The sequence below is a fragment of the Saccopteryx leptura genome, chromosome 6, assembly GCF_036850995.1.
Source record: "Saccopteryx leptura isolate mSacLep1 chromosome 6, mSacLep1_pri_phased_curated, whole genome shotgun sequence".
In the NCBI taxonomy this organism is placed as follows: domain Eukaryota; kingdom Metazoa; phylum Chordata; class Mammalia; order Chiroptera; family Emballonuridae; genus Saccopteryx; species Saccopteryx leptura.
Genome location: NC_089508.1, coordinates 135,253,276 through 136,406,708, shown reverse-complemented (window position 1 = coordinate 136,406,708; position 1,153,433 = coordinate 135,253,276). Strand labels below are relative to the sequence as shown.

Here is a 1,153,433-nt window from a genome sequence, read left to right as displayed (position 1 = left end):
ACAACCACTATGGAAGAAAGTATGGTGGTTCCTCAAAAAACTGCAAATAGAACTACCTTATGACCCAGCAATCCCTCTACTAGGTATATACCCCAAAACCTCAGAATCATTGATATGTAAAGACACATGTAGCCCCATGTTCATAGCAGCATTGTTCATAGTGGCCAAGACATGGAAACAACCAAAAAGCCCTTCAATAGAGGATTGGATAAAGAAGATGTGGCACATATACACTATGGAATACTACTCAGCCATAAGAAATGATGACATTAGATCATTTATAGCAAAATGGTGGGATCTTGATAACATTATACGGAGTGAAATAAGTAAATCAGAAAAAAACAAGAACTACATGATTCCATACATTGGTGGAACATAAAAACGAGACTAAGAGACATGGACAAGAGTGTGGTGGTTACCAGGGGTGGGGGGAGGGAGGACGCAGGAGGGAGGGAGGGAGAGATTTAGGGGGAGGGGGAGGGGCACAGAGAAAACTAGATAGAGGGTGACGGAGGACAATCTGACTCTGGGCGAGGGGTATGCAACATAATTTAATGACAAGATAACCTAGACATGTTTTTCTTTGAATATATGTACCCTGAATTATTAATGTCATCCCATTAACATTAATAAAAATTTATTAAAAAAAAAAGAGAAAATGAACAAAATATTTCTATGTGTCCAAATTCTCAGTTCTATAACTTTTCTCTTTGACCCTTGAAGTGTCCAAATGCTGTCATGCTATTTTTTTTAGTAAACCCTAAGCTCAAGAAGGATTTAAAATCAGTTGATATTATTAACAGAAGAATTTCACTTTTAATAGAGTTCTGCAGCTTATGCTCCAGGAATAAAACTTGCAGGGACCTTTAATCTGAAAGCTATGGCTCAGTGTTAGAGTTTTCTGAAAAGGAGTTATGAGGTAGAAAAGGGGGGAGAAGACTACTTTATAACACCAGTCCTCTGTTGGGCAACCAAGTCTTTCATGATTAAACTAGCACTTATTTTATTTTTTAAAGTCTTCTTTATTCATGCTATCCTCAGTATTCTTATAATTTAAATTTTTTTCTTTGAAAAGTTTTGTTGTGATAGGAAAATTAAAACTTTATTTCAAAACATAGTTTCTTAAAATTTGTTCTCTTAGAAACCAAGTGGTTTATGTGGTTTACATTTTCATCACTGTCTGAAAGATATTTTCCAAAGGAGAGAGCCACACATGCCCAGTGGTACACTATTGGCTTGGCAGCTTGTGAAAGCATTTTTTTTTTGGTGACTTTGCTCATCTAATACTTAGTGAACCTCAAAGACACAATATAATTACTCACAGGACTCCGCTTGTGGATTTTTTTAAGTAATGATGATGGTTAAATAACTGCAGATTTTTAATTTTTTGTTACTAAATACTCTTGACTTGGCTCCTTAAAGTTACCATTCTTTTTATTACTGTACTTGCACAAATAGAAAAGTAACAATGAAACTTCTAAAGATAAATAAATGTATATATTCAGATTATTGAAGAACATCATTGCTAGGCAGACATGACCTAAATATTTTTATACATATTTTATTCATGCTAGGAAAAAATATATTAGAAGGAAAGCAGGATGATCATCTGTTCACATGGGTTGGTTGGGGGTGTTGCAGAATGATGGACACCCCTGGAAGAAGGAAAAACAAAAGAAGAGAAACACTGAGATTGTGAGTCAGTCACAATGAAGTAATTTTAGACAAGTTATTTAACTCCACTGAGTATTTTCTCAGCCGTAAAGATAAGGAGTTGAACAGCAATATAATACTCCACTTAAAGCACTTGCTTCCACAAAACCCTGTGGACCAGCCACAGGAAGTAGAAAACAGTAAGAAACTCTTGGAATTTCTATGCCAAAGTCTCAATAGTATCTAGCCTGCAGCTGAGGCTTCTAGATAAGATAATTTCAATAACTGGGCCATTGACTTTTTTTTTCCTTTTTTTATTTGTTAGGGCCCCAGGTGAGAACAGTATAGGCTTTCCTTATATTTAAACCTAAACAAATTAGGCTTCTTTCACAAACTAATCAGTAAACACCATCATTTAAGGTTAGATTTATTTTGCAATAAAGTTTTGGATTCAGAAAGGAGACACATATAATTGCCACAATATGTAAATTCATTTTACTACTTGGGTGAGAATTTAAAATCAAGCCTAGTAGGCCTCTTAGCATAAAACTAACATATATTAGGATTTTACATCATCAAATCCAAATGTTCACTTGTGTCTTTAACAAACAGACTAGGTGGCACCAAGTCCTTTGTGAAAAAAGATATTTAGGTATCCCAGAAAACAAGTACTAACAAATTTATAAATTATAATTCACTGACACACTAATATTTGTACTGAACCCAAGACCTTGCTTAGGGTTATCAGCATATAAAAAAAAGCAATTTAAATGGGAGTATATCAAACTAAAAATCTGCACAGCAAAAGAAACCAACAACAAAACAAAAAGGCAGACAACCAAATGGGAGATGATATTTATAAACAACTCTAATAAAAGGCTAATGTCCAAAATATGTAAAGAACTCACAAAGCTTAGCAACAAACAAGCAAACAATCTAATTAAAAAATAATGACAGGACCTGAACAGACACTTCTCCCAAGGGAATATATGAATGGCCAATAGATATATGAAAAGATGCTCAACTTCACTAGCTATTAAAGAAATGCAAATCAAAACTACAATGAAAATGCAAATCAAAACTCAAAACTGTTAAATTGGCTATTATCAACAAGACAGAAAATAAGTGTTGGAGAGGTTGGAGAGAAAAAAGAACCCTCATTCACTGCTGTTTGGAATGTAAACCAATATAGCCATTATGGAAGTAAATATGGTGGTTCCTCCAAAACCTTAGAATAGAAATACCATATGACCCAGTAATCCCTCTACAAGATATCTACCCCAAAAAACTAAAAAATATTGGTACATAAAGACACATGCAGCTCCATGTTTATTGCAGTACTATTCACAGTAGCCAAGAAATGAAAACAAACAAAGTATCCCTTGATAGAGGTTTGGATGAAGAAGATGTGGTACCTATATGCAATGGAATACTACTCAGTCATAAGAAATGATAGGAGATGACGTCAGAGTAATGGCGGGGTAGAAAGCGATACCGATAAATCTCCCCCAAAACTCAACAAGATCTTCAACCAGAAACAGAAAAACCTATCCTTGGAGCCTCCAGATGTTTCGCAATACACCCGAAGGTATAATTGAGTGAAAAATTGGCTAAATATATAACCAAACCCCAAAGGAAATAGGGAGGAAGAAATGCTCCACCTTCCTCACTAACCTAAACAGGGCGGCTTTCACTGGAAACTGAGAATATAGAAACTAAGGCGGGCAAAGGGGGTGAATAGATCCAGGCCATGGCACAAACAGCCGAACCAGGTTGTGGCATGGAGATCCAAGCCGAGGAAAAACTGTTCCTGTGGCAACCCGGGCAATACAGCTAACACTCGCGCCAAACCCAGACAAAGAAAGACAAGCGGGGCAGCCATTTTACCCGATCTCCTGGTCGGCGCGCGCAGATAGTGGGCGAGAGATTCCTTCCAAAGCCCCAGGAGTGTGTGCCCGTGTTGTCCCACAGAGAGGCAGAATCAGAGGCATTTGTGTGGGCTGAAAGTGCAATCTCCGGGCTACCCCAGCACCCTGGGGGAGCCGCGCACGGGGAGGGAGCGAGAACTAATTCCAACGCTGGAACTTTTCCGTGTGGGAGGGGGTTTCACTCAGAGGGTGGGGCCGCTGGTCTGTTATCCTGGTCTGCGCATGCAGATAGTGAGTGAGAGATTCCTCCGAGTGCCTCGGCAGTGCCCGCCCGTGTTACCCCACAGAGGGGCAGAGTCAGGGGCCTTTGTGTGGGCCAAAAGCAGACTCTCAGGCCGCCCCAAAAGCGGAATCTCGGGCCGCCCTGAGGGAGCCGCACACGTGAAGGGAGCAAGAACTAATTCCAATGCTGGAACTTGTCCATGTGGGAGGGGTTTCACACAGAGGTTGAGGTGGCTGGACTGATATCCTGGTCAGCTCGCATGGAGAGTGGGCAAGAGACTCCTCCCAGCACCTCAGGAGTGGGAGCCCGTGTTATCCCACAGAGAGGTAGAGTCAGGGGCCTTTGTTTGGGCTGAAAGCGGAATCTCAGGATGCCCCAGCACCTTGAAAAAGCTGCACATGGGGACAGGAAGGAGCGAGAGGCAATTCCAACGTTGGAACTTTTCAGTGCAGGCAGGGGTTTCACTCAGAGGGCGGGACTTCTGGCCTGACATCCTGGTCAGCATGCGCAGATAGTGAGCGAGAGTTTCCTCCAAGTGCCCCAAAAGTGGGTGCCCACCCATGTTACCGGACAGAGTGGCAGAGCCAGAGGTCTTTGAATGGGCAGAAGCCCCGGCTGATTATGCTAGCAGCTCTGACTGGCTGAGCCTTATCCAGAGCCCTGTGCTGAGTGGGAATAGAGTGGGGAGTTGCCAGCTCTTTGAGCCTCTTACTATCCAGGCAGAGGCAGCAACAACACCATAGCTGGATTATCAGGCTACCAATTGAGGAAGGAAAGACTAGGAGAGAGGCTCCAGGAACACGGACTCTCTCACTGTCAGAGCCTACAAATGCTGATGAGCCTCGACTGCCAACGTGACTAAAGCACAATACATGACATCGCCATAGAGACTTATCAACTGCAAACCTCTACCTGAGCGTGCCAAAGGGGCAGAACCCGGGGTACAAAGTTACTGACCAGGAAGAGGGAGAGAAAAGAAAAAGCAAGAAGATAACTTCTCAAAATCAAGAATAATCTGCAGACTTTATAACCTATCCCATTTTATTATTATATTTGTTTGTTTGTTTCTCTTATCTTCATTCTTGATACTTTTTTTTTCCTCCACCAATTTGGTCGTTTAACTCTCTATCAGTCTTACTCTCTCCTCTCCTTGAACTACACTACCCATAAGTGTTACATCTCCCATTATCTTTTCTTTCCTCTTCCTTTATCTCTATGAGGGTTACACTCCAAAACCCTTAACTCTCTCTCTCTCTCTCTCTCTCTCTCTCTCTCCACTTTTTTCTTTATTCTTCTTTTAGTGGTTCCCTCTTTTTTTCTCTCTCTCTCTCTTTCTTTTCTCCCTCTATATTAGTTTCTTCCTTTCTCCTTTACGTCTCCTCTCATTCAAACCTCAATAACAAACAAATTATCTTATCTGGGACTCAAACTTATGTTTGTGGCATTTTGGGGGGTTTTTACTTCATCTTTTTAACTCACTAGCAGTGCTCCCATCCCTGGCTCTCCATTTTATCAAGCTCTTGTTCCACTAAATACAATAGTAATTTTTTAATTTGTCCACCCATTTTCCTGTTTCCCTCTTATTCCCCTCATCATAACTCTAAGTCAACCAACACCTAAATGCAAATCATTTTATTCTTGATCCAAATTTTTTCCTTATTTGCTTTTTGTGGGTCCATACACCCCCTTCTTTTTTATTTTATTTTTTCCCCTTTATTACTTTTCCCCAATTCAGGCCCTCCATTACAGGCACTGTTTGTTCTATTTAATACAATATAATTCACAGTTCACCACAAAATTTTCTCAAGAAAGAAGGGAGAGGAACAGAGAGAAAAAAAGGAGGAGTGAAATAATTTCCTTTTTTTTATTTTTATTTTATTTTTTTATTTCATTAATTTTTTTTTAAAAAACACAACTTTTTTCGATGTTTTATTTTTTTAACTTTTTATCTTTATTAAATCTCATTAATACTATCAACAAAACCACCTTCAGATGCCATTAAGGAAGAGAAAATCGAATATCATGGATACAAAAGAAAAAGAGGTAACACAGATAGATGAGGAAAAATCTATGGCAAAAAAATTTAATATATTGGAAACCTTGGAGCTAAATGACAGAGAATTCAAGATAGAAATCCTAAAAATACTCAGAGATATACAAGAAAACACAGAAAGGCAATTTAGGGAGCTCAGAAAACAACTCAAAGAACACAAAGAATATATTTTCAAGGAAATTGAAACTATAAAAACAAATCAAACAGAGATGAAAAACTGAATTCATGAGATGAAAAATGAGGTAACAAGATTAGCTAATAGAACAGGCCAGATGGAAGAGACAATTAGTGAAATAGAAGACAAGCAACTTGAGGCACAACAGAGAGAAGAAGAGAGAGACTCAAAAATTAAAAAAAATGAGATAGCCCTACAAGAATTATCTGACTCCATCAGAAAGAATAACATAAGAATAATAGGTATATCAGAGGGAGAATAGAGAGAAAATGGAGTGGAGAACATACTCAAACAAATAATAGATGAGAACTTCCCAAGCCTGTGGAAAGAACTAAAGCCTCAAATTCATGAAGCAAACAGAACTCCGAGTTTTCTAAACCCCAACAAACCTACTCCAAGGCACATCATAATGAAATGGGCACAAACCAACAGCAAAGAAAAAATTCTGAAGGCAACCAGGGAAAAGAAGAATACAACATATAAAGGAAGGCCCATTAGATTATCATCAGATTTCTCAGCAGAAACTCTACAAGCTAGAAGAGAGTGGACCCCAATATTTAAAGTCCTGAAAGAGAGGAACTTTCAGCCACGAATACTATACCGATCAAAGCTATCCTTGAAATATGAAGGAGAAATAAAAACATTCACAGATACAGAAAAGATGAGGGAATTTATCATCAGAAAACCTTCACTCCAGGAATTACTAAAGGGGGTTCTCCAATCAGATACAAAGAACAAAAAAAAATAAAGCCACAAGTAAAACCTCCAAAAAGAACACAATAAAACCAAATTTAAACTGTGACAACAACAAAAAGAAAGGGGGGGAGAGGATGGAGATTTCCAGTAGCAAAGGACGATGGAGTGCAAAAGTACTCACAAAATAGTGCGCTACAATAAACAGGGTAGGAACCCTTTTCATTACTTAAATGTAACCACCGTTGAAAAAACCACCACAGAAGAACATGAGATAAAAAAGATAGCAACAGAGGAAAGATGTATGGAATAAAACCAAATAAAAACAAAAGATCGAAAAACAAAAGAGAAGGATCAAGCAAGACACAAAACTGACAGAAAGCAATCTATAAAATGGCAATAGGGAACTCACAAGTGTCAAAAATTACACTAAATGTAAACAGATTAAACTCACCAATAAAAAGACACAGAGTAGAAGAATGGATTAAAAAAGAAAATCCAACTGTATGCTGCCTACAGGAAACTCATCTAAGTAACAAGGATAAAAACAAATTCAAAGTGAAAGGCTGGAAAACAATTCTCCAAGCAAATAACATCCAAAAAAAAGCAGGCTTAGCAATACTCATATCGGATAATGCTGACTACAACACAACAAAAGTACTAAGAGACAAAAATGGCCATTTCATAATGGCTAAGGAGACACTGAATCAAGAAGACATAACAATTCTTAATATATATGCACCAAACCAAGGAGCACCAAAAAATATAAGACAGCTACTTATTAACCTTAAAACAAAAACTGACAAAAATACAATCATACTTGGAGACCTCAATACACCGCTGACAGCTCTAGATCGGTCATCCAAACAGAGAATCAACAAAGATATAGTGGCCTTAAACAAAACACTAGAGCACCTGGATATGATAGACATCTACAGGACATTTCATCACAAAGTGACTGAGTATACATTTTTCTCCAGTATACATGGATCATTCTCAAGAATTGACCATATGTTGGGCCACAAAAACAACATCAGCAAATTCAGAAAAATCGAAGTTGTACCAAGCATATTTTCTGATCATAAAGCCTTGAAACTAGAATTCAACTGCAAAAAAGAGGAAAGAAATCGCACAAAAATGTGGAAACTAAACAACATACTTTTAAAAAATGAATGGGTCAAAGAAGAAATAAGTGCAGAGATCAAAAAATATATACAGACAAATGAAAATGACAATACGACATATCAGAATCTATGTGATGCAGCAAAAGCATGGATAAGAGGGAAGTTCATATCACTTCAGGCATATATGAACAAAGAAGAGAGAGCCCAAGTGAACCACTTAACTTCCCACCTTAAGAAAGTAGTAAAAGAAGAACAAAGACAGCCCAAAACCAGCTGAAGAAAGGAGATAATAAAAATCAGAGCAGAAATAAATGAAATAGAGAAGAGAAAAACTATAGAAAAAATTAATAGAACAAGGAGCTGGTTCTTTGAAAAGATCAACAAAATTGACAAACCCTTGGCAAGACTTACCATGGAAAAACGAGAAAGAACTCATATAAACAGAATCCAAAATGAAAGAGGAGAAATCACCACGGACACCGTAGATATACAAAGAATTATTGCAGAATACTATGAAAAACTTTAAGCCACTAAATTCACAAACCTAGAATAAATGGATAAATTCCTAGAACAATACAACCTTCCTAGACTGAGTGAAGAAGAAGCAGAAAGCCTAAACAGACCTATTAGTAGAGAAGAAATAGAAAAAACCATTAAAAACCTCCCCAAAAATAAAAGTCCAGGCCCTGACGGCTATACCATCGTATTTTATCAAACATTCAAAAAGATTTGGATCCTATTCTACTGAAAGTCTTCCAAAAAATTGAAGAAGAAGCAATACTTCCAAACACATATTATGAGGCCAACATAACCCTCATACCAAAACCTGGCAAAAATGGCACAAAAAAGGAAAACTACAGACCAATATCTCTATTGAATACAGATGCTAAAATACTAAACAAAATACTAGCAAATCGAATATAACAACATATTAAAAAAATAATACTTCATGATCAAGTGGGATTCATCCCAGAATCTCAAGGATGGTTCAACATACGTAAAACGGTTAATGTAATACACCATATCAACAAAACAAAGAACAAAAACCACATGATCTTATCAATAGATGCAGAAAAGACTTTTGATAAAATAAACACAATTTTATGTTTAAGACTCTCAACAAAAGGGGTATAGAAGGAAAATATCTCAACATGATAAAGGCCATATATGATAAACCATCAGCTAACATCATATTAAATGGCACTAAACTGAAGGCTTTCCCCCTTAAATCAGGAACAAGACAATGTTGCCCACTCTCTCCACTCTTATTTAATGTGGTACTAGAGGTTCTTGCCAGAGCAATCAGACAAGACAAAGAAATAAAAGGCATCCATATTGGAAAAGAAGAAGTAAAGGTATCACTTTTTGCAGATGATATGATCCTATACATTGAAAACCCCAAAGGATCCACAAAAAGACTACTAGATACAATAAGCCAATACAGTAAGGTTGCAGGATACAAAATTAACATACAGAAGTCAATAGCCTTTCTATATGCCAACAATGAAACTACTGAGAACGATCTCAAAAGAATAATCCCCTTCACAATTGCAACAAAAAAAAATAAAATACTTAGGAATAAATATAACAAAGAATGTAAAGGACTTATATAATGAAAACTATAAACCATTGTTAAGAGAAATCAAAAAAGATATAATGAGATGGAAGAATATTTCTTGTTCTTGGTTAGGAAGAATAAATATAATCAAGATGGCCATATTACCCAAAGCAATATACAAATTTAATGCAATTCCCATCAAAATTCCAATGACATTTTTTAAAGAAATAGAGCAAAAAATCATCAGATTTATCTGGAAGCATATAAAACCCCGAATAGCCAAAGCAATCCTAAAGAAAAAGAATGAAGCTCGGCGCATTACAATACTTGACTTCAAACTCTATTATATGGCCACGACAATCAAAACAGCATGGTATTGGCAGAAAAATAGACACTCAGACCAATGGAACAGAATAGAAAGTCCAGAAATAAAACCACATATATATAGTCAAATAATTTTTGATAAAGGGGCCAAGAACACCCAATGGAGAAAAGAAAGCCTCTTCAATAAATGGTGCTGGGAAAACTGGAAAGCCACATGCAAAAGAATGAAACTGGACTACAGTTTGTCCCCCTGTACGAAAATTAACTCAAAATAGATCAAAGATCTAAACATAAGACCTGTAACAATAAAGTACATAGAAGAAGACATAGGTACTAAACTCATGGACCTGGGTTTTAAAGAGCATTTTATGAATTTGACTCCACAGGCAAGAGAAGTGAAGGCAAAAATTAATGAGTGGGACTACATCAGACTAAGAAGTTTTTGCTCAGCAAGAGAAACTGATAACAAGATAAACAGACAGCCAACTAATTGGGAAATGATATTTTCAAACAACAGCTCAGATAAGGGCCTAATATCCAAAATATACAAAGAACTCATAAAACTCAACAACAAACAAACAAACAATCCAATAAAAAAATGGGAAGAGGACATGAACAGACACTTTTCCCAGGAAGAAGTACAAATGGCCAACAGATATATGAAAAGATGCTCATCTTCTTTAGTTATTAGAGAAATGCAAATCAAAACTGCAATGAGATACCACCACACACCTGTTAGATTAGCTATTATTAACAAGATAGGTAATAGCAAATGTTGGAGAGGCTGTGGAGAAAAAGAAACCCTCATCCACTGTTGGTGGGAATGTAAAGTAGTACAACCATTATGGAAGAAAGTATGGTGGTTCCTCAAAAAACTGAAAATAGAACTACCTTATGATCCAGCAATCCCTCTACTGGGTATATACCCCAAAAGCTCAGAAGCATTGATACGTAAAGACACATGCAGCCCCATGTTCATTGCAGCATTGTTCACAGTGGCCAGGACATGGAAACAACCAAAAAGCCCATCAATAGATGACTGGATAAAGAAGATGTGGCACATATACACTATGGAATACTACTCAGCCATAAGAAATGATGACATCGGATCATTTACAACAAAATGGTGGATCTTGATAACATTATACAAAGTGAAATAAGTAAATCAGAATAAAACAGGAACTGCATTATTCCATACATAGGTGGGACATAAAAGTGAAACTAAGAGACATTGATAAGAGTGTGGTGGTTACAGGGGGAGGGGGGAAAGGGAGAGGAAAAGGGGGAGGGGGAGGGGCACAAAGAATACTAGATAGAAGATGATAGAGGACAATCTGACTTTGGGTGATGGGTATGCAACTTAATTGAAAGACAAGATAACTTGGACTTGTTATCTTTGAATATATGTATCCTGATTTATTGATGTTGCCCCATTAAAAAAATAAAATTTAAAAAGAAAAGAAAAGAAATGATGACATAGTGCCATTTATAACAACATGGATAGACCTTGAAAACATTATATTGAGTGAAATAAGTAAATCGAAAAAAGTTAAGAACTATATGATTTTACACACAGGTCGGATATAAAACTGAGGCTCATGGACATAGATTAAAATGAAGTGGTTACTACCAGAAGGGTGTTGTGGTGGAGGGGAGTAAAGAGGAACAAGTATGTCATGACAGAGAGTGATTTGACTTTGGGTGATGGGCACACAACACAATCAACAGGTCAAATGTTATAAAGATATTTACCTGAAACCTATGTATTCTTATTGATCAATGTCACCATATTAAATTTAATTTTCTAAATAAAAAAAGAAAGTATTGTGCTTCCCAAAAATGAACAACAGTAAACCTAGATGTATCTATGGATTACAGAATAGTAACAGCCACATTAGGATTTGGAGCTAGGAAAAGAATCATTTGCTTTGATGGTGAAGCATAAAGTATCAAAGTAACCATAGAGTTTGTTATGCTTAAATAGAGATTGAATTAGTAGTTCCAGGGTCAACCTCAATCCCACCATCTTCATTCACTGAAGCCTAGGTTTCTATACATGGTATATATGTATGATGAGTGTCTTTTCTAAGAATACGCAGGGAGAGGGCTGCACATAGGTGCCAGAGAGACAGGTGGAGAGACTCAGATAATGTAAGGTGGCACAATATCTCACTCTACTTTGAACTATTTTGAACACCTTGAAAAGGTGGATACCAGCCGTTTTCTTCAGAAATTTTACAAATGTCTGAGCATAAGTACAGACATTTTCTTCCACACCATCTCACTCTGCCTTGCAAAACTGGCACCCCTGAGGATTGTGGAGAAACAGTGACAAGCCTGCATGTCAATAGAAAGTAGGTGATCTGGTAGGACCAGGGAGATCATATTCTCATTAAGATACAATCAATCTTGCCTTTAATACGTGCTTCCCTCTATTAATTTTAGGACAGCAAATCCTACAAAGCCATCTGAACTTTCTAGAGAAATGTAAGTACATTTATTTCTGAACCTGGATGACACTCTCTCTGAAAATCCAAAAAATAACTGGTGAAGATTTTGAGGAGAGACAGAGAGACCTTGCACTATGAAGAAGGGCCTAATAATTCATAAAATTCAGGCCCTGGTTGGTTGGCTCAGCAGTAGAGCATTGGCCTGGCATGTGGATATCCCAGGTTTGATTCCCAGTCATAGTACACAGAAGAAACAACCATCTGCTTCTTTCCCCCAGCCTCTCCCCCATCTCTCTTCCTCTCTTGAGCCATGGCTCTATTGACTCAGAAAGTTGCCCCAAGGAGCCTCTGCCTCAGGTACTAAAAATAGCTCAGTTGCTGAGCAACAGTCATAGAAGGGCAGAGCACCCACCTTTAGGAGCTTGTGAGGTGGGCACATGTGGGAGTTTGTCTCTCTGTCTCTCCTCCTCTCACTTAAAAAAAAGAAAAAGAAAATTCAAGTATCAGTGTTAATAATGAACTATTATATTTTTTATAATGTTTCCATTGATTTGAGAGAGAGAAAGAGAGAGGGAAAGGAGAGAGAGAGAAGCATCAACTCATTCCACTTAATTGTTCCATTTAGTTATGCATTTATTGATTGTTCTCCTATGTGTTCTGACTGGGAATGGAATCCGTGACCTTGGTGCACCAGGAAGACAACTATCCACTGAGTCACCCAGTCAAGTTCCATGATGAACTCTTAAATATCACAGGGAGATGAGTCTCAGGTTGAGATTTACATTTATTTTCTCTCCACCTCTTCTCTTCTGCTGCTCCTTTCCTTCTATTACAATTAACCTCTTGCAACATACTCTCTCTTTAGCCTGGATCTTTGTATTTCTATGACCTATGGTTTTCAGCAAGACTGGCTACCCTGGCCATATCCAAACTCCTGCAACTCACTTTCCTTTCATGGCTGAGAGCCATAGTATCTGTTTTCTTACTCTCCTACAGTAAATTTCCTGACTCCTACCCAAATTCTCCAGCTCTTTCTCTGAACAACACCTAAAGGTAGGTGTTCCACAAAATCATGTGCAGCTTTCTAATTGGATTTTTAGCAAAAACTCTGTTTATGTAAGATAGCATGACTCTGTAGACTTGTAGAGGAATGTCCTACTTGGTTAAAACTTAAGAAGATCCTGCAGCCATTCACTATCATTATATTTTCTTCTAAATCATTTTATTGCATTTAATTTTTTAAATGTTATTTCAGCTGTGGGAGTCAGAAATAATTTAATATATATGAAATTTGTTCTTTGTCCAGAAGCTGCCTAGAATTAGGTTAGTCATTTGTGCTTATGATGTCATAATTTGTTACCATGGTAACAAATTCACAGTCACATATGCCTCATTATTATTTCATTAGAGTGATGACATATTTATAGTATTCAGAAACAGAATATCACCCTTTTAAATAATGTACTCTTATGTAGCACACAAATATCCCTCAGCCTTACTGTAGGGTTTGCATCATTTCCTATATATACTGCACACTGTTAGCTTGTTTCTTACAGAGAAAAGAAAGAAAGATTATTTAAAAGAAGTAGGCAAGCTGCTTTTGCTTGCGGAGTAGCCACTCTGTCTAACTGATTTACTAATAAATTCTCTCTCACTTTAAACTCTAAAATAAAGGAATGAAAGAAAATATAGACAATGCAAATGTGTTAAATCAACTGGATCCAAGGAAGAAACATTTACAATAAGAAATTCAAAATGTTATTAAGTTACTACAAAAAGTTAAGCTATTCAAAGTTTCCTACATAGCAGATTATACAATATGTTTATTGAAAATATTAACTCAAAAGTTGAGAGATAAGGAAATAATATTTTAAATACTCTAGAATGACCTTCCCTTATATTATAGCATTATTACTTACGCAACTATAAAAAAAATTACTTAGAATGTTGTCACACTAATGACTTAAAATAAGTATAAATTTTTATTTCATTGAGGATTTGAAAATGAATAAACAACATCAGGTTACACGTTTCATATCCTTCCATGAATATGACTCTTTATTCTTGCTGTCACCATCCCCCTACCTTTATGATTCCTATTCAGAAGCAAAACATTTCTTTGTTTCAGGGTTACTATCTCAGGAGCTAAAATAATTTTATCAGTAAGACTCTCTGGTGATCAAGCCAACTGGGGACTACTGTTAATCAGCCTTTGACATGGTGGTTTGAATAACCCTTCTCATGATGCTCCATGATTTCATCTTAATGTTTTCCTTTTGAACTCATCATGACTCATAAGTGTGTTTTTGTACCTTTGGATCTCTGAAGTTATCCTACTATTAACTTTATTGGAAAGGTGTTTTTCACTCCCCTAGTGTAATCACAACTGTGGCCACTGGACTCCTTAGGTAGTAAAAACCTTTTTAATAACTGAGAGGGATAATGAATGATATAAAAAAAACTCTGATAAATTTATAGTGGTTAATAGGATGTTACTGAAAAGAAGCATAAACTTGCATAACTTCAACTTGTTAAAAATGTTTTGCTTCAAAGCCTCCTTGGAAGAGGAGAAAAATAGAACATGGCTGAGGAAGTGGGGCCCCATGAGGATCTTTGCATAGAATCTAAGGAGCTTCCTGGAAGGAAACTGACAATAGAAAAAGAGAGGGAATGGATGAGAGCAATGTCTCACCATAAGTGAGGAGGGATGATTAAATAAGTAGGTGTTGGGCACACAAGTACACTATAACCCAGTACCTAAGCACTCATTCCTGGGCCCTTCAGGATGGGCCTCTGAGTGAAAACAAAAAGAAATGTGTCACCTGAATGTCTAAAAGACTTTGGAAATCTCAGGAAAGCTCACTTTGTAATGTTGTAGCACAAAGTTCAGAGAGACAAATTCAGCCACTGTAGGCTTATTGTTTGCTTTAGAGATTTTGGCAGCCTCTCTAAGCAAGGAGACAGATATTAGTGCTCTGGAGAACCAAGCATTAGTCACCTGAAACTTAGACATTCACAAGTATCACCAAGAGGTATGGCACCTTTATCAAGCATCTAAAGTCTAGCATTCCTAATGGACATTGTCTGCATCACATTAATAACAGGCCATAAGACATCTCAGCAAAGCAGGAAGAAAATGATGGCTTCAATGGGACAGCTAACAGGATGCATTTGTAGGTACATCAAAGATATTCTCAAAACTGTAAAGAATAAAGGGATAAGGTCTTACAGGGGCATGTTCAAGTCCTACAGTAGCAGATATAGGTGAGAGCCACTGAAATATACTATTCTGTGCTATTATATGACTTCTATTTGACCTAAAGAGTTTTATCTCTTAGAAAAGTAGCTGATCATTTTATTGGAGACACACAGTTGACTCAGTACCCAGATTATCATGAATTAAAAAATTATATGTTTAGAATTTCTCTCCTTGTTATCCCTCAAATCACAGAGTCCATAATAAAATGAACAAATCAACTCACAGTGACATTATTAGCTTCAAGAATAAAAACAGGGTTAATCTATGTATTTTTACTTTTATTAAAGGTAATTTTTTTTTTACTTCATGAACTGATTAATTTTTTAAAGTACGAAGAGGGATCAATTTTCTCAAGTAGGGAAGATTGTGTACCCAAAGGAGACGGTCAAAAGACCCACCAAAGTTTTGAAAAGTCTATTTTGTTACAAAAGTGATGTAGATACTTGGATTCTTCATGAATCTTTTTTTTTAAATATACCTCTCTAGAAAAAAGCCCTGCACAAGTGATCAGAACGTCTTAATTATAGCCCAAGATTTGCCTTCTACTTTGTGACCTTTAAGTAAGTCACCTAAATTTTCTGCCTTTAATACCACTGTGTTTAAAATTACATTAATAACATTTATTTTACCTCCTTCAGAGATGTACTGATAGTAATGATTTATGAGAAAATGCTTTGTAAACTGTAAAGCATGTAGCAAAGATAAGATATTGCGATTATAATTTTTGGTTTTCATTCCTCTCCCTTTTGCTGTACCCTTAATATGGTCTTCATAGGAAGGATTGTTTTTTTGAGGCATGTGTGATGATGCAATCTAGATGTTTAGAGACTTTAAATGGAATTAATTAATATGTGACCACATAAACAAATAATGCAACAGTGACTTCACCCTTTCTGTACAGTCTCCTTTTCTGGCATAATTAAGAAGTTAAGATGAAGAAAAGGACAATCACTTCCTGATTAATTTTATCTGTGTTGCTCTTTTTAAAACTCCTACTCCTTTTTATCAACTCCAGTTTTTTTCCTTCCTCTGCACTTGCAGGCCTCTTTTCCATTCAGCATATCTTTTCTATGACTTTCAAGGCAGCCTAGTGGTGAAGAAGAAATGTACAGTTTGGTGTCAGAAAGACCTTGAGCTTAAACTCTGCCTCTACTACTTACTAGATATGTAACCAAGCAAAAATTATTCACTCTTCCTTAGCCTTGATTCCTCCTCTATAAACTAGTGATAATAATACCCATGATATAAAATCAACTGTCATATACAGTTGACCCTTGAAAAATACAGGTTTTAACTGCAAATCCACTCATATATTTTTTCTTTTCTAAATTAAATAATTTAAATTACAATTGACATACAATATTATATTACTTTCAGGTGCACCGCATAGTGGTTAGACATTATATAACTAATGAAGTGATTCCCCTGAATACCCCCATGATATAAGTTGAATACCCTCGTGATACTGTCCATAGTTATTATAATTTTTTTGACTATATTCTGTATGTTGTACTTTACATCCAGGGGACTATTTGGTAACTACCAATTTGTATTTTTTAATCCCTTCAAGATTTTTGTGCAATCCCGATATCCTTCCCACCTAACAACCCTGTTTTTTCTCTGTATCTATGACTTTGTGGCTGTTTTCTTTGTTATTTATATTGTTTTTCAGATTCCATGTATAAGTGAAACCATATGACATTTGTGTTTCTCTCTCTGATGTATTTCACTTAGCATAATAAACTCTAGAACCTTGTATGTTGTTGCAAATGATAAAATTGCATTTTGTTAATGCCTGAGTAATAGTCCATTTTATATGTATATATGACTTCCTTATTAAATCATCTATTGATGGACACTTAAGCTATTATAGATAATGATTCAATGAACATAAAGATTCACATATCTTTTTGAAAAATAGTGGTTTAGATTTCTTCAGATAAATTTTCAGAAGTAGGATTGCTTAGTCATATGGTAGCTGTATTTTTAATTTTTTGAGGAATCCTAATACTGTTTTCCAAAGTGAAGGCACCAATTTGCAATTCCATCTTTAGTGCACAAGAGTCTGCTTTTCTACACACCAAGACCTTCCAACTTGTGTAAGGTAATATATCTCATTGTGGTTTGAATTTGCATTTCTCTAATAACTAGTGACATTAAGCTTCTGTTTATATATCTGTTGGCCATCACTATGTACTCTTTGGAGAAATGTCTATTCATGTTCTCTGTCCGTTTTTTTAATCAAATTGTCCTTTTTGGTGTTGAGTTGTATAAGTATTTATATATTATAAATATTAATCCCTCATTATGCATCATTTGTGAATATATTCTAGTCAGAATGTTATCTTTTAATTTGGCTGAAGGTTTCCTTTGCTGTGCAAAAAAAAAAAAAAATCAGTTTTATTAGTGGCATTGGTTTACTATTTTTTCTGTTCCCATTGCCCAAGGTGGGATTTCCAAAAATATATTATTACACTAATATTAGAAAGTTTACTGCCTTTGTTTTTTTCCATGAATTTTATGATTTCAAATTTATGGTTAAGTCTTAAATCTATTTTTAGTGTGTTCTTGTGTATGGTGTAAGAAAATGGTCTAGTACAGACATGGCCAACAGTTTTTGCCCCCAGGCCAGATTAGAAAGAAAACTTTTTTCACAGGCTGGACGAAATATTAAAATTAAAAAATGTTAAATACAAAAATAATTCATTTAAGTAAACAAAATTTTATTAAGTAACTTGTTTATGAATAAATGTGAGTGAAAAACATTTTTAATATACAATATTATTTTAATAAAAATATAATTGCATACTGTATAAATATCCAAACTGTATCACATCAATTGAAACAATATTTAATTAATAGAAAGAGCTTGAAGGGGTTATATCGCAAATAAAACAATTATTTCGTTTTACAAACAGCCTGGACATGTTTTCAGTTATCAACTGCAGCTATTGTCTATGCTACAATGCCACTTGATTTAGCACACTTGACCACAAAAATAATGAATTGTTTGACCTTGGGTGCACACTGGCAAACTCCACCTAAAAGAATGTGGGTTTCACATCGCCGCTAGTGTCAAACAGTTCATATCGAGTACAGATGAGTACAAAAGTTGTAAATCTTTATAATGGAATTTTTTAAAAAATAAAGAAGTATCGCAAATCCATTCAACGAATTATTGGAAGTTAACCCTAGATTAGTCACATGTGGAACTCTTTTTCGCATCTCACTATCTTCTTAAATATCTCAATTTCCAATAATCAAAGATGCTTCCCCTTCTGAGGAGCTGAGATTTTAAAGTAGTGGAGAATATTAAAAATTTAATTGCGGGCTGCATAAACTCTTTATGCGGGCCGGATTCGGCCCGTGGGCCATATGTTGACTATGCATGGTCTAGTAGATTCACTTTTTTCATGTATCTGTCTAGTTTTTCTAACACCATTTATTGAAAAGACTGTTTTAACCCCATTGTATATTTTAGCCCCCTTTTCCATAGACTGATTGAATTCATAGGTGTAAGTTTATTTTTTGGTTCTTCATTCTGTTCCACAGACCTGTGTGTCTGTGTTTATTCTAGTACCATGCTGTTTTGACAACTATAATCTTGTAGTATAGTTTGATATCATGAAGCATGATACTTCCAAATTTGTTTTTATTTCTGAAGATTTATTTAGCTATATGAGGTCTTTTGTTGTCACATATAGAGTATAATTTGTTTGATCTCTTTGAAAATTTTATTGCTATTTGATAGAGATTGGATTAAATTACAGATTACTAGGGGTAATATGGACATTTTAATGTTGTTAATTCTTCCTATCCATAAACTTTTTATTTATTTGTTTTATTTTTAATTTCTTTTTAATGTTCTATAATATTCTGAGTAAAGGTCTTTTACCTCCCTGATTAAATTTATTCCTAGATATTTTTTAATGCAATTGTAAGTGAATAAATAATTTTTAAGTTTCTTTTCTCATAGTTTTGTTATTGGTATATAAAAATGTAACTGAGCCTAACCAGGTGGTGGTGCACTGGATAGAGCATTGGACTGAATACAGAGGACATAGGTTCAAAACCTCAAGGTCGCTGGCTTGAGCATAGGTTCATCTGGTTTGAGCACAGTTCACCAGCTTAAACTCAAGGTCACTGGCTTGAGCAAGGGGTCACTCAGTCTGCTGTAGCCGCCTGGTCAAGGCACATATGAGAAAGCAATCAATGAACAACTAAGGTGACACATGGAGAATTGATGCTTTTCATCTTTCTCCCTCCCTGTCTGTCTGTCCCTATCTGTTCCTCTCTATATATATCTCTCTGCCTGTGTCACCAAAAAAAAAATGCAACTGATTTCTGAATATTAATTTTGTAATTTGTTGCTTTACTGAATTTATTTATCAGTTCTAGAAGTTTTTTGATAGAATCAAGGGTATTCTGCAAGCAATATCATGTCATCAGCCAATAATGACAGTTTTACTTCTTCCTTTCTAGTTTGGGTGCCTTTTATTTTATTTTCTTGCATAATTTTTATGGCTGGGACAAACAATAGTATGTTAAATAGAGGAGGTGAAAGTAGACACCCTTATCATGTTTCTGATTGGAAGGACAATGTTTTTAGCTTTTCACCATTGTTTACGTTAGCTGTGAACTTGCAATCTATGGCCTTTTTTATGGTGATATATATTTCCTCCATTCCCACTTTGCTAAGGGTGTTTTTTTTATCATAAATGAATGCCAGATTTCATCAGATGCTTTTTTTTTGTCATCAATAATTTTCATCCTTTATTTTCTTTATTTTGTGTATGATATTAATTTGCAGATATTAAACCCACTTTGCATCCCTGGAATAAATAACACTGATCAAGGTATATGGTCTTTCTAATATATGACTGAATTCACTGTGCTAATATTTTGTTAGAACTTTTAAATAAATGTTTATCAGAGTCATTGGCCTATATTTTATTTTGTAATATCTTTGACCAGTTTTAAAATCAGAGTAATACAAGCTTCTTAAAATAAGCTTGGACATTTTTACTAGTCTTAAGTTTTTTAAAATAGTTTGAGAAAAATAGATGATAATTCTTCTTTAAATGTTTGGTATAATTTACCTGGGAAGCCATCTGGTCTAGAACTTGTGTTTGGTGAGAAATATTTTTATAATAAATTATCTTTATTTAGAAAATTAGGTGACATTGATCAACAAGAAGACATAGATTTCCGGTAAACATTGCCACAGCATTTGAACAGTCAATTATGTTGTATAACCATCACTCTAAGTCAAACCATTTCCGTCACCTGATATCTGTCATTCTTTACTCTCTTCCCCTAACTCCCTCCTTTCACCCCTTCTTACTACTTCTAGTAACCACTGCACTCTTAACTATGTCCATAAATCTTAATCTTGTATCCCACCTATGTGTGAAATCATATAGTTTTAATTTTTTCTGATATACATATTTCACTCAGTATAATGTTCTCAAAATCAATACACATTGTTGTAAATGATACTATGCCATCATTTCTTATGGCTGAGTAGTATTCCATTGTTCTATGTACAACATCTTCTTTATCCAACCCTCTATCAAAGGACAGTTTGGTGTTTCCATGTCTTGGCTACTGTGAACAATGCTGCAATGAACATGGGGATTCATGTGTCTCTATGTACTAAATTTTTTAGTTTGAGGGGTAAATACTTAGTAGAGAGATTACTGGGTCAAATGGAAGATTTACTCTTCATTTTTTGATGAAACACCATACATTCTTCTATACTGACTGTACCAGTTTACATTTCTACAAACAGTGAATAAGGGTTCCTTTTTCTCCTCAGCCTCTCCAACACTTGTTATTCCCTGTCTTGTTACATAATTGCCAATCTCAAAAGTGTGGGGTGGTATCTCATTATACTTTTGATTTGCATTTCTTGAATAGCTAATGAAGATGAGCAACTTTTTATATATCTGTTGGCCATTTGTATGTCTTCTTGGAAGAAATGTCTGCTCATGTCATCTCCCAATTTTTTAATTGAATTGCTTGCTTACTTGTTACTGAGCTTTGTGAGTTCTTTATGTATCAGGGTTCGGGAAACTTTTTGGCTGAGAGAGCCATGAACGCCACATATTTTAAAATGTAATTCTGTGAGAGCCATACAATGACCCATGTATGTTATGCATTATCCAATAAAAATTTGGTGTTGTCCCAGAGGACAGCTGTGATTGGCTCCAGCCACCCGCAACCATGAACATGAGTGGTAGGAAATAAATGGATTGTAATACATGAGAATGTTTTCTATTTTTAACGTTATTATTTTTTTATTAAAGATTTGTCTGCGAGCCAGATGCAGCCATCAAAAGAGCCACATCTAGCTCGCAAGCCATAGGTTCCCAACCCCTGTTATATATTTTGGATATTAACCTCTTATCTGTGCTATTGTTTGCAAATATCATCTCCCATTTATTTGGCTGCCTATTAATTTTGTTGTAAGTTTCTTTTGCTGTGCAGAAGTTATTAGTTTGATATAGTCCAATTTATTTATTTTTAGCTTTACTTACCTTGCCTTTAGGGTCAAATTCATAAATTATTCTCTATGGCCAAGGTCCATAATTTTAGAACCTATGTTTTTTTCTATGTAATTTATTGTTTTAGATCATATATTTTGGTCTTTAATCTATTTTGAATTAATTTTTGTACAGGGGGACAAACTGTAGTCAAGTTTCAATCTTTTGCATGTGGCTTTCCAATTTTCTTAGCACCATTGATTGAAGAGGCATTTTTTCTCCATTTTGTGTTTTTGGCTCCATTGTTGAAGATAATTTGTTCATATATAAGTGGGGGTTTTTTGGCCTCTCAATTTTGTTCCATTGGTCTTTAAGTCTGTTTTTCTGCTAATACCATGCTGTTCTGATTATCATGGCTCCATAGTATAATTTGAAGTCTGGTAGTGTGATACCTCCAGGTTTATTCATTTTCTTTAGGATTGCTTTGGCTATTTGGGGCTTTTTATGGTTCCATACCAACCTGGTAAATTTTTGTTCCATTATTTTAAAAAATGACTTTAAAATATTGATGGAGATTGGGATATAGGCTATTTTAGCTATGTTGATTCTTTCAATCCATGAACAAAGAATATTTTTTCAGTTTATTGAGTTTTGTTTCATTTCTTTTAATATTTTTTATTTTTCAGTATATAGATCCTTCACATCCCTTGTTAAGTTGATTCCTAGGTAATTAATTTTTTTCTTACAACTTTAAAAGGAATTGTTTTTTCTTAGTTAATTTTCTGAAGTTTCATTGTTGGCATATAGAAAAGCAGAAGAGTTTTGTATATTGATTTTGTATTCTGCCACTTCATGGTAGTGGTTTATAAGACATTTTTGGTGAAGTCTTTGGGGTTTTCTCTATACAAGATCATGTCATCTGCAAAAAGTGATAACTTTACTTCTACTTTCACAATATGAATGCTTTTTATTTCTTTCTCTTACATGATCTTTCTGTCTAAAACTTCCAGAACTATGTTGAATAAGAGTGGAGAGAGTGGGCAGCCTTGTCTCATTCCTGATTTTAGGGGAAAAGTTTTTTTCCACCATTAAATATGAAATTAGCTGATAGTATGTCATATTATGGCCTTTATTATGTTGATATACTTTCCTTCTTTTTAGATTTTAATGAGTGTTTAAACATAAAGGAATATTGTATCTTATCAAATGCCTTTTCTGCATCTATTGATAGGATCATATGGGTTGTGTTTTTGTATGTTAATGTGGTGTGTTACATTGATCAATTTCCACATATTGAACCATCTTTGTGCTCAAAGAATAAATCCCATTTGATCATGATATCTTATTTTTTAATGTGCTGTTGTATTTGATTTGCTAGTATTTTGTTTAGGAGTTTTGCATCTGTATTCATTAGCGATATTGTTCGGTATTTTGTATGTGTGTGTGATTTGGTATTATTAGGATATATTCCTAAAACTGGGATAGCTGGATCAAAAGGCAGTTCTATTTTTAAGTTTTTGAGGAAACCCCATACAGTTCTTCACAGTGGCTGCACAAGTCTGCATTCCCACCAACAGTGCAGGAGGGTTCCCTTTTCTCCACATCTTTGCCAGCACTTACTGTGTATTGTTTTGTTAATGTGTGCCATTCTGACAGGTGTGAGGTGATATCTCAATGTGGTTTTAATTTTCATTTCTCTGATGATTAGTGATGTTGAACATTTTTTTATATGCCTATTGGCCATTTATATGTCCTCATTGGAGAAGTGTCTGTTCAATTCTTTTGCCTATTTTTTAATTGGATTGTTTACCTTCCTGATGTTGAGTTTTAGATGTTCTTTACAAATTTTTGTTATTAATGCCTATTAGATGTATTGGTGAATATGTTCTCCCATTGTGTGTGTTGTCTTTTTATTTTCTTTATGGTGTCTCTTGCTATACAAAAGCTTTTTAGTTTGATATAGTTCCATTTATTTATTTTGTCCTTTATTTCACTTGCCCATGGAGATATACTGACAAAAATGTTGCTACGAGAGATATCGAAGAGTTTCCTGTCTATGTTTTCTTCTTAGATGTTTATGGTTTCATGACTTACATTTAAGTCTTTTATCCACTTTGAGTTTATTTTTGTGAATGGTGCAACTTGGTGGTCTAGTTTCATTTTTTTTTGCATGACCTGTCCAATTTTCCCAACACCATTTATTAAAGAAACTGTCTTTACTCCACTGTATGCTCTTACCTCCTTTGTCAAATGTAAATTGACCATAAATGTGTGAGTTTATTTTGGGTTCTTTGTTCTGTCTCATTGATCTGTATCCTGTTCTTATGCCATTACCAAGTGTTTTGAGTACAATGACCTTGTAGTACAATGACTTGATATCAGAAAGTGTGATACCTCCCACCTAATTCTTCATTTTCAAGATTGCTAAAGCTATTTGTTTTTTTATTTTTTTGGATCCATATAAAATTTTGGAATATTTGTTTTAATACCTTTGAAGTATGCCATTGGTATTTTAATAGAAAGTGCATTGAATTTATAGATTGCTTTGGGTAATATAGACATTTTACTGATGTTTACTCTTCCAATCCATGAACACGGTTTATGCTTCCATTTGTTTGTATCTTCCTTGATTTGTTTTATCAATGTTTTATAATTTTTTGAGTACAAGTCTTTTAACACTTTTGTTATATTTACTCCTAGGTACTTTATTTTTGTTGTTGTTGTTGTTGCAATAGTGAAGGAAATTGTTTCCTTAATTTCTGTGTCAGATGGTTTATTGTTGATGTATAAAAATGCCACTGATTTTTGAATATTAATTTTATATCCTGCCACCCTGCCTAATTTATTTTTAAGGATAAGTAGTATTGTGACTGAGACTTTAGGGTTTTCATGTCATCAGCAAATAATGATAGTTTTACTTTTAAAAGTTGGATGCCTTTTAATTCTTCTTGTCTGATTTCTGTGTCTAAGACTTCCAGAACTATGTTGAATAAGAGTTAAGAAAAGGGACACCCCTGTCTTGTTCCTGATCTTAAGAATATTGCTTTTAATTTTGCACATTGAGTATGATGTTGGCCGTAGATTTGTCATAAATGGCCTTTATCATGTTGAGGTATGTTCCCTGTATTCCCACTTTGCTGAGAGTTTTGATCATAAATGGGTGCTGGATTTTATCATATGCTTTTTCTGCATATATTGATATAAACATGTGATTTTTTATCCTCTTTGTTTACGTGATGAATCACATTGATTGATTTGTGAATATTGTACCAGTCTTGCCTCCCCAGAATAAATCCCACTTTATCATAATGTATGATCTTTTTCAGGTATTACTGGATTCAGTATGCTAATATTTTGTTGAGAATTTTAGCATCTAAGTTTATCAGGGATATTGGCCTATACTTATCTTTCTTTGTAGTGTCTGTGCCTGGTTTTGAATGAGGATTATGCTTGCCTCATGAAGGGAGATAGGAAGTCTTCCCTCCTCTTGAATTTTTTTGAAATAACTTGAGAAATATAGGTGTTAGTTCTTTTTTGAATATCTGGTAAAATTTGCCTGTGAGGCCATCTGGCCCAGGACTTTAATTTGCTGGGAGCTTTTTTTATAATTGTTTCAAATTCATTGTTGTAATTGATATGTTTAGGTTTTCTGATTTTTTCAGAATGAGTTTTACAAGATTATATGTTTTTAGGAATTTGTCCATTTCACCTAAGTTGTCCAATGTTTTGACATACGGATCTTCATTGTATTTTCTTACAGTCTTTTGTATTTCTGCAGTGTCAGTTTTCCTTCTCCACTTTTATTTCTAATTCTATTTATTTGAGTCCTCTCTCTTTTTTTCTTGATGAGTCTGGTTAAAGGTTCATCAATCTTGTTCACCTTTTCAAAGAACCAGCTCTTGGTTTCACTAATCTTCTATATTGTTTTTTTAACCTCTATATCATTTATTTTTTGCTCTGATCTTTATTATTTCCTTTTGTTTACTTTCTCTGGGCTGTGTTTATTGTTCTTTTTCTGTCTTTTATATGCATGGTTAAGTTATTTATTTCATCTCTTTCTTGCTTCTTAAGATCTGCTTGTAATGCTATAAACTTCCCTCTAAGAACTGCTTTAGCTGTGTCCCATCAAATTTGAGTAATTGTATGTTCATTTTTATTTGTTTCAAGAAAATTTTTTATTTCTTCCTTCATCTCGTTTTTAACCCATTTACTAATAACATGATATTTAGCCTCTAAGTTTTTGAATGTTTTTTAGTTTTTCTATAGTAGTTGATTTCTAGTTGCATGCCATTGTAATCAGAGAAGATGCTTGATATGATTTCAATCTTCTTAAATTTATTGAGACTTGTTTTGTGTTTTAACAGGTTCTATCCTAAAGAATGTACCATGAGCCCTTGAAAAGAATGCATATTTTGCTGCTCTGATGTGAAATGCTCTGAAGATATCACTTAAATTCAGTTTATCTAGAGTGCCATTTAAAGTAAAAAAGGCATCCTTGAGATCTAGGACCATGAAGTGAGTGGTGTCTGATGGATTGTGTGACAGTAATGTGTAAGGATTAGAAACTACTGGATGAAGGGGAACTATTGTATCACTCATTAGGCATAAGTCTTGTATAAGGTGATAAGCTCCTGAAAGTTTTTGAACAGGAAGGATGGGGGTATTGCGGGGAAAGTCCATGGAGATGAGTAAGCCTTGGTTTAAAAGGCGAGTAAGAGAGAGGGAAGATGGCAGCAGAGTATGCAGACACACAGACTCCCAGTTCTCACCATAAAACTAAAATACAAATCAATTTAGAAATAATCAGGATGAAAAACCAACTCTGGACTACAAGAACAGCTCTCAAAAACCAAGGAGAAAAGAAGAAGGCACAACAAAACTGTTAGAGAGTGCCTGAATCTCCCCTGCTAACAGAAATGAAGGGGGGGTGAGGCTGAGAGCACAGAGGGGCTCTCACTCCAGGGAAAAGAGCAGAAAAAACTGTTTACAGCCATTTGCCTGGTGACCAGGGAGCAAGGTGTGTTGAAAGGACGAGCTTGTATTGCAAGACGAAAAGGGAGAGAGAGGGACTGATGGTGAGGGGCAGAGGAATGCAGAGGATGACCTAAAAAGCTGACTCATTCAGTGCTGGAGGCAACCATAGCTGGGGAAGGGACTGATCCTTCCACATAAAACAAGATAAAAGTGCTTGGGGATCACAGATCTCTAGACATCTCTCCAGCTACAATAAGTGCAACAAGACACAGCTGAAAACAAGAAGTGAGGAGGAGGGGCAGTAACTCAGGTCTCCATGGAGATCTGAGATACACCTTCGACTACCAAAGCTGAGAAAACACCCTGCCCCCAAAGAGATTACCTGGTAGAAGCAGCCTACAGAGTCTCAAGTTACACACAGCTCATTCCTGGATACAGTTTCAAGGAAGCCCCCTGCTGAGATCAGTAAAAAAGACTATCACCTGTTAAAAAAACAAAAAAATCAAGACTTCAAAGCGGCCCAAATCCAAAAGTGGATTAAAAATAATAGATGATGCCAGTGCAAGAAGTCCTAGAAATAACACAATTGAAAACCGGAGGCAGACAACACCAAGCCTAGACCCAACCACTTCTACAAACAAAACACAGACATAATGATAAGACAAAGATGTGCAATCCAAATGAAACCACAACAGAAACCTTCAGGAGATAAACTGAGTGATATGGAAATAACCAAACTTCCGGTAGCAAAGTTAAAATAATGATTGTAAAAATGCTTATGGATCTTAAAACAACAATGGATGGTCATTATGAACACCTAAATAAAGAAACAGCAAGTATAAAAAAGAATATTGAAATATTAAAAAAGAATCAGTTGGAGATGACACAACAATATCAGACATGAAGACAAAAATGAAAGGAATTAAAAACAGGATAGATAGAGTTGAGGATTGAATCAGCAAGTTGGAGGACAACTTGAATGAAGACAAAAAAGCTGAAAAGAAAAAAGAAAAGAGATTCAAAAAGTCTGAGGAAACTCTTAGCTCTGTGACAACATGAAGAGAAATAACACCCGTATCATAGGGTTTCCTGAAGAAGAAGAGAAAGAAGAAGGGATAGAGACTTTGTTCAATCATATCATAGCTAAAAACTTCCCTAAATTAATGCAGGAGAAACTCTCACAAGTTCAAGAAGCACAGAGAAATCCATTAAAGAGAAACCCAAAGAAACCTACACCAAGATACATCATAAGAGAAAATATTAAAAACTGCAAGAGAAAAAAAAAGCTATCAGCTACAAAGGAGCCCCCAAAAGGATGACATCCTACTTCTCAACAGAAACACTTGAGGCCAGAAGGGAATGGCAAAAAATATTCAAAGTAAAGCAAAACAAGAAACTACAACCAAGACTACTTTATCCAGAAAGGCTATCAATTAAAGTTGAAGGAGAAATAAAAAGCTTTCCAGAAAAAAAAACTTAAGGAATTCATTACAACCAAACCAATGCCTCAGGAAATGTTAAGGGGCCTGTTTTAAACAGATCAAAGTGGGAAAGGAATATACCAAAAGATAAATACAGCTTTAAAGAATAAAATGGCAATAAACAACTACATATCAATAATAAACTTAAATGTAAATGCATGAAATGATCCAATCAAAAGACAGGGTAGCTGCATAGAAAAGAAAATAGGACCTGTACATATGCTGTCTACAAGAGACACACCATAAAATGAAAGATGCACATAGATTGAAGGTAAAAGAATGGAAAAAAAATTTCAAGCAAATGGAAATGAAAAAAAAGCTGAAGTAGCAATACTTATATCAGACAAAATGGACTTTAAAGAAAAGAATATAGTAAGAGATAAAGAAGGCCACTGCATAATGATAAAGGGAGTAATTCAGCAAGGAGATATAACAATTATAACTATGTACCTAATATAGGAGCACCTAAATATATAAAGCAGACTTTGATGGATATAAAGAGTGAGATCAACAGCAATACTATAATAGTAGGGGATTTCAATACCCCACTAACATCACTAGATAGATCCTCAAGAAAGAAAATTAACAAAGAAACAGCAGACTTAAAAGACACACTAGATCAACTTGATTTAATATATATCTTCAGAACCTTTCACCCTAAAGCAGCAGAATATGCATTCTTTTCAAGTTCTCATGGTACATTCTCTATGATAGACCACATGTTAGGGCACAAAAGTGGTCTCAACAAATTTAAGAAGATTGAAATCATATCAAGCACTTTCTCTGATCACAATGGCATGAAACTAGAAATGAACCAAAGCAGAAAAACTCAAAAATTCTCAAACACATGGAAACTAAATAGCAGGTTCTTAAATAATGAATGGATTAAGAATGAGATAAAAGAAGAAATAACAAAATTTCTAGAAACAAAGGATAATGAGCATACAACAACTCAAAATTTATGGGACACAGCAAAAGAAATACTGAGAGGGAAGTTCATAGCACTACAGGCACATTTCAAGAAAACAAAAAAAAGCTCAAATAAACAACATAACCCTGCATCTAAAAGAAGTAGAAAAAGAACAGCAAGTAAAGCCTAAATGTAGTAGAAGAAAAGAAATAATAAAGATCAGAGCAGAAATAAATGACATAGAGGCTAAAGAAACAATACAGAGGATCAATAAAACTAGGAGCTGGTTCTTTGAAAAGGTAAAAAAAAAATCAATGAACCTTTAATTAGACTCACCAAGAAAAAAAGAGAGAGGACTCAAATAAATAAAATTAGAAATGATAGTGGAGAAATAACAACTGACACAACAGAAATACAAAATATTGTAAGAAAATACTTTGAAGAACTGTATGCTAAAAAGCTAGAAAACCTAGATGAAATGAACAAATTCCTTGAAACATACAATCTTCCAAAAATCAATCTGGAAGAATCAGAAAACCTAAACAGACTGATTACACCAAATGAGATCGAAACAGTTATCAAAAAACTTTCAACAAAGAAAAGTCCAGGGCCAAATGGCTTCACAAGTGAATTCTACCAAATATTCAAAGACGAACTAACTCCTATCCTCCTCAAGCTATTTCAAAAAACTCAAGAGGAAGGAAGACTTTCAAGCTCCTTTTATGAGGCTAGCATAATTCTGATTTCAAAACCAGGCAAAGACAACACAAAAAAAAAATTATAGGTTAATATCCCTGAAGAATATAGATGCTAAAATCCTCAACAAAATATTATCATACTGGATCCAATAATATATGGAAAAAATCATACACCATGATCAAGTGGGATATATTCTGAGGAAGTAAGGCTAGTACAATGTTCGCAAATCAATCAATGTGATTTATCACATAAACAAAAGGAAGGAGAAAAACCACATGATAATTTCAATAGATGCAGAAAAAGCATTAGATATAATCCGGCACCCATTCATGATCAAAACTCTCAGCAAAGTGGGAATACAGGGAACATACCTCAACATGATAAAGGCCATCTATGACAAACCCACAGCCAACATCATACTCAATGTGAAAAAAATAAAAGAAATTCTTTTTAGATCAGGAACAAGGCAGGGGTGCCCCCTTTCACCATTCTTATTCAACATAGTCCTGGAAGTCCTAGCCACAGCAATCAGACAAGAAGACGAAATAAAAGGCATTCAAGTTGGAAAAGAAGAAGTAAAGCTATCATTATTTGCAGATGATATGATATTGTATTTAGAAAACCATAAAGTCACAGTCAAAAAAATACTGGACTTGATAAATGAATTCAGCAAAGTGGCAGGATATAAAATCAATACTCAGAAATCAGAGCCATTTTTATATGCCAAAAATGAACAGTCAGAAAGAGAAATTAATGAAACAATCTCCTTTATTATTACAACCAAAGAAATAAAGTAAATAGGAGTAAATTTAACCAAGGAGACTAAAGACTTGTATTCAGAAAATTATAAAACATTGATAAAAGACATCAAGAAAGATACAAACAAGTGGAAGCATATACCATGCTCATGGTTAGGAAGAGTAAACATCATGAAAATTTCTATATTACCCAAAGCAATCTATAAATTCAATGCAATACCAATGACACTTCAAAGATAGAGATCACATATTTCAAAAATTTATATGGAAACAAAAAAGAACACAAATAGCCTCAGCAATCTTAAAAAAAAGAATAAAGTGGGAGGTATCACACTTCCTGATATCAAGTTATATTACACGGCCATTGTATTCAGAACAGCCTGGTACTGGCATAAGAACAGGCATATAGATCAATGGAACAGAACAGAGAACCCAGAAATAAACCCACAGCTCTATCAACAACTAATATTTGACAAAGGAGGTAAGGAAATACAATGGAGTAAAGACAGCCTCTTTCATAAATGGTGTTGAAAAAATTGGACAGCTACCTGCAAAAAAATAAAACTAGACCACCAGCTTACACCATTCACAAAAATTAACTCAAAATTGATAAAAGACTTAAATGTAAGTCGTGGAACCATAAGCATCTTAGAAGAGAACATAGGCAGTAAGCTCTCCAACTTCACTCGCAGTGATATATTTGCTGATTTATCTCCAAGGGGAAGTGAAATAAAAGACAAGATAAACAAATGTGACTATATCAAACTAAAATGACTTTGCACAGCCAAAGACAATAAGAACAGAATAAAAAGACAAACTACACAATGGGAGAACATATTTGATAGTAAGTCTGATAAGGGGTTAATAACCAAAATTTATAAAGAACTTGTAAATCTCAACACCAGGAAGACAAACAATCCAATCAAAAATGGGAAAAAGAAGTGAATAGACACTTCTCCAAAGAGGATATACAGATAGCCAACAGGCATATGAAAAAATGCTCAACATCACTAATCATTAGAGAAATGCAAACTAAAACCACAATGAGATATAACCTCACACCAGTCAGAATGGCACTCATCAACAAAACAACACAGAATAAGTGCTGGCAAGGATGTGGAGAAAAGGGAGCCCTCCTGCACTGCTGGTGGGAATGCAGACTGGTGCAGACTCTGTGGAAAAACATAACGGACATTCCTCAAAAAATTGAAAATCGAACTGCCGAGAGATGATGTCAGAGTAATGGCGCGGTAGGAAGCTATACCGATAAATCTCCCCCAAAACTCAACAAGATCTTCAACCAGAAACAGAAAAATCTATTCTTGGAGCTCCAGATGTTCTGCAATACACCCAAAGGTATGGTCGAGCGAAAAATTGGCTAAATATATAATCAAACCCCAAAGGAAATAGGGAGTAAGAAAGCTCTGCCTTCTTCACTAACCTAAATAAGGCTGCTTTCACTGGGAACTGAGAGTATAGAAACTGAGGCGGGCAAAGGGGGTGAATAGATCCAGTCCATGGCACAAATGGCCGAACCAGGCTTTGGCACGAAGATCCAAGCTGAGGAAAAACTATGCCTGTGGAAACCAGGGCAATACAAGCTAACACTCACGCCAAACCCAGATAAAGAAAGACAAGCGGGGCAACCATTCACCCTGATCTGGTCAGCGCATGCAGATAGTGGGCGAGAGATTCCTTCGAAAGCCCCGGAAGTGGGCACCCATGTTATCCCACAGAGAGGCAGAGTCAGAGGCCTTTGTGTGGCCTGAAAGCGGAATCTCCAGGCTGCCCAGTGCCCTGAAAAAGCCGCGCATGGGGAGGGAGCGAGAGTCAATTCCAATGCTAGAACTTTTCCATGCGGGCGGAGGTTTCACTCAAAGTGTGAGGCAAAAAAAAAAAAAAAAAGAGTATGAGACAGCCGGCCTGATATCCTGGTCAGCACGACAGAGAGTGGGTAAGAGATTCCTCTGAGCGCCTCGGCAGTGGGCACCTGTGTTACCCCACAGAAAGGCACAGTCAGAGACCTTTGTGTGGGCCAAAAGTGGAATCTCCAGGCTGCCCCAATGCCCTAAAAAAGCTGTGCATGAGGAGGGAGCGAGAGCCAATTCCAATGCTGGAACTTTTCCGTGCGGGAGGGGCTTTCACTCAGAGGGTGAGACTGCCAGCCTGACATCCTAGTCTGCGCATGCAGATAGTGAGCAAGAGATTCCTCTAAGCGCCCAGGGAGTGGGCACCTGCCTGCCCTCCCATGTTACTGCACAGAGTGGCAGAGCCAGAGGTCTTTGAGTGGGGGGAAGCCCCACCTGATTATGCTAGCAGCTCTGACTGATTGAGCCTTTCCCAGAGCCCTGTGCTGAGTGGGAATAGAGTGGGGAGTTGCCAGCACTTTAAGCCTCTTACTATCCAGGCAGAGGCAGCAACAACCCCATAGCTGGATTATCAAGCTACTAATTGAGGAAGGAAAGACTAGGAGAGAGGCTCCAGGACACGGACTCTCTCATTGTTGGAGCCTGCAAATGCTAATAAACCTTGACTACCAATGAGACTGAAGCCAAATATATGACATCTCCATAGATAATTATCAACTGCAAATCTCTACCTAAGCGTAACAAAGGGGCAGAGCCTGGAGTACAGAGTCACTAACCAGGAAGAGGGAGAGGAAAGAAAAAGGAAGAAGATAACCTCTCAAAATCAAGAAAAATTCACAGACTTTATAATTTTTTCCACTTTTTTTTGTTTCCTTCATCTTCTTGTCTTTATTACCTTTTTCTTTCACCTTGGTCCTTTTATTCTCTGCCCATATTATTCTTTCCTCTTCTTAAACTACACTACCCATAAGTGTTACATTTCCATTTCCTTTCTGTTCTTCTTGCTTTCTCTCTATGAGGCTTACACTCCAAAACCCTTAACTCTCTCTCTCTCTCTCTCTCTTTTTTCTTTCTCTTATTTCTCCTTTTCTTTTTTCCCATTTGTTTCTCCCTCTCTATTAGTTTCTTCATTTCCCCTTTAATTTTTCTCTCATTCAATCCTCACTCATAAACAAATTATTTTATTTGAGACTCAAATTTTTTCTTTCTGGCATTTTGGGTGCATTTTACTTGGCTTTTTAACTCATTATCATTCTCCCCAACCCTGGCTCTCCATTCTCTATAGTTTCTGCTTCACTTAATACAATAATACTTTTTTTCTTTTTCCAGTTTTCCTCTTATCCCTCTCATTATATCTCTCAGTCAACCATCACTTATAGGCAAATCATTTTATTCTTAACACAAATTATTTCCTTTATTGCATTTTGTGGGTCCCTACCTACATTATGGCCTTTATCACTTCTCCCCAACTCAGGACCTCCCTTATACATAGTTTTTGTTCCATTTAGCACAATATAATTCACAGTTTATCACGATATATTCTCAATGAGGAGGGGAGAAGAGAAAAAAAATTTAAAATTCTCCTTTTTTTTCTTTCTACTTTTTTACATTTTGTTCTTTATTAATTATCATTAGTGTTAAAACAAAACCATCCTCAGATGCCATTAATAAAAAGGAAATCAAATATCATGGATACAAAAGACAGAGAGGTAGCACAGATAAAAGAGAAAAAATCTATGGAGAAAAATTTAATATATTGGAAACATTGAAGCTAAATGACAGAGAATTTAAAATAAAAATCCTAAAAATACCCAGAGATATACAAAAAACACAGAAAGGCAATTTAGGGAGCTCAGAAAACAACTCAATGAACACAAAGAATATATTACCAAAAAATTGAAACTATAAAAACAAATCAAACAGGGATGAAAAACACAATTCATGAACTGAAAAACGAAGTAACAAGCTTAGCTAATAGAACAGGCCAGATAGAAGGTAGGATTAGTGACATAGAAAACAAGCAACTTGAGGCACAACAGAGAGAAGAAGAAAGAGACTCAAAAATTAAGAAATATGAGAAAGCCCAACATGAATTGTTTGACTCTATCAAAAAGACTAACATAAGAATAATAGGTATATCAGAGGGAGAAGAGATATAAAATGAAATGGAAAACATATTCAAACAAATAATAGATGAGAACTTCCCAAGCCAATGACAATACAACATATCAGAATCTATGGGATGCAGGAAAAGCAGTAATAAGAGGGAAGTTCATATCACTTCACGCATATATGAACAAACAAGAGAGAGAAGAAGTGAAACACTTAACTTCACACCTTAACAAACTGGAAAAAGAAGAAAAAAGACAACCCAAAACCAGCTGAAGAAAGGACATAATAAAAATCAGAGCAGAAATAAATGAAATAGAAAACAGAAAAACTGTAGAAAAAATTAATAGAACAAGGAGCTGGTTCTTTGAAAAGATCAACAAAATTGACAAACCCTTGGCAAGACTTACCAAGGAAAAAAGAGAAAGAACTCATATAAACAAAATCCAAAATGGAAGAGGAGATATCACCATGGACATCATAGATATACAAAGAATTATTGTAGAATACTATGAAAAACTTTATGCCACTAAATTCAACAACCTAGAAGAAATGGATAAATTCCGAGAATAATACAACCTTCCTAGACTGAGTCAAGAAAAAGCAGAAAGCTTAAACAGACCTATTAGTGGAGAAAAAATAGAAAAAACCATTAAAAATCTCCCCAAAAATAAAAGTCCAAGCCCAGAAGGCTATACCAGCAAATTCTATCAAACATTCAAAGAAGACTTGGTTCCTATTCTACTCAAAGTCTTCCAAAAAATTGAAGAAGAAGCAATACCTCCAAACACATTTTATAAGGCCAACATAACACTCATACCAAAACCAGGCAAGGATGGCACAAAAAAAAAAAAAAACTACAGGGCAATATCTCTAATGAATACAGATGCTAAAATACTAAACAAAATACTAGCAAATCAAATACAACAACATATTAAAAAAATAATACATCATGATCAAAAGGGATTCATCCCAAAATTTCAAGGATGGTTCAACATACGTAAAACGGTTAACATAATACACCATATCAACAAAACAAAGAACAAAAACCACATGATCTTATCAATAGATGCAGAAAAGGCGTTTGATAAAATACAACACAATTTTATGTTTAAGACTCTCAACAAAATGGGTATAGAAGAAAAATATCTCAACATGATAAAGGCCATATATGATAAAGCATCAGCTAACCTCATATTAAATGGCACAAAACTGAAGGCGTACCCCCTTAAATCAGGAACAAGACAATGTTGCCCACTCTCTCCACTCTTATTTAATGTGGTACTAGAGGTTCTAGCCAGAGCAATCAGACAAGACAAAGAAATAAAAGGCATCCATATCAGAAAAGAAGAAGTAAAGGTATCACTTTTTGCAGATGATATGATCCTATACATCGAAAACCCCAAAGAATCCACAAAAAGACTACTAGAAACAATAAGCCAATACAGTAAGGTCGCAGGATACAAAATTAACGTACAAAAGTCAATAGCCTTTCTATATGCCAACAATGAAACATTTGAGAACAAACACAAAAGAATAATCCCCTTCACAATTGCAGCAAAAAAAATAAAATACCTAGGAATAAACATAACAAAGAATGTAAAGGACTTATATAATGAAAACTATAAACCAAACCATTGTTAAGGGAATTCAAAAAAGATATAATGAGATGGAAGAATATTCCTTGTTCTTAGGTTAGGAAGAATAAATATAATCAAGATGGCCATACTATCTGAAGCAATATACAAATTTATTGCAATTCCCATCAAAATTCCAATGACATTTTTTAAAGAAATGGAGCAAAAAATTATCAGATTTATATGGAACTATATAAAAACCCGAATAGCCAAAGCAAACCTAAAGAAAAAGAATGAAGCTGGGGGCATTACAATACCTGACTTCAAACTATATTATAGGGCCACGACAATCAAAACAGCATGGTATTGGCAGAAAAATAGACACTCAGACCAATGGAACAGAATAGAAAACCTAGAAATAAAACCACATATATATAGTCAAATAATTTTTATAAAGGGGCCAACAACACACAATGGAGAAAAGAAAGCCTTTTCAACAAATGGTGCTCGGATAACTGGAAAGCCACATGCAAAAGAATGAAACTGGACTACAGTTTGTCCCCATTTACTAAAATTAACTCAAAATGGATAAAAGATCTAAACATAAGACCTGAAACAGTAAGTACATAGAAGAAGACATAGGTACTAAACTCATGGACCTGGGTTTTAAGGAGCATTTTATGAATTTGACTCCACAGGCAAGAGATGTGAAGGCAAAAATAAAGGAATGGGACTACATCAGACTAAGAAGTTTTTGCTCAGCAAGAGAAACTGATAACAAAATAAACAGACAGCCAACTAAATGGAAAATGATATTTTCAAACAACAGCTCAGATAAGGGCCTATTATCCAAAATTTACAAAGAACTCATAAAACTCAACAAGAAATAAACAGACAATCCAATAAAAAATTTGGAAGAGGACATGAACAGACACTTCTCCCAGGAAGAAATACAAATAGCCAACAGATATATGAAAAGATGCTCATATTCTTTAGTTACTAGAGAAATGCAAATCAAAAGTGCAATGAGATACCACCTCACACCGGTTAGATTCAGTATTATTAGCAAGACAGGTAATAGCAAATGTTGGAGAGGCTGTGGAGAAAAAGGAACCATCATTCACTGTTGCTAGGAATGTAAAGTAGTACAACCATTTTGGAAGAAAGTATGGTGGTTCCTCAAAAAACTGAAAATAGAACTACTAAGGTTCTAGACCCAGCAATCCCTCTACTGGGTATATACCCCCAAAACTCAGAAACATTGATACGTAAAGACACATGCAGCCCCATGTTCATTGCAGCATTGTTCACAGTGGCCAGGACATGGAAACAACCAAAAATCCCATCAATAGATGACTGGATAAAGAAGATGTAGCACATATACACTATGGAATACTACTCAGCCATAAGAAATGACATCGGATCATTTACAGCAAAATGGTGGGATCTTGATAACATTACACGAAGTGAAATAAGTAAATCAGAAAAAACCAGGAACTGCATTATTCCATACGTAGGTGGGACATGAAATTGAGACTAAGAGACGTTGATAAGAGTGTGGTGGTTATGGGGGGAGGGGGAAAAGGGAGAGGGAAAGGGGAGGGGGAGGGGTACAAAGAAAACTAGATAGAAGGTGACAGAGGACAATCTGACTTTGGGTGATGGGTATGCAACATAATTGAACAACAAGATAACCTGGACATGTTTCCTTTGAATATATGTATCCTGATTTATTGATGTCACCCGATTAAAAAAATAAAATTATAAAAAAAAAAGAAAATTGAACTGCCTTTTGACCCAGCTATTTCACTTTTAATAATATACCCCAAGGACACCATAGAACTGCTCCAAAAGGAGAAATGCACCCCCATGTTTGTGGCAGCATTATTTACAATGGTGAAGATCTGAAAAAAACCCAAGTGTCCATCAGAGGACGAGTGGATTAAAAAGCTTTGGTACATATATACTATGGAATACTACTCAGCCACAAGAAATGATGACATCAGATCATTTACAATAATATGGATGGACCTTGATAACATTATACTGAGTGAAATAAGTAAATCAGAAAAAGCTAAGACTATATGAATCCATATATAGATGGGACATAAAAATGAGACTCAGAGACACAAACAAGAATGTGATTGTAACAGGGGTGGGAGGATGGGGCAGGGAAGGAGAGAGAGGCAGTGGGGGGAGGGGAGGAGCACAAAGAAAGCCAGATAGAAGGTGGTGGAAGACAATTTGACTTTGGGTGAGGGGTATAAAGCATAATCAAAAGTCAAAATAATCTGGAGATGGTTTCTCTCAACATATGTACCCTGATTTATCAATGTCACTGCATTAAATTTAATTATAAAACAGAGGTGAGTAATTATTGGTTTAAGGCCCTGGCAGTGACTTGCTGAAATACAGAATTGAGGCCTAGTTGAAAATTGGGAGGGATTCTTTAAGCAGATATGTACAGGCATTGCTACCACAGGAGTAGAAGTGTTCCAGACCTGAGGGTTGACAACATCTGGTTGAATAGGGGGTGTGATTGGGTTAGGGTGATCTGTGGTAGTGGGAGAGCCTTCTGTCAGGCATGCTAGAGTAGGTGGGAGGATGCTGTCAGCTGGATAGTGGCTCCGAGACTGTGTAGAATATCTCGACCCAGAAGGGGTACAGGGCATGATGGCATGACTAAGAATGAGTGTGAAAGGGGGATTACATCCAAACTGCATGTCAGAGGTGGTGTGCGAAGAGGAGAAGTAGGGGTCCCATTCACTCCCATAACCAAGGCCTGTGATGGAACTAGAAGTCCAGAGTATGAAGGCAAAACAGAAAACGTAGCCCCAGTGTCCACAATAAATAATATGGACTTACCTGCTACCTGTAGCATCACCCTTGGCTCAGAGAGAGTAATGGGGTTCTCCGAGCCTGGGCCGCATCAGTGGTCTGCAAGGCCTAAGAATTCAAAGGATGGCCCCACCTGGCTAGTTTGGCCTCCCATCTGAGCAGCCTATCCTCCACGTAGAGACATCGAGGATGAACCTGCTGCCAAAGGGGGACAATCGCTCCAGCAGTGACTGGTCTGCTAGCACTTAGGGCAGGGTTTAGTGGGCGGCCTTGGGCAGGGGCACTGCCAGGACCGATGACCCTTTTTGCCACACTTAAAGCAAGCTCCTGGTGGGGATCCTCTTGGTGGCCCGGACTTAGGTCGAGCACCTTCTGTGCCTTGCCCTTGATGCTCTGCCGGCCTTAGAGCTGCCACAAGGGCCTGGGTTTAAAGTGATACCTTCTGCTGCATGTGGGCCCGGCATTCAGCCTTGGCCTGTTCCTACTAGTTGGGACCATTAGAAACTTTAAATGCCATGGTCACAGGTCCTGGATAGGGGTTAGGGGGTTGAGAATAAGAGGAGGAGGGGCTCGTGGGGAGCCCGGCACCCAGATCTGGCAGGAAATGCTGGAGCTACAGGCAGGACAGGACCAGAACTTCCTGCAAGAAAATTGGGGACCTGCAAACTGGTGTAAGAGCCAATAGTAGGTGGAGAAAGGCCTGACAGAGGAGGGGTTTAAGAACACAGTGGAGAAGGGAAAGGCCCCTGACCAGCAGGGGAGGAGAAAGAGAGATGGTAGTGGTGAATAAGAAACAGGATTTTGCAAAGGGAGGGGAGAGAGCTCTCAGAGAGAAGAGACCTGAGCGCAAAAGAGGTCCACAGAGGAACAAGAGAGGTCCCAAGAGAGGGGTGCCCCCGGGGGTCAGACAGGAGAGAGAGAGAGTTCGGAGTCCACAGAGAAGAAAATATCAGGAGTGGAGGTTTTAGGTGAGGTTTCTCTGGCCAGAAAAAAGGCCTGCATGGTGGAACAGGCGGCACAGAGATTAAGGACGGGTGCGCGAATAATTGGAAGCCATGTATGGAAGAAATCTCCAATCAGTTTCCAGCTTTTTTGGTGATAGTTAAATTGGTGAGGGTGTTAAAACTGAAAGTCCCTTCAGGAGGCTAATTCAGTGGGTTCTGTGGCCTGGCCACAGCAGAGAAGAAGAACAGTTTCTTCTTCTTTAGGGAAGGAGATACCTGTGCCTCCACAGCTGCCCTCAGTCCTCGGAGTGGTCAGATTTGAGTGTCAGTGTCCTAAAACTCAAGCTTTGGCCATGGATGGAAAAGGTAAAGGGGATATGCTTGGGACGTCTCCACAAGCACAAGTACTTGGAACGGAAAGACTTCCCTGATGTAGCTATGGTTTCAGACAGGGATTCTCGGTGGAACGAACTGAAGGGAAGGCTGGAGGCAGGGGACTTACCACACCATGTGCCAAAGTGGGTGGAAGGTTGGAGGTCTTGGTTCTTTCTCAGAGGGGACGGGGAGAGGAGCGGTCCTTGTGGATTTTTAACTCCTCCTGGGTTTTTGGCACCAAAATGTAAAATATTTTTCCCTGCCAAGAAGGAAGGAAGGGCCAGAGCCACAAAGTATGGAATAGTAAAAGGCTTTATTGAGTACAGAGCACATCCCACCCAGTGAGGTTCCCTGCCCTGAGGAAAGATGGAGGCCAGGGAAGTCACACATGGAGAGACCGCATGGGCAAATTTAAACAATCTAGAAAAATTGGATAAATTCCTAAAAAAATACAACATTTCTAGACTGAGTCATGAAGAAACAGAAAGCCTAAACAGACCAATTAGCAGTGAGGAAATAAAAAAAAACTATTAAAAACCTCCCTAAAAATAAAAGTCAAGGCCCAGATGGTTATACTAGTGAATTCTATCAAACATTCAAAGAAAACTTGGTTTCTATTCTACTGAAAGTCTTCCAAAAAAAATTAAAGAAGAAGCAATACTTCCAAACACATTTTATGAGGCCAACATAACCCTCATACCAAAACCTGGCAAGAACGGCACAAAATTACAGACCAATATATCTAATGAATACAGATGCTAAAATACTAAACAAAATACTAGCAAATCAAATACAACAACATACTTTAAAAAATGATACATCATGATCAATTGGGATTCATCCCATAATCTCAAGGATGGTTCAACATACATAAAACAGATAAGGTAATACACCATATCAACAAAATAAAGAACAAAAATCACATGATCCTATCAATAGATGTAGAAAAGGTATTCAATAAAATACAACACAATTTTATGTTGAGGATACTCAACAAAATTGGTATAGAAGAAAAATATCTCAACATGATAAAGGCCATATATATAAACCACCAGCTAACACCATATTAAATAGCATAATAGTGAGGACTTTTCCCCTTAAATCAGAAACAAGACAGGATTGTTTACTCTCTCCACTCTCATTTAACATGGTGCTAAAAGTTCTAGCCAGAGCAATAAGACAAGATAAAGAAATAAAAGGCATCCATACCAGAAAAGAAGTAAAGGTATCACTTTTTGCAGATCATATGATCCTATACATCGAAAACCCCAAAGACTCCACAAAAAGATTACTAGAAACAAGAAACTAATACAGTAAGGTCGCAGGATACAAAATTAATATACAAAAGTCCATTGCCTTCCTATACGCCAACAATGAAACATTAGAAAATGAACTCAAAAAAAGAATCACCTTCACGATTGCAACAAAAAATAAAATAAAATACCTAGGAATAAACATAACAAAGTGTAAAGGACCTATATAACGAAAACTACAAAGCATTGTTAGGGGAAATCAAATAAGATACAATGAAATGAAAAAATACTCCTTGTTCTTGGATAGGAAGAATAAACAATCAAAATGGCCATATTACCCAAAGCAATATACAAATTTAATGCAATTCCCATCAAAATTCCAATGACAGGTTTTAAAGAAATGGAACAAAAAATCATCAGATTTATATGGAAGCATATAAAACCCCGAATAGCCAAAGCAATCCTAAGGAAAAAGAATGAAGCTGGGGGCATTACAATACCTGACTTTAAACTATATTATAGGGCCATGACAATCAAAACAACATGGTATTGGCAGAAAAATAGACACTCAGACCAATGGAACAGAATAGAAAGTCCAGAAATAAAACCACATATATATGGTCAAATAATTTTTGATAAAGAAGCCAACAACACACAATGGAGAAAAGAAAGCCTCTTCAACAAATGGTGCTGGGAAAACTGGAAAGCCACATGCAAAAGAATGAAACTCTACTACAGCTTGTCCCCCTGTACTAAAATTAATTCAAAATGGATCAAAGATGTAAATATAAGACCTGAAACAATAAAGTACATAGAAGAAGACATAGGTACTAAACTCATGGACCTTGGTTGTAAAGAGCATTTTATAAATTTGACTCCAAAGGCAAGAGAAGTGAAGGCAAACATAAATGAATGGGACTACATCAGACTAAGAAGTTTTTTCTCAGCAAGAGAAACTGACAACAAAATAAACAGACAGCCAACTAAATGGAAAACGATATTTTTAAACAATAGCTCAAACAAGGGCCTAATATCCAAAATATACAAAGAACTCATAAAACTCAACAACAAACAAACAAACAATCCAATAAAAAAAATGGGAAGAGAACATGAACAGACACTTCTTCCAGGAAGAAATACAAATGGCCAACAAATATGAAAAGATATATGAAAAGATGCTCATCTTCATTAGTTATTAGAGAAATGCAAATCAAAACTACAATGAGATACCACCTCTCCCTGTTAGATTAGCTATTACTAACAAAACAGGTAATAGCAAGTGTTGTAGAGGCTGTGGAGAAAAAGGAACCTTCATTCACTGATGGTGGGAATGTAAAGAAGTATAACCATTATGAAAGAAAGTATGGTGGTTCCTCAAAAAACTGAAAATAGAACTACCTTATGACCCAGCAATCCCTCTACTGGGTATATACTTCCAAAACTCAGAGACATTGATATGTAAAGACACATGTAACCCCATGTTCATTGCAGTATTGTTCACAGTGGCCAAGACATGGAAACAACCAAAAAGCCCTTCAATAAATTACTGGATAAAAAAGATGTGGCAAATATATACTATAGAGTACTACTCAGCCATAAGAAATGATGACATTGGATCTTTTACAACAGAATGGTTGTATCTTGATAACATTAAATGGAGTGAAATAAGTAAATCAGAAAAAACTAAGAACTGCATGATTCCAAACATAGGTGGGACATGAAAATGAGACTAAGAGAGATGGAAAAAGTGTGGTGGTTACCAGGAAGAAGAGGGAGGGAGAGGGGATAGGGGATGGGAAGAGGCACATAAAAAAACAAATAGAAGGTGATGGAGGACAATCTGACTTTGGGTAATGGGTATGCAACATAATTGAATGACAAGATAACCTGGACATGTTTTCTTTGAATATATGTACCCTGATTTATTGATGTCACTCCATTAAAATTCATAAAAATTTATATATAAAAAACTGAAGGGTGCACTAAAAGGAATCAACAGCAGGCTGGATGAAGCAGAGGATTAAATCAGAGATTTAGAAGACAAGATAAACAAAACACAGTAGTAGAGCAGCAAAACAAAAAGTGGCATACAAATACTGAGGAAACTCTAAGAGATATCAGTGACAACATGAAGAGAAACAAAATTTGCTTCATAAAGATTCCTGAATGAGAAAAGAATGAACAAAGGACAGAGAACATTTTTTAAAAAAATATAGCTAAATATTTCCCTGAATTGATAAAGGAAAAAGTCAAACAAGTTCAAGGAGCACAGAGTCCCATTAAAAAGAAACAAAGCCCTGGCCGGTTGGCTCAGTGGTAGAACATCGGTCTGGCGTGCAGAAGTCCCAGGTTCGATTCCCGGCCAGGGCACACAGGAGAAGCACCCATCTGCTTCTCCACCCCTCTCCCTCTCCTTCTTCTCTGTCTCTCTCTTCCCCTCCTGCAGCTGAGGATCCATTGGAGCAAAGATGGCCCGGGCACTGGGGATGGTTCCTTGGCCTCTGCCCCAGGTGCTAGAGTGGCTCTGGTTGCAACAGAGCGACGCCCTGGAGGGGCAGAGCATTGCCCCCTGGTGGGCAGAGCTTCGCCCCTGGTGGGCGTGCCAGGTGGATCCCAGTCGGGCGCATGCGGGAGTCTGTCTGACTGTCTCTCCCCGTTTCCAGCTTCAGAAAAATACAAAAAAAAAAAAAAAGAAACTTAAGGAAGGCTATACCAAGACACATCATAATTAAAATGCCAGAGTTAAGACACAAAGGAAGAATACTAAAAGATGCAAGAGAAAAGGTAGTTAATTACCTACAAAGGAGCCCCTATAAAGATGACATTCGACTTCTCAACAGAAACACTTGAGGCTAGAAGGTATTGGCAAAGAATATTCAAAGTGATGCAAAACAAGAATGTACAACAAGAATTTTTTATTTAACAAGGCTATTATTTAAAATTTAAGGAGAAATAAAATTCTTCCCAGAGAAAAAGAATAAATCAAGGAATTCATTACAACCAAGCAAGTAGTGCAAGAAATGTTAAAAGGTGTGGTATAAAAAGAGCAAAAAAAAAGAAAGAGAAAATAAGAAAAAAGAGAAATGCAAAATTAAAGAATAAAATGACAATAAATATGCACATGTAAAAATAACCTTAAATGAAAATGGATTAAATGATCCAATCAAAAGACATAAGCTAGCTGCATGGATAAGTAAACAAGACTCCTATATATGCTGTCTACAAGAGACCCTTCCTCAGAAAAAAAGATACACATAGACTGCATGTGAAGGAATGAAAAACAGTATTTCACAGAAATGGAAATTAAAAAAAAGCTGGTTTACCAATACTTATATTTGACAAAATAGCCTTTAAAACAAAGGCTACAGTAAGGAATAAAGAAGATCACAACACAATAATAAAGGGAGCAATCCAACAGGAGAATATGACCATTGTAAACATTTATGCACATAATATAGGAGCACCTAAATATATAAAGCAGATTTTGATGGATATAAAGGGTGAGATTTACAGAAATACTATAATAGTAGGGGATTTTAATACCCCACTAACATCAATCAATTAATCCTCCAGACAGAAAATTAACAAAGAAACAGCAGCCTTAAACAACATAATAGATCAATTGAATTTAATTGATATCTTCAGAATCTTTTACCCCAAAGCAGCAGAATATACAGTCTTTTCAAGTGCTCATGTTATATTCCTTAGGATAGACCACATGTTAGGACACAAAACAAGTTTCAATAAATAAGAAGATTGAAATCATATCAAGCATCTTCTCTAATCACAATAAAACTAGAAATCAACTACAATAAAAAAACTAAAAAGCATTCAAACACTTGGAGGTTATATATTATGTTATTAAATAACAAATGGGTTAACAAGGAGATCAAGGAAGAAATAAAAAATTTTCTTGAAACAAATGGAAATGAATATACAACAATGCAAATTTGGTGAGACACAGCAAAAGCAGTCCTGAGAGGAAAGTTCATAGCATTACAGGTATACCTTAAGAAGGAAGATAAAGCTCAAATTAACAACTTAACTCTGTATTTAATAGAACTAGAAAAAGAGCAACTGATAAAGCTCAGAGGAAGTAGAAGGAAGGAAATAATAAAAATGAGAGTGGAAATAAATGACATAGAGTCTATAAAAACAATGCAAAAAATAAATAAAACCAAGAGCTGGCTTTTTGAAAAGGTCAACAAGACTGATGACCTTTAACCAGACGCATCAAAAAAGAAAAAAAAAAGAGAACCCAAATAAATTAAAGTAGAAATGAAGGTGGAGAAGTATCAATTGAAATCGCAGAAATAGAAAAGATTGTAAAAAAAAATACTATGAAGATCTCTATGCCAAAAAATTGGACAACCTAGATGAAATGGATAAATTCCTAGAAAAATGCAATCTTCAAAAACTCAATCTAGATGAATCAGAATACCTAAACAGACTGATTACAACAAATAAAATTAAAACTTATCAAAAATCTTTCAGCAAACAAAAGTCCTGGACCAGATGGTCTCAAAAGTAAATATTACCAAATAATCAAAGATGAACTAACACTTATCCTTCTCAAGCTATTTCAAAAAATTCAAGAGGGTGGAAGATTTCCAAGCTCTTTTTACAAGGCAAGCATAATCCTCATTCCAAAACTAGGTAAACACACCAAAGAAAAAAAAAGCATAGGCCAATATCCTTGATAAACTTAGATGCTAAAATTCTCAACAAAATATTAGTAAACTGGATCCAGTAATACATGAAAAAATTATACATCATAATCAAGTGGGAATTATTCCAGTGAGACAAGGCTGGTACAATATTTGCAAAACATCAATCTTATGTCTCACATAAACAAAAGAAAAAATAAAAATCTCATGACTATATCAATAAATGCAAAAAAAAATTTGGTAAAATCCAGCACCCATCTATGATCAAAACTCTCAGCAAAATGGGAATACAGGGAACCTACCCTAACATAATAAACGCCATCTATGACAAAACTGCAGCCAACATCATATTCAATGGGCAAAAATTAAAAGCAACCCTTTAAGATCAGAAACAAGGCAGAGATAACCCCCTTTCACCACTCTTATTCAACATAGTTCTGGAAGTCCTAGACACAGCAATCAGACAGAAAGAAGAAATATAAGGCATCCAAATTGGAAACAAAGAAGTAAAACTATCATGATGTGCTTTTGACATAATACTGTACATAGAAATCCCAAAAGTCTCAGTCAAAAAACTAGTAGACCTGATAAATAAATTCAACAAGGTGAAGGATATAAAATTAATAATAAGAAACCAGTGACATGTTTATGCATTAACAATTAGTCTGAAAAAGAAATTAAAGAGACAATCCTTTTTACTATTTCAACAGAAAAAACAAAGTACCTAGGAGTAAATATAACCAAAAAGGTAAAAGACTTGTACTTGGAAAATTATAAAACATTGAAAAAAAATCAAAAAAGATGCAAGCATGTGGAAGCATAAACCGTGTTTATGAATAGGAATAATAAACATCATTAAAATGTCTATATTAACTAAAACAATCTATAAATTCAAAGCAATTCCCATTAAAATACCAATGGCATACTTCAAAGATACTGAAAAAATATTCCAAAAATGTATATAAAACCAAAAAAGAAAACGAATAGCCTCAGCAATCTTGAAAATGAAGAATAAAGTGGGAGGTATCACATTTTCTAATATCAAGTTATACTACAAGGCCATAGTAATCAAAAACAATTTGTTACTGGCATAAGAACAAGCATAATGATCAAAGGAACAGGATAAAGAACCCAGAAATAAATTCATGCTTTTATGGTCAATTGATATTTGACAAAGGAGGTAAGAGCATGCAATGGAGTAAAGACAATCTCTTAATAAATGGTGTTGGGAAAATTGGACAGGTACATGCAAAAAAATGAAACTAGACCACCATCTTACACCACTCACGAAAATGAAGTCAAAGTAGATAGAAGCCTTAATTGTAACTCGAGAAACCATAAACATCTTGGAAGAAAACCTAGGCAGTAAACTTTTCAATATCTTTCATAGCCAAATTTTTGCTGATTTATCTCCACAGGCAAGTGAAATAAAGAATAAGATGAACAAATGAGATTATATCAAACTAAAGAGCTTTTGCACAGCAAAAAACACCATGAACAAAATAAAAAGACAACACACACAAGGGAAGAACATACTCGCAAATACTATACTTGGAAAATCTAATAAGGTGTTAAAACCCAAAATTTGTAAAGAACTTCTAAAACTCAACAGCAGGAAGGTAAACAATCCAATTTTTAAAATGTGCAAAAAAACTGAACAGACACTTCTCCAAAAAGGACATAGAAATGGCCAATTGGTATATGAAAAAATACTCAAAGTCACTAATCATCAGAGAAATGCAAATTAAAACCACAATGAGATACCACCTAACACCTGTCAGAATGACGCTCATCAACAAAACAACACAGTAAGTGCTGGCAGGGGTGTGGAAAAAAGGGAACTCTTCTGCACTGCTGATGGGAATGCAGACTCGTGCAGCCACTGTGGAGAACAGTATAAAGTTTTGTCAAAAAATTAAAAATGAAACTGCCTTTTGACCCAGCTATTCCATTTTTAGGATTGTATATTAAGAATATCAAAGCACTGATCCAAAATAAGATATGCACCCCCATGTCTATTGCAGCATTGTTTATAATAGCCAAGGTCTGGAAATAGCCCAAGTGTCTATCATTGGATGAGTGGATTAAAAAGCCATGGTACATATACAGAATAGAATACTATGTAGCTATGAAAGAGAAGGCAATTTTAACTTTTGGGATGGCATGGATGGACCTGGAGACTATTATGCTAAGTGAAATTAGCCAGGCAGAGAAAGACAAATATCATGTAATCTCACCTATATGTGGAATCTAATGAACAAGGTGAACTGAGGAATGGAATAGGGGCAGAGGGAGGGTCACAGGGAGCAGAGGGACAGCTGTCAAAGTGAAGGGGGATAAAAGGATGTGATCCGAGAAGGGAAAGGGATTAGTGAAATTATATATATATATATATATATATATATATATATGATATAGATAGATATAGATATAGATATAGATATGGATATAGATATAGATATAGATACAGATATAACACAGAGTTACAGATTATATACAGGAAATTTCAGAGAGAAGGGAGGAGGAGAGGGCAATGGGTGACAAGGGAGTGGGGGTGAGTGAGTTATGTTGAGTGGAATACTTGAATCCATGTAAACACAATAAATTAAAATTAATAAAAATTTTAAAAAATAAAGCCACAATGTTTTTGGTGAAACAGTAAAAAGAAATCAATATGACAAGTAAAGAAGAAATACCATGGGAAAAAAAATCAAAGGCAAAGAAAGAATTAAAAACAAAACACTCACAAAATAATAAAATGAAAATATAAAAATTAAGAAAAAATTAAAAATGAAAAAGAATAAAAAGAAAAAAGAGTGAAAAGAAAATAAATTTTGGTTTTGCGATTTTTTTTAATAGGTTTCACTGTGTTTCAACTTTTAGCTTTTTGAAGTTGCTGGACTGTCCACTGAGCTGTCAGTGATTTAGGCGGGCCACAGGTGCATTGGTGGGTCGGGTGTGTGTGAGGGACTTACGATTTAAGCTTCACCACTTCAGCTTTCTGGCTGGCTTTATGGCTCTAACAATGGTTATTTCTGTCTTCCAGGCACTCTTCCCCACATCTCACCACACCTGGGGATCGGATGTGGAGCACCTCTTGTCTTCAGGGGAAAGAGCAACACTGGACAGCTAGCTGTGAGGTTTGTCTCTGCCACTTTCTGTACAGCAAGGTGAGGGAGGTGGGATCTGGGAGGCTAGGGGCCACACTTTAGCTTTTTCTGTCTGCTGAGTGTGGGCTGCAGGCAGACCATGGGAACACTGGCCATGAGCCCACACTCTGGCCTCTTTGGTTTATCTTCCCTTCTGCTCCTCTGTCTCATCACTCTTCCCAGCACAAGGAGAACCAGTCCCTCTGAGTTTTATGTCTGTACCCCTTAGACAAAATCCAGAGAACCTGAGCTTCCCTCCTTATATTCCAGCAGAGAAAAAAATCTAGTCACTTCTGGTTTGTTTCCTCTTTTTTCCAAAGCTCACCTTCAATGCATTTTATCTTTCACCCCCTTTTCACCCTGTCCTACCTTTAGTCCATTTGGTGTATGTGATTTTCCAGGTGCGCCTCTGAGCCCAGCTGGGGTTTCTTCACTATGTTATATTTGTTCAATTTGTTGAAATTTCAAAGGGAGAGATTAGGAGTATCTCTCACATTGCCATTACTCTGATATCATCCCACATATTTTGTTAAGTTTATTCTTAGAAAATTTATTTTTTTTGTCATTCCAATTGTAAAAGAAATTGGGGGTTTTTTTTAGTTTATTTTCTGAAGTTTTATCATTGGCATATAAGAAAGCAATGACTTTTGTATATTAATTTTGTATCTTGTAACTTTACTGTATTGGTTTATTGTTTCTAATAGTTTTTCAGTGGAGTCTTTGGGGCTTTCTCTATACAGGAATATGTCATCTGCAAAAAGTGATACCTTTACTTCTTCTTTCCCAATATGAATGCCTTTTATTTATTTTTCTTGTCTGACTGTTCTGGCTAAATCTTACAGAACTATGTTGAATAAGAGTGGAGAGAGTAGGCATCCTTGTCTTGTTTCTAATTTTAAAGGACATATATCATTTTTTTCCATTTAGTATATTAGCTAATGGTTTGTGATATATGGCCTTCATTATGTTGAGGTACTTTCCTTCATACTCATTTTATTGAGTGTTTTAAACATGTATGTTATAGCTCTAAAATGTCTTTCCTGTTTCCATTGATAGGATCATATGATTTGTGTTCTTTGTTTAGTTGATGTGATGTATTACATTGATCGATTTACATATTTTGAAACACTTTGAGGCTGATTTCATAGAAATGGCAGTATGAGAGAGACTTCTGATCTCTCCTCTTAAAATTTCAACAAATTGAACAACTATACTGTAGCAAATGAACCCCAGCTGATCTTGCAGCCATACCTAAAACATCTATGCAATAAATGGACTGACGGCAGGATAAGTTGAAATGGGAGGTGGAAGATAAAATGTTTTCACAGTGGAATCTGGACAGAGGAGAAAGTGGAGAACTGAATTTTTCTCTCTCCTTGCTGGATCAATGAGGAAGTTTTGTTTTGAGCCAGGAGAAGTGGAGAGACTGAAGGTCAGGGAGGAAGGAGCTGAACTAAGTTAAACACAAACAGACACAGGGTTCCAAAGGACTGCCAATATTGCTTGGCTTGCAATCAGTCAGCACAGGGACTGAGAACAGCCTGCATCACTCGCTTTATGGGTGTGTGCTGGACCCAAAGTGCTTGGTGAGGTGCATGTTCCATCAGGGCACACAGAACCCATAATGCTAGGCTCACGCAGTTAGACACACACTCTATCAGTGAGTGCTCTACCCATGGAGATCTACCCACATGGTGCTGCACCCACTAGACCCACAGCACTCAAGCACACATCACAGCCAGCTCTCTACAAGTAGCCCATGCTCTGTTAAGTGTCAGGGAAAACCAAAATGTGTCTCTAAGACTCCCAGATCCCACTTCCCTCCCCATGCAGTACAAAGAGGGGTAGTGGCAGGCACCCCACAATCTACCTACTGGGGCCACTCTCTTCCTTAAGAGGTGAAAGTGCTCCATCTCTGTTCCCTGGTCTGCTAATACATGGGGAAGGACAGCCAGTGGTCTGAAACAGCCACTGCTAAAGCCATAAAGCCAGCCACAAAGTCATAATACTGAAACTGTAAAGCCCTCACAACATGCCCCACCCTCCAACATGACTGTGTTCCTGCCTCCATCATGATGACAGTGGAGGTATGCCCAAAAATTTTACACAGCCAAAACTTGTAGTACAGTGAAAAAAATAGTTTCTTGTTAGGGTTCGTAACAATATCACTCTCAAATGCCATCAAGAAAGAAGAAATTATACATCATGGATACACAAGACAGAGATATAGTTCAGATAGATGATGAAAAATCTCCAGAAAAAATTTTCAATTATATGGAAACCTTGGAGCTAAATGACAGACAATTCAAAATTGAAGTTCTAAAAACACTCAATGAGTGCAAGAAAACACTGATAGGCAACTTAATTAGCTTAAAAAACAAATTAATGAACAAAATGAGAACCTCACCAAGGAGATTAAAACTTTAAAAAAAGAACCAAATAAGAATGAAAAACTTAATACATGAACTGAAAAATGAGGTAGCAAGCATACCTAATAGAACAGGACAAGTAGAGGAGAGAATCAGTTACATAGGAGACAGACAACTAGAAATATATACTACAGAGAGAAGAAGAGAGATTCATAAATTTAAAAAAGTGAGAGAGCTTTACAAGAACTGTCTGACTCCATCAGAAAGAGCAATATAAGAATAATAAAGACAGCAGAAGAAGAAGAGAGAAAAAAGGAAATAGAAAATCTATTCAAACAAATAATTGATAAAAAAATTTGCAAGCCCATGAAAAGAGTTAGAGCCTCAAATCCAAGAAGAAAACAGAACAGTGAGTTACTTCAACTGAAACAGACCTGTTCCAAGGCATATCATAATGAAATTGTCACAAATCAATGACAAAGAAAGAATCCTAAAGGTAGCTAGGTAAAAGAAGAATATAATATATAAAGAAAGGTCCATTAGGTTATCATCAGATTTCTCAGAAGAAACCTCACAAGCCAGAAGAGAGTGGACCCAAACATTCAAAGTACTGAAAGAGAAAAATTACCAGCCAAGAATATCCATCAAAGCTGTCCATCAAATATGAATGAGAAATAAAAACTTTTTCAGACATAGAGAACCTGAGGAAATTTATCAACAGAAAACCCCCACTGTAGAAAATATTCAAGGGGGTTATTCAACCAGATACAAAGAACAAAACAAACCAAAACTACAAGTAAAAGCTCCAACAAGACCACTATAAAAACAAGGATAACCTGTGACAAAGATAACATAAAAGGGAAGAGGATAAATATCAGCAGTAGCAAAGGAGGATGTATTGCAGAAGCACACACATGATATTAGAATGCTTGTAAATATGACAATTTTTTTTAATAACCAAAGGTAACCACCCATGTAAATGCCACTTCTGAAACACATAGCTCAACAAAAGAAGAAACAGAGGAAAAAGTATGTAATGCCACCAAACAAAAACAATGGACAGAAAAACAGAAGAAAAGAACCAAACAAGACAGAGCTATCAAAAACCAAAACATAATATGGCTCTAGGAAATCCTCAAGTGTCAATAATTACCCTAAAATTAAATAGATTAAACTCATACATAAAGAAGCACAGAGTAACAGATTGAATCAATAAGAAAAACCCAACCATGTGCTACTTTCAAGAGACACATCTAGCCTGACCTGTGGTGGCGCAGTGGATAAAGCGTCGACCTGGAACACTGAGGTTGCCGGTTCGAAACCCTGGGTTGCCCAGTCAAGGCACATAGGGGGAGTTGATGCTTCCTGCTCCATCCTCCTCCCCTTTCTCTAAAATGAATAAATAAAACCTAAAAAAAAAGAGTTGCAAGGACAAAAGTATACTCAAATTAAAAGGTTGAAAAACAATTTTCCAAGCAAATAATACCCAAAGAAAAGGAGGTGTCACCATACTCATAACTGACAATGCGGACTTCAATGCAACAAAGATAACCAGAGACAAAAATGGTCATTTCATATTGATAGCAGGGACATTGTATCAAGAAGACATAACACTTCTTAATATATATGCACCAAACCAGGGAGCACCAAAATATATAAAACATCTATTAACTGATCTAAAAATAGAAGCAGACATAAACACGATTGTACTTAGAGATTTCAACACATCATTGATGGCTCTAGATAGATCATCCAAACAGAAAATCAATAAAGAAATACAAGCCTTAAATGACACACTGGACCAAAAGAACATAATAGACATTTATAGAATATTTCATCCGAAAATGTCAGATTATAGATTTTTCTCTGGTGCTCATGGAATATTCTCAAGGATCGACCATACATTGGGCCACAAAACTAATATCAACAAATTCAGAAAAATTAATATTATATCAAGCATATTTTCTGATCATAAGGCTTTAAAATTAAAATTCAACTGTCAAAAAACTACTGGACCTGATAAATGAATTCAGCAAGGTGGCAGAATATAAAATTAATACTCAGAAATCAGAGGCATTTTTATACACCAACAATGAAAATCAGAAAGAGAAATTAAGGAAACAATTCCCTTCACTATTGCAACCAAAAAAATAAAGTACCTAGGAGAACATTTAACCAAGGAGACTAAAGACTTGTACTCGAAAAATTATAAAACACTGATAAAAGAAATCAAGGAAGTTACAAACAAGTGGAAGCATATACCATGCTCATGGTTAGGAAGAATAAACATCATTAAAATGTCTATATTACCCAAAGTAATTTATAAATTCAATGCAGTACCAATTAAAATACCAGTGACATACTTTAAAGATATAGATCACATATTTCAAAAATTTATATGGAACCAAAAGAGAACACGAATAGCCTCAGCAATCTTAAAAAAGAAGAATAAAGGAGGAGGTATCACACTTCCTGATATCAAGCTATACTACAAGGCCATTGTACTCAAAACAGCCTGGTACTGGCATAAGAACAGGCACATAGATCAATGGAACAGAACAGAGAACCCAGAAATAAACCCACAGCTCTATGGACAACTGATATTTGACAAAGGAGGTAAGGAAATACAATGGAGTAAAGACAGCCTCTTCAACAAATGGTGTTGGGAAAATTGGACAACAACTTGCAAAAAAATGAAACTAGATTACCAACTCACATCATTCACAAAAATAAACTCAAAATGGATAAAAGACTTAAATGTAAGGCGTGAAACCATAAGCATCTTAGAAGAAAAGATAGGTAGTAAGCTCTCTGACATCTCTCGCAGCAATATATTTGCTGATTTATCTCCATGGGCAAGTGAAATAAAAGACAGGATAAACAAATGGGACTATATCAAATTAAAAAGCTTTTGCATGGCCAAAGACAATAAGAACAAAATAAAAAGACAAACTACACAATGGGAGAACATATTTGACAACACATCTGATAAGGAGTTAATAACCAAAATTTATAAAGAACTTGTAAATCTCAACACCAGAAAGACAAACAATCCAATCAAAAAATGGGAAAAAGAAATGAATAGACACTTCTCCAAAGAGGATATACAGATGGCCAATAGGTATATGAAAAAATGCTCAACATCATTAATCATTAGAGAAATGCAAATTAAAACCACAATGAGATATCACCTCACACCAGTTAGAATGGCGCTCATCAACAAAACAACACAGAATAAGTGCTGGCGAGGATGTGGAGAAAAGGGAACCCTCCTGCATTGCTGGTGGGAATGCAGACTGGTGCAGCCTCTGTGGAAAACAGTATGGAGATTCCTCAAAAAATTGAAAATCGAACTGCCTTTTGACCCAGCCATCCCACTTTTAGGAATATACCCCAAGGACACCATAGAAGGATTCCAGAAGGAGAAATGCACCCCCATGTTTATAGCAGCATTGTTTACAATAGTGAAGATCTGGAAACAGCCCAAGTGTCCATCAGAAGACGAGTGGATTAAAAAGCTTTGGTACATATATATTATGGAATACTACTCAGCCATAAGAAATGATGACGTCGGATCATTTACAATAACATGGATGGACCTTGATAACATTATACGGAGTGAAATAAGTAAATTAGAAAAAACTAAGAACTATATGAACCAATGCATAGATGGGACATAAAAATGAGACTTAGAGACATGGACGGGAATGTGATGGTAACAGGGTGTGGGGTGGAGGGGTGGGGAAGGGGTGAGGAGGGAGAGCGAGGGAGTGATGGGAGGGGAGGGGCACAGAGAGAACCAGATTGAGGGTGACAGAGGATGATTTGACTTTGAGTGAGGGGTATGCAGCATAATCAAGGGTCGAAGTAATCTGGAGATGTTTTCTCGGAACATATGTACCCTGATTTATCAATGTCACTGCATTAAAATTAATAAAAATAAGATTAAAAAAAAAGAAGTAAAGAAACCCACAAAAATGTGAAAATTAAACAACATACTTCTAAAAAATGGGTCAAAAAAGAAATAAAAGCAGAGATCGAAAGAGACATACATACAAATGAAAATGAAAATACAACATAGCAAAATTTCTGGTATGCAGCAAAAGCAATAATAAGAGGGAAGTTTATATTGTTATAGGCTTATATCAAGAAACAAGAGAGATACCAAGTAAACAACCTAACATCACACCTTAAGGAACTAGAAAAAGAAGAATAAAGGCAACCCAAAGTCAATAGAAGACAGAAAATAGTAAAAATTAGAGAACTAAATGAAATAGAAAACAAAAAACTATAAGAAAAATTAATACAACAAAGAGGTGGTTCTTTGAAAAGATCAATAAAATTGACAAACTTCTGACTAGACTCACTAAGGAAAAAAGAGAAAGGACTCATATAAACAATTTCGAGAATGAAATAAAAGAAAATACCACAGATATCAAAGATATACAAATGATCATAATAGAATCACATGAAAGATTATATGCCACCAAATTCAACAACCTAGAAGAAATGGATAAATTTCTAAAACTATACAATTTTTCTTCTAGACTAAATCACAAAGAAGTGGAAAACCTAAACAGACCCATAAGCTTGGAGGAAATAGAAACAACTATGAAAAACCTCCCCCCAAATAAAAGTCCAGAACCAAATGGCTACACTAGTGAATTCAACCATTTAAAGAAGACTTGCTACCTATCCTTCTCAAAGTCTTTCAAGAAATAGAAAAGAAACATTTCCCTCTAACACATTTTATGAGGCTGACATACCCTCATACCAGAACCTGCAGGAAAGAAAAAAAAAAGAGGAAAACTAAAGACCAATATCACTAATGAATACAAATGCAAAAATCTTAAACAAAATACAGGGGGTCCTTAGGTTACAGTGGTGTCGACATACAAAGTTTCATGTTTATGATGGTGACTTCCATTAAAACTTTAAAAAATTGGGATGTGCGTGTTTCAGCTCATGGTGTAAGCATCGTACTTACAGACTACATGGTCAAACTAGTTTGGTTGTGCACAGCAAAAGAATATGCAGTACAATACAGTATATTTATGTCCTTTTATTTTTCCTGTGGCTTAGTTGTGTTTTTATGTTCTAAATTATGATTTTACCACTGTGTTAGGATAGGTAAGTGACTTAGGCGAGGGTGTGTTCTGACTTACACCAAAGTTAGGGTTATGTCACTATTATAGAGATGGAACTGTGTTGTAACCCAAGGGCCCCCTCTACTAGCAATCCAATACAACAATACATTAAAAATATTACATCACAATCAAGTGGGATTAATCCCGAAGCACAAGGATGGTTCAAGATATGTAAATCGATCAATGTAATTCACCACATCAACAAAACAAAAATCATATGATTGATGATATTAATAGATGCAGAAAATACATTTGATGTGAACCTTCCTGGCCTTGACCTCCTGCATTGCACCTGTTGTTTTGTCAAGACAGCAGGAATATAAATATACAGCTTCTGGTTCAAATACAGTCAGATTGACCCCACGGTAAGCCTTCCAGGATATTCTTTTGAGTTTATCGGGGCGACATTAGTTAACAAAATTATACAGGTTTCAGGTGTACAATTCTATAACACATCATTTATACATCACACTGTGTGTTCACCATCCCAAGTTAAGTCTCTGGCCATCACCATTTATCCCCCTATATCCTTCTCTACCTCTGTTTACCCCCTACTAATTCTTAGCAAAATAATTTCTTACCTAATTAGCTGGCACACATAAAATTTAAAGCTTTAATTAGAGCTTGAACCCTGCCAGTAGGAAATTTGAGCAATTTGGTCCAAATATGGAAAATCTGATTTCATTTGCAAGAGTTGGGACACCTACAAGAAATAGAAAGAAAGGGAGAAATTTAAGTCAAATGAGAAGTCTGTGTGCCTGCTTCTATTACATCATTCATTAAAGAGGGCTTAATACAGACTTGACAAGTCAACTTTGCTGTGTGACAGAATTAAAGAAGTAATAAGACAGAGAATTAATTGGTACACATGAGCTTGGCCACAGCTTTAAGTGTTGATAGAAGACTTAAAAAATATCAAGGTAGAATCAAATGATTAGTCACATGGCTAAGACACAGACTCACTGAAGTGATTAACAGAGCTGTTGCCTATGTCCAGGACTTTTTGGAATGAAAGAGCTCTGAGCTATTTATGAATAAGAATTATGGGTAGGACATAAAACTATACACTTCAGGCACTAGAGTTCAGATATTTAGCCAAAGAAATTCCATTTGCCTATAATCCTGCCAGTTTCTAACTGTATGACCATGGACAAGTTAACTTACCTAGTGCCAGTTTCATATGGTTATCTGAGGCTCCCCTGAGGCAGTGAATAAAAAAATTTTTTCTTTCTTTTTTTTACTAAGCACATTATTATTTTTATTAAAATTATGCATGCTTGTTACATACTTGTCAAGCAATATAGAAAACTTTAAAAATAAAGCAACAAATCACCCAAAGTCTTATCATAAAAAAATAACCTGTGTTAAAATTGGTGAACATTCCATGCCTATATTAACAGCTTTTTTTTTTTACTAATTTGAGTTATTGATTCTTATATTAGTTGCCTAAAGAAAAACAAAATGCATTTGCGTTAATATAAATTGCCTGTCTCTACTAAACAATTTCCCAAAAGTATTAATAGATCACTATCTTATATTCAGTAGACAGGCCAAAATTCAACACTATAACCAGTACAACATTTTTTCAGGGGTCCACAGAAGTACTTCCACAAATACTTGATTCTAATTTTACTTTTAACAATTTTTTTCAATTATTTTTTAAAACTATCATTTAGAAAACTCAATTTGAAGATTAGCCTACTTGTTACAATGTATGTAAGTTAACTCAATTTCCTAAGACTAGAAAGTGAAGTTACTTCTGCCATCACTGTTTAATTGAATAAAGAACATCCTTAGACTAAAGAAGAATGGTTAAAAAGTAGTACAATTGCTATTATTACTTTGTGTGGATCCAAATTTTCTCAACATTTTATAACCACTTCAAAAATGTGAATGTTAAGGTACTTTATGACAGCAACTTGAAATTATAATATCCAAATATTAACTTTTTGTTCATTGTTACCCTTGAGTTAATGTAACAATATGGAAAATTTGTCATTGCACTGAGTTATGCTAATCAAAAAAATTTTGTGAACATTCACTCAAGAATAAATATATAAATAGATAGATGGAAGAATGATGGCCAGAACATAGCTTATTTTTGTATGTAATATTCCAATTTGTTTCTTTAAATTTAACAGAAAATTAAAACTAAAATGACACTACATGAACTGCAGATAAATTTTTTAAAAGATTTTTGATTGATTTTAGAAAAATAGAGGAAGGGAGAGAGAGAGAAAAAAAAACCTCACCAATTTCTTGTTTTATTTGTTTGTGCATTCATTGGTTGATTCTTGTATGTCCCCTGACTGAGGATCAAACTCACAACATTGTCATGTCGGGATGATGCTTAAACCAACTGACTAACCAGCCAGGGCAGAACCTCAGATAAGTTTTTTAAAAGAAAATGTGTAAAATTAATCTGTACATTTGAAAGAATTATATTGTACTTGATGTCCATGTGATATTACCCAAATTTAGAAATTAACAACTCTCTGCTTCTTCCCAGATCATACATACCTTGTCTGCATTACTTTTTAAGTAATCATTTTGTTTTAGTTAGTATAAATGATTACCTCCTTTTTTTTAGTTTTACTGTATATTGAATTATCTCTAAACAATACTTGTTTAGGTTTGCCTGATTTGAGTATTATGTACAAAAGTCATACCATATGCATTAGTTTGTGGCTTGTTTTATTACTCAGTATTATATTTCTAAGATCATATATGTGTAAATGAATAGTTATAGTACATTCATTTTGGGTGTTGCCAGTATATAGTTTCATTATAAGAAAATACTACAATTGATTAATCCAGTCCATTGATTATGATTATTTGGGTTTTAAACTTTTGCCTAATAAAAATCATGCTTCCATAAACACTTTGAGCATCCTCTATTGTATGCGTTAAAGAGTGTTTCTTGAATGTATATGTCAAGGTAGAATTGTTGGGTTGTTTACTGTACAAACATTCTATTTTTCTAAGTAATACCAAACTCTTGCAATATTACAAATAATAAACCAATATTCACTCTTACTGCAATGGGTAAGGCTTTTAATTGCTTCCTAACCTCACCAGCACTTGATATTATCAATATTTATTTATTATTTATTTATTTAAATATTTGGGGGTGACATTGGTTAATAGAATTATATAAGTTTCAAGTGTACATTTCTATGACACATAATCTGTGCATTGCATAGTGTTCCCGCTGCCCAAAGTCAAACCATTTTTCATCACCATACATTTGATCCCTTTTCCCTACCACACCCCATCTCCTCCCTCTGGCAACCACTGCACTATTGTCTGTGTCTATGAGTTTCAGATTTCTATCCCATATATGAGTGAACTCATATACCTCTTAGCTTTTTCTAACTAACTTATTTCACTTAACAAAATATTTTTAAGATCCATAGATGTTATCGCAAATGGCAGTATTTTATCTTTTCTTAACGAATGACTAATATTCCATAGTATATATGTGCCACATCTTCTTTTTTCAGTCCTCTATCAAAGAACACTTTGGTTACCTCCGTATCTTGGCCACTGTAAATAAAGCTGCAATAACATAAGAGTGCATATATTTTTTTCCCAAATTCTATATTGGAAAATTCTACAATGTAGAATTCCAAATTCTACATTGAGTAATAAGAGTACATAGGTTTTAGATGAACATTTCTACAGCATTTAAACTTTTGATTGTGCTGTGTGGCCAAAACCCAAAGTCAAATATTTTCTGACACCATACACTTGTCTCTCTTTACTCTCTTCCTCCCAAACACCTTCCCCTGGTAAACACTTTAATTTTATCTGTGTCAATGAGTCTAAGTTTATATCCCACCTCTGTGGGATATATATTTGTCCCCCTTTACTCCCCTCCACCCAAACCTTTTCCCCTCATAAACAATTAAAATTTATCTATGTTTATGACTCTCAGTTTTATATCCCACTTAAGTGTAATATCATACAGTTCTTAGCTTTTTCTGATTTATGTATTTCATTAGTATAATGTTCTCAAGGTCCATCCATGTTGTCATAAATGGCAATATATCATCATTGCTTATGGTTGAGTAGTAGCTCATTTATATATGTACCACATCTTCTTTATCCAATTCTCTAATGAGGGACACTTTGGTTGTTTCTGTGTCTTGGCCACAATGAACAATGCTGCAATGAACACAAGAGTGCATGTGTCTTTGCATACCAATGTTTACAAATTCTTTGAGTAGATACCCAGTAGATCTATTCATAATTTTTTTTGAGGAACCAGCTTACTGTCTTCCAATAATGGCTGTACCAGTTTATATTCCTATGAGCAGTGAATAAAAGTTTCTTTTTCTCCACAGTCTCTCCAAAACTTGTTATTACCAGTCTTGTTGACCAGAGCCAGACTAACAGATGTGAAGTGGTCTCACATTGTAGTTTTGATTTACATTTCTCAAATAGCTAGTGAAGATGAACATCTTTTCATATATCGGTTAGCCATTTGTATGTCTTCTAGAAAGAAGTGCCTGTTCAGATCCTCTCCCCAGTTTTTAATTGGATTGTTTGCTTGTTTGTTGCTGGGCTTTGTGAGTTCTTTATATATATTGGATATTAATCTGTTATCAGAGCTTTTGTTTGTAAATATCATACTCCATTTGGTAGACTGCCTGTTTGTTTTGTTGTTGGTTTCTTTTGCTGTGTAAAGCTTTTAACTTAATATAGTTATATTCATTTATTTTGCATTTGAGAACAAATTTATAAATTGTTCTTTACGATCAAGGTCAATAAATTTAGTAACAATGTTTTCTTCAATGTAATTTATTGTTTCAAATTTTAGCTTTAGCATTTTGATCCATTTTGCATTAATTTTTGTGTATGTGAACACACTGTGTCAACCTTTGTTTTTTGTTGTTGTTGTTGTTGTTTTTGCAAGTGGCTTTTAAATTTCCTCAGTGCCATTTATTAAAGAGACTTCCTTTTCCCCATTGTGTGTTTTTTGCTCCTTTGTCAAAGATTATTTGTCCATATATATGTGGTTTCATTTCCGGGCTCTCAATTCTGTTCCATTGGTCTGTATACCTATTTTTCTTTCAATAACATGCTGTTTTGATTATCATGGCTCTATAGAATGATTTAAAGTCAAGAAGTGTGATACTTCCTGTTCCATAGTTTTTTCTCAGGATCGCTTTGACTATTTGGGGTCTTTCATTATTCCATGCAAATCTGGTGATTTTTTGTTTTCTTTCTTCTCTTTAAAATGACATTGGGACTTTGATGGGGATTGCATTAAAAGTGTATAATACTTTGGATAATATTTCAATTTTAATTATGTTGTTTCTCTCAATCCATGAACATGAAGTATTATTTTTATTTTATTGCATCTCTTTTTTAAATAAATTTTTATTAATGTTAATGGCGTGACATCAATAAATCAGGGTACATATATTCAAAAAATACATGTCCAAGTTATCTTGTCATTCAATTATGTTGCATACCCATCGCCCAGAGTCAGATTGTTCTCCGTCATCCTCTATCTAGTTTTCTTTCTGCCCCTCCGCCTCCCCTTTCCACTCTCCCTCCTTCCCTTCTACATCCACCCTCCTCCCACCCCCGGTAACCACCACACTCTTGACCATATCTCTAGGTTTTGTTTTTATGTCCCACCAATGTATGGAATCATGTAGTTCTTGGTTTTTCTGATTTACTTATTTCACTGCATATAATGTTATCAAGATCCCATCATTTTGTTGTAAATGATCCAATGTCATCATTTCTTATGGCTGAGTAGTATTCCATAGTGTATATGAGCCACATCTTCTTTATCCAGTCTTCTATTGAAGGGCTTTTTGTTGTTTTCATGTCTTGGCCACTGTGAACAATGTTGCAATGAACATGGGGCTTAATGTGTCTTTACGTATCAATGCTTCTGAGCTTTTGGGGGTATATACCCAGTAGAGGGATTGCTGGGTCATAAGGTAGTTCTATTTTCAGTTTTTTGAGGAGCCACCATACTTTCTTCCATAGTGGTTGTACTACTTTACATTCCCACCAATAGTGAATGAGAGTTCCTTTTTCTCCACAGCCTCTCCAACATTTGCTATTTATTACCTGTGTTGTTGATAATAGCTAATCTATCAGGTGTGAGGTGGTATTTCACTGTAATTTTGATTTGCATTTCTCTAATAACTAATGAAGATGAGCATCTTTTCATATATCTGTTGGCCATTTGTATTTCTTCCTGGGAGAAGTGTCTGTTCATGTCTTCTTCCCATTTTTTATTGGATTGTTTGTTTGTTGTTGAGTTTTATGAGTTCTTTGTAAATTTTGATTATTAGGCCCTTATCTGAGCTATTGTTTGAAAATATCATTTCCCATTTAGTAGGCTGTCTGTTTATTTTGTTGTCAGTTTCTCTTGCTGAGCAAAAACTTTTTAGTCTGATACTCCAATTAATTTTCTTTGCCTTCACTTCTCCTGTCTTTGGAGTCAAATTCATAAAATGTTCTTTAAAACCCAGGTCCATGAGTTTAGTACCTATGTCTTCTTCTATTTACTTTATTGTTTCAGGTCTTATATTTAGGTCTTTGATCCATTTTAAATTAATTTTAATACAAGGGGACAAGCTGTAGTCGAGTTTCATTCTTTTGCATGTGGCTTTCCAGTTTTCCCAGCACCATTTGTTGAAGAGGCTTTTTTTTCTCCATTGTGTGTTGTTGGCCCCTTTATCAAAAATTATTTGACAATATATATGTGGTTTTATTTCTGGGCTTTCTATTCTGATCCATTGGTCTGAGTGTCTATTTTTCTGCCAATACTATGCTGTTTTGATTGTCAAGGCCCTATAATATAGTTTGAAGTTAGGTATTGTAATACCCCAGCTTCATTCTTTTTCCTTAGTATTGCTTTGGTTATTCAAGGTTTTATATACTTCCATATAAATCTGATGATTTTTTTGTTCCATTTCTTTAAAAAATGTCATTGGAATTTTGATGGGAATTGTATTAAATTTATAAATTGCTTTGGGTAATATGGCCATTTTGATTAAATTGATTCTTTCTATCCAAGAACAAGAAATATTTTTCCATCTCATTGTGTCTTTTTTTATTTCTCTTAACAATGCTTTGTAATTTTCATTATAGAGGTCCTTTACATTCTTTGTTATGTTTATTCCTAGGTATTTTTTTTTTTTTGCAATCATGAAGGGGATTATTTTTTTTAGTTCGTTTTCTAATATTTCATTTTTGGCATATAGAAAGGCTATGGACTTGTGTATGTTAATTTTGTATCCTGCGACCTTACAGTATTGGTTTATTATTTCTAGTAATCTTTTTGTGGAGTCCTTTGGATTTTTGATGTACAGAATCATATCATCTGCAAAAAGTGATACCTTTACTTCTTCTTTTCCGATATGGATGCCTTTTATTTCTTTCTCTTGTCTGATTGCTCTGGCCAGAACTTCTAGCACCACATTAAATAAGAGTGGAGAAAGTGGACAACCCTGTGTTGTTTCTGATTTAAGGTGGAAAGTCCTCAGTTTTATGCCATTTAATATGATGTTGGCTGATGGTTTATCACATATGGCCTTTATCATGTTGAGATATTTTTGTTCTATACCCATTTTGTTGAGTGTCTTAAACATAAAGTTGTGTTGTATTTTATTGAATGCCTTTTATGCATCTGTTGATAAGATCATGTGATTTTTGTTCTTTGTTTTGTTGATATGGTGTATTATGTTAATCGTTTTACATATGTTGAACCATCCTTGAGATTCTGGGATGAATCCCACTTGATCATGATGTATTATTATTTTTAATATGTTGTTGTATTCCATTTGCCAGTATTTTGTTTAATATTTTAGCATCTGTATTCATTAGAGATATTGGTCTGTAGATTTTTGTTGTTGTTGTTGTTGTTTTGTGCCGTCCTTGCCAGGTTTTGGTATGAGGGTTATGTGGGCCTCATAAAATGTGTTTGGAAGTATTGCTTCTTCTTCGGTTTTTTGGAAGACTTTCAATAGAATAGGAACAAAGTCTTCTTTGAATGTTTGAGAGAATTCACTAGTATAACCATCTGGGCCTGGACTTTTATTTTTGGGGACATTGTTAATAGTTTTTTCTATTTTCTCCCTGCTAATTGGTCTGTTTAGGCTTTCTGCTACTTCTTGACTCAGTCTAGGAAGGTTGTGTTGTTCTAGGAATTTATCCATTTCTTCTAGATTGTTGAATTTGGTGGCATATAGTTTTTCATAGTATTCTACAATAATTCTTTGTATATCTATGATGTCTGTGGTGATTTCTCCTCTTTCATTTTGGATTTTATTTATATGAGTCCTTTCTTTTTTACTTGGTGAGTCTTGCCAAGGGTTTGTCAATTTTGTTGATCTTTTCAAAGAAACAAATCCTTGTTTTATTAATTTTTTCTATACTTTTTCTGTTCTCTATTTCATTTATTTCTTTTTTTTAATTTTTTTTAAAAATTTATTCATTTTAGAGAGGAGAGAGAGAGCGAGAGAGAGAGAGAGAGGGAGAGAGAGGAGAGAAAGACAGGGAGAGAGAAGGGGGGAGGAGTTGGAAGCATCAACTCCCATATGTGCCTTGACCAGGCAAGCCCAGGGTTTCGAACCGGCGACCTCAGCATTTCCAGGTGTACGATTTATCCACTGCGCCACTACAGGTCAGGCTTATTTCATTTATTTCTGCTCTGATTTTTATTATGTCCTTTCTTCGGCTGGTTTTGGATTGTCCTTGTTCTTCTTTTTCTAGTTCCTTAAAGTGTGAAGTTAAGTGGTTCACTTGTTCTCTCTCTTGTTTGTTCATATACGCCTAAAGTGATATGAACTTCCCTCTTATTACTGCTTTTTCTGCATTCCAGAAATTCTGATGTGTCGTATTGTCATTTTCATTTGTTTGTATATATTTTTTGATCTCTGCACTTATTTCTTCTTTGACCCATTCATTTTTTAAAAGTATGTTGGTTTCGTTTCCAAATTTTTGTGGGTTTTTTCTCTATTTTTTGCAGTTGAATTCTAGTTTCAAGGCTTTATGATCAGAAAATATCCTTGGTACAATTTCAATTTCTCTGAATTTGCTGATGTTTTCTTTGTGGCCCAACATATGGTCAATTCTTGAGAATGTTCCATGAACACTAGAGAAAAATGTATATATACTCTGTTGCTTTGGGATGAAGTTTCCTGTAGATGTCTATCATATCCAGTAGCTCTAATGTTTCATTTAAGTCCAATATATTTTTATTGATTCTCTGTTTGGATGACCAATCTAGAGCCGTCAGCATTGTATTGAGGTCTCTAAGTATGATTGTATTTTTGTCAGTTTTTGTTTTTAGGTCAATAAGTAGCTGTCTTTTATATTTTGGTGCTCCTTGGTTTGGTGCATATATATTAAGGACTGTTATGTCTTCTTGATTCAGTGTCCCCTTAATCAATATAAAATGACCATTTTTTGTCTCTGATTACTTTTTCTATCTTGCAGTCAGCATTATTATATATGAGTATTGATAAACCTGCTTTTTTTTGGATATTATTTGCTTGGAGTATTGTTTTCCAACCTTTCACTTTGAATTTGTTTTTATCCTTGTTGCTTAGATGTGTTTCTTGTAGGCAGCATATAGTTGGATTTTCTTTTTTTTTTGTCCATTATTCTACTCTGTGTCTTTTATTAGTAAGTTTAATCCATTTAGATTTAGTGTAATGATTGACACTTGTGGGTTCCCTATTGCCATTTTATAAATTGCTTTCTGTTATTTTTGTATCTTGTTTGATTCTTCTCTTTTGTTTTTCTATCATTTGTTTTTGTTTGTTTGTATTCCATACTTCTTTCTTCTGTTGCTACCTTTTTAAAGTATTGTGCTTCTGTGGTGGTTTTTTCAAGTGTGGTTACCATTAAGTATTGAAAAGGGTACCTACCATATTCATTGTAGTATCCTATCTTATGAGTGTTTCTTCGCTCCATAGTCCTTTGCTACTGTTAATCTCCATCCTCTTCCCCCCTCCCTTTTTTTTTAGCTTTTGTTCTGAGAGTTTAAATTTGGTTTTATTCTGTTCTGGGTGGAGCTGTTACTTGTGGTTATGTTTTGTTTTGCTCTTTGAATCTGGTAGGAAAACCCCCTTTAGTATTTCCTGAAATGGGGGCTTTCTGATGATAAATTCCCTCAACTTTTCCTTATTTGTGAATATTTTTATTTCTCCTTCATATTTGAAGTATAGCTTTGATGAGTATAGTATTCTTGGCTGAAAGTTTCTCTCATTCAGAGCTTTAAATATTGGGGTCCACTCTCTTCTAGCTTGTAGAGGTTTGCTGAGAAATCTAATGACAATCTAATAGGCATTCATTTATATGTTGTATTCTTCTTTTCCCTGGCTGCCTTGAGAATTTTTTCTTTGTCATTGGTTTGTGCCAATTTCATTATGATGTGCCTTGGAGTAGTTTTGTTGTGGTTAAGAAAACTCGGTGTTCTTTTTCCATCTTGAATTTGAGGCTTTAGTTCTTTCCACAGGCTTGAGAAGTTCTCGTCTATTATTTGTTTGAGTATATTCTCCATTCCATTATCTCTCTCTTCTCCCTCTGATATACCTATTATTCTTATGTTATTCTTTTTGATGGAGTCAGACAATTCCTATAGGACTTTCTCATTTTTTTTTATTTTTGAGTATATTTCTTTTTCTCTCTGTTGTGCCTCAAGTTGCTTCTCTTGTATTTCACTAATCCTACCTTCTATCTGGCCTGTTCTATTAGCTAAGCTTGTTACCTCGTTTTTCAGCTTGTGTTTTGAGTTTTTCATTTCTGTTTGATTTGTTTTTATAGTTTCAATTTTTTGGTAATATATTCTTTGTGTTCATTGAGTTGTTTTCTGAGCTCCCTAAATTGCCTTTCTGTGTTTTCTTGTTTATCTCTGAGTATTTTTAGGATTTCTATTTTAAATTCTCTGTCATTTAGCTCCAAGGTTTTCAATATATTAAATTTTTTCTCCATAGATTTTTTTCCACATCTATCTGTGTTACTTCTCTATCTTTGTATCCATAATATTTGATTTCCTTTTTTTTTTTTTTTTTTTGTATTTCTCTGAAACTAGACAGTCAGACAGACTCCCACATGCGCCCAACTGGGATCCACCCGGCACGCCCACCAGGGGGCAATGATCTGCCCACCAGGGGGTGATGCTCTGCCCCTCCAGGCGTCGCTCTGTCATGACCAGAGCCACTCTAGCGCCTGGGGCAGAGGCCAAGGAGCCATCCCCAGTGCCCAGGTCATCTTTGCTCCAATGGAGCCTTGGCTGCGGGAGGGGAAGAGAGAGACAGAGAGGAAGGATAGGGGGAGGGGTGGAGAAGCAGATGGGCGCTTCTCCTGTGTGTCCTAGCCAGGAATCAAACCCGGGACTTCTGCACGCCAGGCCGACACTCTACCACTGAGCCAACCGGCCAGGGCCAATTTCCTTTTTCTTAATGGCATCTGAGAGTGGTCTTGTTGATAACACTAATGAGACTTAATAAAAAAGAAAAAGTAAAAAAAATTGGAAAAAAAACACACAAAAAATAATAATTTATTATTCCCTCCCTCTTTTCTTTCTTCTCTTCCCCTCCTCTCCCCTCCTCCTTAGGAAAATATCATGATGACCTGTGAATTATATTATGCTAATATAATTATATTATGCTAATAGGAACAAAAACTGCCTATAACGGAGGCCCTGAGTTGGGGGGAAGTGTTCAAGGGGCATAAAAGGAAGTAGGGACCTACAAAATGCAAAAAAGGAAAAAATCTTGGTTAAGTATAAAATGATTTGCTTGTAAATGATGGTAAGAGGTATAATGAGAAGGATAAGAGGGAAACAGAAAAAGGAAAAAAAATTTATTGTATTAAGTGGAGCAAAGACTAAATAGAATGGAGATCCTGTGTTGGGAGGAATGCTAATGAGTTAAAAAGCAACATAAAAAGCACCCAAAATGCCACAAAAAAAATTTGAGTCCGAAATTAAATAATTTGTTCGTGATTGAGGATTGAATGAGAGGAAAAGTAAAAGGAGAAAAGAAGAAACTAATAGAAAGGGAGAAATAAGAAAAAGAAAAAGAAAGGAAGAAAAAAAGAAAAGAAAAAAAACAAAAAGAGAGAGACAGAGTTACGGGTTTTGGAGTGTAACCCTCATGGAGAGTAAGGAAGAAAAAAAGAAATAAAATGTAACACTTATGGGTAGTGTAGTTCAAGAAAAGGGAAGAATAAGATGGGCAGAGAATAAAAGGACCAAGATGGAGGAAATAGAAATAATAATAATAAAGGCAAGAAGATGAAAGAAACAAAAAAAATAGTGGAACAAGTTATAATGACTGTGAATTTTTCTTGATTTTGAGAGGTTATCTTCTTCCTTTTTCTTTCCTCTCCCTCTTCCTGGTCGGTGACTCTGTACCGTAGGCTCTGCCCCTGTGGCACGCTTAGGTAGGGATTTGCAGTTGATGATACTCTATGGCAATGTCATATATTTGGCCTCAGTCTTGTTGGTAGTCAAGGCTTGTTAGCATTTGCAGGCTCCGACAATGAGAGAGTCCATTTTCCCAGAGCCTCTCTTCTAGTCTCTCCTTCCTGAATTAGCAGCCTGGTGATCCAGCTATGAGGCTGATGCTGCCTCTGCCTGGGGAGTAAGAGGCTCAAAGAGCTGGCAAATCCCCACTCTGTCCCCACTCAACACAGGGCTCTGGCAAAGGCTCTGGCAGTCAGAGCCGCCAGCGTAATCAGGCAGGGCTGGGAGCCAATTGCTCTCAAGGTGACTTTCTATGATCCTCCAGGCCTGTTCAGCATGCCTAGCACTCTGTGGGACCACTCTCCCCAGGCTTTCTGCGCTTTGTAACCGGTTTTGGCTGGGAAGAAGATGCCCTAGTCCAGGGGTCCCCAAACTATGGCCCATGGGCCGCATGCGGCCCCCTGAGGCCATTTATCCGGCCCCCACCGCACTTCCAGAAGGGGCATCTCTTTCATTGGTGGTCAGTGTACCGTATGTGGCGGCGCCGCAAAGCATGGCATCGCTCACATACAGTACTACTTCCGGTCATGCGGAACAGATGCATTACGGCTCCAGAAGCATGTCATATCACTTGTTACGGCTAGCAGTGACAAATATGGAACTAGACATTGACCATCTCATTAGCCAAAAGCAGGCCTAAAGTTCCCATTGAAATACTGGTCAGTTTGTTGATTTAAATTTATTTGTTCTTTATTTTAAATATTGTATTTGTTCCCGTTTTGTTTTTTTTTACTTTAAAATAAGATATATGCAGTGTGCATAGGATTTTTCATAGTTTTTTTTATAGTCCGGCCCTCCAACAGTCTGAGGGACAGTGAACTGGCCCCCTGTGTAAAAAGTTGGGGGATCCCTTCCCTAGTCACTTCCTGCAGTATAGGTCTTAACATCTGCCAAGTCCCTCTTGTTAGCGTATATCCCTGAGTATGAAAGCTCTATCAATCAGAAGTTTCCCCTATCCCTTTAGCAAGAGGCACTAAAGAATATCACGCCTCTTGTCTTGGATCACTGAACTGAGAGAGATCTTGTCAATTAGAGCCATGTAGGTCAGTTGGGAGGTGAGCAGACTGTGGGTTAAGCTAATTTCAGCAATTGGATCCACAGATGTGCTCCAGGACGGACTGCAAGCTGCCCGCCTGCCCCTTCCCTAATGCTTTATTGTTGGCTTGAATGGCTGGGTGAGGTGCCCCGCCCATGGAGGGAAACTCTGGGCATAGCGATGTTCGCTTTGGCGCACTCCCCGAGTGCTGCTGGTGGTTGGGGTGCTCTGGGCGCACGGGCAAATGGGGTCCTCTCGGCGTGCAGGCAGCTGGGTCACTTGCAGTGCACCAGCGGCTGGGTCACTCACAGCGCACCCACGGCTGGGACGCCCGCGGCATGTGGCACACTGTTTCTCACCACGCGCTGGCGGTTGCTTGTGGCGCACGGGCTGTTGCTCATGGTGGGCAGGTGGGCGGTTTCTCACGTGGGCTGACTCACCACAGGCACACTCCCTCCTCGGCTTGAACGAAAGTCCATGCCGCAGTTAGCTTCCTCCACACCCTCAGCTCCCTCCCAACTCTCCGTTCCAAGTGAAAGCAGCCCCTTTGCCTTCAGTGTGTGGTACTCCCGGATGCTCCAAGGATAGATTTTTCTGTCTGTGGTTGATGAATTTGTTGAAATTTTGGGGAGATCTGTCAGATGCACTGCTCACAGCGCCATTTCTGTGACATCACTCTATTGCATCTCTTTTAACTTCTTTCAATAATGCTTTGTAGTTTTCAGTATATAGATCCTCACATCATTTAAGTTTATTCCTAAGTATTTTATTATTTTTGTTGTTGCGATTGTAAAAAGAAATATTTTTTCAGTTTCTTTTCTGAAGTTTCAATGTTGGCATATAGGGAAGCAGTAGAATTTTTTATAAGTATCAAATCTTTCTTGAATGTTTGAAAGAATTTATTAATGAAGCCACCTGGTTCTGCTTTTATTTTCTGGAAGGTGCTTGATGGTTGTTCATATTTCCTCACTGCTTATCAGTCTATTTAAGTTTTTCAATTGTTCATGATTCAGTCTAGGAAGACTATATATTTATTGGTTAGAAAGTTACTCATTTCTTCTAGGTTATTGAATATGGTGGCATATAGTCTTTTATAATATTCTAGTATATTCTTTTGTATATCTGTGATGTTTATAGTAAATTTTTATTTATTTCTAATTTTTATATGACTCTTTAATTTTCTAAGTTTGTCAAATGAGAGTTTGGCAATTCTATTAATCTTTTTAGCCCTGGCTGGAGAGCACTGTTGGTTGGAGTATACTCCCGAAGCACAGAGGTTGCTGGTTGAATCTCCTGTCAGGGCACAAACAGGAACATATTGATTCACCTCCCTGCCATTTTTCTTGATAAAATAAATAAATAAATAATTTTAATCTTTTTAAAGAACCAGGTCTTTGTTGTATTAATTTTTTGTATAGTTTTTTTGTTTTCTCGTTCAGTTCTGCTCTAATTTTTTTATTATTTTCTCTGCTGACTTTGGGTTACTTTTGTTCTTTTTCTAGATTTTTTTAATATAATGTTTGGTTGTTTACTTTGAATTTCTCTTGTTTCTTGAGATAGATCTGTAATAATATAAACTTCTCTCTTATTACTGCTTTTGCTGCCTCCCATAAGTTTTAATATGTCTTGTTATTTTAATTTTTTAATATATCTTTTGATATCAGCTTTTATTTCTTTTTTGTCCTAGTCATATTTAGTACTATGTTGTTTAATTTCCATAGTTGTGGGTTTCTTTGTTTTTTTGGCAGTTGATTTCTTTTTTTTAATTTTTATTTACACAATTAAATTTAACAGGGTGATATTGATCAACCAGAGTACATAGATTTTGGGTAACCATCTCCACATCATTTCAACAATAATGTTGTACACCCATGACCCAAAGTCAGATCATCCTCCATCACCTTATATTTGTTCCTCTTTATGTATCTCCTATTTACCCACCCCCTCCTTTTCCTCTTTTCTCCTCCCCCTGGTAACCACTGCACTCCCATTTATGTCCATGAGTCTTAATTTTGTGTCCAACCTATATGTGGAATCACACAGTTTTTAGCTTTTTCTGATTTACATATTTCACTCAGTATAATGTTCTCAAGGTCCATCTATGTTGTTGTAAATGGCAGTATTTCTTTTTTTTTTTTTTTTTTTTTTTTTGTATTTTTCTGAAGCTGGAAACGGGGAGAGACAGTCAGACAAACTCCCGCATGCGCCCGACCGGGATCCACCCGGCACGCCCACCAGGGGCAATGCTCTGCCCACCAGGGCGCGATGCTCTGCCCCTTTGGGATGTCACTGCCACAACCAGAGCCAATCTAGCACCTGAGGCAGAGGCCAAGGAGCCATCCCCAGCGCCCGGGCCATCTTTGCTCCAATGGAGCCTTGGCTGCGGGAGGGGAAGAGAGAGACAGAGAGGAAGGAGGGGGTGGGGATGGAGAAGCAGATGGGCGCTTCTCCTATGTGCCCTGGCCGGGAATCGAACCTGAGTCCCCCGCACGCCAGGCTGACGCTCTACTGCTGAGCCAACCAGCCAGGGCCATAAATGGCAGTATTTCATCATTTCTTATGTCTGAGTAGTATTTCATTGTATATATGTACCACTTCTTTATCCAGTCCTCTATTGAGGGACTCTTTGGTTGTTTCCATGTCTTGGTGACTGTGAATAGTGCTGTGATGCACATGGGTATGCATGTGTGTTTGCATACTACTATTTTTTAATTCTTTAGGTAGATACCCAGTAGAGGGATTGCGGGGTCATATGATAGTTCTATTCTTAATATTGTGAGGAACCACCATACTGTCTTTCATAATGACTGTACCAGTTTGCACTATCACCAACAGTGAATAAGGGTTCCTTTTTCTCCCCAGCCTCTCCAACACTTGTTATTATCTGCCTTGTTGATAACAGCTAATCTAACAAGTGTGAGGTGGTATCTCATTGCAGTTTAGACTTGCATTTCTCTAATAGCTACTAAAGATGAGCATTTTTTCATATGTCTGTTGGCCATTTGTATTTCTTCTTGGGGAAGTGTCTGTTCATGTCTTCTCCACATTTTTTATTGGATAGTGTGCTTCATTGTTGCTGAGTTTTGTGATTTCTTTATATATTTTGGATATTAGACCCTTATCTGAGCTGTTTGAAAATATCATCTCCCATTTATTTGGCTGTCTGTTTTGTTGTCAGTTTCTTTTTCTGTGCAGAAGCTTTTTAGTTTGATATACTCCCATACATTTATCTTTACCTTTGCTTCCTTTGTCTTTGGGGTCATATTCACAAATTGTTTTTTATGGTCAAGGTCCATGAGTTTGGTACCTATGTTTTCTTCTATGTAATTTATTGTTTCAGATCTTATATTTAAGTCTTTGATTCATTTTGAATTAATTTTTGTGCAAGGGGACAAACTGTAGTCAACTTTCATTCTTTTGCATGTGGCTTTCCAACTATCCCAGTACCATTTATTGAAGAGGCTTTCTTTGCTTTATTATGTGGTTTTTGGCTTCTTTATCAAAGATGATTTGCCCAAATATATGTGGTTTTATTTCTTGGCTCTTGATTCTGTTCCATTGGTTTGTGTGTCTATTTTTTTGCCAATACCACACTGTTTTGAATATCGTAGCTCTGTAGTATAATTTGAAGTCAGGTATTGTAATGCCTCCAGCTTCATTTTATTTCCTCAGGATTACTTTGGTTATTTGGATTTTTTTGTTTCCCTACAAACCTGATGATTTTTTGTTTCATTTTTTTAATGACATTAAAATTTTGATGACAATTGCATTTAATTTGTATAATATATTGCTTTGGGTAATATGGCCATTTTAAATATATTTACTCTTCCTATCCAAGAACATGGAATATTTTTCCATTTCATGTGTCTTTTAAATTTTCTTTAACAATGTTTGTAGTTTTCAGGATATAGGTCTTTTACATTTTTTGTTATATTTATTCTTAAATATTTTTTGTTGTTGCTGCAACTGTAAAAGGAATTCTTTTTCTGAGTTCATTTTTCAAAGTTTCACTGTTGGTGTATGTGAAAGTAGTAGATTTCTGTATATCAGTTTTGTATCTTGTCACCTTACTGTATTAGTTTGTTGTTTCTAATAGTCTTTCTGTGGAGTCTTTGTGGTTTTCTATATACAGAATCATGTCATTTGCAAAAAATGAAACTGTTACTTCTTTCTTCCCGGGATGAATGCCTTTTATTTCTTTCTCTTGTCAGATTGCTCTGGCTAGAACTTTAAGCACTATGTTAAATAGGAATTGAGAGAGTGGGCAGCCTGGTCTTGTTCTTGATTTTTGAGGAAAGGTTTCCAGATTTTTACCATTTAGTATGATGTTAGCTGATGGTTTGTTATATATGGCCTTTATTATGTTGAGGTATTTTTTCTTCTATACCCATTTTTGCATCTATTCATAGGATCATATGACTTTTGTTCCTTGTTTTGTTGATGTGGTATATATTGTTAATTGTTTTATGTATGTTGAACCATCCTTGTGCTTCTGGGATGAATCCCACTTGATTGTGATATATTATTTTTAATGTGTTGTTTTTTTTCAACTTTCTAGTATTTTGTTTAGGATTTTTGCATCATTGTTTATTAGAAATATTGACATATAGTTTTCTTTCTTTTGTATTGTTCCTGCCAGCTTTTGGTATGAGGGTTTTGTTGGCCTCACAAAATGTGTTTGGAAGTATTGCTTCTTCTTCAATTTTTTGGAAGACTTTGTGAAACATAGAAACCAAATCTTCTTTGAATGTTTGGTAGAATTCACTAGTATAGCTGTCTGACCCCAGACTTTTATTTTGGGAGAGGTTTTTGATGATTGTTTCTATTTTCTCCCTATTTATGGGTCTATTTAGTCTTTCCATTTCTTCTTAATTCAGTTTAGGAAGATTGTATAGTTTTAAAAATTTATCCATGTCTTCTAGATTGTTAAATTTGTTGGCATATAGTTTTTCATAGTATTTTACAATGAACCTTTGTATATCTATGATATCTGTGGTAATTTCTCCTTTTACTTTGGATTGTGTCTATATGAGTCTTTTCTCTTTTTTTCTTTTCTTGCAAGGGTTTTGTCAATTTTGTTGATCTTTTCAAAGAACCAGCTCTTTGTTGTATTAATTTTCCTATAGTTTTTCTGTTCTCTATTTCAATTATTTCTGCTCTTATTTTTGTTATTTTCTTTCTTCTGCTGGTGTTGGATTGCCTTTGTTCATCTTTTTCTAGTTTCTTAAAATGTGATGTTAAGTTGTTTACTTGGGCTATCTCTTGTTTTTATGATATAAGCCTGTAATGATATAAACTTTCTTTTTATTACTACTTTTGCTGCATCCCAGAGATTCTGATATGTTATTTTTTTATTTTCATTGGTCTGTATATATCTTTTGATTTCTGTTCTTTTTCTTATTTGACACTATTCTTTTTTAGAAGTATTTTGTTTAATTTTCACGTTTCTGTGGGTTTGCACTCTCAGTTACTTGATGTGTACATTTTCTCTCACATGGCAGTTTGCTTCATGGAAGCCAAGAAGACAATAGATAGAGTATATATACCAGCAAAACAGAAGTCACAAAGAAGTAATATCCTGTAATTTTTGCCATATTCTAGCAAGTGAAAAGGTCCATGACAAACTCAAAATGAGGGAATTACACAAGGTCTTAAATATCAGGATGCAGAGATTATTGGGAACCATGTTAGAAACTTTTATTTCAGGATAGGAATCTGTATTACTCTATTGTCAGTTTATTTATGTTAAGGTCCATTAATACAGGGCCCTTAAGGAAGTAAGGAGTCAGAAAAAAAGAACTTTGTACCTTCTATTACACACTATTCCTATTAATGTCACTGTAGCAATAGCTCTTCATCTTGAAAGTAGCAGTTATCACAAGTAGCATTTAGTTTCAATCTCCAGAATTTTTTCACACTTCTAGAATCAGTCTTATCATACAACTCAGTGGTACCAACATCAGTATGACAACAACTTTTCATTAGAAGCTGGAAATCTAACTTCATAAGTCTCCTCATACAAGCACCAGACTAGGAGCACTCCTCCACAGAGGTCTAGATTCCATATCCACCAGATCTTTTTCCCAGCTTCTAGATTCTGGTCACTACACTGTTTCCTTTAGATCTTGCTGCCCCACAGTGTTTTATGCAGTTATCACCTTTACATTAGCTTAGAATTCCCCTTTTCACTTCTCAGGTTACCATCTTTATTAACTAGTTTCTTACATTAAATAATTTCTGTTAAAACAACTAGTGTGATTTCTGACTTATATACCATCTTCATCTAGTTTGAGGAATTTAAAACAAAACCAAAAGAACCCCTTTTAAAGACTCACAGCTTAGGAAAGAAATAACATATATAAATAATCACCTATAATACATACAGAAATTGATTGGGGGCATAAAAATGCTATAAATAGTTTTAGGAGTTTAAAGGAGAAAAGTGATATTGGCTATGAGAATCAGATAGTACTCATAGAGAAGGGAAGTTATTAAGTAGTTTTTAATGTGTTGGACATTAAAAAGAACTATATCTGGGAGAATAGCACAAATAATAATAATAACACAAAGAAAACATAACAGGAATTAAAGTTTGAAAGTTAAGTATAGAAAAAAAGCCAGAGTGTGGTCTCCACAATAGAATTGTTCTGTAGTATTTACTGTGAGTCAATATTGCAAGATACAAAAGTAGTTTTAAATTATTCTATAACAAAATTTAAAATGAGGGAGAAGAAACTACTATAGACATCATAGATATACAAAGTATCATACTATGTAAAATACTATGAAAGGTTATATGCCATGATATTTAGCAATCCAGAAGAAATGGATAAATTACTAGAACTATACAATCTTTCTAGACTGCATCACAAATAAGTGGAAAACACAAATAGACCCATAAGAAGGGAAGAAATAGAAACAATTATCAACCCCCACCTCACCCCCAAAAATGTCCAGGACAAAATGGCTACATTAATGAATTCTACAAAACATTCAAAGATTTGGTACTAATCCTTCTCAAAATCTTCCAAAAAATCAAAGAAGAAACAATAATCCCTAACAAATTTTGTGAGGCCAACATAACCCTGATACTAAACCTGGCAAGGACAACACAAAAAGGAAAATACACACCAATTATCTCTAATAAATATAGATACAAAAATCCTAAACACAATACTAGCAATTTCAATACAACAATACATTTAAAAAATAATACATCATGATCAACTGGGATTTATTGCAGAAGCACAAGGATGGCTCAACATATGTAAATCAATCAACATAATACACATCAAGAAAACAAAAAACAAAAATTATATACTACCAATACATGCAGAAAAGGCATTAAATAAGATACAATATTCATTTATGTTTAAAACACTCAATAAAGTGGGTATAGATATAGAAGGAAAGTACTTCAACATAATAAAGGTCATATATGACAAACCATCAGCCAGTACCATATTAAAGGGTGAAAAACTGAAGAATTTTTCTCTGAAATCAGAAATGAGATAAGGATGCCTACTCTCTCTACTCTTTTTTAATTATTATTGATTTTTAGAAAGGGAAGAGAGAGAAAGAGAGAGGAGAAGCAAGAAGCATCAACTCTTCATAGTAGTTGTTTCCTGTATGTGCCTTGATCAGGCAAGCCCAGGGTTTCAAAATGGCAACCTCAGCATTCCAGGTCTATATTTTAACCACTGTACCATCACAGGTCAGGTTCCACTCTTATTCACCATAGTTTAGCAACTTTAGACAGAACAATCAGGCAAGAGAAAGAAATAAAAGGTATCCATATTGGGAAAGAAGACTAAAGGTATCACTTTTTGCAGATGACAAGATCCTGTATATAGAAAGCTCCAAAGGCTGCACCAGAAAACTATTAAAAACAATAAATCAATACAGTAAAGTTACAGGACACAAAATTAATATACAAATAACTACAGCTTTCTTACATGCCAACACTGAAACTTTAGAAACTGAACCTATAAGAGAAAATTCCTATTATAATTGCACCAACAAAAAAAATCTTAGTAATATACTAAATAAAGGATGTGGAAGACATGTATATTGAAAACTACAAAGCATTATTGAAAGAAATTGAAAAGAACAATAAAATAAAATATATTCCATATTTTGGATTGTAAGAATCAAAATAGTTAAAATGACTACATTACCCAAAGTAATATTCCAACTTAATGCAATCCCCATTAAAATTCCAATGTCATTCTTTAAAGAAATAGAAGAAAAATCACCAGGTTTGTATGAAACCTTAAACAACTCTGAACAGCCAAAGCAATCCTGAGTAAAAAGAATGAAACCAAAAGTATCACAGCACCTGACTTCAAATTATACTACAAAGCCACAATAATCAAAACAGCATGATATTGGCAGAAAAACATAGAGACCAATGGAATAAAATCAAGAGCCCAGAAATAAAACCACATATAAAAAAGACAAATAATCTTCAACAAAGGAGCCAAAAACACACAATGGAGAAAAGAAAGCCTCTTCAACAAATGGTGCTGGGAAAATTGGAAAGCCACAAGAAAAAGAATGAAATTACTACAGTTTTCCCCCCTGCACAAAAATTATTTCAAAATGGATCAAAGACCTAAATATAAGACCTGAAACAATAAATTACATAGAAGAAAACATAGGTACTAAACTCATGGACTTTGGCTGTAAAGCACTTTTTATGAATTTGAACCCAAAGGCAAGGGAAATAAAAGTAACAATAAATTAATGGGACTATATCAAACTAAAAAGCTTCTGCACAGCTAAAAAACAACACACAAAAAAAACCCTGAGAACAAAACAAAGAGGCAGCCAACCAAATGGAAGATGATAGTTGCAAATAACAGCTCAGATAAGGGGTTAATATCCAAAATATATAAATAATTCACAAAGTTCAGCAACAAACAAGCAAACAATCTAATTAAAAAATGTGGAGAGGGCCTGAACAGGCACTTCTCCCAAGAAGAAATACAAATGGCCAACAGACATATGAAAAAATGCTCATCTTCATTAGCTACTTGGGAAATGCAAATCAATATACAATGAGATACCACCTCACACTTGTTAGATTGGCTATTATCAACAAGATAAGTAATAACAAGTGTTGAAGGGGCTGGGAAGAAAAAGAAACCCTCATTCACTGTTGGTGACAATGCAAACTGGTACAGTCATTATGAAAGACAGTATGGTGGTTCCTCAAATATTAAGAATAGACCTATCATATGACCCCACAATCCCTCTACTGGGTATCTACCCAAAGAATTAAAAAATATTAGTATGCAAACACACATGCATACCCATGTGCATCACAGCACTATTCACAGTCACCAAGACATGGAAACAACCAAAGAGTCCCTCAATAGAGGACTGGATAAAGAAGTGGTACATATATACAATGAAATACTACTCAGACATAAGAAATGATGAAATACTGCCATTTACAACAACATAGATGGACCTTGAGAACATTATACTGAGTGAAATATGTAATTCAGAAAAAGCTATGAACTATATGATTTTATACATAGGTGGGATATAAAACTGAGACTCATGGACATAGATAAAGGTAAAGTGGTTAACAGAAAGAGGATGTGGGGGAGGGGCTAAGGGAAGAGAATTAAAGAGGGACAAATATACAGTGACAGAAAATAATTTAACTTTAGGTGATGGGTATACAACATAATCAACACTTTAAATATTATGAAAATGTTTACTTGAAACTTCTGTACTCTTATCATGAATATCACCTGTTAAATTTTATTTTCTAAATAAAACTTTAAAAAAGAAGAAAATGAATATCTTGCAAAATATTCTGAGACTTTTGATTTCACCTCTTCCCCTGCCCAGCCCACATCTGAATTTATTTTATGCTAGTCTGGAGAGTTCCTGGGGAGCTAACAGCTTCCCACCTTTCTACTGAGGACTTTCTCTTACTTAGGAAGCTCAAGCTCATCCCACAGTGCTGAAAATTTAACAAATTCAGGTAGAAAAATAACCTAGCTCCCACCTTTAGTGGGTCAATTTTAATATGTGTTCCACAGAGTTCAACAGAGACCTCAGGGTGCTCACCACACTATTCTGACCATTACACCATTTATTGACTTGTTTTTTTAATCCCTATTTCACTTTATCCATTTCATTGTTTACAATTACTAGGATCATTTCTCAATTAAATTACCTGAATTCTCTGTCCCCTCCTTCAAAAAAAATGTACCTATCTCAGGAACTTGGAAGAAGTGAAAGGATGGACTTCAAAGTAGAAATCATCCATGTTGGCCCTACCCTGTCTACAAAGATCAAATCTAATGATAAATGTACAATGAGAAATTTTATGGTGGGTAAGAAATAGAGAAAGTTTGTAACTTGAATTCTATTATTTCTGTAAATTAGGAGACGAGTCATCAGTCAATATCTATAGCAGACATGATTAGAAATGGAGCTCTGAGGACAGCGGTAAGGTTAGAAATGCAGTTGTCAGAACTCAGAACTGCAGATCGTATAGATGCACACAAGAATGACTAGAAAGTACAGAGACCCCTGCAGGACTGAAAAGTGTGATGACATGGTGACATCGATCCCAACGGTTTGTTTTAAGATGCTCAGACACAAAGCCTAGAATATTAAAGTTTGTATTTATTCAAATGGCACAGAAGTACACTGTTGTATTAATTAGTATTTTCCATAAAAACAGAACCAGTAGTGGGGGTATTAAGTGTGTGTGTGGGGGAATATTTTAAGAAGTTAATTTACATGATTTTTGGATCCAGCAAGTCCAAATTTTGCAGAAAAATCTATCAGTCTACAGACATAAGGAAGAGCTGATGTTGCAGGTCAAGTCTGGGGGTAGTCTAGAGGCAGAATTTCCTCTTTCTTGAGAGAGCTCAGTCTTTTTCTTTAGAGCCTTAAACTCATTAGTGAGACTTATCCACACTATGGGAGTAATCCATTTTGCTCAAAATCTACTGGTTTAAATATTAATTTCATCTAAATAATATCTTCACTGCAACACCCAGACTGGTGTTTGACCAAGTATCTGGGTACTGTAGACTAATTAGTTTAAGTTGACAATAAAATTAACCATCACACTGGTAGTAAGAGGATGATTTAAATGACAGAAAGCATCTACACTGATTATAGGTTAAGTGCAACAGAAAAAGCCTGACACCGTGAGGAAAAATAAATAATGAAGAGTTCAAGCAGTTTCTCAGAATTGTCTGAGAATCATCCATTGCACCAGAATCATCAAGAATATTTATGAAATGGCTGATTTCTAGGCACTGCCAACATACCTAGAAAATGAGTCTATGAGAGAAGGCTTTATGGACCTGAATTCTTACATGCTCTTTAGGTAATTGTTATGTTTATTAAAGTTTAAGAACCACAGAATTAAAGAGGAATTGCTAATAAAATTAATAGATAAGCATGGTGCAAATTAGGAGCAAGAGGAGTTTGAAAATGAGATGCTGTGTCTAAAGTGTACCATATTAATAATAAAGGTTTATATGCTGTCTAGTCCCATGTTTACGGGTGGCTGAAATGAAGGCAAAACTCACTGCAGCTCCCTTTGTCAAAGAAGTCTAAGAATTTGTTCTAAGGTGTGGCAGAGGGCACCAGAGAGTTTGAAAAGAAGGAGTTAGAGAAAGGATTGGAAAAGAGGGCCTGAAGCACTGTGTGTGTCTCCATGACATTGAGTCAGCTCCAAATTCTCATAACCCTATGAATGAGTGATGTACAATATGACCTGTTCTCAACAGCCCTACTCAGCTTCTGCAGACTCATGCCTTTTGCATTTTCTATGGAGTTAACACATTTAATATTTGGCCTTCGCTTTATATAATGGCTTCCATTCTGAAGCATTAGTAGAAGCTAACTGGCCCTCGGTGTTTGTGAGCAAAGGTCAAATAGTACAGAATTTAAGGTCTGCAGGATTAAGTGGAGTTGTGGTTCAAAATGGAATTGGAATTAAGACAATTCGGTGCCCTTATAAGGCCTCAGATTGTTTTATTAAACAATGGTTATAGAAGATTAGCCTTTGCCGAGTTTCCAATGGAATAAACTGTTTTGGTCCTTGGGGAAAACCTTGTCACAGATATCCAAGTGAAGATGATGCTTATTTCCCAGGACTTTGTAGAGGGCATATCACAAGCTGGATCTTGGAAGAAGGATGAGAAGAGAATTTCATGTGGATGAGCAAAAGCATGAAGAAACAGAAAAAAGTAAATTTAGACCATGACAAATTATTGATAAGATATCATGCCATGCTTTTCCCTTGTGAATCCCTCATTTATTTCTAAGATCACTGATGTTGCTCATCCTGGGTGGATGATTTTCTCAGAACTGTCTGTGCACACAAAAATTTTCAAGCTGTTTTTGGTACTCTAAAAGAGACTAGAATAAAGACCCCCTTTACTTTGCTAGTTTCATTACCAAATACTGATGGTCCTTGAGAGTCTGAACATGACTCACAGGAATCCTGTTACCAAGGGCATGGCCACATTCCCAGAAGTAATTCCTAACTAAAATCTTGACTGTTTCTCAAAGCATGAAAATGGTGTGAGCTAATTTGAACCTGGCTGAAGGGAATTATGTGGAGGATAATTTTGAAAACGTTTCTCTTTTTATCTGCTCTACAGACACTGATGCCAATGTCATCAAATGTGGAAAAAAAAGATAAATTTATTTGGGAATTATTAATATTTATATCCATTTAACAAAAAATAAGGTGGAAAGTACATTCTTTCAAAATTTGGTATAAAATATTTAAATATAAATAATTTTTTTTTAATTGTAGTAAATTTATCTTAATTTATTAAATAATCATTTGTGTTTTTCTGTGAGAGAAAATATAAAGCACTAAATTTTTTGTCATTATATATCATCTTTTAACTAGGTTCCTTTAGGCCTCAAAAAAATCTATAGAAATTTTCCTGTACTGTGAAAACTGTGTTATAGATACCTATTCAATATGGCTAAGTAACTCAGAAATGTGTTTGTGTGTGTGTGTGTGTGCACGCACACGTGTGTATGTGTACATATGAGCACTTTAGCAAATAGAGAAAATACATTTGAACAGTGTTTATCATACTTCCACTGAAAAATTTTTTTTCTGGGGAACTAAATTAGATAATGAGATAGAAATGTCATAATGCATTTGTGGCACCCAGATGGATTCTAGCTCTTAATAAGAGCTGATTATGCTGACAACAGTGATTTATGTATCTTCTGGGGTTTGTTAAATCATATCAAACATAGGAAAGTAAGGTAATAAATTAAAAATGTGTGAGTAAATGTAAGTAAAATCAGGTAAAATTTTGAGACAACCATCTACATAATTTTTTGTAACTTACTGTTGGAAACAGTAAAACCCTCATTATTTGTAAATGATATGATTCTTTATATAGAAAACCCTAAAAACTCTACCAAAAACTATTAGAGCTAATAAATAAATTTGGTCAAGTTTCAGCATACAGAGTCAATATACAGAAATCTGTTGCATTTTTATATAAAATTAACAAATGATAAGCAAAAATTAAGAAAATAATTCCATTTACAATTGCATCACTAAACATAAAATAACTAGGGATAAATTTAACTACAAATAAGTATAATCAAAAATGTGAAAGATATCTCTGAAAACTATAAGAAATTGAAGAAAAAATGAAAGGAAATACAAATAAATGGAAGAATATATCCTGCTCATGGATTAGAAGGATTAATATTGCTACTCAAAACAATATACAGATTCAATGAAATCTTTATTAAAATACCAATGAAATTCTTCCCAATATTAGAACAACTAATTTATATGGAACCACAAAATATTCTGAATAACCAGAGAAATCTTATGAAAGAACAAAATGGAAGACATTACACTCCCTGAGTGTATCAAACTACTGCAAAGCTACAATAATAAAAACAGTATGATGATGGCATTAAAACAAATATATAGATAAATGGAATAGAATAGAGAGCCTAGAAATTTATTCTTGTTTATATGATCAATTAATTAATCTTAAAAAGGAAGTAAGAATGGGGTAAAGTAATAATAAGTTAAAGACAGTCTCTTCAATAAGTAATGTTTTGAAAACTGAACAGATATGTACAAACAAATGAAATCGGACCAGTTTCTTACACATAAACAAAAATTTCTCAAAATGGATTAAAGATTTAAGTCTAACACCTGAAACCATAAAACTCCTGGAAGAAAATATATTATTTACTTCACTTTTAGCAATCTTCAGGCAACATCAGACTAAAAAATTTTGCATAACCAAGAATACCATCAACAAAATAAAAATACAACCTACTGAATGGGAGTACATATTTGCTTTTGCAAATGATACATTCTACAAGTAGTTAATATAAAAACTATATAAGAAACTCAAAAATTATATATTTTGAAATCCCTCAACAACCCAATTTAAAAATGTATAGAGGACCTCAGTGGATATTTCTCTAAAGAAAACATACAGCCTGATCACTGGTGGTGCAGTACATAGAGCATCAACTTGAAATGCTGAGGATCCAACTTCAGAACCCTGAGGTCACCAGCTTGAGCATGGGTTTGCTGGCTTGAGTGTGGGGTTATAGACATAATCCAATGGTCACTGGTTTGAGCCCAAGATCACTGGCTTTAATAAGAGGTCACTGATTCAGTTGGAGCCCCCCGGTCCAAGCATATATAAGAAGCAATCAGTGAACAACTAAGGTAACACAACTATGAGCTGATGCTTCTCATCTCTCTCCCTTCATGTCTGTGTTTCTGTCTCTCTCATTAAAAAAAAGGGGGGAGAGGGGGCAAGATGACGATGGAGTAGGCAGACATACCAACTTCCAACTCCAGACCCAAAGTGGATTACAACTTAATTTTAAGAACAATCATCTGGAAAAACCAACTTTGGACTAAACTAAGAGGACTCTTTAACCAAGGATCACTAAAGAAGCCACACTGAGACTAGTAGAAAAAGCAGAGAGGGCTGCCCAGCTCCCAGGGGGTGAATGGCAGCCCAGAGTGACTTGCGTGGTGAGAAGTGAGTTTAGCAGAGAGGGGAGAGTCCTGGGCCCCAAGAACAAAGCCTCAGCCTGCAGCCTCAGAGCCTAGAAGAGACATACAGACAGTATTTAGTTGCAAAACAAGACAGGATACTGTTTGCAAGAAAGAGACAGATTTCTCACACCCAGGATTTGACTTAAAGGCTCCATGCAGAAAACCTCTTTCACAACCACTCACCTAGGGCTCCAGGGGATGGGGAGAGATGAGATGACTGGAGTAGCAGAAAGAGAGTGTAATCTAGGAGGCACAGGGAGAAACACTTTGAGGGACAGTCACCCTAGCCCCTGGGCTGAATCATTCCCCAAATCTAAAGTGAATATTTTTACTAGAACCAGCAATACCAGTAAAGGGAAGCAGGTCACCAACCAAACAGAGGATCTCTTGCTGCAGTCAGAGCAAAGAATCGCTTAGAAGCTGGAAGCCATCAGGGATACAGTATTAAGTGCTAAGATCTGAGCTGCATTGCCCCCCACACACTGCTGAGTTATTGGTGAAAGGTGGGTGGCAGCAGGACATGGGAGTATGGTCCCATCGGCGGGGGGCAGAATCCGGGGATGGCTGCAGCTGCAGCCCAGGCATGAGTGCAGTCCTGACCACAGAAGTGGAAGGTGACTAAGGCACAGCGTGAGCATAGTCCCACCCAGCAGGGGTGAAGGAAAAAGGCAGCCATGGAAGCAGAAGGGGTACAGGATAGCAGTTCAACCCGTGGCTGCATGCCAAGCATGTGAGAGCACTCCCACCAGCAGTCTGGCCCACAGGGGCAAGGCAAAAGCTGGTTCCCAGCTGAGACTTGTGGCTAGGTGCAGGAGCACAGCTCCACCCTCAGGACTGAGGCTTGCGGACCCAGTGTATGAGTGTGTTCCTGCCCATGGGGGCAGGGTGAAGGCCTGGCCAGCCAAGGTTTGCACCCCTGGAAGCAAGAGAACAGTACGACCCCTGGTGGTGAGATGGAGGCAGGAAACTGACAAGGGTTGGCAGCCCAAACATGTGAATGCAGTCACACCCGTGGGGGTAAGGCAAAAGGCCAGGGCCAGACAGGGCTTGCAGCACAGGCACATGAGCTCAGTGTCGCCCTAAGGAACAGGGCAAAGGCTGGGCTGGCCATGGCTTGTAGTCAGGACACAAGAACACAGTCCTGCCTGCAGAGGTGAGGCTGAAGCCAAAGTGACCAATTCAGTGGGCTGCCAATGGCAACGCCCATGCCCAAACGCTCAAGAAACAGGCAAAAGAGGTGGTGGGCCTACAGATATTTCACAGCTAAAGAACACAGAGGCCACACCCATCGAACTCCTGTGGCCAACCCCATCTTATACACAGACAACATGTAAAGGCAGAGAAACACGACCCAAATGAATCAACAGAAGAAATCCCCAGACAAAGATTTACATGAAACAGAAATAACCAAATAACCAGATGCAGAGTTTAAAATAATGATTGTTAGTATGCTCAAAGATCTTAGAGCAACAATGAATGGAAATAATGAGCACCTAAATAAAGAGATACCAAGTATAAAAAAAGGACATTGAAATAATGAAAAAGAATCAGCCAGAAATGACAAATACAATATCAGAAATGAAGACCACACTGGAAGGAATGAAAAGCAGAATGATTGAAGCTCAGGATTGAATCAGCAAGTTAATTGACAAAATAAACAAAAGCATGGAAGCAGAGCAGCAAAAAAGAAAAGAGGCTCAAAAAGTCTGAGAAAACTCTAAGAGGGCTCTGTGACAACATGAAGAAAAATAACATCTGCATCATAGGGGTTCCTGAAGAAAAAGAGAAAAAACAAGGAACAGAGAATCTGATTGAAGAAATCATAGCTGAAAACTTCCCTAAACTGATGAAGAAAAAAATTCAAGTAGGACCTGAAAATGGCAGTGGAGTAGGCAGACACACAGACACCCAGCTCACACCTCCGAACTGGATTATAAACTAATTTATGAACAATCAGCGTGAAAAACCAAATCTGGACTACAAGAATAGCTTTGAAAAACCAAGGAGCAAAGAAGAAGCCACAACAAACCTGGTAGGGAGCGCCTGAATCTCCCCTGCTTACAGGAACCGGGGGGGGGAGGTAAGGCTGGGCTCTCACTCCAAGGAAAAGAGCCGTAAATACTGCTCACAGCCACTTGCCTGGCAACCAGGGAGCGAGGTGTGTTGAAAGGGCCCACTTGTCTTCCAAAAAGAAAGGAGAAAGAGAGAGATGAATGATGAGGGGGAGAGGAATATAGGTGATGACATAAAAAGCTAACTCATTCAGTGCTGGAGGCGGCCATAACTGGGGAAGGGGCTGATCCTTCCACAAAGCAAAATGAAAAGTACTTCCAGGTCACAGAGATACAGACATCTCTCCAGCTCCAATTAGCGCATCAAAACACAGCTGAAAACAAGAAGTGGGGAGGAGAGGCACTGACTCAGGTCTCCATGGAGATCTGAGATACACCTCCCCCTACTGAAGCTGAGAAAGCAACCCGCCCCCAGAGAGACTAACTGGCAGAAGGGGACTACAGAGCCTCAGGTCACACCCACCACATTCCTGCATACCATTTCAAATAAGCCCCCTGATGAGATCAGCAAACAAGACAATCACCTGTTAAGAAAACAAACAAATCAAGACTTCAAAGCGGTCAAAACCCTAAAGTGGATTACAAATAATAGCTGATGCCAACCCAAGAAGACTTAGAAACAACACAAGCAAAAACTAGAGGCAGACAACACCAAGCCTAGACTCAACCACTTCTACAAAGAAAACACCCAGACACCCAAGCATAATGAAAAGACAAAGAAGTGCAATCCAAATGAAACCACAAGAGAGACCTTCAGGTGATGAACTGAGTGATATGAAAATAACCAAACTTCCGAATGCGGAGTTTAAAATAATGATTGTAAGGATGCTTAGGGATCTTAGAACAAAAATGGATGGTCATCACGAACACCTAAATAAAGAAATAGCAAGGCCTGACCTGTGGTGGCGCAGTGGATAAAGCGTCGACCTGGAAATGCTGAGGTTGCCGGTTCGAAACCCTGGGCTTGCCTGGTCAAGGCACATATGGGAGTTGATGCTTCCAGCTCCTCCCCCCTTCTCTCTCTCTGTCTCTCTCTCCTTGCTCTCTCTCTTTCTCTCTCCCTCTCTCTCTCCTCTCTAAAAAATAATGAATAAATTAAAAAAATTAAAAAAGAAAAGAATGTTAAAAAAAATAAAGAACTGCTGCTTGTTTAAAAAAAAAGAAATAGCAAGTATAAAAATGATATTAAAATATTAAAAAAGAATCAGTCAGAGATGACAAATACAATATCAGAAATGAAGACCACAATGGAAGGAATTAAAAACAGGATGGATAGAGCAGAGGATCGAATCAGCGAGTTGGAGGACAACTGGAATGAAGGCATGAAAGCAGAAAAGAAAAAAGAAAAGAGACTCAAATAGTCTGAGGAAACTCTTAAAGATCTCTGTGACAACATAAAGAGAACTAACATCTGCATCATAGGGGTTCCTGAAGAAGAAGAGAAAGAACAAGGGATAGAGGCTTTATTCAATCATATTATAGCTGAAAACTTCCCTAAATTAATGCAGGAGAAATTTTTTTAAATAATTTTATTGTTTTTAATGGGGTGACATCAATAAATCAGGATACATATATTCAAAGATAACAAGTCCAGGTTATCTTGTCATTCAATTAATGCAGGAGAAATTTTCAGAAATTCAAGAAGCACAGAGAACTCCACTAAAAAGAAACCCAAAGAAACCTACACCAAGACACATCATAATTAAAATACCAAAGCTAAGTGATAAAAAGAAAATATTAAAAGCTGTAAGAGAAAAAAAGGCAATCACCTACAAAGGAGCCCCCATAAGGATGACATCAGACTTCTCAAGAGAAAAACTTGAAGCCAGAAGAAAATGGCAAGAAATATTCAAAGTAATGCACAACACGAACCTACAACCAAGACTACTTTATCCAGCAAGGTGATCATTTAAAATTGAAGGAGAAATAAAAAGTTTTCCAGACAAAAAAAAACCCAAGGAATTCATTACAACCAAACCAATGCTGCAGGAAATGTTAAGGGGCATGGTGTAAACAGATCAAAGTGGGAAAAGAATATAGCAAAAGAGGAACCCAGCTTTAAAGAATAAAATGGCAATAACAATTACATGTAATAATAACCTTAAAAGTAAATGAATGAAATGATCCAATCAATGATATAGGGTAGCTGCATGGATAATAAAACAGGACCCTTACATATGCTGTCTACAAGAGACACACCTTAAAACAAAAGATACATATATGTTGAAGGTAAAAGGATGAAAAAAAACATTTCATGCAAATGGAAATGAAAAAAAAGCTGGGGCACCCATAATTATATCAGACAAAATGGACTTTAAAACAAAGAATATAATAAGAGATAAATAAAGCCACTACATAATTATAAAGGGAGCAATCCAACAGGAAGATATAACCATTATAAATATCTACGCACCTAATACAGGAGCACCTAAATATATAAAGCAGACTTTGATGGAGATAAAGAGCGAGATCAGCCCTGGCCGGTTGGCTCAGTGGTAGAGTGTCGGCCTGGTGTGCAGAAGTCCCAGGTTTAATTCCCGGCCAGGGCACACAGAAGAAGCACCCATCTGCTTCGCCACCCCTCCCCCTCTCCTTCTGCCTGTCTCTCTCTTCCCCTCCTGCAGCGAGGCTCCATTGGAGCAAAGATGGCCCAGGTGCTGGGGATGGCTCCTTGGCTTCTGCCCCAGGCACTGGAGTGGCTCTGGTCGCAACAAAGCAATGCCCCAGAGGAGCAGAGCGTCGCCCCCTGGTGGGCGTGCCATATCGATCCTGGTCGGGCACATGCAGGAGTCTGTCTGACTGTGTCTCCCTGTTTCCAGCTTCAGAAAAATACAAAAAAAAAAAAAAAAACAGCGAGATCAACAGCAACACTTTAATAGTAGGGAATTTTAATACCCCATTAACATCACTACTATATATTATGGAATACTACTCAGCCATAAGAAACGATGACCTCGGATCATTTACAATAACATGGATGGACCTTGATAACATTATACGGAGTGAAATAAGTAAATCAGAAAAAAAACTAAGATAAATTCATACATAGAAGGGACATAAAAATGAGACTCAGAGACATGAACAAGAATGTGATGGCAACAGGGGCGGGGGGTTGGGGGAGGGGGGATGGGGTGAAGAAGGAGAGAGGGGTTGGGGGAGGGGAGGGGCACAAAGAAAACCAGATAGAAGGTGACAGAAGACAATTTAACATTGGGGGAGGGGTATACAGCACAATCAAATGTCAAAATAATCTAGAGATATTTTCTCTCAACATATGTACCCTGATTTATCAATGTCACTGCATTAAATTTAATAAAAAATAATACAAAAAAAAAAAAGAATGGAATACCATTCTTGGCAGTTCAGTTCAGATAAAATCAGGATACAAAAAGCAAAAACCATTTCATATCATTCTAGAGTATAAAGAAGATCAAAGAGGGTGGTCTGCATAATAAAATGATGACCTTAAACACTAAAACCAAAGAACTGGCTAGGTGATATCAGGACATTTAAGAGCTATATTATTAATGAGTAAGCCTATGCACAGATTAACATCTCTGTAAGCATATTGCACAGAGTAGGAAAGACGAGCAATAGTGAATGCAGATGGGTACACCACACGATCAACAGTTCAAATGCTGTAGAGATGTTCACCCGAAGCCTATGTATTCTTACTGATCTATGTCACCCCATTAAATTTAATTCCTAAATAAAAGATATTTTTAAAATAAAAAATATTGCACAAAACTGAAGGCTTTCCTTCTTAAATCAGGAACAAGACAGGGTTGTCCACTCTCTCCGCTCTTACTTAATGTGGTACTTGAGGTTCTAGCCAGAGCAATCACACAACAGAAAGACATAAAAGACATCCATATCAGAAAAGAAGAACTAAAGGTATCACTTTTTGCAGATGATATGATCCTATACATTGAAAACCCCAAAGAATCCACAAAAAGATTACTAGAAACAATAAGCCAATACAGTAAGGTCGCAGGATACAAAATTAACATACAGAAGTCAATAGCCTTTCTATATGCCAACAATGAAACATTTCAGAACGAAGTCAAAAGAATAATCCCCTTCATGATTGCAAAAAAAAATAAAATAAAATACCTAGGAATAAACATAACAAAGAATGTAAAGGACTTATACAATGAAAACTATAAACCATTGTTAAGGGAAATCAAAAAAGATATTATGAGATGGAAGAATATTCCTTGTTCTTGGTTAGGAAGAATAAATATAATCAAGATGGCCATATTACCCAAAGCAATATACAAATTTAATGCAATTCCCATCAAAATTCCAATGACATTTTTTAAAGAAATGGAGCAAATAATCATCAGATTTATATGGAACTATAAAAAAACCCAAATAGCCAAAGCAATCCTAAAAAAAAAGAATGAAGCTGGGGGCATTACAATAACTGACTTCAAACTATATTACAGGGGCACGACAATCAAAACAGCATGGTATTGGCAAAAAAATAGACACTCAGACCAATGGAACAGAATAGAAAGTCCAGAAATAAAACCACATATATATAGTCAAATAATTTTTGATAAAGGGGCCAACAACACACAATGGAGAAAAGAAAGCCTCTTCAACAAATGGTGCTGGGAAAACTAAAAAGCCACATGCAAAAGAATGAAACTGGACTACAGTTTGTCCCGCTGTACTAAAATTAACTCAAAATGGATCAAAGATCTAAACATAAGAAATGAAACAATAAAGTACATAGAAGAAGACATAGGTACTCAACTCATGGACCTAGGCTTTAAAGAGCATTTTATGAAAAATTAATGAATGGGACTACATCAGACTAAGAAGTGTTTGCTCAGCAAGAGAAACTGATAACAAGATAAACAGACAGCCAACTAAATGGGAAATGATATTTTTAAACACCTGCTCAGATAAGGGCCTAATATTCAAAATATACAAAGAACTCCTAAAACTCAACAACAAAGAAACAAACAATCCAATAAAAAAATGGGAAAAAAATATGAACAGACACTTCTCCCAAGAAAAAATACAAATGGCCAACAGATATATGAAATGATGCTCATCTTCTTTAGTTATTAAAGAAATGCAAATCAAAACTGCAATGAGATACCACCTCACACCTGTTAGATTAGCAATTATTAACAAGACGGGTAATAGAAAATGTTGGAGAGGCTGTGGAGAAAAAGGAACCCTCATACACTGTTGGTGGGAATTTAAATTAGTACAACCATTATGGAAGAAAGTATGGTGGTTCCTCAAAAAACTGAAAAGAGAACTACCTTATGACCCAGCAATCCCTCTATTGGGTATATACCCCAAAAACTCAGAATCATTGATACGTAAAGACACATGCAGCCCCATGTTCATTGCAACATTGTTCACAGTGGCCAGGACATGGATACAACCAAAAAGCCCGTCAATAGATGACTGGATAAAGAAGATGTGGCACATATACACTATGGAATACTACTCAGCCATAAGAAATGATGACATCGGATCATTTACAGCAAAATGGTGGGATCTTGATAACATTATATGGAGTGAAATAAGTAAATCATAAAAAAACAGGAACTGCATTATTCCATACATAGATGGGACATAAAAGTGAGACCAAGAGACATTGATAAGATTGTGGTGGTTATGAGGGAGAGATAAGGGTGGAGGGGGAGTGGCACAAAGAGAACTAGATAGAAGGTGACAGGACAATCTGACTTTGGGTGATGGGTATGCAACATAATTGAACGACAAGATAAACTGGACATGTTATCTTTGAATACATGTATACTGATTTACTGATGTCACACCATTAAAAAAAATAAATAAAATTTAATAAAAATAAAAAAAAACCATACATTGAGAATCTTAGGCTTTTGCCATAAGATTTATTCAGGGTTGAAATAGAAGGTGTTCACAGTTATTCAGTTTCTCATTTCTGTCTGTACTGCCTATGACTACTTTAGCCTTCTAGCAAATTTAGCTAAATGGGATGCTGAAGCTTATTACTGAAGCAGGATTCCCAAGTTTCATTATATATAATGTTTAACTCCCTTTGCTCTTTTTCCTCGATGAATATATAGCTACCTGCCTATGTTAACACTTTTATTTTATCTCTTTAGATTAGACTGGAGGAAGATGTCAAATGTATTTACTTTATCTTAGTTACAAATTCTGTGCTTCAGATTACTCTAAAATATTTTCTGACTAATAAAAGAATGGTTATTTGTTAAAAAAAAAAAAGAAAGTAATGCAAACCAAGAGCCTACAACCAAGACTTCTCTACACAGCAAAACTATCATTTAAAATTGAAGGAGAAATAAAAAGCATCCCAGGTAAAAAAAAAGTTTTAAGGAATTTATTACAACCAAACCAATGTTACAAGAAATGTTAAGGGGCCTGCTCTAAACAGAACAAAGGGGGGGGGGGATCTAGTAAAAGGAGAGTGTATATGTAAAGAATAAAATGGCAATAAACAACTACATATCAATAATAACCTTAAATGTAAATGGATTAAATGCTCCAATCAAAAGGCATAGTGTAGCTGCACGAATAAGAAAACAGAATCTGTACATATGCTGTCTACAAGAGACCAACCTCAGAACAAAAGATGCACATAGACTGAAAGTGAAGGCATAGATAAAATTATTTTATGCAAATGGAAATTTAAAAAAAGCTAGGGTAGCAATACTTATATCAGACAAAATAGACTTTAAAACAAAGGCTATAGTAAGGAAAAAAGGTCACTAAATAATGATAAAGGGAACAATTCAATCGGAAGATATAACCATTATAAATATTTATGCACCTAATATAGGAGCACCTAAATATATAAAGCAGACTTTGATGGACATAAAGGACAAGATCAACATCAATACTATAATAGTAGGGGATTTCAATACCTCACTAACATCACTGGATAGATCCTCAAGAAAGAAAATGAACAAAGAAACAGCAGAATTAAAAACACACTAGATCAACTGGATTTAATAGATTTCTTCAGAACCTTTCACCCTAAAGCAGCAGAATATTCATTCATTTCAAGTGCTCATGGTACATTCTCTAGAATAGACCACATGCTAGGACACAAAATGAGTCCCAACAAATTTAAGAAGATAGAAATCATATCAAGCATCTTCTTAGATCAAAATGGCATGAAACTAAAAATCATCTACAATAGAAAAACTGAAAAACACTCAAGCCATTGGAAACTAAACAGCATGTTATTAAATAATGAATGGGTTAACAATGAGATCAAGGCAGTAATAAAAAATTTCCTTGAAACAAATGAAAATGAACATATATAATTCAAAATCTATGGGACACAGCAAAAGGAGTCCTGAGAGAGAAGTTTATAGCACTACAGGCATACCTTAAGAGCTAGACAAAGGTAAAATAAACAATTTAACTCTGCATCTAAAAGAACTAGAAAAAGAACAGCAAATTAAACCCAGAGGTAGTAGAAGAAAAAAATAATTAAGATCAGAGTGGAAATAAATTATATAGAGGCTAAAAAAAAAAAATACAGAGAATCAGTAAAACCAAGATCTGGTTCTTTGAAAAGGTAAACAAGATAGAAGAATCTTAAACCAGACTCATAAAGAAAAAAAGAGAGAGAGAGAAGATGGCAGCGGAGTAGGCGGATGCACAGACGCCCAGCTCTCAACACCAAACTGGAATACAAATCAATTTAGAAAAAATCAGCATGAAAAACCAACACTGAACTGCAAGAACAGCTCTCAAAAACCAAGGAGCAAAGAGGAAGCCACAATAATCCTGGTAAGGAGTGCCTGAATCTCCTCTGCTTACAGGAACAGAAGGAGGGGGGTGAGGCTGAGAGCCCAGAGAGGATTTCACAGAGGAAAAAGAGCAGAAACTACTGCTCACAGCCACTTACCTGGTGACCAGGGAGCAAGGTGGGTTGAAAAGACCAGCTTATCTCCCAAGTGGAAAAGACAGGGAGAGGGACAGACTGTGAGGGGCTAAGGTATGCAAGAAACGAAATAAAAAAGCTGACTCATTCATGCTGGAGGCGGCCATAGCTGGGGGAGGGACTGAACCTTTCACAAAACAGAGCTGAAGTGCTTCCGGATCAGAGATCTCCGGACATCTATCCAGCTCCAATCAGCACAACAAGACACAGCTGAAAACAAGAAGTGGGGAGGAGGGGCAGTAACTCAGGTCTCCATGGAGATCTGAGATACACCTCCCCCTACTGAAGCTGAGAAAAAACCCTGCCCCCAGTGAGATTAGTTGGTGGAAGAGACCTTCATCGTCTCAGGTTACACCCACAGCATTCCTGGATACAGTTTCAAGGAAGCCCCCTGCTGAAATCAGTTAACAAGACTATCACCTGTTAAGAAAACAAACAAATCAAGACTTCAAAGCTGCCCAAATCCGAAAGTGGATTACAAATAATAGCTGATACCAACCCACGAAGACCTAAAAATAACACAACTGAAAACTGGAGGCAGACAACACCAAGCCTAGCCTCAACCAACTCTACAAATAAAAAAAAAAAAAAAAAAAAAAAAAAAAAGAAGATGAGAAGACAAAGGAGTGCAATCCAAATGAAACCACAAGAGACACCTTCGAGAGATGAACTGAGTGATATGGAAATAATCAAACTTCCAGATGCGGAGTTCAAAATAATGATTGTAAGGATGCTTAGGGATCTTAGAACAACAATGGAGGGACAGTTTGAAAACCTAAATAAAGAAATAGCAAGTATAAAAAAGAATCAGTTGGAGACGACAAATACAATATCAGAAATAAAGACCACAATGGAAGGAATTAAAAACAGGATAGATAGAGCAGAGGATCGAATCAGCGAGTTAGAAGACAACTGGAATGAAGGCATGAAAGCAGAGAAGAAAAGAGAAAAAAGACTCAAAAAGTGAGAAACTCTTAGAGAGCTCTGTGACAACATGAAGAGAAATAACATCCGCATCATAGGGGTTCCTGAAGAAGAAGAAAAAGAACAAGGGATAGAGACTTTGTTCAATCATATCATAGCTGAAAACTTCCCTAAATTAATGCAAGAGAAACTCTCACAAATCCAAGAAGCACAGAGGACTCCATTAAAGAGAAACCCAAAGAAACCTACACCAAGACACATCATAATTAAAATACCAAAGCTAAGCGATAAAGAGAAAATATTAAAAGCTGCAAGAGAAAAAAAAGTTATCACCTACAAAGGAGCCCCCATAAGGATGACATCTGACTTCTCAACAGAAACACTTGAGGCCAGAAGGGAATGGCAAGAAATATTCAAAGTAATGCAGAACAAGAACCTACAACCAAGACTACTTTATCCAGCAAGGCTATCGTTTAAAATTGAAGGAGAAATAAAAAGCTTCCCAGACAAAAAACAACTCAAGGAATTCATTACAACCAAACCAATGCTGCAGGAAATATTAAGGGGCCTGGTGTAAACAGATAAAGTGGGAAAAGAATACAGAAAAAAAAAAGAAAAGGAATACACCTTTAAAGAAGAAAATGACAATAAACAACAACATATCAATAATAACCTTAAATGTAAATGGATTAAATGATCCAATCAAAAGACATAGGGTAGCTGCATGGATAAGAAAACAGGACCCATACATATGTTGTCTACAAGAGACACACCTTAGAACAAAAGACACACACAGATTGAAGGTAAAAGGATGGAAAAAAACGTTTCATGCAAACGGAAATGAAAGAAAAGCTGGGGTAGCAATACTTATATCAGACAAATTGGACTTTAAAACAAAGGATATAGTAAGAGATAAAGAAGGCCACTACATAATGATAAAGGGAGTAATCCAACAGGAAGATATAACTATTATAAATATCTATGCACCTAATATAGGAGCACCCAAATATATAAAACAGACTTTGATGGATTTAAAGGGCGAGATCAACAGCAATACTATAATAGTACGGGATTTCAATACCCCACTAACATCACTAGATAGATCCTCAAGAAAGAAAATTAACAAAGAAACAGCAGACTTATTGGAAATACTAGATCAACTCGATTTAATAGATATCTTCAGAACCTTTCACCCTAAAGCAGCAGAATATACATTCTTTTCAAGTGCTCATGGTACATTCTCTAGGATAGACCACATGTTAGGGCACAAAAGGGCTCTCAACAAATTTAAGAAGACTGAAATCATATCAAGCACTTTCTCCGATCACAACGGCATAAAACTAGAAATGAATCACAGCCGAAAAGCTCAAAAATTCTCAAACACATGGAAACTAAATAGCAGGGTGTTAAATAATGAATGGATTAAGAATGAGATCAAAGAAGAAATAAAGAAATTCCTAGAAACGAATGACAATGAGCATACAACAACTCAAAATTTATGGGACACAGCGAAAGCAGTGCTGAGAGGGAAGTTCATAGCACTACAGGCACACTTTCAGAAGCTAGAAAAAGCTCAAATAAACAACTTAACCCTGCATCTAAAAGAACTAGAAAAAGAACAGCAAGTAAAGCCCAAATGTAGTAGAAGGAAGGAAATAATAAAGATCAGAGCAGAAATAAATGACATAGAGGCTAAAGAAACAATACAGAGGATCAATGAAACTAGGAGCTGGTTCTTTGAAAAGGTAAATAAGATTGATGAACCTTTAAGTAGACTCACCAAGAAAAAGAGAGAGAGGACTCAAATAAATAAAATTAGAAATGAGAGAGGAGAAATAACAACTGAAACAACAGAAATACAAAATATTGTAAGAAAATACTATGAAGAACTGTATGCCAAAAAACTAGACAACCTAGATGAAATGGACAAATTCCTTGAAACATACAATCTTCCAAAAATCAATCTGGAAGAATCAGAAAACTTAAACAGACCGATTACACCAAAGGAGATCGAAACAGTTATCAAAAAACTCCCAACAAAGAAAAGTCCGGGGCCCGATGGCTTCACAACGGAATTCTACCAAATATTCAAAGAAGAACTAACTCCTATCCTTCTCAAACTATTTCAAAAAATTCAAGAGGAAAGAAGACTTCCATGCTCCTTTTATGAGGCGAGCATAATTCTGATTCCAAAACCAGGCAAAGACAACACAAAGAAAGAAAATTATAGGCCAATATCTCTGATGAATATATATGCTAAAATCCTCAACAAAATATTAGCAAACCGGATCCAACAATATATGGAAAAAATCATACACCATGATCAAGTGGGATTTACTCTGGGGAGGCAAGGCTGGTACAATATTCGTAAATCAATCAATGTGATTCATCACATAAACAAAAAGAAGGAGAAAAACCATATGATAATTTCAATAGATGCAGAAAAAGCATTTGATAAAATCCAGCACCCATTCATGATCAAAACTCTCAGCAAAGTGGGAATACAGGGAACATACCTCAAGATAAAGGCCATCTAAGACAATCCACAGCCAACATCATACTCAATGGGAAAAAATTAAAAGCAATACCCTTAAGATCAGGAACAAGGCAGGGGTGCCCCCTTTCACCACTCTTATTTAACATAGTCCTGGAAGTCCTAGCCACAGCAATCAGACAAGAAGAAGAAATAAAAGGCATTCAAGTTGGAAAAGAAGAAGTAAAACTATCATTATTTGCAGATGATATGATATTGTATATAGAAAACCCTAAAGTCTCAGTCAAAAAACTACTGGACCTGATAAATAAATTCAGCAAAGTGGCAGGATATAAAATCAATACTCAGAAATCAGAAGCATTTTTATACACCAACAATGAACAGTCAGAAAGAGAAATTAAGGAAACAATCCCCTTCACAATTACAACCAAAAAAATAAAGTACCTAGGAGTAAACTTAACCAAGGAGACTAAAGACTTGTACTCGGAAAATTACAAAACATTGATAAAAGAAATCAAGGAAGATACAAACAAGTGGAAGCATATACCGTGCTCATGGTTAGGAAGAATAAACATCATTAAAATGTCTATATTACCCAAAGCAATTTATAAATTCAATGCAATACCAATTAAAATACCAATGACATACTTCAAAGATATAGAACACATATTCCAAAAATTTATATGGAACCAAAAAAGGACACGAATAGCCTCAGCAATCTTAAAAAAGAAGAATAAAGTGGGAGGTATCACACTTCCTGATATCAAGTTATACTACAAGGCCATTGTACTCAAAACAGCCTGGTACTGGCATAAGAACAGGCATATAGATCAATGGAACAGAACAGAGAACCCAGAAATAAACCCACAGTTCTATGGACAACTGATATTTGACAAAGGAGGTAAGGAAATACAATGGAGTAAAGACAGCCTCTTTAACAAATGGTGTTGGGAAAATTGGACAGCTACCTGCAAAAAAATGAAACTAGATCACCAGCTTACACCACTCACAAAAATAAACTCAAAATGGATAAAAGACTTGAATGTAGGCCGTGAAACCATAAGCATCTTAGAAGAAAACATAGGCAGTAAGCTCTCCGACATCTCTCGGAGCAATATATTTGCTGATTTATCTCCACGGGGAAGTGAAATAAAAGACAGGATAAACAAATGGGACTATATCAAACTAAAAAGCTTTTGCACAGCTAAAGACAACAAGAACAGAATAAAAAGACAAACTACACAATGGGAGAACATATTTGACAATACGTCTGATAAGGGGTTAATAACCAAAATTTATAAAGAACTTGTAAAACTCAACACCAGGAAGACAAACAACCCAATCCAAAAATGGGCAAAAGAGATGAATAGACACTTCTCCAAAGAGGACATACAGATGGCCAATAGGCATATGAAAAAATGCTCAACATCACTAATCATTAGAGAAATGCAAATTAAAACCACAATGAGATATCACCTTACACCAGTCAGAATGGCGCTTATCAACAAAACAACACAGAATAAGTGCTGGCGAGGATGTGGAGAAAAGGGAACCCTCCTGCACTGCTGGTGGGAATGCAGACTGGTGCAGCCACTGTGGAAAACAGTATGGAGATTCCTCAAAAAACTGAAAAGCGAACTGCCTTTTGACCCAGCTATCCCACTTTTAGGAATGTACCCCAAGGACACCATAGAACGGCTCGAAAAGGAGAAATGCACCCGCATGTTTGTGGCAGCATTGTTCACAATAGTGAAGATCTGGAAACAGCCCAAGTGTCCGTCAGAGGACGAGTGGATTAAAAAACTTTGGTACATATATACTATGGAATACTACTCAGCCATAAGAAATGATGACATCGGATCATTTACAATAACTTGGATGGACCTTGATAACATTATACGGAGTGAAATAAGTAAATCAGAAAAAAAACTGAGATGAATCCATACATAGAAGGGACATAAAAATGAGACTCAGAGACATGAACAAGAATGTGATGGCAACAGGGGCGGGGGGTTGGGGGGGGGGATGGGGTGAAGAAGGAGAGAGGGGTTAGGGGAGGGGAGGGGCACAAAGAAAACCAGATAGAAGGTGACAGAAGACAATTTAACTTTGCGGGAGGGGTATACAGCACAATCAAATGTCAACATAATCTAGAGATATTTTCTCTCAACATATGTACCCTGATTTATCAATGTCACTGCATTAAATTTAATAAAAAAATAAAAAATAAAAAAAATAAAAAAAAAGAGAGAGGACTCACATAAATAAAATTAGAAATTAGAGAAGAGAAATAGCTGACACAGCAGAAATACAAAAGATTGTAAGAAAATACTATGAAGAACAGTATGCCATAAAATTAAACAACCTAAGCAAAATGGACAAATTTTTAAAAACATATAATCTTTAAAAAATTATTATAGAAGAATTAGAAAACCTAAACAGACTGATTTCATCAAATGAGATTAAAACAGTTATCAAAAAACTCCCATCAAACAAAAGTCCTGGGCCAGATGGCTTTACAGGTGATTTTTACCAGATATTTAAAGAAGAACTAACTCTCATTCTTCTCAAGCTATTTCAAAAATTTCAAGAGGAGGAAAGACTTCCAAACTCCTTTTATGAGGAGAGCATAATACTGATTCCAAAACCAGGCAAAGACACTACAAAGAAAGAAAACTATAGACCAATATCTCTGATGAATTTAGATGCTAAAATTCTTTTAAAATATTAGCAAACCAGATCCAGCAATACATGATAAAAATCATACATTATGATCAGGTGGGATTTATTCTAGGGAGGCAAGGCTGGTATAATATTCGCAAATCAATCAATGTGATTCAACACATAAACAAAAGAAAGAATAATAATCACATGATACTATCAATAGATGCAGAAAAAGCATTTGATAAAAACCAGCACATATTTGTGATCAAAACTCTTTGTAAAGTGGGATACAGGGATTACACCTCAACATGATAAAGTCCATCTATGACAAACCCAAAACAAACATCATAATCGATGGGCAAAAATTAAAAGAAATCGGCCCTGGCCGGTTGGCTCAGTGGTAGAGCATCGGCCTGGCGTGCAAAAGTCCCGGGTTCGATTCCTGGCCAGGGCACACAGGAGAGGCTCCCATCTGCTTCTCAACCCCTCCCCCTTTCCTTCCTCTCTGTCTTTCTCTTCCCCTCCCACAGCCGAGGCTCCATTGGAGCAAAGATGGCCCGGGCGCTGGGGATGGCTCCTTGGCCTCTGCCCTAGGCGCTGGAGTGGCTCTGGTCGCGACAGAGCGACGCCCCGGAGGAGCAGAGCATCGCCCCCTGGTGGGCAGAGCATCACCCCTGGTGGGTGTGCGGGGTGGATCCTGGTCGGGCGCATGTGGGAGTCTGTCTGACTGTCTCTCCCCGTTTCCAGCTTCAGAAAAATACAAAAAAAATTTAAAAGAAATCCCCTAAAGATCAGGAACAAGCCAAGGGTACCCCCTTTAATCACTCATTTTGAACATAGTTCTGGAAATCCTAGGCACAGAAATGAGACAAGAAAAGAGATAAAAGGCATCCAAATTGGAAAAGAAGAAGTAAAACTATCAATATTTGCTGATGATATGATATCGTACATAGAAAACCCTAAAGTCTCAGTCAAAAAGCTTCTGGACCTGATAAATGAATTCAATAAGGTGGCAGGATATAAAATGAATATTCTGAAATCAGTGTCATTTTTATACACCAACAATGAACTGTGTGAAAGAGAAATTAAAAAAACAATCCCCTTCACTATTGCAACAAAATAAATAAAGTAACTAGAAGTAAATTTAACCAAAGAGGTTAAAGACTTGTACTCAGAAAATTATAAAACGTTGATAAAGGAAATCAAGAAAGATACAAACAAGTGGAAGCATTTACCATGTTCATGAATAGAAAGAATAAACATCATTAAAATGTCTATATTACACAAAGCAATCTATAAATTCAATGCACTTTCTATTAAAATGCCAATGACATACTTCAAAGATATAGAACAAATATTCCAAAAATTTATATGGAACTAAGAAAGAATACGAATAGCCTCAGCAATCCCGAAAAAGAAGAATAAAGTAGGGTGTATTACACTTCCTGATATCATTATACTACAAGGCCATTGTACTCAAAACAGCTTGGTGCTGGCATAAAAACAGGCATACAGATCAATGGAACAGAACAGAGAACCCAGAAATAAACCCACACCTATATGGACAATTGATATTAAAAAAAAAGGTAAGAGCATACAATGAAGTAAAGACAGTCTCTTTAACAAATGGTGTTGGGAAAATTGGACAGGTACTTGCAAAAAATGAAACTGGTTCACCAACTTACACCATTTACAAAAGTAAACTTAAAATGGATAAAAGACTTAAATGTAAGTCATGAAACCATAAAAATCTTGGAAGAAAACATAGGCAGTAAACTCTCCGATATCTTTCGCAGCAATATTTTTGCTGATTATCTCCATGGGCTAGTGAAATAAAAACAGAATCAACAAATAAGACTATATAAAACTAAAAAGCTTTTGCACAGCAAAAGACACTATTAACAAAATAAAAAGACAACCCACACAATGCGAGAATATATTTGCCAATACATCTGATAAGAGGTTAATAACCAAAATTTATAAAGAACTTGTAAAACTCAACACCAGGAAGATAAATAATCCAATCAAAAATGAGCAAAAGAAATGAATAGACACTACTCCAAAGAGGTCATACAGATGGCCAATAGGCTTATGGAAAAATGGTCAACATCACTAGTCATTAGAGAAATGCAAATTAAAACCACAATGAGATACTACTTCACACCTGTCAGAATGACGCTTATTAACAAAACAACACATAATAAGTACTGGAGAGGGTCCAGAGAAAAAGAACCCTCCTGCACTGCTAGTGAGAATGCAGACTGGTGCAGCTACTCTAAAAAACAGTATGGACAGTCCTCAAAAAATTAAAAATGGAACTGCCCTTTGACTCAGCTATCCCACTTTTAGGAATATATCCTATGAATACCAAATCACTGATTCAAAAGAAAAAATGCACCCCCATGTTTATTGCAGCATTGTTTACAGTAGCCAAGATCTGGAAACAGCCCAAGTGTCCATCAGTGGATGAGTAGATTAAAAAGCAGTGGTCCATATATGCAATGGAATGCTACATGGCCTTGAGGAAGAAGGAAATCTTACCTTTTATGACAACATGGATAGACCTGGAAACTATCATGCTAAGTGAAATAAGCCAGGCAGAGAAAGAAATATATTATATGACCTCACTCATTTGAGGAATCCAATGAACAATATGAACTGAGCAATGGAACAGAGGCAGAGACAGGATCAAAGGGGCCAGAGGGAAAGTGGTCAGAGGGAAAGTAGAAGAAAAGATGGAATCAGATAAGGGAAAGAGATTAATAAAATTATATATACATAACACAGCATTTTAGAGAGCAGGACAGCAAATCCTGGAGAGAAGGGGTAGGCATTGGGGGGAGGGGAAGTGGGGCTGCCGAAGGGAATAAGGAGGTGGGGGGAGATATATTCAGTGGGACACTTGAATCTATGTAAACACAAATTAAAACCATAAATAAAATATAAAAATAAATTAAAAATAAAAAAAGGAGAGGAAAAGAACATACACATGGCCAACAGATACTGAAAAGATACTCAACATCACTAATCATCAGGGAAAAATTAAAATTATGAGATATAACCACACACCAGTCAGAATGGCTATCATCAATAAATTAACAAACTACAAGTGATGGTAATGATATGAAGAAAAGGGAATCTTATACACACTATTGGTGGAATGGTAAATTAGGGCAGCCACTGTGGAAAGCAGAATGTAGATTCCTCAAAACATTAAAAATAGAGCTGCCATACAAAACAGCAGTTCCACTTCTGGGTATTTACCTGAAGAATGCAAAAATACTAATTTAAGAAGATATAAGCTTCCCTCTGCACTTTGCAGCATTACTAGTAATAGCCAAAATATGTAAGAAACCTAGATGTTCATCAAGAGATAAATGAATAAAGATATATATATAATTTATTTATAAATCTGCATATATATAAATAAAATATATATATATACACACTATATATCAAAAAGATATATATACATATCTATCTTTGAATATCATTTAGCAGTAAAATACATAAAAATTTTCAATTTGTGACAATATGGATGGATCTAGAGGGCCTTATGCTAAGTTAAGTTAGTCAGACAGAGAAAGGCAAAGGTCATATGATTTTTCTTACATGTAGAATCTGAACACTGTTAGAACTTTCCCTTAAAATATCATTGCTATTTGCAAAAGGTTATTTTAATCCATAGAAAATATGATGGTAATAACTTTAAAGTTGAAGATGTCACTTAAGGAGCTATTCATAGAATATAAAAATCAAAACACTGATTCAGTAGAAAATATTATTTGAGTTGTTTTACTACCTGTAAAAATAGAGCCAATGATTTATCTCTATATATATACACTAGTTCTTATTGGGATCAACACTTGTATTTTTAAGGCAAGAGAATATATCTAAGAGTGGTTGAAAGAAAACAAACTTTCTCAATCTCAAATGTTATCCAGAAAATACTAATCACAAAGCACAATCATGTATTTACTAAAACAAATAATGAATTTCTAAAGATTGTAGAGTGGGTAAATACTAAGATTGTCTCCACACATGATTATATCTAAACTGAAGTTATATATATAAATGCACTTCAAGATTTGTAGGAGGGATGGTGATGTTGAATGAGTGGGTCCTACACAGACAATGGGGTGATTAAGAAACAGAATTAAACCCTTAAAGTTCCACCAAAAGAACTACTAAGACTGATAAATAAATTTAATAAAGTAGCAGAATACAAAATAGAAATTTAGAAATCATTTCCTTTTTAAACACTAAAAATAAACTACAAGACAAAAAACTAAACAAAAAATAAAAATCAAACAAAAAAATATCCCAGTTACAGTTACAGAAAAATAAAAAATAAAATACTTAGGAATGAATTTAACCAAAGATATAAAAGACCTATACTTGGAAAATTATAAGACACTGAAGAAAGAACCTGAAGAATATACAAATAGGTGGAAGAATATACTATGTTCATGAACAGAAATAATTAATATCATTAAAATGTCCACACTACCCAAAGTAATGTATAGAGTCAATAAAATTTCTATCAATATACCAATGGTGTGGTATATTGTGCTTCAGCCTGGCATGTGGAAGTTCCGGGTTCAATTCCCAGCCAGGGCACACAGAAGAAGCACTCATCTGCTTCTCCACCCTTCCCTCTTCTCTCTCATTCTCTCTTCTCCTCCCACAGCCAAGGCTCCATTGCAGCAAGTTGGTGCTGACAATGGCTCCATGGCCTCTGCCTCAGGTGCTAAAATGGCTTCAGTTGCAATGAAGCAATGCCCCAGATGGGCAGAGCATTGCCCACCAGTGGGCATGCCAAGTGGATTCCAGTCAGGCGCATGTTGGAGTCTGTCTCTCTGTATCCCCACTTATCACTTCAGAAAAAAAAATACCAATGTTGTATTTCACAGAACTAGGACAAATATTCCAAAAATTTATATAGAACTACAAAAAATCCCAAGTAGTCTTAGCAACCTTGAGAAAGAAGAGCAAAGTGGGAGGTATCATGCTACTTGATACCAAAGTACACTATAATGCTGTAGTAATTAAAATAGCATGGTACTGACATAAAAACAGATATATAGGTAAATGAAACAAATTAGAGAGCCCAGAAATAAACCCACACCTTTGTAGTCAATTAATATCTGACAAAGGAAGCAAAAATATACAGTGGGGTAAAATAGTCTATTTAATAACTGGTGTTAGAAAAATTGGACAGATATATACAAAAAGAACACTAAACCACCTTCTTACAACATACACAAGAATAAACTCAGAAAAGATTAATGATTTAAATGTAATACTCAAAGTTATTAAAATTTTAGAAGAAAACATAGGCAGTAATATCTCAGACATTTCTCAAGCAATATTTTTTCTAATATACCTTCTAGGTCAAAAGAAAACCAAGTGGGAATAATAAAACTAAAAAGTTCTTGCACAGCAAAGGAAACTGTCAACAAAATGAAAAGACAATTCACTAAACAGAAGAACAAATTTAGCAATTACCTATCTGACAAGAAGTTAATATACAAAATTTTATAAAGAACTTATAAAACTCTATGCCAAATAAACAAACAATACAAAATCTTTTGCTTTTAAATTTGGCAAAGAACTGAGTCTGTCTGACTGCCTCCCCATTTCCAACTTCAGAAAAATACAAAAAAAAAAATAGGCAAAGAACCTAAATAGACACTTCTCCAAAAAGGACATACAGATGGCCAATAGACACATGAACAGATATTCAATGCCACTAAATTTCTAAAAAATGCAAATTAAAATGCCAGTGAGCCTATCCCCTCACACCTGTCAGAACAGTTACCATCAATAAATCAACAAATAACATGTGTTAGTGATAATATATACAAAAGACAATCTTTGTACACTGTTGGTGGAAATGCAGGTTGGCACAGCCATTGTAAAACACACTATAGAGATTGCTCAGAAACATAAAAATGGAACTGTCTGATTACTCAGCAATTTCACTTCTGGATTTATGTCTGAAGAAACCCAAAACACTAATTTGAAAGAAATAAATGAAGGCCAAAATTACCCTCATACCAAAACCTGACAAGGACACACAGAAAAATAAAACTAAAGACCAATAATCACTAATGAATACAGATGCAAAAATCCAAAACAAAATACTATCAAATCAAATACAATACATTGCAAAAATAATACAACATGATCAAGTGGGATTCATTCCAGAAGCACAAGGATGGTTCAACATATGTAAATCAGTCAACATAATATACTACATCACAAAACAAAGGACAAAAATCATACAATTGTATTAATAGATGCAAAAAAGGCATTCAATAAGATACAACATCTATTTATGGTTAAAACACTCAAAAAATAGGTATAAAAGGAAAGTAACTCATCATATTAAACTCATACATGAAAGACCGTCAGCCAAGATCATACTAAATGGTGAAAAACTAAAAATTTTTCTCTAACATTAGAAATGAGAAAAATCTTTCCACACTCTCCACTTTTATTCAACATAGTTCTGGAACTTTAGACAGAGCAATGAGGCAAGAGAAATAAATAAAAGGCATCCATATGAGAAAAGAAGTAAAAGCATCACTTTTTGATGATGGCATGATCTTATATGTATATATGGGAAACCACAAGACTCCATCAAAACCCATTGGAAGCAATAAAACAATGTAGTAAAGTCGCAGGATACAAAGTCAATATACAAATATCTACTGCTTTCTTTCTTTTTTTTAGAAATTTTAATTTAACAGGGTGACATTGATCAATGTAAGCCATGAAACCATAAGCATCTTAGAAGAAAATATAGGCAGTAAGCTCTCCAACATCTCTCGCAGCAATATATTTCCCAATTTATCTCCATGGGCAAGGGAAATAAAAGACAGGATAAACAAATGGGATTATATCAAACTAAAAAGCTTCTGCACAGCTAAAGACAATAAGAACAGAATAAAAAGACAAACTACATGATGGGAGAATATATTTGACAATACGTCTGATAAGGGGTTAATAATCAAAATTTTAAAAAACTTGTAAAACTCAATACCAGGAAGACAGACAATCCAATAAAAAAATGGGCGAAAGAAATGAATAGACACTTCTCCAAAGAGGACATACAGATGGCCAATAGGCATATTAAAAAAATGCTCAACCTCACTAATCATTAGAGAAATGCAAATTAAAACCACAATGAGATATCATCTCACACCAGTCAGAATGGCGCTCATCAACAAAACAACACAGAATAAGTGCTGACGAGGATGTGAAGAAAAGGGAACCCTCCTGCACTGCTGGTGGGAATGCAGACTGGTGCAGCCACTGTGGAAAACAGTATGGAGATTCCTTAAGAAATTAAAAATCAAACTGCCTTTTGACCCAGCTATCCCACTTTTAGGAATATACCCCAAGAACACCATAGCACTGTTTGAAAAAAAGAAATGCACCCCTATGTTTATGGCAGCATTGTTCACAATAGCAAAGATCTGGAAACAGCCCAAGTGTCCATCAGTGACGAGTGGATTAAAAAGCTTTGGCACATATATGCTATGGAATACTACTCAGCCATATGAAATGATGACATCGGATCATTTACAACAACATGGATGAACCTTGATAACATCATACTGAGCAAATAAGTAAATCAGAAAAAACTAAGAACTATATGATTCCATACATAGGTGGGATATAAAAATGAGACTCAGAGACATGGACAAGAGTGTGGGGGTTACGGTGGGGGGGAGGAGAGAGAGGGGTTTGGGGGAGGGGAGGGGCACAAAGAAAACCAGTTAGAAGGTGACGAAAGAAAATTGGACTTTGGGTGATGGGAATGCAGCATAATCAAATGTCAAAATAACCTAGAGATGTTTTCTCTGAACATATGTACCCTGATTTATCAATATCACCCCATTAAAATTAATTTAAAAAAATCAAAACAAACAAAAAGAGTACATAGGTTTCAGGTAAACATTTCTACAACATTTGAACTGTTGATTATGTGGTATAGCCATCATTCAAAGTCAAATCATTTCCCATCACCTTATATTTGTCCCTTTTTACACTCTTTCCCCACTGTACCCCCACATCCACATGTCCCCTCCCCCTGGTAATCACTTCACTTTTATCTATATCCACAAGTCTCAGTTTTATATCCCAACTATGTGTGAAATCATACAGTTCTTAGCTTTCTCTGATATACTTATTTCACTCAGTATAATGTTCTCAAGGACCATCCTTGTTGTCATAAATGGTCCTATGTCATTGTTTCTCATGGCTGAGTAGTATTCCATTTTATATATGTACCACAACTTCTTTATCGAATCCTCTACCGAGGGACACTTTGGTTGTTTCCATGTCTTGGCCACAATTTCTTAAATGCCAACAATAAAACTTTAAAAAATGAACACATAAAATAAAATTCCTATTGAAATTGCACCAACAAAAAAATTCCTATGAATAAACTTAAGAAAGGATTCAAAGGACCTATATACTGAAAACTACAAAAAATTATTGAAAGAAATTGAGAAAGACATAATTAAATTAAAAAATATTCCATGTTCATAAATTGAAATAATTAACATAGTTAAAATGGCCACGTTACCCAAAATAATATCCCAATTTAATGCAATCCCCATTAAAATTCCAATATCTTTTTTAAACAAATAGAACAAAAAAAATACCAGGCTTGTATAGAACCATAAAAATACCCAAAACAATCCTAAGGAAAAATAAATGAAGCTGGGGTATCACACTACCTGACTTCGAGTTATTCTACAAAGCTCCAATAATAAAAATAGCATTGTACTGGCAGAAAACCAGACATACCGACCAATATAACAAAATCAAGAGCTCAGAAATGAAACCACATATATATGAACAAATAATCTTTGACAAATGAACCAAAAACTCACAATAAAGAAAAGAAAACCTCTTCAATAAATGGCACTGGGAAAATTGGAAAGCCACATGCAAAAAAAAATGAAACTTGATTACAGTTTGTCCCCCTGCACAAAAATTAATTCAAAATGAATCAAAGACCTAAATATAAGATCTGAAACAATAAATTACATAGAAGAAAGCATAGATACTAAAGTCATGGACCTTGACCATAGAGAACAATTTATGAATTTGACCCCAAATACAAAGACAGTAAAGGCAGCAATAAATGAACTGGATTATATCAAACTAAAAAGGTTCTACACAGAAAAAGAAACCAACAACAAATAAAGAGGCAGCCAACCAAATGGAAGATGATATTTATAAACAACAGCTCTGATAAAGGTTTAATAACCAAAATATATATTAAAAAAACTTGCAAAGCTCAGCAACAAACAAGCAAACAATTCAATTAAAAATGAGGAAAAGATATGAACAGACACTTCTCCCAGGAAGACATAGAAATGGCTAACAGATATATGAAAAGATGTTCATCTTCACTAGCCTTACACATGTTAGATTGGCTATTATCAACAAGACAGGTAATAACAAGTGTTGGAGAGGCTGTGGAGAAAAAGAAATCCTCATTCACTGCTGGTGGAATATAAACTGGTTCAACCATTATGGAAGATGGTATGGTAGTCTCTCAAAAACTTAAGAATAACACATGCAGCCCCATGTTCCTCATAGCATTATTCACAGTGGCCAAGACATGGAAATGACAAAAGTGTCCTTCAATAGAGGATTGGCTAAAGAAGATATGGTATATATATACAATGGAATACTACTCAGTCATAAGAAATGATAACATAGTGACATTTACAATAACATGGTTGGACCTTGAGAACATTATACTGAGTGAACATTATACTTTATGTAAATCATAAAAAGCTAAAAATTATATGATTTCACTCATAGCTGGGATATAAAACTGAGACTATGGACATAGATTAAAGTGAAATGGTTATCTAGGGGAGTGGGATGTGGGGGAGGGATGAAGGGAGTAAAGAGGGACAAATATACAGTGATGGAAAATTATTTGACTTTGGGTGATGGGTATACAACATAATCAACTGTTTAAATGCTGTAGAAATGTTTACCTAAAACTTATATACTCTTATTGATCAATGTCACCCTTTTAAATGCAATTTTTAAAAATTTTTTAAAAGCAGTGGTACATCTACACAGTGGAAAACTACTCAGCCAGAAAAAAGAAGAAAATCTTACCTTTTGTGATAACATAGATGAACTTGGAAAGTATTATGCTAAATGAAATAAGCAATTCAGAGAGAGGCAAAATGGCCTGACCTGTGGTGGCGCAGTGGATAAAGCATCAACCTGGAAATGCTGAGGTCGCCAGTTCAAAACCCTGGGCTTGCCTGGTCAAGGCACATATGGGAGTTGATGCTTCCAGCTCCTCCCCCCTTCTCTCTCTCTTTCTCTTCTCTCTCTCTCCCCCTCTGTTTCTCCCTCTCCTCTCTAAAATGAATAAATAAAATAAAAAAGAGAAAGGCAAAATGCATATGATTTCATTTGAATATAGAATCTAAAGAAAAATATAAACAAACAAACAAAACAGAAACAGACTCATAGATACAGAGAACAGACTGATGGTGGCCAGAGGAGAGAGGGCTATTGAGACTGGTGTAAAAGTTGAAAGGATTAGATAGTATACATTGGTAGTTACAAAATAGGGGATGTGAAGTACATCAAACCATATATAGTCAATAATATTTTAATAACTATTTATGGTGCCAGGTGGGTACTGGAAATATAAGAGAAACACTTTTATTGTATATGTTTGTCTAACCACTATGCTATACACCTGAAACTAATACAAATAATATTGAACGTAAACTATAATTGGAAAAAATTTAAGGAAAAGAACCTATCTGAGTTTTGAGATAGGATGGCCTACAGGTTTAGCATAATTATTCACAAATAAGCAGTCATAAATTTACAACCACTAGGCTTGTATCAGTCCTTAATAGTTTACGATTACAGGTTGAATAGATCTGAATATTTGTAATAGATGTTTAGCTTTCTAAGGTACCCACCAATAAGGATCATTAGGAGTATTTCTTAATTCATGAGTTACAAATATATTCAATTAAATATCCTTTCACAGGTGTTTATTTGAAATATAAAAATCGATGTTCAATAAAAAGCAGATACCTCACCAAATATACATAGTGACTTAATAGCAAAGTGGTAATATTTTATAGACAATGTGCACAGCTCTTATTTGGGGAATCACAACAACGTGGCCTCCTCTCTACACTCCTCTTCAGGAGTCTTGTAATAAAGGAAACAATATATTCTAATACCTTTCTAGAAAAACATTCTACCTCCATAAAATAATGGCTACCAGTAAGTGCTTTGTGTGCAGTCAGGCACTCCTCATACTGCATCTCATCTTCACAGGGTTACTGTAAAGTAGCTTTTATTCTTATTTTAGAGGAATGAATTAGGGTCCATAAAGATTACATGACTTGCCCAAGACCACATAAACCAGAAAACAGAGAATTGAGATTGTTCCTGAAGATGATTCTAAATTGCTATCATTCTTGTGAAGTTCTCTCCTTTGTGACTGGGCAAAGGTGAAAAGGACTTTTCCCCTTCTGAGATGATCTTTCTCTTTATTTTCCGCTAACTCCTGTTCTCACCTATGTGGCAAAAAAAGGCTAAGTTGAAGTGAGTGAAAGTAGGAGTTGGGAGAATCAGATGAATAGAGAGAATTTCCTCAGTCTCAGGGTTTATGTAACTCATTGGGGTGTTCATGGACTTTCCCTAAACTGACCAGCTATCTTGAAGCATTCATCAGTAGTATGCAAAAAGTTCATACACTCTGGGCCTTCCAGTCTTATTTGAAGCTCCTTTTGAGCACTATCCAGTTGAATGACAGTTTAGGGTGTATGTTGTTGCCACTACATATCTCCTGTGCAATATTCTGAAATGCCAGAATTTTTTAGGAATAATCTCATTAATTGCAAAGCCCACTGAATTTTCTCTTTCTGTTCTTATTTGGAAGTTATTATGCTCATACCTCTTCTTCTCCACTGGAATGATAAATTCATAAGAGGTCAGATTATGGGCTCTGAGTTCATGCTGGATTCTCTGAATGGTATCTGACGTACACGTACTTCACTACCTATTTTTTATTTAATTAATAGATAAATCAATTTATCCTGGTGATCCTCCATAGAAAGCTGCTATATTTCATAAGAGTTTAATCATTTGAGATAGGCCCCTGGCAAGAAACAGCCCAGTTGTCTATTTTTCATTCAGGACATGTGATCCTTGTGCATTAGCAGGAAACTGCTCAGTACAGTCACTTAGAGCTCCAGGCTGAGGAATATCTGCCATCCCTTCCCCAGAGCTTCCATTTGGAGGGTCTGAAACCCATAACAAACATTCTGGCCTCAAAACAAAATACATCATACTCACAGGTCTCTGGCCTGAACTAATCACATGGCCCCATTCAAATCAAGGGGCCAGAACATAAAAACTTCCTATGAGCCTGCAAGGCAGAGAGTTGGAAATTTTTTATGAATCCCATGCTGTTGTACCACTGAAAATAAATAAAACAGACATTGAAATGTAGTGTGTAGATGCAGAACACTACATCCATAGAAAGGGAATGAGGCAAACATATAAGAAGATCAAACTGAATATATTCACCCCAACATTCTTTGTGCACTGTGCAAAGACAATTCTTTTGCTATGGCTATATCCCTACTATATAGCACAGTATCCAATACTCAGGAAGAACTCAAAAATTATTTGTTGATTGAATGAATATATCAAACAAGTGAAGCAGATGGAGTAGTCAGTTTGGCCATAGCTTCTTCTAATTGGAATGGTGGTGTTTCACAGAGAAATGCAGGATTCATATAAAAGCCATATCCGAGAGCTCAGTTTTCTTTTCCTTGGAATCAAAAATGTGACTCATCAGAGTCACACAGACAGGACTGCAGAAATCTAATATAATAGCCTACAATCTCAAGTGCAAAGACTGCAGCCAAGTGACAACCACCCTCCCATCCTGGAAGCTGTTCTCTTTCTTCATATGGAGTCTTGGACCAGGAGCCCTCTCTCCCAATCTCTTTCTAATTTTGAGATTCTGGGATTCCCTGATCCTGGATTTGGATTTAGCTCTAAATTGTATTACACATTGCTGAGGTCATTGTTTATTTTTACACAGGGTTGTAGAGCCTCTTTTTATAAATGAAACAACAAAGAACAAGAAAGTTCATTGAGAATCGAATATCACATATGGTTTTATAACAAGGTTAGGAGAGTGAAGCAGGATTGAGAAAATTAACCTGAAGTCAATGCACAGGAAAGTTGTAAGCATTCTCCCTCAGTGGTAAACTACCATGTGAAAGGTGCTCAGGAGAAACATCACATATATGCCTTAGATGTGGAATCACACACACCATTTGATACACAAAGCTAGGCTCAAATTTCAAGTTCTGCTAAGCTGCCTGAAAACTCCTTCTAAAAGGAGTTTTAAAAAGAGAGAGAATATGAATCTATGTTGCAAATTTGGAAGCAGTTCCAATCTGGATAGAAAGCTCCCTCTGCTGGCCCCAAGCTCTTTTTACTCAGTTTTAGAAGGGTACAGAGTACTCTATCTGGCAGGTCCAAGTGCATGGGATCATGAGGTTGGCAATTATGTCATGGATTAGCAACACCTGGAATGATGGGTAATGGTTCAGAAAGAAAAGCCAAGGAAAAAGAAACAAGTGACCTTTGGTCAGGGGAAAATGTTACTGATGTAGCCTGAGCTGCTTCTTAAAAACATACAAAATAAAAAGACATAATACGATATTTTCACAGATTTAACAATCAAACCATCTTTTACTCTCCTACAACACACTCCAACAGAAATGTTTGGAGCACATATTATGCTTGTAAATAATTTTCTTTGGAAGTTATAATAAAATAGAAATCAAAACCAAAATTTTTTTCGGGAGCAACAGCTCCAGGTGGGCAGAGCATTGCCCTCAGTGGGCTTGCGGGGTAGATCCTGGTAAAGGCACATGTGGAAGTCTGTCTCTGCCTCCCCTATTTACACTGGAGAAAGGAAAAAAATAAGAAAATTAAAGTTAACAGGGTGAAATTGATCAACAAGTGTACATAGATTTCAGGTAAACATCACTATATCATTTGAATAGTCGATTATGTTGTATACCCATCACCCAAAGTCAAATCATTTTTCATTACCTTATATTTATCCCTCTTTAGACACTTCTCCCAATACCCTTCCCCTCTCCTCCCCCAAATCTCCCTTCCCCTGGTAACCACTGCACTCCTTCTCAATTTTCTTTCATAATGCTTTGTATTTTCAGTATAAAGGTCCTTCACATCCTTTGTTAACTTTATTCCTATGTATTTTTTGTTGTTGCAATTGTAAAAAAAATTGTTTTTTCCAATTTATTTCTGAAGTTTCATTGTTGGCATATAGGAAAGCTGTAGACTTTTTAAAAATTTATTTATATTTTATTCAGACTATTAAATTTAACAGGGTGACGTTGATCAATAAGAGTTCATATGCTTCAGGTGAATACTTCTATAGCATTTGAACTGTTGATTATGTTGTATCCCTCCCCCACAACCCTATCACACTGGTAACCACTTCTTTTTTAAATCTTTTTTTAATTTATTAATTTTTAGAAGGGAGAGAGAGAGAGAGAGAGAGAGAAAAGGGGAGGAGTAGAAAGCATCAACTCCCATATGTGCCTTAACCAGGTAGGCCCAGGGTTTCAAACTGACCACTTCATATTTATCTATGTCTATGAGCCTCAGTTTTATATCTCACTTATGTGTGGAATCATGTAGTCCTTTGCTTTTTATGATTTACTTATTTCACTCAGGAGAATGTTCTCAAGGTCTTCAGTGCTGTTGTAAATGCATTAGATTATTGTTTCTTATGGCAGAGTAGTATTTCATTGTATATATGTACCACATCTTCTTTAGTCAATCCTCCATTGAGGGACACTTCAATTGTTTTCATGTCTTGGCCACTGTGAATAATGCTGCGATGAATGTGGGGGTGCATGTGTTTACGTATCAATGTTTTCAAGTTTTGGAGGTAGAGATCCAATAGAGGGATTGCTGGGTCATATGGTAGTTCTAGTCTTAAGGATTTTTGTTTTGTTTTGTTTTTTCTATTCTTAAGTTTTTGAGAGACTACTATACCATCTTCCATAATAGCTGAACCAGTCTTTCATTGTGCTAACATTTTCTGTAGTGGCTTTTTTTCTATATTTTATTTAGTTGGTTCACAAAACTAAACTCAACCAATTTAGGAAGATTAAAATTATACCAAGCATATCATCTGATCGTAAGTCTTAGAAATTAGAATCCAACTATGAAAAGAAAGTTAAGAAACCCAGAACAATGAGGAAATTAAACAATATACTTCTAAAAAATAACTGGGTCAAAGAAGAAATAAAAGCAGAGATCAAAAGAAATGTACAGACAAATGAGACTGACAACACTACATATCAAAACTTCTGGGATGCAGTGAAAGCAGTAATAAGAGCAAAGTTTATATTACAGGCTTATATTAGTAAACAAGAGAGGTTCCAGGTAAACAACCTAACATCACATCTGAAAGACCTACAAAAAAAAGAATAAAGGCAACCCAAAGTCAGCAGAAGAAAAGAAATAGTAAAAATTGGTTATGATCCTCTTAATACTTTTAAGCTTAATATGTCTTTTTTAGGTCAAAAGGTGTTAATCAACTAAAGTTTATTTACCTCATTCTCCAAAATTTAGGGTTATCTTCTTAACAGTTAAAAGTTCTTAATAGCTAAAGTTACAGGTAAGAAGTTGACTAAACTCTGTCAGTGACACCAAGGGTCATTTTCAACCATATTTACAGAATATAACAGAGACTTAACAGCATACTGAAAAGTTTGGTATCACAGAAAGCCCATGTCTCTTGGGTTCAAATTACATCTCTAGAACCTGAGAAAGAAAATACTTACAAGATGAGCCTTGCAGCCATTTCTACACAGAGGACTCTCATGCAAACTGCACTACAGCACCCCCACCCTGAACTACCTGCATACACTGAGTTTTTGCCATTTTAGCCAGCCCTTTTAAAGGAGTTCCTAGGATCCTATTTTAACTAATAAGACTGAGGCTTTCCCATCCAATCAAAACTGTGTGTCTTCAATAACCAATCCAAGCAGCTCATTCCTAAGCAATCAGGACAGTGCCTTTTGGATAATTCCAACTTAAAGGATGTGGAGTCCTCATTTACATAAGGACAGGCCAATCAAAGTCCAGGGGTGGGGACTTCTGGTTTTATAAGCCAGCTCCCCATTGGCTCCAAAAACACACTTTTTTCCCACTGAAGACTATATATATCCCTGGCTGAGCTGGAAGACCAAAGATATCAGAGCAGACCAGAGCAGAGCAGAACAGAGTAACACAAGACCACCTGGCCCCAGGGATATTATACAGGCCTGCTGTATGACAATTGAGCTATTTTACACTAAAGTTTCCTTTTTCACTGTACTCCAAATTGGAGATTCCAGTTGGTGTTGAATTGGTGCCAACAACCATCAGTTGACATATCTAACTAAATTCCTCTCAGTGAATGAATATCTGTTACATTCATTTATGTTGATAAGTAGACCAGCTATGTCACTTAGCTGGATATTGCATTCCTTTCCTTCATACAATATTTAAATGTTTTTTCACGAGTTCTAACAGAGTCTTGCATTTTTTTAAATATTCTCCTTGTTAAGACCATATAACTTGTATAAATAATAAGATGTCTCATTAAATCCTAGTTATAACATAGTTATTTTTAAAAGACTGGCAAACAGATTTTCGTGAGTTGGAATTCTAGGCCTGCTATTTCCTAGTTGGATGACATTGAGCAGGACACTTAAGGTCTCAGGGCACAGTTTTCTCATATGTAAAAGCTATTATTTGGAGATTGTTGTGAGGTTTAAATAACTTAATGCAGATAAAAGCCTTTAAAATAGTCCCTGGCACATAGGAAGCATTTTATAAGCATTAGCAACAATTGTTCATCTTTCATGAGAGCCTAGCTTGGCAGTTTCTTCTATTGATGAAAGGTCTATTTTGTTATCGTAAACAACAAGCCATAAGATGGACCTGGTGAAAAATGTTTAGTGTAAGCCTTGTACATCTCTCTAGTGATCCTAATCTTACTGAACCATTGCTAGTTTTGTAGAGAGATCCCAATGCCTATTCCCTGATTTTGTTAGTATTGAGAATCAGCAATAAAAATTGTTGCTTTCTTCTTTGCTCCAACTAAAGGTTCTTTCTCTTTGTTCTCTAAGCTGTGCACAGTCTAGACCAGAGTGATGATTCTCAGTCAGGCCAATTCCTCTTCCCTCAAGGAACAGCTCTCATTGTCTGGAGATATTTTGACTGTCAGGAACCAGTGTCTGGCTAAGCAAGGGTGTAGGGAACACCTGAAATATTACTGCCATCTAGTGAGTAGAGGCCAGGTGTACTCTTCCCTATCTTATAAGACAACTCTCCACAACAATGAGTTATCCAATCCAAAATGTCAATAGTGCCAAAATTGACAAACCCCAGAACCATGCAATGTTCTCAATATCTGCACATTAAGTGGTTCTTTAGATCTGTGAGTTGTTTGCATTTACTCCACATGGTGAAGAGATAACAAGTATAAAAGGGGAGCTTGGAGAAAAACATGAAAGCCCCATAGGCTTGACCTGTGGTGGTGCAGTGAATAAAGCCTTGACCTGGAATGCTGAGGTCACCATTTCAAAATCCTGAGCTTGCCTGGTCAAGGCACAAATGGGAAGCAACTACTATGAGTTGATGCTTCTTGGTCCCCCCACCCTGTTTCTCTCTATCTCTCTTTCTCTCTTCTGTAAAAATCAATCAATAAATAAAATAATTTTTAAATGAGAGTATTATAAGGAGCAAAAAATTTTCCTGGGGTTGGTCAGTCATATCTATTTATTTAATTTGAGCAAATATTTCTAATTTTATTCTCTGGATGGGAAAAACGTGATCCTAATTTGTTCTAAGAGAGGGAAAATGTAGAAATTTTGTCTCTCTTACTAATCTGTTGAAAGTTTCCCTACTCATTACTCAAAATATGGTCCAAAATTCAACAGCATTAGAACCACCTCAACGTTTGTTAGAAATGCAGATACCCCCATCCCACCTCAAAACTTTGGAATCAGCCTGACCAGGTGGTAGTGCAGTGGATAGAGTGATGGACGGAGGACCCAGGTATGAAACCCCAAGGTCGCCGGCTTCAGTTTGAACATCTGGTTGAAACAAGGCTCACCAGATTGAGCCTAAGGTTGCTGGCTTGAGCAAGGGGTTACCTGGTCTGCTGTAACCCTACAGTGAAGGCACATATGAGAAAGCAATCAATGAACAACTAAGGTGCCACAATGAAGAATTGATGCTTCTCATCTCTCTCCTTTACTGTTTGTCTGTTCTTATCTGTTCCACTCTCTCTGTGTGTGTCTCTATCACACACACAAAAATAAATAAATAAATAAATAAACAAATAAAATTTTCTAAAAAATCTTTTGAATCAAAATATGCGTTTTACCAAGATTTCCACTGGTGTCCACATTGCACATGCAATTTATGGGCCACACCAACAGTGTACAGTTGGAGAGACAACTTTTAATTGGCAAGTATCTAGATATTGAATTGCATAGTTTCAGTTTTTAGCACTCTAGAGAGTAAAAGGCAAAATTTTAAAATCAGACAAATATGTAACTTCAAACCCAGTTTGTTTTTCTCTCTGATTACTACTGATCAGTGGCCCAGACAAATCAATTTCTTTCTTTCTCCCCTTATTAAGTATTTAATTATCTGCAAATAAATCCCTGAAAAGATGCCACTTAAAAAGACCCTATGGGCTCCTCTGAAGATGGCAGCAGAGTAGGCGGATGCACAGACACCCAGCTCTCACCACCAAACTGGAATACAAATCAATTTAGAAAAAATCAGCATGAAAAACCAACTCTGGATTAAAAGAACAGCTCTGAAAAACCAAGGAGGAAAGAAGAAGCCACAACAAACCTGGTAGGGAGTGCCTGAATCTCCCCTGCTTACAGGAACGGAGGGGGGGTGAGGCTGAGAGCCAAGAGGGGATCTCATGCCAAGGTTAAAAGCAGAAAATACTGCTCACAGCCACTTGCCTGGCAACCAGGGACAAAGTGTGTTGAAAAGACCAGCTTATCTCCCAAGTGGAAAGGAGAGAGAGAGGGACAGACTGTGAGGGGCTAAGAAATGCAGGAGATGACCTAAAAAAAAGCTGACTCATTCATGCTGGAGGCAGCCATAACTGGGGGAGGGACTGATCCTTCCCCACAAAACAGTACTGAATTGTTTCCAGATCAGAGATCTCCAGACATCTCTCCAGCTCCAATCAGTGCGACAAGACACAGCTGAAAACAAGAAGTGGGGAGGAGGGGCAGTAATGCAGGTCTCCATGGAGATCTGAGATACACCTCCCCCTACTGAAGCTGAGAAAACACCCTGCCCTCAGAGAGATTAGTTGGTGGAAGAGGCCTTCAGAGACTCAGTTACACCCATCCCATTCCTGGATACAGTTTCAAGGAAGCCCCCTGCTGAGATCAGTAAACAAGACTATCACCTGTTAAGAAAACAAACAATCAAGACTTCAAAGCTGCCCAAATCCGACACTGGATTACAAATAATAGCTGATACCAACCCAAGAAGAACTAGAAATAACACAACTGAAAACTGGAGGCAGACAACACCAAGCCTAGACTCAACCAGCTCTATAAGCAAAACACCCAAACACACAGACATAATGAGAAGACAGAGAAGTGCAATCCAAATGAAACCACAAGAGACACCTTCAGGAGATGAATTGAATGATATGGAAATAATCAAACTTCCAGATGCGGAATTCAAAATAATGATTGTAAGGATGCTTAGGGATCTTAGAACAACAATGGATGGTTATTACAAACACCTAAAAAAAGAAATAACAAGTATAAAAAAGAATCAGTCGGAGATGACAAATACAATATCAGAAATAAAGACCACAATGGAAGGAATTAAAAACAGGATAGATACAGCTGAGGATTTAATCAGCGAGTTGGAGGACAACTGGAATGAAGGCATGAAAGCAAAGAAGAAAATAGAAAAGAGACTCAAAAAGTCTGAGGAAACTCTTAGAGAGCTCTGTGACAACATGAAGAAAAATAACATCTGCATCATAGGGGTTCCTGAAAAAGAAGAAAAAGAACAAGGGATACAAACTTTGTTCAATCATAGCTGAAAACTTCCCTAAACTGATGCAGGAGAAACTTTCAAAAGTTCACAAAGCACAGAGGACTCCATTAAAGAGAAACCCAAAGAAACCTACACCAAGACACATCATAATTAAAATACCAAAGCTAAGCAATAAAGAGAAAATATTAAACGCTGCAAGAGAAAAAAAAGCTATCACCTACAAAGGAGCCCCCATTAGGATGATATCCGACTTCTCAACAGAAACACTAAAGGCCAGAAGGGAATGGCAAGAAATATTCAAAGTAATGCAGAACAAGAACCTACAACCGCCCTGGCCGGTTGGCTCAGCGGTAGAGCGTCGGCCTAGCGTGCGGAGGACCCGGGTTCGATTCCCGGCCAGGGCACATAGGAGAAGCGCCCATTTGCTTCTCCACCCCTCCGCCGCACTTTCCTCTCTGTCTCTCTCTTCCCCTCCCGCAGCCAAGGCTCCACTGGAGCAAAGATGGCCCGGGTGCTGGGGATGGCTCTGTGGCCTCTGCCTCAGGTGCTAGAGTGGCTCTGGTCGCAATATGGCGACGCCCAGGATGGGCAGAGCATCGGCCCCCTGGGGGGCAGAGCATCGCCCCATGGTGGGCGTGCCGGGTGGATCCCGGTCGGGCGCATGCGGGAGTCTGTCTGACTGTCTCTCCCTGTTTCCAGCTTCAGAAAAATGAAAAAAAAAAAAAAAAAAAGAACCTACAACCAAGACTACTTTATCCAGCAAGGCTATCATTTAAAATCAAAGAAGAAATAAAAAGATTCCAGAAAAAAAACAACTCAAGAAATTTATTCCAACTAAAAGAATGCTGCAGGAAATGTTAAGGGGCTTGTTGTAAACAGATCAAAGTGGGAAGAGAATATAGCAAAAAAGGAATACAGCTTTAAAGAATAAAATGGCAATAAACAACTACATATCAATAATAACTTTAAATGTAAATGGATTAACTGATCCAATCAAAAGACATCGGGTAGCTGCGTGGATAAGAAAACAGGACCCATACATATGCTGTCTACAAGAGACACACCTTAGAACAAAACATACACATAGATTGAAGGAAAAAGGGTGGAAAAAAACATTTCATGTAAATGGAAATAAAAAAAAAAAGCTGGGGTAGCAATACTTATATCAGACAAATTGGACTTTAAAACAAAGGATATAATAAGAGATAAAGAAGGCCACTACATAATGATAAAGGGAGTAATCCAACAGGAAGATATAACTGTTATAAATATCTATGCATCTAATATAGGAACACCCAAATATATGAAGCAGACTTTGATGAATTTAAAGGGCGAGATCAACAGCAATACTAAAATAATAAAAAATTTCAATACCCCACTAACATCACTAGATAGATCCTCAAGAAAGAAAATTAACAAAGAAACAGAAGATTTATTGGACACACTAGATCAACTGGATTTAATAGATATCTTCAGAACCTTTCACCCTAAAGAAGCATAATATACATTCTTTTCAAGTGCTCATGGTACATTCTCTAGGATAGACCACATGTTAGGGCACAAAAGTGATCTCAACCAATTTAAGAAGACTGAAATCAAATCAAGCAATTTCTCCAATCACAACGGCATGAAACTAGAAATGAACCACAACAAAAAAGCTCAAAAATTCTCAAACACATGGAAACTAAATAGCAGGTTGTTAAAGAACGAATGGATTAAGAATAAGATCAAAGAAGAAATAAAAAAAATCCTAGAAACAAATGACAATGAGCATACAACAACTCAAAATTTATGGGACACAGCAAAAGCAGTACTGAGAGGGAACTTCATAGCACTACAGGCACACTTTCAGAAGCTAAAAAAAGCTCAAATAAACAACTTAACCCTGCATCTAAAAGAACTTGAAAAAGAACAGAAGTAAAGCCTAAATATAGTAGAAGGAAGGAAATAATAAAGATCAGAGCAGAAATAAATGGCATAGAGGCTAAAAAAACAATACAGAGGATCAATGAAACTAGGAGCTGGTTCTTTGAAAAGGTAAACAAGATTGATGAACCTTTAACTAGACTCACCAAGAGAAAAAGAGAGAGGACTCAAATAAATAAAATTAGAAATGAGAGTGGAGAAATAACAACTGACACAACAGAAATACAAAATATTGTAAGAAAACACTATGAAGAACTGTATGCCAATAAACTAGACAACCTAGATAAATGTTGAAACATACAATCTTTCAAAAATCAATCTGGAAGAATCAGAAAACCTAAACAGACTGATTACACCAAATGAGATCAAAACAGTTATCAAAAAACTCCCAACAAAAAAAGTCTGGGGCCTGATGGCTTCACAACTGAATTCTACCAAATATTCAAAGAAGAACTAACTCCTATCCTTCTCAAACTATTTCAAAAAATTCAAGAGGAAAGAAGACTTCCATGCTCCTTTTATGAGGCGAGCAATTCTAATTCAAAAACCAGGCACAGACAACACAAAGAAAGAAAATTATAGGTCAATATCTCTGATAAATATAGATGCTAAAATGCTCAACAAAATATTAGCAAACCGGATCCAACAATATATGGAAAAAATCATACACCATGATCAAGTGGTATTTATTCTGGGGAGGCAAAGCTGATACAATATTCACAAATCAATCAATGTGATTCATCACATAAACAAAAGGAAGGAGAAAAACCACATGATAATTTCAATAGATGCAGAAAAAGCATTTGATAAAATCCAGCACCCATTCATGATCAAAACTCTCAGCAAAGTGGGAATACAGGGAACATACCTCAAGATAAAGGCCATCTAAGACAATCCACAGCCAACATCATACTCAATGGGCAAAAATTAAAAGCAATACCCTTAAGATCAGGAACAAGGCAGGGGTGCCCCCTTCACCACTCTTATTTAACATAGTCCTGGAAGTCCTAGTCACAGCAAAAAGACAAGAAGAAGAAATAAAAGGCATTCAAGTTGGAAAAGAAGAAGTAAAACTATCATTATTTTCAGATGATATGATATTGTATATAGAAAACCCTAAAGTCTCAGTCAAAAAACTACTGGACCTGATAAATGAATTCGGCAAAGTGGCAGGATATAAAATCAATACTCAGAAATCAGACGGATTTTATATGCCAACAATGAACAGAGAAATTAAGGAAACAATCCCCTTCACTATTACAACCAAAAAAATAAAGTACCTAGGAGTAAACTTAACCAAGGAGACTAAAGACTTGTACTCCGAAAATTACAAAGCACTGCTAAAAGAAATCAAGGAAGATACAAACATGTGGAAGCATATACCGTGCTCATGGTTATGAAGAATAAACATCACTAAAATAAATGTCTATATTACCCAAAGCAATCTATAAATTCAATGCAATACCAATTAAAATACCAATGACATACTTCAAAAATATAGATCGCATATTCCAAAAATTTATATGGAACCAAAAAAGAACACGAATAGCCTCAGCAATCTTAAAAAAGAAGAATAAAGTGGGAGGTATCACACTTCCTGATATCAAGTTGTACTACAAGACCATTGTACTCAAGACAGCCTGGTACTGGCATAAGAACAGGCATATAGATCAATGGAACAGAACAGAGAACCCAGAAATAAACCCACAGTTCTATGGACAACTGATATTTGACAAAGGAGGTAAGGAAATACAATGGAGTAAAGACAGCCTCTTTAACAAATGGTGTTGGGAAAATTAGACAGCTACCTGCAAAAAAAATGAAACTAGATCACCAGCTTATACCACTCACAAAAATAAACTCAAAATGGATAATGTAGGCCATGAAACCATAAGCATCTTAGAAGAAAACATAGCAAGTAAGCTCTCCGACATCTCTTGGAGCAATATATTTGCTGATTTATCTCCACGGGGATGTGAAATAAAAGACAGGATAAACAAATGGAACTATATCAAACTAAAAAGCTTTTGCACAGCTAAAGACAATAAGAACAGAATAAAAAGGCAAAGTACACAATGGGAGAACATATTTGACAACATGTCTGATAAGGAGTTAATAACCAAAATTTATAAAGAACTTGTAAATCTCAACACCAGGAAGACAAACAATCCAATCCAAAAATGGAAAAAAAGAAATGAATAGACATTTCTCCAAAGGGGACATACAGATGGCCAATAGGCATATGAAAAAATGCTTAACATCACTAATCATTAGAGAAATGCAAATTAAAACCACAATGAGATATCACTTCACTCCTGCCAGAATGGCGCTCATCAACAGAACATCACAGAATAAGTGTTGGCGAGGATGTGGATAAAAGGAAACCCTCCTGCACTGCTGGTGGGAATGCATACAGGTGCAGCCTCTGTGGAAAACAGTATGGAGATTCCTCAAAAAACTGAATATTGAACTGCCTGTTGACCCAGCTATTTTACTCTTAGGAATATACCCCAAGAACACCATAGAACGGCTTCAAAAGGAGAAATGCACCCCCATGTTTGTGGTAGCATTGTTCACAATAGCGAAGATCTGGAAACAGCCTAAGGGTCCATCAGAGGACTAGTGGATTAAAAAGCTTTGGTACATGTATACTATGGAATACTACTCAGCCATAAGAAATAACATCGGATCATTTACAATAACATGGATGGACCTTGATAACATTATACAGAGTGAAATAAGTAAATCAGAAAAAACTAAGAACTATATAAATCCATACATAGATGGGACATAAAATGAGACTCAGAAACATGAACAAGAATGTGATGGCAACGTGGGTGGGGTGTTGGGGTAGGGGGGATGAGGTGAGGAAGGAGAGAGGGGGTGGGGGAAGTGAGGGGCACAAAGAAAACCAGATAGAATGTGGCAGAAGACAATTTGATTTTGGGGGAGGGGTATACAGCACAATCAAATGTCAAAATAATCTGGAGATGTTTTCTCTCAACATATGTACCCTGATTTATCAATGTCACTGCATTAAATTAAAAAAGAAAGACCCTATGGTCCTTTGAGGCAAAACATGAGGCACTACACCCTTTATTGTTTTTATTGTTTTGCTTTGTAAGATAGATGTTTAGATACCAATGTTAGGCATACTGTTTATTAATATAAAAAGTTGTCCTATTAGAGAAAAGTTACATCTGAATGGCAGAATTATCCCCAGTAACACACACACACACACACACACACACACACACACACACTTCACTACTCCTTGCCCACCTCCCCAAAGGAACTTTGTGGATGATTCCTGGCAGCCCTCATGGCACTTGGCTCCTTCCAAGATTACACACAGACTGTGGTTCTCTACATATCACTAAATTCTTTAATGAGGATTCCACAGAGACATCTGCCAAGGGGCTAAAACCACCCAGAGGCAAATAGGTGGTTTGCAAACTCTGTTTCACAGAGTCCTGGAGTTTCATAGAGCAGTCTCATAGGTTGAGAACGTTGAACAGTGGGGCTTTTGGGATCTTCCACTCTCACTCCAACTAGAGCACTTGCATTTGTATATGTATTAGAGATTGAAGTGTATAAAATTTCATTGGAAAAAATGCATACTGCTGTTTATATAAAAAATGTGAAGGACAAAAACAAATAAATAAAATTAAAAATTTGAAGAACAATGAAGAAGATGATTTCTAAGATCTAGCAAGAAGCATCATTCAATAACCTAAAGAAACATGAGTAACAAAACATGAAAAAATGCTTAACCTCAAGAATGATTAAACACAATTACATTTTCTATTATATTATTATAAAAAATTTTAAATTAAACTCATTTCATCAGTGTGTAATGAAACAGATATTCATTCCTATAAGGTAATAATAAATTTCTGACTAATTGACCATTATGTGTTGCAACCCATAAAAATATTTATATCTTTTAATACAGAAATTCCACATCAATAACTTTTTGGCAGACTTAACAAAGAAATAATTTAAAATGCATTTAAAAATATACACACTAACATTAATTATAGTGCTTATAAAAATGTATTATTTATATCAGAAAAATGGGAAACAACTTAACTGTCCAAAATAGTGTAGCTATTTTTTAAAAGATTATTACTAGGTAACAACATAATAATGCTAACACATCATGTTAGGTTAAGAAAACTGCAACACAGAAAATATGTAAACTATACATTCTAAAATATTTTTATGAAAAAAATAGTAAACTGCACACGGTAGTTATGTAAGTCATTATATAATTTATCTATTTTCTTGTCAATATTTTATAAATTTTTGACAATTTGAATATGTTGTTTTTAAAATAAAAGCTCAGCTCTCTGAAGGAATCTTAACAGATTTTAAGGACTATTATTAAAAATCTATCTTTAAGCACATTGAACTTTTAAGAGAATAGTGCTACATAAACATGCTGTCTTTCCGGGTAGGGGCTTGCATTTTTTAATAAATTTTTATTAATGTTAATGGGGTGACATCAATAAATCAGGGTACATATATTCAAAGAAAACATGTCCAGGCTATCTTGTCATTCAATTATGTTGCATACCCATCACCCAAAGTCAGTTTGTCCTCTGTCAACTTCTAATTTTCTTTGTGACCCTCCCCCTCCCCCTTCCCCTCTCCCTCCTTCCCTCCTGCGACCCCCCTTCCCCCCACCCCCGGTAACCACCATACTCTTCTCCATGTCTCTTACTCTCATTTTTATGTCCCACCAATGTATGGAATCATGTAGTTCTTGTTTTTTTCTGATTTACTTATTTCACTCCATATAATGTTATCAAGATCCCATCATTTTGTTGTAAATGATCCAGTGTCATCACTTCTTATGGCTGAGTAATATTCCATAGTGTATATGTGCAACATCTTCTTTAGCCAGTCTTCTATTGAAGGGCTTTTTGGTGTTTCCATGTCTTGGCCACTGTGAACATTGCTGCAATGAACATGGGGCTACATGTGTCTTTACATATCAATGTTTCTGAGCTTTGGGGGTATATACTCAGTAGGGATTGCTGGGTCATAAGGTAGTTCTATTTTCAGTTTTGTGAGGAACCACCATACTTTCTTCCATAATGGTTGTACTACTTTACAGTCCCACCAACAGTGAATGAGGGTTCCTTTTTCTCCACAACCTCTTCAGCATTTGCTATTACCTGTCTTGCTGATAATAGCTAATCTAACAGGTGTGAGGTGGTATCTCATTGTAGTTTTGATTTGCATTTCTCTAATAACTAATGAAGAAGAGCATCTTTTCATATATCTGTTGGCCATTTGTATTTCTTCCTGGGAGAAGTGTCTGTTTATGTCCTCTTCCCATTTTTTTATTGGATTGTTTGTTTGTTTGCTGTTGAGTTTTATGAGTTCTTTGTATATTTTGGATATTAGGCCCTCATCTGAGCTGTTGTTTGAAAATATCATTTCACATTTAGTAGGCTGTCTGTTTATTTTGTTGTCAGTTTCTCTTGCTGAGCAAAAACTTTTTGTCTGATGTAGTCCCATTCATTTATCTTTGCCTACACTTCTCGTGCCTTTAGAGTCAAATTCATAAAATGCTCTTGAAAACCTAGGTCCATGAGTTTAGTGCCTATGTCTTCTTCTATGTACTTTATTGTTTCAGGTCTTATATTTTTGTCTTTGATCCATTTTGAATTAATTTTAGTACAAGGAGACAAGCTGTAGTCGAATTTTATTCTTTTGCATGTGGCTTTCCAGTTTTCCCAGCAATATTTGTTGAAGAGGCTTTCTTTTCTCCATTGTGTGTTGTTGGCCCCTTTATCAAAAATTATTTGACAATATATATGTGGTTTTATTTCTGGACTGTATATGCTATTTCATTGGTCTGAGTGTCTATTTTTCTGCCAATACCATGCTGTTTTGATTGTCGTAGCCCAACAATATAGTGTGAGGTCAGGTATTGTAATGCCCCCAGCTTCATTCTTTTTCCTTAGGATTGCTTTGACTATTTGGAATTTTTCATAGTTCCATATAAATCTGATGATTTTTGTTCCATTTCTTTAAAGAATGTCATCGGAATTTTGATGGGAATTGCATTAAATTTATACATTGCTTTGGGTAATATGGCCATTTTGATTATATTTATTCTTCCTATCCACGAACAAGGAATATTTTTCCATCTCATTGTATCTTTTTTGATTTCCCTTAACAATGTTTTGTAGTTTTCATTATATAGGTCCTTTACATTCTTGTTATGTTTATTCCTAAGTATTTTTTGTTGTTGTTGCAATCGTGAAGGGGATTATTTTTTTGAGTTTGTTTTCTAATATTTTATTTTTGGCATATAGAAAGGCTATGGACTTGTGTATGTTAACTTTGTATCCTGCAACCTTACTGTATTGGTTTATTGTTCCTAGTAATCTTTTTGTGGAGTCTTTAGGGTTTTTGATATATAGGATCATATCACCTGCAAAATGTGATACCTTTAATTCTTCTTTTCCGATATGGATGCCTTTTATTTCTTTCTCTTGTCTGATTTCTCTGGCCAGAACTCCTAGCACCATGTTAAATAAGAGTGGAGAGAATGGACAACCCTGTATTCTTTCTGATTTAAGGTGGAAAGTCCTCAATTTTATGCCATTTAATATGATGTTGGCTTTATAATATGATGGTTTATCATATATGGCCTTTATCATGTTGAGATATTTTCATTCTATACCCATTTTGTTGAGTGTCTTAAACATAAAGTTGTGTTGTAGTTTATCAAATGCCTTTTCTGCATCTATTGATAAGATCATGTGGTTTTTGTTCTTTGCTTTGTTGATATGGTGTATTACATTAACCGTTTTACGTACGTTGAACCATCCTTGAGATTCTGGGATGAATCTCACTTGATCATGATGTATTATTTTTTTTATATGTTGTTGTATTCGATTTGCCAGTATTTTGTTTAGTACTTTAGCATCTGTATCATTAGAGATATTGGTCTGTAGTTTTCTTTTTTTGTGCCGTCTGTGCCAGGTTTCGGTATGAGGGTTATGTTAACCTCATAAAATGTGTTTGGAAGTATTGCTTCTTCTTCAATTTTTTGGATGACTTTCAGTAGAATAGAAACCAAGTCATCTTTGAGTGTTTGATAGAATTCACTAGCGTAACCGTCTGGGCATGGATTTTTATTTTGGGGGAGGTTTTTAATAGTTTTTTCTATTTCCTCCCTGCTAATTGGTCTGTTTAGGCTTTCTGCTTCTTCATGACTCAGTTTAGGAAGGTTGTATTGTTCTAGAAATTTATCCATTTCTTCTAAATTGTTGGATTTGGTGGCATATAGTTTTTTGTAGTATTCTACAATAACTCTTTGTATATCTATGATGTCTGTGGTGATTTCTCCTCTTTCATTTTGGATTTTGTTTATATGAGTCCTTTCTCTTTTTTCCTTGGTGTGTCTTGGCAAGGGTTTGTCAATTTTGTTGATCTTTTCAAAGAACCAACTGCTTGTTTTATTAATTTTTTCTATAGTTTTTCTCTTCTCTATTTCATTTATTTCTGCTCTGATTTTTATTATCTCCTTTCTTCAGCTGGTTTTGGGTTGTCTTTGTTCTTCTTTTTCTAGTTCCTTAAGGTGTGAAGTTAAGTGGTTTCCTTGGACTCTCTCTTGTTTGTTCATATAGGTCTGAAGTGATATGAACTTTTCTCTTATTACTGCTTTTCCTGCATCCCATAGATTCTGATATGTCATATTGTCATTTTCATTTGTCTGTATATATCTTTTGATCTCTGCGCTTATTTCTTCTTTGACCCATTCATTTTTTTAAAGTATTTTGTTTAGTTTCTACATTTTTGTGGGGTTATTTCCCCCTTTTTTGCAGTTGAATTCTAGTTTCAAGGCTTTATGATCAGAAAATATGCTTGGTACTACTTTGATTTTTCTTAATTTGCTGATGTTATATTTGTGGCCCAACATATGGTCAATTCTTGAAAATTATCCATGTACACTGGAGAAAAATGTATACTATGTCACTTTGGGATGAAATGTCTTGTAGAAATCTATCATATCCAGGTGTTCTAGTGTTTTGTTTAAGGTCAATATATCTTTATTGATTCTCTGTTTGAATGACTGATCTAGAGCCATCCATAGTGTATTGAGGTCTCCAAGTATGATTGTATTTTTGTCAGTTTTTGTTTATAGGTCAATAAGTAACTGCCTTATATATTTTGGTGCTCCTTGGTTTGGTGCATATATATTAATTGTTATGTCTTCTTGATTCAACTTCTCATTAATCATTATGAAATGACCATTTTTGTCTCTGAGTACTTTTGCTGTGTTGTAGTCAGTATTATCAGATATGAGTATTGCTACACCTGCTTTTTTTGGATGTTATTTGCTTGGAGTATTGTTTTCCAGCCTTTCACTTTGAATTTGTTTTTATCCTTGTTGCTTAGATGTGTTTCTTATAGGAAGCATACAGTTTGATTTTCTTTTTTAATCCATTCTGCTACTCTGTGTCTTTTTATTGGTAAGTTTAATCCATTTACATTTAGTGTAATTATTGACACTTGTGGGTTCCCTATTGCCATTTTATACATTGCTTTCTGTCAGTTTTGTATTTTGTTTGATTCTTCTCTTTTGTTTTTCTATCCTTTGTTTTTGTTTGATTGAATTGATACATCTTTCCTCTGTTGCTATCTTTTTTAAATCATGTGCTTCTGTGGTGGTTTTTTCAAGGGTGGTTACATTAAGTAATGAAAAAGGTTTCTACCCTGTTCATTGTAGTGCACTATGTTGTGAGTACTTTTGCACTCCATTGTCCTTTGCTACTGTTAATCTCTGTCCTCTCCCCCCCCCCTTTTTTTTGTTGTCACAGTTTAAATTTGGTTTTATTGTGTTTTTCACGGAGATTTACTTGTGGTTTTGTTTTGTTTTGTTCTTTGAATCTGGTTGGAAAACCCCCTTTAGTATTTCCTGGAGTGGGGCTTTTCTGATGATAAATTCCCTCATTTTTCTGTATTTGTGAATGTTTTTATTACTCCTTTGTACTTGAAGGATAGCTTTGATGGGTATAGTATTCTTGGCTGAAAGTTCCTCTCTTTCAGGGCTTTAAATATTGGGGTCAACTCTCTTCTAGCTTGTAGAGTTTCTGCTGAAAAATCTGATGATAATTTAATAGACCTTCCTTTATATGTTGTATTCTTCTTTCCCCTGGCTGCCTTGAGAATTTTTTCTTTGTCGCTGGTTTGTGCCATTTTCATTATGATGTGCCTTGGAGTAGGTTTGTTGTGGTTAAGAAAACTCAGTGTTCTGTTTGCTTCTTGAATTTGAGACTTTAGTTCTTTCCACAGGTTTGGGAAGTTCTCATTTATTATTTGTTTGAATATGTTCTCTATTCCATTTTCTCTCTCTTCTTCCTCTGATACACCTATTATTCTTATGTTATTCTTTTTGATGGAATCAGACAATTCCTGTAAGGCTTTCTCATTTTTTTTTTATTTTTGAGTCTCTCTCTTCTTCTCTCTGTTTGCCTGAAGTTGCTTGTCTTCTATGTCACTATTCCTACCTTCTATATGACCTGTTCTATTAGCTAAGCTTGTTGCCTCATTTTTCAGTTCATTAATTGAGTTTTTCATCTCTGTTTGATTTGTCTTTATAGTTTCAATTTTCTTGGTAATATATTCTTTGTGTTCATTGAGTTGTTTTCTGAGCTCCCTAAATTGCCTTTCTGTTTTCTTGTATATCTCTGAATATTTTTAGGATTTCTATTTTAAATTCTCTGTCATTTAGCTCCAAGGTTTCCAGTATATTAAATTTTTCCTCTATAGATTTTTCCACATCTATCTGTGTTACTCCTCTATCTTTTGTATCCATGATATTCGATTTCCTTTTTTTAATGCCATCTGAGGGTGGTCTTGTTGATAGCACTATGAGAATTAATAAAGAATAAAAAGTAAAAAAAATGAAAAAATTTTGGAAAAAATACCACAAAAAAAAACCCAAGAACAATTTATTATTTCCTTCCCCTTTTTTTAATTCTCTTTCCCTCCTATCTTCTCCTCCTTAGGAAAATATCATGATGCACTGTGAATTATATTATGCTAAATGGAACAAAAACTGCATATAACGGAGGGCCTGAGTTGGGGGGAAGTGTTCAAGGGGCATAAAAGGAAGTAGGGACCCACAAAATGCAAAAAAGGAAAAAATGTGGGTCAAGTATAAAATGATTTGCTTGTAAGTGATGGTCAACTAAGAGATATAATGAAAGGGGTAAGAGGGAAACAGGAAAAAAGAAAAAAAACAAAACAAAAAAACTATTGTATTAAGTGAAGCAAAGACTGAATAGAATGGAGATCCCAGGTTGGGAGGAATACTACTGAGTTAAAAAGTGAAGTAAAAAGCACCCAAAATGCCACAAAAAAAACCTTGAGTCCCAAATTAAATAATTCGTTCGTGATTGAGGATTGAATGAGTGGAAAAGTAAAAGGAGAAAAGAAGAAACTAATAGAACGGGAGAAATAAGAAAAAGTGGAAGATGAAAGGAAGAAAAAACAAAAAAGAAAACAAAAAGAGAGAGAGAGAGAGTTAAGGGTTTTGGAGTATAACCCTCATGGAGAGTAAGAAAGAAGAAAAGAAATAAAATATAACACTTATGGGTAGTGTAGTTCAAGAAAAGGAAAAAGTAAAACAGGCAGAGAATAAAAGGACCAAGGTGGAGGAAATAGAAATAATAATAATAAAGGCAAGAAGATGAAAGAAACAAAAAAATAGTGGAACAAATTATAAAGTCTGGATTTTTCTTGACTTTGAGAAGTTAACTTCTTCTTCCTTTTTCTTTCCTCCTCCTCTCCTGGTCAGTGACTCTGTACCCCAGGCTCTGCCCCTAAGGATTTGTAGTTGATGAGACTCTATGGCAATGTCATATATTTGGCTTCGGTCTAGTTGGTAGTCAAGGCTTTTTAGCATTTGCAGGCTCTGACAATGAGAGAGTCTGTTTTCTCAGAGCCTCTCTCCTAATCTCTTATTCCTGAATTAGCAGCTTGATGATCCAGCTATGAGGTTGCCACTGCCTCTGTCTTGGGAGTAAGAGGCTCAGAGACCTGGCAAATCCCCACTCTATCCCCACTCAATGCAGGGCTCTGGGTAAGGCTCTGGCAGTCAGAGCTGCCAGTGTAGTCAGGCAGGGCTGGGAGCCAATTGCTCTCAAGGTGACTTTCTATGAGCCTCCAGGCCTGTTCAGCATGCCTAGCACTCTGTGGGACCACTCTCCCCAGGCTTTCTGCACTTTGTAACCTGTTTTGGCTGGGAAGAAGATATCCCAGTTGCTACCTGCAGTACAGGAGGTCTTAACATTTGCCAAGTCCCTCTTTTTAGCATATATCACTGAGTATGAAAGCTCTGCCAATCAGAAGTTGCCCCCACCCCTTTAGCAAGAGGCACTAAAAAATATCATGCCTCTTATCTTGGATCGCTGAACTGAGAGAGATCTTGTCAATTAGAGCCGCATAGGTCAGTTGGGTTATGCTAATTTCAGTGATTGGATCCACCGAATTACTCCAGAAAGGACTGCAAGCTGCCCGCGCGCCCCTCCCCAGACGCTTGATTGTTAGTTTGAATGGCTGGGTGAGGTGCCCCACCCACCAAGAGAAGCTAGGGCATAGGAAAGTTCACTTTGGCGCACTCCCCGTGGGCCACTGGCAGCTGCTGCTTGTGGCGCAGGTGGTTGCTTGCACGTGAGTGGTTGCTCACAGCTCACGGGCAGCGTGGCGCGAGAGGGCGGTTGCTCGCGTGGGCTGAGTTACCACAGGCACACTCTTTCCTCGGCTTGAACGAACATCCATGCCACAGCCTAGCTTCCTCCACACCCTTAGCTTCCCCCGACACTCAGTTCCAAGTGAAAGCAGCCTTTGCTCAGGTTAGTGAGGAAGGCAGAGTGTTTCTTTGTCTGACTTATTTCCTTCAGGGTTGATTATATATTTAGTCAATTTTTCACTCGATCCTACCTTCGCCTTCAGTGTGTGAAACTTTCATATGCTCCAAGGATAGATTTTTCTGTCTCCCGTTGATGAACTTGTTGAAATTTTGGGGAGATTTGTCAGTCACGCTCCTCATGGCGCCATTTCTCTGACGTCACTTGGGGCTTGCATTTTTAATAACTTGTCATTCCAGCTGTGTTGGACGTGGGTCCACAGCATTTTATAACAATGTTTTTTATCTAGGGAAGAAGACCCACATCTAACTTTGTGCTTTCTCACCCATCTGAATTTTCTCCTGCCTAATTCATTCTAGTCTTTACTATAGCTCAGTTTGGTTTCTTCTATTTTTTCAAGGGTTGGGGCTGTTGGTCAGCTGCTCTTTCATATAGTAATAATGTAATACAGTCCATTGAACATATTTCAGATAAAAGTGATAGCTCTTTTTCTGAGATGATTCAAGACCAGAACATGGATCATAGTGTTCCCACTCAGTAAAGTGAAAGTGTACTTTCAGAGCTTAATATATTACTGTATGTGATACAGTTTTCCATTTTAGTGAAATATCTGCAGCTTATATTTCCCATCAGTGACTGGAGGTGTTTTCTCCAGGTGTTTCCTGTTGTACCATCTCTTATCAATATGGACTCTTTTGGGAATTGCAGGTTATTTAAGTAGTTTTTACAGAAGTAGCTTAAGACATGAGTTTCAGAGTTCTCTTCCCTAGGCGTTGATGTTGAAGGCACCCTCTGTAGGCTGGAAGAGAATGATGGCATTGGGGGAGAGTTTAGCTCTCTTAAGCTTTGAAATTCTTCTTATTCTTCCCATGTCCCAAATCATTTCATTTTAATGTAAATGATATGCCTTCACACTGGATTGTAAAAGGCATATGACTTTATTTTTGTGATGTATTGTTTTCTGCAGTATAAAGGGAAATAACTGTTAAAAAAAACTATCTTTAAGCTTTTATATAACAGTCACTGCCCTAGGCATTTGATATTAAAAAAAGTAGTCCTTGCCTTCTGTTCACTAAACAAAGAATACAGTGTGATGAGGTACATGTGCATAGATATGGATACACAGTACTGTGGGGGCTCATCTGACTATATAGTGAGCCTAAGAATGTATTAAGTGCATATTGATATGACACATAATAATATTTTTATCTGCATTTTTTTTCCTTTGCAATCTTTTTTTTCTTAAAAGGCATGAGTGCTGGTTACAAGCTTAATTTCATATAGAGATATTTACATGGGTTATGGTCCCAGCCCTTCTCTGGGATTTTTATGTGTGTGAAAGATGGGATTAAATAACAGGACTTTGGAAAGTAAAGAATCACCCTCACTGGGCCCTGGCTGGTTGGCTCAGCAGTAGAGTGTCAGCCTGGTGTGTGGAAGTCCCAGATTTGATTCCCAGCCAGGGCGCACAGGAGAAGCAACCATCTGCTTCTCCACCCTTCCCCCTCTCCTTCCTCTCTGTCTCTCTCTTCCCCTCCTGCATCCAAGGCTCCACTGGAGCAAAGTTGGCCTGGGTGCTGAGGACATCTCCATGGCCTCTGCCTCAGGTGCTAGAATGGCTCTGGTTGCAACAGAGCAACAGCCCAAATAGGCCAAGCATCGCCCCTGGTGAAATGCTGGGTGGATCCCCATTGGGTGCATGAGAGAGTCTGTCTCTCTGTCTCCCTGCTTCTCACTTCAGAGAAATACCAAAAAAAAAAAAAAAAAAGAATCACCCTCACTGGACCATATTAGAGAAGTGAATCACCTATTTGAGACTCTAGAAAACCTAGTAGTCTCTGGCACCCTTCTATCTTAACATGACTTTTTAGTTTAATGCTTATAAAATGGACTTTTTCTGATTTTTCACACTGAAGATTCATCATATGGGTGCCACTAATTTGTTGGGTGATGAAGTGGGTAGGTACTTACCTTAACAAATTTATCTAAAGACAGAAAATATTTCAGACTTTAAAGGATTACACCAGATCAGTGAACAGTTTACCTACTTCCTTATCTGTACTTATTCTTCATTGTTTGTTTGCTTGTTTGTTTGTTTTCACAGCAACACAATGCATGATTTAATTAGGAATACAATATCTAATTCTTATCTAGGGTGAATATAAACATTCCAAATTTAATATTTTACAGTATGAAGGAGTAGTCTACATTAACAGCTTATGCTGATATTTAATGTGTATCTGGTACTGTGTTAGGCTCTTTACAGATTAAATTTATTAAGCTAGAAAAGATCATTTATTTTGATCCTCACAAAAATGTATGAGGTAGATGTTTTTTATTCCATTTTACAGATTAAGAAACTGAGGCTTAAAGAGCTTTAATAACTTGGCCATGACACAGCACTAGTAAGCGGCTGACCATGACCTGGATTTAGGTGTTAGCCTGATGTTCCTGTTCTTCCCATCATGTCAAGCTACCATCTATAGTCTAACTGGTCTTCTCTTAAGCTTCAGGAAGGAACAAATGCACCCAGTGTCTTGGGAAGAGCTGACCAGTAGCAGGCCACAGTTCCTGCTGACTGCACTGTCTCAGCCACACTGGCTGGCTCTACAAAGAGAAAAATGTAAGGACAGCATAGGGCACATTGTCACTTGCCATAATCAGCAGATTTACAAGTAGATTCATGGTGCTTCGTCCCCTTTTCCTCATGACTCTCAGAAATGAAAAATAGATTCTCTTTATAAAATGTCTGGCATACACAGCTTGTGGTCTTTAAATATTATTTCTCCCAAAGGAACCAGAAGTCTATACGAGCCTGTGGCATCTTGCCTTGTCAAACAGCAACAAAGCTCTTGGTGACTACCTGGACCATAACAAAAAGATCCAGCAGTTGACCTGAATAAACCCCACTTAGCAAAGATAACACAATAATTACAATGGGCTGAATCACATTAAATATGGTTAAATCTATGAATCTGTAATACAACAAGAACAAAAAACCTTATTGTTCAACTTTGGTGGACACTAAGTAATCAACACATTGTTGAGAAAATTGGTAAATAAAGAGAAATTCTCTTTACTTCAGGATAAATTCAACCATTTATCCTGTCTTTCTATATGATCTGAACTTAAGTTATCAATGTATTTGATGAAGAGTAAATTATTTTTATAAAAGAATTCCAGCTAATAAATAGAAAAAAATTAGAGTAGCCCCCGGTTGTATAGCTTGGTTCGTTGGAACGTCATCCTGAAGTGCAGAGATTGCCAGTTTAATCTCCAGCGAGGGCATATGCAAAAGCAGATCGATGTTCCCATCCTTCTTTCTCCCTCTCTGCCTTATTGTCTCTCTGAAATCAATTCAATAAATGTTTTTAAAAAGAGAGAGAAAAAAAAGAATTAGAGTAAAATTAGAGTACCACTATTTTGCACCTGCTCATTATTAATGAATCTAGCCAGTGATCCTAATGACTAATAACATGATAAAAAGAGAAATAATATAGGTTAGATAGATGGGTAGATAGATAAACAAACAGAAGATAGATGATATAGCCATATTGATGGATGACTAGATCATCTAGATATGTGGATGGATGTATAGATAGATAGATAGATGATAGATAGATAGATAGATAGATAGATAGATAGATAGATAGATAGATAGATAGATGATAAATAGATAATCTGCATCTAACCAGTGATATAACTCTAAACTCTCAATTTATATATTATAGGGCATAAGAAATCATGTAGCCTGACCAGGCGGTGGCGCAGTGGATAGAGCATCGGACTGGGATGCGGAAGAACCCAGGTTCAAGACCCTGAGGTCGCCAGCTTGAGCGTGAGCTCATCTGGCTTGAGCAAAAAGCTCATCAGCTTGGACCCAAGGTCGCTGGCTCAAGTAAGGGGTTACTTGGTCTGCTGAATGCCCGCAGTCAAGGCACATATGAGAAAGAAATCAATGAACAACTAAGGTGTTGCAACAAAAAACTGATGATTGATGCTTCTCATCTCTCTCCATTTCTGTCTGTCTATCCCTCTCTCTGACTCTCTCTCTGTCCCTGTAAAAAAAAAAAAAAGAAAGAAAGAAAAAAGAAACCATGTAAAACACCACCTCCGGAAGTCAATAGCCAATTCAAAACTGTTGAAAATCCTATAGGACAAAAGACTCAGTTGATTCCACAACATATGAATACATAAAAAGTACATATAGATGGCAAGAAAAATAGCAATATATCACAATATTAATATCAATTTATCACTAAATATATTTTGTGATCAAAACAAACAAAAAGTTTAAAAACAATCAGGAAACTGTGAAAACTGAATATTTGATGATGTTAATAAATGAATGTTAATTACTTGGATGAGATAATACTATTATGATTATCTTACCTTTTAGAAGTATTCAGATGAAATGAGATTTGGTTCAAATAATAATAAAGAGAGTATAGCCTGACCAGGCAGGGGCGTAGTGGATAGAGCATTGGACTGGGATGTGGAGGACCCAGGTTTGAGACCCCAAGGTTGCCAGCTTGAGTGCGGGCTCATCTGGTTTGAGCAAAGCTCACCAGCTTGGACCCAAGGTTGCTGGCTTGAGCAAAGGATTACTCAGTCTGCTGAAGGCCCACAGTCAAGGCACATATGAGAAAGCAATCAATGAATAACTAAGGTGTCGCAACGAAAAACTGATGATTGATGCTTCTCATCTCTCTCCATTTCTGTCTGTCCCTATCTATCCCTCTCTCTGACTCTCTCTCTCTGTTTCTGTAGAAAAAAAAAGAGAGAGTATAACTGAAACAAGGTTGCCCAGGTATTGATCATTACAATTGTGTATGATATATCTAAATAAGTAATGATACATCAGGTTCACTGTACAATTTTCTCTATATTAAGTTAGAGGTAGAGAGGCAGAGAGACCAATTCCCGCATGTGCCCTGACCAGGACGGACACGGCAAGCTCCCAGGGGGTAATGCTTTGCCTTTCTGAGGCTGCTGCTCTACTGCTTAAACTGAGCCATTTTAGCCCCTAAAGTGAGGCCATGGAGCCCATCCTCAGGGCCTGGAGCCAACTCACTTGAACCACTTGAGCCTTTGCTACAGGAGGGGAAGAGAGAAAGAAGGAGGAGAGAGGAGGGGTAAAAAAGCAGATGGTTGCCTCTCCTGTGTGCCCTAACCAGGAATTGAACCCAGGACTTCTGCATGCCGGGTGATGCTCTACTGGCCCAGACCAATTTTCTCTATATGATTGAAATTTTCAAAAATAAAAAAGTTTTAAGAGTGTTTAAAGACTCCTAAAAAATAGCATATTTTCCCCTTCAAAACCTGGGGACAAACTACATTTACTGATTCTATAAAATAGAACGTGCAGTTTGTGTATGTTCTGTCATACACAACTGGCCCAGACCAATTTTCTCTATATGCTTGAAATTTTCAAAAATAAAAAAGTTTTAAGAGTGTTTAAGGATTCCTATAAAATAGCATATTTTCCCCTTCAAAACCTGGGGACAAACTACATTTACTGATTTTATAAAATAGAACGTGCAGTTTGTGTATGTTCTGTCTTCAGCAGCAAATATAACTTGTTACAGACAAGCCAATTCCACAAGATAATCTTGCAATGTCTGCATAGTTCCTATGATTTTAAATTGACACTAAGTTTTACTAACCAGAGTCACCTCAGATGACCAGAATTGTTGCTCCTGTGGGAAGGGGATCTGTCCATTTGGTCAAAATGCGGTCCTGGTCCAAAGCAGGTGCTGTTAATAAAAGGTTATTAGACTGTGTAGAAAAGGCTTAAAGCACCCCCATGTGGTCAATATAGGTTAAAACAAGTTGTATCATGGGGTGGGGGGTGTTTGTTTTGTTTAGTTTTGTTTTGGTCAATGCAACAAAGCTGTTGCCCTTATCCCTCTGCCCAAAAGTGGCAGATGTAGCTGGAAATCTTGTAAGAGTGCTCACTTTACCCTGGTACACTCTTAAACATTAATCCACATCTTCCATCCTAATAGTAATAAAAAAATAATGAAATATATTCAGTAACATTATTTATGAAAGCTCTGGATGTTTTATATGTATGTATTTATGGTCTTATATCTCAGCTTTTGAAAATGTCTTAGGTGATTTCCATTAAACTCTTTGGCATGTAAAAACATTCTGCTTTATAGTACATTATTAATGAGTCTAAATAGAGAGAAAGTAATCATAGAAAATAAAAAATATAAAGAATCTGACAATCTCTGAGAGCATACTCTATCCATAAATAAATGTGGCAGCCTCAGGTAGCAGAAAGAGCACAAGATTGGGAATTAGAAGAAAAAGAGAGACTGATCATTCTGACTCATCTCTACAGGGCAAATATTTCTGTCTTTCTAGCTCAGAGAGGATGTAAATCTCCAGGAACAGATAAGATAGCAGAGCTGGCATTCAAGCCTTGGTTTACCTCACCCCAAGTATATTCTTCCCACAACACTAAATTGCCCAGGAAGTTCTCTTTCTCCACAGGCATTAGGCAGGTCATGACCACTCTCAGTCTCTATTCTTTTTTTCTTGCAAAATGAGAGCACTGAGCTAGATGATCATTCTGTTCAAAAGCTAAACCTTTATTACTTCTCTAATATTTGTAGTATCCAGAAAGCTGAAATGTGCTCAGAGCCGAAGCTTAAGAAAATTTGTTCTGTGGCCATTTCATTCTTTTGCAACAAATACTAGGGCAAAACTTGGACACATACCAAAAAGTGAATATTGGTACCTTTATAATCCTCAGAATCCAGAAAAGCCACTTCCCAGGATGTATCCCAAGAAACTCCCATAGGGAGCTCTTAAGCACATCAGGATTTTGATCCAGAGAAATCATACACATGCCAGAAGCACAGTGGAGCCTGCAGGATATACACAGACCACTAGAGTGATGTAGGGAGGATATGCTTCTTAGCAATGATGAGCTGCAAAAGTAATATTTTTAAACATCTGCATAAAAAAGTCCAAAGTTTATAATTCTATTGTTTTTTTTCTTCCCACCCTGCATTATTGATTTCCAAACTATACAGTACATCAAAAATCATCTAATCAGTTAATAAGGGAAAAGTGAGGATGGGGAAAAAAGAAGAAAAAATATTTTTTTTCTGTGGCAGAGACAGAGAGAGTCAGAGAGAGGGACAGATAGGGAAAGACAGACAGGAAAGGAGAGAGATGAGAATCATCAATTCTTTGTTGCGGCACCTTAGTTATTCATTGATTTCTTTCTCATATGTACCTTGACCGGGGGGCTACAGCAGACTGACTGACCCCTTGCTCAAGCCAGTGACCTTGGGCTAAAGCTGGTGAGCTTTGCTCAAACCAGATGAGCTCGTGCTCAAGCTGGCGACCTCAGGGTCTTGGACTTGGGTCCTCCACATCCCAGTCCAATGCTCTATCCACTGCGCCACCGCCTGGTCAGGCAGAAGAAAATTAATTAATTAAAATAAGAAAAGGTCCCACATGCACCAAGAATGAGACTGCACTGAGGAATTTGATTAATACAAGTATCTGTATGTGCTGTTTAAAAAAAGAAGAGATAGGTAAGGGTATTGGATCTAAACAGTTGAAATTCAGCTCTGTGAGATGTGACTTCACTTAATCTCTTCTTTTTTCTCCACCAAGAATGGGGAAATAAACTCTGGGCATTGTGTTGTGGCTATTCAGTGAGGCAGCCTTTGAAAAGGTATGGCATATGGCAGAACCAGTAATAGTTCTCTTCTCTCCTCATGCTCCTGGTTCCTGAATCCCTGCGTGGCCCTACCCAGGAAAACTGGGGGAAATCACCTTTCTGGCGTGGTCTATGGCCAGGGAGTGGGTGGAACTCCATACATACACATGACATGTGCTGCCACTGAAATGGAGCGGCCTCTGCAGGACGCCCCTCTGCTCCAAGCCTTTTTATTGCACTTGAGTAATAAATGTCAGGAAAGATTCTTTATGGGTTCAATTCAACCTGCATCAAAATCATCTGAAGTAGTTTTATAAATACCAATTCCTGGGTGTGGATCTCAGGAATAAACCAATTCTCCAGGTCATGACCTATTCTCCAGGTCATTGATGTATTTATAGTTTAAGAAGTAATGTTATAGGGTGAGAAAAAAGGAAAACAGACTAGAACTGCAAACTTTGGAGTTTTTTTATGCAAATGTTTAAAAGTATTAATTTTGCAGTTCATTAAGAAAAAAATATAAAACACAGACATAAGGGGATGAGAACAAAAGAAACTTTATTTGGGGAAGTGAGCACAGGTGCATATGGAGATGATGTTTTGTTGAGTTGTACACTCAAAACCTGTGTGATTTTGTGAGTCATCCCAATAAATTCAATTAAAAAAAATCTGTCCAAATAAAAATGCCATATTAAAAGTAACAGTGGTCTACAATCCCTTATCTGATAATTCTGAGACCCACAGAGCCCTTAAAGACAAAAATACTCTCATGTACACTGAACTGGGGAGAAACTAGTTATGTTCTTTACATTCCCCACTAAATGTGACTATATGTTTCACTGTTGAAATACTAAGTTTTTTAAAAGAGTGCTGCCCCAGATTCCATTAGGGGGTAGATAATATGTGCTATAATGTGTTTTCCTAAAATCCAAAATACATTTTACTGCAAAAATTTGAGGAGTGGGGTGTGGTCCTCTTCTAGGAAAAGAATAAGCAGATTAGTAAATAATTTCTTGTTGACTGTCAGCTATTCTTGAATAACCCTGAGTCCCCACACTCCTTTGGAAGGATCTATGGAAACATTCACCTGGAGTTGTGCCTTGAGGAGCCTCTGAAGCCCAGCCAGCTAATGATGTGTCAATTCTCCCATTTGATTTGAACACCTGTTACTGATACCTGTTTTCTCACTTTTTTCTGCTGAATCTCCAGAGAGAACATAACCTACTAGAGCTTTTCCCATATTTTCCAGAGCTTATCATCTTTCCTCAGCAGAAAGCTATTTCTACAAAGCAAAAAGAAGAGCCACCCACATCCCCTCCAGTCTGGCCTTGTCAGACCCACAGAGCAGCAGTGTCATGTGAGGAAAAGAGCTCCAGGTGAATCTGTGGACCTGCAGTTGCCCAGTGCTCCCTCTCTGTCCTTACAGAAGATACATCCTGCAAGCGTCAGTTTTCAGTTGGCACATTAGGATGACACTTGATCTACTGAGCTACCTGGCTAGGGTTGCCTGCCTCTTTGAATCATTTTTTTGTTTGTTTGTTTTTTCTTTTTTCAGTACATGGAGAATGTCAAATATCCCATCACCTTATATTATTTATCACATTATTTTACCATTATCTTAAGTTCTTATGAACCATTGTGTTGCTGACTCATTGGTGGCAGAGAGTTTTTTTTATATATTTTGATAGCTCTGTAATAATGCTCCTTATCATCTGTACCCAGTGTTGATAAATAGGAGCCAGCTCCTGATCTGAGAATTATATAGTGAAATTAATACAGATCTGGTCAAACATGTCATCTTCCCTTTTAAAAGGTGCAACACCTCCTAAGCAGGAATAAACGCCAAAACAGAAAAGAAAGGCTATGACAACTAAAGGAATAAAATGTAGAAAAGCAAACCAAAGTGTTAGGATGTCTCCTGTGACTTTGTGACGTTCAGGGAGTGGTATGAGCTGTTACAAGTGTCCAGCTTTTAATTTTAGTGAGCTTTTCTTTTTTTAAAAAAAAATTTATGGCCCTGGCTGGTTGGCTCAGTGGTAGAGCGTCAACCTGGCGTGCGGAAGTCCCGGGTTCGATTCCCGGCCAGGGCACACAGGAGAAGCGCCCATCTGCTTCTCCACCCCTCCCCCTCTCCTTCCTCTCTGTCTCTCTCTTCCCCTCCCACAGCGAAGGCTCCATTGGAGCAAAAGATGGCCCCGGGCGCTGGGGATGGCTCCTTGGCCTCTGCCCCAGGCGCTAGAGTGGCTCTGGTCACGACAGAGCGATGCCCCGGATGGGCAGAGCATTGCCCCCTGGTGGGCGTGCCGGGTGGATCTCGGTCGGGCACATGCGGGAGTCTGTCTGACTGCCTCCCCGTTTCCAGCTTCAGAAAAAAAATACAAAAAAAAAAATTATTCTTTTTTTTTTTTACAGAGACAGAGGGAGCGAGTCAGAGAGAGGGACAAATAGGGGCAGACAGGAATTGATGAAAACATCAATTCTTTGTTGTGGTACCCTAGTTGTTCATTGATTGCTTTCACATATGTGCCTTAACCAGGGGGCAATAGCAGAGCAAGTGAACCCTTGCTCAAGCCAGTAACCTTGGGCTCAAGCCAGCAGCCATGGACTTCAAGCCAGCGACTCTGCACTCAAACTGGTGAGCCTGTGCTCAAACCAGCAACCTCAGAGTTTTGAATCTGGGTGCTCTGCGTCCCAGTCTGACGCTCTATCCATTGCGTCACCATCTAGTTAGGCTAGTGAGTTTTTCTATTTCTAGAAGACCTGTTTACCTGTCTTATCTGTTAAATGTGGAAAGGGAAATGCCATTTTCCATTCTGATTTCCATGATGGCAGGTTGGGGATTCTTTTCCTCACAGTATACTTGTCTCTTCTCCCCTTCTGGGAATATATTCATTTATTTAATTCCTAAATTCCACTGCTTGGTATGCTGGGCTCATCTCTCCCTTCTCTTCTTAAGCACAAGCTTTCCACCAGAAGACCCCAGTTCAGGTATTCCCTGCAGGAGACTAGTTATCAGATGTCACATGTCCAGTACTACTCATGACTCATGGTTACCATTAGCTTAATTTTGGGGTTCAGCCCACTTGCTACAGATATAAACCACACCTCCCTTTTACCTATATGCAATGCTTTGTTGCAGATGGTATTTTAGCATCCACCTGTTTTTTTTTATTGATTGATTGATTTTTAGAGAGAGAAGCCTGAACACATTGTTCCACTTAGTTGTTCCATTTAGTTGTGCACTCATTGATTGCTTCTTCTTTGTGCTCTGACCAGGGATTGAACCTGAGATGTTGGCACATTAGGATGACACTTGATCTACTGAGCTACCTGGCCAGGGTTACCTGCCTCTTTGAATCTTTTGTTTGTTTGTTTTTTCTTTTTTCAGTACATGGAGAATGTCAAATATCCCACCACCTTATATTATTTATCACATTATTTTACCATTATCTTAAGTTCTTATGAACCATTGTGTTGCTGACTCATTGGTGGCAGAAAGTTTTTTTATATATTTTGATAGTGTCTTGCTGAAATCTCATTCAAGCAAAGTTGTTTTCCACTGGACTTTGTGAGGTTTGAAAATGAAGTGTGCCCAAGTCCAGAACACACCGGGTATGTTTTGGTCAGGTGTCTGAGGAATACTACTTTCCAGGAACCAATTTTTATAGTGATTTCATATCTCTGGGTCTTCCCCAGGATGCCATTAATAGCATTTGGATTTTAAACCTATGTAGAGCACAGGCTGGACTTTTTCTGACTTATTTTCTCTGTCAGAGAGACTAAAATTTTCTTGCTGTCTCTCAGGACAATGTTTACAAGATTCCCTTTCATGGGTGCAGTATTTTAATCAGGGGTCTTAGAATGACCTCTTCGATACCACCTCACACCTGTTAGATTAGCTATTATTAACAAGACAGGTAATAGCAAATATTGGAGAGGCTGTGGAGAAAAAGGAACCCTCATTCACTGTTGGTGGGAATGTAAAGTAGTGCAACCATTATGGAAGAAAGTATGGTGGTTCCTCAAAAAACTGAAAAGAGAACTACCTTATGACCCAGTAATCCCTCTACTAGGTATATACCCAAAAAACTCAGAAACATTGACACGTAAAGACACATACAGCCCCATGTTCACTGCAGCATTGTTCACAGTGGCCAGGATATGGAAACCACCAAAAAGCCCTTCAATAGATGACTGGATAAAGAAGATGTGGCACATATACACTATGGAATACTACTCAGCCATAAGAAATGATGACATCGGATCATTTACAGCAAAATGGTGGGATCTTGATAACATTATACGAAGTGAAATAAGTAAATCAGAAAAAAATAGGAACTGCATTATTCCATACGTAGGTGGGATATAAAAGCGAGACTAAGAGACATTGATAAGAGTGTGGTGGTTAAGGGGGGTGGGGGGAGAGGGAGAGGGAAAGGGGGAGGGGGAGGGGCACAAAGAAAACTAGATAGAAGGTGACAGAGGACAATCTGACTTTGGGTGATGGGTATGCAACATAATTGAATGACAAGATAACCTGAACATGTTTTCTTTGAATATATGTACTCTGATTTATTGATGTCACCCCATTAAAAAAATAAAATTAAAAAAAAAAAAAAAAAAAAGAATGACCTCGTCACTTCAAGTAGTACTCAAGCCTCCAGTTTTATCCCAGAACAAAGTTTTATTCCCCGCTCTCAAGCTCCTAATGTTAAAGCTGGGGACTCATCTCTGTGTTTTATCCTCTTAGAAATTAAAGGATACTAGAGAATGAGGTGTTCTCTGCCTGGAATCCATTTTATCTAGAAAGCTTGTGTTTATATTCTTAAACTGAAAAATCTTTAAAGGTTTTATTTATTGATTTTAGAGAGACAAGAGAGAGAGAAAGGGGGAGGAGAAACAGGAAGCATCAACAGACAATAGCAGCTTCTCTTATATGCCTTGAACAGGCCAGCCTGGGGTTATGAACCAGAAACCCCAGCATTCCAGGTTTATACTTTATCTACTGCGCCATCAGAGGTCAGGCTAAACTAAAATGTTGAGACAGCTTTCTTTTTTAGACTATTTGGTTACATTTTGTATGTTATGTTTATATTTACTAAAATAAATTTGAAAACATTTCCAATACAGTAATGATCTGAGACGACCAGCCTATTATGGGAATTAAGATATAGGCCATGGGTTCCAGCCCTTTACCTAGGGGTAGAGCCTATATTCAGAGAGGAGCAGGCCGAAGTTCTTTTGGGGGCAGGAGAGGGGGATTAAAAGGACCACTACATCTTACCATGGAAAATAATATTTTATAAATAATAATAGAAGAATGAACTATGTTTTGCAAACTCACAATTGTAAATCTACTTTTGCCCCAGTCTTTCCACCCTCGCCCCATATGGTGTGCTCCATATTATTTCTTTTTAGAGCAAGGAGATTATTTGATGTTTAAAAGTAAAATAACAGCGTATCTAATGAAGTTAACTGGACCTGGAAATTTCTTGAAGATTATTAACTACTGTACTTGAATAATTTTTCAATGACTATCACTTATTTACGGTTTTCTATTTCTTCTCCAATTCTAACATGTATTTCCTAAGAAAATGATCTGCATTTTATTGACTGCTAAATTTATCAAAATTGTATATAGCTATAGCATATATCCTTATAATTAATCTTCTCTGAATGTGTTTGTCTCATTTTTACTCTAATAGCTCTTATTTTATGCTTTCTAGTTTTTATAATTACTTGAGAATATTGATTTGCCTTTTTCTATGTGGATGGCATTTATTCTCCATCCTTGCCCCTTATTTGAAAGTGATTCAGCTTGGTTTAATTTATGCTCAGTTACATATCCTCTTTGATACCCAAAGTTATATTGCTTAAAATTTTAATGGCAAACATTAAGAAGGTGTTGACTCTCTTCTAAATAACATGCTTTACTTTCACCCACCACTTCCAATTCCTGGTCATCATTTTTTTGGACATTAGTTTTGCTATATAACTATGTTGCTTCGATTTGATAGTTTTTAACTGGTCTTAACTGAATATTCTCTTTTCTGATTTTTAAAGTTACTTCCCTCATTTTTTACTTTTTTTATTATGATCTTTTTGATCAGCTGTAGTGGTCTTTGGAGTGTGAGTGGTCATTTCTAGAGAAGGCACTATTTCTTTACATCCCAGGATCCCGTACACCCTACTTATGCACATATATTTGCTTTGCATTGTTAGAAATTAGTCACTATTTGGAAAAAGGTAACAGGTGTTGGGGGACCACACCTGCAGCTGTGTTAGAATGCAATTTCTTCACAGTGCTATAGCTGTGCATATCCTAGTTGGCAAAGATTCCAAATTCTTATGTATCAATTCATAGTCGCCAGACATCTCCCCTTTCCTACTACTCTTTAAAAGCTCAGCCCTTCATTCCGTTCAGCACATGACACACAAACCTGTACACTGGATGAACAAATTAGTATCATGTCAATTCTGTCTGGAACAAATCCAATTTATACCCATTAGTTTACATTGCATCGTCACTGCTCTAGCCAGGGCCATTATAATCCCACCTTTCCTTCTTTTAATTCTTCTCTTTCACACTACAGCCCTTTGTTTTCCTAAGAGATATGATCATGGCCCACCCTTTCAGAAAAATTGCTAAGAAGTCTCTAAGGCCACTCCTCAGAGAACTAGTTTTCTAGTTTCATCTCTTATAAGCTGTTCAAATTAGCCTGGACTTTGAGCAAGCCCTCCTGATCCCTCCTGTACCTTTCCAATCCCATTCATCCCCTGTACACATCTTATGAAGTCTCACACTAAGAACCCTCAAATGTCACTTTCTCTCTGACTTCCTGACTCCATAGCAAGAATTACTTCCTTAGTGTTCCCACAGTATTTTTAAGTTCTTTTAGAGATTTTAATCAATTATACTTGTTTACTTGCATTTCAGACTAGGAATTCCTAACAGCAAAGATCAATTGTCTTTCATACCAAACTATTATAATAATGCTCAGTACTTATACAGCAATAAGTTAATGGTGCTTTAATAGGTAATCCAAAAAGTTCAGTTTTCAACACCAATTTTAGTTGCAATGCAAATTACACATACCTCTCTATACTAAATTGGAACCCCACAGCCTTTTCCTCAGAAATGAGTTAAGTAACAGAATCTCTCCTAAGAGAAACACCCCATCTACTTAATTTTGCATTTCATTTCAATGTTCATGGACCCCAATCATCAAATTCCACTCTCTATTAAATATTGTGACTGGAAATTGAGTTTCCCTTCTCACAAAATAGGAGTTGGCACAGTAGAAAAAGTGCAGGCTGTCAGAACATAAAATTATCTAATATTGGCTGCTATACTTAGTTTAAGCCTTAAGGCTCAATATTCCCATTTTAAAACGTAAATACATATCTTCTACTTTGCTAATTTGATTGCTTTGTTAGAAATTAATAAAGGACCTACCTAGCACAATATGGACATAAAATCTCCATTTTAATTACATGTTATTCAACAGGTATAAAATCTCCCTGCCACTATCTCACAAGAGTGAGATAATAGTTATCATTTGTCACTTGCAAAACAGGAAACCCAGGGTTCAAATTCAAATATTTGCAATGGGGTGGGGGCTGTACTTAAAAGTAAGATCTGAATTCTTTTTAAATGTTTTATATAATTCTTTTTCAATTACTTTATTATTTTACTTTAAATGTCTGAGGTTTATAGTACTGTGATTGTTGGCTATCTGTCTTTCCACAAAGGTGTATCAACGGATCCACAGGATTTGCAAGATCAGTGGTAATGCAGTGGATAAAGCGTGGAACTGGAATGCTGAGGTTGCTGGTTTGATACCCTGGGTTTGCCTGGTCAGGACACATATGGGAGTTGATGCTTCCTGCTCCTCTCTCTCTCTCTCCTCTGTCTAAAATGAATAAATAAAATCTTTAAAAAATAATAAAAATAAACAGAATATATTTTTTTTTCTTTTTTTTTTTTTCATTTTTCTGAAGCTGGAAACAGGGAGAGACAGTCAGACAGACTCCCGCATGCGCCCGACCAGGATCCACCCGGCACGCCCACCAGGGGCGACGCTCTGCCCACCAGGGGGCGATGCTCTGCCCATCCTGGGCGTCGCCATGTTGCGACCAGAGCCACTCTAGTGCCTGAGGCAGAGGCACAGAGCCATCCCCAGCGCCCGGGCCATCTTTGCTCCAATGGAGCCTTGGCTGCGGGAGGGGAAGAGAGAGACAGAGAGGAAAGCGCGGCGGAGGGGTGGAGAAGCAAATGGGCGCTTCCCCTGTGTGCCCTGGCTGGGAATCGAACCCGGGTCCTCCGCACGCTAGGCCGACACTCTACCGCTGAACCAACCGGCCAGGGCCAACAGAATATATTTTAAAGAAAAAAAATTTACTTTTATATTGATGTATTTTTTGTAAACATACCCAGACTGCTCCTGACATGTTCCATTAATGACCATAACTTTAGAATCTAACATCAATTATACACTATTACCTCCCAGCCCCAACTCATTATCAATCGATAAACCAATATAATAAAAAACAAGCTTCGGTGTTCTCCAGATGTTTAATGCAAGATGCACTGTAGCCATATTCCATGAATTCTGTACTGGTAAAGGGAGGTGTGTACAACCCTACTGCATCAAATAAAAGCGCTGTGATACAGATAAAAAGCCTTACACAGCTATACTTCTGTTCTTAATTACTATCATGTAGACACTTTGATAAATAGGGTTGTTTCTTGTGCTTTTTCTACTTTAAGAAGTTATTACTTTATAGATAAGAAACAAATCAACTCTACCAGTTTGAATTCTGAGTTATACTACAGACCTTTTTTTCTCCCCAATTAAGATGGCAAGACCCAACCTTTGGTATAATAACATTTCCATGGAAATATTTAAAGGATATTATCAGTGTTCAGTGTCAGTTGTGTAGTCTTTTGGTAAAGGGGTGGCTAAAGCCTCTTTGCTCTCAGTGAGTGCTCTGGGCTGATGAATAAACACACTAAATTTAACACCCTGGTTGTTGGCAGCTCTGACAAAACCACTATTGGCAGTCATTGTGATGGCTTTTAGGGTGTCCCCTGTCCCAAAAATTGTTAATGAACGACTATTGATTTTTGAACTGGACACTAGTCCCAAAGAACGCTCAGAAGGCTGGTCCAGCACCACATTAATTCGCTTAATTAGCATAGTGGCCCTCTCTCTCTCCCCAGGTCCTCCTAAAGTATCTAAAATAGACTGAAAATCTTTGACAGCTGATTCACAAGCAAATAGCTCCTTGTCCTTCATAAATGCTTCAAGCTGTGGTAGAACCTGCTCTTTTCTCTCTTGCTCTGCTTGTTCTGTGAGCACTTTTTCCTTAAAGATAAAGTGGCAACCTCCATAGCTGAGGGCAGATACATATGTGATCAAAGTAGTAATGTCCAGATTTACTCTTTTGCACATATCAATCTTAATCTCTGTTGGAAACGCAACAGTTGCTAGTATATTTTCTCGGTCCACTCTGGTCACCTGGAAAAGTTCAGGGCCCTCTTCATCTGATTCGCTCTCACTGGGCTGGAGCTCGTCAGGGTGACCTAACAGAGAATTAACTGCTACTATGTCTCCTCTCACAGATATGCCCATTTCTTTCAGCTTCTCTGCCATGGGGCTGGAGACACTGTTGTAAAATGCAAAGATGATGTGAGGGTTGCTATACTGCACTGGCTGCTGGTGACTGGCCTGAAGGAAGTCTTCAGCTTGCTCAATGATGCTTTTGTCACCAAACTGGCCCCTGCCTAGCCAAATATTATGCAGAGCTTCAGCTTTCCGGCCAATGGCTTTCACCCAAGTATGACCACAATTTGCAACAACATCCACCACAAGAGTCTGCTTTTCTCCCAAGTTATCTGTGTAACCAAAACCATGGAGAACACTAATGACTTCTTCCAGGTTTTCTGCTGACTCCACTACAGCTCTGAGGTGTGTTAAATTGGTGCTCTGTAAATGGGACTCCTTAACAGCTACCTTCCCAGCTTCCACTTTCTGCAAAAATTTTAATTCAGCCTTCAATTTGCTACACAGCTTTGCATCGCCTTCAATGCCACCTTTTCTTGATCTAGAAAGTGATTCTGCTCTCTTAACCAGTTCCTTGGCCATGACGATTCGTTCACAGAGCATGGCGTGTGCAGACATGGTGACAGCATTCTTTCTTTTCTATGAAAAAAGAAAACAAGACAAATGACAAATTCAAAGTCCTCAACAATTATGCTCTTCAATTCTTCACTGAAAATTACAAAACTTCAATTAAGCAACAAGGCTTATGGAGGCTGAGTCTAGGAACCTGGGATCCTGCACGTCTGTTTCTGAGTGACTCCCTCCTCTGACGGTTAAGGAAAGAATGACAGCTGTACTTCTGAACACCTCCTTAGGTGTGCTGGATTCTTACAAACGTTAGGCCTTCATTTCTTCAGCTCGAAGGTCATGGGGTCCACAATATGCCGCAGGTCATATTTAAATGCAGGGGTCAAGCAATATGCTATGTAAGGAATTCCCTATCTTCCCTTACTCTGGCTGTAGAGAAATTTTAATATAAGCTCGAAGTGTCAAGATAAAATGATTAAAATATGTCCAAAGCAAGATTCTCTCACCTAAAATGACCACACTAAGGCTTTCCAACCTTCTTCTCCTTCATAAGTGGGTCCCCTTTAATCGGTGATTATCCAAGGTCGCACAGCATCCGCGCCAGAGTCCAGACGGCCTCAGGTCCGCAGGAGACCGCAGCTGGCACGCTATCAAGGCCGCAGGGCAGCCCGCGGGCCCTACGCGCGGACGTCGGCTCGCGCGCTCCACCTATGCGCCGCGGCCTGCCGGCAGGCTCCGAACAACCAGCCCGGGGCCAGCGGGCGCCGCGTCGCGGAAGGACACCCGGCTCCCTCCACCTGATCTCTCCTGGCTCCTCACTTGCAGCGCCTAGGACCGCGAGCGGCGGGCACGTGCGTGCGCCAAACGGGGACCAGCCGATAGCGTCCACTTCACGCTGACCGCTGCCTGAGCTCCGCCCGCGCGCGCCACCTCCGGCACCTCCCACGTCACGTGGCCCTGAGTCCGGAGACGCAGAACGCGATCCCAGGGGTCAGTGCGGCGTGCGGGGCGTGGCGGGGCTGGCGCGAAGGCCATATCCGATGCCTAGCCGTAGGAGAGGAGCCTGCTGTGGGGGGCCGACAGCCCTATCTCCAATGTCCCCGGCAGGGACCCCACGCCCTAACGTAATCATGGCTCGCCCTTGCCTGGGTGGAAATCGGTGCATAATGCATTTTAGTGGAGAAACTCTCCCAGTGGAGCCTAAACTTCCTTACTTCAGCCAATTACACCATGTTGCTGTCAAACTCAAACCCCCAGTGACAGGTAATGGTTCTCTTAGAAAAAATTGTCAGAGGTTACACAAATCCAGGTAAGCGCTGGAGCTGAGATTTCTAACACCAGTCTAAAGCACTTTCCATTGCACCATCCTGGGGTCTCCATAGAAATGGGATATAGAGATGAGTTGCCTTCCTCGAGATAACAAATGATCAGGTAGTCTGTACTAGAAAATTTAGATTAACCTAGTAAAATGCCCAGTCACCCAGAAAGCTTAAGGCTTTATTAAAGTAAGGCTAATTTAGAAGGGTGTGTGTGTGTGTGTGTGTGTGTTTTAGAGAGGAAGGGTGAGAAACGTCAATTTGTTATTCCAGTTATTTACGCATTTCATCATTAGCTGATTATTGTTTGCGCCCTGACCTGGGGCTGAACCGCAAACGTGGCTATTTTGGAGGCTCTAACCAAATAAGCTATCCAACCAGGGAAAAGTAAGGCTAATTTTAAAAATGAGAACTTTAAGTTAAAAGTAATCCTATGTACGCCTTTCATAAACCTTACTACAGAGTCAAGAAATGAAAAAGAAATAAACCCACAAAAAAACAAGATTTCACCTGAAACTTCAGGAAGACAATAAGCAATATTCAGTGTTTCTATATAACAGGCAATAATTCTAAGTGCTTTTCACGTATAAATTTATTCAACTTCTTAACAGTGTTAATGGGAGACATTTTACAGTTAAACCCACCACAGAGAGGTTATTGAACCTAGGCAGCCTCTATTCAGATGGAGGAATTAGGAGTACAGAAAACCATCCTCAACAAGTGATTTGCAAAGCAGAACCCCAGAAAGGCTTCAGAACCAGACAGAAGCCTGGAGGCAGAAGGGAGTGTTGAAGCACGGTTGAAAATGGGCATTACTTAAGTCTGTATAAGGGAAAAACACCCAAGCCCTCTCATTCAGTGCAGCTAATCAGAGATTGTAGTATATGACGATGAAGATAGGGAACCAGAGGGGTTCTAGACAGATTATGAAAAAAATGAAAGCTTTCCTATTGAGTGGTGAAATGAGTAGTCCCCTCTCTGCCTCTACCAGAATGCTGGCACTCCTTTCCCATCCTCCCCACCACCCTCTTTCAAAAACTTTTCTGTGGAGAAACTGAGCAAATGAAAGACCATGGAAAAATGTTTATAGATGCAGACATTCACCATTCCCCAATAAGTACCTGTATATAGATTTGGGACTCACGCACAAACAGCACTTCCACCAAACATTTTTGTTTAGAATTTGAAGGAAACAATGAAGAACAAAATAAAAGGAACTTCAGCCATGAATCAAGACTTTTTTTTTTAGGTGAGAGGAGAGCTAGTGAGATGTATTCCCACATGCACCCTGACCAGGATCCACCCCATCTGGGGCCAATGCTCGAATCAAACAAGCTGTATTTAGTGTCTGAGGCAGATGCATTCCAACAAAGCTATTCTCAGAGCTCATGGCCACCCTTGAACCAATGGGCCATTGACTGTGGGAGGTGAAGAGGGAGAGAAGGAGGACAGAGGCAGATGGTCACTTCTCCTGTGTGCCCTGACCAAAAATCAAACCTGGACCTCCATATGCCAGGGCAAATGCCCTATACACTGAGCAAGCCAGCCAGGGCAAATTAGAATTTTAAAGCAAGGAAGCTACAAACTTGTAAGTTCTTAGGCAATTCATTAAATATCCCAAGTTTTTGTTTCTTTATGAAGGCTCAGAGAAATTGCCTCTAATGGCAAGACATCTGGTAAAGAAATGAGGTTAAGAACTGAGACTTTGCGATTTTGGTCCATGAACATAATTGAACATTAGATGAAAACTCTTTTGATCACCCTTATTACCTAATCAGTACCCAAACAGCACTAGATAACTGTAAAGATCAATATTAGTCTTCCTTATTACACCTTTCCTTGTGATTTAAAAAAATATATATTTTTATTCATTTTAGAGAGAGAGAGAGAGAGAGAGAAGGGGGAGGAGCAGGAGCATCAATTCCCATATGTGCCTTGATCAGGCAAGCCCAGGGCTTTGAACCAGCGACCTCAGTGTTCCAGGTGGATGCTTGATCTACTGCACCACCACAGGTCAGGCTTCCTTGTGACTTTTTTTAATGTCTCATTGCTAATTGTTTTTGCAAACTTAAATTCATGGTTCAGTAAGGAACTGGAAAAACTAGTGAGCAAGTCAAGTGCAGACAAAAACTCAAGACAAAAACTGAACCCAAAATAAAGATGGGCTATGAACATTACTTAAGCACTATGATATTTAAGTAAAAGAAGTTGGAATCTACAGCTAGAAATGCCAAGTTTTGGGACAATTAGAGATACATGGAATGGGTTCCAAAATCAAGGAACTTGGACAGAGAAAGTCAAGTACCATATGGTTTCACTCATATGTGGACTCTAATGAACAAAATTAACAGCAGACTCATACAATGCAGAGCAGGCTGACAACTGTCCGGGGCTGCGTGTGGCGGAGAGGTAGAAGGATTAGAGGAAGAGACAAAAACAAACAACAAACTCATGGACATGGACAACTGTGTGGTGATTGCAAGAAGGGGTGGAGAGCAGGGTGTAGGGGTGACAAATACTTAACTTGGGGGGGTAAAAACACAATATGGTGTATGTACAGAGGTGTGTAGTAGAATTGGGCACCTAAAACCTGTTAATCAGTATCACCAAAAGAAATTTCAATTAAAAAAAAAGCTGACACAAAGAGTGGGATTATTTTTGAGGTCAATGAAAAAAATAAACTGAGAACAAGGGAGAAATGTTCTAAGCAGCTTCAGGTGAACGGGGCTTCATATTTAATGAGGCAACAGGCAGAGATTCGACTCAACACAAATCTACTTCACCTAATTTTTCCTTTTTATTCTACAAGCTTCCAATTAAAAACTCCGTGTGGTTCCTTTTGTCCTAAATATAAATACCTTTACTTTTCACTTCTTTAATTTGTAGGACTCTGGCAATTCTGATTTTTGAATATTGGACATTAGAGAGCAAATTCAAAGGCAGCTAAAACTTACAAGTTAAACTATTAACCTTGCCAGGCCTTTCCCTTGCATTATCAATTTTAGTTTCACAAAACCCTCTGAGATAATTACCTTGTAGAGTCACTTAGCCAGTGAGAGGTGAGATCTGAGTGAAAACCATTCCTTTTCATCACTTCTTTCCTTCTAGTGTGTTGGATTCACAACATAACCAAAAGCCCGTAAGGAAAGATTAGATGAGACCTTCAAGACAATCATCTTGAAGAGGTCAAGTTGGCACATACCATAATAATGCTTCTGCTATATATGATAGGGGTACTATAGTCATGATGGCTAGAACTAAAAATCCTGACAAATGCTCTAAGACTTATCCTCCCTAAAGTTGGCTAACTTTTAATCAAAATCTTCTGAGCTACATTTAAATCAGAGAAATGCCTACTAGCTTTGTTGGTAAGAATGACACTCATAAACTCTCCGTATGTTCTGTGAACCAGACTAATGATGTGACTTCTCTTATACTAAGATGCCTTAAAAAAGACAAAAAGGCTCCACTGTGCCTTCACATATAATGAAAAGAGTTCAGATACTCTAAATTTGCTTAAGTGTAATAAACCTTAATTAGCAGTAAAAATTCTGATTACTTTGAGAGTACATTTAATGAAGAAGTCTTATACCATAGTATTGACACTTAAGTATTAGTACAGCTAGTGCTCAACTTACGACCACGATTGGTTCTGACAGACCAGTCCTAACACAATTTGGTCGTAAGTTGAGTAGGCTATATGTACAGTACTGTGAAATGATGTTATAAAAATCTTTTAAGTCATATTTTATCATAATTTTCTTTCATTATTGTTATATATCATAATTTTCTTTGTTCATTTTATGCCATTTGTATCATCTCTACACCATTTTGTTTTTTATTTTTACACTCGTCAGGTTTAAGTAAAACACTGCATTACCAGTACAACTGGTTTATTATTTGCAAAGACAATTTCCTCTTGGTAGACATCTTGGGAGGGGTTTGATGAAAAATATCCAAGACACAAAACAAAAATTGCTGTACCGAGTCTGGGATAACAGTTGAAATGGTGCACATGGAGATGGTAGTGCTGCCGGAAGCTGGTCCGCACTGTCGTAAGCCCAGCTGGGCAATGCTTGCGCTGCCAGACGCAGAGCAGTTGTGGCTAGCGACTGTGGTCGTAAAGTCGAATGGTCCTAAGTTGCGTAGGTCTTAATTTGATCAATATTTGTATTTTATTTCCAGCACTCAATATTTGTATTTTATTTCATCCTTAAATTAAAGTCTAGGAGAACTAAGGCGCTCTTTTAAAATACACTTACCTACTTGTGATGGAGAAACAAACAGGAACCACACATAGCTTCTTACTTACATTATTTCCTAAAGGAGACTATTTGGCTTAGCACTCCTCAAAGTTCCAGTGCTATCTCACAGAACATCCTAGGGTTTCACTGATCCATATCAAATGGTTCCTAAGAAACATCAATGCTTCCTACCTCGTCTTATGAATCCATGAAAGTCTGCAGAATCTCTTGGCTCTAAAAGTAGTGTTTACCTAAATCAGCATTTTTCGTTATTGACGCATAGACAACATCTGGTAAGTAGAAGGGTAGTAAGATTTGAGTTAACCTAAATGGAAAAAAAGGGTGATTTCACCACTGTGTTGTACAATGTAGTTTCTAGAAATCAACTGTGATAAAAAGCAAGAAATAAACTATTTAACATTTTTACTAACTCCTAAAAAAGCTAAAAGTTGGATTTAACAGTTTATTATGGATTTTAAGTATCATTTTAAAAACATCGGTCCATTAAATCATGTAGAAATAAGTATGCAAAATGTTTGCAAAATAAAACATTCATGAAACATGTTAAGTATAGAGATTATATGAAATTCCAGATCTTTCAGTCTTCATTATTATGCTATGGCAGCCAAGTAATCCTTAACTTCAGTTGGGGTAAGCCTCCTAAATCCAGCTTCATTGCAGATTCCAACTTCTATGTTATCCTCTGTCATTTGCCCTTCAAAGCTTTCCTATTTATGAAGGAGGAAAAAATGGTCAATTTTCCAAACAATTAATTATAAAATCATTGTAAATCCAACTGTTAGATCGTGAACTAACCTTTAGGGTTAATATGGCTGTATGAATGGCATCTTCAAGTTCTAGATCTTCATTATATCTAAAGAATTAAAAAAAAAAACACAATAATTTGCCTGACCAGATGGTGATGCAGTATATAGAGCATCAGCCTGGGATGCTGAGGATCCACATTTGAAAGCCCAAGGTTACCAGTTTGAGTAACCAGTTTGAGTGTGAGCTCACCAGCTTGAGCATGGGATCATAGACATAACCCCATGGTCGCTGGCTTGAGCCCAAAGGTCATTGGCTTGAAGCCCAAGGTCACTCATTGGCTTGAGCAAAGGGTTACTGGCTCAGCTGGAGCCCCCCTAGTCAAAGCACATATGAGAAAGCAAACAAAGAACAGTTAAGTTGCCACAATTATGAGTTGATACTTCTCATCTCTCTCCCTTCCTGTCTGTCCATCTGTCTCTATCTAAAAAATAATAATATAATAATTTGTGGACCTATTTATATTATTTATAATTATTTAAACACAATGATAGCAATAGCTTAAGACTTTAAAAAATTTAAAACACTTAAAATAATACTAAGTTACAAATTCTTTTAGTCACTTCATTGAGATAGCTATCCACAAATAAAACTGACAATATGCCTGACCTGTGGTGGCGCAGTGGATAAAGCGTCGACCTGGAAATGCTGAGGTCGCCAGTTCGAAACCCTGGGCTTGCCTGGTCAAGGCACATATGGGAGTTGATGCTTCCTGCTCCTCCCCCCCTTCTCTCTCTGTCTCTCTCTCTTCTCTCTCCCTCTGTCTCTCTCTCTCCCTCTCTCTCCTCTCTAGAAATGAATAAAATAAATAAATAAATAAAAACAAACAAACAAAAAAAACTGACAACAATTTAAGGTGCATTCCCAAAAACATGCAGAGTGTAACTCCAACATGAGTTCATTTTAGGAAACTTCTTTAAGTATAAATAGCTCAATATAATCAGAATGTGGTGACAAATTATAATACTTTTTCAAAAATAACAGAAAACAGACTTTTGCTAATCTTATGTTTGTACTTGTAAATTCTAACTTCACATGAAATGTTTTAAAGTCATTAATAGCCCTGGCCGGTTGGCTCAGCGGTAGAGCGTCAGCCTGGCGTGCGGGGGACCCGGGTTCGATTCCCGGCCAGGGCACATAGGAGAAGCGCCCATTTGCTTCTCCACCCCTCTCCCCTCCTTCCTCTCTGTCTCTCTCTTCCCCTCCCGCAGCCAAGGCTGCATTGGAGCAAAGATGGCCCGGGCGCTGGGGATGGCTCCTTGGCCTCTGCCCCAGGCGCTAGAGTGGCTCTGGTCACGGCAGAGCGACCCCCCGGAGGGGCAGAGCATCGCCCCCTGGTGGGCAGAGAATCGCCCCTAGTGGGAGTGCCGGGTGGATCCCGGTTGGGCACATGCGGGAGTCTGTCTGACTGTCTCTCCCCGTTTCCAGCTTCAGAAAAATACAAAAAAAAATAAATAAATTTAAAAAAAAATAAAGTCATTAATAATGAGTAAAAGGAAAAGGGAAGTGCTTTAAGATCCTAAAATTGTTTATTAATTAATACCAAGTCTAAGACTGTTAGCAATATAAACATTTATACATATAATATTATGTAGAAATGTACCCAGAAAGTTCACCTGTTAAAGTGCATACAAATGTTTCCCATTCAAAATGTAGGACATTTTTTGGTGGACTATAATAATGCTGCATCTAGAATACAGCTGGAAATAACTGAAAGCAATTCACTGCACTAGGGCAGTTGACAGCAGATTTTTATATAATACTCCATTTTTTATCAAGCATGTATATCATATATTTACCATAAATACCAGGTATTTGGCTTCACAATTTCTATTTTTGTCATAATATAAAATGTTACCACTTATATTATTTAAAAATTTTCTTCCCAAAAGTTTTCTCCAAATCCAATTGTCTTTTCTTTTTGATAAAAAGAGGTCTTAAGAAATTAGCAATATTACCACTTAATATATTAAAGAATAGGGAGCCAGAATGGAGAGTGGGTTTTTTTTTTAATCTCTTTGGATTCATGATACTATCTAAAGAGAGCTGAAAACCATAAAGTTTGTTAACAAATCCAGTTAGGGTGAGCCTACCTTTTCTCAAGGAAAGTTTTCCCATTCACATAGTTCTTCCCCATTGCTGTGGCTTTCCAGGCAAAGTAAGCTCCCTAATCAGGAAGGCAAGAAGAAAACTCATATTTTAGATCATTAATCTAATTATATTGCCCTGCCATTTTTTTTTTTAAATTCAGAGAGAAAGAGAGAGAGAAAGAAAGAGACACATACACAGAAAGGGAAAGGGGGGAGAGAAAGATAAGAAAAAAACATCATCTCATAGTTGCTTCACTTTGGTTGTTCACTGACTGCTTCTCATACGTGCCTTGATTGTGAGGGGGCTCAAGCTGGCAACTCCACACTCAAGCCAAGCCCACGCTCAAACTGGAAATCTCGAGGTTTGAAACCAGGGACCTCTGTGTTCTGTGCTGATGCCCTATCCACTGCCACCACTGGTCAAGCATCCGTGCCATTTATTTTTTAGCTGTATAATTTGTCTCTAACTTCTAAAGTCACAAAGTAGGTTATTCTTTTAAAGAAAATTACAGGGATAAATAACAAAAAGGCATGAAGAAACTTTTAAAAGTTATGGAGTTCAGTATCTTGATTGTGGCAATGGTTTTCTCAGGTTATTTACATACCTCAAAACTTATTAAATTGTACCTTTAAAAGTGTGAAATTTATTATACACAATTTATGTAAAAAAAGCCAACTAAAAGGAACTGAGGTTAACTTAAAGCAAACAAGTGAGAATAATATTTTAGCTTACTCGGATTGAAGGGCTCTACAAAAACAGTCATATATATCTGAAAAATGGTGCTCAATTCTCATCACTGGTGAATAAATTAATTAAATAAAAGCAGCAGCAATATCATAACTTCACTTGTTGAAAAAATAGTACACATACAGCCTGACTGGTGGTGGGTCAGTGGGCAGAGCATCAGCCTGGGATGCTGAAGTCCCAGGTTTGAAACCCTGCAGTCTCCAGCTTAAGTATGGGCTCATGACTTGAGAGCAGGCTCACCAGCTTGAGCACGGGGGGTCACCAACTTGAGCACAGAATCAGACATGATCTCATGGTCGCTGGCTTGAACAAGAGGTCACTGGCTCAGCTTGAGCCCCAGTCAAGGTACGTATCAGAAGCAATCAACGAACAGCTACAATGCTGCAACCACACACTGATGTTTCTCTTCTCTCTCTCTCTTCCTGTCCCTCTCTAGAAAACAAAAATTATATGCATACATACACACAAATACCAAACGTATTTTAAAAGAAAACAACTGCCCTTTAGATAAAAGGAAAAAAGTCAAAAAGATGAAATCTGGATTCTAGTGATGATGATGACTTCTGTACCCACTGGGAAGGAAGGTAAGAGGGCGTATCATCTAGACTCAGAAATGTGTTAACAAAGTTCTCAAGATACTTAAGTTTTCTGATTAAATTAACAACCAACTGAAATATTTTTCTTTGCCTTTTCAAATTACAAGGATAGATCATAAGACCTGGGTTAAGTGACCCTGTAAATATCTAATGATCCATATAAGATGAAAGATCAGTTCCTAATCATGATTTTTGTCTTCCAGTTCTCCTCACAACAAATGAGACAGATGCAGAGTTGCAGTATCCTTTATGAATATCTTTTAACTTGGAGACCAATCCTCTCCTTTACAGTAAACAAGTCATCCATTTTACAAAACAAGACAGTATATCAATGTTTACACAGGGTTAGACATACTCAAGTCAGCCCCAAGATTAAACAGCAAAGATTAAAACACTATCCTCTAGAACAGCGGTTCTCAACCTGTGGGTCGTGACCCTGGTGGGGGTCGAACGACCAAAACACAGGGGTCGCCTAAAGCCATAGGAAAATACATATTTATTATACAATACAGAACCGCTGCTCTAGAACCATAAACAGTAACAGAATTCCACAAATTTAAAAAGATCTGATAACTATTTCAACAAATCATTCAATTATGTGAAGTTAATAAGATGGAAGAAAAAAACAAGCAGAACTGATGTAGCTTTCTTACTGAAAAGACTGAATCACCACCACTTCAAATATGCAAATAAATACGCAGTACTTTGTGCTGTCTAAAGCCCCAGATGAAAAGACAAAATATTGTTAATTTAAAATTCTCTATGGTCATTTATTTTCATTAGATATTAAAGGGGCACTTTAATATATCTCAAATATATCTGATGATACTTACTGATGGATCTGACTGAAATAAATATGGCCGTCCCTCATTCCAACCGCAAATTAGTAAGGAAACTCCAAATGGACGAACACCACTGAAGAAAAATAAAAATTACTTGGAATCTTCACATTGTTAAAGTCAATCTAAGTAAGATTTTATTAATATTCTCAAGTAAAGCAAATTATCAGGTAAACCAAATTAGACTTGTAAGTCCCTTAAAAAGTACTTAATATCTTTCTGAACCAATCAATTCAAAATGAATTCTCTTTGTGGTACCAATGAATAGTTAAATCATTCTGGTAACTAGAGTGACACAAATACTGAGTTTAACTTTATATGGAATAACATTCAGTGTCCTAATAAAATACAACCTTCAACAAATGCAGCTTTTCCACTGGCATTACAAATCAGGAACTACCTTTACCCTACCTCATCCATGTTCACACCCAAACTCAAGATTAAAATGAATATGAGATGATAATTTCTGATCGGGAAGATAAACTTGGAAATAATAGGGCTGTCCGCCTATAAAGAAGCGTTTTAGTAATTGGCAAAAGAACTTTATTTAGAAGCTGCTTCCTGCTGCTTTCTCCTATTGTATGGACAAGAAAATATTCAAATTTTTTCTTTAAGAAAATATTCTAGACCTGACCAGGCAGTGGTGCAGTGGACAGAGCGTCAGACTAAGAAGCGGAAGACCCAGGTTCGAGACCCCGAGGTCACCAGTTTGAGCACGGGCTCATCTGGCTTAAGCAAAGCTCACCAGCTTGGACCCAAGGTCACTGGCTTGAGCAAGGGGTTACTCGGTCTGCTGTAGCCCCACGGTCAAGGCACATATGAGAAAGCAATCAATGAACAACTAAGGTGTCGCAACGAAAACCTGATGATTGATGCTTCTCATCTCTCTCTGTTCCTGGCTGTCTGTCCCTATCTATCCCTCTCTCTGATTCTCTGTCTCTGAAAAAAAAAGAAAATATTCTAGCTCCAGTTGAGAAATTATCACAGTGATTTTCTCTACTTGTTAAGCAAATACAAGATCAGTAAGTTCTCTTTTTACTTTTCTAAAATGATTTTTTTCTAATTCATGACACAGTTCAAGTAATAAAATCAACTTACCCTGACTGGGTATATTCTTGCATCACAGAAGCTACTCTCTGTACAAGCTGAGCTGTGGGAATGGGTTCTTGGTAAACAAGGTAATACTGCTGAGCTAGTTTTCGAGCTCTGTGCACAAGCACTCTAACAAACAAGGAAGAAATATGGCTTAATTACAATTAAGATATTGTACTACTCATTCTCCTTCTAAAAGTATATACATACAACACAAGTTTTACATATATCTTGTTAATAGTAGCTGTCTCCTGGAAAGCCAGTCTTGCCCTTATATGATTACAGTTAATTTATAAGAAAATATCACAGAGAAAATGAGCCATAGAAGATAAAGAAAAGGCAAACTGAAAAAATAAAAAAACAAACTAGGGGTACCAGTCAGCTTAATAATAACAGATTTAGTGCTCACAATGTGAGCTTCATTTCTCTCCATGGTTTCAAGACTGTGCTCCTAACCCTAAGGGCAGTCACTCTATTGTTTTATATCTCCATTCAGCACACACATACACCTGCACATGTGAATATACATACACAAAATCAGGCAAATTTTTCTCACTCTGCCTCAATCTTTTCCACAGACTGCACTTCAAAGAGTGCCTCTGAGAAATTAAGGGACCCTCCCCAAAAAAGGGGGGAGGGGACAGCAAAAAAAGACATAACTTTAAAAATATAAAATTTATCTAAAGAATATATACTATATAATAATCAAACATATAGCAAGATAAATAGGATGTACCTTTACCTGCTCATATACTGCTGATATGAACCAAGTACATTACCCCTATACAATATTAACATCCTGGTCCCTCTTAGTTCATTCTGTCAGTGGTAGCACACTGAGGCATCCCTTCAATTCAATAGCAATAGGAACCACTGTTGTGAAGCCACATCATATTCCAGTTACACTGTTGCTTTAAATTTATTCAAGTCAAATTCTGACTCTACCTATCTTGTTCCCACACAGAATTAAGAATGAAGTCATACTCCTTTTATTGTTAAATGCCATACATAGAAAGCTGTTAATCTCTTTCAACTTGCTGGTGCCCTAATGTTATAGGATTACTTCCTCTCCTCCTATAAAAGGAATGAACAGAAGATCCTGAATGGCCATCATACTCAGTTACTTTCAGTGGCCTTTGAGAATTTTGTCCTTTTACTAAAACAGAAACACAACGAAGTTAACTCTGCATGGTGATGCTTTCTTTTTCTGCTGACTTTTCAAAATATAGTTGATTACACTTTTTTTTTTAACTTGTATTGCTTTTATTATTTTTAAAATGCATTAGAAAAGAGCAAAGCCCTTGAAGACCAACCCTTGGATGGTAGAAAAGGGTTTGTGATCAGAAGGGAGACACTACTAAATATAGGTAAGAGAAATAGGTACTATATGTATCTTCTCTTTCACAAACCAACTTGCATTGAGCATCCTCCTTAAAGTAACCCTCAGCCTGGTGAGTGATGCTGCTGTTGTTACACACACACACACACACACACACACACACACACACGAATTGGTGAGAAAGCAGCACCTGTAGTCTGGGCCCATGCCACTGTACACCATGCCTATGTGTTTGGTGATCGGCTCCACTTTGTGTACACTTCGCTCATCATACAGAATGGATTTCTGTTTCTTCTCTGTTGCTAATACCACACCATTTGCAGCTTAAAACAAAAAATAAATGTTTCATTAAAAGACTGCTTCAACAGTTTTTGAATATAGCTACACTTCATCCATGTCCTTACTTTTAAAACTCTTCTTCTGGATTTCTATATCAAAATGACCTAAGAAACAACATTAAAATAATTTTTCCCTCAATGGTTATCTATATACACTAAGAAATTACTACAGCTAACAATATTACACAACTTTTCTTAAAGTACTCCAGGACACCTAAGAGTCCGTTATGTTTTAAAATAATGAGATTTTTACCTACTTGGCCTACTGTTCTTATAATATGAAATTTAAAATTAATGACTTTTTTTAGAAGGTATCTTTAAGTGTTTTAAGTAACCTTTTCTAAATTAAAGAACAGATAAAAAGTGCCAGAGAATAGTGATATATAATCAATAAAAAGAAAAAGAATATTCAGTTATCTGAATAGGAAAAACTATAGATTATCACAACTAAAAGATAATGGTGCTATATTTATTTTGAAAAAAATTATAATCACTATCATAGACTTATTACTTTCTTTAAACCAGAATACTGTAAATTAACAAAATGTACTATTTAAAGTTACGCCGTCCCAGATACTTATTTATAAATGAATTACTAATTAATTCCATAAGATAGGATAACTATTAACAGACATCTGAAATGAATGAAGTATTTAATTACCTTTAATTCCCACTGAAGGGGCTCCTCCAGCTACAGCAGCCAAAGCATATTCAATCTGGACTAGTTTACCAGATGGGCTTAAAATAAAGAAAGGTACTTGTTACAATTCAGACATTCTCAAAGGGCAGATATATAGGTCAAATATATTCATCAAAACCCAAGAAATAACAAGACTTCACTAATTTCTTTCTTCTGATTGTTTTTTCTTGTCTACCACTAAAAGGAGTATCATTACTGTTGCCTTTCACCACTTAACTCAATCTTACGATTTTGGGCAAGTTATTAAACTTCTCTAGTCTCAGTTTACTCATCTGTAAAATGGGGATAATAGTACTATAATAGTTATGTTCAAAGGTTGTGAAGATTAAATGAAGGATTCCAAGATGACAATGGAGTAGGCAGACATTCCAATTGCCACCTCCCAAACTGAATTACCACTTAAAAACCAACTTTAGACTAAAGGAAGAGGAGTCTATAACCAAGGATCACAGAAGAAGCCACACCAAGACCTGTAGGAAGGGCGGAGATGCGGAAAGGGCTGCCTCAGTCCCGGGAGTGAGCAGCGGCTGAGGGTCCAGAGGGAGTCTCACTGTGGGGAGGGTCACTCTGAGAGGTGTCGGTCCTCAGTCCAAGGCCTGGAGCCCCAGCCTGGAGCTCCAGGGACTACAAGAGGTGCCCATAAAACATTTCGAGGTGAAAAGAGCTGGGTTTCTGTCTGTGAGAAAGAGACGGAGATCTTGGAGACACAGGATCTGTCTTAAAGGGCCCACACAGAAAATCGAGTTCACAGCCACTTACCCAGGGCTCTGGTGGAGGGAGAGCTGAGAGGACTAGAGTTGCATGAGGAGAGTGTAAAGTTGGAGGCCCAGGGAGAGATACTGTAGGGGACAGCCACCAGAACCCCTGTGCTGAGTCATTCTCCAATACTGCAGTCATCAAATTTCTTCAGTGGAGCAGTCACCTCTGAGCGGCATCAGCCTGGGGAAAAGCAACTGCTCCACCCTCAGGAGTCTCTCCTACCCCAGTCAGGGTGATGGGTCATTCTGAGAGTCCAGGAAGCAGGGAGCATGTCACTGACTCAGTTTACTGGTGTTGAGGCCTAAGCTTTCCCACATGTACTCCCAACTCTAAGACTGGTACTTCCACCTCACAGGAGACTGAATGGAAACTGTCTGGACTGCAAGCAGACCACCTCTCTGGGTCTCAGAGGCCATGCCCTACTGAGGTCTGTGAAAAAAGTCTGGACAGACTGATACCTGGAGCTGAAAAGCAGAGCCACACCCACCACCCTTTCTAATCCCTGAATTACCACAGGTTCTAGACTACCAGAGGTTTCTTTCAGTGGCAAAGCCCAAAAAGCAGCCAGCACAGAGGCTGCAGGAAGCAGGACTCAGGGAACCTTGGCTTTTTAAGCGGACCTTTCCCCAGGCCCAGAGTGAGTAAAAACCAGGCTAGGTGTGCAACTTGGTATTTCCATGTGCACCTGAGCCCAGCAGAGGCAGCACCAAACTGTGAATTGCTTGTAGCTCCAAGAAGGTTGTTGAGGGCCAGTTACAGCAGGCAGTGTCTCCCATTGGTCTGTGCTGGGTTCCTGCCATGGAGGCCCAGGGCTGGCGCATCCAGTGGCTAGGTGCAGAAAGCATCAGTTCAGGACCTAACAACCCTAGCTAGAGTGGTATCCTAAATCAGGGCTCCTCGCACCTGGCCCAGCTGAAGCAAGTTCCGCTCTCTGTGATCAGCACCAGCACAGTGGCTCATTTGCACTGGAGAGTGTGGAGCTTCACAGTCAGCCAGCCTAGATGCTGGATATCCTTCCCTGGTGGGCTAGACTCCACAGGGGGAAAGGAGAGAGGCTTGGAACATGGACATTTAACGTGTGGGTCCCTGTGAGTCTATTGTGGGATCTGGTTGAAAGGCTTAGCCACCTTTGGGTGGGAGGCACAGTCAGCCCCAGGAGAGGACTCTCTCAGTCTTCCTCCCTGAGACCAGGGCCTCATCAACTGTAAGAACTTCTACAGAGGGGACTGTCGGCCACAATTGGTCTGAACTGGCTGCTCACCTTATCAGGGAGAAATAAAATTTGAGTATCCAGTAGTGGCTGAGGGACTGAGCTCTGGAATAGGGCCTACCTTCCCTATACTGAACTCCTGACCGAGAGACCCCTGAGGTGGGGGTCCCACTAACGTTGTATTCCAAACCTTAGCTGCCCTAACCCACCAAGCATGCAACCTGTAGAGGGGTTGGGTAAGGTCAACCTAAGCCCACACTAGTCTTTCTACAGAAGACTCTGTGGGAAGACCAGGCAGCTATAAGAGGAGGAGCAGCTAAAAAGTGGAGACAAATCTTACGGAGCTTGGGACTTTTATGGAGCTGCTGACTTCTCTAAGCAGGAGGAAGCCAATCCTTACACATAGGTTGGCACCTCTTACACTACCCAGGCACAGAAAACACAGACACAAACAGCGAAAAGTGCAGTAGCTTCAGACAGGTTTCGTACAGCAGGTGACAAAGAGCTGATGTCAACCCAAGATCTAGAGTCAACACAACTGGTAGTGGGTGGCAGACAGCACCAACTCTAGACTCAGCTAGCTACATAAGCAGCATGACCAAAGGAGGAGTCTAGCAGGCAACAGACACTGTGGAGAATAAATACCCCCAACAGGACAGACATTGCACAGTGTGTGTAATACACACGATCAAGGTTAATCCTTAGAGCCAGCCAGCCTGAAGGGATAAACATACCCACAAAACGACCAACTGCATTTAATACTCAAATACTTCAAGACGGAAAATAGTGCCCTCAAATAGCATTCCGAGAACAAGGAAAACAGGTGGCCTGGAGGTCAGTACCACCAAGTCCATCTTCCTCATAAAGACACCACAAAAAGTTCAAAGTCAGACAGCACTACTTAATACACAGACAAAATAGGCAGACCAAGACAAGCGACCCAAATGAATCAATAACAGAAATCCCCAGAAAAAGAACTGAATGAGATGGAACTAACTACCAGATGCAGAGTTTAAAATAATGATTTTTAGGATGCTCAAAGATCTTAGATCAACAATGGACCAACATAATGAGCACCTACATAAACAGATAGCAAGCATCAAAATGGACACTAAAATCATAAAAAGAACCAGTCAGAAATGACAAATACAGTTTTAGAAATGAAGACTGCACTAGAAAGAATCAACAACAGGCTGGATGAAGCAGAGGATAGAATCAGTAATTTAGAGAAGATAAATGAAAGCACAGAAGCAGACAGCAAAAAGAAAAGAGGCTCAAAAAGACAGAGGAAAGTCTAAGAGACTTCTGTGACATCATCAAGAGAAACAACATCAGCATCATAGGGGTTCCTGAAGGAGAAGAGAATGAACAAGGGGAGGGAACATGTTTGAAGAAATCACAGCTTCCCTAAAATGATGAAGGAAAAAGTAACACAAGTTCAAGAAGCACAGAGAATCCCATTAAAGAGGAACCCAAGGAGGCCCACACCAAGATACATCATAATTAAAATGCCAAAGTTAAGAGACAAAGAATACTAAAAGCTGCAAGAGAAAAGCAGTTAATTACCTATAGAGGAACCCCCATAAGGATGACATTCGACTTCTCAACAGAAACACTTGAAGCCAGAAAGGATTAGCAAGAAATAGTCAAAGTGATGATAAACCAGAACCTACAACCAAGACTTGTTATATCCAGCAAGGCTATTGTTTAAAATTGAAGGAGAAATAAAGTTTCCCAGACAGAAAAAAACCTCAAGGAATTCATTACAACCAAACCAGTACTGCAAGAAATGTTAAGGGGCCTGCTCTAAAAAAAGCAAAGGAAAAATAAAATCTACAAAAAGAGGATTAGCCCTGGCCAGTTGGCTCAGCGGTAGAGCTTCGGCCCAGCGTGTGGAAGTCCCAGGTTCGATTCCCAGCCAGGGCAAACAGAAGAACCCAGCTACTTCTACACCCTTTACCCTCTCCTTTCTCTGTCTCTCTCTCTTCTCCTCCTAAAGCCAAGACTCCATTGGAGCAAAGTTGGCCCGGGCACTGAGGATGGCTCCGTGGCCTTCACCTCAGGCGCTAGTATGTCTCAGGTTGCATCAGAGGAACGGCCGGATGGGCAGAGCATCTACCCCTGGTGGGCATTCCATGTGGATCCTGGATGGGCGCATGCGGGAGTCTGTTTGCCTCCCTGCTTCTCACTTCAGAAAGATACAAAAAAAAAAAAGTATTATTGATTTAAAGAATAAAATGGGAATAAATACATATCAATAATAACCTTAAATGTAAATGGATTAAATGCTCCAATCAAAAGACAGGGTAGCTGCGTGGATAAGAAAACAGGACCCATACATATGCTGTCTATAAGAGACTCAGCTCAGAACAAAAGATACACACAGATTGAAAGTGAAGAAATGGAAAAGTATTTCATGCAAATAGAAATGAAAAAAAAGCTGGGGTACTCATACTTATATTTGACAAAATAAATTTTAAAACAAAGGCTATATACAGTAAGGGTTAAAGAAGGTCACTAAATAATGATAAAGGGAGCAATCCAAGAGAAGGATATAACCATTGTAAATATGTACGATCCTAATACAGGAGCACCTAAATATATAAAGTGGATTTTCATGGACATAAAGGGAGAGATCGACAGCTATACTATAATAGTAGGGAATTTTAATACCCCACTAACATCAATGGACTGATTCTCCAGACACCGAATTAACAAAGAAACAGCAGCCTTAAAAGACACACTAAATCAACTGGATTTCGTTGATCCCCAAAGCAGCAGAATATACACTCTTTTCAAGTCTTTATGATACATTCTCTAGGATAGACCACATGTTAGGACACAAAACGAGTCTCAATAAATTTAAGAAAATTGAAATCCTATCAAGCATCATCTCTGATCACAATGGCATGAAACTAGAAATCAACTACAATAGAAAAACTGAAAAACATTCAAACGCTTAGAAGCTAAATAGCATGTTACTAAATAACAAATGGGTTAACAATGAGATCAAGGAAGAAATAAAAAATTTCCTTGAAACAAATGAAAATGAATATACAACACAAAATTTATGGGACACAACAAAAGCAGTCCTGAGAGGGCAGTTCATAGCATTACAGGCATATCTAAAAAAGCAACAAAAAGCTCAAATAAATAACCCTGCATCGGAAAGAAGTAGAAAAGAAGAATAAAGCCTCGAGGAAGTAGAAGGAAGGAAATAATAACGACCGGACCAGAGTGGAAATAAATGACATAGAGGCTAAAAAAAAAAATACAAAAAAATCAATGAAACCAAGAGCTGGGTCTTTGAAAAGGTAAAGACGAACCTTTAACCAGACTCATCAAGAAAAAAAGAGAGAGGATTCAAATAAGAAAAATTAGAAACAAAAATAGGGAAGTAACAATGGACACCACAGAAATACAAAGGATTTTAAGAAAATGTTATGAAGATATGCCAAAAAATAGGACAACCTAGGTGAAATGGATAAATTCTTAGAAACATACTCTTCCAAATCTCAATCTGGAACAATTAGAAAACCTAAACAGACAGATTACAACAAATGAAATTCAAACAATTATCAAAAAACTCCCAACAAACAAAAGTTCTGAACTGGATGGCTTCACAGGTGAATTTTGGCAAATATTCAAAGAACCTATCCTTCTCAAGCTATTTCAAAAAATTCAAGTGGAGGGAAGATTTCCAAGCTCCTTTTATGAGGCAGTCACTATCCTCATTCCAGGTAAAGACACTACAAAGAAAGAAAACTATAGACCAATATCTCTGATGAACATAGATGCTAAAATTCTCAACAAAATATTAGCAAACATCCAGCAATACATTTAAAAAGTTATATATCATAATCAAGTGGGATTTATTCTGGGGAGGCAATGCTAGTACAGTACTTACAAATCAATCAATGCGATTCATCACATAAACAAAAGGAAGGATAAAAATCACATGATAGTATCAATAAATATAGAAAAAGAATTTGATAAAATCCAGCACTGATTTATGATCAAAACTTTCAGCAAAGTGGGAATATGATAAACGTCATCTATGACAAACCCACAGCCAACATCATACTCAATGGGCAAAAATGAAAAGCAATCCCTTTAAGATCAGGAACAAGCAGGGGTGCCCCCTTTCACCACTCTTATTCAACATAGTTCTGGAAGTAGACACAGGAATCAGACAAGAAGAAATAATGGGCATCCAAATTGGAAAAGAAGTAGTAAAACTATAATTCGTTGCTGATGACATGATACTATACATAGAAAACCCTAAAATTTCAGTCAAAAAACTACTAGACCTGATAAATGAATTCAGTAAGGTGGCAGGATATAAAATTAATATTCAGAAATCAGTGACATTTTTATACACCAACAATACAATGTTTGAAAGAGAAATTAAGAAAACAATCCCCTTCATTATTGCAACAATATAAAAATAAAGTACCTAGGAGCAAATTTTACCAAGGAGGTAAAAGACTTTTACTCAGATTATTATAACACATTGAAAAAAGAAATCAAGGGGCCCTGGCTGGTTAGCTCAGTGGCAGAGCGTCGGCCTGGCGTGCGGGAGTCCAGGGTTCGATTCCCAGCCAGGGCACACAGGAGAAGCGCCCATCTGCTTCTCCACCCCTCCCCCTCTCCTTCCTCTCTGTTTCTCTCTTCCCCTCCTGCAGCCAAGGCTCCATTGGAGCAAAGTTTGCCCGGGCACTGAGGATGGCTATGTTGCCTCTGCCTCAGGCGCTAGAATGGCTCTGATTGCAGCAGAGTGACACCCCAGATGAGCAGAGCATCGCCCCCTGGTGGGCATGCCAGGTGGATCCCCGTCGGGCGCATGTGGGAGTCTGTCTGACTGCCTCCCCGTTTCCAACTTCAGAAAAATTTAAAAAAATTAATAAAAATTAAAAAAATAAATAAAAAATGAAAAAAGAAATCAAGGAAGATACAAACAACTGGAAGCATGTATCATGTTCGTGGATAGGAAGAATAAGCATCATTAAAATGTCTATATTACCCAAAGCAATCTACAGATTCAATGCAATTCCTATTTAAAATACCAATGACATACTTCAAAGATAAGATCAAATATTCCAAAAATTTATATGGAACCAAAAAAGAACACAAATAGCCTCAGCAATCTTGAAAAGGAAGAATAAAGTGGAGGTATCACACTTCCTGATATCAAATTTTAGTACAAGGCCATAGTAATCAAAACAGCCTGCTACTGGCATAAGAACAGGAATATAGATCAACGGAACAGAACAGAGAACCCAGAAATAAACCCACGCCTGTATGGACAATGGATATTTGACAAAGGAGGTAAGAGCATACATTGGAGTAAAGACAGCCTCTTTAATAAATGGTGTTGGGAAAATTGGACAGGTACATGCAAAAAAATGAAACTAGACCACCAACCTACATCATTCACAAATATAAACTCAAAATGGATAAAAGATTTAAAGTTGTCACAAAACCATATTTATCTTTGAAGAAAACATAGGGAGTAATCTCTCCACTATCTCTCGTAGCAATATTTTTGCTGATTTATCTCCACAGACAAGAGAAATAAAGAACAGGATGAACAAATGGGACTATATCAAACTAAAAAGCTTTTGCACAGCAAAAGACATCATGAACAAAATAAAAAGCCAACCCACACAACGGGAGACTATATCTACCAATACATCTGATAAGGGGTTAATAACCAAAATTTATAAAGAACTTCTAAAACTCAATACCAGAAGGTATATAACCCAATTAAAAAATGGGCCAAAGAACTGAACAGACACTTCTCCAAAGAGGAGATACAGATTGCCGACAGGCATATGAAAAAATGCTCAAAGTCACTGGTCATCAGAGAAATGCAAATTATAACCACAACAAGATACCACCTCACACCTGCCAGAATGGTTCTCATTAACAAATCAACACACAGGTGCTGGCCAGGGTGTGGGGAAAAGGGAACCCTCCTGCACTGCTGGTGGAAATGCAGACTTGTGCAGCCACTGTGAAAAACAGTATGGAGTTTCCTCAAAAAATTAAAAATCGAACTGCCTTTTGACCCAACTATCCCAGTTTTAGGAATATATCCTAAGAATACCAAATCACTGATTCAAAAGAAGATATGCACCCCTGTGTTTACCGCAGCACTGTTTACAATAGCCAAGATATGGAAACAGCCCAAGCAGTGGACAAGTAGAGTAAAAAGCAGTGGTACAGATACACAATGGAATACTACACGGCCATGAATAAGAAGGAAATCTTACCTTTTGCGATGGCATGGATGGACCTGGAGATTATTATGCTAAATTAAGTAAACCAGGCAGAGAAAGACAAATATCATATGATCTCACTTATATGTGGAATCTAATCAACAAAGTGAACTAACAGAATAGAGGCAGAGGCAGGGTCACAGGGACCAGAGGGACAGCTGTCAGAGGGAAGGGTGATGAGAAGATGGGATCAGAGAAGGTGAAGGGATTAGTGAAATTATATATACATAACACATAGATACAGATAACAGGACAGTAAATCCCAGAGGGAAGGGAGGAGGGTATTAGGGGGAGGGGGGCACAGGGGGTATAATGGGGGACATGGAGGTGGGGGCTGAGGGAGTTATATAAAGTGGGACACTTGAATCCATATTAACAGAAAAATTAAAGTTAAAATTAAAAAAAAAAAAGATTGAATGAGGTGATTCCTTTTGTTCAAGCACAAAATTAGCAGTAAATAAACACCAAAATACAAATGCTATTAAGAACATGAATGTATGTTACATATCAAACAACAGCATCTATTTCATGTGGGTGGAGTTATATATATTCGTTCTAGAAATTAGAATGGCTTAAGACATGAGACCTATGTATCAGTCACAATCAAGTATGTTCTATATAGTATGAAACTATTTCTGTAAGTCATGATGAGATGGTTATATGTCACACATCTGGTTCCATGGGTCTGGAAGCCAAATACTATCCCCCAAATAGCTTTTTAGGTTATACTTCAGTTGAATCTAGTTGTTGAATTAGAATAGGTGTGGCCAACAGTTTTTGCCCCCAGGCCAGATTAGAAAGAAAACTTTTTTTCATGGCCCAGACAAAATATTAAAATTAAAAAATGTTAAAAACAAAAACGATTTAAGTAAACAAAATTTTATCATGTAATTTGTTTATCAATAAATATAAGTAATTTAGTACAACAAATTAACAAAAAAACTAATGTGACATGTTGAAGCACTCTGCATTGCCTATTATTTTTTTAATATCTGGCTAATACTTGTAGTAGCTATTCTTAACACAGCCTCCAAATGTAAATCATTCAATCTTGATCTTGTACTTTTATTGAGATTCAGATTAAAGAAAAAATTTGTTCACAAATATAAATTGAGCTGAAGATTACTAAATATTCCTTGGCAAGTTTTTGTAAATTTTCATATTTTCCATTATTCAACTGCTTATAAAAACTACACAGACGAGTACAAAAGTTGTAAATCTTTATAATGGAATTTTTTTAAAAAATAAGGAAGTATCGCAAATCCATTCGACCAATTATTGGAAGTTAACTCTAGATTAGTGACATGCAGAATTCTTTTCCGCGTATCACTATCTTCTCAAATATCTTGATTTCCAATAATCAAAGATGCTTCTGCTTCTGAGTAGCTGAGATTTTAACTTTCATTGTTGTATAAAGGTTAGATATCGTAGTTTAGGTATAATGATTTAAAAGTACCACATTTCATTTCCACAGTGCATTGTGTGGAGAATATTAAAAATTTAATCGCGAGCCACATAAACTCATTCCATGGGCTGGATCCGGCCCGCAGGCTGTATGTTGGCCATGCCTGAGTTAGAATCATTATATATGTCATAGACCAACCATCTTATTTTATAAAGTCCTCAAGTGAAAATAATTATTTAGAAGTGACAAAGCTAGGTACATAGCTCTAGTTTACTACTGGAAAGATAATCTTGAGTTTCAAAAAGTAACATCTCTTTTATCTTCATAAAATTATGGATACTCTGTCATTCAAATCTCAGATCATACTATCTCACCTTGCTCCAGACACACAGACTACAGTTAGATTTCAAAAACCCCTTTGACAAGCTAGTCCGTTTGGAATGAATGCATTTCACCATTATCTGGTTAGCTCTTTCCTGGTCATCCTTAACCCTTAATAAAAATGTCATGTCTTGGGGAAGCTGCCCTGACAACCCCCAACTAGGTTGCATCACATACTCTCATTTCTAAGGTGTCATATACTTCCCCTTTGAGTAAGAGTCATCATATTTGAATTTTTTTTATATTTGTCTTCAACAAAGTGTAAACTCTGTTCAGTCAGTATTCCAACACATAACTTATTACCAGGAGTCCATAATCATTTGGCTGACGAAGACACATCTAGACCTACCTAAGAAATATGCCTAGAGGCAGTAATTTAAAGATTCTTAAATGACAAAAATTAGCTGACTTGAGCAAAATAACATCAACAGGTATTTAAATGAAAAAATTACACTGTGCGTTTTCCTTTAAAGGTCACTATTTCAATTATCATATCATGTCATTCTCGGTCCATCCCATCCAGCTTTCAATTGTTCAATACCTACCTAGTTCAAATACCTCTAAGGAACATTTGAAAGGCTTAGGTAAACTTCAAGTTACCTTTTCTCTGTTCACCTGTATACACATTTATAACTGCCTTTCTATATGAAAATTCACTAATTTGTGAGCTCACTGACCAATCTCTGTATTCAATTATGCCCCTAAACCCACTCCAAAGCACCAACATAACTGAAATAGCCTTCTAAATAGTTTTCCTCCCTTCCATCTTTATTTCCATCCCCCCATCTAGAATTACCTTTGAACCATTTAAGTTAAATTCTGTAACTTCATGTTTTACTTAAAATAAACTTAACTCTAGCCCTACAAGATTGGACCTGACCCACGCTAACTCCTTCCTCACTATAATCTAGCTGTTAGAGTCTAGCACACAGGCCTTATATCAATTCCTAAGAGTTCAACCTCTTTCCCAACTTTAGACTTTTCATACATGCCCTTCTCTCTGTTTGCAACTCTCCCTACCCCTAAATTTTCAAACATTTGGCTCCTTTTCATCCTCCAATCTGAAAAATTACTGTGAAGCACTGGCCCTTCCTGACTTTGACTACCCAGTCTAAAGTTATGTTCCTTCCTTACTCTTTTTTGTAAAAATTTCCAAGTAAGGAAAAAACATTTTTCAGAATGCAATTATAGGTACTAATTTGTTTCCTCATTTACTGTCAATATCCTCAATTGCATGCAATACACAAGAATACCTTTTTATCCTAGTTGTCAGTTCCACAATTAATAATTTTTCATTACAACTGGCTAGAAACAAATGTATTTTTTTTAAATATAATAGAGTTTAACCATCATATGAAAAAAACAAATTTATTTTCTTTTTTCTTTTTTTTATTTATTGATTTTAAGAGAGGGAGAGACAGGAACACTGCTCTATTCCTGCATGTGCACTGACTAGGGATGTAATCAGTAACCTCTGTGCTTTGAGACGATGTTCTAACCAACTGAACAATCAGGCCTAGGTGAAAAACAAGTTATTTTAAAACTAAAGTTTATTATTAAAAAATTCAGTTCATGGCCCTGGCCGGTTGGCTCAGTGGTAGAGCATCGGCCTGGCGTGCAGAAGTCCTGGGTTCGATTCCCGGCCAGGGCACACAGGAGAAGCGCCCATCTGCTTCTCCACCCCTCCCCCTCTTCTTCCTCTCTCTCTCTCTCTCTCTCTCTCTCTTCCCCTCCCACAGCCAAGGCTCCATTGGAGCAAAGTTGGCCCAGGCGCTGAGGATGGCTCTATGGCCTCTGCCTCAGGTGCTAGAATGGTTCTGGTTGCAACAGAGCAACACCCCAGATGTCAGAACATCGCCTCCTGGTGGGCATGCCAGGTGGATCCCCGTAGGGCGCATGCGGGAGTCTGTCTGACTGCCTCCCTGTTTCCAACTTCAGAAAAATACAAAAAAAAAAAATTTCAGTTCATAATGATATATGGTTTTATGTTTCAGCTCCACTAGGATTACAATTTCTTAAAAATAAAGGACCAGGTCTCCTTTATTCACAAATAAAAACAGTTGACTACTCGACAAATATTCTTTCTTTGTATATTAGACCCTTTATTACAGAACTAATTTCATTCAAAGGTTTAAAAATAAAGGCCTTCATTTATTGAAAACTGTCAAGAGCAAAGAAGGTACTTTAGTAGTTTAAGAAAACATTTGATGGTAATAAACTATATTAATTTTGTCATCATATAGAACCGAGTTTGAATGTTAACTCAAGTTATTTAATTTGTGCCAGCTGTGTGGTTAGCCCATCTTTTTTTTTTTTTTTTGTATTAGCTCATCTTTTAAGATGTTGAGATAATGTTTGCCACACATGGCACTGGAAAGACATGCACCCACGCAGGAAGTACTCAACAAACTATCCCGCTTACCTTCGGCCCTTACATAGGAATAGATTTTAATTAAATGGAGCCTTACTGATCGGTACAAAATGGTCAACTGAACTCCTCCCTGTCGGTCTATTAAAAATCTTCGGTGAAGGCCTGACCAGTCGTGGCGCAGTGGATAAAGCGTCGACCTGGAAATGCTGAGGTAGCCGGTTCGAAACCCTGGGCTTGCCTGGTCAAGGCACATATGGGAGTTGATGCTTCCAGCTCCTCCCCCCTTCTCTCTCTCTGTTTCTCTCTCCCTCTCTCTCTCCTCTCTAAAAAATGAATAAATAAAATGTTTAAAAAAATCTTCGGTGATGGTTTTCATACATTGGAAACGTCTGTTCATGTCAATTGTTTTAAAAACAACTATACAAGCCCTGGCCGGTTACTTATTACTTTAAACCGTTGTTCTGAAATACAATATAAAAGTCTACAATCTTTTTTAAAAGGAGACATATCGCCCTCCAAAACACACAAAAAATTCCCGCAAATGTAGCCTAGTAGTTTGGGGTCCACAAACACTTAAGTTTAGCGTTTTCATTTTTAGTCCCTAAGCTCCTAATGGGGGAATAGAAGAAACCGAAAGCAGGAGATTTCGAAAGACACCAGTACCGACCGGAGACTGACTCGGACCGAACTGTGAAGCTGCGTTTTCCTGAGACCAGACCAGCAGTCCGGGCTGCACAAGTGCCGCGTCAGGCCTCCGTGGGCCGGGAAGGAAATCCTGAGCTGAGGACTCCGGACAGAACTCAGCCAAAGCTGCCTTTCTCTAGCCTACAGAGCGAAAGCCACTCCCTGGCAAAGAGCCGCAACTACCCACAGACGCAAGGTCGCCTGGTCCCCCGACCTGCGCTCCCGCGGCCTCCTGGTACCGCTGCTCCCCGGACGCCAGCGGGCCCAACAAATGACTTTGCAAATTCGCGTTCCCACCCCAATCCCTACTGGGCGCTCCGAAAGCACGAAGCAAAAAAAAAACAAGCCGTAAAAAACCCGGTCGGCGAAGATCCTGCAACCTCAGCTACGCGGAGAAGAGCCATACCTGAATGTAGTCAACGAAAAGCTGTACCCGCGCTCCGCCATCTTTATCAAAGGACTTCCACACACCTGCGCACTGCGAACGGCTTCTTTTCACTTTCCTCCGGCGCCTTCCTTTCTCTCCGCGATTGGAGGAGAGTCAGAGCGCTCCCGAGGCATGCTGGGCGTTGTAGTTCCAGAAGCCGGGTTTGCCCGATTCTGTGCAGTGCGCCTGCTCAGGGTGGGGCGGGCTCAGCAGCCCAGCGGGAGAGTTCTGAGGGCTGGGAAGATGGCGGCGGCCATATTGGTGCTGGTGGTTCCTCCGTGGTCAGCAGCCCGGGTGCTCCTGCGGAACATTTGGGAACCACTGCTGAGGCAAGTTCAGAAGGACAGGCGTGGCTTTTCCGATGCTTCGTGGGGTACGTATAAAAGGCCGCCGGAGAGCAGCGGTGGATGAGGGAGCGCGGACAGCCTGGTGGGTACGGTTAGTACCCGTGTCCTCCTGATCGCTGATCCACGACAGGGGACGTTGTCAGGGGTACTTAGGAACAAGATACAGCTGTTCTCTCTGCTACCTCTCCGCAAATGAAAAAACGCCCCGTTACTTTCCTACACAGTGTTAGCGAAGCGCCTTAGCTCATAAGCAAGGGCCTCCACTCTGGATCCTCCGAGCCTCCTGTGAAGCCCTCGCAGCTCCTAAGCAGCTCTTGTGGTGTTTGAGCCTCTGCAGTTGAATTTGAACCCTGTGTTTTCCCCTGTCCCGGTACAGCCCGGGCTCTATATGGACCAGGGATCCCCCATTCGACTTCCCGGCACAGTGGGACACTCCTGCCTATCAGCAGGGCTGGCAGCCTCTTCCAGGCTACTCTTGAGGTGGCTGTGAGGATGCTGCTTATCAGTGCCAACACCAACTGCCACCGGAGGAAAGACACAACCAACACACAAGTTATTTGCAAGAATCACACAGGCAGTTATTACTCACATTTCCTTTCCATATGCCTAGGTACAGCTTAAGGGTGCCTGTCGGCATGCTGCTCTCCGCTGTTCTTGGTCAGAGCCGGGTGGAGACAGGGAAGACAGCCAGCATTCAAGTTGAAGTCTCCCTGACTACTGCAGCAGAGTGCCCTCAGCTGAGGACCTTTTCTGGTCTAGCCTTCTAACAGGCGTCAATCTACAAGATTATCACCTCAAACCACTTCTAGGGGAGTTCCTGTCAGAAAGCCCTCTTTATGTTAATCTACCAAAATGTCACAACAAGTTACTTTTAAGGTGTTCCTAAGGAAGCTTCTTGTTTATGTTAACCTATAGAGTTATGACATCAAGCCACTTTTTATCTATATATAACTTCACACACACTAACTGGGCCCTGCTCGAAAATCAGAGTCTGCCTATCATATCTGTACACATTAGATGAATTCCTATCCAGATAGCATAGCCTTGTTTATTTTCCTTAATTGCTTTTAATATTATATCCTAATTTATTTCTGTATATCTTCCTTTTTTTTCTATATTTCTTTTAATTTATTAATTTTACTGTGGTGACATTGATAAATTAGGGTACCTACGTTCAGAGAAAGCATCTCCAGATTATTCTGACATTTGATTATGTTGCATAACCCTCACCCAAAGTCAAATTGTCTTTCTTTACCTTCTATCTAGTTTTCTCTGTGCCCCTCCCCTTCCCCACCCCCTTTCTCTCCTTCCTCCCCTCCCTACTCCCCCCACCCATTACCATCATATTTTTGTCCATGTCTCTGAGTCTCATTTTTATGTCCGATCTATGTATGGATTCATATAGTTCTTAGTTTTTCCTGATTTACTTATTTCACTCAGTATAATGTTATCAAGGTCTATCCATGTTGTAAATGATCCAATGTCATTATTTCTTATGGCTGAGTAGTATTCCATAGTATATATGTACCAAAGCTTTTTAATCCACTCGTCCACTGACAGACACTTGGGCTCTTTCCAGATCTTCACTATTGTGAACAATGCTGTCATAAACATGGGGGTGCGTTTTTCCTTTTGGAACAGTTCTATGGTGTTCTTAGGGTATATGCCTAAAAGTGGGATAGCTGGGTCAAAAGGCAGTTCGATTTTTAATTTTTTGAGGAATCTCCATACTGTTTTCCACAGCAGCTGCACCAGTCTGCATTCCCACCAGCATTGCAGGAGGGTTCCCTTTTCTCCACATCCTCGCCAGCACTTATTCTGTGTTGTTTTGTTGATAAGCGCCATTCTGACTGGTGTGAGGTGATATCTCATTGTGGTTTTAATTTGCATTTCTCTAATGATTAGTGATGTTGAGCATTTTTTCATATGCCTATTGGCCATCTGTATGTCCTCTTTGGAGAAGTGTCTATTCATTACTTTTGCCCATATTTTGATTGGGTTGTTTGTCTTCCTGGTGTTGAGTTTTACAAGTTCTTTATGAATTTTTGTTATTAACCCCTTATCAGTCATATTGTTGAATATGTTCTCCCATTGTGTAGTTTGTCTTTTTATTCTGTTCTTATTGTCTTTAGCTGTGCAAAAGCATTTTAGTTTTATATAGTCCCATTTGTTCATCCTGTCTTTTATTTCACTTGCCTGTAGAGATAAATCAGCAAATATATTGCTGCAAGTGATGTAGGAGAGTTTACCACCTATGTTTTCTTCTAAGATGCTTATGGTTTCACGGCTTATATTTAAGTCTTTTATCCATTTTGAGTTTATTTTACTGAATGGTGTGAGTTGGTGGTCTAGTTTCATTTTTTTGCAGGTAGCTGTCCCATTTTCCAAACACCATTTATTAAAGAGGCTGTCTTTACTCCATTGTATGCTCTTACCTCCTTTGTCAAATATCAGTTGTCCATAGAGCTGTGGGTTTATTTCTGGGTTCTCTGTTCTGTTCCATTGATCTATATGCCTGTTCTTATGCCAGTACCAGGCTGTTTTGAGTACAATGGCCTTGTAGTTTAACTTGGTATCGGGAAGTGTGATACCTCCACTTTATTCTTCCTTTTCAAGATTTCTGAGGCTAGTCGTGTTCTTTTCTGGTTCCATATAAAATTTTGGAATATGTGTTCTATATCTTTGAAGTATGTCATTAGTATTTTAATTGGTATTAAGTTGAATTTATAAATTGCCTTGGGTAATATAGACATTTTAATGATGTTTATTCTTCCTAACCATGAGCACGATATATGCTTCCACTTGTTTGTATCTTCCTTGATTTCTTTCATCAATGTTTTATAATTTTCCGAGTACATATCTTTAATCTCCTTCGTTAAATTTACTCCTAGGTACTTTATTATTTTGGTTGTAATAGTGAAGGGGATTGTTTCCTTAATTTCTCTTTCTGACTTTCATTGTTGGTGTATAAAAATTCCTGTGATTTCTGAGTATTAATTTTATATCCTGCCACTTTGCTGAATTCATTTATCAGGTCCAGTAGTTTTTTGACTGAGACTTTAGGGTTTTCTATATACAATATCATATCATCTGCAAATAATGATAGTTTTACTTCTTCTTTTCCAACTTGAATGCTGTTTATTTCTTCTTCTTGTCTGATTGCTGTGGCTAGGACGTCCAGGACTATGTTGAATAAGAGTGGTGAAAGGGGGCACCCCTGTCTTATTCCTGATCTTAAGGGGGTTGCTTTTAATTTTTGCCCATTGAGTATGATGTTGGCTGTGGGTTTGTCATAGATGGCCTTTATCATGTTGAGGTATGTTCCCTGTATTCCCACTTTGCTGAGAGTTTTGATCATGAATGGGTGCTGGATTTTATCAAATGCTTTTTCTGCATCTATTGAAATTATCATGTGGTTTTTCTCCTTCCTTTTGTTTATGTGATGAATCACATTGATTGATTTGCGAATATTGTACCATCCTTGCCTCCCCAGAATAAATACCACTTGATCATGGTGTATGGTTTTTTCCATATATTGTTGGATCCGGTTTGCTAATATTTTGTTGAGGATTTTAGTATCTATATTCATCAGGGATATTGGCCTATAATTATCTTTCTTTGTGTTGTCTTTGCCTGGTTTTGGAATTAGAATTATGCTCGCCTCACAAAAGGAGCTTGGAAGTCTTCCTTCCTCTTGAATTTTTTGAAATAGCTTGAGAAGGATAGGAGTTAGTTCTTCTTTGAATATTTGGTAGAATTCACTTGTGAAGCTATCAGGCCCAGGACTTTTTTTTGTTGGGAGTTTTTTGATAACTGTTTCGATGTCATTTGTTGTAATCGGTCTGTTTAGCTTTTCTGATTCTTCTAGGTTGATATTTGGAAGATTGTATGTTTCAAGGAATTTGTCCATTTCATCTAGGTTGTCTAGTTTATTGGCATACAGTTCTTCATAGTATTTTCTTACAATATTTTGTATTTCTGTTGTGTCAGTTGTTATTTCTCCACTCTAATTTTATTTATTTGAGTCCTCTCTTTTTTTCTTGGTGAGTCTAGTTAAAGGTTCAGCGATCTAGTTTACCTTTCAAAGCACCAGCTCCTGGTTTCATTGATCCTCTCTACTGTTTCTTTAGCCTCTATGTCATTTATTTCTGCTCTGGTCTTTATCATTTCCTTCCTTCTACTACATTTGGGCTTTACTTGCTGTTCTTTTTCTAGTTCTTTAAGTGCAGGGTTAAGTTGTATATTTGAGCTTGTTCTAGCTTCTTAAAGTGTGCCTGTAGTGCTATGAACTTTCCTCTCAGTACTGCTTTCACTGTGTCCCATAAATTTTGAGTTGTTGTATGCTCATTACCGTTCGTTTCTAGGAATTTTTTTATTTTTATTTTTTTATCTCATTGTTAATCCATTCATTATTTAACAACCTGCTATTTAGTTTCCATGTGTTTGAGGATTTTTGAGTTTTTCTGTTGTGATTGATTTCTAGTTTCATACCATTGTGATCAGAAAAAGTGCTAGATATGATTTCAATCTTCTTAAATTTGTTCAGACCACTTTTGTGCCCTAACATGTGGTCTATCCTACAGAATGTACCATGAGCACTTGAAAAGAATATATATTCTGCTGCTTTAAGGTGAAAGGTTCTGAAGATATCTATTAAATCAAGTTGATCTAGTATGTCCTTTAAGTCTGCTGTTTTCTTGTTAATTTTATCTCTTGAGGATCTATCTAGTGATGTTAGTGGGGTATTGAAATCCCCTACTATTATAGTATTGCTGTTGATCTCGCTCTTTATATCCGTCAAAGTCTGCTTTATATATTTAGAAGCTTCTATATATTAGGTGCATAAATATTCATGATGGTTATATCTTTCTGTTGGATTTTTCTCTTTATCATTATGTAGTGGCCTTCTTTATCTCTTACTATAGCCTTTGTTTTAAAGTACATTTTGTCTGATATAAGTATTGCTACCCCAGCTTTTTTTCATTTCTATTTGCTTGAGATATTGTTTTTCATCCTTTTACCTTCAATCTATGTGCATATTTTGTTTTAAGGTGTGTCTATTGTAGACAGCATATGTATGGGTCCTGTTTTCTTATTCATGCAGCTACCCTATGTCTTTTGATTGGATCATTTAATCCATTTACATTTAAAGTTATTATTGATATGTAGTTGTGTATTGCCATTTTATTCTTTAAAGCTGTATTCCTCTTTTGCTATATTCTTTTCCCACTTTGATCTGTTTACAACAAGCCCCTTAACATTTCCTGCAGCATTGGTTTGGTTGTAATGAATTCTTTGAGGTTTTCTTTTTGTCTGGGAAGCTTTTTATTTCTCCTTCAATTTTAAATAATAGCCTTGCTGGATAAAGTAGTCTTGGTTGTAGGTTCTTGTTCTGCATTACTTTGAATATTTTTTGCCATTCCTTCTGGACTCAAGTGTTTCTGTTTAGAAGTCGGATGTCATCCTTATGGGGACTCCTTTGTAGGTGATAACCTTTTTTTTCTAGCAGCTTTTAATATTTTCTCTTCATCACTTAGCTTTGGTATTTCAATTATGATGTGTCTTGGTGTAAATTTCTTTGGGTTTCTCTTTAATGGAGTTCTCTGTGCTTGTTGAACTTGTGAGAGATTTTCCTGCATTAGTTTATTGAAATTTTCAGCTATGATATGATTGAACAAGTCTCTATCCCTTGTTCTTTCTCTTCTTCTTCAGGAACCCCTATTATGCGGATATTATTTCTCTTCATGTTGTCAGAGCTTTCTAAAGAGTTTCCTCAGACTTTTTGAGTCTCTCTTCTTTTTTCTGCTCTGCTTCCATGCCTTCATTCAACTTGTCCTGCAACTCGCTGATTCAATCCTCAGCTTTGTCCAATCTGTTTTTAATTCCTTACATTGTGATCTTCATTTCTGATACTGTATTTGTGATCTCCATCTGATTCTTTTTTAGTATTTCAGTGTCCTTTTTTATACTTGCTATTTCTTTCTTTAGGTGTTCATAATGACCATCCATTGTTGTTCTAAGATCCCTAAGCATCCTTACAATCATTATTTTAAACTCTGCATCTGGAATTTTGGTTATTTCCATATCCCTCAGCTCATTTCCTGGATGTTTCTCTTGTGGTTTCATTTGGATTGCACTTCTCTGTCTTCTCATTATGTCTGTGTGTTTGAGTGTATTGTTTGTAGAGCTGGTTGAGTCTAGGCTTGGTGGTGTTTGCCTCCAGTTTTCAATTGTGTTATTTCTGGGTCTTCTTGGGTTGGCACCAGCTGTTATTTGTCTTTTTCTATATTTCTATATAATTTAATTACTATAACATTATATTCCTGTAACACCCCTGACACAAATTTGAATTGGAAGTGTCTTAGGTATTAAAATAGTCATTGCTTTGGTATTTACATTCTACTCCATTTCTATGGTGTACCACACCTGATAATGCAGAGGCAGTCTGCCTGAGGGGCCGCCTGTGCATGCGTGGGGCCCTCCACCTTTCCACCCAGCAAACGGGCTGGGGAAGCCCAGGGTAACCCTGCCAGAGCCTGTGCCCTTGCCTAGGCTGTGCTTAGAAATACTTTTAGATATATTGCAAAGGAATACCAGTTGTTAAGTATTCCACAAGTTTGTGTATTCTTGAGCATTCCTAAAATCAAAGAAAGAGAAAGTATTGCACGTCTGAGGAATAGGAAGTAAAGGAATCTATTTGATTTTTAAACAATTTAGAAAAACAGAAGTGAAATGTTGATGGTCACATAAATTAATACATTACAAAGACTGGCAGGCCAGTTATTTTCCTTAGAGAACAGACAGGAATCAAGATGAAATATTATGAACTAAGTTACTTAGGTAGGGCCTGCAAGTTTATATGACAAAGGAACTAACTCAATTTGAATGTAATTAAAAAGGGTCAATAAGCACTTACTTCAGTGTAGGTAAAAGTGCATTTTGAGGCTCTTAGGCTTAGATTTACTTTTTTTATTTTTTTTTATTTTTCTTAAGTGAGAAGCTGGGAGGCAGAGAGACAGACTCCCGCATGGACCCAACCAGGATCCACCCAGCATGCCCACCAGGGGGCAATGTTCTGCCCATCTGGGCCATTGCTCCATTGTAACCCAAGCCATTCTAGTGCCTGAGGCAGAGGCCACAGAGCCATCCTCAGCACCCAGGCCAACCTTGCTCCAATGGAGCCTTGGCTGTGGGAGAGGAAGAGAGAGACAGAGAGGAAGGAGAGGGGGAGGGGTGGAGAAGCAGATGGGTGCTTCTCCTTTGTGCCCTGGCTGGGAATCTTACCCAGGACATCCACATGCTAGGCCGATGCTCTACCACTGAGACAGCCAGCCAGGGCTAGATTTACTTTTAATTAGGTATATTGCCCACCAGTTGGGCAATAAATAAAAATTAAAAAACAGTTTGCTGTTTAAAAACTATTCTTTTTCATTTTGCAAGAACTAGTTCAAAGTATGCACACTGAAAACCTAGACAGATGAAAATGCTGAGTTTGAAACTTTTTTGGGGTTGGGGAAGGGAGATACAGCCTTTAAACTTCATGACAGTAGGTCTTTTCAGTTCTGTTTTGCACATGGACAATTGAGTGGTTTTCTATTTTTCTTTTTCATTTAAATTAGGTTCCTCTCAGACTTATTCATGTTTACCACTAAACCCCAGACTTCTGTTTTCCATAAAGTGAATACTTCTGATAGAATTTTACTGATTCTTTCAGCAAGTGTCTCTAAGAAAAAATTCTATTTGTGTTCTATAAAATTGCTTTATGTATGAGCTTTAGTATAATTTAATAGCTGATGGTTTCTGTTACATATCTAGTGAATATAATATTCCAAATTATCTATAAATATGTCTGCTTTCTTATCATCATTGATTATTGAGGAGAATGATATCTGTAAGTAATTAAGAAGATGAAACTGATTAAATCTCCATGTTTTATTTTGTAGGACCAGCATTGTCAGTTCCAGGTCCAGGTATATTTACAGAATTAGGAAATGATACTAATGAAAGTAATGGGATTTCTGGACTTTTTGATAGTATCTTTTGGATGGCAGCTCCCAAAAACAGACGCAGCATTGAAGTTAACCGGTGCAGGAGAAGAAATCCTCAGAAGCTTATTAAAGTTAAGGTAATATATTGATTTTTGTGCGTATGCTTTTTCTCATGTCTACCACTGCTTATCCTCCTACTATAATCATATAACCTGTGGGTAAATCATTCTCATATAAATTATTTATATGTCTACTTTCTTCTGGCCTAAATAAAATACAGTATTCTCAGTATGTATGTCTACTGTCCTGAAGCCTAAATAGTAGGAACACAGTCAAGGAGAGAGTTTGAACTCTGTACAGAGGACTGGGTTGTAAAGAGCCTAAATAACTTTTTAATTGTAAACTGTACCAATCCTGAGCTATGTGGTTTTGAACCATATATGGGTAAACATCTTAACTGTGGCCAGACCTAAAATTAAAGTAAAAGAAGTGGATAAACTGGATCTTGAGTTTTATTGGCCTTTACATATTTATTATGTTCTTCACTGTGTCTAGTAAAATACTGTGAAATAAAAATCCTTAGATTAGTAAAAAAAATACCTAACATCTACTAAATGCCTATGACGTATCTAAGATGTGAATTACCAGTAGCTCATTAAAATCTAACAACAGCTCTCCAAAGTAAATATTGCTCTGATCATATTTTTAATTAATTTTTACTTTTTATTTTTATTTATTTATTTATTTTTTTTAATTATAATTTTATTTTTTTAATTGGGTGACATCAATAAATCCGGATACATATATTCAAAGATAACAAGTCCAGGTTATCTTGTCATTCAATTATGTTGCATACCCATCACCCAAAGTCAGATTGTCCTCTGTCACCTTCTATCTAGTTTTCTTTGTGCCCCTCCCCCTCCCCCTTTCCCTTTCCCTTCCCCCCTCCCCCCGTAACCACCACATTCTTATCAATGTCTCTTAGTCTCACGTTTATGTCCCACCTACATATGGAATAATGCAGTTCCTGGTTTTTTCTGATTTACTATTTCACTTCGTATAATGTTATCAAGATCCCACCATTTTGCTGTAAATGATCCGATGTCATCATTTCTTATGGCTGAGTAGTATTCCATAGTGTATATATGCCACATCTTCTTTATCCAGTCATCTATTGATGGGCTTTATGGTTGTTTCCATGTCCTGGCCACTGTGAAAAATGCTGCAATGAACATGGGGCTGCATGTGTCTTTGCGTATCAATATTTCTGAGTTTTTGGGTATATACCCAGTAGAGGGATTGCTGGGTCATAAGGTAGTTCTATTTTCAGTTTTTTGAGGAACCACCATACTTTCTTCCATAATGGTTGTACTACTTTACATTCACACCACCAGTGGATGAGGGTTCCTGTTTCTCCACAGCCTCTCCAACATTTGCTATTACCTGTCTTGCTAATAATAGCTAATCTAACAGGTGTGAGGTGGTATCTCATTGCAGTTTTGATTTGCATTTCTCTAATAACTAAAGAAGATGAGCATTTTTTCATATATCTGTTGGCCATTTGTATTTCTTCCTGGGAGAAGTGTCTGTTCATGTCCTCTTCCCATTTTTTTATTGGATTGTTTGTTTGTTTGTTGTTGAGTTTTATGAGTTCTTTGTATATTTTGGATATTAGGCCCTTATCTGAGCTGCTGTTTGAAAATATCATTTCCCATTTAGTTGGCTGTCTGTTTATTTTGTTATCAGTTTTTCTTGCTTAGCAAAAACTTCTTAGTCTGATGTAGTCCCATTCATTAATTTTTGCCTTCACTTCTCTTGCCTGTGGAGTCAAATTCATAAAATGCTCTTTAAAACCCAGGTCCATGAGTTGAGTACCTATGTCTTCTTCTATGCACTTAATTGTTACAGGTCTTATGTTTAGTTCTTTGATCCATTTTGAGTTAATTTTAATACAGGGGGACAAACTGTAGTCCAGTTTCATTCTTTTGCATGTGGCTTTCCAGTTTTCCCAGCACCATTTATTGAAGTGGCTTTCTTTTCTCCATTGTGTGTTGTTGGCCCCATTATTAAAAATTATTTGACTATATATATGTGGTTTTATCTCTGGGCTTTCTATTCTATTCCATTGGTCTGAGTATCTATTTTTCTGCCAATACCATGCTGTTTTGACTGTTGTGGCCCTATAATATAGTTTGAAGTCAGGTATTGTAATGCCCCCAGCTTCATTCTTTTTCTTTAGGATTGCTTTGGCTATTCGGGGTTTTTTATACTTCCATATAAATCTGATGATTTTTTGCTCTATTTCTTTAAAAAATGTCATTGGAAGTTTGATGGGAATTGCATTAAATTTGTATATTGCTTTGGGTAATATGGCCATCTTGATTATATTTATTCTTCCTAACCAAGAACAAGGAATATTCTTCCATCTCATTATATCTTTTTCGATTTCCCTTAACAATGGTTTATAGTTTTCATTATATAAGTCCTTTACATTCTTTGTTATGTTTATTCCTAGGTATTTTATTTTTTTTGTTGCAATCATGAGGGGGATTATTCTTTTGAGTTCGTTCTCAAATGTTTCATTGTTGGCATATAGAAAGGCTATTGACTTCTGTATGTTAATTTTGTATCCTGCGACCTTACTGTATTGGCTTATTGTTTCTAGTAGTTTTTTGTGGATTCTTTGGGGTTTTCGATGTATAGGATCATGTCATCTGCAAAGAGTGATACCTTTACATCTTCTTTTCTGATATGGATGCCTTTTATTTCTTTGACCTGTCTGATTGCTATGGCTAGAACCTCTAGTACCACATTAAATAAGAGTGGAGAGAGTGGACAACCCTGTCTTGTTCTTGATTTAAGGGGGAAAGCCTTCAGTTTTGTGCCATTTAATATGATGTTAGCTGATGGTTTATCATATATGGCCTTTATCATGTTGAGATATTTTTCTTCTATACCCATTTTGTTGAGAGTCTTAAACATAAAATTGTGTTGTATTTTATCGAAAGCCTTTTCTTCGTCTCTTGATAAGATCATGTGGTTTTTGTTCTTTGTTTTGTTGATATGGTGTATTACGTTAACCGTTTTATGTATGTTGAACCATCCTTGAGATTTTGGGATGAATCCCACTTGATCATGATGTATTATTTTTTATGTTGTTGTATTCGATTTGCTAGTATTTTGTTTAGTATTTTAGCATCTGTATTCATTAGAGATATTGGTCTGTAGTTTTTGTTTTTTGTGCCATCCTTGCCTGGTTTTGGTAAGAGGGTTATATTGGCCTCATAAAATGTGTTTGGTAGTATTGCTTCTTCTTCAATTTTTTGGAAGACTTTCAGTAGAATAGGAACCAAGTCTTCTTTGAATGTTTGATAAAATTCGCTGGTATAGCCGTCTGGGCCTGGACTTTTATTTTTGGGGAGGTTTTTAATATTTTTTTCTATTTCTTCTCTACTAATAGGTCTGTTTAGGCTTTCTGCTTCTTCTTGACTCAGTCTAGGAAGGTTGTATTGTTCTAGGAATTTATCCATTTCTTCTAGGTTGTTGAATTTAGTGGCATAAAGTTTTTCATAGTATTCTACAATAATTCTTTGTATATCTACGGTGTCTGTGGTGATTTCTCCTCTTTCATTTTGGATTTTGTTTATATGAGTTCTTTCTCTTTTTTACTTGGTAAGTCTTGCCAAGGGTTTGTCAATTTTGTTGATCTTTTCAAAGAACCAGCTCCTTGTTCTATTAATTTTTTCTATAGTTTCTCTATAGCTTTTCTATAGGTTCTCTATTTCATTTATTTCTGCTCTGATTTTTATTATCTCCTTTCTACGGCTGGTTTTGGGTTGTCTTTGTTCTTCTTTTTCTAGTTCCTTAAGGTGGGAAGTTAAGTGGTTCACTTGGGCTCTCTCTTGTTTGATCATATATGCCTGAAGTGGTATGAACTTCCCTCTTATCACTGCTTTTGCTGCATCCCATAGATTCTGATATGTCGTATTGTCATTTTCATTAGTCTGTATATATCTTTTGATCTCTGCACTTATTTCTTCTTTGACCCATTCATTTTTTAAAAGTATGTTGTTTAGTTTCCACATTTTTGTGGGATTTTTTTTCTCTTTTTTCTAGTTTCAAGGCTTTATGATCTTAAAATATGCTTGGTACAACTTCGATTTTTCTGAATTTGCTGATGTTGTTTTTGTGGCCCAATATATGGTCAATTCTTGAGAATGATCCATGTATACTGGAGAAAAATGTATACTCAGTCACTTTGGGATGAAATGTCCTGTAGATGTCTATCATATCCAGGTGCTCTAGTGTTTTGTTTAAGGCCACTATATCGTTGTTGATTCTCTGTTTGGATGACCGATCTAGAGCTGTAAGCGGTGTATTGAGGTCTCCAAGTATGATTGTATTTTTGTCAGTTTTTGTTTTAAGGTCAATAAGTAGCTGTCTTATATATTTTGGTGCTCCTTGGTTTGGTGCATATATATTAAGAATTGTTATGTCTTCTTGATTCAGTGTCCCCTTAGCCATTATGAAATGGCCATTTTTGTCTCTGAGTACTTTTGCTGTCTTGAAGTCAGCATTATCAGATATGAGTATTGTTACACCTGCTTTTTTTTGGATGTTATTTGCTTGGAGTATTGTTTTCCAGCCTTTCACTTTGAATTTGTTTTTATCCTTGTTACTTAGATGAGTTTCTTGTAGGCAGCATACAGTTGGATTTTTTTTTATCCATGCTGCTACTCTGTGCCTTTTTATTGGTGAGTTTAATCCGTTTACATTTAGTATAATTATTGACACTTGTGAGTTCCCTATTGCCATTTTATGTATTGCTTTCTGTTAGTTTTGTGTCTTGTTTGATCCTTCTATTTCATCTTTCTATCTTTTGTTTTTATTTGGTTGTATTCCATATATCTTTCCTCTGTTGGTATCTTTTTTAAATCATGTGCTTCTGTGGTGGTTTTTTCAATGGTGGTTACCTTTAAGTAATGTAAAGGGTTCCTTCCCTGTTCATTGTAGTGCACTATTTTGTGAGTACTTTTGCACTCCATTGTCCTTTGCTACTGTTAATCTCCATTCTCTCCTCCCCCTTTCTTTTTTTTGTTGTCACAGTTTAAATTTGGTTTTATTGTGTTCTTCTTGGAGCTTTTACTTGTGGCTTTGTTTTTTTTTTGTTCTTTGTATCTGATTGGAGAACCCCCTTTAGTAATTCCTGGAGTGGGGGTTTTCTGATGATAAATTCCCTCATCTTTTCTGTATCTGTGAATGTTTTTATTTCTCCTTCATATTTGAAGGATAGCTTTGATGGGTATAGTATTCGTGGCTGAAAGTTCCTCTCTTTCAGGACTTTAAATATTGGGGTCCACTCTCTTCTAGCTTGTAGAGTTTCTATTGAGAAATCGGATGATAATCTAATGGGCCTTCCTTTATATGTTGTAGTCTTCTTTTCCCTGGCTGCCTTGAGAATTTTTTCTTTGCTGTTGGTTTGTGCCAATTTCATTATGATATGCCTTGGAGTAGGTTTGTTGGGGTTGAGAAAACTCTGAGTTCTGTTTGCTTCCTGAATTTGAAGCTTTAGTTCTTTCCACAGGCTTGGGAAGTTCTCATCTATTATTTGTTTGAGTATGTTCTCCATTCCATTTTCTCTCTCTTCTGCCTCTGATATACCTATTATTCTTATGTTATTCTTTTTGATGGAGTCAGATAATTCCTGTAGGGCTATCTCATTTTTTTTTAATTTTTGAGTCTCTTTCTTCTCTCTGTTGTGCCTTAAGTTTCTTGTCTTCTATTTCACTAATCCTCTCTTCTATCTGGCCTGTTCTATTAGCTAGGTTTGTTACCTCATTTTTCAGCTCGTGAATTGAGTTTTTCATCTCTGTTTGATTTGTTTTTATAGTTTCAATTTCCTTGGAAATATATTCTTTGTGTTTGTTGTGTTGTTTTCTGAGCTCCCTAAATTGCCTTTCTGTGCTTTCTTGTATATCTCTGAGTATTTTTAGGATTTCTATTTTAAATTCTCTGTCATTTAACTCCAAGGTTTCCAATATATTAAATTTTCTCTCCATAGATTTTTCCTTATCTATCTGTGTTACCTCTCTTTCTTTTGTATCCATGATATTCGATTTTCTCTTCCTTAATAGCATCTGAGGTTGGTTTTGTTGATAGTTTTAATGAGATTTAATAAAGAATAAAAAGTTAAAAAAATAAAAATAAAAAATCAAAGAGTTCCTTTTAAAAATATAATTAAATAAAGAAAAATAAAATAAAATAAAAAATTAAAAAAAAAGGAAAGTATTCTCTCCCTCCTTTTTTCCTCTCCTCTCCTCTACCCTCTTTGTTCAGAAAATCTTGTGTTGAACTGTGAGTTATATTGTACTAAATAGAACAAACAATGCCTGTAATGGAGGGCCTGAATTGGGGAGAAGTAATAAAGGGGCAAAAAAAAACCCCAAAAAACAAACAAACAAAAAAAAACAGAAAAAAAAGGTGGTATGAACCCACAAAAAGCAAATAAGGAAAAAATTTGGGTCAAGAATAAAATGATTTGCTTTTAGGTGTTGGTTGATTAAGAGTTATGATGAGAGGAATAAGAGGGAAACAGGAAAATGGGGGGACAAATTAAAAAATTACTATTGTATTTAGTGGAACAAGGACTAGATAAAATGGAGAGCCAGGGATGGGAGCACTGCTAGTAAGTTAAAAAGGTGAAGTAAAAACCCCCCAAAATCCACAAACATAAGTTTGAGTCCCAGATAAGATAATTTGTTCGTTATTGAGGTTTGAAGGAGAAGAGACGTAAAGGAGAAAGGAAGAAACTAATATACAGGGAGAAAAGAAAGAGAGAGAGAGAAGAAAAAAAGAGGGTACCACAAAAGGAAGAAAAAAGAAAAAGGGGAGAGAGAGGGAGAGAGTTAAGGGTTTTGGAGTGCAACCCTCATAGAGAGAAAGGAAGAGGAAAGAAAAGATAATGGGAGATGTAACACTTATGGGTAGGGTAGTTCAAGGAGAGGAGAGAGTAAGACCGGCAGAGAGTTAATCGGCCAAATTGGAGGAGGAAAAAAAGAAAAAAAAAATCAAGAATGAAGATAAGAGAAAGAAACGAACAAATATAATAAAATGGGATAGGTTATAAAGTCTGTGGATTATTCTTGATTTTGAGAGGTTATCTTCTTGCTTTTTCTTTTCTCTCCCTCTTTCTTGTCGGTGACTCTGTACCCAGGTTCTGCCCCTTTGGCACGCTCAGGTAGAGGTTTACAGTTGATAAGTCTCTATGGTGATGTCATGTATTGTGCTTCAGTCCCGTTGGCAGTCGAGGCTCATTAGCATTTATAGGCTCCGACAGTGAGAGAGTCCATGTTCCTGGAGCCTCTCTCCTAGTCTTTCCTTCCTCAATTGGTAGCCTGATAATCCAGCTATGGGGTTGCTGCTGCCTCTGCCTGGATAGTTAGAGGCTCAAAGAGCTGGCCCCTTCCCACTCTCTTCCTACTCAGCACAGGGCTCTGGGTAAGGCTCAGTCAGTCGGAGCTGCTAGCATAATCAGGCACGCTTCCGCCCACTCAAAGACCTCTGGCTCTGCCACTCTGTCTGGTAACACGGGTGGGCACCCTCTCCTGGGGCGCTTGGAGGAAACTCTTGCTCACTATCTGCACGCGCAGACCAGGATATCAGGCTGGAAGTCTCACCCTCTGAGTGAAACCCCTCCCGCAGGGAAAAGTTGCAGCGTTGGAATTGGCTCTCGCTCCCTCCCAGTGCGCGGCTCCCTCAGGGCGCTGGGGCGGCTCGAGATTCCGCTTTTAGCCCACACAAAGGCCCCTGACTCTGCCCATCTGTGGGATAACACGGGCGCGCACTGCCGAGGCACTCGGAGGAATCTCTCGCTCACTATCTTTGCGCAGACCAGGATATCAGTCCGGCCGCCTCACCCTCACGGAAAAGTTCCAGCGTTGGAATTGGCTCTCACTCCCTCCCCGTCCGTGGCTCCCTCAGGGCGCTGGGGCGGCCCGGAAATTCCGCTTTCGGCCCACACAAAGGCCCCTGACTCTGCCTCTCTGTGGGATAACACGAGCGCCCACTCCCGGGGCTTTGGAAGGAATCTCTCACCCACTATCTGCGCACGCCGACCAGGAGATCGGGGAAAATGGCTGCCCCACTTGTCTTTCTTTGTCTGGGTGTGGCACGAGTCTTAGCTTGTATTGCCCGGGTTGCCACAGGATCAGTTTTTCCTTGGCTTGGATCTCCGTGCTACAGCCTGGTTCGGCCATTTGTGCCGCAGCCTGGATCTATTCACCCTCTTTACCTGTCTCAGTTTCTATATTCTCAGTTCCCAGTGAAAGCCGCCCTGTTAAGGTTAGTGAGGAAAGCGGAGCATTTCTTACTCCCTATTTCCTTCAGGGTTTGATTATATATTTAGCCAATTTTTCGCTCGACCATACCTTCGGGTGTATTGCAAAACATCTGGAGGCTCTAAGGATAGATTTTTCTGTTTCTGGTTGAAGATCTTGTTGAGTTTTGGGGGAGATTTATCAGTATCGCTTCCTACCGCACCATTACGCTCACGTCATCCACTGCTCTGATCATTTTTAATATGAAGAAATGGAATCAAAAAGAATTTATTTTTGTTCACAAACTGTTAAGTAGTGGAACCAGGATTTGAGCTCTGACAGTATAATTCTTGAGTTCAAACTCTTCTCTTGAAACATTTTTTTGTGTTCCTATCCTCAAACAATTCCAGGTCTTCACTCTCTTCATTGGATACGTGGATATATTCTTTATTAATCTAGTAAACAAGAAGTATTGTGTTTATTACCTTTGACTTGTTAATTTATGGCTTTAATGCCATGTTTGAATTATTGGCATTACACAGCAACAGCACAGTACAGATGAAACTCCAGAACAGAGGACTTACTATAAAGCTTCCATGTTCGTGATTAATCCAAACCCTTAGAACTCAAGCCAAGAAGTATTACTGAGTCAAAGTTGGAACTAGACATAAAATCTGGAACTGAAAAATACTTTATTAATTAACACAACAATAATTAATACAATTGGATGAGAGAATTTAAGATTTAAGGAATGAGATCTTGCATCAATCTATTAAGTGATTTCCCTGTCTGTGTTTATTCTGAGAGAGAATAGCTCTTACACTGTGCATTCCTTTTCTTCATTGAATCATTTTCTGCTACATATAGTATATTATCCTGGGTGCTTTTTTTAATTATTAAATTTATTGGGGTGAAATTTGTTACTGAGTTTCAACTGTACAATTCTATAATACATTATCTATATATTGCACTGTGTTTTCCAGTCCTACAATTCTATAATACCTATTGTGTGTATTGCACTGTATTTTCGCCGTCCAAAATCAAGTCTCTTTCCATCACCCTGAATTTGGCTTCCTTTACCTTCCTCTACTTTTCCCACCCTGCTTCCACTCTGCTAACCACCATACTCTCATCTGTGTCTATGAATTGTTTGTTGCTTCCTGTTTTATAACCCACAGATGAGTGACATCACATGGTTCTTTTGTGGCTGACTTATTCACTTTTTATAATATTCTCAAGATTCAAATGGCAGTGTTTAATCTTTTCTTATGGCTTAGTTTTCCAATGTGAATATGTGTACTACATCTTCTTTATCCAGTCATCATCTATCAAAGGATACTTTGGTTGTTTCCATGTTTTGACCACTGTGAGTAATGCTGCAATAAACACAGGGGTACATACACATCTTTACTCATAAATAGTTTTCATATGGTAGCTCAAGTCGTAATTTTTGAGGAATCTGTTTTACACAGTGTCTATATCAGTTTACACTCCCACCAGCAGTGAATGAAAGTTCCTTTTTCTCCTCATCCTCTCCAACACTTGTTATTACCTGTCTAGTTAATAATAGCCAATCTAACAGGTGTGAGGTGGTATCTCATTGTGCTATAATTGGAAGTCAGGGAAGGTGATGTGTTGGCTTTGTTCTTTTTCTCTCAGGATTGCTTTGGCTATTTGGGGGTCTTTCATGATTCCCTACAAATCCCATGGGTTTTTTGTTTTGTTTCTTTTAAAAATGCCATTGGGATGTTGATGAGAATTGCTTGAGATCTGTATATTGCTTTAGGTGATATGGCCATTTTAACTGTTGATTCTTCCAATCGATGAACATTTCTTTGCATCTTCTTCAGTTTCTTTCAGTAGTATCTTATAGTTTTCAGTGTACAGGTCCTTTACTTCCTTTATTAAATTTATTTCTAGGTGTTTTTTATTGTTGCAATTACAACTGTAATTTTTGTTTAAATTTCTTTTTGTCTGAGATTTCATTGTTAGCAAATAGGATTTTTGTATATTTTATATCTTATAACTTTACTGTATTTGTTTATTGTTTCTAATTGGTTTTTCTTTGAAGTCTTTATGATTTTCTATATAAAGAACATGTCATCTGCAAAATGTGACAATTTTACTTATTCATTTCCAATTTGGGTGCCTTTTATTTTTTTCTTTTGCCTGATAGCTCTGGCTAGGACTTCCAGTACTGTATTGCATAAGAATGGTGAGAAGGGACATTCTTGTTTTATATATACACAGTAGTACTTTTTCTTCTGATTGTATTTTATCTTCATTCACCTGTGCAAGTTCACCTCTTACCCTTTTCTGTTTTTGATGTCACAAGTTATCCTTTTTTATACTTTAAGTCAATTTTCAAATCACAGTAGCTATTGTTCTCTTAATTTTTTAAGTGATTTTACCTCCTTAAACCTTTATATTATATTCAAGTATATTATACCCTGTTTTGAATGAAGGTTGCATTTCCTGCTTCTGTTTGTCAGTCATCTTACTCAAAGTTTTATATCCTTTTGTCTTTTTGTTTAAGATGGAATTTCCCCCTTCAATGTTTCCTCTAACGCAGGTCTTTTGGTAAATTCCTTCAGCTTCTATATGTCTGAAAAAGCCTTTATTTTATTTCTCCGTATTATTCTTGGCTGGTGATATCTTTCTCAATTTGAATATTTGATTTACTTTCTCCTAGTCCATAGAATTTCTGCTGAAAAATCCCACAATAAACACTGAGGAACAATTTTTTTTTTCATTTTCTGTTGCATGAGGTTCTGGAGCTGTTTCTATATATTTCTGCATCACTGATTCCAAATCTGAAATCTGTTTTTTGGTGCATGCTCTAGTTTTTACACAATTTTAATTTCTTTTTATCACAGTTAATGGCATGCAATGGTTTTTAAATTGGAGTTAAAGGGCAAGGACTCTTGAATTGAACATAACCACAAGGCAATTAATGTTTTACAAACATCACTGTTACATAATTGTTTTTAAATGTAAAAAATTATTATCTGATAAAAAAACATCCTCTTATTTTGTTTTAAGATTGAATCATGGCTTCTTTGAGTAGGCGTAAATGTAAGAATAGTCCTGACACCTTCTGTTATATATGTGGCTGTTACACACTTTAACGTCAAAGGCGCAGTATTTCATCCTTTGTGACACATGCATATATTGCCTATTTTCAAGTTCCCCTTGGCGATCAAGACAAGAATTGGGCTCCTCATATTGTGAGGAAATGCTTCGTGACTGGACAAAAGGAAAACGCAAAGGAATGCCTTTTGGTATTCCCATGGTTTGGTGTGAACCTAAGGACCACAACAGTGACTGTTATTTCTGTCTGATCCATACAAAGGGCATCAGAAAGAAAAAACAGCATATGATCGCACATCCTAATATTCCTTCAGCAATACGACGTATCCCACACTCTGAGACACTCCCGGTTCCAGTTTTCAATGGTTTTATTTCTTCTAAGGACAAAGAAAGTGAATATGGTGATCAAGTGTATTTTGATAAGATGCATGAGGAAATGGTTGTAGAATCTGAAGGGTCTTCTGATGCCAAGCAGTCATTAACCCCTCAGCAGTTTAGCCTACCCGAATTGAATGACTTAGTAAGAATGACATAAAAATTGTCCTCGACTTTCTGAAGTATGAGGAGCATAACTGGATCATTTGTGTGAATCTTAAAATGGTAAATTTCCTGCTAGGACAACAGAGAGGTTTCACAAAGTATCCTTGCTTTCTGAGTTTGTGGGACAGCCGAGCTTAGGAGAAACACTGGACACAGAAGGAGTGGCCAAAACGTGAAGCTCTGGAAGTAGGGATGCAAAATATTGTGAATGAACCTGTAGTTAATTGAGACAAGCTCATTCTTCCCCCACTTCATATCAAAGTTGGCTTAATGAAGCAGTTTGTTCAGGCTTTGAATAGAGAAAGTGAATGCTTTCAGCATATTATTTCTGCTTTTCCTGCCTTGTCTTTCGAGATGATAAAAGCAGGTGTATTTGATGGACCTCAAATTTGAACCCTCATACGTGACAAAGAATTTGCCAGGAAAATAAATAAGGAGGAGAAAGCAGCATGGCAGTGTTTTGTGGCAGTTACAAAGAACTTCCTTGGCAACAAAAAAGCAGAAAACTATGAACTTCTGGTTCAAAGGATGCTGTTGGCTTTCTGCAACATTGGATGTAACATGAGCATTAAGATTTACTTCCTGAACAGTTACCTTGATAAGTTTCCCGAAAATCTTATAGCTGTTAGTGATGAGCAGACTACTGCTGGAGCATCAAATGAAATTGACCTCAACAAGTACACAAATGCAACAGCTACAAACACAAAATTTTGCCTGAATAGAATTTAAATAAGTTTTGCACAAATTTTATGATTAAAATAAGTGTTTTAATATTTTATATTTTGAAATTGTAGACAAATTCTGATGCAATGATATCTTTTAGTGTATTAGTGTATTTACTGCATTATATAATTATTATATTTTCACAAAGATGATGCCCAAGAAGACATTCTACTACATTATGTAAAACTAAATGTTGAAAATTTTACAATAAGATGAAAACCTAAAATCTTTAATTGCAAAAAAACTGTAACTTACAGAGAACAACTAATGTCAGATTTTAGATCAGCACACTCGAATTAGGTAAGAACAAGTGTTTTTGTGGATGCAGCAAAAATTTTGTTCCCCAGTGTATTATTTCCTTTATAGGTTACAGTTGTCTTTTCTCTGGTTGCCTTCACAATTCCTTTTTTTTGTTGTTATTAATTTTTTTTCTTCTTTTTCCAAGTGAGGAGGGAAGATATACAGACTCCCACATGTGCCCCGACTGGGATCTACTCAGCAACCCCCATCTGGGGCTGATGCTTTGCTCATCAGGGGCCATGCTTGTTACCAAGCTATCTTTAGCATCTGATGCAGAGGCTCCACGAAGCCATCCTTAGTGCCCAGGGCCAATGTGCTCAAATAAATCGACCTATGGCTACGGGAGGGAAAGGCCAGGTGGGAGGCAGTGAGAGGGGTGGGGAAGCAGATGGTTGCTTCTCCTGTGTGCCCTGACCAGGAATCAAACCCAGGACATTCACATGCTGGGCTGACACAGCCAACTGGCCAGGGTTGTTATTAATTTTTGACAGTTTTAATACAAATGTGCCTTGGAGAAGCCCTTTCTGGATTTTGATAATTAGGTGTTCTGTTATCCAGTTCTTTCATAGGTTTGGAAAGCCTCATAGATTATTTGTTTGAGTACACTTTTTATTCCTCTCTCTCTCTCTCTCTCTCTCTCCCTCTCTCTCTTTCTTCTTCTTCTTCTTCTTCTTCTTCTTCTTCTTCTTCTTCTTCTTCTTCTTCTTCTTCTTCTTCTGGTATACCTATTATTCTTATATTGCTCTTTCAGATGAAATCATAGATATCGTAGAGTACTTTCACTTTCTTACTCTCAAGTCTCTTCTATCGGAGTCACTTCTAGATTTCTATCTTCAGTATCACTAATTCTTTCCTCTACCTAGTTAGCTCAATTTCCCTGGCTTGCTAAGTTTATTTTTCTTTTTCTTTTTCTGTGACAGAGACAGAGAGAGGGACAGACAGACAGGAAGGGAGAGAGATGAGAAACATCAGTTCATCACTGCGGCACCTTAGATGTTCATTGATTGCTTTCTCATATGTGCCTTGACTGAAGGGTTAGGGGGAGCACAATAGACCAAGCAACCCATTGCTCAAGCCAGGGACCTTGGGCTCAACTGGTGAGCCTTGCTGAAACCAGATGAGCCCGCACTCAAGCTGGAAACCTCAGGGTTTTGAACCTGGGTCTTCCGTGTCCCAGTCCAACGTTCTATCCAATGCTCCACCACCTGGTCAAGCACTGGTTTATTTTTCATCTCATTTATTAAGTTATTCAGCTCCAGAATTTCTGTTTGGTTCTTTTTTTATAGTTTCAAATCTCTTTGGTTAAGTACTCCTTTTGTTCATTTTCTGGAGCTTTTTTATTTCCTTTTGAGGTACCTTGTTACCTTGGTTATTCATTGCATTTGATGGATTGTTTCTCTGCCTAGGCATTTGTGGGAATGACATCTGCATTTAAAATATATATATTTGATACTTCACTGTTTAGTGGGTTGATAAGTAGACATCTTTCTTTTGTTTTCCAGTAGGTGTTGCTGAAGCATAAGCTGTAGGTGCAGAGCTGCCTCCCCTTCCCCTTTTGGAGCTCACAGTAGCCCCAGCAAACACTGTATCAGGGAAAGTGTCAGTGACAGCACTCTCTCTACATAGCATCAAGGACTGGAAGGGCAGTACTGCAACTTATCCCAGTGACAGGGGCTTATGGGATCTCTGTGTCATGGTATTGTCTTCGATGTGAGATATAACCTGTATTTTCTAGGGAGATGGGCATCCCTTAATTTTAGCACCACCCACATGGGGGATTGTATTAGGCAATGTGTCTCTGGGTCTGTGAGATCCCAGCACTGCCTTAGATGCTCCTAGCAGTTTTGTACTATCTGAGCTATTCCGGGTGCATCCACCAGGCTTTGCTGCAATGGGTGGGGTTGGGTGGGTGAGAGGAGGTCTGTTCTTGGGTTAGTAGCCTTGCTCTCTTCCCAGTAATGGTGGCTGCCACCCTCAGCTGCCATATCTCTGCCTGTCACTGGGTTAAGCCCCAGTATGCTCCTGCATTTAAAGAAATGCATCTGACCCTCCAGTCCTCTGCTACAGAATCTACTGCTGTCACTGTGAGCTTTGGGAGAGTGAGGGGAGGCAGCTATGCATCTGTGTCTGTTTTCTACCTGGTAACAGTGACTGCTAGACTAGAGCTGCCACACTTTTAGGTTCCTTCTCTGCCCCGTCACTGGCTTTAGGTATAGTGTGTGCTGGTCTCTCAGGAGGAATATTGATTCTGCCCTTCTGTTCCTTAGGACTGCAGAGTGTGTGTGCTGTAACCCAACACTTCCCTTGCTACTGAATCTTTTGGTGCTAGTGAGCTCTGGGCTGCATCTTTGATACCCATGTCTGGCCTTCCTCCTTCCATCCTCCCTTCCTCTCCTGAAATACACCTACCTCCAGATATTTCAATGCATGGGTCTTTCAGATGTGATATAACTGTCCAACTTGTAACTTCAAGGGGAGAGACCTGGGGAGGTCTTCATGCCCCCATGCTTTTGATGTCACTTCTATTTTTCTTTATATTCAAACCATAAGAAACTTATTTTTTTTTTAAGTGAGAGGAGGGGAGATAGGGAGACAGGCTCCCACATGTGCTCCGACCGGGATCTGCCCGGCAACCCCCATCTGCAGCCAGTGCTTGAATTGGCCAAGCTATCCTCAGCACCTGGGGCAATGCTCGAACCAATCAAGCCACTGACTGTGAGAGAAAAAGGAGAGAAGAAGAGGAGGAGATTATGGTTGCTTCTAATGTGTGCTCTGATAGGCTACCGCACCAGATATGTTTGCATGCCAGGCCAACACTCTATCCACTGAGCCAGCCAGCCTGAGCCTCTTTATATTTTAAACCTACTTTTACACACATCAAAAAGACTTCTTTAAAGGTTGTAATTGTCTTATTAAAGTTGTATAGACATGTATACAAATTCATTAAAATACCCTCAAATTTATAACAAAACAGAAGTTTTATATTTAATAATCAATGTTCATTTATTTACAAAGTTATACTATCTACCAATTATATATACTTCATATAGGAATTTGAGTTCCACTGTGATAAATCAGGGAAAGCCAACTTGTAATATGTTTATCATTTTGTTTTTTTTAAGATAGATTGAAAGGAAAAGTGAATTCCTTTTTATTAGTATCTTAGTATTTGAAGATGGGGGAATAGAGTACCATTTTACATAAAATGACTGCTTTGTAGATTGTAAGTCAATGGAACTGAGTTCTAGTCCCAATTTTTCTACTAACTTAACTCCCTGCTGTTTGCCCTCAGTTTTCCTACTAATATGAGGTTGAACTAGATGGTGTATGACCTCACATGCAGCATGAGTACTTTCAGAAAATTCACATATAAGCATCACTGATTTCAGTAATTCTTTGTTCAGTATTTTGACTCTTGTTAAAATGTTTTTTATTGGTTTTTTGTTTTGTATTGTTTTTAATAGAGTAACATAGACGTTTGTCCTGAATGTGGTCACCTGAAACAGAAACATGTCCTTTGTGGCTATTGTTATGAAAAGGTGTGTAAAGAGACTGCAGAAATCAGAAGACAGATAGGAAAACAAGAAGGAGGCCCTTTTAAGGCTCCTACCACTGAGACCACAGTGCTGTACACAGGAGAGACACCATCTGAACAAGACCAGGAGGACAAGAGGATCATCGAACGAGACAGGAAGCGACCATCCTGGTTCACCCGGAATTGACACCCAGTATGTTTCAAGATGTTAACATAACACATTTCTCCAGGAGAAGAGGAAAACTCTTTGTTTTTAATGTTTTGTGCCTGTTTCAAAATCATTAATAAAGCTTAAAACAGCCTTTATAAGCAGTTAGTTTTGTGTGGATGACTTTAAGACTATATCAGGAATAAAGCCTGAAAATGTTTATGAAGAGGCTCAGTGGATTTATGTCTGTTTCTATAACAGGTTTTAAGTAAACATTAAAATTCATACCAGGTGTTATGTGTTTGGTTTTTTTGTTTGTTTGTTTGGCAGTGGTTTTTCGTACACTTGAAAACTTACACAAATACTTTTGTTTAAGTATCACCTGGAAGTAGGTTATTTTCATTCTGGATATTGTTTTTTACAATGGTCATTCTGGCAGTAAAGAAAGCTTTGTTCTATTTGGGGTTTTTTTGTTTTCTTTTTGAAAATTAAAATTGCCTTTGGTAGACTTTATATGGAATGTATTGTGTTAAATAGATAAAAATTAAACCAGAAGGACATTTAGAATTTATTAACTAGCTCATAAGATTTGGAATTTACTGTTGTGGGAGAGAGACATTTAAATGGAGATATCAGTCATATGTAAGGTCAAATAATTTTTGACAAAGGAGCCAAAAACAAACAAATTAGCTTAATATAGTCCCATTCATTTATTGTTTCCTTTACTTCCTTTGCTTTTGGGGTCAAATTCATAAAATGTTCTCTATGGCCAAGTTCTGTAAGTTTAGTACCTATTTTTTCTTCTATATAGTTTATTATTTCAGAAGCCTGTTCAATAAATGGTGCTGGGGGCCCTGGCCGGTTGGCTCAGCAGTAGAGCATCAGCCTGGCATGTAGAAATCCCAGGTTCAATTCCTAGCCAGGGCACACAGGAGAAGCACCCATCTACTTCTCCACTATTCCCCTTCTCCTTCCTCTCCTTCTCTTCCCCTCCCACAGCCAAGACTCCATTGGAGCAAAGTTGGCCCAGGCACCGAGTATGGCTCCATGGCCTCTGCCTCAGGCGCTAGAATGGCTCCAGCTGCAATAGAGCAATGCCCCAGATGGGCTGAGCATCACCCCCTGGTAGGCATGTTGGGTGGATCCTGTTGGGCGCATGAAGGAGTCTGTCTGTCTGCTTCTCCACTTCTAACTTCAGAAAAATACAAAAAGAAAAAAAAATGGTGCTGGGAAAATCAGAAAGCTACATGCAAAAGAATGAACTTTGACTACAGTTTGTCCCCATGCACAAAACTTAATTCAAAACGGATCAAAGACCTAAATATAAGATCTGAACCAATAAACTAGAAGAAAAAATAGGTACCAAACTTACGGATCTTGGCCGTAGAGAACATTTTATGGATTTGACCCCAAAGGCAAGGGAAGTAAAGGAAAAGATGAATGGGACTACATTAAACTAAAAACCTTCTGCACAACAGAACAGAAAGGCAGCCAACCAAATGGGAGTTGAGGTTCATAAACAACAGCTCTAACAAGGGGTTATTAGTACAGGGGGACCTCGGGTTATGACAGTTTTGACATAATGATGTTTCCAGTTTATGAAGCTCACTCCCATTAAAATCAAATTGAGACATGAGTGTTTTGGCTTATGCCGTTAGCATCATACTTACATACTACGTCGTATTTACAGACTAGCCTGGAACAATTCTTTAATAAGGTAGAGAGGCCTGCAACAGATCCTGTTCCCTTCACATCAGCTGCTTCTCGAGATGAAACACCTGTAGTAAAGGTAGAATCATCTCCAGCATCTCCTGCATGTTCCTTAGGCAATCCTGATTCACCTGACCCTGTATCTCCAGCACATTCTTCAGGTTCTTCCTCTCCAGTTTTCTTCTCCCAGTAGATAATTCCCACCTAGCAATGCCCTTTCCAATGTGCAAGTCAACCACAGGAAGAAAGGTAAGAGATTTTAGATTTTTTTTTACACTCATTTCTTGTCATTTTTTTTTTACTACAGTATAGTGTACAGTACAGTATATTTATGTCATTTTCCTTTTTTTGTGGCTTAGTTGTGTTTTTATGTTCCAGATTATGATTTTACAACTGTGTTAGTATAAGTAAGTGACTTAGGTTAGGGTGTGTTTTGACTTACACCAAAAATTTGGGTTACGTCACTGTTGTAGGAATGGAACTGTCATAACCTGTTGACCCCCTGTCTCTAAAATATATAAAGAACTAACTCATCAAGCTCAACAAAGAATCCAGTTAAAAAATAGGGAGAGAATTGAGGATGATGTCAGAATGATGGTGGCATGAGAGATACCTCTGATCTCTCCCCTTGAATAGCTTTAATGCAGCGAAGCAATCCAAGTTGGGCTCGCAGGCTTGCCTGAAAAATCCAGGCACCAAATTGACCAAAGGTGAGAAAAGTGTGTGTGTGTGGGGGGGGGGGTGCAATATAAGACATTCACGGTATGTTTTGGAGAGGAGAATGGCTCAGATTGAGTCTTGTCTTCAGGGGCTCTGGAGAAGGCAGAAGTCCAGAGTGACTGGGTCTCCTGCCTGGAGGAGCGATGAGATTGAGGGGCAGAGGGGGAGATAGTAACCAAAGGAGTGGCAGAATGAGAGGTCATGGCCAGTTTCCTGTGGTCTTCTGGCAGCCGGCACTTAGCACAGAGACAGAGAAAGCCAAAGTGCAACCCCCCCAGCTTCCTAGAACCTCCCTCCCTCACCTCGTAGCTTTGGAGATTGGCAGAGACAGACCACACAGTTAACTCTTCAGAGCCACTCTCTCCCCTGAAGAACAGTGGTGCTCTGTGTCTGGTCCTCTGGTCTGTTGAGACATGGGGAGGAGCACATGGAGGCCTCAGATTATCATTGCTAAAGCTGTAAAGTCCTCAACACACCCCACTCACCAACAGGACTGCAGCCCCACCTCCATAATTGTGACATCAACATCTGAGCAGAAGTGAGCTCAGGAATTTCACAGAGTGAAAACTTGTGATACAGTGCCACTGACTGGAAGAAAACAGAAAAACCATCCAAAACATCTTTTTTTTCTTCCTTTGAATTTCATTTTATTTAATTTTTTTACTCTAATACTTATTTTTTGTGGGTGATTAGTTTTTTTATTGTTTTTTGGTTTTTGCTCTTTTTTGTGGTTTTTCTTTTTTACTGTCAGTATTCTTAAATTTTTTATATTTTTCACATTTATGTTTCTTTTTTGTTGTTGATTTTTGTTAGGGTTAACAATTCCATTCTCAAATGCCATAAAAAAAATAAATAACATGGCTACAAAAGGAAGAGACATATTTCAGAAAGAAAATGAAAAATCTCCAGAGTATAAAGATCTGCAGTAGCAAAGAAAGATAAAAGGCAGAAACACTCATAAGACAAAGAACTGTATATATAAGTAAATAATTCTCTTAATAACTTAATGGTAACCACCCATGAGAAAACCAATACTGAAACACAGAACTTATAAAAATAAGAAACGGGAAAGAATTATGGAATATCACCAAATAAAAACACTGACAGAAATACAAAAGAGAAGAAACAAGTCACAGAGCTACCAGAAAACAAAATATAATATGGCTATAAAAAATTCTAAAGTGTCAATAATTACCTAAATGTAAATGGACTGAACTCACCAATAAAGAGCAGATTGGATTAAAAAGCAAAACATAATCATGTGCTGCCCTCAAGAGACATCTCTAAGCTTCAAGGACAAAAGTAGTCTGAAAGTAAAAGGTTGGAGAATGATTCTCCAAGCAAATAATCCCAAAGAAAAGCAGGTGTAGTCATACTAATATCTGACAATACTGACTTCAAGGCAACAAAGGTAACAAGAGACAAAGATGGACACTGTATCAAGAAAACATAACACTTCTTAATATTTATGCACCGAATCAGGGAGCATCATAATATATAAGATATTCACTGACCTAAAAATAGAAACAAAAAAAAAACATAGTCAAACTTGGAGATCTCACATGATTGATGGCTTTAAATTGATCATGTATATAAAATCAATAAAGAAATAGTGGCCTAAAACAACACACTAGACCAAATGAACATAATAGACATTTACAGGACATTTCATCCCAGAATACCAGATTATATATTCTTTTCCAGTGTGTAAGGAACATTCTCAAAGATAGAATATAGGTTGGGCCACAAAACTAATATTAACAAATTCAGGAAGACTGAAATTTCTAGCCATAAGGCTTTGAAATTAGAATGCAAATACAAAAAAGAAGTTTAAAAATGACTACAAATGTGGAAATTAAACAACATATTTCTAAAAAATTACTGTATCAGTTAAGAAATAAAACCAGAGATCAAAAGATATATATAGGCAAACAAGAATGACAACATGACATACCAAAATTTCTAGGATGAAGCAAAAGCAGTAATAAGAGGGAAGTTTATGTCATTACAAGCTTATATCAGGAAACAAGAGAGATCCAAAGTAAACAACTTAAAACCACATCTTAAAGAACTAAAAAAAGAAGAACAAAGGCAACACAAAGTCAGAAGAAAGGAAATAGTAAAAATTAGAGCAGAACTAAATGAAATAAAGAACAAACAACTATAGAAAAAAATAATACAACAAAGATCAGTTTTTTGAAAAGATTGATAAAATGATAAACTCCTGGCTAGACTCACTAAGGGAAAAAGGGAAATGACTCATATGAACAAAATCTGAAATTTGAGAGGAGAAATTACCACAGACATCATAGATATTCAAAGGATCATATTAAATTACAATGAAAGATTATATGCCACCGAATTTAACAATCTAGAAGAAATGGTAAGTTTCTAGAACTACACAATCTTCCTAGACTGGGTCACGAAGAACTGGGAAACCTGTTCAAGGCCCATACAAAAAGTGAGTTGATGCCTCCCACTCATTCACCACCTTTCTCTGTCTCTCCTCTTTCTAAAATCAATATATAAAATATTTTTTAAAATAATAAATAGAAAACCTAAATAGACTCACAAGCAGAGAGGAAATAGAAACAACAATCACAAACCTCCTCAAAAATAAAAGCCCAGGACGAGATGGCTATGCTAGTGAATTCTACCAAACATTCAAGAAGATTTGGTACCTGTCTTTCTCAGAGTCTTTCAAAAAATAGAAGAAGAATTACTTCCTAACATATTTTATGAGGCCAACATAACCTTGATACCAAAACCTGTCAAGTACAACATAAAAAAAGAAAAGTATGGACCAATATCTCTAAGGAATACAGATGCAAAAATCCTAAACAAAATACTAGCAAATTGAATACAATAACACATTTAAAAAATAATACATTGCCCTGGCCAGATAGCTTGGTTGGTTAGTGCATCATCCTGAAGTGCAGAGGTTGCTGGTTTGATCCTCCCTTGGTCAGGGCATATACAGGAACAGATTGATTATCCTCTCTCTCTCTCTCTCTCTCTCTCTCTCTCTCTCTCTCTCTCTTTCTCTCCCCCCTTCCTCTGTCTCTAAAATCAATAAAATAAACATTAAAAAAATAAAAAAGATAATACATCATGATCAAGTGGGATTTATTACAGGAACAGAAGATTGTTCAACATATATAAATTGGTCAATGTAATACACATTAACAAAGAACAAAATAAATATGATCCTAACACTAGATACAAAAAAGGTATTCGATAAAATAATAATATGGGAATAAAAGGAAATTCCCTCAACATAATAAAGGCCATATATGACAAACCATCAGCTAATACCATACAAAACAGTGAAAAAATGAAGGCTTTTCCTCTAAAATCAGGAATGAGACAAGGATGTCCACTCTCTCCACTCTTATTCAACATAGTTCTGGAAGTTTTAGCCAGAGCAATCAGGCAAGGAAAAGAAATAAAAGGCATCCATTGCAGGAATGAATAAGTAAAGGTATCACTTTTTGTAGATGACATGATCTTGTATATAGAAAACCCCAAAGACTCCACCAAAAAACTAATTAGAAATAATAAATTGATACAGTAAAGTCACAGGATACAAAGTCAATATACAAAACTCTATTGCTTTCATATTTGCCTACAATGAAATTTCAGAAAATGAATTGAAAACAACAATTCTTTTTACAACTGCAACAAGAACAAAATACCTAGGAATAAACAACACAGGCTGCAAAGGACCTATATACTGATAACTACAAAACATTATTGAAGAAATTGAAAAAGACACAATGAAATGGAAATATATTCCATGTTTATGCATTGGAAGAATCAACATAGTTAAAATGGCCATATTACTCAAAGCAATATACAAATTTAATGCAATCTTCATAAAAATCCCAATGTCATTTTTTAAAGAAATAGAACACACACTAGCTGGCTGGCTTACTAAATAGAGCATCCGCATGGTATATGGACGACCTGGGTATGAATCCAGGTCAGGACACACAAGAGAAGCAACCATCTGCTTCTCTCCCCTCCCACTCTCCCCTTTCTCTCCCTTTGCACCTCTTACAGCCATTGATTGGCTAAACTGGTTTCAGCATCAACCCAGGCATCTGAGAATAGCTAGGTTTATCCAAACACAGTAGCCTCAGGTGATGAAAATTGCTTAGTTGATTCAAGCATGGGCCCCAGACGGGGGTTGGTGGGTGGATCCCGGTCAGAGGCATGCAGGAGTCTGTCTCACTATTGCCCCAACTCTCGCTGAAGAAAAAAAAAAAAGGAAGGAAGGAAGGAAGGAAGGAAGGAAGGAAGGAAGGAAGGAAGGAAGGAAGGAAGGAAGGAAGGAAGGAAGGAAGGAAGGAAGGAAGGAAGGAAGGAAGAAGGAAGGAAGAAGGGAGGGAGGGAGGGAGGGAGGGAGGGAGGAAGGAAGGAAGGAAGGAAACAAATTTCACCAGGATTGTATGGAAGAATAAAATAACCTTGAATAGCCAAAGCAATCCTGAGAAAAAAAGATAAAGCCGGAGGTATGACATTACCTGACTTTAAATTATACTACAGAAGTACAATAATCGAAACAGCATTGTATTAGCACAAAAACAGACATCAGACCAACGGAACAGAATCAAGAGCCCAGAAATAAAACCACATATATATGGACAAATAATCTTCAACAAAGGAGCCAAAAACACACAATGGGGAAAAGAAATCTTCAATAAATGATGCTGGAAAAATAGGAAAGCCAATTTGCAAAAGAATAAAACTTGACTACTGTTTGTCCCTATACACAAAAATGAAAATTAGTTCAAAATGGAACAAAGACTTAAATATAAGATCTAAAACAAGAAATTGCATAGAAAAAAACATAGAAAACTAAACTTATGGGCCTGGTCATAGAAAATAATTTATGAATTTGACCCCAAAGGCTACAGAAGTAAGAGCAACAATAAATGAATGGGACTACCCTGACCAGGTGGTGGCACAGTGCATAGAGCATCAGACTGGGACACAGAGAACCCAGGTTTGAAACCCCGAGCCAGCTTGAGCACAGGCTCAACCCACTTGAGCACAGACTCACCAGCTGGAGCGCAGGGTCTCTGGCTTGAGCATGGGATCATAGACATGACCCCATGGTCGCTGGCTCTAGTCCAAAGGTCACTGGCTTGAAGTCCAAGGTTGCTGACTTGAGCCCAACATCACTGGCTTGAGCAAGGGGTCACTCACTCTGCTGTAGCCTCCCAGCCAAGGCACATATGAGAAAGCGATCAATGAACAACTAAGGAGTTGCAACAAAGAATTGATGCTTCTCATTTCTCTCCTTTCCTATCTGTCTGTCCCTGTCTGTCCATCTCTCTGTCACAAGGAAAAAAATATGAATGGGACTCTATCAAACTAAGCTTCTGCACAGCAAAAGAAACCAACAACAACAGAAAAAGGCAGCCTACCAAATGGGAGATAATATTTATAAACATCAGCTCCAATATGGGGTTAATATCCAAAGTATATAAAGAACTCACACAACTCAGCATCAAATAAGCAAACAATCCAATTTAAAAAATGGGAAACAGGCTCTGGCCAGTTGGCTCAGTGGTAGAGCGTCGGCCTGGTGTGTAGGAGTCCCGGGTTCGATTCCCGGCCAGGGCACACAGGAGAAGCGCCCATCTGCCTCTCCACCCCTCCCCTTCTCCTTCCTCTCTGTCTCTCTCTTCCCCTCCCACAGCCAAGGCTCCATTGGAGCAAAGTTGGCCCAGGCGCTGAGGATGGCTCTATGGCCTCTGCCTCAGGTGCTAGAGTGGCTCTGGTTGCAACAGAGCGACACCCCAGATGGGCAGAGCATCACCTCCTGGTGGGCATGCCGGGTGGATCCCAGTCGGGCGCGTGCGGGAGTCTGTCTGACTGCCTCCCTGTTTCCAACTTCAGAAAAATACAAAACAAAACAAAAAAATAATAATAATAAAAAATGGGAAACAGACCTGAACTTTTCCCAAAAAGACATACAAATGGCTAACAGATATATGAAAAAAATATGCTTATAATATGCTTATAATTTATGCATAAATGCAAATCAAAACTGCAATGAGATATCACCTTATACCTGTTAGATTGGCTGTTATCAACAAGACAGGTAATAACAAGTGTTGCAGAGGTGTAGAGAAAAACGAACCCTCACTCACTGCTGGTGGGAATGTAAACCAATACAGCCATTATAGAAGAAAGTATGATGGTTCCTCAAAAAATTAAAAATAGAACTACCAGATGACCCAGCAATCCTTCTACTGAGTATCTACCCCAAAACTCGAAAACATTGGTACATAAAGACACATGCACCCCCATGTTCATTGCAGCATTATTCACAGTAGTCAAGACATAGAAACAACCAAAGTGTCCTTTAGTAGAGGATTGGATAAAGAAGATGTGGTGTCGGAAGCTGATCAACAACTGCTGGTTGACACAGTCACAGCAAAGAAAATCAACAATTGCTGGTTGACACAGTCACGGCAAAAGAAGAGGCACAATGATACTTCCCTCTTTAACTTCTTGAATTAATTTGGTTTTTTATCCCCCCCCCTTTTTCTATGGGGTGTGTGTGTGCTATCATTTATGGCACAGGGAGAATAGCATTGTACTTTCCCTGCAGATTTGCAGTAATTTCTCTGGAAGTGAGACAGAGGGTGTGAATTCCACAGAAAAGCTATAAACACCTTTGCCTAGGCCCATAGACCTAGGAGGCTGGCTATGATATCCCCCGAAAGGGGCTAGATCTATAGAAAAACTCCCTCCTGAAATCCTATTAGAAAAATATAGATTGTAACATGTAAATGGGTAGGATTCAGAGACTAACACAAAAGCACCTTTCAGTCTTTACCCAATCCATTACTTAGCCCCCCCTAGTTCATTACTCATTATAAAAGATAGAAAAACTTTCCATTACTCTCACATAGCCTTTCACATACCTAGCCTTCAGGTGTTGGAACATTCTGGAAGTAATAGTTGGGATTACTAATAGATGAAAAATAGTAGACAAACAAAGTTTTTACTAGACAATAAGTTGCTAAGTAAGATAGAATCAACAGGGTCTTTTTAGAAGCTTGCACCAATATTGTTGTTACTGCTGCTCAAGTTATTGTATAACTGTGCTTAATAGCTTATCACCGGATTCATAGTTTAAAGAAATATACTAACCTTTTCCTGGAATATTTACCCAAATTAAAGCAAAAAACAACTGTTAATCAATGTATTCCGCATACCATGTGATTGTAATTTCAATGTATTCCACATACCATGTAATTATAACTTAGTGTATAAAAATAAAGCTATATTAGCCAATAACAGAGATACCTGACAGATGAGCTAAAAAAGACGGCCAACGCCGTCTCTTCCTGTGGGACCCCTGGATTCCCCCCGGGGCGAGACCCCAGCAAGGTGGTACATATATAAACTGGAATACTACTCAGCCATAAGAAAGAACATACCGCCATTTACGACAACACGGATGGACCTTGAGAACATTATACTTACTGAGAGAAATAAATAAATCTGAAAAAGCTAAGAACCATATGATTTCACACATCACTGGGATATAAAAACGAGATTCATGGACATAGATAAAAGTGAAATGGTTACCATAAGCAGAGGGCTATGGGAGAAGGGAGTAAAGAGGGACAAATATACAGTGATGGAAAATGATTCGACTTTGGGTGATGAGCACACAATTACAACAGTTCAAATGCTATACAGATGTTTACCTGAAATCCATGTGTTCTTTTTGGCCAATGTTACTCTATTAGATTTAATTTCTTTATAAAAAAGGAGATGTGAGTGAATTCAATAGTACACCAAAAATTTGCTAAGGATGTTGCCTTAACATTTTCCTTTTAGTGTGACGATTTTATGCTTTATCATTTTTATCTCCTTGTAACAATGGCCTTTTTAACTTAAAGCAAATCATTTAATAATTTCTCTCTGCCTCATCTATGTTTACCCTCAGTTTAATGTTTGCTATTTTGGTTCTTGCTTCATTCAAAAATAAATAAAAATAGATAGCTTATTAAAACACAGAGCTAAGTAAGTAAGGGATTATGGTTAAATGGAAAATCAGTAGACAAGATAAAACCCAGGAATATATTTAGAACAGAATGCATGCCACATAGCCTGAATAAGTATTAGAATTAGGCAGCAACTTCAACACTGAACTTTCTTTTCCTTGGGAAAGAACTTACATGGCTACATCTCTACAAGGTAAGACAAAATCCAGAGTGCACCACTATCTTGGTACTAAGGCCAGATAGACATTTCTCCAAGGAGACTTTATAATGAGGATTCTCTAAAGGAGTAATCCATGTTATTCCTAGAAGTAAAATGACCAGTTTCATGAGGATTAGCAAGACCAATAATATGTTGAAATGTGATTCAGTAAAAATAAATCCTTAAAACTATCTGAGTATTGGGATCTCAGTAAATAGTTCTTTGAAGACTTGGCTTTATCTGAGCATAGAATTGAGTTTCTAGAGGAATTAGTTATCTGAATACTCTTATTAAGGGCACTTCTCTGAAGATAATTATTTCTTAGTCTCGGACAAAACTTAAAAATGCTGTGTGGCCTGACCAGGCGGTGGCGCAGTGTATAGAGTGTTGGACTGGGATGCGGAAGGACCTAGGTTTGAGACCCCGAGTTCGCCAGCTTGAGCGTGGGCTCATCTGGCTTGAGCAAAAAGCTCACCAGCTTGGACCCAAGGTCGCTGGCTTGAGCAAGAGATTACTTAGTCTGCTGAAGGCCCACGGTCAAGGCACATATGAGAAAGCAAGCAATGAACAACTAAGGTGCCTCAATGAAAAACTGATGATTGATGCTTGTCATCTCTCTCCATTCCTGTCTGTCTGTCCCTGTCTATCCCTCTCTCTGACTATCTCTGTGTCTCTAAAAAAAATGCTGTGTGATGCTTAAGGGAGGTATACTGTATAGTTGAGGTAGAAATGATTCAAGAAAGCTCATGGCTAACCAGGTATGTATCTGAATCTATTCCACTGCCTAATCAGCATCTTATTTGACAGTCTAACCAGATTGCAAAGTGTACTACATTTGTCACCTTGTGGACAGGATCACTTTTTTGTTTGCTATTCATGGAAAGATAAATGCTATAAAATGCATTCCCAAATTAGTAAAGCCAGATGCTTAGTTCATGTCAGTAAACCATATTATAAAGGAGAATACTTAGTACCCTTAGCATTTCTTTTGAAGAGGTTGTCCCCTCAAAGTTATCTCTATAATATACTTTATCATTTCCTACCTCCACTTTTTACTATCAGGAAAAAAAACATCAAGTGTGAATTAAGTCATTTATGCAACTGATTCATAACACATTCTGAACCTCAAAAATGAACTTAACTTCTACAACATTAAGATGTTGAGACATTCACTAGGCACTTTTGGAGAGAAGGATTTCTATCTTTCCTTTACCCAGTTCCTGGCAAATCACCAAGTTCTGAAAAGCTGAAATGTCTGCATATTCTATATTCCTGCCCGTGTCCCTATCCTGACCCTAATCATCTCTCTTCTGAGCTGTTAGTGTACTTTGCAATTATTTCCAGTCTCATATTTCCCATTTTCTTTAATAGTTTTATATTACAAAAGTAACACATAGTTACTAAATCAATACAAAGTGTATCAGCAAAAAGTTAAGAATCATTTCTTTACCACCACACCTACCACACTCCATGGTGTATATGCTTCTAAATGCCACACTACTCACCATTGTTTCTATCATATCACTCCCCTTATCAAAACTAAGTTCCCATTTAAACTCTTCCTTGTATCCTCATGATCTGTTTAAGTCTTAATGCTCATATTCTACCACAGTATATGCACACCCCACCTTCAAGATGCTGAAATCATAACCAAATGTAGCAGAGTTTGTTGAGCACCTCAGGTGCATCACTCCTCTTCCACTGTCTTCACTTGACTACACTGTTTTTCCCTACCTCACTGAGTCTCAGACTAGCTTACTGTGTTTCTTTCTCTTCCCCCAACCTCTTAACTTTAAAATGCCTAAGTCGGCCCTGGCTGATTGGCTCAGTGGTAGAATGTCAGCTCAGTGTGTGAAAGTCCTGGGTTTGATTCCTGGTCAGGGCAAACAGGAGGAGCACCCATCTGCTTCTCCACCCTTCCGCCTCTCCTTCCTCTCTATCTCTCTTTTCCCCTCCTGCAGCCAAAGCAGTGGGGGCACTGAGTATGGCTCCATGGCCTCCACCTCAGGTGTTAGAATGGCTCTGGCCACAATGCAGCAATGCCGCAGATGGGCAGAGCATCGTCTCCTGGTGGGCATGCTGGGTGGATCCCAGTCGGCACATGTGGGAGCCTGACTGCCTCCCTGCTTCTAACTTCAGAAAAATAGAAAAAAAATACTAAAAAAAGTGCCTAAATCTCCATCCTTGGTGATCCTTTCTAGTCTTAGGGCTTCAACTAGTAGCTACAGGTTGAGGCCTTCCAATTTGGTATTTCTGTCATGGGACTCTCCCCTGAACTCCAGAGACATACTCAACTGCCTATGTGGTATTTCCAGTCAAATATCTAACAGATAACTCATTAAACTCATTATCTCCAACGAAGAATGTCTTCTCTCCCAGTCCTACTATTTCCCACTCCCCGGTCTTCTCCATTTCAGTTGATGGAAATTCCATTCTCATTGCTCAGTCCTAAAATCTACTTTGAACAAACCCACAAATCCCACTGGTTCTGCACTTAAAGCATACTCAGAATCTGAGCCCTCATCACCACTTGCACAAGTGCCACCCCAGCAGAGCCCCATCATCTTGTCTAGACTATCAAAATACTTCACTAACTGGTCTACCTGCTGCTGACATAGTCCCTTAGAGCTTATTCCCAGGGCAGTAGCCAGAATTCTTTTAAAGCAGGTCGTCGTGTCTCTCCTGTCTTCAAATTCTTTTTCCAAAACACTAACTAAAATAAAATATGCAGATATACATTTGCAGCTTTTTGCTTTATACAATATATATTTCTTGTGCCCAAGTTTTTCTTATTTAATTATTTACTTACTTATTTATTTAGTGAAAGGAAGGGAGGAAGAGACAGATTTCTTTTTTTTTTCTTTTTTTGTGACAGAGAGAGGAACAGATGGGGACAGACAGACAGGAAGGGAGAGAGATGAGAAGCATTAATCAATAGTTTTTCATTGTAGCACCTTAGTTGTTCATTGATTGCTTTCTCGTATGTGCCTTGACCTGGGCATAGTGGTGGCTACAGCAGACTGAGTGACCCCTTGCTCAAGCCAGCAACCTTGGGCTCAAGCTGGTGAGCCTCACTCAAACCAGATGAGCCAGCACTCAAGCCAGCTACCTTGGGGTTTCGAACCTGGGGTCTCTGCATCCCAGTCCGTTGCTCTGTCCAATGCACCACTGCCTGGTCAGGTGCAGAAACATATTTCTGCATGCTCCAGGTCTGGGATCCACTCTGCCAGCCCACTAGGGGGCGATTCACTGCCCATCTGGGGCATTGCTTCCTTGTTCAGCAAGGAAGCTCTTCTCAGCACCTGAGGCAGAGGCCATGGAATCAGTCTGAGTGGGAGGGGGAGGGGTGGAGAAGCAGATGATCTTTTCTCCTGTGTGCTCTGACCGGGTATGAAACACACGACATCCACACGCCAGGCAGATGCTCTACCACTGGAGCAAACTGGCCAGGGTTGTGCCCAAGTTTTGGTAAATCAAAAATATTTTATCCCTGGCCGCTTGGCTCAGTGGTAGAGCGTCGTCCTGGCTTGCAGCAGTCCCAGGTTCGATTCCCGGCCAGGGCACACAGGAGAAGTGCCCATCTGCTTCTCCACCCCTCCCCCTCTCCTTCCTCTCTGTCTCTCTCTTCCCCTCTCTCAGCCAAGGCTCCATTGGAGCAAAGTTGGCCCGGGCACTGAGGATGGCTCTGTGGCCTCTGCCTCAGGCGCTAGAGTGGCTCTGGTTGCAGTGGAGTGATGCCCCAGATGGGCAGAGCATCACCCCCTGGTGGGCGTGCTGGGTGGATCCCAGTCGGGCGCATGCAGGAGTCTGTCTGACTGCCTCCCCGTTTCCAACTTCAGAAAAATACAAAAAAAAAAAAAATTTTAGGTATACTATGAGTGATCCTCATTTTAAAACTATGATAAAATCTTTTAAAAATATGAATAACTTTTTCATAATTTCTGATATGACTTTTAAATTCAAGATTTTTTCTTTACAGGACTACAAAAAGTAAGGGCCCTTCAAACATTTCTGGTATTTTTACCCTTACCTTAGAGAACTGGTTCCTATTCCCAGCTGCCACCCTCCCCTATGTGGTAATGTTACAGGGGCAGGATTTCTAAATTTGTACTAAGGAATTCTGATTATGACTAGAGTTTCTTTTCCATACACACGCACGCGCACACACATGCACACATATGCTCTGCCTTTAGCAAGCAGTGCTATTCAGCAGCCTGTGCTGACTGGTGCATAACGTTTTACCCTGGGCCTGTGGCACAAATCCAGCACGGACTCCCCAGTTTCTACAGCAGAGGGCGACGGCGAGCAGCGCTGGGTACTCAAAGGCCTCTCCAGCTCCGCGTCCTGGCTGTTTTTCACCTGGTTGGAAACCCAGCTTGATAGTTCCAGCCTTGAAACCAGACCCCGGCAGGGACGAGCTGCTGGGGGTACCCAGCCGCTGACCTGCCCCAACTCTTTCCTGGGAAATAACACCCGATAGGATGGGCCAATGCTGGGAGCGGTTGGTCCAGTCCTGCCCAACCTCCGCCTTGGGAGAGCAGCCCCAACGCCCAGAGAGAGGGCTATCTACAGTGCTGGGGGCTGGGGTTCCCCTCTGCTGCAGCTTCAGCCCATGCAATCCCGATCCACTGCCCCAAGGCTCATCCACTCCCTCCTTTCCCCACCCCACGCCTTCCTGTTATACATTGCTGGCTTAATTATATCCTGTCAGAGAATTTCTTGCAAGATAAAAGCTCAGAATGCTACTGCTTTGTAGTGATTTCTCCAATATTCTCTAATATTAACATTTCAGTGGCCTAAACAAAAGGTGTTGATTTTTTTCATTGACATTGCTCTAATCCAGTGGTAGTCAACCTGGTCCCTACCACACAGTAGTGGGCGTTCCAGCTTTCCTGGTGGGCAGTAGCAGAGTGTTAGGCAGATAAAATATCAATATATTATGCCCACTTTGTTAAAGATGGCGCTGCCCACGTGGATGCCCGTCGCCCAGGTGATATTAATGTGTGTTGGGGGCGGGCTGTGGGCAGGCAGAATCTTTGTAGCCTGGGGCTTGGTTTTAGGACTAAGCCTTTCCCACCCTTTTTTAGGTAGGGTGGTGTACTCTCATGAGGAATCTCATTATGCCTCAGATGAGTGACTTTGTATCAGAGACTTCCTTATTTATATATTGGATTAAAGGTTTTGATTTCTACACTATAAAATGAGGGCAGACCAGGACCTTGCTCTCTGGTTCCTGAGATTAGCATTAGAGAGGAGAGCAGAGAAAGGCCACATGGAGGAGGCCAGGAGAAGCAGCCAAAATGGTGCAGTGCTGAGTGAGAAGCCAGTATGTGCAGAGTTTGTGCAGGGAGAAGGAGATGAGAAACAGAGGTGAATAAGTCTGGTGAGCTAGAAACCTTTGATTCTAGGAAACTCAGATAAGTCAGTAGCTTTGTGAACACTGAATGAGTGAGTTTTGGAACCCAGTGTGTGTTTTTACTTGCCCACCACATGCAAGCTAGCATTAAAGGTAATGGCCCACCAATTTTTGGCTCCATTGTTTCATTACCATCTGTCTGAATCTAATGTGAACCTGTGTGGGCCAGGTGGCTGTGATAGTGGCTGTGGCTACTGGCTTTACACGGAGCAACCAAAGTATAAATAAAAAGATAGATTTAACTATAGTAAGTTGTTTTATAAAGATTTATTCTGCCAAACTTAGCAAAAACCTGACATAAAGTACTTGGTAAGTAATTATTATTATATGCTTTAATTTGCTGTAACTCTCCTTTATAAATTTTATAAAGTAAAGTTACTTCCCTACTTTATAAATCACCATTACTGTGGAACTGGTGGGCGGTTAGAAAATTTTACTACTAACAGAGATACAAAAGTGGGTGGTAAGTATAAAAAGGTTGACTACTCCTGCTCTAATCCATAGTCCTCAATCAGGGGGATTCCCAGCTGGTCCTCAGGGAACAGAAAATGTCTTAAGACATTTTTGATTGTTACAATTGCAGCGGAGGGGGAGGTGTTAGTGAAGACAACCATGTTGTTAAACATTCCCCATCAGACTCTACAACACTAATTTTAGTTTGAATAAAATATGTGACATGAAAATATTTTAATTTTCTAGAAGCCTCACTTCCATCTTATCTTTCCATTATTTTAAACTGTCAGAATGTTTTAGGTATAAGGCTCTGGGTTTAAGTTTCTTATTGATCTCCAGACCAATAAATCCAAATAATATCAGAAATTTCCACTATGATGTTACATCACAACTTAACAACTCTTCCAAATCTTTCCTCATAAATGTTTTGCTTCTCTGGTAGCCTAGCTTGGTGTTGGGCAGATAAGTTTGTAAACTAAAATTTTTATGCTCACTTTATTAAAGATGGTGTTGCCCATGTGAATGTCCATTGCCTAGGTGATAATATTAATTACCTTCCTGCTTGGGAAGGGGCTTGGTTATGCTAATGTGTGCTGGGGGAGAGATTGTCCCACCAAAAAGCTTTAAAAGGAGGAGCTAGGAGGCTGTTTTGGAGAGGAGGAGACCACATTGTTTAAGGGAGAGAGGCCACGTGATTGCAGAGGAGGCAGAGAGCAAAATGGCAGGATGCTGAAGGAGAAGCCAGTTTGTGCAGATAGAAGGAGATCAGGAACAGAGGTGAATAAGGCTGGTGGGGCCTTTGATTCTAGGAAAAAACTGGAAAGAATGGATTTTGGTGCCTCTGTGTTTGTTTTTACTCATTGGCCAGTATGAGTCTAAAATAAAGGAAAATGGCACACCATTTCTTGGCTCCACTGATTCATTACCATCTGTCTGAATTAAATGGGAACCTGCATGAACCAGGCAACTGTGATGATGACTGTGGCTACTGGCTTTACACGTGGTTTATTTATTCATTCAACAGATATGTCTAATACACATCATCCAACAATAGCCCACCTACACATCAATAACTGACATCTCAGGATTAGTATGTGGAAAACAGAACTCTTGATCACCAATCTAGCCAAACCTGTACCTGACCCAAACTTAGCTACCTTGATAACAATCATCACCTCCTATGCAGTTGCTCCTGCAATACCCAAGTTCTTAATTCCTCTCTTTCCTTCTCATCCCTCATGAACAACTTCTCTTGACTTGACCAACATATCTGAATCCTGAGTAGAAATTAGTTTGGAGCCATAGGCAAGGATACTGCAAGAAGACTGCATCTGGAAGGGGCAAGAATGGATCTAGGGAGATGGGCTAAGGGTCTCTGGCAGTAATCAGACCTAAAATCATATAGTGTAGGCCAGGATGCTGGCAGTGGATATAGAAAGAAATAGAGAAACTTAAAGTATCTTTCAGGAGCAGAATAGATAGGATTTAGTGATTAAAATCAAGGATGAGTCTCAGTTTCTAGCTTGAGCAACATGGGTATGATTAGGAAGCATGTATGAGGTGAGGGCAGGTTATGGAGTTAACACAAGATACCCATTTTTTCCCTTTTATTGAGAAAATTAAACTTAATGGGATGAGATTGATCAATAAGCGTAAGTAGGTTTCAGGTATACATCTCTATAGCATTTGAACTGTTGATTGTGTTGTGTGCCTCTAGGGTCAGTAGCCTTAGCTTTTGTGGCCATGCATATGCAGGTTCTCCTTGAATTCAAGCAGAAACAGTAAAGAAACAGTAACGGTGGAGCCAAAAAATGGTGGGCCATTCCTTTATTGAAGTCTCGTACCGGCCAACGAGCAAACACACTTCTCTCTTCATTCAGAGCTCACAAAGCCCAACACATTATCCGGTTCCAAAACCAGGAGAATCTCCTCCAGTTTCTCCTATAATCAAAGGCCTCGCCAGTCTCAGTGGAGCTCACAAAAGCCCCTCACCTTCTGTTTCCCTGCCAACATGGCTTTTTCCTCAGCACCCTGCATCCTCTCTGCTCTCACTCTGCAAACATGGTTTCTCTCCACCTCTTCTCCTTCTGCTCTCTTCTTTTCAAAATGTCTGGCTCAAAAACCTTTCTCCTAGCAAACATTAGCAAAACAATGGCCTGTCCCAAGCAGGAGTACAATCTGCAATTTGCAGTCAACTGCCCTGCTCTGAAGGCAGGTACACACGTGGCTGCCCAGTGCCAATTTTTAACAATAAAAGTGAACAAACTCAAAAAACACAAATTTTACAACCTCATTTGCCCAACAGTACCCATCACCCAAAGTCAAGTCATTCTTCCTCAGGGATTACTTGTCCCACTTTACCCCCTCACCCATGCCCCCAGCCCAAAAATTTCCTCTGGTAACCACTTCACTTTTATCTGTGTCCATGAGTCTCAGTGTAAGATCCCACCTATGTGTAAAAACATATGGTTCTTAGCTTTCTTCTGATTTATTTATTTCACTCATTATAATGTTCTCAAGGTCCACCCATGTTGTAAATGGCAATATGTAATCATTTTTTTATTTCTGAGTAGTATTCCATGCTATATATATATACGACTTCTTTATCCAATTCTCTATTGAAGGACACTTTGTTGTTTCCATATGTAAGGCCAGGCGCTGCCATTGTGGCCATTCACATGCAGATTCCCATTGGATTCAGGCAGACAGTAAAGAAATGGCCGAGTCAGAGGATGGTGGGCCATTCTGTTTATTGGTGTCTCACCAAGACAGGCAAGCCACAAAAAAAGCCAAGGGAAAAGTAAAAAACCTGCTGTTGGTCAAATAAGTTTTTGAATATGATATATATGTTTGCTCACTTATAGTTTGCATTGAGTATGGGAGACAGGCTGTAAACAGGCAGGGTGGCTATAGGCTAAGGCTTAGTTTTAAGACTAAGCTTTTTCCCATACCCTTGACTGTTGCATGATTGGGGTGGTGCACTCTCAGGAGGAATCTCATTATGCCTCAGATAAGTGACTTTGTATCAGAGACTTCCTTATTTGTATATTGGATTAAAGGTTTTGATTTCTACAATATAAAGTGGTGCAGACCAGGACCTTGTGCTCTCTCGGTTCCTGAAATTAGCATTAGAGAGGAGAGAGCAGAGAAAGGCCACGTGGAGGAGGCCAGAAGAAGCAGCCAAGATGGCGGAGTGTTGAGTGAGAAGCCAGTTTGTGCAGAGTTTGTGCAGGAAGAAGGAAGGAGATGGGGAACAGAGGTGAATAAGGCTGGTGAGCTAGTAACCTTTGATTCTAGGAAACTCGGATAAGTCAGTGCTTTGTGAGCACTGAATGTGAGTGGGTTTTGGAGCCCAGTGTGTGTTTTTACTTGCCCGCCGGGTGCAAGCTAGGATTAAAGATGATTGCCCACTAGTTTTTGGCTCCATTGTTTCTTTAACGACTGTCCAAATCTAATGCGAACCTGCATGGGCCAGGTGGCTGTGATGATGGCCTTGGCCACTGGCTTTACAGTGGCCTTTACACCTGCTTTTCCCATGGAGAGCCAGGGATCAGTGAGGAGAGAAAAAAAAAATCTTGCTGTACCTTTCTGTGGTGGGGGCATAACCTTTCTTCCAGTAAACATTAGCAATACAATGGCCCCTCCCAATCATGAAGGCAACCCACAAACTCACAGACCACTATACAGGTACCTGGCATTGCCCAGCCCCCAATGCAAACTACAAGCGAGCAAACATATACATCATATTTACAGATTTATTTGACCAACAGCAAGTTTTTTTCCACATGACACTTGTTGTTCCCAGCAGGCTGGAGTACTACAATTATAGAATATTTTTTCATTTCATTGTGTCTTTTTCAATTTCTTTTAATAATACTTTGGAGTTTTCAGTATATAAGTTTTTCACATTTTTGTTTAGTTTATTCCTAAGTATTTAATTGTTGTTGTTGTGTGATAAGGTGCCAAGGAACTGTAAAACTTAGCATTAGCTATACCATTTTAAAGAGGTATACCATTTTAAAGTCAGGCCTCTTACCCCCTCCTTTCTGTGGAGAAAGGAAAGAGAAGAATGTAGGAGTTTCCTGACTTACAAGGGCAACTGGATCATCTAGTCATGGTTAGATAATTCCTAAAATTCTCTGAAAGGGTGCCTGGGGCCACTTGCCACACAGAGCAAAGAAGATAGAACTTATCTGAAAACCTTAGGAAACAATGCTTATGTTCCTTAATCAAGAATTCCTATACTCGGACTCACCCTAATGTCATGAGAGTAACATATACCTCTAGACAAAGGGATCACAAGCCCCTTCTTACCCACTCCAACCAGTACTTGATTTTGTATAAAAGCAGACTCAGAACTGTATTAAGCCCTACATGTTTTGGGATTGTGCCCCATGTAGCTAGCCACTAATTAGTAAACTCTTCAAAAATTAATCTGGACTTGATGTCTTAGTGGAACTCGTTAGTTACATTACAAGAGTTGCAATTGTAAAAAGAATTGCTTTTTTGAGTTCATTTTCTGAAGTTTCATCATTGGCATATAGGAGAGCAGTATACTTTTGCATATTGATTTGTATCCTGCAACCTTACTGTTTTGGTTTATTGTTTCTAATATTGCAGGAATCAAAGGAGGACAAAAATGTCCAGACAACTTGATGAAAGAAGTAGGATTTACTTAGCTAGCAGAGCTGTATGACCCCAACAGAGTCAATAAAGCACATGCTCCCTGAAGTTAGATTTTTTTACATCTTACATACCTTTTACAGAATACAGGTTTTCATGCAAGGGTCTTGTGATCCCTTTATCTAGAGATATATGTCACTCACATGACTCTAGGATGGGAGAGTGAGGTCAGAGAATAAACCTTGGAATTTGTAAATTAAGGCCCCTTAAAAACTTTTAAGAAAAGAGGAGAGGAAGGGGTTTTCAGAGAAGTTCTATCTTCCTGTGAAGCCAGTAGCCACGGCCACCATCACAGCTGCCTGGCCCATGCAGGTTTGCATTGGATTCAAACAGATGGTAATGAAACAACAGAGCCACAAACTAGTGGGCCATCATCTTTAATCCTAGCTTGCACCTGGTGGGCAATTAAAAACACACTGGGCTCCAAAACCCACTCTTTCAGTGCTCACAAAGCTACTGACTTATCCGAGTTTCCTAGAATCAAAGGTTTCTAGCTCACCAGCTTTATTTACCTCTGTTCCCCATCTCCTTCCTTCTTCCTGCACAAACTCTGCACAAACTGGCTTCTCACTCAACACTCCGTCATCTTGGCTGCTTCTTCTGGCCTCCTCCATGTGGCCTTTCTCTGCTCTCTCCTCTCTGCTCTCCTCTCTAATGCTAATTTCAGGAACTGAGAGAGCACAAGGTCCTGGTCTGTGCCACTTTATAGTGTAGAAATCAAAACCTTTAATCCAATATACAAATAAGGAAGTCTCTAATACAAAGTCACTTATCTGGGGCATGATGGGATTGCACCACCCCACATCAAAAAGGGTGGGAAAGGCTTAGTCCTAAAACCAAGTCCCAAGCTACAAGGATCCTTCCTGCCCACAGCCAGCCCCCAACACACATTAATATTACCTGGGTGACAGGCTTCCTTATGGGCAGTGCCATCTTTAACAAAGTGAGCATAATATATTTTATCTGCACAACACTTCCTTTCTCTGTGTAGCAAGTGGCCTAAGCACCCTTTCAGGGAACTATAGGAAATAGTTAATCCATAATTGGTTAACTCAGCTACCCCTGCTGGCTCCTTTCCCTTGCATTCTTCTTCTTTCTTCCTCCTGAGTGGAGGAGAGGTGGGGGGGGGAGTCTGACTTCTCCTTCCTTACTAACAGTTTTTTGGTAGAGTCTATGGGGTTTTCTATATCATGTCATCTGCAAAACATGATACCTTTACTTCTTCTTTCCCAATATAGATGCCTTTTATTTCATTCTCTTGCCTGATTGCTCAGGCTAAAACTTTCAGAAGTATGTTAAATAAGAGTGGAAAGAGTGGGCAACCTTGTCTTGTTCCTGATTTTAGAGGAAAATCCTTCATTTTTTCACCATTTTGTATGATATTAGCTGATGGTTTATTATATATAGCCCTTATTATGTTGAGGTACTTTACTTCTATTCCAATTTTATTGAGTGTTTTAAACATAAAAGAATATTGTATCTTACTGAATGCCTTTTCTGCACCTATTGATAGGATTTTATGATTTTTGTTCTTTGTTTTGTTGATGTGGTGTATTACAATGATTCATTTTCATATGTAAAACCATCCTTGTGTTCCTAGAATGAATCCCACTTGATCAGGATGTGTTAATTTTTTAAATGTATTGTTTTATTCGATATGCTAGTATTTTGTTTTAGGAATTTTACATCTTTATTCATTTGAGATATTGGTCTGTAGTTTTATTTTTTGCGTGTTATCCTTGCCAGGTTTTGGTAAAAGGGTTATGTTGGTCTTATAAAATGTGTTAAGAAGTAAAGCTTCTTCTTTTATTTTTTGGAAGACTTTGAAAAAAATAGGTTCTCTGTCTTTGAATGTTTAGTAGAATTCACTAGTGTAGCTGTAGCTGGAATTACAGCTGATGGAGGATAGACATCCAGACAACTAATGAAGGAAGAAGAATTTATTATTAATAGCCAGCAGAGCATGTGATATAGTAGCACCAAAGCACAAGTTCCCCGAAGTTAGATTTCTTACATTTTGTATAACTTTACAGCTTTAGCTTTAAAGGTAAAGTGCCTGATTTCTTTTACTTGTTTGCTTACAGGCCTAAATGACTTTTGTGTCTCTGAGAGGAGGAGTTATGAAAGGTTTGAACTGTCTGTCCTTGACTATTTACATATCTCATTTTTCTTGCTGGTGCTGCAAGTTCATTCCAGGGGGCTGATAAAGGGCTTCACAGCTAGGGTTTGTTACTTTTAAATCTTTCTCAGCCAGTGCTTCAAGTCCTTCCTCCCTCATAGCCATCTGGTCCTGGACTTTTATTTTTGGGGAGGTTTGTCATAGTTGTTTCTATTTCCTCCCTGTTTATGGGTCTATTTAAATTTTCCACATCTTCTTCACCCAGTCTAGGAAGATTTTATAGTTTTAGGAATGTGTATCCATTTCTTCTTAGTTGTTAAATTTAGTGGCATATAATTCTTCATAGTATTCTAGTATGAGCCTTTGAATATCTCTGATATCTGTGGTAATTTCTTGTCTTAAATTTTAGATTTTGTTTATAGGAGTCATTTTTCATTTTCCCTTAGTGATTCTAGCCAGAGGTTTCTCAATTTTATTGATCTTTTGAAAGAACTTGCTCTTTGTTATATTAATTTTTTTTCTATAAATTTTTTGTTCTCTATTTCATTTAGTTCTCTAATTTTTACTATTTTCTTTCTTCTGATGACTTTGGGTTGCCTTTGTTTTTTCTCTTGTTCTTTTAGATGTGATGTTAGGTTGTTTACTTGGGATCTCTCTAGTTTTTTTTTATATAAATATAAATTTCTCCCTAATTACTGCTTTTGCTGCATCCCAGAAATGTTGATGTTGTGTTGTCATTATTAGTCTTTATATATCATTTGATCTCTCATTTTATTAACCATTTGACCCAGTCATTTTTTAGTAGTACCTTGTTTAATATTCACATTATTTTCAGTTTTATTTGTTTCCTTTTTTCAGTTGAATTCTAATTTCAAAGCCTTTTGTTCAGAAAATATGTGTGATACAATTTCAATCTTTCTGAATTTGTTGATGTTATTTTTCTGGCCTAACATATGGTCTACCCTTGAGAATATGCCATGCATGCCAGAAGAGAATGTATAATCTGTGTTCTGGGATGAAATATTCTGTAAATGTCCGTTATGTTCATTTGGTCTAGTGTGTCATCTAAGGCCGATATTTCTTTATTGATATTTTTTAGGATAATCCAACTAAAGCCATCAATGGTGTGTTGACTTCTTCAATCTTAATTGTGTTTTTATTTTTTCTATTTTTAGATCAGTTAGTAGAAGTCTTACATATTATGGTGCTATATCTTCTGAATATAATGTCTCCTTTATCATTATGAAATGTCCATCTTTGTCTCTTATTATTTTTGTTGTCTTAAATTTTTTTTAAGTGAGAGGAGGTGTGATACTGAGACTGATTCCTGCATGCTCTCCAGGATCCATTTGGCAACCCCTGTCTGGGGCTGATGCTTTAATCAACCATACTATTTTTAGCACCTGAGACCCATACTCTAACCAACTAAGCTAACCTCATTGCCTGGGGCTGATGCACAAACCAATTGAGCCACTGGCTGTGAGAGGGGAAGATGATTAGAAAAAGGAGAGGGAAGGGAAGAGAAGCAGATAATGGCTTCTCATGTGTGCCCTGACCAGGGATCAAACTTGCCTTGTCCATACTTCAGGTTGACACTCTATTCACTGAGCCAGCTGGCCAGGACCCAACGTTTGTTGCCTTGAAATCAACATTTTCTGATATTAGTAGTATAAATACACCTGCTTTTCTTTGGGTATTATTTGTTTGGAAAATCATTCCTCAATCTTTCACTTTGAATCTGCTTTTGTCCTTGCAGCTTAAATATGTCTTTTAAAGGCAGTATAAGGTTAGACTTTGCTTTTTAACCCAATCTGCTACTCTGTGCCTCTTAATTGGTGAGTTCAGTCCATTTATGTTTAGGGTAATATTGACACTTTAGGATTTCATATAGCCATTTTATGTTTTGTTTTCTGATACCTCTGTGTCTCCTGTGGTTCTTTTCTTTTCTATTTCTGTCAGTTGTTGATGTTTGGTGGTATTCCATACTTCTTTCCCCTATTTCTTCTTTTTCCTGTGTGGTTTCTATTAAGTTAAGAGAAAAATTTTCATATGTACAAGATTCGTTTGCTTCTGCACTCCATTTTTCTTTGCTATTGCATGTCTTTATCCTCTCCCCTTTTATATTATTGTTGTCATAGCTTTTTCTTGTTTTTATTGTGACCTTGTTGGAGCTTTTAATTGTAGTTTTTGTTAGTTTTGTTCTTTGTATCTGGTCAAATAACCCCCTTGAGTATTTCCTGCAGTGGGGGTTTTCTGGTGGTAAATTCCCTCAAATTTAGTATGTCTGCAAAAGTTCTTATTTCTCCTTCAAAGTTGAAGAATAACTTTGATGGATAGAGTATTCTTGGCTAGTAATTCTTCTCTTTCAGTACTTTGAATGTTTGGGTCCTCTGTCTTCTGGCTTGTAGAGTTTCTGCTGAAATGTCTGATGATAACCTAATGTGCCTTTCTTTATGATATGTTCTTCATTTCCCTAACTGCCTTGAGGATTCTTTCTTTGTCATTGATTTTTGACATTTTTATTATTATGTGCCTTGGCGTAGTTCTCTTTGGGTTGAGGTAGCTTGGCATTGTTTGCTTCTTAAATTTGAGGATCTAATTCTTTTCATAGACTTGGGAAGTTCTTATCAACTATTTGTTTAATAGACTGTCCATTCCTTTGTTTTTCTCTTCTTCTAATATACTTATTATTTTTTTGTTGCTCTTTCTGATGGAGCCAGACAATTCTTGTAGTGCTCTATCATTATTTTTAAATTCACGAGTCTCTCTCTTCTTCTCTCTGTAGCATCTCTAGTTGCCTGTCTTTGATGTCACTGATTCTCTCCTCTATCTGGCCTGTTCTATTAGCTAAACTTACTACCTTATTTTTCAATTCTAGTTTTGAGTTCTTCATTTCTGTTTGGTTCTTTTTAAAAGTTTCAATCTTCTTGGTGAAGTACTTATTTTGTTCATTAATTTGTTTTCTTTTTTTGAGCTCATTAAATTGCCTATCAGTGTTTTCTCACATCACATTGTGTATTTTCAGAACTTCAATTTTGAATTCTCTATCATTTAACTCCAAGGTTTCCATATGATTGAAATTGCTTTCTGGAGATTTAAAATATTTTTCTTGAGCTATGTGTTTGTCTTGTGTGGCCATGATATTGAACTTCTTCTTCCTTGATGGCATTTGAGAGTGGTATTGTTTAAAACTCTAACAAAAAAAAAAAACTAATGAAAAAATAAAATAAAATATTTAAAAATTACAAGTAAAAAACTACAAAAGCAACCCCCCCAAAAATCAAAACAAAGAAAGCCCTTATAAAAATATGAATAAAAATATAAAAATTAAAGAAAATAAAATTTGAAAGAGAAAAAAGAAATAAGCAAAAAAATTATTTCAGTTTTGAGAGGGTATTTTTGCTTTCTTCCTGTAGGTGATGCTGTATTGCAGGTTTTAACTCTGATACATTCCTAGGCTGTCCTCTGCTGAGACATTGCTGTTGCAGTGATGTAGGTGGTACTGTAGTCACATTGGTGGGTGGGACATGTTGTGTGGGCTCTATGGCTTTATGGCTTTAGCAACAATGATCTCAGGCTTTTGGGTGCCCCTCCCCACATCTTAACAGTCCAGGGGGCCAGTCATGGAGCACTTCTGTCCTTTAAGGGAGAGAGTGACTCTGGAGAGTTAGCTGTGGTGTCTGTCTCTGCCACTCTCTATCCTGTAAGGTGAGGGAATGGTGATCTGGAAGGTTGGGGGATCACACTTTGGTTTTCTCTGTCTCTGTGCTGAGTGCAGGCTATAGGCAGATAGCAGGGACACTGGCCATGACCCCTCATGTCTCTGTCTCTTTGGTTTAGTATCTCCTCTTCTGCTTCTCAATCTCACTGCTCCTCCAGGATTCTCCCTTCTCTGGAGCCCCTTCAGACCAAAACCCAGATATTACAAATTTCCTTCCTCTCTGGCTCCCCAGCAGAAAAATAGAAACCCAGTGACTCCAGCCTTTTCCCTTCTCCAGAGACCCTATAGGCAAAAACCCAAAGTCTAGGTCTCTTCTTCTTCAGAGCTTACCATAAGTGTGTTTTATATTTTGCTCCCCTTCTCAAACTTTCCCACCTTTAGTCCATTCATTGCAAAAGTCTTTCAAGTAAGCTCGTGATCTCAGCTAGGGTTGTTTTGCTGTGCTATAGCTGTTCAATTTGTTGAAATTTCAAGGGGAGAGGTCAGGAGTATCTCTCATATTCCTGTTACTTTGACATCATCTCATTTGTATACTTGAACCATGACTTTAAACATAAGTCACTAGCTTGAGTCCATAGTCTTCACCATTATATTCTACTCCTTTTAAATTAAGGCTTTGCATGTCTTCAGAAAGGGAACATAGTGATATTTGTTTCTATTTATTTTTGTTTTTTTATAGCTGTGTTTTGATGCCTAAATCAGGTGTTGTTTAGCAAAAAAGAAATCTCTGGATTGTGATAAATTGTTGATAAACATTTATAATTCATAACGATCTACCACATTTTTCTTTTACTTGTGCTTTTTTATGTGTTTTTGATAAAAGTGGGTGAAGTTAAAATAGACAGATGCTATTTTAACCTGATAGTTCTGTTATAAACTTTTCTTAATAATCTAGAATAGTTATAATTTTCAGTTACTTTGTAAATTTTGCTTTGCTATATATTTAAATGACAATTTTTTATGTTTACTTCCTAGGTTTAAAAATATTTATGGTAATATATTACTTACAGAATTAATTCTAAAATATGGAGGAGGTTATGTTTGGTTCATCATAATCTGTTTCAAAGCTTTCCTTCTAGGTATCCATGATGCTCTTCTTTTTTTGCTCTAGTGAAATTGAACTCTTTATATTTCCCAAGTAAATTCTATTCATTCAGTCTTTCTGCCCTTTCACATATGCTCTTTTTTCTTCTTAAGATGTGTTCTCTCTTTAACCACTCAACAGACTCTTGTTCTTCCTTTAAAGCCCTATTAGTGGAGGCCTCTTTAGCTTCCCCAGCCATAATTAGTACACTTTGTTTTGTCACACTGACAACACACCTTTATCTTAACACTTACATCATATTGTACTTACATATTTTACTTGACCACAGTTTATATACATTTTAGTATTATTTTTTGTGTGTATTTTTCCAAAGTGAGAAGCGGGGAGGGAGACAGACAGACTCCCGCATGTGCCAACCAGGATCCACCCAGTATGCCTACCAGGGGGTGATGCTCGGCCCCTCTGGGCTGTTGTTTCATTGCAACCTGAGCCATTCCTGCACCTGAGGCTGAAGCCATGGAGCCATCCTCAGCACCTAGGCCAACTTTGCTCTAATGGAGCCTTGGCTGCAGGAGGGGAAGAGAGAGATAGAGAAAAGAGAGGGGGAATGGTGGAGAAGCAGATGGGCACTTCTCCTGTGTGTCCTGGCTGGGAATCAAACTCAGAACTTCCACACACCAGGCCATCATTCTACCGCTAAGCCAACCAGCCAGAGCTTATTTTTTAGTAGTATTAATTTTTACACTGAATCTCAAAAAAATAAAGTATTGAATTTATTAATAAAATTAAAGTATACACAAGAAATAGAAGAGATAGTGAGATAATATAAAAAGAAAACAAAATAAACAGGTTGAAGTGGAAACAATAAAACTATTAACAGACAACATAAATGTCTACATTGAAATTTTAAAAATCCGAGAGATGACGTCAGAGTAATGGCGGAGTAGGAAGCGATACTGATAAATCTCCCCCAAAACTCAACAAGATCTTCAACCAGAAACAGAAAAACCTATCCTTGGAGCCTCCAGATGTTTCGCAATACACCCGAAGGTATGGACAAGCAAAAAATTGGCTAAATATATAACCAAACCCCGAAGGAAATAGGGAGTAAGAAATGCCCCGCCTTCCTCACTAACCTAAACAGGGCGGCTTTTTCTGGGATCCGTGAATATAGAAACTGAGGCGGGCAAAGGGGGTGAATAGATCCAGGCCGCGGCACAAACGGCCAAACCAGGCTGTGGCACGGAGATCCAAGCCGAGGAAAAACTGATCCTGTGGCAACCCGGGCAATACAAGCTAACACTCGTGCCAAACCCAAACAAAGAAAGACAAGCGGGGCAGCCATTTTACCCCATCTCCTGGTCGGTGCGCGCGCAGATAGTGGGCGAGAGATTTCTTCCTAAGCCCCGGGAGTGGGTGCCCGTGTTACCCCACAGAGAGGCAGAGTCAGAGGCCTTTCTGTGGGCTGAGGGTGGAATCTCTGGGCAGCCCCAGCGCCCTGGGAAGGCCACGCACAGGAGGGAGCGAGAACTAATTCCAACGGTGGAACTTTTCCGTGCTGGTAGGGGATATACTCAGAGGGAAATGCGGCTGCCCTCATATCCTGGTCTGTGCGCGCAGATAGTGAGCAAGAGTTTCCTCCAAGCGCCCCAGGAGAGGGTGCCCACCTGTGTTACCGGACAGAGTGGCAGAGCCAGAGGTCTTTGAGTGGGCGGAAGCCCCGCCTGATTATGCTAGCAGCTCTGACTGACTGAGCCTTACCCAGAGCCCTGTGCTGAGTGGAAATAGAGTGGGGAGTTGCCAGCTCTTTGAGCCTCTTACTATCCAGGCAGAGGCAGCAGCAAACCCATAGCTGGATTATCAGGCTACTAATTGAGGAAGGAAAGACTAGCAGAAAGGCTCCAAGAACACGGACTCTCTCACTGTCGGAGCCTATAAATGCTAATGAGCCTTGACTGCCAACGAGACTAAAGTACAATACATGACATCGCCATAGAGACTTATCAACTGCAAACCTCTACCTGAGAATGCCAAAGGGGCAGACCCGGGGTACAGAGTCACCGACCAGGAAGAGGGAGAGAAAAGAAAAAGCAAGAAGATAACCTCTCAAAATCAAGAATAATCTGCAGGCTTTATAACCTTTTTCATTTTATTATATTTGTTCATTTGTTTCTCTTATCTTCTTTCTTGATATTTTTTTTCCTCCTCCAATTTGGCCGAATAACTCTCTGCCGGTCTTACTCTCTGCTCTCCTTGAACTACACTACCCATAAGTGTTACATCTCCCATTATCTTTTCTCTCTTCTTCCTTTCTCTCTATGAGGGTTGCACTCCAAAACCCTTAACTTTCTATCTCTCTCTCTCTCCTCTTTTTTCTTTTTTCATCTTTTAGTGGTTCCCTCTTTTTTTATCTCTCTTTCTTTTCTCCCTCTATATTAGTTTTCTTCCTTTCTCCTTTACATCTCCTCTCATTCAAACCTTAATAACAAACAAATTATCTTATCTTGGACTCAAACTTATGTTTGTGGCATTTTGGGGGGGGTTTACTTCACCTTTTTAACTCACTAGCAGTGCTCCCATCCCTGGCTCTCCATTTTATCTAGTTCTTGTTCCACTAAATACAATAGTAATTTTTTAATCTGTCCCCCCATTTTTCTGTTTTCCTCTTATTCCTCTCATCATAACTCTTAGTCAACCAACACCTAAAAGCAAATCATTTTATTCTTGACCCAAATTTTTTCCTTATTTACTTTTTGTGGGTCCATACCCCCTTCTTTTTTCTTTTTATTGCCCCTTTATTACTTTTCCCCAATTCAGGCCCTCCATTACAGGCATTGTTTGTTATAATTCACAGTTCACCACAAGATTTTCTCAAGAAAGAGGGGAGATGAGAGGAGAGGAAAAAAGGAGGGGGAGAATAATTTCCTTTTTTTAAAATTTTTATTTTATTTTATTTTACTTTATTTAATTATTAATTTAAAAAAAACAACTCTTTTCGATTTTTTATTTTTTTAACTTTTTATTCTTTATTAAATCTCATTAATACTATCAAAAAAACCACCCTCAGATGCCATTAAGGAAGAGAAAATCGAATATCATGGATACAAAAGAAAGAGAGGTAACAGAGCTAGATGAGGAAAGAATCTATGGAGAAAAAACTTAATATATTGGAAACCTTGGAGCTAAATGACAGAGAATTTAAAATAGAAATCCTAAAAATACTCAGAGATATACAAGAAAACACAGAAAGGCAATTTAGGGAGCTCAGAAAACAACTCAATGAACACAAAGAATATATATCCAAGAAAATTGAAACTATAAAAACAAATCAAACAGAGATGAAAAACTCAATTCACGAGCTGAAAAACGAAGTAAAAAGCTTAGCTAATAGAACAGGTCAGATAGAAGAGAGGATTAGTGAAATAGAAGACAAGCAACTTGAGGCACAACAGAGAGAAGAAGAAAGAGACTCAAAAATTTAAAAAAATGTGATAGCCCTACAAGAATTATCTGACTCCATCAGAAAGAATAACATAAGAATAATAGGTATATCAGAGGGAGAATAGAGAGAAAATGGAGTGGAGAACATACTCAAACAAATAATAGATGAGAACTTCCCAAGCCTGTGGAAAGAACTAAAGCCCCAAATTCATGAAGCAAACAGAACTCCGAGTTTTCTTAACCCCAACAAACCTACGCCAAGGCATATCATAATGAAATTGACACAAACCAACAGCAAAGAAAAAATTCTCAAGGCAGCCAGGGAAAAGAAGAATACAACATATAAAGGAAGGCCCATTAGATTATCATCAGATTTCTCAGCAGAAACTCTACAAGCTAGAAGAGAGTGGACCCCAATATTTAAAGTCCTGAAAGAGAGGAACTTTCAGCCACGAATACTATACTGATCAAAGCTATCCTTGAAATATGAAGGAGAAATAAAAACATTCACAGATACAGAAAAGATGAGGGAATTTATCATCAGAAAACCCCCACTCCAGGAATTTCTAAAGGGGGTTCTCCAATCAGATACAAAGAACAAAAAAAAACAGAGCCACAAGTAAAAGCTCCAAGAAGAACACAATAAAACCAAATTTAAACTGTGACAACAACAAAAAGAAGGGGGGGGGGAGAAGATGGAGATTAACAGTTGCAAAGGACGATGGAGTGCAAAAGTACTCACAAAATAGTTCGCTACAATGAACAGGGTAGGGACTCTTTTCATTACTCAAAGGTAATCACCATTGAAAAAACCACCACAGAAGCACATGAGATAAAAAAGATAGCAACAGAGGAAAGATGTATGGAATACAACCAAATAAAAACAAAAGATAGAAAAATGAAAGAGAAGGATCAAACAAGACACAAAACTAACAGAAAGCAATCCATAAAATGGCAATAGGGAACTCACAAGTGTCAATAATTACACTAAATGTAAACGGATTGAACTCACCAATAAAAAGGCACAGAGTAGCAGAATGAATTAAAAAAGAAAATCCAACTGTATGCTGCCTACAGGAAACTCATCTAAGTAACAAGGATAAAAACAAATTCAAAGTGAAAGGCTGGAAAACAATACTCCAAGCAAATAACCAAAAAAAAAAGCAGATGTAGCAATACTCATATCGGATAATGCTGACTACAAGACAGAAAAAGTACTCAGAGACAAAAATGGCCATTTCATAATGGCTAAGGGGACACTGAATCAAGAAGACATAACAATTCTTAATATATATGCACCAAACCAAGGAGCACCAAAATATATAAGACAGCTACTTATTGATCTTAAAACAAAAACTGACAAAAATACAATCATATTTGGAGACCTCAATACACCGCTGACGGCTCTAGATCGGTCATCCAAACAGAGAATCAACAAAGACATAGTGGCCTTAAACAAAACACTAGAGCACCTGGATATGATAGACATCTACAGGACATTTCATCCCAAAGTGACTGAGTATACATTTTTCTCCAGTGTACATGGATCATTCTCAAGAATTGACCATATGTTGGGCCACAAAAACAACATCAGCAAATTCAGAAAAATTGAAGTTGTACCAAGCATATTTTCTGATCATAAAGCCTTGAAACTCGAATTCAACTTCAAAAAAGAGGAAAAAAAATCCCACAAAAATGTGGAAACTAAACAACATACTTTTAAAAAATGAATGGGTCAAAGAAGAAATAAGTGCAGAGATCAAAAGATATATATAGACTAATGAAAATGACAATACGACATATCAGAATCTATGGGATGCAGCAAAAGCAGTGATAAGAAGGAAGTTCATATCACTTCAGGCATATATGAACAAACAAAAGAGAGTCCAAGTGAACCACTTAACTTCCCACCTTAAGGAACTAGAAAAAGAAGAACAAAGACAACCCAAAACCAGCTGAAGAAAGGAGATAATAAAAATCAGAGTAAAAATAAATGAATTAGAGAACAGAAAAACTATAGAAAAAATTAATAGAACAAGGAGCTGGTTCTTTGAAAAGATCAACAAAATTGACAAACCCTTGGCAAGACTTACCAAGGAAAAAGGAGAAAGAACTCATATAAACATAATCCAAAATGAAAGAGGAGAAATCACCGCGGATATCGTAGATATACAAAGAATTATTGTAGAATACTATGAAAAACTTTATGCCACTAAATTCAACAACCTAGAAGAAATGGATAAATTCCTAGAACAATACAACCTTCCTAGACTGAGTCAAGAAGAAGCAGAGAGCCTCAACAGACCAATTAGTAGGTAAGAAATAGAATAAACTATTAAAAACATCCCCAAAAATAAAAATCCAGGCCCAGATGGTTACACTAGTAAATTCTCTGAAACATTCAAAGATGACTTGGTTCCTATTCTACTCAAATTCTTCCAAAAAAATTGAAGAAGAAGCAATACTTCTACACACATTTTATAAGGCCAACATGACCCTCATACCAAAACTGGACAAAGACACCACAAAAAAAGAATACTACAGACTAATATCTCTAATGAATACAGATGCTAAAATACTAAACAAAATACTAGCAAATCGAATACAACAACATATTAAAAAAATAATACATCATGATCAAGTGGGATTCATCCCAGAATCTCAAGGATGGTTCAACATACGTAAAACGGTTAACGTAATACACCATATCAACAAAACAAAGAACAAAAACCACATGATCTTATCAATAGACCAATAGACGCAGAAAAGGCTTTTGATAAAATACAACACAATTTTATGTTTAAGACTCTCAACAAAATGGGTATAGAAGGAAAATATCTCAACATGATAAAGGCCATATATGATAAACCATCAGCTAACATCATATTAAATGGCACTAAACTGAAGGCTTTCCCCCTTAAATCAGGAACAAGACAGGGTTGTCCACTCTCTCCACTCTTATTTAATGTGGTACTAGAGGTTCTAGCCAGAGCAATCAGACAAGACAAAAAAATAAAAGGCATCCATATCAGAAAAGAAGAAGTAAAGGTATCACTTTTTGCAGATGATATGATTCTATACATCGAAAACCCCAAAGAATCCACAAAAAGACTACTAGAAACAATAAGCCAATACAGTGAGGTCGCAGGATACAAAATTAACATACAGAAGTCAATAGCCTTTCTATATGCCAACAATGAAACAATTGAGAAGGAACTCAAAAAAATAATCCCCTTCACGATTGCAACAAAAAAAATAAAATACTTAGGAATAAACATAACAAAGAATGTAAAGGACTTATATAATGAAAAGTATAAACCATTGTTAAGGGAAATCGAAAAAGATATAATGAGATGGTAGAATATACCTTGTTCTTGGCTAGGAAGAATAAATATAATCAAGATGGCTATATTACCCAAAGCAATATACAAATTTAATGCAATTCCCATCAAAATTCCAATGACATTTTTTAAAGAAATAGAGCAAAAAATCCTCAGATTTATATGGAAGTATAAAAAACCCCGAATAGCCAAAGCAATACTAAAGAAAAAGAATGATGCTGGGGGCATTACAATAACTGATTTTAAACTCTATTATAGGGCCACGACAATCAAAACAGCATGGTATTGGCAGAAAAATAGACACTCAGACCAATGGAACAGAATAGAAAGTCTAGAAATAAAACCACATATATATAGTCAAATAATTTTTGATAGAGGGGCCAACAACACACAATGGAGAAAAGAAAGCCTCTTCAATAAATGGTGCTGGGAAAACTGGAAAGCCACATGCAAAAGAATGAAACTGGACTACAGTTTGTCCCCCTGTACAAAAATTAACTCAAAATGGATCAAAGATCTAAACATAAGACCTGAAACAATTAAGTACATAGAAGAAGACATAGGTACTCAACTCATGGACCTGGGTTTTAAAGAGCATTTTATGAATTTGACTCCACAGGCAAGAGAAGTGAAGGCAAAAATTAATGAATGGGACTACATCAGACTAAGAAGTTTTTGCTCAGCAAGAGAAACTGATAACAAAATAAACAGAAAGCCAACTAAATGGGAAATGATATTTTCAAACAGCAGCTCAGATAAGGGGCTAATATCCAAAATATACAAAGAACTTATAAAACTCAACAACAAACAAACAAACAATACAATAAAAAAATGGGAAGAGGATATGAATAGACACTTCTCCCAGGAAGAAATATAAATGGCCAACAGATATATGAAAAGATACTCATCTTCTTTAGCTATTAGAGAAATGCAAATGAAAACTGCAATGAGATACCACCTCACACCTGTTCGATTAGCTATTATTAGCAAGACAGGTAATAGCAAATGTTGTAGAGGCTGTAGAGAAAAAGGAACCCTCATCCACTGTTGGTGGGAATGTAAAGTAGTACAACCATTATGGAAGAAAGTATGGTGGTTCCTCAAAAAACTGAAAATAGAACTACCTTATGACCCAGCAATCCCTCTACTGGGTATATACCCCAAAAACTCAGAAACATTGATACGTCAAGACACATGCAGCCGCATGTTTATTGCAGCATTGTTCACAGTGGCCAGGACATGGAAACAACCAAAAAGCCCATCAATAGATGACTGGATAAAGAAGATGTGGCACATATACACTATGGAATACTACTCAGCCATAAGAAATGATGACATCGGATCATTTACAGCAAAATGGTGGGATCTTGATAACATGATACGAAGTGAAATAAGTAAATCAGAAAAAACCAGGAACTGCATTATTCCATACGTAGGTGGGACATAAAAGTGAAACTAAGAGACATTGATACGAGTGTGGTGGTTACGGGGGGGGGGGGGGGATAGGGGGAATGGGAGAGGGAAAGGGGGAGGGGGAGGGGCACAAAGAAAACAAGACAGAAGGTGACAGAGGACAATCTGACTTTGGGTGATGGGTATGCAACATAATTGAACGACAAGATAACCTGGACTTGTTATCTTTGAATATATATATCCTGATTTATTGATGTCACCCCATTAAAAAAAATAAAATTATTATAAAAAAAATCCACATAAACCTTCTAGAACTAATAAATAAGTTTCAATTATTTCTCCATTGTAGCAGTGACCAAGTTTGTATTAATCATGAGGTTTTTTTAGATTTTCTGTATTTCCTGTTTTGACATCTTAGGAACATTGCTGTCTGGAAAGAGACAGTTCCTCTCAGGGCTAAGCTAATTCTTAAAAATAGCAACAACTTTCTTATGAGCACATTTTTCATACACAAACCAATTGATCCTGAGTCCATATCTCCAACCACTTTTTTTTTATATAACTCTCACACACCAATTCAATATTAGTCCTTTAAGTCACCCAAGTATCAAGTATTGAACAACTCTAGACTCTCCGTATAGCCCAGAAATCACTGAAATTATTCAAACTATCTAATTCTAAATTTATTTTCACTTACATGTCCTCCCCTCATTCGATCTTGCGAAAAACAAAATAGAGGCTTTGGGTCATGTTATTCTCCCTTTGCCCCTACTGCCTCCTGACCAACCCAGGTGCTTCTTGATGTAACTCTGTGTGAAAGGTCATGTTTTCTGTTTCTAGGGATTTCTGAGTTAATTACTAAATGGCAATTATTTCTGTCATATATCTGCATGCCTATAACTGATGAAATGAATATCAGCTCTGGCCAGTTGGCTCAGCAGTAGAGCAGCCCAGTGTGTGGAAGTCCAGGTTCGATTCCTGGCCAGGGCACACAGGAGAAGCATCCATCTACTTCTCAACCCTTTCCTCTCTCTCTTTTTGTCTCTCTCTTCCCCTCCTGCAGCCAAGGCTCCATTGGAGAAAAGCTGGCCTAGGTGCTGAGGATGGCTCCGTGGTCTCTGCCTCAGGCACTAGAATGGCTCCAGTTGCAGCAGAGCAATGCCCCAGATGGGCAGAGCATTGACCCCTGGTGGGCATGCCTGGTGGATTCCAATTAGGCACATATGGGAGTCTGCCTCTTCTTGCTTCTCACTTCAGAAAAACACACAATAAATAAATAAATAAATAAATAAATAAATAAATAAATAAATAATTATCAGATACATTTTAACACAAAGTAAAATTCAAAATTAAAATAAATAATATGGCCTGACTGAGCGGTGGCGCAGTGGATAGAGCGTCGAACTGAGATGCAGAAGACCCAGGTTTGAGACCTCGAGGTCACCAGCTTGAGCGCGGGCTCATCTGTTTTGAGCAAAGCTCACCAGTTTGGACCCAAGGTCGCTGGCTCGAGCAAGGGGTTACTCGGTCTGCTGAAGGCCCACGGTCAAGGCACATATGAGAAAGCAATCAATGAACAACTAAGGTGTCGCAATGAAAACCTGATGATTGATACTTCTCATCTCTCTTTGTTCCTGCCTGTCTGTTCTTATCTATCCCTCTCTCTGACTCTCTGTCTCTGTAAAAAATATATATATATATATGTATAGCATCTGTATGTTAACAACCTCTAATACTCATGGAATAAATAAAAGAAAACCTAAATAAATGCAAATATATAATAAGTTTTTGAACTAGAGCACTTTAAGGAATAGGGAGATTATTAAAATGTCAGTTCTTCTATAATTGATCTATAAACTTAGCACAATGCAATGAAATCCTACCAGGAATTTATTGTAGATATCAATAAACTAATTTTAAATTTATGCAGAAAGGCAATGATATGAAAATAGCAAAAATAATTTTGAAAATGCACAAGATGAAGAACTCTACTTGATTTTCAGACTTAATATAAATATATGTAATTAAAATAATGTAATATTGACAAAAGGATAGACAAATAAATTATTGGCACAAAATAGGGAACTCAGAAAGAGACCCATATGGACAACTTATTTCTGAAAAACTGAAAAGGGAATTCAATTGTCTTCTCTATATATAGTGTTAGAATAATTGAACATTCATATGCAAAAACAAACAAAATATACTAACTCACACCTAAAAAATAGTAATTCCAAATGAACCGGAGACTTTAGGAAGAAATGTAAAAATATAAAATTTTTAAAAAAGCCAAATTCTTTGTAATCTTGGGAATACAAAAAAAAAAAAAAAAAGATAAAAATCCCTTGCCTTTACATCTTCTAAGCTTTCCACTTCTGGAAAGTTCTGGTTGTGAGAGAGAAACCAATGACAAGTTGCTGGTCAGTGAAATAAAATACACTAAGAAGCAGCCCATCTTAGTGGGAAGAGACAGGAGATGTGGTTTTGGGAGGTCTGTGCTCTGGTCTTAAATAGGAGTCTGGAGTAGGGGCCAGCCCTTTGCTTAATCTAAAGGAGCACTGTCTTTGGGGTATGAGAAGAGGACTTTTCAGGGTGCAAAATATGTAGGGAATGCTGGGCAGAAGAGTGGGAAGAAGTAAATGAGCATTGTGAAGAATGCCATCAGGTCAGCAAATCACATGGACCATACTCAAAACGACGCATCTTATGTGACCACATACAGGCCAAGTACAGACCAAGTGCACTCAGATATACATATATGGAATAGCTAGGAAGCAACAGTGACCAGCCTTACAGTTCTGTTTGCAGTTCAATTGGCTATACAAGGAGGGTCTAATCTTTGCTTACTTCCCATTCTAGCATTCACATGCTGTGTGCAGTTTCATATAAAACACTGTTTGAAAGTTAGGCTGGGCAATGGGCCGGAGCTGGTGCTGGGTGTTGGAAGGATAGGGCCGGCGGTGACAAGAATCTCTCTCTCATTCACACTCTTTCTTTCTCTCTCTGTTGTATGTATGTAGATACGTAGATATAAATATGTATACACACACACACACACATACACACATATATAATGGAGGGGCAGGGGAGGGGTAGTGGTGCGAGCTAAGGCTGTAGGGCGGGGCAGAGCTCAGGAGAAAGAGCCTGGCTAGTGGTTGGTTCTGGAGTCTTTTACCCACAGAGGAGCAGGCGAGGAGGGAGGGGAATGCGCGCAGGAGTATAAAGCGATGAAGTGTGTTGCATTACCGTGCATCAGACACGGCTTTTGGAGCCAGCATCCACCGCGCTTCTGACCCAGCCAGCCCTCTGTGCACACAGTCCTGGGGCCGCGCGCACCTCCGCCATAGCGTTGGCCGCCGTCCGCTCAGAGCACCGGAGCGCCGGTGCGCGGCGAAAGCACCCTGCAGAGCACGTGTGTCCCCTGGCTCTAACCTGCGCGCTGGAGGGAGTATGATTTGCGCCCAGGCCGGGGCTGCCAAGGTAAGCGGGCTTTTCCCAAGGACTCTGCTGGCCTGCCCTTCCCCCGCCCTTCTCTGTGCGACATCCCCGCGGCTCGGGAGGCCCCGGCTGCGCCTTTCTTCCCTGGAATCAGGGATCCACCCTCCTCCCTACCCTCGCGCTTCTCCTGGGAGGTTCAGTTGTCACCCTGGGGCGCGACGTCACCAGGGCCCGGCAGGCATTCCCGGGTTTCGACCCTGCACAGGTCCGGCAGGCATTCAAATTCTCCTGTGGGGCACTGAGAGAGACAAAGAAGCCCCCAAGCGGATTCCAGAGTCCCCGCCCCCAGCGCCCTCACTGTGAGGAAGATGCATGGGGAGGGCTGAGAGACCTACTGTAATCCCCCTTCCCGGCCCACACTGACCCCTGTGTACCAAAGCTCTGAGTCTGGGTTGCACCTTTGGCTCCCTTATAGATAAATGGGACCCCACGGCTAACTGAGGGAGCTCCCACAGCCCACAGTGGCTCGCAGATGCTCGATGAGGGAGTATGTGGCACACCCGGCTCTTGCTCCTTTAAGGTGGCGGCCGGCGCGGAGATGCGGTGTGGGCGCTCCTCCAGTGCCACCTGGTACCCGGCCAGGCGCCCCGCTCAGCTGCTATTTCCGACTGAATTTTAGCGGAACCAGCGGGTCTTGTCACCTGCGGTATTGCGACCTGCACGCAGGCGGCGAGGAACCACTGGGGAAAACGCGCCTGGTCCATTTTTGGCAGAAGGTGCTCTTCCTTTCATCCCTGCGTCCCAGTCTGTGATAATGCTGCAAAAACCTGGGGGCTCTAAAAATGTGGTTCCGTCGTCCCACCTCCTCCAGTGCCTCTGATTGCACCACGGTTTTAATATCCGGGCCTCTTGGTCCTTTTGCGGGATGTGGTGAGTGGTCTGTCTGTCGGTTTTGCACACAGAGGCTAAACACCATAACTTCCTTGCTGAATTTCAGTGCGTGGTGGTGGTGGTGTTGGGGGGTGGAGGGTGGGTGGAGAGCTGGCAGAGACTCAGGCTGCGGAGATGGCGGGCTGCCTGGGGTTCCAGGCACAGCATGCTCCAGTCTGCATTCAGCTAACACCAGATAGCATGTGGTGATTTTCCCCAGTTGCTGAAATATTATTTGACGTTGCTGTAGGCTTTGTTGTTGTTTTTGTGCTTACTTTTCTTGGGATCTGCAGTGGTGCAGTTCTCACCTTATTTTTATTTTTTCTCTTTGAAAAGATAACAAGGGTGGCCAGCAGAAATAGATACAGAAAGATAAACATATTTCAGAGACTAAAGGAGGCATATTTTCTCTTTCCCTCGGATTTAAGTGAGATTTAGGAGGGTAGATGCCATATCCCGAAAGGCTAGCCTTTTAATACCCCAACAGTGTCATTATGCAAGACAGCACAGAGCAGGTAGCCAGGTCTGGTTTTTCATCTGTGGACTCACTCTGGCTTTGGCTATTACAGTAATTCATTCCAGGTCGGAGATTTATTTCGAAAATGTGTGTTGCTCACTAACAAGGGATTAGTGTCCACCTGCCTACCCTGGTATGATGTATGTGTCTGATTGGTAGAGAAATAGAGTGTGGTAGGATTTCCTGATGCCCCTTCTTTCTGTTTGCTCCCTCCTCTGGAATGTGGGGTTGGACAACGAAGCACTATTTTAATTCCTAGACATACAAGACTTCAGAGTATTTAATTTAATAAAGCATGTTCTGACTAATTGTGTAATCCCAGTCTAATGCATTTGGCAGCTTTGTGAAATGACAGTTCAGTTTTTTGACTGGGGTAGTTATTTCATGAAAGCAGATTGCTTATGTTTGTTCAGATTGTGTACATGATTGGCTTGGTAGGGAGATCCCATCCTGAGCTGGAAGAATCTATACACACATCAGTATAGAGGGACTGCAGCTGCTGTGGTCTGTTTGTGCAGCATCGTTCAATCTCTTTTATACCTCTGGCTTTTAAAGATGGATATTTTAAAAGATTACTTTAACCTTTACCTTCTCTGATGTTTGCATGTTAACATAGTTAACATAATTATGGCTGTTAACATAGGAAACGCTGAAAGACAAGATGTGATCATGAGAAGATGAACCACCTCAGTCCATTCCTTGTCTGTAAAAAGAGTAAGCTGGATGAGTTGGTTTCTGTGGTTCCTTCCAGTTCCAAACTTGTGTGATAATGGTAGAAGAGTAGAAAAGTTACCCAGTTTAGCAAAGCAACAGATTATAGCCCAAACTATATAAGGAAAACAGGGATCAATTCTACAATTTATGGCTTAATTTTATACCTGCAATTCTTTAAATCCAAGTATATGCATTTTTCTCATATATTAAATTAGCCAACAATTCAAACAGGTCTTTTTAAAAAATCCACTATAGCAAAGGATTTTGTGGGGGTTGGGGAGAGAGAAGAATGTGAAAGTAATAGGATAACAGGTTTTCTCATTATTTGTGGATTAATTATCTATTCCAGCCTTGTCTTTTGCAGATAATCAAGACTGTAGTTTATTTCCAATGATTTTTTTAAATTTTATTTTATTTTATTGTGACAGAGATAGAGTCAGACAGAGGAACAGCTAGGGAAAGACAGACAGGAAGGGAGAGAGATGAGAAGCATCAATTCTTTGTTGCAGCACCTTAGTAGTTCTTTGATTGCTTTCTCATATGTGCCTTGACAGGGTATTGGGGCTACAGCAGAGCAAGTGACCCCTTGCTCAAGCCAGCGACCTTGGGCTCAAGCCAGCGACCATGGGCTTCAAGCCAGTGACCTTTCAGCTCAAGCTAGCGACCATAGGGTCACGTCTATGATCCCATGCTCAAGCCAGTGACCCTGTGCTCAAGCTGGTGAGCCCGTGCTCAAGCCAGATGAGCCTGTACTCAGGCTGCCAACCTCAGGGTTTTGAACCTGGGTTCTCCTCATTCCAGTCCCACTGCTCTATCCACTGTGCCACCGCTTGGTCAAGCTGTTTTGTTTTATTTTGAATGAAAGACTTTAAGTAGTTGGGTTTTTTTCCTACAAAACAGCTGGCAGTAACATCTGACTAATAGAATTTCCCTCATAAAACTTGTTAGCACCGTTGCTTATAAAAAATGAGGCAACAACTATTCTAAGTAGTAAGCAAAGTGTTTTCATATGCTTATATCAATTTGTACAATACACACAATTTTCCACAGTAGTGTGCTAGTTTTTTTTTTTTAAGTTACACTCAAAATAACATCCTGAAATAATAGTACCTGTTGGTATAATGAATCATTCCCTCTCTTATTTTCCCACAAACCTTTTGTTCATATCACTAGGTAGCACTTGTTATATTGCAGTTACATGAGTTGTGAATGGGCCACAGCCTCCTTTTTCACTCATGGTGTGAGTATCTTGAGAACAAGGACATTGTTAAATTTATCTCCCATTTCTCTAGCACCTTGAACTTGCCCAGTGCATGGTCTGTTGTTCTCAGGAATGTTGCCTGAGTGGCTTTCAGGTCATAAAAATACCATCTAACTGTTTAAGCAGGAAGCAGGTGGGACTTCTTCCCTTTATGAGTCAGATGAGTAAATTAAAGAGATGTGTGAGATGCTGAGGAGTACCTGCAAGCTAGGACTCAAATCCAGGTCTTTCACTACAATACCTCAGAGAGAGGGTGCATGGCACCCACAGTTGAAAATGAGGTAGACTGCCTGACCAGGTGGTGGCGCAGTGGATAGAGCGTCGGACTGGGATGCGGAAGGACCCAGGTTCGAGACCCCGAGGTCGCCAGCTTGAGCAAAGAGCTCACCAGCTTGGACCCAAGGTCGCTGGCTCCAGCAGGGGGTTACTCGGTCTGCTGAAGGCCCACGGTCAAGGCACATATGAGAAATCAATCAATGAACAACTAAGAAGTCACAACGCGCAACGAGAAACTGATGATTGATGCTTCTCATCTCTCTCCGTTCCTGTCTGTCTGTCCCTGTCTATCTCTGCCTCTGTAAAAAAAAAAAAGAAAAAAGAAAATGAGGTAGACTGCAAGTTCAAATGCTGCATGTTTTGGTCCTTTGTTTTTTACTTGAATGCCTTATATTGTCTATTCTGACAAAACTGATCTTATAACTGCTCTGTTCTGTCTTGCTGTAGCCTTAGAAGGAAACTTGTTTTGCCTAACCACTCTGTCTTTTAACCTGCACTTAAGTAGAAAGAGTAAGTGCCCTTCTGCTCTCCCATTCCCAAGTGCTTCTGAAACAACCCAGCAGTTTCATGGAAGACAGCCATCATTCTTGGCCAATTCACCCCGATGGAGTCACATAGCAGTCAAATTTCTGTGCTAACAGGCATGACTGCTTCTCTTTTATCACCTTCCTCTTTTTCATCTTAAAAAAAAAAAAAAGGACAGGTGACTGTATAGAAACCAGGAGTTCAGTACCAATATGTCCTTTCTGTAATGCAGCCGTGTATATGTTTGATGTTCATGGCCTTCCAGAGAAAACAGTGTGAAAGGTACAGTGTGGCTTTTTTTTTTTTTTTTTTTTTTTTTTTAGGAGAGAGAGAGAGACAGATACAGGCAGACAGGAAGGGAGAGAGATGAAAAACACCAACTCATAATTACGTCACTTTAGTTGTTCATTGATTGCTTCTCATAGATGCTTTGACCAGGCGATTCCAGCTGAGCCAGTGACCCCTTGCTCAAGCCAGTGACTTTGGGCTTCAAGCCAGTGACCTTTGGGCTCAAGCCAGCGACCATGGGATAATGTCTATGATCCTATGCTTAAATGGGTGACCTTGGGGTGTCGAACCTGAGTCCTCAGAGTCCCAGGTTGTTGGTCTATCTACTGTGTTGCCATTGGTCAGGCTCCAGTGTGGCTTTTTTCAAGCGATTTTCTCCTCTTTGAAAATTAAGTTTCATCTTCTTTAAAAGTAGGGAATTGAACCAGGTAATCCCAAGAGTCACTTCTTACCACCATAATTCCATGATTATTTTTGTTGGTTTATCCAGTGGTAGTCAACCTGGTCCCTACTGTCCACTAGTCAGCGTTCCAGCTTTCATGGTGGGTGGTAGTGGAGCAACCAAAGTATAAATAAAGATAGATTTAACTGTAGTAAGTTGTTTTATAAAGATTTATTCTGCCAAACTTAGCAAAAATCCGACATAAAGTACTTGGTAAGTAATTTTTATTATATGCTTTAACTTGCTGTAACTCTGCTTTATAAGTTTTATAAAGTAAAGTTACTTCCCTACTTTATAAATCACCATTACTGTGGAACTGGTGGGTGGTTAGAAAATTTTACTACTAACAGAGATACAAAAGTGGGTGATAGGTATAAAAAGGTTGACTACCCCTGGTTTATTCAGTTGAGTCAATTAGAGGGCAAAAAGTATTAGTGATAATTTAACTTGACTATATATATAGTAGAACTCTGTGTCAGCCCCTGGGTTATCTAATAATCACTTTGAGTTCTCTATTATTGATATTCTTTATAAATATAGTACTTTTTTTAATTTGTAAAAGTAGATTTACACTATTAAGGAAAAGGTTTGTGGCATTTTCTGTTCCAAGAAACATACAATCTCCAACTCCTACATAAAATGTTTAGAACTTTAGGGTTTGATGATCAAGGTTCCAATATTTATAATAAAGCACTTTTATTCTCACCACAAGTGCGTTTCACAACAGAATACTTGCAGTTAAAGCGTTCACTGAGATTCATCAGCTGTATTTGTTTCCATTTCTTTCTTCCTCATTTTGTTTTTTCCCCTTCTTGTTTGACTCCATCGACCTCCTGTCACGTTCATAAAATATGCCACTAGTGTCACTGCCCACCACCCCCACTGTACCCCTTTAAATGCAGGAGTCAGAGCCTCATAACATTTCTCCTTGTCTCAACCTTTTTTACTTCTTCATGACTACTACTTTTTACCTTTAAATGTGAGGATTAGAGGCAGGATGGTCCATCTGATGATTTTATTTGTAGTAGACATGTATTTCTCATGGACTTCCTGACCACCACGTATTTATGTCTTAAAGTCTCTTTAAATACTTTAGGAAACAAAGTGGTATTTAAGTGATTTATATGTCCCATACTATAATGTTTGAATGTGTGGATATTGACAAGTGGTTGTCATGTTCTATGACATGGTCCCTGTAAGGAAAATAAGTGGTAGGTTAAGGATGTCACTGTTTATTGGCAAGATATCACAAAGGTCACTAAGCTCCCAGGCTACTGGAAAAAAATCTGGATTTCCATAGCAACAAGTCATGTGTGCTGTTTACATTATTAATTCATAAGCTATTTTTTTCTGATTTATTGACCCAAAGCTTTATGCACAGAGAGGACTAAAAAATAAGGTACAGACAGGCTTTTCTGGTGTTATCAGGCATCTGTGTCATTGCAATATTTTGAGGAGAATTCAGTGGATGGAACTTAAAGCCAATTTTGGAGTAAGGGGAGGTGAGGAGAGCTGGAAAAAGAAGCCATCTATGCCTGTAACAGAGATGCTATCATGGAGAGTTTATTTGGTGTCCCTTTTATATATTCATTGGAACAGATTTTCCTTTTTCACACTTTTAAGATCTATTTGTATTGCACAGCTGTAAGGAAAATGTGTGTATGAAAGAGAAAAAGAGACCAAAATTCACATCTATAGCCAGAAATTGTAAATTAATCACATTGCCCTTAAACTGACACCCATTTAACCTACACAAATATTCCCTGCTTTTGCTCTCAGGATGTAAGTCACAGCAGTTTGAAAAACAGAAATCTCAGATTTTGTGCAGAAATCTCAGAGTAATGTGCAGAAACAGTCTTGTACACTACTAAAATTCAGGTTTTCAGGTTAAGAAGGTAAAAAAAAAAGATGGGGAGACTAGAATTAAGCACAGTACACCTTGCTCATCTGCAGTCAGTCTGGGTGCTAATGGAACCCATCAGCCACTCATCATCTTCCTTCCTATAATATACTGACTACATGAAAAAAAAACTATAGGACACATCAATAGATATTTATCATTCAAAGGATTTCTCTTTTTCTTTACTATTAGTCATAATTCTTTTTACTATCAAAACTTAAAACTACTTAATAAGTTTCTTCCCTGTTTTTTGAGCACAAGTTATTTTTGTAGAAAATAAACCTTTTGAAGTTAAGAAAAAAAATAGAGTTTTGCCTGCTGTTGTCCCTTTCTCTGTCTCCTCAGTGTTGCCTCTGTTTATGATGGGGCACAGGGCATGTATGTAAGCGGGACTGTAGGCACACAAGTGCACTGTAATATGACCACTTCACATATCTCTGACCCCATCCCCTTACAGCATTGATGTTGTTTCTTATTATGAAACACACATCTAAAAGTTGTTTACATGGATTTTCTCTCTTCTCCATCTCGGTCTGTAAAGACACATTTTGTAATGTTTGATTTAGACCAACAATATATTGAGATCTGGTGTCTGACTGGGAGCTGTGGCTTGCTGTCCAGCATTATGAGAGTATTATATCATATATCCAAATCCCAGGAAAAGATCAAAATTCAAAGTATGGTTTCTACTGAATGTTTATCACTTTTGCACCATCGTAAAGCTGAAAACTTGTTAGTTGAACCATCTTAAATCGAAGATTGTCCGTATTTACAACTTTGCATTTTGTAGCTCAGTTAATCTATAAAGTAGATAGATGAGCACATGAAGAGCTTCAGTCATTAGAAGTGTTCAAAGACATGCTAAGGGTTGGGTTATTTATCCTCAAGTATCTGACAAGGCACAGTTCCATAGCTACACATGCTCAGTGAAACCTATCCTATTTCTTAAAAGGAACCCTCCTGCTCCCCTATTCATCAAGCCCTTGGTTTGCCAACTGTGAAATCCAAAGGGTTCTCCCCTTTAGTTCTTAACCAATTTCAAACCAGTTCCATCACTAGAGCTCAGTTTTAGAAGCAGGAAGGCCTTAGGTAAACTTTCCAGCACTGAGTGGAAAAATTTGTCAAAATAATATAACATTGTTTAAACCTTTTGTTATTTTTAAGTAATATTTTTCTCTCTGTATATAGAGATCTATATTATAGAAAATTTAGAAGACCTCAAGTGTTATTTTCATCACTTTACGGATACGCACATATAACATGCATATCCTTTAACCATTTGTAACTCATTTTTCTCCCTATTTACTGTGATAACATCTCCAAATAATTACGGATTATTTTGAAACCATTTTGTTGGTTTTTAAATGCAGATACATGCAGTTTAACCAAACTCCTTGTTGGGCATTTATAGTCTTACCAATTTTTACTGTTTTATTAATGATGAAATAATCTTTTTTCCAGATAAATTTTTGTGCTCATCTGTTATGACATATGTGACCTTTTGTTCTGGCCTTTTTCACTTGGCATAATGATTTTGAGTTTCATCTATGTTATAGCATGTATCATTACTTCATTTATTTTTATGGTTGAGTGATACTTTATTGTCTCTGTCGAAATTAATGTATCCATTTATCTGTTGGTAAGTATTTAGACTGTTTCCACCACCATTGTAAATAACGCTGCTATGAGCATGTATTTATTTGTTTATACTTCTTTGGAAGTATAAATCTAGGAATGGAATTACTGAGTCCTATGGTAATTCTATGTTTGAGTTTTTGAGACAATATATAGCATTTCTTAAAATAGAATTTTAATTTTACAACAGTATCAAATTTACAGAAATATTAAGAAGGTATTACAGAGAAGTTCCATATATCTCACACCCAGTTTCCTCTTCTATCAACATCTAAAATTATTACACTTGTTAAAATTAATGATCTAATATTTATACATTAGTATTAATTAAAGTCCATATTTTCAGATTTAATTTTTATCAGCTACCTGTTTTCTACTCAAGGATTTTATCCAAAATACCAAATTAAATTTAGTTATTGTGTCTTAGATTCCTCTTGGCTGTGAGTTTCTCAGACTTTCTTTGCTTTGATGACTTTTTTCTAATGATTAGCCTGGGGTTATGTGTTTTTAGGAGGGAGACTACAGAGGTAAAGCACCATTTTCTTCACATCAAAACAAAGGTACATACATGCTATCAGTGTGCCTTGTCACTGTTACTGTTGACCTTGATAATCTGGCTGAGATGGTGATTGTCAGGTTTCTCCACTGTGAAAAGTTTTTCCCCTTTCCGTATAACTCTCTTCAGGAGTAAGTCACTATGTACAACTTACATTTAAGGAATGAGGACTATGTCTTACATTCCTGAGGGCAGAGTACTTACAAAAATTATTTAGAATTTTTCTCCTCAGGAGGTTTGTCTCTTCTCCACTTATTATTTTATTCAATAATTTATTTGTCTGTATGGACTCAGAAGTCCATACTTAAGTTAGAATCCAACACTTCATTATTTTGTTTCTCAAATTATTCCAGCTTTGACCACAGCTGACTCCTGTGTCCTTTTGACATAACCCACATTGTTCAGATTGTTTGTTTTGCTGAGAAATTCTTTACTTCCTGGCACTACAAAAGGCACCCACGCTCACCTACATATGTTCTAGTCCTGTGGAAGAATCAATAATTTCTCCAGGCAACTCTGGTTTCTTTAATTGGAGTATAGAATTAAATACTAAAATCTGGCTCCTAGATCTTATGGCATTTTTGATGTTGAAAAACCTGTGCAAATAAATTTTAGTTATTAAAATGATCAATATTGGGGTGACATCAGAGAAATGGTGCTGTGAGGGGTGCTCCCGATATCTCCCCTTGAAATTTCAACAAATTTAACAACTAACGACAGAGAAAAAAATCTCAGGAGCACCTGAAATATACACACATTAGACAAAGGTATGATTGGGTGAAAAGGTGGCTGAATATATAATCCACTCTGAAGGAAATAAGACGGAGAATGGGGTATTTCGCTTTCCTCACTGATCTGAGGAAGGGATGCTTTCATCTGGAGACAAGAGAACTGGACGGTCTGGGAAAGAGGGAAGGATCAGGACTGGGGTAGATGATCAAGCAGAGAGAGCGCACTGGCTTGGCCTGAGATCATGGACGTGGGGTGAGCACGGGAGGCAGGCTCCGACAAAGGTTACCATTGCAGGGTGCCCGCAGGAGCCAGCACTGGCGCCAGCAGCTTTGTGCGCTCCTGAATCTGTGGTCACGGGTGGTATATGAGTGGCTCTACCAGGCACCACTGACATGGGTGTGCGTGCTCATGGGCTGGAGGGCTTAGCCTGAGATTATCAGCGATAGACATCTGCATGGGCTGTTGCCAGCGTCTTTGTACTTTTCCAGCTCCATGATCACCAGCACGGGATGTGCGCAAAGGTCAGGATCCCTAGGCCTGGGACTGCCCGGGCATGGCACCTCTGCAGGGCTGATACAGGCTTCAAAGTGCATTCCTGTATTCCCGGTTCTGACCGAGATCACAGGTGCTGTGCGCCTAAGTGGGCAAATGCAGACCTCCGTGTGCACTGCTGAAGTTGTGTGGTCTGGGCATGCATGCGGCTTGCTGCAGGCTACCAAACAGTGCATAAGGGAGAAGCCTGTGGAAATTAGACCCTCAGAGTGCTGAGGCATATAGACATGCCTGGGCGTCCCTAGAAAGGCACTTGATCTGCAGTCGACTCCCAGCCTGCGACATGCTGAGACATGCTAGTCCTGTCCGCTCGCCCTTAGAAAGGTGCTAGATCTGCAATTGGCTTCCAGTCCTGCCTGCTTTTGCTGGTGACTCTGGTTGGCACAGACTTACCCAGAACTGTGCTTTGAACAGTACTGGAGGAAGGACCTGGCTGCTCTTAGAGTCTCTTGCTCTGCAAACAGTGGCTGGGGCAAACCTCATAGATAAGTCCCCAGGCTGCTACCTCAGGTAGGAGAGATGTGGGGAGAGGCACCTGGAAAACTGAGACTCCCATTGTCAGAGTCACCAAGCCCTAACAAGCCCTGCCTACCAACGAGACTGAGGCCTAGCCTATGTCATTACCACAGTGACACAACAGCAAACCTCTGCTCAAGAGCCCCACAAGGGCAAAAACCTGAAGTATAGCACTACCTGCTGAAAAAAAGGAGAAAGCTACCTCTCAAAACCAGAAAAAAATTACATTTTTATAACTTTTTTTTTTTTTTACATTTTGGGTCATTTTATCTTCTTTCCTTTTTATTCTTTCTTTTTCCTTTTGAACTTCATTATCCATAGTTGTTACATTTTTCATTCTTATTTTTTATGAGGGTTTCATTTAAAAAACTATTACTTTATTTCTCTTTTTTTCTTTTTCTTTTTTCTCTCATTTGATTGTCATTAATCGACAAATTATTATATTTTGGATTGATATTTTTCTTTGTAGCATTTTGCGTGTTTTTGACTTAGTTTTTTATCTCTTTTGTCATCTTTCCTCAGTTCCTGCACCTTGACCTAGGTAGTTTTTCTTACACTTATCATTGTAGAATATTCATTTTTCACTGTATCTTTTCAATTTTTATTTTTTTAATTTATCTCTTATTAGTGTTATTAACAATACCACTCTCAAATGCCATTAAGGAAAAAGAAATCAAATATGGATAAAAAAGACAGATATAGTTCAAATAGATGATGAAAAATCTCTTGCCTGACCTGTGGTGGCACAGTGGATAAAGCGTTGACCTGGAATGCTGAGGTCGCCGGTTCAAAAGCCTGGGATTACCTGGTCAAGGCACATATGGGAGTTGATGCTTCCTGCTCCTCCCCTCTTCTCTCTCTTTTTCTCTCTCTCTCTCTCCTCCTTCTCGCCTCTCTAAAATGAATAAATAAAGTCTTAAAAAAATCTCTAGAAAAAATTTTAATTGATTGGAAACCTTGGATTTAAATGACAGAGAATTAAAAATTGAAGTCCAAAAAAAAAATTCAGGGAAATACAAGAAAGCACGGAAAGGTAATAGAGAGAACTCAAGAAACAATTTAATTAACAAAAAGAATACTTCACCAAGGAAATTGAAACTACAACATGGAAACAAACAGAGATGAAAAACTCAATTCATGAACTGAAAAACGAGGTAACAAGCTTAGCTAATAGAACAGGCCAGATAGAGGAAATAATTAGTGACAGGAGACAGGCAACTAGAGGTACTACAGAGAGAAGAGGAGAGAGACTCACAAATTTTTAAAAAATAAGAAAGACCTGCAGGAATTTTCTGACTCCATCAGAAAAAGCAACATAAGAATAATGAAGGAGAAGAAAGAGAACATGGGATGGAGAACATTTTCAAACAAATAATTGATGAGAACTTCCCAAGCCTGTGGAAAGAATTAGAGCCTCGAATCCAAGAAGTAAATAGAACACCAAGTTACCTTAACCCAAATAGACCTACTCCAAGGTACATCATAATAAAATTATCACAAACCAATGACAAAGAAAAAATCCTCAAAGCAGCTAGGGAAAAGAATAATACAACATCAAAACAAAGGCCTATTAGGCTATCATCAGACTTCTCAGCAGAACTTCTACAAGCCAGAAGATAGTGGACCCCAATATTTAAAGTACTGAAAGAGAGGAACTTCCAGCCAAGAATACTATATACATCAGGCATCCCCAAACTACAGCCCGCAGGCTGCATGTGGCCCCTGAGACCATTTATCCGGCCCCTGCTGCACTTCCAGAAGGGTCACCTCTTTCATTGGTGGTCAGTGAGACGAACACTGTATGTGGTGGCCCTCCAACAGTCTGAGGGACAGTGAATTGGCCCCCTGTGTAAAAAGTTTGGGGACCCCTGACAAAGCTATCCTTCAAATATGTAGGAGAAATAAAAACATTCACAGATATAGAAAAGATGAGGGAATTTATCACCAGAAAACCTCCACTTCAGGAAATAGTAAAGGGGGTTATCGACCAGATACAAAGAACAAAACAAAACAAAATCACAAGGAAAAGCTCCAACAAGATCACAATAAAAACAAGATTAATCTGTGACAACAAAAACAAAAAAGGGAAGAGGACAAAGATTAACAGTAGCCAAGGAGGATGGGGTGCAGAAGCACTCATAAGATAATGTACTACAATGAATATGATATATATCCTTTTTATTACCTAATAGTAACCACCCCTGAAAAAACAACTACAGAAACACATGGCAAAAAAAAAAAAAAAAAAAAAGAAACAGAGGAAAGAAGTATGGAATACAAACAAACAAACACAAATGACAGAAAAACAACAGAGAAGAACCAAACAAGATAGTGAGCTATCAGAAAGCAATATATAAAATGGCAATAGGAAACCAACAAATGTCAATAATTACACTAAATGTAAATGGATTGAACTCACCAATAAAAAGACACAGAGTAGCAGATTGGATCAAAAAAGAAAATCCAAATGTATGCTGCTTTCAAGAAACACATCTAAGATACAAGGATAAAAACAAATTGAAAGTGAAAGTTTGGAAAACAAATCACCAAGGAAATAACATCCAAAGAAAAGCAGGTGTAGTCATACTCATGTCTAAGAGTGCTGACTACAAGACAGCAAAGGTAATCAGAGATAAAGATGGTCATTTCATAATGATAAAGGGGAGATTGAATCAAGAATACATAACACTTCTTAATATATATGCACCAAACAAAGAAGCACCAATGTATATAAGACATCTACTAACTGATCTAAAACTAAAAACCAACAAAAATACAATCATATTTGGAGACCTCAATACACCGCTGATGGCACTAGATCATTCATCCAAACAGAAAATCAATAAAGAAATATAAGCAATAAACAGAACAATAGAATAATTGGATATGAGAGATATGTATAAGATATTTCATCCCAAAACACCAGAGTATACATTTTTCTTCAGTGTACGTGGGACATTCTCAAGAATTGACCATATGTTGCACCAGAAAACTAACATCAACAAATTCCGAAAGATTGAAATTATACAAAGCATATTCTCTGACCACAAAGCTTTGAAACTAGAATTTAACTGCAGAAAAGAAGTAAATAAACCCACATAAAATGTGAAATCAAACAATATACTTCTAAAAAATGAGTTGGTCAAAGAAGAAATAAAAGCAGAGTTCAAAAAATATATACAGACAAATGAAAATGACAATACGACATCAGAATCTCTTGGATGCAGCAAAAGCAGTAATAGGAGGGAATTCATATCAGTACAGGCTTATATGAATAAACAAGAGAGAGCCCAAGTAAAGAACTTAACATCAGATCTTAAGGAACTAGAAAAAGAAGAACAAAGGCAACCCAAAACCAGCCAAAGAAAGGAATAATAAAAATCAGAGCAGAAATAAATGAAATAGAGAACACAAAAACTATAGAAAAAAATCAATAAAAGAAGGAGCTGGTTCTTTGAAAAGATCAACAAAATAGACAAACCTTTGGCAAGGCTCACTAAGGAAAAAAGAGAAAGGACTCATAAACAAAATCCAAAGTGAAAAAGTAGAAATCACCACAGATATAGTACATATACAAAGAATTATTGTAGAATACTATAAAAACTATATGCCACCAAATTTAACAATCTATAATAAATGAATAATTTCCTAGTACAATACAAGCTTCCTAGACTGAGTCACGAAAATGTAGATAGCCTAAACAGACCCATAAGCAGGTAGGAAATAGAAACAACTATGAAAAACCTCCAAAAAAATAAAAGTCCAGGGCCAGATGGCCATACTAGTGAATTCTATCAAACATTCAAAGAAGATTTGGTTTCTATTCTACTCAAAATCTTACAAAAAATTGAAGGACAAGCAATACTTCCAAACATATTTTATGAGGCCAGTATAACTCTCATACCAAAACCTGGCAAGGACAACACAAAAAAAGAAAACTATAGTCCAATATCACTAATGAATACAGAGGCTAAAATCCTAAATGAAATACTAGCAAATTGAATACAACAACACATTAAAAAAAATAATTCATCATGATCACGTGGGATTTATCCTGGAATCACAGGGATGGTTCAATATACATAAAACAGTTAACATAATGCACCATATCAACAAAACAAATAACAAAAACCATATGATCCTATCAATAGATGCAGAAAAGTCATTCAATAAAACACAACAACATTTTATGTTAAAACACTTAACAAAATGGGTCTAGAAGGAAAATATCTTAATATAATAAAGGCCATTTATGACAAACCATCAGCTAACATCATATTAAATGGCAAAAAGTCAAAGACTTTTTCTCTAAAATCAGAAAGAAGACAAACTGCCCACTGTCTCCACTCTTACTCAATATAATGCTGAAAGTTCTAGCCAGAGCAATCAGAAGAGAAAGAAATAAAAAGCTCCCCGATGACGTCAGAGTAATGGCGGGATAGGAAGCGATACCGATAAATCTCCCCCAAAACTCAACAAGATCTTCAACCAGAAACAGAAAAACCTATACTTGGAGCTTCCAGATGCTTCGCAATACACCCAAAGGTATGATTGAGTGAAAAATTGGCTAAATATATAACCAAACCCCGAAGGAAATAGGGAGTAAGAAATGCTCCGCCTTCCTCACTAACCTAAACAGGGCGGCTTTCTCTGGTAACTGTGAATATAGAAACTGAGGCGGGCAAAGGGGGTGAATACATCCAGGCCGCGACACAAACGGCCGAACCAGGCTGTGGCACGGAGATCCAAGCCAAGGAAAATCTGATCCTGTGGCAACCCGGGCAATACAAGCTAACACTCGCGCCAAACCCAAACAAAGAAAGACAAGCGGCGCGGACATTTTACCCGGTCTCCTGGTTGGTGCGCAGTTAGTGGGCGAGAGATTTCTTCCTAAGCCCCGGAAGTGGGTGCCCGTGTTGCCCCACGGAGAGGCAGGGTCAGAGGCCTTTCTGTGGGCCGAGGGCAGAGTTTCTGGGCAGCCCCAGAGCCCTGGGAAAGCCACGCACGGGAGGGAGTGAGAACTAATTCCAACGGTGGAGATTTTCCATACTGGAGGGTGTTTCACTCAGAGGGAAATACGGCCGGCCTCATATCCTGGTTTGCGCGCGCAGATAAGGAGTGAGCGATTCCTCCGAGTGCCTCTGCAGTGTGCACCCGTGTTATCGCACAGAGGGGCAGAGTCAGGGGCCTTTGTGTGGGCCAAAGCGGAATCTCGGGCCGCCCCAGCGCCTTGCAAAAGCCGCGCACGGGAACGGAGCGAGACTCAATTCCAATGCTGCAACTTTTCCCTGCGGTTGGGGGTTTCACTCAGAGCGTGAGACTGCTGGCCGGATATCTTGGTCTGCGCGTGCAGCCAGTGAGTGAGAGTTTCCTCCAAGCGCCCTGGAAGTGGGCGCCCGCTTGTGTTACCGGACAGAGTGGCAGAGCCAGAGGTCTTTGAATGGCCGGAAAGCCCGCCTGATTATGCTCGCAGCTCTGACTGACTGAGGCTTACCCAGAGACCTGTGCTGAGTGGAAATAGAGTGGGGAGTTGCCAGCTCTTTGAGCCTCTTACTATCCAGGCAGAGGCAGCAGCAACCCATAGCTGGATTATCAGGCTACTAATTGAGGAAGGAAAGACTAGGAGAAAGGCTCCAGGAACACGGACTCTCTCACTGTCGGAGCCTATAAATGCTAATAGCCTCGACTGCCAACGAGACTAAAGCACAATACATGACATTGCCATAGAGACTTATCAACTGCAAACCTCCACCTGAGCGTGGCAAAGGGGCAAAACCCGGGGTACAGAGTCACCGACCAGGAAGAGGGAGAGAAAAGAAAAAGCAAGAAGATAACCTCTCAAAATCAAGAATAATCTGCAGACTTTATAACCTATCCCATTTTATTATATTTGTTCGTTTGTTTCTCTTATCTTCATTCTTGATACTTTTTTTTTCCTCCTCCAATTTGGCCGATTAACTCTCTACCGGTCTTACTCTCTCCTCTCCTTGAACTACACTACCCATAAGTGTTACATCTCCCATTATCTTTTCTCTTCTCTTCCTTTCTCTCTATGAGGGTTGCACTCCAAAAGCCTTAACTCTCTCTCTCTCCTTTCTTTTTTCTTCTTTTAGTGGTTCCCTCTCTTTTTTTCTCTCTCTCTCTTTCTTTTCTCCCTCTATATTAGTTTCTTCCTTTCTCCTTTACATCTCCTCTCATTCAAACCTCAATAACAAACAAATTATCTTATCTGGGACTCAAACTTATGTTTGTGGCATTTTGAGGGGTTTTTATTTCACCTTTTTAACTCACTAGCAGTGCTCCCATCCCTGGCTCTCCATATTATCTAGTTCTTGTTCCACTAAATACAATAGTAATTTTTTAATTTGTCTCCCCATTTTTCCGTTTTCCTCTTAATCCTCTCATCATAACTCTTAGATAACCAACACCTAAAAGCAAATCATTTTATTCTTGACCCAAATTTTTTCCTTATTTGCTTTTTGTGGGTCCATACGCTCTTTTTTTTTTCTTTTTTCTTTCTTTTTTTTTTTTTTTTTTGCCCCTTTATTACTTTTCCCCAATTCAGGCCCTCCATCACAGGCATTGTTTCTTATAATTCACAGTCCACCACAAGATTTTATCAAGAATGAGGGGAGAGGAGAGGAGAGGAAAAAAGGAGGGGGGGGAATAATTTCCTTTTTTTTTTTTTTTTTTAAATTTTTATTTTATTTTATTTTTCTTTATTTCATTATTAATTTTTTTTTAAAAAAACAACTCTTTTCAATTTTTTTTTATTATTTTTTAAACTTTTTATTCTTTATTAAATCTCATTAATACTATCTACAAAACCACCCTCAGATGCCATTAAGGAAGAGAAAATCGAATATCATGGATACAAAAGAAAGAGAGGTAACACAGCTAGATGAGGAAAAATCTATGGAGAAAAAATTTAATATATTGGAAACCTTGGAGCTAAATGACAGAGAATTCAAGATAGAAATCCTAAAAATCCTCCGAGATATACAAGAAAACACAGAAAGGCAATTTAGGGAGCTCAGAAAACAACTCAATGAACACAAAGAATATATGTCCAAGCAAATTGAAACTATAAAAACAAATCAAACAGAGATGAAAAACTCAATTCACGAGCTGAAAAACGAAGTAACAAGCTTAACTAATAGAACAGGTCAGATAGAAGAGAGGATTAGTGAAATAGAAGACAAGCAACTTGAGGCACAACAGAGAGAAGAAGAAAGAGACTCAAAAATTAAAAAAAAAAATGAGATAGCCCTACAAGAATTATCTGACTCCATCAAAAAGAATAACATAAGAATAATAGGTTTATCAGAGGGAGAAGAGAGAGAAAATGGAATGGAGAACATACTCAAAAAAATAATAGATGAGAACTTCCCAAGCCTGTGGAAAGAACTAAAGCCTCAAGTTCAAGAAGCAAACAGAACTCCAAGTTTTCTTAACCCCAACAAACCTACTCCAAGGCATATCATAATGAAATTGACACAAACCAACAGCAAAGAAAAAATTCTCAAGGCAGCCAGGGAAAAGAAGAATACAACATATAAAGTAAGGCCCATTAGATTATCATCAGATTTCTCAGCAGAAACTCTACAAGCTAGAAGAGAGTGGACCCCAATATTTAAAGTCCTGAAAGAGAGGAACTGTCAGCCATGAATACTATACCCATCAAAGCTATCCTTCAAATATGAAGGAGAAATAAAAACATTCACAGATACAGAAAAGATGAGGGAATTTATCATCAGAAAACCCCCACTCCAGGAATTACTAAAGGGGGTTCTCCAATCAGATACAAAGAACAAAAAAAACAGAGCCACAAGTAAAAGCTCCAAGAAGAACACAATAAAACCAAATTTAAACTGTGACAACAACAAAAAGAAGGGGGGGGGGGAGAAGATGGAGATTAACAGTTGCAAAGGACGATGGAGTGCAAAAGTACTCACAAAATAGTTCGCTACAATGAACAGGGTAGGGACCCTTTTCATTATTCAAAGGTAACCACCATTGAAAAAACCACCACAGAAGCACATGAGATAAAAAAGATAGCAACAGTGGAAAGATGTATGGAATAAAACCAAATAAAAAAAAAAGTTAGAAAAACAAAAGAGAAGGATCAAACAAGACACAAAACTAACAGAAAGCAAGATATAAAATGGCAATAGGGAACTCACAAGTATCAATAATTACACTAAATGTAAACGGATTAAACTCACCAATAAAAAGGCACAGAGTAGCAGAATGGATTAAAAAAGAAAATCCAACTGTATGCTGCCTACAGGAAACTCATCTAAGTAACAAGGATAAAAACAAATTCAAAGTGAAAGGCTGGAAAACAATACTCCAAGCAAATAACATCCAAAAAAAAGCAGGTGTAGCAATACTCATATCGGATAATGCTGACTACAAGACAGGAAAAGTACTCAGAGACAAAAATGGCCATTTCATAATGGCTAAGGGGACACTGAATCAAGAAGACATAACAATTCTTAATATATATGCACCAAACTAAGGATCACCAAAATATATAAAACAGCTACTTATTGATCTTAAAACAAAAACTGACAAAAATACAATCATACTTGGAGACCTCAATACACCGCTGACGGCTCTAGATCGGTCATCCAAACAGAGAATCAACAAAGACATAGTGGCCTTAAACAAAACACTAGAGCACCTGGATATGATAGACATCTACAGGACATTTCATCCCAAAGTGACTGAGTATACATTTTTCTCCAGTGTACATGGATCATTCTCAAGAATTGACCATATGTTGGGCCACAAAAACAACATCAGCAAATTCAGAAAAATTGAAGTTGTACCAAGCATATTTTCTGATCATAAAGCCTTGAAACTAGAATTCAACTGCAAAAAAGAGGGAAAAATCCCACAAAAATGTGGAAACTAAACAACATACTTTTAAAAAATGAATGGGTCAAAGAAGAAATAAGTGCAGAGATCAAAAGATATATACAGACTAATGAAAATGACAATACGACATATCAGAATCTATGGGATGCAGCAAAAGCAGTGATAAGAGAGAAGTTCTTATCACTTCAGGCATATATGAAGAAACAAGAGAGAGCCCAAGTGAACCACTTAACTTCCCACCTTAAGGAACTAGAAAAAGAAGAACAAAGACAACCCAAAACCAGCCGAAGAAAGGAGATAATAAAAATCAGAGCAGAAATAAATGAAATAGAGAACCTATAGAAAAGCTATAGAGAAACTATAGAAAAAATTAATAGAACAAGGAGCTGGTTCTTTGAAAAGATCAACAAAATTGACAAACCCTTGGCAAGACTTACCAAGGAAAAAAGAGAAAGAACTCATATAAACAAAATCCAAAATGAAAGAGGAGAAATCACCACGGACACCGTAGATATACAAAGAAATATTGTAGAATACTATGAAAAACTTTTTGCCACTAAATTCAACAACCTAGAAGAAATGGATAAATTCCTAGAAAAATACAACCTTCCTAGACTGAGTCAAGAAGAAGCAGAAAGCCTAAACAGACCTATCAGTAGAGAAGAAATAGAAAAAACCATTAAAAACCTCCCCAAAAATAAAAGTCCAGGCCCTGACGGCTATACCAGTGAATTTTATCAAACATTCAAAGAAGACTTGGTTCCTATTCTACTCAAAGTCTTCCAAAAAATTGAAGAAGAAGCAATACTTCCAAACACATTTTACGAAGCCAACATAACCCTCATACCAAAACCAGACAAGGATGGCACAAAAAAAGAAAACTACAGACCAATATCTCTAATGAATACAGATGCTAAAATACTAAACAAAATACTAGCAAATCAAATACAACAACATATTAAAAAAATAATACATCATGATCAAGTGGGATTCATCCCAGAATCTCAAGGATGGTTCAACATACGTAAAACGGTTAATGTAATACACCATATCAACAAAACAAAGAACAAAAACCACATGATCTTATCAATAGACGCAGAAAAGGCTTTCGATAAAATACAACACAATTTTATGTTTAAGACTCTCAACAAAATGGGTATAGAAGGAAAATATCTCAACATGATAAAGGCCATATATGATAAACCATCAGCTAACATCATATTAAATGGCACTAAACTGAAGGCTTTCCCCCTTAAATCAGGAACAAGACAGGGTTGTCCACTCTCTCCACTCTTATTTAATGTGGTACTAGAGGTTCTAGCCAGAGCAATCAGACAAGACAAAGAAATAAAAGGCATCCATATCGGAAAAGAAGAAGTAAAGGTATCACTTTTTGCAGATGATATGATACTATACATCGAAAACCCCAAAGAATCCAGAAAAAAACTACTAGAAACAATAAGCCAATACAGTGAGGTCGCAGGATACAAAATTAACATACAGAAGTCAATAGCCTTTCTATATGCTAACAATGAAACAACTGAGAAGGAACTCAAAAGAATAATCCCCTTCACGATTGCAACAAAAAAAATAAAATACTTAGGAATAAACATAACAAAGAATGTAAAGGACTTATATAATGAAAACTATAAACCATTGTTAAGGGAAATCGAAAAAGATATAATGAGATGGAAGAATATACCTTGTTCTTGGCTAGGAAGAATAAATATAATCAAGATGGCTATATTACCCAAAGCAATATACAAATTTAATGCAATTCCCATCAAACTTCCAATGACATTTTTTAAAGAAATAGAGCAAAAAATCATCAGATTTATATGGAACTATAAAAAACCCCAAATAGCCAAAGCAATCCTAAAGAAAAAGAATGAAGCTGGGGGCATTACAATACCTGACTTCAAACTCTATTATAGGGCCACGACAATCAAAACAGCATGGTATTGGCAGAAAAATAGACACTCAGACCAATGGAACAGAATAGAAAGTCCAGAAATAATACCACATATATATAGTCAAATAATTTTTGATAAAGGGGCCAACAACACACAATGGAGAAAAGAAAGCCTCTTCAATAAATGGTGCTGGGAAAACTGGAAAGCCACATGCAAAAGAATGAAACTGGACTACAGTCTCTCCCCCTGTACAAAAATTAACTCAAAATGGATCAAAGATCTAAACATAAGACCTGAAACAATTAAGTACATAGAAGAAGACATAGGTACTCAACTCAGGGACCTGGGTTTTAAAGAGCATTTTATGAATTTGACTCCAATGGCAAGAGAAGTGAAGGCAAAAATTAATGAATGGGACTACATCAGACTAAGAAGTTTTTGCTCAGCAAGAGAAACTGATAACAAAATAAACAGAAAGCCAACTAAATGGGAAATGATTTTTTCAAACGACAGCTCAGATAAGGGCCTAATATCCAAAATATACAAAGAACTCATAAAACTCAACAACAAACAAACAAACAATCCAATAAAAAAATGGGAAGAGGATATGAATAGACACTTCTCCCAGGAAGAAATACAAATGGCCAACAGATATATGAAAAGATGCTCATCTTCTTTAGCTATTAGAGAAATGCAAATCAAAACGGCAATGAGATACCACCTCACACCTGTTCGATTAGCTGTTATTAGCAAGTCAGGTAACAGCAAATGTTGGAGAGGCTGTGGAGAAAAAGGAACCCTCATACACTGTTGGTGGGAATGTAAAGTAGTACAACCATTATGGAAGAAAGTATGGTGGTTCCTCAAAAAACTGAAAATAGAACTACCTTATGACCCAGCAATCCCTCTACTGGGTATATATCCCAAAAACTCAGAAACATTGATACGTAAAGACACATGCAGCCCCATGTTTATTGCAGCATTGTTTACAGTGGCCAGGACATGGAAACAACCAAAAAGCCCATCAGTAGATGACTGGATAAAGAAGATGTGGCACATATACACTATGGAATACTACTCAGCCATAAGAAATGATGACATCGGAACATTTACAGCAAAATGGTGGGATCTTGATAACATGATACGAAGCGAAATAAGTAAATCAGAAAAAAAGAGGAACTGTATTATTCCATACGTAGGTGGGACATAATAGTGAAACTAAGAGACATTTATAAGAGTGTGGTGGTTACGGGGGGGAGGGGGAATAGGAGAGGGATAGGGGGTGGGGAGGGGCACAAAGAAAACAAAATAGAAGGTGACAGAGGACAATCTGACTTTGGGTGGTGGGTATGCAACATAATTGAATGACAAGATAACCTGGACTTGTTATCTTTGAATATATGTATCCTGATTTATTGATGTCACCCCATTAAAAAAATAAAATTATATATAAAAAAAAAAAGAAAGAAATAAAAAGCATTCATATTGGTAAAGAAGAAATAAAGGTTTCACTTTTTGCAGATGATATGATCCTGTACATTGAAAACCCCAAAGACTCCACAAAAAGACTATTAGAAATAATAAATCAATAAAGTAAGATCACATGATACAAAATTAATACAATATACAGAAGTCAATTGCCTTCCTATATGCAACAATGAGTCATAAGAAAACAAACTCAAAAAAATAATTTCTTTATGGCTGCAACAACAACCACAACAAAATACCTAGGAATAAACATAGCAAATAATGTAAAGAACCTATATAATGAAAACTACAAAGCATTGTTAAGAGAAATTGAAAAAGATACAATGAAATGGAAAAATATTTCTTGTTCTTGAATAGGAAAAATAAATATAGTTAAAATGACCTTATTACCCAAAGCAATATACAAATTTAATGCAATTCCCATCAAAATTCTAATATCATTTTTTAAAGAAATGGAACAAAAAATTATCAGGTTTATATGGAATGATAAAAAACCCTGAATAGCCAAAGTAATTATAAGGAAAAAGAAGGAAGCTGGAGGCATTACAATACCTGACTTCAAATTATATTATAGAGCAGGGGTCGAGAACCTTTTTGGCTGAGAGAACCATGAATGCCACATATTTTAAAATGTAATTCCGTGAGAGCCATACAATATGTTGAACACTAAATACAAGTAAATGTGTGCATTTTATGTAAGACCAACACTTTTAAAGTACAAAAAGTCTCTGAATTCTTTTTAATAACATTGTTATGCTGGTGCTAACCAATGATGAATAAAGTACTTCTTACCATTAATGCAACTTCTGGTGCTGATGGCTTTGTAGTCTGGTTGATATGTGGTGAGGTTAAGATTCATGCATGTGTTGAGACTTCCATCCACTAAGCGTGATCGTAGGTTGTTCTTAAAGTACTTTAGATGTGAGAAAGACTTGCTCACATGCATGCGTAGAGCCAAACATTGTCAGTACAGCAATACTGACATGCTGCAGTGTGTGGTATGTGACAGGAAGCACGTTCCAAGTTTTGACAATCAGCTGGTCCATGGGTTGAAGTTTTTTTATTTCTCCCCACTTGGGTTTGCTCGCCAACTCTGCTTGCTGTCGTGCAAGTTTTTCCAAATCGTCATTCAGTGACTTGAACTTATTCACCCACATGTCTGAGGCCTTCAGGTCGGCAGCTTGTAGCTTAAAATCTCTGATGGAGTTACCAGGGATGTAACTCAGGTCGGCACTGTGCACTGCACACTCGTGTGGATGGGTGATGAACTTAAAAGAGACGAGTGCGCTCACGAAATTCTCCAAAGAGTGCTTTGAATGACTGCAGGAGATTAAATGTGAAGCCCACTGGCTGCTGGAGATTAAGATATTGAGCAGGGTCACTTGCTGTGCATGCATCTTTAAGCTCTCCCAGTTTTTCAAAGTATAGTAAATGACCTGTTTCATTGTTGGCAATGAAGAGTTCCATCTTGTTTTCAAATGCAAAACAAACACTGCTTGTTGAAGGGATAAGACTGTATTTCCAACGCCTTGCATTTTCACATTGAACAGGTTCAGATGTTTAGTCATATCCACGAGATAGAACTTCAGGAGCCACTCAGTGTTAGGTAACTCAGGATGCTCGACGTTTTTCATTTCAAGAATAGTCCGAATTTCACTCTGACAAGCTGCAAAATGTCTGAGCACCTTTCTTTTGACAACCAACACACATTGCTGTGCAGAAGCAGACCAGAATAATTATTTTCAATTTTATCCAGCAGCGTTTTAAACTGGCAATCATTTAAAGCAAGGGTCCCCAAACTTTTTACACAGGGGGCCAGTTCACTGTTCCTCAGACCGTTGGAGGGCCAGACTATAAAAAAAACTATGAACAAATCCCTATGTACACTGCAAATCTTATTTTAAAGTAAAAAAACAAAATGGAAACAAATACAATATTTAAAATAAAGAACAAGTAAATTTAAATCAACAAACTGACCAGTATTTCAATGGGAACTATGGGTCTGCTTTTGGCTAATGAGATGGTGGTGCCCCTCCCAGACTGTGCAGCGGGGGCCTGATAAATGGCCTCAGGGGGCCTCATGCAGCCCGCGAGCCATAGTTTGGGGACCCCTGATTTAAAGCTTGGGAAACAATAAAGTTGACCACTCGAATGATCAGCGATATCACCTCACCAAGCTGCTCACCACACATCTGAGCACAAAGCGCCTTCTGATGTAGAATGCATTGAAAACTTAGGATGAGTCTCTTCATGTTCATGAAGAAGTGCTAACAAATCCTCTGTTTTTCCCCATCATGCACGGAGCACCATCAGTACACACCGAAATAAGTTTATCCATCGGTAGATTTTTTCTTTAGCGAACTCAGTGAAAGACTTGCATAAATCCTCCCCTCTTGTCTCTTTCATAGGCAAAACAGCAAGACTTTCCTCACATAGTGTGGTGTGTCACTGACAGCATACCTTGCAATCATGCTGAACTGGGATAAATGGCTTATGTCTGTTGACTCATCCAAAGCGAGAAAAAAGAATGGTGCTGCATTTATGTCCTTCACTTGTGTTGCCTCAATTTGATTTGCCATCATGATGACATGATTGTGAACAGTTCTTGCCGACAAGTCATGTCTTTTATTTGTTTGATTATCTTGTCTTTATCTGAAAAGTCGTCAAAAAGTTCATTGGCAACATCAAACATGAATGTTTTGGCATACTCACCATCTCTGAATGGCTTTCCATTTCTCACAATTGCTAAAGCACCAGGAAAGCTAGCCAAATTCCAGTCACCTTGTTGGGTCTAAACATGGAGTTGCTGCTGACTAGCTTGCACTCTGCACAGTAGCTCTTGACATGCTTTCTTTCTGCTGTTTCCTGCTGGATATTTTGATGCAAATGTAGTATGGCAGAAGTCCTGCTTTATAGTTGACTGTTTCATTGATGCAATTTTATTATTGCATATTAGACACACTGCAGAACCTGCTCTCTCCACAAAGGTGTATTCCTCTGTCCATTTCTGCTTAAATGTATGATACTCCTCATCTTTTTTTCTGTTAGCCATCATCTTCGTCAAAAGGGTTTCTGCAATTAGCTAGCTGACTACTTGATTAAATGGAGGGAAGTTTACTTCCTGACCTCACAATGACCCATGTACATTACACATTATCCAATAAAAATTTGGTGTTGTCCCAGAGGACAGCTGTGATTGGCTCCAGCCACCCACAACCATGAACCTGAGCAGTAGGAAATGAATGGATTGTAATACATGAGAATGTTTTCTATTTTTAACATTATTTTTTTCATTAAAGATTTGTCTGCAAGCCCGATGCAGCCATCAAAGAGCCACATCTGACATGTGAACCATAGGTTCACGACCCCTGTTATAGAGCCACGATAATCAAACCAGCATAGTATTGGCAGAAAAATAGACACTCAGACCAATGGAACAGAATAGATTGCCCAGAAATAAAACCACATATATATGGTCAAAAATTTTTTGATAAAGGAGCCAAAAACATACAATGGAGAAGAGAAATCCTCTTCAATAAATAAATAGTGCTGGGAAAAGTGGATAACCATGCGCAAAAGAATGAAACTTGACTAAAATTTGTCCCCTTGTACTAAAATTAATTCAAAATAGATCAGAGACCTAAATATAAGATCTGAAACAAACAATAAATTGCATAGAAGAAAACATAGGTACTAAACTCATGGTTTTTGGCCATAAAGAACATTTTATGAATTTGATTCTAAAGGCATGGGCAGTGAAGGCAAAGATAAATGAATGGGACTACATCAGACTAAGAAGCTTTTCCATAGCAAGAGAAACTGACAACAAAACAAACAGACAGCCAACTAAATGGGAGATGATATTTTCAAATAACAGCTCAGATAAGGGCCTAATATCCAAAATATATCACAAAACTCAACAACAAACAAGCGAACAATCTAATAAAAAAATGGGAAGAGGATATGAACAGATACTTCTCCCAGGAAGAAATACAAATGGCCAATAGATATATGAAAATATGCTCATTTTCACTAGTTATTGGAGAAATGCAAATCAAAACTACAATGAGATACCACCTTACACCTGTTAGATTAGCTATTATCAACAAGATAGGTAATTACAAGTGTTGGAGAGGCTGTGGAGAAAAAAGAACCCTCAATCACTGTTGGTGGGAATGTAAAGTAGTACAACAATTATTGAAGAAAGTATGGTGGTTCCTCAAAAAATTAAGAATAGAACTACCACATGACCAGCAATCCTTTTTTTGGGTATATACACCCAATAAACGCAAAAACATTGGTATTTAAAGACACATGCACCTCCATGTTCATCACAGCATTGTTCACAATGGCCAAGAATGAAAACATCCAAAAAGACTTCAATAGAAGATTGCATAAAGAAGAAGTGATACATATATACAATGGAATACTACTCAGCTATAAGAAATGATGACATAGTGCCAATTACGACAGCATAGATAGACCTTGATAACATACTGAGTGAAATAATTAAATCAAAATAAACTAAGAACTGTATGATTCTCTACCTAGGTGGGACACAAAAATGAGACTCATGGACATGGACAAGAGTTTGTTGGTTACCAGGAGGAGGAGAACGGAGGAGAAGGTTGGGGTAGGAGAGAGGGGAGGGGCATAAAGAAAACCAAATAAAAGATGAGGGAGGACAATTTGCCTTTGGGTTATGTGTACACAACATAATCAAATGTCAAAATGATCTTGAGATGTATTCTCTGAATCTGTAATCGATCAATGTCACCCTGTTAAAATTAATTATCTAAAGAAAATAAAAAAGATTATCAATATTTTACTTAATGTTTTCTTACTTTGCAAGAAGGGTAACATTAAACTGACCTTCCCTTTCTGAGAGTAGATGGGTAAATGACATGAATTTAGACATGAATAATATAGACATATTTCTTTTAAAATTACTTTAGGCTTTGTTTTTAACATTTAAATCTTTAATTATATGTGCCATATTTTTGGTGGATTGTATAAAGTAGGTATTTTACATTTTTCAAAATAAATTACTAGTTTTCATAATAGAACTTATTTTATACTTTAAATAGCTTTTTCTCAGCCTTTAAATCTTAAGATATGGATTGATTAAATTATAAGTTAAACTCTGTGAACTCAAGCTAGTGTATACAGCCATTTTAATACAGTTGAGAAAGTGTGTTGTTGTTAAAATCAGAATTTTTTTGTCTTCTTTTCTCTTAAAGCTTAATGAACAGTTTGTACATGCAATGGTGTATGTCTTCTTGCTGTGGAAGTCTAGCTTCCTGCTGCAGCCATTGAGAGCTCTATCAGTTGACTCCTGTGGAATTCTCTCAATTGAAAATTTTCTCTGCTCTAGTTTATTGTTGCAAGCAATAAATTCAAACTCTTCCTTGCCCAAGTACTATGTATGGGGTGTGGTTGTGAGAAATAGAGCACACAAAACATTTGCTAAAAGATCTTTGGTCTATCCAACAATCTGTATATTCTGTATTTTATCTCCAGGGCAGAACAGAGCAAAAGAAAGCAGATGTGGACTTGGGTTTTCCAGTTTTGCTTCTTTGTAGACTTGTTCTTGTCACAGGATTTTGTCCTGCCCTTGCACTGTGGGTTTCTGTAGAACTCGCCACACTGAAAACCCATTTAAATTTGTCATTTGGGGCTTTACGATGGAAGATGTGGTCTTCTTCATCACTTGTATCTCCTTTATGCTGGCCTTAGGAAGAATTCTTAACAGACTTGCATACCAGCAGAAACTTTCCCAGGATAGTTGGTGGTAGTTTTTATTTTATGATTACTGTTTCCTTTATTGTATGATATTTTCCTCTATGGTTTGGTTGATTTTCTATAGTATTGGATTTAAGGTTTCTGTACCTGAGCACTATTGACATTCTGGGCCAGATAATCCTTTCTTGTAGGGATTTGCCCTATGCCTTTTAGGATATTTTGCAGCCATCCCTGGCCTTTTACTGCTAGTTGAAGCCCAGCAATAGAAACTTGACCCATGCTCAGTTGTAACAGCAAAAATTCCTCCAGATCTCTCCAGAATGGCCTCTGGAGAGCAAAATTACCTCTTGGTTGAGAGTCATTAGATTATTTATATATTAATGTCATCACTAAAATCTTTTTGGCTATAAAGCAATGTATAAAATTTAAATTAATAATAAATAATTAACAATAAGAATTAACTGGTAAAAAAATGAGTTGAATATTTATATATGAATCTAGAAGTTATAGCCTTGATAAGTTGCCTAAGCTTCATTGCAATAGTTCTGAACCCCTGCAAATAAATATAGTTGGTTGTTCTAGATAGACAGATTTTAGCCATGATGGTATGCTTTTAATGAAAGAAGCTTCTGGCCTGACTTCTGGTGGTGCAGTGGATAAAGCGTTGACCTGGAAATGCTGAGGTTGCCAGTTCGAAACCCTGGGCTTGCCTGGTCAAGGCACATATGGGAGTTGATGCTTCTTGCTCCTCCCCCTTCTCTCTCTGTTTCTCTCTCTCTCTCTCCTTTTTAAAATGAATAAATAAAATTAAAAAAATTAAAAAGAAAGAAAGAAGCTTCTGAAGCAGAGAAACAGAGAGTGTATAATGGACCACAGTTTTGGGGCACACCACTCTACTTGTTTAGAGTCAGGGAAGGCAAGTGGGGTGAATTGGCAGCTAGTGGTAGCAGGCCTCCAGGATGCACACAGGCAGGGCTCCCCCACTGCCTTGCTGCCTCATAGGATATGTACATAATTGAGAACATGTGGACATGGGAAAATGAAGACAGAGAATGTAAGTCATAGAGATTATCAAATTGGGACCTACGATCTGGGTTATTTGGCACTTTCAGGGGCCTTATTGCTTCTAAAGACTATTTTAAGGCTGCTTTATGTTCTAGTACAATTGTATATTTCTTAAGAAACTTACCTCCAGCCAGCAGTGAGTAATGCAAATTTGTACTTTTAAAATTATTTTGTGAAAGCCATTCAAGTTATCTATCATTTAAGGAAATCTTTATTAAGCTTTCAAAGCCAGCACTAAAGAATATTGGGTAGTACCCAGGCAAACATTTTAATAGGCCTGTTATAATTTCTGGAATAGTAATACAGATTTAATCATGCAAGAATGTGTGCTTTTTTTTTTTTAAACAACACCTCAGGCTAAGAGCTCTTTCATTGGAGCAAATAATTGAGCTCTACACTATTTCTACCTGTTGAGATATCCACATAGAGTGCATTTTACTTTGAAGAAACATGATTTCATTTGGCTTTTAGGGCACATTCCTTTGCAATAGAAGCACAATGTAGTTTTTCTTTTGTTATTGTGATTGAGCTGAAATTAAGGTACAGAAATACTTTTAATAAGCAGAGTTTTAAAACTCAGTTCCACTTTCTTTATGACTTGGATGTCCAGAACTTGCTGTTGCCTATTTGTGGACATTTTTGCATCAAAGGTAAGCAAAGATTTGTTCAGAAAATAATGTTTCTTTAATTTAGAATCAGGTTGTGTTTTTGCTGTCAGAAAATGAATGTTGGCCCTCTATCTCCAGACTCCTGGGCTCTGCACTAATGGCTCTTGAGGAAGCTATATCAGGGTATGGATATCAGGAGAGTTTGGATTTAGAAGGGACCAGCCACTGACCCCACTATTGCCAAAATGGTATTTTGGTTAATTGTATAATCTTGTTTAGTTTTCAGTATTACCTACTTGACAGTAAGCATTGTTTTGTTAAACTCTTTATCTTTACAACTAGCACTGTACCTGATGCATTGTACCAGGTTCTGATGCACAATAATACATATTAAGGTTCATTAGTATTTAATTATGTGGACAGTATGTAAAAGTTACCTCCAAAAGGCATAACAATTATATTCATAATGATTATTCCCAATTCTTGAGAACCTATTTTGTATCATGTGGCAGTTTGGGCTCTCCTGGAAATGAACTCGGAGATGGAGCTGGGTGTTTGGAGTGTTTTGCAGGGAATGCCTCTGAAACTAAAATGGTCATCAGGGTTGTTCTGTGTGTGGCCAGAATGGTTGGGATTTCATATATCTCTGGTTTTGGGTGTGTGTGGGGCAGCTGTGTTAGGCTTGCTTTTAGGTTTACTGGCTGTAAGTACTTTACTTGATTAGTGCATGAGTTCATGGCAGAGGCACGTGTGCATAGCCTATATACCACTATGGGTGCTTTCCCTGAGCAGCGACTCTCCCAGATCACTCTCCTGCCACTGTGAGGTGCGGTTTTCCTTGCTTCCTTGTCCTTACTGCAAATAGCAGATTTTTCTTTGTTTATTAGCTCTTTCTCTTTTGTTGTTTATTTGCTCACCTGTCCTTGCGAGCCTCCAATAAACGGGTATGGCCTGACACTCTTGGGCTCTGCAGTTCCTCTACCATTGCCTGAATCCAAAGTGAACCCGCCTGGCCTCAGGTACTGGCATTACAGTATGGGTCACCCTTGGAAGGGCGTGACCTTGGGTGAGGCAGCTTTCTGCCACTGAGGTTGACCTTGAAGGGGATGAAGGAACAGCTGAAGACATATGTCAACAGCATTCCCAACAGCTGAGCTGCATCTGCATTTACATCTCTGTGTCCATCACATGCCAGCTTACTCTACCAGGTTCTGTTCATATATTATCTCTTGTCTTCACAATTATCTTTAAAGTTAGTCAATATTTCTTTTAAAGTAAAGAAGCACAAGTGCAGTCAGAGAGGTTAAGTAGTTTGCCTAAGGAAAAAAATATATACACCAGATAAACAATGTTAAATATTAAAATTCAGCTCTGAATTCAAAGCCTGTATACTTTATACTTCTTTTGGGAGTCAATCAACCAAATAAGAAGAGGAACATGTATTGGGATTCAGGGGAAGGAGTGTTGACTGTCTCTGCCATTAACACCAATTGTGACCTCAGTTGTCAATTTCATTAATAAATGTGGAGCTAAAATGAGCTTTGAAGCACACAGATCACTCAGGAATCTTGTTAAAACACAGATTCCCATCCAGAGGTCCCTGGTGCATCCTCTGATTCTGCCTTACTAACAAGCTCTCAGGTGATAGCCCCACTGCTGGCACCTGAGCTCTCTGAAGACCTTAAAATTTCCTGAAACTCTGACATTCAGTGGGGCTCAAACGTGTCGGACAACTCTTATCTTTTTTTTTTTTTACAGATGTATTCCAGTTGGTAAATATAGAAGAAATAGAAAATCACCATTAGAACACCCCAGTAATAATTGTTTCAAGTAAGATCTGTGGATGTATGCTAAAATTTGCATAGCATCAAAGCATCTCCCCCCAAGTATTTACTGATTACAGAGGGAAAATAATAAGTTTACAGCTGATACCACCTTATCCAAATGATCAAAATTGATATTACCAGTAATAAGACAAATTGACATCATGAACCTCCCCATAGGATACACTGAGAAGGGCACATCACTACTATGTACACTTGTGTAAAACACATAACCTGGATCTAATTGTGATAGTTTGATAGTTGACTATAGGGCAGCTGTGTTAGACTTGCTCATGGGGTTACTGGCTGCAAGCATTTTGCCTGATTGGTACGTGAGTGTGTGTGGCTGTGCCACGTGTGTATGGCCTGTATAAGGCTATGGGTACTTGAGAGAGAGAGAGAGAGAAAGAGAGAAAAGGGGAGAGAAGAGGAGAGAAGAAGAGAGAAGGGGAAATAGGGGGGATTGTTTTATATATACTACTCATAAAAATTAGGGGATATTTCAAAATGAATATGAAGCTATAAAATAACTCCTAATTTTTGTGAGCAGTATATAAAATTATTTTTAAAGGATTTACCTATTTGTAAATTGGGCAGGTGGATTGCCTGCCCACCACTGTGAGGTGCCATTTTGCTGTTTGTTTGCCTGAGAAGCGATTTCTCCTGCCTGTGTGCTGGTCTGCCCTTGTGAGACTTTATTAAATGAAATGGCCCAACACTCTGTGGTTCACAGTTTCTCTATGGTGTTCTAGAATCTAATGTGGACCTGCCTGGCCTTAGCCACCAGCATTACATTAACCAGAACTCCAAGCATCAAAGTTATGAAGGACAAGGAAAGACTAAGGAATTGTCGCAGATTGGAGGAGACTGAGGAGAAATGACAAAAACAATAAGGGGAATGTTAGGAACAGTAAAAGGAGAGTAAAATGTCCAAATAAAGTCTCTAATTTATAGTATTGCACAAATACTTAGTTTTGATAAATGCATTGTAACAATGCAAGATGTTAACATTAAGGATGCTTGGTGGAAGATAAATCGGAACTCTGTCCTATTTTTGAGATTTTTTTGTGTCTAAATTATTTAAAAATAAAAAGTTAAAATGTAAACAAATCAATAGGTAAATCCTTTAAAACTTTGAAAAATAATTTTATATACTGCTCACAAAAATTAGGAGTTATTTTATAGCTTCATATTCATTTTGAAATATCCTCTAATTTTTATGAGTAGTATATATAAAAGCACTCATACAGTATAGTTGTTTAGATATATGTATCTTATCACTTGAATTAATGATTTTTCTCTTAATTTCCTATTTATAACTCTTCTTTCCTACCCTACCCCAAAAAGCTAGAACTCAAACATTTTGAAATCATTATGGTTAGTTCTAGATATCTTGGTAGCATTGTTAACTCGAGTTTTATATTAAAAAATAATGATAAACCAGGCACTGTGCTAAATGCTTTAAATGCCTGATTTCATTATTCTGCCTAAAAACCCTATTATTATTGCTAGTCAGGGAACCTACCTCTCAGTGGTGGGAGAGCAATCTGGGAGAACTGCCATTGAAAGAAAGCACCCATAGCTTTTCATAGTGACACACACAATGCTTTCTGCCCTGTGCTCATGCACTAATTGTGCAAAATGCTTACAGCCGGGAAACCAGTGAGCAAACCTAACACAGCTGTTCCTCACATGTTCCCTTTGCATTTGCCTACTGGTATTTGTTTATCTGATACTTTTTTGAGATTACATTTCTTAGTGCTATTTTCTCATTATTCTGTTTAATGGCATTCTTATCCATTACATTTTAGACTTGGCTTGAAAATGGGAAGAGCTGATGGAGGAAGGTAGGCTAGATATTGTCATATTTGTTGAGGGCCAACATGGGCTGTAGAGAATAGCAGAGTTAGCACACATTTTTATTTTGGCTTCATCCTGGTTCATTCTGCTCAGCAAGGCAGTCCTATTTAAAATCAATCTTTTCACCCCAGATACTCCCTACCTCCTTTTCTGCTTCACATTTTATTCCATTGCATTTGTCATTACCTGATGTGGGGCAGCTGTGTTAGGCTTGCTCACGGGGTTACCAGGTGTAAGCACTTTTTTGCCTGATTAGTGCATGAGCACGTGGCAGCACCACATGTGTATGGCCTATGTAAGGCTATGGGTGCTTGTGCTTGGGGGTATTACAGATGGCGAATTGCCTGCTTGCTACTGCACTTGGAGGGGCCATTCTGCTATTTGTTTGCCTGAGAAACCATTTCCCCTGCCTGTGTGCTTGTCTGCCATTGTGAGACTCTATTAAACGGAATGATCTAACCCTTTCTGGCTCTACAGCTTTTCTGCCGTCTGCTCGAATCCAATGTGAACCTGCCTGGCTCTCGGCCACTGACATTACACCTGAGATACTGTATATTTTCTTATTTATTTGTTGTCTGTGTCCTCCACGAAATGGAAGCTGCATTAGTATTTCATTTATTTCCTTCTCTGTATTTTCAGGATCTAAAATAGTCTTTGGCACATATTAGGTGGGCTTATAATATCTGACTAAGCAAATGAAACCCTGGACCTCTCCTTCCCTCCTGCAGGTACCATGCATTCTTCACACACACACACACACACACACACACACACACGCACACACACATGCACACACACACACAACCCTCTACCTTCATAAGGCTGAGACTTAATTAGTTTTCAGGACTCAACTAACTAATGGGTCACCCTTCCAGAAAACTCTCTGTGTTAATCTTCACTTTCAGCTAGCTTCCCTGCCTCAAAGACCCTGGGACAAGTGGGAGCAATGCTGTAGCATTCTGCTCCCTCTGCCTCACCCTGTGTGACCGGCTCGATCTGCATTTTTTGTACATTACAGTGCTTGGCTTATAGCACAGGCGTGGTTACTATCTGTTAAATGAATTAATGCAAGAATTCTGTAAAGTTCTTAAATCAGAACCAGCTTTCAGGTAATGCAGGAATTTGAGGTAGTAAACTCCCCATTCCTGGAAGTATGTATTGTATTAAAGTAGAGATTTAAGAATGGCTGTCTGTGGGTGTTGTGAAGGTGATTATACTGCTTCCATTATCTTGAAAGGTGAACTTCTGAGGTCCCTGTGTCACTAAGAGTCAGGGAATCTGTTTATTCCTGGCTAATTATGTTTTAAATTATTTTCTTTCATATTTCCCTTTGCTCTAACTCCTTTTGCTCATTTCTGACAGTGTTTGTTTGTCTTGTTACTTGTGCGAATTTGTGCCCTCTAAATTATGACAGCAGCTGCCATCCATCCTCTGTTACTGTCTTTGTAAATGCCTGTGCTTTTCATCTGCTTGCTTCTTCCACAGCCCACTTGTTTTTATTGAATATGCAAATATAATGGAAGCATCTGTCGCTCCCTGATCTCTCCTTTTTCATGAATGATGGAAGGAGCAAAAATGATTTCACATTATTAAACACCATAAACAAATAGATGTTCATTTCAGTAAACATTGAGATTTTTAGATTACTGGGACATTTACATACCTGACTACTGAGTCACTTTTTGCTACTCTTTGTTTTGTTATACAAAACAAATTTAAATTTATAAAGGAATTAAAAAATAAATGCAAGATCTTTTTTGAAAACATATTTATCAGTTTATTAGTTTCCTGGGGCTGCAGTAACAAATTACCATGAACTTGGTGACTTAAAATGACAGAAACTTATTCTCTCACAGTTTTGGAGACCAGAAATCCAAATCAAGGTGTTACAGGGCTGTGCTCCCACTTTGAGGAGGATCGGTTCCTTGCCTCTTAGTTTCAGGTGGCTCTAGGCATTCTGTCCAGTGGCAGTATCAATACAACCTCTGTCTCTGTGGTCATATTGCCTCCTGCTCTTCTCTCTCTGTTTCTCCTCTCTGTATTTCTTATAAGCACACTTGTCAGTGGATTTAGGGATTACCTGGATTGTTGGGCAGCAAATGAGTTGTAAAATTTGTATTTTTTTGATTGCTCACTTTTATTGTTAAAAAATGGTGCTGGGCAGCCATGTGAATGCTTGCCCTCAAAGCAGGAAAGTTGATTGCAGATTGCAGATTGCAATCCTGCTTGGGAGGGGTCTTTGTTTTGCTAATGTTTGCTGGAGAAGGGTCTTTGGGAGTCCAACCAGTTTTGCAGGAAGAGCAGAGAGAATACTGAGATCTAAAGAAGAAGCCAGTTTTGCAGAGAGAAAGAAGGTGTGCAGATGGGGAACCAGAGCTGAGGGGCTTTGGGAGCTCTACTGAGGCTTATTCAGGCCTTTGATTCTAGGAGGAACTGGAGAAGATTCTCCTGGTTGTGGAACTGGATAATGTGTCAGGGCTTTGGGAGTCCTGAATGGAAGGGAAGTGATTTCCTGCCTGTTTGCTCATCGGCTGTTCCAAAACTTCAATAAAGGAATGGCCCACCATATTTTGGCTCCACTGATTCTTTACCATCTGCCCGAATCCAATGTGAACCTCCATGGCCACAACAGTGGAAGCCACAGGCTTTACATGGATAATCCAGGATGATCTTCTTATTACAAGACATTTGACTTAATTTTATATGTGCACCCTTTTTCCAAATAAGGTAACATTTACTATCCTCATGGATTCATGCTACTAATGGCAGTAAGCCAGGAGATCCTGTAGTGAGAATAGGAAACTGAATAAGATCTTACTTCGCAATCCTGGGATACCACTTAATACTGAGTGATTGTTCCTTATAAACAAAGATCCCATATTACTGTAAATAATATAATAATAATAGCAGCCATAATTTATGGAACACTTATTATGTGCACTTTTCTAGATAACTTTACAAGTATCTCCTTAGCTAATTCTCTCAAGAAGGATATAAGAGACTACTATTGTTTTATAGATGAAGAAAGGGAGTCTTAGAGAAGTTAAGGAACTTGTCTAACATCACAGGAATAGTAGGTGGAAGAGTCACTTGCATCTATTAGACTCCAAGGTCTGTATTGGTAACCATGATTGTTAAATGCATGAACAGATTCAGCATCCCTTGTGACCAGTAGGCAAAGGGAATGGTGTTGACTAGAGCACAATGGCAGACATGTAGAGAACAGTCTCAAAGCTTTCTTCTGTGTCTTATCTCTGAGACAGTTAAAAAAAATTTTTTTAAAGGTTGTTTCCAGAACTTTCTCTTTTTTGCCAAGCAATTGGAGAAAAGAATGCAGATTCCATGAAATTTGTCATCAATTTTGGGTAGCAAATACATTTAATCTTGGGGAAGACTGTAAACCATAAACCATGTATGAAAAGGAGACCATAGTTGATTGTCTCCCATACTGCCCTCATGTTTGTGCGTACACCCCCCCCCCTCAAATGGGCACTGACAGGAGTGATACTTGCCCCCTGCCTTCCTTATTCTGTTCATAGGGAGGGGTTATGAAGAGTGGGGAGATGGAGGCAGGTTCAGCTTCTGTCTTCCTTCTAGGCTACTGTGACCAAGTTCCTAACTACCATATGAAGGTCTAAGCTATTTACCAGTCACACAGGGAGCTTGCCCTGGGTCACCCACTTGACTCTTGTACTTCCACATGCTTCCAGTTTTTGTTTGTTTGTTTTCCCACTAACCAGAACCCAGAATCTCTGGGATACAGTTGCCAAACTGTATACCTCCAATGGAATTCTCTCTGAAAACTTCTGGTTTGAGTCTTACTAACCTTCCTCTTTTCTGTCTGCTACATCCATCTTGAGAAATAGTAAAGAGGTTTAAATTTGGTGAAAGAATTTGAACAAGAAGAGAGTTGAAGATAATGCAAGTGAAGCAAACCCTTGACTACGACTGTGGAGAAGGGAACCACTGTCCTACTTTTTGAAGAGCAAGTGACGTAATTTGGCTAGAATTTGAGTCTAAGAGAAGAAAGCAGAGGAAAGAAAGCTGGGTCTTGGTGGCAGGCTGAGGGTTCATTTGTGCTCTAAAGCCTGAGAAGCATTGGCAGACTTCATGGAGGGAGAAGAGACAGTGAAGACAGTGAAGGGAGTGGCTGTGACCCATCAGCAATGGAGGACATGGGACTGAAAAGGAGGCCAAGGACCAGGCTGGGGAGTGATGAGTAGTCAGAGTGAGCCTGAGATAGAGTAGCCGGGAAAGCAGGAGAAAGAAGGGGTGCTCCACTGCTACTCATGATTTATTGTTTGTTTTTTATTTTTGGTTTTGAAATTTTAATAATTATTTATTTATGCATTTTTTTACTCATTTATACATTCAACAAATATATTGACTTCCTACTATGTACTAGACACTGTCACTAAATGTTTATTAAGTAAATAACTCTTGAATTATTACAAATTAGCTTTTGGTTATTGAATACTTATTATAAGTCAGACACAGTGTTAAACATAAATAATGATGTTACCTTTAAAAGAAGAAACTGAAGTAAAGATAGCTCAATATGCCAATGTCATCGAGCTAGTAAATGGCAGAGCAAGGATTTGATCTTGAGCAGTTTGACATCCTGTCAGACTTGGTTATTTACTTAAATGACTATTATTTCACACATAAATTTTATAAATTTCTCTCTTTGGGCTACTTTTGCTGCATCCTATAAATTTGGAGTGATTGTGTTCTCATTTCCATTTGTTTCAGGTATCTTTTGATATCTTCCTTGATCTCGCTGAATGCATTGTTCAGTAGCATTATTTAACCTCCATGTGTTTGAGTGTTTTTCAGTTTTCTCCTTGTGAGTGATTTCTAGTTTCATACCATTATGGTCAGAGAAGATGCTTGATATGATTTTTGTCTTCTTAAATGTATTGACATTTGTTTTGTGTCCTAACATGGGGTCTGTCTTGGAAAATGTTCTATGTGCACGTGGAATGAAGTTATATTCTGATGTTTTAGGGTGAAATGCTCTGAAAACATCAATTAAATGCATTTGGTCTACTGTGTCATTTAAAGCTACTGTTTCTTTATTGACTTCCTGTCTAGAAGATCTATCCATTGATGTAATTGGGATGTCAAAGTTCCCTACTATTACTATATTACTGTTGATCTCTTCCTTTATGTCCAGCAAGATTTGTTTTATATATAATATTTAGGTGGTTCTATGTTGGATGCATAAATGTTTACAAGGGTTATAGCCTCTTGTTGGATAGCTTCTTTTATCATTATATAGTGTCCTTCTTTGTCTCTTATGATAGTCTTTGCTTTATTTATTTTATTTTTTTATTTAGACAATTAATTTTAACAGGGTGACATTGAATAATTAGGGTACATAGATTCAGAGAAAATATCTCCAGGTCCTTTTGACATTTGATTATGTTGTATACTCATCACCCAAAGTCAAATTGTCTTCTATCACCTTCTATTTGATTTTCTTTGTGTACTTCCCCTCCCCCACCCCTTCCTCTCCTCCTTTCCCCTCCCCCTGGTAACCACCACACTCTTTTCCATGTCCATGAGTCTCATTTTTGTATCCCACCTATGTATGGAATCATACAGTTCTTAGTTTTTTCTGATTTACTTATTTCACTCCATATAATGTTATCAAGGTCCATCCATGTTGTTGGAAATAATACTATGTCATCATTTCTTATGGCTGAGTAATATTCCATAGTATGTATGTACCACATCTTCTTTATCCAATCATCTACTGAAGTTCTTTTTGGTTGTTTCCATGTCTTGGCCACTGTGAAAAATGCTGCAATGAACATGGGGCTGCATGTGTCTTTACGTACCAATGTTTTTGAGTTTTGGGGATATATACCCAGTAGAAGGATTGCTGGGTCATATGATAGTTCTATTCTTAATTTTTTGAGGAACTACCATACTTTCTTCCATGATGGTTGTACTACTTTACGTTCCCACCAACAGTGAATGAGAGTTTCTTTTTCACCACAGCCTCTCCAACACTTGCTATTACCTGTCTTGTTAATAATAGCTAATCTGACAGGTGTGAGGTGATATCTCATTGTAGTTTTGATTTGCATTTCTCTAATAGCTAATGAAGATGAGCATCTTTTCATGTATATGTTGGCTATTTGTATTTCTTCCTGGGAGAAGTGTCTGTTCATGTCCTCTTCCCATTTTTTAATTGGATTGTTTGCTTGTTTGTTGTTGAGCTTTATAAGTTCTTTGTATATTTTGGATATTAGGCCCTTAGCTGTTGTTTGAAGATATCATCTTCCATTTAGTTGGCTGTCTGTTTGTTTTGTTGTCAGTTTCTCTTGCTGTGCAAAAGCTTCTTAGTCTGATGTAGTTCCATTCATTTATCTTTGCCTTCACTTCCCTTGTCTTTGAAGTCAAATTCACAATCGGCTCTTTATGGCCAAGGACCATGAGTTTAGTACCTATGTTTTCTTTTCTTTTCTTTTTTTCTTTTCTTTTTTTTTTTACAGAGACAGAGAGAGAGTCAGAGAGAGGGGTAGACAGGGACAGACAGACAGGAACGGAGAGAGATGAGAAGCATCAATCATTAGTTTTTCATTGTGCATTGCGACAACCTAGTTGTTCATTCACTGCTTTCTTATATGTGCCTTGACCGCAGGCCTTCAGCAGACCGAGTAACCCCTTGCTCGAGCCAGTGACCTTGGATCCAAGCTGGTGAGCTTTTGCTCAAACCAGGTGAGCCCACGCTCAAGCTAGTGACCTCGGGGTCTCGAACCTGGGTCCTCGGCATCCCAGTCTGACGTTCTATCCACTGCACCACCACCTGGTCAGGCCTATGTTTTCTATGTAATTTATTGTTTCGGGTTTTATATTTATGTCTTTGATCCATATTGAATTCATTTTAGTGCAAGGGGACAAACTGTAGTCGAGTTTCATTCTTTTGCATGTGGCTTTCCAGTTTTCCCAGCACCATTTGTTGAAGAGGCTTTCTTTTCTCAATTATGTGTTGTTGGCCCCTTTATCAAAGATTATTTGACCATATATATGTGGCTTTATTTCTGGGCTTTTATTCTGTTCCATTGGTCTGAGTGTCTGTTTTTCTGTCAATAGCATGCTGTTTTGATTGTCATGGCTCTATAATATAATTTGAAGTCAGGAATTGTAATGTCCCCAGCTTCCTTTTTTTTCCTTAGGATTACTTTGGCTATTCAGGGTTTTTTATAATTCCATATAAACCTAATAATTTTTTGTTCCATTTTTTTTAAAATATGACATTGGAATTTTGATGTGAATTGCATTAAATTTGTTTATCATTTTGAGTAATATGGTCATTTTGACAATATTTATTCTTCCTATTCAAGAACAAGGAATATTTTTCCATTTTATTGCATCTTTTTCGATTTCCCTTAACAATGCTTTGTAGTTTTCATTATATAGGTCCTTTATATTCCTTGTTATGTTTATTTATCGGTATCTTTTTTTTGTTGTTGTTGCAACAATGAAGAGGATTATTGCTTTAGTTTGTTTTCTGACGTTTAATTGTTGGCATATAGAAAGGCAATAGAATTCTGTATATTAATTTTGTATCCTGCGACCTTACTCTATTGGTTTATTGTTTCTAATAGTCTTTTTGTGGAGTCTTTGGGGTTTTTGATGTATAGGATCATATCATCTGCAAAAAGTGAAACCTTTATTTCTTCTTTCCCAATATGAATGCCTTTTATTTTTTTCTCTTGTCTGATTGCTCTGGCTAGAACTTCCACACTATGTTGAATAAGAGTGGAGAGAGTCGACACTTGTCTTGTTCCTGATTTTAGAGGAGAAGTCCTCAGTTTTATGCCATTAAATATGATGTTAGCTGATGGCTTGTCATGAATGGTCATTATTATGTTGAGATATTTTTTTCTATACCCATTTTGTTGAGTGTTTTAAACATAAATGACATTGTATTTTATCAAATGCCTTTTCTGCATCTATTGATAGGATCATATGGTTTTGTTCTTTGTTTTGGTGATATGGTGTATTACGTTAACTCAGGGGTGGGGAACATTTTTGGCTGAGTGAGCCATGAATGCCACATATTTTAAAATGTAATTCCGTGAGAGCCATACAATATGTTTAACACTAAATATGAGTAAATGTGTGCATTTTATGTAAGACCAACACTTTTAAAGTACAATAAGTCTCTGAATTTTTTTTAATAATGATTATGCTGTTGCTAACCTATGATGAATAAAGTACTTCTTACCATTAATACGACTTCTGGTGCTGCATGGTTTTGCTGATGGCTTTGTAGTCTGATTGATACATGGTGAGGTTTAGCTTCATGCAGGTGTTGAGACTTCCATTCATTAAATGTGATCATAGGTTGGTCTTAACATTCTTTAGATGTGAGAAAGACTGCTCACATGCATACATAGAGTCAAAGATTGTCAGTACAGCAATACTCACACTCAGCAGTGTGTGGTATGTGATGGGAAGTGCGTTCCAAGTTTTGACAATCAGCTAGTCCATGGGTTGAAGTTTTTTCATTTCTCCCCACTTCTGTTTGTTCTCCAACTCTGCTTGCTGTTGTACAAGTTTTTCCAAATCTTCATTCAGTGACTTGAACTTATTCACCCACATGTCTGAGGCCTTCAGGTCAGCAGCTTGTAGCTCAAAATCTCTGACGGAGACACTGGGGGTGTAACTCAGGTCGGCGCTGTCCACAGCACACTCGTGTGGATGGGTGATAAACTTAAAAAGATGAGTGCACTCACGAAATTCTCCAAAGCATGCTGTGAATGACTGCAGGATATTAGATGTGAAACCCACTAACTTCTGGAGATCAAGATGTTGAGCAGGATCGCTTCCTGTGCATGCATCTTTAAACTCTCCCAGTTTTTCAAAGTGTAGTAAACGACCTGTTTCATTGTCGGCAACGAGGAGTTCCAGCTTGTTTTCAAATGCAAAACAAACACTGCTTGTTGAAGGGATAAAACTGTATTTCCAATGCCTTGCATTTTTACATTGAGCTGGTTCAGATGTTCAGTCATGTCCACGAGGTAGTAGAACTTCAGGAGCCAATCAGTGTTAGCTAATTCAGGATGCTTGAGGTTTTTCATTTCAAGAAAAGTCCAGATTTTGCTCATACAAGCCGTGAAATGGCTGAACACCTTTCCTCTTGACAACCAACACACATTGCTGTGCAGAAGCAGACCAGGATAATTATTGACAACTTCATCCAGCAATGTTTAAAACTAGCAATCATTTAAAACTTGGGCAACAATAAAGTTGACCACCCAAATGACCAGCGACATCACCTCACTAAGCTGCTTGCCACACATCTGAGCACAAAGCACCTCCTGATGTAGGATGCAGTGAAAACTTAGAATGGGTCTCTTTTCATGTTCCTGAAGAAGCACTACAAATCCTCTGTTTTTCCCCACCATGCATGGAGCACCATCTGTACACACCGAAATAAGTTTATCTATTGGTAAATTTTTTTCTTTAGCAAACTCAGTGAAAGACTTGAATAAATCCTCCCCTCTTGTTGTCTCTTTCATAGGCAAAACAGCAAGACTTTCCTCACATAGTATGTCACTGACAGCATACCTTGCAATCATGCTGAACTGAGATAAATGGCTTACATCTGTTGACTCATCCAAAGCGCAAGAAAAGAATGGTGCTGCATTTATGTCCTTCACTTGTGTTGCCTCAATTTGATTTGCCATCATGATGGTACGATTGTGAACAGTTCTTGCTGACAGAGTCGTCTTTTATTTGTTTGATTATCTTGTCTTTATCTGAAAAGTCATTAAAAAGTTCATTGGCAACATGAAGCATGAATGTTTTGGCACACTCCCCATCTGTCAATGAGTTTCTGTTTCTCACAATTGCTAAAGCACCAGCAAAGCTACCCAAATTCTAGTCACCTTGTTGGGTCCAAACACGGAGTTGCTACTGACTAGCTTGCACTCTGCACAGTAGCTCTTGACATGCTTTCTTCCTGCTGTCCCCCGCTGGATATTTTGATGCAAATGTAGTATGGTGTGTGTCGAAGTACCACTTTATAGTTGACTGTCTCATCGATGCAATTTTATCATTGCATATTAGACACACTGCAGAACCTGCTCTCTCCACAAAGGTGAATTCCTCTGTCCATTCCCGGTGAAAAGTACGATACTCCTCATCTTTTTTTTTTTTGTTAGTCATCTTCTTCGTCAAAAGGGTTTCTGCTATTAGCTAGCTGACTACTTGATTAAAAGGAGGGAATTTTACTTTCTGACTACACAATGACCCGTGTACATTACACATTATCTAATAAAAATTTGGTGTTGTCCCAGAGGACAGCTGTGATTGGCTCCAGCCACCCGCAACCATGAACATAAGTGGTAAGAAATGAATGGCTTGTAATACTTGAGAATGTTTTCTATTTTTAACGTTATTATTTTTTTTTTGTTAAAGCATTGTCTGTGAACCAGATGCAGCTATCAAAAGAGCCACATCTGGCTCTCGAGCCATAAGTTCCCGACCCCTGTGTTAACTGTTTTATGTATGGTGAACCATCCTTGTGATTATGGAATGAATCCCACTTGTTCATGATGAATTATTTGTTTAATGTGTTGTATTCAATTTGCTGGTATTTTGTTTAGTATTTTAGCATCTATTTATTAGATATATTGATCTGTAGTTTTCTTTCTTTGTGTTGTCATTGCCAAGTTTTGGTATGTTATGTTGACCTCATAAAATATGTTTGGAAATATTGCTTCTCCTTCAATTTTTTGTAAGACTTCTAGTAGAATAAAAATCAAGTCTTCTTTGAATGTTTGATAGAATTGACTAGTATAGCCATCTGGCCTGGACTTTTATTTTTTTGAGCGGTTTTTGATAGTTGTTTCTATTTCCTCCCTGCTTATGGGTCTGTTTAGGCTTTCTACTTCTTCGTGACTCAGTCTAGGAAGCTTGTATTGTTCTAGAAAATTATTCATTTATTATAGATTGTTTAATTTGGTGGCATATCGTTTTTCATAGTATTCTACAATAATTCTTTGTATATCTATGATATGTATGGTGATTTCTCCTCTTTCATTTTGGAATTTGTTTGTGAGTCCTTTCTCTTTTTTCTTTAGTGAATCTTGTGAAGGGTTTGTCAATTTTGTTGATCTTTTCAGAAAACCAACTCCTTGTTTTATTGATTTTTTTCTACAGTTTTTCTGTTCTCTATTTCATTTATTTCTGCTCCGTTTTTTATTATATTCTTTCTTCTGCTGATTTTGGGTTGTCTTTGTTCTTCTTTTTCTAGTTCCTTAAGATGTGAACTTAAGTTGTTTACTTGGGCTCTCTTTTGTTTGTTGATATAAGCCTGTAGTGATATAAATTTCCCTCTTATTATTGCCTTTGCTGCCTCCCAGAGATTCTGATATGTCATATTGTCATTTTTGTTTGTCTGTATGTATCTTCTGATATCTACTTTTATTTCTTCTTTGACCAACTCATTTTTTAGGAGTTGGGTTTGTTTACTTCTTTTTTGCAGTTGAGTTCTAGTTTCAAAGCTTTATGGTCAGAAAATATGCTTGGTATATTTTCAGCTTTTTTGAATTTGTTAATGTTAGTTTTTTTGCCCAACATACGGTCAGTTCTTGAGAATGTTCCATGTACACTGGAGAAAAATGTATACTCTGGCATTTTGGGATAAAATGTCTTGTAGATGACTATCATATCCAATTGTTCTAGTGTTTCATTTAAGACCTATATTTCTTTATTGATTTTCTGTTTGGATGAACAATCTAGAGCCATCAGCAGTGTATTGAGGTCTCCAAGTATGGTTGTTGTTTTTTTGTCGGTTTTTATTTTTAGGTCAGTTAGTAGATGTCATATATTTTAGTATTCCTTGGTTTGGTGCATATATATTAAGAAGTGTTATGTCTTCTTGATTCTATGTCCCCTTTATCATTATGAAATGATGATCATTGTCTCTGATTACCTTTGCTGTCTTGTAGTCAGCGTTGTTAGATATGAGTATGGCTATACCTGCTTTTCTTTGGATTATATTTGCTTGGAGAATCGTTTTCAAACTTTTCACTTTGAATTTGTTTTTGTCCTTGTAGCTTAGATGTGTTTATTGAAGGCAGCATACAGTTGGATTTTCTTTTTTAATTGATTTTGCTACTCTGTGTGTTTTTATTGGTGAGTGTAATCCATTTACATTTAGTGTAACTATTGACATTTGTGGGTTTCCTATTGCCATTTTATATATTGCTTTCTGATAGCTCTGTCTCTTGTTTGGTTCTCCTTTTTTGTTTTTCTATCATTTGTTTTTGTTTGGTTGTATTCCATACTTATTTCCTCTGTTTCTTATTTTATTAAGACATTTGTTTCTGTGGTGATTTTTTGGGGGGTTGGTTACCATTGAGTAATATAATGGATACATATCATGTTTATTGCAGTACATTATCTCATGAGTGCTTCTGCACTCCATCCTCCTTTGCTACTAGTAGTCTTTGTCCTCTTCTTTTTTTGTTGTTTTTGTCTTCACTGATTAATCTTGTGATCTTGATAAAGCTTTTACTTGTAGTTTTGTTTTGTTTTGTACTTTGTATCTGGTCTGATAACCCCCTTTAGTATTTCCTGAAGTGGGGGTATTCTGGTGATATATTCCCTCATCTTTTTCATATCTGTGAGTGTTTTTATTTCTCCTTTGTCTTTGAAGGATAGCTATGATGGATATAGTATTCTTGGCTTGAAGTTTCTCTCTTTTAGAACTTTAAATATAGGGGTCCTCTCTCTTCTGGGTTGTAGAGTTTCTACTGAGAAATTTGATAACCTAATTGGCCTTCTTTTATATGTTGTATTCTTTTTTTCCTAGTGCCTTGAGTATTTTTTCTTTTTTGTTGGTTTGTGATAATTTCATTATGATGTTCCTTGGAGTAGGTTTGTTTGGGTTAAGATAACTCGGTGTTCTGTTTGCTTCTCAAATTCGAGGCTCTAATTTTTTCCACAGGCTTGGAAAGTTCTTGTCTATTATTTGTTTGAATATGTTCTCCATTTCATGTTCTCTTTCTTCTCATTCTGATATACCCATTATTTTTATGTTGCTCTTTCTGATGGAGTCAGACAATTCCTGTAGGGCTTTTTCATTTTTTAAAAATCATGAGTCTCTCTCCTCTTCTCTCTATAGTGTCTCTATTTGCCTGTGTTCTGTGTCACTAATTCTTTTCTCTATATGGCCTGTTCTACTAGCTAAACTTGTTACCTTGTTTTTCAGTTCATGAGTTAAGTTTTTTATCTCTGTTTGATTCAGTTTCATAGTTTTAATTTCCTGATGATGTGTTCTTTTTGTTCATTGAATTGTTTTTTGAGCTCTCTAAATTGCCTTTCTGTGCTTTCTTGTATTTCCCTGAGTGTTTTTAGGACTTCAATTTTTAATTCTCTGTCATTTAACCCCAAGGTTTCAACCCATTGAAATTTTTTAAATAGATTTTTTCTCATCTATCTGAGCTACATCTTTGTGTTTTTTATCCATTATATTTGATTTATTTTCTTAATAGTTTTTGAGAGTGGTATTGTTAATAACATTAATAAGAGATGATAAAAAATGAAAAAATGAAAATTCTATTGTGCTAAGTGGAACAAAAACTACATTGAATGGAGAGCCAGAGTGAGGGGAAATGAGAAAGATAAAAAACAAAGTAAACAATACACAAAATGCCCCAATGAAGAAATTTCAATATGGAATAAAATAATTTGTTTGTATATGATGATCTAATGAGAGAAAAAGTGAAAGAGAAAAGAAGAAAAAAGAATAAAAAAAGAGTTAAAATTTTTGTAATGTAACCCTCAAAAAAAAACAAGAATGGAAAATTTAACACCTATGAGTAATGAAGTTCAGAATGAAAAGGAACGAATAGATAAATAAATAAATAAATATATATATATTTCTAGTTTTTAAAAACTCATGTATCACAGTTGGAGATTGTCAAAACACATTGTTATCCACTTATGATGAATTTCTAGTTTTGGTGTACTATGTATGACATTCATAGGAAAGTGAGTTTTTGAGAGAGGGTGGAAATGAGATAGAATAAATAAAGCACCTTCTGACATTCAACCTTTTTTCACTCATCATGGGTTATTAATAACTCAATAAATTATCTATAAAGGTGTAAGGCATTTCTTTATTCTGTGAAGTTTAAGTTATTTGAGAACATTATGGTGTTTTTATTTTTGATCTTTATGCATTTAAAAAAGACATTGATGTCCTATATAGAGTTATTTGCATTTCTTTGTGGCTTTTATCTTTAGACAGGCATTGTGAATCCAGCGTAATCATATAACTTTTATCAGTAATGGTTCCCTTACCAACCAATTATGCCAGCAGTTTTTAAAACATGCTATGAGCCTAATGTTAAGGCAAATAAAGTTGAGAGGCTGTGTTTATCAATTAATCATGCCAGAGGTAAGAAACCATGCCATATGCCACTAGCATATGTTAAGATTGTAGGTCCCTAGAAGATACCTCCTTTTTAACTCCTTGCCCATTTAATTAATTCAATTTTCTAACCAGTGCTTATGAGCACACACATGATTCAAACAATGTTTGAGTTACTGGGTCACAATGATGAATGGGACATTTCAGAGGCCTTACAGTCTGATGAAGGAGATTTACAAGGAATCAAATAATATTAATATGGTAAGTGTTAAGCTAGAAGTTGCCCCAGGATATAACAGTATCTAGTTCTAGAAAAAACACCTAACCAAACCTCAAGACAAAGATAGATGAGAGAAGGCTGCCTGGAAGACTTGAGTCCTGAGCCAAATCTTTTATTATTATTCATCTTTTCAGAAAGGGTGGGGGTTAGTGACATTTAAAAAAGAAGCTTTTATTTTCCCAAAAAAGGCTAGTAACTGTTCATTTCACTATATATATTATATATGTGTAGATATATGCAAACATATACATATATGTATTTACACACATATATTATGTATAATGTATGTATATATACACAATTATATATAATTATACATATATACACACAAATATATACACATATAATTTCAGATTATATTTTATAGATTATTTTGGATGACTAGTTTCTTGAGACAAAGTATAGTAAGAACCTTCGTTCATTAGGGAGTAGTAAGGAATTAAAGGAAATGACCACTGCAATCATTTTGTTCAAGTGAAGAGTTTCATTTGAATTCTTCAATTTAGAGAAGAGTAATATTTACCAGATGCAAGGCTAGGTGGTGGGGCCAGGAGCAGTGGCAGAGGCACAGGGCATGGCTGGCCACAGTTGATGATAGAAGCCCCTGGAGAGCTCAGTAGTAGCCCAATAAAAAGGGTGCTATATGCCAAGCTCAAGTGATTTGCAACATAGCCCAGAGGTTATGAGCATCCACCAAAGGATACTATGCAGACAAGAATTATGATTGCAGTAGGTATTTCAGAAAGATTGTGTGAGTTACATTCTGATAAAACAATGGATTTTCTAGGGCTGTTACAACAAAATTTCTGGTGGCTTAACAAGCATTTATTCTCTCATGTTTCTAGAGGCCAGAGTCTCATATCAAGGTGTAGTTAAGGATATATTTCCTCTGAAGTCTCTAGGGGAAATACTTTCCTATAATATTTTTAGCTCTTCATAGCTCTAGGTGTTCTTTGGTTTGTGAGCATCACTACAATCTTTACTTCTTTCTTTCTGTCTTCATATGGCCTTCTCACTTATGTCTCTGTATCTTCTTCTCTTTCATAAAGACACAAGTGATTGTAGTTAGAGCCTACCCTAAATCCAGAATGATTTCATCTTGAGATTCTTAGTCAATTCATCTGAAAGACCTTATTTACAAATAAGGTCATATTCTGAGGTTCTAGGTAGATAGAAAGTTTGGAAGTACACTAGTCAACATACTACAGATGGGGACAGGTTGCAAGAGGTTCAGATAATTAGATTCTAGAAGAACGTGGAAGATATTATATTGAGGTACCTACAAAGAAAAAGCATGAGTGAATGAGGAAAAGCTTAGGTGGTAGGGAAGTTTTAAGGAAATGTGTGTTTAAGGAGAATGAGAGAAAAAAGGGTAAAAAAAGATGAGTTGTGAAGTAAAAACTGAATCATCACAAAATTCACTTTCTGCACATCTAGGGTATTCTATCATTTAAGTCCTATCTGAAATGCAACTTTCTCTTCTGTAATAATGGATAATAACATTTTCCCCCTTAGTTTATGGCTAACACTGTCCTAAGAGTATTACTAGCATTATCTCATTTAATTATTTTTATATTTAATTTATTGGGTGAGATTGGTTAATACCACTATATAGGTTTCAAGTATATATTTCCATGATGCATGATCTATACATTGCATTGTGTTCCTACAACCAAAAATCAAATTCTTAAACAATTTTTAGAACCAAGTATTATTTGATCAGCTCCACTTAATCCCATTTTAAAGAAAAAATCAACAACTGAGTCTTGGAGATGTTAAGTGACTTGCTAGTATAGAAACCTTGGAGCTAGGATTTGAACCAGACAACCACATTCCAAAGTTAGCACACATGCCTCTAACAACTCCACCCCTACCAATGAAGTTATTCATACTTTCTTCGATCTCTCATACTATATGATCTCTACTTCTCTTTTGGCCTTTGTCAACTTCTAATTTATTTATTTATTTTCTTTAGTGAGAGACACACAGAGGGAGACAGATAGACAGGTACAGACAGACAGGAAGGGAGAGAGATGAGAAGCATCAACTCATAGTTGTGGCACCTTAGTTGTTCATTGATTGCTTCTCATATGTGTCTTGACTGGGGGCTCCAGCTGAGCCAGTAACACCTTGGTCTAGGCAGTGACTTTGGCCTTTAAGCCAGCAACATTTAGGTTTCAAACCAGCAACCTTTGGGCTCAAACCAGTGACAATGGGGTCATGTCTATGATCCTATGCTCAAGCCAGTGACCCTGTGCTCAAGCTGGTGAGCCCACACTCAAGCTGGCAATCTCATGGTTTTTAACCTGGGTTCTCAGCATCCCAAAATGATGTTGGTTCTATCCACTGCACCACTACCTGATCAGGCCTAACTAGTTTATTTTTATGAATAGATTTATATATAAGTCTTGAGGGAAGGATATGTACCTGTTTCACTTTTGCGTGGTGTTCCCCAGTATCTTGCCCCTTGCATTTTACGTTCATGTTCATGAGTGTTTATTGAATAAAGAAATATTATTAATTCAAACCACAATTATATGTTCAATCTGAGAGATAGACAAAGTAGCATACAATTCACTGGGGAACAATATTTTTTTTACTTCCTGTTGCATGAGGTTTTAGAACTCCTTCTCTATATTTTTGCATCACTGATTCCAAATCTGAAATCCATTTTTTGGTGCAGGCTCTAGTTTTTATGCAATTTTAACTGCTTTTTGTTACAGTTAATGGAATGTGTTGGTTTTTAAATTGGAGTTAAAGGGCAACGACTCTTGGATTGAACATAACCACAGGGCAATTAATGTTTTACAAACATCACTTTTACATAATTGTAGTTGTTTTCAAATATAAAAAATTATTATCTGGTAAAAACACCTTCTTATTTTGTTTTAAGATTGAATCATGGCTTTTTTCAAGTAGGCATAAATGTAAGAATAGTCCTGACACCTTCTGTTATATATGTGGCTATTACACACTTCAACATCAAAGGCGCAATATTTCATCATTTGTGACACGTGCATATATTGCCTATTTTCAAGTTCCCCTTGGCGATCAAAACAAGAATTGGGCTCCTCATATTGTGTGTCATAATTGTGAGGAAATGCTTTTTGACTGGACAAAAGAAAAATGCAAAGGAATGCCTTTTGGTATTCCTATGGTTTGGTGTGAACCTAAGGACCACAGCAGTGACTGTTATTTCTGTCTGATCCATACAAAGGGCATTAGCAAGAAAAAATGATAAATAATCGCATATCGTAATATTCCTTCAGCAATACGACTTATCCCACACTGAGACATTCTCGGTTTCAGTTTTCAATGGTTTTATATCTTCTAAGGATGAAGAAAGTGAACATGGTGATCAAGTACATTTTGATAAAATGCATGAGGAAATGATTGTAGAATCTGAAGGGTCTTCTGATGCTAAGCAGTCATTAACCCCTCAGCAGTTTAACCTACCCGAATTGAATGACTTAGTAAGAATGACATAAAAATTGTCCTTGATTTCTGAAGTATGAAGAGCATAACTGGATCATTTGTGTGAATCTTAAAATGGTAAATTTCCTACTAGGACAACAGAGAGGTTTCACAAAGTATCCTTGCTTTCTGTGTTTGTGGGACAGCCAAGCATAGGAGAAACACTGGACACAGAAGGAGTGGCCGAAATGTGAAGCTCTGGAAGTAAGGATGTAAAATATTGTGAATGAACCTGTATGTAGTTAATCAAGACAAGATCATTCTTCCCCCACTTCACATCAAAGTTGGCTTAATGAAGCAGTTTGTTCAGGCTTTGAATAGAGAAAGTGAATGCTTTCAACATATTATTTCTACTTTTCCTGCCTTGTCTTTCAAGAAGATAAAAGCAGGTGTATTCGATGGACCTCAAATTTAAACCATTCATGACAAAGAATTTGCCAGGAAGATGAATAAGGAGAAGAAAGCAGCATGGCAGTCTTTTGTGCCAAGGAAGTTCTTTGTAACTTGGCAACAAAAAAGCAGAAAACTATGAACTTCTGGTTCAAAAAATGCTGCTGGCTTTCCACAAGATTGGATGTAACATGAGCATTAAGATTCACTTCCTGAACAGTCACCTTGATAAGTTTTCTGAAAATCTTGGAGCTGTTAGTGATGAGCAGACTATTGCTGGAGCATCAAATGAGATTGTCCTCAACAAATACACAAATGCAAGAGCTACAAATGCAAATTTTTGCCTGAATAGAATTTAAATAAGTTTTGCTCAAATTTTATGATTAAAATAAGTGTTTTAATATGTTCTATTTTGAAATTGTAGACAAATTCAGATGCAATCATATCTTTTACTATATTAGTATATTTACTGCATTATATAAATTATTATATTTTATAAAGAAGATGCCCAAGAAGACATTCTATTTCATTATGTTAAACTATATGTTGAAAATTTTACAACATGATGAAAACCTAAAATCTTGAATTGCAAAAAAAAACTGTAGCTTATAGAGAAAAACTAATGTCAGACTTAAGATCAGCACACTCGAATTAGGTAAGAACAAGTGTTTTTGTGGATGCAACAAAAATTTTGTTCCCCAAATTATTAAACAGTATGTGTGTGCCAAGATAGGGTGAGCTAAAGGATCTTGGAATGTGCTTAAAAGGGGCACTTAGCTCAGACAGGGAACGGGGGATGGAATGTGGGATTTAAGGATAGGTTCAGAGCAGGTCAGGTTTCTAGGTCTGTGGCCTGAGCTGTGCCTGAGAAGTAATAGGTGTGGTCAGGGAAGGTTCCAGGCAGAGAAATCAGGGTTTGTTTGGAGTCCTGCATGTGATTCTCCCACTGGAAAAGGGGGAGAGAGAAGAGTGGTGATCAAAGACAAGTTTGGGCTAGTAGGCAGCAGCAAAGCCATCAGAACCTTTCTGTTGTTCTGAGTAGTTTGACCTTTATTCAGAGGCAAGAACTTAAAGATTTTAAAGTTAAAGAGTCAAACTCAAATTTTGGAGAGAGCCTTTAGGCACAATGTGAAAGATGGGCGATGGAATGAAGACAGGAAGGTAAGCTGAGAGGCAGCTGTGTATCTGAGAATGTGAGCAATGGGAAGAAAGTTGGCAGCTAAGGTGGAGTGGGAGTGAGAAGTGGTGGTCATCAGAACATTAGATCAAAAGAACTTGGTGGTATATGTCGGAATGAGGGAAAAGAAAAGTCAAGGATGACTTCCAAGAATTGCTTTGGGAAACTGAAGGGGTACGCATATCTGAAGGGTATCTGTGTTTTAGATCCTGCATCCTAGGCTCCATGTATTAAGGGAACTATTCAAATACTAGGTGAACTTGGTTCTGAAAATCTGAATTTTAGAGTTGGAGGGAGCTTTGGAAATTATCCAGTTGAGAAGATTTTCTTAAATGAAACAACAAAAGTAATAACATTAAGGGAAACACTTGGTAAGTTTTAATTATCAGTATTGAAACCTTCTGTTTGAAAGAGTTAACATGAAAATAAAATAAAAATGAAAAGGTAGGGTTGGAAGAAACTACTGGTGACATAGATGCATGAAATTGTCAAAGCATTTATTTACTAATCAATAGGGGTAAAGAACATATTCATATATGGACACAAATGAACAAAGGAAATGAACAGGCAATTCTCAGAGGAAATAAAACTAGTTAATATATATATAAAAAGATACTTAGTTTCACCTGTAATTAGCAAAATGCAAGTTAAACAACAGGGGTATTAGTTTATTTCCAACAGATTGGTGAAATAAATAGCTTAGGGAATGCAGGAGCCATTCCTCTCAATTTCCCATAATATGACTGGCACTTCCCCTCCTTGGAGAATCAGTAGAACCACAATCCTGGCTGCGAGGCCTTATCCACTTGACTCCTACTGGTTTCACCCTGCTGAGGTTGGGAAAATATCTGGACAGACTGAGATCAGTGATTCTGAGGTGGGGGCCACACCTACCACCTTCACTGAAGTCTGACTGACCCCTCCCCATCAGGGAAGATCTAATAGCCCCATCATCCTGACTCACCTGAGGCTGTAATGCTGGTGGTTCACATTGGTTCAGGCAGATGGTAGAGGAGCCAGAGAGCATAGGGTCATTCCCATTTATTAGAGTCTCACAGTGGTGGGTGAGCACATAGGCAGGGGAAAACCACTTCTCCCAGCCATGAGTGAGCAAAGAGCAAAATCACCACTCAGGTTGGTAGAGAAGCAAACAGGAAAATGGTCCTTCACAGTGTCAAGCAAGCAATCTGCAAAACTGCACTGAGTGAAAGCACCCTTAGCCTTATATAGGCTATGCATTTCTGGCTCTGCCACATGCTTATTATGCACTAATCATGCAAAGTACAAGTGAGCAAGCCTAACGCAGTTGTTTTCCCAAAAGAGGCTCTTTCAGTGACTGAGCCAAACAGGCAGCCAGCAGGCAGAGGCAGATTTCTCTGTGCCTTGGGACTTTTGCTGGCCTGCGCCTGGCCCAGGTGCTGGTAAAAGCAGGCATTGGTATGTAGCTTGGTCCTTTTCACACACACCAAGCCAAGCAGAGGCTGCCACAAACTATGGAATGCTTGTAGCTCCAACAGGTGGCTGAGGGCCAGTCACAGGCAGCATCTTACATTGTCCTGCACCAGGTTCCCTCCCAAGAGTCCCAGATTCAACACAACCAGTGGCCAGCTTCAGACAATATCACATCAGGATTCAATTAACTTCACAAGCAGCATATCCAAAGGGAGATCATGTCAGGCACCAAACCCAATTGAGGCAGATTCTCCTTCCTGTGGTCAGCACTCGCACAGCAGCTTGCATGATTTAATCAATGTAGAGTCTCACAGAAAGCCAGCCTGAGGGTTGATCCCATGCACAACAGGCCAATAGCAATTGAGACTCAATTACAGCAGGAGGGCCCACATAACCCACACAAGGGACATTCCAAGAGCACCCAGCTCAGGTGCTCTACTAGAACGCACCACTGGAGCCAACAGAACACCTACTAGATAAGGCAACCCTATTGGAAACATGGCAGCTATATCTGAGAAAAAGAAACAAACACAAAGAGGCAGCTGAAATGGGGAGAAAAAGAAACAAGCTCCAGATGACAGGACCGGAGAAACCTCCAGAAAAAAAGCTAACTAAAATGGAGATAAACAATTTACCAGATACAGAGTTTAAAGTAATGGTTATATGGATTATCAAGGAACAAAGTGAGAACTTCAACAAAAAGATACCAAGCAATAAAAAAAATAGAAAACATAAAAAGGAGCCAGTCAGAAATGAAGAATACAATATCTGACATCAAGAATACACTGAAAGCGCCTAGGCTGTGGTAGCACAGTGGATAGAGCATTGACCTGGAATGCTGAGGTTGCTAGTTCTAATCTCTGGGCTTGCCTGATGAAGGCACATATGGGAAGCGACTATGAATTGATGCTTCCTGTTCCTGCCCTTCTCTTTCTCTCTCTAAAATGAATAAATAGAATCTTAAAAAAAATAAAAAGAATACGCTGGAAGGAATAAACACAGGCTGGATGAAGCAAAGGACTAAATCAGCGATTTGGAAGGTAAAGTTAAAAAAAAATCCAATGAAAGCAACAAAAATAAAAAGGAATTTAAAAAATCAGGAGAGTTTAAGGCAGTGGTCGGCAAACTCATTATTCAACAGAGCCAAATGTCAACAGTACAGCAATTGAAATTTCTTTTGAGAGCCAAATTTTTTTAAACTTAAACTATATAGGTAGATACATTGTTATTAACTTAATTAGGGTACTCCTAAACTGGCCAAAGAGCTGCACTCAAGGGGCCATAGAGCCACATGTGGCTTGCAAGCTGCGGTTTGGAGACCACTGGTTTAAAGAACCTCTAGAACAACATGAAGCATAACAATATCTGTATCATAGGGGTATCAGAAGAGAGAGAGAGAGCAAGGGATGGAGATCCCATTTGAAGAAATAATGGCCAAAATTTTTTCTAACCCAGTTAAGGAAAAAGACACTCAAGTTCAGAAAGTACAAAAAGCCTCAAACAAGATAAACTCAAAGAGGCCCACACTGGCCCTGGCTGGTTGGCTCAGCAGTAGATTGTTGGCCCAGCGTATGGAAGTCCTGAGTTCAATTGCTGGTCAAGGCACACAGGAGAAACGCCCATCTGCTTCTCCACCCCTCCCCCTCTTTTTCCTCTCTATCTCTCTCTTCCCCTCCTGCAGCCAAGGCTCCATTGGAGCAAAGTTGGCCCAGGCATTGAGGATGGCTTCATGGACTCTGCCTCAGGCACTAGAATGGCTCTGGCCACAACAGAGCAATGCCCCAGATAGGCAGAGCATTGCTCCCTGGTGGGCATGCCATGTGGATCTTGGTTGGGCGCATGCGGGAGTCTGACTGCCTCCCTGCTTCTAACTTCAGAAAAATACGAATAAAAAAAAGAGACACATTATAATTAAAATGGCAAAGGTTAAAGAAAAAGAGAGATTCAAAAACAATTTCCCCTTCATTGATTGATAGAGAGAGAGAGAGAGAGAAGCATGAACTGGTTGTTTCGTTTAGTTTTGTACTTAGTGATAGTTTCTTGTACATGTCCTGAACAAGGATCAAACCTGTGACTTTGGTGCACTAAGACAATGCTCTATCTATTAAGCCACTCAGCCAGGACTCACAGAATCTTAAGAACATCAAGAATAGTTAGTTACCTACAAAGAAGCTCCCATAAGACTATCAGTTAATTTCTCAACAGAAATATTTTAGGACAGACTGGGTTGGCATGAAATATTCAAAATGATGAAAAGCAAGGACCTACAACCAAGACTATTTTACCCAACAGGGCTGTAATTTAAAAGTGAAAGAAAAATAAAGAGCTTCCCAGACAAGAAAAATCTAAAGGAGTTTGTTTCCACCAAACCAACATTACAAAAATGTTACAGGGCTTTCCTTAAGAAGAAGAAGAAGAAAAAAGAAGAAACAAAAATAGAGGAACACAGTTAAAAGAAAAAAATAGTAATAAATAGGTAAAATTTATAAAAACTTATAAAACTCAACACCAAAGAAAAAAGAAAAAAACATAAAAGGGCAAAGGACCTGAGTAGACACTTTTCTTTTTAAGTGAGAGGAGGGGAGATAAAGAAACAGACTCTTGAATGCATCCTGACTGGTATCCACCTGGCAACCCTCATCTGGGGCCAGTGCTTAAATGAACCGAGCTATCCTCAGCACCTGAAGCCACTGCTTGGAGCAGTGGAGCCACTGGCAGAGAGAGGAGAAGAGAGAGAGAAGGTGTAGTGGGAGTGGAAGAGAAACAGATGGTCACTTCTCTTGTGTGCCCTGACCAGGGATCTAACCCAGGACATCTGCCCACTAGGCTGAGGCTCTATCCACTGAGCCAATAGGCCAGGGCCAACAATTTTCTGAAGAGGATATGCAGATGGCCAATAGACATATCAAAAGATGCTCAACATTACTAATCATCAGATTAGTTCAAAGTAATACCACAATGAAGTATTACCTCACACATGTCTGAATGGCTATCAGCAATAAATAAAAAAACAAGTGTTGGAAAGGATGTGGAGAAAGGAGAACTCTGGAATTATCTCAAAAAATTAAAAAATGGAACTGCCCTTTTTTTTCTTAAGTGAGAAGCAGGGAGGCAGAGTGACATACTCCCACATGCGCTCTGACCAGGATACACCCACAGGCAAGCCCCTTATGGGAAGATGCTCTGCCCATCTGGAGCCATTGCTCCTTTGCTCAGTAACAGTTATTTTAGTGCCTGAGGCGAGGCCATGGAGCCATCCTCAACACGCAGGCCCAACTTGCTGCAACTGAGCCATAGCTGCAGACAGAAAGAGAGAGCTAGAGAGAGAAGGGAAAGGGGAGGGGTAGAGAAGCAGATGGTCCCTTCTCCTTTGTTGCCCTGCCTGGGAATTGAACCTAGGACATCCACATGCTGGGATGATGCTCTATCACTGAGCCAACTGGCCAGGGCTGGAACTGCCTTTTGACTCAGAGATTGCACTTATGGGAATATATCTTTAAAAGTCTGAAACACTAATTCCAAATAATATATGCATTACTTGTTTATAGCAGCATTATTTACAATAGCCAAGACCTAAGAACAGCCCAAATTCTCATTAGTAGATAAGTGGATAAAAAAGCTGTGGTACATTTACACAATAGAATATTACAAGGCCATAAGAAGGAAATCTTACCTTTTGTGAAATCATGGATGGACCTGGTGATTTTATTATGCTAAGTGAAAGAAGCCAGTCAGAGAAAGACCATATGATTTTGCTCATATGTAGAATCTATTGAACAAAATGAACTAACAAGTAAAATAGAGGAAGAGTCATATGTAGGGAGCAGACTGAAAGCTAATGAAGAGGGGAAGGGATAGAGCATAAAAGGGCAAAAAACCCTCATGGACATGGACAACAGTATAAAGATTGCTGAGGAGTGGAGAGGAGGTGGGGGTGGTGGTATAGGGGTGATCAAAAACTTGAGTTCGGGGGAGCTGAACACATAATGGGTGTACAGAGATGTGTTGTAGAATTGGGTATCTGACACTTTTATGATTATTTTAACTTGTGTCACCCTAATAAATTATATTAAAAAATAAATATAAAAAGTTTAGACATCATGTTTTTAGTAAACTTAGTGCTAGCCATGCTCCATGGATAGGATGCTTATAAATTCCATGAAAATAACCTAGTGAGAAATGACAGTCTCATAAAAAATAGTTAAATGCAATGTATATATTATAACAGATTTGTGAGGGAACAGTGGAAGGAAAAAGGAGGGAGTTTCAGCTCATATCCTGGAAAAGTTTACAACCTGTAATTTTGAAGAATTTCCTGTGAATGAATGAATAATTTCAAGCTTAAAGTATTTAATGTAGAATGTAGAATCTTCCTCAAGAAGGGCATTTTTATGCCTTCTCCCTGTTGTCCATTTCATAGCAGAAAATCTTTTCCAGTAAGATGGGACCTGTCCTGTAAAATAATAAAAATAAAATGCTTTTATTTTATCTGATAGCTTTTGAGATTAATGTTATTGTGTGCTGTGAGCTCTAAGTTCTGATGAGTTGAATATTTCAGCAGATGCATAATGTTTACAGTCACTGTAAAAATGTCTTTTATATAAAAAATATTTTGTCATCTTAGTATTTTTACCATTTACCTTTAGATACTTCTAGATGTTTTTTATACATCCTTTCATATATGCCTGTATTTGACATCAAATACATACATACCTACAAACAGGGTCAAATTATACTTATGTACTAATTAAACTATTGTTATATGCACTCTAACATAATGTGTTATTTAATGTTCAATGACATTTTTATAAAAATGCTGAAGGTTTGAGGAAAATAATTAAAAGAGACATGAGAGACTTACAGCTCAGTCTTCCTACCCTATTTCATTGTCCCAGAACTCAAAATTCTCTTAAATGGCACAGATCCATGTAGGAAACCAGTGTGACAGTTGGAATTCTGCCCTCATTATAAGGGTCTTAAAGACACATAGTGTTGGGAAACACTCTTATTTCCTCAGTCCCATTATAAGCAATCCTTGGAATGTGCATGAAGAGTCTGTGCAGAAAGCAATGTATGTAGTGAAAGGGATGTTTTTTAAACTCAGGATAGAATGGATGAATAACTGGACAGACACAAACAGCTACACCATTTTACCTCTACCTGGATTGTTTTGTTTGCTCTTGTCAAATTCCTAAATATGCCTTTAAGCACTCACTGTTTTGGGGTTCCTAATCCAGTAGTTTCCAAATGGTATTCACAGAAATTTCAAGTTTTGGAGATAGAAAACTAAAGACCTCCCACACATTACAACTACAGGTGCTCTGATTCTCTATTTCAAATATTTTGGTGTAGTGTAAAATTTACCCTGAAACTATAGTTTTCTGGGGGAAAATAAACAAAGACAACAAACCCCAGCTTTCAGATGTGAATGATCATCATGAGAATGTTCCTGCCATACCTTGGCTACCTGGGAACAATTCTCAAGGCTGAGAAGACAGGGAGTAGAGTCATCTTATCTAGTGAAAGAACAGTAAATCTTGAGATTCAAGGAGAGTACACTAACATTCTCACTCCCAGGGGACACGGTACTCTGAATAGAAGCAGGAGAAAGTTAGGTTCTTAGATTACTTAAGTATAATCTCCTCTGATCCTTTAAGCAAAGGAGGACTAAAAGACAGATCTTTTACCCCTAGATCTTCCAGATTACTATTTGGGAAGCTGGAGTTTGAGAATTTGCATTTTATTTTATTTATTTTTATCTTTTATTTTTATTTATTTATTTTAGGTGAGAGGAAGGGAGATAGAGAGACAGTCTCCTGCATGCACCCCAACTGGGATCCACCCTGCAACCCCATCTTGGGCTGATGCTTTATTACTGAGCTATTTTTAGCACCTGAGGCTGTTGCGCACAGACCAACCAAGCAATCCTCAGCACTCAGGGCCGCACTTGAACCAGTTGAGCCACTGGCTTGCTATGGGAGGGGAAAAGGGAAAGAAGGAGGAGAGAAAGGGGAAAGAAGCAGATGGTAGCTTCTCTCATGTGCCCTGACCAGGAATCAAACTGGAATATCTATACACTGTCCAATGTTTTATCCACTGAACCAATGACCAGGGCTGAGAATTTGCATTTTAAATAAGCTCATCTGGCTGCTCTTTTACATGCATTAAAGTTTTAGAATCACTTCTCTAGAGTTTCAAGGTCAGAAGATTCCTGAGATTGTATAGAAATATTTTTGTGATTTACTTATGAACGTTTTTCCATGTCCAAATATTTGGAATAACACTGGAAAATAGAGCACTTGAGCCTTAAAGGAAATAATATTTGTCTTTTTATAGAATTAGGATTGACTGGCTTAGCTTCTGTGGGAACCAGTGCTCAGAGAGGAATAATTGGTACCTGAGTCCCTTAATATGGTTATGCTTATACATTAAAATAAAAGGCCAGCATTTACTTGGAGGAATTTTATATATGCTTTTTCTTCCTGGGTAAATAAATGCTTAACTTTTTTCTTTTCAATTATGGTTTACATTAAAATATTACTCTACATTAGTTTTAGGTGTATAGCATAGTGTTACATAATTATATACTTTACAAAGTTGTCCCACCAATATTTCAAGTACCAACCTGGACCTATACATAGTTATTACAATCTTATTGACTATATTCCCTATACCATAATTTATATCTCTGGCTGCTCTGTAACCACCAATTTGTACTTTTTATTTTTCTGAGAAGCATCAACTCATAGTTGCTTTACTTTTGTTGTTCATTTATTGCTTTTCATATTTGTCTTGACTGGGGGCTCAAGCTGAGCAAGGGACCCTTTGCTTAAGCCAGGAACCTTAGGTTTCAAGGCAGTGACCTTTGGGTTTAAGCCAGTGACCCTGGGATCATATTGATGATACAGCACTCAAGCCAGAGACTCTGCTCTCAAGCTGACGAGGCCATGCTCGAGCTGGAAATCTTGGTGTTTTGACCTGGGGATCTCAGTGTTCCATGTCTATGCTCTACCAACTGCACCACCATCAGTCAGGCCCAATTTGTACTTCTTAATTCCTTCACTTTTTTTCACCCAGTTCCCTAATCCTCATTCCCCCCTGGCAGTCTGTCCTTTGTATCTATGAGTCTATATGTGTTTTGTTTATTTTTGTTTTGTTTTGGTTTGGTTGAGAAATCAAAATTATCCAAATATAAGGATTATAATTTCACTTTCAAGAACAGATGAATACAAAAAAGAGTATTTTTAAACATTTTATTTAGAGAATTAAATTTAATGAGGTGACATTGATCAATAAGAGTATATAGATTTCAGAGACCTGAAGATGGCAGCAGAGTAGGCAGACACACAGATTCCCAGCTCACACCACCGAACTGTATTATAAACTAATTTATGAACAATCAGTGTGAAAAACCAAATCTGGACTACAAGAACAGCTCTCAAAAAACAAAGATCAAAGAAGAAGCCACAACAAACCTGGTAGGAAGCACCTGAATCTCCCCTGCTTACAGAAACAGAGGGAGGGGGGTGAGGCTGGGCTCTCACTCCAAGGAAAATAGCAGTAAATACTGCTCACAGCCACTTGCCTGGTGACCAGGGAATGAGGTGTGTTAAAAAGACCCGCTTGCCTTCCAAAAAGAAAGGAGAGAGAGAGAGACAGATGGTGAGGGGGAGAGGAATGCAGGTGATGACCTGAAAATCTGACTCAGTGCTGGAGGTGTCCATAAATGGGGGAGGGGCTGATCCTTCCACAAAGCAAAATACAAAAGTACTTCCAGGTCACAGAGATACAGACATCTTTCCAGCTCCAATCAATGCAACAAGACACAGCTGAAAACAAGAACTGGGGATGAGCAGTAACTCAGGTCTCCATGGGGATCTGAGATACACCTCCCCCTACTGAAGCTGAAAAAGCAAACCGCCCCCAGAGAGATTAACTAGAAGAAGAGGACTTCAGAGCCTCAGGTAACACCCACCGCATTCCTGCATACAGTTTCAAATAAGCTCCCTGCTGAGATCAGCAAACAAGACAATCACCTGTTAAGAAAACAAACAAATCAAGACTTCAAAGTGGACCAAATCCGAAAGTGAATTACAAAAAATAGCTGATGCCAACCCAAGAAGACCTAGAAACAACACAAGTGAAAACTGGAGGAAGACAACACCAAGCCTAGACTCAACCAGCTCTACAAACAAAACACCCAAACACACAGACATAATGAGAAGACAAAGCAGTGCAATCCAAATGAAACCACAAGAGAAACCTTCAGAAGATGAACTGAGTGATATGGAAATAATCAAACTTCCAGATGCGGAGTTCAAAATAATGATTGTAAGGATGCTTAGGGATCGTAGAACAAAAATGGATGGTCATCACGAACACCTAAATAAAGAAATAGCAAGTATAAAAAAATATTGAAATATTAAAAAAGAATCAGTTGGAGATGACAAGTACAATATCAGAAATGAAGATCACAATGGAAGGAATTAAAAACAGGATGCATAGAGCTTAGGATTGAATCAGCGAGTTGGAGGACAATTGGAATGAAGGCATGAAAGCAGAGAAGAAAAAAGAAAAGAGACTCAAAAAGTCTGAGGAAACTCTTAGAGAGCTCTGTGACAACATAAAGACAAATAACAGCCACATTATAGGGGTTCCTGAAGAAGAAGAGAAAGAACAAGGGATAGAGACTTTGTTCAATCATATCATAGCTAAAACTTCCCTAAATTAATGCAGGAGAAATTCTCACAAGTTCAAAAAGCACAGAGAACTCCACTAAAGAGAAACCCAAAGAAACCTACATCAAGACACATCATAATTAAAATACCAAAGCTAAGTGATAAAGGGAAAATATTAAAAGCTGCTAGAGAAAAAAAGGCTATCACCTACATAGATTTTTTTTCTCATCTATCTGTGTTACCTCTCTGTCTTTTGTATCCATGATATTTGGTTTCCTTTTCCTTAATGGCATCTGAGGGTGGTTTTGTTGATAGTATTAATGAGAATTAATAAAGAATAAAAAGTTAAAAAAATAAAAAAGAATAAAAAGAATTATTATCCCCTCCTTTTTTTCCATCTCCTCTCCTCTCCCCTCATTTTTGAGAAAATCATGGGGTGAACTGTGAATTATATTGTGCTAAATAAAACAAAAACTACCTATAATGGAGGGCCTGAGTTGGGGAGAAGTCATAAAGGGGCAAAAAAGAAGGTATGGATCCACAAAATGCAAAAAAGGAAAAAAAACTTGGGTCAAGAATAAAATGATTTACTTTTAGGCGATGGTTGACTAAGAAATATGATGAGAGGAATAAGAGGGAAACAGGAAAAAGGGGAAAAAATTAAAAATTTATTATTATATTTAGTGGAGCAAGAACTAGATAAAATGGAGAGCCAGGATTGGGAGCACTGCTAGTGAGTTAAAAAAGCGAGATAAAAAACAACAACAACAACCCAAAGCGCCACAAAGAAAAATTTGAGGCCCAGATAAAATAATTTGTTCGTGATTGAGGATTGAATGAGAGGAAAAGTAAAGGAGAAAAGAAGAAACTAATATAGAGGGAGAAAAAAAGAGAAAGAGGAAAACACAAAAAGAAGAAAAATGAATAAAAGGAGAGAGAGAGAGAGTTAAAGGTTTTGGAGTGCAACCCTCATAGAGAGAAAGAAAGAAGAAAGAAAAGATAATGGGAGATATAACACTTATGGGTAGTGTAGTTCAAGGAGAGGAGAGAGTAAGACTGGCAGAGAATTAAACGACCAAATTGGAAGAGGAAGAAAATAATCAAGACAAGAAGATAAGAGAAACGAACAAATATAATAAAATGGGATAGGTTATAAAGTCTGTGGATTATTCTTGATTTTGAGAGGTTATCTTCTTGATTTTTCTTTTCTCTCCTTCTTCCTGGTCGGTGACTCTGTACCCTGGGTTCTGCCCCTGTGGCACACTTAGGTAGAGATTTGCAGTTGATAAGTCTCTATGGCAATGTCATATATTGGGCTTCATTCTCGTTGGCAGTTGAGGTCATTAGCATTTGCAGGCTCCGCCAATGAGAGAGTCCATGTTACCGTAGCCTCTCTCCTAGTCTTTCCTTCCTGAATTAGTAGCTTGATGATCCAGTTATGGGATTTCTGCTGCCTCTGCCTGGAGAATAAGAGGTTCAAAGAGCTGGCAAATCCCCACTCTATTCCCACTCAGTGCAGGGCTCTGGGTAAGGCTCAATCAGTCAGAGCCCCTAGCATAATCAGGGGTGGGGGGTTTGGCCCAAAAAAAGACCTCTGACTCTGCCCCTCTGTCTGAGAACAGGGGCACCCACTCCTGGGAGAATCTCTCACCCATTATCTGCACTAGCTGACCAGGAGATCAGGCCAGCAGCCTCTCACTCCAAATGAGGCACCCCACCTGCATGGAAAAGTACGAGCGTAGGAAATTTTGCTCCCACTCACTCCCCGCATGCTACTTTTCAAAGCGCAGGGGTGAACTCAAGACTCTGGTTTTGGCCCACAGAAAGGCCTCTGACTCTGCCCTGCTGTCCGGTAACACGGGTGCCCACTCCTGGAGCTCTAGGAGGAATCTCTCACCCACTATCTGTGCGTGACAACCAGGAGATTGGGTCCCAAGTGCCTTTCTTTGTCTGGATTTGGTGCAAGCATTAGCTTGTGTTGACTGGGTTGCCACAAGGACAGTTTTTCCTCATTTAGATGTTCATGCCACAACCTGGTTCAGGCGTTTGTGCCACAGTCTGGTTCTATTCGCACACTATGCCTGCCTTAGTTCCTATACTCTCAGTTCCCAGTAAAAGCAGCCCTTTTTTAGGTTATAAGGAAGGCAGAGTGTTTCTTCCTCCTTATTTCCTTTGGGGTTGATTATATATTTAGTCAATTTTTCGCTCGATCATACCTTCGTGTTTAGTGTGGAACTTCTGGAGGCTCCATGGATAGATTTTTCTGTCTTTAGTTGAAGATCTTGTTGAATTTTGGGGGAGATTTAACAGTATCACTCCTTATGGGTGCCATTTCTCTGATGTCCAGCTATCACCTACAAAGGAGCCCCCATAAGAATGACATCACACTTCTCAACAGAAACACTTGAGGGCAGAAGGGAATGGCAAGAAATATTCAAAGTAATGCAGAACAAGATCCTACAACCAAGATTACTTTATCCAGCAAGGCTATCATTCAAAATTGAAGGAGAAATAAAAAGTGTCCCAGACAAAAAAAAACCACAAAAAACCGTCAAGTAATTCATTACAACCAAACCAATGCTGCAGGAAATGTTAAGGGGCATGGTGTAAACAGATCAAAGTGGGAAAAGAATATAGCAAAAGAGGAATACAGCTTTAAAGAATAAAATAGCAATAAACAACTACATATCAATAATAACTTTAAATGTAAATGGATTAAATGATGTAATCAAAAGACATAGGGTAACTGCATGGATAAGAAAACAGGACCCATACATATACTGTCTACAAGAGACACACCTTAAAACAAAAGATGCCCATAGGTTGAAGATAAAAGGATGGAAAAAAATTTTATACAAATAGAAATGAAAAAAAGCTGGGGTAGCAATACTTATATCAGACAAAATGGACTTTAAAACAAAGAATATAGTAAGAGATAAAGAAGGCCACTACATAATGATAAAGGGATCAATCCAACAGGAAGATATAACTATTATAAATAACTACACACCTAATATAGAAGCTTCTAAATATATAAAGCAGACTTTGATGAATATAAAGAGCGAGATCAACAGCAATACTATAATAGTAGGGGATTTTAATACCCAACTAACATCACTAGATAGATCCTCAAGAAAGAAAATTAAAGAAACAGCAGACTTAAAGGACACACTAGATCAACTCGATACAATAGATGTCTTCAGAAACTTTCACCCTAAAGCAGCATAATATACATTCTTTTCAAGTGCTCATGGTACATTCTCTAGGATAGACCACATGTTAGGGCACAAAAGTGGTCTCAACAAATTTAAGAAGATTGAAATCATATCAAGCACTTTCTCTGATGACAAAGGCATGAAACTAGAAATCAACCACAACAAAAAGCTAAAAAATTCTCAAACACATGGAAACTAAATAACAGGTTTTTAAATAACAAATGGATTAACAATGAAATCAAAGAAGAAATAAAAAAATTCCTAGAAACTAATAATAATGAGCATACAACAACTCAAAATTTATGGGACACAGCAAAAGCAGTGTTCATAGCACTACAGGCACACTTTAAGAAGCTAGAAAAAGCTCAAATAAACAACTTAACCCTGCATCTAAAAGAACTAGAAAAAAAAACAGCAAGTAAAGCCCAAATGTAGTAGAAGGAAGGAAATGATAAAGATGAGAGCAGAAATAAATGACATAGAGACTAAAGAAACAATACAGAGGATCAATGAAACTAGGAGCTGGTTCTTTGGAAAGGTAAACAAGATTGATGAACCTTTAGCTAGAATCACCAAGAAAAAGAGAGAGAGGACTCAAATAAATAAAATTAGAAATGAGAGTGGAGAAATAACAACTGACACAAGAGAAATACAAATATTGTAAGAAAATACTATGAAGAACTGTATGCCAAAAAACTAGACAATGTAAATGAAATGGACAAATCCCTTGAAATATACAATCTTCCAAAAATCAATCTGGAAGAATGAGAAAACCTAAACAGACCGATTACACCAAATGAGATCAAAACAGTTATCAAAAAACTCTCAACAAAGAAAAGTACTGGGCCAGATAGCTTTAAAAGTGAATTCTCCCAAATATTCAAAGAAGAACTACCTCCTATCCTTCTCAAGCTATTTCATAAAATTCAAGAGGAAGGAAGACTTTCAAGCTCCTTTTATGTGGTGAGTATAATTCTGATTCCAAAACCAGGCACAGACAACACAAAGAAAGAAAATTATAGGCCAATATCCCTGATGAATATAGATGCTAAAATCCTCAACAAAAAATTAGCAAACATACACTATGATCAATTGGGATTTATTCTGGGGAGGCAAGGCTGGTACGGTATTCGCAAATCAATCAATATGATTCATCACATAAACAAAAGGAAGGAGAAAAACCACATGATAATTTCAATAGATGCAGAAAAAGTATTTGATAAAATCCAGCACATATTCATGATCAAAACTCTCAACAAAGTGGGAATACAGGGAACATACCTCAACATGATAAAAGCCATCTATGACAAACCCACAGCCAACATCATACTCAATGGGCAAAAATTTAAAACAACCCCCTTAAGATCAGGAATAAGGCAAGGGTGCCCCCTTTCACCACTCTTATTCAACATAGTTCTGGAAGTCCTAGCCACAGCAATCAGACAAGAAAAAGAAATAAAATGCATTCAAATTGGAAAAGAAGAAGTAAAGCTATCATTATTTGCAGATGATATGATATTTTACATAGAAAATCCTAAAGTCTCAGTCATAAAACTACTGGACCTGATAAATGAATTCAGCAAAGTGGCAGGATATAAAATTAATACTCAGATATCAGAGGCATTTTTATACACCAACAATGAACAGTCAGAAAGAGAAATTAAGGAAACAATCCGCTTTACAATTGCAACCAAAATAATAAAGTACCTAGGAGTACATTTAACCAAGGAGACTAAATTCTTGTACTTGAAAAATTATAAAACATTGATAAAAGAAATCAAGAAAGGTACAAACAAGTGGAAGCATATACCATGCTCATGGTTAGGAAGAATAAACATCATTAAAATGTCTATATTACCCAAAGCAATTTATAATAAATTGAATGCAATACCAATTAAAATACCAATTACATACTTTAAAGATATAGATCACATATTCCAAAAATTTATATGGAACCAAAAGAGAACACGAATAGCCTCAGCAATCTTAAAAAAGAAGAATAAAGTGGGAGGTATAACACTTCCTGATATCAAGCTATACTACAAGGCTATTGTACTCAAAACAGCCTGGTACTGGCATAAGAACAGGCAGATAGATCAATGGAACAGAACGGAGGACCCAGAAATAAACCCACAGCTCTATGGACAACTGATATTTGACAAAGGAGGTAAGGGCATACAATGGAGTAAAGACAGCCTCTTCAACAAATGGTGTTGGGAAAAATGGACAGCAACCTGCAAAAAAAATGAAACTAGACCACTAACTTACACCATTCACAAAAATAAACTCAAAATGAATAAAAGAATTAAATGTAAGGTATGAAACCATAAGCATCTTTGAAGAAAACATAGGTAGTAAGCTCTCCGACATCTCTCACAGCGATATATTTGATGATGTATCTCCATGGGCAAGGGAAATAAAAGCCAGGATAAAGAAATGGGACTATATCAAACTAAAAAGCATTTGCACAGCCAAAGACAATAAGAAGAGAATAAAAAGACAAACTACACAATGGGAGAACATATTTGACAATACATTTGATAAGGAGCTAATTACGAAAATTTATAAAGAACTTGTAAATCTCAACACCAGAAAGACAAACAATCCAATCAAAAATTGGGAAAAAGAAATGAATAGACACTTCTCCAAAGAGGACATACAGATGGCCAATAGGCATATGAAAAAATGCTCAACATCACTAATTATTAGAAAGATGCAAATTAAAACCATAATGAGATATCACCTCACACCAATCAGAATGGCGCTCATCAACAAAACAACACAGAATAAGTGCTGGTGAGGATGTGGAAAAAGGGGAACCCTCCTACGCTACTGGTGGGAATACAGACTGGTGCAGCCTCTGTGGAAAACAGTATGGAGATTCCTCAAAAAATTGAAAATCGAACTGCCTTTTGACCCAGCCATCCCACTTTTAGGAATATACCCCAAGGACACCATAGAATGGTTTCAGAAGGAGAAATGCACCCCCATGTTTATAGCTGCATTGTTCACAATAGCGAAGATCTGGAAACAACCCAATTGTTCATGAGAGGACAATTGCATTAAAAAACTTTGGTACATATATACTATGGAATACTACTCAGCCACAAGAAATGATGACATCGGATCATTTACAATAACATGGATGGACCTTGATAACATTATATGGAGTGAAAAAATAAGTAAATCAGAAAAAACTAAGAACTATATGAACCCATGCATAGATGGGACATAAAAATGAAACTCAGAGACATGGACAAGAATGTGATGGTAACAGGGGGTGGGGTGGAGGGGTGGGGAGGGGGTGAGAAAAAGAGGAAGGGGTTAGGGGGAGGGGAGGGGCACAAAGAGAACCAGATAGAAGGTGGCAGAAGACATTTTGACTTTGGGTGAGGGGTATGCAGCATAATCAAAGGTCAAAATAATCTGGAGATGTTTTCTCGGAACATATGTACCCTGATTTATCAATGTCACTGCATTAAAATTAATAAAAATAAAAAATAATAATAAAGTAAAATAAAAAAATAAATTATTGCGGAAAAAAAAAGAGTACATAGATTTCAGGTAAACCTCTCCATAGCATTTGAACTGTTGATTGTGATGTGTGCTCATCACCCAAAGTCTAATCATTTTTTGTCACTGTATATTTGTCTCTCTTTACTCCCCTCGCCCACAACTTTCTTCTCCTGGTTACCATTTCACCTTCATCTCTGTCCATTTGTCTCAATTTTGTATCCCACCTATATATGAAATAATATAGTTGTTAGCCTTTTGTGATTTGCTTATTTCACTCAGCATAATGTTCTCAAAGTCCATTCATGTTTTAGTAAATGGCTATATGTCATCATTTCTTTTTTTTTTTTTTTTTTTTTTTTTTGTATTTTTCTGAAGCTGGAAACGGGGAAAGACAGACAGACTCCCGCATGCACCCGACCGGGATCCACCCGGCACGCCCACCAGGGGTGACGCTCTGCCCACCAGGGGGCGATGCTTTGCCCCTCTGGGGCGTCGCTCTGCTGCGACCAGAGCCACTCTAGCGCCTGGGGCAGAGGCCAAGGAGCCATCCCCAGCGCCCGGGCCATCTTTGCTCCAATGGAGCCTCGGCTGTGGGTGGGGAAGAGAGAGACAGAGAGGAAGGAGGGGGGGGTGGAGAAGCAAATGGGCGCTTCTCCTATGTGCCCTGGCCGGGAATCGAACCCAGGTCCCCCGCACGCCAGGCTGACGCTCTACCGCTGAGCCAATCGGCAATTTTTTTTTTATGTCATCATTTCTTATGGCTCACTAGAATTCCATTGTATATGTGTATCATGTCTTTATCCAATCGTCTATTGAGGGACACTTTTGTTTCCATGTCTTGGCCGCTGTGTATAATGCTGCAATAAATATGATGGTGCATGTGTCTTTATCTATCAATGTTTTTGAGTTTTTTTGGTAGATACCCAGATTTCTGAGTTATATGGTAATTCTATTCTTAATTTTTTGAATAACCACCATACTTTCGTCTATAATGGATGTATAATTTGCACTCTCACCAGCAGTGAATGAGAGTTCCTGTTTCTCCACGGCCTCTCCAACACTTGTTATTACCTCTCTTTTTGATAACAGCCATTTAAACAAGTTTCAAGGTGGTTTAGCATTGTAGTCTTGATTTGCATTTCTCTAATAGCTAGTGATGATGAGCATCTCTTCATATATCTGTTGACCATTTGTATGTGTTCTTGGGAGAGGTGTCTGTTCAGATCCTTTCCCAATTATTTTTGGATTGTTTGCTTGTTTGTTGCTGAGCTTTGTGAGTTCTTTATATATTGTAGATATTAACCCCTTACTGGAGCTATTGTTTGAAAATATCTCCCATTTTGTTGGCTGCCTTTTTGTTTTGTTATCGGTTTCTTTTGCTGTGCAGAAGCTTTTTAGTTTGATATAGTCCAATTTGTTTATTTTTGCCTTTACTTCCCTGCCTTTGGGGTCAATTTATAAATAGTTCTCTATGGCTATGGAAAGCCACATGCAAAAATAATAAAATTTGGCCACAGTTTGTCCCCCTGCACAAAAATAAATTCAAAATGGGTCAAAGACAAAAATATAAAATCTGAAACAAATTACAAAGAAGAAAGCATAGGTACTAAACTTATGGACCTTGACTGTAAAAATCAGTTTTTAAAGTCTCATTTAAACATATGTAATTGAGCTTATTTTGTCCTTCATAGCAGGTCTGGTGTTCTTATATAGGCAAGAATGCACTTGCAGGTTATTCCTTTTCCCATTTATCCAATCAGTCAGTCAGTTAGTCAGTAATACTTATCATATAGCAGGCACTGGGCTAGGGTCTTTGCATATGAGAAACAGGAGAGTATCACATTTTCTTGAGGGCTTGGGGACACTGAAATGAAAATTGTATGTCTTCAAATGTCTCTTCAACTTGGCATTTCTCATTGGAACTCAACAGATTCTAAATGTTAACCATCTATACTGAGGACAACTTAAAATAATTGATAGTCAAGCCCTGGTCTGTTGCCTCAGCAGTAGGGCATTAGCCTGGCATGTGGAAGTCCTGGGTTTGATTCCAGGCCAGGGCACACAGGAGAAATGCCCACCTGTTTCTCCACCCTTCCCCCTCCCCTTTCTCTCTCTCTCTCTCTCTTCCCCTCCCACAGCCAAGGCTCCATTGGAGCAAAGTTGGTCCGAGCACTGAGGATGGCTCCATGGCCTCTACCTCAGATGCCAGAATGGCTCCAATTGCTGTAGAGCAATGCCCCAGTGGGGTCGAGCATTGCCTCTTGGTGGGCATGCCAGGTGGATCCTGGTTGGGCACATGTGGGGGTCTGTCTGCCTCCCCCTTGCTTCTTACTTCGGAAAAAATACAAAAAAAATTATAAAATAATTGATAGTCAAGATTGCAGTCTTTTTTGATGGGTAATTGTGCTAGCTTACTGGTTTTTAGAGGATATCAAGTACATCCACTTATAGTAAATATATTTCTTTTTAAATATTACAAATCTGCTTTGAGGGCCATCAACTCTGGGATTTATTTTATGTAGTGCTCATACACAGGCAAGTAGGGCCTGCAAGGATCTAGCTGTCCTGAAGGTGGCACCTTATCTAGAATTCCTTCAAACTGCTCTTTAGTAGTAAGGAGCTGACTCCAAACCAGAATGTCTGGCTTTCTTTAGGAGTGGGGTTTTAAGTGACTTTTTATCACATTGTCTGTATGGCCTAGCCCTTTCAACAGCAAATGTAAATTGTCTTTGTAATTACAAAGAAAAAAGTTTTAGAAATCTGTCATATATATATATATATATATATATATAATATATACAAATAATCATCTCTTCTACAAAAATTCTTCATTTCTCAAATGCAGAAAAAAGAATAGGAAAAAAACAAAACCTCCAAAATTTTAGCTTTTGATAAATTGTCATGTGGTCTGAGGGCCAATATTACACTTTCTGTGTTATTTTTTATTTATTTATTTATTTATACCTTGATTCAGATTATTAAAAAGAGGATCAACACTGACACTGAAATAAAATCTTATCTGGTTTACTTGATTTTTCATAATGGTAACATACCTAAGTGATCTTTAACTTGACTCATAAGATGACCCCAACAGAGGGTCAGTTTACAGGGCTCTAGAGCAGATACCAAGAGTTTGGAGAGCTGTCTCTGGGACCCAGAGGAGCAACCTTATCAAAAGCTGTGCCTTGCCTTGCTGCTCCTGCTCTCCTGTCATTTCTACTGTGAGCCCTGCTACAGGGGTCTTCAGAGACATCCTTCCCAATAGACTTTTCTGTTACCCTGTGCAGTGGGCTGCAAGTGTGTTCCTCAAGGGTCATGGTGTCTTGAGTGAAATACAAAAAGTGAATACAGCTACATGTAAATCACTTGTCATTTGTAAGAATTGTCTAATCTCTAGTTATTTACAAGATACAAGTTTGTTGATCCCTAATATTGTTAAGTGTCATTTCTTGTTGGGAGTTCCTCTACTTGAAATCTCTGCACTCATTCACTGAGATCTGGCGGGATCCTCTATTTACAGTAAGGTGTAAAGTGAAATACAGCAGTATTCTCAGTGCTAAGTGTTAAATAAATAATATCTACTGTAATTTGAAGGTTCTTATTTTTTTTCTGTGTGCTTACCCTCTTAATGTGTGTCTGTATGTTTAACTAACTGGATCAACATTTGATTTAGGACAGGTGCAGCAAAAGTTATTTTATACCTTCTAAAGTCTGGACTGTGAATTCCTCAAGCACTCAAGTAGTCCCTGGTCATTCAATTATTTATTCATCCAATTCTCATACTCTGTAGTGAGAACGGTCATGTACCAGGCTCTCATTACTGAGCGTAACAAACTAGCCACCAGAGAACAATGGGTGATATTCCAAGACAGAAATCAAATTACATGAATGGTTATTTCTCTTTTAAAATTTTATTTAGAAAAATTAACTTTAATAGGGTGAAATTGATCAATAAGAGTACATAGGTTTCAGGTGAACATTTCTATAGCATTTGAATTGTTGACTATATTCTGTAGCCATCACCCAAAGTCAAATCATTTTCCATCATCGTATATTTAAACCTCTTTACATCCTCCCCCCCAGCCCCTCCCCTCCCCCCCATACTTCTTCCCTCTCCCCATGTTCCCTGCTCCCTGGTAACCACTTCACTACTTTACTTTTACCTATGTCCATAAGTCTCAGTTTTATATCCCACCTATGTGTGAAATTATACAGTTCTTAGCATTTTCTGATTTACTTATTTCACTCAGTATAATGTTCTAAAGGTCCATTCATATTGTGTAAATATCACTGTCATCATTTCTTATGACTAACTAATATTCCATTGTATGTATATACCATATCATCTATCTAATCCTCTATTGAAGGACACTTTGGTTGTTTCCATGGCCTTGGCCACTGTGAATAATGCTGTGATGAACATGGAGGTGCATGTGTCTTTACATACCAATGTTTTTGAGTTTTGGGGGTAGATACCCAGCGGTTCTCAACCTGTGGGTCGCAACCCCAGCGGCATTGCCTAAAGCCATTGGAAAATACATAATGCATATCAGGTATTTACATTCCGAATCATAACTGTAGCAAAATTACAGTTATGAAGTAGCCACCAAAATTATTTTTTGGTTTGGGATCACCGCAACATGAGGAACTGTATTGCGGGGTCATGGCATTAGAAAGGTTGAGAACCACTTCAGTAGAGGGATTGCTGGGTCATATGGTAGTTCCATTCTTAATTTTTTGAGGAACCATCATACTTTCTTCCATAATTGTACTAATTTGCATTTTCACCAACAATGAATGCACCTTTTCTCCACAACACTTGTTAGTACCTGTCTTGTTGATAATAGCCAATGTAACAGGTGTGAGGTGGTATCTCATTGTAGTTTTGATTTGCATTTCTCAAATAGCTAGTAAAGATGAGCATTTTTTTATGTATCTGTTGGCCATTTGTATTTCCTCTTGGGAAAAGTATCTGTTCAGGTCCTCTCCCCATTTTATAATTGGATTGTTTCCTTGTTTGGTGCTGATTTTTGTGAGTTCTTAATATATTTTGAATATTAACCACTTATCAGAGCTGTTGTTTGCAAATGTCTTCTCCTATTTAGTTGGCTTCTTATTTGTTTTGTTGTCATTTTCTTTTCCTGTCCAGAAACTTTTTAGTTTGGTATAGTCCCATTCATTTCTTTTTTACCTTTACTTCCCTTGCCTTTGGGGTCAAATTCTTAAATTATTCTCTACAGCCAAGATCCATGAGTTTAGTACCTATGTTTCCTTTTATGTAATTTATTGTTTCAGGTCTTATATTTAGGGCTTTGATCTATTTTAAATTAATTTTTGTACACAGGGACAAACTGTAGTCAAGTTTCATTCTTTTGCACATGGTTTTTCAATTTTCCCAGAACCATTTAGTGAAGAGGCTTTCTTTTATCCATTGTGTGCTTTTGGCTCCTTTGTCAAAGATGATTTGTGCATATATATTTGGTTTTATTTCTGGATTCTCAAGTCTGTACCATTGGTGTGTATGTCTGTCTTTTTGTGAATACCATTATGTTCTGATTATTGTAACTCTATAGGATATTTTGAAGTCAGGTAGTGTGATACCTCTGGCTTCATTCTTTTTCCTCAGGTTTGCTTTGGATATTTGGGGTTTATTTATGGTTTCATAAAAACCTGGTAATTTTTTGTTCTATTTCTTTAAAAAATAACATTGGGATTTTGATAAGGATTGCATTATATTTATATATTGTTTTGGGTAATATGGTCATTTTAACTATGCTGATTCTTTCAATACATGAACATGGGGTATTTTTCCATTTCATTGTGTCTTTTTAAATCTTTTTTAAATAATGTTTTGTAGTTTTTAGTTTATAGGTCCTTCACATCATTTGTTAAGTTTATTCCTAGGTGTTTTGTTTGTTTGTTTGTTTGTTTGTGTTTTTGCAGTTGTAAAAGAAATTTTTTTTTTAATTTATTTTCTGAAGTTTCATCATTGGCATATAAAAAAGCAGTAGACACTTGTATATTGATTTTCTATTCTTCGACTTTACTGTGTTGGTTTATTGGTTCTAATAATTCTTTCTGGAGTCTTAGGGATTTTCTATATACAGGATCATGTCATCTGCAAAATATGATACCTTTACCACTTCTTTCCTGATATGAATGCCTTTTATTTCTTTCTCTTTCCTGGTCACTCTGGCTAAAACTTCCAGCACTATGTAGAATAAGAGTGGATAGAGGTTGGCAGCCTTGTCTTGTTTTTAATTTTAGCAGAAAAGCTTTAATCTCTTTTACTATTTAGTATATTAGCTGATACTTTGTAATATATGGCCTTTATTATGTTGAGGTACTTTTTCTTCTATTCCAATTTTATTGAGTGTTTTAAACAGAAAAGGATGTTGTATCTTATCCAATGCCTTTTCTGCGTCTATTGATAGGATCTTATGATTTTGGTTCTTTGTTTTACTGATGTGGTATATAACGTTGATTGATTTCTGTATGTTGACCCATCCTTGTGCTTCTGGAATGAATCCCATTTGATCGTGATGTATTATTTTTTTAATGTGTTCTTATATCCGATTTGCTAGTATTTTGTTTAAGATTTTTGCATCTGTATTCATTATAGATATTGATCTGTACTTTTCTTTTTTTGTCCTTGCCTTTTTTGGGATGAGGGTTATGGTGGCCTAATAAAATGTTTTAGAGAGTATTGCTCTTCTATTTTTTGGAAGATTTTGAGAAGGATAGGTACCAAATATTCTTTCAAAGTTTTGTAGAATTCATTAGTGTAGCCATCTGGTTCTGGTCTTCTGTTTTCGATAGTTGTTTCTATTTTCTTGGTGCTAATAGGTCTACTTAGGTTTTCTACTTCTCTGTGACTCAGTCTAAGAAGATTGTATAGCTGTAGAAATTTATTCATTTCCTTTAGGTTGTTGAATTTGGTGGCATGTAGTCAGTGTTTCATAATATTCTACTATGATCATTTTTATATCTATGATGTCTGTGGTAATTTCTCCTCTTTCATTTTGTATTTTGTTTATATGAGTCCTTCCCCTATTTTCCTTAGTGAGTCTAGCCACTGGTTTATCAATTTTATTGATCTTTTCAAAGAAGCAGCTCTTTGTTATATTCCTTTTTTCTATAATTTTTTTCTTCTCTATTTCATTTAGTTTTGCTCTAATTTTTACTATTTCCTTTATTTTGCTGACTTTGGTTGCCTTTATTCTTCTTTTTCTAGTTCCTTAAGGTGTGATGTTAGGTTATTTACTTGGGGTTTTTCTTATTTATTTATATAAACCTGCAGTAATATAAACTTCCCTCTTATTACTGTTTCCACTGTATCTCCGAAATTTTTTTAAATTTTTATTGATTTTAATTTAAAGTGTGTATACATAGATCCAAGTGTCCCACCAAATATATCTTCCCCTTTGTGTTCCCTTGAAATCCTCCTTGCCCCTGTCCCCACAATGCCTTCCCCCCTTCCCTCCAGGATTTGCTTTCCTGCTTTCTATAATGTTGTGTTATATATATATATATATATATAATTTCATATATATATAATTTCAATAATCTCTTTTCCTTCTCTGATCCCATCCTCTAAACCCCTTTCCCTCTGGTCCCTTTGATTCTGCCTCTGCCTCTATTCCACTCCTCAGTTCACATTGTTTATTAGATTCCTCAAATGAGTGAGGTCATATGATATTTTTCTTTCTCTGCCTGGCTTATTTCACATAACATAATAGTTTCCAGATCTATCCATGTTGTTGCAAAAGGTAAGATTTTCTTTTTCAGGGCTGCGTAGTATTCCATTGTGCATATGTACCACAGCTTTTTAAACCACCTGTCCACTGATGGACAGTGGGGCTGTTTCCAGATCTTGGCTACTGTAAACAATGGTGCAATAAAAATGGGGGTGCACTTCTTCTTTTGAATCAGTGGTTTTGTATTCTTAGAGTAGGTAGAGCACAGAGCTTTTACCTAGCGGCTGTGGCTGATGCAATGCTGTGAGACTACTCCAGCTCCTGGAACCCTCCTGGGCACACCCAGTAAGGAAGCTCACCTGCTGCGTGGAAATGACTCAGCGCCAGCTGGGCAGCCCTCTGACCTTTTTCAGCCATTCGTCCTATCATAACATCCTACTGGCTGAACCCATCTATATAAGCTTGCTTACTTCTGAATAAAGTGGATCTGCATCACTGAACCTGGTCTTCGGAGTCAGGTCTTTGTGGCTCCGTCATTCTCACCCCCGGCAGGACTTGTCCACACTTAGGATATATTCCTAAAAATGGGAGAGCTGGGTCAAAAGGCATTCCATTTGTAATTTTTTGAGGAATCTCCATACTGTTTTCTACAGTGGCTGCACTAGTCTGCATTCCCACTAGCAATGCAGGAGTGTTCCTTTTTTTCCATATCCTTGCCAGCACTGATTATGTATTGTTTTGTTAATGAGCACCATTCCAACTAGGATGAGGTGATATCTCATTGTGGTTTTAATTGGCATTTCATTAATGATTAGTGACATTGAACATTTTTTCACCGGACTATTGACCATCTGTATGTCCTCTTTGGAGAAGCATCTATTCATTTCTCTTACCCGTTTTTTAATTGGATTGTTTATCTTCCTGGTGTTGAGTTTTAAAATTTCTTTACAAATTTTGATTATTAACCCCTTATCAGATGTATTGTCGAATATGTTTTCCCATTGTGTGGTTTGTCTTTTTATTTTATTCATGTTGTCTTTAGCTGTGCAACCGTTTTTTAGTATTATATAGTCCCATTTGTTCATCCTGTCCTTTATTTCCCTTGCCCATGGAGATAGATCAGCAAATATATTGCTGCAAGAGATGTTGGAATATTTACTGCTTATGTTTTCTTCCAAGAAGCTTACGGTTTCACAGTTTTTATTTAAGTCCTTGCTGTTTTGCCTATGAAAGAGACAACAAGAGGGGAGGATTTATTCAAGTCTTTCACTGAGTTTGCTAAAGAAAAAAATCTACCAATGGATAAACTTATTTCGGTGTGTACTGATGGTGCTCCATGCATGGTGGGGAAAAACAGGATTTGTAGTGCTTCCTCGTGAATATGAAAAGAGACCCATCCTAAGTTTTCACTGCATCCTACCTCAGAAGGCACTTTCTGCTCAGATGTGTGGCAAGCAGCTTGTTGAAGTGATGTCGCTGGTCATTTGGGTGGTCAACTTTATTGTTGCCCAAGCTTTAAATGATTGCCAGTTTAAAACACTGCTGGATGTTTTAGTTGTGAATAGTTATCCTGGTCTGCTTCTGCAAAACAATGTGCATTGGTTGTTAAGAGGGAAGGTGCTCAGCCATTTCGCGGCTTGTCTGAGTGAAATTCGGACTATTCTTGAAACGAAAAACGTCAAGCATCTTGAGCTAACACTGATTGGCTCCTGAAGTTCTACTATCTCATGAACATGACTGAACATCTGAACCAGCTCAATGTGAAAATGCAAGGCATTGGAAATACAGTCTTATTCGTTCAACAAGCAATGTTTGCATTTGAAAACAAGCTAGAACTCTTCTTTGCCGACATTGAAACAGGTCATTTACTACACTTTGAAAAACTGGGAGAGTTTAAAGATGCATGCACAGCAAGTGACCCTGCTCAACATCTTGATCTCCAGCAGCTAGCAGGCTTCACAACTAATCTCCTGCAGTCATTCAAAGTGCGCTCTGGAGAATTTTGTGAGTGCACTCGTCTTTTTAAGTTCATCACCCATCCACACAAGTGTGCAGTGGACAGTGCCGACCTGAGTTACATCCCTGGTGTCTCTGTCAGAGATTTTGGCTAGAAGCTGATGATTTGAAGCCTCAGACATGGGGTGAATAAGTTTAAGTCACTGAATGAATATTTGGAAAGACTTGCATGACAGCAAGCAGAGTTGGAAAACAAACACAAGTGGGGAGAAATGAAAAAACTTCAACCTGTGGACCAGCTGATTGTCAAAACTTGGAACGCGTTTCCTGTCACATACCACACACTGCAGTGTGTGAGTATTGCTGTACTGACAATGTTTGGCTCTACGTATGCATGTGAGCAGTCTTTCTCACAACTAAAGAACGTTAATACCAACCTACGATCACATTTAATGGATGGAAGTCTCAATGCCTGCATGAAGCTTAACCTCATCACGTATCAAACAGAGTATAAAGCAGCGGTTCTCAACCTGTGGGTCGCGACCCCGGCGGGGGTCGAATGACCAAAACACAGGGGTTGCCTAAAGCCATCGGAAATACATATTTTATTTAAAAATGAATTGTATAATAAATATGTATTTTCTGATGGCTTTAGGTGACCCCTGTATTTTGGTCGTTCGACCCCCGCTGGGGTCGCGACCCAAAGGTTGATAACCCCTACTATAAAGCCATCAGCAAAACCATGCAGCACCAGAAAGTTGCATTAATAATAAGAAGTACTTTATTTAACATTGGTTAGCAACAGCATAACAACATTATTAAAAAGAATTCAGAGACTTATTGTACTTTAAAAGTGTTAGTCTTAGGCCCTGGCTGGTTGGCTCAGTAGTAGAGCGTCGGCCTGGCCTGCAGAAGTCCCGGGTTTGATTCCTGGCCAGGGCACATAGGAGAAGCACCCATCTGCTTCTCCACCCCACCCCCTCTCCTTCCTCTCTGTCTCTCTCTTCCCCTCCCGCAGCCAAGGCTCCACTGGAGCAAAGATGGCCCAGGTGCTGGGGATGGCTCCTCAGCCTCTGCCCAGGCGCTAGAGTGGCTCTGGTCACAACAGAGTGATGCCCCAGAGGGGCAGAGCATCACCCCCCTGGTGGGCAGAGCGTCGCCACTGGTGGGCGTGCCAGGCGGATCCCTGTCAGGCGCATGCGGGAGTCTGTCTGACTGTCTCTCCCCATTTCCGGCTTCAGAAAAATACAGAAAAAAAAGTTTTAGTCTTACATAAAATGCACACATTTACTTGTATTTAGTGTTAAACATATTGTATGGCTCTCATGGAATTACATTTTAAAATATGTGGCGTTCATGGCTCTCTCAGCCAAAAAGGTTCCCGACCCCTGTTCTAAACTCTGCATCCGGTATCTTGGTTACTTCCCTCTCATTCATTTCTTCTTTTTTTTTTTTTCTAAATAATTTTATTTTTTTAATGGGGCAACATCAATAAATCAGGATACATATATTCAAAGATAACAAGTCCAGGTTTTCTTGTAGTTCAATTATGTTGCATACCCATCACCGAAAGTCAGATTGTCCTCTGTCACCTTCTATCTAGTTTTCTTTGTGCCCTTCCCCCTCCCCCTTTCCCTCTCCCTTTCCCCCCTCCCCCCGTAACCACCACACTCTTATCAATGTCTCTTAGTTTCACTTTTATGTCCCACCTATGTATGGAATAATGCAGTTCCTGGTTTTTTCTGATTTACTTCTTTCACTTCGTATCATGTTATCAAGATCTCAACATTTTGCTGTAAATGACCCGATGTCATCATTTCTTATGGCTGAGTAGTATTCCATAGTGTATATGTGCCACATCTTCTTTATCCAGTCATCTATTGACGGGCTTTTTGGTTGTTTCCATGTCCTGGCCACTGTGAACAATGCTGCAATGAACATGGGGCTGCATGTGTCTTTACGCATCAATGTTTCTGAGTTTTTGGGGTATATACCCAGTAGAGGGATTGCTGGGTCATAAGGTAGTTCTATTTTCAGTTTTTTGAGGAACCACCATACTTTCTTCCATAATGGTTGTACTACTTTACATTCCCACCAACAGTGTATGAGGGTTCCTTTTTCTCCACAGCCTCTCCAACATTCGCTATTGCCTGTCTTGCTAATAATAGCTAATCGAACAGGTGTGAGGTGGTATCTCATTGCAGTTTTGATTTGCATTTCTCTAATAACTAAAGAAGATGAGCATATTTTCATATATCTGTTGGCCATTTGTATTTCTTCCTGGGAGAAGTGTCTGTTCATGTCCTCTTCCCATTTTTTATTAGATTGTTTGTTTGTTTGTTGTTGAGTTTTATGAGTTCTTTGTATATTTTGGATATTAGGCCCTTATCTGAGCTGTTGTTTGAAAATATCATTTCCCATTTAGTTGGCTTTCTGTTTATTTTGTTATCAGTTTCTCTTGCCGAGCAAAAACTTCTTAGTCTGATGTAGTCCCATTCATTAATTTTGCCTTCACTTCTCTTGCCTTTGGAGTCAAATTCATAAAATGCTCTTTAAAACCCAGGTCCATGAGTTGAGTACCTATGTCTTCTTCTATGTACTTAATTGTTTCAGGTCTTATGTTTAGATCTTTGATCCATTTTGAGTTAATTTTAGTACAGGGGGACAAACTATATTCCAGTTTCATTGTTTTGCATGTGGCTTTCCAGTTTTCCCTTCACCATTTATTGAAGAGGCTTTCTTTTCTCCATTGTGTGTTTTGGCCCCTTTATCAAAAATTATTTGATTATATATATGTGGTTTTATTTCTGGACTTTCTATTCTGTTCCATTGGTCTGAGTGTCTATTTTTCTACCAATACCATGCTGGTTTGATTGTCATGGCCGTATAATAGAGTTTGAAGTCAGGTATTGTAATGCCCCCAGCTTCATTCTTTTTCTTTATGATTGCTTTGGCTATTCAGGGATTTTTATAGTTCCATATAAATCTGATGAGTTTTTGCTCTATTTCTTTAAAAAATGTCAGTGGAATTTTGATGGGAATTGCATTAAATTTGTATATTGCTTTGGGTAATATGGCCATCTTGATTATATTTATTCTTCCTAACCAAGAACAAGGAATATTCTTCCATCTCATTATATCTTTTTTAATTTCCCTTAACATTGGTTTATAGTTTTCATTATATAAGTCCTTTACATTCTTTGTTATGTTTATTCCTAAGTATTTTTGTTGTTTTTGTTGAAATCGTGAAGGAGATTATTCTTTTGAGTTCATTCTCAATTGTTTTATTGTTGGCATATAGAAAGGCTATTGACTTCTGTATGTTAATTTTGTATCCTGCGACCTTACTGTATTGGCTAATTGTTTCTAGTAGTTTTTTGTGGATTCTTTGGGGTTTTCGATGTATAGGATCATATCATCTGCAAAAAGTTTTTACTTTACTTCTTCTTTTCTGATATGAATGCCTTTTATTTCTTTGTCTTGTCTGATTACTCTGGCTAGAACATCTAGTACCACATTAAATAAGAGTGGAGAGAGTGGACAACCCTGTCTTGTTCCTGATTTAAGAGGGAAAGCCTTCAGTTCAGTGCCATTTAATATGATGTTCGCTGACGGTTTATCATATATGGCCTTTATCATGTTGAGATATTTTCCTTCTATACCCATTTTGTTGAGAGTCTTAAACATAAAGTTGGTTGTATTTTATCGAAAGCCTTTTCTGCATCTATTGATAAGATCATGTGGTTTTTGTTCTTTGTTTTGTTGATAATGGTGTATTACGTTAACCGTTTTATGTACGTTGAACCATCCTTGAAATTCTGGCATGAATCCCACTTGATCTTGATGTATTATTTTTTTAATATGTTGTTGTATTCGATTTGCTAGTATTTTGGTTAGTATTTTAGCATCTGTATTCATTAGAGATATTGGTCTGTAGTTTTATTTTTTTGTGCTATCCTTGCCTGGTTTTGGTATGAGGGTTATGTTGGCCTCATAAAATGTGTTTGGAAGTATTGATTCTTCTTCAATTTTTTGGAATACTTTGAGTAGAATAGAAACCAAATCTTCTTTGAATGTTTGATAAAATTCGCTGGTATAGCCGTCAGGGCCTGGACTTATATTTTGGGGGAGGTTTTTTTTTATTTCTTCTCTACTAATAGGTCTGTTTAGGCTTTCTGCTTCTTCTTGACTCAGTCTAGGAAGGTTATATTGTTCTAGGAATTTATCCATTTCTTCTAGGTTGTTGAATTTAGTGGCATAAAGTTTTTCATAGTATTCTACAATAATTTTTTGTATATTTACGGTGTCCGTGGTGATTTCTCCTCTTTCATTTTGGATTTTATTTATATGAGTTCTTTCTCTTTTTTCCTTGGTAAGTCTTGCCAAGGGTTTGTCAATTTTGTTGATCTTTTCAAAGAACCAGCTCCTTGTTCTATCAATTTTTTCTATAGTTTTTCTGTTCTCTATTTCATTTATTTCTGCTCTGATTTTTATTATTTCTTCAGCTGGTTTTGGGTTGTCTTTGTTCTTCTTTTTCTACTTCCTTAAGGTGTGAAGTTAAGTGGTTCACTTGGGCTCTCTCTTGTTTGTTCATATATGCCTGAAGTGATATGAACTTCCCTCTTATCACTGCTTTTGCTGCATCCCATAGATTCTGATATGTCATATTGTCATTTTCATTAGTCTGTATATATCTTTTGATCTCTGCACTTATTTCTTCTTTGACCCATTCATTTTTTAAAAGTATTTTGTTTAGTTTCCACATTTTTGTTGGATTTTTTTCCTCTTTTTTCCAGTTGAATTCTAGTTTCAAGGCTTTATGATCTGAAAATATGCTTGGTACAACTTCGATTTTTCTGAATTTGCTGATGTTGTTTTTGTGGCCCAACATATGGTCAATTCTTGAGAATGATCCATGTACACTGAAGAAAAATGTATACTCAGTCACTTTGGGATGAAATGTCCTGTAAATGTCTATCATATCCAGGTGCTCTAGTGTTTTGTTTAAGGCCACTATATCTTTGTTGATTCTCTGTTTGGATGACCGATCTAGAGCCATCAGCGATGTATTGAGGTCTCCAAGTATGATTGTATTTTTGTCAGTTTTTGTTTTAAGGTGAATAAGTAGCTGTCTTATATATTTTGGTGCTCCTTGGTTTGGTGCATATATATTAAGAATTGTTATGTCTTCTTGATTCAGTGTCCCCTTAGCCATTATGAAATGGCCATTTTTGTCTCTGGGTATTTTTGCTGTCTTGTAGTCAGCATTATCAGATTTGAGTATTGTTACGCCTGCTTTTTTTTGGATGTTATTTACTTGGAGTACTGTTTTCCAGCCTTTCACTTTGAATTTGTTTTTATCCTTGTTACTTAGATGAGTTTCCTGTAGGCAGCATACAGTTGGATTTTCTTTTTTAATCCATGCTGCTATTCTGTGCCTTTTTGTTGGTGAGTTTAATCCGTTTACATTTAGTGTAATTATTGACACTTGTGAGTTCCCTATTGCCATTTGATGTATTGCTTTCTGTTAGTTTTGTGTCTTGTTTGATTTTTCTCTTTTGTTTTTCTATCTTTTGTTTTTATTTGGTTGTATTCCATACATCTTTCCTCTGTTGCTATCTTTTTTATCTCATGTGCTTCTGTGGTGGTTTTTTCAATGGTGGTTACCTTTAAGTAATGAAAAGAGTTTCTACCCTGTTCCTTGTAGCGCACTGTTTTGTTAGTACTTTTGCACTCCATCGTCCTTAACTACTGTTAATCTCCATCCTCTCCCCCCCCCTTTCTTTTTGTTGTTGTCACAGTTTAAATTTGGTTTTATTGTGTTCTTCTTGGAGCTTTTACTTGTGGCTTTGTTTTTTTCATTCATTTCTTTACTGGGGATTTCTCTTGTTGATTCCTTTGGATTGAATTTATCTGTCTTCCCATTTTGACTCTGTATAGACTACTTCTTTGAATGTGCTGTTTGTATAGTTAGCTGATTATGAGGTTGGTGTTTTCTGCCTCCAGCTTTCAATTCTCTTGTTTCTCTATCTTCTTGGGTTAACCTCAGCTGTTGTTTGTAATCCACTGTGGGCTGTTGGTCTGCTACTACTTCTCTGTTTGCTATTTGTGTCAGCATTTTTTATGTCTTAGCTGGGTCAGGTGTGTGGGGTCCTTCCTTGAGATACCTCTAACTAGGCTTTTCAAGGTCCTGAGCTGATGCTTTTTGTATCTGGGCACTGGATTTTCTAGCCCTGGACCTTCCTTGCTGTAATCTAGCTCAGAGCAATGGGGGTCACTGCTTATGACTGGACCTTAGTAACCTTCTTGGAGCTACAGGTGATCCAAAGTTGTGGCTGCCTCTGCTGGGCTCAGATGCCATTGTAAATATCAGGTGCACTCCTAGGCTGGCTTTTATCTATCTTGGCCAGTGTGTGTGGCCTCTCTATTCTCAAGGTGTGGCCTGTCTACTGACCTGCTGTTGCCACTGCCCACTTGGGCACTTGGGCAGTGACACTCCTGGGCATGGGCTTGTGGGCTGGAGCTCGGGCTACCCCACAGGTACAAGGGTCACCTCACAGGGCTCCATCCCCCATAGGCACACAGGCTCCCATTGGTATGCATGAGGCCTCACCAGGCTTTGCTCCCTGTGGCTCTTGGGACAGCTCCCCGGGTTCTGCTTTCTGCTACCGCCACTTCGTGAGCCCCTGAGCTCCATCCTCCACTGCCACCATGTGAGCACCAGGCTCTGCCTCCTTCTAGCATAGCACAGGTTGCCTTGCCATGTTCTGCCCCCCACCACCGTGCAGATTTAGTGCTGCGGCCACTGCTACAGCCATGCCCTCCCACCGTTTGGAGGGTACTCAGCAGTTTGGAGCAGGGGGTTGTAGCCCAGACCTCAGTACTTAAAACCTGTGTCCCTGATGCTCCTGCTTCTAAGTGACTCTTTGTACTGACTGGAGCAGGAGAGCCTCTGGTGGGCAGGGTAATTGCTTCTCTTTGCTGGAGTTGGTTCTCTCAGGAAAAAAAGCCACTGTAGCTTTGGCGAGTGACTCAGTACAGGGATCAAGGTGACTGTTTCCCACAGTCACTCCCTGTGCCCCTGAGACTACACTCTCCTCTTGCAACTCCAGTCCTCTTGACACTCCTCTCTCTCGGAGCCCTTGATATGTTGCTGTAAATTAGGTTTTCTGCATGGCCCCTTTAAGATGGAGCATGAGTCTGAGAATTCTGTGTCCCTCTCACAAACAGTAACCCAGCTCTTGTTTCAGCAAAATACTGTCTGTATGCTTCCTCTAGTCTCTGGGGCTCCAGGCTGGGGCTCTGGTTCTGGTGCTGTGGACCCACAACTTTCTGGACAGCCCACCATGCTGTGAGAGACCCTCTGGACCACCTCTTGCTCCTGGGAGTGGGGCAGAAATTTCTGCATCTCTGTGCTTCCTACCAGTCTCAGTTTGGTTTCTTTGGTGATGCTTGGTTATAGATTTCTCCTAGTTTAGTCCAAAATTGGTTTTTCAAGATGATTGTTCCTAAATTAAGTTTTAATCCACTTTGGTTCTGGGAGGTGGGAGTTGTAATGTCCGCCTACTTTGTCACCATTTTCTCTCTTCTATCCTAGAAATTTTGATGTGTCATGTTGTCATTTTCATTTAACTGTATATATCTTTTTATCTCTACTCTTATTTCTTCTTTGATCCAGTCATCTTCTTACAAGTGTGTTAATTTTCACATTTTTATAGGTTTCTTTACTTCCTTTTTACAGTTGAAATCTGATTTCAAAGCCTTTTGGTCAGAAAATATGCTTTATATAATATTAATGTTCCTGAATTTGTTGATGTTAGTTTTGTGGCCTAACATATGATCTATCCTTGAGAATGTTCCATGCACACTGGAGAAGAATGTGTAATCTGAGATTTTGGGATGAAGTGTCCTATAAATGTCTATTATGTCCATTTAGTCCAGAGTGTCATTTAAAGCTGATATTTTCTTATTGATTTTCTGTCTGGATGGTCTATCTAAAATATGGGTATGGCTACACCTGCTTTTCTTTGAATATTATTTGCTTGGATAATTATTTTCCAACCTTTCACTTTGAATCTACTTTTGTCCTTGCAGCTTTGATGTGTCTCTTGAAGACAGCATATGATTGAGTTTTGCTCTTTGATCCAATCTGCTACTCTGTGCCTCTTTATTGGTAAGTTTATTTCATTTACATTTATGGTAATTATTGACACGTGTATTTTGTATAACCATATTATATTTTGTTTTCTTGTAGCTCTGTGTCTTATTTGGATCTTTTTATTTTGGTTTCTGACAGCTTTTTGTTTGGTGGTATTTTATACTTCTTTTCCTGTTTCTTCTTTTTTTCAGCTGTGTGTTTCAGTGGTGCCTTTTTCATGGGTGGTTACCATTAGGTTATTAAGAGAAAAATGTTCATATGTATAACAGTCTTTTGTCTTATGGGCACTTCTGTGCTCTGTGCTCCTTTACTACAGCAGATCTTTATTCTCTTCCCTTTTGTTATTGTTGTCACAGATTATCCTTGTTTTTATTGTTATGTCATTGGAGTTTTTACTTGTAATTTTGATTTGTTTTGTTCTTAGTGTCTGATCGAATAACTTCTTGAATGTTTCCTATAGTGGGGGGTTTTCTGATTATAAATTCCCTCAGCTTCTGTATCTCTGTATTATGATGTTTCTTGTAGTAGGTCTGTTTGGGTTGTGGTATCTTGGCATTCTGTTAGCTTCTTGAATTCAAAGCTTTTACTCTTTCCATAGGCTTGGGCAATTCTCATCAATTATTTGTTTTAATAGACTGTCCATTCCCTTTTCCCTCTCTTCTTCTTCTAATATACTTATTATTCTTATATTGCTCTTTTTGATGGAGTGTAACAATTCTTGTTGAGCCCTCTCATTTTTTTAAAATGTGTGAATCCCTCTCTTCTCTTTCTACCATCTCTAGTTGCTTGTCTTTGATGTCACTGATTCTTTCCTCTATCTGGCTTGTTCTATTAGCTAAACTTTCTACCTCAGTCTTCAGTTCATGTATTGAGTTCTTCATCTCTGTATTTAAAGTTTTAATCTCCTTGGTGAAGTAGTCATTTTGTTCATTAATTTGTTTTCTAAGCTCATTAAGTTGTTTATTGGTGTCTTCTCACATCTTAGTGAGTATTTTCAGAACTTCAATTTTGAATTCTCTATCATTTAACTCCTAGATTTTCATGTGATTGAGACTTTTTTCTGGAGGTTTTTCATTTTCTTTCTGAATTATGTCTGTCTTGTGAAGCCATGGTATTTGAGTTCTTCCTTGATGGCATTTGAGAGCAGTATTAAGAACCTTAAAAAGATAGAACTAAAACAATGAAAAATTAAAAAACATACAATAAAATTATAAAAATTAGGCAAAGTTAGAGTAAGTAAAGAAGAAAATCACAGGGAAAAAAATCAAAAGCAAACAAAAAAATCAAATACAAAATACTCATAAAAATAAGAATAAAAAACATGAAAATTAAAAAAATAAAATTCCAAAAAAGAAAAGAAAAAAGAATTAGAATATCAAAAGAAAAAATGGGGGAGGAAAATAAATTTTGGTTGTGTGAGTTTTCTTCCGGTAGATTTCACTGTATTACAACTGTTAGCTCTGGGAAGTTTCTAGATTGTCTGCTGAGATGTTGTCTGCAATGATATAAGTGGGACTGTAATTGTGTTGTTGGTGGAGTGTGTTGTGAGGGCTTTATGGCTTTATCAGTGGCAATCTCAGGCTTCCAGGTGCTAATTCCCACATCTCAACAGATCTGTGGACCAGACATAGAGCACCTCTGTTCTTCAGGGGAGAGAGTGGCTCTGGAGAGCTAGCTGTGGGGGTCTGTCTCTGCCACTCTTAGTACCACAAGATGAGGGAGGTAGGATCTGGGAGGCTGGAGTCACACTTTAGCTTTCTCTGTCTCTGCTGAGTTCAGGCTGTAGTCAGACTGCAGAAACACTGGCTGTGACAGCACACTTTGACTGCTTTGGTTTATCTCCTCCTCTGCCCCTCTGTCACCTGCCTCTGGCAGAAGAAAATTCAGTCACTCTGTATTTCCATCTTTGTACCCCTGAAGCAAAATCCAGACAGCCTAAACTTTACTCCTTCCTGTAGTCCAGCAGAGAAAAATGAAAGACCTAATCCCTCCAGGTTTGTCTCTTCTCATCTCCAAAGCCCACTGCAAATGTGTTTTATATTTTACCCCCCCTTTTCACCCTGTCCTACCTTTAATCCATTCAGTATGTGGATCTTTCAGGTGTGCCTGTGAGCCCAGCTGGGGTTCCTTTGCTGCATTATTGTTGTTCAATTTGTTGAAATTTCAAGGGGAGAAATTAGGAGTATCTCTCATGCTGCCATTACTCTGATGCTATCACGTTAATGGTTCTTTAGAATTATTTTCAAAACTGTAAAAAATAAGTGCAGGACACTTTCAGAGGTGTCTCTCTTGGGTAGAAGACACATGGGTACTGAAGACTGATGTTTGTGGAAAAGAAAGTGCTGAGGAAAGCATCTTTTAGAAGGAACAGCATACTGAAGTATGTAAGGAAAGGAGAAGTGAAGTTCTCTGAAGACTGCAAAACTCCTGTCTCCAGCTTGTTATTGGTGGAGTGAAGTGAGACAGGCAATGGGGCCAAGAAGGAGGCAGACCCAGAACAGTTTTTACATGATTGTGTAAAATAAGTTTCAAACTTGTATTGTGAACTTTAAAGAATGTGAGAAGCCATTAAAGCAATAAAGTGCTACAGTGAGATGTTTTCTCTATAAAAAGTATTCTGTCTATTGTAGAGAATTAGTCAAGACAAAAGTAAGTCAAGGAGACTTCTTAGGGTCAATTGAGATTGAGTAGAAGAAAGGAGCTTGTGCCATGCTGGAGGAAGTAAATATGATGAGAAGCAGATGGATTTTAGAACTGTCAAGAGATTTGGGCAAATAAACTGAATGCTTGGTTGGCTGAAGAATATGCACTGGGAGAGAGAAAAGAGTTGAGGTGGACTCCCAAGTTCCTGACAGGGAGACCAGGTAGGTGAAAGAACCATTACTTAGTCTGGCTTTCTGGGGAGAGAACCAGGTTTAAAGTTAAGTATCTTGAGATCCTGTTATACTGTGTTTGAGGTCCCAGTGAGTGTTATGTTTGGACATCCTATGAGGGCTTTAAGCTGTCACAGAAATTTTGGAATTATCATGTTCAGATAGTAATTGTGGTGTTGGGCAGGAATATGGGCCCCTAGTGAGAACATTGGATGGTCTGAGGACCTCCAACCTGGAAAAACTTGCATATGGGCAGAGCTGAGAAGCTGGAGGACTTCTGGGAGGCCAGTGGTCATGATAAGAAAAGGGGCCTTAAGGAGGTAACAGCAGGCAGTTTCTTCCCCACTAAGAAGCCAAAGAGCATCCAACATGAGGTTGGGCATAGAGCAAGATCATAGTACTCGAAAGCAAATCCCCCCCTATCTCTCTCTACTATTCAGATTTGCTAAAACCAGGGATGAGACCATAATCTGTGCACCCAGAATGCAAATTTGAAACTCATTTCTTACAAGAATTTGTCAACAAAATTTCAGGTTTTACTGGGATTTTGGAAACCTGACATTATATACCACTTTATTCTGGAATAAGACCACATTGATTACTTTTATAACACTTTAATTTCAGAGGAAGACAAGGTTATAAAATTAGAATAAACATTCATGAACTAAAGTGATACCTAGATTAAGAAGACTGGTAAAATGCCTTCAGCAATTTTCCTGTGTCTGGTATCTTTTTGCCAATACTTAATTTTTGACATGGTTTCTTTGTATTGAAGTGCTGATGGTATGAACAGTGATTGTAATTTGGGGTAATACTCTGCTACTCTGCATGTAAGAGGAGGGTGCTCCGTCTTGAGTCTTTCACTTCTGTGTATGTGCTTGAGTGGGAAAGACACTAAGATGAATCAGTAATATTTTTAATGGTTTAATTATAGATCCAGATCCTTTGTGTTTGAGGAGATCTTATGAAGGGAGCATATCTCAGGATGCATTTTATTTTCTCAGAGGGTGGGTTGGGGTGAGAGAGAACTTTACCTCTCTAAAGAAAAGGAATAAAATAATTTAGATCCATGTTTCTTACTCCTTTAAGTTAAAATTTTAAATAGAAATAAAATGATTCATGATACAAAATAATGTTATTAGCTACATTTTGCCATTTTATCAAGATGCATATGATCCTTATGTAAGTTTTCTTTTTACATGTTGGTTGCCCAAGACAGGTATCTTGATGGGGGGCAGGACACCAAAGTTTTTCATGTGGGTAAACTTGCTGATTTCATTTGCTTGGGATACACCCTGAGTTAACCTCATTGGACTTTCCCCAGGAATCGATGCACGCACACGTGGTGGGTCATTATGCTGCTGCACCTGTGTAGTGTGAAGGTCAGTGTGTTTTTCTGATTATAAGAACCCATCCATGTCATTCCATTATAAACCTACTCCACTCATAATGGAATGTGCCTCAGTCCAGAGCTTATTGCAGTTGCCCAGCCCAGAAATTCTCTCAAGTGCTATCCTGATATTCGAGATACATCACCTGCCCCTCCTTATCACCTTCATCCACTCCAAATTCAATTGTGCTCCATTTTAAGATTTTTTTTTTTGCATGCCAGCTACTTTTATGTCATGTGAACATACAGGTGTGATAAGTGTATTTATTTATACCTGGAAAATAATACTCTATGATGGTCCTTACAAAATGCCAGCCATGAATTTTGATGAGTTGTGGTTAACTACCTTACACTATTTATTGGCACACAGAAATAAACCTGGAGACCATAGCAGTAATTTCTCCTGTTGACTAAGCCAGGTAGGCCACAGGGGAAGTTGTCAATTCATTAGAGGGATCTCTTGCTGGTGGCTTTTCCAGGAAGGGCTTTCCCAACTTCCTTCAGACATCCCTTCAAGTCCACTCCTTCCCATACTTCAGAAGTTTTACAACTTGTGGTGACAACCCCACAGCTTTTGGACACTGTAAATCATGATTCCTGCTGGATGATTCTCCTATGTAAGTTCCTCTCTACGTACCACATTCTGAAGTCATAAATATAACCATTGTTCCTACCTTAACCATGAGGGGACTGGGTCATAGAGGGGTAAGTCTCTGCTCCAAAGTGTCTGGTGTACAAGTTAGGAGCAGGGATTCAAATGAGGATGCCTGTCTGAGCTGGAATCTTTATCCACTGGATCCTAGTGCTGCCCTGGGAACATGCACTCAAAAAATTCTGAAATGAGGCTTTTGTTTAAAAAATATATAAATGTTCACATCCACGTAGCACTGTGCAGATTTATTAAGCATATCCACATGCATATTCAGTTAATCCTGAAGTAAGGAGAAAGAAGATGTTTAGTGAGGGTCTTGACATTCATCAGAAGGGTGAGCAACCCTCAAGCTCAGGTCTTCTCTTCCAGCACAGGGCACTGCTTACACTCCACCCAGATGAGAGCTTTCTTAATTGGTTAAGTTCAGAATTACTTTGAGAATGAGCATGTTATGTGTTTTACTCAGGAAGCATTAAAATAGTACTTAGTTGCTGCCAAATGTCCGGGGACAATCACAGTAACTAGTAACTTTAAATGACCTTTTTCTTATAAGGTATCCCAATTTGCTGTGCTGTCAGCTGAGGCTTGATTTCTCTAAGTTTACATGACTGCTCTTCTCCCTAGTGTTCTCCATCTGGGAAAGGCTTGACTTTTCCTAACATAACATTTCTTCCAACATACAGAACTCTGATCTGTTTATATTCCCTGGGGACTTCTGAATTTTCTCTTGGCTTTGAAGATACAGTGAGAAGTCTTTAAAACAACCAAGTAGTACCTTTTGGGCACATTTGACATTCCAGGAGAATGCTTCTTCTCTCCTCTCTCTAGGACTGATATCCTTGGTAAGGTTGAGCTTCCCTGTTCCAGAGATTCTCAGTTCATGTGTGTTTTCAGATATAAGTCTTATCTCAAATAAGACTCCTTGACTCTAACAGCAAACCTAAATGTGCAGACAGATCACTTGAAGAAGTTTATTCAGTAATCCAGGAAATGCAATGGCCAAATATTCTCCCTGGATATTTGTGTGAGTGAGTTTTTCCTGATTAATGGGAGAGAGAAGACAGAGATCACAACTAATGCTCCCAAAGGACTTAGTTTGTGAAATAGGAGCATAACCAGAACTTCTTGCACAGCGATGACACTGGAAACCTGAAGGGACAGACATAGCTTACTTATTCCCAGTATCCATGGACAGTCAATACAAAATTTCTTGACACAAACTATACAATAAAGAAAATCTTAAACCCCTATAACTTTTTTTTTTTGCTTAAATCTTCAAAATTAAAATTGATCTTGTTTCCCTTCACCTTTCTATAATACTTTCTAAGAAAATTTACAATGCTCTGAAATAAATCTGCAACATTACTAGCTGTTCTTATGAGAATATTTGAAGAGGAATTAGGAATAATTTATTTGCCCATTTAGTGTAGAATACCTTTCAACTTCTGGAATGATTCTTATTTGTAGGATGCCGAGATGAGGGGAAGTTTCATACTAAACCAGTAATACATCTCAAACCACAAAGTATAGCTTTACATGTGAAGCCTGGGCATTCACATATTGAAAATGTCTCTGGGATGATTCCTCCCTGTGTGTGTGTGTGTGTGTGTGTGTGTGTGTGTGTGTGTGTGTGTGACAGAGACAGAGAGACAGAGAGAGGGACTTATAGTGACAGACATACAGGAAGAGAGAGAGAGAGAGATGAGAAGCATCAATTCTTTTTCTTTATTTAAATTTTTTTTTCTGAAGTGAGAAGCAGGGAGACAGAGACGGACTCCTGCATGTGCCCGACTGGGATTCACATGGCATGCCCACTAGGAGGTGATGCTCTGCCCATCTTGGGCATTGCTCCATTGCAACTGGAGCCATTCTAGCACCTGAGGTGGAGGCCATAGAGCCATCCTCAGCACCTGGGAAAACTTTGCTCCAAATGGAGCCTTGGATGTGGGAGAAGAAGAAAGATAAAAAGGAAAGATAGAAAGCAGATGGGTGCTTCTCCTGTATGCCCTGGCCGGGAATCAAACCTGGGACTTCTACACGTCAGGCCAATGCTCTACCACTCAGCCATCTGACCAGGGCCAAAGCATTAATTCTTCATTGCAGTTCCTTAGTTCATTGATTGCTTTCTCATATGTGCCTTGACCAGGGGGCCACAGCAGAATGAGTGACCCCTTACTAAAGCCAGTGACCTTGGGTTCAAGCTGGTGAGCTGTGCTCAAACCAGAGGAGCCTGCACTCAAGCCAGTGTCCTCAGGGTTTTGAACCTGAGTCCTCTGCGTCCCATTCCAATGCTCTCTCCACTATGCCACTGCCTGATCAGGCAACTGGGATGATTCTTATGTGCACCCCTGGTTGAGAAACACTGGCTGAAACTGATGGGAATTATACCTCTATGTGTCTGTGAATAAGAGAATGGAAAGAAAATCTATATTCTAGATCTTTCCGATGCAAAGATGAGAATTTTTGTGCTCAAAGACAAGTTTCCAGAATACTGAAAAAGATCCCTTTTTTTTGAAAAACAAACATTAGGACTTCTGTGTTGCAATGATAAACATTTCTGTGTCTGTTAGGCTTGGATGATGGCTAGACAAGGGACAAGTGATGCTTGCAATAGAAAAATTGAGCAAGTAGAATTCTGCCAGGAGCTTCAGCCCAGCAGAGTTTCTTCCAGTACAATATTCCTTCAAGACCAAATCTGCTTATTTAGAGACAGTGTGTCAGGTAGGAGCAGCTATGTCCACCTACCTCAAGACACTCTAAATGTGACCACATCTTAACCAACATCTAAGCAGTTCATCTCCATGTCTGCCACACTCTTCAAATAATTTAGCAAATCAGTTCCTTTGAGTTTTTCAGAATTTGATCAAAAGCATCTGGAGTCAGGAGACAGAACTAAGGTGTGGTCCTCTGCCAGAATTGACTGCCTTATGTGGATGGAGGGAAGGGAATGGAATGTTTTTTTAAGAAATAGGGAGAAGACCATAGCTCATTAGATTTCACCCACCACATCCTCCCCAGACTATCCCTTTCCCCATAATGCAATAGCCAAAGCACCTGTTATTTTGTTCCAATTACCATTTATTTCTTTTTATGTGGTTTTTCAGACTACCATGGTATTTATTACCTGACAGGAGTATGAACACTTCAATTGCAAGAGGCACTGTCTTCTGAACTAGACCTGATGTTCCATGCAGTACATGCCATGGGATTATTGGCCCTCTTCCCAAGATTATCTGCATTCAATAGTGCAGACTGTCAGGCCACATGAGAAATGCTAAATCAATATCTGCATTTTAATAAGATTCCCAGGAAATTCATAAAAACGTTTAACTAGAAAAAGCACTAGCTTATACTACTGTCCAATCTACACAGGTTTCTACCACTGGTCCTGGACCTACACCTTTACATATCATCTCAGCTTTTTGTGCAAAACTCCCTTAACAATGAATAGACATCCTCTGACCATTGGTTATGAGTTCCTACAGTCAAACACAAACCCATCAATTTTGTGATCTTAATCTTAGTAGTTACTTTATTCAGCAAGAGATAAATGCTATGATATCATTAGCAGTTAGCCACAATTGGGAATTAAGTCATTTATCATAAACATCTAAATTATCATTAAGGGAAAAGCTTGCAGTATAGTTTAACAGTGCATGTAGAATGTGGAAAAACCAATTAAAGTCACTGAAAAAAGTTATAAAATTAACAGATTGTTTTTGACAATAAGAGAGGACAGAGAAGTGGTTAAGAGCTAATATCGAAGTCCAATGCCCAAATTAGGTTAGGGTCCAACTTTGGGCCCAGATATGTGACCTTGGGGAACTTACTTAGCCCAGTCATTTTCAAGTTGTTTACTTAATAGAATCATCTGTGAAGCTTTGAAATAAAAATTTATATTCCTGGGATCCATCATTAGAGACCCAGTTTTAGTAGCTTTTTGATGAAACCCAAGCATCTGCATTAAAAATGCATACATATACATATATTATATATACACACACATGTATATATTTATATACATATATATACATATACATATATATCTACATATATCAATATATGTACATATATATATTCAGGTCATTTTGATACACAGTTGGGTAACCACTGGCAACCATGTTGGAGCTGTGAACTCTCCTTTTTACAAATGAGGATAATAACAGCAAGCACTTGGGTTTTGAGAGAATTTAATGGCATCATGGAGGGAAAGATCATATCACATGCCTGACTCATAGTAGTGGCTCATCATCAGTAGTGATGATGAAGATGATAATAATGAAGATGATTGTGGTAGTAGTGATAATTATGTGGCACTATTTATATACCAATTGGAGATACATGAATCTTTGCAGCCTTGTTTCTGAAATACGAGCTTTACTTTGTATGTGTGTGGGTCTATAAAGAAGTTCCCTAATATAAATTATCAGAATAAATATAATTATTATATTATGGCTTCTGTTAGCTTTGCACCAGTCATAAATCTACCCTTTTAATAATGTTCTTTTACGTTTCTTCAGTATTTTCACTTTTCCAAGTGCTTTAACATACATCATCTCCCTCGACGTTCACTTCAAACTTAGATGCACAGAGCTATCGTGTGAACTTAACCTCCTTTGATAACTGAGGAAACATAGAAGCAAGGAGCTAGCTTAAATTTGCTCACTGAAAAACCTGGAATGACATTCAAGTTTTTGCGTCTGTATAAAAAGACTCTTGTCTTTATACCAAAAGCTCATTTATTAAAGGGAATTTTCCTGACAAATAATTTTTTTGTGTGTGACAGAGACAGAGAAAGAGAGAGACAGAGAGAGGGACAGACATACAGGAAGGGAGAGGGATGAGAATCATCAGTTCTTTGGTGCAGCACCTTAGTTGTTCATTGTTTGCTTTTTCGTATGTGCCTTGACTGGGGGACTACAGCAGAGCAAGTGACCCCTTGCTCAAGCCAGCAACCTTGGGCTTTAAGCCAGTGAATTTTGGGCTCAAGCCAGCAACCATGGGGTCATGTCTGTGATCCCAGGCTCAGCCCGTGACCCTGTGCTCAAGCCGGATGAGCGCGCACTTATAACCCAGTGGTCTCGGTCTTTCAAACCTGAGTCCTCAGTGTTCCAGTCTGATGCTCTATTCACTGCACCACTGCCTGGTCAGGCCAGACAAATCTTTTTTTTTGTATTTATGTATTTATTTTTTATATATTTATTTTAGAGAGAAAGAGGAAGAGAGGGAGAGAGAAAAAAACATCAATTTGTTGTTCCACTCATTTATGCATTCACTGGTAGATTCTTGTATGTGCCCTGACCAGGATTAAACTCGCAATCTTGACATATCAGGACAACACTCTAACCAACTGAGCTACCTGGCCAGGATCAGAAAAATATTTTTGGTTGACTAACAATAAAATGCCACAGGTTATACTGGGGAACAAAATTTTTGTTGCATTCACAAAAACACTTGTTCTTACCTAATTCGAGTTTGCTGATCTTAAGTCTGACATTAGTTTTTCTCTATAAGCTACAGGTTTTATTGCAATTCAAGATTTTAGGTTTTCATTTTATTGTAAAATTTTCAACATTTAGTTTAACATAATGAAGTAGAATGTCTTCTTGGGCATCTTTGTGAAAATATAATAATTTATATAATGTAGTAAATACACTAATATACTAAAAAATAAGATTGCTTCAGAATTTGTCTACAATTTCAAAATAGAACATATTAAAACACTTATTTTAATCATAAAATTTGCACAAAACTTATTTAAATTCTATTCAGGCAAAAATTTGCATTTGTAGCTCTTGCGTTTGTGTACTTGTTGAGGACAATCTCGTTTGGTGCTCCAGCAGAAGTCTGCTCATCACTAACAGCTCCAAGATTTTTGGGAAACTTATCAAGGTGACTGTTCATGAAGTGAATCTTAACACTTATGTTACATCCAATGTTATGGAAGGCCAACAGCATCCTTTGAACCAGAAGTTCATAGTTTTCTGCTTTTTTGTTGCCAAGGAAGTTCTTTGTAACTGCCACAAAACACTGCCATGCTGCTTTCTCCTCCTTATTCATCTTCCTGGCAAATTCTTTGTCACGTATGAGGGTTCAAATCTGAGGTCCATTGAATACACCTGCTTTTATCTTCTTGAAAGACAAGGCAGGAAAAGCAGAAACAATATGTTGAAAGCATTCATTTTCTCTATTCAAAGCCTGAACAAACTGCTTCATTAAGCCAACTTTGATGTGAAGTGGGGGAAGAATGATCCTGTCTCAATTAACTACAGGTTCATTCACAATATTTTGCATTCCTACTTCCAGAGCTTCACGTTTCAGCCACTCCTGCCATGTCCAGTGTTTCTCCCAAGCTCAGGTGTCCCACAAACACAGAAAGCAGGGATGCTTTGTGAAACCTCTTTGTTGTTGTAGCAGGAAATTTACCATTTTAAGATTCACATAAATGATACAGTTATGCTCCTCATACTTCAGAAAGTCAAGGACAATTTTTATGTCATTTAATTTGGGTAGGCTAAACTGTCATTTAATTTGGGTAGGCTAAACTGCTGAGGGGTTAATAACTGCTTGGCATCAGAAGAAGACCCTTCAGATTCTACAACCATTTTCTCATGCATCTTATCAAAATACACTTGATCACCATGTTCACTTTCTTCATCCTTGGAAGAAATAAAACCATTGAAAACTGGATCCAGGAGTATCTCAGAGTGTGGGATAGGTCATATTGCTGAAGGAATATTGGGATATGCGATAATATGCCATTTTTTCTTTTTGATGCCCTTTGTATTGATCAGACAGAAATAACAGTCACTGCTTTTGCATTTTCTTTTTGTCCAGTCACAATGCATTTCCTCACAATTATGACACACAATATGAGGAGCCCAATTCTTGTCTTGATCGCCAAGGGGAACTTGAAAATAGTTAATATATGCACATGTCACAAATGATGAAATATTGTACCTTTGATGTTGAAGTGTTTAACAGCCACATATATAACAGAAGGTTTTAGGACTATTCTTACATTTACGCCTACTTGAAGAAGCCATGATTCAATCTTAAAACAAAATAAGAGGGGTTTTTTTATCAGATAATAATTTTTTACATTTAAAAACAACTATAATTATGTAAAAGTGATGTTTGTAAAACACTAATTGCCTTGTGGTTATGTTCAATCCAAGAGTCATTGCCCTTTAACTCCAATTTAAAAACCAATGTGTGCCATTAACTGTAACAAAAAGCAGTTAAAATTGCATAAAAACTAGAGCCTGCACCAAAAAATGGATTTCATTTTTGGAATCAGTGATGCAAACATATATAGAAACAGTTCTAAAACCTCATGCAACAGAAAATGAAAAAAAAAATTGTTCCCCAGTGTTATATTAACAATTGTCTGGGACATATCTCTGTTTCCTGCATAAGGCTCCACTGTAATCTTATCTTCACATCTTTTTCAGTCTGAAGAGGTCAAACACAGAAGATAGTTCTTTTTTTTTAATAGACCCCTTTATGTCACTAGAAGGAGGGCCATTTAATTACTTTTTCTAGGATCACTTCATCATTCTCCACCAGGCTGCCCAATAGCTTCTCTGTACACTTAGCCTAGTAATCCACTCCTTTTTTCTTTATTGAATTTATGTATGAAGTACACTTAGATGTCCAGAAGGAGAAGCACCATGTTTTAATCAATGTAATAAATTAAAAATTAGAAACTCAGCTCTATATTATTTAAGAATTAGAACATCTAAAAGCTCAATAGTGTCCTCAGTGTGATCTAAGTTGCTCACGCATTTAGCTCTAAGCAAAATAGTTTGAAATAAAAACAATTGAGAAGTCAAGTACTATTTCACATGCTGTATTACCTGATTTTGAGAACTCTAGGCACCACTGCATACAGATTAATTCAATAAATATATTACCTAAAATTTATTATTCATTCATACATATTTATGGAGTGGCTAAAATTGGTCAGATGCTATGCTAAGTAAAGAGGATAAAATGGTGGGCAAAGACAGACCTGAATTTCCAGGCTTACAATCTAGTGAAGGAGAAAATCACTCAAGTCAGAGCTGATATGGGTATTTTGAAGGAACACATTTATGAACACACTTAAAGAGTAAACTTTACCTGGAGTAGGATTTAAGAAGTGTTCTTAAGGAAGACACACTTACTTGAGAACTGAAATATGAACTGTAGTTAATTAAGAGAGGAAGATTTCTCTTCTTTATAAAAATTGTCATCTGCTTTCAAGAATCTGACATTATTTCATATGAACAAGTATAAAAAATAAAATAATCCAATACTTGTTTCTTTTAGAACCATCTCATTACCTTTCTAGCCATCTCCCATTATTAGTTAAGTAAATTTTGACTCTTTTCCTTGGGCAATTGCTTTTCAAGCTATTGCACACTCTAGGTCTCTAATAGCCATCATAAATATTTTGAGAGTATTTAAAGAAAAGAATAATAAATGGCTATTTGCTTTATTATATTACCCAAAATGGTAAATGTGAACAGTTGGTATAGTGTTCATAAAGCTATGTGTGGTATTAGAGGTCTACTACTCATTGTAAAAAGAAAAAATACTGTTTGAATCAAGTAAAAATATAGTAGAGTAAAAGATAAGCATCAATGTTATTTGTCCTGACTAAGAATACCACAGTGGGTGACGTCAGAGGAATGGTGCTGTGAAGAGCGCTACCAATAAATCTTCTCAAAATTTCAACAAGTTCTTCAACCAGTGACAGAAAAATCTATCCTTGGAGCATCTGGAAGTCCCACACACTGAAAACGAAGGTATGATCAAGCGAAAAATTGACTAAATATATAATCAAACCTGAAGGAAATAAGACAGAGAAAGGAACACTCCACCTTCCTCACTAACCTGAGCAAGGGCTGCTTTCACTTGGAACTGTGAGAGAGTGGGGTCTGAGGGTATGGAGGGAGCCAGGCTATGGCACAGAGATCCAAGCTGAAGAAAGAGTGTGCCTGTGGCAACTCAGCCCACACGAGCTAACGCCTGCGCCTACCCCGGCAAAGACGAGCGAGCAGCAGCCGCCATTAGCCCCAATATCCTGGTTGGTGAGCTTGGATAGTGTGCGAGAGGTTCTGCCTAGTGCCCCGGAAGTGGGCGCCCGTGTTCCCGGACAGAGGGCCAGGGTCAGAAGCCTTTGTGTTGGCTGTGACCAGAGTCTCGGTGTGGTCCCTGCAACCTGAACAGGGGCACGCAAGGAGTGCATGAAAGCAAACTTCCTTATGCCCAAAATTCTCCCGGCAGGCAGGGCGCCTCACCCAGCCATTCAAGCTAACATCCTCAGGAAGAAAAAAAACAAAAGCATTAGGGGGAGGGGCATGCAAGCAGCTTGCAGTATGTCTCTGGAGCAGATCTGCAGATCCAATCACTGAAATTAGCTTAACCCACAGTCTGCTCACCTCCTAACTGACCTATGCAGCTCTGACAAGATCTCTCTCTCAGTTCAGGAATCTAAGACAAGAGGCGTGATACTTTTTAGTGCTTCTTGCTATGCACGTAGTGGTGGGGGCAACTTCTGATTGCTTTCATACTCAGGGTTATATGTTAAAAAGAGGTACTTGGCAGCTTTTAAGACCTCCTGTTCTGCAGGCAGCAACTAAGGCATCTTATTCCCAGCCAAAACAGGTTACAAAGTGCAGAAAGCCTGGGGAGAGTGGTCCCACAGACTGCTAGGCGTGCTGAACAGGCTTTGAGGCTCATAGAAAGGCACCTTGAGAGCAATTGGCTCCCAGCTCCACCTGATTATGCTGGTGGCTCTGACTGACAGAGCTTTACCCAGAGCCCTGCACTGAGTGGGGATAGAGTGGGGATTTGCCAGCTCTTTGAGTCTCTTACTCTTTAGGCAGAGGTAGCGGCAATCTCATAGATTGATCATCAGGCTGCTAATTCAGGAAGGAAACACTAGGAGAGAGGCTTCGGGAAAATGGACTCTCTCATTGTCGGAGCCTTCAAATGCTAACAAGCCTCACTACCAACAAGACTGAAGCCTAATATATGACATAGAGACTTATCAACTGCAAATCTCTACCTAAGCATGCCACAGGGGCAAAACCTGTGGTACAGAGTCACTGACCAGGAAGAGGGAAAAAAAAAAGAAGAAGATAACCTCTTAAAATCAAGAAAAATCCACAGACTTTAAAACATTTTCCATTTTTTTTTAGTTTCTTTCATCTTCTTGTCTTTATTATTATTTTTTCTCCCACCTTGGACCTTTCATTCTCTGCCCACCTTTTTCTTTCCTCTTCTTGAACTACACTACCCATAAGTGTTACATTTCCCATTTTCTTTCTTCTTACTTTCTCTCTATGAGGGTTTATTCCAAAACCCTTAACTCTCTCCTCTTTTTTTGTTTTTTTTTTCTTTTCCTTTTTTCCTTTTTTCTCCCACTCTATTAGTTTTTTATTTTCTCCTTTACTTTTCTCTCATTCAATCCTCAAGCATGAACAAATTATTTTATTTCGGACTCAAATTTTTTTCTTTGTGGCATCTTTGGTGCTTTTTACTTCACTTTTTTAACTCATTAGCATTCCCCCAACCCCAGCTCTTTATTCTATCTAGTTTTTGCTTTACTTAATACAATAATAATTTTTTCCACTTTTCCTGTTTCCCTCTTATCCCTCTCATTATATCTCTTAGTCGACCATCACATGCAATCATTTTATTTTTTTTTTAAAGATTTTTATTTATTCATTATAGAGAGGGGAGGGGGGAGGAGCAGGAAGCATCAACTCCTGTATGTGCCTTGACGAGGCAAGCCCAGGGTTTTGAACCGGCAACCTCAGCGTTTCCAGGTTGACGCTTTATCCACTGCACCACCACAGGTCAGGCAATCATTTTATTCTTGACACAATTGTTTTTTCTTTTTTGCATTTTGTGGGTCTCTACCTCCTTTTTTGCCCCTTTATCAGTTCTCCCCAACTCAGGCCATCTGTTATAGGTAGTTTTTGTTCCATTTACCACAATATAATTCACAATTTATCATGATATTTTCTCAAGGTAGAGGGGAGAGGAGAAGAAAAAAAAGGAGGGAGAAATAATAATTTTTTTCTTTTTTTACTTTATTCTTTATTAATTTTCATTAGTGCTATCAACAAAACCACTCTCAGATGCCATTAAGAAAAAGGAAATTAAATATCATAGATAAAAAGACAGAGATGTAGCACAGATAGATGAGGAAAATTATGAAGAAAAAATTTAATATATTTGAAAACTTGGAGCTAAATGGCAGAGAATTTAAAATAGAAATTCTAAAAATACTCAGAGATATACAAGAAAACACAGAAAGGCAATTTAGGGAGCTCAGAAAACAACTCAACAAACACAAAGAATATATTACCAAGGAAATTGAAACTAAAAACAAATCAAAAAGAAATGAAAAACTCAATTCATGAACTGAAAAATGAGGTAACAAGCATAGTTAATAGAACAGGCTATATAGAGAAGAGAATTAGTGACATAGAAGCCAAGCAACTTGAGGCACAACAGAGAGAAGAAGAGAGAGATTTAAAAATTAAAAATAATGAGAAAGCCCTACAGGAATTGTCTATCTTCATCAAAAAGACTAACATAAGAATAATAGGTATATCAGAGGGAGAAGAGAGAGAAAATGAAATAGAGAACATATTCAAACAAATAATAGACAAGAACTTCCCAAGCCTGTGGAAAGAACTAAAGCCTCAAATTTAAGTAGCAAACAGAACACCAAGTTTTTTTGTATTTTTCTGAAGCTGGAAACGGGGAGAGACAGTCAGACAGACTGCCGCATGCGCCCGACCGAGATCCACCTGGCACGCCCACCAGGGGGCGACACTCTGCCCAGCAGGGGGCGATGCTCTGCCCCTCCGGGGCATCGCTCTGTTGCGACCAGAGCCACTCTAGCACCTGGGGCAGAGGCCAAGGAGCCATCCCCAGCGCCCGGGCCATCTTTGCTCCAATGGAGCCTCACTGCGGGAGGGGAAGAGAGAGACAGAGAGGAAGGAGAGGGGGAGGGGTGGAGAAGCAGATGGCACTTCTCCTGTGTGCCCTGGCCGGGAATCGAACCCAGGAATTCTGCATGCCAGGCTGACGCTCTACCACTGAGCCAACTGGCCAGGGCCAACACCAAGTTTTCTTAACCCCAACAAACCTACTCCATTACATCATAATGAAATTGGCACAAACCAATGACAAAGAAAAATTCTCAAGGCAGCCAGGGAAAAGAAGAATACAACATATAAAGGAAGGCCTATTAGATAATCATCGGATTTCTCAGCAGAAACTCTACAAGCTAGAAGAGAGTAACCCCAATAATTAAAGCCCTGAAAGAGAGGAACTCCCAGCTGACAATAATATACCCATCAAAACTATCCTTCAAATATGAAGGAGAAATAAAAAAATTCAGAGATACAGAAAAGATGAGGGAATTTATCATCAGAAAACCCCCACTCCAGGAAATACTAAAGGGGGTTTCCCAGCCAGATACAAAGAACAAAACAAAACAAAACCACAAGTAAAACTCAACCAAGAACACAATAAAACCAAATTTAAACTGTGACAACAAAAACAAAAAAATGAAGGAGGAGAGGACGAAGATTAACAGTAGCATAGGACGATGTAGTGCAGAAGCACTCATAAGATAGTGTACTACAAGAATATGGTAGGTACCCTTTTAATTACTTAATGGTACCACCCTTAATAAAACCACCACAGAAGTACATGACTTAAAAAAGGTAGCAACAGAGGAAAGAAGTATGGAATACAAACAAACAAAAATAAAGGATAGAAAAACACAAGAGAAGAATCAAACAATATATAAAACTAACAGAAAGCAATGTATAAAATGGCAATAGGGAACCCACAAGTGTCAATAATTACACTAAATATAAATGGATTAAACTCACCAATAAAAAGACAAAGTAGCAGAATGGATTAAAAAAGAAAATCCAACTGTATGTTGCCTACAAGAAACACATCTAAGCAACAAGAATAAAAACAAATTCAAAGTGAAAGGCTGGAAAACAATACACCAAGCAAATAACATCCAAAAAAAAGCAGGGGTAGCAATAGTCATATCTAATAATGCTAATTACAAGATAGCAAAACTCCTCAGAGACAAAAATGGTGATTTCATAATGATTAAGGGGACACTGAGTCAAGAAGACATAACAATTTTTAATATATATGCAGCAAACAAAGGAGCACCAATATATAAGACAGCTACTTATTGACCTAAAACCAAAACTGACAAAAATACAATCATACTTGGAGACCTCAATACACTGCTGATCGCTCTAGATCATTCATCCAAACAAAAAATCAATAAAGATATATTGGCCTTAAATGAAACACTATAGCACCTAGATATGATAGACATCTGCAGGACATTTCACCCCAAAGTGACAGAGTATACATTTTTCTCTAGTGTATATGGAACATTCTCAAGAATTGAACATATGTTGGGCCACAAAAATAACATCAGCAAATTCAGAAAAATCAAAATAGTACCAAAAATATATTCTGATCATAAAGCCTTGAAACTAGAATTCAACTGCAAAAGAGGGGAATAAAACCCACAAAAATGTGGAAATTAAACATACTTTTAAAAAATGAATAGGTCAAAGAAGAAATAAGCACAGAGATCAAAAGATATATACAGACAAATGAAAATGACAATATGACATATCAGAATCTCTGGGACGCAGCAAAAGCAGTAATAGGAGGGAAGTTTATATCACTTCAGGCATATATGAACAAAGAAGAGAGAACCCAAGCAAACCACTTAACTTCACACCTGAAGGAACCAAAAAAAAGAAGAACAAAGACAACACAAAACCAGCCGAAGAAATAATAAAAATCAGAGCAGAAATAAATGAAATAGAGAATAGAAAATGTATACAAAAAATTAATAAAACAAGGAGCTGGTTCTTTGAAAAGATCAACAAAATTGACAAACCATTGGCAAGACTTACCAAGGAACAAAAAGAAAACACTCATATAAACAAAATCCAAAATGAATGAGGAGAAATCACCACAGACATTATAGACATACAAGGAATTATTGTAGAATACTACAAAAAACTATATGCCACCAAATTCAACAATCTAGAAGAAATGGATAAATTCATAGAACAATACAACTTTCCTAGACTGAGTCATGAAGAAGCAGAAAGCCTAAACACACCAATTAGCAGGGAGGAAATAGAAAAGACTATTAAAAACCTCCGCAAAAATAAAAGTCCAGGTCCAGATGGTTATAGTAGTGAATTCTATCAAACATTCAAAGAAGACTTGGTTCCTAATCTACTCAAAGTCTTCCAAAAATGGAAGAAGAAACAATACTTCCAAACTCATTTTATGAGGCCAACATAACCCTCATACTGAAACCAGGCAAAGACGGCACAGAAAAAGAAAACTACAGACCAATATCTCTAATGAATACAGATGCTAAAATACTAAACAAAATACTGACAAATCGAATACAACAACATATTAAAAAAATAATACATCATGATCAAGTGGGATTCATCCCAGAATCTCAAGGATGGTTCAACATACGTAAAAGGGTTAATATAATACACCATATCAACAAAACAAAGAACAAAAACCACATGATCTTTTTAATAGATGCAGAAAAGGCATTCGATAAAATACAATACAACTATGTTTAACACACTCAACAAAATGGGTGTAGAAGGAAAATATCTCAACATGATAAAGGCCATATATGATAAACCATTAGCCAACATCATATTAAGTGGCATATTAAACTGAGGACTGTCCTCCTTAAATCAGGAACAAGACAGGGTTGTCCACTCTCTCCACTCTTATTTAATGTAGTGCTAGAAGTTCTAGCCAGAGCAATTAGACAAGCTAAAGAAATAAAAGGCATCCATATCGGAAAAGAAGAAATAAAGGTATCACTTTTGACAGATGATATGATCCTATACATCGAAAACCCCAAAGACTCCATAAAAAGATTTCTAGAAACAATAAACCAATACAGTAAGGTTGCAGGATACAAAATTAATATACAAAAGTCCATAGCCTTTCTATATGCCAACAATGAAACATTAGAAAACAAAGTCAAAAAAATAATCCCCTTCATGATTGCAACAAAAAAAATAAAATACCTAGGAATGAACATAAGAAAGAATGTAAAGAACCTATATAATGAAACCTACAAAGCATTGTTAAAGGAAATCAAAATAGATACAATGAGATGAAAAAATATTCCTTGTTCTTGGATAGGAAGAATAAATATAATCAAAATGGCCATATTTCCCAAAGCAATATACAAATTTAATGTAATTCCCATCAAAATTCCAATAACATTTTTTAAAGAAATGAAATAAAAAATCCTCAGATTTATATGGAACTATAAAATACCGCGAATAGCCAAAGCAATCCTAAGAAAAAAGAATTAAGCTTGGAGCGTTACAAAATCTGACTTCAAACTATATTAAACAGCCATGACAATCAAAACAGCATGGTATTGCCAGAAAAATAGACACTCAGACCAATGGAACAGAATAGAAAGTCCAGAAATAAAACCACGTATATATGGCCAAATAATTTTTGATAAAGGGGCCAACAATATACAATGGAGAACAGAAAGCCTCTTCAACAAATGGTGCTGGGAAAACTGGAAAGCCACATGCAAAAGAATGAAACTCGACTACATTTTGTCCCCTTGTACTAAAATTAACTCAAAATGGATCAAAGACCTAAATATAAGACCTGAAACAATAAAGTACATAGAAGAAGACATAGGTACTAACCTCATGGACCTGAATTTTAAAGCACATTTTATGAATTTGACTCTAAAGGCAAGAGAAGTGAAGGCAAAGATAAATGAATGGGACTACATCAGACTAAGAAGTTTTTGCTCAGCAAGAGAAACTGACAACAAAATCAACAAACAGCCAACTAAGTGGGAAATGATATTTTCAAACACCAGCTCAGATAAGGGCCTAATATCCAAAATATACAAAGAACTTATAAAACTGAACAACAAACAAGCAAACAATCCAATTAAAAAATGGGAAGAGGACATGAACAGTCACTTCTCCCAGGAAGAAATACAAATGGCCAACAGATATATGAAAAGATGCTCATCTTCATTAGTTATTAGAGAAATGCAAATCAAAACTACAATGAGATACCACCTCAAACCTGTTAGATTAGCTCTTATCAACAAGACAGGTAATAGCAAATGTTGGAGAGGCTGTGGAGAAAAAGGAACCCTCATTCACTGTTGGTGGCACTGTAAAGTAATACAACCGTTATGGAAGAAAGTATGGTGGTTCCTCACAAAACTGAAAATAGAACTACCTTATGACACAGCAATCCTTCTACTGGGTATATACCCCAAAACTCAGAAATATTGATATATAAAGATACATGTAGCCCCATGTTCATTGCAGCAGTTTTTACAGTGGCCAAGATATGGAAACAACCAAAAAGCCCTTCAATAAATGACTGGATAAAGAAGATGTGGTACATATACACTATGGAATACTTTTCAGCCATAAGAAATGATGACATCGGATCATTTACAACAAAATGGTTTGATCTTGATAACGTTATATGAAGTGAAATAAGTAAATCAGAAAAAACCAAGAAGTGCATGATTTTATACATAGATGGGACATAAAAACGAGACTAAGAGACATGGACATGAGTTGGTCATTACGGGAGGGGGGAGGAGAGGGTGGGAGAGTGGAAGGGGGTGGTGGAAGGGCACAGAGAAAACTAGATAGAGGTTGACAGAGGACAATCAGACTTTGCGTGATAGGTATGCAACATAATTGAATGACAAGATAACCTGGACATGTTTTCTTTGAATTTATGTACCCTGATTTATTTATGTCACCTCATTAAAATTAATAAAAATTTATAAAAAAAAATAATACCGCAGTGAAATACTAGAATAATTAATAATGCATTAGCCCAACGTGTACCAAACAAGTGATTGGTTAAGTAACACTGCTTCACTAAAAGTAGTATTTCCTACAGCAGGGCCTTACCTTCTTTATCTCCCTTCTCTGCATACAGCTTCCCTCTCTCCCCCCAGAAAAAAAGGAAATAAATGGATTATTTTTTCACATAATGGAGACAGACTCAGATGTCATAGTACTTTTCCATATTCTCTATTAGTTAGCAGTTGTAACAGCGGAAGTAAGCTATGAAAATATAAAATTTCGTTTGCTTCTCTAGTCTTCAATCCTGTAATGAGGTGGCATTAGGAGGAAACTATTAAAATAATAGCTTTTTAGTTAAAAATGCTATTTCTTCTTTTGTTTCCTCTGAATAACTACTATAAATAGAGCAAAGATACTGTGTAAATATATGTCACCAGCCTGGAAGGTAAATAAAACCATTATCCTTATTAATATGTATGTCTACCTTCTCCCAATTGCCCTGTCTCCAGGTCCTCCTGCCATATATTCACATCCATAGATTTTCTTTTATGTGACAGAGACAGAGAGACAGAGAGAGGGATAGAGAGACAGGAAGGGAGAGAAATGAGAAGCATCAATTCTTCATTGTGGCTCCTTAGTTGTTCATTGATTGCTTCTCATATGTGCCTTGACTGGGGTGGGGGGGCTACAGTGGACCGAGTGACCTTTTACTCAAGCCAGTGACCTTGGGCTCAAGCTGGTGAACCTTGCTTAAACCAGATGAACCCGCACTCAAGCTGATGACCTCAGGATTTCCAACCTGGTTCCTCTGCATCCCAGTCCGACACTCTATCCACTGTGCCACCATGGGGTCTGGCAGACTCTTACATATATAATTTGACCTTCATAAGACGGAGTCACCTCACAGTTTATGTTTGTTGAGAAGAACAGGTTAAACATGTATATGTAAAAGTTATCCTTAAAAAACTAGATATCAAAATGACAAGAATGTTATTGATGGTCGGTAGGATTTTGAATTATATTTTCTCATATTTATTTTCTGATACTACTTACCTATGTAATAAAAATAAAAGAATACAATTTAAATTATATATTCTAAAAAGGGAAAAGTTGCTTATTTTCTCAGAGAGGAAGTAATAATTTTACCACAGCATGCAAAAAATCATAGAGACTTCTGCCTCATGAAAGAGACATATAGGTGAGCATTTCCATTAGCTAACTAGTAAACACAAAGAATTATAGAAAATTCAAAATATTCTTGTCAGGAATAACACTTTAGAGCAAATTATTTAATTATTAAAATATTTTGACCTTTTACCAGTAATGGGAGAAATATTTGAGAAGTGAGAAGAAGAAAGGGAGAGAGGTTAGGAGGGAGAGAAAATGGAAGGCTAAAGATGTAGAGGGAAAGAAGCTCTATGATCTATTTTATTCTTTCTAGCATTATATATTTTTAAATTTAAGCTCATATATCTCCATAGCTTACCTATTCTTTTTATTATTTACCACCATTCACAAAGCATAAAGTGGTATTAAAATGCATAAATCTCAAAATTTTGCTCTTTACTTTCTTTAAGTAAGGCATCTGTTTTCAGTAAGAGGTAATTACTATTGTTAAGAAATAAATGCATCTACAGTTAGCTTTTCATTTATAAAATATATGAAGATAATTACTTTAAATGACTTGGACTATTAAAATTTCCCTCCTTTTATTTTTGCATTTACTATGAAAACTTGAGCATGTGAAAACAAAAATATATTGCTCATATAGTGAAAAATTGATTTAAAATAGTGGGCAGGATGTAGTTCAAGATACAGTAGGTCAAATATCCTGATAACAAACAAACAAACAAAATCTCAGTGGCTTAAACAAATGATTATGTTTTGTTCACTGTACTACCAGTTTACAGTACTTACTTTGTTCATTATTATACATCTATGTCCTGGGTAGCAAACAGATACTATCACTGGTGTTGCTAGTTGCCATGTCAGAAGGAGAGAGATTTCTGAAAGGTTTTGCAGAGCTATTTGGACATCTCAACATAGACATGACACACATAACTTCTTGGCCATTATTGGTACCATGGTCCTCTTAACCACAAAGGGACCATGAAATGTTATCTGACCATATAGCTTGACAGTTCAGAGTGGACATGTTTGAAGAATGGCACAACTTTTATCACTGAGAGAAAGCATGCAAAATAGAAACCCTAATATCAGATAACAAGTATATGTTGAAATGTATATAATTCTTAATAGTCTATTTTAATTTATAAAGTGGCAATTTAATAGAGCTCATATGTACAGGATTAAAACACCTTGCCTTTTTCTGACACTAAATATATGCTTTTGCCATACCAGTTCTCCAATTCTTGGATAGCACCTGAGTGTCCAGAAATTTAATTCAATTCTGACACTAACTATAGGAGTTAGTGTAGACCCTATGACATAAGGAGTCAATTCTACTAACACTACTCCCACTTTAGGTCCCACCTGCAACTGGGATGCTCAGGATACTCTTCTGAAGTCCAACTATAAATTATGCCCAGCCAAGTAGCATAAGTTTGGGGGTTCCCATGACTCTTTCCCCTAGAGTTTGGTAGAAAAATCTATAAAACTAAGAAAAACACTATACTTAACCATTACAGTTTATTGTAAAGTTTACAAGTGAATCACCAGAGATACACAGGGTGATGTTCTGAAAGGTCCAAAGCACTGGTGCCTCTGAATGGATATGGGGTACCCTACCCTCCTGGTATGTGGATTGTATTCACCACCTTAGAGGCTCCCACAACCCAGCCCTGTAGGGGTTTTTATGGAGGCTTCATTATGTTGGCATAATCATAGGAAATTGGATATTTAATTCAATTCCAGCCCCTCTCACCTCACTGTGATCTGAAAATTCTAATCCTTTAATCACATGTTTAGTTCTTCTGGTGATAAGCCTCAGTACTGCAGATAGCTAAGGGTCCACCAGGAGTCACCTCATTAGCATTAATTCAGGTGTGGTTGAAAGAGGATTATTATGGATATCAAAAGACACTTCTATTAGAAAATTCCAAGAATTTTAGTGGCTTTGGGCTAGGAACTGAGAAAAAAATACCAAATTTATATATTTTTATTAAACCACACACTTCTTCAAGAATAAACATAAGGAAATATCTCCTAAGAATAAAATATTATTAAAGTGAACCAAACTATGCAATTCATCTATATTGAATTTAAGAGATATCATAAAAGTAAATGATTTAAGAGATCAGGTTTCTGAGACCAAATCCCCAATACTGGGTAAAGCAGTCCCCATAACTCCTACTTATGAAAGCCAGAGGTGTTTATATCCAAGAAAGTTAGGGGGCTATTGGGGACTGAGGAAAATATCCTAAGGGGCTCACACACAGACTCACTGTAACCTCTAGTGCAAGAGAAACAAATTGAAAAATGTCAGGGACATACAAGAGAAAATAAAATTGACTAACTTTATTGCCAGTAGAAATGGGCTTCTTCCTCAGAGTAACAAGAAAAGCATTTTGGGGACTCACGCTTGGGAGGATGTAGTGTAGTGGTAAGATTTATTAGAAGAAAAATAAGGGGCTAACCCAGGTTACCAATGTCTCTTCTCCATTTGTCCCACTGTGAAAGAGGCTCAACCATGCTCATTAAGCACAGAAGAAAAGCCAGGGTCCAAAAATTCTGTGCCATTAGTTCAGTACATGTCAAAGCTTAATCCAGTTCAATCTCTGTTCCCTCCAGCTACCTTAGTCTCTCTCTGGTTGTGCTCTGTTTCACACTGTGTTGCTCTACCCATGCTCATGTTTGAAACTGTGCTTGGAGTGTGCGTGGCTGCTAGGCCTCCATGGTTGGTGTGGAGACAGAATGCATGAATAAATGGGTGAATGAGTATGTGTGTGTGGTGTGTGTGGGAGAGAGAGAGACGGACAGACAGAGAAAGAAAGACAAAGAGAGAGAGAGAGCACTTCTCTTTTTTAGGTTCTGATTATATGTATTATCTCAGGCTTGGGAAGGACCAGTTGCTCTTTCAAACTAACCATCAGTTTCCCAGTTCTTCTCAGGTTTGTGCTGGACCCACCTCCTGACCCATTCATTTCCTAGATATTCTTGAGTTCTGTGTCTCTTTCAGTGTAGATCAGAAGGAGGTGCTAGGAAGATCAGGAATTTTTTCTAAATGACATCCTATCTTCTCTCTCCTCACTCACAGCCCCCTGCTCATTTTTCTGGCCATACAAACTGCCCAGATTTCTACAACTTCATTCTTGAGCACCTCCAAGCATAAACCTCCCAAGTGACCCAGAGCTGTATCAGGAAATTTCAGACTTGACTAAAGAGGTCAAAGGTGCATACTCAACAAAGCATGGTCAGGACACCCCTATTAAGTAAGAAGAGGGAACAACATCTGAGGGACAAGGGCCCCTATGGGGGGGCACCAGAGGAGGAATGGAGAGTGAAGATTGTTCTTGTAAACCTATTGTTGGATCATTTTCATAAGTAATACGGCTTTATGTGTTCCTAAAATTATGTGTTTGTCATTTGACAAGTTGCCTTTTAAATTGTGACTTCCTATGGCTTGATTTGCTTATTAAAATTTTTTCCACCTAATGTTACCTTTCAACTGGCAATGTGTGGGATTCTATTTCATTTTCAAAAAAAAGGAGCCCACACAATTTAGTTTATGTAATTTTGCATTATTTTTCTGCACAATGGGCAATGCACACAAAAGCTTCCAACATAGCTTTGAAGCTAAAAACATAATTTTGAGGCACAAGTTTCAGGGATATGTATCCAGGAGCTAAAGAGTAGAATAGAGATGATGATGGTATTACAGCTGCCTCTACTTTCCTCCCCTGAAGTGCTCGGCCATCTGACAGGGTCAGGGCTACCTCAGCCCCATATGCCCACCTCTGACCCATAACCTTCCTCACACACAGCCATTTCTGAGCAGATGAATGAATATAGAAGCAAGACTCATATCTCAAGAAGTAGAACAGAAGAGACCCAGGGGTAGTATTTTATCTTGTTCTCACTCGCCCTTAACACAGTCATTCAGAAAGCAGTAATTTGGGGGATTTGGGCATGGTGAAGTGTTCCTAAGCTCCAGGAACAGAGCAGATGCACACAACCCATACCACCCACACATTCATTTATTCATCATTCATTCAACAAAACACTTACTGAGCATCTACTACATTCTGGCCAGGTATTACTTTATTTGGAAGTGTAGACCTCACAGAGCTAGACAACGGTGCTCTGTTGGTGCCTGTCTCATAGTTGAGGGACACAGATAAAAAGAAAATTAACAAGTCAGACAGTTGCAGATACACTGTGTCAGTCAGATTCTGATTTATCTAGATCAAGGCCAGAGAGGGAGATAAAAATTGAGAACAGACACTGAGTTGAGAGCAGTAGGTTTGTGACATAAGGGACTTTTGAAACTGATCAAGGGCAACATAGCTAAACACAGTCATTCAGCCCCTAATAAACTGTCTTTAGATTCTGACCTTGGCCATTGTCCAAGACTTGCACAAGCAATCTGACACTATGTCTATGATTTAAAAAAAAGTCTTTTAAGAGATTGTTCTGTACATCATGTGATGTTTCCTGTATAAAGTCTAAAATGAAACATTTTATTAAGAACTTTGAGGGAGAAAAATATTCCAGTATTCTGATCATGTGTACCTCACTTTCTTTTATTTTCTTGGCTGCCAAGAAGCTTGGAGAATTATCTGAAGCTTAGTGCTACAACTGTATGTGCCCCTGTTATGATTTGGAAAGAGTGCTTAAGAGTAATAATAGTGCCCACTTATAATCACACTGATAGCCTCAGATTCCCATTTCCTGCTGCAAGACATGTGACCTTGGCAATGTTCTTTAACTTTCTGTGCTGGGTTTCTCACCAACCCAAGAATAGTGATACTTGCTAGGGTTTAAATAAAATAATGTACCAAATCCCCTGGATAGAGTAAATGTTTACAGTTATTATTATTCTGTTTCTCATTACTACTTCATGTTTTCTGTCTGGTTTATAATATCCTTGATGTTTCTTTTGTTGTAAAATTGCTCAAATCCATTCTAGAAAAAGATAAGTTATATACAATTAAAAAAAATGTTTTATTATCCCATTAATGGCATAACCAGAGCTGAATGTAGGATAAGAAACTTCAGTCACCTATGTGTTCAAAACAAAGTCTGTTTATGAACTCAAAAACGACTGTGCTCCTTCTTCCAGCTAAATATATTACACCAGTTTCTGGACCCTCATCATGTATGCTTTAACAAAGTCTCCTTTAGGGTTTGTGTTTTTCAATGTTTTTGATTTCTTAATGTAGAGGCAATCTCTTAAGACTCACTCTCACTATTACAGATATGCCTTTGTTTGCTTTTTTTTTATTTCTGAGATGTTACTCACAATTTTATATTTTAAAAAAGAAAAGCTATTAATGCATTTGCCAGTCAAAAATTTATACAGCAGAATCATTTATCTCTTTGTTTCTTCAAAAAAAAAGTCATGCATAATAATATATTCCTTCCTTAGAAGTGATATTTTACTTTTAAGATTTTATTTCCTGACAGGTTTTGTTTTGTTAAGATACTATGCTAAATAAGAGTATCTTAAAACATATTATACACACAAGACCTATATCAAGATTTTAAAAAATCCAAGAGCATATCACTTAGTTCTAAACATTTTAACAATTATGAGTTAAAGTTAAGTTGTAAAGAAAAACAAGAAAACAAAACATCATTGTTGGAGCCTCAGCTATAGATAAAAAACACACAGAAATGGAATCTTACTCCCTAGAAAGAGACACAATGTGATCAGGTTTTCAGTGGTTACTCACTGGATCCTCTTTTCCACAGGTCAGTTAAAATCTAAGCTTAACATAGCTCTAACTACGGACCCTTGATTATAACCAATTATTGGAAAACTACAATGTTACTTAAACTGTTACTAATATTCTCAGAGTTGTTTTTTTGTTTTGTTTTGTTTTTTTTAGTAGTATCATATTGGCTATCACCAAAGAAGAGATGATAAAAGGCATTTGAATTATTTGGTGGGATGGAGAAAAAGCTGGGAACAATTTAGTGATACTGGTTAACTTGCTTCTTAAAGAGAGAATGGGGGAGCCACTCCTCCCTTTGGGGGAGAGGAAGGAGTAGGGTGTGGTTTCTGTGAAAAGAGATTTGTTTTAAAGATTAGGAAGAATTAAGAGGTTTTAAAACACTAGACTCATTGTCTAAAAAGAAAGTGGTCTTTTATCCAGGCCTATTTAAAAGCAGGACAGATCCATGGAGTGGTGAACACTCCATGTATTATAGAATTGTACACCCAAAGCCTATATAATGTATTATAGAATTGTACACCCAAAGTCTATATAATGTTATTAACCAATGTCACCCCAATAAGTTCAATAAATAAAAACATAAGTAACAACAGGACAGATCCTCATCTGTCTCCCATGGCTTAGATGTGAAGGGATAGTGATTAAATTGCTTCCTCCAGTGGATGAATATATAGTGTAAACTGGAACACTTGTGAATGCCTGGAGGAGACATGGCCACAAAAAACTTGCACATGAAGGATCAACAACCCACTTGCTGTGTTCAGGAAGCAGCTTTTGTTAGTTTTTTAAAATAACACCCATTTAGGATATGATGGATATTGTTTTGTGTTAGACTTTTTCCTACATAACTTTGTGTCTCTATTTGTTCTTTTCTCTCTTCACCATTTACTACTATCTTATCATGTCATTCTTTATCTACTTTACTTTATCTATCACTTTATCTACTTTAATAGCTACTTTAAACCATTTATGGAAAAAGAAGAGACTCTGTTGAATTGAATAAAATAAATTCTATTAATAAAAATTTTGAAGGTGTTGCCCTCACCAAATAGCTCAGTTGGTTGGGGCATTGTCCCAGGGCACAAAGGTTGCTTTGTCCCCGATCAGGGCACACAGAGGAACAGATTGGTGTTTCTCTCTCTCTCTCCCTCTCCCTTCCTCTCTCACTAAAATCAATAAATAAAACAAAAATTTTTTGAAGGCCTTTTTAATTGTAGAAGTCATGGCAGGCCCACGGAGATATAAAGAGCCGAGAACAGTGGCCTCCAGGTCTTCACAGTGCAGGGGCGAGCATGGACAAGTCAATGAGCAATAATAATAAAAGTCCTTTCAGGAAAATGGGATTCCTGTGGGATAAGAGGGCAGAAAAGCCCACTTTCTTGGGAATGGAAAGGATGCAAGGAGAGGTCACAACAAAGTTGCTGGCAGAACATAATCTTGAAATACAAATACTGCCAGCAATATGAAAAGAGAGGATATGCAGCAAATATGGAGTGGCGGCTGGGGAAACATCATCTTCAAGGAACAACTTTTGAGGCTTCCCTTCTTATTCTAGGCAAGTGGTATTATTCCAATCTAGTAAATTACTGACAAATGTCTTTTGACTAATGTTTTCTTCTAAGCGTTTGCTCTCATATGGTTAGTGATCACTGTTGTAATTTGACAGTTTCAGGAGAATTCAATGATTTCCATAGAATTCTGGTAAAAAAAAAATACTACAGCAGAAGTATCTTCAATAAAAGAATGATACTCTAATCTTTTTTGAGACCCTGACTGACACTACATGAATGAAAATTAGTCTCTCATTCTTCTCAACATCAGTGCAAAACTGTCCACTCAACCACAAACTTTACAAATAAAGAGAGCCCCTTGAAAAAAGTAAAGGCATATAGGGCAACCTTACAAATACACAACACTGTTTAACCTTTGCAATTTTGATTTTGTAAGTAAACATGGAAAGCCGTGACTAAGAACAATCTGTAAGTTCACTTCAGAGTGAACTTAAGTTTGAGGGCTTCTGGTAAGGGGATCCTTAGCTAGTGAGTAAGTCTAGCCTACTGCCTGGGACCTACTTTGCAATGAGGTTTCCTTACTAAAGCAATACTAGTAGTATTTTAGTAATATATTTTTATTCATTGAGCACTCACTATGATAAGATCTTGACTTACCTTATCTCATTAAATTCTCACAATAACTCATTTAGAGATCAGAAAACTGAGGTCTCGAAGATTACTGGTAAGTAAATTGTGTAGGGAGTCACAGTTTGGAAGCTGGTTTGTGCTGCACCAATTTGAATATGTTTAGGTCTCTCTCATTCAGCAATTTTCAACTTTTTTCATCTCATGGCACCCATAAACTAATTACTAAAATTCTGTGGCACAACAACAAAAAAATACTTTTTGCTGATCTGACAAAAAATATGTACAGTTTTGATTCATTCACACCAGATGGCTATTGCATTGACAGTTGTCATTTTTTTATTTGACAATTTAAGAGAAAAAAGGATAGTACTCCTGACTAAATAGTCAGGCATTGCATGTTTTAAAATTCTTGCAACACACTGGTTGAAACACTGGTCTAATTCATAATTATATACTGGACTATGTCAATTAATTCCAATTAGCTTTTAATCTCTATAATAATATTGTAATATGTTATTAGTCCTCATAAACTATGTGCAAACTGAAGAAACAGGCTTCAGTAGCAGCTTTTTTGTTTGTTTTCTGGAAATTTGACAAAGGGTCTGCACAAAATACCTTTGAAGATGGTCATCTTACTGAGATCCTTCCTGAATGTTCCAGAAAATTCCGGGTGATTGTGAGGTGGGTGGTCTGTTAATATTTCCTGAGCTCAACACTTTGTGTTCCTGAGAGGATGACTGGTTTCCAGGCAACACCATGGTCCATCTGTTTTTATAATGTTGCAGTGACAAGCATTTTTTATAAAATTTAAGACATATTGTGGGGAAGCAGCTGCGTTAAACTTGCTTGTTGGTTTACTGGCTGCAAGCAGTTTGCCTGATTGGTACGTGAGCATTGGTAGTGCCATGTGTATATGGCCTATGTAGGACTAAGGGTGCTTGTGCTCAAGGGGATTGCAGATGGCAGACTGCCTTCCTGCCACTGTGAGGGGCCATTTTGCTTTGCCTGAGAAGTGGTTTTCCCCTACCTGTGTGCTCCTCTGCCATTGCGAGACTCCATTAAACAGAATGGCCCAACGCTTTCTGGCTCCACAGTTTCTCTATTGTCTGCCCGAATCCAATGTGTACCTGCCTGGCCTTGGCCACTGGTATTACATCTGGCATAGTTGGCAGGATTCCAAGCAGGTTGGCATGGAGCCACCAACACCCTTGAAGGGTGCAGTAGAGGACTGGCTGTTCTTGGAGAGTCCTTTGTTGGGGGCTATGGGCTCAGTGTTTTTTACAATCCTACGAGAAGAAACCAAGAGCTCTGTGCAAGAAGGTGCATGAGGTTGAGAGCTCCAGGATGAGCTGCAGACTGAGTGGCAATGATAGTGAGACTGTGAGCAAGTGCTAGAGAAGGAGGCTGACCAAGTTCAAGAGCTGCAATGTGAGATGTAGGCTGAATACCAACAGCACTTGGAACTGGAATGATCTCTGGAGAAGAAATTATGGGCCTGTAAGCTCCAGTTTGCCCTGGAAGTGGAACATTGGTAATGATAGCTGTTGAAGAAACAACTGCAAGTTCAAGAGCTGGAGTTTCAGCTTCAGGCTGAGAGCTGGCAGCCACAGAAGTCAAAGTAGGCATGGAAGCAGCATTCGTGCCAGCAGAGTGGTTCTGAGTCAGTGGGAGCAGCCATTTCCAACTCCTCCTCTTCTGAGGTGGAGGCTCAGGCTGAAACTGCCACCTGCAGACTCAGAGCCCAGCCAGTGGTCGCCCAGATGGTAAAAACCCAGCAGCCAAGAGCACCCCAGGGGCAGGCACAACCCCCTTCACAAGTAGTGGAGTATTCTGTGGTCTGGCCTTGTACCTAAGCAGAGCTGATAGAATTAGGGGTGAAATTCAGGCAGAAACCCACTGAGCACCTGGCAGCTTGGTTGCTGTGGTTGCAGGACATAGGGGGATGGATAACATCATGCTCTCCAGAACAAAGATGGACCATAAGGCTGTGTGACCTGCTGCCTGTGCTGTCTCCCTGACTAACAAGAGAAATGGGCTTGTAAAGTTTACCTGAATACAGATGTGGGTAGATTTGACTGTGGCCAGGGAAGATAGGGAGAAATTATATGGCAAACCTAATAAAGTCTTGTTGGAGCTTTGGCTGCAGCTTGAGTAAGAACAGAGGTTCCAGCTGCTGAAAATGTGGGAGAAGTGGGTGGCCCTAGCATCTGCCAGGAAAATGGTTGGCATTCAGTTTGCAGGATCCCCAAGATCCATTGTACCAGTTTGAATAGGGGGAAGGATGAGGGACCGGTCAAACAGGAATAGGTGGGGGCCAGAGGCTCCATTTGAAATTGGCAATCTGCTGGTCTCCTTCTAATGTGCAGCGTGTTGGCATTAAAAGGTAATAGGTGCTTTTTTGCAGCAGTGGCAGCAGTAAGAACCATCAAGGTAGCACAGGCTTCAAATGTGTTGACCCCACCAGGCCCTGTGAGCTTACTAAGGAGTTTGGATAAGGCTTGTGGCAATGGACAGCACACTTATGGAAGGTGCTGAGGTCCATTAATAAAGAGCTATATGACTAGTTGCCTGTGATGGACTTTTACCAGAGGGGTCACCAGCTCCCTCGATACATGGACACATTGTTTGTGGACAGTACTATGAGAGACCCTGATGGGGTGGGGGCAGCACCTGTGGAGGCCTTTCTGCATCAGGAAGTTGCTCTCACACAGTTGCAGAGCTTCAATGGACACATTTCTGGACTATTCAGGTCCTCTCACCTACTGTGGGTTGGGGAATTAGAAATGGGCCTCCAGTTAACTCCCTGGGCAGAGTGCTCAAGAAGGCATTGTGAAGGGCACCTTTCTAATTGTCATATATATGTAATGTACTTATTGTGAGGCAAGCAACGCTAAAGGGGTAGAATGTGGGGAAACAGTTATGTTAGGCTAGCTCAAGGGTTTACCAGCTGCAAGCACTTTGCATGATTACCGAGTGAGCATGTGGCAGCGCCACGTGTATATAGCCTATGTAAGGCTATGGGTGCTTGTGCTCAGAGGGATTGCAGATGGCAGACTGCCTGCCCACCACTGAGGAACCATTTTGCTCTGCCTGAGAAGTAGTTTCCCCTGCCTGTGTGCTCGTCTGCAATTGAGAGACTCTATTAAACAGAATGGCCCAAAGATTTCTGTCTCCGTAGTTTCTCTACCTTCTGCCCAAATCCAATGTGGCCCTGCCTGGCCTCAGCCATAAGCATTACACATATGGTACCAAGAAAGTAATGAGATGCTTTCTGAAGTCTGACTTTTCTGCCTATAGTAATCTCATGGTTACCACTGGTAAGGCCAGAGGATTTCCTAACAAAAGACTCAAATAATGAACAAAAAAGCAGGCTACCTGGCCATTAAGGACCAAGATTCAGAATGAAGACACTGGGCTTTTTCAGGTTAAATAACTTTTTACAAGTGCCCTGGTCCTGGAAGATGGAAAAAGCAAAGGCTTAAATTTCTGCTAAACAGATTTATATAATCTAAAGAATAGACTGTGCTAGGGTCTGGTCCTCATGGCAGGTAAAACAAAAAGTCATTAACTTTCATTTGATTGATGTGAATAAGTTACAGTTCCTGTGATCTGAACTGCATGATGCAACACAGTTTTAGACCTTAATCCTCTCTTCTTGAAAACAAAAGTATTATTAGTTGTAGAATACTGTGCAGGAACCCCCAATATGTGTATCTAAATCCAAATTTTAGCATACTTTGTTATAATCTGAATCACTCAAACAAGAAAAAATGACCAGCAGGTATGGCTGCCCATCACCATGAAAACCTATTAACACATGTGCTGATGAGAAGGAAAGTTTATTCACGTCCCAGCCATCTAAGAAGATAGGGGGATTCCTGTACTTAAAAACCTATTTTCCTCCCTTAGTGCAGGGAGAGGTTTTTATAGGAGAGAGAAGAAAGAGAAAATGAACAAAATAGAACAAAGGAATCAAAATAAGGGGTTTAGAGTTTGTTGCTGAGGGGGGAAGGACTAGTACAAGCTAGCTCAGAGTGTTCAGATAACAGATTGAGGGTCAGCCTATCTCTCACAGCTGGGACATCTGAAGGTTGGACTCCATTTTGTTGTTTGTTACAAGAACTTTTAGCAAGTAACATAAATTAGGGATTTGATTCATGTAAGAAGTGTCCACAGATCCTCACAGTCAAGTTATCCTCTTGACTTTGAGCAAGAATCAGAACTGCATGCATAAATGTGGTAGAAGTGAGGAGAAAAGGATTAAAGTATAGCTCCTGCTTATGTTTATTCTTGCTCAGATGTTAATGCTTGATGTGCATCAGCCAGAGAGAAATGGGAATTTTAACTGTAACAAGAACTTGGCCAGAGGTAAAAACACAAGATTGATTATATACTTTTTATTGGTTACAAAATACATGACTGTGATCACTAAACTGGTGATATTAAATCATGGTTATAAGAGCAATACCTAGATTTAACATTTTACAAAAATTATTTTATAAGATTACTTTGTTAGTATTTTCTTATTTAGCTCTGTTTTATCGCTAGTTCAACTATGATCAGTAAATCAGTATAGCGTTTTTATTCCTAATTACAAACCTTGATTATTCCTAAAGAATGAGTCCAGTGTAAAAATTTTATATGATGCTCTTTCCCCATGTTTTAAAAACTATATGTATTCAAAACAATCAATATATTGCTCTGCATCAGCTCAGTTTATTTTTTAGGTACTCAATGTTGTAAACAGTAAAAACAAACATGCATTTTTAATCCTCATCAGAAGCACTGTTTTTGACAATAACTTTGGCTCTGAGGGAGACACAGTCTTCTGAGATTGGATTTTATTGAAAATAATGGTGCTTGAATGCTGGGGTCCAGCCCCGGGGGGAAATCCAGGGTCCCACAGGAAGAGACGGCGTCGGCACGAATCGAGTGAGAGAGCCGAATTCTTTTCTTTCTCTTTATTCTCTCGTTAGCATTTACTGCCAGGCATTTCTGCCAAATGCTGGTCTAGCTTTCTTTTTATGCACACACACTAAGTTACAATCACATGGTATTCAGAATACATTGATTAATCATTGTTTTTGTTTCACTATGGTTACATTTTCTAGGTAACAGTTAATTCATTTCTATAAACTATAAATCAGGTGGTAAGTCATTCAAAGTACAATTATACAATAACTTGAACAGCAATAACAATATTGATACAAACTTCCAAAAGGTCAGTACTAATTAATAACTCTACCTTGTCTAGGATTCTATTGTCTAGTCAAATTTTATTTATTTACTATATTCATACACTAATTAAGTTCTAACTTTACTTTTCTCAGAGTGTTCCACCACCTGCAGGTCAGGTATGCAAGAAGAATGGAAAGTTTCTTTACTCTACCACATGAAAAGGCTAGGGAGGAAGAGTGATGAATTAAGTGAAGGCTGAAAGGTGCTCTGTGTATAGTTACTGTTTCCTACCTATTCATAAGTCACAATCTATTCTTTCTAACATGATTAATAAGAAGAAATTCTCCTACAAACTTAACCCTTTATGAGGGATATCATAGCCAGCCTCTTATGTCTATGAGCCCAGTTCAAGGGGCTTATAGGCTTTTCTGTGGAACTCACACCCTCTGTCTCATTTCCAAAGAAATTACTACGAATCTACAGGGAAAGCACGATACTATTATCCCTGTGATATAAATGATAGCACACACCCAGAAAAGGGGGGATATAAGGCCAGATTAATTCAAAAAGGTCAAAGGGGGAAGTATCGTTGTGCCTTTCCTTTGCGGTGACTTTGTCAACCCGCAGCCATTGGCAGCCATTGGTCTTCACTGCGGTGACTTTGTCAACCAGCAGCCGTTGGTTTTCTCTGCTGTGACTTTGTCAATCAGCAGTTTTTGATCTTCTACTGCTGTGACCTTGTCAGCCAGCAGTTGTGGGTCTTCTTTTGCTGTGACCTTGTCAGCCAGCAGTTGTGGGTCTTCTCCTGCTGTGACCTTGTCAGCCAGCAGTTGTAGATCGGCTCCAGACACTTGAAGATTACTAGGATACTTGAGATATTTAATGGAAGTTCAGATGGCCTGGAAACATTCTGTATAAATGGAGGAAGGATGGCCATCACACCCAGCAGAGACCATCTCTGATTCTAGGCTGTGTGTAGAATCTTGAATGCTGCAGGCATCACTAAAATGTTTAGTGATAATAATCATAGTTTACCCCAAAGAAGAATAAAATTAGGTCCAATTGAATTGATGCTGAAAAACTTAAGAGATGGCACTTTGGGGCAGTCACACCTTTAGGACCGTTCTGCACAGATGCAAGTTTTCTAATTACAGGCAGGCTAGAGGGAGCTGGGAGAAGTAAATTTTAACACAATTGAAAATGCATGCCATTTGATAAGCTCATATTTTCATTCTTGCCCTCTCTCTGTGAACCCAGAACCAGAGCATTTGTTTTGGGGATTTTGCTCTTGTGTTTCAAATATTTCCAGGGGGTTATTCAACACAGTTTCTTTCTCCCAATACATTCTTCATTTTCTGTGAAGACAATAACCTTGTGTCTTGCATCTTCTGCCACTGCTGATTGTCTGTTTGCCCCCACAGAATCTGTACCAGAACAGGTTTTTAGGCCTGGCAACCATGGCATCTCCATCTAGAAACAATCAGACTCGGCGCCGCTGCAAGGAGCTGCTCCGCCACAGCTACAACCCCAGCCAGTTCCACAGCATGGCCATCAGGACTGGCCCCTTTGGCCCTGTCACGATCCCCCGCTCCACCAGTGACACCGATCTGGTTACCTCTGACAGTCGCTCCACGCTCATGGTCAGCAGCTCCTACTACTCCATAGGGCACTCCCAGGACCTGGTGATCCACTGGGACATAAAGGAGGAAGTGGATGCTGGAGACTGGATAGGCATGTATCTCATTGGTGAGTATAATGGCACTTAGGCAGACTGGCTAACAGCGTACTTACTGTAGCTAAAAGGGTCTTAAGAATGTGGTTCGACATTCAACAAATATATTATTCATAATTTACTCTCGCATATGCTTTAATATTTCAATAAACTAATAATTTAAATAAAATGCACAATTTGCAATCAAATGTGTTATCACCAAATACTAACACACTGAAGACTGACTACATGCTAGCTTCATATGCCACCTCTATTCCATAAAAGAAAATCATGAGAGAGTAACAGGAAGTGTTGTTGACAAGCATTGCTACCATTTGCTCTTCTACATGAAGTTAATTTCACTTTTATTTTCAATGTAAACATAGGCCTCTTTCACATGGTCTTCCAACATTCTTTCTGGTTTGAATTACTGCTTTTACCTTAGACAGTGAAGAGTATGGCCTAAAGAACAGTGTGATGACTAAAAGGAAAATGACTACACAAGTTGAAAAAAGGAAATCTTGCAAATTTGAAATACTAATATACAGTTACATGAAAAATATGTCTTATCTATTTTACATGATAGAATAGGTATGGTGAAAATTGATGCATTTACACTACAAATCAACAAGTGAAGGGGAACCACTAGAGTCAGGTATCAAGTTCAATAGAGGCCAGGCCTTCTTCATTCAGTTTCTGCAATGAAAATTTACACATTTGGACACATAATGCCAGATTTAACATCATTAACATCATGAAATATTACAGCAACTAAAAATTGTTGTGAGTATTTTGTAAACTGGACTGTTTTTGTTATACAAATACAGGGAATCTTATCTGAATAGCTTCCAGGGAAATATTTTTGGCTCTGTTGAAAGTTTTTCAACCAGTTCTGTTACTGTATTTACAATATACATAATATTATAAAGATTTAGAAACATAATTTTTGAGGTTTTTACATAAATTGTGGTTACTAGCTAAACAGAACTTCTAAGTAGGTACATTTTAATTTGCTTTAAAATAGTTTTTGAATAAAAGTATTTGGATACCATTGATCTAGAACAGGACTTATAAAATATTAGCTCACCGAGGATATTTTGCTTAGCTCGTTTTAAAAAATTTGATTAGTGATTAACACTTAAACATGCTGAGATTTCATGTTGAAATCCAAAGTCTAACCTTCCTTTACAAAAACCCTCAATTTAGCAGACTAAGCCTGTGGTTTCATGTGGCTCTAGTCAGCTGGACTTAAGCATTAGCTTCCCCCTTTAGACTCGACTGCATTCTTTAATTTTGTCATAATCCCCTTTATACCCACCATTACTTTTATTATGAATCTTACTTGTTTCACACCTTGGGCAATTAGGTTTTTGGCCTGAGATCTAGTTTTAAATAAACTCTTTGTAGCTGTATCTTCCTGCAATGGGGGATGTCAATGCCATTCACTCCTGATGTCAGGGAATAGCTAGAAGAGAATCAAAGGGAGCAGGGGAGGTGGGCACCTGATAGACATTCACCCATAAAGAGTAAAAGGGTGAATTTGGAGATCAGCCCTATATCTGAGCTTAGAGTGTAGACTTGGGGTACTTGGCACCCTGAGAGTAGATAAAGTCACTTGTGGATTATATGTAGAAAGAGAATACAAGAAAGTCCTTATCAAAGAGAAAGGAAAAGGAGTAAATCAGAAGGAGAGAGGTTGAGGGTGTTGGAAAAGTGGGACAAAAACTAGGAGCCTACATCATAGAAGAAGAGAGAAGAAGGAAGGGTGGCTTACAAATATTAACCTATGATGAAACTGCATAAATGAATAAGATCTGGTATTAACACAATGCTTTGACTGAGATACAAATAAACACAGCTCATCACCTGAGAATATTAAAATCTGATATTTTGTTCTCATAAAAGCTGCACATAGATAACTATGAAGTTATTTGATGCAAATGACATTTTTGGTGGCGTAAGATTTTAAAAATCATTTTTCAATTCACAATTATCTGTGATTCTTAAAAGTTCATAAATTGTAGGTTGTTAGTAACTCATCTGCTAGATTCTACATTGCAATATTAAAATAATATTTAATATATAAAAATCCTTTAGAATGATCAATTTATAAAAACAGCCATTCCTTTCCTTCTGCTAAGGCCTTATTAAAATAACTTAAGCAGGGGGGATCCAAGATGGTGATGGAATAATTGGTTATTACAGTCACCTTGTCCCAGAACCAAACTGGAATTACAACTAAAACATAGAGTATGCAGCCTGAATAACCAACTGAAGGTTAGCTGAAAAAAAGTCTTATAAACAAGTATTTGCATCAGTCTGTAGGAAGGGTGGAAATGCAATAGGGGCTGGCCCTGCCTTCATGAAAAGTGGCTAAAGTTCCAGAAGGATCTCTCAGCTGAGCAGGGTTCCCCATGGGAAGTGTGGGATCTAAACCCTAAGCCAGTCTCCCCAGCCCCAAACACCAAAACTGAAAGAGGCACCACAGAATATCTGGCTGTGAAAATCAGCAAGGATTCTGTCTGCCAGGTAGAGGCAGGAGTCTGCTAGAGACACAGGTGCCCTCTTAAAAGGCTAATACACAAAATCTCATTCACAGTCACTCACCCTGTACTCCAGCAAAGGGAAGGTGAAGCAGACTAGAGTCATGTGAGGCTAGACTGGGATTTGTGGCTCTGGGTAGTGACCTGAGGAGAAAACCCCCAAGATCCCTGTGCTGAGTCATTCTCCCAAACAACCAACCTCATCTTTCTTGAGTGGAGCACTCCACTCCGTGTAGCATCAGCCTGGGGAAATGCCGTAACCCCACCCTCTGGACTCCTTGCCCACCCTGAAAAGCTCATGCTCTGAGCTCTGAAAAATCAACTGCTAGAACCAAAGTATAGATAAAGGTCTGGGCAGACTCAGGGAATGTCAGTGACTTAATTGTGTGGCTTTGGGGTGGGGGCAATTCTCTTCACTTTCTTGTGAACTTGACTGATGCCTCCCTCTGAAGAGAGATCCACTAGCCCCACTCTCTGGATTCCTGGCAACCCCACTATCCTGACTCCTGGTGGCTCTGCCCTTCCAAGCCCTGGAAAGAAACTAGGACAGACTGAGTTGTGTGTATCTTGGTTGGGGATCACTTCCACAAACTTCCCTCAAGCCATTGTCACTTATCCCTCATGGAAGATTCACTAGCCTCATTCTCCTGACTCCTGGCAGTCTCGCCCTGCTGAAGTTGGGCTCTTGTAAGAATCTGGGACAGCCAAGTTGTGTGACTCTAGGAAAATCTCTATTTCCCATGCATGTGGAATGATATGTGGCCCTCCCTTGACACAGCCTATTCTTGGGATGTGTGGACCTGATAAACAGTGCTGAAAGTTCCTGACAATCTGCCTGTGTGAGCACCCAGTGGGTGGCACCTAGACTTGGAATACCCAAGAATATTTGCTCAGTGGCTTCAGACCCAACAAGGATTCTGAGTCTATACCTGTGTCAGTCTAGTGTATACCACTTGCCTTTATCTAGTGACTCACTGGAAACACACCTCATGCAACTGAAGTACTGCCAGAAAAGTTTTCAGTGACTGAACCTTATAGGCAACTGGCAGGTAGAGTGAGGCAGGTGGAGGTGGATCGCTGGGAACTTTGAACCTTTTGCTGACCTGCCTCCCAGCCCAGTGCTCATAAAAACCAGCCTTGGTGTACAACTTGATCTATTTCATTCACACCCGGGCATAGCAGAGGCAGACACAAACTGTGGATCACTTTGTAACTCCAAACAGGCTGCCAAGAGCAGCACCTAACATTAACCTGGATTAGAATCCCTCTCAAGAGACCCCAAAACCAACACACCCAGTGGCTATCTTGAGAGAGCATCAGAGCATGATTCACGAAGCTTCACAACTGGCGTATCCAAAGGGGGACTCAGCAAGCGCCAGACTCTGCTGAGGCAAAATCTGCTTCATGTGGTCAGCACCTGCACAGCAGCTCATGAACTATGGTTGGGGTTGATCCTCATAGTCAGCCAGTCTAAGGATAGACCCTATATATGAATAGACTAATAGCAGTCAAGACTCAATTATAACAGGAGGGGCCACATAACCCACCAAAAGGAGATTCCTAGAGCACCCAGATTAAGTGGTCAAAGGGATTTTGCCACTGGGTCTTATAGTACAACTACTATGTAATATGGCCATCCTTCTAAGACTGGGAGTCATAGCAGATCTATATAATACATAGAAACAAAAATACAAAGGCAGCATATATATGTGTGTGTGTGTGTGTGTGTGTATACATTGTGTGTGTGTGTGTATATATATATATATATATATATATATATATAGAGAGAGAGAGAGAGAGAGAGAGAGAGAATATCATGCTCCAAATAAAAGAACAGAAGAAGCCCTGGCCAGTTGGCTCAGTGGTAGAGCATTAGCCTGGTGTGCAGGAGTCCCGGGTTTGATTCCCAGCCAGGGCACACAGGAGAAGCCCCCATCTGCTTCTCCACCCCTCCCCCCTCCTTCCTCTCTGTGTCTTTCTTCCCCTACTGCAGCCAAGGCTCCATTGGAGCAAAGTTGGCCCAGGCACTGAGGATGGCTCCATGGCCTCTGCTTCAAGCACTAGAATGGCCCTGGTTGCAATAGAGCAATGCCCCAGATGGGCAGAGCATCGCCCCCTGGTGGGCATGCTGGGTGGATATTGGTCGGGTGCATGCAGGAGTCTGTCTGACTGCCTCCCCATTTCCAACTTCAGAAAAATACAAAAAAAAAACCCAAAAAACAAAAAACAAAAAAAACAGAAGACACTCCAGAAAATGAGCTAAATTAAATTGAGACAAGCAACTTATCAAATATAGAGTTCAAAGAATGCTTATTAAGGATGCTTAAAGATGCTTAAGGAAATTAGTAGGGACTACAAGAGCATGAAAAGGACATAGAATCCATAAAAAAGAACCAGTTATAAATGAAGAATACATTATATGAAATGAAGAATACACTTGAAGGAATAAACAATAGTTTGGATAAAGCAGAGGACTGAATTAGCAATTTGGAAGACAAGCTAAGAGTAAACACCCAATCAGAACAGCAAAAAGAAAAAAATAATTAAAAATAAAGATATTTAAAGACTTTTGGGACAACATGAAGTGTAACGACACCCTCATCATAGTAGTTCCAGAAGAAGAAGAGAAAACAATGGATTAAGAAACTATTTTAAGAAATAATGATTTAAAATTTCCTAACTTGGTAAAGGAAAAAGACTCACAAGTCCAGGAAGTGCAGAAAGTCCCAAATAAGATGAATCCAAAAAGGGCCACACCAAGACAAATCATAATTAAAATGGCAAAAGTTAGACACAATGAGAGAATCTTAAAAACATCAAGAGAAAGTCAGTTGGTTACCTAAAAAGGAACTCTCCTGATTCTTCTATATTGATTTTTGAAAGATTATATGTTTCAAGGAATTTGTCCATTTCACCTAGGTTGTCTAATTTTATGGCATACAGTTCACTTCTTCATAGTATTTTCTTACAATCTTTTGTATTTCTGATGTGTCAGTTGTTACTTTTCTTCTCTCATTTCTAATTTTATGTATTTGAGTTCTCTTTTTTTCCTGGTGAGTCTTGTTAAAAGTTCATCAATCTTGTTTACCTTTTCAAAGAACCAGCTTTTGGTTTCATTGATCATCTGTATTGGGGTTTTCTTTGTTTGTTTGTTTCGTTTTTTTAGCCTCTATGTCATTTATTCCCACTCTGATCTTTATTATTTCCTTCTTTCTACTTCCTCTGGGTTTTACTTGCTGTTCTTTTTCTAGTTCTTTTAGATGCAGGGTTAAATTGTTTATTTGAGCTTTTTCCAGCTTTTTAAGGTATGCCTGTAGTGCTATGAACTTGCCTCTCAAAACTGCTTTTGGTGTGTCCCATAAATTTTGAGTTGCTTTATGTTCATTTTCATTTGTTTCAAGAAAATTTTTTATTTCTCCCTTGATCTCATTGTTAACCCATTCATTATTTAATAATATGCTATTTAGTTTCCAAGTGTTTGAGTGTTTTTTAGTTTTTCAATTGTAGTTAATTTCTAGTTTCATGCCATTGTGATCCAAGAAGATGCTTGATATGATTTCAATCTTCTTCAATTTGTTGAGACTTGTTTTGTGTCCTAGCATGTGGTCTATCCTAGAGAATGTACCATGAGCACTTGAAAAGAATGTATATTCTGCTGCTTTGGGGTGAAAGGTTCTGAAGATATCAATTAAATCCACTTGATCTAGTGTGTCATTTAAGCTCTCTTTTTTTTTGTTAATTTTCTGTCCAGAGGATCTATCAATTGATGTTAGTGGGGTATTAAAATCCCCTACTCTTATAGTATTGCTGTTGATCTTGCCCTTTATGTCCATCAAAATATTCCTTATATATTTAAGTGCTCCTACATTAGATGCATTATTATTTACAATGGTTATACTTCCTGTTGGAACTCTCCCTTTATTATTATGTAATGACCTTGTTTATCTCTTACTATAGTCTTTGTTTTCAAGTCTATGTATCACATATAAGTATTGCTACCCCAGCTTTTTTTCATTTTTCTTTTGTATGAAATACTTTTTTCCATCCCTTCACTTTTAGTCTATGTGCATCTTTTTTTCTGAAGTGGGTCTTTTGTAGACAGCATATGTAAAGGTCCTGTTTGCTCATCCATGCAGCTACCTTATGTCTTTTGATTGAAGCATTTAATCCATTTACATTTAAGGTTATTATTGACATGCACTTACTTTTTGCCATTTGATTCTTTAAATCTACATTTCTCTTTTTCTTGATTTCTTTTTTTTTCTTTGCCCTTTTTATAGCAGACCCCTTAACATTTCTTGCAGTACTGGTTTGGTTGTAATGAGTTTCTTCAGTTTTGTTTTTTCTTTTGTTTTTTTTGTTTTTGTTTGGGAAGCTTTTTACTTCTTCTTCATTGTTGTTGAATACTAATTTCAAAACATTATGGTCAGCCAAGATGTGTGCTATAATTTCAGTTTTTTTTGAATGTTAAGTTTAGTTTTGTGGCCCAATATATGGTCTAGCTTTGAGACTGTTCCATGCACACTGGAAAAAAATGTAAAATCTGATGTTCTGGGATAAAATGTTTTGTAAATGTCTATTATCTTTATTTAGTTTAGTGTGTCTTTTAAATCTGACATTTCTTTTTTGATTTTCTGTTTAGATGATCTATCTAAACTGTCAATGTGTATTGAGATCTCCAAATAATATTGTGTCATTATATTTCTCTTTTTTGTTGTTCTGTTATTAGATCTCATATATTTTATCCTTGATTCATTGTATATATATTTAAAAAAATAAAGTCTTCTTGATATAGTGTTCCTTTCACTTTTATGAAATATCTGTATTTGTTTCTTGTTATCATTGTTGCCTTGAAGTCAGTATTGTCAGATATAAGTATGGCTAGAACTACTTTTATTTGGGTATTATTTGCATAAAGAATCATTTTCCAATCTTTTACTTGAGCCTACTTTTGTCCCTGCAGCTTATATATGTCTCCTGAAGGCAGCACATAGTTGGGTTATGTTTATTGGTTCAATCTGCTACTCTATGCCTCTTTATTGTTGAGTTCAGTGCATTTACATTTAAGGTAATTGTTGAAACATGAAGATAATCTATAGTCATTTTATGTTTTGTTTTCTCATAGCTCTGCATCTACTTTGGTTATTTTTTGTGTGTGTTTCTGTTACTTGTTATTTTTTATTATATTCCATGCTTTATTCTTTTTTTCTTTTTCTTTTAGAGAGATTGAGATAGATAGAAAGAGAGAAAGAAAAGGACAGACAGGGACAAACAGGCAAGAAGGAAGAGAGATGAGAAGCATCAATTCAAATTGCAGTACCTCAGTTGGTCATTGATTGCTTCCTCTTATGTGCCTTGACCAGTGTCCCCTTGCTCATGCAAGTGAGCTTGGGTTTTAGCCAGCAAGCTTCGGGTTCAAGCGAATGTCATTGGGGTTATGTCTATGATCCCATGCTCAAGCTGGCAACTGCGCTCGAGCCAGAGACCCTGCACTCAAGCTGGTGAGCCTGCGCTCAAGCCTGATGAGCTCACAATCAAACTGGCTCAGTTGAGTATGATGTTAGCTGTGGGTTTATTATATACAGCCTTGATTAGGTTCACGTATGTTTCCTCTATTCCCACTTTGCTGAGAGTTTTTAACATAACTGGGTGCTGAATTTTGTAAAGTGTTTTTTTTGTATTTATAGATATGATCATATGATTATTATGCTTGGTTTTGTTTATGTTTGCAATATTAATTGATTTGCAAATATTGCACCAACCTTGCATGTCAAGAATAAATCTCACTTGATCATGGTGTATGATCTTTTTCATGGGCTTCTGTTTTCTAATATTTTGTTGAATATTTTTACATCTATGTTCATTAGGGATATAGGTGTATAATTTCTTTCTTGGTAGTACCTTTATCTGGCTTTGGAGTTAATATTAGAATGGTCTTTTAAAATTTTTTTCTTATAAATTTTTAAAATTTTTTCTTATAAAATTAGCTTGGGGGGTTTCCTCCTTTTAAAATTTTTGAAATAGAGAAAAATAAATATTTATTCTTTATAAAGTTGGTAAAATTCACCTGTGAAACTATTTGGTCCAGGACTTTTGTTTACTAGGACCTTTTGGATTACTGCTTCAGTATCATTTGTTGTAAACTGTATGCTCAGATTTTCTGTTTCTTTTTAATTAATTTTGAAAAATTATGTAGTTTTAGTAATTGATTCATTTTGTCCATATTGTCCATTTGGGGGTCGAGAGTTATTCATAATATTATCTTAAATTCCTTTTATGTGATGGCGGTTGCTTCTCCTTTTTTATTTCTGATTTTATTTTGTTCCTTTTATTATGATGTGCCTCATTAAAGATTTTTCAATCTTGTTTATCTTTTCAAAATCCAGCTCTTGGTTCTATTGATTATTTATATTTTTAGACTCTATTTTACTTATTTTTGTTCTGATCTTTATTATTTTCTTCATTCTATTCACTTTCAGTTTTGTTTTCTGTCCTTTTTGTTAGTGTTGTTTCTTTAAGTGTAAAGTTATATTGCTTATTTTGTTTTTTATGCTAGATCTGTATTGCTATGAATTTCCTTCTTAGAACTACTATACTGTTTCCCATAGATTTTGGGGTATTTTTTTAATTTCCTTTTTTTTTTGTCTAACTTTGATCTCTTTTATAATCTTATTGTTAACTCATTTTTGTTTAGTAACATGTTATTTAACTTCTATGTGTTTGTACGTATTTCAGGTTTTTAAAATTGATTTCTAGTTTTATAGTATTGCGGTTAGAGAAGATGCTTGAAATGATTTCAATCTCCTTAAAATTATTGAGACATGATTTGTTTTCTAACATGTGATCTATTTTAGCAAATGCTCTATTAAATGAAGAAGAATGTGTATTCTGTTTCTCCAGAGTGAAATGCTCTGGAAATATCAATTAAATCTACTTGATCTACTGTATCATTTGAGGCGGCTATTTCCTTGTTGGTTTTTGTCTGGAAGATCTATCTATTGATGTTAATGGGGTGTCAAAAACCCTTATTATGACTGTATTACTGTTGATTTATCTTTTTATATCTTTTAAGATTACTTTATATATTTAAGCGCTGCTTGTTGGGTGTATAGATATTGACAAGGGTATATCCTCTTGTTAGACTGATTCAGTTATCATGTTGTGATGCTCTTTGTCTCTTACTATAGCCTTCGTCTCTATAACTATTGCTAGCTTAGCTTTTTAAAAATTTTCTGTTTGCATGAGATACCTTTTTCCATCCCTTGAGTTTCAGTTTTTGTTTTCTGCTATTGTTCTGATATGGTTCTCTTGTAGACAGCCTATATATGAGTCTTGTTTCCTATCCATTTAGCCACCCTGTGTCTTTTGATTGAAGCATTTAATCCATTTATTTAAAGTGATTATTTATAGGTACATGTTTGTGGCATTTTAATATTTATAACTAGTACCCTTTTTTATTTCTTAAAGAAGTCCCTTTAACATTTCTTATAATACTGGTGTGGTTGTAACAAATTCTTTTAGTTTTCCTTGTATGGGAAGCTCCTTAAATTATAAATGAGAGTCTTGCTAGGTAGAAAAGTCTTGGTTTTAGGTCCTTGTCTTTCATCACTTTGAGTATTTCATGCCACTCCCTTTAGCTCAAAAAGTTTCTGTTGAGAAATAAGTTGACAGTTTCATAGAAATTCCTTGTATTTAACTATGTTTCTCTTGCTGCTTTTAAGATTCTTTATCTTTTATCTTTGACAATTATAACATGTCTTGGGTGGGTCTATTTGGGTTCATACTGATTGGCATTCTTTGCAGTTCTTGAATATGGGTATTCTTTTCTTCACCAGGCTAGGGAATTTTTCAACCATTATTTTTTCAAATATGTTTTTGATACTTTATTTTTCTCTTCTCCTTGTGGTATTACTATAATGTAGATATTGTTTTGCTTAATATCACTCTAGATGTTCCTTAGATTATCCTCATTTTGTACAAAGTTTATTTATTTATTGCTGCTCTGATTGTTTGTTTTCTGCTGCCTTGTATGCCAAATCACTTATTTAGTACTCTGCATGATCTAGCTTACTGTTAATTCCTTCTAACATATTCTTCATTTCATATATTGTATTCTTTATTTTTACTTTTTTATAGTTTCTGTGTTTTTTGGTATGCTTGCTATCTCTTTGTTAAATTTTTCACAGAGTTCCTGGAATATCCTTTTAACTATTGCTTTAAGTTTGATATCCGGTACCTTTGTTGCCTACAATTATTTAGTTCTTTTTCTAGAGATATCTTCTGTTCTTTCATTTGAGACTTGTTTCTTTGTCTTCATATTTTAGCTGCCTCTCTGTGTTTGTTTCTGTATATTATATAGATCTGTTGTGCCTTCTACTCTTGGTTTGGTGGACTTATGTAGTAGCTGTCTCTTGGGGCTCAAGGCATTATATCCCTGGTCACCTGAGTGAAGTGCTCCAGGATGTACCTTGTGTGGGTTACATGAGTCCTCCTGTTGTAATTGAATATGATTTCTTTTGGCTCATTTGTGGTTGATTTTGTTTTTCTGGTTGGCTATGACAATGCCTGCAAGGCTGACCCCACAAAGTTGAATTTTCTCAAACAAGTTGATAGTTCCTGGGGTCTACTGAGATTTCCCTTTGGCTGTGTCTCTTCTGCAGCTAATTGAGTCATGCATTGATGTTGCCTGAAGCTGGCTACTGGGTGTGTCAATTCTATAGACACTTTCAAGAAACTCCTCTGCAGGTCAGTGTCAGTCACAGTATGTAACTGGGCCTAGGTTATCTGTTTGGGACTACAAAGCAATAAACCATGTGTGGATATCTCTTCTGTGCAAAGATGCGCATGGGCATGAACACCACCAGCTCCATCATTAGGGCAGATGAGCAAAAGACCAATGTTTCCCTGAAATTCATCTTTGCCTTCTTTTTTTGTTTCACATTAAGAGGTTCTGGTTTTATGGGAGTTTTGTAAGTTAGGTTCTCAGTGAGTCACCAGGAAAATGCTAGTGGTGTTTAACAGATTGATGCAGAAAAAAATTTGCCAGCAGTACTGGTTCAGCTATAGTATCAGGGTACACCAAGGTCAGCAACTACCCTCTGGGTGTCCACAGACTTTTGTGCTCAGGCATAGTCTCAGGGAATTATCAGAATGAGGTCAGAAGAGTTCACTATGTCCAAAGAGGCTAAGATTTGGCCATTTGATGGGAAGATTCTGTACAGAAACTAAGATATAATTCAAACATGCCAGAGAACAATAATCCTTGTCCAAAAGGCATACAACTCATTTTCTTTCCAGAGTTTGCCCTGATATCCTGGGGAGTCTTTTGAACCACTGGTCCAAGATAACCACAGCCTGCTGACAGTATAAAAGAGTACAAGCTGAACAGGATAGTGTCACCAGGATTTAGGAGGGTAAAGTTAGTGGTTGTCCTATTGTAAGGCTATTGGATTTCCCACTGAGAGATGGGATGCTGCTACTCTGACCCATGGAGCACAACTCCTTAAGTTTGTAGGGGGCAAGGTACAACTATTTTTGTGTTTAGGGTACACAAAGCTCATTTTCTGGCCCACAGGGGATCACTGCTCTGGTGCACTAGGAATGTTGGGAATGGGGTGTTACTGCTGTAGCATACTATAGGGGGAAGGGGAAATGGTGTACACCCCAGAGCCACACAACCTAGCCTCTGACTTCTCTTAGTTCCCTCTCAGATCTCCTTAAGAAAGTCTATACTACAGGCTCAGGCAGCAGACTTTTCTGCAGGGTGTTAGCTTAGCAAGACAAGGTGACAGGGAGTCAAGAGAGTGGGAACATGTATTCCTCCCAAGCCAATGCAGTATAAAGAGGAGTGTTTAGCCCAGAAAAAAATGTTACCTGTGGTCAGTGGAGGCAAGGGACACAGCACAGACATCTTCATAATAGTCCCTTCAACTCTCTTTCTGTAGCCATACAACCCAATCTGTACTCACATGATTTCAGTGGGCTCTTATCTTTCCTCCCTGTGCCAATGCTCAGGGTGAGTGGGTATGAACAAGACTGCACTAACACTTGAAGAAGGCACCTGAGTTTCTAGCACACACACTTTCCTCCTAGCAGAGAGAATGACCTCTGATTTTTACAGGTAGATGTTATATGGGTGCCTCTTCCAAGATCTTTTGCTTCAGACTGAAGAGTATGGCATGGGGCTAAGACCATACATACTTAAGTGGTTAAGACCCTTGATGCTGAGTATTTCTCTGAGTTCTCAGCCACACATGTGGGTGAAGGTTAATAACTTTTTATGTTTCCATCATTTCTACAAGTTTTAAGGTGGCTTCTGTAAATTCTTTCTTATAGAACTACTCTTTAGCTAATCTTCAGTTGGTAATCCAGGTTTATGTTTTATAATTTGTTTATAATTCCAGATTGGACCAGGGAGGAGGTGAGTATAAATTCCACCTATTTTGTGGTCATCTTTTTCCACTTAGGAGGAAGATTTTCCAACAAAGATTTCATACATGTAAGAGTTTTCATAAGTAAAATAAACTGCCATAAAAGCAACTGTAGCTCTGTTTTGGAGTTAAGAACCAGCTAGATGATCATTTTCTTAGTGTTGCTGAGTGGAAAGAGACTCCTGCATTAAACAAGGGTAAGTCCAGAGTGTACCGGTGGCTACTGATTCTCTGTGAGCCCTCTGATTCTGATTCCAGATGATTTTTCCTCCATTGATCTGGAGATGGTATTAATATTTTTTGCTCTCTTTTCTCCCTATATATGCTATTGGCTGATATGTTTCTCTGCTCTATTTTCTTTCTTTCTTGGGAATATAGATGAGGTCTTGTCAGAAAACTTTCTGGACTATAAGAATCGTGGAGTCAATGGTTCTCATCGAGGCCAGATCATCTGGAAGATTTATGCCAGTTCTTACTTTGTGGAACGTGAGTACTGTTCTCATTCCTGTTCTTTAAGATGAAGCAGAATTCAACTGCTTTATTCTTTGTGCTGTTGTATTGCCTCCACTTAGAAGGTCGCCACATAGAGGAGAGATATAGATTTGACAAGATACTGAAAAATAGTGAGTAGTGTATGACAGTTGTATAACAACCATCCAAAACAGTCTAGAGAGCCACTTCTTTAATTTCAAATAAATGTTTTGTTTATGTTCATTCATCAGCCTCTGGACTCAGAACATTATGGCTCACATCTCTTAATATTCACTCCATCTCTCCTCCAGGTGTTTGCCAACCCTGTGATAGTTGTTCCTTCTATATTTTCTCATCCAGTTTTGGCTTTGCTTGACCCAGCCCTTCAAGAATCTTCCTAATGGATCCAGCATGTTGGGAATATTTTAACCTATTCCTAAGGATTCAGATGATACATTATTATAGCCCACTTGTTTCTTTGAATCCTGATCTAGTGACATTTCTGAATGTATAAACATATCATCATGTATCTTCTTATTTTCTAAAGTTTTCTGCTATCATTGGAAACAAACCATTTTCACGTTTATGAAAGGATGTTTTTCATAGGTCTCCATACTGATACATTTCCCATTGCATGAGAGACTATATTTACTGGCCTTGTGTTTGCCAAATAAAGTAATGAGTTTTCTTTAGTCCACAACTCCTCTCACATTTGGGTAATGAGAATGCTAAATGAACAAAACCCTTCATTAATTATCTAGGTCATACCTGGTATTCATTCTCTATAATATTTCTGAAGGAAATAAAATAGTTTATCATTCCAACTTTGTAGTTCTCAGAAGAAATGATACATGGCCAGGAACTTAAAGTTTCTCGTTACCATTTGACTTATGGATAAAGAAAAACTACATCTTTTAGCATGCTTTGCTCCAATTTATATTCACTCTTATTTTCACTTGTGTACTCAACAAATATTTTGTATGACCTGTTATACTTCAAAGACCAGAAATTTGATGATGAAAGGTTTATTGTCTGCCCTATATAAGCTTATGGTGTCTCTATTCTTAAAAATGACACATTTCTCCTTCCTCCATTTTGCATTGACATATACAGAAAGGGGTAAATAGTCAAGAGATTTGATACTATTGGATGTAGAGAGAATATGATTTTATGGGATTTGGTTGCTGGCCCTTGGCTTTGAGTTAGGTATAATGAAATACCCAATAAGAAGTTTCCTTTTGTTAATACTTATATCCCTGACTAGCTTTTATTCTCCATAATTCATCCTGCACACTGCAACCCAAAAAAATTGCCTTAAACTAATTCTTCTACCACTTACCCAAATGTCTCATCACTCCACTTTTTTACTGCACCAGCTGATATCTGTCTAATAGCCAAAGTCCAAGAAAACACAACTTCATTTCCCAACTCTATATTTCTGTTCTCCCCAGCATGCCCTTTTGTTTGAATCATGCCAATATTTTCCCCCATGCCACAAATAGCATCATTGATCATAAAGAACATGGGTGGGCTTGATTTGTTGAAAAAACCTAATAAGATTTTTCAAATACCATTAAGAACAAAAAATGTAAAAACTTTATTAGCCATAAATGTTAAACATAATAGTTGACTGTATGCCCCACTCTACACTTGAAGTTTAGTGGGAAAGTCCTTTCTTACTACATACCTATATTTTTTGGGAGGGTAGGGTTAATGAGTTGAGAAATAGATAAAATTTAAGGTCAGAATATAGCATCAGTAAAAAATAGTGCATCATAAGTAAAAGTCTTAAGTTTTTATATTTTTAGAGTGAAGAAAATATGCATTAAGGATTATATTAAAGCTCATAACTGTTTCTTCATTCTGCATGTACTAATGTGTAAAAAGGAAATTTGTGTGTAAATTTATTTATCAATAGTGTCATTTCTTGCAAGGCTGTATTTCAAAATTTCTGTGACATAAAACATTTCCTGTATGTTCATTTCAAATAACAAATTATTTAATAATATTGTTTTACAAGCAGTATAAAAACACATCTTAAACATTAGAAAGAGTTAAAAAACCTGTATAAAATATAAAAAATATTGTCATAATTGAGTGAATGTATACAAATTTGATTAAGTAGCAATGTCTTGTAATAATTAAATGGCTTGAAAATTCATATTCAAAATAACTAAAACTTCAGCACATTAAGAAACTTTAAAAACAGAGGGAAGAACTCATTGCATGAATTGAAAACTAAAGTAGCAAGTTTAGCTAATAGAACAGATTGAGGAAAGAATTAGTGACATCAAAGACAAGAAACTGCAGATGCTACAGAGAGAAGAGGAGAAAGATTCATGAATTAAAAAAACAGAGCTCTATAAGAATTGTCTGACTCCATCAAAAAGAGCAATATAAAAATAATGGGTATACAGGAAGAAGAAGATAGAAGGGCATGAGAGTCTATTAAAACAAATAATAATAATTAATAATTAATAATAATTAATAAATAATAAGAAAAGCATTAGAGCCTCAAATCCGAGAAGCAAACAGAACGCCAAGTTACTGAAACCCAAACAGATGTACTAAAAGGCATATCATAATAAAATTGTCAAAAACAATGACAAAGAAAGAATCCTCAAGGCAGTTAGGAAAATAAAGAATGTAAATATAAAGGAAAGCTCATTAGGTTATCGTCAGTCTTCTCAGAAGAAACTCTACAAGCAGGAAGAAAGTGCATCCAAACATTCAAAAAAATGAAAAAGAGGAACAGCCAAGAATATATTATACACTCATCTCAGTTGTCTTTGAAATATGAAGGAGAAATAAAGACTTTTACAGTTATACAGAAACTGAGGGAATTTACCACAAGAAAACTCCTACTGCAAGAAATACTCAAGAGGGTTATTTGACCTGACACAAAGAACAAAACAAATAAAACCAAAAGTAAAAACTCCAACAAGGTCACAGTAAATACAAAGATTAAAATAAAAAAGATAATTTGTGATGACAATAACATAAAAGAGGAGAAAATAAAGATCTGCAAAAGCAAAGGGGGATGGAATATAGAACTCACAAGACAAAGGACACTTGTACACATGAAAAATGTTCTCTTAATAACCTAATGGTAAACACCAGGGGAAAAACAACTACCAAAATATATAGCTTAAAAAAGAAGAAACAAAGGAAAGAAGTATAAAATATTACCACACAAAAACAACTGACAGAAACTAAAAAGAAAAGAAGCAAACAAGACACAAAGCTACCAGGAAACAAAACATAAAATACCCACAGGAAATACTCAAGTGGCAATAATTTTTCTAAATCTAAAGGGACTGAACTCACCAATAAAGAGGCACAGAGTAACAGATTGGATGAAAAAGCAACACCCAACCATATGCTGCCTTCAAGAGACACATCTAAGCTGCAAGGACAAATGCAGATTCAAAGTGAAAGGTTGGAAAACAATTCTCCAAGTAAATAATGTCCAAAGAAAGGCAGGTATAACTATACTCAGACAATGTCAACTTGAAGAAAACAAAAGTCACCAGAGACAAAGATGGAAATATAGTAGTACCTTGCGATACAAACAGACCAACATATGATTTTTTTTTTTAAGATACAGGGTGCGACTCGGTCTGTATTTTTGTTCGAGATCCGAGCAAAATTCTGAGATATGAGTTGTGATTCGGGAAGCTGCTGCTAGTTGGTGTGTTGGTACACAAGTCTAGTATCAGCAGTTTGATATACAAGTTGACTGACTTACGAGCTTGGTTACAGAACAAATTAAATTCATATCTCAAGGTACCACTGTAATTGTAATGATAAAGGGGACATGTTATCAAAAGAAGAAACACTTCTAAATATGAATGCACTAAACCAGGGAACACCAAAATATATAAGATATCTACTAACTAATCTAAAAAAAAACAGACAAAAGCAATCATACTTGGAGTACTTAACACACCATTGACAGTTTAGATAGATCATTCAAACAGAAAAATCAATAAAAAAATATTGGCCTTAAACGACCCAATGGACCAAGTTGACATAATAGATATTTACAGGACATTTCATCTCAAAACATCAGATTATACATTCCTGTCCAGAGTGTATTGGACATTTTCAAGGATAGAGCAGATATTGGGCCAAAAAGCAAATATCAACAAATTCAGGAAGATTAAAATTATACCAAACATATTTTCTGATTATACGGTTTTGAAATTAGAATTCAACTGTAAAAATGAAGTAAGGAAACCGACAAATATATGGAAATTAAACAATATACTTCTAAAAAGTGACTGAGTCAAAGAAGAACCAAAAGCAGAGATCAAAAGATAAATATAGATAAATGAAAATGACAACATGACATATCAACATTTCTGGGATACAGGAAAAGCAGTAATAAGAGGAAGGTTTATATCATTACAAGTATATATCAAGAAACAAGGGATAGCCCAAATATACAACTTAATATCACTCCTTAAGAAACTAGAAAAGAAAGAACAAAGTCAACCCAAAGTCAGAAGAAGAAAGAAAATAGTACAAAAAAAAATTAGAGGAAAAAAAAATGAAATAGAGAACAAAAAAACCTATAGAAAAAATTAATATAACAAAGAGCTGATTCTTTGAAAAGATCAACAAAAATGACAAACCACTAGCTAGAGTTACTAAGGAAAAAAGAGAAAAGACTCATGAACAAAATTCAAAATGAAAGAGGAGAAATTACTGCAGACATCATAAACATTCAAAATATCATAGTAGAATATTATACAAGATTATATGCCACCAAATTTAAAAACCTAGAGTAAATGGATAAATATGTAGAACTGTACAATCTTCCTAGACTGAACTGCAAAGAAATGGAAAACCTGTATAGACTCATAAGCAGGAAGTAAATAGAAACAACTATCAAAAACCTCCCCAAAATAAAAGTCCAGGACCAGTGCCACACTACTGAAATCTACCAAATGTTCAAAAAAGATTTGGTACCTACCAGTATCTTTCTCAAAATCTTCAAAAAAAAAATAGAAGAAGAAGCAATCTTTTTGAACACATTTTATGAGGCCAGCATAACCCTCATACCAAAACCTGGAAAGGAGAACACAAAAAAGATAACTACAGACAAATATCTCTAATGAATGTAGACACAAAAATCCTAAACAAAATACTATCAAATTGAATACAACAGTATATTGCAAAAATAATACATCATGATCAAGTGGGATTCATTTCAGGAGCAAACAGATCATACAACACACATAAATCGATCAATATACTAAACCACATCAACAAAACAAAGAACAAAAATTATATGATTTAATCAATGGATGCAGAAAAGGCATTATATAAGATACCACACTTCTTAATTTTTAGAACACTCAATAAAATCAGAACATAAGGAAAGTACTTCAACATAATAAAGTCCATGTATGGTAAACCATTAGCTAATATCATACTACATGGTGAAAGAATGAAGGCTTTTCCTCTAACATCAGTAATGAGACAAGGCTGCCCACTCTCTTTGCACTTGTTCAACACATTTCTGAAAGTTTTATTCAGAGAAGTCAGGCAAGAGAAAGAAATAAAAGGTATAAATACTGGAAAAGATGAAGCAAAGGTATCACTTTTTGCAGATGACATGATTTTGTATATAGAAAGCCCTAAAGACTCCACTAATAAACAATCAGAAACAATAAACCAATATAGTAAACTCACAGGATACAAAATCAATATACAAAAGTTTATTGCTTTCTTATACGCCAACAATGAAACTTTAGAAAATGAACTTTAAAAAAAGACTATTTCTTTCATAATTGCAACAAAGAGAATAAAATACCTCAGTACAAACTTAACAAAGGATGTGAAGGACCTATACACTAAAAACTGAAAAACATTACTAAAATAAACTCTTTGATATATTAATTATTTTCTATGGCTTTTTGTTCTTTATTTCATTTTTTCTGCTCTGATTTTTACTACTTTCTATCTTCTGCTGACTTTGGGTTGTTTTTGTTCTTCTTTTTCTACTTTCTTAAGGTGTAATGTTAAATTGTATATTTGGGCCATGATACTGAAAGTAATATAAAAATTTAATGAAATCACCATCAAAACCCAAAGTCACTTTAAAAAAAAATAGAACAAAAAGATTTACCAGGTTAGTATAGAACCATAAAAATCACAAATAGTCAGAGCTATTCTGAGAAAAAAGAATGGAGCCAGAGATGTCACACTACATGACTTCAACATATACTGTATAACCATGATAATTAAAACAATATGATTTTGGCAGAAAAACAGACATACAACCAATGAAACAGAATCAAACATGCAGAAAGAAAACTACATATATACGGACAAATAATCTTTGACAAGGGAACCAGAAGTACACAAGAGAAAAGAAAGCCTCTTTAATGAATGTTTCTAGGGAAATTGGAAAACCCTCATGCAGAAGAATCAATCTTGACTACAGTTTTTACTCCTGCACAAAAATTAATTCAAAATGGATCAAAGACCTAAATATAAGATCTGAAACATGCCTGACCAGGTGGCTTGGATAGAGCATCGGACTGGGATGCCGAGGACCCAGGTTTGAGACCCTGAGGTCGTCAGCTTGAACACGGGTTCATCTGGTTTGAGCAAAAGCTCACCAGTTTGGACCCAAAGTCGCTGGCTCAAGCAAGGGGTTACTCAGTCTGCTGAAGGCCCATGGTCAAGGCACATATGAGAAAGCAATCAATGAACAACTAATGTGTTGCAATGCGCAACAAAAAACTAATGATTGATGCTTCTCATCTCTCTGTTCCTGTTTGTCTGTCCCTGTCTATCCCTCTCTCTGACTCTCTCTGTCTCTGTAAAAAAAAAAAAGATCTGAAACAATAAATTATTGATACATAGAAAAAAACATAGGTACTAAATTCATGGAACTTGGCCGTAGAGAATGATTTATGTATTTGACCCCAAAGGCAAAGGAAGTAAAGTAAAAAAAAGATGAATGGGATTATATCAAACTAAAAAGCTTATGCACAGCAAAATAAACCTGACAACAAAACAAATAGGTAGCCAAATAAGTGGGACATGATATTTTTAAGCAACAGCTTTGATAAGTGGTTAATATAAAAGATTTACATACAAAGAACTCACAAACATAAGCAACAAAGAATCAAAGAACCCATTAAAAAAAAAGAGAGGACCTGAATAGACAATTCTTCCAATAGGCCATACAAATGACCAACAGACATATGAAAATATGCTCACCTTCACTATCTATTCAAGAAATGCAAATCAATATTACAATGAGATACCACCTCAAACTTGTTACATTGGCTATTATCAACAAGACAGGTAATAAGTGTTGGAGGGGCTGTGGAGATAAGGGAACATTTGTTCACTGCTGGTAGGAATACGAGCTAGACAACCATTAAGGAAGAAAGTATGGTGATTCCTCAAAAAATTAAGAAAAGAATTGCCACATGACCCAGCAATTTCTCTATTGGGTATCTATTCAAGAAACTCAAAAACATTGGTATGTAAAGACACATGCACCTTTGTACATTGATTTTGTATCCTGTGACTTTACTGGTTTGGTTTATTGTTTGTAACAGTTTTTGGGTGGAGTCTTTGATGTTTTCTATATACAGGATCATGTCATTTGCAAAAAGTGATACCTTCTCCTTTTCCGATATGGATGCCTTTTATTTCTTTCTCTTGCCAAATACTTTGGCTAAAACTTTCAGTAATATGTTGAATAGGAGTGGAGCCTGACCAGTTGGTGGTGCAGTGGATAGAGTGTCAGCCTGGGACTTAGAAGACTCAGATTTGAAACCCCAAGTTTGCTCATTTGAGTGCTGGCTCATCCAGATTGAGTGTGGGCTGACCAGCTTGAGCTGGCTGGGGGTCACTGGCTCGAGTGTGGGATCATAGACATGACCCCATTATTGCTGGCTTGAGCCCAAAGTCACTTGGCTTAAATCCCAAGGTCTCTGGCTTGAGCAAGGGGTCACTCATTCTGTTGTAACCCCCCCTGCCCCCATTAAGGCACATATGAGAAAGCAATCAAGGACCAACTAAGGTGCGACAAGAAAGAATTGATGCTTCTCATCTCCTTTCTTGTCTGTCCCTGTATGTTCCTTTCTCTGTCTCTCTCTCTCTGTATTGTGAAAACAAAAAGAGAGAGTGGAGAGAGAGGTTGCCTAATCTTGTTTCTGATTTTAGAGGGAAAGCCTTAATTTTTCCACCATTTAGTATGATATTAGCTGATGTTTTGTCATATATGGCCTTTATTATTTTGAGGTACTTTTCTTCTTTTTTAATTTTATTGAGTCTTTTAAACATAAAGGGATGTTATATCTTATCGAGTGCCTTTTCTGCACTATCTATTAATAGGATCATATGATTTTTCTCTTTGTTCTGTCGATGTGGTATATTATGTTGATCAATTTTCTTACATTGAACTGTCGGGAGCCGATCCACTAGTGCTGGCTAACAAGGTCACAGCAGAAGAAGATCCACAACTGCTGGTTGACAAAGTCACAGCAGAAGAAGACCAATGGCTGCTGGTTAATAAAGTCACCGCAGTGAAGACTAACAGCTGCGGGTTGACAAAGTCACCGCAAAGGAAAGGCACAATGATACTTCCCCCTTTTGACCTTTTTGAATTAATCTGGCCTTATATCCCCCCTTTTCTGGGTGTGTGCTATCATTTATGGCACAGGGATAATAGTACCGTGCTTTCCCTGTAGATTCATAGTAATTTCTTTGGAAATGAGACAGAGGGTGTGAATTCCACAGAAAAGCCTGTAAGCCCCTTGAACTGGGCTCATAGACATAAGAGGCTGGCTATGATATCCCTCGTAAAGGGTTAAGTTTGTAGGAGAATTTCTTCTTATTAATCATGTTAGAAAGAATAGATTGTGACTTATGAATAGGTAGGAAACAGTAACTATACACAGAGCACATTTCAGCCTTCACTTAATTCATCACTTTTCCTCCCTAGCCTTCTCATGTGGTAGAGTAAAGAAACTTTCCATTCTTCTTGCATACCTGACCTGCAGGTGGTGGAACACTCTGAGAAAAGTAAAGTTAGAACTTAATTAGTGTATGAATATAGTAATAAATAAAATTTGACTAGACAATAGTATCCTAGGCAAGGTAGAGTTATTAATCAGTACTGACCTTTTGGAAGTTTGTATCAATATTGTTATTGCTGTTCAAGTTATTGTATAATTGTACTTTGAATGACTTACAGTTTATAGAAATGAATTAACTGTTACCTAGAAAATGTAACCATAGTGAAACAAAAACAATGATTAATCAATGTATTCTGAATACCATGTGATTGTAACTTAGTGTGTGTGCATAAAAGGAAAGCTAGACCAGCAATTGAGAGAGATGCCTGGCAGTAAATGCTAACTGGAGAATAAAGAGAAAGAAAAGAATTCGGCTCTCTCACTCGATTCGTGCCGACACCGTCTCTTCCTGTGGGACCCCTGGATCCTTTCCCCCAGGGCTGGACCCCGGCATTGAACCATCCTTGTGCTCCTGAAATGAATCCCACTTGATTGTGATGTATTACAATAATACCTCAATTTTTTATGACTTCGGTTATTGTCAGTTTTGGTTTTCGTCAATTTTTTTCACAAATAATTTGTCTCAGTTTTTGTTGGTTGCCTCAGATTTCGTCAGCGTGCCTGCGTGGCCTTGCTGCTAATTTTGCAAAAACAAAAGACAACCCATGCACTCTCGTGATCAGTGTGCCATTGTTTCTCATTGTGTGAGCATCACCCTATGTGTCCAGCCAAACAATTCCATTGCTTTCCAGTGTTTTTGTGCTTCTTTTATTGATTGCAAGACCTAATACTACAATTACATGTAGGTGATTACTGCGTTTACAGTATCTGGTGTGACGTGTTTTTTGGAATGTATTTTGGAGTGTCTAGAATGAGTTAATTGGATTTATATTGATTCAAATGAAAATAATTGCCTCAGTTTTTGTTTGATTGTTTTTGGATGGATTATGGATAAAAACCAAGATATCACTGTATTTTTTTTTAACATTTTGTTGTATTCAACTTGCTAGTACTTTGTTTAGGACTTTTGCATCTGTATTCATTAAAGATAATGGTCTGTAGTTTTCTTTTTTTGTGTTGTCCTTGCCAGGTTTTGGTATGAGGGTTATGTTGACTTAATAAAATGTGTTTTGACATATTGCTTCTTCTTTAATTTTTTTGGAAGACTTTGAGAAGGATAGGAATCAAATCTTCTTTGAATGTTTGGTAGAATTCACTAGTATAGCCATTTGGACCCAGAATTTTATTTTTGGGGTCGTTTCTGATAGTTGTTTTTATTTTATGGGTCTATTTAGACTTTCTATTTCTTTGTGATTCAGTCTAGGAAGATTGTATTGTTCTAGGAACTTATACACTTTTTCTAGATTGTTGAATTTGGTGGCATATAGTTTTTCATAATATTCTACAATTATCCTTTGTATATCTATGATATCTGTGGTAATTTCTCCTCTTTCTTTTTGGATTTTGTTTATATGAATATTTTCTCTATTTTCCTTAGTGAGTTTTGCCAGGGGTTTGTCATTTTTTTGTTTTTGTCAAAGAACCGGCTCTTTATTGTATTACTTTTTTTTTATAGTTTTTCTGTTCTATATTTAATTTATTTCTGCTCTAATTTTTATTATTTCCTTTCTTCTGCTGGTTCTGTGTTGCATTTGTTTTTCTTTTTCAGTTTCTTAAGTGTGATGTTAGATTGTTTACTTGGGCTCTCTCTTGTTTTTTTTATATAAGCCTGTAATGATATGAACTTCCCTCTTATGACTGCTCTCACTGCATCCCAGAGATTCTGCTATGTTGTGTTGTCATTTTTGTTTGTATATATTTTTTATCTCTGCCCTTAATTTTTTCATGCAGCCATTTTTTTAGAAGTATTTTGTTTAATTTCCACATTTTTGTGGGTTTGTTTACTTTTTTTTGCAGTTAAATTCTAGTTTCAAAGCCTTATGGTCAGAGAATAGGCTTGGTATAATTTTAATCTTTCTGAATTTGTTGATGTTAGTTTTGTGGCCCAACATATAGTCTATCTTTGAGAATATTCTATGCAAACTGGAGAAGAATGTATAATCTGATACTTTGGGATGAAATGTCCTATAAATGTCTATTATGTCCATTTAGTCCAGAATGTCATTTAGGGCCAATATTTCTTTATTGATTCTCTGTTTGAATGAATGATCTAAAGCCATCAATGGTGTACTGAGTTCTCCAAGTGTGATTGTATTTTTGTCTGTTTGTATTTTTAGATCAGTTAGTAGATGTCTTATTTATTTTTGTGCTTACTTATTTTGTGCATATATATTAAGAAGTGATATGTCTTCTTGATACAATGTCCCCTTTATCATTATGAAATGATAAATTGTCTGTGGTTACCTTTGTTGTCTTGTAGTCAGAATTGTCAGATATGAGTATGGCTACACCTCCTTTTCTTTGGATATTATTTGTTTGTAATATTGTTTTCTAACCTTTCACTTAGAATCTGCTGTTGTCCTTGTTACTTAGATGTGTTTCTTGAAAGCAGCATATGGTTGGATTTTGCTTCTTGATCCATACTGCTACTCTGTGCCTGTTTATTGGTGAGTTTAATCCATTTACATTTAGTATAATTATTGATATTTGAGCAATTTCTAATGCCATTTTATATACTGCTTTTGGATAGCTCTCTGTCTTGTTTGGTTGTTCTCTTTATTGTTTCTGTCAGTTGTTTTTGTTTGGTAATATTCCATAAATCTTTCCCTTGTTTTTTTTTTTTAAGCTGTGCATTTCAGTAGTGGCTTTTTATGTGCAGTTATTTTTAGGTTTATGAAAGAAATGTTTATATGGACAAGAGTTCTTTGTCTTATGAGTGCTTATGCACTTCATCCTTTTTTGCTGTTGCATACATTTATCTTCTCTCCTTTTATGTTATTTTTGTCAGAGATTATCTTTGTTTTTATTATTACCTTGTTGAAGTTTTTACTTGTAGTTTTAATTTGTTTTGCTCTTTTTGTGTAGTCTAATAACCCCCTTGAGTGGGTGTTTTCAGGTGATAAATTTTCTCAACTCTTCTATGTTTGTATAAGTTTTTATTTCTCCTTCATTATTAAGGAATAACTTTGATGAATATAGTGTTCTTGTATGGTAATTCCACTTTTTCAGTACTTTAAATGTTTGAGTCCACTGTCTTCTAGCTTCTAGAATTTCTGCTGAAAAGTCTGGCAATAACTGAATGTACTTTTCTTTATATGTTATTATTTTCTTTTTCCTAGCTGTCTTGAGGATTTTTCTGTGTCATTGATTTTTGACAATTTTCTTACAGTGTGCTTTAGAGTTGGTCTGTTTGAGTTGCAGTAACTCAGCATTCTATTTGTTTCTTGGATTTGATGCTCTAAATCTTTCCATAGGCTTGGGAAATTCTTATAAATTATTTATTTAAATAGGCTCTCCATTCCCTCTTCCATGTCTTCTTCTTCTGATACACACATTATTCATAATTTTCTCTTTCTGATAAAGTAAAACAATTCTTTTTGAGTTCTCTCAATTTTCTTAATTTGTGAGTCTCCTCCTCTCTTTTTAAAATCTCTAGTTGACTGTCTCAATGTCACTGATTCTTTTCTCTTTCTGGCTTGCTTTATTAGCCAAACTTGCTATCTCAGTCTTCAATTCATTTATTTGTTCTTCATCTCTGTTTTTAAAGTTTTAATCTACTTGGTGAGGTATTCATTTTGTTCATTAATTTGTTTTTTTAGCTTATTAAGGTTCTTATTGATGTCTTCTTGCATCTCATTGAGTATTTTCGGGACTTCAATTTTGAATTCTCTATTATTTAACTCCAAGTCTTCCATGTGATTGAGATTTTATTTCTGGAGATTTTTCTTCTGGAGATTTTTTATTTATTTTCTGAACTATGTCTCTGTCTTGTGTAGCCATGATATTTGATTTTTTCTTCCTTGATAACATTTGAGAGTGGTATTTTTAAGAACTCTAACAAATAAACTACTAAAAAGTAAAATACTAAAGTTTTTTAAATGCTATAAAAATTAAAAGAAATTATAACAAGAAGAAAAACCACAGGAGTAAAGATTCAAAACAAAGAAACAAAAACATCAATAACAAAATATCATGGAAAATAAGAATAAAAATATAAAATTTTAAAAAGATAAAATTCAAAAGAAAAAAAGAACAAGAAAAGAAGGGATAAAGGGAAAAAAGAAAAATAAATTTCAATTTTGAAAGGTTTCTTCCAGTAGGTGTTGCTATCATACAACTTTTAACTCTGTGAAGTTCCTGGGTTGTACACTGCTGAGATTTTGCTGTCTCAATGTTGTAGACAGGGCCACAGTCACGTTGGTCAGTGGGGTGTGTTGTGAGGGCTTTACTTTACAGCTTCAGCTTTCCAGATTTAAGGCTGTAGCAATGGCAATCTCAGGCCTCCTGATACTCATTTTCACATCTCAACAGACCTGGGGACCAGACTTGGAGCACCTCTTTCCTACAGGGGAGAGAGTAGCTCTGGTGTTTATCTCTTCCACTTTTTGTACCGGAGGTGAGGGAGGCAGAATCTTTGAGGCTGGGGATAATATTTTAGTTTTCTCTGTTTCTGCTGAGTGCAGGCTGCAGACAGATAGTAAGAACAATGGTCCTGACCTCGAGCTCTGGGCCCTTTGGTTTATCTACCACTCTGCCCCTCTATCTCACTGCTCCTTTTGGCAGGAGACCCAATCAATTTGAGTTTTCCTCTCCAAACCCCTCAGACAAAATTTAAACAGCCTGAACTTCCCTCCTCACCATAGAGAAACAAACAACAACCCTGTCACAGTGGGTCTGACTCCTCAGAGCTGACCATAAGTGCATTTTAATTTCTACCTCTCCTTTTGAACCTGTCCTGCCTTTGGTCCATTTGGTGTGTGTGAATCTTTCATGTGCATCTGTGAGCCCAGCTGGGTTTCCTTCACTGTGCTTAGTTGTTCGATTTGTTGAAATTTCAAGGAAAAAGTATCCTTGAAATGTAATGGTGGTGTGGAGTATCTTCCACACCACCATTACTCTGATGTCATCTGACAATGACTATTGTTTAACATGTGCATTCAGGCTTAGCTGGTGAATCTTAAGTCTTTAGAAAGAGAGAAAGAGTTATTATAGTTCTTGTATATTGTTTGCTTCTATCATAAATCCTCCAAAATTGAGGTTTGAAACCTCAATTGCCCAGAATCAAGGGCAAGAAGTAGTAATTCTGCAGGAAAGACATTTTTGTCTTGATCTCTGGCACAATTCTGCTATGAAGCTCCTAGTTTATTTAAGCTCCCCATTGGAAGAAAAATAGAGTAGTGTGCCTGGAACAACCACTCACTGTAGCCAAAATAGTTTCTACTAATGCGGCCTTCTTCTCCATCTTCTCTGTGTCATGGTATGTTGTTTGTATGGTTATGATTGCTGCTTTTGCTCAGTTGTCCCGGCATATACTAGAAATATAGTTTTTTTTAAATTTTTCTGCCTTGCCTTTTTTCCTGCTCCCTGCTCTGTACCACCCGTCACCAGGTCCTGACTGATTTTTAGATCAGTTCCTCACATTCAGCCACTTCTGCATCTCTGCCCTCGCTTTCAGAGTCAGAGTCTGACTACTGCCTGTTCTGAATTTATAACTCCTTCCATTTATCAGGAAGACCTCTCTCAAGCATCATTTTAACACATCATTTCCAAATTCTTCCCATTATTGCATCTAAAACAAAAAGTGACCCTGAGTACACATAACAGAGAATCTAAGCACTTAGTCCTGTTGTAAGTTTTTAAGAACCCACTTTGAGCTTGGTGAGGTGACTTTACATGAGCAGGGTGTGTCAGGATTTACTTCCCTATTACACACTTTGGCAGATGATTTCCAAATAAAAAAACGTGTAGGTTTGCAGTCTTCTGCCATGTAACTCTTTAGACTCTTGAGACTCTTTATCTATAAAATGATGTTTACATGTGCTCCCCAAAAGATGGCCCTTCAGAAAAACTGATGAAGTGCCAGCCATGTATCTGGTACTGACAGGTCTGTAGTATAAGTAGAAGGCTTTGAATAAGGGGTTGAGGCACTACTCCAAAAGAGTAACAGTGTGAATGGACATTCTGCTTTGCAATTCTACTCTGGGAATGGACACAAATGTGAACTGAATGGCTTTTTTTAATCTTGAGAGTTTTTTGTGGAAAATACTTTGCAGCCAAAATTGAAGACAGAGAGACACAGAAGAGAAAGCTGGGTTCTTAGCAAACTATTTGACTTCCATCATTAGCATTCTGACACATGCTTTTTCTTCTCTCTAGTAATGCAGTAGGAGTGAGGGAAAGCTTTAGGAGCTAGAAGGCTATTCAAAGCTCTGGTTAGTTGAAAAGATCTAGTCAGGTCAATGATCCATATGGTTTAGATCAGCGGTCCCCAACCCCTGGGCCATGGACCAATACCTGGGCCATTTGATACTGGTCCGCAGAGAAAGAATAAATAACTTACATTATTTCTGTTTTATTTATATTTAAGTCTGAACAATGTTTTATTTTTAAAAAATGACCAGATTTCCTGTTGCATTCGTCTAAGACTCACTCTTGATGCTTGTCTCAGTCACGTGATACAATTATCCGTCCCACCCTAAAGGCCGGTCCGTGAAAATATTTTCTGACATTAAACTGGTCCATGGCCCTAAAAAGGTTGGGGACCACTGGTTTATATGACACCATGTTATAGCCATTTATATCAATGTGGGCATGTTTTCACCAGGACTGTTATGTTTTTGTAAGCAGTATGGCTAACAACTTCACTGTCAGTTGCCATTTTTGATCACTATTTTGTTATATGCAAGGAAGTTTTTCTATTTGTACAGTTAACATTGAGTCACAGACTCTAGACCTCAAGAAGTCTAAACTCTACTTGGGGTGATTAAAAATAAACATGTGACACAAACCTACAGCAATCATACTGATTTATAAATTTTACATTAGAAACAATTTCTAATATAACAATTTTACATTAGAACAAATGTTATATAAATATTTGCTAAAACAAATGACATTTATATTACTAGGTTATCTTATTTTTATTATATAATCCCATGGAATGATGACTACCATCATTGCTCATACAGTTTAATACTATCCTAATGGGAAATTATGGTAAAAACTGCATTTTACAACAATCACAAAATAATATCAATAATGTAGTAACAAAGAAGGATGAGGTGCAGAAGCACTCAGAAGACAAAAACTTTTGTATATATAAATTTTTTTCCTTAATAATGTAATGGCAATAACCCATGGAAAAAATATTGAAACACTAGCTTAATAAAATAGAAAATAGGGGAAAGAAGTATGAAATACAAGCAAACAAAAGCAACTGACAGAAACACAAAAGATAAAAACCAAAGGAGACACTGACTTCACAGAAAACAAAACATAAAATAGCTAGAGGGAATTTTCAAGTGTCAATAATCACCATAAAGGTAAATGGACTGAATTCACTTATAGAGGTAAATAGTAACAGATTGTATCAAAATGCAAAACCTAACCATGTGCTGCCTTCAAGAGACACATCTAAGCTGCAAAGACAAAAGTAGACTCAAAGTGTAAAGGTTGGAAAATGATTCTCCAAGCAAATAATATCCAAAGAAAACTAGATATAGCCATACTCATATATGACAATGCTGACTTCAAGACAACAAACGTAACAAGAGACAAAGATGGATATTTTATAATGTAAATGGGATACTATATTAAGAAGAAATCACAATTCTTAATATAAATGTACTGAATGAGGGAGAACCAAAATATATAAGACATCTACTAACCGATCTAAAGATAGAAACATAATTATATTGGAGATCTCAGCTCACCATTTACAGCTTTAGAAAGATCATCCAATCAAAAAATCAATAAGAAAATATTGGCCTTAAATGACATACTAGTCCAAAGAGACATAATGAATATTTACAGAACATTTCATTCCAGAGCATCAGATTATACATTTTTTCCCAATGTGCATGAAAAATTTTCAACTATAAATTATATGTTTGGCCACAAAACTAACCTCAACAAATTCAAAATGATTGAAATTATACCAAGCATATTCTCTGATCATGAGGCTTTCAAATTCAAATTCAATACAAAAAGGAAATAAACTGACAAAATGTGGAAATTAAACAATATACTTCTAAGAAATGACTGGATCAAAGAAGAAATAAAAGCAGAGATCAAAAAATATATAGAGACAAATAAAAATGACATGACATCAAAATTTCTGGGAAGCAGCAAAAGCAGTAGTAAGAGGGAAGTTTATATCATTGTTCTTTTTCCAATTCTTTAAGATGTGATGTTATGTTATTGATCTCTCTTGTTCCTTGATATAAACCTTTAATGATATAAAATTTCCTCTTATTTCTGCTTTCACTGCATCCCAGAATTATTGATATATCTTATTGTCATCCTCATTTGTATATAATGTTTCATCTCTGCTTTTATTTCTTTTTTGACCCAGTCATTTTTTAGAAGTATGTTGCTTAATTTTCACATTTTTGTGGGTTTCATTACTTTTTTTCTGCAGTTGAATTTTAATTTCAAATCCATATTGTCAGAGAATATGCTTGGTATAATTTTAATATTTCTGAATTTGTTTATGTTAGTTTTGTGGCCTAACATATGGTCTATCCTTGAGACTATTCCATGCCCTCTGAGAAAGAATGTATAATCTGATGTTATGGGAAGGAATGTCCTGTAAATGTCTATTATGTCCTTTTGTTAAAGCCAATATTTCTTTATTGATTTTGTTTAAATGATTGATCTAAAGCCATTAATGGTGTGTTGATATCTCTAAGTATGATTATGTTTTTGTCTGTTTCTATTTTTAGGTCATTTAGTAGATGTCTTATATATTTTGATGCTCTCTGATTCTGTGCATATATATTAAGAAGTGTTATGTCTTCTTGATACAATGCCCCTTCACCATTATGAAGTGTCCATCTTTGTCTCTTGTTACCTTTGTTGTCTTGAAGTCAGGATTTTCAGATATTAGTATGGTTACAATTGCTTTTCTTTGGGTATCACTTTGGCTCTACTTTGTCCTTATAGTTTAGGTATGTCTCTTTGAGGCAGCATATGGTTGGGTTTTGCTCTTAGATCTAGTCTTCTATTCTGTGCCTCTTCATTGGTGAGTTAAGTCCATTTACATAATAGGGTAATTGTTGATGCTTTGGAATTCCTATAGTCATTTTATGTTTTGTGTTCTGGTAGCTCTGTGTGTTGTTTGGTTCTTCTCTTGTGTTTCTGTCAGTTGTTTTTGTTTATTGATATTTCATACTTCTTTCCCCTGTTTCTTATTTGTTTAAGATGTGTTTCAATATTTGTTTCTTTGTGGATTGTTACCATTAGGTTATGAAGTAAAAATTTTCATATGTATAAGAATCCTTTGTCTTATGAATGCTTTTGCCCTCTATCCTCCTTTGTTACTGCAGTTCTTTTTCCTCTCCCCTTTTATGTTATTGGCACAGATTATCCATGTTTTTATTGTAACCTTGCTGGAACTTTCACTGATAGTTTTGATTTGTTTTTTTTTCCTTGTATCTCATAAAATAACCCCCTTGAGTATTTCCTGCAATAGGGATTTTCTGGCGATAAATTCCCTTAGCTCTGTATGTCTGTAAAAGTTTTTTATTTCTCCTTCATATTTGAAAGATAATTTTGATAAATATAGTGTTCTTGGCTGGTAATTCTTCTCCTTCAGTATTTTGAATGTTTGGTTCCACTCTCTTCTGGCTTACAGAATTTCTGCTGAGAAGTCAGATGATAACCTATGAGGCTTCCTTTATGTGTTCTGTTTTTTCCCCTAGCTGCTTTGAGGGTTCTTTCTTTGTCATTAATTTTAGGCAATTTTATTACAATGTGCCTTGGAGAAGGTCTCTTTGGTTTGAGGTAACTTGGTATTCTGTTTGCTTCTTGGATTAGAGGATATAACTCTTTTCATATGCTTGAGAAGTTCTCATCAATTATTTGTTTGAATAGACTCTCCATTTTCTTCTCCCTCTTTTCTTCTTCTGATATATCTATTATTTTTTTATTAATTTTAATTTATTGTGTTCACACAGATTCAAGTGTCCCAGTCAATATAACACCCTCAACCCCCAACAACATGCCCCACATTACACTCCTCCCCCTAACTCCCTACTATCTTTTCTTCTGTAATTTGTTGCCCTGTTATCTATATCTATGTATTATGTATTTATAATTTCACTAATCCCTTCACCTTCTCTGATCCCATTCCCTCATCTCCCTTCTCTCTGACAGCTGTCACTGCTCCCTGTGACCCTGCCTCTGCCTCTATTTTGTTCCTCAATCACTTTATTAATTAGATTACACATATAAGTTAGATCATATGATATTTTTCTTTCTCTACCTTGATTATTTCACTTGGCATAATAATCTCCAAATCCATTTATGCCAAAGGGAAAGGTAAGATTTTCTTCTTTTTCATGGCTGATGGCTGCATAGCATTTCATTTTATATATGTACCAGAGCTTTTTAATCCACTCATCCACTGATGGACACTTGGGCTGTTTCCAGATCTTGGCTATTGTAAACAATGTTTCAATAAACATGGGGGTACATATCATCTTTTGAATCAGTGATTTAATATTCTTAGGATATATTTCTAAAAGTGAGATAGCTGGTGATACACCCATTATTCTTATATTGCTCTTTCTGATTGAGTCAAACAAGTCTTGTAGAGCCCTATAATTTTTTTAAATTTGTGAGCCTCTCTTTCTCTCTGTAGCATCTCTAGTTGCATGTACTTGATGTCATTTATTCTCTCTTTTATCTGGCCTGTTCTATTAGATAAACTTACTTTCTCATTTTAATTCATGAATTGAGTTTTTTATTTCTGTGTTTCAAAGTTCCAATCTCTTTGGTGATGTACTCATTTTGTTCATTAATTTGTTTTTTGAACTCATTAAATTGCCTATCAGTGTTTTCTCACATCTCAATAGGTATTTTCAGAACTTCAATTTTGAATTTTCCATTGTTTAACTCCTAGTTCTCCATATGATTGAGATTGCTTCTGGAGATTTTTCATTTTCTTTTTGAACCATGTTTCTTTCTTGTGTAGCATGGTATTTGTTTTAATCTGCCTTGTTGGCATTTGAGAGTGGTATTGCTAAGAACTCTAACAAAAAACACCTAACAAAAATGAAAAATAAAAATGGAAAAGTAAAATGAAAGATATAAATTTTTTAAATAAAAAGAAGTTAAAAAAACCCCTACAGATAATAAAGAGCAAAAAGAAAAAAAAAAACAGCCACAAAAAATAAGAATTAAAATTATAAAAATTAAAATGAAATTTAGACCCTGGCTGGTTGGCTCAGTGGTAAAGCATCAACCTGGTATGTGAAAGTTCTGGGTTTGATTCCTGGCCAGGACACACAAGAGAAGCACCCATCTGCTTCTCCACCCTTCCCCCTCTCCTTTTTCTCGATTTCTCTCTTCCCCTTCTGCAGCCAAGGCTCCATTGGAGCACAGCTGGCCCAGGCACTGAGGATGGCTCCATGGCCTCCACCTCAGTTGCTAGAATGGTTCCAGTTGCAGTGGAGCAATGCCCCAGATTGGTAGAGCATCATCCCCTAGTGGGTTTTCCAGGTAGATCCTGGTTGGGTACATGCAGGAGTCTGTCTCTCTGCCTCTCTCCTTCTCACTTCTGAAAAATACAGAAAATAAAATAAAATAAAATAAAATTCAAAAGAATAATACAAAGGATTTCAGTTTCAAGAGTTTTTTTGGTGTTCTTCCAGTAAGTGGCACTGAATTTCAAGTTTTAACTCTGAAGTTCTTGAGTTGATCTTTGCTGGGATATTGCTGTTGTAATGATGTAGGTGGTGCTGCAGTTGAGATGGTGGGTTGGGTGTGTTTTGAGGGCTTTAAGGCTTTAGTAATGGCCATCCCAGGCTCCTGGACATTCCTCTCAACATCTTAACAGACAAAGGGACCATAAACAGAGCATCTCTGTTTTTAAGGGGAGATGGTGGTTCTGGAGAGTTAGCTATGGGGTTTGTTTCTGCCTCTTTCTGTATCCCGTGAGGTGAGGGAGGCTGGTTCTGGGAGGCTGAGGGGCCACATTTGTCTCTGTGCTGAGTGTGAGCTGTGGGCAACTGTGGGAACACTGGCTATGATCCCTAATTCTGCTGCTGGTTTGAGTTATCCCCTCAATCTCACTTCTCCTCCAGGTAGAAAGAAACCCAGTCATTCCAGTCTTCTCCCCTCTTTGTAGCCCCAGCTGACAAAAACCCAGACAGTCTTGTTTTGGTCTTCCCTCTGCTCTGGAGCCCCATCATATGAAAACCCAGATAGTCTGGACTTGTCTCCTCTCTGTAACCTACCACAAGTATATCTTCTCTTCCACCACCCCCACAACTCCTTCCACCTTTAGTCATTTAGTGTGCAGATCTTTCAGGCCAGCCTTGAGCCTAGCTGGAGTGGCTTTTCTGCATTATAGCTATTCAATTTGTTGAAATTTCATGGGGAGATTTCATGGAGAGTGGTCAGGTGTATCTCTTGCTGCCATTAGTCTGATGTCATCCTGAGAGTTTATTATTGATGTGTACAAGCATATAGAAAATATGCCTCCCATCTATGTTTTTATATAACTTCTTAATGTCTTACCCAAATTACCAAGTTTTCAATCACTATGAATTATGTAACAGGAAATTATGTAAGAAATAAATTGGTAGTAGGCACAAACTACCTAAAAATTTTAAAACTAAGGGCTTAAAATAATAACCTCTTGGAATAACCTATAATACAGGAGTCTAAATAGTAGATTTAACTTGGGTAAAAGATGCTAAGGTGAAAACAACTTTTATGACACATTTTTATAAAGAAGTCAGTCCTGTCCATTAAGCCACCCATTGACAATTATTGTCAGCTGGGACCTGCCTGGCTTATTGGAGAGTCAACCAAAGTCATTGGCATAAATTCAAAACCAACCTCAATCCCCACTATGAGATGCAGTGAAAAAGGAAACTTTATTCAATGCAACAGCTAAATTGTGTCACAGCATAGCTGTGTAACAGCTCAATTGTGATACAGCTCAGCTGTGAATACAACATGGCTGTGGAACAGCTTGATTGTGATATACAGCATGGCTGTGGAAACAGCACTGCTGTTAGGAGGCCCTGAGTGAATGATCCCTGGAGCCAGGCGCCTATCCAGCAGGCTAAGCTCTGCTCTGCCCTATGCTGATTCAGTCTGCTCTGCTTTCTACCAGTCTGCTTTGTCCTGCACTGGTCTGCTCCATTCTGCTCCAGCAAGATATCTTTGGTGTTTTAGCTCCAGCCAGGCAAACTCTGTCTTCAGTCTTCAATGAAAAGGGAAAGTACACTTTCGAAGTAAGAGAGAAGCTGACTTATTATTGATTCATTTGATTTATTGAATTTTTGAGAGTAGGGACACAGTAAAAGGGGCAGGTGGAAGAGAGGGAAGCATCAATACATCATAGTTGCTTCTTATATATATATCTTGACTGGTAAACTTTTGGGTTTCAAACTGGTGACCTAAGCATTCTAGGTCAATCCTTTATCCACTGCACCACCACAGGTCAGGTTTTATTATTATATTTATTGAAGCTGACTTATTTAAACAAATCCTTGCCCCTGCAAATGAGGACTCTGAATCCTCACTGTTTGTGCCAAAAGGCATTCTCCTGATTGGTCAGAACCAAGCTGCTCTGATTGGTTGGTAAAGAAGTTGATAGAGCTATAGCTATGCAGCTCTGACTGAAGGGAGAAAGTCTCAGTCTCATTGGTTGAAATAGGATTCCAGAGACTCCTTTACAAAGGCTGCTTCAGATGGCAGAAACATAGAGCAGGAAGGCAGTTTACTGCAGGAAGTAGGTGGCTTAGTGCAGGTTTAGGCTGAGCTGCAGTTTTCTTGATTAAAAGGTCCCTGTTTAAAATTACTGCTAGCCTGTATTTTTTAGATTTGAACCCAGTCAGCCACTGGGTGCCCTTCTTAGTATATGTGTGCTTTCTCAGGGTCCACCAGAGAAATGACGTTGCAGTTGCTGAGGGTGTTAGCTTTGGCCCTGGCTATTTTTTGCTGAGTTATACCTTAATTCTTAGTCCAATTTTATTTTTGTCTTTCAGGTGAAACTAAGATCTGCTTCAAATACTACCATGGAGTGAGTGGAGCCCTGCGAGCTACTACCCCAAGTGTCACAGTAAAAAATTCAGCAGCTCCTGTAAGATTTTTCCTTCTGCTTTGGTCAGACCTAACTCTGTGCTTCTTTATTTTCCATTTGTTGTTATTTTTGTATATGTGTATGTGCATACAAATAGGAAGAAATGTTGATGGATTATGGATAGGTAGGCAGACAAGCATCTTAAAATAATAAAGAAGGAGATCTGAAAACAACCTTATTAAAAAGCATACCACTTTTTATTAGGGAAATGTTAAGCTTCAATAGAAAGCCTGATGTTTCTAACAAACTCATGCTTAATAACAGTGAATAATAAATCCTTTGGAACACATTTTTTAATTTTTTGGTTTTAAATATTTACATTTATATGTTTTAATTTATTTTTAGCTTATAATTAAGTGACTGATTTTAGTCATAGCATTTTAAAATGTAAGACCTTGCCCCGGTCAGATAGGTCAGTTGGTTAAAGCATCATCCTGATATGCAAAAGTCACTGTTTTAATCCCTAGTCAAAGCACATACAGGAGCAGATCAATGTTTCTGTCTGTCTCTCTCTCCTTTTCTTTCTCTCTAAAATCAATAAACAAATTTAAAAAAATAAAATGGAAGGCCCAGAGAAGACTAAAATCTTGATTTTTTTTTTATATAAATGAGTAAACTGCTCAAATAGCTTGACTAATGTACTTATGGCCACACAGTTAGCTAGTTGCAGATCATGGTTTTAAATAATCTTTTGATTCTTATTCTGTGATTTTTCTCAAAGTCTATACTTTTTTACCTTAGTTCTCAACACATCTGTTAGGCTAACTCAGTGGTTATCAAAGTGTGTGCCAGGATGCACTGGTGTGCCCTAGAAGATTTCCAGGTATGCCCTATGGTATTCCAGAGAAATATGTGCCTGTTGGGGACCAATAAACCAACAGGGTTTTGGGAGTTTAGATTTTTGGGAGACAGAGGTGTGGGGAATTGGCTGTAAGCTGACAGTTTGCCCAATTCTCCACTTCACTTGCCTGATTAGGTTGCAAAAGGCTGTTAAGCTGTGGTGCTGGATTGTTTACACTACCCCCGCCATGTTCCCCAGAAAGACTGGAGGCAAGTTTCTTCTATCCTTTGGTGTAAAGTTAAGATGATATATATGCTGAGGGTTTTGGATTGACAATTAAACATAAGGAATTGTCTCTTGAAGCCTTTTGGATTTCTATAAAAGAAGGATATGTGGCAATATAAAAAAAAGCTTTGAACATTTTACTATAATTTTCAACACCTTATTTATGTGAATTAGGATTTTCTACCCTCAACACAAGAGTAAAAAGAGAGGAATTCTTCAATGTATTGACAAGGAAATGAGAGTTTGCCTTTCAAATATATGCCCAAACATTGAAGAAATTGCTAGGACATCAGGCTCATATTTCTCATAAACACAAAAATGAAAAAACTTAAACATTTGTGCCAGGATCTGCCAAATTTACTAAATCTTATTAAGAATATATCTATATATATATAAAGATAACTTTTTTGTCATTTTTTATTTTTTAACCCTTTTTTTATTAATTCTAAAAAGCATAACTCAAAAAATGTAACATAGAAATGTTTTTTAATGTCAGAATAAATTTTAATTCTGTTGTATTTATTTTGTTTAATTACCATAATAGCACGCTCGACTTTATATTTTTTCTTTAATATTTGACTTATTATAGCATATTTCTCAGAAATTTGTATATAGTGTGCCTACAATTATTTGTATGATTTTAAATGTGCCCCAACTTCAAAAAGTTTGAGAACCATTGGGCTAACTGAAAACTACTTACAAATGGCATTTCTATGCCTTTTGTATAAATTAAAAAATACTGAGCCCTGGCCGGTTGGCTCAGCGGTAGAGCGTCAGCCTGGCGTGCGGGGGACCCGGGTTTGATTCCCGGCCAGGGCACATAGGAGAAGCGCCCATTTGCTTCTCCACCCCCCCCCCCCCGTCTCCTTCCTCTCTGTCTCTCTCTTCCCCTCCTGCAGCCAAGGCTCCATTGGAGCAAAGATGGCCCGGGCGCTGGGGATGGCTCCTTGGCCTCTGCCCCAGGCGCTAGAGTGGCTCTGGTCGCAGCAGAGCGACGCCCCGGAGGGGCAGAGCATCGCCCCCTGGTGGGCAGAGCGTCGCCCCTGGTGGGCGTGCCGGTTGGATCCCGGTCGGGCACATGCGGGAGTCTGTCTGACTGTCTCTCCCTGTTTCCAGCTTCAGAAAAAATACAAAAAAAAAAAAATACTGAATGGGGGGACCAAACAAAAACCAGTGAGAACTTTATCATGCTAGTGTATATTAAACAAATGTTTCTTCCTATTGGAGAGGGAGAAATTACTTGAAATAAAATATTAGTGATTCAGAAAGTACTTTGGCTATATAAGGCTATGGGCGCTTTCCCTCAGTGTGGATTGCTTGCCCACCACTGCAATGGACCATTTTCCTGTTCACTTGCCTGCTACCAGGAGAAAAAGTTTTCCCCTGCCTGTTTGCTCCCTTGCCGTTGGGGAAATCCAATAAACAGGAATAGCCTAAAATTTTCTGGCTTTGTAGTTCCTCTACCATCTGCCTAAATCCAATTGTACCTGCCTGGCCTCAGCCATCAGCATTATATCTGGCACTGTGAGCAGGATTTGGAACAGATCAGTATGGAGCAGCTAATATCCTTGAAGGTTGATATAGAGGAGTGGCAGTTGTTCTCCAGCATATGGTTTCCTGAGGTTATTCTGTTGTGGGCAGTGGGCCAAGTGTTTTTTATAGGCCTGCAAGAAGAAACTGAAAGCTTTGTGTGAGAAGCTGCATGAGGTCAAAAGCTCCAGGATGAGCTGAAGACTGAATGCCAACAATGTCATGAGCTGTAATGGTCACTGGAGAAAAAGTTGCAAACTCAAGACTTCCAGTTCAGGCTAGAGGCTGAGAACCAACTATGGCTTGAGCTGGTACAATGGTGGAGAAAGAATTGGGGGTTCAGAAGTTGCAGTTTACCCTAGAAGCTAAATGCTGATAGCAGCAGTTGTAAGAGAAACAACTATGAGTTCAAGAGCTCCAGCTTCAGCTTCAGGCCAAGACCTGGCAGCTGCAAGAGCTGAAACGGTCACCGAATGAGTTGCATTTGTGCTGGTGGAGTGGCTCTGAGTTGGTGGTAGCAGGCATTAGAGGCAGTCTAGTCAACTGAGCCTTGCATCTTCATACTACTAAAACATAAGTTCCCTTACGGAGGTGAAAAGTCTTGATCTTTTTTCTTTTTTTAACTTTTTGATGAGTTTCATTTAAGTGGTATGCAATGATGGTATGAATTTACACTTAATAACTTTTCAAAAAGTAGATTTGAAGAGAAAGTGAGAATGAGAGTAAGAGAGATGTACGTGAATTAACCTTAACACCTTTATTTCAACCCCAATAGTTTTCTCAATACTCCACCAAATCTTCTACACATCACCAACAGTTCTGGCTTTGAGTCTATGAAATCATTTACTAAGTAGGCTTTGTTGTGGTAACATATATTTTGCAAAACAAACATTGAACTGTAGGGTCACATTTGAGAGTGAGATACTAGGATCCTAGAGTCCAATGATTTGAATAACAACCAGGCATCGGGTAAGCCTTAGAGCAAATAGAATGTGCAGACCTGAGAAGATGAGTAATTCAATAATGAGCCTTCACCATCTCAGGGCAGAACAATCTTGGCTGAATCTTTACATTATTTTCAGAGTCAATAAATGGTAGAACATTTGTCTGTGAGTGCAGCAGATTTTCTAACCTCAAACATGTCTGGAATTCATCTTAAACAAGATGTCAGAATGCAAAACTTTTTATAGCCAGGCAAACATCTTTACTTCCTGGAAAATGTTTGTCCAGGTACAGTTGCCTCCACTTTTATACCATTAGCCTGATGCGAAAATGACTTTGTAAACATTGATAACAAAAATCCACAAAATTGTAGAACTTTTTAGAACTTCAACCCTCTGAGTTTAGTAGCTTCTGAAAAATGTACATTATACATTTGTGCCAGACCTATTTGAATTCAACAAAAATGAGAACATTTTTTAAAATTTTATTTAGAAAATTAACTTTAACATGGTGACATTGATCAATAAGTGGACATAGCTTTCAGGGAAACATTTCTATAGCAACTGAACTGTTATTATATTGTATACCCATCACCCAAAGTCAAATCATTTTCTCTTACAATGTATTTGTTTCTCTTTACACCCTTTCCCCAACCTCCTCCCTTTCTCTCACACCCTACCCCCTCTCCCTATGTGCGCTTTCCCCTGATAACCACTTCATTTTTACCTATGTTCGTCAGTCTCAGTTTAATATCCCACCTATGTCTGAAATCATATACTTCTTAGCTTTTTCTGATTTACTTACTTTACTTAGTAGAATATTCCCAAGGTCTATCCATGTTGCCCTAAATGGCACTATGTCATCATTTTTTTATGGCTGAGTAGTAGTCCACTGTATATATGTACCACTTCTTCTTTATCCAATCCTCTATTGAGGGACACTTTGGGTGTTTCCATGTCTTGGACACTGTGAATAATGCTGTGATGAACATGGGGTGCATGTATCTTCATGTACCAATGTTTGCAAGTTCTTTGCGGTATATTCCCAGTACAGGGATTTCTGGGTCACATGGTAATTCTATTCTTAATTTTTTGAGGAACCACCATACTTTTTTGCATAATGGTTTTACTAATTTGCATTTCCTCCAGCAATGAATGAGGGTTCCTTTTTTTCCACAGCCTCTCCAACACTTGTTGTATAAGTACCGCGCGCTAACCGATTGCGCCACTGGAGCTCCTCTCCAACACTTGTTATTACCTGTCTTGTTGATAATAGCCAATGTAACAGGTGTGAGTTGTTATCTTATTGGAGCCTTGATTTACGTAAGCTTGGTACCTATGTTTTCTTCTATGTAATTTATAGTTTCAGGTCTTATATTTAGGACTTCGATCCATTTTGATTTGATTTTTGTGCAGGGGGACAAACTGCAGTCAAGTTTTATTCTTTTATATGTGGTTTTCTAATTTTCCAAGTGCCATTTATTGAAGAGGCATTCTTTTCTCCATATTGTGTTTTTTAGCTCCTTTGTCAAAGACGATTTGTCTATATATGTAGTTTTATTTCTGGCCTCTCAGTTCTGTCCAATTGGTCTATTTGTCTGTTTTCCTACCAATACCATGCTTTTTTAATTTTTATTAATTTTAATTTATTAACATGAATTTTAGTGTCCCACTCAATAATATGCCCTCACCACCACACCTATGTCCCCCATTACACCTTCTTTGCCTCCCTCCCCCTAACTCCCTTTCCCCTTACCTCTGAGATTTGCTGCCTTGTTATTGTATGTCTGTGTTATATATATATATAGCATCTGAACTGATGATTATATATATAATTGAAATTATATTTATATATAATTTCACTAATCACTTTACCTTTTCTGATCCTATCAGCACATCCCCCTTCCTTCTGTCAGCTGTCCTTTGCTCCCTGTCACCCTGCCTTTTCCTCTATTCCATTCCTCAGTTCACTTTGTTCATTAGATTCCACATATAAGTGAGATCATATGATATTTGTCTTTCTCTACCTGGCTTATTTCATTTAGCATAATAATCTCCAGCTCTATCCATGCTGTCACAAAAGGTAAGATTTCTTTCTTTTTAACAGCCATGTAATATTCTATTGTGTATATGTACTACAGCTTTTTAATCCACTCGTCCACTGACAAACACTTTGGCTGTTTCCAGATCTTGGCTAATGTAAAAAATGCTGCAATACACATGGGGTTGCATGTCTTCTTTTGAATCAGTGATTTAGTATTCTTAGGATGTATTCCTAAAAGTGGGATAGCTGGATCAAAGGGCAATTTTATTTTTAATTTTTTGAGGAAACCCCATACAGTTCTTCACAGTGGCTGCACAAGTCTGCATTCCCACCAGAATTGCAAGTGGGTTCACTTTTTTCCACACCCTCACCAGCACTTAATGAGTGTAGTTTTGTTAATGAGTGCAATTCTGACAGGTGTGAGGTAGTATCTCATTATGGTTTCAATTTATATTTCTCTGATGATTAGTAACATTGAACATTTTTTCATATGCCTATTGGCTATCTCTAAGTCCTCTTGGGAGAACTGTCTATTCATTTCCTTGCTCAGTTTTTTTTTTTTTTTTTTTTGTATTTTTCTGAAGCTGGAAGCAGGGAGAGACAGTCAGACAGACTCCCGCATGCGTCTGACCGGGATCCACCCGGCACGCCCACCAGGGGCAACGCTCTGCCCACCAGGGGGCAATGCTCTGCCCCTCCGGGGCATCGCTCTGCCGTGACCAGAGCCACTCTAGCACCTGGGGCAGAGGCCAAGGAGCCATCCCCAGCGCCCGGGCCATCTTTGCTCCAATGGAGCCTCGGCTGCGGGAGGGGAAGAGAGAGACAGAGAGGAAGGAGGGGGGGTGGAGAAGCAAATGGGCGCTTCTCCTATGTGCCCTGGCTGGGAATCAAACCCGGGTCCCCCGCACGCCAGGCCGACGCTCTACCGCTGAGCCAACTGGCCAGGGCCTGCTCAGTTTTTAATTGAATTGTTTACCTTCCTGGTGTTGAGTTTTAGAAGTCTTTATAAATTTTGGTTATTAACCCCTTATCAGACGTATTGGCAAATATGTTCTCCCATTGTGTGGGCTGTTTTTTTATTTTGTTAATGGTGTCTTTTACTGTGTAAAACCTTTTTAGTTTGATATGGTTCAGTTTGTTTATTTTCTTTATTTCATTTGCCTGTGGAAATATATCTGCAAAAATATTGCTATGAGAAATATTAGAGAGTTTACTGCCTATGTTTTCTTCTAAGATATTTATGTTTTTGCAACTTACATTTAAGTCTTTTATCCACTTTGAGTTTACTTATGTGAATGGTGTAAGTTGGTGGTCTAGTTTCATACTTGTACATGTACCTGTCCAATTTTCCCAGCACCGTTTATTAAATAGACTGTCTTTACTCCACTGTATACTCTTACATCCTTTGTCAAATATCAACAGAACATTAAGCTGTGGGTTTATTTCTGGGTTCTCTATTCTCTCCCATTGATCTGTATGCCTGTTCTTATGCCAGTACCAAGCTGTTTTGATTACTGTGGCCTTGTCATATAATTTGATATCAGGAAGTGTGATACCTTCCAATTTATTCTTCATTTTTAAGGTTGCTGAGGTTATTCATGTTTTTTATTTTTATTTTTTGGTACATTAATTTTTTTGGAATATTTCTTCTGGATCTTTGAGGTATGCCATTGATATTTTTTTTCTTGTCCATGTTCCTGAGTCTCATTTTTATGTCCCACCTATGTATGAAATCATATAGTTCTTATTTTTTCTGATTTACTTATTTCACTCAATATAATGTTATCAAGGTCCATCCATGTTGTAAATGATCCAATATCATCATTTCTTATGCCATTGGTATTTTGATAGGAATTGCATTGAATTTATAGATTGCTTTCTGTAGTATAGACATTTCAATGATGTTTATTCTTTCTATCCATGAACATAGTATATGCTTCCACTTGTTTGTATCTTCCTTGATTTATTTTTTGAATGTCTTATAATTTTCTGAGTAAAAGTCTTTTACTTCCTTGGTTAAATTTATTCCCAGGTATTTTATTTTATTTTCCTGTTGTTGCAATAGTGAAGGGGATTGTTTTCTTAATTTTTCTTTCAGACAGTTTTTTGTTGGTGTATAAAAACGCCACTGATTACTTTTTTGTGACAGTGATAGGAGAGTCAGATAGAGTAACTAATAGGGACAGACAGACAGAAAGGGAGAGATATGAGAAGCATCAATTCTTTGTTGTACCAATTAGTTGCTCTTTGATTGCTTTCTCATATGTGCCTTGACCAAAGGGCTATAGCAGACAGAGTGACCAGTGACCTTGGGCTCATGCTGGTGAGCCTTGCTCAAACCAGATGAGCTTGTGCTCAAGCTGTCAACTTCAGGATTTTGAAACTCGGTCCTCCATGTCCCAATCTATCACTCTAACCACTGTGCCACTGCCTGGTAAGGTGCCACTGCTTTCTGAATATTAATTTTATATTTGGCCACTTTGCCAATTTTATTTATTGGGTCTAGTAGCATTTTTGATTGAGACTTTAGAGTTTTCTATGTACAATATCATATCATCACCAAATAATGATAGTTTTACTTCTTTTTTTCCAATTTGGATGCCTTTATTTTTTCTTCTTGTCTGACTGCTGTGGCTAAGACTTTCAGAAATACATTGAATAACAGTGATGAAAGGGAGCACCCCTGCCTTGTTCCTGATCTGAAAAAGATTGCTTTTAATTTTTGCCCATTGAGTATGATGTTGGCTGTTGGTTTGTCATAGATGGCCTTTATTATGTTGAGGAATGTTTCCTTTATTCCCATTTTGCTAAGAGTTTTGATCATAAATGGATGCTGGATTTTATCAAATGCTTTTTCTGCATCTATTGATATAATTTTGTGATTTCTATCCTTCATTTTGTTTATTTGATGAATCATATTGATTGATTTGTGAATATTGTTACAGTTTTGCCTCCCTGGAATAAATCCCATTTGATCATAATGTATGATCTTTCTAATGTATTGCTGGATCTGGTTTGCTAAAATTTTTTTTTTTTTCCTGAAGCTGGAAACGGGGAGGCAGTCAGACAGACTCCCGCATGCACCCGACCGGGATCCACCCGGCATGCCCACCAGGGGGCGATGCTCTGCCCATCCGGGGCATTGCTCTGTCATGACCAGAGCCATTCTAGCGCCTGAGGCAGAGGTCATGGAGCCACCCTCAGCGCCCGGGCCATCTTTTGCTCCAATGGAGACTTGGCTGCGGGAGGGAATGAGAGAAACAGAGAGGAAGGAGAGGGGGAGGGGTGGAGAAGCAGATGGGCGCCTCTCCTGTGTGCCCTGGCTGGGAATCAAACCTGGGACTTCCGCACGCCAGGCCGACACTCTACCACCGAGCCAACTGGCCAGGGCCTGGTTTGCTAATATTATGTTGAGAATTTTAGCATCTATGTTTATCAGGAATATTGGCCTGTAGTTTTCTTTCTTTCTTGTATTTTTACCTGCTATTGGAATGAGGATAATGCTTGCCTTATAAAAGGAGCTTGGAAGTCTTCCCTCCTCCTGAATTTTTTTGAAATAGCTTGAGAAGGATTGGTGTTAGATCTTCTTTGAATATTTGGTAAAATTCACCTATGAAGCCATTTGGTCCAGGACTGCTGGGAATTTTTTGATAACTGTTTCAATTTCATTTGCTATAATCGGTCTGTTTAGGTTTTCTGATTTTTCCAGATTGAGTTTTGGAAAATAGTATGTTTCTAGAAATTTATTTATTTCACCTAGGTTGTTCAATTTTTTGGCATATAGATCTTCATAGTATTTTCTTACAGTCTTTTGTATCTCTGTAGTGTAAGTTGTTACTTCTCCACTTTCATTTCTAATTTTACTTACCTGAGTCCTCTCTTTTTTCTTGATGAGTCTGGTTAAAGCTTTGTCAATCTTGTTTACCTTTTCAGATAACCAGCTCTTGGTTTCATTCATATTTTGTTTTGTTTTGTTTTGGTTCATTTAGCATTTATGTCATTTATTTCCACTCTAATCTTCATTATTTTCTTCCTTCTACTTCCTCTGAGCTTTGTCATTCTTTTTCTAGTTCTTTTAGATGCAGGGTTAAGTTGTGTATTTTAGCTTTTTCTTGCTTTTTAAGATAGCCTGTCATGTTATGAAGTTCCCTCTCAGGACTGCTTTTGCTGTATACCATAAATTTTGAGTCATTGTATGTTTATTTTTATTTGTTTATGAAAATTTTTTATGATATTTTTTTTCTTGATCTAATTGTTAATCTATTCATTATTTAATTGCATGCTGTTTAGCCTCCAAGTGTTTGAATGTTTTTCAGTTTTTCTATTGTGGTTGATTTTTAGTTTCATGTCATTTTCATCAGAGATGATGCTTGATATGGTTTCAATCTTCTTAAATTTGTTGAGACTTGTTCTGTGTCCTAACATGTGGTCTATCCTAGAAATTGTACCAGGAGCACTTGAAAAGAATGCATATTCCTCTACTTTGAGGTGAAAGTTTCTGAAGATCACTTAAATCCAGTTGATGTGGTGTGTCATTCAAGGCTGCAGTTTCTTTGTTAACTGTCTCTCTGGAGGACTTGTCCACTGATGTTAGTGGGGTATTAAAATCTCCTACTATTATATTATAAGATTGCTGTCAATCTCACCTTTATGTTCATCAAAATCTGCTTTGGGTATTTAGGTGTTCCTGCGTTAGGCGCATAAATATTTACAATGGTTATATCCTCCACTTGGATTGGTTTTTTTTTTATCATTGTATAGTGACCCTTTTTATCTCTTACTGTAGTTTTTGTTTTAAAGGCTCTTTTGTCAGTTATAAGTTTTGCTACTCCAGCTTTTTTTTCTTTTCCATTTGCACGAAATTCTTTTTCCCTATTCTTTCACTTTCAGTCTTTGTGTGTCTTTTGTTCTGATGTTGGTCTCTTGTAGAAAGCATATATACAGGTCCTGTATTTTTGTCCATGCAGCTACAGTATGTCTTTTGATTGCAACATTTAATTTATTTACATTTAAGGTTATTATTAATATATACTTATTTATTACCATTTTATTCTTTAAATCTACAATCTTCTTTCTCTTGATTTTTTTCTATTTTGCCCTTTTCTAACAGGCCTCTTAACATTTTTTTGCAGTACTGGTTTGGTTGTAATGAATTTTTTTAGTCTTTTTTTCTGAGAATCTTTTTATTTCTCCTTCTATTTTAAATGATAACCTTACTGGATAAAGTAGTCTTGCTTGTTGGTTTTTGTTTTGCATCACTTTGAATATTTGCCAATGCCCTCTGTCCTCAAATGTTTCTGTTGAGAAGTCAGATGTCATCCTTATGAGGGCTTTTCTGTAGATAATTAACTGCTTCTCGCAGCTTTTAGGATTCTTTCTTTGTCTCTTCATTTTGACACTTTAATTATGATGTGTCTTGCTGTAGGTCTTCTTGAGTTCCTCTTTAATGGGATTCTCTGTACTTCTTGAAGTTGACTTTTTCCTTCATCAATTTAGGAAAATTTTCAGCTATGATTTTTTAAACAGGTTCTCTATCCCTTGTTTGTTCTTTTCTCCTTCAGGAACCCCTATGATGTGGAATTTGTTTTCTTCATGTTGTCACAGGGTCTCTTAGACCTTCCTCAGTCTATTTGTGCCTCTTTTTGCTTTGCTGCTCTGCTTCAATGCTTATATTTGTCTTGATTTTTACATCACTGATTCGATTCTCTGCTTTATTTAGCCTGCTGTCACTTTTTCTAGTGCAGACTTTATTTCTGATATTGTATTTGTCATTTCTGACTTTTTCTTTTTTATGATGACAATGTTCTTTTTGATGCTTGCTGTTTCTTTATTTAGGAATTTATTATGACCATCCAATGTTCTCTAAGTTTTTGAGCATTCTAAACATCATTATTTTAAACTCTACTTCTGATCATTTGATTACTTAAATTTTATTTAGTTCTTTTTCTGGGGATTTCTCTTGTTGATGCATTTGGGTCACATTTCTCTGTCTACCCATTTTTTCTGTTAGGTAGCGCTGTCTGACTGAAATTTTTGTGGTGTCTTTATGAGGAAGATTTGCTCAGTTGTACTGACCTCCAGGCCATGTTATTTTTTTTGCTCTTGAAATGCATCTTGAGGGTACTATTTTTCCTCTTGTTGTATGTGAGTATTAAATACAGTTGGCTCTTTCATGGGTATTGTTATTGCTTCAGGTTGGATGGCTCTAAGGGTCAGCCTTAATCATATGTATTATATCCTGTTCAATGTCTTTCCTGTTGGGCGTATTTCTTTTTTAGTGTCTGATGCCTGCTACAATCCTCCTTTGAGTGTGCTGCTTGTGTAGCTAGCTGAGTCTAGGGTTGGTGCTGTTTGCCAACCACTCCCAGTTGTGTTGGTTTTAGATCTTCTTGGGTTCACATCAGACATTGTTTGTAACTGTGGGCTATGTGTCTGCAGCTACTGCTCTTTTTGCTTTTTGTGCCTGTGCTTTCAGTTCCTGGGTAGTGTAGGATGGGCCAACCTGTATTTAAAGATCAGCTTCATCCTGCTTAGGGATGACAGCTGCTCCATAAGAGCTTCAAGCTTTATAAGATTTACTTCCACTTTTCAGCAGCTCCACTTTCTTTTGCAGGTGAGTGGTCTTCTCATACAGTCTTCTGTGGAAAGACTGTAATGTGGGCTCTGACTGGCCTCACCCAACCAAGCACTCTACAGGTTGTAAACTTATTGGGATATGGAAGCTGAAGTTGGGAATACATCTTTAGTGTGACCCCTTACTTCAGGGTTCTGTTGATCAGGAGCGCTCAGTATGAGGAATGTGACCTCTACTCCAGAACCTAATTCCTCAGCCACCACTGGATACTCAAATTTTACTTTTCCCCAACAAGATGAGCAGCAGGTTCAAATTGAGTGGGTCCAATTAGTCCCCTTTGTGGAAGTTCTTACAGTTGGTGACACCCTGGACTCAAGGAGGAAGACTGAGAGATTCTTCTCCTGGGGCTGACTGTGCCCCACTAGAGAGTGGCTAAGCACTTCAGCCAGATCCAACAATAGGGTCACAGGAACCCACACTTTAAATGTTTATGCTGCAAGCATCCCTTCCCCCTGTGCAATGTAGCCCAGTGGGACAGAATATCCAGCACTCAGGGCAGCTGACTGAAGCTTCACCCTATTTAATGCACATGAGCCACTGTGCAGGTGCTGATCACAGAAAGCAGAACTTGCCTCAGGTGGGCCAGGTGTGAGGAGCCCTTCCTTAGGATACCACTCTAGCCTGTATTGTTAGGTCCTGAACCAATGCTCTCAGCAGCTGGCAACTGGATAAGCCAACCCTGGGCCTCTCTGGCACAGATCAGTGGGAGACACTGGCCATGATTTGCCCTCAGGCACATTGTTGGCGCCACAAGCAATCTAGAGTTTGTCGCTGTCTCTGCTGGAACCAGGAGCACACGTAAATACTAAGCTGAACACCAAGGCTGGCTTTTACTCCCTCTGGGCTTGGGGGAAGGTTTGCTTAAAAGGCAAAAGTTCATTGATTCCTGCCTTTTGCAGCCTCTGTAAGCCGGCTGCTTGTTGTTATCAGCCACTGAAAAAAAACTTTGGTAGAGTCTAGAGCCTACAGCAATTCAGGGATTAGGAAGGGTGGCAGGTGTGTATGCGCAGCTCAGCCCCAGGTATCATTCAATTCAGAATTTTTACAGACCTCAGTAAGGTGTGGGCCCAGAAGTGCAGTGAGTGTGGCCTCTGAGACCCAGAGGTGTGGTCTGACCACAGTCCAGAGATTTTCCACTTAGTTTACTGTGAGGCAAAATCACCAGTCTTAGACTAGGAAGCATGTGCAGGAAAGTTCCAACCTCAATACCAGAAAACTGAGTTAATGACATACCCCTCTGCTTCCTGGCTTCTCAGAGTGACCCAGTCCCCATGATTGGGGCTGGAGAGACTACCGAGGTTGGAGCAGTTGCTTTCTCCCAAGCTGATGCTGCTCAGAGGGAACTGCTGCATCCAAGAAAGATGGTGACTGCTGTATTGAAGAATGACTCAGCACAGGGGTTCTGATGGCTGTTCCCCACAGTATCTCTTTCTGGGCTTCCAACTTTACACTCTTCTCATGCAACTTTAGTCCTCTCACCTCTCCCTCCACCAGAGCCCTGGCTGTGAACAAGATTTTCTTCACTGGCCCTTTAAGATGGAGCTTACATCTCCAAGAGCTTTGTCTCTTTCTCACAGACAGAAACTCTGGCTCTTTTCACCATCAAATGCTGGGTGGGTACCTATTCTAGGCTATGGGTCTTTAGGCTGGGGCTGACAACCCATACCTCTCAGGACAACCCTCCCTGCAGTGAAAGTCCCTCTGGACCTTCAGTGTTCATTGACTCCTGGGAGCGAGGCAGCCCTTTCCACATCGCTACCCTTTCTAACAATCTTGGTGTGGTGGCTTCTGTGATCTTTGGTTTTAGACTCCATTTAGTCCAAAGTTGGTTTTTCAAGATGATTGTTGTTAAACTAAGTTGTAATCCAATTTGGTCCTGGGAGGTGGCATTTAGAATGTCTGTCTACTCTACTGCCATCTTGGAATCCCATGCTTTTTTGGTTATTGTGGATCTTCAGTATAATTTGAAGTCAGGTAGTGTGATAACTCTGGCTTCATTCTTTTTCCTCAGGATTGCTATAACTCTTGAGGGTTTTTTGTTGTTGTTTCATACAAACCTGGCAATTTTTTGTTCTATTTCTTTAAAAGCCTACATTGGGATTTTGGTGGGATTGCATTTGTATATTGATTTGGGTGATATGGCCATTTTAACTATGTTGATTCTTCCAGTCCATGAACGTGCAATATTTTTGCATTTCATTGTTTTTTTGAATTTTTTTTAAATAATGTTTTGTAGTGTTCAGTATATAGGTCTTTCAAATCCTTTGTTAAATTTATTTCTAGATCTTTCTTTCCTTCCTTCCTTCCTTCCTTCCTCTTTCTTTCTTTCTTTCTTTCTTTCTTTCATTTTTACCATTTTAAAATGAATTTTTAAAATTCATTTTCCCAAGTTTAATTGTTGGCATATAGAAAAGCAGTAAACATTTGTATATTGATTTTTTATTTTGTAACTTTACTGTATTGGTTTATTATTTCTAATAGTTTTTCTGTAGTTTTAGGGGTTTTCTATATAAAGGATCATGTCTTCTGCAAAATGTAATACTTTACTTCCTCTTTCCTGATATGAATGCCTTTTATTTCTTTCTTCTTCCTCTCTGGCTAAAACTTCTAGCACTATGTTAAACAAGAGTGCTGAGAGTGGGCAGCCTGTCTTTTTCCTGTTGTTAGAGGAAAAATCATCTCTCTCAGCATTTAGTATGATATTAGCTGATGGTTTGTCATATATGGCCTTTTTATGATGAGGTGTTTTCCTTCTATTCTGATTTTATTGAGTATTTTAAACAGAAAGGGATATTGTATCTGATCCAATACCTTTTCTGCATCTATTGATTAAAATCATATGATTTTTGCACTTTGTTTTATTGATGTAGTATATTATGTTGATTGATTTCCATATGTTGAACCATTCTTGTGCTCCTGGAAAGAATCCCACTTGATTGTGATGTATTATTTTTTTAATATGTTATTATATTCAATTTGCTAGTATTTTGTTTAGGATTTTTGCATCTGTATTTATTAAAGATATTGGTCTGTAGTGTGTGTGTGTGTGTGTGTGTGTGTGTGTGTGTGGTGTCTTTGCTAGGTTTTGGTATGAAGGTTATGTTGACCTCATCAAATATATTGGGGAGTATCACTTCTTATTCTATTTTTTTGGAAGACTTTGAGAAGGTTAGGTACCAAATCTTTGAATGTTTGGTAGAATGTACTAGTGTAACTATCCTGTCCTGGAATTGTTTTGTGGAGGTTTTTGAAAGTTGTTTTTATTTCATCTCTGCCTACAGATCTATTTAAGTTCTCCACTTCTTCATGGCTCAGTCTAGGAAAAATGTTTATTTCTAGGAATTTATCCAATTTATCTAGGTTGTTGAATTTGGTGCTGTATAATCTTCTATAATAGTCTACCAAGATCTTTTGTATATCTATGATGTCTCTGGTAATTTTTCTTTCATTTTGTATTTTGTTTATATGAGTCTTTTCTCTTTTTTCCTTACTGAATCTAATCAGTAGTTTGTCAACTTTATTGATCTTTTTAAAGAACCACCTCTTTATTGTATTAATTTTTTCTATAGGTTTTTGTGCTCTATTTCATTTAGTTCTTTAACTTTTACTATTTCTTCTTTTTTGCTGACTTTGGGTTACCTCTGTTCTTCTTTTTCTAGTTCCTTAAGGTGTGATGTTAGGTTCTTTATTTGGGATTTCTCTTGTTTATTAATATATGTCTTTAATGATATAAACTTTCCTCTTATTATGGCTTTTGCTACATCTCAGAAATTTTGATATGTCATATTGTCATTTGTCTATATATAACTTTTTTTAAGGGAGAGAGAGAGATAGATAGAGACAGACAGACAGGAACAGAGAGAGATGAGAAGCATCAATCATCAGTTTTTTGTTGCGACACCTTAGTTGTTCATTGATTGCTTTCTCATATGTGCCTTGACCACGGGCCTTCAACAGACTGAGTAACCCCTTGCTCAAGCCAGCAACCTTGGGTCCAAGCTGGTGAGCTTTGCTCAAACCAGATGAACCCACGCTCAAGCTGGCGACCTCAGGGTCTCGAACCTGGGTCCTCCACATCCCGGTCCAATGTTCTATCCACTGCGCCCACTACCTGGTCAGGCTATATATATCTTTTTATCTCATCTCTACTTGTATAGCTTCTTTAATGCAGTCATTTTTTAGAAGTATATAGTTTAATTTTTATACTTTTGTGGATTCTTTACTTCCTTTTTACAGTTGAGTTTTAATTTCAAAGCCTTATATTCAGAAAATATGCTTGGTATAATTTCAGTCTTCCAGAATTTGCTGATGTTAGTTTTTTGGACCAAAATGTGGTTTATCTTTGAAAATGTTCCATGCACACTGGAGAAGAATTTATAATCTGATATTTTGGGATGAAATATATTATAAGTGTCTATAAGTCCATTTGGTCCATGGTGTCATTTAAGGCCTATATTTCTTTATTGATTTTCTGTTTGGATTATCTATCTAAAGGCATCAATAGTGCCTTGAAATCTCCAAGTATGATTATGGTTTTGTCTGCTTCTGTTTTCAGATCAGTTAGTAGATGTCTTATATATTTTAATGCTACCTGGTTTAGTGCATATATATTAGGAAGTATTATGTATTCTTGATACAATGTTCCTTCTATCATTATAAAATGTCTATCTTTGTCTCTGGTTCCCTTTTTGGCTTAAAGTCAGCATTGTCAGATTGAGTATGGCTACACCTGTTTTCTTTGAGTATTATTTCCTTAGAGAATTATTTTCCAATCTTTCACTTTAAATCTAATTTTGGCCTTGTGGCTTAGACATGTTTCTCAAAGACAGCATATGGTTGGGTTTTGCTTTTTTTTTTTATCTAATCTGCTACTCTGGGCCTCTTTATTGGTGAGTTTAGTCCATTCACTTTTAGGGCAATTATTGACACTTGAGAATTTCCTAGAGCCATTTTTTGTTTTGTTTTCTGGTAGTTCTGTCTTATTTGGTTCTTCTCTTTTTTTGTTTGTTTCTGTCAGTTGTTTTTGTTTGGTAGTATTTCATACTTCTTTCACCTGTTTCTTTTTTTTAAGCTGTGTATTTCTGTAGTGGCCTTTTCATGGGTGGTTATCATTAGGTTTAGAAAAAATTGTTCATATGTACAAGAGTTTTTTGTCATATGAGTACTTCTGCACGCTACCCTCCTTTGCTACAGATCTTGATCCTCTCCCCTTTTATGTTATTGTCACAGATTATCCTTGGTTTCATCATGACCTTGTTGGAACTTTTACTTGTAGTTTTTGTTTTGTTCTTTGTGTCTGCTCAAAAAAACCCTTTAAATTCCTGCAGTGTGGGTTTTCTGGTGATCAATTCTCTCAGTTTCTGTATGTCTGCAAAACTTTTTGTTTCTTCTTCATATTTTAAGGATAACTTTGATAGATATAGTATTCTTGGCTGGTAATTTCTCTGTTGTAGTACTTTGAATGTTTGGTTTCACTCTCTTCTGGTATATAGAGTTTCTTTTGAGAAGTCTATGATAACATAATGAGTTTTTCTTTATATGTTATGGTCTTTTTTTCCTTAGCTGCCTTGAGGATTCTTTCTTTTCTATTGATTTTTGACTGTTTTATTATGATGTGCCTTGGTGTAGATCCGTTTGGGTTGTGGTACTTGGCATTCTGTTTACTTTTTGGATTTGAGGTTCTAACTCTTGCCATAGATTTTAGAAATTCTCATTAATTATTTGTTTGAATAGGCTCTCCATTCCTTTCTCCCTGTCTTCCTCTTTTGATGTACCCATTATTCTTGTGTAGTTCTTTCTGATGTAGTTAGAAAATTCTTGTAGAGCTCTCAGGTTTCTTAATTCATGATTCTCTTTCCTTTTCTCTCTGTTTCATCTTTAGTTGCCTTTCTTCAATGTCACTGATTCTGTATTCTATCTGACTTGTTCTATTAGTTATACTTGCTATACCTCTGTCTTCAATTCATGTATTAAATTCTTAATCTCTGTTTTAAAAGTTTCAATCTACTTTTTTTTTCTTTCTTTCCTTTTTTTTTTTTTTTTTTTTGTATTTTTCCGAAGCTGGAAATGGGGAGGCAGTCAGACAGACTCCTGCATGCTCCCGACCGGGATCCACCCGGCATGCCCACCAGGGGGCAATGCTCTGCCCATCCAGGGTGTCACTCTGCCACAATCAGAGCCATTCTAGCGCCTGAGGCAAAGGCCACAGAGCCATCCTCAGTGCCCAGGCAAACTTTGCTCCAGTGGAGCCTTGGCTGTGGGAGGGAAAGAGAGAGACAGAAAGGAAGGAGAGGGGGAGGGGTGGAGAAGCAGATGGGCACTTCTCCTGTGTGCCCTGGCTGGAAATCAAACCCAGGACTCCTGCACACCAGGCCAATGCTCCACCACTGAGCCAACCAGCCAGGGCCGAGTTTCAATGTTCTAGATGAGGTATTCATTTTGTTCATTAACTTGTTTTCTGAGCTTATTAAGTTGCCTGTTGGTGTCTTATTGCATCTCATTGGGTATTTTTAGAACTTCAATTTTGAATTTTTTATCATTTAACTACAAGATTTTCATGTGATTGAGATGTTTTTTGGAAAATTTTCATATTCTTTCTGAACTATGTCTCTGTCTTGTGTATCCATGGTATTTGATTTCTTCTTCCTTGATGTCATTTGAGAGTGGTATTGAAAGAAATACCTAAAAAATTGAAAAATTATAAAAGTACAATAAGAAAAATTTTTTTAATTATGACAAGCAAAGATGAAAAACCACAGGAATATGATCAATCATAAACAAAATGATAAAAAAACAAAATATTTACAGAAAAATTATAATGAAAATATAAAAATTTTAAAAATGAAATTCAAAAAGAAAAAGAAAAAATAATTAGAAGATAAAAATGGAAAAAGGAAAAAGGGGCAAAAATAATTTTGATTTTGAGAGGTTTCTTCCAGTAGATGTTGCTGTATTACAACTTTTAGCTCTGTAAAGTTCCTGAGCTATTTGATGAGATGTTGATGTCACAATGATGTAGATGGGTCACAGTCACATTCATGGGTGGGGCATGTTGTAAAGGTCTTACAGTTTCAGCTTTACAGCTCTAACACTGATGAACTCAGTCTTTTGAGTGCTCCTTCCCAGGTCTCAACAGACCTAGGGACTGGACATGGAGCACCTCTGTTTTACAGGGAAGAGAGTGGCTCTGGTGAACTAGGTGTGGGTTTTGTCTCTGCCACTCTCCACACCACAAGGTGAGGGAGAAGGAATCTGTGAGGCTGGGAGCTGCACTTTAGCTTTCTCTGTCTCTGCTAAGTGCATGTTGGAGGCAAAATGTGGGAACACTGGCCATGACCCTGTGCTCTGGCCACTTTGGTTTATCTGTCCATCTGTCTCACTGCTTTTCTGAGAAGAAGGAGATCCAGTCACTCTGGGTTTCCTTTTCTGTACCCCTCAAGCAAAATTCAGCAAGCCTGAGCTTCCCCCTTTCCCTTAGTTCAGCAAAGGAAAAAAACCTGGTCACTCTAGGTTTGTCTCCTTTCCCCTCCAAAGCCCACTGTGATTGTGTTTTATCTTCAACCTCCCTTTTCACCCCATGTCACCTTTAGTCCACTTGGTGTGTGGATCTTTCAGGTGCATCTGCAAGCCCTGGTGGTGTGCCTTTGCTACATTATAGTTGTTCAATTTTTTGAAATTTCAAGGGGAGGGATCAGAAGTATCTTTTCATGGCACCATTTCTCTGACCAGAGAACTTTTTAAAACAATTGACTAGCAAGCAGAAGAATATTTAAGTAAAAAACCAAAATATATATGCTTTAAATAGGAAGGAACAATTGCATTATTCTTTATCATTGCATTAATTAAGCAAATTTTAACTTAGCATTAAATGTGCAATTTAATTCTACACTTTTAAAATATTAATTGAAATGTACACATTTTAGAGCTATAATTCTACTATACTTATTAAAAGTATAGTAATATTTGTTGTGCCCTCAAAAAAATTTAAATTCTGAGAAGGAACAAGATATATGTTTATATTTTTAAACTTTAATTAGAAGAAGTCATTCTACTTAAACAGATGCAGCATTGTCAGGTGTTGTGATTAGCCTGGCAAAGGTGACTGTGGTCTTTACCTAGGCATAGGTTTAAAAAAGAAAAAAGGTCTACAGCATTAAAGAAGTCTGAGCCCGGATTATGCTTGTGCATATTGGCCACTGATAGATTAGAAGAGTGGTTCCTCCTGAGTATGCTGTCTCTAACCTGTGTGCTGATCTCTGTTGCTTTGTGTCACTCCAGCAAAGGGAGGGACAGACTAAGAAGGAGCAGGCTCTCCAATGTGAATAGGGCTAACGCTTGAGACCAAACAGCCTTCCAATTCCTCATTCCTGATACTGTCTTCCTCTGATTATTATCAAATGAGATTCTTAGAAATACAGACACATAAAATTCTTTCACAATCTCTTACTCTGTTCCATATGTTGAGTCCCTCTACTGAGCAGCCCAACACCCTGAGATGCACCTGTCACTTGCCCTAAAATTAGACATACCAAGGAGTTTTTTTGCACAAGCTATGGCCAAGTACAGAGCCCTCCAGAGCTATCTGCTTCAGATGCAGATATTCTAAAGATCTCTTTGTCCTCTCCTTGGTTTGTAGTTGTGGGCTCTAGTAATGCCATCATTCCTTTCAGTCTTTTATAAGGCATTTGAAGGTAGCATTCACTCACAACCTTATAACATCAAGGATACTGAGAGGCAGGGTAAAGTGAGAGAACAAGCCCACACAATTTACAAACAAAGAAACTTGAGCAACAAGTTATCAAGTTTTTCGTTTTTCTTTCATAAGTACATATTATATATATATATATATATATATATTTTACAGAGACAAAGAGAGAGAGACAGAGAGAGGGATAGACAGGGACAAACAGACAGGAACAGAGAGAGATGAGGAGCATCAATCATCAGTTTTTCATTGCGACACCTTAGTTGTTCATTGATTGCTTTCTCATATGTGCCTTGACCGCAGGCCTTCAGCAGACCGAATAAACCCTTGCTCCAGCCAGTGACCTTGGGTCCAAGCTGGTGAGTTTTGCTCAAACCAGACGAGCCTGCACTCAAGCTGGTGACCTCAGGGTCTCGAACCTGGGTCCTCCACATCCCAGTCCAACACTCTATCCACTGCGCCACTGCCTGGTCAGGCCAGATTATCTTTTAAAAGTAGACTCTGGGTGGATTTGCTTAATACTCAGATTTTTAAAATTATTTTTTGCAAATATTTAATGGATCTAAAGGTAACTCTGCTCTTCAATAAATACTCAGAATTATTCTTGAGTAAAACTTACCTAGAAGAGAATGAAAACAAGGACTCTAGCTGTTTTGATTTACCCATTAACCCAATATATATCAGTAAGATATATATTGAACAATGATTTAAAGCATTTTAGCAACATGGCTTTCAAGTTGCTTTAGATTACCCATGTAGTAATTGTGTTCTGAAATTTTACAGGAAGGGCATTAAATAAAAGAAACTTCAGAGTTTCTTCTTAATGCCATGCTCAGATTCCTTCCTAATAAACAAAGGCAGATCAGAAGAAATGAAGATATAGCAGTTTAATACTATACTTTGTTGAATTAAAACATTATAATTACAGCAGTAAACATCTGTTTAATATCATTCTACTCCCTTAAGACCTGATTTAATAAACACATTTTTGTGTGCAAATTTGAATGTAAAAAGGCATTGTTTACATAATGTAGTTACAAAGGGCCTGTAATATTGCATTAATTGTGTTTGTTGATTTTTATTTCTCTTAAAAGTATGCCTCGTCTCTACGAGCAGTTCCCACTTTATTAATGGGAAATGACATTAGGTTGGTAGAAGCTTGTTTTAATCAGTAATAACCTAATAAAATCACAGGCTGCTAAGTAGAGTGTAGCTAGAGAAATAACTATGATAAGGTATGTTTGTGTTGGAGTATATCAGTTTCAATGCTTGTTTTACTTGTTTTCCATTTTCCTCCTTTTTACAGATTTTTAAAAGTATTGGCTCTTATGAGACTGTCCAGGGACAAGGAAGTCGGAGGCTGATCAGCTTTTCTCTCTCAGGTATGTTTTGCTTACTTGAAGGCCTTGTAGAGAGAACAAGAATGTCGACCATCAAGGGACTTGCTTCAATTTAACTCTTACCTAAAAGTTACTCAACCACTCTGTGCCTCAATTTTCCATCTGTAAAATTTAAAAATTTCCACTTTATTCTCTTTGACCTCATAAGGATATTAGAGGATTTAATAAGTAATAGATGCAAAAGCACTTTGAGATGATAAGAGAAGCTACTATTCTTCTTTTCTTCCATTGCCAAGTAGCAGTAATTGAAGGTTTTTATAAGTGAACGGTAAGGGAAAGCCTGAGGAGAGAAGCAGATAGTAGACATGTTGTCTAAATAAAATCTCAGTTAAGCCCAATCAAGTTGCTCACAAAGTCCATCCAAAAAAAAAAAACAGTGTAAACAATATAAAATCTGTAATTTATCTAATAGTATTTAGTTAGTAAATAAGAGTAATTTAATTTTTTAGTTTTAATTATATACCATAACTCAGTAATATATTTACAATGGGGAAACTGGGTAAAAGGTATTTTGCTGTTTTTGCAACTCTTCTGTTAAACTACAGTAATTTCAATATTAAAAGTATAAAGAGAAACTGAGTTGTCTGGGTAGAATGGTCTACAGAGCTCTGAGTCTCACACACTCAATTCCATTTTAAGTGGGTTTTGAGGGTATGCAATGGCATGAAACTCCAAGATGCTGGTGAATACAGTTTGACAAACTGTTGCCATAGCCTGTTGTCAAACCAACACATGTTGCAGACCATGAATGTCAGAGATCTAAGATCATAATGATTCACTGTCCTTGGGAGATGGACGATCAACTGGGAATTTTTATATTTAAGTGAACCCAGTAAAGGAAATGTGTATTTAAAGATTTATTGATAAGCAATTATAAAAAGTTACAGGATACAAGGATAATATACAAAAAATCAATCATTTTTCTATATACTAGCAACAAACAAAGTAGAACTTGAAATTGAAAATACAATATCATATACATTAGCACCTCCAAATGAAATACTTAGGTATACATCTAAAAATATGTGCAAGATCTATATAAGGAAAACTATAAAACTCTGATGCGTAAAATCAAAAAACTAAGTAAATTGAGAGATATTTTCATGTTTATGGATAAGAATCCACAGTACTATAAAGATATCAGTTATAGTACATAGGGTTAGAATTAGTGTAAAATTAATGTCAAAACCATAGCAAATCATTTTTAGATATTGAAAAACTGGTTCTAAAATTTATATGAAAAGGCAAAAGATCCAAAATACCCAGCAGAATATTGAAACAGATCTAAGATGAAAGACTTACAGTACCCAACTTCAAAAGTTACTATAAAGTTAGGATTCAAGACAGTGTGGTGTTGGTGAAAGAAAAAATATAGAGAACCCAGAAACAGACACCCCCTAAAGTCAATTGATTTTTGACAAAGGAGCAAAAGCAATACAATGGAACAAAAATAGTCTCTTCAACAAATGGTGCTGGAACAACTGGACATCCACATGAAAAAAAAATGAATATAGAAACCGACCTTACCTTTCACACACATACAAATAATTTACTTAAAATGGATTGTAATTAATTGAAAAATGCAAAACTATAAAACTCCTAGAAGATAACATAGAAGAAAATCTAGATGACTTTGCGTATAGCGATACCTTTTTAGATACAACATGGGAAATATAATACATGAAAAAAATGTCAGCTTCATTAAATTTTTTAACTTCTGCTCTGCAAAATACAATGTTAAGAAAATGAGAAAACATACCACAGTCTAGGATAAGATATTTACAAAAGACACATTTGATAAAAGAGGGAGGGACCTTCAGTCACAGAGAAGAAGGTGCATTCACCACAGCTAGCAACTCCCCTGGAAAACCCCCACAGCTCCTCCTTCTAAAGACCTTCATAGCAGAGTGAGAATCAAAATAAAACCCAGCTCGGGCCCTAGTCACTGGGTTGAAGGCATCCCCTCCCCAGAAAGGAGCCTGGTGAGACCATTCTGCCCCAAAAATGCACCAGGAAATGGTTCCAGAAGCGCTGCAACCTCAACAGGCCAAGTGGGGTAATAAATCCAGAGATGGGAAAGATTAGTACCCATCTGCTAACTGGTAAGATTACTGGTACACCAGCATCAGGTGGGCCGGGTGGGTGAAAGTCTTTGATGTGCTTATGATAGAGTTAAAGGCCAACTCCAGAAAAGGAAAGTCTCTCAAGAAGAAAAGCCCAGGGCACAAGGAGTTAGCTTCAGAGCACTCCTCCCAGGAGCCCAGGTTGTGGCCTCAGAGGCCGCTTCCTCTACTGTGCCTCATCTGCTGTGCCAAGCAGACCTACTTATACTGTGTGCTGCCCATGTCCCAAGCCTCCTAAGAGTGAATGGAATGATGAAGACTACTCTGTTAGTGAGAGACCTAGACCTGTATCCCTTCCCTGTGCGAGGGTGGAGCCCAGGCCTTCAATGAAGAGAATGAGGAGGAGGGGACATCTGAAAACCTTCACTTCCCCCGTGACTGCCATTATACAACATCACCTCCAAGCCACGGGCATTCTGCACTTTTGGAAGACAGCTGGTGAGTCCAAAGTGCTATGTGTTTAGCTTCAGGCTAAACCAGTTCTTCTCAACACTGAGCTCCATGTTAGAAAGGCATTTCAGCTCACACTTGTGGAAGAAGTTGCCACTGGCAGCTGAGCTTTCATTCCACCTTGTTACCTCCTACCTATCTTCTCCCCTGAGTCCATCCTCTTTGGGCAGCTGTGCCCATCTTCCATTCCAAACCCCAGACCTGTGCCCCACCCCTTTGTATAAGATTGCAGGCATCACCTACAAAGGGAAGCTTTTTGGATTAGCCCTGCCAAATTCCAGATACCCTGCCCCACTGGGCTCAGTCTCACAGGGGAAAGGAAGAGAGGCTCAGAGCTTAGACATTCAAAGTGTGAGTTCCTTAGAGCCTATTGTAGGGTACCAGATGAAGGGCTTAACCCTCTTTTGTGGAATGGACCACAAACAGCACCAGTGAGAGACTGTATCAATTTTTCTCCCTGAGACCAGTGGTTCCTCAGCTGAAAGAACTCTGCAGAGGGGACTGCCAGTCCCACCCACCCTGAATCAGATACTCACCCCCTTTGGGGGGGGCATAATACAATTGGAGTATCCAGCAATGGCTTTTGGATTAAGCTATGGAGTAGGAACCACTTTCTCTGCATTGAGGGTCTGACCAAGAGATTTCCCCAAATGAGGGTTCCATTAACATAGTCTTCCTCACCTCAGCTACCCTGCCCTACGAAGCTCACAACCAAAGAAGGCTCTGTGGAATAAGACCAGTCTGACCCACCTGACAGTCTGTCTGCAGAAGGTTCAATGATAAGATGAGGCAACCTCAAGGGGAGGTGAAGCAACTGACAGGTGCAAGCAGATCTTAAGGAGCTTAGGCCTTTTTAAAGAGCTGCCCTCAAGTATAAGCAAGAGAAAGTTCATTCTTATACACAGGTTAACACCACCCACATGTACCCAGGCATAGTAGATACAGCCACAAACAGTGATCAGAACATTAGCACCAGGAAAGAAGCCCATGGCTGGATACAAAAAAGGTCGGACATCAACCCGTTCCAAAACCCTGCCCAAGAGGACCCAGAAGCAACACAAATAGTAGTGGGTTTTAAACCACACAAACCTTAAACCCACTAGCCACACAAGTGGCACACACAAATGGGAATGAAGCAGACACCAGAACCTCTTTGGAATAACTCTGCCCAAAGGAACAGTCACTGCACAACACCTCATACACAGTAATAAAGATTGACCCTTAGAGCCAGAAAGCTTGAAAGGAAACTTCACCCACAAAAGGCCCAACAACATTAAAGACTCATACACAATAGGAGAGTGCATATAACGCACAATATAAATTCCTAGAGCAAGAAACTCAGGTGGCCTGGAGGTTTGTAACACTGAGCCCAACAAAACACCTTCCTCATAAAGATATCACAAGTTGGGAGTCAGAACAGAACTACTTACTACACAGACAAAATAGTCAGAAAAAATATATGCTCCAAATCAAACAACAAGATAAATCCCCAGAAAAAAAAATGTAAATGAAATAGAAGCAAAGAAAAAACCAGATGCAAAGTTTAAAACTATGGTTATAAGGAACCTCAAGGATCTTAAGGTAAGAATGGATAATCTCAGTGAGAATTTAAACAAAGAGATAGTAAGTATTAAAAAGGACAGAGAGAGTGATGTCAGAGAAATGGCGCCGTAAGAAGCGATACTGATAAATCTCCCCAAAAATTCAACAAGATCTTCAACCACAGACAGAAAAATCTACCTTTGGAGCCTCCAGAAGTTCCACACTAAATGTGAAGGAAGAGGCAGCAACAACCCCATAGCAGGATCATCAGGCTGCTAATTCAGGAAGGAAAGACTTGGAGAGAGGCTCCAGGAAAACAGACTCTCATTGTCGGAGCCTGCAAATGCTAATGAGCCTCGACTGCCTAGAAGACTGAAGCCCAATATATGACATCGCTATAGAGACTTATCACCTGCAAACCTCTACCTAAGCATACCACAGAGGCAGAACCCAGGGTACAGAGTCAACAACCAGGAAGAGGAAGAGAAAAGAAAAAGCAAGAAGATAACCTCTCAAAATCAAGAATAATCCATAGATTTTATAACCTATCCCACTTTATTATATTTGTTCATTTGTTTCTCTTATCTTCTTGTCTTGATTATTGTCTTCCTCTTCCAATTTGGTCATTTAATTCTCTGCCGGTCTTACTCTCTCCTCTCCTTGAACTACATTACCCATAAGTGTTACATCTCCCATTATCTTTCCTTTCTTCTTCCTTTCTCTCTAGGAAGGTTGCACTCCAAAACCCTTAACTCTCTCTCTCTCTCTCTCTCTCCCTCTCTTTCTCTCTCTCCTTTTGTTCTTTTTTCTTTTCCTTCTTTTTGTGTTTTTCTCTTTCTTTTTTTTCTTCCTTTATATTAAAACGTTTATTCTTTTCTCCTTTACTGTTCCTCTCATTCAATCCTCAATCACAAACAAATTATTTTATTTGGGACTCAAATTTTTCTTTGTGGAACTTAGGGGTTTTTTATTTCACTTTTTTAACTCACTAGCAGTGCTCCCAACCCTGCTCTCCATTTTATCTAATTTTTGCTCCACTAAATACAATAGTAATTTTTAAATTTTTCCCCTTTTTCCTGTTTCCCTCGTATTCTTCTCATTTTATCTCTTAATCAACCATCACCTAAAAGCAAATCATTTTATTCTTGACCCAAATTTTTTTCTTTTTTGCATTTCTCAGGTCCATACCCCCTTTTTTTGCCCTTTATCACTTCTCCCCAACTCAGGACCTCCATTATAGGTAGTTTTTGTTCTATTTAGCACAATATAATTCACAGTTCACCACAAGATTTTCTCAAAAAGAAGGGGAGAGGAGAAAAGAGGGGAAAAAAGGGGGGGGGGGGAATATTTTATTTTTAATTTTTATTTTTTTTAACTTTTTATTCTTTATTAATTCTCATTAGTACTATCAACAAAACCACTCTCAGATGCCATTAGGGAAAAGGAAATCTAATATCATGGATACAAAAGACAGAGAGGTAGCACAGATAGATGAGGAAAAATGTATGGAGAAAAAATTTAATATATTGGAAACCTCGGATCTAAATGACAGAGAATTTAAAAGAAATCCTAAAAATACTCAGAGATATACAAGAAAACACAGAAAGGCAATTTAGAGAGCTCAGAAAACAACTCACTGAACACAAAGTATAAATTATCAAGGAAATTGAAACTATAAAAACAAATCAAAAAGAAATGAAAAAATCAATTCACGAGCTGAAAAATGAGGTAACAAGCTTAGCTAATAGAACAGGCCAGATAGAAGGTAGGATTAGTGAAATAGAAGACAAGCAACTTGAGGCACAACAGAGACAAGAAGAAAGAGACTCAAAAATTAAAAAAAAATGAGAAAGTGCTACAGGAATTATCTGACTCCATCAAAGAGAATAACATAAGAATAATAGGTATATCAGAGGAAGAAGAGAGAGAAAATGGAATGGAGAACATATTCAAACAAATAATAGAGGAGAACTTCCCAAGTCTGTGGAAAGAAATAAAGCCTCAAATTCAAGAAGCACACATAACACCGAGTTTTCTTAACCACAACAAAACTACTCCAAGACACATCATAATGAAATTGTCACAAACCAATGACAAAGAAAAAATTCGTAAGGCAGCCAGGGAAAAGAAGAATACAACATATAAAGGGAGGCCCATCAGATTATCATCATATTTCTCAACAGAAACTCTACAAGCAAAAGAGAGTGGACTCCAATATTTAATGTCCTGAAAGAGAGGAACTTTCAGCCAAGAATACTATACCCATCAAAGCTATTCTTCAAATACGAAGGAGAAATAAAAACATTCACAGATACAGAAAACATGAGGGAATTTATTATCAGAAAACCCTCACTCTAGGAATTACTAAAGGGGGTTTTCCAACCAGATACAAAGAACAAAACAAAACAAAACCACAAGTAAAAGCTCCACCAAGAACAAAATACAACCAAATTTAGACGGTGACAACAAAAGTAAAAAAAAGGAGAGAGGATGGAGATTAACAGTAGCAAAGGATGATGAAGTGCAGAATCACTCATAAGATAGGGTACTACAATGAATATGGTATGTACCCTTTTCATTACTTAATGGTAACCACCCTTAAAAAAACCACCACAAAAGCACATGATTTAAAAAAGATAGCAACAGAGAAAAGATGTATGAAATACAAACAAAAACAAAGGATAGAAAAACAGAAGAGAAACATTAAACAAGACTAGTTAAAAATTAAACTAACAGAAAGCAATGTATAAAATGGCGATAGGGAACACAAAAGTGTCAATAATTACACTAAATAAAAATAGATTAAACTCACCAATAAAAAGGCACAGAGTAGCAGAATGCATTAAAAAAGAAAATCCAACTGTATGCTGAAATAACATCCAAAAAAAAGCAGGCGTAGTGATACTCATATCTGATAATGCTGACTATAAGACAGCAAAAGTATTCAGAGACAAATATTGTCATTTCATAATGATTAAGGGGACGCTGAATCAAGAAGACATAACAATTCTTAATATATATGCACCAAACCAAGGAGCACCAAAATATATAAGACAGCTACTTATTGACCTTAAAACAAAAACTGACAAAATTACAATCATACTTGGAGATCTCAATACACTGCTGACAGCTATAGATCGGCATCCGAACAGAGAATCAATAAAAATGTATTGGCCTTAAACAAAACAATAGAGCACCTGGATATGATAGACATCTATAGGACATTTCATCCCAAATTGACAGAGAATACATTTTTCTCCAGTGTACATGGATAGTTCTCAAGAATTGACCATATATTGGGCCACAAAAATAAAATCAGCAAATTCAGAGAAATCGAAGTTGTACCAAGCATATTTTCTGATCATAAAGCCTTGAAACTAGAATTCAACTGCTAAAAAGAGAAAAAAAAACACCACAAAATGTGAAAACTAAACAACATACTTTTAAAAAATGAATGTGTTAAAGAAGAAATAAGCACAGAGATAAAAAATATATACAGACAAATGAAAATGACAATATGACATATCAGAATCTATGGGATGCAGCAAAAGCAGTGATAAGAGGGAAGTTCATATCACTTCAGGCATATATGAACAAACCCGAGAGAGCTCAAGTGAACCACTTAACTTCACACCTTAAGGAACTGGAAAAAGAAAAACAAAAACAACCCAAAACCAGCCGAAGAAAGGAGATAATAAAAATCAGAGCACAAATAAATGAAATAGAGAACAGAAAAACTATAGAAAAAATTAATAAAAGAAAAAGCTGGTTCTTTGAAAAGATCTACAAAATTGACCAACCTTTGGCAAGACTTATGAAGGAAAAAAGAGAAAGAACTCATATAAACATAATCCAAAATGAAAGAGGAGAAATCACCGAGGACATCGTAGATATACAAAGAATTATTGTAGAATACTATGAAAAACTTTATGCCACTAAATTCAACAACCTAGAAGAAATGGATAAATTCCTAGAACAATACAACCTTCCTAGACTGAGTCAAGAAGAAGCAGAGAGCCTCAACAGAACAATTAGTAGGTAAGAAATAGAATAAACTATTAAAAACATCCCCAAAAATAAAAATCCAGGCCCAGACGGTTACACTAGTAAATTCTCTCAAACATTCAAAGATGACTTGGTTCCTATTCTACTCAAAGTCTTCCAAAAAAATTGAAGAAGAAGCAATACTTCCACACACATTTTATAAGGCCAACATGACCCTCATACCAAAACTGGACAAAGACACCACAAAAAAAGAATACTACAGACCAATATCTCTAATGAATACAGATGCTAAAATACTAAACAAAATACTAGCAAATCAAATACAACAACATATTAAAAAAATAATACATAATGATCAAGGGGGATTCATCCCAGAGTCTCAAGGATGGTTCAACATACGTAAAACGGTTAATGTAATACACCATATCAACAAAACAAAGAACAAAAACCACATGATCTTATCAATAGATGCAGAAAAGGCATTTGATAAAATACAACACATCTTTATGTTTAAGATACTCAACAAAATGGGTATAGAATGAAAATATTTCAAGATGATAAAGGCCATATATGATAAACCATCAGCCAACATCATATTAAATGGCATAAAACTGAGGACTTTCCACCTTAAATCAGAAACAAGACAGGGTTATCCATTCTCTCCACTATTATTTAACGTGATGCTAGAAGTTCTGGCCAGAGAAATCAGACAAGAGAAAGAAATAAAAGGGATCCTAGAAGTTCTGGCCAGAGAAATCAGACAAGAGAAAGAAATAAAAGGGATCCATATCTGAAAAGAAGAAGTAAAGGTATCACTTTTTGCAGATGATATGATCCTATACATTGAAAACCCCAAAGAGTCTACAAAAAGACTTCTAGAAACAATAAGCCAATACAGTAAGGTCACAGGATACAAAATTAACATACAGAAGTCAATAGCCTTTCTATATGCCAACAATGAAATATTTGAGAACAAACTCAAAAAAATAATCCCCTTCATGATTACAAAAAAAAAAAAAATACCTAGGAATGAACATAAGAAAGAATGTAAAGGACCTTTATAATAAACACTACAAAACATTGTTAAGGGAAATCAAAAAAGATATAATGAGATGGAAGAATATTCCTTGTTCTTGAATAAGAAGAATAAATATAATCAAAATGGCCACATTACCCAAAGCAATATATGAATTTAATACAATTCCCATCAAAATTCCAATGACAATTTTTAAATAAATGTAACAAAAACCATCAGATATATATGGAACTATAAAAAACCGTGAATAGCCAAAGCAATCCTAAGGAAAAGAATGAAGCTGGGGGCATTACAATACCTGACTTCAAACTATATTATAGAGAGCCATGACAATCAAAACAGCATGGTATTGGCAGAAAAATAGAAACTCAGAACAATGGAACAGAATAGAAAGTCCAGAAATAAAAGCACATATATATGGTCAAATAATTTTTGATAAGGGGGCCAACAACACACAATCGAGAAAAGAAAGACTCTTCAACAAATGGTGCTGGGAAAACTGGAAAGCCATATGCAAAAGAATGAAACTTGACTACAGTTTGTCCCCTTGTACAAATATTAATTCAAAATGGATCAAAGACCTAAATATAAGACCTTAAACAATAAAGTACATAGAAGAAGACATAGGTTCTAAACTCATGGACCTGGGTTTTAAAGAGCATTTTATGAATTTGACTCCAAAGGCAAGGGAAGTGAAGGCAGAAATAAATGAATGGAACTACATCAGAATAAGAAGTTTTTGCTCAGCAAGAGAAACTGACAAAATAAACAGACAGCCAACTAAATGGTAAATGATATTTTCAAAAAACAGCTCAAATAAGGGTCTAATATACAAAGAACTCATAAAACTCAATAACAAACAAACAAACAATCCAATAAAGTAATGGGACGAGGACATGAACAGGCACTTCTCCTAGGAAGAAATACAAATGGCCAATAGATATATGAAAACAGGTCATGTTTATTAGTTATTAGAGAAATGCAAATCAAAACTGCAGTGAGATACCAGCTCACGCCTGTTAGATTAGATATTATCAACAAGACAGGTAATAGCAAATGTTGGAGAGGCTGTGGAGAAAAAGGAACCCTAATTCACTGTTGGTGGGAATGTAAAATAGTGCAACCATTATGGAAAGGGTATGGTGATTCCTCAAAAAACTGAAAATAGAACTACCTTATGACCCAGCAATCCCTCTACTGGGTATATACCCCCAAAACTCAGACACATTGATACATAAAGATGCATGCAGCCCCATTTTCATTGCAGCGTTGTTCACAGTGGCCAAGACATGGAAACAACCAAAAATCCCTTCAATATAGACTGAATAAAGATGTGGCACATATACACTATGGAATACTACTCAGCCATAAGAAATGATGAATCGGGTCATTTACAACAAAATAGTTGTATCTTGATAACATTATACGGAGTAAAATAAGTAAATCATAAAAATCCAAGAACTGCATTATTCCATACATAGGTGGGACATAAAAATGAGACTAAGAGACATTGACAAGAGTATGTTGTTTATGGAGGTGGGAGGGAGAGGGAAAGGGGGAGGGGGAGGGGCTCAAAGAAAACTAGATAGAAGGTGACAGAGGACAATTTGACTTTGGGTGATGGGTATGCAACATAACTGATTGACAAGATAACTTGTACATGTTTTCTTTGAACATATGTAACCTGATTTATTGATGTTACCCTAGTAAAATTAATAAAAATAAATAAATAAAAATATAAACTTTTAAAAAAGAAAATATCTAGGCCAAAATTTGCTATTGATATATGTATATTTTATGACATATATTATTAAAAAAAACTAGTAGAAAAAAATAAAAAATAAAAAAATTAAAAGGAAAGAGATACCATAATAAAAAAAAATTGAGAAATGATGAGTGCAATATCATAAATAAAGACTGCACAAGAAGAAACCAATAGCAGGTTAGATGAAGTACAGAATCAAATCACTGATTTTGAAGACAAGATAATAGTAAGCATACAAAAAGAGCAGCAAAAAAAAAGAGTCTTAAGTGCGCAGAGTAAGGTCTAAGACAACTCTGGGACAACATCAAGCAAAACAATGTCTGTACTATACAGGTTCCTGAAGGAGAAAAAAGCAAGTAAAGGATAGAGAAACTGTTTGAAGAAATTGTAACTGAAAACTTCCATAACCTGTTGAAGGAAAAAGTCACACAAGTTCAGGAAGTACAGAGTCCCAATCAAGATGAACCCGAAGAGATCCCACACCAAGACATTAATTAAAATGCCAAAGATTAACGACAAAAAAAAGAATCCTAAAAGCTGCAATGAAAAAGCAATTAATTATCTACAAAGGAACCCCCGAATAGCTGCCATGTGATTTATCAACAGCAGGACTTCAGGCTAGAAAGAATTTTCAGGAAATATTCAAAGTAATAAGAAATAAATAAAAGGACTGTAACCAAAACTACTCTATCGAGCAAAACTCTGCATACCTAGGAACCTTTGGTCCAGGAGCCAGATGGGCAGGTGAAGTGGTGTATGGAAACTGCACAATGGGGAGGTGACTCTTGCCTCTCCTGTAAGCATAAAATTTGAAGGAGAAATTAAGAACTTCTGTAAAAGAAAAAAAAAGGTTATTAGAGTTAATTATCACCAAGGTAGTATTGCAAGAAATGTTAAAGGCCCTACTATAAGAGAAAAGAAATTGAGAGAAAGAGGACTATAAATTTATAGAATAAAATGGCAATAAATAAGTACATGTCAATAAAAATCTTAAATATCAATGGATTACATGTTCCAATCAGAAGACATAGGGTAGCTGAATGAATACTAAAACATGACCCATATATATGCTGTCTACAAGGGACCCACCTCAGAACAGAAGATACACATATACTGATAGTAAAAGTATGGGAAAAATGTTTCCTAAAATGGAATGAAAAAAATATATAAAAAGCTGTGGTAGCAATACTTATACATGGCAAAAAAATCTGTAAATCAAAAGCCATAAGGCCCTGGCCAGTTGGCTCAGTGGTAGAGTGTTGGTCTGGTATGTGGATGTCCTAGGTTTGATTCCTGGACACAGGAGAAGAGTTCATCTGTTTTTCCACCCCCCTACACTTCTCTTTCTTTTTCTCTCTCTTTTCCTTCCATAGCCATGGCTCAGTTGGTTCTAGCACATTAGCCCCAAGTGCTGAGGATGTCTCCATGGATCCTCCAACTCAGGCACTAAAAAATAGCTTGGTTCTAAGCATGGCCCCAGATGGGCAGAGTATTAGCCCCAGACAGGGGTTGTCAGGTGGATCCTGGTCAGGGCACATGCAGGAGTCTGACTGTCTCTTTTCTCCCCTCCTCTCACTTGGAAAAGAAGAAAAATATAAAAATAAAATAAAAGCTATAGTAAGAGACAAAGAAGGTCACTACATGATAAAGGGAACAATCTATCAGGAACATATAACCATTGTAAACATTTATACAACTAATATAGGATCACCTAAATACATATATAAAACAGGTTATTTTGTAAGATTTTATTTATTGATTTTACAGAAAGAGGAGGGAGGGGTCCTCAAAAAGTATCAACTCATAGTTACTTCACTTTATTTGTTCACTGATTGCTTGTTATATGTGCCTTGACCAGGCAAGCCCATGGTTTCAAACTGGCAACTTCAGCATTCCAAATCAACACAGGCCAGGCTAAAGCAGATTTTAATGGACATAAAGGGAGAGATTGACAGCAATACAGTCATAGTAGGAGAGTTTTATACCACATTGATGTCATTGGATAGGTCCTCCAGACAGAAAATGTATAAGGAAATAATGACCTTAAATGACACACTAGAATTGCAGAATTTAACTGATATCTTTAGAGCATTTTACCCCAAAGCAGCAGAATATACATTAATTTCAAGTGCACAGGGTACATTTTCTAGGATAGACCACATGTTAGAACACAAAACAAGTCTCAATAAATTTAAGAAGATTGAAATCAAGGATCTTCTCTGATCACAATGGTATGAAACTAAAAATCAACTACAATTAAAAAAGAACCTGAAAAACATTCCAATACTTGGAAGCTAAACAGCATGTTATTAAATAACAAATGAGTTAACAATGAAATCAAGAAAGAAATAAAAATTTTTCTTGAAACAAATAATAATGAACACACACAATCAGAAATCTATGGGACATGGAGAAAACAATCCTGAGAGGCAACTTCATAATGTTATAGGCATACCTCAATAATCAAGAAAAATCTCAAATAAGCAATTTATGCCTTCACCTAAAAGAATTAGAAAAAGAAAACAAAGTCCAGAGGAAACAGAAAGAAGAAAATAAAAATCAGAGAAGAAAGAAATGACATAGAGGCTAAAAAAAAAAAATACAAAGGTCAATGAAATCAAGAGCTGGTTCTTTGGAAAAATAAATAAGATTGATGAACTTTTAACCAGATTCATCAAGAAAAAAAGAGAGAGGAGCCAAATAAATGAAATTAGAAATGAAATAGAAGTAGCAACTGACATCTCAGAAGTACACGAGATTATAAGAAAATACCATTAAAAAGTATGTCAACTAATTTGACAACCTAGGCAAAAATGGATAAGTTCCTAGAAACATGAAGTTTTCCCAAACTAAATTTGTAATAATCAGTAAACCTGAATAGACTGCTTACAACTAATAAAATTGAAGGAGTAATCAGAAAAACTTCTAGCAAATGAAAGTCCTGAACCAGATGGTAATGTTGTAAAGTACCCGATCCACAATTCTGCAGGTTTTTGTAGAGGCACATAATCCAAATAAGTTTTTGAAAAGTTTTATTAAAGGAGAAAATTTATTAAATATGCCAGCTGCATATATTTTACACAGGGTCAGTCCCAAATCATGTGTGTCATTAATATTCTAGGGGTTGATTATATACCATTAATTATACATGGGAGGGGAAATAATCTGACATCACGGTATAAGCCTATACCTTTGGTTTTCTCCTATACAGGTTTGGGGAAAGGATGAAGGGGACACAATTCATTAGCAAGTTTATAACATCTGTCTATAGGGTTCATAAAAAGACGCTTCTATACATTAAAAGTTACAAGGCAACACAATGGTAAAAATGTCACTTTACATACTAAAAGACATTCCTGTAATTTCTAGTGTTCATTTGCTATTCCTTTGTCCAGAGATACATACATTATCTACATGCTTTCAAGAGGGGAGAGGTAGTTTCCATGGGGACAAATGATTGTAAATGGTCCATTAGTGTAAGAAAAGGTTTAATTTAATCTTTCTCTCCCTACACCTGGCTAGCTATTCACCCATTTTCCCATAGGTATGGGGGAAGGTCAGAGAATTCAAGTCTCCTTTCTCTTCCTGCATTTACACACAATGCCATTGGCCATCTTGGTTTTATGCTAATCTCAAGTCCAGAGATCATTTACAAAATTCCTCTGTACACCTAGCTCAAACTAACAAAATGTTCTTTAAGCTTCCTAAAATATTAATATTAATTCTGTAGCCTTTGGTACCTTACAACAGTTTCAAGGGCAATTTTACCAGATATTCAAAGAAGAACTTATAACTGTGCTCAAACAATTTTTAAAAATTGAAGAGGATGGACAACTTCCAAGCTCATTTTACAGTGCAAATAGTATCCTTATTTCAAAACCAGGTAAGAAGAAAGGAAGGAAAGAAAGAAGGAAGGAAGGAAGGAAGGAAGGAAGGAAGGAAGGAAGGAAGGAAGGAAGGAAGGAAGGAAAAAAAGAAAGAAAAGTAAAGAAAAGAAAAAGCAAATGGAAGGCCAAAATTTCTGATGAAATTAAATATTAAAATTCTCAACAAAATATTAGAAAACTAGATCCAAAAATATATAAAAAGATCATATACCATGATAAAATGGGATTTATTCCAGGGAGGCAAGGCTCATACAATATTTGCAAATCAATAAATGTGATAAATCACTTAAACAAAATGAAGAATAAAAACTCCATGATCATATCACTAGATGCAGAAAAAGCATTTGATAAAATCTAGCACCAATTTATAACAAAAACTCTCAGCACATCCCTAACAGCAATATTTTTTGCTGATATATCTCCTCAAGAAAGTGAAACAAAGGAAAAAAATAAACAAATGGGGCTATATCAAACTAAAGGCTTTTGCACAGTAAAAGAAACCATGAACAAAATGAAAGAACAGCTCACTGTATGGGAGAACATATTCATGGATACATTCAATAAGGGGTTAATAACCAGATTTATTAAAAACTATAAAACTCAATAGCAAGAAGAAAAACAACCTAATTTTAAAAATGGGTGAAGGACCTTAATAGATACTTCTCCAAATAGGACATAGATGGCTAATTAGCATATGAAAATATGCTCAGTGTCACTAATCATCAGAGAAATACAAATTAAAATCCTAAACTAACCCCTCACCCCTGTCAGGATGGCTGTCATCAACAAATCAACATACAACAAGTGCTTGTGAGAGTGTGGAGACAAGGGAACCCTCCTGCACGGCTGGTGGGAATGCAGACTTGTGCAGCCACTGTGAAAAAGAGTATATGGCATTTCCTCAAAAAATTAAAAATGAATCTACCTTTAGACTCAGCTATTCTACTCTAGGAATATAGCCTAAGAATCCTAAAAGAAGATATGCACCTCTATGTTCATTGCAGCATTGTTTGCAATAGCCAAGATTGGAAACAGCCCAAGTGTCCATTGGTGGATGAATAGATAAAAAAGCGGTGGATCCTGTGGTGGCGCAGTGGATAAAGCGTCGACCTGGAAATGCTGAGGTCACCGGTTCGAAACCCTGGGCTTGCCTGGTCAAGGCACATATGGGAGTTGATGCTTCCAGCTCTTCCCCCCCTTCTCTCTCTCTGTCTCTCATCTCTCTTTCTCTCTGTCTCTCCCTCTCCTCTCTAAAATGAATAAATAAATAAATAAAATAAAAAATAAAAAAAAACGGTGGTATATTTACACAATGGAATACTACATGGCTATAAAAAGGAAAGAAACCTTACCCTTAGTGACTGCAAGGATGGACCTGGAAATTATTATGCCAAGTGAAATAAGCCAGTCAGAGAAAGACAAATACCACATGAACCTCACTTATACGCGAAATCTAATAAACACAATGGACTGAAGAACAAAATAAAAACAGAGACAGGGTCATGGGAAACAGATGGACAACTGTCAGAAGAAAGGGGGAAGAAGGGATGGGATCAGAGTAGGTCAAAAGAATAGTCAATACACACACACACACACACACACACATAACAAATAGATACAGACAACAGAGTGGCAGTAGCCAGAGGGAAAAGGGCAAGCAAAGGTAGAGTGAGGAGGATGAAAGGGGATAATGTGGGTGGAAAGAGACTTTGCTTGGGGGGTGGCACATGATGTGGTGTGTCGATGGTATTATATTGAGTTGTACATTTGAAATCTGTATGGTTTGGCAAACAATGTCAATCCAATAAATTTAAAAAAAATTTTAAGATCATTAGCAAGAAACAGCTTGCTTCCTGCAATGGAGCCAACAGCACTTCTTCCCGTCTAGATCCAGGCCTCAAGCTGCTGCTACTTTTTATAAGTTTATATTATTTTTAAGGAAAATAAACTCTTTAAAATACCAAAAAAAAGGAGATGACGTCAGAGTAATGGTGGGGTAGGAAGCGATACCGATAAATATCCCCCAAAACTCAACAAGATCTTCAACCAGAAACAGAAAAACCTATACTTGGAGCTTACAGATGCTTCGCAATACACCCAAAGGTATGATTGAGTGAAAAATTGGCTAAATATATAACCAAACCCCGAAGGAAATAGGGAGTAAGAAATGCTCCGCCTTCCTCACTAACCTAAACAGGGCGGCTTTCTCTGGTAACTGTGAATATAGAAACTGAGGTGGGCAAAGGGGGTGAATATATCCAGGCCACGACACAAACGGCCGAACCAGGCTGTGGCACGGAGATCCAAGCCAAGGAAAATCTGATCCTGTGGCAACCCGGGCAATACAAGCTAACACTCGCGCCAAACCCAAACAAAGAAAGACAAGCGGCGCGGACATTTTACCCGGTCTCCTGGTTGGTGCGCAGTTAGTGGGCGAGAGATTCCTTCCTAAGCCCCGGAAGTGGGTGCCCATGTTGCCCCACAGAGAGGCAGGGTCAGAGGCCTTTCTGTGGGCCGAGGGCAGAGTCTCTGGGCAGCCCCAGCGCACTGGGAAAGCCACGCACGGGAGGGAGTGAGAACTAATTCCAACGGTGGAGATTTTCCGTACTGGAGGGTGTTTCACTCAGAGGGAAACACGGCCGGCCTCATATCCTGGTTTGCGCGTGCAGATAAGGAGTGAGCGATTCCTCCGAGTGCCTCGGCAGTGCGCGCCCGTGTTATCGCACAGAGGGGCAGAGTCAGGGGCCTTTGTGTGGGCCAAAGCGGAATCTCGGGCCGCCCCAGCGCCTTGCAAAAGCCGCGCACGGGGACGGAGCGAGACTCAATTCCAACGCTGCAACTTTTCCCTGCGGTTGGGGGTTTCATTCAGAGCGTGAGACTGCTGGCCGGATATCCTGGTCTGCGCGCGCAGCCAGTGAGTGAGAGTTTCCTCCAAGCGCCCCGGAAGTGGGCACCCGTTTGTGTTACCGGACAGAGTGGCAGAGCCAGAGGTCTTTGAATGGCCGGAAAGCCCGCCTGATTATGCTAGCAGCTCTGACTGACTGAGCCTTACCCAGAGACCTGTGCTGAGTGGAAATAGAGTGGGGAGTTGCCAGCTCTTTGAGCCTCTTACTATCCAGGCAGAGGCAGCAGCAACCCCATAGCTGGATTATCAGGCTACTAATTGAGGAAGGAAAGACTAGGAGAAAGGCTCTAGGAACACGGACTCTCTCACTGTCGGAGCCTATAAATGCTAATAGCCTAGACTGCCAACGAGACTAAAGCACAATACATGACATTGCCATAAAGACTTATCAACTGCAAACCTCCACCTGAGCGTGGCAAAGGGGCAAAACCCGGGGTACAGAGTCACCGACCAGGAAGAGGGAGAGAAAAGAAAAAGCAAGAAGATAACCTCTCAAAATCAAGAATAATCTGCAGACTTTATAACCTATCCCATTTTATTATATTTGTTTGTTTGTTTCTCTTATCTTCATTCTTGATACTTTTTTTTTCCTCCTCCAATTTGGCCGATTAACTCTCTACCGGTCTTACTCTCTCCTCTCCTTGAACTACACTACCCATAAGTGTTACATCTCCCATTATCTTTTCTCTCCTCTTCCTTTCTCTCTATGAGGGTTGCACTCCAAAACCTTTAACTCTCTCTCTCTCTCTCCTTTCTTTTTTCTTCTTTTAGTGGTTCCCTCTTTTTTTTCTCTCTCTCTCTCTTTCTTTTCTCCCTCTATATTAGTTTCTTCCTTTCTCCTTTACATCTCCTCTCACTCAAACCTCAATAACAAACAAATTATCTTATCTGGGACTCAAACTTATGTTTGTGGCATTCTGGGGGGTTTTTACTTCACCTTTTTAACTCACTAGCAGTGCTCCCATCCCTGGCTCTCCATATTATCTAGTTCTTGTTCCACTAAATACAATATTAATTTTTTAATTTGTCCCCCCATTTTTCCGTTTTCCTCTTAATCCTCTCATCATAACTCTTAGACAACCAACACCTAAAAGCAAATCATTTTATTCTTGACCCAAATTTTTTCCTTATTTGCTTTTTGTGGGTCCATACGCTCTTTTTTTTTTTCTTCTTTTTTCTTTTTCTTTTTTTTTTTTTTTTTTTTTTTTTGTTTGCCCCTTTATTACTTTTCCCCAATTCAGGCCCTCCATCACAGGCATTGTTTGTTATAATTCACAGTCCACCACAAGATTTTATCAAGAAAGAGGGGAGAGGAGAGGAGAGGAAAAAAGGAGGGGGGGAATAATTTCCTTTTTTTTTTTTAATTTTTATTTTATTTTATTTTTCTTTATTTCATTATTAATTTTTTTTTAAAAAAAAACTTTTTTCGATTTTTTTTTTATTATTTTTTTAAACTTTTTATTCTTTATTAAATCTCATTAATACTATCAACAAAACCACCCTCAGATGCCATTAAGGAAGAGAAAATCGAATATCATGGATACAAAAGAAAGAGAGGTAACACAGCTAGATGAGGAAAAATCTATGGAGAAAAAATTTAATATATTGGAAACCTTGGAGATAAATGACAGAGAATTCAAGATAGAAATCCTAAAAATCCTCCGAGATATACAAGAAAACACAGAAAGGCAATTTAGGGAGCTCAGAAAACAACTCAATGAACACAAAGAATATATGTCCAAGGAAATTGAAACTATAAAAACAAATCAAACAGAGATGAAAAACTCAATTCACGAGCTGAAAAACAAAGTAACAAGCTTAGCTAATAGAACAGGTCAGATAGAAGAGAGGATTAGTGAAATAGAAGACAAGCAACTTGAGGCACAACAGAGAGAAGAAGAAAGAGACTCAAAAATTTAAAAAAATGAGATAGCCCTACAAGAATTATCTGACTCCATCAAAAAGAATAACATAAGAATAATAGGTATATCAGAGGGAGAAGAGAGAGAAAATGGAATGGAGAACATACTCAAACAAATAATAGATGAGAACTTCCCAAGCCTGTGGAAAGAACTAAAGCCTCAAGTTCAAGAAGCAAACAGAACTCCAAGTTTTCTTAACCCCAACAAACCTACTCCAAGGCATATCATAATGAAATTGACACAAACCAACAGCAAAGAAAAAATTCTCAAGGCAGCCAGGGAAAAGAAGAATACAACATATAAAGGAAGGCCCATTAGATTATCATCAGATTTCTCAGCAGAAACTCTACAAGCTAGAAGAGAATGGACCCCAATATTTAAAGTCCTGAAAGAGAGGAACTTTCAGCCACGAATACTATACCCATCAAAGCTATCCTTCAAATATGAAGGAGAAATAAAAACATTCACAGATACAGAAAAGATGAGGGAATTTATCATCAGAAAACCCCCACTCCAGGAATTACTAAAGGGGGTTCTCCAATCAGATACAAAGACCAAAAAAAAACAGAGCCACAAGTAAAAGCTCCAAGAAGAACACAATAAAACCAAATTTAAACTGTGACAACAACAAAAAGAAAGAGGGGGAGAAGATGGAGATTAACAGTAGCAAAGGACGATGGAGTGCAAAAGTACTCACAAAATAGTTCACTACAATGAACAGGGTAGGGACCCTTTTCATTATTCAAAGGTAACCACCATTGAAAAAACCACCACAGAAGCACATGAGATAAAAAAGATAGCAACAGTGGAAAGATGTATGGAATACAACCAAATAAAAACAAAAGATAGAAAAACAAAAGAGAAGGATCAAACAAGACACAAAACTAACAGAAAGCAAGATATAAAATGGCAATAGGGAACCCACAAGTATCAATAATTACACTAAATGTAAACGGATTAAACTCACCAATAAAAAGGCACAGAGTAGCAGAATGGATTAAAAAAGAAAATCCAACTGTATGCTGCCTACAAGAAACTCATCTAAGTAACAAGGATAAAAACAAATTCAAAGTGAAAGGCTGGAAAACAATACTCCAAGCAAATAACATCCAAAAAAAAGCAGGTGTAGCAATACTCATATCGGATAATGCTGACTACAAGACAGGAAAAGTACTCAGAGACAAAAATGGCCATTTCATAATGGCTAAGGGGACACTGAATCAAGAAGACATAACAATTCTTAATATATATGCACCAAACCAAGGAGCACCAAAATATATAAGACAGCTACTTATTGATCTTAAAACAAAAACTGACAAAAACACAATCATACTTGGAGACCTCAATACACCGCTGACGGCTCTAGATCGGTCATCCAAACAGAGAATCAACAAAGACATAGTGGCCTTAAACAAAACACTAGAGCACCTGGATATGATAGACATCTACAGGACATTTCATCCCAAAGTGACTGAGTATACATTTTTCTCCAGTGTACATGGATCATTCTCAAGAATTTACCATATGTTGGGCCACAAAAACAACATCAGCAAATTCAGAAAAATTGAAGTTGTACCAAGCATATTTTCTGATCATAAAGCCTTGAAACTAGAATTCAACTGCAAAAAAGAGGAAAAAAATCCCACAAAAATGTGGAAACTAAACAACATACTTTTAAAAAATGAATGGGTCAAAGAAGAAATAAGTGCAGAGATCAAAAGATATATACAGACTAATGAAAATGACAATATGACATATCAGAATCTATGGGATGCAGCTAAAGCAGTGATAAGAGGGAAGTTCATATCACTTCAGGCATATATGAACAAACAAGAGAGAGCCCAAGTGAACCACTTAACTTCCCACCTTAAGGAACTAGAAAAAGAAGAACAAAGACAACCCAAAACCAGCCGAAGAAAGGAGATAATAAAAATCAGAGCAGAAATAAATGAATTAGAGAACAGAAAAACTATAGAAAAAATTAATAGAACAAGGAGCTGGTTCTTTGAAAAGATCAACAAAATTGACAAACCCTTGGCAAGACTTACCAAGGAAAAAAGAGAAAGAACTCATATAAACAAAATCCAAAATGAAAGAGGAGAAATCACCACGGACACCGTAGATATACAAAGAATTATTGTAGAATACTATGAAAAACTTTATGCCACTAAATTCAACAACCTAGAAGAAATGGATAAATTCCTAGAAAAATACAACCTTCCTAGACTGAGTCAAGAAGAAGCAGAAAGCCTAAACAGACCTATCAGTAGAGAAGAAATAGAAAAAACCATTAAAAACCTCCCCAAAAATAAAAGTCCAGGCCCTGACGGCTATATCAGCGAATTTTATCAAACATTCAAAGAAGACTTGGTTCCTATTCTACTCAAAGTCTTCCAAAAAATTGAAGAAGAAGCAATACTTCCAAACACATTTTACGAAGCCAACATAACCCTCATACCAAAACCAGGCAAGGATGGCACAAAAAAAGAAAACTACAGACCAATATCTCTAATGAATACAGATGCTAAAATACTAAACAAAATACTAGCAAATCGAATACAACAACATATTAAAAAAATAATACATCATGATCAAGTGGGATTCATCCCAGAATCTCAAGGATGGTTCAACATACGTAAAACGGTTAATGTAATACACCATATCAACAAAACAAAGAACAAAAACCACATGATCTTATCAATAGACGCAGAAAAGGCTTTCGATAAAATAAAACCCAATTTTATGTTTAAGACTCTCAACAAAATGGGTATAGAAGGAAAATATCTCAACATGATAAAGGCCATATATGATAAACCATCAGCTAACATCATATTAAATGGCACTAAACTGAAGGCTTTCCCCCTTAAATCAGGAACAAGACAGGGTTGTCCACTCTCTCCACTCTTATTTAATGTGGTACTAGAGGTTCTAGCCAGAGCAATCAGACAAGACAAAGAAATAAAAGGCATCCATATCGGAAAAGAAGAAGTAAAGGTATCACTTTTTGCAGATGATATGATACTATACATCGAAAACCCCAAAGAATCTACAAAAAGACTACTAGAAACAATAAGCCAATACAGTAAGGTCGCAGGATACAAAATTAACATACAGAAGTCAATAGCCTTTCTATATGCCAACAATGAAACAACTGAGAAGGAACTCAAAAGAACAATCCCCTTCACGATTGCAGCAAAAAAAATAAAATACTTAGGAATAAACATAACAAAGAATGTAAAGGACTTATATAATGAAAACTATAAACCATTGTTAAGGGAAATCGAAAAAGATATAATGAGATGGAAGAATATACCTTGTTCTTGGCTAGGAAGAATAAATATAATCAAGATGGCTATATTACCCAAAGCAATATACAAATTTAATGCAATTCCCATCAAACTTCCAATGACATTTTTTAAAGAAATAGAGCAAAAAATCATCAAATTTATATGGAACTATAAAAAACCCCGAATAGCCAAAGCAATCCTAAAGAAAAAGAATGAAGCTGGGGGCATTTCAATACCTGACTTCAAACTCTATTATAGGGCCACGACAATCAAAACAGCATGGTATTGGCAGAAAAATAGACACTCAGACCAATGTAACAGAATAGAAAGTCCAGAAATAAAACCACATATATATAGTCAAATAATTTTTGATAAAGGGGCCAACAACACACAATGGAGAAAAGAAAGCCTCTTCAATAAATGGTGCTGGGAAAACTGGAAAGCCACATGCAAAAGAATGAAACTGGACTACAGTCTCTCCCCCTGTACAAAAATTAACTCAAAATGGATCAAAGATCTAAACATAAGACCTGAAACAATTAAGTGCATAGAAGAAGACATAGGTACTAAAGTCATGGACCTGGGTTTTAAAGAGCATTTTATGAATTTGACTCCACAGGCAAGAGAAGTGAAGGCAAAAATTAATGAATGGGACTACATCAGACTAAGAAGTTTTTGCTCAGCAAGAGAAACTGATAACAAAATAAACAGAAAGCCAAACTAAATGGGAAATGATATTTTCAAACAACAGCTCAGATAAGGGCCTAATATCCAAAATATACAAAGAACTCATAAAACTCAACAACAAACAAACAACCAATCCAATAAAAAAATGGGAAGAAGACATGAACAGACACTTCTCCCAGGAAGAAATACAAATGGCCAACAGATATATGAAAAGATGCTCATCTTCTTTAGCTATTAGAGAAATGCAAATCAAAACGGCAATGAGATACCACCTCACACCTGTTAGATTAGCTATTATTAGCAAGACAGGTAATAGCAAATGTTGGAGAGGCTGTGGAGAAAAAGGAACCCTCATCCACTGTTGGTGGGAATGTAAAGTAGTACAACCATTATGGAAGAAAGTATGGTGGTTCCTCAAAAAACTGAAAGTAGAACTACCTTATGACCCAGCAATCCCTCTACTGGGTATATACCCCAAAAACTCAGAAACATTGATACGTAAAGACACATGCAGCCCCATGTTTATTGCAGCATTGTTCACAGTGGCCAGGACATGGAAACAACCAAAAAGCCAATCAATAGATGACTGGATAAAGAAGATGTGGCACATATACACTATGGAATACTACTCAGCCATAAGAAATGATGACATCGGAACATTTACAGCAAAATGGTGGGATCTTGATAACATGATACGAAGCGAAATAAGTAAATCAGAAAAAAACAGGAACTGTATTATTCCATACGTAGGTGGGACATAATAGTGAAACTAAGAGACATTTATAAGAGTGTGGTGGTTACGGGGGGGGGGAGGGGGGTATGGGAGAGGGATAGGGGGTGGGGAGGGGCACAAAGAAAACAAGATAGAAGGTGACAGAGGACAATCTGACTTTGGGTGGTGGGTATGCAACATAATTGAACGACAAGATAACCTGGACTTGTTATCTTTGAATATATGTATCCTGATTTATTGATGTCACCCCATTAAAAAAATAAAATTATATATAAAAAAAAAACAAAAAACCAAAAAAACAGTTATCCAAAATATACAAAGAACTCTTAAACTCAACAATACAAGAATAAACAATCCATTTGAAAATGGGCCAAACACCTTAGAAGACACTTCACCACGGAAAATGTACAGATGTCAAAAAATTATATGAAGACTCTTCATATTATATTTCATCAGGAAAGTTTAAATTAAAACAACAAAGAGATAACACTACATGTCTTGTAAAATGGCCAAACTTCAGAAAATTGAAAATATCAAATGTTGGTGAATGTAGAAAAATAGGAGCTCTCATTCTTTGCTGGTGGGAATGTAAAATAAGAAAGACACTCTGGAAGACATTATAGTTTCTTTAAAACTAAACATACTCTGCTCTGGTGATCACGTTCTTTGGATTTTACTCAAACAGATTGAAAACTTAAGTCCATACAAAGCCTACACATAGATGTTTATAGGAGCTCTATTCATAATTGCTAAAACTGGGAAGCAATCAAGATGTTCTTCAGGAGGTAAATAAACTGTTGTACATTCAGATAATGAAATACTCTCAGTGCTAAAACAAAATAAGTGATAAAGACATGAAATGCTTATAAGTACAAAGAAAAAGCCAACCTGAAAAAAAACCCACCAATCATGTATACTATATGTTTCCACCTATATCACATTCTGGAAACAGTAAAACTATAGAGACAGTCAAAAGATCAGTCATTGCTAGGGGTTGAGAAAGAGAGATGAATGTACAGAGCACAGAGGATTTTTAGGATAGTGAAAATACTCTGTATGGTATTCTAATGATGGATAGATGTCATAATATTTATGAAAACTACCAGAATGTAAAACACCAAGAGTGAACCCTAATGTAAACTATGAACTTTGGGAACAGACATAAAGTATTTGTCATTTATCTGTGGTTATAATGTGTCAATTGTAATAAATACTACTTGGATGGGGAATGTTGGTAATGGAGGAAGCTATGCATATGAGAGTCAGAAAACACAGAAAATCTCTGTAGTTTCTGTCAGCTTTACTGTGAATCTAAAACTGCTCTAAAGAAAGGCATTTTACACACACACACACACACACACACACACACACACAAAACAAAAAAACCATTGACAACGTTAGTATGTGTCTGTCTAGGTTGAAAAAATGAATAGGAAAGAAACTCAATGCTTTTATACACTGAAGCAAAAAGCTAACTTCTGACTTGCTATTCTTATATTCCTGTGGAAATGCTGAGCAGTAACAATTATTTTTACAAACCTTCAGAAACAGAAGAAACCAGGAAAATGTCTCAACTACCTCTTATAAATTAAGAGGAATTTTTACTTGGTGAAAATCCTAAAGCCTAAGAGTGATGCTAAGCAGGGAGCATGACACTGGGGAAGGAGATTAAATCTCTATTAATTTGTTCCCATTTTGGCTCTGCCATGCAGACCTAGGCTCCTAAACCCACAAGTGGAAGCAAAACTACCACCCCAAACTTAGTTTAAAAAGCTACTTTATAAAGTGATAAGGATTGGTTCATTTCCTGTAGCCCCCCAATAATATATAATTTTTGTTATACTTATTTCAAGGCAGCTTTGCTACCTATTAAATGTAACTGGAGATATAAAGTTAGCAGCTAAAGAAGTAAGTCTGGAATTGTCATAGAAATATAATATGCATTAGTTAAATTTGTATATGTGCTAATTAACATTCTTCTCCTCCTCCTCTTCCTCCTCCTCCTCCTCCTTCTTTTTCTTCATTTTCTTCTCCTTCTCTTTCCTTCTCCTTTTCCTTCTTCCTTCCCCTTCTCCTTCTCCTTCTTCTTTTTTTTCTTCAAGTGAGAGAAGGGCAGATAGTGAGACAGACTCCCACATATCCCCCTCAACTAGGATTCACCCAGCAATCCCCATCTGGGGCCAATGCTCTGCCTATCTGAAACAGAGGCTCTATGAAGCCATCTTTAGCACTTGAACAATGTGCTCAAACCAATCGAGCCATGGCTGTGTGATGTGAAGAGAGAGTGAGAAAGAGAGTGAGAGAAGGGGGAGGGGTAGAGTAGCAGATGGTTGATTCTGTGTGCCCTGACCAGGAATCAAACCTGGGACATCCATATGCCAGGCTGATGCTCTACCACTAAACCAACTGACCAGGGCCTTAATTCACTATGTCTATCTAGGAACAAAAGTAAATACAATTTAAGGTATCATAATGATTCCCATGCTTCAAAGAAAGGCAAGATAAAAGATCAACAAATCTATAATCAAGCAGACCCACAATATATCATATAAATAAGTTGACTAGATGCTGGTCATCTCCAAGTGTAAAAGCAGAGGTGAGGAATTCAACAGTAGCCAGCTGGTGACCAAACTAAAGCTAGACAAATACCAGGACTATATAAGCTATTCATGGATAAATAGCAGACTTCTAAATTTTTTTATTAATTTTAATTTATTGGATTTACAAGGATTCAAGTGTCCCACTGACTATAACACCCTCACCTCCCACCCCATGTCCCTATTTATACCCTCCTTTTTCCCCCTAACTCTGTCTCCCCTTCCTTCTGGGATTTGCTGTCCTGTTCCCTGTATCTCTGTGCTATGTATATATAATTTCACTAATCCCTAATTGAAGACATGTTGACTTGAAGAATGTGTAGAGAAAAGATTTTACCTCATAAAAAAGTTGAAAGACATAACTCAAAAGAAAAAGAATTAGTTTATTGACAGATATCTACTGAGGTAAAATAAAACATTAATCAATCCTCTGCTTGTACTCTCTATAAAATACAGGAAATTTGGGGACACTTTAAATAAGTTTAAGATGAAAAAAATGATAAGGGAATTTTTTGAAGGTGGAAAAATAAAAACTTAGAAAGCCAAATGTATTGTTTTTACTATTGCTGCTTTAACAAATTAACACAAACTTAGTGACTTAACACAAATATATTTGTGTAGTTCTGGAAGTCAAAAGTCCAAAGTAAATCTTTTTTTCTTAATTGATTTTAATTTATTGTGTTAACATAGATTCTAGTGTCACCCCGAATGCATCCTCCCCTCCCCCGAATACCCCTCAAAATCTCTTCTGCCTCCCTCCAAAGAGTGCCCTCACCCCTTCCTTCAGGATTATCCCATCCTATCATCCCCTTTCCCTCTGTCCTTTTTTCATCTGGTCCTTTTGATCTCTCCTCTTTTTCAATTTCATTCCTCAATTCACATTGTTCATTGGATTTCTCAAATTAGTGAGGTCATATGATATTTTTCTTTCTCTGCCAGGCTTATTTCACTAAACATAATAGTTTCCAGGCCCATACATGTTGTCGCAAAAGTTAAGATTTCCTTCTTTTTCATGGCCCCATGGTATTCCTTTGTATGTATGTACCATAGCTTTTTAATCCACTCATCCACTGACGGACACTTGGACTGTTTCCAGATCTTCACTATTGTGAACAATGCTGCCATAAACATGGCAGTGCATTTCTTCTTCTGAATCAGTGATATGGTATTCTTAGGATATATTCCTAAAAGTGAAATGGCTGTGTCAAAAGGCAGTTCCATTTTTAATTTTTTGAGAATCTCTACATTATTTTCCATAGTGGCTGCACCAGTCTGCATTCCCACCAGCAGTGCAGGAGGAATCCCTTTTCTCCACATCCTTGCTAGCACATATTATGTGTTGTTTTGTTAATGAGTGCCATTATGACTGGTATAAGGTGATATCTCATTGTGGTTTTAATTTGCATTTCTCTAGTGATTAGTGATGTTGAACATTTTTTCATCTGTCGGCCATCAGTATGTCCTCCTTGAAGAAGCATTTGTTCATTTCTTTTGCCCATTTTTGATTGGAATGTTTATCTTCCTCATGTTGTGTTTTACAAGTTCTTTATAAATTTTGGTTGTTAATCCCTTATCAGACATATTGTTGAATATGTTCTCCCATTGTGTGATTTGTCTTTTTATTTGTTCATATTGTCTTAAGCTGTGCAAAAGCTATTTAGTTTGATATAGTCCCATTTGTCTACACTGTCTTATTTCCCTTGTCCGTGGAGATAAATCAGCAAATATATTGCAAGAGATGTCAGAGGGCTTACAGCCTATGTTTTCTTCTAAGATGCTTATGGTTTCACAACTTACATTTAAGTATTTTATCCATTTTGAGTTTATTTTTGTGAATGGTGTACGTTGGTGGTCTAGTTTCATTTTTTTGCAGAGAGCTATCCAATTTTCCCAACACCACTTGTTAAAAAGGCTGTCTTTACTCTGTTGTATGCTCTTACTTCTTTTGTCAAATATCAAATGTCCATAAAGGCGTGGGTTTTTTTGTGGGTTCTCTGTTCTGTTCCATTGACCTATATGCCTGTTCTTATGCCAGAACCAAGCTGTTTTGAGTACAATGGCCTTGTAGTATAACTTGATATCAGGAAGTGTGATACCACATATTTTATCCTTCTTTTTCAAGATTGCTGAGGCTATTCATGTTCTTTTTTGATTCCATATGAATTTTTGGAATATTTGTTCTATATCTTTGAAGTATGTCATTGGTATTTTAATAGGAATTGCATTGAATTTATAAATTGCTTTGGATAATATAGACATTTTAATGATGTTTATTCTTCCTAACCATGAACACGGTATATGCTTCCACTTGTTTGTATCTTTCTTGATTTCTTTTACCAATATTTTATAATTTTCTGATTATAGGTCTTTAATCTCCTTGGTTAAATTTACTCCTAGGTACTTTTGTTGTTGTTCTTGCAATAGTGAAGGGGATTGTTTTCTTAATTTCTCTTTCTGACAGCTCATTGTTGGTGCATCAAAATGACTCTGATTTATAAAAAAAAATGACTCTGATTTATGAGTCAGATATAATATTAATTTTATATTCTGTCACCTTCCTGAATTCATTTATCAGGTCCAGTAGTTTTTTGACTGAGCCTTTAGGGTTTTCTATATACAGTATCATATTATCTACAAATAATGATAGTTTTACTTCTTTTCCAATTTGGATGCCTTTTATTTCTTCTTCTTGTCTTATTGCTGTGGCTAAGTCTTCCAGAACAATGCTAAATAAGAGTGGTGAAAGGGGGCACCCCTGCCTTCTTCCTGATCTTAAGGGGACTGTTTTTAATTTTTGCGCATTCAGTAGGATGTTGGCTGTGAATTTGTCATTGATGATCTTAATCACGTTGAAGTATGTTCCCTGTATTCCCATTTTGGTGAGAGTTTTGATCATAAATGTGTGCTGAATTTTATCAAATGCTTTTTGTGAATCTATTGATATTATCATGTGGTTTCTCTCCTTCCTTTTGTTTATGTGATGAATCATATTGATTGATTTGCAAATGTTGTACCAGTGTTGCCTCCCCAGAATAAGTCCCACTTGATCATGATGTATAATTTTTTTTCATGTATTGCTGGATCTGGTTTGCTAATATTTTGTTGAGGATTTTAGTATCTAAATTCATCTGGGATATTGGCCTGTAATTTTGTTTCTTTGTGTTGTCTTTGCCTGGTTTTGGAATCAGAATTATGCTCACCTCATAAAAGGAGCTTGGAAGTGTTTTCTCTTTCTCAATTTTTTGAAATAGTTTGAGAAGGATAGGAGTTAGTTCTTCTTTGAATATTTGGTAGAATTCACCTGTGAAGCCATCTGACCCAGGACTTTTTTTTGTTAGGAGTGTTTTGATAACTCTTTCAATCTCATTTGTTGTAATCAGTCCATTTAGGTTTTCTGATTCTTCCAGATTGAGTTTTGAAAGATTATATGTTTCAAGAAATTTGTCATTTCACCGAGGTTGTCTAATTTTTTGGTGTAAAGTTCTTCATAGCATTTTTTTTACAATTCTTTCTATTTCCATTGTGTCAGTTGTTATTTCTCCACTCTCATTTCTAATTTTATTTATTTGAGTCCTCTTTTTTTTTTTTTTTTTTTGGTGAGTGTGGTTTAAGGTCCATCAATCTTGTTTACCTTTTCAACAAACCAGCTCTTGGTTTCATTGATCCTCTGTATTGTTTTTTTAGCCTCTATGTCATTTATTTCCAATCTGATCTTTATTATTTCCTTCCTTCTACTTTTACTGGCCTTTACTTGCTGTTCTTTTTCTAGTTCTTTTAGATGCAAGATTAAAGTGTTTATTTGAGCTTTTTCTAGCTTCTTCAGGTATGCTCATAATGCTATGAACTTCTCTCTTAGGACTGCTTTTGATGTGTCCAATAAATTTTGAGTTGTTATATATTCATTTTGATTTGTTTCAAGGAAATTTTTTATTTCTTCCTTGATCTCATTGCTAACACATTTGTTATTTAATAACAAGCTATTTAGTTTCCAAGTGTTTGAGTATTTTCCAAGTGTTTGAGTATTTTCTGTTGTGGTTGATTTCTAGTTTCATTGTGATTCATTCATTTCTAGCCCTTGTGATCAGAGAAGATGCTTGATATGATTTCAATGTTCTTAAATTTGTTGAGACACCTTTTTGAGCCCTAACATGTGGTCTGTCTCAGAGAATGTACCATTAGCACTTGAAAAGAAGGTATGTTCTGCTGCTTTAGGGTGAAAGGGTTCTGAAGATATCTATTAAATCCAGTTGATCTAGTGTGTCTTTTAAGTCTGCTTTTTCTTTGTTAATTTTCTTTCTTGAGGATCTATCTAGTGATGTTAGTGGGGTATTGAAATCCCCTACAATACTATAGTATTGCTGTTGATCTCGCCCTTTATATCCATCAAAGTCTGCTTTATATATTTAGGTGCTTATATATTAGGTGCATAGATATTTATAATGCTTATATCTTTTTGTTGGATTGTTCCCTTTATCATTATGTATGGCCTTCTTTATCCCTTAATATAGCATTTGGTTTAAAGTTTATTATGTCAGATATAAGTATTGCTACCCCAGCATTTTTTTCATTTCCATTTGCATGAAATATTTGTTTCTATCCTTTTACATTTAGTCTATGTGTATCTTTGGTTTTGAGGAGTGTCTCCTGTAGACAGTATATGTATGAGTCCTGTTTTCTTATCCACGCAGCTACCCTATATCTTTTGATTGGATCATTTAATCCATTTACATTTAAGGTTATTATTGATATGTAGTTGTTTATTGCCATTTTATTCTTTATAGCTACATTCGTCTTTTACTATATTCTTTTCCCCCTTTGTTCTGTTTACAAAAGGCCCCTTAACATTTCCTGTAGCATTGGTTTGGTTCTAATGAATTCCTTGAGTTTTGGGGGGGTTTTTGTCTAGTAGCTTTTTATTTCTCCTTCACTTTTAAACAATAGCCTTGCTTGATAAAGAAGTCTTGGTTGTAGGCTCTTGTTCTGCATTACTGTGAATATTTCTTGCCATTTTCTTCTGGCCTCAAGTGTTTCTTTTGACAAGTCGGATGTCAAAGGATATCCCCCTTATGGGGGGCTCCTTTGTAGGTGATTGACATTCTTTCCCATGCAGCTTTTTGTATTTTTTCTTTATATCTTAGCTTTGGTATTTTAATTATGATGTGTCTTGGTGTAGATTTCTTTGGGTTTCTCTTTAATGGAATTTTCTGTGCTTCTTGAACTTGTTTGACCTTTTTGCACCAATTTAGGGAAGTTTTCAGCTGTGATTTCTTCAAACAGGCTCTCTAACCCTTGTTCTTTCTCCTCTTCTTCAGGAACCCCTATGATGCAGATGTTGTTTCTCTTTAGATTGTCACAAAGCTCTCTTAGAGTTCCCTCAGACTTTTTGAGCCTCTTTTCTTTTTGCTGTTCTGCTTCCTTGCTTTTGTTTATCTTGTTTTCTATATCACTGATTTAATCCTCATCTTCATCCATCCTGCTTTTAATTGCTTCTAGTGTAGTCTTCATTTCTGATATTGTATTTGTCAATTCTGACTGGTTCTTTGTGAGTTCATTGTCCATTTTGATGTTTGTTATATCTTTATATAGGTGCTTATTATGTCCATCCATTGTTGCTCTAAGATCTTTGAGCATTCTAATCATCATTATTTTATACTCTGCATCTTGTAGTTTGGTTATTCCATCTTACTCAGTTATTTTTCTGTGGGTTTCTTTTGTTAATTCATTTGGATTGTATTTGTCTGTCTTCTCATTTTGTCTGTGTATTCACTCCTCATTTGGGTGTGTTGTTTGTGACAGTAGCTAAGTCTAGGGTTGGTAATGTCTGCCTCCAACTTTCAGTTGTGTTATTTCTAGGTCTTCTTGGGTTGGCATCAGCTATTGTTTGAAATCCACTGTGGGCTACTTATCCGCTATCACTGTTCTTTTTGCTGTTTGTGTCGGCATTCTATGTCTTAGCTGGGTGAGTTGGGAGGAGACTTTTCTTAAGCTTCCACACTAACAAGGGTTGTTAGGTCATGAACTGGTGTTTTCCTTATCTGGCCGCTAAATGTGCCTGCCCTGTACCTCCCTGTCTAGGGCCTTGCACAGATCTGTGGATGTCACTGCCTTTGGCTGTCTCTAATCAACCTTTTTGGAGCTACAGGCAATTCAAATCTTGTAGAGCCTTTGCTGGACCAGGTGCCATTGTAAATATTAGCTACAGTCTTAGGCTTGCTTTTATCTACTCTTGGCCTGAGGGAAGTTCCTTTAAAAGTTCAAGGTCCCCTGAGAACCTCTTTTTGTTGGCTCTTATTGCTGGCTACTTGAGCTCAGTACTGTAATTCAGTGATTAGGTACTGTAAAGCCAGTAGCCAGGGCCACCATCACAGCTGCTGGCCCACGCAGGTTCGCATTGGATTCGGACAGATGGTAATGAAACAATGGAGCCAAAAATTGGTGGGCTACTACCTTTAATCCTAGCTTGCACCTGGCGGGCAAGTAAAAACACACACTGGGCTCCAAAACCCACTCATTCAGTGCTCACAAAGCTACTGACTTATCCGAGTTTCCTAGAATCAAAAGTTTCCAGCTCTCTAGCCTCATTCTCCTTTGTTGCCCATCTCCTTCTCTCTACAAAAACTCTGCACTAACTGGCTTCTCTTTCAGCACTCCACCATCTTGACTGCCTCTCCTCTCCTCCACATGGCCTTACTCTGCTCTCCTCTGTGCTCTGCTCTCTAATGCTAATCTCAGGAACTGAGATAGCGCAAGCTCCCAGTCTTCCCCCATTTTTTAGTGTAGAAATCAAAACCTTTAATCCAATATTCAAATAAGAAAGTCTCTGATACAAAGTCACTTATCTGAGGCATAATGGCATTCCTCATGAGAGTACACCACCCTACATCAAAAAGGGTGGGAAAGGCTTAGTTCTCAAACCAAAACCCTGGCTAAAAGGATCCTTCCTGCCCACAGCCCACTCCCAACACACATTAATATCACCTGGGCAATGGGCATCCACGTGGGCAGTGCAATCATTAAAAAAGTGAGCATAATATATTTTATCTGCCCAACAGATACGATACTAGATGTGGCCTTCTCCTTAGCCTCAGGTTTCATTCTATCCATACTTTTTATTTATTTATTTTGTTTTTTTCTTTTTTTTCAGCACTCAGTAGGGTCTAGTCACAGCGGTCCAGTACTTGTGGCCCCTGTGCTCCCATTGTATGGTCTGTCCACTGCAGCAGCCCCAGCCTACACTGCCCCTGGAGGGCTTGCATGTGCCCATGTGCACCTATTTGGATTGCTTCCAGGGCTGCGCCAGGCTCCACTGATGCTGAGCACTGGCCTGAGCCACCCTCATGTTTGTGCAGGGGTTTGAGCCTCCACAGTGTCCACTGCAGCTTCTGCCCCCACATGTGGGCCTGTGCATGCCCACTCGGACCGCTCCAGGGCTGCCTCAGCTTTTATTGGTCTGAGGTCTGGTTCATGCCCAGGAGGATTTGTGGTGTTATCTCAGACCTCCTCAGCATCCGCTGCAGCTCCCACCTTCATGGTGAAACCCGCACGTGCCTGCTCGAACAACCCTTGAGATCACCCAGCTTCCACTGCCACTCAGGGTGCGCCTACACCACGGGAAGGTTTGCATACGGGCCAGACCTCTGCAACAGCCACTGCAACTTTGGCACTCACTGGTGGGCTTGTGCCTCCACCCACAGTGCTAGCAGGACTGTGTGAGCCTGAACTTCTGCAATGGCAGCCCCAGTTCCGCCTCTGCGGGCCAGCCTGTGTGCACTGTCTCAGACCACCCTGACCTCCACAGCCATGTCCTGGCTTCTGCAGCCCCACCCTGCCAACTCAGGCCTGCCTCAGCCCTCCCCCCAGCACTCAGCAGCCTGGGGGGTGATGTATCTTAGACCTCTGCATTTCCTATTTGTGTCCCTAACATGGTGCCTGCCTCTAAGCGCCTCTTTGTTCTAATGGGCAGGTGAGCCTCCTGTGGATGCGGTAATTTCTTCCCTGTGCTGGTGATGCTGTTCCCAGGAAAAATGTTCACTTTAGATTTGGGGAGTGACTCATTCCAGGGGTTAGCGTGCCCATCCCTCAAAATGTCTCCCCCTGTGCCTCTGAGAACACCTTCTCCCCTGGCAACTTTAGTCCTCCCAGCGCTCCCTGATCCTGGAACTTCGGGAAAGTGGCTGTGAGTGAGGCTCTCTTTGCAATCCCTTTAATACGGAGCCTGAGTTTAAGAGTTATGCCTCCTTCTCTCAAACAGTATCTAGGCCCTTTTCTCAGCCAAATATAGCCCTTAAGCCCCTTCCAGGCTCCAGGGCTTTAGGCTTGTATTCCAGTTTTGGGGCTGAGGACCCACAACTTGCTGGGCAACCCTTCCCATTGCAAGAGTCCCTCCTGGCCACCACTGGCTCACAGGAACAGGGCAGTACTTTCCACATCCCTGCCTTTCCTACCAGTCTCAGTGGGTTCTTTTTTGGTCCTTGGCTGTAGAATCCTCTTAGTTTAGTCCAAAGTTGGTCTTTCACAATGAGTGTTCTCAGAATTAATTTGAAATCCACATTGATTCTGGGAAGTAGAATTTGGAGCATCTGCCTACTTTGTGGCCAACTTGTCTCTCCACAAAGTAAATATTAAAGGACTAAAATCTTGTTGGATGGACTGGTTTCTTCATGGTGTCTGTAGAGATGATTCCATTCTTGTCTCTTTTAGGTTTTACAGTGTGCCTTCATTTTTGCCTAGTGGCTGCTTCACCTCAATCTCTCTAGTTGCATCAGTTTCTCCTCACTTTACCCCTCCTGATCCATTTTGTATGTGATACATTAATTATTACATTGGGCCTGTCCAGATAATACAGAATAACCTCTTTATCTCAATCAAGATCCTTAATTTAATAATTTCTGTGAAGTCCCCTTTACCATGTAAGATGCCATATACACAGGTTCCAGGGATTAGATTCTGGTCATTGTTAGGGGGAGATATTTTTCTATCATATTCAAGAAGAAATTTATAATAATCTAAAAGGCACAATTATAGAATTAAAAGTGAGTTTTAGAAAGCAGTAAAGAACACCATCACCACTACAGAATTAAAACCAGTGATCTGGTAGACTGACTTGAGAGTGCTTCCCAGAACACACAGATGAAGGGCAAACAAAGGCTGGAGGAAACAGGATGGATGACACATACAGGTTAAGAAAACTTGCATTTTTTTTATTTTTTTGAAGCTAGAAACTGGGAGAGACAGTCAGATAGACTCCCGCATGTTCCCAACCGGGATCCACCCGGCACGCCCACCAGAGGGCGACGCCCTGGCCACCAGGGTGTGATGCTCTACTCCTCCAGGGCGTCGCTCTGCCACAACCAGAGCCACTCTAGCGCCTGGGGCAGAGGCCAAGGAGCCATTCCCAGCGCCCGGGCCATCTTTGCTCCAATGGAGCCTCGGCTGCGGGAGGGGAAGAGAGAGACAGAGAGGAAGGAGAGGGGGAGGGGTGGAGAAGCAGGTGGGTGCTTCTCCTTGTGTGCCCTGGCCGGGAATCGAATCCAGGACTTCTGCACACCAGGCCGACGCTCTACCACTGAGCCAACCGGCCAGGGCTGAAAACTTGCATTTTTTGATGAAGAGGTCAAAACAAGTTGAATGGAAACAATAAGAGGAAAAAAATTTTTGAGCAAAAGATAATTTTGAATCTTCAATTTAGAATATCAGGTGCTAAGGACAAAAAAATATGTATAATTTTATTTAGAGAATGGTCTCAACTATGCAAAGAAAAATATTGCAGGGTAATAAGGAAAAACTCTGGTAATATTTGCAACTTTAACCTTAAAATTTTGTGTTTTTCTTCTGTACTTAAAAATGTTATTATAACATGCATTATGTTTTTATAAGAACAAAAAACTAATACAGGCAAAAATGGAATAAAATATTTTCTCATTAATTTATCATTTACTTTTGAAAAATCGTAAAACTTATGTATACTTATAGACAGCCATTCAAATAATTTTATCATTGAAGAACTTTGTGACCTGAAATAGTTAAATTTATTTCAAGTTGCAAAGTTCAATAGTGAGTGTTCCAGAATTAAATGTAGTTCTCCTGTTTCCCAGCTCACTGCACTTTTAATTACACTCCCTGATGAGGCAGTTTTAAAATATTTTTACTTCATGAAACATATTTTAGTAAGAGACAAATTGAATTTAACTGTGTAAGTCTTTAAAAAGTATAAAAGATTACTGAAAGACATGAAAAAAGACCTGAAATAAATGAAGAAACATAAGTTCCTGAATGAGAAGTAGTATAAAGGTACCAATTATCTCAAAATTAGTCTATAAGTTCAATGCAATTCCAATCAAAATACCCATTATTTGGAGAGATTATTAAATTGATAAAATTAATCTGGAAAAATAAGTGTGTGAGTAGTAAACCAAAATATTTCCTTTCTGAAAAATCAAGAATAGTGAAGAGTGATGAAATTTATCAGGTATAGTGACATCAAAGAAATGGCGCCGTGAAAAGCGCGACTGACAAATCTCCCCAAAATTTCAACAAGTTCATCAACCAGAGACAGAAAAATATATCCTTGGAGCATCCGGGAGTTCCACACACTGAAAGTGAAGGCACAGGCAGCGGCTGCAGCAGCCTCATAGCTGGATCATCAGGCTGCTAATTCAGGAAGGAGAGACTAAAAGAGAGTCTCCGGGAAAATGGACTCTCTCATTGTTGGAGCCTGCAAACACTAACAAGCCTTGACTACCAACAAGACTGAAGATTAATATATGACATCACCATAGAGTCTCATCAAATGCAAATCTCTACCTAAGTGTGCCACAGGGGCAGAGCCTGGGGTACAGAGTCACCGACCAGGAAGAGGGAGAGGAAAGAAAAAGGAAGAAGTTAACCTCTCAAAATCAAGAAAAATCCACAGACTTTATAACTTGTTCCACTATTTTTTGTTTCTTTCATCTTCTTGCCTTTATTATTATTATTTCTATTTCCTCCACCATGGTCCTTTTATTCCCTGCCCATCTTATTCTTTCCTCTTCTTGAACTACACTACCCATAAGTGTTACATTTTATTTCTTTTCTTCTTCCTTACTATCCATGAGGTTTACACTCCAAAACCCTTAACTCTTTCTCTCTCTCTTTTTGTTTTTTTCCTTCTTTTCCTTTTCCCCTTTTTCTTATTTCTCCTGTTCTATTAATTTCTTCTTTTCTCCTTTTACTTTTCCTCTCATTCAATCCTCAATCATGAACAAATTATTTAATTTGGGACTCAAGTTTTTTTTTTTGTGGCATTTTGGGTGCTTTTTACTTTACTTTTTAACTCATTAGCATTTCTCCCAACCCAGGATCTCCACTCTATTTAGTTTTTGTTACACTTAATAAAATAGTTTTTTTTTCCTTTTTCCTGTTTCCCTCTTATCCCTCTCATTATATCTCTTAGTCGACCATCACTTACAAGCAAATCATTTTATACTTAACCCAAATTTTTTTCTTTTTTGCATATTGTGGGTCCCTAACTTCATTTTTTGCCCCTTGAACACTTTCTCCCAAATTAGACCCTCCATTATAGGCAGGTTTTGTTCCATTTAGCATAATATAATTCACAATTTATTACAATATTTTCCTAAGGAGAAGAAGAGAGCAGGGTAAGAGAAGTAAAAAAAAGGGAGAAAGGAATAATAAATTATTATTCGTTTTTTTTCCAAATTTTTTCATCTTTTTTACTTTTTTTTTTACTTTTTATTCTTTATTAATTCTCATTAGTGCTATCAACAAGACCACCCTCAGATGCCATTAAGAAAAAGGAAATCAAATGTCATGGATAAAAAAGATAGAGAAGTAGCACAGATAGATGTGGAAAACTATGGAGAAAAAATTTAATATATTGGAAACCTTCGAGCTAAATGACAGAGAATTTAAAATAGAAATCCTAAAATACTCAGAGATATACAAGAAAACACAGAAAGGCAACTTAGGGAGCTCAGAAAACAACTCAACGAACACAAAGAATATATTACCAAGGAAATTGAAACTATAAAAACAAATGAAACAGAGGTGAAAACTCAATTCATGAACTGAAAAACAAGGTAACAAGCTTAGCTAATAGAACAGGACAGATAAAAGGTAGGATTAGTGACATAGAAGACAAGCAACTTGAAGCTCAACAAAAAGAAGAAAAGAGACTCAAAAATTTAAAAAAAATGAGAAAGCCCTACAGGAATTGTCTGACGACATCAAAAGGAATAACAAGAATAATAGGAATATCAGAGGAAGAAGAGAGAGAAAATGGAATGGATAATATATTCAAACAAATAATAGACAAGAACTTTCCAAGCCTTTGGAAAAACCTAAGCCTCAAATTCAAGAAGCAAACAGAACACCGAGTTTTCTTAACCACAACAAATCTACTCCAAGGCACATCATAATGAAAATGGAACAAACCAACGACAAAGAAAAAATTCTCAAGGTAGCCAGGGAAAAGAAGAATACAATATATAAAGGAAGGCCAATTAGATTATCATCAGATTTCTCAGCAAAAACTCTACAAGCAAGAAGAGAGTGGACCTCAATATTTAAAGCCCTGAAAGAGAGGAACTTTAAGCCAAGAATACTATACCCATTAAAGCTATTCTTCAAATATGAAGGAGAAATAAAAATATTCACAAATACAGAAAAGATGAGGGAATTTATCATCAGAAAACCCCCACTTCAGGAAATACTAAAGGGGCTTTTCCAACCAGATTCAAAGAACATAACAAAACAAAACCACAAGTAAAAGCTCCACCAAGAACACAATAAAACCAAATTTAAACTGTGACAACAAAAGTAAAAGAAAGGTGAGAGGATGGAAATTAACGGTAACAAAGGATGAATAAGTGCAGAAACACTCATAAGATAGGACTACAATGAATATCGTAGGTACCCTTTTCATTACTTAATGATAATCACCCTTGAAAAAACCACTACAGAAGCACATGATTTAAAAAAGTAGCAACAGAGGAAAGAAGTATGGAATACAAACAAACATAAACAAATGATAGAAAAACAAAAGAGAAGACACAAACAAGATACAAAACTAACAGAAAGCAATTTATAAAATGGCAATAGGGAACCCACAAGTGTCAATAATTACACTAAATGTAAATGGATTAAACTTACCAATAAAAAGACACAGAGTAGCAGAATGGATTAAAAAAAAATCCAACTGTATGCTGCCTACAAGAAACACATCTAAGCAACAAGGATAAAAACAAATTCAAAGTGAAAGGCTGGAAAACTATAGTCCAAGCAAATAACATAAAAAAAAGGAGGTGTAGCAATACTCATATCTCATAATGCTGACTACAAGTCAGAAAAAGTACTCAGAGACAAAAATGGTCATTTTATAATGATTAAGGGGACTCTGAATCAAGAAGACATAACAATCCTTAATATATATGCACCAAACCATGGAGCACCAAAATATATAAGACAGCTACTTATTGACCTAAAAACAAAACCTGACAAAAATACAATCATACTTGGAGACCTCAATATACTGCTGACGGCTCTAGATCAGTCATCCAAACAGAGAACCAATAAATATATATTGGGCTTAAACAAAACACTAGAGCACCTGGATATGATAGACATCTACAGGACACTTCATCCCAAAGCGACAGAGTAAACATTTTTCTCGAGTTTACATGGAACATTCTCAAGAATTGACCATGTGTTGGGCCATAAAAATAACATCAGAAAATTCAGAAAAATTAAAATTGTATCAAGCATATTTTCTGATCCTAAAGCGTTGAAACTAGAACTCAACTGCAAAAAAGTGGGGAAAAAACCCACAAAAATATGGAAATTAAACAACATACTTTTAAAAAATGAGTGGGTCAAAGAAGAAATAAGCGCAGAAATCAAAAGATATATACAGCCAACTTGGACTTGGTGTACATGTTAAGGACGCTACTCTTTTACGGATTCTTGCTGTATTGGCCAAGAGTTTGCTTAAAGGCTTTAATCAGTGTAAAAAAAAATTTGAAGACTGAATAAAGAAGATGTGGCACATACACACGATGGTATACTATTCAGCCATAAGAAATGATGACATCGGATCACTTACAACAAAATGGTGGGATCTTCATAACATTTTACGGATTGAAATAAGTAAATCAGAAAAAAACAAGAACTGCAGGATTCCATACATTGGTGGGACATAAAAAGGAGACTAAGAAACATGCAGAAGAGTGTGGTGGTTATGGGGGGTGGGGGGAGGGAAGGAGAGAGAGGGGAATAGGGTGAGGGATAGGAACAAAGAAAACTAGATTGAAGGTAATGGAGGACAATCTGATTTTGGGTCAAATGTATGCAACAGAATTGAATGACAAGATAACATGAACATGTTTTCTTTGAATATGTGTACCCTGATTTATTTATTTATTTATTTGTATTTTTCTGAAGCTGGAAACGGGGATAGACAGTCATACAAACTCCTTCATGCGCCCGACTGGGATCCACCTGGCACGCCCACCAGGGGGCGATGTTCTGCCCCTCCGGGGCGTCGCTCTGTCGCAACCAGAGCCACTCTAGAACCTGGGGCAGAGGCCAAGGAGCCATCCCCATCACCCAGGCCATCTTTGCTCCAATGAAGCCTCGCTGCGGGAGAGGAAGAGAGAGACAGAGAGGAAGGAGGGGGGGGGGGTGGAGAAGTAGATGGGCACTTCTCCTGTGTGCCTCAGCCGGTAATCGAACCCGGGACTTCTGCACGCCAGGCCGACACTCTACCACTGAGCCAACCGGCCAGGGCCTGTACCCTGATTTATTAATGTCACCCCATTACAATAAAAATTTATATATAAAATAAAATAAAAGATATATACAGACGAATGAAAATGACAATATGACATTTCAGAATATCTGGGATGCAGCAAAAGCGTAATAAGAGGAAAGTTCATACAACTTCAGGCCTATATGAACAAACAAGAGAGAGCTCAAGTGAACCACTTAACTTCACAACTTAAGGAACTAGAAATAGAATAACAAAGACAACCCAAAACAAGCCGAAGAAAGGAGATAAAAATGAGAGCAGAAATAAATAATATAGAGAACAGAAAAACTATAGAAAAAAATTAATAAAACAAGGAGTTGGATCTTTGAAAAGATGAATAAAATTGACAAACCCTTGGCAAGACTCACCAAGTAAAAAAGAGAAAGGAATCATATAAAAAAAAATCCAAAATGAAAGAGGAGAAATCACCACAGACATCATAGATATGCAAAGAATTATTGTAGAATACTATGAAAAATTATATCCTACCAAATTCAACAATCTAGAAGAAATGGATAAATTCCTAGAACAATACAACTTTCCTAGACTGAGTCATGAAGAAGCAGAAAGCCTAAACATACCAATTAGCAGGGAGGAAATAGAAAAAACTATTAAAAATCTCCCCAAAGGAACCCGGGTTTGATTCCCGGCCAGGGCACATAGTAGAGGTGCCCATCTGCTTCTCCACCCCTCCCCCTCTCCTTCCTCTCTGTCTCTCTCTTCCCCTCCCGCAGTGAGGCTCCATTGGAGCAAAGATGGCCCGGGCGCTGGGGATGGCTCCTTGGCCTCTGCCCCAGGTGCTAGAGTGGCTCTGGTCGCGGCAGAGCGACGCCCCGGAGGGGCAGAGCACCCCCAACTGGTAGGCAGAGCGTCGCCCCTGGTGGGCGTGCTGGGTGGATCCCGGTCGGGTGCATGTGGGAGTCTGTCTAGCTGTCTCTCCCCATTTCCAGCTTCAGAAAAAAAAATGCAAAAAAAAAAAAAAAAAACTCCCCAAAAATAAAAGTCCAGGCCCAGACGGTTATACTAGTGAATTCTCTCAAACATTCAAAGACGACTTGGTTCCTATTCTACTTAAAGTCTTCCAAAAATTGAAGAAGAAGCAATACTTCCAAACACATTTTATGAGGCCAACATAACCCTCATACCGAAACCTGGCACGGACAGCATAAAAAAAGAAAACTACAGACCAATATCTCTAATGAATACAGATGCTAAAATACTAAACAAAATACTGGCAAATTGAATACAACAAAATATTAAAAAAATACTACACCATGATCAAGTGAGATTCATCCCAGAATCTCAAGAATGGTTCAACATATGTAAAATGGTTAACGTAATACACCATATCAACAAATCAAAGAACAAAAACCGCATGATCTTATGAATAGATGCAGAAAAGGCATTTGATAAAATACAAGACAACTTTATGTTTAAGACACTCAACAAAATGGATATAGAAGGAAAATATCTCAACATGATAAAGGCCATATATGATAAACCATCAGCCAACATCATATGAAATGGCATAAAACTGAGGACTTTCTACCTTACATCAGGAACAAGACAGGTTGTCCACTCTCTCCATTCTCATTTAACATGGTGCTAGAAGTTCTGGCCAGATCAATCAGACAAGAGAAAGAAATAAAAGGCATCCATATCAGAAAAGAAGAAGTAAAGGTATCACTTTTTGCAGATGATATGTTCCTGTACATCGAAAACTCCAAAGACTCCACAAAATATTACTAGAAACAATAAACCAATACAGTAAGGTCACAGGATACAAAATTAACATACAAAAGTCCATAGCCTTTCTATATGCCAACAATGAAATATTAGAAAATGAACTAAAAAAAATAATCCTCTTCACGATTGCAACAAAAAAAATAAAATATCTGAAATAAATATAACAAAGAATGTAAAGTACCTATATAACAAAAACTACAAAGCATTGTTAAAGGAAATCAAAAAAGATACAATGAGATGGAAAAATATTCCTTGTTCTTGGATAGGAAGAATAAATATAATCAAAATTGCCATATTACCCAAAGCAATTTATAAATTTAATGGAATTCCAATGACATTTTTTAAAGAAATTGAACAAAAAATCATCTGATTTATATGGAAGTATAAAAAAACCTCGAATAGCCAAAGCAATCCTAAGGAAAAAGAATGAAGCTGAGGGCATTACAATAACTGACTTCAAACTATATTATAGGGCCACGACAATCAAAACAGCATGGTATTGGCAGAAAAATAGACACTCAGACCAATGGAACAGAATCGAAAGTCCAGAAATAAAACCACATATATATGGCCAAATAATTTTTGATAAAGGGGCCAACAACACACAATGGAGAAAAGAAAGCTTCTTCAACAAATGGTGCTGAGAAAACTGAAAAGCCACATGCAAAAGAATGAAACTCGACTACATCTTGTTCCTTTGTAAAAATTAATTCAAAATGGATCAAAGACCTAAATATAAGATCTGAAACAATAAAGTACATAGAAGAAGACATAGGTACTAAACTCATGGACCTGGGTTTTAAAGAGCATTTTATGAATTTGACCCCAAAGGCAAGAGAAGTGAAGGCAAGATAAATTAATGGGACTACATCAGACTAAAAAGTTTTTGCTCAGCAAGAGAAACTGACAACAAAATAAACAGACAGCCACCTAAATGGGAAATATTTTTAAACAATAGTCAGATAAGGGCCTAATATCCAAAATATACAAAAAACTCATAAAACTTAACAACAAACAAACAATCTAATAAAAAAATTAGAAGAGGACATGAACAGACACTTCTCCCAGGAAAAAATACAAATGGCCAACAGATATATGAAAATATGCTCATCCTCATTAGTTAACAGAAAAATGCAAATGAAGTCTGCAATGAGATACCACCTCACACCTGTTAGATTAGCTATTATCAACAAGACAGGTAATAGCAAATGCTGGAGAGGCTGTGGAGAAAAAGGAACCCTCATTCACTGTTGGTGGGAATGTAAAGTAGTACAACCATTATGGAAGAAAGTATGGTGGTTCCTCATAAAACTGAAAATAGAACTACCTTATGACCTAGCAATCCCTGCACTGGGTATATATCCCCAAAACTCAGAAACATTGATACGTAAAGACACATGCAGCCCCATGTTCATTGCAGCATTGTTCCCAGTTGCCAAGATATGGAAACAACAAAAAAGCCCTTCAATAGAAGACTGGATAAAGAAGATGTGGCACATATACACTATGAAATACTACTCAGCCATAAGAAATGATGACATCGGATCATTTACAACAAAATGGTGGGATCTTGATAACATTATACGGAGTAAAATAAATAAATCAGAAAAAAACAAGAACTACATGATTCCATACATTCATGGGACATAGAATGAGACCAAGAGACTTGGACAAGTGTGTGGTGGTTACGCGGGATGGGGGTGAGGGGGGGCATGTGAGGGAAGGATGGAGAGGGGAAGGGGGAGGGGAGGGGCACAAAGAAAACTAGATAGAGGGTGAAGGAGGACAGTCTTACTTTGGATGATGGGTATGCAACATAATTGAATGACAAGATAACCTGGACATGTTTCCTTTGAATATATGTACCCTGATTTATTGAGGTCAACCCATTAGCATTAATAAAAATTTATTTATAAAAAAAAATTTATCAGGTATCAAACATATGGTACAGACATATTAATGCAGATATAGAAAAGTTGTTTAATGAAACAGAACCGGTTACATAATAAAGGCCATATGTGACAAACACTCATCTAATATACTCAGCAGTAAAAAACTGGTTTTTCATGTAAGGTCAATAACAAGACAAGAATATCCACTCTCACCACTGTTATTCAACATAGTACTGAAAGTTCTAGCCAGAACAATCAAGCAAGAGATAGAAATAAAAGGCATCCAAATTTGGAATAGATAGTAAAATTGTCACTTTTTGAAGATGAAATGATTCTTTATATACAAAATCCTAAAGACTTTACCAAAATTTAAAAAAACTATTAAAACCAATAAATAATATAATAAAGTGGCATGATACAAAATTGATGTACAAAATTCAATTGCATTCTTATATACTAACAATGAAATTTCAGACAAAGAATAAAAAGATGATTTCTTTTGCAATGGCAACAAAAATAGGGTAAAATACCTAAAAATAAACTTTAAAAATGTGAAGGTCCTATTCATTGAAAAATGGAAGACAAAATTAAGAGAGTTTGATAAAAGCAACTTAGAAATATAAAGCTATTTCTTGTTCAAGATTGGAAGCATCAACATAGTTAAAATAACCATATTACCCAAAGTATTACACAGATTTAACACAATCTTCATCAAAATCCACCTGGCACTTCTAAAAGAAACAGAATTCTTCTCTTTGTTTATATTGTTTTTTATTCCCCTTTCCAGAGGTAATATAGCACTTAAGATTTTTCTTTTAATTTAAACAATTAAAATAAACGGGGTGACATTAATCAATGAGAGTACATAGGTTTCAGTTAAACATTTCTATAGCATTTGACCTGTTTATTGTGTTGTGTACCCATCACATAAAGTCAATTCACTCTCCATCACTGCATATGTGTTCCTTTTTATGCTCCTCCACCAAACCCCTTCTTCACAACCCCTTTCTCTGGTAACCACTTCACTTTTATCTATCTTCATGAATGTCTGATTTTTTTTGATTAATTTTAATAGGGTGACATTGATAAAATTGTCTTCTGTCACCTTCTAACTGGTTTTCTTTGTGCCTCTACCCTCCCCCAACACCCTCCCTCTCCTCCGCCTCACCCTGTAACCCCAACAGTGTTGTCCATGTCTCTGAGTCTCATTTTTGTGTCCCACCTATGTATGAAGTCATACAGTTCTTAATTTTTTCTGATTTATTTATTTTGCTCAGTATAATGTTATCAAGGTCCATCCACGTTGTTGTAAAAGATTCGATGTCATCATTTCTTATGGCTGTGTAGTATTCCATAGTATATATATACCAAAGCTTTTTAATCCACTCGTCCTCTGACAAACACTTGGGCTCTTTCCAGATCTTTGCTATTGTGAACAATGCTGCCGTAAACATGGGGGTACATTTCTTCTTTTCAAACAGTGCTATGGTGTTCTTGGGGTATATTCCTAACAGTGGTATAGCTGGGTCAAAAGGCAGTTTGATTTTTAATTTTTTGAGGAATCTCCATACTGTTTTCCACAGTAGCTGCACCAGTCTGCATTCCCACCAGCAGTGCAGGAGGGTTCCCTTTTCTCCACATCCTCGCCAGCACTTATTCTGTGTTGTTTTGTTGATGAGCGCCATTCTGAATGGTGTCAGGTGATATCTCATTGTGGTTTTAATTTGCATTTCTCTAATGATTAGTGATGTTGAGCATTTTTTCATATGCCTATTGGCCATCTGTATGTTCTCTTTGGAGAAGTGTCTATTCATTTCTTTTGCACATTTTTGGATTGGATTGTTTGTCTTCCTGGTATTAAGTTTTACAAGTTCTTTATAAATTTTTGTTATCAACCCCTTATCAGACGCATTGTCAAATTTATTCTCCAATTGTGTAGTTTGTCTTTTTATTCTGTTTTTATTGTCTTTAGCTGTGCAGAAGCTTTTTAGTTTGATAAAGTCCCATTTGTTTATCCTGTCTTTTGTTTCACTTGCCTTTGGAGACAAATCGGCAAATATATTGCTGCAACAGATGTTAGAGAGCTTACTGCCTATGTTTTCTTCTAAAATGCTGATGGTTTTATGGTTTACATTCAAGTCTTTTATCCATTTTGAGTTTATTTTTGTGAATGCTGTAAGTTGGTGGTCTAGTTTCATTTTTTTAGAGGTAGCTGTCCAATTTTCCCAACACCATTTGTTGAAGAGGCTGTCTTTACTCCAATGTATGCTCTTACCTCCTTTGTTAAATATCAGTTGTCCATAAAAGTGTAGGTTTATTTCTGGGTTCTCAGTTCTGTTCCATTGATCTATATGCCTGTTCTTATGCCAGTACCAGGCTGTTTTCAGTACAATGGCCTTTTAATATAACTTGATATCTGGAAGTGTGATACCTCCTGCTTTATTCTTCCTTTTCAAGATTGCTGAGGCTATTCGTGTTCTCTTTTGTTTCCATATAAATTTTTGAAATATGTGTTCTATATCTTTAAAGTAAGTCATTTGTATTTTAATCGGTATTGCATTGAATTAATAAAATGTTTTGGGTAATATAGACATTTTAATGATGTTTATTCTTCCTAATCATGAGCAAGGTTTATGCCTCCACTTGTTTGTATCTTCCCTGATTTCTTTTATCAATGTTTTATAATTTTCCGAGTACAAGTCTTTAATCTCCCTGGTTAAATTTATTTGTAGGTACTTTATTTTTTTGGTTGCAATGGTAAAGGGGATTGCTTCCTTAATTTCTCTTTCTGACAGTTCATTGTTAGTGTATAAAAATGTCTCTGATTTCTGAGTATTGATTTTATATCCTGCCACCTTGCTGAATTTATTTATCAGGTCTAGTAGTTTTTTTTACTGTGACTTTAGGATTTTCTATATACAATATCATATCATCTGCAAATAATGATAGTTTTATTTCTTCTTTTCCAATTTGGATGCCTTTTATTTCTTTTTCTTGTCTGATTGCTGTGGCTAGTACTTCCAGAACTATGTTGAATAACAGTGGTAAAGGGGGGCACCCTTGCCTTGTTTCTGATCTTAAGAGGATTGCTTTTAATTTTTGCCCATTGAGTATGATGTTGGCTGTGGGTTTCTCATAGACGGCTTTTATCATGATGAGGTATGTTCCCTGTATTCCCACTTTGCTGAGAGTTTTGATCATGAATTGGTGCTGGATTTTCTCAAAAGCTTTTTCTGCATCTATTAAAATTATCATGTTGTTTTTCTTCTTCTTTTTGTTTATGTGATGAATTACATTGATTGATTTGCAAATATTGTACCAGCCTTGCCTCCCAAGAATAAATCTCACTTCATCATGGTGTATGATTTTTTTTATATATATTGCTGGATCCAGTTTGCTAATATTTTGTTGAGGATTTTTGCATCTAAATTCATCAGGGATATTGGCCTATAATTTTTTGTGTGTGTGTTGTCTTTGTCTGGTTTTGGAATCAGAATTATGCTCGCCTCATAAAAGGAGCTTGGAAGTCTTCCTTTCTCTTGAATTTTTTGAAATAACTTGAGAAGGATAGGAGTTAGTTGTTCTTTGAATATTTGGTAGAATTCAATTGTGAAGCCATCAGGCCCAGGACTTTTCATTTTTGGGGAGTTTTTTGATAACTGTTTCAATCTCATTTGTTGTAATTGATCTGTTTAGGTTTTCTGATTCTTCCAGATTAATTTTTGGAAGATTATATGTTTCAAGGAATTTGTCCATTTTATCTAGGTTGTCTAGTTTTTTGGCCTACAGTTCTTCATATTATTTTCTTACAATATTTTGTATTTCTGTTGTGTCAGTTGTTATTTCTCTACTCTTGTTTCTAATTTTATTTATTTGAGTCCTCTCTCTTTTTTTCTTGGTGAGTCTTGTTAAAGGTTCATCGATCTTGTTTACTCTTTCAAAAAAACAGCTCCTGGTTTCAATGATCCTCTTATTGTTTCTTTAGCCTCTATGTCATTTATTTCTGCTCTGATCTTTATTATTTCCTTCCTTCTACTAGCTCTGGGCTTTACTTGCTAATCTTTTTCTAGTTCTTTTAGATGTAGGGTCAAGTTGTTTATTTGAGCTTTTTTTAGCTTCTTGAGGTATGTCTGTAATGCTATAAACTTTCCTCTCAGGACTGCTTTTGCTGTGTTCCATAAATTTTGAGTTGATGTGTGCTCATTATCGTTTGTTTCTAGGAATTTTTAATTTCTTCTTTGATCTCATTGTTTACCTATTTGTTATTTAATAACATGCTATTTAGTTTCCAAGTGTTTGAGTATTTTTCACTTTTTTTGTTGTGGTTGATTTCTAGTTTCAGGACATTGTGATCAGAGAAAGTGCTCGATATTATTTCAATCTTCTTAAGTTTGTTAAGACTGCTTTTGTGCCCTAACATGAGGTCTATTCTAGAGAATGTACCATGAGCACTTGAAAAGAATGTATATTCTGCTGTTTTAGGATGAAAGGTTCTGAAGATATCTATTAAGTCGAGTTGATCTAGTATGTCCTTCAAGTCTGCTGTTTCTTTGTTAATTTACTTTCTTGAGGATCTATCTAGTGATGTTAATGGGGTATTGCAATCCCCTACTATTACAGTATTGCTGTTGATCTCACTCTTTAAATCCATCAATGTCTGCTTTATATATTTAGGTGCTCCTATATTAGATGCATAGATATTTATAATGGTTATATCTTTTTTTTGGCTTGCTTCCTTTATCATTATGCAGTCTATAGTCTTTGTTTTAAAGTCCATTTTGTCTGATATAAGTATTGCTACCCCAGCTTTTTTTTTCATTTCCATTTTCATGAAATATTTTTTCCATCCTTTTATCTTCCGTCTGTGTGCATCTTTTGATTTAAGGTGTGTGTCTTTTAGACAGTCTATGTATGGGTCCTGTTTTTTATCCATGAAGCTACCCTATGTCTTTTGATTGGGTCATTTAATCCATTTACATTTAAGGTTATTATTGATATGTAATTGTTTATTGCCATTTTATTCTTTAAAACTGTATTCCTCTTTTGGTATATTCTTTTTCTCCTTTGATCTGTTTACAACAGGTCCCTTAGCATTTCTTGCAAACTTGGTTTGGTTGTAGCAAATTCCTTGGGTTTTTTTTTTGTAAAACTTTTTATTTCTCCTTCAATTTTAAATGATAGCCTTGCTGGATAAAGTACTCTTGGTTGTAGGCTCTTGTTCTGCTTTACTTTGAATATTTCTTGCCATTCCCTTCTGGCCTCAAGTGTTTCTGTTGAGAAGTCAGAAGTCATCCTTATCGGGGCTCCTTTGTAGGTGATAGTCTTTTTATCTCTAGCAGCTTTGAATATTTTCTCTTTATCACTTAGCTTTGGTATTTTAATTATGATGTGTCTTGGTGTTGATTTCTTTGGGTTTCTCCTTAATGGAGTTGTCTGTGCTTCCTGAACATGTGAGATGTTTTCCTTCCTTAATTGAGGGAAGTTTTCAGCTATGATATGCTTGAACAAAATCTCTATCCCTTGTTCTTTCTCTTCTTCTTCAGAAATCCTTATGATGCAGATGTTATTTCTCTTCATGTTGTCGCAGAGCTCTCTTAGAGTTTCCTCAGACTTTTTGAGTCTCTTTTCTTTTTTCTGCTCTGCTTCCATGCCTTTATTTATCATGTCCTCTAACTCGCTGATTCGATTCTCCACTTCATCCATCCTGCTTTTAATTCCTTCTATTGTTTTTTTTTATTTCAGATACTGTATTTGTCATTTCTGACTGATTCCTTTTTATTATTTCAATGTCCTTTTTTATATTTGCTATCTCTTTATTTAGGTGTTCATAATGACCATCTATTGTTGTTCTAATATCTTTGAGCATCTTAACAATTGTTATTTTAAACTCTGCATCTGGTAATTTGGTTATATCTGATTCATTTAGGTCCTTTTCTGGGAATTTCTCTTAGTTTATTTTTGTTGCATTTCCTTGCCTTTGCATTTTCTCTGTGTAAAGGAAGATTATGGTCACTGGAGTCCACTGGATTTGGCCTCTGTTTTCTAGGTATGGTCTGTCTGCAGGCACACCACCCCCTCTTCTGTTGCTGCCTGGGGTTTTTGGGTTTGGGTGTTGCCGGTGCCTGCCCACTGGGGCTGCTCCTGTGGTTTCCACCTCTCCTTCATCAGAGTGGCTGTGAACACATGCTCAGGTGCACAAGCCTTTGTGTCCTTGGCCTTTGCCCTAACCCCGTGGGTGGTGTTATGCTCGGCCCTGAGGGCAGTGGCGATCACCTTTGCTCAACTGTGGGTCTCTGTCTGTTTCTGGGCTTTTTCCCTGCCCTTGCAGGAGGAGCCCACTCGTGGAACAGCTGCTAGCCTTGGCTCTACCAGCCAGGCAGGACTGCATGCCCACACTCAGCTCAGTAGCAGAACTCTGCCTGTTCTGGGCTTTTGTCTCCACCCTCGTGGGAGGAGCTGGCTCCCAAGTCAGGTCACAAGCCTCAGTTCCATGGGCAAGGCAAGGCTGTGCTCCTGCACCCTTGCTGAAGGGCTGGCCTCCACCCCTTCCTGTGTTCCCACCCTTCTCCCTCAGGCTGGATTACAGGCTGCCGGCAGCTGGTCTTGACCGCTTCTGCATGCCTACTCCTCCCCAGCTGGGAAAAACTGAGCTCACATGTGAGCCCAGTGGCAGCCAGTCGGCTTCCGCCCCTGCTGACAGAACTGCACCTCTGAATCCCGCCGCCACCCATCCTCTGGTGAGCCCTCAGCTGTGTGGGGTGCGGACGCTGCAGTTCAGACTCTAACACTCACTAATGTAGACCTGAAAGCTCCCTCCTTTTAAGCAACTCTGCTCTGAGTGCTGCCAGGGAGCTTGTTTGGCTGCTCTCCCGCTTCCTTTTGCTGGTATTGCTGTATCCAGGGAAAATATTCACTTCAGATTTGGGGAGTGACTTGTCCCAAGGATTAGGGTGCCTGTCTCCCAAAATGTTTCTCCCTGTGCCTCCTAGATTACACTCTCTTCCTGCTACTCTGGTACTCTCCTCTCTCCCCATTCCCTGGAGCCCCGGGTGAGTGGTTGTGAAAGAGGTTTTCTGCGCAGTCCCTTTAAGAAGAATCCTGGGTCTGAGAAATCAGACTCTTTCTCACAAACAGTATCCTGACTTGTTTCCAGCTACATACTGTCCTTATACCTTTTCTAGGCTCTTGGGCTGCAGGCTGGGGCTTTGTTCCTGGGACTCAGGACCCTCCCCTCTCTGCTAAACTCACTTCCTGCCATGTGAGTCTCTCCCAGCTGCCATCGGTCCAGGAGCTGGGCAGCCCTCTCCGCATTTCCACTTTTCCTACCAGTCCTACCAGTCTCGGTGTGGCTTCTTCAGTGTTCCTTGGTTGAAGAGTCCTCTTAGTTTAGTCCAAAGTTGGTTTTTCCAGATGATAGTTCTTTTTTAATTTTTTTTTATTCATTTTTTTTTTAGAGAGGAGAGAGAGAGAGAAGGGGGGAGGAGATGGAAGCATCAACTCCCATATGTGCCTTGACCAGGCAAGCCCAGGGTTTTGAACTGGCGACCTCAGCATTTCCAGGTCCATGCTTTATCCATTGCGCCACCACAGGTCAGGCCTTTTTTATTTTTATTTTTTTTAATTTTTTAATTTTTTTTTTTTTTTTAGTTCTTAAAATTATTTTGTAATCCACTTTGGTTCTGGGAGGTGGATGTTGGTACGTCCGCCTACTCCAGCGCCATCTTATCTTCTTCCGAATGTCAGATTTTTATTTTATCTATTGCAATATATGTAAAATAATATAGTTTTTAGCTTTTTTGATTTACTTGTTTCACTTCGTGTAATGTTCTCGAAGTCCATCCATGTTGTCATAAATGGCAATATGTTTTCATTTTGTATGACTGAGTAGTATTTTATTGTATATATGTACCACATCTTTTTATCCAGTCATCTATCAAGAGGCATTTTGGTTGTTTCCATAACTTGGCCACTATGAGTAATGCTGTGATGAACACAGGGGTGCATGCAACTTTGCATACCAGTGTTTTTGAGTGTTGGGGGTAGACAGCCAGTGGAAGGATTGCTGGGTCAGGTGGTAGCTCTATTCTTAGATTTTTGCAAAACCAACATACTTTCTTCCATTATGGGTATACCAGCTTTCATTCCCACCAGCAATGAATGAGGGTTCTTTTTCCTCCAGCCTCTCCAACCCTTGTTATTACCTGCCTTGTTGATAATAGCCAATCTAACAAGTGTGAGGTAGCATCTCATTTTAGTTTTAATATGAGCATTTTTTCCCTATACCTGTTGCACATTGGTATGTCTTCTTTGGAGAATTGTGTGTTCAGGTCCTCTCCCCATTTTTTAATTAAATTGTTTGCTTATTTTTTGCTAAGCTTTGTGAGTTCTTTATATATTTTGGATATTAACTCCTTATTGGAGTTGTTATTTGCAAATATCATCTCCCATTTTTCTGGCTGCCTTTTTGTTTTATTAGTTTCTTTTGCTATGCAGAAGTTTTTTAGTTTGATAGAGTCCCATTCCTTTATTGTTGCCTTTACTTCCCTTGCCTTTAGGATCAAATTCATAAATGGTTCTCTACAGCCAAGATCCATGAGTTTAATACCTATGTTACCTTCTATGTAAATTATTGTCTCAGATCTTATAGTTAGGTCTTTGTTCTCCTCTGAACTAATTTATGTGTAGGATTCATATTGTAGTAAAGTTTTATTCTTTTGCATATGGCTATCCAACTTTCAAACACCATTTATTGAAGAGGCTTTCTTTTCTCCATTGTGTGTTTTCAGCTCCTTTATTGAAGATGATTTGTTCATAATATGTGGTTTTATTTTTGGGCTCTCAATTCTGTTCCATTGGTCTGTATGTCTATTTTTCTGCTCATACCGTGCTTTCTTGATTATTGTAGCTCTATAGTACACTTTGAAGTCAGGTAGTGTGATCCTTCTGGCTTCATTCTTTTTTCTCAGGATTGCTTTGGCTTTTGGGGTTTTTTTATGATTTCATATGAACTGGTGGTTTTTTGTTCCATTACTTTAAAGAATGACATTGCAATTTTAAAGGAGATTGCATTAAATTTGTATATTCCTTTGGGTAATATGGCCGCTTTACGTTAAATCTCACATAAACATGTAATATTATCCAATTCATTGTGTCTTTTTCAATTTCTTTTAGTAATGCTTTTTAGTTTTTAATATATAGGTCCTTCACATCCTTTGTTAAATTTATACCTAGGTATTTTCTTCTTTTTGTTGCAATTATGAAAGGAATTGTTTTTGTTTTTGTTTTTTAGTTTATTTTCTGAAGTTTTATTGTTGGCAGATAGGACTATTGTATATTGATTTTAAATCCTGAGACTGAATGTATTGGTTTGTAGTTTTTAATAGTTTTTCAGTAAACTCTTTGGGGTTTCCTATGTCATCTGCAAAAAGTGATACTTTGCTTTCTTCTTTCCCAATATGGACGCCTTTTATTTCTTTGTCTTGTCTGATCACTCTGGCTAAAACTTTCAGAACTATGTTGAATAATAGCAGAGATAATGGGTAGCTGTGTTTTGTTCCTCATTTTAGAGGAATTCCTTCATTTTTTCACCTTTTAGTATGATATTAGCTGATGGTTTTTCATATAAGGTCTTTAGTATGTTGAGGTACTTTCCTTCTATACCCATTTTATTGAGTGTTTTAAACATAAAGGGATGGTGTATCTTCACAAAAGCCTTTTCTGCATCTATTGATAGGATCATATAATTTTTCCTAGTTTTGTTGGCATGATGTATTACATTAATCTATTTATATATGTTGATACTTGTGCTCCTGGAATAAATCCCACTTGATTGTGATGTATCATTTTTTATGTTATTGATGTATTCAATTTGCTAGTATTTTGCTTGGGACTTTTTGCATTATTAGTTGGTCTGTAGTTTTCTTTTTTTGTGTTGTCTTACCAGATTTTCATGAATATTATGTTGCCTCAGAAAATGTATTAGGGAGTAATGCTTTTTCTATTTTCTGAAAGTCTGTGAGAAGGATAGCTACCAAGTCTTCTCTGAATGTTTGATAGAATTCACTATATGTGTAGCATTTTATTTACTAGCCCTCACCTTTTATTTTGGGGGAGATTTTTTATACTTGTTTCTATTTCCTTCCTGCTTATGGGTCTATTTAGGTTTTTCACTTCTTCATGCTTCAGTCTAGAAAGTATAGTTCTTGGAACTTATCCATTTCATCTAGATTGGTGAATTTGGTGGCATATAATCTTTCATAGTATTCTAGTATGATCCTTAGTATATCATAATATCTGTGGTATATCTTTTCTTTTATTTTAGATTTTGATTATATGAGGCATTTCTCTTTTTTACTCGGATAGTAGACAGGGATTTGTCAATTTTATTTATCTTTTCAAAGAACCAGCTCTTTGTTGCATTAATTTTTTTCTATAGTGTTTTTGGTTCTTTATTTTATTTAATTTTCTAATTTTTACTATTTCTTTTGCTGACTTTGGGTTGCCTTTGTTCTTCTTTCTCCAGTTATTTAAGAGTAATGTTAGGTTGTGTACTTGAGATCTGTCTTATTTGTTGATATAAGCCTGTGATTAATATAAACATCCCTCATAGCTGCTTTTGCTGCATCTTCAAAATTTTGCTGTGTCATGTTGTCATTCTCATTTTTTCTGTATATATTAAATATCTTTTGATCTCTGGTTTTATTTCTTCTTCAATCCACTCCTTTTTTAAAAGTGTGTTTTTTAATTTCCACATTTTTGTGGGGTTTTTTCCTTTTTTTAGTTAAATTCTAATTTCAAAGCATTATGTTCAGAAAACATGCTTCATATAATGTCAGTCTTCCTGAATTTTTTATGTTAATTTTGTGGCCCAACAAAGGGTCTATCCTTGAAAAATGTCCATGCACACTGAAATAGAATGTATATTCTGATGTTCTGGGACAAAATGTTCTGTAAATGTTTATTATGTGTATTTTTTCTAGTGTGTCATTTAAGGCCAATATTTCTTTATTAATTTTTTTGGTTTGATGATCTATCAATGGTGTGTTGAGTTCTCCAGGTATGATTATGTTTTTCTCTGCTTCTGTTTTAAGGTCAGTTAGTAGATGTCTTATATATTTTTGTACTCTCTGGTTTGGTGCATATATATTAAGAAATGTTATATCTTTTTTATTATTATTTTTAAGTGAAAAGCAGGAAGGCAGGGAGACAGACTCCCACATATGCCCTGACCAAGATCTATCTGGCAAGCCCCCTAACTGGTGATGTTCTGCCCATGTGGGGCATTGCTCCATTGCTTAGCAACTGACCCATTCTAGTGCCTGATGTAAGTCCACAGAGCCATCCTCAACACCCAGGACCAACTTGCTTGAACCATTCACACCATGGCTATTGGAAGAGAATAGAGATAGAGAGTGAAAAGAGAGGGAGAGGGGTGGAGAAGCAACTGGTCACTTCTCCTGTGTGCCCTGACAGGGAATCAAACATAGGACTGCTGCATGCCAGGCTGACACTTCACCACTAAGCCAACTGACCAGAGCCTGTATCTTCTTGATATAATGCCCCTTCTATGATTATGAAATGTCCATCTTTGTCTTTTGTAACCTATGTTGTCTTGAAGTCAGCATTGTCAAATATTAGTATGGTTATGCCTGCTTTTCTTTGGGTTTTCTTTACTTGGAGAACCATTTTACAACTTTTCACTCTTGAGTCTATTTTTATCCTTGTAGCTTAGATCTGTCTCTTGAAGTTAGCATATGTTTGGGTTTGCTTTTTGATCTAATCTACTACTCTGTGCTTCTTTATTAGTGAGATCAGTTCATTTACATTTAGGTTAATTATTTGTGCTTGAGGATTTCCTATCGTCATTTTATGTTTTGTTTTCTGGTAACACTCTGTCTCATTTGGTTCTTCTCTTTTGTGTTTCTGTGAGTTGTTTGTGTGTGGTGGTATTCTGTACTTTTTTCTCCTATTTCTTCTTTTTTTAAGATATGTGTTTTAGTACTAGTTTTTTCATGGGTGGTTACTATTAAGTTATTAAGAGAAATATTTTGAACTATATGAATTCTTTGTCTTATGAGTGCTTCTGCTCTCCATCCTCTTCTGCTCCTGCTGATCTTTATCCTCTTCCTTTTTATGTTCTTGTTGTCACAGGTTATTCTTGTTTTTATTGTAACCCCGTTGGAGCTTCTACTTGTAGTTTTGATTTATTTTGTTCTTTGTATCTGGTCAAATAATCATATTGAGTATTTTATGCAGTAGGCATTTTTTGCAATGAATTTCCTCAGCTTTTGTATGTCTAAAAATATGGAATGTTTCATGAATTTTTGTGTCATCCTTGCACTGGAGCTATGCTAATATTCTCTTTATCATTCTAATTTCAGTATATGTGCTGCTGTAGTTAGCACAAAGTTAGTTTTCAAACAACTTAGAATTTATTTTTGTTTGTGGTGTAAGAAGGTGGTCTAATTTTATTTTTTACATCTATCTGTACAATTTCCCCAACACCATTTATTGAATGAACTGTGTTTACTCCATTTTATGTTCTTGCCTTCTTTATTAAATATTTATTGTAAAGGTCTGAGTTTATCTGAGCTCTATATTCTGTTCCATTGAAATATGTCTGTTTTGGAGATGACGTCAGAGTAATCGTGGGGTAGGAAGCGATACCGATAAATCTCCCCCAAAACTCAACAAGATCTTCAACCAGAAACAGATAAACCTATCCTTGGAGCCTCCAGATGTGTCGCAATACACCCAAAGGTATGATCAAGTGAAAAATTGGCTAAATATATAACCAAACCCCGAAGGAAACAGGGAGTAAGAAATGCTCTGCATTCCTCACTAACCTAAACAGGGCGGCTTTCACTGGAAACTGAGAATATAGAAACTAAGGCAGGCAAAGGGGGTGAATAGATCCAGGCCACGGCACAAACGGCCGAACCAGGCTGTGGCATGGAGATCCAACCTGAGGAAAAATTGTTCCTGTGACAACCCGGGCAATACAGCTAACACTCGCACCAAACCCAGACAAAGAAAGACAAGCGGGGCAGCCATTTTCCCCGATCTCCTGGTCGTCGCGCACAGATAGTGGGCGAGAGATTCCCTCCAAAGCCCCGGGAGTGTGCACCCGTGTTGTACCACAGAGGGGCAGAGTTAGGGACCTTTGTGTGGGCCTAAAGCGGAATCTCAGGCCACCCCAGCGCCTTGAAAAAGCCGCACACGGGGACGAAGCAAGAGCCAATTCCAACGCTGGAATTTTTCAGTGCGGGCGGGGGGTTTCACTCAGAGGGCGAGACTTTGGTCTGACATCCTGGTCTGCGCGCGCAAATAGTGAGCGAGAGATTCCTCTGAGTGCCTCGGCAGTGCCTGCCCGTGTTATCCCACAGAGGTACAGAGTCAGGGGCCTTTGTGTGGGCCTAAAGCGGAATCTCAGGCTACCCCAGCGCCTTGAAAAAGCCGCACACGGGGACGGAGCGAGAGCCAATTCCAACGCTGGAACTTTTCAGTGCGGGCGGGGGGTTTCACTAAGAGGGTGAGACTTCCGGTCTGACATCCTGGTCTGCGCGCGCAGAGAGTGAACGAGAGTTTCCTCCAAGCACCCCGGGAGTGGGTGCCCACCTGTGTTACCAGACAGAGTGCCAGAGCCAGATGTCTTTGAGTGGGTGGAAGCCCCAGCTAATTATGCTAGCAGCTCTGATTGACTGAGCATTACCCAGAGCCCTGTGCTGAGTGGGAATAGAGTGGGGAGTGGCCAGCTCTTTGAGCCTCTTACTATCCAGGCAGAGGCAGCAGCAACCCCATAGCTGGATTATCAGGCTACTAACTGAGGAAGGAAAGACTAGGAGAGAGGCTTCAGGAACACGGACTCTCTCACTGTCAGAGCCTATAAATGCTAATGAGCCTCAACTGACAACGCGATTAAAGCACAATACATGACATCGCCATAGAGACTTATCAACTGCAAACCTCTACCTGAGCGTGCCAAAGGGGCAGAACCTGGGGTACAGAGTCACTGACCAGGAAGAGGGAGAGAAAAAAAAAGCAAGAAGATAACCTCTCAAAATCAAGAATAATCCGCAGACTTTATAACCTATCCCATTTTATTATATTTGTTCGTTTGTTTCTCTTATCTTCATCCTTGACTTTTTTTTTTCCTCTTCCAATTTGGTCATTTAACTCTCTACCGGTCTTATTCTCTCCTCTACTTGAACTACACTACCCATAAGTGTTACATCTCCCATTATCTTTTCTTTCCTCTTCCTTTCTCTCTATGAGGGTTGCACTCCAAAACCCTTAACTCTCTCCCTCTCTCTCTCCTCTTTTTTCTTTTTTCTTCTTTTAGTGGTTCCCTCTTTTTTTTCTCTCTCTCTCTCTTTCTTTTCTCCCTCTATATTAATTTTTTCCTTTCTCCTTTATGTCTCCTCTCATTCAAATCTCAATAACAAACAAATTATCTTATCTGGGACTCAAACTTATGTTTGTGGCATTTTGGGGGTTTTTACTTCACCTTTTTAACTCACTAGCAGTGCTCCCATCCCTGGATCTCCATTTTATCAAGCTCTTGTTCCACGAAATACAATAGTAATTTTTTAATTTGTCCCCAGATTTTCCTGTTTCCCACTTATTCCTCTCATCATAACTCTTAGTCAACCAACACCTGAACGCAAATCATTTTATTCTTGATCCAAATTTTTTTATTATTTGTTTTTTGTGGGTCCATACCACCCCTTTTTTATTTTTATTTTATTTTATTTTTTATTTTTATTTTATTTTATTTTACTTTATTTTGCCCCTTTATTACTTTTCCCCAATTCAGGCCCTCCATTACAGGCATTGTTTGTTCTATTAAATGCAATATAATTCATAGTTCACCACAAGATTTTCTCAAGAAGAAGGGAGAGGAGAGGAGAGGAAAAAAGGAGGGGTGGAATAATTTCCGTTTTATAAAAATTTTTTTAAAAATTTTTTATTATTTTATTTTTCTTTATTTCATTATTAATTTTTTAAAAAACAACTTTTTTCGTTTTTTTATTTTTTGAACTTTTAATTCTTTATTAAATCTCATTAATACTATCAACAAAACCACCCTCAGATGCCATTAAGGAAGAGAAAATCGAATATCATAGATACAAAATAAAGAGAGGTAACACAGATAGATGAGGAAAGATCTATGGAGAAAAAATTTAATATATTGGACTTTGGAGCTAAATGACAGAGAATTCAAGATAGAAATCCTAAAAATACTCAGAGATATACAAGAAAACACAGAAAGGGAATTTAGGGAGCTCAGAAAACAACTCAATGAAGAAAAAGAACATATTTCCAAGGAAATTGAAACTATGAAAACAAATCAAACAGAGATGAAAAACTCAATTCACGAGCTGAAAAACAAGGTAACAAGCTTAGCTAATAGAACAGGCCAGATAGAAGAGAGGATTAGTGAAATAGAAGACAAACAACTTGAGGCACAACAGAGAGAAGAAGAAAGAGACTCAAAAATTTAAAAAAATGAGATAGCCCTACAAGAATTATCTGACTCCATCAGAAAGATAACATAAGAATAATAGATATATCAGAGGGAGAAGAGAGAGAAAATGGAATGGAGAACATACTCAAACAAATAATAGATGAGAACTTCCCAAGCCTGTGGAAAGAATTAAAGCCTCAAATTCATGAAGCAAACAGAACTCGGAGTTTTCTTAACCCCATCAAACCTACTGCAAGGCACATCATAATGAAATTGGCACAAACCAATGGCAAAAAAAAATTCTCAAGGCAGCCAGGGAAAAGAAGAATACAACATATAAAGGAAGGCCCATTAGATTATCATCAGATTTCTCAGCAGAAACTCTACAAGCTAGAAGAGAGTGGACCCCAATATTTAAAGTCCTGAAAGAGAGGAACGTTCCGCCACGAATACTATACCCATCAAAGCTATCTTTCAAATATGAAGGAGAAATAAAAACATTCACAGATACAGAAAAGATGAGGGAATTTATCATCAGAAAAACCCCACTCCAGGAATTACTAAAGGGGGTTCTCCAATCAGATACAAAGAACAAAAAAAAAAAAAAAAACAACTAAGCCACAAGTAAAAGCTCCAAGAACAACACAATAAAACCAAATTTAAACTGTAACAACAACAAAAAGGCAAGGAGGAGAGGATGGACATTAACAGTAGCAAAGGACGATGGAGTGCAAAAGTACTCACAAAATAGTGCGCTACAATGAACAGGGTAGGAACCCTTTTCATTACTTAAAGGTAACCACCATTGAAAAAACCACCACTGAAGCACATGAGATAAAAAAGATAGCAACAGAGGAAAGATGTATGGAATACAAACAAATAAAAACAAATTATAGAAAAATGAAAGAGAAGGATCAAACAAGACACAAAACTAACAGAAAGCAATCTATAAAATGGCAATAGGGAACTCAAAAGTGTCAATAATTACACTAAAAGTAAACGGATTAAACTCACCAATAAAAAGACACAGAGTAGCAGAATGGATTAAAAAGAAAATCCAACTGTATGCTGCCTACAGGAAACTCAACTAAGTAACAAGGATAAAAACAAATTCAAAGTGAAAGGCTGGAAAACAATACTCCAAGCAAATAACTTCCAAAAGAAAGCAGGCGTAGCAATACTCATATCTGATAATGCTGACTACAAGACAGCAAATGTACTCAGAGACAAAATTGGCCATTTCATAATGGCTAAGGGGACACTGAATCAAGAAGACATAACAATTCTTAATATATATGCACCAAACCAAGGAGCACCAAAATATATAAGACAGGTACTTACTGACCTTAAAACAAAAACTGACAAAAATACAATCATACTTGGAGACCTCAATAAACCACTGACGGCTCTAGATCGGTCATCCAAATAGAGAATCAACAAAGATATATTGGCCTTAAGCAAAACACTAGAGCACCTGGATATGATAGACAACTACAGGACATTTCATCCCAAAGTGACTGAGTATACATTTTTCTCCAGTACACATGGATCATTCTCAAGAATTGACCATATGTTGGGCCACAAAAACAACATCAGCAAATTCAGAAAAATTGAAGTTGTACCAAGCATATTTTCTGATCATAAGCCTTGAAACTAGAATTCAACTGCAAAAAAGAGGAAAAAAAATCCCACAAAAAAGGGAAACTAAACAACATAGTTTTAAAAAATGAATGGGTCAAAGTAGAAATAAGTGCAGAGATCAAAAGATATATACAGACTAATGAAAATGACAATACGACATATCAGAATCTATGGGATGCAGCAAAAGCAGTGATAAGAGGGAAGTTCATATCACTTCAGGCATATATGAACAAACAAGAGAGAGCCCAAGTGAACCACTTAACTTCACACCTTAAGGAACTAGAAAAAGAAGAACAAAGACAACCCAAAACCAGCCGAAGAAAGGAGATAATAAAAATCAAAGCAGAAATAAATGAAATAGAGAACAGTAAAAGTATAGAAAAAATTAATAGAACAAAGAGCTGGTTCTTTGAAAAGATCAACAAAATTGTCAAACCCTTGGCAAGACTTAGCAAGGAAAAAAGAGAAAGAACTCATATAAACAAAATCCAAAATGAAAGAGGAGAAATCACCACAGACACCGTAGATATACAAAGAATTATTGTAGAATACTATGAAAACTATATGCTACTAAATTCAACAATCTGGAAGAAATGGATAAATTTCTAGAACAATACAACCTTCCTAAACTGAGTCAAGAAGAAGTAGAAAGCCTAAACAGACTTATTAGTAGAGAAGAAATAGAAAAAAACATTAAAAACCTCCCCCCAAAAAAAGTCCAGGCCCAGACGGCTATACCACCGAATTTCATCAAACATTCAAAGAAGACTTGGTTCCTATTTTCCTCAAAGTCTTCCAAAAAAATTGAGGAAGAAGCAATACTTCCAAACACATTTTATGAGGCCAACATAACCCTCATACCAAAACCACGCAAGGATGGCACAAAAAGGAAAACTACAGACCAATATCTCTAATGAATACAGATGCTAAAATACTAAACAAAATACTAGCAAATCGAATACAACAACATATTAAAAAAATAATACATCATGATCAAGTGGGATTCATCCCAGAATCTCAAGGATGGTTCAACATATGTAAAATGGTTAACATAATACACCATATCAACAAAAGAAAGAACAAAAACCACATGATCTTATCAATAGACGCAGAAAAGGCTTTCGATAAAATACAGCACAATTTTATGTTTAAGACTCTCAACAAAATGGGTATAGAAGGAAAATATCTCAACATGATAAAAGCCATATATGATACACCATCAGCTAACATCATATTAAATGGCACTAAACTGAAGGCTTTCCCCCTTAAATCAGGAACAAGACAGGGTTGTCCACTCTCTCCACTCTTATTTAATGTGGTACTAGAGGTTCTAGCCAGAGCAATCAGACAAGACAAAGAAATAAAAGGCATCCATATCGGAAAAGAAGAAGTAAAGGTATCACTTTTTGCAGATGATATGATCCTATACATCGAAAACCCCAAAAAATCCACAAAAAGACTACTAGAAACAATAAACCAATACAGTAAGGTCGCAGGATACAAAATTAACATACAGAAGTCAATAGCCTTTCTATATGCCAACAATGAAACAACTAGAACAAACTCAAAAGAATAATCCCCTTCACAATTGCAAAAAAAAAATAAAATACTTAGGAATAAACATAACAAAGAATGTAAAGGACTTATATAATGAAAACTATAAACCATTGTAAAGAGAAATCGAAAAAGATATAATGAGATGGAAGAATATTCCTTGTTCTTGGTTAGGAAGAATAAATATAATCAAGATGGCCATATTACCCAAAGCAATATACAAATTTAATGCAATTTCCATCAAAATTCCAATGACATTTTTTAAAGAAATGGAGCAAAAAATCATCAGATTTATATGGAACTATAAAAAACCTCGAATAGCCAAAGCAATCCTAAAGAAAAAGAATGAAGCTGGGGGCATTACAATACCTGACTTCAAACTATATTATAGGGCCACGACAATCAAAACAGCATGGTATTGGCAGAAAAGTAGACACTCAGACCAATGGAACAGAATCGAAAGTCCAGAAATAAAACCACATATATATAGTCAAATAATTTTTGATAAAGGGGCCAAGAACATACAATGGAGAAAAGAAAGCCTCTTCAATAAATGTTGCTGGGAAAACTATAAAGCCACATTGAAAAAAATGAAACTAGACTACAGTTTGTCCCCCTGTACTAAAATTAACTCAAAATGGATCAAAGATCTAAACGTAAGACCTGAAACTATTAAGTACATAGAAGAAGACATAGGTACTAAACTCATGGACCTGGGTTTTAAAGAGCATTTTATGAATTTGACTCCACAGGCAAGAGAAGTGAAGGCAAAAATTAATGAATGGGACTACATCAGACTAAGAAGTCTTTGCTCAGCAAGAGAAACTGATAACAAAATAATTAGAAAGCCAACTAAATGGGAAATGATATTTTCAAACAATAGCTCAGATAAGGGCCTAATATCCAAAATATACAAAGAACTTATAAAACTCAACAACAAACAAACAAACAATCCAATAAAAAAATGGGAAGAGGACATGAACAGACACTTCTCCCAGGAGGAAGTACAAATGGCCAACAGCTATATGAAAAGATGCTCATCTTCTTTAGTTATTAGAGTAATGCAAATCAAAACTGCAATGAGATACCACCTCACACCTGTTAGATTAGTTATTATTAACAAGACAGGTAATAGCAAATGTTGGAGAGGCTGTGGAGAAAAAGGAACCCTCATTCACTGTTGGTGGGAATGTAAAGTAGTACAACCATTATGGAAGAAAGTATGGTGGTTCCTCAAAAAACTGAAAATAGAACTACCTTATGACCCAGCAATCCCCCTACTGGGTATATACCCCAAAAACTCAGAAACATTGATACATAAAGACAAATGCAGCCCCATGTTCATTGCAGCATTGTTCACAGTGGCCAGGACATGGAAACAACCAAAAACCCCGTCAATAGATGACTGGATAAAGAAGATGTGGCACATATACACTATGAAATACTTCTCAGCCATAAGAAATGATGACATCGGATCATTTACAGCAAAATGGTGGGATCTTGATAACATGATACGAAGTGATATAAGTAAATCAGAAAAAAACAGGAACTGCATTTTTCCATATGTAAGTGGGACATAAAAGTGAAACTAAGAGATATTGATAAGAGTGTGGTGGTTACGGGTGGAGGGGGGAAAGGGAGAGGGAAAGGGGGAGGGGGAGGGGCACAAAGAAAACTAGATAGAAGGTGACAGAGGACAATCTGACTTTGGGTGATGGGTATGCAACATAATTGAACGACAAGATAACCTGGACTTGTTATCTTTGAATATATGTATCCTGATTTATTGATGTCGTCCCATTAAAAAAATAAAATTAAAAAAAAAAAAGAAATATGTCTGTTTTTATCCCAGTATATTGTTTTGATGGCTATGGCCTTGTAATATAGTATTGATTGATATCAGATTGTTTGATTTCTTTAAACTTATTCTTCTTTGTCAAGATCACTGTTGATATTTTGGGTATTTGTCGTTCCATATAAATTTTTGAATTATTTCTAGTTCTGTGAAATATGCCATTGGTATCTCGATCAAACTTGCATTGAATCTATAGTTTGGTTGGGTAGTATGGACATTTTAATTATGTTAATTTTTCCTATTCATAAACACAGTATATATTTTCACTTATTTGTACCTTCAGTATCTTTCTTCAGTGTCTTATAATTTTCTGACTACAGGTCTTTTATATCCTTGGTTAAATTTATTCCTATGTATTTTATTCTTTTTGAAGCAATTTTGGATAAGATTGTTTTCTTAGTTTCTCCTTCTGACAGTTCATTTCTGGTGCATAAAATTGTAACTGCTTTCTAAATATTTATGTTATATCCTGCTATTTTACTGAATTCATATATCAGTTTCAGTTGTTCTGGTGGAATCTTTCGGGTTCTCTATAAACAATATCATGTCATCTGTATATAAGGACAGTTTCACTTCTTTCCAATTTGGATACCTTTTATTTATTCTTCTTTTCTGATTGCTGTAACTAGGACTTTTAGTAGTATATTGAATAGAAATGGTGAAATCTGACATTCTAGTCTTATTTTCAATCTTAAAGGAAATACTTATAGTTTTTGCCCATTGAGTATGATATTGGTTGTGGGCTTGTCATATATGGCCTTTATTACATTGAGGTATGTTTTCTCTGTTCCCACTTTGTGGAGAATTTTTATCATACATGGGTGCTGGATTTTATTAACACTTTTTCTGCATCTATTGATATGATCGTGTAGTTTTTATCTTTCATTTGTTTATGTGGTATACCACATTAATTGACTTGCAGGTAGTGTACCAACCTTATATACCTGGATAAATCTCATTTGATCATGATGTTTAATGTTTTAAGGTATTTCTGTATTCTGTTTGCTAATATTTTGTTGAGGATATTAGCATATAAATTCATTAGGGATATTGGCCTATAATTTTCTTTCTTTGTACTGTATTTATCTGAGAGGGGATAGGTATTGGGGGCTGCATAAAAAAGTGAAGAAATTAAGCAAAGCAAAAAAATATAGACATAGACAACAAGAGAGATTGCGGGAAGAAGAGAAACTAAAGGGAGGTGGAGGAAGATAGAGGAGCAATAAATAGATGGTGATGGAGGGAGATTTGACTTGGGGTGGTGAACAAACAATGCAATATACAGGTGATATATTATATAATTGTACACCTAAAACTTGTATTAATTTATAAACCAATGTCACCCAATAAATTCAATTTATAAAAATACATAGACCAACAACAAAAACTATTTGGATTTGTATGGAGCTACAGTAGACCCTGATAGTCAAAGCAATTCTGAGGAGGGGAAAAAAAGCTGGAGAGATCACACTCCCTGATTTTAAGTTATACTACAAAGTGACAGTAATAAAAAAAGCATGCTTTTGGAAGAAAAACAGACACATAGACCAATGAAGCAAAATTAGAAGCTTAGAAATAAATTCACACATATATGGGCAAATAATTTCAACAAAAAAACCAAAAACATACATTGGAGAAAGAATAAATGGTGCTGGAAAAATTAAAAAGCCACATACTAAAGAATAAAGCTAGACTGATTTTCTTCCCCATATATAAAATTTAACTCAAAATGGATTAAAGACATAATTGTAAGACCTGAAACAATAAATTTCATAGAATAAAACATAGGTACTAAAATTATGGACCTTGTTCTTAGAGACAGTTTTATGAATTTGACCCCAAAGGCAAGAAAAGTAAAAGCAAAAATAAATGAATGGGACTATATCAAATTAAAAAGCCTCTGCACAACAAAAGAAACTGACAACAAAACAAAAAGGCAGCCAACAAAATAGAAGATATTTCTAAACAACAGCACTGACAAGTGCTTAATATCCAAAATATATTTAAAAAAACTCATAAAACTGAACACCACAGAAATAATCCAATTAAAAAATGAGCAGAGAACCTGAACAAATTCTTCTCCCCAAAAGACATACAAATGACCAAGAGATATATAAAAAGATGATCAATTTCACTAACTCTAAGGGAAATGCAAATCAAAACTACAATGAGATGCTACCTCATACTTGTTAGAATGGGTATTATCAACAATACAATTAATATAAAGTGTTAGAGAGGTTGTGGGAAAAAAAGGAATCTTCATTCACTGCTGGTGAAATGTAAGCTAGTACAACCACAATGGAAAACAGTATGAAAGTTCCTCAAAAAACTAAGAGTAGAGTTACCATATGACCCAGCAACCCCTCTTCTGGGTATCTACTTGAAATTTTTGAAAACATTTATGACAGAGATATATACACCCTTATGTTTATTGCAACATTATTCATGTTGGCCAAGACATGGAAACAACTGAATTGTCCCTCAATAGATGATTGGATAAAGAAGATGTGGTACAATGGAATACTACTCAGCCATAATAAAAGATGTAATACTACTATTTACAACAACATGGATGGATCTTGGGAATATCATGCTAAGCAAAATATCAGACAGAAAAACCCAAGAACCATATGATTTCACTCAAAAGTGTGATGTAAAACCAAAAGCAATAAATGAACAAATAAGACAAACAAACAAATACTCATATACACAGACAACAGTATGGTGGTTACCAAAGGGAAAGGGGGAGGGGTAGAAAGATAGTGAAGGGTAGTGGGGGGTCAAATATATGGTGAGAGGTGGTCTGACTTTGTATAGTAGGCACAAAATGCAATATACATATCATGTATTATAGAATCCTACACGTGAAACAATATAATTTTTTTTTATAATAATTTTATTTTTTTAATGGGGTGACATCAATAAATCAGGATACATATATTCAAAGATAACAAGTCCAGGTTATCTTGTCGTTCAATTATGTTGCATACCCACCACCCAAAGTCAGATTGTCCTCTGTCACCTTCTATCTTGTTTTCTTTGTTCCCCTCCCCACCCCCTTTCCCTCTCCCATTCCCCCCTCCCCCCCCATAACCACCACACTCTTATCAATGTCTCTTAGTTTCACTATTATGTCCCACCTACGTATGGAATAATACAGTTCCTGGTTTTTTCTGATTTACTTATTTCACTTCGTATCATGTTATCAAGATCCCACCATTTTGCTGTAAATGTTCCGATGTCATCATTTCTTATGGCTGAGTAGTATTCCATAGTGTATATGTGCCACATCTTCTTTATCCAGTCATCTATTGATGGGCTTTTTGGTTGTTTCCATGTCCTGGCCACTGTGAACAATGCTGCAATAAACATGGGGCTGCATGTGTCTTTACGTATCAATGTTTCTGAGTTTTGGGGGTATATACCCAATAGAGGGATTGCTGGGTCATAAGGTAGTTCTATTTTCAGTTTTTTGAGGAACCACCATACTTTCTTCCATAATGGTTGTACTACTTTACATTCCCACCAACAGTGTATGAGGGTTCCTTTTTCTCCACAGCCTCTCCAACATTTGCTATTACCTGTCTTGCTAATAACAGCTAATCGAACGGGTGTGAGGTGGTATCTCATTGCCATTTTGATTTGCATTTCTCTAATAGCTAAAGAAGATGAGCATCTTTTCATATATCTGTTGGCCATTTGTATTTCTTCCTGGGAGAAGTGTCTATTCATATCCTCTTCCCATTTTTTTATTGGATTGTTTGTTTGTTTGTTGTTGAGTTTTATGAGTTCTTTGTATATTTTGGATATTAGGCCCTTATCTGAGCTGTTGTTTGAAAATATCATTTCCCATTTAGTTGGCTTTCTGTTTATTTTGTTATCAGTTTCTCTTGCTGACCAAAAACTTCTTAGTCTGATGTAGTCCCATTCATTAATTTTTGCCTTCACTAAACAATATAATTTTATTACCCAATGTCACCCCAATAAATTTAATTTTTAAAAAGGGAAGAAAAAAATTTTGGGGGCCCTGGCCGATTGTCTCAGTAGTAGAGTGTCGGCCCGGCTTGTGGAAGTCCCAGGTTTGTTCTGGGTCAGGGCACACAGGAGAAGCAACCATTTGCTTCTCCACCCCACCCCCTTCTCTCTCTCTCTCTCTTCCTCCTCTCCTGCAGCCCTGGCTCAATTGAAGTGAGTTGGCCCTGGGTATTGAGGATGACTCCATGGCCTTGCTTTAGGTTCCCAGTTGCTGAGCAATGGAGCAGCAGCCTCAGATGGGCACAGCATTGCCCTGTAGGAAGCTTGCTGGGTGGATCCTGGTTGAGGCACATGTGGGAGTCTGTCTCTGCCTCCCCACCTCTCACTTAATAATAAAAATATTTTTTAAGCTTATTCAGGGAGAAATAAAATAATGAAGGTAAAAAATTCAGTGATCATTAAACAAAAGCCATATATACTTCAGAATTTAACCTATGCTAAAATTGGCATTTTTATTTAATGGGCATATAACATATTGGTTAACTGCACAGACTTGGGAATCAAAGAGACAGGTTCCAATTTCATTTCTGATATTGGCCAGGTCTTACAACCTTATCAAGTCACTTAACTCATAAGCCTCAATTTTCTCTTCCTCAAATTAGTAATATAATACCTGCCTTATATTACTTATAATTACTTATAGAGTTTATGGTTAAAATTAAATGAGATAATGTATTGTAATGTCATAGAATAGGTCCCAGAATTTAGTGACTATTCAATACATGGTAGGCAGTAGTGGTGGACCTGATAGAGGTGATGGTAGTTATATTATTTATGATGAATAGATCTGTATGTCTGTCACATTTTGGGACAGGGGTCGCAACACCCCCCAAGATTTGATGATTTAATGATTTGATGATATCATCATTTATTGCATTGATTTATTTCATTGAAAGGATACAAAGCAAAATAACCAAAGAGAAACAGTGCCTGTGGTGAAATCTGGAGGAAATCAGTGTCAAGTTTCCATGTATTCTCTCCCAGTGCAGTGACACAAAATGCACTTAATTTCCCCAGCAACAAGTTGTGGCAATACATATAAAATGTTGTTCACCAGATAATCTTATTACAGACTCAGTGCCAAGGTTTTTATTGGGGTCTGGTCACATAGGCACCTCTGCTTAACACATACCAAAATTCTAGCCTTCCAGAAGGAAAAGAGGTGTTTAGCATTAACCATATATTTCACACACACTGTTTAGGCACAATGAGGCGCTCTTATCAGTTCTGAGGTTTGAGAGCCCTCCAGAGATCCAAATTCCCAAATACTAGCTAAGAGCCAAACTTCTAAATAGGCCTTTCTAAAGAAAAAAGTCCCAGGCTGCTATGTTCTCTTTTCTGCACATATTTCTTTGGTTTCATTTTGCAAATTTCTGTGATGATTTTTGTACTCTCCTTTTTTCACCTCACGATAATCTATGAAAGATTATGAAATATATGAAAGATTATTTTTATTATGAAAATAACTGTGAATCAACTCAAAATAACTAAGTGAATTTATATGAAACATCTGTACTTTTTCATCAATAACAAAGGTTTGGGGGAAGGGAGTAAAAAGAGACAGCTATACAGTGACAGAAAATTATTTGACTTTAGGTGATAGGTATACAACATAATCAACATTCAAATGCTATAAAAATGTTTATCTAAAATCTATGTATTCTTATTAATCAATGTCACCCTCTTAAATTTCATTTTCTAAAAAAAATTTTAAAAAATTACTCAAACTCCTCACAACTTACACTATAATTGGAAATAAATCCAATGTGTACCTTTACCTCAGTTTCTTTCATTTATTTATTTATGGATAGGAATCATTTTGAGGTGAAGATACTTCAATAATAGAAATTTTTATGTTTTTGATATTATAAATATATTTCCAATAAATATAAAATGATTTTAAATTATTACAGAATAATTATAATTACAAACCATTATTACAAATGATTTTGTTCTCTGCCTCCCTCTCTCTCTGTCTCTAGCATGAAATTGTAAAGATCAGACAATTTCTTTAAATGGAACAGTTCAGTTTTCAAAGCCTTGTCTTCCCTGTCAGCATGGTTATTCAAAACTCTCTTTACTGATATGCACTTGCTTCCATAGAGGCCGTGGTTTCTGTTTTTCATTCTTCCACTATCTGTGCTTTGTGCTCTTTTAGCCCTCTTCTTTTTCTTTATTTTTTCTCGTTCTCTATTATTTAATGAAGACCATATTGAAGACCATATTTATTGTTTGATTACAACCTTGTTTTTTTATATCTCCGCTTAGCAGAATTTTCACCTATACCCATCATATTTTCAGAGTTGCTCAGTGTCCACCCAAGATGGACTTCAGACCCTCATCCAACCCCATTATCTTAGCCTGTCCAAAGACTACTTAAGTCCAGCCCAGTAAGTGCCAATGGTCCTGTCTTTAAAAAGCATAGTGAGGCCCTGGCTGGTTGGCTCAGTGGTAGAGCGTCGGCCTGGTGTGCAGAAGTCCCGGGTTTGATTCCCAGCCAGGGCACACAGGAGAAGCGCCCATCTGCTTCTCCACCCCTCCCCCTCTCCTTCCTCTCTGTCTCTCTCTTCCCCTCCCACAGCAGAGGCTCCATTGGAGCAAAGATGGCCTGGGCGCTGGGGATGGCTCCTTGGCCTCTGCCCCAGGCGCTAGAGTGGCTCTGGTCGCAACAGAGTGACGCCCTGGAGGGGCAGAGCATCGCCCCCTGGTGGGCAGAGCGTCGCCCCTGGTGAGCGTGCCGGGTGGATCCCGGTCGGGCGCATGCGGGAGTTTGTCTGACTGTCTCTCCCCGTTTCCAGCTTCAAAAAAAAAAAAGAAAGAAAAAAAGAAAAGCATAGTGACCACAATACCAGTTATATTATATAGATTTATTATAAGAATTTCTCACCAAAGTTATTTAATACATGCCAGTAAATGTTTCACATACTGGGTTCTTTAGACATATCAGCCCATATTTGTAGTGAGGTGGGAATAGTCTAAAGAATAAAGGATTTTTTAATATTTTAGGTAGATACTTCTCCTTATAAAAGGCCTGATATGATCTTCAACCTTACTAAAGCACAATATTATTTATTTTATAGATTTCCAGGCCATGGGGTTGAAGAAAGGGATGTTTTTCAACCCAGATCCTTACTTGAAGATTTCCATTCAGCCTGGGAAGCACAGCATCTTCCCTGCCCTCCCTCATCATGGACAGGAGAGAAGATCTAAGATCATAGACAACACCGTGAACCCCATCTGGCAGGCTGAGGTGAGTGCCATGGGCCCTGGAAAGCAGCCTAAGTGACCAAATGAAATGAATGAACATGAAACATCTCCTTTTCTGTTTCCTCCTTTCTCAGAGTCCCAAACTCTGCTGCTAAATTTATGGCTCTCTTGGTCTTTAAAGAGAGCCATATTCTCTATGGGTGGCAACCTTTAGGCTTCTTGATATAGTCCTTCAAGGCAGTACCAGGAAACTATTCATTGCAGCTACACTCAATAGCTGAATAGTATTCTCTTAATTTTATTCTAAACCTGCATCTGAAAGCAGAACAGCTTCTCCCTCTGCCTTTGTGTAGGAGAAAGAAGTGTTTTGAAAATTCTCACACTCATTATGCATGTGGTCCGTAAGCAAGTATGCCAAATTTTAAATGTGTCTCTCTGAACTACTGCCAGAGATGCTAAACCTGCCAGGTTCTTAGACAAGTAAATCAATAAGCCTAGAATAACCCTGTCATCACATATTATTTGACTTAAATAGACAGGAAGCTTAATTGTTCATTCCATCTTCCTGGTTTTGCACAGTACTAGGCAACTTGCTAGAGTATTGAATACAGTGATACCTCGGTTCTCGAACATAATTCTTTCCGGGAGAACGGTCGAGAACCAAATTGTTCGAGAACCGAAACAATGAAACCCATAGGAAATAATGGAAACTGGATTAATTTGTTCCAAGCCCCAAAAATATGCCTATTTACTGGTGCTTTCTCACAAATAACGACTTCATTGATGCTGTCACCTGCTAACTCTTTTTCTTTAATGAAAATAAGAAGCAGCTTCTCCATTTCCTCCATTATCTGAGGCCTTTGCTTTGTTAACAATGTAACACCTTTGGCAACATTGGCAGCCTTTATAACAGCTTTATTCTTAAGGAAAGTTGAGATAGTAGATCTTGGCATGCCATACTCAGCAGACAGATCTGAAACACGTGTGCCCTGTTCATATTTGGCAATGATTTCTTTTTTCAGCTCAATCGTTGTTCTCACAGCTTTCCGCTTACCTTTGTCTGCATTACCACTTCTGGCTTCCTTTGGACCCATGTCTAAGGGTTAAATTCAGTGTACAAAGCGTGCACAAAGCGTGAGTCTCTCCACAAAGCATGAGTCTCACCACAAAGCGTGAGTCTCACCACAAAGCGTGACTCTCACCACAAAGCATGACTCTCTCCACAAAAACGTGATTCTCTCTCTCCACAAAGCGTGACAAAGCGTGACTCACACTGATGACGCAGGCAAGGCGCGCTCGGCCGAATGAACGCCTTTCGGCTCAACTCGGCTAATCTCGGACGTTCGAGTTCCAAATATTTGTTCGGATTCCAAGACAAAATTTTCTCGAATTTCCTGGTCGAATACCGATTTGGTCGAAAGTCAAGGCGTTCGAGAACCGAGGTATCACTGTAGTTTGCTTTATCAAATGAAGACCCTTCTCCACTCCTAAATGTGTCTCCTCCACAACCAAGAGCTAGAATGCTTCTCAAGGAAGCCACATGTCAGTCTCAGCCTCACAGTGAATAAGTCCTGTTCTTGAAAACTAGCAGAAAGTTGTCATAACATATTTGGCTGCTTAGTTGATTTGCTTTAGCTTGAATATATAACCTGCAAACTGTGAGGGTCAGGGAGAAGGGAGGCTTAGGATATGAGCATGGTAACAGTCTAATGTAGTAAACATGCTGCTTTGTAGTCATGCAAACCTTGGCTCAGATCCCAGATTGGCCAATTACTAGTTGAGTAACTTTGAGAAGTCAGATGTCTTGAATCTGAGCCTCAGGTTTTCTTGATTAGGCTGTTACTGATGGAAACGTACTACTTCTACTGAAGACATTTGCTTTGGATAGGATTCCTCCCTTTCTTCTTCAAAGCATATTATCTGATATAGAACCTTCAAGCATCCTTAATTAAATATTTGGAATCAACAGTTTTTTATTGTCTCAAATTATACTCTACTTCCTAGGTTTTATTAACCCTGACCCAGAAGAAGCAATATTAGAGCTTTTAAGTGTATATAAGGGAAATGCAGTTATACTTAAATTTCCTACTATAGCCAAACAACACTGCCTGCTGCAACAAAGGTCAAAATTATGACAGGTGCTGGTGCAAAAGGTGAGGTTTATTTAGGTGCTTAACCTGGGAGAATGGTGAACTCCTGTCTCAAAAACCATTCATTGCCTTCCACTTTAAAGCCCATGGTTCTTATAAGGATCAGGAGGGGAGGGTTGTGGGGTTTTTTTCATATCCCATTATCTTGCTATGTTTGGGAGGCCTGGGGCACTATCTATTCGTCTTTCTAGCTTTTGGAGGTTTGGACCTTTTCCATTCATGTTTCTAGCTTTTGGAACATTTATTGTCAGGATATCCCCCTGCAGTCATCTTGGTCAATGGGGGAAACTTCCTTGTCTGTCTTGGTTACCAATGGATTCTAAAGCACAGATAATACCATTAGCATGAAATAGTAAATCATAAATTATTTGTACCTTCAGTCCTGGCTATTCTCACCAATTATTTCTGTACTACTCACTGCATAATTGAGGATAATACAAGATGGCACCGGAATTTATAGTACATGAAATAAAAAGGCTTGTCTCTTATGAAGAATTATTTAGAGCAACTTGTTCTAAGGTAGTTAGTCAAAAAGTTATTTTGTCTCAGAAAACAATTGTAAAATTCTGTACCATCAGAATGTTTTTTACCTCCTCTATTCTATCCAGATTGCTATGGTTAAAGTTGGTGTTCTAAATAAGTTTCATCACATGACTCCCTGATCTGGTTCAGATTTCTCAAGTTAAACAGAGAGAACTGGCTAAGCTATGATTTTAACCAAGGTTTGTGTGATTACAAAGCTATTATTTCAGCTACTAAATTATAGTACAGTGCCCAGTGTCCAAATGTGGAAGTTGTGACTCCTGTGCAGAGTGCTCAGTGATTTCTGTGACCTGGCATTGCTCTCCACTTGTGTCAGTTGGGGACGCATTTGGCTCTGCCATAGAGGAATTCTGGCCAACTGTGATGTTTCTCACAAACAAGAAATTCAGAAGGGGTTGGGTCAAGCAATGGAGCTGCTGAGTGCAGCCACCAAGGACCCATGCTCTCTGAGTCTTCCTAATACACAGTAACAGATGGCTGTCATCTTTCTGCCATAATGCCTCAAACCTAAGTTCCAGGCATTAAGAAAACAAAATCTGAGATGACATCAGAGTAATGGCGGGGTAGGAAGCGATACCGATAAATCTCCCCCAAAACTCAACAAGATCTTCAACCAGAAACAGAAAAACCTATACTTGGAGCTTCCAGATGCTTCGCAATACACCCAAAGGTATGATTGAGTGAAAAATTGGCTAAATATATAACCAAACCCCGAAGGAAATAGGGAGTAAGAAATGCTCCGCCTTCCTCACTAACCTAAACAGGGCGGCTTTCTCTGGTAACTGTGAATATAGAAACTGAGGCGGGCAAAGGGGGTGAATACAAACGGCCGAACCAGGCTGTGGCACGGAGATCCAAGCCGAGGAAAATCTGATCCTGTGGCAACCCGGGCAATACAAGCTAACACTCGCGCCAAACCCAAAGAAAGAAAGACAAGCGGCATGGCCATTTTACCCGGTCTCCTGGTTGGTGCGCAGTTAGTGGGCGAGAGATTTCTTCCTAGGCCCCGGGAGTCAGTGCCCGTGTTGCCCCACGGAGAGGCAGGGTCAGAGGCCTTTCAGTGGGCCGAGGGCAGAGTCTCTGGGCAGCCCCAGTGCCCTGGGAAAGCCACGCACGGGAGGGAGTGAGAACTAATTCCAATGGTGGAGATTTTCCTTGCCGAGGGTGTTTCACTCAGAGGGAAAGCGGCCGGCCTCATATCCTGGTTTGCGCGCGCAATAAGGAGTGAGCGATTCCTCCGAGTGCCTCGGCAGTGCGCGCCCGTGTTATCGCACAGAGGAGCAGAGTCAGGGGCCTTTGTGTGGGCCAAAGCGGAATCTCGGGCCGCCCCAGCGCCTTGCAAAAGCCGCGCACGGGGACAGAGCGAGACTCAATTCCAACGCTGCAACTTTTCCCTGCGGTCGGGGGGTTTCACTCAGAGCGTGAGACTGCTGGCCGGATATCCTGGTCTGCGCGCGCAGCCAGTGAGTGAGAGTTTCCTCCAAGCGCCCCGGAAGTGGGCACCCGCTTGTGTTACCGGACAGAGTGACAGAGCCAGAGGTCTGTGAGTGGGTGGAAAGCCCGCCTGATTATGCTAGCAGCTCTGACTGACTGAGCCTTACCCAGAGCCCTGTGCTGAGTGGAAATAGAGTGGGGAGTTGCCAGCTCTTTGAGCCTCTTACTATCCAGGCAGAGGCAGCAGCAACCCCATAGCTGGATTATCAGGCTACTAATTGAGGAAGGAAAGACTAGGAGAAAGGCTCCAGGAACACGGACTCTCTCACTGTCGGAGCCTATAAATGCTAATAGCCTCGACTGCCAACGAGACTAAAGCACAATACATGACATTGCCATAGAGACTTATCAACTGCAAACCTCCACCTGAGCGTGGCAAAGGGGCAAAACCCGGGGTACAGAGTCACTGACCAGGAAGAGGGAGAGAAAAGAAAAAGCAAGAAGATAACCTCTCAAAATCAAGAATAATCTGCAGACTTTATAACCTATCCCATTTTATTATATTTGTTCGTTTGTTTCTCTTATCTTCATTCTTGATACTTTTTTTATTTCCTCCTCCAATTTGGCCGATTAACTCTCTACCGGTCTTACTCTCTCCTCTCCTTGAACTACACTACCCATAAGTGTTACATCTCCCATTATCTTTTCTCTTCTCTTCCTTTCTCTCTATGAGGGTTGCACTCCAAAACCCTTAACTCTCTCTCTCTCTCTCTCTCCTTTCTTTTTTCTTCTTTTAGTGGTTCCCTCTTTTTTTCTCTCTCTCTCTTTCTTTTCTCCCTCTATATTAGTTTCTTCCTTTTTCCTTTACATCTCCTCTCATTCAAAACTCAATAACAAACAAATTATCTTATCTGGGACTCAAACTTATGTTTGTGGCATTTTGGGGGGTTTTTACTTCACCTTTTTAACTCACTAGCAGTGCTCCCATCCCTGGCTCTCCATATTATCTACTTCTTGTTCCACTAAATACAATAGTAATTTTTTAATTTGTCCCCCCATTTTTCCGTTTTCCTCTTAATCCTCTCATCATAACTCTTAGACAACCAACACCTAAAAGCAAATCATTTTATTCTTGACCCAAATTTTTTCCTTATTTGCTTTTTGTGGGTCCATACGCTCTTTTTTTCTTTTTTCTTTCTTTTTTTTTTTTTTTTTGCCCCTTTATTACTTTTCCCCAATTCAGGCCCTCCATCACAGGCATTGTTTGTTATAATTCACAGTCCACCACAAGATTTTATCAAGAAAGAGGGGAGAGGAGAGGAGAGGAAAAAAGGAGGGGGGGAATAATTTTCTTTTCTTTTTTTTTTTTTTTTAAATTTTTATTTTATTTTATTTTTCTTTATTTCATTATTAATTTTTTTTTTAAAAAAACAACTCTTTTCGATTTTTTTTTATTATTTTTTTAAACTTTTTATTCTTTATTAAATCTCATTAATACTATCAACAAAACCACCCTCAGATGCCATTAAGGAAGAGAAAATCGAATATCATGGATACAAAAGAAAGAGAGGTAACACAGCTAGATGAGGAAAAATCTATGGAGAAAAAATTTAATATATTGGAAACCTTGGAGCTAAATGACAGAGAATTCAAGATAGAAATCCTAAAAATCCTCCGAGATATACAAGAAAACACAGAAAGGCAATTTAGGGAGCTCAGAAAACAACTCAATGAACACAAAGAATATATGTCCAAGGAAAATGAAACTATAAAAACAAATCAAACAGAGATGAAAAACTCAATTCACGAGCTGAAAAACGAAGTAACAAGCTTAGCTAATAGAACAGGTCAGATAGAAGAGAGGATTAGTGAAATAGAAGACAAGCAACTTGAGGCACAACAGAGAGAAGAAGAAAGAGACTCAAAAATTAAAAAAAATGAGATAGCCCTACAAGAATTATCTGACTCCATCAAAAAGAATAACATAAGAATAATAGGTATATCAGAGGGAGAAGAGAGAGAAAATGGAATGGAGAACATACTCAAACAAATAATAGATGAGAACTTCCCAAGCCTGTGGAAAGAACTAAAGCCTCAAGTTCAAGAAGCAAACAGAACTCCAAGTTTTCTTAACCCCAACAAACCTACTCCAAGGCATATCATAATGAAATTGACACAAACCAACAGCAAAGAAAAAATTCTCAAGGCAGCCAGGGAAAAGAAGAATACAACATATAAAGGAAGGCCCATTAGATTATCATCAGATTTCTCAGCAGAAACTCTACAAGCTAGAAGAGAGTGGACCCCAATATTTAAAGTCCTGAAAGAGAGGAACTTTCAGCCATGAATACTATACCCATCAAAGCTATCCTTCAAATATGAAGGAGAAATAAAAACATTCACAGATACAGAAAAGATGAGGGAATTTATCATCAGAAAACCCCCACTCCAGGAATTATTAAAGGGGGTTCTCCAATCAGATACAAAGAACAAAAACAAACAGAGCCACAAGTAAAAGCTCCAAGAAGAACACAATAAAACCAAATTAAAACTGTGACAACAACAAAAAGAAAGAGGGGGAGAAGATGGAGATTAACAGTAGCAAAGGACGATGGAGTGCAAAAGTACTCACAAAATAGTTTGCTACAATGAACAGGGTAGGGACCCTTTTCATTACTCAAAGGTAACCACCATTGAAAAAACCACCACAGAAGCACATGAGATAAAAAAGATAGCAACAGAGGAAAGATGTATGGAATACAACCAAATAAAAACAAAAGATAGAAAAACAAAAGAGAAGGATCAAACAAGACACAAAACTAACAGAAAGCAAGATATAAAACGGCAATAGGGAACTCACAAGTATCAATAATTACACTAAATGTAAACGGATTAAACTCACCAATAAAAAGGCACAGAGTAGCAGAATGGATTAAAAAAGAAAATCCAACTGTATGCTGCCTACAGGAAACTCATCTAAGTAACAAGGATAAAAACAAATTCAAAGTGAAAGGCTGGAAAACAATACTCCAAGCAAATAACATCTAAAAAAAAGCAGGTGTAGCAATACTCATATCGGATAATGCTGACTACAAGACAGGAAAAGTACTCAGAGACAAAAATGGCCATTTCATAATGGCTAAGGGGACACTGAATCAAGAAGACATAACAATTCTTAATATATATGCACCAAACCAAGGAGCACCAAAATATATAAGACAGCTACTTATTGATCTTAAAACAAAAACTGACAAAAACACAATCATACTTGGAGACCTCAATACACCGCTGACGGCTCTAGATCGGTCATCCAAACAGAGAATCAACAAAGACATAGTGGCCTTAAACAAAACACTAGAGCACCTGGATATGATAGACATCTACAGGACATTTCATCCCAAAGTGACTGAGTATACATTTTTCTCCAGTGTACATGGATCATTCTCAAGAATTTACCATATGTTGGGCCACAAAAACAACATCAGCAAATTCAGAAAAATTGAAGTTGTACCAAGCATATTTTCTGATCATAAAGCCTTGAAACTAGAATTCAACTGCAAAAAAGAGGAAAAAAATCCCACAAAAATGTGGAAACTAAACAACATACTTTTAAAAAATGAATGGGTCAAAGAAGAAATAAGTGCAGAGATCAAAAGATATATACAGACTAATGAAAATGACAATACGACATATCAGAATCTATGGGATGCAGCAAAAGCAGTGATAAGAGGGAAGTTCATATCACTTCAGGCATATATGAACAAACAAGAGAGAGCCCAAGTGAACCACTTAACTTCCCATCTTAAGGAACTAGAAAAAGAAGAACAAAGACAACCCAAAACCAGCCGAAGAAAGGAGATAATAAAAATCAGAGCAGAAATAAATGAATTAGAGAACAGAAAAACTATAGAAAAAATTAATAGAACAAGGAGCTGGTTCTTTGAAAAGATCAACAAAATTGACAAACCCTTGGCAAGACATACCAAGGAAAAAAGAGAAAGAACTCATATAAACAAAATCCAAAATGAAAGAGGAGAAATCACCACGGACACCGTAGATATACAAAGAATTATTGTAGAATACTATGAAAAACTTTATGCTACTAAATTCAACAACCTAGAAGAAATGGATAAATTCCTAGAAAAATACAACCTTCCTAAACTGAGTCAAGAAGAAGCAGAAAGCCTAAACAGACCTATCAGTAGAGAAGAAATAGAAAAAAACATTAAAAACCTCCCCAAAAATAAAAGTCCAGGCCCTGATGGCTATACCAGCGAATTTTATCAAACATTCAAAGAAGACTTGGTTCCTATTCTACTCAAAGTCTTCCAAAAAATTGAAGAAGAAGCAATACTTCCAAACACATTTTACGAAGCCAACATAACCCTCATACCAAAACCAGGCAAGGATGGCACAAAAAAAGAAAACTACAGACCAATATCTCTAATGAATACAGATGCTAAAATACTAAACAAAATACTAGCAAATCGAATACAACAACATATTAAAAAAATAATACATCATGATCAAGTGGGATTCATCCCAGAATCTCAAGGATGGTTCAACATACGTAAAACGGTTAATGTAATACACCATATCAACAAAACAAAGAACAAAAACCACATGATCTTATCAATAGACGCAGAAAAGGCTTTCGATAAAATACAACACAATTTTATGTTTAAGACTCTCAACAAAATGGGTATAGAAGGAAAATATCTCAACATGATAAAGGCCATATATGATAAACCATCAGCTAACATCATATTAAATGGCACTAAACTGAAGGCTTTCCCCCTTAAATCAGGAACAAGACAGAGTTGTCCACTCTCTCCACTCTTATTTAATGTGGTACTAGAGGTTCTAGCCAGAGCAATCAGACAAGACAAAGAAATAAAAGGCATCCATATCGGAAAAGAAGAAGTAAAGGTATCACTTTTTGCAGATGATATGATACTATACATCGAAACCCCAAAGAATCCACAAAAAGACTACTAGAAACAATAAGCCAATACAGTAAGGTCGCAGGATACAAAATTAACATACAGAAGTCAATAGCCTTTCTATATGCCAACAATGAAACAACTGAGAAGGAACTCAAAAGAATAATCCCCTTCACGATTGCAACAAAAAAAATAAAATACTTAGGAATAAACATAACAAAGAATGTAAAGGACTTATATAATGAAAACTATAAACCATTGTTAAGGGAAATCGAAAAAGATATAATTAGATGGAAGAATATACCTTGTTCTTGGCTAGGAAGAATAAATATAATCAAGATGGCTATATTACCCAAAGCAATATACAAATTTAATGCAATTTCCATCAAACTTCCAATGACATTTTTTAAAGAAATAGAGCTAAAAATCATCAGATTTATATGGAACTATAAAAAACCCCGAATAGCCAAAGCAATCCTAAAGAAAAAGAATGAAGCTGGGGGCATTTCAATACCTGACTTCAAACTCTATTATAGGGCCACGACAATCAAAACAGCATGGTATTGGCAGAAAAATAGACACTCAGACCAATGTAACAGAATAGAAAGTCCAGAAATAAAACCACATATATATAGTCAAATAATTTTTGATAAAGGGGCCAACAACACACAATGGAGAAAAGAAAGCCTCTTCAATAAATGGTGCTGGGAACACTGGAAAGCCACATGCAAAAGAATGAAACTGGACTACAGTCTCTCCCCCTGTACAAAAATTAACTCAAAATGGATCAAAGATCTAAACATAAGACCTGAAACAATTAAGTACATAGAAGAAGACATAGGTACTCAACTCAGGGACCTGGGTTTTAAAGAGCATTTTATGAATTTGACTCCACAGGCAAGAGAAGTGAAGGCAAAAATTAATGAATGGGACTACATCAGACTAAGAAGTTTTTGCTCAGCAAGAGAAACTGATAACAAAATAAACAGAAAGCCAACTAAATGGGAAATGATATTTTCAAACAGCAGCTCAGATAAGGGCCTAATATCCAAAATATACAAAGAACTCATAAAACTCAACAACAAACAAACAAACAATCCAATAAAAAAATGGGAAGAGGATATGAATAGACACTTCTCCCAGGAAGAAATACAAATGGCCAATAGATATATGAAAAGATGCTCATCTTCTTTAGCTATTAGAGAAATGCAAATCAAAACGGCAATGAGATACCACCTCACACCTGTTCGATTAGCTGTTATTAGCAAGTCAGGTAACAGCAAATGTTGGAGAGGCTGTGGAGAAAAAGGAACCCTCATACACTGTTGGTGGGAATGTAAAGTAGTACAACCATTATGGAAGAAAGTATGGTGGTTCCTCAAAAAACTGAAAATAGAACTACCTTATGACCCAGCAATCCCTCTACTGGATATATATCCCAAAAACTCAGAAACATTGATACGTAAAGACACATGCAGCCCCATGTTTATTGCAGCATTGTTCACAGTGGCCAGGACATGGAAACAACCAAGAAGCCCATCAATAGATGACTGGATAAAGAAGATGTGGCACATATACACTATGGAATACTACTCAGCCATAAGAAATGATGACATTGGAACATTTACAACAAAATGGTGGGATCTTGATAACATGATACGAAGCGAAATAAGTAAATCAGAAAAAACCAGGAACTGTATTATTCCATACGTAGGTGGGACATAATAGTGAAACTAAGAGACATTGATAAGAGTGTGGTGGTTACGGGGGGGAGGGGGGGAATGGGAGAGGGAAAGGGGGTGGGGAGGGGCACAAAGAAAACAAGATAGAAGGTGACAGAGGACAATCTGACTTTGGGTGGTGGGTATGCAACATAATTGAACGACAAGATAACCTGGACTTGTTATCTTTGAATATATGTATCCTGATTTATTGATGTCACCCCATTAAAAAAATAAAATTATATAAAAAAAAAAAAAAGAAAAAGAAATCTAAAAAAGCCTTCTGCCTGTAAGGCTTTGCATTTTTATTCTATAAAAGCCTTTCCTAGCAAAAGTCCTGTTACCTCTCATAGGACCTCACCTGGATGGGAAAGCCTAGTGTTCCACTTCCCTAACTCTGGTAAGGAGGGCAGGGAAGAAGGTGGTTGGATATGGACACTGAGTAAACCAGGTCACAGTGTCTGTAATTTACTTCAGCTTCCCAACCTAGATCCTTCCACCCAAGATTCTATGCTTAAGGCCACTCTGGTAGCTGCTGTCCCCCAGTACTCCTCGTGCTTTCACACAGCTGAATAAATTGTGTCTTTGTTTATATCTGCTAACATTTACATCCCCTGCTAATCCAACTAACAACTCCCACTCATACATCAAGCCTCAGCGAGAATAATCCCTCCCATGTATAATAAAACACTCCTTGGCACTCTCCACCCCAGGCCTCGAAGAAAAGTATTTCTTCCTTGGTGCTCCTTGAACAGACCTCCACCATAGAGTTACCAAGTTGTATTTTATTTACACATCTGTCTTTCCCATGAAGCTTTGAGCTCCTCAAGGAAATGAGTCACACCTAATTTATCTTGTTACCTGCAATTCCTGGAATCTGCTAATAACATGTTAAGTGGGCTTATACAGGGCTTACTGTGTCAAGCAGTGTATTAAATACTTTATATAATTAATTCCTTTGGCCTTGGCTGGTTGGCTCAGTAGTAGAGCATCAACCCAGCATGTGGATGTTTCGGATTTGATTCCCTGTCAGGGTTTATAGAAGAAGCGAAGATCTGCTTCTCCACCTCTCCCCCTCCTTTCTCTATCTCTCTCTCTCTCTCTCTCTCTCTCTCTCTCTCTCTCTCTCCTCCTCCCACAACCATGGCTCAATTGTTCAAGCAACTTGGCCCCAGGCACTGAGGATGGCTCCATGGCCTCACCTCAGGTGCTAAAATAGCTCAGTTGCCAAGCAATGGTGCAACCACCCCAGATGGGCAGAGCATCTCCTGGTAGAAGGGTTGCCAGGTGGATTCTGGTCAGAGTGCATGTGGGAGTATTTCTGCTCCCTGCCTCTCATTTAATAAATAATAATAATAATAATAATAATAATAATAATAATAATAATAAATTTATTTAATCATCTTAGGAAACCTTCTATTATTATCCCCATTTATAGATGAGGAAACTCAAGGCACTGAGAAGTTCAGTGAATTTCCAAAGATCATACAGCTAGTAAATGGCAGAGCCAAAATTCAAAGTAGGTATTAGCCTTCTTAGCCTGATATTGATCAGTTTTGTTTGTCATTGATTATGAACAAATTCTAGAGAGAATATCCATAGATTGTATGAGGTGTTCAAAGAGATCATTATTCATCTACCCCTTTGATAGGAAAAAAGTTAAATCTATACCATTGAGTGATAAGGCCAATCAAAGAGCTTAAACATTTGTTTGTTTTTTTGGTTTGTTTGTTGTGTTTTTTTTACAGCTAATCATATGCACCTATGTAGGATAAGTTTAAAGGAGAGTTGAAAAAAATTTAAATTTTATTTAGAATATTAAATTTAAGTGGGTTACATTGATCTATAAGAGTACATAAGTCTCAGGTGAACATTTCTATAGCTTTTGAACTGTTGATTATATTGTGTACTCATTACCCAAAATTAAATTATTTTCCATCATGGTATATTTGTCCCTTTTTACTTCCCTCCAACAATGCCCTCTCCCACATCCCCCTCCCCCTTGTAACCATTTCACCTTTATCTATATCCATGAGTCTCAGTTTTATATCCCACCTATGTGTGAAATTATATAATTCATAACTTTTTCTTATCTTCTTATTTCATTCAGTGTAATGTTCTCAAAGTCCATCCATGTTGTTGTAAATGAAAATATGTCATCATTTCTTATGGCTGAGTAGCATTCCAATGTATATATATACCATATCGTCTTTATCCAGTCCTCTACTGAAGGATACTTTGGTTGTTTCCATGTCTTTGTCACTGTGAATAATGCCACAATTGAACATGGGAATTCATGTGTCTTTCATACCAATGTTTTTTAATTATAGGTGTAGATATCCAGTACAGGGATTTCTGGGTCATATAGTAGCTCTATTCTTAGTTTTTTGAGGTACCACCATACTTTCTTCCATAATGGTTGTACTAATTTGCATTCCAACCAGCAGTGAATGAGAGTTCCTTTTCCTGCACAGCATCTTCAACACTTGTTATTACCTGTCTTGTTTATTATAGCCAATTTAACAGGTGTTAGATGGTATCTCATTGTAACTTTTTTTATATAAATAAATTTTCATTAATGTTAATGGGGTGACATCAATAAATCAGGGTACATATATTCAAAGAAAACATGTCCAGGTTATCTTGTCATTCAATTATGTTACATACCCATCACCCAAAGTCAGATTGTCCTCCGTCACCCTCTATCTAGTTTTCTTTGTGCCGCTACCTCTCCCCCTCCCCCTTTCCCTCTACATCCAGCCCTGCACACACACACCCCACCCCAGGTAACCACCACAATCTTGTCCATGTCTCTTAGTCTCATTTTTATGTCCAAACAATGTATGGAATCATGTAGTTTTTGTTTTTTCTGATTTACTTATTTCATCAGTATAATGTTATCTAGATCCCACCATTTTGCTGTAAATGATCCTATGTCATCATTTCTTATGTCTGAGTAGTATTCCATAATGTATATGTGCCACATCTTCTTTATCCAGTCTTCTATTAAAGGGCTTTTTGGTTGTTTCCATGTCTTGGCCAATGTGAACAATGCTGCAATGAACATGAAACTGCATGTGTCTTTACGTATCAGTTTCTGAATTTTGGGGGTATATATCCAGTAGAGAAATTGCTGGGTCATAAGTTAGTTCTATTTTGAGTTTTTTGAGGAACCACCATACTTTCTTCCATAGTGGTTGTACCACCAACAGTGAATGAGGGTTCCTTTTTCTCCACAGCCTCTCCAACATTTGCTATTACCTGTCTTGCTAATAATAGCTAATCTATCAGGTGTGAGGTGGTATCTCATTGCAGTTTTGATTTGCATTTCTCTAATAACTAATGAAGATGAGCATCTTTTCATATATCTGTTGGCCATTTGTATTTCTTCCTGGGAGAAGTGTCTGTTCATGTCCTCTTCCCATTTTTTTTATTGGATTGTTTGTTTGTTTGTTGTTGAGTTTTATGAGTTCTTTATATATTTTAAATATTAGGCCCTTATCTGAGCTGCTGTTTGAAAATATCATTTCCAATTTAGTTGGCTGTCTGTTTATTTTGTTGTCAGTTTCTCTTGCTGAGCAAAAACTTCTTAGTCTGATGTAGTCCCATTCATTAATTTTTGCCTTCACTTCTCTTGCCTTTGGAGTCAAATTCATAAAATGCTCTTTAAAACCCAGGTCCATGAGTTTAGTACCTATGTCTTCTTCTATGTACTTTATTGTTTCAGGTCTCATATTTAGGTCTTTGATCAATTTTGAATTAATTTTTGTACAAGGGGACAAGCTGTAGTCGAGTTTCATTCTTCTGCATGTGGCTTTCCAGTTTTTGCAGCACCATTTGTTGAAGAGGCTTTCTTTTCTCCATTCTGTGTTGTTGGCCCCTTTATCAAAAATTATTTGACCATATATATGTGGTTTTATTTCTGGAATTTCTATTTTGTTCCATTGGTCTGAGTGTCTATTTTTCTGCTAATACAATGCTGTTTTAATTGTCGTGGCCCTATAATATAATTTGAAGTCAGGTATTGTAATGCGCCCAGCTTCATTCTTTTTCCTTAGGATTGCTTTGGCTATTCAAGGTTTTTTATAGTTCCATGTAAATCTGATGATTTTTTGTTCCTCCATTTCTTTAAAAAATATCATCAGAATTGCATTAAATTTAAAAATTGCTTTGGGCCCTGGCCGGTTGGCTCAGCGGTAGAGCGTCGGCCTGGCGTGCGGGGGACCCGGGTTCGATTCCCGGCCAGGGCACATAGGAGAAGCGCCCATTTGCTTCTCCACCCCCACTCCTTCCTCTCTGTCTCTCTCTTCCTCTCCCACAGCCAAGGCTCCATTGGAGCAAAGATGGCCCGGACGCTAGGGATGACTTCTTGGCCTCTGCCCCAGGCGCTAGAGTGGCTCTGGCCATGGCAGAGCAATGCCCCAGAGGGGCAGAGCATCACCCCCTGGTGGGCAGAGCGTCGCCCCTGGTGGGCGTGCCGGGTGGATCCCGGTTGGGCACATGCGGGAGTCTGTCTGACTGTCTCTCCCCGTTTCTAGCTTCAGAAAAATACAAAAAAAAAAAATTGCTTTGGGTAATATGGCTATTTTGATTACATTTATTCTTCCTATCCAGGAACAAAGAATATTTTTCCAACTCATTGTATCTTTTTTGATTTCCCTTAACAATGCTTTATAGTTTTTGTTATATAGGTCCTTTACATTCTTTGTTATGTTTATTCCTAGGTATTTTTTGTTGTTGCAATCATGAAGGGGGTTATTTTTTTGAATTCATTTTCTAATATTTTGTTGATGGCATATAGAAAGACTATGGACTTTTGTATGTTATTTTTGTATCCTGAGACCTTACTGTATTGGTTTATTGTTTCTAGTAATTTTTTTGTGGAGTTTTTGGGGTTTTCAATGTATAGGATCATATCATCTGCAAAAAGTGATACCTTTACTTCTTCTTTTCTGATATGGATGTCTTTTATTTCTTTCTCTTGTCTGATTGCTCTGGCCAGAACTTCTGGCACCATGTTAAATGAGAATGGAGAGAGTGGACAACCCTGTCTTGTTTCTAATTTAACGTGAAAAGTCCTCAGTTTTATGCCATTTAGTATAATGTTGGCTGATGGTTTATCATATATGGCCTTTATCATGTTGAAATATTTTCGTTCTATACCCATTTTGTTGAGTGTCTTAAACATAAAGTTGTGTTGTATTTTATCAAATGCCTTTTCTGCATCTATTGATAAGATCATGTGGTTTTTGTTCTTTGTTTTTGTTGATATGGTGTATTACGTTAACTGTTTTAAATATGTTGAACCAACCTTGAGATTCTGGGATGAATCCCACTTGATCATGATGTATTATTTTTCTAATATGTTGTTATATTTGATTTGCCAGTATTTTGTTTAGTATTTTAGCATCTGTACTCATTAGAGATATTGGTCTGTAGTTTTCTTTTTCTGTGCCGTTCTTGCCTGGTTAAAATGTGTGTGGAAGTGTTGCTTCTTCAATTTTTTGGAAGACTTTAGTAGAATAGGAACCAAGTCTTCTTTGAATGTTTGAGAGAATTCACTAGTATAACCATCTGGGCCCGGACTTTTATTTTTTGGTATGTTTTTAATAGTTTTTTCTATTTCCTCCCTGCTAATTGGTCTGTTTAGACTTTCTGATTCTTCAACACTCACTCTAGGAAGGTTGTATTGTTCTAGGAATTTATCCATTTCTTCTAGATTGTTGAATTTGGTGGCATATAGTTTTTTGTAGTATTCTACAATAATTCTGTGTATATCTATGATGTCTGTGGTGATTTCTCCTCTTTCATTTTGGATTTTGTTTATAATAGTCTTTTCTCTTTTTTTCCTTGGTAAGTCTTGCCAAGGGTTTGTCAATTTTATTGATCTTTTCAAAGAACCAGCTCCTTGTTCTATTAATTTTTTCTGTAGTTTTTCTGTTCTCTATTTCATTTATTTTTTCTATGATTTTTATTATTTCCTTTCTTCGGCTGGTTTTGGGTTGTCTTTGTTCTTCTTTTTCTAGTTCCTTAAGGTTTGAAGTTAAGTGGTTCAATTGGGCTCTCTCTTGTTTGTTCATATATGCCTGAAGTGATATGAACTTCCCTCTTATTATTGCTTTTGCTGCATCCCAGAGATTCTGATATGTTGCATTATCTTTTTCATTTGTCTGTATATATGTTTTGATCTCTGCACTTATTTCTTCGTTGACACATTCATTTTTTTTAAAGTATGTTGTTTAATTTCCACATTTTTGTGGGGTTTTTTCCTCTTTTTTGCAGTTGAATTCTAGTTTCAAGGCTTTATGATCAGAAAATATACTTGGTGGATTTCAATTTATCTGAATTTGCTGATGTTATTTTTGTGGCCCAACATATGGTCAATTCTTTAGAATGTTCCATGTACACTAGAAAAAAATGTATATTCTGTCAATTTGGGATGAAATGTCTTGTAGATGTCTATCATATCCAGGTGCTCTAGTGTTTTGTTTAAGCCCAATATATCTTTATAGATTCTCTGTTTGGATGACTGACCTAGAGCTGTCAGCAGTATATTAAGGTCTCCAAGTATAATTGTGTTTTGGTCAGTTTTTGTTTTTAGGTCAATAAGTAGCTGTCTTATATATTTTGATGCTCCTTGGTTTTGCGCATATATATTAAGGATTATTATGTCTTCTTGATTCAGTGTCCCCTTAATCATTATGAAATGACCATTTTTGTCTCTGAGTACTTTTTCTTTTTCTTTTTTTTTTTTTGTAAATAATTTTATTTTTTTTAATGGGGCAACATCAACAAATCAGGATACATATATTCAAAGATAACAAGTCCAGGTTGTCTTGTCGTTCAATTATGTTGCATACCCATCACCCAAAGTCAGATTGTCCTCTGTCACCTTCTATCTAGTTTTCTTTGTGCACCTCCCCCTCCCCCTTTCCTGCTCCCTTTCCCCCCTCCACCCGTAACCACCACACTCTTATCAATGTCTCTTAGTTTCACTTTTATGTCCCACCTACGTATGGAATAATGCAGTTCCTGGTTTTTTCTGATTTACTTATTTCACTTCATATCATGTTATCAAGATCCCACCATTTTGCTATAAATGATCCGATGTCATAAATTCTTATGGCTGAGAAGTATTTCATAGTGTATATGTGCCACATCTTCTTTATCCAGTCATCTATTGACGGGGTTTTTGGTTGTTTCCATGTCCTGGCCACTGTGAACAATGCTGCAATGAACATGGGGCTGCATGTGTCTTTACGTATCAATGTTTCTGAGTTTGGGGGGTATATAACCAGTAGGGGGATTGCTGGGTCATAAGGTAGTTCTACTTTCAGTTTTTTGAGGAACCACCATACTTTCTTCCATAATGGTTGTACTACTTTACATTCCCACCAACAGTGAATGAGGGTTCCTTTTTCTCCACAGCATCTCCAACATTTGCAATTACCTGTCTTGTTAATAATAACTAATCTAACAGGTGTGAGGTGGTATCTCATTGCAGTTTTGATTTGCATTACTCTAATAACTAATGAAGATGAGCATTTTTTCACATATCTGTTGGCCATTTGTATTTCTTCCTGGGAGAAGTGTCTGTTCATGTCCTCTTCCCATTTTTTTATTGGGTTGTTTGTTTGTTTGTTGTTGAGTTTTATGAGTTCTTTGTATATTTTGGATATTAGGCCCTTATCTGAGCTGCTGTTTGAAAATATCATTTCCCATTTAGTTTGGCTTTCTGTTTATTTTGTTATCAGTTTATCTTGCTGAGCAAAAACTTCTTAGTCTGATGTAGTCCCATTCATTAATTTTTGCCTTCACTTCTCTTGCCTTTGGAGTCAAATTCATAAATGCTCTTTAAAACCCAGGTCCATGAGTTTAGTACCTATGTCTTCTTCTATGTACTTAATAGTTTCAGGTCTTACCTTTAGATCTTTGATCCATTTTGAGTTAATTTTAGTACAGGGGGACAAACTGTAGTCTAGTTTCATTTTTTTCCATGTGGCTTTCCAGTTTTCCCAGCAACATTTATTGAAGAGGCTTTCTTTTCTCCATTGTATGTTCTTGGCCCCATTATCAAAAATTATTTGACTATATATATGTGGTTTTATTTCTGGACTTTCGATTCTGTTCCATCGGTCTGAGTGTCTACTTTTCTGCCAATACCATGCTGTTTTGATTGTCGTGGCCCTATAATATAGTTTGAAGTCAGGTATTGTAATGCCCCCAGCTTCATTCTTTTTCTTTAGGATTGCTTTGGCTATTCGACGTTTTTTATAGTTCCATATAAATCTGATGATTTTTTGCTCCATTTCTTTAAAAAATGTCATTGGAATTTTGATGGAAATTGCATTAAATTTGTATATTGCTTTGGGTAATATGGCCATCTTGATTATAATTATTATTCCTAACCAAGAACAAGGTATATTCTTCCATCTCATTATATCTTTTTCGATTTCCCTTAACAGTGGTTTATAGTTTTCACTATATAAGTCCTTTACATTCTTTGTTATGTTTATTCCTAAGTATTTTTGTTGTTGTTGTTGCAATCGTGAAGGGGATTATTCTTTTGAGTTCCTTCTCAGTTGTTTCATTGTTGGCATATAGAAAGGCTATTGACTTCTGTATGTTAATTTTGTATCCTGCAATCTTACTGTGTTGGCTTATTGTTTCTAGTAGTCTTTTTATGGATTCTTTGGGGTTTCGATGTATAAGATCATATCATCTACAAAAAGTGATACCTTTACTTCTTCTTTTCTGATATGGATGCCTTTTATTTCTTTGTCTTGTCTGATTGCTCTGGCTAGAACCTCTAGTACCACATTAAATAAGAGTGGAGAGAGTGGACAACCCTGTCTTTTTCCTGATTTAAGGGGGAAAGCCTTCAGTTTAGTGCCATTTAAAATGATGTTAGGTGATGGTTTATCATATATGGCCTTTATCATGTTGAGAAATTTTCCTTCTATACCCATTTTGTTGAGAGTCTTAAACATAAAATTGTGTTGTATTTTATCGAAAGCCTTTTTTGCATCTATTGATAAGATCATGTGGTTTTTGTTCTTTGTTTTGTTGATATGGTGTATTACATTAACCGTTTTACGTATGTTGAACCATCCTTGAGATTCTGGGATGAATCCCACTTGATCATGATGTATTATTTTTTTAATATGTTGTCGTATTCGATTTGCTAGTATTTTGTTTAGTATTTTAGCATCTGTATTCATTAGAGATATTGGTCTGTAGTTTTCTTTTTTTGTGCCATCCTTGCCTGATTTTGGTATGAGGGTTATGTTGGCCTCATAAAATATGTTTGGAAGTATTGCTTCTTCTTCAATTTTTAGAAAGACTTTCAGTAGAATAGGAACCAAGTCTTCTTTGAATGTTTGGTAAAATTCACTGGTATAGCTGTCAGGGCCTGGACTTTTATTTTTGGGGAGGTTTTTAATGGTTTTTCTATTTCTTCTTTACTAATAGGTCTGTTTAGGCTTTCTGCTTCTTCTTGACTCAGTCTAGGAAGGTTGTATTGTTCTAGGAATTTATCCATTTCTTCTAGGTTGTTGAATTTAGTGGCATAAAATGTTGCATAGTATTCTACAATAATTCTTTGTATATCTATGATGTCCGCGGTGATTCCTCCTCTTTCATTTTGGATTATGTTTATATGAGTTCTTTCTCTTTTTTCCTTGGTAAGTCTTGCCAAGGGTTTGTCAATTTTGTTGATCTTTTCAAAGAACCAGCTCCTTGTTCTATTAATTTTTTCTATAGTTTTTCTGTTCTCTATTTCATTTATTTCTGCTCTGATTTTTATTATCTCCTTTTTTCGGCTGGTTTAGGGTTGTCTTTTTCTAGTTTCTTAAGATGTGAAGTTAAATAGTTCACTTGCGTTCTTTCTTGTTTGTTCATATATGCCTGAAGTGATATGAACTTCCCTCTTATTACTGCTTTTGCTGCATCCCATAGATTCTGATATGTCGTATTGTCATTTTCACTAGTCTGTATATATCTTTTGATCTCTGCACTTATTTCTTCTTTGACCCATTCATTTTTTAAAACTATGTTGTTTAGTTTCCCTTTTTTGTGGGATTTTTTCCCTCTTTTTTGCAGTTCAATTCTATGTTCAAGGCTTTATGATCAGAAAATATGCTTGGTACAACTTCAATTTTTCTGAATTTGCTGATGTTGTTTTTGTGGCCCAACATATGGTCAATTCTTGAGAATGATCCATGTACGCTGGAGAAAAATGTATACTCAGTCACTTTGGGATGAAATGTCTTGTAGATGTCTATCATATCCAGGTGCTCTAGTGTTTTGCTTAAGGCCAATATATCTTTGTTGATTCTCTGTTTGGATGACCGATCTAGAGCCGTCAGCGGTGTATTGAGGTCCCAAGTATGATTGTATTTTTGTCAGTTTTTGTTTTAAGGTCAATAAGTAGCTGTCTTATGTTTTTGGTGCTCCTTGGTTTGGTGCATATATATTAAGAATTGTTATGTCTTCTTGATTCAGTGTCCCCTTAGCCATTATGAAATGGCCATTTTTGTCTCTGAGTACTTTTGCTGTCTTGAAGTCAGCATTATCAGATATGAGTATTGCTATGCCTGCTTTTTTTGGATGTTATTTGCTTGGAGTATTTTTTTCCAGCCATCCACTTTGAATTTGTTTTTATCCTTGTTACTTAGATGAGTTTCCTGTAGGCAGCATACAGTTGGATTTTCTTTTTTTAATCCATTCTGCTACTCTGTGCCTTTTTATTGGTCAGTTTAATCCATTTATGTTTAGTGTAAGTATTGACACTTGTGAGTTCCCTATTGCCATTTTATAGATTGCTTTCTGTTAGTTTTGTGTCTTGTTTGATCCTTCTCTTTTGTTTTTATTTGGTTGTATTCCATACATCTTTCCTCTGTTGCTATCTTTTTTATCTCATGTGCTTCTATGGTGGTTTTTTCAATGGTGGTTACCTTTAAGTAAAGAAAAGGGTTCCTATGCTGTTCATTGTAGCGCACTATTTTGTGAGTACTTTTGCACTCCATCGTCTTTTGCTACTGTTAATCTTCATCCTCTCTCCCCTTTTCTTTTTGTTGTTGTCACAGTTTAAATTTGGTTTTATTGTGTTCTTGGAGCTTTTACTTGTGGCTTTGTTTTTTGTTTTTTTTTTGTTTTTTTTTTTGTTCTTTGTATCTGACTGGAGAACCCCCTTTAGTAATTCCTGGAGTGGGGTTTTACTGATGATAAATTCCCTCATGTTTTCTGTATCTGTGAATGTTTTTATTTCTCCTTCATATTTGAAGGATAGCTTTGATGGGTATAGTAATCGTGGTTGAAAGTTTCTCTCTTTCAGGACTTTAAATATTAGGTCCACTCTCTCCTAGCTTTTAGAGTTTCTCCTGAGAAATCTGATGATAATCTAATGGGCCTTCCTTTATATGTTGTATTCTTCTTTTCCCTTGCTGCCTTGAGAATTTTTTCTTTGCTGTTGGTTTGTGCCAATTTCACTATGATGTGACTTGGAGTAGGTTCGTTGGGGTTAAGAAAACTCGGAGTTCTGTTTGCTTCTTGAATTTGAGGCTTTAGTTCATTCCACAGGCTTGGGAAGTTCTCATCTATTATTTGTTTGAGTATGTTTTCCATTCCATTTTCTCTCTCTTCTCTCTCTGATATACCTATTATACTTATGTTATTCTTTTTGATGGAGTAGATAATTCTTGTCAGGCTATCTCATTTTTTTTTTAATTTTGAGTCTCTTTCTTCTTCTCTCTGTTGTGCCTCAAGTTGCTTGTCTTCTATTTCACTAATCCTCTCTTCTATCTGGCCTATTCTATTAGCTAAGCTTTTTACCTCGTTTTTCAGCTCGTGAATTGAGTTTTTCATCTGTTTGATTTGTTTTTATAGTTTCAATTTCCTTGGAAATATATTCTTTGTGTTCATTGAGTTGTTTTCTGAGCTACCTAAATTGCCTTTCTGTGTTTTCTTGTATATCCATCAGTATTTTTAGAATTTCTATCTTAAATTCCCTGTCATTTTGCTCCAAGGTTTCCAACATATTAAATTTTTTCTCCGTAGATTTTTCTAATGTAGCTGTGTTACCTCTCTTTCTTTTGTATCTATGATATTCGATTTTCTCTTCCTTAATGGCATCTGAGGGTGATTTTGTTGATAGTATTAATGAGGTTTAATAAAGAATAAAGTTAAAAAAATTGAAAAGAGTTGTTTTTTTTTAATTTAATAATGAAATAAAGAAAAATTAAAAAAAATTTAAAAAAAGGAAATTATTCCCCCCCCCTTTTTTCCTCTCTTCTCCTCTCCCCTCTTTGTTGAGAAAATCTTGTGGTTGACTGTGAATTATATTGTACTAAATAGAACAAATAATGCCTGTAATGGAGGGCCTGAATTGGGGAGAAGTAATAAAGGGGCAAAAAAAAGGAAAAAAAGGGGTATGGACCCACAAAAAGAAAATAAGAAAAAAATTTGGATCAAGAATAAAATGATTTGCTTTTAGGTTTTGGTTTACTAAGAGTTATGATGAGAGGAATAAGAGGCAAACAGGAAAATGGGGGGACAAATTAAAAAATTACTATTGTATTTAGTGAAACAAGAACTAGATAAAATGGAGAGCCAGGGATGGGAGCACTGCTAGTGAGTTAAAAAGGTGATGTAAAAAAAACCCAAATGCCACAAACATAAGTTTGAGTCCCAGATAAGATAATTTGTTCGTTATTGAGATTTGAATGAGAGGAGACGTAAAGGAGAAAGGAAGAAACTAATATAGAGGAAGAAAAGAAAGAGAAAGAGAGAGACAAAAGAAGGAACCACTAAAAGAAGAAAAAAGAAAAAAGAGAGAGAGAGAGAGAGTTAAGGATTTTGGAGTGCAACCCTCATAGAGAGAAAGGAAGGGGAAAGAAAAGATAATGGGAGATGTAACACTTATGGGTAGTGTAGTTCAAGTAGAGGAGAGATTAAGACTGGAAGAGAGTTAAATGACCAAATTGGAGGAGGAAAAAAACATATCAAGAATGAAGATAAGAGAAACAAACGAACAAATATAATAAAATGGGATAGTTTATAAAGTCTGCAGATTATTCTTGATTTTGAGAGGTTATCTTCTTGCTTTTTTTTTTCTCTCCCTCTTCCTTGTTGGTGACTCTGTACCCCGGGTTCTGCCCCTTTGGCATGCTCAGGTAGAGGTTTGCAGTTGATAAGTCTCTATGGCGATGTCATGTATTGTGCTTCAGTCTCGTTGTCAGTTGAGGCTCAGTAGCATTTATAGGCTCCGCCAGTAAGAGAGTCCATATTCCTTGAGCCTTTCTCCTACTCTTTCCTTTCTCAGTTAGTAGCCTGATAATCCAGGTATGGGGTTGCTGCTGCCTCTGCCTGGATAGTAAGAGGCTCAAAGAGCTGGCAACTGCCCACTCTATTCCCACTCAGCACAGGGCTCTGGGTAAGGCTCAGTCAGTCAGAGCTGCTAGCATAGTCAGGTGGGGCTTCCGCCCACTCAAAGACCTCTGGCTCTGCCACTGTCCGGTAACACGGGCGGGTGGCCACTCCCGGGGTGCCTGGAGGAAACTCTCACTCACTATCTGTGCGCACAGACCAGTATATCAGGCCAGCTGCCTCACCCTCTGAGTGAAACCCCCACCTGCATGGAAAAGTTCCAGCGTTGGAATTGACTCTCGCTCCCTCCCCGTGCATGGCTTTTTCAGGGCGCTGGGGCAGCCCGGAGATTCCGCTTTTGGCCCACACAAAGGCCTCTTACTCTGCCTCTCTGTGGGATAACATGGGCACCCACTCCCGGGGCTTTGGAAGGAATCTCTCGCCCACTATCTGCGCACGCCGACCAGGAGATCGGGGAAAATGGCTGCCCCACTTGTCTTTCTTTGTCTGGGTTTGGTGCGAGTCTTAGCTTGTATTGCCTGGGTTGCCACAGGAACAGTTTTTCCTTGGCTTGGCTCTCCGTGCCACAGCCTGGTTCAGCCATTTGTGTCACGGCCTGGATCTATTCACCCCTTTTTACCGCCTTAGTTTCTATATTCTCAGTTCCCAGTGAAAGCCGCACTGTTTAGGTTAGTGAGGAAGGCAGAGCATTTCTTACTCCCTATTTCCTTCGGGATTTGATTATATATTTAGCCAATTCTTCACTCTACCTTACCTTCGGGTGTATTGCGAAACATCTGGAGGCTCCAAGGATAGGTTTTTCTGCTTCTGGTTGAAGATCTTGTTGAATTTTGGGGGAGATTTATCGGTATCTCTTCCTACCGCGCCATTACTCTGATGTCATCTTCCTCTGAGTACTTTTTCTGTCTTGTATTCAGCATTATGAAATATGAGTATTGCTACACCTCCTTTTTTTTATGTTATTTGCTTGGAGTATTGTTTTCCAGCCTTTCACTTTGAATTTGTTTTTATCCTTGTTGCTTAGATGTGTTTCTTGTAGGCAGCATACAGTTGGATTTTCTTTTTTAATCCATTCTGCTACTCTGTGTCTTTTTATTGGTGATTTGAATCCATTTACATTTAGTGTAATTATTGACACTTGTGGGTTCCCTATTGCCATTTTATAAATTGCTTTCTGTTAGTTTTGTATCTTGTTTGATTCTTCTCTTTTGTTTTTCTATCCTTTGTTTTTGTTTGTTTGTATTCCATACTTCTTTCCTCTTGTGCTACCTTTTTTAAGTCATGTGCTTCTGTGGTGGTTTTTTCAGGGTAGATTACCATTAAGTAATGAAAAGAGTACCTACCATATTCATTGTAGTAACCTATCTTATGAGTGTTTCTGTACTTCATCGTCCTTTGCTACTGTTAATCTGTGTCCTCTCCCCTTTTTTTTAGTTTCGTTGTCACAGTTTAAATTTGGTTTTATTGTGTTCTTGATGGAGCTTTTACTTGTGGTTTTGTTTTGTTATGTTCTTTGAATCTGGTTCGAAAACCCCCTTTAGTATTTCCTGAAGTGGGGGTTTTCTGATGATAAATTCCCTCATATTTTCTATATTTGTGAATTTTTATTTCTCCTTCGTATTTGAAGGATAACTTTGATGGGTATAGTATTCTTGGCTGAAAGTTCCTCTCTTTCAAGGCTTTACATATTGGGGTCCACTCTCTTCTGGCTTGTAGAGTTTCTGCTGAGAAATCTGATGATAATCTAATAGACCTTCTTTTATATATTGTATTCTTCTTTTCCCTGGCTGCCTTGAGAATTTTTTCTTTGTTGTTGGTTTGTGCCATTTTCATTATGATGTGCCTTGGAGTAGTTTTGTTGTGGTTAAGAAAACTCGGTGTTCTGTTTGCTTCTTGAATTTGAGGCTTTAGTTCTTTCCACAGGCTTGGGAAGTTCTCATTTATTATTTGTTTGAACATATTCTCCATTCCATTTTCTCTCCCTTCTCCCTCTGATATACCTATTATTCTTATGTTATTCTTTTTGATGGAGTCAGACATTCCTGTAGGGCTTTCTCATTTTTTTTTTAATTTTTGAGTCTCTCTCTTCTTCGCTTTATTGCGCCTCAAGTTGCTAGTCTTCTATGTCACTAATCTTACCTTCTATCTGGCCTGTTCTATTAACTAAGCTTGTTACCTCATTTTTCAGTTCATGAATTGAGTTTTTCACCTCTGTTTGATTCGTTTTTATAGTTTCAATTTCCTTGGTAATATATTCTTTGTGTTCATTGAGTTGTTTTCTGACCTCCCTAAATTGCCTTTCTGTGTTTTCTTGTATATCTCTTGAGTATTTTTAGGATTTCTATTTTAAATTCTCTGTCATTTAGCTCCAAGGTTTCCAATATATTAAATTTTTTTCTCCATAGATTTTTCACATCTATCTGCTACTTCTCTATCTTTTGTATCCATGATATTTGATTTCCTTTTTCTTAATGGCATCTGAGGGTGGTCTTGTTGATAGAACTTCGCCATCCTTGTGTGGAACTCCCAGACACTCCAAGGATAGATTTTTCTGTCTCTGGTTGATGAACTTGTTGAAATTTTGGGAATTTTGTTGGTCGCGCTCCTCACCGCGCCATTTCTCTGACGTCACTCTCATTATAATTTTGATTTGCATTTCTCCCAAGCTAGTGAGAATGAATATTTTTCCACATATCTGTTGGCCATTTGTATGTCCTTTGGGACATAAAAGATCCTCTCCCCATTTTTTAATTGAATTGTTTGCTTGTTTGTTGCTGAGCTTTGTGAAATATTTATATATATATTGTATATTAACCTTTAACTGAGCTGTTTACAAGAATCATCTCCCATTTAGTTGACTGCCTTATTTTTTTGTTATCAGTTTCTTTTGCTGTGCAGAAGGTTTTTAGTTTGATATAGTTCATTCATTTATTTTTGCCTTTACTTCCTTTGCCTTTGGAGTCAAATTCATAAATTGTTCTCCACAGCCAAAGTCAATGAGTTTAGTGCCTGTGTTTTCTTCTGTGTAACTTATTTTTTCAGATCTAATGTTTAGGTCTTTGATATATCTTGAATTGATTTTTGTGAAGGGGTACAGACTGTAGTCAAGTTTCATTATTTTGCGTGTGGTTTTCCAATTTTCCCAAGCACCATTTATTGAAGAGTCTTTTTTTACCCCATTGTGGGTTTTTGGCTCCTTTGTCGAAGATTATTTGTCTGTATATATGTGGTTTTACTTCTGGGTTCTTGATTCTGTTCCATTTGTCTATATGTCTGTTTTTCTGCCAATAACATGTTGTTTTGATTACTGTGGCTCTATAGTATAATTTGAACTTAGGTACTGTGATACCGCAAATTTCATTCTTTTTTTCAAGACTGCTTTGGCTATTTGGGGTATTTTATGGTTTTATAAAAACCTGGTAATTTTCTGTTGTTTTTTTTTAAATGACATTGAAATTTTTGGGCATTGCATTAAATTTTTATATTGCATCTGGTAATATGACCATTTTAACTATGCTGATTCATCCAATCCCTGATAATGGAATATTTTTCCATTTTATTGTGTCTTTTACAATTTCTTTCAAAAATATTATGTAGTTTTCAGTATATAGATCCTTCACACCTTTGTTAAGTTTATTTCCAGGTCCCTTATTTATTTATTATTTATTTATTTATTTTTGCTATTGTAAAAGGAATTGTTTTTTGTGTTTACTTTGTGAAATTTTATTGTTAACATATACAAAAACAGTAGACTTTTGTATATTGGTTTTGTATCCTGTGACTTTACTGTATTGGTTTATTATTTTGTAATTGTTTTTGGTGCAGTCTTTGGTGTTTTCTATATACAGGATCATGTCATCTGTAAAAAGTGATACATTATTTTTTTCTTTACCAATATGGATGCCTTTTGTTTCTTTCTCTTGCCTGATAACTCTGGCTAAATATTCCAGAGCTATGTTAGATAAGAGTGAAGAGAGTGGACAGCCTTGTCTTGTTCCCAATTTTAGAAGAAAAACCTTCATTTTTTTTACCATTTAGTATATAAAATGTGTTAGGGAGTTTTGCTTTTTTTTTTTTTTTTTGAAAGACTGAGAATGATGAGGACTAAATCTGATTCTTTCCTCTATCTAGCTTGTTCTATTAGTTGAACTTGCTACCTCTGTAGCAATTTATGTATTGAGTTCTTAATCTCTGTTTTTAAGTTTCAATCTCCTTGGTGAGGTATTCATTTTGTTCATTAATTTGTTTTCTGAACTCATTAAGTTGCCTATAGTTGTCTTCTTGCATCTCATTGAGTATTTTTAGAACTTCAGTTTTGAATTCTCTATCATTTAATTTCAAAGCTTCCATGTGATTGAGATTTTCTTCTGGAGATTTTTCATTTTCTTTCTAAGATGCATCTTTGTTTTGTGTAGCCATGGTATTTGATTTTTTCTTTTTTCATGGCATTTGAGAGTGGTATTGTTAAGAACCCTTACAAAAAATATATAAAAATTGAAAAAATTTAAAAATACAATAAAAATATAAAAGTTAAAAATATATAAAAGTTATGACAAGTAAAGTAGAATAACCACAGGAAAATGATCAAAAGCAACCCAAAAACCCAAGAATGAAACACTGACAAAAAAATAATAAAAAATATAAAAATTTAAAATAGAAAATTCATAATTGTAAAAGAGGAAAAAAGGAATAAGAAGAAAAAAAGGAAAAATAAATTGTGGTTTTGAGAAGTTTCTTCCAATAGATGTCTCTGTATTACAACTTTTAGCTCTGTGAAGTTCCTAGTCTGTCTGCTGAGATGTTGCTGTAGCAATGATGTAGGTGGCGCCATAGTCCCATTGGTAGGTGGGGCCTGTTGTGAGGGCTTTACAGCTTTGGTTTTACTGCTTCAGCTTTCAGGTTTATGGTTCTAACAATGGCTATCTCAGGCTTCCCCTGCATTCTTTCTCATGTCTCAACAGACCTGGGGACCTCTGTTTTTCAAGGGAGCAAGTGGCCCTGGAAAGCTAGCTATGGTTTGTCTCTGCCATTCTCAGTTCCAGGAGATAAGGAAGGCAGGATCTGGAAGGCAGGGGGTCGCCTTTTAGCTCTCTCTGTCTCCACCAAGTGCTGGCTGCAGGAAGATTGTAGAAACACTAGCTGTGACCCTGCACTCTGGCCACTTTGTTTTATCTCTCCTTCTGCCCCATGTCACACCTCTCCTCCTGGCAGAAGAAGACACAGTCACTCCAAGTTTCCCTCTCAGTACCATTCAAACAAAATCCTGACAGTCCGAGTTTCCCTCCCTCCATAGTCCAGCAGAGAAAAAAAAAAAAAACTCAGTCCCTCCAGTTTTGTCTCCTCTCCTCTCCAAAGCTCACCACAATTGCATTTTATCTTCTGCTCCCCCTTTTACCCTGTCCCACCTTTAGTTCATTTGGTGTATGAATTTTTCAGGCATGCCTGCAGGCCCAGCTGGGACTCCTTCACTGCATTATACTTATTCAATCTGTTAAAATTTCAAGAGGAGAGATTAGGAGTATCTTTTATGCCACCATTACTCTGACATCATCTCCTTCAATTTCTTTCAATAAATCTTTGTAGTCTTCAATATATAGCTTCTTCACACCCTTTGTTAAGTTTATTTCTAGGTATTTTATATTTTTATTTTAATTGTAAATGAATTTGCTTTTTTGAGTTTATTTTTTCAACTTTCATTGTTGGTGTATACAAAAGCTGCCAGGGGTCCCCAATCTTTTTACACAGGGGGCCAGTTCACTGTCCCTCAGATTGTTGGAGAGCCATCACATACAGTGCTCCTCTCACTGACCACCAATGAAAGAGGTGCCCCTTCTGGAAGTGCAGCGAGGGTCCAGATAAATGGCCTCAGGGGGCTGCAAGCAGCCCAAGGGCTGTAGTTTGGGGACACCTGTTGTACATTGATTTTGTATTTGGTGACCTTATTGGTTTTTTGTTTTTAAACATTTTTGGTGGAGTCTTTAGGCTTTTCTATATATAAAATCATATCATTTTATACCTTTACTCTTTCTTTCCTTATATAGATGCCTTTTATTTTTTCTCTTGTCTGATCACTCTAGCTAAAACTTCCAGAGCTATGTTGAATAAGAGTGGGAAGAGTAAGCAGCCTTGTCTTGTTCCACATTTTAGAGGAAAAGCCTTCATTTTTCACCATTTTGTATGCTATTGGTTGATGGCTTGTCATATATGGCCATTATTATATTGAGGCACTTTCTTTCTATTCTGATCTTATTGAGTGCTTTCAACAAAAATGGATGTTTCATCTTATTAAATGCCTTTTTAATCTATTAATAGGATTATTTAATTTTTGTTCTTTGTTTTCTTGATGTGGTTGGTGTATTACATTGATCAATTTCCATATGTTGTACCATCATTGTACTTCTGGAATGAATTCCATTCGATCATGATGTACTATTTTTTTCATGTATTTCATTCAGTTTGCTAATATTTTGTTTGTTTGTTTTTTACAGATACAGAGAGAGAGTCAGAGAGAGGGATAGACAGGAACAGACAGGAATGGAGAGATGAGAAGCATGAATCATTACTTTTCTGTTGCGCATTGCGACACATTAGTTGTTTATTGATTGCATTCTTATCTGTGCCTTGACTGCAGGCCTTCAGCAGACTGAGTAACCCCTTACTCGAGCCAGCGACCTTGGGTCCAAGCTAGTGAGCTTTTGCTCAAACCAGATGAGCCCACACTCAGGCTGGCAACCTCAGAGTCTCGAACCTAGGTCCTCAGAATCCCAGTCCAACACTCTATCCACTGCACCACTGCCTGGTCAAGCAATTTGCTAATATTTTGATTAGGATTTTTTCCTCTGTATTCATTGGAGATATTGGTCTGTAGTTTTCTTTTTGTGTGTGTGTTGTCCTTGGTTTTTGATATCGTGGTTATGTTGGCCTCCTAAAATGTGTTAGAGCAGGGTTCGGGAACCTATGGCTTGCTAGCCAGATGTGGCTCTTTTGATGGCTACATTAGGCTCCAGACAAATCTTTATAAAAAAAAATAAGGTTAAAAATATAAAACATTCTCATGTATTACAATCCATTCATTTCCTACCACTCATGTTCATGGTTGTGGGTGGCTGGAGCCAATCACAGCTGTCCTCTGGGACAACACCAAATTTTTATTGGATAATGCGTAACATACACAGGTCATTGTGAGGTCAGGAAGTAAACTTTCCTCCTTTTAATAAAGTAGTCAGCTAGATAATTGCTGAAACCCTTTTATAAAGAAGTTGGCTAAAAGAAAAAAAGACGAGGAGTACCATAATTTTCAGCAGTAATGAACGGAGGAATTCGCCTTTGTGGAGAGAGCAGGTTCTGCAGTGTGTCTAATATGCAATGATAAAATTGCATCGATGAAATGGTCAAATATAAAGCAGCACTTCAACACACGCCATACTCTATTTGCATTGAAATATCCAGCGGGGGACCGCAGGAAGAAAGCATGTCAAGAGCTACTATGCAGAGTGCAAGCTAGTCAACAGCAACTCCATGTTGGCCAGCTTTGCTGGTGCTTTAGCAATTGTGAGAAACAGCAAGCCATTCAGAGATGGAGAGTATGCCAAAACATTCATGCTTGATGTTGCCAATGAACTTTTTGATGACTTTTCTGATAAAGACAAGATAATCAAATGAATAAAAGACATGCCTCTGTCGGCAAGAACTGCTCACGATCATACCATCATGATGGCAAATCAAATTGAGGCAACACAAGTAAAGGACATAAATGCAGCACCATTCTTTTCTTTTGCTTTGGATGAGTCAACAGACGTAAGCCGTTTATCCCAGTTCAGCGTGATTGCAAGGTATGCTCTCAGTGAACATACCTTTTTACATGTGGTATGAGAAAAGTCTTGCTGTTTTGCCTATGAAAGAGACAACAAGAGGGGAGGATTTATTCAAGTCTTTCACTAAGTTTGCTAAAGAAAAAAATCTACCAATGGATAAACTTATTTTGGTGTGTACTGATGGTGCTCCATGCATGGTGGGGAAAAACAGAGGATTCATAGCGCTTCTTTGTGAATATGAAAAGAGACCCATCCTAAGTTTTCACTGCATCCTACATCAGGAGGTGCTTTGTGCTCAGATGTGTGATGAGCAGCTTGGTGAGGTGATGTCACTGGTCATTTGGTGGTCAACTTTATTGTTGCCTGAGCTTTAAATGATCGCCAGTTTAAAACACTGCTGGATGAAGTTGGGAATAATTATCCTGCTCTGCTTCTGCACAGCAGTGTGCATTGGTTGTCTAGAGGAAATGTACTCAGCCATTTCGCCACCTGTCTGAGCGAAATCCAGACTTTTCTTAAAATGAAAAACATCAAGCATCCTAAGTTAGCTAACACTGAGTGGCTCCTGAAGTTCTACTATCTCGTGGACATGACTGAACATCTGAACCAGCTCAATGTGAATATGCAAGATGTTGGAAATACAGTCTTATCCCTTCAACAAGCAGTGTTTGTATTTGAAAATAATCTGGAACTCTTCATCCCCAACATTGAAACAGGTTATTTACTACACTTTGAAAAACTGGGAGAGTTTAAAGATGCATGCACAGCAAGTGACCCTGCTCAACATCTTGATCTCCAGCCCTAGCAGGCTTCACAGGAGTGCAGTCAATCAAAGCATGCTTTGGAGAATTTTGTGAGTGCACTCGTCTTTTTAGTTCATCACCTATTCACACAAGTGTGCAGTGGAAAGTGCCGACCTGAGTTACATCCCTGGTGTCTCTGTCAGAGATTTTGATCTACAAGCTGCTGACCTGAAGGCCTTAGACATGTGGGTTAATAAGTTCATGTCACTGAATGAAAATTTGGAAAGATTTGCATGACAGCAAGCAGAGTTGGCGAGCAAACACAAGTGGGGAGAAATGAAAAAACTTCAACCTGCGGACCAGCTGATTGTCAAAACTTGGAACACACTTCCCGTCATATACCACATACTGCAGCATGTGAGTATTGCTGTACTGACAATGTTTGGTTCTACGTATGCATGTGAGCAGTCTTTCTCACATCTAAAGAATGTTAAGACCAACCTACAATCATGTTTAATGGATGGAAGTCTCAACACCTGCATGAAGCTTAACCTCACCATGTATCAACCAGACTACAAAGCCATCAGCAAAACCATGCAGCACCAGAAGTCGCATTAATGATAAGAAGTACTTTCTTTATTCATCATTGGTTACCAACAGCGTAACAACATTATTAAAAAGAATTCAGAGACTGATGGTACTTTAGAAGTGTTGGTCTTATATAAAATGCACACATTTACTTGTATTTAGTGTTAAACAAATTGTATGGCTCTCACAGAATTACATTTTAAAATATGTGGCATTCATGGCTCTCTCAGCCAAAAAGGTTCCCGACCCCTGTGTTAGAGAGTATTGCTTCTTCTATTTTTTGAAAGACTTTGAGAAGTATATCTACCCCAAACTTCTTTTGAATCTTTGGTAGAGTTCACTACTGTTGCCATCTGGTCCTGAATTTTTATTTTAGGGGAGGTTTTTAATAGTTGTTTTTATTTCCTCCCTGCTATGGGTCTATTTATGTGTTCTACTTTTTCATTACTTCATCTATGAAGATTGTATAGCTTTCTACATTGTTAAATTTTGTAGCTTATAATTTTTCATAATATTCTATTATTATCTTTTCTTTATCTAAGATGTCTGGCATAATCTTTTCTTTCCTTTTGGATTTTGTTGATGTGAATCATTTCTCTATTTTTCTTAGTGAGTCTTAGCCAGGGTTTATCAATATTATTGATCATTTCAAAGAACCAGCTTTTTTTTTGTATTAATTGTTTTTATAGTTATGTGTTCTTTATTTCACTTAGTTCTGCTTTGCTTTTACTGTTTCCTGTCTTCTGATGACTTTGAGATGCCTTAGTTCTTCTTTTCTAGTTCCTTAAGACATGATGTTAAATTGTTAACTTGAGATATTTCTTGTTTGTTGACATAAGCCTGTAATGATATAACCATCTCTCTATTACTGCTTTTACTACATCCCTGAGGTTTTGATATGTCATGTTATAATTCTCATTTGTCTGTATATATCTTTTGATCTCTGCTTTTTTTTCTTCTTTGACCCTGTCATTTTTCAGAAGTATGTTTTTTAATTTCCACATTTTTTTAGGATTCTTTAATTCCTTTTTGAGGTTGAATTTTAATTTTCAAATCTTATGACCAGAGAATATGCTGGGTATAGTTTCAATCTTCTGGAATTTGTTGAGGTTAGTTCTATGGTTCAACATATATTCTATTCTCAAGATTGTTCCATTCACACTGGAAAAAAACTGTATAATCTGAAGTTCAGAGATAAAATGTCCTGTAAATGTTTATTATGTCCACTTGGTCTAGTGTGTCCTTTAAGGCTAATATTTTTTTATTGACTTTCTGTTTGAATGATTTATCTTAAGCCTTCAATGATGTGTTGAGATCTCCAAGCATGATTATGGGTGGTTTTTCTGTTCTATTTTTAGAACAGTTAGTAGAAGTCTTATACATTTTGGTGTCCCTTTTACCATTATGAAATGTTCATTTTTGTCTATTGTTTCTTTTGTTGTCTTAATCAGATCTTTCAGATATTATTAGGCTACACCTGCTTTTCTTTGGGAATTATTAACTTGGAGAACCATTTTCCAACCTTTCACTTTGTGTCTAATTTTGTCCTTGCACCTTAGCTATGTCTCTTGAAGGCAACATTCAGTTGCGTTTTACCTTTTTATCCAATCTGCTACTATTTCTCTTTATTAATGAGTTTTGTCCATTTACATTTAGGATAATTATTGATGCCTGAGCATTTTCTATCGCCATTTTATGTTTTGTTTTCTGGTAGCTCTGTGTGGCCTTTGGTTCTTCTCTTTTGTGTTTCTGTCATTTTGTTGTTGTTTGGTGATATTCCATACTTCATTCCCTGTTTCTTCTTTTTTTAAGCTATGTGTTTCGGTACTTGCATTTTTGTGCATGGTTACCATTAGGTTATTAAGTGAAAAAAATTATATATACAAGATTCCTTCTTCTCATGATGCTTTTGCTCTCCATTTTCCTTTGATACTGCAGATCTTTATTCTTTCCCCTTTTATGTTATTGTTGACACACACTATTCTTGTTTGGATTGTAAGCTTGTTGGAGCTTTTCTTTGTAGTATTGTCTTTTTTTGTTCTTTGTATTTGGCAGAATAAACCTCTTGAGTATTTTCTTCAGTGTGAGTTTTCTGGTGAAAAATTCTCTCTACTTCTCTATGTCTGCAAAAGTTTTTTTTGGTTTTTTTAAATTTTTTTTATTATTAAATTTAATGCAGTGACATTGATAAATCATGGTACATATGTTGAGAGAAAACATCTCCAGATTATTTTGACATTTGATTGTGCTGTATACCCCTCCCCCATAGTCAAATTGTCTTCTGTCAACTTCTATCTGGTTTTCTTTGTGCCCCTCCCCTCCCCCACCTCCTCTCTCCTTCCTCGCCCCATCCCCCTTCCCCCCACCCCCATTGCCATCACATTCTTGTTGATGACTCTGAGTCTCATTTTTATGTCCCATCTATGTATGGATTCATATAGTTCTTAGTTTTTTTTCCTGATTTACTTATTTCACTCCGTATAATGTTATCAAGGTCCATCCATGTTATTGTAAATGATACGATGTCATCATTTCTTATGGCTGAGTAGCTGGCAAGGATGTGGAGAAAAGAGAACACTCCTGCACTGCTGATGGGAATGCAGACTGGTGCAGCCACTGTGGAAAACAGTATGGAGATTCCTCAAAAAACTGAAAATTGAACTGCCTTTTGACCCAGCTATCCCACTTTTAGGAATATACCCCAAGAACACCATAGAACGGCTCCAAAAGGAAAAATGCACCCCCATGTTTTGGCAGCATTGTTCACAATAGCGAAGATCTGGAAACAGCCCAAGTGTCCATCAGAGGACGAGTGGATTAAAAAGCTTTGGTACATATATACTATGGAATACTACTCAGCCATAAGAAATGTCTCCAAAAGTTTTTATTTCTCCTTCATAGTTGAAGGATAGGTTTGATAGATACAGTATTCATGCTAGTATTTTCTCTCTTACAGTACTTTGAATGTTTGGGTCCACTCTCTTCTGGTTTGTAGAGTTTCTGTTGAGAAGTCCAATGATAAACTAACAAACTTTTCTTTATATGTTATGTTCTTCTTTTCCCTAGCTACCTTAAGGATTCTTTCATTGTCATTGATTTCTAACAATTTTATTATGATGTGCCTTGGGGACTGTCTATTTGGGTTGAGGTAACTTGGCATTCTGTTTGCTTCCTAGATTTAGGGATCTAACTTTTTCCCTAAGTTTGGGAAATTCTCATCAATTATTTGATTGAATAGGTGATCTATTTCCTTATATCCCCTGCTTCTAATATACCCATTATTCTTATATAGCTTTTTGTGATAGAGTCAGACAATTCTTATAGAGCTTTTTGTTTTTATTTGTGAGTTTCTTTCCTCTTCTCTCTATAGAATCTCTAGTTGCTTGCCATTGAAGTAACTGATTCTCTCTTCTATCTGGCCTGTTCTATTAGCTAAACTTGCTACCTCATTTTTCAACATACTTATTGAGTTCATTTCTCTTTTAAAGTTTCAATCTTCTTGTTGAAGTACTCATTTTGTTTATTAATTTTTTGAGCTAATTGAATTGTCTCTCAGTATGTTCTCACATTTCACTGAATTTTTCAGAACTTAAATTTTAAATTTTCTGTCATTTAACTGAAGGGTTTCTATGTGATTGAGAATGCTTTCTGGAGATTTTCAATTTTTTTTTTCTGAACTACATCTTTTTCTTGTGTAGCCATGATATCAGTTTTCTTCTTTCTTGGTGGCATTTGAGAATGGTATTGTAAAGAAATCTAACTAAAAACAACTTTAAAGTGAAAAATATAAATAAAAAATACAATGAAAAGTAGATTAGATTAAAAATTAAAAGCTCCAAAAATCAATTAGAAAAAACAAATAAAGCCTGACCAGGTGCTGGTGCAGTGGATAGAGCAACAGACTGGGATGCGAAGGATCCAGGTTTGAAACCTCTAGGTCACTGGCTTGAGCATGGGTTCATCCAGCTTGAGCGTGGGGTTACCAGCTTGAATGCGGTGTCACTGGCTTGAATATTGGATCATAGACTTGACATCATGGTTGCTGGCTTGAGCCCAAAGATTGCTGGCTTGGAGCCTAAGGTCTCTGGCTTGATCAAAGGATCACTTGCTCTGCAGTAGCCTCCTGGTCAAGGTACATATGAGAAAGCAGTCAATGAACAACTAAGGTGCCACAGCAAAGAATTGATGCTTCTCATCTCTCTCCCTTCCTGTCTGTCCCTATCTGTCCCTCTCTCTGTCTCTGTCTCTCTCTCTGTCATAAAAAAAAAAATTTTAAGCAAACAAAAAATAAGAATAAAAATTATAAAAGTAAAAGAATTAAATCCAAAGAAAAAAAGAGATTTCAGTTTTGAGAGGTTTTTCTTTTTTCTTCCAATTTTAGTTCTGTGAAATTTCTGGGCTGACCACGGATGTTGCTTTCACAATGACATAGGTGGGCTGCAGTCATGATTATATGTGGGGCTTCTTGTGAGGACTTTATGGCTTTAGCAATAGCCATCTCAGGTCTCTGGGTGCTCCTTCTTATGCCTCAACAGACCAGGGGACCAGAAACAAAGTAGTTCCTTTCTTCACAGAAAAGTGGTCCTTTGGATCTAGCTATGTGGTCTCTGCCACTCTTTGTATCCATGAGGTAAGGGAGGTAGGACCTTAGAGGCTGGGTAGCCACATATGTTTTTTGCTGTCCTTGAGCCAAGTGCAGCTGCCAGAAAACAGCTGGATCATTGGACATGAACCTTCATTCTGCCACTACCTTGGTTTAGTAACCCTCTCTGTTCCTCAATCTCACCACTCCTCCCAACAGAAGAAGACCCTGTCACTCTGGGCTTCTCTTCTCTCCAGAGCCCTGGTGGACAAAAATCCAGACAATCTGGCCTTCTCTCCAAAACCCCTATAGACAAAAACCCAGATAGTCTGAGCTTTCTTCCTCTCCAGAGCCCCAGCAGACAAAGACCCAGACAATCTGTGCCTCTTCTCCAGAGCTGACCATGTGTGCATCTTATTTTCTGCCCCTCTCCTAAACCCTTCCCACCTTTAGTCCATTCAATGTGCAGATCTTTCAAGCAAGTGTGTGAGCTCAGCTGTGGCTCCTTCGCTGAGTTACAACTGTTCAATTGTTGAAATTTCAAGGGGAGAAATCAAGGGTATCTCAAATGCCACCATTACTCTGATGCCATCTCTACTCTGATCTTAATTATTTCTTTATTTCTACTCACTGTGGGCTTTTTCTTTCTTTCTTTCTTTCTTTCTTTCTTTCTTTCTTTCTTTCTTTCTTTCTTTCTTTCTTTCTTTCTTTCTTTCTTCTTTTCTTTCTTTTTTAGTTCCTTTAAGTGTAGAGTTATATTGTTTATTTGAGATTTCTTGTTTCTTGAGAAAGGCCTTTATTTCTATGAGTTCCTTTTTTAGAACTGCTTTCATGGTACTCCATTTCTTTTTTTTTTTTTTGTATTTTTCTGAAGCTGGAAACGGGGAGAGACAGTCAGACAGACTCCCGCATGCGCCTGACCGGGATCCACCCGGCACGCCCACCAGGGGCGATGCTCTGCCCACCAGGGGGCGATGCTCTGCCCCTCCGGGGCATCGCTCTGCCACGACCAGAGCCACTCTAGCGCCTGGGGCAGACGCCAAGGAGCCAACCCCAGCGCCCGGGCCATCTTTGCTCCAATGGAGCCTTGGCTGCGGGAGGTGAAGAGAGAGACAGAGAGGAAGGAGGGGGTGGGGGTGGAGAAGCAAATGGGTGCTTCTCCTATGTGCCCTGGCCGGGAATCGAACCCGGGTCCCCCACACGCCAGGCCGACGCTCTACCGCTGAGCCAACCTGCCAGGGCCGGTACTCCATTTCTTGCTTCACTTTTTTTCTTTTTTTGTCTCAGGGTATCTTGTGCTTACATCCTAATCTGATTATTAACCCATTTTTTTATAACATATTATTTAGCCTGCATGTTTTTGTGTGCTTTTCATATTTTTTATTGTAATTGATTTCTAGTTTCATATCATGGTGATGAGAGAAGATCCTTGATATGAGTTCTGTCTCCTTAAATTTGTTGAGACTAATTTTGTGTCTTAACATGCGGTCTGTCCTGGAAAATGGTCCATCTGCATGTTAAAAAAAAATTATAGTCTGATGCTTTGAGATAAAATGTTTTAAAATGGTGATCTAAGGTATCATTTAATGCCACTGTTTTTTCTTGTTCACTTTCTCTCTGGATTATCTATCTATTGATATCAATGTGGTGTTAAATTTCCCTACTATTAATGTACTACTGTGGACTTTTTCCCTTCATGTTCATCAATACTTACTCTATATATTTAGGTGCTCCTATGTTGGATGCATAAATGTTGACAAGGTTGGATTGATCCCTTTATCATTATGTAATGTCCTTGTTTGTCACCTCTTACAGCCTTTTTTTTAAAGTCTATTTTGTCTGATATTAGTATTGTTATATCAGCTTTTATTTATTTTTATAAAATATATTTTTCATCCACTTATTTGCAGTTTGTGTCCTTTAATCTGAAGTGGGTCTCTTGTAGACATATGGGTCTTGTTTTCTTACCCATTCATCTATCCTGTTTATTTTGATTTGGAGCATTTAATTCATTTCCATTTAAAGTGATTATTAATAGGTATGTAGTTATTGCTATTTTATTATTCATATTTTTGTGTTTTTTCCCCTTCTTCTTCTTTAAAAAGTCCCTTTGCATTTCTTGTGAAACTAGTTTAATGATGGTAAACTTCTTTAGCTTTTTCAATATAAGAAGCTCTTTATTTTTCCTTCAATTTTAAACAATAACCCTGCTGGGTGAATTAGTCTTGCTTATAGGTCCTTGGTTTTTTATCACTTTGAATATTTCATGCCAATCCTTTCCTCCCTGCAAATTTTCTGTTGAGTAATCAGCTCTCTTTAAGTAACTAACTGCTTTTCTCTGGCTGCTTTAAGATGCTTTCTCTAATTAATTTTGGTGTTTTAATTTAATTATGATGTGTCTTGTTGTAGGAATCTTTGGGTTCCTCTTGTTTGGGACTCTGCTTCCTGCACTTGTAGGTCTATTTCCTTGGCCAGATTACGGAAATTTTCAGTCATTGTTTCTTCAAATATTTTTTCAATGTTTTGTTCTCCCTCTTCTGCTTGTAGTATTGCTATAATTGCAATGTTGTTACTTGATATTGTCAAAAAGGTCCCTTAAGCAATACTCATTTATTAATTTTTTGTTTAGACTAGGTGTTTTCTGCTACTTTGTCTTCCAAATAGTTGATTTGATCCTTTGTTTTATCTAGTCGGCTGATGACCCTTCTAGTGTATTCTTCACTATAGTTATTATAGTCTTTATTCACTTCTGTTCCTGTTTTATTATCATGTTCTTTTTTATGTTTACTATCTCTTTGTCAAAGTTTTCACTCAGTTTCTTGTGCATCCTTATAATCAGTTTTTTAACTCTATCTGGTAGATGGCTTTAATCCATTTCATTATTTTACTGGAGATTCCTTCTGTTCTTTCATTTGGGAATTTTTTTTTGTCCCTTCATTTTGACTGCTTCTCTTTGTTGTGTCTTTGTATTTGATAGTCTGCTATGACTCCCAGTCTTGGCAGGATGGCCTTATGTAGTAAGTGTCCTCTGGGGCCCAGTGCACAGGCTTACTGATCATTTGGGCTGGAAGCTTCAGAAGTGTCCATTTTGGGGTTGTATGTGCCCTGCTATTGTAGTTGATCTTTGATTTCTTTTGAAGTTCAGTGGGTCAGATGATCCTCAGGCACACTGGCTGTGAGGACTGGCCATAACCACAGTGTATAAGCTGCTGTCTGAGGGCTGATTCCATAAGGGGTTAGTTCCAGCAGGCTCTGGCACCTGCCAAAACTACACTTTTGGTTTGCTGCTTCTGGAGCTAATCAGGTGAAGTTTTCTTGTGGTCTTAGCTGGCCACCAAGTGTGTTGGTTCTGGTGCCTCTTTGGAGGGTTAATTTATAGCAGAATTGTGTTTTAGATATTTTAGTGTTTAATTACTACTACCAAACATATTCCTTTAATAATCAGAGGATCTGACATAATAATAAAGTGAATACTGGGCTATTAAATTTATTTTGAGGTCTGTAACACAAAAATGTTGCAAATACTGCAGATACATTCTTTTTTTTTTATTTTAATGGGGTGACATAGATCAATCTGGGTACATAGGTTCCGAGAAAATATCTCCAAGTTAGTTTGACATTTGATTATGTTGCATACCCATCACCCAAAGTCAAATTGTCTTCTGTCACGTTCTATCTGGCTTTCTTTGTGCCCCTACCCTCCCTCACCCCCTCCCTCTATTTCCTCCCCCCCTAACCACCACTCTTTTGTCCATGTCCCTGAGTCTCATTTTTATGTCCCACCTATGTATGGAATCATATAGTTCTTAGTTTTTTCTGATTTATTTATTTCACTCAGTATAATGTTATCAAGGTCCATCCATGTTGTGTAAATGATCTGATGTCATTGTTTCTTATGGCTGAGTAGTATTCCATAGTATATATTTACCACATCTTCTTTATCCAATCATCAGATACATTCTTAATGTCAATGTTTTACAGATTTCAATTAACTGACTTAGAAAAAATCTTATTTGATTTGACACTTAATGACTTGATTTTTCTAAAAATAATTGAATTTCTTGGCAAGAGAACTATGTTGAAAATCCAAAATGTGTGGCTGCTATATCTATAAATGTGGCAATTTAAGATATTTTTTATTAGAAAATGCAAACCAATTTAAACCACACTGAAATTTACATGATGAATAACTTTTTTAATTTTAATAAAAGCTAATGAAAACCAACAAGCATTGTGAATTTTCTCTTAATTTAGTCTTGGAATGAGGCTGACCTTTTTCTCTATCACCTTACCTGTTGTTAAGGCTTAGCTGCAAGGCTGAAGTGGGAAGAAAGTTTGATGAGGGAGGAAAAGAGTAAAAAAAAAACCACTTGTAATTCTTTCCAGTCCTTTTTCTACTCATATCACTCATATTATTGTGATATTGAATTACATATTTTCTGCTCTTGTCACTGTAAAAGAAGCATTTTCTCTTATTATCAGTTAATGTTTAATAATTATATATGTATAGTCATATGTTATTATAATTTAGAAAATTATAAGCTGTTGAATCATATGCATATGGTGCAATGTACTTACACTTATTGTCAAGCATTTAGGTTATGAAAGTCATTATAATACACTTCACAATGGATTTACTAGACCAAAGATGTAGAAATTGTGAAGATATGAGACAGTTCAAGGGGCTGGATCCTCACTCAGACAGGTCTTCCTAAGGGAGTTGATTCTTAAGCACAATATGTCTATAAATTCAGTTTGTTTGGACAAGAATGATTGGCTCTTAGTGATTATATAAAAATTAACTAAAACTAATATATAATGAAAATTTTAAATGCTACACACCAAGTGTCCATCAGTGGACGAGTAGATTAAAAGCTTTGGTACATATATACTGTGGAATACTACTCAGCCATAAGAAATGATGACATCAGATCATTTACAACATGAATGGACCTTGATAACATTATAGTGAGTGAAATAAGTAAATCAGAAAAAACTAAGAACTATATGATTCTATACATAGATGGGACATAAAAAATGAGACTCAAAGACATAAACAAGAATGTGATGGTAACGGGGGGGGGGGGAAGGAAGGAGAGGGGGGTGGGGGGAGGGGAGGGGCACAAAGAAAACCAGATAGTAGGTGAACGAAGACTATTTGTCTTTAGGTGATGGGTATACAACATAATCAAATGTCAAAATAATCTAGAGAATTTTTCTCTGAACATATGTACCCTGATTTATCAATGTCACCCCATTAAAATTAATAAAAAATAATAAAATTTAGGAGTTAATTAAAATAAAAATAAAATAAATGCTACACAGAAAGTGTGGAAGTCATTAGTTCTGTTTGTCAAACATTTCTGCTATCTCCCAGACACACTGTAGAATTCTACATCCTGCTCTCTATGGTTGTCTGAGGGATGTTTTTAGTTCTGACAAGGCATTGGGCTTGGAAGCGAACTCTTATTTACAGAAAGAAGACCCTCCAGAGTTTCCATTCCCTTTGTCACTGTTGCTGGCAATGTTTGAGAGGGTATCTATCTGCTCCATCAGCCTAGCTCTCTGAGCGATGAATAAGTAGAGCTCTCTGCTAGCCCACAATGACAATGTGAGCAAGGAACAGAACTCTACTATGGTAAGTCACTGAGATTTGGAATTTGGTTGTTACTACAGCATGTCCTAGCCAGACTGGTATTGAGATGTTAATATTAGCATACCCAATATATTTAATCTCTGTAAACAGAAATCAACTAACTAAAGATTGTTGTTATGAATTAATAAGAATAAAAGAAAATAATTATGTTTTTAGCTGTTTCACAACCCTTGATTAAGGTACTTACTGTAAAGTTTCATCTTAAGACTCCCTCTCCTTGATAGTCTGAGCTGAGCAATAGAAACATTTACCTCTCTCTCCTTTTCTACACTTTAATTGTTGCTGCCTTTATTTTAAAGTTATATGGTATGCTCTTTGAAAATGAACCGTTTAGAATTAAATGAAAAGGGTCTCCTTTATCCCCTCCCCTATTAGCCCACTTCCTAGAATTCAGTTTAGAGTGTATTTATTCCTCCGGGAATTTTCTCTGCAGTGAAAGGGCAAATGCAGCCTCACTCTTCATATTCTTGCTTTTTCACTTAGTTTGTCAAGTATTTTTTCATATCCGTGCATACTTGCCTGTTTCTTTTAAATGACAACATAATACCCTGTTTCAGAGATTTACCATACTTCATTTAGCTGGTTTCCTATTTATAGACATACTTGTTCTTTCCAGTCTTTTGCTATTATTAAGAATGCTCCAATGAGCATCCCTATGAAAATATTTATTTTGCATATTTAAGTTAATCCAGAGAGAAAAATTCCCAGAAGTTGACTTCTGCTTTGAAGGGACTTTGCAGCTTAACTGCCAATAAATATTGCCAATTTCCTTCCCAAAGTTTAAGTCATTTTATATTCCCATCAATACTGTGTGGGAGTTCTTGTCTTTTACCACCCTCACAAATGTGGGGCATTATCAATCTTCTTTAAATCTCTGCCACCTTAATCATGAAGAAAATATATTGAGTTATTGACTTAAAGTGCATTTCATTTATTACAGGTGATTTTGTGCTTTTTATTACTTTAAGTATATTAATATCTTTAATCAAGTATGACGAAGACCGAGTAACATTTTTTTTCTTTTTAAGGTGAATTGATTTTACTATTTGATTCTGAGAATAACCTTATTTTTAAACAGTGAGGTAGCATCTCATTGTTGATGTTATTCTTTACTGAATAAAAAGGGCTTAGAGCATTTCTAAGACCTTGAGATCTATCCATCATCTATCTGTCTGTCTGGTTTTTGGGGTTGTTTTTTGTTTTTGGTTTTGTTTTGTTTTGTTTTTTTGCCATTGTGATGTTTTACCACGACTTTATCTAAGGTAGATGGTCTAGGAACTGGTCAGCCCTCAAAACTCTCAGTTAATTGATATGACATATTATTTTATTGCAGCAATTCAGCTTTGTGTCTCTGCCCACTGATGTGCTGGAAATTGAGGTGAAGGACAAGTTTGCCAAGAGCCGCCCTATCATCAAGCGCTTCTTGGGAAAGCTTTCAATGCCAGTTCAGAGACTCCTGGAAAGACACGCCATCGGGTAAATATGTGACTGAAACTTCAGTATCACTAAGCTTCTGCCAGTAGACCTGCAAGCTGTTATAATGTAGTCTCAAAGAGACTCAGACTAAAATGATGGTGTTGAATTTTCTTGGCTTCTCATTATGTTGTTCCAGTCACAATATTCATTTAAACAAACTCTTCCCTTTCCCCTTGTTTTTGTATCACTGATTATTGATAAAAAAGAGTAAAAAAATTCCTAAGACACAATATTGAAAGAAACCTTTAATGCCCTTAATTTTTTTCCACAGGTAAAAATTAAAATTTGTTTTACTATGAAGAATGTTTCATTTGTATGCTTGTCTTGTGTGTAGGATTTAATTATTTGTAACTGCTCCATTACAAGAAGAAATGCTGGGTTACTAGAATATCTTAGAAAAAGCTAATGTTTATTTAAGAAATGCTAGCTAATACATATGAAATTTTAAAAGCATAAATTATGGAACAATAGCAATTATGTTGCTTGCATTATTCAGTTGTATATAAGAATATGTTTCTGTTTATTTTTTATGTTCATGTCAATTCATGGTTCTCATTAAAGTGAACTCAGAGCAAATAAAATCTTTATATATAATATGTATTTCTTAGGTAATAACAACTATATTTGAAATCACTAGGTATAGCTCTTTGGCCATAAATGTATGCTATAATAAATACAATGTGATCCTTAGAATTATACCAAAGAAATGAGAAAAGTTATGCAGACTTTTCAAATGGCTTAATTTAAAGCTCTTTGATTTTCAGAAAGACTTTGGACACACTTATGGTTTTCATAAGGACATTTAGTTAGAATGTCATAGTACATGTTCAGCTGTGTGCACAAAGACATGCCATTAACTCTCTAGCCAAGGGGAGCTGACATGGGTCTGTAGCCATGTGTCAAATATAATGCTTGTACTTTACATTCATGGTTGTGGGGGATAAAACAATCAATCAAACAAAACAGATAGATAAAGAATGAAAGTAACTTCTGACAGTAGGAGTTCAAAAGGGAATGGTACTCATTGTGATTGTTGTTATTTAGCATTTAGTCTTCTTCATGTACTAGGACTGGTGTACTACCATCATTTCTTCTTATCAGAAACCATATGCTTAAGTAGGGTAAATAGTTGCCTAAAAGGAGTGACAGAAATGCAGCCAAAGTTCAGACCTCTACCTGCCTCTCTTCATTGCCCAAGTGCCCTCCCCTGCAACAGGTACCTGGAAAGGTTCCTGGAATTGATTCTCAAGTTTATCATTAGCCACAGTTTTTACTTTTCTCCTCTGCTCTCACAGCTGTTAACACCTCTGTCAGAAGGTGGACTTGAGGACATAAAGAAGGTCTAGATAGGATGCTTTCTATCCCAGTACTGAGCGCACTGCTGCTAGTGTGTATCAGAGATTCAGCTAGTATCTTACACTAGAGTCCCCCTCCACCCCTGCTCACTACAGCCACACCAAGAACTCATCTGTTTTTCTGTGTTGAGTTACTTTCATAAACCAAAGCTGCCACCTCCTTTGTTCACCCAGTTGTCCCACCTTCCCAGCCTCTCACTTCTTACTGTGAAAAGACATATCCCCAGGAGAGGAAATCAGGCAACTGAGGTGAAAAAGGTCCTCCCCTATCAGAACAACGTAAGCTATGATTTTTCCACAGTTTTCTTACCAACCAGGAAAAAGGAAAAACAAATATAAAGTATGATTGAGTTTCAACCCTAATACAAAGCAATAGCACACCTTAGAGGTACTTTCCTCTCACCGCCTGTGATAGAATAAAAATTCCTTTCACCACCTTTTATTCTCCTGGAGCTTCTTATTCCCCTGGGGTTTGGGAGGAACAGCTTTTTCTTCCATGCCTGCTGCTTTTCACAGCCCCTGGAGGCCACTTCTGTAGTGCTTCCCATTCTAAAGGGGTTCCTATGTACAAGGACATTGGGGTAATGGCCATTGAAGCAGTGGCCGCTTGGGCCTGGCCATGCTGCCAAGATCCTTAAGGCTCACCCATAAGAAAAGCAAATTCACCTGGTTTCACAGCTTCCCCTGCCCTTGGCAAATACAATCCCTACATCCACCTCTCCATGCATTGTCTCTCCACCCCTCAAACATTTGCTCTTCTTCTCTCTTCTCCAAGCACACATGCACTCTTACTTCCAATGCTTCCTCAATTCCTTTGCCTAGAATATTCCAGCCCTCAGCTAGTCCCCTGCTTCTTCTGAAGTCCACTAAACCCAACCACCTCAGCTCCATGTTAGAAATACCACCAGTGGCCTTGAACCCTTACTTAGTGGTCTTGCCTTATGCCCCCAACTGGGCATAAGGTATTTAAAGGCAAGGGTTAATGCTTTACATGCTTTGTATCAACTGCAGCACTTTATCCTTGGCATAGCCTCAGAAAATATATGTTGATGAAATAGGTAAAAGAAAAGAAAAGCCTGGGAAGCCATTACAAAGCGTACTAACTTTTTATCTCTTTGTCTAATTGTCTTTAGGCCTCCCCTGAGTTTAACTAAGTTTTGGGTTCAAAATGTCTTTCTCATGATCATAGTAGACTTACTTCATAATATTGAACTAAGTCCTTTTTTTTCTTTTTTCTGTTTTTGTATTTTTGTATTTTTCTGAAGTTAGAAGTGGGGTGGCAGTCAGACAGACTCCCACATGGGCCCAACTAGGATCCACCTGGCATGCCCACCAGGGGGCGATGCTTTGCCCATCTGGGCCATTGCTCTGTTGTGACCAGAGCCATTCTAGCACCTGAGATAAGGCAATAGAGCAGTCCTCAGCACCCAGGTCAACTTTTACTCCAGTGGAGCCTTAGCTGTGAGATAGGAAGAAAGAGATAGAGAGGAAGGAGAGGGGGAAGTGTGGAGGGTAGAGAAGCATATGGGAGCTTTTTCTGTGTGCCCTGGCCGGGAGTTGAACCCAGGACTTACACATGTCTGGCTGACACTCTACCGCTGAGGCAACCAGCCAGTGCTCCAAAGTCCTTTTTAAATAAACAAAATATTATAGCTCATTATATTTTCCCTGCATACAATGCTTTATTTAATGGACTTCTGTGGCAGTGCATCAGAAATCATGGCTTACCAAAGAAAAGTACCAAGTTAGTGGATCATTGGCATTTGTTGTTTGTCTCATAGCACTGGTGTTTTCTAGAAAGAAACATTAAAACGCTACCAGCTGGTGATTTATCTTTTTATATGAATGTCACAAATAAATAAATGGAATAAATTCAGAATCATCTGAATAACAGTTGATCTTGAAATATGTTCTTGTTATTGTTGGGTACAATGGATTTGTTAATTCCTGGATATCCCAAGGTAGTTTCTCTTTCTATTTAGGCCAAGGTAGGGGGCAGTGTATTCTGCTGAAGCTCTATTGTTGATGAAACTATAAGAGCAAAGTTTCAGGTTAATTACCCCTGTATACTTTTCTTCTTAGTATGCAGACAGATGGTGCCAGAATCCAGAGCAGAGTTTCAGGGGTCTCTGTGGGACACTGGAGTTGATATAATTGAAAGTCACAGGCGAGTGAACACAGCCCACAAGTTTTACTTTGCTCCACTCTGTAGCGGGTCTCTTTCTGAAGCACTCCACAGGGTCTTTGGTAACCACAATAATATCCTCTCTTAGGATGTGTGTGTGTGTGTGTGTGTGTGTGTGTGTGTGTGTGTGTGTGTGTGTGTGTATATATATATATATATATATATATATATATATATATATATATATATATATATGGGCATGCACCTGTGCTGGCATGGTTCATTATTAAGGGCATTTTTGAAAATGTTAATATGCACAGAAAAAAACAAGCAAAGGATATCCATGTCATTTTTTTTTTCTCTTTAGAACAGATGTTGGCACTCTCTATAAAGTGCTTGTTAGTAAATATTTTAAGTTTTGTAGGTCCTAAGGTCTCTGTCTCAACTACTCAGTCTGCTATTTTAGCATGATAACAGCCCCAGACAATAAGTAAACCTATAAGCATAGCTCTGTCCAAATAAAACTTTCATTGATAGAAACTGAAATTTGAATTTCATATCATTTTAATATGTCACAAAATTCTATTCTTCTTTTGCTTTTTTCCAACCATTTAAAAATGTGAAAAGCTCATGGCTATACAAAAACAGGTGGTAGGATGGATTTGGCCCATGGGTTATTGTTTGCTGAGTTCTGCTTTAGAATACTTGATAAGGATTTTCTTGAAATTTTTCATTATTGTTGAATCAGATATTCATTCCCAACTTTACCTTAGAACTATCTCAGAGATACCTGAGCAGATTATCAGCTTCTAAGAGCAGGGATGCCCTGGGCATGCTTCATCTAATGGTATGGCCTTTGTTAGAAAAAGTATTGATCAGATCTGTGATGGTACTTATTTCCTTCTAGGGACAGGGTGGTCAGCTACACACTTGGCTGCAGGATTCCAACAGATCATGTGAGTGGACAGCTGCAATTCCGATTTGAGATTACTTCCTCCATCCATCCAGGTATTTTCAGCATGAACATCATATCTTGTTCTAGCCCAGGGGTAGTCAACCTTTTTATACCTACTGCCCACTTTTGTATCTCTGTTAGTAGTAAAATTTTCTAACTGCCCACTGGTTCCACAGTAATGGTGATTTATAAAGTAGGGAAGTAACTTTACTTTATAAAATTTATAAAGTAGAGTTACAGCAAGTTAAAGCATATAATAATAATTGCTTACCAAGTACTTTATGTTGGATTTTCACTAAGTTTGGCAGAATAAATCTTTATAAAACAACTTAGTATAGTTAAATCTATCTTTTTATTTATACTTTGGTTGCTCTGCTACCACCCACTATGAAAGCTGGAACGCCCACTAGTGGGTGGTAGGGACCAGGTTGACTACCACTATTCTAGCCTAATGTCAGAAGGTTAGATAGTGGAGTGGGGGTTCACACTGAGGTCAGTGAGGTATAAAGTCATGTCTAATTCCCGCATAGGAGATGCTCAATTGACGTCTAATCATTGCATACATGAGTGAATGAATAAAGGAATTTGAGCATGAATTAATATGATACATATTAAGATGTTGAAAAACTGTGACTGCACAATGGATTTTATAATATCACATTAAAAAATACAAAAACTATAAAATGAACAGAAAATTTCAGAATCACCCAGATTTCAGTTATTCAAGGGGAAACGTATGTCCAGATAAGAATGATAAGATGCCTCATACTTCTACTTTTTCTCTTTGCCTACAAGTAAGTGTAGATCACACTGAGAATTGTTTGGTCTTCCTAGGCCATGTTTATGTGTTGCTGTTAAAGCTAATGAAACTTTTGAGAACTCAAAATCTGGAAAGTGCAGCTCCAGTTGCACTTTTCTATGTCCATGTAAGAAAACATCTATTTTTTTTCCTTCTGAATTCAACTTTTTCTGTATTCTGAGAATAAAACTGACTCTTCTAACTGACTCAGTGTAGCAGTAAAGGCAGCCTTATAGTTCACCAGTGAGGTGGTTTTTCTTCAATGAGTGAATTACTCTAGTGTGTTTGAAATGGAAAGTTCACATCTGGCAGGAATCCAATAAAATTAAGTGGAGAAAGGTAGCAGTAAACCTGAGCTGTTACTCCTTGAATTGTTACTTGGTGTGGAGACCTTATTTATTCTTCTATTGCAATAATCTCCAAATGTTGTAAGCCTTTCAGTATGAGCTACAGAACAACTGGTTGGTCCAATCATATATCCTTTTTCTACTCTCTAGTTGCCAAGAACCCAACTTATTCATTCCGGCATTCTAGGGGACCCAACCATAAGAAATACTCTGAATGAGTAGAATTAGCTTTGTCTGGGATCAGCAGGGAACTGTAAACACCCTCCCTCATCTCTAAAGTCTTCCATTTAACAAACATTGTTAAGAATTAGTATAGCACTAAGCTTTATTTTAACCAAAGAATGAAGTCCCTTGAAACAGAATTAAGAAATATATTATGACTGTAAATTGTCATTAACACAAGAAAGAAGAACTCATTTTTTTTTCAAGTTTTTGAAGGATAGTACTGACTTTATTATTAATAATGCCCCCTTTTACTCTCAATAGTGTCTCTGTTTGGCCAATAAATTATATGGTCACAATAAAGGATATAGGATCAAGCATATAGGAGAGAGAGTACTTAGCCTTTAGAATAATATTTTTTTACTGCAATTAGTCCTTTCTTGTTTTTTTGTTTTGTTTTGTTTTTACCCATCATCCTTCCTCTCTCCCTCCCTTTTGGCAACCACCAACTTGTTTTGTATATGTATGGGTGTGTTTCTGTTTTGTTTTATTGGTTTTTATTGTTAGATTTCACATGAATAAAACCATACAGTGTTTGTCTTTCTCCATCTGTCTTATTTCACTTAGCATAGACCCATTCATGTTGTTGCAAATGGCAAGATTTCATTCTCTTTTACTGCTGAGTAGTATTCCATTGTGTATATATAACACATCTTTGTTCATTCATATTTCAGTGGATGCCTGGATATCTTTCATATCTTGGCTATTATAAAAAATACTGCCAAGTATTTTTTATAATATATAAAATGAATATAGGGGTTATATTTTTTAAATGAGAGGAGAGGATATAGTGAGACAGATGTCTGCATGCAGCTTGACTGGGATTCACCCCACAACCCCAACATGGGCTGATGCTCGGATCAACCAAGCTATTTTTAGCACCTGAGGCTGATGCAGCTCCATTGTCAGCACCTGGGGCCACGCTCAAACCAATCCAGCCACTGGCAATGGGAGGGAATGTGGGAGGGAGGGGAAGAGATGCAGATGGTTGCTTATCTTGTGTGCCCTGACCAGGAATCAAACCTGGGACATTCATACACAGGGTTGATGCTCTATCCATTGAGCCAGCTGGCCAGAGCCCATATATCTTTTTGAATTAGTGTTTTGTTCTCCTCAGATAAATACCCAAAAGTAATTTTTCTGAGTCATATGGTAGTTATATTTTTAATTTTATGAGAAATCTTTATATTGTTTTCCATAGTAACTGTACCAATTTACAACCCTACCCAGTGAATGAAGGTTTTCTTTTCTCCATATCCTTGCCAAACCTTGTTATCTCTTGATTTTTTTTTAATAATAGCCATTCTGACAAGTGTGAAGTGATATTTTATTGTGGTTTTATTTTCCATTACTCAGTTGATTAGTGATGTTGAGCATCTTTTCATGTCTGTTGGCTACCTGTATGTCCTCTTTGGAAAAATGTCTATTCGGGTCCTCTGCCTTTATTTATTTATTTATTTATTTATTTATTTATTTAAAGTGAAAAGAGGGAAGATAGAGAGACAGACCCCTATATGCACACCAATTGGGTTCCACACTGCAACCCCCATCTGGGGCCAATGCACAAATCAGTGCCTGGGGCTGATGCTTGAACCAATTGAGCCACTGGCTATGAGAGGAATAGAGAGAGAAAAAAGGGAGAGGGAGGCGAAGAGAATCAGATGGTCACTTCTCATGTGTGCCCCGATTAGGTATAGAACCTGGGACATCCACACACCGGGCCAATGCTCTATCCACTGAGTCAACTGGTCAGGGCTTCTGCCCATTTTTAAATTGAATTTCTTATATTGTTGTTGATATCCTTATATATTTTAGATATTAGTTTCTTATCAGATATATCATTTGCAAATACCTTCTCTCATTTAGTAGGTTGTCTTCATTTTGTTGATGGTTTCGTTCCTTATGCATAAACTTTTTAGTTTGTTGTAGTCTTATTTGTTTATTTTTGTTTTTGTTGTCCTTGCCCAATCAGATATATGCCAAAAAATATTGCTAAGAGCAATATAAAAAAGTTTATTGCCTATATTTTTTTCTTCTTCTTTTTTCATTTTTCTGAAGCTGGAAACAGGGAGAGACAGTCAGACAGACTCCCGCATGCGCCCGACCGGGATCCACCCGGCACGCCCACCATGGGGCGATGCTCTGCCCACCAGGGGGCGATGCTCTGCCCATCCTGGGCGTCGCCATATTGCGACCAGAGCCACTCTAGCGCCTGGGGCAGAGGCCGAGGAGCCATCCCCAGCGCCCGGGCCATCTTTGCTCCAATGGAGCCTTGGCTGCGGGAGGGGAAGAGAGAGACAGAGAGGAAAGCGCGGCGGAGGGGTGGAGAAGCAAATGGGCGCTTCTCCTGTGTGCCCTGGCCGGGAATCGAACCCGGGTCCTCCGCACGCTAGGCCGACGCTCTACCGCTGAGCCAACCGGCCAGGGCCAGTTTTATGGTTTTAAGTCTTACATTTAAGTCTTTAATCCACTTTGAATTTATTTTTGTATATGATATAAGAAAGTGGTACAGTTTCATTTTTGTACATGTATCTGTCCAGCTTTCCCCAGCACCAGTTATTTTAAAAACTGGCTTTACCGCATTGCATATTCTTGCCTCCATTTTCATAGGTTAATGCCACATAAGTGAGGGTTTATCGCTGGGCTCTCTATTCTGTTCCACTGACTTATGTGTCCTTTTTTTGTGCCATTACCATACTGTTCTGATTTTTATAGCTTTGTAGTATAATCTGAAATCAAGGAATGTGATATATCCACTTTGTTCTTGTTCAAGATTGTTTTGCCTATCTGGAGTCTTTTATGGTTCCAGATAAATTTTAGGATTAGTTGTTCTAAAAGGAAAACACATTCTTAAATGATTCTGCTGAGCACTGGCCAATGAGCCTTATTCAACCCCTACATCCAATATCTTAAAATAAAAATCCCTTAGGATGGCTTACATGTCCGTATCTGGCAGAGTATACTAACACAGAAATGCTCTCTGGTGGAAGGAATGACATTTTCCTCTTGCCCACAGATGATGAAGAGATTTCCCTGAGCACCGAGGCTGAGTCAGCAGAAATACGGGACAGCCCCCCAAGCTGCCTAGCGGCAAGCAGTGCTGGAGACAGGGAACCTCTCCAGGAGGCACCGGGGCCTCCAAGAAGCTCCAAGGCAGATAAACCAAGGGTGGGCGGCGCCGTTACTGCAGGGATCCCGGACCTGGAGGTGGCCCAGCTGGTGGAGGAAGTGGCAGGTAGCACTGAGGCAGGAGAAGACCACGGCACAGTCCTTGTGGGACCTGATGAGGCCGGGGAGCTCCTGGGCCTGGGCCAAGCGGATTCAGAGCCCACCGTGCATGTCGAAGAGCTGGCAGAGGGGCTAGACCTGGGGGGGAAAACGCCCCCACCGACGTTGATAAAGAATGATGTCGCCTCAGGCAGCATTAGGGACCCAGTGGCAGTGGAAGCGGCTACTGAGAGCAAGGCTGGGGAGCAGGAAGAGGAGAAGAGACAGGTGGAGGAGGAGGAGGAGCTGCGGGGGAACAAGATGCAGCTGCGTGCTTCTGCCAAGAAGAAGAGCCGGCCAAGCTCCTTGCCTGTGTCGGAGCTGGAGACCATGCTTGTGGCGGCTGGCGGCAACCCTGAAACTCCACGGACTCACTACATCCGCATCCACACCCTGCTGCATAGCATGCCCTTGGCTGGGGAGGGCAGCTCCACGGACGAGGACCGTGCAGAGGAAGAGTCTACAGTCAAGGACACCTTGGAGAAGCACACGCTTAGCGATGGGGACATGGTGGCTGAGAAGCCGCCTGCTCTAGAGGAGGGTTTTGAGGAGCCGGAGGGGGCTACTGTAAGTACTATGCTCCCCAGTCTCTCTGGCTTGATGAATAGCGCAGTACTGGGTGGCAATACGCAACCCAGCACTGGGAGCGAGAGTGACTCCAGCCCCAGGCCGGGTGGGGACCACAGCTTCGAGGGTTGCGACAGGTCATGTTGCAGCCCCTCCTGTCACAGCTCCTCGTGCTACAGCACGTCCTGCTACGGCAGCTCCTGCTACAGCGGCTCCTGCTACCATAGCAGCAGGTTCACCAGCCACACCCGCATCTCCTCCATGGACAGTGCCAAGATCTCCGAGAGCACCATCTTCTCCTCGCAGGAGGAGGAAGAGGAGGAAAACAGTGCGTTCGAGTCGGTACCGGACTTGGTGCAGAGCCCAGAGCTGGATCTAGAGTCTGTGAATGCCATAGGACTGTGGCAAGACCAGCCAGCTGCCCCTGCCAGCAGCGTGGCAGGAACCATCGATGTTCTGGAATCCCCCAGAGCAGGGCCAAGCAATAGGAGAGAAGGTTAGACTTCAAACCTGATCAGAGTGAGAATAGTACCACCGGGGCACAGAGGTCTCACCAACACAGTTTACAAAAAAAAGTGAGAGGATCAGTTCCAAATGGGGTTGCTGCACAATGTATATGCCTGCCTTGTACATATGTGTGTGTGTGTGTGTGTGTGTGTGTGTGTATTTGTAACTATAAACAGCTGACACCCCACTACCTCTCAGATGTATACCAAGAATTACTGGTGCACACATGTGCGTGTATACTTGCACATGTGCTTCTCCATTTTAATTAATCAATATGGCTGGTGTACATATTACCCTTCCCCTCTTGACAGCAACTGGAGCATCAAAGCTAATATCAAATACAGTAATATAAACAGAAATAGTGCATAATGTGGAAATATTTGCTGGCATCCCAACACTTATTAAAGATTAGCAAGAAGTGTTAATATAAGCTGAAGAACATTAATTTTACCTCTGTTTTAGAATTTAACTAGACTGTGTACATATATTTGTCATTATTTCTGTCTGCTCAATTCTGGTTATTGTTTTTTTATTCTTTGTATTTTGATTTTTTTTCTGTTTTATTTTTACTTTTTGGCTATTTTGGCTAATGGAAGGGAAGATAACATTAATGCATAAATCACTTTGTTGTAAGATTGTAATCCAAAAACTGCCACCTCTAGTTCTAAAATGTGCATTTTAACCGAAAAAAGTCCTTCATAGTTATGCCTTGGAATCATATGCAAAACTAATTTGCATTTTATTATCCAGAATTGGGGACCATCCTCCAGTCAAATGACAGTGACATAGAGAAAAATAATTTAAAGGCACATAACAATATGAAATAATTCAGTTTTAAAAGAGAAAAATACAGCTTTTGCTATTTTTCTGTTCTGCTCTTTAAATTATCCTCCAAGCAAAATGTGGTGGTATAATCTCTAGATTGTAAACTCATGAAGGACCAGAATTGTATTTTATGGCACCTACAAATTTTTACAGGAACTGCAGTGAGCACACAAAAAAATATTTTTAAGTATTCAACAATGCCCAATTCCACATTTTAGTGAGAGAAAGGGTGAGGGAAAGTGGCACAGATGAGAAGAAATTCAAGAAAATTGGTAAAGGAAGAAAAACACAGGGAGGAAAACCATAATGACATTCAGTATACCACAGTGGCATGCAATAGAAAAGGCACACATGACAGTGAGAGTGGGACAGTTTCTTTCTTTAGTAAGGATGTTTTGTTTGTTTGTTTGTTTGTTTGTTTTTGTATTTTTCTGAAGCTAGAAAGGGAGAGAGACAATCAGACAGACTCCCGCATGCGCCCGACCAGGATCCACCTGGCACGCCCACCAGGGGGTGACGCTCTGCCCCTCTGGGGGGTCGTTCTGCTGTGACCAAAGCCACTCTAGTGCCTGGGGCAGAGGCCAAGGAGCCATCCCCAGTGCCCGGGCCATCTTTGCTCCAATGGAGCCTCGGCTGCGGGAGGGGAAGAGAGAGACAGAGAGGAAGGAGAGGGGGAGGGGTGGAGAAGCAGATGGGCGCTTCTCCTGTGTGCCCTGGCCAGGAATCGAACCCAGGACTTCTGCACACCAGGCCGACGCTCTACCACTGTGCCAACTAGCCAGGGCTAGTAAGGATGTTTTGAGTATCTTCTTTGTTCTGGGGCCAATGCTATATGCTGGACATGGGAAAATAGATCAACATCAGATAGCATACAGAAGGTGCTCAACAATTACAACATAATTAAAAATAATTAAAGTATAAAGAGATTTGAGGATATACACATGAGGGCACAACTAGGAGCTAGCAGGGATTTTATAGACCAGAGATTGGCAAATTTCATCTGTAAAGGGCCAGATCATAAATATTTTATGCTTTGTGAATCAAGAGGCAAAATCAAGCAACAATTCACCCCCAAAGGCTATTTTTTCTAAAAGTTTTACATTTAAAAATGTAATCATTTTTACCTCAGAGCTGTGCAAAAATAAGGCTGGATTCGTAGTTTGTCAACCATGATAGCCTATGGGATATTTTTTGACAACCTTGTTAAGAGACAGTCCACACATAGTTAATTGAAAATTAGCTCAGCATACATTTTATATAAAGCATGTTTGCCTGACCAGGTCATGGTGCAGTGGATAGAGCATTGTCCTGGGATGCTGAGGACCTAGGTTCACTGGCTTAAGCAGGGGCTCATCCGCTTGAGTGCTGGGTCACTGGTTTGAGCATGGGATCATAGACATGACCCATGGTTGCTGGCTTGAAGTCCAGGGTTGTTGACTTGAGCGCAAGGTCACTACCTTGAGCAAGGAGTCACTGGCTTGGCTGAAGCCCCCCCCCCCCACCTGCCCTCATCAAAGCACATATGGGAAAGAAATCAATGAACAACTAGTGTGTCGCAACAAAGAATTGATGCTTCTCATCTCTCTCCCTTCCTGTCTTTCGGTCCCTCTCTCTCTCTCTTTCTTTCTCTCTCTTGCTAAAAAAGAGGGCATGTTTTACAAAAGTATAAACAAACAAAAAACACTGTTCATGCCCTTGTCCAACAGGGAAAAGCTGTCCCTAACAGAAAGGGCAGGAAAGTGTTTTAGAACCATAGCAGTATTTGCAGTGCAACTGCTAAAGAAAATTCTAAATTCTTCAGAAGAGGTTAAAAAGCACCTGCACACTTCCTTATGGTGATCACCAGGGGCAATACAAAGATTACTGAGGGGGACTGTTGATCTCATTAAAGCTGCACATATGACTTCTCTGTAACCAGTCTTTCCTCCCTCAGTAGTGAGTCCTGAACTAAGAGTGTCACATGGTAGATCTGTCCCTCACTGATACACACTCAAATGAAGGAGGGCCATTTAATACATGCATGTAGCCCCTCTTCTTCCATTAGATGACTATTGCCCCTTGCTGTAACTTCTAAGATTGCAAATTCTTTCCGTTCCCTAGCCAAGGTAAGCAGACTGTACATATGCTCAGGTAGATGAGTCTACAGCACCTTATGGAGGATGTATTATTTATCTACTTTTTGCTTCTTTTCCCTCTATAAAAAGCTCCTTTCTTAATCTCAACATGAATAGTTTTTAAAAACTTTCTTAAGATCAAGTTAAAAGAACAATATATGTGATCATTAGCTCAGGCCCTGGAGCCTAGGTTTATTATACTCAGTCCCACCAAATCCTAACTGTGATACCTTAGCCAAGTTACATAACGGTTTTGTGCTTACCTGTAAAATGAGTGTAAATGTAGAATCTACTTCAAAGGGTTATTGGAAGGACAAAATGAGGATACATGTAAAGCTCTTGGCCTCTCCTCAAGTGAGGGTTATTCCAAACATATAGCAGTTAGACTAAATTTTCAACTGGAATATGTTTCCCTCTCAGAAGTTCTAGCAGGCCTGAATACTTGCTTTGTGTTTGATGCAAGGGTGATTGTGTGGTACTTGAGCCTCTTGCAAAATAGAATCTCCAGCTTTCCTGTGTGCTCCATCCTTTGAGTTGGCTGAACTGCATCACTTATGTGATTGCATTTGCTTAGGGTTCACAAGCACGTGGGGTCAGCTCCATTAACCCCTGCAAGTGATATTTCCACTAGCTTGGAGGAGTAATTAACCTGATTGGTTGAATCATTTGCAAGAGGTAAGTTTGTTGTGTTTTTTTCCAAGAAACAAAATGAAAACATAGCAGCTGATGACATAACAACTGTACCATTGTTTTTGCTTCCTGACATTAGCACATACAAAGACACATAGTGCAGTACTGTATGCATTAAAACAGACCCCTCTTCGAAGCAGGGGTCGGTATACAAGGAGCTGTGCATGGACAGGAGGAGCACCTTCCTTGGCTTTTCGTCTCAGAGGACCCCAGAGATTTGAGTAACATACCGGAGTTTAATTAAAAAATGTATATTTAAACTGAGAAGGACCCTTTGTTCCTGAATACCTCTCTGTTTTTGTTTTCCAGTTAGCTCTAGGGATTAAATGGCTAAATTAAACCCATCTAACTTCCTTCCTAATTAATTTATTTTCATTTTGTCAGTTCTCTGGATCTAGAGTTAGGAGAAATAATCATGTGTCCCATGTCTGGACACTCTGAAAAATACTTGAAATTTGAGATCCCACAAAGATCTTAGCCACTGTATTTTAATTTCTCTCCTTTTTGACCCAAGTGATAATAGGACACTTGCTATTTGCATTAGTCATGAATGACTAAAGAAACAAAATGCCTGACCTTTGTCTTCTGGCCAGTGGGAACTATTGCAATAAATCTAGGATGATGTGAAGTAGTGGGGATGGGGGAAACCCATCTGAATGGAGGCTTTCTTGGCCTGGGCCCCTCTAGCTCTCCAAATATCAAGAGCAATTACTTTTCAATTGCTGGTGCTGTAGGCCTGCTATCCACATGGCCACTCTACACACAGTGTACTAGGACCTGAGGACATCATGAAATAGGAACACCATTTTAAAACATTATTCAGTTCATTATAATTCTGACTGGCAGTATTATTAGATATGTCTATAATGATTGGGGTATGAATTCTATGGATATGTTTATTTCCCAAATTTATCCTTGTTCATCTTTCTTCTTCTTTCTATCCCACTTTTGTGTTTCAAGTCTTCTTGTCTCAGTCTTCCTGATTCTTATCTAATCCTTTGTGTCTTGTCCTTTTCTCTTTCTAGACCACCCTGGCTTGTCTGATTCTTCCCCAAAATAATCTGGAACAATCACAAAATCCCATAGCTCCTTGACTCCTCACCCCAACCACTAGCTTCTATACTAAAGGAATTTGCTTTCTTGACCCACCATTTCCTTAATTCCCATCTTGAAAAGGTACCAACTAAGAGTTTCAATCCAAAAAAAAAATCTGAAAAACAGCCTCTTGGTAGTCTTCTGATGAAACCTATTCAAACAAGGGGCAATAATTTTGCACACCCCCACCCCTGAATTTTCATAGGACCTTAAAAATGCTGTATTTCCCTCATAAAGTACTATTTCTTTTGCTGGAAAAAAGTTAGGATCTCCTAATTTTTCTTCTGTGTTCCTTTCTGATGCCACCTCTCTATAAAGATAATTCAGGTGGTTACAGAATCAGACCCTGACTCTACATGCTGGTCTATGTGGTATATATTCTGCTCACAAATATTAGGGGGTATTTAAAAATTAATATGAAGCTATAAAATATCCCCTAATTTTTGTGAGCAATATATATCATAGTAATGAAGTGTTTGCCTATTTTCTTTGTGGTTAAAAAAAATAATTACCTCTGTTCCTTCCCTCATGAATGACTGTGAATAGTAAACTGACACAAAAATAGATTGACCACTCTTTGAGGTTTTTTTCTGTATTAGTTTGTTTTACAGTCATGCTTTTTTGAACATGTTGCCACAGCAATGAGTGAACCTGAATGTCTTGACTATCTTGTCCATAGGTGAATGTCTTATACTCCATAATTCTCAGCCAGTAAGCCAGCTTCCTTCCTTGAGGCCTGAACATCATCACTACCCAACAATCGATGAGCCTCTTCCACCAAGTAAGCTTTAGTTTTTAAACTCTCTGTCTTAACTCTTCCTATCAAGTCTAAACAGGTCAGTATGAACCTGTGTGTAAACATTCAAACTCTTCTTCAACTCTGTTCAAACTCTAGATAACTCTATTGGTTATCAAAAACCAATATGGCATCTACTGTAAAAATTGTTTGGGTTTTTTAACTGTTTTCAGCATGTGATCTTGAAGTATTTTCAGGGTTTCTCAACCTCTGAAATAGAGTGCATTTCTTCATAAGACATGATTAGTACTTGCAAACTGTACATAATCCTTAAGTCCCAAATTTTCCTATGTTATATTTAAATGTTTGCAGTTCAATATTGAATAGTCCTATTGTTCTCCATTGGACCTGCTATGTCATAAGCATCTCCCTATAATAAAACATTTCAACCCACCAGGGCCCATGAACATCCATTGTCCTTCCTCTAACTTGCATCAATAGGTGACAGTCTCATTTTTCTTCAAGTTCTTAGAGTTTTTCAGAAAAACATCATCTTTAAGGATAGCATTCAATTTTATTTTCTCCTGGTAACTGTAGTGTTTAAGTAATAATTACCCACCTAGTCATTGAAACTTGGGAAAATCATTTACTCTCTCAGACACTCAGTTATTTTAGTTGTAAATTAAAGCTTTAATTTTCTCACTTACTAAATGCTAGATTTGAACTAAGTAGTCTCTAGATGTTATTCTATTCTTAACCTTATAATATTCAATTATAATAAATTTATAAAAAGGAATTGACACCCCACTTAGCATCCCATATATCCATGAGTTCTGTAAAATCTGTTTTGGTTTAGGCTTGTTTTTCAAGCAAAGATAACCTTTAAGATTTGTTAAATTCTATAACTGCAAGATCTTTCCAGGATGCTAGGAATCAATATTTCTTTACAATATTTTGCCTGCACTTACATTAAGTGGCAACAGTTTACAAAAGGGAAAAGGCTTATTCCTTAATTCATCTATTCTTGCTAATGCAGTATATTTTTCATTTATACCATTTTTCTCCTAGTCAGTTGTAATTTATCAGTGAGAATAAAATGAATACCTTTAATCTGTAGACATTTGAAAAAAACACCATACATTTTGGGGTGGGCCAAGCCAAACAGTAAGTTCTTTAACTCTTGAAACCTACTTTCTTGATTGATGTATCAATTTACAAGTATTTCATAAATGAATAATAAAATTTCAATGTCACTATAGATACTTCCTAGATAACAATTATCTGAAAAATATCTGTAACATGTTTTTTCCAGGGAAAGAACACTTTTCCCGCAACAAATAATCTATCAATGCAAGTGTGCATGAATTAACTTCCAGTCCATACAAGAGTTATACATACTAGTTATACATACAGATATTATTAAAAATGAATATTGTTTAACTTATTTTTATATATTAAGTTGAGAAAGAGAAACACTGATTAGTTGTTCCACTTATTTTATGCATTCATTGATTGATTTTTTTTTTTACAGAGACACAGAGAGAGTCAGAGAAAGAGATAAACAGGGACAGACAGACAGGAACAGAGAGAGATGAGAAGCATCAATCATCAGTTTTTCATTGCGACACCTTAGTTGTTCATTGATTGCTTTCTCATATGTGCCTTGACTGCAGGCCTTCAGCAGACCGAGTAACCCCTTGCTCGAGCCAGCAACCTTGGGTCCAAGCTGGTGAGCTTTGCTCAGACCAGATGAGCCCACGCTCAAGCTGGCAACCTCAGGGTCTCGAACCTGGGTCCTCGGCATCCTAGTCCAACACTCTATCCACTGCGCCACCACCGCCTGGTCAGGCTCATTGATTGATTCTTGTATGTGTTCTGACCAGTGATCGAACCCACTATCTTGGTATATCTGGATGATACTCTTACCAACTGAGCTGCCTGGCCAGGACTATATAAGTCTAATTTAAATAATTACTTTATATAAGTGGCTTTAAATAATGAAAACAAAATTGTCCAGATAAGTGTTGATTTTCTGTTCATGTGGCATTGAAATATTTTAGAAAAGGTAGTAGTAAAGCCTAACAATTGAATTTACTTAAATAATCTCAAATAGTACATGGATGATTTCATTACTTATAGTCACTTATTCACCAAATTTTCATGGACTCCTTACTCTGTGTGAGGTACAAAGCAGATAAAGGTCTCTGTTTCATGGAGTTTGCAGTCTAGTCTGACAGAGACACATAATAAACAATAAAAAGAAAAAATGAGGAAATAATATAACAAATTAGATGGTGATAAGTGCTATCAAAAAACAAAAGCAGAGCAGGGTAAGAGCATCTGGAGTTTGCCCCTTTAAATCAGGTGGTCAGGTAAGCTTCATTGAGAAGGCAACACTTGATACTAGACTTTGAGGAGTTAAGAAAGTAATCTCTGCAAGTAATGGCGAAGAAGAGCTTTCTGAAAAAAAGAGAAAATCCTGCCTCATGGTTTTGAGGAATAGCAAGAAGACCAGTGTGTCTGGAGTAGGTTATAATGTCAAGGAGATCGAGACCAGATCACATAGGGCCTTGTAGACCACTTAAGAGATTTGGCTTTTACTCTGGATGAAAGAAGGACATTGTAGGGTTTTGAGTGGAGAAGTGGTGTTGTCTGATGTAAGTTTCAAAACATTTTCAGTGGTGACTGTGTTGGAATTAAATAGTGAGCAGGAAGGGTAGAAGCAGGAGACTCAACAGAAGTTTATAGCCTTAACCTAGGTAGGAAATAATGGTGCCTTGGGCCAGTGGGGACACATGAAGGTAGTGAGGAGTGGTCAAATTCTGAACATGTATTTTGTGGGTAGATTTGCTGACAGATTGGATGTGACATGTGAGAGAAGGATAGAAATCAAGAATATCCTCATGAATTTTCACCTAATGAAGGATGGGATTGCCTTTAATCAAGATAGGAAGAGAAGGAAGGCTTCAGATAAAGCAGGTTTAGGTGGGAAATCTCTGAAGCTTGGTTTTGATTGTGTTATATTTGAGATGTCATCCAAATAGTGATGTCATGTAAGCAGTTGGATGTATGACTTATGTTTAAGAAAAAAGTTGAGACTACACACATGGTATTGAAGTTGTTAAAAATAAAAGTACATTAATAAAAAAGGACAATTTTACTTTTGTTAGTACAGTAACTAAAAATGAAACTTTATTAGGCTGTACATTGTTTTTAGACTTAATGGAAAAATATATAATTTAGTATATGATAGGTCCTTCAGTTACAATGAATTGATAGAAATGAATTATTCTACCTTGCCCCAGCATCATTAATGTTTTATTTTTAGCAGTTGTCTAGGCATCACAGTGCCAAATCCATCAGGGAATGCTGAGGCTTGAAGTTTCATCTGGAAAAATATTTTACACAGTATGATTTACAAAATATGTGAAAGTTATTCTTAACAAAGCAACCCAGAAAACACATTTATAATCTTTAATTCTACTTAAACATTATTTTCTGAATACTTATAAAAGTATATAATCAAAAGGGTAGGGAGTGGCAGAGGGAAAAGAGGGCCAAGTATATGGTGATGGAAGATGGTTTGACTTTAGGTGATGGGTACACAATGCATTGTGCAGATCATGTTTTATGGAGTTGTACACATAAAACCTATATGATCTTATTGACCAATATCATCACTTTATTAAATTTAATTTTTAAAAAGTATATAATTATACCCTGGCCAGTTTGCTCAGTGGATAGAGTGTTGGCCTGGTGTATGGACTTACCAGGTGTATGGACATACCAGATTCCCAGTCAGGGCACACATGAGAAGTGACCATCTGCGTCTCTCTTCCTTCCTCTCTCCTTTTTCTCTCGCTCACTCTCCTGCAGCCAGTGGCTTGATTGGTTCGACCACTGCCCTGGGAACTGAAGATAGTGCCTTTGGTCAGCCTCAAGAGCTAAAAATAGCTTAGTTGATTCCAGCATTGATAGGAGGTTGCATGCTGAAGTTTGTCTCACTATCTCCCCTCCTCTCACTTAAAAAAAAAGTATATAATTAGAGTGACATCACGGAAATGGCGCTGTGAGCAGCGCGTCCGACAGATCTCCCCAAAATCACAACAAATTTATCAACTAGAAACAGAAAAATTTATCCTCGGAGCATTCCGGAGTTCCACACAAACTGAAAGCGAAAGGACTGTTATCACTTGAATCTGAGAGACGAGGGTGTGGAGAAAGCTAACTACCGCAGGGACGTTCATTCAAGTCGCGGAGGGAGTGCACCTGTGTGCTATCAACAAGACCACCCTCAGATGCCAATAAGAAAGAGGAAATCGAATATTATGGATACAAAAGAAAGAGAGGTAACACAAATAGATGTGGAAAAATATATGGAGAAAAGACTTAACATATTGGAAGCCTTGGAGCTAAATGACAGAGAATTTAAAATAGAAATCTTAAAAATACTCAGAGATATACAAGAAAACACAGAAAGGCAATTTAGGGAGATCAGAAAACAACTCAATGAACACAAAGAATATATTACCAAGGAAATTGAAACTATAAAAACAAATCAAACAGAAATGAAAAACTCAATTCACGAACTGAAAAACGAGGTAACAAGCTTAGCTAACAGAACAGCCCAGATAGAAGATAGGATTAGTGAAATAGAAGACAAACAACTTGAGGCACAACAGAGAGAAGAAGAAAGAGACTCAAAAATAATAAAAAACAAGAAAGCCCTACAGGAATTGTCTGACTCCATCAGAAAGAATAACATAAGAATAATAGGTATATAGAGGGAGAAGAGAAAGAAAATGGAATGGAGAATATACTCAAACAAATAATAGATGAGAACTTCCCAAGCCTGTGGAAAGAACTAAAGCCTCAAATTCAAGAAGCAAACAGAACACCAAGTTTTCTTAACCCCAGCAAACCCACTCCAAGGCACATCATAATAAAGATGACACAAACCAATGACAAAGAAAAAATTCTCAAGGCAGCCAGGGAAAAGAAGAGTACAACATATAAAGGAAGGCCTATTAGATTATCATCAGATTTCTCAGCAGAAACTCTACAAGCTAGAAGAGAGTGGACCCCATTATTTAAAGCCCTGAAAGAGAGGAACTTTCAGCCAAGAATACTATACCCATCAAAGCTATCCTTCAAGTACGAAGGAGATATAAAAACATTCACAAATACAGAAAAGATGAGAGAATTTATCAGCAGAAAGCCCCCACTTCAGGAAATACTAAAGGGGGTTTTCTAACCAGATTCAAAGAACAAAAGAAAACAATACCACAAGTAACAGCTCCACCAAGAACACAATAAAACCAAACTTAAACTGTGACAACAAAGGAAAAAAAGGGAGGAGAGGATGGAGATTAACAGTAGCAAAGGACGATGAAGTGCAGAAATACTCATAAGATAGGGTACTGCAATGAATATGGTAGGTACCCTTTTCATTACTTAATGGTAACCACCCTTGAAAAAACCACGACAAAAACACTTGACTTAAAAAAGGTAGCAACTGAGGAAAAAAGTATGGAACACAAACAAACAAAAACAAATGATAGAAAAACAAAAGAGAAGAATCAAACAAGATACAAAACTAACAGAAAGCAATTTATAAAATGGCAGTAGGGAACCCACCAGTGTCAATAATTACACTAAATGTAAATGGATTAAACTTACCAATAAAAAGACACAGAGTAGCAGAATGGATTAAAAAAGAAAATCCAACTGTATGCTGCCTACAAGAAACACATCCAAGCAACAAGGATAAAAACAAATTCAAAGTGAAAGGGTGGAAAACAATACTCCAAGCAAACAACACCCCCCAAAAAAAGCAGGTGTAGCAATACTCATATCTAATAATGCTGACTACAAGACAGAAAAAGTACTCAGAGACAAAAATGGTCATTTCATAATGATTAAGGGGAAGTTGAATCAAGAAGACATAACAATCCTTAATATATATGCACCAAACCAAGGAGCACCAAAATATATAAGACAGCTACTTATTGACCTTAAAACAAAAACTAATAAAAATACAATCATACTTGGAGACATCAATACACCGCTGACGGCTCTAGATCGGTCATCCAAACAGAGAATCAATAAAGATATAGTGGCCTTAAACGAAATACTAGAACACCTGGATATGATAGACATCTACAGGACACTTCATCCCAAAGCGACAGAGTATACATTTTTCTCTAGTGTACATGGAACATTCTCAAGAATTGACCATATGTTGGGCCACAAAGACAATATCAGCAAATTTAGAAAAACTGAAATTGTACCAAGCATATTTTCTGATCATAAAGCCTTGAAACTAGAATTCAACTGCAAAAAAGAGGGGTAAAAACCCACAAAAATGTGGAAACTAAACAACATACTACTAAAAAATGAATGGGTCAAAGAAGAAATAAGCGCAGAGATCAAAAGATATATACAGACAAATGAAAATGAAAATACGACATATCAGAATCTCTGGGATGCAGTAAAAGCAGTAATAAGAGGAAAGTTCATATCACTTCAGGCCTATATGAACAAACAAGAGAGAGCCGGAGTAAACCACTTAACTTCACACCTTAAGGAACTAGAAAAAGAAGAAAAAAGACAACCCAAAACCAGCCGAAGAAAGGAGATAATAAAAATCAGAGCAGAAATAAATGAAATAGAGAACAGAAAAACTATAGAAAAAAATCAATAAAACAAGGAGCTGGTTCTTTGAAAAGATCAACAAAATTGACAAACCCTTGGCAAGACTCACCAAGGAAAAAAGGCACAGGACTCAAATAAATAAAATCCAAAATGAAAGAGGAGAGATCACCACAGACATCATAGATATACAAAGAATTATTGTAGAATACTATGAAAAATTATATGCCACCAAATACAACAATCTAGAAGAAATGGATAAATTCCTAGAACAATACAACCTTCCTAGACTGAGTCATGAAGAAGCGGAAAGCCTAAACAGACCAATCAGCAGGGAGGAAATAGAAAAAACTATTAAAAAAATCCCCAAAAATAAAAGTCCAGGCCCAGACGGTTATACTAGTGAATTCTATCAAACATTCAAAGAAGACTTGGTTCCTATTCTACTCAAAGTCTTCCAAAAAATTGAAGAAGAAGCAGTACTTCCAAACACATTTTATGAGGCCAACATAACCCTCATACCAAAACCTGGCAAGGATGGCACAAAGAAAGAAAACTACAGACCAATATCTCTAATGAATACAGATGCTAAAATACTAAACAAAATACTGGCAAACCGAATATAACAACATATTAAAAAAATGATACATCATGATCAAGTGGGATTCATCCCAGAATCTCAAGGATGGTTCAACATACGCAAAACGGTTAACATAATACACCATATCAACAAAACAAAGAACAAAAACTACATGATCTTATCAATAGATGCAGAAAAGGCTTTTGATAAAATACAACACAATTTTATGTTTAAGATTCTCAACAAAATGGGTATAGAAGGAAAATATCTCAACATGATAAAGGCCATATATGATAAACCATCAGCCAACATCATATTAAACGGCATAAAACTGAGGACTTTCTACCTTAAATCAGGAACAAGACAGGGTTGTCCACTCTCTCCACTCTTATTTAACGTGGTGTTAGAAGTTCTGGCCAGAGCAATCAGACAAGACAAAGAAATAAAAGGCATCCATATCGGAAAAGAAGAAGTAAAGGTATCACTTTTTGCTGATGATATGATCCTATACATCAAAAACCCGAAGTACTCCACAAAAAGATTATTAGAAACAATAAACCAATACAGTAAGGTCCCAGGATACAAAATTAACATACAAAAGTCCATAGCCTTTCTATATGCCAACAATGAAATATTAGAAAACGAACTCAAAAAAATAATCCCCTTCACGATTGCAACAAAAAAAATAAAATACCTAGGAATAAACATAACAAAGAATGTAAAGGACCTATATAACGAAAACTACAAGGCATTATTAAGAGAAATAGAAAAAGACACAATGAGATGGAAAAATATTCCTTGTTCTTGGATAGGAAGAATAAATATAATTAAAATGGCCATATTACCCAAAGCAATATATAAATTTAATGCAATTCCCATCAAAATTCCTATGAGATTTTTTAAAGAAATGGAACAAAAAATCATCAGATTTATATGGAACTATAAAAAACCCCGAATAGCCAAAACAATCCTAAGGAAAAAGAATGAAGCTGGGGGCATTACAATACCTGACTTTAAACTATATAATAGGGCCACGATAATCAAAACAGCATGGTATTGGCAGAAAAATAGACACTCAGACCAATGGAACAGAATAGAAAGCCCAGAAATAAAACCACATATATATGGTCAAATAATCTTTGATAAAGGGGCCAACAACACACAATGGAGAAAAGAAAGCCTCTTCAACAAATGGTGTTGGGAAAACTGGGAAGCCACATGCAAAAGAATGAAACTTGACTACAGCCTGTCCCCATGTACTAAAATTAATTCAAAATGGATCAAAGACCTAAATATAAGACCTGAAACAATAAAGTACATAGAAGAAGACATAGGTACTAAAATCATGGACCTGGGTTTTAAAGAACATTTTATGAACTTGACTCCATTGGCAAGAGAAGTGAAGGCAAAGATAAATGAATGGGACTACATCAGAATAAAAAGTTTTTGCTCAGCAAGAGAAACTGATATCAAAATAAACAGACAGCCAACTAAATGGGAAATGATATTTTCAAACAACAGCTTAGATAAGGGCCTAATATCCAAAATTTACAAAGAACTCATAAAACTCAACAACAAACAAACAAACAATCCAATAAAAAAATGGGAAGAGGACATGAACAGACACTTCTCCCAGGAAGAAATACAAATGGCCAACAGATATATGAAAAGATGCTCAGCTTCATTAGTTATTAGAGAAATGCAAATCAAAACTACAATGAGATACCACCTCACCCCTGTTAGATTAGCTATTATCAACAAGACGGGTAATAGCAAATGTTGGAGAGGCTGCGGAGAAAAGGGAACTCTCATCCACTGTTGGTGGGACTGTAAAGTAGTACAACCATTATGGAGGAAAGTATGGTGGTTCCTCAAAAAACTGCAAATAGAACTACCTTATGACCCAGCAATCCCTCTACTGGGTATATACCCCAAAACCTCAGAAACATTGATACGTAAAGACACATGTAGCTCCATGTTCATTGCAGCACTGTTCACAGTGACCAAGACATGGAAACATCCAAAAAGCCCTTCAATAGAAGACTGGATAAAGAAGATGTGGCACATATACACTATGGAATACTACTCAGCCATAAGAAATGATGACATCAGATCATTTACAGCAAAATGGTGGGATCTTGATAACATTATACGGAGTGAAATAAGTAAATCAGAAAAAAACAAGAACTACATGATTCCATACATTGGTGGAACATAAAAACGAGACTAAGAGACATGGACAAGAGTGTGGTGGTTACCAGGGGTGGGGGAGGGAGGACATGGGAGGGAGGGAGGGAGAGAGTTAGGGGGAGGGGAGGGGCACAGAGAACTAAATAGAGGGAGGCAGAGGACAATCTGACTTTGGGCGAGGGGTATGCAACATAATTTAATGACAAAATGACCTAGACATGTTTTCTTTGAATATATGTACCCTGATTTATTAATGTCATCCCATTATCATTAATAAAAATTTATTAAAAATATATAAATATAATTAGCACAATGCATTCCAGATATTTGATATATTCACAAATGACCTGTATGGTTTTTTCTTTTTCTATTAGTGATTTGGAAATACTGAAACTTGCAAAGACAAATTATTATTATTGCTGCACCATTCTCTAGTTTATTTTATTCCTTAGAAAATTTATGAGACTAGAATTATGTCTTTGAAGAAATCCTTTCTTTACTGTTAGTGCTTGGAGGGCAGGGGTGTGTTCACTTAGCAATCTATCCTCAGGACCTCGCATAGTTTCTAGTTCATAGTGAATGCTAAAATGGGTTTGTTAAATTGAATTAAATAGCACAATACTCTTTAAAGATTAATACTCATTATTTGTTGGATAATAATCATGTTGGATTCATGGAGGGGGAAAGTGCTCAATTGCTACTAATTTGGGATGACTGAAATTCAAAAATTTTTATTAATTACCCAGTAGATACACATACACAGTTTTATCAACAAGATCATTACAACTGAAGTTGATAGCTGAATTATCTTGAAGTTAATTTTAATTAAAACCTCAGAATTTATTTATACGATCTTACAATATTTTTCCTTCAATTTGTCTTCTAAGTTAAATTTGGTGTTTCTAGTATTTTGGTATTCTTTGGCCATTTTTTGGGCAGAGGGCAATTCTGTTTTGTAAATGTCAGGCATAAGCCATAATATTCACAAACAGATAAACCTTGTGCCTATAAAACCATAAATATACTAAATATATTGAGTTTTTCACTTAAAAAATTGAGATTGCTATCTCATTACCTGAATATTCATTTTCTATAGAATTATTTAGATCTGATCTACTCCCAGATACTATGGCTTTTCTCACTTAAAAGGCTGAACGGTTTCCCTCTATTTGTAATCATTTTTGCTTTTTTTTTCTTAGTCTGATTTTTCAGCATAATTTTATCATGAAGTTGTTATTTTTATCACATTTCTTACATGTGGATTCTAAAAGCTTTGCCCATTTTAGTACAGCAGATATTGCCTTTCCATGTTAAGCTCAGGTATGTACATATATATTACCGTCAGTTCTCTCAGCTTTGAGGACTTTTTCATCCACCCCACCCCACCCAGGTTCTACATCTATCATGTAGTGTATACCTGTGTTTCCAAACCTTTTAATTTGGTTGTTGTTTAAATTTTAGAAGTAAAAAAAATTTCTTATCTTGGGCTCTCTTTACTGTTTGGGCTGATTGGTTATCTACAATGAAGTATTTAAAAGCTCGATGTTTGTTAATAGTTGTTATTGGTATTGTTTTGTTTTGTTTTTGTTCTGGTCAAGAGATATTTGGCAGCCAAAACTGAATTGAATATACTCTGTGAGTTTACAATTCATCAAAAGGATGGTTTTAAACCCTAAGTATTAAATCTCTCTCAAGAAGAATAGCAATCAATTAAAGTTGCTAAGTATTAAATGGAGATCATCTAAAATTGCATGTTCAGTATTTGAGAACTGTAGTTAAAACTGGTTTTTGTTTGTTTGTTTGTTTTTTCCATTTTAATAATTTTATTTTTTTAATGGGGCGACATCAATAAATCAGGATACATATATTCAAAGATAACAAGTCCAGGTTATCTTGTCGTTCAATTATGTTGCATACCCATCACCCAAAGTCAGATTGTCCTCTGTCACCTTCTATCTAGTTTTCTTTGTGCCCCTCCCCCTCCCTCTTTCCCTCTCCCTTTCCCCCTCCACCCGTAACCACCACACTCTTATCAATGTCTCTTAGTTTCACTTTTATGTCCCACCTATGTATGGAATAATGCAGTTCCTGGTTTTTTCTGATTTACTTATTTCACTTCATATCATGTTATCAAGATCCCACCATTTTGCTGTAAATGATCCGATGTCATCATTTCTTATGGCTGAGTAGTATTCCATAGTGTATATGTGCCACATCTTCTTTATCCAGTCATCTATTGATGGGCTTTTTGGTTGTTTCCATGTCCTGGCCACTGTGAACAATGCTGCAATGGACATGGGGCTGCATGTGTCTTTACGTATCAATGTAAAACTGGTTTTAATTACTATTTTCTGGCTCTCATTTGAATAGCCAACACGATTGACAGGATGAAAAATTAAAAGAAAAAATAAACGTTAGATGTTCTCTTTAGAAATTATTAGAATTTAACAAAAATCATATTTGAGGAACTACAGTTACTGTTTAAAATGGCCGAGCAGAGAATGTGAATCCAGTAGGCTCTCTCTAGAGTGCCATTACCATTCCCTTGCCTCAGAAGTCATGGCAGGTTCTGTGGCCAGGCTTGGACTTCAGCAAGTAACCAAAGGTGAGGTTTACCTTTAGAAGACCTAAAGGTGGTATCTGTTTCACATGAATCATAGTTTGTCCTTGGTTTTCTTTTTTGCCTTCCTATTACATGCTAGACTGGGAAGCTCGTATTGACAGCCATGGGCGGGTCTTTTATGTGGACCACGTGAACCGCATGACCACCTGGCAGCGTCCAACAGCAGCAGCCACCCCTGACGGGATGCGAAGATCAGGGTCCATCCAGCAGATGGAGCAACTCAACAAGCGGTTGGTGATCAGCATGCAGAAAGCCCCTATAAATTGGAGTGAAAGCAGAAAAGCAGCTAAAGAAAAACCCTTTATACTTTTCTGCTCAGATTGTATAAGGAGGCTGGATATTAATTTTGTATTTCAAGAAACCCATTTATAGTAGGTACTTAGAAAGCTAAATTTAGAATTCGATGACAGGAGATGAACTAAGCCTCAGGGTCATTTAAGGGCAGGGAATCTTCTGAACTTCTGGATCCTGCAGGTTTGAAAACAGATGTTCTTAATCAAGAAATTCATGGAGCCCCCTCCCCTCATCCACCCTAGGTATCCACTGAGGGTATCAGTTTTTTATGAACCTTCCAAAAATTTTTTGCAAAATTACACATGGAGGCATATTTTCTGCCAGACTGATTTATATCTGTCATAAGAGTCTCAAAAGGGACCAGCATTTTAACAGTTGAGAACATTCTGAGGATAAATTCCATAGAATACAAAAAGCTTCCTGGAGAAAAACTCTCATATATCACTGTATTCATGTCTACTCTGGTCCCATAATTGCTATACACTCAGAAATGCTATTTTTCAAAAAGATTTCAGGTGAGAAAAACAAATGTTTAAAACCACATTTTGCCAATTATTTTGTCTAAAAACTAGACCCTTACTAATGAACTTGTAACGATATCATTTGTGTTTTTAACCTGCAAACAAAACCCTAAATAGCATCACTGCCATGCATTAATCTAGTATGAACAACAGGCATCTTTATTTTTTAAGGCCAGGATTATGGCTTTGGAATAACTTTAGTAACTAGCAATACAAAATACAGGCTCAAGTTCAGTTGTATTCATGCCATCTTGATAGTATGAAATAAAGGAATGGTTGAGAGAGATTAAAAAGAATGAAGAACTGAGTTTGGGAGACATCCCTATTGATATCAAATGTCCTTTGAAACTTAACTATATCAGTCAGGTAAAAAAAAAAAGTGTATGATTTAGTTCTATTAAATATACACAGACAAAAAATAAAATTCTGGTTACTGTTGTACACAGGGAATCATGCTTTAAGTAAAATATCATTAAGATTCTTCTATTGCTTGAGCATTTGGAAGACATTTGCTTTACATTGTTTCCATAGTAGCCAAGTGTTTAAGTCATTAATGAGAACCAGAAAGGATTTTCATGGGCAGCATATTTCTCTACAATCATTCCCACAAAAAGAAAGCCCGGTACAAGGGGGAACTTGTGGTAATCCAGTTTTATTAGATATAAATGCACCAAAAGTCCATAGGAGAGTCCCTTCAAGGTGATTGCAACAAAATTCCTATAACTAAAAATGTAGAGGACACAGCAAGCTCATTTTACAAAGATACTTTGTTGAGAATTCATAGGTAGACATAGTCCTTAGGTCTGTTTTGCCAGAACAGATAAACTGAAATTGTTTACCAGGCTAAGAAGTCAGGAGAGCATCATTAGGTTATATCTACAAGAGGTGCTGTTTAAACACTGAAGCAAAAACAATAAATCAGAAGCAGAAGTAAGCACTTTGACCTATGACATAAAAATCCATGAAAATTCAGTGTTCAGGTTTTATATAAAAATTAGGCCAAATTCATTCTGAACCAGACCTCTACAGAGTTTTTCAGGCTTTGATGTGTAAATTCTTTTATTTATTTATTTATTTATTTATTTATTTATTTATTTATTTTTATTAAATAATTTTATTTTTTTAATGGGGCGACATCAATAAATCAGGATACATATATTCAAAGATAACAAGTCCAGGTTATCTTGTCATTCAATTATGTTGCATACCCATCACCCAAAGTCAGATTGTCCTCTGTCACCTTCTATCTAGTTTTCTTTGTGCCCCTCCTCCTCCCCCTTTCCCTCTCCCTTTCCCCCCTCCCCCCGTAACCACCATACTCTTATCAATGTCTCTTAGTTTCACTTTTATGTCCCACCTACGTATGGAATAATGCAGTTCCTGTTTTTTTCTGATTTACTTATTTCACTTCGTATAATGTTATCAAGATCCCACCATTTTGCTGTAAATGATCCGATGTCATCATTTCTTATGGCTGAGTAGTATTCCATAGTGTATATGTGCCACATCTTCTTTATCCAGTCATCTATTGACGGGCTTTTTGGTTGATTCCATGTCCTGGCCACTGTGAACAGTGCTGCAATAAACATGGGGCTACATGTGTCTTTACGTATCAATGTTTCTGAGTTTTGGAGATATATACCCAGTAGAGGGATTGCTGGGTCATAAGGTAGTTCTATTTTCAGTTTTTTGAGGAACCACCATACTTTCTTCCATAATGGTTGTACTACTTTACATTCCCACCAACAGTGAATGAGGGTTCCTTTTTCTCCACAGCCTCTCCAACATTTGCTATTACCTGTCTTGTTAATAATAGCTAATCTAACAGGTATGAGGTGGTATCTCATTGCAGTTTTGATTTGCATTTCTCTAATAACTAAAGAAGAGGAGCATCTTTTCATATATCTGTTGGCCATTTGTATTTCTTCCTGGGAGAAGTGTCTGTTCATGTCCTCTTCCCATTTTTTTATTGGATTGTTTGTTTGTTGTTGAGTTTTATGAGTTCTTTGTATATTTTGGATATTAGGCCCTTATCTGAGCTGTTGGATGTGTAAATTCTTTTGCCTTCCAGTGAAGCTAACCTAGGTGGGAGAGGCAGCCAGATTTTGCTGAATAGGAAGTTAAATTTGCTGCCTTCATCTTTAATACTTATCTTAACCTATTGCCTTCAAGCACTTAGAGTTTTTCAGTGATTTGCTGTGGTAAAGGCAGCCACAGAAAGCATATTATCAGTCTTTTATCCACTGCAGATGTGATCACACAGAGGGGGCATTTTTTTTTATAACCTTTTGTTATTGGGAAAAATTTACAACAATCACTGTCTCACAGCAAAACAGAATTATTTCTCAGAGGTGCAAAAAGGAATTTCCCTTGACTTCACAGGGTGAATGAAATCAAATATATTTGTTCAAGGAGATGCACACTGAGTAATGCAGAGTGCACTAAAGCAGTGTGTGGTCACCACATTCAAACTTAGTCACTCTCCAAAAATAGCACTGCCTTCCCAACCTGTAAAGGCTTTGTCACAGGCTCCCAACCTGGGGAAGCTTCTCATCCCCTGACTTCCGCCTGGTACATATCTCCATCCTGCAAAGGCCCAACCCAAATGTCACGTGGTCCCTGAAAACTTCCTAGAACCATCCACACAGAGCCTTTAGCCACCTCCTGATTGATCATGCCTGCCTCTGTTATAATCTTTACCTTCTTAACCTTATTCTTCTGTGGACCTCCTTCAGTGCCTGGTATGGCAACAGAGTTAAAGAGGATGCTGTACAAGACTGTTTCTCAAGTTAATTCCTATACTTTCAGGATATCTTGAATTAACTAATTCTACCTTCACAAATATTTATTGAGCAAGCAGAAAATATAAATATGCATTATTTTAAATAATCAACTAAAGTTGGATTTTTTGTGTTTTGGGATAAAATTATTGTACTATTGAGAAATGGAACTTTTAAATAGGAAAAAAAATTATCTATAATCTTATTACTCCAAGGTTTAGTTTTATAAAATTTTATCTATCATCAATTTTTATATTCATGCACAATCTTTGCATAGTTAGAATAATAATATCTAATTAATTTTATATTCACATTTTTACATACATTATAAACATTTTCATTTTGCTACATAGTCTTAAGGTTATCATTTAAATAGTTGTATAGCGTTCCAATGAATGGATGTAATTTAATTAACTTGTCTTTTTGGATGTTTTACTTATCACTATTCTGGATAAGGCCAATAGGACTATTTAAATATTAGGATTGTCTTGTAGTGGAGTAGTTTCTTAGGGTTCCATGTCCAAAAAAGACAGACCAGGAGAGATCTGTATGGTTTTGATGTTTGATATAGGTGCCTAACGTTTCCTAAAGTTGTTCTGTGGTTCACTCTGCTGGCAACAGCTTCAGTGCCATCTCATCTTTTGCTGTGATTTTCACTTAAGAGGTGCTCCTGGCAGTTTGGTGGTTCTTATATTTCATTCCTTAGAGGCAGGCTCAACTTGACTTCCAGTGAGCTTTCTTTTACCAATTGTAGCTCCTTGCATTATAATTATCTGTTCTTAAGCTTTGTTTATTTTGTTTTTGTTTGGTTTGGCTTGGTTTTGAAAAGTTTTCCTTTCTTTTTTGTTTTGTTTTGTGTGTATTTCTGTGTACCTGTGCATGTCTGTTTACACATTAGATATTCCAGCTGACTTCCTTACCAGATTTTATAAACTCTTTACATAATGTAAATAATTAATGTTTTGCTGCAAAAAAAAGTGAGGAAAGACATTGAGAGATAATTCTTGACAAAATAGAAGAGAGCTGGCAACTCTCTCTGTCTTCTCTAAAACAGAGAGAGCCCCTGAGCCTGCAGCCTTGCCCTGGCTGAGTGAGCTCCACATACCCTATGTGCTGTGCCCAGTATGCCCCTGCACTTCAGTAAAGATCAGGGGTGGGGTCTTATACCTGGAATTTAGGGCTGTTGACTTAATAAGGCATGAGATAACCAAGATCTATCCAAGAACATATGAAACAAATGTTGAAATTACTAATATTTTTATTATCAAATAAGGTTGTATTTACTCATAAAAATTCTCTTCTGTGGCACTCCACTTTGAGAAGGAAAATGAAAGACTACTACTAACATTTGTCTAAACCCTGTTCCAGAAAACTATTATTGAATAACAAACCACCTCAAAATTAGTGTCAGTGATTTTTTATTATCACTTATTATTATTATCATCATCATTATCATGATTTCTCATGATTCTTATGCTTGACTATATTCAGCAAGGCACTTCTCTCTCAGGGTGTCTCATAGTTGTATTCAGAGAGTAGCTGGGCAGAAAACTCTCATTTCTGGAGGTCAATGCTGCCTGTTGACTTGGTCAGCCAGAACAGCTACACATGAACTTTCCCTGTGGCCTGGGCTTTCTCACAGCATGGCCATTATGTTTCATCACAAACTGTCATTTACATTATCATCTATTAGTCAAGTTAACCATAAGACCTTCCCTGGTTTGGGTGTGCGGAATATTGATTCTACCTCTTAATAGAGTGGTAAGGTTCCAGAAAGAGCATGTGGGACCAAAAACATTGTTGAGCTATTTTTGGAAAATGAAACCTATCCTGAGCCATTTAAGAAATCCTCCTGACAGCAGCATCTTTGGTTTTTAACAGGCCCCATGTCTCCTCTGGTCAATGTTAGTCACTTAGGCAGCTTCTTGATGGTCTGGCCCACTCAGTCCCTCCTGCCATGTACTCCCAGAGTTCCAGCAGAACATCATGGACAGGCAGTGTTCACCTTTCCCACAGTATTCCTGCCACAGACATGTAGAGGTGGTAAATAAACACAAGTATTTCTCTACATAATTTCTGCTCATCCCTGACCCCTTCCACATTTTCTTATAAGAAGAATTATTGGGAATGCCTCACAGTAATTGCTGCAGGCAAAGATACCTTATGACAGGTGTCAAGGTATCTTTGAGTAACTAAATCTGTCTAGATAAAATAAAACTTTAAAAAAGCCCTAAACTACTGATTCTCAAACCTAGCTATAGATAATACTACATGAAGAACTTGTTAGAAATGCAAGTTTTGATTTTGCCTCAATTTCTGTAATTATAACAATCATCCAGATGATTTTCTTACAAGTGGTCTGGAGACCACACTTGGGGAAAAAATTCTCTCTAAGGTTAAGGAAAGAGGTCAGTGGTCTTCAACAAAGGCCACAGCAGACCTTGCCTATGTAATAGTGTGTCCTCTTTGCCCCATCTTGAGTTGTACTTGGAGACCTAGTTATTTACTGCTACCTGAACTCTGGCCTTCCTCCTCTCAATGCCTCTTCTTCCACCCCCACATCCCTTTCCTAAGCACTGTACCCATACAACAATGTTCCCCTGGCTATTGTCAGTTGCATGGCCTTAAAGACCTCCAAGTTAGCATGTCCAAATCCACATGAAAATCTTCCATCCTTACCCACCCACCTTATGTGCTCTTTTTTTCATTGTCAGCACTTCTGCCTCCTTGTTCTAAGCAAAGATTTTAAACCTCACAAGTGCCCCTTCCTTTTCTTCAATCTCCCTGTTCAGTCAGATTCCCAATCCTGTTGAATCCACATGTAAAATTATTACAAACTTTGATGCTGGGTATCTGTTAAATTTGGCCCATTCTCTCGTTCCTGCTGTGCCTTGAGGAAAAAGGAAGCTGAATCTTGGTCACATGCCTTGGAAGGCTGAGAGACATTAGGAAAAACAGAGGTCATGTGGGGAGTGGAAAGCGAGGCTTCTTGGAGTGAAGGAAGCAGAGCAAGGCAAAGACAAGTGAGACAGCTAGACATCTGCCTAAAAATACAATGTGAATTAAGCAAAGCAGGCTGCCAAGGCCAGAGAGGTTTAGAAAATTTCCATGTGTACTTTGTGGGCAGGTAGAAGTGATCTGAATCCCTTTAGCTCAGGGGTCTCAAACTTAACTCAGCATGTGGGCCGCAGAGCAAGATGCTAGAGAAATGAAAAATACAAGTAGGCCCCTAGGCTTACTTAATTTTATCCAAAATATTTTGAACTTCGTGGATTAGTCTGCGGGCTGCACAAAATTGTTCAGCGGGCCACATGCGGCCCGCGGGCCGCGAGTTTGAGACCCCTGCTTAGCATGTGGGTGTTCCACTCCCTCCACTCAGGCTTACAGAAATAGCATGATCCACTACTCCTGCCCAGGTCCAGGCTTTTAACATCGCTAGCCTGGACCGGTGTAGTAGTCCCCAACTGCTCTCCTCAGCTCCGGTCTCTTCTTTTCCAATGCATTCTCCACTCAGATGGGAGAGGCTGCTTTCAGAGAGCTGAACCTGTCACCTTCTCAGCAGCTGTACAGCCCCTACAGCAGTCATTCTCAAAGCTGATCCCTGGACCTGCAGCATCAGCATCACCTGGAAACTAGTTAGAGATGCAGATCTTTGTCTTCTCCACCCACACCTGCTGAGTCAGACGCTCTGGCAGTGGGGCCTGGCAGTCTGTGTTTTTTAAAAAAAGCCTTGCAGGGGATTTTGATGCAGCTCAAGTTGGACAACTAGTACCTATGGAGTAACATTTAAATTGCTGCAGGGGAGGGGCAACCAACTAGGTGCTCTCTGCCTCCCCTCTGCTGATCTCCTAGCTCTGTGAGGGCTACATCTCCTGATGCCACCATTAACCTTTTCAGAGTTCTCCAAGGGTGAATGAACTCTTGTAGGCGTGTTATTTTCTTTATTTTTTTCCCTGCAAGCTCACCAACAATTTAAAAATAGATTACTTTAAGTGTTTCCTTATCTGTGTTAATACCTCTTACATGTCAAAGACAGCTTTTCACATTGTTAGCCTTATGCTTTCCTTAGAATTCCACCTTGACTGTGTGTATTCAAGTTTTCTCTCTGGCCTGAAAGTCCAGCACAGAGCCTGGGCACATTGGAAGAGTTAGTAAATATTTAGCAGGTACCTGAGAAGGTGACTGACTGGCTGTCCACTTGACTAAATCCCCAATTTGGGAAGAAAAATACAATGAGTCTTTGAACAAGCAGAAAACATTCGTGTACCAAAACATTTCTATTTCTGCCAGATTTTATTTCCACAATCTCTGTCAGTCATATCAGTTTCCTGCCAAGTAAAAGTAAGTGAATAGAACTACTATTCTAGTTTTTAGACTTATTACAGTAATGCATAGGTAATTTGATATCTTAATTGTAACATTTTAAAGCTACTTCCCATTGACCTATTTTCAACTTAGCCAGATTTTGTTTAATGCAGGATATAGGCTATTTTTATGATTTATTATTATTTATGTTGGTTTTTTAGAAATCATCATACTTGAATCTAATCATATCTCACAAAACAAAGAGAAGTCAAATCATCTGGAGATACTTGTTTTGCTAATTGTTTGGATCTCTTGTGGGAATTTCAAGCATTTTTTTCCTGATATTCAAGATGACTTTTTACAGATTTTTCCAGTTATCTGACTGAGAGCACCACCAGCCCATAAGCCAACAAACAAAAGTTAACACTTGTTTTTTCATTTTCCTATACAAAGGTATCAAAATATTCAGCGAACCATTGCAACAGAGAAGCCAGAGGAAGAAGATTCTAGTAGCCAAAGTTGTGAGCAAGTCCCAGCAGGAGGTGGAGGAGGATGTGTTGAGAGTGACTCAGAGACTGAATCTTCTCAATCAAACTTAGGTATGGAAGGAGGGGGTCCCTAGACTTCTAAGATGGCTTCCAATGGATTTGTGACAGATTGTGTGAGCCCCTCGCCCAACCTTATAGTATGGCACTGTGCCCTCAAGGAAAGAAAGCAATGGGGGATAGTTGAAGGTGAAGACAAAGGAGAAAAAGGCAAGGCACCAGCAAAGTAAAGTAGACAGAAGTTTCTCACCAGGAACTAAAGGAGAAATGGATTCACATGAAAAGAATGCCAGCACCATGGCTTGGGGTCTGGAAACGAGGCAGACGAAGTCTGGGGACTCAGAGCTGCGTTTGCTATGGTACTTGTGTACCAAGGCAATTTCTTCAGTAGTTTAATCATTTCTACTTAGGTTCATTTATTTGTTGTATCCCAAGGATTTTCCATTCATATATAAAATACACAATAAAAATTCATGGCTATTTCAAAAACATATGGCCCTGTCAGTCATATCAGTTGGCTCAGTGGTAGAGCGTCGGCCTGGCGTGCAGGGGACCCGGGTTCGATTCCCAGCCAGGGCACATAGGAGAGGCACCCATTTGCTTCTCCACCCCCCCCTTCCTCTCTGTCTCTCTCTTCCCCTCCCGCAGCCAAGGCTCCATTGGAGCAAAAATGGCCCGGGCGCTGGGGATGGCTCCTTGGCCTCTGCCCCAGGCACTAGAGTGGCTCTGGTTGCAGCAGAGCGACGCCCCAAAGGGGCAGAGCATCGCCCCTGGTGGGCGTGCCAGGTGGATCCCGGTCGGGTGCATGCGGGAATCTGTCTGACTGTCTCTCCCCGTTTCCAGCTTCAGAAAAATACAAAAAAAAAAAAATATATATATATATATATATATATATATATATATATATATATGTGTGTGTGTGTGTGTGTGTGTGTGTGTGTGTATCAAAAACATAACACTATAGATAGGAATAATCAGTTGTTTGCTTTTGGAATAAAATACAGTTACCTATGAGGAAGAAACCTGGGAATAAAGACATTTTCCAGCAGGCTTATAGTTTACACACCACCTCAGAGCCTTTTTATTACATATTGTAGTTCATTAGAGGTTTGGTTGTCATTTCTTAGAACTCAAATGAGGATATTCAAAAGGCATAGAAGACTGGCTTTCACTTTTTATACCTGTAATGACAGAAGGGGATCATAGTGACATACTAATAATCCACTTTTTAAAATTAAGTGATAGAAATTTATTTGCAAAAATGAGGCTCAAAAATAGTCTGAGCAAACAAGCAGGGGCTTCCAGGTCTCAGCTCTCTGTGACAATGCAGAAGTGGACATTTTCATGCACTCTTTTGAATGCATGTACACAATTCCACCAACAATTTTAATTGCTTTCATTTTATTCACTTTATTTATTTTATCAGATATACTAACTAAACTGACTAGTTTATGGTTTGAATTATTAATTTCTTTGTTCAGCCTTCTAAAAGAGATGTGGTAAAGTAATTGAATAATTAGAACCATGAAGAAAAAAAGGAGCGAAACATTTATTTCTGGGTTTGGTATCAGATCTGTTGGCATTTGCTAGTAGCAATCCATCCCAAAGTTCAGTAGCTTAAATTTACAGCCATATATTTATCCAATGGTCCTGCAGGTGAGCAATCTGAGCAAAGCTCAGCTAGGTGGTTCCTCAAATACGAATGGGCTTACCCATGCATCTTTGGTCAGCTGTGGAATCAGCCATGGTCTGTGTGCGCTAAGAGGGCCTCAGGTGGGGCAGCTTGTCCCTGCTCCCCATAGCTTCTCATCTTGCTAGCCCAAGTTTGTTCTCATGGTGGTGGCAGAATTCTGAGTGAGAGTGGGGATGCATAGGTTCTTTAAAACTCTCGCTCTTAATTTCTGCCAAATTCTGTTGGTTAAAGCTAGACACATGTCCATTTTGTTTCAACAAGGGGTGAAGCTTCAAATTCTTATGCAGATAAATGTGGTGGTGCAGAGAAGGAAAAAATCATGGCCCTATCAGCAAACAATCTATCCTAAGGAAAAGTAATTGGCATACAAGATACAAGATATTCAAGGACTTGAGCTTAATTGAACTTATACAAAAACACTCCTAGGAAATAATGGTTCTTAATTGACAAAATTATATGACTCCTCTTCAGATCACTGTGACACCTTGTCATATTCCTGACTCATGGTCAGATTACTATTAAAAACAATAATTCACTCAACTGTGTAAGTAAAGGCATGTGTGCTGTTGGCATGCAGAAAAAGGTACTGTGTTTGGAATTACTTTCTTCTAATGAACTCTGTTGCTTTGCTTCACCTTTTCAGATCTGAGGAGAGAAGGGTCACTTTCTCCAGTGAACTCACAAAAAATCACCTTGTTGTTGCAGTCTCCAGCAGTCAAGTTTATCACCAATCCTGAGTTCTTCACGTTCCTGCATGCCAATTTTGTGAGTGCTCCAAACCTGCAGAGTGAGCCTAGCCTGGCTTTGATCAAGACCAAAAATAGAATTTTGCCAAAGTCATTTGGTACATGAAGTGGGGTACATTTTAACCAAGCAAGAAAAAACAAAAACAAAAAAAGCAGCTCATTCCACTCTTTTCACTCTGTGAGTCTCCCCCCAAAAATGAGAAGAACTGGATTTGGAAATGTTTAGTCTAGAGGTTTTGGATAGGCTCAAAAGTGTTCATGTCAGTAAAAGTGCTTTGGAAAAATATATGTATTTTTGTTATTGTTAAAAGTTTAAAGGAACAAGATTATGAAGTTGACAGATTCTCTTAACCCCGAATCATTTTATAAAATCACTTTTGTTAATAAAACTTTAAAATAGATTTCTCCTAGATAAATGTTTTTTAATATAATTAGTTTTTTAAATATCATGCTTAACTTACACTTGATGTAATTTTTACATATGTAATATTTTCAACTCACTTTATGTGTGTATTTTCAAGAAAACAATGACATGATGTCACTATATTTATTCTTTCATATGACAAATACTTTTTGTAGTTCAGACACAGAATTGGGTGATGTAGCCACAAAGACAGATTAGAGCAACATCTAAATAGCAAGAGCCTCTTCTTTTCTTTTTTTTTTTTTTTTTTTGAGCAACAGATATGTAAAAAATCAGTCTAACCTGTCAAGACACAACCTGACCTCAGTGAGGAATGAAATGCTCTCCAAACAGGAGATTCAACATCTTTAAGATTGACATTAGGGGCCCTGGCCGGTTGGCTCAGCGGTAAAGCGTCGGCCTAGCGTGCGGAGGACCCGGGTTCGATTCCCGGCCAGGGCACACAGGAGAAGCGCCCATTTGCTTCTCCACCCCTCCGCCGCGCTTTCCTCTCTGTCTCTCTCTTCCCCTCCCGCAGCCAAGGCTCCATTGGAGCAAAGATGGCCCGGGCACTGGGGATGGCTCTGTGGCCTCTGCCTCAGGCACTAGAGTGGCTCTGGTCGCAACATGGCGACGCCCAGGATGGGCAGAGCATCGCCCCCTGGTGGGCAGAGCATCGCCCCTGGTGGGCGTGCCGGGTGGATCCCGGTCAGGCGCATGCGGGAGTCTGTCTGACTGTCTCTCCCTGTTTCCAGCTTCAGAAAAATGGAAAAAAAAAAAAAAAGATTGACATTAGGTAGAGAAGTTCCAGGCAGAGGAAAAAAATACTGCAACTGGGAAGGGACCTGGTATGGCTGCAGTGTGATGACAGGCAGAAGTGGAAAGAGGGTCTAGAGGAAAAAGAGAGAATTGCCATGTAAGACATGAAAGGGAACCCAGATCTACTTCAGTAGGCAACAGGAAACAGCAGTAGTCTTAGACATTAGGATTACATGATCAGGATGTTTGTTGAAGTAATTTTTTTTTTTCTGGCAGAAGTGTAGAAGAGAAACTGAGAGGCTAAGACTAGAAGCTGATTCAACAGCTCAAGTGATAGATGATCAAGGCCTGCTAACTAAGGGGCTGGCCTCATTAGAAAGGAATAACTCAGTTCAGGAAATATTTCCAAGTGGAATCAATAATAGTTCTTGGGACCACTGTGATCAAGAGGTGATGAAAGATGAGGACTCAAGAAAGTCTGAATCCTTTTTGCTTCGAGCACCTGTGTTAGGTGGTAACTACAATAGGCAGGTGCAGTAGTTGAATGAGCTGAAAAATGTCATGGCAGAGAAGGAGATCAGTATTCACCAGGTTATATTTGAGAAGCCATGCGGTGGTTAGACCCAGAACAGCTGCCCTGTGGTACAGGGGTGAGCACTGAAGGGGAAGAATGCCAGCACTGGGCATCAGGGGGCCTTGGGCCAGCAGGAGCACACATCATCCCCATGTGCCAAAAAATTGTTATTTGCACAATTAGAAATTCCTAAAACTTCCTTTGTTTTTCTCATCCCACAGCCCCTCCATGCACAAACATTTCTATAGAAGAATCAAATAAGTGACGGACCTTTGAAGTCCTGACTTAAATCCCAGGAACACTAAATTAATAGTCTCTGTTGTAGACAGATGAAAGGAGCACAGACAGACCTGTGTGATCAGAGAAGGATCCATGGAGGAAAGAGAGGAGAGAGGAGCCAAGAGGTAGAGAGACTTGAGAGCCAAGCTGCTGAAAGAGAGGGAGGACAAAGGGAGGGGTGACTTGGAAGCACACTGGAGGTTGATTGTGTTAAAGGATGCAGAGCAGCAGGAAGAGTAGGGATCACAAACAGGTTCATGTGTGTTTATGGGTGCACTTTTAATTTTTGAGCAAGATCTCTGCTTCTGAGGCCACCTCCTCAAGGCTCACAGAAAAAACAAACAAACAAAAAACCCACTGTGTAGAAATCACATTACATGACCTTAATGTTCTCAAAATGTACTTGGTCTGTGTTTTTCCTAATCCTTTACTCCCTATCCCAATTGGCTCTGACCCCATCTCAGAATGCTTACCGAGTCTTCACCAGTAGCACCTGCTTAAAGCACATGATTCTGAAAGTCCGGCGGGATGCACGCAATTTTGAACGCTACCAGCATAACCGAGACTTGGTGAATTTCATCAACATGTTTGCAGACACAGGGCTGGAATTGCCTCGGGGCTGGGAGATCAAAACGGACCAGCAGGGAAAGGTGAGTGCGACTGCTATGTGGGCTTTTCATCAAAGGGGCTCTTTCCTTAAAGAAGAAGACAGTGAGAAAGTGAGGAGGAAGGTTGACAAAGGAGAGGAGAGCCTACGGGTCTAAGATGGCCATTGGCCACCAGGAGGAAAGGAAGAAGAACTTATACACAGCAAGCTTTCTGGCTTGTGCATTGTAGGATGTTTATCATCATCCCTGGCCTCGGTACACTGAGGCCAGTAGCACCTACACCAAGTTTTGTCCTTAGTATATGCCAGACTGTAGGGAAAACAGCTGTGTTAGGCTTGCTCGCTTGCATTTTGCATGATTAGTGTGTGAGCATGTGGCAGGGCCAGTGTGTAGCTGCTTGCCCTCAGGGCAGATTATGGATCACTTGCCCATCACTGTGAGAGGTCATTTTGCTGTTCGTTCATTCACCTGCTACCATAGGAAGTGGTTTTCCCCTGACTGTTCATTCACTCTTGCGAGAATCTATTAAACAAAATGCCCCACCGCTTTCTGGCTCCGCAGTTCCTCTACCATTTGCCGGAATCCATTGTGAACCTACCTGGCCTCGGCCATCAGCATTATACCCACTGTGGGGCAAAATCATCTGCATTTGAGAACTACTGTCTACATCTTTGTAATGCTGGTGGCTGAAGCCAGGCAGGTCACATTGGTTTCAGGCAGACAGTAGAGAAACTGTGGAACCAGAAAGCGTTGGGCCATTCCCGTTTAATAATTTCTTGCAATGGCAGATGAGCACACAGGCAGGGGAAAACCTCTTCTTGGGCAAAGCAAAATGACCCCTCACGGTGGCAGGCAGGCAGTCCACAATCCACCATCCACAATCCCCTGAGCACAAGCACCATAAGCCTTATATAGGCCATTCACACATGGCACAGTCACATACTCACATACCAATCGGGCAAAGTTCTTGCAGCTGGTTGGTACACCAGTGAGCAAGCCTAACACAGCTGCCCCACAATCTCCTTAAACTTAGGTTTGGAACTTGAAATTAGATTCTGTTCAATGACCTTTCTACTGTTTTACCTCCTTATAGCTAACTCTCAGGAATGAAATTATTAGTTAAATGGGAGTGACATTTTAAGATTACTCATTCTGAATTCCCCAATAAGCCTTCACTTCTCATTAAAACAGCGTGACAGACATGAATGGGAGTGGGCATATTGAGTCTGTGCCATGTTAACTTGCTTGCATTCTGCATTTGTGTGACTTAAACAAAACTAGTTCTCCCCAACAATATTTTTCTTTTTTTAGAAAGTTAAAGTTAATGGGATGACATTGATAATAAGAGTACATAGGTTTCAGGGGAACATCTCTGTGCATTTGAACTGTTGATTATGTTGTGTACCCATCCCCCAAAGTGAAATCATTTTTCATCACCTTATATTTTTCCTTCTTTACTCCCTTGCCCCACCCCAGACCCAAACCCTCCCCTTAGAAACCACTCACTTTTATCTATGTCCATGTGCCATGTGTCTCAGTTGTATATCCCACCTATGTGTGAAATTATATACTATAGTTCTTAACATTTATTGATTTACCTATTTCACTCAGTAGAATGTTCTGAAGGTCCATCATGTTGTCATAAATGGCACTATGTCATTGTTTCTTATGACTGAGTAGTATTCCTATTGTATATATGTACCATACCTTCTTTACCAATCCTGTATTGAGGGACACTTTGGTTGTTTTCATGTCTTGGCCACTGTGAATAATACTGCAATAAACATGGGGGTGCATGTGTCTTTGTATACCAATGTTTTTGAGTTTTTTGGGTATATACCCAGTAGAGCAGGGGTCTCAAACTCGCGGCCCGCAGGCTGCGAGTTTGAGACCCCTGCAGTAGAGGGATTGCTGGGTCATATGGTAGTTCTATTCTGAGATTTTTGAGGAACCATAATACTGTCTTCTTTAATGGCTATAACAATTTATATTCCCACCGACAGTGAATAAGGGTTCCTTTTCTCCACAGCCTCTACAAAACTAAGAATAGAACTGCCATATGACTCAGCAATTCCTCTACTTGATATCTACCAAAAAAACTCAAAAATATTGGTAGGTAAAGACACATGCATCCCCATGTTTATTGCAGCACTATTCCCTGTAGTAAAGACGTGGAAACAAGTATCCTTCAATAGAGGATTAGATAAAAAAAGATGTGGTACATATATACAATGAAATGCTACTCAGCCATAAGAAATAATGACATATTGCCATTTATGACAACCTGGACAGACCATGAGAACAGTATACTGAGTGAAGTGAGTGAAATAAGTCAATCAGAAAGGCTAAGAACTATATGATTTCACACATAGGTAGGATATAAAACTGAGACTCATGGACATAGATAAAAGTGAAGTGGTTACCAGAGGGAGGGGGAGAGGAGAGTAAAGAGGAACAAATAAATATACAGTGACAGAAAATGATTTGACTTTGGGTGATGGGTATACAACATAATCAGCAGTTCAAATGCTATAGAAATGTTTACCTGGAAACTATGTACTGTTATTAATCAGTGTCACCCCATTAAATTTAATTATCTAAATAAAAAGGAAAAAAAGGTAATAGTCATTCTGACATGTGTGAAATGGTAATTTATTGTGGTTTTATTTTCCGTACCTCAGATGATTAGTGATGTTGAGCATCTTTTCATATGTCTATTGGCCATCTGTATGTCTTCTTGAAGATTACTCAGGTCCTATCAAATTTTTAATTAAATCATTTGGATATTTTTTGGTATTGGGTTGTGTGAATTCTTTATAAATTTTGGACATTACCCCTTTTATCAGATTTATCATTGGCAAATATTTTCTCCCATTTGGCAGGTTTTCTTTTCATTTTGCTCATGGTTACTTTCTGCAAAAAATTTTATTTTCATGTAGTCCCATTTGTTTATTTTTTTTCTTTTGTTTTCCTTGCCCAAGGAGGTATAGCAGAAAAAAATATTGCTAAAACAAATGTCAAAGGTTTTCCTGCTAATATATACTTTAATCTAGGAATTTTATGTTTATTATTCACACATTTAAATCTTTAATCAATTTTGAATTTATTCGTGTATATGGTATAATAAGGTGCTATAGTTTTATTTTATTCATGTATCCATTCAATTTTTTCACTAGCATTTATTTAAGATACTCTCTTTATACAATTATATATTCTTGCCTCTTTTTTAAAATATTAACTAACTGTATAGGTGTGGGTTTATTTTGGGGCTTTTTATTCTGTTCCATTGACCTATGTGCCTGTTTCTGTGATTGTACCATGCTCTTTTGATTCCCATAATATTAAAGAATAGGGGTTCTATTTATTTATTTATTTATTTATTTTTGTTTGTTTGTTTGTTATATTAATTGAATTTATTGGGATGACATTGGTTAGCAGAACCATACAGGTTTCAAGTGTAAATATCAATAAAACATCATTTGCATACCACATTATGCACTTTCCACCCCAAGCAAAGTCTCTTTCTGACCCCATTTTCTCCTCCTTTACCCTCCTCCTTGCTCCCACCCTACTTTCCATCTGGCTATCGCCACACTGTTGTCTGTGTCTATGTGTTATATATATATGGTTTTTGGCTAATCCCTTCATCTTTTTTCACCCAGTCCTTACCTTCCTCCGCTTTGACAACTGTTATTCTGTTCCATTTGTCCATGCTTCTTTTTCTATTTTGTTCATTAGTTTATTTTGAAGTATAGTTTACTATCAGGTACTGTGATACCTCCAACTTTGTTCTTCCTTCTCAAGATTGCTGCAGTCATTGGTGGTCTTTGTTGTTACATGTAAATTTTGGGGTTATTTATTCTAGTTCTGTGAAATACACTGTTGTTATTTTTCAGAGTGCTGAAAGTAATTATTACACATTTATAAAACTGAATACTACATGCTTATTAAAATTCTGTTAAGATATTTAATAACATGGAAATGTTAATAAAATAATAGGCAAAATATCATAACTTAATTATAATTGTTGATGGGCAAAAATATATATATTTGCATAGAAAAAGAAAAAACAAAAAAATCAAGATATTTTGTTGATTGCCTTTAGATTGTGATATTTGAGATTTTTTTTACTATTTAATTTTTTTTAATTTTTTCCTCAGTGAGACTGTGATAATTCTGTAGTAAAAATGAACATTTTTTAAAAATTAAATGCTGTGAAAAAAGTTAAATGCTGTAGAAGTTAATCGGTAGAATTATTTATCTATTAAATATCTATCATATTTTGCATATTAAAATAAAACATAATGATTACTACTGTATAACTCCACAGTGTAAAGTGTTAATGACTGCTCTTGCTTTATTCAAGTACTGAGCAAAAATGATGCACATTGCCCCTATTTTCCATCTAATTTTGAGTTGATAAAAATGAAAGACAAATAAACATGATGCCTGAACCCTGTACCATTCCCTTACATTATTCACTTTGTTATGGCTCATTCTCATGGTGTTTTGTTTTGTTTTGTTTTTAACTGGTTTGTCTGCAGTCTTTTTTTGTGGACCACAACAATCGAGCCACCACTTTCATTGACCCCCGAATACCTCTTCAGAATGGTCGTGTTCCCAATCATCTGACGCATCGACAACACCTCCAGAGGCTCCGAAGTTACAGTGCTGGAGAGGTAACATCACTTCTTTCTGCCCACTTCATAGGTCCACAGGCCCTGCCTCTGCTTGTGGAGCCAGGACTATTTCTTCCTCGCAAAAATCTAGAATTGTCTATTCTTTAAGGGGCTGAGCCATATCCATATTGCTCTGTAGAATGAATGATGACCTGGGAACACCTATTTAACTTCCTAGGAGACCCATCAGTAGATTGTTTTACTTCTGCTTTCCATTTTGTCCTACACAATTGCCTCTATCAAAAATCTTTCCATTTTAAATAAAGCATACAAAGCAGTGTCAGGAGATTCTTACACTTTTGACTGGAGTAGTGCTTTATAAAATTCTGGTCTAAAAACATGTAAATTCTTAAAAGATAATGAAACTTCTATGCAGCATGTGACTGACTTTCAATTTCTCTGGAGATCCTGAGAAGACTTCTATAATGTATATATGGACTAAACACTAGGGAAATCAACCAGGCCCCACAAATACCCATTCTACCACGTGCTGTTCTGATTTGTATTTTCTTTTATTACCTGTGATTACCTGCTGCTGAACCATGAAAGGCTGCTACCTTTCTTAAGTTCACATTCATTGCTTTTCTGAAACACTGTCTCTATATCCCATACTCTCTCTTGTCCTCTTCTCTCAAACCAAAACTCAAACTTCAGTTCTTTTTTACTTTCAGTATGTTCCTGAGAATATTATAAGCAAATTCATTTTTACGTCCTAGCTAACTAACATTTTCCAAGTACCTGTACCATCTTTTTATAAAAACCACCGGGACTTCAAGAGATGAGGGCACTGCAAACCATTTCCCATAAAATAGCATTTAAAGTTGGATTATAACAGTGAGGTAAAAGATAAAAAACTTGTGTAGGAAGAAAATAAATATGTATTTTCCCCCTAAGAGAGTCATTCTAAGGAGAACCACAGTGTACACCCAAGAAAATAAATCCATTTAAAAGCCTCCATATAGCAAATACAAATCCCAGAGGGAAAGTCTATTGTTGCAACAGCTCTTGCTTTAATGAAAGCCTAGTGTACAAAAATTATTTACTACATTTCAGGGAAATCATTTGTGTACTCCAAGATACAACTATTTCCAAACAGGGGTACTCATGTTTTAATGCCAGTGTGATAAATTTTTCCTTTATGGTGTCATCTTAGATATTATTGTGTTAGAATATTACTGAAAATATAACTCTTTCTGCATATACATAAAATATACATATGGCCATGAGGGAGAAAATATTGCACATCTGCAAATGTGATATTGGTGTCAGAATCCTCCAGATACCAAACACTCAGCAGGAAACAAATTCATAGACAACAGAAAGCAGTGCCCCAAGTTCTCAGCTTGACATATATAGTCCCCCTGTCTGTTGGAATATTTATAATACTTCAGAAAGTACTAGACATGTTGTCTGAAGATGATAGTGTACAAGTTCAAAATTCTGCATCAACTTGAAATATGTCATTTTAATTTATCTAAAATGACCAAGCATTTTAATATTTAAGGCAATTTCAGTATTATAACTACAATAATTTCAGTAAGATAACTACATATGAAATTGAGTATACAGAGAATTCACTATCGATAAAATAAAAATATATATTACTTAATGTAAAATGAACCTTCTGATGATATACATCTTTTACATTTATAAGAACTTAACAGGAATATGTATATATATATGTATATAGGAATATGTATATATAATATATATATATTAAAGCTTTTCTATTGAAAGAACAAGATTAAGCTCATGAATACCATTCCAAAACATTTTTTGATATGATTGAATAACCAAACACAATTACACTGAATATTAACATTAATAACAAACTGCCACCTGTATCAACCAAGCAAGACTTTAACACATAAAAGATAAAAGATTATAAAAGTTCATCAACCATCTGTATTCTTCTTTGTTTATCTACTCTCCACCTGATTCTGTCCATCAGATTTTCAAACCCTTCCCATCTCTCTGCTCATCCTTTCTCTTCTGGTAGCTTTGTGTTGACACAAGAGGAAACCAACAAAAGTAATAGAGAGAAAAACTGGGAGGCAGCAGATATCTGATCCAGAGGCAGAACACCAGAGAAAACAATGACCCAGCCTCTATAAAACCAAATATCTGCAAGAGAGTACAGAGCCTAAAGAATGAAGAAATAGGAGGATCTTGCTATAATCAGTGGACCCCTACATAAAGCTACAATATTCAACTATAGTTCAAGCAAGTGGCATATTATTTTTCTTACAGATTAATACTTTGCTTATTATCTCCTTGAATGCACACAAAATAATTTTAATCTAATTTAAGTATTATATTATATATTTGTAAAGACTTTATTTATTGATTTTTAGAGATAGGAGAGAGAAAGAAGAAAAGCTAAAAGCATCAACTCATAGTAGTTGTTTCCTATAGTGCCTTGACCAGACAAGCCCAGGGTTTCAAACTGGCAACCTCAGCGTTCCAGGTCAATGCTTTAATCCACTGCACTACCACAGGTCAGGCAGTATTACATTATATGTATTATATATATATATATACTTTTATTATGCAAAAATACTAAAATCATTTGTATTTCTGTGGACATTGACCTATCCTGGTTAATGTGTCATAATTTTATTTTTATGCCACTCGATATGTGTGCAGTTTCTTCAGGTAAACATAATGATAACACTAATAATAATAATAATAATAATATAGAGTATTATTAAAAATAAAAAGTACCTGTGTCCTATTCTAAAGAAAATAGAAGGAGGGGAGTGGCAAATGTTAATTGTGTTTGTTGTGATGTGATTTTACTCAATAAACATTGATTAAGTGCCTGGCCTTCTATAAGCAATGTGAAACACAAAGAGTAATCCCTGCCCTGAAGAAGTCTGTATTCAATTTTTAAAGCCAGAAAAATACACACAGAATTAAAAAAAACAAAAGATATTAGAATTTGGGTGTCAAAAGAGATGTTAGGAGCCCTGGTCCAGTACTCAGTTGGTTCGCATTGACCAAATGTGTCAAGGTAAGGTTGAGGGTTTGATTCCTGATAAGAGCACATATAAGAATCAACCAATATATTTTAAATAAGTGAAACAAAAAAAATCAATGTTCCTTTCTCTTTCTCTCTTCCTCTCTCTAAAAAAATAAATAAAAAATTTTAAAAGAAAGTGATATTCGGGAAAGTGCCACAGAACTTCAAAAGAGGCCAAGGAATCAATATAAGGTACTTGACCTAGAACTAAAAAAATTGATAAAACCTAGCTAGGTTCAAAGGAAGAGAAAGGACAACCCAACACATGCAGAAGTGCAGAGGTAGGATTGAGAAGGTCTATACAGAGACAGCTTGTTTTATGTTCTTGGTTTTTGGAAAGCTTTGAAAGGCACATGCAGAGGCAGATTTAATGGCAGGCACACCAGGCGTGCACCCTGGACCTCGACTTCTGAAGAGCCCTGCAAAACCCCACTTAACACTTTTTTCTAATAACAAGTGTGGTTTCATATGTGCAATTTTAACATTAATAGTACATAATATTTTTTATTTATTTAAAAATATGTTTAACATGTATTTTTATTTTCCCTGACTCTTTTTTTTTTTAAGGGCCCAATATTTTCTTCTGCTGCCAGGGCCTCAGCCAACCTTAAACCTCCTCTGGGCACATGGAAGAGTTGAACTTTTTTGAGTCTACTGAATGGATTTGAGGAGAATAATGTGATGATTTTTGTGTAAAAATGAGCTTAAAGGCTTAATTCTTTCTCAACAGGAGAGCTTTTCTTTTCTTTTTTTTTTTTTGTTTTGTTTTGTTTTGCTTTGCTTCAGCCTTTCACCTTTTTTACCCAGCCTCTAACCTTTTAAAACCTAAATTATAGAATAAGTAATACACTACCCCAAACCTCATGCATCTGGTGCATGTGCTCCAGTACGGAAAATTGTAGTACCTCGTCTAAAACAGTTTACCATTTAGGTGTTCCTGAGGAAAAGGGTGTATATGGAGCCATGGTAGAAAACTCACTGATTACAATGAGCTCTACAATTTAGGGAATTTATTCCATTTTAAAATTAAATTAAATTAATCATAAAAATAACAGTTTTAAGCTAAGAAAGTTCTTTATTCCACAAAGTTATGTCAAAATGCCCAACCAAAACCAAAATATTGAATGCAGGATAATCATGGGAGCAATAAATAAGTGCTTTACATTCAGTCATTACTTAGAAACTTGGTTCTATCTCCCATGTTGCAAATTTTGAGAAAACTTTTATCTGATTCTCATATTCTCTGTTTGCAAACTGGGGTTAATAGTGTTTATCTTAAACCCTGGGCTGGTAGCTCAGTTGTTGGTTAGAGCATTATCCCAATAACCAAGGTTGTGGTTTTGATCCCTGATCAGGGCACATACAAGAATCAAAGAATAAATGCATAAATAAGTGGAATAACAAAGTGATGTTATTCTGTGTGTGTGTGTGTCTGTTTGTCTCTCTCTCTCTCTCTCTCCCTCATCCTTTCCTCTCTCTCTCTAAAATAAATAGAGAAAAAATTAAAGAAAAAATAATGTTTATCCTGCAGAATTTTATGAAGATATGAGGTACCATGTGAAGACTAGCCAGCATAAAAAATAGAACAGGCATTAAAAAAAGGCCAGTTGAGTATAATAAATGCTGTTTAAAAGAGGAAGTTCATCACATTCAGTATTACCTCTTGAAAATGAATGTTGTAAATGTATCTTTACTGGTAATAATTATCTAGAATTTATTTATATCTCGTTAACACATTTATGAAGACATATTTCTTAATCTATTCAGTGTCTTTTTAGTAGAGGAAGGAGAAATTCAATTTCTTTTTAAAATTATTATTAAATTTATTGGCTAACATTGGTTAGTAACATTATATAAATTCCAGGTATACAACTTTATATGACAGCTGTAGATTCTATTGTGTGCTCCCCACTGGAAGACTAATCCCCTTCCATCACCATGTATTAAACCCACCATTCTGTTCTGTAATCTATGAGTAGGGTTTTGTTTTAGTATATTTAGGTTTCTGTATTTGTTGCTATTTGTTTTATATCTCACATATGAGTGAAACATATATTTCTTGTCCTTTTCCAACTGATTTATTTTACTTAGCATAATACCTTTTAGGTCCATCCATGTTGTTGCAAATGGCACTATTTCATCATTTTTATAGCTGAGTGGTACCACTTTTTATTTTTTAGATTTTTTTCCTTTTATTGAGTTTATTGGGATGACAGTGGTTAACAAAATTATAGAAGTTTTAGGTGCATAATTCCATGACATATCACCTGTACATTGTATTGCAAGTTTGCCACCCAGGATGATTCTCCTTCAAAAGCCATTTAGATGATAATATGTGATGTCAAAGAAATGGCAATGTGAGAGATACCCTTGGTCTCTCCCCTTGAAATTTCAACAAATTGAACAGCTATATTGCAGAGAAGGAACCACAGCTGAGCTCGAAGGTGTGCCTGAAAGATTCACACAGCAAATGGACTAAAGGTGGGACAGGGTGAAATGTGGGGCAGAAGATGATAGGACACATTCCCAGAGGAGGGGCAAAAGCTAGAAGACCAAGTTTTTCTCTTTCCTCATTGATCCGAGGGAGGGAGGCACTTTTAGCGTGGGTTTTGTTTTGGAGTCAGGAGCAGTGGAGAGACTGTGAGGCAGAGGGGAAGGAGCTGAATTAAGGCGAGCATGCAACCAAGAGCAGGGATACTACCAGTTCACATGGTCGACCCGTATCACTGGGCTCCACTTGCGATTGCTGGTACCCAGCATGGGCACAGCCTGCAGTGCTCCCTCAATCTGCATGCAATTAGCTCATGGAAATTGGTCTCCTGCAGTACACTGGTGTGCTCGATCAGCACGTGTTTCCACGGAGTTTGGCCTTTACTTCACTGAGGCACTCTTGATCTGCCATCTGATGTTACCTTATCTGTGCAAGCTTTGCTCGTGGAGTTCAGGATGCCCATCATGTGGGCACAATTGGCTCCCACCCACAGCCCCTGCTCTACCCTGCCCACCAGTGACACTTTGAGTGGTATGAGAGGGAGGACCAGGTTATGATCCCCCAGCCTCCCAGGTCCAGCATTGCTCTCCTCACTGGGAGAAGAGTGGCAGAGGTGGATCCCCCACATCAGATGACCTGGGGCTGCTCTTTCTGGTGAGAGGTGGAAGCGCCCATTTTTGATCCCCTCTGTTGAGAGTGGGGACCACCATCCAGAGCAATGGTAGTCAACCTGGTCCCTACCGCCCACTAGTGGGCATTCCAGCTTTCATGGTGGGTGGTAGCGGAGCAACCAAAGTATAAATAAAAAGATAGATTTAACTATAGAGGGTTGTTTTATAAAGATTTATTCTACCAAACTTAGTGAAAATCCAACATAAAGGAATTGGTAAGTAATTATTATGATATGCTTTAACTTGCTGTAACTCTACTTTATAAATCACCATTACTGTGGAACCAGTGGACGGTTAGAAAATTTTACTACTAACAGAGATACAAAAGTGGGTGGTAGGTATAAAATGGTTGACTAGAGACATAAAATTGAAAAGACCTAGCCACAAGCCCCACCCACCAATAAGACTGCAGCTACCACAACAATGTCTCAACAAAGCTCCACTCAAAAATCTCACAGAGGCAAAACATAATACAATGCCACCTGCAGGAAAGAGGAAAAAGTAACCTCTCAAAACTGAAAAAAATATATTTTTTTTTTGCTTTTCCTCATTTTTTTCTTTCCTTTTTATCCTTTCTCCTTTTTCCCATTTGAACTTTGCTATCTTTAGTTGTTATATTTTTTCTTATTTTACATGAGGGTTTTATTTCTGATACTTTCTCATTTATTCCTTTATTCTCTCTTTTTTCTTCTTCTTCATTTTTTTCTGTTCATATGAACTTCATTTTTCTGCAAATTATTATATTTCTTACCTTTTTTTGTGGTTTCTTTTGTTTTTTATTTCATTTTCTTCTTTTTTTAATTTTTCCTGTTTCCACTCTTTGTTCTCTGTATCTTTTTATTCTTCTTATTATAAATTATAGAATTTCTGTTTTTTCACTGTAATTTTAAATTTTTATTTTTTAGTTATTTCTTGTTAGTGTTATTTACAATATCACTCTCAAACGTCATCAAGGAAGAAGAAATTGAATACTATGGCTTCAAAAAGAAAATGAAAAATCTTTAGAAAAATATCTCAATTACATGGAAAACTTGAAGCTAAATGACAGAGAATTCAAAATGGAAATTCTAAAAATATTCAATGAGACACAAGAAAACACTGAAAGGCAATTTAGTGACCTTAAAAATAAATTAATGAGCAAAAAGAGTACTTCACCAAGGAAATTGAAACTATAAAAAGAACCAAACAGAGATGAAGAACTCAATACATGAACTGAAAAATGAGGTAGCAAGCTTAGCTAACAGAACAGACCAAATAGAGAAGAGAATCAGTGACATTGAATACAGGCAAATAAAGATACTACAGAGAGAAAAAGAGACAGCTCACAAATTTAAAAAAAAATAAGAAAGCCCTACAAGAATTGTCTGACTTCATCAGAGAGAGCAATATAAGAATAATGGGTGTATCAGAAGAAGAAGGGAGGAAAAAGGGAGTGGAGAACATATTAAAACAAATAATCGATGAGAACTGCCCAAACCTGTGGAAAGAGAGCTTCAAATCCAAGAAGCAAACAGAACACCAAGTTATCTCAGCCCAAACAGACCTACTCCAAGACACATCATAATGAAATTACCACAAATCAATGACAAAGGAAGAATCCTCAGGGCAACTAGGGAAAAGAATAATATAACATATAAAGGAAGGCCTATTAGGTTACCATATGATTTCTCATCAGAAGCTCTACAAGCCAGAAAGAAAGTGGACATTTAAAGTGCTGAAAGAGGAATTACCAGCCAAGAATACTATATCCATCAAAGCTATCCTTCAAATATGAAGGGGAAATAAACACATTTACAGACATAGAGAACCTGAAGGATTTTATCACCAGAAAACCCCAAGAGTGAGAAATATTAAAGGGGTTATCCAACTAGATACAAAGAACAAAACAAAACTACAATTAAAAGCTCCAGCAAGATCACAATAAAAACAAGGATAATTTATGACAATAACGTAATATGAGAGAGGACAAAGATCAGCAGTAATAAAGGAGGATGGACTGCAGAAGCACTCATGAGATAATGGACTCTTATAAATATGATCATTTTTATTTTAATAACCTAATGGTAACCACCCTTGAAAATGCCACTACTGAAACACATAGCTTAAAAAAAGAAAAAATGGAGGACAGAAGTATGAAATACCACCAAACAAAAACAACTGACAGAAAAACAAAAGAAAGGAACCAAACAAGACACAGACCTATCAGAAAGCAATATATAAAATTGCTATAGGAAATCCTCAAGTGTCAATAATTACACTAAATAAAAATGGATTGAACTCACCAATAATGAGGCACAGAGTAGCAGATTGAATCAAAAAGCAAAGCACAACAGTGTGTTGCCTTCAAGAGACACATCTAAGCTACAAGGACAAAAGTAGATTCAAAATGAAATGTTGGAAAATGGTTCTCCAAACAAATAATATCCAAAGAAAAGCAGTTGTAGTCATACCCATATCTGACAATATTGACTACAAGACAACAAATGTAACCAGAGACAAAAGTGGCCATTTAGTAATGATAAAGAGACCATTGTGTCAAGAAGACATAATACTTCTTAATATATATGCACCAAACCAGGGAGTACCAAAATACATAAGACATCTACTAACTGATCTAAAAATAGAAACAGAAAAACACAATCATACTTGGAGATTTCAACACACTGTTGACAGTTCCAGATTCTTCATCAAACAGACAATTAATAAAGAAATATTGGCCTTAAATGAAACACTAGAATAAATGAACATAATAGACCTCTACAAGACATTTCAACCCAAAATGTCAGAATATACATTTATCTTCAGTACACATGGCACATTCTCAAAAATAGATCATATTCTGGGCCACAAAACTAACATCAACAAATTCAGAAACATTGAAATTATACCAAGCATATTCTCTGACCATAAGTTTTTGAAACTAGAATTCAACTACAAAAAGGAAGTAAACCCACAAAAATGTGGAAATTAAACAACATACTTCTAAAAAATGACTAGGTCAAAGAAGAAAGAAAAGAAAATATCAAAAGATACATAAAGACAAACAAAAAAATGACAACATGACCTATCAAAATCTCTGGGATACAGCAAAAGCAGTAATAAAAGGGAAGTTCATATCGTTACAGGCTTATATAAAAATTCAAAAGAGAGCCCAAGTAAACAACTTAACATCACATCTTAAGGAACTAGAAAAAGAAGAACAAAGGCAACCCAAAGTCAGCAAAAGAAAGGAAGTAATAAAAATTAGAGCAGAAATAAATAAAATTGAGAACAGAAAAACTATAGGAAAAATTAATACAACAGAGAGCTGGTTCTTTGAAAAAATAAGTAAAATCAATAAACCCTTGGCAAGAATCACTAAGGAAGAAAGAGAAAGCACTCATATAAACAAACTTTGAGATGAAATAGGAGAAATTACCATAGACATAATAGACATATAAAGGATCATTGTAGAATACTATGAAAAACTATATATCACCAAATTCAACAATCTAGAAGAAATGAATAAATTTCTATAACCATACAATCTTTCTAGACTGAATCATGAAGAAGTGGGATACCTAAATAAATACATAAGCAGGGAATAAATAGAAACAACTATCAAAAACCTCCCCAAAAATACAAGTCCAGGAACAGACTGCTACACTAGTAAATTCTACCAAACATTCAAAGATTTGGCTCCTATCCTTCTCAAAGTCTTCCAAAAAATTGAAAAAGCAATACTTTCAAAAACATTTTATGTTGCCAACATAACCCTCATACCAAAATCTGGCAAGGACAACCTAAAAAAAGAAAACTACAGACCAATATCTTTAATAAATACAGATACAAAAATCCTAAACAAAATACTAGCAAATTGAATACAAAAATACATTAAAAAATAATACATCGCCCTGGCCGGTTGGCTCAGCGGTAGAGCGTCGGCCTAGCGTGCGGAGGACCCGGGTTCGATTCCCAGCCAGGGCACACAGGAGAAGCGCCCATTTGCTTCTCCACCCCTCCGCCGCGCTTTCCCTCTCTGTCTCTCTCTTCCCCTCCCGCAGCCAAGGCTCCATTGGAGCAAAGATGGCCCGGGCTCTGGGGATGGCTCTGTGGCCTCTGCCCCAGGCGCTAGAGTGGCTCTGGTCGCAACATGGCGACACCCAGGATGGGCAGAGCATCGCCCCCTGGTGGGCAGAGCGTCGCCCCTGGTGGGCATGCCGGGTGGATCCCGGTCGGGCGCATGCGGGAGTCTGTCTGACTGTCTCTCCCTGTTTCTAGCTTCAGAAAAATGAAAAAAAAAATAATAATAATACATCATGATCAAGTGGGATTTATCTCAGAAGCACAAGGATGGTTCAACATACATAAAAAAAAACATAATATACCATATCAACAAAACAAAGAACAAAAATTATATTATACTATCAATAGATGCAAAGAAGACATTCGATAAGATACAACATCCTTTTATGTTTAAAACACTCAATAAAATTGATATGGAAGGAAAGCACCTCAACATAATAAAGACCATATATGACAGACCATCAGCTAATGTCATACTAAATGGTAAAAAAAAACTGAAAGCTTTTCCAATATTCAACATAGTGCTGGATGTTCTAGCCAGAGCAATCAGATAAGAGAAGGAAATAAAAGACATTCATATCGGAAAAGCAGAAGTAAACGTTTCACTTTTTGTAGATGACATGATCCTGCATTTAGAAAACCTCAAAGACTCCACAAAAAGACTACTAGAAACAATAAACCAACCTGAGCAGGAGGTGTTGCAGTGGATAGAGTGTCAGACTGGGATGCAGAGGATGCAGGTTCGAAACCTTGAAGTCGCCGGCTTAAGCACAAGCTCATCTGGCTACAGCATGGGCTCATCAGCCTGAGTGTGGGACCGGTGGCTTGAGCATGGTATCATAGACAAGATGCCATGGTCACTGGCTTGAGCCCAAAGGTTGCTGGCATGAGCAAGGGGTCACTCACTCTGCTGTAACCCTCCCCCCAGGAAAGACACATGTAAGAAAACAATCAATTTACAACAAAGGTGCCACAAGGAAGAATTGATGTTTCTCATCTCTCCCTTCCTCCCTGTCTGTCCCTATCTGTCTCTCTCTCTCTGTTCCTATCTCTATCTCTGTCTCTCTCACTAAAAAGGAGATAAAGAAAAAGAAACAACAAAACAATACAGTAAGGTCAGAGGATACAAAATTAATACACAGAAGTCTATTGCTTTCATATATGCCAACCATAAAACTTCAGAAAATCAACTCAGAAAAATAATCCCTTTTACAATTGCAACAACAAAAAATTAAATACCTAGGAATAAACATAACAAAGACTGTAAAGGATCTATATACTGAAAACTACAAAGCATTAGTAGAGGAAATCAAAAAAGACACAATGAATAGAAAAATATCCCATGTTCTTGGATGGGAAGAATAAATATTGTTTTAATGGCCATATTAGCCAAAGCAATATACAAGTTTAATGCAACTCCCATTAAAATTCCAATGTCATATTTTAAAGAAATGGGATAAAAAATTGCCAGGTTTGTAGGGAACCAAACAAAATCCCAAATAGCCAAAGTAATCCTGAGAAGAAGAAAAAAAGCAAAGCTGGAGGCATTATAATACCTGAATTTAAATTATACTATAAAGCCATGATAATCAAAACAGCATGGTATTGGCAGAAAAATAGATATGCAGACCACTGGAACAGAATTGAGAGCCCAGAAATAAAACCACATATATATGAGCAAATCTTCTTTGTCATAGGAGTTAAAAACACACACAAGAAAGTTTCTTCAATAAATGGTGCTGCGAATATTGGAAAGCCACATGCAAAAGAATGAAACTTGACTACAGTTTGTTTCCTTGCACAAAAATTAATTCAAAGTATATCAAAGATCTAAATATAAGATCTGAAACAATAAGTTACATGGAAGAAAACAGGTACTAAACTCGTGGACCTTGGCCATAGAGAACACTTTTATGAATTTGACTCCAAAGGCAAGGGAAGTAAAGGAAAAGAAATGGATGGGACTATATCAAACTAAGAAGCTTTAGCATAGCAAAAGAATCTGACAATAAAACAGTTAACTAAATGGGAGATGATATTTGCAAACAACAGCTCAAATAAGGGGTTAATATCCAAAATATATAAAGAACTCACAAAGCTCAGCAACAAACAAGCAAATAACCCAATAAAAAACATGGGGAGAAGATATGAACAGACACTTCTCCCAAATAGAAATATAAATAGGCAAAAGATATATATAAAAAAATGCTCATCTTCATTAATATTTGAGAAATTCAAATCAAAACTTCTCCACTTCACACCTGTTAAATTAGCTATTATCAACAAGACTAATAATAATAATAATAAGTGTTGAAGAGGCTTTAGAGAATAAAGAACCCTCATTCACTGTTGGTAGGAATGTAATTTAGTACAACCACTTTGGAAGAAAATATGACAGTTCCTAGAAAAATTAATAATAGAACTATCATATGACCCAGCAGTCCCTCTACTGGGTATATATGCCAGAAACTAAAAAATTTTGGTACATAAAATCACATGCAACCCCGTGTTCATCACAGCATTATTCACAGTGACAAAGACATGGAAACAATCAAAATGCCCTTCCATAGAGGATTGGATAAAGAAGATGTGGTACATATATACAATGTAATACTACTCAGCCATAAGAAATGATGACATAGTATCTTTTATGACAACATGGATGAACCTTGATAACATTATACTGAGTGAAATAGTAAATCAGAAAAAGCTAAAAACTGTATGATTCCACACATAGGTGAGACACAAAATTGAGACTCTTGTACATAGATAGGAGTTCAGGGATTACCAGAAGAGGGGGAGTGGGTGGTGATTCAGGAAGGGGGTTGGGCAAAGGGTATGAAGAGGGACAAATATAAGGTGACAGAAGATGATTTGACTTTGGGTAATGGTTATACAACATAATTGACTGTCCAAATGATATGGAGAAGTTTGCCCAAAATGTATGTACTCTTGTTGACCAATGTCACCTTGTTAAATTTAATTTTCAAAATTAAAACAAAAAAACATTTATACTCCCTATACCCTCCTTCACTTCCACTTACCCATCCTCCCCTCCAGAAATCACCACGTGGTTGTTGGTGTCCATGATCAAATATGTTGATGCACAATCCATCTACACTGCCCCACCCAGCCACCAGACACCCGTTATCAGTTATTTTATCAGATTTTGCCTATAAGTGAAATCATATAGTACCTATCTTTATCTGACTAGCTATTTCACTGAGCATAATGCTCTCCAATTTTATCCGTGCTGTCACAAAGGGTAATATTTTCCTTTCTTATTATGGCTGTAGTACTTCATTGTATAAATATGCCACAGCTATTTTATCCACTGATCTACTGATGGGGACTTGGACTGCTTCCAAATCTTGGCTATTGTATATAATTCTGGATAAATTCATAGTAGTGGGATTTCTGGGACTTAAGACAGTTTCAGTTTTAACATTTTGGGAAAACTTCATACTGTTTTCCACAGTGGCTACACTAATCTGCATTCCCACCAAAAGTACAGGAGGATTTCCTTCTCTCCACATCCTTGCCACCACTTGTTTGTTGACTTACTGATCATAGCCATTCTGACAAGTATGGGTTTTAATAATTTATTTATTTTTAATTTTTTTATTGATGAGCAAGAGAAAAAGACATCAATTTATTGTTCCACTCATCCATGCCTTCATTAGTTGCTTCTTATGTGCCCTGATGGGGACTAAATCTGCAACCTCAATATATCAGGAGAATGCTCAACAAACTGAGTACCCAGTCAGGGCCTCTCATTGTGGTTTTAATTGCATTTCTCTGATGATTAGTGATGTTGAGCATTATTTTATATGTCTATTGGAGAAATGTTTATTCATATTTTTTTACCGTATTTTATTTGGATTGATTTCTTTGGTGTTGACTGGTATGAGTTCTTCATAAATCTTGGATATTAACCTGTTATCAGATGTATCATTCGTGAATATTTTCTCCCATTGACTGGGTTTTTCATTTTGTTGATTGTTTCTGTTGCTTCCTATGTATTCTTTTGTCTCTGCAAAATGTGCTGACAAATGTTAAATACTTGTAATGCAAATGTGGCAACCCACATTTGTTTCCACCACCTGGGTAATAAATTTACATTGCTGTGAAAAGACATTTTAGTTTGGCCTGAACAGGTGGTGGCGCAGTGGATAGAGCATGAGCCTGGGATGCTGAGGACCCAGGTTTGAAACTCAAAGGTCGCTGGCTGGAGCACAGGGTTGCTGCCTTGATGCCCAAGGTTGCTGCCTTGAAGCCCAAGGTCACTGCCTCAGCCCAAGGTCGCTGGCTTGAGCAAAGGGTCACCGTCTCAGCTGGAGCCCCCAGGTCAAGGCACATATGAGAAAGCAATCAATGAACAACTAAGGTGCTATAATGAAGAATTGGTTCTTCTCATCTCCCTCCCTTCCTGTCTGTCAGTCCCTATCTGTCCCTCTCTCTCTGTCTCTCTAAAAAAATTAGTTTGATGTAGATGCATTTGGTTATTGTTTTTTTGTTTTCTTGCCTGAAGAGATATATCAGAAAAAAATATTGCTATGAGAAATGTCCAATTTTACTGCCTATGTTATCTACTAGGATTTTCATAGTTTAGAGACTGAAAGTTGGTGGTCTAGTTTAATATTTTGTATGTATATGTTCAATTTTCCCAAGACAAACTGTTATTGTATGTTTTTATCTACTTTGTCAAATATTAAGTGACTATAAAAGGATGAGTTTATTTCTGAGCTCTCTATTCAGTTCCATCAATCTATATGCCTTGTTTCCATATCTTGGCCACCTTAAATAATGCTGTGATGAACATGGGGCTGCATGTGTCTTTATGTACCAATGTTTTTGAGTTTTGGGGGTATATACCCAATAGAGGGATTGCTGGGTCATATAGTAATTCTATTCTTAATTTTTTGAGGAACCACCATACTTTCTTCCATAATAGTTACACTAATTTGCATTCACACCAGCAGTGAATGAGGGTTCCTTTTTCTCCACAGCCTCTCCAACACTAGTTATTACCTGACTTATTGATCACAGACAATCTAACAGGTGTGAGGTGGTATCTCATTGTAGTTTAGATTTGCATTTCTCTAATAGCTAGTGAAGGTAAGCATCTTTTCAAATATATGTTGGCCATTTTTATGTCCTTTTGAAAGAAGTGTCTGTTCAGGTCCTCTACCCATTTTTTAAATTTTTATTAACTTTTAATTTATTGTGTTTATGTGGATTCAAGTGTCCCACTGAATAAAAATCCCTCAGCCCCCATCCCTGTGTCCCTTTTTTTACCCCCTTTCAGCTCTCCCTTTAACTCTTTCCCCCTTCCCTCTAGGATTTGCTGTACTATTATCTATATCTCTGTGTTATGTATATACAATTTTACTAATCCCTTTAACTTCTCTGATTCCATCCCTTCAGCCCCCTTTTTTGAATGCTGTCTGACTGTGACCCCCTCTCTGCCTCTGTTCTGTTCCTCAGTTCACTTTCTTCATTAGATTCAACATATATGTGAGATCATATAATATTTGTCGTTCTCTGCCTGGCTTATTTCACTTAGCATAATAATCTCCAGGTCTATCCATGCTGTCACAAAAAGTAAAGTTTCCTTCTTTTTCATGGCTGTGTAGTATTCCATTGTATATATGAACTACAGCTTTTTAATCCACTTGTCCTCTGATAGACACTTAGGCTGTTCCAGATCTTGGCTATTGTAAACAATGCTGCAAAAAACACGGGAGTGCATATCTTTTTTTGAATCAGTGATTTGGTATTCTTAGGCTATATTCCTAAAAGTGGGATAGCTGCATCAAAAGGCAGTTCTATCTTTAATTTTTTGAGGAAACTCCATACTGTTTTCCACAGTGGCTGCACAAGTCTGCATTCCCACCTGAATTGCAAGTGGGTTCACTTTTCTCCACACCCTTGCCAGCACTTACTGTGTGTTGTTTTGTTAATAAGCACGATTCTGATAGGTGTGAGGTGGTATCTCATTGTGGTTTTAATTTGCATTTCTCTGATGATTAGTGACATTGAACATTTTTTCATATGCCTATTGGCCATTTGTATGTCCTCTTTGGAGAAGTGCCTGTTCATTTCTTTTGCCCATTTTATAATTGGATTATTTACCTTCCTGGTATTGAGTTTTAGAAGTTCTTTATAAAATTTGGTTATTAACCCCTTATCAGATGTATTGGCGAATATGTTCTCCTATTTTATGGGTTGTCTTTTTATTTTGTTCATGTTGTCTTTTGCTGTGCGAATGCTTTTTAGTTTAATAGAGTCCCATTTCTTCATTCTCTCTTTATTTCACTTGCCCGTGGAGATAAATCAGAAAAAAATTGCTGCGAGAGATATAGAGGTTACTGCCTATGTTTTCTTCCAAGATATTTATGGTTTCATGACTTACATTTAAGTCTTTTATCCATTTTGAGTTTATTTTTGTGAATGGTGTAAGTTGGTGGCCTAGTTTCATTTTTTTGCAGGTAGCTGTCCAATTTTACCAACACCGTTTACTAAAAAGACTGTCTTTACTCCATTGTGTGCTCTGACCTCCTTTGTCAAATATCAACTGAAAATAAAGATGTGGGTTTATTTCTGGATTCTCTGATCTTTTCCATTGGTCTGTATGTCTGTTCTTATTCCAGTACCAAGCTGTTTTAAATACAATGGCCTTGTAGTATAACTTGATATCAGGAAGTGTGAAAACTCCCACTTTATTCTTCATCTTCAAGAATGCTGGGGCTATTTCGGTTCTTTTTTAGTTCCATATAAATTTTTGGAATATATGTTTTATATCTTTAAAGTATGCCATTAGTATTTTAATAGAAATTGCATTGAATTTATAAATTGCTTTGGGTAATATAGACATTTTAGTGAGATTTATTCTTCCTATCCATGAACACAGTATATACTTCCACTTGTTTGTACCTTCCTTCATTTCTTTTATCAATGGTTTATAATTTTTCAAGTACAAGTTTTTTATCTCCTTGATTAAATTTACCCCTAGGTATTTTATTTTTTTTGTTGTTGCTATAGTGAAGGGAATTGTTTCCTTAATTTCTTTTTCAGACAGCTTATTGTTGGTGTATAAAAATGCCACTGATTTCTGAATATTAATTTTATATCCTGCCAGCTTGCCAAACTCATTTATCAGGTCTAGTAGTCTTTTGACTGAGACTTTAGGGTTTTCTATGTACAGTATTATGTCATCAGCAAATACTGATAGTTTTATTTCTTCTTTTCCAATTTGGATGCCTTTTATTTCTTCTTCTTGTCTGATTGCTGTGGTTAGGATTTCCAGAACTATGTTGAATAAGAGTGTTGAAAGGGGGCACCCCTGCCTTTTTCCTGATCTGAAAAGGATTGCTTTTAATTTTTGACCTTTGAGTATGATGTTGGCCATGGGTTTGTCATACATGGCCTTTATTATGTTGAAGTATGTTCTCTGTATTCTCACTTTGCTGAGAGTTTTGACCATAAATTGGTGCTGGATTTTATCAAATGCTTTTTCTGTATCTATTGATATTATCATGTGATTTTTATCTTTCCTTTTGTTTATGTGATGAATCACATTTATTGATTTGAAAATATTGTACCAGCCTTGCCTCCCCAAAATAAATACCACTTGATCATGATGTAAGATTTTTTTCATGTATTGCTGGATCTGGTTTCCTAATATGTATATTTTGTTGAGAATTTTGGCATTTAAGTTTATCAGTTATATTAGCCTATAATTTTCTTTCTTTGTAGGGTCTTTACCTGGTTTTAGAATGAGGGTTATGCTTGCCTTATAAAAGGAGCTTGGAATTGTTCCTCCTCTCAAATTTTTTGAAATAACTTGAGAAGGATAGGTGTTAGTTCTTCTTTTAATATTTGGGAAAATTCGACTGTGAAGCCATCTGGTCCAAGACTCTTGTTTGCTGGTAGTTTTTTGATAACTGTTTCAATTTCATTTATTTTCATCGGTCTGTTTAGGTTTTCTAATTCTTTCAGACTGAGTTTTGGAATATTATGTTTTAGAAATTTATCCATTTTGCTTAGGTTGTCCAATTTTTTGGCATACAGATCTTTATAGCATTATCTTAAAATCAGTTGTATTTCTGTGGTGTCAGTTGTTACTTCTCCACTTTCATTTTTAATTTTATTTATTTGAGTCCTCTCTTTTTTCTTGATGAGTCTGGTTAAAGGTTCATCAATCTTGTTTACCTTTTCAAAAAACCAACTCTTGGTTTCATTGTTCATCTTCCTATTATGTTTTTAGCCTCTATGTCATTTATTTCCACTCTGATCTTATTATTTCCTTTCTTTTACTTCCTGTGGGCTTTACTTGTTCTTTTTCTAGTTCTTTTAGATGCAGGGTTAAGTTGTTTATTTGAGCTTTTTCTTGCTTTTTAAGGTATGCCTGTAATGCTATGACCTTCCCTCTCAGGACTGCTTTTGCTGTATCCCATAAATTTTGAGTTGTTGTATGTTCATTTTCATTTGTTTCAAGGAAATTTTTGAATTCTCCCTTGATCTCATTGTTAACCCATTCATTATTTAATAACATGCTATTTAGCCTTCAAGTGTTTGAATGTTTTTCAGCTTTTCTGTTGTAGTTGATTTCTTAGCTTCATGGCATTGTGATCAGAAAAGACGCTTGTATGATTTCAATCTTTTTAAATTTATTGAGACTTGTTTTGTCTTCTAACATGTGGTCTAGTCTAGAGAATGTACCATGAGCACTTGAAAAGAATGTATATTCTGCTGCTTTGGGGTGAAAGGTTCTGAAGATATCTACAAAATTCAGTTGATGTAGTGTGCCACTTAAATGCTGCTTTTTTTTTTTTTTGGTTTATTTTCTGTCTGGAGGATGTATCCTTTGACGTTAGTGGAGTATGATAATCCCCTACTATTATAGTATTTATGTTGATCTCACCCTTTATGTCCATCAAAATCTGCTGTATATATTTAGGTACTCCTATATTAGGCACATAGATGTTTACAATGATTATATCTTGCTGTGGATTGCTCCCTTTATCATTATGTAGTGACCTTCTTTATTACTTACTATAACCTTCATTTTAAAGTTCATTTTGCCAGATGTAAGTATTGCTACCCCAGCTTTTTTTCATTTTCATTTGCATGAAATAATTTTTTCCATTTCTTCTCTTTTAGTCTATGTGCATCTTTTGTTCTGGGGTGGGTTTCTTATAGATAATATATGTACAGGTCTTGTTTTCTTATCCATGCAGCTACCCTGTGTATTTTATTGGAGCACTTAATCCATTTACATTCAACATTATTATTAATATGCAGTTGTTCACTGCCATTTTATTCTTTAAATATACTTTAAATCTTCTTTTTCTCAATTTTTTTCCTTTGCTCTTTTCACTGCAGGCCCCTTAACATTTCTTGCAGTACTGATTTGGTTGTAATGAAGTCCTTGAGGGTTTGTTTGTTTTTTGGGTTTTTTTGGTCTGGAAATCTTTTTATTTCTCCTTCAGTTTTAAACAATAGCCTCACTGGATAAAGAAGTCTTGGTTGTAGGTTCTTGCTTTGCATGACTTTAAATATTTCTTGCCAATCACTTCTGACCTCAAGTGTTTCTGTTAAGAAATCAGATGTCATCCATATGGGGGTCCTCTGTAGCTAATTAACTGCTTTTGTTTTGCAGCTTTTAATATTCTTTCTTTGTCTCTTAATTTTGACACTTTAATTATGATGTGTTGTGCTGTAGGTCTTCTTCGGTTCCTCTTTAATGGAACTCTCTGTGCTTCTTGAACTTGTGTGACTTTTTTCTTCATCAATTTAGAAAAATTTTCAGCTATGATTTGTTCAAACAGGTTCTCTATTTCTTTTTTGTTCTCTTCTTCAGGAACTCTTATGATGTGTATGTTTCTCTTCATGTCACACAGCTCTGTTACAGTTTCCTCAGACTTTTTGAGCTTCTTACCTTTTTGCTGCTCTGCTTTTGTTTATCTTGTCCTCTAAATTCCTGAATCGATCCTCTGCTTCATCCAACCTACTATTAATTCCTTCTAGTGCAGTCTTCCTTTCTGATATTGTATTTGTCATTTCTCACTGGTACTTTTTTATGATTCCAATATCCTTTTTGATGCTAGCAATCTCTTTATTTAGGTGTTCATTATGTCCATCCATTGTTGCTCTAAGATCCTTGAGCATCCTAAAGTCAAGTTTATTGTTTTTAATAATTTTTAATGGATGCTTTGTGGTTTTCTGTATACAGGATTATGTCATCTGCAAAATGATATTTTTGCTTCTTTGTTCCCTATATGGATGTCATGTATTTCTTTCTCTTGCCTGATTGCTCTGGATAAAACTGCCAGAACAATGTAAAGGTGGAGAGAGTGAGCAGTCTTCTTTCTGATTTTAGAGAAAAAGCCTTCATTTTTTTTTTATTATTTAGTATGATACTGGCTGATTTTTTTTGTCATATACGACCCTTTTTATGCTTAATATTATTTCAATCTTCTTGAATTTATTGAAGCTAGTTTTGTACTGCAACATGTGGTCTAATCTTGAAAGTGTTCTATGTACACTTGTGAAGAATAACTATTCTGTTATTTTGGAATCAAATATCCATGTGGTCTAATATGTTTAAGTCTGATATTTTTTTATTGACTTCATGTTTGAATGACCTATTAATTGAAGTCAATGGGATATTAGCTCTAGGTCTGGTAGTAATTACTTTATATATTTTGGTGCTCCCAGGTTAGTTCCATACAGTATATATTGAGAAGTGTTATGTCTTCTTGATGAATTATTCCCTTTATCATTATAAGATGTTCATCTTTGTCTCATATTACCTTTTTATCCATAAAATCTATTTTGTCTGGTATAAGTATGGTTGCGCCCTCTTTTCTCTGGATGCCATTTGGAGTATCATCTTCTACATCTTTATGTTGAGCTTATATACTATTTGTAGTTCTAATGAGTCTATTAAAGGCAACGTATAGTTTAGTCTTTTTTTTTTTTTGTATTTTTCTGAAGTTGGAAACGGGGAGGCAGTCAGACAGACTCCGGCATGCACCCGACCGGGATCCACCCAGCATGCCCACCAGAGGGCAATGCTCCACTCACCTGGGGCACTGCTCTGTTGCAACCAGAGCCATTCTAGCACTTGAGGCAGAAGCCATAGAGCCATCTTCAGCGCCCGGGCCAACTTTGCTCCAATGGAGCCTTGGCTGCGGGAGGGGAAGAGAGAGACAGAGAAGAAGGAGAGGGGGAGGGGAGGAGAAGTAGATGGGTGCCTCTCCTGTGTGCCCAGGCCGGGAATCAAACCCGGGACTTCTGCACACCAGGCCGACGCTCTACCACTGAGCCAACCTGCCAGGGCTAGTCTTCTTTTTAATCTATTGCACTACTCTGTGCCTTGTGATTGGTAAATTCAGTCCATCTACATTTAGAGGGATTGTTGATATATAAGGACCTTCTAATAGTCATTTTATTTTTTGTTTTCTAGTTGTTTTTTATTTCCATTGTTCCTTTTCCCTTGTATTTCTATCTGCTATTTTAGTTTGGTGGTTCTCTATTATTTTACATGTCTCAATTCTAGATTATTGTCTTCTTGTTATCATTAGCTTATATTAAAAAATGTTTTAAACATATAATTGTTCTTTTTTCTGACTATATCTTGTCACCTCTGCCAAATTCAGTCTTTTTCTTCCACCCCTTTTATATTTTTATTGTAACAAATGATCACTTTTTATGTTGTGTGTTCATCTCAAAATTACAGAAATTATAGTCTTATTTAAATAATTTTTCCTTTAATTTTTATGTTATAAATTAAGCATTTAGTGCCTGCTTTTTTCTGTGCATTTCTCATTTTACTAAAAGTTTTGTATACTTTTGTTTTTATGTTTGTTTGTTTTCAGACAGAAGAGCTCTCTTCAACATTTATTATAATACAGGTCTTGTGGTGGTAAATTTCCTTAGCTGTGTGGGTGGGGAGATAGCCTTTATTTCTCCTTCATATCTAAAGAATAACTTTTCTGGATATATTACTCTTGGCTGGTGAATCTCTCAATATTTTGAATATTTTATTCCACTTTCTCCAGGCTTCTCAGGTTTATGTTGAAAAATATGATAATAATTCACTGGGGTTTTCTTTGTAGGTTACGGTCTTTTTTCCCTGGTGGCCTTAAGAATCCTTTCATTGTCATTAACTTGACATTTTAATATAATGTGTCTTGGAAGAGGTATTTTTGTATTGAAATAATTATATGTTCTGTTAGCTTCTTAAATTCAAGGGTCCACCTCCTTTCATAGTTTTGAAAAGTGTATTTGAGCTCACTAATTCTGTCTTTCCTTTGATCTGCTTTGTTTCCAATGCTCTATAATGATTCTTTATCTCATTTATTGATTTTATCAGCTTCAGAATATCTGTTTGTTTGGTTTTTAAATATTGTACTTTCAATCTTTTTAGTAAAGCACTCCTTTTGTTCATTTATTGTGTTTCTGGGATTATTAGCTGATTTTCTGAGTTTTTTTGAATCTTGTTGAGTTTTTTCATAACTGCAACATTGAATTCTATCATTTGAATCAGAGTCATCTATGTCTTTGATTTTGGTTTCTGGAGACTTTTTTTTCCAAGCTGCCTGTTACCTTGTGAATTCATGGTACTATATGGATTACTTTTCTGCCAGAGCATTTGAGGTAGTGAGTTCTTTTATTTTTTAAGTAATGTTTTGCTTATAACAATTGATTAGGTTGATAAGGAGAGGTCCTTTTGTTTGTTTTCCAGTAGAAGATGATATAGTGCCAGATCTTGTTTCCTTACTTAGTGGTACCTCCAGGATCTTGGTGGCATGGCTTCACTTTGGTTGTGAAAAATGCCCCCATTCCTCAATGTTGTGAGCATCCCCTCTGTGTCCAGGTCACCTCAGTCTCAGGGTACCATCTCTGGTGTGATGAGGTTCTGGACCTATGGGTTCTCAGTAGTATCTCCTTGTAATCTAAGGCTATGAGCTATGTTGTGCTATTCAAAGCATCTCCACTACCACTTTGGGGTTTTGCTGAAAGTAGGGGTCAGGGAAGAGTGAGGGGAAGTATTTTCAAAAGCCTATGGCTTTACTTTCTTACAATTAATGGTAGAATCTAGTCCACAGCTATCACATTGGTGTGTCATATCGCTCTCTGTTCCTGTCACAAGGTTTAGCTGTAATGGATGCCAGCTACTCAGGCCAGAATGTGGCTTTTTTAAAAAATAATTTTAATGGGGTGACATTGATAAATCAGGGTACATATGTTCAGAGAAAACATCTCCAGGTTATTTTGACATTTGATTATGCTGCTTAATCCTCCATGTGAGAGCTGCCACACAACCCCATAGGACTACTATAACAGCTTGGGCCACAGTGGATGCTGGACTGCATTTGTGGCCCCTCCCTCTGTAGTTCTCCCATCCTACCTTTCAGATGTCTTAGTGTATGGATCTGTCAGAACTGTTGTGTGCTGAGCAGGGATCTTTGGTTGAATTACAGTTGTCTACTTTCTGTACTTTTTAATTCATTTTCATTAATTTTAATTTATTGTGTTAACACAGATTCAAGTGTCCCACTTAATATAACTTTCTTGCCTCCCACCCCCATGTATCCCATTCAACCACTTCATCCCCCACCCCCTAACTCACTCCCTTCCCCCATTCATCTGGGATTTGCTGTCCGGTTATCTGTATCTCTTCATTATATATATAATTTCACTAATTCCTTTAACTTCTTTTATCCCATCCCTCAAACCCCTTCCCTCTGATAGCTGTACCTCTGCTCCCTGTGGCCCCACCTCTGCCTCATTCTGTTCCTCAGTTCACATTGTTCATTAGATTCCACATATAAATAAGATCATATGATATTTCTCTTTCTCTGCCTGGCTTATTTCACTTAGCATAGTAACCTCCAGGTTCATTCATGCCATCGCAAAAAGTAAGATTTTCTTCTTTTTCATGGCTGCATAGTATTTTATCATGTATATGAACCACAGCTTTTTAATCCACTCATCCCCTGACAGACACTTGGGCTGTTTCCAGATCTTGGCTATTGTAAACAATGCTGCAATAAACATGGAATGCATATTTTCTTTTGAATCAGTGACTTGTTATTCTTAGGATATATTCCTAAAAGTGGGATAGCTGGGTCACAAGGCAGTTCCATCTTTAATATTTTGAGGAAATACCATACTATTTTCCAAAGTGGCTGTACAAGTCTGCATTCCCACCAGCAGTTCAGGAGGATTCCCTTTTCTCCACATCCTCACCAGCACTTAGTGTGTGTTGATTTGTTAATAAGCTCCATTCTGACAAGTGTGAAGTGCTATCTCATGGTGGTTTTAATTTGATTTACTCTGATGATTAGTGGCATTGAACATTTTTTCTTATGTCAGTCAATTGGCCATCTGTATGTCCTCTTTGGAGAAGTGTATAGGAAATTCTTTTGCCCATTTTTGAATTTAGTTGTTTACCTTCCTGCTGTTGAGTTTTAGAAGTTCTTTATAAATGTTGGTTATTAACCCCTTATCAGATATATTGGCGAATATGTTCTCCCATTGTGTGGGTTGTATTTTTATTTTGTTCATGATGTCTTTTGCCATGCAAAATCTTTTTATTTGACACAGTCCCATTTATTTATTTTGTACTTTATTTCATTTGCCAGTGGAGATTATTTGGAAAAATATTACTACAAGAGATATCAGTCAGTTTACTGTATGTTTTCTTCTAAGATATTTATGATTTCACAACTTATATTTAAGTCTTTTATCCATTTTGAGTTTATTTTTGTAAATGGTGTAAGTTGGTGGTCTAGTTTCATTTTTTTGCATATACCTGTCCACTTTTCTGAACACCATTTATTAAAGAGACTATCTTTACTCCACTGTATGCCCTTATCTCCTTTGTCAAATATCAATTGACCACAAAGGCGGGGGTTTATTTCTGTGTTCTCTGTTCTGTTTTATTGATCTGTATGCCTGTTCTTATGCTAGTACCAAGCTGTTTTGATTACTATAACCTTGCAGTATAACTTGATATCAGGAAGTGTGATACCTCCCACTTTGTTCTTCATTTTCAATATTGCTGAGGCTACTCATGTTCTTTTTTGGTTCCATGTAAAATTTTGGAATATTTGTTCTATATCTTTAAAGTATGTCGTCAGTATTTTAATAAGAATTTTATTGAATTTATAAATTGCTTTGGGTAATATAAACATTTTAATGAGGTTTATTTCTATCCATGAATACAGTATATGCTTCCACTTGTTTGTATCTTCCTTCATTTCTTTTATCAGTGGTTTATAATTTTTCAAATACAAGTCCTTTACCTCCTTGGTTAAATTTACTCCTAGGTACTTTATTTTTTAGTTGCAATAGTGAAGGAAATTGTTTCCTTAATTTTCTTTTCAGACAGCTTATTTTTGGTATATAAAAATACCACTGATTTCTGAGTATTAATTTTATATCCTGCCACCTTGCTGAATTCACTTACCAGAGCCAAGCTAGTTGGATCACTTACTAGCTCAAGCTAGTTTTTTTACTGAGACTTAGGGTTATTTATATACAGTATCATGTCATCAGCAAATAATGATAGTTTTAATTTCTTCTTTTCCAATTTGGATGCCTTTTATTTCTTCTGCTTGTCTGATTGCTGTGGCTAGGACTTCCAGAACCATGTTGAATAAGAGTGATAAAAGTAGGCACCCCGCCCTTGTTCCTGATCTTAAGGAGATTGCCTTTAATTTTTGCCCATGGAGTATAATGTTAGCTGTGGGTTTGTCATAGATGGCCTTTATTATGCTAAGGTATGTTCCCTGTGTTCCCAGTTTACTGAGTTTTGATCATAAATGGGTGCTGGATTTTTCAGCATCTATTAATATAATTATGTGATTTTTATCCTTCCTTTTGTTTATGTGATGAATCACACTTTTTGATTTGCGAATATTGTACCAGCTTTGTCACCCCAGAATAAATCTCACTTGATCATGATGTATGACTTTTTTAATGTATTGCTGGATCTGGTTTGATAATATTTTGTTGAGAATTTTAGCATCTATGTTCATCAGGAATATTGATCTATAGTTTTCTTTCTTTGTAGTGTCTTTACCTGGTTTTGAAATGAGGAAAATGATTGTCTCATAAAAGGAGCTTAGGAGCTTTTCCTTCTCTTGAATTTTTTGAAATAGCTTGAGAAGAATAAGGGTTAGTTCTTTCTTGAATATTTGGTCAAATTCACCTTTAAGCCATATGTTTCAGAACTTTTGCTTGTTGGGAGTTTTTTGATAACTGTTTCAATTTCATTTGTTGTAGTTGGCTTCTTTATATTTTCTAATTCTTCCAGATTAGGTTTTGGAAGATTGTATGTTTTTACGAATTTATCCATTTCACCAAGGTTGTCTAATTTTTTGACATATAGATCTTCATAGTATTTTCTTATGATCCTTTGTATTTTTGTGGTGTCAGTTGTTACTTTTCCAATTTAATTTCTAATTCTGTTTATTTGAGTCCTCTCATTTTCTTGATGAGTCTGTTTAAAGGTTCCTCAATCTTGTTTACCTTTTTTGAAAAATTGGCTCTTGGTTTCATTGATCTTTTTTATTTATTTATTTTTTTAGTCTCTATGTCATTTATTTTTGCTCTGATCTTTATTATTTTCTTCTTCTTCCTCTGGGCATTATTTTTTGTTCTTTTTTTAGTTTTGTTCTTTTTAGATGCAGGGTAAAGTTGTTTATTTGATCTTTTTCTTGCTGCTTAAGTATGCCTGTAAGGTTATAAACTTGCCTCTCAAGACTGCTTTTGCTGTGTCCTATAAATTTTGAGTTGTTGTATGTTCGTTTTCATTTGTTTCAAGGAAACTTTTTATTTCTTCCTTGATCTTGTTTTTAACCCATTTGTTATTTAATAACATGCTATTTAGCCTCAAATTGAATTTTTTTCAGTTTTCCTATTGTAGTTGATATCTACATGCCATTATGATCAGAGAAGATGCTTGATATGATTTCAGTCTTCTTAAATTTATTGAGACTTGTTTTATGTTCCAATATGTGGTGTATCTTAGAGAATGGACCTTGAGCACTTGAAAAGAATATATAATATATTCTGCTCATTTGGAGTGAAAGGTTCTGAAGATATCTACTAAATCCAGTTGATCTAGTGTGTCATTTAAGGCCATTGTTTCTTTCTTAATTTTCTGTCTGGAGGACCTATTCATTGCTGTTAGTGGGCTATTGAAATCCCCTACTATTATAGTATTGGTATTGATCTTGCCCTTTATGTCCATCAAAATCTGCTTTATATATTTAGGTGTTCCTATTAGGCACATAGATATTTACAATGTTTATATCCTGTTGAATTGCTTTTTTTATCATTATATTGTGACCTTCTTTATCCCTTATTATAGCCTTTGTTTTAAAATTTATTTTGTCAGATATCAGTATTGCTATCCCAGCTTGTTTTTCATTTCCATTTACATAAACTACTTTTTTTATCCCTTAACTTTTAGTCTATGTGTATCTTTTGTTCTAAAGTGGGCCTCTTGAAGACAACATATGTACAGGTCTGTTTTCTTATCTATACCGCTATGCTATGTCTTTTGTTTAGAGCACTTAATCAATTTACATTTAATATTATTGGTATGTACTTATTTATTGCCATTTTATTCTTTAAATTTACAATCCTATTTTTCAAGATCTTTTTTCTTTGCTCTTTTTACAGCAGAGAACTTAACATTTCTTAAAGTACCGGTTTAGTTGTAATGAATTCCTTGAGTTGTTTTTTTGTTTGTTTGTGTGTGTCCTTCTCCTTCAATTTTATTTCTCCTTCAATTTTATTTCTCCTTCAATTTTAAACAACAGCCTTGCTAGATAAAGAAGTCTTGGTTGTAGGTTCCTGTTTTACATCACTTTGAATATTTCTTGCCAATCCCTTCTGGCTTCAATTGTTTCTGTTGAGAAGTCAGATGTCATTTTTATGAGGTCTGCTCTGTAGGTAATTAACTGCTTTTCTCTTGCAGCTTTTAGTATTCTTTTTTTGAATCTTAACTTTGGCACTTTAATTATGTGTCTTCCTGTAGGCCTCCTTGCCTTCCTCTTTAATGGAACTCTCCGTGCTTCTTGAACTTGTGTGACTTTTTCCTTCATCAATTTAGGGAAGTTTTCAGCTATGAATTGTTTAAACAGGTTCTCTATGCCTTGTTCATTCTCTTCTCCTTCACGAACTCGTACAATACAGATTTTGTTTCTCTTCATGTTGTCACAAACGTCTCTTAGACTTTCCTCAGTCTTTTTGAGCTTCTATTCTATTTGCTGCTCTGCTTCTGTGCTTTCTTTTATCTTCTCCTCTAAATCGCTGATTCAGTCCTCTGCTTCAACCAGCCTGTTGTTGATTTCGTTTAGTGCTGTCTTTATTTCTGATATTCTATTTGTCATTTCTGATTGGTTTTTTTTAAGATTTCAATGTCCTTTATGATGCTTCTTATCTCTTTATTTAGGTGCTCATTATATCATTGATACTCTAAGATCCTTGAGCATTCTAAAAAACATTATTTGAAACTCTGCCTCTGGTAGTTTGGTTACTTCCATTTTATTTAGTTCTTTTTCTGGGGATTTCTCTTGTTAATTCATTTGTGTCATATTTCTCTATCTACCTATATTTTCTATATATTAGTACTGTCTAAATTTAAATTTTCTTGCGGTTTCTTTTTTTTAATTTCATTTTTTTAATGGGGTGACTTCAATAAATCAGGATACATATATTCAAAGAAAACATGTCCAGGTTATCTTGTCATTCAATTATGTTGCATACCAATCACCCAAAGTCAGATTGTCCTCTGTCACCTTCTATCTAGTTTTCTTTGTGCCCCTCCCCCTCCCCTTTCTCTCTCCCTCTCTCCGCACTCCCCGTAACCACCACACTCTTATCAATGTCTCCTAGTCTTGCTTTTATATCACACCTACGTATGGAATAATGCAGTTCCTGGTTTTTTCTGATTTACTTATTTCACTTCATATAATGTTATCAAGATCTCACAATTTTGCTGTAAATAATCTGATGTCATCATTTCTTATGGCTGAGTAGTATTCCATAGTGTATATGTGCCACATCTTCTATATCCAGTCATCTATTGATGGGCTTTTTGGTTGTTTCCATGTCCTAGCCACTTTGAAAAATGCTACAGTGAACATGGGGCTGCATGTGTCTTTACATATCAATGTTTCTGAGTTTTGGGGGTATATACCCAGTAGAGGGATTGCTGGGTCATAAGTTCTATTTTCAGTTTTTTGAGGAACCACCATACTTTCTTCCATAATGGTTGTACTACTTTACATTCCCACCAACAATAAATGAAGATTTCTTTTTATCCACAGCCTCTCCAATATTTGCTATTACCTGTCTTGTTAATAATAGCTAATCTAACAGGTGTGAGGTGGTATCTCATTGTAGTTTTGATTTGCCTTTCTCTAATAACTAAAGAAGATGAGCATCTTTTCATATATCTGTTGGCCATTTGTATTACTTCCTGAGAGAAATGTCTGTTCATGTCCTCTTCCCATTTTTTATTGGATTGTTTGTTTGTTTGTTGTTGAGTTTTATGAGTTTTTTGTATATTTTGGATATTAGGCCTTTATCTGAGCTGTTGTTTGAAAATATCATTTCCCATTTAGTTGGCTTTCTGTTTATTTTGTTGTCAGTTTCTTTTGCTGATCAAAAACTTCTTAGTCTGATGTAGTCCCATTCATTTATCTTTGCCTTCACTTCTCTTGCCTTTGGAGTCAAATTCATAAAATGCTCTTTAAAACCCAGGTCCATGAGTTTAGAATCTATGTCTTTTTTTATGCACTTTATTGTTTCAGGTCTTATGTTTAGATCTTTGATCCATTTTGAGTTAATTTTAGTACAGGGGGACAAATTGTAGTCCAGTTTCATTCTTTTGCATGTGGCTTTCCAGTTTTCCCAGCACCATTTGGTGAAGAGGCTTTCTGTTCTCCATTGTGTGTTGTTGGCCCCTTTGTCAAAAATTATTTGACTATATATATGTGGTTTTATTTCTGGACTTTCTATTATGTTCTGAGTGTCTATTTTTCTGCCAATACCATGCTGTTTTGATTGTCTTGGCCCTATAATATAGTTTGAAGTCAGGTATTGTACTACCCCCAGCTTCATTCTTTTCTTTAGGATTGCTTTAGCTATTTGGGAGTTTTTATACTTCCATATAAATCTGATGATTTTTTGCTCCATTTCATTCAAAAGTGTCATTGGAATTTTGATGGGAATTGCATTAAATTTGTATATTACTTTGGATAATATGGCCATCTTGATTATATTTATTCTTCCTATCCAAGAACAAGGAACATTCTTCCATCTCATTATATCTTTTTTGATTTCCTTTAACAATGGTTTGTAGTTTTAATTATATAAGTCATTTACATTCTTTGTTATGTTTATTCCTAGGTATTTTGTTGTTGTTGTTGCAATCATGAAGGTAATTATTTTTTTGTGTTCGTTCTCAAATGTTTTATTGTTGGCATATAGAAAGGCTATAGACTTCTGTATGTTAATTTTGTATCCTGCAACCTTACTGTATTGGCTTATTGTTTCTAGTAGTCTTTTTGTGGATTCTTTGGGGTTTTCGATGTATAGGATCATATCATCTGCAAAATGTGATACCTTTACTTCTTCTTTTTTGATATGGATGCCTTTTATTTCTTTGACTTGTCTGATGCTCTGGCTATAACCTATAGTACCACATTAAATAAGAGTGGAGAGAGTGGACAACCCTGTCTTGTTCCTGATTTGAGGGGAAAGACTTCAGTTTTGTAATATTTAATATGATGTTAGCAGATGGTTTATCAAATATGGCCTTTATCATGTTGAGATATTTTCCTTCTATACACATTTTGTTGAGAGTCTTAAACATAAAATTGTGTTGTATTTTATCAAAAGCCTTTTCTGCGTCTATTGATAAGATCATATGGTTTTTCTTCTTTGTTTTGTTGATATGGTGTATTACATTAACCATTTTACGTATGTTGAACCATCCTTGAGATTCTGGGATGAATCACACTTGATCATGATGTATTATTTTTTTAATATGTTGTTGTATTCTATTTGCTAGTATTTTGTTTAGTATTTTAGCATCTGTATTCATTAGAGATATTGGTCTGTAGTTTTCTTTTTTTGTGCCATACTTGCCTGGTTTTGGTATGAGGGTTATGTTGGCCTCATAAAATGTGTTTGGAAGTATTGCTTCTTCTTTAATTTTTTGGAATACTTTCAGTAGAATAGGAACCAAGTCTTCTTTAAATGTTTGATAAAATTCGCTGGTATAGCCATCTGGACCTGGACTTTTATTTTTTGGGAGGTTTTTAATGGTTGTTTCTATTTCTTCTTTACTAATAGGTCTGTTTAGGCTTTCTGCTTCTTCTTGACTCAGTCTAGGAAGGTTGTATTGTTCTAGGAATTTATCCATTTCTTCTAGGTTGTTGAATTTAGTGGCATAAAGTTTTTGCATAGTATACTACAATAATTCTTTGTATATCTACGATGTCCACGGTGATTTCTCCTCTTTCATTTTTGATTTTGTTTATATGAGTTCTTTCTCCTTTTTCCTTGGTAAGTCTTGCCAAGGGTTTGTCAATTTTGTTGATCTTTTCAAAGAACCAGCTCCTTGTTCTATTAATTTTTTCTATAGTTTTTCTGTTCTCTATTTCATTTATTTCTGCTCTGATTTTTATTATCTCCTTTTTTCAGCTGGTTTTGGGTTGTCTTTGTACTTCTTTTTCCAGTTTCTTAAGATGTGAAGTTAAGTGGTTCACTTGGGCTCTCTCTTGTTTGTTCATATATGCCTGAAGTGATATGAACTTCCCTCTTATCACTGCTTTTGCTGCATCCCATAGATTCTGATATGTCGTATTGTCATTTTCATTAGTCTGTATATATCTTTTGATCTCTGCACTTATTTCTTATTTGACCCATTCATTTTTTAAAAGTATGTTGTGTAGTTTCCACATGTTTGTGGGATTTTTTTCCTCTTTTTTGCAGTTGAATTCTAGTTTCAAGGCTTTATGATCAGAAAATATGCTTGGTACAACTTCAATTTTTCTGAATTTGCTGATGTTGTTTTTGTGGCCCAACATATGGTCAATTCTTGAGAATGATCCATGTACACTGGAGAAAAATGTATACTCTGTCACTTTGGGAAGAAATGTCCTGTAGATGTCTATCATATCCAGGTACTCTAGTGTTTTGTGTAAGGCCAATATATCTTTGTTGATTCTCTGTTTGGATGACCAATCTAGAGCCATCAGCAGTGTATTGAGGTCACTAAGTATGATTGTATTTTTGTCAGTTTTTGTTTTAAGGTCAATAAGTAGCTGTCTTACATATTTTGGTGCTCCTTGGTTTGGTGCATATATATTAAGAATTGTTATGTCTTCTTGATTAAGTGTCCCCTTAGCCATTATGAAATGTCCTTTTTTGTCTCTGAGTACTTTTTCTGTCTTGTAGTCAGCATTATCAGATATGAGTATTGCTTCGCCTGCTTTTTTCTTTTTTTTTTTTTTTTTTGGATGTTATTTGCTTGGGGTATTGTTTTCCAGCATTTCACTTTGAATTTGTTTTTATCCTTGTTGCTTAGATGAGTTTCTTTTAGACACATACATTTGGATTTTCTTTTTTAATCCATTCTGCTACTCTGTGCCTTTTTATTGGTGAGTTTAATCCATTTACATTTAGTGTTATTATTGACACTTGTGAGTTCCTTATTGCCATGTTACAGATTGCTTTCTGTTAGTTTTGTGTCTTGTTTGATCCTTTTTTTTCGTTTTTCTATCTTTTGTTTTTATTTGGTTGTATTCCATACATCTTTCCTCTGTTGCTACCTTTTTTAAGTCATGTGCTTCTTTGGTGGTTTTTTCAATGGTGGTTACCATTAAGTAATGAAAAGGGTTTCTACTCTGTTCATTGTAGTGCACTATCTTGTGAGTACTTTTGCACTCCATCATCCTTTGCTACTGTTAATCTCCATCCTCTCCCCCTCCTTTCTTTTTGTTGTCACAGTTTAAATTTGGTTTTATTGTGTTCTTCTTGGGGCTTTTACTTTTGGCTTTGGGTTTTTTTATGTTCTTTGTATCTGATTGGAGAACCCCCTTTAGTAATTCCTAGAGTGGGGGTTTTCTGATGATAAATTCCCTCATCTTTTCTGTATCTGTGAATGTTTTTATTTCTCCTTCATATTTGAAGGATAGCTTTGATGCATATAGTATTCATGGCTGAAAGTTCTTCTTTTTCAGGATTTTAAATATTGGGGTCCACTCTCTTCTACCTTGTAGAGTTTTTGTTGAGAAATCTGATGATAATCTAATGGGCCTTCCTTTATATGTTGTATTCTTCTTTTCCCTGGCTGCCTTGAGAATTTTTTCTTTGCCGTTGGTTTGTGCCAATTTCATTATGATGTGCCTTGGAGTAGGTTTGTTGGGGTTAAGGAAACTTGAAGCTCTGTTTGCTTCTTGAATTTGAGGCTTTATTTCTTTCCACAGGCTTGGGAAGTTCTCATCTATTATTTGTTTGAGTATGTTCTCCATTCCATTTTCTCTCTCTTCTCCCTCTGATATGCCTATTATTCTTATGTTATTCTTTTTGATGGAGTCAGATAATTCCTGTAGGGCTATCTCATTTTTTTTAATTTTTGAGTCTCTTTCTTCTTCTCTCTGTTGTGCCTCAAGTTGCTTGTGTTCTATTTCACTAATCATACCTTCTATCTGGCCTGTTCTATTTGCTAAGCTTGTTACCTCGTTTTTCAGCTCGTGAATTGAATTTTTCATCTCTATTTGATTTGTTTTTATAGTTTCAATTTTCTTGGAAATATATTCTTTCTGTTTGTTGAGTTGTTTTCTGAGCTCCCTAAATTGCCTTTCTGTGTTTTCTTGTATATCTCTGAGTATTTTTAGTATTTCTGTTTTAAATTCTCTGTCATTTAACTCCAAGGTTTCCAATATATTAAATTTTTTCTTCATAGATTTTTCCTCATCTATCTGTGTTACCTCTCTTTCTTTTGTATTTATGGTATTTGATTTTCTTTTCCTTAATTGCATCTGAGGGTGGTTTTGTTGATAGTATTAATGAGATTTAATAAAAAATAAAATGTTTTAAAAAAGAATAAAAAATAGAAAAGAGTTTTTTTTTTTAATTAAAAGTTAAAAAAAGAAAAGAAAATTATTTCTCCCCCCCCCTCCTTTTTTCCTCTCCTCCCCTCTCCTCTCTTTCTTGAGAAAATTTTGTGGTGAACTCTGAATTATATTGTACTAAATAGAACAAACAATGCCTGTAATGGAGGGCCTGAATTGGGGAGAAGTAATAAAGGGGCAAAAGAAGGGGTTATGAACCCACAAAATGCAAATAAAAAAAATTTGGGTCAAGAATAAAATGATTTCCTTTTAGGTGTTGGTTGACTAAGAGATATGATGAGAGGAATAAGAGGGAAACAGAAAAATGAGGGGGGTGATTAAAAAATTACTATTGTATTTAGTGGAACAAGAACTAGATAAAGTGGATAGCCAGGGCTGGGGGCATTGCTAGTGAGTTAAAAAAGTGAAGAAAAAAAAACCCAAAATGCCACAAACATAATTTTGAGTCCCAGATAAGATAATTTGTTCATTATTGAGGATTGAATGAGAGGAGATGTAAAGGAGAAAGGAACAAACTAATATAGAGGGGGGAAAAGAGAGAGAGTAAAAAAGAGGGAACCACTAAAAGAAGAAAAAAGAGAAGAAAGGAGAGAGAGGAGTTAAGGGTTTTGGAGTGCAACCTTCATAGATAGAAAGGAAGAAGAAAGAAAAGGTAATGGGAGATGTAACACTTATGGGTAGTGTAGTTCAAGGAGAGGAGAGAGTAAGACCGGCAGAGAATTAAACGACCAAATTAGATAAGGAAAAAAAAATAAAGAATGAAGATAAGAGAAACAAATGAACAAATATAATAAAATGGGATAGGTTATAAAGTCTGTGGATTATTCTTGATTTTGAAAGGTTATCTTCTTGCCTTTTCTTTTCTTTCCCTCTTTCTGGTCAGTGACTCTGTACCCCGGGTTCTGCCCCTGTGGCACACTCAGGTAAAGGTTTGCAGTTGATAAGTCCCTATGGTGATGTCATGTATTGGGCTTCAGTCTTGTTGGCAGTTGAGGCTTATTAGCATTTGTAGGCTCTGACAGTGAGAGAGTCTGTGTTCCTGGAGCCTCTCTCCTAGTCTTTCCTTCCTGAATTAATAGCCTGATAATCCAGCTATGGGGTTGCTGCTGCCTCTGCCTGGAGAGTAAGAGGCTCAATGAGCTGGCAACTCCCCACTCTATTCTCACTCAGCACAAGGCTCTGGGTAAGGCTCAGTCAGTCAGAGCTGCTAGCATAATCAGGTGGGGCTTCTGCCCACACAAAGACCTCTGACTCTGCCACTCTGTTCGGTAACACGGGCGGGTGGGCGCCCACTCCCGGGGCACTTGGAGGAATCTCTTGCTCACTATCTGTGCACGCAGACCAGGATATCAGGCCGGCAGTCTCACCCTCTGAGTGAAACCCCCACCCACTTGGAAAAGCTCCAGTGTTGGAATTAACTCTCGCTCCCTCCCCATGCGTGGCTTTTTCAGGGCGCTGGGGCAGGTGAGATTTTGCTTTCAGCCCACACAAAGGCCCCTACCTCTGCCTCTCTGTGGGATAACACGGGCACCCACCCCTGAGGTGCTCAGAGGAATCTCTTGCTCACTCTCCATGCGTGCCTCCAGGATATCAGGCTGGTAGTCTCACACTCCAAGTGAAACCCACGCCCTCACGGAAATGATCCAGTGTTGGAATTAGCTCTGCTCCCTCCCCATGCACGGCTTTTTCAGGGCACTGGGGAGGTACACAGATTCTGCTTTTTGCCCACACAAAGGCCTCTGACTCTGCCTCTCTGTGGGATAACATGGGCACCCACTCCCGAGGTGCTCGGAGGAATCTCTCACCCACTATCCGCGTGCACCAACCAGGATATCAGGCCAGCCGTCTCCTACTCCAAGAGAGATCTCCACCCACATGGAAAAGTTCCAGCGTTGGAATTAGCTCTCGCTCCCTCCCCGTGCGCGGTTTTTCCTGGGCGCTGGGGCAGTCCCGAGATTTTGCTTTTCAGCCCACACAAAGGCCTCTGACTCTGCCTCTCTGTGGGATAACACGGGTGCCCACTCCCAGGGCTTTCAGAGGAATCTCTCGCCCACTATCTGCGCACCGACCAGTAGATCGGGGCGAATGGCTGCCCCACTTGTCTTTCTTTATCTGGGTTTGGCACGAGTGTTAGCTTGTATTGCCTGGGTTGCCACAGGCACAGTTTTTCCTTGGCTTAGATCTCTGTGCCACAGCCTGGTTTGGCCGTTTGTGCTGCAGCCAGGATCTATTCACCCCCTTTGCCCGCCTTAGTTTTTATACTCTCAGTTCCCAGTGAAAGCAGCCCTATTTAGGTTAATGAGGAAGACGGAGTATTTCTTACTCCCTATTTCCTTTGGGGTTTGATTATATATTTAACCAATTTTTCACTCAACTATACCTTCGGATGTATTGCGGAACATCTGGAGGCTCCAAGGATAGATTTTTCTGTTTCTGGTTGAAGATCTTGTTGAGTTTTGGGGGAGATTTATTGGTATCGCTTCCTACTGCGCCATTATCTGACTGTTGTGGTTTCTTTATGAGGAAGATGAGCTCAGTGGTACAGACCTCCAGGCCACCTTTTTTCATTGTTCTAGGAATGCTTCTTGAGGGCACTATTTTTCCTCTTATTCTATTTAAGTATTAGATGCAGTTGGTCCTTTTGTGGGTACGGTTATCCCTTCAGACTGGCTGGCTCTAACAATCACCTTGATCATGTATATTACACACTGTGCTATATTTGTCCTGTTGTGTGTATTTATTCTGCACAGTGTCTGGTGCCTCTATACTCCACCTTTGGGCATGCTGCTTGTGTGTCTAGCTGAGTCTAGGGTTGGTTCTGTCTGCCACCAGCTACCAGTTTTGTTGGTTCTAGATCTTCTTGGATTGGTGTCATCTGTTTTTTATAACCTGTTGTGAACTACCTGTCTGCAGCTACTGCAGTTTTTTCTGTTTGTGTTTGTGTTTTCTGCACCTGGGTAGTGTAGGAAGGGCCAATTTTTGTATAAGAATTAGCTTCCTCCTGTTTAGAAATGAAAGCAGTTCCAGAAAAGCCCCAAACTCTGTAGGTTATATCTCCACTTTTCAGGGCTCCTTCTTCTCTTGCAGCTGCCTGGTTTTCCTACAGAGTTTTCTGTAGAAAGACTGTAATGTAGGCTCAGTCTGGCTTCACCCAACCCAACCCCTCTACAGGTTACATGCTTGGTTGTCTAGGGCAGCTGAGGTTGGGAATACAACATTAGTAGGATGCCCTATTTCAGGGGTCTCTCTTGGTCAGGAGCTCAGTACAGGGAATGTGGCCCCTACTCTGGAGCTTAATACCTCAGCCACTGCTGGATATGCAATTTTTTCTCCCCAACAAAGTGAACAGCAGTTTCACATTGAGTCTGGCCAACAGTTCCCTCTGCAGAAGTTCTTTGAGCTGGTGAGACCCTGGTCTCAGGAAGGAAGACTAGAAGAGCCCTCTCCTGGGGCTGACTACGCCCTACCCCTGAAGGTGGCTAAGCCCCTCAACCGGATCCAACAAAAAGCGCTCAGGGACCCACATGTTAAATGTCCATGTTCTAAGCCTCTCTCCCTTCACCCAGTGGAATCTAGCCCAGCAGGACAGGATATTCAGCACCCAGGCTAGCTGACTTGAAGCTCCATCTTATCCAATGTACATGAGCTGCTGTGCTGGTGCTGACTGCAGAGAGTGGAACTTGCCTCTGCTGGGCCAGTGTGAGGAGCCTTCCTTAGCATACCACTCTAGAAGGGTTGTTAGGTCCTGAACAGGTGCATTCTGCAGCTGCTCTCTGGATGTGCCAGACCTGGGTCTCCCTGGCTGGAGCTCAGTGCAGACCATTGAGAGACAGTGCTCATAACTGGCCCTCAGCAACCTCTTAGAGCTACAAGAAATCCAGAGTTTGTGGCTGCCTCTGCTGGGCCCAGGTGCACATGGAAATACCAGCTGCACACCTAGGCTGGCTTTTAGCCACTCTGTGTCTGGGGGAAGGTCTGCTTAAGTGGCCAAGGGGTTTTTTTTGTTCCACCTCCTGCAGCTTTTTTCTGCTGGCTGCTTGTTGGGCTTAGCCACTGAAAAAAAACCTCTCATATAATCTAGAAACTGTGGCAATTCAGGGATTAGGAAGGGTGGTGGATGTGGCTCTGCCCCTCGGCCCCAGATGTCAGTATGTTCAGACTTTTTATGGACCTTAGTATGGTGTGGGCCCAGAAGTTCAGTGGGTGTAGCCTCTGAGACAGAGGTGTGCTGTTCCTGCAGTCCAGACATTTTCCAGAGTCCCCCATGAGGTGGAAGCACCAGTGTCAGAGTCAGGAGCATGTGAGGGAAAGCTTAGGCCTCAACACCAGAAAGCTGAGTAACTGACAACTGACACACACCCTGCTTTCTGGCCTCTCAGATACAACCCATCACCATGACTGGAGCAGGAGAGACTCCCAAGGGTGGTGCAGTTGCTTTTCCTCAGGCTGATGCCTCTTAGAGGGGACTGCTCCACCCAAAAATGATGGCAACTGCAATATTGGAGAATGACTCAGCACAGGGGTTCAGGTGGCCATCTCCTACAGTGTCTCGCCCTGGACCTCCAACTTTACACTCTCCTCATGCAACTCTAGTTCTCTAGACTCTTCTTCCACTGGAGACCCAGGTCAGTGGCTGTCAATAAGATTTTCTGCATGGCCTTTTTAAGACAGATCCTGCATCTTTGTCTCCAAGATCTCCATCTCTTTCTCACAGACAGAAACCCTGCTCTTTTCACCTCCAAATGTGGTCTGGAAACCTCTTCTAGGCTGGAGCTCCAGGCCTGGGGCTGAGCATGCACACCTCTCCAGGCAACCCTCCCCATAGTAAGAGTCCCTTCAGACCCTAAGCTGACCCTCCCTCCTGGGAGCGGGGTAGCCGTTTCCACATCTCTGCCCTTCCTACCAGTCTCAGTGTGGCTTCCTCTGTGATCCTTGGTTATAGTCCTCTTCCTTTAGTCCAAAGTTGGTTTTTCAAGATGAATGTTCTTAAATTGTAATCCAATTTGGTCCTGGGAGGTCAGAGTTGGAACATCCACCTACTCCATCACCATCTTCTGAATCCTCACTTTTTGTACTGTTAAGGGAAGAAAAGAAGTCATGATGCTAATGTCACTAATTCAATGTATTCAATCAATACAGTAATGCCTCAGTTTTCGTTTACTTCAGTTATCGTCGGTTTTGGTTTCTGTCAATTTTTTCCACAAAAAGTTTATCTTGGTTTTCATTGGGTTCTTCAAATTTTGTCAGTGGGCCCACATGCCCTCCCTCCTAATTTTGTGAAAACAAAGGGTGACCCATGCTCAGTGTGGTGTTGTTTCTCATTGTGTGAGCATCACCCCATGTGTCTAGCCAAACAATTTCATTGCTTTCCAGTGTTTTTGTGCTTTTTTTATAGATTGCAAGTGCAAATACTACAATTACATGTAAGTGATTACTGCATATACAGTATTTGGTGTAATGTATTTATGTTGCGTTTTTCAGTTTCAAAATGTATGTAAAACACATAAGATGAAATCACATGTACTAAAATCTCATTGTCTCTGTTAAGTGTTCTCCTTGCTAATAAATTAACCCTTTCTTTTCAGCTCCATCATGGGACCAAAGAAAGTTTCCATTTATTCTTTACATTAGTCTTTTATATTCATTTTATATTAATATCTTATTGTTTTTAGTATTAAACACTACATTTATTCTCTATAAAACGTGCTTTTGTTATGTATTTCATAGTGTCTAGAATGAATTAATTGGATTTACATTGATTCATATGGAAATAATATTTTTTTCCATTCTTTTACTTTCAGTCTATATGCAACTTTTGTTTTCAGGTGGGTCTCTTTTAGACAGCATATGTATGGGTCCTGTTTTCTTATCCATTCAGCTACCCTATGTCTTTTGTTTGGAGCATTTAATCCATTTACATTTAAGGTTATTATTGATATGTAGTTGTTTATTGCCATTTTTTTAAATCTACATTCCTCTTTTACTAGTTTTTTTCCCACTTTGTTCTGTCTACAGCAGGCCCCTTATCATGTCTTGCAGCATTGGTTTGATTATGATGAATTCCTTGAGGTTGGTTTTGTTTTTTTTGTTTTTTTTTGTTGTTGTTGTTTTTTTGTTTTTTGTTTTGTTTTTTTTTTTTTTGGTCTGGGAAGCTTCTTATTGCTCCTTCAATCTTAAATGATAGCTTTCCTGGATAAGGAAGTCTTGGTTATAGGTTCTTGCTCTGCATTATTTTATATATTTCTTACCATTCCCTTCTGGCTTCAAGTGCTTCTGTTGGGAAGTTGGATGTTATCCTTATGGGGTTTCCTTTGTAGGTGATACACTGTTTTTCTCTTGCAGCTTTTAGTGTTCTTTCTTTATCTCTTAGCTTTGGTATTTTCATTATGATGTGTCTTGGTATGAGTCTCTTTGGGTTCTTTTTTAATGGGGTTCTCTTTTCTTCTTGAACCTGTGTGACTCATTCCTGCATCAATTTAGAGAAATTTTCAGCTATAATTTCTTCAAACAGGTTCTCTATCCCTTGTTCTTTCTCTTCTTTCAGGAATCCCTATTATGCAGATATTGTTTCTCTTCATGTTGTCACAGAGCTCTTTTAGAGTTTCCTCAGACCTCTTGATCCTTTTTTTTGTTGTTGTTCTGCTTTTGTGCTTTTGCTTATCTTGTCCTCTACGTCACTGATTCGGTCTTCTACTTCATCCAGCCTGCTTTTAATTCCTTCTAGTGTAGTCTTCATTTCTGATATTGTGTTTGTCATTACTGTCTGGTTCTTTTATGATTTCAATGTCCTTTTGATACTTGTTATCTCTTTATTTAAGTGTTCATTATGCCCATTCATTGTTGCTCTAAGATCTTTGAGCATCCTAACAATCATTATTTTAAACTCTGCATACAGTAATTTGGTTATTTCCATCTCACTCAGTTCTTTTTCTGGGGATTTTTCTTGTCAATTCATTTGGATTGCATTTCTTTGTCTTCCCATTTTGTCTCTCTATACACTCTTCCTGTGGGTGTGTTGTTTGTGTAGCTAGCTGAGTCTAGGGTTGGTATTGTCTGCCTCCAATTTTCAGTTGTGTTGTTTCTAGGTCTTCTTGCATTGGCATCAGCTGTTGTTTGTAATCTGCTGTGGGCTACTTATCTGCTATCAATATTCTTTTTGCTATTTGTGTCGTGTTTTCTATGTCTTAGCTTGATCGTGTGTGAGGAGCCCTTCCTTAAGCTACCTCTCTAACAAGGGTTGTTTGGTCCTGAACTGCTCTCCCTATCTGACTACTGGGTGTTCCTGCCCTAGGACTCCCTGGCCAGAGCTTGGTGCAGATTGTTGGGGGTCACTGCTTATAACTGGCTCTTATCTACCTTTTTGGAGCTACAGGTGATCCAGATCTTGTGGCTGCCTCTGCTGGGTTCAGGTGCTGTTGTAAATATCAGCTGCACTCTTAGGCTAGCTTTTATCTACTCTTGGCCTGGGGGGGGTGTACCTTTGAAAGTTCAAGTTCCCCTGAGATCCGCTTTCTGCTGTCTCTTATTGCTAGCTACTTGTTGGGCTCAGTAGTGTAATTCGGTGATTAAGTACGGTATTGGATGTGGTTTACCTTTTCACCTCAGATGTCTTTCTATGCAGACTTTTTATTTATTTTTTTTCTTTTTCAGCATTCAGAAGGGTGTGGTCTCAGGGGACCAGTGGGTGTGGCCCTTGTGCTCCCAATATGTGGTCTGTCTGCTGTTCCCTGCCACAGCAGCTGTTGCCACCTTGGTAGTTTGGGCTATGGCGCTGCCAGTGCCAGCCCACCTCCTCGGCCACCACGGCTTCCACCACCCTTGGTGGGCCTGTGAGCGCCCACTCTGACCGACCGGTGGTTGCCCAGACCCCAGCCACTGTTGAAGGCTGCCTTGTGCTGTGGGCTGATTTGCGTGCAAATTCAGACTTCTGCAGTGGCTTGCTGCAGCTTCCGCCACCGTGCACACCCGTTCAGACCACTTCCACTGTCCTGCAGACCTCAGCCACCCCCAGAGCCAGGCCCATGCCACAGGCATGATTGCACACTAGCCCGGACCCATACAGCATCCGCTGCATCCTCTGCCTCTGCAGGTGGGCCAGCACGCAACCACTCTGACTGCTTTTGCTTTTGCCCCAGCTCAGCCGCGAGCTCACTCTGACATTTGCAGTGACCATGGAGGTCCCCACCTCCATGGGCCGGCCCACACACAGCCTCTCGGACTGCCTCCGCTGTCCTCTGGGCCCCCTCCACCTCCAAGGGCTGATGGGAATGCACACCAGCTTGGACCTCGGCAGTGGCTGCCATGGCTACCAGTTCCGCAGGCAGCCCACATGTGCCCATGTTTGGACCACCTCCGCAGTCTTGCGGGTTTAGGCTGCAGGCGGGTTTGCAGGCTCGTGCTGACCTTTGCAGCAGCTACCGTGACCCCTACCTCCTGTGCATGTCTGCTCGGACTGCCCCTGCAGTCTCCCAGGCTGCTGCCCCTACCGTTGCAGTGGCTTCTGCAGGTTCCACCTTCACAGGTGGGCCCTCATGCGCTTGCTCAGACCGCCCTGGATCCTGCAGCCATGTCCCGCCAGCACTGGCCTGCCTGCAGGGACGAGCACTCAGCAGTTTTGGGGTCAGTGTAGCTCAGACTCCAGCACTTACTACCTATATTTCTAACGTCCTGCCTGCCTCTAAGCACCTCTTTGTTCTAACTGGGGCAGTAGAACCTCTGGTGGACAGGGTCATTTCTTCCCTTTGCTGGTGCTGCTGCTCCAAGGAAAAATGTTCACTTTAGATTTGGGGCATGAACAGCCTAGGGGTTAGGGTGTCCATCCCTCAAAGTGTCTCCCCCTGTGCCTCCAAGACCACACTCTCCCCTGGCAACTCTAGTCCTCCCAGCGCTCTCCACTCCCAGAACCCTGGGCAGGTGGCTGTGAGCGAGGCTCTCCGTGTGGTCCCTTTAATATGGAGTCTAGGTCTGAGAATTCTGTCTCCTTCTCTCAAACAGTATCTAGGCTCCTTTCTCAGCCAAATACAGTCTGTGCACCCCTTCCAGGCTCCAGGGCTCTAGGCGGGGACTCCAGTTCTGGGGATGAGGACCCACAACCCACAACTCACCGGGCACTTGTCCCTACCGCGAGAGTCCCTCCAGGCTGCCACTTGCTCCCGGGAGTGCAGTGAGCACTTTTCACCTTTCCTACCAGTCTCAGTGTGAGTTCTTTGGTGGTCCCTGGCTGTAGAATCCTCTTAGTTTAGTCCAAAGTTGGTCTTTCAAGATTACTCTTCTCAAAATTAAGTTGTAATCCATTTTGCTTCTGGGATGTGGGAATTGGAATGTCCACCTATTCTGTGGCCATCTTGTCTCCTTCTACAATCACTTTCTTATAAACAATAATACAGTACATCAATCACTCAGTCATATTTTTAAAATGTTTATTTATTGATTTTAGAGAGAGGTAGGAAGAGAAAGAGAGATAGGAACATCAGTCTGTTCCTGCATATGCCCTGACTGAGGCTTGAATGGCAACCTCTGGACTTTGGGACTATGCTCTAACCAACCAAGCTCTCTGGCCAGGGCACAGTCAGAATTTTAAAACTTGTTTCTTTTCCACCACTTTGAGGATTATCATTTTATTGCTTTTTTATCTTAGGTGATGTCAGGATCTTTTTGCTATCATATTAAAAAATTGATATTAAAAGACTATCTGAAATTGATGACATTTTTAATGCTAATAATTATATTTTGAAATTAGGCCTCAGAAGTCTCTAGAAACAGAGGAGCCTCTTTATTGGCCAGGCCAGGACACAGCCTAGTAGCTGCTATTCGAAGCCAGCATCACCATGAGTCATTGCCACTGGGTATGTATTGTGCTTTGGAACCCCTAGATACACAATAATTAACCTTGTTTTACTTACTGTGAACCCTTTAATATTGAGGATTCTGGGGGGGTCCTCCTATTTTTTGGTATAGTCACCTCCTCTATCCTTTGTTCCTATCCTCCTCTCCCTTTGGCCTTTTTCCTTACCTATTCCTCCTCACTTTGCCCTCTCTCACCCCTTACCTCTCTCTTCTCTACTGTCTTCCATATCTACATTTCTCTTTTCCTTTACTCCATTCAGTGGCTTGTTAGGTAAGACTAGGGGTGAATAGTTTAATGAGGTGATACATTTTATTGCTATTAAATGCAGTTTTTAGTTTAAAACTTGTGTGTATGAGGTTCAGTCAACACAATTTTTATTTCTAAACTCAGCTGCCTCTTTTCAAAATGCATGCCACTTGTGCTAAGGGAAATGAGATGAGAGAGTCTAAGTGGACTTGGACAGTTTCATTATCACTACTGGAAAATCAACACATAGCTGTAGTCATGAGTGCCAAGTGCTCACAAAAAGATTTCTTTGAAGTCAAAAAGCTTTTTGCTATGATAATTATAGCAAAATGCCAAGAAAAATTATAAAGAGGAGAGTAGAACTCCCCTATGGAACAACCACTTTATTTTTTACCTCTTCACATGGGAATGAGTTACACCTAGTTAAGTTCCTGGAGTATTAGGATGATTAACTTAGATCTAGTTCACTTTGATATGATTGGTTAAAAGTAATAATGCTGATAAGGAGTTAATATCCAAAATATATAAAGTACTCAGAAAGCTCAGCAACAAACAAGTAAACAATCCAATTAAAAAATTAGGACAGAACCTGAACAGACACTTCTCCCAAAAGGACATACAATGGCCAACAGATATATGAAAATATGCTTATCTTTACTAGCTACTCGAGAAATGCAAATCAAAACTACAATGAGATACCACTTCATACCTATTACATTAGCTATTATCAATAAGACAGGTAGGTAATAACAAATGGAAAGGCTGTGGAGAAAAAGGAACCCTCATTCACTGCTGGTGGGAATGCAAATTAGTACAACCATTATGGAAGAAAGTATAGTGGTTCCTCAAAAATTAAGAATAGAACTACCATATGATCCAGTAATTTCTCTACTTGATATCTACCCCCAAAAACTCAAAAACATCAGTACAGAAAGACATATGCACCCCAATGTTTATCATAGCATTATTCACAGTGACCAAGGCATGGAAACCACCAAAGTGTCCCTCAATAGAGGATTGGATAAAGAAAATATGATACATATATACAATGAAATACTACTCAGCCATAAAAAATGATGAAATATTGCCATTTATGACAACATGGATGGACCTTGAGAACATTATACTGAGTGAAATAAGTAAATCAGATAAAACTAAGAACTGTATGATTTCACACTTTGGTGAGATATACAACTAAGACTCAAGGACATAGATAAAAGTGAAGTGGTTACCAAGGAAAGGGGAATGTGGGGGAGGGAAGTTGGGGAGGGGGTGGGGGTAAGGGTATAAAGAAGGTCAAATATAAGGTTGACAGAAAATGGTTTGACTTTGGGTGATGGGTATACAACATAATCAATAGTTTAAATGCTATGGAAATGTTTACTGAAACCTATGTACTCTTATTGATTAATGTCACCCTGCTAAATTTAATTTTCTAAATAAATTTAAATAATAATAATAATGCTATTATATCATAGGAAAACACCCTCAAGAGCTTACAGTTTTTGATGAGTATGCTATCTGCCCTTCAAACTTCTAAATTAATTCTAGTATAAAGCTGCCATCTTCTAATCATCAGAGAAATTATCTGTGGTCTGCAGACTCAACCACAACTCTGTGCTTTTGTCTGTTTCAGCATATAATGACAAGATTGTGGCATTTCTTCGCCAGCCAAACATTTTTGAAATGCTGCAAGAGCGTCAGCCAAGCTTGGCAAGAAACCACACACTCAGGTAGGGGCTTGTCCCTCACCCCTATAACTCCAAATCTTTCCAGCTATTACTCTAGATGAGACAACACATTTTTAGAGAGACCGAGCAGAGGCTTTAGATGCTTTTGATCTATGCATTTAAATTATAATTTGAATACTCAAAATAAAAGGAACAGGAGCTTCGAATGTTCTCAGAAGGGTTGAAAATAGCAATAGCTATATTTTTGGGTTGCATATTATTCATATAATGCTAAAATAATTTTCATTTATTTGGAAAGAATCACAAAAATAACAGAAAGGAAGCAAATAGTTTTATTTTTAAATTATTTGTGTAAAGCACCATATAATTGTTATTTTTGAAATATGTAATGGTAAACCATACATATGATGACCATTTTCAAAAAAAAGAAGCAGACAAAAGATATCAAATATGTTCCAATATTTCTAAAAATCATCATATATGTTTTATTATCTATTAAGTTCATTTTTTAATTAGTATCTCTGAAACTCTGAAGCACTTCTTTTGAAAGGAATAGCTACCCAAAGTGATAAAAAGAGAAAATATCCTCTGAACTTAAATCCACTTTCTCACCAAGGTACTCAAAGACCTCTCCCTTTCAATAGCTGGAGATGCATGAATGTTAAGAGTCTCCCATTAGAGTTTGAATTCTTACTTACATAGAGACTAACAATTAAGTCATATTATTTGATCCCCTACCCTTAGTCTCTTCATCACCAAAATAGGGTGACAATATGGGTACTATTGAGATGCTTAAATGAAGATATGTGTAAAAGATTAGAAAAAGTGGACAAAATGCAGTCTGTTACTACTGCTAATCTCTCTTTTGGTGGTCTTTTGAATATGTTTGACAACTGTAAACTCTACTTTGTATGATTTCCTCAGTAAAGCACCAACATTGGAAAATAAGCACTTTGCTATTCAAATCCTTATTAATCCTGCCAGATTATGTCAATTACATTCTTTGCCCCTTACAGTCTCCTCACTGACATCTTTTTTCCCTGTGTTTTGACCTATGTAAATCAGAACCAACACCCTCCAAATTGCCCATTATCCCAATTTCTTCCTCTAACTTCATCTCCACATCCAAACAATTACGTCCTCACTTTTTCTCTTCTATCCCTTTTATTCTCTTCTGTCTACCATGACCAATATTTGGATCCTTATCATTTCTCTCCTGGACTTTGCAGGGGTGTCTTAGAAGATATCCAGGTGTGATGCTTCTGAAGATCAGTGGACGATGATGTCTGTCTTAGTCCTTTTGGGCTTGCCATTACAAAATACCACAGACTGGGTGGTTTATAAACAGTAGAAACTCACAGCTCACAGTCTAGAGACTGAAAGTTCAAGATCAGGGTGCTACCATAATCAGAATGAGGCCCTCTTCCAGATTACAGACTTCTTATATCCTCACATGGAAGAAGGGACTAGGGCACTCACTAATTTCATCATACACAAGAGCTCTGCCTTTATGACCTAATCACATCCTAAAGGCTTAACCTCCTAACACCATTACATTGGACTTTAGGAATCCAACATGCAAAATAAATTTTTTAAAGTTAAATATTTTTAAAAATTGATCCCTAAGGCTTCTCAGATTTATGCTATATCACTTCAAGAAAAAAAAATTTTTTAATTCTTTAAAGCATGCATGCAATGAAATGAATTTTGGCTATAGTGTTTATAATATTTGAGTATTTAAATATCAGAGAAGCTAATTACAAAGTTCATTTGATTAAAATAAATGCTATTTATCCATAGACTTATTGGAATAAATTGCCAGGTTGGAAGTGGAGATTGTAAAAAGGGCTCAGAATGCATGATCAGAGAGAATTTAGCCCTGTGCTTAGACCAACCTGGGGAACTCCCATGTGTCATACTCTCTCTGAGCCAACTATACTTATACATTTTTCATCAGACATAAGGTTTCTCAAGACATACACCCTCACTCTTTCTTTTCTTGACTTCAAAGATATCATGAGCCCACAATAGTCTTACAGGAGCCCTCCTTGCCCAGCTCCACTTTGTATTGTTATAACTATTTAAGGATTGACCTTTGTTGTGCTCCTTAGCTTTTGTCCCTGTGTGAGTATTCCTTGTAGAACATCATGAGAACTTCCAATATAAGCTTAAAATACCAGGAAATACACTGAACACTAAATAGGACATCACTGTTCAGACACATTGGAGGAGAAAAAACAGGTAAGAAAAGGATTCATTTCTTAGCTTATGTGTTGGTATATAACTCATTATCTTTCCTACATTTTTCTAGGGAGAAAATTCATTACATTCGAACTGAGGGTAATCATGGGCTTGAAAAGTTGTCCTGTGATGCAGATCTAGTTATTTTGCTGAGGTAAGAGGCTAAGCCTGAAAGAATTCTGGAAAGGCATCTGGAAAAGCTGTCCTGGTCAGTTCTCATTTACGACAGCCAAGACTGAAACACTCACAATTTGTTGTAGAAGTTTCTGTGGCTGCTACCATTGCTTTCTTTATATTTACAGTTCAGGTAACAAGATTAAAAATAGTACTTGATGGATACTTTGTTGTAGGATTAAATAGGTTTAAAATTACACCAAAAAAAATAAAATAACACTGAGAATTGGCATGCTGGAATATGCCTATCCTTTTAATACTACATCAGAACGTGTTTTTGTTGCTTTGTGAGAACAGTAACTGCTATTATCCCAAATCATGAATTCTCTCATAGAAAGAGAACTAATGTTTTTTGTTTGTTTATTTGTTTTACTTTGCAGTCTCTTTGAAGAAGAAATTATGTCCTACGCTCCCCTACAAGCTGCTTTCCACCCTGGATACAGCTTTTCTCCTCGCTGTTCACCCTGTTCCTCACCTCAGAATTCCCCAGGTAACTTGAGAATGCGGCAGTATATATCCTGTAACTGGAAATTTGTGTTTCTACCAGATGAAGGTAAAAGAAGGGCAACTGTATGTTTGTCTTCTCTCTGCCACCTGTTTTTGTAATGCTCTAAGACTTGAATGCACTTTTGGTTTTTAAATGATTTGAATTTTTTCTACATTAGTATTTCATGACATGTATAAATTATATAAAACTCAAATTTTGGTGTCTATAAAGAAAATTTTAGTGAAACCAGCCATACCTATTGGTTTAAGAATTTTTTTATTCTGTTATTTTATGTTTTGTTTATTTATTTATTTTTTTTATAATGTTGACTTTTTATTAATGTTAATGGGATAACATCAATAGATCAGGGTACATATATTCAAAGAAAACATGTACAAGTTATCTTGTCATTCAATTATGTTGCATACCCATCACCCAAAGTCAGAATGTCCTCCATCAACTTCTATTTAGTTTTCTTTGTGCCCCTTCCCCTCTACCTCCTCCCCTCCCATGCCCCCCCTCCCCCCATCCCTGGTAACCACCACACTCTTGTCAATGTCTCTTAATCTCGTTTTTATGTCCCACCAATGTATGGAATCATGTAGTTCTTGCTTTTTTCTGATTTACTAATTTCACTCCGTATAATGTTATCAAGATCCCACCATTTTGTTGTAAATGATCCGATGTCATCATTTCTTATGGCTGAGTAGTATTCCATAGTGTACATGTGCCACATCTTCTTTAACCAGTCTTCTATTGAATGGCGTTTTGGTTGTTTCCATGTCTTGGCCACTTTGAACAATGCTGCAATGAACATAGGGTTGCATGTGTCTTTACGTATCAATGTTTCTGAGTTTTGGGGGTATATACCCAGTAGAGGGATTGCTGGGTCATAAGGTAGTTCTATTTTCAGTTTTTTGAGGAACCACCATACTTTCTTCCATAATAGTTGTACTACTTTACAGTCCCACCAACAGTGAATGAGGGTTCCTTTTTCTCCACAGCCTCTCCAGCATTTGCTATTACCTGTCTTGTTGATAAGAGCTAATCTAACAGATGTGAGGTGGTATCTCATTGCAGTTTTGATTTGCATTTCTCTAATAACTAATGAAGATGACCATCTTTTCATACATCTCTAAGCCATTTGTATTTCTTCCTGGGAGAAGTGTCTGTTCATGTCCTCTTCCCATTTTTTATTGGATTCTTTGTTTGTTGTTGAGTTTTAGGAGTTCTTTGTAAATTTTGGATATTAGGCCCTTATCTGAGCTATTGTTTGAAAATATCATTTCCCATTTAGGTGGCTGTCTATTTTGTTGTCAGTTTCTCTTGCTGAGCAAAAACTTCTTAGTCTGATGAAGTCCCATTCATTTATCTTTGCCTTCACTTCTCTTGCCTGTGGAGTCAAATTCATAAAATGCTCTTTAAAACCCAGGTCCATGAGTTTAGTACCTATGTCTTCTTCTATGTACTTTATTGTTTCATGTCTTATATTAGGTCTTTGATCCATTTTGAATTAATTTTAGTACAGGGGACAAGCTGTAGTAGAGTTTCATTCTTTTGCATATGGTTTTCCAGTTTTCCCAGCACCATTTGTTGAAGAGGCTTTCTTTTCTCCATTGTGTGTTATTGGCCCCTTTATCAAAAATTATTTGACCATATATATGTGGTTTTATTTCTGGACTTTCTATTCTGTTCCATTGGTCTGAGAGTTTATTTTTCTGCCAATACCATGCTGTTTTGATTGTCATGGCCCTATAATATAATTTGAAGTCAGGTATTATAATGCCCCCAGCTTCATTCTTTTAACTTAGGATTGCTTTGGCTATTCGGGGTTTTTTATAGTTCCATATAAATCTGATGATTTTTTGTTCCATTTCTTTAAAGAATGTCATAGGAATTTTGATGGGAATTGAGTTAAATTTATAAATTGCTTTGGGTACTATGGCCATTTTGATTATATTTATTTTTCCTATCCACAAACAAGGAATATTTTTTCATCTCATTGTATCTTTTTCGATTTCCCTTAACAATAATTTGTAGTTTTTGTTACATAGGTCCTTTACATTCTTTGTTATGTTTATTCCTAGGTATTTTTTTGTTGTCATTGCAATTGTGAAGGGGATTATTTTTTTAGTTCATTTTCTAATATTTCATTGTTGGCATATAGAAAGGCTATGGACTTTTGTATGTTAATTTTGTATTCTGCAACCTTACTATATTGGTTAATTATTTCTAGTAATCTTTTTGTGGAGTCTTTGGGGTTTTTGATGTATAGGATCATATCATCTGCAAAAAGTGATACCTTTACTTCTTCTTTTCCGATATGGATGCCTTTTATTTCTATGTCTTGTCTGATTGCTCTGGCTAGAACCTCTAGTACCACATTAAATTAGAGTGGAGAGGGTGGACAACCTCTTTAAAACCCAGGTCCATGAGTTTAGTACCTATGTCTTTTTCTATGCACTCTATTGTTTCATGTCTTATATTAGCTCTTTGATCCATTTTGAATTAATTTTCCTGATTTAAGGGGTAGAGTCCTCAGTTTTATGCCATTTAATATGATGTTGGCTGATGGATTATCATATATGGCCTTTATCATGTTGAGATATTTTTCTTCTATACCCATTTTGTTGAGTGTTCTAAACATAAAGTTGTGTTGTATTTTATCAAATGCCTTTTCTGCATCTATTGATAAGATCATGTGGTTTTTGTTCTTTGTTTGGTGTATATGGTGTATTACGTTAACCATTTTACATATGTTGAACCATCCTTGAGATTCTGCGATGAATCCCACTCGACCATGATGTATTATTTTTTTAATATGTTCTTGTATTCAATTTGCCAGTATTTTGTTTAGTATTTTAGCATCTGTATTTATTAGAGCTATTGCTCTGCAGTTTTCTTTTTTTCTGCCATCGTTGCCAGGTTTTGGTAAGAGGGTTATGTTGGCCTCATAAAATGTATTTGGAAGTATTGCTTCTTCTTCAATTTTTTAGAAGACTTTCAGTAGAATAGGAACCAAGTCTTCTTTGAATGTTTGATAGAATTTACTAGTGTAACCGTCTGGGCGTGGACTTTTATTTTGGGGGAGGTTTTTAGTAGTTTTTTCTATTTCTTCCCTGCTAATTGGTCTGTTTAGGCTTTCTGCTTCTTCATGACTCAGTCTAGGAAGGTTGTATTGTTCTATGAAATTATCCATTTCTTCTAGATTGTTGAATTTGGTGGCATATAGTTTTTTGTAGTATTCTATAATAATTCTTTGTATATCTATTATGTCTGTGGTGATTTCTCCTCTTTCATTTTGGATTTTGTTTATATGACTCCTTTCTCTTTTTCCTTGGTGAGTCTTGCCAAGGGTTTGTCAATTTTGTTGATCTTTTCAAAGAACCAGCCCCTTGTTTTATTAATTTTTTCTATAATTTTTCTGTTCTCTATTTCATTTATTTCTGCTCTGATTTTTATTATTTTCTTACTTCAGCTGGTTTTGGGTTGTCTTTGTTCTTCTTTTTCTAGTTCCTTAAGGTGTGAAGTTAAGTGGTTCACTTGGGCTCTCTCTTCTTTGTTCATATATGCCTGAAGTGATATGAACTTCCCTCTTATTACTGCTTTTGCTGCATCCCATAGATTCTGATATGTCATATTGTCATTTTCACTAGTTTGTATATATCTTTTGATCTCTGCGCTTATTTCTTCTTTGACCCATTCATTTTTTAAAAGTATGTTGTTTAGTGTCCACATTTTTTTGGGTTTTTTCCCTCATTTTGCAGTTGAATTCTAGTTTCAAGGCTTTATGATCAGAAAATATGCTTAACACAATTTCAATTTTTCTGAATTTGCTGATGTTATTTTTTGGCCCAACATATGGTCAATTCTTGAGAATGATCCATGTACACTAGAGAAAAATGTATACACTGTCGCTTTGGCATGAAATGTCCTATAGATGTCTATCATATCCAGGTGCTCTAGTGTTTCATTTAAGCCCAATATATCTTTATTGATTCTCTGTTTGGATGACCAATCTAGAGCCATCAGCGGTGTATTGAGGTCTCCAAGTATGATTGTATTTTTGTCAGTTTTTGTTGTAAGGTCAATAAGTAGCTGTCTTATATATTTTGGTGCTCCTTGGTTTGGTGCATATATATTAAGGATTGTTATGTCTTCTTGATTCAGTGTCCCTTTAATCATTATGAAATGACCATTTTTGTCTCTGAGTACTTTTTCTGTCTTGTAGTCAGCATTATGAGATATGAGTATTGCTACACCTCCTTTTTTTTGGATGTTATTTGCTTGGGGTACTGTTTTCCAGCCTTTCACTTTGAATTTGTTTTTATACTTTTAGCTTAGATGTGCTTCCTGTAGGCAGCATACAGTTGGATTTTCTTTTTTAATCCATTCTGCTACTCTGTGTCTTTTTATTGTTGAGTTTAATCCATTTACATTTAATGTATTATTGACACTTGTGGGGTCCCTATTGCCATTTTATAAATTGCTTTCTGTTAGTTTTGTATCTTGTTTGATTCTTCTCTTTTGTTTTTCTATCATTCATTTTTGTTTGTTTGTATTCCATACTTCTTTCCTTTTTTGCTAACTTTTTTAAGTCATGTGCTTCTGTGGTGGTTTTTTCAAGGGTGGTTACCATTAAGTAATGAAATGGGTACCTACCATATTCACTGTAGTACCCTATCTTATGAGTGTTTCTGCACTTCATCATCCTTTGCTACTGTTAATCTCTGTCCTCTCCCCCTTTTTTTTGCTTTTGATGTCACAGTTTAAATTTGGTTTTATTGTGTTCTTGGTGGAGCTTTTACTTGTGGTTTTGTTTTGTTTTGTTCTTTGAATCTGGTTGGAAAACCTCCTTAATATTTCCTGGAGTCGGGGTTTTCTGATGGTAAATTCCCTCATCCTTTATGTATTTGTAAATGTTTTTATTTCTCCTTCGTATTTGAAGGATAGCTTTGATGGGTATAGTATTCTTGGCTGAAAGTTCTTCTCTTTCAGGGCTTTAAATATTGGGGTCCACTCTCTTCTAGCTTGTAGAGTTTCTGCTGAAAAATCTGATGATAATCTAATAGGCCTTCCTTTATATGATGTATTCTTCTTTTCCCTAGCTGCCTTGAAAATTTTTTCTTTTTCATTGGTTTGTGCCATTTTCATTATGATGTGCCTTGGATTAGGTTTGTTGTGGATAAGAAAACTCGGTGTTCTGTTTGCTTCTTGAATTTGAGGCTTCAGTTTTTTCCACAGGCTTGAGAAGTTCTCATCTATTATTTGTTTGAATATATTCTCCATTCCATTTTCTCTCTCTTCTTCCTCTGATATACCTATTATTCTTATGTTATCCTTTTTTTTTTTTTTTTCTTATTTTATTTATTTATTTATTTATTTCTAAGATTTCTTTTTTTTTTCTTTTTTTATTTTATTTATTTTTTTAAGATTTATTTATTTTTTTTTTTTTTTTATATAATTTTATTTTTTTAATGGGGTGACATCAATAAATCAGGATACATATATTCAAAGATAACAAGTCCAGGTTATCTTGTCGTTCAATTATGTTGCATACCCACCACCCAAAGTCAGATTGTCCTCTGTCACCTTCTATCTTGTTTTCTTTGTGCCCCTCCCCACCCCCTATCCCTCTCCCATTCCCCCCTCCCCCCCGTAACCACCACACTCTTATAAATGTCTCTTAGTTTCACTATTATGTCCCACCTACGTATGGAATAATACAGTTCCTGTTTTTTTCTGATTTACTTATTTCGCTTCGTATCATGTTATCAAGATCCCACCATTTTGCTGTAAATGTTCCGATGTCATCATTTCTTATGGCTGAGTAGTATTCCATAGTGTATATGTGCCACATCTTCTTTATCCAGTCATCTATTGATGGGCTTTTTGGTTGTTTCCATGTCCTGGCCACTGTGAACAATGCTGCAATAAACATGGGGCTGCATGTGTCTTTACGTATCAATGTTTCTGAGTTTTTGGGATATATACCCAGTAGAGGGATTGCTGGGTCATAAGGTAGTTCTATTTTCAGTTTTTTGAGGAACCACCATACTTTCTTCCATAATGGTTGTACTACTTTACATTCCCACCAACAGTGTATGAGGGTTCCTTTTTCTCCACAGCCTCTCCAACATTTGCTGTTACCTGACTTGCTAATAACAGCTAATCGAACAGGTGTGAGGTGGTATCTCATTGCCGTTTTGATTTGCATTTCTCTAATAGCTAAGGAAGATGAGCATCTTTTCATATATCTGTTGGCCATTTGTATTTCTTCCTGGGAGAAGTGTCTATTCATATCCTCTTCCCATTTTTTTATTGGATTGTTTGTTTGTTTGTTGTTGAGTTTTAGGAGTTCTTTGTATATTTTGGATATTAGGCCCTTATCTGAGCTGTCGTTTGAAAAAATCATTTCCCATTTAGTTGGCTTTCTGTTTATTTTGTTATCAGTTTCTCTTGCTGAGCAAAAACTTCTTAGTCTGATGTAGTCCCATTCATTAATTTTTGCCTTCACTTCTCTTGCCATTGGAGTCAAATTCATAAAATGCTCTTTAAAACTCAGGTCCCTGAGTTGAGTACCTATGTCTTCTTCTATGTACTTAATTGTTTCAGGTCTTATGTTTAGATCTTTGATCCATTTTGAGTTAATTTTTGTACAGGGGGAGAGACTGTAGTCCAGTTTCATTCTTTTGCATGTGGCTTTCCAGTTTTCCCAGCACCATTTATTGAAGAGGCTTTCTTTTCTCCATTGTGTGTTGTTGGCCCCTTTATCAAAAATTATTTGACTATATATATGTGGTTTTATTTCTGGACTTTCTATTCTGTTCCATTGGTCTGAGTGTCTATTTTTCTGCCAATACCATGCTGTTTTGATTGTCGTGGCCCTATAATAGAGTTTGAAGTCAGGTATTGAAATGCCCCCAGCTTCATTCTTTTTCTTTAGGATTGCTTTGGCTATTCGGGGTTTTTTATAGTTCCATATAAATCTGATGATTTTTTGCTCTATTTCTTTAAAAATGTCATTGGAAGTTTGATGGGAATTGCATTAAATTTGTATATTGCTTTGGGTAATATAGCCATCTTGATTATATTTATTCTTCCTAGCCAAGAACAAGGTATATTCTTCCATCTCATTATATCTTTTTCGATTTCCCTTAACAATGGTTTATAGTTTTCATTATATAAGTCCTTTACATTCTTTGTTATGTTTATTCCTAAGTATTTTATTTTTTTTGTTGCAATCGTGAAGGGGATTGTTCTTTTGAGTTCCTTCTCAGTTGTTTCATTGTTGGCATATAGAAAGGCTATTGACTTCTGTATGTTAATTTTGTATCCTGCGACCTTACTGTATTGGCTTATTGTTTCTAGTAGTCTTTTTGTGGATTCTTTGGGGTTTTCGATGTATAGTATCATATCATCTGCAAAAAGTGATACCTTTACTTCTTCTTTTCCGATATGGATGCCTTTTATTTCTTTGTCTTGTCTGATTGCTCTGGCTAGAACCTCTAGTACCACATTAAATAAGAGTGGAGAGAGTGGACAACCCTGTCTTGTTCCTGATTTAAGGGGGAAAGCCTTCAGTTTAGTGCCATTTAATATGATGTTAGCTGATGGTTTATCATATATGGCCTTTATCATGTTGAGATATTTTCCTTCTATACCCATTTTGTTGAGAGTCTTAAACATAAAATTGTGTTGTATTTTATCGAAAGCCTTTTCTGCGTCTATTGATAAGATCATGTGGTTTTTGTTCTTTGTTTTGTTGATATGGTGTATTACGTTAACCGTTTTACGTATGTTGAACCATCCTTGAGATTCTGGGATGAATCCCACTTGATCATGATGTATTATTTTTTTAATATATTGTTGTATTCGATTTGCTAGTATTTTGTTTAGTATTTTAGCATCTGTATTCATTAGAGATATTGGTCTGTAGTTTTCTTTTTTTGTGCCATCCTTGCCTGGTTTTGGTATGAGGGTTATGTTGGCTTCGTAAAATGTGTTTGGAAGTATTGCTTCTTCTTCAATTTTTTGGAAGACTTTGAGTAGAATAGGAACCAAGTCTTCTTTGAATGTTTGATAAAATTCGCTGGTATAGCCGTCAGGGCCTGGACTTTTATTTTTGGGGAGGTTTTTAATGGTTTTTTTCTATTTCTTCTCTACTGATAGGTCTGTTTAGGCTTTCTGCTTCTTCTTGACTCAGTCTAGGAAGGTTGTATTTTTCTAGGAATTTATCCATTTCTTCTAGGTTGTTGAATTTAGTGGCATAAAGTTTTTCATAGTATTCTACAATAATTCTTTGTATATCTACGGTGTCCGTGGTGATTTCTCCTCTTTCATTTTGGATTTTGTTTATATGAGTTCTTTCTCTTTTTTCCTTGGTAAGTCTTGCCAAGGGTTTGTCAATTTTGTTGATCTTTTCAAAGAACCAGCTCCTTGTTCTATTAATTTTTTCTATAGTTTTTCTGTTCTCTAATTCATTTATTTCTGCTCTGATTTTTATTATCTCCTTTCTTCGGCTGGTTTTGGGTTGTCTTTGTTCTTCTTTTTCTAGTTCCTTAAGGTGGGAAGTTAAGTGGTTCACTTGGGCTCTCTCTTGTTTGTTCATATATGCCTGAAGTGATATGAACTTCCCTCTTATCACTGCTTTTGCTGCATCCCATAGATTCTGATATGTCGTATTGTCATTTTCATTAGTCTGTATATATCTTTTGATCTCTGCACTTATTTCTTCTTTGACCCATTCATTTTTTAAAAGTATGTTGTTTAGTTTCCACATTTTTGTGGGATTTTTTTCCTCTTTTTTGCAGTTGAATTCTAGTTTCAAGGCTTTATGATCAGAAAATATGCTTGGTACAACTTCAATTTTTCTGAATTTGCTGATGTTGTTTTTATGGCCCAACATATGGTCAATTCTTGAGAATGATCCATGTACACTGGAGAAAAATGTATACTCAGTCACTTTGGGATGAAATGTCCTGTAGATGTCTGTCATATCCAGGTGCTCTAGTGTTTTGTTTAAGGCCACTATGTCTTTGTTGATTCTCTGTTTGGATGACCGATCTAGAGCCGTCAGCGGTGTATTGAGGTCTCCAAGTATGATTGTGTTTTTGTCAGTTTTTGTTTTAAGATCAATAAGTAGCTGTCTTATATATTTTGGTGCTCCTTGGTTTGGTGCATATATATTAAGAATTGTTATGTCTTCTTGATTCAGTGTCCCCTTAGCCATTATGAAATGGCCATTTTTGTCTCTGAGTACTTTTCCTGTCTTGTAGTCAGCATTATCCGATATGAGTATTGCTACACCTGCTTTTTTTTGGATGTTATTTGCTTGGAGTATTGTTTTCCAGCCTTTCACTTTGAATTTGTTTATATCCTTGTTACTTAGATGAGTTTCCTGTAGGCAGCATACAGTTGGATTTTCTTTTTTAATCCATTCTGCTACTCTGTGCCTTTTTATTGGTGAATTTAATCCGTTTACATTTAGTGTAATTATTGATACTTGTGGGTTCCCTATTGCCATTTTATATCTTGCTTTCTGTTAGTTTTGTGTCTTGTTTGATCCTTCTCTTTTGTTTTTCTATCTTTTGTTTTTATTTGATTGTATTCCATACATCTTTCCACTGTTGCTATCTTTTTTATCTCATGTGCTTCTGTGGTGGTTTTTTTCAATGGTGGTTACCTTTGAGTAATGAAAAGGGTCCCTACCCTGTTCATTGTAGCGAACTATTTTGTGAGTACTTTTGCACTCCATCGTCCTTTGCTACTGTTAATCTCCATCTTCTCCCCCTCTTTCTTTTTGTTGTTGTCACAGTTTAAATTTGGTTTTATTGTGTTCTTCTTGGAGCTTTTACTTGTGGCTCTGTTTTTTTTTGTTCTTTGTATCTGATTGGAGAACCCCCTTTAGTAATTCCTGGAGTGGGGGTTTTCTGTGTTATCCTTTTTGATGGAGTCAGACAATTCCTGTAGGGCTTACTCATTCTTTTTAATTTTTGAGTCTCTCTCTTCTTCTCTTTGTTGTGCATGAATTTGCTTATCTTCTATTTCACTAATCCTACCTTCTTTCTGGCCTGTTCTATTAGCGAAGCTTGTTACCTTGTTTTTTATCTTGTGAATTAAGTTTTTTATCTCTGTTTGACTTGTTTTTATAGTTTCAATTTCCTTGGAAATATATTCTTTGTGTTTGTTGAGTTGTTTTCTGAGTTCCCCAAATTGCCTTTCTGTGTTTTCTTTTATATGTCTGGGTATTTTTAGGATTTCTATTTTAAATTCTCTGTCATTTAGCTCCAAGGTTTTCAATATATTAAAATTTTTCTCCATAGCTTTTTCCACATCTATCCGTTTTACTTCTATATCTTTTGTATCCATAATATTTGATTTCCTTTTTCTTAATGGCATCTGAGGGTGGTCTTGTTGATAGGACTAATGAGAATTAATAAAAAATAAAAAGTAAAAAAAATTTTTGAAAAAAAGCTATAATAATTTATTTTCCTCCCCTTTTCTTCCTCTCTTCCCCTCCTCTCCCCTCCTCCTTAGGAAAATATCGTGATGAACTGTGAATTATATTATGCTAAAGGGAACAAAAATGGCCTATAACAAAGGGCCTGATTTGGGGGGAAGTGTTCAAGGGGCAAAAAAGGAAGTAGGGGCCCACAACATGCAAAAAAGGAAAAAATATGGGTCAAGTATAAAATGATTTGCTTGTAAGTGATGGTCAACTAAGAGATATAATGAGAGGGATAAGAGGGAAACAGGAAAAAGGGAAAACAAAACAAAACAAAAAAACTATTGTATTAAGTGGAGCAAAGACTGAATAGAATGGAGATCCTGGGTTGGGAGGAATGCTAATGAGTTAAAAAGCGAAGTAAAAAGCACCCAGAATGCCACAAAAAAAAACTTGAGCCCCAAATTAAATAATTTGTTTGTGATTGAGGATTGAATTAGAGGAAAAGTAAAAGGAGAAAAGAAGAAACTAATAGAACAGGAGAAATAAGAAAAAGGGGAAAAGGAAAGGAAGAAAAAAAAAGAGAGAGAGAAAAAGTTAAGGGTTTTGGAGTATAACCCTCATGGAGAGTAAAGAAGAAGAAAAGAAATAAAATGTAACACTTATGGGTAGTGTAGTTCAAGAAGAGGAAAGAGTAAGACAGGCAGAGAATAAAAGGACCAAGGTGGAGGAAATAGAAATAATAGTAATAAAGGCAAGAAGATTAAGGAAACAAAAAAATAGTGGAAAAAATTATAAAGTCTGTGGATTTTCTTGATTTTGAGAGGTTAACTTCTTCCTTTTTCTTTCCTCTCCATCTTCCTGGTCAATGACTCTGTACCCCAGGCTCTGCCACTGTGGCACACTTAGGTAGGGATTTGCAGTTGAGAGACTCTACAGCAATGTCATATATTTGGCTTCAGTCTTGTTGGTAGTCAAGGCTTGTTAGTGTTTGCAGGCTCCAACAATGAGAGAGTCCATTTTCCCGGAGCCTCTCTCCTAGTCTCTCCTTCCTGAATTAGCAGCCTGATGATCCAGCTATGAGGCTGTCGCTGCCTCTGTCTGGGGAGTAAGAGGCTCAAAGAGCTGGCAAATCCCCTCTCTATCCCCACTCAACGCAGGGCTCTGGGTAAGGCTCTGGCAGTCAGAGCCGCCAGCGTAATCAGGTGGGGCTGGGAGCCAATTGCTCTCAAGGTGACATTCTATGAGTCTCCAGGCCTGTTCAGCATGCCTAGCACTCTGTGGGACCACTCTCCCCAGGCTTTCCGCACTTTGTAACCTGCAGTGGCTTGGAAGAAGATGCCCTAGTCACTGCCTGCAGTACAGGAGGTCTTAACATCTGCCAAGTCCCTCTTTTTTTTTTTTTTTTAATTATGCTTTTGAAATCTTTTTTTTTTTTATTATTCATTTTCAGAGAGGAGAGAGAGAGGGAGAGAGAGAAACAGAGAGAGAGAAGGGGGAGGAGCTGGAAGCATCAACTCCCATATGTGCCTTGACCAGGCAAGCCCAGGGTTTCGAACCGGTGACCTCAGCATTTCCAGGTTGATGCTTTATTCACTGCGCCGCCACAGGTCAGGCCCCAAGTCCCTCTTTTTAGTGTATATCCCTGAGTATGAAAGCTCTGCCCATCAGAGGTTAACCCCACCCCTTTAGCAAGAGGCATTAAAAAATATCACACCTCTTGTCTTGGATCGCTGAACTGAGAGAGATTTTGTCAATTAGAGCCGCATAGGTCAGTTGGGAGGTGATTAGCCTGTGGGTTAAGCTAATTTCAGTGATTGGATCCACCAAATTGCTCCAGAAAGAACTGCAAGCTGCCTGTGTGCCCCTCCCCCAATGCTTGATTGTTAGCTTGAATGGCAGGGTGAGGCGCCCCACCCACCTAGAGAAGCTCAGGCATAGGGAAGTTCGCTTTGGCATGCTCTGCGCGCCGCTGGCAGCTGCTGCTCGTGGCATGGGTGGTTGCTTGCGTGCGGGCAGTTGCTCATGGCACGCGCAGGTAGCCGGGGTTCTCCTGGCGCTTGGGCAGCCGGGTTGCTCGCGGCATGTGGGCGTTTGCTCAGGGCATGCCGCCGCTCATGTGGGCTGACCCACCACAGGCACACTCTTTCCTCAGCTTGAACAAACGTTCGTGCCGCAGCCTAGCTTCCTACACACCCTTAGCTCCCCCCAACTCTCACTTCCAAGTGAAAGCAGCCTTTGCTCAGGTTAGTGAGGAAGGCAGAGTGTTTCTTTGTCTGACTTATTTCTTTCAGGGTTGATTATATATTTAGTCAATTTTTCACTGGATCCTACCTTCACCTTCAGTGTATGAAACTTCCATACACACCAAGGATAGATTTTTCTGTCTCTGGTTGATGAACTTGTTGAAATTTTGGGGAGATTTGTTGGTCGAGCTCCTCACGGCACCATTTCTCTGACGTCACCCCGGTTTAAGAATTTTTATGGCAACTTTTATACTACAACAGTGGAGTTGAGTAGTAGTAACAGTAACTATATGGTCCCAAAATATTTACTATCTGTTTCTTTACAGAAAAAGTCTGCTGACCCTTGCTCTAAATTGCTATTACATTCCTAATGCATTCTATAAGAACTTAAAAGGGAAGAACCCTTTCTGAAGAGCCCTTATGATTTAGAATGTTATCAGATGCCAAATTTTGGCAACCTCTGTTAAGTTGTAAAGAAATTACTAGATTATATGGTTAGTAGGGACCACCATATGTCTCCAGGAAAATGCCAGAGAGGTTTCTTGCATGATGTGAAATAGTTTTCCTGAAGTTTACTTTATATATTACAATAAATTTACTCATCATACAAAAATTCTTTGTAGACATTTTTTCAATCCAAATGAGTTTCAATCCAACAATTTAAATATACATTAAACTGTTTATTGATAAAGGAAGATATTATTTCTAGGTTCATCAAGACAATCAACTTAAGTCAAACTCATACCTACCCCCAAACAGTACCATATGTTGAATGAAGACTTTCCCCTATTTGTGTGGTTTACATTATCACATTGTTGTAGGTCTCTGTGGTAACACAATTTTCTTTAGCACTTTAAAAATAAAGAAAGTTAGTTTGAAAAATCTGGTAACATCCTGATCCGCTGGCTCAGTGGTGTAGCATCAGCCTGGCATGTGGAAGTCCCGGGTTTGATTCCTGGTCAGGGCACACAGGAGAAGCGACCATCTGCTTCTCCACTCCTCCTCCCCCCTCTCTCTCTCTCTCTTTCACTCTCTGTCTTTTGCTCCCGGAGCCATAGCTCAAGTGTTTTACATGAGTTGGCTGCAGGCACTGAGGATGGCTCCATGGCCTTGCCTCTGGCACTAAAATGGCTCTGTTCCTGAGCAATGGAGCAACGGCCCCAGATGGGCAGAACATCACCCCCTAGTAGGCTTGCTGGGTGGATCCCAGTTAGGGCACATGCGGGAGTCTGTCTCTGCCTCCCCACCTCTCACATAAAAAAAAGAAAAGAGAAGAGAAGAAAACTCTGGTAACTTATTATCTCACAAGCTCAAGAGTTGGAATCCAAGTCTGGTTTCTGAAGTTGGTGGGAAAATTCAGAAGAGAAACAGTATTTAGCAAAATGCTCTGTCCTTCAAATGGGATCTCTCGATATCCATCAATACAGCCATAGATCTCTAAAAATAGAATATCTTTTGTTTAGTTCTTCCAAGTTATGTCATTCAGAACTGTCTCTTAGAGGTAGTTTTGTTAATTGTTAAACTCAATTTTTAAGTCAATATCTCTCTATTGTCACTTCTACAAACAAGTATAGCAATGGCATTGTTAAGGAAATCCTAGTTCTTGCTGCCTATCACATACAATGTAATTATATAAATAAATTACATAGAAGAAAACATAGGTACTAAACTCATGGACCTTGGCAGTAGAAAATATTTTATGAATTTGACTCCAAAATCAAGGAAAGTAAAGGTAAATATAAATACATGGGACTATATTAAACTAAAAAGTTTCTACACAGCAAAAGAAACTGACAACAAAACAAAAGCTTGCCAACCAAATGGGAAATAATATGTACAAACAATAATTTGATAAGGGGTTAATATCCACAATATATTATATAAAGAACTCACAAAGCTCAGCAGCAAACAAGCAAACATTCCAATTAAAAATGGGAAGAGGATCTGAACTGACACTTCTAAGAGAAGGACATACAAATGGCCAACAAATATAAATATATTAAAAGATGCTCATCTTCACTAGCTATTAGAGTAATGTAAATCAAAATTCCAATGAGATGCCACTCATACCTGTTAGATTGTTTGTGATCAACAACACAGATAATAACAAGTGTTAGAGAGGTTGTGGAATAAAAGAACCCTCATTCACTGCTGGTGGGAATATAAATTGGTACAGCCATTATGTAAGAAAGTATGGTGGTTCCTAAAAAAATTAAGAATAGAACTACCATATGATCCAGAAATCCTCTACTGAGTACCTACCAAAAAAATTTGAAACTTTAGTACACAAAGACTCATGTACCCTCATTTTCAATGCAGAATTATTCACAGTTGTCAAGACATGAAACAACCAAAGTGTTCCTCGATAGAGGATAAAGAAGATGGGGTGCATATATATAATGCAGTACTACTCAGCCAAAAAAAAATGATGACATATTGCTATTTATGACAACATGGATGGACCTTGAAAGCATTATACTGAGTGAAATGAATAAATTAGAAAAAACTAAGAATTATTTGATCTCACACATAGGTAGTATATAAAACTAAGACTCATGGACATAGATATAAGTGATGTGGTTACCATGGGGGGGTGGGCATGGGGAATATAGAGAAAAAAATGTACAGTGATGGAAAATTATTTGATTTTGGGTGATGAACACACAGCACAATCAACAGTTCAAATGCTATAGAGGTGTTTACCTGAAACCTATGTACTCTTATTGTTCAATGTCACCCCATTAAATTTAATTTTCTAAATTTAAAGAAAAGATTGTAAAAAAAACCTAAGTTATTTCTCACAAATGTGTTTTTTCATTTTTCCCCATCTGAATGAATTTCACCAAAACCTTCAGTGACAAAATCTGAAACCCACCTCTCCCTCACCATCTTATCTAATTCATAGTCTCCTAAACACATCTTCACTCTATCTACTTTTTATCTCCACTAACAGCACCCTAGTCCAATTAGGCTGTCTAAATCCACTCTCACCATCTCCAATTTTTTCTCTCTACTGCAGAAAGAATTTTTTTTTAATAATTCAAGTCACATCGTCAGTCCCAATGCAGTGGCTTCCTATTGTGCTTAGTATTAAACAAAATTGCTTAACACAGTATACCTTATCTTGTTTGATCATTCTTGTTTTTGCACTTATCCTCCAGATAAACTGGAGTACTGCCTTATTATTACTATTATTATTATTATTATTATTATTATTAGTGATGAGGGAGAAATGTTGATTTGTTGTGCCAATTATTCCTGAATTCATTGGTTGATTCTTGTATGTGCTCTGACAGAGGATCAAATGTGCAACCTTAATAGTATATCAGTAAGACACTCAACCAACTGAGCTACCTGGCCAGTGCCTGGATTACCACTTTATGTTCTGCCACAGTGTCTTTGCACATGCTGATCCTCTACCTAAACTGCTCTTTTTCTCCCAACTTACCTCTTCTACTTAAGTTGAAGCCTTTTTTGACTTATTCAGTCTCATTCTTGCTTATGTATTCTTTAGTTCTTCCTGAGGGATGCCTTCCTGAACCTGGCTAGAGTGTTCTGAGATCTCAGAGAACTAAGTCCTTTTCCTTCATGGATGTGAATCATTTCAACTAGTAATTATATTCTAAATTTAATACCTGGAATAGTAACTAATAAGTAAAAACTATGATTCTGGACTTCTATAAAATTTGAAGGAGACTCATTTTTTCTATTCCATTTTTTCATTAGAAGATGTATAAAATAATAAAGCATTTATTTACAAAGCACTTTAGGTGATTAATAAAAACTCTCCTCTGGATATAGTCAAGGAGTTATTATTATTAATTTTGCTTATATGATTCAAGGCTATATATAATATAAAATCCTAAATTCTTTGAACCCTAATGAACAGGTATGTTTATTTTAGCATTAATATTAATATACTTAAATATTGAAATACAACATATACATATACCATGTTTTCCCAGGTATAAGATGAGCCCATGAATAAAACACACCTTAATTTTCAGGCCCAAAATTTGAAAAAAAAAAGTATTACATAAAGTTATTGAACTCAAGTTTTATTCATTATAAAATTTATACACCTCGTGCCTGACCAGGCAGTGGCGCAGTGGATAGAGTGTTGGACTTGGATATGGAGGACCAAGGTTTGAAACCCCGAGTTTGCCACCTTGAGTGTGGGCTCATCTGGTTGGAGTGAAGCTCACCAGCTTGAGCCCAAGGTCGCTGGCTTCAACAAGAAATCACTTGGTCTGCTGTAGCCTCCCAGTCAAGGCACATATGAGAAAGCAATCAATGAACAATTAAGGTGCTGCAATGAGGAATTGATGCTTTTCATTTCTCTCTTCCTGTCTGTCTGTCCCTATCTGTCCCTCTCTCTGTCTGTCACAAAAAAATAAATTCATACAACTCCTCATCACTATCAAAACTCCCATCCATTAGCTTGTCCTCATCTGTGTCTGATGACAAATCACTGTCTTCAACAATGAGTGCAAAAACAAGCATGAAAATGCAGGAGATACAAGTAAAAAAATCTACAACCACTGTATAAGATACACCCAGTTTTTAGACCCCAAATTTTTGGAAAAGGGTGTGTCTCATGCATGAGAAATACAGTACTTAGAAATACAACATAGGTAGATGTCAGAAATGGTGGAGTGAAAGACACTTCTGATCTCTTCCTTTTAAATTTTAACAAATTCTACAACTATACACAGAGGGAAAACCTCAGATGAACTTTAAATATATACACACCAGATAGACAAAGTTATGGTTATGCATGAAGGTGGCCCAAAGATAGAATCTACTCACAGAACAAAAAACAAGCCAAAGGACTGAGTCTTTCTTTTTCCTCATAGACCTGAAGGAGGGAGACACTGTTGGCACAGGCTTTGTCTTGGAGCCGGAGCCAGGAGAATAGGAGAGAGTCTGGGTTGAAGAAGCTGAGATAGAGGCAAGAACCAAGAATGGGTAGCAGGACCATTTCCCGGCATATCTAAGCTACAAGGATAAAAATAGATTCAAAGTGAAAGGTTGGAAAATGATTCTCCAAGAAAATAATATCCAAAGACAAGCAGGTGTAGCCATACTCATATCTGACAATGCTGACTACAAGACAGCAAAGGTAACCAGAGACAAAGATAGACATTTCATAATGATAAAGGGGACATTGCATCAAGAATATATAACACTTCTGTATATATATATGCACCAAACGAAGGAGCAACAAAATATATAATACATCTACTAACTGATCTAAAAATACAAACTGAGAAAAATATCATTATACTTGGAGACCTCAATATACTGTTGGTGGCTTTATATCATTCATCCAAACAGAAAATCAATAAAGAAATCTCAGCTTTAAATGAATTACTAGAACAAATTGACATAATAGACATCTATAGGACATTTCATCCCAAAACATCACAGCATACATTTTTCTCCAGTGTACATGAAACATTCTCAAGAATAGACTATATGCTGGGTCATAAAACTAACATCAACAAAGTTAGAAAGATTGAAATTATACCAGCATATTCTCTGACCATAAAGCTTGGAAACTAGAATTCAAGTGCAAAAGAGAAGTAAGCAAGCCCACAAAATGTGGAAATTAAACAACATACTTATAAAAAAAAATAACTGGGTCAAAGAAGAAATAAAAGAAAACATCAAAAGATGGCAATACAACATATCAGAATCTATGGGATGCAGCAAAAGCAGTAATAAGAAGGAAGTTCATGTCACTACATACAGGCTTATATGAAAAAACAAGAGAGAGCCTAAGTAAACAATGTAATGTCACATCTTAAGGAACTAGGAAAAAAAAAGAACAAAGGCAACCCAAAACCAGCAGAAGAAAGGAAATAATAAAAATCAGAGCAGAAATAAATGAAATAGAGAACAGAAAAACGATAGAAAAAATCAATACAACAAAGAGATGGTTCTTTGAAAAGATTAACAAAATTGACAAATCCCTGGCAAGACTCGCTAAGAAAACAAGAGAAAGAACTTATATCAACAAAATTCAAAAGAAAAGAGAAATTACCATATATATCGTACATATACAAAGGATTATTGTAGAATACTATGAAAAACTATATACCACCAAATTCAACAATCTAGAAGAAATGGATAAACTCCTAGAACAATACAATCTTCCTAGACTAAATCACAAAGAAGTAGAAAGCCTAACTAGATGCATAAGCAGGGAGGAAATAAAAACAATGATCAAAAATGTTCCCAAAAATAATGTCTGGGGCCAGGGGGTTATACTAATGAATTCTACCAATCATTCAAAGCGGATTTGATTCCTATCCTTCTCAAAGTCTTCTAAAAACTTGAAGAAGCAATACTTCCAAGCACATTTTATGAGGCCGACATAACTCTTATACCAAAACCTGGCAAGGACAACACAAAAAAAGAAAACTACACACCAATATCTCTAATGAATACAGATGCAAAATTCCAAACAAAATTGTAGCAAGTCGAGTACAACACATTAAAAAAATAATTCATCATGATCAAGTGGGATTCATCCCCGAAACACAGGATGGTGCAACATACATAAAACATTTAATGTAATACACCATATCAACAAAACAAAAAAACAAAAACCATATGATCCTATCAATAGATGCAGAAAAGGCATTTGATAAAATACAACAACGTTTTATGTTTAAAACACTAAACAAAATGGATATAGAAGGAAAATACCATAATCTAATAAAGGCCATTTATAACAAATTATCACCTAACACCATACTAAATGGTAAAATACTGAAAACTTTTCCTCTAAAATCAAGAAATCAAAGCTTCCCACTCTCTTCACTCCTATTCAACATAGTGCTGGAAGTTCTAGCCAGAGCAATCAGACAAGAGAAAGAAATAAACAGCATTCATATTGGGAAAGAAGAAGTAAAGGTTTCACTTTTTTCAAATGATATGATCCTGTATATAGAAAACCCCAAAGACTCCACAGAAAGGCTATTAGAAACAATAAACCATTACAGTACGGTCACAGGATACAAAATTAATATACAGAAGTCTATTGCTTCTTATGCCAACAATGAAATTATAGAAAAAGAAAAATAATAATCCCTTTTACAATTGCAACAAAAAAGTAAAATACCTAGGAATAAATATAACAAAGAATGTAAAGGACCTACATACTGAAAACTACAAAGCTTCATTAAAGATAATTGAAAAAGACACAATGAAATGGAAAAATATTTTTTGTTTGTGGATAAGAAGAATAAAGATAGTTAAAATGGCCATATTACCCAAAGCAATATAAAAATTTAATGCAAATCTCATCAAAATTCCAACGTCAATTTTTGTAAAAAAAAAAAAAAAAAAAGGAACAAAAACCTATCAGGTTTATATGGAACCATAAAAAAACTCAAATAGCCAAAGTAATCCTAAGGAAAAAAACGAAGCTGAAAGCATTGCAATACCTTACTTCAAATTATACTATAGAGCCACAATAATCAAAACAGCATCATATTGGCAGAAAAATAGACACACAGACCAATGGAACAGAATAAAGAGCCCAGGAATAAAACCACATATATACAATCAAATCATCTTTGCTAAAGAAGTCAAAAACACACAATGAAGAAAAGAAAACCTCTTTAGTAAATGTGCTGGGAAAATTGGACAGCCACATGCCAAAGAACAAAACTTGACTACTGTTTGTCTTCTTGTACAAAAATTAATTCAAAATGGGTCAAAAACCTAAATATAATTTCTGAAATAATAAATTACATAGAAGAAAACATAGGTACTAAACTCATGGACCTTGGCAGTAGAGAACATTTTATGGATTTGACCCCAAAGGCAAGGGAAGTAAAGGTAAAGACAAATAAATGTTACTACATCAAACTAAGAAGCTTCTGCACAGCAAAAGAAATTGACAGCCAACTAAATGGGAGATGATATTTTCAAACAACAGCTCAGATAAGGGCTAATATCTAAAATATATAAAGAACTCACAAAACTCAGCAACAAACAAGCAAACAATCCAATAAAAAAAATGGGAAGAGGACATGAGCAGACACTTCTCTCAAGAAGAAATACAAATGACCAATAGATAAATGAAAAAATGCTCATCTTCACTAGCTGTTAGAGAAATGCAAATCAAAACTGCAATGAGATACCACCTGATACCTGTTAGATTAGCTATTATCAACAAGATAGGTAATAACAAGAGCTGGAAAGGCTGCAGTAAAAAAGAAATACTCATTCACTGTTGGTGGGAATAAAAATTAGTCCAACCATTATGGAAGAAAATATGGTGATTCCTCAAAAAATTAAGACTAGAATTACCATATGACCCAGCAATCCCTCTACTGGGTATATACCCCCCAAACTTGAAAATATGGGTACATAAAGACACATGCACCCCCATGTTCTTTGTAGCATTTTTCATGGTGGCCAAGACATAGAAACAGCTGAAATTCCCTTCAATAGAGGATTGGATAAAGAAGATGTGGTACATATATACTATGGAATGTTAGCCATAAGAAATGATGACAGTATTATTTACGACAACATGGATGAAACTTGATAACATTATAGTGAGTGAAATAAGTAAATCAGAAAAAGCTAAGAACTGTACATAAGTGGATCACAAAATTGAGACTCACAGACATAAATAAGAATGCAGTGGTTACCGGAGGGAGAAGGGAGGAGAGGGTAATGAAGTGGAGGAGAGGGAGGGGCTTAAAGAGAAACAAAATATTGACTGATGGAGGATGATTTGACTTTGGGTGATGGGAATACAGAAAATCGACTGTTGAGATGATGTGGAGATATTTTCTCTAAATCTATGTACTCTGGTTGACCAATTTTGCCCTGTTAAATTTAATTGTCTAAATAAAAAAATGAATAAATAAAAAGGAAAAGAAATACAACATATACATATATTACAGTTGCTTCATTAGACTTAGAATCACTTCTTATAATATAGTGACATACAAGAAAAGTTTTTTGGGTTTTGTTTGTTTTTAATTTTTTTCATTTTTCTGAAGTGAGAAGCAAACAGATAGACTCCTGCATACCCTTGATCAAGATCCACCCAGTAAACCCACTAGGGGGCAATACTCCATCTGGGTCATTATGTTGTTGCAACTGGAGCCATTCTAGTGCCTGAGGCAGAGGCCATGGAGCCATTTTCAGCACCCTGGGTCAACTTTGCTCCAGTGGAGCCTTAGCTGTGGGAGGGGAAGAAAGAGACAGAAAGAAGAGGAGGATGGGTGTAGAAGTAGATGGGCACTTCTCCTGTGTGCCCTGGCTGGGAATTGAACCCCAGACTTCCACACGCCAGGCCTATGCTCTACCACTGAGCCAACCAGCCAGGGCACAAGAAAAGTTTGATCTAGTTTGGTTTATGTTGTATTCGATTATATCAGTACAAGTAAGTCAAGGAATATGCTCATCAAGGTATTTTTAAGAGAAATATAATTTGAAATGGAGTGAAAGACATAAATATTTATTGTCATCAGAATTTTTTTTCTTTATTATCTTACAGTGGTCCCTCTTCTATCATGTGGGTTAGGTTTCAAGAATCCCCCACGATAGGTGAAAACCCAAAAGCAGCACCTCATATTTACTTTATTATTTATATATAGTTTAAGGCTTTATTTTGATTTAATATTTTTTAATATGTTTTAATTAATATTTTATGTTTTTTATGTTGTTTTTAGTTTTTTAGGATAGAAAATGCTTATTTTACTACAAAAATAATTAAAATAATAAATATATAAAAATCATATACCACAAAATCCCCTGATATAGTGAAACATCCATGATGCAAAATTAGATATATACAATTTAAAAATCCGCAATACAGTGAGATTGCAAAAAGTGAACCATGATATGGTAAGGGATGACTATATTTCTATTTATTATAAAAGTAACTGAGAGAGTGATAGAAATTAAGGTAACTTCTTGGAGGAGAAAAATATGAAGACACAGTAATGTGCCTTTGGTTGGCCCTTTCCCTACTGCTGCTCTGTGTAATTGTTCTTTGATAAAGTGTTGACCTACACTCATCCTATGTACTTCTCTCCACAGGTTTACAGAGAGCTAGTGCAAGAGCCCCTTCACCCTACCGAAGAGATTTTGAGGCCAAGCTACGTAATTTCTACCGAAAATTGGAAGCCAAAGGATTTGGTCAAGGTCCAGGGAAAATTAAGTGAGTGCTCTAGTGCTTGGTACTGAATTCATATGATAGCTCTTTCTATCTTTTCCTCCCCTATACCTTTGTCAGATTTATGTTTTTGAGATTGGATACCATGGTGTGGAAACATTATGTTAAGTTCATTGTAGAAAGGAAGAAAAATAATTATGAAGAGAAGAAAGAAAAAAGATAATTAAGAAATTGAAGAGGAGGCAGAAGGGAAGCAGAAGGGAAGGGAAGATAAGGGCCAGATAAAAAGGACAATAAATTTCAGACAAAAGCATATGTAAAATAAATGATAGACCTTTTCAGAAAACAAGGAATGTGAAACTAAATTTTAAAATCTTGATTTACCTATACTTATTCTTGACACAAATTTAATTATTTAGTCAAATTAAGAGTCAATTATGGGCTCTTTGTAACTTTGTAATAGAAGTCTAAGTAAAGTGTTGTGTGTTTCTTTTTCTTTCTGGGTTTATGATTTTCATCTTGAAAAGTCGAACCCAAACTCAGGAATCCAATTGAAGAGATCCTTTTTGGAACTGATTTAAAAATCTAAAAAGTAGTCCAATAGAATGGAATATGTCCAATTATAATAGCATACACATTGTCCTTGTGCTGTCAATGTTTTGAAATGAGTGTTTTTAGAAAGTCCTTTGCTTAACTGTGTCATTGGAGAGGTTGGGGAGTGAGACCTGGGCACCCACCATTCACCTAGAACATTCTCTAAGAGCAGAGCTTCAAGCCTCTACTCACCACTGATGTAGCTTCTACTCCTTCCTAGACTTATCATTCGTCGGGATCACTTATTGGAAGGAACCTTCAATCAGGTTATGGCCTATTCCCGGAAAGAACTCCAGCGAAACAAGCTTTATGTCACCTTTGTTGGAGAAGAGGGGTGAGGCACCAGTAGTTTTATTCAGACATCTCAATGTGGTGGACCAGAGCCCCTGGATCTTGGGTGATTTTTCTCAAGAAGAAGCAGGGTGGCTCTAAGCCTTTGCCCCAAGGTGATTCTGATCATATCCTTCTGGGAGGTCTTTCTACAGGTATTGCTAAGCTTTAGATTTCATGTTATTTAAAGCCTAAGATTATTGACAGGTACTAGAGTCTAAGGTACAGAGTCAAAGCATAAACCAAAATTATAGCTCTAAACTACTGGACCTTTACTTTTTCAGTTGATGTACATTTCTGAGTAGCTGATCAAAAACCTCTTCCTCCTAAAGTACACATATACAACTACACAACAATATTTTTTCTATAATTTCAATGGTTTCATAGAAAATCATCTCAAACATAGAGGGTAAGTCCACCTAGGAGGGCACATCAGAATGAACTTGGAAGCTTTTCAATTCGCACATATACACAGATGCATGCATGAACACTGTCATTCTCTTGTGCCTTTCCCAGCAAAGTTCTTGTTTTTAATGGGCCAGCTGTGTGTTTTACCCAATAGATGTTATATGATCAAACAAAAAGGTTAAGGACCATTGCCATAAAAGTTTATTCATGGTCATCTAAGTACAATAAGAACTTCCCAAAACCAATGACCACATTCTTATTTTCTATAGCAAATTAATACTTACATTGAAATCCACTCTAAAGAGCCAAGAATGCTCTTGACATTCCATAGTACTGACTCTGAAAGAGTACACTAGCACCAAGATAGAGGCAGGTTCCCTACCTCCTGCATAATAGGTTCCTGGGCCTCTGCTTCCTTTGCAGCCTGGATTACAGTGGTCCTTCGCGAGAGTTCTTCTTCCTTTTGTCTCAGGAACTCTTCAACCCTTACTATGGACTCTTTGAATATTCTGCAAATGATACTTACACGGTGCAGATCAGTCCCATGTCTGCGTTTGTGGAAAATCATCTAGAATGGTAAGGTATAGAATTTTTGCTTTATTATATTTAAAAGTTTTAGTCTTTCTTGGTCAGAAAACAGCAGCATTTATCAAGGACCACTGTGTTTAGAACACTGTATAGAGACTGATAGAATGCAGAATGATGAGAATGAATAACAAAGCACTAGAAGGAAGACTTTCTGTTAGTCTTCTTTCTAAATACAAAATAAATTACTAAAAAACACAGCATATATATTGCCAACTGCAAATTGATGTAAGAAACAGTAATTGCCTTCTGAGGAGACACTAAGGTAAGTAGACATAGATCCTGGATATTGATAATTTTACTAAAATTTTAAGACCACAGTATAGGTTTTTTGGAGATATACATGGGTTTGAAATTCTTTGACATTTGGACGCTTTTGGACCAATAGATTTAAAAAGTTGAGTTTCATTCTTTTGCATGTGACTTTCCAGTTTTCCCAGCATCATTTATTGTAGAGGCTTTCTTTTCTTCATTGTGTGTTGTTGGCCTCTTTACCAAAGATTGTTTGACCATCTATATGTGGTTTTATTTCTGGGCTTTCTATTCTGTTCCATTGGTCTGAGTGTCTATTTTTCTGCCAATACCATGCTGTTTTGATTATCGTGGCTCTATACTACAATTTGAAGTCAGGTATTGTAATGCCTCCAGCTTCATTCTTTTTCCTAAGAATTACTTTGGCTATTTAGGGTTTTTGATAGTTCCATATAAACCAGATAATTTTTTGTTCCATTTCTTTAAAAAATGACATTGGAATTTTGATGCAAATTGCATTAAATTTGTATATTGCTTTTGTTAATATGGTCATTTTGACTATATTTATTCTAACTATCCAAGAAAAAGGAATGTTTTTCCATTTTATTGTATCTTTTTCAATTTCCCTTAACAATGCTTTGTAATTTTCATTATATAGGTACTTTACATTCTTTGTTATGTTTATTCATAGGTATTTTGTTGTTGTTGTTGCAACCATGAAGGGGATTATTTTTTTGAGTTCGTTTTCTGATGTTTTATTGTTGGCATATAAGAAGGCAATAGATTTCTGTATATTAATTTTGTATCCTGAGACCATACTGTATTGGTTTATTGTTTCTAATTGTCTTTTTGTGGAGTCTTTGGGGGTTGGGTTTTGATGTATAGGAGCATATCATCTGCAAAAAGTAAAAATTTTACTTCTTCTTTCCAATGCTTTTTATTTCTTTCTCTTGTCTGATTGCTCTGGCTAGAACTTCCAGTACCACGTTGAATAAGAGTGGAAAAAATGGACAGCCTTGTCTTGTTCCTGATTTTAGAAAAAAAGTCCTCAGTTTTATGCCATTTAAGATGATGTTAGCTGATAGTTTGTCATAAATGGCCTTTATTATGTTGAGATATTTTCCTTTTATACCCATTTTGTTGAGTGTTTTAAACATAAAATGGTATTGTATTTTATTGAATGCCTTTTCTCCATCTGTTGATAGGATCATATGGTTTTTGTTCTTTGTTTTGTTGATATGGTGTATTACGTTAACTGTTTTATGTATGTTGCACCATCCTTGTGTTTCAGGGATGAATACAAATTGATCATGATGAATTATTTTTTAATGTATTGTATTTGATTTGCTAGTATTTTGTTTAATATTTTAGCATCTGTATTCATTAGAGATATTGGTGTGTAGTTTTTTCTTTGTGTTGTCCTTGCCAGGTTTTGGTATGAGGGTTATGTTGGCCTCATAAAATGTGTTTAAAAGTATTGCTTCTTCTTCAATTTTTTGGAAGGCTTTGAGTAGAATAGGAATTAAATCTTTGAATGTTTGATAGAATTCACTAGCATAGCCATCTGGCCCTGGACTTCTATTTTTTGGAAGGTTTTTGATAGTTTTTGCTATTTCCTCCCTGTTTATGGGTTTGTTTAGGCTTTCTACTTCTTCATGACTCAGACTAGGAAGATTGCATTGTTCTAGGAATTTATCCATTTCTTCTAGATCAGTTAACTTCATGGATTAGTCTGTGGGCCGCACAAAATTGTTCACGGGCCGCGAGTTTGAGACCCCTGTTCTAGATGGTTAAATTTGGTGGCATATAGTTTTTTAATAATATTCAACAATAATTCTTTGTATATCTGTGGTGATTTCTCCTCTTTCATTTTGAATTTTGTTTATATGAGTTCTTCCTTTTTTTTCCTTAGTACGTCTTGCCAAGGGTTTGTCAATTTTTTTTGATCTTTTCAAAGAACCAGATCCTTGTTTTATTGATTTTTTTCTATAGTTTTTCTGTTCTCTGTTTCATTTATTTCTACTCTGATTTTTATTATTTTCTTTCTTCTGATGGTTTTGGGTTGCATTTGTTCTTCTTTTTCTAGTTTCTTAAGGTGTGAAGTTTACTTGGGCTCTCTCTTGTTTGTTCACATAGGCCTATAGTGATAAGAACTTCCCTCTTATTACTGCTTCTGCTGCATCCCAGAGATTCTGATATGTTGTATTGTCCTTTTCATTTGTCTGTATGTATCTTTTGATCTCTTCTTTTACTTCTTCCTTGACCCACTTATTTTTTAGAAGTATGTTGTTTAATTTCCACATTTTTGTGGGGTTTTTTACTTCTTTTTTGCAGTTGAATTCTAGCTTCAAAGCTTTATGGTCAGAAATTATACTTGGTATAATTTCAATCTTTCTGAATTTGTTCATGTTAGTTTTGTAGCCCAACATATGGTCAATTCTTGAGAATATACCATGTACTCTGGAGAAAAATGTATACTCTGGCACTTTGGAATGAAATGTCCTGTAGATGTCTATCATATCAAATTGTTCTAGTGTATCATTTAAGGCCGATATTTCTTTATTGATTTTCTGTTTGGATGAACAATCTAGAGCCGTCAGTGGTGTATTGAGGTCTCCAAGTATGATTGTATTTTTGTCAGTTTTTGTTTTTAGGTCAGTTAGTAAATATATTTTGGTGCTCCTTTGTTTGGTTTACATATAATATATTAAGAAGTGTTATGTCTTCTTGATTCAATGTTTCCTTTATCATTATGAAATGACCACCTTTGTCTCTGATTACCTTTAGTGTCTTATAGTCAGCATTGTTAGATATGAGTGTGGCTACCTGTTTTCCTTTGGATGTTATTTGCTTAGAGAATTGTTTTCCAACCTTTCACTTTGAATCTGTTTTTATCCTTGTAGCTTAGATGTGTTTCTTGAAGGCAGCATATAGTTGATTTTCTTTTTTAATCCATTTTGCTACTTTGTCTTTATTGGTGAGTTCAATTCATTTACATTTAGTGTAATTATTGACACTTGAGGGTTTCCAATTGCCATTTTATATATTGCTTTCTGACAACTCCATATCTTGTTTGGTTCTCTCTTTTGTTTTTCTATTATTTGTTTTTGTTTGGTTGTATTTTATACTTCTTTCCTTTGTTTCTTTTTTTTTTAGCCATGTGTGTCTATGGTGATTTTTTCAGAGGTGGTTACCACTGAGTAATATAAAGGATACATATCATGTTCATTGTAGTACATTATCTCATGAGTGCTTCTACACTCCATTCTCCTTTGCAACTGTTAATCTTTGTCCTCTTCCCTCTTTTGTTTTTGTTGTCACAGATTAATCTTGTTTTTATTGTGATCTTGATGGAGCTTTTACTTGTAGTTTTGATTTGTTTTGTTCTTTGTATCTGGTCTGATAAACCCTTTTAGTATTTCCTGAAGTGGGGGTTTTCTAGTGATAAAGTCCCTCATCTTTTCTATATCTTTGAATGTTTTTATTCTTTGTATTTGAAGGATAGCTTTGATGGATATAGTATTTTTGGCTGGAACTTCCTCTCATTTAGAATTTAAATATTGGGGTTGACTCTCTTTTGGCTTGTAGAGTCTCTGCTGAAAAATATGATGATAACCTAATGGGCCTTCCTTTATATGTTGTATTCTTCTTTTCCCTGGCTGCCTTGTGGATTTTTTCTTTGTCATTGGTTTGTGATAATTTCATTATGATGTCCTTGGAGTAGATTAGTTTGGGTTAAGATAACTTGGTGTTCTATTTGCTTCCTGAGTTCGAGGCTCTAATTCTTTCCATGGGCTTGGGAAGTTCTCGTCTATTATTTGTTTGAATATGTTCTCCATTTCATGTTCTCTCTCTTCTCCTTCTGATATACCCATTATTCTTATGTTGCTTTTTCTGATGGAGTCAGACAATTCCTGTAGGGCTTTCTCATTTTTTTTTAATTTGTGAATCTCTCTCCTCTTCTCTCTGTAGTGTCTCTAGTTGCCTGTCTTCTATGTCACTAATTCTCTCCTCTATCTGGCCATTGTATTAGCTAAACTTGTTACCTCATTTTTCAGTTCGTGGGTTGAGTTTTTCATCTCTGTTTGATTCATTTTCATAGTTTCAATTTCCTTGATGATATATTCTTTTTCTTTATTGAATTGTTTTTTGAGCTCTCTGCCTTTCCATGCTTTCTTGTATTTCCCTGAGTATTTTTAGGACTTCAATTTTTAATTCTCTGTCATTTAACTCTAAGCTTTCCAAGCAATTAAAATTTTTTTCTATAGACATTTCCTCATCTATTTGAGCTACATCTCTGTCTTTTGTATCCATGATATTTGATTTATTTTTCCTTACTGGCATTTGAGAGTGGTATTGTTAATAACACTAATAAGAGATAAGAAAAAGAAAAAATTGAAAAAATACAGTGAAAAAGATTAAAATTTTATTCTACTAGATGGAACAAAAGCTACATAGAATGGAGAGCCAGAGTTGGGGAGAAATGACAAAGAGATTTTTAAAAATGAAGTAAAAAACACACAAAATGCCACAAAGAAAAAATTTGAATCCAGAATAAAATAATTTGTTTGTAAATGATAATCAAATGAAAGAAAAAGTGAAAGAGAAAAGAAGAAAAAAGAAAAAATTGAAATAATATAGTGAAAAAAATTAAAATTCTATTTTACTAGGTGGAACAAAAGCTACATAGAATGGAGAGCCAGAGCTGGGGGGAAATGACAAAGAGATTAAAAAACTGAAGTAAAAAAAAACAAAATGCCACAAAGAAAAAACTTGAATCCAGAATAAAATAATTTGTTTGTGAATGATTATCAAATGAGAGAAAAAGTTAAAGAGAAAAGAAGAAAAAAAGAATTTTAAAAAAAGATTTAAGGTATTTGGAATGTAACCCTCATAAAAAAAAAGTAAACAAGAATGGAAAATGTGACACCTATGGGTAATGAAGTTCAAAATGAAAAGGAAAGAATAAGATGAAAAAAGAATAAAATGACCAAAGTGGGAAAAAAAGATGAAAAATACAAGAAAAAAAATGGAAAAATGTTATAAAAATGTGATTTTTTTCTGGTTTTGGGAGATTAACTTTTTCTTTTTTCTTTTTTCTTTTTAGCCAGTTGTGCTGTACCCCAGGTTTTCCCCTGTGGCACTCTTGAGTAGAGATTTTCAATTAATGTGTCACTATGGCTATGACATAAGCCAAGCCTCAGTTCTGTTGGTAGGGGGGGCTTGTTAGTGTTTGCAGGCTCTGACAATGGGAGAGTCAGTTTTCCCGGTGCCTCTCCCCATGTCTCTCCTTCCTGAACCAGCAGCCTGGGGTCCCAGCTGTGAAGTTGCCCCAGCTACTGCTTGCGGAGCTAGAGGCTCTAAGAGCTGCCAAGTCTCCTCTCCAGCCCCACTCAAAGCACAGTTCTGGGTAAGGCTTTGCCAACCAGAACCACCAGTGTAAGCAGGCAGGGCAGGGTGCCTTTCTGAGAGCCTCTAGCCATATCTAGTATGCCTCAGCACTCTGTGAGTCTAATCTCCCCATGCTTTTTACCCTTGTGCCCTGTTTGGAAGCCCACAGCCCAGCCCGTACAACTTTCACAATGCTCTCTGAGGTCTGCTCCATGGGAATGCACTTTGCAACTTGTATCAGCTGCTGGGAAGTTGCTCAGCCACTGCTTGCAGAGCAAGAGGCCCTAAGAGCTGCCAAGTCCCTCCTCCAGGTCCACTCAAAGCACAGTTCTGGGTAAGGCTTTGTCAACCAGAGCCTCCAGTGTACGCAGACAGGGCAGGGAGCTGATTGCTGGTCAGCCTCCTTTCTAAGGGTCTCCAGGTATGTCTAGTTTGCCTCAGCACTCTGCCGGTCTGATCTCCAGAGGCTTCTCCCTAATGCCCTGTTTGGAAGCCCACAGCCCAGCCCCCACCACTTCCACAGTGCTCTCTAATGTCTGATCCACAGAAATGTGTTTTGTAACCTTTATCAGCTGGCAGAGGTGCCCCATGCAAACAGGCCTAGACATCCTGGCCCTTGCTCATTTTTGTGCTGTTGGTCGGAGAGCCAGGACCACACAGAAACAGCCCACACAGAAGTCTACTGCTGACAGTTTGCAGACACACACAACCATGCCAGAGGCGCTAGGTGGAGCCACTCACACACAGCCAGAAATCGCAGACTGGAAGTGAACAAAGCCCAAAGCCACTCTGGTGCCGAACTCCACAGGCAACCTGCTCAGCCATCTCTGCTAGAGTCTGCCGCTTATGCTAGCTCCACCTCCGTAATCTCAGGCTGAGCTGCGGGCACACTCTTTCATTGGTTTGATCTGCAGTAGGCCAGCTTCTTCCCTCACCCTCAGCCCTCCTTTCTTCTCAGTTCCAAGTGAAATTGGCCCTTCCTCAGGTCAGTGATGAAAGCAGAATACTCCATTCTCTGTCTTATATCCTTCAGAGTGGATTATATATTCAGCCACCATTCCAACCAATCATACCTTTTTGTTTGGTGTATGTGTATTCCAGATGCTCCTGAGATTGTTTTTCTGTCTCTAGTTATTAAATTTGTTGAAATTTCAGGGGGAGATATCAGGAGCACCCCTCATGGTGCCATTTCTCTGACTTCACTCCAGTAGTATTTTCTTTAAGGATTTTTGCATTTGTATTCAGTAGAGCTATTGGTCTGTACTTTTCTTTTTTTGTGTATTCTTTGCCAGATTTTGGTATCAGAGTTATGTTTGTTTCATAACATACATTTGAAAGTATTGCTTCTTCTATTTTTTGGAAGACTTTAAGAAGAATAGGTACCAAGTCTTCTCTGGTAGAATTTGTTCATGTAGCCATCTGGTCCTGAAATTTACTTTTAGGGAAGTTTTTGAAAATTCTATTTTCTCCATGCTTATGAGTCTATTTAGGTTTTCCACTTCCTTTTGACTCAGTCTAGTAAGATTGTATAGTTCTAGAAACTTATCCATTTCATCTAGATTGTTAAATTTGGTGGCATGAAATTTTTCATAATATTCTAGTATAGACATCAGAGAAATGGCACCATAAGGAGTGATACCAATAAATCTCCCCCAAAATTCACAAGATCTTCAACCAGAGACAGAAAAATTTATCCTTGGAGCCTCCAGAAGGTCCACACTAAAAGTGAAGGTATAATTGAGCGAAAAATTGACTAAATATATAATCAACCCCAAAGGAAATAAGGAGGAAGAAACACTCCACCTTCCTCACTAACCTAAATAAGGGCTGCTTTCACTGGGAACTGAGAGTATGGGAACTAAGGTGGGCACAAGGTGTGAATAGAACCAGACTGCGGCACAAACGTCTGAACCAGGCTGTGGCACAGACATTCAAGCTGAGGAAAAACTGTGCTTGTGGCAACCCAGTCAACACAAGCTAACATTTGCACCAAACCTAGACAAAGAAATGCACTTGGGACAGCCATCCACCCCGATGTCTGGTTGGCGCGCGCAGATAGTGGGTGAGAGATTCCTCTTAGAGCCCCGGGCGCCCATGTTACTGGACAGAGGGGCAGAGTGAGAGGCCTTTCTATGGGCTGAAACCAGAGTCTCAGGGTCACCCCTGCGCCCCAAAAAGCAGCACATGGGGAGTGAGTGGGATCAAAATTCCCTATGCTTGAACTTTTCCATGCAGGCGGGGCGCCTCACTCGGAGTGAGAGGCAGCCGGCCTGATATCCTGGTCGGTGAGTGCAGATAGTGGTCGAGAGATTCCCCTGGGAGTGGGTGCTCATGTTCCCGGACAGAGGGGCAGAGTCAGAGGCCTTTCTGTGGGCTGAAACCAGAGTCTTGAGGTTTCTATGCACCCAAAAAAGCAGCATGCGGGGAGTGAGTGGGATTGAAATTTCCTATGCTGGAACTTTTCCATGTGGGCAGGGTGCCTCACCAGGAGTGAGAGGCGGCTGGCCGGATATCCTGGTCAGGGAGCGCAGATAGTGGGCGAGAGATTCCCCCAGGAGTGGGCGCCTGTGTTCCCGGACAGAAGGGCAGAGACAGAGGTCTTTGTGTGGGCCGAAGTTACACCTGAATATACTAGCAGCTCTGATTGATTGAGCCTTACCCAGAGCCCTGTGCTAAGTGGGAATAGAGTGGGGACTTGCCAGCTCTTTGAGCCTCTTACTCTCCAGGCAGAGGCAGCAGCAACCCTATTGCTGGATCATCAGGCTACTAATTCAGGAAGGAAAGACTAAGAGAGAGGCTCCGGAATACGAAATCTCTTATTGGCAGAGCCTGCAAATGCTAATGAGCCTTGACTGCCAACAAGACTAAAGCCCAATATATGACATCACAATAGAGACTTATCAACTCTAAACCTCTAACTAAGCATGCCACAGGGGCAAAACCGGGGTACAGGGTCACCGACCAGGAAGAGGGAGAGAAAAGTAAAAGCAAGAAGATAACCTCTCAAAATCAAGAATAATCCACAGACTTTATAACCTATCCCATTTTATTATATTTGTTCATTTGTTTCTCTTATCTTCTTGTCTTGATTATTTTCTTCCTCTTCCAATTTGATCGTTTAATTCTCTGCTGGTCTTACTCTCTCCTCTCCTTGAACTTCACTACCCATAAGTGTTACATCTCCCATTATCTTTTCTTTCTTCTTCCTTTCTCTCTATGAGGGTTGCACTCCAAAATCCTTACTCTCTCTTTCTCCCTTTATTCTTTTTCATTCTTTTTGTGTTTTCCACTTTTTTTCTATTTTCTCTCCCTCTATATTAGTTTCTTCTTTTCTCCTTTACTTTTTCTCTCATTCAATCCTCAATCAAAAACAAATTACTTTATCTGGGACTCAAATTTTTCTTTGTGGCACTTTGGGGTTTTTTTTACTTCACTTTTTTAAGTGCTCCTAACCCTGGCTCTCCATTTTATCTAGTTCTTGCTCCACTAACTAAAGTAGTGATTTTTTCATTTTTTCCCCTTCTTTCTGTTTCCCTCTTATCTTCTCATTATATTTCTTAGTCAACCATCACCTAAAAGCAAATCATTTTATTCTTGACCCAAATTTTTTTCCTTTTTTGCATTTTGTGGGTCCATACCACCTTTTTTACCCTTTATCACTTCTCCCCAAATCAGGCCCACCATTATAGGTAGTTTTTGTACTATTTAGCACAATATAATTCACATTTCACCAAAATATTTTCTCAAGAATGAGGGGAGAGGAGAGGAAGGGGAAAAGGGGGGGGATAATAATTTGTTTATTTATTCTTTTTTATTTTTAATTTTTATTTTTTTAACTTTTTATTCTTTAATAATTCTCATTAATACTATCAACAAAACCACCCTCAGATGCCATTAAAAAAAAGAAATTGAATATCATGGATAAAAAATACAGAGAGGTAGCACAGATAGATGAGGAAATATCTATGGAGAAAATATTTAATATATTAGAAACCTTGGAGATAAATTGCAGAGAAATCCTAAAAATACTCAGAGATATACAAGAAAACACAGAAAGGCAATTTACGGAGCTCAAAGAACAATTCAATGAACACAAATAATATATTACCAAGGGAATTGAAACTATAAAAACAAATCAAACAAAGATAAAAAAAAACTCAATTTACAAGATGAAAATGGAGGTAACAAGCTTAGCTAATAGAACAGGCCAGATAGAAGGTAGGATTAGTGAAGTAGAAGACAAGCAGCTTGAGGCACAACAGAGAGAAGAAGAAAGAGACTCAAAAATTTAAAAAATGAGAAAGCCCTAAGGAATTGTCTGACTCCAACAAAAAAAATAACATAAGAATAATAGGTATATCAGAGGGAGAAGAGAGAGAAAATGGAATGGAGAACATATTCAAACATATAATAGATGAGAACTTCCCAAGCCTGTGGAAAGCACTATAGCCTCAAATTCAAGAAGCAAACAGAACTCTGAGTTTTCTTAACCACAACAAACCTACTCCAAGGCACTTCATAATGAAATTGGCACAAACCAACGAAAAAGAAAAAATTCTCAAGGCAGCCAGGGAAAAAAGAATACAACATACAAAGGAAGGCCCATTAGATTATCATCAGATTTCTCAGGAGAAACTCTACAAGCTAGAAGAGAGTGGACCCCAATATTTAAAGTCCTGAAAGAGAAGAACTTTCAGCCACAAATACTATACCCATCAAAGCTATCCTTCAAATATGAAGGAGAAATAAAAACATTCACAGATACAGAAAAGATGAGGGAATTTATCATCAGAAAAACCCCACTCCAGGAATTACTAAAGGGGGTTTTCGAAGCAGATACAAAGAATAAAAAAAAAACAAAACCACAAGTAAAAGCTCCACCAAGAACACAATAAAACCAAATTTAAACTGTGACATCAAAAGCAAAAAAAAAGGAGGAGAGGACGGAGATTAACAGTAGCAAAGGATGATGAAGTGCAGAAACACTCATAAGATAGGGTACTACAGTGAATATGGTAGGTACCCATTTCATTACTTAATGGTAACCACCCTTGAAAAAACCACCACAGAAGCACATGACTTAAAAAAGTTAGCGAAAAAGGAAAGAAGTATGGAATACAAACAAACAAAAATGAATGATAGAAAAACAAAAGAGAAGAATCAAACAAGATACAAAACTAACAGAAAGCAATTTATAAAATGGCAATAGGGACCCCACAAGTGTCAATAATACATTAAATGTAAATGGATTAAACTCAACAATAAAAAGACACAGAGTAGCAGAATGGATTAAAAAAGAAAATCCAACTGTATGCTGCCAACAAGAAACACATCTAAGCTAAAAGGATAAAAACAAATTCAAAGTGAAAGGCTGGAAAACAATACCCCAAGCAAATAACATCCAAAAAAAAGGAGGTGTAGCAATACTCATATTTCATAATGCTGACTAAAAGACAGAAAAAGTACTCAGAGACAAAAATGGTCATTTCATAATGATTAAAGGGACACTGAATCAAGAAGACATAACAATCCTTAATATATATGCACCAAACCAAGGAGCACCAAAATATATAAGACAGCTACTTATTGACCTAAAAACAAAAACTGACAAAAATACAATCATACTTGGAGACGTCAATACACCGCTGACGACTCTAGATTGGTCATCCAAACAGAGAATCAATAAAGATATATTGGCCTTAAACAAAACACTAGAGCACCTAGATATGATAGACATCTATAGGACATTTCATCCCAAAGTGACTGAGTATACATTTTTCTCTAGTGTACATGGATCATTCTCAAGAATTCACCATATGTTGGGCCACAAAAACAACTTCAGCAAATTCAGAAAAATCAAAGTTGTACCAAGCATATTTTCTGATCATAAAGCCTTGAAACTAGAATTCAACTGCAAAAAAGAGAAAAAAAAACCAAAAAATAAGAAAACTAAGGAACATATTTTTAAAAAATGAGTAGGTCAAAGAAGAAATAAGTGCAGAGATCAAAAGATATATACAGACAAATGAAAATGACAATACGACATATCAAAATCTATGGGATGCAGCAAAAGCAGTTAAAGAGGGAAGTTTATATCACTTCAGGCCTATATGAACAAACAAGAGAGAACCCAAATGAACCACATAACTTCATACCTTAAGGAACTGGAACAAGAAGAACAAAGAAAACCCAAAACCAACCGAAGAAAGGAGATAATAAAAATCAGAGCAGAAATAAATGAAATAGAGAACAGAAAAACTATAGAAAAAATTAATAGAACAAGGAGCTGGTTCTTTGAAAAGATCAACAAAATTGACAAACCCTTGGCAAGACTTACTAAGGAAAAAGGAGAAAGGACTCATATAAACAAAATCAAAAATGAAAGAGGAGAAATCACCACGGACATCATAGATATACAAAGAATTATTGTAGAATACTATGAAAAATTTTATGCCACTAAATTCAACAATCTAGAAAAAATGGATAAATTCCTTAAAGAATACAACCTTCCTAGACTGAGTCAAGAGAAGCAGAAAGCCTAAACAAACAAATTAGTAGGGAAGAAACAGAAAAAGTTATTAAAAACCTCTGCAAAAATAAAAGTTCAGGCCCAGATGATTATACTAGCAAATTCTATCAAACATTCAAAGAAGACTTGGTTTCTATTCTACTCAAAGTCTTCCAAAAAATTGAAGAAGAAGCAATACTTCCACACACATTTTATGAGGCCAGCATAACCCTTATACCGAAACCAGGCAAGTATGGCACAAAAAAAGAAAGCTACAGACCAATATCTCTAATGAATACAGATGCTAAAATACCAAAAAAAATACTGGCAAATCAAATACAACAACATATTAAAAAATAATATATCAAGATCAAGTGTGATTCATCCCAGAATCTCAAGGTTGGTTCAACATATGTAAAACGGTAACGTAATACACCATATCAACAAAACAAAGAACAAAAACCACATGATCTTATCAATAGATGCAGAAAAGGCATTTGATAAAATACAACACAATTTTATGTTTAAGACTCTCAACAAAATGGGTATAGAAAGAAAATATCTCAGCATGATAAAGGCCATATATGATAAACCATCAGCTAACATTATATTAAATGGCATAAAACTGAAGGCTTTCCCCCTTAAGAACAAGACAGGAAAAAATTTAAAAGGGGGTAGTCATATCCTGGAATTCCTACGGGTCTAGCATATCATGCTTTTTACTTAAAAATTTTTTTAAATTTCTTTTGAATGCTGATGAACAGGAGATGCCAAATCTTTTTCACCTAAAAACTACTACCTTCTTTATTTGATCCAGCTAATAACACTGTTTTGTCTTTTTCCAAATAGCTCCAGATATATGGAAAAGATTTATATAGGCGGATGGGGATCTTCAAACCCCTCAGCGAGATCTTTCGAGCATGGCTTTTAAGATACCTAGAGGCAGAAAAAGCCCAATCAGGGGAACTACCAGCTTTTAGGATACACCCTTAAAGGCTCCAACGCCCCAAAGGTGTCTCATAAGATACCATCTGGGTCCTGCTTCAATAGTGAAAAGGAAGGTCATTGAGCTAAATCCTGCCAGACTTACATGTCTCTGCTGTGAGGAAACAGGGACACTGGAAGGTAGGCTTTCCCCTCACTCCTCTAAGGGAGGGTTCAGTCTCTTTCAGTCCTGCTCCAGCCACCTATGACCTAACCTTGCCCAGAATGCTGGGGTTTACCACTGAAGGCCGAAGGTGCCCAGGGCCATCGGCCCCATCTATGACACTGTGGATGAGCCTAGGGTACTTCTTCCAAGAAGCAGGTAAACTGATCTCATTTGCACAAGGGCCACTTAACTCTGTCTTGCCTGAATAGTCAGGTATTTTATTCTTCCCTCGAAGATCTCTGTTGTGGGTGTTGATAGTCCTATTTTCTGTGCTTTGTTCAATATATAGTGTTTCCTTTATTCCTCCTACCTCAATGCCCCACTCATATTTCAGGCTGGGACCTACTCCTAATTTAGAGCTCTCTTTCCCCCTTTTGCCAACTTCTATTGTGAATCTACCTTTGCCACCCAGCTTAGTGTATCCCAAGGTACTCTTTACCAAGCCACAGTCACAGAACTCCAGGGAAAAGCAACCTGGTCTCATCTCTCCAGGCAGAGGAGAACAGAAGTTCTATACCTACACATGCTGCAGATGGCTTTTCCAGTGTACCTGAATCATTACCAGCTAGAAGCAGCAGACATTGGGACTTGGATGTGAGCTGCAAAGTATAGAATTTTGACAACAATTCCAGTGCCATGCAGACTTTTCCTGGACTCCTGCTCCTTGTGACAGCTTCTAACAGACTGAACTGGGGTTGGGTTGCATTTTCAGGGATTTGGCATGGTGTTGGGGCCAACTGGGACTTGGTGAACATGTTAAGAACACTACTCTTTTATGGATTCTTGCTGTATTGGCCAAGAGTTTGCTTAAAGGCTTTAATCACTGTAAAAAAATAAAAATAATAACATAAAATAAAAGACTAAAAAAAAAAGACATGGAAACAATCAAAAAGCCCTTCAATAGATGATTGGATGAAGAAGATGTGGCACATATACGCTATGGAATACTACTCAGCCATAAGAAATGATGACATCGGATCATTTACAACAAAATGGTGGGATCTTGATAACATTATACGGAGTGAAATAAATAAATCAGAAAAAAACAAGAACTGCATGATTCCATACATAGGTGGGAAATAAAAACGGGACTAAGAGACATTGATAAGAGTGTGGTGGTTACGAGGGGGGGGAGAGGGGAAGAGGGTGGGGGAGGGGCACAAATAAAAGTAGATAGAAGGTGACAGAGGACAATCTAACTTTGGGTGATGAGTATGCAACAAAATTGATTGACAAGATAATCTGGACATGTTTTCTTTGAAAATATGTACCCTGATTTGTTGATATCACCCCATTAAAATTAATTTTTAAAAAAACAAGACAGGGTTGTCCACTCTCTCCACTCTTATTTAATGTGGTGCTAGAGGTTCTAGCCAGAGCAATCAGACAAGACAAAGAAATAAAAGTCATCCATATTGGAAAAGAAGAAGTAAAGGTATCACTTTTTGCAGATGATATGATCCTATACATCGAAAACCCCAAAGAATCTACAAAAAGACTACTAGAAACAATAAGCCAATACAGTAAGGTCACAGGATACAAAATTAACATACAAAAGTTCATAGCCTTTCTATATGCCAACAATGAAACATTTGAGAACAAACTCAAAAAAATAATCCCCTTCACGATTGCAACAAAAAAAATAAAATACTTATGAATAAATAAAACAAAGAATGTAAAGGACTTATATAATGAAAACTACAAACCATTGTTAAGGGAAATCAAAAAAGATACAATGAGATGGAAGAATATTCCTTGTTCTTGGATAGGAAGAATAAATATAATCAAGATGGCCACATTACCCAAAGCAATATACAAATTTAATGCAATTCCCATCAAAATTCCAATGACAGCCCTGGCTGCTTGGCTCAGCAGTAGAGCGTCAGCCTGGCGTGCAGGAGTCCTGGGTTTGATTCCTGGCCAGGGCACACAGGAGAAGCGCCCATCTGCTTCTCCACCCCTCCCCCTCTCCTTCCTCTCTGTCTCTCTCTTCCCCTCCCGCAGCCAAGGCTCCATTGGAGCAAAGATGTCCTGGGCGCTGGGGATGGCTCTGTGGCCTCTTTCTCAGGCGCTAGAATGGCTCTGGTTGCAACAGAGCGACACCCCAAATGGGCAGAGCATCGCCCCCTGGTGGGCATACCGGGTGGATCCCGGTGGGGAGCATGCGGGAGTCTGTCTGACTGCCTCCTGTTTCCAGCTTCGGAAAAATGAAAAAAATATATATATATATAAAAAAAATAAAATAAAAATTTTAATGACATTTTTTAAAGAAATGGAACAAAATAATCATCAGATTTATATGGAACTATAAAAAACACCGAATAGCCATAGAAATTCTAAAGAAAAAGAAAAAAGCTGAGGGCATTACAATAACTGACTTCAAACTATATTATAGAGCCATGACAAACAAAACAGCATGGTATTGGCAGAAAATTAGACAGTCAGACCAATGGAACAGAATAGAAAGTCCAGAAATAAAACCACATATATATGATCAAATAATTTTTGATAAAGGGGCCAAAAACACACAATGGAGAAAAGAAAGCCTCTTCAACAAATGGTGCTGGAAAACCTGGAAAGCCACATGCAAAAAATGAAACTCGACTACAGTTTGTCCCCTTGTACTAAAATTAATTCAAAATGGATCAAAGACCTAAATATAAGACCTGAAACAATGAAGTACATAGAAGAAGACATAGGTTCTAAACTCATGGACCTGGGTTTTAAAGAGCATTTTATGAATTGGACTCCAAAGGCAAGGGAAGTGAAGGCAAAAATAAATGAATGGGACTACATCAAACTAAGAAGTTTTTGCTCAGCAAAAGAAACTGACAACAAAATAAACAGCCAACTAAATGGGAAACAGTATTTTCAAACAACAGCTCAGATAAGGGCCTAATATCCAAAATATACAAAGAACTCATAAAACTCAAAAACAACCAAACAAACAATCCATAAAAACATGGGAAGAGGACATGAACAGACACTTCTCCCAGGAAGAAATACAAATGGTCAACAGATATATGAAAAGATGCTCATCTTCTTTAGTTATTAGAGAAATTCAAATCAAAACTGCAATGAGATACCACCTCACACCTGTTAGATTAGCTATTATTAACAAGACAGGTAATAGCAAATGTTGGAGAGGCTGTGGAGAAAAAGGAACCCTCATTCACTGTTGGTGGGAATGTAAAATAGTACAACCATTATGGAAGAAAGTATGATGGTGCCTTAAAAAACTGAAAATAGAACTACCTTATGACCCAGCAATCCCTCTACTGGGTATATACCCCAAAAACTCAGAAACATTGATATGTAAAGACACATGTAGCCCCATGTTCATTGCAGCATTGTTCACAGTGGCCAAGACATAGAAACAACCAAAAAGCCCTTCAATAGAAGACTGGATAAAGAAGATGTGGCACATATACACTATGGAATACTACTCAGTCATAAGAAATGATGACATCGGATCATTTACAACAAAATGGTGGGATCTTGAAAACATTATACGAAGTGAAATAAGTAAATCAGAAAAACCAAGAACTGTATTATTCCACACGTAGGTGGGACATAAAAATGAGACTAAGAGACATTGATAAGAGTGTGGTGGTTACGGGGTGGGGGTGGGGGAGGGAGAGCGAATGGGGGAGGGGGAGGGGCATAAAGAAAACTAGATAGAAGTTGACGGAGGACAATCTGACTTTGGGTGATGGGTATGCAACAGAATTGATTGACAAGATAACCTGGACATGTATCTTTGAACATATGTACCCTGAAAAAAAAAGCAGAAAGCAAAATTCTATAAATTCTGAGATTTGTAAAAATGCAAATATTGCTGGAAGCGTACCAAGATGAATTAAAAAATGAAAACAAAAAAAAATATTCTAGTATGATCCTTTGCATATTTATGATGTCTGTGGTAATTTTTCCTCTTTTATTTTAAATTTTTTTTATATCAGTCTTTTTCTTTTTTTTTTTCCCTTAGTGACTCTAGCCAGGAGTTTGTCAATTTTATCAATCTTTCAAAGGACCAGCTCTTTGTTGTATCAATTTTTTCTATAGCTTTTTGGTTCTCAATTTTATTTAGTTCTGCTCTAATGTTTACCATTTTCTTTCTCCCACTGACTTTGGATTGCCTTTGTTCTTCTTTTTCTAGTTCCTTAAGATGTGGTTAGGTTGTGTACTTGAGAACTGTCTTTTTTATTGATATAAGCCTGTAATTATATAAACTTCCTTCTTATTACTGCGTCTGCTGCATCCTAGACATTTTGATATGTTGTGTTTTCATTCTTATTTTTCTGTATATATCTTCTGATCTCTGCTTTTATTTATTCTTTGGCCCAATCATTTTAGAAGTATTTTGTTTAATTTATACCTTTTTCAGGGGGGGGGGTTATTTTCTTCTTCTTGCAGTTGAATTTTAATATCAAAGCTTTATGGTCAGAAAATATGCTTGGTATAATTTGAATCTTTCTGAATTTGTTGATATATCATTGGTATCTTAATAAGGATTACATTACATTTATAGATTGTTTTGGGTAATATAACAACATTTTTACTATGTTATTTTTTTTTAACAGAAACAGAGAGAATCAGAGAGAGGGATAGATAGGGAAAGACAGACAGGAACAGAGAGAGATGAGAAGCATTAATCATCAGCTTTTTGTTGCGACACCTTAGTTGTTCATCGACTGCCTTCTCATATGTGCCCTGAACATGAGCCTTCAGCAGACTGAGTAACCCCTTGCTCGAGCCAGCGACCTTGGGTCCAAGCTGGTGAGCTTTGCTCAAACCAGATGAGCCTGCACTCAAGCTGGTGACCTCAGGGTCTCGAATCTGGGTCTTCTGAAGCCCAGTCCGACGCTCTATCCACTGCACCACCGCCTGCTCAGGCTCTATGTTATTTCTTTATATCTATGAGCATGGAAATATATACTTCTATTTATTTGTATCACCTTCCATTTCTTTTTTCAGGATCTTATACATTTTTGAGTAACAAGTTTTTACTTCCCCAGTTAAATTTATTCCCAGGTATTTTTTTTTTGGATGCAATTGTAAATAGAATTATTTATTTAGTTTCCTTTTCTGATAGTTCATTATTGTGTATAAAAATGCAACCAAATTTTAATATCTTCTGGTGGAGTTTTTAAGGTTCACCATATAGAGTATTATGTATTCTCAAATAATGACGGTTTTACCTCTTCTCTACTTTGGATGCCTTTCTTTTCTTCTTATCTTATTGCTGTGTCTAGGATTTCCAGTACTATATTGAATAAGTGTGTTAAAACCATACATCCCTGTATTATTCCTGATCTTAATAAAAAGGCATTTAGTTTTGATTTTTGTGTATGTTAGCTGTGTGTTTGTCATATATGGCCTTTCTTGTGTTGAGGAATATTTTTTCTATTCTCACTTTGCTGAGACTTATTATAAATACAAAATACAGCACCTGTATTTTGTCAAATGATTTTCTTATCTAAAGATATGATTATGTGATTTTAAATCTTGATTTGGCTTATGAGTTGTATCACTTTAATGGATTTGCAAATATTGTATCAATGTTGCATTCCAGGAATAAATCCTATTTAATCCTGATATATGCTATTTTTAATGTATTACTACATTTAACCTACTAATATTTCTCTAAAAATTTTGCATCTTTGTTCATCAGGGATATTGGCCTATATCAGGTTTGGGAACTCAGATAATACTCACCACCTAATATAAGCTTGGGAAATTTCTCTCCTCTTGAATTTTTTGGAAGAGTTTGAAAAAGATAGGTGTTATTTCTCTTTAAATGATTGTTAAAATTCAACTAAAAGTCATCTGATTTAGGACTTTACCATTGCTGGAGTTTTTTTATATTACTACTTCAATTTTATTAGTTGTATTTGGCCTGTTCAAATTTTCTTTATTTTTGATTCAGTGTTGGAGAATTGTATGTTTTTAGAAATTTACCCATTTTACCCAACTTGTCCAATTTGTTCTTAATATTTTTTTAGAATCCTTTTTTTCCCCTCTGGTGTCAATTGGTCCTGTTCATCTTTCATTTCTGATTTTATTTATATGGGGTTTCTCTCTCTCTCTCTCTCTCTCTCTCTCTCTCTCTCTCTCTTTCTCGATGAGTCTAGATGAGGTTTATAAATCTTGTTTATCTTTTTTTAAAAAAAACAGCTCATTGGTTTCATTGTCTTTGTTGTTTTTTGGTTTTTTCAGTCTCTATTTTATTTATTTCTATTCTACTCTTTATTTCCTTCCTTTGCTCCTTTTGGGCTTTGTTGTTCTTTCACTAAGGTTAGATTGTTTATTTGAATTTTTTTTTTGAGGTAGGCATGTATTGTCATGAATTTTCCTCCTAGAATTGCATTTGCTATTTCTGATAGATTTGGTGTTGTGTGTTCAGTTTCATTAGTCTAAAGGTAATTTTTCACTTCCTCTTTAATCTCATAGAATCCATTTATTATTTAGTGACATTTTATTTAGGCTCATGTGTTTATGTGTTTTTTAGTTTTTTCTTTTTATTGATTTTAGTTTTATACTATTGTGGTCAGAAAAGATGTAAGATATAATTTCAATCTTATATTGATATTGTTTGTGCTGTAACAATTGGTCTATCCTAGAAAATGTTTTATGTGCACTTGAAAAGTGTATATTCTGTTGTTTTGGGGTGCTATGTTCTGAAAATATCAAATCTATCTGCTCTATTGTGTTGTTTAAGGCTGCTGTTACTTTATTGATTTTTTGTCTGAAACACATTTATTAATATCAACATATGTTAAAATTTTCTATTACGATTGTATTACTGTCAGTTTCTCTTTTTATAATCATTAAGATTTCTTTTATATATTTAGGTACTCCTGTATTAGATTCATAAATGTTTATAAGGCTTATATCCTTTTGTGTAATTGATTCCTTTATCATTATATAATGTACTTCTTTGTCTTTTATTATAGACTTTGTTTTAAAGTCTATTTTATCTGAGATAATTATTGCTACATCAGCTTTTTCCTTCTTTCTATTTGCATGAAATATCTTTTCCCATTCCTTTACTTTTTTTATTAATTTTAATGGGGTGACATTGACAAATCAAGTTACATATGATCAGAGAAAACATCTCTATGTTATTTTGACATTTGATTATACTGCATTCTCATTACCCAAAGCCTAATTGTCTTCCAGCACCTTCTAACTGGTTTTCTTTGTGCCCCTCCACTCCCCAAACACTGTCCCTCTCCACCCCCCCCTGGAACCCCCACATACTTATACATGTCTCCGAGTCTCATTTTTATGTCCCACATATGGATGGAATCATATAGTTCTTAGTTTTTTCTGATTTACTTATTTTGTTCAGTATAATGTTATCAAGGTTCATCCATGTTGTTGTAAATAATCCAATGTCATCATTTCTTATGGCTGAGTAGTATTCCATAGTATAAATGTACCAAAGCTTTTTAATCCACTCATCCATGGACGGACACTTGGGCTGTTTCCAGATCTTCACTATTATGAACAATGCTGCCATAATCATGGGGCTGCATTTCTTCTTTTTAAACAGTGCTATGGTATTCTTGGTGTATAATCCTAAAAGTGGTATAGCTGGATCAAAAGGCAGTTCGACTTTTAATTTCTTGAGGAATCTCCATACTGTTTTCCACAGTGGCTGCACCAGTCTGCATTCCCACCAGCAGTGCAGGAGGGTTCCCTTTTCTCCACATCCTCGCCAGCACTTATTCTGTGTTGTTTTATTCATGAGAGCCATTCTGACTGGTATGAGGTGATATCTGATTGTGATTTTAGTATATGTGCTGCCGAAGCGAGCACTGATTGTGATTTTAATTTGCATTTCTCTAATCATTAGTGATGTTGAACATTTTTTAATATTCCTATTGGCCATCTGTGTGTCCTCTTTGGAGAAGTGTCTATTCATTTCTTTTGCCCATTTGTGGATTGGATTGTTTGTCTTCCTGGTATTAAGTTTTACAAGTTCTTTATAAATTTTCGTTATTAACACCTTATCAGACACAATGTCAAATATATTCTCCCATTGTGTAATTTGTCTTTTTATTCTGTTCTTATTGTCTTTAGCTGTGCAGAAGCTTTTTAGTTTGATAAATCCCATTTGTTTATCCTGTCTTTTATTTCACTTCCTGTGGAGACAAATCAGCAAATATATTGCTGCAAGAGATGTCAGAGAGCTTACTGCCTATGTTTTCTTCTAAGATGCTTATGGTTTCACGGCTTACATTTAAGTCTTTTATCCATTTTGAGTTTATTTTTGTGAGTGGTGTAAGTTGGTGGTCTAGTTTCATTTTTTTACAGGTAACTGTCCAATTTTCCCAACACCATTTGTTGAAGAGGCTGTCTTTATTCCATTGTATTTTCTTACCTCTTTTGTCAAATATCAGTTGTCCATAGAGCTGTGGGTTTATTTCTGGGTTTTCTGTTCCGTTACATTGATCTATGTGCCTGTTCTTATGCCAGTACCATGCTGTTTTGAGTACAATGGCCTTATAATATAACTTGATATCTGGAAGTGTGATACCTCCCACTTTATTCTTCCTTTTCAAGATTGCTGAGGCTATTCTTGTCCTCTTTTGGTTCCATATAAATTTGAAATATGTGCTCTATATCTTTGAAGTAAGTCATTGGTATTTTAATCGGTATTGCATTGAATTTATAAATTGCTTTGGGTAATATAGACATTCTAATGATGTTTATTCTTCCTAACCATGAGCATGATATATGCCTCCACTTGTTTGTATCTTCCCTGATTTCTTTTATCAATGTTTTATAATTTTCTGATTATAGGTCTTTAATCTCCCAGGTTAAATTTATTTCTAGGTACTTTATTTTTTTGGTTGCAATGGTAAAGGGGATTGCTTCCTTAATTTCTCTTTCTGACAGTACATTGTTAGTATATAAAAATGCTTCTGATTTCTGAGTATTGATTTTATATCCTGCCACCTTGCTGAATTCATTTATCAGGTCCAGTACTTTTTTGACTGAGACTTTAGAGTTTTCTATATACAATATCATATCATCTGCAAATAATGATAGTTTTACTTCTTCTTTTACAACTTAGATGCCTTTTATTTCTTCTTCTTGTCTGATTGCTGTGGCTAGGACTTCCAGAACTATTTGAATAAGAGTGGTGAAAGGGGGCACCCCTGCCTTGTTTCTGATCTTAAGGGGATTGCATTTAATTTTTGCCCATTGCGTATAATGTTGGCTATGGGTTTGTCATATCATGTTGAGGTATGTTCCCTGTATTATCACTTTGCTGAGAGTTTTTATCATGAATGGGTGTTGGATTTTATCAAATGCTTTTTCTGCATCTATTGAAATTATCATGTGGTTTTTCTCCTTCCTTTTGTTTATGTGATGAATCACATTGATTGATTTTTGAATATTGTACCAGCCTCGCCTCCCCAGAATAAATCCCACTTGATCATGGTGTATGATTTTTTTCATATATTGCTGGAACCGGTTTGCTAATATTTTGTTGAGGATTTTAGCATCTATATTCATCAGGGATATTGCCCTATAATTATCTTTCTTTGTGTTGTCTTTGCCTGGTTTTGGAATCAGATTTATGCTCACCTCGTAAAAAGGAGCTTGGAAGTCTTCCTTCCTCTTGAATTTTTTGAAATAGCTTGAGAAGGATAGCAGTTAGTTCTTCTTTGAATATTTGGTAGAATTCACTTGTAAAGCCGTCAGGCCCAACACTTTTCTTTGTTGGGAGTTTTTTGATAACTGTTTCTATCTCATTTGGTATATCGGTCTGTTTAGCTTTTCTGATTCTTCTAGGTTGATTTTTGGAAAATTGTATGTTTCAAGAAATTTGTCCGTTTCATCTAGGTTGTCTAGTTTTTTGGCATACAGTTCTTCATAGTATTTTCTTACAATATTTTGTATTTCTGTTGTGTCAGTTGTTATTTCTTAACTCTAATTTTATCTATTTGAGTCCTCTCTCTTTTTTTCTTGAGTGAGTTTGGTTAAAGGTTCATCAATCTTGTTATCTTTTCAAAGAACCAGGTCCTGGTTTCATTGATCCTCTGTATTATTTCTTTAGCCTCTATGTCATTTATTTCTGCTCTGATCTTTCTTATTTCCTTCCGTCTATTAGCTCTGGACTTTACTTGCTGTTCTTTTTCTAGTTCTTTAGATACAGGGTCAAGTTGTTTATTTGAGCTTTTTCTGGCTTCTTGAGATATGCCTCTAATGCTATGAACTTTCTTCTCAGGCCTGCTTTTGCTGCATCCCATAAATTTTGAATTGATGTATACTCGTTATCATTTGTTTCTAGGAATTTTTTTATTTCTTCTTTGATCTCATTGTTAACCCATTCATTATTTAATAACATGCTATTTAGTTTCCAAGTGTTTGAGTATTTTTCAGTTTTTCTGTTGTGGTTCATTTCTAGTTTAATGCCATTGTGATCAGAGAAAGTGCTCGATATGATTTCAATCTTTTTAAATTTGTTGAAACTGCTTTTCTGCCCTAAAATGTGGTCTATCCTAGAGAATGTACCATGAGCACTTGAAAAGACTGTATATCCTGCTGCTTTAGGGTGAAAGGTTCTGAAGATATCTATTAAATTGAGTGTGTCCTTTAAGTCGGCTGTTTCTTTGTTAATTTTCTTTCTTGAGGATCTATCTGGTGATGTTAGTGGGGTATTGAAATTCCCTATTATAGTATTGCTGTTGATTTCACCCTTTAAATCCATCAAAGTCTGCTTTATATATTTAGGTGCTCCTATATTAGGTGCATAGATATTTATAACGGTTACATCTTCCTGTTGGATTGCTCTCTTTATCATTATGTAGTGACTTTTTTTATCTCTTACTATATAGTCTTTGTTTTAAAGTCCATTTTGTCTGATATAAGTATTGCTACCCCAGCTTTTTTTTCATTTCCATTTGCATGAAATATTTTTTTTCATCCTTTTATCTTCAGTCTATGTGCATCTTTTGTTTTAAGGTGTGTGTCTTGTAGACAGCATATGTATTGGTCCTGTTTTCTTATCCACGCAGCTACCCTATGTCTTTTGATAAGATCTTTTAATCCATTTACATTTAAGGTTATTAATATGTAATTGTTTGTTGCCATTTTATTGTTTAAAACTTTATTCCTCTTTTGCTATATTCTTTTTAACCTTTGATCTGTTTACAACAGGCCGCTTAGCATTACTTGCAGCTTTGGTTTGGTTGTAGTGAATTCCTTGAGTTGTTTTGTTTTTTGTCTGGAAAGCTTTCTATTTCTCCTTCAGTTTTAAACGATGGCCTTTCTGGATAAAGTAGTTTTGGTTGTAGGCTCTTGTTCTGCATTACTTTGAATATTTCTTGCCATTCCCTTCTGGCCTGAAGTGTTTCTGTTGAGAAGTCGAAAATCATCCTTATTGGTACTCCTTTGTAGCTGATAGTTTTTTTTTCTCTTGCAGCTTTTAATATTTTTTCTTTATTGCTTAGCTTTGGTATTTTAATTATGATGTGTCTTGGTGTAGATTTGTTTGGGTTTCTTTTTAGTGGAGTTCTCTGTGGTTCTTGAACTTGTGAGATGTTTTCCTTCCTTAATTGAGGGAAGTTTTCAGCTATGATATGTTTGAACAAAGTCTCTATCCCTTGTTATTTCTCTTCTTCAGAAACCCCTATGATGCGGATATTATTTCTCTTCATATTGTCACAGAGCTCTCTTAGAGTTTCCTCAGACTTTTTGAGTCTCTTTTCTTTTTTCTGCTCTGCTTCCATGCCTTCATTTATCTTGTCCTCTAACTCGTTGATTTGATTCTCAGCTTCACCCATCCTGCTCTTAATTTCTTCAATTGTGTTCTTCATTTCTGTTATTGTATTTGTCATTTCTGACTGATTCTTTATTATTTCAGTGTCCTTTTTTATATTTGCTATCTTTTTATTTAGGTGTTCCTAATGACCATCTATTGTTGTTCTAATATCTTTGAGTATCCTAATAATCATTATTTTAAACTCTGCATATGGTAATTTGGTTATATCTGACTCATTCAGGTCCTTTTCTGGGGATTTCTCTTGATTCATTTGTGTTGTATTTCTCTGCCTTCTCATACTGTCTGTGTAAAAGAAGGTTTTGGCCACTGGAGACCACTGGGTATGGCTAGGTGTGTTCTGTCTACAGGCCCATCACTCCCTCTGCTGCTGCTGCCTAGGGTGTTAGGGTATGGGCATTGCCAGTACCTGCCCACTGGAGTGGCTTTTGCTAGGTCTCTGCCTCTCCTTCATGGGTGTGTCTGTGATCATGTGCTCGGGTGTACAACCCTCGGCTTTGGCCTTCACCCTGCCCCCGCGGGTGGCATTATGCTCGGCCTTGAGGGCAGGGGTAAGCACCTTTGCTCAGCTGCAGGTAACCACCTGATTCCAAGCTTTCGCCCTGCCCTTGCAGGAGAAGCTCACTTGTGGGAAGTCTGTAAGCCTTGGCTCCACAGGCTGGGTGGGACTGCATGCCCACACTCAGTAGCGGGACTCCATCTGTTCTGGGCTTTTGGCTCCACCCCCGTGGGAGGAGCTGGCTTCCAAGTCAGGCCACAAGCCTAGGTTCTGCGGGCCAGGCAAGGCTGCACTTCTGTGCCCTTGTTCAAGGGTGGGTCTCCGCCCTTTCCCCCACAGGCTGGATTACAGATGGCCCGCAGCTGGGCTTGACCACTTTTGCACACCCCCTCCTCCCCAGCCATGGAAGACTGAGCTCACACCTGGGCCTCAGTGGTGGCCAACTGGCTTCTGCCCTTGCCAACAGAACTGCGCTTCCATGTCCCACCGCCGCCCGCCCTTGGGGGAGCCTTCAGCCATGTGGGTGGGGGCGCTGTAGTTCAGACCCTAAGACTCACTACTGTAATCCCGAAAGCTCCCTCCTTCTAAGCTACTCTGCTCTGAGTGCCACGGGAGAGCTTGTTTGGCTGGTGTCCTGCTTTCCTTTTCTGGTATTGCTGTTTCCAGGGGAAATATTCACTTCAGATTGGGGGAGTGACTCGTCCCAGAGGTTAGGGTGGCTGTCTCTCAAAATATTTCTCCCTGTGCCTCCTAGATTACACTCTCTTCCTGCTACTCCAGTCCTCTTTTCTCCTTGTCCCCCGGAACCCTGGGTGAGTGGTTGTGAGAGAGGTGTTCTGTGCACTCCCTTTAAGAAGAATCCTGGGTCTGAGAAATCAATCTCTTTCTCACAAACAGTATCCTGACTTGTTTCCAGCTAAATATTGTCCATATGCCTCTTCTAGGCTCTGGGGCTGCAGGCTGGGGCTTTGTTCCTGGGACTCAGGACCCTCTCCTCTCTGCTAACCTCACTTCCCACCACACGAGTCTCTCCCAGCTGCTGTTTGCTCCGGGGAGCTGGGCAGCTCTCTCTGCATTTCTGCTTTTCCTACTAGTCTCTGTGTGGCTTCTTCGGTGTTCCTTGGTTGAAGAATCCTCTTAGTTTAGTCCAAAGTTGGTTTTTCCAGATGATGGTTCTTAAAATTAGTTTGTAATCCACTGTGGTTCTGGGAGGTGGAAGTTGGTACATTCACCTACTCCATCACCATCTTGTCTTCCCCCATCCCTTTACTTTTATTTTATTTTATTTTACTTTTATTTTTCCGAGGCTAGAAGTGGAGAAGCATTCAAACAGACTCCTGTACATGTCCGACTGGTTTCCACCTGGCATGCCCTCCAGGAGGCGATGCTTTGCCCATCTGGGGTGTTGCTCCATTGAAGCCAGACCCATTCTAGCTCCTGAGGCAGAGGCCATAGAGCCATCCTCAGCGCCCGGGCCAACTTTCCTCTAATGAAGCCTTGGCTGCAGAAGGGGAAATGAGAGATAGAGAGGAAGGAGAGGGGGAAGAGTGGAGAAGCAGATGGGTGCTTCTTCTATGTGCCCTGGCCAGGAATCAAACCTGGGATTTCCATATGCCAAGCAGATGCTCTACCGCTGAGCCAACCAGCCAGGGACCATCCCTTTACTTTTAGTCTGCATTTATCATTTGTTCTGAGGTGAATCTTTTGTAGACAGCATATCTCTCGGTCTTGTTTTCTTATCCATTTAGCTAACTTATGGCCTTTTTTTTTTTGGTATTTTTCTGAAGTGAGATGTAGGGAGGCAGAGAGATGGATTCCCACATATGCCTGACTGGGATCCACCCAGCATACCCACCAGGTGGCAATGCTCTGCCCATCTGGGGCATTGCTTCATTGCAACCAGAGCTACTCTAGTGCCTAAGGTGGCAGCCATGGGCCTCTAACATTTGGTGTTCCTCAGCACTTGGGCCAACTTTGCTCCAATGGAGTCTTGGCTGTTGGAGGGGAAGAGGGAGATAGAGAAAAGGAAGAGGGGGAAAGTGGAGAAGCAGGTGGGCACCTCTCCTGTGTGCCCTGGCCAGGAATCAAACCCAGGACTTCCACACGCCTAGCCAATGCTCTACCACTGAGCCAGCTGGCCAGGGCCAGCTAACTTATGTCTTTTGATAGAAGCATTTAATTCATTTACATATAAAGTGATTAATTATAGGTATGTGTTTATTGAAATTTTATTCTATATAATTATGTTTCTTTGTTGTTTATTTTTACTTCTTAAAGAAGATCTTTTAATATTTTGTGTAATACTTGTTTGGTGGTAATAAACTCTTTCAGCTTTTTTCTCTCTGAAAAACTATTTGTCTTTTACTATGAAGTGATAACCTTGCTGGGTGATGAAGTCTCAGTTGTTAGACCTGGCTTTCCCTCACTTTGAAATACTTGAAATGTTCCTCTTGAGAAGTATGCTGAAAGACTTATGAAACTCCCTTGTGGGTAACTAATGGTCTTTCTCTTGCTGAATTTAAGGTTCTCTGTTTGTTTTTAACCTTTGCTATTTTAATTATGATGTGTCTTGTTTTGGACTTCTTTGACTTTATCTTGTTTAGGATTCTCTGCACTTGGACATGTGTGTTTTTTCCTTTCACCAGATTAGTGAAGTGTGCAGTTATTATTTTTTCAAATAAATTATTAATTCCTTGCATTTTTTCTTTTACAGGTACCACTATGGTGTGAATGTTGTTGTGCTTCTTGTTGTTTTAGAGGTTCCTTAAATTATTATAATTTTTGAAGTTTTTTTCTCCTCTTGGTGCTTTCTGCTACCTTATCTTCCAAATTGCTGATTTGATTCTCTGTTTCATCTAGTTTTCTGTTGATTCCTTCTAGTGTATTCTTCATTTCAGATACTATATTCTTCATTTATGACTGGTTTTATTTATAGGTTTTATGTCCATTCAATGCTGTCTATCTTTTTGTCCAGGTTGTCACTGAGATCATTCATTCTTTTTCTAAGTTTTTTTAGCATCTTATAATTATTGATTTAATCTCTGTATCTTAGTTGTTTACTGATTGCTTTCTCATATGTGCCTTACTGGGGGGGGAGGGTAGGAGGCTTCAGCCAAGCCAATAATCCTTTGCTCAAGCCAGAAACCTTGAGCTTCAAGCCAGTAACCTTTGGGCTTAAGATAGTGACCCCAAGCTCAAGCTGGTGAGCCCACACTCAAGCCAGAAACCTGGGTCCTCAGCATCTCTGCTGACAATCTATCCACTTTGCCACTGCCTGGTCAGACTATTATATTTTTAACTATACTACTCTCAAATGCCATCAAAGAAAAAGAAAACAGATGTCATGGCTACACAAGAAAAAGATGTAGTTCAGAAAGGATATTTAAAAAGCTCTACAAAGCAATCTTAATCACATGGAAACCTTAGTTCAACAATAAAAAATTCAAAATTAAAGTTCTGAAAATACTCAGTGAGTTGCAATAAAATGCTGATAGGCCATAAATAAATAAATAATAAACAAAATGAGTACTTTACTAAGGAGATTGAAACTTTACAAAGAACCAAACCAACATGAAGAACTCAATACATGAATTGAAAAAAGAGGTAGCAAGTTTAGCTTGTAGAAAAGGTCAGATAGAAGAGAGAAACAGTGACATTGAAGACAGGCAACTAGAGATGACACAGATAGAAGAATAGAGAGAGACTCACAAATTTAAAAAAAAATAAGAGAGCTCTATAAGAATTCTCTGACTCCATCAGAAAAAGCAATATAAGTATAATGAATATCAGAAGAAGAGAGGGAGAAGGGAATGAACAGCCTATTCAAACAAATAATTGATGGGAAATTTTCTAGCCTATGGCAAGAGTTAGATTCTCAAATCCAAGAAACAAACAGAATGCCAAGTTACCTGAAGCCAAAGATACTTTCTCCAAGGCACAGTGTAATAAAATTGCCAAAAATCAGTGACAAATAAAGAACCCTCAAGGCAACTAAGGAAAAGAAGAACATAAATATAAAAGAAGGCCCATTAGATTATCATCAGAGTTTTCAGCAGAAACTCTACAAGTCAGAAAAGTGGACATAAACATTTAAGTACTGAAAGAGAGGAATTACCACCCAAGAAAATGACTTGACTTTGGGTGATGGGCACACATACAATCAACAGTTCAAATGCTATCAAAATATTTACCTGAAACCTATGTACTCTTATTGATCATTATCATGCCATTAAATTTAATTTCTAAATAAAATATATTTAAAAGAACTTAAAAAACCAACACCCCCAAAAAATGGGTAAATACCTGAATAGGCACTTCTCCCAAGAAGACACACAAATAGTCAACAGATATAAGAAAAGATGCTCATCTTCCTTAGCTATTAGAGAAATGAAAATCAAAACTACAATGAGATACTGCCTCACATCTGTTAGATGGCTGTTATCAACAAGACAGGTAATAACAAGTGTCCGAGAGGCTATGGAGAAAAAGGAACTCTCATTTACTGCTTTTGGGAATATAAACTGGTACAGCCACTATGAAAAATAGTATGAGGTTTCTGAAAAAATTAAAGATAGAGTTACCATATAACCCAGCAACCCCTCTTCTAAGTATCTACCCTAAAAAGTTTCAAAACATTTATATGAAATGATACATGTACCCCCCAGGTTCATTCACTGCAGCATTACTCACAGTGGCCAGGACATAACAACCAAAGTATTCCTCAATCAATGATTAGATAAAGAAGATGTGGTTTATATAAACAATGGGCTACTACTCAGCCATAAGAAAAGACAAAATACTCCCATTTGCAACAGTTTAGATGGACCTTGAGAGTATTATGCTAAGGGAAATAAGTCAGGAAGAAAAAGTTGAGAACCACAAGATTTCACTCAAGTGTGGGATATAAAACGTAAAGCAACAAATGAACCAGCAAGAAAAACTAACAAATAAAAACTCATAGGCACAGACAACAGTAAGGTGATTACCAGAGGGAAAGATGACTAGGGGTAGTAAAGAGTAAAGGGAGTCAAATATATGATGACAAAAGATGATTTGACTGTGAATGGTAGGCACACAATGCAATATATAGAGCATGTACTGTAGAAATGTACACTTGAAATCTATATAATCTTATTAACCAATGTTACCCTAATAAATTTAATAAAATAAAATTAATAGCTAGCATTTAAAGAGTGCAGTTTTTCAGAAGAGGAAACAGAGAATAGGTAGTTAAGACCTTGCATAAGGTCACACACCAGGCACACACTCAGCCAGGTCCCTAGACCAATAGATTTAACCTCTCTACTGTTCAACTTCTCAAAATGGACATAAAGGAAAAGGCCTGGTCTGGCATCAAGCAAATATGGATTGTTATCCTTTGATATACAACTTGTCCATGGTTTATTATTGAACTTCAGTTTTTTAATTTGTAAAATGAAGAAAGCTATAATCATAAAATAAGGTTGTTGTAAGGATCAATGAGATAACATAAATAATATGCATTAGCCCAATAGGCATTCATAAAAAAAAAAAGTTATTTCAAATCTGTTTCCAATTTTTCACTTAAAATTTATTTCAATGACTATACTTTTGGAATATTGTAAAGGGTGGTGATAACAAATATCCTTCTGTATTTTCATTAAATATGATGCTGAGATAAACATTCTTTACTACATTAAGGAATCATACTTTTATTGCTAGTTTACTACAAACATTTTTTTCTTCAGGAATTAATGGTAGATATTATCAAGTAACTTTTCAGCTTCTAACAAAAAAAACATATTTGATCCGTGGTGATGCAGTGGATAGAGCATCGTCCACCTAAAATGCTGAAAACCCAAGTTTGGAATCCTGAGGTCACTGGCTTAAACGCAGGCTCATTTGGCTTGAGCCTAGGCTCACCAGTTTGAGCACAGGGTCACCAGCTTCAATGTGAGATCATTGACATGATTCTATGGTCACTGGCTTAAGAAAAAGGTCTCTGCCTTGAGTAAGGGGTCACTGGGTGAGCTGGAGATCCCTGTCAAGGCACATAATGAGAACATCAATGAACAACTAAAGTGCCACAACCAGGAGCTACTTCTCATCTTTCTTTCTTCCTACCTGTCTCTCTCTTGCATGTACTCTCTCTCTCTCTCTTTCTAATTTAAAAAAAAAAAGGTACCATAGTTTTTACTCCATAAGATGCACTTTTTTCCCCTAAAAGTGGAGGGGGAAATGCCTGTGCGTCTTATGGAACGAATGTTCATTTTTTTTTTTTTTTTTTAGCTGCTTCAGGGCGCTGCACTGGTAATCATGTAGAATGAGCACCAGCAGGAGTGTAATCATATCCACTGTGGCAGTATGTGGAACCCCAGTATCTGCTGAATGATCTCCTGGTTCCAGTTTCCACCATTGCATGCAGTACAGGAGGGAAGGCAAGCGATGTTGTGTGGGTGCATTCATCTGGCATCATCCAGGGCAGACATGAGAGGTGTGCTTCAGTGGCGGAAGACTGCGTGGCAACTGCTGGAGCTCTGTGTGAAGTGCTGAGGTCACTTGTTGCCAGTCTAATAGCATTTCATTGGCTGGCTGGCTGGCAGATTGGGGAAGGTCTAAGGGTGCAAGACACATGCAGTGAGCTGGGAAGCCAGTGCCAGCACAGGCAAAGCAGCAGCAAACAGAGCGGGCTATGCTGCTTATCTCCATCAGTTTATTTCAGCTGTAATCCAGGTAGTTTACCTATGTAGTGACATTAAAGTAAAAAATAACTGGACTTTCCCTAGTGCAGCAGCACAAGGTTATTTTGAATTAAAGAAGAACAGCAACTTGCATGGCCAGTCCTGGAGTCTAAAAGACTCTAGGGCCAGCAGATTTACTATCCCCTAGATCGCCCATTAACATTCACCTTTTCCAGGGGTTTCACGCTGCATCTTCACAGCTAAATAGTGCTCCCAAGCCAGCCATTCAGATAGACTGGATGCCTGAGCATGCTGCAGACCACAGTGGTCCCGGGTGTGCGGCAGTTCCCTCCAAATACTGGAGCTCAGTCTGATACAGGGCCTTACACCATGCATAATATGACTGGACCAGAGCCCACGCATGTGCCATGGGAACATGGGAAAGGTATGTTTGATGAGCAATCCAGCGGGTTTCATATGGCAGGGTATCCCAAATGGGGATGCCCCAAGGAAATAAACCAAAACCCCATAATTTGGCCCACTTTAAGTTGCCCCCTTGTGGCATTGGTCCTCCATACTACCAGGAACTGCTGATATTTATCATACCTCTTCTAGAAGCATTCTGTAGCTGCCACAGAGCAGCCCATCAGGCTTGCGGGGTGCACAGTAATGTGCACAGCTGTACAGCGAGCATGATAAACTGTTTGCGGGCATATAGGGCATAAATAGCAAAGTGGTAAGTATCAGCGGCCTCGTTTCCAGTGGTACAGAGCGCCAATGTACACAGGGGCATCCCAATTTGGGATGCCTCCTGCTGTGGATTGATGAGAAGTCCAGTAATTTTTTTACTGGATTTCATCTTTAAAGCAAACCAACACCAATTTGTAAGAAAATGGGTTTTACATGATACGAAGCGAAATAAGTAAATCAGAAAAAAACAGGAACTGTATTATTCCATACGTAGGTGGGACATAATAGTGAAACTAAGAGACATTTATAAGAGTGTGGTGGTTACGGGGGGGAGGGGGGAATGGGAGAGGGATAGGGGTTGGGGAGGGGCACAAAGAAAACAAGATAGAAGGTGACAGAGGACAATCTGACTTTGGGTGGTGGGTATGCAATATAATTGAACGACAAGATAACCTGGACTTGTTATCTTTGAATATATGTATCCTGATTTATTGATGTCACCCCATTAAAAAAATAAAATTATATAAAAAAAAAAAAGAAAAGAAAATCATTAAGCACAACAGATCTCAGAAATGAGTTCTTACATTGATACGTAAAGACACATGTAGCCCCATGTTCATTGCAGCACTGTTCACAGTGGCCAAGACATGGAAAAAACCAAAAAGCCCTTCAATAGAAGACTGGATAAAGAAGATGTGGCACATATACACTATGGAATACTACTCAGCCATAAGAAATGATGACATTAGATCATTTACAGCAAAATGGTGGGATCTTGATAACATTATACGGAGTGAAATAAATAAATCAGAAAAAAACAAGAACTACATGATTCCATACATTGGTGGAACATAAAAACGAGACTAAGAGATATGGACAAAAGTGTGGTGGTTACCAGGGGTGGGGGGAGGGAGGACGCAGGAGGGAAGGAGGGAGAGAGTTAGGGGGAGGGGGAGGGGCAGAGAAAACTAGATAGAGGGTGACGGAGGACAATCTGACTCTGGGCGAGGGGTATGCAACATAATTTAATGACAAGATAACCTAGACATGTTTTCTTTGAATATATGTACCCTGATTTATTAATGTCATCCCATTAACATTAATAAAAATTTATTTAAAAAAAAAAAAGAAAAAAAAAGAAAATGGGTTTTAGTACCCATGCTCTAGGCTCAGGGGGGCATCATAATTGCAAGGAATTGCCCTCCTCAAAAGCTAGTTTCACTTACCTGCACCACCTCCCCCAGCAAGACTGCACCTGCACACCTGCAATTGGCCTGACTGCCAAACCCCAATTACACAGATGCCAGTTTTTCAGGACGGGCAAAGTGCAAATAAGCCTAGTACACGAGTGCCAACACCCATTTTCCTATAAAGCATAATTCTTGGACACAGTCCTCATGCATGTACCATAAATACAAAAAATTATGCTTGTAGATGAAAAAATATGACGGAACTATAGACTGCGCTACCCACGCTCACTGCTGTGTTTTAAGTTCCCTCTGCAGCCGCTGATCCGGACCTTGCCAGATTGGCGCTACAACTTTCCATCACCTCTCCAGCCATTGAAGCAAAACCCTCACCCAACCCCCCTTCATAGCTTCTGACATTAACCCCCTCACCTAACCCCCAGCCACTGACCAGACCCCTCATATAGCGCCCCACCCCAGTCTGTATTTGGTGCTCTATATATTAATGTTTTGGTCAGGGGATAGAATTCAGTGGTGCTCTGTATATTATTGTTTGGGTCTGGGAACAGAATCTGCCGATACCCCCCCCCAAGGGTCCATTCACACGACCATATCCTTGCAAATCCGAAAAAAAACACTGATGAGGTTCGTGTTGCGTCCATTTTTTTTCAAGACCCGTTGACTGGAAATAAAATACAGTCATGTGAATGGGGCCTAAGAAAGTGTCCTTCAATAACATGTCTCCTATAAGGGTATAACCCCCATAACAGTGCATCAGCAGCTAATCTATCTGCATAACTGCATCATTAGTAGATTCACTCCATAACGGTGTGTTATTACTGTATTTTCTTGCAGAAAAACACCACAGTCTTTTGCTACCTACACAAATGTCAAAGCAGTAAAGGCTAGCGTATAAAATTTCTTTTAAACTGCAGGTAGTAAAATATGCTAAGAAACATGGAAACAGAGTAGTGGAGAGACATTTTGGGCCACCTCCTACTGAAAAAATGATAAGGGAGTGGATAAAACAGGAGGATCAGCTGCAAAAAGCAGATAAAAGTGTGTATACTCTTTGTGGGCATGCTGCAAAGTGGCCAGAGTTAGACATGGACATGAAAGAATGGGTCACATGTCACAGGAATAATGGTTTCTCAGTCTCGATAAAAATGATAATGTATGAAGCCAAACACATAGCTGTAGAGCAGGGGTCTCAAACTCGGGCCCGTGGGCCGCATGCGGCCCGCCCACCAATTTTGTGCGGCCCGCAGACTGGCCCGCAGACTAATCCACGAAGTTTGATTAGTCTGCGGGCCGCACAAAATTGGTGGGCGGGCCGCATGCTGCCCACGGGCTGCGAGTTTGAGACCCCTGCTGTAGAGAAAGGCATTCAGGATTTTACTGGATCACCATCATGGTGCTACAGACTTAAGAAGCAATGTGGCTTTGCCATATGTATCAAAACTAGAATTGCACAAAAAATGCCAAAAGAATATGAGTCAAAGATTCTATCTTTTTCACAAATTTTAATTGATGCTAGGAAGAAAAATTATTTTTTAATTTAACAGATTGGGAATATGGATGAAGTCCCGCTAATCTTTGATGTGTCATCTAACAGGACTGTTGATCTGAAAGATACCAAAACCATAACCATGAAAACATCAAGACATGAGAAAACCCATTACACGGTTGTGTTGTCCTGCTGTGCAGATGGCATGAAACTGCCACCGATGTTAATATTCAAAAGGAAAAACATGCCAAAAGAAGTGATCCCATGAGGAGTTGTTGTGCACATTCATGAGAAAGAATGGATGGACGAAAATGGAATGAGAGTGTGGATTGAAAAAGTTTGGTCCAAATGTCCTAGAAGGCTTCTGAAAAAATCTGCCCTATTAGTGCTTGACCAGTTTAGAGTACATATTAGCAAAAACACCAAAAATAACTTTAAAGAAGTGAAGACTCATCTAGCTGTAATTCCTGAGGGTCTTACCAGCCAGTTGCAACCTCTCGACGTTTCCATCAACAAACCATTTAAAGTCTTTATGCGAGAAGAATGGAAAAAATGGATGATTCCTTGTAATCATGATCCGACACCAACTGGATGAATGAAGAGACCCATGATCACTCACTAGTTTGTGAATGGGTGAAAACATCATGGCAGTCATTGAAGAATGAAACCATGGTACAGTCATTCAAAAAATGTGGCATTAGCAATGACTTAGATGGCACTGAAGATGGTATCATATATGAAAATAGCAAAGAAAGTGATACCATTGATTGTGAGCAGCTGAGCTTCTTAAATTCTGACACTAGTGATGATGAGTTCCTGGGGTTCCCGGACAACTAGAAGAGTATTTGAACATTAAAGTCTCTTTCTCATTTGTTAATAACAGTGCTAATGGCTGTTAATACTGCTGTTGAGTTTACATTGTTGAAATATTATTGTGGTATATTTTATTAAATATTTTAACACACCATTTGGTTCAGAATATTTTTTTCTTATATTTTCCTCCTTAAAACCCTAGATGCGTCTTATGGTCAGGTGCATCTTAAGGAGCGAAAAATATGGTAATATGATTTTTGGGTTTTAAGCTTAATCATAGGATGTCTAATGTTAAACTCTTTCATTTCTTTTTTTTTTCTTTTCTTTTATTTCTAAAGCTGGAAACGGGGAGAGACAGACAGACTCCCGCATGCGCCCGACTGGGATCCACCCGGCACGCCCACCAGGGGCACGCTCTGCCCACCAGGGGGCGATGCTCTGCCCCTCCGGGGCATCGCTCTGCCGCGACCAGAGCCACTCCAGCGCCTGGGGCAGAGGCCAAGGAGCCATCGCCAGCGCCCGGGCCATCTTTGCTCCAATGGAGCCTCGGCTGCGGGAGGGGAAGAGAGAGACAGAGAGGAAGGAGAGGGGGAGGGGTGGAGAAGCAGATGGGCGCTTCTCCTGTGTGCCCTGGTTGGGAATCGAACCCAGGACTTCTGCACGCCAGGCCGACGCTCTACCACTGAGCCAACTGGCCAGGGCTCTGTCTTTCATTTCTTACAGTCAAACATCTTTAATTATTCTGCATTGTTCGGAAATTAACTGGTAGAAATCTTATTTTATTTATAATATTTTTATCAACGAATGAGATGTCTTTAATTTTCTTTCTTTTGTTCTTTTCCAAATTGCATTTTGTGGTTATGTTAGCTCATAATGATTAAGTTTTCTACCCTTTTTTAATTTTTGAAACTATTTAATAGCAGAGAGGTTTTCTGTCTACTGAAAGTTTTAAATAATATCTTTTTAAATATACATGTGCAATATTTATATGGAATACACACACACATCAAAGCCTAGCCTCCATTTTAAATACAGTTCTTTTTCCTCAAAGTTTTCTAGTTTATACTATCATTGTTTATGAAAGTTTTCTACTTGTTGATTAGATGTGAATGTGTTATATTTCCCTAGAAAATTTACAATTTATTGAGAAATTTAATTTTTTAACATTGAGCTGAAAATAATATTTTTATGTAATATTTTCATCCTCCTTCATATCTGAGGATACTTACTGCTGCCAATATTACCATTTGTCTTTTCTAGGGCTTCTAGAGCCACTTGTAAGAGAGAATATTAGTTGGCCAGGCACCTCTGTGTTGATGTTTTCTCTCTTTCCACTTTGAGTGTTCTCGGTCATCACTTGGATGGCCACAACCCCATTATAATGTTAGAAGGATCAATTGTAATGCTTTAGAGTCCAATCTAAAATGAGTAACCCTGTATTGGTGTGAACTGTGCCTTTATACACAGGTTGTGGTTACCAAATTAGGGACCATCAGATTTTGGGGTGCACCTTGGCCTCAATGATTCTAAGATACTCAATTATTCTATGAGCTTCCCCATTTACACCTTTGTTAAGGTTCTATTCATCTCTAGTCTCTGCAAACTTAATAATGTTTGCATGTTATTTCATGCAGAAAGAATCAACTACTTCAAACATGACAATTTGAAGTATTATTTATAAATTATGCTTATTCTATAATTATGCTTATTTTATAAGACCAGATAATTTATTTATTATAACCATTTTTACAGCAGCTATAGAATAGGAAATATTTTGAGTCTAAAAAGAGCCTAGTGAAAAGTAGTAAAGATAACTCCAACTGGGAGGATCTGAGAAAAGTCACAACCTAATCTATATATAGGTAAAAACCTAGTTATATAAGAAACCAGGGAGAACTCAATTATGGAGAGAGTTGCCAGAGATGAGCAAATCTGGCATGATAGGAAAACCAGTATATTAGACCAGGCAGACAGAATCAAGCCCCAGTAACCTTTGCACTTAGTTAAGCAAAAATTCAAGGGAGCTATTGAAGCCAACAAGGATTTAAATCACTACAGGCTATCTGAAAGTAGCCAGGTCTACATGACCAGTTCTTTTCAACAAAAAACTTGTTCTTTTTATGTGACAATGCAGGCTTAACTTACTGCTTACCACAATGTGATTATATGCCGTTCTTCCCACTGACTTTGAGCTCAATTGCCATATGTATTAAACTTACATTAACCTTCAGGTGGTTTCTCTGGAATGCTTTGATAGGTATGGATGTATAGTCCAGAAACTTTCTATGTTCTTAGTGTCATCAGGTCTTCCTCAGGGTCAATGTGAGCTGTTTATCCAGAATTCCCCTTCAGTGCTTTACTGCTGTTGGCTTTTTATACTCTCCTGTTTGAGAACAGAATCCCATCAAAATGACTCTATTCTGGTACTTGGGAGAGAGAAGAGTTTCTTTAGTACATACCAAGTACATAGACATTGTTTACAATAAAGAATAAGGAGAAAGAGCCTGACCAGGTGGTTATTCAGTGGGTAGAGCATCAAACCTGTGATGCTGAGGACCCAGGTTCCAAACCCTGAGATTGCTGGCTTGAGCATGGCATCATAGATATGACCCACTAGCTTTAGTCCAAGGCCATTGTCTTGATCAAAGGGTCACTTGCTCTGCTGGAGCCCTCACCTCGCCGCCCCAGTCAAGGCACATATGAGAAAGCAATCAATGAACAACTAAGGAACCACAACAAAGAATTGATACTTATCTCTCTCCCTTTCTGTCTGTCTGTCCATCTGTCTGTCTGTCTCTCTCACTAAAAAAAAAAGAATAAGCAAGAGAATGGGTGTCTCCCTTGTATCACCTACTGACAGATTTCTTAGGTGTCTTAAGATGACTACTATAAAGAAACATATCAAATTAAAATACAAATTAACATATTTAATCATGTAAATTTCTACCTGCCCTTAAATCTCTATCTTGTTTTTGTTCCAGGTTCAGGTTTAGTGGACGAATCCTAGGCCTGGCTCTGATACATCAGTACCTTCTCGATGCTTTCTTCACAAGGCCCTTCTATAAGGCACTCCTGAGACTGTAAGTGCATTGCCAACCAGAGTCCATCAGACCCCACTTGCAGAACAACAGGTTCTGGCCTCCTTAGTACCTCTGATACTTTTGTTCTTATTTTGCCTAACCATTCCTATTAGGTTTGTGGTGGTTTACTTTTATTTTTTTATTAATTTTTAATTTATTGTGTTTACATGGATACAAGTGTCCCACTGATTATAACTCCCTCACCACCCACCCCTGAGTCCCTTTTTATACCCCCTTTGCTACCCTCCCCCTAACTTTCTCCCACCTTCCCACTAGGATCTGCTGTCCTGTTATCTATATCTCTGTGTTATGTATATATAGTTTCACTAATCCCTTTACCTTCTCTGATCCTATCCCCTCATCCCCCTTCCCTCCGACTACTGTCCCTCTGGTCCCTGTGACCCTGCCTCTGTCTCTATTGCATTCCTCAGTTCATTTTCTTCATTAGATTCCACATATATGTGAGATCATATGTTATTTGTCTTTCTCTGCCTGGCTTATATCACTTAGCATAATATTCTCCAGATCCATTCATGCTGTCACAAAAAATAAGATTTCCTTCTTTTTCACAGCTGTATAGTATTACATTGTGTATATGTACTACAGCTTTTTAATCCACTCATCCACTGACAAACATTTGGGCTGTTTCCAGATCTTCGCTATTGTAAACAAAGTCGTAAACGTGGGGGTGCATATCTTCTTTTGAATTAGTGATCTGGTATTCTTAGGATATATTCCTAAAAGTGGGATAGCTGGGTCAAAGGGCAGTTTCATTTTTAATTTTTTTAGAAAACTCCATACAGTTCTCCAAAGTGGCTGCACAAGTGTGCATTCCCACCAGCAGTACAAGAGGGTTCACTTTTCTTCACACCCTCACCAGCACTTATTCTTTGTTGTTTTGTTAATGAGCGCCATTCTGACAGGTGTGAGGTGATATCTCACTGTGGTTTTAATTTGCACTTCTCTGAGGATTATTGATATTGAACATCTTTTCATATGCCTACTGGCCATTTATCTGTCCTCTTTGGAGAAGTATCTATTCAGTTCCTTTGACCATTTTTAATTGGATTGTTTTTACCTTCCTGATGTTGAGTTTTAGAAGTTCATTATAAATATCGGTTATTAACCCCTTATCAGACATATTGGCAATATGTTCTTCCATTGTATGGGTTGTCTTTCATGTTGTTCATGGTGTCTTTTGCTGTGCAAAATCTTTTTAGTTTGATATAGTTCCATTTGTTCATCCTGTCCTTTATTTTACTTGCCTGTGGTGATAAGTCAGCAAAAATATTGCTATGAGAGATATCAGAAAGTTTACTGCCTATGTTTTCTTCCAAGATATTTATGGTTTCACAATTTACACTTAAGTCTTTATTCCATTTTGAGTTTATTTTTGGGAGTGGTGTAAGTTGGTGGTCTAGCTTCATTTCTTTGCATGTACCTGTCCAATTTTCCGAACACCATTTATTGAAGAGGCTGTCTTTATTCCATTGTATGCTCTTACCTCCTTTGTCAAATATCAGTTGACCATAAAAGGGTGGATTTATTTCTGGGTTTTCTGTTCTGTCCATTGATCTGTATGTCTGTTCTTATGCCAGTACCAAGCTGTTTTGAGTACAATGGCCTTGTAGTATAACTTGATGTCAGGATGTGTGATGCTTCCCACTTTATTCTTTATTTTCAATATTGCTGAGGCTACTCGTGTTCTTTTTTGGTTCCATGTAAATTTTTGGAATATTTTTTCTATATCTTTGAAGTATGTCATTGGTATTTTAATAGGAACTGCATTGAGTTTATAGATTGCTTTGGGTGATATAAACATTTTATTGATGTTTATTCAACCTATCCACAAACACAGTAAATGCTTCCACTTGTTTGTATCTTCCTTAATTTCTTTTATCAATGTTTATAATTTTCCAAGTACAAGTCCTTTACCTCCTTGGTTAAATTGACTCCTAGGTATTTTGTTGTTGTTGTTCCAATAATGAAGGGGATTGTTTTTTTAATTCCTCTTTCAGACAGTTTATTGTTAATGTATAAAAATGCCACTGATTTCCGAATATTAATTTTATATCCTGCCACCTTGCTGAAATCATTTATCAGGTCCAGTAGTTTTTTGACTGAGACTTTAGAGTTGTCTATGTACAATATCATGTCATCATCAAATAATGATACTTTTACCTCTTCTTTTCCAATTTGGATGCCTTTTATTTCTTCTTCTTGTCTGATTGCTGTGGCTAGGACTTCCAGAACTATGTTAAATTAAAGTGGTGAAAAGGGGCACCCATGCCACATTCCTGATCTTAAGGGGATTGCTCTTAATTTTTGCACATTAAGTATGATGTTGGCCGTGAATTTGTCATAGATGGCCTTTATCATGTTGAGGTATGTTCCCTGAATTCCTACCTTGCTAACAGTTTTGATCATAAATGGATGCTGGATTTTATCAAATGCTTTTTCTGAATCTATTGATATTCTCATATGATTTTTATCCTTTCTTTTGTTTATGTGATGAATCACATTGATTGATTTGCTAATATTGTACCAGTCTTGCCTCCCCAGAATAAATCCCACTTGATCATGATGTATGATTTTTTTTCATGTGTTGCTGGATTTGGGTTGCTAATATAGCATCTAAGTTCATCAGGAATATTGACCTATAGTTTTATTCCTTTGTAGTGTTTTTACCTAGTTTTGGAATGAGGATCATGCTTGCCTCATAAATGGAGCTTGAGAGTCTTTCCTTCTCTTGAATTTTTTGAAATAGCTTGAGATAGATAACTGTTAGTTCTTTGAATATTTGGTAAAATTCACCTGTGAAGTCATCGGTCCAGGATGTTATTTTTTGTGAGAGTTTTTTAATAACTATTTCAATTTCATTTGTTGTAATCAGTCTGTATAGGTTTTCTGATTCTTCCAGATTGAATTTTGGAAGATTATGTTTCTAGGAATTTATCCATTTCGCCTCAGTTGTTTAATTTTTTGGCATACAGATCTTCACAGTATTTTCTTACAAACTGTTGTATTTCTGAGGAGTCAGTTGTTTCTTCTCCACTTTCATTTCTAATTTTATTTATTTTAGTCTTCTCTCTTTGTTTCTTGATGAGTCTGGTTAAATCTTGTTTGCCTCTTTAAAGAGCCAGCTCTTACCAAAAAAAAAAAAAGAGAGAGAGAGAGAGAGAGCCAGCTCTTGGTTTCATTGATCTTCTGTATTTTTTTTTTTAGACTCTACGTCATTTATTTCCACTCTGATCTTTATTATTTCTTTCCTTCTACTTTCTCTGGGCTTTATTTGTTGTTCTTTTTTTAGTTTTTTTAGATGCAGGGTTAAGTTGTTTATTTGAGCTTTTTCTTGCTTCTTAAGGTTTGCCTGTAATGCTAAAATCTTCCCTCTCAGGACTGCTTTTGCTGTGTCCCATTAATTTTGAGTTGTTGTATGTTTGTTTTTATTTGTTTCAAGGATGTATGGGTCCTGATTTTTTTTCCATGAAGCTACCCTATGTCTTTTGATTAGAGCATTAATCCATTTACATTTAATATTATTGGTATGTAATTGTTTATTGCCATTTTATACTTTAAATCTGCAGCCCTCTTTTTCTCAATTTTTTTTCTTTACTCTTTTTAGAGCAGGCCCCTTAACATTTCTTGTAGTACTGGTTTGCTTGTAACAAATTCCTTGAGGGTTTTGGGTTTTTTTTGTCTGGAAAGCTTTTTATTCCTCCTTCAATTTTCAATGATAGCCTTGCTGGATAAAGAAGTCTTGGTTGTGGGTTCTTGCTTTGCATCACTTTGAATATTTCTTGCCAATCCCTTCTAGCCTCAACTGCTTCCATTAAGAAGTCAGATGTCATTCTAATGGGGGCTCCTCTGTAGGTAATTAACTGCTCTTCTCTTGCAGCTTTTAGTATTCCTTCTTTATCTCTTAACTTTGACACTTTAATTATGATGTGTCTCCTTGGGTTCCTCTTTAATGGGACTCTCTATGATTCTTAAACTTGGGTGACTTTTTCCTTCATCAATTTAGGGAAATTTTTAGCTATGATTTCTTCAAACAGGTTCTTCATTCTTTGTTCATTTACTTCTCCTTCAGGAACCCCAATGATATGGATGTTGTTTCTCTTCAGATTGTCACAGAGTTGTCTTAGAGTCTCCTCAGTCTTTTTGAACCTCTTCCCTTTTTGCTGCTCTGCTTCCATGCTTTCATTTCTCCTGTCCTCTAAATCGCTGATTTGATCCTCTGCTTCATCCAGCCTGCTATTATTTCCTTCTAGTGCAGTCTTCATTTCTGATCTTGTATTTGGCATTTTTGACTGGTTCTTTTTTATTATTTCAATGTCCTTTTTGATGCTTGCTATCTCTTTATTTTGGTGCACATTATGTCCATCCATTGTTGCTCTGAGATCCTTGAGCATCCTAAAAGTGATTGTTTTAAACTCTGCATCTTATATTTTGGTTACTTCCATCTCATTCAGTTCTTTTTCTGGGGATTTCTCTTGTTGATTCATTTGGATTGCATTTCTCTCTCTGCCCTATTGTCTGTGTATTAGATAGCACTGTCTGACTTTGAAATTTTTGTGTGGTCTTTATGAAGAAGATGTGCTCAGGGTTACTGTCCTCCAGGCCACTTGTATTTCTTGTTATAGGAATGCTTCTTAAGGGTACTATTTTCCCTCTTGTTGTATGTGAGTACTAGATGCAGTTGGTCCTTTCCTGGTACAGTTATTTCTTCAGGCTGGCTGGCTCTAACATTTAACCTTTATTATGTGTATTACACACTGTACACTGTGCAATGTCTGTCCTGTTGGTGTATTTTTACTCCACAGTGTCTGGTGCCTGCTAGACTCCACATTTGGATGTGCTGCTTGTGTAGGTAGTTCAGTCTAGGTTTGGTGCTGTCTACCACCCACTACCAGTAGTGTTGGCTCTAGTTCTTCTTGAGTTGGTGTCATCTGTTGCTTGTAACCTGCTGTGGGCTACCAGTCTGAAGCTACTGCACTTTTCACTCTTTTGTCTGTGTTTTCTGTGTCTGGGTACTGTGGGAGGGGCCAACCTTTGTATAAGGATCAGCTTCCTCCTGCTTATAGATGACAACAGCTTTGTAAAAGCCTCAAGCTTTGTAAGATTTGTCTCCATTTTTCAGCTGCTCTTTCTTCTCTTAAAGCTGCCTGGTCTTCCCACAGAGTCTTGGGTAGTAAGACTATAGTATGGGCTCTGATTGGCCTCACCCAACCAATCTTTGTACAGGTTGCACACTTGGTGGGTTAGGGCAGCTGAGGCTGTAAATACAACTTTTGTGGGACCCCCTATTTCAGAAGTCTCTTGGCCAGGAGGTCAGTACAGGAAATGTGGCCCCCACTCCAGAGCTTGATCCCTCAGACACTACTGGATACTCAAATTTTATGAACAGCATGTTCAGACCGAGTGTGGATGACAATCCTCTCTGAAGAAGTTCTTTCAGCTGGTGGGATCCTGGTCTCAGGGAGGAAGACTGAGAGAGTCCTCTCCAGGGGCTGACTGTGCCCCTCCCAAAGGTGGCTAAGCCCCTTGACTAGATCCAACAATAGACTCACAAGGAACCACTCTTTAAATGTCCATGCTCCAAGCCTCTCTTCCTTCCCCCTGTGGAATATAGCCTAGCAGGACAGAATATCCAGCACTCAGACAGGCTGACTGTGTAGCTCCACCCTATCCAATACAAATGAGCCGCTATGTCAGTACTGATCACAGAATGAAACTCACCTCAGTTGGACCCGGCTGAGAAGCCTTTCTTTAGAATGCCACTCTAGCAAGGGTTGTTAGGTCCTGAACTAATGCTTTCTGCAGCTAGACCCTGGATGTGCCAGCCCTGGGCCTCCCAGGCAGGAAACTAGTGAAGACCAGTGGGAGACATTGCCCATGACTGGTCCTCAGCAACCTTCTTGGTTGCTACAAGCAATTCAGAGTTTTGGCTGCCTCTGCTGGGCCCTGTTATACAGGGAAATACTAAGCTTCACTCCTAGGCTGGCTTTTACCCACTCTGGTCCTGGGGGAAAGTGTACTTAAACAGCCAAGTTTCCCTGAGTCATGCCTCCTGCAGCCTGTCTGCTGGCTGCTTGTTGGGCTCAGCCACTGAAAAAACCTCTTTTAGAGCCTAGAGCCTGCTGTAATTCAGCAATTAGGAAGGATAGTAGGTGTGGCTCCACCCCTTGACCCCAGGTGTCAATCTGTCCAGACTTTTTTCACAGACCTCAATAAGTTGTGGCCCCAGGAGTTCAGTGGTTGTGGCCTCTGACCACCAGAGTTGTGGTCTGCCCAACCACAGTGTCAACTGAGTCTCTTGTGAGGTGGAAGCACCAGTCATAGACTCAGGAGAGTGTGGAGGGGATCTCCAGCCTCAACACCAGAAAACTGAGTTACTGATGTGCCCCCTGCTTCCTGGCTTCTCAGAACAACCTATCACCCTGACTGGGGTATGAGATATTCCCAAGGGTGGAAGAGCTGCTTTTCCCCAGGCTGATACCATTCTGAGGGGATTGCTCCACCCAGGAAAGATGGCGACTGCAGTACTGAAGAATGACTCAGTCAGGGGTTAAGGTGGTTTCCCACCACAGTGTCTCTCCCTGAGTCTCCAACTTTACACTCTCCTCCTGCAACTCCAGTCCTCTCAGCTCTCCCCCACCAGAGCCCCAGGTAAATGGCTGTGAATGAGGTTTTCTGCGCAGACCCTTTAAAATGGAGTCTGCGTCTGAGAACTCAGTTTCTTGTGGACAGAAACCTGGCTCTTTTCACAGCTAAATGCTTTCTGGGTGCCTCTTCTGGGCTCTGTGGCTCTAGGTTGGGGCTCTGGGCCTGGGGCTGGGGACTCACACCTCTCAGGGCAACCCACCTCACTGTGAGAGAGTCCCTCCAGACCCTCAGTTGTCACTCACTCCTGAGAGCGGGTTAGCCCTCTCTGCATCTCTGCCCTTCTTTCCAGTCTCACTGTGGCTTCTTCTGTGATCTTTGGTTATAGAGTCCTCTTACTTTAGTCCAAAGTTGGTTTTTCAAGATTATTGTTCTTAAATTAAGTTGTAATCCAATTTGGTCCTGGGAGGTTGCTGTTGGAAAATCTGTCTATTCCATCTCCATCTTTTTTCCCCTTTGATTTACTTTTCTGAGTCCTTAAATATCACATAAACCTTTTAATACAATAAAAGGGGTATTTGGACATTTTATTTAAGTATAAGGGAAAACTATTATAATATTTTATAATATATATTAAATTAGTTTACATAAATAGTTTATACTAGTAATTACAAACATTTTATTAAATTTCTTAGTAGAATTCATATTTCTAAAACTTAGTTCTTTTAAAATGATACTTTTCTCCAATTGTCATGAAAGTTCATGAGTCAATAATCATTTTATGTTTATTATTGTAGATCTCTAAATACTTTCTTTTTAAGAGTAAAAGCTCCATTGATATATTCAAAAGTATAAAATTGTTAGAACTAGTCTGGTTTTTTTTAATTAACTTTATTGTGGATAACTTTTACATGGATTCAAGTGTCTTATTGAATATAACACTCTCACCCCCCACTCTCATGTCCTTATTTATACCTCCTATGCCCCCCTCCCCCTAACTCTCTCTCTTCTTCCCTCTGGGATTTGCTGTCCTGTTATCTGTATCTCTGGGTTATGTATATATAATTTTACTAATCCATTCACCTTCTCTGATCCCATTCCCTCATCCCCTTTTCCTCTGACAGGTATCCCTCTGGTCTCTGTGTCCCTGCCTCTAATGAACAAAGTGAACTGAGGAATGAAATAAAGTCTGTGTTGTTTTAACCAGGAGTGTCATAAAAACATCTTGGAATGAGGTCAGGACAACCATTTGTTTAACCTTTCTCCCTTTGAATGAACCCAGGCCCTGTGATTTAAGTGACCTGGAATATTTGGATGAAGAATTCCATCAGAGCTTGCAATGGATGAAGGACAACAACATCACAGATATCCTAGACCTCACTTTCACCGTTAATGAAGAGGTTTTTGGACAGGTTTGTAAGATGTGGGGCTTGTAAAAGCAATTTTGCTGTTTTATTGTGGAAAAATTAATATAACATAAAATTTACCATTTTGAAAACTTTTAAGTGTACAGTTCAGTATTGTTAAGTATATTGGCATCACTGTACTATCCCCAGAACTTTTTCATCTTGTAAACCTGAAGTCATACTTATTAAACAAAAATTCCCATTTTTCCTTTTTCTAGGCACCTTGCAATCATCATTCTATTTTCTATGTATTTGGCTACACTAGATACCTTGTATAAGTGGAATCATACAGTATTTTTGTTTTTATGACTAATTTTACGTGGTATAATTTCCTCATTGTTCATCCATGTGATACATATGAAAATATTTTCTTCTTTTTTAGGACTTGAAAATATTCCACTGTGTGTATATACTACATATTTTTATTCATTCATCTGTTGATGGACACTTGGGTTGCTTTCACCTTTTGGCTACTTTGAATAATACTGCTATGAACATAGGTGTACAAATATCTGTATGAGTCCTTGCTTTCAATTTCTTTGTATATATAACCAGAAATGAGATGGATGGAACATATAGTAAAGGGATTTTGTTCTTAAACTAGAAAACAAAAAAGCTCATTTATTCAAAATATAATTATTTGAGTCTACCTCCTTTAAAAGGCTGTCTATATCTTCTTTTCTTCTTTTTCTTGTTATGACTAGATCTATTTTATATTTGAATATCAAGTACAATAAAGGATCAGAAAGCACTTGAAAAGTGTGCAATAATATGTAAAATATTTGTTATTTGTGTAACTACAAAAATACTGCATATTATAATTAGCATCTAACTATTCTTCCAAAATGCATAGATTTCTCATTTGTTTTTCACTAACATTTACATAACATTAAATCTTCTGGGTTATAGTTTTATTAGACTGATAATAGTCTCAACAGATTTAACAATTAAGGTTTTGAGAATATCATTTATAAGAGATACAAACAACCTATGATGTGGTAATTTGTAATAAGGATATTTTGAGAATTAAGTTGGGGTACTTTATAAGTACTTTGCATAAATATGGGCAGTGTACTGGAGTATATGGGTGAGCTTTACCTTAAAAAACCACCCAGCACCCATATCTCAATAAAAATCTTGAACAAGTTCCATAAAATATCAATATTCTATTTAACTTCACTTGTATAAACATACCTCTGAAAAATGCTCATATTTTGGAGAAAATAATTATGTCTTCTTATAACTATAGACAGCACATTTAAATATCTTAAAGAATATATAATTCACTTACTATGTACTAGATGAATGTGTAAAATATGCTGTTTCTTGTGCATAATTACTTTTAGCACATCTTTTACATTTGCTCCACAGTGGAAGGTAAATATGTAAAATAAACACAATTTATTGGAGAATTGTGTTATGAAAACTGGGTAATAGTTATAAACTTTTTAAAGTTAGAATCCTAACCTAAATCATTATATTAAAATAAACCCTACCTGGATCAGAAAACTAAATATAAAAAATAGAAGAAAATGAAATATTTTTATATAATAAAGAATGCTGTTATAGATGTGACACAGTTGCAGAGTCAGAAAAGAAATTGTCATAGTCAACTAAAATTATTTCTTAAATTGTTCATAGCAAAAATACAACATAAGCAAAGTAAAATGGCATAACATTTAATATATTATAATATGTAATATGTAACAGAAAAAAATGACATTTTAATATAGGAAGAGATCGCCCAGATCAATAAGAAGTAATCAACAGCAAAATATAAAATTACCAAAAAATATAAATAGGTAGTTCTCAGAAAAGGAAATATGAAAAAATAGTCTCATTCACAATATTTAAAAATATCAATTAAAGCTATTATGAGATATCATTTTCTTTTATGAGAATATCAAGAATCAGAGAGTTTAGCAGTATTCTATTTTGGAGTACATTGTAAGTGGAAATAAACAAAAAGTCAGGCAACTCAAGGCTGCAGTCTTTATGACATGAACCACCTACACTCATGCCCAGATGAGTATAGCACCCCAACCATCACATCAATATTTGAAACAGAGGGGCCAAGAAACAACAGTTCTTCCCTTTAAGGAAGCCCATAAAATACCATACAGTTCTGCTTACATCTTATTGGCCAGAATTTAGTTATATAAAACACTTAAATGCTAGGGAGGTTGGAAAATAAAGTCTTTCACTGAGCAGATAAAAACCAGAGACTCTAAAGATATTGGGTCACAAGTATGTTATAATTGACCAATATTTTACATTTAGTACTAGTCACCTAAGTCAGTGTCTTTCAACCACTGGTCCATGAAGTAGGGCCAGTCCGTCATAAATTTCATGCTGGTCCATGAAAGAGTTAACCACCTGTATGGTTATCATCAGACAGATACACCCTGTATGGTTTTGCATTTTGTATGTTGTATGAAAATTATAGACCCAATGATCTTAGTCAAATTCACTTATGCTCAGAGCGATTGCTACAATCAGCTTATATCATCAGTGAAAATACTATTGAGGTTCTCTTAGATCTATCTTTGCAACTTGTTGAAAAGCTGGAAAACCACTGACCTAAATGATAGAAGAAAGAGTAACCATGATATTTCTGTGGACTATTTTGTTTAGATACCAATGACCACAAGTGCCAAATATATATAATGTATATTTACTTATTTGTATTTTTTTTTCAACCAATAACTACTGTGAACCTCCTTTGTCTTACATCATTGAATGGTAAGGTTAATCCCTTAGACAAAGTTAGTATGACTAATGCTCACCATCTTCAAATACCAACACATTTTGGAAAAAAATGACATTTATCTGCCATCTTGCCTTTGAAAAATAGAGCACAGATCCCAACTTTTTATTTTACCTTATTTTTTAAACTTTTTAATGTTTATTGGATTAACTGGGATGACATTGGTTAATAAAATTATATAAGTTTCAGGTGTGCAATTCTATAAAATATCTGTTGTGTATTGTATTATGTGTTCACTACCCAAATCAAGTCTACTAGTGTCACCATTTGGCTCCCCTTAACTTTCTTCAACCTCTCCTCAACCCCTTCCCCTCTGGTAATCACCATACTATCTTGTCCATGAGGTTCTTTTTCCTTAACCCTTCAAGTTTTTCATCCAGCACCTCCCTCTAGCAACTGTTAATCTGTACTCTGTATCTATAAATCAGCTTTTATTTTGTTGTTAGTTTATTTTGTTTATTATGTTTCACATATAAGTGAATCATATGATATTTATCTTTGTCTGACTGTCTTATTTATTTAGTATAATACTCTCAAGATCCATCCATGCTGTTGCAAAAAGTAAGATTTTCTTCTTTTTTATTGCCACGTAGTATTCCATTGTGTAACTGTACCACAGATTTTTTACCCACTCATCTACTGATGGGCACTTGGGCTATTTCTAGATCTTGAGTATTTATAAATTGTGTTGTAATGAATTTAGCAGTGCATATATATTTTTAAGTTAGTGTTTCAGGTTTCTTTGAATATATTCTTAGAAGTGGAATCACTGGGTCATAAGGCAATTCTGTTTTTAATTTTTTGAGGAAATTTCATACTGTCCCCCACAGTAGCTGTACCAACCTGCATTCCCACCAATAGTGCATGAGGGTTCCCTTTTATCCACATCCTTAACAACACTTGTTGTTTATTGAATAATTGGCAATAGCCATTCTTAAGGTGTTAGGTAGTATGTCATTGCAGTTTTATTTTGTATCTGTCCGATGATGTGGACAAGGCCTACCATGGGTGAGGACGATGGAAACACAGAGACCTGACTCTGGGGACCAGGTTCAGTGACGCAGATCCACTTTATTCAGGAAGTAAGCCAGCTTATATACATGGGTTCAACCAATTGAATGTTACAGCATGTCCTTCAAAACCAATGGCCGAAAAGGTCAGGGAGCTGCCTGGTTGGCGCTGAGCCACCTCCCCACAATGGGCAAGCTCCATCCTGGGTGTGCCTAGGAGGGTTTCAGGTGCTGGAGTGTTCTCACAGCATTGCATCAGCTACAGCTGCTAGGAATGCACTCTGTGCCCTACCTACATATCTCCCTTCTCTTTTAATTAGGGCCAGTTGGATTTGATGAATGACAGCTTGCTGTTATTGTCTCTACAGGCCAGATAATGCCAGGGTGGAGAAAAGCAGCCCAGATGTGGGGATCCGCCCATGTCTGGGAGTTAGCGGTTATTATAGCACACATAAGCAGGAACAGAGTACCAGGGGGGCCTATTGCAGAGTAGGCAAGTTAAAGTTAATGAAAAGGATCTTTGCACCTACTGGGAAATCCTCTCAGGATTTCTCCAGGCCTGGGGGCCCATTAGGGGCCATTCTCTGGTCTTGCTCCGCTAAAAGCCTTCATATCCCCCCAGGTGATGGGGTGTGCACGTTGGCCGTGAGGTCTTCTTCTGGAGACTCGCCATCTCCTGGGTTGGGGGGTTCGTCGGAGGGGTCATCTTGGAACACCAGGACTGGCCTTATGTTTTATCCTGGGATCCAAACTGGCCGAGGGATGTTCTCTGGAAAGACACAAGCATAACCTCTCCCTTGTGTTAGAAGGGGGTGTGGACCCCGCCACTGTGTCGTGGCTGGGTCCTTCCAGCGTACCAATGGTAAAGGAGTTCGAGAGTGGCAACTTCTGCTTCTTCAGCTGGTGGAGCCGATGGCGCAGTTAGCAATTCAGTTGGTTTCATTTTTGCATGCTCAGCTGCAAGTGTGTTAAACTCGGAGGGTAAGCCACTTTTCTCCTCAGTGGAGGGGGGAAAATAGAGAGGTAGGGGCTCCTCAGGGAGAGTTGTAGAGGGTCCTTGGCAGGAGATGGAGTGAGACTGAGGGGGAAGGTTTGCCCTTTGTGTACTTCCACTGAACAGATGCGCCAGACAGCTCGGGCCCAAGTATCGGGGTCCCAAAGAGGCACATCCCGATGCCAAGGGTTGAAACCTGAGAGGATTTCCCAGTAGGTGCAAAGATCCTTTTCATTAACTTTAACTTGCCTACTCTGCAATAGGGCATGGAGGGCTTGAGCCTGCGGGGCTCAGGAGTGAAGGAGAAGGTTTCCTATTGCAGAGGGTCACTCACCCGTCCCTTGGATGCCAGTTGGGTCCTGGTCCAGGCGCCAGTTGTAGACAAGGCCCACTGGGGGTGAGGACGACGGAGAACAGAGACCCGACTCCAGGAACCAGGTTCAGTGACACAGATCCACTTTGTTAAGGAAGTAAGCTAGCTTATATACATGGGTTCAGCCAGTAGAATGTTACAGCATGTCCTTTAAAGCCAATTTCCGAAAAGGTCAGGGAGCTGCCTAGTTGGTGCTGAGCCACCTCCCCACAGCGGGAGAGCTCCCTCCTGGTTGTGCCTAGGAGGGTTTCAAGTGCTGGAGTGTTCTCACAGCATTCCATCAGCTACAGCTGCTAGGAATGCGCTCTGTGCTCTACCTACAGATTATTAGTGATGTTGAGCATCTATACATATGTCTATTGTCCATCTGTATGTCTTTTCTGGAGAAGTGTTTATTCAAGTCCTTTGCCCATTTTTTAATTAAGATTGTTTTTGTTATAAATCTTGGTTATTTACTCCTTATCGGATGTATCATTAATGCATATATTCTCCCATTCAGTGGGTTGTTTTGCATTTTGTTGATGATTTCCTTTGCTGTAAAAAAGCTTTTCAGATTGATGTAGACCTATTTGTTTGTTTTTTCTTTTGTTTCCCTTATGCAAGGAGATATATCAGCAAAAACTTGGCTATAAGAAATATCAGAGATTTTACTTCCTTCGTTTTTTCTAAGATTTTTATGGTTTTGTATCTCACTTTAAATCTTTAATCCATTTTGACATTATTCTTGCATATGACGTAGGAAGATTTTCTACTTTCATTTTTTGCACAGATCTGTTTTATTGTCCCAACACCTTATGTTGGCCTCATAATATGTGTTAGGGAGTTTTGCTTTTTATTCTATTATTTGGAAGACCTTGAGAAGGATAGGTACCAAATTTTCTTTGAATGTTGGATAGAATTCACTAGTGTAGGCATCTGGTCCTAGATTTTTATTTTTGGAAAGATTTTTGATACTTGTTTCTATTTCCTCCCTGCTTATGGATCTATTTAAGTTTCCAACTTCTTCAGGAATCAGTCTAGAAAAATTGTAAAGTTCTAGAAATTTATCCATTTCCTCTAATTGTTGAATTTGGTGGAATATAATCTTTCATAGTATTCTACTATGATTCTTTGTATATATAATGTCTGTAGATTTTTCTCCCTCTTCTTTTCAGATTTTGTTTATATGAGCCCTTTCTCTATTTCCTTAGTGAGTTTAGCCAGGGATTTATCAATTTTGTTGATCTATTCAAAGAACCAGCTTTGTTGTATTAATTTGTTCTGTAAATTTTTGTTCTCTATTTCATTCAGTTCTGTTCTATTTTACATAACCCTGATACCAAAATCTGGCAAGAACAACACAATAAAATAAAACTATACACCAATATATCTAATAAATACTGATGAAAAAATTATAATCAAAATGCTAGCAAATTGAATACAACAATACATTTAAAGAGTAATACATCATGACAAAGTGGATTCATTCCATGGGCACAAGGATGGTTTAACATAGGGGTAGTCAACCTTTTTATACCTACCACCCACTTTTGTATCTCTGTTAGTAGTAAAATTTTCTAACCACCCACCAGTTCCACAGTAATGTGATTTATAAAGTAGGGAAGTAATTTTATTTTATAAAATTTATAAAGCAGAGTTACAGCAAGTTAAAGCATATAATAATAATTACCAACTACTTTATGTCAAATTTTTGCTAAGTTTGGCAGAATAAATCTTTATAAAACAACTTACTATAGTTAACTCTATCTTTTTTATATATATATACTTTGGTTGCTCCACTACTGCCCACCATGAAAGCTGGAATGCCCACTAGTGGGCGGTAGGGACCAGGTTGACTACCACTGGTTTAACATAAGTAAATTGATAAACATAATGTACCACAAATAAAACAAAGGACAAAAATAATATGATTCTATCAATAGATGCCAAAAAGGCATTTGATATGCTGCAACATCCAAAAAATAGGTATAGATGCAATTACCTCAACATAATAAAGGCCATATATGACAAACCATCAGTCAATATCATACTAAATGCTGAAAAAATGAAGACTTTTCTTCTAATATCAGGAACAAGACAAGGCTATTGACTCTCTCCACCCTAATTCAACATTGTATTAGAAGTCTTAGCCAGAGCAATCAGGCATGAGAAAAAGATAAAAGACATTTGTATCAGAAAAGAAGAAGCAAGGCTGACTTTAGGTTGCCTTTGTTCTTTTTCTATTTCCTTAAGATGTAATGTTAGGTTATTTACTTGGGATTTCTCTTGTTTCTTGATATAAGCCTGCAATGATATAAACTTCCCTCTTTGCTTTTGCTGCATCCCAAAGATTTTGATATGTCATGTTGTCATTCATTTTCATTTGTCTGTATATATCTTTTGATCTCTGCTTTTATTTCTTATTTGACCCAATCAATTTTAGGAAGTATGTTGTTTAACTTCCACATTTTTGTGGGTTTCTTTACTTCATTTTTGCAGTTGAATTCTACTTTCAAAGGTTATGGTGAGAAAATATGCTTGGTATAATTTTGATCTTCCTGAATTTGTTGATGTTAGTTTTATAGCCCCACATATGATCTATCCTTTAGAATGTTCAATGCACACTGGACATTTGCAATCTGATGTTCTAGATGAAATTTCCTATAAATGTCTATTGTGTCCATTTGGTCTAGTGTGTCATTTAAGACCAATATTTCTTTAATGAGATTCTATTTGGACGATCTATCTAAAGATGTCAATGGTCAATGGTGTGTTGAATTCTCCAAATATAATGTTGTTTTTTCTGTTTGTATTTTAAAATCAGTTAGTAGATGTCATATATTTTGGTGCTCCCTGATTCTGTGCATATATATATATATTAAGAAGTGTTATGTCCTCTTGATATAGTGTCCCTTTTATTACTATGAAAAGTCAATCTCTGTCTCTTGTTACCTTTCTTATCTTGAAGTCAGCATTGTCAGATATTCGTATGGCTACAACTAGTTTTCCTTTTGTATTATTTGCTAGGAAAATAATTTTTCAACCTTTCACTTTGAATCTACTTTTGTCCTTGAGGCTTGGATGTGTCTCCTGAAGGCAGCATATAATTGGGTTTTGTTTTTTTGGGTTTTTTTTATTATTATTAAATTTAATGCAGTGACACTGATAAAACAGGGTACATATGTTGAGAGAAAACATCTTCAGATTATTTTGACCTTTGATTGTGCTGTATACCCCTCACCCAGAGTCAAATTGTCTTCTGTCACCTTCTATCTGGTTTTCTTTGTGCCCCTCCCCTCCCCCACACCCTCTCTCCTTCTTTTCCCCATCCTCCCTCCCCCCACCCGCCCACCCCAGTTGCCATCACATTCTTGTTCATGTCTCTGAGTCTCATTTTTATGTCCCATCTATCTATGGATTCATATAGTTCTTAGTTTTTTCTGACTTACTTATTTCACTCCGTATAATGTTATCTAGGACCATCCATGTTATTGTAAATGATCCGATGTCATCATTTCTTATGGCTGCATAATATTCCATAGTAAATATGTACCAAAGCTTTTTAATCCACTCGTCCTCTGATGGACACTTGGGCTGTTTCCAGATCTTTGCTATTGTGAACAATGCTGCCACAAACATGGGGGTGCATTTCTCCTTTTGGAGCCGCTCTATGGTGTTCTTGGGGTATATTCCTAAAACTAGGATAGCTGGGTCAAAAGGCAGTTTGATTTTAAGGTTTTTGAGGAATCTCCATACTGTTTTCCACAGTGGCTGCACCAGTCTGCATTCCCACTAGCAGTGCAGGAGGGTTCCCTTTTCTCCACATCCTCTCCAGCACTTATTCTGTGTTGTTTTGTTGATGAGCGCCATTCTGGCTGGTGTGAGGTGATATCTCATTGTGGTTTTAATTTGCATTTCTCTAATGATAGGTGATGTTGAGCATTTTTTCATATGCTATTGGCCATCTGTATGTCCTCTTTGGAGAAGTGTCTATTCATTTCTTTCGCCCATTTTTGGATTGGATTGTTTGTCTTCTTGGTGTTGAGATTTACAAGTTCTTTATAAATTTTGATTATTAACTCCTTATCAGACGCATTGTCAAATATGTTCTCCCATTGTGTAGTTTGTCTTTTTATTCTGTTCTTATTAAAAGCTTTAGCTATGCAAAAGCTTTTTAGTTTGATATAGTCTCACTTGTTTATCCTGTCTTTTATTTCACTTCCCCGTGGAGATAAATCAGCAAATATATTGCTCCGAGAGATGTCGGAGAGCTTGCTGCCTATGTTTTCATCTAAGAAGCTTATGGTTTCACGGCCTACATTTAAGTCTTTTATCCATTTTGAGTTTATTTTTGTGAGTGGTGTAAGCTGGTGATCTAGTTTCATTTTTTTGCAGGTAGCTGTCCAATTTTCCCAACACCATTTGTTAAAGAGGCTGTCTTTACTCCATTGTATTTTTTACCTCCTTTGTCAAATATCAGTAGTCTATAGAGTTGTGGGTTTATTTCTGGGTTCTCTGTTCTGTTCCATTGATCTATATGCCTGTTCTTATGCCAGTACCAGGCTGTTTTGAGTACAATGGCCTTGTAGTATAACTTGATATCCGGAAGTGTAATACCTCCCACTTTATTCATCTTTTTTAAGATTGCTGAGGCTATTTGTGTTCTTTTTTGGTTCCATATAAATTTTAGAATAAGTGATCTATATCTTTGAAGTATGTCATTGGTATGTTAATTGGTATTGCATTGAACTTATAGATTGCTTTGGATAATATAGACATTTTAATGATGTTTATTCTTCCTAACCATGAGCATGGTATATGCTTCCACTTGATTGTATCTTCCTTGACTTCTTTTATCAATGCTTTGTAATTTTCCGAGTACAAGTTTTTAGTCTCCTTCATTAACTTTATTCCTAGGTACTTTATTTTTTTGGTTGTAATAGTAAAGGGGATTGTTTCCTTAATTTCTATTTCTGACTGTTCATTGTTGCCATATAAAAATGCCTCTGATTTCTGAGTATTGATTTTATATCCTGCCACTTTGCTGAATTCATTTATCAGGTCCAGTAGTTTTTTGACTGAGAATTTAGGGTTTTCAATATACAATATCATATCATCTGCAAATAATGATAGTTTTACTTCTTCTTTTCCAACTTGAATGCCTTTTATTTCTTCTTCTTGTCTGATTGCTGTGGCTAGGACTTCCAGGAAGGACTATGTTAAATAAGAGTGGTGAAAGGGGGCACCCCTGCCTTGTTCCTGATCTTATGGGGATTTCTTTTAATTTTTGCCCACTGAGTATGATATTGGCTGTGGGTTTCTCATAGATGGCTTTTATCATGTTCAGGTATGTTCCCTGTATTCCCACTTTGCTGAGAGTTTTGATCATGAATGGGTGCTGGATTTTATCAAATTCTTTTTCTGCATCTATTGAAATTATCATATGGTTTTTCTTCTTCTTTTTGTTTATGTGATGAATCACATTGATTGATTTACAAATATTATACCACCTTGCCTCCCCAGAATAAATTCCACTTGATCATGGTGTATGATTTTTTCTATATATTGTTGAATTCGGTTTACTAATATTTTGTTGAGGATTTTAGCATCTATATTCATCAGAGATATTGGCCTATAATTTTTTTGTGTGTGTGTTGTCTTTTTCTAGTTTTGGAATCAGATTTATGCTCGTCTCATAAAAGGAGCTTGGAAGTCTTCCTTCCTCTTAATTATTTGAAATAGTTTGAGAAGGATAGGAGTTAGTTTCTCTTTGAATATTTGGTAGAATTCACTTGTGAAGCCATCAGGCCCCGGACTCTTCTTTGTTGGGAGTTTTTTGATAACTGTTTCAATCTCATTTGGTGTAATCGGTCTGTTTAGGTTTTCTGATTCTTCCAAATTGATTTTTGGAAGATTGTATGTTTCAAGGAATTTGTCCATTTCATCTAGGTTGTCTAGTTTTTTGGCATACAGTTCTTCATAGTATTTTCTTACAATATTTTGTATTTCTGTTGTGTCAGTTATTATTTCTCCACTCTCATTTCTAATTTTATTTATTTTAGTCCTCTCTTTCTTTTTCTTGGTGATTCTAGTTAAAGGTTCATCAATCTTGTTTACTTTTTCAAAGAACCAGCTCCTGGTTTCATTGATCCTCTGTATTGTTTCTCTAGCCTCTATGTCATTTATTTCTGCTCTGATCTTTATCATTTTCTTCCTTCTACTACATTTGGGCTTTACTTGCTGTTCTTTTTTCTAGTTCTTTTAGATGCAGGGTTAGGTTGTTTATTTGAGCTTTTTCTAGCTTCTTAAAGTGTGCGTGTAGTGCTATGAACTTCCCTCTCAGTACTGCTTTTGCTGTGTCCCATAAATTTTGAGTTGTTGTATGCTCATTGTCATTTGTTTCTAGGAATTTTTTTATTTCTTCTTTGATCTCATTCTTAATCCATTTGTTATTTAACAACCTGCTATTTAGTTTCCATGTGTTTGAGAATTTTTTAGCTTTTCTGTTGTGGTTCATTTCTAGTTTCATGCCATTGTGTTCGGAGAAAGTGCTTAATATGATTTCAATTTTCTTAAATTTGTTGAGATCACTTTTGTGCCCTAACATGTGGTCTATCCTAGAGAATGTACCATGAGCAACTTGAAAAGAATGTATATTCTGCTGCTTTAGGGTGGAAGGTTCTGAAGATATCTATTAAATCAAGTTGATCTAGTGTGCCCAATAAGTCTGCTGTTTCTTTGTTAATTTTTTTTCTTGAAGATCTATCTAGTGATGTTAGTGGTGTATTGAAATCCCCTACTATGATAGTATTGCTGTTGATCTTGCCCTTTAAATCCATCAAAGTCTGCTTTATATATTTAGGTGCTCCTATATTAGGTGCATAGATATTTATAATAGTTATATCTTCCTGTTGGATTACTCCCTTTATCATTATGTAGTGGCCTTCTTTATCTCTTACTATATCCTTTGTTTTAAAGTCCAATTTGTCTGATATAAGTATTGCTACCCCAGCTTTTTTTTTCATTTCCATTTGCATGAAATGTTTTTTTCCATCCTTTTACCTTCAATCTCTGTGTATCTTTTGTTCTAAAGTGTGTCTCTTGTAGACAGCATATATACAAGTCCTGTTTTCTTCTCTACACAGCTATTCTATGTCTTTTGATTGGGTCATTTAATCCATTTACATTTAAAGTTATTATTGATTTGTAGTTGTTTATTGCCATTTTATTCTTTAAAGCTATATTCCTTTTTTGCTATATTTTTTCCCACTTTTATCTGTTTACAACAGGCCCCTTAACATTTCCTGCAGCATTGGTTTGGTTGTAATGAAATCCTTGAGTTGTTTTTTGTCTGGGAAGCTTTTTATTTCTCCTTCAATTTTAAACGATAGCCTTGCTGGATAAAGTAGTCTTGGTTGTAGGTTCTTGTTCTGCATTACTTTGAATATTTCTTGCCATTCCCTTCTGGCCTCAAGTGTTTCTGTTGAGAAGTCGGATGTCATTCTTATGGGGTCTCCTTTGTAGGTTATAGCTTTTTTTTCCTCTCACAGCTTTTAATATTTTCTCTTTATCATTTAGCTTTGGTATTTTAATTATGATGTGTCTTGGTGTAGGTTCTTTGGGTTTCTCTTTAATGGAGTCCTCTATGCTTCTTGAACTTGTGAGAGTTCTCCTGCATTAATTTAGGGAAGTTTTCAGCTATGATATGATTGAACAAAGTCTCTGTCCGTTGTTCTTTTTCTTCTTCTTCAGGAACCCCTATTGTTGGGCAGATAAAATATATTATGATCACTTTGTTCAAGATGGCACTGCCCACACAGAAGCCATTGCACAGGTGATATTAATGTGTGTTGGGGGCAGGCTGTTGTCAGACAGGATCCTTGAAGCCTAGGGCTTGGTTTTGGGATTAAGCCTTTCCCACCCCTTTTTGTGGGGTGGTACAATCTCATCATGCCTCAGATAAGTGACTTTGTATTAGAGACTTCCCTATTTGTATATTGAATTAAAGGTTTTGATTTCTACACTATAAAATGGGGGCAGAACAGGAGCTTGCTCTCTTGGTTCCTGAGATTATCATTAGAGGAGAGAGCAGAGAAGAGAGCAGAGAAAGGCCACGTGGAGGAGGCCAGGAGAAGCAGCCAAGATGGCGGAGTATTGAGTGAGAAGCCAGTTTGTGCAGAGTTTGTGTATAGAGAAGGAAGGAGATGGGGAACAGAGGTGAATAAGTCAGGTGAGCTAGAAACCTTTGACTCTAGGAAACTCGGATAAGTCAGTAGCTTTGTGAGCACTGAATGTGAGTGGGTTTTGGAGCCCAGTGTGTGTTTTTACTTGCCTGCCAGGTGCAAGCTAGAATTAAAGAAGATGGCCCACCAGTTTTTAGCTCCATTGTTTCTTTACCGACTGTCCAAATCCAGTGCAAACCTGCATGGGCCAGGCTGCTGTGATGGTAGCCCTGGCTTCTGGCTTTACACCTATGATGCAGATGTTATTTCTCTTCATGTTGTCACAGAGGTCTCTAAAAGTTTCCTCAGACTTTTTGAGTCTCTTTTCTTTTTTCTTCTGTGCTTTTATGACTTCATTCCAGTTATCCTCCAACTCGCTGATTCGATCCTCAGCTCTATCTATCCTGTTTTTAATTCCTTCCATTGTGGTCTTTATTTCTGATATTGTATTTGTCATCCCTGACTGATTATTTTTTATACTTGCTATTTCTTTATTTAGGTGTTCATAATGACCATCCATTGTTGTTCTAAGATCCCTAAGCATCCTTACAATCATTATTTTGAACTCCGCATCTGGAAGTTTGATTATTTTCATATCACTCAGTTCATCCCCTGAAGGTTTCATTTGGATTGCACTTTTTTGTCTTCTCATTGTCTGTGTTTTGTTTGTAGAGTTAGTTGAGTCTAGGCTTGGTGTTGTCTGCCTCCAGTTTTCAGTTGTGTTATTTCTAGGTCTTCTTGGGTTGGTATCAGCTATTATTTGTAATCCACTTTCGGATTTGGGCAGCTTTGAAGTCTTGATTTGCTTGTTTTCTTAACAGGTGATAGTCTTGTTTACTGATCTCAGCAGGAGGCTTCCTTGTAACTGTATCCAGAAATGCAGTCGGTATAACCTGAGACTCTGAAGGCCTCTTCCACCAACTAATCTCTCTGGGGGCAGGGTGTTTTCTCAGCTTCAGTAGGGGGAGGTGTATCTCAGATCTCCATGGAGACCTGAGTTACTGCCCCTCCTCCCCACTTCTTGTTTTCCGCTGTGTCTTGTTGTGCTGATTGGAGCTGGAGAGATATCTGGAGATCTCTGATCCAGAAGCAATTCAGTACTGTTTTGTGGGGAAGGATCAGTCCCTCCCCCAGCTATGGCTGCCTCCAGCACAAATGAGCAGCTTTTTTTAGATCGTCTCTTGTATTGCTTAGCCCCTCACAGTCTATCCCTCTCTCTTTCCTTTCTACTTGGGAGATAAGCTCGTCTTTTCAACACACCTCGCTCCCTGGTCGACAGGCAAGTGGCTGTGAGCAGTATTTTCTGCTCTTTTTCCTGGGGTGAGATCCCCTCTGGGCTCTCAGCCTCACCCCCCCCCCTCCATTCCTGTAAGCAGGGGAGATTCAGGTGCTCGCTACCAGGTTTGTTGTGGCTTCTTCTTTGCTCCTTGGTTTTTGAGAGCTGTTCTTGTAGTCCAGAGTTTGTTTTTCATGCTGATTTTTCCTAAATTGATTTGTATTCCAGTTTGGTGGTTAGAGTTGGGTGTCTGTGCATCCGCCTACTCTGCTGCCATCCGGTTTTTGTTTTTTTATCCAACCTGCTACTCTGTCCACTTTATTGATGAGTTTAGTCTATTTATATTTAGGGTAATTGTTTACACTTAAGGATTCCCTATAGCCATTTTATGCTTTGTTTTTTTGTTAGCTTTGTCTCCTTTGGCTTTTTTCCTTTGTGTTTCTATCAGTTGTGTTTTTTTTGGTGGTATTTCATACATGTTTCCTATTTTTTAAGCTATGTGTTTTAGTGTTGGTGTTTTCATGGGTGGTTACATTAAATTATTAATAGGAATATTTTCATATGTATGAGAGTTCTTTGTTTTATGAGTGCTTCTGCCTTCCTACCTCCTTTGAAACTGCAGATCTTTATTCTCTCCCCTTTCTGTTTTTGTTTTCACAGATTATTCTTGTTTTTATTGCAATTCTGTTGGAGATTTTACATGTAGTTATGTTGCTTTTTTTCTTTTTACATTAGAATAACCTCCTTGAGTGTTTCCTGTAGGTTTTCTGTTGATTAATTTCCTCAGTTTCTGTATGTGTGGGAAAGTTTTTATTTCTCCTTCATATTCAAAGGATAACTTTGATGGATATAGTATTTTTCGCTGGTAATTTCTCTCTTTCAGTCCTGTGAATGTTTGGCTCCACTATCTTGTGGTTTGTAGATGCATGATTCTTTTCAGGCACCCCTGCAAGTCCAGCTGGAGTTCCTTCTGTGAGTTATAGCTGTTCAATTTGTTAAAATTTTGAGGGTATCTTTCACTTCATCATTATTCTGATGTTTTCTACTCTTTTATTGAATACTCAAACATGTCTTAACAAACATGTCACCATACTATTGGCAATGTCTTTCTCTGTTTCATTTCTCAAAGTTAAGCTGTAATGCCTTAGCCATTATTTACCTGCCTCTAAAAACCATCTTCCCACCCTGTGCTGTTTTACTGCAAATGATTTGCTGTGGATAGGGAAGCTAGTGGTTGTTAAGAATTTGCTATAATTTATATTTGGGAAATTAAGTACATGACTCTAGTACAAGGACATTCAGCTCCATTTAGGGGCCACCAGGGACATTCTTATTTTATTTCCATTATGCCTCTTGAGTTAAGGAAATATTTCCTCTTTACAAAACAAAAAACAATGCAGCTCTTCAAAGGTGCTTAATATTTGCTAAGAGCAACCAGAATCATTTTAGTAACTTCTAGGAAGAAAACTTAAAAATAACTAAGAAGATAATGATGCTGAACTCATGTGAGGAAGATTTTTGCATAGTTTAACCACCTAAAATTATTATGTTTCACTGTGAGCTAGTTAACAAGCATCACAATTACTCTGTTTTCCTATAAGGTAACAGAAAGGGAGTTAAAATCTGGAGGAGCCAACATCCAAGTGACAGAGAAGAACAAGAAGGAGTATATCGAGAGGATGGTGAAGTGGCGGGTGGAACGTGGCGTGGTACAGCAGACAGAGGCACTGGTGCGGGGCTTCTATGAGGTAAGTCCCAGGCCTACTTGAGGAAGGCTTTTGGGCAAGACCTTCATCACTGGATATAACTTGTGGGAAAAAATGAAAGGAAGAACCAATGCAGGCAAAGGGCTCAGCTCTATTCACAAAAGTGCTAAGAAGACCAACTTGACAGGGATAAATGATAGCTCAGTTTTCTGTGAAACCCAACTCTTGTGATAGGTAAAAATTACTCTAAAAAATTGGTGGTATAGCCCTGGTGTGCCAGATTTGAAAACATACAACATATCCTTGTTAAGATATCTGCATGTTGCATTTACTTTTATTCAATAAAAAATATAAAAATAAAGGTAATGAAGTCATTGGAGGAAACTGTCCACTCTTCCTAGACTTTTATTTTTTGTAGTGCCACTTTGTGACACATGATTTGTGTTAAGCTTGTAAATCAAGAAGACAGTGACAGCTGATCACCTTTCTGTGCACCAGAAATTGGTACCCTTAAACTTTTCCAGTTTGTAAACAAGACTTTAAATGTATTTTGAGGGCTTGGGTCTTGTTTCCCTGCCATAGTGGAGAACAGGATAGGTCATTGGCTCATCTTTCACTAGTTTGATTAAATGAGGAACACCTGACAGGTGTTCATTTGTGCCTGATACATTTGAGATGGAATGTCAGAGCTCAGAACCATAAAAAGCAGGTCCTTCAAGATATTTGAGGAAGAAGGGGGAAAGGAACTGAGGATAAAAATACAATGCTTTTAACGCTTATTTCTAGAAAATAAATTATAGTTTGATATAAAAAAAGAGGATGCTTTTTTTTTAAGTGAACTAGTAATACTAATAACTATCAAGTCACTTCAAAGTGATTTAGACTTTTTGTCTTTAAATGTAAATTTACTTGAAAATTTAAATGTGAGTAGGAAAGTTGAGTCCTGTTTGTCAATAATATCATTCTGGGGGTAGTCGTATCAGAGGTAATGAAAAAGCATGGGACCTTTTTTGAGTTTCCAGTTCATGAATGATTTGTGTTTCAAAATGTATAAAAAAATTACCATGCAGATTTTTTCAAAATAAAATTCCTAGAAATGAAAAATATAATAATTGAAAATAGGCATTTACTGAGGGAGGTGACCAGATAACACATGGGTTATATATATTTTTGAGAAATTTTAAAAATTGATGCATAGTTTTTTACTTATTTTTAACAGCTTTTCCAGGTTTAATTGATATACAAAGAACTGCACATATTTAATGTACAATTTGATGAGTATAATTTGATAAGACAGTGGTGATATCATCACTACAGACAAGGGCATACACATATCCAACACTTCCTAAAGTTGAAAAACAAAATGTGTGAGTCACAATAATAACACATTGAAAAATATATATAAATAATTGTCTGTCTTTCAGATTAAGCCACAGAAATAATAATAATGAATAGAACTTTCAATGTTAATGAACATGTATGCTGAAGTCTAATCTGTATTTCAGGTCATAGACTCTAGACTCGTTTCCATATTTGATGCCAGGGAACTGGAGCTGGTGATAGCTGGCACAGCAGAAATTGACCTAAATGACTGGAGAAATAACACTGAGTACCGAGGAGGTGAGCTGGCAGAGCTTGGAATGATACTACTATCACAGATACAAGTCATCACTTTTTAAAAATTTTTGAGACAAATTTACCATTTTAAAGCAAGCAATACAATGGCACTTAGTACATTCACAATGTTGTGCAGCCATCAACTCTAGCTAGTTCCAAAATATTTTCATCATCCCAAAAGGAAACCTGTACTTGTTAAGCAATTGCTCCCCATTTTTTCCTTCTACTAAACCAGGTAAATATCAATATGCATTCTGTCTATGGATTTACCTATTCTGGATATTTTATGTAAATGGAGTCATTTTTATAAATAGTTCTTTCTGTCTGGCTTTTTCACTTAGCATATTGTTTCAAAGTTTGTTCATGTTTTAGTATATTTCAGTACTTTATTTCTTTTGATGGCTAAATAATAATCCATTTTGTGTGTGTTTATATATATAATATAAACATAAATTAAGAGTAATAGCAGCATGGAAGATACTCCTGATCTCTCCCCTAGAAATTTCAATAAATTGAACAGCTACAATACAGTGAAGCAACCCCAGCCGGGCTTGCAGGCTTGCCTGAAAGATCTGCACACAAAAAGGACTAAAAGTGGGGAGTTAAAAAAGATGGGAAAAAGAAAACACACTCACAGTCAGATCTGGAGAGAGGAAAGACCTGGACTGCCTGGTTTTTTATCATCAGGGGCTCCAGCGAGAGAAAAACCCAGAATGACTGGGTATTTTTCACTCAGGAAGAGCAGAGAGATTGAGGGGCAGAGGGGAGATACTAAACCAAAGCAACAGCACCATGGTCTGCCTGCAGTCTGCACTCAACACAGAGAGAGAGAAAACCAAAGTGCAACACCCCCCCACAGCCTCCCAAATCCTGCCTCCCTCACCTTATGGGGTACAGAAAGTGCCAGAAACAGACCTCACAGATAACTCTCCAGAGCCATGTTCCCTAAAAACAGAGGTGCTCTGCATCTGGTCCCCTTGCCTGTTAAGATATGGGGAGGAGCACCTGCAGTCCTGAAATCACCATTGTTAAAGCTGTAAATCCATAAAGTCTTCACAACATGCCACACACATCAACACAACTGCAGCCCTGCCTACATCATTGCAGCAGCAATATCTCAGCAGGGGTCAGCCCAGGAATTTTATGGAACTAAAACTTGTAATACATTGCCACCTACTAGAAGAAAACAGAAAAAAAACTCCAAAGTCCTTTTTTCCCTTTTTTTATTTTTTCTTTTTTTCTCCCTCTCCTTTTTCTCTTTTGAATATTATTTTCTTTAAATTTCTTTTTAGTGAGATACAGAGAGAGAGATGAACAGATAGGGACAGACAAGAAGGGAGAGAGATGAGAAGTATCAATTCATAGTTGCAGCACCTTCAGAGGTGGATTTAATGGCATGTGCCCTGGGCCCCAACTTATGAAGGGCCTCAGAAAACCCCAACCTGACACTTTTTTATAATGTAAGGGGCCCAATATTTTCTTCTGCATGTGGGGCCTCAACTGACATTAGTCTACCTCTGGGCACCTTAGTTGTTCATTGTTTTCTCATGTGCTTGAACCTTTATATTTTTTACTTATTTTTGTGGGTGCATTCTTTGTTTTGTTTTGGTTTTTGGTTTTTCTTTTAGCCTTATCATTTTTTAATTTCATTTTATTTTTTCAATTTTTTTTTCTTATATGTTTATTGGTAGGGTTCTTAACTACACCATGCTCAAATGCCATCAAGAAAGAGAAATTGAACACCATGGCTACATGAGGTGGACAAGTAGTTCAGAAAGAATATAAAAAATCTCAAGAAAGCAATCTCAATCACATGGGAACCTTGGAGTTAAACAATAGAGAATTCAAAAATTGTGATTCTAAAAATACTCAATGGTATGCAAGAAAACACTGATAGGTAATTTAATAAGCTCAAAAGATGAACAATGAACATAAAGAGCAGTTTACTAAGGAGACTGAAACTTCAAAAAAGAACCAAAGAGAAAATTTTTTTTAAAAACTCAGTATGTGAATTGTAAAACAAAGTATCAAGTTTAACTAACAGAACAGGACAGATAGAGGAGAGAATCAGTGCCATCAAAGACAGGCAACTAGAGAGGCTACAGAGAGAAGAAGACAGAGACTCATAAAAAAATGATAGAGCTCTGCAATAATTGTTTGACTCCATCAGAAAGAACAAAATAAGAATAAGGGTTATATCAGAAGAAGAAAAGACGGAGAAGGAAATAGCCAATTCAAACAAATAATTGATAAGAACTTCCCAAGCTTATGGAGTTAGATCCTTGAATCCAAGAAGCAAACAGAACACTGAGTAACCTCAACCCAAACAGACCTTCTCCAAGGCACATCATAATAAATTGTCAAAAATTAATGACAAAGAAAGAATCCTCAAGGCAGCTAGGGAAAAGACAAACATAACATATAAAGGAAGGAAACCCATTAGGTTATCATCAGCTTCTCAGTAGAAACTTTACAAGCCAGAAGAGAGTGGACCCAAACATTTAACATACTGAAAGAGAGAAATTACCAGCCAAGAATACTATATGCATCAAAGTTACCCTTCAAATATAAAAGAGAAATAAAAATGTTTCCAGACATACAGAAGCTGAGGTAATTATCACCAGAAAACCTCCACTGCAGGAAATAGTTAAGGGCATTATTTTTACCAGATAAAAAGAACAAAACAAATCAAAACTACAACAAAAAGCTCTAACAAGTTTACAATAAAAATAAGAAAAAGCAGTGATGACAATACCATAAAAAGGGAGAGGATAAAGATGTGCAGTAGCAAAGGAGAATGAAGTACAAAAGCACTCATAAAACAAAGAAAAACTTATGTACGTATGAAAATTTTTCTCTTAATAACCTAATGGTAACTACCTACTTAAAAGCCACTATTGAAACACATAGTTTAAAATAAAAAATCAGGAGGAATTGTATGGAATGCCTACAAACAAAAACTGACAGAGGCCCTGGCCGGTTGGCTCAGCGGTAGAGCGTCGGCCTAGCGTGCGGAGGACCCGGGTTCGATTCCTGGCCAGGGCACACAGGAGAAGCGCCCATTTGCTTCTCCACCCTTCCGCCGCGCTTTCCTCTCTGTCTCTCTCTTCCCCTCCCGCAGCCAAGGCTCCATTGGAGCAAAGATGGCCCGGGCGCTGGGGATGGCTCTGTGGCCTCTGCCTCAGGCGCTAGAGTGGCTCTGGTCGCAACATGGCGACACCCAGGATGGGCAGAGCATCGCCCCCTGGTGGGCAGAGCGTCGCCCCATGGTGGGCGTGCCGGGTGGATCCCGGTCGGGCGCATGCGGGAGTCTGTCTGACTGTCTCTCCCTGTTTCCAGCTTCAGAAAAATACAAAAAAAAAAAAAAAAACTGACAGAAACTCAAAAGAGAAGAACCCCCCCCACACACAGGAAATACTCAAAGGGCAATTCAACCAGAAACAAAGAACAAATCAAAACTACAAGTAAAAGCTCCTAAAAGGTTACAATAAAAAGAAGGAAAATTAGTGGCAACAATAATATAAAAGAAGAAAAGATAAAGATCTGCAGTATCAAAGAAGGATGGAGGCAAGAACTCATAAGACAAAGGACTCATACATATGAAAATTTTTCTTTTAATAACATAATGGTAACCACCCATAAAACAACCAATACTGAAACACATAGCCTGAAAAAAGATGGAACAGGGGAAAGAAGTATGCAATATCACCAATATAACCCTCATATCAAAACCTGAAAAGGACAACACAAAAAAAGGAAAACTACAGAACAATATCTCTAATGAATACAGATGCAAATATCCTAAACAAAGTACTAGCAAAACAAATACAACAATATATTTAAAAAATGATGCATCATGATCTAATGGAATACATTCCAGGAGCACAAGAATGGTTCAATATATGTAAATCAATCAATGTAATACATCACATCAATAAAACAAAGAACAAAAGTCATATGATCTTACCAACAGATGCAAAAAAGGCATTCGATAAGATACAACAACCATTCATGTTTAAAACACTTAATAAAATGGTTATAGAAAGAAAGTACCTCCACATAATGAAAGCCATATGTGACAAACATTCAGCCAATATCATATTAAATGCTGAAAAACTGAAGGCTTTTTCTCTAAAATCAGGAACAAGTCAAGGCTGCCCACTCTCTCCACTCTTATTCAACATAGTTCTGGAAGTTTTAGCCAGAGCAATCTGGCAAGAGAAAGAAATAAAAGGCATCCATATCAGGAAAGATAAGTAAAGGTATCACTTTTTGCAGGTGAAGTGATCCTTGTATATAGAAAACCCTATGACTCCACCATAAAATGATTAGAAACAATAACTCAATACAGTAAAGTTGCAGGATAAAAAAGTCAATATACAAATGTCTATAGATTTCCTATATGCCAACAATGAAACTTCAGAAAATAAACTCAAAAAAATAATTCCTTTTACAATTGCAACAAATAAAAATACCTAGGAATAAACTTAATGAAAAACTTTAAACTACAATGCATTATGGAAAAAAATCAAAAAACACACAGAGATGACATCAGAGTAATGGCGGGTTAGGAAGCGATACCGATAAATCTCCCCCAAAACTCAACAAGATCTTCAACCAGAAACAGAAAAACCTATACTTGGAGCCTCCAGATGCTTCGCAATACACCCAAAGGTATGGTCGAGTGAAAAATTGGCTAAATATATAACCAAACCCCGAAGGAAATAGGGAGTAAGAAATGCCCCGCCTTCCTCACTAACCTAAACAGGGCGGCTTTTTCTGGGATCCGTGAATATAGAAACTGAGGCGGGCAAAGGGGGTGAATAGATCCAGGCCGCGGCACAAACGGCCGAACCAGGCTGTGGCACGGAGATCCAAGCCAAGGAAAAACTGATCCTGTGGCAACCCGGGCAATACAAGCTAACACTCGCGCCAAACCCAAACAAAGAAAGACAAGCAGGGCGGCCATTTTACCCGGTCTCCTGGTAGGCGTGCGCGCAGTTAGTGGGCGAGAGATTTCTTCCTAGGCCCCTAGAGTGGGTGCCCGTGTTGCCCCACGGAGAGGCAGGGTCAGAGGCCTTTCTGTGGGCCAAGGGCAGAGTCTCTGGGCAGCCCCAGCGCCCTGGGAAAGCCACGCACGGGAGGGAGTGAGAACTAATTCCAACAGTGGAGATTTTCCGTGCTGGAGGGGGTTTCACTCAGAGGGAAATGCGGCCGGCCTCATATCCTGGTCTGCGCACGCAGATAGTGAATGAGAGATTCCTCCGAGTGCCTCGGCAGTGCGCGCCCGTGTTATCGCACAGAGGGGCAGAGTCAGGGGCCTTTGTGTGGGCCAAAGCGGAATCTCGGGCCACCCCAGCGCCTTGCAAAAGCTGCGCATGGGGACGGAGCGAGACTCAATTCCAACGCTACAACTTTTCCCTGTGGTTGGGGGTTTCACTCAGAGCGTGAGACTGCTGGCCGGATATCCTGGTCTGTGCGCGCAGACAGTGAGTGAGAGTTTCCTCCAAGCGTCCCGGAAGTGGGCGCCCGCCTGTGTTACCGGACAGAGTGGCAGAGCCAGAGGTCTTTGAGTGGGCAGAAAGCCCACCTGATTATGCTAGCAGCTCTGACTGACTGAGGCTTACCCAGAGCCCTGTGCTGAGTGGAAATAGAGTGGGGAGTTGCCAACTCTTTGACCCTCTTACTATCCAGGCAGAGGCAGCAGCAACCCCATAGCTGGATTATCAGGCTACTAATTGAGGAAGGAAAGACTAGGAGACAGGCTCCAGGAACACGAACTCTCTCACTGGCGGAGCCTATAAATGCTAATGAGCCTCGACTGCCAACGAGACTAAAGCACAATACATGACATTGCCATAGAGACTTATCAACTGCAAACCTCTACCTGAGCGTGCCAAAGGGGCAGAACCCGGGGTACAGAGTCACCGACCAGGAAGAGGGAGAGAAAAGAAAAAGCAAGAAGATAACCTCTCAAAATCAAGAATAATCTGCAGACTTTATAACCTATCCCATTTTATTATATTTGTTCATTTGTTTCTCTTATCTTCATTCTTGATACTTTTTTTCCTCCTCCAATTTGGCCGATTAACTCTCTGCCGGTCTTACTCTCTCCTCTCCTTGAACTACACTACCCATAATTGTTACATCTCCCATTATCTTTTCTCTTCTCTTCCTTTCTCTCTATGAGGGTTGCACTCCAAAACACTTAACTCTCTCTCTCTCTCTCTCCTTTCTTTTTTCTTCTTTTAGTGGTTCCCTCTTTTTTTCTCTCTCTCTCTTTCTTTTCTCCCTCTATATTAGTTTCTTCCTTTCTCCTTTACATCTCCTCTCATTCAAACCTCAATAACAAACAAAGTATCTTATCTGGGACTCAAACTTATGTTTGTGGCATTTTGGGGGGGTTTTACTTCACCTTTTTAACTCACTAGCAGTGCTCCCATCCCTGGCTCTCCATTTTATCTAGTTCTTGTTCCACTAAATACAATAGTAATTTTTTAAATTGTCCCCCCATTTTTCCATTTTCCTCTTATTCCTCTCATCATAACTCTTAGACAACCAACACCTAAAAGCAAATCATTTTATTCTTGACCCAAATTTTTTCCTTATTTGCTTTTTGTGGGTCCATAAGCTCTTTTTTTTTCTTTTATCTTTTTTTTTCTTTTTTTTTTTTTTCCCCTTTACTACTTTTCCCCAATTCAGGCCCTCCATCACAGGCATTGTTTGTTATAATTCACAGTTCACCACAAGATTTTCTCAAGAAAGAGGGGAGAGGAGAGGAGAGGAAAAAAGGAGGGAGGAATAATTTCCTTTTTCTAAAACTTTTATTTTATTTTATTTTTCTTTATTTCATTATTAATTTTTTTTAAAAAAAAAAACTCTTTTCGATTTTTTATTTTTTTATTTATTTTTTATTTTTTTAACTTTTTATTCTTTATTAAATCTCATTAATACTATCAACAAAACCACCCTCAGATGCCATTAAGGAAGAGAAAATCGAATATCATGGATACAAAAGAAAGAGAGGTAACACAGCTAGATGAGGAAAAATCTATGGAGAAAAATTTAATATATTGGAAACCTTGGAGCTAAATGACAGAGAATTCAAGATAGAAATCCTAAAAATCCTCCGAGATATACAAGAAAACACAGAAAGGCAATTTAGGGAGCTGAGAAAACAACTCAATGAACACAAAGAATATATGTCCAAGGAAATTGAAACTATAAAAACAAATCAAACAGAGATGAAAAACTCAATTCACGAGCTGAAAAACGAAGTAACAAGCTTAGCTAATAGAACAGGTCAGCTAGAAGAGAGGATTAGTGAAATAGAAGACAAGCAACTTGAGGCACAACAGAGAGAAGAAGAAACAGACTCAAAAATTAAAAAAAATGAGATAGCCCTACAAGAATTATCTGACTCCATCTAAAAGAATAACATAAGAATAATAGGTATATCAGAGGGAGAAGAGAGAGAAAATGGAATGGAGAACATACTCAAACAAATAATAGATGAGAACTTCCCAAGCCTGTGGAAAGAAATAAAGCCTCAAGTTCAAGAAGCAAAGAGAACTCCGAGTTTTCTTAACCCCAACAAACCTACTCCAAGGCATATCATAATGAAATTGACACAAACCAACAGCAAAGAAAAAATTCTCAAGGCAGCCAGGGAAAAGAAGAATACAACATATAAAGGAAGGCCCATTAGATTATCATCAGATTTCTCAGCAGAAACTCTATAAGCTAGAAGAGAGTGGACCCCAATATTTAAAGTCCTGAAAGAGAGGAACTTTCAGCCATGAATACTATACCCATCAAAGCTATCCTTCAAATATGAAGGAGAAATAAAAACATTCACAGATACAGAAAAGATGAGGGAATTTATCATCAGAAAACCCCCACTCCAGGCCCTGGCCGGTTGGCTCAGCGGTAGAGCGTCGGCCTAGCGTGCGGAGGACCCGGGTTCGATTCCCGGCCAGGGCACACAGGAGAAGCGCCTATTTGCTTCTCCACCCCTCCGCCGCGGTTTCCTCTCTGTCTCTCTCTTCCCCTCCCGCAGCCGAGGCTCCATTGGAGCAAAGATGGCCCGGGCGCTGGGGATGGCTCAGTGGCCTCTGCCTCAGGCGCTAGAGTGGCTCTGGTCGCAATATGGCGATGCCCAGGATGGGCAGAGCATCGCCCCCTGGTGGGCAGAGCGTCGCCCCTGGTGGGCGTGCCGGGTGGATCCCGGTCGGGTGCATGCGGGAGTCTGTCTGACTGTCTCTCCCTGTTTCCAGCTTCAGAAAAATGGAAAAAAAAAAAAAAGAAAAAAAAAGAAAACCCCCACCCCAGGAATTACTAAAGGGGGTTCTCCAATCAGATACAAAGAACAAAAAAAAACAAAGCCACAAGTAAAAGCTCCAAGAAGAACACAATAAAACCAAATTTAAACTGTGACAACAACAAAAAGAAAGAGGGGGAGAAGATGGAGATTAACAGTAGCAAAGAACGATGGAGTGCAAAAGTACTCACAAAATAGTTCGCTACAATGAACAGGAACAGGGTAGGGACCCTTTTCATTACTCAAAGGTAACCACCATTGAAAAAACCACCACAGAAGCACATGAGATAAAAGAGATAGCAACAGAGGAAAGATGTATGGAATACAACCAAATAAGAACAAAAGATAGAAAAATGAAAGAGAAGGATCAAACAAGACACAAAACTAACAAAAATCAAGATATAAAATGGCAATAGGGAACTCACAAGTATCAATAATTACACTAAATGTAAATGGATTAAACTCACCAATAAAAAGGCACAGAGTAGCAGAATGGATTAAAAAAGAAAATCCAACTGTATGCTGCCTACAGGAAACTCATCTAAGTAACAAGAATAAAAACAAATTCAAAGTGAAAGGCTGGAAAACAATACTCCAAGCAAATAACATAAAAAAAAAAAGCAGGTGTAGCAATACTCATATCTGACAATGCGGACTACAAGACAGCAAAAGTACTCAGAGACAAAAATGGCCATAATGGCTAAGGGGACACTGAATCAAGAAGACATAACAATTCTTAATATACATGCATCAAACCAAGGAGCACCAAAATATATAAAACAGCTACTTATTGATCTTAAAACAAAAACTGACAAAAATACAATCATATTTGGAGACCTCAATACACCGCTGACGGCTCTAGATCGGTCATCCAAACAGAGAATCAACAAAGACATAGTGGCCTTAAACAAAACACTAGAGCACCTGGATATGATAGACATCTACAGGACATTTCATCCCAAAGTGACTGAGTATACATTTTTCTCCAGTGTACATGGATCATTCTCAAGAATTGACCATATGTTGGGCCACAAAAACAACATCAGCAAATTCAGAAAAATCGAACTTGTACCAAGCATATTTTCTGATCATAAAGCCTTGAAACTAGAATTCAACTGCAAAAAAGAGGAAAAAAATCCCACCAAAATGTGGAAACTAAACAACATACTTTTAAAAAATGAATGGGTCAAAGAAGAAATAAGTGCAGAGTACAAAAGATATATACAGACTAATGAAAATGAAAATACGACATATCAGAATCTATGGGATGCAGCAAAAGCAGTGATAAGAGGGAAGTTCATATAACTTCAGGTATATATGAACAAACAAGAGAGAGCCCTAGTGAACCACTTAACTACCCACCTTAAGGAACTAGAAAAAGAAGAACAAAGACAACCCAAAACAGGCCAAAAAAAGGAGATAATAAAAATCAGAGCAGAAATAAATGAATTAGAGAACAGAAAAACTATAGAAAAAATTAATAGAACAAGGAGCTGGTTCTTTGAAAAGATCAACAAAATTGACAGACCCTTGGCAAGACTTAGCAAGGAAAAAAGAGAAAGAACTCATATAAACAAAATCCAAAATGAAAGAGGAGAAATCACCACAGACACCATAGATATACAAAGAATTATTGTAGAATACTATGAAAAACTTTATGCCACTAAATTCAACAACCTAGAAGAAATGGATAAATTCCTAGAACAATACAACCTTCCTAGACTGAGTCAAGAAGAAGCAGAAAGCCTAAACAGACCTATCAGTAGAGAAGAAATAGAAAAAACCATTAAAAACCTCCCCAAAAATAAAAGTCCAGGCCCTGACGGCTATACCAGCGAATTTTATCAAACATTCAAAGAAGACTTGGTTCCTATTCTACTCAAAGTCTTCCAAAAAATTGAAGAAGAAGCAATACTTCCAAACACATTTTATGAGGCCAACATAACCCTCATACCAAAACCAGGCAAGGATGGCACAAAAAAAGAAAACTACAGACCAATATCTCTAATGAATACATATGATAAAATACTAAACAAAATACTAGCAAATCGAATACAACAACATATTAAAAAAATAATACATCATGATCAAGTGGGATTCATCCCAGAATCTCAAGGATGGTTCAACATACGTAAAACGGTTAATGTAATACACCATATCAACAAAACAAATAACAAAAACCACATAATCTTATCAATAGATGCAGAAAAGGCTTTCGATAAAATAAAACACAATTTTATGTTTAAGACTCTCAACAAAATGGGTATAGAAGGAAAATATCTCAACATGATAAAGGCCATATATGATAAACCATCAGCTAACATCATATTAAATGGCACTAAACTGAAGGCTTTCCCCCTTAAATCAGGAACAAGACAGGGTTGTCCACTCTCTCCACTGTTATTTAATGTGGTACTAGAGGTTCTAGCCAGAGCAATCAGACAAGACAAAGAAATAAAAGGCATCCATATCGGAAAAGAAGAAGTAAAGGTATCACTTTTTGCAGATGATATGATCCTATACATCGAAAACCCCAAAGAATCCACAAAAAGACTACTAGAAACAATAAGCCAATACAGTAAGGTCGCAGAATACAAAATTAACATACAGAAGTCAATAGCTTTTCTATATGCCAACAATGAAACAACTGAGAAGGAACTCAAAAGAATAATCCCCTTCACGATTGCAACAAAAAAAAATAAAATACTTAGGAATAAACATAACAAAGAATGTAAAGGACTTATATAATGAAAACTATAAACCATTGTTAAGGGAAATAGAAAAAGATATAATGAGATGGAAGAATATACCTTGTTCTTGGCTAGGAAGAATAAATATAATCAAGATGGCTATATTACCCAAAGCAATATACAAATTTAATGCAATTCCCATCAAAATCCAATGACGTTTTTTAAAGAAATAGAGCAAAAAATCATCAGATTTATATGGAAGTATAAAAAACCCCGAATAGCCAAAGCAATCCTAAAGAAAAAGAATGAAGCTGGGGGCATTATAATACCTGACTTCAAACTATATTATAGGGCCACGACAATCAAAACAGCATGGTATTGGCAGAAAAATAGACACTCAGACCAATGGAACAGAATAGAAAGTCCAGAAATAAAACCACATATATATAGTCAAATAATTTTTGATAAAGGGGCCAACAACATACAATGGAGAAAAGAAAGCCTCTTCAATAAATGGTGCTGGGAAAACTGGAAAGCCACATGCAAAAGAATGAAACTGGACTACAGTTTGTTCCCCTGTACAAAAATTAACTCAAAATGGATCAAAGATCTAAACATAAGACCTGAAACAATTAAGTACATAGAAGAAGACATAGGTACTCAACTCATGGACCTGGGTTTTAAAGATCATTTTATGAATTTGACTCTACAGGCAAGAGAAGTGAAGGCAAAAATTAATGAATGGGACTACATCAGACTAAGAAGTTTTTGCTCAGCAAGAGAAACTGATAACAAAATAAACAGAAAGCCAACTAAATGGGAAATGATATTTTCAAACAACAGCTCAGATAAGGGCCTAATATCCAAAATATACAAAGAACTCATAAAACTCAACAAACAAACAAACAATCCAATAAAAAAATGGGAAGAGGATATGAATAGACACTTCTCCCAGGAAGAAATACAAATGGCCAACAGATATATGAAAAGATGCTCATCTTCTTTAGCTATTAGAGAAATGCAAATCAAAACGGCAATGAGATACCACCTCACACCTGTTTGATTAGCTGTCATTAGCAAGACAGGTAATAGCAAATGTTGGAGAGGCTGTGGAGAAAAAGGAACCCTCATCCACTGTTGGTGGGAATGTAAAGTAGTACAACCATTATGGAAGAAAGTATGGTGGTTCCTCAAAAAACTGAAAATAGAACTACCTTATGACCCAGCAATCCCTCTACTGGGTATATATCCCAGAAACTCAGAAACATTGATACGTAAAGACACATGCAGCCCCATGTTTATTGCAGCATTGTTCACAGTGGCCAGGACATGGAAACAACCAAAAAGCCCATCAATAGATGACTGGATAAAGAAGATGTGGCACATATACACTATGGAATACTACTCAGCCATAAGAAATGATGACATCGGAACATTTACAGCAAAATGGTGGGATCTTGATAACATGATACGAAGCGAAATAAGTAAATCAGAAAAAACCAGGAACTGTATTATTCCATACGTAGGTGGGACATAGTAGTGAAACTAAGAGACATTGATAAGAGTGTGGTGGTTACGGGGGGGGGGGGAGGGAGGAATGGGAGAAGGAAAGGGGGTGGGGAGGGGCACAAAGAAAACAAGATAGAAGGTGACAGAGGACAATCTGACTTTGGGTGATGGGTATGCAACATAATTGAACGACAAGATAACCTGGACTTGTTATCTTTGAATATATGTATCCTGATTTATTGATGTCACCCCATTAAAAAAATAAAATTATTAAAAAAAAAAAAACACACACACACACAATGAAATGGAAAACTGTGTTACGTTCATAGATTGGAAGAATTAACATAGTTAAAATGGCTATATTATCCAAAGCAATATACAAATTTATTGCAATCCCCTTTAAATCCCTATGTCATTTTTTAGAGAAATAGAACAAAAATTCACTAGGTTTGTATGGGAACATAAAAAACCCAAATAGCCAAAGCTGAGAAAAAAAATGAAGCCAAAGATATCTACTTGACTTCAAATTACACTATAGAGCCACAATAATCAAAACAGCATGGAATTGGCAAAATCAAAAAACAAACCACAACGGATATACAGACCCATGTAACAGAATTGAGAGCCCAGAAAAAAAGCCACGTATATATGAACAAATAATCTTCAACAAAGGAGGCAAAACACACAATGAAGAAAAGAAAGATTCTTTAATAAATGATGCTGGGAAAATTGGAAAGCCACAAGCAAAACAATGAAATTTGACTGCATTTTCTCCCCATGCATCAAAATTAATTCAAAATGGATCAAAGACCTAAATATGAGATCTGAAACAATAAATCACATAGAAGAAAGCATAAGTACTAAGCTTGGAGCATAGCCATAGAGAATATTTTATGAATTTGACCCCAAAGGCAAGGGAAGTAAAGGTAAAAATAAAGGAATGGGACTATACCAAACTAAAAAGCTCCTAGAAAGCTAAAAAAAAAAAAACAGCAACAAACAGAAAGTCAGGCAACAAACTGGGCATTGATATTTGCAAACAACAGCTCTGATAAGGGGTTTATATCCTAACTATATAAAGACCTCACAAAGCTCAGCAACAAACAAGCAAACAATCCAATTAAAAAATGGGGAGAAGGCCTAAATAGACACTTCTCCCAGGAAGAAATACAGATGGCCAATAGATATATAAAAAAAATGCTCATCTTCACTAGCTATTAGAGAAATGCAAATCAAAACTCCAATGAGATACCACCTTATACCTGTTAGATTGGCTGTTATCAACAAGACATTAACCCTTTGAGTAGTACAAACGTTCATGTATGTCCTCGTACCTCCTGACCATCCAGAGTGTGATTGTAACAGAAATTTTTATTTTAAAAATGTGTAAGGCAACATTAAAAAAAAGGCAAATGTGTGTTCTTCCTATTTCCATAAATTGGTTATTAAACATGATTTTAAGTTAACAAAACTGGAACTGGAACTAATTTCATTTTTGGGAAAAAAAAAACTACTCACTCCCAGGGGTCAGTGAGCATGAAAAACACTCACTACTCAAAGGGTTAATAATAAATGTTGGAGAGGTTTTGGAGAAAAAAGAAACCTTATTTACTGCTGGTGAGAATAAAAACTTGTATATCCATTATTTAAGCAAGTATAGTGGTTCCTCAAAAATCTAAGAATAGAACTCCCATATGACTCAGCAATTTCTCTACTGGATATCTACCAAAAAAACTTGAAAACATTGATACTTAAGGATACATGCACCCCATGTTCATCACAGCATTACTCACAGTGGCCAAGACATAGAAACAATCACATAACCAGGCTGTGGTGCAGTGGATAGAGTGTCAGACTGGGATGCGGAGGACCCAGGTTGAAACGCCAAGGTTACTGTCTTGAGCACGAGCTCACCAGCTTGAGTGTGGGGTTGCTAGCTTGAGCATAGGATCATAGACATGACTCCATGGTTGCTGGCTTCAGCTCACAGGTCACTGGCTTAAAGTCCAAGGTCGCTGGCTTGAGCCCAAGGTCACTGGCTTGTGCAAGGTCACTGCGTTGAGCAAGGGGTCACTCAATCTACTGTAGCCCCCCAGTCAAGGCACATATGAGAAAGCAATCATTGAACAACTAAGGTGCTGCAACAAAGAACTGATGAGAATCTCCCTTCCTGTCTGTCTGTCCCTATCTGTCTGTATCTGTCCTTCTCTCTGACTGTCTCTCTCTCTCTGTCAAAAAAAAAGACATAGAAACAACCAAAGTTTCCCTTGATAGAAGATAGGATAAAGAAGATGTGGTACAGCCCTGGCCAATTGGCTCAGCGGTAGAGCATCTTCCTGGTGTGTGGAATTCCTGGGTTTGATCCTCGGTCAGGGCACACAGGAGAAGCGCCCATCTGCTTCTCCACCCTTCCCCCTCTCCTTCCTCTCTCTCTTCCCCTCCCACAGCCAAGGCTCCATTGGAGCAAAGTTGGCCTGGGCGCTGAGGACGGCTCCTTGGCTTCCACCTCAGGTGCTAGAATGGCTCTGGCCGCAGCAGAGCAACACCCCAGATGGGCAATCACCCTCTGGTGGGCATTCCAGGTGGATCCCATTCAGGTGCATACGGGAGCCTGTCTGACTGCCTCCCCACTTCTAACTTCAGAAAAATACACACACAAAAAAAAAGATGTGGTACTTATATATAATGGAATACTACTCAGCCAGAAGAAATGATGACATTGCCATTCATGACAATCTTGATGGGCCTTGAGAACATTATTTTGAGTGAAATAAGTAAGCTAGAGAAAGCTAAGAACTATATGATTTCACAATAGGTGTGAATTAAAATTGAGACTTCTGGATATAGATAAAAGTGAAGTGGTTACAAAAGGGAGTAGATTGTGGGGAAGGTGGTGGGTGAGGAGAGTAAAGAAGGGCAAGTATGTGGTGATGGAGAGTGATTTGACTTTGGTTGATGGGAGCACAACATAATCAACATTTCAAATGCTATAGAGATGTTTACCTGCAACCTATGTACTCTTATTGATCAATGTCACCCTGTTAAATTTAATTTTCTAAATTAAAAAATACATATATATTTTTATAAATACATATATATATATGACATCACTCGTTGATGAATCACAAAATGGCTCCACCTGACCTGTGGTGGCGCAGTGGATAAAGCATCGACCTGGGAATGCTGAGGTCGCCGGTTCGAAACCCTGGGCTTGCCTGGTCAAGGCATATATGGGAGTTGATGCTTCCAGCGCCTCCCCCCTTCTCTCTCTCTGTCTCTGCTCTCTCTCTCTCTCTCTCTCTCTGTCTCTCCCTCTCCTCTCTAAAAAAATGAATAAATAAAAATAAATAAATAAAAATAAATAAATAAAATAAATAAAAAAAACTTAAAAAAAAAAATGGCTCTTACTTCAATACATGTGTAAAGCAGATTCTCTATATGGCTTTCTCCAACTCCCAACTGAAACTCTCCTTCAGCTGACAGTACTCTCTGGTTTAACTCAATGTAGATTCATTAAGGAACACTATCATCCAGAGGCCAGCTCCTGAGCTGGGTTGCATGCTGGCAGGGAAATGTGTTCCACTTTCTCTAGAACTGGCATATTCTTCACCTCATTCTTTATCTGCTACAACACATTTCTGTTTTATCTCCAAAACCAATTTCTTTTTTTTTTTAATAATTTTTTTTTTAATGAGGTGACATCAATAAATCAGGATACATATATTCAAAGATAACAAGTCCAGGTTATCTTGTCGTTCAATTATGTTGCATACCCATCACCCAAAGTCAGATTGTCCTCTGTCACCTTCTATCTAGTTTTCTTTGTGCCCCTCCCCCTCCCCCTTTCCCTCTCCCTTTCCCCCCTTCCCCCGTAACCACCACACTCTTATCAATGTCTCTTAGTTTCACTTTTATGTCCCACCTACGTATGGAATAATGCAGTTCCTGGTTTTTTCTGATTTACTTATTTCGCTTCGTATCATGTTATCAAGATCCCACCATTTTGCTGTAAATGATCCGATGTCATCATTTCTTATGGCTGAGTAGTATTCCATAGTGTATATGTGCCACATATTCTTTATCCAGTCATCTATTGATGGGCTTTTTGGTTGTTTCCATGTCCTGGCCACTGTGAACAATGCTGCAATAAACATGGGGCTGCATGTGTCTTTATGTATCAATGTTTCTCAGTTTTTCGGGTATATACCCAGTAGAGGGATTGCTGGGTCATAAGGTAGTTCTATTTTCAGTTTTTTGAGGAACCACCATACTTTCTTCCATAATGGTTGTACTACTTTACATTCCCACCAGCAGTGTATGAGGGTTCCTTTTTCTCCATAGCCCCTCCAACATTTGCTATTACCTGTCTTGTTAATAATAGCTAATCGAACAGGTATGAGGTGGTATCTCATTGCAGTTTTGATTTGCATTTCTCTAATAACTAACGAAGATGAGCATCTTTTCATATATCTGTTGGCCATTTGTACTTCTTCCTGGGAGAAGTGTCTGTTCATGTCCTCTTCCCATTTTTTTATTGGATTGTTTGTTTGTTTGTTGTTGAGTTTTATGAGTTCTTTGTATATTTTGGATATTAGGCCCTTATCTGAGCTGTTGTTTGAAAATATCATTTCCCATTTAGTTGGCTTTCTGTTTATTTTGTTATCAGTTTCTCTTGCTGAGCAAAAACTTCTTAGTCTGATGTAGTCCCATTTATTAATTTTTGCCTTCACTTCTCTTGCCTGTGGAGTCCAATTCATAAAATGCTCTTTAAAACCCAGGTCCATGAGTTGAGTACCTATGTCTTCTTCTATGTACTTAATTGTTTCAGGTCTTATGTTTAGATCTTTGATCCATTTTGAGTTAATTTTAGTACAGGGGGACAAACTGTAATCCAGTTTCATTCTTTTGCATGTGGCTTTTTAGTTTTCCCAGCACCATTTATTGAAGAGGCTTTCTTTTCTCCATTGTGTGTTGTTGGCCCCTTTATCAAAAATTATTTGACTATATATATGTGGTTTTATTTCTAGACTTTCTATTCTGTTCCATTGGTCTGAGTGTCTACTTTTCTGCCAATACCATGCTGAAAAACCAATTTCTAACACCTCCAAACTATTCACTTTCACACTGCCATACTTGGCTTCCAGAAACATTATTTTCATCATGCCACTTCCCTACCCACAAAACAAGCTCCTTATTATTTACCTAAGAGGTCTTTGACAATGTTTTAAGTCTGAAACATAATATCTTTCTTTATGTAAGATATTACACAAAAACCCCAATCAATATAATAATAGAGAGAGAGTGCAAGGGGCCTGTTATCTCAGTCTCCCTCATCTCCCCAATACACCCAGTCATGAGAAGCCTTTATGGGATATCCAGGCCCTTCTTGGGCTGGTAGGAAAGCCATTGACCTAAGGTATCAAGTCAAAATGTCTCTTCCTGGCTGTTAAGGTCTTCCCAGCAACTTTCTTCTCAGTCTTCACCAGCTCCCTCTCCATGCTAATCAGCTTACTATTCCCTCCATATTTCTTTCTCATTCTTCTTATTCTTTATTTTCCTTGCCAGAAACATTGTCCTCTTCTCCTCCACTCATGCAAACACTTCACATGTTTAACTCACATCTTGATTCTTTTTTATGAAGATTTCCCTGCTTTTACCTTATCCCCCATTGATTTCTCCCATATTTGAATGTTTCTTGCATTTGCAGTCAGCAGCAAATTTTTTACTTTAAGTAACTATTCCAAGCCTGGTTTCCTAACTGTACTGTGAAAGGGGTCCAATACTTCTTCCATGGGCCCAATTTTATCTCAGCCTAGGCTTGGCCTAAGAGCAGCTGCTTCAGGGATATCAATGGCTGTTGGAGAACCCAGCATCTTCCATTTGCCAAGCTTGCCCTTACCTTCATCCTTTCTAAAGTCCTAGATTCATCCACAACATGTAGTTACCTGGAGCTGACATCAGAAACAAGGAATCCAATAAATATTTATCATAGAGGGTTTGGTCTCTTAAGGATCCCAAAGATATCTACTAAGTCTAGTCATTCTTTATCTAAATTTAAATAAGGCAGGAAATGACCAATGGAATCCCAGTTATTTAGATAGAGAGCAAACATATCTAAGGACATAACTAAGAACATATGATATATTTTTAGAAAACAAGTACTTTTCAAATCTGCTTTTGTTTTAATAATTAACCCAATTAAATTGTTTTAGACTTATATATGGGCCATCATTAGAGAAATCAGCAGCTGTGGAGTTCTTATCACATATGATGTGTATTTCATCTATATTTCCTTTCATCCTTCCTCTTTCCTCTCTTTATCTTTCTTTCTGCTTCATTCAGGTTATCATGATGGGCATCTTGTGATACGCTGGTTCTGGGCCACAGTGGAGCACTTCAATAATGAGCAGAGATTAAGATTACTTCAGTTTGTCACTGGAACTTCAAGTGTGCCCTACGAAGGCTTCGCAGCCCTTCGAGGAAGCAATGGGCTTCGTCGTTTCTGCATAGAGAAATGGGGAAAAATTACGTCTCTACCCAGGTAGGAAGCTTTTGCCAACCTTGAGGAAAGCTACTGAAAAGAGCAATGAGTACTTTGTTATTTGAGCTTGGGTGATCATCCTTTGGCGTAGAATTCTTTTCTGCCATCCTAAATATTGTCATATGAGTTATTAGTAAAAGGTACAGATAAAAAGTCTCTGGGAGATGAATTTTGCCATATTCTTAGTGAATTTTTATAATTGATGGTATTATGGTCCATGTGTTCGTCATGGGAATCTTTCCAATCTGTGTATTGCCCAATCTAATTTAAAGAAAAATGTCTCACCTGCTTAGCAAGAGAGTGGGACAGAAGAGGCTTAAAACCCAAAGTAACCTTTACCAGCTCTTTATTTTTACTTCTACAACACATCATTTGATACTTTGAATAGTACATGCTGCATTTTTTTTTTACAATGCTTTAAAACATGATGATGAGACCACATAATACTCAGGTCTCTACACTGACTTCTATATAGTATGATATTGAAGAAATTATTGTGAGATAAATGCAGAAAAGGAAGCTCCAGGGATCCAGGTAATTTAACACAATGAATTTCTTTTAACAGTTTTAATCCTAACACTTCTTGGATCCTTTCTGTGCCATATTGAGTAGCATATTTCTGATCAGTGAATAAGAAGCAGTAATGAGACATTTCTATGTAAGAACTATTGTAATAAATACTGCTCAACAAACAAGAAAAGATTGATCCATATTATTTTCTTGTATTATGATATTTCCATATTATAAAAGAAAACTCACTATTTTGCTTGATAGTTCATTTTTTTAATTATGTAAAGGTACCATATATTCCTTATCCACTCATCTACTGATTGGCACTTGGGCTGCTTCCAAATCTTGGCTATTGTAAATAATGTAGCAATGAACATAGTGGTGCATATATTCTTTTGAATTATATAGTATACAGATAATATGTTATAGAATTGTGCACCTGAATCCTATATAATTTTGTTAACCAATGTCACCTCAATAAATTCAATAAAAAGGAAAAAGAGATTCGTACTAAATTCAACCCCATTTCTACATGGCCTTCCAGATACCTTTGCTAAGTTCCTGTTGTGGAAGAGTTTTCTAAACTATCATTTTCATAGTGTTCTCAGACTTGACTTTCCACGAATGTTCCAAAGATAAATCCACAATGTCTGTGTTATCAGGAGGCCCCGGGAACAGAATTCATGCCTAGCTGATTAATAATAGCCAAAGCCTTGGTACAATTTTCAGCCCTGTCTCTACCCACTTAGTTCAGCAGACCCTCAGTGTTCATTTGCATGGTTCTGATGATAGCTGCACCTACTGAATTAAGTCAGGCAAGAAAATAAACCTAAAAAGGCAAGATTTCTATTTGCCCATTTTAATAATATATTTGGAGGATGCAGTAATTTAGAAACATACTATGATTTTAGAAAAATGAGTTTGAGTCACCATTTGTCAAAAGCTTAGCCCCATAGCACATCCTGAAGAGGAGCTGAAATACAAGGCACCTGCCCAGAAACGCTTACACTATAGGGAAGAAAACAGTCTGATAGTAATACATTATAACACAAGGTGGGATCAGAGAAGCACTAGGAAGGCAAGGTGAAAACAAATAGAACAAAGATCTAACCCTGACTGAGTGACAGAAGATGCCACAAAAAAAAAGCTGGCATTTAGATGAACATTGAGGGACAATTAATGGGTGGAGCAAAATTTCAGGCTAAAGGGGCAGCATGAGCAAGGCCTGGGGGAGGGAAATACCTAGTTTTGTACTGTTTTGTTCCATTTTCTCCTTAATCTGGCTATGGTTCTCACACAAAGGAGAAAAAGGTATAGATGATCTCATGACTTCTGTTAAAGCCAGGTAATTACTTGATATGGCAAACAAATTTTTATTTTAACTTGAATCTCTGTTTTTTTAATTATGGTGTTCAAATCTGTATGCCAGATTGGTGACATACATTTTAGATTACAAACTAAAATTTATTTAATGGAGTTTAACCAAAATGTATATAAATGTAATAAAAGTAACTCTTGAAAAAATTCTGGTATTCAGACTAGTACTTGAAAAGAAGCCATTAGCTACTGCTTTCAGTTTACTCCCAAAAATTGTCTTTTTACAAAATTAATGTATTTTGTAAATATGGGATTTTTTTTTCTCTGTAATATTTTTACTCATGAATACCAATTAAAATGATCAAAGAAAGAAAATCAGAAAGATGATGCCTGCTCATATCTTGCTTCTGGCTAATTCAGCCAGTTCCAAAAGCACAATTGAGTTGTTTCTGCCCTGTTTAATTTAGTTTAATTTAATCTAGAAGGCTATGATTCTTAGTTTGCTAGTTTTTATGATGGTCCTGAATTGAGGTTCTGCTAACTTTTGATTCACTTTTGAGTCACAGTTTCAGACTGATTATAGATATATCCAAAGCAGTTGCAGCATTAAACAAACACCTTCACCAATCTCCTCTCCCCCTTTCAGGGCACACACATGCTTTAATCGATTGGATCTTCCACCTTATCCCTCATACTCCATGTTGTATGAAAAGCTGTTAACAGCAGTAGAAGAAACTAGCACCTTTGGACTTGAATAAAGAAATGGAAACTCACCTGACATTTGCCTGGATGGTGACATCACCTTTTCTGGGAAAATCTCCTTTTATCTCTCCTTGAATCAACTCTCTTTGATTTTGGAACTTCATGATTTTCATTTTCATACCAAATCTGGAATGACAAAAGCTGTGCATGAAGAACCGCCTTCTTCTAAGACCTAACATTCAGGCTTATCTCCTTTATTTTCAGTGAACTGCTAGCCTGTATGCAATATTAAAAAACAGCTGTCACAAGGTCTGTGTATATCTCCACATACCTCCATTACTAACAGTGAAATATGAATGCTAGTTATGCTACAGTTGACCAAATGGTAATAAATGTTTATTTCCATTTATATAATTTAAGGAAAAATTTGAGAGTTAAACATTTCAATCTTTTATATGCTCATGCTTCTGAGCAGACACCATTTTTTATCATTTCTAACAACCAACTCCAGAACTAAGAATTGATCAGCTCTTTCTTTTCCTTCCATTCTATTTACTTTTCTGTGTTCATATTATCCATGCAAAAACATTATTAGAAAATTCAAATTTTTTATACATTTAACTCATGATTTATATGTGACATCAGTCCCAGCTAGAACTAGCCTAAACACATGGTGCAAATAATACACTTTCCAACAAATAATAACAGCAAGGTAAACATCTTCTGCTGATAAAACACAGTGCATCCCAATGGCTGTGGGGATTGTGGCTCAACTTCAGCTTAGATAAATCTAAGAGAGGTACACCCTTCATAAACATTCATCCTATAAGAAGCACAAATCGGTGCACATGCCCAAGAAAGATGTCTCATTATATCATTAGTATAAATGACAAGGCTTCTGCCCCCATTGTATTGCATACAATGTGATGAAGCAAACCAGAAAAAGGGAAGGAGAATATATTAGGTTGGTTTGAAATCCTAGTTCTGTACTGTTTTGTTCCATTTTCTCCTTAATCTGGCTATGGTTCTCACACAAAGGAGAAAAAGGTATAGATGATCTCATGACTTCTATTAAAGCCAGGTAATTACTTGATATGGCAAACAAATTTTTATTTTAACTTGAATATTAGTTTTTCATGCTGTTTTATTAATTATAGTGTTCAAATTCCTTCACATCGGACTGTCCACAGGGACCACACTAAGTAAGAAGCTGCAGATAGTGATGGTGCTTGTTAGGGATCAAAGGCAATATTGTACTTTTCATCCATCACAATTCTCCCAAAGCAAAGAGATCAAACATCTCAAAAACATGTTGATTTATGTAAAAATATCCAGTTTCTATTAGCATTCAGTAAAGGGATATCCCAGAAAACTTAGCTCCAAAGACATTCTAGCCTCTCAAATACATTTGAAATAAACTCACACATAAAGGTCCTTTGTTCTTTTTCTAACATTGTTATCCATGTTGTTGAAAATATGTCATAAATGAAAGTGTTTTTTCTTCACTGGGAAGAGCTAAAAAAGCCCCCCTGTTGAAATGTCACATTGTTGTTTTTAATATAGTAAACAAAGAAAAAATATGATAAATGTAAGACAAAGTTAATTTTATATAAAGCTATGCCTTGTGCTCATTATATCAGTCTGTGTCTGCAGAGAACTTCAATATGAAACATTCTTTCAGTAGGAATTATTTGCTATGCCCAGCACCGCTTGCTGCTGGGTAATTTTTTGTCAATCAGGGAATATATATATTATAAAAATTTAGCTTTCAATTGTCATCTAAAAAAGAATATTTACCAAGATAGAATGGAATATGTAAGTTATATAATATGGAATTTGAGGGCCTGTAAAATTCAGTACACATTTCAACATCTGAAAAATTATGTATTCCAATGTAGCTATTATTATTTATTTATAAAATCAGAACATAAGACTGTGCAAATCATTTCATCATTCTAATGTTTTGAAGAGAAAACATTATAAAACTGCTGCTGTAATTCTCTTAACACATAACCACATGTTCTTTAATGGTAAGTTATTTTTGTATAAGCCAATGAGCTGGACCTTCTAGTATAGGGGGAACTTATTACTTTTTTAATTTGTTGTTATATATATCTATATGGCCATAGATATAGATATATAGATATATAGGTTAAAAAGTCATCAATTCAAGTAGTCAATTCTTTTTTATTACCTACATTATTTGTTAAGCAACTGTTAAAACTGTTAAAAAAACAAAAAAAAAACAGAACCTGCTCCTGAGGAGCTTCACAATTTACACAAATATCTAATACTCTACTGATTTATTTAATTAATATCTATTTGACAACCATATTCAGAAGGAATAAATAATCCTAGAAATTATACACAGATAACTTGATCATGAGTGGTTTTTCAACTAACTTTTTCTTACCTGCCCCTGTCCCTGATGCCATGACTGATGTATCCCACAGAGCATTACAGGAACAATGTTTTATAAAAGCATAAAATTTCAAAAAAGAACTCTAGTGTCAAAGTCAGCTGAAAGAATGTAAAGCTTACTTAAACGGGGGCCCAGATTCCATTAAGGCCTTTAACAGACTCCTTAAAGAAGGAAAACAAAGAAAGAGGAGTACAGACAGTTGGTACAGAAAAGTCCTTTTTATTTTTCTATGTCCCAAAAGATGTTTCCTTAGTTAATATGAGGCTGATTTTTAAATATGTATACTTTTTATTATATATATAATAAAACACCTATAAGACTAAATTATGCTATTAGTTATACCAGGTGAAGGTGTAAAGCACCCAAATTATATAATTCAATGGACAGTGCATATCTGTTACCACTTGTTTGTTTTTTATTTAAAGTATAGCTTTTCTCCCAGGCATCTTATAAAATTAATCACTTATAAACAACAAGTCCTCTAAAACAAGATCTTTCAGGACTAGTTTTAGTAAGAGGGTGTTACAAATAATTGAGGGGCTAACAACAACAATAAATAAGAAAAAACATGCTACATGTTTGAAAAATGCTTTCGAAATGCTATAAAGTTTTAATAATTTCAGGGATATCACATTTTATTCTGTTATATGAAGATGATAATCCTAAAAATATAAATTGACTATGTAAAATAAAAAGAAATATTCTAAATATACTGAGTTCTTTGTAACTTCCTATGTCTGTATTAGTTGATAAAAAGCTTAACTGTAACTATTGCAGCACAATTTCTTGGTTAGTAATGAAAATTAAGAAAGATACATAATTTTTTGAAGGTTTTAGTTATGAAAAAATATTAATATTTTCTCTTTTAATATATGACCATATGTCATTTAGCAGTAAGTGTATTTTTGTGTAATTCAATGAGCTGGACTTTTCAGGAGAGTTAAAATGTTACATTTATAACATTGTCAGTCCATGTGTCAAACCATGTGTCCAAAATTTGAATTCAGAAAATTTCTCAGTTGCCACAAATGTTTTCCCAGTCAAGATGAAACACTTTCAAATGAAAGTAGTTAGACCTTCACATAACAAATGTGGTGCTTTATTATTAATGTTGCTGTTATTATTTACTTTAGTGTTCATTGAAACCACTGCTTCAATTCTATAGCATAAAAATCTAAGATAGATGTTCCAGCCGTCATAAGGTCAAAAGAAAAAGTGTTACTTTATTAATGACATACATATAGTCCCATATAGTCCCTTTATTCCAATAGGAAAAATAGGTGCCTACAGATAGTATATATAGTAAATACCATTCCATTAGCCTACTTTCTGTAGCTTCCAATTTATCTAAGGAAATATCTAGAACAATTTTGTTAAAAAGTCTTTGTTCTAGTTAATAGCAGGAAAAGTCCACAAATTGGGCTGATTTTGCTTACATTAACAAGGGAAATGTCACATAATATTCAGGCTGAGCTTTCTTTCTCCTCACACCACCTTTCGAGGATTGTCAATAAACTCACTTTGGTATGGCATTGTGTGTGTTCCTTACTGCAAATGGAAATTTAGGATAATACATAACAATTTGTATCACGTCTATTGCCTTGTTGGATATAAACAATAAAACAACACAGAAGACTACCAGCTGCTATAATAAATAATCAAAACACATAATATGTCCTCACAAATCCATGAATAAAGGAATAGCTTTGGTTACAAGTTCCTCCTGTGTGTCTATCAGAACTGCATATAAACCACACGGGCTTCATTTTATGAGTGTGCTTTATATTGAGCCAAGCATACATGGGTTTTTTTTCATTTATACCTGTTGAAATGTTTTTACAAAGGCTTCTACCTACAGCCTAGCACCCTCTGTGACCCTTGGGCAAGGGTTAACACTGGGCAAAAATGTTGTGTCCAATGCCATATATGATAACTTCCAATATTGCAGTGTCATTAACTTCTTTCCAGTCTTGAAAAGACAAACTATGTGGCTCTTACTGTGTTACAGAAGCTTATTTATTTAGACAAATAATTGGTTTATTTTTTTTTGTACTTTTCTTAAGTTGGAAACCGGGAGGCAGTCAGACAGACTCCCGCATGCGCCCGACCGGGATCTACCCGGCATGCCCACCAGGAGGCGATGCTCTGCCCATCTGGGCCCTCGCTCTGCCGCAATCAGAGCCATTCTAGCGCCTGAGGCAGAGGCCACAGAGCCATCCTCAACGCCCGGGCAAACTTTGCTCCAATGGAGCCTCGGCTGCGGGAAGGGAAGAGAGAGACAGAGAGGAAGGAGAGGGGAAGGGGTGGAGAAGCAGATGGGCGCTTCTCCTGTGTGCCCTGGCAGGGAATCGAACCCAGGACTCCCGCACGCCATGCCAACGCTCTTTTTTTAAAGAAAACGTTTTATTATAAGGAGAAAAGTGTGGGTAGGACTGAGAAAAGGAAAGACCTGAGAAGTCTTGATATTACACTTTCATTAACTATTGGGTTTACTTTAGAATTACTAAAACTTACTCCATTCATTTCAGAAAAAAATAAGTGATATTACTTTTTATTAATATGGCCATACTTTTTCAATGCACTATATTGAAACCCATTACTTACATACTGTTAAAAAAAATTACACATAGAGCTAATATTCAAGATGTGATTTAAATATGTTTATAAAAGGTGATTCAGTACAGAACAAATGAAGGGAGTTATAGAAGGTAGGGTTAACCTTTATCAATGCTGCAGGAATCATCACATTTTTGTATTAATTTTCAATTTATTGTGTTTACATGGACTCAAGTTGTCCCACTGAATATAATTCCCTCACCCCCTACCCCTGTCCCTTTTTTACTCCCTTTGTCCCCCTTTCCCTAACTCCCTCCCCCCTTTCCCTCTAAGATTTGTTGTCCTGTTTATTATATCTGTGTTATGTATATACAGTTTCACTAATCCCTTCACCTTCTCTGATCCCATCCCCTCACCCCTCCTTCCCTCTGACAGCTGTCCCTCTGGTCTTTGTGACCCCACCTCTGCCTCTATTTCATTCCTCAGTTCACTTTCTTTATTAGATTACACATATATGTGAGACCATATGATATTTTTCTTTCTCTGCCTGGCTTCTTTCACTTAGCATAATAATCTCCAGGTACATCCATTCTGTCACAAAAGGCAAATTTTTCTTCTTTTTCACAGCCGCATAGTATTCCATTGTGTATATGTACCACTGCTTTTTAATCCACTTGTCCACTGATGAACACTTGGGCTGTTTCCAGATCTTTGCTATTGTAAACAATGATGCAATAAACATGGGGGTGCATATATTCTTTTAAATCAGTGATTAGGTATTCTTACAATATACCCCTAAAAGTGGGTTAGCTGAATCAAAAGGCAGTTCCATTTTTAAATTTTTTAGGTAATCCCATACAATTCTCCACAGTGGCTGCACAAATCTGCATTCCCACCAGCAGTGCTGGAGGGTTCACATTTCTCCACATCCTCACCAGCATTTATCATGTGTTGTTTTGTTAGTGAGTGCCATTCTGACTGGTGTGAGGTGGTATCTCATTGTAGTTTAATTTGCATTTCTCTGATGATTAGTGACATTGAACATTTTTTCATCTGTCTACTGGCTATCTGTATGTCCTCTTTGGAGAAGTGTCTATTCAGTTCTTTTGCCCATTTTTTAATTGGATTAATAACTTTCCTGTTGCTGAATTTTAGAAGTTCTTTATAAACTTTGGTTATTAAGCCCTTATCAGACGTATTGGCAAATATGTTCTGCCATTGTGTGGTTTGTCTTTTTATTTTGTTCATGGTGTCTTTTGCTGTGAAAAATTATTTTAGTTTGACAGAGTCACATTTGTTCATCCTGTCAATTCACTTGCCATGGAGATAAATCAGCAAAAACATTGCTACAAGAGATATCGAAGAGTTTACTGCCTATATTTTCTTCCAAGATGTTTATGGTTTCATGACTTACATTTAAATTTTTTATCCATTTTGAGTTTATTTTTGTGAATGGTGTAGTTGGTGGTCTAGTTTCACTTTTTTGCATGTATCTGCAAAATTTTCCCAACACCATTTATTAAAGAGATTGTCTTTACTCCATTCTATGCTCTTACCTCGTTTGTCAAATATTAATTGACCATAAAGGCATGGGTTTATTTCTGGGTTCTCTGTTCTGTTCAATTGATCTATATGCCTGTTCTTATGCCAGTACCAAGCTGTTTTGAGTAAATGGCCTTGTAGTATAACTTGATATCAGAAAGTGTGATACCTCCCACTTTATTCTTCATTTTCAAGATTGCTGAGACTATCCGTGTTCTTTTTTGTTTCTGTATAAATTTTTGGAATATTTGTTTTATATCTTTGAAATATGTCATTGGTATTTTAATGGGAACTGCATTGAATTTATAGATTGCTTTGGATAATATAGACATTTTATTGATGTTTATTCATCCTATCCATAAACACAGTGTATGCTTCCACTTGTTTGTATCTTCCTTGATTTCTTTTTTTAATGTTTTATAATTTTTCGAGTACAAGTCCTTTACCTCTGAGGTTAAATTTACTCCTAGGTAATTTTTGTTGTTGTTGCAATAGTGAAGGGGATAGTTTCCTTAATTTCACTTTCAGACAGTTTATTGTTGATGTATAAAAATCCCACTGATTTCTGAATATTAATTTTATATCCTGCCAGCTTGCTGAATTAATTTATCAGGTCTAGTAGTTTTTTGCTTGAGACTTTAGGGTTTTCTATGTACAGTATCATATCATCAACAAATAATGATAGTTTTACTTCTTCTTTTCTAATCTGGATGCTTTTTATTTCTTGTTTTTGTCTGCTTGGTGTGGCAAAGACTTCCAGAACTATGTTGAATAAGAGTGGTGAAAGGGGGCACCCCTGCCTTGTTGCTTTTAACTTTTGCCCATTGATTATGATGTTGGCTGTGGGTTTGTCATAGATGACCTTAATCATGTTGAGCTATGTTCACTGAATTCTTACTTTGCTGAGAGTTTTGATCATAAATGGGTGCTGGATTTTATCAAATGCTTTTTCTGCATCAATTGGTGTTATTATTTTATTTTTATCCTTCCTTTTGATTATGTGATGAATCACATTGAATGATTTACTATAATTGTACCAACCTTGCCTTTCCAGAATAAATCCCACTTGATCATGATGTAAGATTTTTTTCATGTATTGCTGGATTCAGTTTGATAATATTTCATTGAGAATTTTAGCATCTAAGTTCATCAAGGATATTGGCCCATAGTTTTCTTTCTTTGTAGTGTCTTTACCTGGTTTTGGAATGAGGATTTTGCTTGCTTCATAAAAGGAGCTTGGAAGTCTTTTCTCCTCTTGAATTTTTTGAAATAGTTTGAGAAGGATAGGTGTTAGTTCTTTTTTGAATATTTGGTAAAATTCACCTGTGAAGCCATCTGGTCCAGGACTTTTGTTTGCTGGAAGTTTTTGATAATTGTTTCAATTTTATTTGTTGTAATTGGCCTGTTTATGTATTCTGATTTTTCCAGATTGAGTTTTGGAAGATTATGTTTCTAGAAATTTATCCATTTTCCCTGGGTTGTCCACTTTTTGGCATACAGATCTTCATAGAATTTTCTTACAATCCTTTGTATTTCTTGGTGTCAGTTGTTACATCTCCACTTTCATTTCTAATTTAATTTATTTGAGTCCTCTCTCTTTTTCTCTTGATGAATCTGGTTAAGGGTTCATCGATCTTGTTTACTTTTTCAAAGAAGGACCTCTTGGTTTCATTGATGTTCTCTTTTTTTTTTTTTTAGACTCTGTCATTTATTTCCACTCTGATCTTTATTATTTCCTTTCTTCTATTTCCTCTGGGCTTTATTTGTTGTTCTTTTTCTAGTTCTTTTAGATACAAGGTTACGTGTTTATTTGAGGTTTTTCTAGCTTCTTAAGATATGCCTGTAATGCTATGAACTTCCCTCTGAGGGCTGCTTTTGCTGTGTCTCATAAATTTTGAGTTGTTGTATGTTAATTTTCATTTGTTTCAAGGAAATTTTTTATTTCTTCCTTAATTTCATTGTTAACCCATTTGTTATTTAATAACATGCTCTTTAGCCTCCAAGTGTTTGGATGTTTTTTCAGTTTTTCTATTGTAGTTGATTTCTAGTTTCATGCCATTATTATCAGAGAAGATGCTTGATATAATTTTAATCTTCTTAAATTTTTTGAGACTTGTTTTATGTCCTAACATGTGATCATCCTAAAATGTATCATGAAAACTTGAAAAGAATGTATATTCTGCTGCTTTGGGATGGAAGGTTCTGAAGATACCTATTAAATCCAGTTTATCTAGTGTGTCATTTAAGGCCACTTTTTCTTTGTTAATTTTCTGTGTGGAGGACCTATCCATTGACATCAGTGGGGTATTAAAATCTTCTATTATTATAGTATTGCTGTTGATCTCACCCTTTATATTCATTAAAATCTGCTTTATATATTTAGGTTCTCGTATATTAGGTGCATAGATACTTACAATAGTTATATCCTCCTGTTGGATTGCTCCCTTTATCATTATGTAGCAAACTTTTTTATCTCTTAATATGGCCTTTGTTTTAAAGTCTATTTTATCAGATATAAGTATTGCTACCCCAGCTTCTTTTCCCTTTCCATTTGTGTGAAATACTTTTTACCATCCCTTCACTTTTAGTTTATTTGTATCTTTTGTTCTGAGGTGCATCTCTTGTAGACAGATTATGTATGGGTCCTATTTTCTTTTTTATTTTATTTTTTTATTTTTTACAGAGACAGAGAGAAAGGGATAGATAGGAACAGACAGGCAGACAGTAATGGAGAGAGATGAGAAGCATCAATCATTAGTTTTTCATTGCGACACCTTAGTTGTTCATTGATTGATTTCTCATATGTGCCTTGACCGTGGGGCTACAGCAGACTGAGTAACCCCTTGCTCAAGCCAGTGACCTTGGGTCCAAGCTGGTAAGCCTTGCTCAAACCAGATGAGCCCGCACTCAAGCTGGTGACCTCGGGGTCTCGAACCTGGGTCCTCCGCATCCCATTCCGACACTCCATCCACTGTGCCACCACCTGGTTAGTTGGTCCTGTTTTCTTACCCATGCAGCTACCCTATGTCTTTTGATTGGAACATTTAATCTATTTATATTTAAGGTTATTATTGATATCTAGTTGTTTATTGCCATTTTATTTTTTAATTCTACACTCCTCTTTTTCTTGATTGTTTTTCCTTTCTCTTTTTATGGCAAACTCCTTAATATTTCTTGCAGTACTGGATTGATTGTAATAAATTTCTTGAGTTTTTTTTTCCGGAAAGCTTTTTATTTCTCCTTCAATTTTAAACAATAGCTTTGCTGGATAAAGAAGTCTTGATTGTAGGATCTTGTTTTGCATCACTTTGAATATTTTTTGCCAATCCCTTCTGGCCTCAAGTGTTTCTGTTGAGAAGTCAAATGTCATCCTTATGGGGGCTCTTCTGTAGATAATTAACTGCTTTTTTCTTGCAGCTTTTTGTATTTTTTTTTCTTTGTTTCCTAACTCTGACACTTTAATTATGATGTGTCTAGCTATAGGTGTCTTTGGGTTCCTTTTTAATGGAGCTCTCTGTGCTTCTTGAATTTGGGTGACTTTTTCCTCCATCAATTTAGGAAAATTTTCAGCTATAACTTCTTCAAATAGGTTCTGTATTCCTTGTTCATTTTCTCCTTCAGGAACCCCTATGATGTGGATATTGTTTCTCTTCATGTTGTTACAGAGCTCTCTTAGAGTTTCTTCAGACTTTTGGAGCCTTCTTTCTTTTGGCTGCTCTGTTTCTGTGCTTTCATTTTTCTTGTCCTCTACATCACTGATTTGATCCTCTGCTTCATCCAGCCTGCTGTTAATTCATTCTAGTGCAGTCATTTCTGATATTGTATTTGGCATTTCTGACTGGTTCTTTTTTATTATTTTAATGTCCTTTTTGATGCTTCTTATCTCTTTATTTAGGTGCTCATTATGTCCATCCATTGTTGCTCTAAGATTTTTGAGCATCCTAAAAATAATTGTTTTAAACTCTGCATCTGGTATTTTGGTTACTTCCATCTTATTCAGTTCTTTTTCTGTGAATTTCTCTTGCTGATTCCTTTGGGTCACATTTCTCTGTCTGCCCATTTTGTTGGTGTATTAGGTAGTGCTGTCTAAAATTTTTCTGTGGTCTTTATGAAGATGTTCTCGGTGTCACTGTTCTCCAGGCCACTTGTTTTCTTGTTCTAAAAATGCTTCTTTTTTTTCTTTTTTTTTCTTTTTTTGTATTTTTCTGAAGTTGGAAATGGGGAGGCAGTCAGGCAGACTCCCGCATGAGCCTGGCTGGGATCCACCTGGCAAGCCCACCAGGGGGCAATGCTCTGCCCTCTGGGGCATCACTCTGCCGCAATCAGAGCCATTCTAGTGCCTGAGGCAGAGGCCACAGAGCCATCCTCAGGGCCTGGGCAAACTTTGCTCCAATGGAGCCTTGGCTGTGGGAGGGGAAGAGAGACAGAGAGGAAGGAGAGGGGGAGGGGTGGAGAAGCACATGGGTGCTTCTCCTGTGTGCCCTGGCCGGGAATCAAACCTGGGACTCCTGCACGCCAGGCCGATGCTCTACCACTGAGCTAACTGGCCAGGGCCTCTAGGAATGCTTCTTAAGGGTACTATTTTCCCTCTTGTTGTATGTATTACATGCAGTTGGTTCTTTTGTGGGTATGGTTATCCATTCAGGCTATCTGGTTCTAAGGATCAACCTTGATAATGTGTATTACACACTGTGCAATGTCTTTTCTGTTGGGCATATTTATTTTCCACAGTGCCTGGTGCCTACTAGTCTCCACTTTTAGGCATGCTGCTTGTGTAGGTAGTTCAGTCTAGGTTTGGTGCTATCTACCACCCACTACCAGTAGTGTTGGCTCTAGTTATTCTTGGTTGGAGTCAGCTGTTGTCTGTAACCTGCTGTGGGCTACCAGTCTGAAGCTACTACACTTTTTGCTGTTTGTGTTTGCATTTTCTGTGTCTGGGTACTGTGGGAGGGGCCAACATTTGTATAAGGATCAGTCTCCTCCTGCTTAGAAATGACAGCAGCTTTATAAAACCCCAAGCTCTGTAAGATTTGTCTCTACTTTTCAGCTGCTCCTCCTCCTCTTTGAGCTGCCTTGTCTTCCCACAAAGTCTTGGGTAGTAAGACTATAGTGTGGGCTCAGATTTGCCTCACTCAACCAACCTCTGTACAGTTTGCATGCTTGGTGGGTTAGGGCTGCTGAGGTTGTGAATACAACTTTTGTGGGACCCCCTACTTCAGGAGTCTCATGACCTGGAGGTCAGTACAGGAAATGTGGCACTTACTCTAGAGCTTAATCCCTCAGCCATTGCTGGATACTCAAATTTTATTTTTCCCCAACAAGGTGAGCAGCAGGTTCAGACTGAGTGTGGCTGACAGTCCCCTCTGCAGAAGTTCTTTCAGCTGGTGAGACCCCAGTCTCAGGGAAGAAGATTGAGAGGGTCCTCTCCTGGGGCTGACTGTGCCCCTCCCAAAGGTAGCTAAGGGCCTCGACCAGACCCAACAATAGACTCACAGGGAATCATACTTTAAATGTCCATGCTCCAAGCCTCTATCCCTCCCCCCTGTGAAATATAGCCTAGCGGACAGAATATCCCAGGTCCAGGGATATTATCCAATGCACCTTATCCAATGCACATGAGCTGCTGTGCTAATGCTGATCACAGAGAATGGAACTCGCCTCAGCTAGGCCTGTGTGAGCTTTTCCTTAGGATTCCACTCTAGCAAGGGTTGTTAGGTCTTGAACCAATTCTCTCCACAGTTGGCCCCTGAATGCGCCAGCCCTGGGCCTCTCAAGCAGAAACCCAGCATAGACCAGTGGGAGACACTGCCCGTGACTGGTCCTCAGCAACCTTCTTGGAGCTACAAGCAATTCAGAGTTTGTGGCTGCCTCTGCTTGGCCCGGGTGCACATGGAAATACCAAGCTGTACTACTAGGCTGGCTTTTACTCAGTCTGGTCCTGGGGGAAAGTCCACTCAAATGGCCAGATTTCCCTATGTCTCACCTCCTGCAGCCTGTCTCCTGGCTGCTTATTGGGCTCAGCAGCTGAAAAAAAATCTCTGCTAGAGTCTAGAACCTGCAGTAATTCAGAGATTAGGTGGCTATGGCTCCACCCCTTGACCCCAGGTGTCAGTCTGTCCACACTTTTTTCAGACCTCAGTAGGGTGAGGCCTAAGGAGTATGGTGGGTGTGGCCTCTGAGACACAGGGTTGTGGTCTGCCTGCCCACAGTTTCAACTGAGTCTCTTGGGAGGTAGAAGCACCTGTCATAGACTCAGGAGAGTGGGAGGGGGGGAGTTCCAATCAACACCAAAAAACTGAGTCACTGATGTGCCCCCTGCTTCCTGGCCTCTCAGAATGACCCATCACCTTGATGGGTAGGAGAGACAGAGGCAGAGCAGTTGCTTTTCCCAGGCTGATACTACTCAGAGGGGATTACTCCACCCAAGAAAGATGGTGACTGCAGTACTGGAGAATGACTCAGCTCAGAGGTTAAGGTGGCTTTCCCTGGGCCTCCAACTTTATACTCTCCTCCCACAACTCTAGTCCTCTCAGCAGTCCCCCACCAGAGTCCTGGGTAAGTGTGTGTGAATGAGGTCTTCTGTGCAGGCCCTTTAAAACAAAGTCTGCGTCCAAGAGCTGCGTCTCTTTCTCACAGACAGAAACTCAGCTCTTTTAACAGCTAAATTCTGTCTGTGTGCCTCTTCTAGTCTCTGTGGCTTTAGGCTGGGGCTGAGGACCTACACCTTTCAGGGCAACCCACCCCACTGTGAGAGTTCCTCCAGACCATCATCTGCCACTCGCTCCTGGGAGAGGGGCAGCCCTTTCCTTTTCTCTGCCCTTCCTACGAGTCTCGGTGTGGTTTCTTTGGTGATCCTTGGTTATGAATTTCTCTTAGTTTAGTCCAGAGTTGGTTTTATAAGATTGTTCTTAAATTAATTTTTAATCCAATTTGGTCCTGGGAGGTGGCTGTTGGAACATCTGCCTACTTCATCGCCATCTTTCTTCTCTGGAATCATCACATTTATAGTTAGGAATAGACACTTTTGCCTGACTAGTTTATCTTGAAGATGAGGAATCTGAGCTCAGGAAAGGTAATTTTCTCAAAGTCACTAAGCATTATTTTGGGTGCTAAATGTATGCCCTGTCACAAAATATCCCTTAAAGCTCCTGTACCTGGCATAACCATTAGAAAATTTTTCAGGAGGGCAGAAGTTCACATCCACAACCAGTAGGATGTGAACTGCTTGCTACTATACCCCTTGGCATGAGTTTGCTAGGTCAGCTGTAACAAAGGATCACAAACTGGGTGGCTTAAAAAAACTAGAACTCCAAGATCATGGTGATAGTGTGGTTGGTTTCTTCTGAGGGCTGTGAGAGAGAATTTGTTCTAGTCCTCTCTCCTACCTTCCATTGGTTTAATGGCTATCTTTGGTATTCCTTGACTTGCAGATCTTCACCATTGTCTTCATCTGATATGCTCCATATGTGTATCTGTCTCCAATTTTATTATGACAGAAGTCATATTGGATTAAGGACCATTTTATTACCTCATTTTAACTTGATTACCTTGTAAAGACCCTCACTCCAAATGAAGTCACATTCTGAGGTACAGGGAGTTAGGACTCTGCCATATATTCTTTGAGGAACACAATTAAATCCATAATATCTTTTTTCTGGCCACATTAATAGCTGTCATCAGCCTCAATAATAATAAGAATAATAAAAGCTAACATATTTACAACCACAATATTAACTATAAACTTACTAAAGGCTTTTAATTTATATAATAATAATCATAGAAAAAATTAAATGCTGCCTATAAGTTAATTCTATTTAAAATAGTTAATATAAGCCTGACCTGTGGTGGCACAGTGGATAAAGTGTCAACCTGGAAACACTGAGGTTGCCGGTTCAAAACCCTGGCTTGCCTGGTCAAGGCACATATGGGAGTTGATGCTTCCTGCTCCTCCCCCTTCTCTCTCTCTCTCTCTCTCTCTCTCTCTCTGTATCTCCCCCCTCCTCTCTAAAATGAATAAATAAAAAAAATTAAAACAGTTAATATAATATAGTAAAGCAACAATATTACAGTATATGTTTAGTGAATTAATAAAATGAATATGATCACAATAAATTTTTTACCAAAAAAATTACGTTTTCCATGTATCATCCTTTGAAATACTTTTTCATACTCACTTTAAGCTGAAAAAAAAAGAGAAATATAAAGAAGTTAATTAACTTGCCCAAATTAAGTGGTAAGCCCAGATTTGAACAAGGAGTCTGACTCCAGGGCCCAATCACTCAACCATCACTATACACACCTTCATTCAATTAACCATTTATTATATATTTATTTTATTTAGGATCCTGCACTAGGCTCTGGGAGGGATGGCAATCTTTGCTCTAATGAAGTTCATGTTCTAGCAATATAACATAACAATGCATTCTTTTTCCCCATTTGAGATTTGATCTCTGTTTTTAATATGAGTATTCCTCACCTTTACCTCACCCTGTTCTGGCTCCTAAGTACAATATAGTATTATTTTAAAATAATAATAGGCTTTTGGTCAAGATTGCAAACTAGGTAAATGCAGTGCTCACTTCCTGCTATGACTATAAAAATTATTGCTAAACTACAGAAAACCATCAGAAACTAGATAAACAAAAGCCTTACAACTAAAAATTTAAGAAAGACACCACATCAAGACTGGTAGCAGGGGCAGAAGAAACACATAAAAGGCTGGTCTTATATCCACCTGTGCTGGTGAAAAATCAAGAAATATATCTCAGCTGGGTAGATCCATTGCTCACACTTTCTGAGCTCCAGTGCTGGAGCAGCAGCTTGAAAAGAACCAGAAACCTAAGGAGGGGAACTGAATTGTCTAGCTGCAAAGTGAAGACTAAAGGGGCAGTTTTTTCCCAGACAGAAGTAAAGGCAGGAGCCATTGTTCTTTTGCTTAGCCCTCCTCTACCCAGCATTCAGGGACCTAGGCTGGCACTAACTCCAAGTCTCCATCAACCTGGCTAGCACCATTCCCCTCACCCTGGTGATTCCCTGAGTGTTTGCCCCATACAACTTGCTGGCCAACCCAAGAAAGTTTCAATGTTTCATTTTGTTTTGTTTTGTTTTCTCCATAAAAATGGTCTTTGTTGGTTCATGCTGTAGACTTTCCTAAAATTATTCAAAGGTTTACAAGTGCCAAACAGTGTCTAGCTTCAACATACCTCATCTCTTGCTAAGCAACCCTGAGCCCAACACTAGTGGAAGCCAGACTTCGTTTGAAGCTTAGCCTCTCCCAGGCACCTCCAACCCCAGCAGAAGTGACAACTGTCTTAAGATTACTTCGTAGCTCATACTATGTGGACCACTGCAGAGCACAGGCAGCAGCTGACATTGGCTTGCAACCAGAGCTCCTCCCAAGAGGTTGGATGACCAACACACCTAGTGGCCAGCATTAGACAACACCAGCACACCACCCAACAACCTCCACAAAAGACATACCAAAAGGAAAGACTAAGCAATCACTAGTACCCAGCTAAAGTTGACCTCATTCTGTGGGGTCAACCCCTGCACCACAGCGTATTTAATATAGCCATGACCAATCCTCACAACCATTCATCATGTTGGGTCAGTCCCATCCATTTATGTACCAGCAACACTAAAGACTCAACTACAACAGGAGAGCACATACAACCCACACAAGTGACACACTTTGATCACCAGGCTAAGGTGACCAGGGATACTGAACCACTGGGCCCCACAAGACACTTACTACCTTAGGCCACTCTACCAACTTAGAGAGATGTAGCAGTTCTAACTAATACATAAACACAAAGAGGCAACCAAAATGAGAAACAAAATAACATCACAAATGAAATAACTGAACAAAACACCAGAAAAAAAAAACTAAACAGTATGGAGACAAGACATCCACCAGATGCAAAGTTCAAACCACTGGTTATAAAACTGTTCAGTGAACTTAAAGAAAGTGTAAATGAACTCAGTGAGAATTTTAACAGGAGATAAGAAACATAGGAATGGAGACAGAAAACAAAAAAAAATTCAGAAATTAAGAAAACAATAACTAAGATGAAGGCTACATTGGAGGGAATCAACAGTAGAATAAATGGAGCAAATAATCAGATCAATAATCTGGAAGAAAAGGTAGCAGATAATACTCAATCAGAACTGAAAAGAAAAAAATTTTAAATGAAGGTAGTTTGAATAAAGAAAATGGTGGAGAAGTAGGTGAAAGTTGCATTCATCTCCTCCCAGGTCTGAAATGTAATTACAACTAAGTTGTAGAATGATCAACCTGAGTAACCATCTAAAGACTAGCTGAACAGAAGTCTTATAACAAAGATTTACAGAGGAATGCACATCAAGACTAATAGAAAGGGTAAAGACACAAAAAGGGCTGGCCCTGTACCAGTGTGCAGTGGTTAAAATTTTGGGGGGAAAAGTTTCAGCTTCAAAGGTCCCCCTGAGAAACGTAAGGTCTCAACTCCATGATAAGATCCCCACACTTGAACACCATATCTGGGAAGAAGTGCCACATAACATCAAAATCAGTGGAAATTTCATCATCCAGAGACATAGCAGTCTGCTAGAAACCCAGGTGCCCTCTTAAGAAAGCAGTGCACAAAATCTCATTTGCAGCCACTCACCCAAAATTCAGCAGAGGGAGGGAAGAATGTAATGGAGTAGAGTTGTACAAGGACAGACAGGGTTATGTGCTTCCACAGAGATAACTTAAAGGATAGCCACCAAGATTTCTGTGCCGAGTCCCTATCCCATAGCATTTGCAAATGCCATCTTTTTTAGGTTGAGCACTAATGTCTATATTGTATAAGCTTAAAAAAGGACACTAGTCCAATCCTCCAGTGGCCCAATTACCTTGCCTTACTGGCCACAAACCCTGCTGAGGAGTCTGTTGTTTGAGCCTGTAATGTAGACTTACTTGAAGAGATCTTGGAAGTGAACCCAGGGGAAGTCACCAACTAAGTTGTGTAGTTCTAGAATGAGGGACATTTCCCCTCACTACACCACTCACCAAAGCAGCAATGCCATTCCTGCTTAAAATTAAAACAAGAGCACCCTGCTCCCACCCTTTGCCAAAGTAGTAGCTCTCCACTCCCTGAAAGACATAAGAGCTCCCCTATGGTCAAAGCAGTGATATTCAACCCTCCCATTAGATCTACTAATCCTACCATAGGACAACCACTAATTCCACCTTCCAGATACTTGGTGGCCTCAACTTGCCAAGATACTGCTCTGAAATATTGTCAGTGGGCTGTGGCAAGTCTGACCCCGCTGCATAAGACCCTCCAAAGGTCCAGGTAGACTCTGGAAACACTAAGTTGTGTAGTTCATGGGGGATGTGAAGGCTTTGTTTCCTTGAATTCCCAACTGGCATGACTAACCTGTGTAGAGCTTTTGGGGTTTTTTGTTGTTGTTGTTGTTGTTGTTTGTATTTTTCCAAAGTTAAAAGTGGGAATGCAGTCAGACAGACTCCCACATGTGCCCAACCAGGATCCACCTGGCATGCCCACCAGGGGACAATGCTCTGCCCATCTGGGGCGTTGCTCCATTACAACCAAAGCCATTCTAGTGCCTGAGGTGAAGGCCATGGAGCCGTCCTCAGCCCCTGGGCTAACTTTGCTCTAATGGACCCTTGGCTGTGGGAGGAGAAGAGAGAATAGAGAGGAAGGAGAGGGGGAAGGGTGGAGAAGCAGATGGGCGCTTCTCCTGTATGCCCTGACCGGGAATCAAACGTAGGACTTCCACATGCCAAGCCAATGCTCTACCGCTGAGCCACTGGCCAGGGCCTGTGTAGAGCTTTTATTCACACAGCCAATTCAGCCTATTTGGGCATAATGAATGCTGTTGGCCTCAATATTATGACTCCTTGAGACCTTGTCCCAGCACACAGATCCAAAGGCACCCAGTGAGTGGCAGCTAACCTTTTGTTGAGTAGCCTCAGACCCAGCACTGGCTCTGAGTTTTAATCTATATCAACCTAGTGAACACCACTTGTTCCTACTTGGTGAATCACTGACAGCCTTCCTCACACAACTTATATACCAACAAAGACTTTTTAAGTTACTAAGCCTAACAGGCTGCTAGCAGGCAGAGGTAGGTCTTTGGGAGCCTTGAGACTTTTACTAATCTGCCCCTAAGCTTGGTGCTGGTGAAAGTTTTGTCACTGCATAACCTTGGCATGCAGCTTGGTCCCTTCTGTGCACACCCTCATCCAGCAGTCAGCCAAAAACTATGGATCACTTTGTAACTTTAAAAAGGTAGCACAGGGCCATTTATAGACAGTGTCTGACATTGACATGCACTGGAATCTCTCCCAAGTGTCCCCAGAACCAACAGATCCTGTGGCAGGCTTCAGACCACATCACTGCATGACCCAGTTAGCTCCACAAGTGGCAACCCAAAAGAACGATCTCAGAAAGCACCAGACTCTGTTAGAGCAAATTCCACTTTGTAGGGTCAACCCCCTGCACAGCAACTCACACATTGAAGATGGGGTCTAGCCTCCTAGCCAGCCAGAAAGGCAAAATTACCCATGGACAGGCCAACAGCAATGAAGGCTCAACTATAACATGAGAGCTTATATAATCCACACAAGGAGCATTTATAGAGCATCTAGCTCAGTCAATCAAGGAGACAGCACCACTGAGCTTCACAATATACCTATAGGGTACCTATACTACCTATATTATATAAAGCCACCATACCAATACTGAGAGACATAACAAATCTACTTACTACACAAAAACAAACACAGAGAGGCAGCCAAAACTGGCAGACAAACATGCATCAAACAAAAGAAAAGAAAAAATCTCCACAAAAAGACTAGATGAAATGGACGCAAGCAAGCTAACAGATGCAAAGTTCCAAAAAATTGTAAGGATGCTCAAGGAACTTGAAGAGAACATCTATAAAAAGATAGCAAGCATAAAAATGGACATAGATACTATGAAAGGGAATCTGTCAGAAATAAAGAAATCAATATCCTAAATGGTAAATATAAAATGGGGGAAATGACTCACAGGTCTGGCTGCTTGTCACTGAAAAAGACAATTACACAACACAGGTGCTAATGAGAAGGATAGAAGTTTTTTAAATGCCAGCTACCTGAGAAGATGGGGAAAATTCTGTCTTCAAAAACCCATCTTTCTTTTTGATTCAGACAGATGTTTTAATAAAGAGGTAAAAGAAAGGGAAATGAAAAACAGAGCAAAAGAATCAAAAGGAAGGGGTTGAGAGTTCTTTGCTGAGGAGAGCTATGTGCAAACTAACTCAGTGTATTCAGATAACAGACTGAAGGTCACACATTTCTTGGAGGTGGCACATCTGAAGATCAGAGTCTGTTCTGTTGGTTGTCACAGGCACTAAAGCTATCAAGTAACTTATAAACTAGAGCTTTTGTTTCACTTAACAAAATCTGCTGATTCCCACAAATAGGTGGGAATTGACCCTGAACAAGAATCAGACCTGTAAACTTCATTGTGGTGAGAGCAGCAGAAAGAGGGGGAAGGCCCTGGCCGGTTGGCTCAGTGGTAGAGCGTCGGCCTGGCGTGCAGAAGTCCCGGGTTCGATTCCCGGCCAGGGCACACAGGAGAAGCGCCCATCTGCTTCTCCACCCCTCCCCCTCTCCTTCCTCTCTGTCTCTCTCTTCCCCTCCCGCAGCCGAGGCTCCATTGGAGCAAAGATGGCCCGGGTGCTGGGGATGGCTCCTTGGCCTCTGCCCCAGGCGCTAGAGTGGCTCTGGTCGCGGCAGAGCGACCCCCCTGGTGGGCAGAGCGTTGCCCCTGGTGGGTGTGCCGGGTGGATCCCGGTCGGGCTCATGCGGGAGTTTGTTTGACTGTCTCTCCGTTTCCAGCTTCAGAAAAATACAAAAAAAAAAAGAAAAGAAAAAAAAAAGAAAGAGGGGGAAGAGGCTGAGATGCAGTTATCTTCCGCTTATGCTTATTCTTCTTGTTTGGATGTTAACCCTTGATTTGGGTCAGCCAGAGGGGAACTGGCCTTTTAAATGTAATAAGAGCATGGCCAGAGGTAAAGTACAGAATTGGTTATACGCTTTTGATTTGTTACTATGATCACCACACTAGTAATATTAAATCATGTTTACAAAAGCAACAAACTAAATTTAACATTTTACATAAACTCTTTTACAAGCTTACTTTCTTAATACATCCTTATTTAGATGTCATTTATAGTGAATTAGATCAATATTTGTAAATTAGTAATATAGCATATTTGTTCCCAGTTATAAACACACTAAAAAGTCTAAACAGCAGGTTAGATAAAGCAGATGATTGAATCAGTGGTTTTAAAGACAAAGTAGCAGAAAATATGCAGTAAGAGAAGCAAAAAGAAAATATAGTCTAAGGGACCTCTGGGACAACACAGGAGTAATAGCAGCCACATCATAGGGGTACCAGAAAGAGTAGAGAGAGAGCAAGAAATCAAGAACTTATTTGAAGAAAAAATTATGAAAATTTTCCATAACCTGGTGAAAGAAACAGACATAAATATTGAGGAAGCTCATAAAGTTCAAAAAAAGAAAAAATGATCCCAAAGAATCCAACACCAAGACACATTATAATTAAAATAACAAAGGTAAAAAACAAAGAAAAAATCTTAAAAGCAGCAAGAGAAAAACAATTAGTTACCTACAAGGGAACTTCTATAAGACTATCAGCTAATTTCCCAACAAAAAAAAATGTCAGGCTTGAAGGGATTGGCATAAAATATTTAAAGTGATAAAAAGCAAGAACCAAGTCTACTCTATGCAGCAATACTACCATTTAAAATTGAAGGTGAAACAAAGAGCTTTCCAGACAAGAAAAAAGCCAAAGAAGTTCATTACCACCAAACCAGTATTGCAAGAAATGTTAAAAGTTCTTCTTTAAGAAGAATAAAAAGAAAAAAAAACATAGCTATAAAATGAGGGTAGTTTAAGGGGTCTCTGGAATAACATCAAGTATTCCAACATCTGTATCATAATGCTACAGAAAGAAAAACTGAGCAAGAAATTAAAAACATTTTTGAAGAAATAATGATGAAAAATTTATTTAACCTTGCAAAAAAAGAAAAATAGACATACGAGTTCAGGAAGTTCATAAGTCCTAAACAAGATGAAGCAAAGAGGCCCATACCAAGACACATCATAATTTAAATAGCAAAGATGAAAGACAGAGAATCTTAAAAGCAGCGAAATGAAAGACAGAGAATCTTAAAGCAGCAAGAAAAAAGGAATTAATTACCTACAAGAGAGCTCCCATAAGACTGTCAGCTGATTTCTCAAAAGAAATATTGTAAGCTGGAAGAAATTGTTACAAAATATTCAGTAATATAAAACAAGAAACTATAAGAAAGACTACTCTACCAGCAGGAATGTTATTTAGAATTGAAGAACAGATAAAGAGCTTTCCAGAGAAGAAAAAACTAAAGGAGTTCATCAGCACCAAACACACATTACAAGAAATGTTAAAGGGACATTTCTAAGAAGAAGGAGGACAGAATGGAAAATATAAGAAATAAAATGGTAATAACTACATTTAACTATTAATAGTCACTTTAAATGTAAATGAATTAAACATCTCAATCAAAAGGCATAGGATGGCTGAACAGATAAAAAAGAAAATAAGATCTATACATGTGCTGACTAGAAGAGCTCCCCTACAGATCAAAAGACACACAGGGGACCTGACCTGTGGTGGCGCAGAGGGATAAAGCATCGACCTGGAACACTGAGGTTGCCAGTTCGAAACCTTGGGCTTGCCTGGTCAAGGCACATATGGGAGTTGATGCTGCCTGCTCCTCCCCCTTCTCTCTCTCTCTCTCTCTCTCTCTCTCTCTCTCTCTCTCACTCCTCTCTTTCTAAAAATCAATAAATAAAATATATATAAAAAAAGAAATACAAAAGACACACAGGGACTGAAAGTGAAAGAATGAAAAATGATATTACAGTATATGCAAATAGAAACAAGAAAATCTGGGTAACAATATTTATATCAGAAAAAATATACTTGCAAACAAAGGCTATAAAAAGAGACAAAAAAGGTTTCTCTTTATCTGACATCATAGTGCATTCAGTTGACTCTTTTTCAACTTATCTTCTCACAAGACTTTCAGAATCAAGAAAGTCTTGGCCAAGAACAAAAGCATAATTGCCCCATTCCCTGTGGTGGGTCAGCCAGTTTTCACTGTTTTGGCAGAACCAATAGATGCCTAATTTTCTGTTGACTTCAGTGAACTGGTTGTTAAAATGGCACTTGTAATCAGGGTTCTCTCTAAGGTGGGTGCCTGGGTAGTCACCCAATGTGAAAATCACAAATTTATATCCCTTATTCTTTTTAACATTTATCTGCACAACAGCATATTCTAAGCACCCATAGTAACGTTCATTCCATCCATAGGTGAAATATATTACAAGTGAGGATGCCAATCAAGAAGCAATATGGGCCTTCGCCAGTTGGCTCAGTGGTAGAGCATCGGCCCAGCATGTGGAAGTCCCAGGTTTGATTCTTGGTCAGAGCACACAGGAGAAGTGCCCATCTGCTTCTCCACCCTTCCCCTTCTTTTTCCTCTCTAGCTCTATCTTCCCCTCCCACAGCCAAGGCTCCATTGGAGCAAAGTTGGCCCAGCCGCTGAGGATAGCTCCATGGCCTCTGCCTCAGGCACTAGAATGGCTCCAGCTGAAACAGAGCAACACCCCAGATGGACAGAGCATCGACCTCTGGTGAGCATGCTGGGTGGATCCCCATCAGGCATATGCAGTAGTCTGTCTGACTGCCTCCCTACTTCTAACTTTGGAAAAATAAAAATAAAAATTTTAAAGAAGAAACAATATGCAAATATCTTAACAGTTTTCTTGTTTTTTGTCAGATGTCAGATGATATTTAATATTTTTTCACTAATATTTTAAAACTTTCTTATAACAATCTAGTTTGGTGTACTTCTTTTATTCTTATTTAAGTATTAAATGCATTAAATAACAAACTACCTTTTTGGATATCATTTTTCTATACTTAAAATTATCACTAGGGCAGAGAACTGGTTGTTAAATATTTTAAATCCCACCACTACCCATTCCCTAATGCATTTGGATAAATCTGTACTAAAATCAGGTACAACTTCAAGAGAAGACATTGGGGAAGAACAAACTGGGTTTATACAAATTCCTCATAAGATGTCTCATATATTTATGCTGTATCCAAGCCTCTGCATCGTACCATATCATTAAAAATATCACTACCATCTGGTCAGTTGAGAGAGATGATTTTTCTTTTTGTTAATATTTTTCTGAACTATTATGTTGGTTCATTAATAAATATCTGAGACCTTTTAAACTGCTTTTGTATTCTTATTTGTGAAGTAGTCAATGACACAAATGTTCTCTGGCTACTTAAGTATGTCAGTAGTTAAGTATGACTAGTGTAAAAAATTAATTTTTAAAATATTGTTTCATTGTAACTAAATAGCTTCATCTGACTAGGAACTTTATGCCTTCTGTTATAAGAAATGCATATGTGAGTCATCCTCATGCCTAAGGATAACACATTCTTAAAATAAATGACTCCCTTATATGCTCTTCTATGATACCAGTCCGCAATACTAGTAGAAATCCTCAGAACCAGGGCTGGAAAATTAGTCTGATACTTGTTTGTATAGCCTGTGTACTAAATTTTGCATTTTTAAATGGTTGAAAAAAATAAAAAGAATATTTGACACAATAAATTGAATTTACTGAGAACCAAAGAGAGAGAGAGAAAGAGAGAATAATCCAGCAATTCCACTTCTGGGTCCAGTATATACCTGAAGAAATCCAAAACACTAATTCATAAAGACATATGAATCTTTATTTTCATTTCAGCATTGTTTACAATGGCCAAGATATGGAAGCAACATAAGCATTCATTGATAGACAAATTGGTAAAGAAGATATGGTACTTATATATAATAAAATATTACTCTGACAAAAATAAAATTAACTCTTACTATTTGTGACAACACGGATGGGCCTATAAAGTATTCTGCTAAGTGAAATATATCAGACAAAGACAAACACCTATGATTTCACAGATATGTAGAATCTAATCTAAAATAAATGAACAAACAAAACAGACAGAAACTTGTAGATACAGAAACTATTTTGATGGTTGCCAGATGGGAAATGAGTTGATAAATAAGTGAAAAGGAAATGGATTAAGATGTGCAAATTGTCAGTTATAAAAAGCAGTCACTTAGGAGGTAAATTACAGCTTGGGGAATATAGTCAATAATCTTGTAATAACTATACATAGTGTAAATGGGTACCGGTCTTATTGGGGTGGTCACTACATAAATTATATAAATGTGTAATTACTATGTTGTACACATGAAACTAATACTAATGTTGTATGTCATCTGTAATTAGTTTTTTTTAAATAATAGTAATGTTAGCAAAATGTTATGGGGAAAGGGAACAGGAGCCATTGGCTTCACTGGAGAGGAAAGATGGACAGGAATATGTTCATATAGACACCAAATTTAAGCCTGTTTAAAATTCGGGAAAATAATTTAGATTTTTCAGCAAGAAGAAAAAGCAAGCAGAGAAGGAACTAGAAAACTCAATTAGCCTGAGAGTCTTTATATCTTTAAGACCTGTGAAAAAAGTAATTGTGGTTTAGCTTCTCTGACTTAATCAGTAATTAAGAGCTATCAATGAGCTTCCCTAACATTTCTCACTAAGGCACAAACTATTGGAATAGTAATGTATACTTTCTACAGTTTCAATACTAAAGATCAATGATTATAGAAAGCAGTGCTTATTCTTTTTACATACTGTTTTAAAATGTACCGTATTTCCCCATGTATAACGTGCAGCCTTTTTGGAAATTTTGAGGTCTAAAAACCAGGTGCATCTTATAGAGTGGTTGTGCATTTCAAATGTTATAGATGAAACTGAGGACAAGGCAATATATGAAGACAGTGATTCGTCATTAAACACAGATGAGGACAAGCTAATGGATGGGAGTTTTGCCTGTGATGAGGATTTGTATGAATTTTATGATGAATAAAACTAGAGTTCAATAACTTTATGTAGCCTGACCTGTGGTGGCACAGTTGATAAAGTGTCAACCTAGAGTACTGAAGTTATCTATTCGAAATCCTGGGCTTGCCCAGTCAAGGCACATACAGGAAGCAACTACTGGGAGTTGATATTCTTGCTTCTCTCTCTCTCTCTCTCTCTCTCTCTCTCTCTCTCTCTCCCTCTCTGCCCTCTATCTAAAAATAAATTAATTTAAACAAATAAATTAAAATTTTTAAATTACTTTATGTAATACATTTTTTTTTCAAATTTCGGGTGCCAAAATTAAAGTGCGTCTTATACATGCGGAAAATGGTACCTCAAAGAATGTCATAGCAGTTTGTTTCTAGACCCTATCCCCAGACACTCTGGCACCAAGAAGTACAATAACCAAACACTATCTTTTCTTTAAATTTTTGTCATTTAATGTAAGACTGTTAATCATTAAAATGTATGTACCCTTGTTGAAACTTATAATGTAAATGTGCTTTATACATACTCTTCTGCCTGTATATGGGTTCTTCACTTTTCTAAAGTTAAAACACTGTTTCAAGGCTTCTTAAAGCTCTGCTCTCAGACTTTGGTCTTCAGCAAAGCCCAAATAAGTTTATTTTTGAAAATTTTTCAGACATTTATTGACATTTATTTGGCATAGTTGGTAGAATCTAGAGTAAACCCACCCAGACCATCTGAAGTTTGTCTGGACACCACTACTTGGCAACAGCTGCACAACCTCATTCAGGTATGCTGAGTGAATCCTCCTGGATCTAGACATCCCATCTGGTTGTAGATCCTGATTTTTAATTAGCCTTTTAGAAGTTCTTGAGCAGGTGTCCCCAAACGACAGCCCACGGGCTGCATGCGGCCCCCTAAGGCCATTTATCCAGCCCCCTGCCGCACTTCCAGAAAGGGAACCTCTTTCATTGGTGGTCAGTGAGAGGAGCACTGTATGTGGCAGCCCTCCAACGGTCTGAGGGACAGTAAGCTGGCCCCCTGTGTAAAAAGTTTGAGACCCCTGTTCTAGAGTGAAAGATGAAAGTGACTCCAATGGAGTCCAATGGAATAAAGCCAGAGAGGAATTAGGAGTAAAGAGACTAGACACCTGTTTATTTGTTCTGAAAATTAAAATTGTGCATCTAAACAATACCTATAACAATGAGGCTGGTTGCAAGGCTAGAATAAAGGCATGGCCTACCAGTTTTTGACTCCACTGTTTCTTTACCATCTGCCCGAATTCAGTGAGAACCTGCATGTGAATGGCCATAATGGCAGTGAACCCTGGCCTTACACATGATCTCACTTATGTGTGGAATCTAATGAACAAAGTGAACTGAAGAAAGGAATAGAGTCAGAGGCAGGGTCATAAGAAGCAGAGGGACAGCTGTCAGAGGGAAGGAGGATAGGGGGACAGGATCAGAGAAGGTGAAAAGATTAGTGAAATTATATATACATAACACGTAGGTACAGATAATGACAGCAAATCCCAGAGGGAAGGGGGAGGAAGTTAGGGGGAGGGGAACATTGAGGTGGGGGTGAGGGTGTTATATTGAGTGGGACACTTGAATCCATGTTAACACAATAAATTAAAATTTATAAAAAATTTTAAATAAATAAACAAATAAGGTTATATGTTTATCTGAACAGCAAACGGACTCTTGTTTCTTCCAGCTTCTGGCATTTCCAAGTGACTGGGGAACTAGTGAAAGCATAAGAGAGTCTTTCCCATGATGTTAAGTGGTCCTGTAGGAAATCCCACAAAGAACATTTTAATTAAAGAAAAGCTTAACTAGTGAACACATATAAACAGTGTTAATCAAGTGTTCTGAGTATTCATGGTAATTTTAGACACTGCAGGAAAAAAAACAAAACATGTAAAAGAGCTGAAACAACTCAAGGGCAACACCTTGGGGAACTAAGCTTACATGCACCACACTCTGATCCACTACATAAAAATCCTTAGATTATTAATGCCTGTGAAGGCATTAATAAAGAAACTAAACAGAAAATATGAGAAATCAAGCTTCAAAGCCCAATAAACCCCTGAAAGGGCAGGCTATTACAAAAACTCAGCAGGACTTATATACAATAAATACAGAACCTCTATTTGCAATATTTATCTAAATAGGATAAACTAATCAAAATTGATCTTTGTTTATATTTGGCAAAATGGGGAAACTTTGACTCATCTAAGTTAGTATATATTGAAACTTAAAAAGATTTCTGAAACCAACCACCTTAAAACCCCTACTTATTATTATTTCTTCATTTCCCTTTAATCCACTACTTTTTTTATTTACTTTTCTGATCTTCTCTCTTTACTTCCTCTTTGTCCTCCTCCTTTCCCTCCCAATTGTACTTGAAGAACCATCTAAATTGTAGAATCTGCCTGATCTGTGCTGGTGCAGTGAATAAAGCATCAACCTTTTAACTTTGAGGTCACTAGTTCAAAACCTCAGGCTTGCCTGGTCAAGGCACATATTTGAGTTGATGCTTCCTGTTCCTCCCCTTCTCTCTCTCTCTCTCTCTCTCTCTCTCTCTCTCTCTCTCTTTCTCTTTCTCTAAAAATGAATAAATAATATTTAAAAAAACAAATTGTAGAACCTGAAGGGCTTATTAGGATGGGAATTATTTTTTATTTTATTTAAACTATTAATTTTAATGAGGTGACATTGGTCAACAAGAGTACATAGATTTAGAGAACATATCTCCAGATCATTGTGACATTCAATTATGCTGTATACCCATCACCCAAAGTCAAATCATCCTCCATCATCTTTTATTTGGTTTTCTTTATGCCCCTCCTCTTCCCCACACACCTCCCTCTCCTCCGTAACACTCTCCCTATTAACCACTCCACTTTTATCTATGTCCATGAGTCTCAATTTTGTGTCTCACCTATGTATGGAATCATACAGTTCTTAATTTTTTCTGATTTACTTATTTCACTCAATATAATGTTATCAAATTTCATCCATGTTGTCGTAAATGATACTATGTCATCATTTCTTATGGCTGAGTAGTATTCTATAGTATATATGTACCACATCTTCTTTATCCAATCCTCTACTGAAGGGCTTTTTGGTTGTTTAGGAAGGGAATTATAGTAGCACTTTACAAAGAAAATGGAAAGCCCACACTTACAACCCCTTAAACAAGAACAGAACTAAAATATTTAACTAAAAGTTTCCAAGATCCTTTTCTAGATCTTAGTGGATTTGCAAAAAAATTTGATTTAACAATTAAACCTTATGAAAAAAAATATTCTGATTTATACTAATTAATATATGTGCTGGTCTGTTATTGAAAAACTCCTTAGAAAATTTAGTGAGATATATAAAGCTCATTAAAACCAAAGCTGAAAAATTGCTAACCAGCTATGTAATACCATCCCTAAAATTTTTCCTAAAATTATTGATTGGGCTAGGATCCAACAATGAAAAAAAAAAGCCAGATGAAATGGTACTTAATTTTTTTGAGAGCTTCATAAAAGCCTTCAAAAAATTTTAGCAACAAAAGAAACTTCCAGAAAATAAACTAAGTGAGATGGAAATAAGCAAACTACTGAATGCATAGGTTAAAATAATGATTATTAGAATGCTGAAAGACCTTAGAACAACAATAGATTAAAACAATGACACATAAATAAAGAAATAGCAAGTATAAAAAAGGACACTGAAATAATTAAAAAAAAAGAACCAGTCAGAAATGACAAATACAATATCAGAAATGAAGACCACACTGGAAGAAATTAAAAGCAGGATGAATAGAGCTGAGGATTGAATCAGCGAGTTAGAGGACAAGATAAACAAAGGCACAGAAGCAGAGCAGCAAAAAGAAAATAGGCTCAAAACATCTGAGGAAACTCTAAGAGGGCTCTGTGACAACATGTAGAGAAATAACATCTGAATTATAGGGATTCCTGAAGAAGAGAAAGAACAAGGGATAGAGACCTTGTTTGAAGAAATTATAGCTAAAAAATTCCCTAAATTAATGCAGGAAAAAGTCACACAGGTTCAAGAAGCACAGAGATTTTATTAAAGAGAAACCAAACAACATCTACACCAAGACATATCATAATTAAAATATCATAGCAAAGAGATAAAAAAAATACTAAAAGGTGAAAGAAAAAAGCAGTCTATTACCTACACAGAGAAGCCCCCATAAGGATGACATCTGACTTCTCAACAGAAACACTTAAGGCCAGAAAGGAATGGCAAGAAATACTCAAAGTAATGCAAAACAAGACCCTAAAATCAAGACTTCTTTATCTAGCAAGGCTATCATTTAAAATTGAAAGAGAAATAGAAAGCTTCCCAGACAAAAAAAAAAAACTCAAGAAATTTATTACAACCAACCCAATGCTGCAAAAAAATGTTAAGGGGCCTGTTTTAAACAAAAGAAAGAAGAAAAAAGATATAGTAAAAAAAATGTATCTTTAAAGAATAAAATGACAATAAACAATTACATATCAATAACAACTTTAAATGTAAATAAATTAAATGATCCAATCAAAAGACATAGGGTAGCAGCATGGATAAAAAAAAAACAAGACCCATACATATACTGTCTACAAAAGACACACCTCAAAACAAAAAATACACATAGAGTAAAAGTAAATGGTTGGAAAAAATATTTCATGCAAATGGAAATAAAAAAAAGCTGAGGTAGCAATACTTATATCTGACAAAATAGACTTTAAAACAAAGGCTTTGGTAAGAAATAAAGAAGGTCACTACATAATGATAAAGGGAACAATCCAACAGGAAGATAAAACCATTATAAATATCTATGCACCTGATATAGGAGCACCTAAATATATAAAGCAGACTTTGATATAAAAGGCCAGATCAACAGCAATACTATAATAGTAGGAGTGTTCAATACCTCATTAATATCTCAAAATAGACCCACAAAAAAAAATTAACAAAGAAAGAGCAGCCTTAAAGGACACACTAAATCAACTGGATTTAATAAATATTTTCAGAACATTTCACCCTAAAGAAGCAGAATATACATTCTTTTCAAGTGCTCATGGTACATTCTTTAGGATAGACCACATGTTAGGGCACAAAAGCAGTCTCAACAAATTTAAGAAAATTGATTCATATCAACCATCTTCTCTGATCACAATGGCATGAAACTAGAAATCAACCACGGGAGGATGACGTCAGAGTAATGGCGGGGTAGGAAGCGATACCGATAAATCTCCCCCAAAACTCAACAAGATCTTTAACCAGAAACAGAAAAACCTATCCTTGGAGCCTCCAGATGTTTCACGATACACCCGAAGGTATGGTCGAGCGAAAAATTGGCTAAATATATAACCAAACCCCGAAGGAAATAGGGAGTAAGAAATGCTCCACCTTCCTCACTAACCTAAACAGAGCGGCTTTCTCTGGGATCCGTGAATATAGAAACTGAGGCGGGCAAAGGGGGTGAATAGATCCAGGCCATGGCACAAATGGCCGAACCAGGCTGTGGCACGGAGATCCAAGCCGAGGAAAAACTGTTCCTGTGGCAACCCGGGCAATACAAGCTAATACTTCGCCAAACCCAGACAAAGAAAGACAAGCAGGGCAGCCATTTTCCCCGATCCCCTGGTCAGCGCGTGCAGATAGTGGGCGAGAGATTCCTTCCAAAGCCCTGGGAGTGGGCACCCATGTTGTCCCACAGAGATGCAGAGTCAGAGGCCTTTGCGTGGGCTGAAAGCGGAATTTCTGGGCAGCCCCAGCGACCTGGGAAAGCCACGCACGGGAGGGAGCAAGAACTAATTCCAATGCTGGAAATTTTCCGTGCTGGCGGGGGTTTCACTCAGAGGGAAACGCGGCCGGCCTGATATCCTGGTCTGCGCGCGCAAATAGTGAGCGAGAAATTCCTCCGAGTGCCTCGACAGTGCGTGCCCGTGTTATTGTACAGAGGGGCAGAGTCAGGGGCCTTTGTGTGGGCCAAAGTGGAATCTCAGGCCGCCCCAGCACCTTGAAAAAGTCACGCATGGGGACGGAGCGAGAGCCAATTCCAACGCTGGAACTTTTCCATGCAGTTGGGGGTTTCACTCAGAGCGTGAGACTGCTGGTCTGATATCCTGGTCTGCGCACGCAGATAGTGAGCGGGAGTTTCCTCCAAGCGCCCCAGGAGTGGGCGCCCACCTCTGTTACCAGACAGAGTGGCAGAGACAGAGGTCTTTGAGTGGGCGGAAGCCCCGCCTGATTATGCTAGCAGCTCTGACTAACTGAGCCTTACCCAGAGCCCTGTGCTGAGTGGAAATAGAGTGCGGAGTTGCAAGCTCTTTGAGCCTCTTACTATCCAGGCAGAGGCAGAGGCAGCAGCAACCCCATAGTTGAATTATCAGGCTACTAATTGAGGAAGGAAAGACTAGGAGAAAGGCTCCAGGAACACGGACTCTCTCACTGTCGGACAATACACATGCTAATGATCCTCGACTGCCAATGAGACTAAAGCACAATACATGACATCGCCATAGAGACTTATCAACTGCAAACCTCTACCTGAGTGTGCCAAAGGAGCAGAACCTGGGGTACAGAGTCACTGACCAGGAAGAGGGAGAGAAAAGAAAAAGCAAGAAGATAACCTCTCAAAATCAAGAATAATCTGCAGACTTTATAACCTATCCCATTTTATTATATTTGTTCATTTGTTTCTCTTATCTTCATTCTTGATATTTTTTTTTTCCTCCTCCAATTTGGCCGATTAACTCTCTGCCGGTCTTACTCTCTCCTCTCCTTGAACTACACTACCCATAAGTGTTACATCTCCAATTATCTTTTATTTCCTCTTCCTTTCTCTCTATGAGGGCTGCACTCCAAAACCCTTTACACTATCTTTTTTCTTTTTCTTCTTTTAGTGGTTCCCTCTTTTATTCTCTCTCTCTCTCTTTCTTTTCTCCCTCTATATTAGTTTCTTCCTTTCTCCTTTACATCTTTCATTCAAACCTCAATAACAAACAAATTATCTTATCTGGGACTCAAACTTATGTTTGTGGCATTTTGGGGGGTTTTTACTTCACCTTTTTAACTCACTAGCAGTGCTCCCATCCCTGGCTCTCCATTTTATCTAGTTCTTGTTCCACTAATTACAATAGTAATTTTTTAATTTGTCCTCTCATTTTCCTGTTTCCCTCTTTTCCTCTCATCATAACTCTTAGTCAACCAACACCTAAAAGCAAATCATTTTATTCTTGACCCAAATATTTTCCTTATTTGCTTTTTGTGGGTCCATACCCCCTTCTTTTTTCTTTCCTTCTTTCTTTTTTTTTTTTTTTTTTTTTTTTGCCACTTTATTAATTTTCCCAATTCAGGCCCTCCATTACAGGCATTGTTTGTTATAATTCACAGTTCACCACAAGATTTTCTCAAGAAAGAGGGGAGAGGAGAGGAGAGGAAAAAAGGAGGGGGGAATAATTTCCTTTTTTAAAAATTTTTATTTTATTTTATTTTTCTCTATTTCATTATTAATTTTTTAAAAAAAAAAACAACTCTTTTCGATTTTTTATTTTTTGAACTTTTTATTCTTTATTAAATCTCATTAATACTATCAACAAAACCACCCTCAGATGCCATTAAGGAAGAGAAAATCGAATATCATGGATACAAAAAAAAGAGAGGTAACACAGCTAGATGAGGAAAAATCTATGGAGAAAAAATTTAATATATTGGAAACCTTGGAGCTAAATGACAGAGAATTCAAGATAGAAATCCTAAAAATACTCAGAGATATACAAGAAAACACAGAAAGGCAATGTAGGGAGCTCAGAAAACAACTCAATGAACACAAAGAATATATTTCCAAGGAAATTGAAACTATAAAAACAAATCAAACAGAGATAAAAAACTCAATTCACAAGTTGAAAAACAAAGTAACAAGCTTAGCTAATAGAACAAGTCAGATAGAAGAGAGGATTAGTAAAATAGAAGACAAGCAACTTGAGGCACAACAGAGAGAAGAAGAAACAGACTCAAAAATTTAAAAAAAATGAGATAGCCCTACAAGAATTATCTGACTCCATCAAAAAGAATAACATAAGAATAATAGGTATATCAGAGGGAGAAGAGAGAGAAAATGGAATGGAGAACATACTCAAACAAATAATAGATGAGAACTTCCCAAGCCTGTGGAAAGAACTAAAGCCTCAAGTTCAAGAAGCAAACAGAACTCCAAGTTTTCTTAACCCCAACAAACCTACTCCAAGGCATATCATAATGAAATTGGCACAAACCAACAGCAAAGAAAAAATTCTCAAGGCAGCCAGGGAAAAGAAGAATACAACATATAAAGGAAAACCCATTAGATTATCATCAGATTTCTCAGCAGAAACTCTACAAGCTAGAAGAGAGTGGACCCCAATATTTAAAATCCTGAAAGAGAGGAACTTTCAGCCACGAATACTATACCCATCAAAGCTATCTTTCAAATATGAAGGAGAAATAAAAACATTCACAGATACAGAAAAGATGAGGGAATTTATCATCAGAAAACCCCACTCCAGAAATTACTAAAGGTGGTTCTCCAATCAGATACAAAGAAAAACAAAAAACAAAGCCACAAGTAAAAGCTCCAAGAAGAACACAATAAAACCAAATTTAAACTGTGACAACAAAAAAAAAAGGGGGGGGGGAGAAGATAGAAATTAACAGTAGCAAAGGACGATAGAGTGCAAAAGTACTCACAAAATAGTTCATTACAATGAACAGGGTAGGAACCCTTTTCATTACTTAAAGGTAACCACCATTGAAAAAACCACCACAAAAGCACATGAGATAAAAATGATAGCAACAGAGGAAAGATGTATGGAATACAACCAAATAAAAACAAAAGATAGAAAAACGAAAAAGAAGGATCAAACAAGACACAAAACTAACAGAAAGCGTTATATAAAATGGCAATAGGGCCTAGCGTGCGGAGGACCCGGGTTCGATTCCTGGCCAGGGCACACAGGAGAAGCGCCCATTTGCTTCTCCACCCCTCCGCCGCACTTTCCTCTCTGTCTCTCTCTTCCCCTCCCGCAGCCGGGGCTCCATTGGAGCAGAGATGGCCCGGGCGCTGGGGATGGCTCTGTGGCCTCTGCCTCAGGCACTAGAGTGGCTCTGGTCGCAACATGGCGACGCCCAGGATGAGCAGAGCATCGCCCCCTGGTGGGCAGAGCATCGCCCCTGGTGGGCGTGCCGGGTGGATCCCGGTCGGGCGCATGCGGGAGTCTGTCTGACTGTCTCTCCCTGTTTCCAGCTTCAGAAAAATGGAAAAAAAATTAAATTTAAAAAAAAAATGGCAATAGGGAACTCACAAGTGTCAATAATTACACTAAATGTAAACGGATTAAACTCACCAATAAAAAGACACAGAGTAGCAGAATGGATTAAAAAGGAAAATCCAACTGTATGCTCCCTACAGGAAACTCATCTAAGTAACAAGGATAAAAACAAATTCAAAGTGAAAGGCTGGAAAACAATACCCAAAGCAAATAACATCCAAAAAAAGGCAGGCGTAGCAATACTCATATCTGATAATGCTGACTACAAGACAGCAAAAGTACTCAGAGACAAAAATGGCCATTTCATAATGGCTAAAGGGACACTGAATCAAGAAGACATAACAATTCTTAATATACATGCACCAAACCAAGGAGCACCAAAAACATAAGACAGCTACTTATTGACCTTACAACAAAAACTGACAAAAATAAAATCATACTTGGAGACCTCAATACACTGCTGACGGCTCTAGATCGGTCATCCAAACAGAGAATCAACAAAGACATAGTGGCCTTAAACAAAACACTAGAGCACCTGGATATGATAGACATCTACAGAACATTTCATCCCAAAGTGACTGAGTATACATTTTTCTCCAGTGTACATGGATCATTCTCAAGAATTGACCATATGTTGGGCCACAAAAACAACATCAGCAAATTCAGAAAAATCGAACTTGTACCAAGCATATTTTCTGATCATAAAGCCTTGAAACTAAAATTCAACTGCAAAAAAGAGGAAAAAAATCCCACAAAAATGTGGAAACTAAACAACATACTTTTTAAAAATGAATGGGTCAAAGAAGAAATCAGTGCAGAGATCAAAAGATATATACAGACTAATGAAAATGACAATACAACATGTCAGAATCTATGGGATGCAGCAAAAGCAGTGATAAGAGAAAAGTTCATATCACTTCAGGCATATATGAACAAACAAGAGAGAGCCCAAGTGAACCACTTAACTTCACACCTTAAGGAACTAGAAAAAGAAGAACAAAGAAAACCCAAAACCAGCTGAAAAAAGGAGATAATAAAAATCAGAGCAGAAATAAATGAAATAGAGAACAGAAAAACTATAGAAAAATTTGATAGAACAAGGAGCTGGTTCTTTGAAAAGATCAACAAAATTGACAAACCCTTGGCAAGACTTACCAAGGAAAAAAGAGAAAGAACTCATATAAACAAAATCCAAAATGAAAGAGGAGAAATCACCACAGACACCATAGATATACAAAGAATTTTTGTAGAATACTATGAAAAACTTTATGCCACTAAATTCAACAACCTAGAAGAAATGGATAAATTCCTAGAACAACACAAACTTCCTAGACTGAGTCAAGAAGAAGCAGAAAGCCTAAACAGACCTATTAGTAGAGAAGAAATAGAAAAAAACATTAAAAACCTCCCTAAAAATAAAAGTCCAGGCCCTGACAGCTATACAGGTGAATTTTACCAAACATTCAAAGACTTGGTTCCTATTCTACTAAAAGTCTTCCAAAAAATTGAAGAAGAAGCAATACTTCCAAACACATTTTATGAGGCCAACATAACCCTCATAACAAAACCAGGCAAGAATGGCACAAAAAAAGAAAACTATAGACCAATATCTCTAATGAATACAGATGCTAAAATACTAAACAAAATACTAGCAAATCGAATACAACAACATATTAAAAAAATAATACATCATGATGAAGTGGGATTCATCCCAGAATCTCAAGGATGGTTCAACATACGTAAAACGGTTAACGGAATACACCATATCAACAAAACAAATAACAAAAACCACATAATCTTATCAATAGAGGCAGAAAAGGCTTTCGATAAAATACAACACAATTTTATGTTTAAGACTCTCAACAAAATGGGTATAGAAGGAAAATATCTCAACATGATAAAGGCCATATATGATAAACCATCAGCTAACATCATATTAAATGGCACTAAACTGAAGGCTTTCCCTCTTAAATCAGGAACAAGACAGGATTGTCCACTCTCTTCACTCTTATTTAATGTGGTGCTAGAGGTTCTAGCCAAAGCAATCAGACAAGACAAAGAAATAAAAGGCATCCATATCGGAAAAGAAGAAGTAAAGGTATCACTTTTTGCAGATGATATGATCCTATACATCGAAAACCCCAAAGAATCCACAAAAAGACTACTAGAAACAATAAGCCAATACAGTAAGGTCGCAGGGTACAAAATTAACATACAGAAGTCAATAGCCTTTCTATATGCCAACTATGAAACAATTAAGAACAAACTCGAAAGAATAATCCTCTTCACGATTGCAACAAAAAAAAAATAAAATACTTAGGAATAAACATAACAAAGAATGTAAAGGACTTATATAATGAAAACTATAAACCATTGTTAAGGGAAATAGAAAAAGATATAATGAGATGGAAGAATATACCTTGTTCTTGGCTAGGAAGAATAAATATAATCAAGATGGCCATATTACCCAAAGCAATATACAAATTTAATGCAATTCCCATCAAAATTCCAATGACATTTTTTAAAGAAATGGAGCAAAAAATCATCAGATTTATATGGTACTATAAAAAACCCCGAATAGCCAAAGCAATCCTAAAGAAAAAAAATGAAGCTGGGAGCATTACAATACCTGACTTCAAACTATATTATATGCCCATGACAAACAAAACAGCATGGTATTGGCAGAAAAATAGACACTCAGACCAGTGGAACAGAATAGAAAGTCTAGAAATAAAACCACATATATATAGTCAAATAATTTTTATAAAGGGGCCAACAACACACAATGGAGAAAAGAAAGCCTCTTCAATAAATGGTGCTGGGAAAACTGGAAAGCCACATGCAAAAGAATAAAACTGGACTACAGTTTGTCCCCTGTACTAAAATTAACTCAAAATGGATCAAAGATCTAAACATAAGACCTGAAACAATTAAGTACATAGAAGAAGACATAGGTACTCAACTCATGGACCTGGGTTTTAAAGAGCATTTTATGAATTGGACTCCACAGGCAAGAGAAGTGAAGGCAAAAATTAATGAATGGGACTTCATCAGACTAAGAAGTTTTTGCTCAGCAAAAGAAACTGATAACAAAATAAACAGAAAGCCAACTAAATGGGAAATGATATTTTCAAACAACAGCTCAGATAAGGGCCTAATATCCAAAATATACAAAGAACTCATAAAACTCAACAACAAACAAAGAAACAATCCAATAAAAAAATGAGAAGAGGATATGAACAGACACTTCTCCCAGGAAGAAATACAAATGGCCAACAAATATATGAAAAGATGCTCATCTTCTTTAGCTATTAGAGAAATGCAAATCAAAACTGCAATGAGATACCACCTCACACCTGTTCGATTAGCTATTATTAACAAGACAGGTAATAGCAAATGTTGGAGAGGCTGTGAAGAAAAAGGAATCCTCATACACTGTTGTTGGGAATGTAAAGTAGTACAACCATTATGGAAGAAAGTATGGTGGTTCCTCAAAAAACTGCAAATAGAACTACCTGATGACCCAGCAATCCCTCTACTGGGTATATACCCGAAAAACTGAGAAACATTGATACGTAAAGACACATGCAGCCCCATGTTTATTGCAGCATTGTTCACAGTGGCCAGGACATGGAAACAACCAAAAAGCCCATCGATAGATGACTGGATAAAGAAGATGTGGCACATATACACTATGGAATACTACTCAGCCATAAGAAATGATGACATCGGATCATTTACAGCAAAATGGTGGGATCTTGATAACATGATACAAAGTGAAATAAGTAAATCAGAAAAAAACAGGAACTGCATTATTCCATACGTAGGTGGGACATAAAAGTGAAACTAAGAGACATTGATAAGAGTGTGGTGGTTACGGGGGAAGGGGGGAAAGGGAGAGGGAAAGGGGGAGGGCGAGGGGCACAAAGAAAACTAGATAGAAGGTGACAGAAGACAATCTGACTTTGGGTGATGGGTATGCAACATAATTGAACGACAAGATAACCTGGACTTGTTATCTTTGAATATATGTATCCTGATTTATTGATGTCACCCCATTAAAAAAATAAAATTAAAAAAAAAGAAAGAAATCAACCACAACGAAAAACCTGAAAAATAATCAAACCTTTGAAAACTAAATAGCATGTTATTAAATAACAAATGGGTTAACAATGAGATTAAAGATAAAATTTTAAAATTTTTATAAATGAATGATAATGAGCATACAACAACTCAAAATTTATGAGACAAAGTAAAAGCAGTCCTGACAGGGAAGTTCATAGCATTACAGGCATACCTTAAGAAGCTAGAAAAAGCTCAAATAAACAACTTAGCCCTGCATCTAAAAGAACTAGGGGGAAAAAAGCAAGTAAAGCCCAGAGGTAGTAGAAGAAAAGAAATAATAAAGATCAGAGCAGTAATAAATGACATAGAGGCTAAAAAAAAAAAAAAACAATACAGAAAATCAGTGAAACCAAGAGCTGGTTCTTTGAAAAGGTAAACAAGATAGATGAACCTTTAACCAAACTCATCAAGAAAAAAAGAGAGAGGACCCAAATAAATAAAATTAGATTTGAGAGTAGAGAAATAACAACTGACACAACAGAAATACAAAGTATTGTAAGAAAATATTATAAAGAACTGTATGCCAAAAAATTTGACAACCTACGTAAAATGAACAAATTTTTTGAAACATATAATCTTTCAAAAATCAATCTGGGAGAATCAAAAATGTAAACAGACCAATTACAAAAAATGAGATCAAAACAATTATCAAAAATCTCCCGCCCTGGCCAGTTGGCTCAGTGGTAGAGCGTCGGCCTGGTGTGCAGAAGTCCCGGGTTTGATTCCCAGCCAGGGCACACAAGAGAAGCGCCTATCTGCTTCTCCACCCTTTCCCCTCTCCTTCCTCTCTGTCTCTCTCTTCCCCTCCCACAGCAGAGGCTCCATTGGAGCAAAGATGGCCCGGGCGCTGGGGATGGCTCCTTGGCCTCTGCCCCAGGCGCTTGAGTGGCTCTGGTCGCAACAGAGCGACGCCCCGGAGGGGCAGAGCATCACCCCCTGGTGGGCAGAGTGTTGCCCCCTGGTGGGCGTGCCGGGTGGATCCCGGTCGGGCCCATGCGGGAGTCTGTCTGACTGTCTCTCCCCATTTCCAGCTTCAGAAAAATACAAATAAAAAAAATCTCCCAACAAATAAAAGCTCTTCAGCAGACGGCTTCACAAGTGAATTAGCAAATATTCAAAGAAGAACTAACTCCTATCCTTCTCATGCTAATTCAAAAAATTCAAGAGGAAGAAAGACTTCCAAGCTCCTTTTATGAGGTGATCTTAATTCTAAATTGAAAACCAGGCAAAGACAACACAAAGAAAGGAAATTATAGGCCAATATCCCTGATGAATTTAGATGCTAAAATACTCAACAAAATATTAGCAAACTAAATCCAGCAATACATAAAAACATACATCATGACCAAATAGAATTTATTCTGAGGACGCAAGGCTGGTACAATATTCACAAATCAATCAATGTGATTCATCACATAAACCAAAGAAAAAACAAAAACCATATGATAATATCAATAGATGCAGAAAAAGCATTTGATGAAATCGAGCACCCACTTATGATCAAAACTCTCAGCAAAGTGGGAATACAGGGATATACCTCAACAAGATAAAGGCAATCAATGACAAACACACAACCAACATCATACTCAATGGGAAAAAATTAAAAGCAATCCCCTTAAGATCAGAAACAAGGCAGGTGTGCCCCCTTCTACCACTCTTATTCAACATAGTTCTAGAAGTCCTAGACACAGCAATCAGACAAGAAGAAGAAATAAAAGGCATCCAAATTGGAAAAGAAGTAAAACTATCATTATTTGCAGATGTTATGATACAGTATATAGAAAACCCTAAAGTCTCAGTCAAAAATCTACTGGACCTGATAAATGAATGCAGCAAGGTGGCAGGATATAAAATTAATACTCAAAAATCAGAGGCATTTTTATACATCAACAATGAACTGTCAGAAAGAGAAATTAAGGAAACAATCCCCTTTACTATTGCAACCAAAATAATAAAGTACGTAGGAGTAAATTTAACCAAGAAGATTAAAGACTTGTACTCAAAAAATTATAAAACATTGATTAAAAAAATCAAGAAAGAAAGACAACCAAAGATGGCAGCGGAGTAGGCGGATGCACAGACACCCAACTCTCACCACCAAACTGGAATACAAATCAATTTAGGAAAAATCAGCATGAAAAACCAACTCTGAACTGCAAGAACAGCTCTCAAAAACCAAGGAGCAAAGAAGAAGCTACAATCGTGGTAGGGAGCACCTGAATCTCCTCTGCTTACAGGAAGGGAGGGGGGGGTGAGGCTGAGAGCCCAAAGAGGACCTCACATAAGGAAAAGAGCAGCCACCTACCTGGCGACCAGGGAGCGAGGTGTGTTGAAAAGACCAGCTTATCTCCCAAGTGGAAAGGACAGGGAGAGGGACAGACTGTGAGGGGCTAAGGAATGAAGGAAACGAACTAAAAAAGCTGACTCATCCATGCTGGAGGCGGCTATAGCTGGGGGAGGGACTGAACCTTTCACAAAACAGAGCTGAATTGCTTCCGGATCAGAGATCTCTGGACATCAATCCAGCTCCAATCAACGCAACAAGACACAGCTGAAAACAAGAATTGGGGAGGAGGGGCAGTAACTCAGGTCTCCATGGAGATCTGAGATACACCTCCCCCTACTGAAGCTGAGAAAACACCCTGCCCCCAGTGAGATTAGCTGGCTAAAGAGGCCTTCAGAGTCTCAGGTTACACTCATCGCATTCCTGGATACAGTTTCAAGGAAGGCCCTTGCTGAGATCAGTAAACAAGACTATCACCTGTTAAGAAAACAAACAAATCAAGACTTCAAAGCTGCCCAAATCCGAAAGTGGATTACAGATAACAGCTGATACCAACCCAAGAAGACCTAGAAATAACACAACTAAAAACTGGAGGCAGACAACACCAAGCCTAGACTCAACCAACTCTACAAATAAAACACCCAAACACCATGAGAAGACAAAAAAGTGCAATCCAAATGAAACCACAAGTGAAACCTTCAGGAGATGAACTGAGTGATATGGAAATGATCAAACTTCCAGATGCGGAGTTCAAAATAATGATTGTAAGGATGCTTAGGGATCTTAGAACAACAATGGATGGTCACTATGAACACCTAAATAAAGAAATAGCAAGTATAAAAAAGAATCAGTCGGAGATGACAAATACAATATCAGAAATAAAGACCACAATGAAAGGAATAAAAAACAGGATAGATAGAGGAGAGGATCGAATCAGCGAATTAGAGGACAACTGGAATGAAGGCATGAAAACAGAGAAGAAAAGAGACTCAAAAAGTCAGAGAAAACCCTTAGAGAGCTCTGTGACAACATGAAGAGAAATGACATCCGCATCATAGGGGTTCATGAAGAAGAAGAAAAAAAACAAGGAATAGAGATGTTGTTCAATCATATCATAGCTGAAAACTTCCCTAAATTAATGCAAAAGAAACTCTCACAAGTCCAAGAAGCACAGAGGACTCCACTAAAGAGAAACCCAAAGAAACCTACACCAAGACACATCATAATTAAAATACCAAAGCTAAGCGATAAAGAGAAAATATTAAAAGCTGCAAGAGAAAAAAAGTTATCACCTACAAAGGAACCCGCATAAGGATGACATCTGACTTCTCAACAGAAACACTTGAGGCCAGAAGGGAATGGCAAGAAATATTCAAAGTAATGCAGAACAAGAACCTACAACCAAGACTACTTTATCCAGCAAGGCTATTGTTTAAAATTGAAGGAGAAATAAAAAGCTTCCCAGACAAAAAACAACTCAAGGATTTCATTACAACCAAACCAATGCTGCAGGAAATGTTAAGGGGCCTGTTGTAAACAGATCAAAGTGGGAAAAGAATATAGCAAAAAAGGAATATAGCTTTAAAGAATAAAATGGCAATAAACAACTACATATCAATAATAACCTTAAATGTAAATGGATTAAATGATCCAATCAAAAGACATAGGGTAGCTGCATGAATAAGAAAACAGGACCCATACATATGTTGTCTACAAGAGACACACCTTAGAACAAAAGACACACATAGATTGAAGGTAAAAGGATGGAAAGAAACATTTCATGCAAACAGAAATGAAAAAAAAGCTGGGGTAGCAATACTTATATCAGACGAATTGGACTTTAAAACAAAGGATATAGTAAGAGATAAAGGAGGCCACTACATAATGATAAAGGGAGTAATCCAACAGGAAGATATAACTATTATAAATATCTATGCACCTAATATAGGAGCACCCAAATATATAAAGCAGACTTTGATGGATTTAAAGGGCGAGATCAACAGCAATACTATAATAGTAGGGGATTTCAATACCCCACTAACATCATTAGATAGATCCTCAAGAAAGAAAATTAACAAAAAAACAGCAGACTTATTGGAAACACTAGATCAACTTGATTTAATAGATATCTTCAGAACCTTTCACCCTAAAGCAGCAGAATATACATTTTTTTCAAGTGCTCATGGTACATTCTCTAGGATAGACCACATGTTAGGGCACAAAAGTGCTCTCAACAAATTAAGAAGACTGAAAACATATCAAGCACTTTCTCCAATCACAACGGCATGAAACTAGAAATGAATCACAACAGAAAAGCTCAAAAATTCTCAAACACATGGAAACTAAATAGCAGGGTGTTAAATAATGAATGGATTAAGAATGAGATCAAAGAATAAATAAAAAAATTCCTAGAAACAAATGACAATGAGCATACAACAACTCAAAATTTATAGGACACAGCAAAAGCAGTGCTGAGAGGGAAGGTCATAGCACTACAGGCACACTTTCAGAAGCTAGAAAAAGCTCAAATAAACAACTTAACCCTGCATCTAAAAGAATTAGAAAAAGAACAGCAAGTAAAGCCCAAATGTAGTAGAAGAAAGGAAATAATAAAGATCAGAGCAGAAATAAATGACATAGAGGCTAAAGAAACAATACAGAGGATCAATGAAACTAGGAGCTGGTTCTTTGAAAAGGTAAACAAGATTGATGAACCTTTAAGTAGACTCACCAAGAAAAAGAGAGAGAGGACTCAAATAAATAAAATTAGAAATGAGAGAGGAGAAATAACAACTGACACAACAGAAATACAAAATATTGTAAGAAAATACTATGAAGAACTGTATGCCAAAAAACTAGACAACCTAGATGAAATGGACAAATTCCTTGAAGCATACAATCTTCCAAAAATCAATCTGGAAGAATCAGAAAACCTAAACAGACCGATTACAACAAAAGAAATCGAAACAGTTATCAAAAAACTCCCAACAAAGAAAAGTCCGGGGCCCGATGGCTTCACAATGAAATTCTACCAAATATTCAAAGAAGAACTAACTCCTATCCTTCTCAAACTATTTCAAAAAATTCAAGAGGAAGGAAGACTCCCAACTTCCTTTTATGAGGCGAGCATAATTCTGATTCCAAAACCAGGCAAAGACAACACAAAGAAAGAAAATTATAGGCCAATATCTCTGATGAATATAGATGCTAAAATCCTCAACAAAATATTAGCAAACCGGATCCAACAATATATGGAAAAAATCATATACCATGATCAAGTGGGATTTATTCTGGGGAGGCAAGGCTGGTACAATATTTGTAAATCAATCAATGTGATTCATCACATAAACAAAAAGAAGAAGAAAAACCATATGATAATTTCAATAGAGGCAGAAAAAGCATTTGATAAAATCCAGCACCCATTCATGATCAAAACTCTCAGCAAAGTGGGAATACAGGGAACATACCTCAACATGATAAAAAGCCATCTATGAGAAACCCACAGCCAACCTCATACTCAATGGGCAAAAATTAAAAGCAATACTTTTAAGATAAGGAACAAGGCAGGGGTGCCCCCTTTCACCACTCTTATTTAACATGGTCCTGGAAGTCCTAGCAACAGCAATCAGACAAGAAGAAGAAATAAAAGGCATTCAAGTTGGAAAAGAAGAAGTAAAACTATCATTATTTGCAGATGATATGATATTATATATAGAAAACCCTAAAGTCTCAGTCAAAAAGCTACTGGACCTGATAAATGAATTCAGCAAAGTGGCAGGATATAAAATCAATACTCAGAAATCAGAAGCATTTTTATACACCAAAAATGAACAGTCAGAAAGAGAAATTAAGGAAACAATCCCCTTCACAATTACAACCAAAAAAATAAAGTACCAAGGAATAAACTTAACCAAGGAGACTAAAGACTTGTACTCGGAAAATTACAAAGCATTGATAAAAGAAATCAAGGAAGATACAAACAAGTGGAAGCATATACCGTGCTCATGGTTAGGAAGAATAAACATCATTAAAATGTCTATATTACCCAAAGCAACCTATAAATTCAATGCAATACCAATTAAAATACCAATGACATACTTCAAAGATATAGACCACATATTCCAAAAATTTATATGGAACCAAAAGAGAACACAAATAGCCTCAGCAATCTTAAAAAAGAAGAATAAAGTGGGAGGTATCACACTTCCTGATATCAAGTTATACTACAAGGCCATTGTACTCAAAACAGCCTGGTACTGGCATAAGAACATGCATATAGATCAATGGGACAGAACAGAGAATCCAGAAATAAACCCACAGTTCTATGGACAACTGATATTTGACAAAGGAGGTAAGGAAATACAATAGAGTAAAGACAGCCTCTTTAACAAATGGTGTTGGAAAAATTGGACAGCTACCTGCAAAAAAATGAAACTAGATCACCAGCTTACAAAATAAACTCAAAATGGATAAAAGACTTAAATGTAAGCCATAAAACCATAAGCATCTTAGAAGAAAACTTAGGCAGTAGGCTCTCTGACATCTCTTGCAGCTATATATTTGCTGATTTGTCTCCACAGGCAAGTGAAATAAAAGACAGGATCAACAAATGGGACTTTATCAAACTAAAAAGCTTCTGCACAGCTGAAGACAATAAGAACAGAATAAAAAGAAAAACTACACAATCGGAGAATATATTAGACATTGCATCTGATAAGGGGTTAATAACCAAAATTTATAAAGAACTTGTAAAACTTAATACCAGAAAGACAAGCAATCCAATCCAAAAATGGGCAAAAGAAATGAATAGACACTTCTCCAATGAGGACACACAGATGGCCAAAAGGCATATGAAAAAATGTTCAACAGCACTAATGATTAGAGAAATGCAAATTAAAACCACAATGAGATATCATCTCACATAAGTCAGAATGGCACTCATCAACAAAACAACACAGAATAAGTGCTGGCGAGGATGTGGAGAAAAGGGAACCCTCCTGCACTGCTGGTGGGAATGCAGACTGGTGCAGCCACTGTGGAAAACAGTATGGAGATTCCTCAAAAAACTGAAAATTGAACTGCCTTTTGACCCAGCTATCCCACTTTTAGGAATATACCCCAAGGACACCATAGAACGGCTCCAAAAGGAGAAATGCACCCCCATGTTTGTGGCAGCATTGTTCACAATAGCGAAGATCTGGAAACAGCCCAAGTGTTCGTCAGAGGACAAGTGGATTAAAAAGCTCTGGTACATATATACTATGGAATACTACTCAGCCATAAGAAATGATGACATCGGATCATTTACAATAACATGGATCAACCTTGATAACATTATACAGAGTGAAATAAGTAAATCAGAAAAACTAAGAACTATATAAATCCATACATAGAAGGGACATAAAAATGAGACTCAGAGACATGAACAAGAATGTGATGACAACAGGGGTGGGGTGGGGGAGGGGGGATGGGGTGAAGAAGGAGACAGGGGTTGGGAGAGGGGAGGGGCACAAAGAAAACCAGATAGAAGGTGACAGAAGACAATTTAACTTTTGGGGGAGAGGTATACAGGACAATCAAATGTCAAAATAATCTAGAGATGTTTTCTCTCAACATATGTACCCTGATTTATAAATGTCACTGCATTAAATTTAATAAATAAATTTAAAAAAAATCAAGAAAGATACAAACAAGTGGAAGCATATACCGTGCTCATGGTTAGGAAAAATAAACATCATTAAAATGTCTATATTTCCGAAAGCAATCTATAAATTCAATGCAGTTTCTATTAAAATACCAATGACATACTTCAAAGATGTAGAACACATATTCCAAAAATTTACATGGAACAAAAAAGAACACAAGTAGCCTCAGCAATCTTGAAAAAGAAGAATAAAGTGGGAGGTATCACACTTCCTGATATCAAGTTATACTACAAAGCCACTGTACTCAAAACAACTTGATACTCACATAAGAACAGACATATAGATCAATGGAAAAGAACAGAGAAACCAGAAATAAACCCACACCTTTATGGACAATTGATATTTGACAAAAGAGGTAAGAGCATACAATGGAGTAAAGACAGCCTCTTTAACAAATGGTGTTGGAAAAATTGGACAGCTACCTGCAAAAAAATGAAACTAGACCACCAACTTATACCATTCAAAAAAATAAACTCAAAATGGATAAAAGAATTAAATGTAAGTCATGAAACCATAAGCATCTTAGAAGAAAACATAAGCAGTAAGCTTTCCAACATCTCTCACAGAATTATATTTGCTGATTTATCTCTACTAGCAAGTAAAACTAAAGACAAGATAAACAAATGGGACTATATCAAACTAAAATGCTTTTGCACAGCTAAGACAGAATAAAAAGACCAAATACACAATGGAAGTACATATTTGACAATATTTCTGATAAGGCTTAATAACCAAAATTTATTTAAAAAACTTATAAAACTTAACACCAGGAAGATAAAATATCCAATCAAAAAATAGGCCTGAACTGTGGTGGCGCAGTGGATAAAGCGTCGACCTGGAAATGCTGAGGTCGCCGGTTCGAAACTCTGGGCTTGCCTGGTCAAGGCACATATGGGAGTTGATGCCTCCAGCTCCTCTCTCTCTCGCTTTCTCTCTCTAGCTCTCTCCCTCTCCTCTCTAAAATGAATAAAAAAATAGGCAAAAGAAATGAATAGACACTTCTCCAAAGAGGACCTCCAGATGGCCAAAAGACAGATGAAAAAATGTTCAACATCACTAATCATTAGAAAAATGCAAATTAAAACCACAATGAGATACCACCTCACACCATTCAGAATGGTGCACATTAACAAAACAACAAATAATAAGTGCTGATGAGGATGTGGAGAAAAGGGAACCCTCCTGCACTGCTAGTGGGAATACAGACTGGTGCAGCCACTGTGGAAAATAGTATGAAGATTCCTCAAAAAATTAAAAATGGAACTGCCTTTTGATCCAGCCATCCCACTTTTAGCAATATATCCTAAGAACACCATATCACTGATTCAAAAGAAGAAATGCACCCCCACTTTTATGGCAGCATTGTTTACAATAGCGAAAATCTAGAAATAGCCCAAGTGTTCGTCAGTGGACGAGTGAATTAAAAAGCTATTGTACATGTATACAATGGAATACTATGGGGCCATGAAAAAAAGGAAATCTTCCCTTTTGTGACAACATGGATAGACCTGGAAACTGTTATGTTAAGTGAAATAAGCCAGGCAAAGAAAAAAAAATATCTTATGACCTCATTCATTTGAGGAATCCAATGAGCAATGTGAACTGAGGAATGGAATTGAAACAGAGAAAGGATCAAAGGGACCAGAGAAAAAGAAGACAGAGGGAAAGTGGAAGATAGGATGGGATAAACCTAAAGGGAAGCATTTAGGGCACTACTGGAAGAGGGGCAAGGGCAATATTGAGGGGAATACTGGAAAGGGGGGTGCATTTGGGGTGACACTAGAATCTATGTAAGCACAATAAATTAAAATCAATTTTAAAAAGAGAGAAGAACAAAGGCAACCCAAAGTTTGCAGAAAAAAATAGTAAAAATTAGAGCAGAACTAAATAAAATTGAGAACCAAAAAACTACAGAAAAAATTAATACAACAAAGAGCTGATTCTTTAAAAAGATAAATGAAATTGACATACCCCTGCCTAAACTCACTAAAAAACAGAAAAAGAACTCATAAAAACAAACTCCAAAATGAAAGAGAAGAAATTACTACAGACATCAAAAATATACAAAAGCTCACACTAAAAAACTATGAAAGATTATATGCCACAAAATTAAGCAATCTAGAAAAAATGGATGTTTCTAGAACAATCATTCTAGACTGAGTGACAAAGAAGTGGAAAACCTAAATAGACCTATAAACAAGGAGGAAATAGAAACAACTATCAAAACCCTTCCCCGAAATTAAAGTCCTGGAAGAGATGACTACACTTTAAATTCTACAAGACATTTAAAAAAGATTTGGTACCTATCCTTCTCAAAATCTTCCAAAAAACTGAAGAAGTAATCATCTCTAACACGTTTTGTGAGGCCAACATGCCCCTGATTCAAAACCTGGCAAAAACAACACAAAAAAGAAAAAACTACAGACCAATATCTTTAATGAATACAGATGCAAAAATCCAAAAAAATCTAGCAAATTGATTACAACAATACATTAAAAAATAATATATCATGATCAAGCGGGATTCAACCCAGGAGCACATGGATGGTTCAACATACAAAAATCTATTGACCTAATACACCACATCAACAAAACAAAGAACAAAAATCATATGATTCTATTAATAGATGCAGAAAAGACATTCGGTAAGATACAACATCCATTTATGTTTAAAACACTTAATACAATGGGTATAGAAAAAAAGGACCTCAACATAATAAAGGCCATATATAACAAACCATCAGCTAATACAATACTAAATGGTAAAAAAAAAAAAAAAAAAGGCTTTTCCTCTAAAACAGGAGTAGTCAACCTTTTTATACCTACCACCCACTTTTGTATCTCCGTTAGTAGTAAAATTTTCTAACCACCCACCAGTTCCACAGTAATGGTGATTTATAAAGTAGGGAAGTAACTTTACTTTATAAAATTTATAAAGCAGAGTTACAGCAAGTTAAAGCATATAATAATAATTACTTACCAAGTACTTTATGTTGGATTTTCGCTGTTTGACAGAATAAATCTTTATAAAACAACTTACTATAGTGAAATCTATCTTTTTATTTATACTTTGGTTGCTCCGCTACCGCCCATCATGAAAGCTGGAACACCCACTAGTGGGAGGTAGGGTCCAGGTTGACTATCACTGCTCTAAAATCAGAAATAAGATGAGACTGCCCACTCTCTTTTCTTATTTAACATAGTTCTGGAAGTTTTAGCCAGAGCAATCAGGCAAGAGAAAGAAATAAAAGGCATTCATATCAGGAAAGAAGTAAAGGTATTACTTTTTTGCATATGACATGATATTTTATACAGAAAACCCCAAAGACTCCACTGAAAAACAAACAAAAATGATAAATCCATATAGTAAAGTCACAGGATAAAAAATCAATATACAAAATCCATTGTTTTTCTATCACCAATGATAAAACTTCAGAAAAAAAAACTCAACAAAAACCCCAATTTCTTTTACATCTGCAAAAATAAATAAAATACTTAGAAATAAACTTAACAAAGGTTATGAAGGACCTATATACTGAAAACTACAAAGCATTATTGAAAAAAATTGAAAAAGACAAAATTAAAAAAATATTCCATGTCCATGGATTGAAAGAATCAATATACTTAAAAAGGCTATATTGCCCAAAACAATATAAAAATTTAATTAGTTCCCCATTAAAATCTCTGTCATTTTTTAAAGAAATATAACAAAAGTCACCAAGTTTGTATGGAACCATAAAAACCTTGAATAAGGCCCTGGCCGATTGGCTCAGTGGTAGAGCATCGACCTGGCGTGTGGAAGTCACAGGTTCAATTCCCGGCCGGGGCACACAGGAGAAGCGCCCATCTGCTTCTCCACCCCTCCCCCTCTCCTTCCTCTCTATCTCTCTCTTCCCCTCCCACAGCCAAGGCTCCATTGGAGCAAAGATGGCCCGGGCGCTGAGGATGGCTCCATGACCTCTGCCTCAGGTGCTAGTGTGGCTCTGGTTGCAACAGAGCGACGTCCCTGATGGGCAAAGCGTCGCCCCCTGGTGGGCATGCCGGGTGGGTCCCCATCAGGTGCATGCAGGAGTCTGTCTGACTGCCTCCCCGTTTTCAGCTTCAAAAAAATACAAAAAACAAAAAAAATTAAAAAACCTTGAATAAGAGAAGACAAGATGGCGATGGAGTAGGCAGATGTACCAACTCCCACCTCCCAGAACCAAAGTGGATTACAAACTAATTTTAAGAACTATCATCTGGAAAAACCAACTTTGGACTAAACTAAAAGGACTCTTCAACCAAGAAACACTGAAGAAGCCACACCGAGACTGGTAGAAAAGCGGAAATGTGGAGAGGGCTGCCCAGCTCCCCGGAGCAAACAGCAGCTGGGAGAGACTCGCGTGGTAGGAAGTGAGTTTAGCAGAGAGGGGAAGGTCCTGAGCCCCAGGAACAAAGCCCTAGCCTGCAGCCCCAGAGCCTAGAAGAGGTGTATGGACAGTATTTAGCTGGAAACAGGACAGGATACTGTTTGTGAGAAAGAGACTGATTTCTCAGACCCAGGATTCTTCTTAAAGGGACCACGCAGAAAACCTCTCTCACAACCACTCACGTGGGGCTCCGGGGAATGGAGAGAGGGGAGAAGACTGGAGTATCAGGAAGAGAGTGTAATCTAGGAGGCACATGGAGAATCATTTTGGGAGACAGCCACCCTAACCCCTGGGATGAGTCACACCCCAAATCTGAAGTAAATATTTACCCTGGAAACAGCAATACCAGCAAAGGGAAGCAGGACACCAGCCAAACAAGCTCTCCTGAGGCACTCAGAGCAGAGTTGCTTAGAATGAGGAAGCTTTGGGGACTACAGTAGTTAGTCTTAGGGTCTGAGCTGCAGCACCCACACCCACACGGCTGAGGGCACGCTGGAGGGCGGGCAGTGGTGGGACGTGGAAGTACAGTTCTGTCGGCAAGGGCGGAAGCCGGGTGGCCACCACTGGTCCCAGGTGTGAGCTTAGTTTTGCATGGCTGGGGAGGTGGGGGCGTGCAAAAGTGGTCAAGCTCAGCTATGGGCCATCTGTAATCCAGCTTGCAGGAGAAAAACAGAAACCCTGGAGAGGTGGAGACTGGACCTTGAGCAAGGGTGCAGGAGCACAGCCTTGCCCCACCCACAAAAATGAGGCTTGTGGCCTGACTTGGGAGCCGGATCCTTAAATGAGGGTGGAGCCAAAAGCCCAGAACAGGCGGAGACCCGCTACTGAGTGTGGGCATGCAGTCCCGCCTGGCCTGTAGAGCCAAGGCTTGCAGCCGTCCCACGAGCGAGCACCTCCTGCAAGGGTGAGGCAGAAGCCCGGAAACAGGCGGAGACCCACAGCTGAGCAAAGGTGCTTGCCACTACCCTCAGGGCCTAGCATAATGCCACCCACGGGGGCGGGGTAAAGGCCAAGGCCACCAAGGCTTGTACACTTTGTGATGACAGCCACCCCGTGAAGGAGAGGTGGAAACCACAGCAGCAGGCCCAGTGAGAAAGCACCAGCAATGCCCATACCCAAACACCCTAAGCAGCAACAGCAGAGGGGTGGTGGGCCTGCAGACAGACCACACCTAGGGAACAGAGGCCACACCCAGTAGACTCCAGTGGCCAAGACCTCCTTTTACACAGAGAAGATGAGAAGGCAGAGAAATGCAACACAAATGAGTCAAAAATAATCCCCCCCAAAAAAACTGAATGAAACAAATATAACCAAATTACCATATGCAGAGTTTAAAATAATAATTATTAGGATACTCAAAGGTATTAGAACAACAATAGATGGTCATTAGGAACACCTAAATAAAAAGATAGCAGATATAAAAATGGACATTGAAATAATAAAAAAGAATCAGTCAGAAATGACAAATACAATATCAGAAATGAAGAATACAATGGAAGGAATTAAAAGCAGGATGATGAAGCTGAGAATCGAATCAGTGAGTTAGAGGGCACAATAAATAAAGGCAAGGAAGCAGAGCAGAAAAAAGAAAAGAGAATCAAAAAGTCTGAGGAAACTCTAAGAGAGCTCTGTGACAACATGAAGAGAAATAACATCCTCATCATAGGGGTTCCTGAAGAAGAAGAAAAAGAACAAGGGATAGAGACATTGTACAAGCATATCAAAGCTGATAACTTCCCTGAATTAAGGCAGGAAAACATTTCACATGTTCAGAAAACACAGAGAACTCCATTAAAGAGAAACCCATAGAAATCAACACCAAGACACATCATAATTAAAATACCAAAGCTAAGTGATAAAGAGAAAATATTAAAAGCTGCTAGAGTAAAAAAAGACTATCACCTACAAAGGAGCCCCCATAAGGATGACTTCTGACTTCTCAACAGAAACACTTGAGGCCAGAGGGAATATCAAGAAATATTCAAAGTAATGCAGAACAAGAGCCTACAACCAATACTACATTATCCAGAAAGGCACCTAAATATATATACATTTAAAATTGAAGGAGAAATATAAAGCATTCCAGACAAAAAAAAAACAACAAAAAAACTCAAGGAATTCACTACAACAAAACCAAGGCTGCAAGAAATGCTAAGGGGCCTGTTGTAAACAGATCAAAAGAGAAAAAGAATATAGCAAAAGAGGAATACAATTTTAAAGAATAAAATGGCAATAAACAATTACATATCAATAATAATGTTAAATGTAAATGGATTAAATGATCTGATCAAAAGACATAGGGTAGCTGCGTGGATAAGAAAACAGGACCCATACATATGCTGTCTACAAGACACACACCTTAAAAAAAAAGATGCACATAGACTGAAGGTAAATGGACAGAAAAAAATATTTCGCGCACATGGAAATTAAAAAGAAGCTGGGGTAGCAATACTTATATCAGACAAAATGGACTTTAAAACAAAGACTATAGTAAGAGATAAAGAAGGTCACTACATAATGATAAAGAGAGCAATCCAACAGGAAGATATAACCATTATAAATATCTATGCACGTAATATAGGAGCACCTAAATATATAAAGCAGACTTTGATGGATTTAAAGGGCGAGATCAACAGCAAGACTATAATAGTAGGGGATTTCAATGCCCCACTAACATCACCAGATAGATCCTCAAGAAAAAAAATTAACAAAGAATCAGCAGACTAAAAGGACATACTAGATCAACTCGATTTAATAGACATCTTCAGAACCTTCCACCCTAAAGCAGCAGAATACACATTCTTTTCAAGTGCTTATGGTACATTCTCTAGAATAGACCACATGTTAGGGCACAAAAGCGGTCTCAACAAATTTAAAAAGATTGAAATCATATCAAGCACTTTCTCTGATCACAATGGCATAAAATCAACCACAACAGAAAAACTGAAAAATACTCAAACACTTGGAAACTAAACAGCACATTATTAAATAATGAATGGGTAGACAATGAGATCAAAAAAGAAATTTAAAAAATTCCTAGAAATGAACAATAATGAGCATACATCAACTCAAAATTTATGGGACACAGCAAAAGCAGTCTTGAGAGGGAAGTTCATAGCATTACAGGCATACTTCAAGAAGCTAGAAAAAGCTCAAATAAACAACTTGACCCTACATCTAAAAGAACTAGAAAAAAAAAACAGCAAGTAAGGCCAGAGCTTGTAGAAGGAAGTAAATAATAGAGATCAGAGCAGAAATAAATGACATAGAGGCTAAAGAAACAATACAGAGGATAAATGAAACCAGGAGCTGGTTCTTTGAAAAGGTAAACAGAATCTATGAACCTTTAACCAGACTCACCAAGAAAAAAAGAGAGAGGACTCAAATAAATAAAGTTAGAAATGAGAGTGGAGAAATAACAACTGACAAAACAGAAATACAAAATATTGTAAGAAAATACTATGAAGAACTGTACGCCAAAAAACTAGACAACCTAGATGAAATGGGCAATTTCCTTGAAACATATAATCTTTCAAAAATCAATCTGGAAGAATCAGAAAACCTAAACAGACCAATTACAACAAATGAGATTGAAACAGTTATCAAAAAACTCCCAAAAAAGAAAAGTCCTGGGCCTGATGGCTTCACAAGTGAATTCTACCAAATATTCAAAGAACTAACTCCTATCCTTCTCAAGCTATTTCGAAAAATTCAAAAGGAAGGAAGACTTCCAAGCTCCTTTTATGAGGCGAGCATAATTCTGATTCCAAAACCAGGCAAAGACAACACAAAGGAAGAAAATTATAAGCCAATATCCCTGATAAACTTAGATGCTAAAATCCTCAACATAATATTAGCAAAGCAGATCCCGCAATATATGAAAAAAAATCATACACCAGGATCAAGTGCAATTTATTCTTGTGAGGCAAGGCTGGTACAATATTCGCAAATCAATCAACGTGATTTATCACATAAAAAAAAGGAAGGAGAAAAACCACATGATAATTTCAATAGATGCAGAAAAAGCATTTGATAAAATCCAGCACCCATTCATGATCAAAACTCTCAGCAAAGTGGGAATACAGGGAATATACCTCAACATGATATGACAAACCCACAGCCAACATTATACGCAATGGGCAAAAATTAAATGCAATCCCCTTAAGATCAGAAACAAGGCAGGGGTGCCCCCTTTCACCACTCTTATTCAACATAGTTCTGGAAGTCCTAGCCACAGCAATCAGACAAGAAGAAGAAATAAAAGGCATCCCAATTGGAAAAGAAGAAGTAAAACTATCATTATTTGCAGATGATATGATATTGTATATAGAAAACCTAAAATCACAGTAAAAAAACTACTAGACCTGATAAATGAATTCAGCAAGGTGGCAGGATATAAAATTAATACTCAGAAATCAGAGGCATCTTTATTATACACTAACAATAAACTGTCAGAAAGAAAAATTAAAGAATCAATCCCCTTTACCATTGCAACCAAAAAAATAAAGTACCTAGGAATAAATTTAACCAGGAAGATTAAAGATTTGTACTTGGAAAATTATAAAACATTGATAAAAGAAATCAGGGAAAATACAAATAAGTGGAAGCATATACCGTGCTCATGGTTAGGAAGAATAAACATCATTAAAATGTCTATATTACCCAAAGCAATTTATAAATTCAATGCAATACCAATTAAAATACCAATGACTTACTTCAAAGATATACAACACATATTCCAAAAATTTATATGGAACTGAAAGAGAATACGAATAGTCTCAGCAATCCTGAAAAGGAAGAATAAAGTGGGAGGTATCACACTTCCAGATATCAAGTTATACTACAAGGCCATTGTACTCAAAACAGCATGGTACTGACATAAGAACAGGCATATAGATTACTGGAACAGAACTGAGACCCCAGAAATAAACCCACACCTTTATGGACAACTGATATTTGACAAAGGAGGTAAGAGCATACATTGGAGTAAAGAAAGCCTCTTCAACAAATGGTGTTGGGAAAATTGTAAAGCTACCTAAAGAAAAGTGAAACTAGACCACCAACTTACACCACTCACAAAAATAAATTCAAAATGAATAAAAGACTTAAATATAAGCCGTGAAACCATAAGCATCTTAGAAGAAAACATAGGCGGTAAGCTCTCTGACAATTTTCGCAGTAATATATTTGCCAATTTGTCTCCACAGGCAAGTGAAATAAAGGACAGGATCAACAAATGGGACTTTATCAAACTAAAAAGCTTCTGCACAGCTAAAGACAATAAGAACAGAATAAAAAGACAAACTACACAATGGGAGAATATATTTGACATAGCGTCTGATAAGGGGTTAATAACCAAAATTTATAAAGAACTTGTAAAACTTAATACCAGAAGACAAAAATTCAATCCAAAACTGGGCAAAAGAAATGAATAGACACTTCTCCAAAAAGGACATACAGATGGCCAATAAGCATATGAAAAAATGCTCAACATCACTAATCATTAGAGAAATGCAAATTAAAACCACAATGAGATATCACCTCACACCAGTCAGAATGGCACTCATCAACAAAACAACACAGAATAAGTGCGGGCGAGGATGTAGAGAAAAGGGAGCCCTCCTGAACTGCTGGTGGGAATGCAGACTGGTGCAGCCACTGTGGAAAACAATATGGAGATTCCTCAAAAAACTGAAAATTGAACTGCCTTTTGACCCAGCTATCCCAGTTTTAGGAATATACCCCAAGAACACCATAGAACGGCTCCAAAAAGAGAAATGCACCCCCATGTTTGTGGCAGCATTGTTCACAATAGTGAAGATCTGGAAACAGCCCAAGTGTCCATCAGAGGACGAGTGGATTAAAAAGCTTTGGTGCATATATACTATGGAATACTACTCAGCCATAAGAAATGATGACATAGTATCTTTTACAACAACATGGATGAACCTTGATAACATTATACTGAGTGAAGTAAGTAAATCAGAAAAAAGTAAGAACTATATGATTCCATACATAGGTGGGACATAAAAATGAGACTCAGAGACATGGACAAGAGTGTGGGGGTTACAGGGTGGGGGGGAGGAGAGGAAGGGGGATGGGGGAGGGAAGGGGCACAAAGAAAATCAGTTAGAAGGTGATGAAAGACAATTGGACTTTGGGTGATAGCAATGCAGCATAAGCAAATGGCAAAATAACCTATGATCAGAGCTGTTTTCTCTGATCATATGTACCCTGATTTATCAATGTCACCCCATTAAAATTAATCAAATAAAAAAGAATTTCTCTCAGGGCTAATTCAGGCAGTTAGAAGAATAGTATAAGGATGCTAATTCTGCTTCTCAGGCCACATCCTCCAAAAGGGGCCCCAAGAAAATTGGCGATTGGCTCTTCTGACTTTGCCAATTGCATTTAAAAAAAATAGGTCAGGAACGCCCTGAAATGGAACTAGCAATACAAGGGCATAAATTTAAAGGACTTTTAGATACTGGAGCTGATGTATCTGTTATTGCTAAGCTACATTGGCCTCCTTCCTGGCCCACTCATGCAGCAGCCACAGAATTACAAGGTATAGGGCAGAGTAAATCCCCTCAACAAAGTTCTAGTTTTTTACATTGGGAAGATTAAGAAGGTCATTCTAGATTTTTTAAGCCTTATGCGCTCCCTGGATGACCGTTAATTTGTGGGGTAGAGATGTTTTGAAAAACACAGGAGCATTGCTTGTCAGTTCTAATGGTTTAGTCAGTACTCAGATGCTTGATCGGGGATTTTTGCCCACTAAGGGACTAGGGAAAGAACAACAAGGAATTCTCACCCCCATAGAAATGGCACCTAATACCAGAAGGTGTGGATTAGGACATCAAAATTTAGCATAGGGGCCTTGGTAGCTCCTGCTACCCCAATAATACATTGTGCAGACCCAATTTCTTGGAAATCAGATAATCCTGTATGGGTAGACCAATGGCCCCTTTCTCAGGAGAAACTTAGGGCAGCTGCTCGATTGGTACAAGAGCAGCTACAGCTTGGGCACATTGAACCATCTAATAGCCCATGGAATACACTTCCATATTTTGATCTTGTTGCCTCCTTGATTATCAAGGGTCATTGAGACCCTTACAGCTTATAGGTTTTGAGCCTCAAAATTATTGTTGTTCCTTTTTTCTTTTTTTTTTTTTTTTTTTTTTTAAATTTTTTTTTTTTTTTTTTTTTTTGCATTTTTCTAAAGCTGGAAACAGGGAGAGACAGTCAGACAGACTCCCGCATGCGCCCGACCGGGATCCACCCGGCACGCCCACCATGGGGCGACGCTCTGCCCACCAGGGGGCGATGCTCTGCCCATCCTGGGCGTCGCCATGTTGCGACCAGAGCCACTCTAGCGCCTGGGGCAGAGGCCACAGAGCCATCCCCAGCGCCCGGGCCATCTTTGCTCCAATGGAGCCGTGGCTGCGGGAGGGGAAGAGAGAGACAGAGAGGAAGGCGCGGCGGAGGGGTGGAGAAGCAAATGGACGCTTCTCCTATGTGCCCTGGCCGGGAATCGAACCCGGGTCCTCCGCACGCTAGGCCGACGCTCTACCGCTGAGCCAACCGGCCAGGGCCCGTTGTTCCTTTTTTCAAAGGATCAACAACAATGGCTCTGGGAAACTTCCACTAAATGACAAATCGCTTTTGCAAATCAATGGACAACTTTATACTGAAACAGTCAACTTAAAATCAGCTCAAAGACTAGAAATATATGCCATTACATGGCTTTTCAGCATTCTTCATATTCCTCCTTTAATCTATATACAGACAGCAAATATTTACTTATGGTTGTTTCCACTATAAAGACTGCTGTCTTTGGGACAACTGCCAATGAACTATTTCAGTAGTTTCTCCTTCTTCGAAGACTTGTATGTCAACATAGAGCTCCATGTTTTATAGGACATACTCAAGCTCACTCCATGCTCCCTGGAGCTTTAGCACAAGGAAATGCCCTTGTTGATCAAGCTACCCAAAAGAAAATTATTTGGAGCGACCATGACAGATTGAGCAATTCAATCTCATACTATTCATCACCAGAATGCTGCAGCCCTGTGTAGACAGTTTCAACTTTCTCGGGAAGCAGCATGGCAGATTGGTAAATCCTGTCCAAGTGGTCCTATACTACAATCTGTCCCTTCATTTGGAGTTAACCCTCAAGGACTCCTGCCAGGACAACTTCGGCAAATGGATGTTACTCATATACCTTCATTTGGCAAACAGTCCTATGTCCACGTTACAGTGGATACCTATTCTGGATTTATAGTAACTAACCTCTGTCAGAACAGGAGAGGCTGCTAAGCATGTTACAGCTCATTGTCTGTATGCAGTTTTCAATTATTGGATTTCCTAAACTGGTTAAACTGACAATGCTCCTGCATATGTAGCAAAAGCATTTACTGTATTTTGTCAAACCTTTCGAATTATGGGTATCTCTTACAATAGTTAAAGTCAAGGTATTATAAAAGTGTACCCAGCAAATATTTTAAGGTCAATTTTTAAAAAAAATTAAAAGGGGGGAGTTATATCCTGGAACTCCTACGGGTCTACCATATCATGCTTTTTACTTAAAAAATTTTAAGTTTCTTTTGAATGCTGATGGACAGAAGACGCCAAATCTTCTCCTGCAAACTTCTACCTTCTTTTATTTGATCCAGCTAATAACACTGTTTTGTCTTTTTCCAAATAGTTTCAGATATATGGAAAAGGTTTATATAGGCAAATGGGGATCCTCAAACCCCTCAGCAAGATATTCTGAGCATGGCCTTTAAGGTACCAAGAGGCAAGAAAAGCCCAGTAGAGATCAGGTGAATTACCAGCTTTTAGGATATGCCCTTAAAGCAGGGGTCTCAAACTCGCGGCCCTCGGGCAGCATGTGGCCCGCCGAACAATTTTGTGCGGCCCGCAGACTAATCCACGAAGTTCAAAATATTTTGGATAAAATTAAGTAAGCCTAGGGGCCTACTTGTATTTTTTATTTTTCTAGCATCCTAGCTAGATATTAGCTTAGTTGACAGCAGTTGTGATGCAAACTACAGTTTCTGGTCGTTTTGTAACACTGAAAAGTGTTGCATAACAGTTATCTTTTGTAGACCTAGTGCGGCCCGCTGAATGGCTGTGATCTTGCTCTGTGGCCCACATGCTGAGTTGAGTTTGAGACCCCTGCCTTAAAGGCTCCAATGCCCCAAAGAAGTCTCATAGAAATCCACCTGGTTCCTGCTTCAATAGTGAAAAGGAAAGTCATTGAGCTAAAGCCTGCAAGGCTTACATGTTTTTGCTGTGTGGAAAAGGGACACTGGAAGGTAGGCCTCCCCCTTGCTCCTCTAAGGGAGAGTTCAGTCTCTTCCAGCCCTGCTCCAGCCACTTATGACCTAACCTTGCCCAGAATGCTGGTGTTTGCCACTGAAGGTTGAAGGTGCCCAGGGCCGTTGGCCCCATCTATGACACTGTGGACGAGCCTAGGGTATTTATTCCAAGAAGCAGGTAAACTGATCTCATTTGCACAAGGGCCACTGAACTCTGTCTTGCCTGAATAGTCAGGATTTTTATTCTTCCCTCAAAGATCTCTGTTGTGGGTGTTGATAGTCCTATTTTCTGCTGCTTTGTTCAATATATAGTGTTTCCTTTATTCCTCCTACCTCAATGCCCCACTCATATTGTATTTCAGGTTGGGACCTACTCCTAATTTAGAGCTCTCTCTCCCCCTTTTGCCAACTTCTATTGTGAATTTACCTTTGCCACCCAGCTTAGCATATCCCAAGGTTCTCTTTACCACGTCACAGTTGCAGAGCTCCAGGGAAAAGCACCCTGGTCTCATCTCTCCAGGCTGAGGAGAACAGAGGTTCCATCTCCACACATGCTGCAGGCGGCTTTTCCAGTCTACCTGAATCATTACCAGCTAGAAGCAGCGGTCATTGGCACTTGGATGTGAGCTGCAAAGTATAGAATTGTGACAACAATTCTAGTGCCATGCAGACTTTTCCTGGATGTGGACATTTTCTGGATTCCTGCTCCTTGTGATAGCTCCTAATGGACTGAACTGGAGTTGGGTTGCATTCACAGGGATTTGGAATGGTGTTGGGGCCAACTTGGACTTGGTGAACATGTTAAGGACACTACTCTGTTATGGATTCTTGTTGTATTGGCCAAGAGTTTGCTTAAAGGCTTTAATCACAGTAAAAAAAAAAAAATATATATATATATATATATATACTCTATATATAATATATATACTCTATATATATATAACATATATATTCTCTCTCTCTCTCTCTCTCTCTCTCTCTATATATATATATATATATATATATATATATATATATATATACCGGATAAAGAAGATGTGGCACATATACACTATGCTATACTACTCAGCCATAAGAAATGATGACATCGGATCATTTACAATAACATGGAGGACCTTGATAACATTATACGAAGTGAAATAAGTAAATCAGAAAAAAAACTAAGAACTATATGAATCCATACATAGAAGGGACATAAAAATGAGACTCAGAGTCATGAACAAGAATGTGATGGCAACAGGGGTGGGAGGTGAGGGGAGGGGGGATGGGGTAAAGAAGGAGAGAGGGGTTGGGGGAGGGGAGGGGCACAAAGAAAACCAGATAGAAGGTGACAGAAGACAATTTAACTTTGGGGGAGGGGTATACAGCACAATCAAATGTCAAAATAATCTAGAGATGTTTTCTCACAACATATGTACCCTGATTTATCAATGTCACTGCATTAAATTTAATAAAAAAATAGAAATGATGACATCGGATAATCTACAACAAAATGGTGGGATCTTGATAACATTATACAGAGTGAAATAAGTAAATCAGAAAAAAAAAGAACTGCATGATTCCATACATTGGTGGGACATAAAAATGAGACTAAGAGACATGGACAAGAGTGTGGTGGTTATGGGGAGGAGGGAAGGAGGAAAAGGGGGAGTGGGAGGAGGAGGGGCACAAAGAAAACTAGATAGAAGGTGATGGAGGACAATCTGACTTTGGGTGATGGGTATGCAACATAATTGAATGACAAGATAACCTGGACATGTTTTCTTTGAATATATGTACCCTGATTTATTGATGTCACCCCATTAAAATTAATAAAAATTTATGTATAAAAAATGTAAGACTAGACCTATCATGTTATTCAGCAATCTCTCAACTGGGTATTTAGCCCATTAACTTCAAAACAGTGGTACATAAAGATATATGCATTCACATATTTAATGCAGAGTTACTCAGACAGGCCAGGAGAAGGTATCTACCATAGTGTTCATCCATAGATAAATGGATGAAAAAGATGTGTTACATATACACAGTGGCATACTACTCTGCCATGAAAAATGATGAATTATTGGCATTTACGACAACATAGATGAAACTTGAGAACATTTCACTGAGAGATATATGTAAATCAGCATAAGCTAAGAATGATATTATTTCACAAATAGGTAACTTATAAAACTGAGACTCTTAGAAATAGTTTAAGTTATGTGGTGATCAAGTTCTAAAGGAGGAGGATGACATAAAGATGAATAAATACACAGTGACAATATGATTTGATTTTAGGTGATGTGTAATGACATATTCAACAGTATATGCTATAGAGGTGTTTGCTTAAAACCTATGTACATGTATTAATCAATGTCATACTTTCATTTAGTTTTATGTTAAAATATTTGAAAATGTATTTGTAATGAAGACAATTTTTCTGATTTAACTCTTAGTACTTCAGCTGCACCATACTAAATAGTTATCATGTAACTAACAAAATACAAAAGTAGATACCATGTTTTTATCACTTCTGTAATTCGCAATATACTTCACTTAATATTAAAGTAATTTGTTCCTTAAAAAAAAAACAACCTTGAATAGCCGAAGCAATCTTAAAAAATAAAAATGAAGCTGTAGATATCACACTACCTGACTTTAAATTATACTATAGACCCATGATAATCAAAACAGCATGATATTGGCAGAAAAACAAACATATAGACCAATGGAGCAGAACTGAGAGCACAGAAATAAAGCTACACATATGTAGAATATAATATTTGACAAAGAAGCCAAAACACACAACAGAGAAAAGAAAAGCTCTTAATAAATGGTACTGGGAAAATTGGAAAGCCATAAGCAAAAGAATAAAACTTGACTGCACTCTGTTCCTACACACAAAAATTAACTCAATAAAATAAAACTTAAATATAAGATCTGAACAATTAAATTACATAGAAATAAACCTAGGCACTAAACTTCTGGACTTTGGCCGCAGAGATCAAATTATGAATTTGATCCCAAAGGCAAGGAAGTAAAGGCAACAATAAATGAATAAGACTTTATCAAAATAAAATAGCTTCTGTACATCAAAAGAAACTAACAGCAAAACAAAAGGCAACCAACCAAATGTAAGATGATATTTACAAACAACAGCTTCTCTAAGGGGTTAATATCTAAAATATATAAAGAACTCACAAAATCCAGCAATAAACAAGCAAACTATCCAATTAAAGAATGAGAAGAAAACCTGAACAGACATTTTTTCCAAGAAAACATACAAATGGCCAACAGATATATGAGAAAATGCTCTTCACTAGCTGTTAGAGAAATGCAAATTAAAACTATAATGAGATATCACCTCACACCTGTTAGATTGGCTATTATTAACAAGACAGGTAATAGCAAATGTTGGAGAGGCTGTGGAGAAAAAGGAACCCTCATTTACTGTTGGTGGAATGTAAACTGGTAAAACTGTTATGGAAGAAAATATGGTGGTTCTTCAAATATCTCATAATAGAACTACCATATGACCCAGCAATCCCTCTACTGGGTATCTACCCTGAAAATTCAAAAGCATTGGTATGTAAAGACACATGCACCCCCAGGTTCAATGCAACATTATTCACAGTGGCCAAGACATGAAAACAACCAAGGTATCCTTCAATAGAGGATTGGATAAAGAGAATACTACTCAGCCATAAGAAATGGCATAGTGCCATTTACAACACTGTAGATGGACCTTGAGAACATTCACCTGAGTGAAATAAGTAAATCAGAAAATGTTAAGAACTCTATTATTTCACACATAGGTGAGATATAAAACTGAGACTCATGGACATAAATAAAAATGAAGTGGTTACCAGGGGGACGGGGATGTAGGGAAGGTGTAGGGAAGAGTGTAAAGACGGACAAATATAAGGTGACAGAAAATGATTTGACTTTGGGTGATGGGTATACAACATAATCATCACTTCAAATGCTATGAAAATGTTTACCTGAAACCTATGTACACTTATGAATCAATGCCATCTCTTTAATTTAATCTTCTAAATAAAATATTAAAAACATTTTTAAAAATAGGATTGTTTACTCAATTTTTTATTTTTGTTATTAATGTATAGAAGTGAGACAGATTTCTTTATATTAATTTTGTATTCTGATACTTCAGTTAATTCATCATTCTAATCATTTCTTGGTAGAGACCTGAGGTTTTATATATATATAAATATATATATAAATATATATATATAAATATATATATTTATATATATATATATATATAGAGAGAGAGAGAGAGAGAGAGTCATCTGTGAACAATGCTAGTTTTACTTATTCCTTTCCAATTTTGATTACTTTTTTTTCTTTCCTGATTGCTATGGCTGACTTTCAATACTCTGTTGAATAAAAGTGGTGAAGGTGGATAACTTTGCCTTGTTCTAGATTTTAAGGAAAATGCTTTTTGCTTTGCTGCATTGAGTATAATGTTAGCTCTGGATTTTTCATATATGGCCTTTATTATGTTGAGATGTTTCTTTTAGTCTTATTTTGCTGAGAGTTTTTTAATCATAAGTAAATGCTTATTTTATCAAATGCTTTTTCTGTGATTATAAAGTATAAAAGTGTAGTCCTGAAACATATAATTTTATTAATCAATATTACCCTACTATAGTCAATAAAAGGGGGGGAGCTTTTTCTGCATCTATTAATATGATCATATTATTTTTATTCTTTGTTTTGTTTATGTGGTATAACATTGATTTGTGGGTACTGAACCAACCTTCCATTCTAGAAATCAATCCTACTTTATCACCGTGTATGATTTTAAAATGTATTGCTGAATTTGGTTTGCTAATATTTTGTTGAGGATTTATGCATTTATGTCTATCAGGTATATTGGCCTAAAAGTTTTACTTTATTATTTTTTATTTTTTGGTAGTACTTTATTTAGTATTATTACCAAAGTAGTGCTGGCCTGTAGAATGAGGTTGGAAGCATTACTCCCTTTTCATTTTTTAGATTAGTTTGAGGATAGATATTCATTCTTTAAATGTTTGGTAGAATTCACTTGTGGTGCTATCATTTTCTGAACTTTTGTTTGTTGAAAATTTCTTTTTATGATTGCTTCAATTCTATTGCTAGTAATTTTTCTATTCAGATTTTCTATTTCTTCCTAATTCATTCTTGGGAGTTTTCATGTTTCTAAACATTTATCTTTTTTTTCCCTATGTTGTCCAATCTGTCAGGAAATAATTGTTCATAGTGTTGTTGTTTTTTTGTTTTGTTTTTTGTTTTGTTTTGTTTTTTGTATTTTTCTGAAGCTGGAAACGGGGAGAGACAGTCAGACAGACTCTCGCATGCGCCGGACCAGGATCCACCCGGCACGCCCACCAGGGGCGACGCTCTGCCCACCAGGGGGCGATGCTCTGCCCCTCTGGGGCCTCGCTCTGCCACAACCAGAGCCACTCTAGTGCCTGGGGCAGAGGCCAAGGAGCCATCCCCAGCACCCGGGCCATTTTTGCTCCAATGGAGCCTTGGCTGCGGGAGGGGAAGAGAGAGACAGAGAGGAAGGAGGGGGGGTGGAGAAGCAAATGGGCACTTCTCCTGTGTGCCCTGGCCGGGAATCAAACCCGGGTCCCCCACACACCAGGCCAACGCTCTACCGCTGAGCCAACCGGCCAGGGCTTCATAGTGTTCTTATAAGAAACCTCTGGTACAACATCTAGCACACTAACATTCAAATTATAGGGATCTTGAAAGAAGGAAAAATAGAGAAAGGGGAAGAAAGTACTCTATATTTTAAAAAATAAAGACTGAAAAAAATACAGGCATTCAAGTTCAGAAAACACAGAGTTTCAAACAAGGTGAACTCAGAGTTCCACACCAAGATATATTGTAATTAAATAGCAAAAGTTAGAAATAAATTATCTTTTGTGTTTCTGTGATATCAGTTGTAATTCTTCCTCTTTCATTTTTTATTTTATCTATTGGGGTTCTCTTTTTTCTTGATGACTTTGGTTCAAGGTTTATAAATTTTGTTTATCTCTCAAAGAGCCAGCTTTTAATTTTATTGATTTTTTCTATTGTTTTCTTTTCTATACTCTATTTTGTTTACATATTTATTTTATTATATCCTTCACTGTAACTTACTTTAGGTTTTTTAAATTCATTTTTTAGTTTCTATAGGTACAAAGTTAAGTTGTCTATTGGTTTGTTTCTTGAAGTAGGCCTTTATAGATATTAACTTTCATCTTAAAACTTCTTTTGCAGTATTTCATCAACTTTGATAAGTTGTGCTTTTTATTTATATTAATCTTAGTAATTTTGGACTTTCTGTTTTATTTCTTCTTTGATCTATTGGATGTTTTGTGGCATTTTGGTTAGTTTCCACATGGGTTGTTTTTTTGTTTGTTTGTTTTTTCCAGGTTTTTTTTAATCTTATTTTTATTAATTTTAATGCAGTGACATTGATAAATCAGGGTATATATGTTCCGAGAAAACATCTCCAGATTATTTTGACCTTTGATTATGCTGCATACCCCTCACTCAAAGTAAAATCATCCTCCGTCACTTTCTATCTGGTTTTCTTTGTGCCCCCATGTTTTTTCCAGTTTTACAGTTGATTTCTAGTTTTACTCCATTGTCAGAAAAAAGTGCTTGATGTAATTTCAGTCTTCTTGAATTTATTCAAACTTTTTGTGGCCTGATATGTGATGATTTTAGAGAATGTTTAATGTGCACTTTGAAAAATGTGTATTCTGCAGATTTTGAATGAAATGCTTTATTAATGTCCATTAAGTTAATTAGCTCTAATTGTAATATTTAAATCCATTATTTCTTCATTAATTTCTGGTATGGATTGTTAGATTCAGGGAGTACTGGGGCTGCCAAAGAGTGTAACTATTGCAGGAACAGTAAGTGCTGATATGGCTCCTGTGAGGCTGGAAACAAAGAAGGTCAGAGACCCTTATCAGAAGTTTAGGTTTGAAATTCACCACTAAGCTAAAACCGGCCCCTATTGCTATGCCGGCCCCTGTTGCTATGCTGCGTGTGACCTCCCTAGCCAATAGCTAAACTGCCACATCTGCTTCTGTCCTATGCTTGCTCACTTAGGATATATAAGGGCCTGGCTGTAAGCTCCAGGCGTGGCTCCCATTTGCAGCTCCTTGTGGGCACGGTGTCTTCGGACATCTCGGGAGTTTGCCCCTGCACAGGTTAAACTGGCCAATAAAGTAACATCTTAACTCCTGAAAGTCTCTGACGTTTGTTCTCTTACCCGGTGGATGCTACATTTTGGGGGCTCGTCCGGGATTCTCCCTTGGCGGAGTTTTGGGTTGGAGACAGGAAGGACAGCTCGAGCTGAGTAAGTATTCACGGAGGATCCTCATTTGGTTTGGTTTTGGGCTCCGGAGCATATAAACCTGAGGTAGTAGGTGGGACGCCGCTGGTAACCTACCCAGGGCTTTCAGAACGGGACGCCATTTTCTGAAAGGAATTGTTAACTCTAGGAGTTAACTTTGGGAGTGACCGGTCACATTAGAATCCATTTTGCGCTGCACTGCGCTGCGTTTTATCTGAGCTCAAATGACTGAGTTGAGTGTGAGAGAGACAAGTGTGTTCCTTGTGTTAATAGTGTGTGTTGCCTGTATCCTACCCTTTCTCATTATTCCTGAGTCATCTAGGATGGGACAACAGGAGTCTGTGCCAGGATCCCTGCTTGAGTACCTGTTGAAGAATTTTTCTGATTTCCAGAAGAGGGCTCAGGGGTACAGAGGTCCGCAGCCGAGTCCAGGTTTTCTTCGGACCTTGAGCCAGCTGGAATGGCCTGCATTTAATGTGGGACGGCCCACAGAGGGCACTTTTGAAATTCCAATTTTGTTTGCTGTCAGAGCCACGGTCTATAGGGCTCCCCACCCAGACCAATACCTGTATATGGATGTGTGGGTAGATACAGCCATTTTGTCTCCTTCAGGAGGGCAGCCATTTTGCCTCTCTGGGAGGCACCACCGGCACCAGATGCTGGCCCACGGGCACCTCCTCGCCTCATCTATGTGCCTTTTTCCACTAGTGATTTATACAATTGGAAATATCAGAATCCCCCATTTTCCGAGAACCCTCAGGGACTAATATCTCTCCTTGAGACCATTTTTAGGACCCATCAGCCCACATGGGATGATTGTCAGCAGATTTTACAAACCCTCTTCACTTCTGAAGAAAGGGACAGAATAATGAGAGAAACTGCTAAGGCAGTATTAGGAGAAGAAAGGGAAATAGAAGACGTCCTCCCATCTCAACCTCCTACCTGGGACCCTAATACCACTGGGGGAAGGGACGTGCTCCTCCAGTATCGCTGGGCTCTGTTGAGGGGGCTCATGGCAGCAGCTAGAAAGTCAACCAACTTTAGCAAGGTAAGTGAAGTCATCCAGGGAAGAGAGGAATCCCCAGCAGCCTTTCTAGAGAGACTCATAGAGGCTTATAGAGTATATACCCCTCTAGATCCTGAAGCAGAAGAGAACAGGAGATTAGTAAATATAGCCTTTGTGACTCAGGCCACTTCAGATATTAGGAAAAAGCTTCAGAAGATTGAGGGGTTCGAGGGAGAGAATAGAAGCAAGCTATTAGAGATAGCCCAGAAGATGTATGTCAATAGGGATGATCCGGAGGTTGGCAGGGCAAAGGAAGTTGCCAAAATTCTGATTGCTGCCACTGCCCAGAAACCTCCTCCCAAAGGGAAAGGGGAACAGCAAAAGGGCCAGGGACAGCAAATAGCAAAAGATCAATGTGCCTATTGTAAGGAGAAAAGGCACTAGAAGAGAGAGTGTCCAAGGTTAAAGGCCGACAGCCAAGGGCCAAGACAGGGCCCAGAGGTCTTGCTCCAAACCTTAGGCTGATGGGGCCAGGGCTCCATTCCCGTCGGCCCCCAGGAGCCTATAGTCACCTTAACAGTCGAAGGAAAACTAATAGACTTCCTAGTCGACATGGGAGCCACCTACTCAGTCCTAAAGAAACCACAGGGCCAGATGCAGAAGACAACTACTAAGATAAGAGGGGCAACGGACAAAGCAGAAGCCTACCCATGGGCCACCACAAGAATTACTGACTTAGGTCAAGGCACCATCACCCATTCTTTCCTAGTCATTCCAGACTGCCCTTACCCACTGCTTGGAAGGGACTTATTGCAGAAACTTCAGGCCACCATAACCTTCCGATGGGAGGAAAGCCCTATGGGGAACAAAGAGGCAGAGGTCAGCATAGAAGTAACTGTCCCACTGTCTGAAGAACACTTACTTGCCACCGTCCTAGAAGGTAAGTAGGCCGAGGAAAGGGTTCCAGACGCCCTTCGTGCCCGGGTACCTGAGGTTTGGGCGGAAACCAACCCCCCAGGTTTGGCTGCTCATCAACCGCCTGTCCTGGTGCAACTGCTTAGCACTGCTAGACCGGTTAAGATCAGGCAGTACCCGGTCCCAGCCCGAGCTAAACAGGGAATCACCCGGCACTTGCAACGCCTGCTGGAGGCAGGCATCCTTCGAAGGTGCCAATCAGCCTGGAACACCCCGCTGCTTCCTGTCCAGAAACCATGGAGCCAAGACTATTGTCTGGTCCAGGACTTGCGGGAGATGAATGCACAGGTAGAGACTATTCATCCCACGGTGCCCAACCCGTATACCTTACTGAGCTCATTGCCTCCAACTCATACCTATTATTCTGCCCTGGATTTAAAGGATGCCTTCTTTTGTATTCCCCTGGCACCTCAGAGCCAAGGGATCTTTGCCTTTGAATAGAATGACCCAGAATGGGGCAGTTCACTTGGACCAGACTACCACAAAGGTTTAAGAATTCCCCCACCATTTTTAATGAAGCCCTCAGCAAAGATCTGCAGGCTTTCCGCTCCCCCCATCCGTCAATCGTACTGTTCCAGTATGTAGATAACATCCTCATAGCTGCCAAGGATGAAGGAGAGTGTGAGAAGCTACCTCGGACCTGCTACAAGATCTCGGGCGAATGGAGTATCGAGTCTCCGCCAAGAAGGCCCAGATTGTGATGCAAACTGTAAGTTATTTGGGTTATAACTTACAGGGAGGACAAAGGACATTATCCAGCCAGCGAATTCAGATGGTCTTGCAGATCCCCGAGCCTACTAACAAGAGACAGGTACGAGAATTCCTGGGTGCAGTAGGATACTGCCGATTGTGGATATTAGGCTTTGCAGAACTAGCTGAACCCCTGCACGAACTGACCAGGGGTAAGGAAGAGCAGTTCACATGGACAGATAAGGAGAAGCAAGCATTCCAAGTGCTGAAAGAGGCCCTGGCGGCTGCCCCAGCTTTGGCCCTGCCAGATCTGGCCAAACCCTTTCAGCTATTTATAGCAGAAAAGGGAGGCATAGCCTTAGGGGTACTGAGCCAGGAACTTGGGCCGTAGAAGAGGCCTGTCGCCTATCTGTCCAAGAGACTTGATCCTGTAGCCTCGGGATGGCCAACATGTCTGAGGGCACTTGCTGCCACCTCCATACTAGTCAAGGAGGCTAGTAAATTAACTTTAGGGCAGGACATCAAAGTCATTGAGGAACACTATGTAGAGCAAGTGCTGCGAGCACCTCCTGACTGGTGGCTATCTAATGTGCAGCTAGTGCAGTATCAGGCTCAGCTGCTGAACCCTCCATCTGTTCAGTTCCTCAAAACTGCTGCCCTGAACCCAGTGACTCCACTTTGGTCCACAGTTGCAAACAAATCCTTGACACAGTAACTGGCTCCCGCCCGGACTTAAGGGATCAAGCATATGGGAAGACAGACCTGACCCTCTTTACAGACGGGAGCAGTTTTATTAAGGATAGACAGCGACATGCAGGGGCAGCAGTGGCCATGGAAAATAAGGTCCTGTGGCAGAAAGCACTGCCCGCAGGAACATCTGCACAAAGGGCAGAGCTAATAGGACTAACCTGAGCCTTACAGATAGCAGAGGGAAAAGTTGCCAACATCTATACTGACAGCCGGTATGCATTCGCCACTGCCCATGTCCATGGAGCCATATACAAGGAGAGAGGCTTACAGACAGCAGGGGGGAAAGACATTAAAAATCGCAATGAAATTCTTGCCCTCCTAAACGCCATTTGGCTACCTACCAAAGTTGCCATCATCCACTGCAAAGGACACCAGAGAGGGGCAGCCACTAGGCCACAAGAAAGCCTTCTGCCATTGCTGCCTAAGCCAACGCTACCCCCGGATCCTAGATATTCCCCAGAAGGAAAGCAGGAAGGGATGCAGTTGAAGGGAAGAAAAATCAGCAGGGATAGATAGAGCTTCCAGACTCCCGGCTCTATTTACCCCAGGGAATAGTAAGAGAAATAGTAGGAGTATTCATACTAGTACCCATCTAGGACAAAACAAGCTAGAACAACTTATTAGGAAGTATTATGTAGGGCCCAACATCAGAGATATTGTCCAGTCCATTGTCTCGAGGTGCAGCATCTGTGCCAGAGTAAATGTGCAGAATAAGAAGCTACCCCCCCTTTGTGAGGTATCAGGGGAAAGCTCCGGGAGAACTGTAGGAAATATATTTCACAGATATGACCCCTGGGAAGTCAGGTTATAAGTATCTACTAGTATTATTAGACACCTTCTCAGGATAGGCGGAAGCATTCCCCACGTGAGGAGAGGCTGCTTCCACAGTCTGCAAAGTCTTATTAAGGGAAATCATACCTAGATATGGCATTCCCCTAGCCCTAGGATCAGACAATGGACCTGCATTCATATCCAGGATATCTCATAATTAGCCACTAAGTTAGATATCATTTGGAAATTGCATTGCATTTATAGGCCCCAAAGTTCAGCACAGGTAGAAAGAATGAACAGGATTCTGAAGGAAACTATAATTAAGCTGAGAGGGGAGACTGGTAAAAACTAGGTTGAGCTCCTCCCTTTCACCCTTTTTAGAACCAGATGTACCCCCTATCTCAATAAATAGATCCCTTATGAAATCTTATTTGGGCAACCTGTGCCCCTTGTACCTCGATTGACCAGAGGGGAACTAGAGATTTCTAATCATAATTTCCTCAAGTCCTTGCAGGCCCTGCTCCAGAGTAGAAAGAAAGGTCATTGAACTGAAAGCCTGCCAGGCTTCCCGGCCCCATCAAGGGACACGTCTGTGCTGTGGAAAATAAGACATAAGAAGGTTTTACAGGTTATTCAGCAAACTGTTCAAAGACTGTCCAAGAGGCACTTCTAGCAGTACACCACCCAAGGACTGACTCCCACGTAGACGGGTCCACACACCATGATCTTGAGCACCCCCACTATTGCCAAGGTAGAAGGCATACCCGCCTGGGTCCACCGCAGCCAGCTAAAGCTTGCAGTCCCAGCAGAGACACCTTTGTAGACAGCGAAGACTGACCCCGCCAACCCTTGTAAGCTGACCCTGAGAAGTACAGCATGCCCTGCTTCAGCCACAAACCAGAAGTTAACTGGTCCATGCATGGCTAATGCCTAGAGGAACTAACTAAGGACTCTTTTAATCAGGCTTTAGGAAAAGGGAAACTAGGATAAAAAGAAAGTCAACTTAATTGTCACTAAAGGTTAAAGATTTTTAAATCAAGAGTTTTGACTAGAAAGGAATTGTATAGTTTTGATAATAGAAAGTATGAAATGTAGAGGTACTTTTGAAAAGAAAATGGAAAAGCAAGTTGTTATGAAGGCCAGTTATTTCTGGATAAGAAAGTGCATAAAAGTTGAAGGTTTATGTAAGTTGCAGAAGGTTTGTGTAAGTTGCAGAAGGTTTGTGCAAGTTGTAAGAAGTTAGTACAGAGAAGAAAAATACAAGGCAGGACACGTTCCTTGTGTATCAGCCCTGCAGATATTGCAGGAAAGTAGTTTATTATCTTAAAACAGTGTGTGCTTGTGTACTTTTGCAAAGATATTGTACAAATGTGCTGAAAACATTGTAACCTTGTAGGTTTCACCTATAAATACCCCTCTCCCCCTGAGCTCATTGCTGACTATTGTGAGAGGCGTAGTAGGCTAATCACTAGCCAGTGTATAAGACCCAATTAGCTTATAGGTACAGCTAAAGTAGAAAATTCTCATGAGCCCCAGCCTTATACCATTCTCCCCAATTAGCTTATAGCTACAGCTAAAGTAGAAAATTCTCATGAGCCCCAGCCTTATACCATTCTCCCCAATGATGAAGATTTATGCCCAAAAGAGATGGGGGAATGTTAGATTCAGGGAGTACTGGGGCTGCCAAAGAGTGTAACTATTGCAGGAACAGTAAGTGCTGATATGGCTCCTGTGAGGCTGGGAACAAAGAAGGTCAGAGACCCTTATCAGAAGTTTAGGTCTGAAATTCACCACTAAGCTAAAACCGGCCCCTATTGCTATGCCGGCCCCTGTTGCTATGCTGCGTGTGACCTCTCTAGCCAATAGCTAAACTGCCACATCTGCTTCTGTCCTATGCTTGCTCACTTAGGATATATAAGGGCCTGGCTGTAAGCTCCAGACGCGGCTCCAATTTGCAGCTCCTTGTGGGCACGGTGTCTCCGGACATCTCGGGAGTTTGCCCCTGCACAGGTTAAACTGGCCAATAAAGTAACATCTTAACTCCTGAAAGTCTCTGATGTTTGTTCTCTTAGCCGGTGGATGCTACATGGATAATCTGTTCAATAATGTTACTGAAGTATTAAAGTCCCCCACTATTACTACTGTCACTCTATTTATATCCATCAATATTTGTTTTATATATTTAGTCACTCTTATGTTTGTGCATAGACATTTACAATTGTTATATCCTCTTCTTAAATCGGTCCCTTTACTATTATATAATGTCATTCTTTACTTATTTTTGCAGTTTTGTTTTAAAGTCTATTTTGTCTTGTGAATCAATATTGCTACCCCAGCTTTCTTTTCATTTCTATTTGCACGAAATTTTTTCTTTTCATTCCTTCACATTTAGTTTTGTGGGTCCTTCCATCTGAAGTCTATTGTGGGCAGCATATAGATGTCTTTCTTTTTTATACTTTCAACTATGCTATGTTCTGATTGGAGAATTTAATCCACTTAAAATAATTCTTGACAGGTTTGTATTTATTGCCATTTTGATAATTTTTTGGTTGTTTTCACTGTTCTCTGATCTATTTTCTTTTGTTTTCCTGGTTTCCTCAGTTTTGGCCTTGACGTTGGGACTTCAATGTCTGTCTTTGCATCACCCAATTTTAGCAAAAACCTTACTAAATCAGTTTAGTAAAAACCCCCACCCTCAGTATATGATAAAATTTCTCATCCCCATTTTTGGTATCTGATTAGTTTGACCTGCCTTCTGCAAAAATCTTATTAAAATAGTTTAGCCAGAATCCCGTTATCCCTGATGTTTCCTCCTGATACAACTCGTGCTCGACTTACGACCACGATTGGTTCTGACAGACTGGTCATAACATGATTTGATCATAAGTTGAGTAGGCTATATGTACATTACTGTGAAATGATGTTATAAAAAATCTTTAAGTCATATTTTATCGTAATTTTCTTTCATTATTGTTATATATCATAATTTTCTTTGTTCATTTTATGCCATTTGTATCATCTCTACACCATTTTGTTTCTTATTTTTACATTTGTCAGGTTTAAGTAAAACACTGTTTAATATTTGCAAAGACAATTTCCTCTTGGTAGACATCTTAGGAGGGGTTTGATGAAAAATATCCAAGACACAAAACACAAATTGCTGTACCGAGTCTGGGATAACAGTTGAAATGGTGCACACGGAGATGGTAATGCTGCTGGAAGCTGGTCCACACTGTTGTTCTACGCCCAGCTGGGCAACGCTTGCGCTGCCAGATGCGGAGCAGTCGTGGCTAGCGATTGTGGTCATAAAGTCAAATGGTCGTAAGTTGCATAGGTTGTAAGTCGATCAATATTTGTAATTTTACATTCACTGATTCCCACACTGCTCCTTGACTACAAGTCCCCACTTACCCGTGCTGTATTTGAAACTGAGCCCAGCTCTCTACTGAGGTCTCTCTTCCTCTAGTGCAATAGTCCTAAATAAATTCTGCTTATACAACTTTACTGCCCAGCTCTGGTTTTTTCACCCCTACTGCCACTTACAATATCAAATAGAAAATTATTCTTTTTTTTTTTTTTTACAGGGAAAGAGTGAGTCAGAAGTCAGAGAGAGGGATAGACAGGAACGGAGAGAGATGAGAAGCATCAATCTTCAGTTTTCCATTGCAACACCTTAGTTGTTCATTGATTGATTTCTCATATGTGCCTTGACAGTGGGCTTTCAGCAGACCAAGTAACCCCTTGCTCGAGCCAGTGACCTTGGGTCCAAGCTGGTGAGCTTTGCTCAAACCAAATGAGCCCGTGCTCAAGCTGGTGACCTCGGGGTCTTGAACCTGGGTCCTCCGCATCCCAGTCCAATGTTCTATCCACTGTGCACCACCTGGTCAGGAGAAATTATTCTTGTTATTATCAAGCCCCTACGGGAAAAGCCATTGCACTGCTACCTCATACTAGACACTGCACAGCATACAAAAAGATGCAGTATTCCCTGACTTTAAGGGACATTTGATGTGGATAACAAACCGAGAAAATAAATTAACTAATATTTATTACAAATTATTTTATATGGCAAATATAATAACTAAAGTTTTTTTTAATTATTTTTTTATTATTCATTTTAAAGAGGAGAGGGAGAGACAGAGGGAGAGAGAGAGAGGAGAGACAGAGAGAGAGAAGGGGGGGAGGAGCTGGAAGCATCAACTCCCATATGTGCCTTGACCAGGCAAGCCCAGGGTTTCGAACCGGCGACCTCAGCATTTCCAGGTCGACACTTTATCCACTGTGCCATCACAGGTCAGGCCATGATTTTTTAAAAGATTTAAATTAGAGGAGAGACAAGATGGTGCTGGAGTAGGCGGACGTACCAGCATCTACCTCCCAGAATCAAAGTGGATTACAAACTAATTTTATGAACTATCATCTGGAAAAACCAACTTTGGACTAAACTAAAAGGACTCTTCAACCAAGGAACGCTGAAGAAGCCACACAGAGACTGGTAGGAAAAGCGGAAACGCGGAGAGGGCTGCCCAGCTCCTCGGAGCAAACGGCAGCAGGGAGAGACTCGCGTGGTGGGAAGTGAGTTTAGCAGAGGGGAAAGGGTCCTGAGCCCCAGGAACAAAGCCCCAGCCTGCAGCCCCAGAGCCCAGAAGAGGCGTAAGGACAGTATTTAGCTGGAAACAAGTCAGGATACTGTTTGTGAGAGAGTCTGATTTCTCAGACCCAGGATCCTTCTTAAAGGGACCGCGCAGAACATCTCTCTCAAAAACAATCACCTGGGGCTCCTGGGGACGGGGGAAAAGAGGAGAAAACCACAGTAACAGGAAGAGAGTGTAATCTAGGAGGCATAAGGAGAAACATTTTGGGAGATAGCCACCCTAACCCCTGGGACGAGTCACTCCCCAAAGCTGAAGTGAATATTTCCCCTGGAAACAGCAATACCAGCAAAGGGAAGTAGGAGAGCAGCCAAACAAGCTCCCCCGCAGCATTCAGAGCAGAGTCACATAGAAGGAGGGAGCTTTCGGGTCTACAGTAGTGAGTTTTAGGGTCCAAGCTGCAACGCCCCCACCCACGTGGCTGAGGGCGCACCGGAGAGCGGGCGGCAGCGGGAGACAAAAGCGCGGTTCTGCTGGCAGGGGCGGAAGCCAGCTGGCCACCACTGGGCTCAGGTGTGAGCTCAATCTTGCCCGGCTGGGGAGAAGGGGGCATGCAAAAGCGGTCAAGCTCAGCTGCCGGCAGCCTGTAATCCAGCCTCCGGGAGAAGGGCAGGAACCCAGAAAGGGTAGAAACCAGCCCCAGAGCAAGGACAGAGGAGCACAACCCTGCCCCGCCCGTGCAACCCAGGCTTGCGGTCTGACTTGGTAGCCGGCTCCTCCCGCGGGAGGGGAACCAAAAGCCCAGAAGAGGTGGAGTTCCGCTACAGAGCTGAGCTTGGGCACGCAGCCCTGCCCGGTGGTAGAGCCAAGGCTAGCAGCTGTTCCTTGAGTGGGATCATCCTGCAAAGGCAGGGCAAAAGCTTGGAAACAGGCAGAGACCCGCAGCTGAGCAAAGGTGCTCGCCAGTGCCCTCAGGACCGAGCATAACGTCACACACAGGGGCGGGGCAAAGACCAAGGCCACCAACCCTTGTGTAACTGAGCACATGATCACAGCCACTCCCGTGAAGAGAAAATGCGGAGGCAGAGAAATACAACACAAATAAACCAAGAGAAATCCCCAGAAAAGGACCTAAGTGAGTCAGATATAACCAAATTACCAGATGCAGAGTTTAAAATAACGATTGTTAGGATGCTCAAAGATATTACGATAGATGGCCATTACGAAAACCTAAATAAAGAGATAACAAATATAAAATAGGACATTGAAATAATAAAAAAGAATCAGACAGAAATGACAAATACAATATCTGAAATAAAGAATACAATGGAAGGAATTAAAAGCAGGATGGATGAAGCAGAGAATCGAATCAGTGAGTTAGAGGACACAATAAATAAAGGCACGGAAGCAGAGCAGAAAAAAGAAAAGAAACTCATAAAGTCTGAGGAAACTCTAAGAGAGCTCTGTGACAACATGAAGAGAAATAATATCCGCATCATAGGGGTTCCTGAAGAAGAAGAGAAAGAACAAGGGATAGAGACCTTGTTCAAACATATTATAGCAGAAAATTTCCCCCAATTAAGGCAGGAAAACATTTCACATGTTCAGGAAACACAGAGAACTCCATTAAGGAGAAACCCAAAGAAACCAACACCAAGACACATCATAATTAAATTACCAAAGCTAAATGATAAAGAGAAAATATTAAAAGCTGCTAGAGAAAAAAAGACTATCACCTACAAAGGAGCCCCCATAAGGATGACTTCTGACTTCTCAACAGAAACACTTGAGGCCAGAAGGGAATGGCAAGAAATATTCAAAGTAATGCAGAACAAGAACCTACAACCAAGACTACTTTATCCAGCAAGGCTATCATTTAAAATTGAAGGAGAAATAAAAAGCTTTACAGACAAAAAAAAACTCAAGGATTTCACTGCAACCAAACCAAGGCTGCAAGAAATGCTAAGGGACCTGTTGTAAACAGATCAAAGGAAAAACAGAATATGGCAAAAGAGAAAAACAGTTTTAAAGAAAAAAAAATGGCAATAAACAATTACATATCAGTAATAACCTTAAATGTTAATGGATTAAATGATCCGATCAAGAGACATAGGGTAGCTGCATGGATAAGAAAATAGGACCCATACATATGCTGTCTATAAGAAACACACCTTAAATCAAAAGATGCACACAGACTGAAGATAAAATGATGGAAAAAATATTTCACGTAAATGGAAATGAAAAAAAAGCTGGGGTAGCAATACTTATATCAGACAAAATGGACTTTAAAACAAAGACCATAGTTAGAGATAAATAAGGTCACTACATAATGATAAAAGGAGCAATCCAAAAGGAAGATATAACCATTATAAATATCTACGCACCTAATATAGGAGCACCTAAATATATAAAGCAGACTTTGATAGACTTAAAGGGCGAGATCAACAGCAATACTATAATAGTAGGGGATTTCAATACCCCATTAACATCATTAGATAGATCCTAAAAAAGAAAATTAACAAAGAAACAGCAGACTTAAAGGACATATTAGATCAACTCGATTTAATAGATATCTTCAGAACCTTTCACCCTAAAACAGCAGAATATACATTCTTTTCAAGCGCTCATGGTACATTCTCTAGAATAGACCACATGTTGGGGCACAAAAGCGGGCTCAACAAATTTAAGAAGATTGAAATCATATCGAACACTTTCTCTGATCACAATGACATTAAACTAGAAATCAACCACAATAAAAAATTGAAAAACATTCAAACACTTGGAAACTAAATAGCACGTTATTAAACAATGAATGGGTTAACATTGAGATCAAAGAAGAAATTTAAAAATTCCTAGAAACAAACGATAATGAGCATACATCAATTCAAAATTTATGGGACACAGCAAAAGCAGTCCTGAGAGGGAAGTTTATAGCATTACAGGCATACCTCAAGAAGCTAGAAAAAGCTCAAATAAACAACTTAACCCTGCATCTAAAAGAACTAGAAAAAGAACAGCAAGTAAAGCCCAGAGTAGTAGAAGGAAGGAAATAATAAAGATCAGAGCAGAAATAAATGCCATAGAGGCTAAAGAAACAATAAAGAGGATCAATGAAACCAGGAGCTGGTTCTTTGAAAAGGTAAACAAGATCGATGAACCTTTAACAAGACTCATCAAGAAAAAAAGAGAGAGGACTCAAATAAATAAAATTAGAAACGAGAGTGGAGAAATAACAACTGACACAACAGAAATACAAAATATTGTAAGAAAATACTATGAAGAACTGTACGCCAAAAAACTAGACAACCTAGATGAAATGGACAAATTCCTTGAATCATATAATCTTCCAAAAATCAATCTGGAAGAATCAGAAAACCTAAACAGACCAATTACAACAAATGAGATTGAAACAGCTATCAAAAAACTCCCAACAAAGAAAAGTCCTGGGCCTGATGGCTTCACAAGTGAATTCTACCAAATATTCAAAGAAGAACTAACTCCTATCCTTCTCAAGCTATTTCAAAAAATTCAAGAGGAAGGAAGACTTCCAAACTCCTTTTATGAGGCGAGCATAATTCTGATTCCAAAACCAGGCAAAGACAACACACACAAAAAAAATTATAGGCCAATATCCCTGATGAACTTAGATGCAAAAATCCTCAACAAAATATTAGCAAACCGGATCCAGCAATATATGGAAAAAATCATACACGATGATCAAGTAGGATTTATTCTTGGGAGGCAAGGCTGGTACAATATTCGCAAATCAATCAATGTGATTCATCACATAAACAAAAGAAAGGAGAAAAACCACATGATAATTTCAATAGATGCAGAAAAAGCATTTGATAAAATCCAGCACCCATTCATGATCAAAACTCTCAGCAAAGTGGGAATACAGGGAACATACCTCAACATGATAAAGGCCATCTATGACAAACCCACAACCAACATCATACTCAATGGGCAAAAATTAAAAGCAATCCCCTTAAGATCAGGAACAAGGCAGGGGTGCCCCCTTTCACCTCTCTTATTCAACATAGTTCTGGAAGTCCTAGCCACAGCAATCAGACAAGAAAAAAAAATAAAAGGCATCCAAATTGAAAAAGAAGAACTAAAACTATCATTATTTGCAGATGACATGATATTGTATATAGAAAACCCTAAAGTCTCGGTCAAAAACTACTAGACCTGATAAATGAATTTGGCAAGGTGGCAGGATATAAAATCAATACTCAGAAATCAGAGGCATTTTTATACACTAATAATGAACTGTCAGAAAGAGAAATCAGGAAATCAATCCCCTTTACCATTGCAACCAAAAAAATAAAGTACCTAGGAATAAACCTAACCAAGGAGATTAAAGACTTGTACTCGGAAAATTATAAAACATTGATAAAAGAAATCAGGGAAGATACGAATAAGTGGAGGCATATACCGTGCTCATGGTTAGGAAGAATAAACATCATTAAAATGTCTATATTACCCAAAGCAATTTATAAATTCAATGCAATACCAATTAAAATACCAATGACTTACTTCAAAGACATAGAACACATATTCCAAAAATTTATATGGAACCAAAAAAGAACACGAATAGCCTCAGCAATCCTGAAAAGGAAGAAAAAAGCGGGAGGTATCACACTTCCAGATATCAAGTTATATTATAAGGCCATTGTACTCAAAACAGCATGGTACTGGCATAAGAACAGGCACATAGATCAATGGAACAGAACAGAGAACTCAGAAATAAACCCACAGCTCTATGGACAACTGATATTTGACAAAGGAGGTAAGACAATACATTGGAGTAAAGACAGCCTCTTCAACAAATGGTGTTGGGAAAACTGGACAGCTACCTGCAAAAAAATGAAACTGGACCACCAACTTACACCACTCACAAAAATAAACTCAAAATGGATAAAAGACTTGAATGTAAGCCGTGAAACCATAAGCATCTTAGAAGAAAACAGGCAGTAAGCTCTCTGACATCTCTCGCAGCAATATATTTGCTGATTTGTCTCCACAGGCAAGTGAAATAAAAGACAGGATCAACAAATGGGACTTTATCAAGCTAAAAAGCTTCTGCACAGCTAAAGACAATAAGAACAGAATAAAAAGAAAAACTACACAATCGAAGAATATATTTGACATAGCGTCTGATAAGGGGTTAATAACCAAAATTTATAAAGAACTTGTAAAACTTAATACCAGGAAGACAAACAATCCAATCCAAAAATGGGCAAAAGAAATTAATAGACACTTCTCCAAAGAGGACACACAGATGGCCAACAGGCATATGAAAAAATGTTCAACATCACTAATGATTAGAGAAATGCAAATTAAAACCACAATGAGATATCACCTCACACCAGTCAGAATGGCGCTCATCAATAAAACAACACAGAATAAGTGCTGGCGAGGATGTGGAGAAAAGGGAACCCTCCTGCACTGCTGGTGGGAATGCAGACTGGTGCAGCCACTGTGGAAAACAGTATGGAGATTCCTCAAGAAATTAAAAATCGAACTGCCTTTTGACCCAGCTATACCACTGTTAGGAATATACCCCAAGAACACCATAGCACTGTTTGAAAAGAAATGCACCCCCATGTTTATGGCAGCATTGTTCACAATAGCAAAGATTTGGAAACAGCCCAAGTGTCCATCAGAGGACGAGTGGATTAAAAAGCTTTGGTATATATATACTATGGAATACTACTCAGCCATAAGAAATGATGACATTGGATCTTTTACAACAACATGGATGGGCCTTGATAACATTATACTGAGTGAAAGAAGTAAATCAGAAAAAACTAAGAACTATATGTTTCCATACATAGGTGGGACATAAGGATGAGACTCAGAGACATGAACAACAGTGTTGGGGTTACAGGGTGTGGGGAGGAGAGGGAGGGGGTTGGGGGAGTGGAGGGGCACAAAGATCATGGCTTTTCAGCATTTGCCATATTCCCCCCTTAATCTATAGACAGACAGCAAATATTTACGTATGGTGTTCCCACTATAAAGTCTGCTGTCTTAGGGACAAATGCTGATAAACTATTTCAGCAGTTCCTCCTTCTTCAAAGACTTATATGTCAACATAGAGCTCCATGTTTCATAGGACATACTCAAGCTCACTCCATGCTCCCTGTAGCTTTAGACCAAGGGAATGCCCCCCCCCTTTTTTTTTTAGTATTTTTTCTTTTATTTATTTATTTTTTGTATTTTTCTGAGGATGGGAATGGGGAGGCAGTCAGACAGACTCCTGCATGCGCCTGACTGGGATCCACCTGGCATGCCTACCAGGGGGGAATGCTCTGCCTATCTGGGGTGTTGCTCTGTTACAACCGGAGCCATTCTAGTGACTGGGGCGGAGGGCATGGGGCTATCCTTAGTGCCCAGGGTGGCTTTGCTCCGGTGAAGCCTTGGCTGCGGGCAGGAAGAGAGAGACGAAGAGGAAGGAGAGGGAGAGGGGTGGAGAGGTAGATGGGCGCTTCTCCTGTGTGCTCTGGCCAGGAATCGAACCCGGGAATCCTGCACACCAGGCCAATGACTCTGACAGGTCTACCATATCATGCTTTTTACTTAAAAAAAAAAAATTTTACATTTCTTTTGAATGCTGATGAACAGGAGACACCAAATCTTTTTCGCCTGCAAACTACTACCTTCTTTATTAGATCTAGCTAATAACACTGTTCTGTCTTTTTTCCAAATAACTCCAGATATATGGAAAAGATTTATATAGGCGGATGGGGATCCTCAAACCCCTCAGCGAGATCTTCTGAGAATGGCTTTTAAGATACCTAGAGGCAGAAAAAGCCCAATAGAGATCAGGGGAACTACCAGCTTTTAGGATATACCCTTAAAGGCTCCAATGCCCCAAAGGGGTCTCATAGGATGCCATCTGGGTCCTGCTTCAATAGTGGAAAGGAAGGTCATTGAGCTAAAGCCTGCCAGGCTTACACGCCTCTGCTGAGGAAACAGGGACACTGGAAGGGGGGCTTCCCCCTCACTCTTCTAAGGGAGGGTTCAGTCTCTTCCAGCCCTGCTCCAGCCACCTATGACCTAACCTTGCCCAGAAAGCTGGGGCTTGCCACTGAAGGCTGAAGGTGCCCAGGGCCGTCGGCCCCATCTACGACACTGTGGACGAGCCTAGGGTATTTCTTCCAAGAAACAGGTAAACTGATCTCATTTGCACAAGGGCCACTTAACTATGTTTTGCCTGAATAGTCAGGTTTTTTATTCTTCCCTCAAAGATCTCTGTTGTGGGTGTTGATAGTCCTATTTTCTGCTGCTTTGCTTAATATATAGTGTTTCCTTTATCCCTCCTACCTCAATGCCCCACTCATATTTCAGGCTGGGACCTACTCCTAATTTACAGCTAGCTCTCTTTCCTCCTTTTGCCAATTTGTATTATGAATTTACCTTTGCCACCCAGCTTAGTGTATCCCAAGGTTCTCTTTACCAGGCCACAGTCACAGAGCTCCAAGGAAAAGCAACCTGGTCTCAATGCTCCAGGCAGAGGAGAACAGAAGCTCCATATCCACGCATGCTGCAAATGGCTTTTTCCAGTCTACCTGAATCATTACCAGCTAGAAGCAGCAGTCTTTGGGACTTGGACATGAGCTGCAAAGTATAGAATGGTGACAATTCCAGTGCCATGCGGACTTTTCCTGTGGGGAACTTTCCTGGACTCCTGCTCCCTGTGACAGCTCCTAACAGACTGAACTGTGGTTGGGTTGCATTTTTCAGGGATTTGGCATGGGGATGGGGCCAACTTGGACTTGGTGAACATGTTAAGTACACTACTTTTTTAGGGATTCTTGCTGTATTGGCCAAGAGTTTGCTTAAAGGCTTTTAAAAACTGTAAAAAAAAAAATAGAGGACTGGATGAAGAAGATGGGGCACATATACACCATGGTATACTATTTAGCTAGGAGAAATGATGACATCGGATCACTTGCAGTGGAATGGTGGAGTCTTGGTAGCATTGTGTGGGGTGAAATGGGCGAATCAGAAAAAAACAGGAACTGCAGGATTCCATACATGGGTGGGACATAGAAGCGAGACTAAGAGGCATGGACGGGAGTGTGGTGGTTACGGGGGGGCGGGGAGGGAAGGAGGGAGAGGGGGAGGGGGAGGGGTACAGAGAGAACTGGATGGAGGGTGGCGGAGGACAATCTCTCTTCGGGTAATGGGCATGCAACAGAACTAAATGACAAGATAACCTGGAAATGTTTTCTTTGAATGCATGTACCCTGATTTATTGATGTCACCCCATTAAAATAAAAATTTATTAAAAAAAAAAGATTTAAATTAATATCTTTGCCTGCTTTATACCTTGATGTACTATGTTAATGAAGTAATAAAAACAGGTTAAATAAATAGTTTGCCTCTATCAGTGAGCTCATAGATTCAGAACTGGTTAAGGGCAAGTGAAAAAGAGGCAAGAAAACAAAATGGAGGATTTACAGAGGTAAGAAAGCTAACCCAAGCTTTGAGGAAAATGCAATTGGACCGTCAGTGAAACAAAAGAGCAGCTAACTTCCTGTGCCTTGGCTCTGGCTCTCAAATTGAGCAGTTGCACTCAACATGAGGGACCAGTTCAGACAAGGCAAGGGCTAACAGCACCAACACATTTGTTAGCTCTCAACTGAATGCCTCCTCCTTGGTCTGAAGTCTCCTCTCTAGGCAGCCTTCTGACCACCTTACCTAAACTGGAAACTTGACCATGTCACTCCTCTATTAAATACCTTTCAGTACCTCTGCATTGCCTAATAAGTAACACACCAGCTCCTTCATCTGGCTTATGGGGTCCCTCATGATAAGATTTACCTCTCTGGGACTCCCTTGACACCCACGAGGCTGCTTCTCACTTTCTTTTTTATGTCACTCCTCTGCCAGGAAAGCCCTATGGTCACCTTTACATTGCTAACTTATTCACCAAGATCTGATTTGAAAGTCTTTCTTACCCAAACCTATCTCCAGATGGTTGGAGGCATATCTCTTTTATTGGACCTACTATGTTACAATGTCTGGTTTATGTGTGGTTCTTTTATGACACTGTAAATTATTGAGTGCCGTGGCTATGTCTCATTCATTTCTACAATCCCTAGTACTTAACAGTCAACTAGTAAATGTCTGTGAGGGAAAATAAAATTCCTTAAAGCAGGGAAGGTTACTGGTGTTATTTTTGTAATGGTTGTGTGCCTGAGTGGGGTATAAAGACTGGTTCAGCTACCTGAAGAATTTCAAACAAGATTTTCCAGTAAACTAATGGAAATAAGCCTGGGAAATGCTGCTGATAGAGATGTTGGAAAAAGTAAATGAAATCAAGCATACAAAGCGTTTGGATCAGCTTCACCAAACTGAGTTTTTCCTTTATCCCCACTACTACATACCCTTAGTCCCAAATACCACGACCATGACAATAAGCAAATCCTGTTTACCCAATACATGCTTAATTGCAAGAATAAAGATAAAGTCAACTCTTTTATTTGTTTTTTTTTTTATTTTTTTTATTTTTTGTACTTTTCTGAAGTTGGAAACAGGGAGGCAGTCAGACTCCCGCATGAGCCCGACCGGGATCCACCCAGCATGCCCACCAGGGGGCAATGCTCTGCCCACCTGGGGCTTCGCTCTGCTGCAACCAGAGCCATTCCAGTGCCTGAGGCAGAGGCCACAGAGCCATCCTCAGCGCCCGGGCCAACTCTGCTCCAATGGAGCCCTGGCTACAGGAGGGGAAGCGAGAAACAGAGAGGAAGGAGAGGGGGAGGGGTGGAGAAGCAGATGGGCGCTTCTCCTGTGTGCCCTGGCCGGGAATCGAACCTGGGACTTCTGCACGCCAGGCCGACACTCTACCACTGAGCCAACCGGCCAGGGCTAAAGTCAACTCTTGATAAAAGTCAAACTACAGCTTCATCTTGAAAGTACCCTGTTGCTTTCTTTCCTTCTTTTAGCAACAGCGTTTCTGGATTTCTTCTGCAAGCCTCAAGCAGTGCAGGATGCGCTTCTTTTCCGCAGCCAGCTCCATTTCAGAGAACTGACCCAAGAGTTTCTGGACAAATATATTTTGATCTTTCAGAAAAATATTCTTATTGGTTCCTACATTTGGCATATTCTCCAAAGACCCAGATTTAAAGTGGAAGCTTAAATGTCGGTTTCGTTTTAGACCAGGCCCTTTCTCTTCAATCCATGTCAACGGACTGCAAAAACAAAAGAACCATAATGTTAGATTACACAGGAGTGCAAACAAATGCTTCCTGGCACCACAGCACCTGGTAGCAGGGGCTCATTTTGTACCCACTGTCCCTTCAGCTACACCTCATTGTCATGGCTTGGGTGGCAACCCAACCTCTACCAGATTCCCAAAGGCAACATACGGATGATTATTTCCAACTTTACTGCCAAACAGTTATTTTTTTTTGCCATCAGCTAGGGGTATTCATGCAATAATCTTTGTGTGAAAACCAATTTGTTTTTCAGGAGTTTTTACTCTGAGTCTCATGGATTACTCTAGGGGAGCCAGGTAAGAGCTATAGGCAATCTACAAACCACCTGGTATTTTGTGCAAACTATTTCCATGTGTATGTGCATTTTTAAGATAAAATATTTTTTCATTATATTCTCAAAAAAGTCTATAACCTCCAGCACATGCCAGAAAACACTAGATTTTCCACACTAACAAAGTACTTGTTTCAATTTCAATGCTCAGACTAATGTCAGTACTGATAAAAATATAAAATCCAAACAGAATAAACCATGTCTCTAAAATCTCTCCTTTCTCTTGGTATATCATTGTTTTTATAATAGAGAAGAGCTGTGTTATTTGCTTAATGAAAAGAGAAACCTCTTAGACTTTAAATTAAAGAAAGAAGCTTTATTGAATAGTATGATGAAAAATAATCTGCTTCTTTTATATAGTCTAAAAATACAGCATTATGAACTTTTTAATAAAAAATATCTATAATTCCTCCATCTAAACAAAAGTATCTTTGTTTCATTTCTGTATCTATATGGCATAAATTATAAACAATTTGACTATGCTTTTACTTATTCCAAAATATTGCATAGCATGCAAAATTGATTATATGATTTAACATTTCATTGTTGCCAAATATTTAAGCTCATTAATAAGAATATCCTATATTCTATATCTTCACACATATATAGTGTTCCTTCCTTTTCTTGGAACAAAGTCCCAGGAATGAGATGATCTGCTGTTGGCCTCTAGCTACTTCTGTGTGCTTTCCCCTCCATTTTCTTTTCCTAAGGGGATGAGTTAGGGTCAAGAACAAGGCAATTTTAAAAAAATTTTTTAATAGAATTTATTGGGTGACACTGGCTAGCATAACTTTACAGGTTTCGAGTGCCCAATTATACAACATATCTCTGTACATTGTATTATGTGTTCACCTCCATCAAGTCAAGTCTTCGTTCACCACCATTTATCCTCCATACCCTCCTCCACCTCCCCTAACTCAACAATCTCCATACTGTTGTCTGTGTCCATGAGTTTTTTCTTTTACTGACTTTAGAAAGAGAATAAAGGAAGAAAAAGAGAGAAATAGAGAATCATTGATCCATTCCTGTATATGCCCTGACCAGAAATCAAACTGGCATCTTTGTACTAAGGCTAACAGGCTATACATGAGTTTTTTCTTTTTGTCCTTTTTTTGATCAATTCCTCCACTTCCCTCACCCAGTACCCCCATACCCCTGATAGCTGTCAGCCTGCTCTGTATGTATGAATGTGTCTCTATTTTGTTTGTCAGTTAGTTAATTTTGTTCATTAGATTCCACAATGAGTGAAATCATTTGTCTTTCTGTGACTGGCTTCCATTTGGACTGCTGTGCTAAGTGAACAGGGAAATCGTTAAATCCTGAGCATGCATCAGTGTCTCTGGCCTTCTCTGTGTCCTGCCACCATTACTCAGATTTCTTCTCTCCTCTCTCACTGGACTACATAGTAGGTCAGGCCTGGTGCAGGCAAATTAGACCATCATTGTTAAAGAATGAAGGGAAACTACTGATGATTTGCTTGCTGTTCTCTGCCTCTAGAGTGATGAGGCATAATAAGTCTTAAGATTTAGGTGTTGGGTTGCAGGAAAAGAGTGCAAGTAAGTCACACAGAATTGTTTGGGGTGTCACAAGGAGTTCAGAGTTGCTTCCAACCTAAGGAGCTCTCCCCTTTGGCTAACCTAGCTTACCAGGACCTATGCTAGCATGTGGAATAAAAAAGTCTGAAATATAAATGGGGAGCCATTCTAATACCCATTCACACAAGGGGACTTTAGGACAAATGTTGACAAAGTTCTTCATTCTGTGGTCCTAAAAAGCCACAGTTCCCTAATCATGGGATGACAAGTGATGACATCCTCTATTGGCATTTTACTGCAAACTGAATAGAGTAGAGCTGCTGATGGGATCTGGTCTACTTGTGTTGGACAGCACTTACCTTCAGATGTCCCAACCAAAAAAAACAAGCTTGAATTCAGTCAGCTTTTCTGCTCCTCTCTGTGAAAACCTTCATACACAAAATACTTCCATTCATCAACCTGGGTACTGACTACCTGTAAAAATGCTTCTTACTTCTCACCTGCTACAAAAAGGAGTTCAACCACATCACATCCTTAGCATTAGCATGTATCTACAAGAACTATAGAAGTGGTGATTTTCTAAACAGCCCAATTCCATTGACATAAAGGACAAGCAGGCAGGTACATGCAAGGCTTTGACTTCAACAGGAGCTGAAATATGTACTTCAATATACTGGCTGTCCACATAAGATTTGGATTGAAAATGTGTTCTAATGCCTCTTTTTACAAAGTTTGAAAACCGCTGGTTAAATGCAAAGAACATGGGCTTGGGAATAAGTTGCACTAAAATTTTCTGGGTAATTCTGGGATCTGAGGCAAATGATGCCAACCTCAATGACAGGTGAGAACTATGACAAGGTAAAGACAAAGCCTGATGTGTTTTCCATGATATTCCTTTCTCATGTCCTTTCTGTGTATTTTGGGGGAGAAAGTGTGACAAATTGAGGACTAGAGACAGGCTGTCTAAGTGTGACTAAATGAGAGATAGTACAGTATAAAGATTACATGAGAAAATCCCTATAAAAGGGCTAGGGCTGTACCTACACAGCCTAAGCAGTCAAAAACTATTAGCTAATACTAGCACTTGTACAATAGGGTTTTGCTAGTTCTTTTATTGTGACCTTTCAAGATCATGCCCAATCTCCTCCTGTGGTTCTGCTCTATTCCATTATGTCGTTTGAAGATAGCTGTAACTTAATAATTGTGTCTGGAAACAACTGGCAGAGGCTCCTAATATGTAGTAACAAGACCTGGAAACACATCTATTCATAAAGTCTGTCCTTCAAACTAAGATAAGCTTTGGAAGAGAAAGAGAAAAGAGACTCACCGATTCCAAAGCAATCTTCCCAGGCAAAGTCAGCCAGAGTTGCATTCACAGGATAAAAGGGCTTTACTTTGCCACATAGCACACCATACCACAGAGGACATAAACCAAGCAGAGACCAATCTACTTTAAAGAACTGTAGTTCAGCAAGTTTCCTATTTATTCTGGAACTCATTAAAATGACCCATGTGTGAATCCATACTAACCCATAAATCAAAAATTCGTATTCAGGTCAGGCAAATACTCTAGTAAATAGTAATCAAATTAAACTAGTAAACCAGTAAAATGTTCAGTCTATCAACTAAGATTTTGTGGTTATGACTCAAAAATCTTTTCCATTGATTTGGGGGGTTGGGGGGAGAAGAGAGAGAGAAGCATCAACTCATTGTTTCACTTAGTTGTTCCATTTAGTTGTGCACTTTATTGACTGCTTCTTGTGCTCTGACTAGGGACCTAACCAGCAACCTCTAGCAAGCTGGGTTGATGCTTTATCTGCTGAGCCACCCAGACTGGGCATGACTCAAATTTTTTAAAAGAATAAATGATTGATACAAACACTATCAAAAGTTGGCCTAAATTCTTTAAAAAATTAATTCCATGGCTAGTTTTTCTGGGATTTTGGTTTATTTGTCTTTGTTTTATTGAAGTAGAGTTGACAAGTAACATTATATTAGTTTCAGCCTATGGCTAGTTTTAAAAATTCATTGTACAGCCTTTATAAACATTCCTGAATGTGATGACAAATATGATTATCAATGGCCTTTATTATCTGCTTTAACACAAGGTAAAAATAATTTGAGATACTCCAAATATTTTAATCCAACTAAGAAAATTTCTCATATCCTTCCAAATAACACAGTCTTAGAATTTGAGGGAATACAAAATGTAAAAATGTTTCCTCTACCGCAACTTCATAATCAGTAAAATTAAATATTGTTGGAATGGTAGTTGTAGTGGTGAAATTAAAAATGCAATTTGTGAGGTGGAAAGTATTATATAAATTTAAGAAATTATGCCTGACCAGGCGGTGGCACAGTAAATAGAGCACTGGACTGGGATGCGGAGGACGCAGGTTCAAAACCCCAAGGTCACTGGTTTGAGTATGGGCTCATCTGGCATGAACACAGGCTCACCAGCTTGAGCATGGGGTCACTGGCTTGAGCATGAGATCATAGTCCTGACCCCATGATCGCTGGCTTGAGCCCAAAGGTCACTGGCTTGAAGCCCAAGGTCATTGTCTTGAGCAAGGAGTCATTCGCTCTGCTGTAGCCCCGCCCTCCCCCAGGTAAAGCACATATGAAAAAGCAATCAATGAACAACTAAGGAGCCACAACAAAGAACTGATGCTTCTCATCTCTCTCCCTTCCTGTCTGTCTGTCCCTATCTGTCTGTCTCTCTGACTCTGTCTCTGTCAAAAAAAAAATTATAATATGGTATTTGCCATCTGTTCCTAACTTCACTCAGTGCTTGCCACCCCTTTGCAACAAAGTTAGCTCTTGCTTCCCTCACATCTTGTTTCCTGTCTGACCCCTACTCACTTCAATACTGAGCACAGCACCTCTAAGAAGCATGATCTGACCTCTCCAGGACCCCCTTCCCTGTATTCTTGCAGTACCTTCAGCTACCCGTAGCACTGAATACAGGAGACCAACTGCCAGTGGACAGGATGAATATGGCTGCAGTTCCACATGGACAGCATCAGAGCCAGGGGCCACCACTGCTATCATCCCACATGCTGCATGCCCAAGCTCTGCATGTTTCACCTTCATCTGTTACCTCTGACCTTCCCTAGCAAAATGGATACTCCCCAAAATGGACACCAGGCTTCATTTAGGGAATCAAATACTTTTCTCTTTTTAAAAATACTCAGGTCAAGGCACATACAAAAAGTGACTACTATGAGTTGATGCTTCCTGCTTCTCTCTCTCTCTCTCTCTCTCTCTCTCTCTCTCTCTCTCTCCTTTTGCTAAAATCAATAAAATAAAATATTCAAAAATCAGTAAAAAAAAAAAAAAAAGCCCCAAAGTGTGTTTATTTTACCACCATGAGGCTCATCTACCTGGAAACACACAGAGAAACTCTAAACACTCTGCTGTTTTAAATATTTTACAGAGCTGAAATGTTTTAACCCTTTGAGTAGTATGAACATTCATGAATGTCCTCATTCAAAGGGTTAACAAAAAACTCACTACTCAAAGGGTTAAAGGAAATCTATAAATGTGCTTTTGTTGAAAAGAAAAACTTGGTAAGAGAAGAATCAGGATATTTTGCGAGCAGTATGACAGTATTATGTGATGATAAAGCCAATAAACAGAAACTTAAATTTTGGTTAAGATAAATATTTGACACGTGATAAGCAAGCGGTGTAAAGTGTTGATGGCAGGATCTAAGTGCTACCTGTATGGGTGTTCAATCCAAACTTCTTTCAACTTCACCACATATGTGAAACTTTTATAATAAAGTGTTGGAAATAATTCAGGCTACAAAAGCTACTAGGTCTGATATTGCTCACCTGTATGGCTGAGACAACTAGCTCACATTCTGTAAGTCTCTATTTAGTTACTAGCCAAGGGGGTCATGTTTGTCCTACTTACCTTATAGGGCTGCTGTGAGGGCAAAATAAAGCAATAGAAATAAAATCTCAGTATCTGTTCTGTTTGCAGAAGCAGACAGCTCTCCTGGAGTTGGGGCTAAGGGTCTAGGCCCCAGGTTCCCTCAAGGTTCGGATGGCCTTAAGTTTCCTTCTCCTCAGTTTCCCACAACCTACCATTTGTTCTGTGTCTCCAAGCACACAGTCATTTTCACGTACTGATCTTCTTTTCGCTCTTCCAAAGTGGCAGACACAAGAGAAAGTTCTCCAAAGAGAGAGACCAGCCAGGTCAGGCGAGATATGCCACTGAATGCTGGGAAGCCAAACCGCTCTTCTTCCAATGGGCCAGCTATGGGGAATGACAAACATTTTCAGAATGAGGATAAAAAACTGACAGCTGGAGAGCAGGGGCTGGACTTATGTGAGTGTGACGGGGAGTAAACAGACATATCAGGTGATCAGGACAATAAGCCCTGCCTTACCACCTGGGGTATCCATGATGACTGGTAATACTGATAAAAATTCAGGTGCTTGAATGTAAACTCTTGCATAAAGTGTCTCAATTTTTTCTTGTTGATTAAATTTAGTTTCATTAGTATAATAAAACATTCTATTGGAAACAGCAGTCCATCTAAAATATTTCAGGCTTCTAATATGCATGTGTGTGGACGTAAACATACCTGTATTTATACATACACACATATATCTTCTTTAGTTATTGATATGAAGAAGTAAAAGAGAAATCAACATACTTAGCTCTTTAAGCTTATGCTCCTGTAAATACCATATAACTATGTTTATATATGGCAAGAAGGTAAAAGTTTCATAATAAAATTAAGAATATTGTAATACTTATAAACTATATCAAGATCAATAAAATCGATGTGATAAGTGTTTTCTTAGTTTCATAATTTTATGAACAAAAGTACATTAAAAAGAGTATCTGTGTCAATAAATACTAGTCAAGATATAGCTCCTCTTTTTCCTCAGCTAAATTTTAAACATAACCTAGATTTAAAAGACTTTATACCTGTTACATTGCTCCATAAACCAAAGATTTCTTATAACGTTGATGCTAAATTAAAGCAATTCATGATTATTAGTATGTTTTTAAAAAGATAAGTTATAAATAAAAGCATACAGGCTTCCATTGAACATGATGAGTAGGTAATTGCTATACTCACCTCCTCCCATTACTGCATCAAAATTACAATTAAATTATAGAACCATCATTGAGAACCACTTGGAAGACTAAATGAACATCACTCCCATAGCTAAGGATATAAAAAAGAAGCCATCTGAGAATGGGGCAGAGATACAATATCAACAGGCCCTATATCCATCCATGTTGTGGCAGTTAAGAAATGAGAGGGCTTTCTCAGCTGTGGAGAATCCCTGAGCGGCAAAGGGTCCCAGCCCCACATCAGGCTCCCAAGCCTAAGGCTCCAGAGGAAAATAAAATAAAATAAAAGTCCCCAAAGTTTCTAGTTACAATAACCAGTGGAGATGCATGTGAGTGAGATGAAGGGCTGTTGGGGAGATCTATGTACAGACTCACTTAAACTCACTTGCTCTAAGCTCCAGAATTGAGACAGCAGGGACATATAAAGAAGAGCTGAATTTACTATCTTCAGGATGAGGACTGGAGGGACATGGGTTAGGGCAGCTCAATACAGAAACAGAAGTGCAGGCAGACACTGTTTTCCCTTTGTTGAGTCTTTCCTACACCCTGCCTGCAGGCTCAATGGGCAATAATATATCTAAGCTATTCATTAAAATGCCTAACACCAATCACCCTTTCCTGTTGATTCCCTGCATGCTGACTCATCTAAACAATGCTCCTGGCCTGATCTCTACCAATAGCTTTTCTAAACAAACTGGCTATCTCAGATTACAGCGTGCATGTTCTTAATATGATATATTTCTAAAGTTAAAATATACTAAACAAGCAGCGCTTAACCCCAATATGCCTGCTATCACTTGCTATGATGCCTTAAGCAAGAAACTAGTGGAAGCTGGCATCAGTACTCGTTAGCCTCTCTCAGTCACATCCAAACCAAGCAGAGGTGGCAACCTTCTGCAGATCACTTTGTACCTACCAGTGGCTGGCATTGACCTGAACCACAGTCCCTCCCAAAAAAGCGCAAAAACCCAGTTGCCAGGTTCAGACCAAAAACAGAGCACCATCCAACCAGCTCATGATTGCCAAACCCAAAGAGCAGACTCAGCAGGTAGCATAGCCCCTCTAGCGCAAGTTTCACTCCATGGGGTCAGCACCTACAAAACAGCTCATCTGCTGTGGTCACAGAAATTCCTCATAGCCAGTCAGCCTAAGGGTCAACCTCTCCCACTGACATCGCAACAGCAACTACAACAGGAGGACATATACAATCCATACAAAAGACACACCTATACAATCTGACCAGTTGACTAGGGAGACTGTACCAATGGACCCCATATGACATGTACTACATAAGGACACAGACAGCAGTGTGTTGACTGCTGGGAGGGGGTAGGTGGCAGAGGGTATGGGGGGCATAAATGGTGATAGACACAGTCTTGATTTGGGGTGGTGAACACACATACAGAGTACAGAAATGTGTTGTAGAATTGGGCACCTAAAATCTGTATAATTATGTTAACTAGTATCAGTAATAAATTCAACTAAAAAATAAATAAAAATATAGTAACATGATATAAAAAAGGTATTTTCATGAAAATATATGTATTTTCTAAACAAACAAATCGACTGAAGAGATAGCATTGTTTTATTTTTGCCAATCTCTTTAATATCTAAAAGGTCTGGATTACTATATATTGTACTCTATCAATAATTCATGGAATAGTATCATGGCTAAAGTATATATGAAATTGAGAAATAGAAAAAAAAAACAACCAGGCTATGTCATGGTTTCATTTCTTTAATGAAAACTCTCAGCAAAGTTGGCCAGACAAGGAGTTCAGAGAAGAGTGTAGAAAGATAAAGATAAAATCATCCAAAGGTGACTGCAAAGAGAACCAGGCTCCAGGATGTACATATTCTGTTACTAATATAGATAAGAATTCCCAATATTAAGTAAATAGCCAAATATATGATAAATAAAATAATTTGGCAACAGCCAATGTTCTTATATCCTGTGGGAGGAAAAAAGGAACTAGTGGGTTACTTGCTCCATAGAGAAAAGTATGTACTCTTCTCCAAGAACCTTTCCTTTTTTAAAATAGAGGTTTGAGATGACATCAGAGTAATGGCAGTGTGAGAGATATCCTTGCTATCTCTCCTTGAAATCTGAACAAACTGAACAGCTACAATGCAGCAAAAGAACTCCAGCTGGGTTCACAGGCTTGCCTGAAAAGATCTACTTGTGGAATTGACTACAGGTGGGGAGTATTGAGAAAGGGGGCAGAAGATAAAACACACTTGAGGTTGGCTCCAGAGAGGGTAGAAGCTTGGACTGTCTGGGTTTTTGTCTGCTGGGGCTCCAGTGAGGGACATACTAAACCAAAGGGGTAGCAGAACACGGGGTGACAGCCAGTGTTCTTGTGGTCTGCCAGCAGCCTGCAGTCAGTGCAGAGACAGAGAAAAACAAAGTGTGACCCACCAGACTTCCAGATCATGCCTCCTTCACTTCGTGGAGTAAGAAGAGTTACCGAGACTTACCCCACAGCTACCTCTCCAAAGCCACTCTCTCCACTGAAAAACAGAGGTGCTCTATGTTGGGACCCTGGGCTGTTAAGAGAGGGAAGGAGCACGTGGAGGCCTGAGGTCACCATTACTAAAGCTGTAAAGTCTTCACAATATGTCCTGCCCATTATCATGACTGCAGCCCTGCCCATATCATTGCAACAGCAAAATCTGAGTGGTCAGGCCAGGAATTTCACAGAGATAAAACTTGTAACACAACTCTACCTACTGAAAAAAAAGAAAAAAACACCTCAAAAGTGAAATCAGTTTTCTTCCTTTTGACTTTCTTTTTCATTAATTTTATTATATTTTATTCTTATTTTGTGGGTATCTTTTTTTTATGACATTTATGCTTTTTGCTTTTTAGTGTTATGGTTTTTCATTTTCTAATTTTCATTATTTTTAAAGTTTTTTCTATTTTTCATCCTACTTTTAATTTTTAATCTTTCATTTATTTTTAGTTGTTTTTTTGTTGATTTCTTAACAATACTACTCTCAAATGCCATTAAAGAAAGAAAACAAATCCCATGGCTACACAAAAAGAGATATAGTTCAGGAAAAGAATGAAAAAATCTCCAGAAAAAAATCTCAATCACATGAGAACCTTGGAGTTAAATGATAAAGAATTCAAAATTGAAGTTCTGAAAATACTCAATAAGATGCAAAAAAACAATGATAGGCGATTTAATGAGCCCAAAAAACAAACTAATGAACAAAATGAGTACTTCACCAAGGAGATTGAGACATTAAAAACAGATGAAGATCTCAATACATGAACTGAAAAGTGGGGTAGCAAGGTTAGCTAATAGAACAGGACAGATAGAAAAAAGAATCAGTCACATAGAAGGCAGGCAACTAGAAATGCTACAGAGAAAAGCAGACAGACTTACAAATTCTAAAAAATGATATAGCTCTATAAGAGTTGTCTGACTCCATCTGAAAGAGCAATATAAGAATAAATGGTCTATCAGAAGAAGAAAAGAGAGAGAAGGAAATGGACAACCTTTTCAAACAAATAATTGATGAGAACTTCCAAAGCCTATGGAAAGTGTTAGAGCTTCGAATCAAAGAAGCCAACAGAACACCAAGATACCTCAAACCAAACACACCTTCTCCAAGACACATGGTAATAAAATTGTCAAAAATCAATGACAGGGGCAGCAAGATGACGTCGGAGTAGGCGGACGTTCCAACATCCAACTCCCAGAACCAAAGTGGATTACAATTTAATTTTAAGAACAATCATCTGGAAAAACCAACTCTGGGATAAACCAAGAGGAATCCGTAACCAAAGATCACTGAAGAAGCCACACTGAGACTGGTAGAAAAACTGGAAATGTGGAGAGGGCTGCCCAGCTCCTGGGAGAAAGCAGCAGCCTGGAAGGACTCGTATGGCAGGAGGGGACTTTCCCAGGAGAGGGAAGGGTCCTGGACCCCAAGACTGAAGCCCCAGGCTGCAGCCCCAGAGCCTAGAAGAGGTGTACAGACAGTATTTAGCTGTGAAACAAGCCAGGATACTGTTTGCAAAAAACAGATTTCTCATACTCAGGATTCGTCTTAATGGGACCGTGCAGAAAACCTCTTTCACAACCATTCATCCAGGGCTCTGGGGGATGGAGAGAGCTGAGAAGACCGAAGTAGCAGGAAGATAGTTTAATCTAGGAGGCACAGGGAGAAACACTTTGAGAGACAGCCACCCTAACCCCCGGGCTGAGTCACTCCCCAAATCTATAGTGAATATTTTTCCTGGAACCAGCAATACTAGCAAAGGGAAGCAGGTCACCAGCAAAGCAGATGCACTACTGTTACAGTCAGAGCAAAGAATCACTCAGAAGCAGGGAGCCATCAGAGCTACAGTATTGAGTGCTGAGGTCTGTGCTGCACTGCCACCCCCACACTGCTCAGTGCATGCCAGAGGGTGGGCAGCAGCGGGATGTGGGAGTGCAGTCCCGTTGGTGAGGCAGAAGCCAGGAGCCAGCTGTGCCTGCCACCCGGGCACCAGCACAGTACTGCCCACAGGGGTGGAAGTTGGGGACCAGCTGCAGCTGTGGACAGGGTGCACGAAAGTGGCCCAACCTGTGCCTGTGGGCCAGCGCATGACAGAATTCCCGCCTGCAGGGGCAAGGTGAAAAATGGGAAACTGGCTGAGGCTTGAGGCTTGTGGCTTGTGGCCTGTGGCTGGGCATGTGAGTGCAGCGCAGCCCAGCCCGTGGTGCCTAGGCTTGGGCCCTGGCACGCAAGCACAGTACTGCTGGCCTGTGGGGGCAGGGTGGAGGCCAGGGGCTGGCCAAGGCTTGCTGCCCAAATGCTTGAATGCAGTCCCGCCTGCAGAGGCGGAGCAGATGCCAGGGACTGGCCAGGGCTTGCAGCCCAGGTCTGTGAGTGCAGTACCACTCACGAGGGTGGTGTGAAGGCCGGGGGCCCGCCAAGGCTTCCAGCCAAGGCACGTGAACGCAGTCCTGCCTATAGAAGCGAGGGAGAAGCTTAAGAGACCACAGCGACCTGCTGGTGGAAGCAACGTCCGAACCTGTACGCCTGAGGCACGGAAGAGGGGCTTGCGGGCCTGCAAATAGACCACACCTAGGGAACACAGAGGCCACACCCATTGGTCTCCCATGGCCACACCCTTCTTATACACAGACAAAATGAGAAGGCAGAGAAGTGAAATACAAATGAATCAACAAGAGAAATCCCCAGGAAAAGATCTGAATGAGATGGACATAACCAAATTACTGGATGCAGAGTTTAAAATAATGATTGTTAGAATGCTCAAAGATCTTAGAGCAACAATGGATGGACATAACGAGCACCTAAATAAAGAGATAGCAAGTACCAAAAAGGACATTGAAATAATAAAAAAGAACCAGTCAGAATGACAAATACAATATTAGAAATGAAGAACACACTAGAAGGAATTAAAAGCAGAATGGATTAAGCTGAAGATCAAATCAGCGATTTAGAGAAAAGATGAATGAAGGCATGGAAGCAGAGCAGCAAAAAGAAAACAGGCTCAAAAAGTCTGAGGAAACTCTAAGAGAACTCTGTGACAACATACAGAGAAACAACATCTGCATCATAGGGGTTCCTGAAGGGGAAGAGAAAGGTCAAGGGATAAAGAATCTGATTGAAGAAATCATAGCAAAAACTTCCCTAAATTGATGAAGGAAAAAGTCACACAAGTTCAAGAAGCACAGAGAGTCCCATTAAGGATGAACTCAAAGAGGCCTACTCCAAGATACATCATAATTAAAATGCAAAAGTTAAGAGATAAAGAAGGAATACTAAAAGCTGTAAGAGAGACCTGAAAATGGCAGCGGAGTAGGCAGATGCACAGACTCCCAGCTCACACCACCGAACTGGATTACACACTAATTTATGAACAATCAGCATGAAAAACCAACTCTGGACTACAGGAACAGCTCTCAAAAACCAAGGAGCAAAGAAGAAGCCACAACAAACTTGTAAAAAGCACCTGAATCTCCCCTGCTTACAGGAACAGAGGGTGGTGAGGTTGAGAGCCTAGAAGGGCTCTCCAAGGAAAAGAGCAGAAAATACTGCTCACAGCCACTTGCCTGGTGACCAGAAAATGAGGTGTGTTGAAAGGGCCAGCTTGTCTTCCAAAAAGAAAGGGGAGAGAGAGACAGACAGTGAGGGGCAGAGGAATGCAGGGGACGACCTGAGAAGCTGACACATCCAGTGCTGGAGGCAGCCATAGCTGGGGGAGGGGCTGATCCTTCCACAAAACAAAAGACTGATGTGCTTCCGGGTCACAGATATCCAGACATCTCTCCAGCTCCAATCAGCACAACAAGACACAGCGGAAAACAAGAAGTGGGGAGGAGGGGCAGAAACTCAGGTCTCCATGGAGATCTGAGATATACTTCCTCCTACTAAAGCTGAGAAAACACCCTGCCCCCAGAGAGACAAACTGGCAGAAGAGGCCTTCAGAGTCTCAGGTTACACCCACCGCATTCCTGGATACAGTTTCAAATAAACCCCCTGCTGAGATCAGTAAACAAGATTATCACTTGTTAAGAAAACAAACAAATCAAGACTTCAAAGCAGCCCAAATCCAAAAGTGGATTACGAATAATAGCTGATGCCAACCCAAAAAGACCTAGAAATAACACAATTGAAACCTGGAGGCAGACACACCAAGCCTAGACTCAACCAGCTCTACAAACAAAACATCCAAACACACAGACATTATGAGAAGATAGAGAAGTGCAATCCAAATGAAACCACAAGAGAAACCTCCAGGAAATGAACTGAGTGATCTGGGAAATAACCAAACTGCCGGATGCGGAGTTCAAAATAATGATTGTAATGATGCTTAGGGATCTTAGAACAACAATGGATGGTCATTACGAACACCTAAATAAAGAAATAGCAAGTAGGCCCTGGCCGGTTGGCTCAGCGGTAGAGCGTCAGCCTGGCGTGCGGGGGACCCAGGTTCGATTCCCGGCCAGGGCACATAGGAGAAGCGCCCATTTGCTTCTCCACCCACCCCCCTCCTTCCTCTCTGTCTCTCTCTTCCCCTCCCGCAGCCAAGGCTCCATTGGAGCAAAGATGGCCCGGGCACTGGGGATGGCTCTTTGGCCTCTGCCCCAGGTGCTAGAGTGGCTCTGGTCGCGGCAGAGCAACACCCCCTGGTGGGCAGAGCGTTGCCCCTGGTGGGCATGCCGAGGGGATCCCGGTCGGGCGCATGCGGGAGTCTGTCTGACTGTCTCTCCCCGTTTCCAGCTTCAGAAAAAAAAAAAAAAAAAAAGAAATAGCAAGTAGGCCCTGGCCAGTTGGCTCAGCGGTAGAGCATCGGCCTGGTGTGCAGGAGTCCCAGCTTTGATTCCCGGCCAGGGCACACAAGAGAGGCGCCCATTTGCTTCTCCACCCCTCCCCCTCTCCTTCCTCTCTGTCTCTCTCTTCCCCTCCTGCAGTGAGGCTCCATTGGAACAGAGATGGCCCGGGCACTGGGGATGGCTCTGTGGCCTCTGCCTCAGGCGATAGAATGGCTCTGGATGTAACAGAGCAACGCCCAAGAGGGGCAAAGCATTGCCCCCTGGTGGGCATGCCGGGTGGATCCCGGTCGGGCACATGCGGGAGTCTGTCTGACTGCCTCCCTGTTTCCAGCTTTGGAAAAATGAAAAAAATAAAACAACAAAAAACAAAACAAAAAAAAGAAATAGCAAGTATTAAAAAGGATACTGAAATATTAAAAAACAATCAGTTGGAGATGACAAATGCAATATCAGAAATGAAGACCACAAAGGAAGGAATTAAAAACAGGATGGATGGAGCTGAGGATCAAATCAGCAAGTTGGAGGACAAGTGGAATGAAGACATGAAAGCAGAGAAGAAAAAAGAGAAGAGACTCAAAAATTCTGAGGAAACTCTTAGAGAGCTCTGTGACAACATAAAGAAAAATAACATCCACATCATAGGGGTTCCTGAAGAAGAAGAGAAAGAACAAGGGATAGAGACTTTGTTCAATCATATCATAGCTGAAAACTTCCCTAAATTAGTGCAGGAGAAACTCTGACAAGTTCAAGAAACACAGAGAACTCCATTAAAGAGAAACCCAAAGAAACCTAAAAGGTGTAAGAGAAAAGCAGTCAACTACCTACAGAGGAGCCCCCATAAGAATGACATCTGACTTCAACATAAACATTAGAGGCCAGAAAGAAATGGCAAGAAATATTCAAAGTAATGCAAAACAAGAGTCTACAACCAAGACTTCTCTATCCAGCAAGGCTATCATTTAAAATTGAAGAAGAAATAAAAAGCTTCCCAGACAAAAAAAAACTCAAGGAATTTATTACAACCAAACCAATGCTACAAAAAATGTTAAGGGGCCTGCTGTAAACAGAACAAGGGTGGGGGGGGGGATCTAGTAAAAGAGGAATATAGATTTAAAGAATAGAACGACAATAAACAACTACATATCAATAATAACCTTAAATGTAAATGAATTAAATATTCCAATCAAAAGACATAGGGTAGCTGCATGGATAAAAAACAGGACCTGTACATATGCTGTCTATAAGAGACCCACCTCAAAACAAAAGATACACATATACTGAAAGTAAAAGTATGAAAAAAATATTTCATGCAAATGGAAATGAAAAAAGAGCTGGGGTAGCAATACTTATATCTGACAAAATAGATTTTAAAACAAAGGTTTTAAAAGTAAGGGATAAAGATGGTCACTACATAAAGGGGACAATTCAACAGGAACATATAATAACCATTATAAATATCTATTCACCAAATATAGGAGCACCTAAATAAATAAAGCAAATTTTGATGGACATAAAGAGCAATATCAACAGCAATACTATAATAGTAGGGGATTTTAATACCTCACTAACATCACTGGATATAGATCCTCAAGAAAGAAAATTAACAAAGAATCAGCAGACCTAAAGGACACACTAGATCAACTGGATTTAACAGATATCTTCACTAACTTTCACCCTAAAGCAGCAGAATATACATTCTTTTCAAGTGCTCATGGTACATTCTCTAGGATAGGCCACATGTTAGGACACAAAATGAGTCTCAATAAATTTAAGAAGATTGAAATCATATCAAGCATCTTCTCGGATCACAATGGCATGAAACTAGAAATCAACTACAATAGAAAAACTGAAAAACACTCAAACACTTGGAAACTAAATAGCATGTTATTACATAATGAATGGCCTAACAATGAGATCAAGGAAAAAATCAAAAATTTCCTTGAAACAAATGAAAATGAACATACAACAACTCAAAATTTATGGGACACAGCAAAGTAGTCCTAAGAGGGAAGTTCACAGCACTACAAGCATACCTTAAGAAGCTGGAAAAAAATCAAATAAACAATTTAACTCTGCATGTAAAAGAATTAGAAAAAGAACAGCAAGTAAAACCCAGAGGAAATAGAAGGAAGGAAATAATAAAGACCAGAGTGGAAATAAATGACATAGAGACTAAAATAACAATACAGAGGATCAATGAAATCAAGAGCTTTTACTTTGAAAAGGGAAACAAGATAGATGAACCTTTAACCAGACTCATCAAAAAAAAAAAGACAGAGGACTCAAGTAAATAAAATTAAAAATGAGAGAGGAGAAGTAACAACCAACACAGCAGAAATACAAAGGACTGCAAGAAAATATTATAAAGAACTATATGTCTGACCAGGCGGTGGCGCAGTGGATAGAACATCGAACTGGGATGCGGAGGACCCAGATTCAAGACCCCGAGGTCACTAGCTTGAGCGCTAGATCATCTGGCTTGAGCAAAAAGCTCACCAGCTTGGACCCAACATCAATGGCTCGAGCAAGGGGTTACTCAGTCGGCTGAAGGCCCATGGTCAAGGCACATATGAGAAAGCGATCAATGAACAACTAAGGTGTCAAAACAAAAAACTGATGATTGATGCTTCTCATCTCTCTCCGTTCCTTTCTATCTGTCCCTATCTATCCCTCTCTCTGATTCTATTTCTGTCCATATATACATATATATATGTATATATATATACATATACATATATATATATATATATATAAAGAACTGTATGCCATAAAATTAGACAACCTAGGTGAAATGGACAAATTACTTGAAACATATAATCTTTCAAAAATCAATATAGAGAATCAGAAAACCTAAACAGACCGATTTCATCAAATGAGATTAAAAGAGTTAAAAAAAAAAACTCCCAACAAACAAAAGTCCTGGGCCACATGTCTTCACAGGTAAAATTTTACCAAATAGTCAAAGAAGAACTAACTCCTATCCTCCTCAAGCTATTTCAAAAAATTAAAGAGGGAGAAGACTTCCAAATTCCTTTTATAAGGCAAGCACAATACTGATTCCAAAAGCAGGCAAAGACAATACAAAGAAAGAAAACTATAGACCAATATCCCTGATGAACTTAGATGCTAAAATTCTCAACAAAATATTAGCAAACCAGATTCAGCAATATATGAAAAAAATCATACATCATGATCAGGTGGGATTTATTCTGGGGAGACATAGCTAGTACAATAATCGCAAATCAATCAATGTGATTCAACACATAAAAGGAAGGATAAAAATCACATGACAATATCAATAGATGCAGAAAAAGCATTTGATAAAATCCAGCACCCATTTACAATCAAAACTCTCAGCAGAGTGGGAATACAGGAATCATACCTCAACATGATAAAGGCCATCTATGACAAACCCAAAGCCAACATCATACTCAATGGGAAAAATTAAATATAATCCCCGACGGAAATGGCGCTGTGAGCAGCGCGTCTGACAGATCTCCCCAAAATCACAACAAATTTATCAACTAGAAACAGGAAAATTTATCTTCGGAGCAAACTGAAAGCAAAAGGACTGTTATCACTCGAATCTGAGAGACGAGGGTGTGGAGGAAGCTACCGCAGGGACGTTCATTCAAGCCGCGAGAAAGTGCGCCGGTGGTAAGTCATCCCGCACTCGGAAACCGCCGCCGCTGCCGCCGCCGCCGCCGCGAGCAGTGGGTCGGTTGCAGAGCCAGCGGCAAACAGCCGCTGGTGCGCTCCCGGTCTGATTGCAGACCGAGCATTGCAGACCGAGCACCACTAACGTTCCCAGCGGCCCGCGCACGGGGAGCGGGAGAGGCCCCAGGGCGGTATTCCCTACTTGGGAGATTCTTTCCGCGGGCGGGGCACCTCACCCAGCCATTCAAGCTAACAATCAAGCGTTGGGGGAGGGGCGCGCGCAGGCAGCCTGAAATACCTTCGGGAGCACAGCTGCGACCCAATTACTAAAATTAACTTAACCCGTGAAATCTGCGCACCCTCGGTTCTAATTGATAAGATCTCTCTCAGTTCACCGACCCAAGACAAGAGGAGTGATATTTTTTGGTGCCTCTCGCTAAAGGGGCGGGGGCAACTTCTGATTGATAGAGCCTTCATATTCAGGGATAAACGCTAACAAGAAGGACTTGGCAGATAATAAGATCTATACCACACTAGTCGCAAGCAGAGACTAGTGCCTCTTTTTACCGGCCAAAACAGGCTACAAAGTGTGGAAAGCCTGGGTTGAGAGGTCCAACGGAATGCTAGGCGCTGAACAATCACCTTGACAACAATTGACTCCCACCCCCGCCTGATTACACTGGAGGCCCTGACTGTCAGAGCCCTTCCCAGAGCCTTGCACTGAGTGGGGATAGAGTGGGGATTTCCCAGCTCTTTGAGCCTCTTACTCCCCAGGCAGAAGCAGTGGCAGCCTTGGGGCTGGATCGCCAGGCTGCTGGTTCCGGAGGGGGGCACTGGGAGAGAGAATCCACGAAGGCGAACTCTCTCGTCGTTAGACCCTGCAGACGCCGGCAGGCCTTGACTACCAACAAGACTAAAGCCAATTGTGTGACATTGCCATAGAACCCCATCAACTGCAAGTCCCTGCCTGGGTGTGGCGCAGGGGCAGGGCCTGGGGTGCAGAGTCGCCGACCGGGAAGAGGGAGAGAGGAGAAGGAGGAAGAGGTTGACATCTCAAAATCAGGAAAAATCCACAGACTTTGCAGCTTGTTCCACTGTTTGTTGGTTTTGTTTTTTTTTTTGTAGTTGTTGTTGTTTGTTCCTTCTATCTTATTGCCTTTATTTCCTCCACCTCAGCCCTTCTATTCTCTGCCCATCTTATGCTTCCCTTTTCTTGAACTACACTACCCATAAGTGTTACATTTTATTTCTCTCCTTCATCCTCACCCTCCTTTGGGGTTATACTCCAGGACACTTAATTCTCACTCTCTCCTCTTTTGTTTTTTTTGCCTTATTTTGTTTTTTTTTCTCTTCCTTTTTTATTTCTTCCTTCGTTTTTCACTCTTTCTTATTTTTTCCTTTCTATTCGTTTTTTCTTTTCTCGTTTTACTTTCCTCCCATTTAATCCTCAATCACGAACAAATTAGTTAATTTGGGACTCAAGGTTTTTTTTGGCTTTGTTTTTCTTTTTAGGTTTTGTTTTTGTTTTTTTCTGGTTGGTTTGTTTTTGTGGCATTTTGGGTCCTCCCAACCCAAGGTCTCCATTGTATTTGGTCTTTGCTCCACTTAATACAACGTATTTTTACTTATTATTTTTATTTTTTCTTCTTGATTATTCCTTTTTTTTGTCCTTTTTTCTGGTTCCCTCTTGTCCCTCTCATTATATCTCTTGGTTGACCGTCACCCACAGGCAGATCAACTTATGCTTGTCTAAGATTTTCTTCCCTTTTTTTTTTATTTTTTTATTTATTTATTTATTTATTTTTGCCCCCTTGAACTCTTCACCGCAAACCAGGCCCTCCATTATAGGCACGATATTTCCCTGAGGAGGGGAGAGGAGGGAAGGAGAACAAAAAAAAAAAAAAAGGGGGAAATAATAAATTATTACTGCTTTTTTTTTTGTGGGGTGTTTTACCCTTTGTTTTTTTGTTTTTCTTTTTTTTTTTTGTTTTTGTTTTTGTTTTTGTTTTTTACTTTTTACTCTTTATTAATTCTAATTAGTGCTATCAACAAGACCACCCACAGATGCCAATAAGAAAGAGGAAATCGAATATTATGGATACAAAAGAAAGAGAGGTAACACAAATAGATGTGGAAAAATCTATGGAGAAAAGACTTAACATATTGGAAGCCTTGGAGCTAAATGACAGAGAATTTAAAATAGAAATCTTAAAAATACTCAGAGATATACAAGAAAACACGGAAAGGCAATATAGGGAGATCAGAAAACAACTCAATGAACACAAAGAATATATTACCAAGGAAATTGAAACTATAAAAACAAATCAAACAGAAATGAAAAACTCAATTCACGAGCTGAAAAACGAGGTAACAAGCTTAGCTAGCAGAACAACCCAGATTGAAGATAGGATTAGTGAAATAGAAGACAAACAACTTGAGGCACAACAGAGAGAAGAAGAAAGAGACTCAAAAATAATAAAAAACGAGAAAGCCCTAGAGGAATTATCTGACTCCATCAGAAAGAATAACATAAGAATAATAGGTATATCAGAGGGAGAAGAGAAAGAAAATGGAATGGAGAATATACTCAAACAAATAATAGACGAGAACTTCCCAAGCCTGTGGAAAGAACTAAAGCCTCAAATTCAAGAAGCAAACAGAACACCGAGTTTTCTTAACCCCAACAAACCCACTCCAAGGCACATCATAATAAAGATGACACAAACCAATGACAAAGAAAAAATTCTCAAGGCAGCCAGGGAAAAGAAGAGTACAACATATAAAGGAAGGCCTATTAGATTATCATCAGATTTCTCAGCAGAAACTCTACAAGCTAGAAGAGAGTGGACCCCAATATTTAAGGCCCTGAAAGAGAGGAACTTTCAGCCAAGAATACTATACCCATCAAAGCTATCCTTCAAGTACGAAGGAGATATAAAAACATTCACAAATACAGAAAAGATGAGAGAATTTATCACGAGAAAGCCCCCACTCCAGGAAATACTAAAGGGGGTTTTCCAACCAGATTCAAAGAACAAAAGAAAACAACACCACAAGTAACAGCTCCACCAAGAACACAATAAAACCAAACTTAAACTGTGACAACAAAGGAAAAAAAAAGGGGGGGAGAGAATGGAGATTAACAGTAGCAAAGGACGATGAAGTGCAGAAATACTTATAAGATAGGGTACTACAATGAATATGGTAGGTACCCTTTTCATTACTTAATGGTAACCACCCTTGAAAAAACCACCACAAAAACACATGACTTAAAAAAGGTAGCAACAGAGGAAAGAAGTATGGAACACAAACAAACAGAAACAAATGATAGAAAAACAAAAGAGAAGAATCAAACAAGATACAAAACTAACAGAAAGCAATTTATAAAATGGCAGTAGGGAACCCACCAGTGTCAATAATTACACTAAATGTAAATGGATTAAACTTACCAATAAAAAGACACAGAGTAGCAGAATGGATTAAAAAAGAAAATCCAACTGTATGCTGCCTACAAGAAACACATCCAAGCAACAAGGATAAAAACAAATTCAAAGTGAAAGGGTGGAAAACAATACTCCAAGCAAACAACACCCCCCAAAAAAAGCAGGTGTAGCAATACTCATATCTAATAATGCTGACTACAAGACAGAAAAAGTACTCAGAGACAAAAATGGTCATTTCATAATGATTAAGGGGAAGTTGAATCAAGAAGACATAACAATCCTTAATATATATGCACCAAACCAAGGAGCACCAAAATATATAAGACAGCTACTTATTGACCTTAAAACAAAAACTAACAAAAATACAATCATACTTGGAGACCTCAATACTCCGCTGACGGCTCTAGATCGGTCATCCAAACAGAGAATCAATAAAGATATAGTGGCCTTGAACGAAATACTAGAACACCTGGATATGATAGACATCTACAGGACACTTCATCCCAAAGCGACAGAGTATACATTTTTCTCTAGTGTACATGGAACATTCTCAAGAATTGACCATATGTTGGGCCACAAAGACAATATCAGCAAATTTAGAAAAATTGAAATTGTACCAAGCATATTTTCTGATCATAAAGCCTTGAAACTAGAATTCAACTGCAAAAAAGAGGGGGAAAAACCCACAAAAATGTGGAAACTAAACAACATACTTCTAAAAAATGAATGGGTCAAAGAAGAAATAAGCGCAGAGATCAAAAGATACATACAGACAAATGAAAATGAAAATACGACATATCAGAATCTCTGGGATGCAGCAAAAGCAGTAATAAGAGGAAAGTTCATATCACTTCAGGCCTATATGAACAAACAAGAGAGAGCCGAAGTAAACCACTTAACTTCACACCTTAAGGAACTAGAAAAAGAAGAACAAAGACAACCCAAAACCAGCCGAAGAAAGGAGATAATAAAAATCAGAGCAGAAATAAATGAAATAGAGAACAGAAAAACTATAGAAAAAATCAATAAAACAAGGAGCTGGTTCTTTGAAAAGGTCAACAAAATTGACAAACCCTTGGCAAGACTCACCAAGGAAAAAAGGCACAGGACTCAAATAAATAAAATCCAAAATGAAAGAGGAGAGATCACCACAGACATCATAGATATACAAAGAATTATTGTAGAATACTATGAAAAACTATATGCCACCAAATACAACAATCTAGAAGAAATGGATAAATTCCTAGAACAATACAACCTTCCTAGACTGAGTCATGAAGAAGCAGAAAGCCTAAACAGACCAATCAGCAGGGAGGAAATAGAAAAAACTATTAAAAACCTCCCCAAAAATAAAAGTCCAGGCCCAGACGGTTATACTAGTGAATTCTATCAAACATTCAAAGAAGACTTGGTTCCTATTCTACTCAAAGTCTTCCAAAAAATTGAAGAAGAAGCAATACTTCCGAACACATTTTATGAGGCCAACATAACCCTCATACCAAAACCTGGCAAGGATGGCACAAAGAAAGAAAACTACAGACCAATATCTCTAATGAATACAGATGCTAAAATTCTAAACAAAATACTGGCAAACCGAATACAACAACATATTAAAAAAATAATACATCATGATCAAGTGGGATTCATCCCAGAATCTCAAGGATGGTTCAACATACGCAAAACGGTTAACGTAATACACCATATCAACAAAACAAAGAACAAAAACCACATGATCTTATCAATAGATGCAGAAAAGGCTTTTGATAAAATACAACACAATTTTATGTTTAAGACTCTCAACAAAATGGGTATAGAAGGAAAATATCTCAACATGATAAAGGCCATATATGATAAACCATCAGCTAACATCATATTAAATGGCACTAAACTGAAGGCTTTCCCCCTTAAATCAGGAACAAGACAGGGTTGTCCACTCTCTCCACTCTTATTTAACGTGGTGCTAGAAGTTCTGGCCAGAGCAATCAGACAAGACAAAGAAATAAAAGGCATCCATATTGGAAAAGAAGAAGTAAAGGTATCACTTTTTGCTGATGATATGATCCTATACATCGAAAACCCGAAGGACTCCACAAAAAGATTATTAGAAACAATAAACCAATACAGTAAGGTCGCAGGATACAAAATTAACATACAGAAGTCCATAGCCTTTCTCTATGCCAATAATGAAATATTAGAAAACGAACTCAAAAAAATAATCCCCTTCACGATTGCAACAAAAAAAATAAAATACCTAGGAATAAACATAACAAAGAATGTAAAGGACCTATATAATGAAAATTACAAAGCATTGTTAAGGGAAATCGAAAAAGATACAATGAGATGGAAAAATATTCCTTGCTCTTGGATAGGAAGAATAAATATAATCAAAATGGCCATATTACCCAAAGCAATATACAAATTTAATGCAATTCCCATCAAAATTCCTATGAGATTTTTTAAAGAAATGGAACAAAAAATCATCAGATTTATATGGAACTATAAAAAACCCCGAATAGCCAAAACAATCCTAAGGAAAAAGAATGAAGCTGGGGGCATTACAATACCTGACTTTAAACTATATTATAGGGCCACGATAATCAAAACAGCATGGTATTGGCAGAAAAATAGACACTCAGACCAATGGAACAGAATAGAAAGCCCAGAAATAAAACCACATATATATGGTCAAATAATCTTTGATAAAGGGGCCAACAACACACAATGGAGAAAAGAAAGCCTCTTCAACAAACGGTGTTGGGAAAACTGGAAAGCCACATGCAAAAGAATGAAACTCGACTACAGCCTGTCCCCGTGTACTAAAATTAATTCAAAATGGATCAAAGACCTAAATATAAGACCTGAAACAATAAAGTACATAGAAGAAGACATAGGTACTAAACTCATGGACCTAGGTTTTAAAGAACATTTTATGAACTTGACTCCAATGGCAAGAGAAGTGAAGGCAAAGATAAATGAATGGGACTACATCAGAATAAAAAGTTTTTGCTCAGCAAGAGAAACTGATATAAAAATAAACAGACAGCCAACTAAATGGGAAATGATATTTTCAAACAACAGCTCAGATAAGGGCCTAATTTCCAAAATTTACAAAGAACTCATAAAACTCAACAACAAACAAACAAACAATCCAATAAAAAAATGGGAAGAAGACATGAATAGACACTTCTCCCAGGAAGAGATACAAATGGCCAACAGATATATGAAAAAATGCTCAGCTTCATTAGTTATTAGGGAAATGCAAATCAAAACTACAATGAGATACCACCTCACACCTGTTAGATTAGCTATGATCAACAAGACGGGTAATAGCAAATGTTGGAGAGGCTGTGGAGAAAAAGGAACCCTCATTCACTGTTGGTGGGACTGTAAGGTAGTACAACCATTATGGAGGAAAGTATGGTGGTTCCTCAAAAAACTGCAAATAGAACTACCTTATGACCCAGCAATCCCTCTACTGGGTATATACCCCCAAAACTCAGAAACATTGATACGTGAAGACACATGTAGCCCCATGTTCATTGCAGCACTGTTCACAGTGGCCAAGACATGGAAACAACCAAAAAGCCCTTCAATAGAAGACTGGATAAAGAAGATGTGGCACATATACACTATGGAATACTACTCAGCCATAAGAAACGATGACATCAGATCATTTACAGCAAAATGGTGGGATCTTGATAACATTATAAGGAGTGAAATAAGTAAATCAGAAAAAAACAAGAACTACATGATTCCATACATTGGTGGAACATAAAAATGAGACTAAGAGACATGGACAAGAGTGTGGTGGTTACCAGGGGTGGGGGGAGGGAGGACAGGGGGAGAGTTAGGGGGAGGGGGAGGGGCACAGAGAACTAGATAGAGGGTGGCGAAGGACAATCTGACTTTGGGCGAGGGGTATGCAACATAATTTAAGGACAAAATAACCTAGACATGTTTTCTTTGAATATATGTACCCTGATTTATTAATGTCATCCCATTACCATTAATAAAAATTTATTTAAAAAAAATATATATATATATAATCCCCTTAAGATGAGGAACAAGGGAGGGGGTGCCCCTTTTAACCACTCTTATTCAACATAGTTCGGGAAGTCCTAGCCACAGCAATCAGACAAGAAGAAGAGATAAAAGGCATACAAATTGAAAAAGAAGTAAAATTATCATTATTTGCTAATAATATGATACTGTACATAGAAAACCCTAAAGTCTCAGTCAAAAAACTACTGGACCTGATAAATGAATTCAGCAAGGTGGCAGGATATAAAATCGCTATTCAGAAATCAGTGGCATTTTTATACAACAACAATGAACTGTCAGAAAGAGAAATTAAGAAAACAATCCCCTATAACTATTGCAACAAAGAAAATACAGTACCTGGGAGTAAATTTAACCAAAGAGGTTAAAGAATTGTATTCAGAAAATTATAAAACATTGATAAAGGAAATCAAGGAAGATAAAAACAAGTGAAAGCATATACCGTGTTCATGGATAAGAAGAATAAACATCATTAAAATGTCTATATTACCCATAGCAATTTATAAATTCAATGCAATTCCCATTAAAATTTGATGACATACTTCAAAGACATAGAATATTCCAAAAATTTATATGAAACCAAAAAAGAACACGAATACCCTCAGCAATCCTGAAAAAGAAGAATAAAGTGTAGGGGGGTATCACACTTCCTGATATCAAGTTATACTACAAGGCCATTGTACTCAAAACAGCCCGGTACTGGCATAAGAACAGGCATATAGATCAATGGAACAGAACAGAGAACCCAAAATAAACCCACACTTTATGGATAATTGATATTTGACAAAGGAGGTAAGAGCATACAATAGAGTAAAGACAGTCTCTCTAACAAATAGTGTTGAAAAAATTGGACAGGTACTTGCAAAGAAATGAAACTGGATAACCAATATACCATTCACAGAAATAAACTCAAAATGGATAAAAGACTTAAATGTAAGTCGTGAAACCATAAACATCTTGGAAGAAAACATAGGCAGTAAACTCTTCGATATCTGTCGTAGCAATATTTTTGCTGAATTATCTCCATGGACAAGTGAAATAAATAACAGGATGAACAAATGGTATTATATAAAACCAAAAAGTTTTTGCACAGCAAAATACACCATTAACAAAATAAAAAGACAAACCACTCAATGGGAGAATATATTCACCAATACATGTGATAAGGAGTTAATAACCAAAATTTATAAAGAACTTGTAAAACTCAACACCAGGAAGACAAATAATCCAATCAAAAATGGGCAAAAGAAATGAATAGACACTTCTCCAAAGAGGACATACAGAAGACCAATAGGCATATGAAAAAAAGTTCAACATCACTAATCATTAGAGAAATGCAAATTAAAACCACAATGAGATACCACCTCACGCCTGTCATAATGGCGCTCATTAACTAAACAACACATAACAAGTGCTGGAGAGTGTGTGGAGAAAAGGTAACCCTCCTGCACTGCTGGTAGGAATGCAGACTGGTGCAGCCACTGTGGAAAACAGTATGGAAAATCCTCAAAAAATTAAAAATGGAACTGTCCTTTGACCCAGCTATCCCACTTTTTAGGAATATATCCTATGAATACCAAATCACTGATTCAAAACAAGAAATATACCCCCATGTTTATTGCAGCATTGTTTACAGTAGCCAAGATCTGGAAACAGCCCAAGTGTCCATCAGTGGACGAGTAGATTAAAAAGTGTGGTACATATACACAATGAAATACTACGCTGCCATGAGGAAGAAGGAAATCTTACCTTTTGCAACAACATGGATGGACTTGGAAACTATCACGCTAAGTGAAATAAGCCAGGCAGAGAAACAAAAATATCATATGACCTCACTCATTTGAGGAATCCAATGAACAATGTGAACTGAGCAACGAAACAGAGGCAGAGGCGGAATCAAAGGAACCAGAGGGAAAGCGGTCAGAGGGAAAGTGGAAGAGAAGATGGGTTCAGAGAAGGCAAAGAGGTTAGTGAAATTATATATACATAACACAGCATTATAGAGAACAGGACAGTAAATCCTAGAGGGAAAGAGGAAAGCATTGGGGTGGAGGGTGTAAAGGGGGGGGCAGAGGGGAATACGGGGGTGGGGGGAGATATATTTGGTGGGACACTTGAATTATGTAAACACAGTAAATTAAAATCATAAATAAAATAATAGCAGTCAGCACAACTTTTGAAAGTAAAATATATTAAAGAGCTATAGGAGCTTCGTGTATAGTATGCCTAGTATGGTTGCCAGCTAAAACTTCACAGATACAAGGATGTCAACTAGCTTTATCATGTTCTGAGAGGTACTAGCACAGTATCTAAATAAAAGGTAACATAAACACTGGAAATAAAAAAATCAATGACAAAGAATCCTCAAAGCACTTAGGGAAAAGAAGACCATAACATATAAAGAAGGCCTACTAGGTTATCATTAGACTTCTCATCAGAAATTCTACAAACCAGAGGAGAGTGGACCCATACATTCAAACTACTGAAAGAGAGGAATTACCAGTCAAGAATACTATATCCATTAAAGTTATCCTTCAAATATGAAGAATAAAAACTTTTCTAGATATACTGAAGTTAAAGGAATTTATCAAAAGAAAACCCGTACTGCAGGAAATGCTCAAGAGGGTTAATCTCCCAGATATTAAGAACAAAGCAAATCTAAACTACAAGTAAAAGCTCCAACAAGATTACAATAAAAACAAGGATAATCAGTGACAACAGTAACACAAAAGGGGAGAGGATAAAGATCTGCAGTAGCAAAGGAGGATGGAGTGCAGAAGCACTCATAACATAAAGGATTCTTGTATATATAAACATTTTTCTCTAAATAACCTAATGGCAAACACCCACGAAAAAACCAATACTGAAACACATAACTTAAAAAAAAGCAGAACCAGGAAAAAGAAGTATAGAATACCACCAAACAAAAACAACTGATGAAAGCACAAAAGAGAAGAACTAAAGGAGACACAGAGCTACCAGAAAACAAAGCATAAAATAGCTACAGAAAATCTTCTTCATGTGTCAATAATTTTGCTAAATGTAAATGGATTGAACTCACCAGTAAAGAGACTCAGAGTAGCAGACTGGATCAAAAAGCAAAACCCAATTGTACATTGCCTTTAATAGACACATCACAGCTGAAAGGACAAAAGTAGACTCAAAGAGAAAGGTTGGGAAACAATTCTCCAAGCAAATAACACCCAAAGAAAAGCAGGTATATACATATAATATCTGAGAATGCTGGTTTCAAGACAACAAAGGTAACAAGAGACAAAGATAGAAATTTCATTATGAATGGCACATAATATCAAGAAGATATAATACTTCTTAATATATATGCATGGAATCAAGAAGCATAATATATAAGACATCTACTAAAACTGATCCAAAAGTAGAAAAGGACAAAAATACAGTCATACTTGAAGATCTAAACACATCATTGACAGTTTTGATAGATCATTCAAGCAGAAAATCAATAAGGAAATAGAGGCCTTAAAAGACACACTAGACACAATGAATATAATAGACATTTATAGGACATTTCACTCCAGAACATCAGATTATACATTTTTTTCCAGTGTGCACAGAACATTCTCAAGAATAGACCATATATTGGGCCACAAACCCCACATCAACAAATTCAAGAAGATTGAAATTCTACTAAGCATATATTCTGACCATATGGCTTTGAAATTAGAAGTCAACTACAAAAAGAAAGAAGAGGACCCCATAACAATGTGTAGATTAAACAACATTCTTTTTATAAATGACTGGGTCAAAGAAGAACTAAAAGCAGAGATCAAAATATATATACAGAAATTAGAATAAGAACACAACATATCAAAACTTCTGGGACGCAGTGAAACAGTAAAAAGAGGGAAATTTATATCATTACAGGCCTATATCAAGAAACAGAAGAGATCTCAAGTAAATAACCTAACATCACATCTTAACCAGAAAAAGAAAAACAAAGGCAACAAAAAGTCAGCAGAAGAAAGGAAACAGTAAAAATTAGAGTGGAACTAAATGAAATAGAGAACACACAAAAAAGAAACTATGGATAAAATTAATAAAACAAAGAGCTATTCTTTGAAAAGATCTGCAGAACTGACAAACCTCTGGCTAGTCTAAGAAAAAAAAGAAATGACTCATAAACAAAATCTGAAATGAAAGAGAAGAAATTACCACAGACATCATAAATATACAAAGGATTATACTAGAATACTATGAAAGATTATATGCCATCAAATGTAAGAATATGAAACAAATAGATACATTTCATAAACTTTATGATCTTCCTAAATTGAGTCACAAAGAAGTGGAAAACCTAAATAGACCCATAAGCAGGGAAGAAATAGAAACAACTATCAAAAACCTCCCCAAAAATAAAACTCTCAAACAAGATGGCTACACTAGTGAAGTCTAACAAACATTCAGTGATTTGGTACCTATCTATCTCAAAGTCTTCCAAAAAAAAGAAGAAGCAATACTCCCTAACACATTTTTATGAGGCCAACATAACCTGGCCAACAAAACCAGGCAGACAACAACAAAAAAACAAATGATAAAACAATCTCTAATAAATACAGATGCAAAAATCCTAAACAAAATACTTGCAAATTGAATACAATACATTACAAAAATAAAACATCATGGTCAAGTGGGATTCATTCTAGGAGCTCAAGTATGATTAAACATATATAAATCAATCAACATAATACACCACATCAACAAAACAAAGGGCAAAAATCATGAATCTATCAACAGATGTAGAAAAGGATTTCGATAAGATACCACATCCATTTATGTTTAAAATACTCAATAAAATGGATATAGAAGGAAAATACCTCAATATAATAAAGGGCATATATGACAAACCATCAGCCATTATCACTATAATAGTGAAAAAACTAAAGGCTTTTCTTATAAAATCAGGAACAAGACAAGGCCGCTCACTCTCTCCACTCTTATTCAACATAGTTCTAGAGTTTTTGCCAGAGAAACCAGGCAACAGAAAGTAATAAAAGGCATCCTATTGGGAAAAAAGAAGTAAAGTTATCACATTTTTGGAGATGACAATATCCTGTATACAGAAAACCCCAACGATTCCACCAAAAAACTATTAGAAACAATAAACCAATAATACAGTCAAGTCGCAGGATACAAAATCAATATACAAAAGTCTACAGCTTTGGCTTTCCTATATGTCAACAATGAAACTTCAGAAAATGAATTCAAAAAAACAATTCCTTTTACAATTGCAACAACAAAAAATACCTAGGAATAAACTTAAAGGACATGTAGGACCTATATACTGAAAACAACAAAGCATTATTGAAAGAAATTGAAAAAGACACAATAAAACAAAAAAACATTCCATGTTCATAATTTGGGGAAATCAACATAGTTAAAATGGCCATATTACCCAAAGCAATATATAAATTTAATGCAATCCCCATTAAAATCCCAATGTCATTTTTTTTTCTAAGTGAGAGGAGGGGAGATAGAGATACAGACTCCTGCATGCACCCAGACTGGGATCCACCTGGCAACCACTGACTGAGACCAATGCTCAAATCAACCATGCTATCCTCAGTGCCTGAGACCAATGCTTGGACCATCCAAGCTATCCTAAGCGCCCAGGGCTGACACTCGAATCAACTGAGCCACTGGCTGAGAGAGAAGAGAGAAAGAAAGGGAAGAGGGGGAAAAAGCAAATGGTTGCTTCTCATGTGAACTTGGGATGTCTGCATGCTGGGCCAATGCTCTTTCCACTGAAACAGCCAGCCAGGGCCCCCAACGTCATTTTTAAATGAAATAGAAGGAAAAAATGCCAGGTTTGTATGGGAAAATAAAAAAACCCTAAATAGCCAAATCAATCCTGAGGAAAAAAAAATACAAGCCAGAGGTATCACACTACTTGACTTCAAATTATATTACAGACCCCAGATAATCAAAACAGCATGGTATTTACAGAAAAACAGACATCGAGAGCCCAGAAATAAAGCCACACATAGATGGACATATAATATTTGATAAATAAAAAACACACAATGGAGAAGAGAAAGCCTCTTCAATAAATGGTGCTGGCAAAACTGGAAAGGCACATGCAAAAAAATGAAACTTGACTACCTTTACTTCCCTTGCCTTTGGGATCAAATTCATAAAATGTTCTCTACGGCTAAGGTGCCTATGTTTTCTTCTATGTAATTTATTGTTTCAGATCTTATATTTAGGTCTTTGATTCATTGTGAGTTGATTTTTATGCAGGGGGACAAACTCTAGTGAAGTTCTTTTTCATGTGGCTTCCTAATTTTCCCAGCACCATTTATTGAAGAGGTTTTCTTTTCTCCATTGTGTGGTTTTGGCTCCTTTATCAAAGATGACCATATATATGAGGTTTTATTTCTGGGCTCTCCATTCTGATTCATTGGTCTGTGTGTCTATTTTTCTGCCAATACCATGCTGTTTTGATTTTCGTCGCTCTGTAGTATAATTTGAAGTCAGGTATTGTAATGCCTCCAGTTTTTTTTTTCTTAGGATTATTTTGGTTATTCAGGGTTTTTTATGGTTCCATAAAAACCTGATAATTTTTTGTTTCATTTCTTTAAAAAATGACATTGAAATTTAGATGGGAATTGTATTAAATTTGTCTACTACTTTGGGTAATATGGCCATTCTGACTATGTTGATTCTTTCAATCCATAAACATGGAATACTTTTCCATTTCATTGTGTCTTTTTCAATTTCCTTTAATAATGCTTTTTACTTTTGGTATATATATCCTTTACATTCTTTGGTAAGTTTATTCCTAGGTATTTTTTTTTTTTTTGCAACTGTAAAAGGGATTATTTTTTTTAGTTCATTTTCCAAAGTTTCATTCTTGGCATATATGAAAGCAATAGACTTTTATATATCGATTTTGTATCCTGTAACCTTACTATATTGGTTTATTGTTTCTATTAGTCTTTCTGTGGAATCTTTGCGGTTTTCTATATACAGAATCATGTCATCTGCAAAAAGTGAAACTTTTACTTCTTCATTTCCGATCTGAATGCCTTTTATTTCTTTCTCTTGTCTGACTGCTCTGGCTAAAACTTCCAACACTATGTTGAATAGGAATGGAGTGGACAACCTTGTTTAGTTCCTGAATTTAGAGGAAAAGCTTTCAGTTTTTCACCATTTAGTATAATATCCCTTTATGTTTAAAATGCTCAATAAAATGGGTATAGAAGGAAAATACCTTAACATGATAAGGGCCATATGACAAGCCATCAGCTAATATCTAACACACTTTTTACCCAAGACTCATCAAGCAATTACATTTCATTTGAAGAAGAAAAATAAATTGTTATTGTCTGTCGATGCATAACAAATTAAATTGGCTTTCAGTCAGCCTTTAACAGAAATAAATCAAAGTTCACATCCCAGAAAGCTATACTAGAACCCAGCTGGCATCCTAGCCTCACCAGTTATTCATGACCTGTGTTCCCACCTAAAACTGACCTGTGAATAGAAGAGACCCTTTCAGCAGTTCTTTCCCCATCACTTCTTTTTTCAGGAATGCAAACTCTTCCATCAAGAGTTCGACATGTTCCTCATGCAAGACTTTCCCTGTCACAACAAGAATGGAATATAAAGGCAGTCATTATTAATGGTGTAGAGCTGTGCATCCCAGTGTTTAATTTGCCTTCTCCCAGCACAGGACACACAAATTTAAAAGTACTCAATACACTCTTAAACAGCCCCGCTGTAGGTAATACCAACTCTAAAATTACAACAGGAATAAATATCTAAGAAAGTAAGATGAGATCCATCTGCCTCAAAGACAAGATGAGATCAGAAAATATCTGAGAACCAGCTAAGTCAGGGGTAGGGAACCTTTATGGCTGAGAGAGCCATGAACACCACATATTTTAAAATGTAATTCCGTGAGAGCTATACAATATGTTTAACACTAAATACAAGTAAATGTGTGCATTTTATGTAAGACAAACACTTTTAAAGTACCATCAGTCTCTGAATTCTTTTTAACAACGTTGTTATGCTGTTGCTAACCAATGATGAATATAGTACTTCTTACCATTAATGCGACTTCTGGTACTGCATGGTTTTGCTGATGGCTTTGTGTCTGGTTGATACGCGGTGAGGTTGAGCTTCATGCAGGCATTGAGACTTCCATCCATTAAACGTGATGGTAGGTTGATCTTAACATTCTTTAGATGTGAGAAAGACTGCTCATATACATACGTAGAGGCAAACATTGTCAGTACAGCAATACTGACACGCTGCAGTGTGTGGTATGTGACGGGAAGCATGTTCCAAGTTTTGACAATCAGCTGGTCTGCGAGTTGAAGTTTTTTCATTTCTCCCCACTTGTGTTTGCTCGCCAACTCTGCTTGCTGTCATGCCAGTCTTTCCAAATCTTCATTCAGTGACTTGAACTTATTCACCCACATGTCTGAGGCCTTCAGGTCAGCAGCTTGTAGCTCAAAATCTCTAACAGAGACACTGAGGATGTAACTCAGGTCGGCGCTGTCCACTGCACACTCATGTGGATGGGTGATGAACTTAAAAAAAGATGAGTGCACTCATGAAATTCTCCAAAGTGCACTTTGAATGACTGCAGGAGATTAGATGTGAAGCCCGCTAGCTGCTAGAGATCAAGATGTTGAGCAGAGTCACTTGCTGTGCATGCATCTTTAAACTCTCCCAGTTTTTCAAAGTGTAGTAAACAACCTGTTTCAATGTCGGCGATGAGGAGTTCCAGCTTGTTTTCAAATGCAAACACTGCTTGTTGAAGGGATAAGACTGTATTTCCAACGCCTTGCATTTTCACATTGAGCTGGTTCAGATGTTCAGTCATGTCCACGAGATAGTAGAACTTCAGGAGCCAATCAGTGTTAGCTAACTAAGAATGCTCGACATTTTTCATTTCAAGAAAAGTCCGGATTTCGCTCAGACAAGCCGCGAAATGGCTGAGCACCTTCCCTCTTGACAACCAACACACATTGCTGTGTAGAAGCAGACCAGGATAATTATTCCCAACTTCATCCAGCAGTGTTTTAAACTGGCGATCATTTAAAGTTTGGGCAACAATAAAGTTGACCACCCGAATGACAAGCATCATCACCTCACCAAGCTGCTTGCCACACTTCTGAGCACAAAGCACCTTCTGATGTAGGATGCAGTGAAAACTTAGGATGGGTCTCTTTTCAAGTTCACGAAGAGAAGCGCTACGAATCCTCTGTTTTTCCCCCACCATGCATGGAGCACACCATCAGTACACACCGAAATAAGTTTATCCATCAGTAGATTTTTTTCTTTAGCAAACTCAGTAAAAAACTTGAATAAATCCTCCCCTCTTGTTGTCTCTTTCATAGGCAAAACAGCAAGACTTTCCTCAAGTAGTGTGTCACCGACAGCATACCTTGCAATCACGCTGAACTTGGGATAAATGGCTTATGTCTGTTGACTCATCCAAAGTGAGAGAAAAGAATGTTGCTTCATTTATGTCCTTCACTTGTGTTGCCTCAATTTGATTTGCCATCATGATGGTACGATCGTGATCAGTTCTTGCCAACAGAGGTATGTCTTTTATTCGTCTGATTATCTTGTCTTTATCAGAAAAGTCATCAAAAAGTTCATTGGCAACATCAAGCATGAATGTTTTGGCATACTCCCCATCTCTGAATGGCTTTCTGTTTCTCACAATTGCTAAAGCACCAACAAAGCTAGCCGAATTCCAGTCACCTTGTTGGGTCCAAACACGGAGTTGCTGCTGACTAGCTTGCACTCTGCACAGTAGCTCTTGACATACTTTCTTCCTGCTGTCCCCCACTGGATATTTCGATGTAAATGTAGTATGGCGTGTGTCGAAGTGCCACTTTATATTTGACCATTTCATCTATGCAATTTTATCATTGCATATTAGACACACTGCAGAACCTGCTCTCTCCACAAAGGCAAATATTTCTGTCCATTTCTGCTGAAAAATACGATACTCCTCATCTTTTTTTCTTTTAGCCATCTTCTTTATCAAAAGGGTTTCTGCAATTAGCTAGCTGACTACTTGATTAAAAGGAAGAAAGTTTACATCCTGACCTCACAACGACCCATGTACATTACACATTATCCAATAAAAGTTTGGTGTTGTCCCGGAGGACAGCTGTGATTGGCTCCAGCCACCCGCAACCATGAACATAAGAGGTAGGAAATGAATAGATTGTAATACATGAGAATGTTTTCTATTTTAAACATTATTTTTTTTATTAAAGATTTATCTGCGAACCAGATGCAGCCATCAAAACAGCCACATCTGGCTCGTGAGCCATAGGTTCCCGACCCCTGAGCTAAGTGTTATCTTCTGTTCTAAACAGAAAAGAATATTGTAGCATAAAAATCTAAGACACAAAAAGAAGAAAAGTGTCGAGATTAGAGGAGGAGCTAAAATTAGACTTTATTTCAAAGAATTGGAAGAACCAGATGACTGTAAATTATCTTGGCTGGAAGGAACATAAAACCTTAATATTCATAACAAAAATTTTGAATTCTTAAAAAAATGGTTTAAAATTTTTTGTTTTAGTAGCTTTTTCATATATCTAAGCCAGAAATTTCAAAAAATACCCAAACTATTTTGTGATTAAATGCAAAGCGTGATTGTGATCTACACTTTCACTGAAATGTGAAGATAAATCTAAGCCACTGAAAAATACTCCTGGGACATCAGAGTTTGCTTAATCCAGATTTACAGAAAACACTGCAGAATGTGCTGGGCTTGTTTTTCCCCTCACTTAGAGGAATGTCTTCTGCATCTCCAGAGAGTTAGGTATGTGGGAGAGTGAGATTCCTTCCACATCCTCTCTAACCCATAAGTAATGGCAAAAAAAAAAGCTTTTTACAATAAGAATTTCTCTCCTATGGGTGATTCTGTCCATATGTGCATTCTTATAAGGGGAGGCTGGCCATCTGGGAAGTTAAACCATGTTTCAGAGCATGTTGTACTTTCTCTAGCAGTATTTCTACATTTCCATTTCTGTATTTCTATATGCATAGTCATTAAGGAAACTTTGTATCTTTCAACTGCATCTTTGGTTGTTTATTCTATCATTCACGCAATGCTCTATTGTGATAAATGTGGCAATTTCAATATACATATAAACACACAAATGTGCGCGCGCACACACACAGAAATACATATTTATTTACATATATTCCCAGATCACTTCACTGAAAGGACTTAGAAGCAGACTTTCACTTTAAGTCCGAATCTGCCCTTGCAGCTGGGATGTGTCTCCTGAAGAAAGTATATCACTGGATTTTGTTTTTGCTCCAATCTGCGACTCTGTGTCTTTTTATTGAGAAGGGCAGTTCATTTCTATTTAGGGTGAAACACTGATGTATGAGGATTTCATTTTATCCTTTGTTTTCCGGTAGCTCTGTGTCTCCACTGTTTCTCTACCCTTGTGTTTCTGTCTGTTGTTTCAGTATGCTGGTATTCTACATTTTTTCCTTCTACTTCCTCTTTCCTTTTTAAGTGATATGTCATCGTTTTAGATTTTTGTGTGTGTGTGGTTGCCATTAGGTTTATGCAATGCATCTTTTCTCCAGTGACATTTTCAAATTCAGACCTTTACTTCCTACACTTTTACATTTTTGCTGTCACAAATTATCTATTTATGCTGTGAGTTTATTTCCAAACTCCAATAGCTAGTCTTCTTTCTTTTAATGTTTTTACTTACTTTAATCTTTGTTATATTTAAATGTACAATAATACACTATTCTGAAAAAGGGCTACAACATCCTGCTTTTGTCTGTTAGTAATCTTTAGGTTTTGTATTCTTGTATTTTCTATCAAGTGGAATACCCTCGTCAGTATTTCCTGTAATAGAAGTCTTAAGGTGGTAAATTTCCTCAGCTTCTATATGTCTTAAAAAGTCTTTATTTCTCCTTTATATTTAAAGTACAACTGCTGAATATATTATACTTGACTGATAATTTCTCTCTTTCAATAGTTTGAGTATTTGATTCTACTCTCCTCTAGCTTATAGGGTTGCCACTGAGAAATCTGATGATAACCTAATGAGATTTCCTTTGTAGGTCACTCTTCTTTTCCCTGGCTGTCCTGAGAATTCTTTGTCATTAATTTTTGACAGCTTTAATATAATGTGCCTTGAAGAAGCCTTTTTTGGATTGAGATAATTAGGTGTTGTTTGCTTCTTGGATTCTACATGGTTTTTTCCATAGGTTTTAGAAGTTCTCAACTATTTGTTTGAATAAGCTCTCTTTTCCCTTCTCCCTCTCTTCTTATTCAGGTATGCCTATATACTAAGTTCAAATAAAGCTCCTTCATAGCCTGACCAGGCAGTGGCACAGTGGATGGAGCGTTGGACTGGGATGCAGAGGACCCGGGTTCGAGACCCCAAGGTTGCCGGATTGAGCGCGGGCTCATCTGGTTTGAGCAAAAAGCCCACCAACTTGAACCCAAGGTTGCTGGCTCCAGCAAGGGGTTGCTCAGTCTGTTGAAGGCCCGTAGTCAAGGCACATATGAGAGGGCAATCAATGAACAACTAAGGTGTTGCAACGCGCAATGAAAAACTAATAATTGATGCTTCTCATCTCTCTCCATTCCTGTCTGTCCCTGTCTATCCCTCTCCTCTCTCTGAAAAAAAAAAAAAAGCTCCTTTATATATATTTTCTCAATTCTTTTATCTGCCACATTAATACTGCCAACTTTTAAAGATTTCTGTCTTTAATATTACTAATTCTTTCCTCCATCTGATCAGCACTATTTCCTAAGCCTGCTAATTCATTCTTCCTCTATTAATTGAGTCCTTCATCCTCAGAACTTCTATTTGGTTCCTTTTTGAAATTTCAAACTTTTTGGCAAAGTACTACTTTTGTTTGTTGATTTTATTTTTGAGTTCAAACTGCCTGTATTTTCTTATATATCATTGAAATTTTTTTTTGAGAACTGCAACCTCAAGTTCTCAGTCATTTAAATCACATATTTCCCTGTATTTATTTTCTGCAGATTTTTATTTTTATTTCTGAGCTGTCTTGCTACCTTGGTTATTCATAATTGATAGATTGCTTTTCTGTCTAAGTGTCTATGGGAATGAGATCTGCTAAAAAAAAATTTTATTGATTCTTTACAGAGAAAGGAAGGGGGAAGAGTAAGAAACAAATCGTTGTTCCACTTACTTATGCATTCTTTTCTTTGGTTGATTCTTGTATGTAACCTGACTGGGTATCAAACCCACAACCTTGGTGCATGGGAAAGAAACACTAACCAGCTGAGCTGCCTAGCTAGGGTTTTTCTTTCTTTCTTTCGTTTTTTAGAGTTGGTTGATAAGAAGTCTTGTTTTCCAGTAGGTGGAGCTAAAGCTTAGGATTTTATTCTCTGAGATCTCTATAAAATGTCTTGTATTCCCTAGCCTTTTCTGTGACCAGACTGACTAGGTCACAGAGCACCACCCCTGTGAGGGAATGCGGTGGTGATGAGGTAATGAGCCTGTGAAATCACAAGGGTGAGTGGGGCAGGTTAAGCTGAGAAAGATCAGCTGTTGTACTTGTGGTTTGTTCTCTCAATAACAATAATTGCCAAACCTCAGTTGCTTCATCTCTGTATCTGTACCCATCACTACGATTAACTGCAGTATGTGCCTGCCACATGGGGGAAGAAACCCTCCTGTCACTCGAATTCTAAGGTTTTCATATATTGTGTTTTGTAACTCAGTACTCACTGTTATAACTTCTTTTAGGGCCCACTGCTAGCTCTGGTAGGATAAAGAAAGGTGGCCAGGCTTCATGGCTCTGTTTTTCTGCCTCAGAATGATGGCCACTAAAAAATCAAAACTCTGTGCTTTGTCTCTGCCCAGGTCGTAGTGTTCAACTGCAGTGTGCACCCACCACACTGGCAAAAACTCTTACTGTATCTCTGCTCCTCCTGGCTGCAGTAAGTGCAAGTGGGAACCTGATTCCTCCCCTCTCATGAGACATACAGTGAGCTCTGGGCTGCATCTGTGGTACCCACCTCTGCTCTTCTCCTTACCATCCTTTCCACTTTCAGATGTTTCAATGCATGAATCTCTCAGATGAGTTTGTGTGTTGAGCAGTGTCAGTCAAATAAGTTTGTAAATATGATATATATGTTTGCTCACTTATAGTTTGCATTGGGTGTGGGAGACAGGCTGTAAACTGGCAAAGTCATTATAGCCTAAAGCTTAGCTTTAAGACTAAGCCTTTCCTGCCCTTTTAATATTAAGATCTTTTCAAAACTAAGGTTTTCCCCACACCCTTGACTGTTGCATGATGTGGGGTGGTACACTCTTATGAGAAATCCCATTTATGCCTCAGATATTGGATTAAAGGTTTTGATTTCTACACTATAAAATGGGACAGACCAGGGGCTTGCTCTCTCTTGGTTCCTGAAATTAGCATTGCAGAGAAGCAGCCAAGATGGCAGAGTGCTGAAAGAGAAGCCAGTTTGTGCAGAGTTTGTGCAGAGAGAAGGAGATGGGAAACAGAGGCGAATAAGGCTGGTGAGGTAGAGATCTTTGATTCTAGGAATACTCGAATAAGTCAGTGGCTTTGGGAGCCCTGAATGGAAAGGGAAGTGTTTTCCCACTGTGTGAATTTCTCGCCCACTGAGTGCAAGCTAGGATTAAAGGTACTGGCCCACCAGTTCTTGGCTCTGTTGTTTCATTACTCCCTGTCTGAATCAAATGTGAACCTGCATGGGCCAGGCGGCTGTGATGGTGGCCGTGGCTACTGACCATACAAGCAGGAAATCCTTTGTTGAATTATCCTTGTTCAAATTGTTGTAACTTCAAAAATAGACCAGGAGAACTTCTCATGCCATCATTCCTCTGACATCTCTCTACACCCTATAGGTCTCTATATTTGTCTTTATAGTCACCTTTACTAGAAAACTTTTTGATTTTTGTATGCTTTCATGTTGCTGTATCCTTTTGTTTCAACTTGGAAGGTTTCTTTTAGTAGCTCTTATAGGGTAGTTCTAGTGGTGATTAACTCCCTCAGCTTTTGTCTGTCTGGGAAGGTCCTAGTTTTGCTTTCATTTCTGAAGGACAGTTTTGCTCAATATAGTATTCTTATTGGGCAGATATTTTTCTTTCAATACTCTGAATTCATCATCTCATTCCCTCTAGCCTTCAAAATTTTGTTGAAAATTCTGCTAATAATCTTAAAGGAGCTTTCTTGTACATAATGAGTCATTTTTCTCTTGCTTTTTTTTCAAGATTCTGTCCTTACATGTGACATTCAAAAGTATGATCATAATGTGTCCTGGTGCAGGTCTTGAAATTTATTCTAGTTAGAGTTCATTAAATTCCTGGAATTTACATACCATTTCCTTTGTCAAATTTGGGGAGTTTTCAACCATTATTTCTTCTTCTCAATTTTTTTTTTTTTTTTTGGTATTTTTCTGAAGTTGGAAAAGGGGAGGCAGTCAGACAGACACCTGCATGCGCCCGACCAGGATCCACCCGGCATGCCCACCAGGGGGCGATGCTCTGCCCATTTGGAGCATCACTCTGTTGCAACCAGAGCCATTCTAGCGCCTGAGGCAGAGGCCACAGAGCCATCCTCAGCGCCCGGGCCAACTTCGCTCCAATGGAGCCTTGGCTGCAGGAGGGGAAGAGAGAGACAGAAAAGAAGGAGAGGAGGAGGGGTGAAGCAGATGGGTGCTTCTCCTGTTTGCCCTGGCTGGGAATCAAACCCGGGACTCCTGCACACCAGGCCGATGCTCTACCACTGAGCCAACCGGCCAGGGCCATTAGTTCTTTAAATAAGCTATCTCCCCTTTCTCTCTTTTCATTTAAAAAAAAATTTTTTAACATATATTGATTTACTGGATGATATCCCATAACCCATAAGCTTTCTTCACTTCTCTTCATTCTTTTTTCTTTTCACCCCTTTGATTCAAAGTTACCTATTTCAATGCAGCTCTTCTTAGCTTTGCACTTACTTGGGGTACTTCAACCACTTAACTGATTTCTGCAGTTTTTACTAAGGCATTTTGGTCTAAATATTGTTAAGTCAGTTTCTCTATGTGTGAATGAGGTCCTGGGGCTCCTTATTCCACCACTTTGCTGACATCACTCCTAAATTATCCATAACTTTTGCCATTCAAAACAATATACAGCTAGTGCTCAACTTACAACCACAATTGGTTCCCAACTTACGACCACAATTGATTCCGACAGACCAGTCGTAACACGATTTGGTCGTAAGTTGAGTAGGCTATATGTACAGTACTGTGAAATGATGTTATAAAAATCTTTAAGTCATATTTTATCATAATTTTCTTTCATTGTTATATATCATAATTTTCTTTGTTCATTTTATGCCATTTGTATCATCACTACACCATTTTGTTTCTTATTTTTACATTTGTCAGGTTTAAGTAAAACACTGCATTACCAGTACAACTGGTTTAATATTTGCAAAGACAATTTCCTCTTGGTAGACATCTTGGGAGGGGTTTGATGAAAAATATCCAAGACACAAAACACATATTGCTGTGCCGAGTCTGGGATAACAGTTGAAATGATACACGCAGAGATGGTAGTGCTGCCGGAAGCTGGTCCACACTGTTGTATGCCCAGCTGGGCAACGCTTGCGCTGCCAGACACGGAGCAGTCATGGCTAGCGATTGTGGTCATAAAGTCAAATGGTCATAAGTTGCATAGGTCATAAGTTGATAAACATTTGTAATTTAGGCATGCCCCATTTACTAAGACTATTAATTCCTAGGCTACAGTGTAAATGCTATAGTTACTTTCAGCAGGTAAGTTAATACCACTAGTTGTGAACATTTGGCAACGTGGGCTCCTAAAGGACAAGGGTCCCCTTAGTTATCCCTATTGTCATGCACAACAGCTCATATATAAAGTTCACTATCATGTAAAACCTGTTTAATGAATGTTCTAGTAGGGGTTATGAATACTTGCCTAGAGAATAAAGGTCATTTTCATTTTTAAGAACTTTTTTCTTTTTTTAAAACCATTTGCAACCTGTGCACATTCATCCAGATTCTACTTGCTTAAGGAGCTAATACCAAGGCTCCAATTTAACACCAATCCTTAATATTTTGTTTCTCTTTCTTCTTCATTAAAAATTTTAACTAAAGTCTATATTATATTCACATTTCTTTAGTTTTTACTTAATGTGCTTTTGTAGTTCTCATGCCTCCTTACTTAGTTTCTTTTTGAGTTGGAACATTTATCTAGCTTTCCTTGTTTTTAATGACTTTGATAGTTCTAAAGAATACTGGTCAAGTGCTTTGTACAATGACCCTCAACTAGGATTTTTGTGATTTTCTTTCCCTCATAATTAGACTGAGATAATATGTTTTAGGAAAAAAATAAATGGCCATTTTCATATCATATCAAAGGTACATACTATTAACACAACTTATCACTATTATAATCACCTGGGTTAGGAAGTGTCTGGTTTCTCCAGTATAAAATTAATCTTTTTCCCTTTCTATCTTGTACTCTCTGGAAGAAAGTCACTTCAGGCAAGACATTATCTTCCTGAAGAAACTTAGCTTGTTTTCTTGTGGAACATTCTACATTCTAGTTTGTTTGATTTTATTTGCTGTCACTTTTATCCCTATAGGTCCTGTGAACAGAAAGTTTAAAATTAAATCTTAATTACATGGTTGATGTCACGCACTGCACACCAGATGCCTTGTCATGTCAGAATGATCCATATTAGCAATCATTTGGTTATGATGGTAACAGCAGAGCTCTTCATTGTAAAGGGACATTACTTTTGCAATTACCAAGAAATCTGTGGGGTATATTTTGGAATTTAGTACTTTGTCCATGGACCTCTGTGCCATGAGAAATACCTCAAAGGTGATAACCTCAAAACTCCCCAATCATTTCAATAGTCACTCATTCATCTGTTCATTCAACAAACATCAACAGAATACCTACTAAGTTCTAGTCAGTGTTTAGGTTTATCTTGTCAGGACTACAGAGGAGAAAGATGGGCTCTGTCCTCCAGGAGTACAACCCAGTGCTAAAAAAAGACATCAAGAGTTTCAATAATAATAGTAATAATAAAAAGTTGCCTGACCAATTGGTGGCACAGTGGATAGAGCATTGGCCTGGGACATGGAGGACTCAAGTTCGAAGCCCCAAGGTCACTGGCTTGAGCGTGGGCTCACCAGATTGAGCATGGGGTCATTGGCTTGAGTGTGGGATCACAGACATGACACCATGACTGCTGGCTTGAGCCCAAAGGCTGCTGGCTAGAAGCCCAAGATTGCTAGCTTGAGTCCAAGGTCACTGGCTTGAGCAAGGGATCATGCGCTCTAGCACCCCCATCCCATCAAGGCACATGTGGGAGAGCAATCAATGAACAACTAAGGTGCCTCAATGAAGAACTGATGCTTCTCATCTCTCTCCCTTCCTGCCTGTCTCTGTCTGTCCCTCTCTCTGTCTCTCTGTCTCTATCTCTCCCGCTAAAAATAATAATAATAGGAAAGTTTCACACAAGGTGCTTTCTTTGGTGATTTTTATTATAACTGTTCACCATGACTTTCCATATAACAAATATTTTCAAAAGCAAAGGTTAAGAGTCTGTGGTTTGCCTGACCAGGCAGCAGCACAGTGGATAGAGCACTGGACTGGGATGCAGAGGACCCAGGTTTGAGACCCCAAGATCACCAGTTTGAGCATGGGCTCATCTGGTTTGAGCAAAGCTCACCAGCTTAGACCCAAGGTCGCTGGCTTGAGCAAGGGGTTACTCGGTCTGCTGACAGCCCACAGTCAAGGCACATATGAGAAAGCAATCAATGAACAACTAAGGTGTCACAACGAAAAACTGATGATTAATGCTTCTGATCTCTCTCTGTTCCTGTCTGTCTGTTCCTATCTACCCCTCTCTCTGACTGTTTCTGTAAAAAAAAAAAAAAGAGTCTGTGGCTTAAATTTCATTTAACTAGCTCCTTTCATGCTTAAATATTCTAGTTAATTCTAGTTACTTCTATAGAGGAACTTGTCTGGTTACTATAAAACCATAAAAATCTTGGGAGGGCAAGATGATTCAGAAGAACTGTGAACTTCAGAGCCCATATGATTGAATTCAAATCTCCATCTCTCATTTAGTAGTCATGCTACTAGCTTTGTGTCCTATCACATATTATGTACTTCTCTGAACCATGGATTCCTACATATAAGCTAAAGAAAATATGTATCACTAAGGACTTCTAGAATAATTAAGAAATAATATATGATGAGCTTATCAGTTCTCTGGCATATAATATAAATGGTATTCTTCTTAAGAAACAATAAAAACTACAAAGTGTCAATATAAAACAATTAATTACTCTGACCTGGACATTTTTCCATTAGTAACATAACTATCACATGAGTAAAACTAAAATAATACCATGGTACTATACCATAAGTAGAATCTAATTCCTGTTTTAATTAGAGTAAAAACTGACAAGTCTCTAGCAAAAGTTTGCAAATTCCCACCCATCCCTCTGCCCTGTTGGCCCTCCACACATCCCCTTATATGTGCTTACAGTATTGAGGGGGAAAAGTGTGGGAGCCTTTTGGACTAGTGATATATCTGATATGGGGTTAAACTTGAAAGGCATCAAGATGATACCACAGATATCTTAGTGGCAGCAATTCTAAGAGGGTCTGTGCTCTATACAAAGAAAGCATATATCACCTTTCTGCGCAGCCAGCTCCCACAGGTCCTGAGCTGCTGCCCATGACAACGTCATAGGGTATTCCACAAGGACATGCTTGCCAGCATTAAGGAACTGCCTTTGGAAACAAAAGAAGCTTCATTAAAATCCTTGCATAACAGAGTACAAAATACTATAAATGACCAAAAGTCTCTGTGTGCTAATATGCCATGCAGGAGAGAATCAAAACCCACAGAGGATAAGAAGTATGGTTTGTACCTCAGATTATTTTCTACTATACTATAAGAGAACGATTTTCTAGTTATGTGTTAACTTAAACATTCATTTATCCACTCACATATTCAACTAAGTACCATTTACCAGTTATTCTGGAGAATAAATAACAGCACATTAACAGCTAAATTTCTGTTACCATATGACAGCTATAATGAAAACTACAAAAATTTCACTAATGACAACTGAACTGACTCTTGAATTATGAGCAAATATTTTCCAGGTGCAAAGGAATGAGCATATTTCACTTTGAACAGCATATGCAAGGTTTGGGCATTTTCTGGGCCTTTGTTCATATAGATAATAATACTAATTTCAGCACAGCAGAGAAGAAGGTTAAGGGAATAAAGGGAAATGAAGTCATAATAGTAGCAGAGAGCCTGACTATAGAGGATTTAGAATGCTGTGCACAGAAATTTGGATTTTATTCTCTAAATATTCCAGGGTATAAACATGTAGTGTACCCTTATCAGTGCAGTCGTTAAAGACACCAATCACCCACACAATCAAAAATCTGCATATAACTTTAGACTCTCCCACAACTTAACTACTAATAATATACTGTTTACTGGAAGCTTTAATGATAATATAAACAGTTGATTACCACATATTCTCTATGTTATATGAATTGTGTATCATTTTATTACACTTAGATAGCTATAGAAAAGACAGTGTTGAATGATACCAGAAAAATGGCAGTGTAAGAGATACCCTTGGTCTCTCCCCTTGAAGTTTCAACAATGTGAACAGATATAGTTCAACCAAGGATTCCACACTCAGCACACAAAAGCATTTGAGAGATCAGCACATTGAAATATCTAAAGGTTGGCAAGTGGGAGTAAACTAGGAAGGTGAGGAGAAACGCCCAGGAGAGCCAACGGTGTAGCTCTGCAACTTGGAGCTCATGGTGGAACTCAGACTGAAGAGGGGAAAAAACCGGCTGTGGCTGGCACTCCCTTTAGCTGGAGGGAGCAGAGATTTAGTGGTGATTCCCTCACAAGTGGGCAGTACAAGCTTTGGTTAAGCCAAGTGACCTGGAGAGGAACACAGCACACAGGTGCAGCCACTGTAGTCTGGCAGAAGGCATCTCAGAAAGAGAAACAAAGCCACAAACACCGTCCACCCCCTAACCTTCCAGAGCTCACCTCCCTTCACCCTTGGGGTTGGGATTGTGGAGCATGTTATCTGTAAACCCAAGAACAGGTACTACAGAATCACTTTTACCCTGAGGAGAGGGTGTACTTTGTAACTGGTCCCAGGATTGGTATGCAAGGGCATCTCCACTAAGGTCTGAAGTCACCATTACAGGAAGGGCAAAAAATTTTTAAGGCAGCTGTGTTCCCCCAGAACAGCCTAGAGACACACATTGTGGCTATACTGACAGAAGCATCTGGCTACAGAGGATAGCACTGGGATTTCAGATTTCAAGCTCCATGCCTCCAAGCAGATTCTCCTACAGGGTTGGTCCCTTGTCTCTGGGGCAAAAATATCACAGGAGAGCCTCCCACCTCCCATTATCCATGACCCCACAGCAACCTTAAAAGTCAAATAAGTACTTCAAGAGAGTTAAAAAAACTAGTGACTAGTTTCATTTCTCTGCAGGTAGCTGTCCAGTTTTCCCAACACCATTTGTTAAAGAGACTATCTTTACTTCATTGTATACTCTTACTTACTTTGTCAAATATCAATTGTCCATAAAGGTGTGGGTTTATTTCTGGGTTCTCTGTTCTGTTCCATTGATCTATATACCTGTTCTTACGCCAATACCAAGCTGTTTTGAGTACGATGGCCTTGTAGTATAACCTGGTATCAGGAAGTGTGATACCTCCCACTTTATTCTTTTTCAAAATCGTTGAGGCTATTCATGTTCTTTTTTGGTTCCATATAAATTTTTGGAATATGTGTTCTATACCTTTGAAGTATGTCATTGGTATTTTAATTGGTATTGCATTAAAAATGGAACTGCCCTTTGACCCAGCCATTCCACTTATAGAAATATATCCCAAGGACACCATATCACCAATTGAAAAAAGAAATGCACACCCATCTTTATGGCAGCATTGTTCACAATAGTGAAGATCTGGAAACAGCCCAAGTATCCGACAGTGGACAAGTGGATTAAAAAGCTGTAGTACATATATACAATGGAATACTATGGGGCCATGAAAAAGAAGAAAATATTACCTTTTGCAACAATATGGAGGGACCTGGAAACTATTATGTTAAGTAAAATAAGCCAGGTAGAGAAAGAAAAATATCACATGACCTCACTCATTTGAGGAATCCAAGGAACAATGTGAACTGAGGAACGGAATTAAACCTGAAGGGAAGGGAGGAGGGAGTTGTTGGGAGGGGGACAAGGGAGATGTTGAGGGGAATACGGGGAAGGGGGAATGCTTTTGGGGAAACACTAGAATCTATGTAAACACAATAAATAAATAAATAAATTTTTTAAAAAATTGCAATTGACAAAAAAAACAAACTAGTGACTGAGTGCCACCTACTGGAAAATAATAGAAAGGCTTCTTTCATATGAATCTACTAGAGAAGTGTCATGTATACGCAAATGCCTAGACAGAGAAGGAATCCATCAAATGCCATCAATAACCAGCGTAGCAAGAAGCTCAGGAAAAAAAAGAAAAAAATCTCCAGAAAACATACTTAAGGACATGAAAATATGTGATATAAATGACAGAGAATTCAAGATTGCAGTTCAAAAAATACTCAGCAAGGCCCTGGTCTGTTGGCTCAGTGGTACAGTGTCGGCCCAGTGTGTGGATGCCCCAGGTTTGATTCCCCAACAGGGCACACAGGAGAAGAGACCATCTCTCTCTCTCCTCTCTCTTCCACTCCCACAGCCATGGATCAACTGGTTCCAGCACTTCATGCCCAGTGTGCTGAGGATGGCTCCATGGAGCCATCTGCCTCAGGTGCTAAAAACAGCTCAGTTGTGAGTATGGGCCCAGATGGAGGCTACCAGGCAGATCCTGATTGGGGTACATGCAAGAGTCTGTCTCTCTATCTCCCCTCATCTCACTTGGAAAAGAAAAATAAACAAACAAATAAATAAAAAGCAAACAAAAGAAAAAAAAAACAAGTTTAATGGGTTCAGAAAACAAACAAACAAATGAGTACTTAACAAAAAGACTGAAACTTTTAAAAAAAACCAAAGAGAAATTTTGGAGATGGAGAACTCAATAAAAGGGGACAAGAATAACTTAGCAAAGAAATAGAGTGGACCAGATAGAGAAAAAAAATAATGATAGCAAAGATAGAAATCCAGAAATGACATAGAGAGAAGAAAGACTTGAGCATAAAAAAAAAAAAAAGCCTGACCAGGCAATGGTACAGTGGATAGAATGTCAGACTGGGATGCAGAGGATCCAGGTTCAAAACCCTGAGGTTGCCATCTTGAGCACAGGCTCATCCAGCTTGAGTGCAAACTCACCAGCTTGAGCACAGGGTTGCTGGCTTGAACGTGGGATCATAGGCATGACCCCGTGGTCACTGGCTTGAGTAAGGGATCACTCACTCTGCTGTAGTCCCCCAGTCAAGGCACATATAAGAAAGCAATTGATGAACAACTGAGGAGCTGCAACAAAGAACTGATGCTTCTCATCTCTCTCCCTTCCTGTCTCTCTGTCCCTATCTGTTCCTTTTTGTCTCTCTGTCACAAAAAAAAAAAGTGAAATAACAGTATGGGAACTATCTGGATCCATCAGAAAGAACAATATTAAAAATAATATGCTCAGCCATAAGAAATGATGATATCGGATCATTTACAATAACATGGATGAACCTTGATAACATTATACTGAGTGAAATAAGTAAACCAGAAAAAACTAAAAATTATGATTCCATACATAGGTAGGACATAAAAATGAGACTCAGAGACATGGACAAGAGTGTGGTGGTTACCAGGGGAGAGGGGAGGGAGGAACCCAACCATATGCTGCCTTCGGAAGACACGTCTAAGCTGCAAAGACAAAACAGACTTAAAGTAAAAGGGTGGAAAATGATTCTCCAAGCTAATGGCATCCACATACAAGCAGGTATAGCCATACTTAACATCTGACAAAAAGGATCTCAGGATAACAAGGGTAACAAGACACAAAGATGGACATTTTATGATAAGTGGAACACTACATCAAGGAGACATAACACATCTCAATATAAAGGTTGTGGCAAAGTAGGTTTACAGTTGTTCATATGGAAAATAATACAATAATAAATAATAATACAAGAATAAACTCTGTGTTTCATGCTCACAACTGTAAACCTACTTTTGCTACACTATGAATATGCAGTCAATAGAGAATCACCAAAATATACTGCTCACAAAAATTAGGGAATATTTTATTGCTTCATATTCATTTTGAAATATCCCCTTATTTTTGTGAGCAGTATATATGATATAAAGCAACTACTAACAGAACTAAAGGGAAAGACTTATAAAAACACAAAGTAGGACACCTAAATACCCCTTTGACAGCTATACACAGATCATCCAAACAGGATATTAGTAAAGAAATATATGTCTTAAATGACACATTAACCAAATGAACATAATGACATTTATAGGGCCTTTCATTCCAGAATATTATACATTCTCCTGTGCATATGAAACTTTCTTAAGGGTAGACCATATGCTGGGTCACAAAACTAGCCTCAATAAATTCAAGAATAAAATTATACCAAGTATACCGCTCACAAAAATTAGAGGATATTTCAAAATGAATATAAAGTGATAAAAAAAAAGCATGACATTTTTTTTTAAATTAAGAACATCAGAAAAGCAAATGACAAGTCAAAGAAAGTCATTTAATTATGCAAATTAAATGCAAAACCAACTTTTATTTCATTGGTGAAACTGTACTATACAAAAGGCTGAAAGTACTGGAGTATCTGCAGGTTCCCTGATCCCCTAATATTTCTGAGCAGTGTATATTCTCTTACCACATGCTTTAAAATTCTTTTTTTTGTATTTTATTTAGAAAATTGAATTTAACAGAGTGACACTGATCGATAAGAGTACATAGGTTTCGCCCTGGCGGTTGGCTCAGTCGTACAGCGTCGGCCCGGTGTGTGGAAGTCCCGGGTTCAATTCCCCGCCAGGGCACTCGGGCGAAGTGTCCATCTGCTTCTCCACCCTTCCCCCTCTCCTTCCTCTCTCTCTCTCTTCTCCTCTCACAGCCCAGGCTCTATTGGAGCAAAGTTGGCCCAGGCACTGAGGATGGCTGCATGGCCTCCGCCTCAGGTGCTAGAATGGCTCCAGTTGCAGCCAAGCATCGCCCCCTGGTGGCCATGTCAGGTGGATCCCGGTAGGGCACATCCGGGAATCTGTCCATCTTCCCCACTTCCCTTCTCACTTGGAAAAATTACCAAAAAAAAAAAAAAAAAGTACATAGGTTTCAGGTAAACATTTCTATAGCATTTGAACTGTTGATTAAATAGTATACCCATCACCCAAAGTCAAATCATTTTCCATCACCTTACATTTGTCACTCTTTACACCCTTGCCCCAATCTCCTCCCCCCACCCTCTGCCCCGATTTCCCCCTGCCCCAGTAATCACTTCACTTTTATCTATGTCCATGAGTCTCAGTCTCAGTTTTACATTCCACCTATATGGAAAACATAGTTCTTAGCTTTTTCTGATTTACTTATTTCATTCAGTATAATGTTCTCAAGATCCAACTATGTTGTCATAAATGGCACTATGTCACCATTTCCTATGGCTGTGTATATGTACATCTCCTTTATCCAATCCTCTATCAAAGGACATTTTGGTTGTTTCCATGTCTTGGCAACTGTGAATAATGTGAAGTTTTATACATAACATCTGGACAGTTTTCAGCAGCAAGAATTTACTGTTTTAGGTTTGATGGATTTCAGAAACTTTTCTTTTTTTTAAGATTTTATTTATTTATTCATTTTAGAAAGGAGAGGAAGAGAGAGAGAAGGGGGAGGAGCATAAAGCATCAAATTCCATATGTGCCTTGACCAGGGAAGCCAGGGTTTTGAATCCGTGACCTCAGCATTCCAGGTCAACACTTTATTCACTGTGCCACCACAAGTCAGGCTCACATCCTTTTCTATAACAATTATGATATATTCAAAGGTGTAATCTTTCTATACTTTCACAATCTTCTCACTATCAGGGTTCCCTTCCATAGTACTGACAATCCTTTCCATAGAGTACTGTATAAAATGAGCCTTCAAGATCCTTATGACCCCCTGATCTAAAGACTAAATTAGAGATGTTGTGTTTGACAAGAAGTAGAACAATCTCGTGCCTTTGGCATTGAGTTAATGGAGTTTCAGGTGGCCAGGGCCATTGTCCAAAATCAAGAGAACTTTAAAAAATAGTCTCTTTTTAGCAAGGCACTTCTTGACTTTAGGGACAATGCATCAATAAAACCAATCCAGGCCCTGGCCGGTTGGCTCAGCGGTAGAGCGTCGGCCTAGCGTGCGGAGGACCCGGGTTCGATTCCCGGCCAGGGCACACAGGAGAAGCGCCCATTTGCTTCTCCACCCCTCCGCCGCGCTTTCCTCTCTGTCTCTCTCTTCCCCTTCCGCAGCCAAGGCTCCATTGGAGCAAAGATGGCCCGGGCGCTGGGGATGGCTCTGTGGCCTCTGCCTCAGGCGCTAGAGTGGCTCTGGTCGCAACATGGCGATGCCCAGGATGGGCAGAGCATCGCCCCCTGGTGGGCAGAGCGTCGCCCCATGGTGGGCGTGCCGGGTGGATCCCGGTTGGGCGCATGCGGGAGTCTGTCTGACTGTCTCTCCCTGTTTCCAGCTTCAGAAAAATGAAAAAGAAAAAAAAATTTAAAAAAAATAAAATAAAAATAAAACCAATCCAGAAAAAAGATTCTCATTGTACAGGCCTTCTTGTCGTAGAACCAAAAAACTTTTCCCTCCAAGGCTCAGGGGTTAGCAGCTTTACAGATAAGGGTGATCCTGATCATAAACCAACTGCATTTGCACAAATGAGGAGAGTTAGCTTACCCTTTCCTGCCCTAAATCCTGGTGCTTACTTCCCACTTCTCTTCCTTACTAATAAATGTCTTTTGTGGCACACACACACCCCCAGAATAGGGCACTTTCATCTGCACTGCAAACCTTTTTAGGCAGATATCTTTCTATTCAATGTTTTTGTTTGTTTGTTTTTTGGGGTTGTTTTTTTTTTTACAGGGACAGAGAGAGAGTCAGACAGAGGAATAGATAGGGACAGGCAGACAGGAACGGAGAGAGATGAGAAGCATCAATCATCAGTTTTTCATTTGGACACCTTTGTTCATTGATTGCTTTCTCATATGTGCCTTGACCATGGGCTGTCAGCAGACCGAGAGACCCCTTGCTCAGCGACCTTGGGTCCGAGCTGGTGAGCTTTTTTTGCTCAACCCAGATGAGCTCGTGCTCAAGCTGGCGACCTCAGGGTCTCGAACTTGGGTCTTCTGCATCCCAGTCCGACACTCTATCCACTGCGCCACCGGCTGGTCAGGCTCTATTCAATGTTTTAATGACATCTGAAAACTTGTCTGCTGTTTATTTATTGGTTGGCAGAAGCTGCTTCTCTTGTTTGTTTTTTAATTTTCCTGCTTTTTTAAAACCAATCTCTATTTAAATTTATCAAACCCTCCTTTCTGGCATTCTCCAGCTTTAGATCCTTCACATTCCTTTTCCTTTAAGTTGTCATATAATAACTTCACTATTTTCCAATTCATATTAGTCTATATGCTAGGCTTTTTTTGTAACAACCTTGAATTTTCAATACAAAGTAAAAAGGTATTCCAGAAAAAATACAAGGTTTTTATGTCTGCTGAAGCAGCTTCACAGTTTTCTTTAAAACACACACATACTCTGTTGAGAAAACAGCTGTGTTAGGCTTACTCACTTTCACTTTGCCTGATTAGTGCATGAGCATGTGGATGAGTCATTTATGTGCATAGGGATGCTTGTCCTCAAAACAGATTGTGGATTGCCTGTCTGCCACTGTAAGGTGCTGTTTTGCTTTTCGTTCACCTGCTGCCATGAGAAGTTTTCCCCTGCCTGTTCTCTCATCCACCATTGCAAGACCACATATTAAATGAGAATGGTCCAATGCTTTCTGGCTCTACTGTTTGCCCAAATTCAATGAGAACCTGCCTAGCCTCGGCCACCAGCATTATTATATCTGGTGTAGTGGGCAGTATTCGGATCATATACGCATGGACCGCCAACACCCTTGAAGGGTGGAATAGAGGAGTGGCCACTGTTCTTCATCACATGGTTCCCTGCAGCTATCTTTTTAGGGACCATGGGCTAGGTGTTTTTTACAGCCCTGCAAGAAGAAACCAAATGTTCTGTGCGAAAGGCTGTGCTAGGTCAAAAGCTCCAGGATGAGCTGCCAACTGACAACAGCATGAGCTGGAACGGTCACTGAAGAAATAGTTGCAGATTCAAGAACTCCAGTTCAGACATAGGGTAAGAACCAATGAAGGCTTGAACTGGAATGAATGCTATAGAAGGAGGGTGTCCACTTTTGAGAGCTCCAGTATGAAATGCAGGCTGAACACCAATGGCACCTTGAATTGGAATGGTTGCTTGAGAAAAGAAATACAGGTCTGAGATCTGCAATTTGCCCTGGAAGCTGAAAGTTGGTAGTGACAGTCGTTAGAGAAACAACTGTGGATTCAAGAGCTCTAGCTTCAGCTTCAGGCTAAGAGTCAGCAGCTGCAAGAGCCAAAGTGGGAGAAGAAGAAGCAGCGTCTGTGCCAGCAGAGTGGCTCTCAGATGGCAGTAGCAGGTGTTTCCAATTATGCCTCTTCTGAGGAAGAGGAGGTTTGGGCTGAAACTACTGTCCACAGACTCAGAGCCTGGCCAGTGGTAACCCAGCAAAAAGTACCTCAGGGGCAGGTACAACCTCCATTCTGTGGTCCAGCCCTACACCCAGAGTTGATGGAGTTAGGGGTGAAATTCAGGCAGAAACCCACCAAGTCCCTGGCAGCTTGGTTGCTGCAGTTGTGGGACACAGGGATGGATGGCATCATGTTCTCTAGAACAGATTTGGAGAAATTAGCCTACATTATTACATACTCCTCCTTGAGGCAGCATCTTCAGAATTGCCATGACAACCCAAGAAACCATACCCTATTAGAATGGGTGATGACTGCCATTCATACAGTCTGGCAGAATGCCATTGACATGATGGGGTTGATGAGTCAGTGGCAGTCATATACTGAGCTGCAGCAGGTCCTCCAGGAGCTAAATATGAAGAATGCTGCTTTCAACATGAGGTCCGATAGGCCAGATAAGGAAGTATTAATGGCAGGGGTGAGGGATCTTATTCTCTGTAGCACCCCATTATCCCTTTTTGGGTCACGAGTGGCTTTCTTGAGCCCATCAACACTGTTACACAGATGGTGGTAGATTTGGGAAAGGTAAAGGCAGCATGGCACCATAGGATGTGCAGGCTGCTGCCTGTGCTGCCCCTCACCCAACTAACAAGAGAAATGGGCCTGTAAAGATTACCTGAACACAGATGTGGGTAGATTTGATTGTGGCCAGGGCAGATAGAAATTGGATGGCTGGTATAATAGAGTCCTGTTAGAGCTTTGGCAGCAGCTTGAGCTGAAAAAAATGTTTCAGCCGCTGAAAAAGTGGGGAAAATGGGTGACCCCAGCAGCTGCCAAAAAAATGGCTGGTGTTTGGGTTGCACAATTGCAAGCTTCTATGATGGAGACAGCTGAGAGAGAGGAGAATCCCCAAGACCCATTGTCTTAGTTTGAATAGGGGAAAGGCTGAGGGACCTAACAGACATGAGCAGGGGATTGGGTGGCGGAGGACTCATGTTGAATTGACTATCCACTGGTCCCCTTTTAATATGCAGCAGGTATTAGCATTAGAAACGGTGCTTTTTTGCTGCAGCAGCTAAAAGAAATGTCAAGGTGGGACAGGCCTTGAATGTGTTTAACCCTACCAAGCCCTGTAAGCTTGCTGAGGAGTTTGGACAGGGCTTGTGGCAGTAGACAGAGCATTTATGGCAGGGGTCCCCAAACTTTTTACACAGGGGGCCAGTTCACTGTACCTCAGACCCTTGGAGGGCCGGACTATAAAAAAAACAACTATGAACAAATCCCTATGCACACTGCACATATCTTATTTTAAAGTAAAAAAACAAAACGGGAACAAATACAATATTTAAAATAAAGAACAAGTAAATTTAAATCAACAAACTGACCAGTATTTCAATGGGAACTATGCTCCTCTCACTGACCACCAATGAAAGAGGTGCCCCTTCTGGAAGTGCAGTGGGGGCCGGATAAATGGCCTCAGGGGGCCGCATGTAGCCCGCGGGCTGTAGTTTGGGGACCCCTGATTTATGGGAAGGTGCTGAGGTTCGTTATCAAAGAGCTGTATGACTAGTTGTCTGTAATGGACTTTCACCTTGGGTGATTTGTACAGACAGCTGCACTATCACAGACTGATAATTGAGCTATATTATGGACTTGAAGCAGGGACTTTGACAACAGGGCGGGTAGTGGCTCCCTTGTTGCAGGGACATGCTGCTTATGGACTGTATGAGAGACCCTGATGGGATGCCACAGCACCTGTGGATGCCCTCCTCCACTGGGAAGGTGCTCCCATCCAGTTGCAGAGACACACCAAGGACCCTTTATAGCTTCAATGGACATGGCCCTGGACTATACAGGCCTTCCCACCTACTATGGGGTACAGGTACTATGGAGGATACAGGTAGGCCTCCAATTAACTGTCTGGGAAGAGTGCTCAGGGAGACATTGTGAAGGGCACCTCTGTAATTATTGTCCTTTTGGGAATAGCTTGTGCTTTTGTAATTCTGTTGCTGTAGCCTGTACTGTTTCTGTGATGTACCTCATTCCTCACACAGGGACCATCACGGAAATACCTGTCACAGTGATTGTTAGGCGAGCAACCCTAAAGGAGTGGAATGTGGGGAAAACAGCTGTGTTAGGCTTGCTCACTTGTACTTTGCATGATTAGTGCATGAGCACATGGCAGAGCCACCTGTGTGTAGCCTATGTAAGGCTATGGGTACTTGCCCTCAGGGCAGATTGCCTGCCGGCCACTGCAAGGGGCCATTTTGCTGTTCCTTCACCTGCTGCCATGAGAAGAGGTTTTCCCCTGCCTGTTTGCTCATCTGCCATTGCAAGAAATTATTAAACGGGAATGGCCCAATGCTTTCTGGCTCCACAGTTTCTCTACTGTCTACACGAATCGAATCCAATGTGAACCTGCCTGGCCTTGGCCACATGCATTACACACACACATTTTCTTTTCTTTTTCCACAATGATCTTTATGCTAAACACATTTATCTTGAAATGGCAGGTGCCTGTAGTTGCAGACATCAATCTAAGGTACATATCAAGCAATTCAACTCTTTCTTGTAATATCATTTATTTTCTCAGTTTCCAGGGAGCACTTCTAACATCCCTAATGGCACTTCCTACAGGTTTCATGGTGTCATTCAAGGTTTGTAATATTGCATGAGACACAATGGAAATATATGTAAACTGTGAGGGGTCACTTTTTACTTTGATATGAAATTACTAGAGAGACGAAATGCTTAGCTGGAGATGATTGGTGTCACACAGCATCATAATACTTGACACTGACCACAAAAGCAACAGGAGTTGGCTACAAAATTACTACAGCAATATAGTATATACTACAGCTAATTTCATACAGGTATTATAATTGAAAATAAATATGCTATTTTACTGACTTACTTATATTAGTCTGACTAGCCATAAAATAGAGCTAAATAAAAATGTACTAACAAAGTGAGCTTATAAAAAGATTCCTATAAAATGTTAAATCCAGTTTGTTGCTCTTATAACCATAATTTAATATTATTAGTTTGGGCAATCATAGTTATGGATTCTGTAACAAATCAAAAGTATATAATCAATCCTGTGCTTTCACCTCTGGTCAAACTCTCATTACAGTTAAAGGGCCTGTTCCCCTCTGGCTGATGCACATCAAGGGTTAACATCTGAGCAAGAAGATTACCCATAACCAAGAGATACATGCACCTCAGCCTCCCTCTCCTTCTGCTGCTCCTACAACCTTGAGGCATGCAGTTCTGATTCTTGCTCAAGGCAAAGAAGACAACCTGACTGTGGGAATCTGAGGAAACTTGTTACATAAAACAAAAACCCTAGTCTACAAGCTACTTGCTAACTTCAATTCCTGTAACAATCAAGAGAATAAACTCTGACTTTTAGATGTGCCAGCTCCAGAAGACGTATGGCCTTCACTCTGTTATCTGAACACTCTGGGCTAGCTTGCACTGGCCATCCAGCCTTCAGCAAAGAACTCTCAAACCCCTCCTTCTATCTTTGTTTCATTTTCACTTATTCCCTCTCTTTCTCCCTCCTTAAAAAAAACCCTGCCCGGGCCCTGGCCGGTTTGCTCAGTGGTAGAGCATCAGCCTGACGTGCAGGAGTCCCGGGTTCGATTCCCAGTCAGGGCACACAGGAGAAGCGCCCATCTGCTTCTCCACCCCTCCCCCTCTCCCTCCTCTCTGTCTCTCTCTTCCCCTCCCGTAGCCGAGGCTCCATTGGAGCAAAAAGTTGGCCCAGGCGCTGAGGATGGCTCCATGGCCTCGCCTCAGGCGCTAGAGTGGCTCTGGTCGCAACAGAACGACGCCCCCTGGTGGGCGTGCCAGGTGGATCCCGGTCGGGCGCATGCGGGACTCTGTCTGACTGCCTCCCCGTTCCCAACTTCAGGAAGAAAAAAAAAAAAAAAAAAACCCTGCCTGCACCAGAAGAGGGAGATGGGTTTTTGAGGTTAGGAGTTCCCCCATCTTCTCAGGTGTCAGGTGCTTGAATAAACCTCTTTCCTACTCATCAGCACTTGTGTCATGTAATTGCTTTTCATGGCATCAGGCAGCTGTATCTGTGGGTCATTATAATTTAGTACTGCATCTTTACATTTCTCTCAACTGTAAGTGGCATCATGTATGGTGTGTTTGTGTGCAAAAGTTTGGATAAATCTTAACTTTTTATTACAGATTTGTATATATTTTATGGTACCAAATAATAAGTAGATGATCTACATATTTTATGCATTTATGAGAAATCTAACTTTTTCAATTTTTTGATATTTTCAATGCTATATAGTTTGTCTGCAAGTTTTTTCAAATTATCAAATCTCCAAAAAATTTTACAATATATTTATTGAAAAAATTCACATATCAGTGAATCTGTGCAGTTTAAACCTGTTTTATTGAAAGGTCAACTGGATAAGCATGGAAATTACATAATCGCTTTTTTAAAGAAAAAAAACTCTGGTACCAGAAAGGTTAAGAAAAACCAGAGAAAGTTGCTTCTGTCCACACAGCAGAAGGCATAATAAAGATGGAACAACAAGTATAGATTAACATTAAGAATTTAACAGGGAAGCTGAGATTCAGGGAGACAGCTGGTACGGTCCTGTTAGCTGCCAGGTACTACATGGGGCTCCTCGTTCTAGGCTCAATCCCACCAAATGCTTGAAGAGCTCTATCTAGGCTTTTCATTCAAAGGTGGGGTAGGGGAACACCTGCTTCTCTTGCTTTATAAACAAATTCCATATCCCCTCTGAGGCCAACACTACTTCTATATTTATCACATGGCAGAAACACTTCAACTTAAAGGAACTCTCAGAGATATTACACAATGAGGAGAGTGCAAAGGATAAAATTTTGGAAGCTTACTCAAACTTAGAAAAAACTATGACAATTCACCAAGACACAGAAAAGATGCTGGCTCTGTATCCTAAATTATATGAGAAAAAGGCAAACACTGTTCAAATGACTCTCAATATTTTACAAAGAAATAAAACACTTTAATTCTTAATGTTTCTAATGTTTTAAATGAAAGTGTACTAAATATTTACTTTACCATATTTTCATTTTCTTACACATGTATAACTAATAGTTTTTAATATTTTGACAATTTTTAAAGATCATGAATCCATTATAATTTTTCCCGTTGCTTATTAAGACCCCTTTGTGAGACTTCAGCTTGCCTAGTTATTTTTATAGTCCCACACTACTGAGCAAGGCAAAGATTGCCTGCACTGAAACCCACCTGATATAGTCCTCATGACTGGTGCTTTCACTGCAGACATAAGCAACCTCAACCTCCTGGCTAGACAGAGCATCTTCCAAAGAAATCTGCTGAATTTCATCAATGCTCTTGAGCTCTCGTCTATTTGAGAATAACAGAAATGAAACTTAGAAAGGAGGCAGAACATTAGAAAAAACTATGAATGAGCATCATTTCCCCCCTCCCCAACAATATTTTGATCATGAGCTTCTGAAAATAAAGAAATTAATTTCCTCCCCCCATGTTCAGGGCATTTTCCATGATGGAGTGGAAAAAAAAAAAACAGCCTCAAGTTTGAAGTCACGGGACCTGGAATTGAGTGATAATACTACTGCTGTATGATGTAGAAGTTCTTGAATTATTTCATGTCTAGAAAAGAACTGAGCTTTTATCTCAAGGAATAATCTCTATGGTTGCTGCCAGCTCCAACTACCTGTCCAAACACTATAGCTACCAAACCTAACTCAAATCTAATATACAAACACCTTTAAAGTGCAAACTATTATGTAATTTCAAGCTCCTTCACATACATCATGGCCTTGTGATGGTCAAATGGAAGGCAGGTATCACTGCCTTCTTTGCAGCTCAACTGAGAAAGCTCAGAGGCAGTAGCTGCCATGGCTAACTAGTACAGAGGCAGGACAGGGACCTTAAGCCTTTTTTTACTTTTACAGAAGAAGAAACCCCCGATTAGAAGATATAAGAATCCTGGCCATCTGCACACTACCCTAGTGCAGAGGCTGGAGCAATGGAACAGTCCTCCAAAGATGATGCCATAGAGGAAACAGGACAGTAAGCAAAAGGCTCTCAGCCAGGTCAGAGCTCTACTCAAGCTGCAGCAGGCAGAAGGCATTTGGGCATGTTTGCCTGCCAAAAGATATTATGGTGGGTTTCTCCTATGGGGGCCACCTGACCTACACTGCTCAATTTAACCAATATCTATTGTTTGCCTACTGTATGCTCAACGTCCTCAGCTCCCAATGAGCTCCCAGTATGTAAATAGAGGAAGGCACACATACACATACATAACAACAATACAAGACTAACATGAACAGTGCTGTCCTGGAGTCCATGTAGAAGGTTCAAGAAAGACAACAAATACCTATGTTTAGGGTTTCGGAAAAGGCTTCCTGGGGAGAAAGTAGGACTCTTAGCAAGTAGGTCATGAGGAACAAGGTATGTGAGAAGGGTAACAGTGTGACACTGGCAGGGGTACAGTAAAGCAGTGGGTATGAACTGAATATTTTCCCAGATGACCTGGATAATTCAGAAATTCCCACTGCATCAGTCCTGGCAGTCAACGGGCAGAGGAGTAGGACTTAAGATAAAAGGAGAAGTTCTACTTCATCATACTCAAATACAGCTTCAAAAGGGGTGCAACAGGAGTTACAGGATGGGTAGTGATGAGTTTGATCTCCCATTTGTGTGTACCTCTCTTAGAATCGTACTGGGAAGTGAAGACTGACCAACAGCAGATTCCAAATACTTCTCAGTCTCCCTAATGACTCTAAGTCCACTTTATTTATTTATTTATTTATTTATTTATTTATTTATTTATTTATTTATTGTATTTTTCTGAAGCCGGAAACGGAGAGGCAGTCAGACAAGACTCCCGCATGTGCCCGAACAGGATCCACCCGGCATGCCCACCAGGGGCAATGCTCTGCCCATCTTGGGGCGTCGCTCTGCCGCAATCAGAGCCATTCTAACGCCTGAGGCAGAGGCCACAGAGCCATCCTCAGTGCCCAGGGAAACTTTGCTCCAGTGGAGCCTTGGCTGCAGGAGGGGAAGAGAGAGACAGAGAGGAAGGAGAGGGGGAGGGGTGGAGAAGCAGATGGGCGCTTCTCCTGTGTGCCCTGGCCGGAAATCGAACCCAGGACTCCTGCACACCAGGCCGACGCTCTACCACTGAGCCAACCAGCCAGGGCTCTAAGTCCACTTTAAATCCTTAAAGGAAAAGCCAAGGTGTGAGACAGGCAAACTGAAAGAAAGTAGGTCCCATAAATTAAAATATTTTAAAAATCTGCACAGATCATCACAGCAGTTACTTATGCTTTATTTAAGGATTTATTTGATTTCCCTAAAGCAGTAGAAAGTATAGATATTTCTACCTTATGCTTTAAGTATTTATTCAATTTCTCTAAAGCAGTAGAAAGTAGAGATATATTCCTACCTTACTCACTACATTTCTCAGCCAACACAATGCCTACCTCTAGTTCACAATATTGATAAATGATGTTATTTAGCATTAGTTTGGCAACTAATGTGTGTGCGAGGAAGTGGTGAGGGATGGAGGAAAAAGCTGAACATGGGTTAATAAATAATAAACATGCAATAAATTTGATTCTGATTGGTTATAGGAGAGAAATGAAGCCTAAAAGAGGGGTTAAAATTTATCAAAGGAAAAAGAATACTTGGTGTTTAAAAGATGGTCTTTGGACTCAAATAGACCTGCATTCAAATCCAATTTTTAGATGTTCAAGCTGTGTGACCTCAGGCAAATTACCCAACCTTTCTGTAGCTCAGTTTCTTTATCTGTAAAGTGGGGTTGATAATGGAAATGGTATCTAAGTCAAATAATTAGTAAGGCTTATAAAGCTCTGGGCTATTGTATGAACAACTGTTATAATAACTGATGTACTGATTAATTGTTACAGACCTAAAGCCTTCTTTCAGGCCAGTCCACCATGTGTAAGGCCCTGTGCTCATCTTCCCTGCCTCTGCCTTTGTCGTTCCTTTTAGGCTGAGTCACAGGACACCCCATCTGCAGGCCCAGCACTCTTCAGTTCCTAGACCCATCCAAACTTGAGATCTTGTGGGACTGACCCTGAGCAAAATTCTCTGAAATAACCCTGGAACTGGTTCTCTCTCTCCTGGGTCTAGAGCAGGGGTCCCCAAAATTTTTACACAGGGGGCCAGTTCACTGTCCCTCAGACTGTTGGAGGGCCAGACTATAAAAAAAATATGAACAAATCCCTGTGCACATTGCACATATCTTATTTTAAAGTAAAAAAACAAAATGGGAACAAATACAATATTTAAAATAAAGAACGAGTAAATTTAAATCAACAAACTGACCAGTATTTCAATGGGAACTATGCTCCTCTCACTGACCACCAATGAAAGAGGTGCCCCCTTCTGGAAGTGCGGTGGGGGCCGCATGCGGCCCGCGGGCCATAGTTTGGGGACCCCTGGTCTAGAGGATCTCCAAGTCCCAAGGCCTACTCCATCCTACTGGGCTTCCTATTACAAGGCATAAAGCAAATGTGATTCACCTGGACACGAAGCCAATTAGTTTCAGGAAGGCCGAGGAAGCATGGGAAGTCCTCAAGTCCCTCATCCGTACAGAGCCGGCTCTGCCAACACCAACCACCACCACGCCAAACTTCTTCTCTGGCTAAAACACAAAAATCCAAGGTGGGATTTAAAAACTGTCCAGAGATCTAGCAAAGAATAGCAAAACAAAGACATGCTGGCAGAACCAGTCAAGGTCCAGACAAGCAAGGAAAGGAGCCAAACTAGAACACATGGGGTCCCAATACACAACGAGTTCAAAGAGAAATCAGCTCCACCTAAAACATATTTCTACCAGTGCTCTCTCCATGTCATCCACAGAAAAGGCTCCTCACATTTGGCTCAACACTTCTGCTAACTCTCCAAAAATGAGAGATTTTCCACTTTAAGCCATACGTAGCCCCTACTTCGGTACTTCTGTCCTATCTGAATCCCTACTCCAGCGAACAAGTAACCTGATATATCTGGAAGTCACTCAGAGGCTATAGATACTTACTGAGATGCTGGCAGATATGGAAATGGGCAAACCATGGGATATCATCTTATTCAGACTCTTCACTATAGCGTCCTAAGTTCCAACCGACTTCAGTTCCATTCTACTGCGGTAGACTACTTATTATTTAGGTATACTAATGGAGGCTATATGTGACTAGTATCAGAGTAAAAAATCAAGAACTTGTTTCTGCCACTGTGAGAATACAGCAAGAAGCTGGCAGTCTGCAACCCAGAAGGGGGCTCTAAATAGAACCCAATCATTCTGATAGCCTGATCTTGGTCTTCCAACCTCTAGACTATGAGAAATAAATTTTTGTTGTTTATAAGCTACTCGATTTATGGGACTTTATTATAGCAGCCCAAATTGACCTAATATACCAACTAAAGGGAGAAAAATATCCAAGCTCTTTAAAAAACATATAAGGCTTCAAGAACTTGGCTTCAGCCTGCTTCTCAAGCATTATCTTCAGGTCACCTCCTCCACCATGTAACTTTAGGCTTCTGACTTTCCAAATAACTTGAAAGTATGCATAACACAAATGACTACTTGCTACCTCTATGTCAGCAAATCCTGTTCCCTGCCTGAAATTAACTTCTCTGTACTGTACACAGGAGGACATCTTCAGAACTATCAAGACTTGGGCATCTTCCATAAAAATCCTATAAAAAAGCATAGGCGGTAAAATCTCAGCCATTTCTCATACCAATATTTTTTCTGCTATATCTCCTCAAGCTAGGGAAACAAAAGAAAAAATAAATAAATGGGACTACATCTAACTAAAAAGTTTTTACACGGCAAAGGAAACCATCAACAAAATGAAAAGACAACCCACTGAATAGAAGAACATATTTGCCAATACACCTGAAAAGGGGTTAATATCCAAAATTTATAAAGAACTTATACAACTCAACACCAAAAACAAACAAACAAAAAATCCTATTTAAAAAATGAGTAAAGGACCTGAACAGACACTTCTTCAAAGAGGACATACAGATGGCCAAAATATGTATAAAACAATCAATATCACTAATCATCAGAAAAACATAAAATAAACCTACAATGAGTTATCACCTCACATCTATCAGAATGGCTAATATCAATAAATTAACAAACAAGTGTTGACTGGTGTGTGGAGAAAAGAGAACCCTCATACAGTGTTGATAGATATGCAAATTGCTTCAGCTACTGTGGAAAGCTGTATGGAGTTTTCTCCAAAAATTAAAAATACAGTAGCCTATAACCCAGTGATTCCACATCCAGAAATTTATACAAAAAACCCCAAAACACTAATTTGAAAGAATATATGCATCCCTATGTTCACTGTAGTATTATTTACAATAAGATTTGAAAGCAGCCCAAATGCCCATCAGTAGATGAGTAGATTAAACAGCTGTGGTACATTTACACAACAGAATACTACATGGCCATAAAAAAGAAAGAAATGTTACCTTTTGTGACAGCATGGGTGGACCTGGAGATCATTATATTAAGTGAAATAAGCCAGTAAGGGAAAGACAAGTACCATATGATTCCATGCATACGTGGAATCTAATGAACAAAATAAACAAATGAACAAAATAGAAACACACTGAGAGATACTGAAAACAGACTGACAGCTGTCAAAAGGCAGGTTGGGTTGTAGAGCTGGGTAAAAAAGATGAAAAGATTAAGCAAAAAAGAAAAACTCATAGACACAGACAACAATATGGAGATTACAGAGGGAAAGGGGATGGGAGGAGGAAGAGGGTAAAGAAGGCTAAATGGTGATGGAAGGAGACTTGACTCTGGGTGGTGAGCACACAATACAATACACAAATGGTGTGTTATAAAGTTTTACACTGGAAACCTATATAAATTTATTAACCAATGTTATACCGATAACTTCAATAAAAATTTTTTAAAAGATATAAAAAAATTAGAATAGGAAAGAAAACAGATTTATATACCTTTATTGATCAATGTGACCCCATTAAATTTCATTTTCTAAGTAAAATTTTAAAAAAATAAAGTGAATTAAAGGGGGTAAGCAAGATGAAGAACAGTGTATTAAGTTTGCTTCCATTTCTGTTTTCAAAAGATTTATTTAAACCAAGAAAAACCCAAATATATGCTTGTGTATGCAAAAAATATTTTTGAAGAAACTATAAAAAAAGTGTTATACAGAAAATAGACTTGTTTTATTTTGTACCCTCCAAAAAAAAAGACTTGGGCATTTTACATTGTATAAAGAGTTAACTGATACACTATCCATTTTGGCATATAATAAAGTTATATTCAAATTATATCATAATTTAAATTATAATTTATTTGTTTTATAAATAAAATTTATAAATCTATATAAATTTATAAAGAAAAGTTATAATTTACCATATTCATACTAAAATAAGATTTATGGCCCTGGCGGGTTGGCTCAGTGGATAGAGTGCCAACCCGGCGTATGGACATCCAGGGTTTAATTCCCAGTCAGGGCACACAAGAGAAGCAACCATCTGGTTCTCTTCCTTTCCCTCTCCTTCTTCTCTCTTCCCCTCTCTCTTCCTCTCGCAACCAGTAGCTCAGCTGGTCCCAGGGTTGGTCTCATGCACTGAGAGTGGCTCAGCTGGTAGGAGCATCAGCCCCAGACGGGGATTGCCAGGTGGATCCTGGTCCAGGTGCTTGCAGAAAACTGCCTATCTCCCCTCCTCTCACTTAAAAAAATAAAAAGTAATACAATACAATTACTTAAATTAAATTATATCACACAGTGGCTGCTAGAATTTTAAGGGTCAGGAAGGTTACAACAACAAAGAGGCAACAGAAGGGAATGTGTGAGAGGATCTGAATTCTGTTATACTGATGGGCACACAAATCCATGTTTATTTCAATTCACAGAACTGTACACTTAAAAAAGTTTTACTGTATGTAAATATAAAAGGTATTTGTATAAAAACAACAGATATTTTCATGAACATAAACTTTAATACATTAGAGTAGCTGTCTTTGGGAGACAAAAAGAAAAAAAAATAAATATAAAAGATTTATTTATAAAGCCTATCTTTGTAGGCTTTGCACAGACCTACAAAGATAAGGTGTCATGCACTGGGCTTGAGGAGTACCCTGTGTCTGAGGTTTCTTCCTCTGCCCTCAAAAAAAGAAAGAGAAGGACCTAGAAGAGGGTCAGAAATATAAAGGAGAGTTAAGTACAGAATTAGGAAGTGAGGAAGTGATAAGTAAGCAGAAATTAAGGTAAGAAACAGACTAATTTGAAAGATATTTTGGTCTCACTAGTTTGATAAGTTCCATGAGTACAAATACCGTATCTGTATCTCTACCTCTAAAAACGGTAGCTAGCTAGCTAGAAGATGATAGATGATGAAAGATTGATAGATAGATAGATAGATAGATAGATAGATAGATAGATAGATAATAGATAGATAGATAGATGATAGATAGATACTAGATTTTATTATTACTGCCATAAAGCTAAATCTAGAGTGTGGCAAAGCATGTCTTCACATAAATTTTGGTGACTGATTAAATCAAGGAAGTAACAGGATATGCAGCATGCAATGTGGGAAAGGAGTGAGGGAAAGATGAGGCTTCTGGGGGCAGTGGTGTCCTTTCCTGGAAGAGCCCCATGAGGAGTAGCGTATTTGGGGAAATATAAAACAGCAAATCCATCTTAGGTTACAGTGAGTCATGGTGCCTGTGGAACCCTTAAATACAGATGATCAATCCAGGCTTCTAGATTATATGGATCTAGAGATGAAGAGAAAGACTTAGTTGAACAGATTCATTTGGGATCTCCCTAAACCAGGGGTCGGGAACCTATGGCTCGCAAGCCAGATGTGGCTCTTTTTTTTTTTTTTTTAAGTTATTTTTTTTTTTTCTGTATTTTTCTGTATTTTTCTGAAGCCGGAAACGGGGAGAGAGTAAGACAGACTCCCGCATGCGCCCGACCGGGATCCACCTGGCGCGCCCACCAGAGGGCGACACTCTGCCCACCAGGGGGCGAAGCTCTGCCCCTCTGGGGCGTCGCTCTGTTGTGACCAGAGCCACTCTAGCGCCTGGGGCAGAGGCCGAGGAGCCATCCCCAGCGCCCGGGCCATCTTTGCTCCAGTGGAGCCTCGGCTGCGGGAGGGGAAGAGAGAGACAGAGAGGAAGGAGAGGGGGAGGGGTGGAGAAGCAGATGGGTGCTTCTCCTGTGTGCACTGAGCCAGGAATCGAACCCGGGACTTCTGCACGCCAGGCCAACACTCTACCACTGAGCCAACCGGCCAGGGCTAGATGTGGCTCTTTTTGATGGCTGCATCTGGCTCACAGACAAATCTTTAATAAAAAAATAATGTTAAAAATATAAAACATTCTCATGTATTACAATCCATTCATTTCCTACTGCTCATGTTCATGGTTGTGGGTGGCTGGAGCTAATCACAGCTGTCCTCCGGGACAACACCAAATTTTTATTGGATAATGCGTAACATACACGGGTCGTTGTATGGCTCTCGCAGAATTACATTTTAAAATATGTGGCATTTGACTGGCCTGTGGTGGCACAGTGGATAAAGCGTCAACCTGGAACTCTGAGGTCACCAGTTCAAAACCCTGGGCTTACCCAGTCAAGGCACATATGAGAGTTGATGCTTCCTGCTCCCCCCATTCTCTCTCTCTCTCATTCTTCTCTAAAAATGTATACATTTTAAAAATTAAAAATAAAAAAAATTTAAAAATTTAAAAAATAAATAAAATATGTGGCGTTCATGGCTCTTTCAAGCCAAAAAGGTTGCCGACCCCTGCCCTAAATGTATGACTGACAAATAGCTGTGGGATCAGCTGAGCTCCCAAGGACAGTGGATAGAAAGATGTTAGTCAAGTAAGTTTGTAAATATGATGTATATGTTTGCCTGCTTATAGTTTGCATTGGGTGTGGGAGACAGGCTGTGAGCCGGCAAGGTCCTTATAGGCTAAGGCTTACTTTTAAGACTCTTTCCCACCTCTTTAATACTAATCTTTTCAAAACTAAGGTTTTCCCCACACCCTTGACTGTTGCATGATAAGGGGTGGTGCACTCTCATGAGGAATCCCATTTATGCCTCAGATAAGTGGCTTGTAACAGAGACTTCCTTATTTGTATATTAGCTTAAAGGCTTTAATTTCTACACTATAAAATATGGCAGACAGGGGACTCTCTCTCTCAGATCCTGCCATCAGCATTACAGAGAAGCAGCCAAGATGGCAGAGTGCTGAAGAAGCCAGTTTGTGCAGTTTGTGCAGAGAGGAGGTGGGGAACAGAGGTGAATAATAAGGCTGGTGAGATAGAAACCTTTGATTCTAGGAATACTCGGATGAGTCAGTGGCTTTGGGATCCCTGAATGGAAAGGGAAATGTTTTCCCACTGTGTGTATTTCTCACCTGCCAGGTGCAAGCTAGGATTAAATGTAATGGCCCACCAGTTCTTGGCTCTGTTGTTTCATTACCATCTGTCCGAATCAAATGCAAACCTGCATGGGCCAGGCGGCTGTGATGGTGGCCATGGCTACTGGCCTTACAGTAGTAAAGGAGGTAATTAGGGAGGCAGAGCTAAGGTCTAAATAGGCAGCAGAGTTAGCAATTCAGAGCACAAAGAGGGGTGCACATTCACCAGAAATGTCTTGTAATGCAATGCATCTATTTCCTATGCCCATCCTCTTTTCTTTTTCCTATATCTATCCCAGTAGTAGAGAGGTAAAAATGTGGCAGGGTGGGCCGGATTAAATATAGACCAACTGGCAAGATACTAGCTCCTCTACATAGTAATTGATCCAGGAATGGGAATATGAACCAATTCTAACCAATAAAGCCTAAGAAGACATTTGGTGGGGCTTCAAGAAAAGAGGTTGCCACTATTGTGGGAGAGCTGCATTTCTTTCTCCTAGACATCTTATTGGATCAAAGAACAGGTACAGTAGAAGTGAGAGCACCAAGATGATACAGGGAAAGGTTCTATTAAACAGAAATGTCCCCCAAATAACATAAACCCCAGTGCCCTCCATACTGCGGTCCATCCCACCCCCAACCCATGAGTGTTGTTCAGGATTAACTGCAGTAGATAAATTCTAATCTAAGTGAAACAGGAAAGACACATGTAAGAACTCAGAGGAACCTAAGTCTTCCCATATCACCCAGAGCCATTTACACATTGGCAGGTTGGAGGGAAATACTTTCAAGTTTGTGCTGATATTTCCGATTGCTCTGTAGGGAGAGAAGACACACTGTAAAGGACAAATGAAGAACAATGCAAGAAAAATATTCTTTAAACTGGTACTTTTTAAAGAACTCACCTCTGCATTCATGGTTGTCTCTTATTTCAGGGGCTGTGAAGACAAAAGCAGAGGTTCAGGACCCTGGTGGCACCTGCCCCAAACTCATGCAGACGCACCCCTTTGCAACATGTCTTGCCCCGCTATTTCCTGTACTAATGACCTCATCTTCCTCAAATGTTTTTAACACCTTGTACCCCTCAGCAAGGGCCAGTGTGTAATTCTGAGGTTGATCGTAGCTCAGTCTCCTGGGACATCATTCCAGTGATGTTTCTCTTTATTTTTTTTTATTTTTTATTCTTTTATTTTTGTTGAATCCAGAGAGAGGAAGGAGGGTAGGGGGAGACAGAAGCATCAATCTGTTTCTGTATGTGCCCTGGCCAAGGACCAAACCAGCCACCTCTGCATTACAGGACAATGCTCCAGCCAAGCGAGCCATCAGCCAGGGCACAGTGATGTTTCTCTAAAGAACATTTCCAATCTCCACGGTCCATCCCGTATACTGGAAGACTAGCTATGAACATTATGCCTCTGTGTACTTGAGAGAATGACGCACTTCCCAAAGCTGGTGCTCAGAGAGGATAGCTTTGTATATACCCTTCTTTTATGGGGACAAGCAAGGCAGTAAGATATACTTAATTATTTTTCCCTCCTAGCTGAGTTCTCAGAGAACTTAAATTTATTATGTTAAAAGAACAGTTCATGCCTGACCTGTGGTGGCACAGTGGATAAAGTGTCGACCTGGAAATGCTCAGGTCGCCGGTTCGAAACCCTGGGCTTGCCTGGTCAAGGCACATATGGGAGTTGATGCTTCCTGCTCCTCCCTCCTTCTCTCTCTATCTCTCTCCTCTCTCTCTCTCTCTCTCTCCCTCTCTCTCTCCTTTCTAAAATGAATAAATTTAAAAAAAAAAAAAAAAAGAACAGTTCAAAAGGCTACTCTAAACCCTTACACTAAGGAGGAGAAAGAAGGGAGCAAACAGGTGAGCAGGAATGAGGGGAATAAAGGGAAGATATGGGGAAACAGGAGAAAGAAGGAAAAGAAATAAGAAACTAGTAATGAATAACACTAGTTCCAAACTTTCATGTACTCCTAAAACTGCTTGTTGAAAATGGGTATTTCTGGGATCTACCCCCAGATATTCTGAATCAGAAAGTCTATAGCAGAGAGGAGGTGAAGAATCTGCACTTCCAACAGGCATCCAAGAGATCATATACAGATGGTCAGAGTCACATTTGGAAAACTAAAACTTAAAAGTAGAACAGAGACCCTTAAAAATTAACTTTCTCCTTAATTTTTCAGAACTATTAGAATTGCCATTTTATTTTAACTAAGACTTGGGCAGGCAACTGCAGAGTGAGTGTGGTAACCAGAGGTGACAAAGAAAAGACTAAAGATGACTCTTCAGCTGTTCTACCTTAGGGGGATATTCAAGATGCTAATGAACATGACTGCTCAGAGCTTGACTGCTCAGAGCTTAAAGGAGGAGGAAGGGCCTTCCATGGCTTCTGGGAAGGCAAGGCTGTGGCAACCCCTGTCCGTGGACCCAGTGTGAGGTCGGTTGGCAATGTGTAAAGCCAGCAGCCAGGGCCAGAGCCACTATCACAGCAGCCTTCTGGCCTATGCAGGTTCGCATTGGATTCGGACAGTCGGTAAAGAAACCATGGAGCCAAAAACTGGTGGGCCATAGTCTTTAATCTAGCTTGCACCCGGCGGGCAAGTAAAAATACACACTGGGCTCCAAAACCCAGTCACATTCAGTGCTCACAAAGCTACTGACTTATCCGAGTTTCCTAGAATCAAAGGTTTCTAGCTCACCAGCCTTCTTCTCCTCAGTTCCCCATCTCCTTCCTTATCCCAGATACAAACTCTACACAAACTGGCATCTCACTCAGCACTCCGCCATCTTGCTGCTTCTCCTGGCCTCCTCCACGTGGCCTCCTTTAGCTGCTGGCTCTACTCTCTCCGCTCTCTCATGCTAACCTCAGGAACCAAGAAGCAAACTCCCGCTCCGTTCCCATTTTATAGTGTAGAAATCCAAACCCTTAATCCAATATACATAACAGGGAAGTCTCTAATACAAAGTCACTTCTCTAAGGCATGATAGGATTGTACCACCTTACACCAAAAAGGGTAGGAAAGGCTTAATCCCAAAACCAAGCCCCAGGCTACAAGGATTCTGCCTGCCTTTAGCCCACCCCAACACACATTAATACCACCTGGGCAACGGCCTCTTTAACAAAGTGAGCATAAAACATTTTATCTGCCCAACACAATGGGAAAAGGTCACATGAGGAACCACACATGCCAATGACAGGCAAAAGAAATGGCCACACCCATGCCTGCCAAAAGAAATGGCCCAGGAGCATTTTGAAAAAGAACTGTCTGTCAGCCAATGAAATTTCGCCATCCACCCCCACCCTACCAACGCTATAAATTACGCCGCCCCCCCCCCCAACCAGGCTGGAAAAGCTGCACGACTTCCCTGGCCCCTGCCTTGCGGACCAGTAAACCTAACCCAGGACCGCTCTAAATAAATCTTTTGCTTGTCCACATTTGGTGGCTACATCCTTCTTTCTTCCTCGGAGGGAAATACCTTACACCCAGCTCTGCATCTGATCTTATTCTCTTTAAAAATATAAGAAGGCTTAAGCATAGTCATGATTTTCATGAATAATAACAATGAAATAATACCCATTTTAAAAAACTCTGACTCTTGGCAATCCTAAGAACATGTTAGTCAAATAAGTTTGTAAATATGATATATGTATATGTTTGCTCGCTTATAGTTTGCATTGGGTGTGGGGGACAGGCTGTAAGCTCTCAAGTCCTCATACCCTGCGGTTTAGTTTTAAGACCAAGCCTTTCCCACCCTTTTAATACTAAGATTTTTTCAACATCTTTCTAACACTAAGATCTTCTCAAAACTAAGCTTTTCCCCACACTCTTGACTGTTGCATGATATGGGCTGGTGCACTCTTATGAGGAATCCCATTTATGCCTCAGATAAGTGGCTTTGTATCAGACTTTCTTATTTGTATATTGGCTTAAAGGCTTTAATTTCTACATTATAAGATAAGGCAGATGGGAAGGTGGGCGGTAGGGGGGTGTTGGTCAAATAAGTTTGTAAATAATAATATATATGTTTGCTCGTTTATAGTTTGCACTGGATGTGGGGGGACAGGCTGTAAGCAGGCAGGATTCTTATAGCCTAAGGCTTAGTTTTAAGACTAAGCCTTTCCCACTCTTTTTGATGTAGGGTGGTACACTCTCATGAGGAATCCCATTATGCCTCAGATAAGTGACTTTGTATCAGAGACTTCCTTGTTTGTATATTGGATTAAAGTTTTTGATTTCTACACTATAAAATGGGGCAGAGGAGCCCATGCTGGAGGAGAGCAGAGAAAGGCCACGTGGAGGAGAGGAAAAACAGCCAAGATGGCGGAGTGCTGAAGGAAAAGCCAGTTTGTACAGAGTTTGTGCAGAGAGAAGGAGATGGGGAACAGAGGTGAATAAGGCTAGTGTTGGGCAGATAGAGTATATTATGCTCACTTTGTTAAATATGGCACTGCCCACGTGAGGCCATCGCCCAGGTGATATTAATGCATGTTGAGAATCCTTGTAGCCTGGGGCTTGGTTTTGGGATTAAGCCTTTCCCACCCTTTTTGATGTGGGGTGGTACAATCCAATCTTGCCTCAGAGAAGTGACTGTATTAGAGACTTCCCTATTTTGTATATTGGATTAGAGGTTGTGAAGCTACAATATAAAATGGGGGTAGACTACACAAGAGCTTGCTCTCTTGGTTCATGAGATTATCATTAGAGGAGAGAACAGAGCAGAGAGCAGAAGGAAGCCACGTGGAGGAGGCCAGGAGAAGCAGCTAAGATGGCGGAGTGCTGAGTGAGGTGCCAGTTTCTGTAGAGTTTGTATCTGGGATAAGGAAGGAGATGGGGAACTGAGGAGAATAAGGCTAGTGAGCTAGAAACCTTTGATTCTAGGAAACTCGGATAAATCAGTAGCTTTGTGAGCACTGAATGTGATTGGGTTTCGGAGCCCAGTGTGTATTTTTACTTGCCCGCCGGGTGCAAGCTAGAATTAAAGACTATGGCCCACCAGTTTTTGGCTCCGTTGTTTCTTTACCGACTGTCCGAATCCAATGCGAACCTGCATGGGCCGGGCTGCTTTGACCCTGTCCCTGGCCGTGCCTCCTGGCTTTACAGCTAGTGAGCTAGAAACCTTTGATTCTAGAAAAATCGGATAAGTCAGTAGCTTTGTGAGCACTGAATGAGTGAGTTTTGGAGCCCAGTGTGTGTTTTTACTTGCCCGCCGATTGCAAGCTATGATTAAAGGTAATGGCCCATCAGTTCTTTGCTCCGTTGTTTCATTACCGTCTGTCCGAATCCAATGTGAACCTGCATGGGCCAGGAGGCTGTGATGGTGGCCGTGGTTACTGGCTTTACAGGGTGGCTCTCTCGCTCAGATCCTGCCATTATCATTGCAGTGGAGAGGTAGCCAAGATGGCAGAGTACTGAAGGAGAAGCCAGTTTACGCAGAGTTAGTGAAAAGAGAAGGAGATGAGAAACAGGTGAATAAGGCTGGTGGTGAGGAAGGAAACCACCCTAGAGATAAGAGGTTTCAAAGATATTTTATAATTGAGGTCAAGCATTCAGAGAGAGTGTGTAAATATGATTTTTATACTTGTGTGTAATTTACAACAGCTCAAGATGTCCAATCGATCATCGATCATATTCCTGCTTAGGAAGGGCTGTTATATTGTAAATGGAGAGGTTTTCATACTTAGAAGGTTTTGAATAGAAGGAGGAAGGAGACTTGGGCCCCCTCCCTTCTCCACACCTGGGTGAAAGAAAGTAAGACAGCCAGGAATGTAGGAGGAAGAAGGGAGATTTGAGTAGCCCTTCCCTCTCCCCTTTCTTCCTCCTTAATGGGTGATTTACAAATGATTATCCTCTGGCATCCTGTAAGCCCCCTCCTATTCTGAAATCATATGATTGATGAATACCTCAAGACAAAGGAATCACGAGACCCATGTGTTGTAAGGTACCAAAAAGCTGCAAATTAATGATATTCTAAGAAAAGGTCAGGCTTTCCTGTCCTTTCCTTGGAAAATGGAAGAAAAGGAATGTAGAAGTCTCCTGACTTATAAGGACGGCTAGGGTCATTTGGTCTTAAATTCTCCAAAAGGATTAAGGTTAACTGAGAAACTTCTCTTTCAATAGGAGGCATAATTTACATACCACCTTGCATTGATTGTAGTTCCTCCCTTTCCTGGAATCTTGAGAGTAAAATACCTCTAGGCTAGTGAGGGAAGAGGAACCCTGAAAGAGTTGTAAATATCTTTGATTGTGTTTCCTTGAAAGTCTTAATGTTTCTGTGTACCCCCTAGACAAATGTTATAATCTTGTTAATGATTGTGCCATAATATCATGCTCTCCCCCACCCGTGTGTGATTAAGGGTATATAAGCAGCCCCTGAACTATTTTTAGGAACTGCACAATTTGAGCCGGCAGCTGCCCTGTGTCAGCCATATGCCCCGGCCGGCATATTTAAATTGTCCTCCTTTAATAAAACTGTTCAAAATTTATCTGGACAGGGTGACTCTACATGTACTCAATGAAGTGAGGTACGGTGCCTTTCAGAATCTGAGGTGCAGTACTTTATAACACATGAATGTGAACTTACGTTCTGTAAAGGGTATACACTGTATAAGATGTAAGAAATCTAATTTCAGGAAGCACGTGTCTTTGGAGCCATAGCCCCATGTGCTTTGCTGGCTTTTATTAATAAATTCTCTTTTTCCTCTTATAGTTATTTGAGTGTCAATCCTGCGAGGTTTTGCTCTCCTTCAACAGTGGGGCCTTTATTTCTAGGAAACTCAGATGAGTCAGTGGCTTTGGGAGCCCTGAATGGAAAGGGAAGTGTTTTCCCACTGTGTGTATTTCTCGCCTGCCCGGTGCAAGCTAGGATGAAAGGTAATGGCCCACCAGTTCTTGGCTCCATTGTTTCATTATGGCCGGTAGCCATGGCCACCATCACAGCAGCTTTGATTCAGACAGAGGGTAATTCACCTCTGTTCCCCATCTTCTCTCTGCACAAACTCTGCACAAACTGGCTTCTCCTTCAGCACTCCGCCATCTTGGCTGCTTCTCTACAATGCTAATTCAGAAACCAAGAGAGACCAAGCCTCCAGTCTGCCCCATTTTATAGTGTAGAAATCAAAACCTTTAAGACAATATACAAATAAGGAAGTCTCTGATACAAAGTCACTTATCTGAGACATAAATGAGATTCCTCATAAGAGTACACCACTCACATCATGCAACAGTCAAGGATGTGGGGAAAAGTTTAGTTTTGAAAAGATCTTAGTATTAAGAGGGTGGGAAAGGCTTAGTCTTAAAACTAAGCCTTAGGCTATAAGGACCCTGCCTGCTTACAGCCTGTCCCCACACCCAATGCAAACTATAAGCGAGCAAACATATACATCATATTTGCAAACTTATTTGACCCACAGGGCCAGGTGGCTGTGATGGTGGCGGTGGCTGTGATGGTGGCCGTGGCTACTGGCTTTACAGAACACTTGGGTAATTATCTGGGCTGTACATTAAAAAATAATGTTTTCAGTAATTTCTTTCCCTTTTCTCTTTCCATTTCTTCTTCCTACTTGATAGCAGGTCAAAATCTTGCCAGCACACAGGCTCTTCCTAGTCGAAATCTGGAAACTTTTAATGTTTCCTGAAAATCTGAAAAAAGAAAACTTACTAGAAGACGAACTCTAAAAAGCAGAGTGATAAAATGGATAAGCTTTCTTATCAGATCGTTGTGATGCTTTGCTTCCATTTTTATGTCTCCCCTGGAACTTACAACAAAGTGGCCAAGTCAGATAACAAAATGTACAAATATGAGGAGTTTATAACAGTAGTGAGCCAACTCTATCAAGCAAAGCTATCATTTAAAATTGAAGGAAAAAATAAAAAGCTTCCCAGAGTAAAAAAAAAAAAAAAAAAAACTCATAGAATTCATTACCACCAAACCAGTACAGCAAGAAATGTTAAAGGTTGGGCTATAAAAAAAGGAAAGTAAAATAGAAATTGAGAGAAAGAGGATTGTAGGTTTAAAGAATAAAATGGCAATAAATAAGTAAATATCAATAATAACCATAAATGTAAATGAAATAAATGCACGTATCAAAAGAGCCTGAGTAGCTGAATGAATATAAAAAAAAATGACCCATATAGCCTGACCGGGCGGTGGCGCAGTGGATAAAGCATTGGACTAGGATGCAGAAGACCCAGGTTCAAGACCCCGAGGTCTCCAGCTTGAGCGCGGGCTCATCTGGTTTGAGCAAAAGCTCACCAGCTTGGACCCAAGGTCGCTGGCTCGGGCAAGGGGTTACTCAGTTGGCTGAAGGCCCATGGTCAAGGCACATATGAGAAAGCAATCAATGAACAATTAAGGTGTCGCAACAATGATGATCGATGCTTCTCATCTCTCTCCGTTCCTGTCTGTCTGTCCCTATCTATCCCTTTCTGACTCACTCTGTCTCTGTTAAAAAAAAAAAAATGACCCATATAAATGCCATCTACAAGAGACCCATCTCAGACACAGATACACAGATAAAAGTGAATGGATAAAAAATATATTCCATGCAAGTGGAAATGAAAAAAAGCTGGGGTTGCAATCCCCCCCCCTTTTTTTTTTTTTTACAGAGACAGAGAGAGAGTCAGAGACAGGGACAGACAGACAGGAATGACAGATGAGAAGCATCAATCATTAGTTTTTCGTTGCACATTGCAACACCTTAGTTGTTCATTGATTGCTTTCTCATATGTGCCTTGAACGCAGGCCCTCAGCAGACCGAGTAACCCCTTGCTTGAGCCAGCAACCTTGGGTCCAAGTTTTTTGCTCAAATCAGATGAGCCCGCGCTCAAGCTGGCAACCTCGGGGTCTCGAACCTGGGTCCTCGGCATCCCAGTCCAATGCTCTATCCATTGCGCCACCGCTTGGTCAGGCAGAAATACTTATATCTGACAAAATAAGTCTTTAAAACAAAAGCTGTAGTAAGAGACACAAAGACCCTGGCCGGTTGGCTCGGTGGTAGAGCGTCGGCCTGGTGTGCAGAGGTCCCGGGTTCGATTCCCGGCCAGGGCACACAGGAGAAGCGCCCATTTGCTTCTCCACCCCTCCCCCTCTCCTTCCTCTCTGTCTCTCTCTTCCCCTCCCGCAGCCAAAGCTCCATTGGAGGAAAGATGGCCCAGGCGCTGGGGATGGCTCCTTGGCCTCTGCCCCAGGCGCTAGAGTGGCTCTAGTCACGACAGAGCGACGCCCCGGAGGGGCAGAGCATCGCCCCCTGGTGGGCGTGCCTGGTGGATCACGGTCGGGCGCATGTGGGAGTCTGTCTGACTGCCTCCCCGTTTCCAGCTTCAGAAAAATACAAAAAAAAAAAAAGAGAGAGAGAGAGACACAAAGACAGTCACTACATACATATGATAAAGAGAACATCCATCAGGGAGATTTAACTATTGTAAATATTTATGCAACTAATATAGGAGCACCTAAATATATAAAGCATATTTTGAAGGACATAAGGGGAAAGATCAACAGCAATGCAATCAGTAGGCAATTTTAACACCCCACTGACCTCAATGGATAGATCCTCCAGACAGAAAATGAACAAAGAAACAGCAGCCTTAAATGACATACTAGATCAGCTGGATTTATCTTCAGAGCATTTCAACCCAAAGCAGCAGAATATACATTCTTTTCAAGTGCACATACATTTTCTAAGATAGATCAAATGTTAGGGCTCAAAACAAGTCTCAATAAATTTAAGAAGATTGAAATCATATCAAGCATCTTCTCTGACCATAATAGTAAGAAACTAGACATCAACTACATAAACAAAATAAAACTGAATAACATTCAAACATTTGGAAGCTAAACAGCCGTGTTATTAAACAATGAATGGGTTAACAATGAGCTCAAGGAGAAATCAAAATTTTCCTTGAAACAAATGAAAATAAGCATACAACAACCCAAAATTTATGGGGCACAGCACAAGCAATCTTGAGAAGGAAGTTCGTAGCATTACAGGCATTCCTCAAAAAGAAAAACTCAAACAATCTAATCCTACACCTCAAAGAACTAGAAAAAGAACTAACAAAGCCAAGAGGAAGTAAAAGGAAGGAAATAATAAAGATCAGAGTGGAAATAATAAAGACCAGAGTGGAAATAATAAAGATCAGAGTGGAAATAATTAACATAGAAACTAAAAAAAAAAAAATACAAAAGATCAATGAAACCAAGAGCTGGTTCTTTGAAAAGATAAGTAAGATTGACAAATCTTTAACTAGACTCATCAAGAAATAAAGAGGGGGGAGGGTGTTGTATTCAGTGGGACACTTGAATCCATGTTAACACAATAAATTAAAATTAATTTTAAAAAAAAGAAATAAAGAGAGGACCCAAATTAATAAAATTAGAAATAAAAGAGAAGTAACAACTGACATCACAGATATACATACAAAGGATTATAAGAAAATATTATGCCAAAAATTGGACAACCAGGGCAAAATGGAGAAATTCCTAGAAATATACAATCTTCCAAACCTGAACCTGGAAGTATCAGAAAGCCTGAACACACAGATTACAACCAATGAAATTGAAGCAGTAATTTAAAAACAAACAAACATGTCCTGGACCGAATTGCTTCAAAGGTGAATTTTACCAAACATTCAAAGAACACCTATCCTTCTCAAACTATTCCAAAAAATTCAAGAGGAGGAAAATTTTCCAAGGCAAGAATTGTCCTAATTCCAAAACCAGGTAAAGACACTATAAGAAAAAAACAAAAAACAAAAAAAAGATAGGCCAATATCACTGATGAACAGTGACACAGTGCATAGAGCCTTGGCTAGGTGTATGGACATCTCAGGTTTGATCCCTGATCAGGGCACCCAAGAGAAGCAATCATCTGCACCTCTTCCCCTCCCCCTCCGGTTTCTCCCTCTCCCTCTCCCACAGCCAGTGGCTGAAATTGGTTTGATGCCCATGGGGTGTTGCCAGGTGGATCCAGATCGGGGCACATGCAGGAGTCTGTCTCACTATCTCCACTCAGGGGTGTCCACTTTCACCACTGTTCTACAACACAGGACTAGAAGTCCTAGGCACACCAATCAGACAAGAGGAAGAACTAAAAGACATCCAGCCTGGTCTGGAAACAGGGTTGTGAATTCAATCCCAGGTAAGGGCACACACGGAAAGCAAACAAAAAATGCACAACTTAGTGGAATAACAAATACTTCCCTTCCCCCACCCCTCTCTCCCTTCCTCTCTCTTTCTCTCTAAAAATCAATAAAAATTAAGCCCAGGCTGGATAACTTGGTTGGTTGGAGTGTCATCCAAGAACACAAGGTTATGCTTTCAATTCCCAGGTCAGGGCACATACAGGAGCAGCCTGATGTGCCTGTCTCCCCCAAACCCCAAAAAAGGCACCCAAATTGGGAAGGAAGAAATAAAACTGTCATTATTATTGATGACATGAAACCCATAGAAAATTGTCCTAACAGGTATTATCAGGAAGGCTATGCTTCCTTCAAGGCCATTAATATTTGAGAAATGAAGTTACTAGAAACAAATTTGAGACTCAACTAGAAATCAGTATAGACCTGCACTGTCCCATAAGGTAGCCACTAGAGAGATGTGATATTTAAATGTAAGTAAATTAAATATGAAACATTTCCATTATCATGGAAAGTTCTACTGGATAGTACTGATAACACTTTCTTTCCCCAGCCCAAATATCTTCTGTTCTTGCATTGCCTCTGTCCCCATTATCTAGTCATATTTATTTTATATTTATTTGTTACTATTTTATGTGGTTTTATTGTAAACTACCTTAATTCTTTTGTGGAACATTTCAGGGTATCAGTCATTCGAAATATCTATATATAAAAACACTGCTGTTGGTGGGAGCTTAGTCTTTGTTTTTATTAGTGTGCACTTAATTCATAGAATGCTCACAACAACGTCTATAAAATACGTAGTATTTTCCAGTTTCCAAAGAGAAAACTGTGGCCAGGAGCCGTTAGTGCCTTGCGCACTTCTAATTACCAAAGTAGTAGCGCCCCAACCTCCTGGCATGCCCTCAGATTTCCTGGGCCTAATCCGTACCGTAAATTGGAGATAACCTCCATACAACCACTAGCTCAAACCCAACTGCCCCGACTACCTAGGCCGTACAAGGACTCAGCGGCCCAGTTAGATCTACATAAGAACCGAAACCACAAACATTTTGTAAATGAAATATAGATTTAATTGCTAAAATAGGTTATCTTTTGTTTACTTTAGGAAGCACGTCTCTGGGGGAGCACAGCTTGATCCCTGGCCACCAGGACCAGGCAGGGCGAGGTGGCCGGCGCCACGGCCGGACAGCCGCTCCAGGCTGAGGCACAGCCGCGCGTAGCAGCGCTGGGCTCACGCTGGCACCATTCTCCAGCTCCAGCTGGAAGGTTTTATAAAAGCCGCAGGCGACCCCCACTCCCTCCCACGTGCATTACCTGCCGAGGAGATTAGAAGCTCAGATTCTTCCAGCAGCCTCCAAGCTCCGCCACCGCCCTGCAAACTGACGGGAGCCACCCAGGCTCGGCCGTCTGGGTGGAGGAGGTGTGGCTCCGCGCAGCAGCGGCGGAAGAGACAGTAGAACCCGGGGAGGGACAGGCTCCTTCCTCCGGTTTGTCCCCGGGGGCGGGCCGCGGGACCAGTTCAGTTGGTATGCTGGGGCTGCGAAGCAGGTCCTAGAGCGGGCCACGACCTTAGTTGTCGGTGTGCCCCTACCCTGCCCTTACGCCCTGCTTGGCAGCAGTGAGTGTACCGAAGATAAAATTTAACTCCCAGGGTTGAAAGTCTTTTTAGAAGAAAGTGTTAGGCAATTGCTAGCAAAATAAGAATACCGACCTGGGCATGGAGTCTAAACACCCAGCAGCGTGGCTAGGTTAAGGTGACCAATCGTCCTCCCTTAGGGAGGACTGTCCTTTTGTAAATTCCATCCTCCCTCAAAAAGTGTCCTCCTATGTGTCCTCCTTTTTGATATTGTAAGACTAATCTGCAAATGTCCGTATTCGATCCATGCAGAGTTGATCCATTGAGTGTGATGTTTCGTATTTGTATCTAAATAAGTACTTTTTTCTTATAATTATTATTAAAAATTAATAGGCATGTAAGCATAATTATAATATAAAATATTACAAATGTTTTATTCATTAATCATATTATACTGTATTGTTGCAATGAATAAAATGTTTCTTTTATTTTCAATATTGTTTTCTTCCATTTATTTTTGTCCTCCTTTTCATTGTAGAAAAATTAGTCACCTTAGGCTAGGTACAAAAGAGATATCCGACCTGTACACGTTTTGCAAGCATTTTTATACAAGTAGTGGGAGAAAAGTGTAAGGCGTTCTGAAGGAATTTACATTAGCTGTAGACAAAGGGAAGCATGGCTAGTTCTGGGACAGAGGTGGCAGAGTCTGCAGGGAGTCCACCACACCGTGGGCAAAGCTCCTGAGTGAAGAAGAAGCGTGGCTCCTGGGATTCTAAGGTACTTGGCTACTCTCTCTTTTGTATAATCATAGACACAGCCTGCCGGGGGGTCCAGCCCCGGGGGGGATCCAGGGGTCCCACAGGAGGAGACGGCGTCGGCGAAATCGAGTGAGAGAGCCGAATTCTTTTCTTTCTCTTTATTCTCTAGTTAGCATTTACTGCCAGGCATCTCCCTCAAATGCTAGTACAGCTCCTTTTTTATACACACACACCAAGTTACAATTACATGGTATTAATCATTGCTTCTGTTTCACTATGTTTACATGTTTCCAGATAACAGTTAATTTATATCTATAAACTACAAATCAGGTGGCAAATCATTCAAAGTACAATTAAAAAATAACTTGAATAGCGATAACATCAGTAAAAGCTTTTAAAGGATTAGTACTAACTAATAACTCAACTTTACTGTTGTTGTGAGTCAAGGGGCAGAGAGAGATTAACAGACAAAATCATTAGGGAGTAGCAAAGGACCACCGCTTGCTCAGGCAAATGGCCTTGAGTTTATGCAGTGTCCTGACTTTTCTCACAAGATAACAAAAGGCTTGCCCATTAAGAAATTGACATAACACTAAGAGTAACTTTTACTTAAAGATATATAGAGTGCACTCGCAAGATAGCTTAGTAGCAACATAATTTCAGAAGACATTAATTGCTATTGCTTCTATGGATACTTCCATATTCCTCTTTATTATCTGAACGAAAAACCTTGGGAAAGTATATAAATCTCATGAGAATGTCTCACTGAGAAAGTCCAGTAACTGCCTTCAGTCATAAAACAATTCTCTTAGCAAAACATCCTTTTCTTGCTGACTGCATTCCCATCCCAGGCCACGCAACGGGCCATTCCATAACACCTTACCTAAGATTCTATTGTCTAGTCAAATTTTATTTATTTACTATATTCACACACTAGTTAAGTTCTAACTATATTCTTCTTAGAGTGTACCACTATCTGCAGATCAAATAAGCAAGAAGAAAGGAAAGTTTCTCTACTCTATCACATGAAAAGGCTAGGGAGGAAAAATGATGAATTAAGTGAAGGCCGAAAGGTGCTTTGCACAGCCACTGCCTTCTACCCATACACAAGTCACAATCTATTCTTTCTAACATGATTAGTAAGAAATTCTCCTACAAACTTAACCCTTTACGAGGGATATCATAGCCAGCCTCTTATATCTATGAGCCCAGTTCAAGGGGCTTACAGGCTTTTCTGTGGAACTTACACCTTCTGTCTCATTTCCAAAGATATTACTACAAATCTACAGGGAAAGCACGGTACTATTATCCCTGTGCCACAAATAATAGCACACACCCAGAAAAAGGGGGGATATAAGGCCAGATTAATTCAAAAAGTCAAAGGGGGAAGTATCGTTGTGCCTTTCCTTTTGCGGTGACTTTGTCACCCCGCAGCCATTGGTCTTCACTGCAGTGACTTTGTCAATCAGCAGTTTTTGATCTTCTTCTGCTGTGACCTTGTCAGCCAGCAGTTGTGGGTCTTCTCCTGCTGTGACCTTGTCAGCCAGCAGTCGTTGATCGGCTCCCGACAACAGCCTCATGGAAATTACTCTTAAATTCCAACAGATGAATGTGAAAGACTGTTGTCAGAGCTGGTCAACAGCTATTAACAAGCTATTCTATCTCTCACCCACCAGCCACTCTAATTTTAATTTAGAACATCTTAGAATATTTTTCTTGTCAGGCTCTTGCCAACTGTGGGGTGGACGAGTCTGAGGGGAGGGGTATTCCCTAGGCCCATGCTCTGGGGTCTGTGAAGCTCTCAAGGACCCTCACAGTATGCTCTCCGTGGAGTGGGGTGCCTTGAGCCCTCTCCTCTGACCCACTCAACTACACGGAAACCTTTGGATATTTCTTGGGTTAGCCAGCTGCTCCCACTGAACAGGCTGTGACGTTGTTTTGTGGTTATTATGGCTTTTGTTTTCTTTTATTCTGTGTGTGTGTGTGTGTGTGTGTGTGTGTGTATCTGCTGTGTGGCAAAATACAGATAAAATTTACCACCTTAGCCATTGTTAAGTGCACAGTTTGATGGTATCAAATATATTCACGTTATTGTGAAAAAAAAACCACCACTGTCCATCCTCATAACTCTTTTTATGGTATAAAACTGAAAGTATTTAAACAGTTTCACTGGATAATAACTCCACATTATCCTGTGCCTCAAGCCCCTAGCAAACCATTATACCTGTCCTATTTATGTTTTGACTAAGTACCTCATAAAAGTGGAATCATACAATATTTGTCTTTTTGTGACTGGTTTATCTCACTTAATGTAAATACTCAAGGTTCATCCACTTTGTAATGTGTTGCAGAATGTCCTTCCTTTTTAAGGCTGAACAATATTCTGTTGTATATATATACCCACATTTTATTTATCCTTCCACAGTTTAGCTACTGTGGATAATGTTGCTGTGAACATGAGTGTAAAGCCAGTGGCCGCGGCTACCATCATAGCTGCCTGGCTATGCAGGTTCGCATTGGATTCAGACAGTCAGTAAAGAAACAATGGAGCCAAAAACTAATGGACCATCATCTTTAATCCTAGCTTGCACCCAGCGGGCAAGTAAAAACACACACTGGGCTCCAAAACCCACTCATTCAGTGCTCACAAAGCTACTGACTTACTGGCTTCTCACTCAACACTCCGCCATCTAGGCTGCTTCTCCTGGCCTCCTCCACGTGGCCTCTCTCTGCTCTCCTCTCTGCTCTCTAGTACTAATCTCAGGAACCAAGAGCCGAAGCTCCTGTTCTGCCCCCACTTTATAGTGTACAGTCATAACCTTTAATCCGATATACAAAATAGAGAAGTCTCTAATACAAAGTCACTTATCTAAAAAAATTCTAGGGGATGACGTCACAGTCATTTTAGGGTAGGAAGCGATACCAATAAATCTCCCCCAAAACTCAACAAGATCTTCAACCAGAAACAGAAAAACCAATCCTTGGAGCCTCCAGATGTTTCGCAATACACCCGAAGGTATGGTCAAGCAAAAAATTGGCTAAATATATAACCAAACCCCGAAGGAAATAGGGAGTAAGAAAAGCTCCGCCTTCCTCAATAACCTTAACAAGGTGGCATTCACTGGGAACTGAGAATATAGAAACTAAGGCAGGCAAAGGGGGTGAATAGATCCAGGCCGCGGCACAAACGGCCGAACCAGGCTGTGGCACGGAGATCCAAGCCGAGGAAAAACTGTTCCTGTGGCAACCTGGGCAATACAAGCTAAGACTCACGCCAAACCCAGACAAAGAAAGACAAGGGGGCAGCCATTTTTCCTGATCCCCTGGTCGGCGCGCGCAGATAGTGGGCGAGAGATTCCTTCCAAAGCCCCGGGAGTGGGCCACGGGTTGTCCCACAGAGGAGCAGAGTCAGAGGCCTTTGTGTGGGCCGAAAGCGGAATCTCCAGACCGCCCCAGCGCCCTGGGAAAGCCACGCACCAGTAAGGAGCTAGAACTAATTCCAACGCTGGAACTTTTCCGTGCTGGTGGGGGTTTCACTCAGAGGGTGAGGCGGCCAGCCTGATAACAGGGTCTGCGTGTGCAGATAGTGATTGAGAGATTCCTCCAAGTGCCTCGGCAGTGCGAGCCCGTGTTATCCCACAGAGGAGCAGAGTCAGGGGCCTTTGTGTGGGCCAAAAGCGGAATCTCGGGCCACCCCAGCGCCTTGAAAAAGCCGGCGCATGGGGACAGAGCGAGAGCCAATTCCAACGCTGGAACTTTTCCATGCGGGTGCGGGTTTCACTCAGAGTGTGAGACTTCCGGCCTGATATCCTGGCCTGCGCTCGCAGATAGTGAGCGAGAGTTTCCCCCAAGCGCACCAGGAGTCAGCGCCCACCCATGTTACTGGAAAGAGTGGCAGAGCCAGAGGTCTTTGAGTGGGTGGAAGCCCCACCTGATTATGCTAGCAGCTCTGACTGACTGAGCCTTACCCAGAGCCCTGTGCTGAGTGGGAATAGAGTGGACAGTTGCCAGCTCTTTGAGCCTCTTACTATCCAGGCAGAGGCAGCAGCAACCCCATAGCTGGATTATCAGGCTACTAATTGAGGAAGGAAAGACTAGGAGAAAGGCTCCAGGAACACGGACTCTCTCACTGTCGGAACCTATAAATGATAATGAGGCTCGACTGCCAACAAGACTAAAGCACAATACATGACATCGCCATAGAGACTTATCAACTGCAAACCTCTACCTGAGCGTGCCAAAGGGGCAGAACCCAAGGTACAGAGTCACCGACCAGGAAGAGGAAGAGAAAAGAAAAAGCAAGGAGATAACCTCTCAAAATCAAGAATAATCTGCAGACTTTATAACCTATCACATTTTATTATATTTGTTCATTTGTTTCTCTTATCTTCATTCTTGATTTTTTTTTTTCCTCCTCCATTTTGATCGATTAACTCTCTGCTGGTCTTACTCTCTCCTGTCCTTGAACTACACTACCCATGAGTGTTACATCTCCCATTATCTTTTCTATCATCTTCCTTTCTCTCTATGAGGGTTGCACTCCAAAACCCTTAACTCTCTCTCTCTCTCTCTCTCCTCTGTTTTCTTTTTTCTTCTTTTAGTGGTTCCCTCTTTTTTTTTCCTCTCTCTCTTTCTTTTCTCCCTCTATATTAGTTTCTTCCTTTCTCCTTTACATCTTTCATTCAAACCTCAATAACAAACAAATTATCTTATCTGGGACTCAAACTTATGTTTGTGGCATTTTGAGGGGTTTTTACTTCACCTTTTTAACTCACTAGCAGTGCTCCCATCCCTGGCTCTCCATTTTATCTAGTTCTTGTTCCACTAAATACAATAGTAATTTTTTAATGTGTCCCCCCAATTTTCCTGTTTCCCTCTTATTCCTCTCAACATAACTCTTAGTCAACCAACACCTAAAAGCAAATCATTTTATTCTTGACTCAAATATTTTTCTTAATTCCTTTTTGTGGATCCATACCCCCTTCTTTTTTCTTTTCTTTTCTTTTTTTTTTTTTTTTTTTTTGCCCCTTTATTACTTTTCCTCTATTCAGGCCCTCCATTACAGGCATTGTTTGTTCTATTTAATACAATATAATTCACAGCTCACCACAAGATTTTCTCAAGAAAGAGGGGAGAGGAGAGGAGAGGAAAAAAGGAGGGGGGGGGAATAATTTCCTTTTTTTTAATTTTTATTTTATTTTATTTTTCTTTATTTCATTATTAATTTTTTTATAAAAACAACTCTTTTTGATTTTTTATTTTTTTAACTTTTTATTTTTTATTAAATCTCATTAATGCTATCAACAAAACCACCCTCAGATGCCATTAAGGAAGAGAAAATCAAATATCATGGATACAAAAGAAAGAGAGGTAACACAGCTAGATGAGGAAAAATCTATGGAGAAAAAATTTAATATTTTGGAAACCTTGGAGCTAAATGACAGAGAATTCAAGATAGAAATCCTAAAAATACTCAGAGGTATACAAGAAAACACAGAAAGGCAATTCAGGGAGCTCAGAAAACAACTCAGTGAACACAAAGAATATATTTCCAAGGAAATTGAAACTATAAAAACAAATCAAACAGAGATGAAAAACTCAATTCACGAGCTGAAAAATGAGGTAACAAGCTTAGCTAATAGAACAGACCAGATAGCCCTACAAGACTTATCTGACTCCATCAAAAAGAATAACATAAGAATAATAGGTATATCAGAGGGAGAAGAGAGAGAAAATGGAATGGAAAACATACTCAAACAAATAATAGATGAGAACTTCCCAAGCCTGTGGAAAGAACTAAAACCGCAAATACAAGAAGCAAACAGAACTCCGAGTTTTCTTAACCCCAACAAACCTACTCCATGGCACATCATAATGAAATTGGCACAGACCAACGGCAAAGAAAAAATTCTCAAAGCAGCCAGGGAAAAGAAGAATACAACATATAAAGGAAGGCCCATTAGATTCCATCAGATTTCTCAGCAGAAAGTCTACAAGCTAGAAGAGAGTGGACCCCAATATTTAAAGTACTGAAAGAGAGGAACTTTCAGCCATGAATACTATACCCATCAAAGCTATCCTTCAAATATGAAGGAGAAATAAAAACATTCACAGATACAGAAAAGATGAGGGAATTTATCATCAGAAAACCCCACTCCAGGAATTACTAAAGGGGGTTCTCCAATCAGATATAAAGAACAAAAAAAAAACAAAGCCACAAGTAAAAGCTCCAAGAAATACACAATAAAACCAAATTTATTTTTTTTTATTTTTTTTTTATTTATTCATTTTAGAAAGAAGGGGGGAGATAGAGAGAGAGAGAGAGAGAGAGAGAGAGAGAGAGAAGGGGGAGGAGCAGGAAGCATCAACTGCCATATGTGCCTTGACCAGGCAAGCCAGGGATTTGAACTGGCAACCTCAATGTTTCCAGGTTGACACTTTATCCACTGAGCCACCACAGGTCAGGCCAATAAAACCAAATTTAAACTGTGACAACAACTAAAAGAAAGGGAGGGAGAGGATGGAGATTACCAGTAGCAAAGGACGATGGAGTGCAAAAGTACTCACAAAATAGTGCACTACAATGAACAGGGTAGGAACCCTTTTCATTACTTAAAGGTAACCACCATTGAAAAAACTACCACAGAAGCACATGAGATAAAAAAGATAGTAACAGAGGAAAGATGTATGGAATACAACCAAATAAAAACAAAAGATAGAAAAACGAAAGAGAAGGATCAAACAAGACACAAAACTAACAGAAAGCAATATATAAAATGGCAATAGGGAACTCACAAGTGTCAATAATAACAATAAATATAAACGGATTAAACTCACCAATAAAAAGGCACAGAGTAACAGAATGGATTAAAAAAGAAAATCCAACTGTATGCTGCCTACAGGAAACTCATCTAAGTAACAAGGATAAAAACAAATTCAAAGTGAAAGGCTGGAAAACAATACTCCAAGCAAATAACATCCCAAAAAAAGCAGGCATAGCAATACTCATATCTGATAATGCTGACTACAAGACTGCAAAAGTACTCAGAGACAAAAATGGCCATTTCATAATGGCTAAAGGGACACTGAATCAAGAAGACATAACAATTCTTAATATATATGCACCAAACCAAGGAGCACCAAAATATATAAGACAGTTACTTATTGACCTTAAAACAAAAACTGACAAAAATACAATCATACTTGGAGACCTCAGTACACCGCTGATGGCTCTAGATCAGTCATCCAAACAGAGAATCAACAAAGATATAGTGGCCTTAAACAGAACACTAGAGCACCTGGATATGATAGACATCTACAGGACATTTCATCCCAAAGTGACTGAGTATACATTTTTCTCCAGTGTACATGGATCATTCTCAAGAATTGACCATATGTTGGGCCACAAAAACAACATCAGCAAATTCAGAAAAATTGAAGTTGTACCAAGCATATTTTCTGATCATAAAGCCTTGAAACAACTGCAAAAAAGAGGGGAAAAAACCCACAAAAATGTGGAAACTAAACAACATACTTTTAAAAAATGAATGGGTCAAAGAAGAAATAAGTGCAGAGATCAAAAGATATATACAGACTAATGAAAATGACAATACGACATATCAGAATCTATGGGATGCAGCAAAAGCAGTGATAAGATGGAAGTTCATATCACTTCAGGCATATATGAACAAACAAGAGAGAGCCTAAGTGAACCACTTAACTTCACACCTTAAGGAACTAGAAAAAGAAGAACAAAGAAAACCCAAAACCAGCCAAAAAAGGGAGATAATAAAAATCAGAGCAGAAATAAATGAAAAAGAGAACAGAAAAACTATGGAAAAAATTAATAAAACAAGGAGCTGGTTCTTTGAAAAGATCAACAAAATTGACAAACCCTTGGCAAGACTTACCAAGGAAAAAAGAGAAAGAACTCATATAAACAAAATCCAAAATGAAAGAGGAGAAATCACCACGGACACCGTAGATATACAAAGAATTATTGTAGAGTACTATGAAAAACTTTATGCCACTAAATTCAACAACCTAGAAGAAATGGATAAATTCCTAGAACAATACAACCTTCCTAGACTGAGTCAAGAAGAAACAGAAAGCCTAAAAAGGCCTATTAGTAGAGAAGAAATAGAAAAAACCATTAAAAACCTCCCCAAAAATAAAAATCCAGACCCTGACGGCTATACCAGCGAATTTTATCAAACATTCAGAGAAGACTTGGTTCCTATTCTACTGAAGTCTTCCAAAAAATTGAAGAAGAAGCAATACTTCCAAACACATTTTATGAGGCCAACATAACCCTCATACCAAAACCAGGCAAGGACTGCACAAAAAAAGAAAACTACAGACCAATATCTCTAATGAATACAGATGCTAAAATACTAAAAAAATACCAGCAAATCGAATACAACAACATATTAAAAAAATAATACAGTGGGATTCATCCCAGAATCTCAAGGATGGTTCAACATACGTAAAACGGTTAACGGAATACACCATATCAACAAAACAAAGAACAAAAACCACATGATCTTATCAATAGATGCAGAAAAGGCTTTCGATAAAATACAACACAATTTTATGTTTAAGACTCTCAACAAAATGGGTATAGAAGGAAAATATCTCAACATGATAAAGGCCATATATGATAAACCATCAGCTAACATCATATTAAATGGCACTAAACTGAAAGCTTTCCCCCTTAAATCAGGAACAAGACAGGGTTGTCCACTCTCTCTACTCTTATTTAATGTGGTACTAGAGGTTCTATCCAGCGCAATCAGACAAGACAAAGAAATAAAAGGCATCCATATCGAAAAAGAAGATGTAAAGGTATCACTTTTTGCAGATGATATGATCCTATACATCGAAAACCCCAAAGAATCCACAAAAAGACTACTAGAAACAATAAGCCAATACAGTAAGGTTGCAGGATACAAAATTAACATACAGAAGTCAATAGCCTTTCTATGTGCCAACAATGAAACATTTGAGAACAAATTCAAAAGAACAATCCCCTTCACGATTGCAACAAAAAAAATAAAATACTTAGGAATAAACATAACAAAGAATGTAAAGGACTTATATAATGAAAACTATAAACCATTGTTAAGGGAAATCGAAAAAGATATAATGAGATGGAAGAATATACCTTGTTCTGGGTTAGGAAGAATAAATATAATCAAGATGGCCATATTACCCAAAGCAATATACAAATTTAATGCAATTCCCATCAAAATTCCAATGACATTTTTTAAAGAAATGGAGCAAAAAATCATCAGATTTATATGGAACTATAAAAAACCCCGAATAGCCAAAGCAATCCTAAAGAAAAAGAATAAAGCTGGGGGCATTACAATACCTGACTTCAAACTATATTATATGGCCACGACAATAAAAACAGCATGGTATTGGCAGAAAAATAGACACTCAGAACAATGGAACAGAATAGAAAACCCAGAAATAAAATCACATATATATAGTCAAATAATTTTTGATAAAGGGGCCAAGAACACACAATGGAGAAAAGAAAGCCTCTTCAATAAATGGTGTTGGGAAAACTGGAAAGCCACATGCAAAAGAATGAAACTCGACTACACTCTGTCCCCCTGTACTAAAATTAACTCAAAATGGATCAAAGATCTAAACATAAGACCTGAAACAATTAAGTGCATAGAAGAAGACATAGGTACTAAACTCATGGACCTGGGTTTTAAAGAGCATTTTATGAATTTGACTCCAATGCAAGAGAAGTGAAGGCAAAAATTAATGAATGGGACTACATCAGACTAAGAAGTTTTTGCTCAGCAAGAGAAACTGATAACAAAATAAACAGAAAGCCAACTAAATGGGAAATGATATTTTCAAACAACAGCTCAGATAAGGGCCTAGTATTCAAAATATACAAAGAACTCATAAAACTCAACAACAAACATACAAACAATCCAATAAAAAAATGGGAAGAGTACATGAACAGACACTTCTCCCAGGAAGAAATACAAATGGCCAACAGATATATGAAAAGATGCTCATCTTCGTTAGTTATTAGAGAAATGCAAATCAAAACTGCAATGAGATACCACCTCACACCTGTTAGATTAGCTATTATTAACAAGACAGGTAATAGCAAATGTTGGAGAGGCTGTGGAGAAAAAGGAACCCTCATACACTGTTGTTGGGAATGTAAAGTAGTACAACCATTATGGAAGAAAGTATGGTGGTTCCTCAAAAAACTGAAAATAGAATTACCTTATGACCCAGCAATCCCTCTACTGGGTATATACCCCCAAAACTCAGAAACATTGATACGTAAAGACACATGCAGCCCCATGTTCATTGCAGCATTGTTCACAGTGGCCTGGACATGGAAACAACCAAAAAGCCCGTCAATAGATGACTGAATAAAGAAGATGTGGCACATATACACTATGGAATACTACTCAGCCATAAGAAATGATGACATCGGATCAATTACAGCAAAATGGTGGTATCTTGATAACATGATACGAAGTGAAATAAGTAAATCAGAAAAAACCAGGAACTGCATTATTCCATACATAGGTGGGACATAAAAGTGAAACTAAGAGACATTGATAAGAGTGTGGTGGTTACAGGGGAAGGGGGTAGAGGGAGAGGGAAAGTGGGAGGGGGAGGGGCACAAAGAAAACTAGATAGAAGGTGACAGAGGACAATCTGACTTTGGGTGATGGGTATGCAACATAAGTGAACGACAAGATAACCTGGAGTTGTTATCTTTGAATATATGTATCCTGATTTATTGATGTCGCCCCATTAAAAATAAAATTATTTAAAAAAATAATAATAATAATAAATAAATAAATAAATTTTAAAAAGAGGAATTAAAAAATTTTAAAACCACAGAAAAGTTATCTTTATATATATATATATATATATATATATATATATATATATATATATATATATATATATATACATTCTTAGTAAGATTTAGTAAATTCAGCAGGTCCCAGCATGAATGTTGTTGGGCAGATAAAATATATTATGGTCACTTTGTTAAAAATAGCACTTGCCCATAAGGCCGTCGCCCAGGTGATATTAATGTGTGTTGAGAATCCTTGTAGCCTGGTGCTTGGTTTTGGGATTAAGCCTTTCCCACCCTTTTTGATGTGGGGTGGTACAATCCAATCATGCCTCAGAGAAGTGACTTTGTATTAGAGACTTCCTTATTTTGTATATTGGATTAAGGGTTTGGATTTCTACACTATAAAATGGGGATGGAGAGGGAGCTTGCGCTCTTGGTTCCTGGGATGATTAGCATGAGAGAGCAGAGGGAGCAGAGCAGAGAGCAGAAAGAGGTCATGTGGCCAGGAGAAGCAGCCAAGATGGCAGAGTATTGAGTGAGAGGCCAATTTGTGCAGTTTGACGCTGGAGAAAGAAGGAGATGGGGAACAGAGGTGAATAAGTCTGGTGAGCTAGAGACCTTTGATTCTAGGAAACTCGGATAATTCAGTAGCTTTGTGAGCACTGAATGTGAGTGGGTTTTGGAGCCCAGTGTGTGTTTTTACTTGCCCACCGGGTGCAAGCTAGAATTAAAGACTATGGCCCACCAGTTTGTGACTCCGTTGTTTCTTTACCGACTGTCCGAATCCAATGCGAACCTGCATGGGCCAGGAGGCTGCTGTGATGGTGGCCGTGGCCACTGGCCTTACAAATGTGTTAAGTTTTTTCATTCTTATGTTTATGAGAAACACATAAGCTTGATGTGTCCTAGTGATTTCTTCAATGTTTGGGCATATATTTGAAAGGCAAACTCTCATTTTCTCATCAATACATTGAAGAATTCCTCTCTTTTTACTCTTAATTGTGTTGAGGGTAGAAAATCTTAATTCACATAAATAGGATGTTGAAAATTGTAGTAAAATGTCCAAAGCTTTTTAAGATATTACCTGTAAGGCCAGGAGCCGCCATCGTGGCCATTCACATGCAGGTTCGCATTGGATTCGGACAGTCGGTAAAGAAACAACGGAGCCAAGAACTGGTGGGCCATAGTCTTTAATCCTAGCTTGCACCCGGCGGGCAAGTAAAAACACACACTGGGCTCCAAAACCCACTCACATTCAGTGCTCACAAAGCCACTGACTTATCCGAGTTTCCTAGAATCAAAGGTCTCTAGCTCACCAGACTTATTCACCTCTGTTCCCCATCTCCTTCCTTATCCCAGATACAAACTCTGTACAAACTGGCATCTCACTCAGCACTCTGCCATCTTGGCTGCTTTTCCTGGCCTCCTCCACGTGGCCTCCTTCCACTCCTGGCTCTACTCTCTCTGCTCTCTCATGCTAACCTCAGGAACCAAGAGCACAAACTCTCATTCCGTCCCCATTTTATAGTGTAGAAATCCAAACCCTTAATCCAATATACAAAACAGGGAAGTCTCTAATACAAAGTCACCCTCTGAGGCATGATAGGATTGTACCGCCCTACATCAAAAAGGGTAGGAAAGGCTTAATCCCAAAACCAAGGCTACAAGGATTCTGCCTGCCTTTAGCCCACCCCAACACACATTAATATCACCTGAGCGACAGCCTCCTCGTGTTATCTTTAACAAAGTGAGCATAATACATTTTATCTGCCCAACATTACCACATATTCTTCTTTTATAGAAATCCAAAGGCTTCAAGAGACAATTTCTTATGTTTAATCATCAATCCAAAACCCTCACCATATGTATCACCTTAACTTTACACCAAACAAAAGATAGAAGAAACTTGCCTCCAGTATTTCCGGGGAACATGGCAGGGGGTAGTGTAAACAATCCAGCACACAGCTTAACAGCCTTTTGCAACCTAATCAGGCAAGTGAGGTAGGGGGTTGGGCAGACTGTCAGTTTACAGCCAATTCCCCACACCTCTGTCCCTCAAAAATCTAAACTCCAACAGGCACATATTTCTCTGGAATACCATAGGGCTCATCTGGAAAACTTCGGGCATACCAATGCACCCTGGCGCACACTTTGAGGAACACTGGCCTGAGGCTTAGTTTTAAGACCAAGCCTTTCCTACCCTTTAAATACTAAGATCTTTTTAACATCCTTCTAATACTAAGATCTTAAAACTAAGCTTTTCCCCACACCCTTGACTGTTGCACAATGTCGGGTGGTGAACTCTTATGAGGAATCCCATTTATGCCTCAGATAAGTGGCTTTGTATCAGAGACTTTCTTATTTGTATATTGGCTTAAAGGCTTTAATTTCTACACTATAAAATGAGGTAGACTGGGCACTCTCTCACTCAGATCCTGCCATCAGCATTGCAGAGGAGAGGCAGCCAAGATGGTGGAGTGCTGAAGGAGAAGCCAGTTTATGTAGAGTTTGTGCAGAGTTTGTGCAGAGAGAAGGAGATGGGGAACAGAGGTGAATAAGGCTGGTGAAGTAGAAACCTTTGATTCTAGGAAAACTCGGATGAGTCAGTGGCTTTGGGAGCCCTAAATGGAAAGGGAAGTGTTTTCCCACTGTGTGTATTTACTCGCCCGCCCAGTGCAAGCTAGAATTAAAGGTAATGGCTCACCAGTTCTTGGTTCCATTGTTTCTTTACCGTCTGTCCGAATCAAATGTCCGGAACCTGCATGGGCCAGGCAGCTGTGATGGTGGCTGTGAATACTGGCCATACAGGGTCCCAAACCATAGTTCCATAAAGAGCTTTATATGGCTAAGAGGTAGAATTGTGTACTAATGTTTTATATCAGCCTGCCATAAGCCAAAAGGGCCTGAGATCTCTATGAGGGGAGTGGCCAGTGGTGGACTGGAGCAAGTAGCATCCCCTCCAAGTTTCCCTTACCCTTCCCCAATTCCTATTTGTGGCATGACTGGTGTTTGTTGTGGAAGGCATGAGAAGTTCACAAGGAAAATTTACTCCCCTGGTAAATTTAGATAATCAAGAACTTTAAGAAAGGGTTTTCGGGGGATTACAAAATTCTATGTCCCCAGGGAAATTGAGGACCTTGTGTGAACTAGAATGGCCTGCTTTTGGGGTGGGGTGGCCAGCAGAAGGAAGCTTGGACAGGTCCATTGTGCAAAAAGTGTAGCAGGTAGTCACTGGAGATCCAGGCCACCCTGACCAGTTTCCCTACATAAACACCTGGCTCACACTGATATTGCACCCTTGGCTTAGAGGTCAGGTTTTCACTGTGTTAGTAGCAAAGGCAGGGATGCATTCCACCAATTCGGAGAACTACTGCCTCCACCAGGGCCAGAAATTTTAACCCCTAGTGAGCCAGAAGAAGCAGAAACTTTGGCTCCCCCACCATGCATATTGGTGGATGGGGAGCCCCTTCCACAACTGGCTCCCCATCCACCCCAGAGATTGCTACTGACTCAGGCCTGTCATCTCTGGGTTTATCAAGCCCCAGCATAAGCTTACCTAAAGGGGAGGCACCTCTCACTGCCCTGCTGGAACCAGGTCCAGGTTCTCCTCCCCTAACTGGGAGGCTGCGCTCAAAGATAGTGCCCAGACTAAAGATGCCTTTGAGAGAAGTGAGGAACAGTGATGAATGAAGAGGGGCTCATGGTAGAAAAACAGGTGCTGGTGTACCAACATTTCACTACCACCCACCTCCTCAATTAGAAGCACTGTACTCCCTCTTATACTGGAAAGCCTCAGGCCTTAATAGATCTCATGCAATCCATATTTTAAACCTACAATCCCACTTGGGCAGATTGCCATCAATTGCTACTTGTTTGTTCAACACAGAGGAAAGACGCTGAATAATACAGGCAGCAGCTAAATGGCTATAGGAGAATACCCCTGAGAAATACCAGAACCCTGAAGAATATGTGAAGGTCCAGATGCCAGGAGAGGATCCTAAGTAGGACCTGAATGTAGAGGAAGGCCTGAGATGGCTCAAAAGATACAGAGAGGCTCTTCTTCAAGGCCTCCGTAAGGGAAACCAAAAGGCCACTAATATTGAGGAGCCACTGAGCCACTTCATCCGCAGGTGTTGTAAGGTACCAAAAACTACAGAATTAATATTTTAAGAGGCTTGGAGAACATTTTATTAATTTGGGTTAAGGTGTGCAGAGAAATTGTGAGAGTAGTCTCTGTACTGTGTGATTGGCATAACCAGGATGGCCCTTGGCATTGTATTATAAATGCAAAGGAGAGGAAAACATGGATTCCCAGACATTCCACCATGCCTGTGGGGAAAAGGGTGAATGGCTAGCCAGGTACAGGGAGAGAAAAGCCAAAATAAACCTTTTCTTATAGCAATGAGCCATTCGCGGGCATTTGTCCCCACCGAAACTACCTCTCCTATGTAAATGCGTGTGTGACTCTGGACAGAGAGATAGCAGATAAACACTAGATAATATAGGAATGCCTTTAATATGTAAAGAGACATCTTTCTACCATTGTGTTGGCTTGTAAATTTTGTTTTCTCCAAAATGATGTATGACTTGCAAATTGAACATGGTCTTATCATGTTAAAGGACATATGACTATAACCAATAATGGTAAAGGGCTCCTAATTACAATTTTTGCTTCTGTACTTCCCACTTACAAAACTATAAAAACTAAGTAGAACAAAGGACCGGCGCTCTCTCCCTCAGATTTCTGTTGGAGCTGTGCCGCTTGGCCAAGCTAGACAATAAAGCTTTGCTGTGTAAACGATTATTATTATTCCTGTCTTTCATGTTTTGGGTCCCTCTGAATTTGGCTTAACAATATCAACAAAGAGGCAGGGGTGTTGCAAAGGAAGGATGAAAGTCTGGGTGACTTTTATAAAAAGTTATGTGAGACCTACAGGATCTATACTCCTTGGATCCGGAAAGTCCAGAAAACCAAAAAATAGTTAATATGGCCTTTGTCAGTCAGAGTACAGAAGATATGAAAAGGAAGCTCCAGAAATTAGAAGACTTTACAGGGATGAATATAACTCCTGGAAGTAGCCAACAAGGTCTATGTCAACAGAGAGGTTGCAAGCAGGCAGGAGGATGAGCACTGAATGAAAAAGAAGGCTGAGCTCATAGCCGCTGCCCTTCAACACAGAGACAAAGGAAAGTTTCTCCCATTTGAAAACAAAGAGAAGACAGGCAAGGGAAAGAAAGAACAATCAGGCAGGCCCCCCTTGCCACGTGATCAGTGTGCCATCTGCTGGGAAACCGGTCATTAGAAAAATAAATTTCCCAGTCAGGACAAGGAGGACATGTGCTTGCCAGCCGCCTCCAAAGGGGAAGACACACTGTTCAATGTTGCTGAGGAATCCCTCTAAAACTGAGGGCTACTATCTCTTTTGCTGATAATGGCTGGCTAGACTTGCAGGTGCCAAAGCCTAGGCTTGTTTTAACTCTATAGCCCCAGAAAGGAGGAATGGGGAATTTTTGCTAAGAGCCTGGGAAGACACCCAGTCAGAGGCTAATTCAAAAATGGCCAGGGATGTAGGAGAAAGATACCCCCCCCCCCCCGGGGCTGGCAATAAATCAAGTGCCAGTATGGAGAGAGTCAAAGCCTGGAGCACTGCCTGTTAGCCAAAGACAACACGCAACTCCTAGAGAAGCCTTGAAAGGAGTCCAGGTGCATTTACAGAGACTCAAGAAACATGGCATTATTATTCTGTGCCATTCACCCTGGAATACTCCTTTGCTCCCTATCAGGAAACCGGGGAACTAATGATTATCAGCCAGTACAGGACTTGAGAGTAGTAAATGAGGCAGCAGTGACCCTGCACCTGACAGTACCCAGCTCCTAACCTCTCTGCCCAAGTCTCTTGGTTCATTTGCTTGGACTTGAAAGATGCCTTCTTTTGTATAAGACTGGCTCCTAGAAGCTGGGAGCTGTTTGCCTTCCAGTGGGAGGACCCAGCTACAGAGGCAAAGGGGCAGTATACCTGGATTAGGCTTCCACAAGGGTTTAAGAACTCTACCATCTTTGGGGAAGCCCTTGCTTGAGATCTCCAGCAGTTTTCTACACAGGACATTAGATATGTCCTCTTCCAGTACGTGGATGACCTGTTGCTAGGTCATGAGACCCTCCAAGTATGTGCTTGAGGAACAGACAAGCTTCTATGCCATCTGAAGAAAAATAGATACTAGGTCTTAAAGAAGAAGGTCCAGATCTGCCAAAGGCAAGTAAAATACTTGGGATTTATTGTCCAGCAGGGGGAGATGAAATTAGTAGAACGAGAACAAGTTATTCAGAACATCCCATTCCCCATTATGAGGAGACAAGTTAGAGAGTTCTTGGGTGCAGTAGGATTCTGTCATTTGTGGATCCCCAACTTTGCAGTACTGGCCAAACCCCTCTATGAAGTCACAAATGGGGGAGAAAAAGAGCCCACAGAGTAGAGGTTGGAACAGGACTGTGCTTTTCAGACTCTTAAAAAGTATTTATAATTTGATCCAGTGCTAGGTCTTCTTAACCTAGCAAAACTTTTTGTGCTGTATGTCTAAGAGAGGAGCAAGACAGCAGTGGCTGTATTAACCCAGGACTTAGAGTCATGGCCTAAGTAGCTTACCTCTCCAAACAATTGGCCAGAGTTGCTAAGGGCTGGCCACTGTGCCTGAGAGCCTTAGCAATGTTAGCAGCTACAGCAGTGTTGGTACAAGAGGCAGACAAATTGACTTTTGGACAAAACTTGAAGGTGCAGGTTACTACTCATGCAGTAGTAACTCTGATGAATGTGAAAGGGCATCACTGGCTTCACAAATGCCCCTCATCAAATACCAGAGTTTATTCTGTGAAAACCCAAGGCTGGCAATAGAGGTGTGTACCACTTTAAACCCAGAGATATGGCTCCCCATAGAGGAAGGAAAGCAGCAGCACAACTGCTTATAAGTACTTGACTATGTACTCCAGCTGGCCAGACCTGTTAGATCAACCCATAAGAGACCCATATTTGTTACAAAGTATCATTTTGCTGGGTTTACATAGAGATATCAAGTCCAAATGAGTTTTTAGGAGTTTTATTAATAGGAGGAGATTTAATATGCTGGCCGCATATGGCTAACACGGGGCATAGCTGACTCAAATCATGTGTGCCAACTATAGCCCTGAGGGCAGGTTATATACCTTTGATCACACACAGGTTGGCGGGAAAAGGAGGAGGGGGAGAGATGACACAATCATTAGCAAGCTTATAACATTCGTCTATAGGATTTATAAAAATATTTTTACACATTAAGATTTACAAGTTAATAAAATAGTGAAAAATGTTGTTTCTCATATTAAAAGATATTCCCAAATTTTCAGTGTTCATTTGCCATTCCTTTGTTTAGAGGTATATATATCAATTACATGCTTTCAGGATGGGACAGGGAGCCTACATGGTGCTAGGGAATAAGCATTTGTAAATGGCCTATTAAAGAAGGAAGAAGAGGAGAGGAAAAGATTTGCTTAATCTCTCTGTTGGTCAAATAAGTTTGTAAATTGATATATATGTTTGCTCACTTATAGTTTGCATTGTGTGTGGGGGACAGGCTGTAAGCAGACTGGGTCATTATAGCCTGAGGCTTAGTTTTAAGACTAAGTTTTTCCCCACACCCTTGACTGTTGCATGATGTGGGTGGTTCGCTCTTATGAGGAATCCCATTTATGACTCAGATAAGTGACTTTGAATCAGAGACTTCCTTGTTTGTATATTGGATTGTAAGGCCAGGAGCCGCCATCATAGCCATTCACATGCAGGTTCACATTAGATTTGAACAGACGGTAGTAGAACAACGAAGCCACAAACTGGTGGGCCACTAGCTTGGCAAGTAAAACACACACTGGGCTCCAAGACCCACTCATTTAGTGCTCACAAAGCTACTGACTTATTCGAATTTCCTAGAATCAAAGGTTTCTAGCTCATCAAATTTATTCACCTCTGTTCCCTATCTCCTTCTCTCTGCACAAACTCTGCACTAACTGGTTTCTCACTCAGCACTCCACCATCTTGGCTGCTTCTATTGACCTCCTCCATGTGGCCTTTCTCTTCTCTCCTCTCTAATGCTAATCTCAGGAACTGAGAGAGAGCAAGCTCCCGGTCTGCCCCACTTGATAGTGTAGATTCAAAACCTTTAATCCAATATACAAACAAGGAAGTCACTTATCTTAGGCATAATAAGATTCCTCATGAGAGTGCACCATCCTACATCAAAAAGGGTGGGAAAGGCTTAGTCCTAAAACCAAACCCCAGACTACAAGGATCCTGCCTGCCCACAGCCCACCCCCAACCACATTAATATAATCATGCCCATCCCAAGCAGGAATAATATAATCATGCCCATTCCAGGCAACTAATATCAATCATCACCTGGGAGATGGGCTTCCACATGGGCAGCACCATCTTTAACAAAGTGAGCATAATATATTTTATCTGTCCAACATGGATTAAAAGGTTTTGATTTTTATACTATAAAGTGGGGCAGACCAGGAGCTTGCTCTCTCTTGGTTTCTGCTATCACCATTGCAGGGGTCTCTCTGATCCCTTGCCCTCTATGGGAAAAGCGGGTTTTCTGCTTTTCCCTTGTCTTCTCTTGTGGCTTGCCTGTCTTGGTGAGACACCAATAAACAGAGTGGCCCACCATCCTCCTACTCAACCATCTGCCTGAATTCAATGGCAACCTGCATGTGAATGGCCACGATGGCAGCTCCTGGCCATACACTCTCCCTCCCGTCCCCACACCTGGCTGGTGTTTATCCTGTTTCTCACAGAGGTGGGAGAGGGAGATCTAAGTCTCCCCAGCACAAAATCTCTTTACAGTACAATGTTGTTGTCTATCCTGAGTTGGTGTAAATTACACACAAGTATAAAAATCATATTCACAAAATCTCTCTGTATGCTGAGCCCAAATTATAAAATGCTTTTTAAGCTTCCTAGTAAAAGGGGTTTCCTATACAGTATGTCTCACAAGCCAGAAAACTCCTACATTTCTTTCCCTTCACTCCCACAGAAAGGAGAGGACAAGAAACCTGACTTTTTCTTCTAAAACATCAATATTAATTTTTCAATTCTTTGGTACCTTACCACACATTAGGAGCTGAATATAGATAGAAGCGCTCTGTCAACTCATGAAGAAAAAAGCAAGCATGGTATGCAGTAGTGACTAACAAAGACTGGAGGCACGTTCTTTGCCCCAAGGCCCTTTGCTCAGCGGGCAGAATTGCTCTGACTTGCCTTAGAAGCTCAGTGAAGGAAAAAGAGTGAATGTTTTTACTGATTCCTGCTTTACCTTTCTTACTCTGCAAGTCCATGGGGCCATATATTAGGAAAGAGGGCTCCTGACAGCTGGGAGCAAGGACCTCAAATATCCAGGAGAAATTCTCCAGCTGCTGGAAGCAGTCTGGAAGTCAAAACAAACAGCAGTAATCTACTGCCAAGGACATCAGAAGGGAGGAACAGTAGAAGCCCAGGGAAATGCCAGAGCAGATGCAGAGGCAAAGAGGTTTCTACCCTGGCTTACCACAAGGCTATTATAACCCCTCTCATACCAAGGGCCCCAGATCTTGCATACAAATATTCTGAGGAAGAGAAAATGTAAATAGAAAAAGAAGAGGCAAAAGAATTAAAGGATGGCTGGGTGTAACTGACAGATGGTAGAGTTGTCATCCCCCACTTACTGAGACCAGTAGTATTCCAGGATTTACACACTGCCACCCATATAGGACAAAACAAAAACAAACAGAAACACTTTTAGAAAGGTATTTTTACATTCCTTTTCTAACAACTTTAGCCAAAGGAATCAACTTGTGCTGCCCAACCTGCTGCCAGAACAATGCCAGGCAAGGACCCTCAAAGCCTCCAGGTGTCTATCCTACAGGGCAGCCCCCTTTAAGAATGCACAAGTAGACTTCACCAAAATGTCTTGAAGCTAAGACTGCCAGTACTTGTTAGTATTAATGTGCACCTACTCAGGATGGGTAGAAGCCTACCCTACCTGGACGAAAAAGGCCAGAGAAGTAACCAGGACGCTACTCAGAGAAGTCATTCCAAGGTTTGGACTGCCACTCCAGATAGGCTCTAACAACGGCCCTGCTTTTGTGGCTAAGGTAGTACAAGAAACAGCACAAGTCTTAGGCATCACCTGGAAGCTTCGTGCTGCATACAGACCACAGAGTTCAGGGAAGGTGAAACACATGAATAGGATTCTAAAGTTAGGGTATAGCAAGTTATGTCAGGAGAGCAATCTTAAATGGGTGCAAGCTTCACCTTTACTTCTGTTTAAAATTCGATATACCCCATCCAAGAACACTGGGTACTCACCTTATTAGATATTATACACTAGGCCTTCTCCAATATTGTGCAGTTTTCCAGTGACCTCCTGAGAACTAGGAGAAACAAAACTACACAGACAACTAGAGGTTTTAGGTAAGGTAGCCTGTACCATATTCAAGTGGGTGTTAGATAGTACTCTGATCAGTCTGTTTGCTCCTGTTCATTCTTTTTCCCCAGGTAACCAAAAATGTAGGTCAAAAATTAAAATCCAGCACCCCTCCATCTCAAGTAGAGAGGACCCTACACCATGATCCTGACCACTCCAACAGCTGCCAAAATAGAGGAAATTCCTGCCTGGGTTCATCAGAGTTGACTGAAGCCAGCGGCTCCTGAAGAGTCCATTTCATGGATGGCACAGATGAATCCCACCAACCCCTATAAGTTGACCCTGAGAAAGACAACATGCCCTGCTCCAGCCACAAACTGGAAGCTAGCTGGTCCACAGATTCCAGAAGCCTAAGGAACCTCACCATAGGGCTCCTTATAATTGGACTCTGAAAGGGAGGGGAACTAAGGTGGAAGACTGTGAACTATATATCCATATTATTAAGAAAAGTCTCCACCAACTTGCTCTTCTATAGCTTCTATAAATACCAAGGAACCCCAAAAGGAATTTGTACCTATAGTCAGACTCAAAATTCAGTATGTGACCCAGGAAATGACCAGCCTTATATTTGTTATAACTCAACAGACCCTCCCACTGAAGTAGTGTTTGAGGTAAAAGTAACAAAGGAAGGAGGAGTTTGGGAATAGAATAATAGGCCAACCATGGCACAAACTAGGGTCAAAAGAAAGCCAGAACAAGTCATCTTAATGTTTGATACCTGTGCCACTATGAGTCATAAAGAAATGGGGGTGTGGGTCCCTTGACCGGGAGAGAAGCTACAGGGTAAATAAAAAGTATATATGTGCTCATAGCTACCCCTGTAGAATAGTGTTGGGCAGATAAAATATATTATGCTCACTTTGTTAAAGATGGTGCTGCCCACGTGGAAGACTGTCACTCAGGTGATTGCCTGGGATGGGCGTGATTATGTTAATATATGTTGGGGGAGGGCTTTCACGCCAAAAGGTTTTAAAAGGAAGAGAGATTATGTTGTTCCGGGAGAAGAGTGATTATGTTCCAGGAGAGGCCCATGCTGTAGGAGAGCAGAGAAAGGCCACATAGAAGAGGCCAGGAGAAGCAGCCAAGATGGCAGAGTGCTGAGGGAGAAGCCAGTTTGTGCAGAGTTTGTGCAGAGAGAAGGAGATGGGAAACAGAGGTGAATAAGGCTAGTGAGCTAGAAACCTTTGATTCTAGGAAACTCGGATAAGGCAGTGGCTTTGGGAGCCCTGAGTGGAAAGGGAAGTGTTTTCCCACTGTGTGTATTTCTTGCCCACTGGGTGCAAGCTAGGATTAAAGCTGATGGCCCACCAGTTTTGGGTTCCATTGTTTCATTACCGACTGTTTTGCATGGGCCAGGTGGCTGTGATGGTGGCCGTGGCTACTGGCTTTACAAATAGCTTGTGAATATTGGTCATGTGTCTGATAGGCTACTTGGAAGGACACCTCTAAAAAAAAGAAGTATATATTAAGAGAGGAGTAGCTCTATCAAATTGCACCACCCATGGGTGCAATCCTTTAGAGCTAATTATAACCAATCCACTAAACCCCCATTGGGAGGCTAGAGAAGTGCTAACACTTAGCATTGACAGGGAGGAGCTAGACCACATTGTTCCAATCCTTATTAGAGGTCAGATACTAGACTATCCTGCTCAAGTATATAAGTCCTTCTATGAGGAAGCAACTTAAGTCATATTCCCCCTATCACCACAATCAACTAAGAACTTATTTCTCAGTATAGCTGAAGGAATAGCTCATTTCCTGAATGTCACCCACTGCTATGTATGTAGGGGAACTCTAATAGGGGATAGATAGCCATGGAAAGCTAAAGAATTTGTTCCCTCTAGGGCTATGCCAAATATAATGGCTCCCCATACTTCTGATGACAGCCAAAGGGCTTGGCCAGAGGTGGAGAAGAGTGCATTGAATCAGTTGGGGATTTACCTTGCATAGGCCAATGGTATTATAATGCCATCTCCAAACAATGAATGTGGTGGGGAAATCAGACAGAGAAAAACCTGTTGGCCCAGTTCTCAGAGCCAGCTGGAGCCTGGCAGAACCCCGGCAAGGCCTGAGACTGAATATAACCATGTAAACTTTACTGGATCTGTGGAAAGAGAGCCTATTATCTGCCTTCCCAGGAATTGGTAAGAGAACAATATAATTGATATGATAAAGCCATCTTTCTTCCTCTTGCCTCTGAAAACAGGGGAACTGCTTGACTATTCAAGCCCATAGCCCTTAAAACAGACAAAAAGAAAACTCCAGATAGGAGACTAGAAAGATGATAAGTAGCCCCCAGAAAAGATAATCCAATACTGTGAACCTGACACCTGAGCAGAAGATGGCTCTTGGGGATACTGTACCCCTCTTTACATGTTAAACCAGATTATTTGACTGCAGGCAGTCTTAGAAATTATTACCAATAAGACTGGGTGTAAGGTCAGTGGCTGCTGCCACCATGGCCATGCAGGTTTTCATTGGATTCAGGCAGATGGTAAAGAAACAGTGGAGCCAAAAAATGGAGGACCTTTTTGTTTATTAAAGTCTCATGCCAGCAGACGATCAAACAGGCAGGGAAGACTGCTTCCTTCTCATTCAGAGCTCCCAAAGCCCTGACACATTCTCTGGTTTCTCCTGGAATCAAAGGAACCCATCAGCTTCAGCGGAGCTCCCATAGCTCCTCAGCTCTGGTTCCACATCTGCACTCCTTCTCTTCCTGCAAAACCCAGGCTGGGGAAAAAATCCCTTCTCCAGTAAACATTAGCAGTACAATGGCCCCTCCCAAGCAGGAAGGTAATCTGCAATTTGCAATCTGCCACTCAGAGGGCAAGCACCTCAGCCTTTCACAGACTACAACCACATGGCATTGCCCAGGCCAATGCAAAATACAAGCAAGCAAACCTTAAAAACATATTTTACAAACTTATTTGCCCAACATTGGGATAGCCCTAACTGTCCTTGCACATCAACAGACTCAGATAAGAGATGCCATCTATCAAAACAGGTGGCACTAGACTATTTATTAGCAGCAGAAGGAAGAGTATGTGGGAAATTCAATCTCACCAATTGTTGCCTACAGAAAGATGACAAAGGCCAGGCAGTTGAGGACATTGTCCAAAAGATAACAAGACTAGCACATGTGTCCATACAAGTTTGGCACAGATGGGTTCCTGAGAGCCTTTTGGGGGGATAATTCTCAGCCTTTGGTAAGTTTAACACTTTAATAGGAGCAGTTTTACTACTCCTAGGAGTCTGCCTGTTAGGACCATGTTTGCTGCCTCTGGTAAGAAATAACTTAAAAAGCATGGTGTTAGGCAAATAAGTTTGTAAAATGTGGTTTTTAGGTTTTTTCACTTATATTTTGCATTAGTCTGGGCAGCACCATGTGTATGTAGTCTGTGAAAGGCTGCAGTGCTTGTCCTCAGGGTAGCAGATTGCAAATTGCATATAATCTTTCTGCTTGGGAGGGGCCATTGTATTGCTAATGTTTGCTGGAGAAGGGATTTTTTTCCCCAGCCTGGGTTTTTGCAGGAACAGAAGAAGGAGTGCAGATGTGGAACCAGAGCTGAGGGGCTTTGGGAGTTCTGCTGAGGCTGGATGGGGGCCTTCAATTCCAGGAGAAACCAAAGAAGATTTTCTGGGTTGTGGAATCGGAGAATATGTCAGGGCCTTGGGAGCTCTATGAGAGGTGTATGGCCAGGAGCCACCATCATGGCCATTCACATGCAGGTTCTCATTGAATTCGAGCAGACAGTAAAGAAATGGCAGAGTCGGAGAATGGTGGGCCATTCTGTTTATTGGTGAGTCACCAAGACAGGCAAGCCACAAAAAAAGCCAAGGGAAAAGCAGAAAACCTGCTTTTTCCATAGAGGGCAAGGGATCAGGGAGGCCTCTGTAATGCTGATAGCAGGAACCGAGAGAGAGCGAGAGCCCCTGGTCTGCTTCATTTTATAGTGTAGAAAACTCAAGCCTTTAAGTTCTCAACAGACACTAATTAATAACTTGAACTTGGACTTCCCAGCTTCCAGAAATACGGGAGCTAAATTTCTATTATTTATAAGCCCCCTCCCCCATAAACATACATTCTACAGTATTTTTGTTGTAGCAGCCTGAATAGACTAACACAGGACAGTAAGATTTAAAGATGTTAAACAGACATGACAACTACAGGCAATGCCTGAATGAAACTGGACCCTGTATTGGAGGGGAAATGCTCCAAAGGATTTGTTAACCTAAACCAGTGGTAGGCAACCTGGTCCCTACTGCCCCCTAGTGGGCATTCCAACTTTCATGGTAGGTGGTAGCAGAGCAACCAAAGTATAAATAAAAAGATAGATTTAACTATAGTAAGTTGTTTTATAAAGATTTATTCTGCCAAACTTAGCAAAAATCTGACATAAAGTATTTGGTAAGTAATTATTATTATATGCTTTAACTTTCTGTAACTCTGCTTTATAAATTTTATAAAGTAAAGTTACTCCCCTACTTTATAAATCACCATTACTGTGGAACCGGTGGGCGGTTAGAAAATTTTACTACTAACAGAGATACAAAAGTGGGCAGTAGGTATAAAAAGGTTGACTACCCCTGACCTAAACTAACAAAACTGAAATACAATATGTCAATGGAAATCATGAAGTTAGTATATGTGCCACAGTTACTAGGAATATTCTCATTCAGCCAGGTGTTAGAAAGCAGGCTCTCCAGAAAGAAAAGCCCAGACTTGTAGCTTTTGTACATTTCTGTGATATAAATAACTCCCACCATAGCTGATTTCCAGCTGTCAAGGGTTTAACAAGAAACTAGCAAAATTCCTTAACTGTTAACCATGTTGCGCCTGCACACCGCTGTGAGGTTGTACGGGTAAGCCTGTTTTTAGGAAATGCACACTGACCTGTTTAGGGGCAGAAGGCCATGATGCATGTAACCTACCATCAGACATTTATGAAATCACTACACAGACACATGCATATCCAGATGTGCACGTGCACACATGCATGCACACACACACAGGGAGTAAGCACGCAGTGACAGAGTAAACAGCATGAAATGTAAACAAAAGGTGAATCCGGGCAAAGGGTATCCAGAGGTGCCCTCCACTAGTTTTTGTTTTGTAACTTTATGTATTAAAAATTAATTTCAAATAAAAAGGTTTTTAATACTCTGTGTTAATGTGAAATAGCAAAAAATATCCAAAAAACTTGGAAATTTTCTAGATAAAAAGATTAGCACTAAAATGTAAAATATTCCTGCTGATGTTTCAAAAACCAAAAGTGAAATGAATAGCAGTTATTTAAGTAATAGAGTCATATTAAAGAAAAATAGGGTTTATTCTTGTTAGAAAAATACAGTGCAGCCCTGGCCATTTGGCTCAGCAGTAGAGTGTTGGCCTAGCGTGTGGAAGTCCCAAGTTTGATTCCTGGCCAAGGCACACAGGAGAAGCACCCATCTGCTTCTCCACCCTTTCCCCTCTCCTTTCTCTTTATCTCTCACTTCCCTTCCTGCAGCCAAGGCTCCACTGGAGCAAAGTTGGTGAGGGCACTGAGGATGGCTCCATGGTCTCCTTCTCAGGTGCTAGAATGGCTCTGGTTGCAACAGAGCAATGCCCCAGATGGGCAGAGCATCGCCCCCTGGTGGGCATGCCAGGTGGATTCTGGTCAGGTGCATGCAGGAATCTGTCTCTCTACCTCCCCGCTTCTCACTTCAGAAAACAAAAAAAGAGAGAGATAAATAAATAAATAAATAAATAAATAAATAAATAGAAAAATTCAGTGCACTAAAACAGCAATTTTCAACTAGCATGTCACACAAATTTTTTCAACGCAATACCTGACTATTTAGTCAGGGGCACTGACCTCTTTTCCTTAGAGTGTCAAATAAAAAAATAATGACAACAGCCACCATAGTAACAGCAGTCCAGTGTGAATGAATCAAAATTGTACCATTTTTTTTGTCAGATTGGGAAAATACATTATTTTGGTGTGCTACAGAATTTTAGTAATTAGTTTATGTGTGCAATGACATGAAATGGGTTGAAAATTGCTATACTAAAGTAACATAAGATTTATTGCTTAGGTATAGGTTCTAAGTCTTTGCAACAAGCTTAAAGGAAGAAAATACAGCATGGATCTACATTGCATCTGCACAACAGCCCCCAGCTGTGACCCACACACAGCAGCCTAGCTCAGGAGAAGGGTAACACAACTGACCACACACAGGATTCATGGTTTGGAGTGGAGGAGAAAACACGGGTCAGGAACCAGAGGCTCACATCACACTCAGAACAGCGTTGTTGGGCTCATTGTTATTCTCTGGTATTGCTAAAGCAACGTGCAGCAGGAACAAGTCAGTTCTCACTTTAATTTGGAGAGAATCCATATGTAAAGCCAGTAGCCATGGCCACCATCACAGCTGCCTGGCCCATGCAGCTTCACATTTGATTTGGACAGACAGTACTGAAACAACGAAGCCAAGACCTAGTGGACTATTAGCTTTCATCCCAGTGGGCAAGAAATACACACAGTGGGAAAACACTCCCCTTTCCATTCAGGGCTCCCAAAGCTACTGAGTTATCTGAGTTTCCCAGAATCAAAGGTTTCTACCTCACCAGCCTTATTCACCTCTGTTCCCCATCTCCTTCTCTCTGCACAAACTGGCTTCTCCTTCATCACTCCGCCATCTTGGCTGCTTCTCCTCTCTTCCACATGGCCTTTCTCTGCTCTCCTCCAGCATGGGCTCCTCTGCCCCATTTTATAGTGTAGAAATCAAAACCTTTAATCCAATATACAAATAAGGAAGTCTCTGATACAAAGTCACTTATCTGAAGCATAATGGGATTTCTCATGAGAGTGCACCACCCCACATCATGCAACAGTCAAGGGTGTGGGGAAAAGCTCAGTTTTGAGACAATCTTATATTAAAAGGGTGGGAAAGGCTTAGTCTTAAAACTAAGCCCAAGGACCCTGCCTGCTTACAGCCTGTCCCTCACACCCAAAGCAAACTATACGCGAGCAAACATATATATCAGGGGTCGAGAACCTATGGCTCGTGAGCCAGATGTGCCTCTTTTGATGGCTGTATTTGGCTTGCAGACAAATCTTTAATAAAAAAAATATAATGTTAAAAATATAAAACATTCTCATGTATTACAATCCATTCATTTCCTACCGCTCATGTTCATGGTTGCAGGTGGCTGGAGCCAATCACAGCTATCCTTCCGGGACAACACCAAATTTTTATTGGATAATGTGTAATATACATGGGTCATTGTATGGCTCTCATGGAATTACATTTTAAAATATGTGGCATTCATGGCTCTCTCAGCCAAAAAGTTTCCCGACTCCTGATATATATCATATTTACAAACTTATTCAACCAACACCATAAGAAGTGAATTGATAATAGACACTGAATATCTAACAATAGTGTTTTATCTGTTGGGGTCCTTGATCATTTTAAGAGCGTAATGGGGTCAGCACCACTGACATTGTTCATCTTCGTCCTGCTCTGCACTGTGCTGTCTTCAATTAATAGGACTGACACTAGTAGATTTGGCCCAGGAAATCTAAACACTCACCAACAGAAAACACAATGAAGCCTTACATGGTGCCTAGAAACACAGAGGGGCCTTCAGATTGGTGTCAGTCTAATGACTTTGGCCAGCCCAGATGGGCTAAGCACAGGCATTGAGCAGGCAAGGCCTGTTCCACCTTCTAGCAGAACATAAGGCCTGGAAGGCCCTGTGGGCCAAATGCAAACCCAAATCAGAGGCTCTATTTGCTTGGCTTGGAAAATTGTGCTCCAGTCATCCCATGCTGACCACACTTCATGTGGACATTGAGAATGTAGACTGTCAAGAATGCCAAGCCACTCCTCGGCAGGAAGAAGTGGGTGAAGCTTGCATACCACCACCCAAATCTGAGCCAGACAGACACAGGTAACTAGCAGGGCCAACCTGTCTCATGAGCTGCAGCACCCCATTCTTCGCAGAAGTTGCCTGGAGATGGTACCACAGTGCCGTGAACCAGCATGGCTAGTAATTCCAATTACTGAGTAGAAAGAGGGCAGAATTAAGAAAATAGGCTTAAAGAGAAAAAAGGTGGGCTCAGGAAGACTTTTTGCAATGCAAAAGAGAGCAAAGGCGAACCTCCTCCCCCCTACCTGCTTTACTTATAGGGCAAAGTGAGGTCATTAACAAATCAAAGAGGTCATTAAAACAAAGTCACATTTCCAAGGCAACCCAAGAATTCTCCCAAGTGCAGAAAACTCCCACCATACATAACATCTTAACTTCACAAAACAAATGATAAAAAAAACAACTGCCTATATAGTCTCTCTGAGGGACATGGGAGATAGGACAAGTATAAACAATCCAGCATCACAGCTAACATGATAATGTGAAGAAAAAGTTAGCCTTTAGCAACTTAACCAAGCAAGTGAGGTGGGGGGTTGGGATGAGTGCAAATGCTCAGCTTCATAGCCAATATGAAGGAGTGTGAGGGGGAGAACTTAGCCTTTTGCTAAGCCTCAAACTACGAGAGCTTTGCTACTTGTAGTCTCTCATACCACAGCCTCTGGCATAGGATTCCTCTGGAGAGCCAAGCTCTTAGAAAGACACATCCCTGCTGTAGAATGGGCTGGTGGTGCAGGACAGGAGTATGTAAGGACCTTGTGCACCGAACAAAAGTGATGGCCTGGTCCAAGACAAAGGAAATGTTAAGGCTCAGGATGGTGAAGGGGCTGGGCAAGATACATACCCTGCATTTGAGCCCATTCTCCTCCAGGGCCTCCCTAAACTGCTCCTCCTGGGCCAACAGTTCTGTGTTCTGTAGTGTTCTAAAGTAGCTCAATCCACAGGTTATATAAAGACACAAAAGCAGGATACAGAAGAAATTTTAGGAGATTTATTTAAAAAGCCAGCTACATATATGACTTACATGGGGTACAGCTTACCCAAATCATGCAGCATCAAATATAGCTCTGAGGCTGGTTATATAGACATGATCACATAGGGGTTGGGGGGAAAAGGAGGGGTGCAGGATACCAAAGTTATTTACTAATAAGCTTGCAACATTTATCTATAGGATCTATTAAAAAGAAAAACCATTCCTACATATCAAAATTTACAAAATAACACAATAGTGATAAATGTTTTACACAGTAGTGATAAACGTCATTTTACATATCAACACAGTAGGAATAAATATTGTTTTACATATCAAAGACATTCCCAAATCTTCTAGGATATATACATTTATTCTTGTTGCCACAATAGTCAAAAATTTTAGCTTAGGCCCTGGCTGGTTGGCTCAGCGGTAGAGCGTCGGCCTGGCGTGCAGGGGACCCGGGTTCGATTCCTGGCCAGGACACATAGGAGAAGCGCCCATTTGCTTTTCCACCCCCCCTTCCTTCCTCTCTGTCTCTCTCTTCCCCTCCCGCAGCCAAGGCTCCATTGGAGCAAAGATGGTCCGGGCACTGGGGATGGCTCCTTGGCCTCTGCCCCAGGCACTAGAGTGGCTCTGGTCGCGGCAGAGCGACGCCCCGGAGGGGCAGAGCATCGCCCCCTGGTGGGCAGAGCTTCGCCCCTGGTGGGCGTGCCAGGTGGATCCTGGTCGGGCGCATGCGGGAGTCTGTCTGACTGTCTCTCCCAGTTTCCAAAAAAAAAGAAAATTAAAAAAAAAAAAAAGTTTTAGCTTAGTGTATGGGGTATTCCTTTGCTGATATTTCCTTTGCTAAAATTGTTAGGGCTAGCCATTAGGAAAACCTAATAAGCTAGTTTCTGTTTGCTTTAGTTTACAAGTTTTATACATATAAAGAATTTCAAAAGGGATTATTATTAGAAAGCATATAAAATGTTACAAAATGCAGGTTTTTCAAGTAAGGGGAGTGGGCTCATGATCCCTTTGTCTAGAGGTATACATCACTCTCAGGACTCCAGGAGGGGAGGAAGAGTTAGAATCAGTGTGTAACAGTGGATTCCGTCTGATCTTTTTCGTCTGATCTTTGCTTAACTCATCTTGGCTTGTAAAACAATAATTGGCCCACCTGGCCCCTAGATGTTTGCCCAGGCTCCTTGAAGAAGCCGCAGGCATCCGGTGTTTGATTAGGGGCTTATCGGAAAGGCAAGGCCGCAAGCATCTGAGGCAATCAATTATTGCACTCGCCGGGTAAAATAGACACTGGAGACGTTTGGAAAGTTTAAACAAAGTTTTATGGCAAAGAAAAAGCAAAACCTGCGCAGGGGTGAGCTTAGGTGGCAGTCACCAGAGTCACACCGAGCGCCTACAATTTAGGGGTTTTTATAGCATAGCAAGCAAGCGGTTCATACAGAAGCGAATTTTGCGTTTAGCACTTGGCTCCCCCAAATTAAATTTTAGTCAGACGTGCCTTAGTAACCAGTCATACAGTTGAAAGCCCCCAGCTGGAAAAGTCCCTATCTATCCTCCAGGATTGGGTTACACTAATTATCCTGGGAGTTTTACGACTTTCCTATCTCAAGGACTCATCTATTCCTAGCCATCCTGGGAGTCTAACAACTTCCATCTGTTCCTAGTCATCCTGGGAGTCTAACACCTTCCTTACCTCAAGGACTCATCTGTCCCGGGAATAGGTTATGTCACATCAATCATCCTGAGAACTGTTACAACTCCCCTCCCTGAAATTAAGCAGATGTTTGCCCATCAATTACCCTGAGAACTGTTACAACTCCTCTCCCTGAAAATAAGTATAAAACTTGCCTGCTGAAGTGGCTCGGGGCTCTTGGCCATTTCCTTGCCTTGGGCCCACTCGCGAGTGTAATAAACTTTTCTTTGTTTTACCCTGAGTCTAGAATTCTGTTGGTGCGTCCTTGGTCAACAAGTGTAGGATATGTAAACATTGTTTCCTAAAGCAGTGGTTCCCAACCTTTTTTGGGCCACGGACCAGTTTAATGTCAGAAAATGTTTTCATGGACCGGCCTTTAGGGTGGGACGAATAAATGTATCATGTGACCGAGATAAGCGTCAAGAGTGAGTCTTAGATGGATGTAACAGAGGGTCTCTGGTCATTTTTTAAAAATAAAACATTGTTCAGACTTAAATATTGTTAAACCTAATCCGGAGGGACTTGACATGTTGAAGACACGAACAAAATCCGTTGATTGCACATCAAAGTTTTATTGTCTAGCTTGGCCAAGCAGCAGCAACTCTGACAGAAATCTGAGGGAGAGCACGCTGGCCCTTTGTTCTACCTAGTTTTTATAGGTTTGTAAGTGGGAAGTACAGAAGCAAAAATTGTAATTAGGAGCCCTTTACCACTATTGGTTATAGTCATATGTCCTTTAACATGATAGGACCATGTTCAATTTGCAAGCCATACATCATTTTGGAGAAAACAAAATCTGTAAGTCAACACAATGGTAGAAAGATGTCTCTTTACATATTAAAAGGCATTCCTATATTTTCTAGTGTTTATCTGCCATCTCTCTGTCCAGAGTCACACGTATTAACCACATGCATTTACATAGGAGAGGTAGTTTCCGTGGGGACAAATGCCCGCAAATGGCTCATTGCTATAAGAAAAGGTTTATTTTGGCTTTTTTCTTCCTGCACCTGGCTAGCCATTCACTCCTTTCCCCACAGGTGTGGTGGAATGTCTGGGAATCCATGTTTTCCTTCCCTTTGCATTTACAATACAATGCCAAGGGCCATCCTGGTTTTATGCCAATCACACAGTACAGAGACTATTCTCAAAAGTTCTCTGCAAACTTTAACCCAAATTAATAAAATGTTCTTCAAGCCTCTTAAAATATTAATATTAATTCTGTAGTTTTTGGTACTTTACAACACCTGCAGGTGAAGTGGCGCAGTGGCTCCTCAATATAAATAAAACGAAAATAATGTAAGTTATTTATTCTTTCTCTGCAGACCGGTACCAAATGGCCCATGGACCGGTACTGGTCCACGGCCTGGGGGTTGGGGACTGTAACAGTGGATTCCGTCTGATCTTTTTCGTCTGATTTTTGCTTAACTCATCTTGGCTTGTAAAACAATAACTGGCCCACCCGGCCCCTAGATGTTTGCCCAGGCTCCTTGAAGAAGCCGCAGGCATCCGGTGTTTGATTAAGGGCTTATCGGAAAGGCAAGGCCGCAAGCATCTGAGGCAATCAATTGTTGCATTCGCCGGGTAAAATAGACACTGGAGACGTTTAGAGAGTTTAAACAAAGTTTTATAGAAAAGTGAGCTCAGGTGACGGTCACCAGTCACACCGAGCACCTACAATTTAGGGGTTTTTATAGCGTAGTCAGCAAGAAAAGAATGTTTTACTAAGAGAATTGTATTTTGACTAAAGGCAATTGCTAGGCTTTCTCAATGAGATGTTCTCATGAGATTTAAAAATGTAGGGAAATCCATGGAATGTCTTGTGTTGCTGCTGGGTTATCTTGCAAGTGCACTCTGCATATCTTTGGGTGAAAGCTATTCTTAATGTTATGTTAATTTCTATAGAGACAAGCCTTTTAGAACTAATACTCTAAAAGCTTTTACTGATGTTATCACTATTCAAGTTATTTTGTATTTTGAATAATTTGCTACCTGACTTGTGACTCATAGATGTAAATTAACTGTTATCCCGAAACATGAAAACATAGTGAAACAAAAGTAATAATTAACACCTTCCTTACCTCAAGGACCGGGAATAGATTATATCACATCAATCACCCTGAGAACTGTTACAATTCCTCTCCCTGAAAATAGGTATAAAACTTGCCTGCTGAAGTGGCTCGGGGCTCTTGGCCATTTCCTTGCCTTGGGCCCGCTCGCGAGTGTAATAAACTTTTCTTTGTTTTACTCTGAGTCTAGAATTCTGTTGGTGCGTCCTCAGTCAACAGGGACTACTGCCTAAAGGATCTTATTGAAGGGGAAGAGCAAGTTTTTCAGTTAACTTTTATCTTCCTTGCTGTCTAGCAAGTGGCCTTAGTCCTTTCAGAGAACTATAGTTAAACTATGATTAGTTACTAACTTTTGCCCCTTTAATCTTTCTCTGGGTTTTTTTTCTTTTCAGAAAGGAGGGGTAAGGGGGTCTGATTCTTCCTTTTCAAATACTAATATTAACAATTTTTGCAATTCTTCAGCACCTTATCACAGTGGCTCCAGCTGAAGGTCATACCAACAAAGAAGAATTAGAAGAGCCCTGGCCGGTTGGCTCAGCGATAGAGCGTCGGCCTAGCATGCGGAGGACCCGGTTTCGATTCCCGGCCAGGGCACACAGGAGAAGCGCCCATTTGCTTCTCCACCCCTCCACCGTGCCTTCCTCTCTGTCTCTCTCTTCCCCTCCCGCAGCCAAGGCTCCATTGGAGCAAAGATGGCCCGGGCGCTGGGGATGGCTCTGTGGCCTCTGCCTCAGGCGCTAGAGTGGCTCTGGTCGCAACATGGCGACGCCCAGGATGGGCAGAGCATCGCCCCCTGGTGGGCAGAGCATCGCCCCCTGGTGGGCGTGCCGGGTGGATCCCGGTCGGGCGCATGCGGGAGTCTGTCTGACTGTCTCTCCCTGTTTCCAGCTTCAGAAAAATGAAAAATAAAAAAAAAATAAAAAAAGAAGAAGAATTAAAGACAAGACCTCAGGCCAGGCAGAGTACATGCTGTCACGCCTTTATGCTCTTTACAAAGGTTCTGCATCTCCAGATACAACCCTCCAGTCCCTTCTTCCTCCTCTCCTCCACTTGTTTAAACAGTCTCAGAGTGTTGTAAAGCATCGTTCCACCAGGTTTATGTAGAGACACCAATTCCAAATGAATTTCTAAGGAGTTTTATTAAAGGAGGAAATTTATTAATAAGCCGGCTGCATATGACAAACACGGGGTAATCTGACCCAAATCATTCCTTCCAGCATACAGCCCTGAGGCAGGTTATATACCTTTGATCACACACCGGTTGGTGGGAAAAGGAGGAGGAGGGGCAGATGACACAATTCATTAGCAAGCTTATAACATTTGTCTATAGGATTTATAAAAATTATTCCTATATATTAAAACTTATAAGGTAACACAATAGCAAAAAATGTTGTTTTACATATTAAAAGACATTCTCAAATCTTCTAGTGTTCATCTGCCATCCCTTTGTTTAGAGGTATATACATTAATTACACATTTTTCAGGATGGGAGGGGGAGCCTACATGGCACCAGGGGATAAGCATCTGTGAATGGCCCATTAAAGAAGGAAAGGGAGGAGAGAAAAGGCTTTGCTTAATTTTTCTTCCCTTCTCTCCCCCCACCCCCCACCTCACCCCCTCACCTGGCTAGGTGTTGATCTTCTTTCTCACAGGTACAGGGGAAGGGAGGGAATTCAAGTTTTCTTTCTACTTCCATTCAAAACCTAGCACAAAATCTTTCTATTTATAATACAGTGTGCCGGGGTCCAGCCCCGGGGGGGATCCAGGGGTCCCACAGGAGGAGACGGCGTCAGCGAAAATGGAGTGAGAGAGCCGAATTCTTTTCTTTCTCTTTATTCTCCGGTTAGCATTTACTGCCAGGCATCTCTGCCAAATGCTAGTATAGCTCCCTTTTTATACACGCACACCGAGTTACAATCACATGGTGTTAATTATTACTTTTGTTTCACTATGTTTTCATGTTTCCGGATAACAGTTAATTTACATCTATGAGTCACAAACCAGGTAGCAAATCATTCAAAATAACTTGAATAACAACATCAGTAAAAGCTTTTAAAGTATTAGTCTGTTGTGAGTTAAGGGGCAGAGAGAGATTTAGCAGACGACTAACAATGGACCACCCCTTGCTCAGGTAAATGGCCTTGAGTTTATGCAGTGTCTTACAAGATTCTGAAAGGCTTGCCTTTAAAGAAATTAACATAACATTAAGGATAGCTTTCACCCAAAGATATGCAGAGTGCACTTGCAAGATAGCCCAACAGCAACACAAGACATTAACTGTTATTACTTCCTACATTTTATTTAAACACTAGTTAAGTTCTGACTCTATTCTTCTCAGAATATACCACTATTTGCAGATCAAAGAAGAAAGGAATGTTTCTCTACTTATCACATGAAAAGCTAGGGAAGAAAAATGTTAAGTGAAGGCCTAAGGGTGCTCTGTGCACAGCCACTGCTTCCTACCCATTCACAAGTCACAATCTATTCTTTTTAACATGATTAAGAAGGAATTCTCCTACAAACCTTAACCCTTTACGAGGGATATCATAGCCAGCCTCTTATGTCTATGAGCCCAGTTCAAGGGGCTTACAGGCTTTTCTGTGGAACTCACACCCTCTGTCTCATTTCCAAAGAAATCACTACGAATCTACAGGGAAAGCACGGTACTATTATCCCTGTGCCACAAATAATAGCACACACCCAGAAAAGGGGAGATATAAGGCCAGATTAATTCAAAAAGTCAAAGGGGGGAGTATCGTTGTGCCTATCCTTTGTGGTGACTTTGTCACCCCGCAGCCATTGGTCTTCTCTGCTGTGACTTTGTCAATCAGCAGTTTTTGGTCTTCTTCTGCTGTGACCTTGTCAGCCAGCAGTTGTTGATCGGCTCCTGACAACAGTGTTGTTGTCTATCCTGAGTTGGTGCAAATTACACACAAGTGTAAAAAATTATATTTGCAAAATCTCTCTGTATGCTTAGCCCAAATTATAAAATGCCCTTTAAGCTTCCTAGTAAAAGGGGGTTTTCTACACAGTATGTCTCAGCAAGCCAGAAAATTCCCACATTTCTCTCCCCTCACTCCCTACAGAAAGGAGAGAGAAAAAAACCTGACTCTTTCTCCTAAAATATTAATATTAATTCTTCAATTTTTTTGGTAACTTACCACAAGGGCAGTAGGATGTTCCTGCCTTGTCCTCCTGAGACACCCCCTGCCTGGACCCCTCCCCAGTGCAGCAACTCTCTCCCCATCTCCTCCCCAGGTGATGGGCAGGGCCAGGCAATTTTGGGGACCTTATGGTGGGCACCAAATTCTAAACTCTCCTCCATGCCCCTCATCACTGTGGTTGATGGTGCCAGTCAGCTCTGATCTTGTCATTAAAAGGCCAACATTCAAGTTGTCACAGGGGTATACCATACCCCTGCTTTGGCCTGAAGGGGAGGGAAATAGAGGAAAAGTTACCTGCTAATTTACTCTCCATTTTAGAAGTTTAACAGAAAAAAAACTAAATTTGCTACCTAGTATTCTTGTTCAAGACCCTGGTCCTCATACCCAGCACCACAGGCTCCTCTCCAAACACTAAAGATCAGCAGAAGGACTTGCTTGGTCTTTCAACACAAACTCCAGATCATTCTGCAGTTTCTGGATCAGCTTCTCTAATTCCAAAAGTTTTTCCACAACTTTAATAATCTCCTTATGTAATCAACTGTTTTCCTACAAGACACAAGCCAGTGGTTTGCCAGGCTTTGTGAGCGGAGGAACGAGCTGTCGGCAGGTCTGTCTCCTCCGAGTGAGAGGCCTATTCCCAGCAGCACTCTTCCATCAGAAAAGAACTTCCTGGTGTCTGGTGCTCACGGCCTTCACACCACGCAGAGGAGTCTGTCTCAGGCTCAGTGCAGAGCTGCCCAAGCACAGACTCCATGGAGCCGTCATCATTGCTCACTGCCTGCCCCATTGTCTGTTTCTCCCATTCCAAGTACTCAGAAGTTCAAGAGAATAATTTTTTAAAAAGGCTAGTGGAAAGCCCTTCTGAGCTTTTTTTCTAAATGAGGGATTTGAAACTGCTCCACTACAGCCCGGACATCCACAGGGGAGGCAGATGCGTTGTCAGACATGGGACACCAGTAAGAAGAGAGGGGAAGACACGACGCCATGGAGAGTCCTGGCTGGCAGAGCAGGAAGGCTCTGCGCATGCCACTATCAGAGGCTCCTGGGTGCCGGGCTTCTCTGGGAGACAGCGACTGAAGGAGGCAGGTAAGTGTGGAAGGAATGTACAGGTTATGAGTCAGGACAAGAAGAGGAGAAAGCGGCACAGGAGCTAGGGATACCTCACTGGACCCAAATGCAGGACTGCTGTGGGTTGAGGGATGCTTATCAAAGCCCAGAAACCACATCTGCCCCACGGGGCACCAGGTGCAGCAGATGGGCACTACGTTTGCCAACCCTCAAGTGCTCTGGTCTCCAGGGGTGCAGCAGAGCTAGCTGCTGACCCTCTCCAACCTTGTTCCACAGACCCAGAGCACCGAGCAAGAGGCCTGCAGGACCCAAATTGTCCTGCTGCACCCACATGCCTGGAGAGCGTGCCGGGGCAACGCCAACCCTGGAGAAGCCAGAACCCTTTTTGCTCTGGCTGAGAAGCATGCTATTACCACCATCAATGATCCTCAGTTTGAAATTCTAGGGACTTTTCTACCACAGATCCAAACTCTTAAAACCCCTAGGAGGTGCTGAATTCTTGACTAGGAAAATGTTAGGTATGGGTAGAGGAACGTTCAAGCAACATTGTTTTTGTCTTTCCTTTTAGGGTTGGGTGCCCTGGGGAGGCACCCATCCCTTCCTTACTCCCCCTTCCTCAGTTACCTTCAGAGCCAGGGTCATCCTATCCTGGAGCCCAGCTTCCACCACCCACAGGCACTCCAGGTCCTTCTCCTGCACGGCCCTCTGCCTGCAAGCTTGCTCCCAGAACAGCTCCTGCTCTACCTCCACTTCAGACTGCAAAACACCCAGACTTTCTCTGTACTCCTTGCCCCAGGTGTCTGTCAGACACACAACAGCACAAGACATTGGGATTCTATGGCTGCTGCCAAGGTCCACCTGGCCCTGCCTCTCCAGGGACACCTTTCTGACCAATAAGACCTCTTTCTCCCCTGGAATCCCCTTGCACAGAGCACTGGGCTGCACCATCTTGGACTGAATGGTTTTGCTTGACAGATAATGTCTTTGTTCCTCAGCTCAACTGCATGCGCTATAAGGCCAGGGATCCTCCTTTAAATCCTACCCCAAGAGCCTGACAATGGATCCCCCTACTTAGGTCTGGAACGCAATAGTTAAATTTAATTTTATTTATTTTAGATTTTATTTATTCATTTTAGAGAGAGAGAGAAGGAGGTGGAGGAGCAGAAAGCATCAACTCCCATATGTGCCTTGACCAGGCAAGCCTGGGGTTTCCAACCCATGACCTTAGTGTTCCAGGTCGACGCTCTACTGACTGCGCCACCACAGGTCAGGCTGGAAGGCAATTATTTAAAAAGAAGTTTTCTTCTTGAACAGCACTGAGGGCTGGGGTGATGGCAGTTCTACAACAGAGGAAGGCTGTGTAGAAGCCAGGCTGCTGCAGAGGGGTTTTTTGTTTGTTTGTTTGTTTTTGTATTTTTCTGAAGTTGGAAACGGGGAGGCAGTCAGACAGACTCCCGCATGTGCCTGACTGGGATCCACCCGGCATTCCCACCAGGGGGCGATGCTCCGCCCATCTGGGGCGTTGCTCTGTTGCAACCAGAGCCATTCTAGCACCTGAGGCAGAGGCCATAGAGCTATCCTCACTGCTGCAGAGTTTAAAGAGGCCCCCATGGGCCCCTTGCCATCCCTGAGTTCAGAAGAGGCAGCAACCTCACACCTCACGGGCACCAAATGCCACAGCTAGAATCGGTGCTGCACATCCTCAGGTGGGATCCCAAGGTTTTCAAATACGTGACAAGGCTGATGACAGCATCTTGTTACAATGGCCATTAGGAGACTGGAGGAGGCATCAAGAAAGAGGGAACCTGTGCTAGCAAACTGGCTTTGTTCAAGATTCTTTCAGCTCTGGATTTTTTACCACAGTTTCACCCTGTGGAAACCTGTGGTGACTTAACACCCTATTTTGTAAAGCCAGGGAACTAAGGAGAACATCTCAGATAAGCAAAGTTACACATCTGTAGCTACAAGAGTCAACAGTTTGAATTTTTTAGATTCACCACAGGAACTTGCTCAGCAAGAAATGGTAAATGGGGAAGCTTATGACTGGATGTCGCCAGGGAACCAGCAGAACAGAGACTCATTATTAACAAGAGCAGAAATGAAACCAAGTTATTTCCTAACCAGATGCTCCCTTGTGACGAACACTACACATGCTTTACACTGCGAGGGCTCAGCAAGGCCACAGCCAGAGTGTCTAGGTGGAAGTCAGGGTGCCCATGGCCCATCTCCCCACACTGGGACTTGCTGGCCTTGCAGACACCACCTCACAGTGAGACCATGCTCATTTAGTTTCTCAGCTTTGATTGGAAAGTTTTAAAAGTTTGGTGAAAGGATACTTAATTTCTAGCTTTCCTGAAAATTGCCATTAACCTGGTTAAGAGTGCAAGAACGGGGTGGAAGTGAGGGGGTGTGTGTGTAAACTCACACCTACACTTACAGACTCACACCTACACATAATTTCACACACTCACACCCCTGAATGCCACTTCTCACACACTACTTCTCAACACCATGTAGAGGTAGGTGAGGATTCCAACTGGTGAGCAGACCAGTACCTCCAGCTACTGCATCTGGCCTTCTCTAACCACGCCCAGGAAGGAAAAGCAGACACAAGCTTTGGAACTTGGAAGCATGTGGACTTGGATTGGAGGTCGCTCCCCATGATACATGGAAAGGTGGCAGTTCTAGGAGGGACATCCATGAACCCTGAGTATATGGATTGTGGAGACGGAGCCAGTGGGGCAGCTATGAGCTGACGTAGGACAATGCTCATGCAACTCTGGACAACCTCATCTTGGCAAAGTGATGAGTTCTCTACCCCTCAGGGCTCTTCTTGCTTAAGGGTCCATTTCTTACACTTCCAAGACAAAGCAGGCCCGGATCTTATACTCTCTCAGAAATAGCATAAAACAGAGAGGAGATCTGGGGTTAAACTTTAGGTCACACTGGTTGTATGATTGTGGGAAAGTTAACTGTTCAGTAACTTGGGAACACCTGGCACACAACAGGTGCTCTGTGACACAGGCTGGAAGCTCCTTCTTTTTTAATGTTTATTTTATTGATTTTAAAGAGACTGAAAGGAGGAGTGAGAGAGAGACAGGTACAATGATCTGTTCTTGTATTTGCCCCAAGCAGGTATCGAAACAGCAACCTCTGCACTTTGGGATGATGCTCTAACCAACCAAGCAATCTGGCCAAGGCTGGAAGCTCCCTTTTATAAGGTTAAGACCCATCTGCTCAACCTCCAGACCTCTGGCTGCACAGCAAAGGCACAAGGCATCTTTGGTAATGAAGAAATGGACTCTTTGGTTTAAAACCCCGTTTTCTAGTGAGATACAATCAATCGTTACCATGTGGGTGCTCACCCTGTCCCCCATCCTGCTGTAGCTACCCTGCGGACCCTCAGAGCCCCAGGGAAGTCAGGTGTACCCATAGGCTCCTCCAATTCCTCCCTGTTGTCTCTGTCCTGTGAAACATGAGGCAGTGGAGCAAGGGCTTAGGAGCCATGATGCATGGCGGATGCAAGCCTTTTTGAGCATCATGCTTGAAAGACATATGTAAGGCAGTGCAGGCAGGTGAAAGTGGGGGCTTTATGTGCAATACCATGACACCCACAAACCTTGCCAAGAGTGCAGCTATAAGAAAAGTGTTACCCTTCAAGTGTCACAGCCACACACACAGGGAGAGGCCATGTCCCCAAGGCTTACCACAAGCTCTGTCTGACAGCTGCTAGCTGACACCACCAATTCCACCTGAGCTGCCACTCTGTTCCATTCCTCATGTCACTGAGGGACAAGCACCACCAAGATGCCCAGGGCTCTGTGCAGAGTGTTTTAACGCACTGATGGGTGTTCCATCACTCCCACCTTACAGGAGAGAGGCTCTGGGCACCTGGGTGCAACAGAGCCAGAATTCTAACATTCATCTTGCAGCTCCTCAGTGCCCAGCTCAGGCTGGACTAGCCCCACAGGTCAGAGAGCAGGGAGGGAAGCCTGCAGCCCCTCTTCACCCCACCAGAAGCATGACCAAGGGCTGAGTGAGGGATACCAGTTTTTCCACAGCATGTACCTTTCACTATTCATGAGGGGACACTTTTGAGTGACAAAACTTTGAGACACTGGGAGTGACGTCACGGAAATGGCGCCATGAGCAGCGCGTCCGACAGATCTCCCCAAAATCTCAACAAATTTATCAACTAGAAACAGTTAAATTTATCCTCGGAGCATTCCGGAGTTCCACACACACTGAAAGCAAAAGGACTGTTATCACTTGAATCTGAGAGACGGGTCAGAACTGAGGGTGTGGAGGAAGCTAACTACCGCACAGACGTTCATTCAAGCTGAGGAGGGAGTACGCCTGTGGTGAGTCAACCCACGCGTGCAACTGCCCGCCCACACTCAGGGAGCGGCAGCCTGGGCGCTACGAGCAGCCGTGAGAAACCGCGCGCATGCGCCCCGTGCCACGGTGCGGTCGCAGAGCGAGCTCCCTTGCACCGCCAGCGTCCCCAGCAGCCCGCGCACTGCGAGTGAGAGTCCCCAGCCACTGGAGTGCCTAGAGCACCCCATTCGCTTGCGTGCCCTGAACGTCCCACTCACCCATGCACCCAGAGCTCCCCACTTGCCCGCACACCCAGAGTGCCCCATTCTCCCACGTGCCCAGTGCACCCCAGCTGCCAGCGGCAAGGCAAGCGGGAGAGGTGCCAAGGCTGTCTTCCCTATTCCGGAGAATCTCTCCATGGGCGGGGCACCTCACCCAGCCATTCAAGCTAACAACCAAGCGTTGGGGGAGGGGCGCGCGGGCAGCCTGAAATACTTTCTGGAGCACAGCTGCGGATCCAATCACTGAAATTAGCTTAACCCACAAAATCTGCGCACCCACGGGGCTCTAATTGATAAGAACTCTCTCAGTTCAGCGATCCAAGACAAGAGACGTGATATTTTTTAGTGCCTCTCGCTAAAGAGGCAAGGGCAACTTCTGATTGACAGAGCCTCTATATTCAGGGATATACGCTAACAAGAGGGACTTGGCAGATATTAAGATCTATACAGCAAGCAGCGACTAGTGCCTCTTCTTCCCAGCCAAAACAGGCTACAAAGTGTGGAAAGCCTGGGTTGAGTGGTCCAACTGAATGCTAGGCGCTGAACAGTCACCTTGACAACAATTGTCTCCCAGCCCCACCTGATTACGCTGGAGGCTCTGACTGCCAGAGCCTTACCCAGAACCTTGCACTGAGTGGGGATAGAGTGGGGATTTCCCAGCTCTTTGAGCCTCTTACTCCCCAGGCAGAAGCAGTGACAGCCTCATAGCTGGATCACCAGGCTGCTAATTCAGGAAGGGGAGACTAGGAGAGAGACTCCGGGAAAGCAAACTCTCTCATTGTTAGACCCTGCAAACGCCAACAAGCCTTGACTACCAACAAGACTAAAGCCAATTATATGACATTGCCATAGAATCCCATCAACTGCAAATCCCTACCTAAGTGTGACACAGGGGCAGAGCCTGGGGTACAGAGTCACCGACCAGGAAGAGGGAGAGAAAAGAAAAAGGAAGAAGTTAACCTCTCAAAATCAAGAAAAATCCACAGACTTTATAACTTGTTCCACTAATTTTTCGTTGTTGTTGTTTGTTTCTTCTATCTTATTGCCATTATTATTATTATTTCTATTTCCTCCACCTCAGTCCTTTTATTCTCTGCCTATCTTATGCTTCCCTTTTCTTGAACTACACTACCCATGAGTGTTACATTTTATTTCTTTTCTTCATCCTTACCCTCCTTTAGGGTTACACTCCAAAACACTTAACTCTCACTCTCTCCCCTTTTGTTTTTTTTTTCTTTTCCTTTTTTCTTCCTTCGTTTTTCTCTTTTTCTTATTTTTTCCTTTCTATTCGTTTCTTCTCTTCTCCTTTTACTTTTCTTCCCATTCAAGCCTCAATCACGAACAAATTCTTTAATTTGGGACTCAAGTTTTTTGTGGGTTTTTTTTCTTTTTTTTTCTTTTGTTTTTGGTTTTCTTTTGTTTGTTTTTGTGGCATTTTGGGTACTTTTTACATTGCTTTTTAACTCACTAGCATTCCTCCCAACCCAAGGTCTCCATTGTATTTAGTCTTTGCTCCACTTAATACAACAGATTTTTACTTATTATTTTTTTTCTCTTCTTTAATTATTATCTTTTTTCTCCTTCTTTTTGTTTCCCTCTTATCCCTCTCATTATATCTCTTAGTTGACCATCACTTACAAGCAAATCATTTTATGCTTGTCTAAGATTTTCTCCTTTTTTTTTTTTTTTTTTGCATTTAGTAGGTCCCTACTCCCTTTTTTGCCCCTTAAACTCTTCATCCCAAATCAGGCCCTCCATTATAGGCAGTTTTTGTTCCATTTAGCATAATATAATTCACAGGTCATCACAAGATTTCCCTAAGGAGGGGAGAGGAGGGGAAGAGAAGAAAGAAAAAAGGGGGAAATAATAAATTATTACTGTTTTTTTGTGAGTGGGGGGTGTTTCCCTTTTTTTTCCTTTTTTTACTTTTTATTCTTTATTAATTCTAATTAGTGCTATCAACAAGACCACCCTCAGATGCCAATAAGAAAAAGAAAATCGAATATTATGGATACAAAAGATAGAGAGATAACACAAATAGATGTGGAAAAATCTATGGAGAAAAGATTTAACATATTGGAAGCCTTGGAGCTAAATGACAGAGAATTTAAAATAGAAATCTTGAAAATACTCAGAGATATACAAGAAAACACAGAAAGGCAATTTAGGGAGATCAGAAAACAACTCAATGAACACAAAGAATATATTACCAAGGAAATTGAAACTATAAAAACAAATCAAACAGAAATTAAAAACTCAATTCACGAGCTGAAAAACGAGGTAACAAGCTTAGCTAATAGAACAGCCCAGATAGAAGATAGGATTAGTGAAATAGAAGACAAGCAACTTGAGGCACAAAAGAGAGAAGAAGAAAGAGACTCAAAAATAATAAAAAATGAGAAAGCCCTACAGGAATTGTCTGACTCCATCAGAAAGAATAACATAAGAATAATAGGTATATCAGAGGGAGAAGAGAAAGAAAATGGAATGGAGAATATACTCAAACAAATAATAGATGAGAACTTTCCAAGCCTGTGGAAAGAACTAAAGCCTCAAATTCAAGAAGCAAACAGAACACCGAGTTTTCTTAACCCCAACAAACCCACTCCAAGGCACATCATAATGAAGATGACACAAACCAATGACAAAGAAAAAATTCTCAAGGCAGCCAGGGAAAAGAAGAATACAACATATAAAGGAAGGCCTATTAGATTATCATCAGATTTCTCAGCAGAAACTCTACAAGCTAGAAGAGAGTGGACCTCAATATTTAAAGCCCTGAAAGAGAGGAACTTTCAGCCAAGAATACTATACCCATCAAAGCTATCCTTCAAGTACGAAGGAGATATAAAAACATTCACAAATACAGAAAAGATGAGAGAATTTATCATCAGAAAGCCCCCACTCCAGGAAATACTAAAGGGGGTTTTCCAACCAGATTCAAAGAACAAAAGAAAACAAAACCACAAGTAACAGCTCCACCAAGAACACAATAAAACCAAACTTAAACTGTGACAACAAAAGAAAAAAAGGGGGGGAGAGGATGGAGATTAACAGTAGCAAAGGAAGATGAAGTGCAGAAATACTCATAAGATAGGGTACTACAATGAATATGGTAGGTACCCTTTTCATTACTTAATGGTAACCACCGTTGAAAAAACCACCACAAAAACACTTGACTTAAAAAAGGTAGCAACAGAGGAAAGAAGTATGGAATAAAAACAAACAAAAACAAATGATAGAAAAACAAAAGAGAAGAATCAAACAAGATACAAAACTAACAGAAAGCATTTTATAAAATGGCAATAGGGAACCCACAAGTGTCAATAATTACACTAAATGTAAATGGATTAAACTTACCAATAAAAAGACACAGAGTAGCAGAATGGATTAAAAAAGAAAATCCAACTGTATGCTGCCTACAAGAAACACATCTAAGCAACAAGGATAAAAACAAATTCAAAGTGAAAGGCTGGAAAACAATACTCCAAGCAAACAACACCCAAAAAAAGCAGGTGTAGCAATACTCATATCTAATAATGCTGACTACAAGACAGAAAAAGTACTCAAAGACAAAAATGGTCATTTCATAATGATTAAGGGGACACTGAATCAAGAAGACATAACAATCCTTAATATATATGCACCAAACCAAGGAGCACCAAAATATATAAGACAGCTACTTATTGACCTTAAAACAAAAACTGACAAAAATACAATCATACTTGGAGACCTCAATACACCGCTGACGGCTCTAGATCGGTCATCCAAACAGAGAATCAATAAAGATATAGTGGCCTTAAACGAAATAGTAGAACACATGGATATGATAGCCATCTACAGGACACTTCATCCCAAAGCGACAGAGTATACATTTTTCTCTAGTGTACATGGAACATTCTCAAGAATTGACCATATGTTGGGCCACAAAGACAATATCAGCAAATTTAGAAAAACTGAAATTGTACCAAGCATATTCTCTGATCATAAAGCCTTGAAACTAGAATTCAACTGCAAAAAAGAGGGGGAAAAACCCACAAAAATGTGGAAACTAAACATACTTCTAAAAAATGAATGGGTCAAAGAAGAAATAAGTGCAGAGATCAAAAGATATATACAGACTAATGAAAATGAAAATACGACATATCAGAATCTCTGGGATGCAGCAAAAGCAGTAATAAGAGGAAAGTTCATATCACTTCAGGCCTATATGAACAAACAAGAGAGAACCAAAGTAAACCACTTAACTTCACACCTTAAGGAACTAGAAAAAGAAGAAAAAAGACAACCCAAAACCAGCCGAAAAAAGGAGATAATAAAAATCGAGCAGAAATAAATGAAATAGAGAACAGAAAAACTATAGAAAAAAATCAATAAAATAAGGAGCTGGTTCTTTGAAAAGATCAACAAAATTGACAAACCCTTGGCAAGACTCACCAAGGAAAAAAGGCACAGGACTCAAATAAATAAAATCCAAAATGAAAGAGGAGAGATCACCACAGACATCATAGATATACAAAGAATTATTGTAGAATACTATGAAAAACTATATGCCACCAAATACAACAATCTAGAAGAAATGGATAAATTCCTAGAACAATACAACCTTCCTAGACTGAGTCATGAAGAAGCAGAAAGCCTAAACAGACCAATCAGCAGGGAGGAAATAGAAAAAACTATTAAAAACCTCCCCAAAAATAAAAGTCCAGGCCCAGATGGTTATACTAGTGAATTCTATCAAACATTCAAAGAAGACCTGGTTCCTATTCTACTCAAAGTCTTCCAAAAAATTGAAGAAGAAGCAATACTTCCAAACACATTTTATGAGGCCAACATAACCCTCATACCAAAACCAGGCAAGGACTGCACAAAAAAAGAAAACTACAGACCAATATCTCTAATGAATACAGATGCTAAAATACTAAACAAAATATTGGCAAATCGAATACAACAACATATTAAAAAAATAATACATCATGATCAAGTGGGATTCATCCCAAAATCTCAAGGATGGTTCAACATACGTAAAACGGTTAATGTAATACACCATATCAACAAAACAAAGAACAAAAACCACATAATCTTATCAATAGATGCAGAAAAGGCTTTTGATAAAATACAACACAATTTTATGTTTAAGACTCTCAACAAAATGGGTATAGAAGGAAAATATCTCAACATGATAAAGGCCATATATGATAAACCATCAGCCAACATCATAATAAATGACATAAAACTGAGGACTTTCCACCTTAAATTAGGAACAAGACAGGATTGTCCACTCTCTCCACTCTTATTTAACGCGGTGCTAGAAGTTCTGGCCAGAGCAATCAGACAAGACAAAGAAATAAAAGGCATCCATATCGGAAAAGAAGAAGTAAAGGTATCACTTTTTGCTGATGATATGATCCTATACATTGAAAACCCGAAGGACTCCACAAAAAGATTACTAGAAACAATAAACCAATACAGTAAGGTCGCAGGATACAAAATTAACATACAAAAGTCCATAGCCTTTCTATATGCCAACAATGAAATACTAGAAAACGAACTCAAAAAAATAATCCCCTTCACGATTGCAACAAAAAAAACAAAATACCTAGGAATAAACATAACAAAGAATGTAAAGGACCTATATAACGAAAACTACAAGGCATTGTTAAGAGAAATAGAAAAAGACACAATGAGATGGAAAAATATTCCTTGTTCTTGGATAGGAAGAATAAATATAATTAAAATGGCCATATTACCCAAAGCAATATATAAATTTAATGCAATTCCCATCAAAATTCCTATGACATTTTTTAAAGAAATGGAACAAAAAATCATCAGATTTATATGGAACTATAAAAACCCCTGAATAGCCAAAGCAATCCTAAGGAAAAAGAATGAAGCTGGGGGCATTACAATACCTGACTTCAAACTATATTATAGGGCCACGATAATCAAAACAGCATGGTATTGGCAGAAAAACAGACACTCAGACCAATGGAACAGAATAGAAAGCCCAGAAATAAAACCACATATATATGGTCAAATAATCTTTGATAAAGGGGCCAACAACACACAATGGAGAAAAGAAAGCCTCTTCAATAAACGGTGTTGGGAAAACTGGAAAGCCACATGCAAAAGAATGAAACTCGACTACAGCCTGTCCCCGTGTACTAAAATTAATTCAAAATGGATCAAAGACCTAAATATAAGACCTGAAACAATAAAGTACATAGAAGAAGACATAGGTACTAAACTCATGGACCTGGGTTTTAAAGAACATTTTATGAACTTGACTCCAATGGCAAGAGAAGTGAAGGCAAAGATAAATAAATGGGACTACATCAGAATAAAAAGTTTTTGCTCAGCAAGAGAAACTGATATCAAAATAAACAGACAGCCAACTAAATGGGAAATGTTATTTTCAAACAACAGCTCAGATAAGGGCCTAATATCCAAAATTTACAAAGAACTCATAAAACTCAACAACAAACATACAAGCAATCCAATAAAAAAATGGGAAGAGTACATGAACAGACACTTCTCCCAGGAAGAAATACAAATGGCCAACAGATACATGAAAAGATGCTTAGCTTCATTAGTTATTAGAGAAATGCAAGTCAAAACTACAATGAGATACCACCTCACTCCTGTTAGATTAGCTATTATCAACAAGATGGGTAATAGCAAATGTTGGAGAGGCTGCGGAGAAAAGGGAACTCTCATCCACTGTTGGTGGGACTGTAAAGTAGTACAACCATTATGGAGGAAAGTATGGTGGTTCCTCAAAAAACTGAAAATAGAACTACCTTATGACCCAGCAATCCCTCTACTGGGTATGTACCCCAAAAACTCTGAAACATTGATACGTAAAGACACATGTAGCCCCATGTTCACTGCAGCACTGTTCACAGTGGCCAGGACATGGAAACAACCAAAAAGCCCTTCAATAGAAGACTGGATAAAGAAGATGTGGCACATATACACTATGAAATACTACTCAGCCATAAGAAATGATGACATCAGATCATTTACAGCAAAATGGTGGGATCTTGATAACATTATACGGAGTGAAATAAGTAAATCAGAAAAAAACAAGAACTACATGATTCCATACATTGGTGGAACACAAAAACAAGACTAAGAGACATGGACAAGAGTGTGGTGGTTACCAGGGGTGGGGGGAGGGAGGATGCAGGAGGGAGGGAGGGAGAGAGTTAGGGGGAGGGGGAGGGGCACAGAGAAAACTATATAGAGGGTGACGGAGGACAATCTGACTCTGGGCGAGGGGTATGCAACATAATTTAATGACAAGATAACCTAGACATGTTTTCTTTGAATATATGTACCCTGATTTATTAATGTCATCCCATTAACATTAATAAAAATTTATTAAAAAAAAAACACAAAACTTTGAGACACTGAACCACTAGTGCACTCTGTTAGGGGAGTCTAACATAGATTGTTCCCCACAATGGGGTGAAAACCCTCTCCCTGGCCCAGCCTGGGAAATATTCTGGGGCTGTATTTCCTCACGTGCTTTAGTTGATAAACCAGAAAGGTGATGTGTCCATAAAAAGTGGCCAGAAATACTCCTGCTCTGTCCAGGCACCAGCCCCTCAGGCCGTGTAGCATACTCACCAGGGTCTGCGCATCTTACCATCCAGTGCGTTCCCTGCAGTCAGGTTCTGTCCTGAGCTCTTTCCCTGCCAGGTCACTTTCTGCTGAGCCAACAGGCTCCAGAGCCATTCACTCAGTCCTCTCCCAAAATGTCCCTCTATCTCACTGATCACAGACACACACAGAAGAGCGGCTTGAGTGGGACAGACACCATAAATGAGGCAGAGGACAGTGAAGGTAGCAGGGAAGGACTTTTCCCACAGCTCACAGGCATGCACCACTAGATGCTGCTACAAAATGCACCCTGGCTTAAAGAGCAAGACCACTTTTTAAATGCGTCTGTCTCTCTTCTTTCAAAACAGTGGTTTCCCACGGGTATGTCTGCTAGATTTCACCTGGCTCAGGTGAAATAGGAGGGTCTCAGATCTGCCATGTTCATGATCACAGCCTTGGCTAGGTGACAGCTCTATGTCTACCACCTGTCCTCAGCCGTGACTCAGGCATTGCTGCCCTGGTGCTGAGAAGTTGCAGCTCTGGTGCCCAGCCTGGGCACCACCGGCAGGGCCGACTTGATCCTCTTCTCTGTAAGTTGCTCCAGGGCAGAGGGGAAGTCATCCATCTCTTGCACAAACTCCAGCTTCCTCTTCTCAGCTTTCTCTAGATCCTGCTTTGCCTTGTCTCACTCTCTCACCATCTTCTCTACTTGTCCCCTGCAACAAGAAAAAGACAGGGTTAATGGAACATGTGTTCTAGGCTTGGCAAGCTCTGTATCTGCATGAATGATAAGAAAGGTTGGCACTCGCTGGGTGCATGGCATGGCCTAGTGCTGCGCTCTAACCTCATGACACCATCAACCACCTCCTAAAGAGGTTTGTACAATTACTTTGCCCATTTTACAGATGTACTTGCAGAGAGAAATAAATAACTTGTTAAGTTTCCACAAGGTTTCTGAACCAAAGAAGGTGAGCCTAAAGGCCTACACTGTGCCACACCTCCAGATGGCCATGAAATAGGTGAGAATTTATCAGTGCACCCTCAGGTCTCCAGCTGGGACTTGGGTCCCAGGAGTCCCCAGCACCTAATCTAGAATTGAAAGCATGAAAAGATGGGGCTAGCTCTCTAATCCTCTGTGTGGCCGCAGCCCTGAAACCTACAGCTCGGCAACTGAGTCATACAGAGCAGAAGGCCATGTGTATGAGTAGTCCTGCATCTGTCCAGTCACACTCCACCCCCAACACCTGGATGCTCTCGATTCACTCCTGATAATCACTATTCTGGTGACCATTTCTCCCACTGAAGGAGCACAGAGCTTTCCCCCCATCTCCACTGCTTGAATACTCAGCTAAACCAAAGTTGAACCCAATTCAAGTGGAATGTATTCTTGGCCTGTCATTTAGCACATGGTGACCACGTTTGAGTAATTCTTCCTTTCCCTTTCTAACCAGCCACCCAAAACTGAGCCCCCGCTGTCTGTTCTTAGAAGCACACATCCCACTGACTGAAGAATTTCCACCTCTGCTATGAGAGCTCCAGGCTAAGCAGGAGTGTGAAGTTCAAATCCTCCTTTTTTGGAACCTTGCTAAAAGGGACTAAGGGACAACTCTGACATAGATTTATGAGCTTCTCATCAAGCAGGAGAGAAGGCCAGTGACCCCTAAATTCTATGGCCACAAAAGCATAAGCAGCAGCCACTGAACAGTTCACTGTGTCGTTAAGCCCTACGTAAATCATTCACATGTACAAAACTTCAAAAACAAAAGTCCTCAGTCTGCTCTCACTGCTCACCTTTTTCCCTGTCCCGGTGTGAGCACCAGCTAAAGGAAAGCCAGACGGTGCAGAGCCCCCACTCCTGGGACTGGCCATTTGGGCTAGACAATAAAAGAGTGCCAATTTCCTTGGACAAGCCCCCCAGGCCAGCTTGGTCAGCTGACTCCCCACATCCTTCCAACCACACCGGGCTCTTGCTGGTAGAATCTCAGCTCCTGGAGGCAGCAGGACAAGGCCGCCTGCTGAGTGACACAGGATCACCATGAGCTCGTTCTCAAGGGCCCACAAAAGGAGCTGAAGTTAAGGCTCTGGAAATAGCAAGGACCATCAGGCAGAACAGGCTGGGTGGCTTTACCACTCCAACTGACATCAATAATTATGAGAGCCTGTGGGTGTTGGGGAGCTGCTTGAGGAGTCCTAACCTGAGGCCACCACCACCGAGAAGGAGGCAGAAAGATGGAAGAAGATCCTGACAACAGCCTGGATCACTAAAAGACCCAACACCTGACGTCCTTCAACCCCAGGTGCCCACTCAGAGGAGTCTTTAACAGCTTCCTCTCTGCTTAAGTCATTTTGAGTTGGGCTTTTGTCATTTCAAACAAATAGAATCCTGACTGACACATCTCTATGAAATATATGTATGGATAAGGTGGTTTTATTGGTGGAATAATGATCTATCAGGGAGAGATGAACCATGGCTAATTGTTCCTGAGAACAGAGCATTTTTCCCCCTGAGGATTTTAAAAATAAAAGAACAATTTTATTTTATGTATTGTACTAAAATAAAGAAGAAGCAGAGGAAAAAGGAAGAAAGAAAAAGAGGAAGAAGGGAGAAGACAAAGAAGAAGGAAGAAGAAGGAGGAGGGGAGAGGGTGAGGGGAGAAAGGGAGCCTTCATGTACTGTCATTTGTGCTAATACGGACATTTTTGGAGGCATTATGGCAGAACCTGTCAAGAGTTAAAATGTGTAATCAGAAATCTAGCCTACAGAAATAACAGTATTAGAGGAAAAGGGCATATAAGCATTTTAAATGCCCAGATTTATAAAAGGGAAAACCTATATGTCCCACAATAAAGAAAAGGTAACATAAATTAGCTAGATACACAGTATAAGACCAATATTATAAACAGTTTTTTAAAAACTGCAACATCTAAATATATATTTCTTTTTTATGCCGGATGAAACTCTATAGAATTAATTTGCCCCCAAAGCCATTCGCTGTTGCCACTCCTGAAGAATGGGAGTGGGAGAGGCAGGCTTTATTATCTTATAAATTTCCACACAGTTGACACTTTTTTTTACCATAGCAAGTATAATTTGGAAATGAAAATAATCAGTCTAGCTCACGATATGTCCCCTCAGCATTCTTTCTGGGGTCTGATGCTGGAAAAGACTCAGCCCCATCTGAGGACACTGTCCTGTATCAGCCCCCAAAAGATCAAGGAAGAGCTTGGGTGGAGGCAACAGGCAGCGAGCCTCCCCAAGCACGACCCAACTGAGGGAGAGTCTGGGGTGAATAGGGGCTATGCAGGAAGAAGAGCTCACTGACCTGGGCAGGCAGCTCTGGGTGGAAAACTCTGATTTCTGTGACAGAAATCTGTGATGTTCACCAAGACAGTGTCACCCACAAGGAAGAGGCCTTCTGCACCTCTCCTGACCCAGGGAGAGATCAGAGTTCCATGTCACAGACAGCTAAACCTACAGGAGATACACTTTCTCCACACAGAAGAAGCATGTGATCTGTGGTCTTCCAGGGCCAGTGGATTGTAAGCCATTCCCCTGAAGCCTTGCAGGGAAGGGAAATAGTGTATTCTGCTGAAAGACGTTATAAATGAATGCTTAAGATGAAAAGTGTTGGCAGAACCTTACTGATATTCATCTTGGACTGGCGATTCTCTTAAAAAATATAAAGCCATGTTTCATAGGACATACTCAAGCTCACTCCATGCTCCCTGGAGCTTTAGCACAAGGGAATGCCCCCCCATTTTTATTTTTTTTTTAGTATTTTTTCTTTTATTTATTTATTTTTTGTATTTTGGTGAGGATGGAGATGGGGAGGCAGTCAGAGGGACTCCTGCATGCGCCTGACTGGGATCCACCTGGCATGCCTACCGGGGGGAATGCTCTGCCCATCTGGGGTGTTGCTCTGTTACAACCGGAGCCATTCTGGCGACTGGGGCGGGGGCCGTGGGGCCATCCTTAGTGCCCGGGTTGGCTTTGCTCCGGTGGAGCCTTGGCTGCGGGTGGGAAGAGAGAGACAAAGAGGAAGGAGAGGGGGAGGGGTGGAGAGGTAGATGGGCGCTTCTCCTGTGTGCTCTGGCCGGGAATCGAACCCGGGAATCCTGCACACCAGGCCAATGACTCCGACAGGTCTACCATATCATGCTTTTTACTTAAAAAAAAATTTTACATTTCTTTTGAATGCTGATGAACAGGAGACACCAAATCTTTTTCCCCTGCAAACTACTACCTTCTTTATTAGATCTAGCTAATAACACTGTTTTGTCTTTTTCCAAATAGCTCCAGATATATGGAAAAGATTTATATAGGCGGATGGGGATTCTCAAACCCCTCAGCGAGATCTTATGAGAATGGCTTTTAAGATACCTAGAGGCAGAAAAAGCCCAATAGAGATCAGGGGAACTACCAGCTTTTAGGATACACCCTTAAAGGCTCCAATGCCCCAAAGGGGTCTCATAGGATGCCATCTGGGTCCTGCCTCAATAGTGGAAAGGAAGGTCATTGAGCTAAAGCCTGCCAGGCTTACACGCCTCTGCTGTGAGGAAACAGGGACACTGGAAGGGGGGCTTCCCCCTCGCTCTTCTAAGGGAGGGTTCAGTCTCTTCCAGCCCTGCTCCAGCCACCTATGACCTAACCTTGCCCAGAAAGCTGGGGCTTGCCACTGAAGGCTGAAGGTGCCCAGGGCCGTCGGCCCCATCTACGACACTGTGGACGAGCCTAGGGTATTTCTTCCAAGAAGCAGGTAAACTGATCTCATTTGCACAAGGGCCACTTAACTATGTTTTGCCTGAATAGTCAGGTTTTTTATTCTTCCCTCAAAGATCTCTGTTGTGGGTGTTGATAGTCCTATTTTCTGCTGCTTTGCTTAATATTAGTGTTTCCTTTATCCCTCCTACCTCAATGCCCCACTCATACTTCAGGTCTAATTTAGAGCTCTCTTTCCTCCTTTTGCCAACTTGTATTATGAATTTACCTTTGCCACCCAGCTTAGTGTATCCCAAGGTTCTCTTTACCAGGCCACAGTTACAGAGCTCCAGGGAAAAGCAACCTGGTCTCAACTCTCCAGGCAGAGGAGAACAGAAGCTCCATATCCACGCATGTTGCGAATGGCTTTTTCCAGACTACCTGAATCATTACCAGCTAGAAGCAGAGGTCATTGGGACTTGGACATGAGCTGCAAAGTATAGAATGGTGACAACAATTCCAGTGCCATGCAGACTTTTCCTGTGGGGAACTTTTCTGGACTCCTGCTCCCTGTGACAGCTCCTAACAGACTGAACTGTGGTTGGGTTGCATTTTTCAGGGATTTGGCATGGTGATGGGGCCAACTTGGACTTGGTGAACATGTTAAGGACACTACTCTTTTATGGATTCTTGCTGTATTGGCCAAGAGTTTGCTTAAAGATTTTTAATCACTGTAAAAAAAAATAGAGGACTGGATGAAGAAGATGGGGCACATATACACCATGGTATACTATTCAGCTAGGAGAAATGATGACATCGGATCACTTACAGTGGAATGGTGGAGTCTTGGTAGCATTGTGCGGGGTGAAATAAGCAAATCAGAAAAAAACAGGAACTGCAGGATTCCATACATTGGTGGGACATAAAAGCGAGACTAAGAGGCATGGACAGGACTGTGGTGGTTATGGGGGGTGGGGGCAGGGAAGGAGGGAGAGGGGGAAGGGGAGGGGGAGGGGTACAGAGAGAACTGGATAGAGGGTGGCGGAGGACGATCTCTCTTTGGGTGATGGGTATGCAACAGAACTAAATGACAAGATAACCTGGAAATGTTTTCTTTGAATGTATGTACCCTGATTTTTTTATGTCACCCCATTAAAATAAAAATTTATTTATAAAAAAATATACATATATAAAGCCATGCCTGACTTGTGGTGGCGCAGTGGATAAAGCATCAACCTGGAAATGCTGAGGTCGCCAGTTCGAAACCCTGGGCTTGCCTGGTCAAGGCACATATGGGAGTTGATGCTTCCAGCTCCTCCCCCCTTCTCTCTTTCTGTCTCTCCTCTCTTTCTCTCCCTCTGTCTCTCCCTCTCCTCTCTAAAATGAATAAATAAAAAATATATATATAAAGCCCCCGAAACCAGCCCCCTCATGACACACATTTCCATGTCACAGGAGTCAGCACACCTGATGTAACGAGCTCGGAATGTGTTACTCAATCTTCGTGACCAGAAAGGCAGGAATGAACAATTTCAACCCTTATATCAAATATGAGGGAAACCCACTACACTGATTTGCTACCAGCTGTGATAGGCACAGACGTTTGGCACAGAGATGACAGACAGAGGTCCAAACCTGTAGATGGGTTCAGCAGGGACTGCGGAGAGTGTCTGTGGGGAGGGACTTCTTAACGGGTGGGGGCTTTCCTTACAGCGTGACAGAAAATGTTGTCCCTCCAGTTGGGACCTTGTCTCGTAGTCTGTACGCCGAGTACTCATGGCCCTTGCTTGTAGCCCTCACATGACACTGAGATGGGGCTGTGCTATGTCCGGCCATTCGCAGGGTCAGCTGTCCCTCAGGTACCCCAAACTACCCATCAACAATGATTGTCCCAGTGAAAACATCACATCAGGGACAAGTGATCTAACAGTGCACACTTACCCCACACATTTTGTGCTTCCCTCTGCATGGAAGACATGGCCTGTGGCCTCTATGTTTCTTCTGACAGTCCTTACATTGGGGGTGGCTGGCCATCTCTAAGTGAAGAGGATGCACCTAACATCAGGTGTGAGTCACACAGAGCGTGGGGTATCCAGTGAGAGTTTTCAAAACTGGAGTCCCTAGACCGCTGGCCACGCCACAGGAGCAGCTGTGACCTCAGTACACAAAGGGACGTGGCTAGATGTTATTCATCTGCGTACTGATCCTGCTCTCTTGGCCTGCATCTGGGAATCTGGATTGCCAGAAGGTTCCCACCACTCCTTAACTGGTAAGAACGGCTTCCAAACCGAAGCTGTGCAAACAACATAGTTTAATCTGCTTTCTGGCTAGGAGTCTGGAATTGGGGTACAAGCCAGGCAGAGAGGACCAATGAGACCACCACCCATCACAGTCCTGGACACTGGGTTTCAAATGAGCTTCCCTGCAGGAAGAAGCTCCACATTGGCCTGTCCCGGGCGGTGCTCAGTGGAGATCCCTGGACATGCTGGGTTTTGTCCTGTGTGCCTTTCCTCCCCTTGGCTGGCTTTTGTGAACAGCTGAACTTGGGCAGGGTCTCAGGGACCCCAGAAACAACCGCATGGGACGGCAGGAAAAAAAAAAAGAAGGCCACATGGGCCCTGCAACTCCTTCTGAGGAGCCACTGAGCCACTTCATCCACAGGTGTTGTAAGGTACCAAAAACTACAGAATTAATATTTTAAGAGGCTTGGAGAACATTTTATTAATTTGCGTTAAGGTGTGCAGAGAAATTGTGGGAGTAGTCTCTGTACTGTGTGATTGGCATGACCAGGATAGCCTTTGGCATTGTATTGTAAGTACAAAGGGGAGGAAAACATAGATTCCCAGACATTCCACCATGCCTGTGGGGAAAGGGGTAAATGGCTAGCCAGGTACAGGGAGAGAAAAGCCAAAATAAACCTTTTCTTATAGTAATGAGCCATTCACAGGCATTTGTCCCCACCGAAACTACCTCTCCTATGTAAATGCGTGTATGACTCTGGACAGAGAGATGGCAGATAAACACTAGTAGAATATAGGAATGCACTTTAATATGTAAAGAGACATCTTTCTACCATTGTGTTGGCTTGTAAATTTTGTTTTCTCCAAATGATTATGACTTGCAAATTGAACATGGTCCTATCATGTTAAAGGACATATGACTATAACCAATAGTGATAAAGGGCTCCTAATTACAATTTTTGCTTCTGTACTTCCCACTTACAAAACTATAAAAACTAAGTAGAACAAAGGGCTGGTGTGCTCTCCCTCAGATTTCTGTTGGAGCTGCCGCTGCTTGGCCAAGCTAGACAATAAAGCTTTGATGTGTAAACGACGGACCTTGTTCCTGTCTTTCATGTTTTGGGTCCCTCCGAATTTGGCTTAACATTTGGTGGGTTGGCCGGGAAAAGAGGGACCACCGTCAGTCTGCACACCAAAGCTTTCTTGTTCAACCCGAGGTAAGTACAAAGTCACGACTCTTTGCCACATGTGCTCTGGCTGACGGGCTGGAAAAAAGGGCCAGTGGCCGTCTCCCCTCAGACGCAAGGTTGTGAGATTTGGGGGCATCCCACATTTAGGGAACCCCATTTGAGTTTAGATATTCCGAGCTCAAGGGAGGTGTGGCACCTGTTTGTCTATCTGTTTTTGCTGTTTGTCTATCTGTTTTTGCTATTTGTCTATCTGTTTTTGTCACTGCATTCGTCTTGATCCTATTCTCCCCACAGCCAGACATGGGTGGCAGAAGCAGCAAAGGTCTGCAGTCCCCCCTTGAATGTATGATTTCTCATTTTAAACTGGCTTATGTTCCACAGGAGGATGTGTACGGGGAGAAATTCTCCAAGGGCCACCTTCGCACGTTGTGCGAACATGAATGGCCCACATTTGGGGTAAGCTGGTCCACCGAAGGGTCGTTTGACTCAGTCCTGGCTCAGAGGGTATGGTCAGTAGTAACAGGTAGGCCCAGGCATCCAATGTAGGGCAAATTCCCCTACATTGACGTTTGAGTTGCTCTCTGTGAGCAACCCCCTCCGTGGATGCAGAAATGTTCCCTGAAAAGAAGTAGTAGGTTGTTAGTAACTAGAGTGGCCAGGCCCAGAGAAGAACCCAGGCCGGCAGTCCTGCCAAGCACACCAGAAGATGAGCTCCTTTTGCAGCCCCCTCCATATCGGGAGCCTCCACCACAGGAAGAAACCCCGAATCCCCCAGATGAACCAGAGAGGGAATCTCCAGCTGAGGAGAACAGGGAGCCTCGTCCCAAGCCCCACCCCTTTCCCCCGCGCACACTAGGCAGGGCACCCCTTACCAAGAGGAGGACAGGGACAGTGAGGCAAGCCCTGCCGGGAGGCAGGAATCCACCCTCCTGCCCCTCAGAGAGGTCCCCGGGGGTGCTTTCGTGTATGTGCCTTTCACCACTTCTGACCTGTACAACTGGAAGCACCAAAACCCTTCTTTTGACGAGAAACCCCAAGCATTCACTGCCCTTCTTGAGTCTATTTTTCACACACATGGACCAACATGGGATGATTGCCAGCAGTTGTTGCAGGTCCTGTTCACAACGGAGCAGCGGGAACGTATCCGTGCTGAAGCAAGACGCGCTTTCCTGAAGGGCCAGGAAGCCCCAGACACCCCCGCGGGGCGGGCAGCCCTAGAAGCGGCACTCCCCACTGAGAGACCTAACTGGGACCCTAACAACGGAGGCGGTAGGGATGCGCTCACAGCTTATCGCCAGTATCTCCTGGTCGGGATGCAGGCGGCAGCTCGCAAACCCACAAACTTGACCAAAGTGAAGTAACGCAGAGACCGCAGGAATCCCCTGCCACATTCTTAGAGCGGCTACTAGAGGCATACCGCACCTGGACTCCCATCAATCCGGATGCGAAACCCAATAGGCGTGTGGTTAACCTAGCATTTGTTACCCAGTCAGCCCCAGACATCAGAAAAAAGTTACAGAAATTAGAGGGATTTGATGGGGAAACTAGGGAAAAATTAGTAAGCATAGCCACTCGGGTGTATAACAATAGGGACACTGAAGCGATAAAAGTGGCGAAAGAGACAAGCCGGTCCCTAGTGATGGCCCTACAAGAACAAGGAATTGTAACAAAGCAGAGCAGCGGAAAGCAGTGTAGCCGCAGGAAAACGCATAACTGCCGAGAGCCCCTAGGAAAGGATCAATGTGCCTACTGCCACTTCAAGTGGGATTGCCCCAAGTTGAAAGGAAAAGGAACGGGCAGTCAGGGACAAAAACCCAAAGCCCTTCTGTTTGCGGAAGAGGACTGACAGGGCCCGGCTCAATTCCGCTAAACCCCCTTGAGCCCATGGTCACAGTCCAAGTAGGGGGAAAACCCGTATCCTTCCTTGTGGACACGGGGGCGGAACACTCTGTCCTGAAAGAACCACTGGGGCCCCTCTCCAAGAACACAATCTCCGTGCAAGGGGCTACTGGGAAAGCCGAAAGATATCCCTGGACCACAGCCCAGATGGTGGACCTGGGATGAGGGTTAGTCACTCATTCATTCATAGTAATGCCCAACTGCCCCTACCCCCTGATGGGACGAGACCTACTGCGGAAAGTGAGTGCCTCCATCACGTTCCAAGGGGGTACAGGTGCCATCACTTTCAACAAACCAGAGACAATTACATTCACCCTGCCGCTGGTGGAGGAGCACCCCCTGAATGAACCAGTAATGGGCCCCAGGTGGATGGACAGTGGAGGACTCAATTCCCCAAAGTGTGGGCGGAGGATAACCCGCCTGGACTAGCGAGCCACCACCTGTCTGTCATCGTGGCTCTGAAAGCCCCAGGGGCGGTGTTTGAGCTTATATGTGGAGCGGTACCAGGTGCGAGTACACCCGATACCTACCCGATTAAGCCTGGAGGCCAGGGCGGCGGATAGCCATCCAAAATCACCGCCGACTCAAAGATGGCTGTGGGATTTTACTGATGCCAAATCCCCTGGAACACTCCGCTGCTGCCAGTACGTAAAGGGGACACAAATGACTACAGGCCGGTCCAGGATCTTAGGGAAGTAAACACCTGGACAGAAACCATTCACCCGGTGGTGCCAAACCCGTACACCCTCCTGGGACAGTTGTCACCTGATTTAGCGTGGTTCTCGGTCCTAGATTTAAAGGATGCTTTCTTCACCATAGCCCTGGCTCTGCAGAGCCAGGCCCTGTTTGCCTTTGAGTGGGCAGATCCTGACACGGGTGACTCCGGTCAATTAACATGGACCCGATTGCCTCAAGGGTTCAAGAACTCACTGACCTTGTTTGGAGAGGCACTGGCAAAAGACTTGATCCCGGTCAAGGTGGCACACCCTAAAACAATTGTCCTCCAGTATGTAGATGACCTGCTGGTAGCAGCACCAAGCCTAGAGGAAGGCACGGTGGCTACAGAGGGGCTACTGCAGGCCCTACAGGATCCGGATATAGGTCTCTTGGAAAAAAGCCCAGATTTGCCAGAAAACTGTCCGATATTTAGGATATGTAATCAGCCAAGGGACGCGGGCGTTAGCTGAGTCAAGGACTCAAGTCATCCAGGCCCAGGTCCCTGCGAGCAAGTGACAGCTTTGGGAATTCCTGGGCACAGTGGGGTACTGCAGAATCTGGATTCTTGGTTTTGCCCACATAGCAAAACCTCTGTACGAAGCCACGAAAGGGGATGGGCCTCTCCGGTGGACCCCGGAGTGTGCCCAGGCTTTCAAGGATCTGAAAACGGCTCTGGTTAGCCCCCCCGCTTTGTCGCTGCCTGACTTAGAAAAGCCTTTCAATCTCTATGTGACTGAAAAAGGAGGGTCCGCTGTTGGCATGCTTACCCAAAAGCTAGGACCCTGGAGGCATCCTGTAGCCTACCTCTCAAAAATGTTCGACCCTGTCGCAAGAGGCTGGCCGACCTGCTTGCGGCATCTAGCGGCGGCGGCAGCCCTGGCGCGAGAGGCAGACAAGTTAACTTTAGGGCAGAGCCTCACAATCATCACTTCCCATTTGCTGGCACCAATTCTCACCCAGGCATCAGGGAAATGGCTCTCAAATTCCCATCTCATTCATTATCAGGGCTTGCTCCTAGAAATGCCCCGGATCACCTTCGAGACTGTAGGAGGACTGAGTCCGGCTATGTTGCTGCCAGAAGGAACCGTGAACCGACCAGAACATGACTGCATAGAGGTACTAAACAGGGCACAGGGAACCAGAGAGGACCTTAAGGATGAGGCTATCCCTGGGGGAAAGGACATTTATACGGGCGGCAACAGTTTTGTCCGGGAGGGCCATCGACTGGCAGGAGCGGCTGTGGTCTCGGGAGATGGGACAATCCTGTGGAGCTCAGCCCTACCCCAGGGTACCTCAGCCCAGAAGGCAGAATTAATTGCCCTGACCAAGGCCTTAGAACTATCGCGAGGTAGCCAATATCTACACGAACAGCCAATATGCCTTTGCCACAGCCCACATCCACGGACAAATTTACCAGAACAGAGGGCTTCTCACCTCAGCAGGAAAAGAAATCAAGAATAAAGAGGAAATCCTCAGCCTGTTAGAAGCCCTCTGATTCCCAAAGTGAGTGACAATCATCCATTGCCCCGGGCATCAAAAAGGGGATTCCCCTCAAGCTCGCGGAAACAGGTATGCAGATGCCGTTGCCAGGAAGGTCGCAGCTCTAATTCTCCCCCTCGCCATAAAACCCACCATCCAGGAAAAGCCAGCTTACTCCAAAGAAGAACAAGAGACATACCAACGAGAGGGTTGGACTTTCTCAAGCGGATGGTGGAAGAACTCCCAAGGTAAGGTAGCTCTACCACAGCCCCTAGGTGAAAAGCTTCTCGAGGAAATCCACGGAGCAACGCACCTAAGTGGAAAGAAGCTGCAAACCCTGGTGTCACCCCGGTTCCAGATTCCACATGAACACAAACTGGCCGAACAAGTTGCTCGCCGATGTCAGGCCTGCCTACAGGTCAATGCTGGCAGAGGCCCTGGGACGTCTGGAATCAGGTATCAGGGAATAACCCCAGGGGAACATTGGGAAGTGGACTTTACTGAAATGAAGCCCGGCAAACACGGGTACCGCTACCTACTAGTGCTTATAGACACTTTTACAGGATGGCCAGAAGCCTACCCAACTCGGAGAGAGAATGCATCCACAGTAGCAAAGGCACTGCTACAGGAAATAATCCCCAGATTTGGCCTCCCCTTTTTCCTGGGGTCTGACAACAGCCCGGCCTTCACGGCCGAAATATCAAAAGTCCTTGCTAAGGTGTTAGAAATAGATTAGAAATTACACTGTGCATATAGGCCTCAGAGTTCAGGACAGGTAGAGAGGTGTAATAGGACCATAAAGGAAATGGTCACAAAAATTCATCTGAGACTGGCTTAGGTTGGGTGAAAGTGCTTCCCTATGCCCTCCTGAGGGCTCGGTGCACCCCGGGGACACATGGGTTTTCTCCTTACCAAATCCTCTTTGGCAGGGACCCCCCAATTGTCCCTCATATAGGCCTAGAGCTAACTCCAGCACTCACTAAATCACAACTTATTTCTCACTTGAAGGCCTTTGAAGAAGCCCTACAGGAAATCCATGACAAGGTGAGGCGAGCCCGCCCCCTAGGGACCGCCTCCCCAAGCCCTTGTAATCTTGGGGATCTTGTCCTCATCCGCAAGTATACAGCTTCAAGCCTTGAACCTCGGTGGAAGGGCACATTCCCGGTGGTCCTCAGTACCCCCACGGCTGTAAAGGTTGCTGGCCACGCAGCGTGGATTCATCGAGCTCACATCAAGCCAGTTCCTGATCAAACTGACACAGCTAAATGGAGGACTCAACCGGACCCCAAAGATCCACTCAAGGTCAGATTTACTCGTGTCGCACCTACCACATCTGGGTCCTAGCCCTGCTGGTAGTAACAACAACAGGGAGCCCTCATCTCCCCGTCAGACGAGTATGGGAACTAGTAAATCCAGATACTAACCACATTGTGAGCTCCATCACCAAAGTGGCTCCTGCAGTGGCCAACTGGCCCGCTTTTGTTTTTGGCTTTTGTTCTCTGGAAGGGGGCAGAATCAGTGGAAAGTTTCAATTTGTTGACTGTGCTGTTGGCTGGAGCTGTACACCTAACACTTGTGGGCAGGAGAGGCTACAGCGCCACTCCTTTTACATTTGCCCTGGGTATGGTTCCCCCTTCCGCAAGCTAGCCTGCGGAGGACCCGAGCAGTATTACTGTTATACTCCCAAATGCGCCACAATTGAGACTACCCCCTCCTCTGCCATAATTCATCAACCCGATGGCATAATGATCCGTCGGGGAGCCACCAACTCTGACTGTAAGAACGGATGCAATTCCCTTACTCTTAGCATTTCTACAGAGGGGCAACAACTCTCGTGGGCCACACCAAAAACATGGTTTCTCCGAGTACGGCCTGAGAACACATGGAGAACCATGGGTGAGAAAGGGCATCATTACGGATTCACCTTTAGCATCCGCATGACAGAAACGCCTTATGCGCCCCCTATAGCAATTGGACCAAACTCTGGCTTGTACCCATTGCAGCCAAAGTCCCACCCAAAAATAGAAACTCAACCTACTACAGGGCCATCAGCGGGGCCGAAAACAGCAATCCTTCCTTCCCCAGGACCCCTAGCTCCCCTGTCCATTATCCACCTGGCATATGAGACTCTTAATAACTCCTTGCCGAATCTCACCAGCGATTGTTAGCTATGCCTGTCTAGCAGGCCCCCATACTATGAAGGGGTAGGCCTCAATGCCTCCATCAGTACCAGCTCTGTTGCAGACAGCTGCAAGGGAACCCTACCCATCTCACCCTGCCTTTAGTCCAGGGACAGGGTACCTGCATAGGCTCTGAAACTGCCAAATTCTCGGAGACTCTTTGTGCCAGCCGGCACCCCCTCCAAGAAGATAACTCAACCTACTATCTAGCCCCTACAGGGGCCTGGTGGGCCTGCCCATCGGGTTTAACCTCCTGCTTGAACCCTCTCATCCTCAAAACCTTAAAGGAGGCTTGTGTTCTAGTCCATATCTTTCCCCGAGTAACCTACCTATCAGAGGAGGACCTAGAGGCTCTCTATGACCAGTCACACTCTGACTACCCTCACCGAAGAAAAAGGGCTATAGGCCCTGCGATGGTAGCTTTGGCCAGCCTGTTAGGGGCCGCCTCACTAGGAACAGGTATCTCAGCCCTAGTTGTCCAGGACTCTGGTTTCAGGGCTCTTCAGGAACTCATCGACCAGGAAGGACATCACCGCCCTTGAGAGCTCAATCCGAGTTCTCGAGAAATCTTTGGGATCCCTGGCAGAAGTTGCACTGCAGAACTGAAGGGGACTTGACCTGCTGTTCCTGCACCAAGGAGGACTGTGTGCAGCTCTCCAAGAGCAATGCTGTTTCTTCGCCAACCATTCCGGAGTCATCCGCCAATCTCTGGACCTCCTCAGAGACCGCCTGAAGAAACGCCGTTCGGACAGAGAAGCACATGGACTTTAGGTCCCCGGGTTTGCCTGGCCCTCATGGGCCACATTGTTCTCCTCCCTTGCAGGTCCCATTCTGGTGCTCCTTGCCATGCTCCTGATCGGCCCCTGTGTTCTACGCACGGTGGCCACCCTGGTCAAACGCCAGCTAGGGGCCGCCAACCTCCTGGTCCTTCGACCCACGCTTCAGCCCACCTACCAGCCTCTCCCCTTGGTAGATACCACGTCTTATCCTCCAATTCAGAGGGGGGAATGAGGAGCCACTGAGTCACTTCATCCGCAGGTGTTGTAAGGTACCAAAAACTACAGAATTAATATGTTAAGAGGCTTGGAGAACATTTTATTAATTTGCATTAAGGTGTGCAGAGAAATTGTGAGAGTAGTCTCTGTACTGTGTGATTGGCATGACCAGGATGGCTCTTGGCATTGTACTGTAAATGCAAAGGAGAGGAAAACATGGATTCCCAGACATTCCACCATGCCTGTGGGGAAAGGGGTGAATGGTTAGCCAGGTATAGGGAGAGAAAAGCCAAAATAAACCTTTTATTATAGTAATGAGCCATTCACAGGCATTTGTCCCCACCGAAACTACCTCTCCTATGTATTGTAAATGCATGTGTGACTCTGGACAGAGAGATAGCAGATAAACACTAGATAATATAGGAATGCCTTTAATATGTAAAGAGACATCTTTCTACCATTGTGTTGGCTTGTAAATTTTGTTTTCTCCAAAATGATGTATGACTTGCAAATTGAACATGGTCCTATCATGTTAAAGGACATATGACTATAACCAATAGTGGTAAAGGGCTCCTAATTACAATTTTTGCTTCTGTACTTCCCACTTACAAAACTATAAAAACTAAGTAGAACAAAGGGCTGGTGCGCTCTCCCTCAGATTTCTGTTGGAGCTGCCGCTGCTTGGCCAAGCTAGACAATAAAGCTTTGATGTGTAAACGACGGACCTTGTTCCTGTCTTTCATGTTTTGGGTCCCTCTGAATTTGGCTTAACACTTCCCTGCTGTGTTTTCTACTTTTAAGTGTTGGGGACTCTGTACTTTGCAAACCTTGGAGCACTGCTCACAGCGAAATGGGTTTCTATTCGCCGAGTGAGAGTCCACGGACACGGTCCTCTGAGCATTCACAATGACTTGACAGGACATTTCATAGCAAACTCTGAATTGCTGTTTCTGAATTACAAAACTAGAACCAGACTCACCAGAATGAAATGGAAACTGCTGCTTGGCCTCCCCTGTGTGGGCATCCCAAATTATGGTTGTCTGCGCTCTGCAAATCAAAAAGGAAATGTCAGTAACTAGTCTCCTCACCAGGCTTTCTGTAGAAATGAGCAAGAAAAGGTAGTGAGGTCTTGGCAGAGTAGCTCAGTTAGTTAGAGTGTTGTCCCAATACACCAAGGTCATGGGTTCAATCCCCAGTCAGGGTACATACAGAAATCAACCAAGAAATTAATAAATAAGTGAGAAAACAAATCAATGCTTCTCTCTCAAATCAATCAATCAGTTAAATATAAATAAATAAGAAAAGGCAGCAAACCCCTTTTCATTCCAAACTAACACTGTCCAAGGAAAATATTATGTGAGCCACACAGGAAATTTTGTGTTCTAGTAAGACTTCTAAAAACAGAAAAGAACAAAGAAACAGTTTCACTGCAGTATGGCCGAAATATTGTTTCAACATGTAACTAATGTGTGTCTGTCAATGAGATACCTGATACTCTTTGTTGTCTGGTCTGTGGAAACCTACAGACCCCACTGCCCTGTTTCAAGGTGAAAAACCTGTAATGGAGCTCATCCAAGCGTCTTCCTGGAACTTTGCAAATGAAGAGTTGAGGAAGAAATGGCCATTTCTGCAAACTCCCCTGACAATCGCTGCCCAAACTGGGGACAGGAAACAGGGCGTAGCACATATGTTATGCTGGTGTGAGGCACCCCCCCCCCAGACTGGTCCACAAATAAAGGGAAAATGAACTTTCCCTCTTGGAAGACAACGTAAATCTTGAGATCTTCTGAACATACGGGTGTTGGAGAGACAGGAAAGTGTCTGAAGACAGCTCAGGGAACACCCTTGGAACTAACATCTCAATTAACCAGAACTTTCCACATTCTGGGAATCTGTATACATCCTGGCTGATGTCAATAATGCTCCTGATTAGAGAAAAACTGGTTATGAGCTGTGCTGCCCATACACATTTTCCAAAGAAAGCGTCAGAACCGTGAGTATCTCTGAAACCTGGTTCTCTGCATTCTGGGTCAGTTTTAGACTGAACATCTTTAATTCATTTGTTTGGTGGATCAGATACTTTTCTTTTATATTTTTCTTAAGTGAGAAGCGAGGAGGCAGAGAGTGAGACTCCTGCATGTGCTTGACCGGGATCCACCTGGCAAGACCACTAGGGGGCGATGCTCTGCCCATCTGGGCTGTTGCTCCATGCAACCAGAGCCCTTTTAGTGCCTGAGGCAGAGGCCATGGAGCCATCCTCAGCGCTCGGGCCATCATTGCTCTAGTGAAGCCTTGGCTGTGGGAAGGGAAGAGAAAGGCAGAGAGAAAAAAGAGGGGAAAATGTGGAGAAGCAGATGGGTGCTTCTCCTGTGTGCCCTGACCTGGAATTGAACGTGGAAAATCCACATGCTGGGCAATGCTCTACCACTAAGCTAATCGGCCAGGGCCTGGATTGAACACTTTTTGTTTACTTATTGAGATACACCTGGCACTGGAAAGAATATACAAATTCACACTTCTGGTGCAATTTCACATTCTGCATCAGTAATTATATAATTTTATTGATGTTTACATTGAATTATAATGCCCAGACAATGGAAAACATTAAGTAGCAGAAAAGCTGGTAAGAATCTGAAATATACTAAAGGTCAATGCCAACATCCCCGAGAACTCCAATTCCTCCCTAGGTATTTTTTTTTTTATTAAATTTAATGCAGTGACATTGATAAATCAAGGTACATATGTTGAAAGAAAACATCTCTAGATTATTTTGACATTTGATTATGCTGTATACCCCTCACCCAAAGTCAAATTGTCTTCCGTCACCTTCTATCTGGTTTTCTTTGTGCCCCTCCCCTCCCCCACCCCCTCTCTCCTTCCTCGCCCTATCTCCCTCACCCCCCTCCCCGTTACCATCACATTCTTGTCCATGTCTCTGAGTCTCATTTTTATGTCCCATCTATGTATGGATTCATATAGTTCTTAATTTTTTCTGATTTACTTATATCACTCCGTATAATGTTATCAAGGCCCATCCATGTTATTGTAAATGATTCAATGTCATCATTTCTTATGGCTGAATAGTATTTCATAGTATATATGTACCAAAACTTTTTAATCCACTCATCTTCTGATGGACACTTGGGCTGTTTCCAGATCTTCACTATTGTGAACAATGCTGCCAAAAACATGGGGGTGCATTTCTCCTTTTGGAGCCGTTCTATGGTGTTTTGGGGGTATATTCCTAAAAGTGGGATAGCTGGGTCAAAAGGCAGTTCAATTTTCAATTTTTTGAGGAATCTCCATACTGTTTTCCACAGAGGCTGCACCAGTGTGCATTCCCACCAGCAGTACAGGAGGGTTCCCTTTTCTCCACATCCTCACCAGCACTTATTCTGTGTTGTTTTGTTGATGAGCGCCATTCTGACTGGTGTGAGGTGATATCTCATTGTGGTTTTAATTTGCATTTCTCTAATGATTAGTGATGTTGAGCATTTTTTCATATGCCTATTGGCCATCTGTATGCCCTCTTTGGAGAAATGCCTATTCATTTCTTTTTCCCATTTTTTGATTGGATTGTTTGTCTTCCTGGTGTTGAGATTTACAAGTTCTTTATAAATTTTGGTTATTAACCCCTTATCAGACGTATTGTCAAATATGTTCTCCCATTGCGTAGTTTGTCTTTTTATTTTGTTCTTATTGTCTTTGGCTGTGCAAAAGCTTTTTAGTCTGATATAGTCCCATTTGTTTATCCTGTCTTTTATTTCACTTCCTCGTGGAGATAAATCAGCAAATATATTGCTGCGAGAGATGTCAGAAAGCTTACTGCCTATGTTTTCTTCTAAGATACTTATGGTTTCATGGCTTACATTTAAGTCTTTTATCCATTTTGAGTTTATTTTTGTGAATGGTGTAAGCTGGTGGTCTAGTTTCATTTTTTTGCAGGTAACTGTCCAATTTTCCCAACACCATTTGTTAAAGAGGCTATCTTTACTCCATTGTATTTCTTTACCTCCATTGTCAAATATCAGTTGTCCATAGAGCTGTGGGTTTATTTCTGGGTTCTCTGTTCTGTTCCATTGATCTATATGCCTGTTCTTATGCCAGTACCAGGCTGTTTTGAGTACAATGGCCTTGTAGTATTACTTGATATCAGGAAGTGTGATACCTCCCACTTTATTCTTCTTTTTTAGGATTGCTGAGGCTATTCATGTTCTTTCTTGGTTCCATGTAAATTTTTGGAATATGTAATCTATATCTTTGAAGTATGTCATTGGTATTTTAATTGGTATTGCATTGAATTTATAGATTGCTTTGGATAATATAGACATTTTAATGATGTTTATTCTTTCTAACCATGAGCACGGTATATGCTTCCATTTATTTGTATCCTCCTTGATTTCTTTTATCAATGTTTTATAATTTTCCGAGTACAAGTCTTTAATCTCCTTGGTTAAATTTACTCCTAGGTACTTTAATTTTTTGGTTGTAACAGTAAAGGGGATTGTTTCCTTAATTTCCCTTTCTGGCTGTTTATTGTTGGTGTATAAAAATGGCTCTGATTTCTGAATATTAATTTTATATCCTGCCACTTTGCTGAATTCATTTATCAAGTCCAGTAGTTTTTTGACTGAGACTTTAGGGTTTTCTATATACAATATAATATCATCTGCAAATAATGATAGATTTACTTCTTTTCCAACTTGAATGCCTTTTATTTCTTCTTTTTGTCTGATTGCTGTGGCTAGGACTTCCAGAACTATGTTGAATAAGAGTGGTGAAAGGGGGCACCCCTGCCTTGTTCCTGATCTTAAGGGGATTGCTTTTAATTTTTGCCCATTGAGTATGATGTTGGCTGTGGGTTTGTCATACATGGCTTTTATCATGTTGAGGTATTTTCCCTGTATATCCACTTTGCTGAAAGTTTTGATCATGAATGGGTGCTGGATTTTTATCAAATGCTTTTTCTGCATCTATTGAAATTATCATGTGGTTTTTCTCCTCCCTTTTGTTTATGTGATGAATCACATTGATAGATTTGTGAATATTGTACCAGCCTTGCCTCCCAAGAATAAATCCCACTTGATCATGGTGTATGATTTTTTCCATATATTGTAGGTTCCGGTTTGCTAATATTTTGTTGAAGATTTTAGCATCTATATTTGTCAGGGATATTGGCCTATAATTTTCTTTCTTTGTGTTGTCTTTGCCTGGTTTTGGAATCAGGATTATGCTCACCTCATAAAAGGAGCTTGGAAGTCTTCCTTCTTCTTGAATTTTTTTGAAATAGCTTGAGGAGGATAGGAATTAGTTCTTTGAATATTTGGTAGAATTCACTTGTGAAGCCATCAGGCCCAGGATTTTCTTTGTTGGCAGGTTTTTGATAACTGTTTCAATCTCATTTGGTATAATCGGTCTGTTTAGGTTTTCTGATTCTTCCAGATTGATTTTTGGAAGATTGTATGTTTCAAGGAATTTGTCCATTTCATCTAGGTTGTCTAGTTTTTTGGCATACAATTCTTCATAGTATTTTCTTACAATATTTTGTATTTCTGTTGTGTCAGTTGTTATTTCTCCTCTCTCATTTCTAATTTTATTTATTTGAGTCCTCTCTCTCTTTTTCTTGGTGAGTCTACTTAAAGGTTCATCAATCTTGTTTACCTTTTCAAAGAACCAGCTCCTAGTTTCATTGATCCTCTGTATTGTTTCTTTAGGCTCTAAGTCATTTATTTCTGCTCTGACCTTTATTATTTCCTTCCTTCTACTGCATTTGGGCTTTACTTGCTGTTCTTTTCTAATTCTTTTAGATGCAGGGTTAAGTTGTTTATTTGAGCTTTTTCTAGCTTCTGAAAGTGTGCCTGTAGTGCTATGAACTTCCCTCTCAGTACTGCTTTCGCTGTGTTCCATAAATTTTGAGTTGTTGTATGCTTATTGTCATTCGTTTCTAGGATTTTTTTAATTTATTCTTTGATCTCATTCTTAATCCATTCGTTCTTTAACAACCTGCTATTTAGTTTCCATGTGTTTGACAATTTTTGAGCTTTTCTGTTGTGGTTCATTTCTAGTTTCATGCCGTTGTGATCGGAAAAAGTGCTTGATATGTTTTCAGTCTTCTTAAATTTGTTGAGAGCACTTTTGTGCCCTAATATGTGGTCTATCCTAGAGAATGTACCATGAGCACTTGAAAAGAATGTATATTCTGCTGCTTTAGGGTGAAAGATTCTGAAGATATCTATTAAATCAAGTTGATCTAGTGTTTCCAATAAGTCTGCTGTTTTTTTGTTAATTTTCTTTCTTGAGGATCTATCTAGTGATGTTAGTGGGGTATTGAAATCCCCTACTATTATAGTATTGCTGTTGATCTCGCCCTTTAAATCCATCAAAGTATGCTTTATATATTTGGGTGCTCCTATATTAGGTGCATAGATATTTATAATAGTTATATCTTCCTGTTGGATTACTCCCTTTATCATTATGTAGTGGCCTTCTTTATCTCTTACTATAGCCTTTGTTTTAAAGTCCATTTTGTCTGATATAAGTATTGCTACCCCAGCTTTTTTTTCATTTTCATTTGCATGAAATGTTTTTTTCCATCCTTTTACCTTCAATCTATGTGCATCTTTTGTTTTAAGGTGTGTCTCTTGTAGACAGCATATGTACGGGTCCTGTTTTCCTATCCATGCAGCTACCCTGTGTCTTTTGATTGAATCATTTAATCCATTTACATTTATGGTTATTATTGATATGTAGTTGTTTATTGCCATTTTATTCTTTAAAGCTGTATTCCTCTTTTGCTATATTCTTTTCCCACTTTGATCTGTTTACAACAGGCCCCTTAACATTTCCTGCAGCATTGCTTGGTTGTTTTATTTTTTTATTTTTTTTTTTTACAGAGACAGAGAGAGAGTCAGAGAGAGGAATAGACAGACAGGAACGGAGAGATGAGAAGCATCAATCATTAGTTTTTTGTTGCGCATTACAACACCTTAGTTGTTCATTGATTGCTTTCTCATATGTGCCTTGACCGCGGGCCTTCAGCAGACCAAGTAACTACTTGCTTGAGCCAGTGACCTTGGGTCCAAGCTGGTGAGCTTTTGCTCAAACCAGAAGAGCCAGCGCTCAAGCCGGCGACCTCAGGGTCTCGAACCTGGGTCCTCGGCATCCCAGTCTGACGCTCTATCCGCTGCGCCACCGCCTGGTCAGGCAGCATTGCTTGGTTGTAATGAATTCCTTGAGTTTTTTTTTGTCTGGGAAGCTTTTTATTTCTCCTTTGATTTTAAATGATAGCCTTGCTGGATAAAGTAGTCTTGATCATAGGTTCTTGTTCTGCATTACTTTGACTATTTCTTGCCATTCCCTTCTGGCCTCAAGTGTTTCTGTTGAGAAGTCAAATGTCATCCTTATGGGGCTCCTTTGTAGCTGATAGCTTTGTTTTCTCTTGCAGCTTTTAATATTTTCTCTTTATCTCTTAGCTTTGGTATTTTAATTATGATGTGTCTTGGTGTAGGTTTCTTTGTGTTTCTCTTTAATGGAGTCCTCTGTGCTTCTTGAACTTGTGAGAGTTTCTTCTGCATTAATTTAGGGAAGTTTTCAGCTATGATATGATTGAACAAAGTCTCTATCCCTTGTTCTTTCTCTTCTTCTTGAGGAACCCGTCTGATGCGGATGTTATTTCTCTTCATGTTGTCACAGAGCTCTCTACGAGTTCCCTCAGACTTTTTGAGTCTCTTTTCTTTTTTCTTCTCTGCTTTCTTGCCTTCATTCAAGTTGTCCTCCAACTTGCTGATTCGATCTTCAGCTCTATCCATCCTGGGTTATTCTTTTGTTTTTTTTGTTGTTGTTGTTTTGTTTTGTTTTTAATTCCTTCCATTGTGGTCTTCATTTCTGATATTGTATTTGTCATCTCCGACTGATTCTTTTTTAATATTTCAATATCCTTTTTTATACTTGCTATTTCTTTATTTAAGTGTTCGTAATGACCATCTATTGTTGTCCTAAGATCCCTAAGCATCCTTACAATCATTATTTTGAACTCTGCATCTGGAAGTTTAATTATTTCCATATCACTCAGTTCATCTCCTGAAGGTTTCTGTTTTGGTTTCATTTGGATTGCACTTCTTTTTTTCTCATTATCTGTGTTTGAGTGTTTTGTTTGTAGAGTTGGTTGAGTCTAGGCTTGGTGTTGTCTGCCTCCAGTTTTCAATTGTGTTATTTCTAGGTCTTCTTGGGTTGGCATCAGCTATTATTTGTAATCCACTTTCGGATTTGGACAGCTTTGAAGTCTTGATTTGTTTGTTTTCTTAACAGGTGATAGTTGTTTACTGATCTCAGCAGGGGGCTTCCTTGAAACTGTATCCAGGAATGCGGTGGGTGTAGCCTCTGACTCTGAAGGCCTCTTCTACCAATTAATCTCAGCTTCAGTAGGGGGAGACCTGAGTTACTGCCCCTCCTCCCCACTTCTTGTTTTCAGCTGTGTCTTGTTGCGCTGATTGGAACTGGAGAGATGTCTGGAGATCTGTGATCTGGAAGCAATTTAGACTTGTTTTGTGGAAGGATCAGTCCTTCCCCCAGGTATGGCCACCTCCAGCACTGGATGAGTTAGCTTTTTAGATCGTCTCCTGCATTCCTTTGCCCCTCACCTTCTGTCCTTCTTTCTCCCCTTTCCACTTGGAAGATAAGCAGGTCCTTTCAACACACCATGCTCCCCAGTCACCAGGCAAGTGGCTGTAAGCAGTATTTTCTGCTCTTTTCCCTGGAGCGAGAGCCCCTCTGGGCTCTCAGCCTCACCCCCTCCCATTCCTGTAAGCAGGGGAGATTCAGGTGCTCCCTACCAGGTTTGTTGTGGCTTCTTCTTTGCTCCTTGGTTTTTGAGAGCTGTTCTTGTAGTCCAGAATTGGTTTTTCACACTGATTTTTCCTAAATTGATTTGTATTCCAGTTTGATGGTGAGAGCTGGGTGTCTGTGCATCTGCCTACTCTGCTGCCATCTTCAGGTCTCATATCTTAAGTATTTTTAAGTGTAGAGTTCAGTTTAGAGCCCTGGAGTCCCAGCTGGTTACTTGCTCAGTTCCGCAGTCGCCTGCTTCTCCTTTCCTTTCAACATGTGAAATGCCCTCCTTAGGTATTTTTTTAGAACATTATTATTATTATTTATTTTGTGATTGACCATTGAAGGCAGATAGTGCACAATTTGAAATATGCACATTCCCTGACCACACAGCTCAGAGTCAGGTGGTCAGAGTGGGGTCAGCTAGAAAATGAGAAGGGAATATAAAAACATCCCCTGAGACAACAGGAGGCGAGGACAGAAAGAACTCTCCCAAGAAAATGGGGGAGATTTGCACACGGATCACGGATCTGTAAAGCAGTGTGACACACTCAAAGATGACATGCTATCAACAATTGGTAAGGTCACATCAAAGCGAGGAAAACCAATAAGCATGACACAGGTTGTCTTGGCTGCTCACCGGGAAACAGGAAGCCTTAGATTTCAAAGAAACCACTGTTGTCTAGAGATTCAAGAAGCCATTTAAGCCAACACTCACTTTGTCTACACCGGCACTCAAAATGTAGTTCCCCTTTTTGTCCCACTTCAAGGCAAAGATGGGGCCTTTGTGCTGGCCCAAGGTGCTGGCCAGGTTATTTGGTGGGTAATTCAAACGACAATAATAAATACATCAACTTCAAAGCCACAGTTGGTCCACTCCACTTTCCCACACCAGAGGCCCCTCTCATTGGACTCCAACACAAGAGAGACCAGGCTTACCATCTTTCATCCATATTCTTGCAAAACCATCATAGGACCCCATCGCCAACAATGTCCCATCACTCTGTGGGCTAAAAAAGAGACAGCCAACAGACACAGCTTAGTAAGGGCAACTTCTGACCCACCACAGATGACCTTTTACCCCAGGGCTAGAATATTTTTCCACCAATAATGGGTGCCCTGTTAAGACTTATCAACCCCAGCCCTGGCCAGTGGGATGAGTCATAGAGCATGAGCCTAGCATGTGGAAGTCCTGGGTTCGATTCCTGGTCAGGCAAACAAGAGAAAACCTATCTACTTCTCCAAACCTCCCCCTCCCCCTCCTCTCCTCTTCTCTTCTCTCTTTCTCTCTCTCTCTTCCCCTCCCACAGCCATAGCACAGTTATAGGGAGTTGGCCCTGGGCACTGAGGATGGCTCCATAACCTCCACCTTAGGCACTGAGAAGAGCTTGGTTGCTGAGAAATAGAGCAAAGTGGTCAATGGGCAAAGCTTCGCCCCCTAGGGGGCTTGCTGGATGGATCCCGGTTGGGGTGCATGTGGGAGTCTGTCTCTGCCTCCTCTCCTCTCACTGAATTAAAACAAACAAACAAAAAACAACAACATAAAATTTATCAAACCCCATTTGACTTGCGGCAGTCCTTGGATTACCAAAGAGATTTAGTTCTGTAGGTTTGAAAAAGTGTAAGTATTCATAGGCACAGAAAAGTAAAAATAAGTACTCTATTAACACAGCCATTTAAGTTGCATTTAATACTTAAATGTACCTGTTCCAATGAACATACAAATTCAACTTTGGAACAAACCCAGGGAAGCTCTCTTGTTCGTATCTTAGGAACTCCCTGTAGTTTTCATGCACATCATTTAAATTAAAATGTAAGTAGGCCCTTGCTGGTTGGCTCAGTAGATAGAGTGTTGGCCTGGTGTATGGACATCCTGGGTTTGATCCCAGGTCAAGGCACACAGGAGAAGCAAGCATCTGCTTCTCTTCCTCTCCCTCCCCTTTCTTTCTCTCTCTCCCCCTCTCGCAGCCAGTGGCTTGACTGGTTTGAGTGTGGCCTGGGTGCTGAGGATAGCTTGGTTGGTCTGAGTGTCAGCCTCAGGCACTAAAAATAGCTCAGCTGATTTGAGCATCAGCCCTAGACAAGGGTTGCCGCATGGGTTCCGGTTGGGACATATGTGAGAGTCTGTCTCATTCTCTCTCCTCCTCTCACTTAAAAAAAGAAATACCACAGGAAAAGTTACAATGAGGCTGGGGAGACTTTTCTGAGCTTTGGACAATGCGTCCGCGTGAAGAAAAGAGTTTGTGAGAAAATGATGGAACAGGCAGAAACACTCATAGAGCCAGAAAAATCAAAAGGAGTTAGAAACAGGGGCATGTCTCATGTGTACACAAATGTAACCCTGCTGACACAACTCCCTGAGCGCTTAGAAACAGAGCCCCCATGATGTGTGCCACCTCAGGGCCCCTCATGGCAGTCCCTGCATTCCACTGTTGGCTGTCAGGAGGCAGCCTGTGCTTATGTTCCAGTCCAGCGAAGTCACGTCTTTGCTACTGGGGACATCGTGTCCCCCTTCCTGGATACAGTGCCGCAGCACGAACTGGGTGGAGGCCCCACTGCTGTTCTCACTGAGGTTCAATATAGCCGTCGAGTCTCCAGACCAGCAGGGGGAAGCACACCACACTCAGCATTCCTTTTGCTCGCTGTTTTTGTTTCCTCCTTCCTCTCTTTGTAACCAGAGGCTGCAGCCGACGGGCAGAGGCCAGACAGTGACCCAGGGCAGTCCTTGGGTTACCAAAGAGATTGGTAGGAGACCTGGGGGGAGAGACCAGCCATAAACCCAAACCCACGCATGTTACATTTTTTTCCTCGCTGGGTTTTCTCCTCCCCATCTCTGCTGCACTGTGTAATTTTAAATGTCATCATTAGTCCCCACCCCAGAGAGAAAATGGCTTGGCACCAGGACTTCTGGACAATTTGACCACAATCAGGGGCACCCATAGGAGGGGCATGTGGGCAGGTGCCCACACCACAGTCCGCACACTTGGGAGTGTAGTAAGGTACCAAAAAGCTACAAAATTAATATTAATACTTTAGGGAAAGAAATGTGAAAGTTTCCTGGCTTGCAGAAACGTACTGTGTAGGAGGCTCCCTTCTACTGGGAAGCTTAAAGAGCATTTTATTAATTTGGGCTAGGCATACAGAGGGATTTTGTAGATATGATTTTTATGCTTGTGTGATGTTCACCAAGTCAGGATGGCTGATAGCATTGTATTGTAAATGAAGAAGTGAAGGAGATTTAGATTCCCTCCCTTCCTCCCACATCTGTAAGGAAGCAGGTAAATAGCTAGCCAGGTGCAGGAAGAGAAAGATTAAAAAAAACCCTTTCTTATTTGATGAGCCATTTGCAGGCATTTATCCCCTAGCACCATGGAAACTACCCCTCCCCTCCTGAAAACGTATAATTAATGTATATATCTCTAGACAAAGTAATGGCAAATGAACACTGGGAAATTTAGGAATATTTTTTAATATATGGAATAACATTTTTGCTATTGCTTATAAGTTTTGATATGTAGAAATGTTTTTATGAATCCTATAGACAAATGTTGTAAGCTTGCTAATGAATTGTGTCCCATCCCCCTCCTCCTTTTGCTGCCAACCTGTGTGTGAGAGCAAAGGTATATAACCCTGCCGCAAGGGCTGTGCCTGACACACACGATTTGGGTCTGCAAATGCCCCGTGTTAGTCATATGCAGCCGGCATATTTAATAAATCTCCTCCTTTAATAAAACCCCTTAAAATTCATCTGGACTTGGTGTCTCTACTTAAACCTGTGGAATTGAGATATTGATACTTTACAACAGGAATACTCCCCAGGCAGGTAATGAAGCAAGTGCTCTGCGAGGTGGCAGTCCGGACAAGAGAGAGCAGCACAGAGGTCTGTGCCCTGGAGTGGCCCCAGCCTGGTGCCCTCACCCGGAAGTCAGGAGGTCACTGACGGGGTTCCAGACACAAATGAGCACCTCGCACTCATGGCCTCGGAGGACTGTGGCCTTGCTGGATGGTATCTCCACGTCGCCATCTATCTCCATTGGTTTCTAGTGATCTGTCGTAGGAAACAGGGAAGGTCATCGCCCGGGCACCTCAGTCTTACAAACAGGTTTTATTTTTAATACATCACTGCTGATGATTACAACCAGACCGTGGCTTGTGTAATTTAATATGTTACATTTATTTAAATACAGGGTGGGGCCAAAGAGGTCTACCAGTGTGAAAGTTTATTCTTATATTATTAATTAATTGTTGTATTATTTGTTGTATATGAACAACTGTAGACCTACTTTGCCAACCCTCCACCCACTATGTGTTATGTTTATTCCAAATTTGACAGAGGATAGCAATAGTCACTCCTTATATATAGGTGCTGGGTGATATCGGACAGCCACCAGCACAAGAGGGGGTGAAGGTGACAACAACAGTCTGGTGTCTCCTGAACACAGCCCTCAGGTCTCTGTTCACCTGAGGAGATGAGGCATTTTATCTTGAGCAGCCTTCTGTGGGGTCACCTCGTCATCTGGGGAGCTCCAGAGTGTGGATACCCCCATGCTCTCAGACTGCCTGCTACCCTCTACCCCCACATTCACACATCCTTGTTTCCTTGGGACACATGCATGCACAATGTTTAAGCACCCCTACACTTGCATACATTCCCATGTGCATGACACACATGCACACAAGTATGCACTCTTTGAACTCAGAACCCTCAGCAGTCTCTGCAGGTATGAGAAGTAGGGGAGATGCAGGCAGGTGCTCTGGGTAAAAGGTTGGCTCTCTGACCTATCTGCCCAACACTGTCCTGCAGTCACCTAACGAGGATGTGCCTTTCAGAGACTTGCCTAGTCCAAGTAAGATGGCGTGCTCTGTCTGGTGCCCACTCAGTAACTGGGAGCTCCGCACTTATACCAGGATTTTGCCATAACGTTTCACCTGGAAACAAAGTTTAATCAAGTTAAAGCTGAATTAGTTAAAACCAAAGAAGAATTAATCAAAACCCAGGAAGAGGTCCTGGCCAGTTGGCTCAGTGGTAGAGCGTTGGCCTGGCGTGCAGGAGTCCAGGTTCGATTCCCAGCCAGAGCACACAGAAGCGCCCATCTGCTTCTCCACCCTTCCCCCTCTCCTTCCTCTCTGTCTCTCTCTTCCCCTCCCGCAGCCAAAGCTCCACTGGAGCAAAGTTTGCCCAAGTGCTGAGGATGGCTCTGTGGCCTCTGCCTCAGGCGCTAGAATGGCTCTGATTGCGGCAGAGCGACACCCCAAATGGGCAGAGCATCGCCCCCTGGTGGGCATGCCGGGTGGATCCCGGTCGGGTGCATGCGGGAGTCTGTCTGACTGCCTCCCTGTTTCCAACTTCGGAAAAATACAAAAAAAAAAAAAAAAATGACTGTAGCTCCATAAAAGAAAAAAACAAAACAAACAAACAAAAAAAAAAACAGGAAGAGTTAAAAAAAAGAGAGAAAATGAATCAAAAATTAACTTAAATTCATTGGTTCAAGAGCTGGAGAACTCTAACAAGAGGATAATTATGCAGAATCAAAGAATTCAGGAGTTGAAAGAGATAATTAATCAAAAAGAGGATACTATTAGCAACTTTCAGAACCAAAAGGTGGAAAACACATTTAAAAGCAGCAACAAGGCTGGTTCATCTTCTTTAATAATAAATAATAAATTGGCTTATAATGAAACAGTTGAAATGCCTAAGGACAATAAAACTAAAACTTACTCAGGAAGAAAAAGATTAAATGAAAATGAACTTCAGAGCGTCGGCCTAGCGTGCGGAGGACCCGGGTTCGATTCCCGGCCAGGGCACACAGGAGAAGCGCCCATTTGCTTCTCCACCCCTCCGCCGCACTTTCCTCTCTGTCTCTCTCTTCCCCTCCCGCAGCCAAGGCTCCATTGGAGCAAAGATGGCCCGGGCGCTGGGGATGGCTCTGTGGCCTCTGCCCCAGGCGCTAGAGTGGCTCTGGTCGCAATATGGCGACGCCCAGGATGGGCAGAGCATCGCCCCCTGGTGGGCAGAGCGTCGCCCCATGGTGGGCGTGCCGGGTGGATCCCGGTCGGGCGCATGCGGGAGTCTGTCTGACTGTCTCTCCCCATTTCCAGCTTCAGAAAAATGAAAAAAAAAAAAAAAAAGAAAAAAGAAAATGAACTTCAACAAGATGAACAACCAGCAAAGAAAGGACCTACACATGTTAGTCCAGCTATCACTCAAGACCAAAAGAAAAGTGAAGAAACACAACAGAGCATTTCAGAAGATGAGGAAAACATTAGAGTTTTACAAGAAAATAATGAGAATGAAGAACTGAAAACACAATTATTCATTATTGAGAATGAACTCAGAAATGAAAAGGAAGCAAAAGCAGAATTAAGTAAACAGATTGTTAGTTTGCAGCAAGAACTTTCTTTTTCTGAGAAGAAGAGCTTTTCTTTAAGTACAGATGTCCAACAAATTCAGTCAACTTATGACAATGCAGTTTCTGAATTACAGTGCAGAAAGGGATAAATCAAGAACAGGAGGAAAAGATTATGAAATTGTCTGAGGAGATAGAAATTGCTAGAAGAAACATCACAGATCATTGTTTTCCAAATAAAATTAATGCAAGCAAAAATAGATGAACTGCGAGCCTTTGATTCAGTTTCTCAGACCTCAGACATAGATTTACTCAGTCTCTGGGTTCTCTCAAGTGGTTCTCAAGAGGACGATTTGCCAAGTACACAGTTGAACCCTTTGGATAATGATTATTTGGTAAGTAAGCAGGTTAAACTCAATAGGGAAAGTTCTTTCCTCTCTAGTATTGATGCCATTTGGAAAGAATGTAAGGAGATTGTAAAGGCCTTCTCCAAAAAAAGCCATCAGATGCAGGAACTAGAAAAACAAATTGAAAAATTACAAGCAGAAGTAGAAGGCTTTGAGAATGTGAACAAGAGACTGAAAACAGTGAATAAAAATCAAGATGACCTACTAAACGAAAAAGAAACTCTCATTCAGCAGCTGAAGGAAGAATTACAAGAAAAAAATGTTAGCCTTGATGTTCAGGTACAGCAAGTGGTTGAAGGAAAGAGAGCACTTTCAGAACTTACACAAGACATTGCATGCTATAAAGTAAAACTAAATTAAATGAACTTGAAGCAATCTTAGAAACTCAGAAAGTTAACTGTAGTCATTCAGCTAAATTAGAACAAGAAATTTTGAAAAAACAATCTATCATCTTGAAGCTAGATAAAAATCTGAAGGAATTTCAAACAAATTATCAGGATTATTTAAAAAGTACCAAAGAAAAGGAAGTCATGTTGAAAGGTGAAATCACCCAATTAACAAATAATTTGCAAGATGTAAAGCATTCTCTTCAATTAAAGGAAGAAGAAAACTGTCCAAGAGACAGAAAAATTGCAAGAGGAGCTCTCTCTGCAAGCTCTGTTCTTATCCAGAATCTGAAAGCAGATCTTTAGAGGAAGGAAGAAGATAACGCTAAACTGAAAGAGAAACTAACTGATGCCAAAAAGCAGATTAAGCAAGTACAGAAAGAGGTATCTCTAATGCAGGGGTCCCCAAACTACGGCCCGCGGTTAGGCCATTTATCCGGCCCCCGCCGCACTTCCAGAAGGGGCACCTCTTTCATTGGTGGTCAGTGAGAGGAGCATAGTTCCCATTGAAATATTGGTCAGTTTGTTGATTTAAATTTACTTGTTCTTTATTTTAAATATTGTATTTGTTCCCGTTTTGTTTTTTTACTTTAAAATAAGATATGTGCAGTGTGCATAGGAATTTGTTCATAGGTTTTTTTATAGTCTGGCCCTCCAATGTTCTGAGGGACAGTGAACTGGCCCCCTGTGTAAAAAGTTTGGGGACCCCTGCTCTAATGTGTGATGAAGAAAAATTACTGAGGATTAAAATGAATGAACTGGAGAAAAAGAAAAACCAGCGTTCTCAGGAAATAGATATGAGACAGCGAACCATTCAGCAACTCAAGGAGCAGCTAAGTAATCAGAAAGTGCAAGAAGCTATACAGCAGTATGAGAGAGTGTGCAAAGATCTAAGTGCTAAAGAAAAAATAATTGAAGACATGAGAATGACTCTGGAAGAGCAAGAACAAACTAAGGTAGAACAAGAGCAAGTGCTTGAAGCCAAATTAGAGGAAGCTGAAAGACTGGCCACAGAATTGGAAGAATTGAAGGAAAAATGCAAAGATCTGGAAACCAAAAGTAATCAAAGGTCAAATAAAGAACTTGAAAATAACTTAGATATGCTTAGTAAAAAACTCAATAAACTTAAAGATAAGTCACAGAAATCTGAACAGAGATATAACTCTGATAGAAAGAAATGGTTAGATGAAAAAATGATGCTAATCACTCAAGCAAAAGAAACTGAGAATCTACAAAATAAAGAGATGAAAAAATATGCCGAAGACAGAGAGCATGGTTTAAAGCAACAAAATGAAGTGGAAAAAGAAACCATGGATATCAAGCCCATAAACATGAGTTCAGCAGATCTTGGTGTGATTGAAACTGAACCTCAGTCAACAGGTTTTGAAATTTCCAGCAATGAAGTAGAGGATTTTGTGAAGTGTGAAAATAAGAAAAATACCACACCCAGAACTAATTTGAAGTCCCCTGTTGCTGAGCCCAAAAATTCTTCTGTCAGAAAGGAACAAAAGGTTTCAACAAAATTGTTATCTCAGAAAACATACTCTTTATGGAGTCAAGCATCTGCAATTAATGTAAACTTGGCTACTAAGAAAAAAGAAGGTACACTACAGAAATTTGGGAACTTCTTATAACATCCTCCAACAATTCTTCAATCAAAAGCAAAGAAGATAATTGAAACGATGAGCTCTTCAAAGTTCTCAAATGTAGAGGTCAGTAAAGAAAATGTATCACGACCAAAACGGGCCAAACGGAAATTATACACAAATGAAATTTCATCTCCTATTGATATATCTGGCCAAGTGATTTTTATGGATTATAAAGTGAAGGAAAGTGATCATCAGATTCTCAAACGACGACTTCGAACAAAAACACCCAAATAAAATCACTATGAAGAATGTTTTAATATAAATTTTATGTTTATTATAATCATTGTAACTTACATCCTAACTCTGAAGATTTTTGTGTATATTATGACATTAAATCCCTCTGTATATACATTGCTATTTTTTTATACATAGTATAATTTTAATTCAATAAAGGAAATAAGTAAAAAAAAAAAAAAAAAAAACGTTTCACCTGGAAGGCTGGGTGGGGGATTGGGGGCCTGCACTGGGAACACTATATGCCGGACGGTGACCACGCAGTGTGGGTCCCTGCAACATGCAGCAAGCTCACAAGGAGGCATGACTCCCTAAAACTGAGCTGTGTAAGTTTTAAGTTTTAAAGAATGCTGTGTCTCAGGATTTCAAAGGAAGGGTGGAGCAATGAAGCCTCTTAGGCCCGAGGGAATGCCCATGTTGGGAAGCGACTGGGGACAATTGTGCTGCGGACAGACCCCAGCAGAACCTTTGGCACTGGGACGCCATGAGAAACCACTAGAAGCCATCCCAGGCCCGTGAGGCCACACTCACTGATCGCGTGGGCTCCGTTCTCCTCCACATTCACCGTGGCCTCTCCGTTCTTTGGTGGATTGGGCTGGAAAACAGCTGCCACGGTCGCCGTGGTCCCCGTGGCTGCAGCTGCTGCTGCTGTCGCTGCTGCCGCCACTGCTGCTGCCATGCTGGTCCGCTGCTAAACGCGCTTCTCCCAGAAGGCCTGCTGCCACGTCTGCACCACACCTGGCATCACAGTGTCGATGAGGGAAAGGTACTCTATGAGGCAGCCTTCAAACCCAGTGCCATCCTGAGGAGAGAGCCATGGGGCAGCCATCAGCCCTGGGGCTTCTCAGGGGACATTTGCACCTCAGGCAGATGGGCCGGGAGGACGGCACAGAGCTTAGGGAAGTGCCAAGGGCATCTGCAGTGGGCTTGGTGGTGGGCACAGTGGTCAGGGGGTGGTGGGGGTGAGCATTGGTGCAGGACAGATGTAATGGCTGTGCTCAGCGCAGGACCCACACCACACTTGGTGTGTTACAGACATCAGAGCTCTGCCACTTTATTCTATGGAAAAGGTGCTGTCTGATATCCAATTGCTCCCATTAGCAGGTGAGGGGGATTGTGCCATGCCAGAGGACTTTGGTAATGCCTGGAGACTGTTCTGGTTGTCACCACTGGGAAAGGAGATGATGCTAACATCTATCTGGTGGGTGGAGACCACGACACTGCTCACACTCTAGTGTGCACAAGACACTACCCCCCCACACACAGAATGTTCTGGCCCCCAATGTCAAGAGCAACGAGGCTGAGAAAACTTCTCAGATGCCAGGACAAGTGTGGGAAGTACCTGAGAATAACTACCGCTCAGTGCAGGAGTGCGTGTCTTCAGGAACATCCATCCTGCATGAGAGAGTGGGAGAGAAAGAGAGAGAGAGAGAGAGAGAGGGACCTGCACCACAGACAGAGAGAGAGAGAGATTCGCCAGAGAGTGGAGTGCTAGGACACCTCTCTGTCTCACTGGATAAAATGCACCCTGGCAGCCTTACTTTAGAAATTAAAAACAAGGAAAAGACACAAGTCCCAGCTAAGTGGAAACCCAACGAACCATCACCCCAACTGGCAGCTGGTCACAATTATGTGGAATAAGGAGGCAATCTTACTACAACACAAAACGTGTAAAAAAGGAGCAGGTCAGCTGTGAGCCACCCTCATTCCCGGTTCCGGCCAACGCTGACCAACTGGTGAGCATGCCGGCCTCCACCACATATTAAGGCCCCAAGTGGGTGACTACTTTGCAAAGAGCAGGGACTGTCCACACTCATCAAAACGTGTCCTAGTTTAAACTCTAAAAGCACATGTCTCACTTGTAACAACAGCAAACCTAATTGACAGGGTCTCTTGTTTTGCTCTGCAAGGACAGGAAAGGTACTAAAGCTTTGCAACACGCAAGGGACAGAAACCAGAGGGGCAGAGAAAACAAATCGCGGCCTCACAAGTGCTGAGCACTGGCAGGAGTCTGGGAGGAGGGGGTTCCTGTCCTTATATCGCTTGTTTGTTTTGTGGAAGACCCCCAGACACCCAAGGTAAGAAAAGAAGAGGTTGCCATGGACAGGGAAGAAATCGGCACGGAGTCAGTTGCCTTCCAAAGATGTGGGTTTCTGGAAAATGTCACAGGAACATAAGTGACAGAACACAGGATCCATTGCTCCTGTGACTTCAAAAGCCGAAGAGAAAGTGGAGGGAAATGGGACACAGAGACAGGACGAGAGGAAAGTCTGGGAAGTCTGAGGAGATGGGCTTCCAGCAGGTGAGACCTGTGGAAGGGGTCACTCGAGGGCAGGATCCTTGGACATGCGGTGCCATGAGCATGCAGGGTCAGGGCATTGGCCATGTGGGAGGAGTCATGCCTGGACACGGGGAAGCCAGGTGTACAGCTGTGTGCAGGGTCATGGTGGGAGAAAGCATGGAATACATAAAAGAGACTCGGACGAAGATGCCAAGGATAGTGTAAAGGTCACCAGAGGTCCTGGGCACCTTCCCCGGAGAATGTCAGAGAGCAAAGCCAAAGGCATGGGTGGAAGAGTGGACAGGTTGTATTGAAAGGAGCTGTTATAAACCAAACCTGAAAAAAGAACCCACTGGTGTAAAACTGGCCCAACAACACACTGAGCCCCAACCTAAAAAGAGAGAGAAAGGATTCATGCAAATATGCCCCATTACTAATTTATAACTCTGGTCCTGTCATTTTACTGCTTCTACAACGAGTACGAAAATCAGCCCGTCACTTGGAATGCTCTTGAGCACAAGTTATCCCCTGTCCTTCCCCGATGCACAAGACAGCTTCCCCTTGGACACATCTCAGGGTCTCTCAGGGTCCCTGTATCACTGGCTGGTGCAGAGAAAGCAGGGAGGGAGCCATCTCCTGTCAATGTGCACATGCACAGCTATCGGCCCACACTGAGGCTAGTAACGCAGTGTATGTTTTCAGACGTGGGATCACATGGGGTGCTATAATAATTGGTTTGCAGCTGGCCAGCCATGTATATACAAAACACTGGTGTGTATGGGGCCTTAGAGCTGGCCCCTTGTGTATCCACAGGACCCCCACCCCTAATCCTATAAAGTACAGACCCTATAGAAGATCCCAGAGCCTGGTGAGCATGCAGGGTCAGGGCATCAGCCATTTGGGAGGAATCATGCCTGGATACGGGGAAGCCAGGTGTACAGCTGTGTGCAGGGTCATGGTGGGAGAAAGCATGGAATACATAAAAGAGACTCGGACGAAGATGCCAAGGATAGTGTAAAGGTCACCAGAGGTCCTGGGCACCTTCCCCAGAGAATGTCAGAGAGCAAAGCCAAAGGCATGGGTGGAAGAGTGGACAGGGCCTGTTTGCAGGGCCCTGCAGGTCCCCGGGGTATGGGGGGGGAGGGTGGTGAGAGGCTGGAATTCTGCCCTGCCTAAGGGAGGGGTGCATGTACCCTGTGATGCTATCTCAGCCTCCACATACTGCAGCTGTTGTAAAGTAGCGTTTCGCCGGGTTTATGTAGAAACACCAAGTCCAAATGAATTTTTAAGGAGTTTTATTAAAAGGAGAAAATTTAATATGCCAGCTGCATATGGATAACACGGGGCATAGTTGACCCAAATCATGTGCACTGCGCACAGCCCTGAGACAGGTTATATACCTTTGATCACACACAGGTTGATGGGAAAAGGGGGAGGGGGAGAGATGACACAATTCATTAGAAAGCTTATAACACTTGTCGATAGGATTTATAAAAAACATTTCTATATGTTAAAACTTACAAGGTAACACAAAAGCAAAAATGTTGTTCTACATATTAAAAGATATTCCCAAATTTTGTAGTATTTATTTGCTGTTACTTTGTCTAGAGGTATATACATCAATCACACGTTTTTCAGAAGGGGTGGGAGAATCTACATGTTCCAGAGGATAAGCGTATGAATGGCCCATCAAATAGAAAAAGAGGGAGAGGAAAAGGTTTGCTTAATCTCTCTCTCCCTGCACCTGGCTAGCTATTTGCCTGCTTCCTTACAGGTGTGGGGGAAGGGAGGGAATCTCAGTCTCCTTCCCCTCTTCATTTACACTACAATGTTATCGGCCATCCTGAGTTGGTGTAAATTACACAAGCATAAAAATCATTTTTACAAAATCTCTTTGTATGCCTAGCCTAAATAAATTATAAAATGCCCTTTAAGCTTCCTGGTAAAAAGGGTTTTCTACGCAGTATGTCTCTGCAAGCCAGGAAACTCCCACATCCCTTTACTTTCACTCCCTACAGAAAGGAGAGGAGACAAGAAACCTGACTTTAAAACATCAATATTAATTTTTCAATTCTTTGGTACCTTACCACATAGCCCCTTCTGCAGGAAGGAGATGAACATGACGGGCGGCACCAGCATTCCTTTGATGTTCTACTGGCTGATGTGGCTCTTGATCCCGAACGTGAAGGCCGAGTGGGAAAATCCTGCAGCTAGACAGAAAGGGCAGGCGGGGAGGCTGATGGTGGAAATCATGCCCACAGTGGGTGGCATCGCTCATCTCAGCACCAGGATGCCCAGCTCCAGACAGGGCAAGGGGGACGTGGGTGGGAACAGAGAGATGCAGACTTGGGAAACCCCTGTTTGCACAGGATGGAAAAGTGGCTTGGAGTGTACAGCCGGCTCAGCACTAATCATAGCTGAACAGAACAGAGTCTGCTCCCTTTCCTGGAACACCAAACCGATGGCAGGCTTTCTCCTGGGTCCGCCCAACCCCACTTTGTCCAGAAACTAGGCACTGAAGTCTCTAGGCACCCCAGGTCTGTCTGCGGTGCATACAGGGCCTCAGCCGAGAACAGGGGCTGGCAGGTGCCCGCTGAGTGACTCACACAGCCAAGCGTCCTGAGAAAAAGAGTCTATATTCTGGGCCGGTCAGTGTGGCCAAGCCTCATTTTGCCAAAAACCTGGGAGTTCTCCCTAGGCTGGGAGATGCCGGCTCTCCCTTCTCCCATCCCTCACGGTCACCAATGACCTCCACAGCTGGCTGCTTGTAAAGGCAATGCCCAGCCAGTCACCGGGTGCATAGTACAGTGGTGATGGAACCTTGGCAGGAAAGTGGAAACAGCTACTGCACATGCACCCAATGCCTGCATCGAGAAGGGAGCAACTGGCCAGGCAGGGAAGCAGGAGCTGCTGGGGGCCCATGGGGGTCTGCGGGCAATTTGGAACCTATAACGACCTTCCTCAGGAGAGAGCAAGGGGGCTCCCATGTCTGGAGGTCTGGGCCATGGCAGGAGCCCTCTGCAAACAGGTAACCCAGCTTGGTGGGGCTTAGTACCCATGTTGGTCCTAGGGCAGTCATGGGTGCATGGGAGCTTGCAATCACTGTTACCCATGGGGGGGACACTGACAGGGCTCTGGGGACTATGTGTGTATCATGAATCCCCTGTGCTCAGCTCCCTGGCCTCACATAGACTGGGGCACAGGGAGCCACAATGTCCCTCTAACCTCTGTCACATCCTATTTTCTATGAATCGGGCAGGGGAGGAGAGACCAGGGGCTTTGCAGGGCACATAGGGTGCCCCTTTTAAGTCCCGGTGTGCAGGCAGAAATACACTCATCCCAAAAGGCTGGACGCTCTCAGCCTTTGTCAGCATTACTAGCAGGGTGTGCTTCCAAGTTGCTCTTTGCCAGCCCCTCTCCTGTGGGGTTCTGGGAACCCTACTCATAGGATGTCTTTCCTGTGGGCATGTTCCCATTGCCCCTGGTTCACCTGACCTTCTGGTGGGCTGCACAAGGCTCTCGGGGTGGGGGGTCTGCACACTGTATCTCGTCCGGACATGCTCAGGACACCACCTTCACCAGCCAAACAGGGGCAGATTCCATCACCCAACTTTGCAGTCACCCCTGCCTCTCCAATCCAAACCCAGGCAGACTTGCAATTTCCCAGAATGCTCACCAGGTGGGGATATTCCCTCCCGCAAGGAGGGAGCTGGCTTCACCCCACCATCCTAGCCTTCCCTCCCTCCTCCTCCCCAGTCGGCTCTTTTCTGTTCCCCCTGCCAGATTACCAAGAATATATAAAATTTGTAGTTTGTTTATTTCACGGAGAGCAAGGTAACCACTCTTCATGTGACGCCCGAATGCACAGGGACCCCTCTGAGGCTCCTCCCCAGAGCTCCTCTGACCCTGCTCTCCGACAACATAAGCAAAAGCTCTTTGTGACCAGCAGGCCATGCTTTCTCCAGTTTTCTCTCTCTCTCTGCCCGGCCCATGACCTCCTATCTTCACCATACTTCTCTCATTTCCACAATACACTATGTACCCACAATTTCCCAAAGCAGCTATAATCCTTATCTTTACCACAATACTCTGTTTTTTCCACAATTCCTTTTTCTATACACTTTGTGCCCCGGCCTGTGCTAGAACCCACAACCTTGTTGCTTTCAGATGGCTCTCTAACTGTGCTAACCGGCCAGGGCCGTTCCTTCCCTTCTTTATACTCTTCAGTCTCCGTGGCCCTCAGTTACGGTTTCAGGCTGTGTCCTGTGGATGAGAAGCCACACACAAGGCTATACTTTCCCACTCAACACATGTTCTTGGGCATCTTCCATGTGCTACGTGTCATGTGAGTCACTACACACACTGAGACTCTCCATTCTGCTGAGATACAGAGAAAAAAACAAGTAATTATGCTCTATGCCACATTCTGGGGAGGCTATGAAGAAAAACAGTCAGGAATGGCAGGAGGGTGGTTTTAGGTATGGGATCCTGGGTGCCTTCACAAGGAAAAGATCACATTTGAATTGAGAACTGCCAGAAGTGTAGCACAGAGCCATTAGAATAATCTGGACTAATAGAGACATACAATGGCCTGTGGCAGGTAAACTTGAAGTGTAAGACAGAGAGAGACTGGAGTGGCCGATGAGAGAGTAGGCTTCAATTGTCAGCCAGGCCCCTTAATAGAGGAAACTGAGGTGCTAGCTATATCCACAGAGGGTAGTCACTTGCTATTGGCATGGTTGCAAAGGTCACTGTGCCTTGTAGCTTCTGTCTCTCCATTCGTCACACACAGCCTAGAACCTGGTACTTAGCAGGGTTTGCAAATGAAGGAATGTTTCTGACACCTGTTTCAAAGGACTCACACAGATTCTGAAGAAAGATGTATTCTTAGAATGAATACTCCACCCTTCTGGGTGTGTCTTAGCAAAAAGAGGTTTTACTTTAATTCTACTGATAATCCGCTCCCCACACCCTCTAGAAATCATGTAGCATCATCTGTGAAAAGACAATTTGGAAGTGTCTTAATTAGACAGGGGTGTTGTCACTCTCTCTTTGATGAAATCCTGAAGTTGAATACAAAAGGCCAGGCAATCACAAAAATTCATGGAGATATCATTCCTAAATGTGACCTTCCTGAAGCTTGTGAGACACCTGCCAGTACATTAACACCATCACAACCCTTTCTCTCTTTCTCTCCAGGTTCCAATGCAGCACAATCTAAATCCATATTGCAAATGGGTCCCAACACCTGAATGCGGTTGACTCTGTTCCAAAAATCCAGGAAGATCTGTGAAAAGTCCATGTCATGGTCATGACCCATAGCTCCTGACTCTACATTTCTCATTCTTTAGATGTGTTTTCTTGCCTTTCCACCTTCTCTCTGCCAGGATGTGGTGTTCGACAATCTCGCACTCATCAGCATGTTACAGTGTCTTTCTAAGGGTCCTTTCTGTGATTAGAAAAGTGGCCCATTAGCATGCTCTTGGGAATTTAAGTATTCCTTCTAGACCACTGATTTTCAAACAGTGTGCCACAAATATTTTTTAAAACATGTAATATTTATTTAGTGAGGGACAATGACCTATTTTCTCTTAGATAATCAAAGTAAAAAAATGAGATGAGCTTACACAACAATAGTCATCTGGTGTGATTAAATCAAAACTATACTTATTTCTTTTAACATCAGTGTTCTTCAGAATTTTAATAATTAGTTTGTGTGCCATAAGTGTCAAAAGATTGAAAATTGCTGCAGCATACAAATGCTCAGCAACTTCTATAGACACTGTAATGTAATGTTGTAGAGTTAATAAAGTTGTTGTAACCAATCTCCCTCCTGGGCTTGAATTTTATCTGAATAAGATTTTCTGTAAATTTCTGCTCTTGGTTAAAGTTATTGTTGCATAAAGGCAACCAAATGAACAAGCTTCAGGTGAGCAGGGTTCCAGTAGCTGCTGTGCTGTAATGTTGCTCAAGCACCTCAAAATGGCGCAAGAAGCATCTACCACTAAGAAATATTGAGCCTTTGGTCTTGATGAGGCCCTAAAATGTTCCCATTGCACCAGAGAAGAGCACAGTAAATCAGTTTTGACAGGAATATCAATATTTAGTCCCCATGTTGTGTTGAGCAGCGACAGTCTAAGGAATCCTTGAAATTGATACATGTTCATATCACTGCCTGGATCTCAACCATTTCATCATTTGAAAAATATACATGTATGCTTGTACAGAGAAACACTGTGATACACACTGGAGTTGCAGGTTAGTCAGGTGTCTGCAACAAAGCAGGATAGTATATTCAGTGGACACTGAAGATGGCTCTGCATGCAACAGCTTTTACAGCAAATACTCCCCAGTAGAGGTACTGATCATGCCAGAAGGCAAACAAGTAGAGAAGTCGCAGGCTAGCAGGGTGCAAGGAGCTGATGTTGCTCACGAGATGCAAAAGGAGCAACTGCCATAAGAAAAATTCAGCTTTTTGTGCCCAAGGGGCAGGGCAGTGTTCCCATTGTACCACCAGAGAGCATTGAGGGCGGCTTCTATAGGAATTCAGCCTTTAGCCCCCATGTTTGTTGAGCAGTGACACTCTCAGGAATCTGTGGAATTGATTCATGTTCACATCACTGCCTAGACTTCCACTATCCCTTCAGCTGTCAAATAAAATTATTGTGTGTGTGTTGACAAAATACAGTAATATGCATTTGAGTTGCAGACCAGTCAAATGTCTGAAGCAAAGCAGGATAATATATTTAAAAATATATCTTAAAAATAAAAATTTGAATACAAAAATATATCTTATATATTTATTTTATAAGACAGGAAAGGGTAGACAGAAAGTGGGACTGGAACATATACCTGTTCCTACATGTGCCTTGACCAGGGATAAAACCAGCAACCTCTGTGCCATGAGATGAAACTCTAACCAACCCAGCCTTCCGGCCAGGGCTGCAGGATGCTATTTTCAGAAGACACTGCAGACCGCTGTGCCACGTGACAGATTTTAGAGGAAATGCTCCCCAGTAAAGATACCGCTGGTATCAGAAGGCAGCCAAGTTAGAGGAGCAGCAGATGAGCAGAGCCCACGGAGCGGTAGTTGTGCAATGTTCTTAATGCACCACGAGAGGGCGTCAAAGAGCAGCTTCCATTAGGAATTCTGCCTGTGGTACCTACACAGTGCTGCAATGTTCCTATTGCACCACAGGAGGGCGCAGAAGGGCAGCTTTAAGTGAAATTCAGCCTTTGGTCCCCACGCTGTTTTGAGCTGTGACACTCTCAGGAATTTTTGGAACCTGATTTATGCTCACATCACTGGCTAGGTTTCCACCTTTTCATCAGTTCGTAAAAAAGATATAATTGTCTGTGTGTGTGTGTGTGTGTGTGTGTGTGTGTGTGTGTGTGTACACACACGAGCACGCGCACGCGCAGGAGAAAGAGAGAGAGAGAGAAAGATAGACTACTTTGGTTTATCCACATCGCTCAGGGACACTTAAGATGAGAACCCAGTCAGCTCACGTGGGCTCTTCCAATGTGTTTGTTTGTTTGTTTCATTTAAAGACCAGTGCTGTGATCTTCACGTTGTGCCCTAACTCTAATGTGGTTTTCCAGGCCCTTAGGAAATGATTCAAATCCTTTTCTAAACTGTATTCGAAATCTGAGAAAAAGAGTTCATGCCCAAGTGGATCGGTAACCAAATATTAACACCCACGAGCCCACCAACTCGTTAAATTGTCCACCGGTAGCTCGTGATGGGAGCTCAGAGTAACGTTCACCCACCCTCTTCGTGAAGTGAAAACTACTCCGGGATGGCAAGATGAGCTACCGTTACATCAACTCCTTAGCCATTTAAAACCAAATTTCTTTGATATGATGCAATCAAATCAGAAATCAAGAAAGTTAGGCGTTTAAGTCTTTGGAGACTTTTTGGAGACCTCCAACTTTTGCTTTTAGAATTTCGTAATGACTCAAGCAGCCGTAATGGTTACAACTACATTTCTTTTTTTTATATATACAGTCCACATTGTAATTATCTATTCCAAATAGTCACAAAAAACTGTCTTTTGTTTAAGGTTGTAAGCTTTAGTCTTCTCAAAAACATATTTCTCGTGAAAAGAAAAGGTTTGAAAGTCACTCTGATCACAGTCACTGCGACATTTTTCTGAGCTGACAATTTGGAATGTCACGGCAATGTGATCCTTCAGAGAGGCGTCGTTGGCAGATACAGGTTCATGGGAGCCCGCTGGTGGCGTGTGAGAGAGGATTTGGGAAACTAAGAGAGTTAGAGTGGTGAAGACCTGAAAGTGTGTGTCTCCTGAGTGGCACAGGCTGCTTCTCTACCCTCAACTGGCACAAAGATTGGGTAGAACTGGACCTGAGTTCTATTTAACCCCTCTCTCACTCACTATATCTGCGGTCACAGCAGGTCCTCATCTCACCACTATAGGTATTTAGAAGTGGGTGATTTTAAAAAGGTTTTTATTCATTTTTTAAAGAGAGAGAGAGCAATATATTAATTTGTTGTTCCACTTATTAATGCATACTTTGGTTGCTTCTTATAAGTGTCCTGACCAGGGATCCAACCAGCAGCCTTGGCCTATTGGAAAGACGCTCTGCCTAACTGAGTCACCTGGCCAGGGCTGAGCTGGGTGGTTCCTTGTTCTGAGGTATCCTGTGCCCGCTGTGTATTGAGCAACAACCTTGGTCACCACCCACCAGCTGCCAGTTACTCAGCTCCCCATTGTTGTCACAACTGGGCCATGATGACCGAATTGTTTCCAGTAGTAAACAACACCCCCTGGAAGCACCATGACCCAATTTCTGGGCTGGTGTCTGAGAATAATTAGGCTTTCTAAAGCTCTGATCCACAAATTGGCTTTTCCCAACATGTTGTCTGATACACCAACACACACACACAAGGAGCCAAAGCAAAATCCAACAGAACCTAAACTCCACCCAATCTAAATAAACCCCAGTGCCCTTCCCCACAGTTAAACCCACAACCTTGGTGTTTCCTGATGATGCTCTAACTTAGCTAACTGGCAAGGGCCATTCCTGCCCTTCTTTCTACTCATCAGTCTCCATGGCCCACAGTTATGGGTTCAGGCTATGTCCAGTGGATGTGAAGTCATGCATCGGCTGTACTTACCCACTCAGCATGTGTTCTTGAGCATTTTCTGTGTGCCAGGTGTTCCGTGAGTCACTACACACCCCAAGATTATCTGTTCTGCTGAGAGAGAGAGAAAAAAAACAGGAATTCTGTTCTACTCCACGTTCTGAGGTTATGAAGAAAAACAGTCAGGAGGATGGTTCTAGGTAGGATGTCCTGTATGCCTCTGTGAGGACGAGGTCACATCTGGATTGAGAACTGCAGGAATAATAGCACAGTGCCATGAGATTAACCTGGAGGAATAGATATGTACAATGGCATGTGGCAGGGTAAACTTGGTGTGTAAGTCAGAAGAGGTCAGGGTGGCCTGGGGACACATGAGGAGGCTGCAGGTGTGCCAGGCCCCTTTAGTGGAAGAAGTAGGGGTGTTGGTGATTTTCATGAGGGGCAGTCACTTGACCCATGCATGCCTGCAAAGTTTTCCGTGCTTTTTGGCTTCCATCCCTAAATTCTTGACATGCAGCTTAGAACCTGGCACCCAGAAGGGTGTTTGCAAATGAAGGAACGATTCTGACACGTTTCAACGGACTCACACAAAGTTCTGTGAAAAGGCATATTCTTGGAAAAATTATGCAGCACTTCAGGATGTCTCGTAGCAGAAAGTATGTTTACTTTTATTCTATTGATAACCCACTTCCACGACCTCTGGGAAATCATGTGGCATCATCTGTGAAAACACAACTTGGAGTGTCTTAGTTTGACAGGGGAGTGATCTTTCCCTCTTTGGGCATCTGCTGGACTTGAATGCAGGTGACCAGGCAACTACAGATTCACTGTGAGCTGTTCTTAAATGTGACCTTTCTGAAGCTTGCAAGACACTTGCCAGGACATTAACACCATCACAACCCTTTCTCTCTTCCTTTCCAGGTTCCAATGCAGCATAATTGAAATCCATATTGCAAATGGGTCCTGCTGCCTGAATGAGGTTGAATATTTCCCAAAATTCAGGTAGACCTGTGAGAGGGGTGTGGCTGTATCCTGACCCATCTACCCTGAATCTACATTTCTCCTGCTTTAGAATTGTGTTCTTGCCTTCACATCTCTACTCTTTCAGGATGGGGTGTCCCACAGGCTCAGTCTCATCATCATGGTACAGTGTCTCCCTGAGGGTCCTTTCTGTGATAAAAGAAATGGCCCATGAGTGTGCTCTCAGAAATGGATGAATTCCTTCTGGACCAATGATTTTCAAACAGTGTGCCACAAAAAAATTTTTTAAACATGCAATATTTAGTGAAGAGCACTGACCTCTTTTCCCTTAGATAATCAAACTAATAAAATGACAATAGCCAACACACCAATAGTCAATTGATGTGAATAAATCAAAATTATACCTATCATTCTTGTCAGATCAGTCTTCTGCATAATTTTAACAATTAGTTTGTGTGCCACGAGAGTCAAAAGGTTGAAAATCGCTGTTCCAGTCAAACGCTGAGCAACTTCTATCCATGTTGCAGTGTAATGCCAGGCCCAAATCATTTGTAAAATTAATAAAATTGTTGTAATCAGTCTTCTAGTCTGTCTTGGATTCTGTCTGAATAACACTTTCTGCAAATTTTTTGCTCTCAGGTAAAGTTATTGATGCCAGAACGCAGCCAAGTGGAGAGGCAGCAGGCGAGCAGAACACAGGGAGCTGCTGTGCGGCAATGTTGCTCCTGCACCACAAGCCGTGCAGCAAGCAGCTACTATTAAGAAGCATTCAACCTCGGGTCATGAAGCTGCACTGTAATGTTCTCACTGTACCACAAGTGGGCGCAGAAGAGCAGATTTTTATAGGAATTTCCGCCTTTAATTTACTGCTGTTTTGAGCAGTGATAGTCTTAAGAATTCTTGGAATTGATTCACATTCACATTACTGCATTGATCTCAACCGTTTCATTATTTGGAAAATATACATATACATATCTGTAGGCATAAATACTGTAAAATGCACTGGAGTTGCAAGCTAGTCAGGTTTCTTCAGCAAAGCAGGATAGTATTTTCAGCAGACAGTGAAGACGGCTCTCCCATGAGACAGCTTTTACAGCAAATGCTCCCCAGTAAAGGTACTGATGATGCCAGAAAACAGACAAGTGGAGAAGCAGTAGGCGAGTAGGACACAGAAAGCTGTTGTGCTGCCATGTTGTTCATGAACAGCGAAGTGACGAAAGAAGCAGCTACCATTAAGATGAATTCAGCCTTTTGTGCACACAAGACAATGCAATGTTTCTATTGCATCACAGGAGGGTGAGGAAGAGCAGCTTTGATAGGAATTCTGTGTTGAGCAATGTCAGGGTCAGTAATCCTTGCAACTGATTTATGCACACATCAGTCCATATGTCTCCACCATCCCATCAGTTGCTATAATAAAATGTGTGTGTGTGTGTGTATTTGTACGCAAAAATACTGCAATAATCCCTGGTGATGCAGGCCAGCCAGGTGTCTTTAGAAAAGCAGGATAGTAGTTTCTTTTTAAAGAATTGTTTTTTAAAAGTCATTTTAGAAAGACATGAAGAAAAGAGAGAAAGCGAGACAGGAACGTGTACCTTGACCAGGAATAGAACCAGCAATCTCTGTGCCTTGGGATAAAGCTCTAACCAGTTGACTCATTTGGCCAGGACAGCAGGATGCTATTTTCAGCGGGCACTGCACTGTGTGACAGCTTTTACAGTAAATGCGCTCGGTTGAAGTTACTGATAATGTCAGAAAGAAGCCGAGTGAAGAAGCTGTAGGAAAACAGGGCACACAGAGAGGCTGAGCTGCAATGTACTTTATGCACCACAAGAGGGCGCCAAAGGAGACTTGAATCACGAATTCTGATTGGTTCTAGTGCAGCACTGCAATGTTCCTATTGCACAACAGATGGCGCAGAAGGACAGCTTTAACGCTGTGCTTTATCGAAGAAGTGCAGGTACAGGCTGAGTGGAGGGCGGAGTCACAAAAGATGGGAGAGGCGTTGAAGATGGCAGCCCATTCTTATAGTGGCCAAGAAGAGGGGCTGGCCGTGGAGATGGAAGCTCGGCTGTACACAATCTGGGTTACAGCACATAACGGGGTGTAGGTGGGAGGCATGGGCATGTGGGGGATTGAAGCTGTCATGCAAAGAGTCCCGAGCGTCATGTCCTGTTCAGAACATACTGGATGGAAGTGAGCGGCCTGACTCTTATCTCTCCCACAGTGTCTCCCATCTCCTCCAATTCCTTGTTTATCCCATTTTTCTCTGTTCTGAAACACAATTCCCCCTTTCCCACGACCCATATGACCCTAGTGATCCACAGTTCTCCATTCTCGCCCCTGACCACCTATCTCCACCACACTTCTTGCATTCCCACATTACATTATGAACCCACAATTTTCCCATAGCAGCTGTAATTCTTATCTTCTCCTACAATGTTTTGAGTTTTTCTCCACAATTCTCTTTCCTATAACCTATGTGTTGTTAAAGGGTTTGAACTCACATCTTGGTGTTTTCAGATGACTCTCCAACTGAGGTGATCCACCAGGGCTGTTTCTGGCCTTTTTTCTACTCATCAGTCTCCGTGGCCCACAGTTAAGGTTTCAGGCTGTGTACACTGATGTGAAGCCACACACTGAGCTGTACTTAGCCACTCAGCACGTGTTCTTGAGCACCTTCCATGTACCAGGTGTCCCGTGAAGCACTACACACACTGAGACTCTCCATTCTGCTGAGAAACAAAGAAAAACCACAAGTGATTATGTTCTATTCCAACTACAGAGGAGGCTATGAAAAAAAAACAGTCAAGAGGGTACAGGAGGTTTTAGGTAAAGTGTCCTGGATGTCTCGCTGAGGACAAGATAACATTTGAATTAAGATCTGCAGGATCGCCATGAGAATAATATAGAGGAACAGAGATGTATAATGGCCTGTGGTGAGGTGAGCTTGACATGTAAGACAGAAAGAGGCTGGAGTGGCCGGGGACATGAGAGGAGGCTGCAGTTGTCAGCCAGGCCCCTTAGTGGAGACAGTTTGTGTGCTGGCAATTTCCATGGAGGGCTGTCACTTGCCCCACACTTGGTTGCAAAGGCCACTGTGATTTGTGGCTTCTATATCTGCATTCTTCGCATGCAACCTAGAACCTGGCACCTAGCTGGATGTTTTCAAATGACAGAAAGATTCTGACACCTTTTCCAAAGGACTCGCACAGGTCCTGAAGAAAGGCGTGTTCTTAGAATGATTATGCAGCCCTTCAGGATGTCTTTTTGCAGAAAGAATGTTTCCTCTTATTCTATTGATAACCCACTCCCCTTACCTCATGGAGACCATGTGGCACCATGGATTGAAAAGACAACTTGGAGGTGTCTTAGTTCGACAGGGTGGTGGGTTCCCTCTTTTTGGGAACCTCCTGGAGTTGAATTCATGGGGCCAGGCAACAACAAAAATGCACTGTGATCTCATTTCTACATGTGACCATTCTGAAGAATACATGACACCTGATAGAACACTGACACTATCACAACCTTCCCTTACTTCCTCGCCAGGTTTTGATGCCAGGACCATCAAAATCTATATTGCAAATGGGTCCTGCAGCCTATATGAGTTTGACTCTGTTTCAAAAATCTAGGGAGTGGCACGATCCTGACCCATAGTCCCTGACTCTACATTTCTCATTCATTAGAATTGTTTCCTTGCCTTCCCATCTCCATTCTGTTGGGATATAATGTTCCACAATCTCACCCTCATCAGCATGTTACAGCGTCTTCCTGAGGGTCCTTTCTGTGATTAGAAAAATGGCCCATTGGCGTGCTCTTGGGAATGCATGTATTCTTTATAGAGTAATACTTTTCTTTTTTTTAAAAAAATTTTAATTTATTCATTTTTAGAGATGAGAGAGAGAAAGAAAGAGAGAAGGAAAGGAGGAGCAGGAAGCATTAATCTCCATCCCTACCTTGGCCAGTCAAGCCCAGGGTTTCAATCTGGCAACCTCAGTGTTCCAGGTTGCCACTTTATCCACTATGCCACCACAGGATATGAGACAAGTGATTTTCAAACAGTGTGCCACAAGAATTTGTAAAACATGCAATATTTATTTAGTGAGGGGCAATGACCTCTTTCCCTCAGACAGTCAAATTTTAAAAATGAAAACAGCTAACACAACAATGGCCATCTGGTGTAAATAAATAAAACTTTTACCTATTTTTTGTCAGATCAGTGCTTTGCATAATTTTAATAATTAGCTTGTCTTCCCTGAGAGTCAAAAGGTTGAAAATCGCTGTTCTAGACAAATGGTCAGCCACTTCTGTAGATGCTTTAATGTAATGCCAGGGTGAAATCCTCTGTAAACTTAATAAAGTTGTTTTAACCAACCTCCCAGTCTGGTTTCGGTTCAGTCTGAACAACACTTAGTACTAATTTTTGCTCTTGGGTTAAGTTATTGATGCCAGAAGGCAGCCAAATGGAGAGGCAGCAGATGAGCAGGGCACAGGCAGCTGCTGTGCTGCAATGTTTCATGCAGCATGAGATGCCACAGCAAGCAGCTACCATTAGGAAGAATTCAGTTTTTGGTCCTGATGTGGCACTGCAATATTTTCATTGCACCACAAGAGGGCGAAGAAGAGCGGCTTTGATAGGAATTCAGTCTCTAGCCCCAATGCTGTCCTGAGCATCCAGTCTCTAGAAGCCTTATTTATGCTCACATTACTTCCCATCAGTTGGTAAAATAAAAAGTATATATGTGTGTGTAACTCTGGGTGGCTTTGGCAGAAATACTGTAATATACACTTGAGTTTTACACCAGCATGTGTCTGAAGCAAAGCAGGATGGTATTTTCTTTAAATTTTTCTTTAAAATTGATTTTAGAAAGAAAGGAAGGGGGAGAGAGAAAGTGAGATAGGAAGATAGACTTACTTGGTCCTGAATGTGCCTTGACCAGGGATAGAACCAGCAAACTCTGTGCCTTGGAATAAAGTTCTAAGCAATTAAGCCACCCTGCAGAATGCTATTTTCTGAAGACACTGTGGACAGCTGTGTCGTGTGACAGTTTTCATAGCAAATACTGTCCAGTAAAGTTATTGATGAGGCCAGAAGGCAACAAAGTTGGAGATGCAGCAGGTGAGCAGGGCACATGGGGTAGCGGTGCTGCAATGTTCTTGCTGCAGCATGAGAGGGCGCCAAAATGTAGTTTTCATTTAAGGATTCAGCCTTTGGTATCCACAGGGCGCTGCAATGTTCCTATTGTACCACCGGAGGGCGCATAAAAGAGCTATAACTGGAATTCAGTGTTTAGTTCCCACGTTGTTTTGAGCTGTGACAGCCTCAGGAACCCCTGGAACCTGACTTATGCTCACATCACTGCCTCTGTCTTCACCTTTCCATAAGTTGGTTTAAAAATGTGTGTGTCTGTGTGTGTCTGTGTCTGTGTGTGTTATGCACATCCATGTGTGTGCTCGCAGTTTGGTTTATCTAGCTCACATGGGAATAGTTAAGATGAGAACCCAGTCAACCCATGTGGGCTCTTCCAATGTTATTATCATTTAAAGACCAGTGTTGTGACCTTCATGTTGTGCCCTACCAATCTCAAATTCATCCTTCAGGCACCTAGAAATTATTCAAATCTTATTCCAAACTGTGCATGAAAGTCAGGAAAAGTTGTCATGCCCGAGTGCAATCAAATAAAAAGTCACCTCGGGCCCACCAACCTGTTATCTTGCCTGAAACGGGTAGCTCATGTTGAGAGCTAAGTGTAACGTTCACCCACCCTCTTTGTGTAGTGAAGACTATTCTGGGATGGCAAGATAATCTATCATTAGTTTTTAGCTCCTTAGCCATTTAAAATCAAATGTTTTGGTATGCTGCAATAAATCAAAATCTAAAAAGCTAGATGTTTAAGAGATGGAGTCTTCTCAGAGACCCTCACCTTTTGGTTTTAGAATTTCATATTGAATCAAGCAGCCCTAATGTGGTAAGGTACCAAAGAATTGCAAAAATTATTATTAATATTTTAGAAGAAAGAGTCGGGCTTCTTGCCCGTCCTTTCTTTAGAGAAAGGAGGAAGAAGAATGCAGAAGATTTCTGGCTTGCAAGGACAACTGGGTCATTTAGTTTTAACTATAAAATAAAGGTTATCTGAAGAACTTCCGTTCCCTTTCTTTAAAATATATATTTTAAATTATTTTTATTTATTCATTCATTTTAGAGGAGAGAGAGAGAGAGAGAGAGAGAGAGAGAGAGAGAAGGGGGGAGAAGCAGGAAACATCAACTTCCATATGTGCCTTGACCGGGCAAGCCCAGGGTTTTGAACCAGCAACCTCAGCATTCCAGGTTGACGCTCAATCCATTGCACCACCACAGGTCAGGCATTCCCTTTCAATAAGAGACAAAATTTACATACCCTACACTGATTTTAGCTCTTCCTCCCTTCCTGGAATCCTGAGAGTAACATATACCTCTGGACAAAGGAATGGGAGGTAGACACTAGAAGATTTGTGAATGTCTTTGATATGTAAAACAACATCACTATTGTGTTGCCTTATACGTTTTAATATGTAGGAATGCTTTTTATAGATCCTATAGACCAGGGGTCCCCAAACTACGGCCCCGCAGGCCACATGCGGCCCCCTGAGGCCATTTATCCGGCCCCCACCGCACTTCCAGAAGGGGCACCTCTTTCATTGGTGGTCAGTGAGAGGAGCATAGTTCCCATGGAAATACTGGTCGGTTTGTTGATTTAAATTTACTTGTTCTTTATTTTAAATGTTGTATTTGTTCCCGTTTTGTTTTTTTACTTTAAAATAAGATATGTGCAGTGTGCATAGGGATTAGTTCATAGTTTTTTTTATAGTCCGGCCCTCCAACAGTCTGAGGGACAGTGAACTGGCCCCGTGTAAAAAGTTTGGGGACCCCTGCTATAGATAAATGTTATAAGCTTGTTAATGAATTGATTATTGTATCATGTTCCCTGTCCTTTTCCCTTCCCCCTTCCTGTATGTGATCAAGTCTATATAACGAGCTGCAAGGCTATTTCAGACACACACGATTTTGTTGGAATCCATGGGAGTCCAAAAGACCAGAGTAACAGGCTTTATTGAAAGGAAGAAAGGAACCCTGCCGGGCACTTCTCCTGGGGGAGAAGAGCACCAGTTACAGACTAGGGGCAAGTTATGTAGTGTTTGGGAGAGCCTGAGGGGATACTGAGGCAAAAGTCCTGGTATGTCCGGAATGCTCCTCCTTGGGGGGCTTTGAGCATGTGGGTGTTGAATCAAAAGTCCTGGTGTGTCCGGAGCCCCTCCTTGGGGAAGCTTCTCAGCTTTTTGGAGTTCCTCTGTCTCAGGGTCAATAGTCCAGTAAGGGTGAGGTCTGACAGATAAGCGGAACATCAAGAGGGCAGTTTGGAATTCACGTATCTATCATTTCTCGACTCTGTGGTTACATATAAAAGAAAGGCAGTTATTAATTTTATAATATATGGTGAGGGGTGATGAGGAGAAAGAGGAGAAAAAATTGGAAAATTATTGCTTCTTCTGGAGAGAACTCGAGAAGGGAACCTTGTCAAGCCAAGTCCCTCATCCAGTTAAGGAGGTCGTCAATTTCCATGCTGTGAGGTCTGAACCAGGCGATGTTTCTGAAAACCTGAGTGAGGAAGTAAACAAAAATTTTGCGAGGTAATAATTGTTAGTTGCTTGCTGCTAGTGCCAAGTGGACAGAGTGACATGGTGATACATGGTCTCCTGTATGAGCCTCATGAGACATGCTGGTCTGGTTCCTCTCAAATGAGAGGACATGTGGAGATTTTAAGAGACAGGGAACCTGTTGGTGTAAATTTTTAGAAGAACTGAATATGTGTGGTTAAAAAGGAAGAGGGTTTGGAGAACATTCAGGAGGGAAATTCTCGGGCTGAGGGGCGGCTTCTTCCTGCTGTCATCCCTACCTATTTGATATTTCCCTCATGAAGTTCTCCTTGGGGTACTGGGGAATAGGAGTGTAGGAGCATTTGATTGTAGGTAATCCTAGAGATTTCTCTCATCCCAGCCTGTAGGAACTTAATAAAGAAAGAGGCAAGTATTTGGAGATTAGCAATGCAGAGATAAGGAGGGTTGTATAGGGGTGTGTGTGTGTGAAAGTTCTTCCATGGTAAAGTTAGAGATATTTTTTCCTGGCAGACCTGGAGAGAGCAGTTAGCTTGAGTTAAAAGAAATGTTTCATGTCCGTTTGTAGGCTCCAAGAAGACCCAGTGATCTTGTCCTTTTACTATGTGAAAGGTAAAAAGACTGAAAAGCATTAAGAGGTGAATGCTATTCATTCTCCTAGTTCTTCAGGAATATGGGAGAGCTTTAGGGTTAGGGGACCTGTAGAGGTTGAAAGATAGAATTTAGGAGGTTTGCTGATACAGGGTTTCAGATTTTTCTGTTTCATGAGGGCAGGTTTCAGGGTTGATGTGTAGGGTTAGGTAGATTTTTCCAGTTGTCTGATTGGCGAAGGTCTGCATGCAGTTCTGTAAGAAACTAGTAAACAAATGTAAGAGGCAGGGTTTAAAAGTTAGAAAAGTAAATAGGAGAGTGAGTGGACTAATGAAAGGCAATAGTAAGATGCCCAGTTTGTGTGAAACCACTGATTCCATGTTTACGAATTCGCTGGGCTTCAGAGAGAGAGAGAGAGAGAGTAAATAGGAATAAGACAGGGCAGTATGGCTAGTCCCCTTGTCCCTAGATCTACTTTTGTAGAGATTTCTAAAGCAATAAGAAGAGAAATTACCTGTATAGCTTGTTTGGTCCTTACATTGATGGATAGTATATTAGGAACTGGAAGAGGCTCATGGGGTGGGATTAGGTTGATATTTAGGGTGAGATAGATTAGGGTACAGGTTTTTGTCTAATTAGTATGGAGACGCAGATAGGTGTTGGTCCCACACGAGTAGAAAGTTCCTGATTTGGTGAGGCAGGCTGAGAGGTGAATAGAGAATAGAAGGACAAGGGGTCGGTTTTGTTTCTCTGTTTCTGAGCTTCAGATGGTCAGGGTGGAGGAAAAAGTCGTCCTAATAAGTGGGGAGGGTAGAGGATTGTTAGCTAGGGTGACTGATTAAACATTCTTTGAAAACCAGTTTTCTGACTGTACAAATTCTTTTTTCTCGGTACAAATCTCCTACAACCTGCACAAACCTTCTACAACTTACATAAACCTTCAACTTTCATGCACTTTCTTATCCAGAAATAACTGGCCTTCATAACAACTTGCTTTTCCTTTTTCTTTCAAAAGTATTTCCATACCTTATACCTTCTATTATCAAAACCATACAATTCCTTTCTAGTCAGAACTCTTGATTTAAAAATCTTTAACCCCCAGTGACAATTAAGTTGACTTTCTTTTTATTCTAGTTTCCCTTTTCCCAAAGCCTGACTAAAAGAGTCCTTAGTTTTTTCATATATTTGCCATACGTAGACCAACCAGCTTCAGGTTTGTGATTGGAGTAAGGCATTCCGTTTTTCTATTTTAGCAGCAGTGGGAGTTGTCAGGATCATGGTGTGTGGACCTGTCCATGTGAAAGTCAGTCCTTGGGTGATGTAATGCTGGAAGTGCCTCTTGGACAGTGTTTGAACAGTTTGCTGAGTGACCTATAAAACCTGCAAGTACTTAGGGAAAGGGTGTTACATTTCTACACTTTGCAGTTAGAGTTTAAGTCCTAGTGACCACTGCTTCTAGCTGGAATTACCAGCAGGTCCCAGCCTATAATAGGCATGGGGCATTGAGATAAGAGGAACAAAGGAGATACTAAACATTAAATAAAGCAATAAAATCAGACTGTCAATACCCACAGTAGAGATCTTTGAGGGATAAATAGAACTTAAATATTCAGGCAAGGCATAGTAGATGGCCCTTGTGTTTACAAGAAATGAGATTAGCTTATCTGCTTTTGGAAGAAATACCTTAGGCTCGTGAACGAACGATGTCCTTGGGCCTTCAGTGGCAATTCCCAGCACGCTGGGCAAGGTCAGGTCACAGGTAGCTGGAGCAGGGCTAGAAGAGACTGAACCCTCCCTCCATGGAGAAAGGGGGCAGCTTACCTTCTCATGTCCCTCTTTCCACAGCACAAGTGTGTCACCGGTGGGGCCGGGAAGCCTGGCAGGCTTCAGTTCAATGACCTTTCTTTCCACTCTGGAGTAGGGCGCTGATGGAATGCTATGAAACCCCTTAGGGCGCTGGAGCCAAAAGCTGGTATTTCCTGACTTCTTTTGGGCCTTATTTGCCTTTTCTGTTACTTCTTTGGTCATTATAGACCTTAAAAGCCATGCTCAGAAGATCTCACTGAGGGGCTTGACTAAGAGCAAAATTGGGAATTCAGTGTTTAAAGAAGCCTATTAGACTGAGGAAAAAAAAGATTTGATCTGTTGTGGTAGGTGGTTGGAGACTGTGGAGGGTCTGAGTTTGATCTAGGGTGAGACTTCAGGTGGTGGGGGTTAAAGTAATGCCTAGATAGACTAGGGACTGAGAATAAAGTTGAGCCTTAGCAGAGAAGACAGGATAACACTTCATAGCGAGGAAGTTAAGAAGGGTGGTGGTGAGTCTCCTTGAGGCAGGCAGGGAGGGGCTGCAGAGGAGTAGGTTATCTACATATTGTAAGAGAGTACTAGTTTTGAGATTGCACGCTGCTAAATCCTGAGCTAGTGCCTGCCGAAACAGGTGTGGGCTGTTTCTGATCCCCTGGGGTAAGACAATCCAGGTAAACTGCTGGGCTGCATTAGTGTCCAGGTAAAGGCAAACAGAAAGTAAGAGTCAGGGTGTAGAGGAATGGTAAAGAAGGCATTCTTGAGGTCTAGGACCATGAAGTGAGTGGTGTTTGAGAAAATGTGTGACAGTAATTTGTAGAGATTAGGGACTACTGGATGGAGAGAAATTACTGCCTCATTGATTAGGTGTAAGGCTTGTATGAGGTGATAAGCTCCTGAAGGTTTTCGAACAGGAAAGATGGGGGTATTGCAGGGAGATTTCATGGGGATGAGTAAACCTGGTTTATCAGGTGGGTAATTACTGGTTTAAGGCCTTAGAAACAGACACAGTTACACATTAAACAAAGACTTCACATATTATGAATAAAGGAATTTAAATGAGCGCGCTTTACTTGTTTCAATTCACTAGAAATATTTTCTGACAAACAATGAGACAAGACAGATTACTTACTCACATAGCTTAATATACAATTCTGTTTTTTAAGTTTTTCGAGATGGCAGAGAGTTGCCAGCAAAGAGGGGAGGAAGAGAGAAAGCAGACAGATGGACAGTGTGAGCAGCTGGATGGAAAGAAGGAGAGTCAGATTCTGCAGGAGGAGAGAAGGAGGTTAAAGTATTGGTGTGGCGCCACATGGTCAGAGGAGTCAAAAGGATTTAGAGCTCTGAGGAGAGAGGAGAGGGTGAGGAGGAAAGAGGCACATCACAGTTTGTAAGGAAGGAGGAGAGGTCAGAGAGGAGACAGAACTGCAGTTTGTAAGGAGGGAAGAGAGGTCAGAGATGAGACAGGCACAGCTTCTAAGGAGGGGGGCGGGGACGAAGAACACAGTGGAGAAGGGAGAGGCCCCTGGCCAGCAGGGGAGGAGAAAGAGACTGGTGAAATGAGAAAACAGGATTCAGTGAAGGGAAGAGCTTTCTGGAGGGAAGAGACTCCAGCAAAAAGATTTGCTGAGAGACTAGAGAGGGGTCCCGAGAGAGGGGTGCTCCAGGGGTCAGGCAGGAGAAGAGAGTTGGGAGTCCGCGGAGAAGGAAAGATTAGGAGCAGAGGTTTTAGGTGAGGTTTCTTTGGCCAAAACCAGCCTGCGTGTAGAACAGAAAGTACAGAAATTAAGGACAGGAGAGAAAGGAGAAGAAAGCCTGCACATAAGGAACTTCTGATGCCCTCCCCGTCCGGTGGCAGAAATTGTCAAGATTTCTTAGGAATTATAATCGAATGTCCTGTTTTCAGGCCAATGGGAGTCATTGTTTAGTCTGTACTGAGGCCATGCCGTGTTACAGAAGAAAATTAATTTCTTCGGTTTGAGGTCTGAGAGACCGAGTTTGGTGAGGTTTTTTATGAGACATCCTAGAGGTGTCTGGTCAGAAGGCTTAGACCCTGAAGAGCCCAGAGTGGAGACAGGTGAGCAAGAGGAGGCATCCCCGCCTTTTGTCACTGTCCCAAGAGGAGAGAATCTCCGTGTGGGGGAGCGTCCCTGATAGAGGTCGTCACCACCTGTCAGGGAGCTCCGAGGACGAGAAGTCCGAGAGAGTGGAGAGGTTTGGCTAGGCGCCTCGTCTTCCGTGCAGTCCACTGAGACTGAGTCAAACCCCTCAAAACGTGAGGCGTATCAGAGAAAACCGTCCGACCAGAAAGGGGTATTTTTAGAGAAATTTAGAGGCCAACCGGGGAAGGGGAAGGGAGAAACTCCTTACCTTCTGGTCCAGCAGGGGTTCAGGACAGGGTTAGACTGCTGGCCAATCGACCAATTACATGTCCAAACAGAATCAGGGAGTAAGCCCGGGACGAGCTGCCACTGCCCATTGCTTCCCTGGTTGTAAGTTTGAACGGCAAAGAGGGATCGTCCAGGCAGTTAGTACCCTGTCCCGGGTTTCGGCACCAAATGTTGGAATCCATGGGTGTCCGAAAGACCAGAGTAACAGGCTTTATTGAAAGGGAGAAAGGAACCCTGCCGGGCACTTCTCCTGGGGGAGAAGAGCACCAGTTACAGACTAGGGGCAAGTTATATAGTGTTTGAGAGAGCCTGAGGGGATACTGAGGCAAAAGTCCTGGTATGTCCGGAATGCTCCTCCTTGGGGGGCTTCGAGCATGTGGGTGTTGAATCAAAAGTCCTGGTGTGTCCGGAGCCCCTCCTTGGGGAAGCTTCTCAGCTTTTTGGAGTTCCTCTGTCTCAGGGTCAATAGTCCAGTAAGGGTGAGGTCTGACAGATAAGCGGAACATCAAGAGGGCAGTTTGGAATTCACGTATCTATCAGATTTGGGTCAGCTATACCCTGTGTCAGTCACATGCAGCCAGCATATTAATAAAACTTCTCAAAAAAACTCATTTGGACTTAGTGTCTCTACATAAAGTTATGTACTTCCGCGGAAGTAAGTTCCAAGAACGCTACTTCACAATATAGTTACAATAACATTTTTTCCTTTTAATACAATCCACATCATAATTATATATTATAAAGTTTGCCATGGGACCACTGTCTTTTGTTTATATAAGGATTCCTTGTAAGCTTTAGTCTTCGCAAAAATCTATTTTTCTGCATGAGAAAAGGTTTGAAAGTCACCGCACTGACCACAGTCCCTATGATGTTTTCTCTGAACTACGTCTTTGTAATGTCGCGGCAAAGTGATCCTTGAGAGAGGGGTTCTTAGCAGCTAAAGGTGAATGAGAGTCCACTGGTAGACTGTGAGAGAGGTTTTGGGAAGCTGAGAGAGTTAGAGTGATTGTTATTGTAACAGTGGATTCCGTCTGATCTTTTTCGTCTGATTTTTGCTTAACTCATCTTGGCTTGTAAAACAATAACTGGCCCACCCGGCCCCTAGATGTTTGCCCAGGCTCCTTGAAGAAGCCGCAGGCATCCGGTGTTTGATTAAGGGCTTATCGGAAAGGCAAGGCCGCAAGCATCTGAGGCAATCAATTGTTGCATTCGCCGGGTAAAATAGACACTGGAGACGTTTAGAGAGTTTAAACAAAGTTTTATAGAAAAGTGAGCTCAGGTGACGGTCACCAGTCACACCGAGCACCTACAATTTAGGGGTTTTTATAGCGTAGTCAGCAAGAAAAGAATGTTTTACTAAGAGAATTGTATTTTGACTAAAGGCAATTGCTAGGCTTTCTCAATGAGATGTTCTCATGAGATTTAAAAATGTAGGGAAATCCATGGAATGTCTTGTGTTGCTGCTGGGCTATCTTGCAAGTGCACTCTGCATATCTTTGGGTGAAAGCTATTCTTAATGTTATGTTAATTTCTATAGAGACAAGCCTTTTAGAACTAATACTCTAAAAGCTTTTACTGATGTTATCACTATTCAAGTTATTTTGTATTTTGAATAATTTGCTACCTGACTTGTGACTCATAGATGTAAATTAACTGTTATCCCGAAACATGAAAACATAGTGAAACAAAAGTAATAATTAACACCTTCCTTACCTCAAGGACCGGGAATAGATTATATCACATCAATCACCCTGAGAACTGTTACAATTCCTCTCCCTGAAAATAGGTATAAAACTTGCCTGCTGAAGTGGCTCGGGGCTCTTGGCCATTTCCTTGCCTTGGGCCCGCTCGCGAGTGTAATAAACTTTTCTTTGTTTTACTCTGAGTCTAGAATTCTGTTGGTGCGTCCTCAGTCAACATTTGGAGGTTCCACCGAGATCCCGCACGAGACGCACGCCTGATGCTTGGTAAGTGAAACTGGCGGTGGCTGTCAGGCAGGGACGTGAGTCCCTCCTGGCTGCGACCGACAGACGTGTCAGGGGGTCGCAGGCCACGACTCCGGGGGACGCCCTGGAGTGTGAGGACGACCAAGGACGCTTGGAAGTCCATCTGCTGTCTCAGACAGAATCTGTAGATTTGTTGCCAGTTTCCAACCGAGCTCGTAGGTCCGGACCGTTAGATTTATTTTTAGTTTTATTTTGCCGTTCGCGGCGCAGCCGGCTTTGTCTGTTTGTTTCTGTTTGTTTTTGTCAGTGTCTTATTTGTTGCCTTCTTTCTGTCTTTTTATCTCTTTGAAATTAAAATGGGACAAGGAGCTTCCACCCCACTGTCCCTGACTCTGTCTCATTGGTCTGAGGTTAATGCCCGAGCTCATAATCTGTCTCTTCTTGTTAAGAAGCGCAAGTGGCAAACTTTCTGTACCTCCGAGTGGCCCACCTTAGGAGTAGGTTGGCCGACCACTGGAACCTTCCACAAAGACACCATAAAGGCGGTTAAAGCAGTCGTCTTCAGTCCAGGACCTCATGGCCGTCCGGATCAGCAGCCTTATATTTGGGTTTGGGAAGACCTGACCGACAACCCTCCTCCTTGGATCCAGCCTTTCCTTCCTCCCCCTGCACCCTCCCTCCCAACAACCCTCTCCACCACTCCGGGCACTCCCAGACCTGCTCCAACTCATCCAGACCTCTCCTCTATGCTTCCACTCAAACCTTCGGAGCCAACGGCGCCTACTTCATCCCTGTATCCTCCCCTTCCCTCCTCTGTTCTCCCTGAATCTCAAACTGACCTTATTCTTCTTGATTCGGGACTCCCGCCTCCCTATCCCAGGGATGTCCCTGCCGGTGCTGCTGGTTCCCAGCCTGAGGCCCCACATCAGAACGAACGGGGACCATCAGGAGAGGGTCCAGCCCAAGGTACCCGGAGCCGGAGAGCACAAACCTCGGATGACGTGGCCGTCACCCTGCCCCTTCGGCCTTTCGGACCTCCTGTCCCTGGCGGTCAAGGGGGAGACATGCTGGTACTTCAGTATTGGCCCTTCTCCTCCTCAGACCTATATAATTGGAAAAACAATAATCCACCTTTTTCAGAGGACCCTGTCAAACTTACTGACCTTCTCGAGTCTCTTATGTTTTCCCATCAGCCCACTTGGGATGACTGCCAGCAGCTCTTAGGTATCCTCTTCACCTCCGAAGAAAGAGAACGAATTCTCCTCGAGGCCAGGAAATTGGTTCCTGGACCTGATGGTCGTCCTACTCAACTCCCCAACCTTATAAATGAGAATTTTCCCCTAAGGTGGCCTAACTGGGACCCTAATACGCCTGAAGGTAGGCGGCAACTCTTACTCTATCGCCAGACTCTGATGATGGGTCTCCGAGCGGCGGCGAGACGCCCCACTAATTTGGCTAAGGTAAGAGAAATAATTCAAGGGTCAGAGGAATCCCCATCCAGATTCCTAGAGAGACTAATGGAAGCCTATAGGAGGTACACCCCTTTCGACCCTGAGTCTGAAGATCAGAAAGGGGCACTGGCTATGGCTTTTATAGGACAGTCAGCTACTGATATTCGGAGGAAACTCCAGAGGATGGATGGGTTACAGGACATGGCTCTGAGAGATTTAGTCAAGGAAGCTGAGAAAGTGTTCTATAAAAGAGAGACAGCAGAGGAAAAGGAGCAAAGATTAGAAAAAGAACGTGAGGAGCAGGAAAATAAGCGAGATAAACGGAGAAATAAAGAGTTAACAAAGATTTTGGCTACCGTAGTAGGGAAACAAGATAGAAAAGGAAAGCATAGTACCTCGGGCCCAAACCAAAAACCAAAATTAGGACCTAACCAGTGTGCCTACTGTAAAGAAGAAGGACACTGGGTCAGGGATTGCCCTAAGAAGAACAAAAAGAAGACTGAGGAAATCCTTGCCCTAGGAGATTAGGGGCGTCGGAGTTCGGACCCCCTCCCCGAACTCAGGGTAACATTCAATGTGGAGGGGACACCAATCGACTTTGAGGTGGATACAGGAGCGGTTTACTCCGCCTTGCAGAACCCGCTGGGCCCCCTCTCAAACAAAAAATCCCTGGTTCAGGGGGCAAATGGATGCCAGCATAGATCATGGACAACTAAAAGGACAATGGACCTGGGGAGGGGAAAAGTACAGCACTCCTTTCTGGTCATACCAGAATGCCCTGCCCCGCTGCTGGGGAGGGATTTGCTTACCAAGTTAGGGGCAAGTATTGACTTCAAGCCCCAGGGACCAGAAGTAAGATTCAGTAACCCTCTTGTCAGTCAGCCTGTTGTGACCATGCTGACCTTGTCTGCTGAAGATGAGTATAAACTGTATGAGACCCCTGCCCCCGGACCCCATTCAACAGAGGACAGGTGGCTTCAGAGCTTCCCAGAGGCCTGGGCAGAAACGGCAGGGCCAGGATTAGCAGTACAAAGGCCTCCGGTGGTAGTATACCTAAAGCCCTCCGCTACCCCCGTAAGGGTCAAACAATACTACATGAGTAAAGAGGCCCGAGAAGGCATTAGGCCTCACCTCAAGAGGCTACTAGGACAGGGGATCCTGAGGCCTTGTCAATCAGAATGGAACACCCCCCTGCTACCAGTGAAGAAACCAGGGACAGGGGACTATAGACCAGTCCAGGATTTGAGAGAGGTTAACAGTCGAGTAATGGACATACATCCAACGGTCCCAAACCCTTACAACCTCCTCAGTACCCTCAGTCCTGACAGGAAGTGGTATACAGTACTGGACCTGAAAGATGCCTTCTTCTGCTTGCGCCTGCATGAGGACTGCCAACCCCTGTTTGCTTTCGAATGGACGGACCCTGAGAATGGACTCAGTGGACAGCTCACCTGGACTCGGCTACCCCAGGGCTTCAAGAACTCTCCCACCATCTTTGACGAAGCGCTGCACCAGGATTTGAGTGCTTACCGAGCCTCCACCCCTGAGGTAACTCTGTTGCAGTATGTTGATGATCTATTACTTGCAGCCGCCACCAGAGAGCAGTGCAAACAAGGAACTGAAAAACTGCTTGCCGAACTGGCCAAACTGGGATACCGGGCATCCGCCAAAAAGGCCCAGATCTGCCAACCCGAAGTCACCTTCCTGGGCTACTCTCTCCGAGACGGTAAGAGATGGCTAACTGAGGCGAGGAAAAAGACTGTTACTCAAATCCCGCCTCCGAAAAATCGGAAGGGCCTCAGGGAATTCTTAGGCACAGCAGGTTTTTGCAGACTATGGATACCTGGCTTTGCCGCACAAGCTGCCCCTCTATACCCCTTGTTAAAGGATGGAACTGAATATACCTGGGGAGATGAACAGCAAAAGGCCTTTGACCAAATCAAGAGGGCACTGTTGTCAGCCCCGGCCTTGGCACTCCCCAACATAGAGAAGCCTTTCACTCTCTATGTAGACGAGAAGGAAGGGATAGCTAAAGGAGTATTGACTCAGTCTCTGGGACCCTGGAAACGGCCAGTAGCCTATCTTTCTAAGAGGTTAGATGCAGTCGCAAAAGGGTGGCCAGGGTGCCTACGGGTGATTGCCGCTGTGGCCCTCCTAGTCAAAGACGCTGACAAACTGACTCTGGGCCAGAAATTGACTGTTGTCGCCCCCCATGCCCTGGAAAGCATAATAAGACAACCTCCAGACCGCTGGTTAACTAATGCCCGCATTACTCATTACCAAAGCCTCCTGTTAGATAAAGACAGGATCACCTTTGGCTCTCCAACTGTTTTGAACCCAGCCACCCTGCTACCCAGGGAGGAGGGGGGAACTGTCCATCATCAGTGCAGGGATATCCTAGCCGAGGAAGCTGGGATCCGGAAAGACTTGCGGGACACACCATTGCCACAATCTGACTTAATTTGGTATACTGATGGGAGCAGTTTTCTGTATGAAGGAGAACGCCGAGCTGGGGCTGCAGTGGTAGACAAGGAAAAAGTAATCTGGTCAGAGAGACTTGCCCCAGGAACCTCAGCTCAAAAGGCAGAACTAATAGCTCTAACAAAGGCTTTGGAACTAGCTAGTGGTAAACGGGCCACCGTCTACACGGACAGCAGGTACGCATTTGCTACTGCACATGTGCATGGGGCAATTTACAAAGAAAGGGGCCTGCTTACATCAGCAGGCAAAGACATTAAACACAAACAAGAAATCCTAGCCCTCTTAGATGCTATCATGCTCCCACGGGAGCTAGCCATTGTCCATTGCCCTGGGCACCAGAAAGGGCAAGACCCAGTAGCAAAAGGCAACAGGAGGGCGGATGAAGAGGCTCGAGCGGTAGCCATGAGGACTGCCTCCAACATCCTCACTATAGAAGCAGAGCCATCCCCCACCCTGACCCACTTAGAGGAACCTGAGGATGTTCGGAAGTTCCTCCAGATGGCCCACCATCTTACCCACCTTGGGACTGACAAACTGGTACAACTGCTTCAAGATGATAAAACATTGACTACCCCCGAGAAGAGGCAAATAGCAAAGGAAATAGTCAAAGCTTGTAAGGCCTGCCAAATGGTGAATGCCTACCCAACAAAAGGAACCAGTGGAACCCGTCTCCGAGGCACCAGACCAGGCCAATATTGGGAAGTAGACTTCACTGAGGTAAAACCTGCCAAGTATGGACTAAGGTATCTCTTAGTTTTTGTAGACACCTTTTCAGGATGGGTAGAAGCCTTCCCTACCAAGCATGAGACGGCGGCGGTGGTAATTAAGAAGATTATGGAAGAAATCTTTCCTAGATTTGGCCTTCCAAAGGTAATAGGGTCTGATAATGGACCGGCGTTTGTGGCCCAGGTAAGCCAGGGGGTAGCCAAAATATTGGGGATTGATTGGAAACTACATTGTGCTTATAGACCCCAAAGTTCAGGACAGGTAGAGAGAATGAATAGAACAATTAAAGAGACCTTAACTAAATTAGTCATAGAGACTGGCCATAGAGATTGGGTAATGCTCCTACCATATGCTCTTTTCCGGGCTCGGAATACCCCTTCTGCTAAAACTAACCTAACCCCCTTTGAAATACTTTTTGGAACCCCTCCGCCTATTCGAGATTTATCCCCCTCTGACTTAAATATCCCAAATACCCCTTTGTCCATTAGGTTACAGGCCCTGACCAGAGTACAACATTGCCTATGGAAGCAGTTGTCTGACCTTTACCAGCCGGCAGGAGACGGGGCCCCACATCACTACCAAGTCGGGGACTTCGTCTACGTCCGGAGACACCAACACCGGACCCTCGAACCCCGCTGGAAAGGACCCTACCAAGTCCTCCTCATCACACCCACTGCTGTAAAGGTCGATGGCATCGCTGCTTGGATCCATACTTCACACCTCAAGCCTGCTCCTGCTCCTGATGACCAGTGGACAGTGGAGAAAACAGATAATCCCCTCAAGCTGCGTGTCCGCCGCCCCAACAAATCCCCACCAACCGACCCGGCAGACATGGCAGGTGATATCGGGGACCAGTGACATGGTATGGGAAGTGACTTCCAATGACCATCCCCCCTGGACTTGGTGGCCATCCCTGTATCCAGACCTCTGTCAGCTTGCGGCAGGGCTGGAAACTTGGGACATCCCGACCACGGACCCTGCTAGACCCCTTCTTTGTAATTCTGGGACATGCGCCTGCCCGACTGGTGGGATAGGGGGCTGGGGCTATGGGTGCTCCCACCCACAGCTCCGCGCAGAACTCAGAGCATCTGACTTTTATGTCTGCCCCCGGGACAGTCGTGATAGGGACACGGCTTGGAGATGCGGGGGACTGGAAGTCTTCTACTGTAAGGCTTGGGGTTGTGAGACTACCGGGACAACTTACTGGAGGCCCACATCCTCCTGGGATTGGATCAGGGTAACGCGAGTAGCCCGGGAGGGGGCAGGAATTCGGGACTCCCGCTGCTCTGGGAATGAGGCCTCTGGCTTCTCTGCACGGAGGCCAGGGACCTGGACTGGTAGTGGGCCATGTACAAATTTCACCTGTAACCCACTGAATATTACCTTTACCCACCATGGAAGAAGGCAGGATAATGCATGGCTAAAAGGCAGGCAGTGGGGCTTAAGAATGTATGTGTCAGGATCTGATGCTGGATTGACGTTCAAAATTAAACTCCAGATAGGCACCGCTGGAGGCAGCCCATTAGGACCTAACAAAGTACTGGCTGACCAAAGGGCCCCAAGGCCTAGCAAGCCCCTTTCAGTCCCGGTGCAAGCTACTCCATCCCCGAGAGATACAGTCAGCAGCCCAGCCAGTGTCAGTAGTACACCCCTGTCACAAACCACGTCAGGTTCAACCACGGGGCAGCGATTATTAGATCTAATAAAAGGTGGTTTTGAAGCTTTAAATAGCACCCACCCCAACCTTACTGACTCCTGCTGGATATGCTTGCAGGCAGGGCCTCCCTATTATGAAGGGGTCGCAGTCAATGGGAGCTACTATGAGAACAAAAGCCCTTCCCAGTGTAATTGGGGCAGGCGTCACATGCTTACCCTCCCAGAAGTGAATGGACAGGGGATATGCCTGGGGACCCCGTCTGCTTCAGACAAGGCCCGATGCCTGCAGACTATTTCAATTTCTCCTAACAGTTCCTATTTGATCCCTGAGAAAGGAACTCGGTGGGCATGCAGAACGGGCCTGACTCCCTGTGTGTCCACTCAGGCCTTTAACAACTCTCAAGATTTTTGTGTAATGGTTAGGGTTTTCCCCCGCCTTATATATCATGGAAATGAGGACTTTGAAGAGACGGTTGAAGGGCGGACCAGGTATAGAAGAGAGCCTGTCACACTCACCCTAGCAGTACTGCTGGGAGCCGGGGTATTGGCAGGAGTGGGAACAGGAGCTGCTGCCCTAGTTGAAGGGCCCAAACAAATGGCCTCGCTAGAGTCTGCTATTACCCAGGATTTAAGGGCTGTAGAGCAGTCAATAGAAGCTTTAGAAAAGTCACTGACCTCCCTCTCTGAGGTCGTGTTGCAAAACCGACGAGGCTTAGACTTGTTATTTTTAAAAGAAGGTGGTTTATGTGCTGCTTTAAAAGAAGAATGCTGTTTCTATGCCGACCACACTGGAGTAGTTAGGGACTCCATGAATAAGCTGAAAGAAAGACTAAAGGCTAGGGAAAAGAGACTACAAGATCAGCAGGGATGGTTTGAAGGGTGGTATGCCAAAGCACCCTGGTTGACTACCCTCATCTCCACCTTAGCAGGACCCCTTATAGTGCTATTGCTAGTTATCACCATTGGACCGTGTGTCCTGAATAGACTCACCACCTTCCTGCAGGGGCAAATAGGAGCAGTAAAACTCATGATTATGAGACAACATTATGAGAAATTAGAACAGAACTCAGATCTCTAGGATTAGAGATATGCAACAAAGAAAGGGGGGAATGTAACAGTGGATTCCGTCTGATCTTTTTCGTCTGATTTTTGCTTAACTCATCTTGGCTTGTAAAACAATAACTGGCCCACCCGGCCCCTAGATGTTTGCCCAGGCTCCTTGAAGAAGCCGCAGGCATCCGGTGTTTGATTAAGGGCTTATCGGAAAGGCAAGGCCGCAAGCATCTGAGGCAATCAATTGTTGCATTCGCCGGGTAAAATAGACACTGGAGACGTTTAGAGAGTTTAAACAAAGTTTTATAGAAAAGTGAGCTCAGGTGACGGTCACCAGTCACACCGAGCACCTACAATTTAGGGGTTTTTATAGCGTAGTCAGCAAGAAAAGAATGTTTTACTAAGAGAATTGTATTTTGACTAAAGGCAATTGCTAGGCTTTCTCAATGAGATGTTCTCATGAGATTTAAAAATGTAGGGAAATCCATGGAATGTCTTGTGTTGCTGCTGGGCTATCTTGCAAGTGCACTCTGCATATCTTTGGGTGAAAGCTATTCTTAATGTTATGTTAATTTCTATAGAGACAAGCCTTTTAGAACTAATACTCTAAAAGCTTTTACTGATGTTATCACTATTCAAGTTATTTTGTATTTTGAATAATTTGCTACCTGACTTGTGACTCATAGATGTAAATTAACTGTTATCCCGAAACATGAAAACATAGTGAAACAAAAGTAATAATTAACACCTTCCTTACCTCAAGGACCGGGAATAGATTATATCACATCAATCACCCTGAGAACTGTTACAATTCCTCTCCCTGAAAATAGGTATAAAACTTGCCTGCTGAAGTGGCTCGGGGCTCTTGGCCATTTCCTTGCCTTGGGCCCGCTCGCGAGTGTAATAAACTTTTCTTTGTTTTACTCTGAGTCTAGAATTCTGTTGGTGCGTCCTCAGTCAACAGTTATAAAGTATTGCACCCCAGATTCTGAAAGGCACTGTACCTCACTTCATCGAGTCCATGTAGAGATACCCAATCCAGATAAGTTTAAAGAGTTTTATTAAAGGAGGAAATTTTAATATGCCGGCTGCATATGGCTGACACAGGGCATCTGTAGGCCCAAATCATGCAGCCCCAAAAATGGTTCAAGGGCTGCTTATATACCCTTGATCACACGCAGGGGGGAGAGCATGACATTATGACACAATCATTAACAAGATTATAACATTTGTCTAGGAGATACACAGAAACATTAAGACTTTCAAGGAAACACAAAGATATTTATAAATCTTTCAGGGTTTCTCTTCCCTCACTAGCCTAGAGGTATTTTACCCTCAAGATTCCAGGAAAGGAAGGAACTACAATCAATGCAAGGTGGTATGTAAATTATGCCTCCTATTGAAAGAGAAGTTTCTCAGTTAACCTTAATCCTTTCAGAGAACTTAAAACCAAATGACCCTAGTTGTCCTTGTAAGTCAGGAGACTTCTACATTCCTTTTCCTCCATTTTCCAAGGAAAGAACAGGAAAGCCTGACCTTTACTTCCTAGAATATTGTATGGCCAGTTGCCACAGCCACCATCACAGCCGCCTGGCCCATGCAGGTTTGTATTTGATTCGAACAGACAGTAATGAAACAATGGAGCCAAGAACTGGTGGGCCATTAGCTTTAATCCTAGCTTGCACCCAGCAGGCAAGTAAAAATACAAATTGGGCTCCAAAACCCACTCATTCAGTGCTCACAAAGCCACTGACTTATCCGAGTTTCCTAGAATCAAAGGTTCCTAACCTCACCAGTATCATTCACCTCTGTTCCTCATCTCCTCTCTGCACAAACTCTGCACAACTGGCTTCTCCTTCTACACTCCGCCATCTTGGATGCTTCTTCTGGCCTCCTCCATGTGGCCTTTCTCTGCTCTCCTCTCTGCTCCTCCTCTAATGCTAATCTCAGGAACCGAGAGAACAAGCTCCCGGTCTGCCCCACTTTATAGCACAGAAATCAAAACCCCTTTAATCCAATGTACAAAATAGGGAAGTCTCTGATACAAAGTCCACCCCACATCAAAAAGGGTGGGAAAGCCTGACCCGTGGTGGCGCAGTGGATAAAGCATCAACCTAGAAACACTGAGGTTGCCTGTTCGAAACCATGGGCTTGCCCAGTCAAGGCACATATGGGAGTTGATGCTTCCTGCTCCTCCCCCTTCTCTCTCTCTCTCTCTCTCTCTCTCTCTCTCCCCTCTCTAAAATAAATAAATAATTTTTTTTTAAAGGGTGGTGTTGGGCAGATAAAATATATTATGCTCACTTTGTTAAAGATGACGCTGCCCACGTGAGGCCGTCGCCCAGGTGATATTAATGTGTGTTGGGGGCAGGCAAGATCATTGTAGCCTGAGGCTTGGTTTTGGGATTAAGCCTTTCCCACCCTTTTTGATGTGGGGTGGTACAATCCAATCATGCCTCAGAGAAGTGACTTTGTATTAGAGACTTCCCTATTTTGTATATTGGATTAAGGGTTTGGATTTCTACACTATAAAATGGGGTCGGAGCGGGAGCTTGCTCTCTTGGTTCCTGGGATGACTAGCATGAGAGAGCGGAGGGAGCAGAACAGAGAGCAGAAAGAGGCCATGTGGCCAGGAGAAGCAGCCAAGATGGCGGAGTGCTGAGTGAGATGCCAGTTTGTGCAGTTTGACGCTGGAGAAGGAAGGAGATGGGGAACTGAGGAGAATAAGTCTGGTGAGCTAGAAACCTTTGATTCTAGGAAACTCGGATAAATCAGTAGCTTTGTGAGCACTGAATGTGATTGGGTTTTGGAGCCCAGTGTGTGTTTTTACTTGCCTGCCGGGTGCAAGCTAGAATTAAAGACTATGGCCCACCAGTTTTTGGCTCCGTTGTTTCTTTACCGACTGTCCGAATCCAATGCGAACCTGCAAGGGCTGGGCTGCTGTGATAGTGGCCCTGGCCGTGGCTCCTGGCTTTACAGGTGGGAAAGGCTTAGTCCTAAAATCAAGCCCCAGGCTACAAGGATTCTGCCTGCCCACAGCCCGCCTCCAACACACATTAATATAATTATGCCCATTCCAAGCATAAGGGCAACTAATATCATCACCTGGTAGATGGGCTTCCACGTGGACAGCTCCATCTTTAACAAAGTGAGCATAATATGTTTTATCTGCCCAACAAATATCAATATTAATTTGCAGCTTTTTGGTTCCTTACAACATGGTGAAGCCCAGCGAGTGTGTGTCTCCAGGATGGTGGGGCTGCCCCTGTTTTCTCACCAGGCACGAAGCCAGGTACAGATGTGCCTGGTTTCCTGTTCCACACCTCTCCCACCCACTGTCACTGCCATCAAAGCAGGTCCTTATCTCACCACTATGGAAATTTAGAGCTGGGTGATTCTTAAAAAGTTTTTTATTCATTTTTTTAAAAGAGAGAGAGTGAAACAGTAAATTGCTGTTCGGGTTAGTTATGCATGTATTGGTTGCTTCTTGTACATGCCCAGGCTGGGGATTGAACCCACAGCATTGATGCATTGGGACAATGCTTTACCCAACCAAGCTACTCGGCCAGGGCTGAGATACATTATTCTTTGTGCTGACGTGTCCTGTGCCCTGCTGTGTTGAGGAGCCAACTTGGTCACCATCCACCAGCTGCTGATAACTCTGCTTCCAGTTGTGATGACCAACCTGTTTCCCATAGTCAACAAACACCCCTGGTGTCTCAGAATAATTAGGCTTTCAAAGCTGGGGTCCACAAATTTGCTTTTTCCAACACATTGTCTGATACAAACACACACACATGCACACACACACAGAACCAAAGACAAACCGTGTCACAGACCAGCACAGCTCATAATTCTGGGTCTTGAGGGAGAACAGTGCAGAATTAAGAAAATAGACTCATTAAGAAAAAAGGATGGGATTGGGAAGCCTCTTCAATGCTGATGGCAATATCCAAGTGCCCCATAGCCCCAGTTTGCTTTATTATATAGCCATATGCAAAACAAGGAAGTCCTTGATACAAAGTTACACATCTAAGGCAAAAACAGGAACTCTCCCAAGGCATAAAAAGGAATCTCCCCACCACACATAAGTGAAATCAACCAACATCTGAACAAACAAAGAGTAAGAGGAAGGGCATGTAAATTGCTTCCAGCATCTTAAGCAAGCAAATGAAGTGGGTGCAAATACTCAGCTTCTTAGCCAATATGGACATGATGGGGGGAGAACTTAGCTTATTGCTAAGCCTCAAATTTACAAAGGCATTTTGCCACTTGTAGTCTACAACATATACCCCTTTTCTTTTTTATTTTTAATTTGTGTGCTGAGATTTGCACTCATCTGATTTCCTAGTTTCCCAGATTCTAATTTGGAGGCAGACTGAAAAAAATACAGAATAAACACAAAATTAGTATAGCCAATGCTAACAGATACCCAAACAAGTATTCTAAGAATTACAAGGATTAAAGCCTTTAAGATTATCAAGCAAACTTTTAGCCAATACAGCAGGATCTATAATAGTTAAATGTCCTTAATATGTTAATGTAATTTCACCAAGTCCATGTTGGCACCATCACCATTCCAAATCCCTGGAGATGCAACCCAACCCCACTTCAGTCCCATGGAGAGCTGTCACAAAGAGCAGGAGTCCAGGAAACACATTCAGGAAAAGTCCACATGGTGCTGGAATTGTTGTCACATTTATACACTTTGCAGCTAGCGTGCAAGTCCCAATGACCACTGCTTCTAGCTGGCAATGATTCAAGTAGACTGGAAAAGCCATCTGCAGCATGTGTGGAGATGGAGCTTCCGTTTTCTTCAAAACTGGAGAGAGGAACCCAAGGGGCCTTTCCCTGGAGCTTTACAGCTGTGGGGGTGGTGAGGGGAACCTTGGGATACACTAAGCTGGATGGCAAAGGTAAATTCGTAACAGAAGTTGGCAAAAAGGAGAAAAAGAGATCTAAATTAGGAGTAGGTCCCAGCCTAAAGTATGCATGGGTCATTAAGGCAAGAGGAATAAAGGGGACACTATATATTAAACAAAGCAGCAGAAAATAAGACTATCAACACCCACAACAGAGATCTTTGAGGGATGAATAAAAACATGAATATTTAGGCAAGACATAGTAAGTGGCCCTTGTGTCCATAAGAAATGAGATCAGTTTACCTGCTACTTAGAAGAAATACCCTAAGCTCATCCATGGTGACGTGAGATGGGGCTGAGCATGTGTTCTTAAGCACCTTTTGTGTGCCAGGTGTCCCGTGAGTCACTACACACACCAAGACTCTCCATTCTGCTGACAGAGAAAAATACACAAGGAATTATGTTCTATTTCATGTACTAAGGAGGCTATGAAGAAGAACACTCAGGAAGGTCAGGAGGGTGGTTTTAGGTAAGGTGTCCTGGATGCCTCCCCGAGGACGAGATCACATTTGACTTAAGACCTGCAGGAAGCATAACATGGAGCTATGAGAAAAATATCAGAGAAAAGAGACATAAAATAGCATGTAACAGGGTGACCTTGAGACATAAGACAGAAAGAGGCTGGAGTGGTCCAGGAACGCAAGAGGAGACTGCAATTGTCAGCCAGGCCATTTAGTGGAGGAAATTGTGGTGACAATTATATCTACAGAGGGTAGTCACTTGCTCCAGGAATGGCTGCAAAGGCCACCGTGCCTTGTGGCTTCCATCTCTGCATTCTTCACACACAACCTAGAACCTGGCACCAAGCAGGGTGTTTGCAAATGAAGAAGCAATTTGACAACTGTTTCAAAAACCTCACACAGTTCTGTATAAAGGCACGTTCTTGGAAAGATTAAGGAGCCCTTCTGGATATCTCTTAAGCAAAAGAACATTTGCTTTTATTCTATTGATATTTGGCATCTCAGACCCTCTAAAAACCATGTGGCATCATCTGTGAAAAGATACTTCAGAGGTGTCTTGGTTCTACAGGGGGTTGTCTTCCTGTCTTTGGGCACCTCCTGGAGTTGAATGCGGGAGGCTGGAAAACCACATAAGTGCACTGTGATCTCACATCTATATGCGACCTTCTTGAAGCTTACAAGACACCTGCCAGAATATTGACACCATCACACCATTCTCTCTCTTCCTCTCCAGGTTTTGAAGCCAGCACAATTGAAATCCATATTGCAAATGGGTCTTGCAGCCTGAATGAGGATGAGTGTTTCCAAAAATTTAGGGAGACCAATAAGAAGGGTGTGGCACAACACTGACCCATTACCTGTGACTCTATATTTCTCATTCTTTAGAATTGAGTTCTTGCCTTCCTATCTCCATTCTATCAGAATGTGGCATTCCAAAATCTCACTCTCAGAATCATGTTACACCATCCTCCTGATGGTTCTTTCTGTGACTAGAGAAATGGCCCACAAACATGCTCTTGGGAATGAACAAAATTCTTCTAGACTAGTGATTTTCAAACACTGTGCCACAAGAGTTCTTAAAATTTGGTGTGAATAAATCAAAATTATACCTATTCTTGTCAGATTAGTATTCTGCATAATTTTAATAATTATTTTGTATGCCATGAGAGTTAAAAGGTTGCAAATCACTGTTCTATTCAAATGCTCAGCCACTTCTGTAGATGCTACAATGCCCAGCCCAGATCCTTTGTAAAGTTAATAAAGTTGTTATAACCAGTCTTTCAGTCTGGTTTGGATTCCGTCTGAACAACACTTTCTGGAAATTGTTGCTCTTGGAAAAAGTTATTGATGCCAGAACACAGCCAAGTGGAGAAGCAGCAGGCGAGCAGGACACAGGGAGCTGCTGAGCTGCAATGTTGCTCATTCACCCTTAAAAAGCATCCAGCCTTTGGTCCTGATGCAGCCCTGCGATGTTCCCATTGCACCACAAAAGGGTGAAGTAGGGCTACTTCAATAGGAATTTCAGCCTTTAGCCCCTGCTGCATTGAGCAGTGGCAGTCTCAGGAATACTTGGAATTGATTCATGTTCACATCAGTGGCTAGATCTCAACTTTTTCAGTATTTGTAAAATATACATATATATTTGTAGGCAAAAATACTGTAATATGCATATGAGTGGTAGGCCAGCCAGAGAGACAAAGTAGGATATATATATATATATATATATATATTGCAGCTCTCTGTTGAAGTTACTGATAATATCAGAAGATAGCCGAGTAGAGAAGCAGCAGGCTAAGCTGGGTACACAGAGGCTGCGCTGCAATGTTTCTCGTGTTCCGCGTGAGGGCGCCAAAGGCCAGCTGTGATCCGGAATTGAGCAACCCATAGCACGCTGCACTGCATTGTTCCCATTGCACCACAGAAGAACGCGGAATGGCAGGTTTAACACTGTGTTTGGGGAAGAAGGGCAAATATAGGCGGAGTGGTGTACGGAGCCACATAGGGTGGGAGAGGTGTTGAAGTCAGCAGCCCTTTCCTGCAGTGGCCAAGAAAAGGGGCTGACCATGCAGATGGAGACTCGGCTGTACACAATCTGGTTTACGGCACAGAACGAGGTGTAGGTGGGAGGCACCGCTGTGTGGAGGACTGAAGCTTTCGTAGGAACAGTCCCGAGCATCATGTCCTATTCAGAACACAGTGGACGGAAATGAGCAGCCTGCCTCTGTCGATCCCACAATGTCTCTTGTCAACTCCAGTTCGTTGTTTATTCCACCACTCTGTTCTGACCCACAATTCCCTCCTTCCCATGACCCATATGCTTCTAGTGCTCCACAATTCTTCATTCTCACCAAGACCACCTGTCTCCATCACACTTCTCTCATTGCCACAATACATTATATACCCACAATTTCCCGAACCAGCTGTAATCTTTATCTTTCCCACAATGCTTTGTTTTTTCCACTATTTCCTTTCCTATACCTTCTGTGCCCCGGCCCAGGATTGAACCCACAACCTTGTTGTTTCCAGATGACACTCTAACAGAGCTAATCGGTCAGGGACATTTCTTTCCTTCTTTCTTCTCATCAGTCTTTGTGGCCCACTGTTTTGAGTTCAGGCTGTGTCCAGGGATGTGAAGCCATGCACCGGGCTGTACTTACCCACTCAGCATGTGTAATTTAGTTGCTTCCATGTGTCTGGTGTCCCGTGAGGCACTACACACATGGAAACTCTCCATTCTACTGAGAGATAGAGAATAAAAACACAAGGAATTATGTTCTATTCCATGTACTGAGGAGCCTGTGAAGGAAAATGTCAGGAGGATTCAGAATGTTTTAGGTAGGGTGTCCTGAATGCCTTTTAATGGATGAGATAACATTTGAATTGAGACTTGGAGGAAATGTAGCTTGGAGCCATGAGATAATCAGGAGGAAAAGAGATGTATATACAATGGCCTGTAGCAGAGTGAGTTTGACGTGTAAGAAAGAGGTCAGGGTGACTGAGGGACATGAGAGGATGCTGCATTTGTCAGCCGGTTCCCTTAGTAGAGGTGCTGGCTATTTCCACAGTGGGTAGTCACTTGTCCCAGAGAAAATTTAAAGACCCCCATGCCTTGTGGCTTCCAACTCTGCATTCTTCAAATGCAGTCATCAGGGTGTTTGCAAATGAAAAAATGATTCTGACACCTTTTCCAAAGGACTCTCACCGGTTCTTGGAAGGTGTATTCTTGGAATGATTATGCAGCCCTTCAGGATGTCTCTGAACAGGAAAAATATTTGCATTTATTCTATTGATAACTGACTCCCTCCACCCTCTGGGAACCATGTGGCATCATCTGTGAAAATACAACTAAGTGGTGTCTTAGTTTGACAAGGAGGTGGTTTGTCTGTCTTTGGGGACCTCCTGGAGTTGAAGGTAAGTGACCATGAAACCACAAAAACGCACTGTGATATTATTCCTAAATGAGACCTTCATGAAGCTTGAGAGACACCTGCCAGAACATTGACACCATCACAGCACTTTCTCTCTTTCTTTCCCGGTCTGATGCCGGCACAATTGAAATCCATATTGAAACTGGGGCATGCAGCTTAAATGAGAATGAATCTATTGCAAAAACCCAGGGAGAACTGTGAGAGGGTGTTGGTCAAATAAGTTTGTAAATATGATATATATGTTTGCTCGCTTATAGTTTGCATTGGGGGACAGGCTGTAAGCAGGCAGGGTGGTTATAGCCTAAGGCTTAGTTTTAAGACTAAGATTTTTCCCCACACCCTTGACTGATTCCATGATGTGGGGTGGTGCACTCTCATGAGGAATTCCATTATGCCTCAGATAAGTGACTTTGTATTAGAGACTTCCTTGTTTGTATATTGGATTACAGGTTTTGGTTTCTATACTATAAAGTGATGCAGACTGGGAGCTTGCTCTCAGTTCCTGAGATTAGCATTAGAGGAGAAAGCAGAGAAAGGAGAGCAGAGAGAGACCACGTGAAGGAGAGGAGAAGCAGTCAAGATGGCAGAGTGCTGAAGGAGAAGCCAGTTTGTGCAGTTTGTGCAGAGAGGAGATGGGGAACAGAGGTAAATAAGGCTAGTGAGCTAGAAACCTTTGATTCTAGGAAACTCGGATAAGTCAGTAGCTTTGTGAGCACTGAATGAGTGGGGTTTGGAGCCCAATGTGTGTATTTACTTGCCTGCTGGGTGCAAGCTAGGAATAAGGGTAATGGCCCACCAGTTCTTGGCTTCGTTGTTTCATTACTGTCAGTCCGAATCTAATGCGAACATGCATGGGCCAGGTGGTTGTGATGGTGGCCGTGCCTACTGGCTTTAAGAGGGGTTTGGCATGGCCCTGACCCCATATTCTTCAACTACATTTCTCATTCTTTAGAATCATGTTCTTGTATTATGAACCAGCTGCAACAAGTCTATTCTGGGGTTTTGAGCGGGAAAAGGTATGAAATTGAATAGACATGATAGATACGTGAATTCCAAACTGCCCTCTTGATTTTCTGCTTATCTGTCAGACCTCACCCTTACTGAACTATCACCCCTGAGACAGAGAAATTCCAAGAAGCTGGTCAACCTACCCCAAGAAGGAGCATTCCAGAAAGCTGAAATCCTAAAACCGTAAAAGGGAACATACCAGAACTTTTGACTCAGTACCCCCTCAGACTCTCCCAAACGCTATAAAATTTGCCCCTAGTCTGTAACCAGTGCCCTTCTCCCCGGAGAAGTGCCTGGCAGGGTTCCTTTCCTCCTTTCAATAAAGCCTGTAACTCTGGTCTTCTCGGACTCCCATGAATTCCAACATTTGGTGCTGAAACCCGGTACAGGGTACTAACTGCCTGGATGATCCCTCTTTGCCGTCCAAACTTACAACCAGGGAAGCAATGGGCAGTGGCAGCTCGTCCTGGGCTTGCTCCCTGATTCTGTTTGGACGTGTAATTGTAGGTTGATTGGCCGGCAGTCTAACCCTATCCTGAACCCCTGCAGGACCAGAAAAGTAAGGAGTTTCTCCCTTCCCTTCCCCGGTTGGCCTCAAAATTTCTCTCTAAAAACACCCCTTCCTGGTCATATGGTTTTGACTTCGGACCCCATATCTATGAGTGGTCTGCCTCTACTCCTTTATGAACTTCTAAGCGCGCCTAGCCAGGCCCCTCTCCTACGTCCCGGGATCTCACCCTTGGGGTGACAACCTCCTATCTGAGACTCTCTTTCTATGGAGATTTTTCTCCTCTTGAAACTGTGACTGAAGGCGGGACACCCCCTTCTCTCACCAGTCTCCTCTACTGTGGGCTCCTCTCAGTCCAAACCATCCAGTTAGGCTCCCCTTGGAACATAGGCTCCTCCCAATCTCAGGCCTCAGAGACTACTCCTCTACTCCTTCGGGACTCACTTTACTCTCTGAGGTTCACAGTTTGGGAGGTTTCTACTCCGAGTGGCTAGCTTCTACCGACTTCCTCAAAAGTCTAGGCACCTAGCCAGTTTGCTTTCTACTACCATTACAATTATCCTAAGAGATTTTGACAATTTCTGCCACTGGATGGAGAGGGCATCAGAAATCCCTTATGTGCGGACCTTTCTTCTCCCTTCTCTCCTGTCCTTAATCTCTGTGCCACTTATTCTATATGCAGCCATTTTTGGCCAGTGAAACCTCACCTAAAACCTCTGCTCCTAATACTTTCTTCTCCATGGACTCCCAACTCTCTCTCTCTCCTGCCTGACCTCCGGGGGTACCCCTTTCTTGGGACCCCTTTCTGGTCCCTCTGCAAATCTCTTTTGCTTGAGGGCTTTCCCTCCAGAAAGCCCCTCCCTTTGCAGGATCCTGTTTTCTTATTCACTTGCAAATACCAGTCTCTCTCCTCCCCTGCTGGCTGGGGGCCCATCCCTTCTCCACTGTGTTATTCGTCCCCTCTCCCCTCCTTAGAAGCTGTGACTCTGGCTGTGGTGCCTGTCTCTTCTCTTACCCCTCCTCCCTCCTTACAAACTGCAGTTCTGTCTGCCTCTTCTCCGACCCTTCCACCCTCCTTACAAATTGTGACTGTGCCTCTTTCCTCCTTGCCCCCTCCCCTCTCCTCAGAGCTCTAAATCTTTTTTGACTCCTCTGACCATGTGGCACTTTAATCTCCTCCTCCTCCTCCTGCAGATTCTGACCCTCCTTCTTTCCATCCAGCTGCTCACACTGTCCATCCATCTGCTTTCTCTCTTCCTCCCTTCTATGCTGGCAACTCCCTGCCATCTCAAAAACTTAAAAAAGCAGAATTGTATATTAAGCTGTGTGAGTAAGTAATCCATCTTGTCTCTTTGTTTGTCAGAAAATATCTCTAGTATAATTTGAATTGAAACAAGTAAAGCATGCTCATTTAAATTTCTTAATTCATAATATGTGAAGTCTACATTTAATGTGTAACTGTGTCTGTTTCTAAGGCCTTAAACCAATAATTACCCACCTCTTAAATCAAGCTTACTCATCCCCAAGGACTCTCCCTGCTATACCCCCATCCTTCCTGTTCAAAAACTTTCAGGGGCTTATCTCCTCATACAAGACTTACACCTAATCAATGAGGCAGTAGTTCCCCTCCATCCAGTAGTCCCTAATCTCTACAAGTTACTGTCATACATTCCCTCAAACACCACTCACTTCACGGTCCTAGACCTCAAGAATGCCTTCTTTACCATTCCTCTACACCCTGACTCTTACTTTCTGTTTGCATTCACCTGAACTGACCTGGACACTAATGCAGCCCAGCAACTGAGTAGGCCCAACCCCCCAGAGGATCAAAAACAGCCCACACCTGTTTGGGCAGGCACTAGCTCAGGATTTAGCAACATGAAGTCTCAAAACTAATACTCTCTTACAATATGTAAATAACCTACTCCTCTGCAGCCCCTCCCTGCCTGCCTCAAGGAGACACACAGCCACCCTTCTTAACTTCCTCACCATGAAGGGATATTGTGTCTTCTCTGCTAAGGCTGAACTTCACTCTTAGTCCATAGTCTATGTGGGCATCGCCTTAACCCCCACTACCTGAAGTCTCACCCTATATGGAACACAGACCCTCCGCAGTCTCCAACCACCTACCACCACATATCAAATCCTTTCTTTCCTCAGTCTAATAGGCTTCTTTAAATATTGGATTCCCAAATTTGCTCTCTTAGTCAAGCCCCTTAGTGAGATCTTCTGAGCATAGCTTTTAAGGTCTATAATGGCCAATGAAGTAACAGAAAAGGCAAATAAGGCCCAAAAGAAGTCAGGAAATACCAGCTTTTGGCGTACGCTCTTAAAGGCTCCAGCACCCTAAAGGGCTTCATAGAATTCCATCAAGGCCCTGCTCCAGAGTGGAAAGAAAGGTCATTGAACTGAAGCTTGCCAGGCTTCCCAACCCCATCAACGAACATATCATTGCTGTGGAAAGAGGGACATGAGAAGGTAAACTGCCCCCTTGCTCCATGGAGGGAGAGTTCAGTCTCTTCTAGCCCCGCTCCAGCTACCTGTGACCTGACCTTGCCCAGCATGCTGGGAATTGCCACTGAAGACCCAAGGACATCATTCACGAGCCTAAGGTATTTCTTCCAAGTAGCAGATAAGCTAATCTCATTTCTTGTAAACACAAGGGCCATCTACTATGCCATGCTTGAATAGTTGAGTTTTATTTATCCCTCAAAGATCTCTACTGTGGGTATTGAGAGTCTGATTTTATTACTTTACTTAATGTATAGTATCTCCGTTCCCCATGCCTATTGTAGGCTGGGACCTGCTGCTAATTCCAGCTAGTTGAAGTGGTCACTAGGACTTAAACTCTAACTGCAAAGTGTAGAAATGTAACCACCCTTTCCCAAAGTACTTTCAGGATTTACAGGTTACTCAGCAAACTGTTCAAACACTGTCCAAGAGGTGCTTCCAGCATTACATCACCCAAGGACTGACTTTTTTACAGATACAGAGAGAGAGAGTCAGAGAGAGGGATAGACAGGGACAGACAGACAGGAACAGAGAGATGAGAAGCATCAATCATTAGTTTTTTGTTGCGCATTGCGACACCTTAGTTGTTTATTGATTGCTTTCCCATATGTGCCTTAACCACGGGCCTTCAGCAGACCAAGTAACCCCTTGCTCGAGCCAGCAACCTTGGGTCCAAGATGGTGAGCTTTTGTTCAAACCAGATGAGCCCGTGCTCAAGCTGGCAACCTCGGGGTCTTTTTTTGTTATTGTTGTTGTTGTTTTGTTTTGTTTTGTTTTTTTCATTTTTCCAAAGCTGGAAATGGAGAGGTAGTCAGACAGACTCCTGCATGCGCTCAACCAGGATCCACCCAGCATGCCCACCAGGGGGTGATGCTCTGCTCCTCTGGGGCGTTGCTCTGTTGCATCCAGAGCCATTCTAGCACCTGAGGCAGAGACCACAGAGCCATCCTCAGCGCCTGGGCCATCTTTGCTCCAATGGAGCCTTGGCTGCGGGAGGGGAAGAGAGAGACAGAGAGGAAGGAGAGGGTGAGGGGTGGAGAAGCAGATGGGTGCTTCTCCTGTGTGCCCTGGCTGGGAATCGAACCCGGGACTCCTGCACACCAGGCTGATGCTCTACCGCTGAGCCAACCGGCCAGGGAAACTTCAGGGCCTTGAAGCTGGGTCCTCCACATCCCAGTCCAATGTTCTATCCACTGTGCCACCACCTGGTCAGGCCAAGGACTGACTTTCATGTGGACAGGTCCACACACCATGATGCTAATAACTCCCACTGCTGCTAAGGGTGACTCTTCCTCCAACCTGACCATCTGGAGTTCAAAAACAGAAAAGGAAACCGACCCCTTGTCCTTCTATTCTCTATTCCCCTCTCAACCTGCCTCAACCAATCAGGTGCTTTCTACTTGTATGGGACCAGCACCTATAAGTGTCTCCCTACTAATTAGACAAAAATCTGTACTCTCATCTATCTCACCCCAAATATCAACCTAATCCCATCCTATGAACCTTTTCCAGTTCCTAGTACACTACCTGTCAATGTAAGGACCAAATGAGCTGTACAGGTAATCCCTCTTCTTGTTGCTTTAGGAATCTCTACAGAAGTAGGTCTAGGGGCAGGGTAACTGGCCACTGCCCTGTCTTTTTCCTACTTTCTCTCTCTCTCTCTCTCTCTCTCTCTCTCTCTCTCTCTCAGCCAGCAAATTCGTAAACATAGAATCAGTAGTTTCACACAAACTGGGTATCTTCACTATTGCCTTTCATTAGTCCACTCACTCTCCTATTTATTTCTCTAAATTTTGGATCCTGCCTCTTACGTTTATTCACTGGTTTTTTATAGAACCACATGCAGACCTTCGCCAATCAGAAAATTGGAAAAATCTACCTAACACTACACACCAACCCTGAAACCAGCCCTCGCAAAACAGAAAAATCTGAAACCTTATATCAGCAAACTTCTTAAACCCTATCTTTCACTTCCTACAGGTCCCCTAACCCTAAAGCTCTCTTGTATCCCTGAAGAACTAGGAGAAGGAATAGCATTCACCTCTTAACACTTCTCAATCTTTTTACCCTCCACATAGTAAGGGGACAAGATCGCTGGGTCTTCTTGGCTGAAGAAGAGCCTACAAACAAACATGAAACATTTCTTTTGGCTCAAACTAACTGCTCTCTCCAGGGCTGCCAGGAAAGAATATCTCTAATTTTACCATGGAAGAACTTTCACCCCCGCTATACAACCCTCCTTATCTCTGCATTCCTGATCTCCAAACACTTGCCCCCTTCTTTATCAAGTTCCTACAGGCCTGGATGAGAGAAATCTCTAGGATTACCTACAATCAAATGCTCCTACACTCTTATTCCCCAATACGCCAAGGATAACTTCATGAGGGAAATATCAAATAGGTAGGGATGACAGCAGGAAGAAGCCACTCCTCAGCCTGAGAAGATTCCTCCTGAATGTTCTCCAAACCCCCTTCCTTTTAAACCACACATATTCAGTCCTTCTAAATCTTACACCAACAGGTTCCCTGTCTCTAAAAATCTCCAGATGTCCTCCCATTTGAGAGGAACCAGATAAGCACTCGCAGCAAGCAACTAACAATTATTACCTTGCAAAATTTTTTTACTTCCTCACTCAGGTTTTCAAGGGCATCGTCTGGTTCAGACCTCACAGCACGGAAATTGACAACCTCCTTAACTGGATGAGGGACTTGGCTTGGCAAGGTTCTTTTCTTGAGTTCTCTCCAGAAGAAGCAATGATTTTCCAATTTTTTCTCCTCTTTCTCCTCGTCACCCCTCACCATATATTATAAAATTAATAACTGCCTTTCTTTTATATGTAACCACAGAGTTGAGAAATGATAGATACTTGAATTCCAAACTTCCCTCTTGATGTTCCACTTATCTGTCAGACCTACCCTTACTGGACTATTGCCCCTGAGACAGAGCAATTCCAAGAAGCTGGTCAACCTGCCCCAAGGAGCATTCCAAAAAGCTGAAATCCTAAAACCGTAAAAGGGAACGTACCAGAACTTTTGACTCAGTACCCCCTCAGGATCTCCCAAACACTATATAATTCACCCCTAGTCTGTAACCGGTGCTTTTCTCCCCGGAGAAGTGCCCAGCAGGGTTCCTTTCTTCCTTTCAATAAAGCCTGTTACTCTGGCCTTCTCGGACTCCCATGGATTCCAACAAGACAGACAATTAAAGATATATACATACATATGGGTTTGTGAGCATGGCAGGGCGAACAGCCTCTACTGTTCCTGAGCCATAACATGGCTGCTTCTAGAGAAGCATTAATCTTTATTCATGGAAAAACGTGGTCCATTGGCAATTCAATTGAGTTTCCAAGGCAACTCAAAGACAATCCCACCATACCATTGAAATCTAACTTTACACGAATAAGAAACTAGCTTCCAGCACTTCCAGAGAACATGGGCGAGATGAACGAGAATCAGGTATAGCTCTTTGTTAACTAGGCAGGTGAGGTGGGGGGTTAAGCCCAGCACCTCTGTCCCCTAGATATCCAGATTGCAAAAATACCGTTTATATTTTGGTCCCCAACATTCTTGCCTTCCCATATCCATTCTGTTGGGATGGAGCATCCCATAGGCTCACTGTTATAATCATGGTACAGCGTCTACCTGAAGGTCCTTTCAGTGATTAGAGAAACGGTCCAATAGCATACTCTTGGGAACGCCAGTATTTCTTATAGATCAGTAATTTTCAACCAGTATGCCAAAGGAATTTTTTAAACATGCATTACCAAAGTTTTTAGTAAGGGGCACTGAAGCTTTTTTCCTTAGATAGTCAAATAAAAAAGGATGACAACAGCCAACACAACAATAGCCATCTGGTGAGAATAAATAGAAATTATACCTTTTTTTTTTTTTTTGACATATCAGTGTCCTGCAGAATATTAATAGTTAGTGTGCCATGAGTGTCAAAAGCTTGAAAATCGCTGTTGTAGACGAAATATTCAGCAACTTCTGTAGAGGCTGCAATGTAATGCCAGGTCCAAATCCTTTGTAAAGTTAATAAATTTGTTGTAACCGGTCTCCCAGTCTGGCTTGGATTATGTCTGTATAACACTTTCTGCCAATTTTTGCTCTCGGGTAGTTATTGGTTCCAGAAGGCAGCCAATTGGAGAAACAGCCGGCGAGCAAGTACAGGGAGTTGCTGTGCTGCAATGTCGCCCATTCACTGCAAGATGGTGCAGGATGCAGATACCATTTGGAAGTATGTACAGGTATTCAGTTTTTGGTCCTGATGCGACACTGCAATGTTCTCATTGAACCACAATAGAGCGCCAAAGAGCAACTTTGATAGGAATTCAGCCTTTAGCGCCCATGTTGTGTTGAGCAGTGACAGTCTTAGGAATCCTTGGAATTGATACATGTTCATATCGCTGCCTAGATCTCAACCATTTCATCATTCGGAAAATATACATGTATATTTGTGTGGAGAAATAGTGTAATATGCACTGGAGTTGCAGGCCAGCCACGTGTCTGTAGCAATGCAGGATACTATTAACTATGGACACTGCAGACAGCTCTGCCAAGTGACAGCTTTTACAGCAAATGTTCCCCAGTAAAGTTACTAATGATGCCAGAGGCTGCATAATGGAGAGGCAGCAGGCTAGCAGGGTTCATGGAGCTGCTGTTCTGCAGTGTTGTTCAGTCACCCTGTGGTGGCACAAGAAGCAGCTACCATTAGTAAGAAATCAGCATTCGGTCCTGATGCGGCACTGCAATGTTCTCATTGCAGCACAGGAGGGCGTGGAAGGGCAGCTTTGGTAGGAATTCAGCCTTTAGCTGCCAGGCTATAGTGAGAAGTGACAGTCTCAGGAACTCTTGCAACTGATTCATGCTCACTTTACTGGCTAGATCTCCACTTTTCCATCATTTGGAAATATGTATACATAAATCAGCAGAAATACCTAATATGCAGCAGACTAGCAGGCCAGCCAGGCATCTATAGCAAAGCAGGATAGTATTTTCAGTGGACACTGCAGATAGCTCTGCTAAGTGACAGCTTTTGCAGCACCTGCTTTCAAAGTTACTGATGATGACAGGAGCAGCCAAGAAAACAAGCATCAGACAAGCCAGGCACAGGGAGCTGCTGTGCTGCAATTCTGTTCATGCTCCAGGATATGCTGCCAAAGTGCAGCCTTAATAGAAATTCAACCTTGGATCCCAGAGTGGTACTACAATGTTCTCACTGTACCACAAGAGGGCGCAGAAGAGCAGTTTTGGTAGGATTTAGCCATTAGTCCCCTGTGTTGAGCAGCTACAGTCTCAGGGATTTTTGCAAGTGATTCATACTCACATCACTGCCTCATCTCCAACGTCCCATCAGTTGGCAAGATAAAAAGTGTGAAAGTGTGTGTGTGTGTGTGTGTGTGTGTGTGTGTGTGTGTGTGTGTGTGAGAGAGAGAGAGAGAGAGAGAGAGAGAGAGAGGGAGAGAGAGAGAAAGTATACATGTGTGTTTATTTTTAGGCAGAAATACTATAATAATCCCTGCTGTTGCAGGCCAGCCAAGTGTCTGTGGAAAAGCAGGATAGTATTTTTTTTAATATTTTAAAATTTTTATTTTAGAAAGACAGGAAGGGAGAGAGAGAAAGTAATATTGGAAGTCCAATCTGTTCCTGTGTGTGCCCTGACCAGGGATAGAACCAGCAACCTCTGTGCCTTGGGATGGAGCTCTAAACAATTTAGCCACCCAGCCAGGCCAGCAGGATGTTATTTTCTGAAGACACTGCAGACAGCTGTGCCATGTGACAGTTTTTACAGCAAATGCTCTTGGGTAAAATAACTAATGATGTCAGAAGGCAGCAGAACAGAGGAGCAGCAGGTGAGCAGAGCACGCAAAACACCTATACTGCAATGTTCTTTGTGCACCACGCGAGGGAGACAAAGGGCAGCTTTGATCAGGAATTCAGTCTTAGGTCCCTCATGCTGCATTAGGCAATGACAGTCTAAGGAGCCAGCTTTGGAACAGAATTTAGGCTCACATAGCTGCCTAGATCTTCAAATTTCATCAGTTGGTAAAATAAAAATTATATATATTTTTTATTATATATAATAAAATTGTTGTGTGTTGGCAGAAATAATGTAATATGCACTTGAGTTGCAGGCTAGCCAGGTGTCTGTAGCAAAGCAGGATACTTTTTTCTTTGGATATTGCAGATAGCTCTGCTATGTGAATGCTTTTGCAGTAAATGCTCCCCTGTAAAGTTACGGATGATGCGTGTAGGCAAGCAGGCTACAGGGAATTTCTGTGTTGCACTGTTGCACTTGCACCACGAAATGATGCAAGAAGCAACAACCTTTAGGAATAATTCAGATTTTGCTCCCCATGTATGCTGCAATGTTCCCATTGTACCACAGGAGGATACAGAAAGGAAGCTTTGATTGGAATTCAGCCTTTCGTCTCAAAGTGTGTTGAGCTGTGACAGTCTTAGGAATCCCTGCAACTGGTTTACATTCACATCGCTAAGTCTCTGCTTTACCTGCAGTTGATAAAATAAAAATTAAATGTGTGTGTGTGTGTGTGTGTGTGTTTGTGTGTGTGTGTGTGTGTGTACTCAGAAATACTGCTGTAGAGTTGCAGGCCAACCAGGTTCCTTGAATCAAAAGAGAATACTATTTTTGAGGACACTGTAGACATCTGTGCTATATGACAGATTTTACAGCAAATGCTGTCCAGTAAAGTTACTGATGATGCATGTCAGAAGGAAGCAAAGTTGGGGAAGCAGCGAGTAAGCAGGACACATGGAGCGTCTGCACTTTAATGATCTTCGTGCACCGCAAGAGGGCGCTAAAGAACAACTTTGTTGTTACATTTATTTATTAAATCATTGAATTTTTTTTTTTTTTTTTTTTTTTTTTTTTTTTTTACAGGGACAGACAGACAGGAACGGAGATGAGAAGCATCAATCATCAGTTTTTCGTTGGGACACCTTTGTTGTTCATTGATTGCTTTCTCATATGTGCCTTGACCGAGGGCCTTCAGCAGACCAAGTAACCCCTTGCTCGAGCCAGCGACCTTGGGTCCAAGCTGGTGAACTTTTTTTGCTCAAGCCAGATGAGCTCGTGCTCAAGCTGGCGACCTTGGGGTCTTGAACCTGGGTCTTCCACATCCCAGTCTGATGCTCCATCCACTGCGCCACCGCCTGGTCAGGCCAAAGAACAACTTTGATCAGTAATTCAGCCTTTGGTCTCCATGCGGGATTGCAATGTTACTTTGCAGCACAGGAGGACGCCAAAGGACAGCTGTTTTGAGGAACTAAGCCTTTGGGTCCTTGCGACATTCTAAAGTTTCTATTGTATTACAGGAGGGCGCCAAAACAGCTTTAATAGGAATTCAGCCTTTGGTCTCCATGGGGCATTGCAATATTCCTATTTCACCAAAGGACAGCTTTTATGAGGAATTCAGTCTAGTCCCCAGGTTGTGCTGAGCAGTGACAATCTCAGAGGTCTCCTTTCCATCCGTTCGAAATTATATATATATATATATTTATGTTTGTAGGCAGAAATTCTGTAATATGCATTGGAATTGCAAACCAGTCAGGTGTTTGCAGAAAAGTGGGATGCTGTTTTCTGTGGACACTGTGGAACACCTCTGCAATTTTATTAAGGTTGGAACTTCCTTTTGCTCTAGCTGAGCTCTGCAGGAGGTTTCTGTTTTCGCACTTTTGGGGTTGCCTGGCCACAGATGGATACAGGGCACAGCAATTGTGGTGCCAGCTTAGCTGGGTGGCATCTGCTTTGTGACTGTCTGTGTGGACAGTCTGTCTGACTCCAGCACTGAAAGCCCCTTCTATGTGAGGCTTTCGCTTCTGGAGGGGACACAGCCCCCCGCCCCCCATTCTGAAGGCACAGACACAAAATGCTCACCTTCCCAGCCTCCTTTGCAGCCCAAAGATGGCACAGGACCCCACAGAGCCAATCAGGAGAGTCCCAAATCTTTAGGTTAAAAGCTACTGCCCAAGGGAATGGGCTGCAGAGACAGTACCTGTGGAGAGTGTTTGGCCACAAGCATGTCCTGTTTGAAGGCAGCATGGGTGTGTTTTAGATAACATCCCAGTGTCTAGTATCAAGGAGTGGGCAGCACCCAGTGCTGTCTTGTGCCCTGTGTAATCAGCAGGACACTGACCCTGTAGCCTGACTCCGGCTGTTCCTGTCTGTGTGGCCTCCCCGCTCAGTTCTTTGGAGATTCTACATAGCCTAGCCCCTTGTCCATGCTGACACCAGCCAGAATCAGGGTTGGGAGCTTGTAAATAAGAACACTCACCCATCTGATTTATCAGCTAAAGAAACTCCTGCTACATAGGGCGTCAGTTGCCAGCTGGTTTGGTGATTGTGACTGGGGTGAGCCCAGAGCGAGAGGGTGCGACTACCTCATCAATGGCTACTTACCAGGCACTGAGCTACATCCTAGGTCCTGGGGACACAAATGAGCATAATGCTCTAGGTGTGTCAAGTTTATCTGGGGAGCAAGAGAGACAGGGACTGAGCAGACAGATGCATAGATGAGCACGCCTGGTTTTAAGCAATTTTCGGGAAAGGCTGTCTCTGCAGGGGATATTCTGTCACTGTTTACACGGCAGAAATTGGAAAAGGCTGAGGTGCCAAGGGTTGGAAAACTGATGATGATGCTGGGACATGGGAGTCACTATGGAAGGAAGTTCTCAGAGCTCTGGCCACCAGGAACCACACAGGAGTCTGGGTTGGCTGGGAGGACAGAGGTGTTGTCAGGTGCAGTTTGGACAGAAGGATGCTATCAGGTAGTGTCCCTTCCTGTCAACTTACTGGTTGGCTCGCACCACAAATGGCTTTTGAATAAGTATGCTCATGTCCCCTTCTCCAAAGATATCCTTCTGGTCAACTCTGACTGTGAACCTACGGTAGGGCCATTTCCTCGCCAAGTACCTTGTTTGTGAAGGCAACAACTCCTGTTCAGAGCACCTGTATCCCAGAGCGGGAAGTTCTGGTTTCAGAGCGCAACCCTGGCCAGCCCGTGGCCCACGGCCCCCAGTCCTTCTGCACGTACAACCTCAACTTCTCACCTTGCTTACCTTGCACATGAATGGGAAAAAGCCCATTTGGCCACATTCTGCATTATCTGTAGAGGCACTCTGTTCTTTATGCCCTCCTGCCCCCACTTCACCACATGCAGCTCACAGTAATCTCCAGGGTCCCGTCACCAGTAACCAAGAAGCAGCCTTGCAAATGTGAACTTCCCGTAGACACTGGGAACATTTTCCATCTCCATTAGGAACAGCACCCAGACATGGGCAATAAGGAACAGAGCTCTGGTCAGTGTGTGAACACTCACATTCCCCAGATACGTAGAGCCAAGATCCACAGGCAACAAAAAACTTCTTAGGTTTTTACTTAATTTTATTTTTTGGACTGTGTTCTAGTAGAGAATAAATGGGAATCATTTCCATTAAAATTTTTTTCTGCGTGCTCTCAGGGTCATGTTCAACTCTGAAAAGTGATTTGAAACCAAAGAGGGGAAAGGGTTAACAGTTTAATTGCAAGTCTGCTGTATACCAGGCAATTTCACTTATTTAATTTCAACCGCCTCTGAATTAGGTATCATTCAAGTGGTCTCCGTCTAATAAATGGCAGAGCCCTGCTATTAACTTCGAAGACCATGCTATACCGTGCCACCTCCTCTGGAGCTAGCCACTCACCAGTTACGGAGGACCTTTTATTTTTCTTTAACTTGCATAGATACTCATACAAAATTGTAGTATTTTTATGATTTTTGAAGTAGATGCTCAGAAGTAGAATTGCTAAACTGTAGGATATATCCACTTGAATTTGTAGTAGATGCTGCTCATCCACCTTAGAATTGGGGGGGTACTTCCCCAACCTTGGTGGTTTTTGTATTAGGATCATATTAATCATATTAATTTTTTTGAAACTACATAGACATCCTTGTGATGTTAAACATGTTATTTCATTCTATTTCTTCAAGCAACTTTGGTGCCCATTGATAACACTTTTTTGTTGCTATCATAAATAGAATCTTTTTCTAACTAGATGTATGCTTTTATAAAGACTATTATTTTCTGAAGATGTATTAATTTGGTACCCACCTGCTCTATGAGATTGTCTTACTGGTTTTGGTAGATTTCCATTTGATTCTGTTGAGTTTTCAGATTTTAAAGAAAAACCATATAATCTATAAATAATGATAGTTTTCTTTTTTCATTTTCCAGTTTTCATAACTTTTATTTCCTCCTCTTTTAAAATTGCACTGGTTAAACATTCAGGAAAAAATGGTAAATAATAGTGGGGATCCTTGACTTTTGTGGAAATGTTGGTGTGATTTTACAGCTTCAGAGCTGGTGCAAATTATTTTATCTGCTGCATACATATTTTATCATGTTAAGAGAGAACCCATCTATTCAGATTTATCAAGAATCAAAATTAGCCTGACCAGGTGGTGGCGCAGTGGATAGAGCATCGGGCTGGGATGCAGAGGACCCAGGTTCGAGACCCCGAGGTCGCCAGCTTGAGCGTGGGCTCGTCTGGTTTGAGCAAAAAGCTCAGCAGCTTGGACCCAAGGTCGCTGGCTCCAGCAAGGGGTTACTTGGTCTGCTGAAGGCCCGTGGTCAAGGCACATATGAGATAGCAATCAATGAACAACTAAGGTGTCGCAATGTGCAACAAAAAACTAATGATTGATGCTTCTCATCTCTCTCCATTTCTGTCTGTCTGTCTATCCCTCTCTCTGACTCACTCTCTGTCTCTGTAAAAAAATAAACAAATAAAAAAAATTTAAAAAAAAAAGAATCAAAATTAAAGGGGACCTGAATATGGCAGCAGAGTAGGCAGATGCACGGACTCCCAGCTCACACCACCAAACTGGATTGCAAATTAATTTAGAAACAATCAGCATGAAAAACCAACTCTGGACTACAAGAACAGCTCTAAAAACTAAGGAGCAAAGAAGAAGCCACACTGAGCCTGGTAGGGAGCGCCGAGGAGCGGTGAGTCTCCCCTGCTTACAGGAAAAAAGGGGGTGTGAGGCTGAGAGCCCAGAAGGGCTCTCTTTCCAAGGAAAAGAGTAGTAAATATTGCTCACAGCCATTTGCCTGGGGACCTGGGAACGAGGTGTGTTGAAAGGGCTGGCTTATCTTCCAAAAGGAAAGGGGGGAGAGACAGACAGATGGTGACTGGCAGAGGAATGCATGGGAGGACCTGAGAAGCTGACTCATCCAGTGCTGGAGGCGGCCATAGCTGGGGGAGGGGTTGATCCTTTCACATAACACAGGACAAGTGGTTCCAGGTAACCCATCTCAAGATATCTCTCCAGCTCCAATCAGTGCAAGAAGACACAGCTGAAAACAAGAAGTAGGGAGGAGGGGCAGTAACTCAGGTCTCCATGGAGATCTGAGATACACCTCCCCCTACTGAAGTGGAGAAAGCACCCCACCCCCAGAGAGAGTAACTGGAGATCAGGCCATCAGAGTCTCAGGTTGCACCCACCACATTCCTGGATACAGTTTTAAATAAGCCCCCTGCTGAGAACAGTAAACAAGACTACCACCCAGATAACTGAGGAGAAAACAAACAAATCAAAACTTGAAAGCAGCTCTACTAGAAAAGCCAAAACTGACAGTGGATTACAAACAACAGCTGATGCCAATCCAAGAAGACCTAGAAATAACACAGTTGAAAATTGGAGGCAGACAGTACCAAACCTAAACTTCAACCAGCCCTACAAACAACACACCCAAACACACAGACATAATGAGAAGACAGAGAAGTGCAATCCAAATGAAACCACAAAAGAAATCTCCAGAAAAGGAACTGAGTGATATGGAAATAACCAAACTGCTGGATACAGAGTTTAGAATAATGATTGTTAGGATGCTTAGAGATCTTACAACAACAATAGATGGTCATTATGAACACTTAAATAAAGAGATAGCAAGTGTAAAAAAGGACATTGAAATATTAAAAAAGAATCAGTCAGAGGTGACAAATACAATATCAGAAATGAAGGAATTAAAAGCAGGATGGATGAAGCCAAGGATCAAATCAGCGAGTTGGAGGACAAGATGAACAAAGGCATGGAAGCAGAGAAGAAAAACGAAAAGAGACTCAAAAAGTCTGAGGAAAAAAATAAATAAAATAAAGTCTGAGGAAACTCTGAGAGAGCTCTGTGACAACATGAAGAGAAATAACATCTGCATCATAGGGGTTCCTGAAGAAGAGGAAGAGAAAGAACAAGGGATATAAACTTTATTCAATCAAATTATAGCTGAAAACTTCCCTAAATTGATGCAAGGAAGGGTCTCACAAGTTCAAGAAGCACAGAGAACTCCATTAAAGAGAAACCCAAAGAGACCTACACCAAGACACATCATAATTAAAATACCAAAGCTAAGTGATAAAGAGAAAATATTAAAAGCTGCTAGAGAAAAGAAGGCTATCACCTACATAAGGATGACATCCAACTTCTCAACAGAAACACTTGAGGCCAGAAGGGAATGGCAAGAAATAGTCAAAGTAATGCAGAACAAGAGCCTACAACCAAAACTACATTATCCAGCAAGGCTATCATTTAAAATCAAAGGAGAAATAAAAAGCTTCCCAGACAAAAACAACTCAAGGAATTCATTACAACCAAACCAATGCTGCAGGAAATGTTAAGGGGCCTGTTGTAAACAGATCAAAGTGGGAAAAGAATATAGCAAAAGAGGAATACAGCTTTAAAGAATAAAATGGCAATAAACAACTACATATCAATAATAACCTTAAATGTAAATGGATTAAATGATCCAATCAAAAGACATACAGTAGCTGCTCAGTTAAGAAAACAGGACCCATACATATACTGTCTACAAGAGACACACCTTAAAACAAAAGATGCACATAGACTGAAGGTAAAAGGATGGGGAAAAAAATATTTTATGAAAATGGAAATGAAAAAAAGCTGAGGTAGCAATACTTATATCAGACAAAATGGACTTTAAAACAAAGGCTGTAGTAAGAGATAAAGAAGGTCACTACATAATGATAAAGGGAGCAATCCAACAAGAAGATATAACCATCATAAATATCTACACACCTAATATTGGAGCACCTAAATATATAAAGCAGACTTTGATAGATATAAAGGGCGAGATCAACAGCAATACTATAATAGTAGGAGATTTCAATACCCCACTAACATCACTAGATAGATCCTCAAGAAAGAAAATTAACAAAGAAACAGCAGATTTAAAGGGCACACTAGATCAACTCGATTTAATAGATATCTTCAGGACCTTTGACCCTAAGGGAGCAGAATATACATTCTTTTCAAGTGCTCATGGTACATTCTCTAGGATAGACCACGTGTTAGGACACAAAAGCTGTCTCAACAAATTTAAGAAGATTGAAATCATATCAAGCATTTTCTCTGATCACAATGGCATGAAACTAAACATCAACCACAACAGAAAAACTGAAAAATACTCAAACACATGGAAACTAAATAGCATGTTATTAAATAATGAATGAGTTAACAATGAAATCAAGAAGAAATAAAAAAATTCCTAGAAACAAATGATAATGAGCAAAAAACAACTCAAAATTTATGGGACACAGCAAAAGCAGTCCTGAGAGGGAAGTTCATAGCTCTACAGGCATTCCCTAAGAAGCTTGAAAAAGCTCAAATAAACAACCTAACCCTTCATCATAAAGAACTAGAAAAAGAACAGCAAATAAGGCCCAGAGGTAGTAGAAGGAAGGAAATAATAAAGATCAGCATGGAAGTAAATGACATAGAAGCTAAAGAAACAATATGGAGGATAAATGAAACCAAGAGCTGGTTCTTTGAAAGGGTAAACAAGATCAACGGACCTTTAACAAGACTCACCAAGAAAAGAAGAGAGAGGACTCAAATAAATAAAATTAGAAGAGGCCCTGGCCGGTTGGCTCAGCAGTAGAGCGTCGGCCTAGCGTGCGGAGGACCCGGGTTCGATTCCCGGCCAGGGCACACAGGAGAAGCACCCATTTGCTTCTCCACCCCTCCGCCGCGCCTTCCTCTCTGTCTCTCTCTTCCCCTCCCGCAGCCAAGGCTCCATTGGAGCAAAGATGGCCCGGGCGCTGGGGATGGCTCTGTGGCCTCTGCCCCAGGCGCTAGAGTGGCTCTGGTCGCAACATGGCGACGCCCAGGATGGGCAGAGCATCGCCCCCTGGTGGGCAGAGCGTCGCCCCATGGTGGGCGTGCCGGGTGGATCCCGGTCGGGCACATGCGGGAGTCTGTCTGACTGTCTCTCCCTGTTTCCAGCTTCATAAAAATGCAAAAAAAAATAATAATAATAAAATAAAATAAAATTAGAAGTGAAATTGGAGAAATAACCACTGACACAACAGAAATACAAAATATTGTAAGAAATACTATGAAGAACTGTATGCCAAAAAATTAAACAACCTAGATGAAATGGACAAATTCCTTGAACATATAATCTTCCAAAAATCAATCTGGAAGAATCAGAAAACCTAAACAGACCAATTACAACAAAAGAGATCGAAACAGTTATCAAAAAGCTCCCCCCCCCCGCCTGACCTGTGGTGGCGCAGTGGATAAAGCGTCGACCTGGAAATGCTGAGGTCGCCGGTTTGAAACCCTGGGCTTGCCTGGTCAAGACACATATAGGAGTTGATGCTTTCAGCTCCTCCCCACCTTCTCTCTCTGTCTCTCTCTCTCCCCCTTTCTCTCTCCTCTCTAAAATGAATAAGTAAAAAAAATTTTAAAAAAGAAAAAAAAAAAAAAAGCTCCCCCCCCAAAAAAACCCTGGGCCCGATGGCTTCACTGGTGAATTCTACCAAATATTCAAAGAAGAACTAACTCCTATCTTTCTCAAGCTCTTTCAAAAAATTCAAGAGGAAGAAGCACTTCCAAGTTCCTTTTATAAGGCGAGCATAATTCTGATTCCAAAACCAGGCAAAGACAACACAAAGAAAGAAAATTAGAGGTCAATATCCCTGATGAATTTAGATGCTAAAATCCTCAACAAAATATTAGGAAACCGGATCCAGCAATACACGAAAAAAATCATACATCAGGATCAAGTGGGATTTATTCTGGGGAGACAAGGATGGTACAACATTCATAAATCAATTAATGTGATTCACCACATAAACAAAAGGAAGGAGAAAAACCACATGATAATTTCAATGGATGCAGAAAAAGCATTTGATAAAATCCAGCACCCATTTATGATCAAAACTCTTAGCAAAGTGGGAATACAGGGAACATACCTCAACATGATAAAGGCCATCTCTGACAAACCCACAGCCAACATTATAATTAATGGGCAAAAATTAAAAGCAATTCCCCTAATATCAGGAACAAGGCAGGGGTGCCCCATTCACCACTCTTATTCAACATAGTACTGGATGTCCTAGCTACAGCAATCAGACAAGAAGAAGAAATAAAAGGCATCCAAATTGGAAAAGAAGAAGTAAAACTATCATTATTTGCAGATGATATGATACTGTATATTGAAAACCCTAAAGTCTCAGTCAAAAAACTACTGGACCTAATAAATGAATTCAGCAAGGTGGCAGGATATAAAATTAATACACAGAAATCAGAGACATTTTTATACATGAACAATGAACTGTCAGAAAGAGAAATTAAGAAAACAATCCCCTTCACTATTGCAACAAAAAAAGTGAAGTACCTAGGAGTAAATTTAACCAAGGAGGTTAAAGACTTGTACTCAGAAAATTATAAAACATTGACAAAAGAAATCAGGGAAGATACAAACAAGTGAAAGCATATTCTGTGCTCATGGTTAGAAAGAATAAACATCATTAAAATGTCTATATTACCCAAAGCAATTTATAAATTCAATGCAATACCAATTAAAATACCAATGACATACTTCAAGATATAGAACACATATTCCAAAAATGTATATGGAAGCAAAAAAGAACACGAATAGTCTCAGCAATCTTGAAAAAGAAGAATAAAGTGGGAGGTATCACATTTCCTGATATCAAGTTATACTACAAGGCCATTGTACTCAAAACAGCTTGGTACTGGCATAAGAACCGGCATATAGATCAATGGAACAGAACAGAGAACCTAGAAATAAACCCACATCTTTATGGACAATTGATATTTGACAAAAGATGTAAGAGCATACAGTGGAGTAAAGACAGTCTCTTAAACAAATGGTGTTGGGAAAACTGGACAGCTACGTGCAAAAAAATGAAACTAGACCACCAACTTACACCATGCACAAAAATAAACTCAAAATGGATAAAGGACTTAAATGTAAATCGTGAAACCATAAGCATCCTAGAAGAAAACTGCCACCATCTGATCTGACCAGTTCCACTTTTTAAAATAATTATGTAAGCTATATTTCTGAAATTTCATTGTAGGTAAAGAAGAGTCTCAAATGGACAATCAAAACTTGTGGAGAGAAGCAGTCATTTTTGCAGTGAGTTCCAACAAACAGGGCATCTAATACCCATGCCAAGAAGTAGATGTGTCCTAGCCTTGAGGAAGCATGTTCCTTACCAGAGTCCCAGCATTTCACTATTGGGACCAAGTTCACCAGATATATATAGAGCCCCTGCTCCCTCCATTCCTGTTACTTCAGGAAGTGAAATGAATGGAGCAGTGACTTGAAAGTTACCATCAGCTGTTTATTCATTCAGCAAATATTTATTAGCTTTTAGTGCCAGCAACAGGAAACACAATGGAAGGAAAGAATGTTGTCAATCTTGCCCTCACAGATCTGCTCATGTGAAAGTAAAGAGAAACATGCACACATACACATGAATATCGGTGTAATGGAAGGAAAGTGCAGGGCCTGCAAGAAGATGACAGAATTAGACCCAGCTGGCCATCAACAGACAGCTGTTGGTGGTCAGAGGTGAGAGTGTAGGAGAGGGTGGGCTCAGGAAATGCAAGCAGTCAAGAGATGCCAGGCTAGCAAAGGTGTGGACTGAAGTTGTCTAACCCGTTTTTTTTGCCTACCATGACAATTCTTCTCAGGTCCATTTCTGCTGACTCCCGTCTCTTTTTTCAACTTTATTTATTTATTTATATTAATTTTAGAAAGGGGAGAGAGAAAGTGAGAGACAGAAGGGAGGAGGAGCAAGACACATCAACTCCCATATGTGCCTTGACCAGGCAAGCCCAGGGTTTCAAACCGGTGACCTCAACATTCCAGGTTGACACTTTATCCACTGCACCACCACAGGTCAGGCACCCATTTCTTTGACACAACTGACTGTCTTGTGTTCTTTCCTCAATGAGCCACTCATTCACCAGTTCCAGCCTCTGATTCCACTGCTCCAGCCTCATCTTACCACTTGTCTTTCAGCCATAGGGACTTTTCTTTCTGACTTGGAAACAGTTCAGACCTGCTCCACTCCTTTGTGCTCATTGTTGGAGCTTCACCTAGCTATTTTCATTATCCTGATCAGAACTTACGTGAAAGTGTGTTTTTATATTGTCCATCTCAGACTATAAGTTCCATGCCAGCAGAGGCTTTGCCTGTTTTAAGTACTGGTGTACTCTCAGCACCTAGCACAGTGCCTGGCACATGGTAATTGCTCAGCAAATAGTTGTTGAGTGAATAAATGACCAGTCTCCCATCAATGGACATTTGGATTGATTTTAGTTTTTATTGTTTTGAACAGTTCTACAGTGAAACTTCTTACAAATACCTCTTTCTTCACTTGACCAATTATTTCTTTTTTTAAAAAATTTTATTTGGCCCTGACCGGTTGGCTCAGTGGTAGAGCGTCGGCCTGACGTGCGGGGGACCCGGGTTCGATTTCCGGCCAGGGCACATAGGAGAAGCGCCCATTTGTTTCTCCACCCCCCCCCTCCTTCCTCTCTGTCTCTCTCTTCCCTTCCCGCAGCCAAGGCTCCATTGGAGCAAAGATGGCCCGGGCACTGGGGATGGCTCCTCGGCCTCTACCCCAGGCGCTAGAGTGGCTCTGGTCGTGGCAGAGCATCGCCCCCTGGTGGGCAGAGCGTCGCCCCTGGTGGGCGTGCCGGGTGGATCCTGGTCGGGCGCATGCGGGAGTCTGTCTGACTGTCTCTCCCGGTTTCCAGCTTCAGAAAAATACAAAAAAAAAAAAAATTTTATTGCCTGACCAGTGGTGGCACAGTGGATAGAGTATTGACCTGGAATGCTGAGGTCATTGGTTCAAAGCCCCAGGCTTGCCTGGCCAAGGCACCTGTGAGAAGTGGCTGCTGCCAGTTGATGCTTCCTGTTCCTCCCTCCACCCTTTCTCTCTCTCTCTCTCTCTTTCTCTCTAAAATCAATAAATCTTTCTTTTTAGTTAATTAGTTCTTTTTTTTTTTACAGAGACAGAGAGAGAGTCAGAGAGAGGGATAGACAGACAGGAACAGAATGATGAGAAGCATCAATCATTAGTTTTTCGTTGCGCATTGTGACACCTTATAGTTGTTCATTGATTGCTTTCTCACATGTGCCTTGACCGCGGGCCTTCAGCAGACCAAGTAACACCTTGCTTGACCCAGTGACCTTGGGTCCAAGCTGGTGAACTTTTGCTCAAACCAGATGAGCCCGTGCTTAAGCTGGCGACCTCGGGGTCTCGAACCTGGGTCCTCGGCATCCCAGTCTGATGCTCTACCCACTGCGCCACCGTCTGGTCAGGCAGTTAATTACTTTTTTAAAAAGTTGGCTCAGTGGTAGAGCGTCGGCCTGGAATACAGGAGTCCCGGGTTCGATTCCCAGCCAGGGCACACAGGAGAGGCGCCCATCTGCTTCTCCACCCCCCCTCTCTTTCCTCTCTCTCTCTAGTCCCCTCCCACAGCAAAGGCTCCATTGGAGTAAGGTTGGCGCTGGCGCTGAGGATGGCTCTGTGGCATCTGCCTCAGGCGCTAGAATGGCTCTGGTTGCAACAGAGCAACGCCCCAGATGGACAGAGTGTTGCCCCTGGTGGGCATGCCGGGTGGATCCCGATCAGGTGCATGCGGGAGTCTGTCTGACTGCATCCCCGTTTCCAACTTCGGAAAAATACAAAAAAAGAAGGATAAAAAAAATTTTTATTCATTTTAGAGAGGAAAGAGGAGAAAAAAAGAGAGCGATCAAGAGAGAAGTGGGGAGGAACAGGAAGCATCAACTCCCATTTGTGCCTTTACCAGACAAGCCCAGGGTTTCAAATCGGTGACTTCGGCATTCCAGGTCAACTGCACCACCACAAGTCAGGCAATAAATAAAATCTTTAAAACAAATTTTTATTGCATTTATTTGGGTGACATTGTTTAATAAAATTATATAGGTTTCTTGTGTACAATTCTTTTTACATAATAAATGTAAATTCTCTGAGCTTTTTTATTTTTTATTATTGATTGATTTGAGAGAGAGAGAAACATTGATTTATTGTTCCACTTATTTATGCATTCATTGGTTGATTTTTTTTAACAACCAAGTTTTTTTGTTTTGTTGTGGGTTTTTTTAGTGCTTATTATTGTATTGATTTGAGAGAGAGGGAGGAAGTGAATGACTGAGAGAGGAATGTAGATCTGCTCCTGTAAGTTCCCTGACCGGGGATCGAACCAGCAACCTCTGAGGTTCAGGATGATGCTCTAACCCAGTGGTCCCCAACCCCCAGGCCGCGGACCGGTACTGGTCGGTGGGCCATTTGGTACCGGTCCGCCAGGTTTCTGAGATGTCACCAGGTACAGTTGTTTGAGAGGGGTATGGTTATCTTGCCATGTTTTCCTCTTGAGTGGATAGTGAACATTTATAGTGGAGAAGTCTCTTAAATTTTCAGGTCTTCCAATGCAGCAGTTAGATATCCTGGATAGTCTTCTCACCGAAAGTTACTTAGCTTTGAAGATTAGGTGCCTTCAGAATGGTATAGCCCAACATACTGGTGTCAGCTGGAAAATAATTTATAATGCCAGCTGTGATATTCTAAATGCACTGATGAGATGGCAAAAATGTAAATAATTATCAGAGGTCAAAAATGAATAAGAATAAGCACCTGTGCCCTGGGCTTCCACATAGGAGGCAGGCAGGATGTGGGAGACAGAGTGCCTAGAGCTCACTCGGTGTGGGAAGGTCAGCAGGGGACCGCCACATAAAGCTGGATCCCCAAAGGTCTGTGCCCTCAGTTTATGAATGAACTAGAAACGCACCCACTCTACAGCAGGAAGCCAGCCTGTGTTGACTTGTGCACTGCCTGAACAGGGAAAATACTGCTCCAGGATTTTATAAACACAAGCTGCCACATGTCTTTTTTTTTTTTTTTTTTTTACAGAGACAGAGAGAGAGTCAGAGAGAGGAATAGACAGGGACAGACAGACAGGAATAGAGAGATGAGAAGTACCAATCATTAGTTTTCGTTGCGCATTGTGACACCTTAGTTGTTCATTGATTGCTTTCTCATATGTGCCTTGACCGCGGACTTCAGCAGACCAAATAACCCCTTGCTCGAGCTAGTGACCTTGGGTCCAAGCTGGTGAGCTTTTGCTCAAACCAGATGAGCCCACACTCAAGCTGGCGACCTCGGGGTCTTGAACCTGGGTCCTCGGCATCCCAGTCCGATGCTCTATCCACTGCGCCACCGCCTGGTCAGGCTGCCACATGTCTTTTCATCCTTTTACATGCACTATGTGAAAGGTTCGAGCTGAGAATTTATTTTCAAACCATCCCAGGAAGCAGAGGTGAATGTATCCCCTGTCTGGAACAGCACATCTTCAACCTAGACGTGAAAGAATTACCACAGCTAAGGGTTCAAGAAGCGTATACTCAAGAGTTAAGTCTTTAAACACTCAAGGATGCATGTTCCATGAGCAAAAAGCATCAGAATAAAACAACAGACAGAAAAGTCAGACCCCCAAACATTTCAGAATTCATAATATTGTGTTTACTGTATTTCATGAAGTAAAAGAGAAAGTGATAGTAGGAGCAAGAGCTTTTAAGAAATAACCAAGGGCCTTGAAAAAAGAACCAAAAAGAGTTTGTAGAAATGAAAAGTATAGTCATTGAAACTAAAAGTGTAGTAGACAAGTTAAATAGATTAAGTGAAACAGAAGACAGAATTGGTGAAATGGAAGATTAACCTGGAGAAATTGTTCACAATACAGCACAGAAAGATAAAAAGATGGAAAATACGAGTTGAGAGACATGGAGGATACAGAGAAGAGTTCCAGCAAGAATAAATAATATATAAATAAATAATAATAAAATAAAATAATAAAGAGAATTGGGCAAAGGAAATATTTGCAGAGAGAAGAATGGAGCATTTTCCAGAATCAAAGGTTTACACTCTTAGATTTAGGAAACATAATAAATCCCAAACTGGACAGTCATGGTGGATATAGGAAATCCTAATGAATTTACACAAAAGCTACTACAGCTAATAAGTTAATTTAGCAAGATCACAAGGATACAACATCAACAAACAAAATTAAATTTTATTCTTGCCTAACCAGGTGGTGACACATCGGACTGGGATGCAGAAGGACCCAGGTTCAAGACCCTGAGGTCGCCAGCTTGAGCGCAGGCTCAACTGGTTTGAGCAAAAGCTCACCAGCTTGGACCCAAGGTTGCTGGCTCGAGCAAGGGGTTACTCGGTCTGCTGAAGGCCCGTGGTCAAGGCACATATGAGAAAGCAATCAATGAACAGCTAAGGTCTCGCAACAAAAAACTAATGATTGATGCTTCTCATCTCTCTCCATTCCTGTCTATCTCTCTCTGTCTCTGTAAAAAAATAAATAAATAAATAAAAATTATTCTTATAAATACAGTAAATGATTAGAAAATGACTTTTAAAATCAAAGATCATTTATAATAACATCAAAAACTGAAATACTCAGGCACAAGTATAACCAAAAAATGTGTAAGATCTGTTCAATAAAAACTATAAAACATTGCTAAGAGAAATTAAAATAAGATCTAATTTTTTTTAATCAAGAGAGAGGCAGGGAGTCAGAGAAACAGATTCCTGCATGTGCCCCAATCAGGATCCGCCCAGCAACCCTCGTCTGGGACTGATGTTCTGCCCATCTGGGTCCCTGCTCCATTGCTCAGCAACCAAGCCATTCTAGTGCCTGAGGCGACGCCATGGAGCCATCCTCAGCACCCTGGTCCAATTTGCTCATTTGAGCCATGGCTGTGGGAGGGGAAAAGAGGGGCAGGAGGAGTGGAGAAGCAGATGGTCACCTCTCCTGTGTGCCCTGATCCAGAATTAAACCCGGGACTTCCACATGCTGGCCAATGCTCTACCACTAAGCCAATTGGCCAGGGCCAAGAAGGTCTAAATTAATAAAGAGATATAACATGTTCATGGATTGGAAAATTCAGTATCATTAAGGTGACAGTTCATCTTAAAGTCAACCCAACTCCAATCAAAATTCCAACAGCCTTTTTTTTTTTTTTGAGAAATAGGCAAACTGATTCTAAAATGTATATAGATATGTAAAGGACCTAGAATTCCTGAAACAAATTTGATAAGAACAAAGTTGGAGGACTTCAACAACCTGATTTTAAGATTTACTATAACATGAAGCAAGATATTGGTGAAAGGCTACAGCAAAAGGTGAGTAAGTAAACAGAAGGTAGTATATTCATACAATGGAATACTACTTGGCAACAAAACAACATGGGCAAATCTCAAAGACACTGGTAAATGAAAGAGGCCGAGCTCAGAAGACCACATACTGTAGAGGTCAGTCATGTTCTTTTTTTTTAGATTTTATTGACTTGTCTCTTTTTTAGAGAGAGAGGAGAGAGAGAGAGAAAGTGGAGGAAGAAGGGAGAAGCATCAACTTCTAGTACAGTCGTCCCTCACCCTATCGCAGTTCACTTTTCATGGTCTCACTGTATCACAGATTTTTAAATTGTATATACCTAATTTTGTATCGCGGATTTTTCTCTATATCACAGGATTTTGCAGTATAAGGGTATTTTTATATGTTTATTATTTTAATTATTTTTCCTGTAAAATAAGCATTTTCTAGCCTAAAAAATTAAAAACAATATAAAAATATTAATTAAAACATTAGTATTCACTGGTGAGTACCCATATGGAATTGTACGTGTTGTTAAAATTTTGTAGGTTTGAGAATGTAAAAAGTATTTAAGAGCATAGGAAGTGTTTATAAGAATGGGAAAGCTTAATAACAGTGTAGGAAAGGTTTATAAGAGTGTAGGGGGGGCTATAAAGCCTTAAAATATATATAAATAATAAAAAATAAAAGGTCGCTACTTCACAGATTTTCACCTATTGCAGGGGATTCTGGAATCTCACCCCCACAATAGACAAGGGATTACTGTAGTTGCTTCCTGTATGTGACTTGACTAGGCAAGCCTGTGATTTCAAACTGGCGACCTCAGCGTTCTGATTGACACTTTATCCACTGCACCACCACGGGTCAGGTGAAGTCAGTCATTTTCTAGGGAGTGTGGAATTGCCTGCAAGGACACAGAAGGGGACTCTATGGCATGATGAAAATTTTCTAAACCTTGTCAATTATATCTCAATAAAAGTTTTTCTTTATCCTGCCTGACCAGGCAGTGGTGCAGTAGATAGAGTGTCGGACTAAGATGCGATGCAGAGGACCCAGGTTTGAAACCCTGAGGTCACCAGCTTGAGCGCAGGCTCATCTGGCTTGACTGTGGGCTCACCAGCTTGAGCACAGGGTCCCTGGCTTGAGCATGGGATCATAGACATGACCCCATAGTTGCTGGTTTGAAGCCCAAGGTCGCTGGCTTGAGCCCAAGATTGCTGGCTTGAGCAAGGAGTCACTTGCTCTGCTTTAATCCCCCTGTCAAGGCACATATGAGAAAGCAATCAATGAACAACTAAGGAGACTAAGGAGTCACAACGAAGAATTCATGTTTCTCTTCTCTATCCCTTCCTGTCTGTCCCTATCTGTCCCTTTCTCTGCCTCTCTCTGTCACCAAAAAAATATTTTTTTTCTTTATCTTGATTGAGGTGATAGTTTCAATGATATAATTTATCAAAACTTAGTAACTACAGGCCATGGCCAGTGGCTCAGTGGATAAAGCATCAAGCCAGTGTATGGACTTCCCAGGTTCGATCCTCAGTCGGGGCCCACAAGAGAAGCAACCATCTGCTTCTCTCCCCTTCATTTCCCCCTTCTATCCCTCTTCTCTCACAGCCAGTGGCTCAATTGGTTTGGGTGTCAGCCCCAGGCACTGAGGATAGTTCAGTTGGTCTGAGTGTATCAGCCTCAGGTGCTAAAAATAGCTCAGTTGATTCAAGCATTTATGGATCCCAGTCAGGTACATCTAAGAGTCTGTCTTACTATCTCCTCTCAAAAAATAAACAAACAAAAAAAGCAGTAACTACACATAAATGGGTGTACTTTAGTGTATATTAATTATACCTCAATAAGAAAATTTTAAAAGTTAAAAAGAGTCTGTCCTTAGACACAACATAATGAAATTGGGGAACACAGAAGAGCTGAAAAGTAGCTGGATCACCTATAAAGGAACAATAGACTGCCAAGGTCTCAGTGGTAACATTAGAAGCAAGAAGACAGACTAGAATCTTCAGACTGCTGAGAGATGTCCTTTAATTGGTGGAGTTGAGTTCCAGAATCACAGAACATTGAGCAGAGTTCCAATGAATAGCTGGTAGGACACTGCTCAACAGAATGCTGGAGTAGCGACCATGTGCAAGGTAGGGGTTTTACATGCCTGATCTCATTTCATCATAATCACACTGTGAGGATCATTGATTTTTTTACAGATGAACAAACTGAAATAGAAGTGCCCACATTTGGTAGTTTGGAGTTCTTGAAATTCACTAGAGAGAGTTGCAGTTTGATTGGGTGATGTAACAACCCTGTTTGACATGAATGGATATGGCTTTGGTTCTAACTTCCAGTCCTTGCACAATAAATGTTTCTACTGGACATCCAGTCCCACTCAAGTCTGCAAGAGAGAAAAGCTCCTCACTCTTATTTATGTGGTGAAAGAGCCCTGATGTCCCTAGAGGTCTTCACTAGTCAGACACACCAAGCTCAGGACAATGCCTCTTGTAATAGTTAAGATACAACTGTAAAGACGCATGTGGCCGCCTGACCAGGCAGTGGCGCAGTGGATAGAACGTCGGACTGGGATGCAGAGGACCCAGGTTTGAAACCCTGAGGTTGCCGCTTGTGCGAGGGCTCATCTGGCTTGAGCATGGGCTGACCAGCTTGAGCGCGGGGATACTGGCTTGAGCCCAAAGGTCAATGGCTTGAAGCCCAAAGTCACTAGCTTGAGTCCAAGGTTGCTGGCTTGAGCAAGGGGTCACTTGCTCTGCTATAGGTTCCCACCCTCCATCAAGGCACATATGAGAAAGCAATCAATGAACAAGTAAGGTGCCGCAATGAAGAATTGATGCTTCTCATCTCTCTCCTTTCTTGTCTGTCTGTCCCTATCTGTCCCTCTCTCTGACTTTCTCTTTGTCTCTATAAAAAAAACACAACAACTCATGTGGCCCTATGGGACATCTCCACTGTTGTGAGGGACTCTGTGCTATAGGAGTTCAGATGACAGACCCTAAGCAGGGCATATGTATACATGTCTCATTTGTTCTCACAGTTGCCCTTTCAGTATTATTCCCATTTATGGATGAGCAAACAGTAATAAACCCAAAGTCACACTGTCACAAGGACAGTCAGTCATTGGCAAAGCCAGGATGCAAACTGGTTTCTCTGGTTAAGTGTCTGCTCCTTCCCTGTCTCACTTTTCCTGTTGATGGAGGCCTCAACTGGCCTAAATCCAAGGAAGAAATGGTCATTTTGCGCAGGCCTTCCAAACAGCTAGAAGATTGCTGAGTCACATAAAAACAACAGAGCTAAATGCTAAGGTGCCCCATAAGTTTTTGGTATTCGTTGTCAAGTCCTTGCATCTTGCTCTTCCCACCTTGCTGTCTTCAGATGGTCATTTTACAAAGGATTTATATACAATCTTTCCCTAAGGTCTCTGGAAGAACCTGTAAATGCCAACAAAGAGAAAAATGCAAGTCCTGGGCAGGCTGAGCATGTGAGTATACAGGTAAGCCAACAGCACCTGTCAGCCCAGCCACCTGGGTCAGCACCATGTCCCAGAGGGGCCCATTTATTCATTCATTAGTTGTTTGTTCAGTAAACATCTATTAATGCTACGAAATGACAGGCACTTGGCTTAAAGCTACAGGGAACACAAAAATGAATAAACTTGCCCCTTTTGTAAGGGTGGAGACTGCTATACAAATAGTTACAATACTCGTTTTCTTCTGTCTTCTTGGAGAACTCCTGAATTTAGCTTGAACTTCACCTCCTAGTGTTTCTCCCCTATCCCTTGGCGCTCTGGGCACAGCTCTGGTAGAGAAAGGACGCTGTGGTCAAGATTCTGAGATTTTGTGTTCCATTTCTCCAGATGGAGCCAGACCAGGGCTCACACTCGGTTCTGTCTGGGGCAGCGGTTGGCAAACTGCGGCTCACGAGCCACATGCGGGTTTAAGTTTAAAAAATTTGGCTCTCAAAAGAAATTTCAATCGTTGTACTGTTGATATTTGGCTCTGTTGACTAATGAGTTTGCTGACCACTGGTCTGGGGGCTGATAAAGCAGGTGCTCAGTGTGGGCAGGTGCTGTGTGGGGGGGCCGTGATAGAGGACAGTGACACTGTTGGCACATCAACGATGCCGTGGCCTGGAGCACTGTGTCCTGCCAAGGACAGGAGGAGTGGGGACAACTGTCAAACAGAAACTCCCTGCTGACCTGAGGGTAGGGCCCTACCTCTGCTCAGGGAATCACTCTCACACGTCCTCTTCAAATTCTTATTATAAACAGAAAACGGCCTTAAGCACTCTACTTTAACATGGCAGCTCTTGCACATTTAGGTCTGTATTTCCAATTTTGTCCACTTACAGCCTTAATTTTACATTGTTTGTATTATAACCTACTGTTTGCACCCTGGAGTTTTCATCTGTCATTCTGCATCGCTATACACTTGTCAATGGTTTTCATTTTTAGGAAGTACCTACAGGTTGTGATAAGTGTACCAATATTTACTCCTTCATTGGGCATTTAGGTTGTTTCCAAACTTTTGCTACAAGTATTTGCTATTTTTATAATACTTTTTAGAAAAACATTTTTAAAAGAATTTATTCATTTTAGAGCGAGGAGAGTGAGAAGGGGGGAGGAACTGGAAGCATCAACTCCCATATGTGCCTTGACCAGGCAAGCCCAGGGTTTCAAACAGGCAACCTCAGCATTCTAGGTCGATGCTCTATCTGCACCACCATAGGTCAGACTATTTTTATAACACTTTAATGAGTATCTCTGTACCTTTGTCACAGTTTGCAACCACGGGTCCAGGGAGCGCAGACATTTGCAGAGTTCTTGATAAACTGTGCCCTGTGGCATTCTCGAGGTGTGTGTTGCTGTGCCCTGTCCCCAAGTTGTGTCTCAAGGCATCCATGTCCCGTTACCGTCTAGCCAAATACGCTGGAGATGCAGTAGACATGGGTCCTGAGACCCTTGGGTATACAGTTGGGCTGGAAATTTTCATTAGAAATGCCTGCTTTCCAACTCTGAGAATAAATTTACTTCCTAATCTGGTAAGAAAGAATCCCAGTCCTCCGAGAGCTGCTCGCGGAAGTATCTGGAAAGGGGCTCTACAGAGGGGGGACTGGCAGGAGTGTGTGTTTCCACATAGAGCCCACATCCACAAGAGAAGCCAGACACTCCCTCCAGTACCAGCCTGCCTAGAGAGAGGTGCCAGTCACCAACCCAGTGTGTGCCCACTCTGACCCAGGGCCTAGGGCTGAGGAGCAGCTCATAGTGGCTGGCATTTGGGAGAAGCCTCAGTGGCATGAGCTGTAGGCTCATCACCACTGGGCCCTCCATGGCCTGGCCAGGCACCAGGTGCTGCCAATACAGAGGTAAGGGCTGTGCAGGATGCCAGTTAGGCACCTTTACTGTCTATGCTCACTTAATTCTGAACATCTAGACTGCACTGTCCTCATGAAGAATTTATTTTATGGGCAGAGTTGACAAAGCAGTATGGCTGACAGGTCTAGAAGCTTTTAGCCTAGAGCAGGAAAGACATGACTTCTATAGGGTTCTTCTCCAGACCGAGTGAGTTTTCTGATGCCCTGCATTATCCAGATCCAAGTGGCTCTTAGGAGGTAGGTGCTATTGGCAAGTAGATTTCAGTTCTAAATAAGAACTTTCTAGCAACTATAAGATATGAGCAGAGAGATGAACAGCCCTGGATGTTGCTAGGCAGCCTGTTGCGGGCAGTGGGGCAGGAGCTGAGCAGCCCCCTAGGAAGCTACACAGGATGACAAGGTTCTACCTGTGCTGAGCATCAGGCCAGGGGTCTCAGTTGTGACAGGACTGGATTCTTGATAGCACTTTCCCTCTGCCAGGACATGGAGCAAGAGCACGGTCCAGCCTTTGTGCAGCCCTGATGGCCAAGACTTGGGGACTCAGGTCACCTGGGAGACTCAGGAAGTCTGACTGAGAAGACTGTTTCTCTTCTGGTCCCAGTGACCACTGAGTACACACAGGATTTTTTGTCATACTTTGTTGACAATTGAAGTATGAGACTTGCCCTAAAAAAGCTCAGCTGGGTGCCTGTCTTCTCTGTCTGAGGCCAACTGCTTTCTCGGCCTGCACTGTCTCCTGTCATGCTCATCCCCGCAGTGCTCACTCCTGTTGAAGGCAATTTTGATGACTGGAGGCACCCGAGGATGACCAGTAGGGCTCTTCCGAGTCAGGCCTGTTCTCTCAGTTCTGTGTTGAATGCCTTCAGCAGACCGTCCCATCCAGCATGGGCCCTGCCTTGGGTCTCTGAGGAACCATTTCCATCCTCACCTTCATGTACACAGGGTGTTCTTGTGCACTGGGGTGCCCTCCGCCTTCATCCTTGTTCCTGATGCTTCCAGCCCAGCAGATCCGCTCATGCTCAGGGCCCCGGAAGGCAGGCTTTGCTTTACATGGTCATGAGAACCATGGGGACCAGGCAAAAGAACTCTGCGGGGGTCTGTCATGGCTACCTTTGACATAAAACAGCTCAAAGCCAAGAGTCAGAGGCCAAACTTTGGTGATGCCACTCACTGGCTATGTGACCTAGGTAAGGATGCGGCCCTGAATCTCCCAATTACAGAATATTGACAGCTACTGATGTGTCAGCTCCTGGGCCAAACATGTTAACTGTGGTGTCCTGTTGGATGCTTACCACAGGCTTGTGTTTTAGGGGTGAGGAAGTAGGCTAGTGAAGGTTCCGTGAGGTCACAAGGCAGTGGCAGAGCTGTCAGTGACTGCAGACCACAGCACCTCTTCCTTACTGCCTGGGGGTGGTGACATGGGGTCCCACCATCACTACTTTCAAATTTATAGGTGGTGAAACCATTTTCATTGCATCTGGTTCCTGAGCTGGAGGGAAGGTCAGGTCCCAGTGCCACTGTCAAATCCCCAGAGCTGCTGTGCAGCCACATCCACAGCTTCAAATCCTCCACGTGGTCCTGGACCTTCCCACCTGCCTGGCAGCAAATGGGCGGGCTGGAGTCTACATCCCTCCGCTTGCCTCTGGGTCTCTCCCAGCTCCATCCTCCTCTCAGGCCCCATATCTGAGTCTAAGGGCCCCACAGGATGAGTTCCTGATTACATGATATTTTCCTTTTTGGTAGTCTGGTCGTGGAATTTGGCAGAGGATTCAGAGTGTGGTAAAGGGCATATTCACTCTGCTGTGCTAAACCTCAGAATCAAAGCACAGCCCTAGCCTTGCCCTGAGGACTAGTTAGTAGACAGGGCACAGAGCAGAAAAAGTGCCAGAATCCAGAGGACGAGACCAGGAAGTGGCAGTGCAGACATGGGGACCTTTCTCTTCCTGTCCCCAGGAGCTGCCAGCCTACTGGCATTCTTCTGAACAGAGGACATGGCCACCTCCTGCTTTTGTCTCCACTGCAGGGTCATGCTGACCTGGAAGGGCAGGTCAAAGGAAGCAGTCCTGAGGACTGGCACACGAGGAGGCTTACTGGTCCTTGGGGGGAACCACTGCCTCTTGCCCAGCAGACCAGGGCAATGTCTACGTGGGAACAATTTCTTATGCCACCTGGAAACAGCTCACATGTGGACAGAGACCCCCTGACACCCCAGCAGAGGGGCCTAAGGCCAGCTGGAGCAGCACAGGCTGAGCAGGGGACCTCCAGGGCTCAAACTGCAAGGGACATGGGCCTTAGCAGGACACCTGGTGTTCTCGTTTCCTTGGGCCATACATACTCCCACTCTGTCTGTGCCCGAGGCCCTTCGAGGAGACCCCTGAGCAGTTGTGGGGCACAGACCATCAGGCAGGGGGTGGGCCCGTGGTCAACAGACTCAGGAGCCACGACTCTTACAACTATGTAACCTCTTTAAAACTGGCGAGGACTTTGATGATATTCTGTGAACTGAGACTAGTAGGTCATTATGTAGATGTGTTCGTTACATAAGCCCTTTTCTATTAGATCTCTATGTCACTGCAAACAGGATTCCCCAAGGTACCTTTAATTAGTAGAACTGAGAAGGATTTATAGGAAATACTAAGAACTTAACAAACATGATTTTCAAACAGATCATCTCTCATTGCAACATTTTTTTTCCTTTTTCTTTTTTTATGTGAAAGGAGGGGAGATAGTAAGAGATTCCTGCATGCACCCTGACCAGGATCCATCCAGCAACCCATCTGGGGCCAAGGCAGTAAATGAGCTATTTTTAGTGTCTGAGGCTGCCATGCTCAGACCAACCAAGCTATCCTCAGTGACTGGGGCCAATGCTCGGACCAATTGAGGCACTGGCTGTGGGAGAGGAAGAGGGAGAAAAGGGGGAGAAGCAGATGGCTGCTTCTCTTATATGCTCTGACTGGGAATTAACCTGGGATGTCCATACACCAAGCTGACAATCTACTCACTGAGCCAACTGTCCAGGACCACAACATTTTTTATTAAAGTGTTTATACCATTTAATTACAGATGGTTTACAAATATGCTGACAGAATAGCTACAAATGCATCTTCTTAGTTTAAAAGCAGGTGACATTTGAAAATAAGAACTGTAATGGTTATGAACAGGCAGTGCTCAGTGACCACCATGGGTTCCCATCAGCCCTTCCTATTCCCAGATGTGAAGCCCCGACCTGGGCTGGCCTGCCCTCCAGTACTCGCTCCAGGACAGCCTCCTCCTTCCCAACAGGATGTTGGCTGTATTCCAGCTAAACTCAGAGTATACCAGGTTTCTAGCAGAAAATGAACTATGTGTCAGTGCACTGTTAGTCATTAAAAAAAATAAAAAGCAGAAGGCTATTAGGCAAGATGTGTTCTGGGCTGCTGGTGTAATCCTGGTGGACAGAGAGCACTGAAATGAAGTGGGGTGGCCTCAGCATCCTCCCTAGCAAAGAGCCTCTGCCCGGAGATGTCACCTGGCCTATCCTGGCTGTGAGAAGCCAGGCACCCAAGGGAGGCTGGTAAATGCTATTCAGACATCAGCGCATGTGGAACTCCCACCTCATATCACCTATCCTACTGCCCTGGATGGCTTCATGCATCCCCACCCGATTCTGAAAGAAGAGTGCAGAGAAACGGCCCTTGCGGAGGCACTTGGATTCTACACTAGCTCAACACAACTATGAAACAAGAAAGGGGACAAGTAACAGGTGAGTAAAAACTGTCACAAGGGCAGTGGGTGCTTTGAATACTGGATGGTGTCCAGGGCAGCCCCAATGTCATAATTCTTGGTCTGCAGGAGCCTGGTGAGCCAGCCGCCGTCGTCTGAGAACCCCATGGACAGCATCTGGGAGAGGGACTCAATGAGGCGGGGGTCAGCTTCTGCCAGAGAGAGTAACAAAAGTCATGAGGGGGAGATGCTGGGCCCAAGTGTTCCTCACAGCAGCATCATCCTGTCCAGTCTGTCCCGTAGGGTCTCTAACCCTCCCAAGGACACTCTGAGCCAGGGACTGACAAGCTTTTTCTGTAAAAGGCCAGAGAATAAAAAATTTAAGCTGCTTTGCAGGCTGTCTGTCTGTCATTACCACTCCACTCTGCCATTCCATTGGAGAAGCAGCTAGACAACGCAAACAAATTAGCATGCTGTGTTCCAATAAAACCTATATTTATGGACACTGAACTTGAGTTTCACCTGATTTTCACAGGTTTTAACTTTTAGATAACATTATAAAAATGAGAAAATCATTTTGGCCCATAGGCTATAGTTTGTCACCCCTGCTCTGAGGCAGAGAAGATAGACACTGTGGGCCCAAGGGCCACATTTGGCCCACAGATGGGTTTTCTCCTGAATATTGTCATGTGACAGTGATGAACCAGAGCAGAGTACTGGCTCCCTGTTTTATTCAGTGTGTGCTCTCTGGCTGCCACAGTCCCCACCTGGCCCTGCTGCCTTCCATACCACCTACTTCCTGCCTGGCTCCAACAGGAACCTTGGCTGAGGCCCTGTTAGGCCAGCACCTACATGAGGAAACAATGAGAGTGGACTTGCAGGCCACTCTCCATGGTGCACAGCAGTGCCAAAGCCAGAGCAGCTGCCACGTCACATCTGCTTTTATAACTGCAGGTCTAGATGTTAAGTTTTAGAAACTACTAAAATCGGCTGCACTTACAAGGGTTCAGTCTAGACACAAGAGGACAAAACCAACTCTGAATTTTCTCTCATGCCAATGGACAAGCCCTGAAGTAGAGAGCATGCCGTCTTTTTGTGATGCTGAAGTCAGGTTATAGGATGCTCAGAATAAAAAAGGTAGAAATGCAAAACTGCTTGAAATCACTTGCCTGGCGGTAGATGTGGGTACACCGCAGCTTCCTTCAGCCCCGTGGGGCCTTCCTGGGCAGGGTCCAGGGAGCTGGGGCCTTCAGACTCAGGCATCTGTAGAGACTGGAGTTCACCTGTAGATGGGTCCACTTCTTTTGAAGACAAGTGAGTCCAGTCATCGTCTCCTCCCGAGCAGTTATCAGACTCCATCTGTTCCTGGAACAAAATCTCATAAGCACATAAACCATGTGCAGCCCACCTGACCACAGCCTCAATTTCTGGGACAGTCTGCATGTGGAGGACAGACTGATAAGGAGTTAGAGGAATATTTTTCTTTACAAAGTTCTAGTGGAGGGGTCACAGAGTGACTCTAAGCCAGAACGGATGCGCTGGCTGTGTCAGGGCTGGGGAGGGCCATGCTGGGGCTCCAGGAGAGGTGGCAGGGTGCTTGCCTCAGTCTGCATGCCCGACTGCAGGGCTATCTTGTTCATTTGCTCCACCAGAGACTGCGTCTCGCCTTCCATGACCTCAGCTGGTTTGCTGGCATCAGAAGAGCAACTTCTCGGCTGTGAGTTGCACTTCTCCTCTGTGCTCGAGCTGCCTGGAGAGATAGGGTTCAGGCAGCTTCTTTTCCCTCCGTGTTCCACATCGATATCAACTTCAATGCCTAGAAGCCAAGTAGGAACAAAAACTCTTTTTTTTTTTTTTTTTCATTTTTCTGAAGCTGGAAACAGGGAGAGACAGTCAGACTCCCGCATGCGCCCGACCGGGATCCACCCGGCACGCCCACCAGGGGCGATGCTCTGCCCACCAGGGGGCGATGCTCTGCCCATCCTGGGCGTCGCCATGTTGCGACCAAAGCCACTCTAGCGCCTGAGGCAAAGGCCACAGAGCCATCCCCAGCGCCCAGGCCATCTTTGCTCCAATGGAGCCTTGGCTGCGGGAGGGGAAGAGAGAGACAGAGAGGAAAGTGCGGCAGAGGGGTGGAGAAGCAAATGGGTGCTTCTCCTGTGTGCCCTGGCTGGGAATCGAACCCGGGTCCTCCGCACGCTAGGCCTACGCTCTACCGCTGAGCCAACCGGCCAGGGCACAAAAACTCTTTAAGTCCTTCAGAGGGCAAACCTGCCGGCTTTCACATTCACCTCCCCCAGTGTAGGAGGGCTGGATACTGGCCTCGCTGCTGTGGAGCGCATCATGCTACCAGTACAGGACTGGGCCAGGATGTCAGCCAACCAGCCAGAAGGCAAATGGTCACCACTGGCCTTCAAGATCCCAAGGGCTGAAATACTCCCAAAATTCTGGCCCCAAATCTTTGTTTCTAGAAAAACTCTTATTGCACCTTTACTTAGGTGTTTAGCTTAATGAAACATGAATCTCAGCGATATCCCAGGTCAATTTCAGAGCCAGTAAGTCCTCAAAGAGACCTTGTTTTGTCCTAGCCATGCAGGACAGATCTGCACCGCAGGCAGGGTACGGACAAATACCACACGTGGCCAGAATGCCCCCATCCTGGCACTGAGAACCACAAGCCGCATTATGCTTGTGTGTAAGGGCCGAATGATGTAAAGACCACATGTATTAAACACTAGAACTCTGCTTAGGCAGATGGACAGCCCTAAAGGTTTGTTTGAGGCTCACGAAGCTGGGCCCACAGGCCGGCCTGCCCATCTCCAGTCCCTTCCACCCTGGAGCACATCCTCACTGAGGAGGAGGGCACAATCACCAATGCTGTTTTTAATTAATTTTCTCAAAGGACTACTGTCGGGAGCCGATCCACAACAGCTGGCTGACAAGGTCACAGCAGGAGAAGATCAAAAACTGCTGATTGACAAAGTCACAGCAGAGAAGACCAATGGCTGCAGGGTGACAAAGTCACTGCAGTGAAGACCAATGGCTGCGGGGTGACAAAGTCACCACAAAGGATAGGCACAACGATACTTCCCCCTTTGACTTTTTGAATTAATCTGGCCTTATATCCCCCCTTTTCTGGGTGTGTGCTATTATTTGTGGCACAGGGATAATAGTACCGTGCTTTCCCTGTAGATTCGTAGTGATTTCTTTGGAAATGAGACAGAGGGTGTGAGTTCCACAGAAAAGCCTGTAAGCCCCTTGAACTGGGCTCATAGACATAAGAGGCTGGCTATGATATCCCTCGTAAAGGGTTAAGTCTGTAGGAGAATTCCTTCTTAATCATGTCAAAAAGAATAAATTGTGACTTAGGAGGCAGTGGCTGTGCACAGAGCACCCTTGGCCTTCACTTAACATTTTTTCCTCCCTAGCCTTTTCATGTGATAAGTAGAGAAACATTCCTTTCTTCCTGCTTATTTGATCTGCAAATAGTGGTGTATTCTGAGAAGAATAGAGTCAGAACTTAACTAGTGTTTAAATAAAATGTAGGAAGTAATAACAGTTAATGTCTTGTGTTGCTGCTGGGCTATCTTGCAAGTGCACTCTGCATATCTTTGGGTGAAAGCTATTCTTAATGTTATGTTAATTTCTTTAGAGGCAAGCCTTTCAGAATCTTGTAGGACACTGCATAAACTCAAGGCCATTTACCTGAGCAAGCGGTGGTCCACTGTTAGTCATCTGCTAAATCTCTCTCTGCCCCTTAACTCACAACAGACTAATACTTTAAAAGCTTTTACTGATGTTGTTATTCAAGTTATTTTGAATGATTTGCTACCTGATTTGTGACTCATAGATGTAAATTAACTGTTATCCGGAAACATGAAAACATAGTGAAACAAAAATAATAATTAACACCATGTGATTATAACTCGGTGTGCGTGTATAAAAAGGGAGCTATACTAGCATTTGGCAGAGAAGCCTGGCAGTAAATGCTAACCAGAGAATAAAGAGAAAGAAAAGAATTCGGCTCTCTCACTCCATTTTCAGCGACGCCGTCTCCTCCTGTGGGACCCCTGGATCCCCCCCCCCCCCGGGGCTGGACCCAGGCAGACTACTTGCCCACAGCTTAGTTACACAGTTCCAAACATCTGTAGAAAGTCCCAGCAACCAACCACAGCCCAGCCTCTTCCCAGAGATAACTTTCAATCCATATCACTTTTTCTATCTTGATTGCTCGGGTTTGCTGTTTCTTTCTTACTCAAGAGATCAAACCTTAGCTCCCCTTCCCGTCCTTTCAAAAACTCAATTTTTGGTGGAAAAAAACCACATTGTTTGTTACTGCCACTATATATTGTTCTTTGCCAAAACAGTAATGGACTTATTTCCTTGTAAAGATTTTCTTGTTTTTGTAGCATTAATGATGTCCTTTTTTATTTGCTTACTTTCCCCATAAGCCCCAACAGGTTCTCTAATTTTCTACATGGATTCAGTGTATCGGATGCTCCATCATTCTGGATTTTACCCTGGAGGCCATTGCCCTGGGGTGCCAGCTATAGGCTCCAGCCTGGTCTGGCAGCCCTCTAGGCCAGAAGCACAGCAGCTGCACTATGCCCACCTTTCCTTTCCTCCTGGCAACTCCCTCTGCCTCCCACCTGTATTGGGTCCTATTTGCAAATAACTTTCTTCTTCTTTTTAAGAGAGAAAGACAAGAAGGGAGACAGACAAGAAGCATCAACTCATAGTTGCGGCACTTTAGTTGTTCACTGATTGCTCCTCATATGTGCCTTGACTGGGATTCCAGCCAAGTCAGTTACCCCACACTCAAGCCAGTGACCTTGGTCTTTGTGACAGCAACCCTTGGGCTCATGCCAGTGACAATGAGGTCATGTCTATAATCCCACACTCAAGCCGGATGAGCCTGCACTCAAGCCTGACTTAAGGGTTTTGAACCTGGGACCTCAACATCCCAGGTCAACACTCTATCTATTGTGCCACCACCTGGTCAGGCACAAATACCTTTCTTCATTCTGGGTTTATTTCTTCATTTTGACTACAGAAAGGTTTCAAACTCAGGTAAGATGATCACCACCTTTGCATACCAGACAACTGTATTCTTCCCCAACACCTGACTATTTCAGGTAGGTACAGAATTCTAGGTTGAAAACCATTTTAGCTTCAACTTCTAAAGACTTTGCTTGTGCACAACTGTGTTCTAGCTTCCAATGTTGTGCTCTTTTAATTCTCAAGCCTTTAGAGTAACCCCAGGAGCTCCTCTTTATGCCAAGGGTTGTGACACTTGACAATAAGCCCTAGTGTGGGGTATTTTTGAGTCATTGTACAAGTCATTAAGGGGTCCCTTTCAATCTAGAGGTTAATGGGTTAATGTCCTTAGTGCCAAAAACTTGTATTTTTTGTCTACTTACCCTCTTCAGTTTCTCTGTTCTCTTTCTAGAATTCCTATTCATTTCATTGGGCCACCAGGATCAATCCTTCAGTTAATCTCCTGCTGGACCCACCACTCATTCATGATGCCCAATTTCAGGCTAGTGCCTCACCCTGCCCTGTGTCCCTGCTGTCTCTCCAGCTGAGGCTTCCCCAGATCAAGTGCTCCAGGTCTCCTGCAAACACTGGCAAGGGCCATCATCTGGCTGAGCAGGGCCCTAAAGTCTCTATGTGATCCTTCATTGGGATCTTCATCCCATGCCCTGGTTCCCTGGCCTACCTGACCGGGCAGCCAGCTTTGTGTCTTACTAGTACCCTCCCTCCATTTCCTGTCTTCCAAAGTTTGATGGCATCATCTTATCTCATCTTCCATTACTTTTCTCCCTTTTTCTTTGTCCATGTTGCTTTAAACTTTTAAATCCATTTAGTGTCATTTTAGCAAAGTTTGAGGAACAAGCAGAGATAAAAGCAGGCTTAACTACCAGTACTCTGCAATATTAAAATTGTGTTTCGCCTTACATTTTCCCTCCAACTTTTTTATGAAAGGTACAAGCAAAGAGAAAACTTAGAACAGTACAAGGAAACCATGTACTTTCTCACTTTAAGTGAGTAAATGACATGACTCTTCTATAAATGGATCAGATCAGAGAGATTATAGAACTGGAGTTTCTCCAACTTGAAGATTACCCAAGTACAGGGCTTACAAGACCGTGCCATAGCCTACACCCTGCTGCTCCCAAAGCCTCTCTGTGTGTGCTGCTGCTGGTGTGGGGGGTATGGAATACCTCATGAAGAGGAAGGCTCTGCTGTTTTGTGTCCTAGATGTCAGTGACTGAGACCTCAAAATGGGACTAGTTCTGGGCCTTGGTGGACCTACTCAGCTGGTTCACATGGCAACTATTAAAAAATGGCCTTGGGCCTGACAGAGGTGCAGTGGATAGAGCATCAACCTGGGACATTGAGGTCCCAGGTTTGAAACCCCAAGGTTGCTGGCTTGAGCAAGGGGTTACCGGCTCAGCCAGAGCCCCCTGGTCAAGGCACATATGAGAAGCAATCAATGAACAACTAAAGTGCTGCAACTAAGAGTTTATGCTCATCTCTCCCTTCTTGTCTCTCTCTCAAAAAAAATTGGCCTTGAATTTTTACTTTAAAGTCACTTACTACACAGACTTGTCCTCTGGGAGGTGCCATGGCTTGCTCCCTCCTGGGCCCTGCTATGGGAACAATCACTTCTAGCCAACTGGCAGTGTGAGTCATCCTAGCTATTAGTTGCTTGTCAGAAAATACCCATAACTCCAATAGCAGAATTTAATCACTTCCTTGGTTCCTCAAATGGCTCTCAACTGAAACTATTCAAAGGCATATTTTACCAAAACTTTCATCCTTTTGTAGTCTCCTCCCTAGTTAACAGAAATCAACTCCACCCACCTTGAAAGAGATGAAAAGACCTTTATTCTTATCCAAAAAGATTTCTGAGCACTTCCAAAATCCAAAATTATTCTCATGTGGCCCTGGCCAGATGCTCAGTTGTTTAGAGCGTTGTCCTAATGTGCAAAGGTTGAGGGTTTGATCCCCAGTCAGGGCACATGCAGGAACAGATTGATGTTTCTCTCCCTCTTCCTCTCTCTATAAAATCAATCAATAAATTTAAAAAAAAATTCCCATGTCCTGAGTGGGGAATCCAAGTCAAATTCTGAAACACACAAGCTCAGATGGTGTTGGGATGAACAGCAAGTACGACCCAATCACCTGGGAAGCCTTCAAAATACACACACATCTTGGGCCCTCCCAACACAAACCAGGGTCCAGAAAGCAGATCAGGGCCTCGCACTTTGTAAGTTCCCTACCTGAACCTAGACTTGATTTTCTAACTTCCCAGGTCGTCTTGTTCGTTTAACTGAAGAACACTGTTCTTCAGAATAAGTAATTTTAATAGTTTCTATATACTTAAATATACACAAACAAAACAAAAAAAAAAACCCAGAACAGTCTTCAATGGTGATGCTGATGATCAGCCAGCTTGAGAAGCACTGTCCACTTACTGTCTTCCAAAGAGCCGTTCCCACGGCCCTTACCCACAGCCCGTTCGGTGGGTAACTATCTCTCACAATTCCACTCACCTTCACTGTGTCTAAAATGAGTAGCAGACAGTTTAGCACAGCTTATTGCCCAACCATAATCTGATCACTGCCCTGCTGTTTTATCCTCTTTGGAAAGCATTAAGAATACCAACTGATTTTTCTCACTGTTTCAAAGCCTTTAATTCTAGTAATACAAACCATGTCGGGTCTGAGCTGTTTTATAGAACAGTAATGCCAAGATGTCACTGCTGCTTCAAAGCTGTGACCAGGGGCAGCATGAGCAGAAATGTCTCAGGTTGGAGGCAGTCATTTTCTGGATGCCACAAGGTGGGTGGCAGGTTGGGAGTGGGCACCCTCCTATCAGCATTCTCTCAGACATTGGATACAACTTTGGGACCAACTGGGTGGACACTTCCTGCCACTGTAGTCAAAAATAAGGTCTCTTTCTAGTTTGATATCATAGATCTGTGGTAATCTTGAACCAGAAGTCACCTTCTTTAACTGATTCTTACTGCCACAAGCCCTAGCCCTGTAGGGCTCACACCCAGACTAGCGGATGCAGTGGATACTTTCAAAAACCTCAGAGATCACACCTGTCACACCACTAAGGGGTACATGCTGTAGTTCACTCACCCAGAAACCTACTCTTAAACCTGAGGCACTAGGAATTCGGTATCACATGAGCCCCTTCCTCCACTGCTCCCGGCTCCCCACAGGCACAAACCAGCACTCAGGAAACCCCGGGGAAAATGGGGGGGGGGGGGTGTGTGTGCAATAAGAGGGAGAAAAAAGAGAAAAGGTATCTCAACTAACTACTCACCCAAGTTCTTGAGGGAACCCCAAGGCTCACATGAGGGAAAGATAGTCTTTTCCCAAAGGCAGAAGCTGACAGGCTAGCCCTGCAACTAAGCCTGGTCACCCTCCCTACTGGGTTTATTTCACCAAAGGCTGGCTAATTCTTTTGTACCTGTGTGGAAAGCTCCAGAATCTTTCAGGGACTTCAACCTTGAGGAGTCTGTGGTACAGCACTTGGCAAAGGTTAATTTGAGGCTTTACCAGTCTCAGGGGTGTTTCTCTTCCTCTGCAATCTCAGGTGAAAGCCATATACACACACCTAGTTACCAAAAGGCCCTGCTGGTATCAGATGAACAGGCAAACACTTACCCAGGGGACTGAGGGCAGCTGCTACACTCTCCCCTACATTCTTGAGGAAATTCACACTGGGATCCTCCGATGGACCAGAAGCTTTGATTTTTAAAAAATAAAAACAATGATAAGTTTAATTCAAAGTACCTTTCTCAATGACCTTGATGCCCGCTATAGTGCTATCACTATATCACATGTGCCCTCTACCGTGGGGCCTTTCCTGGCAGCCTGCGCCCGCAGCACTTTCCTCTCTCCCTCCCACTCCAGGCAACCTTTTGGGCCTCTGGGTCCTTCTTCATGTATGACTCTGGTGATTGGAAACTGCAAGGGGATTGGTACACAGTATAAAATATCAACCATGTCCTAGGCATGTTATTTTCTTAAAATGAAGCAAGTATCTTCAGTTTTGTCCCAAAGGATGAGGTAAATCAAAGGACACAGTAAGTAATGAAACCAGAATCCAAACACGTAGAATACAAGCTGTGTGTAGTTTTTAACTTTTTGACTGTGTTTATAAAAATGAGCTAATTTGGCTCTGACTTTCCTGACAGCTAACACAAGAGAACAAAGCACGTTACAGAGATTCAGGTACTAGAAAGGCACTGAGCTGGGCTGGGGCCAAGGTTCACTGCAGGTGAATTAGTAGCCTTGGGTACTTGGGCACCTGGTTTTCCCATTTTTAAAATTAAGACAGTGCTCCACACTGTGAAGGGTTTGGTGAGAATTAAATAACCTGAATAGCCATGAAGCACCCAGCCCAGCCACAGGCACAGCAGGAATTTGGGTCACGGGGAAGGCTCTCTAGCTCTACGACGGCCCTTCCACCTTGCCCTGCAGAAGCCAGCTGACCATGGCTCACCGGATTCTGCTGTGGGGCTGGAGTGGGGGTCCCCTGCCCGAGGAGGACGTGGGCTCCAGTTCCCAGGCAGGCCCATCTCCCAGCCAGACCATCCAAAGTGGCCGTGTTTCAGCCTCCGGAGCCAGCGGCTATGAAAGAAACCCTGAGGAGAAGGAAGCAGAAGAGCAAGCAGTGCTGGGTTAGGAGGCTCTTGCCATCCTGCCCCTGCCCTGGCCGGCAGGGAGGCCCTGCTCACCTCAGAGAGATGCCCGAAAGGGCTGGGGAAGGCGAGCTTGCTGTGTTCCCGGTGCATGCCTTTCCCCTCGCAGTTAGCACACAGGTCATAGTCAGGACAGACGCTGCATTTATACCGGGTCCCCACCACTGGGCCATTGCAACCATCACAGATCACGTTGGGGTGCACCATGTTGCGGGGTGCCTCCTGAGCACACGGAGGGCGGTGGTCCCGCCGGCACTCCTTTCTCTCTGCAGGGAGGGCAGAGGTGTAAGGTGGGGTCCCACAAAGTCTTCCCCTTGTCACTATTGAGGGGCTGTCACCACTGTCAGCAACCTCCTGATCTCGCTTTCCAGACACTGAGTCCATGCAGAATCGAGTTGTTTAAGTGATAGCCAAAAAATGACCGGAGAACCTGACAGAAGGGTCCCAGTACCTGCGCATTACCTGGGCACATGTGGCCCAGGTGGGAGAGAAGCAGCAGGGAGCTGTGTCTGCACAGCTTTGGTCTTGCCCTTCACTAAAGTAAACCCCACAGCACCTCCAAACTGCCCCTAGCCCATAGCACTTGGTCTGGGCACAATCAAGAGTGAACCCAAAGACCCTCTGTTCCCACCCACTATGGTAGACACAGACTCCCTTCTAAAGCCAGCACAGAGAGGATCATGCCCCTGTCTACACAGCCCGGGGCTCCTCTCCTCTTTGTTGAGATTTCTCCTTAACCTCAAGCCATCCAGTTTTACTTGGTGGGCAGCACCCAGAGCAGCACCTCTTACCTTTAATGTAAATACGGAAAATGTCATCCTTCACATATAGCATTGCCATCGTCAGTTCCTCATCACTAGAAAAGGCAACCAAGTCCCCATCCTCATCTAGGATGTTAAAAAAACAACACATGAGCACCCAGGGCTTCTCGCCTGGATAGAACTGCTGAAAAGGGCTGAGGCCAGTGCTAACGAAGCACTTTTGGGGCTATAACTGAAGCCCACCTGAGGCAGAGGAAGCGGGACTGAGACCTGGCTGCCCATTCACTCTGCCGCTGCCTGAAGGTACAAACTCCAACCTGGGCCCTGGGCACAGAGGAGACAGAGCACCTGTGTGCAGGGACAGCAACAGTAGTAGCTGGCTGCCTGCTGCTCTGCCTCTAGGTCAGCTGCCCCTCTACAATGGTGCTGCCTTGGTTCACATCTTACCAGGCCCAGGACCACCTTTAACTGTGGGAGATCTCTGCCTGTGACCTGCTCCTGGGAAACCAAGCTCCTCAAAAGACCTTGGGCTTCTTGTGGTTTAGGAGAATAAATTAGATGAATACATCTGCTTGCCCCCCTCCCCCCAATGAAGCAAAAACTATGGATTTAAATGTAGTCTTCTTTTGAAATGTTGGCTCAAATGATTTTAAAACACCCCCACATAGGTCAAACCACACCATATATCTGTAGCTTTGTGGGCCACCAAACACAACATGTAATCATAACAACAGGGGTAGGGTCAAAAGGTGAAAACCCAAATTCCATCAACAAATTGAACAGATAAAACAAAATGTGTTATGTCCACACAACTCAATATTATTCAGCCACACACACAAACACACACACAAAATGAAGCACTGACACATGCTACAACACTGGTATACCTGGGAAACATGCAAAGTACAAATAACCGTTATAAAAAAACTATCCATACTGTATTATATTTATATGAAATGTCCAGAATAGGGCAATCCACAGAGAAAAAGAGTAGATTAGTGGTTGCCTAGGGCTGGGGGGATGGGAGGATGGCTAAAGGGCAGAACTCCTTTATAAGGTGGTAAAAATTCTAAAATTGTGATCATGATTGCACAAACCTGTGAATATGCTAAAAATTGTACACTTTAAATGGGTGAATTGTATGGCATATAATTTATAGCTAAATAAATTTTTACCAAAAATCAATAAACCATCCAGGAGCGGGCCTGGCTCAGGCTGCATTCCTGGGAGAGGTCCCAGCATTGCTCCGTCCAAGCGCCTGCCTGGGCTACCACCTCCCTCCCAGCCACACCTCTCCACCCCACCCCTAGCAGCCACCAGTCAAGACACTGGGCTATTCCTGGACTGCGGTCCCACACCAACACTTCTGCAGGTTTTGATATTGTTCCTCTGCCCTCTTCCAGTGGGACTCAGCCGGCCTGGGACGTTCTGTGGTCTGTTTCACCTCACCTCCCACAGCCGCCGCGGGCTCAGCGCGGCCGTACAGCCTCCAGGCCCCGCACCCCACACTTGTTTACCCGCGTCATTCCTCTTTCCAGAAGGCCCAGCCTCTTCCGGGGCATGATCTGAAACCCCACCCGGCACTAGCAGGCCCAGACTCGGCAGCAGCAAGACATCACTGTAACCTGAGTGCCCGCTTGACCACTCAGTGTCCTCTGCCAGCCGGCGAGGACGCCCCGGCGTACCCTCGCCAAGATCTGCAACATCATGGCGGGGGGATGGGAGGCCTCTTACGCCCCAGGCCTGAGATCCTCCAAGAGAGCCTGCCAGTGCCTGGTCCCGCCAAGAGTCGGCCTTGGTCACAACTTTTGGTCACTAGGCTGGCACCGAGCTTGTACTGGGGACCAACGCAGGCGCCACCAAGACCGTGGAGAGGGAAGGCGCAGCCACCCGCCCCGCAGGCAGGCCTGTGTCGGGTCCTCGCGCCACTCCCAGGGCTCCTGGCCCGCTCACCACGGTAGTGCGCCTGGAAGCTACCGGGCCGCAGCGCGGGAAACAGGGCAGCCACCCGACTCAGCAGCCGCTCGCAGGGCCCCGCGCCCGCCACGGCCTCCGCCTCGGTTTCGGAGCTAAAGTAGAAGCTGAAGCGGCGGATCTCACGGGCCGCATCCTCCTTGCCCAGAAGGTACGCCTTCACAGTGAGCGACACCATTGCAGCAGCTGTAGAAGCAGGAGCCTGGCGAGGTGACGGCGACCGCGCGTTCGCGGCTTTTGTAAGGGACGCTAGAGCCTGGCCCCGCCTCCTGGGCGGGGGTCTACGCTCATGGCCACGCCCCAGGCCACACTGCGACGCGCGAGCCTCCCTGGCAGGGCCCTGCGTGTCGTCTCCTCCTAGACACCGCCCCTGACATTTCCTCGCGGCCCCCTCCTCACTGACTTCTCTCCTCGCTGACCCCTCTCTTCACTGCCCCCAGTGCACCGGAGACCCCAAGAAGCTGGCCCCGCACTCCGACGTCTATATCTGGACTAGGACCTCAGCACCTGGGGGAAAGGACCCGCAGGGGTCCCCCCTCCCAGGTCTGGGCCTGGCCGTGACTCAGCAAAGCAGAACTAGACTGACTGGGCACGCCACACTGGAGACCAAGAGATGACAGCCAGAAGGCTCGTAGGCGATCAGCGGGCACCACCGACCAGAACAAACTGGCTCCAGAGGGGCTGTCCCTACCCTGCCACTTTTGACAGCCTTCCATTCACTCAAAGCAGTTTCCCAGGTGGCAGCCCACTCCTCTGCCCCCAGCATACTCCATGTAGGCACCTTACTGAGCTGAGTGGCACACCCTCACCTTAGGCCCAACATCAGAGGAGCTCCTAGTTTAATAGGGTTTAGGGTTTTACAGGTGCTTCAAGAGCGCAGAACCTCCCACCCACACCCAGCTGGAGGGTCAACTAAGGCTTCCTGGAGACTCAGTAGTCAACAAGTCTGCACTGCAGCCCAAGACACTCCCCATGGAAGCCTAAATACCCATCTGTCAACACAGCAGTTTAGTTCAGCAGGTGGTGCTGGAGCACCTGTGGGCTCTCAGGCTGGTTGGCTTCATGGGCAGCCCAGGGATCAGACCAACTGCCCTACAACTAGAAACCAAGAAACACGCTTTACGTAACAAAAGTAACCTGTTTGTTCACAAGGCCTCGAAAAAGGGGGCTTGGAAGAAGGTGTGTGGGAACAGTCTGGTACTCTAGGAAGTCTCCCTGCTGGGGTTCTGTGAGTAGAAGTTCAGACCTGCTGAGTCAAAGTCATGGCGGGGTTTGTGGGAGCAGATAACCTTAAGGAACGGGATACTAAGACACCACCCACCCACCCTCTCGGAAGGTTGGGTGGATTTGATTAGTCAAGTTCGAAGGTGATTGATTTGCCTGTGGAAATACAGCAGGAACCTGTCCACAGTTGTGGGTGGTTCTTCCCAGAGGGTTCCAGAGCAAGCAAGGCTGTACTTCTCTGCACAAAGCAGCCCTGTAGAGAGGACAGTCCCCTCTTAGGCCCTCCCTGCATCCCTACTGTGAGCCTGGGAAAGTGACCCTCCGCCCACCGCCTTGCAGACAGGGTCAGGGACAATAAAGAGGAAGTACCAGGCAGGGGCTACATAACCAAGAGGTGCCCAAAGGCATGACTCAGCAGCCTAGGAGCCTGCAGTCCCTACAGACTGAGCAAGGGCCCACCTTCCCGCTCCCAGTGCCTCCGTGTCCTGGGGAGGGTACACAAAGAAGGCCTTGTGGTATGGGTCCGAGTTTCAGGAAGGACTCAAGGCGTAGCTCCTGTCCAAACATTTGAGGGAAACAGAGGCCACCCCCCAGGACAGCAACATCCTGGTTTTGGCAACATCTGGGATGGTGGGGTTTGCAGGGAGAGATGACAGGAAACAGGCCCCTGGGACACAGGCCTGAAGACCCTCATCCCTAGGGAGTCCCAGCTGTGGCTTTCCCAGCATGCTCAGCTGCAGAGAGCAGCAGGCCCTTCCCATGCCCTCCCCCAAGGCCAGAAGAGGTAAACTGGGCTGTGTGAGAGGAGAACCCCCTGGCAGGGCCCTCTCATCCAGCCTATGCTGGTCAGGTGATCAGGCAGGCAGTGAGTCAGCATCCCATGATCAGCTGTCATAACAGGGGGATCCCCAGCCCTGATGCCACCAATCTTGACAACATCTTACCAGGCAGCAGGGGTAGAGAGCTGCTGTGTGGTCTCTGAGGGAGCCTGGAGCCAAAAGAACCAGCAGAGGCCAGGGTATCAGGGAGCTGGCAGCTGGGAGACCCAACTCTACTAGGCCCTGTCCCCACTGAGTTCTGCTTCTTTTTTTTTTTTTTTTTTTAGTTCCACTTCTGACATCTTTTGTTCTTCCCATCCCTGGTCTGCAAGGAGTTCCCCCAACCTCTCCTGGCCCACTGGTCCCCTCCTCACCTTCCAGGGTGTGGCATGCATACTTGGAACTGGGCAGGGGAGGAGGTGGAAAGCTGGTGCCTGAATTAGACCAACTTCCCACCACCCTGCCATCTTTGGGCAAATGACCAACTTCAGTTTCTTCATCTTTGAATAGGGCTGGAGTAGGATCACTTGAGTGATGCCCTCTAGTTGTGCTAGTTGTTGTTTGGCTGCCTTTGGGGGTATCAGCTTGGGGGGTGGGAATATTAGGAAGGAGACTACAGCCAGTGGTGAAGGTGAAAGAGTGGGGAGCCCAGAAGAGACCTAAGTGGAGAGTTCCCAGGGGACTATAGGAGCAGGAGTAGCAGGAGGTTGTCTGATTTGGTTTATTGCTATCTGGATGATTGTAACCACCTCCTCAGTTCCCCTTCCTCCCTTCCAAAAATAATCCCATCCTTTGATAATGGTTTTCTGAAGACTTATGTATTTTCTTTGGGGTATGGAGCCAAGCATAGAGGTGGGAACAGGGCCAGCTAGAGGCATGGTCATTGCAGGACTCAGGCTGAATGGGCCTGGTCCACCCTTGAGACTGGAAGATCACAGGGGATCAAGTCCTCCAGACCCCCGCACTAGGCCCAAAGGATGAGTTTCTTCTACTGTAGGGGAACAGGGTCGTGGGTGGGGTTGCCTCCAGGTCACACTGTGCTGGGGTCCTGATGCCACTCACTCACACCAGAGGGACACACCCCATGTTCAGTTCCTACTCATTCCATGTGGTGACTTTCTCCTGGCTCCTCCTCCTGCCAGGAACTTTCTGCCCTGTGCTTTCCTAAATGCTGGTGGAGCTTTCCCTGACCACCCCTCGGGAAAATCCCCATGCAATGATATCAGCACCTCCTTTAAGCCCTTCCTGCAAAAGCCTACAGCCTAGCCAAGAGGTATTAGGGGCTGTGGTGGTGATGGGGGGGGGGGTATTAACGAAAAGGGGTTCAAGTCACCAGGAAATGAAATAATGCCAGGAGGAGACATAGAGAGTTAGGTAAAGCAAGTTGTGAGGCATGAGAACAGCCATTCTGAGCTTGGCTGCTGGAACTAGACGCGGGAGTGGAACGCCTGCGCGCTCCTGAGGGCACTGAGCAAGCGCCAGCGCCGTGGGTCATCAGCGCTGCGCACAGGTGACGACAACTTCACCAACGTCGAATGGGGGAAAGGGAGGCGGACTGAGGCCTATGTGAGGCCCTATCTGTAAATACGTATCCAAAAAGCCCTGCGCCCAAGATCGGTATAAACACTAAGCCCGACGGGCGGCGCTAGAGACCTGCCCCTTCCTGGCCCGCAGCCCTGCTCGCCAGGCCTGGAAAAAGCTTGCAGCTGGGAAGAGGCTGGGGCTCAGGCCAAGGGGAAGAGGATCCCTAGAGGAGGTCTACGGCTCGCGGGGGAAACAGCACCTGACCGCGTCTCCGTTCCGCCGGAGCGGCGTCAACTAGTCAGACCCTTCTCTCCCGGTGCGTCCTTGGACTAAAAGCGCTGGGCGGGGTCCTGGAGTTACTGAGAAGCCCGCAAGGGCTCCGGTTTCCGTAGCGACTAGGGAGCGCGCACTTCTACGCGTCAGATCTGCCAATCGGAAGTGGTCTGGTCAGGACGCAGGTCCCCTAAGGCTGTTAAGTGTTCCTGCCCAAGGGGACAGCAGCAAGGATCATGACTGAGATCATATGGTTTCGCCCCTTCCTGGGTCGAGACCTAACTCGGAGAGGAGTAGGGGGGAGACACTGCTAGGGGTCCCCACATCACAGAGCTGGCCTGACTGTGGAAGGTTCTGGGAAAAGGAGAGTCTGCGGTGTGAGGGTAGGGCCCGTAGCCGACCACGGGACGCAGATTCCCAATGGGAGTCGACGCCTGGGCCTTGCGAACTGAGTGACAGCAGCTCAAGGTAGAGGGAGAAGAGGAGGCGCGGTTGAGTGGATGCGGGACTCCCAACGTGGTTGAAGCAGCAGAAAGGTCAGCGTGACACTCGCCAGGGAGTGCTCGTCCTAGGGCCAAGAAGTGAGAGTACGTGGGTCCCATCCCCCGCCGCCCCCGCCGCGGCTTTCCCTTGGGTAGGAGTTTGGGGCCACATGTAGGGGGCTGCCGCTGCGGGCCGGCTCAGGGCTCTGTCCCTCTTCTCCCCCACCCCCTCTCGTGGAAAACCTTCTGGAAAAGTTGTGTAGCTTTGAAACCTAAGCCTTCTCTTGCTCCAGAGTCTCTGCTAACGGCCCCCATGCCTGGAGCCTGTGTTCCCCTTCTCCGGCTTCTTCTGGGTCTTCCGGCCCGGACCCAGCTCCTTCACATCCCTGTGCCCTTCAGGCTGTGGGCAACCCGTTTGTTCAGCCTGTGTCCCTGTACCCGTTTGTAGGGAGGTCAGGTAGCGTGTTCCAGGAGGAGGGAGACTTGGAAGTCCTAAACATGTTGGACCTAGCGAGTGTACCCTATTCTGTAATCTTGCAATTCTGGGCAGGACAGCGAGCAGGGGCGGATTAAGGTCGCTTGAGGCCCGGGCGCAGAAAATATTGGGCCCCTTAAAAAAAGTGTAAAGTTGGGGTTTTGCGGGGCCCTTCAAAAGTCGAGGCCCAGGGCATCCGCCCCTGACAGTGAGGGGTCTTCCTTGGACAAGTGCCCCCCCTCCCATACTGTACTACACTAGTTATAGCCAAGGCTCTGCAGGGCTGCCATACTGGGTTGTTGGCTTCTAGCCTCCTGGCCACAGGACAAGGGTGCAGCCAGGCTTTGCGCAAATGACAAGGTGAAGGGAAAGTGTGGGGAGATCCTGGTGGCTGAGGCTGGTTCCTCAGCATCCTGCTCTGCCCAGCACCTTAGGATGGTGCCCAGGAGTTACTATTAGGCCCTTAACTGAGGAGAGAAGAGAAGGCTGGAAGGCCCACTGTGCCTGGGCCTCCTGGAGACCAGGCCAGAAAGTTGTCAGCATGGCCACCACCTCAATCTTGTTATAAGAATGTGAGGTGTAAAGTTGGCAGCTATTGAGACCGGCACAGCCCTACAGTGGGTTTTTGTGATAATGTCTGGGAAGCCCACTCCTCCTCCCTTAAGTTCCCATAGACAAGAGCTCTGGTGAGGGAAGGGGGTTAAAGTCTTGCTCCTGCTCCCAGATTTGATACACGTTCCCCATTCCCATTGCCCTGCTCAATTTCCATCCCTTTTCTGGATAGAACTTTTCCTTTGGAGATTCATTTCTCCCCTACCATTGTGGGTAGGGTGTGGTAGGTACATGATCTAGGTTTGATCAACCAGAACACTGTAGCCCACTGAGTCAGGGATGCACATGTAACCCAAGCTGGCAATGAAATACCCACTGCAGCTACCTGGAAGCTGGAGTCTGCCTGTGAGCTGGACCCACACTGAGCAGAAGATCAAGGCTTGATCTCAGCATGTGAGCTTTTGGGTCCCCGCAGGTCTGATGCTAGGTCATGAGATGGTTTAAACCAGTTAATTTTGGTCTTGGTCTGTTGAATCCAAGAGTACTGAACTTCCCCAACTCCATGCTTGCCCCAGGGTTCTCAATGGCAGTGATGGTCATCACAATGCAGGCCAGAAACATAGGGGTCAGCTGTGATCACGCCATGTCCTCATACCACAGCAGTTCTGAGTGATTGTACATCCCAATAGTAATAACATTAATGTAGTGCTTCTCTTATGCCAGGAAGCATTCTGAATATTTTATATATATTAATTCACCTGCTCCCTTGAGGTGAGACCATGTGATTAATTCTGGCCAAGGACCTGAGACAGAAGAGCCATGTATCACGTAGACGCCAGAGCATTTATTTATTTGATAGTGCTAGAGTTTCTAGAGCTTTCTTTCCCTTTTCTAGTGAAGCCTTTGATGTTCAGGTGGTTATTCCTGTAGTCTGGGTCAGAAATACCATGAACAGAGCTCCCAGGGGACCCTCAATGGACACAGACCTTTGAGAAATATAAAGTGTGTCCGTAAAGTCATGGTGCACTTTTGACCGGTCACAGGAAAGCAACAAAAGACGATAGAAATGTGAAATCTGCACCAAATAAAAGGAAAACTCTCCCAGTTTCATGCCTATTCAGTGCAGTTCGATGTGGGCTCACGCACAGATTTTTTAGGGCTCCTTAGGTAGCTATCCTGCGCAGGGGTTGTCTAACTTTTTATAAAAGCCACCCACTTTTGCAGTGCTGGTAGACCTGGTCCCTACCGCCCACTAGTGGGCGTTCCAGCTTTCATGATGGGCCAATCGCGGCGCTGTTTGGTTGCACGGTAGGGACCAGGTTAACCAGCACTGCAAAAGTGGGCGGTTTTTATAAAAAGTTTGACGACCCCTGCATAGCCTCTACAGCAGGGGTCCCCAAACTTTTTTTTTTTTTTTTTTTTTTTCATTTTTCTGAAGCTGGAAACGGGGAGAGACAGTCAGACAGACTCCCGCATGTGCCCGACCGGGATCCACCCGGCACGCCCACCAGGGGCGACGCTCTGCCCACCAGGGGGCGATGCTCTGCCCATCCTGGGCGTCGCCATATTGCGACCAGAGCCACTCTAGCGCCTGGGGCAGAGGCCACAGAGCCATCCCCAGCGCCCGGGCCATCTTTGCTCCAATGGAGCCTTGGCTGCGGGAGGGGAAGAGAGAGACAGAGAGGAAAGTGCGGCGGAGGGGTGGAGAAGCAAATGGGCGCTTCTCCTGTGTGCCCTGGCCGGGAATCGAACCCGGGTCCTCCGCACGCTAGGCCGACGCTCTACCGCTGAGCCAACCGGCCAGGGACCCAAACTTTTTACACAGGGGGCCAGTTCACTGTCCCTCAGACCATTGGAGGGCTGCCACATACAGTGCTCCTCTCACTGACCACCAATGAAAGAGGTGCCCCTTCTGGAAGTGTGGTGTGGGGTGGGGCGGGGCGGATAAATGGCCTCAGGGGGCCGCATGCGGCCTGCTGGCCGTAGTTTGGGGATGCCTGCACAGACTCGTCACTGACTGATGGCCTACCAGAAGGGGGTTTCTCCACCAAACTGCCGGTTTCCTTCAACTGCTTATCCCACCGAGGAATGTTATTCCTATGTGGTGGCACTTCGTTATAAACGCGCCAATATTCACGTTGCACTTTGGTCACAGATTCTAATTTAGCAAGCCACAGAACACACTGAACTTTCCTCTGTACCATCCACATCTCGACTGGCATGGCCGTGGGCAGCTCCGCTGTATACACGGAGTTATGTCATCATCTGCGCATGCACACATGCTGCCACATCATCCTACAGAAACTGGGAGGGTTTTCCTTTTATTTGGTGCAGATTTCACATTTCTATCATCTTTTGTTGCTTTCCTGAGACCAGTCAAAAGTGCACCATGACTTTATGGACACACTATACTTTTATTAAACCATAGGAATTTGGGGTTATTATAGCAGCATAATCAAGCCTTTTCTAACTGATAATTATCCTCCATTTTACCTGCTGGGGAAATGGACTCAGAAAGGATTAATTAACTTGCTCAAAGTCACAAAGCTTGTGTCACACAGTGGTGGAGCCAGAACTATGAACCCAGGCAGGCTGTCTTTCTAGTTCATGCTCTTGACCTCAATGATATAGTCTCTTAAAGACTGTCCTGAACCCACCTACTTCTTTTTATCTGTAGCCCTCATCACCCATTACAGACCATCTCTCTCCTAAATGCCTCTATGGAGACAGAAAAATTTTCCTGTCCTTTTAGGATCAGTAGCTGGGGCCTGTAAATTCAACTGACATAAGACAGATTAACAAGAAAACAAGTACTAGGTGGTTAGAATTTGGGGGTTTATATACCAACTTAATAAGGGAAGCAGAGAGGGAGAAAGGTACTCACAGGGGAAACAAATAGCTTTTAGGAAAGATAAATGGGTCCTTAAGAGCAGTGGTCCCCAACCCCCGGGCCGTGGACTGGTACCAGTTCGCAGAGAAAGAATAAATAACTTACATTATTTCCATTTTATTTATATTTAAGTCTGAACAATGTTTTATTTTTTAAAAATTACCAGATTCCCTCTGTTACATCCGTCTAAAACTCACTCTTGACGCTTGTCTCGGTCACGTGATATATTTATCCATCTCACCCTAAAGGCTGGTCCGTGAAAATATTTTCTGACATTAAACCGGTCCATGGCCCAAAAAAGGTTGGGGACCACTGCTTAAGAGAATAGAGGGAGGTATGATTGATAGTTTTGTGATAATGTCTGGGATTATTAGGTGATAAGATCACTCTTTCCCTGGTGGCTACAGGGGAGGGGATTTAGGATGACTGAATTCTGTTCGAAGGCTCTGCTTTTCAGAAGATAGGGGAGTTCAGGGAAAAAACCTATTCTCAAATGCCTTCAGCTCAAAATTATTTTCATGCCATAGCAGTGTAGTTTGACTCCTTTCCATGTAACAGTCCCTGGCTGGTTCCCCCTGCTTTCCTCTCTTACTCTCTCTAGTCCCTTCTCTATGCTTGCCCAAGTAATCATTTATTTTTTATTTTTTATTTTTTTTAAATTATTTTTATTTATTCATTTTAGAGAAGAGAGACAGAGAGAGAGAGAAGGGAGGGAGGAGCAGAAAGCATCAACTCCCATATGTGCCTTGATCTGGCAAGCCCAGAGTTCTGAACCCGCGACCTCAGCATTCCAGGTCGATGCTTGATCCACTGCACCACCACAGGTCAGGCACCAAGTAATCATTTCAAAATGCAGATCTGACTCTCTCGACCCCAGGGTAGCCCCCACTCCTCTCCCTGCTTTGGAGAGTACCTATAGCTCCAAAGGTAAAAACTCAAATACCTAATAAGGTGTGCAAGGTCCTGGTGCTCTGCCCTACCCTGTCTGCCCTCAGTGAGAGCTTTCTCCCTGAGCTCTACCCACGCTGGCCTGGGGGTTCCTTCAACAGAGATATTTGCATATTCTAACCCCTCCCCCTTTTAAAGATATTATTTACTCATTTTAGAGAGGAGAGAAAGAGAGAGAGAAGGGGGGAGGAGCAGGAAGCATGAACTCCCATATGTGCTTGACCAGGCCAGACCAGGGTTTCAAACAGCTGACCTCAGCATTCCAGGTCGCCACTGTATCCACTGCACCACCACAAGTCAGGCTGAACCACCCTTTTTTTTTTTTCTGAAGCTGGAAACGGGGAGAGACAGTCAGACAGACTCCCGCATGCACCCGACCGGGATCCACCTGGCACGCCCACCAGGGGTGATGCTCTGCCGTGACCAGAGCCACTCTAGCGCCTGGGGCAGAGGCCAAGGAGCCATCCCCAGCGCCCGGGCCATCTTTGCTCCAATGGAGCCTTGGCTGCGAGAGGGGAAGAAAGAGAGAGAGGAAAGAGGGGGGGGGTGTGGAGAAGCAAATGGGCGCTTCTCCTGTGTGCCCTGGCCGGGAATCGAACCCAGGTCCCCTGCACGCCAGGCTGACGCTCTACCACTGAGCCAACCGGCTGGGGCCTGAACCACCCTTTTAATGGCAACTCCTCCTCTCCCCTGGGTCAAACTGCTAACCTCACTTTCTCAGGAAGGCCCTCTTTCCTCCTGGTATGGTCTGAAGCTTCCCCAACAGTAAGCTTTCTGAGCCCCACAGACCTTTGTCCTGAATGAACACAGAATGAGGCACCCAAGGAAAGAAGGGCCAGCAGAGGGAGGGGTGAGGCTTAGGTAAGACTTCCAAACTCTCACTGTACCAGACACGATTACCATCTATAGAAGATGAAGGACCCCTGCTTAGAACCATGTTTTGAGATGCATAAAATAAAGTACATTGCATTACAAAAGGACTGCTAGGCCCTGGCTGGTTGGCTAAGTGGATAGAGTATTGGCCTGGCATATGGGTTCCATTCCCAGTCAGGTCATACAGGAGAAGAAACCATCTGCTTCTCTCCCCCTCCCTTTACCCTTCTCACAGCCAGTAGTAGCTCAACTGGTTCCAGCATGGGCCCAGATGCTGAGGATGGCTGGGTTGTTCTAAGCAGGCAGCCTCAGGCACTAAAAATTGCTTCTTGTTGATTTGAGCATGGGGCCCAGACAGGGGTGCCAGGTAGATCCCAACTGGGGTGCATGCGGGAGTCTATCTCACTATCTCCCCTCCTCTCTCTTAAAAAACAAAACAAACAACACAAAAGAACTGCTGCCTGACCAGGCGGTGGCGCAGTGGATAGAGCATTGGACTGGGATGCTAGAGGACCCAGGTTCGAGACCCCGAGGTCGCCAGATTGAGCGCGGGCTCATCTGGTTTAAGCAAAAAGCCCACCAGCTTGAACCCAAGGTTGCTGGCTCCAGCAAGGGGTTACTTGGTCTGCTGAAGGCCCACGGTCAAGGCACATATGAGAAAGCAATCAATGAACAACTAAGGTGTTGCAACGCGCAATGAAAAACTAATGATTGATGCTTCTCATCTCTCTGTTCCTGTCTGTCTGTCCCTGTCTATCCCTCTCTCTCTCTGAAAAAAAAAAAAAGGACTGCTAATATTGAAATGCAAATACCAAAATATAAAACATACACAAAGTTATGATAAAGAAATACTTGTGATTCTTTTTTTTTTTTAATTTTTTTATAGGGACAGAGAGAGAGTCAGATAGAGGGATAGATAGGGATAGACAGGAACAGAGAGAGATGAGAAGCATCAATCATCAGTTTTTCGTTGCAACACCATAGTTGTTCATTGATTGCTTTCTCATATGTGCCATGACCGCGGGCCTTCAGCAGACTGAGTAACACCCCCCCCCCCCCCCCCGCTTGAGCCAATGACCTTGGGTCCATACTAGTGAGCTTTTTTTGCTCAAGCCAGATGAGCCCGCACTCAAGCTGGCAACCCTGGGGTCTCGAACCTGGGTCCTTCCGCATCCCAGTCTGATGCTCTATCCACTGTGCCACCACCTGGTCAGGCACCTGTGATTCTTTATTAACTCATTACATTATAAGATATAGAGGTAGGACTGATTAAGTACCAGAAATACCAGTTAGCAGTGCGTATGTACTGCTATTTTGAGGTGTTTGCAGCACCTGCAGTGGGTATGACAACCTCTATGATTTCTGTGTGACAGCCACAAGTATTGTGAATTCTGTTGGACTTTGCTGCCTTCATTCACAACTCAAGGAAATACTATGTTTCAGTTAGAGATTAGTGAAAATAAAGATTTTTTTTTCTGCCTGACCTGTGGTGGTACAGTGGATAAAGCGTCGACCTGGAAATGCTGAGGTCGCCAGTTCGAAACCCTGGGCTTGCCTGGTCAAGGTACATATGGGAGTTGATGCTTCCAGCTCCTCCCCCCTTCTCTCTCTCTCTCTGTCTCCTCTCTCTCTCTCTCTCTCTCTCTCTCTCTCTCTCTCTGTCTGTCTCTCCCTCTCCTCTCTAAAAAATGAATAAAAAAAAATTTTTTTTTTCTCATCTTAACTCCTGGACCACCCCAACTCTGGACCCTGTGAAGAAGAATGGAGGGAGTGGCAACCTCCAGAGGCTATCCCAGAAAATCTCTAGAAAGCAGTGTGGGCAGAGGGCTGGCATAGAATCCCACACAAAAGGGTATTTTCACTCTGTGGGAAGCAAGGACAAAAGAGGAAGGCCCACAGCTACACCTGGAGAGAAAGCAGAACTTTCTGTGCCCATTTGGCTTCACCCTCCCTACTGGGCAGGGGCCAGTGTCACTGTCCCCAGCAAGAAGGCAAATCCTTGGGTAAGGGGGTGCCCCATCTTGAGCGGCAGGATGACAGGCAGAGCTTACCTGCCTAGCAGAGCCCAGAGGGAGCAGGGTTGCAGGCAGGTCCTGAGGAATTCTTTACAGTAAGGGCACAGAGAGCTGTGGAAAACTGGCCAGGAGCCAGACAACTGTTGCCGTTTCAAATGATAAAGTTGGGGGTACAGAGGCTATAGGGAGAGACAGGTGAAAGCTCTTGAAAGGCAGGGCCCAGTGAATGCATGCAGTGGGCCTTCCCTTATTGAGAAGTCATCTTTGCAGGCCTCGGAGGCATAGCCTCTTAGGCTTTTGCTCTTTCCATGACTACCCCCTCTCCAAGCCCCTACTGGTAGTAGCGCTAGGCTTTCCTTCAGGATGTCAGCCTCACCCTCAGGGTACAATCCTGGCAGATGAGTCAGGCCTGGTGCTGACCCATTCTTAGCCAAATGGGGGGTATGTGTCCCTATGTGGGTAGGTGGCTCACAGAACCCCTTCCTGGGATTCTGATGGGGCAGCGGGGAGGAAACAGCCTAATCAGGGGAAATCTGGAAAGACTGCCTTCAATCTCTAGTGCCTGGACCCCTGTGGTTGCCTAAACTAAGCCATCAGTTTCAGTATGGGGCCCCCTTCAGGCTACTCACCCTAGCCCCTCTTCCATTCTCCATCACTCCAGACCTCACACTTCCCAAAGTCAATCACCACTCTTCTCTCTCACCCTGGCCCTGGACAGTCCAATTTCTGAAAGAGGCCCTGAAGGCTTCAGGCATCAGGGCAGAATTCTACCCCTCCTGAACCACCTCCATCCTGCTCCTCCTGCCCCAAAGCCAGAGTGAGAGGGCAAGGAGACTCAGGTGAGTGTTCCAAACTTTCTTTTTTTAAAAGAGATTTACTTATTTTAGAGAAGGGAGGAGTAAAGCAGGAAGCATCAATTCATAGTTGTTGCTTCTTGTATGTGCCTTGACCAGGCAAACCCGGGGTTTGATCCAGCGACCTCAGCATTCCAGGTCAGTGCTCTAGCCACTGCACCACCACAGGCTAGGCATCCCAAATGTTCATTACTGACAGGCCATCTCCTTAATTTTTACCAGTTTAATTTCCTTAAATCAACTCATTTTAAACTTCAATACACATTTAGAAAAATAAAATTAAACCCTTTGGCCTGACTGGTGGTGGTGCAGTGGATAGAGCATCAACCTGGGACGCTGAGGTCCCAGGTTTGAAACTTGAGGTCACCGGCTTGAGCACAGAGGTCGTTGGCTTGAGCCCGAAGATCACGGGCTCAAGCAAGGGGTCACTGGCTAGGCTGGAGCCCCCCACTCAAGGCATGTATGAGAATCAATCAGTGAACAACTAAGGTGCCACAACTACAAGTTGATATTTCTCATCTCTCTCACTTCATTTTTCTTTCTCTCTCTCTCTTGCTAAAAAGAAAACAAAAAACAGCCTGACCAGGCCGTGGTGCAGTGGATAGAGCATTGAACTGGGATGCAGAGGACCCAGGTTCGAGACCCCGAGGTTGCCAGCTTGAGCACGGGCTCATCTGGTTTGAGCAAAAGTTCACCAACTTGGACCCAAGGTCGCTGGCTCGAGCAAGGGGTTACTCAGTCTGCTGAAGGCCTGTGGTCAAGGCACATATGAGAAAGCAATCAATGAACAGCTAAGGTCTCGCAATGAAAAACTAATGATTGTTGCTTCTCATCTCTCTGTTCCTGTCTGTCTGTCCCTAGAAACAAATAACGAGTATACATCAATTCAAAATTTATGGGACGTTCACAGCATTGCAGGTATACCTCAAGAAGCTAGAAAAAGCTCAAATAAACAACTTGACCCTACATCTAAAAGAACTAGAAAAAGAATAGCAAGTAAAGCCCAGAGCTAGTAGAAGGAAAGAAATAATAAAGATCATAAAGAAATAATAAAGAAAGAGCAGAAATAAATGACATAGAGGCTAAAGAAACAATACAGAGGATCAATAAAACCAGGAGCTGGTTCTTTGAAAAGGTAAACAAGACCGATGAACCTTTAAACAGACTCACCAAGAAAAAAAGAGAGAGGACTCAAATAAATAAAATTAGAAATGAGAGTGGAGAAATAACAACTGACACAACAGAAATAAATAATATTGTAAGAAAATATTATGAAGAACTGTACACCAAAAAATTAGACAACCGGCCCTGGCCGGTTGGCTCAGCGGTAGAGCGTCGGCCTGGCGTGCGGGGGACCCGGGTTCGATTCCCGGCCAGGGCACATAGGAGAAGCGCCCATTTGCTTCTCCACCCCCCCCCCCTTCCTCTCTGTCTCTCTCTTCCCCTCCCGCAGCCAAGGCTCCATTGGAGCAAAGATGGCCCAGGCGCTGGGGATGGCTCCTTGGCCTCTGCCCCAGGCGCTCGAGTGGCTCTGGTCGCGGCAGAGCGATGCCCCGGAGGGGCAGAGCATCGCCCCCTGGTGGGCAGAGCTTCGCCCCTGGTGAGCGTGCCGGGTAGATCCCGGACGGGCGCATGCGGGAGTCTGTCTGACTGTCTCTCCCCGTTTCCAGCTTCAGAAAATTAAAAAAAAAAAAAAAAAAGACTAAAAAACTAGGCAACCTTGATGAAATAGACAAATTCCTTGAAACATATAATCTTCCAAAAATGAATCTGGAAGAATCAGAAAACCTAAACAGACCAATTACAACAAATGAGATTGAAACAGTTATCAAAAAACTCCCAAAAAAGAAAAGTCCTGGGCCTGAGGGCTTCACAAGTGAATTCTACCAAATATTCAAAGAAGAATTAACTCCTATCCTTCTCAAACTATTTCAAAAAATTCAAGAGGAAGGAAGACTTCCAAGCTCCTTTTATTAGGCGAGTATAATTCTGATTCCAAAACCAAGCAAAGACAACACAAAGAAAGAAAATTATAGGCCAATATCCCTGATGAATATAGATGCTAAAATCTTCAACATAATATTAGCAAACCAGATCCCGCAATATATGAAAAAAAATCATACACCAGGATCAAGTGCAATTTATTCTTGGGAGGCAAGGCTGGTACAATATTCGCAAATCAATCAATATGATTCACCACATAAACAAAAGGAAGGAGAAAAACCACATGATAATTTCAATAGATGCAGAAAAAGCATTTGATAAAATCCAGCACCCATTCATGATCAAAACTCTCAGCAAAGTGGGAATACAGGGAACATACCTCAACATGATAAAGGCCATCTATCACAAACCCACAGTCAACATCATACTTAATGGGCAAAAATTAAAAGCAATCCCCTTAAGATCAGAAACAAGGTGGGGTGCTCCCTTTCACCACTCTTATTCAACATAGTTCTGGAAGTCCTAGCCACAGCAATCAGACAAGAAGAAGAAATAAAAGGCATCCAAATTGGAAAAGAAGAAGTAAAACTATCATTATTTGCAGATGATATGATATTGTATATAGAAAACCCTAAAGTCTCAGTCAAAAAACTACTAGACTGATAAATGAATTCAGCAAGGAGGCAGGATATAAAATTAATACTCAGAAATCACAGGCATTTTTATACACTAACAATGAACTGTCAGAAAGAGAAACTAAGGAAGCAATCCCCTTTACCACTACAACCAAAAAAATAAAGTACCTAGGAATAAATTTAACCAGGGAGATTAAAGACTTGTACTTGGAAAATTATAAAACATTGATAAAAGAAATCAGGGAAGATACAAACAAGTGGAAGCATATTCCGTGCTCATGGTTAGAAAGAATAAACATCATTAAAATGTCTATATTACCCAAAGCAATTTATAAATTCAATGCAATACCAATTAAAATACCAATGACTTACTTCAAAGATACAGAACACATATTCCAAAACTTTATATGGAACCAAAAGAGAACACGAATAGCCTCAGCAATCTTGAAAAGGAAGAATAAAGTGGGAGATATCACACTTCTGGATATCAAGTTATACTACAAGGCCATTGTACTCAAAACAGCCTGGTACTGGCATAAGAACAGGCATATAGATCACTGGAACAGAACAGAGAACCCAGAAATAAACCCACAGCTCTATGGACAACTGATATTTGACAAAGGAGGTAAGAGCATACAATGGAGTAAAGACAGCCTCTTTAATAAATGCTGTTGGGAAAATTGGACAGCTACCAGCAAAAAAATGAAACTAGACCACCAACTTACACCATTCACAAAAACAAACTCAAAATGGAGGAAAGACTTAAATGTAAGCTGTGAAACCATAAGTATCTTAGAAGAAAACATAGGCAGTAAGCTCTCCAACATCTCTCGCAGCAATATATCTGCCGATTTATCTCCACAGGCAAGTGAAATAAAAGACAGGATAAACAAATGGGACTATATCAAACTAAAAAGCTTCTGCACAGCTAAAGACAATAAGAACAGAATAAAAAGACAAACTACACAATGGGAGAATATATCTGACAATACATCTGATAAGGAGTTAATAACCAAAATTTATAAAGAACTTGTAAAACTCAATACCAGGAAGACAAACAATCTGATCAAAAATGGGAGAAAAAAGTGAATAGACACTTCTCCAAAGAGGACATACAGATGGCCAATAGGCAGATGAAAAAATGCTCAACAACATCACTAATCATTAGAGAAATGCAAATTAAAACCACAATGAGATATCACCTCACACCAGTCAGAATGGCGCTCATCAACAAAACAACACAGAATAAGTGCTGGCGAGGATGTGGAGAAAAGGGAACCCTCCTGCACTGCTGGTGGGAATGCAGACTGGTGCAGCCACTGTGGAAAACAGTATGGAGATTCCTCAAGAAATTAAAAATCGAACTGCTTGGCCTGACCTGTGGTGGCGCAGTGGATAAAGCGTCGACCTGGAAATGCTGAGTTCGCTGGTTCGAAACCCTGGGCTTGCCTGGTCAAGGCACAAATGGGAGTTGATGCTTCCAGCTCCTCCCCCTTCTCTCTCTTTGTCTCTCTCTTCTCTCTCTCCCTCTCTGTCTCTCTCCCTCTCTCTCTCCTCTCTAAAAAGGAATAAATAAAATAAAATAAAATAAAAATCTAATTGCCTTTTGACCCAGCTATACCACTTTTAGGAATATACCCCAAGAACACCATAGCACTGTTTGAAAAGAAGAAATGCACTCTCATGTTTATGGCAGCATTATTCACAATAGCGAAGATCTGGAAGCAGCCCAAGTGTCCGTCAGTGGACGAGTGGATTAAAAAGCTTTGGTACATATATACTATGGAATACTACTCAGCCATAAGAAATGATGACATCGGATCATTTACAACAACATGGATGGACCTTGATAACATTATACTGAGCAAAATAAGTAAATCAGAAAAAACTAAGAATTGTATGATTCCATACAGAGGTGGGACATAAAAATGAGACTCAGAGACATGGACAAGAGTGTAGGGGTTACAGGGTGGGGGGTAGGGGATGGAGGGGGTTGGCGGAGGGGAGGGGCACAATGAAAACCAGTTAGAAGGTAACAGAAGACAATTGGACTTTGGGTGATGGGAATGCAGCATAATCAAATGTCAAAATAACGTAGAGATGTTTTCTCTGAACATATGTACCCCGATTTATCAATGTCACCCCGTTAAAATTAATTTTAAAAAAAAGAAAACAAAATACCACAATTTGTATCACAGCCCAAATGAAAAACCACTATCCCTTGCCACAAATAGAAGATGCCTTTGAAAACAACACAAAACAAGACAATTTCCTCCAGAAGGCTTCAACAAGGCCAGTCGCAGTTCAGAAAGTTCATTAGCAAGTTGAGAGAGCAATACTGCTTTCTCAGCACTGGAATCAGGCCAGCAGGAAAACTGAGGCCAATCATTTAATCAGGACCCAGGATCAAGTCTTCCCTCAGCCACTGGCCCTGCCTCACCTGCCCCCAGCAGAAATCTCTCTGCAGAGGCCAATGCCCAGGCCCTACCTACTCCCAGGCTCCTCTCTTGCCTCAGGTGTGGGCCTGGACTGAAGGAGGAAGACAGATGCCCAGCGTCTCCCAGTCTGAACTTATCCCCAAAAGGCCCCCAGGGTCCCCAGGGTCCTTGCAGCCAGTGCTAGGAACCAGGACTGTTAGGCATGGTGCTGAAGCCACCCCAATACCTGCTCAGAGTCTGTGTTGGACTAATCCCTTTATGGTTTGTCTGTTTGTTCCTTGTTCTACATAGAGTTGGGGAAAGCCTGGATTGGTACAAAACTGAAGGGGTAAGCGCGCTGCGGTAAAGGGAGAAGAGGCGCTGGACTGTTAGGGGCTGCAACCGCATCACCCTGTTCTTGTGTCAGCCTCCAGCCCATCCGCGCCTGGCACCTGGGAGGCCAGCCCGGTTCTGTGCGGGTCACTATGCCCAACACCCACACACATCAGCTCCTTTACTCCTGAAAACACCCCCCCTGTCCCTATTTTACCAAGCAGAATCACCTTTTGTCCCCGGCACGTTTTTATCCCACCGACTAGAGAAAGGTCCTGGGAGGGGAGGTAGCCGTGAGCACCGGTGCAGGCAGGGACACTCCACCGAGTCCCACGGCGGGAGGCAGCGCCAGCTCCAGCCACACCTGCTCCCTCCCACTACCCAGAAACTCCTCAGACCTGAAGGAGAGACCTGGGAATCCCCAAGTAAACGGAAGTGGGGATCAGATCTGGAGGCTTCATTGAGGAGGGGTTGTGGGGCCGAGGGCGGGCCGCCTGCACTGCAGCGGGTCCGCTACACTCGCAAGGCACCCGCCTCGACCTATCTGAGGCCGGACCCAGAGCCACCCAGCGAGCTTATGCAGGGGCTTTTGTCCGGAGCCGGGCGCTCATTCCCGCCCCGCTCATCGCGGTGCTGGCGGCAGCGGCGGGTGCTGCGGCTCCTTTAAATTCAGGACGCCCCGCCCTGCGCCGCCGACTCCGCGGCGGCCTCGCATCCAGGCTGGGCCGAGGCTCTCGCTGCCCAGCCCAGCCCAGCCCAGCCCGGCCCGGCCCGGCCCGGCCCGGCCCAGCGAAGAGAAAGGCCTCGCACCGCGCCCCGCGCCCCGTTGGATCCGGCCCCGGGCCCCGGGCCCCGCCCCGCTCCGCCCCGGGGCCGGGGCCCCCGCCGCCCTCCAGTCCCGTGCCGCGGCCCCGGCTCCCCGGGCCATGCGGCCTCGGCCCCGCCGGCGCCCGCCGCGCTCGAGGAGATGAGGCTCCGCAATGGCACCTTCCTGACGCTGCTACTTCTCTGCCTGTGCGCCTTCCTCTCGCTCTCCTGGTACGCGGCCCTCAGCGGCCAGAAAGGTGAGTCCTCCGCGCCCCGCGTCTCATGGCGCATCTGGGCGCCCGCGGCCGAGCAGGTCCCGGCAGCGGCCGCGGGAGGTGACCGGAAGCCGACGCTGGTGCCCCTTCCCCGCCCGGCGGCGCGGATAGACACCCCTCCCACCCTCGCGCCCACTTGTGTGCTGCCGGAATAACGAAATTCTTCTCCCGCCGGGGTTGGGCCGCGGGGCAGAGCCTTAGCTGTAGCCCCGTTTGGCGCTGGGACCCGCCTCCATGAGTACAGTTACGCCCATGCTAGGGGTGGTCGCTCCTACTGAGCAGTTGGGGACCTCAGAGTTCTCAGAGAGACAGAGATACAAGGTCACAGTGGTGGCTATACCAGGTGGTTCCCAAGGTATCAGGTCTAGGCCCTCCCTGAACAGGAGTAGGTACTTGTGTGAAGGGACAGCCAGACATTCAGGCAGTGACCCTCTGCCCCACTCCACCCCTTCTCCGCAGCCCACTGCCGGTGCTGCTCCCCGGGATATCCGCAGCCCTCCTCCATGATGTCTGGCTGCAGGACTGCTTCACAGGGTCCTGCGTGCTGGGGCGGCCTGGCCTTCGTGTGGCTGCTGGCCTGGGAATGTAGGGAGGGCCTCTTGTGCAGCCAGCCCAGCCCCAACTACCGATTAACTCCCTTTGTGTGGTCTCATTGGGCTATCACCTCCCACGTGAAGTTTGGTCAAGCTGTCCAATCCACTACCACGGCCCTCTAATCTGGCCAGCACATTTGGGGGTAGGAGGTGCCCTGAGGCTGGCACTAGCACTGGCTCCAGGCGCTTGGTGTTTGTTGGGATGGCTAGGGCTGAGGACGCCCTAGCAGACCCTAGTCCACCCAGCCTGCAGCACAGGAGGCACCAGGAAAAGCTGCTTCCTTCCTACCTTCTGCTCTTCCTGCAGAAGACCTAAGCAGGATCTGGCTGAAGCCAGCTGACCCTCTGCCTCCTTCCCACCTCCTGCTTCCCTCTCCCCCCACACCACTCTAAATGAGGCTGGAGGAGGAGGACTGGGGGAGGAAACTGAGCCTTTCTGACCCTCCAAGCCCCAACAGCCCCCTACCTGCTCCTCCCTGCCCAGCGGAGGCTACTGCAGTCCTCCTGTTTAGGTGGAGGCCAGGGGCCCTGAGGAGATACCTCTAGGGCTTGGCACAGGGAAGGCATGACTGGGGCAGAGTTCTCTGTAGGTCTCTAGGTGGGGTATGGCACCTGGGGGAGGTCCTGGCTGGGGCAGTCTCTGTAGGTAGGGTGTGTCACCCAGGGAATGGCATTTTGGACCCTTGGAAGAGTGACCATGTAAGCAGATTGACATGGAGGCCCAAGCAGGGCTATACTGAAGGGTTGGGGCACATTTGTCTGTGGGTAGAGTGATGGGCCCCTGCACCCTGTCCTTGGCCAGGGTACAGTTTCTGTGTGCCTCTTGAAGTAGCCACATGCCCTCAGCCTATGTCAGGAGGTGCAGCACAAGCCCCACTAGGACACCTCTTTGGAGGCTTGGCTGGCCACAGGAAGCCAGTGTCTAGAGCAGTGGAGCAAGGGGATTTTAGTGGCTCCATTTAGGGCCCACTATCCCTGAAGGGGGCATCAAAAAGGCTGGTACTCCAAGGAACTGGAACTCAGAAACAGGGGTCCTCATCCCTGGGGCACGGAAGCCCAGGAGCCTGTGAAGCATGGTGTGGGTGTGACCTGGGCCTTCCTTGTCAAGAGCTGTCACTTTCTGGGAGCCCAGTAGGGCCAGATCTTTGGAGGCCTCAAGAGAAGCCTGAATCTGGGCTCTTTTGTGACCCCTTTTCATTCTTACATGTAGACAACTGTATTAAGCCTATGGGGAAGCCAGACTAAGCCAGGCTGAGGCCTGACAGGACCCTGGCTTCCAGTTTGCAGCAAGTGGGAAGCACAGGTTAGGGTTGGCCCAGGCCCTGATACTTAGGGGAAAGGCAGAGAAACTTGGGAGTTTGTAGGAAAGGGAGGAGGTGGACAGATAGCCAGAAAGGAAGGAGGCAGCAGGGAGAAGATGACTTGACCACACCTGACATACCTACCGGTTAACAGCAGACTTTCCCTGGGCATGGCTCCAGCCTGTGCCCCTTTGAGAGAAATAACCCCTTCTCTATGTATGGGGCACAAAATCTGTTTCTTCTGCCAAGAGGGGACCAGAGGGAAGATTGTGGTCCATGGGCCTCAGGTGTCCTGATTGCTCTGCTGTCAGGTCGGAAAGCCTCCAATTGTGTGGCTATAGCTGCAGTCCTTCCCTGAGGCCAGCTGCACTGGGGACCAGGCCCCCACCCAACCTCCCTGGGCTAGGTAAGTATGGCTAGAAGGAGAAGCCAGGTCCCCTCAGCTCTAGCTACCAGGAACTTCTGCCCTGTCCCCAGAAACCAGGGGCTCCTGACCTTTGCCCTTCTCATCACTGGAGCTGCCTTCCCAGTCCACTTACTGTTTCAGTCCAACCATCCAGCCCATGAAGGTTGTGGGGTGGCAGGAGGGCCTGGCAGAACTCTAGTATCAGGCTCAGCTCCTGGGTAGGCTGTCTTAGAGCTTGAGGTTCTGGCTGTGGCAAGCAAGGACAGATTGGACTCACCAGTGAGCACCAGGGATGAGAGTCAAGCCAGGAACCTTGCAGGTAACAGGCAGGGCAGGGGCAGGGCAGGCTGCTGAGGCACAGGGTCTGCAATGTTCAGGGCAATGATAAAAGAGTCTGTATGGGCAGGAACTAGGGCCAAGAACCCCCAGGGCCAATCACCTCTTAGTACATAGAGGAAGCTCAGGACCTGGGCAGAGGGAGGCCCCTGGGAAGGGCAGCCAGGGTATGCAGCAGGCTGTGCCCAGGCCTTGGTGATTCAGAGAAGTAGTACCCACTACTGACCACCTGGCCTGTCCACCTGAAGCAGGCTAAGGTTGGACAGAGCTCAGCCTACTTAAAGATCAGAAAAAGGGGGGGAGGATGGGATTACAGAAGCAGCAGTCAGAGGTGGGGTGAGGCCTTCTCACATTACCCCTACTTCACAAAGGGGCCCACTATAGGAGGCTGCCTTTGGCAGGGCTCAGTGGCTTTACTGCACTGGGGTAGTCAGCAGGGACCAATAGGTCCAGGTGACCAGGTGGCTCTGAACTGCCTCCTGCTGGACCTCAGCACCTCTTCCTGCCCCCCAGCATTGGCGGTGGCAAGCTCCTGTTCAAGGTTTCAAATTTCCAGGGTAGCCTGGTTTTAACCGTACACCCCTTCACTGTCCCCCCCATGCTCCCCACCAGGGCTGTGTGCAGGGATGGAGGTTGCTGTAAGCTGGGTATGGAGTACTGCAGAAGTAGGCGTGTCCGAGATAACTAAACTTTGCCTTGGCTGTGACCTTTGATGCTCATGGCTATAGGAAGTGACACCATCTAGTGCAGTGGTAGTCAACCTGGTCCCTACCGCCCACTAGTGGGCGTTCCAGCTTTCATGGTGGGCAGTAGTGGAGCAATCAAAGTATAAATAAAAAGATCAATTTAACTATAGTAAGTTGTTTTATAAAGATTTATTCTGCCAAACTTAGCAAAAATCTGACATAAAGTACTTGGTAAGTAATTATTATTATATGCTTTAACTTGCTGTAACTCTGCTTTAGAAATTTTATAAAGTTACTTCCCTACTTTATAAATCACCATTATACTGTGGGCAGTTAGAAAATTTTACTACTAACAGAGATACAAAAGTGGGCGGTAGGTATAAAAAGGTTGGCTACCCCTGATCTAGGGCATTGTGAGGGCTGTGACCCTCACCAGAAGAGTTGCCTGGGGGTGGGAGAAGATTCCTAGACTTGGGAACTTTGAAATCAAGCCTTAAAATCTACATGAGTGTTCATTCAGCCCAGAAGATGAAAGGCATCCCAGGTAGAAGAGGACAGCATGTGTGTGCCAGGACATGGCCCTTAGGCAAGGACAAGGAGTTTGTATGACAGCAAATGAAGATGGCACTAGTGAGGCCAGAAGGGCCTAGAGCAGAGATCCCCAAACTTTTTAGACAGGGGGCCAGTTCACTGTCCCTCAGACCATTGGAGGGCCAGACTATAAAAAAAACTATGAACAAATCCCTATGCACACTGTACATATCTTATTTTAAAGTAAAAAAACAAAAAGAGAACAAATACAATATTTAAAATAAAGAACAAGTAAATTTAAATCAACAAACTGACCAGTATTTCAATGGGAACTATGCTCCTCTCACTGACCACCAATGAAAGAGGTGCCCCTTCGGAAGTGCAGCGGGGGGGGGGGGCGGATAAATGGCCTCAGGGGGCCGCATGTGGCCCGCGGGCTGTAGTTTGGGGACCCCTGGCCTAGAGTGCACAGCCCTCTAGAACCTGATGACATTGGTCCCTGCCCGACCAGTGGAGCCAGGTACTGGCACCCTGGGGATTGCTCTGCACTGTTGGGCAGCCCCACGTAGGTGCTGCCTCTCCTAATGCAACCCAACACCCGAAACTGGGGCCCAGCTGGAAGTTCTGACACAAGTGTCTGAAGAAGCAGGCCTCAGGGCATTCAGAGCTGGCCAGTCTCTGCTGCTGACTCACTGAATGACCCTGAACTAGTTTCTCAACATCATTTGCTCATTTGAGCCCTGGGTTGAAACATCAGCCACTCCTTGGGACTGGTGTCAGACTGAGGGGTCAAATCCAGAGGTGGTGACTACTGCAGAATGAGCAACCAGTGATGACCATGAGGACACTGAAGAATGGACACCAGGGCACACTGTCACAGACCCTATGTCCAGGCTGGGCACCTTGGAGGATGAAAGGGAGAGTTCAAGGAGGTTGTTGATCCCCAGAGGACCTTGGGCATGGGGCTGCCTTTGATCTCCTGTGTGAAGGAGGGTGGGGAGCAAAGTGCAGAGACTGAGAGGAGGAAGTGGGGAAGGCTGGATGCTAAGAAGCCCCTTGAAGAGGGGTGGGGTCCTTGTGCCCTGGATGGGACCTTTGGGTGTCCTACCTGGAAGAAGATGCTGCAAGGAGAAGCCAGAGGGGCTTTCAGAGCGAGTGGATAGAAGGATTCAGTCTGAGGCCGTTCCAGCCCCTGCTTAGGAATGCCCTGTGTAGGGGCCTAAATGGTCCTGCAGCCCTCTCATTTCAGATGCCTCTTCAAAGGAGAAGATAACAGGGTAAAGGGAGAGAGAACTGGAGAATGTTAATCCCCCAAGCAGAGGCTTTTCTTCCACAAGTGTGTCAGTATGACTTCAAAGTGACCCTATTTAACCCCAGAGAGCTTCTCGCATGTGACAGGCAGGAGAACAGATGTAGATGGTCTATTTTACAGCTGGGCCCATAGACCTGTGCGCTCGCATCCTCAAAGGGCTGTAGGTCAGCTCTAGGCCGCCCTCTGGTGACAGCATGCGGACTATCCTTAGGCGATGTGGTGGACGTGTACCAGCGGGAGTTTCTGGCACTTCGGGACCGGTTGCACGCAGCTGAGCAGGAGAGCCTCAGACGCTCCAAGGAGCTCAACCTGGTGCTGGATGAGATCAAGAGGGCTGTGTCAGAGAGGCAGGCACTGCGAGACAGAGACGGCAATCGCACCTGGGGCAGACTAACCGGTGAGAGCTGGAATGGGTCTGCAGGGGAGGCGGGCTGGTTGCAGGCCCCACTATTTAACCTGTCCTTTTCTGACTCACCCAGAAGACCCACGCCTAAAGCTGTGGAATGTTTCTGACAAGCACTTGCTGCACCTGCCTACTGTCTTCCACCACCTGCCGCACCTGCTGGCTAAGGAAAGCAGCCTGCAGCCGGCCGTGCGCATAGGCCAGGGCCGCACTGGAGGTAGGGGCTGGACCTGGAGGGGCCAGGGAGGGTTGGGGCGGTCCTGATCTAACCTCTGTTCCCTGCAGTATCGGTGGTGATGGGCATCCCCAGTGTGCGGCGTGAGGTGCACTCATACCTGACTGACACGCTGCATTCACTCATCTCAGAGCTGAGCGCACGAGAGAAGGAGGACTCAGTCATCGTGGTGCTGATCGCCGAGGCGAGTGGTCTAGGGTGCCCAGTTGGGTACACACTCAGAAGAGAACACGTGGCACCAAATAACTAGAAGGAGAAATGAAAATAGGGCAACATTGCAGAGGGGAACTATCAGAAGTTCTATCATTCACAAATTTATCTAGATAAATTAAAAGGAAAGAAACATTTTGGCAACCCCTCATGGAGATGTCATTTACCTAGTGCACCCCACCCCACGGGCCCCAGGTACATGTCCAGAGGGCTTTTTCTGAGGCACCTGTGGTCCCCAGGCCCAGATTTATTTAGCTATCAGGATAGGGGGCTCACTCCCCCATGTGTGGGGTCATCTGAAGCCCCTACCCCTAGCCCCTTCTTCTAGGGCCTAAAGGCCATCTGGGGTGGCAGTCCTTAGGGAGAGTGCTTGTCTCCCCACAGACTGACCCACAGTACACCTCAGTGGTGACAGAGAACATCAAGGCCTTGTGAGTACCGGCAGCTGACAAAGCTGGTAGAAGGTGGGCCCTTTGAGGGGTGTTGGGTGAGCAGCCGTCTATCTCCCTCACAAGATAGTGTCCTCTCTGGGGGAGGGTGCTTCCTCTGTTGGCTGAAAGGCAGTGGGTATGTAGAGGTGGCCCAACCCCTCCCAAGCCCTGTTGCCTTAGTATAGGGCTAGGTGTGGGTGATGTTTGCCTAGTGGAAAGGGACAGGGGCTGGCTGGCTGACCTCTGTCCCTGCTCCAGGCCCTGGAGACTGCACACCTACTGGGTCTTCCTGTCCCCCAGGTTCCCCACGGAGATCCATTCTGGGCTCCTGGAGGTCATCTCCCCTTCACCCCATTTCTACCCTGACTTCTCCCGACTCCGAGAGTCCTTTGGGGACCCCAAGGAGAGAGTCAGGTATTAGCACTACACGCATCTGGTACCCCCAGCAACCTTCTCTTCTGTGCTAAGAGGCTAGTCTGTTGGCTGTAGTGCCTCCACTTCACCACTGGCTGCAGGGGGGGGGGGGTTCTACCCACTGAGTGTGCCTGTGGTAGTCACATCAGAGGTGGAGGGGTCTGAGCTCCTGAGGTTCCTGCCCTTTGCCCACAGGTGGAGGACCAAACAGAACCTTGACTACTGCTTCCTGATGATGTACGCGCAGTCCAAAGGCATCTACTATGTGCAGGTCGGCACTGACACCCTTCTCTGCCTCGCACCCCAGACTTGGGCTGGGCCTGGGGGCTGCACGCCTCCCTGCTCCTGTGCCCATCCCAAGTCCCAGCCCCCTTCTGTCTCTCACTGTGCAGCTGGAGGATGACATAGTGGCCAAGCCCAACTACCTGAGCACCATGAAGAACTTCGCACTGCAGCAGCCCTCAGAGGACTGGATGATCCTGGAATTCTCCCAGCTGGGCTTCATTGGTATGTCCCCCACCCCTGCCCTACTGACCTGAACAGAGCCCCTCAGTCTCGCCCTCCTCTGCCTATCAATAATCCCCCACCTCCCACCCTACCCCATACCCCACACCTTATACCCATACCCTGTAACATCTGTTGGGAGCCTTTGTCTGGAGTCACTGCAACCCTATCTGACCTATTCCCACCCACCCTCAGAATCACTGTCACTGTCTGGTCTCTGGTGCCCACACCTGCCTGTAGCCAGCCACAGGGTTTGCTGCGGGATTCCTCCCAATGGCCCCCACAGGGATTAAGAGGAAGTAAAGCAGGGCAGAGCTGCCCTCTCAGCATGACTTCCTGCCACCTTTCCCACCAGGGAAGATGTTTAAGTCACTGGACCTGAGCCTGATTGTGGAGTTCATCCTCATGTTCTACCGGGACAAGCCCATTGACTGGCTCCTGGACCATATTCTGTGGGTGAAAGTCTGCAACCCTGAGAAGGATGCGGTGAGCAGGGGCTGCAGAGGCAGGCTGGGCCATGGAGCACACAGCCTCCAGCATGGACCGTGTCCATAGGCATGTGCCTGACTCAGGAGATGGTGCTGCTGGCTGGGGAAGGCCCTGTCCTCGGAGATGGGGCCTGAGCTCAGACCTGGAGTGCTGCCTTCCCTCCACAGAAGCACTGTGACCGGCAGAAGGCCAACCTCCGTATCCGCTTCAAGCCGTCCCTCTTCCAGCATGTGGGCACTCACTCCTCATTGGCGGGCAAGATTCAGAAACTGAAGGTGGGCTGTGCCCCATATGAGCCTGGCTGAATACAAGCAGAGCCTGGGCTGGGGTGGGCAAGGGAATGGCAGAGCAAGTCCAAGGACCACTCTAGCACCACTCTCCCTTCGGAAATTCAGGACAAGGACTTTGGGAAGCAGGCGCTGCGGAAGGAGCATGTGAACCCCCCAGCTGAAGTGAGTACAAGCCTCAAGACTTACCAGCACTTCACCCTGGAGAAGGCCTATCTACGCGAGGATTTCTTCTGGGCCTTCACACCTGCTGCAGGGGACTTTATCCGCTTCCGCTTCTTCCAGCCCCTGCGTCTTGAGCGGTCAGTGACAGCACTCACTGGTCCACCTTCAGGGAGGGGCAGGGTGGCTACCAGGGTACAGTCCTCGCCAAAAATTTCTGTGACCCCCAGCAAATTACCCTACTGTGCTCAGTTTCCTTATCGGAAGAACAGGTTATGTAACAGTAGCTATCTTGTAAAGAGTGTCAGGAAGGGCCCACAGGAGCTCAGTAACACTGCCCATCACCATCGTCCCTATGAGGATGGCCCTGGTTACCTTGCACAGCCCAGCCTCACCCAGCACCTGGGGCCCAGGCTGGCCTTTCCTCTGCTGGCAGCATGTCTGGGCAGTGCCCCACCCTACAGCAGCTCACAGGCCTGCCTGGCTGCAGGTTCTTCTTCCGCAGTGGGAACATTGAGCATCCTGAGGACAAGCTCTTCAACACTTCTGTGGAGGTGCTGCCCTTTGATGTGAGTGTGATACGGTCTGGGTGTGCACCAAGGTCAGCCTTTCCCACAGTCCCTGGCTTCAGCCCCTTGATTTTGTCCCCAGAACCCCCAGTTGGACAAGGAGGCCCTGCAGGAGGGCCACTCAGCCACCCTCCGGTACCCGCGGAGCCCTGATGGCTACCTCCAGATCGGTGAGTGGGTGAGGCAGGCAGCGGTGGCGGGAGAGGTTGGACTGAGCAGGGTCTTGGGATAAGCTCTCAGCACTGCCCTCCCCAGGCTCCTTCTACAAAGGTGTGGCAGAGGGCGAGGTGGACCCTGCCTTTGGTCCCCTGGAAGCACTACGCCTCTCCATCCAGACAGACTCGCCAGTGTGGGTCATTCTGAGTGAGGTGAGGCAGGACAGGGCAGGGTACAGGGAATGAGCTCTTCCCAGTAGCTGGATGAGGCCCCTGCTGACCCTGGGCTGGCTTTTCCAGATCTTCCTGAAAAAGGCTGACTAAGGGAGGGCTTCTATGGACTGGCCCAGGAGACCAGGGATGTCTTCGCTGCTTCCCCGGGAGGGCCAGATGTGGCCTACCCAGCCTGAGGGGTTATTCCTGGCACCTCTCAGCAGCCTAGGGTCACTGCTGGCCCGGAGGCCCCAGGAGCTGGTGCTGCCCGCCCGCCCGGCTGCGGGAGGAGGTGGTGGTTCCCACACTGTGCCTGAGGCTGGCCTGTGCCGCCCTGAACTGTTCACAGCCGGCGGGCTTGAGCCAGGCCATTTTAGAAGAGCTTCTTCCCCGGGTGCCCACTGTCTCCAGCGCGAACACTGGAATGCATATACTACTTTATGTGCTGTGTTTTTTATTCTTGGATACATTTGATTTTTTCACTTAAGTCCACATATACTTCTATAAGAGTGTGACTTGTAATAAAGGGTTAATGAAGTGTGTGCCTCATATGTAGTATTCTGAGCTCTGACTGGTGGGTCAGGTGCCAGGTGATGCCACCCTGTGCATACCTGCTGCCACCTCCACACAACCTTGAGCTCATTTTCCTGAGACTGTTCAGCCTATGCCTGGGCCACCCTGAAAGGTCTGCACATGCAGATGGAGCAGCCACAGAATCCAGTGCCCTGGACACCAAAAGCTGCCTCTGCTCCATGAGGACCCCCATTCTTCCATCACCCACCCCAACTGCCTGAGATGGGGCCTCAAACTGAAGGCATTCCCAATTTCCTCCTTCCGCCTCCTTTGAGGGTCTCAGCCATGCCAGTGTCCACAGTCCCCAAGGCCCTGCTCATCCATAACCTCCGTTTTGGACACATTTTAGAGACTGCCACCCACATCGGGCCTTTGCACACATTGTAGCCCTGTTTGGAAAGCTTCTCCCCTGCGACTCGGCTAAAAGACAGCTCTAGAAGGATGTTACGTACTTCCCGCCGGCAGGCCTGGGACTGGGCCTTTCCAGGCTCCACTGCCTGCGGAGTGCGACCCAGTCCAGAGAGCATTCGGGGTCGGGTCACAGCACTTTAATTAGAGACTGGGATGGGGCGAGCACCCTCTCCCATCCTCCAGGCGGCCCCAGCTCCTCTCCAGCCGCATTGATCCCGCGTCGTAGGTCTCAGGCCCCCGGTAGCAGTGTCCGGAGCCACTCCAGCAGCGCCGCGCGCAGAGAGGCAGGGAGGAAGTGGGCGAGCAGGCCCAGCGCCGCCAGCGCCACCAGCAGCCAGAGCGCGCGCGCACTCGCGTACAGCGGGGCCAGCCTGCGGGCGGCGCTCAGCGAGGGGCACGCCCACCAGTCCCAGGAGGACGAACACCCAGGCCCAGCCCCCCAAAGGGTCCCCCAGCCTTCCGCTCCCGGCTCCGGTGGTCATGACCTTGCCCACCAACTTCCTTTCCTCGCCCCCCACCCCTCCCACCCCTCACCCCCCCCCACCCCCCCGCCTTCTCACCTCTGCTGCGTGGAGCGTGCGTAGCCCTGAAAATAGCGGAGGCGCGCCAACAAGTAGATTAGGCCGCACAGGGCCGCCGCACCTTGGGGAGAGCCGGCCGGGGCAGGGTAAGTGCACGGGTACGGGACCCCTGAGGCTCTAATGTGTGCGCCCCTGCCCCGCGCCCAGACCTTCGTGAAAGAAGATGCCAGCCACCCAGAGCGTGGCGAGGAACAGCGGGAAGTACTCGCTGCAGTTCACTCTGTGGTGGGGGCGGGGCGGCGTGAGGGCGTCGGCCCAAGACCTCGGCCCTGCCCCGCCCCGGGCTTGCCCCCTGCCCCGGACCCTCCACCACGCCTCACTGGGCTCGGTAGATGCGCTCGAACTCAGGTGGGCCGGTGGTGAGCGGCGGCGACACGCGGAAGGCCCTGCGCGCTGAGATAACCTGTAGAGAGAAGTAGGCTGGGAGCGAAGGAGGGTGGAAGTCAGGTTTGGCCGCCTGACAACAGCAGCCTCCCCAAGACGCTGCCTCCTATCCAGACTTGCACCTTCTCTTCTGTTTCCTCCCCACATTGAACTTGTTATGACTCCCCTTAAAAACCCTCTCCAGAGGACCTCCTAGTCCTGCTCTTCTCTGGGCTTGCCTAGTGCCAGGACACTCAGTGGGAAGGGCAGGGTGCAGCCTGGGGTGCCCTGTGAGTGTGGGGGAAGAGGACTGCTAACTACAGGGACACCTATAGGCAGGCTATTCAGACTTTTCTTCTAAATCATTTGACTTGCAAAATACAGGCAAATGCCCAGCTACCCGGGTCTCCCTCTAGACATGGACCTTGGCTTTGCAGCCCTTAGATAAAGGGGAGTGCCACTAGGGCTTGAGGGCAGAGCTGGCTGTGTCCTTCCAGGTGCAGGACTGCACACACCCTGTGGCTAACAGCCCCTGGTCCTGCAAAGCCTCCTGCCACTCCTTCAGGCCAGAGTCACTCAAGCCTGGGTTCCTGTGCCTCCAAACTGTGGTGTGGCCTCCTGTCTCAGTTTCTCTGTTCAGGTACTCTGGCCTAAATCTGACATACTCTCCCCTGCCCCAGGTGGTTGCAGCTGGGACTCTTCTTGTCCATCCTCAGGCCCCCAAAGTCTCTGCCACCTTTCATTCCTGCATGGTAGTCTTGCCCTGGGGCTCTGAGAGTGCCCCAGGCCAGGCCCTCACCAATGCCCCAATGCTGGGTGTCCCCAACTATCTTCCTGCAAGTCCTGTGGCTCTGGAACCCTTGGTGCCAGGCCCTCTGCAGACATAACCTATCAAGGGTGGTCATGCCCCCAGTGTAGGATCTGAAGGAGGTCCAGAGGCTACATGAGCAGAGGCTGAGGGCCAAGCTTGATGGTGAGGCAGGATATGTAGCCTGCTTGGTCCCTTCAGACCCATGCCCTAGGCTGTGCCTTGTTCTAGCCATATACAGTGGTGTCCCAAGCAGTGGGGATATCTGGCCCAGGAATGTGTCCTCTAAGGCCAGCCTGAGAAGAGCACCAACCATTTGGGGCCCAAGGGAGCAAGTTCCAACCCTGTCCAGCTCCACGTGGTCCCAGCATGGAGAGGGTGCCTTTGAAGGCAAGGGCAGGGAATGGCATTTTCCTGCTGGTATACAGGGGAGGGACAGATGGAGAGGGTGAGAGCTGGCTGTAGCAGGGCTACACCAGGCCCGTAGTTATCCTACTTCAGTACCCAGTACCCGACCATTTATTCATCCTGGTACACACATACCCAGCCCAACACAGCTAGATGCCCATCTGCTCTCAGAAAGCCTTTGGCCTCCTCCAGTGTTCTTTATGCTGCTCAAGGGACCACCTCACTCCATGGTGCCTGGCATGCCTACCTCAATCATTCCTCAGAGGCCTTTTTCCATTTTGCTGCCCCTGTCAGCCTTGGTCCCTGCCCAGAGTTTCACAGTTCACCCTGCAGACACCCCTTTAGGACTTACCCTTCCCCATCTGGGAAAGAGCAAGCTCCTCAACCCTGGGACATCCTGGCCTCCAGTAGTAGAGTCAGTGGGACCAGAAGAGCTTGGACACCAGAGTCTGGGATGGGGGCTCCACTTCTGGCCCTCACCTGGGCCTGGGCCCTCCAGTCTCTCCCTGGGACCTACAGGCAGAAGGCAGCTGCATGGCTCTGAGGTCCACCCACCTCCCAAACAGGAGCCAGCTCACCTTGCAGCAGGACTCCCAGGAGGGTAACAGTGGCCAGAAGAGCCACCTCATCCTTCATGGTGGTGCCAGTGGCTGGTGGGTAAGGGCTAGCTGCAGAGTTTTTATCAGCCCGGCCTGGCTGCTTGCTACTCAGAGGCTGGAGGCCAACGCAGCAGAGGAAGAGTGGCTGGAGCTCCAGCCCCGCCCCGCCCCTCACCATGGAGGAGTTTTGGGGGAGGGGTGTAACCATGGTCAGAGAAGGAGGGAGCCTGGTCAGACTGAAAAGGCGGAAACCAAGGCCAGATGAGTATTGAGTATATGCAGGAGAGAACAGCTGGCTGGGCCAGCCTGGCCACTTCCTCTAGTCCTTCTAGCTTCTCAGCCAAGCCGTGTGCTGACAGAACTCAAGCTGTCCACCCAGGTGTGCTCCAGCCTCAAGTGTGTCCAGCCAGCACGGGATCCCTGTGTTCCCGGGGCCCTGCACTCTAAGCATGTCCCAGCTGGCCCTCCAGATCTAGGTCTGGTTTCAGGAAACCAGAGACTCTTACCTGGGTACCTACTACCATTGCTTCCCACCTACCACCAAATCCCACTCATGCTCACATCCATCACTAGTGCTACCTTCCAAGCCCTGCCCTGCCCCAGTCCCATCTCACCTGGGCACAAGTAACATGGGTTCCCAGTTCTGATTTGCCACCCCCTTATACACACCCACTTATCTTTTTCCCTGCCCCCCAAACAGGGCTGTTTGGTAACATGCAACTCTGACTGCAGAGCCATCCAAACACTCAGTTCGTGCTGGGAACAGCCAAATGCTTGCTTGCTTTCAGGAAGCTTGATGCCCACCAGCCTCACAGCTGCCTGGGCTCCATGTACATGGGCAATCCAGATGGCAGGGTGGGTTAGCTCACTCAGGACAGCTGAACTCATCCTCTCCGGGGCCTCTGACCCACAGTGGTCACCTGCCATTTCTGCCTACCCAGCAGCCCTCCTTCCTGAGGCCCTGTCACTCCCTGTGTTCAGGTCCTGTGGTCTGGACAGACCTGCTCATGCCACTCCCAGGCCTGTAGAATGGACATAGCCAAAACTGACTGTGGAGCCAAGGCTAACTCAAGAGACACAATTCTGGAAACTTCCTTAGAACTTTGGGAGAAGGAATTCAGAGTGGGGAGGGAGATTGCTGCAGGCCACTGGTGGCTGCATAGCAGCCCGAGGAGGATGGAGCCCACACGGGGAAGGGACAGCCTGACAGGAGAGAGATGACTCATATCCTGGAACCCTGATACCACCTTGCCTGGACTGCCCCATGGCCATTCAGCCTTTTGGCTCATGCTAGTTTGTGGTGGGATTTGGTACAGACTGATACACAAGCATAGGCCAGAGCCAACAAGAGTACAAGCAACCACTAGCCTTGCTATGGAAGGGACAGGGACAGAGCAGCTGGGTCTTTGGAGCAACTGCTGCTGCAGCAGTTCCTGGGCCACCCTGATGGCCTAGCGCCCCTCAGCCTCTACACCTTTGCCACCCATCTGGCCTCCTGTCTTGCTGCACTGACAGCCCAGGTTCCAGCCTCAGGGCTGTGTTGCCTGCAGGGTTCCCCAAGAACCCCTTTTACCCTCATCACCTGGCCAACACCAATGAATGTTCTTTGACCATTCTGGTCTTTCCTTCCCCCCACCCCAACCAGTTGCTTCCCAACTTGGGGCACAACAAGGGCAAGGCTGGGTCTCCAAGTCATGCCCTCTGTACTGCATCCTGCTTTGGACCAGGTCTGATCAGTAGGAGCTCAGTGACAGGGGATGGCTGATAGATGCTTAGAAGCAAACGGGAGCAGCAGGGAACAGATGCCAGACACGTTCTCTAGCCCTCTGGCTGCCTACTCAGCCTTCTTCTTCTCTGAAACCTGCCCTGACCACAGCTCCTACTCTGGCCTTCCCTCCAGCCCTGAATTTCCTGAAGGATGGGACACATGCTGGCAGGAGGCCTGTGCACAGGGCATGTCTGTGTAGTGTGCATGTCTGCCAGTTAGCGTGTTTTATGCCTGTGTGTCTCTCGCAGAGTCCTGGTGCTTGGTAGTATATTATAGCTCATCTGTGGCCCAAGTGTTTGTCTGTGGGTTCCTACAGACAGGGGAGGATGTAAGCCCTCTTCTCTGCCAAGCTCTTGTTTCCTCTAAGGCCTAAGCATCCTCCCGTCCAAGCTCATTTCCTCTGCCTTTGCAGCTGGAAGCTGACTAACATCAGCGGTGTCTGAGGAAGTCCCTGCCTCAGTTGCTGGAGCTCTCTCCAAGCCCTTTGGTCTGTACCTCGCTCCCTCTGAGCTTGCCCAGCCTCTCAGGTCCCTACCTGGGCTGAGTCTGCTCAGGTGACAGAGGTCCAGCCTAAAGCCCTCTAGGCACTGGCCTCCCTCACCCCTACGTACCCTCCTAGGCAGCCCTGCAGGTGCCAGCATCAGGAGGGAAGTGAGAAAGCCTCTCCCTAACCCCTTGCAGGACATGCCTCTGTGACGCAGGACTCATGCCCTCTGTACTACAACCCCTATATAGCACTGGGGACCTTCTGGAAGCTGAGCTTGCCACTGACCTCTGAGGAGTGGAAAGGCCAGCAGCCATTATGTTGAAAAGAAATTACAACTCCTGTATGACAGACCATCATAAACAGTGCACAACTCAAACCATAAGCTTAAACTAAGAAAAAAAAATGAAAAAGAAAAGATTTATTTTGAAATTATTTTACTTACAAAAAAATGCAAAAATAGTACAGTTCCTGCACATTCACCCAGTTTCCTCTAATATTAAAATCTTATATAACCGCCTGACCGGGCAGTGGTGCAGTGGGTAGAGTGTTGGACTGGGATGCGGAAGACCCAGGTTTGAGACCCTGAGGTCGCCAGCTTGAGTGAGGGCTCATCTGGTTTGAGCTAAAGCTCACCAGCTTGAGTCCAAGGTCGCTGGCTCGAGCAAGGGGTTAGTCGGTCTGCTGAAGGCCCGCGGTTAAGGCATGTATGAGAAAGCAATCAATGAACAATTAAGGTGTTGCAATGTGCAACGAAAAACTAATGACTGATGCTTCTCATCTCTCTCCGTCCCTGTCTATTCCTCACTCTGACTCTCTCTCTGTCTCTGTAAAAAGAAAAAAAAAAACTTATATAACCTATTTCCATTATGGAAACTAAGAAATTAATGTTGATACAATATTATTAGCTGTTTTACAGATCTTTTTCTTTATTTCTTTCTTTTAAAGATTTTTATTTATTCATTTTAAAGCAAGGAGAGAGAGAGGTGGGGGAGACTTGTGCCTTGACCAGGCAAACCTGGGGCTTCAAACCAGCATCCTCAGCGTTGCAGGTCAACAGTTTATCCACTGCGCCACCACAGGCCAGGCTACCGCTCTTTTTCAAGTATCATCAATTGTCCCACTAAAATAGTACAAAGGCCTCAAAAGCATGCTAAGTGTACCAGACACAAAGACCACATGCCATATAAGTCCTTTCATATAAAATGTCCAGAAAAGGCAAAGCAATAAAGACAGAAAACAGCCTGACCTGTGGTGGCACAGTGGATAAAGCGTCAACCTGGAAACACTGAGGTTGCCAGTTCAAAACCTTGGGCTTGCCTGATCAAGGCACATATGGGAGTTGATGCTTCCTGCTCCTCCCCCCTTCTCTCTCTCTCTCTCTCCCCTCTCTATAATGAATAAATAAGATCTTTAAAAAAAAAAAAAAAGACAGAAAACAGGTCAGCGGTAGCCTGGGCTGCAAGTGTGAGGAATCTGACTGGGATGATACAAGTATTCTAGAGCTAAGTTGTAATTTGTACAACTCGTAAATTTACTAAAAATCACTGGAGTAAACACTTAAAATGGTTCAATTTTATGGTATGTAAACTTTTTTCTAAAGTTAGAAAATAGCCTGACCAGGTAATGCAGGGAAGCAAATGAAATTAGACAAAAACATCAGGTCCTAAATGAGAGAACAGGAGAAATCTCCGGAAAATAAAGAACTGAAATGAAAGCAAGCAAAATACAAGACACAAAGTTCTAAACAATGGTTTATAAGGCTGCTCAAGAAACTTAATGAGAACTTCAGCAGCATAAAAAACACACACACACAGAAACCATAAAAAAGGAATGAAGGAGCCTGACCAGATAGTGGCGCGGTGGATAGAGCTTTGAACTGGGATGTGGAAGATCCAGGTTCTAAACCCTGAGGTTGCTAGCTTGAGCACAGGCTCATTCAGCTTGAGCCTGGGCTCGCTGGCTTGAGCATGGGATCATAGACATGACCCCATGGTCACTGGCTTGAAGCCCAAGGTCACTGGTTTGAGCCCAAAGTCACTGGCTTGAGGAAGGGGTCATTTGCTCTGCTAAAGGCCCCCAGTCAGGGCACATATAAGAAAGCAGTCAGGCCTGACCAAGTGGTGGCGCAGTGGATAGAGCGTCGGACTGGGATGCAGAGGACCCAGGTTCGAGACCCCGAGGTCGCCAGCTTGAGCGCGGGCTCATCTGGTTTGAGCAAAAGCCTACCAGCTTGAACCCAAAATCGCTGGGTCCAGCAAGGGGTTACTTGGTCTGCTGAAGGCCTGTGGTCAAGGCACATATGAGAAAGCAATCAATGAACAACTAAAGTGTTGCAATGCGCAATGAAAAACTAATGATTGATGCTTCTCATCTCTCTCTGTCCCTGTCTATTCCTCTCTCTGACTCACTCTCTGTCTCTATAATAAATAAATTAATTAATTAAATTTAAAAAAAAAGAAAGTCAGTCAATGAACAACTAAGGTGCTACAACAAAGAATTGATGCTTCTCATCTCTCTTCCTGTCTGTCCCTCTCTCTGTCACACACACACATACACACACGAAATGAAGGATACATGAACTGAAATGAAGAATAATTTATAGGGATTCAACAGTAGAGTAGATGGAGCAGAGTATCAAATAAACTATTCGGAATATAAAGAAGCAGAAAACACCCAGTCAGAACAGCAAAAAAAAAAAAGGCATTCCAAAATTGAGGATAGTGTAAGGAGCATATGAGACAATGCCAACATTTGCCTCACGGGAGTGCCTGAGGAAGAAGAGAGAGAGCAAGAAATTGAACTCCTATTTGAAAACATTCCTAACATGGTGAAGGAAATAGACATACAAGTCTAGGAAGCACAGAGAGTCCCAAACAAGATGAACCCAGAGAGACCCACACCAATATATGGCATAATTAATATGCCAAAAGTTAAAGACAAAGGAAGAATCTTTTTTTTTAATAATGAAGACCACTTTTTTTTTTAACTTTATTTATTCATTTTAGAGAGGAGAGAGAAAGGGAGAGAGAGAGAGACAGAGAGGAAGAGAGAGAGGAGAGAGAAAGACAGAGAGAGAAGGTGGGGAGGAGCTGGAAGGATCAACTCCCATATGTGCCTTGACCAGGCAAGCCCAGGGTTTCGAACTGGCGACCTCAGCATTTCCAGGTCGATGCTTTATCCACTGCGCCACCACAGGTCAGGCCAAAGGAAGAATCTTAAGGCACTTTTGCAAACATGATGAACATTCCTAAAACCTGCTGGACTTACTGTAAGAAGTGTGGCAGGCATTAGCCCCACGAAGTAACATAGTACAGAAGGGTAAGGACCATCTGTATGCACAGGGAAAGCGGCACTATGACAGAAAGTAGAGTGGCTGTGGTGGGCAGACTAAGGTGATGTGTCTCAAAAAGGCTAAAACTACAAAGAAGATTGTGCTCAGGCAAGAATGCACTGAGCCCAAGTGCAGATCTAAGAGAAGGCTGGATATAAGAATTTTGTACTGGAAGAAGTTATAAAGAGAAAGGGCCAAGTGATCCCAATTCTAAGCTTCACATTTTGTTTTCTTATGTGACAATAAAATCTTGAGGATATATTTGCTTCATACAAACAAAAAGATTCTTAAAAGTAGCAAGACAGCCTGGCCTGTGGTAGAGCAATGGATGGACCATTGACTGGGAATGCTGAGGTCGCTTCGAAACCCCAGACTTGCCCAGTCAAGGCACATATAAGAAGCAACTATTACGAGTTGATGCTTCCCATTCCTCCCCCTGCCTTTCTCTCTATATTTTCTCTCTAAAATCTATAAACAAAATCTTTTTAAAAAACTTAAATAAAAATGCAGCAAGAGAAATCAGTTAGCTACCTACAAAGAATCTCCCAAAAATATGAATAATAAAATAGCAATCTATCAACAATTAATTAATTGATTGGTTGATTGATTTTTTTAGAGAGAGAGAGGAAGGGAAAGAGATGAGAAGCATCAACTTGTAGTTGCAGCACTTTAGTTGTTCATCGATTGCTTCTCATATGAGCTCTGACTGGGGGGAGGGTTCCAGCTGAGCCAATGACCCCTTGCTCAAGCCAGTGACCATGCGATCATTTCGATGATCCCATGCTCAAGCCAGCAACCCCTCAATCAAGTTTGTGAGCCCACGTTCAAGTCGGATGAGCCCACACTCAAGCTGGCGACCTTAGGGTTTCAAACCTGAGTCCTCAACATCCCAAGTCGATGCTCTATCCACTGCACTACCACCATCTGGTCAGGCTATCAACAATTACTTTAAATGTAAATGGATTACATGCTCTAATCAAAAGACAAATGGTGACTGAATAGATAATAAAACAAGACCCTTATACCTGCTGTCTATAAGAATTTCAGATCAAATGAGACACACAGACTGAAAGTAAAAATATGTAATAAGATATTTCAATACCTGACCTGTGGTGGCACAGTGGATAAAGCGTCGACCTGGAAATGCTGAGGTCGCCAGTTCGAAACCCTGGGCTTGCCTGGTCAAGGCACATATGGGAGTTGATGCTTCCAGCTCCTCCCCCCCTTCTCTCTCTCTCTGTCTTTCCTCTCTCTCTCTCTCTCTGTCTCTCCCTCTACTCTCTAAAATGAATAAATTTAAAAAAAAAAAGATATTTCAAGAAAATAGGAACAAGCCCTGGCCGGTTGGCTCAGTGGTATAGCGTCGGCCTGGCGTGCAGGAGTCCCGGGTTCGATTCCCGGCCACGGCACACAGGAGAAGCGCGCATCTGCTTCTCCACCCCTCCCCCTCTCCTTCCTCTCTGTCTCTCTCTGCCCCTCCCGCAGCTGAGGTTCCATTGGAGCAAAGATGGCCCGGGGGCTGAGGATGGCTCTGCGGCCTCTGCCTCAGGCGCTAGAATGGCTCTGGATGCAACAGAGCGACACCCCAGAGGGGCAGAGCATCGTCCCCTGGTGGGCATGCCGGGTGGATCCCAGTCAGGAGCATGCGGGAGTCTGTTGTCTGTCTGACTGCCTCCCCGTTTCCAGTTTCGGAAAAATGCAAAAAAAAATAATAATAAATAAATAAAAAAATAGGAACAAAACAAAAAGTTGGAATAGCAATACTTATACCAGACAAAACAGACTTTACAACAAAGGCTAGCTTTTCCCTGTCGCTGCAGAACTGCATAGACGTGGCAGCTTGTGTGCATTCAAAATTGGCTCCATTCATAACTCACTGCCATGGCCAAGGAAGGCATTGCTACTGGAGGTGTAATGGACGTTACTGCTTCTTTACAAGAGGTGCTAAGAGCCCCTCATCTGCAATAGTCTACCGCAGAATAGGAAGCTGCCAAAAAGCCTTAGACAAGCTCCAAGCTCACCTCTGTGCGCTTGCATCCGTCTGTGATGAGCCTGTGCATATTGGGCTGGTGGAGGCCCTTTGTGCTGAGCACCAAGTCCACTTAATTAAAGTTGATGACAAGAAACTAGGAATGGTTAGGACTCTGTAAAATTATATGGAGGGAAACTCCCGTTTGGTTGTTGCAGTTGTGTGATAGTTAAGGACTATGGCAAAGAGTGTCAGGTAAAAGATGTCATACAGGAGTACTTCAAATGCAAAATGTAAAAAAATATCCTGACCAGGCAGTGGTATAGTGGATAGAGCATCAACCTGGGATGCAGAAAACCCAGGTTCAAAACCTGGAGGTTGCTGGTTTGAGCACAGGCTCATCCGGCTTGAGCATGCTGTGGGCTCACCAGCTTGAGTGTGGGGTCACTGGCTTGAGTAGGGGATCATAGACATGACCCCATGGTGGCTGGCTTAAGCCCAAAGGTTGCTGGCTTGAGCCCAGGGTCACTGGCTTCAGCAAGGGGTCACTGGCTTGGCTGGAGTCCCGTGGTAAAGGCACATATGAGAAAGCAATCAATGACCAACTAAGTGACACAACAAAGAATTGATGTTTCTCATCTCTCTTCCTTCCTGTCTCTATGTGTTCCTCTCTCTGTCTCTCTGTTTCACTGCCTCCCACTCTCACTAAAAAATAAAATAATGAACAACTAAACTTGGCTTTTGTTTTTCAAAAAGAAAGGTGAAAAAGAGGCCGTATAAAAAGCCCTGGCCAGGTAGCTCAGCAGAGTATCATCTGGGTATCCTAAGATTGTGGATTCAATCCTTGGTCAGGGCACATAGAAGAATCAACTAATGCCCTGACCTGTGGTTCTGCAGTGGATAAAGCATCGACCTGAAATGCTGAGGTCGCAGGTTTTAAACCCCGGGCTTGCCCAGTCAAAGCACATATGAGAAGCAACTACTACTAGTTGATGCTTCCTTCTCCTCTCCTTCCTTTCTTTCTCCCCTCCCTAAAATCAATAAATAAAATCTTAAAAAAAAAAGAATCAACCAATGAATGCATAAGTGAGTGGAACAACAAATTGATGTTTCTCTCTCTCAAAATTTTTTAAAGGCTATATAACAAGAGACAAAGAAGTATCCAGAAACTCTACTTCAGGGTATTCATCTGAAGAAACCTGAAACACTAAATAAAAAAATATATACATCCATATGTTTATTACAGTATGATTCACAATAGCCCAGATATGGAAGCAACCTAAGTGTCCATCAATAGATGAATGGGCAAAGAAGAAATGGTGTGTCTATACTATGGAATATGATTTGACCACAAAAAAGAATGAAATCTTGCCATCTGTGGCAACATGAATGGACCTAGGGGGCTTTGTGCTAGGTGAAATAAGTCAGAAAGACAAATGCCTGATGATTTTACTTTTATGTGGAATCTAGAAAACAAAATAAGACAAGCAGAACAGAGACAGACTCATAGATGCAAGGAGCATTTTGATGGTTGTCAGACGGAAGGGGGCTTGGGGAGAAGGGTAAAAGAGGTGAAGGGATTCAGAAGTACAAACTGGTGGTTGCAGAATGGTCATGGGGATGTAGAGTGCAGCATAGGGAATATAATCAATATATTAAAATGAACATGTATGGTGTCAGATGGGTGCTGGATTCATTGGGTAATCACTTCGTAGATTATACACATGTCAATCACAAGGTTGTACACCTGAAACTAATATAATATTGTATTCAAATGTAATTTAAAAATAAAATAAAAAATTCACAAGGAGGAGAAAAGACATTTCAGTTTGACCAGACAGTAACAGTGGACAGAGTGTTGGACCAGGATGCAGAGGACCCAGGTTTGAAACCCCCAAGTCACCAGCTTGAGCACGGGCTCACCAGCTTGAGTGTGGGGTCACTGGCTTGAGCGTGGGATCATAGACATGACCTCAAGGTCACTGGCTTGAGACCAAAGGTTGCTGGCTGAGCAAGGGGTCACTCAGTCTGCTGCAGCCCCCTGGTCAGGCACATATGAGAAAGCAGTCAATGAACAACTAAGGAGTCGCAATGAAAAAATTATGCTTCTCATCCTCTCCCTTCCTGTCTGTCTGTCTCTATCTGTCCCTCTCTCCATCTCTGTCACACACACACACAAAAAGAAAATACATTTATAGTATTTATTGAAAAAAACTTGTGTAAGTAGATCCACACAGCTCAAACTTGTGTTGGTCAAGGCTCAACAGTGCTAGTCATTGCACTTTGTACCTCCTACCACAAAAATAAATATAATAAATAAAAGAGGTTTGGGGGACCTCTTTGGGTTTGAGGTACAGCATATTCTGCACTTAAGGACCCTGCCATGACCCATTTATTAGGTGACACACAAAACTACCAGCTGTAAGTGTGGCCTAGAACAAGGCCAAGGCTACAGGGCAAGTCACTCTCCTGCTTCATCCACAAAGTATAGCTGATACCCTGGTGGTCGAAGTATCTGTGGTGGAGACAGAGATTGAGGTGTTCCTGGTAAGCTCCTAAGTGTACTCTGTTGTGCCCCAGAGTAAGGCTCTACCTCCCCAAAACAAAGTGAAATTTGACAGTGGGTACATGGGACATAGGAGCCCCAAGTGACTATTGGCCAGAGCAGCTGGTCAATGTGCTGAATCTGTGGGACCCGACGAATCAGAGCAGGAGCCCCTCACACCTGGGAAGGGGTGCTTGGCATTAGCTGAGCAGGGTCCAAGGCACAAGTCAACACCTGCCTCACCCACCACTGTGGTCCCAGCACCTCTTCTTTGGCCAAAACCGCCCTGAGGAAGGGCTCCCTCTGATGGAAGGCCAGTGTCTTCATAATCCTTGTGGTGGCTTTTTGCAATGTACTAGATATCTTAATTTTACTTTAAGAAGTTTGCCCATGGCCTGGCCTGTGGTGGTGCAGTGGATAAAATGTTGATCTGGAATGCTGAGGTCACTGATTTGAAACGCCAGGCTTGCCTGGCCAAGTCACATAGAGGATGCAACTACTATGTGTTGATACTTCCTGCCCTCCCCCCCAAAAGTCAATAAATAAAGTCTTAAAAAAAAAAGTCTATCCACGTTTTACCTTATGTCCTGTTTAAGAAATTCTTTTCTAGCCCCTGGCCAAGTAGCTCAGTTGGTTAGAGTGTCATCCCCATACACCAAAGTTGTGAGTTCGATCCCCAGTCAGAGCACATAACAAGAATCAACCAGTGAATGCATAAATAAGTAGAACAACAAATCGATGTTTCTCTCTCTAAAATAAATTTCTTAAAAATTGTTAACCAGGGTTTTTTGAAGCCTACTCTGCTAACTTTTGCAAATGGGATATAGAATAGCCATTATAATATGTTAAACACTGTCTAACAGTTAAACAAAGCCTTCAGTTGTATTTCAGGAGAGATCTGTTTGGGTCTATCCTTGGTTTCAAACACCTGACTATGCTTTTATATAATTTCCCATAATAGTTTATATATAGGTAGGGCAAAGTAGGTTTACACTTGTTCGTATGAAAGAGTATAACAATAAATAAACTTTCACATCATCACAACTGTAAACCTACTTTTGCCCCACTTACTCAGACGATGGGGGAAGGAATAAACAATAAAGGGGAAATTCCTCTGCAGCTGGGTGCATGCCAAGTACAGTAAAAGTCAAGATGATGGTGGTTTGTGTGTGTAGGGGGGTTCCACTATGAGACGTACATAGTAGGAACTATGATAGTGGCTATAAGGGGCAGAGGCCATCCTGGGAAAAGGATCAGATTGGGTAAGGACACAGAACCTTGGAAGATCTAGGATTGGTTAGGAAAGGGCTCAATGCAGGGCAGTAAAAGATTGGGAAATTGACTGGTTAGTTTGAAAAAGCACCTGACCTTAATCAGAACCTTCTCTCTCTCTTCTTTCTCTGCTCTCTTGGCAATAGGGGCTCAACAAACCAGGCAGTAGCTTTTAATTAAGGCTTAATGGGACTCCTACTGCCTCCTGGAGGATGCGTTCTTCCTTGGGAGCCAGGTGTCTGAACCCGCAGAGCCTGAAGCTGCGGTATAGGAAATACAAGCTCCTGCAGTGGGCCCAGAGTGATGGTAAGCAAGGGTGTTTTCCACCCCGTCTCATATATGTTGGAGACACAGCCCCACATCCCAGTCACTGGTCTGGGTGTACACCCTTTCTGGAGGATGGCACCTCATCCCGCTAAGGTCTTATTACCAAGCTGGCCCCAGTCTATGCATCACTTTTCAGATTAGCAGTCTGTTGGCCTGGAGGAGGCAGGACAATGAATCCTGCTGCTGTGTACCCACATAACACCACTACGGAGAGAGTACCTTGATCCAAGGCCATGTAAGATATATTCAGTATTGGCAAGTCAAATACTGACCCTTCTGACAGCAGTGCTGGTCCAGGCTCACCAGCAGGACAGGAGGACCACACTCAGGCTCTGTGTCCATTTCAGGTGTGAATGGTTGGTGCCAAGGACATAAATGACAAAAACTGAGGAACTGTCACAGACTGGGGAAGACTGAGGAGGCTTGAAAACTCAGTGCAGTATGAGTGGATGGAATCCTGGAGCAGAAAAAGGGCACCACAGGACAAGGGCTAAAATCTGAATTTGATCTGCTGATAAATTAACAGTCTTTATATCAATGTTAATTTCATCTCTCTAATAATTAGACTGTTGCTATAAAGAATGCTAACATATGAGGCAGCTGGGGGAAGGGTATATTAGCATTCTTTGTACTATTTTAGAAAACAAATGTATTGAGGTATATAATTTATAAACCAAAGATTCACCCATTTAAAATGTATAATTCAATGACTTTTAACAATTGACTCACTCATGGAAACATCACCATAATCCGGTGTTAGAACATTTTCATTATCCCCATGGCCCCAGTCCTAGGGCACCACTAATCTGCTTTCTGTCTCTACTGTTGTGCCTTTCCTGGACATTTCACATAAAGGGCACATTAATATGTGTTTTCTGTGTGTTTGTCTGCCACAACTTAGTTTAAAGTTTTTGAGGTCTTTGAACTGTCACAACTTTTTGTTTAAATCTGAAATTATTTCAAGGTGAAAAGCTGGGGAAAAAAAAGAAAAAAGAAGACCAATCACTGCCCGTCCCAGCGTGGAAAGGACTAGTGTGCTACCGAGTGGCACCAGATCTCACTGGCCGGCTGGGCTTGACATTTAGCAGCGACAGAGCTAGCCTCCGGGAGTCAGTGCCGAGCTGGGGGACCTTACAGTGCCCGCGCCATTGCCACCACAGCTAGTTCATTGTAAGCCCCTTTTTAAGCACAAGGGTGGCCAATGGCTGAGGCTGGTCGATGGCCATTGCAGCTGCAATATGGACTCAACTTGGTTGAGTTTACAGTAAGTAATCCACAGTTATTTGCCAGGGACTGTCTGCTTTTTTTTCCCCCCTAAAGCAAGAGGAGGGTAGATAGACTCTGGCTTGCGCCTCAACCGGGATCCACCCGGCAACCCCCGTCTGGGGCTGATGCTCAAATCAACCGAGCTATCCTCAGCACTCAGGGCTGATGCTGGAACTAGTTGAGCCACTGGCTATGAGAGAGGAAGAGAGAGAGAAGGAGAGAGAGGGAGGGGAGAGAAGCAGATGGTTGCGTCTCATGTGTGCCCTGACCAGGGATTGAACCCGGGATATCCACACGCTGAGCAAACTCTCTATCCACTGAACAAGCTGGCCAGGGTCCAATTTGCTTTTTGTAGGGGCCAGACTGGTGGATGAAATGGACATAGATGAGGGAGCCCAGCACCCTGCATCCTATTCGGCTTTCAGGCTAGTGCTAATCTTTGCCTTTTTCTCTAGAACATTGCTGTTCCTATACTCTTGGTTGGGGGGAGTGGTTTCAGAGCTTGACCAATGGGAGGGTTCTGCAAGTGTGTCCATTCTGATTAAACATCCAGGCAAGGGAAATGGCCAGGCGGGGCTGTGGACCTGGGCTTGGGCCAGGTCTCCATTTATTGTGTGTCGCTTTTACTCCAGTCACCTGTCTGGGAAGCCACTATGACACAGCATCCTTAGGTAGCCATGTCAACTCAGACCTCTTATCCCAGCATCCCAAAACAATAGAGAAAGTCCTCTTCCCCAAGGTATGGTTGTCTAAGTAGCTGGCTGCAGGTTGCTGTGGGAAGGACCTGGAGAATCATTCCTGCACCACTTACAGTGATGCTGGCGAGGCCTCCCTTGTGGGGTCCCTCCTTGCCATTTGTCAAGGGGTTCTGAATCTGACAACAGCCTCAAGTCTGAACACTGAGCAATGTTTTGTGACTTTGCCTTGGGGCAGCTTTCCTTAGCCATATAATCAAGAACCCATGCATGGCTAATTCCTTCTGGTTATACAAGAGAATGCCAGCTCTTTCTCAGATGCCCATCTATTTTCTACCCCTCTCCACTGCCCCAGGACCTGTAAATAGCTCCCAGGCTCTCTGTGGGCGGTCTGCCAACGTGGTCTGCATGATGACAATGGCTCCCAGCTGGCTCCCTGGCTGAGGGATCTTCTCCACCCTGTGGCTTGCAGGGATCCCGACTTTTTAATGCATCTGCTACTGTCAGTTTGGGCCCTGGAAGAGCAACCACCCCACTTCTCAATGATGTGTCACTCCAGTGCATCCTCTCTTTTTGGTAAACAGATGTCCTCTGGGTCTTATTGCAGAATCTAATTAGCTAGTGGGTTCTGTGGCCTTTCATACATATAGAGTAGGTCCAGATTAGCATGCCCTCCATCAAGTGCTTGGACCCCTTCCTCCACTGCCTGTGGCCATGGCTCCTGCATTTCCGCTCCTTGAGCCTGGGCCACAGCTTTCTCAAAGCTTCCCCAGCCAAGCTGGCAGTGTACTGGCACTGTTAAGCCTAATCTGGAGGGACCCGAAACATTGAAGACACGAACAAAATCCATCGATTGCACATCAAAGCTTTATTGTCTAGCTTGGCCAAGCGGCGGCAACTCCGACAGAAATCTGAGGGAGAGCGCGCCGGCCCTTTGTTCTACCTAGTTTTTATAGGTTTGTAAGTGGGAAGTACAGAAGCAAAAACTGCAATTAGGTGTCCTTTACCACTATTGGTTATAGTCATATGTCCTTTAACATGATAGGACCATGTTCAATTTGTAAGCCATACATCATTTTGGAGAAAACAAAATTTATAAGTCAACACAATGGTAGAAAGATGTCTCAGGCCCTGGCCGGTTGGCTCAGCGGTAGAGCGTCAGCCTAGCGTGCAGAGGACCCGGGTTCGATTCCCGGCCAGGGCACACAGGAGAAGCGCCCATTTGCTTCTCCACCCCTCCGCCGCGCCTTCCTCTCTGTCTCTCTCTTCCCCTCCCGCAGCCAAGGCTCCATTGGAACAAAGATGGCCCGGGCGCTGGGGATGGCTCTGTGGCCTCTGCCCCAGGCGCTAGAGTGGCTCTGGTCGCAACATGGCGACGCCCAGGATGGGCAGAGCATCGCCCCCTGGTGGGCAGAGCGTCGCCCCTGGTGGGCGTGCCGGGTGGATCCCGGTCGGGCGCATGCGGGAGTCTGTCTGACTGTCTCTCCCTGTTTCCAGCTTCAGAAAAATGGAAAAAAAAAAAAAAAAAGAAAAAAAAAAAGATGTCTCTTTACATATTAAAAGGCATTCCTATATTTTCTAGTGTTTATCCGCCATCTCTCTGTCCAGAGTCACACGTATTAACCATATGCATTTACATAGGAGAGGTCGTTTCCATGGGGACAAATGCCCGCAAATGGCTCATTACTATAAGAAAAGGTTTATTTGGCTTTTCTCTTCCTGCACCTGGCTAGCCATTCACCCCTTTCCCCACAGGTGTGGTGGAATGTCTGGGAATCCATGTTTTCCTTCCTTTTGCATTTACAATACAATGCCAAGGGCCATCCTGGTTTTATGCCAATCACACAGTACAGAGATTATTCTCAAAAGTTCTCTGCACACTTTAACCCAAATTAATAAAATTTTCTTCAAGCCTCTTAAAATATTAATATTAATTCTGTAGCTTTTGGTACTTTACAACACCTGCGGGTGAAGTGGCGCAGTGGCTCCTCAGGCACTGTTTCCTGGGCTCTGCCAGGTTGTAAGTCCTGTGTTACAGCAGGTGCTCTCCTATAGATTCATTTTCCCTGGACCAGTTTCCTGTTTGTGCCCCCACAGCCCCACCCTTTGGCCCCCTGCACACTCCCACTCCTGCCCTGCCATTTCTGCAAGGTCCTGCAGGGCCGTGGGCATGTTATCCCTTTACTCTCAGCAGACCCAGTGCTTCCCCATCTCGGTTATGTTATTGCATGATCCTTGCTATTGGTCCAGTGGCCAGGAGGGAAGGTGGGATGCCAAGAGGAATGGGCAGAGACTTATGTGTGATTTTCAAGTAAGAGGAAAGCACCAGCCCTTAAGAGAAAGGAGTGACCCATCTACAAGCCCAATGGGGATCAGCCTTGCAAGTCTTAGGGCATCAATAGTGATGTCCCCCCATCCTAAGTGTCAGGGTCCCTCTTTTTCCTAAACAGAACAGTGATCTTGGTTTAGTGGACTTGGTGGGTTGAGAATTCAACTTTCACATCAAGGTCCGGCCTGATCCCATCAGCTCTATGTGCCTTTTTGGTAGGCTGCCAAGGAGGCCCTCTGATTTCACATGCTCAGCTTTTTTTTTTTTAAGTGAGAGGAGAGGAGATAGAGAGACAGAGCCCAGACACCCCCCCAGACCCCCACACACGCCTTGACCAGGGTCCACCTGGCAACCCCCATCTGGGACGGATGCTCGAACCAACTGAACTATCTTTAGCACCCAGGGCGATGCTCCAACCAATTGAGCCACTGGCAGCAGGAGGTGAAGAAGGGGAGAAAAGCAGGTGGTCCCTCTGTGTGCTCTGACCGGGAATCGATCCCAGGATGTTCATACGCTGGACCAACGCTCTATCCACTGAGCCAACCAAACGGCCATGCTCAGCTTTTCATTGTCTTTCCTCTTGACATCTCCCAGGAACAGCCCTTGGATGCTACAGAATTTTGGTTTTTTAAATTTTTATTCTGGTAAGGAGACTTAATATATATCTACCCTTTAATTTTTTAAGTGCAGGCACAGTAATCCTGATTATCATACGGCAGATCTCTAGGGTTTATTCATCTCACTTTACTGAAACTGTGCCAATTGATTAGCAACTCCCAATTTCCCTTCCACCCAGCCCCTGGTAACCAACATTCCATTTATTGATCCTTATTTAAAGGAAATTGATTGACTTCAGCTTGACCTGTGATGGTGCAGTGGGTAAAGCAATTGACCTTGAACGCTCAAATCACCTGTTTGAAACCCTGGGCTTGCCCGGTCAAGGCACATATGAGAAGCAACTATTATAAGTTGATGATTCCTGCTCCTCCCTGTCCCCTTCTCTCTCTCTCCTCTCTCTAAAATCAATAAATAAAGTCTTAAAATTATATTGTAGAGAGAGAGAATGGCGGAAGAGAGAAAGAGAAACATCACGTTTGTTGTTCCACTTATTTATGCATTCATCAGTTGACTCTTGTATGTGGACCGACTGGGGATTGAACCCACAACCTTGGTGTGTGGGGATGATGCTCTAACCAACTGAGCTACCTGGCCAGGGCCTCCACTAACTGATTCTAAGAATTTGACTACTTTTAATACCTCATGTATGTAGAATCATGCAGTGTTTGTCTTTTTTGTGGCTGGCTTATTTCATTTAGCATGTTATCAAGTTTCATTCATGTTTAACATTTGACAGGCTTTCCTTTTTTATTTTTTTTAAAAGATTTTATTTATTCACTTTAGAGAAGAGAGGGGGGGGGAGAGTAGGGGGAGGAGCAGGAAGCATCAACTCCCATATGTGCCTTGACTGGGCAAGCCCAGGGTTTCGAACCGGAGACCTCAGTGTTCCAGGTCCACGCTTTATCCACTGCGCCACCACATGTCAGGCGACAGGCTTTCCTTTTTAAGACTGAATAATAATTCATTGTATGTATATGCTATATACATCTGTGGATGGACACTTAGATTGTTCCCACATCTTGGCTATTGTGAATAGTGCTGCAATGAACATGAAAGTGCTCATATCTTCTGATTTTAATTATTCTGGGTAAATAAGTATGGAGAAGTGGAACTGCTGGATCAGATGGTAGTTCTATTATTATTTTTTGAGGAACCACAACACTGTTCTCCATAGTGGCTGTACCATTTGTATTTCCATCAATAGTGCACAGAGTTCTGTTTCTCCACACCCTTGCCAACATGTCTTTTGTCTTTTGTTCCATAGTTTTTATTATTACTTGGTCTCTTAAACTTCTTGGAGGCCTAGCATGTTGGGGTTCCTTCCCTGTATCCTATCCCAGTATCGCCAGGCTGAGTTTCCTAGCTGCAACGGGCCAGCGCCTCTGCACGCATGCTCACCAGTGATGGGTCCTTGATGCAGAGCACCTGCAGTGAGCCAGCTCTCAACACCCATTGCAGGGCTGGCCCTGAGAGCGCTCCCTGCTCCCACTGTCTCAGGTCAACTTCCCCAGAAGCAGAGTTGGGTGAGGGCCGGCACACTGTGAACACCAACTGTGAGTGAACAAGGGCAGCTGGGCTGGGCTGAGGGGAGCAGGGCTGAGATGCGGTTGCACAGAGGCCTCAGACGATTTCAGGGGCCATTAGAGATGTCCCACATTGAGGAAAGAGCTGTCCCTATGCACCCCATACTGACCAGTCTCCAGATCTAGGCTGCCCCTAAGAAGGGGCATAACTGTGGGCAAGGCAGCCTCCTTGCACTGAAGGCTAGGCCCGGGGAGCCTTAGTTGTGATCCAGCACAATCAACATTCTTGGCCTTTGGGGTGGGGAGCCCTTTGGCTCTGAAGCAGGGGTCCCCAAACTACGACCCGCGGGCCGCATGTGGCCCCCTGAGGCCATTTATCTGCCCCCCTGCCGCACTTCTGGAAGGGGCACCTCTTTCATTGGTGGTCAGTGAGAGGAGCACAGGATGGAGTACTGTATGTGGTGGCCCCGCAAAGCGCAGCGTCGCTCACGTACCCCTACTACTTCCGCTGACGCGGGATGCACGTGTCACGGCTCGGAAAGTGCATCATATCACTTGTTATGGCTAGCAGTGACAAATATGGAACCGGACATTGACCATCTCATTAACCAAAAGCAGGCCCATAGCTCCCATCGAAATACTGGTCTGTTTGTTGATTTAAATTTACTTGTTCTTTTTTTTTTTTTTTACAGAGGCAGAGATAGACAGGGACAGACAGACAGGAACGGAGAGAGATGAGAAGCATCAATCATTAGTTTTTCGTTGCACATTGCGACTTCTTAGTTGTTCATTGATTGCTTTCTCATATGTGCCTTGACTGCGGGCCTTCAGCAGACCGAGTAACACCTTACTGGAGCCAGCGACCTTGGGTCCAAGCTGGTGAGCTTTTTGCTCAAGCCAGATGAGCCCGCACTCAAGCTGGCGACCTCGGGGTCTCGAACCTGGGTCCTTCCGCATCCCAGCCCGACGCTCTATCCACTGCGCCACCACCTGGTCAGGCTAAATTTACTTGTTCTTTATTTTAAATATTGTATTTGTTCCCGTTTTGTTTTTTGACTTTAAAATAAGATATGTGCAGTGTGCTTAGGGATTTGTTCATAGTTTTTTTATAGTCCGGCCCTTCAATGGTCTGAGGGACAGTGAACTGGCCCCCTGTGTAAAAAGTTTGGGGACCCCTGCTCTGAAGGATCAGGTGGGCTCACACTGTGTCCGTAGGGGTGGGCTGGGGCTTAGACAGGCCCTGTTCTCTTGTTCTAGTTATCCTAGGATGTCATAAAATGTCTAAGGAGCGGATGGTGGCAAGGATGCTGACAGAATAGGATAGGATAGCTTCAAAGGACAGATGAGAAGCAGTTTAAGAAAAGCATCTTTTACTGCACAAACAAGTATCAAAAAGAAGAAATGGCATGGGGTGATGCAACTAATAAAGCAGATTTGGGTTTTCTTACTACTTGGGGACTAGGACCTCTCTTGCCTCCAGCTCTGAGGTTACATGATGTAGTAGGTAGGGTGCCGCTCCTGACTTGGGAGATGACTGTGTATGGCATGGACCTGCCCCACAGGGCAAGAAAGGACCTGGGTTCTTATGAAAGCACAGAGCCCGCCTAGACCCGTAGCATGAAGACACGATTGGCCATGGTGTGAGGAGTGAGGAGGCACAGTGTTTAGTGCAGCCAGAGCCTCCATGATGCACCAGGGACACAGAATTCCACTCTCTCTTTCTGTCACTTTGAAAAGTTCTGCTTTCCAGGTACAACGATAAATGGAGGCTTCGGCTTGTACTCCATGAGCAACCTAATAGCTCCCATGTCCTCACACAGCTATCCTTGCTCCTCTCCACACTTCCAGAAGGACTTGCTCAGTGACCTGCAGCAGGGAAGTCTGCAGACGTGGCCACATTGGTCAGAACAGAGAACCCTGCAACTCTCCTGCCCCAGGCAGCTGCTGTATTTATTGTCTCATGTTTTTGTGGCAGGCAATACCTCCTTTTCCATGGCAGGTTATCCCTCTCAGAGGTTGTATACCAGGACACTGGGGAGGGGGACCTATGAGTTCAGTCCTTGCCACACTGATTTCCACATTGGGGGAGGGTCAAATTGTTTTTTAAACCTTCATGAAATGGCCTGCATGCACCGAGGACAGTGTGCAGCCCACCTCATTGCAGCCGTTTGAAGAACACATTAGTTTGGAAACGGCAGCAGAAGGCAGTCTGGATAGCAGCAGGTGCATCACCAACTTGAAGACAAAAGGGCCAGTCAGGCAAATTCATCCCATGTTGTTATAAAATGTAAAAAGGAAACTCCCATCCAAGTACTAACTAGGCCCGACCCTGCTTAGCTTCTGAGATCAGACGAGATCTGGCGCATTCAGGGTGGTATGGCCATAGACATAAAAAGAAAACTAAGAGTGATTTAGGTGTAACCAGTTTACACTCTTTTGAGATAACTCCATATATTTTAACTGTGAATACCATGTGTGAAGTAATGTAACTGTATCTTATGTAAAAGCCCACTATGGCCCTGGCCGGTTGGCTCAGCGGTAGAGCGTCGGCCTGGCGTGCGGGGGACCCGGGTTCGATTTCCGGCCAGGGCACATAGAAGTGCCCATTTGCTTCTCCACACCCCCCCCTCCTTCCTCTCTGTCTCTCTCTTCCCCTTCCGCAGCCAAGGCTCCATTGGAGCAAAGATGGCCCGGGCGCTGGGGATGGCTCCTTGGCCTCTGCCCCAGGCGCTAGAGTGGCTCTGGTCTCGGTAGAGCGATGCCCCGGAGGGGCAGAG

At 39.4% G+C, this 1,153,433-nt stretch overlaps 11 protein-coding genes, 1 non-coding gene and 1 pseudogene across 18 annotated transcripts; 7 read left to right on the top strand and 6 right to left on the bottom strand.

Moving 5' to 3' along the window:
- Positions 1–151,996: 151,996 nt before the first annotated feature.
- Positions 151,997–154,497, bottom strand: C6H7orf25 (chromosome 6 C7orf25 homolog). The gene is made up of 2 exons (XM_066343236.1): positions 154,075–154,497; positions 151,997–153,640 (listed from the first exon to the last, which is right to left on the bottom strand). The coding sequence occupies exon 2, from the start codon at positions 153,617–153,619 to the stop codon at positions 152,354–152,356; it is 1,266 nt and encodes a 421-aa protein (XP_066199333.1). The 5' UTR covers positions 153,620–153,640; positions 154,075–154,497; the 3' UTR covers positions 151,997–152,353.
- Positions 154,498–159,577: 5,080 nt separating this feature from the next.
- PSMA2 (proteasome 20S subunit alpha 2) lies at positions 159,578–181,312 on the bottom strand. The gene is made up of 8 exons (XM_066388369.1): positions 181,193–181,312; positions 167,657–167,733; positions 166,848–166,980; positions 165,325–165,447; positions 164,221–164,302; positions 162,047–162,120; positions 159,945–160,002; positions 159,578–159,856 (listed from the first exon to the last, which is right to left on the bottom strand). Exons 1-8 carry the CDS (start codon positions 181,231–181,233, stop codon positions 159,740–159,742), a joined length of 705 nt encoding a protein of 234 aa, XP_066244466.1. The 5' UTR covers positions 181,234–181,312; the 3' UTR covers positions 159,578–159,739.
- A 74-nt stretch (positions 181,313–181,386) lies between these two features.
- On the top strand, positions 181,387–206,489 carry MRPL32 (mitochondrial ribosomal protein L32). Its single transcript, XM_066388370.1, has 3 exons — positions 181,387–181,586; positions 189,504–189,685; positions 205,981–206,489. Exons 1-3 carry the CDS (start codon positions 181,457–181,459, stop codon positions 206,236–206,238), a joined length of 570 nt encoding a protein of 189 aa, XP_066244467.1. The 5' UTR covers positions 181,387–181,456; the 3' UTR covers positions 206,239–206,489.
- A 39,289-nt stretch (positions 206,490–245,778) lies between these two features.
- On the top strand, positions 245,779–758,547 carry HECW1 (HECT, C2 and WW domain containing E3 ubiquitin protein ligase 1). 2 transcript variants are annotated; one of them, XM_066342680.1, is made up of 29 exons: positions 334,488–334,569; positions 338,752–338,809; positions 371,995–372,319; positions 385,636–385,743; positions 408,902–408,996; positions 431,222–431,297; positions 504,327–504,496; positions 549,347–549,489; positions 553,877–553,977; positions 558,309–559,622; positions 565,037–565,138; positions 577,217–577,367; positions 585,491–585,636; positions 587,919–588,040; positions 590,501–590,686; positions 595,189–595,323; positions 639,488–639,593; positions 641,478–641,574; positions 643,844–643,927; positions 644,328–644,437; positions 667,202–667,322; positions 668,092–668,205; positions 669,033–669,185; positions 708,632–708,730; positions 716,616–716,745; positions 732,962–733,108; positions 734,572–734,686; positions 753,545–753,743; positions 756,217–758,547. In XM_066342680.1, exons 2-29 carry the CDS (start codon positions 338,783–338,785, stop codon positions 756,326–756,328), a joined length of 4,788 nt encoding a protein of 1,595 aa, XP_066198777.1. In that variant the 5' UTR covers positions 334,488–334,569; positions 338,752–338,782; the 3' UTR covers positions 756,329–758,547. The 2 variants fall into 2 exon arrangements, with proteins under 2 accessions (XP_066198776.1, XP_066198777.1); XM_066342679.1 differs by lacking the exons at positions 334,488–334,569; positions 338,752–338,809 and adding an exon at positions 245,779–245,973.
- On the bottom strand, positions 488,993–489,099 carry LOC136377803 (U6 spliceosomal RNA). Its single transcript, XR_010746433.1, has one exon. It is a non-coding gene; the product is annotated as a U6 spliceosomal RNA (small nuclear RNA).
- An 84,093-nt stretch (positions 758,548–842,640) lies between the features above and the next one.
- On the bottom strand, positions 842,641–924,634 carry BLVRA (biliverdin reductase A). Its single transcript, XM_066341337.1, has 10 exons — positions 924,479–924,634; positions 912,928–912,960; positions 912,783–912,838; positions 908,077–908,176; positions 906,114–906,235; positions 902,821–902,940; positions 888,472–888,569; positions 876,262–876,369; positions 849,290–849,461; positions 842,641–843,305 (listed from the first exon to the last, which is right to left on the bottom strand). The coding sequence occupies exons 4-10, from the start codon at positions 908,089–908,091 to the stop codon at positions 843,056–843,058; spliced, it is 885 nt and encodes a 294-aa protein (XP_066197434.1). The 5' UTR covers positions 908,092–908,176; positions 912,783–912,838; positions 912,928–912,960; positions 924,479–924,634; the 3' UTR covers positions 842,641–843,055.
- Positions 924,635–1,004,890: 80,256 nt separating this feature from the next.
- LOC136375994 (kinesin-like protein KIF20B) lies at positions 1,004,891–1,009,270 on the top strand. Its single transcript, XM_066341754.1, is given in 8 exon segments — positions 1,004,891–1,004,896; positions 1,005,060–1,005,165; positions 1,005,590–1,005,909; positions 1,006,282–1,006,630; positions 1,006,633–1,006,724; positions 1,006,726–1,007,250; positions 1,007,253–1,007,688; positions 1,008,012–1,009,270. Coding segments are annotated over 8 exon segments (2,997 nt in total). The 3' UTR covers positions 1,009,175–1,009,270.
- A 27,231-nt stretch (positions 1,009,271–1,036,501) lies between these two features.
- LOC136375992 (uncharacterized) lies at positions 1,036,502–1,042,313 on the top strand. Its single transcript, XM_066341750.1, has 4 exons — positions 1,036,502–1,036,533; positions 1,036,661–1,036,718; positions 1,036,837–1,037,385; positions 1,041,072–1,042,313. Exons 1-4 carry the CDS (start codon positions 1,036,502–1,036,504, stop codon positions 1,041,120–1,041,122), a joined length of 690 nt encoding a protein of 229 aa, XP_066197847.1. The 3' UTR covers positions 1,041,123–1,042,313.
- Positions 1,042,314–1,080,793: 38,480 nt separating this feature from the next.
- On the top strand, positions 1,080,794–1,086,547 carry MRNIP (MRN complex interacting protein). Its single transcript, XM_066341746.1, is given in 7 exon segments — positions 1,080,794–1,080,802; positions 1,083,812–1,083,870; positions 1,084,527–1,084,611; positions 1,086,070–1,086,359; positions 1,086,361–1,086,399; positions 1,086,401–1,086,471; positions 1,086,474–1,086,547. Coding segments are annotated over 7 exon segments (627 nt in total).
- Positions 1,086,548–1,087,059: 512 nt separating this feature from the next.
- On the bottom strand, positions 1,087,060–1,119,543 carry SQSTM1 (sequestosome 1). Of its 4 annotated transcripts, none has more exons than XM_066343299.1 (8): positions 1,119,452–1,119,543; positions 1,098,264–1,098,359; positions 1,097,509–1,097,738; positions 1,097,274–1,097,415; positions 1,096,433–1,096,513; positions 1,089,350–1,089,564; positions 1,088,918–1,089,113; positions 1,087,060–1,087,960 (listed from the first exon to the last, which is right to left on the bottom strand). In XM_066343299.1, exons 2-8 carry the CDS (start codon positions 1,098,310–1,098,312, stop codon positions 1,087,803–1,087,805), a joined length of 1,071 nt encoding a protein of 356 aa, XP_066199396.1. In that variant the 5' UTR covers positions 1,098,313–1,098,359; positions 1,119,452–1,119,543; the 3' UTR covers positions 1,087,060–1,087,802. The 4 variants fall into 4 exon arrangements, with proteins under 4 accessions (XP_066199396.1, XP_066199397.1, XP_066199395.1 ...); XM_066343300.1 differs by lacking the exon at positions 1,119,452–1,119,543 and adding an exon at positions 1,118,695–1,118,713; XM_066343298.1 differs by lacking the exon at positions 1,119,452–1,119,543 and adding an exon at positions 1,100,187–1,100,620 and having other exon boundaries at positions 1,088,918–1,089,107.
- Positions 1,118,939–1,129,321, top strand: MGAT4B (alpha-1,3-mannosyl-glycoprotein 4-beta-N-acetylglucosaminyltransferase B). Of its 3 annotated transcripts, none has more exons than XM_066343294.1 (15): positions 1,118,939–1,119,528; positions 1,124,923–1,125,108; positions 1,125,191–1,125,331; positions 1,125,400–1,125,533; positions 1,125,944–1,125,990; positions 1,126,249–1,126,404; positions 1,126,600–1,126,675; positions 1,126,797–1,126,911; positions 1,127,264–1,127,394; positions 1,127,565–1,127,672; positions 1,127,793–1,127,986; positions 1,128,337–1,128,415; positions 1,128,498–1,128,585; positions 1,128,671–1,128,783; positions 1,128,871–1,129,321. In XM_066343294.1, the coding sequence occupies exons 1-15, from the start codon at positions 1,119,432–1,119,434 to the stop codon at positions 1,128,892–1,128,894; spliced, it is 1,689 nt and encodes a 562-aa protein (XP_066199391.1). In that variant the 5' UTR covers positions 1,118,939–1,119,431; the 3' UTR covers positions 1,128,895–1,129,321. The 3 variants fall into 3 exon arrangements, with proteins under 3 accessions (XP_066199391.1, XP_066199393.1, XP_066199392.1); XM_066343295.1 differs by having other exon boundaries at positions 1,118,942–1,119,528; positions 1,126,291–1,126,404; XM_066343296.1 differs by lacking the exon at positions 1,126,249–1,126,404 and having other exon boundaries at positions 1,118,941–1,119,528.
- Positions 1,129,322–1,129,465: 144 nt separating this feature from the next.
- LTC4S (leukotriene C4 synthase) lies at positions 1,129,466–1,132,664 on the bottom strand. Its single transcript, XM_066343302.1, has 5 exons — positions 1,132,506–1,132,664; positions 1,130,669–1,130,768; positions 1,130,498–1,130,568; positions 1,130,328–1,130,409; positions 1,129,466–1,130,138 (listed from the first exon to the last, which is right to left on the bottom strand). The coding sequence occupies exons 1-5, from the start codon at positions 1,132,561–1,132,563 to the stop codon at positions 1,129,997–1,129,999; spliced, it is 453 nt and encodes a 150-aa protein (XP_066199399.1). The 5' UTR covers positions 1,132,564–1,132,664; the 3' UTR covers positions 1,129,466–1,129,996.
- Positions 1,132,665–1,139,993: 7,329 nt separating this feature from the next.
- LOC136375987 (small ribosomal subunit protein eS12-like) lies at positions 1,139,994–1,140,378 on the top strand (annotated as a pseudogene).
- The last annotated feature ends 13,055 nt before the right edge of the window (positions 1,140,379–1,153,433 follow it).

Bases quoted from the DNA above. Each gene is read 5' to 3' on its own strand.
- C6H7orf25 (XM_066343236.1), bottom strand. From the start codon at position 153,619: ATGTCTGCACACGCCATGCTCTGTGAACGAATCGTCATGGCCAAGGAA.
- PSMA2 (XM_066388369.1), bottom strand. From the start codon at position 181,233: ATGGCGGAGCGCGGGTACAGCTTTTCGTTGACTACATTCAG. The intron at 167,734-181,192 runs GTATGGCTCTTC...CTTTATTTTAAG, and splicing joins TTTTCGTTGACTACATTCAG to CCCATCTGGTAAACTAGTCC. The intron at 162,121-164,220 runs GTAAGTATCATC...CTTCCTGATTAG, and splicing joins TATTTCAGTCAGATCCATCA to GGAGCTTACTTTGCCTGGAA.
- MRPL32 (XM_066388370.1), top strand. From the start codon at position 181,457: ATGGCGGCGGCCATATTGGTGCTGGTGGTTCCTCCGTGGTCAGCAGCC. The intron at 181,587-189,503 runs GTACGTATAAAA...TTTATTTTGTAG, and splicing joins CTTTTCCGATGCTTCGTGGG to GACCAGCATTGTCAGTTCCA. The intron at 189,686-205,980 runs GTAATATATTGA...TGTTTTTAATAG, and splicing joins AGAAGCTTATTAAAGTTAAG to AGTAACATAGACGTTTGTCC.
- HECW1 (XM_066342679.1), top strand. From the start codon at position 245,944: ATGATTTGCGCCCAGGCCGGGGCTGCCAAG. The intron at 644,438-667,201 runs GTAACTTGAGAA...TTCTCTCCACAG, and splicing joins CTCACCTCAGAATTCCCCAG to GTTTACAGAGAGCTAGTGCA. The intron at 708,731-716,615 runs GTAAGTGCATTG...GAATGAACCCAG, and splicing joins TATAAGGCACTCCTGAGACT to GCCCTGTGATTTAAGTGACC.
- BLVRA (XM_066341337.1), bottom strand. The intron at 888,570-902,820 runs GTGGGTTTCAGT...TTGTTTCCAAAG, and splicing joins AGTCATGAGGACTATATCAG to GCAGTTCCTTAATGCTGGCA. The intron at 876,370-888,471 runs GTGATATATGCT...TTGTTGTGACAG, and splicing joins GGAGCTGGCTGCGCAGAAAG to GGAAAGTCTTGCATGAGGAA.
- LOC136375992 (XM_066341750.1), top strand. From the start codon at position 1,036,502: ATGGCCGTCCGGATCAGCAGCCTTATATTTGG. The intron at 1,036,534-1,036,660 runs GTTTGGGAAGAC...CAACTCATCCAG, and splicing joins ATCAGCAGCCTTATATTTGG to ACCTCTCCTCTATGCTTCCA. The intron at 1,036,719-1,036,836 runs GTATCCTCCCCT...GCTGGTTCCCAG, and splicing joins ACGGCGCCTACTTCATCCCT to CCTGAGGCCCCACATCAGAA.
- SQSTM1 (XM_066343301.1), bottom strand. From the start codon at position 1,100,385: ATGGTGTCGCTCACTGTGAAGGCGTACCTTCTGGGCAAGGAGGATGCG. The intron at 1,097,416-1,097,508 runs GTGAGCAGGGCC...CCTTCTCCTCAG, and splicing joins CTTTCGGGCATCTCTCTGAG to GGTTTCTTTCATAGCCGCTG. The intron at 1,096,514-1,097,273 runs GTGAGCCATGGT...TAAAAATCAAAG, and splicing joins CAGCCCCACAGCAGAATCCG to CTTCTGGTCCATCGGAGGAT.
- MGAT4B (XM_066343294.1), top strand. From the start codon at position 1,119,432: ATGAGGCTCCGCAATGGCACCTTCCTGACGCTGCTACTTCTCTGCCTG. The intron at 1,125,534-1,125,943 runs GCGAGTGGTCTA...GTCTCCCCACAG, and splicing joins TCGTGGTGCTGATCGCCGAG to ACTGACCCACAGTACACCTC. The intron at 1,128,586-1,128,670 runs GTGAGTGGGTGA...TGCCCTCCCCAG, and splicing joins TGATGGCTACCTCCAGATCG to GCTCCTTCTACAAAGGTGTG.
- LTC4S (XM_066343302.1), bottom strand. From the start codon at position 1,132,563: ATGAAGGATGAGGTGGCTCTTCTGGCCACTGTTACCCTCCTGGGAGTC. The intron at 1,130,569-1,130,668 runs GTGAGGCGTGGT...CCCCCACCACAG, and splicing joins GAGCGCATCTACCGAGCCCA to AGTGAACTGCAGCGAGTACT. The intron at 1,130,410-1,130,497 runs GTCTGGGCGCGG...GCTCTCCCCAAG, and splicing joins TGGCATCTTCTTTCACGAAG to GTGCGGCGGCCCTGTGCGGC.